Source organism: Elephas maximus, chromosome 10 (assembly GCF_024166365.1).
Source record: "Elephas maximus indicus isolate mEleMax1 chromosome 10, mEleMax1 primary haplotype, whole genome shotgun sequence".
Lineage (NCBI taxonomy): Eukaryota > Metazoa > Chordata > Mammalia > Proboscidea > Elephantidae > Elephas > Elephas maximus.
In genome coordinates, this window is record NC_064828.1 from 87,905,062 (window position 1) to 89,058,494 (window position 1,153,433).

The 1,153,433-nt window shown below is 43.2% G+C and overlaps 9 protein-coding genes, 1 long non-coding RNA gene and 1 other non-coding gene across 35 annotated transcripts; 8 read left to right on the top strand and 3 right to left on the bottom strand.

Moving 5' to 3' along the window:
• The first annotated feature begins 66,922 nt into the window (after positions 1 to 66,922).
• FOS (Fos proto-oncogene, AP-1 transcription factor subunit) lies at positions 66,923 to 70,344 on the top strand. The gene is made up of 4 exons (XM_049898738.1): positions 66,923 to 67,225; positions 67,996 to 68,247; positions 68,663 to 68,770; positions 68,899 to 70,344. The coding sequence occupies exons 1-4, from the start codon at positions 67,085 to 67,087 to the stop codon at positions 69,538 to 69,540; spliced, it is 1,143 nt and encodes a 380-aa protein (XP_049754695.1). The 5' UTR covers positions 66,923 to 67,084; the 3' UTR covers positions 69,541 to 70,344.
• A 146,963-nt stretch (positions 70,345 to 217,307) lies between these two features.
• Positions 217,308 to 259,559, top strand: JDP2 (Jun dimerization protein 2). 4 transcript variants are annotated; one of them, XM_049898048.1, is made up of 4 exons: positions 217,308 to 217,523; positions 227,495 to 227,718; positions 251,503 to 251,607; positions 258,697 to 259,559. In XM_049898048.1, the coding sequence occupies exons 2-4, from the start codon at positions 227,518 to 227,520 to the stop codon at positions 258,880 to 258,882; spliced, it is 492 nt and encodes a 163-aa protein (XP_049754005.1). In that variant the 5' UTR covers positions 217,308 to 217,523; positions 227,495 to 227,517; the 3' UTR covers positions 258,883 to 259,559. The 4 variants fall into 4 exon arrangements, with proteins under 4 accessions (XP_049754005.1, XP_049754004.1, XP_049754003.1 ...); XM_049898047.1 differs by lacking the exon at positions 217,308 to 217,523 and adding an exon at positions 217,535 to 217,864; XM_049898046.1 differs by lacking the exon at positions 217,308 to 217,523 and adding an exon at positions 254,873 to 254,913 and having other exon boundaries at positions 225,398 to 227,718; positions 258,697 to 258,817.
• A 30,712-nt stretch (positions 259,560 to 290,271) lies between these two features.
• On the bottom strand, positions 290,272 to 290,377 carry LOC126084900 (U6 spliceosomal RNA). Its single transcript, XR_007519130.1, has one exon. It is a non-coding gene; the product is annotated as a U6 spliceosomal RNA (small nuclear RNA).
• Positions 290,378 to 319,952: 29,575 nt separating this feature from the next.
• On the top strand, positions 319,953 to 345,264 carry BATF (basic leucine zipper ATF-like transcription factor). Its single transcript, XM_049898999.1, has 3 exons — positions 319,953 to 320,244; positions 322,673 to 322,777; positions 344,735 to 345,264. The coding sequence occupies exons 1-3, from the start codon at positions 320,182 to 320,184 to the stop codon at positions 344,933 to 344,935; spliced, it is 369 nt and encodes a 122-aa protein (XP_049754956.1). The 5' UTR covers positions 319,953 to 320,181; the 3' UTR covers positions 344,936 to 345,264.
• Positions 345,265 to 376,969: 31,705 nt separating this feature from the next.
• On the top strand, positions 376,970 to 440,393 carry FLVCR2 (FLVCR heme transporter 2). Of its 3 annotated transcripts, none has more exons than XM_049898109.1 (10): positions 376,970 to 378,111; positions 410,154 to 410,295; positions 414,562 to 414,702; positions 424,149 to 424,216; positions 425,707 to 425,810; positions 429,449 to 429,559; positions 431,264 to 431,369; positions 431,494 to 431,605; positions 432,187 to 432,242; positions 438,543 to 440,393. In XM_049898109.1, exons 1-10 carry the CDS (start codon positions 377,353 to 377,355, stop codon positions 438,618 to 438,620), a joined length of 1,677 nt encoding a protein of 558 aa, XP_049754066.1. In that variant the 5' UTR covers positions 376,970 to 377,352; the 3' UTR covers positions 438,621 to 440,393. The 3 variants fall into 3 exon arrangements, with proteins under 3 accessions (XP_049754066.1, XP_049754068.1, XP_049754067.1); XM_049898111.1 differs by having other exon boundaries at positions 376,970 to 377,679; XM_049898110.1 differs by lacking the exon at positions 414,562 to 414,702.
• Positions 440,394 to 443,297: 2,904 nt separating this feature from the next.
• Positions 443,298 to 453,919, bottom strand: ERG28 (ergosterol biosynthesis 28 homolog). Of its 2 annotated transcripts, none has more exons than XM_049898678.1 (5): positions 453,647 to 453,919; positions 450,039 to 450,198; positions 447,312 to 447,402; positions 444,191 to 444,309; positions 443,298 to 444,054 (listed from the first exon to the last, which is right to left on the bottom strand). In XM_049898678.1, exons 1-5 carry the CDS (start codon positions 453,791 to 453,793, stop codon positions 443,975 to 443,977), a joined length of 597 nt encoding a protein of 198 aa, XP_049754635.1. In that variant the 5' UTR covers positions 453,794 to 453,919; the 3' UTR covers positions 443,298 to 443,974. The 2 variants fall into 2 exon arrangements, with proteins under 2 accessions (XP_049754635.1, XP_049754636.1); XM_049898679.1 differs by having other exon boundaries at positions 450,039 to 450,202; positions 453,647 to 453,730.
• A 200-nt stretch (positions 453,920 to 454,119) lies between these two features.
• TTLL5 (tubulin tyrosine ligase like 5) lies at positions 454,120 to 787,158 on the top strand. Of its 9 annotated transcripts, none has more exons than XM_049898665.1 (34): positions 454,120 to 454,368; positions 455,691 to 455,859; positions 466,876 to 466,982; positions 489,295 to 489,377; positions 490,977 to 491,083; positions 497,273 to 497,403; positions 501,043 to 501,125; positions 512,821 to 512,890; positions 513,746 to 513,830; positions 524,887 to 524,988; positions 527,167 to 527,258; positions 528,005 to 528,112; positions 551,507 to 551,588; positions 553,321 to 553,382; positions 554,531 to 554,625; positions 556,992 to 557,033; positions 565,929 to 566,042; positions 566,323 to 566,414; positions 582,042 to 582,104; positions 585,252 to 585,290; positions 590,511 to 590,668; positions 591,648 to 591,954; positions 596,897 to 597,017; positions 599,820 to 599,966; positions 601,073 to 601,176; positions 603,939 to 604,066; positions 608,843 to 608,926; positions 609,488 to 609,889; positions 617,990 to 618,177; positions 645,961 to 646,115; positions 691,746 to 691,941; positions 715,071 to 715,288; positions 741,690 to 741,772; positions 786,518 to 787,158. In XM_049898665.1, the coding sequence occupies exons 2-34, from the start codon at positions 455,786 to 455,788 to the stop codon at positions 786,538 to 786,540; spliced, it is 3,945 nt and encodes a 1,314-aa protein (XP_049754622.1). In that variant the 5' UTR covers positions 454,120 to 454,368; positions 455,691 to 455,785; the 3' UTR covers positions 786,541 to 787,158. The 9 variants fall into 9 exon arrangements, with proteins under 9 accessions (XP_049754622.1, XP_049754618.1, XP_049754624.1 ...); XM_049898661.1 differs by lacking the exon at positions 786,518 to 787,158 and adding an exon at positions 745,046 to 745,648; XM_049898663.1 differs by lacking the exons at positions 454,120 to 454,368; positions 786,518 to 787,158 and adding exons at positions 454,384 to 454,562; positions 745,046 to 745,648.
• On the bottom strand, positions 781,507 to 819,289 carry TGFB3 (transforming growth factor beta 3). 2 transcript variants are annotated; one of them, XM_049898670.1, is made up of 8 exons: positions 817,665 to 819,289; positions 805,188 to 805,351; positions 804,756 to 804,885; positions 798,070 to 798,177; positions 795,604 to 795,775; positions 792,527 to 792,680; positions 791,255 to 791,399; positions 781,507 to 781,663 (listed from the first exon to the last, which is right to left on the bottom strand). In XM_049898670.1, the coding sequence occupies exons 1-8, from the start codon at positions 818,149 to 818,151 to the stop codon at positions 781,632 to 781,634; spliced, it is 1,392 nt and encodes a 463-aa protein (XP_049754627.1). In that variant the 5' UTR covers positions 818,152 to 819,289; the 3' UTR covers positions 781,507 to 781,631. The 2 variants fall into 2 exon arrangements, with proteins under 2 accessions (XP_049754627.1, XP_049754628.1); XM_049898671.1 differs by lacking the exon at positions 781,507 to 781,663 and having other exon boundaries at positions 787,750 to 791,399; positions 817,665 to 819,286.
• Positions 819,290 to 823,168: 3,879 nt separating this feature from the next.
• Positions 823,169 to 927,812, top strand: IFT43 (intraflagellar transport 43). Of its 5 annotated transcripts, XM_049898676.1 has the most exons (9): positions 823,169 to 823,238; positions 828,007 to 828,099; positions 856,120 to 856,184; positions 892,944 to 892,976; positions 893,695 to 893,741; positions 926,335 to 926,407; positions 926,667 to 926,742; positions 927,248 to 927,310; positions 927,480 to 927,812. In XM_049898676.1, the coding sequence occupies exons 1-9, from the start codon at positions 823,185 to 823,187 to the stop codon at positions 927,597 to 927,599; spliced, it is 624 nt and encodes a 207-aa protein (XP_049754633.1). In that variant the 5' UTR covers positions 823,169 to 823,184; the 3' UTR covers positions 927,600 to 927,812. The 5 variants fall into 5 exon arrangements, with proteins under 5 accessions (XP_049754633.1, XP_049754634.1, XP_049754630.1 ...); XM_049898677.1 differs by lacking the exon at positions 828,007 to 828,099; XM_049898673.1 differs by lacking the exons at positions 892,944 to 892,976; positions 893,695 to 893,741; positions 926,335 to 926,407; ... (1 more) ...; positions 927,248 to 927,310; positions 927,480 to 927,812 and adding an exon at positions 860,764 to 868,720.
• Positions 909,762 to 926,124, top strand: LOC126084255 (uncharacterized). The gene is made up of 3 exons (XR_007519006.1): positions 909,762 to 909,885; positions 914,255 to 914,443; positions 916,275 to 926,124. It is a non-coding gene; the product is annotated as an uncharacterized LOC126084255 (long non-coding RNA).
• Positions 927,813 to 1,007,799: 79,987 nt separating the features above from the next.
• GPATCH2L (G-patch domain containing 2 like) lies at positions 1,007,800 to 1,068,148 on the top strand. Of its 6 annotated transcripts, XM_049897881.1 has the most exons (11): positions 1,007,800 to 1,007,882; positions 1,010,176 to 1,010,847; positions 1,023,099 to 1,023,163; positions 1,029,149 to 1,029,325; positions 1,031,548 to 1,031,627; positions 1,034,922 to 1,034,989; positions 1,040,437 to 1,040,491; positions 1,042,921 to 1,043,006; positions 1,055,609 to 1,055,703; positions 1,065,118 to 1,065,322; positions 1,065,601 to 1,068,148. In XM_049897881.1, the coding sequence occupies exons 2-10, from the start codon at positions 1,010,186 to 1,010,188 to the stop codon at positions 1,065,276 to 1,065,278; spliced, it is 1,449 nt and encodes a 482-aa protein (XP_049753838.1). In that variant the 5' UTR covers positions 1,007,800 to 1,007,882; positions 1,010,176 to 1,010,185; the 3' UTR covers positions 1,065,279 to 1,065,322; positions 1,065,601 to 1,068,148. The 6 variants fall into 6 exon arrangements, with proteins under 6 accessions (XP_049753838.1, XP_049753839.1, XP_049753837.1 ...); XM_049897882.1 differs by lacking the exon at positions 1,040,437 to 1,040,491 and adding an exon at positions 1,040,341 to 1,040,380 and having other exon boundaries at positions 1,065,118 to 1,068,148; XM_049897880.1 differs by having other exon boundaries at positions 1,065,118 to 1,068,148.
• Positions 1,068,149 to 1,153,433: the final 85,285 nt, after the last annotated feature.

Sequence of the window (1,153,433 nt, forward strand, 5' to 3'; positions counted from 1 at the left end):
GTTGTCGTTGTTAGGTGTGTTGAGTCAGTCCTGACTGATGTTGACCCTATGTACAACAAAACGAAGCACTGCCTGGTCCTGCGCCACTCTCACAATCGTTGTTATACTTGAGCCCATTGTTGCAGCCACTGTGTTAATCCACCTCCTTGAGGTCTTCCTCTCTTTCACTGACCCTCTACTTTACCAAGCATGATGTCTTTCTTCCGGGACGGGTCCCTCCTGATAACATGGCCAAAGTATGTGAGACAAAGTCTCTTGCCATCCTTGCTTCTAAGGAGCATTCTGGCTATGCTTCTTCCAAGACAGACTTGTTTGTTTGTTGTTCTGGCAGTTCACGGTACATTTAATATTCTTCACCACCACCATAATTCGAAGGCATCAATTCCTCTTCAGTCTTCTTTATTCATTGCCCAGCTTTTGCATGCATATGAGGCAATTGAAAATACCATGGCGTGGGGCAGGTGCACCTTATCCTCAAAGTGACATCTTTACTTAACACCGTTGTTAGGTGCCATCGAGTCGGTTCCGACTCATAGCGACCCTATGCACAACAGAACGAAACCCTTCCCAGTCCTGAGCCATCCTTACAATCATTATGCTTGAGCTCATTGTTGCAGCCACTGTGTCAATCCACCTCATTGAAAGTCTTCCTCTTTTCCTCTGACCCTAAACTCTGCCAAGCATGATGTCCTTCTCCAAGGTCTGATCTCTCCTGACAACACGTCCGAAGTATGCAAGACACAGTCTCTCCATCCTTGCCTCTAAAGAGCATTCTGGCTATACTTCTTAGACAGATTTGTTCGTTCTTTTGGCAGTCCATGGTATAGTCAATATTCTCCGCCAACACCACAATTCAAAGGCATCAATTCTTCTTCGATCTTCCTTATTCATTATCCAGCTTTCACATGCATATGATGTGATTGAAAATACCATGGCTTGGGTCAGGTGCACCTTAGTCTTCAAGGTGACATCTTTGTTCTTCAACACTTTAAAGAGGACCTTTACAGCAGATCTACCCAATGCAATGTGTCTTTTGATTTCTTAACTGCTGCTTCCATGACTGTTGATTGTGGATCCAAGTAAAATGAAATTCTTGATAATTTCAATCCTTTCTCTGTTTATCATGATGTTGCTCATTGGTCCAGTTGTGAGGATTTTTGTTTTCTTTATGTTGAGGTGTAATCCATACTGAAGCCTGCGGTCTTTGATCTTCATTAGTAAGTGCTTCAAGTCTTCTCCACTTTCAGCAAGCAAGGTTGTGTCATCCGCATAACACAGGTTGTTAATGAGTCTTCCTCTAATCCTGATGCCCCGTTCTTCTTCTCAGATTATTTGCTCAGTTTACAGACTGAATAGGTATGGTGAAAGAATACAACCCTGATGCACACCTTTCCTGACTTTAAACCAATCAGTATCCCCTCGTTCTGTCTCAACAACTGCCTCTTGATCTATGTAAAGGTTCCTCATGGGCACAATTAAGTGTTCTGGACTTCCCATTCTTTGCAATGTTATCCATAATTTGTTATGATCCACACAGTCGAATGCCTTTGCGTAGTCAATAAAACACAGGTAAACGTCTTTCTGGTATTCTCTGCTTTCAGCCAGGATCCATCTTACATCAGCAATGATATCTCTGGTTCCATGTCCTCTTCTGAAACTGGCCTGAATTTCTGGCAGTTCCCTGTCAATATACTCCTGCAGCTGTTTCTGAATGACCTTCAGCAAAATTTTGCTTGTGTGTGATATTAATGATATTGTTCTATAATTTGCACATTCAGTTGGATCACCTTTCTTGGGAATAGGCATAAATATGGATCTCTTCCAGTCAGCTGGCCGGGAAGCTATCTTCCATATTTCTTGCCATAGACAAGTGAGCACCTCCAGCACTGCATCTGTTTGTTGAAATCTCAGTTGATACTCCATCAATTCCTGGAGCCTTGTTTTTCGCTAATGCCTTCAGAGCAGCTTGGACTTCTTCCTTCAGTGCCATCAGTTCCTGATCATATGCCACCTCTTGAAATGGTTGAACATCGACTAATTCTTTTTGGTATAACGGCTCTGTGTATTCCTCCCATGTTGTTCTGATGCTTGTTGCGTCGTTTAATATTTTCCCCATAGAACCCTTCGCTATTGCAACTTAAGGCTTGAATTTTTTCTTCAGTTCTTTCAACTTGAGAAACACCGAGCGTGTTCTTCCCTTTTGGTTTTCCATCTCCAGCTCTTTGCACATGTCATTATAATACTTTGTCTTCTCAAGAGGCCCTTTGAAATCTTCTGTTCAGTTCTTTTACTTCATCAATTGTTCCTTTTCTTTAGCTGCTCGACACTCAAGAGCAAGTTTCAGAGTCTCCTCTGATACCCATCTTGGTCTTTTCTTTCTTTCCTCTCTTTTTAATGACCTCTTGCTTTCTTCATGTGTGATGTCCTTGATGTCATTCCACAACTCATCTGGTCTTCGGTCACCGGTGTTCAATGCGTCAAATCTATTCTTCAGATGGTCTCTAAATTCAGGTGGGATGTACTCAGGTCATATTTTGGCTCTCGTGGACTTGCTCTGATTTTCTTCAGTTTCAGCTTGAACTTGCATAGGAGCAATTGATGGTCTGTTCCACAGACAGCCCCTGGCCTTGCTGAGACTGATGATATTTGAGCTTTTCCATCGTCTCTTTCCACAGATGTAGTCAATTTGATTTCTGTGTGTTCCATCTGGCGAGGTCCATGTGTATAGTAACCGTTTATGTTGGTGAAAGAGGTATTTGCAATGAAGAAGTCACTGGTATTGCAAAACTCTATCATTCGATCTCCAGCTTTGTTTCTATCACCAAGGCCATATTTTCCAACTACTGATCCTTCTTCTTTGTTTCCAACTTTCGTATTCCAATCGCCAGTGATTATCAACGCATCTTGATGGCATGTTCGAGCAATTTCAGACATCAGCAGCTGATAAAAATCTTCTATTTCTTCATCTTTGGCCCTAGTGGTTGGTGCATAAATTTGAATAATAATGGTATTAACTGGTCTTCCTTGTAGGTGTATGGATAGTATCCTACCACTGACAGCATTGTACTTCAGGATAGATCTCGAAACGTTCTTTTTGATAATGAATGCAACACCATTCCTCTTCAAGTTGTCATTCCCAGCATAGTAGACTATGTGATTGTCCGATTCAAAATGGCCAATACCAGTCTATTTCAGCTCACTAATGCCTAGAATATCAATGTTTATGCTTTCCATTTCATTTTTGATGATTTCCAATTTTGCTAGATTCATACTTCCTACATTCCAGGTTCTGATTATTAATGCATGTTTGCAGCTATTTCTTCTCATTTTGAGTCATGCCACATCAGCAAATGAATGTCCCGAAAGCTTTACTCCATCCACATCATCAAGGTTGACTCTACTTTGAGGAGGCAGCTCTTCCCCAGTCATCTTTTGAGTGCCTTCCAACGTGGGGGCTCATCTTCCAGCACTATATCAGACAATGTTCTGCTGCTATTCATAAGGTTTTCACTGGCTAATGCTTTTCAGAAGTAGACTGCCAGGTCCTTCTTTCTAGTCTGTCTTAGCCTGGAAGCTCTGCTGAAACCTGTCCTCCATGGGTTACTCTGCTGGTATCTGAATACTGGTGGGATAGCTTCCAGCATCACAGCAACACGCAAGCCCCCACAGTATGACAATCTGACAGACACGTGAACACTGTAGGGAGTTGAATTGTGTCCCCCAAAATGTATGTCCAAGTCCTAACACCTGGTAGCTGTGAATGTGACCTTATTTGGAAATAGGGTTTTTGCAGATGTCCTTTTAGTTTGTCTTAGTCTGAAACCTGCCTACCATGGGTGACCCTAATGGTATTTGAAATACTGATGGTGTAACTTCCAGTGTTATAGCAACATGCAAGCTACCACAGTACAACAAACTGGCAAGCAAGTGGTGGGAGCGTGTCACAGGTGCTCGGTAATTATTCGTTGGTTAATGAATTAATGAGATACTTCAGCATTTGAGGTAAGTTCTTGCCTGAAGAACATGAATTTTCCAATGATATTTCATTATGTAAATATATCCCTTTGATGGGTTTTTCTCTTAAGACCTTGCAAGGAACTTATTAACAGACCTTTTCTGACTCTGGTGAACTCATGGTATCACGAAAATCATGTAAACTGTTATAGAAACCATGACTTTAAATAAAATGGTGCATAGTGCATATGATCTGTTCTTGGGAGGCTGCCTCCCCTATCCCCCCATCCCCCCAGGCCCTGCCCTAAGGCCCAGAGTCTCAAATGCTGGGCTGGCCACAGGTGGAAGGGCAGAGGTTGCATAGACAAAGGAGAGGATGCATGAGGATCATGTTGTGGCAGGTATTTGCTGCTTTGTCTGCAGTACCTGTTTCCCTAACAAAGCTGCTCCAGAATGGTGGGAAAGGAACTCACGGGTCATCTGCCTCCCTGGTACACCTGTGTTCCCTGCCAAGCCTGTCAGAGCCTTCTTGATGGTCTTTAATGTTTAGAGTTGAAAAAGAAGGGGCTTTTGCTTTTCTGAGTGTGGAATTAGAAGGCTGTGATTCAAGAGCAGCTGTAGGCCACCTTCCCTGCTAAGTGAAAAATCTGCAGGAGAGGGGGTCTGAGCCAAGATATGGAAATGGAGAGAGAAGGAGAGATCCAACAGCAATGTCTGAGTACCTAGATCCAACTGTCTTTAAGGACAACTCCACCTCCTTATCTCCCTACTTATGAGACCCAACAAATGCCATTTTTTTTCTTAGACTGATTTGGGTTTCTGTCAGTTGCCACGGAGAGTTCTGACTAGTTCTATAATCCTGAAGAAAAAAAAATGTATAATTTCCTTTCCAGACCTAATGAAGACCAGCACAGGCTCAGCAAGGGAACCAGCTATGTGTGGCTCTCTGGGCTGGGTGCTGTGGCAGAGATAGCCAGCTGTCCACCCAAAACTCAGGCTGTTCCTTTCATTACAGGACATTATCATGGGGGGATGCCAACTCATCCAGGAACTACATTTCCTATCTCTTCTTTCATTTAGGTGGGAGCACATGATTACTCTTTTCAATGGAATGTGAGTAGAAGTGACAGGTGTCACTTCCAGGCTGCAGGGCAGTTAAGAAGCAGGGGTTTCTGCTCCACTCCCTCTTTTCTCCTGGATAAAGAGGATTCTGGGACCCTCAGAAAGGATAGAGCCACGAGCTGGAAACAGCCTAGATCCTGCCTCCTGACCAGGAAAACGCATATTTAACTGTTATGTAAATAAGAAATTAACTTTTTTTGTATTAAGCCACTGAAATGTTGGGAGAGTGTTTGTTACAGCAGCTAGCATTACCCTGACTAATACATTTGCAAGGGCTTGTGCTGGATTGGGTTGAAGATTTTATAAGTAGAAAGTGTCAGAAGCAAAGCTTTAGCTACATCTTTTTTAAATAAATTTAATGCTATGGTTTTGTTTATATAAAATGTCCTTTTCAGTTTGGTTTGGTTTTTACATATTCCCTTAATTTCTGTTTATCTGGAAATGTCCTAATTTCACCGTCATATTTGAACAAGAGTATTGCAGAATGTATTATTCTTGGTTGGCAATTTTTTTTCTTTCAAGGTTTTATATGTGTCATCCCATAGCCTTCTTGTCTGTATGGTTTCTGCAAGGAAATCAGAGCTTAGTCTTAGTGTTTCCCTTCCGTATGTGACTTTTCTGAAGCTGCTCTCAGGATTCCTTCCTTGTCTTTGGTTTTATTGAGTGTGATTTTGATATATCTTGGTGATTTTCTTTTGAGGTGTACCCTATATGGGGTTCGTTGAGCTTCTTGATGGTCGGCTTTTCATCTTTCATGATACTAGGGAAGTTTTCTGTCAGCAAGTCTTCAATGATCTTCTCTGTGTTTTCTGTTTTCTCCCCCTGTTCTGGAGCTCCAATCACACACAAATTTTTGCTTTTGATTGTACCCTACATTATTCTCAGGGTTTCCTCATTTTTCTTCATTCTGTTCTCTTTAGTTAGAGAACCAACATCAGACAGCAACCTGAATCTAGGATGCAAGACAGCATCAGCCAGATAACAACCTAGATAATAAACTCTCAAGGATAAAACAAAACTTAAAGATTCACAACAGGAAACCAGAGAGGTCAATCTGTAAATGGCAACAACGTCAGAACAATCGAAGAGGGAATAAATGGTGTAAGTATAGAGCTTTCAAATGGAGAGGAAGTCAAAGTAATACAAAAAATGTCCTTTTTCACCTAAAGCGTGTGCATGCACACACACACACACATACCCATACACCCACACACACGTCCAGAATAGGCAAATCCATATAGACAGAAAGTAGATTAGTGGTTGCCAGGGGCTGGGGTGGGTGGAAAATGGGGAGTGACTGCTAATGAATAAGGGGTTTCTTTTTGGGTTGATGAAAATATTCTGGAACTGGATAGTGGTGACACGTAACCTCGTGAATATACTAAGCAGAACCAGAACTAGTTGCCGTCTAGTCTATTCTGAGTCATGGCAACCCCGTGTGTGTCAGAGAACTGTAGTCCATAGGTTTTGTTTGTTTGTTTTTTTAATTTTACTGTGCTTTAGGTGAAAGTTTACAGAGCAAATTAGTTTCTCATTCAAAAATTTTACACAAATTTTTTCATGACATTGGTTCCAATCCCTGCAATGTGTCAGTATTCTTCCCCTTTCCACCCAGGTTTCCCTGTTTCTATTTGTCCAGTTTTCCTGTCCCTTCCTTCTTTCTCATCTTTACTTTTGGGCAGGTGTTGCCCATTTGATTTCATATACTTGATTGACCTAAGAAGCACATTCCTTACATGTGTTATTGTTTGTTTTATAGGCTTGTCTAATCTTCGGTTGAAAGGTGAACTTTGGGAGTGGCTTCAGTTCTAAGTTAGAAGGGTGTCAGGGGCCATAGTCTTGGGGGTTCCTCCAGTCTCTGCCAGACCAGTAAGACTGGTCTTCTTTGTGAATCTGAATTTTGTTCTACATTTTTCTCCCCCTCCGTCTGGGACCCTCTAGTATGATACCTGTCAGAGTGGTCAATGGTGGTAGCTGGGCACCATCTAGTTCTTCAGGACTCAGGCTGGTGGATGGTGTGGTTCATGTGGTCCATTAGTCCTTTGGACTAATATTTTCCTTGTGCCTTTGGTTTTCTTCATTTTCCTTTGCTCTGGATGAGATGAGACCAGTAGATGTTTCTTAGGCGGTCTCTCTCAAGCTTTTAAGACCCCAGATGCTACTCACCAAAGTAAGATGAAGAACATTTTCTTTATAAACTACGTTATACCAATTGACCTAGTTGTCCCCTGAGACTATGGTCGCCAGCCCTCAGCCTCAGTAACTCAATCCCTCAAGGTGTTTGGATGTGTCTAAGAAGCTTCTATGACTGTACCCCTTTGTGCTCTATTATATATATGAATATACATGCTGTACGTACAAATATGTATGTAAAAATATCCACAGCCTAGCCGATATATGTATATGAATGTACTCCTATATGCCCTCCTTACCTGTTTCAACATATGTATCTGCCTGTATGTAATTATTTGTTTTTACCGCTGTTGTAGGGTTGTATATGCTATAGTATTTACTATAGTTGCTTCTTTTCTTTTTTATCTTGTGTTCCTCTAAGTGTCTTCCTCTGTTAAGCTACATCTTGAAAGAGGCTGAGCTGAGGCAAGAACTGAACTCTATGGTCAAGTCCAAGGTATGATTTCAAGGACAGAAGGAGGAGATAAAGTCAAAGGCTCAGCAACCAGGTTAGCCTGGAAGAGAGCAGGAAACAAGAGCAGGAACAGAGCGAGAGCAAATGAAGCGTGCGGTTGCCTGTGGCTTGGTTTTTGTGGCTGCCAGTGGCATAGAATATGGGTGGGTCTTCCTGGTTTAAAGGGGCAAGGGCAGAGTGGGCAGGAAACACAGGTAACCTGGGGGAATGGTGCCAGGTGTTGAGCCAGAAGGATGAGTCGAATCCACAAACAGGAAATCAGTCACAATGCCAGAACCTCCAAGGCTTGGGAACATGTTGGGATGCAGAGCAGGAAGCAGGTCAAGGCAAGTGGCTCAGAACTAATGACTGAGGTATTTTGGAAGCCACATTTTCTGTGGGTCTTGAGAATAGGCCTGGAAGGTACAGTAAAGGAAGTAGCAGGCCAGGTAGATGGGGGTAAGGGAATGGCACATGCCCCCTCCCAAGGGAGCAGCTGCTGCCCAGTTCCTATGGATTGTTGCCACATGGGCATGCAGCCCCAATGTCTTCAGATCTTCCAATTTTTCAAGAAAAGCAGGATATCCGGAATTTTATATAAAAATCTCCTGATCTGTAAATGCTGGCAACTAATTAAGATTTTTTAAAAAACACCTTGTAAGCCAAACAAAACACATTCACAGGCTGAAATGGCCCACAGGCTGCCAGCTTTTGGCCTCCTGCTTTAAGGAAATAGGCAGAATCAGAAGCATGTTAAAAAACAACTGCAAAAAAACATGAAAACCACTTAGAGTTTCCCCTAATTTCCAAATACCAGAAGATACTAGTGGAAAAAGAGCTTTGTGACACTGACAAAAACACAATACGTGTGGTCTTCAGAAAAGCTATGGGCTTGTAGAAGCTGCCAGAGAGGTACCTTGTAGTTCCCCCAAATCTGTTGCAGTTTCTTCTAAATCAGATCTCCAGCTTTGATGGAGTGAGCTAATTTTCTTCAATCTTTCTGTCAGGTGTGTCAGTTTTTAGGTTCACTTTCTTTTCCAAAGAAGGCCTGATGGTGCAGTGATTAAAGTGATCAACTGCTAACCAAAAGGTCAGTGGGTTCGAAACCACCAGAGACTCTGCAGGAGAAAGATGTGACAATACGCTTCCGTAAAGATTTACAGCCTCAGAAACCCTATGGGGTTGCTATGAGCCGGAATTGACTTGACTAGCAGTGGGTTTGGTTGGTTTAGTTTCTTTTCCAAAAGGCAATCAACTCTATCTTGACAGCTGACTTTCCAGTAAAAGGAATCACTTGGGTGAAAGCAAGGTAGAGAAACAGTACTTGAGCCAAAGAGGAGTTTCACTAGCTGTATTTTATGATAGGAAATGTTTCCAGGCCAGAAACCTCGAAAAGCGATTAAAGGTTTGCAAACACTGGATTCAACAGTTCAGTTTATTAACCTTGGCCTATGTCTGTACCAGGGTCATGCCAAGAGCATGTGGCCAATGCAGAATTTGACTTTTTAAAAAATGTGGTCTCTTAGAGGATAGCAATTGATGCTACCGACTGCTGAACTATTCATTTTTGGTGCCCCAACTTAGTACCTGGTTTCTTGTCGTTGGGTGCCTCTCAAGTCAATTTTCGACTCATAGCGATCCCATGTGACAGAGTAGAACTGCCCCATAGGGTTTTCTAGGCTGTAATCTTTACAGGAAAGAACACTGGTAGTGCAGTACTTAAGCACTTCTAACTGAAAGATCAGCAGTTTGAACCCACCAGCCACTCAATGGGAGAAATACATGGCAGTCTGCTTCTGTAAAGATTACAGCCTTGGAAACCCTATGGGTAAGTTCCACCCTGTCCTATACTGTCACTATGAGTTGGCATTGACTCGATGGCAATGGGTAATGGAATCTTTGCGGAAGCAGATAGCCTGGTCTTTCTCCCACAGAGTAGATAGGTGGGTTAAAACTGCCAAACCTTAGGGTTAGCAGCTGCTCGCTTAACTGTTGCGCCCAGGGCTCCTTGTATCTGGCTTAAGGCTTTGCATGATCCCGTAGGGTGATCAATCATCCTGCTTCCCTCAGGACTGAGATGCTTCCTGCGGTGTGGGATTTTCAGTGCTAAAACCAGGACCCAACACAAAAACCAAACCCATTGCTGTCAAGTCAATTCTAATTCATAGCAACCCTCAGTCCTGGGTAAATGAGTATGGTTGGTCACCCTACATTCCAGTGTCCTTTCCTTGGGCTTCATGCTTTGAAGCTTTGACACTTTTTGACTGACCCTTAGAAAAAGAATAACAAACAAAAAACTCTCCATCCTCAAATGCAATAGCACTGAGCTGTCTTGGTTTCCTTCCTATTTTCTCTAATTGTTCTTACCCATCTCCTTCGTGTTCTTACCCATCTCCTTTGCTGCTTTCTTTTCTGCCTCCTACCCCTCCCTCCTTTCTGAATTGGAACTCAAGGTTCTGCCCTTGGTCTTCTGTTCTATTTTCTGCCCTTTACGTGGAAGGCTTCCATATTTAGATCTTGAACTCATTTTCTCGCCTGAGATCGAGCCCTTCAGCTCCAACAACCTCATGAACATTTCCACTGGGATGTCCTGATCATCACATGCCCTGAGTCATTGTCTTCCAGCTCAAATCAGCTCCTACTCACTCACCTGGGATCCTCTTCCATTGGAGATAACACCATCATTTCAAGGCTTCAGTCTCAAAATCCCAGACTGAGGGAATCCTGACTAAAACAGACTAATCTCAAATTAGTCTATGTATGTATCCACAGCCGTTGCCACACTGCTAGGCACATTGGAAGAATTCAGTCAATGTTTGTGAAATCAAATCAGATCTTGGGACAGGAGTCGAAGGAGGAGGACATGTAACAGCATCCTACCCAAGGCTCAAAAACATTCAAGTAGAAAACATTTTATAACATGATGAATCTGGAGGACATTATGCTGAGTGGAATTAGTCAATCACAAAAGGACAAACACTGTATGATGCCATTTTTATAAAAAGTCAAGAATAAGTTTACACACAGAAAGCAACATTCTTTGAAGGTTATCAGGGGTGGGAGGGGAAGGGAAAATCACTTACCAGATAGTAGAGTCTTGTTAATTCTGGTGAAGGGAAAGGCAATACACAATATGGGGGAAGTCAGCACAACGCGACCAAGGTAAATGAAGACACAGAGAGGTCCGCAAGAGTAAAGGACAACTACGGTAAATGCTATAACATATACGATTCTGCAATAACCAAAAATTTGTGTGTGGTTACATAGGTGGATATGTATGCTATACAGGTGTGGGAGGGCATATGGGAGTACATGTGTGTGCATATATAGGTATAGTTGTGGCCATTTGTATATATATATTTGTATGCACTATATATATACTCATACATATAATAGAGCACATAGGGGGCACAGTTATGGAAACTTCTTAGACATATCCAAACACCTCGTGGGACTGAGTTACTGGGCTTGAAGGCTAAGGACCATAGTCTCGGGGACACCTAGGTCAACCAGCATAATGTAGTTCATAAAGATAATGTTCTACATCCTAGTTTGGTGAGTAGTGTCTGCAGTCCTAAAAACTTGCAAGTGGTCATTTAAGACACAGCTATTCATCTCTTCCTGTCTGGAGCAAAGGAGAGTGAAGGAAACCAAAGACACAAGGAAGCTACTAGTCCACAGGACTAATGGCCCACACAAACCACAGCCTCCTCTAGCCTGAGACCAGAAAAACCAGATGGTGCCCAGCTACTATTATTGGCTGCTCTGACCAGGGACACGATAGGTCTGAGTTAGAATGGGAGAAAAATGTAGAACAAAACTCAAATTGATAAAAAAAGACCAGACTTACTAGACTGATAGAGACTGGATGAACCCCAAGACTATCGCCCTAAGACACCATTTCAACCTGGAAGTGAAGCCACGACCAGAGGTCACCTTTCACACAAATAATAGATTGGCCTACAAAATAAACAATAACACCCTTGAAGAATGTACTTCTTAGAATAATCAACTATACATATATGAGAACAAACGGGCACCATTTATGCAAAAGCAAAGATGAAAAGACAAGGAGGGGCAAGGATACTGGAGGGATGGCCATGGGGAAAGCAGGGTAGAAATGGGGAAAGTGCTGGCACATTGCAGGGATAGCAACCAATGTCACGGAACAATATCTGTATGAATTGTTGAATGGGAAACTAATTTGCTGTGTGAACTTTCATCTAAAATACAATAAAATGTTCAACAAACAAAGAAGAATACCCAAGTAGATAACTAATGCTCGCAGCAAGAAGCAAAGCAAAGATTTGGCAAATGTTAACAGAGTTAAGTCAAATCTTCATTGATGCAACGTCAACCACAGACATTTTGATCACCCGTATTGGTTAAACGAACTAGATCGTTATTAAGTTTCTAGTCACTTTGTGCGATGTTGATATACTCTCAGGCTCGGTCAAAGATGTTTCCCAGGTTCCAGACAATCACAAGGGTTAACATGACAAATATGGATTCCATGCTTTTTCTGTTACTGCTGTCTTTAATCACAAAATATCTGCATATCACATGTTGTTAATGAATCATTCTCCAATCCTGATGCCGTGTCCTTCTTCATATAGTCCAGCTTCTCAGATCATTTGCTCAGCACATAGATTGAATAGATGTGGTGAAATGATACAACTCTTACTCACACCTTTCCTGATTTTAAACCACACAGGATTCCCTTGCCTGTTTGAACCTCTTGGGCCATGTACAGGTTCCGCATCAGCACAATTAAGCGTTCTGGAATCCCCATTTTTCAAAATGTTATCTATAATCTGTTATGATCCGCACAGTAAATGCTTTTGCATAATCAATACAACACAGGTAAACATGTTTCTGGTATTCTCTGCTTTCATCAAGATCCATCTGACATCAGCAACGATATCCCTCATTTCATGTCCTCTTCTGAATCTGGCTTGACTGTATGACAGTTCCCTGTTGATGTACTGCTGCAACCGTTTTTTAATCATCTTCAGCAAAGTTTTACTTGCGTGTGATATTAATGATATTGTTCAATAATTTCCACATTCTGTTGGATCATGTTTCTTTGGAATGGGCACAAATACATATTTCTTCAAGTCGGTTGGCCAGTAGCTGTCTTCCAAATTTCTTGACATAGACTAGTGAGAGCTTCCATCACTGCATTCATTTGTTGAAGTATCTCAATTGGTATTCTGTCAATTCCTGGAGCCCTGTTTTTCCCCAATGCCTTAAGTGCAGATTGGACTTGTTCCTTCAATACCATCAGTTCTTGATCACATCCTTCTCAGGAAAAGGTTGAACATTGACCAGTTCTTTTTGGTACAGTGACTCTGTGTATTCCTTCCATCTTTTTTTGATACTTCCTGTGTCATTCAATATTTTGCCCATAAAATCCTTCAAAATTGCACACGAGGCTTGAATTTTTTCTTCAGTTCTTTCAAATTCAGAAATGCTGTATGTGTTCTTCCCTTTTGGTTTTCTAACTCCAGGTCTTTGCACATTTCATTATAATACTTTGTCTTCTCAAACCACTCTCTGAAATCTTCTGTTCAGCTCTTTTACTTCATTGTTTCTTCCATTTGCTTTAGCTACTTTACATTCAAAAGCGAGTTTCAGAGTCTCTTCTGACATCCATTTTGATCTTTTCTGTCTTTCCTGTCTTTTTAAGGACCTTTCGCTTTCTTTGTATATGATGTCCTTGATGTCATCCCACAAGTTGTCTGGTCTTTGGTCATTAGTGTTCGACGTATCAAATCTATTCTTCAGATGGTCTCCAAATTCAGGTGGGATATACTCAAGTTTATATTTTGACTCACATGGGCTTGTGTTAATTTAGCTTCAACTTGAACTTGCATATGAGCAATTGATGGTCTATTCCACAGTTGGCCCCTGGCCTTGTTCTGACTGATGATATTGAGCTTTTCCATTGTCTCTTTCCACAATGTAGTTGATTTGATTCCTGTGTATTCCATCCAGTGAGGGCTACGCGTGTAGTCACTGTTTATGTTGTTGAAAAAGGCATTTTCAATGAATAAGTTGTTGGTCTTGCAAAATTATCTAGTGTGGAGGATTTAAAGCACTTACTGGTGAATATCAAAGACTACAGCCTTCAGTTTGGATTACACCTCAACATAAAGAGAGCAAAAATTCTCACAACTTGGTCAATAAGCAACATCATGATAAACAGAGAAAACATTGTTGTTGTCAAGGATTTCATTTTACTTGGATCCACAATCAATGCCCACAAAAATAGCAGTCAAGAAATCAAAAGATGTATCGCATTGGGCAAATCTGCTGCAAAAAACCTTTTTAAAGTGTTGAAAACCAAAGATGTCACTTTGAAGATGAAGGTACACCTGATCCAAGCCATAGTATTTTCAGTCATCTCGTATGCATGCGAAAGCTGGACACTGAATAAGGAAGACTGAAGAAGAATTGATGCCTTTGAGTTATGGTCTTGGCAAGGAATATTGAATATACCAAGGACTTTCCAGAAGAACGAACAAGTCTGTCTTGGAAGAGGTACAGCCAGAATGTTCCTTAAAAGCAAGGATGGCAAGGCTTCTTCTCACGTACTGCGGACGTGTTATCAGGAGGGACCAGTCCCTGAGAAAGATATCATGCTTGGTAAGGTACAGGGTCATCAAAGAAGAGGAAGACCTTTGACAAGCTGGATTGACACAGTGGCTGCAAAAATGGGCCGAAACGTAGCAATGATTGAGGATTATGAAGGACCAGGCAGTGTTTTGGTCTGTAGTACATAGGGTTTCTATGAGTTGGAACCAACTCGATGGCACCTAACAACAACAACAACAATCACCAAACGTTCAGAATCAGAGCAAAGCTAGTGGCCAGCACCCAGATCTCTCTCCTTTCTTCCTCAACCCTTTCTCACATTTGTTTTATTTTTCTTAAAAAAAAAAAAAAGTATTTATAAGGCAATCACTTTAAAAATACATTTAAAATAGAGTTATACCATGTTTGAGATGGGCACCACTGACCTAGGGACATTGCTTTCATTCTTTTTATGCTTCCTCCCAGTGTATCTTCCTTTTGAGATATCTAACCCTGAGATCCAACACTTCAGCTCTTGGAATCCCCCAGAATCCTGTTCTTTGAAGTTATAAAGCACACTGCACACCTTAGAACAGCGTTCCCAATCTCAACACAATTGACTTTTGGGGCCAGACCATTGCTTTAGGGTGTATGTGTGTGTGTTAGGTAGTCTATGCCTTGTAGGTTGTGTAGCAGCATCCCAGGCCTCTACCAGTATCACACATCCTCTTCTGGTTGTGACAATCAAAAATATTACCAGCCTTTGTCAAATGTCTCCTGGTGGGGAAATTGGCCTGGTTGAGAATCACTGCAATGAATCTTTTACTCATAAATGAAAATGAGACCTGTTCACCTGCATTTGTTTTTTTTTTTTTTCTGCTGTTCCAAGAGTCCCTCCGGGCTCCACCCCAGCTGGCGGCAGTTCCCTGAGATAAGAGGAGAGGATTATCTCTAGGTGGAACCAAAGCTGAACTGGCAGCGCCTATCAATCAATCAAGGAGACTCTAATTGGACCCATTACCTTATCTGAGCAAATTGTCCTTGGAAGGTTGCCCTGAACCCAGGTGCCTCCAGAATATTTGCCTTTTCTTGGAGGAGCGTAGGGGACTGGAGAGGGTCAGTGGCCAGGATCTGAGGCGCCATCAGAACGGATGACCTGAGTCAGCAGAGCTGCTCCGGGCTCGGGGGTTTCCATGGGGAACTGTATGGACAGAATTCCCCCTGGATGATGGTCTAGACAGGCTCACCCTTCCCTCTGCTCACCAGGGGCTTCTGCTTCCCCTTTGGAAGAGGAAACACCCTGGCTGCTTATTTTGGGGCTGAGGATCTGCCATGAATAAGCCCCAGGGTTGGCAGCGGGGCTAGTCTCCTTGTGTGGGACGTTTCAGGAAACACAAATAATGGCAGTAGCTTTTCCGGATAGTGTTCCAGGGGGCACGTCTGCCATAGATCAATTAGAAAAATAAAGGAAGGAAAATCCCTGAGATTAAACCTGGCAAATAAGAAAGTATAATTTAAAGGAAGATTAGAATTCTCATTAGCTTTTTCCAATTTTAGAAAATGATCTGCTTGTTAAAAAAAAATACATTAATTTAGAAAAACTGCTAAATATAGTGAAGTAAAAACAAAGAAAAAGGGAATAATCCCACAGTCTTTGATAAAACAGAACAAAACCAGTTGTCATGGAGTTGATCCGACTCATGGTGACTGTCTTAGGCTGGGTTCTCCAGAGAAGCAAAACCAGTGAAATACATATGTATATAAATGCAAAGGAAATGGCTCACATGGTTGTAAAGGCTGGCAATTCCCAAGTCCACTGTGTCAGGTGTTAGGCTGGAGGCTTCTCCTGACTCACATAGGTACAGAGACTGATGAATCCAAGATTGGCAGGCAATATGGCAGCCCGCTGGCTCAAATCCCAAGAACTGGAGGTCAGATAATGACAAGTTAAATACAGGATCCAGAGTGAGCAAAACCAGTGAGTTTTTTGCCAGAACATCCATATAGATTGGATAAAGGCCACACCCCTGAGGAAACTCCCCTTAAAACTAACTGGCTGATCACATCAGATCACATCATGGATGTGTTTACATTATATCACAAAACGGAAGATAACTACATCATAACATAACTGCCAAACCACTGAGAATCACAGCCTAGAAGCTGACACACTACCTTAACTATCACAGTGACCCTATGTGTGTAGAATAGAATTGCACTCTACAGATTTTTCTGGATCACCAAGCTTATCTTCTGAGAGGCCTCTTGGTGGGTTCGAACCACCAGCCTTTGGTCAGTAGTTGAGTCATTAACCATTTGTGCCACCCAGAGACTCCTGTAGCTGTTGACAGCCACTATTAAACTACCTTCCATGGACAAATTAACATATTCAGAGCTGGGCTCATACTGTACATACTACTATGTAATCTGTTTCCTAAATATGTTTCACATTTACTTTTCATATTAAAGATATATATGCCCTTTGTTATTTTTAAGGGCTTTCTCTAAAATTTTTATTCATTTTCTTTCTTCTTTTTTCCACCTGCCTTCTCTCTTCCCCACACCCTGCTGCACCCAAACAAAGATTAACAGCATGCTATATATTTTACTCTACTTTCTGTACATGTATTTTCTTCATGCTCAAGCAATGATATACAACCTATATGCACATAGAGGGCTTATCTGTTTGGTCATTTGTGTTTGGGTAATGGAATGCTGCTACATATTCTTAACAACTCAGTTTTCTCTATTGATGAGAGACCCTCCATTTATATCTACAGTTTCTTTCCCAGGTGTGAGCATCCATGGGGTCAGGAGATCTGGAAACTTTCTCTTCCTGTATCTTCCACTGCTACTGGGATATTGTTGTTGTTGTTGGGTGTGGGCAAGTTGATTCTGACTCATAGCGACCTCATGTGACAGAGTAGAACTGCCCCAGAGGGTTTTCTTGATTGTGATCCTTATGAAAGCAGACTGCCACATCTTTCTCCCACGGAACTGCTGAATGGGTTCCAACTGCCAACCTTTCAGTTAGCAGCCAAGTACTTAACCACTGCACCACCAGGGCTCCCTGCTACTTGGATACAAGCCATTATCTCCTCTGACTTTTAGTTTACAGGACTACTTTCAGTGAGTACATACGTATATATACATATATCAACCCCACCCATATATATGTATGTATATATATACTAGTTTACACACGTGCACACACACACACACACACACACACACACTACATAAAATTTTACTTGTTAGCTTATTAGCCACGGCAGTCAAAAGTCACAAAGTCCTGTCCTGTATTTGCTATATTCCCAACACTCCTGCTGCTTCCCTGCCTCTGTGCCTCTGCTTATGCCATTCACGTGGAGTGTCCTTACACCTGCTCTACTTACCCAATTCTTACCCAGATATTTCTGGGGGGTTTTAACTGTAATATTTTGTCCTCACTGGAAAAAAAATACGTTGTGGAAAACACAGAAAATCACAAGATAAAAATAAAATTACACATAGTTGTGTTACCCAGAAAAAATCCACCTTTAACCAAAATATATATCTTTCTGTGCATATATGTACTTATAAAATATAAGACATATATATGTGTATACATGTGGTTAGAACCTGGCAGCAGCTCCATGGAAGAAAAGACCTGGTGATCTGCTCCCGTAAAGATTACAGCCTAGGAAGCCCAATGGGGCAGTTAGTCTACTCTGTCCTATAGGGTCGCTATTAGTCAGAATTGACCCGACGGTACGCAACAACAGCATATACATACATACACACATACATCTATAACTTAAAAAAAAAAAAAAAAAAGATTGGCTCTTGTGCTGTGTGTGTGGAGGGTCGTGGGGGAGCAGCTCTTGGGTGTCCTGCCCCTGCTCACGGGTTCTGGTTATAGATCAAGAAGCATTTCCAGTAAAGGCAAGGCCAGGCAAGTTCCTTGGGCCCTTTGTGCTCATTGAGTCATGGGGTGGTGGGAGGCTCTGAGCAGAGAGCAGCAGGTCCCTAGGGGTCCTGCCTCCCTGGTCCTACATGGACTGGAGGAACAGTGCCCACGGTCTCCCTCTCTTGCAGCCCCCATCTTATTCTTATCCCTCTTTGAGGAAGTCCACATCTCCCGGGAGTTCTGAGTCTTGCTCACCCAAGAAGACTTAGCCCTGAGGGAATAATTTCCTTGTTGCTGCCGCCTTAACTACTGGGAACACCAAGAATACAAGAATTACCCAACAGGTGGGCAGGCAAGTCAGTTCTCCCTGAGGATTGTGACACTCCTAAAGGAATGAGGGAAGTACACCCACTCCCCAGCATGGGCCTTCAGCCAGACGACTGACGGCCTGAGGGGTGTGTTCTGATGTAGGGCCAACCAATCGCCGTGGAGTCAATTCCAATTCATGGTGACCCCATGTGTGTGTAAGAGTAGAAGTGTGCTCCATAGGGTTTTCGATGACTGATTTTTCAGAAAGATCACCAGGCCTTTCTTCTGAGGTGTCTGCAGGTGGGCTCGAACTGCCAGCTGCACGCATTAACCATTTGTACCACCCAGGGACTCCTTGGTGTGGGGCAGTGGATAGGAACTCACACTCGTCAAGCATTGACTGGCCAGATACCGCTGACCCTATACATACTTTCTCATTTAACCCTCAAGATGGTATTATCTCATGCCCATTTTACAGATGAGGAAACTAAGGCTGGGGTGGAAGCCTCTGAAATAAAACCATGTGAGTATGACTGATACTACCTGGTTTTCACTAGCTAGCACTTCCTGACCGCCTTCACTTATTTTCCCCCAACTGGTGCCTCCCTCACTCTCTAAGAGTGAACTTTCTCCTCCCAGAAATCATCCTTGGTTCTTTTCCTTCCCTGACCACCTTGTTCAGTCAATCTGTAAGACCTGTTGTCTCTGCCTCCAAAACATCTCTTGAGCCATCCACGTTTCTCAACCTTCACTGCTACCACCCTTGTCCAAAAACCAGAAAACTGTTGCTGTTGAGTCAATTCCGACTCATGGCAACCCTATGCGTGTCAGAGTAGAAATGTGCTCCATAGGGTTTTCAGTGGCTGACTTTTCAGAGATAGATCTCCAAGCCTTTCTTATGAGGCACCTCTGGGTGTACTCAAACTTCCAACCTTTTGGTTAGCAAGCTGAGCGTTTTAACTGTTTGCCCTACCCAGGGACCCCGCCCTAGTCCAAGACACTATCATTCCTCTCCTGAACCATTGCAATTGCCTCTTAATTGGTCTCCCAGCTGCCTTACAGTTTATTTTCCATGCCACAGCCAAAACGATCTTTTAAACAGATCGTATCACTCCCTGGCTTAAAAGCCTCTGATGGAGTTCCAACAAACCTTCGACAAAACCCAAACTCCTTACTTTGACTTACGAAGCCCGGTAGGATGTGGCCCCTGCCCGCCTTGCCCCTCAGATCTCAGCTCTGCCACTTGCCCAGCCTCCCCACTCCAGCCAAACCGCATTCTCTGTTTCCGAAACAGTTAAAGCTTACTCCGCTTCAGGGACACTGCAGTTGCTGTTCTTTCCTTCCAGGCTGCTTTTCCCATGGTTCAGCTTCCCACCGCTGGTTCCTTCTTGCCATTCAGGACTCAGCTGAAAATCACCTCAGAGAGGCTCTCCCCGCTTACCTGTTCTAAAACCAAACCCGTTGTGGCCAAGTCGATTCCGACTCGTAGCGACCCCATAGGACAGAGTAGAACTGCCCCTTAGAGTTTCCAAGGAGCTCCTGGTGGGTTCGAACTGCCGACCTTTTTGGTTAGCAGCCGTAGCTCTTAACCACCATGCCACCAGGATTTCCCTGTCCTAAAGTAGTCACTTAATTACCTGCTATCACATCGTCCAGTTTTTAATGATCTGCGTAGCACTTACCACCACAAGATGCTTTTCCTATTTCTTTATTCATTCCTTTATTCATTCATTCCCTGTGTCCTCCCACCAGAATCTAGCCCCAGTGCCTAGAACAGTGTCTGGCACACAGCGAATGCTCGATAAGCGTTTGTTGAGTGGTTTGCAAATTAATGAATGACATTTTTTTCCTCTAATTAATTCAATTAGTATTATCACTCTGTTGTGGCCAGATGCTGAACTTAATGCTCAGTAAAGATGAGCAAGACATATCAATCCCCAAAAAGTGTTTGGTTTATGATGTCTGGGATGTGATTTAAAATAATCTAGGAAAAAAAAAAAAAAAAAGCCTGGCCAAAGCTGGTGACCGTTGAAGCAGCATGATGAAAAAAGGGGGGTTATTATATTATTCTCTTGACTTTTGTGTATTGTTGAAAATGCCCATAATAAAAAGCTTCTTTTTTTTTGTTTTTTAAGTAGCTCCATGGTTAAGAGTTCAGCTGCTAACCATAAGATTGGCAGTTCAAATCCACCAGTCACTCCTTGGAAACCCTATGGGGCTCTTCTCTGCCCTACAGGGTTGCTGTGAGTCAGAATTAACTCGATGGCAATGGGTTTGGTACAGGTTTATGATCAAGATGGGGAGCAGTGCACGCAAATAACCATGTTGCTGCAGAGTGCTGAGCACACTATAAATGGGTGTCTTCATAGTGAATACACATCTATTGAACATCTGTCTAAGGTCTCTGAGCGGCACGAATGGTTTGTGCTCAACTACTAGCCTGAAAGGAGCCCTGGTGGTACAGTGGTTGACCACTTGGCAGCTAACCAAACGGTAGGCAGTTCAAACCCACCAGCAGCTCCTCAGGAGGAAGATGTAACCATCTGCTTTGGTAAAGATTATAGCCTTGGAAACCCTATGGGGCAGTTCTACTCTCTCCTATAGGGTTGCTGTGAGTCAGAATTGATTGCAATGGGTTTTTTTGTACTAACCTAAAAGTTGGCAGTTTGAACCCACCCTGCAGCACTGAAAAAGAAAGGCCTGGCATTCTGCTTCTGTAAAGATTATAGCAAAGACGATCCTATGAAGCCATTCTACTCTGTGACACATGAGGTCGCCTTGAGTTGGAATCAACTCTACAGCATGGGTTTAATTTTTTTTTTTTTAATAGCATCTATCTAGTGTCACTGGGAATATAATTACAAATGAGACATACACACAGGCCCTGCTTTCATGGACATATATTCCAGTAGAGCCTATAAACACAGGGATGACTAGCTGAAGAAAAGGGCAAGAATGGGGTGCTTATTAAATGGGGTATAACAGAGAGCACACTTGGTTTAGGGGTGCAGGAAAGTGAGAGGGTGAAAGGCAAGTGTGGCCAGCCTTCCAGGCAGAGGGAACAGCATGTACGAAGGCTTTGTGGTATGAAAGAGCACGGCACATCCCAAGAACCCAGAGAAGGCTGGTGTCCTGGGGCAAACAGAGCGAGGAAAATGGAGAGAGACTGGATCAGTGGGTAGGGGCTAAACCCCACAGAGATATGAATGTCCTATTAAACATTTCAGGGGGACATTGGTGGTTCAGTGGTAGAATTCTCACCTTCCAGCGTTCACTTCCTGGCCAATGCACCTCATGTACAGTTACCACCTATCTGTTAGTGGAGGCTTGCGTGTTGCTATGAAGCTGAACTGGCTTCAGCAGAACTTGCAGACCAAGACAAACTAGAAAGAAAGGCCTGGCAATCTAATTCCAAAAATCAACCAATGGAAACCCTCTGGATCACAGTGGTCCAATCCTGTTGTGCAGTCACCAAGAGTGGGGGTCGACAGATTGGCAGGTAAACAACAATAATTAAATATTTCAGACTTTATCCTCCACTACTAAAGGAAGATATGGAAAGGTTTCTTGAAGTAGGTGGCCTATGAACCAGGCCTTGAAGGTTGGAAAGAATTGCAACAGATGGGGTGGCTACAAAAGGCATTCATGGTGAAGGTAATAGAGTGAACTCTAATCCAGAGGGAGATAGTTCAAGGTGTTGAGAAACAGTCACCAGGCATGGGAGGAGCCATGGTGCATGCAGGGGTGTAGAGAGCAATAAGCCCAGATAGGAAGGTAGGAGACAAGTTCCAGACATGGAATGCTAAGGAGCTTGGACTTTATTTCATAGACAATGGGGAGCCACTGAAGATTTTTTGATCACTGGAGAGATATGGGAAACACTGGTGGTCTAGTGGTTAAGAGTTATGCCTGCTAACCAAAAGGTTGACAGTTTGAATCCACCAGGTGCTCCTTGGAAACCCTATGGGGCAGTTCTACTCTGTCCTATAGGGTTGCTATCAGCCAGAATCAACTCAACAGCAATGGGTTTTTTGTTTGTTTATTTTGGAGAGATATGATCAAAGCTGACTCTTAGGAAGGATGGATTTGGTTGTGGTGAAACTGAGTGGGAGATTATTATTTATGTAATAGGCAAAGTGGGTCCAATTTATTGAGCACATATTATGTGCCAGGCAGTGTGCTAAAAGCAGAAGATGCCCCAGTACTGCCCCAAGGAGCTCATAGATGATGGAATGACAATGATAATATAGTGTGATGTGAAAGGGACATGATAGGGTGTCATGAAAAGGGGCCACTTAACTGGGCCTGAAGTGGGGGCCAGTGTTCAGCAAAGGCTTTGTTGAATGGCACAATGCTTCCCTGAGCCTTTCTTGAGGGATAAGTTACCAGGCAAAGAGTGGAAAAGCAGCATCTCAGGCAGCTGCAGCAACCTGTAGAAAAGCCAGGTGTGAGAGTGGAAGACCTAGTAAACAACTCTTTATTTCAAAATGTCTCTGTTAAAATGGTAGGTGTGATCTCAGTTTCCTGCCCGGACCCTGGCTGATAGAGAGGGGTTGAGGGATTTTAAGTAATGGGAGGGGCATGATCACATTTACATATTAGAGAGATCTCTGTTGAGACTTCATGAAGAATGAAGACTAGAGGCAGCAGTTGCAGATTTAGTTGAAACACCACAGGAGAGATACCATGGCAGCCTATAAAGGCAGGCAGTGGGATGGAGATGGAGAAGGGGAAGGGATACAAACAAGAATTAGCAGAAGATGGAGACCAGTTAGGAAGTTTGCATAGATTTCTGGGTTTTCGTGATGTGCCATTTCCTGGGGCACAAAATATAGAAGAGTTAGGTGGGTGGTGGAGAGATAAACAGTTCCATTTTGTACACGTTGAACGTGAGGGGCTGTGGCACCACCAGGGAGAACTGTTCTGGAGGCAGCTGTATATACAGATCTGTGGTCAGAAGAGGAATCTGAGCTGGACAGATGGATTAGGAAATCAACAGGGTAGAGTTGTGGTTAAGGTTCTGGATGAGATCATCCAGGAAGCATGTGGAGGCTGACAAGTAAAGACGACTGAGGGCAAAACCCCCAGAACACAAGACTTAGGAGATGGGCTGAGGAAGAGGACCCCACAGAGAATCCTGAGGAGAAGTCAAACCAGAAAAACCAAACCATTGCCATCAAGTTGATTCGGACTCATAGCGACCCTATAAGAGAGAGTGGAGCTGCCCCATAGGGTTATCAAGGCTGTAATCTTTACAGAAGCAGACTGCCACATCTTTCTTCTGCAGAGTGGCTGGTGGGTTCGAACCACCAGCCTTCCAGTTAGCAGCCGAGCGCTTAACCACTGTGTCACCAGGAAAAGCTAGGGAACCACGAAAATGATTGGAGGGAGGACTAGGCAGGGCGCTAAAAGAAAAGGGTGGAGCCTGGGCACTAAGGAGGTAGACTTGCCGTTGAGGTAGACATAGCCATTTTAAAAGTAATTCCTTCTCTTAAGTCTGGAATATTAAGCAGAAAAGCTTTTATATCAACACTGGTGCCGCCAGGCAACCTGACCCAACCCTTTAACACTGTCCTAGTGCGTTAGGAGAAGCCACCTGGCAGGAAGGAGCCAGGCGGAGCACAGGGCAGCCAAGCCGGCAGTCAATAAGTGGTGATAAGACAAGATGTGTGGCAATACCAAATAATCAAGAACCAGCGTCATCCCTAGGCAACATGGTCAATCAGGGAGACAAGGAAGTGGTGGAGGAGTGTCCCAGACAGCTCGGAGAGGAAGTGGGAGGGAGCTCGCATTTATGGAGTGGGCTGGAGCTGTGCTAGGTTCTTTGCAAGCTATCTCAATTAATCCTCCCAACAGCCCTGCTCCTTTCAAAGATAAGAAAACTGAGGCTCAGATAGGTCCCAGGGTCACATAGTAACTGAGTAACCTAGGATTTGGACCCAGAATGCCAAAGCCTATGCTATCTCACGTGAAACCTTGGACCGTAGCAAAATCTCTCCCTGGTGACCTAAAGGTCCAGGTTGTCTAATTTTTGGGCACTGATACAAATCTTCCCGTTGAAGCTTGATCTGAGTGATGGCTCAGCACCCAATCAGCAGCCCGAGTTAGATGTTAGCCATGAGTGGTTCCAAACCAGACTTCCTGTTTCATCATTTACACCTATTGTCTCATTCCTCTGTCTCTTGCCAAATGCCTTCCTTGCCACTCCCAGTATGGGGGTGGCTGGGAACAGCCTGTAATGAGGAGTCTATCTGCCCTACTTACCTTCCAGGGACCCTAAGACCTGATGAGCAACCAGTAACTCCAGGGTCGGGCCAATTTCCACCTAATTTTTGAGTCCCTAATAGATCCTCTTTAAGCCTGATTACAGATCATCTAATGGTAATAGCTAAAAGGCACGGGGTGATTTTCTGTGTGCCAAGCCCTGAGCTAGGTGCCTTACATGCATCGTCTTATATAATCCATATGACAACCCCATGAGGTAGGGATAATTATTATGTACACTTTGCATGCAAGGAAACAGGCTTGAGAGGAGAAAGGTGTCTACACCCAGTGAGCCCAAGGAATGTCTGAAACAAAGGCACAGAGAGATGCCTACAAGTCAACCTCACTTCCTCGTCTGTCCCTGCCCCCAAGGCCCTGGGCTTAGATGCCCTGATACATAAAAAGTCCTTCCTCCTTTTTCTAAAGCCAAAGGAAAGTGTGGCTAGGGTTGACAAATGGTGGTAAAGGAAACATGTGCCTGGGTGTGCCCAGAGTCCCACACAAAGAGAAAAGTTTCCTTCCCCTGTTATAGATATATGATATTATCGTTGGAGCCTGTAAAGGTGTGTGCGTGTGTGTACGCACATGCGTATGTGTGTGGAGGAGGGGTAGGAAAGAGGCAAATCGACCTCATAGACCTGTCTTTTGTTTCTAGGGTCACATGTGGCTACAGTGACAGTATTTTCTGAACCAAAAGTCAGGACACAGGACTGACCAATGCAGCTGTCTTTGAGAGACCAACATAACAACAACGAAACTGATACTATTTCCCTTGAGGCGCAGAGGTTGTTCACAAACAGTTCAGCAGAGATGCTCTAGTGTGCTTTTGGGGATGTCCCAGAGGCCTCTGGGAGAGACAATATTTGCAAAGAGTTGAGGCCTGGATATGTAAGCATAACCTTGACAGCTGCTCATACCCACTAAGGATTAGCTTTACTATATGTAATTTTAAAGATGCTGTCATAGAGGATCTGCTATTCCCAGAACATTTGAGGGAAATTTTATAGCTTAAAGCTAGAGGGGATATCTGAAACAATATCTTGTTTTAAGAGCTACATATTATGGAATGCACTCATTAATAATTGAATCTATTTATACACATATAAAATGTTGTGGAAGATCGAGCCAGACTGTACACACATGAGGTTAAAAAGATTACCTCTACTCAAAATATCCAGTTGGTGGAGATAGAAGTGATTTTTGGTTCTGCATAACATTAATTCAACAAACACGTATTACTTATTACCTACTAGCTTCATGTCAGATGGATCCTGGCTGAAAGCAGAGAATACCGGAAAGACGTTTACCTGTGTTTTATTGACTATGCAAAGGCATTCGACTGTGTGGATCATAACAAATTATAGATAACATTGCAAAGAATGGGAAGTCCAGAACACTTAATCGTGCTCATGAGGAACCTTTACATAGATCAAAAGGCAGTCATTCCAACAGAACAAGAGGATACTGTGTGGTTTAAAGTCAGGAAAGGCATGTGTCAGGGTTGTATCCTTTTCCCATACCTATTCAATCTGTATGCTGAGCACATAATCCAAGAAGCTGGACTACATTAAGAACAGGGCATCAGGATTGGAGGAAGACTCACTAACAACCTGTGTTATGCAGATGACACAATCTTGCTTGCTGAAAGTGAAGAGGACTTGAAGCACTTACTGATGAAGATCAAAGACCACAACCTTCAGTATGGATTACACCTCAACATAAAGAAAACAAAAATCCTCACAACTAGACCAATGAGCAACATCATGATAAATGAGGAAGAGATTGAAGTTGTCAAGGATTTCATTTTACTTGGATCCACAACCAACAGCCATGGAAGCAGCAGTCAAGAAATCAAACGATGTTTTGCATTGGGCAAATCTGCTGCAGAAGACCTCTTTAAAGTGTTGAAAAGCAAAGATGTCACCTTGAAGACTAAGGTGAGCCTGACCCAAGCCGTGGTATTTTCTAGTAGCCTCCTATGCATGTGAAAGCTGGATGATGAATGAAGAATACAGAAGAAGAATTAACGCCTTTGAATTGTGGTGTTGGAGAAGAATATTGAATGTACCATAACTGCTAAAAGAACAAACAAATCTGTCTTAGAAGAAATATAACCAGAATCCTCCTTAGGAGCAAGGATGGCAAGACTAAGTCTCATATACTTTGGACATGTCAGGAGGGATCAGTCCTTGGAGAAGGACATCATGCTTGGTAAAGTAGAGGGTCAGTGAAAAAAGAGGAAGACCCTCAACGAGATGGATTGACACAGTGGCTGCAACAATCGGCTTAAGGCATAACAACGATTGTGAGGATAGCACTGGACCAGGCAGTGTTTCGTTCTGTTGTACATAGGGTCGCTATGAGTCGGAGCCGACTTGATGGCACCTAACAACAGCTAGCTTCCGTATACTCACTGCCAGGCCCAAAAAAGATGGAGACTTGGTATTTTAATGCAAAGATTGCAGTGATAAACAGGCAACAGATGTTCAGGGCATAATTATGATATGATATGAGGAGGGTTATACATATAACTGGCAATACCATATATTGTGGTGCCCAGAGGATGATTAATTTTGTTTTCTATTGCTGCATAACCAATTACCACAAAATCAGTGCCTTAAAAAACAGCATTTATTATCTCATGGTCCCTCTGTGTCACGAATCCAGGCATGGTTTAGCTGGGTCCTCTGCTCAGGGTCCCACAAGGCTGTAATCAAGGTGCTGACCAGGTGCTCCTTCTGAAGCTCCTTTCTGTGTCCTCTTCTAAGCTCACATGGTTGTTGGCAGAATTTTGTTGCTTGTATCTGTATGATTGAGGTTCCTGTTGTCTTGCTAGCTGTCAGCCAGGTATCAATCTCAACAACTAGAGGCTCCCCTCAAGTTCTTCCCATGTGGCCTGTCCACGGGCTCTCTCACACTGTGGCAACTTCCTTCTTCAAGGCCAGAGGAGAACCTCTCTGACTTCACTGTCCCAGTCCCTCTTTTGAAGGGCTCTCCTGATTTGGTCAGACCTAATTTAACTCCAACTTAACTGATTAAAAAAAATAAAAAAACCAAGCCTGTTGCTGCTGAGTCAATTCTGACTCATAGCGACCCTACAGGACAGAGTAGAGCTGCCCCATAGAGTTTCCAAGGAGCTGTGGATTCGAACTGATGACATTTTGATTAGCAGCTGTAGCTTTCAACCACTGTGCCACAACTGATTGGGGATCTTAATTACACTTGCAAAGTCCCTTTGCCATTATCAAGGAAGTTATATCCCATCGTATTCACAGGTTTCACCCACACTCAAGGGGGCGGGATTATGCAAGGTATATACAACAGAGGGCAGGAACCTTGGAGACCATTTTAGAGTTTTGCCTACCAAATGGGTGGGGCAGGGAGGGAAGGGGGAAGTGCCAGAGTAGGTAACATTTGAGCTGAGTACTGAAAAATGAGTTTAAATTCTCCCGGCTGCCAAGGGAGGGAAGCAGGTGGGTAGCAGAGAGGGAAGGGTGGAAAAGACTTTATGGAAAGAGGAGACCATGAAAAAAGGTAAAGGGACACGTAGAAGCCTACTGAGTGGCAATGGAGTTGTCCAGTGAAGTCACTGGTGGATAGAATTGCAGAAAAAGTAGACAGAATATTGTCTTCAACATCATGTTCTTTCAACTAGGTGACATAAAGGTAGGCTAGAGACAAAAATTGTCCAACAACAGAAATTTCACCTTAAAGCTCAACCTGCCCATTTCATACCCCCCCAAACCCCCTCATTTCCTTTAGAAAAGTGATCTATTTCCAGGACTTCCCTACCCCATCCAGCAGTACATCGCAGCCCCGTTGGTCTAACAAGATGAATATCCAGACTCTCCCTGAACTCTTACACCTGGACTTTTAAGAAGGACAGATGCTTGCTTACTGAGTCAGCTTCTGCATACTCCTTTTTTGTGTGTAAAGAAGCCAAACGATGGAAAAATTGAAGAGGACCAAATGTGGCTATCTACTTCCAAAAGAATCAGCCATTGAAAACCCTTTTGAGCCCAGTGCTACTCTGATACACATGGGGTTGCCATGAGTTGGATCAACTTGATGGCAGCTGGTGGTAAGAGAAGCCAAAGATGCTAGTCAATCTACACAATGAAAAGAGAAGTTGGGAGAGGGAGAGAAATATTCATAAGGGCTGGACGTCTGGAAGTTTTCGAGGGCTCAGAGCAGCTATAAGGTATAGAGAAGAGGGCAGGGGGGAGGTTCAGAAGTGTGACCATGCTTACTGATCAGATCCTCTTCATTGCTCTTCTCTATATTTAAATAAAAATAAGAATTAACTTTTAAATTACTTTTTAATTAGTTTGGATTATGTCTTGTGGGTGTCTATTTTGATTGGTTGTCTACTTGTTGCTTTTTGTTCATTTTTTACAGATGGTTCTATGCATGTCCTGGGCCACTGGGAGCTCCAGGATTTATTCCGGTTATCTGAGAAGGAAAAGGATCTGATAAATCAGTAATACTTTCAAGTGAAATAGCTTAATATGTTACTGCCCTTTGTGGTGTTTACTTAAATGAGAACTCCAAGGACAGATACCCCCCACCCCCAAAATAAATGTGTTAATAGAATTTCAGATGTCATGGTATAGGATAGTGGTTCTTGCCTCAAAAAAAAAAAAAAAAAAGACACAGCCCAATCTGAGTGTGCTGAATCTGTACTATTCAGATCATATCTCTGGTCTGTGCTTCCAGGGGTCAACCATGCTTCGTCCCTTGGAATTTATACCTGGTGCCCCATGATCAAGATGGCAAACCTTTAACTGCATTTTTTTGAAAAAAAAAAAAAAAATTCTTTGCCCTGCCTTTTTTTTTTTTCCCCCTCAAGCAAAGAAAGAACAAATCACCTGACTGCCTCAGCTGGACAGAATTTCTGTCCATCACATTTGTGAGCAGTGTTCATGGTTTCCAGGCAATGTAAAAGCCCGAGGCCTGCAGAACAGTCAGCCAGACTCACCCAGCCTTGTCTCTCCTCTTGACTTCTGGGCACAACCTTTTTTATTTCCAGATTGTGTGTGTTCAGTTTGACTCCAATAAACTTGGGAGAAACACAGTAAGTTTTTTGTTGGTGTTGTTTTCCTTTCTTGCTGTTGCTTTTTGTTTGTTTTTCAGTACAAGAGTTTAAAAGGGGCATCACAGCTAACCCTGACCCCATGCAGGCTCAGAGAGAGGCATTGTGGAGGGCGATGAAAAGGAACTGTGAGGTCAAATGGGGGCTGGTGTGGGGACTAACTTCACCCTGAAAAGCCTGAGAACATCCTCCTCAAAGCCTCACATAGCCAGGCTCCTCGTCCTTCGCTCCCTGGCCATTCCCTTGCCGTGCTCGCCCGGAGCAGGGCTCCATTCGGCACACACATGTATACTCATCTACACATATACACAGCTCTGTCTGGTGACAGGTTGGGTCTGAAAAACCTGGCAGCCTGTGTGGCCGATGCAGAGTGTCGAGCCTGTTCTCACTGTCTCCCTGGAGTCCCTCTATAGACGCAGGTGCGCGTCAGCGCCTGCTCTAATTTTATCCCCAGTTGATGGAGGAGACTAGCTGAGCAGCAGGGAAGCTGCTATTTTGAGTCTCTCTGTGGCTCTGGGTTATATAAAGCCTATTGCAGTGACCTGCATTGCTTTGTGGCTGTGCGCGTTCTGTCAAAATATGTCATCAGTTCAGACATCCACACACTCCCCCAGGTCTCTTGGGGAAGGAGGTGTGTGCTGGAGGAGTGTGTGTTCGTGTGCGCTTGCCAGCTTACAGAGGGAGGAGGCCTGCGTACACTATTGGGGGTGTGTGGATTGTACGTGAAGGAGGTTTGTTTTGGAAGGAAATGGAAAGATCTTTCTGATAGAGGAACGTGAGCATATGTGCTTTGGGCTCTAGGACAGAGTGTGTTTGTGCAATAATGTTGTGGGTCTGCTGTTGGCATGGCAATGAGAATAACTTCTATTTCAGTAACTCTTTTCACTCTGATGGAACCCTAGGGTTTCATAAATTACACACAAATGGCTCTGCCTCTGAATGGCAGGAATATTTTGTCTGGAATTAGGGGCAGCAGCTGGAGGAACAACTATGACAGCCCAAAGGTAGGAATAGATGGATGGCAGAAAATAGCATTTCCTATGTCACTGGGGACAAATCTCGCCTGGAAATCTTCCCCTACAGATCAAAAAACTCTTACGCTGTTGGTACGGTGACTATTACATGGTAGAGGTGTGTGCTTGCTTGAGTTCACCATAAATGATATCAAATTTATCTTTGTATCTCCTGGTGCTGGAGTCTTATAAATATTTTTAGTTATAGGAATTTTGACAGATGAACATACAACAGAACCCTGATCAGGGTTCAGCTCGTTAGTCTATGAATTTGAAAGTTCCAAGTTTCTCAAAATATATATTATTCACACAGAACAAGCCCAACATAACTCAGTGAGCTTATCACATGGGCATTCGTCCTGTCCTGCAATACCAGCAGGAGAAAGGATCTGCCCCGTACTTGGTGAGCTACGTGTTTCCCGTATATAAAGTCCCAGGGTATATTCTGGCTGATGTGATGGAGTCTGTAAGGTATTACCCAGGGAAATGAAGACTTGGCATGTACATGTCTTGGCTCTCAGAGCCTGACAGGATGTGCGGCCCGAAACTGGTGCTCATGTTGCTGAATTGGGTTTCCCGTCACTGGCAGCTACCACAGCAGTTGGGGTTCTCATAACTAGTAACTCGGCCGTAGCACTATTTCTTAGCTGCTCTTTAAAAGGCGTTGAAGACTCTTCTCTTCCACTGGCCAAAGCACTTGTAAGAGATTTCTGAGAGAAAAATGTGGGAGCTTTCCATTTAGAAAACCAGGAGAACTGGCAGCCTGCGACACAGGGTTGAAGGGAATGGTACCTTAGAGAATTCCAGGGAAGGGAGCTGCTAAAGGAAGAAGGAAGGGGAAACAGGCCAGAATCAAAGACTGGGCTCTTGAGGCCGGATGGGGAAATGAAGCTAGGAATGGGAAAGATATAGATGAATCACTGCATGTACTTTATTAATAATTGACTTAAGGAGGATCTCACCATGCACGCCCCTCCGCTCCACTGTTGGCTGGGGGCAGGTGCTCACCACTCTAGCTTCTCTGTGGTCTCCTGGCTACTCTCCAAATCCCTCTTCACCTGACTTTCTAAAACACGAATCTGGCCATCCCACTGTCTGAACCTCTTCAATGGCTCTTCGTTTTCTCTCTGAAGAAAACCCAAGTGCTTTGGCAGGGGGCTGCTCTGCTCTCTGGCTTAGAACACCTAGCTATCCCCTCTACCCTCTCTGCAGCACACTTCTCTCCCTGACATCTTAAAGCTGTAGTGAACCATTTGCCATTCCCTGAATGTGCTATAAACTCTCTTGTCCTCCATGTGTTAGCACAGACCATACCATCTGCCTGGAATGCCCTTCCCATTATTTTTTTTCCTAGAAAACTCCCACTGTACCCTCAGGCCTCAAGTCAAGCATCACCTCCTCCATGAAGCTGTGTTCACCCCTCCACACCTGGATCAGGCACCTCTCCCTTGGCCTTTTTGCTCACTTCTGCCATAGTGATTGATTAAACACTCTGAGTCTGCCCTGCCTGGACACTGGGCTGCCTGAGGACAACGACTTACAGTTCCTCATCCAGCCCACTGCTCAGCCTGCCCAACAAATGTCTGTTGAATGAAGGATGGCATTTGGGCAGAAGTCACATGTCAGAACTAAAGATTCCTCAAGTATCATGAGGAATGGGATTTGTGGGACATGACAGTGAAGTTGAAGAGGCAAGGGCAGGTCCTGGGAAACAAGACCAAGGAGGGATAAAATCGGTGAGTCTGCAATTGTCTGTCTTCAAAGCCTAAAACTGAGGGACACAAAGTAGACCTGGCTTGGCCCCGCTGCTAGGTCATGAAGGTAAGACTGCCAAGCAGTGTGGAACAGAGAGTGTGACGCCTGTGCCACCTAGGATCAACGCCTTTCCCACAGTCTACGGCACTCCACTCCAGGATGCACCATGGGGGTGGGGTACAGGACTTGCACAGGGATTTGCACAGTGTCCTCCTCAGGGAGTCCTTGCATAGTGCAAATGGCTACTAACCGAAAGATTGGAGGTTCAAGTCCACCTGGAGGTGCCTCGGAAGAAAGGCCCGATGATCTACTTTCAAAAAATCAGCCATTGAAAATACTGTGGAGCCCAGTTCTACTCTGACACACATGGGGTTGCCATGAGTGGGAGTCAGCTCGATGGCAGCTGGTAGCTAGTATCTTTCCCAAAGGATGACAGACCTCCTCTCTCAGGGCTGGGGGGAGGCATGCCCTCCCCCTATTCTGCCAGGAAGCTGCCAAATCAGCTGTGATTTTACCACAATGATGACAACCTCAGAGCTCCATCAAGAAAACCCACTGGGCGGGATGCTCCCTCTGCCTATGCCACACCATGGTGATACCTGCAGAGAGGCTGGCCTCAGGGACCCAGACACAGGAGAGAACCCAGCATGCTGAGCACCTAACGCTTGACCGAATCAGATTCTGTCCTTTTGGGTCAGGGAACTTAGCTCGCAATTCTAGTGATAGTTGACACTTGGTATTTTTGAGGAAACAGAGACAGGATTAGAGGAGGTCCCACACTACAAATCAGGTTTCAAATGCACTGAGAAGTGCAGTTTAGTTAAATCTTTGATACGACCTTTCTACAGGAAATAATTTGTTGTTGGCTGCCCCGACTCATGAGGACCCCATGTGCTGCCAAGTAGAGCTGTGCTCCACAGGGTTTTCTTGGCTGTAATCCTTACAGAGCAGATCGCCAGGCCTTCCTTCTGTGGTGCCCCCGGATGGGTTCAAACTGCCAATCTTTAAGTTAGTAGTCCAGCACAAACTGTTTGCATCACCTAGGAACCTTCAGCTGCTGTTATTACTAGGGCCTATTTGTGGGGGTACCTTGCAGTTGTTCCACCTGAGTAGCGGAGGGAGATGTGTGCCCCCAGGCTCCTTATAAAATGGCTAATCATTGCTTAATTCATCTGTTTTAATAGTCACATTTTCATTTATTGGCCTTTATTAAAGTTTGTTGTTGTTGTTACTTGCCATCAAGCTGGCTCAGGTTCACGTCATTCTTATGGTTACAGAACAAAACGTTGCCTGGTCCTGCGCCATCCTCATGATGGGCGGTATGTTTGAGTCCGTTGTTGCAGCTGTTGCGTAGTGCCTTCCAACTTAAGGAGTTCATCTTCCAATACTATATTAAATAGTATTCTGTCCTGATCCATAAAGTTTTCATTGGCTAATTTTTGGAAGTAGGTTGCCTGGCCTTTCTTCCTAGTCTATCTTAATCTGTATGTTCTGTGGAAACCTGTCTACCATGGATGACCCTGCTGGTATTTGAAACACAGGTGCCTTAGCTTTCAGCATCATAGCAACAAGCAAGCCACCACACTATGACCGACTAACAATGAGTAGTGGTTGTTAATGCAGGGCCTACCTTTTCTATACTCTCAAGGCATTGTTTTTATTTTATACTTTGTTGGAAGCTGCCTACTGATCTTCCAAAGACAAATCTGTGTGTGTGTGTCATGCCAAGTCCCTTGTCCCCTGTTCTTAGAGTTGCCCCATGATAATATAATAACCATGATATTAACCCAGAATAAACTGGCTGTGGGGGAGGTGGGAACATAGCTGGCATTTTCTGGGAAGCTTTCAGGATTTTAAACCCTGCCTTTTTCAGGCTCACGAATCCTGACAGACACTCACCCCACCGTGACAGTGAGGGAATGAGAGAGAGCCTGCGTGAATGGGAACCTGGGGGAGTGGAGAGGAAAGGCGGGTGGCTGTTGGCATGCTTACAGTTCTGGAACAGCTGCAGTGGTTAGAGTAGCTCCCCCTGAATGAGATGACGCTGGGCCACTTAGGGGAGAGGGAGAAAAGATTTCACCGGTGACGACGGGGAGGAGAGAGGGCTCGGTATACTAGTGGGTGGGTATTAAGGGGATTACGTGTATTAGGCAGTATAACCATCACCCAGAAAGGCATGTATTTTAACTGCCAAGAAACCAATAATGAACTGGAACACGTTTCAGGGATGAGGACAAGTTAAAACAATAAATTCTGTGCTCAACATGTACCGTATTTCAAAATCAGTAGCACATTTGGCTTTATGGGGCACGATGATGGAGAAATTGTAGAGGATCTCATATTGCCATTTATTTTGGTCTCTTTTTAAAAGTCACATAACAGGGCTCTCCACATTGAGGATTCGAGCTAATATTTATTGAATGCTAACTAAATGCTTCTTGCTCTTCTAAGTGTTCTATATCCATCATCTCAGACAATCCTCACAGCTCTATAAGGTGGGTAATCTTAGCATTCCCTCTCCACAGAGAGGCTAAGTAGCATGCCCAAGATCACACATCTAGTAAGTGGCAGAGCTAGGATTTGAACCTATGTGGTCTGGCTCCCGATCCCAAATTCGTAGCCACTATTCTGTACCACCTCTGGTGTAGGCTGCGTGCCCTTTAAAATTCTCTGTTGATGGTATACAAGGCGTGTTTTTCACCTCAGTGAATAAGAATGTGAGAAGCTATGGGGAAACCCTATATGAACGTCAGCATGGCATCATTGTTAATAAAGGCTTATGAATCCAGGTCAGTCTTATTACCTTCAGGGCTTAGCAACAACTCAACAGAAGACTTAGAGTCTCATTTCTAGATGCTCTGCCCCAAAGGATCCAACACGTGACCTCTTTATGAACTAATTCAATGAATGTCTATTGAGCACTTGCTGTGTTCCAGGCATGCCACGCACCCTAAACTAGGGCTAAGCCACAGTCCCTGACCTCAAGGAGTATACAATACATGGACACCTAACAACCAATGAGCAATGGTTAAAAGCTCAACAATATCCTAAAAGCTGATGCCCACCTGTTGCCCACTTGTTACCTGCTTCAGATGCATGGGTTATTACTGTTTGCTGGAGGCCTTATGGGCAGCTCCACCACCAGCTGAATGGGCACCATCTCTGAAAGGCACTCATGTCCAGAAAGGTTTTCAGGCAGTCTGCCAAGAGCACAAAGGTCTTACCAGACAAGTGGCGTGGAGCAATGCCAAAGATGACAGTCAGCTACGTAAAAACAGACAATTGTAGAAAAGAATGCATAACATGGTCCCACTGTGGTTTAAATGGATATACGTGGTTAAACACCTAACTGTAGGTAGCATAACCCAGTGTATAGGAACCTGGGCTCTGGAGTCAGATTAGTCGGATTTTATTAGCTTTGTGGCTTTAACTTTTCTATGCTTCACATTCTTGCCCTGTAAAATACAGATAACAATCACAGATGTGGTGAAGACTAATGAGAAAGCAATGTAAAGTGCTTAGTGTAGTGCTTGGCACATAGTAAGCCCTCTATAAATGTTAGCAATGATTTTTATCAACATTAATAGTAGCCATAGTTACCTCTGGGGGGTGGTTTGAGGGAAGCAGGAGGGAAGGACCTTACCTTTTTATCTGCTTTATTTACTTCTTGGTTATTGGATTTTTAAAAAATAATAATGATGTATTACTTTTGTAATTAAAAAGAAAATCTAGCCAGGGTTTCTTTTGGCTCTCCAGAGGCACCTGTTGAAATGTAGTAGGTTACCTGGGAGGTACATAAAAGGTGTACACATTCCATCTTCTCCCACTCCTTGTGTCTATTTCCTAGGGAAAAGTTGATTTCAGGTAGGAGATGTAGAAAGGCTCAGGGCTAGGGACTAGGGGGAGCAAATTGTGGAACTGGAAAGTCCAGTAGCCTGCTTCAGGCAAGGTTTCATCCAGGGCCTCTAGTACCGGTCTCTCTCCATCTCTCAGCTGTGCTGTCCTCCATGCTGGCTTTATTTTCGGGCTCCTTGTTTTAACATGGTGACTGACAGTAGCTCTAGGTCTACATGTTCGAAAGCTCAAGTCCAGTGGGAAAACAGCACATGACCCTCTCTCGGCAATCCCAGTAAAGATCTCCTGATGTTTCCTGGGCTCTGACTGGGGTGATATGCCCATCTCTGGACCAATCACCGTAGCAGAGGCATTGAACAGTGCTCTGATCAGAATCGACTCGACGGCGCTGGGTTTGTTTTTTTGGTTTTTTCTGATTAGGGGCCTTTGTCACCTGCCCACCCATAGAGTGAGAGGTAAAGTCAACTGCACTCAAAGCACAGGGATTGTGAGTGGGGGAGATGATTTTCAGGAGGGAAATGGGAGTCCAGTTGCCAAAAGAAGGATGAATGAGTGCTGGGCAGCAAAACAAGAGGTTCACCATGTCGACTAAGGAAAATGTGCAGTTCAGAGGATGATCAGATGGCGCCATACCTTTTCAACTGATTTATTCTGCCAAAGCTTCATTGTAGACACCCCTGACGTCTAGACTTACCCTGGGGTGAGCAAAGAATGGACAAACTTTCCTCAGCTTAGGTAAGGGTGGATTATAAATAACTGTCTAAATCTGCAGTAGGCAGGACTAGCAACACTTTTTAGAATCAGGAGACTCATGCAGGGAGAAGTAGGTAAAAGCGAAGGTTAGAGTATACAGGAAAGAGCCAGACTCAAAGTGTGAGAAACCTATGCCTGATTCCTTGGAAATGGCAGCCTTGTGGCTGCCTTTCAAATATATAGAACAGAAACCTAGAATCTCAAATGTTTACCAGGCAGATAGGTAAAGCAAACGGGGGCAGCAGGCTGGTGCACTTGAACCAAAGATATATTCCCCCCGGAGAGCGGTATCCACCTAAATAGTGACCCGCCATCATCATTTTTTTTTTCCGCAAGAGAAGCTGTAAATTCAGATTGGATGTGTGTGTGGGTGTGGGTGTGTGTGTGTGTGTGTGCACACGCCGGTGCACATGTGTGACATCTCCCCATTTTTAAACATTCGCAGCCAAAGCCAATTTTAAATTACATCATGTGAGCCGAAACAACAACAAAAAAAGACGTGTCAGTGGGTCAGAATCTCCCTGTGGATGTTCCGTTTGTGACATCTAATGGAGCCATATTGTCACAGAGCAAAGAAACTCACTTTTTCATGTGTGCAATATTAAATCTGTGAGTTTAATCTATGCCCAAATCAACAAGCACCCAGTGACAACCCACTGCCCAAAGTTCAACCCTTTCATTTACACTATCTAACTAAAATCTGAAAAACACCGCGTGGGCCACGAAAAGAGAGGGAACATCACTGTGAGAACAGTACTTTCATTTCCTGGCGAGGGTGTGGTTAAATTCACAACTTTGATGTGACAGTAACCGTCGGAGGGTTTTACATTCGATTTCCTGTTTCCTTTTCTTAATAAAGAAAGGAAAAGTGGGCCCCCGCAGCAGCGGTACTCTGAGTTCCATAGGAAGACACCATGGGGGTTCCGACTTGGCCACAAGCAAAAGCAAAACATAACTCCCAAACCTGGTAGATTAGCAATATGCAGAAGACTGCGCGCCCTGTGGTTGCTTTGGGCTGTTTTGAGTATCTCATGTAGCAATTTTCCACCTCACATCATTAGACTAGTGGCTAAAGTCCTCTGTTTTTGAATATCTAAAACTATTTACCACAACAGACTTAGAATATAATAATGGTGATGATGACGATGATAGTAGCTATCACGTGCCCGGGGCTGTGAGAGTTGTCTCTAATTCCCATATAAACCCGACAACAATTATATCATTTTACAAATGAGGAAACTGAGGCTCAGAGGGGTTAAGATAATTTACTCAAGTCACTTGTAAGTGATGGAGCTGGGGTTCTAGTCTTCCTTTCGTTCATCAAATATTTATCGGTCACCTATTTATTGGGCCAGGCACATGAAAGGATTGATAGTTGAAGACAGTTGAGCTCAAAATCAATCGCACTTGCTAAAAATGACCTTCTGTGTACAGGCCACATTTGGGATATTTATCTTGAGTTGTCTTGCATTCGTTCAAATGCTTATTGAGCATCTATTGTGTGCACAGTTCTAGGCTGACTGCAGGGGTGAATAGAGAGGTATGAGATGCCCAATCATGTCTTCTGGGAGCTTGTAATGCAATTGTGGAGACAGAGCCTAGTCAATAAAATATTTGAATAATAATACAAGATAATGCATAATTAAATGCTGAAGTCAATGGTCCAGATGAAAAAGTTTAGGCTTCAATGGTTGGGACAGAACAGAGGAGGGAGGTCTTGGATGGCTGGAATGGAGATGGCATCCTCAGTAGGTGTGCAGTAGAGAAGGGACAATGCACAGCATAGTCACAGGAGTGGAAGCAGGAAAGAATACAGTGATGCAGCATAACTTGGTGCCTAAGCCCTCAGTTATGGAAGTCACATAGTCCCCGGTGTGAATCCAGGCACTGCACCTTCCTACCTGTGTGATCCTGGACAGATTATTTTAAGTGTAGTCAGCCTCAGTTTCCTAACCTGTAAAATGGACATAATCAGGAAAATGGTGCAGATAAAGCATTGTCTGGTACATGGCAAGCCCTCGATGGGAAATCAAACCAAACCCACTGCTGTTGAGTCAATTCCAACTCACCACCACCACTCCGTGCTACAGGGTAGAACAGCTCCGTTGGGTTTTCTCCGCTGCAATCTTTATGGAAATAGATCTTCAAGCCTTTCTTCTGCAGATCCACTGGATGGGTTCAAACTACCAACTTTTAGGTTAGTAGTCAAGTGCAAACTGTTTGTACTACCCAAGACCTTTAACTACTGTTATTATTATGGTCTGTTTGTGGGGATGCCTTGTGGCTGTTCCACCTGAATAGTGGAGAGAGATGTGTGGCCACTCAGAAACCATAACGTAAGAGCCCAAAGGAGGACTGGAAACTCTACAGCCGTGAACTAAAAGCAGCATGTATCAGCCCCAGAATCGGATAACACAACCAAACCACAAATGTGCCTCTCAAGTCTTTAAAGTTCTATGGCAGGGCAGGACCCACTGTAACTTACTCTGTGTGATAGAGTCAAACCACAATTTTTTTTTTCTTCTTTTTCTCATCAGACTTCACAGGAAACATACTCCCTTGTTCAGATTTAAGATAAAGTTCCCCTTCACCTTGACTCTCCTTTGTGGCACTAACTCACCCATTAAGTCACTCACTTTCTATCCTAGGCCCGTATCATCATCAGCTTATATTTAGTAGGCACATGGATTTATATCGCCCTTACGTTCCAATAAGAAGTCTATGAAGACATAGCTTGTAGTCAGACTGAGGTGACAATCTAAGAAAAGGAGGTGAGAGTTTCTAGGAGGACACAGCCAAAGGGGGTGAATTTCTTTAAAAGTTGTTTATTTTGCCATCAGTAATCCCCTCTGATGCTGTCGCTCCATAATTATTTTAGGCATCATGACTTTCAGCCTAACCTCTGTGCCCAACAGAGAGAATCTATCCCGAGGTGTTGATAATGATTTCTCAGCAGCTGTTACAAATTAATAGCTTTGGCTGCCTTCCCAAGTTGACCCATTAAAATTCTCAAGAAAATTGGCTTTAAGGCATTTCCCAAAGACCCTTGGCCTAAACCTTTGCCTCATTCTGAGAGTACCTATTCCTGGATCTCTTTAGAAGGGACTACATGAGGATTGGCAGTAGGAGGGCAGGGGACGAGGAATGTAAACAAAAACCCAGTGGATTACAGTTTACAGCTAGTTTTTAACAAACTTATCTCAGTATCCAGAGAAAGAGGGAGGCAAAGAAATAACAAAGCGCTACAATAATACCTAACATTTATCAAGCAATCACCATACACGTACGTTGTCTCCCTGTCACCTCAATAACACTATAAGGAAGGCACTCTTGTTATCCCCATTTTACAGGTAAGGAAACTGAGGCACAGAAAGAGGAAAATTTGGGAGATAAATAATTAGTAGATAAGTGGCAGGTTTAGGATTTGAGCCCAGGGTCTAGCTCCAATGCTGGTATTGTTAAATACTACCAAGGTGTGTGTATTTATTGGGGGCAGGCGGGGGAGGTGCAGAGTAAAAGGGCCAGGAATAGAAGAGAGTCTTGGGGGCTTTGGCTTTGGTCCAACATGATGCTACCCTGGTTACAGAAAAGAATCCAATCCTAGATGGACAAGGTATGTCCAGACAGATACCTAAAGATAGAACAGTTTTAGTTTTTGTACTGATTTTCTGCCCCCTTCCTTTTCTGTTCTCGTGGGGCCAGTCAGGTTCCAGCCTAGTTTTGGACTAGTGTGGATCTAGTTAGTCTAAAGATCCCTGGGTGATGCAAACAGTTTGTGCTCAACTACTAGCCTGAAAATTGGAAGTTTAAACCCACCTAGCAGCATTGTGGAATAAAGGTCTGGTGGTCTCCTTCCATAAAGATTAAAAAAAAAAAACAGCCAAGAAAATCCTATGGAATAATTCTACTCTGTAACACATGGGGGCACCCTGAGTCAGAACCGACTTGACAGCAACAGGTGTTAGCCTAAGGGACTACTGGAGCCATCTCTGGCTCATGGAGCTCCAGAGTGGCCAGTGGGAGTCCAGGGGCCACAACAGAATGACTCACCTGGAGGTGTCATCCTAGTGGTCCCAAGGACTCCCAATAAACTGGTCTTTGGGTCCTTGAAATCCTAGTCCAATCTGGAGTTGCCTCAAGACTCCTCTCTGGTCCTGTGCCTCCACTGACTCTGAGGGAAAGGCCTCCCCTTTGCTCTAGACAATTGAAAGCCTGTCTCAGAATTCAGCAAGCCCTGGGTTTGAAGCTCACTTATTGGCTATGCAGACTTGAGGAAGTTAACCTTTCTGTGCCTCTATTTCCTCATCTGTCAAATGGGGATAACAGTAGAAGCTACCTCATAGGGTTGTTTTAAGGATCAAATAAATGAAACCACATCTAGCAAATAAAGCACGCTCCGAATTTGTTGCCATAGAGTTTATTCCGACTCATAGCAACCTAGTGGGGTGGAGTTGAACTGCTCCATAGGGTTCCCAAGGAGCGGCTTGTGGATTCGAACTGCCAACCTTTCGGATAGCAGCCGAGCTCTTATCCACTGCACCACTAAAAAAAAAAAAAGGCTCCATAAATGTGGGTAGCAGCCTGGTGAACAAAGCCCGTGGCCTTGCCAGGCCCTGCAGCCATGGGCTTAGCCCTCTTGTGGGAGGAAATGGTTTCATCACCCCACTGTCTAGGTCAGGGCCACTTTCTCTGGGGAAGGGCTCTGCAACCTTGCCTGCTCGCAGGGACAGATAACCCAGTAAGTAAGGTAAGCACGGACTTACTTGTGTTTACTTACTAATCACAGTGAACAATTTCATGTGGGTTTCACCCAGGGTCATCCACTCCTGTCAGGGATTGTAAATTTGAAAAGAGGCTTTGATTCTGTAGGAAGGTGCTGTGCGGTTGGGAGAGAGACAGATGCTGGTCATACCTAGAAGCAGAATCTATGATGTGGTGAAAAAAATGTGAAATTGTTCACTACAGATGATCTGGTAAGCAAGCAAAGCACTGTGCTTACCCTGCCTACTGGATAATTCACCCCTTCCTACTTGACATGCTTGGTTACACCCAGCACTCAGCAGGACTCTGCCAGCCACCAGTGTGCAAAGGAGCACAGAGGCCCACACCCACCTGCCAGGTAGAATACTGTCATGGCAGCCCAGCGCGACCTCGTGCACGGCCGTGTCCTTTCCCCTGCGGCATGTGAGAAGCTCAGGGATGTTCTGGTGCTTCTGAAGGTCCTTCTACTGACCTGGCTGGGCAACCATGGCTGTCACCTTCACCGAAAGACATTCAAGGAGAGACTACCCCAGGGTCCAGGCAATGGTAATTTCTAGGCATGGTAGAAAGGGCCTTTTCAAAGTTGGCTCAAAACAAAACAAAAAAACCTATTTCTGTCAAGTCGATTCCGACTCACAGCTACCCTACAGGACAGAGCAGCACCGCCCCATAGGGTTTCCAAGGAGCAGCTGGTGGATTCGAACTGCCGACCTTTTGGTTAGCAGCCAAATGCTTAACTACCGTGCCACCAGGGCCCCAAAAGTTGACTTGGGAGTCTCAAATATGAAGAACGGCAGGAGATGATGACTGGGCGGGAACGGGGATACTGTGTCAGCTTCTGCTTTCCACAGCATCTCTCGCCCTTGGCACAGAGTTGGCTCTCCAGGCTCGGCACTAACACATAGTGGTTAAGTGCTTGGGTTTGGGAGCCAGACCACCTACAGTCGAATTCTGGCACTGTTGCTTATTATTAGCTGGGTGACCTTTGGCAATTTCCTTAACCTGTCTGTGTCTCAGCTTCTCATCTGTAAAAGGAGATGATAATAATAGTATTCGCCTACTCACCTCTTTAGGTTGTTTTGAGGACTAAATGAGTTTTTATAAAATACTTTGAGCAATGCCTGGAATGTTGTAAATGTTAGCTGTACTTATTTCCCACATAATAGAGATTTTAGTTCTAAACAGAGGCTCAGATGAATAAGGGGGAGAATCCAGAGTTGTAGACTAAGTCTGGAGTCCCTGGGCTATGAAAACAGTTAAGCACTCACCTACTGACTGAAATGATGGTGGTTCAAACCCACCCAGAGGCATCTTAAAAGAAAGGCCTGGTAATCTGCTTCTGAAAGGTCATAGCCTTGAAAGCTGTATGGAGTGTAGTTCTACTCTGAAACACATGGGGTCATCATAAGTTGGATTCGACTCAACAACAACAGGTTAGATTATTTAATATTTGATCTTGAAGTCTGCTCTCTTCTGAACACTACTACCTTGGATGAAAAGAACCCCTACTTTGTACGCTTTAGGGTAGCCCAGATTTCATCTTTGGGGGCATCAGTCCCCCAAAGTACAGCATGATTGCCAGACCTTGGATATTTGGGTTAGAAGCTGGCATCACGGTGCCCGTGGGGTGCCCAAGTGGACTTGTTCAATCGTCCCCTGGTCTCAGTTCCCAGGATGACGGGAGTCTGGTAGGCCTGCCCTATGTCCTGAATCTGGGTGACGTTAGTACTACAAGACTAGGTGAAATGTTAGCCACACCTGGCTGGCCCATAAAAAGGAAATACTTCCCACACCTTGCCTTTGCACACCAAGGGCCCCCAGGTAAAGGCATCCCCAGTTCAAGCCGCCTGCTTTAATGCCTGGGTGTGGCTGCAGGAACCACCCAGTACAAACCGGAGTGAACCTGCTGCCCTTTCCTTTCTCTGCTGCCAAGTTAAACAGAACACAGGGAACACAAATAGATTCATCACAATAAAGCAGTTGTTGGAGCCAGACACAGGAGAACCCACTCCCTGGCAGTGCCACCCCCTTGGCGGGTCTAGACATGATGAGGTGCTCCAAGGGCTGAGGAGGGTGTGGCCCACGGGCATTCCTGCCCAGCAAGAAACCCTCCAGCATGTCTGTACTCATTGCCACCCACGTGGATCTCTCCAGGAGCTGCTTGCTAAGGTGGGGAGGGAGGAGGGTCTCCCTCTAAGTCCTGGATCACCGGGAAATGCCCTTCACACCCACTCAACTTGACTAATGGTACTTGTCAGAGAGGTAACTTTTTAGACACATTAAAATCCTAAAGTCGTCTGAGGTCTGGAGGAATTCGTGCTGGACGTGCTTCTCTGCAGGGTCAGGCATGGGGGAGGAGGGAAATGAAGAAGGAGAGGTCAGTCCCAAGTGACTTCAGATAAATCTAAGGAGCTCTTCAGGTAACTGGTGAACTCAGGTAGTTGCCTCCCAAGCCTGAGGCAGGTCAGAGTCTCCCAGAACTCGCCCAAACTTTTCTGCTGTGTGTGCTCTGGGGCATGTCTCTCTTTGCCTCCTTGGATCTTGGGCCAGTGAGGAAATATAGGTTAGTCTAGGAGGCAGGAACGGATCTATGTTCTTATTTTGTGGTGTCAGCACCTTTTCGTGAAGCTCTAACAGATCTCACAAAAGATCTTCAATCTCCCCTCCACCTTTTCTTTTTAATAAGTTCAGGAAAAGGGGGCTACAGCCTCCCCATGGAAAGGAAACCTGGTAAAGTGGTCCAAGTGAAGGTTTTCTGTCCTTTCCACAGCATCATGGGGATCAAAAACCAAACCCACTGCCATCGAGTTGATTCCATAGTGACCCCATAGGTTTTCTGAGACTGTAAATCTCTATGGAAGCAGGTTGCCGCATCTTTGTCATGGGGATATAGGAAGAGCAAAAGCTATGAAAATCGGCACTTGGGTTGGAAGACTGGTTCTGTACTTCCTCCTTGGGCAAGTTACTTAACAACTTGAGCCTCGGGTTGTCAAAATGGGCAAAAGAAGATATAGTTCACAGAGATATTAGGAGGATAAAATAAGTGCTGGCTGCTACCTGAAAGGTTGGTGGTTTGAACCCACCCAGCGGCATGTGAGAAAGACCTGTACATCTGCTTGCATAAAGATAACAGCCAAGAAAACCCTATGGGGCAGTTCTGTTCTGTCATATAGGGTCCCTATGAGTTGGAAATCTACTCAATGGCACCCAACAACAACAACAAAATGAGATAACATGTGTGGACACCCTGGCACGTTAAAAGTAGAAGATAAATCTTGGCTTCATTTTTTCCTTCCCCCATAATCTATGCCAGTGGTTTGCTGGGTCCTTGATTGGCTTGAAGAATTGGAGGAGAGATCTAGAGAGAGACAGAATCTTGTAGTAAACAAAACTGTCTTATTCTAACTTGGAGCTTAAAGTAGGGAAGATAAGAAGAGCTGCTACTCGACTTCTTTTCTAGATGGTTGTTGTTGTTAGATGCCCTCCAGTCGGTTCCCACTCATAGTGACCCTACGCACAACAGAACGAAACACTGCCCGGTCCTGAACCATCCTCACAGCCATTGTTATGCTTGAGCTCATTGTTGCAGCCACTGTGTCAATCCACCTCCTTGAGGGTCTTCCTCTTTTCCGCTGACCCTGTACTCTGCCAAGCATGATGTCCTTCTCCAGTGACTGATCCCTCCTGACAACATGTCCAAAGTATGTAAGAGGCAGTCTCGCCATCCTTGCTTCTAAGAAGCATTCTGGTTGTACTTCTTCTAAGACAGATTTGTTCGTTCTTTTGGCAGTCCATGGTATATTCAATATTCTTCACCAACACCACAATTCAAAGGCGTCAATTTTGCTTCTGCCTTCCTTATTCATTGTCCAGCTTTCACATGCATATGATGCGATGGAAAATACCGTGGCTTGGGTCAGGCACACCTTAGTCTTCAAGGTGACATCTTTGCTCTTCGACACTTTAAAGAGGTTCTTTGCAAAAGATGAAAACCCTGGTGGCGTAGTGGTTAAGTGCTATAGCCGCTAACCAAAGGGTCGGCAGTTTGAATCCACCAGGCGCTCCTTGGAAACTCTATGGGGCAGTTCTACTCTGTCCTATAGGGTTGCTATGAGTCGGGATCGACTCGATGGAACTGGGTTTGGTTTTTTTGTTTTGGTTTTGCAGGAGATTTACCCAGTGCAATGTGTCCTTTGATTTCTTGACTGCTGCTTCCATGGCTGTTGATTGTGGATCCAAGTAAAATGAAATCCTCGACAACTTCAATCTTTTCTCTGTTTACCATCATGTTGTTCATTGGTCCAGTTGTGAGGATTTTTGTTTTCTTTATGTTGGGATGCAATCCATACTGAAGGCTGTGGTCTTTGATCTAGATGGTAAGACAGGTTATTTCCGTGCCTAGGAGTAAATCATATCAATGCTTTCCTTTGCCATCTGAAACAAAACACACCTCATTCCCATGCCAAAAACTGATGAAATCTAATCTATCCACAAGTCAGGCTGTCTCATTAACCTGAACTTGAAGTTCCTCTCTTTTCCACTTGCCTTTTTTTTTTTATGCTCTAGGAGGAATATTGGAGGGAAAGTGGGAAGGAGGCAACTGATATTCCCAAAGAGGACTAACTTGACCATCAGCTGATAGAAAGAAGTAGAAACTATCATGGTTTCCTTGAAAATACTAGAATTAGTAAACTACCTCTTTACCCACAGTTCTGTAATAAGCAGAATCTGCATTATGCTTGGACATGTGGCATGAACATCAACTATTCCTCTCCTCTTTGGCCTACAGTTCCAAAATCCTGTCTTCTAATAAGTGAGGACCAGACACCAGAAACATTGTGGTGGGGATGGGTAGATGGGGCAAGGGTTTTGGAAGTGCTGGTCAACTAGGTAGAAACCTGGGGAGGGACAATAAAGTGGGAAGAGAGTTAAGGGAGAACTATTTACAGAAGGGTGTCAGGGAAATGAGTAATAGGCAGGTCAGAGGATGGAGCAAGGGACTGTTGAAAGGGAACAGATATGCTCTGTGGGCAGGTGGTAAAATATCTGAATGGAACCTCAGGGAGGGCTAGTGTGGGGTAACAGGGAAGGAACCCTGAGATGCTGATTTGTCAGAGATGAAAAAAACGGGATTGGATTTGTGTTGGTGGAAGAATGGAGGGATCCAGGGCCAGTGCCAGATGCCATTCATTTTAATGAAACCCTTCCTTTTGCTTCCACCGTCTAAAACAGACTCTATGTGCTCACCCCAATGGTTTATTTTAACTTTCAGCAAATGATACTCCTTCTCTTTTTCCTCAAAAACGAAGGAAGCAATTTAATTCAGCCAGGCTGGGGGGTTATAGTATTTGGTGAAAGTCCAAAGTCCTAGGCCCTCAGTCTCAGTCTGCCGTATCATTCAAACCTTATGTTCCATTCAGGTGGTTTGCTTTCACATGGTCATCCCAACCCTTCACTGGCTCTGCTTCTTGATTTGGCTTTGCTACAATTTGTTGCTGCAACTTTCCAGTAACTGTTTAGGGTTGTGTAAAGAAAATGAGGCTGGCACACTGAGAAACTTCTCACACTCCACTGGCTTGTATAGTCAAGATTGAATTAGGTAATGCAGAAATCAAAGCTTCAGTTCCTATTGTCTTATGTTTTTCAAGCTTTCCCAGTCTTTAGGTATTACAGTCCTCAAGGGGCTTTTCAAGTTTTCTCTCTCTCTTTGAGAGAAACTGTTCCTGAATGTAGTTATTAGCCACCCCTCCCTGCAACCCCCCACACATACATGTCTTCAACAAAGCTCTAAAGAACAAATGGCTAAACTTCTGCTCTTTTTAAAGTATAAAAGGCAAATCGAAACTTCTTCCCGATTCTCCTTAATTCTGGGGTTTACTCCAACATTGGAATGTTTTGTAACCTGGGTTTTGTTCCTGTCTCCTGGGCAAGACAGTTGTGGTCAGTGGTTGTTCTGCGGGCTGCTGTCTGGAGGAGACAGTGGTTAGGGAGGTCACCCTGACAATTAAGGGTAGGGAGTGGTCTAGGTTTGGCCCTCAGTCTGGAGTCACTGGCATCAAAGAGAGATCTTGGCTCATGGCGAGCCTGAGGCGTGCTGGGGCAGCCTAGGGGGTGTCCTGGCTTTCCAGGGGCTAGGGAACCCTCTCCGGCCCGGGGGCGGGAGAGAGGTTGTTCCAGAATCGGTTCTGGCTCCACTGCCGCCTCAGCACTTTCTAATTCCAGCGCCAAACAACAACAGCCACGGCTACAGCCATAGCAACAGGCCCCGCCCCCTCCCCGCGGCATGCAGCACGTACGGAGACGCCTGCGTCGCTCCCTCCGCCCCTGGCGCTGAGGGAGGGCGGGGAGGTGGAGGATGACGTTTACTTCATCGTCTCCATGGATATAATGCATAGACGTCAACGGTGCTCAGTGTTTAGTGTGTAACGTTTCTCTGTCTCCATGGGAACGTCAGGCGGCCGAACACTGGGCCCCAGCAACAGGCTTCTGATTGGTCAGATGCTTCCAAAGGCGGAGCTTCGTCTCCCGCGCCCGCTCCACTGAGTTGCTGTTTTGGGTGTTTGTCTCTTGCTTGTTTATTTCTTTAACAGATCCTGGAGGCTGAGGTCTGGATCCGTCGCCAAGGGTGGGATCCAGGAGAAAACGTGTTCAACGTGCTGCTTGCTTCTGCCGGTTCAACCCCACAGATGATATAGCCCCATTGTGACCAGGTCCGTTGTGGGCTTCACAACAGTCCTCCTGTCTGGCCTCAGTCACAACCCAATATTTGGTGTTTCCCCCTTCCCCCTACGCATCACATCTCAGAGATGCTATTACCCTTTCATCCACATCCCAAAATTAGTGTTGTCCTCACAGGTAAACTTGTTTATGCTCCCAAGCACAGCCGGGGCCTTTCATACCTAATGCCAGGATTTGGTACTACCCCCTGTAGGATCAGGCTACATTTTTTCCGTCTAGTCCTAATTCTGTTGAATTACATCACTTATCCTGGGTTTTTTTTATTATTATTATTATTATTTGTTATCCTTATTCCCACCCAGAGATGTTCAGAATTCTCATAGCCTGAGCAGAAACCAAAAATCCCAAAGGGCCTGGGTGGGTATTTCCTATTCATGGGCTCATTGAATCTTATCCTTGTTTCTCTACCCATCATAATTCCAGAAGAGAGGGCCATTTGATTTCTCCAAAAGAAGTAGAAATAACTAATCTTGAAATTCCAGATTTCCTGATATTGATGGAGTTAAACAGTCTGAGGTACAAATAATGTCTCTAGAGAGAAACAGTTTTGGTCTTCCCTGGGCTCCCATCAGTGAAACCAAGTTAACATCTGGCAAGAGATAGTGATCTAGCCTCAGGGGTTTCAATCAAGTTGTGCTTAAAAGAATGCCTTAAAATCTTTAGTTATGGTGTCAAATATAATAAATCTTCACCAGCTCCTGCACGTACAAGTCTGAAATGTTTCATAAAAGGTTTAGATGACCCGATAACATGTTTTCAAAACCCAGAGAGCCACTGATGCAAACCTCAAGTTAAAAACAAGAAAGTAAGATCACTTTCATAGATTGGGGTTGATAAGGACAGTAGCTGTTTGCTCCGCTCTGTTTTAGCTCGCTACCTCCTTTCCCCTTTATCTGCTCTGGTGAATACCCTTGCTAACTGCAGCTGACAATTTTCTTAGGAAATGTGAGTGAAATTAAATGAAATTGTGGGCCTGCTTGATCCAAATAGGACCAAAGGGAGGAGCCGTTTATCACAGTGAACTTTATTCTAAGTCACGGGGTCTGCAAGTGCTTACTATTTACCCGGTGAATATATTAAATTGCTAGGCAAGTCTCCCTCCTGTTCTGACTCTTCCAGGGAATATCTGAAAGTCTGATATAAAATCATTTTTAGACCATCAAACATCCCTTTCTAATTCTATCATCTCTTTACATTTCCAGGAATACAGAGTGTCTTGGTCTCTGAGAGCCAAGGTATCTGGGTTACACCGAAAGAGGAATAATGAGGCAATATTTACATTGTGCATTGAAGATGACCTGAAAAGCTGGAAGAGGTGATTGAGGGCATTTTCTCAGTGTGGATGAAGACGAGGGGAGGAAGATGGAAGATGACAGGGTCTTTGAGTGTCTAGATAAGACTCCAACATACAAACCAGGTTTTTCACCCTGTCCAAGGGCTTCAATTATAACCTCAAATCTTCCATGTCTTCCACCTCTCAGTCTTAGTTCTTTCCTTTTCCTTTTTGTTGCATGCAAATGTGGCTGTAGGCCATGGTGTGTGGCCCAGGGAGTTTTTAATCCAGGAGATACCAAATAGATTATAGTCCTGATGGTACTGAGAGAAGCAGTTTGTTTCAATGTGCTTGCATGCACATACACATGTATATACCCTTCCTGCTGTGTTCTTTGGCCAGTCTGCTCTGTTTAGCTAACCAAATTCAAACTAAGGACCATGATGTCCTGCTATGCTGCTGACTTCTTTAAACCGTGAGACGAGTAATCTCCTCAATCTATTTCCTCATCTGTAAAATGGGGTCCAGAGAACTCATAATTTAGTGTAAATTATGGTTGCTTTGACCTAAGAGGATTGCAGTGATAGTGATTATTAGTTGGTACTGTGGAAATACAAAATGCTGTATAAATGTTTGGTTATTATTAACGGCTATAGTTTTCCCCAACACCTTCCTGTCTTGGTGCTGAGTGGAGCCTCCACCCACCAGGTTTCCTCAGCAAAGAGGCCAGGAAATATGCAGCAGTGGTGACCTACCTGGCCTTCCGAGGCCCAAGGACACACTGTACTTGTTCTACGTCCCACCCATGATGAAATTTAGCTCTTCAACTCACTCTTCTCAAGTGTGGCTTTTCTCAGTTGTAAAAATGGAGACAGCTACCTGCCCTTGTTACCTCTCAGGACTTTTTGAGGGTCACACTGGGTTATGTTTGAGAAAGAACTTTGAAAACCATAAAACATAAGGCATTTTAAAGTTTAAAAATGTTTTACGAGATGAGGTGACCTGTAAATGGAGCAGTATCAAGGTGGACTCGAGGGGTGTAACCCATTGGCAGATGGGCTGAATACCCACCTGTGTGATTTGATACGCCCTATATCAAGGAGTGGAATCCCTGGGTGGTACAAATGGTTAACACACTTGGCTGCTAATGTAAAGGTTGGGGGTTTCAATCCACCCAGAGGTACCTCAGAAAAAGGCCTGGCCATCTACTTCTGGAAAATCAGCCATTGAGAGCTCTAGGGAGTGCAGTTCTACTCTGACACACATGGGGTCACCATAAGTTGGGGTTGACTCAACGACAACTGATTTTTGCTTTTACATCAAGGAGTGCTCCTTCACTGTCTAGAAAATCCCATTGCCAGCAATGTATTCCTGTGGATTAAGCATTTTCTACTCCCTTCAAGTCTTAATTTTAAAATACAATTGTTTTCTGTAAGGAGTTCAGTTCCTAAAGTTTAATGTAAATTAGGCTACCAGATGTGCTCCTCCCTGTCAGGTGAGATGGCACCACACAGGAGCACTGGACTCCTGGGAGGAGGACCCCAGTGGGAGGGCTGAGACGCAGAATGCTGGAAGCCTAGAGGAGATTATGAATTTTAATCAAAGCCTTCACAATTGTGCTGGTGGCTGACAGAGGCTACTGACAGACCACCTTGTGGACCTGTAATTCTACTTATACACGAATAGGGAAAACTCTTCTCTTCCTGCCCACACTGAAAGCCTCTAAAAATATCTCTGCATAGTAACCCAGGGGTTCCCATGCTGTTGGATTGTACGAGCCTGAACATTTTTTTTTTTTTTTTGAGGAACGGACATAAGTTGCCAACTTTTAGTTTTACCAAACGACATCAATAACAATGACTACTTATTGTCACTGTTATTTCATAAATGAGAGGACATTTTAACGCTAAAAAGCAGAAAAGATAATCTAAGACTAAAGGACAGCTCTTTAAATTGAATATATGTAGCTTTATGAAAACTCCTTGCTTTGTCTTTATTTTTCTTATCTTCCTTTACAGCTCTACCCCTTTTTTGGTCTCTGTGGTGGTGCTGACAGTATCCAAGAGCAGAGATATCAAGGAGAGGTAGAAATGTAATGCAAGAGCTATGTAATTTCCCTAATCAAACTGACCACTTCTTGCACTATGCACCTTCAGGTCTCAGGTTTCTTTGATAAAGGCAAGTAATAAAATCTCACCAGGATGGGCTTCCGGTGACAGAAACATATAATACCTTGAGTAATTCCCTTGGAATTACTTCCATGGTTGGGGGCAGATCAGTTTGTTTTCAGTTGGCCCAATCCTTGCTTGGATTATGCCTCACCTACCTGAACACTCCCAGTTTTACCTGGGGAGGTGGGATTATTGATTGCCCCATGCCTGGTTCACCCAGATCAGTTGGGCTGAATGGTGGCAATTGGCTTGGGTCCCAAGCCTTCCTTCCAACTGGTGTCCCAGGCCAGTGCAAGAGACACTGGCAAGGCCAGTTTAACCAGTGTCTTGGGCAACATTTGGCTCTTACATTTTTCTTGCTTCCAGTTTCCTCTGGCAGAAGTGGAAGCACGCTACGTGTCCTGTGATTGCATGTGAACCCAATGCAACCATTAGCACTATATCTACATCTGTTTCCATGGGTGGATTTTTCCATAGGCAAGGTAAGCAAGGTGCTAGCATCTGTCTCTCTCCCAACCCCACAGCACTTTCCTTCAGAATCAAAGCCTCTTTTCAAGTTTACAACCCCTGACAGGGGCAAATGACCCAGTAAACAAGATAAGCACATTTGCTGATGTATAGCGAACAACTTCACATGTAGTGAACAACGTCAGTGGTGAATCCCATATGAAATTGTTTACTACAGATGACCTGATAAGCAAGGTAAGCACTGTGCTTACCTTGCCTGTTGGGTAATCCACCCTGTCTATCTCTATCTCTGTCTTTTCCCCAAGGCCCAATATAGCTGGAAGCTGAGTCTAGAATTTAATTCTCGGCAACATTGGTATAATTGAGGCCCATGAGACTGAGTTTCTCTCTCATCAGTCAATCCCTGGTGTTGAACAAGTTACCTAGAAAAATAGATTCACATATTCAGGTCACCAGAACAGTACCTACTACACTGGGGAGAATATTTAGCCCATTTATCTACTGTGGATTTGAGAATGATAAGATTGTCATTTTTAAAAATTTATTGAACTTACTCAACCAAAATGGCATAATAATATATTTACATCATAGAGTTGTGGTGAATATTAAATAGCATAATATCTCTAAAGCACTTAGCATAATGCCTGAGCAAATACTCAATAAATATTAGTTACTGTTATTTCTATTCACTCAAGAAGTATTTTTTGAGTGGCTATTATGTGCCAAGGAGCCCTGGCGCCATAGTGGTTAAGCACTCGGCTGCTAACCAAAAGGTTGATGGTTTGAACCCACCCGCTGCTCCGCAGAAGAAAGAAGTGGCAACCTGGTTGCGTAAAGATTACAGCCTTGGAAGCCCCATGGGACAGTTCTACTCTGTCCTATAGGGTCTCTATGAGTCAAAATTGACTAGACAGGAGCACGTTTGATTTTGGTATTATGTGTGGGATACTATGTCGGGGCTAGAGAGTTAATCATGAGTAGAATGGGCAAGGGGTCTGTCTTCCTGGATCCTAGTAGAGAGATAAACACCAAATTCACCTGACAAATATTGAATGCCTAAAAAAAAAATAGTTTTTTTTACTATATATCAGGCCTTCTCTAGGTGTTTGGAGTGTGCATCAGTGAACAAAACAAAGATGTCTGCCCTCATGGAGATTTCTTTTTGGTATTAGCCAAATTATTTTCTAAATATGTATAATTACAAATGGTGTTAAGTGCTATAAATGAAAAACCCAAGGTAGAATAAGGGCATCTAAAAGAGCCCCTGGGTGGCACAAATTGTTAAGTGCTTGACTTCTAGCCAGAAGGTTGGCAGTTCAAACCCACCCAGAGGTGCCTTGGAAGACAGGCCTGGCATTCTGCTTACAAAGGATCGCAGCCTTGAAAACCCTAGAAAGCAGTTCTGCTCTGTAAACATGGGGTTGCTGTGAGTTGTAACTGACTTGAAGGCAACTAATAACAACAAAAACAAAAGGTTCCTAATTCAGCCTGGTGAATTCAGCCTCTATAAGGAAGTGACATTTTATGTTTAAGATTTGGATAAAGAGTAGATTTAATGGAAAAGGGTGGGAGGTGGGGGCTGAGAACGTATGTATAATACTGTTACGGTTGTTAGGTGCCTTCGAGTCAGTTCTGACTCATAGTGACATTGTGTACAACAGAAGGAAACGCTGCCTGGTCCTGTGCCATCCTCACAATTGTTGTTATTCTTGAGCCCATTGTGGCAGTCACTGTGTCAAGCCATGTCGTTGAGGGTCTTCCTCTTTTTCACTGACCCTCTACATTACCAAGCATGATGTCCTTCTCTAGGGACAGATCCCTCCTAATAGCATGTCCAAAGTATGTGAGACATAGTCTCGCCATCCTTGCTACTAAGGAGCATTCTGGTTGTACTTCTTTGAAGACAGATTTGTTTGATATTTTGGCAGTCCACGGTATATTCAACACTCTTCGCCAACACAATCTGAAGGCATCAATTCATCTTCAGCCTTCCTTATCCCTCATCCAGCTTTCGCATGCATATGAGGCAATTAAAAACACCATGGCTTGATAGAGGGACCCCGGTGGTCATGGTTGCCAGACCTTTTGTTAGCTCAAGACAGGAACCATTTCCAAAGCCAACTCTTCAGACAGGGATTGGACTGGACAATGGGATAGAAAAATGATACTGATGAAGAGTGAGCTTCTTGGATCAAGAAGACACATGAGACTATGTTGGCATCTCCCGTCTGGAGGGGAGATAGGAGGGCGGAGGGGTTCAGAAGCTGACTGAATGGACACGAAAAGAGAGAGTGGAGGGAAGAAATGTGCTGTCTCATTAGGGGGAGAGCAATTAGGAGTATATGGCAAGGTGTGTATAAATTTTTGTATGAGAGACTGACTTGATTTGTAAACTTTCACTTAAAGCACAATTAAAAAAAAAAAAAGACACCATGGCTTGGGTCAGGAGCACCTTAGTTTTCAAGGTGACATCTTTGCTTTTCAACGCTTTAAAGAGATCTTTTGCAGCAGATTTGCGCAATGCAATGCATCGTTTGATTTTTTTTTATTGTACTTTAGATGAAGGTTTACAGAACAAACTAGTTTCTCATTAAATAGTACACATATTGTTTTATGACATTGGTTAACGACCCCATGACATGTCAACACTCTCCCTTCTTGACCTTGGGTTCCCTATTACCAGCTTTCCTTGACTGCGGCTTCCATGGGTATTGATTGTGGATACAAGTAAAATGAAATCTTTGACAAATTTAATCTTTTCTCAGTTTATCATGATGTTGCTTATTGGTCCGGTTGTGAAGATTTTGTTTTCTTTATGTTGAGGTGTAATCCATACAGAAGGCTGTGGTCTTTGATCTTCATCAGTAAGTATTTCAAGTCCTCTCCACTTTTAGTAAGCATGGTTGTGTCATTTGCATGTTGCAGGTTGTTAATGAGTCTTTCTCCAATCCTTACACCTAGTTCTTCTTCATATAGCCCAGCTTCTCTGATTATTTGCTCGGCATATAGATTGAATAAGTATATTCAATAAGTGAAAGGATACAACCCTGACGCACACCTTTCCTGACTTTAAGCCACACAGTATCCCCTTGTTCTGTTTGAATGACTACCTCCTGATCTATGTACACACAGCTAAGTGTTCTGGAATTCCTATTCTTCACAATATTATCCATAATGTACAATACTAGTAACTCATTTATATCATGCTTTCTGTGTTATACCTTTTCACACATGTCCTATAGGTTGGGACTACCCAAGATGGGAAACAGTCTCCGTGTCAGAAGTTTGCAATTTGATTGAATTTAGTCCTCAGCTCCAGAATGCATGTCAGCAGCAGCCTATACTCTGCTCCTTCCCAGGAATCACTGACAGTCAACAGTAGTTGCCTCAGCTTCTCTTAGTCTTTATTGCCTGGAACAAGTAGTACAAACAACGATAGGAATGACCTCTCCAGGACCTGAACCCAGCTTCCTTTACTTGCTGTAATGAAAGTCACCCTAATGCCCCAGAAATGTCTCAGCCTACATTTGCAGCTGGATTTAAATAATCAGGTGTGGGTTGATTATCAGTTTCCAGGGGTTGAACTCCTCCCTACCCACAACACACACAGAATCCTTTAAACCCACTTTTCCCTTTGCTACTAAATTTTCCCTCATTTAAGTTTTAATGCTTTTCTTATGCCCTTACCATTAGTGAGTTTTCACAGCCTGGGTCATATTCCCGCTATGAAACAGTTCACACAGTTCTGTGTAGATATAATACTCACGGGAACTGAAGATGGGAGGATTCTGATGATGGCTTGTGGAAGAGTCTAGAGCGCAGTCAAAATAACAAAGAATTCAAGAAATTAATGCTGTGAGAGTCTTGCTCTTGTTAGGTGCTGTGGAGTCGGCTCTGACAAATGTACTTGCTTGAACGGCGTGTAAGTATCAGGGAAGTACTGCCCTGGGTGAAAAGGCTTGGTTTGTTCAGTATTCTGCTGTTTTATAGCACAAATTCTAAACTGAACTCTGTTCAATTGTCAGTGGCTCTCTAACAAAGGCAAAATGGAATGTGCTTGTTTGCAAACTCCTGTTAAAAAGCGCCCTGGGAGACCTCAAGGAGCCCTGGTGGCACAGTGGTTAAGTGCTCAGCTGCTAACTGAAAGGTCAGCGGTTCGAATCCACCAGTTGTTCCTCGGGAGAAAGATGTGGCAGTCTCCTTCTGTAAAGATTACAGCCTTGGAAACCCTATGGAGCAGTTCTACTCTGTCCTATAGGATTGCTATGAGTTGAAATTGACTCAACGGCAGTGAGTTTGGTTTGAGAGTTTTGGGTGACCTCAAGGCCTGGTTTAGGATGACTAATACCACTATTTTAGACTCTATCTGCTTCTGTCAAGGTTACACAGCCAAGAAAATCCTATGGAGGAGTTCTACTCTGCACACATGGGGTCACCATGAGTTAGAATCGACTTGACAGCAACTAACAACAAGGTATAGAGACCTTACCAGCTGTTGATTTCAGTGTGGAGCTGTCGATAAGCTTCCATACCCGTTGCCTTAGAGTTGATTCCGACTCACAGCGACCCTATATAGGCTGTTATCGCATAAGAATGAAATAGAACCGTCCATATCCTGTTTGAAGTGCAGTGACAGCTAGAGAGAACACTGAGCTGGGAGTAGCGGGGGACATTTCCAGATATGGTAGCACTAATTCAATAGTTGGTGTTTATAGTCTCCGGTGGGGAAAAAGATTTTGTTGGTAACTCAGACACTAGGGCTTGAGGTATGCCTTGTAGAAACAGCAGGGTTGCTGGGTTCAGAGGTGTGGGGAACCAACACTTACGCTTCTCAATACTTAACTTTACATTGGGAAAATTTCTTTGTCCCAGAATGCCCTGTCGCCTGTGCTTCCATGGCTGCTTCGTTCTTGTCATTCACTTCTCATGGAAGATGCCACCTTTTTCCACCTGGTCCAACGTAGCTCACAACATATCCCTCCGTTCTAATTACCTGCTCAGCACTTACTATTATCTGGCATTTTTGTTTATTTGTTTTCTTGTTTATTACATTTCTAAACTGTAAGCTTCATATTTGTAGGAAGCTTGCCTCTCTTGTTTACCATGAATTCCAGTGCCTGGCACATAAACCAAAAAAAAACCAAACCCACTGCTGTCGAGTTGATTCCAACTCATAGCAACCCTACAGGACAGAGTAGAACTGCCCCATAGAGTTTCCAAGGAGCGCCTGGTGGATATGAACTGCCGACCTTTTGGTTAGCAGCTGTAGCTCTTAACCACTATGCCACCAGGGTTTCCATCTGGCACATCCCAGAAACCCAGTGCCGTTGAGTCGGTTCTGACTCTGCTTAATAAAGGTATTGAATAATGAATAGAATAGGTGACTCTGTACAGTTTAAGAAAGGATTAACTCTAGCAGCCATACACAAGTGTCTGTAGATATTAATGCCTATTTTTTCTGGCTCATATGTAAGACAATAATATTTTGAGGTATGTGAAATCCATTTCTTCCCTAGAGCGAATTTTGGAACCAATGGAAAAATAGAAAGCAGAATAGGGATATGTGATTATAATACAAATAAAATAAGTCTCAAAACTAGATATGTGATATAAACACCTCAGGGCTGCTCTTATCTAAGCATGTAATCTAAAATCACTTAATTTGAAACCTTTCAGTTTTCTCTGTTTTTATTATGATTTTTTTTTTTTACACACTTCTGTGGTCATATTTCCATAAGGGCTAGAAGTATGTAAGACATGTGGAAACTGGAGCTATCTATTGCTCAGTGAGCCCATTAATTTGGTGGGTGTCTTAGGTATCTAGTGCTGCTATAACAGAAATACCACAAATGGGTGGCTTTAACAAACAGAAATTAATTTTCTCACAGTTTAGGGGGCTAGAAGTCCGAATTCAGGATGCTGGCTCTAGGCTTTCTGTCTCTGTTGCCTTTGGAGGAAGGTTCTTGTCTCTTTGAGCTTTTGCTCCTTGGGGACCTTCATGTAACTTGGCATCTATCTTCCCCCATCTCTGTTTGCTTCTCTATGCCTAATCTGCTCTTTTTATATCTCAAAGGTGATTGGCTTAAAACACACCCTACGCTGACACGGCCTCTTAACATAACAAAGAAAATCCATTCCCAAATGGGACTCTAACCACAGGTATAGGAGTTAGGATTTACAACACATATTTTTGGGGGGACACAATTCAATCCATAACAGTGGGCAGGTGAATAGAGTACTAGTTGAAGGACATCAGGTTTTCTTCCTTTCCCCAGCCTATTTCACAACCCCTTGCTTCACTCTTTTCCAAATTCCAAGCTCAGACAGATGCCAGCTGGCTGAAGCCCTGGGTTCAAGTAAACTTGACTTGGATGGTGAAGCACTAGTAGTAAATGAACTCCAAAATTCTCACCTGCTGTGAAGGTTGCCATTCACAGCAAACAGAGTCCAGGTGAAAGTGAAGAGTCTTCCCCCACAAACACCCTCTGGGCAGGTAATCCATGATTTATTCCAAGCTAACTGATTAATCTGGAGAAAGGAATAGAATGGTTCTGCCAAGTGATTGAAATAAATTCTATGGGCTGAACCCAGTTCTGGGTTGGTAAGACCTGGATGCTAATCAACCTGAAACAGGCAAGAGCACATGGACGCTTTGTTTTTACCTTTGGAGATCATCTCCAGCCCAGATAGGTCTGATGTAGACACTGCATCTGGGCCTCAGGTGACCCTTTACGGTATGTGACAATCCTCCAGTCCTTCTGTCTGTGCAATTCAGACAATCAACAAATACTCACCTGACCCCAGCCACGTGCGCAATCATGGCTGAATTGCCCAAGAAGCCCAAGTAAGTACGTGCTGGTGTGTGGGTGGGGGAGCAAGTTGGAGAAAAAAAAATAGGAACCCTGTATCCATCACTCTATGTATTCAATGCTTATTGTTGTGCCAGGAACAGTGCCTGGCACTGGGGAAATTGCAATACTTCCTTCCTTCGTGTGGCTTATATCCTGATATGACTTCAGCATACATGTAAGCTTTGTGTTTTTTTTCTTAATAAAAATTTATTTTACAATTTAATACTGTTTTATTTTGAGTTACTGGGGAAGAGGCACCATAATCATTTTGGTATTTGAGCAGTGAAAGTTTTAATATGGCCCTATGCTAAGTGCTTTTAATCAACAACAGCAACAACAACAAAAAAGTTAGGTTTTGCCTTTATGCCCAAATAGCTCCTAAAAAGTCACTTGTAGTGCTGAACTGAGTGTGTGGAAAAGAATGGATCTGGGATGTAACCCACACCAAGTGAAATTTCTCATGGTGCTGATTGCTGTTCCAGATGGTTGTGGATCTAAAACTAAAGCAGACCCTCTTGTGTGACAGGTAGTGAGGGCATTAAGAAATCAGGTACGATGAGTCTGCACAGTTCTAAGGGGGGATGTACCACTTAGGTTTATAAGCCTCTAAATTATTATGCCAGATAACCAGGAAGGTGCTGATCAGGAGGATGTACTCATCACTGAGAAGGGTACAGAGAAGAAGTCACCTTTCAGGACCCTTGCCCAAGTTGCCCACATTCACAAGGGGAATCCATGTTGCCTTCTCAACCACGACGGCAATGGCTGATGAGCCTTCTGTTTAATGTTCATTCATTACACACACATTTATTGAGTGCCTACTGAATAAGACAACGTCCCTTCCCTTGTGGAGCATACAGCCTAGTAGAGGAAGACAATGAAAAAGTACGTAAAAATAAACAGGTTGACATAGTGTTAAGTGCTAGACAGAAAATAAAACCAGGCTAATATGACAGAAAACGGGGGCATTGGTGGTTCAGTGGTAGAGTTCTCATCTCCCATGTGGAAGGCCCAGGTTCAGCTCCTGGCCAATGTACCCCATGAGCAGCCACCACGCATCTGTCGGTGGAGCTTGTGTGTTGCTATGATGCCGAAGAGGTTTCGGTGAAGCTTCCAGATTAAGATGGCCTAAAAAGGAAGGCCTGTAGATTTACTTCCGAAAATCAGCCAATGAAAATCCTATGGATCACAATGGTCCCATCAGCAAATGATCAGGGAGACGGCAGAGGATCGTTATGCTTGGGGGCGCCATGAGTCGAAACTGATCCATGGCAGCTAACAATAGTATGATAGAAAGTGACTGAAGGACAAGGAGGAGGTCAGGGTCAGGGCAGGCTTCTTAAAGAGGTGATATTTGAGTAGATGTGAATCATGAAAAGGAGTAAACGTGTCTAGATCTAGAGGAAGAGGGAACAGTGAGGACAAAGGCCCGGTGGCAGGACCAGTTAGCATAGTTCAGAAACAGAAACGGGGGCAATGTGGCCAGAGTGGATTGAATGAGGGAAAGTGATCTGAGATGAGGTGGGAGGGCTAGGAAGGCACTGGGTCACACAGACTCAGTAGGTCACATTAAGGAGTGTGGATTTTCTTCTAAGTGTAATTCTGTAAATTGACCACTAAACAGGTTTGTAGGGGTAATAGGTTTGCTTAGTGTTATGATTTGATTCAGAGCCCCTTTAGAGGCTGACAAAGTAGGTCTGTCCCTGTCTTAGAAGTCCCTGGGTGGCACAAGCAGTTAAGCGCTTGACTACTAACCTAAAGGTTGGTGGCTCAAACCCACCCAGTGACTTCACAGAAGAAAGCCCTGGAAACCTGCTTCCATAAAGATTACAGCCAAGAAAACCCTATGGAGCAGTCCTACTCTGTAACTCTGAGTCAGAATAGACTCAAGGGCAACAGGCTTGGTCCCTGTCTTACCTGATCACTTCACAGTGGTCTCTGGTGGGCCAAGGTCCAAAGATAGAATTCTTTAGTAGAGCCTTTGGTTAGATGTCACCAGTGATCTCTAACTCATTAACACTCTAGGTAAAACATCAGTGGAGAAAATTGTACCTCAGCTGGGAGTTGCAACTGGAAGTTTTCTTGTAGAACACAATCAAATACTAAACTAAGACAAAAAGTTGTCACATTTGAGGATGGAACTATGATCTCTTTTCCAAACAGATCAGAAGGCAGCTTAACTGAATTCCACCTACTGCTCTGGATTTTCCTGGTTTAGGAAAGGAAATTTTGGTAGTGGTGGGGCATTACAATATTAATGTCTCTTTAAAAGGTGTCATTCTTGTTGAGTAAGGTGGTGGATCAAATGGTGTAAACTGCACTTGAAATGTCTTAACACCTTGGAGCAAGTCAAGAGCCAGACCTTTCTAGCTAACCCTGGTTCTGCTCCTGCCGAGTGTGAGATTTTCACATTGGATGGGAGCCCTGCAGCTGAGGTTTCATAGTCAGGGTGTGTTGTTAGCCTATAGGTTTAGTGATGTAGATGGAGTTCCTTTGGAATCCCAGCAGCTAAGTCCACCAGAGCCGCAGAGAGTCAGCTCAGAACTTCTGAGGGACTGACAGCCTGGAAAAGCCTCTCTGTCTGCTGGTGTAGAGCTCTTGTTACTGTGGCAAGGCTCAGCCAGTTTCAATGAAAGATGCCTTGAGCTTGGGCTGAAGTGTATTCCTCTTAGGCATCATAGCTGTTCCCCAGTTTCCTTGGCTCCGGATGGAATGAGTCCCAAGGACTATACAGAGCTTTGCTTAAATGCTCATGTCTTAGTTATCTAGTGCTGCTATAACAAATACCACAAATGGGTGGCTTTAACAAACAAATTTATTGTCTCACAGTTTAGGAGGCTAGAAGTCTGAATTCAGGTTGCTGACTCTAGGGGAAGGCTTTCTTTCTCTGTTGGCTCTGGAGGAAGGTCTTTGTTTCTTTGAGCTTCTGCTCCGGGGCTATCTTCCTGTGACTTGCCATCTCTCTTCCCCTATCTGTGCTTGCTTGTTTAATCTCTTTTATATCTCAATAGATATTGACTCAGAATATCCTGCACTAATCCTGCCTCATTAACATAACAAAGACAACCCATTCCCAAGTGGGATGGTAACCACAGGCATAGAAGTTAGGTTTCAGGGACACAATTCCATCTATAACAGCTCACATTAGCAGAAGGATGGGGATTCCATTGAGTCATCATCTCCTGTCAAAAAGCCAAGAGTTGTTCGGAATGAAAACAGATTTCCCCAAAGATGCTAAATCCCTAGTACTAATTAGTGGCGATGGTGTGTGTATGTGCATGTGAGGATGGGGTAGGGAATAATTCTGTGCCTCTACTGTTTTAAAATAGTGGCAATCTTTTTGCCAACAGTCTGAGCCATGGAGTGAGTAACCTTGACCCCCTAAGACCCTTCATTGTGCTCACGTGTGTGTGAGTCCTGCAGGAATTGTAGAACCCTTTTCCCCCATGCTGGGTTCAGATATTTAGAATGAATAAATTAGAGGGTGGTGGTAACGTGGTCATTGTCATTGCAGACAATGTGGTATTTATGGTGTCATGGCACAGGCTGTCTTCCTCATGAGGCTCAATGACAAGAGTAAGTTTGCTCTTTCATCATGAACCACTGGGGAGCTCTTTATACACAGAGGCTGCACCAGCTGAAAATAGCCCAAACATCTTGCTATTTCTCTTTCCCAATTTTTGCCTATTCATACCCAGAATAAAAGGCTCAGCCTGTTCAGCCTTCCCAAAGATTTAAAGAACATTATCTACTGAATTTCAAGTTACTGATAAAGGACAACCATCTGTGTTCACCTTGCCTGGTTGGGGCATTCATTCATTTTCTCATTCAGTAAAACTTTATTGAATGCCTACTATGTGCGAGGCACTGTACTAGGTGGTAAGTGAATTGTGGCATGTGAAAAAGACAAAGGTCCAAAGTATGTAGATGCTAACCGAGCCTAAGAGGGACTTCCTCAAGTCCCTGAAGGAGTTGATTTTGATATACGCATCTTCCTGACTTCTGGTCCCGTGCTCTGGCCACAACCCTTCACCACTAGACCACACTTCTCCAAATAAATAACTACTTCTGCAAGCTGGGGACAGGCTGTTTGCGGCAGCATTTACGTAGGCGGCACAGACAAGCAGCCTTTCACTTACTGTTGCAACAACATCAGGCTAAACAATGTGCACCAACTTCCAAAGTTGCTGAACAAATGCTTCATGTGGCTCTGGTCTCTTAATTCAAGTGCCACAGGAAGAGCACAAAGTAGGAAGTCTGTATCTAATAAGGAAAAACTGCTGAGAAAAAAATGAATTAATTTTCAAATTGGGTTAAAATCAGATGTAGGATTTTACCCTCCTTTTCACTCTTGGACTCCCACCTAGAAGGAAGAGAGCATATAAATGATCACAAGCTACATAAGGTTTGATTTTATATGCTCAGGTTTGTCCAGAACACAGAATCCTTGCCTTGGAAGGTCTGCCTACTAAAAGGTAGCACCTTTTAGTAGTTACCCCGAACTTTTCAAATGGCAAAGATGATGTCACAGGTTGGTTCTGATTTGCCTTTAATTTTAGGCTACCTTGTATGAGTTCCATTTTTTAAAATGTGATTTTGCAGCCCTGACATGGCTATCGTGAGTAGATTGTCAGGGTGCAGTCACAGGTTCGATGTTAGCGGGCCAGGAGTGGAAGTCTAAGAATGTATCATCTGATACTACTGCTTCTGGCTGAGCGCTTGCTTCCCTAGATGATGCTCAGACCAAGGGAACCCTTCTCAATCTTCATCGCGTCATTTCCCAGAGGACTGAGAATCCAGGCCCCATCTCCCTACTGGAGTCACTTCCTCTGAGACCTCTTCCCAAGCTGTCTTCCATGCTCCATATCACCTCTGTCAAACCACTTGCTGCTGCCCTGCAATTCTCCACTGACTTTGGGGTCTTCTCTATGAGGTTGGATATACCCATGAGAGTAGGGACAGGTCCACCCTGTTCATTACAGTAAGCACTAGTTCCCAGGACAGTATGAACCACAGAGGGCTCTAGAATGTATGAACGAATGTGTGCTTCAGTCCTCGGAGGATGTATCTAAGTCTCCAACTTTCTGGTGATAATGGTGCCAGAAAGGAAACAGTTAAGCTATCTGGAGAAGACGGGCTCACCCAAAGACCCTTTTTCTTTTTTATTGGCAAAGGAAGGATAAATAATACAAGAGATAAATCCTGGATATAAAATCTTGACAATTTTAGGTGTTGGCCTGAGCTGCTTCAAACTCTCAAGGGGAAGTAAATCAAACAGTTCTAGGTTTTCTCCTAAGTGGCCCTGAGGTCCTGTTATGAGTGGAAGGCCAGGCCAGGCCCAGGAATTGAAAGCTTGACCTACTTTACTGGAAACTAATAATAACAAGAGAGATGGATTTGCCTTCCTAACAGTTTTTTTTTAAATAGCCAAGAACAGTGAAGTAGCTTGATAGAATTAGGAGAACGAAGGCCACAGACTTGCTTTAGGATCCAAGGCAGCTCCGAGAAGTCTGTGTTTATATATTATGTGTTTTCCCTTTTCTCTCTTTTTTTTAAGTGAGAGAAAAAAAAAAACCCTAAATTCTCACCAACATAAACCAGTGACATACAATGATGAAGTTCTGTTTTCACCTCTGCCTGTGACTGGGAATGCAAAAATAGCAAGTGGCCCAGTTCCACGAATCCCCGCCTCCCTGCCCTCGCAGCTCGCGCCGCGTTCGGATCTCTAAGAATGGAGGTTAGTGCACAGCCCCGCGCGCGTCGCGCTCAGCCCCCGGACCCGGAGGATGATGTCAGGCGGCTGGAGCGGCCGCAGCCGGACCGGGGAGGCTGCGGCCTCTGGGGAGCAGGGAGGGCGGGCGGCCTAGCCGGGCCGACGGCGCGCCCTGCCGCGCGGCGTCGCCTGGAGACGGCCCTGGCGGCGCTGTGTTGTTGTAAACAGCCGCTTCCCTGTTACTATCTATAGCAGGATCGCCTGGCTCCTGGGTGCGGCGGTGGGAGGCAGGTCGGCCTCCAGGCTCCCCGCGCACCTTGGACGATCCACCCGCTCCCTAACCCCGCCTCGCCCTCCTGGCCCCTCTTGAGGTGCCCCCCGCGGGCCATGAACGCCCCCGAGCCCAGGGTGAGGTGGCTAGCACGCTGGGGCCGAGCCGTGGCAGTGTGACCCCGGCTGTCCTTTGCAGCGGGGCAGGAGGCTAGGGACGTCTGAGGGTGCGGCGCGCTCCAGAGCACCTGGCTTCCCCGAAGCCCCGTTTTCCAGGCCTCGGAGTCGCGTCTGGAGTCCCAGTGGCCACGGCCTTCGGCCTGGGTGCTGCTGGCTATGGTCCTCCGAGCGCCTCCATCCTCCCCCTTCCAAGTGCGCTCTGGAAAATCACCCGCTGCGGGCTCCCTGTAAGGCTAACTTCCTGGCGAACCGAACCAGCCCTTCGCCCTCCCCCCTCTCGCCCCACCAGGTCCTTAACTGTTACTTGCGCTTCCCAAGAGGCGCTCCCCACCCCGTTACCCAGAACGGGCGCCCGTGCCCTTGCCACGCATCCCCCCACCCCACCCCCAGCTCAGAACGAGGCCAACGACCCCTTCAGACATCCTTGCATGGAAGTTTTACACATGTTCAACGGCTGATGTTTTAGGATTTGACATTAATATCCCCACATGTGATCAAAAAAAAAAAAAAAAAAAAAGGCAACGTCTTCCTCAAAAACAAAAATGAAGTGAAAATACTCAGCACCGTAGATAAAGTAGGTTTTCGTATTCCTTTACTTTGGATCCCCGACTTTCTGCTCCTAAACGCAGTAACAGTCCTAGGATTATAGCTCGAGCCCGGGGGTCCAGAGGCAAGGGGGTGAGGGTCTGCTTCCACATTCGCACAGAATTGGGGGTGGGGTAGGAGCGCCTTTCATTTCGTGTACCTGTTTCTTCTATACCTGAGCCCCAGAACTGGCTCGGGGTTCTGTACAGCTAGCAGAGAGTCATCCCCACCCCCACCCCGGGAACAGGGTCCGCATTGACCAAGGTGCGAATGTTCGCTCGCCTTCTCCGCCTCCCCCCTCCCGCGGCGCGGCCCCCGCCTCCCCCTGCGCTGCACCCTCGGTGTTGGCTGCAGCCAGGAGCAGTTCCCGTCAGTCCCTCCCCCTCCTTTACACAGGATGTCCATATTAGGACATCTGCGTCAGCAGGTTTCCACGGCCGCTCCCTGTGGCCGTGGGGGGAGCCGTCCCTGCAGCCCCTCACTTGGGGGGCCACGGAACCTCTAAGACCCATATTACTAAACGCTCACAGGAATGTAAAGTCCAGCAAGACGGGAGCCAGGGCACTCCGAGCTCAGTGGAGGCCGCGAGGCAGCGGCAGTGGAGCCCAGGCTCCGGCGCCACCCCTTCAGTGCTGCGATGGTTTCGTCCATGACGCGGGGGCTCATTCATAAAATGCTGTTATAAAAGCGGCGGCTGCGGCGCCTCGTACTCCAACCGCATCTGCAGCAAGCAGCGGAGAACCCGACACGGAGCCGGCAGCGGCGGCGCAGCCAGCGAGCAGTCCCCGCGCTCCTACCGAGCTCTGCTCACAGCTCTCACCTGTCTCCGCCCTCGGCCCCTCGCCCGGCTTTACCTACCCGAGACTATGATGTTCTCGGGCTTCAACGCCGACTACGAGGCGTCCTCCTCCCGCTGCAGCAGCGCCTCCCCTGCCGGGGACAACCTCTCTTACTACCACTCGCCCGCAGACTCCTTCTCCAGCATGGGTTCTCCAGTCAATGCGCAGGTAAGGCTGGCTTCGCGCCGCTGCGGGGGCGGGGGCTCGGGGTCGCCGGGGAGGAGACACCCGGACGGGTTGCTTAGGAAGACCAGTCGAGATCCCCCTATTGCTGGAAAGGCAGGTTGCCCCTACTGGGGCAGTCCTGGCCTGGGGGTCAGAGGCTTGTTGAGGCGCATGCAGGCTTGTCATAGTAAGACTTGGTTCCCCCTTCCGGCGGCAGGCTCATTCCGAACAGTCCCCCGCCCTCGCTCTATAGCTGGGTCTCTGACATGTGCTGGGGCAAACATGTTCCAAGCAAAGACTAGCTAACTAGAGCCTGGCTCCTCAGGGGAGGCGGCAAAATCAGCAATCCCACCCCCCCACCCCCACATCCCGCAGTCTGGAGCAGGGAGGAGGGGCGGGGGAAGAGGGTGCAGCAGCAGGCGGGTGTGTACGGCAGTTTCATTGATAAAAAGCGAGTTCATTCAGGAGACTCCGGAGCGGCGCCTGCGTCAGCGCAGACGTCAGGGATATTTATAACAAACCCCCTTTCAAGCAAGTGATGCTGAAGGGATAACGCAAACGCAGCAGCTGGATGGAGGCAAAAGGCACTGCGCTGCGGAATTCTCGGGAGGAAAGGGGAAGACCTTTCATCCAGGGTGAAGGGCATATAAGAGGGCAGTGTTATGCTTCTCCACCGTCTCTCTTCCTGCTGTATGCGGCACTGGGAACCCGGCTCCATCCACCTGTGTCGGGAACTTGCTCGTTCACGTCCGCTTTCCCTTGTTTCGTTCTAGGATTTCTGCACGGACCTGGCTGCCTCCAGTGCCAACTTCATCCCCACGGTGACTGCCATCTCAACCAGCCCCGACCTGCAGTGGCTGGTGCAGCCCGCCCTCGTCTCCTCCGTGGCCCCATCGCAGACCAGAGCTCCCCACCCCTACGGACTCCACACCCCTTCAGCAGGGGCATACTCCAGAGCGGGCATTGTGAAGACCACAACAGGAGGCAGAGCGCAGAGCATTGGCAGGAGGGGCAAAGTAGAACAGGTGAGGAGCTCTTCAGCACCTTCTCACTGTGGAGGTGGTGGGGGGGGGGAGGGGTGGATGGAGATGCAGAGAGTGAAGCCAATGGTGCAATTGATTGCCCCATTCCGAACTGAGAACCGTGGCTCCAAGCTCTTTCCACCCCAAGTGAGACCCTGAATAATCCCACCTCAAGAACTATCCCAGTAATTTCTTCCCTAATAATTTCCTATCTCATGCTTTTAGACTGGGCTTTTCTTTGTTCTCTTGCTGAGGACCTTATTTCAAATGCAAGTCATACCCAGTCTGCAACTGCAGGTTACAAATGGCTTCACAGAAAAAAGGTGCTGGGAAGCTGCAGGAGCCAGTCTCATTAGGTGGGTCACTGGAGGCATGGCAGACAGTATTACTCACTGTTGGTCTTTTCCTGTTATTCTAGTTGTCCCCAGAAGAAGAAGAGAAAAGGAGAATCCGAAGGGAAAGGAATAAGATGGCTGCAGCCAAATGCCGGAATCGGAGGAGGGAGTTGACTGATACACTCCAAGCGGTAAGTACACCTCATGAGTCCCTGCTTTTTCAAACTTGAGGGGAAAGCTGGAGATTGGGCCTAAGGGAGCAGAGTCCTTGAGTAAGACTGTGTCTTATGCTTTATTTTATTCCTTTTATTTTATACAGGAGACAGACCAACTAGAAGATGAGAAGTCTGCTCTGCAGACTGAGATTGCCAACTTGCTGAAAGAGAAGGAAAAACTAGAGTTCATCTTGGCAGCTCACCGACCTGCCTGCAAGATCCCTGATGACCTGGGCTTCCCTGAAGACATGTCTGTGGCTTCCCTTGATCTTAGTGGGGGCCTGCCAGAGGCTGCCACCCCGGAGTCTGAGGAGGCCTTCACGCTGCCTCTCCTCAATGATCCTGAACCTAAGCCCTCAGTGGAGCCCGTCAAGAGCATCCGCACCATGGAGCTGAAGGCCGAGCCCTTTGATGACTTCCTGTTCCCAGCATCATCCAAGCCTAGCAGCTCTGAGACAGCCCGCTCCGTGCCAGACATGGACATGTCTGGCTCCTTCTATGCAGCAGACTGGGAGCCCCTGCACAGTGGCTCCCTGGGGATGGGGCCCTTGGCCACAGAGCTGGAGCCCCTGTGCACTCCAGTGGTCACCTGTACTCCCAGCTGCACTACTTATACGTCTTCCTTCGTCTTCACCTACCCCGAGGCTGACTCCTTCCCCAGCTGTGCAGCAGCCCATCGCAAGGGCAGCAGCAGCAACGAGCCCTCCTCTGACTCGCTCAGCTCACCCACGCTGCTGGCCCTGTGAGCAGGCAGGATGGGGGAGGCAGGAGGCACCCACACATGCCACTGCCTGAGTCGGTGCATTACAGAGAGGAGAAACACGTCTTCCCTCAAGGGTTCCAGTAGACCTAGGGAGGACCTTATCTGTGCGTGAATCACACCAGGCTGTGGGCCTCAAGGACTTGAAAGCATCCCACGTGTGGACTCAAGTCCTTACCTCTTCCAGAGATGTAGCAAAACGCATGGAGTGTGTATTGTTCCCAGTGACACCTCTGAGAGCTGGTAGTTAGTAGCATGTTGAGCCAGGCCTGGGTCTGTGTCTCTTTTCTCTTTTTCCTTAGTCTTCTCATAGCATTAACTAATCTATTGGGTTCATTATTGGAATTAACCTGGTGCTGGATATTTTCAAATTGTATCTAGTGCAGCTGATTTTAACAATAACTACTGTGTTCCTGGCAATAGTGTGTTCTGATTAGAAATGACCAATATTAAACTGAGAAAAAGATATGACTTTATTTTCTAGTAGATAGAAATAAATAGCTATATCCATGTACTGTAGTTTTTCTTCAGCATCAATGTTCATTGTAATGTTACTGATCATGCATTGTCGAGGTGGTCTGAATGTTCTGACATTAACAGTTTTCCATGAAAACGTTTTATTGTGTTTTTAATTTATTTATTAAGATGGATTCTCAGATATTTATATTTTTATTTTATTTTTTTTCTACCTTGAGGTCTTTTGACATGTGGAAAGTGAATTTGAATGAAAAATTTAAGCATTGTTTGCTTATTGTTCAAAGACATTGTCAATAAAAGCATTTAAGTTGAATGCGACCAACCTCGTGCTTGTTTCATTCTGGAAGTTTGTAAGATTCTGAAAGGTACACTATTCAAGACCAGTCTTTCAAGAAGGGTAGCTCTTGGAGAGGGACACACCCCTCTTTCTGATCCCTTATCAAAGAGGAGAAGGAAACTGTAGAGCCGGGTTTGAAGTGTTTTACAAATACATGTCTTCATGTCATGATGTTGAGATTTTCTATTTACTGATTCTGGGGGCAAGAACCTACTTCTTTTTCTGTTTTGATAGTCAAAGGGGACCATATTTAAATCCAGTTGTACTAGTAATAAATTTAGATGTCTTGGTTTTACAAAAACCCTTTCATCAAACAGAATTAACCTTCACACAAACCACTTAAACTTTTTACCCCCACAAAATCTTGTAAAGTGTTACTCCTACCTTACACCAAAACCCATTACTGTCAGGTCAATTCTGACTCATAGGACCCTATAGGACAGAGTAGAGCTGCCCCATGAGGTTTCCAAGGCTGCCACATCTTTCACCTGTGTAGTAGCTGGTGGGTTTGAACTGCCTACCTTTCGATTAGCAGCCAAACACTTAACCACTGTCTCACCAGGGCTCCCACTCCCACCTTAAAGGTGAGCAAATTAATGAATGTTTTTGTTGTTAGGTGCTGTCGAAGTCAGTTCCGACTCATAGTGACCCTATGTACCACAGAACAAAACACTGCCAGGTCCTGTTCCATTTTTACAATCATTGTTATACTTGAGCCCATTGTTGCAACCACTGTGTCAATCCATCTTGTTGTGGGTCTTCCTTTTTTTCTCTGATCCTGTACTTTACCAAGCATGACGTCTTTCTCCAGGAACGGATCCCTCCTGACAAAATGTCCAAAGTATGTAAGACACAGTCTTGCCATCCTTGCTTCTAAGAAGCATTCTGGCTGTACTTCTTCCAAGACAGGTTTGTTCGTTCTTTTGGCAGCCCATTGTATATTCAATATTCTTCGCCAACACCACAATTCAAAGGCATCAATTCTTCTTTGGTCTTCCCTATTCACTGTCCAGCTTTCATATGCATATGGTGAGAATGAAAATACCATGGCTTGGGTCAGGCACACCTTAGTCTTCAGGGTGACATCTTTGCTTTTCAACAGTTTAAAGGGATCCTTTGCAGCAGCAAAATTAATGACTAGTTAGAACAAATGATTTTCTCTATCTCACTATTGGGTTTAAAATCTTAACTTTCTCACTTGTGATTCTATCCACCAGACTTGTGTTATCTCGTAGTATTTGGTTAAAAAAAGTTTTCAGTCCTTAACTGTAACATATATACATTTAGTTGGACTCTCTTTATTCTCAGAAGGGAAGGAGGCCTGGAGTAATAAACGCATGATAATTTCTGAAGTTTCTTTGACACCATGTGCCTGACATTCAGCTTGCACTGGGAGAAGAAAAAGCCGGCCCTGAGAATTTGAAAGAGATCACACAGTACAAATAATGGTTGATCATTTGGTAAATAAAAAGTTACGTAACAGCTCAATAAGGAGAAGTCAACACGACTCTGAATAAGTTTTAACTAAGAAACTTTATCATCTTAAAAGAAGAACACGACCTTTGTCTGGGACACCTCTGGTAATAGCGCACTTAACACGCACATGTAGGAATCGCAAAGACAGGAGCCAGCGCCCTTCCTGCCCTGCTCCCTAGTACCAGGCAGGCACCATGCTTGAGAGCCAGGGACTGTGTTTCCTCACACACTATGCTCAAAAGGAGCTTCAACGCCAGTCTGGTGATAGTTTTTGGCGATAATAAAAATCAGTGGGTGGTTATGGGGTGCCATGCTCAGTCAAGCCACAAGTTTGAATTTAAAATGACAGTTCCATGGAAGCTGATATTCTCACCTACGGTCTTCCTGCTCCTCACGTAATAAGTGATGTTTGAAGGCAACTTACTTCATGCTCTGAAGAGCGCTTGTATGTCTATCACACACCACTTGCATGGTGTTTTTGCCAGTCTTGCAATGATGAAAATAGCCTTAGCTGTTTGCTGTTCAGTTTCGTAGCCTTTAAGGATGATCTGAACTCAATACAGAATTAATATAACTAACACCCAGATCTGAAATAACAAGGTGATATACCCTGTAGGGAAACCAGCTGGCTGTCTGAAGTGTTTGATAATAACAACTTGTGAAAGGAGATCTCCCAGGCAAAGAAGGGCAGCTGGACCTCCAGCCCTGGACACTGACCTGCTCTTGGCGACTAGTGGCTCTGGCAGCCCCGATCTTGACCGTGTAAAGAGACAGCATTGCTTTCCCTTTGACAGATCCTTCTAGTTCACCACGGCCCAGCTGAAAACAGGCTGCTCCATCAGCAAGACTGTATTAAAGGTTGAAAGAGTAGGACTTGCACACAGAGACTCCCTTTAACAGGCTTCTCAGAGGCCACAGGGTTCACCATAGAGCTGACGACCTAGCATGCTTCCTGCTGACTACTCCCATGGGATCAGGAGAAGAAAGCAATTCCCTCTCTCTCCAATTAAAGTGCTCCTTCCAAATCCCCGTTTCCTGACTCAGGATTGATACCCAGAACGTCAACTTCCCTTTGGGAAGGACTCAAATCCTTTCCCACAAGATATGGCTTCACTGGTCTCAATAAAGCAGCTATCTCATGGTACCACTGTTCAACACTGATACAACAGGTACACATGTAATACCAGGGCATGGGACTAGGGATTGGAGGGTCATTTCCTTATGCGGGCTGTGTGTGATTTAGCTCACCAATGGACCCCAAAACCTAGCTCAATGCCTGACACATAGTACAAGGTTAATGAATATTTGCTCACTGAATGAATGAATTCTGCATGATTATTAGTACTTAAAAACCCCCAAACCAACCCTGTTGCTATGGAGTCAATTCCAGCTAATAGTAACCCCATGTGTGACAGAGTAGAACTGCACTCCGTAGGGTTTTCAATGGCTGTCAACTGTTGGAAATAGATTGCCAGGTCTTTCTTTTCTGGTGCCTCTGTGTGGATTCAAACCACCAACCTTTCACTTAGTAGCTGAGCATTAGCAGTAATATAGTCCACACGTTCTCTAATTTCTCCTGTTCTGGGCCCTAGTGGGATATTAAGCAGTGGTGGAGTTCACATCTTTTATATCTGGCTGCAAACACACACCTCGCTTCCATCCTTCACTCATGGAATTCCTCCACTACCTCCCCTGGATTACCTCAAGTGCAGCCTCAAAGTGAATGCATTAATTTTAGATGGAAAAAGGACAAGAGAAAAAACAATATGTATCCCTGTAGTGTAGTGGATTGTAGATTCTGGGTCATCCCCGCACATTGCTGTATCTTGTGTAATTACCAAAATGAAAGGGTAGCATTTAACAATTTGTTCTAATAACAGTAATTTTGTATCAACAGCAACTTACCCTGTGTGAATGAAAGTAGATCAATTATGCTATCTTTAATTAATGGACAAAGAGACTGAAGCAAAGTAAAACTTCTCAGGTGATTACTCTGAGGAATCATGATGAGGTTTTGACATTAAAAAAAAAAAAAAAACCTAAAATAAGAATCAAATCTTTAGACTACATATGAGATTTCCTTCAAACACAGAATAATCAAACCAAACCGAACCCGTTGACATCGAGTCAATTCCGACTCATAGTGACCCTACAAGACAGAGTAGAACTGCCCCAAGAAGTTTCCAAGGAGCATCTGGTGGATTTGAACTGCTGACCTTTTGGTTAGCAGCCATAGCTCTTAACCACTATGCCACCAGGGTTTCCATGGAATAATCAAGTCCCTTAAAAATAAATGAGATACGAGCATCACTTACCAACTGAGTATCAGAGTGCTTTAAATTGTGCTATTTTGCTATTAACACTTAAGAGGTAATCCTTGACCCCTCTCCACCTCCATCTCATGTCTTCGTCCCCTACAAGCACTCTGCTGTGGGCCTCCCTTCCATTCCTGACATATAGCATGCTTGTTCCTGCGTCAGGGTCTTTGCACTGGCTGTCTCCCTGCCTGGGCCTCTTTCTCGAGGCTGGTGCTTCCTGTCACTCAAGGCTTAACTCAAATAACATCTCCTTTAGGAGGACTTCCTTGGCCTCTCTATCTAGAGTACCTTCGGCACAGACTCTATCCCCACCACTCTCTATCCCATTCCCCTGTTTTGCCCTTTTCAGAGCATGTGTCACTCTCTGTGATCCCTGGGTGGCACAAATGATTTTGCACTCAACTACTCACTGAAGCGTTGGTGGTTTGAAGCCATGCAGTGGCACCACAGAAGAATGTCCTGGTGATCTGCTTCCATGAAGATCCCCCCCCAAGAAAATCCTCTGGAGCTCAGTTCTACTCCGTAACACATGGGGCACCATGAGTCGGAATCGACTCAATGGCAACGAGTTTGTTTTTTGGCATCACTATCCGCAACATTTATGTATTCTTTAAAAAATTTATCTGCTCCTCACCACTGGACTGTGAGTCCCATGTGAGTAGGGACCTTTTCTGTCTCCATCGCCTCTGTATCCCCAGTGTCTATTAAGCACTCAAATGCTTGCTGAATGAACGAATGAATGTAGACACGAAAATTACAAAGATTTCTAAAGTTAGGTAACTAAAACTGAAAAGTGAAGATTAAACTGTGTACTTCGTACACTTCTTCCAGGGTAGGAGAGCACGCTCCTTTGTTTAGAAAATCCCTGTCAAGGGTTCCGCAAGATTAAGATGAGGAACTAACTAGCTTAGTGGGGAAGCTTAAGGGGTACTGTCTTAGTCATCTAGTGCTGCTAGAACAGAAATACCACAAGTGGATGGCTTTAACAAAGCGATTTATTTTCTCACTGTCTAGAAGTCCAAATTCAGGGTATCACCTCCAGGGGAAGGCTTTCTCTCTCCGTCGGTTCTGGAGGAAGGTCCTTCTTGTCAATCTTCGCTGGACTAGGAGCTTCTCCTCACAGGAACGCCAGGTCCAAAGGACATGCTCTGGTCCAGGTGCTTCTTTCTTGGTGGTATGAGATCCCCACTCTCTGGTTGCTTCCCTTTCCTTTTATTTCTTGTAAGATAAAAGGTGGTGCAGGTCACACCTCAGGGAAACTCCCTTTACTGGATCAGGAATGTCACCTGAGCAAGGGTGTTACGTGCCACCCTAATGCTCTTTAACCACATGCAGAGATTATGATTTATAACACATAGGAAAATCACAAAATGGAGGACAACAACACAATGCTGGGAATCATAGCCTAATCAAGTTGACACGTATTTTTTGAAGACACAATCCAATCCATGACAGGTACGAAAAGTACAAGTAAACTGCAGATCAGTGACACTTCTAGACTGTAATTACAAATTGAGAAATTTGTTGCAGCATCAAACGCAGAACGGATGCATATATAAGTCTAGGTTATAATCATCTTCAAATACAAGCAAAATTATATTTTATACTCTTACTGATATAAAATTTTCAGACTATCACACAAGTTTTTTGAGTTCATTGGTTCCTAGCAATTGGTGTGCTACATTATAAGTTCTACAACTTAGTCTGCATTAGAATAGAAGAATAAGGGGTTTTCTACTATTGTTATCATTATCAATACCAATGTCATTATCATTATCATCGTTTACTAAGACTATGCTCAGACCTAAGGAAAAGCAGGTGGAACTAAGGTTCATTGAATCCCTCTGAATGAGTTCAAAATCCTTGAAGGGGGCTGGATAGATTTCACTTTCTTTGCACACAGCAGAAGCATAAGGTAAACTGGTTTAGTTGGAACACAATTCATTTCAGTGGTTCCACACGCCCACCCATAGACTAAGCATTGTTTAGCTGTCCAAAAGGACGCAGAGCAGAAAGGGCTCTGGCCATTGTCCCAAGGAGGCTGCCTGGCCTGATGGCCTTCCAGTCTTTATAATTAATACACTTTCAGCTCATGCTGACATTGTACTTGGACTTGGTTCAATCAGGTGATTAGGAGGCATGAGAGCCCACGGGGGCTTGATTGTTGGTTACTTTAGAAGTAGGTCCATGTGTTAAAGGGCCTGGAGGCAAAAAGGCCACATCTTCATCGTAAGGATGATGAAGAATAAACAGCAGGACATAGGCTCCAGCTGCTGCCATATTTATTTGGGGGAGCAATTTATGGTCACCTGTCTGGAAACAAAGATACATTTTCAGCCTTTTTAGTCAATCATGTGACTATCATCACAGCCTCACTTATCAAAACAATCTAATAAATCTGGATTTGAGAAATCGAATCCAATATAGCAGAGTGGTTCAGAGCATAGACTCAGCTTTGAATTGTAGCTCCTCGGCCTGGGGCAAGTTACTTAATCTATCTGTACCTAAATTTCCTTATCTGTAAAATGAGGCTGATACTAGCACCCACCTCATGGAGTTGAATATACCATGGACTGCCAAAAGAAAGAACAAGTTTGTCTTGGAAGAAGTACAACCAGAATGCTCCTTAGAAGCAAGGATGGCGAGACTATGTCTCACATACTTTGGAAATGTTATCAGGAGGGATCAGTTCCTGGAGAAAGATATTATGTTTGGTAAAGTAGAGGGTCAGTGAAAAAGAGGAAGACCCTCAAAGAGATGGATTGACACAATGGTTCCAACAAAGGGCTCAAGTATAACAAAGATTGTGAGGATGGTGCAGGATCGGGCAGTGTTTCTTCTTTTGTACATAGGGCCACTATGAGTTGGAACCAACTTGATGGCACCTAGGAACAACAACATGGTGTTGCTGTGAGCATTAAATTAGTATGTTAAAAAAAAAACCCTATAGAGTGCTTATTTCAGTGCCTGGGCACACAGAGGAGCCCTGGTGATGCAGTAGTTAAGAGCCTGGCTACTAACTGAAAGGTCAGCAGTTCAAATCTACCAGCTGCTCCTTGGAAACCCTTAGAATTGACTCAATGGCAACAGGTTTGGTTTGGGCACACAGAAGCATCATACAAGTGCTAGCTATTATTTATTACTTTTATAATTTAAGGAGAAAGGGATCAAGGGAGAAAACACATATCCTGTGGAACAAGCATGGGCTTCTCTTCACTCAACAAATAGTTGCCAGTATCTACTATGTATCGAGTGCTGGATTCAGATGTGAACAAAACATAGTCCTGTCCTCAAATGGTTCGTAGTCCAGTAAGGGATAGACATGTAAATGTATATAATATAATACACTGCAGCAATGGAAATTAACACAAGGTACAGGGATTGCACAGAACAGGAGGTGGTGCACTCTATCCGGGGGAGTCTCTGAGCTGGACTTTGGAGATGGGCGAGCTTGATGGATGAGCAAGCGGTAGGGCGGAGGGATTCCAGGTAGGGGAACACCACTGCAAAGGCAAAGACTTATGAAACAACACACTCATTTTTGTTGGACTCTTTTTTTAAAGTAAGGAGCCCTGGCGGCACAATGGTTAAGCACCTGGCTGCTAAATGAAAGGTTGGTGGTTCTAACCCACCCAGTGGCTCCTCTGGAGAAAGACCTGGCAATCTGCTCTCATAAAGATCACAGCCTAGGAAACCCTATGGGGCAGCTCTCTCCTGTCCCACGGGGTCACCATGAGTCTAAATCAACTTAACGGCACTAACAACAACAAAGTGCATGTGGGGGGTGCACGAGGGAGAATGGTGGGAGATGAAAATTACAGTATATAACTTAAGTACATTTGATTTTATTTACAGCAATATTGCAGCATCAAAGTGGAGGGGGCTGGGCATAGGTCAAAAAGAGGTAACTGTGGCCAGATCATGAAGAGCCTGGTATTAGTTCAGTTTTGTGTAGGCTGAACCAAGGCAGCTGTGGTGGGAATGGAGAGGGAACAAGAGGTAATTAGCGGGTAGGACTGTCAGGATTTGGTGATTGAGTGGATGTGGGAGGTGAGGGGGAGGGAGGAACCCAGGCTCACTCCCAGGTCTACCAGGCTTGACACACCAAGAGGCTCAGGACTGTAGGGAGAAGAACAGATTGCAGGGCTGGAGGCCACCCTCAAGTCTTACAGGCTGCCCATAATTCTTTGCCACTTGAGCTTCCCCAACATGGCTGCTCACATTATGAAGCCAGTAAGGAAAATCTCTGTAGTATATGCTAGCAAGATGGAGCTTTATATATGTCTCATGACATATCATGGTAGTGACACCATATCACCTGTGTCGTATTCTATGGATTTGAATCAAATCATAGTTTCCACCTGCAAGCAAGGGGCTGGGGATTACATAAAAGTGTGGTGCAGTGCAATGAATTGCTTTTATATGGCCTTTCTAGCCATGGTCTCTTAACTCCTATAAAAGGATTGGCTGGGACTATGCAAATAAGATGTGTAAAACTCTTGCAGGGAGTGGACACTGCTATGCAAATAAGGTGACTATGGCCTACCCAGGGGATTGGTCAGTTTTGCCTCCTGCTAGGCTTAAAAGAGCCAATCCCACAGAGGCTGAGGGACCTCACTGCCATCAAGGAGAACAGCTGGAAGTGGAGTATGTCCTTTGGACCCATGGTCCCTGTGCTGAGACCCTCCTAGACCCAGGAGACAGAGAGAGCTATAACACACTGGATACGATGTGAGATGGTACAAGCGTCGAAAACCAGATCAGTGTGAGATGGCTGTGGTAGACTTCCTGGCTCAGGGAGTGAGGTGGCTGCAGTGGCCTTACCAACCCATGGAGAGAGAGAGCTGAGTGCCCTTGGACAGGAGGCTTCCTGGCAGAGCGGGCTACCTTTGGGCACTTGCTAGTGGAGCTAAAGATCTGTATCGCTTGCCCAAGCAGGGCAAAGGCTAAGAGCAAGACCTGCCTGCCTGTGGTCACAGCAGAGAAGGAGTTTAAGAGATTGGAAGTTGTCCTAGTTGGGAAAATGTATCCTGTCTCCTGAGTTGTTCCTGTTACTTCCAAGTCAACCCTGATCTTGAATTTGTAACTTGTTACTTCCCTAATAGGAGTCCTAGTGGCGGCGCAGTGGTTAAGAGCTTGACTATTAACCCAAAGGTCAGCAGTTCGAATCCACCAGCTGCTCCTTGGAAACTTTATGGGGCAGTTCTAGTCTGTACTGTAGGGTCACTATGAGTCAGAATCAATTCAACAGCAACAGCTTATTCTACACAGAAGTAAACTCCCAGTTATACCAACAGTTGCCTGGACTCAGCTATATGTCTTCATTTTAAGAAAAAGTTTGTAATGGTTCAGAATCATTTGAGGCCGTTTTGGGTGCCACGAGTGTCTTCAACTCCTGTGGTAGTACATACTATTGTGTTTAAACAGTAAATTTGAAAAAAACGAAGATAGCACAGTGATTCTAAAGACAAAGACCAACAAAACAAAACAAACCCATTGCTGTCAAGTCGATTCCGACTCAGTGACCCTATAAAAAAAACCCTATAGGACAGAGTAAAACTACCCCATAGGGTTTTCAAGGCTGTAATCTTTACAGAAGCAGACTGCCATATCCTCCTCCTGCGGAGCAGCTGGTAGATCTGAACCACCAGCTTTTCAGTACATAGCCAAGTGTGTACCACCACTGTGCCACCAGGGGTCCTTTCAAAGACAAAGGCAGTGAACTTGAATTACTACTGTCATTCTATATGACATTTGAAATTTTTTGTGTTTAAAAACTGTGAAACTGTGCAAACTGAGAAATGCTTTTATTTGGTAAATGTACATTTAATAAATGAAATTAAAATATATTACTTAATTTTATTAAAATTGAAAATTCTTTCTAATTGGTTTTGAAACTAAGGAGTGAATCAAGACAATAAAACATTACTTCAGTAGCATGATTTAGTAGTTGCCTAACACTAGGTATGCTACTGTTCTGCTGCCTAGGAATAAAAATAAATCATAGCTAGAACGAATTTGGGCTCACAGTGTGCTAGACACTGTTCCACTTTATACATACATATTAACTCACAACCACCCCATAAGGTAGGTCCTGTTATTATCCTTATTTAATTGATAATACAGTGTGGAGGGAAACCCTGGTGGTGTAGTGGTTAACTGCTACAGCTGCTAACCAAAAAGGTCTGCAGTTCAAATCCACCAGGCGCTCCTTGGAAACTCTACGGGGCAGTTCTACTCTGTCCTATAGGGTCGCTCTGAGTCGGAATCGACTCGATGGCAACAGCTTTGGTTTTGGTTTGGTTTACAGTGCGGAGCGCAGAAAGACTGTGATCTGCTCAAGATCATCCAACTGGAGTAGCAGAGCTGGAATCTGAGCCCGGGAAGTGTGGCCCCAAAGCCTGCTCTCTTAGCCACTCGGAAGGAAAACAAAGCAAAAACAACACCCCCAACAACCCCGCAGGCCGCCAGAAGCCCTTCAGAAAAGACAGAGGGCTTCTTTCCATTCCGACTGCCCCTGCCGGTTCGTGGGCGAAGGAGAGCCGGCAGCCCAGGGAACGTCTGCGGGGTGCTCTCTCGGGGTTCCCCTCCTCTGCCCTCACAGCACCCTCGCCACGCCCTTGGCCTCTCCTGCCGGGCCAAGGTTTCTCCTGGCCCTTCCCAGCTTCCGGCCCTTTGCTCCAGGCCAGTTCGCTGGGGCAGGCTGTGCCAGGAGCTCGCCAGTCCCCTATTTACTGTTTAGTTTCCATGGTGACACGTAGGCGCCGTCAGCGTCTCCCGTCATCAGCCCCGCAGCGCGGCCCCCACCCGGCGCCGTGACGTCTGCCCCGGTTTCCGCTCTGCCCATATTTGGCAGAGCCCCTGGGCCGCGGGCTCGGGAAGAGGCTGGGCGCGGGACTCCCGCCTCGCCCCGCCCCCGGGCCCCGGCCACACCCCCGTGGAATGCTGGCGGGCGCTTTGTTCCACTCCCCCGCCTTCCCCGGAGACCCGAGGCGGGGGCCGGGGCTGGGGCGCTGGGGACCCCGAGGGAGGGCACGGGAGGTTGATGGCTGCGCTCTGAGGTCTCTAACCCTCCTGGACTCCGTCTCTGCTCTTGAGGCTGCAGAGTCAACGCTTAGGGCTGTTCCGACTGTTCCGGGTGGGTGATCTGGGATCACAATTTTCTGTGACCGGAAATCGTGCAAACAGCCTCACCTCGCCCTCTTTTCTGTATTGTAGGCTTTGACCTAAAATTCTCACTAGTGACGCAGTGGAAAGCTTTGGAGACCGAGGTTCTGGGGTCAGTGTTGTCCCTTGGAGTATAAGTGACCTTGGGAAGGTCACTTGTCTTTCCTTGTCCTGGTAAAATGAACTGTGGGGCTGGGGCTGTAGTGGTTGCCCCGGTATCCTTAGGCTTGAGAGGGGAGATCTTCCATCACCTTCTAACTACCCATGAAGTAACTGGGATCCCAGCGAAGCTCTTTGAGGACACCTACAGTTCTGACCTCCACGGTAATGGGATTTGTGTGCCTCTGCATTTTGCTTATATTAGGCGCTTAATTAACTTTAGTTAACTGATTATTGAATGAACTCCAGACAAGTTACCTTCGATTCCACCTTCATAACCCCGGTAAAACCCTTTTACAGGCGGAGGAAATATTGCCATGATTAATAATCGCGCAGCAGAGTTGCTGATGTAAAACAATTTGCAGGTGTAAAGGGCAATAAGCATTACTGGGAGGAATCCAGCGAGATTCCAGAAGTCTCCGAGGGAGCCGTGGGTGTGTACTGCCAGGGCTATGAGGGCGGGGGTGGGGCAGGCAGTGTCGCAGTGGACACTGCGGGGAGCCCAGCGCTTGGGTGGGTGGGCGTGGGGCTACTTCTGCAAACTGCTCAATCTGCACCCGCCTCCTCGCTCTCCGCCCCCCCCCCCCCCCCGCCAATTTCCCAATCCCTCTGGCCAAAGGAGTGTGTGTTTTTCAGAGCTGGAAGCCACATGAGAGATTATGACCCTGGTGGTGCAGTGATTAAAAGCACTTGGCTGCTAATGGAAAGATTGGCAATTCAGACCCACCCAGTGGCTCTTCAGGGGCTCTTCAGGAGAAAGACCTGGCAACCTGCTTCCCTAAAGACTGCAGCCTAGCAAATCCTGTGGGGCAGTTCTACTCTGTCACGTAGTTATTTTGAGTCCGAATCGACTCCACCGCAACAACATTTCACAAATGGGGACATTGAGGCTCAGAGGATATGGTTCATCCATCCAAACTCACACAGCTAGTTAGAGACAGTAGAAGCCACGATTTCTACGTTCCTCCCATCATACAAGGTGCTTCTAATCTGTCCTCCTGTGGCTTCAGTACCCTGTTGCTTGGCTCAGCTGGTGGCATGCACAGTAAAACCAGATGCTGACTTCGGGCCCCCTAAAGGATGGACTGTATGAAGAAGAACGGGGCATCAGTACTGGAGGAAGACTCATCAACAATCTGCAATATGCAGATGACACACTCACTCACTGAAAATGAAGAGGACTTGAAACACTGAAGATCAGAGACTACAGCATAAAGAAAACAAAAATCCTCACAAATAGACCAATAAACAACATCATGATAAATGGAGAAAATACTGAAGTTGCTAAGAATTTCATTTTATTTGAATTCACAACCAATGCCCATGGAAGCAGCAGTCAAGAAATCAGACAACATATTGCATTGGGCAGATCTGCTACAAAAGGCCTCTTGAAAGTGTTAAAAAGCAAAGATATCACTTGGAGGACTAAGGTACGCCTGACCCAACTCATGGTATTTTCAATCCCCTCATATGCGTGTGAAAGCTGGACAATGAATAAGGAAGCTGAAGAATTGATGCCTTTGAATTATGGTGTTGGCAAAAATATTGAATATACCATGGACTGCCAAAAGAACAAACAAATCTGTCTTGGAAGAAGTACAACCAGAATACTCTTTAGAAGCGAGGATGGTGAGACCTCGTCTCATGTACTTTGAACATGTTTTCAGAAGGGACCAGTCCCTGAAAAAGGACAATATGTTTGGTAAAGTAGGGGGTCAGTGAAAAAGAAGGAGACCCTCAATGAGATAGATTGACACAGTGGGTGCAACAATGGATTCAAGTATAGCAATAATTGTGAAGATGGCACAGGACTAGGCAGTGTGTTGTTCTGTTGTTCATGGGGTAACTATGAGTCAGAACCAACTCGATGACACCTAACAGCAACAATGAAAGGATGTCGCTGGCATACCTGCTGCCATATACAGCCCACAACATGGCACCAGTGCTTGGGGTGATGGCCAGGAGGTATATACTCCCCAAAGCCACAAACATTTCTACTTACAGTGGCTGGAATGGCCATACTTGTTCAGAGAATTGTCTGGAAACCAGTCTTAGACTATTAGCTGGTCACTTTTCATAGTTACCTAAGCCTTGCATTAAGCTTTTCTCAGACAAGACGACAGCAGAAGACAGGAGTAGCCTGAACCTATGAAAGTCCCTTTTCTGCCACTTGGAAAGTTTTTCATGGTACATGGAGGTTCGTTCCTGAAGAGTAGTGCCTCTTTGATGGTTCTTTCTTTGTTTCCTTCTTTCAGTCTCACCCAGCTTCCTCTTACAATCTATTTCTTCCCTAACGTCTAGGGTGAATATGAAGGCAGCTCAGGTTGAGAAGACTGGTGCCCACCACATGTCTTCCCACCTGGCTCATCCCACCTGGCTGATTTGAGGAGGGATGTGGGGACGGGGGTGGGGTCCTTCACTCTATGGGATTGGCTTGTAGCTATAACAGCAGCAGTACCAGCAGCTCCTCCTCCTGGTGGAAATGAGAAGCAGCGAGCCCTTCTCCAATTTCAGAAGCATCATTGTGTTACAGGCTAGGGGAAGATGGAAGTAGCAAAACTTGGGAGGAAAAAAATCTTTCCCGTTATTTCTTTCTCTGGTTTATTTTGAAGATCTGGTTGATTTGGATGCAGAAAACCCTTCTTTTGTTTCTCTTGCCTGAATGGCTTTTTTCCTTCCTCCTATCCAAAACCTACCCCCTTTTTTAACCTCCATTTCAAATTCCACTCCCTTCATACCAATTCTTCTGACTCTCCTCTATATCTTTTGAAATACAGCTGTACACAGACCCAGTGCTACCTAAGAAGAGCGCACACTTACATGCTGTCTCATTTACTGTTGTTTCCATGAGGGTGGGGGCCATATCTTATGTGTCTTTTGCATTCATGTCCCCATAGTGTCCAGCACAGGGCTGGAGATGAAAACTGCTCTCAGTAAGTCCTTGCTTATTAATTGATTAACGTCTATAGAAACAAACCTAAGCTCTTGCTTCAATAATCCTTCCAGAACTCTTGGTTCTTTGGGGGTAATCTAGAGAGTGACCTAATCAAACATAGCCTTGCACAATAAGTGGTTTCACAAAGCAATTTCACAAGACAATACCACCCAGGGTAGGATGAGGAAGTTTGAAATGGACTCTCAGAAAGATGAGGAGGAGGGTGGCAACATGGAAAGGTCAAAGGATGGAGAAGTAAGAGATGGGGGTCTCTGCTTCTGTGACTGCAGAGGCTGCACAGTCTTTGGAGCTAGGTTCAAGTCCAAGCTCTACCACTTACTAGCTGTGCGACCTTAGGCAAGTTAACTCCCTCTCTGTGCCTCAGTTTCCTCATCAGTAAGAATTGTACCCACCTCATAGTGACATGATGAGAATAAATTAATATTATAAAATGCATAGAATAGTGCCTGTTGTTGTTATTAGGTGCTGTTGAGTCGATTTCAACTTATAGTGACCCCAGATGATGGATTAAAACTCCCTATTGGGTTTTCTAAGCTGTAATGTTTATAGGAGCGGATCATCCGGTCTTCCTCCCATGGAGCAGCTGGGTGGATTTGAACCACCAACCTTTTGGTTAACAGCTGAGGGCTTAACCACTGTGTCATCGAGGCTTCTTAGAGCAGTGCCTAGCACCTAGTAAGTCCTGGCACATTGTGTTATGCAGTTGCTTGTAAATGAATTTTTCTGCTCAGCCAACTTGTAAAACGAATGGGTCAGATTATTTGGCCTCCTGGTTCCCTTCTGTACCAACCTTCTGGGGCAGTGCATGAACTTTGGGGTCAGGCAGGTCTGGGGTGCCTTCCGTCTCCATCAGTAATTATGTGACCTTGGATATGTCACTACTTCTCAGTCTCAGACTTCTTATCTGTGAAGTGAGAAATAATTGTATGTACTCCAAAGACCTTTGTACTACTTGTTTGTAAAATGCCTGGCACATAAGGAGCTTGATAAACAGAAGCTATAGTTACTATTTGGGAATCGTGGTGGCGTAGTGGTTAAGAGCTACTGCTGCTAACCAGACAGTGGCAGTTTGAATCCACCAGGCGCTACGTGGAAACTCCATGGGCCAGCTCTACTCTGTCCTGTAGGGTCGCTACGCGTTGGAATCGACTCGACGGCAACGGGTTTGGTTTGGGTTTTTACAGTTATTATTATTATGGGTCAGAGTAGCCACATATGCGGGAGGATAGATTCTCCAAAATCTCTGAAGTTTGGAGAAAGGTTGAAAATATGGAATAGCAGTGAGATCAACCCAAGCGAACTGGGGCTGGGTCGTGACTTGGTATCACAATATCTAAAGAAAATAGAAATGGTCTGAGTTGCATGTGGGCTCTGGAAACATCTTCTGCCTGAGGGCTGTGCTGAGGGTAAGGACCCAGTGGGCCCAGCTGATGCTTTCACTGTCTTTTCCATTCTCCTTTCCAGGAGAGGGGACAAATGAGTTTAGTAGGAGAGAGTGTGAGCAGGGTGAGCCTCGGAAACCTGTTGTTGTTGAGTGTGTATGCACACTGGTGTGTATGTGTATGGGGGGTTGGAATGGCTCACACACTGCTAGACTCCCAGGCCTGGCATGGCCTGCCCCATGGCACAACCTGCCTGCATAGCTCCTCAAAGCCTCCATTCCCAACCCTGACTGAGGGCGCCCCGCATTGATTGCCAGCAGTCATCCAAGGGGCAGAGGGAAAGAGGGTTTTAATAACTTTACAGCCAAATTAATCTTAATACCCTTCAACTACATGTGTGGAAAAGTACTAAGTGAAATATGCAAATGCTGTAGTAATCCCTGGAGTTCTTTTTGCAGGGGGAAGAAGGGTTGCAAAATCCAACAATGGTTGGCTGTTGCAATTCCAAACATGTCGGCCCTCATACTTGACAGCTCTTGTTCCCTGGGACACGTGAGGAGTTCTGACCCTGGACCAGGCCAGGGGACAGGGGAGGCTACCACTAAGTAGCCTGTTGCTGTTGCTGTTAGTTGCTGCCAAGTTGAATTCGACTCATGGCAACCTAACCCACGTGTTCAAAGTAAAGCCCTGCTCCATAGGATTTTCAAGGCTGGGACCTTTCAGAAGTAGACTGCCAGGCCTATCTCCCGTGCCTCTGGTAGTATTTGAATTGCGAACCTTTTGGCTAGTAGTTGAGTGCTTAACGGCTCTTATCACCCAGGAGCTCCTTCCAAGTAGCCTAAGGATCCCAAACACAGTCTGGGTAGGCCACCGACTTTACAAATCCAGCTTAAGGACTGTTTGGGGGATGACAGAAAAGTATGTAAACCTCATTCCAAACTCATACTTCCAGCCATGGCAACAGGTTAGGCTCAAATGAGGAGCCTCCAGAGCAGAGCTCAAAGGCAAAAACTATTTAAAACGCGTAGCTTATGAACAGTCACGAAGGTGCTAATATTAGTTGTCTCTGGGGAGGAGGGGATGTGTATTCATTTTCTTCTTTTTGCTTGTTTGTACGTTCTTTTTTGGCAGGCACATATTGCTCTTGTAATAAGAAAAATATTTTTTATTGTGATAAATATATATGCAACAGAGTGCTTTAACACTTTTTTAAACGTACAATTGAGTGACATTAATTATGTTAGTCATGTTCAAGCATCACCATTAAGAAAAAAAAAAAAAAAAAAAATGTTCCCAGCAAAGAGGTAGGCTTGTTTTTTAAATAGATAACAAAACATGATAAATGGGAAGGTTCAAACATGTATCCCTCCCCATTTTGTTTTGCTTTCCCACCTCTTTCCAATAGAAATAGATGTTCATGGTAGAAGCCTTAGAAAATTCAGATAAGCAAAATAAAGAAAATAAAAACCACCTGTAATCCCAACACAGAGATAACCACTGTCAACATTTTTGACTCTACTTTTCCAATATACACTTCAGTTTTTATACTCATCAGCTTATACACTGGAGTTTTTACAAAAATGAGACCATGCTGTAAACACTGTTTTGTAATCTGCTTTTTCCACACAGTGGCTCATGTCATTAAATATTTTTCCCCCTGATCACTGCCATAGCTATTCATATAGAACTATAGTTAGTAAACATATCGTTGTTTAACTGATCCCATATGGTTGGACCTTTGGGTCGTTTCTAATTTTTTTGGCATTATAGACAATGCGGCAGACAATCTTTGTGGCTATATTTTTGTGCAGATCCAAAATTGTTTCTTTAGAAGTGGGCCAAAGGGTGTGCTCATTTTTAAGGCTTTTGAATGGAGCTGTGCAGTCAGTCCAGTGTCAAATAGTACAGTGTGATCCCTGTTGTCAAGTAGGGATCTAGAGATCTTGGCTCAGTCAGTTTCTAGCTGTGTAGTCTAGAGCAAATGATTTACTCTCGCTAAGCCTCAATTTCCTCCACCGTGAAACTGGAATGATAGTAGCTATCCAACAAGACTGCTGTGACCCCTGGATGAAAAAATGTGTAAGGTGGTGCCTGGCTCAGTACATGGTGGGTCTATAACAAACTGTGACGATTTCTGATTTATAAATCATCTTTTCTCCAGGGAGTAGAAGCTGTCTTGAAGATTGAGGTCCAGTTGCCTGGGAAAGTTGGGGGGTGAATTTACTCAGCCTGAAGTGGTGAATGGGGGTGATGCTAGAGTGTGGGAGGTAAACTTGGACCAGTAAAGAGAAGAGGCTGATGGAGGGCAGGGTGAAGTGAGGGTTAGTAGAGGAGGGAGTGGGCTGTGGAGGGAGAATGGGAACTCAATGGACAGCGGTGAGGTGTGCCAGTGGGCCATCTGGAGCAGGGACCCTCTGAAACAAAGCCCTAGGCCGGTCACTTTGTAAGGTCTGAGGTGCAGCCTGCGTCTTCTGGTCCCTGACACCCTCGAGACAGCTTTCTGCCTTCCTCTCAGCCTCATCTTGCATCATTCCGTGGTGTCCTTCTTTCAGTTCCTTGAGTGCATGCCATGTTCCTCCCTGTTGCGTGACTGTTGTATATTCTATCCCCCTACCAGGAACTCCTACCCTCTTCCTGGCTAACTCTTACACTGCCTTCAGAGCTCAAGTGTGAAACTCACTTCCTCAGAGAGGCCTTCCCTGGACGTTTGGTATAAACCAGCCCTCCGCTCCCTCGCCCACCTCCCCTTTACTCTCTCATGGCCTTCTGTACCTACATAGCAATGTAGTTGTGTGTATTCGTAAGATTATGTGCGCCCCTGGGGCTCTAGTGGTGCACTGGTTAAGCATTTGGCTGCTAACCAAAAGGTTGGCAGTTCAAATCCACCAGCTGCTCCTTGGAAACCCTATGGGGCAGCTCTACTCTGTCCTATAGGATTGCTATTGACTTGATGGCAATGGGTTTAGTTTGGGTTTTTTGGTGTCCCACTAGACTGAAAGCTCTATGAGGGCAGGAACAGTGTCTGTGTTTTGCTCACTATTTCATCTCTGATGCCCATCACATAGTAGGCACTCAATAAGTGTTTATCGAAATGGAAGAATAATAAACCAATTCCCTTGTGGTCTGAAAAATGCTTTTGCGCCCCTTCCTGTAAAATGCTTTAAATTCCATCTTGATTGACCCTGGCTGCTTGGCTAAAGGAAAGAAGATTTGGGGGCTGTGAGGGATGCCTCAGCCAGCTCCTCCCCTATCCTTCTTCCCCTTGAGAAAACAGACTTCCCTTTCTAAGACTAGAAACTTTAATCCAGTACCTGTCAAGCTTTAATGTGTATATAAATCACCTGGGGGTCTTCTTAATATGCAAATTATGATTCAGGAGGTCTGGGGTAAATTCTGAAATTTGCATCTCTGTTAAGATCCTGGGTGATACCCGTGCTGTTGGTCCAGGGGCCACAAGTAGCAAGGCTTTTAGACGACAGCCTCTCTGTGTTCTGCCGGCCATTGTGATTTCCAGGATTAAGGTTGAGTCGCTGCACCCTCTGTCGGCCATTGAGGGGTATGACAGCCTTTGATCAAGTAGCTAAAGAGGGCAAGCGTGTATTTTAAAACCCACGCAATATTCTTGGGAAATAAGATCTTCTCCTGAAGCAAAGGGGCGGACGGATTCCCGATAGTGTTAGGAAGTGAACCCTCAAGCGTGCACTCTGTAAAGAATCTCTACTGTCCTGAGGTGAGAGGAATTCCAAGAACGGAAGGATGTTAGGGTTGGGAGCAACTCAGCTAGCCACTGGCTTTCTTCTTTTGCCACTGTTGTTTGCTTCTCCCGCCTTTTTTTTTTTTTTAATAGCAGAGGCCTTTTTTTTTCATCAGGGCTACTGCATGCACTGTGCCTTTCAGGGGCCCTTGTCACTTTTGCCTTTGGGGGCTCCGTAAAAATCCACCATAAAAATCAATTAAGAACTACATTTTATGACTGCACTGGTAGAAAGATGAATATATTAACACTATATATAGAAACATTTTCTTTGACCTAAAAGTTCATCTTTTTCCCTTCTGATTTTTTTTTTTTTATTGTACTTTAGATGAAGGTTTACAGAGCAAACTAGTTTCTCATTAAATAATTGATACACATATTGTTTGGTTACATTGGTTGCCAATCCCACAACATGTCAACACTCTCCCCTTCATGACTTTGGGTTCCCTGTTACCAGCTTTCCTGTCTCCTCCTGCCTTCTTGTCCTTGCCCCTGGGCTGGTGTGCTCATTTAGTCTCGTTTTGTTTTATGGGCCTGTCTAGTCTTTGGCTGAAGGGTGAACGTCAGGAGTGACTTCATTACTGAGCTAAAAGGGTGTCCGGGGGCCATACTCTCGAGGTTTCTCCAGTCTCTGTCAGGCCAGTAGTCTGGTCTTTTTTTTTGTCAGTTAGAATTTTGTTTTATATTTTTCTCCAGCTCATTCTGGAACCCTCTATTGTGATCCGCATCAGAGCAGTTGGTGGCGGTAGCTGGGCGCCATCCAGTTGTTTTGGACTCAGTCTGGTGGAGGCTGTGGTAGTTGTGGTCCCTTAGTCCTTTCGACTAATCTTTCCCTTGTGTCTTTGGTTTTCTTCATTGTCCGTTGCTCCAGATGGGGTGAGACCAGTGAAGTATCTTAGATGGCTGCTCACATTCTCTTCTGATTTTTAAAAGTAATGAAAACATTTTTGTGGGCTCCTAAAAGTATTGTAAGGAGCCTTGGGGACTCAACAGTTAAGTGCTTGGCTGCTAATGGAAGGGTTGGCGGTTCGAATCCACCCAGTGGCTCGGTGGGAGAAAGAACAGGTTATCTGCTCCTGTAAAGGTTACAGCCTAGAAAACCCTATGGGGCAGTTCTACTCTGTCACATGGAGTCGCTATGAGTCAGAATTGACTTGATGCACCTAACAGCAACAACAACAAAAGTATTGTGGATCTTAGCATTGTGCCTGCTGTACCTAACGAAGAAGTCACCCAGTTCTCCACACAGTGGGGGGGGGGGTCCTATTTCTCCACAACATGCCTAAGACTGTACTAGGTGCTAAACCCTCAAGGGGCATATTGACTTTTTTTTTTAATTGTGGTAAAAATATATGTATAACAGAATGATTTTTACATGTATAAATCCGTGGCATTGATTACGTTCATCATGTTATACAACACTTACCATTCTGCTTTAACAGAAACTCAGTGCCCCCTAAGCAATGACTCTCCGTTATCCCCTCCCTCCCACCTCTGGTAGTCATTAATAAACTTTGGTCTCTATACATTTGCCTCTTTCACATAAGTGGGATCATATAACGTTTGTACTTTCGTGACCAACGTACTTTACCTAGCATAATGTTTTCAAGGTTCATCTGTGTTGTGTAGCATGTATCAGGGCTTCAGTTCTGTTTATGGCTGAGTAATATTCCACCGTATGCATCTACCACATTTTGTTTATCCATTCGTCTGTTGGTGGACATTTAGGTTGTTGAGTGAATAGTGCTGCAATGAAACCGGTATACATGCTTCTGTTTACGTTCCTGCTTTCAATTCTTTGGGGTATGTACCTAGGATTGGGATGGTTGGGTTCATATTGCTTTTTAGTAGGTGATCAGATTGAATGCGTTAAACCATTTCGACATATGATGTGCCAAGTGCTTTATACACATTTCATTTAAGTCTCTGAACAACCCTATTAGCAACTATTATCCACATTGTACTGATGAGAAAACCAAAGCTGAGAGGGTGACATCACTTTCCTCAGGTCACACAAGTAAGTAGGTGGCTGATCTGAGATTTGATCTGAGATTGTTGGAACCTCTCCAAAGGCCGTGCCCTTGATATGACAGGATATACAGTGAAGTGACTGCCTGGATATATGTTCTTCTCCTTTTTATAAGTAATATTTTATTGCATTTTTGGTGAAAGTTTACACAGCAAATTAGGTCCCCATTTAACGATTTCTATACAAGTTGGTCAGTGACATTAGCCACATTTTTCACTGTCTGGCAACATTCTCCTTAATTGTATTCTGGCTGTTCCGTTTCCAGTACTCTGGTTTCCTTGCCCCTCTTGTCTTCTCATCTTTGCTTTAGAGTAATTACTGACCTTTTGGTCTCGTATAGAGGGTTTTTTAATGGAGCCCTGTACTCACAGGTAATATCCTTTATTTTGTGTGCTGATCTGTACTTTCTCTAAAAGGTGACCTCAGGGGATAGTTTTCATTCAAAGTTTAAAGAGTATCTCAGGGCAGTAGTCTCAAGGAGTCCTCCAATTTCAACCGGTCCACTAAGTCTGGACTTTTTAAAAATTTGAGTTCTGTTCTGCATTTTTATTCCATTCTCTCAGGGTCCATTTATTGTGGCCCTGATCAGAATTTTCAGTAGTGGTAGCTGGGCACCATCTAGTTCTTCTGGTCTCAGATAAATGAACTTGTGGCTTGTATAGGCTATTAGTCCTGTAGACTAGTTTCTTCTCTGAGACTTTGGTTGGATATATGTTCCTAAATGTGTGATACAACCCACAGTCACAGTATCAGGACTATCAGGGTCAAGAGGTCAGGGAGGACTGGAGGGCCTTAGGGAAGAGGGAGACTGGGGGTTGGCTTTGCAGAAGGAGCAATCGCAGAGATGAAGTGGCAGGGAAAGGCATTTGGGGCCACAGAGGTGCGAAGGTGGGAATAAGAATCACATGGAGACTACAGGAGACTTCCCGAGCTGGAGGGGATACAAAATTTAGACCCAATCTATGTTCAGTAGGAGGTTTTTTGCTTCCGTGAGCCCTAAAATCTAGTCCTGGACTGTCGATAATTTAGCAAAGTTTTATCCACCCTCCCTATGTTCCTTATCAAACAGGAGTTACAACTCTTGCCGTACAGTCTCATAGATGTCAGGAAGGTCCAATGACTGTGACCTCAGAAAGGTGGGGAGCATGTGTTTGATTCAGCCTGTATTCTCAGAGCCTAGCTGCTCAGTACACATTTCAAGGAACGAAAGCTTGGTCTACCAAACCCTTTAAAAGCTGCGGTAGTAGGAGGCAAAGGGGCTGGAGTAAGAGCCCAGGCCAGAAGAGGGCGCTCTTCAGTGAAACAAGATTTGACATAAGATAACCAGGACGCTCTTTCTGCAGGATTGTGGACTGAGAATTTGCATCCCTTGGTCTGAGTTTAAGCATTAGGATTTAGAGGGTCAAATACTTCATACTTATAGCTAAACCTACCCTAGCCCTAGTTAGGAAAACTGGCTAAAATAAAATCTATTTCGTGTTCTCTTACAAATGTAGTTATTATTATTTTTTTGCCGAGGGGAGTTTAAAACCAATTTTATGATTTTGTGGGTCAGGAATTCAGGAAGGTCTTGGCTGGGAAATTCTTCCGCTCCATGTCATAACGACTGAGGTTGCTCTGTGGTTTCAGCTGGTGGATGGGCTGGTTTGGAAGGTCTAAGACGTCTTCATTCCCGTGACATAGATGTAATTTTATATTCATTTTGTGTGGTTATTTGATTAATATCCATCTCCTCTACTGGTCCAGAAGCTACCAAAGGAACGGACTATTTTCATCTGTCATTTTACCCTTAACACCTATCCACTGCCTGGTCGATTGTGAGAGTGCTTAGTAAATACTTGTTACATGAATCAATAATATAATTCTTATATTGTTAGGACCTTCAGAGAAAAGGAATGGGTGGGAGTTAATGATGAAATTTATATAGAAGATAGTAGCATTTATAGAGGAGACATTGAAGGTTCAGTGGTAGAATTCTCACCTCCCATGCAAGAGACCCAGTTCGATTCCTGGCCAATGTACCTCAGCACAGCCACCACTTGTCTGTCATTGGAGGCTTGCATGTTGCTGTGATGCTGACCGGGTTTCAGCAGAGCTTCCACACTAAGATAGACTAAGAAAAAAGGCCGGGTGATCTACTTCTGAAAAGCAGCCAATGAAAACCATATGGATCACAACAGTCTGATCTGCAGCCAATCACGGGGATGGCTAGGAATAGGCAGCGCTTTGTCTGTTGTGCGTGGTGGTGCCATGTGTTGGGGCTGACTCCACCATAGCTAAAAATAAATACACAAAAACGTTTATTAAGAGCTTGCTAAATATCATGACTGAGCTAAGTAAGTACTTTACAACCTGGCTGGTAGATATTATTTGTCCCCATTTTACCGACCAGGAGCTGAGGCTGCCCTTACACAGCTCCAAAGGGTGGATCTGAACAGAAGATACCAGATATAAGAAGTAGAGGAGATTTGCTGTGTGTTGCCAGTCTGGGGATCTGGGGGTAAACTCAGAAGCCCTGGAGGCCAAGCAAGTTGCTGAAATGAATTGTTTGGGAGATAAAAACCTGATAAAATGACCAAAAACCAGAAGCAATATTTTCAGTTAGTCACAATGTCCCAGATTCCTACTTGTATAGTTAACCAAATAATAGAAACCAAACCACCCCAAATAGGGAGGTGATAATTGCCCCGGATGTCTATTACCACCCTTAAACTCTTCCTCAAAATCCACATAGCTGCTCCTTCTTCCTGGATTTATTTATTTTTAATGTTTCTATGCAGCTGGACTATTCTATCAACATGTTGTATTATTGTCTCTTTAGTTTTATTAAGTAACAAGCTGGCCTTTAGTTATGACTGTGGCATCCATAAAGCTGACATAGTTTTAGGAATAGTACTTGGATAGGGTGTGGGAATCGGAGCTTTTAGCATATTATCTGATGCTCTGCCTTGCCTGGAAGGGTAAAGATGTGTTCGTCAAGCTGGGTTCTTCTAGATCTTGTCGCTGTGATGGGGAAATACCCCAGGATGCCAGGAATTTCATGCCCAGGCAGCTGAGCTGACTTCCCGGCATCCCAGGGATTCCGATTCCAACCCCCCTGCAGCCAATCAGCACAAGAACTGCCTCAAACTGACAAGCAAAACAAAGCCCAACAAAAGCAGCTGGAACCCAAACAAACAGACTTGGGTGAGGCTGGGAGGGGAGTCAGGCCTGGCGTCATTCAGGCTCTGGGCCAGGCTGTTGTCACGGTGATGGCCTGGTTCGTTTACCAGCGGCAGCAAAGCCAGCTCTCTGAAGGGGAAGCCTGAGGAGGGGGGCAGGGGTGTTTGGGGGAGCTTACTCTTCTCCAAGTAATGGAAACCCATGGAGAGGGCACAGCCACTTCCAGGAGCAGTGCCTTCTCGTAGGAGCTGGGCAGGCGGCCGGTGGGGTGGGGGGGGCAGTGGGCTTGGAGAGGCCAGCCTGGCCTGAGAGGGAGGGAAGTGGCCACTGAACAAGGAAAGAGGCCTCTAGAATGGCTGAAAGTCTTTCTGGGCAGAAAGGATTTACAGCTGTGCTGGCTTCTGGGCAAAGCATGAACTGAAATGGATTTAAAACAAGAAATAACACACACACACACACACACACACACGCACACCAGCCAACGAGAAGAGAAGGGGCTTTGGGAGCCTCAGAGGTGGATCGTAAAAATGTCCTTAAGTCCTTCTCCAGGAGCATGGACTTATTTTCCCTGATGACTGCAATTCAAGTAATTACCTGGAGGACAAAGGAATGAACACGGATCAGTGTAAAACACAACATTGGAAAACATCTGTTTTGCAGAGCTTGTCACATCAAAGTCTAACTATGTGCCTGGACAGTGTTCATGCCTACAAGGGTGAGTTGCTTTAGGGTAAAGAATAAACAAATGCAGTGGAGGAAAGAATCTTGGTTCCTTCCTCTAGAAATCTTACTGCAAAAGTGTCTGCCAGTTAAAGATTGTCTTCCTGTTGCACCAGGAGATGGTGGCATTTGCCTGAAGGGCATGTCAACTCACCTCTCTTAGCCTCTGCTGCATTGTCCAGCAAGTGGACTTGCCATCTCCTGATTAAGGCCAATTGTGAAGAATGGACATGAAAGCACTTTGTGAACAAAAATGCACCAGAAGAATATGACCTGTGATTTACATATTATTTCAAAATTCTTTGTTAAGGTACCCAAATGCCAAGGGGCAATTTGAAAGGAGAAAGGAGGGGAGTTTGGAGGAAACTAAGGCAAAGATTGTATCTGGCAATTAGAGGAACTGGAAAAAGTTCAGATACCTTGGGTGAGTAGGAGAGAATTTTGGGCTCATTATCAGGGGCCAGAGAATAAAACTAACTTGGATGATCACAGTCATGGAAAACACTTCTTCCTTTTGCTCTGCTTAAATTGAGAAACAAGTTAAACTCATCCATCAGGAGGAAATGAAACAAAATGAAAATGTCAAAACATCACCTCTCAAATTTCATAAAGGGAAATGGCGCAGTTACAACACAATTCTGGGTTGAAGTTTATGGGATCTGGAACCCAAATGCATAGTGGAACCCAAGTCCCTGTTAGAGTTCCATTAACTGTCAACGATTTATTCAAAGCAACTTTTTTTTGTTGTTTAAAGAAATGAACCATTAACCACCACTTACTGAACATCTTGGCCGGGGTTCTCTACAGAAACAGAACGAATAAGTTATAGGTAGGTAGATAAGTAGGTGGTGGTGTGCAGTCCTGAGCCATCCTCACAATCGTTGCTATGTTTGAGCCCACTGCTGCAGCTACGGTGTCAATCCATTTCACTGAGGACCTTCCTCTTTTTGGCTGACCCTCTATTGTACCAAGCATGATGTCTTCTCCAGTGATCGGTCCCTCCTGATGACATGTCCAATGTAAGCAAGATCAAGTCTTGCCATCCTTTCTTCTAATAAACATTCTGGCTATACGTCCTCCAAGACAGATTGGTTCATTTTTCTGGCAGTCTGTGGTAAGACAGATAGATTTATTTTAAGGAATTGGCTCACGCAGTTGTGGGGGGACTGGAAAGTCCAAAATCTGTGGGTCAGGCTGATGATTCCTGCAGTCTTGTGTCCCCATATCTGTAGGTCAGGTGACAAGAAGAGTGAAGACTGAAGGAGTTCTGGCAAAATGTCATCAGAGTCCTGATTGAACTGCTTCTGAAACCCACATCGCTTCTGGATTTTTTCATTTGTGAACCAATTCATTCATTCAACAAATTTTTATCGAGTGCTAGTTGTGTGCTAGACACTGTTCTATGTGCTTGGGCAAGATCCCTGCCCTTGTCTTTACTGGGTTTTCTTTTACTAGCATGGAAAGTGTGGTGCACAGATGATCAGCAGAGTCAGATAACCTGGGTTTGGATCCTGGCTCCATGGCTGTTTGACTTTACGCAAATTATTTAACCTCTCTGTTCATCAGTTTCCACAGGCAAAGCAAAGTTAATTCTAGTGCTTGTCTCATAGGATTGTTGTGAGGATTGTATGACATGATGCGAGTGATGTAAGACAATGCCCAGCACATAGGGTGCTTGTTGTGGACACTGTGATGTGCCACCCAGATGCTTCTTCAGGAAAGGAGAACCTATTCCTCAGTGCTGTTTAAAGAAATGAGCCAGTAGACACCACTTGCTGAATGTCTTGGTCAGGGTTCTCTAGAGAAACAGAACCGATGAGGTATAGGTAGGTAGGAAAATAGATGTTGTTGTTGTGTGGTCCTGTGCCATCCTCAAGTGCTGCCAGCAGACTGTTCTGAATTGTCAGCCTGTCACAGGATTACCCCAGCTGAAGAGAACCACATTGCCCAAGGTCATGGCCCCTTTTGGGAGCAGTCTGCATCCTATGACTGATCTACTTGGAGCTATAAAGTCTTGGTCCCCTTGCCCCAACTCAGGACAACTCTGAAGGGCCGTGCCTGTTCTAGAGCTCTCCATGGGGTTGACTGAGGCCTTTATTGGGCTTGTAGCTCAGCTCAACTTCTCCCTCTTCCCAGTGTTGCTTTCTTTTCCTCCTTTTTCACAGGTGTTGATCCCAAAAGCACCCTCTAATAAAATATCTGCATACAGGCCTCAGGCCCTGCTTCCTGGGAACACAAACTATGACTTAATAAAAGATAGCGGCTATCCTCATCCCCTTCTTGCTCCTCCAAATGCATTCTAAGTGATAGAGAAATAAGATAAAGCATCCAAATGGGAGCGGTTTCCCTACTAGCTGGGAGACGGATGACCACGCGAGGCAGCGCAGAAAGTCTAGAACACAGATCCTGTGCCTTTTGAGAAGCGGGAGGAGTTGTTAAATGGAGCAGAAAAGTCTTTCTCAAATCCCCATCCCCAGTGACTTCTCTGCAGGCTGGAATTGATGACTTGAACCTAGAGTAAATGTTGGTGTATGAACTTGACTGGCCAACAGTAAGGTTTTGTTTCTAATGGATGGTATCACCCCCTCCCCTCCACTGTTAAGGGTGTAGTACAGGGTTACATTTTCACCTCGCTCTTCAATTTCCTGCCACAGCTATTCTGGGAATTTGGCAGGGACTTTTCACATACAAAAACTCAGCTTTAGTGTTGCAATGGGTGGACCAGTTGGAAAGAGACAGAGGCTTCTGGTGTTACAGTCGCACGGGGGCAGGATTTAGCTTTCTTGGTTCTGGACAGTGGTGGACTGAATCTGGTCCCTAGCAGATGCGAACCAGGATTTAGCATAAGCCCTGCTCAGAGCTTTGCTGGAGGGGAAAGCCCGTTTCTGTCTCTGGGCTTTTTAAGGGATGCTGATGCAGGAAAGCAGGCTGGCAGTGCTCTCTCTTAAATGCTAATGGATCCTATCAAATCCCATCAGCATTATCTGAGGGGCCTCCATGGGCAAGGAATTGCGTGCATGTGTGCATGCTTGTGTGTGTGCACGTGAGACAGAGACAGAGACAGAGAAGTGATGTGAAATAAAGAAGACGGGGTCTTCTCATCTGCAGGGAACAATGGAACATGCATCAGACTTGGAGCCAGATGAACCAGTGCTCAAATTCTGAGTTGAATTCCAGTTCTGCTACTGAATGTCCTTCTATAATTGGGGTGAAATAAAAAGCTATGGGAACCTACAGGTTGGAGATGGCAATTCTAGAAAAGGAGATTTTCCTGTGTGTTTGCTGTGTTAATTAAGAATATTAAAGTCTGCAAAATGAGAGAAATTAAGTATAGAAGCAAGGAGCTTATGAGACATGTTAGACATAAAATAAATGGAATATATACCTTCTCCTCACTTATCAACTCTCTTGTTATCTGACATTTTGCATTATCCAACATGTCAATAAGTGAGGGCACCCTCTCCTCATTTATCACACAGTTGGGTTCCAAAGACCAGGTTGTTATGTGAAATTGGTGTTATGTGAAAATGGGGAGTGACCATATCAGATCACAAAATGGAGGATGACTACATCATCGCACAACTGCCAACTTACATCATTATATAACTGCCAAGTTTCATCATAACATAACTGTCAAACTATATCATTACATAACTGCCAAGTTACATCATTACATAACTGCCAAACCACTGAGAATCATGGCCCAGCCAAATTGCCACATAACCACAACCATCAAAGTCAGCATTACTCTAGCCTTGCACCTCTGTGTTCGTAGCTGCTAGACGTGCACCATTAATGTGCAAAATAGGCAGATAGTAGATTTTTTATTATTGTCTTAAATGTGAAATGTTGGACAACGATATAGTTGATAAGTGAGGAGAAGGTGTATATTGAACATTGCGGAACCCAGGATTCAGGTAGGGTGATCCATCCACCCGTTTGCACCCTGTCCTAAATGTGTTCACCTGCTCTATCTCTTTCCCTTTACTTCTTGCTGTGTCTTTTAAACTCAAAGTCCATGAGGAAGTGAGACAAACAGGGTAGGTCAGGGGAAGAAGCCAAGTCAAACAACCTTAGCCCAACCACATGGGAAGCTCTGGAGTATGAATGTACCCAGATTTGGCCTCCCTTGAATTAAGAAGGTTGGCCTTTTGTATCAGGGGATAGGTGTACCAGTCTAGTAAAGGGCATCTGGGTGGGGCACCGGCAGCATCTTTTATAGGGAATCTGCCTGAACTTCCTTCTCAGGTAAGGAAAGAGAGAGAAGGGAAACTTAGGAGACTGGGAAAGTAGTGAGGAGAAGGACTGGAAAGGCAAGGTGGAATATGACTTGGAGGGCTTTGAAAACTAGAGCAAGAACTAAAGACCTGATCCCATGGGCAGGAAGCCATATGGAGCCACTGTGTGTTCTTGAGCACATCTGTGATTTGGAGCAGTGCTTAGGAAGGGTCATATGGCAGTGGCATGTGTTGGGAGGAGGCTGCTAGCCAGGAGAGCAGCTAGGACTGGTCCATGCAATTATCCAGGTAGCTTAAAGCATCCTTCTCCTTTGAGGCCTTTGAGCAGTGCTAGGTCCCTGGGTGGCACAAATGGTTTGTGCTCAGCTACTAGTTGAAAGGTTGGTGGTTTGAACCCACCCAGAGGTGTCCTGGGAATCTGCTTCTGAAAAGTCACAGCCTTAAAAATCCTATGGAGCAGTTGTACTCTGCACACATGGGGTCACCATGAGTTGGAATCAACTTGATGGCAACTAACAACAACAATAATACACTCAGGAGGCTACTTACCAGGGTCTAGTTTTGCATCCATCTCCCTGGCCTCAATCTTACAGAGTCTGTGTCTTCTTAGAAATCAGGCATGTTCTGATGGAAAAGGACTGGTACCACATCCCCAAGGAGCTCTGGTGGCACAATGGTTAAGCACTTGGCTCCTAACCAAACAGTTGGTGTTCAAACCCACCCAGTGGCTCCAAGAGAGAAAGACTTGGTGATCTGCTCCTGTAAAGGCTACAGCCTAGGAAACTCTATGGGGCTATTCTACTCTGTCACATGGGGTCACTTGGAGTTTAAATTGATAGGACAGCACCTAACAACAACCATATCCCCAGGAGGCATGCACTCACCAAGCCGGGGCTCGGGGTGGGAGAAGGTGGGAAGGGGTATGTTGCTAAAGGCAGCTGATCAAGCCTGTCTACAGAGTGCTGGTTCAAGCTGGACTACACTAACTGAACTAGCTCTATGTGTGGTTGCCTGATCTCTAAGTAATGGAGCATCTGAGCCCCAGGCCCCTATGGGAGGAGCTATGGCCATTTGGGCAGCGGCTGGCTGAAGATTTCTGGCTTCAGACCAAGCCAGCCTCCACTCAATGCTCCTTTCTCAGCACTGAGACTTCGACTCACAACTAAAAGCTTCAGGGCAGTGCTTCTCAACCTTCAGCATGCAAAAGCACTACTTGCAGTGCTTTCTGAAAGTGCAGATTTCTGGGCCTGGTGTGCAGATATTCTGATTCACTAGATGGGGGTGAGAAATTTGCATTTTAAATAAGGTACAGGGGGTCCAAGGATCACTGGGGATAAGGGATATTTGGCATTTATGTATTCAGGAAACACAACAGCCCTGTGAAGTAGGTAACATTATTATCATTATTCTCAGTTCACAGTTGGATAAACTGAGACTCAAAGAGTTTAACTAAATTGTCCAAGGTCTCAGAGCTAGTAAGTGGCAGAGCTGGGATTCCAGTCTACGTAACTACAGCCTGTGGTGCTGAGATCTGGAGAGTATAGCAGGGGAATTAGCTGATTGCATACATATCCAGTCTTATCTCCCGACATTCCCCAACACAGTCCTCTGTATTAGCTGTGCCAGGAACAGGCTAAGCTACGCTGCAGTAACGAAAGAGGTACAAGGTTCCTTTCTTGTTCACACTACATGTCCATTTCCGACCAGCAGGGGGCTCTGTTCATTATAGTCACTCAGATCTCCAGGCTGAAGGAGGCTCCCTCTTGACATGTGGTCTTGATATTGCAGAAGTGGAAAAAGAAGACGCTGGCACTTGAACCATGTGTTCCTGGCTGGAAATGACATGGGTGTCACTTCTGCTCAAATTTCGTTTTGAGTAAGTCTCATGGCGATGCCTGAGTTCATCAAAGTGTAGAAATGTAAAAAATAATATAGTCTACCACTCTAACCCATGAGTCCCTAAACGTGCCTTTTTCTCTCATGTCTTTGCACATGTTGTTCCATCTGCCTGAAATGTCCTGCCCCTGCTTCTCAGTCAGGCTAACTCAGATTCAGCGTCTAATTCTAGACTCACCTGCCACCAGCTCTGGACAGCCTTTCCTACCTGGCCCTGGCTGGATTGGGTGCCTCTCTCATGGCATGTGTCCTGTTACAACTGTTTGTTTACTTGTTTCTTCCCCTGTCCCCACACAGGACTGTGGGCTCCCAGAGGGCAGGGAACATGTAGCGACAGGATGTGCAGGAGCCAGGGGCAGAATGGCAGAGGGGTTAAGAGCGGCATTCTGGGCCTGTCCTCCTTTCCCCACAGGAACGGGATGTCTAGGGACTTTAGAAAATGGGGAACAGGAAGGCAGGAATTCTGTGACTTCAGGATGAGGCACTGCAGATGTGGAGGAAAACCACTTGCCTGCAGGAGTGGGCTTTTTCCAAGGGCTCATTGCCCCGTCATGGGAAGACTCGCCTCAAACCTCAGTGAGTCACTGCCTGGAGCTGGCTGTGTCACCATGGGGTGAGCTTCAGGGGTCCAAGGAGATGGCATTCTGCAGCTGGGGGAAAATCCTTGCTGTCACTCTGGGTCCCCTGATGCCCATTAAAGGTCACTGTTAGCAAAGGGGCAGGTGTTAATAGCCTCCTCAGAGACAACTTTGCCAAAGTCCTATCACACGCTGCAGCCTCTGGGTCCTCATTCGAGGTCAAGAATGGAAGATCAAACCCTGTTCAGCTCTATGCCCAGGATCTCGAACAATAGGAGTGGGTATACAGTCATGACTGAAGAAATGCCTGCTAAAATGTTTTGTTATATATATTTTAACCATAATAAAATTTAACAAAGAAAGAAAACCCTGCTGACTGTCTTACTGCCTAGAAGAGTAAAGGGTATTTTGTCAGGAAGGAGGGGAAAACGAACACTTGTTATGGAGTTGACTGACTCATGGTGACCCCACGTGTGTCAGAGCAGAACTGTGTTCCATAAGGTTTCCAATAGCGGATTTTTTGGAAGTAGATTGCCTCCAGGTCTGTCTTCTGTGGCACCTGTGGGTAGACTGGACCCTCCAACCTTTTGGCTGTCAGCCAAGTGTGTTAACCATTTGCACCAATCAGGGACTCCTGTCAGAGAGAACTAGGTACCAAATGCAGCTCTCCAGTTTGGAATTCACTTTGGAATAGAAAGAACACTCCTGTGCCTAATTTGGTCCTAGGCCATGTTCCTCTCTGGTTGGTAAACTGAAAACCTGTATATTTTTTCTTATTGTTCTGGGGTTAGCCCCCTAGCCCAATGGGAAGTGTCACCTCTGCTCTGGGGAGCCCGAAACTCCATGACCATTGCCAGGCAGCACATTCAAGTGCAGTCAAGACCAGGCTGGTCAGCCACTGCAATCCAGGGCAGTCCCTGAGGCAGAGGCCACAGGCTGGTGGCCCCTCTCAGCCTGTAGATGTGCTCTGACTGACCTGCAGATGCTTTTATTTTATTTTGAAAATTAAGCCAACATTCAGAAACTGAGATATTTCACGAGGAAGTTCAGAAGACCTGGCAACTGGGGGCTGGCATTCCAGCCTAGAGCAATCCCTGAGCTGAAGAGCAGGCCCGTTTCAGCCTGGGCTCTCCAACTTGCCACAGTCCTCACCACTCTCACACCTGTTTTGGGGCTGCCTGCAATAAAAAAAATAAATAAATAAAGTACACACATGGTTGCTTTTCTCCTCACACTAGCTGTGGAGCTTAGAGCAAAGCTCCTGACTTCTCTGAGACTCCTTCATCTGTAAATCAATGTCTTGGTTATCCACTTCTGCTGTAACAGAAATATCACAAGTGGATGGCTTTAACACAGAGAGATTTATTCTCTCACAGTCTAGTAGGCTACAACTCCAAATTCAGGGTGTCACCTCCGGGGGAAGGCTCTTTCTCTTTCAGCTCTGGAGGAAGGTCCTTGTCATCAATCTCCCCCTGGTCAAGGAGCTTCTCAGCACAGGGACTCCGGGTACAAAGGACATGCTATTCCCCTGGCTGTTGTTTCTTGGTGGTATGAGGTCCTCATATCTCTCTTCTCGCTTCTCTCTTTTATATCTCAGAAGATACTGACTCAAGACGTAATCCAATCTTGTAGATTGATTTCTGCCTCATTAATATGACTGCCACTAATCCCATCTCGTCAACATTAGAGAGGTAAGGTTTATAACACATAGGAAAATCACGTCAGATGACAAAGTGGTGGATAATCACACAATACTGGGAATCATGGACTAGCCAAATTGATACACATATTTTTTGGGGTCACAACTCAATCGAACAAATGGTGTTATCAAGGACCCTGGAATCTGTGATGGGAGGATTGTGGAGAAAGTCCTTGGGAAGAGGCAGGTCCTCTGCTCCCTGCCCAAAGCACGTGCTGTGTGGGATTCCACTTCCTCTTCCCTTAGTTCCCCTTCCCAGACCTCGCTGCTTCTGTCTGTGGAACCTGTTCTCTAATCCACCCCGTCCTCTCCGGTCACTGGTTTAGGTGGGTCCTGGCTCAGCAGCTGGATCTACCTTCCCAGGTGTGGGGAGCTGTGGGCAGCCACTTGCTGCTATTGTGGCTGCTTCGGTGTGAGGTCTCCACCTAGCAAGGATGTACATGGCCAGAGGGTGGCTGAGATAGAAGAGGGCTCTGAATCCCAGATGGGTCTGGTTCCAGAACAACTAAAAATGAGATTTGACCGGTGACCGACTAACTGCCTCCCTCCGGTGACCACCACACAGTGGTTGGCATGAAAGATTTTTTCCCTTTCCAACCCTAAGGTCTTTATTCTAGAACCAAGTGTCACAGCAACTGCAGTGAAGCCAGCTGGGTTTGCTCAGCTTTCCTAGGAAATAGCTACTTCCCTCCTGGGGGTATTAAGCTAGCGTACCTTTTAAAAGGCTTTAAACTTTTATTGCTTCCATGAAATAAAGTGTTTCTCCTATTCCAAAATGAATTGCACTTCCAAAGGATTCCCTATGATTTTCTTCATTTTGGTTACAAAAATAATCGATCCATATTCATTATAGAAAAAAACTGGGAAATATATAAAGACGTAGAAGAAAATTAAAGCCTCCCAGTATCACTATCACTATCACTATTTTGGTTTATGTCATTTCAGGCTTTTTCCCATATGCCCCCAAACAAATACAACCATCCATCCATACCTATTTCCATCCATATGTTTTCCGCATATACACGTTAGGGTCTTTGTCATAGTTATCTAGTGCTGCTATAACAGAAATAGCACAACTGGATGGCTTTAACAAAGAGAAATTTGTTTTCTCACAGTCTAGGAGGCTAGGAATCCAAATTCAGGGTGCCATCTCCAGCGGAAGGCTTTCTCTCTCTGTTGGCTCTGAGGGAAGGTCCTTGTCATCAATATTCCCCTGGTCAGTGCAGGGACCCTGGGTCCGAAGGACATGCCTACTCTTGGCTCTTTCTTGGTGGCAGGAGGTTCCTTGGCTTTGGGAGACCACATTCTTCTAGTCCATCTGAGTGGCAACCCTACCCCTCAGCCCCAGCATGCTCCGTTCTTCTGCCTCTTGGGCATGGCAGCCCTGCCCCCTCAGCTTTGGGCAGCAGATCTGGCCCCATCCTGCTGGCGCTCGTGAGTTGCAGCCTCACACTCCAGAATTGAGTTGGTAAAGATCTGACTCTTTGAAAGCTATGAGGCTGTGGCCCTACTCTTTGAATCCCCGGAGGCCATGGCTCCATCCTTTGAGACCCCCAAGATTGTGGTCCTACCCTTTGAGACTGAGGCAGTTCTGCTTCCTGTGTTTCTTGTCTCTTTAGCTTCTGCTTCCTAGTTCCTTGGCCTCTCAGCCCCTTGAACCTTACCACCCAAGTCTCCCCTGCTGGGGCAAGTGTTCCAAAGCTCTTTAGCTCCACTGATAAGTGCCTGGAGCCATCCCACTCTGCCAGTAAACTTCAGCTGGAAGTCACTCAGCTCTTTTGCTCCATGGGTCAGCTCCGGTGCTGTCTTGCACTGGTCTCCTGGTTCTGCTGCTGCTTCTCACCATCTGCATTGTCTCTAGTGTTAATAGTTCTCCTCACTTCCTCCCAAGCCCTCACCAAAATTGTCTTTTATGTCCATAATTTCAACAACAGTCTCTTCAAGGCAATTTAGGCTTTTACTATTAGCCACTTTAAAACTCTTCCATCCTCTATCCATTCACAGTTTCAAAACTGCTTCCACATTTTAGGTATCTGTTAGAGCAGCACCCCACTCCTCATACCATATTCTCTCTTAGTTATCTAGTGCTGCTATAACAGAATACCACAAGTGGATGGTTTTAACAAATAGAAGTTTATTCTCTCACAGTTTAGTAAGCTAGAAGTCCAAATTCAGGGTGCCAGCTCCAGGAGAAGGCTTTCTCTCTCTGTTGGCTCTGGAGGATCTCCTACCACCAAGAAAGCAGAGCTGGGAGCAGAGCATGTCCTTTGGACCTGAGGTCCCTGCACTGAGAAGCTCCTAGACCAGGGGATGATGACAAGGACCTTCCCCCAGAGTCAACAGAGAGAGAAAGCTCTCTCCTGGAGCTGGCACCCTGAATCTGGACTTGTAGCCTACTAGACTGTGAGAGAATAAAATTCTCTTTGTTAAAGCCATCCACTTGTGGTATTTCTGTTATAGCAGTACTAGATAACTAAGACAGTCTTATTGTATGTGCTATTTTGTAATACAGAGAATAAGACATGGCAAATAGTAGGCAATAAATAAACATTCCTACTGCTAATAAGTATCACTTATTGAGTGCCAGGCATGGTGTTAAATGTTTTACATTCACTATTTTATTCATTCTTAATAACAACCCTATGACTCAGGAACTGTCTTATGCGTGTTTTATGGATGAGAAACTTGAAGCCTAGAGAGGTTATATTACTTGTTGAAAGTTACAAAAATAGTCAATAAAATGAACAGATACCTGTTCCTGTATTTTTGTATGAATAAACCCTACATTTATTAGCTTAAAACTTAAAAAAAAAAAATTGATTTAAAAAGGGATATACTGCTCCCCCCAAAAAAAAAAAACAAACCTGTTGTCGTCGAGTCGATGCCGACTCATAGCGACCCAATAGGACAGAGTAGAACTGCCCCATAGAGTTTCCAAGGAGTGGCTGGTGGATTTGAACTGCTGACTTTTTGGTTAGCAGTTGTAGCACTTAACCACTATGCCACCAGGGTTTCCATGTACTGCTTACTCAGGTGAAAATTTTTACTGAGGACAATGTAAAAACATGTTCTGGTCTTGGGAGATAGGAAATGTAGCTCTGCAACTGGCTAGTTGTATAATCAGGAGGAAGTAACGTAACCTCCCTGCCCCTCACTTTCCTCATCTATATATAAAATGGGGCTTGTGTGGGGAACAGAGGGGTTAGTGCTGTGCCTGGCATACAGGAGTGCTTGATACATATTGGCAAAAGTTGATGCCAACTGGAAAATATGAAGAAACTGCCAAAGCACACACATGAAGCTTGCTTCCAGAATGTCTCATCTATGATATTTCATGGAGCCAGCAGCTAACATCGGGCTGAAGTGGGTTATGATCTTGGTCAGTAGTGAGTCTTCAAGAGGCCATTCTCACTTTCCAGGGAAGACTATGAATGCCAGTAAGACTATTTATCAAATTGTCTTCAGGGAACTAGTAATCTCTAAATGTCCTCAACTCCAAAAATACTGCATTTGCACCTCTAAAATCTTTGCATTTCAAATAAAAATCAGTGACAACAAAAATGCACAGGAATTTGAATTAAATTGAGTTATATTGCAATTAACCCGTAACGAGTTGCTGTTGAATCAATTCCATGTGTGCCAGAGTAGGGCTATGCTCCATAGGTTTTCGGGGGCCAATTTTTCAGAGCAGATCACCAAGTCTTTCTTTCGAGGTTCCTCTGGGTGAACTTGAATCTCCAGCTTTTCAGTTAGTAGCCAAACCTCATTAACCATTTGTACCATCCAGAGTTTCCTCCCCTCTGTGTGTCATCATGTTAACTTCTCTGAGCCTCAGTTTTTTCAAGTGTCAAATTGAGGTAGTAATATCTCCCTTCTGCGGAAAGTATGGGGGCTAAAAAACTATATATGTGAAAGTTTTAGCTCAGGGTCTTGGTCATCATAAATGCAGTAGCCCCCACCCCCTCCAACCCATGGTTTCACTTCCCTTAGTTTTGGTTACCTGGTCTCAACCACCATTCAAAAATGTTAAATGAGTACGTAGTATGACAAAACCTCATGCTGACCCACTCCATTGTTCACATAACTTTTATTACAGTATATTGGTATAATTGTTCTATTTTATTATCAGTTATTGTTGTTAATCTCTTATTATGCCTAATTTATGAATTAAACTTTATCACAGGTATGCATGTATAGGACAGATCATAGCATATATAGGGTTTGGTACTCTATGTGCGGTTTCAGGCATCCATGGAAGGTCTTAGTACTTACCCCCGCGGATAAGAGGGGACTACTCTACCACCCATTATGAGGCAGAATATATGAGGTGGTCTAGAACACAAGCTTTGAGGTTAGATCTGAGTTAAATTCCAGCTGTCATTCATCAGCTGGGTCACCTCGGGCAAGTTATTTAGCCTCTATGAGCTTACCCCGTGGGGTTCGCAAAGATTAAACAGTAGTGTACATAAGCACCTGGAACAGAGTAGGCATCAACGTCAGCTATTAGAATGAGGTCCTCCTTGTGGTCTCCTGGTCACGGGATTACCTTGCCTTTTGACTCTTGCAAAGTCTGAACTGCATAATGTAACACTTGATTATGCACTGCCTTGTATTATCCTCACGTGCTTACCGCTGGCTTTTTTCACGAGGTTCAGACTCTTGAAGGCACCATCTGGGACATGTACGTCTTTGGTATTCCTTTCAGGGATTCATGTATGTGTGTGTGCTCAGTAAATCTTTGCTGCCTTGAATTGCATCTGATTGATGGCTCTTTCCCTACTGATTTCTCATGGTTTCACCCAGATTGAGGTGAAACCCTGAGACAAATTGCAGCAGCCTGTTCAGATCCCCAGAGACCTGAGCTCTTGGCTGTGCTGAAAATGACAAATGGTGACGATGAAGGGTCTGAGTGCCACTTCAGGCTTCTGACAGCTAAGGAGAGGAGCCAAGCAACCCCCTCCTTGCCCTGCCAGCCACCTGACCCGACAGTAGCGTCTGTGGCTTTGCAAGGCAGCTGTGGCCTTAAATGGCACTAGAGCCTAAGATGCTTCTCGTATTTACTTAGTTGTTGTTTTAATACCCAGAGCAGGTTCTTCTGTTGTCTCAATAAGTTATGGAGAGAAAAAGTTAAACAAACATGAGAAAAGTGAGGGAGGGGGCAGAGGAAGGACCTGGTTATAGATTTTCAACGTTTGTATTTAGTTTCCCTACAACTTCCTGGTGGCGTAATCGTTAAGCATTTGGCTGCTAACTGAAAGGTCGATGGTTCGAACCCACCAGCAGCTTCGCAGAAGAACGACGTGGCAGTCTGCTTTGGTAAAGATCACAGCCTAGGAAACCCATTCGGGTGGTTCTACTCATCCTGTAGGGTTGCTAAGAGTTGGAATCAACTGGACAGTGCATAACAACAGTTTCCTTAATGAGCATAAGTCATTAAAAAGGAGAACTTTCCATCCTCCCAATTCCTCAGTAATTTCCAACAGTTTACCACTAAAAGAGGGACTGAAGACTCATTAAAGTAAAATAGTTGACCTTCAGTGTAGGGCAGAGCTGAGCGATGGGTATAATAATTTGTATATCTAATGTTGCCCATGAACATAGTTTTGTAATTTAGAACTCTGAGAACTGGGATACTTTTTAGAACCCAAATCTTAAAACTGCTTGGTTTTAGGAGTTGAAAAGTCATTCATTCATTTATTCAGCAAGTATTTATTGATGCAGGGATGGTGACTCAAAAGTTAAGTGCTTGTCTACTAATGGAAAGGTTAGTGGTTCTAACCCACCCAGAGGTGCCTCAGAAGGAAGGTCTTGTGATCTGCTTACAAAAGGTTACAGCCTTGAAAACCCTATGCAGTGCAGTTCTTCTTGGCACATGTGGGGTCACCATGAGTTGGAATCGGCTCGGCGACACCTTTTTTTTTTAGGGACTTAAAAACAAAAACAAAAACCCTTTGCTGTCAAGTCGATTCTGACTCATAGCAACCATGTAAGACAGAGTAGAACTGCCCCATAGAGTTTCCAGGGAATGTCTGGTGGATTCCAATTGCCAACCTTTTGGTTAGCGGCTGTAGCATTTAACCACTAGGCCACCAGTGCTTCCTTTTAGGAATTAGGTCCTGGGTATATGAAGGTTATCCATTCATTGGCTATTAAGTTAGATTTTAATTTAATAATTGTTAAATACCCTACATGCCAGGCCCTGTGTGAATGAGACAGGCATGAGCCCCGCTTTCACAGATCCAGTAGGGAATAGAAGTAAATGAATGGCCAATTATAATATATGGTGCAAAGTGCTAAGAGGATTTCATAGGGTGCTATGGAAATTCTCAGCAAGAACGCCAGACCTAGACTTGGAGGTTCAAGAGGAAGTAACAACTAAGCTAGGCCTGACAGATAAACAGGAGTTGGCCAGGTAGGAGGGGGATGGTAGAGAGGCAGGAGGGAAAATTTTACAGGCAGAGGAGAGAACACGTACAAAAGGACTGCAAGAGATAGGCTAGGTTACGCTGCAGCAACAGCTACAACAACAAAAATCCTCAAACTCTCAGTGGCTAACACTGGGAAATCTATTTCTCACTCATGCAAAGTCTGATGCTATCCTCCATGGAGTGACTCAGTGATCCAGGATGCTCCTATCTTGACACTCCGTCATCTCAACATGTGGCCAGGGAAGGAGAGAAAAGAGAGAGAGCTGCATTGGTGATTAAATGCTTTAGCTTGGAAGTGATCACAAAACTTCTGCTCATAATCTATTGGCCAAAACTAATCACATGGCCCCATCTGATTACAACAGGGCTAAGAATGTAGGGGAACACAAGTAATATTTGGTGAGCATGTTGGTTAATTTTATGTGTCAACTTGGCTAGGCTAGGATTCTCAGTGATTTGGCCAAACACTAGAGGACCAGTTGCTGTTCCTTAATGTAATGTAATACAGTGTAATGCAACGTGATGCAATGCAATGCAATGTAATGTAAAATAATGTAATGTATTGTAATCACTTTCCATAAGGTAGTCTAACGTGATCAATCAGTTGAAAGGGGAATTTCCTTAGGGTGTGGTCTGCCTCTGGACTATAAATAGATATTTTGGCAGAACTCGCTCTTGATCTCTGCTTGGCACTCTTCCTGTCACCTGACCTACAGATCTTGGGATGGAAGCTTGCAGAAGTCTCCAGCCTGCCACCTGACCTATGACCTTTGGATTTGCCGGCCTCCATAATCATGTGAGCCAATCCCTTGAAGTAACTATCTCTGTCACTCTATGTATGTCTCACTGGTTCTGTTCCTCTAGAGAATCCTAGGACAGTGAGCAATACTGTCTGTGTCACCCAGAGAGAGCATGGCATGTGGGGAACAGCAAGTAGTTCCCAGTGACTAGAGCTTATTGTGCATATCGGGCGGCCGTAGGCAGGGCTGGAGAGAGAAATTGTAGGGAGTGAGGTGAGCAGAGGCCAATCTTAAAGGGTCTTGTAAACCAAGTCAAATGTTGAGGAATTTGGACTTTAGGGAGATATTGAAGAAATTTAGTAGGGCTTGAAAGGATCATACTGGCATTTCAGAAAGATTGTCTTAGAAAATTCAGGCTGTCATGACTGGGATGGAGGGGGCCAGACTGGAGAACAGTTAAGAAGTTTTGCAGTTGAGCAGGTGAGAGATAATGGCGCCCTGAACAAGGAAGGGGCTGTGGGGCTAAGAGAGCTGAATACATTCGAGAACTATGTAGGATGTGGAATCAATAGCACCCAAAGGCTGATTTGATGCAGAGAGAAGGAGAAGAGCAGATAAAGGGTGAAGCTTAGACTTGTGGCTGAGCAACTGGGTGGGTATAGCAGGCACAGCAGGAGGAAGAAGTTTAGGAGAAAGACGATGTGTTCAGCTTTGCACTCACTGAATTTTAGGGAATTGTAGAATACCCAAGGGGAGACACTTGGGTGGCAGCTGGATCTGTGGGTCTGGCACTTCAGAAAGATGGCATTTGATGTCGTGGTGATGGAAAGTTGAATAAAAATTAAAAATAGTTTTTGAGCAATTTTTGAGAAAGTTGAATATAAAAAAAAAATTGTTCCTGTCCTTAAGTAACTAAAAGTCTGGTGTGGGGCGAGGGTGGGGGTGAGAGGGAGGACAGGCTCACAAACAAAAATTGCAATTCAAGGTGAATGGTGCGACACAGAGGTACCTATGTACAGCCTGCCACCTGGCCTATGAATTTTGGACTTCCCAGCCTCCACAATTGTGTGTACCAATCTCTCGAAGTAAATGTCTCCCTCTGTCACTCTATATATGTCTCATCAGTTCTGTTTTTCTATAGAACCCAAAGACAGTGAGCAATACTGTTTGTGCCACATGCAAAGCCTGGAAGGGTCAGAGAAAGCATCACAGAAGAGGGGCCATGTGAGCTAGACCTTGAAAGCTGAGTGAAAGTTTGGCAAGTAGATGGGGGAAGGGCATTCCACATGAGGGAACAGCATGTGTGAAGGCACAGAGGTGTAAAAACACCATTGTCCAGACAAAGAAGTCCTTGGTTTCCTGGAGCATTTCAGTGTGGTCATAGGGGAGAAAACACAGCAATTGCACTTGGGAAATTTGAGGAAACACCCTTCTATCAACATTGCAGCAGTGCATGCTGGGTACAGGGTAGGTGGCTTTCACTGTTGAAGGATTCATGATAAGGTGGCTTCTTTTTTAAATTTTAAACTTTTTTATCATGGAAGTTTTCAAACATACAAAAAAATAGAGAAAACACCCAATGAACCCACATGTACCCATCACTCAGCTTCAATAATTATTAAGATTATGCTGATCTTAGTTCATTTATTCACCTTTCTCTTTTGATTACTGGAATATTATTTTTAACTTTATATTATGGAGAAAGTAGACAGAAGAATATAAAATGAACCCTCATGTACCCATCATTTAGTCCCAAGAAACATCAACCCAGCCGTTCTTTCCCCATCCATGCCCCCATCTGATTACTCCCCTCCATATTATTTTCAAGCAAATTCCCAACATCATATCATTTCACTTGTAAATACTTAAAAAAATGTATTTCTAATAGATAAGGACTTTAAAAATATAGCTACAATATCATTATCTCACCCAATAAAATGAACACTAATTCATAAGCTGGCATTTTGAAAACCCAGAAGTCCTGTGACTGTGCATATACGGACTTCAGGTTGTTCAGGTTGGCATAGATTTGATGCCTTCAACCAGACTACATTGCAACGGGACAAGCCAGAACCACCAGGAGTGAAAAAAGAGCCAGAGTAAATTTAGGGAAGCACAGGGTTGTGGCGTGTTTCAGTGGTAGAATTTTCGCCGGAGATCTGGGTTCCATTGGCCATCCCACCTCCTGTGCAACCACCACCTGTCAGTCAGTGGAGGCTGGGTCTTGCTATGCTGCTGAACAGCTGTACTCTAGGCTTCTCAGTCTCCTCACCCTAGGGCCCTGTGAGAATGATTTCCCCTCTTGCTGAAAGGCTGGCCTTCTGGGCTAGGGTGGTGGTACTGAGAGGCAGAACTTGCAAGAAGGCCCAGAGAATGATGCCTCATTAAGTTTTGTGCCCTAGGCTCCTCACTCTCCTCACCCTAGGGCCTGAGAGGACATTTGCCTTACAGTTGCCCTCAGTTTGCTCAGGGTTAACCTGGTTCCCACCATTAATCAAGGATGGGGATGGTGGCAGTGGGAATTGTAGGGGGCTTGCATCTCAGAAACTTAACCTCTACTATGAGGCTGTGACTCAGTGACCCTGTGTTTCTCATTCTTAGAACTGAGAAGTGGGGTGAAGTCGGAGGGGGTTGTATGTATGTATAAGAAAGGGGGTCTATGTGTCTTTGGCAGAAGAGGGGAAAGGGCTCCACTGGGGCCGGTGAGAGCAGCCTCCATCAGGCCTTGGAAGGCGGCTGCAGGTCCGGAAGGCATCGATCAAAGCAAGGGAGAAGTTAGACTACAGAAATGAACCGGGGCGGGCCTAGCGCGAAGGGTGCTGCGAGGCACCTGTCTCCCCAGTCTTGGGTCTGTTAGGGGCTGGAGTCCATCCAGGAGTTCGGTGCAAGGAGCCCCCAGTCCCAGCTCCCCCGAGCCAGTGCGGAGCGGCCTCCCTAGTTTGGGCCACATGTCCCTTGCGGGGGAACCTGCGCAGCGCAAGGTGTGGGGAGGGTGACCTCAGCAGGAGGGCAGGTGGGGCCGGGGGTTCTCAGCTCTGGAGCGTCTGCGTTTTGGTAAATCCCCAGGGAGAGTTTCCGGAGCCACCCAGGGCGCGCACAGACAGGCGGCCCAGGGCGCGGCTCGGCGGGTGCGCTCCAGTCTGACTCCTTCCCAGATGGAAATACGCGGGTGATATCACCAGACGAAAGGCAACTTGGGAGGCCAGACAGTGCGCTCCTCAGGGGCTTTACGAGCTAGGGGGCTGGAGGCCGCGGCAGTCGGCCGCTATCTCCTGCCGCGCCCAGGCCCCGGTGAGCCCGGGCTCAAGCCCTCTCGGTGGGGCTTTCTAGTTGCCTCTCAGCCAAGTGTGCATCCTCCGAAGGAGGGTGACAGCGCAGCCGAGGCGCCCCAAGGAGAGCGGGAAGTGAGCAGGCTGTGGCGGGCAGAGGCGCCGTTCCCCTCCCAAGCGCTGGCAGTTACTAACCGGCCAGTCCGCCCATTGGACGCTTCCCTGAGCGCGCGTTTGCAGAACACCTCCTTCCGGGACGTCGTGGACTGGACCGCAGGAGGCCCCTGGTCCAGTGAGGGCCCTGACCCGGGAAATCTCTTCTCGCCCTTTCTTACTGGAAAAGGCACAGGCTGGAGGTGAGCCACGTGATTAGAATCAGTACAGTGGCTGGTGACCACTTGAGGCACAGGCGGTGATATCACAGCAGTGTGACTTCCCAGACATAGAGCTAGTGTTGAAAATCAAAACACAGCAAAAGGAGGTGGACTGAGTTAACCAGATCTAGGGCTTGTCTAGATACTTGTGTCTCTATTTCTTCATCTGCAAACAATAAGTTAACATACTGAGCACTTACGTGCCAGGCGACGTTCTAAGCACTCTGCATGCATTATCTAAGTTAATAACGTGATTCTCAATTTTACAGATGAAGAATGTGAGCGACTAAGAGATGACATCACTTGGCCAAGGTCACACGGCTACTGAGGCCAGCGTTCTGCTTTGCTTTTGTAGAGAAGAGGGAACATGCCTTGCACTTTTCTGAAGGAAAAACAAGCTGATGTCAGGGATTTTTTTTTTCCAGAAAGCAATTTCAGGGCTGGTTGCTGAGATCACCACCCATTTAGCACAATGGCCCACACGCTGTGTCTCTGGCTTCACTTTCACCACGTGTCATAACTGATGTTCGTGATAATGACCTTGAACCACTAAGGAAAGGTTAATTTTTATTTCGCAAGCTCTGTTTAATAAGATGGGGATGAGTAACAAACTTTAAAGAGATCTTGATCAAAAACAAATTACTAAAATTAAACACTCAAAGGAGTTAACGCCCCTGTCTCTGAAAAGCTTGGCTGGCCTGGTAACTCGTTCCTGAGTAGGGGTAGCTTTAAAAGTCGTCCTGTCTGGAGGGGCTCTGCTCTTGTTCCACCAGGGTTGCCATTGCACCTGTGACACAGGGATGATCTATGTCTCTCCAGTATTCCCCTGACAAGCAGTGTGAGAAGGTGGTGGGGACCACGTGGTGAAGTTCTCTGCCTTCCTTCGGCCTCAGTCTGAAATTCCCCAAACGCTTGGGGCCCTGCGATGCTGGGCAGCCAGCATTTTCCCCAGCAGTTGCGCTGGCATCTTGCCCCCTTTACACAAAGCAATCACTGTTGCAGAAAATGAGGGTCTTGTGACCATTTGGCACCACCTCCTGCCTGGCATTCATGTAGGAGAAGGAACTTTCTTTCTCCTTGACAATAGAGTCTGATCACAAACCAAGCCCCTTTCAGAGAAACAGCTTCCTGTAGAATGACTTTGCCCAGAGGTAAGAATTGAGTGGTGAAACAGAAGTGAGTTCCATAGAGAAGCCTGTTAATGGGACTGAGAAATCATTGGGAGAAATGCCCAGGAAGGCCTCAAACAACTTCCCAACCTCCACCCTCAATGCCGTCAACTTTTCTCCCTTTGCCCTGACTGTCTCCTTGAATTTCTTTCAAATAGTGGCGTATCTGGTTCCTCTGTGACAAGCCCCCCGTAGTTAATGCTCTGGAATGCCAGCCTCACCTCTAAATGAGGCTTTCTTACAGATAACATTTCCCTGGCTTACTTTACTAAGAAAGTAACATTGGTACAATGCTATTAACTCAACTGCAGACTTTATTTAGACTTCTCCAGTTTTTACCATCAGTAAAAAACAAAACAAAGCAAGCAAACAAAAAAACCAGTCGCCTTTGAGTAGATTCTGACTCATGGATCACCAGGCCGTCCTTCCAAGGCATCTCTAGGTAGACTTGAACCCTTCAACCTTTTCGTTAGCAGCCAAATGCACCAACCACTGGCACCCTCCGGGGACTAGGACCTGTGATTAAAATGGGAGAATTTGAGCCGTGGTTTGGCGTTCTTTCTCTTTGACCACGCTACCTTTCCTGGAGCTGCTGTTCTGTGGGTCGGTCTGGGCTGTAGAGACATCTGTTACATGGAATGTCTAGTCAAAGGAGAAGGCGAAAGATGGTTGAGCAGTCCTTCTCTTTCTTGGTCAGGCAGAATTGTAAGATGTCAGTGGGAAGGAAGCTTAGAGATCTTATGGCTCAACCCGTTTCCCTGATAGATGGGGAAACTGAGGCCTGGAGAGGTGATGTGACTTGTCTGAGATGGACGAGCAGGTTAGAGCCAGAAGTGCGGACAGGATCCGGGACTCTGCACTCCCAGATTGGTGCTCCCCCCACTACCTTGTGCAGGCTATAGGGTCAGGGGCCACAGGTCTGCAGAAGAAAGCCCTTTGAAGTTGTCTGAACAGAGTTGGGAGAATTCAGCACCAGCCCTTAACAGGAGAGGTGGAGCCAGGAAGTTTCCTTCCCATCTTTGCATCTTGAAGGGAGGAGAAAGCTGATTAAAAATGACTGGTGGGTCTGGAAATTTTGTCCCTACATGTCACCTCAGGGGTGATCTCATCCAAAAGGGGTGACTTGATGGATCTTGTGAATTCCAGAGCTACCAGTTTTTAGCAGTTATATCCTCTTTGAATTGCCACAGTGGGTTTTGGGTTTTTCGTGCCTGTAGGCATGGAGCCCTGGTGACACAGTGGTTAAAAGCTCGGCTGCTAACCAAAAGATTGGCAGTTTGAATCCCCCAGCCGCTCTTGGAAACCCTGTGGGGCAGTTCTATTTTGTCCTATAGGGTAGCTATGAGTCAGAATCGACTCAACCGCGTACAACGACAGTGCCTGCAGGGTCGCTATGGGTTCAGTTTGGGTTTTTTAGTGCCTGAGTGGAGCCCTGGTGGTTCAGAGATTAAGAACTCGGCTGCTAACCAAAAGGTTGGCAGTTTGAACCTACCAGCTGCTCCTTGGAAACCCTATGGGGCAGTTCTACTCTGTCTTACAGGGTTGCTATGAGTCAAAATCAACTTGATAGTAGTAGGTTTGGTTTTTTGGTTTAGTGCCTGGGTGAGGAGCCCTGGTGGCTCAGTGGTTAAAGTGCTCAGCTGCTAACCAAAAGGTCAGCAGTTTGAACCTACCAGCCACTCCATGGGAGAAAGATGTGGCAGTCTGCTTCCGTGAAGATTATAGCCTTGGAAACTGTATGGGGCACTTCTGTTCTGTCCTACAGGGTCGCTATGAATCAGAATCTACTTGATAGCAATGTTTTTTTTTTTTTAGTGCCTGGGCAAGGAGCCCTGGTGGCACAATAGTTAAGCACTCAGCTGCTAACTGAAAGGTTGGTAGTTCGAACCTGTTCAGCGACTCCTCGGTGAAAGACCTGGCAATCTGTTTCCGTAAAGATTACAGCCTAGAAAACCCTATGGGCCAGTTCTACTCTATCACATGGGGTCACTATGAGTCGAAAGTTGACTTGCAGACACCACCACCACCACCAATGCCTGGGCAGTGCAAACGGTTAAGTGCTCAATTACTAACCAAAAGGTTGATGGTTAGAACCCACCCAGAGGTACCTCGGAAGACAGGACTGGTGATCTACTCCCAAAAGGTCACAGCCTTGAAAACTCCGTGGAGCAGTTCTACTCTGACACACAAGTTGGAAGCAACTTGACAGCAACTGGTTTGGTTTGTGTTTTTTTTTTTTTTTTTTAGTGCTTAAGCAGCTGAAGATGGTAGTGTCTGCCCTGAGTAGGTCATGGGGTTATTTTAAGGCTCCCTTTTTAACTGTAAGAAAGGAATCAAAGATTTTTTTTCCCCACTAATTGCTGGTTTGCTAATCTCCAATATAGTGCCTGGAGCGCAGTGGGAGCATAATAAATATTTGTTGAATGAGTGAATGAAGAATCAAATGAGCAACTTCACGTAAAAGTGCTTTGCTACTTCTAAAGCACTAACCAGATTTAAGAGATTCTTAGGGCATTCACTCTGACCTAGGGCAAGTTTTTTAACCTCTCTGGACTTCAGTGCCCCTACTTGTAATACAAGCCTCATCTTGTATTTTGAATTACACTAGGTGATCTCTGAGGCCCCTTTTAAGTCTCTAATGCTACAATTTCACTTTTTACTGATTCTTATAAACAATACTGTGAGAAGCTCTAGATTGATTTAGGACACAAAAGCATGACAAACCATCATGGGCTAGAGCAGGGACGACCAGTAGATTGCTTTTCATATGTGATTTCTAGTTGATTGATAGTGGCTGCCTGGAATGCAATGCTGAGGAGGACTCTGAGGGTCAGTGGTATAGAGTTATAAGGATTGATTAGTGATGTCTGTTGTGGGCACAGAATGTAAGGTAGTAGCAAGAATGCCAAATATTTGTGTGGCTTAAAACAACAGAAATTTATTCTTTCCCAGTTCTGGAGGTAGAAATCTGAAATCGAGGTGTCAGCAGGGCGATGAAGACCACAGAAGAATTCTTCCTTGCCTCTTTCTGCTTCTGGTGGCACCTGGTGTTCCTTGGTGTAATGGTTAAGGTTGTGTATCAACTTGGCTGGGCCATGATCCTCAGTGATTTGATGATGTGATCACTTCTGTGATGAGATTTGATATTATGTGATCACCTCTATGATGGGATCTGCTGTGAGTAGCCGGTCAGTTGAAAGGGCGTTTCCTTGGGCACACGGTCTGCATTGAATATAAGTGGATATTCTCACAAGGCTTCTGGCTTTTGTTTATTCCAGATCCTGCAGCTTGCTCCTGTTCATCTGATGTCTGGTTCTTGGGACTTGAGCTAACATCTTACTGCGGTCTTGCCTGTTGATCTTTGGGATTTGTCTATCTTCACAGCCTGTGAACAAGAGCTCTGCTCTCCAACCTGCCCAGCTGCTGTGACTACATGCATCGGGAGAAGCCTTACCTATGGACTTCGGACAGTCCAGCCTCCACAACCACGTGAGCCATTTCTTTGATATAAGTCTCTCTGTAAAAATATTTATATGCTTTACTGGTTTTGGTTCTCTAGAGAACCCAGCCTAAGACATTTGGCTTGTGGCAGCATAACTCCAATCTCTGCCTCCATCTTCCTATGGCCTTCTCTATGTGTTTCTCTATGGCCTCGCTTCTGTGTATGAGGTCACCAGTCATTGGATTTAAGGCCCACCCTAAATTCAGGATGATTTCATCTCAAAGATCCTTAACCAAATACAATTGCAAACCCTATTTCCAAATAAGGTCATATTCTGAGGTTCTGGGTAGACATGAGTTTTGGGGGGATAGTATTCGACCCACAGGAGTGTCTGGGTGGTGCAACCGGATGAATGCATGGCTACTAACTGAAAGGTTAGCAGTTTGAATTCACCCAGAGGTCTTTCAGAAGAAAGTCTTGGCAATCTATTTCCAAAAGATTACAGCCATTGAAAACCCAGTGCAGCATAGTTCTACTCTGAAATACACGGGATTGCCGTGAGTCAGAATCAACTTGGCAGCAACTGATTTATTCAACCCACTGTAGTCTGCCATCTTCAACCTAGATGTTCAAAACAACACTGTCCTGGAATTTCTGGAAGCAGAGATATTTTTCTTCGGTGTTGCATAATAATGGAGAGACCACCTGGATGAGGTCAGGATTTCCTGGATGGAGACACAGAGCTCTATAGATGTGTAGAAAGTCACCCTTCTACTTTTCATTGCTTCTTGTTTTTATCTGGCAAACAAATTGACCTGATTGACTAATCGATTGTTGAGAACCGAATTCCAGGCTCAAGATCTTTCTACTACCCTGAAACTCAAACTGATATGTGGCCTAAGTTCTTGAGGAAAATGAGAATGTAGAATGACAGAAAGACTCTACAAATGAATGTGAATCCATTTGCTCAACAACTGTGTGTTCATCACCTACAATGTACTAGGCAAGCCCAGGTAAATGGAATGACAGTGAAAACACAGGAGGTCTCTCCAGGGTAAAGACCTTTCTCCTTCCTTTTTTTCCCCTTAAGAATGGCAGCCAAACCACTGAATGGTCTGTGTATGTGGGTCCATGAGCTTTCTGAATATAACCCTTGTTTCCCCCAGTGTTCCCTAGTGATGAAGAAATATGATATGATGGGGTTGACTTCCAGAATTCCTGAAGGAAGTATACAAATAAGGCCCCTTAAATCTCTCATTGCACACAGGGAAAGCTAACCAGCTAAACAGAAAACTTCAGAGCCATCAGGTACCATCCTGTTGCTCAATGTGGTTTGAAACCTAAGGATGCTGTGGGTATGAGGATGTTCCCATTCTTCCCTGCCTATCTAGGAGTGTAGACCTCTGCATCTTGGTTTGGGACCAATACTAAAAACATGTCACAATGGAGGATAGACATGGCAACCCCAGCCCCTCTTCTCTCTCCAGGATAGTTCTCCTTTGCCTTAGCCACACAGGCTCCCAGGTACTCTCCTTCATGACTGGCCTTTCTTCACTGTCCAGGCAGCTCCTGGAAAGGTCATGCTAAGCGAGTGATTACTTCGGGACTTGAAACAGCTTTTTCCTGTCCCTGACACAGCCACTTCCTCAATAAAGCCATTGCTCCAGGAGGAACAGGACGTCCTTGTAACACAGCCAAGAGGGTCACATGGTCAGAGAGCTAGAGGCCTCCTGGGACCTTGTTTCCCCTTGAGCTGTTGTCTACAAAAGCCTATCCATGGTAGACCCTGGCAAGCCATCCTGAACCTACCTTCTTAGTAGGGTTCAACCCAGAGCAATTTCTCCAAGGAATAAATATTTGATGAATGAATGGCTGGAAGGCTGATTGGGGAGTTCCTGTGGAACATCCGCTGTGACCACATGGAAGTAAACCCAGCGTGCATGTGATTCCATACGAGAAGGATTGAGGAATCCCCCCTGACCCCACTGGCACCTCTAAAGGAGATCATAAAGCTTGGACAACCAGCCCAACTTGGTGAATGGTGAATTTCTTGGCCTGGTCTGAAAAGTCAGCTGGAATAGAGTGGGAAACAGAGGGAAGAAAAGTCTTCCTTAGAATCCAGGATCAAGCAGAAGAGAAAAGGTATTTAGGAAGGATGAACCCCAGCCCTAACACCAGCTCCAGCCCCCCAGATGTTGCCGACACATGGTCAAGTTTTATTGGGAAGTTACCAGACACTACAGGGGAAAATATGATTTAGGCAACCATGTGGGAGCAGGCATGGGAGAGCTGAGAAAGGTCTTCAAGATGCCCAAAGAAGGGGAAATTAGCTGAGTCAGAGGCCAGCAAGAGGAACCTGAAGTAGAGGAACTTGGTCTGTAGAGTCAGAAGCAGCCTCACCCTAGGAGAGATTTGGGTATTTTTTTAGTTTTTAACTTGCGCTGTAAAAATCTTTCGGAGAGAGACAAAGTAGTTTTTGCATTTCTTTGGTGAAACCTTCCAGTCAATTAAAAGTCGCCTTTGAAGTGAATGGGAGAACCCCCAGTTAGACTAGCAAAAACCTCCAGGATGCCAGGAACCTAGGTGGATAGATTTTCTAGGGCCATCTGGTCTTGCTGCTCAACTCCTCTTCTGTCCAAGAGTGAAAAAGCAGATAAACCCACAGGCTCCAGGGGTTTTGCCTTCTGGGAGAATTGAAACTGGCCATCAACCAGGTGAGGTCACCTGACTTTAATTCATACCTGAGGAGAGCCACTCAACCAAGCAGAGTACATCAAGGTTGCATTGGCTAGAGTGCACAGTTGCAGACAACAGACTTCACTGTAGTTAGACATTCTTTTGGGGACACTGGAAAGCTCGTAGCATTGTCAGAAGGGCTGAAGAAAAGATTCTATACTGAACTTCTAGGTACAGCTCCTAGAGCCACACTGCAGGGCTGGGTTGGCAGGGAGCTGCTGCCACTGCCAACCACAGACCCATGCTTGTCTCAGCTGTAGTCAGGTAGCTGCCGTTGCCATATCCAGACCCAGAAACCCACTGTACCTACCACCACCTGGACCCACAAAGTGGGTGCCCTGTACCCCTCCTGTTTCCTCATGTAGCTCACTTCCAAATCAAAGCCTCATGTGGGTATATCTAAGTGGCAGAAGCTAAGCGCCACGTCTATACCCAGCGGCAAGGGAAGCTGAGAAATGTACACACATGCACACAACACACACACATGTGTGATGTGAACATCCTTAAAATGTGGAGAGATTATGCAAAAGCTTTTAGGAAATCAGGAATGACAGAAGACTGCTGGCAGCGGCCTGTGAGCAGTGCCCTGAGACACTTGGGAAAAGGCAGCCTCCAGCCTGCTGAAAATGCTTCTCTGTGGGAGTGAAGTGATAGATTCCCTGGTGGGCATCTCTCAGTGGCATCAAGCTCAATTGTTCTTGGGCAAGATGGAGAAGTAGAAAATGCTTGTATTCTAGGTTCTTCAGTTAACCAACCCAAACTGTCATCACTATTTATTTATTTTTAAAGAAATGTCCAAAAAGAGATTTGAAGCAACCAGGGTTTTGTTTTACATTACTATAGTGCTAGCCCATTTCTGGGCATTGTGAAAGACACAAACAGTTACACCCGCAGCTTCTAGTCTTGATGGGGGAACAAGGAAAGCCTATACTCACACCAACATTATAAACATAACCAAATTTTATATGATAAGCACCAAACGAATGGTGCAGACAGCAAGCGATCCAGGAGCTCAGAAAAGAGAGCATCACTGTGATCTGGGTGGTCAAGGATGGGTTTTTGGAGAAGGCAGGATGAGATCTGGGCCTTGGACAATGGGTCAGATTTAGACAAGGAGTGAAAGGGAAGACGCAGTATTAGAGAGTAGGAATGAGGTGAGCCATGCTTGGAGTGGGTAGGAACACATACATAAATGAGATCCATTGGGGGGACAATGAGTTAGAGGTCTCTGGAAGCAGTGCAGAGTTTGAGTATGAAAATTGAAGGAGATAACAATAGGAACTTGAATTGGGACCATATTCTGGAGAATCTTGATTGCCCCATGTATTAGTCAGGTTTTAGTTTCAAGTGCTAGAAATCCAACTCAAACTGACTTAAGGGAATTTATTGTCTCATCTAAACAATAAGCCCAAGGGAATGTGTTTGAGCCATGGCTAGATCCTGGTGCTCACATGATATCATCAGGACTCAGTCTCTCTCTGTCTCTCATCAGTGTTGGCTTTATTTTCCAGCAGAATTTCTTCATGTGATAATCCCTGGCAGTTCTAGGCTTACGACATCTCAGTTCATCAATCTCTCTCTTGCTTGGTCTTTATTTTTTAAATTGTGGTGAAATATGTATAACAAAACATTTTCCATTTAAACCATTTTTTATGTGTACAGTTCAGTGACATTAATTATGTTCATCATGCTGTGTAACCATCAACACTACTCCTTTCCAAAATTTTTCATCACCCTTAACAGAAACTCAGTGCCCCTTAAGCAATAACTCCCCTTCTGGCCCTCCCCTCCCACCCCTGGTAACCACCAATAAACTTTGGCATCTATGCCTTTACCTTCTCTGGATATTTCATATAAGTGGAATCATACAATGTGTGTTCTTTTGAGCCTGATTTATTTCACTCAGGAAAATATTTTCAAGGCTTATTCATACTGTAGTGTGTATCAGAACTTCATTTCTCTTTATGGCTGAATTAGCTCAGCAATCTCTTGCCCAGTAGTTCCAGCACAATTCTGAGGACTGAAGCTTGCTAAGTGACTTAACCTGGGTGTGAGCCACCCCACAACCCCAGAATTACAACCATGGCCAGGGTAGTGTGAGGACTTCCGCTGACCAGGTCTGACACATGGCCTAAGAGGGCAAGTTCAGCTCCACCCTAACCACATGGAGGTGCTGTAGTAGGTGCTGCTGGTGCCCTATCCTTATCCTCTTGGTCCTTATCATTTCAGTGGAGGTTGACCTGATTTGAAGTCCCTGGGTAGTGAAAACAGTTAACATGTTCAGCCAGTTGGAGGTTTGAGTCTACTCTGAGGCACCTCAGAAGAAAGGCTCAGCAATCTACTTCTGAAAAAATCATCTGTTGAAAACCCTATGGAGCATAGCTGTACTCCAGCATACATGGAGTTGGCCTGATTTACGACTGTCAACACTTGCATCTCTTTGCCTGAGGGCTTGAGGGATTTCTCTGACCACCCGGTCTTGCTCTGCACACATTCAAGTCAGGCCCGAAGTTCTGCAGGAAAAAGATGTGGCAGTCTGCTTCCATAAAGATTACAGCCTTGGAAACCCCATGAAGCAGTTCCACTTTATCCCATAGGTTCGCAATGAGTTGGAATTGACTTGATGGCAACAGGTGAGGAGCAACTCTCAACCAATGGCTGATGGAAGTTGGTGAATAAATACCCCCAAGTAGAAAAACCAAGGCTCATGTTCTACAGTACTTCTAGAGTTCCCCAGTGGGGTTAAGTTCCAGTTGTCCAGAGTGGTCACTTGAATGATATAATACACTCTTTATTGACCTCTTTCTCTTCCCAATTTCACTTTCCTAGCCTGATGCTCCTTATGAGGCAAATATGATGAGACTTGGTCTCACATACTTTGGACATGCTATCAGAAGGGACCAGTCCCTGGAGAAGGACATCATCCTTGGTAAAGTAGAAGGTCAGCATAAGACAGGAAGACCCTCAATGAAGTGGATTGACAAAGTGGCTGCAACAATGGGCTCAAGCATAACAACGATTGTGAGGATGGCACAGGACCGGGCAGTGTTTCGCTCTGTTGTACATAGGGTTACTGTGAGTAGGAACTGACTCGATGGCACCTAACAACAACAACGTGCCCCTACTGGTGTTTTCTGGGATTGTTGTTGTTGCTAGGTGCCGTGGAGTCGCTTCCTACTCATAGCGACCCTACGTACAACAGAACAAAACACTGCCCGGTCCTGAGCCATCCCTACAATCGTTGTTATGCTTGAGCTCATTGTTGCAGCCACTGTGTCAATCCACCTCGTTGATGGTCTTCCTCTTTTTTGCTGACCCTGTACTCTGCCAAGCATGATGTCCTTCTCCAGGGACTGATCCCTCCTGACAACACGTCCAAAGTATGTAAGACGCAGTCTCGCCATCCTTGCCTCTACGGAGCATTCTGGCTGCACTTCTTCCAAGACAGATTTGTTCGTTCTTTTGGCAGTCCATGGTATAGTCAATATTCTTTGCCAACACCACAATTCAAAAGTGTCAACTCTTCTTCGATCTTCCATATTCATTGTCCAGCTTTCACATGCATATACTGCTATTGAAAATACCGTGGCTTGGGTCAGGGGAACCTTAGTCTTCAAGGTGACATCTTTGTTCTTCAACACTTTAAAGAGGTCCTTTGCAGTAGATTTACCCAATGCAATGTGTCTTTTGATTTCTTGACTGCTGCTTCCATGGGTGTTGATTGTGGATTCAAGTAAAATGAAATCCTTGACAATTTCAATCTTTTCTCCATTTATCATGATGTTGCTCATTGGTCCAGTTGTGAGGATTTTTGTTTTCTTTATGCTGAGGTGCAATCCATACTGAAGGCTTTCGTCTTTGATCTTCATTAGTAAGTGCTCCAAGTCCTCTTCACTTTCAGCAAGCAAGGTTGTGTCATCTGCATAATGCAGGTATTTAATGAGTTTTCCTCCAATCCTGATGCCCCCTTCTTCTTCATATAGTCCAGCTTCTCGGATTATTTGCTCAGCATACAGATTGAATAGGTATGGTGAAAGAATGCAACTGTGACGCACACATTTCCTGACTTTAAACCAATCAGTATCCCCTCGTTCTGTCCCAACAACTGCCTCTTGATCTATGTAAAGGTTCCTTATGAGCACAATTGAGTGTTCTGGAATTCCCAATGTTATCCATAATTTGTTATGATTCACACAGTCAAATGTCTTTGCATAATCAATAAAACACAGGTAAACATCCTTCTGGTATTCTCTGCTTTCAGCCAGGATCCATCTGACATCAGCAATGATATCCCTGGTTCCACATCCTCTTCTGAAACCAGCCTGAATTTCTGGCAGGTCCCTGTCAGTATACTGCTGCAGCTATTTTTGAGTGATCTTCAGCAAATTTTTGCTTGTGTGTGATATTAATGATATTGTTCTGTAATTTCCACATTCGGTTGGATCACCCCTCTTGGGAATAGGCATAAATATGGATCTCTTCCAGTCAGTTGGCCGGGAAGCCGTCTGCCATATTTCTTGGCATAGACAAGTGAGCACCTCCAGCACTGCATCTGTTTGTTGAAACATCTCAATTGATATTCCATCAACTCCTGGAGACTTGTTTTTTGCCAATGCCTTCAGAGCAGCTTGGACTTCTTCCTTCAGTACCATCGGTTTCTGATCATATGCCACCTCTTGAAATGGTTGAACATCGACTAATTCTTTTTGGTATAATGACTCTGTGTATTCCTTCCATCTTCTTCTGATGCTTCCTGCATCGTTTAATATTTTCCCCGTAGAATCCTTCACTATTGCAACTCGAGCCTTGAATTTTTTCTTCAGTTCTTTCAGCTTAAGAAATGCTGAGTGTGTTCTTCCCTTTTGGTTTTCAATCTCCACTCTTTGCACATGTCATTTTTATGTTTGACAATTTCCAATTTTCCTAGATTCATACTTCGTACATTCCAGGTTCCAATTATTAACGGATGTTTGCAGCTGTTTCTTCTCATTTTGAGTCGTGTCACATCAGCGAATGAAGGTCCCGAAAGCTTTACTCCATCCACGTCATTAAGGTCGACTCTACTTTGAGGAGGCAGCTCTTCCCCAGTCATCTTTTGAGTGCCTTCCAACCTGGGGGGCTCATCTTCCAGCACTATATCAGACAATGTTCCACTGCTATTCATGAGGTCTTCACTGGCTAATGCTTTTCAAGAAGTAGACTGCCGGGTCCTTCTTCCTAGTCTGTCTTAGTCTGGAAGCTCAGCTGAAACCTGTCCTCCGTGGGTGACCCTACTGGTATCTGAATACCAGTGGCATAGCCTCCAACATCACAGCAACACGCAAGCCTCCACAGTATGACAAACTGACAGACATGTGGGGGTTTCCTGGGATTACTCCCCATAAACTACTTGCTCTTGATTCTACGTATAAGGGTTTGCTTTTGGGGAAGCCCAAACTAAGATATTTTCCAATGGAAGACCAGTGTGCTGTTGCCAAAATAAGGGGGAATGGACACCAGGCAGGCAGAAAACAATGGATGTCAACTTCCCTTCATCAAAAGTTTTTTTTTTTCCACCTCTTTCTTGCCTATTCCTGGCATTCCTCCTTACAGGGATAGGCAGTGAGTTCCTTGAGGGGAAGGGCCACAGCTTGTTCACTGTGGTATTCCCAGAACCTGATGAATAGTAGGTGCTAAGGCAATATTTGTTGTACTGAATCGAGTTTTATAGGCAACGAACCATCAAAGAATTTTGTGAACCCAGGACTGACAGAATGTAAGTCTTTTTTTTTTTTCCTCACTTAGATGAAATAATCAGGTGGAAGTGTGCAGGATACACTAGAGGGTAGTTAGGGAGATTTGTTTGGAGACAATCATTTAATTTGTGCTAGAGGTGGTGAGAGTCAGAACCAGGTAGTGGGTATGCAAGTGTGAAGGAAAGGTTAGAGGGAGAGACTGGATATCACGGCAATGTGGGCAAAAGAGGAGACCAAGCTGTTGACGGCTTCCATGTCTTCAGCCTTGATGAAGAGAATGATGATTTCTTTGGGAGTTGTTCATTGCAGCTCACTTGACCAGAACGTAGCACAGTTGCCCAGTTCCCTGTTGTCAGGGGGTTTAATAGGATTTCTACTATAGTTCATCTGAGAAATAGGGGGAGGGGAGTTCTGCTGGAAAAGGAGTTATCCAAACGCAAAGATTTATTACGGTCCGTGCCTTAGAAAGTGATATTAGGTGGTGCTTGATCTTAGCCATCAACTGTGAAGACCCTTGAGGGGAAGTCACATGGAGGATGCAATGATTGTTTTAGGGGAGAACCCCCAGATGTGGTGAGATTCCAACTCCGGTACATGTTCAGGGGAGAATGGGGGAGAAGAATAGATTTAGAAATTCAAGGGTATTAATACCCATTGCCAGGCGAGGTTTCGTGTATGTTAAAGCCTGGATCCCATAAATATATCAGTCAGATGGCATCGAATGATCTAAGATGTTTTTCTCTATGTTCTTTGGGAGAAGTAAAAAGGAGTTCCAAAACCCTCCTCAACTATCCTCCAGTACTCAAGAAACCTTAGGAAGCTAGGACGGAGCTTAGCCAGAAGTGTTACAGCTTTTCTATTCCTGAAGAGCCTATCAAAGTACTCTGAAAATCTGTCATTATATACAGAAGAGAGTCAGACGGGACTTTGCTTCTCTAAAGTCAAGGAGTCCTGGTGGCTCAGTGGTTAAGTGCTCAGCTGTTAATGGAAAGGTTGGCAGTTTGAACCCACCAGCTGCTCCGTGGGAGAAAGATGTGGCAATTTGCTTCTCTAAAGATTACAGGCTAGGAAACCCTATGGGGGCTGTTCTAACCTGTCCTATAGGGTTGCTCTGAGTTGGAATAGACTCAAGAGCAATGGGTACTGGGTTTCTCCAAAGTCCAAGGTACTTGAGAGAAAGGTCATGCCTGGTATGAGAGTGGAAGCAAGGAAGAGCTAAGAAGAGAAACCAAAAATCTTGAAAACATGATAAAGCTGCCTATGCCCGTGATTGGCTGACAAGTGGGTCATTGTAGCTGGGTGATCTTACTTCAGCCTGACTAGAAGCTAAGCTTATTGGGTGGAGACCCCCCCAAGACATCCCGTTGAGTGATTTGTACCAGGGGGTGGGGAATTTGGGGAGTTGTTGCTTTTGTATACAAGTGTCTGGGGCCTGAGAAAAGGGAGAAAGAAGGACAAAGGAGGAGTAGGATGAGGTTCCTGTGAGAAGAAAGGCCAGGACTCAGCTAAATTTGGGAATAACTGCATGACTCAGCTAAACTGGAGCATAAATGCTAATATGACCTCATCTGTACACTGATGAGGTCCAAGAGATTACATACTTTATACTCTGCAGTACCTCTGGTCGTATGAGTGTATGACATAGGCAAGCTGTTCCGCCACATACCAGCCACACGGTTTTGGGCATACTTAGCCTTACAAAGCCTCAATTTCTTCATCTGTAAAATGAAGCTCACATCTCAAAGGGTCATTGGTAGTATAAATTAAAAAATGTTCAGTAATGCGTATAAAACACACATCGCAGAGTAGGAGACTCAGTAAATGGTAGCTTGCTTAGTCTTACTTCATAGCTTCATTTTAGGGGATCTGTTTTTTTGAAAATAATAAGTACTATTAACTGACATTTCACCTAGAACTTTACCTTGTATAAAACTTTCACATATATCAAATAATCCTTTGGCTCTGAGCATTTATTTCTTATTTAAAATTTGCACAGTGGTAGAGTTTAAAGAGAAAGAGGCCTGTACAGGTTCTAATTCACAGCTTCAAACCCAACTCATCAGGAAGGAGTACACCTCTTCCCCTAGCACCCATCCTTGGACTAATCACTGTGAGAAAGAGAATGGAATGTGCTGACTGGTTGAGACACAGGTCACATGCTCCACACTGGAGCCAGGACAGAGGTCTCCATTTGAAGCATTGGAATTGGGAGTTGGGGAGCAGGGGAATGGGTTCTCCAGGGGAAATCAGGGAACTGTTTCTGAAAATAGCATGAATAGAAGCTAGGTGGCAAAAACAACAGGTGTTCCCAAGAGTTTATGCTTTTCCAAAAGAATAGGGATCTCTATCAGTTTCTTCAAAAATATGCTTTTCTGTTTGTCTAGTATTGGAATGTACTATCAGGGGACTCAGCTCCTTGAGTAGGGGCTGGAAAATCTCATAACTACAGCCATCTTGGCACCAGAGAGGTTAAAAGGTCAAGGGGCTAATATACAGAGAAACGAAGGATGTAGCCTGGGTCCATAGTAGGTATTTGGGGGCAATTATTTGTGTCGTGGTGTTTTCAATCGCCTCATATGCATGCAAAAGCTGGTTGACAAATAGGGAAGACTGAAGAAGAATTTGTGCCTTTGAACTGTGGTGCTGGCAAAGAATATTAAATATGCCATGGACTGCCAAAAGAACAAACAGATATGTCTTGGAAGAAGTACAACCAGAATGCTCCTTAGAAGCAAGGTTGTTGGGACCATGTCTCACATACTTTGGACGTGTTATTAGGAGGGACTAGTCCCTGGAGAAGGATATTAGGCTTGGTAAAGTTGAGGGTCAGTGAAAGAGAAAGAGTCTCAGTGAGATGGATTGACACAGTGGCTGCAACAATGGGCTCCAGCATAAGAATGATTGTGAGGATGGCACAGGAGCAGCCAGTGTTTTGTGGTACATAGGGTCTCTATGAGTCAGAACCAACTCAATGGCACCTAACAACAGCAACAACATGTGACAGGCTGTGTGCAGAGTACTTTTCTGGGTTACCCCATTTTTGCTTCAGGGTTGCTTTATAGGATCCATTATTAATATCCACATTGCAGAGAAGGAAACTGAGGCTCAGAGGGGCTAAGTAATTTTCCCACTCAAGAACACATGCTCGTAAGTTGCTGGGCTTCATTTGAATAGTTTGGTTGAAAGACTGGTTATTTTGGGGGAAACTGAGACAGCACCTGGAAGACACTGTCTGTTGGGGGAGGATCCCATTAGGAGACTGCTATGTTCGTTTGAGGTGGCTAGAAACAATCCTTTAATAGGCAATGCTTCAAGGACAACCAATGGCCCCTTTGCCACATGGGAGGGAAAGACATCTGGAAAATGTATTCAAACCATACTAAGCTTTTCTTAAGGCAGAGAGTTGGATAATGATAAGCCACGTCCTCTTCACCCTACCCCATCACCACCCACCCTGTATTAAGGCAGAGCTAAGCTTCCTAGTCAACTTCCTACTCTGGAGTGAGCCCATTGCCTCTGAAGATGCTGGCTATTGCTCTGTGGACTGATTCAGGGAGGCATTACCTAGACACTCCAGCCTAGATGGCAGCCTCCCACTCTCTCACCCTATTTTATATTTCTTCATAGCACTTATCACCACCGAATGTATTTGTGATGATTAATGTTATATGTCAACTTGGCTAGATTCTAATTCTCAGTGGTTTGGCAGACACTGTGTATCACCTCCCATTTTGTGATCTGATATGAGCAGCCAATCAGCTGGAAGAGGAGTTTCCTTGAGGGTATGGCCTGCATTCATGATATAAAAAAACTAATGTCCTGGCAAAACTCACTCTCTCAATCCTGCATTCATCTAGTCATTCTCTGACCTCTGGTTCTTGGGATGTGAGAAGCCTTCAGCCTGCTGCCTGACCTGAAGATTTTGAATTTGCCAGTTCCCGAAATCCTGTGAGCCAGCAGCCTGCATCCTGACCTGCAGACTTTGGGTTTGTCAGTCTCTGCAGCCACGTGAGTCAGGGAAAGCTTTCAGCCTGCCTCCTGACCCATGGATTTGGGGCTTGTCAACCTCCACAGCTGTGTGAGACATTTCCTTGAAATAAATCCCTGTCTATACATTTACACATCCACTTCACTGGTTTTTCTGCCCTAGAGAACCCAACCTAAGACAATATTATATATTGTCTATGCATTTTATGTCTCTCTCAGTGGAATAGAAGTGCCATAAGAACAGGATTTTATTTTGTTCAATGTTATATCCGTAGTACCTAGAATGGTACTTGGCACATAGTAAATGCTAATAAATATTTGTTGAATGCATGCCTGTTTCCCAGGCACTGTGCTAAGTTCTTTCTATGCATTATCTCATTGAATCCTCAGAAGTCTATGGTTTGCCCACACTAGGCCCTAGAACTAATTTGCAGTAAGTAGTAAAGAGTGGAGCCCTGAGGATCCCTCCCCCATTCTCCCAACAGGACCTAGGTGTAAGAAACCCTAAGGATAGACCAACCAGAGTTAACAGGCTGTGAAATTTCCAGGGCCAGGTGTTCAGTGATGTTCCATCCTGGTTGCCGTTAATGGCACCATCTGATCTTAGCAGCTTCACACCTCTCTTGGTGTAAAGGTCCTTGGGGACACAGGACAATCACAGCTCCCAGCATTTTCTTTTAAAAAATGAGCAGCAAGTCGGAGGAGAGAGCCAGGCTTAGAAGAGCTGGAGGGACTTGGGCCCCGTGCTTCTTCTGGTGGAAGCCTGAGGTGAAAGATTTCAGGGCAGTGGAGGTAGAGAGAAGGCTTGGAGTGGACAAAGGGAAACCTTTTGGGTCTTTCTGTCCTCTTCTCCACTCTTGCTGTCTCCTCCACTACCTCAGGTTCAAAAGGAATGAGTTGTTGGCTTGGCCAGAACTTGCCCCAAGGAGAACTGGGATGCAGTACCCAGCTCTCTGCCAATGAGGGGCTCCTCTCCTGGGCTGGGCCTTTTCAGACACACACAGGAAATTTCACCATGTCACACTCCAAGAGCTAATAGCCTGTCCCTCAGTATGTAATGATTTCAAACCTTTTGGGGACAAACAACAGCCAAGGGTGACCAATAAGGTTTCTGGGGTGAATGTTCATGGCTCTGGAAAGCCTATATCATTGACCGACTGTTCTGGACTGAATTGTGTCTCCCAAAATATGTGTTGGAATCCTCAGCTGCCAGCTGAAAGTTTGAAGGTTTGAGTCCATCCAGAGGTGCCATCCAGAAAGGCTTGGTGACCTACTTCTGAAAAATCAGCCATTGAAACCCTATGGAGCACATTTCTGCTCAGATACATAGAGGATTACCATGAGTAGGAGTCCACTAGAATGCAACTGGTTTCTACCTGTGGATGTAATCCTGTTTAGAAGTAGGGTTTTCTTTGTGATGTTAATAAGGCCATATCAGTCTAGGATGTGTCCTAAACCTATTCACTTCTGAGTTATAAAAGAGCAGATTAGCCACAGGGGTGTGCACATACTGGGGAAGACAGACGCCACGGGAGGATTGCCAGGGAACCAAAGAGTACCGGGTCTACCATCACATGGCTGAGACCCTGATCTGGACTCTTAGCCTCCAGAACTGTGTGGAAGTAAATTCTGTCCTTTGAAGCCATCCACTTTTGGTATTTCTGTTACAGCAGCAGTAGGAAACTAAGGCACCCGCCATGTCATGATGTAGCCCCTCTTTCCACTTCCTTCCCAATTTTTGACTATAGTTTCCTCTCCTCTGGCCTAATTCTCCATTCACTCTTCATTTAAAGTAAAATTCCTTCACTCAAAGCCTACTTGCTTTGTGGTTAATGAACAAGTTTACAATAAATATTTATGGAAGACCTCCTGGATGCTAAGCCATGCTCACAACAGTGGATAAAACAGGCAAAGCCCCTGCTCTTTTCAGGCTTATAATCCAGTGGCAGAATAATGTATACTTGGTTCTCTGCGCATCCTAATTCGGCCTCTACGTGTATATGGCAAAAAAGCACCTGTAACTTGTTAACATCATAAAAACCAAACATAACTATCCAGAGGACCCCTCCTCATGTATGTCACCCTGCACAACCCGCCTCCCTTTTGATTTCATCCTGGAGCCTGCATTTCTGTGCTATGAACAGCAGTTCTTAAGCAGTTCTTAGGAGGGGCTTTTTCTGACTGTTGTGTGGCCAAGACTAAGCTGGCAAACATTCCTTAGGGGCCGCCCAGAGCTTGCTGCTCCAAGAGGGTGGAAGCTGGAGGAAAAATCTATCCTCACCCTCACTCCAGTATGGGCCTCCAGGGGTACAGAGCTGGCAGGTGGGAAAAGGGAGAGTCATCAGCTTTGGTAAACACCCCTAGCTCCTCCCACAGTGGGGCGAACATGACTCCGTGAATTTGCTGCATGGTTTGGACAAGCTTCCCAAGGTTTCTGCCTTTTGTTATGATACCGTCAGCTGTTTCCTCATAGTTTCATGGTATGAACATCACTGTTTATACTTAGCAGCACGAAGCCCTATGACTTTGTGTATACAGGAGGCCACCAAATGTTTGGGGAAAGAGGAGGGAGGTGAGAGTTTGAAGCCATTTGCCTAAGTGGGAACTGGATTCATTTCTTACCTAGGAAACAGTGGTCAGAGACTTCCAGCCTTGGGAGTGGTGCTGTAGGGTCCCAGTGGACACAATGACATCTAAAGTGACTCAGTGCCAGCCAAAGGGCAAAATCCTGGACAGGACATTTGGACGTGGAAAGGCTCCTAGACATAAATCTGGTCTGACCCTGCCTTTTCACAGAGGAGCAGACTGAAGCTTAGAGAGATGAGGTAACTTATTCTTGGTCACACAAGTCAGTGAAGGTCTCGGTCTGGGATTTAGGATGCCTGCTCTTTAATTCACTGCTCTTGGGTCCTTGGATGGCATAAACTGTGCTCAACTACTAACTACTGAGGTTGGCAGTTTGAACCCACCCAGAGGTGCCAAAGAAGAAAGAACTGGTGACCTACTTCCGTAAAGATTATAGCCAGGACAACCCTATGGAGTAGTTCTGCTCTGTAACACATGGAGTCACCATGAGTTGAAATTGTGAGTTTGGTTTTCTTTTTGTTTTTTTTACTTTATATTTAACCTATCAAGAGTAATTCAAATTTCATACAGACACGTGTCTACAATTTCATGACCAAAAGTATAAGCAAAATGGAAGAACCAGAATGGAAATAATGAGAATATTCACACATTGTGAAGAATGTAACCAATGTCACTGAACAATTTGTATAGAAATTGTTGAATGGGAACCTAAAACTACCGTGTAAATCTTCACCAAAAACACAATAAAATATTATTTTAAAAAATATAAGCAATATTTTTGGATAAGGAATATCGATATTCACAGTAGCCAGAAAAGAAAAGAATACAACTTTCCCCAATGCCTGTATTACATCAGAAATTCTGGTGGCATAGGGGTTAAGAGCTATGGCTACTAACTGAAAGATTAGCAGTTCGAATCCACCAGGCTCTCCTTGGAAACGCTACTATGTCCTATAGGGTCGCTATGAGTTGGAATCGACTTGACGGCAACAGATTTGGCCAACATTCCTAGTAGTCTGAAAAGAAACGAATATGACTTTCCCCAATGCCTGTATTACAGGAGGAACATTACAATTCCATGCTCCTACGTACAAACCCCAAAACATCGAAACCTGAATCTATAATACCAAATACTGTTTTAATATATCATCCAACACTCACGTCTTGGAAATCTTCATGAAGTACGCATGTATTTCTGTACGGGTGTTTGCATATACATGCATGCACAGTATAAAAGGATTTTGATTGTAGTAGTGTTTGTTGTACCAGTATTTCAAATGAATACAGTAGGGACCGTTTCCAAGAAAATTTGTTCTTCTTTAGATGCTTCGACATTATTCATTGGCAGGCACCAGTGGACAGTAGGTGATAAAGGACAGGAAGTCACCTACTTTCTGTACCAGAAGTTAAATTATAAAGTGTTTATTGGAACTCGGAATGCATTTTCCCACAGAAATAATGTTATCTATGGTGGTTATACACATAACATTACCTACAAGAAGAAAGAGCTGCAAACACCCACTAATAATTGGAATGCAGAATGTATGAAGTATGAATCTAGGAAAAATGGAAATCATCAAAAATGAAATAGAATACATAAACATTGATATTCTGGGCATTAGTGAGCTGAAATGGACTGGTATTGGTCATTTTGAATCAGACAATCATATGGTCTACTATGCCTGGAACGGCAAATTGAAGAGGAATGGTGTCGCATTCATTGTCAAAAAGAACATTTCAAGATCTATCCTGAAGTACAGTGCTGTCAGTGATAGGATAATAGCCATATGCCTACAAGAAAGACTGGTTAATGCGACTATTATTCAAATTTATGCACCAACCACTAAGGTGAAAAGATTAAGAAACTGAAGATTTTTACCAACTTCTGCAGTCTGAAATTGATCAAACATATGCAATGAAGATGCCTAGATAATTATTGGCAATTGGAATATGAAAGTTGGAAACAAAGAAAGATTGGTAGTTTGAAAATATGGCCTTGGTGATAGAAATGACACTGGAGATCACATTATAGAATTTTGCAAGACCAACTACTTTTTCATTGCAGATACCTTTTTTCACCAACATAAACAGCTATGTACGCGGACCTCACCAGATGGAATACACAGGAATCAGATCGACTACATCTGTGGAAAGAGATGATGGAAAAGCTCAATATCATCAAGGCCAGGAGCCAACTGTGGAACAGACCATCAGTTACTCATATGCAAGTTGAAGTTGAAGTTGAAGAAAATTAGGACAAGTCCATGATAGCCAAAGTATGAGCTTGAGTATATCCCACTTGAATTGAGAGACCATCTTAAGAATAGATTTGTCACATTGGACACTAATGACTGAAGACCAGACCAGTTGTGGAAAGACATCAAGGACACACATGAAGAAAGCAAGCAGTCATTAAAAAGACAGGAAAGAAAGAAAAGACCAAAATGGATATCAGAAGGGACTCTGAAACTTGCCCTTGAACATAGAGTAGCTAAAGCGAAAGGAAGAATTGATGAAGTAAAAGAGCCAAACAGAAGGTCTCAAAGGTTGTCTTGAGAAGACAAAGTAAAGTATTTGTTAAGATTTGGAGACAGAAAACCAAAAGGGAAGAACACACTCAGCATTTCTCAAGCTGGAAGAACTGAAGAAAAATTCAAGCCTCGAGTTGCAACATTGAAGGATTCTACAGGGAAAATACTAAATGATGGAAGAAGCATCAAAAGAAGATGGAAGGAATACACAGAATCACTGCATCAAAAAGAATTGGTTGACATTCAGCCATATCAGGAGGTAGCACATGATCAAGAACTGAAGGTACTGAAGGAAGAGGTTGAAGACGCCCTGAAAACATTGGCAAAAAACAAGGCTCCAGGAATTCACAAAATACCAACTGAGATGTTTCAACAAATGGATGCAGTACTTGAAGTGCTCACTTGTCTATGACAAGAAATTTGGAAGACAGCTACCTGGTCAACTGACTGGAAGAGATTCGTATTTGTACCCATTCCAAAGAAAGGTGATCCAACAGAATGCAGAAATTATTGAATAATATCATTAATATCACACTCCAGTAAAATTTTGCTGAAGTTCATTCAAAAGTGGCTGTAGCAGTACATCGACAGGAAACTATTGAAATATCCAGGAAATGGCTCACGTGGTTATAGAGGCTGGAATGTCCCAAGCCTGTGGGTCACAATAGAGGCTTTTCCTGATTTACTTAGCTGCAGAGGCTGGGAACCTGATATTGGCAGGTCAGAGAGCAGGGCTGTTGCTCACAGGCTTTGAAGATCAATGAACCCCACGATCAGCAGGAAAGACTGCAGGTAAGCTGCTAGCTTAAGTCCCAAGAACCGGAGGTCAGACGAACAAGAGCCAGCTGCAGGATCGAGTGTGAGCAAAAAGTCCTCGAGCCTTGCCAGAATGTCTGCTTATATTTGATGCAGCCCACATGTCCAAGGAAACTCCCTTTCAACTGATTGGCTACTCACAGCAGATCTTATCAAGGAGGTGATCACGTATCTTATCTCAACAGGAAAGTGATCACAACATTATACGACTGCCAAAACACTTAGAATCATGGCCCAGGGAAGTTGATACACAGTCTTAACTGTTATGAGCAAAGATGCCACTTTAAGGGCTAAGGTGTGCCTGACCAAGCCATGGTATTTTTAATTGCCTCATTACCATGTGAAAGCTGGACAATGAATAAGAAAGACTGAAGAAGAATTGATGCTTTTGAATTACGGTGTTGGTGAAGAATATTGAATATACCGTGGACTGCCAAAAGAACAAACAAATCTGTCTTGAAAGTAGCACAGCCAGAATGCTCATTAGAACGAAGGATGGTGAGACTTCGTTTCACATACTTTGGACATGTTATCAGGAAGGGCCAGTCCCTGGAGAAGGACATCCTGCTTGGTAGAGTAGAGGGCCAGTGAAAAAGAGGAAGAAGAGGAAGGCCCTCAACAAGATGGATTGACACAGTAGCTGCTACAACGGGCTCAAGCATAACGAAGATCGTGAGGATGATGCAGGACCCAGCAGTGTTTCGTTCTGTTGTACATCTTTTCACGATGAGTCAGAACCGACTTGGTGGCACCTAACAACAACAACAACAACAACACGGTGGTTATATGTTTGGCTAATCCTTGAAACTTGTTTAACTCAACATGTAGTTGAAATACTGCCCATTTGAAATTAATGCAAGTAGGAAACACTACTTTTTCACCTTCAGTGCTTAAACAGAAAACTGTAAAGCCAAATAAGAACTTGTCTTTAACTTTCATGGATATTGGTGGTAGGGGATGAGCGGCTTTTATTAGAAGTGAAAATAGGTGAAGGCTTTGTGAGGATTCTAGATGGGACCTTTGGCCAATCTAAGGGTTTCGGGTGTTGATGGAACTTGTTCTTGAGCATGGTTAGTTTAACTTTTAGGCTTTCTTTTCCTTCTGTACAGGCATCGTTAGCCCCACTGTTCAAGTTGATCAGATGTGACTGGGGCTTGGGCTTTTGCTCACAATTGGAATACAGTGAAGGAAGAGAGACAGAGGGAAACATGTCTCCTCCTGAGATCACTAGGTAAGAGTTGGAAGAAAGTGGAGAAAGAAACTACCTGTGTAGGTGAGCAAGGCCACCCCTAGGGTGTGCAGGTCCCTGGGAAATTATTATTTCGGGGGCAAGAGAGAGCAGAAGAGAGCTGATGCACAGACCCACCCATGTGTCTCAAACCCAGTGGTCAGTGGTGGATCATCGACAGCCCAGAGTCCTGAACTCACCCTATGTCTGATGTGAGATTCATCCAAAATTGGCATGTCAGCACATTCTGGCAGCCCGATCTCATGCAATCCCATGAAAGAAATACCCTGCTGGTCAACAAGAGTGATCTACTGGCTCAGATGCCCTCATGGAATCTAGACTCAATCAGGGAACCCCAGAACAACCTCATAGATATGAGTCCAAGAACCCCTAAGGTCATCTGGTCTACCCCATATGTGTGTGTGGGTGGGGGAGGGAAGGTAAAAGAGAAGGTGGACAGAAGGTTGGAAACACCTCAACAGGAAGAGATGGGGGCTGGAGCAACAGAGGGAGATTTAGAAAGTTTATGCTCCAGTTGTCTAAAGGTGGTACTGCAGGTAAGAAACTAGACCCCCAAAGTTAAGAAAGAGAAGGAGAGGACTTGCCATTGCAAGTCTTCTCTGTGAGAGAAGGTGGAAGATGGTGGAGATTAGGTGTGGTCACCTTCCTGCAATGTCCACCAGGTACGTTGACCCTACCCCTGGTCTGGCTGAAGTTAAAGCAAATAGAGTTGAGTTGTCACAGGGGCTGGTTAGGAAGAAAGCAATCTCAAATTCATTGTGCTCATGATGCTTACACAAATGCTTGATTTAGTGAGATTGTCTGAGGGTTAGATAGCCTATCCATTCCTCTACTTCTTAAAATTTATCCTGAAATCACACCAGCTGTGGATCTGAACCATGTGGTTTTAGTCTCCTGTAGAAATGCTTTTTCTAATAAACTCTGTTGAGAAGCTATCAGTTTACACTGAGGGATGTTTTAAGAGAAAAACTTATGGGACTCCTTGTTGGATTTGTGGTGAGAACATTGTTTTCTTTATGAAGATCAGTGGGAGAACTTTCTCTTAGGTCTTAGTCACAGTAATAGTTGTGCTTTCCTAAACATTGGGCTTTTATTTTATGGACACTATAAACCATGTGCAGTGGGTAAGAGCTGTGGCTGCTAATCAAAATGTTGGTAGTTCGAATTCACCAGCTGCTCCTTGAAAACTCTTTGGGGTAGTTCTACTCTGTCCTATAGGGTTGCTAAGAGTGGGAATCAACTCAACGGCAATGGATTTGGTTTTTGGTTTGATAAACCATGTAGTTGATCATGTTTCCTTCTCTGCTTTACCCATTAGGAAGCTCGTATTCCAATCTGAAACCACATCTCTAGCAAGTAGGTGTACAGACTCTCACAACCTGCAGTTTATGTCCTAAAATTTCACCTGTGGCATCTTCATCTTTTTTTTTCCCCGTTTCTTGATTTCCTCATTTATGAACTGTTTTGCTTTCATTATATTGGATGTAGATTTTTAAACCCTCTTAAATCATTTGAGGAACAAGGTGGTTAAATAAATAAATACATAGGTGGCGATGGGGAGCTGGCTCACATGAGTCAAGCTGCTTAGTGTGGTTGGGTGGACTTGAACAACAGGCTATTCATAAGCACAGGAAATTTGGAAGACTGATATTAGAATCTCTGGAAGTACCTGCACTATTTATAGTTGCATTTTGAAACAAATTCTTGAATCTGAGCTGTGAATATGTGCCATTCTAACTGGAAAGGTAATTATCAAATTCCTTAGTAGTCCATTTGGCCGTGGTATAGAAGTACCTCTATGCTCAAAGGAGCAAGTTGCTGGTGATTTCTCTCATCTAAGCAGAGTGGTTTTCTTTTTAAGGTTAAGTCCATTTATGTCCCCATTCAAAGATCAAAGTCCAAGTCCTTAATCAAAACCACTGATTTTGCAAATCCTCAGCCACTTTTGGACTAGATTTGCAACCACCAAATATTGAAGAAAGCAAAGCAAAATGGGACCAGAACCTTACAAAACACGTAGTATATCGAACATATTTTTTTTCCTAGTTAGGACTCAATGATGAACCCTGTTGCTCTTCAAATTATCCCTTTCTTCTTGACTGGGAAAAGAAACAACGTGAAGTCAGAAATGGCTTGAATGGGGCAAAGAAGGCTGTTTATTTTCTAAGTACCTCTCTCAGTCTAAACATTTGTTCCGTTTCTCCTTATGTCATCTAGCTTCAAGAGGGAACAGCCGCACGGTGAAGAGCCTACCTGTTCCCAGGTGGTACAGATGTGGAGTACAGCTCAGTGTCTTGGGGGTGGGCAAAGCATAGGTATGATTTATGGAGGCAATTCAGAGTCTTCCTGGGCCTGCTTCCCTACAGGACTAATTTGAGCCAAATTGTAAGCAAGGAAAAGTTGATCCCTGTTCTTTTTGTCTTATTTTCCATTGGGCATGATCCTGACTCTCACCTGCTTAGAACTGAGGATGCCAAGTAGATTTTCTGGTTTAAATATTAACAGTGCAGAAAATTGGCCCAGAGTATGGCCCAGAGTAAGGGAGTTTGAAAAGGGGAGAATTGAGTCCATTGTTTTCTTAAAGAAAGACTTTGAAAAAAATTTCAATTGCTGATGAGTTGATCCCAACTCCTGGTGACCTCTTGTGTTTCAGTGTAGAACCTCAGCTCCTCCATAGAGTATCCAATGGCTGTGATCTTTCAGAAATGGATGCTAGGCCTTTTTTCCAAGGTGTCCCTGGGTAGATTCGAACTGCCAATCTTTTGGTTAGTAACTGAGTGCTTAACCATTTGCGCTACTTAGTGTTTCCTTGGAAAAAAATTACAACTTTTAAATTTTAAAAGAATATCTTAACAGTTTTCCCTTTATGAGGGATGGATGTGTAAATATGCATTTGTACACACTTGCCTTAAAAAAAAAAAAGCCCCTTGGAAAGATATCATGGGTATCTCTGAGTGGTGAAAAGCCAGATGATTGGTTTTCTTTTACTTGGTTCTAGGATCTGATTTTTCCACGATGGATGTGAATGACAATATAGTTGGATGCTGAGTGGGGGTCAGGTCCTAAAGTCAGTATATTAGAGGAAAGATCTTGTCCAGTAAAAGCATCCTTGAAAATAAGCTCCCTATAAAATACGTTATGCATGCCTTTGTATACCACAGAGTAGTTGCCTTGCATTTAGGGGCCAAGATGAATGAAAAAATACACACTTATGTATCAGGATCCACTTTAAGGTGCCAAGCTATATGGGAACCGAGCTACCATCTTGTTCCTCATTCTTACTGTGGGGCCTGTATTCACTGAGTGGGGTGGCCTGAGGAAACATCTTCACTCTTCCAATTGTTCTCTCTTCCCACGCCTCCCACCCCCCCACACACACTCCAGGGTGTGGTGTAGGGACTTGTCTTAACGCTGGGTTTGCTATGTGCAATGGTTACTTTCATGAGTCAACCTGGCTAGGCTGTAAACCCAAAAACCAAACCCGCTGTGTAGATTCCGACGCATGTCGACTCTAAAGGACAGAGTAGAACTGCCCCGTAGGGTTTCCAAGGCTGTAATCTTTATGAAAGCAGACTACCACATCTTTCTTCTGTGGAGTGATGGCAGGTTTGAACCACCCACTTTTCTATTAGCCAGCAAGCACTTTAACCACTGAGCTACCAGTCAGCAAGCACTTTAACCACTGAGCTACCAGTCTTTTAGATAGACTATAAAAAAACCTGTTGCTGTCGAGTCGATTCCGACTCATAGCGACATTATGGGACAGGGTAGAACTGTCCCATAGCGTTTCCAAGGAGCTGCTGGTAGATTCACACTGCTGCCCTTTTGGTTAGCAGCCTGAACTCTTAACAACTGGGCCACCATGGCTCTCAGCTAGGCTATAGTACTCAGTTATTTAATCAAACTCTAATCTAGGTATTTCATAGACGTGATTAACATCTACAATCAGTTGCCTTTAAGTAAAAGGGATTATTCCATAATGTGGGTGCATCTCATCCAATCAGTTGAAGGCCTTAAGAGCAAAAACTAGATTTCCCAAGAAGAAATTCTGCCTCCAGACTGCAGCATCAATTCCTGCCAAGTTTCCAGCCTGCCCGCCTGCTTTACAGATCTTAAGCTTGCCAGCCCTCACAACCATGGGAATGATTTTATTTCTCCAGAGAATCTCGATTGATAAACAAGGCAAGCCATTGTTTTCACTTAGATTGCATGTTGCATATCAATAAAATTAGCAATGTTTTTCTAAAGATGAATTTATTCCCACTTCACATAAGATAAAGACTTAAGGGATTCGGTAGTAGGAATGGGGTAGGCCCAGGTGGGCTCTTTTATAGAAACCATGAGAGTGTTTGGCCACTTTTGCTTGGAAACGCAGGCTGGAAGCTCTGAACTACTGCAGACAAAGGTTATCTGTGAGGGTGAACCTGTTGCTTGACCTTGGATCATTTTCCTATTTGAGCCCTTGCTCTGGTTAGGTTCGGGTTGGTGACAGGAAAAGAACATAAGCTGGGGAGGTGGAGTGGAACCATTTTGATTGACCCCTCTCCTGCACTCTCTCATCCTCCAAAAGAAACAGGTATCTTAGGGCCTTCCTGGGGACAGCCTATAACTCCCGCCTCCTCTCTGCCATGGGAGCAAGAAGAAAGAAACAGAAAGACATAATTATGCCTCCTCAGTGCCCTCTTGTTTAGTGACTTGTCTGGCCCTGGTGATCATGTGGAGGACAGAGGAGTTAAGACTTGGGTGGTGGAGTCAGATAAACCTCGGTTCAAGTCTCACTTCTGGCACTTGTGAGCTGTATGGCCTTGGACAATTTATTCAGTCTTTCTGAGCCTCAAGCAAGTTAATTAGAAATTCTGTGAAATGGGAATGATAAAAGTTCCCATCTGCAGTGGAGTGAATATGGCCCTTCTAGCCGTTGTCTTTGTGACTCCTATACAATGATTGGGTTGGATTATTCAAATAAGGTGCTTGTGGCCCACCAAGGGGATTGGTCAGCTTGCTGCTAATGCAAATAAGGTCTATGGAACTTGTGATGGTTAACATTATGTGTCAACTTGGCTGGACCGTGATTTTCAGTGGTTTGGCAGTTAATGTGATGATGTAATTTGGCAGCTATGTAATGATGTGGTCACCCTCCATTTTGAGGTCTGATATAATTGTCCTCCATTTTGTGATCTGATGTAATTGTTCTCCATTTTGTGATGTGTTGTAAATCCTGCCTCTATGCCCGTGGTTATGGTCCCATTTGGGAGTGAGTTATCCATTATATTAATGTGGCAGGATTAGAGTGGGATGTTTCTTGAGTCACTGCCTTACTAGAGGGTGTAACTAAAGTCACCATCCTCACCCCAGTCACCACTTTACCATCTTTATTCAAGTTATACCCTTGCACTGCCTTGCGTAAGTAACAGGAGTTTCCTTGAGGGTATGGTCTGTATCCAATATGTATATGAATGCTCTGGCAAAGCTCTCTCTCTTGCCCTGGATCCTGCATCTGGCTTGTCATCATCTGACCTTGGGTTATTGGAAGTTGAGCCAGCAGCCTATTGGTGACCTAATTTGCCAGCTTGTGCAGCCTTGTGAGCCAGCACCCTGTGATCTGACCTGCAATTTGGGTTTGTCAGCCCCTGCAACCACATGAGTCAAGAGAAGCCTCCAGCTTGATGCCCGATCCATGGATTTGGTACTTGCCAGCCTCCACAATCACAGCAGCCATTCCCTTGATGGTTCGTGAGTTCTGTGAGATGTTGCAGTGAATTATGGAACCTAAAGATGGGAGGGAGAGTACTGACGGTAGGAGGAGTAGCTGATGTTAGAAATGAAGTGGTGTGGCAGTTTGGAGAAGCTGGACACTTGGGACATCTTTAACCTCCTCCTCATGGGAACCAGCTTTGTGCTGATCCTTCTAAACTAAATTATTCATTCACCATCTCACAGAAACATTTTAGGATTCAGTGGGTTGATACTTGTAAAGTGTTTAGCAGAATGCTTGGCGCATATTAGGTGTTCAGTAACTGGCAGACATTACTATTACGATTAAACAGAGTCTGGTGCTTAAATCTCACCCAACCTTATGTTAGTAAAGGGTGGAACTGTGTGTGCTGAGCACGAGGCCCCTGGGCCTGGATAGGACTTGGTGACCTACCTCCAGCGTGCAGTGGGAGTTGGAGTTGGTTAAACACCTGGCAGCCCATATTGAGTGCATGGGTTCTCCCGTGCTATTCCCTCCTCATAAAACTAGTATAGCACTAGAAGTCTGGGGTCCCTGAGGGAGGGAATATTCACTCAACACATACTTATGGAGCACCTAATATGTGTGAGGCACTGGGGATAAGTACTGAGCAATACTTTTTACCCAAGGACTTTACAGACTAAGACAAAGACCAACGTTAATATTTGTAAGTACAAATAGAGGGAAGTTCTCCAAAGGGAAAAGGCAGAATTCTACAAGACTGTATAACTGAAACCCTAATTTGGGTCATTTTGGGGTAAGGGCTTTAAGAGGGGGTCTCTCTGAAGCGCTGCCATTTAAGTAAGTTGGGAACTGTGGGATGAGAAGGCCAGAATAAGAGGGTGGGAGAGAGCATTCCAGTGGTAAAGCATTTGCTCCACCTCCAGCTGATGAACTCTTCCACCCCCAGAAAAAGCAGAGGAAAACCTCTTAATCAAAAATAGGCCTGTTGAGTCTCTGGGGAAAACCCTGTCACTGCCCAGAGCATCCCCCAGGGCAGACGATTCTGAGGCTCTAGCCCTCTGTGCCTCACCTTTCCGGATGTGTGGGGCTGGTGGACCTCACGCTGCAGCCCCCAACCTTCCCAGCTAATTTCACCTCCTCAAGAGCGTGTCTCCAGCGAGGCTGGGCTCCCAAGCTGGGCGCCCGCCAGGCAGTCTGGCCAGGGAAGGAACTATTTTGGGAATTTTTATGATGGAACAATATTTTTTTGGTAAACAAATGAAAAGCTGTTAAGTAGAGACGTTCACCCCTAGCTCCTGGTTCACCTCCCTCCACCTTGAGGTGTCACAGAGGTAGCACTGTCCAGAGTGGGGAATGTCCCCTGAGGTATTCATGCCCATACACTGCCCCCACCCTATTTCTCCCAGGATAAATAGCAATGGAAATTGGGGGACTACTCCTTTCCCACTTCCTCCCTTGGACTCCTTGAAAACAAAAGCCCTTGGTGCAGTCTAGGGTAGTGGAGGTCCAACCCCAGCACAATTAGGGCCTGAGAATGGACTGGTTTCAGGATGTTAGAGCTGGAAAGGACCTTAGAGACCGTCTATCCTCCCCCTGCCTAGATCCCTTTACAGGTAATAGAACTGAGGCCCAGAGCTGGAGACCCTCTTTCCAAGGTCACGTAGCTCATCCATTTCAACTGAGGCTGGAGCCTCAGAGGCCAGAGTTCTGCTGCTGTTGTCTTTCTTCAGAAACAATAAGCCAAGCCTGATTCTACTTCTCTGAGTAGATAAACACTATTGCATTTTAATGAAGTTCAAGTTAAGTCAATCAAATCTCATTTATTGAGTACTAACTATATGTCAGGAAACCCTGGTGGCATAGTGGTTAAGAGCTATGGCTGCTAACCAAAAGGTTGACAGTTCAAATCCACCAGGCGCTCCTTGGAAACTCTATGGGGCAGTTCTACTCTGTCCTATAGGGTCGCTATGAGCCAGAATTGACTCAACGGCAACAGGGTTTTTTTTTAAACTATAAGTCATAAGGTCCTTAGGTGGTACAAATGGCTTACGTGCAACTGCTAACCTAAAGGTTGATGGTTTTAACCGACCTAGCAGTACCTCGGAAGACAAGGCTCAGTGATCTGCTTCCATAAAGATTATAGCCAAGAAAATGCTAAGGAGCAGTTCTACTCTGTGACGCATGGGGTCACCATGAGTTGACATAAACTTGACAGTAACTAAGAACAATTACACGTCAGGAGTCCCTGAGTGGCAAAAATGGTTAAGTGCTGGGCTGCTAACTGAAAGGTTGGTGGTTAGAATCCACCCAGAGGTCTCTCAGAAGAAAGGCCTGGTGATTTAGTTCTGAAAGATCACAGCCATTGAAAACCCGATGGAGCAGTTCTACTCCGCAACATATGGGGTTTCCATGAGTTGAAATTTTTGTTTGTTAAAGCCACCCACTTGTGGTATTTCTGTTATAGCAGCACTAGATAACTAAGACAGGGACTATAGATATAGAGATAGAAGTGACTAATTTTTGGTGTTTCAGGGAACACTTGGTAAGAAGAGCTTACTGAGCGAGGCTAGCAGAACAAAGGAAAAAGGTAGGTACATGGCATGGCTGAGGGAATGAATGGTGAGGGGAGAGTTAGTGCTTAGAAGGAGGTGGTGGGAATTGAAGTGGTGGGAAACACATCAAGCCTCGGATCAAGCCAAGGAATTTTACTTTTTCCTTAGATGACTGGTCCCTTGGAAGGGAAAGCTTTGCCTGGTCTATGTTCTGCCATCCAGTCCTGCAGGTTTCATAATTCGTTCTCTGTTCTGTATGTCCTGTTTACGTTTGACCTTGTTGCCTCTTACGATGTAAGCTCCCATTGGGAAGGTCAGTTTCCATGCAAGTTTTTGTCCAACCTCAGTATAGTATGGATCGTAACCAGGTCCAAATAAGCCCGCTGACACTGTATCAGACGTACCAAAGGGTGATACAAGCAAGGAAGTAAGGTGTATCAAAGGGAGACCTGGCCATGAGCTCTACATAATGACAAGGTTGTAAACTCTGTAGGACAACCAGAGACTGCTTCCCTCATCTACCACCTGTGGGCTCGCCCTGATTTATATTCCAGGGCGCTGGTTGTCCACCAACATTCGTTCTCCCCTTGTTGGACAATAGAACTGAGTTTTAGCCGGATTGTAAGTCAGCTGCTTGTATGTCCATATGACTATGGTCCAGCCACTGATGAATATAAACAACTCATGTTTGAGTGTGGCCCTAATAAGGAATGTATGACTGCTCCCCTGCTCTTTCCTCCTTCTTCCTGGCAGGAATGAAGACCACTAGAGAAGCCACCTTGGGCACAGCAATGGAAGCCATGTGTTGTGCATGGCAGAATCAGTCTGCCTACCTGGACCACCTCCTCTGGGCTAGTGTATTTTTAAGCCTCTTTATTACAGCAGCTTAGTTTGTACCTAAACTTGTTTAGTAGAAGGAACCTTGCATGGCTAATTCTTTGTTCCTTGGTCTTATACAAACCTGTTGCATAGTGACCCTATAGGACAGAGTAGAACTGCCCCTATAAGGTTTCCAAGGAGCGGCTGGTGGATTTGAACTGCCAATCTTTTTGTTAGCAGCCGAGTACTTAACCACTCCATCACCAGGGCTCCAGTCTTATACAAGCCACCTTATGTTTCAAGGCCTCAGTTACTTCATCAATCACATGGAAATATTTATAATTCTTCTCCTTGCTCCATGGGAAGCATTGGAGAGCTTCGGATGTGACTGTGATTTGCAAAGTGTAGAGAGCAAGGCAAAGCTACATGGGAGCGTTTTCAGGGTGAGTTAGTTCCAGGAGCGTTTGAGTGACCCAGTTAAACTGCTGGTCCAGCTAGTCAGAGCCTGAGAGGGCTCTGTGGATGTTCAGCATCTGCCCAGACACAATTCTCCCCAGTCTTTAACGTGCTTAGAAAATGCAAAGTTTGTCTTGGCTGTAATGGGCCAGACCTAAGGAAGTGATCTGGGTCGAAAAGCTTTTACACAATTGTAAGTAATGGAACGTGCTGAACCCAGTTGAACCTCATTAAAATGCCACGGAGGGTTGAGTGCTTATGTTTCATGTTCATTATGTTTCAATGTTTAAATTCACATGAAAAACGTAAGCACTGAAATGGAATACCCGGCAGAGTCTGGGCTATGATTTCAGGATAAAGGGTGAATTTTTTTTTTTTTTTTATGGGGACAGCATTGTTATAGAAAATGTAGACTCTGAAGTATATGGAGGTCCCTGGCTCAGATGTGACACTCACATGACCTGTGGATACTTCCAACTCTGCTAACTCACTCACTGTAGGGGGTCAAATAACACCCACCTCCGAAGTCATGTCCCCCTGGAACCTCAGAATGTGACCCTAGTGAGGAATAGGGTTTTTGCAGATATAATTAGTTAAAGATTGAGGTGAGATCATACTGGATTAGGGTGGGTCTTAGTCAAATGGCTGGTGTCCTTATAAGAAGTAGAGAAGATGCACAGAGACACAGAGAAGAGGGTGATGTGACAATGGAGGCAGAGATTGGAATGACCCACAAGCAAAGAAATACCAAGATTACTGAGAGCCACCAGAAGCTGGAAGAGGAAAAGAAGGATTCTCCATTACAGCCTTTGGAGGAAGGCTGGTCTTGCCAACACCCTAATTTCTCATTTCTGGCCTTCAGAACTGTGAGAGAATAAATTTCTATTGTTTTAAGCTACCCAGTTTGTGGTAATTTGTTATGGCAACTCTAGGGAACTAGTACACCCATCAATTAGCATGATCTGGCTTTTGTCGTGTAACCCAATGCTAGGTGATTGCTCAACATACACCTGGTTGATTTATGATACCTGAGGGAGTCAGTGTGGTTTGGGGGAGGCAGGCAAAGAGCAGAGTTTGGGGGTCCTTTGGGGGAATTATGAAAAAGGAAAAAGGAAAGAATGTGCAGGAAAGAAATAAGACAATGTGTTCAAAGAATTGGAAACAAATTCCTTAAATACCCCACAGTAGAATAGTGAAACAAATTATGATGCAACTACTCATTTCACTTATTAAAAAATACATATATATATTTTTCTATTGTACACCAGGGTCCTGTGTACAATAGAATAGCTACGAGGTTCTGGTACAAAATCCCTAACCTTATATTATCCAGCTATTTAAAGTGATAGTTATGAAGATTATGCAACCAAACCAAAAACCAAACCCAGTGCTGTTGAGTCGATTCCAACTCATAGCGACCCTATAGGACAGAGTAGAACTGCCCCATAGAGTTTCCAAGGAGCACCTGGCAGGTTCGAACTGCCGACGCTTTGGTTAGCAGCCGTAGTACTTAACCACTACTCCATCAGGGTTTCCGAAGATTATGCAAATCTAGAAAAATGCTTATAGTATAAATTTTGCAGAAGATGCAAGAGTCAAAAAATTTTTAAATAATATTTTATTGTGTTTTTGTTGAAGGTTTACACAGCAGTTTAGGTTCCTACTCAACAATTTCTACACAAGTTGTTCAGTGACACTGGTTACATTCTTCACGATGCATGAACATTCTCATTATTTCCGTTCTGGTTGTTCTGTTTCCATTAATCTAGTTTCCCTGCCCCCTTACATTCTTATTTTTATTTTTTAAAGTAATTGTTCACCGTTTGGTCTCATATTGGTGATTTTTTAAATGAGCACAGTACTTACAGGTGATAGTCATTATTTTTTGAGCCAATTTGTTCTTTAGCTACAAGGTAAACTCCAGGAGTTAGTTTCAGTTCAAGGTTTGCAGAGTATCTCAAGGCAATAGTCTTGGGAGTCGTCCACTCTTAACCAGTCCAGTAGGTCTGTTGTGTGTGTGCGTGTGTGTGTGTGTGTGTGTTTAGGAATTTGAAGTTCTGTTCCACATGTTTCACCCATTCTATCAGGGTACATCTATTGTGGCCCTATGAGTCAAAATTTATGTACAATGTGATTACAACTAGACTTTCCAAAAATGCAGAAGAGAATGAAATGAGAGAAAACATGGCAAGGAAGTAATGGTTGTGTCAGGGCGGTGGGGTTATGAGCAACTTTATTTTCAAAACTTTCTGCACTGTAATTAAATTCATTTGTAAATCTATTAAAGAAAAAAAAATAAGAAGGGCTGTCATCTGACAACCGACCCTACCATGTCAATTGCCCTGGTCTAGCTAGCCTTCCAGGAAGGCTTCAGACTACAGAAGCCCTGTCCTCCCCTGCCAGCCCAACTGCCGACACTCTCCAGGTGTCGGGCTTGCTGTCAGAGTCTGAATCATTCATGTTAAAGTTTGGGAGGGGCCCAGATATTCAAAAGGGCACCTCTATTGCCTGCTATGACAAATTCAGCCGCTCTCCAGTGAAAATGAAGAGGGAGGCCCCCCAGTCCAACAATGCAGGGGCTGGTATTTCTCCTGACTCTCAGAGCCTGGGCATACATCCATTTGGGGCACAAGATGAAGGAACCGGCCAGCTTCCCACCTTGGGAGTGAATGGACCAAGGCCAGGGCACTCACAGCTGTGCCTACCTCCCGTGGAGAAAACAAGAGTTCTGTCTGCCCACTCCAGATGGGCCTGTCCGAGGCTGCCAGGTTAGCTGGCCTGGCGCATGACTCTGGGAATCCGACAGACTTGAATTTTTTTTAAACTTTACAAATATCTAATTGACATGCACGTGGTTAAAAAATTAAGACGGTAACAGAAGGGATTATCCCTCCTTGGATTCAATCTTGTCTCCTAGAGGCAACAACTTTTTTTATTTTTTGAATTTACTATTTGTTGTTATTCTTGAGAATATACTCAGCAGAACATACGCCAATTTAGAGGGAACACCTTTGACCTGTTTCAGTAAACAGCTTTTAACTGGCTCTGCCTGGGTATTAGCTTCCTAGGGCTGCTGTGACAAAATACTACTAGCTGGGTGGCTCATAAGAACAGAAATGTATTGTCTCACAGTTCTGGAGTCTGAGATCAGGGTGTCAGCTGTGCCGATTCCTACTGAGGCTTTGAGGGAAAATCTGCTCCATGCCTCTCTCCTGGCTCCTGGTAGCTCCGGGCATTCCTTGGCTTGTGGCTGCAGCATGGCACAGCATCCATCTTTCCTCTGTTTCCCCGTGGGGTTTGCGATGAACTTTTCCCAAAGAATTTGGTCTTTGTCCTTGGTTCCTGAGAGATAACTTCTGAAAATTTGAAGTTTCCCCAGTGATCGAAGTGTCTTTGATGAGCGCTCCAGAGCACACCTACCTAACAGGTAATGCTCATGAGGTGATTCAGGTGGGGGCTGGTCATGCCTTAAAGACCATGCGATATCAGCTGACCTCAGGGGAGTAGGCATGATTCAATCAATCGTGTTATGTAATGAGGCCCCACTAAAGGCCCTGGACATGGAAGCGCCATGGGGCCTGGAATGACCCGTTTGGGACATGGAGCTTGGTATTGACAACACTCCCAGACCTTGCCCTATGCATCTATTCATTTTTCTTTTTTTTTTTTTTTACTGTAATATAGCACTCTCTGTGGGTTCTGTGAGTCAGTCCAGCAAATTATTAAGCCTGAGGGAGTCATGGGAGCCAGCAGGTCAGGACTGAGGACCCCCAAACTTGTTGCTGGCATCTGAAGTTTTGGACAGACTTGTCAGTCTGTATGACTGTGCCCTTTTAATTTGTGAGGTCTGACCTAGCTCTGGTGGTTAGAAGCAGAGAAGTAAGTACTGAATGTTCAGTTAAGGAACAGGATTGAATAGAATTGAAGTGGCATTGCATCGAAATTGATCACAGATTGCATTGGAATTGAATATTTGAACCATACACTCCCTGTCTCTATGTATCTTCCCTTTTTGTTTAAAGACACTAGTCATCTTGGATTAGAACCCACCCTACTCCAGTGTGACCTTATGTCAACCTGACTGATAACATCTCCAAAGACCCTATTTCCAAATAAGGTCACATTCACAGGTGCAGGCATTAAGACGTCAGTAAATCTTTTTGGGGAGACATGATTCAGTCTATAACAGCTGGTTTACCTTCATATCTCTAATATGCTATAACTGCTGTGTTATGGCTGACCAGCTGGGAACATTATTTACTCCCTGCCTGCTCTGATAAAGCAGGATTTAGCTCTGGTAGAAACAGAAATGTACCACCTGGGTGCCCCTTCAAAAATGGGCTTGCTGCCCAGCTGTGGGGCGTGTGGGCAGCAGCTGGCCTCCAGCTGTCAACTCCTTCGAGGTCTGCCTCAGCTGTAGACAGTTGCCTTGTCCAAAGTCTCACCCTTCCTGGGGAAACCTGTATGCCGTGACTGAGCAAGGTGAAGGTATAAAGGTCACGTTATCTCGGCCCAATGCAGGACACTCCAGTGGTCAATACTCTGTTTCAGTGCTCTGTTCCATGTTGGCCAAGGCTTGATCGGGCCTGCATCCCAGTTTAACCTCTCCTTCTTTTCATAGGTGTTGACTGTAACAAACAGGACATACCCCAAACTATCTCAGTGCCTGCTTCCAGGGAACTCAGCCTGCACAACCACCCTTGTCCTTCTCCCAATTTTCAGAGTATGTTAATTTCTACTGCATCAACTTAACTAAACTGGAACTACATTTCCCAAAACCCCCTTTCCTCTGTGGTCTGAGTTAGGTTTACCCATGAGGGAAATTTGTGCAAATTTTGGAAGGTAGAAGGAAAGCAACTGCTATTTTTACCCTCTGAAGGTTGTCATTCGGTCAGTAGCTGTGGCAGCTTGCATGGGTACCACTGTCATGCAGGTTCACCTTGTTGACATGAGCATCACCTGGGCCCATGCTCCTCCAGGTCCTGTCAGTTCTCCTTCAGCTTTTCTGAGTCCTGGACCAGCGACCTGTGTAGCTCCATGATGGGGCACCAGCCTATCCTACAGGCCACCCACATCATTGAGATTAGAGGTGATGAGAGACAGATGCAGATTTCAGTTTGTCCTTTCGGGTTTCAGGTTGTACTTGCTCTTACCCACTTCCATGTTTTCTTTCCAACTGTCCGTCCTGCTGACCTCAGGCCCAACACCAGACACAGAAGCAATCGTTTTACATAGACTGTTAACCAGGTCCCACAACTGTGTAAGGTCTAATCCCTGTAATGGAGCTCTTATTCTGTATCATGTTGTTGTTGTTGTTAGGTGCTGTCGAGTCAGTTCTTACTCATAGCAATACTATGTACAACAGATCAAAACGCATCCAGTCCTGCACCATCTTCACAATGGTTGCTGTGTTTGAGCCCATTGTCACAGCCACCGTGTCAGTCCATCTCGTTGAGGGTCTTCTTTTTTTATTGATCCTCTCCTTCTCCAGGCACCAGTCCCTCCTGATAACATGTCCAAAATACGTGAGATGAAGTCTCGCCATCCATGCTTCTAAGGAGTATTCTGACTGTACTTCTTCCAAAGCAGATTTGTTCATTCTTTTGGCAGTCCATGGTATATCAAATATTCTTCACTAACAACATAATTCAAATGCATTGATTCTTCTTTGGTCTTCCTTATTCATTGTCCAGCCTTCACATGGAAATGAGGTGACTGAAAATACCATGGCTTGGGTCAGGCGCACCTTAGTCCTCAAAGTGACATCTTTGCTTTTCAGCACTTTCAAGAGGTCTTTTGCAGCAAATTTGCCCGGTGCAATATGTCGTTTGATCTCTTGACTGCTGCTTCCATGGGTGTTGATTGTGGATGAGTTGAAATCGGTTCAATGGCATTGGGTTATTCTACATCATGCATAGTAATTTTGTGTCTTGAACCCTAACTCATACAGTTACTATCTTTAGTTCCTGTATTGGGATAACTTTCAGTTTGCGCTGAACTGACAACCTAAACGTTGGCAGTTCGAACCCAGCCAGAACCTCTGGGGAAGAAAGCCCTGGAAATCTGTTTTTATAAAAACTATGCCAAGAAAATCCTATGGAGCTCAGTTCTACTCTGTAACACATGGGTCACCATGAGTCAGAATTGACTTGACAACAATGGGTATCGATAACTTTGTTTCATCAGCTCTCATTGTATTTGAATCTGTAAAGTAGGATGTTAGCATTAACACCCTTGTCCCCTCCTTCCCCTCTCACCTCTTTTATCAACCATTTCTTTATTTTTACATTGCCAAGTGTGTTCATATTTACGTTCTATTTTAAAACCATACTGAGTTTTCCCTTCTCTGTCTATGGTCAATTCTAAAAGTTGAAGACCAATAAATGGCGTTAAAAAAAACCAAACCTGTTGTGGTTAACTCTATCCTGACTCAAAGAAATCCTATAGGACAGAGTAGAACTGCCCCATAGGGATTCTAAGGAGTGGCTGGTGGATTCGAACTGCTGACCTTTTGGTTAGCAGCTGAGCTCTTACCCACTGCCCCAAATGGCATTTAGCCAAATGGCTCCTTCAAATGGCATTTAGAGTAGTGTATTTTGTGTGGGTAAATGGGCTCAGGGCCTGGTGATAGACTATGATTATATTCCTTCTCTACATGACCAAGGGCAAACACTTGTCTCACTCAAAGGCCAATGTTCCCAGTTCCAGGATCAAATAGATTTTCCTGTTTTATGTGCCGCCACTTGCTCGAATGCATCTTACCTCTTACATTGCTTCATTTTTGACCCATGCCTTTCGTTTCAATGGTTTGTGTTTCCCAGAGTTTTTTTGTTTTCTTTCTTCTACTGGGGCAAAGAGCTATTTCTTTGCTATCATGTCCTTAATATCATCCAGTTTCCTACTCATTCTATGTATTGCTTGGAATCCATTCTGTTCTTCTAGATGTTCTCCTTGGAGCTCACTAATGTTTTATTGGGCACCGATTTCTTTTGAGGCTTGCTAAACAGTTGGGATTTCTTTTCACTGGACTCCTGGGTTAATTGTAACTTTTTTTTTTTTTGTATTCTCACATTATCCCTTTTTGTCCCGTAATGGTCTGGAGTATATCCTCATTTAGCTTATTCAAGAGGCAAAAGGTAAATATCAAGTTTACTATCTGTGCCACTTGGGAAACTTCCTAACCTCTTTGAACTTCAACTTCCTCAGCTACAACTTGGGGATATAGCATCTGCTTCGTAGGGTCACTGTGAGGATTATATGTGATAACATTTGTAAAGTGCCTGGCCTTTGGTGCTGAGCAAATTTTGGTCTCTTTCCTTAAAGTCAGCAAATTTTTTGCTAAGAGGACTTAAAAATTTCTTTTTGCCTATTGAATAAAGCCCAAATTCCTTAGTGTGGCCCAAGGCCCTTCATAATTGGATCCCAATTGATCTTTGCAAATGTATTTCCTATTACCCCCTCATGTACTTCCTACCCTGCCAAACTTCTCCTAGCACACCCCGCCTCTTCCAGATGGCAGGCCTTGACTCTGTCAGTTCCATCCGCTTAGAAAGTCTCCCATGATGTACGTGTATCCAAGCCCTATTTCCCATCCCTACCAGACAACCTTCCCTGCTCTCCAGCTAGAGGTGATCTCTCTCTCTCCTCTAGCTTTTATCCCCTTTTACTTGGTATTAGAGGAGGCAGTGGTGGTTCAGTGGAAGAATCCTTGCCTTTCATGCGGGAGACCTGGGTTTGATTCCCTGCCAATGCACGTCCTACGCAGCCACCACCTATCTGTCAGTGGAAGCATGTGTGTTGCTACAGTGCTGAACAGGCTTCATGGAAGCTTCCAGACCAAGACAGACTAGGAAGAAAGACCTAGCCGTGTACCTCCAAAAATCAGTCAATGAAAACACTACAGATCACAATGGTCTGATCCCTTGTGTATGAGGTCACCATGAGTCAGGGACCAACTCAATGACAGCTAACAACAACAGCAATAACTTGATATAGAGTTGTTATGGCCATACACTTGGCTGGTGGTCTGTGGATGGAGCCAACTCTTCCAATGCTTCTTTGCATCTGGGGCAGCCACAGCATAGAATGACTCTCTATTTACAGGCTGGGTGGAAGCCAAGATGCCGCTAGGCAACAATTTTCAGAAGGCCAAGAACTACTGCTTCCTTCCTCTCTCCTACCAGTGCAGCCTCCCTCTCCTCCTGAAGGATGCTGGAGGATCTGGAGGTAGCAGAGTGAGAGGTTGGGTGTGTGAGTTTGGATGGTATAGAAGGAGACAGCGAAGGCCCTGGAGGCCTGGGTGGAAGAGGATCTGCAGAACACTGAGGTGCTTGAGACAGATTTTTCTCTGCCTCACAGCTTAGTCCTCAGGCATGGTGGAGCCTGAGTGGCTACTAGGCTAGGCAGGAAGTCTGGGGAGGGTGGAAGAGGAGCTGGGTAGCCTCTGAGTACAGGATTTTCCCCCATCCCATTTATGTGCCACACTCTCTCCTAACCCAGGTGAGACCCTGGACAGATCCTTGGAACTGTACCTGTGAGGGAACCTTGAGAAAGGAAAATCCCTTTGCTAGCCCATCCCTATCTATAAAAAAAAAAAATGGGGAGGACTTACTCAGCCTCATTACCAGCCATTTCTGTTCATTTCAGGATGGGCATGGGAAGAAAGGTGGCCCAAGGTGTTGCTCACCCCCAGGCCTGCTCTTCAGGGCCAGGCCAGCCCCAGCCAACTTGACTTTGATCCACGCAGGGGGTGTCTTGGTGCTGGGGGGACAGCAGCCTTGGAGCCCGTGTTTCTGAGCAGATGGTGCAGCCTACGGAATTCTGTCTGGTGGGCACATGCTGGACTCACTGCCCCACAGCAGACAAAGCTCCTTTTGTAGCCATTGGGACCAAGGGAAGGGGAAACTGAGTTCTTAATGTGGCCAACCAACTTCCGGCTTAAAGTAATAAATTTCTCTCTGGACTTTTTCAAAACAAAGCTTTGCTAATGTGGGGCTGTGGGGCTATAAGAGCTGGTTGTGGGCCTGGCAGTGCCCACAGGCCCACATTCTCTTTGCCCTTGGCCAGAGCCAGCTCTGGAGTGAACTACAGCTTAGGCCACAGGGCCTTGAGCACCACCTGCTTTTGTGCTGTCTGCTCTGTCCTGAAGGAAGACCATCCAGAGAGCTTACCACTCACAAGTCAAAGACCACAGGTTCTGGAAGTGCCCTCAGAGGTAGTCAGTGCAGCCCTTTTATTTCACAAGTTGGAGGGTCATTGGGGTTCTGTTATCTAGAGGTATCTAGTGACTGGATTGGGGTTGGACTCCATGCCTCCCTACTCCACATCGAGGGATCCTTTGCTTATACTATGCACGACTTTTCTTCTGTAAATGTGTAAACTTCAACAAAGGGACCAAAGGAAGAGGACAATTCTTAGCTTAAGAGAACCAACTGATGATGGTGGAAGTTAAAACAGTGATCAGTATGCAGACCAGGGACCACACTGATTCCTCCTACATCACACCCCAGGGTTTGTTTGCTTTTTGGGCAGTTCTGCCACTGGACAGCCTCTTTCTCCTTAACAGACACCTGGTCAAAAGGATCAGAACCCAGAAATCTTGCTTACGTGTAGTATATAAACCCCTTCTAAGAACTATCTCATGAGATCCTCAGAAGAACCCTGGGAGATATTATTATCCCACTTTGCAGGTCTGGTATCATTGTGTCACTTTACAGATGAAGGAAATACTATACAGATGTAATGCAATTTGCCAAAGATCACACAACCAGTAGGTGGTGGAGTTGCATCTCAAAACCATGTCTTCTGACAAAATCCTGTGAAAAGATGCTTTGAAAACTATAAAGCTGTACATGATATAAGACACTAATTACTGCCACCACTGCTACCACCACCATCACCACCAATACCACCATCACCACCACTACCACAGCCATTCAAACAGCTAAAATTTGAAGCTGTTTCTATACCTGAAACTTCAATGCTCTTAAAGAGCTAAGCAGCTGGAACAGATGAAATAATCCAGGCCCTTATTGCTCTAAGTGTGGTCCATGGATCAGCAGCAGTAGTATCACCTGGGACCTTGTTATAAAGGCAGAATCTTAGTATTCACCCCTGACCTACTGAACCATAATTTCCGTTTTAACAAGATACCTAAGTAATTTGGATACATATTGAAATGTGAGAAGCACTTCTCTAGTGGGACTCTGGGAACCTCCAGAATCTCCAGAGGAGATGGTTTTAAGCTAGAGGCTCCTCCTAGTGCAGCTTGCTGACCCTGCTGCCAATCCCCTCTCTCAACCCTGGAACAGAAGGACAAAGAGCATGCCCCAGACACTCTGCTTCTGGTGTGCTCCAGAGGGTGGCGTGTAGGGCCATCAGGGTGGGCCAGGACTTAGAAGCCCACACGAGGAGAAAAAGCCCATCTCTTGGCAGCTGGAAAGTGAGATGAGAAGTGGTCTGAGTCAGAGGTTGGATATGATGTCTCTCTGCATTCTTGCTTTTCAATCATCCATAAGTTTGCATTTTTCTTTCTGAACTGCAAATTTGAAAAGGAATCTGCTGCACCTCCTAACTCCGACTATATGCTCTCCACACACACCCATGGCATCCCAGCTGTGCAAGGGCTACTTGGGAGGGAGCAAAACCCATGGAGCTCATTTATGATGCAGTTATAATTATAGACAAAAAGCTGTTGCAAAGTGAAAACTCTTAAACCCCAGCCAGTTGTTCTGTCACCATTACAGCAAAGGATAGCTTTGGGGGAACTAAATGGACAAATTATTCCAGGCACTTATGTGCACTGGTAGCAATACAACCAAGTAATTTAGAAAATGGTCAGTGGTGCCAGATATAGACCTGGACTCAAATCTCAGCTCTGCCATGACTTACTGGACAAAGTTACCTAACCTACCTGTGCACCAATTTCCCAATCTATAAATGGGAATAATATTAGGACTGTTAGAAGGATTAAATGAATGAATACATGTGAAGTGCTTAGAACAGTGCCTGGCACATAGTAAGTGATCAATACGTGTTACCTATTACTATTGGAGGAATAAGTGAAGACAATAAGTGTTTGCTGAGTGTGTTTGGGTAAGACACTGTGGATGCCAAAAACTTTGGGAGGTACAAGAGTTAACAAGAAGAATAAGACATGGGCCCTGCTCTTAAGCGACACTTGATCTAGAAGAGAGAAGATACTGACTATTATAAGTGAGGAATGCCATGCAAGCCAGACCAATCAAAAAACAGACCCCAGAAGGAGAAGGGCAGAAATCTGGTCAGAACTTGAACATTTTAACATCCTGGAGATGGGGAGTTACTTTGAGTAACTCTGGGCAGTTGGAAAGTGAAAGTTTTTTTTAGATGAGGGTCCTGATGTGTGTGTGTGTGTGTGTTTATGAGAGTATGGAAAGTAAGGCCAACTTTCTTAAGAAAAGAGAAAGTAACTTTGTCAATACCTTCCTGTAACCTCATTTCACTAGGCAGTTTGGTGAACTCATTAGCACTTCAGCTCTAGCACCTTTGTTTCAGCAACCCCAACTTCCAGGACAGCCGGGGGAATTCTGAGAGACCAACTTCGCTTTGTCAGGGAGAGAAGGAGCCAAGTGGAGGTTTCCAGGTCAGAGCAGAGTGAGTGACTATTCTTAGGAAGTGGACCAGGCACCCAGCCCCCTGACACCAGGAGGAATAGGCCCGGGGGCAATTTACATGGAGGATGGTTTCTGTGTAAGTTTCTAAATCCAAAACACCAAGCTCGTTGCCATCCATTCCTACTCATAGTGATCCTAGGATAGAGTAAAGCTGCCCATAGGGTTTCCAAGGAATAGCTGCTGGATTCAAACTGCTGACATTTTGGTTAGCAGCCGAGCTCTTAACCACTGTACCACCAGGGCTAAAGTGTGGTTGTTTTCTTAAATAACAACTAAGGAAACAAGAAAAAGGGACTTCAACCTGATTTAGAATCTCTTTATTCAGCTATCTTGAGCTAATACCAGTGTGGTAAAACTTCAGCTCTTTGGAACCCCAGAGGGATAAGTTCTTCTAAAGGATTAAAAGGTTTAATCCTTGGGTGCCCAAACTTAAAGTTAAATCATTTTGGTGGCCTTTTAAAAAATATTTAGTATACCTCTTTGCTTTGTTTAGCAAAGTATTTGAAACGTGATTTAGTCTTTTCATGATGACCTAGTGTACCTACCACAGTACCTACTCTGCTGCCCTTATGATCTTGTGCGTAGGATACCTTGACCCCACACTAAATAGGCCCAGATAGCTATATTTTGAAATTTATATCTTTTTATTGGAAAACCATACACTTCTGGTTTAACTCTGATAGGTAACAGGCTTGGAAGTTGTCACTCAGGTCCTTATAACAAGAAAAAAGTTGTAAAATCACCTCTTAGAATGCTTTCAAATTGAGTTAAATAGAAGTAACATCCTTTCTTTAAAAAAAAAAGAAAAATGCGTAAAATTATCATACAAGTGTAGGCATTATCACACTAATATAAAACAAATGCAAGTCAGGGAAGAAGAAGGAAAAACATGGAGAACATAACTCAACAGAACTTTCATCAAAGTTAAGGCAAATATTGCTTTGCACAAATAAATGTAAATACAGTGGAGGACTTAAACCAAAGATCTTTGGCTTTGTACTGAAGACAAGAACAGGCTATGATTATCCCCGTTCTCTGTGCCTTAAGGGTTCATCATTATAAATAAGTCCTCTGCAAGGCCAAATATAGATCAGAAGGGCTTATAAAACATTGTCAAAGAACCTGCCACATCATTTGAAAATGACTTCTATAAAAAACAATGATACCATCCCACATGGTTTGTCAGTGTCTTTAACACAGAAAAAGGCCTCGGGGAAAAATAAAAAACTTAAGAACAAGAAAACCCTGGGATCAAGATAAACATAGTAAATGCTTTTATTAAAAAAGAAAGAAAAAAGCTATACAAACTGAAAATCAATGACATTTCTTGGACCCATTAGAGAATTGAGGTTGTTGGGTAAGTCACCATTCCAAAATCTGGAGAGACAGGCAAATGCAGAGAAACACAGCTGAGATCTGCTTACCTGGAGCAGAAGTGACTGGAACCATAAACTGGTAGGCATACTTAAATGATAATTTTTGAAGAATTGCTAGAGGTTGAGGGCCTAGTGTGAAAGTGAGAAACTCCTTAGAGGTCATAGAGGTCCCCCCACATTTTGTGGGCTCTACCTCCAGGTACCCCACCAAGTTCCCACCTTAAGTTGCTAAGAAAGATTCTCTTGCGGCTCTGGCAGGGGGAAGGGAAAAGTAACCATTTGAAATATGCCCAAAACATTCTCCATAACAAAGTTCTACTTTCCAGGGGAAAAGACTTGACCAGAGTCTTATCCCAACTAGGTAAAGAACATTTACTCAACTTATTCTTAATTCATCTAAAAGATAACTATTTAAAGTAATAATTGTTGCTGTTAAGTGCCGCTGAGTTAGTTCTGACTCATAGTGACCCTATGTACAACAATTGTGCAACCACAATTTAAAAAAATAGTATAATTGATATGCTAACACTGCTCGGTCCTGCGCCATCCTCACAATCATTGCTAAAAGTAATAATAGTAACAACGTATTAGATGAGTATAACATACAGATAAGTGAAATAAGAATAAGAAAATAAAAGATTTTATTTTACTTTTAAATTATTTTTCAGATGCTCTTCCTTTCTTTACATAAATCCAAGTTTCTGACCTACATAATTTTTCTTCCTCCTGAAGAACTTCTTCTAACATTTCTTGTAAGGCAGGTCTTCTGGCAATAAGTTCCCTCAGTTTTTGTTTATTTGAGAAAGTCTTATGCCTTCTTCACTTTTGAAGGATAATTTCACTGGGTATGGAATTCTAGGTCGGTGGTTTTGTTCTTTCAACAATTTAAATACTTAATTCCACTCTCTTATTGCTTGCACAGTGTCTAACAAGGAATCTGCTGTAATTCTTGTCCTTGCAATGAATCACGGCAATGTCTGAGGAACAGGAGGGAGGAAATGGAAATACTCTATTATAAGGTAACTGCACTATACGTGAAGTGGTATAGTGTTATTTGAAATTGGACTTAGATTCGTTGTAAATGTATATTGCAAACTCTAGGGCAACCACAATTAAAAAAAATAGTATGATTGACATGCTAAGAGAGGAGATAAAACAGAATTATATAAAACCTTAATTAAATGCTAAGTGAAGGTGGAAAAAGCAGGGAAGAAAGAAAAAGAAACAAAGAACAAATGCAATGGGTAGAAGACAGTTACAAACATGGTAGGGATAAATCCAACTATATTAGTAATTAAATGTAAATGGTCTTAATACTTTAAGTGAAAACTGGAGATTGTCAGAGTGGATTAAAAAAGGAAAAGCAATACAAACAAACAAAAACAAGACCAGACTATATGTTGTCTACAAGAAATCCACTTTAAATATAAAGACTGAAAAAGTTAAAAGCAAAGGGATGAAGTAAAGTACACCATGATAACACTAATCAAAAGAAAGATTGAGTAACTACATTAATTTAAGAAAAAGCAGACTTCACAACAATGAAAATTATCAGGAATAAAAGGGAAACTACATAATAATAAGAGTCATTTGTCCAAGAAGGCATGTTGTTGTTGTTAGGTGCCATTGAGTTGGTTCCAACTCATAGCAACCCTGTGTACAACAGAACAAAACATTACCCCGTCCTGAGCCATCCTCACAATCCTTGTTATGCTTTAGTCCGTTGTTGCAGCCACTGTGTCAATCCACCTAGTTAAGGGTCTTCCTCTTTGTCGCTGACCTTCTACTTTACCAAGCATGATGTCCTTCTCCAGGGACTGATCCCTCCTGATAACATGTCCAAAGGACGTGAGACACAGTCTCACCATCCCTGCTTCTAAGGAGCATTCTGGCTGTATTTCTTCCAAGACAGAATCGTTTGTTCTTTTGGCAGCCCATGGTATACTCAATATTCTTTGCCAACACCATAATTCAAAGGCAACAACTTCTCTTTCAGTCTCCCTTATTCATTGTCCAGCTTTCGCATGCATACGAGGCGATTGAAAACGTCAAGGCTTGGGTCAGGCGCACCTTAATCTTCAAGACGACATCTTTGCTTTTTAACACTTTAAAGAAATCTTCTGCAGCAGATTTGCCCAATTCGATGCATCATTTGATTTCTTGACTGCTGCTTCCATGGGTGTTGACTGTGGATCTAAGCAAAATTAAATCCTTGACAACTTCAATCTTTTCTCTGTTCATCGTGATGTTGCTTATTGGTCCAGTTGTGAGGATTTTTGTTTTCTTTATGTTGAGGTGTAATCCATACTGAAGGCTGTGGTCTTTGATCTTCATCAGTAAGTGCTTCAAGTTCTCTTTGCTTTCAGCAAGCAAGGTTGCATCATCTGCATAACACAAGTTGTTAATGAGTCTTCCTTCAGTCCTGATGCCATGTTCTTCCTCATCTAGTCCAGCTTCTCAGATTATTTGCTCAGCATACAAATTGAATAAGTATGGTGAAAGGATACAACCCTGACACACACCCTTCCTGACTTTAAACCACACAGTATCGCCTTGTTCTATTCGAACAACTGCCTCTTGTTCTATGTACAGGTTCCTCATGGGCATTCCCATTCTTCGAAAAATTATTCATAACTTGTTATGATCCACACAGTCAAATGCCTTTACACAGTCAATAAAACACAGACATCTTCCTGGTATTCTCTGCTTTCAGCCAGGATCCATCTGACATCAGCAATGATGTCTCTGGCACCAAGTCCTCTTCTGAACCTGGGTTGACTTTCTGGCAGTTCCCTGACAATGTACTGCTATGGCCGACTTTGAAGGCTCTTCAGCAAAATTTTACTTGTGTGTGATAGTAATGATATTGTTTGATAATTTCCGCGTTCGGTTGGATCACCTTTCTTTGGACTAGGCATAAATATGGATCTCTTCCAGTCAGTTGGCCAGGTAGCTGTCTTCCAAATTTCTTGGCATAGATCAGTGAGCATTTCCAGCACTGCATTCATTTGTTGGAACATCTTAAATGGTATTCTGTCAATTCCCGGAGCCTCGTTTTTTGCCAATGCCTTCAGTGCAGCTTGGACCTGTTCCTTCAGTACCACCAGTTTCTGATCATATGCAACCTCTTGAGGTGGTTGAGTGCTGACCAATTATTTTTAGTATAGTGACTCTGTGTGTTCCTTCCATCTTCTTTTGATGCTTCCTGCATCATTTAGTATTTTTCCTGTAGAATTGTTCAGTACTGAAACTCGAGGCTTGAATATTTTCTTCAGTTCTTTCAGTTTGAGAAATGCTGAGCATGTTCTTCCCTTTTGGTTTTCTAACTCCAGGTCTTTGCGCATGTCATTATAATACTTTACTTTGTCTTCTCGAGCCTCCCTTTGAAATCTTCTTTTCAGCTCTTTTACTTCATCATTTCTTCCATTGCTTTAGCTACTTGACATTCAAGAGCAAATTTCAGAGTCTCTTCTGACATCCATTTTGGTCTTTTCTTTCTTTCCTGTCTTTTTAATGACCGCTTTCTTTCTTCATGTGTGATGTCTTTGATGTCGTTCCACGGTTCACCTGGTCTCCAGTCATTGTGTTCAATGCATCAAATCTATTCTTGAAATGGTCCCTAAATTCAGGTGGGATAGGCTCAAGGTCATCCTTTGGCTGTCATGGACTTGTTCTAATTTTCTTCAGCTTCAGCTTGAAGTTGCATATGAGCAAGTTGTTCCGCAATCAGCCCCTGGCCTTGTTCTGACTTATAATATGGAATTTTTCTTTGTCTCTTCCCACAGATGTTGTTAGGTGCCATCCTGTCAGTTCTGATTCATAGTGACCCTATGTATAACAGAATGAAATACTGCCCAGTTCCGTGCCTTTCACAATCGTTGTTATGCTTGAGCCCTGTTGCAGCCACTGTGTCACCCCATCTTGTTGAGGGTTCACTGGCCCTCTACTTTACCAAGCATGATGTCCTTTTTATTTGGTTCAAAATATTTTATAATTTCCTTTGAGACTTCTATGACCCATGTGTTATTTAGAAGTGTCCTATTTAAGGTACAAATATTTTGACATTTTCCAGCTTTCTTTCTGTTAATGATTTCTAGTTTAATTCCACTCTGGCCTGAGAACATACTTTGTATGATTTCTATTCTGTTAAATTTGAAAGTATGGTGCAGGAGTGGGCAGTGTTTCATTCTGTTGTACATAGAGAGTTGCTATGAGTTGGAATGGACTCAACAGCACCTAGTGACAACAAATAAAAATGAAAATATAACTTATTAAAATATGTGGGATGCAGTCAAAGTGGTGTTTACAGAGAAATTTATAGCCCTAAATTATATATTAGAAAAGAAGAAAGATTTAAAATCAATAATCTCAGATTTCACCTTAGGAAACTAGAGTTAAAAAGATCAATTTAACCCTAAAGTAAGTAGAAGAAAGGAAAAAATAATAAATTAGAGAAGAGATCATTGAAAATTGTAAACAGGGAGACAATAGAGAAAACTGGTTCTTTGAAAAGATAAATAAAATCAATACATTTCTAGCTAGCCTGATCAGGACAAAAAGAGAGAAGGTATAAATTATCAGTATCAGAAATGAAATAGAGGTCATTACTACAGATCCCATGGGATAATAAAAGAATACTATAAAACAACTCTATGCCTACACATACTAACCTTCCAAAAAAGAAAGCACCAGGCTCAGATGGTTTTACTGGTGAATTCTACCAAACATCTAAGGAAGAAAAAATACCAATTCTCTACAATCTCTTCCAGAAAATAGAAGTAGAGGGAACACCTCCTAACTCATTCTGTGAGTCCAGCATTACCTTAATACCAAAACCAGATTAAGATATTGGAAGAAGTACATGAAAACTACAGACTGTTGTCTCTCATGAACATAGATGCAAAAATTCTCAACAAAATACTAAGACATCAAATCCAACAATATGTAAAAAAAATTGTGTACCACAACCAAGTGAGATTTATTCCAGGTATGCAAGCCTGGTTCGACACAAAACTCAGTCAACTTACTGGTACACGACATGCATATAAACCAAGGGAACAAAATTGAGAATCCAGAAGTAAATCCATCCAGCTATGGACAGTTGATCTTCAACAAAGGATCAAAGCTGATTCAATGGGGAAGACATAGCCTTTTTAACAAATGATGCTGGCAAAACTATATCCACTTGCAGAAAAATGAAACAGGATCCATACCTAATACTATATACAAAAACTAACTCAAAATGAATCAAAGACCTAAATGTTAAACCTAAAACCCTAAAATTCCTGGAAGACAACATAAGGACAAAGCTAGGGGTCCTAATTTATGGCATAAATACACTATCAAACAAAACTAAATATGCACAAACAGCAGAAGATAAACTAGATAAATGGGACCTCCTAAAAATTAAATACTTATGCTCATCAAAAGCCTTTACCAAAAGAGTGAAAAGAGAACCTACGGACTGGGTTCTCTTTTCACTCTTTTGGTAAAGGCTTTTGATGAGCATAAGTATTTGGCAACAACACATCTGACAAGGGTCTAATCTCTAAAATTCATAGAAAACATCAACACCTTAACAACAAAAAGACGAACAATCCAATCAAAAAATGGGCAAAGGACATGAACATACACTTCATCAAAGAAGACATTCAGGCGGCTAATAGACATATGAGGAAATTCCCACCATTATTAACCATTAGAGAAATGCAAATCAAAACTACAATGAGATACCATCTCACCCCAACAAGGCTGGCACTAATCCAAAAACCACAAAATAACAAATGTTGGAGAGGTTGTGGGGAGATTGGAACCCTTATGCACTGCTGGTGGGAATGTAAAGTGGTATAACCACTATGGAAAATGATATGGTTCCTCCTTAAAAATCTAGAAATAGAAATATTGTATGACCCAGTAATCCCACTCTGGAATATATCCTAGAGAAATAAGAGCTGTCACATGAACAGACATCCACACCCATGTTCATTGGAGCATCATTCACAATAGCAAAAAGATGGAAACAACCTAAGTGCCCATCAGCAGATGAATGGATAAACAAATTATGGTACATACATACAATGGAATACTATGAAACAATAAAGAACAATGATGAATTCCCAAAACATCTCACAACATGGATGAATCTGGAGTGCATTATGCTGAATGAAATAAGTCAAACACAGAAGGACTACTATTGTGTGAGACCACTATTATGAAAACTCAAGAAAAGATTTACACACAGAAAAAAAAACAATCTTTGATGGTTATGAGGGAGGGAAGGGGTGGGGAGCAGAAATTACTAACTAGATAGTAGACAAGTGTTAACATTGGTGAAAAGAGAGACAACACACAATATAGGAGAAGTCAGAACAACTTGACCCAGGCAAAGCCATGGAAGCTTCCTAGACACATTCGAACACTTTGATGGACCAAGTTACCGGGACTGAGGGCTAGGGACCATGGTCTTGGGAGACATCTAGGTCAACTGACATAGCAAAGTTCGTAAAGAAAATGTTCTACATCCTATTTTAGTGAGTAGTGTCTGGGGTCTTAAAAGCTTATGAGTGGCCATCTAAGATGTATCTATTGGCCCCATCACATTCAGAACAAAGGAGAATGAAGAAAAACCAAAAATGCAAGGAAAATATTAGCCCAAAGGACTAATGGACCATATGAACCACAACCTCTACCAGCCTAAGCCCAGAAGAACTAGATGATACCCAGCTACCACCACTGACCATTCTGACAGGGATCACAGTAGAGGGTCCCAGACAGAGCAGAAGAAAAATGTAGAACAAAATTCAAAGTCACAAAAGAAAGACCAGACTTACTGGTCTGACAGAGACTGGAGGAACCCCAAGACTATGGCCCCTAGAAACCATGAGAACTCAGAACTGAAGCCACCCCCGAAGTCAAGCAAAAATTAGACATACCTATAAAACAAACAATAACACACGTGGGGAAGGTGCCCCTTAGTTCAATGAGGCCTGTAAGACCAGATGGGCAACACCTGCCCAAAAGCAAAGACAAGAAGGCAGGAAGGGACAGAAAGCCTGGATGAATGGACACAGGGAACCAGAAGTGTAAAAGGAGAAGGGGAGAGTGCTGACACATTGCGGGGATTGCGACTACTGTCACATATACAAAATATTGTGTATAAATTTTTGAATGAGAAACTAATATGCACTGTAAACTTTCACCTAAAATTCAATTTAAAAAATGAGCAAAGGACATGAACAGACACTTCACCAGAGAAAACATTCAGGTGGCTAACACACATAAGAAGAGATGGTTGCTTGCAATCATTAGCCATTAAACCAAAAAAACCAAACCCACTGTCGTCGAGTTGATTCTGACTCATAGTGACCCTACAGGACAGAGTAGAACTGCCCCATAGAGTTTCCAAGGAGTGCCTGGCAGATTCAAACTGCTGACCTCTTGGTTAGCAGCTATAGCACTTAATTACTATGCCACCAGGGTTTCCATTAGCCATTAAAAAAATAAATAAATAAAATAAAAACTATAATAAGATACAATCTCACTCTTGCAAAAATGGTACTGATCAAAACAAAACAGAAAATAAAAAATGCTGGCTAGGTTGTGGGGAGATTGGAACTGTTATACATTGCTGGTGGGAATGTAAAATGGTACAACCACTGTGGAAACAGTATGGAGCTTCCTGAAAAAGCTAGAAATAGAAATATGATATGATCCAGAAATCCCACTCCTAACAGCAACACGAATAGACATATGCACATTCATGTTCACTGCAGCATTATTAACAATAGCAAAAATATGGAAACAATCTAAGTGTCCATCAATAGATGAATGGATAAACAAAATGTGGTACATACATACAATGGAATATGACACGATGAAGAATAATGATGAATCCAAGAAACATCACATGGATGAGTCTGGAGGACATTACATTGAGTGAAATAAGTCAATCACAAAAGGACAAATACTGTGTGATAACATTTTTATAAAAAGTCAAGAATACATTTATATACAGAAAGCAATGAATGCCTTTTGATTACCAGGGATGGGAGGGGAAGGGAGGGAGGGAGAATCGATCACTAGATAGTAGACACGTATTAATTCTGGTGAAGGGAAACACAATACACAATGTGGGGGAAGTCAGCACAACGTGACCAAGGTAATTGAAGACACAGAGAGGTACACAAGAATAATGGACAACTACAATAAATGCTATAACTTATACGATTCTGCAATGACAGTAATAACAATAAAAAAATTGTGAGTGGTTACATAGATAGATTTGTATGCTATATAGGTGTAGGAAGACATATGGGAGGACATGTGCGTGCATATATAGGTGCAGATTTGTATGCATTGCATATAAAACCAACCAACCTGGTGCTGTTGCAGAACTGCTCCATAGGGTTTCCAAAAAGCACGTGGTGGATCTGAACTGCCAATCTTTTGGTTAACAGCCAAACTCTTAACTGCCACCAGGGTTTATATTCATATATTTGATAAAGCACATAGAGGGCATAACTATGGAGACTTTTTAGACATATCCAAATACCTTGTGGGACTGAGTTACTGGACTTGAAGGCTAAGGAATATAGTCTGGGGGGATACCTAGGTCAATTGGCATCAGGTAGTTCATAAAGATAATGTTCTACATCTTACTATGGTTAGTAGCATCTAGGGTCTTAAAAGGTTGCAAAAGGCCATGTAAGATACAGCTATTGGTCTCTTCCTGTATGGAGCAAAGGAGGGTGAAGGAAACCAAAGACTAATAGAAGTAATTAGTCCATAGGACTAATGGCCTGCACAAACGATAGCCTCCTCTAGCCTGAGACCAGAAGAGCTAGATGGTGCCTGGCTACCACTAAAGACTGCTCTGACAATACAAGGTCCCAGTTAGAATGAGAGAAAAAAATAGAACAAAACTCAAATTTATAAAAAAGACCAGACTTACTGGACTGATAGAGGATGCAGGTATCCTGAGACTGTCACCCTAAGACACCCTTTTAACCTGAAACTGAAGCCACTCCCAGAGGTCACCTTTCAGCCAAATAATAGATTGGCCTATAAAATAAACAATACACACGTGAGAAATGTGTACCTTAGAACAATCAACTATATGAATGAATGTGCAACATTTGCCCAAAAGCAAAGATCAGAAGGCAAGGAGGGGCAGGGAACTGGAGGGATGGAAATAGGGAAGGCAGTGTGGAAATGGGAAGAGTGCTGACATGTTGCAGGGATAGTAACGAATGTCATGGAAAAAGTTGTGTATGAATTCTTGAATGGGAAACTAATTTGCTGTGTGAACTAAAACCAATAAAATGTCAGAAAAAAGTCAATCAATTTAATCCACTATATCCACATGCTAAAGAAAAAAATTATATGATTATATCAATTGATGCAGAAAAGCATTTGACAAAATCCACTGCCCATTCATGATAAAAACTCTCAGCAAACTAGGAATGGGGAGGGGGAGGACTTCCTCAACTTGATAAAGAACATCTACAAAAAGGTTACAGCTAATTTTATACTTTATGGTAAAGAACTGGATGCTTTCCCCCATCAGGAACAAGGCAAGGATGTCCTCTCGTACCACTGTTATTCAACATCATACTGTGAGTCGTGGATAGTGCAATAAGACAAGAAAAAGAAAAGTATACACATTGGGAAAGAAGAAATAAAAAACTGTCTTTTTTGTAGACAATGCAATTGACCATGTAGAAAATCCCAGCTACCTGACAAAAACATAAAAACTGTTGGAGGTAATTATGCAGGCTACAGGGTTAAAATACAAAAGTCAGATGCTCTCCTATATACCAGCACTGCACAACTGGAATTCCAAATTAAAAAAAAAAGCACCATTTACAAAAAGAAATACTTAGGTATAAATCTAACAAAATATGTACAGAATCTAAATGTAGAAAACTATGAAATTCTGATAAAAGAAATCAAAATTCAGCTTTTGTGTTCTTGGATTGGAAGATGCAATATCGTTAAGATGTCAGTTCTTCCCTACTTGTTCTATAGATTCAACATAACCCCAATCAAAATCTCAGCAGGCTTTTTTATAGATATCAGCAAACTGACCCTAAACTTTACATAAAAAAACAAATGACCTGAAATAGCCAACATAATACTGAAAAAGAACAAAGTTGGAGGACTCATAGTATCTAGTCTCAACACTGCCATGTCACTATATTCATGAGTTCTTAGTGAAGAACCGTTCGGAGCATAGCACATACCAGACACTTCTAATGGCATTATCAACAGGTGTTTATTACTTACAGAATAAACAGGACAAGGATGAGTAAAACAGCACACATCATTATCAGCCTAGGTTCCCTGAAGTTAAGCTCCTATCCACAGTGTTAGATCGTATCCAAGCACACCCCAGTTCACATCTTGGTAGGATAACACCTAAATTCCTCTCTCTGGGATTAAATACTAATCGGACAGCCATGTCTACATGCCAAACAGCATGTACACAGAGCAGGTAGGGGAAGTGGCAATAAACAGGGGTAACAAAAGGTAAAAGGTGGTGTCTTAGGCTGAGTTCTCTAGAGAAGCAAAACCAGTAAGGCATATATATGTATGTGTGTATATATATATGCACAGAGAGAAAGAGAGAGAGAAATTTATCTCAAGGAAATGGCTCATGTGGTTGTAGAGGCTGGCAAGTCTCAAGTCCATGGGTCAGGCACCAGTGGAGGCTTCTCCTGACTCACATAGCTGAAGGTGCTGACAAATGCAAGATTGGCAGGTCAGATGGTAGACTGCTGGCTCAAGTTTCAAGAACCAGAGGTCAAATGATGACAAGCTGAATGCAGGATCCAGAGCAAGCAAAAGCCACATCCATATATATTGGGTACAAGCCACACCCCCAAGGAAACCCCCTTACAACTGATTGGCTGATGATACCAGATCACATCATAGAGGTGATTACATCATATCACAAAATGGAAGATATGCATCATTACATAACTGCCAAACCACTGAGATTCATGGCCCAGCCGAATTGACACACAACCTTAACCATCACAGGTCGTAATAAAAGCAGGAAGCCTCCTGCAGGCAGTGGGCAATGTTTATTGCCCCTGTTCAGAGTGGGCTAGATTTACTGTCACCAGAGAATAGCCGTTCTCCCTACAAGCCACTAAGATAGATTGACAGAGTTCTAGGTCTCTTCAGATGACAGTCATCTCCCCCTAAAGTATATACTTTACTTTATGTCTATTAGTAGCTATTATGTCCAATGGTAAAGGGGCAATTGTAATATAGCATACCTGTGTATCCAGGTATGCACAGGATGCTATATTGGAATTTTAGTGTATTATATTATTATAATTTTATTATATTATATATACTATAATTTGACTCTAAAGCTGCAATAATTAAGACGGTGTGGTGTTATTGGTGAAAGAATAGACACATAGGTCAATGGAATAGAATAGAGAACCCAGGAATAGACTCATACAAATATAGTCAACTGATCTTTGACAAAGGAGAAAAAGCAATTCAGTGGAGAAAGGATTGTCTTTTCAAAAACAAAGTTGCTGGAACAATTGAGTATCCATATGCAAACAAATAAATGAATCTAGTCACAAGACCTTACACTTTTCACAAATGTTAACTAAAAAAGGGATCATAGACCTAAATACAAAATGCAAAATTATACTATAAAACTTTTAGAACAAAACTTAGGAGAAAATCCAGGTGACCTTGGGTTTTGCAATGAGTTTTTAGATACACCACCAAAAGCACAATTCATGAAAGAGAAATTGATGTTAGACTTTATTAAGATTAAAAACTTCTGCTCTGCAAAAGATACTTTTAAGACCATGAAAAGACAAGTCCCAGACAGGGAGAAAATATTTGCAAGACACTTACCTGATAAAGGACTTGTATGAAATTTATACAAAGAACTTAAAACTCAATACTATGAAAACAAGCCAATTAAAAAATGGGTACCAGATCCGAACAGACACCTCACCAGAGAAGCTATTGTTGTTCGTAGTTGCCATCAAATTGATTCCAACTCATGGCAACCCTATATGTGCAGAGTAGAACTATCCCATATGGCTTTCAAGGCTGTCACCTTTTGGAAGCAGATTGCCAAGCCGGTCTTCTGTGACACCTCTGAGTGGGTTTGAACCACCAATCTTTCAGCTAGTCCAGTCCTTAACCGTTTGTACCACCCAAGGATCCCTAAAGAAGATATGCAGATGGCAAATAAGCATATGAAAAGATGGCCAACATCATTTGTCATTAGGGAATTGCAAATTAAAACAACAATGAGATACCACTACACACATATTAAATTGAAAAACTAACCCACTGCCATCGAGTCGACTCTGACTCATAGGAACCCTATAGGACAGAGTAGAACTGCAGTGTAGGGTTTCCAAGGGCTGGTAGATTCAAACTGCCGACCTTTTGGTTGGCAGCCGAGCTCTTAACCACTATACCGCCAGGGCTCCATACACCTATTAGAATGGCTAAAGTCCCCAAACCTGCCAATACCAAAATGCTGACAAGGATATGGAGCAACAAGAGCTCTGATGTATTACAGGCAGAAATGTAAAATGGTACAGCCACATTGGAAGACATTTTGGCAATTTCTTACAAAGCTAAACATAGTCTTACCATACGATCCAGGAATCATGCTCCTAGGTATTTACCCAACTAATTTGAAAATTTATATTCACACACACACGAAAGCCTGCACGTGGATGTTTATAGCAGTTTTACTCATAATCACTAAAAACTGAAAGCAACCAAGCTAACCTTCAATAGGTGAATGAATAAACTGTGGTACATCCATACAATGGAATATTATCCAGGAATAAAAAGAAATGAATTATCAAGCCCTGAAAAAACATGGAGGAGTCTTAAATGTGTATTGCTAAGGGAAAGAAGCCAGCCTGAAAAGGCTACACACTATATGATTCCAATTACAGGACATTCTGGAAAAGGCAAAACTATACAGACATAAAAAAGTCAGTGGTTTCCAGGGGCTTAGGGGTGGAAGGAAGGTTGAATACGTGAAGCATAGGAGACTTTTTTATGGGGGTGAAACTATTTTTTGTGATACTGTAATGGTGGATACAGGACATTATGCATTTGTCAAAATCCATAGAACTTCACAGTACAGAGCGAACTTTAATGTATGCAAATTTTAAACAATCATTTAGGAAGCCAGGGAATCCCAGGAAGGAATTCAAGCTTTGACAAGAGAATTTAATTGTATTCCAAATGTATGAAACAACCTCAGTGAAGGGGATAGGGGTGAAAGCTGCTGACCTAAGTAACTTTGAAAATGAGCGGAGTCCTATAAGACTAAAGGCAAGAGAAACTGCACATAAGCACTGCACTCAGGTTGATAAGGTTGTTTTTCACAGAGGTATGGACTAACAGTTCTGATACTGCTATACATGTATAATGGATTGAACAATTAATAAATGAATGGTGGATGGTGGGAGCTAGGTTTCTCACTGTTGGAGTAGGAGTTTACATATAAGCAAAGAATAGAGGCTAGAATAAACCATATGGTTATGGATTAGAGTTGGAGACATCAGTATGAATTAATGTTTAGCTTAATATAGATACAGTTGGTTACATATAGAAATATCTACCAATATATGTATATACCCTGGTTACAGGGAATTGTAAATTCCCTTTGTCAACTGAGTGGGCCTAGAAGCAATGACAACCCAATAGCGATGAGCACACCTAGTGCCCAGTTCTTGGTTTCTAATACTGTCCTCTGAGAGATGGAACCAGGACCCCTCGGAGAAATGGGATGTGGACAGGAAATAAAGAAGATATGCCTGGAGCATCTTGTAGGGTCAGAAAGTCAGGAAGTACTCCAAACAAAACAAAACAAAAACAGAAAACAAAATCTCATGTTGATGGGAGTATGCCAAAAGTGTGAAAGAGCCCCAATGGCCAAAGTGGGAACAATTTGAACAATAAAGTAAAGCTGTATTGGATTATGACCCATAAAAAAAACCCCAGTGCCATCGAGTTATAACCCATAGTATAACATAAATATCCGTGAGTCCATACTGACATAAATAAATGGTTGAATAAATAAATAAGTAGGGGAGAAGAGAGAAATCTCCTGTGAGGAAGAATTCCAAATAATTTTTGTAGCTACTCCCTCCTCAAGGAGGTAGAGCATTAACTCCCAGCTCCTTAAGTGTGGAAGTACAGAATGGAGAAGGAGGGGAAAAAAGAAGAGTAACTTTACAGTAGACAAACCTGATACTACTTCAACTGGGTGATCAAGTTCAATATCAACAATGATACAACATGTTGATAGTATATGACCTTGATATCATGGGATGAAAATGGCACTTTAGCTCTGATCTTCCTCTCAAAAACCCATAACTTCAGTCTGATCACAAGGGAAGCATCAATCAAATTCCAGTACAGGGGCATTCTATCGAATGCCTGACCAGTACTCCTCAAAACTGTCAAGGTCATCAAAGGCAAGGAGCATCCAAGAAAGTGTCTCAGCCAAAAGGGCCAAAGGAAACAGGACAACTAACTGTAATGTAGCATCCTTGATGGGATTCTGGAACAGAAAAAAGTAAAAACTAAGAAAATCTGAATGAAGTATGGAGTTTAGTTACATACACACACACACACACATATATACATATACTTATTTATTTGTAATATATGTATGTATAATATATAATTACATGTTTTTATCAGGTAATTTCAAACTGCTACCTCTGTGTCCTGGACAGCCTCTTTCCCTTTCCTAGTTTATCTTCTTACTTAGAAACCAAGTTTGTTCAAATTGTGTTTAAAACAAGAATTAACAGGCTCTAATTTTTTTTTTTTAAATGAGGGCCCGAAATGCTCTCCTATAAATGATATACGTTAACACATGGTGTTTAGGACAACCATTTGGCAGTCATTTGGCAAGGCCTTTTGGGGGTTTAAGTCTTCATTCTCAGCTATGTAGAAGTTAAAGATAATCACAATGTACATTTAAGGAGCACTTCTTAGTTACAAAAGTGCTTCTGATACGTTATTTTATTTGAACCTCACAGTAACTCTGTCTAGGAGAAAGGGCAGGAATTTTTACCCTCATTTTATAGATGACGAAAATGATGTTCAGAGAGGTTAATTAATTGACCAGCTTAGGTCATACCCGTTGCCATTGAGTAGATTTCGTCTCATAGCCATCCTATAGGACAGAGTAGAACTGCTCCATAGGGTTTCCAAGGCTGTAATGTTTACGGAAGCAGGTTACCGCATCTTTCTCCCACTCAGTGGCTGATGAAAGGTTTGAACCACTGACCTTTCGGTAGGTGAGGCATGTCCATTTGCTTTTAAAAAGAATCAAAGAGTTTGAAACAAAGTCAGATCCTTTTGAATATCTGCTTGCAAGGTTTTTTTTTTTTTTTTTGGTCTAGAAACACAGAGATTGGGGTGCTACCCAGGGTAGTAAGGGTAGTCAGGAAGGGGCTTGATTTCCCTTTCACTCTGTGAGGGGTTCTTCCTGGAAGAGAGGAAACCCTTGCTCAACCTAGCCTTAGGCCTGTCCACAGCTAGAGACAGAGCTGCTTTCTCCTGATGCCTGGTCTGCCACAGCCATTTACCCTTTCCTGGGGGCCTTGAAACTCCAGTGGGGCAGAGGGTAGGGGCCAGTGAGTTGGCCTGGAGACCACTAGTGGAGAAGGGCTCTTTGCTTGGCTCACTGAGCTGGATCCTGATGCTCTGACCAGGGACCCTCTCGTAGAATTAGTCCCCCTCACACTCCCAACAGGACCAAGATCCTGGTGGACCTGCCTTCCAGAGGTCACCACCAGGGGTCACCTGCTCTGTCCCTGTGAAGCAGTCTGTTAGAGTCCTGCCATTTGTTGTCACTGAGGAGACACAGCTGGCCCTGAGATGGCTTAGGCACAACAAATGGATTAAAGATTATTTGGAATATTCAGTGACTTGTTATGGGTTGAATTGTGTTCCCCACAAAAGATAAAGCCCTAACCCTTGGTACCTGTAAGTGTGACTTTGTTTGGAAATAGGGTCTTTGAAGATCTCATCAGTTAACATGAGGTCATACTGGAGTAGAGTGGGCCCTAATCCAGTATGATGGTGTCCTTACAGAAACAGAAGAAGAGACACAGAGACACAGATACAGAGGGAAGATGGCCGTGTGAAGATGGAAGCAAAGTTGCCATAAGCCAAGAACACTAAGGATTGCCAGGAACCACCAGAAGCTAGAAGAAGCAAAGAAGAGTCTTCCCATAGGGCCTTCAGAGGAAGCACAGCCCAGCCTACATCTTGATTTTGGACTTCTGGCTTCAAGAGCTGTGAGGTAATATATTTCTGGTGTTTTAAGCCACTCATTTTGTGGTAATTTATTACGGCAGCCTAAGGAAACGATTGGAGTCCTGGTGGCGTAGTGGTTAAGAGCTTGGCTGCTAACCAAAAGGTTGGCAGTTGGAATCCACCAGCCACTCCTTGGAAACCCTACAAGGCAGTTCTACTCTGTCCTATAGGGTGTCTATGAATTGGAATTGACTTGATGGCAATGGGTTTGGTTTTGGGTTTAAGGAAACTGCGACAGCTATTTCGCATCCCCTGAAGGAACGGTGATGCAGTATGGGAGGAGCAAGCTGTTGTGGCATTCCAGTAATTAGTTCACGGATGAAAAGCTTCCCACCTGGGACATGGAAAATTCGAAAGCAGGCATGTTCAACCGACCTTCAGGCTGTATCTGGCCTGTTGTTGTCAGGTGCTGTCGGGCTGGAACCGACCTACGTACAACAGGACGAAACGCGGCCTGATCCTGTGCCATCCTCACAATCGTTATGTTTGAGCCCATTGTTGCAGCCATGTGTCAGTCCATCTCATCCAGGGTCTTTCCTTTTTTTTGCTGACGCTCTACCGGGACCGGGGTCTGGTGCGGAGCGCCCTCCGTCCCGGGAGAAGACAGGGCGCGGCCGGAAAGGGGGCCGCCCCCTCGCCCGTCACGCACCGCACGTTCGTGGGGAGCCTGGCGCTAAACCATTCGTAGACGACCTGCTTCTGGGTCGGGGTTTCGTACTTCTCCAGGGACTGATCCCTCCTGATAACATGCCCAAATTATGTAAGATGAAGTCTTCTCATCCGCATTTCTAAGGAGCATTCTGGCTGAACTTTTTCCAAGACCCAGCCCAGTGTTGTCGAGTCGGTTCCGACTCCAAGACAGATTTGTTTTTTCTTCTGGCAGTCCATGGTATAGTCAACATTCTTCACCAACACCATAATTCGCATGTGTTTGTCTTGCCAGAGATTTAATATTTAAGAAAATATTAGTTCCCAATATTTAAGAATCAACACATTTATTTATTTATCTTAAAGTGGAATGTCTGACAACAGGGTCTGTTCCTTGCAAGGCAACAATCCAATAGTGGAAGATATTGTTCATTTTAGACGGGGTGTCTGGTCTACCATGTGCTACAGTCTCCACCTCCTGTGTCACCCTGTTCTGTTACCTGCTGGTTCCATGTGGCATCTGAGTTTGTGATCCCTACTTTGAAGGGCCCCCACTGGTCTGTCAGTTTGTTGTACTGTGGTGGCCTGCATGTTGCTATGATGCCAGCAAGGTCACCCAAGGTGAACAGATTTCACTGGCGCTTCGAGACTGAGAAGAAAGGCCTGGCAATCTATTTCTGAAAATTAGCTGGTGCGAATCCTACGGGTTACAACAAAATGTTGTCCAAATATAGTGCTGGGTAATGAGCCCTCTAGATTGGAAGGCACTACACAATAGCAACAGCAATGGGCTCAAACATACCAACAATCAGGAAGATGGCGCAGTACTGAGCAACGTTTCGTTTTGTTGTATGTGGGATCACAAGGAGTTGGAGCCGACTTGACAGCACCTAACAACCTTGAAGGAACTGTATAGGTTTTCAACCCGGTAGGCGCTGCAGGTGGGAGTTTGGGAGAATGGAGGCTTTTCCTGTAGGCTGGGACTCTTCTGCCTGGCTAGGGGCTCCAGGTGGTCAACTGTCAGGCACCTGCTGATGTCACCCACATGCTGGGGTTCTCTTCACTCTGATCTCCGGCTACCCCCAGAAGGGTGTTTAGCTAGAATGTGGGTGAACCTCAGGTTCCAATGTTCCATGGTTCAGTGGTAAGCAAATCCTTCCCGCCCCACATTCCTCCCCATGGTCCTGGGAAAAAGAATTAGATGCTATTGGCCAAATCAAAGCCTCTTCAGATCACTGAGTTTTATGTAGCTGCAAAACCCCGTTGTTGCTTATTAGATTTTCTGACACTTCCTGCCTGTGTTATACTGAGTACTATTAAAGGAAGACTTAGCAGCTCATTTTACACAATCCCTCTGCAAGACAGGTCAGAATTATTACTTTTGATTCACAAATACTGACTCAGATACTTGCGTGTCTGAACTAATCTCCAGCTGTTTGGGTCATTGGATTAGGGTTCTGACAGTAAGGAGTCCCTGGGTGGCTCAAACTACTAGTCAAAAGGATGATAGTTTGAACCCACCCAGAGGCGCCTTGGAAGACAGGCCTGGTGATCTGCTTCTGAAGGGTTACAGACTTGAAAACCCTATGGAACAGGCCTGGTGAAACCCTATAAAGTGCCCTATACATGGTAGATACCATTTTCTTTTTCTTTCTCTTTGGTCAAGGGCTTTTTCGAGTCTGCATCTCTTCAGGTCCAATTAATTGTAACAGCCTCTGGGAACAAGTGCTCGTTGAATTCTGTCTGCTGTTCTGACACGTGGGCGCAGCATAACTGGAATTGTATCTTGAAGTCTCGACGGCTAACGTGTATTGGAACTCTCTCTGCAGGAGGCTCCTAGCTCAGTGCTCTCCTGATATTATCTCTTTAATCCTCACAATAGCTCTACAAAGAATAATATTATTTTTAATCCCATTTTACTGATGGGAACTCTGAGACTCAGCAAGGTGACACTATTTTCCCAGGGTCACAAAGCTCCTAAGAAGTGGGAATAGAAATTTGAACCCAGGACCTGTTTCATTGCTGAGTCCCCTTTTTTAACCATACACTGTGTTATCTCTCTCTGGTCTGTTTCTCCAGTAGGAGAAGCCTGACTGATCTTTATTTATTTACTCTCTCAGCTGGGCACAGTGAAGGGGGATGCTCCATGCATAGTAAGGGGTTTATCTTAATCCCTCCCCAATATACAGACGGATGATGTAACTTTAGTGCCTGAGAACTCCAGCACAGAACGAACCAAGCAGGAAGTTCTCCTCAGCCTCCATTGTCTGACCCAGCTTGCCTTGATTTTTTAAATAATATTTCATCGTGTTTTTGGTGACGGTTCGCATAGCAAATTGGGTTCCCATTTGACAATTTCCACACAGATTGTTCAGTCATATTGGTTGCATTTTTCACAATGTGTCAACATTCTCTTTAACTGCATTTTGGTTGTTCCATTTCCGGTACTCTAGGTTCCCTGCCCCTTTTATCTTCTCCTCTTTGCTTTGGAGTAATTGTTGAACTTTTGATCTCATAGAGATGGTTTTTTAGTGGTGCACCATACTCACAGATAGATATTCTTCATTTTGTGTGGCAATCTGTTATTTTGCTAAAAGGTGACCTCAGGGGATAGTTTCAGTTCAAGATTTAAAGAGTATCTCAGGGTGATAGTCTCAGGGAGTCCTCGAGTCTCCACTGGTTCAGTAAGTCCAGCCTTTTTCAAGAATTTGAGTTGTGTTCCACTTTTTTCTTCCATTCTATCAGAGTCCGTCTATTGTGGCCCCGATTGCAATGATTTGTAGTGGTAGCTGGGCGCCTTGCCTTGATTTTCTGAAGAAAAATCTCTCGTTTTTAAGCTAACATGTCATGAGCACTTACTACACGCCATGTGCTATGCTTAGAGGGTTCCATGCATTCAATCATTTAACTGTCAAAACTCTTATTCTTGTTTTACTAACAAGACTGCTAAGACTTTTCCAAGTTGAGTAATGAGCCCAAGAACACACTGCTGGTGGAGGGGCTACCAGGATGTATCCTGTATCTTCTGTGCAATAAATATGTATTTACTGCTGGAAAAAAAAAAGAAAACTCTACGGAGCAGTTCTACTCTGCACACATGGGGCCACCATGAGATGGACTTGAGGGCAACTAACAACAAAAACTATGTACTATGCTGGGCGTGAATAAGAACTTGGTTCCTGTCTTTAAGGCAATCACAATATGGAAAGAATAGGGAAGACGATGTTTGGCAAGGGCCTGACAAATGAACAGGCATTCACTGAGCAGGAGGAATTGAAAGGGCAACCCAGTTGAAAGGGACAGCACGTGCAAAGGTTTAGATTCGTCAAAGAACGCGGCATGTTTGACGGCAGCAAGAAGCTGGGTGGGACTTGAGGAGAGGAGCTGCTGGAAGAGTGCTGTTGCGGACACTGTGGTGGCCTCCTCAACCTCCATTCCCCTCCTCTTGGTAACTACCCTGTTTTCCCTTGGATATTCACCCTTCTCATACTCCTCATATACTTTGGAGGCGCTTGGCTCCGCTCCAGCTCTAGGGGTAGGGCAAATAGCCCTAGTATAAGCTAATCAGCAAAATTTCTTCTTTCCTGAGGATGGGCTAGTGACCCAATTCTGATCTGAGCTACAGGAGAGTTTGCTGGCAGGTGCAGGGAAATAGCTCTCTCTCCTTCTACAAGGCATGCAGTGTGGGTGTGAGACCAGGCATGCTGCAGGCATTTTGTCACCATGAGAGAAACCTATCTGGGGATGAAGATAACACCAAGGAGGGCAGAGTGAACACTAAGAAAGAAGCTGGGGTTTTGATGATGTTGTTGAGCCATAAAGTCAAACCTACACGGAAGCCTTTATTCTGGGGGCAGTAGGAAACCACAGCAAGTTTTCAAGCATGGGAGTGAGATGATTGGACTTGAGTCGTGGGAAGTTGCTTCAGGATGCTGAATGCAAAGAACCTAGACCAAGGCCAGTGATAAGAACCTGAGTCAACACAGGAGGCCAGGAGACTTTGAGGGCCACTTAGGGGACAGAAGCCAGACTGGCTGAATATGGGGGCATGAGACTATGTGCTTAAAACTCTAAGCCTGATCACATGGATAAAGAAACTCTCTCTCCTCCTTCTTCTGCCTTCATCACTGGACCCCTCATGAAAATCATTTCCTCTGTTAAATCCTTTTTTCTCCTCTTTTGTGGAGTAAAGCATCTGATTACAATTCTTCATAGGCTCATCTGGTCCTCTGGATGAAGCTTCATTGTCTTCACGTGTCCAGGGACGAGCCTGGCACACAGTTGGCATTTGGTCAACACTGAATTGGATTGACTTGATAGCCTACCAGTTCCTGCTGAGCTAGGTGTTAGCTGCACCCTGCCTCTGCCACCAGGGATTAGTCATCTGCTTCATAAGCAGCCTCCCAAAACTGCAGCCCTAACATCCAGCTTCCCTGTGGCTGGCAGGTGTTGGCAGGCTGAGTGCCAGGATGCCAGGGGCCAGCCACCAGGAACACGCTAAGATGGTGAGAGTACGCCAATCAGGGCTCACATACATTTACCAGATGCATGTGTCTGCTCCCTGGGAGATCTGAAACAACACCCCCTTTCCAGGAAACAGAAACCAGGCCACCTTCCTTTCTTTTTTTCTCACCTGTCCTGTCTTGTGGCCAAAAGAACATTCATTTGCTTTCCAAGGTTCTAAAATAAATCCGTTTCGGGACCACACCCGCCCAGACTACCCCAGGTTTATTCCCTGGGAGCCATAACTCCATCCCACCAGGAAGCTTGAGTTCCAAGTCACAGTGATATTAACCCTTAAGCTTCTTTCAGAGGAGAGAACTGAGTTTTCCTGCGGTGTCCTTCCTCCCCTCCCCTCCCCCAGCCATTTCTCCCTCTGCCAATAATTCAGGCCGTCAGATGGTAGCCGTGTTTTGGGATGGTCATGGGCTATGTGACCTTGGGGAGGGCGGAACTATATTACCCTTTTCCCAACTTTACCGGATAGCCCTCCTTTCTTTTCTCTCAGTCTCCTCCGGGCTTTGGAGATGCCCTTTCTTCCTCTAACCCCCAAAGTTTTCCTCATCTCCTCTCCAAGATTTCAAGCTTTTCTCCCAGTTGGTCTCGTCATGGAAATTCCTGGTCCCCTGCTAGCCGGCGCTTCTCAGGAGGGCTCTGAAATGCAGCTCTCCTCTGCCCCAGTGTTGTGTTGTTTTCCCTGTCGCTATGGCAGGGATTAAGACAGGAGCCAAGGCAGGGGCAGCGGAAGAAAGTGAGCGGGAGCGGCCGAGCGACGGGAGAGGGCCTGGTTGGAGGAGAGCAGAGGAGGAGCAGCCCGAGCGAGCAATGGGCTGCGCGCGGCAAGCAAGGAAGGGCGATTTCTGGTTTGTTTTGCTCTGTTTGGGTTTTGGTTTTTGAGCTTTGGTTGGTTTCCGGAGGAATGCATTCAGTGCTGAATCTTTCCCCCAGTGCAGAGTCAACAGCTAAAGAAACCTCTCTCCCATAGTCGGTAACCCAGAGGGAATCTCCAGATCCCAGACCTAATAGGGACAACTCCCAGCAGCGTCGTCATTCTCAAGTCAGGAGGCCCTGGGTGGCGTAATCGGCTAGGTGGCACAAACGTTTAAGCGCTACTAGCCAAAAGGTTGAGGGTTGGAAGCCACCCAGAGGCGCCTCTGAAGACAGGCCTCACTATCTGCTTCCAAAAGGTCACAGTCTTGAAAACACTATGAGCAGTTCTATTCTGCACACATTGGGGCGGGGGGGAGGGGGCAACCAACAGCAATTCACTTTATGGGTAGGTCTGCCCAGTCGGGCACACGGACATCACTGAGTGACCATGTGGCCCAGTACTACCTTAAGACCCAGCAAGAAGCCTCTGTCCTTTGGAGATCGCTGCTCTGGCCTCTCTGAGTCCTCGGACCCCTGGATGAGAACAACTCAGAACCCAGGGAGAAGTCCACCTGCATCTAGACCATGCCCAGTACTCAGCACCCCAGAATCTTTCCCAACTGGCTGGAGCCCACTTCTAGGGCCCGTGTGGGTCTGTTCCCACTGTCCAGCCAAAGGGTTGCTCCCTGAGGACCGGGGTGGGCAGAGCTTGGCAGTTGTGGCTGTGCCCTGCACAGGTATTCAGGGCAGTGGGCAAGGCCTCTTGCTGAAGGTAGGAACAAAGGGGCAGGCCCTGAGCTGGAGGCTTGCTACCCTGTGCTGTGACATTCTGCTCTTAGGAGTCTGAGAATCCTAACTTTACACTTGGCCTTCCAGAGCTTTATGAAGGTTCATTTTTGAAGGCAGAAGGCCAAAACTTATTTTATTTACCAGTTTGTTAGCTTGGCTTGTAGTTTTTAAACATTTAGGTATATGGTATATGAGTCTTCATTTGAACTTTTGCCCTGGCCTCGTTAGGGAAATGATATCTTGAAAAAAACTAAGATTTGCATGGTGTGGGTGCTGCCCTTATTTCCAGCTGTGCCTCCAAATCTCTCTTTGCTCCACGTCCCAACCTTCCTCTGCCAAATGCCTTTGTGCACATGCTCCAACGCTGGGTGAGTCATTTAGTAAGTCTGCTGTAATTATAGTAATGGAGCCCTTGGGTGGCGTAAGTGGTTAAGTGCTAGGCTACTAACTGAAAGGTTGGTGGTTTGAATCTACCCGGAGGCACCTCAAAAGAAAGGCCTGGGGATCTACTTCAGAAGGATTACAGCCAGCCCTAGAAGCTGACTGAATAAATCCCAGTCCGAGTTAAAAAAAAAAAAAAAAAGTTTGCCAAAAGAAGACAAGCAAAATATCAAGTTTTGCAACTTACCCTCCTTTTTCCTGGCTTCCTATGTTTTCTCTTTTACTTCAGAGTGGGGCTTTTGTTAACTGAAATAACAGATGTAGCTTCAAAGCTGGTTTACCTAATGAGTCAGCCAATCTGCATCCCTTCTAAAAAAACTAGATCGTGAACTCTCAAAAAAAAAAAAAAAAAAGGAAGGTTACAGCCATTGAAAACTCTGTGGAGTGCAGTTCTACTCTGACACTCATGGGGTCGCCATGAGTCAGAATTGACTCTGTAGCAAGTGGAAAAAAATTACAGTAAGGGCAGCAGTAATGGTCTAGTGGCCATTTTTTAATTCTTTTTTCATGTTGGTTGCCTAGCTTCTGAACCCCCTTTCTGTGTTTAGGGGAATACCCTGCCCTGTACGCGCACGCACACACACACACACACACACACACACACTTCTATGAGCCTGGGTAGTGAACAGAGCTCAAGTTCCAATACAGAAGACAAAAATGCCAGTTGTGTGCTATGGCAAACACCACTGGTAGCTTCCCCTAACATCCATTCTCCCCTTCTTTAGTAACAGACCCCCAATTTTTACATGGTCACATGGCTACCTGGATCAAAGACTACATTCCCAGAGACTTTTCTGCTAGATGCAGCCACATAACCAAGTTTTAACCACTGAGAGGTAAGTGATGTGTGCTATTTCTAGGAAGTGATTGTAAAGGGAGGGGGGTCATCCTTCTTCCCTTTTTCTCTTTGATGGCTGCACTGTGGACTTGATGGCAGACACTCAAGCAGCCATCTCGGGCCGTAAGGCAGCAATCAAATGCTGGAGCAGCAGAATTTAAGGAGTTGTACAGCAGCCTTGCACTGTTTGCCTCCAAACTTATTTATGTTATTACGTAGTGAGAAATAAACTTCTATTTTGCTTAAACCGCTATTATTTTGAGTTTCTATCATCTAGAGCAGAACTCAAGCCTGAATAATGCATTTGCCTTCCCAGCCTCCCTTGCAGCTAAGGAGCAGCATGGGACCAGCCTCCACCACAAGGCAGGCTCTCTGGCCAAGGCAGCCTCAGCAGAAGTCCCAGTACCTGGGGCGGTCGTGGCAGCTTCCCGTGTCCAGCACTACGGGTGTGGGCGAGGCCCGATGAAGTGCCCAGTGCTTGTTGGCAGCAGTGGAGCCTCACTGGGCCAGTTCTGCTGCGTGATTTTGCGTACCGTTCTTGGCTGCATAGCCTCAAGCCTGGTCTTTCAGGCCACCTGATGATTCTGCGAGTTATCCAATATCTTTTAATAAATTTTCTCTTTGCTTACATCTGCCAGAGTGGGTCAGTCAACCACAGTCTTAACAACAAAAAAAAACTAGACCAGTGCCTTAAACTCAATTCTGATTCATGGCAACCCCACCTATGTCAGAGTAGAACTGTGCTCCACAGGGTTTTCGATGGCTGCAATCTTTTGGAAATAGATCACCAGGCCTTTCTTCTGAGGTGCCTCTGTGTGGATTTGAGCTGCTAACCTTTTGATTACTAGCTAACCATTTAACCATTTGCCCCACCCAGGGACTCCCCCACAATCTTGTTGTTGTTAGTTGCCATGGAATTGGCTCCCACTCATGGCAACTCCATGTGTGCAGAGTAGTGCTGCACTCCACAGGGTTTTCAGGGGTGTGACCTTTGAAAGCAGATTGCCAATCCTTTCTTCTGAGGCATTTTTGAATGGGTTCAAACTGCCAATCTTTCGGCTAGTAGTTGAGCACTCTTAGGGATTGAATTGTGTTCCCCCAAAATGTATATCAACTTGGGTAAACCCTGATTCCCAGTATTGTGTGGCTGTCCACCATTGTGTGACCTGATACGATTATCCTGAGCTGTAAATCCTAACCTCTACGATGTTGATGAGGCAGGATTAGAGGCAGTTGTATTAATAAGGCAGGACACAATCTACAGGATTAGGTTGTATCTAGAATCAATCTCTTTTGAGATATAAAACAGAGAAGTGAACAGAGAGGAGAAGGACTCCATTATCACCAAGCAAGAAGAACCAGGAGGGAGCATGTCCTTTGGACCTGGGGTCCCTGCACTGAGAAGCTCCTAGACCAGGGGACAGTTGATAATAAGGATCTTCCCCCAGAACTGACAGAGAGAGAAAAAACTTTCCCCTTGAGCTGGTGCTCTCAATTTGGACTTCTAACCTCCTAGACTGTGAGAGAATAAATTTGTTTGTTAAGGCCTTCCACTTGTGGTATTTCTGCCATAGCAGCACTAGGTAACTAAAATAAGTGCTTAACTATTTACAACTCCCAGGACTCCCCCACAGTCTTAGCCCCTGTCAAACACTTCTTAACAATAAGCTTTCAAGAAGGTGGTTGGCTTTTCCCATCAAATGAATCCATTCAATACTCTGTTAGCTCAAACTCAACTCAAGGCATGAATTCCATTTAAAAGTCAGAATTTTCTAACACCCTTGTTTCTAAAGATGCTTCTGTTGGGGGCAGGCTTGGGTCCTTTGGGATAATTGGCATCTCTTGTCATGGGGATATATGCCATCTGTTAGTTGAAGTCATGATATTTTGGGGGGTTACCAAAACCAAAAAACCAAAGCCATTGTTGTCAATTCTGACTCATAGTGACCCTATAGGACAGGGTAGAACTGTCCCATGGGGTTTCCAAGGCCGTAATCTTTACAGAAGCAGACTGCCACATCTTTCTTCCACGGAGTGGCTGGTGGGTTTAAACCACCAACACCAAAATTAAATTCATTAGAAGTCTATTCAAAGGGCTGTGGTACTTTACTTATCCAGAGGTGATTCATGCAGCAACCTCAGTTATTTGGAACATTGTCTGGAATCAGAAGAAAAGCAAAAATTAACCACAAAAAAAAACCCAAGCAAACAAATAACAACCCTTAAAAAAAAAAATACTGTTCGCAATGAGAATAAGTGTTCCTGAATTCATCCCCTCCAGTTTATGTATTTGTTGTTAGTGTTAGTTGCTGTCGATTCCGATTCACGGCAACCCCATGTGTTTTCTCACAGGCAAACTATCATGCCTTCCTCCACAGCCCGGTTACCCTTTGTGTTGACACAGTTCCCTGAAAAACCTGGATGAGTAACTTCCCATTCCACAGCAGATTTGAAGGAGCACCTTAGAAGGGAGAGGAAAGGCTGCCGGAGGCTGACAGTCTAACAGAAATGAGGAGATGGTTGTTAGTGTGTGCTAAAGGCAGAGACAAAAAAAAAAAAAAAGCAGACAGGAAGAACAGCCTCTGAGTGCATTTAGTGTGATGGTAACAACCCTGTAGCCCATTACAAGAATCAGGGGGGCTTCATAAAAACCCTGGGCATCCAGAAAAGTTAGGAAAAAATTAAAAAGTAGGCCAGTATCTAGTGTTGGTCAACATGTGAAGTAATGGGATTCCTACCTACTGCTGGTGGGGGAAAAACCACTATGGAAAATAGTTCCACACCACCGAGTAAAGCTGAATATGTGCACAGTCCCTGACCCGGGAGTTCCACTCCTAAGTATGTGCTGAGAGAAATTCTTTTTTTTTTAGTTTTATTGTGCTTTAGGTGAAAGTTTACAACTAGTTAATTTCTCATTCAAAAATTTATACACATATTGTTTTGTGACAGTGGCCGCAATCTCCATGATGTGACAGCACGCTCCCCTTTGCCACTCAGGGTTCCCCATGTCCATTCTTCCAGTTCCTGTCCTTTCCTGTCTTCTCATCTTGCTTTTGGGGAGGAGCTGCCCACTGGTCTCGTATACTGAGAGATGTTCTTGCACATGTGCTTAGGAGACATGCAACAGTAAATTTGTGGTAGCACAGCTTGTAATAGCATTTGAAACCCTCAAATCCTCATCAAACAGTAGAATGAGTAAACGAATTGTGGTATTGCCTACAATGGAATATTATACAGCAGAGAAAAAGAATAAACTACAGTCACACACTGCAACATGGGTGATCTAAAAAACCACAATGTTCTCAACAAATACATGAAAACATGCTCAAGATCATTAGCCATCAGAGAGATGCAAATCAAAACTACAAAGAGATACCATCTCACCCCTGCAAAAATGGCAATGATCGAAAAGACAGAAAACAACAAATGCTGGCAAGGTTGTGGGGGACTAGAACCCTTTTACATTGTTGGTGGGGTTGTAAAATGGTACAACCACTATGGAAAACAATATAACACTTCCTCAAAAAGCCTGAAATATCTTACGATCCAGCAATCCCACTCCTATGTGTATATATCCTAGAGAAATAATAGCAGTGCTATGAATAGACATATGCACTCCTGTGTTTATTGCAGCATTATTCACAATAGCAAAATGATGGAAAAAGCCTAAGTGCCCACCAATGGATGAATGGATAAACAAATTGTGGTACACACATACAATGGAATACTATGCAATGATAAAGAATAATGATGAGTCCACGAAACATAACATGGATGAATCTGGAGGACATTATGCTGAGTGAAACAAGTCAGTCACAAAAGGACAAATATTGTATGGCACAACTTTTATAAAAAATCCAAGAATAGGTTTACACACAGAAAGCAATGTTCTTTGATGGCTACCAGGGATGTGGCAGGGCGTTGGCGGGGAGGGGGAATCACTTTCTAGATAGTGGAAAAAAATGTTATTTTTGGTGATGGGAAAGGTAATACCCAACATGGGTGAAGTCTGCACAACTTGTCCAAGGTAAATGAAGACACTAAGAAATACGTAAGAATAAGGGGTACTTTCGGTAAATACTATAACAGACAATATTGCAACAACAATAATAACAACCAATAAAAGATATGTGTGGTTACATAGGTAGATATGTATGCATATATGGGTATATAGGATGCATATAGGAGTATGCATGTCCAGGTGTACTCACACATATACATGGTTATATGTACTGCATATATATCCATATATATTATAGAGCACATAGGGGACACAGTTAAGGAAACTTCCTAGACATATCCAGTCATCTCATGGGACTGAGTAATTGGGTTTGAAAGCTCAGAATCATAGTCTTGGGGGACAACTAGGTCGATTGGCATAGCATAGTTCATAAGGACAATGTTCTACATCCTAGATTGGTGAGTAGCATCTGGGGGTCTTAAAAGCTTTCTAGCAGTCATCTAAGATACAACTATGGGTCTGGAGTGTTCTGACCGGGGACACAATAGAACGTCCCAGTTAGAATGGGAGAAAAATGTAGAACAAAACCTAAATTCCTAAAAAAGGGCTGACTTTTTGGACCTATAGAGAGTAGAGGAACCCCGGAGACTATTGTCCTAAGATACCCCTTGAACTTGGAACTAAAGCTATTCCCAGTGGCCACCTTTCATCAAAATAATAGATTGGCTTATAAAATAAACAATATCATCCATGAATACTCTGCTCCCTTAAATTAATCAACCATCTGAGACCAAATGGTCAACATTTACCCTAAAACAAAGATGAAAAGCTAAGGAGGGGCAGGGAAGCTAGATTAATGGAAACAGAACAAAAAGAATGGAAATAATGAGAATGTTGACACATGTGAAAAATGTAACTAATGTCATGGAATGAGTTATATAAAAATTGTTAAATGTGAATCTAATTTGCTATATAAACTTTCACCTAAAACACAATGAAAAAACCGTAATGTCCAGCAAAAGGAACTAGTCACAAGAAAACACTTAAGTAGAATTCAATTTATATAAAGCTCAAGAAAAGGCAAAATTAATTATATTGTTTAGCACTACATTCATGATTAATGTGTGGTTTGATGTTGTAATCTAGCAGCATCAAACCTCATCTAACTTCAAGAGGAGGAATGAGAATCAGGACCAGCCCAAAGGTGATTCCTATCGAGTGGCGGTCAGACATACATACCTCCACTCTCCAGCTGTTTCACCGTTTCTGACACCAGCTGTCCTCCCCACAGCACTCTACTTCTCTGCTGCGTTTATTAACTCATTGCAGTGGACACAGACTCATTCACCATTACGTGGTTTATTAAGGAAATAACAGGTTACAACTTGGGATCAGGATCAGCTAGGAAGTAACAGGACACAACTCAGGAAACAGGATAGAGTTCATCAGTCAGGACAGCTTCCAATCAGGATGGCTCTCAGCTTCTTCTCAGCTGTGCCCACAGGCAGGCCTCCTCTTGGCCATGCCTGCTCAGGCAAGTGTTATAACTCTTTAGCTCCATCAAGTCCTTGGAGGCATCCCTCTCCACCAGCAAGCCTCCTGCCCGAAGGCGCTCAGCTCTCTCTTGCTCTGTGGGTTGTCAAGCCTGCTGTAGCAGACTGGCACTGGTGTCGTGGTTCCCACTGCTCATACTGCTGTTGCTGTTTCTCTGCTTCTGGGCTGTGCTATGGTTGCCACCGTTTCTCACTGTCTCTGCCTGTCTCCAATGTTACAGATCTCTCTCTCCTGTGTCTAAAGAGATTCACAGTGCAAAGATCCTGGGTCCAAAAGATGTGCTCTGCTCCAGGCTTTTCTTGATGGTTGTGAGGTCCCCCTCAACCTCTATGCAATTGGCTGGTATGTAAGCCTACCTCTTGTCAATTTCAAGGCATGGTCCTCCACCAGGACAATGATGACCAATCCTCTTTGTAGGCCACTGTCATGGATTGAATTGTGTCTCCCAAAAATATGTGTATCAATTTGACTAGGCCATGATTCCCAGTATTATATAATTGTCCACCATTTTGTCATCTGTTGTGATTTCCCTAGGTGTTACAAATCCTATCAGTATGATGTTAGAGATGGATTAACAGCAGTTATGTTGATGAGATCTACAAGATTAGACTGTGTCTTAAGACAATCTGTTTTGAGATATAAAAGAGAGATGTGAGTAGAGAGACGGGGGGAGCTCATACCACCAAGAAAGCAGCACTGGGAGCAGAGCACATCCTTTGGACCTGGGGTTCCTGCTCGAAGAAGCTTCTAGTCCAGGAAAAGATTGATGAGAAGGAACTTCCTCCAGAGCTGACAGATAAAGTCTTCCACTGGAGCTGGTGCCCTAAATTTGGACTTGTAGCCTACAAGACCGTGAGAAAATAAATTTCTCTTTGTTAAAACCATCCGCTTGTGATATTTCTGTTATAGCAGCACTAGATAACTAAGACAGCCTCATTCACTTAATTTGCATAGTGATTGACCAATTCCTGAAAGGTCTCTTAATCCTATTGGGTGGTTTTATGCACCCTATTTGCATAGTCCTAGCCACTCATTTTGGCAGAATTATAAACCCAAGGCCAGAAAGGCTACATATAAGAAAAACCCATTGCACTGCAGATACAGTGGTTACCTCTGATGGCAAAGGAGGACACTCCTAAGGCACTATTCTTTTTCTTAACTGGGTGATAAGTCCATTGATATTCACTTTATTTATGGTTTTTAAACTGTACACGTATGTTTTATTCATACATATATTTCGCCAACAATTTTTTAAAAGAAGGAAACAAAATAAAAACAAAAAACAAGAGGTTCTGTCCAATTTACCCTGTTCAAGAAGGCAAGGAATTATTTGATAACATTAGAAACATTTCCACAAAAAACAAAATAAAAGCAGCTCTGGGGACTTAGAGGGTCAAGTTTCAGTGATCTGGAAAGTTAATTTAAATGAGACAGCTTCTCAGCTTCTTCTCCGTACAATGAAGATATTTCTGTAAAGACCTGGAGTCCCATCTCTTTTCAAATGAGTTTCAGAATTTAATATTAGCTGAAAAGGAAACGAGGGGACTACGTGGGAGCTTCTTGCATGGCACACGAGGACCTACATGAACTAGCTCCAGGCCCGAGTTTTGGTCTTTGAGTGGGATGGGACCCATAGATGTATCTTAGATGGCCACACCCAAGCTTTTAACACCCCAGATGCTACTCACCAAAGTGGGATGTTTCTTTATAAAAGTGGGATGTTTCTTTATATGCTATGTTATGCCAATTGACCTAGACATCCCCCAGACCTATGGTCCCCAGGTCCCAGCCCCAGCTACTCTACCGTTCAAAGTGTTCAGATGTGTCTACGAAACTTCTTTGTTTTTGCTTTGGACCAGTTGTGTTGACTTCCCCTGTATTGTGTGTTGTCTTTCCCTTCACCGAAGTTGACCCTTGTCTACTGTCTGGTTAGTGATTTTCCCTCCTCTTCCGTCCCCGCCCTTGTAACCACTGAAGAATGCTTTTTTTCTGTGTTTAAACCTTTTCTTGAGTTCTTCTAACGGTGGCCTCATATGATATTCGTCCTTTCATGACTGACTTATTTCATGCAGCATAATGCCTTCCAGATTCATCCATGTTGTGAGATGTTTTGTGGATTCATTGTTGTTCTTTATTGTTGGGTAGTATTTCATTGTGTGTATGTACCATAATTTGTTTATCCATTCATCTGTTGATGGGCATTTAGGTTGTTTCCATATTTTTGTATTTGTGAGTAGTGCTGCAATGAATATGGGTGTGCATATATCTATTCCTGTGATGGTTCTTATTTCTCTCGGGTATATTCCTAGGAGTGGGATTGCTGGCTCGTATGCTATTTCTATTTCTAGCTTTTTAAGTAAGCACCATATCATTTTCCATAGTAGTTGTACCATTTTACATTCCTACAAGCGGTGCATAAGAGTTCCAATCTCCCCACAACCTCTCCAATATTTGCTATTTTGTATTTTTTGGACTAGTGCTAGCCTTTATTGGAGTGATATGGTATCTCATTGTCGTTTTGATTTGCATTTCTTTAATGGCTAATGATTGTGAGCATTTCCTCATGTGTCTGTTAGCTACCTGAATGTTTTCTTTGGTGAAATGGTTTCAAAGAGTCAGGTCTTCACCAACTCAGCTCTGGAGTGTGGGGCTGCCATTCATGAATGCCAGCGGGAGAGGGCCAGATCCGCTGCCCAGAACCGATGGGGGGGGGGTTGCCACACCCAAGTGGCAGAAGAACAGGTCTGCGGGGGCTGAAGAAGTGGCTCTCCACTAAGATGGAGTAGGAGAATAGGGCTGCCCAAAGCCAAGGGAGCAGAGTTACCATCCTAGTGGGCCTAGAAGGTGAAGCCGAAACCCAGGGCAGAGGGGCCTCCATCCAGAATCCAGAGAGCATGGCCCATACCCTGAGTCTGGAGGGCAGGGCCATTGCTGAGATGGTCTCAGAGAGCAAAGTATTTTGCCCCAGGATGGAATTGGGAGTTGATTTAAGGCTTTTGGGATGCATGATGGAGTGGAAGTGTTTTACATGTGTCAGGGACATGAATTTCGAAGGGCCAAAGGGATGAATGTTGTGGATTGAGTGTGTCCCCCCAAACTATGCGTTAACTTGGCTAGGCCTTGTTTCCCAGTATTGTGTGGTTGTCCTAGATTTGTGATCTGATGTTGTAAATGTTGTGATCCTATATGTTGTAAATCCTAATCTCTGCCTGTGGTTAATGAGGCAAGATTAGGTTATGTTAAAGAGGGTTATAGTGGCGTGCAACACCCTTACTCAGGTCACAGCCCTGATCTTATTATGTTAGTGGAATTTCCCTAGGGTGTGGCCTGCATCTCCTTTTATCTTACAAGAGAGGGGGGACCTCACTATCACCAAGAAAGAAGAGATGAGAGCGGAAGGCATCCATTGGAACCAGGGTCCCTGTGCTGAGAAACTCCTAGACCCCGGGGACAATTGATACCAAGGCACATGGAGATCTCCAAGGAACTCCAGGCCCACAGTTGTTGAAAGGCGTTCAGGACCTTCCCCGAGAGCTGACAGAGGTAGAAAACCTTCCCCAGAGCTGGTGCCCTGATTTTGGACTTCCAGTCTCCTATTATTCTTCTGTTCCATGAGAGAATAAATTTCTGTTTGTTAAAACCATCCATCTGTAGTATATCTGTTACAGCAGCACTAGATAACTAAGACACCTGCTTTTGATGCTTCCTTGTTTGGAAAAACTTTGGGGGCCTCTGGAACTTCTTCCTCTTGCTGCAGGGTCTTTATACATACTGTTCTGTCTGCTTGGAGCACCTGGCTACCCTTAGTTATTATCTGGACCAATCCAGAGAGTCTTCTCTACCCATTCCCCACAAATCTGCTGCTGCTCCCACAATCCCCTGCACATAGGCCTGTCAAGTACAGGTAGTCCCTGACTTATGACGTATTCAAGTTACAATGAACTGCACTTATGACTGTCTGGTTTTTTTTTGTACATCTTATTTGTTGATACTATCATTCTCAGATGTTCACTCGAAGATGTTCAAAGATTGGACTTATAAAAAAAAAGATACTGATAATAAAAGGTGATAATAATAAAAACTGAAAAAAAAAAAAGAGATGACATATCAGAACTGTCTTACAACAGAGTCTTTGGAACGGAACCCTGTCATAAGTCAGGGACTACCTGTACTCATCACCCCATAGTCCTAAGTCTGGCTTTACCCATCAAAGTTCCCCAGCAACCAGCTCAGCACACATAATCACTTCTTGAATGAATAAACGAAGCTCTGCATTCAACTTGACACACAGCTGTGTGTCACTTTGGGCTGGCTTATTGTTGTTGTTAGCTGCCATCAACTCAGCCTCCAACTCATGGCGACCCCATGTACAATGAAACAAAATGCTGCCCAGTCCTGTGCCATGATCAGTTGGGAGTCAGCCCATCGTAATCCATACAGTTTTCACTGGCTGATTTTCAGATAAAGATCGCCAGACCTTTCTTCCTAGTCTGTCTTAGTCCAGAAGCTCTGCTGAAACTTGTTCATCATCTTAACAAGATGGGTGGTGGCTGTGCATGAGCTGCATCAACCAGGAATCGAACCCAGATCTCCTGCATGGAAGAGGAAAATTCTACCACTGAACCACTAATATCCCCAGCACATGACAGGTGTTCACTAATCACTTCTTGGAGGGATGAAGTACTGCACTTAACTTGATGCACAGCTGTGGCTGACACTGTGGGTTGGGTTACTCAACAACCATTTCCAATTTCTTTCTTCTTTGCCTGCCTCTACTATAGAAGCTGGTTTGCTTTTCCAGTCCCGCTAGCAGCTGCAAGTGACCATGTGACACACACACTCCAATGAGACGTCTGCTGGGTGCTTCTGGAAAACATTTTACTGCTGCCCCTTCTTTTCTTCTTTTTGACTGGAACTGAGCTGTGATGGTTGGAACTGTAGTAGTCATCTTTTAAGTATGAGGGGAAGGCTAGCAGAACCCAAGAGACAATAGTCTGGACATTGCAGAGCCACAGAACCAGGACCAACTGCTACTTATTTGGACTTCTTATTTGAGGAAAATTCACACCTATTTAGGCCATTGGTAGGTGGATTTTCTGTTAGCTGTAGTGGATAGCATGATGTATTTCTCTACAGCTGCAAGCGGGGATGTTGGGAGAAGTGGGGAGTCTACCTTTGACCTGTCAAAGAAGGAAGTTACATTCTGTATGTATTTGGCATTGTGCTAGGTGCTTCATACACATGACGTATGTAACCTTACAACTCATCTAAGTAGAATTTATCTGCCATTTTACAGACCAGGTCACTAAGGCACAAGACCTGAGTGAATCACCCCAGTCACCTGGTTGGCAGTGACAGAGCTGGGATGCGGCCGTGCATCCCCCTGCTGCCCTGAAGAGAAGGACGGTGGCCTTCCTAGCAAAGTCTGACAAGTGTTGGGGGCAGGAGGAACAGAGGCATTGCCTCAGACCTAGGTGTCCCCCCAAATTGACTAGGATTTTTCTCCCAGCTTAACATCTTTGTGCCTAGCAGTTAAATTTGCTTTATCAAAGTCAATCCATTTTGGTTAGAGCAGCAGTCGATAGCTTCGCAGTACAGACGGTCATGGTCATACATCATTAATATTAAAACTGGCCACTGCCACGCCCGGAAACCTCATGCAGAGAAAGCAGGTCCTTTGTCCACAGCTCAAGCAACAAAAAATCCCAGCCATCTGCTGTTCTCTAGACATCTTCCTGCCCTCTCTTCCCTTAACAAATTTTACCAAGTAGTGCTGGTATTTTGGGGGTCCCCAGGCTAAGTAAAGGAGTTCGGCTGCTAAAGCTGAAGGTTGGAACCTACCCAGCAGCTCTGCGGAAGAAAGATCTGGCAATCTGTGCTCATAAAGATTATAGCCTAGGAAACCCTAAGAGCAGTTCTACTCTGCCACATGGGGTCGCTATGAGCAGCACCTAACAACAACAACAGGCTAAGTAAGCAGTGACTGGGCAGGTGTCTTCAGGCTTCTCTCTCTCTGTCCCCTTTAGTCCCTTCTCTCTCTTGCCCAGTACTTGCACGTTTTCTCATTCTTTTCCAATGAGAGAAAAATTTCATCAATCATGCGTTAATTAGTTGCATTAATGCCTTCCTTCGTTCAGGCACCTCTCCTCACCGTTGTCTAACTCTGGTAGCTGGGCAAGCTCACCTGACCAATACCCCAACCCAGACCATCAAAACCAATCCTTCCTGATCTTTCGCTGGGGTGTGCAGTGACAGTCTTTTTGGCTGTGGTGCCAGGCTCTGTGCTAAGTCATATGTTAGGCATTATGACCCCATTTTACCGTCAAGGGAACCGAGGAGCTTACCCAAGATCACATTCAAACCCAGCCTTGGTGGACTTTAAACCTGAACTATAATCTTCTTTGGAGTCCCTGGTGGCACAATCAGTTAAGCACTCAATTACTAATGGAAAGATTGGTGGTTCAAACCCACCCAGAGGCACCTCAGGAGTAAGGCCTGGCGATCTGCTTCTGAAAGGTTACAGCCTTGAAAACAGTTATAGGAGCACAGTTCTACTCTGGCAGACATGGCGTCACCGTGAGTTGGCATTGATTCAATGTCAACCAGTTTTGTTTTGTTTCATAGGCTTCTTGATAAGGGGGTTTCTCACCTTGTCCCTGAACAGTCTCTCCTGCTTCCAATCTCTCCCTCCTCCCCACCAGGGTGCCTGAAATTCTCCCATTAAGAGATTTATTCCTTGAGGCTGAAGGCATTTCAATGTTCACGGGTCTCCATTAAAATGCAAATACTCCTGAGAAGCATAATCCCCTAAGCCTTTATCCTATAACAGCAGTGGCAAGAGTTTAAGAGACCGGTCTTGTGGGAGGACACCTAAGGGAGGGTCTGGTGAGTGGAGGGGCAGAATGGAAGTGGTTCATTTGCCCAGGGCCTGCTCTTCCCTGGTGCTTTGACGAGCCCAAAGTTAGCTTCCTACCTGACTCCCAGCAGCCTAATTTCCAGTCAGCAGATGGGAGCAGAGTATTCGGTAAGCTATTTCGGGAGGGCAATTATCTTGAGAGTGCCTTCATCTCCCTGAAGTACAGTCTAATGAGGCTTCCGGGGAGCCTGGAGCTTTGAGTGCTGTGTGGGGAGGTGGAGTGGGCAGGCCACATGCTCCTCCTAACCATGGGACCCCAACTTCTGTGGGTCAGAGACGGGGTCCTCCTAAGATAGGTCTGAGTGTGTGGTGTGTGGGGGAGCGGGGGGGGGGGGCGGTCAAATTCTATCAGCTGAACTTTCCCCTTTGTTGTCATGGCAACCTCACCTCAAATGAATCTTGTGTTGATCTGAGTGTTTCTGAAGATGAGCTGGTAATTAACTTCCTGGCTGACAGTGTTGATTTAGGCTGGACTGAGAGGCCCTCTGGATTCAGGGATTACTGCATGTCTGGCTTTGACATCTTGGGCTTCTAGGATTCAACCTCAAGAATCAATATTTTTATTTCTGGTTCAGCACGGATGTCCCTCTGCTGAGCTGCAGGAGTCAATCTGCCCCTCGAGATTGCCAAGCACCGGTGACTCCAGAGTCAGGCCTGAAGGCAGGCAGCATACATCCCCTGTCTGTGGGAATATTCTGGGTTTCCCCTTCACTGCCTCCCTCCCACCCGGTTTGGTGCAGGGTTCACATCCACTGCTCTTTTTTCCTGCATATCTTTCCAGGAAATAGATTCCGGTGATCATAATAACAATGAAGAAATAGTTCGTTAACACACCAGGCATCGATAAGCCTCATTTATCCTCACAACAGCCACTGGAGACGCCCATGAGGACTCATTTTACAGAGGTGGGTACTGATGTTCAGAGAGGTTAAGTGGCTTCTCCATGGTCACTGAACCAGGATGAGGCAGAACCTGGAAGTAAGCCCAGGTTGTGTGATGGTAGGGAGTCCCTGGGTAGGGCAAACCGTTAGGTGTGAGGCTATTAACTGAAAGATGGGCGGTTCGAATCCACCCAGAGACATCTTGGACATAAGGCCAGGCAATCTACTTCTGGAAGATCATAATGATTAAGAACCTTGCAGAGCACAATTCTACACTGAAACACATGGGGTTGCCATGAGTTGGAATTGACAGCAACAGTGTGTATGTGTATGTGTGTTTGATGGTACAGCCTGTGCAGGAACCTTTAGCCCATTGCCTCTCAGTCTGACTTCCTGAGCAGAGCCACCGGAAGCACAGTATATACTTAGTAAAAAAAAAGTTTTTTTTTTTTTTTTTTTTTAAGGAATATAAATGCAGCCCAAGAGAGAAGCCCCTTCCCCATCACTGCCATTTCTCCTGCACTGAAGGTTCTGGGGAGAAAACCAACATGTCTCAGTGTGAAGAGACACCTCTTCCAGAATTTAATCATCTGGAATAAATATCGCCCTGTCTCCTTTTTTTTGTCTCCTAGAAAGTTCACATTCTATTTAAAAGAGTAACACAGTGATTTCTGGTCTTTTTAGGCTTACAATGCTCTGATGTTTACCTGTGTTTTATTGACTATACAAAGGCATTCGACTGTGTGGATCATAACAAATTATGGATAACATTGCAAAGAATGGGAATTCCAGAACACTTAATTGTGCTCATGAGGAACCTTTACATAGATCAAGAGGCAGTTGTTCGGACAGAACAAGGGGATACTGATTGGTTTAAAGTCAGGAAAGATGTGTATCAGGGCTGTATTCTTTCACCATACCTATTCGATCTGTATGCTGAGCAAATAATACCAGAAGCTGGGCTATATGAAGAACGGGACATCAGGATTGGAGGAAGACTCATTAACAATCTGCTTTATGCAGATGACACAACCTTGCCTGCTGAAAGTGAAGAGGACTTGAAGAACTTACTAATGAAGATCAAAGACGACAGCCTTCAGTATGGATTGCACCTCAACATAAAGAAAACAAAAATCCTCACAACTGGACCAATGAGCAACATCATGACAAACGGAGAAAAGACCGAAGTTGTCAATGATTTAATTTTACTTGGATCCACAATCAACAGCTATGGAAGCAGCAGTCGAGAAATCAGATGACACATTGCATTGGATAAACCTGCTGCAAAGGACCTTTTTACAATGTTGAAGAGCAAAGATGTCACCTTGAAGACTAAGGTGCACCTGGTTCAAGCCATGGTATTTTCAATCGCCTCATATGCATGTGAAAGCTGGACAATGAGTAAGGAGGACCGAAGAAGAATTGACACCTTTGAATTGTGGTGCTGGCGAAGAATATTGAATATACCACGGACTGCCAAAAGAACAAACAGGTCTGTCTTGGAAGAAGTACAACCAGAATGCTCCTTAGAAGCAAGGATAGCGAGACTGCGTCTTACGTACTTTGGACATGTTGTCAGGAGGAATCAGTCCCTGGAGAAGGACATCATACTTGGCAGAGTACTGGGTCAGCGGGAAAGAGGAAGACCCTCAACGAGGTGGATTGACACAGTGGCTGCAACAATGAGCTCAAGCAGAACAACGACTGTAAGGATGGCTCAGGACCGGGCAGTGTTTCGTTCTGTTGTGCACAGCGTCGCTATGAGTCGGAACCGACTTGACGGCACCTAACAACAACAATGCTCTGGTGCTTTTCGTTGTTGTGTTTGTCTGTTTTTCTTTTGTTTTGTAATACCGCTTTGGTAAAAGGATATTTATCTATGATATGAAATTCAATGAAGAAGAGTTTGCAATTGGACTAAACCAAAAGCAAAGAAGTTTCCTGAATAAACTGAATGCTTCGAAGGCCAGTGTAGCAGGGGCAGGGGTCTGGGGACCATGGTTTCAGGGGACATCTAAGTCAATTGGCATAATAAAATCTATTAACAAAACATTCTGCATCCCACTTTGAAGAGTGGCATCTGCGGTCTTAAATGCTAGCAAGCAGCCATCTAAGATGCATCAATTGGTCTCAACCCACCTGGATCAAAGGAGAATGAAGAACACCAAGGACACAAGGTGATTACGAGCCCAAGAAACAGAAAGGGCCACATAAACCAGAGACTATATCATCCTGAGACCAGAAGAACTAGATGGTGCCTGGCTACAACTGATAACTGCCCTGACAGGGAACACAGCAGAGAACCCCTGAGGGAGCAGGAGAGCAGTGGGATGCAGACCCCAAATTCTCATAAAAAGACCAGACTTAATGGTCTGGCTGAGACTGGAAGGACCCTGGTGGTCAGGGCCCCCAGACCTTCTTTGGCCCAGGACAGGAACCATTCCTGAAGCCAACTCTTCAGACATGGATTGGACTGGACAATGGGTTGAAGAGGGATGCTGGTGAGGAGTGAGCTTCTTGGATCAAGTGGACACTTGAGACTATGTTGGCATCTCCCGCCTGGAGGGGAGATGAGAGGGTGGAGGGGGTTAGAAACTGGTGAAATAGACAGGAAAAGAGAGAGTGGAGGGAGAGAGCAGGCTGTCTCATTAGTGGGAGAGTAGTTCGGAGTGTGTAAGCAAGGTATATATGGGTTTTTATGTGAGAGACTGACTTGATTTGTAGACTTTCACTTAAAGCACAATAAAAATTATATATAAAAAAGAAGAGTTTGCTTCGAATGTACAAAAAAACAAAAACCTAAAGATGCTTCAAAATTACAGTGCTGACCAAACCAAAAAAAAACCAAAACTGTTGCATTGAGTTGATCCCAACTCAAGCAACCCTACAGGACAGGGTAGGACTGCCCCATACAGTTCCCAAGGAGCCCCCAGTGGATTTGAGCTGCTAACCTTTTGGCTAACAGCCATAGCTCTTAGCCACTACACCACCAGGGTTTCCACAGTGCTGACAATGTTCCCAAAACAAGTGATGCTGATTACCAGGTGTGTTTGCTTCGTGAACATTCATCAAGCTGTACAATGGAGATTTGTGTGCTTTTTTGTTTATATGTTATATTTCAATAAAAAGTGTACTTTAATACTAAAAAGATAATAAAAGAATGAGGGCTGTCTGATTGGCGTGCAATCTGGAATGAGAGCGCTGGTGTCCTCGATGTCTATGTGTTTTGGTGGAGCTGGCAGGCCCTGATCCTGGCACTCGGGTCATTTCTGCGGGGTAGCCATGTTGGATTTGCAGACAAAAGCTTGTGCACAGCCCTCAGGGCTCCTGGAGGGGCTGGCCCTGGTGGTCACAACCCTCTGAAGAGCTTTCCCATGGCAGCCCCTGGGGGTCCCTGCCCTCCCTGCCTTTTAGCTTCCAGGAGCTTGCACCCCAAGCTATACACGGTGGAGTGTAAAGACCTTGGTGTGTGCGTGTGTGTGTGTGTGTGTGCAGGACAGAGGCCGGCTTTGAAATTCAACTCCAGCACATACTAGCTGTGTGACCCTGGGTAAGTTACTTGACCTTTCTGAACCTCAGTTTCCTCATCTGCAGAGTGAAGACAATAACAGGGTCACATTATAGAATTGCTGTGAGGAAGGATTAAATAGGGTAATGCCTTTACAAAAGACTTGGTACACAGTAAACACTGAAATAAAGTACGAAATCCGACCTTCTATAGATGGAGCTCAGGCATCGAGTTAGTTCCTAGCAAGCTGTGAAGGTGATACACAGCTCAGGTTGAGAATTGTACCCTGACTTGGTGTCTTAGTTATCTAGTGCTGCTATAACAGGAATACCACAAGTGGGTGGCTTTAACAAACAGAGATGTATTCTCTCTTGGTTCGGGAGCCTAGAAGTCTGAGTTCAGAGCACTGGCTCTAGGGGAAGTCTTTCTCTGTTAGCTTTAAGGGAAGGTCCTTGTCTCTTCAGTTTCTGTTTCCTGGTTCCTTGAAGATCTCCATGTGCCTTGGCATCTATCTTACCCCATCTCTCTTCTGCTCACTTGTTTAATCTCTTTTATATCTCAAAAGAGATTGACTCAAGATATACCCTACACCAATCCTGCCCCATTAACATAGCAAAGGCAACCCATTCCCAAATGGAATTATAACCACAGGCATACAACCAAACCAAACCCGTCGCCGTCGATTTGGTTCCAACTCATAGTAAACCTATAGGACAAAGAAGAATTGTCCCTGTAGGGTTTCCAAGGAGCACCTGGTAGATTCGAACTGCTGACCTTTTGGTTAGTGGCTGAACTCTTAGCCACTATGCCAGGGTTTCCACCACAGGCATAGAGGTTAGGATTTACACTGCATATTTTTGGAAGACACAGTTCAATCCATAACAGCTGACCGCTACTCCCACCGTTGCACTTTGAAGAACTAGAATGTTTGTTCTCTTCTCGGGCTTCTCTCAAAGATGACAGCAGAGGTCAGAGCTGGGGCCTGCCCTTTGGAAGGGATAAGAAGATGCCAGACATTCACTGACTGCCCACTGTGTGCCAGGTATCATGGAGGAGGGACAGACAGATGGGTCAGGTGTGACTCCTGTTCTTGGGGAGCTAATTGCTTTCAAAGGAAATGGTCCAGTGACAAGCACTGTGGGGAAGGAGCACAGAACTTCTGGTTCTGGTCTCAGCTTTGCATCTGCCCAAGGGTCTCTGGTTCTTATTTTTCACATCTGTGAAAGGAGCGGGGTGGACTGGTTGATTTCTTAGGTCCTTCCATCCCTGGCAGTCTATGAATCCTTCACTGCACCCCTAAGGACACTCCATCCTGTGTGTTTAAGAGCATGAGCTTTGGAGTCAGACTGTCTGGGTTTGAGTCCTGGCACTCCCCTCCACTAGCCATGACTGTCATAAAGTCAGCTAAACTTTATGTGCCTCGGTTTCCTCATCTGTAAAATGAGAATAATGAAAGTACCTGCTTCATGGGATTTTGTGAAGATCAAATGAACGAATAAATCCAAAGCATTTAGCACAGTGTTTGGCTTATAGGAAGTGCTCAATCAGTATTAAAAAAAAAAAGACAATTCCCCTCTCCCCTCTTGTGTATGTGTCTCTGTGTCTAATCTGCTCTTTTTATCACTCAGAAGTGATTAGATTTAGAACTCACCCTACTTAGTTATAATCTAATTAACATAACAAAGCAAGCTCCATTTTTAAACAGGATCACATCCACAGGGTTAGGATTCCAACATATTTTGGGGGACAAAATTTAATCTATAACACTTCACTAACTTCCTTTGGACAATGGGCCTGTGAGCCTTGGCTTATCTCTGGATGGCACTGAGACTGGGTCTGTGGCCGGGTGGCACTTGGCTGCAGTTGCATACCAGCCGAGGCAGGGAACCTCCCCCAGGGAGAAGGTGCAGTTGTCCCGGCTGGATGAGCCTGGGTGGTTGGCCCAGTGGTAACATTTGTGGACTCAGGCCCCCTGAGTTGCTCTCAGGGAAGGCTGGCATCCAAGCACCAGGCCACACATGGCTTTACACAGTGGCTGAAAGGGTGCTGGGTTGATGCCCTCCTTAATCGAGCTTTCTCCGTGAGACTATGCCTACTGGGCACCATGGCTTGGAAAAACTGAGAGGCCAGTCACAAATAAGAAACCTCCAAGGGCCAGAAACACATGGACATTAACCCCTTAGTTCCTAGTACCCTGGCCAGATTTCCAAATGGGCTTAGAAAAACTGAATTGGATGGGTAATATTTACAGTGTACCTTGGCTTCCTACTGCTGCTGTAACACAAATATTACAAATGGGTGGATTTGTTGTTGTTAGTTGCTGTCGAGTCGATTTTGACTCATGGCAACCACATGTGTGCAGAGCAGAATTGCTCCATAGGGTTTTCGAGGCCGTGACCTTTTGGAAGCAGATTGCCAGGCCTGTCTTCTGAAGTTTCTCTGGGTGGGTTCCAACTGCCAACTTTTCAGGTAGTAGTCCAGCACTGAACCCTCTGTGCCATTAGGGACTCCCTGGGTGGGTTTAAAGAACAGGAATTTATTTTCTCACCTTTCAGGAGACTAGAAGTCCAACTTCAGGGCACTGGCTCAATGGAAAGGCTCTTTCTCTGTTGACTCTGGGGGAAAATCCTTGTCTCCTTCAGCTTCTGGGGCCCTGGCATTCCTCCTTGGTTTCTTGGGAATCCTCACATGGCACCTATCGTCCCTTCCCCTGCCCCCCATTTGTGCTTCCTTGTCTCTGTGTGGATGTGGCTCCTTAGAACTCAGAAGTGATTAGGTTTTGGATACACCCTATACTGATATGGCCTCAATAGCATAGCAATGAAAATCCAATTACCAAAGAGGGTTACATCCATAGGTATTGGGGTTAGGATTCCAACATATATTTTGGGGGGACACAATTAAATCCATAACATAGCGCAAATCAATTACATGACATTTCTATTCCCAAAGTGTCTTTCTTCTATCGCTTCATTTTATTCTTTTGTCAACCCAGTGAAGAAGGTAAGGAAGAGATTACCAACCAGCCACGTGACACTAGGAAATACCCTTACCGAGTGCTTGCCCAACTCAATGGCTAAGTGCATCCACATGTGGTCTCCTTTAGTTCTCACGGCGGCCCTGTTGTTGCTGTCGTTAGTTGCTGTGGAGTTAAATCCAGCTCCTGGCAACCCCCTCTGTGCAGAGTAGAACTGCTCCGTAGGGTTTTCGAGGCTGTGACCTTTTGGAAGCAGTTTTCTAGGCTTGTCTCCAGAGGTGTCTGGGTAGATTCAAATCACCAACCTTTGGTCTGGTAGTTGAGCGCTTAAGCATTTGTGTCACCCAGGGACTCCATAGGGTGGCCCTATGCAGTAGGAATTAGGATCTTCACTTTACCAAAGAGAATCATGAGTCTCAATGAAAAGAATAAGTTGTGGGCTGGAATCTGAGTCTAGAACTCTTTCCACCACCCCAGACTTCCCATTTCACTTGACTTTTCTGGATCTCAGTTCCCTTAGACGGAAAATAATGGGATTATAATACGGAATCTCTAAGGTCAATTTTAGTTCAAACTCCAAATTCTATGAATATTACCCTTTGCCATTAAAAAATGACACTGAGGCACAGAGGTGATCTTTGTCTAAGCCCACATAGGCCAAGTGTAGGTGAGCCCTGTTCAAAGCCAGGTATCTGGGCTTCCTTCGTATTGCTCAAGCAATGGAAAGTCGGGGTGGCGCCTGGTACTAGAGACACAGGTCAACACATTCCAGTCCGGTTGGCTCCAGTGCCCTTGTCTTTTCACCTTCTGGGCAGTCTCAATTTCTGCCAGCAGCTTGTCCCTCTAAAAAATTTCCAGCCTCCCCTCTCAGGTAAGCAGGAGCCTGAGACTCTGACCCAGGCTGGGGTTCTAGGAGTCAAGACTAGACGCCTTGCCAGGAGAGACCCACCATAGCATCTCAGAGCTCCTGTCCCAAGTGCTTTACAAGCAGCAACTCAGTAAATCTTCATACTACCTATGTCACTCGGGCATTATCACCATCTCCGCATTTTAATGGTGATGAAACTGAGCACAGGGCAGTTGAGTAATTTGCCCAAGGCCACACAGCTAGCTAAGTGTCAGTGCCAGGATGCAAACAGGGGCAGTCGGTTTCTAGAATCTATACTCTTAACCACTATGCTCTACTGCCTTGCACGATGTGTCACCCTCAAAAGAGGAGGTAGCAAGGTGAAAACTAAGGATGCGGCCGTTGATGGCAACCTAGACACCAAGGTTTAGGATACTCCTTGATGAATGGGCCTGGGAGAGTTACGGTGGAGCAGTGGTGTCTAAGGAGATGCCCTGTGGTGCTGAAACTATGACCTGTCAGGGGGAAGAAAAGTGGGGGGGAACACCCTCCACCTCCAAGCTAGGCTCCAGGGGGGCTTTTTAAAGGAGCCTTCCCCTGTGCAGTGCACGGGATGGGCCTGCAGGCACCAAGCTGATTAAAGGTTTCTGACAAACAAGAAGTTTGGTTCTGATGATTTTCCTACCTGTCTTGTAAAAAAAAAAACTCACAAAAAAACAAACAGCTGCTGTTGAGTTGACTACAACTCATGGTGATCCCGTGTGTGTCAGAGTAGAACTGTGCTCCATGGAATTTTTTCTTATCTTTTTGAGGATTCAGAGAATAAGATTTTATTTGGGGTGATTGTCAAAAATATCTGCGGGGGGCAATTCCTGTCTAACCATCCTTGGCTTTGGAAACCCTGGTGGCTTAGTGGTTAGGAGCTATGGCTGCTAACCAAAAGGTTGGCAGTTTGAATCCACCAGGCGCTCCTTGGAAACTCTATGGGGCAGTTCTACTCTGTCTTATAGCGTCGCTATGAGTCGGAATCGACTCGACAGCAACCGGTTTGGTTTTTTTTTAATCCTTGGCTTGCAATGGTGTCATGTGGCTACATGTCTCTTTTAGCTCTACCGAGTTTTCTTTTTGATCTCCCCCAAGGTGATTCCATACTGCTGACTTTGTCCAATCATTCCTGAGGCTTAAAAATTTTTTTTTTCAAGGTAGGGTTTTCAATGACCACTTTTTTGGAAATAGATCACCAGGCCTTTCTTCAGAGGCACCTCGGGGTGTACTAGAACTTCCAACCTTTCATTAGCTCTTGAGCATGGTAACCATTTGCACCACCCGGGGACTCTGTCTTGTAACATCCCGTAATTCTCCTTTGCCACTTGTAAATATTTAGTTAATTAGTCATTCACGTAAGAACTGGACCAGCCTTGTTCATCATTGTGTTTTCAGAGTCTTCCACATATAGGCAGTCAAGCATTTATTGAATGGACAAGGAAAAGTCTGACCCCGTGGCTTGAAGCATGCTCCCAAGTCCTTCGGGAAGGATCTTGATGGGAGAGCACACAAATAACAAACTGGCATTTGAGGAAGTATTTGAAAGGAAAGGCAGGCTTTAAAAATGAGGAAGGAGGGGATTAGAGAGGTGTATTTTAGAGATAGAGAACTGGCAGGAAGGCGTGAGGTAGGGGAAATGCGGCATAAAACCTGAAAGGGAGCCTGTGCGCTGGTCGTGGCTACCAAAGGAGCCCTTGTCCTTGGCCTCCCTCTGGAGGGCTGGTGGCCTTCCTCAGCTCCCTGTCCCTCAGGCAAGCGCAGGGCTGTCTCCTTTTACAGGGTGAGTTCTAACTGTAAACATTTTCTCCTCATTTCCTGAGGACAGCATATTTCCCTCAGGTTTCTGAGGATGAGCTACTTCTCCTGTCACTGTGAAGAGTTTCTTTGAGCCCAGACTAGGGAATCCCCCAGCCCAGGGGCTGGGCTTGGAGAGCAGGTTCTCTGAAAGGCACAGTAAGGCTGACTGAGGGTGGTGTGCTTACAAAAGCAGGTGTCAAAACATGGCCTGGACTACCTGGAAAAGCCCTCCTAGAAGTGAGAATCCGCCGCCCTCCCCACCATTCTCCACACCCTCCGCTGGCCCAGGCCCACACAACAGCCCAGTCATAGCGGGTCCCTTGGCTCCTTCCCACACCTCCGTCTACCACACCGAGATTGCTGAGTGTAAGAGGAAACACCACCTCCCGCAGAAAACCTAGGGGACTTTTTTCCCCCTTCAATAAACATTTGCTGAAATAACTTTTTATTGGTGGTTGTTTTAAAGCACACAGCAGAAAAAGAGTCCTGAGAATTATTACTGTCATAACTTTCGTTCAGCTAGATCCGTGTCATCAACATGGGCCTCGATTTCCTCATCTATAAAACATGGCCCCTTCCTCACTTCCTGATTCCATAGGCCTATGGGGCACCAGGAGTGAGTGACTAACAATTACGCCCCTGCTCAGCATTAGTTCAACGTGTATTCTTTAGGTGCCAGGAGTCCAGGCTGCTTTCTACATTATTGGGCTACAAAAGAAATGGTTTCTTGGTCCCTGCCCATCATTTAAGTATTCACTGAGCATTAACCATAAGCTCACATATGGTAGGTGCTCGGGTTGCTATGAGTTGGAATCGACTCAATGGCACTGGGTTATAGGAATTTTAGAGGAGCTCCGGTGGTACAGTGGTTAAGCGCTTGGCTGCTAACCCGAAGGTCGGTGGTTTAAACGACCAGCTACTCCGCAGGAGAGAAGATGTAGCAGTCTGCTTCCATAAAGATTTACTGCCTTGGAAACCCTGTGGGGCAGCTCTACTCTGTCTTACAGGATCGCTATGAGTCGGAATCGACTTGACAGCAATGGTCGGGTTTTTTTTTTTTTTTTTTAAATAGGAGTTTTAAAAGATAAGTTTAAGATGTTGTCTCTACCTCTGAGGTAACTTCAAGCATACTGGAATGACAATACCTATGTGAAATCAGGAGGACAATTTAAAACAGCGTATGATTAAGTACCGGATCAATGGGAAGTCCTACTTAAGGTCAGAAGAGGGAGAAATCACTGTGGGTTTGAAGGATCTAAGAAGTATCCACAGAAGCAGGGCTCAGGTGGGCCAAAATGTAATGTTGATGGTTGATGACGATGATGTGGTAGATACCATCAAATTTATTGAGGTCTTAACATGTGCCAGGTATTGACATGGCACTTTATTAGTATTGTATCAACTTTCTGATGTAGGCCCCATCATTACCCCCATTTTACAAAAGAGGAAACTGAGGCCCAAACTTTTTATCAAGGAATCTGACCAATCCATAGCAACACCTCTGGGGCTGGGAAGCAGGGATTGAAAAGAAAAGAATGAGTGGGGAAGGGTCTTCAATCCCTCTAAAAGCAGCATGCATGGGTGCTAGGTAGAAACATTTTTGCAGTGTAATGCCTACATTTTTAGATTAAGTTCCTTCTTTTAAAAATGACTTGAGGCTTCTTGAATATACGTTCCTGAGGTTTAATGTACCTTCCAGATTTGAGCAAAAACAATGGACTCACGTCAGATTTAATTCTCTGTGTTGTATTTGACCATACTAACCAGCCATTTGGCTTCCATGGCACTGCGGAAGCCTGTGTTGATAGAAAAGGATTTGAACAGCCTTGGATTCTCTGATTCCGACTGTACCTTTCTTCCTTTTGTCTTCTGGGGCACCCTTTGACCTCTAATTGTACTTCTTATTTCTCTAGCTCATTAATTATCAGCATCCCCTAAGCCTGCTGAGTCCTAGACCAGTTTCTGTTCACTCATCCATTCATTAACTCAACATATTTTTTAATAACATATTATCTGAAATTTAATGACTAAAACATTATCTGTGGTTTAAAGGAGTTTGGTGATTCTATCTACAATCCTGGTGTCAACTTCTGGGACCACATGTATATGGGTGGCTTACACAACGACATCCCTGACATGGATCATGTATCTTCTCTCCAGGTGTTTTCAGGGCTTATTTTGAAACATAACACTGGAAGCAGAACTCATCTGGTTTTCCTTGAATCACTCAAGTCCTCATTTCCTCATTTTTTTAATGAGTATCATCCATCTTCCTGGGCTTCTAGTCTGTCATTCTCTATGGTCAGGGATGGTATCTTCTTTTTGCTTTGCCTCCTCAAATAGCGTGACACATGATCTGTGGCTCATAGGAAACATTCAAACAAGATCGTTCAACTCAATGATTTAAGCACTAACTGAACCGTGAGTTGCCAGAAAACAGCTCAGTGAGCTTCTGAGTTTAGTCTCTCAGATGGCTGAGTGGTGTTTGATGGATGAGGCAAGAATAGTAAACAGATAAAATTCCATGGTGTCAGTTCAGCAGTCCTTTATAGGCTTGACTCTGGATGATTTTTATTCAAATATTCTTCAGCATTCTTTTGATGGCAAGTGTCAGAAAACCCAACTCAACCTATTTTATCGAGGAAGGGACTGTACTGACTCCATCACTGTGAAGTCCAGAGACCAATCCAGCATGTTCTCATGGCACGTAAGGCTCAGGGCCTCAAAGGACAATCTCACGACAGTTGCTCTCTTTACATGTCTTGGTTCTCTTTTCCTCTATGTGTTGGTTTCTTATTCAGTCAATCTCTTGTCACATGACTGGAAAAATGACCACTGACAGCCACAAGCCTACACTCTTACACTTGTGTTTTAAAGGAAAAGTAGCTCCCCTCTTTCTCAGCATCCATATATCAAATCTCAGGGAAGACTCTGAGCGACTCTGTTTGTGTCCATCCATGATCCAATCATGGTGGCTTGGGAAATAGACTACCCTGATTAGCCGGCTCAGGTCACATACCCACATGTGGGTTGGGGGTGATGGGACACCAGAATTGGTACCCCTCCAAGGCCACAGGATGTGGGAGAGGGGTACTTCTTCAAAGAAAGGAATGCTGAAGAGAACAACATATGTTCACTATACCTTACCTGCCCCATAATTTTAACCAGAGAATCTACTATCTCTTTACCCTCCAAGGAAACCCTGGTGGTGTAGTGGTTAAGTGCCATGGCTGCTAAGCAAAAGGTTGGGAGTTCAAATCCACCAGGTGCTCCTTGGAAACTCTACAGGGCAGTTCTACTCTGTCCTATACCATCCCTATGAGTCAGAATCCACTTGACGGCAGTGGGTTTTTTGGGTTCGGTTTTATCCTCCAAAGCTTTACTGTGTTAGGAGATTAAAGAGAAGATGCTGTGCTTTCCCCAAATGTGGCTGTGTTTCTAGGGGTGCTGATTTATCCTTAAGTATTTAGACATGTTGTTGTAGCAAATTCTTATTGGCGGTTATTAGAAGAGGAACCTTCCTATTCCCAACCCACAAATTTTCTTCTCAGATACTTCAGCCTTCAATACTCACACACACACACAAATTTTAAACTAGCCCATTCAAACAATCACTACCATGTAAGTTCTCCCTGGCCCCTTCCCAAGGAAGAAAGTGGGAGGCTTTTTCTCCTGGTGTTTCCTGGTTGCTGTCTGATTGATCACAGAAGAGCAGGAGGAAGAAACTGTATAAGCAGGTCTCTATAATTTGCTGACTACAGTAGTTCGAATAGTTTGAACTTCTTGTTTAATTTCATGATACCATCCTCCTGCCCTTCATCCTAATAGTTTTCTATAGCTTGTATTTGCTTTTTTTTTTTTTTAATTAGCAGATCAAAATGTTTTTTAAAATTTTGTGATAACTCACTGGTTCACTGGGGTCCCTTGAAGGAGAGATGTTGAGATTGTGTCTGTCTGTTCTAGGAGCTGCAAAACCAAATACCCCCAGGTGCCAGAAAGGCCATACAAATGAATGAAGAGGTTGGGTGGAGACTGTGTTAAACTGGAGTGTTTCAATCTCCTCTCCAGGGGGCAGCTTCTAGTGGGCTCGGCCCATTGTTGTCATAAAAAAGCGAATGCTTTGACACATACGAATTGTTCACTGATACCCGGCCGGGCGTCCTTTTCCTCCATGGTACATGGGTGGACTTTGGAATTAGGAATGGTTGTGTGACTTGCTTTGGGCAATGAAATGTGAGCTAATGTGGTGTGTGTCACTCCAGGAGGAAACATCTAGTTGTGGGTACTTGGAACTTCTCTACCTCTCTCTCTTTCCGTGCCATGGTGACCACGGACGTACTTGTTGACATGGAGGTGTAATACTGAGCCACCAACTGTAGGACTGCTGCCCTGGAGAGTCACCTAGATTCATAGTTGTCCTATGTGAGTGAGAAATAAATCTTTCTTTTGCTAAGCACTGAGCTTTGGGGACTGTTTGTTACTGCAGCACAACCTAACCGATCTTGAATATTACCTTGTTCTAATATTGCCTGACTTTGATTTTTTTTTTTTCCAGAGAGGTTAGAAATTCAGATTTTTGTGTGAAATCTTTGATGTGTAAAAGAAAAAAATTAAGGTTGAGCCAGCAAAACAAATTAAGCCTGCCAGTTACTAACCAGTTGAACCAGGTGCCATGGAGTCAGCTTCAACTCATGGTGACCCCATGTGTATCAGAGTGGAACTGTGCTCCATAGAGTTTTTATTTTTTTTTAATATTTTTGTTTTGTTGTTGTTGAGAATATACACAGCAGAATATGCAGCAATTCAACGATTTGTACAATTCAGTGACATTGATTACATCATTAAAGTTGTGCAACCATTCTCACCCCCTTTTTCGAGTTGTTCCTCTTCCATTAACATAAACTCACTGCCCACTATGTTTCTTATCTAATCTTTCCAGTTGCTGTTGTCATTTTAATTCCATAAAGATAGATCTTAAAAGAGCACAATGCTCAAAGCAGACATTCATTACTGGTTAAGCTAAACTGTTGTTTGATTTTAAGAAGACTTCAGGGGATGTTTTTGGTTTAAGGTTCAAAGATTATCTCAGGGCAATAGTTTTGGGGATTCATCCAGCCTCCATGGCTCCAGAAAGTCTGCATTCCATGAGAATTAAAAGTTTTGTTTTACATTTTCCCCCTTTTGGTCAGGATTCTTCTACAGGCTCTTTGACCAAAACATTCAGCAATGGTATCTGGACACCATCCAGTTCTGGTCTCATGGCAAAGGAGGAAGTTGTTCATGGAGGCATCCATAGGGTTTTTGATGGCTGATTTTTTGGAAGTAGATCACCAGGCCTTTCTTCTGAGGTGCCTCTGGGTGGATTTGAATGCCTAAACTTCCAGTTAGCAGCACAGCATGTTAACCATGTCTACCACTCAGCCAGTTACTAGTTTGTAATTTTTGCTCTACACAGTTTGAGTAGAGAATAGAGCAATTAACAAATGATTTTTATATTGTATAATCCTATTTGAATTCTTACAGTGCTTATAATCTGTGTTGTATAATGAGCTCTTAGCTACACTTGGTCTTGTTCATTAGTGTTCAAGTCTATTCTCCCTAACTAGATGGGAGATAGAGATAGGTGAGGAATCATGCCTTAAACTTGTGTACCTCATAATAGATTTTCAATAAATACTAATATAAATACTAGTTGTTTGATAATTACTCAGAATTATCACTTTCTCCTCTGATATTGGAGGAGCAGGTCTGAGAATGAATTATTTTACTTTTTTACTTTACTTTTTCCTCTTTGCAAACAGCTTGGGATTCAACAATGTCCATTAAACTTTAAAGCATAATAGTGCAAATAAGATAGAGATGCAAAACCCAGTGTATCAGTCAGGACTTCTAGTTGCAAGTGAGAGGAAACCTAAATTCAAACTGCCTTAGGTAAGACATAAATTTACTGATTCCTATAATAACTAAAAACTCCAGAGGTAGGAATGACGTTGGCCGGGGTTGGATTCAGGAACTCAGACAATGTCATCAGGAATTGATCTGTCTTTTCTCCATTGCTTGGCTTTACTGGGAAACCCTGGAGGCGTAGTGGTTAAGTGCTACGGCTGCTAACCAAAGGGTTGGCAGTTCGAATCTGCCAGGTGCTCCTTGGAAACTCTACGGGGTGGTTCTACTCTGTCCTACAGGGTTGCTAGGAGTTGGAATTGACTCGACGGCACTGGGTTTGGTACGGCACTGGGTTTGGTTTTTTTTTTTTGGTTTGGCTCTACTGTTCTCTGCTCTTCTTTGCATTGGCTTCACTCTGAAGTAGAGGCCCTCAACATGGTAACTTCTGGCAGCTTCAGGTCCAGTGGAAAGAGATTCTCTCTTCCCAGCAGATCCACAAAATCCTAGTTTAATTGGATACACTTGGGATATGTGGCAATCTTTGAGTCAGTCCCATGAGGCCTGAGGGTGGAATATAGCTATTGGTCAGGGCTGGGTCACTTGTCCATTCCTAGGGCCAGAAGATCAGCTTCATCCAGTAATACAGGGAGAAGCAGACCAATCTCTGCATAAATGAGCTGGTTTGTGGCCTCTTCTCCCAGCCACTCCCAGAGAGGCCTGGTAAGGGGCAATGTAGCTGGAAGGGAGAAGGTCTTGAAGCTGGATTTGCACAGCATTTTACATAAAATTGAAAAGCATCCACATCAAATAATGGGGAGGCCTAGCGGACATAGAGGAAGGAGGGGGCCAAAGACCCCCAAGTTAGTCCTTGGTGCCACCACTGGCCACCCCTATAGCATATTTAGTTCGTGGAGGAAGCAAAGCCCCAGTAGGACTGCTGGTGGCCCAGCCACGATTCAAAGTAGGCCCTGGAGAGGACCTGCTCTAACCATAAAAAAAACCATACACACTAATTAGTAGTCCCTGCACATAGATCAGTTTAGTTTTTTCAAAGTCCCAGGTGAAGACGCATAAAGTAATATTGCCCCTGTTCAGTGTTTTCTTCCATATAAACGTCCAGACCTCAGCCTCATGGGGGAAACATCATAAAGCAGTTTCACAGGACCCAGCTTTGATCTTTACACTGTAGTAAAGGTGAAGTTGGCCTTTCTGGGGCTGAGGGACGTGCGTTCTTCAACAAGACTATCAAATTACTACTGGTTTTCCAATGCATATTCTTTCAGGGTCTTACTTTCTTTTTACTTGCTAATGTTTTGAGGGAGAGAGCTGATGGTGAAGGTGAAGATGGTCAGGAAAGAACAGTCCTCTCACCTGGAAAGATCTCGCCGCGCTGGGGAAATAAGGAGACTAAAACTTCACTGTACTCCCATGAAAAGGTCCCTGGGTGGCGCAAATGGGTTGTGCTCAGCTACTATCCTAAAGGCTGGCGATTCAAATCCACCCAGCAGCACCAGCACCAAAGAAAGTCCTGGAGATCTGCTTCCGTAAAGATCACAGCCAAGAAAACCCTCTGGAGCAGCTCTGCTCTGTAACACATGGGGTCGCCATGAGTGGGAATCAACTCCACAGCAATGGGCAATGGGTTTGTTTGTTTGGTGCTCACACGAAACGGACATGCTCGTTCTGCTTTGCTCACTTGCACCCATCTGTCTCAAGCCTCTGTTGTTCTTTCACTCTAAGCATCTGCACTCCAAGAAGGCTCAGCTTTTTCTTTCACTTCCTTTCTTTTCTGGCTGATGACCTGACATCACTCTGAGAAGGAGGTTGAAAGTCACGGAGTATAAACACTGTCACCCCTAACTGGCATAGGCAGAAAGGTAGGGGGTTGGTCAGGCACTGAAGGGGTGGGAAGGTAGAAGCCTCCAGCCTCAGTCAAGGTACCAGGTGCCACATTTGTGCCTGAGGATGGTTGTGTCTCTGTCTTTACATACCAGAGGGTATCTTGAATGTCACCTTCCCTTTCCTCTGGATCCTGCTTCACCACCTGCTTCTCTAAAAAGATGAAAAGGTGGGAATGGAGATGGCATGGAACTGGAATGTGGAAGAAGGCTGTTTGGTCTGCTGAGGGCTGGGTCTGCTCACTGCTGTGTCCCTGAGAGGAAAGGAGTGGCCTCTGCAGAGCTGAAAAGCCCAGGGGTCAAAGTGTGGGAGCCACAAAGAAGGTCCAGGTCTTAGGCTGCAGGCAGCTCCAGAAGGGCCTTGGGCATTGGTTTTTAAAGCCCCAGAGAGAAGGGGCTTTAAAAGAGAGTAGAGCAGGACTCCTGCAGGGAACCAACCCCAGGGCTTAAGGAGGCCTGTGGTGGTGAGGTGGGCGAGTGGGTAAGCTGAGAGGCACCTAATTAATGCCCTACTCCTTTGGGAGTAGGAGAAGTCCACAGAGAAATAAAACTGCCTTGCAGATCATTCTCTCACTCACTCAATCCTGAAGTGTCCAAGGATGAAATTGTGCTGAAATCCTCTCTCGGTTTGGGAGAAAGCGCTAAGGACTGAGGAAGGTGGCTCACCACAAGCTAGGCTTCAAGGAGCTGTAGGCTTGTCCCACAGCCACCTTCTCCTTTCGCTCTCCCGGAGCTGCGGCTCTGTCTCGGGTGGCAGCGGGCGGCCGTGCGCGGGGGATGTTCTTACATAACCGCTCGCCGCGTCCTGCTTTCTCGCGCGCTCCTAGCCCGCGGGGTGGGCGAGCCGGGGAGCGCGACGGAGCGCGGCCGCCCCCTCCCTGAGCAGAGGGCGCGAACGGCGGCGGGGGAGGCGAAGGTCAGTGGGTGTGAGGCGCCGGATCCACACCCCTCCCTCCCCTGTCCCCTCCTTCCCTTCCTCTCCGTCCCCCTCTGACGTCTGGAGCTGGCAGCTCGGCCGGTTCCGCATTCCCGACCCCTCCCCGCCGCCCAGGGGCCGCTATATAGCCGGGGCTGATGCAACCCGTCCCGCCGCCCGCCACAGCCTGCGGGAGGGACGCTCGGTGGCCGCGACGGGGGGTGCTGGCGGCAGCGGACGCTGCGGCGGCGGCGGGGCTGGCGCCGCGGCGGCTCCCGGGCCGGTACTGGCCTGGGCAGCGGGCGGCAGCGGCGCGGAGCGGGCACGGCGCCGGCAGCCGGGCCCCGGCCCCGAGGGCGCCGCCTCCGCCCGCGGCTTCTGCACGGTGGGTGCGAGGACGCGGGGGCTCCCGGCGAGCGGGCGGCGGGCGGGGCGCGGGCACCTGGGACGGTCGCCCCCACGCGGGCGGAGCGCGCAGAGCCGAGACCCGCTGCCCCGTGGGAGGCTCCTCCAGCCCCAGGATCCTGAGTTCTCCCGGCGGGGGCGCGACAGCCCAGCCCCTCCCGCCAGGCGCCCAGGAGCTGGTGGCTCCCCCTTGGTTCCCGCCCCAGGACGGCAAGCTCTGTGCGCTCCTCGGGCTGCCGGGGCGCTCCCTCCTCCCTTCCGCACTCTCCTCCCTCGTCCGTTTGCCGGGAGGTGCTCTCCTCGGGCCGCAGGGCAGGCGGGGTGAGTGCAGAGAAAACTGCCCGGGGAGACGGCCGTGGGAGTGCACATGGAGGGTGAAAGGCCAGGGAGGTGCAGAGGGTGGTGGTGGAGGGATGACAGGGACCTGCTGGAAAGTCGTGCCTACCCCGGTACCCCTTCGCAGGGAGGAAGCGCAACTCCCGGAGAACCCGGAGTAGGGTGCTGAGAAAGGCTCGGGGTTCCGATCCAGGGAAAAGGGCTTCTCGCAGGGCCGTGACCCCGGGCTTCTGGACTAGGAGACTAGGAGGGGGCCTAGGGACGGCCTGGGTCTCCTTTGGGCTCCCCGCCCCCCATGCCGGGTTACATAAGGAGACAAACCCGCTCCTCTAGGTAACCAGCCCCTCCTATCTGGCCCAGCCCATTTTAGAAAGCTCTCTTCTGCTCTTCTCTCCAAGGAGACTGGGGAAACTGGGCCTGTGCCTGGACCGCTGGACCCTGGGGTGGTAGAACCAGGCTTTGCCTGGGTCAGTAGGAGGGGCTGGAAGGCGGGGAGACCTCAGCCCTTAATTCTGCGGGGATGGATGGGCCATCGTGGGGCTGGCGCTGGAGAAGCTGGTGGATGGGGAAAGTCAGCTGACCCCTTGGGGCAGCCCCCCTTGCAGGTTGCCTGACCCTTGCCCAGTGTGCTGCCCTCCCTGCTGGCATCCAGAACCTCCGCTATGGCCTGACCACAAGTGCTTAGGGCACACGTGTTCAGGTCTGCCTCTCAAAATGGTCTTGCAGACTGTGTGTGTGTGAAACCTGGCTTAAATTTGATGGGCTCTTGCCAGGGTCTTAGTTTGGGGACGCTGTGGTACCTGCCAAAGTGTCAGCAGTTCGAATCCGCCAGGCGCTTCTTGGAAACTCTATGGGGCAGTTCTGCCCTGTCCTGTAGGGTCGCTATGAGTCGGAATCAACTCGACGGCACTGCATTTTGGTTTTTTTTTTTTTGTCCTATAAGACCTTGATATGAACTGTGTTCACCTATCATTTCCCTTCCCCCCAGCCTCCCTCCCTGAGGGTTTTTAAAAACCCCTCCCATTGCTTTCATCTTTCCAACAAATCTGGCTGCAGCTTGGATGGACAGCTTATCTTCCTTTGCAGGTTTCCAGGGGAGAGTTTAACGAGGTATCAAGTGTAAGCATGGCTCTGATTTTATACCAACCTGAGGACGGGGGAAGAGTAGCAAGATCTATTCTCGTGCCTCTGAGTGGTTGAGGTTTTGCCTCTTCTGTTCCCCATCTACGCTGGCTCTGGTTCAGAGTGGCAGGCAGCTCCAGAATCTTTCTGAAGAACTGGGTGCTGTGTGGTTTGAAGGACTGCTGCAAGGCATGGGAGTGGAGGCCTCTGACTTTTCTCCTGGGCTGGTTGCAATCACCTCCAGGGTGATGTGTACATAAGTGGTGACATCGTCCACTAGGGAAGGGTTTGGACAAGGAAGTTGGTCTCCCCACTCATTCACTGGCTAGCTTTTTCAGCCACCAGGGAATGCTTCCCCTGTCTCCCTGCGCCTGTTGCTGTCTCCCCCAACCTGTTTGCAGGATGTGTGGGCATCTTTTCCAACCTGCAGAACCCTTGGCAGAATGAGAAGGGCTGGGCTCCCCAGGCCTTGTTTGTCGTGGAGCTGCCGGTGTTGCAATGGGCTACTCTCTTGAGAGTATCTCTGCTTCCAGCTCCACTCTGGAAAGGAAGGGGCCGACGCAGTCTAGGCTGGCCTGCTCTGTATTCATTCAGCCCCAGCTCACTTGAGCAATCTGAGCCAGGGCTGAGGGCAAGTTACATTCTTTTCTGCTTTTCTGCTGCAGGATGCAGTTTGCTTTTTTTCCATGTGAATGGATTATGCTTGCAACCAAAATGGGAGGAAGAGAAAAATAGAGTGAGTGTGTATGGCTATGTGTGTGTGCATACCTATATAGGCAGGGGGAGAGCAACAGGCACATTATTTTTCCATTTTCCTTTAATTAAGGCTCTGTGGAGGTGTGTTTGAAAACAGAGGGTCTCCTATGCCTTTGAGGAGGGTGAGAACACTGTTTTGGCTGCAACCCGGGCCATATGCAGCGTATGGTGGCCAATGAAACTGGGCCTGGCTCTTCTGTTGCTTGTCTTGGCAGTCGGTTCCGTGGCTTGTGTTACCAGCTCTGGAACTTAAGGGCTGCCAAGCTTCATGTGCCTGCGTGTATGTGTGTGTGTGCATGTGTGTGTGCACACGTGTGTATGTACACTCTTGTGCATGTGTGTGGTTTGGCCTCACGAAGGCTCAGCAGAGACAAATGCCTTAGCGACCCAGGCTAGGAATTTTCAGCCTGTTTCTTTATACTCAATGCTGGCTGTGGGAGGCCCGGCTAGAGCCCACCGTTCTTGGAGTTTTTTAGTCTATTTTTTTGCTGCAGCCCATGGGATTCCAGCTCTGGATCTCCATTTCCAAACCCTTAGCTTGCAAGTGACTTTTTTTTTTTTTTTAAAGGGCTGAACCATTTATAATACACTGTGTGTATGTCTGTGCTGGGTGTTGTATTATAACTCTTGACACCAAGGAACAGAGATGGGGTGAGGTGGGAGGAGAGGCTAGAACGCCTGCCCCGTAGCAGTAACTTCTTGCTTTTTCTGGCTGCCAGGGACAAGGATCCCTGGCAGAAATCACTTGAATTGTATTTATTGAGCACCTACATTAGGCAGAGGAGAAAGTGGTGTTCACAGGCAGGCCTTATTGGAAGCATCTCTCTGGTCTTCAGGGAAGAATAGGAGCCCCCTGCGGGAGGGTTCCAGTGTCTGTGTAGCTGGGACAGTTACGTAGGGACCATGCCTTCCAGTGTGCTGGTGGCTTCTCTTGGCCCTTCTGACCACTCATTTTCTTCCTGTGATGACCTGAAGAGTGACCCTTTCCACCAGTGCAGGGAAACAGTGGATTGAAGGGCAGAGAAGATGCTGGGCCTCCGCTAGAGGAGGCAGGGGTGGAAACCCAGTCAGTTGGAGGTGCCTTGTTTTCAGTGACCTGTGCAGCTGGGTTCTGGCCAGCAGGGTGGAGGAGACAGGAGACACGGAGGGAGAGAGCAGATGCTGGGCCTCCTTTCTGCACCTCTGTACGCAGCTTGAATGGAGCACCATTTGTTTCTGTTCTTCCATATCTACCTGAAATCAGGATGGCCCTCCCGCTTTGGGATTTAGAGCTGGAAAGGGGGAGAGCAGAGAATCCTCTTCACGTCCATAGGAAGGGGAGATCGTTGTTAGATGGAACAATCCAGAAGGGACCTCGAAGGGTCATCTAGCATTTGTGCCCCTCCCGGAAAGCAAGCCCTCATGGCCACAGGGACTTTGCATTCACTCTGTGCAGGCACTGTTCCAGGTACTTTCCAAGCGTTAACTAATTTAATTCTCTCAGCAGCCACATAGGGTAAACCAAAAAACCAAACCCGTTGCCATCAAGTTGATTCCAACTCATAGCGACCCTATAGGACAGAGTAGAACTGCCCCATAGGATTTCCAAGGAGCGGTTGGTGGATTCAAACTGCTGACCTTTTGGTTAGCAGCTGAGCTCTTAATCACTGCGCCGTGTAGGGTAAATGCCATTATTGTTCTCACTTCACTGCTGAGGAAGGTGAGGCACAGAGGGGTTAGGGAACTTGCTCAGGGTCACAGAGCTAGGAAGGGGCAGAGCTAGGATTCAAACTCAGACCATCTCTCTTCAAAGCTCCCACCCTTAACCCACCATAGCCTCCTGGCTGCAGAGTGTGGGATGGCCATCTGGAGAGAGGGTCTTTTGCTGCTTGCCCTTATTCTCGGTCCTGGAACTTTCTCCATCCCTTTGCTCCTCACCTTTTGGCTTTCCTTGTCCTTTGGAAGCTGGTTGACCTACAATATTGCAGATTCTAGAAGTGAGTTCATCCCAGATGACCCGGTAGCTGCAAAAACAGGTTTGGTGTCTAAGGTCTCCATCCCTTTGGAACATAAAAACCAACCAACCAAACAAAAAAACCCAGTTGCCTTCAAGTCAATTCTGACTCATGGTAACCCCATGTGTATCAGAGTAGAACTGTTGTCTGTAGGGTTTTCAATGGCTGATCTTTCAGAAGTAGATTGCCAGGTCTTTCTCCTGAGGCATCTGGGTAGACTCAAACCACCAACCTTTTGGTTAGCTGCGGAGCGTGTTAACCATTTGCACCACCCAGGGACTCCACCAACAGAGTCAGTACTGTTCTCTGTGGTCACTGACCTGGCACCTTTCTGCCCCACCCCCACCCTGTATGTGCATCCTGTTTCCTCCTGGAAATCTTCCCAGGCTCTGTCTCCCAAGATCTCTGACTCCCTCTTGCTGATTCTCAGTTGCCAGCTGCCTGCCCTTGACTTCCAACCCTACTGTTGCTCTGCAGGCTTGACCCTGTGAACACCCCTTGCTCCTTGGTCTGCCTCACTCACTGTCACTTTCTCCAGCGTGGGGCTGTGCCACCTGTGGCCACTGCACCCACTTACACAGCTCTCCCTGGCTCCGAGGCCAGCCCAGGCCAGCTGCTTGTCTAAAGGGGAGCTAACCTTCTCAAAAGGGCCCAGATATTTTATAACCACCTTTAAATCTTTGTTTCTATGGACAGAAATTTCAGGCTGCAGATCATGTTTCTTTTAACCTGTCTTTGCCATTCTGGGTGACAGTGCTGATTATTTGACACTGTTTTAATAATAGCCCTTTACATATTTGACTCATCAAATCAAGACTGGTATTTATGAATAGACATTCCTATTTTTTTTTAAATGTTTTAAAGTATCTTACAGATCTACGTACAGTAAATAAGTGAAGAAAATAAGGGAGAAAAAAGTTCCTGCTGCCTTTTCTTCGAGCTGAAATGACTCTTCATGTTCGTGTTGCCCAGTAGGGCTCATTTTTTGGACTTGAAATATTTTGAAAATTCTCCTACTACGGTATATTTTTCTACATGTACAATGCAGTGCCCTAAATTGCGTGCCTTCAAGTTCCTGAGGAAGTCTGAGTAAGAGGTACAGATACCAGATCTTTCATTCAGGCTCTTCCTTGGATCAGTCTGGTCCCTGTTTCCTTTAAACTGGCATGTAGGAAGCTGCATCAAATCACCCATAATCTTAGGTACACCACAGCTTAGGGTCCACTGTGACCCTCTGATCCCTTTTCGCCTTATTCATACCCTGCTTGTCAGTCTCCGTCTTGGATCTGGGCATTACCCAGCTTCTCTTCACTGGCTAGCTTCCAGATTATTCCTGGTCAGTGTCCCAAAATTTGCCAGTCTTTTTGGATTCTAGGCTTGTCTTTTGAGGCACAAGCCCCATTTCCAATGTTGGTCTTCTGCCAACGTATAGAACGTGCTCTTTATTTATGCATCCCAGTTACTAATGGAGACATGAAGGGTGTTTATCTGCCCTTTGGACCACTTGGGCCCTGAAGGGAATAAAAAACTCTGGGTTCTTGTCCTAAAGCTTTTAGTGCACACTTCTCCTTTCCTACTAAATTGTTTCCATATGGAACAACCAGATTGAGGGATGATTTCACCTCTTGTCATCTTTCCTATGTCTTCCTTAAAGGACACAAATTCCTCCTGGCTGTTCTTGCATCCCTGCCCCCCGCCCCCCATAGATCCCTAAGTCATGTCAAATTATTTTATTTTTTCAAATCACCAAACTTGCCTTTCAGCCTTAGATCGTCAGCCAGTTCTCTGCAGCTAACGAGGATCCACTTATGAAAGGCAGCCACTCCGACACCTCCCTCCGTCTTCTGCCCCCATCCCTGAGACGTTTAGGAAGACTTCTTGCTGGTGAATGTCAGCTGTTGTGGTTGTCTCCTAGGGATGGCATGTGTTAAGAACTTTGTGGTTTGTATCTGAGCAGTTAGGGGCTTGCTTGCGGGGAGAAGGAAAGAGAAGGGGACTTCTGCTTCTGTAAAGGAAAGTCTGATGCCTGGTCCCCTGAGGCTCATCACAGGCTGTGCTTAGATGGGGAATGGCAAGAATTTATGGGACCGCTGTTCCCAGGGGGTGACTATCCCTCCAGAGGGTTCCACTGTAGTGGAGAATTCATTATGTTTCAGGATCACTTATTAGCGTCACATTTATTCCATCTGCGTGAAAGCAAACAGAAGCGGCAAGCTGAGCCTATCATTCCTGGAACAGAGAGGGGTCTGGCTTCCATCTCCCAGACATGGCTCAGGCGGGGACGCGTACAGAAGGCTCTGGAGTATTTTTTCTTAGGGTCTCCTGTGGGAATGAGTAACCTAGAGGTGAAATTATGGCCTGATAATGAGCATCTAAATTTCCAGAGACAGACCCTTACCCTTCTCACTGAATTTTGCTCTGCCGTGAATTCGTTATCGTTTGTTTAACTCAACATGTACTTATTGATTACCTTCTCTGCCAGAAGCTATGCTAGGCACTGGGGTCATGTGGGGAGAACCACCAGGCCTGGCTGCTGCTTGTCCCTTTGGGGCTTACAGTTCCAGGGCTTCTGGCCAAGGAGGGGCTTTTGCCCTGTGTTTTTGCCTTGCCTTATGCCTTGGGGGTGGTCCATCCGTCCCATTAGGGGTCCGCATCCAGCTGAAGCTCTCTGCTCAGAGCCTTTTCCAGCCTCATAGCACTGTCTGTTTTGACTTGTTAAAAATCCTTTTTTGGGTCACTGACTTCTTGTAGCATTCGTCCCGCTCTGTGAGAGGGGATTTTGTAGGTTTTTTCCTCTGCTGAGAAGGAGATGTGAGTTTCCTGTGTCCATTTGGCTCAGGTAGCCTGAAATCACCCTTCTGCTTGCTGAGTGGCACCGTTGTGCCATGGTGGTCCCTGCATTGGCCCCTTCCTTGTTCTCCCTGGAGGAGAGCTGGGAAGACTTGCAGCTCATCCAGGGTGCCCTGGAGTGGCCTCCAGGTACGGCAGCCTGCAGCCCTCTCTGTGTTGCAGCTGCGGCTCCAGAGGGTGGAGGGAGTAACACCCTCACAGACCCTGGACTCTCATCCAGCTCAAGTTTAGGGAGAGTCACAGCACACTGGACACCCACACGTGAGAGTTTGCAGAGATCATTTCTTTATCTGGCTGCCATGGGTTTGTTTAGGGAACCTCATGCGTGGCGGTTTATGCCTAAACCTGGATCTCTGGGTGACAGGGTGGAAAATGATCTACTGCCTGTAAAAGAACGGTCATCCCTTTGGGCCTGCATCTGCAAGTCCACCGTTAGAGGGTCATTCCTTCTGCTGAAGGTGTTGACACCTCTGGGACCCCCGGAGAGGAAACAAAAAGGATGAGATGAGAAAGCACTGATCCTAAATTCCAGGGACCGGGAGTCTAGCCCTGGCTCTGTCTCTCTCTGGCTGTGTGACATTGGGCAAGTTATTTAACCTCTCTGAGCTTCAGTTTCCTTATGCAAAATGAGGATGTGGTTTAGTTGGGCCCAGGGCCGCCTCCAGCTCTAAAACTATAACTTGATGTGAATGAGTCTCAGATCCTTTTCTGAGACAGCCCAGGGGACACTGGGCACTAAGGAGGGGGAGAAAGGACGTAGGGTGGGAAAGAGGGGCTGAATGGGCCAGATGTGGGGGGTAGGATAGGTGGAGCACAGATGAAAGAGCCTGGAAGCACCAAATACAAAAATCGGTGCAAAGCAGGGAGCTCTGTGAAGATGGCTTTCTGGACAGATGCAGTAGGTGTACTGAGGATGAAGTAACAGGCCTGTTGCTCACATGCACCTTTAGTTAAGCAAATGATGTACAGTGGAAGTCATTGTGGTTTGAGGGGACAAATTCTCATATCCTTCTCTGTTCAGAGTTCAGAACTATTGACAAATAGAGGAGCTAGAGAGGGAACCAAATTTCCTCTTTATTTACTGGCAAAGCTGGACCTGAGGGAGGATGCAGCTTGGACTTGTGGCCAAAATGGCCTTCCTAGCATGTCCCTCTCTTGACATCTAGACCTTGAAACCTGAAGGCAAGGGACTGTAGGTTATCCTCTGGGGCCACTCCTTGGGAGACAGAGCCCGAGACAGCACGGCCACATGAGTACAGCAACTCTGCCTAACAGAGAAGTGTGGTCTGATGGAGGTCAGGCTTTCACCATCTCCACACATATTTCCCTGCATGGGAGGAGGCAGGGAAAGGTGGAAGAATAGGTCAAAGCTTTCCCCTAGGGTTTCTAACACAGTGGAGGTTTTCATGTCATAGCCTTGTGCAGAAAGGTGGGGAAGGGGGGAAGATGATTTCCTTAATGGGACTGGAGCTCAAGAGGAGATTTGTACTAAAACTCTACTTACAAGGCTGCTTGAAAACCAAGGGTGCACATCTGATTTCCATATCCCCAAAACCTGACTCATTATTTGTGGTCAGTAACTGGATGGATGGATGGGTAGATGGATGCGTGGATGGATGGATGGCAAGAGGGCAGAAGGCCTTCAAGGGACCAGATAAATCTGATTTTACTGGCAGACAAGCTTTCTTGACTGTCATTTGTACTTTGAGATGACTCTTCTTACCTACGAGCTTCCTCCAGGACAAAGAAGGAAGAAATGAGAATTCCCTTGGTGTTGACCTGATTTACGTCCTTCCTTTATGCCTGGGTCTGTCTTCCCTTACAGTCATTCTGTGTCTGGCAGAGCTAGAATATGTGTTTGCTTTGAGAATGAAGAGACCATGGAGGAATTTTCTGGTCATGGGTTTCACTGGGAAATCACATGCCGATAAATTCCATCTCCTTTGCCTCAGTCTCATCCTCGTGGATTCTAGATGCACACACACACATACACACACTCACACACATGCCTGAACACACACCACACACTCACCTTTAACTTAGATTTGCTTCGTCTTATACTCAGGGTGCCTTAACAAGTACGCAGACTAGGATGTGTGATGAGGGAAGGCACCATGCCAAACCAAAAATAGCTCCCTCTTAAACAGGTGCAAAGGTGCTTGAGATTCCACAGGTATAATTCACTCTCTTGGAGGTGGTGTGTTGCAGTTTAAATCTCAGCTCCACCAGTTTTAACAGCATACAACCTGCAGCAAGTTATCTTTCTAAGCCCCAGCTTTCTCTTCTGTGTAATGGGCTCTGACCCAATCTTTTGGGGCTCATAGAAAGATTACTGCAATGACTAGGACAATGGGTTTTATGTTTGAGTTTGGAGTCCCTGGGAGGTGCAAATGGTTAACTGCTCAGCTGCCAACCAAAAGGTTAGAGGTTTGAGTCCACTCAGGCATCTTGGAAGAAAGGCCTGGCAATCTACATCCAAAAAATCAGCCATGGAGAGCCCTATGGAGCACGATTTTACTCTGACACACATGGGGTCTTCATGAGTTGGAGCTGACTTGATGACAAGGGTTTTCTTTTTTAATTAGGACTGAGTTAAGCATTTGAGCATTGCTACCTTCCTGCTTTCCTTAAAAAAAAAAAAGCCAGCACTCCACCCATAACCTTGGTGTGAATTATATGATCAAGTTGTCCTCTATAACAGGACAGACTTAGGGGCAGGAAGGCAAGTAGGTAGATGAATAGGGGACTTCAGGAGCACACTGGTGAAAATAGGGACTGGGACCTGGCAGCCATGGGTTCTTTAGGACCTGGCAACCATGAGGTCTTAAGCCCTTCATGAAGCCCCTTAACCTGGCTGACCCCTTTGTTCCTGCTCTTCTCTCCCCGACTCCAGGCTGGACTGCCGCTCCTCCTGCTATGATGCCTGGGCAGATCCCAGACCCTTCCGTGACTGCAGGCTCTCTGCCAGGGCTCGGCCCCCTGACTGGCCTTCCCGGCTCAGCTCTGACCACGGAGGAGCTGAAATACGCAGATATCCGCAACATCGGGGCCATGATCGCCCCCTTACACTTCCTGGAGGTGAAACTGGGCAAGAGGCCCCAACCCATGAAAAGTGAGGTGAGCCAGCCACGTTAGCCCAGGCAGAAGCTGGGGGCAGGAGGCACCCCAGCTCTGGCCCTAACTCGCTACCCAGAGTGTTGTCTGAGGACCAGCCACATCTGAGTCACCCTGCGGCCTGTTAAAAACGCAGTGTCTTGGGCCCACCTCAGACCTTCTGAATGAGAACTTGCATTTTAAGATTCCCTGGGGGTTCATGGATATATTCGATTTTGAGAAGCACTGGGCTAGGGCAGGCTGCTTAACCTGTCTCTTCAAGGAGCAAGGGAAGGATGATAATAATGAATAATAATATCTGGCCATGTCTCTGGGGTGTTGTGAGGATCAGGGGAGATAGTGGAAATGTCCACATGCCTTGAAAAGTATGGAAATGCCAATTTTGGGTTATCTTTAAAAATTATATTGCTAGTGACATCATCGCTTCCACTCACCTGGCCCCAGCCTGGAGCTGACCAAGGGAATTTGGAAGAGACCAGCTTCTTGAGCAGAGCTGGTCCTGACCTCAGTCACCCAGCATGGTACTCCTTAGATGGGGTTTGCAAAGGACCCACACATGGAGCACCTCCCCCACTCCGGCCCCTTGCAGCTGCAGCTCTCATGAGAGCTCAGAAGAGCAGCTTTTCTCTGGGGACCGGTGAGAAGTCTCTAGCTTGGCTCAGCATCAGTGCTATCCATACCCCCAGCCACTTTCCCAGGGCTGGCAATTTGTCCAGAGGCTCCCTTCCCCATGAGACCCCCAACAGAGCCATTTCTTCAGGGGCCTGATAGAGTAGCTGACTGCTTGGAAGGCAGAAGGAGCTGGTGGTGGGAGGTGGAAAGGTGGCTGGGGTGGGGAGGATAGGGGAAGCAGCTGAGCTTCAGGCGTTCGGCAGCTCTGCCAGGGTGGGAGTAGTCACAGGCCAAAAAAGGGTGTCTGGATGGGGGCCTGTCCTTTAGGATGGAGCGGGGAAGGCTGGAAGTTTCTGAGGGAGGGACGCTATTTGTCAATTGTGGTAGATATATATGTAACAAAACATTTGACATTTCAACAACCTTCACACATACAGCTTAGTGACATTAATTATGTTTATCATATTGTTCAGCCATGACCTTTATCCATTCCCAAATTGTACCATCCCCCTTAACAGAAGCTCAGTGTCCCTAAGCATTGAGTCTTCCTTTCCCCCTTTGAGGGAGGGACTCTTGAGTGGAGAAAGGTGACTGGGTCCCAGAACGGGAAAGTTGGGTGTATTATGCAACTACTGTTCTGCACACACCCCCCGCCCCTTGGGTACCCTAAAGACTGGAAAGAAGGACATGGGTTGCTGGGGGCTTGGCCAGGGGTTACAAACTGGCCATTTGTGGGTTTAATCTGGCTCTCAGATATGTTTTGTTTGGCCTCCGTAGTGTTTTAAAAGAAACGTGAACCAATGTTTCACTTGAAAATGTAAATTTTAATCTTTGGTTAAAATAGTGGAGGCTCTGGTGACAGGGTGCCCAGTTCTGGCATGACGACAGCTAAATGGAATGGAGAGGGCCACTTCACTCACGTTTTTCCTCTTTGCAGTTAGGCCTCCCACCTCCCTGTTATCTCCATTCTGCTTACACTGTTGTTTCTTCTTTTGTTACCCCCAGCTGCCTTCATCTACCTCAACTGCCTGGCCCCTGTGGTAGATATTTGAGCTCAAGACACCTAGATTAGGTGCATTGTAGGTGCTCACTAAAGACCGTTGATTACAAGATGAGAGGGACCGTAATTATATTCTTCCAAATTGATTTTGTAAATCGGCATGCAGTTGAGAGCACTTCCCAGCTTATGTAGTGTTCTGTCTTCTTTAGGAAGGACCCTTGTCTTTCAGTCCTCTGTCCTCCACCTCCTAGCCCCATAACTTGAAAGCATCCATTTCTAGGTCGTTCCACAGTATAAATGCCCTTGAAAGTCACTAGCTGAACAGCTTCTTTGGGGTACTGAAGCCCTGGGGTTTGTGACGAGCCAGATGCCTTGTGGGAGGGGGCTGGCCCAGCTGGGATTTTCCTGGAGGAGGGGTGGGCAGAATTACCCTCTCTCCTTTCTGTAAAAGGTGCTGGAGGTGCTTTCCTTCTTTGGGAAAAAGCCTGTATTTAGGTTGGGTATTTTTACATTTCACAGACACCCCAGATTGGTGGCATATGCCCTGTACCTGACAGTGACATCCTGTCCTCGCAGGCACCCACAAACGCTGCACCATCCAGGCGGTGAAAATAACAAGCCGTTTTTAGGGCCTATTTGCATGTCTTCTCACTCACTGTCAGCCTGCAGCTTTGTGGGGGCGGAGAGCCAGGTCTAAGCCCTGAAGATTGTGCTGGTGTTGAGTAAGGGCAGCCCTGCAAGGGGAGCTGACCTCGAAAAGGCTCCTTGGTTGGATTTAAGGGGAGGGGGGCGGTGGTGCATGCTAATTTTTGGAGCAATTGAAAAATAAAGGGAATGGGAGAGAAACCTGCAGCCGAAGAACCTCAGGTTACAAAGGTTTATTTGCATGTGGCACACTGCCTTTAGTGGATTTAAATTGACATTTTAGACTAGTAAAAGCCTACTGAATAAGCTACCAAACTAAAAAAACCGAATCCATTGCTGCGGAGTTGGTTCCGACTAATGACGATCTTATAAGACAAAGTAGAACTGCCTGATAGGGTTTCCAAGGAGCTGCTGGTGGATTTGAACTGCCAGCCTTTGGTTAGCAGCTGAACTCTTAACCACTGTACCACCAAGGCTCCAATAAGCTACTAGCCCACATTTATTAAATGCTTACTATTTTTGGGATGTGTCAGGCCCTGTGCTAAGTGCTTACCGTGGCTGATCTCATTAACTCCTTACATCCTCCTGGTGACCAGGTAATCCTCCTTTTAGAGAAGAGAAATTTGAGGTGTAGGGAGGCAGGTTAGGTTTCTCAGGGTTACACTGCTGCAGAATGGCAGGGCTGAGGCCTGACTGATGATGGCAGTGATGATGCTGTTGTTGGGTGCCGTCGAGTCGATTTCAACCCATAGCGACCCTGTGTGACAGAGTAGAACTGCCCTATAGGGTTCTCTAGGCTGTAATCTTTATGAGAGCAGATCGCCAGGTTTTTCTCCCGTGGAATGGCTCGGTGGGTTTGAACTGCCATCCTTTCCGTTAGCAGCTGAAAGCTTCACTGCTGGGCCACCAGGGCTCCTTATGATGATGCCACATCTCCCTTGCGCTGAGCTATATATACCAAGCATGGTGCTAAGCAACCTTCATGAATTATCTCGTTTTACTTTCACAAGAACCCTATGAAGTAATTATTATCGTCTTTGTTGTTATTTCCACATTATGGATGAGGTCAACAAGGGTTAGAGAGGTCCAAAGTTACATAGCTGGGACACGAGCCCAGGCAGTCTGACCTAAGAGCCAAAGCTTTAACCCTACGCCATGCTGCCCCCTGTGCCTTCTACGTCCCTTCCAGGCTTTTAATCAGAGCTCTACTGGGCTGGCCCCAGAACGCTCAATCATTTCGATGACATAGTCTGGATTAGTGCTGAGCCCTGCAGTTCTGCAGCCTCAGACTGCCCAGGCCCCGGAGAGAACGAAGCCCAGCCACTGCTACAGGCAGCTCTATCTGAGCTGAGGCCAGCAGTCTCCTAGGCCACGTCCAAGCGCATGAAACAGTTTGGTAAAAGAGAATTGGAGGAATTAAGTTAAACAACAGATTTTATAAATAATAAAGTGTTTTGTGCTGACATTGCTATTAGTACATGGTTAAACTATCTTGGTGCCAACTGTTTGCCTGAAGTTCATTTGTTCAACAGATACTTGTTGAGCACCTACCCTGTGCCAAGCGCTGTGCTGGGCACTGAGAATTGAACCATAAACAAAGCAGAGAAAGTCTTCCCTCTCCTGGAGCTTAGATTGTATTGGGAGCCAGGGAGGGGATCCAAAAATAAGCAAATTAGCATCCATAAGTGGTGCAAACAATTAAGCACTTGGCTGCTAACCGAAAGCTTGGAGGTTTGAGTTCATCCAGGTGTGCCTCACAAGAAAGGCCTGGTGATCTAATTCCAAAAAATCCACCGTTAACAACCCTATGGAGCACAGTTCTGCTCAGACACACACGGGGCGCCATGAGTTGGGGTTGACTGGATGGCATTTTTTTTTTTTAAGTATATAATATAAAATGTCAAGTAGTGATCAGTACCATGAAGAAAAATGAAACAGACCAAGGGGCGGAGTGCCAAGATCACTCACTTTGATGGTTGTTCAGGGAATCTGGGGACGTTATATCCTGGGTTATGGGATTTTTAGAGCAGTTGCTTCTTTCTCGCCCCCCTTGGAATTCCTTCTTTTCTAGTATTACTTTTCGAGGGAACTTTCCGCTCTGACTTTCTCTAGAGCTTTCCTATCTTCACTGTTCATTCTGCAGCCCCTTACAGCTGGGTTCCTCGGCCAGCCAGTTCCTGTTGGCTAGAATACTTGGCCCTTCCTGGGGCCACACCCCTCCTCTAGGCTAGGAACACGTTTTCAGTGGGAGGAGGTGGAAGCCAGAAGCTCCAAGACTTTCACCCGTGTTTAGCCTGAGCACAAAAAGTTGCTCACGTACACACATCAGACACTTCTTTACAGGGGCGGATTAACCAGGAAGCAAGTCACCCATGGGTTTACAGTAAACAAGGTATGTGCAGGCTTAATTGCGTTTACTTACTAATCTACAGTGCACAATTTCCCTTGAGTTTCATCCTGCCACAACCCATGTGAAATCGTGCACTACGGATTAGTATGTAAGCACAAGTAAACCCGTGCGTACATTGCTTACGGAATAATCCGTCCAGCTCACTTAACAACTTGGTGGACGGGGCCCCTCCTCTCCTGTTGCCCTCCACAGCGCTTTAGAGAGGACTCAAGAGTTCAGGGGAGGTTGGAGTGGGGGACCTTGCAAACTGTCATCCCATGGGCAGGAGTCAGCCTACAGATGAATCTTGTTTGGCCCTCACAGTGTGGGGTTTTTATGTTTTTTTTTAATTGAATGAGTTACTATATTTAAAAGTCAGGAAATGTGGAGTTTCTGGCTTTGCTTAAAAAACCAGAATGTCTAGCCACTCTAGGTCCACACCCTTACGTGTAAGGAGAGGCTGGAGCTGAGCAGCAGATGCTCACCATACGCAGGCAGCCTTTAGTTCACCACAGTCCCCACTACTCCCTGTTGCCTCACACCGGCCTGCTTCCCAATGTCTGTGTCACCAGTCTGTTTTTGAGTTTGTGTCCTGTGTTAGGTCCAAGGGTAAAAGGACCTAAATATCCATCTTCCATTTGTTTTTACTTCCACCCAGCCGTGTTGAGTGGCTCTCATGGATTACATGTTTAATACATGCCTGTTTGTTCGAACATTAATTAGCTGCATCAGCTTGGCAAGTCACTTAAACTTTCTACCCCTTGATTTTCTCATCTCTCAATTCTTACCTCAAAAGGCACTGTCCATTTGTTTTTGTTTTTTTTCTGTTACTGAATTTAAACGACTTAAGGTAGAAAAAAAAGAACACAGTGAAAGTCAAACCAAGCATTCCCCAAACTGGCTTATCATCAAAACCGTCTGGGAAACTTCTTAAAAAATACAGATTTGCAGATCCTGCTCCAACCCTATGGAATCAGAACCTCTGAGGATAAAGTAGAGTCCAAGGAATCTGCCTGTTTTGTTGACTCAGAGATGACTCAACTGCTTTTGGGAACTGACCTCTAAACTGCATATACCTGTCCGCAGGCTCCTCTGAGCCTGGTCAGGGAGCATTCCTGGGGTTTCACCCTGAGGGATCAGTGCCTGCATACCACCTTGGGCGTTTCCTGCACTCTTTTCCATGTGGTGACTGAATCTGTATCCTTGTCATTTTCAAAGCACTAGAGGAGACCTCAGCCCTTAGCAGATTTCACACGAAGGATTCCGCAAAACCTCCAGAGACCCTGGAAAACGCTGAGATGAAGGGTGAATTTGAATCCACGGATTACGGGGTGGCCTAGGAAGCCTTGCCCATTCTTATAAACAGATGGGCTTCCCAGAGTTTGTTCCCAGAAGAGACCAAGACGTTCATCTGTGTTTAGCCTGAGCACGAAAAATTGGTCCAAACCAGCTGATGCTCTGCGTAAAGGTTGACCTTGAGCATGCTTGTGTTTTTAGTGATTTAAAACATAAAAGGCATCCCACTGGTTTTTTGTTTTTTTTTTTTTAGGAAGCATTGCATAATTGGTTTTTAATTTGTGGCTCTTTGGAATAGCATTGGCCTTCTTCCCCCTGACTCAGATGCTTTTTCTGTCTCATCTTTGTTTGGCAGAGAGAAAGATCCAGTCTGTCCTTTCTTGGAGCAGAATCTCCCAACTCTTCTTTAGAATCTTGAATTTCCACTTTAGTTCCATCACTTTGTTAGCACAGTTTTAAAGCTGTTAACTTTTTTTTTTTTAACAAATAAATTTGAGGGAGGACGAGTGATAGCTAAAGGCAGCTATGAATGAGTTTAACCGTGGTTGTTGTGTTGTTGTTGTTAGGTGCCATCGAGTCAATTCCAACTCATAGCGACCCCATGTGACAGAGTAGATCTGCCCCATAGGGTTTTCTAGACTGTAATCTTTACGGGAGCAGATCACCAGATCCCAAGGGGTCGCTGGTAGGTTCAAACTGCCGACATTTTGCTTAGCATTTGAGCACTTAACCATTGTGCCGCCAGGGTTCCTTTTAACTGTAGTGTTGAGTCTTATTTGATACCATACCCTGAGCATTCACAACGGGCCTGACACTTTCATTTACCATCATAGGTGGGCTGTACTCAGGTTGTCCCAGTGCGGGGTCCCTTGGAGAGTTGGTGGTAGTGGCATAGCTGGATCTGTATGTTCGGAGCAGAAATGAGACACCTCTGTAAAGTTCAGGGGGGTCCTGTGACTTCTTAGTTTTTCCATCTATAAAATGGCCCCCATAAGCATAGCATCTAGCTCCTAGTGCTGTTGTGATCACTGAAAATCTTTGAAGGCTTTCACACAACGCCTGGTACTCAGTAAGACACACAACAAATGTAAGATATAGCCATGATTCAGTTTTCAAATGTGTTGATAATGCGATTCGTTTTTATAATTGATTTGAAAACTTGCTGGGCTTTTATTTCCTTGAGGGTCCTTTGCCCTTGGAACAGGAGGATGACCTGAGTGTTCAGGGGTGCCCAGGGATTGTGGGAGCAGGGCATCAACCTGGGCCTCCTAACCAGAGGGGCTGCTCCTTGGGCCTGGGCAGAGCTCTGGGCGTGGGTGCAAGCCATAGGGTTCAAAGCTGGCCTTATCACCTATTCACAGTTTGACCTTGAACAAGTCAGCTGGTCTTTCTGAGCATCTGTTTCCCTGTCTATAAAACAAGGGAACGAAAACTCAGAGTTTTCTCGTAAAGATTAAGTGAGGCACTGTATGTAAAGCTGACCTTGACTGGAGTGCGAGGCGCCTGTACGTGACCTTTATTAGCAAGTGGGTCCATTGCTAGCGCATCACCCCTTATGACAGGACTGGCCTTTCCAGTGTGTTGAGCCTATGACCTGAGTTTCAGGGAAGCAAACAGATCTTCCTGTGTCTGGTTGTTTATGCAGTTTCAACGCGCAGCCGGAGTTTCACTTATCACAAACTGTAAATCAGAAGGCCCTTCAACCCTCTGTTTTCCCCTAAGCTGCTGTGTGTGGCCCCTTATCGTGTTTCCTGCAGTGTTAAGGTCATTGCTGGCTTCCTATCAACCATCAGCTCTTAAGCAGCCCTACCAAGAAGCCTCTCTGGTCAATGCTAATCCTCTCTTCCTTTGGCATCCCCAGACCCAATGGCAGCATCGACTCTGGGTTGAAAAACCTAGTCCTCCCACAGTTGATGCCCTTCTGGCTGAACGACTCTGGGGTCAACCAAGTCTCTCTCCCCTCCACTGTGCCCTAAAGGCACAAGGCGACACGACCTAAGGTCAGAGCATGGAGGCTTAGCAGGGCTTATGGACAATTCAGGCAGGTGAGGGAGGTGCTTGGAGTGAGATCATGGGCCTCCTCAGGGTTTAGTGACCCTCTCAAGGCTACAGATATCCGGCCCTACACTGGGGCTCATTGGCTGTGCTCTGCCCTGTGGCTACAGGGTCCCCGTTCACTAAGCATATTGACCTGCAGTGTCTGGGTGACATGCTCATCCATGGCTTGCTTCCATAGCCCTCTTCCCTGTGTAACTCGTTGGTGTTGAATCAGTTCCAGCTTATGGTGACCCCATGTGTTACAGAGTAGAACTGTTCCACTGGGTTTTCTTGGCTGTAATCTTTATGGAAGCAGATCGCCAGGCTTTATTCCACAGCTCCGCTGGGTGGGTTTGAACCACTAAGCTTTAGGTTAGTAGCTGATTGTAAACCATCTGTGCCACCCAGGGACCTTTCCCTTTCGACACCCCCATTTAAACCGTTTGTAACTACTGACCTGTGTGAATCAGGATTTTTTGTAGTTCTGTGCAAAGAAAACAAAAGTCAGGAATAATGTGGACTCCGAGGCTGTCCACAACCTGCAAGTGTCCCACATAACCTCCGATTTAAAGGTTTCGTATCAAACAAAACACATCTTATTGTTTGCATTAAATAATTATAGTAAGTATATTTCTTTTATATGGTACATTTATGAGCTTTATCTACATATAGAGTCACTTTGAGTCGGAATTGACTCAACAGCAGTGGGTTTGATTTGGAGCCCTGGTGGCACAGTGGTTAAGCATTTGGCTGCTAACCAAAAGGTCGGCAGTTCGAATCCACCAGCAGCTCCTTGGAAACCCTATGGGGGCAGTTCTGCTCTGTATTATAGGGTCATTATGAGTCGAAATCAACTCGACAGCAAGGGGTTTGGTTTTTGGCTATCTATTTAGTATTTTGTGATATTATTTTAAAAAGAGGCCACTACTGCTGAAACCAGTTTGAAATCCTCTGTTTTATATCAGTGCCGCTCAGAGTAGGGTCCACAGACCGGCACCAGCATCCAGGATCTTGTTAGTTCAAGTGCTTAGGTCTGTCCCCAAGCCTCCTGAATCAGAGGGGGCTTGGGACAGGGTGGAGCCTAGCTATCTGTGCTGTAAGAGGCCTTCCTGGAAATTCTGATGTTCTCTGCCTGTTGTATGACCTCCAACCTCCCTTTCAGCTCTGGCTGGCAATAACTTTATCTGAGAATGGCTGTGAGAGTCTCAAACACATTTTCCTCCATACCTGATTTCAAACTTCTAGGAGAGATCCACCTGCCACCAGTTATTCATTGATGTGTGCGCAGTACCTGGATCTGTGTAAGGCGGGAGCTGCTCTCTGAGTCAGCAGACACCTTAGCATTTCCAAACCCGTTATTTCTGTGTTTTGAGATCCTCAGCACTGCCAGCATCATTCCCTAAGGGACTTCCCAATGAATTCAGCTGCTGAGCTTGTTAATAGGTCTGTTCCTTTGTTGTTCTAGAAGGAAGAATCAGATAAGCTGTTCTGATGCCAAACCAAACAAAGCCAAAGTGGTTGCTGTGGAGTCAATTCCAACTCATGGCGACCCCACTTATGTCTAAGAACTGTCCGGTTTTCCATGGCTCATTTTTCAGAAGTAGATTGCCAGACCTTTCCTTCGAGGCACCTCTGTGTGGACTTGAACCTTTGACCTTTTGGTTAGCAGCTGAGTGCTTAACGTTTGTGCCAAAGGAGGCCTCGCTTTCTGTATCTGGCCTGGAGTTTTCAGCAGCCCTGGCCTGTGAACTGGGGAGTTACTCCACAGCCTGGGGAAGGGGGGACTCTGCCCCAACTCACCTGCCTCAGTGCTACAAAGCCCTTTTTCACCCCATCTCTGAACTTCAATTGTATCCGTTTCCTTATATCTATTACTCATGGAAGGAACCCTGGCGGCACAAAGGCTAAGCACTCAGCTGCTAACCAAAAGGTCGGCAGTTCAAAGCCACCCAGCAACTCCACAGGAGACAGACCTGGTGATCTGCTCCCATAAAGATCATAGCCTAGGAAACCCTATGGGGCAGTTCTACTCTGTCATTTGGGTCACCATGAGTCGGAATCAACTCGAGGGCACCTCCAGGCCAGGTATCCCTGGGTGTGATTTTTATGAGTTGGCATTCTGCACCCGGGAAGCAGAGGTTGCCGTCCTGTGCAGTGATTTGTCTGTTATCCGTGCCTTGTGCCTGAAATAAATTGGCTGAAATCTGCATTTTAGCTCCACACCCTGAATACAGATGAAACAGAACTGTGCTGGTAGAGAATAATTAAGCCAAGGACCTTGTTTTCACCTTCATATTGAAAGACAAATTACTTCCAGAGGCTTTAATAGGATGATACTTGAAATGTTCTTCCACTTTGGCCAACTCGGGACTTTCAGAACAGTCTTTTCATAAATATTCTTTGCAATGACTGCATTCCCATTTAATTGTAGAGAGAGTAATTTTGCCAAGGCTCATGTCTCGCAGTTTTTTTGCCCTAGTGTAATCGAGGTGTATTACGTTGCTTTTTCTTGTTTTTATTAAGGGATGAGTTTCAACTGTATTATTGGGCTGACAGGCTTACAAGATTTTTTGAGAAGAAAACAGATTTTTCCCGGCCATATGTATTCTACTTCTTACCGGTCTTTTGGGAGTGGGGCGAGTCTTGGGGGAGCCACTATTTCTCTCCTTTTCTCGTCTTTTAAAGCGATTGTCAGTTGGGCAGGAAAATAGATTGATTGCCTAGTGGGAAACTGAATCCCACTAAGCCGTAAATATGAAATGGGCCTGAAACAGACATATTTTAACAAAAGCCATCGTTCTCCAAATAGCTCTTCTCCAGCAAAAGGATTTCCCGGCAATCATCGTCTCTTTTTCCCTGCAACCTTAGGCTTTCTGCCTCTGCCAAGGTGATTGTGCCTGTCTTCTGGACCTCTTTCTCATTTTTGTAATGACAGTGTTTGCTTTCCTAAGCAGGGCCGTCTGCAATGGGTGTCACCCTGCCCGGCTGGCTTTTTCAGACTTTGTTCCAAACACAAAGCTGTCTTTTCTTAACAGTGGATCTAGACTGTTCTTCACCGTGTTTTGACAGAGTGGCCCTTCCCTGTTCTGTCCGTATAAGCCAAGCCAGCACCTCAGTGGCTTGTTGTTGTATGGGCTGTCTTTACCCAGGAAAAGGCTTCTGCTGCAGACAAGGGTGGTCTGGTGGGCCAAGGTCAGAGAAATGCCTCATTGCTGAGATGTGAGGAAGTGGAGAGGTAGGTTATGGTGGACCCCCTGTGACTCCGGGTGTCTGAGAGGTCAGCAGTTGCGAGTGGTGTCCTGGTTTGCTCTTGCCACTGTGAGACCCAGGGACCTGAGCGGGCTCACTTCCTTTCTCTGAACTCGAGGTCCCTTGCCTGAGGATGCATCTAGGATCTCTAGTGTTCTCAGTTCTGGAGCCTCAGGATGGAGCAGTGTACAGCCCCACCCCTCCTTGCCGCTTCCTGCAGAAGCTGGTGCAGGGAGGGACTCGCTCGGCCACTTGCACCTGCAGCCAGGAGAGCTGAGTGAATCATCTTGGCAGGTGGAGCCCCTGGCTCTGCCAGCTCTTGTTCAGAGCCTTCATCTTGTGGTTGGCTGGGCTGGTTTGATGTTTTGAGTGAGCCTGGGGTCCTGTGCGTGGGTTTGCTCATATGTGAATGAGTTTGGTTATATACTGGGGTTTGGGACGGCTGGAGTGAGGTGGAAAGAACACTGGGCTGGAAATCAGGATTCCTGGGTTCTTGTGCAGGTCATCAGCTCTGAGATCAGGCCTCCCTTCCTCCCTTTTAAAAACAAACAGTTGTTGTTGAGTTAATTCTGATTCATGGTGACCCCATGAGTTTCAGAATAGAACTGTGCTCCATGGGGTTTTCCATGGCTGTGACCTTTCACAAGTAGATTGTCAGGCCTTTCTTCCAAAGCTTCTTTGGGTGGACTCAAACAGCCAACCTTTTAGTTAGTAGCAAAGTGCCTAACCATTTGTACCACCCAGCGACTCCTCCCCACCTTGAGCAAAAATTTACTAAGCTCTACCACTTGCCAAAAACTCTGCAAGGTGCTGGGTACCCCAAAAACCAGCAAGACACAGACTTTGCCCTCATGGAACTCCCAGTCTAGTGGAGGAGACCAGAACTGATGATATAACACGGCACAGTAGGAGTTGGGAGAAGCTCAGGGTTCAGTGGGAGCCCAGAGCTGAGGGACACCTCCCTAGCCTGGACAGGATGAAATTCAGGGAGGACTTCCTGTAGGAGGTGATATGTGAGCTAAATGTATAGAATGAGAAGTAAGCCAAGGGGCCAGCAGGAACAAAAGCATGAAGGTCAAAGAAAGTATGTAGTATAGAGAGGCTCAGTGTTGTAGGAACGTGGATGGGAGTGTAGAGTTTGGATAGACTAGAGGTAAGATGGGGGTGGAAGCAAGTCACGAGGAACCTTGTTTGACACATTAAGGAGCTAGGACTTTATCCTAGGGGCAATGGGGAGCCCCCAAAGGCCAGTAACTGGGTCAGGTTTGCATTTTAGAAAGATCCCTTTGAGGCTGGGATGGAGAATGATCATATAGGGTCAGCAGGCTTCTTAGGAGGCTGTTGCGGTGGCCCAGGGTAGGGGTTAGATTGTGGAAAATGGCAGTGGGATGGAGACTGGGGAACAAACCTAAGAAAGATTTAGGATATGGAATTAGGTGGCCTGCGTGATCAGATTTGGAGGTAATGAGGGCAAGGTGAGGAGTGGGGCCTGCCAGGAGTGAGGAGTGGACGGTGGTACATGCTGGGGTGGAGAATATAGCTGAAGTCACCAATTGGGGATTTTGACATGTTCACTTTGAGGGGCTGAAGAACGCCAGGCTGAGCTGTGCAGCCGGCAGATGGAGGTTTGGGTCTGGAAATAAAGATGTGGGTGGCATTCGTGTATAAGTGGCAGTCGAAGCCACATGAGCTGACAAGAGCGATGATGTTGTATATAGATGCGCGTGGATGATGGCGCGTACAGGTGCGTGTAGATGATGGTGTGTACAGATGCGTGTAGATGATGGTTTGTACAGATGCGTGTAGGTGATGTTGTGTACAGATGTGTGTAGATGATGGTGTGTACAGATGTGCGTAGATGAAGGTGCGTACAGGTGTGTGTAGATGATGGTGTGTACAGATGTGTGTAGATGATGGTGTGTACAGATGTGTGTAGATGATGGTGTGTACAGATGTGCGTAGATGAAGGCATGTACAGGTGCGTGTAGATGATGGTGTGTACAGATGTGTGTAGATGATGGTGTGTACAGATGCGCGCAGATGATAATGTGTATAGAGTGAGAGAAGCAGCAGACCACACATAGGACTCTGGGAAGCATCAGCCTGGAAGGGATGGGAAGAGAATTCTGGGCAAGAGACGGAAAAGGCAAGTTCAGGGAAGTAGCAGGACAGACAGTGAAAGTCGTGGGTTGAGGGTGTGTGTAGACGTGCGTAGATGATGGTGCCCAGGAAAAGAGGATGAGGCACAGTCAGACAGAGCTGGAGGCCCAGCGGAATGGTCATGCAGTATCCTTGTCCACAAGGACCCAGGCCCGGCCCTCAAGTGTGAGCCTGGAGCAATCTCCTTCTCCCTGGGCCTCAGTTTTCTCATCTATAAAATCTCGGAATTGGCCTAGATGCTTGACAAGGCCTTTTCTGGCTCTAAAGAGTCTGAGAAGCTACCAGTGACTATTTCTGAAAAGCAGAAACTTCTTAAAAGGAGGGGGGGGGAGTGTCCTTCCTACATCCCTTTCCATCTAGCAAACACTGACCTTGAAGGTTTGATGAATGAAAACCCAGAGCTGGAAAGGAATTTCAGGAGGATTTAGTCCAGCCTGCCATTTGGAAAGCAGCATGATATAATGGAGTTGAACCCCAGCTCTGTCCTTTTCCCAGTTTGACGACCTCGGGCAGACTCTTCACCTTGCTGAGCCTCTGTTTTCTTACCTGTAAAATGAGGCCCCTAATACACTCTTTTGTCATTGTTAGGCGCCATTGAGTCAATTCCGACTCACAGTAATCCTCTATGACAGAGCAGAACCGCCCCTGTAGGGTTTCCTAGGCAGTAAACTTCACTGGAGCAGATCACCAGGTCTTTTCTCTCATGGAGTGGTTGGTGGGTTTGAACCACTGACCTTTCAGTCAGCAGCCGAGCACTTAACCACTGCACCACCAGTTAATGCACTTGGTCATTAACTGAAAGGTTGGAGTTTTGAGTCCACCCAGAGGTACCTCAGAAGAAAGGCCTGGAGATCTTCTGAAAAACCTGCCATTGAGAACCCTCTGGAGCAGCTCTACTCTGACACACATGGGGTCGCCGTGAGTCAGAGTCGTCTTAACAGCAACTGGCTTGGGTTTTAATACTCACCTTGTGAAGTTGTTTGTAGGTTAGTGAGAAGTGGGAGCTATTATGTCTATTAAAGATGAGCCACAGGAGCCAAGAGGTGAACTGATTGACCCAAGGTCACAAAGTAGGGCCCAAGTTCACAAAGGAGACCGTCGTGGTGACTGAAACTCAGGCCTCTGACAACCAGCCCTGCTTACCCTGTCGCTTACCAGAGGTCATAAATGAGCGACCCACGGGCGGTGCAGCTGACAGAAGCGGTTTTTTTTGGCTCGTGCAGGGTTCTTTTCAAAATAGGATTAGTTGCCAACGTTAAGAATTAGGAGATTTTGCATACAAATTCATCTTTTTAGCTCCTCTTGACAACTTTTTTTTTTTTGACAACTTGGAAAATCTGACAGCACTAGACCTCCATTGCGCTGGGGCAAGTTGGGGTGTCCCCTCTGAGGGCACAGCCCCATCCAGCCCACTTTCCTCACTAACAGTTACTTGCTTGGCCCCTTGGGGTGAGTTTGCAACCTCAGCCTGGAACTGGCCATTTGTCTGGAATTTTCTCTCACAGCCTGGCCCACTGCTCCCTGACACAGCCCAATATCCCACAGCTGAGATCCAGACCTTGGCCATGTACAGTGGGAGGGCCTGGCTAGGGCAGATTGGAGAGAAGACAGAGCTTCCAACAGCTCAGCCCCAGGGGAGATGGCGGTTGGGAGGGCCTGGGCCCTGCAGGCTGCAGGGGGTCAGCGGGGCTGTTGGACACCAGCCTCTGGGGTTTCCTCACTCCTCCCTAGGGGAATGGGAGGAGGCAGAGAGGGCTGTGGGTCCAGCCAGCTGGGGTCTTGCCCCTGAACTGCCCTATTTTGTTGATGTGTAGGGGATAGGGGAGTGGAAAGGGACCGCAGCCCCTGGCTCCTTGCAGCCATGTTTATGTGGGGGAATGTCTGGTATGTTTGGTATTTGGGTGTTTACTTCCCAGGGTGCTTGTGGGTCCCTGGTGTTGAAATGTGGCTCCTCCATGCAGAGGGGGGCCCTGGGGAGTGCTGGGCCTGGCTTGCTACTCAAGACCCGAAAAGGCTAGATTTAGAGGCTACAGGGCTGTTACTCCAGGCCTGCTCATTGACAACTCACAGGCCCTTAAGCACCCTCAGCCTGTTCCCTCCCTCCCCAGGTCTCCTTTCTCTGCCTGTGGGGGAGGCTGGGTGTGCAGCAGCCAGCAATAGCCTTGCCTTCTCGGCCTTACCTGGCCTGTGGAAGGAAGGCAGGAAGCTGCGCTTTACAGAAGCCTTCCTGTGTTCCAGGCTCTGGGCAGGAACTTAGTCCTGATCGCCACTCTGTGCAGCAGGGTTCAATGCCTTCCTTTTACAAGTGAGGAATGAAAGCTCAGAGAGGCCAAGTGACTTGCCTGGGGACACACAACCAGTTCACAGCAAAGCTTCTGGGGAACTCAGGCGTCTAAACCTCCCAAAGCCTACGCTGTTGACCCTGATGCCGTGCATCTCAGATAAGCCAGCTTCTCTCTGCCCTTCCTTCCAAACTCTAGCTAAGTTTTTTTTTTTTTCTCTCTGTTTTTGCTTTATTCTTCTTTTCTCTTACTGCATTGTCCACTTGGGAGTTCCTGTATTTGCAGCTCCTTCTCATTCTCGTTTTCTCTCTCGGTGCGTCCTGCAAGATCTATTTTTGAAGATGCTTATGAAAAGTCAGTATTCAAAATCACATCTGGGTTACCGTTACTACTGTGTGAAAACTGTGTGACCTGTAGGTGGGGCCTGAGAAACAGGACCACCAGGGATAGTCAGGCAGGAGGAGAGTAGGTGAGGACCGTCCCTCAGGTGTGGCTTTAACATTAATTGCCAATAGATATTTTTTGTTTTAATAAGTTCAAATAGGAAAAAACAAAATGATCGTTGCCCTTAATGCTGGAAGCTTCTTTTTCTGTTACTGCATCCTCGTTACACTCTTATCGCCAGGATGTAGCTGAAAGGGCTGGGGAGCCCGTTACTGTGTGCGGGGACGCGTGCAAACAACCCCCTCCAAAGTGCAGGCAGGAGGCGCTTGGGCCCTGGGGACAAAAAACCTGGATTTGAATCCCTGAGCTGTCACCAACCATGTGGGTGCCTTGATATCCTTAGTTTCCTCATCTATAAAAGTGTAAAAGAGAATAATAGAACTGCCCTTCATGGTTAAGTGTTTGGCTACTAACTGAAAGGCTGGTGGTTTGAGTCCACCCAGAGGTACCTCAGAAGAAAGGCCTGGCAATCTACTTCTGAAAGATCACAGCCACTGAAAACACTATGGAGTACAGTTCTACTCTGACACATGTGGGATCGCCATGCGTCGGAACTGAATCCATAGCAACTGGTTTGGTTTTTTTGGTTTGGTGGTTTACTGAGATGAAGGATTAAATGAGATTGTTGATTTAATTAATTGATTTAATTAATCACTATTTATTGAGGGCCCATTCTTTGCCACACTCAGCTCCAGTGGCTGGGTGATAACGATGAAGGAGATAAATTAAAGTTTTGCTGTCATGGAACTACCGTTCTTGTGGGGGGACTGACAGCTGACAGACAAATGCATACATGAATAAGATAAGTGCAGTTAGTGAAAAGCACTTGAGGGGAATAAGCAGGGAGATGATAAGCGAGTGGACACGGGGCTTTGTTTTAAATCTGGGTGGTCAGCAATGACTTCTCTGAGACCCAAAGGACAGGAAGTCCAAGCAGAGAGAACCAAACCAAAAACCAAACCCATTGCTGTCGAGTCAATTCCAACTTATAGCAACCCTATAAGAGACAGCAGGTGCAAACCCCGGCTACACGGAAGAACTAGTGAAAGGAAGGAGGCCCTGTTGTTGGAACTGAGGGTTAGGGAAGTGAAGTGCAATGGAAGGTTAGAGAGGCAGGTGGGGCCACGTTTCCTCAGCCCCGTGGGCCATGTGAAGGAGCCTGGAGTTTGTTCCATGTGTGATGGCAGCTGTTGGAGGGTTTAAGCAAAGGAGAGGCATGAACTGACTTAGGTTTTAACAAACTCACTCTCAAGCCAATATTTGGAGCCTAGAGGTGGTACAATAGTTAGGTGCTGGGCTGCTAACCAAAAGGTTGGAGATTTGATCCCATCTTGCTGCTCTGAAGGAAGAAGACCTGGTGATCTGCTTCCATAAAGATTACAGCCAAGGAAGCCCTATAGGGCAGTTCTACTTTGTTACATGGGGTTGCTATGAGTCGGAACCGAATGGATGGCATCCAACAGCACAGTGTACTGGGGATGTGTGAGAGGGATGGGTTGGGGGTGGCCAGAATGGACAGGGAGAGCACTTAGGAGGCTGTTGCAGTTGTCCAGGGCAGAGGTGATGAGGACTTGGACCAGGGTGGAGGCTGCAGAGATGGAGAAATGTATGTGGAGAGCTTAAGATATATTTTGCAGGGAGAATCAACACAGCCTGCTAAGTAGACTGCATGAGAGGAAAGGCAGGGTTAAGGCTGACTCCCAGATTTGTTTTGCTTGGATAACCAAATAGATGGTGGTACTGTTTACTGAAATGAGGACACCCGGAGGGGGAATAGTTCATTCTGGGAGAGAAACTCAAGCAGCCCATTAGTGACCTCCAGAGCAAGCTTTACTGGGCATGCGAATCACCTGGGAATCTTATTAAAATGCAGATTATGATTCAATAGCCCTGGGGTGGGGCCTGAGATTCTGCATTTCTAACAAGCACCCAGGTGAGGATGGTGTTGCTGGTCAGTGGCCCACCAGTTGAGTCCTGAGGTACTAGAGCTCTTAGCACAGTGCCTGAGTCCTGGCAGGTGTCCATTAAGGGCTATCTGTGGTGTCATCATGATCCTTGTAAGAATTTCTCCACTGTTGCTATCATTGCCTCTTGCCTGCCCACTCAACAGGGCTACTACTGTGGATGAGCTTGAGTGGGACACATAGATCGACCCATACATGGAATATTCTCGTTTGCCCATCAGATCCATTTCCACCCCACCCAGCTTTGTGTCCCAGGAGGCCAAGCTCTATGGACTGCATTACCCAGGATCACTTGCACTCTGGTTCCTGGTTGGACTTGGCCAGTGGGAGGCACCAGCAGGTGGAGAGAGAGTTTGGGGTATTCATTCTCCCCGGATCCCTCCTTGCTGGTCATCTGTTAGGTAGTGGCTGTGTTCCTCTGCTGAAGGCCACAAATCCTGTCTGGTGACCCTGTCCCATGGCTATGGCTATAGCTCCTTCCGGGTTCCAACAACTGCTCATGTGCCTGGACCGTCACTGTTGGTATCCTGGGTTCTCTAAACTCCACCCACCCCTCTCTAAACAGTTCCCTCATTAAACTCTTCAAGGACTTCCTGGAGTGAATCATCTATTGCCTCCTGGGACCCCTAACCCAGGGACTTTGATACCCACCTGTATTTACATTGGCAACCTTGATTCACAGCTGCCACTCAGGGGCCCTTCCACATCTGACTCTGCCATTTTCTTAGCAGTTCTTGAAGCATTCATCTTTGGTAGGATTTCTCCGCTGGACCACTGGGGGACCACCTTCTGGTCCTCTAGTATCAGCTGGTATCACTTAACTTCGAAATGGTGGAACCTTGGTACCTGGCACCCTTCCACGGCAAGAGGCAGAAACCCTCTCAAAATCCCTCCAAGCCATAAGAGGAATTTTCAGGACAGATCCAGGCGTACACATAATGGACCCTAAGAACAGAAAGCACAATCAGGAGGACCAAGGCAGTTTCTTCATCTGTGTGCTTTCTGTCTGTCCACCTTGTCTGTACCATCCTCCTTGGTCCGTGGTCCCATGTGCTTCTCATTGTGGCTCCACCTCTTTTTCTTTCTGTCTGCATCTTTGTCTCTCTGTGTTCTCTGTCCTGTTCTCTGTCTGCCTTACTCTCTCTTGTCCTCCCTGTCTTTGTCTTTCTTTGTCTGTAGCTCTCCCTCTCAGAGTGTGTCTGGCACTAGGATAAGGCAGGCGAGGGTCCAGAGCACAACCTTTAAGGAGATGCTCACTCTTAGCGGTCTTCCTTATACTTGAACTAGCCTGAGAATGGGTGCCTCCTTAAATGTGTGCCCGGGCACCTCCCCTGCCTCACCCTGGTCCTGGCTCTGCTGTTCTCTCAGTCACTCCTTCATCTCTTCATTGCTCTGATTCCCTTGCTATGGCTGAGTGTCTCTGGTCTCTGTACATCTCCATACAACAGCAGCCCCATCTTTCTGCTCTTTGGGCACATGGCTGAAGTTGGCTGCCCATCCCTGCCTGCCCCAGCCCAGCACTCTGAATCCAATTTCAAATTTCCAGAAGGGTGAACACGGCCCAGAGAGGGTCAGCCATTCACACCTTGCCCAGTCAGACACAGCCAGGACCTGGGGTCCCCCTGCCCTGTCAGCAGAGGTTTGGGAACAGGCTTATCAAGGAAGGGTTGGGGCGAGGAGGGAATGAACAACATGAGGGCCTTCTTAGTCATGGGTCCCCAAGTCTGTCCCTCAATGTGATGGGCAGCACTGGGGCTCCCCTCATTGCCAGAACAGACAGCTGTGCCCTCAGGCCTTCTTGGGAATTTGGGAAAAACAGAGCCAGCACTCAGTTTAAGAGCAAGGAAAGATGCTCCTGTCCTGTCCCCTCAGCCCCCACCTCACAGTTCTTTGAGTGTATTGAGCGTCAGGCTGCCTCCTCCTCAAACATCCTGATCCTTCCAGCTGTGTCTGCAGGAAGAATCGTCATCTCCCATTTGGGTTCCAGTTTTAGATGTCTGAGCGTGTGTGTGTGTGTGTGTGTGTGTGTGTGTTGAAAATACCCTGCTGTCTCTCACCCACTCATGGCCAAATGCTTTAGAGAATTCAGGAAGCATCAGGAAGGAGGAGGCAGTGGCCTGGACTTTGGGGACAAAAGAATAGCCTAAAGGGGTTCCGGGGAGAGGCTCTGAAGCATCCAAGTCAATGGTTTAGATCACACCAGGCACAGACGAAAGGCACTGGAGTAGCTCACAGGGGATGGAGAAGGCTGAGAGGTACTGCCAAGCTCCTGTTTTACTCCTGGTGGGACCCCAACAATTATTTTCTACAGAGTCCCTGGGCAGGTCCAGAAGACAGGTCTTAAATAGCAGCAAGAGGAGTTAGGGGCGATTTGGTCCTCAGGACTGTGAAGCTCTGCAGTTCCAATGGGGAGGGTGTGGCCAGGGGGTCTTTGGGACATTTGTTTTGGCTTATTGGGAGGTATCAGCCACGGTGAGATGTGGGTGCAGGAAAGGCCTGGGGATGGGCTTGGGAGCTGGAGGTGGCTGTGGACCTGGGGCCTTTGGGATGAAGTACACCCCCAGATTGTTTCAGGGGCTGCTCAGGATTCATGCAGACCTGCCACAGCATCTGGGACCTGCGCCTCAGAATCTAGTATCTAAGCAAGTTCTCCTCTGCCAAGTTAGACCCTTGGTGCTGATTGATCCAGATGGCCTAAGATGGGTACCACCCATTTTGGCACCCTGGTGGTTTGGCTGCTTAGGTTGGATGCTAGTGAAGCTAGGTAATAATGGCTAATGTGCTTCTGGGGAAGGCAGAACCCAATCCCCAAGCTTTGCTACAGACAGACAGAAGTGGCCATCCCTGGCAGAAAAGGCTCCTTAGGAGTGCTGGGGAAAGGGTCACACATATGCAAACACAGGCCATAAATAGCTTTTATATTTAAAGGATCTACGCCTCAGAAACAGGGAACCTGGGTTGGGGAAGGGGAGAGTGTTGACACATTGCAGGTTGGCAGTCAATGTCACAAAACAATTGGTGTATTACCTGTTGAATGAGAAACAAATTTGCTCTTTAAACTTCCATCTAAATCACAATTTAAAAAAAAAAAAAAAGTATCCAGGCCTGTGGCATCTTTCTCTGGATGTCCTTTGTTCATTGTTCATCCCACTAACACTTGCTGAGTTCCTACTAAGTGCCCTGTTCTATGCCAGGTACTGGGCATGTTCAGGTTCCCCATTCTCCACACGAGGGGAAAGACAGGTACCTTTGTAAACAGGATTGTGGTAGGATGTGATAGAGATTCTAACAGGGGGATCTCCAAAGTGCTGGTGTAGCACAGACAAAGCTATCTGGGGATTCAAAGGAGGCTTCTCAGAGGAGGTGACATTTGCTCTTGAAGGTTGAGTAAGAGTTTACTGAGGAGGAAAGGAAGGTCATTTCAGCTTGGAGAAGGAGGAGAAGTTTGGAGTAGTAGGTGATGGAAGGAGGAGAGTGGTGAGGCTGAGGAGGCTCAGGGAGCCAGCTCCTGCTGTGGGCTTCAACCTGGCCCAGTTCATCTCTTGAACTTCCTTGACGCTTTGAGCCTCTTTGCGTTCAGTACTACAGCAGCTTGCGTTTGCTCTGGACTTTGTAGGATGAGGCCCTGTGCAGGGGTGGGATGGGGAACTAGGTCCTGGAGCAAAGAGTCTGTGTCTCCTAGGAGAGGACAGCTCTCCCAGAAGCCCTAGACTTGCTCAAGGGGAGGTGGTTGGGGCCCTGAGAGCCCAGCAGTGCCCAGGTTGCACACATCACCTTGGCAGTTTGTGGGCAAACCCCCTTGGCTGATGGGCGATTGCACTGCCAGCCACTTCCTCCAGTTCCTTCCCTCTGCCTGTCGTCACGGTTACTTCGGCCTTGATGGGGGTGAGGTTGAGGTTGGGCGGAATCAATGTTGTCCAGGTTTCTATTTTCCCAGATGCGGGTCAGCCAGAGGAGCTGTCATATCTGGTTCAGTTTCAAAGGAGGCCAAGGGGCTGGGTGGTGCTTGGATGCGGGGGTGTTGACAAGGCACCTCTCCAGCCGGCCTCACAGTTGGGTGGCAGTGCGTCAGGGAGAAGCTCAGGGGTGGTGGAGAAGAGGGCGACCCTGCCAGGGCCTGTGTCCGCAGCCATGGGTGCTGGTCTTGCGCCCAGGCTCTCTGTCCAGAGCTCCTAGAGCATGCTGGGAGCGCATGGAGAGAAGCCATTTGTTTTCCTGGCCTAAAGCCCATTCGGCTGAGATCTTGTTCCAGGCCTCAGGCTGCAGAGTCGCCCCCCCTGGTTCAAGAAGTGAGAGAGTTGGCAGGGCCGGGGCAATCCAACAACTTCTCTAGTGGCCTCTGACTCTAGGCTGTCCCCAACTCAGCTGGCCCTGTGTGTCCTCCAGATTTTCTTGGGAGATAATGGACAGCCCTGCACCACATCAAAGTAATCCTGATGGCCTGGGGCCATGTGATCCAGCGGTCAGGAGCAGGAATGTTGAAGCTGGAGCAAGCTGAGTTTGAATCCTGGCTCTGCCATTTCCCAGTTGTATGGATAGTTGTATAGCCTTGGGCAAATTGAACCATTGAGCCTCAGTCATACCATCTGTAAAATGGGACAGTAATAGTATGCTCGTCATAACACTTTGATTATGTTTATAGAATTCTCTATATGGGATCAAATTGACAACAGCAACTCAGAAGATCAGATAGTAAACTTATGGGGCTGTGTATTTATATTTATGTTCATGGGGGAGGAACAGTTTGGAAGAGGAGAGTGAGAATGATTGCACAACTTGAAGGATGTAATCGATGTCACAGAATTGTACATGTAGAAATTGCTGAATTGGTGTCTGTCCTGCTGTGTATATTCTCAACAACAACAACACATAAATTATAAAAAGAAAGTTAGTTTTGGTGCACAGTGGGTTTCCTCCTCCCGTTTAATGTGCCTTATTTCATGCGTGGTGAATTTCCTAATGCGTCCTGGGAGAAAGCTGCCTGGAGACTTAGGAGGCCCTGTGGCTTGTGTCCCATGCAGGGCACTTTAGGGAACCCCCAGGACCATCCTTCTCTCTCGAAGGTGGTGTCCTGGGGGAAGAACATGCAGAGGCAGGAACAAGGATTCATACCTGGGGAGGAGGCTGGGGACACCGTTCAGCAGCCAGAGGATATAGATCTGAGCGTTTGGCAGGACCAAGAAGGAGGGACACTGGGGGTGGAGGAGCAGTAGAGATTGAAAAACCCCAACAGAGGGCAAGAAGGGAGGGCAAAGGTAGGTCAGGAAGAGGAAAGGGAGTGGGGTCTGAATGTGAAATCTATGCACATGCCCAAGGCATTTTTAAAGGAAGTGCCTGGGGACCACTGGCCTTGATAATTGTGCCCAGAGGGCTTGGGCTGGGCAGGACAGGAGAACAGGCCCCCACTGCCCATGGGGTGTCGCCTGCTGTGTGGGTAGACTCCTGAACTCTGGCAGAACCTAGGCAGCCCTGCCCTGCTGGGACACTGACCCTACCAGGATGCCCTCCTGCTCTGAGTGTTTTGGGAGACATTTCCATCTTAATAAGTTGGGAGGCAGTGGGCTGGCAGACAGTGAGCATGCTCAGTGGCCAAATGTGGGATAGGAAGGGAAGATTGTCCATCTGTCTGTTGGCCTGTCTGTGTATCAGGAGGGAAGCTCTACTCTAGACCTGGCACAGTGTCTAATCAGTGGCTTTTTGCCTTCACAGCTAGATGAGGAAGAGGAACGGAGGAAAAGGCGCCGGGAGAAGAACAAGGTCGCAGCGGCCCGATGCCGGAACAAGAAGAAGGAGCGGACGGAGTTTCTGCAGCGGGTGAGCATGGCAGCTGGCTAGAGTGGGGATGCCTGCCCTATCCTTGGCATGGGCTTGTGCGCTTCTAGACCAGGAGACATCCTCAAAAGGCTCCAGAAGCAATGCGTATGTGCTGGGATCTGCCCAAGCAGCCTCCGCCCCTCTGCTCTTCCTTGCCTCCTAGCTAATGTCCCTCCTGAACCAAGACAGCCAAGGGTGGGCTGCAGCAGCTCCCGCCCACCTAGCTCCCCAGGAAACCCAGAGAAAGTAGAGGAGCCAAGTTCACCTCTGCTGAGGTTAGGTGGCCTGAGACTGGTGCTACCCATTTTGGTACCCTGTTGGATTGGTCGTCCGGTCGGATGCTGATGAAGCTAGGTGACGGTGTTATGCATGTGGGCAGTGGACAAGCACTTCCCGGGCCGGTTACTTTTGTGCAGAGAAAAGTGCCGTCCCTCAGGGGAAAGGGGCTCTTCCAGCCTGTATCCCATCTGCCAGCCCCTCAGCCCCACAGAAGATGACCCCCAAGCTCTTTGCAGCTGCCCCTGAGGCTGAGAGGTCAGCTCTGCATACAAAAGTCAGCAAAGTGTTGTTTTTCTCCCTGGTCCTCAGAACAGCTCCCTGCCCTTTCACTTGGAATGCTCCAAGCAGGGTGTTTGTTCTTTCTTTCCGGAGTCCCATGTCTTAGGCCTTCCCCTACATCGCAGAAGTGGTACTTGGCAGTGAAGGAATGTGACCAGAAAGCTAATTAGTCCTTAGTCCAGGTCTGTCTTCTCCAGCTCCCCCCAATAATTTCTTTATTACTAAATAATAACAGTAACAATATATAATAATAACATAATGCATCAGGCACTGTTCTATAGTATACATTAACAATAGTTGCTATCATTTGTAAAGTTGAACACTGTGCTAAGCACTATCTGTATATTATCTTGTTTTATTCTCATAATAACCATATGAGGTACGTACCTTTGTTATTCTCTTTCTGCAGATGGGGAAACTGAGGCACAGTGAGGTTAAGTAACTTGTCCAGCAACTAAGTGGTAGAACTGAGATCCAAGTCTGGGGCTAACTTCAAAGCCTTGGCCCTTAACACTCTGCTATACTGACTGTCATTCATTCTTCATTTTTTCATTCATTGATTCAACAAGTGTTTTTAATCATGAACTAAGGCCAGTGCTATGCTAGGCACATTGGGGACACACAGCTCCTGTGGGAGCCGGAGAGACAAGGCCATGGTTGGCCGTGGTATCCTCTGACATTGTGAGTCTGTGGGTCCCTTCTCAACGCTTACAACAAGAGAGCAACTCTGAGGTCACAGGTGTAGACAGTGCAGGGTCGTGTATATTCCTCCATGCTGTGAGCATCTAGGGCAAGGGAATGGTGTTGTAGGCAAGAGTTAAACTCTTAGAGCTGGGAACTCTGTTGGAAGACATGGCTGTACAACACTGGGCTGGAAGTTTTCCAGAAGTTTCTAAGAGACAGGTCTCGAAGGAGCCTTCAAGATGGGGTATCACATACCTCATTTCCTGTCATTTCGCCCAGTCAGAGCTGGGCGAGTCACAGCAGGGAATAAGAAATTTCACATAAGATCTCTCCCTTCAGAGATATTGTCAGCCAGTAAGCAGGCAAGTTATGCCCAAGGAAGTAATACCCCAGTAACACATGAAGGCAGTAAACAGTCAGTGCCAAACAAACAGTGCTAGCTACTCTTTGCATGTTGGCAACACTTACTGAGCACCTACTGTAGCTGAGCATTTCACACGTCTTGTTTCATCCTTACAAAATTCCAGTGAGGTGAATATTGATTATCTTTGTTTTAGAAATGGACCCAAAGCTCAGGGAGGTCAAGTTACTTGCCCAAGGTCACACTGCTAACCAGTGGTGAAGCTGGGGCTCATTCATTCGTTTGCTGATCTATCCGTCCATCCAGTGTTTGTTGAGTGCCACAGTAGACAAGTAGATTTAGGTCTGCAGCAGGATGGCAGACTGAAGAAAATGGTAATAACAAGCTGAGTGTTATGCTGGACAGCCCAGAGGGCTGTAAGCACATATAGCTGGGGGCTTATCTGAGTCTAGGCTAAGGAAGGGTTGCTTAAATTGAGACAAAAAGGAGGAGGAGAAGCTAGTAAGATGAAGTACAGGGATGAATGGGGCCACCAGGAACAGTTCAAGCAAAGGCCAGAAGCAAGAGAAGGGCTGGGTTTGAGGAATTGAAAAGGAAGTCAGTGTGGCCTGAGTTTAGAGTCCCAAGTGGCAGAATGAAGAGGTTGGCAGGGCCCATATAGGTAGACCGTCTATGCTGTGTTGCCTGGGACAGTCCCAGTTTATGCCTGTTGTCCTACTTATTCATAGCACCTTCCTTCACTCTCAGAGTGTCCATATGAGGCTGATGAATTATCGGTCATGGAGAGCCACAGGAGGGCAGGCGTACCTTGAAAGGATCCCTCTGGCTGCAGTGTGGGGCATGGATGGATTGGGGTGGTTAGAGTGGAGCAGGGAGAGCAGTTACACCGCTGTGGTGTTGTTCCTGTGAGAGAAGAAGGCGGCCGTGAGGACGAAGAGCAGTGTGTGGCTTTGGGGTCTGGGAAGGAGATTTGGACAGGTCTTTCTGGGCCCTAGCCCAGTCCTCTCCCTCACCCCCCACACCACTTCTTCTCCCCTGGTCTTGAAAGCAAAGGCTGGTGTGAGGTTTAGGGCACTCGTATAGATGGCCCTGTCACAGTCAGCTCCTGCAGGCCTGGGGTGGGGGGAATTCTTTAACAGGGAAAACATTTACAAGGGTCAGAGGTATAAAGGAGATATACATACATACATGTATATACACATACCAGTTGCCGTTAAGTCAGTTCTGATTCATGGCGACCCCATGTGTGCCAGAGTAGAACTGTGCTTCATAGGGCTTTCAATGGCTGTAATCTTACGGAATTAGATCGCCAGGTCTCTCTTCTAAGGTGCCTCTGGGTAGACTCGAACCTCCAACCTTTCTGTTACCAGCCAAGCACGTTAACCATTTGTACCACCCAGGGACTCCTTTAAGTACACTAGGGTAACTTTCTTTATAAAGTCAGAAAATCTTAATGCTTAAATTCCCCTGGAGCAATCTTATTTTCTAGAAGGAAACTGAGGCCCAGAGACGGGAAGTGACTTGGCCAAGGTCACCCAGCCAGGATGCCCAGCTCCTCAGCCTGCATTTTTTCCTACTGCCTTTGCTGCCCACAGGATAGAGGGCAGAACCCCCACTTGTACTAATCTCTTCCACGATGACAAATGGTTTTATTTTCTCTAGGGCAATAAATACCGACCAGAAGGCAAAGAAGAAACAGAAATGTAAGCAGAATTATTCACTTTATAATTAACGTGTGAACGTGAGCCTAGCCCATGTTCCTTAGTGACTTAGGAAAGAGATCAGGTAATTGCTGTTGTAAAGCCACAAACCACTGCTACAATCATAGTTAAAAAAAGGTTCTTCTGAACTCGATTTATACTTACACAATAAATAAATATGTAGCACCAATGAGTAACTATCTGAGCACAGGAAGAAATAAAACTGAAAAGCAGATAGATTCTGGCAGCCAGACAGTCCGAGTTCAGACTATTATTCCATGATGTACCCTAACAGTTTAAAATCAACAGAATGTAATGTCATTCAGATCATAAATGTATGTGTAAAGCAAGGCACCCCACACAGATCATAAAAGCAAGCCGGTTCCTGTTGAGCTGATTCCGACTTATGTCGACCCCATGTATTTCAGAATACAACTGTGCTCCGTAGCGTCTTCAGTGGCTGTGATCTATTGGAAGTAGGTCACAAGGCCTTTCTTCCAAGGTGCCTCTGGGTGGATTCGAACTACCAGGTGCCCACATATATGGCTTGGCATGTGGTGGTTTCAAGGAGGTGGATATGTATACAGTACTGTTGAATACCGCGTGCCACACACTTCTTGTCTGTTCAGTTTTAACTTCAAACTCACCATACCTAAACCCAAATCCCTTCCTTGCCCTTCCCACCACTCTCCAGAAGAGCTCCCCCCGCCCCCTCACCCAAGCTCTGTTCCTTGGACCCTTCATCTGGGCTCACAGTCAGCTCCCTTCCCTGTCTCCTTCATTCTCCAAACCCAGGCAGCCCCCAAGACCTGCCAGTTTTTCTTTCAAAACATCAGCTCCGTGTGTTACCGCCTTCATCCCGACTGCCCCCAGTTTCGGTGCCTGCAATGGCCTCTCTCAACTCCCTCCTCAGCTGGTTCACCTCCACTTTATTTCACCCGAGCATCACTGCCAGACCCATCTCCCAAGCCCATCCTTTTTATCCAGAGCAGCTTCATCTGGGGAGAGTCATTGCATCGACTTCATAAGGTTATTGTAAGGATCAAATAAGTCAATACATGTGACATACATTAAGCGTGGCTGGTACATAGTCTTGCTCAGTAAGCGTGGCCTGTTGTCTTCTTCTCTTACTCCTCCCCCTTCCTTATTATTAACCGTCCTTCTCCACCTTCTTCACACTATTCTCTTGCTTATGGTTAAAGTGCAAATTCCTTAAGCCTCCCTAACCCTTCAGCTTTTCCCATATCACTTCACTTAATCCCCACAGTAATCCTTTTTACAGAAGAGACAACTGAGGCTCAGAGAGGCTAAGAAACTTGCCCTAGACTATAAGCTTTCCCAGAGCTACAGTCTGAAGCTACAGCTTTAGAACCTACTATATCCTTAAGTGAACTATGGCTACAAGCTGGAATATATATATTTTTAAGTCTCATAAACACATCTTAAGCTTTCCCATGTCTGTGTCCTTGATCACTTGGAGCTCCTTATCTAAAATTCCCTCCTTGACCTTCTCTACTCTACCAGAGTCAACCTGTCTTTCAAGCCCAAGATTAGGCCTCTCCACTTAGCCCTCTCAGAAGGTCTTCTAAGCCCTGGGCAGCTGCTAGTTGTTTTCTAAATGCTGTCTTGCCATGTGAATTCTATCTTCCCTTTGGACTTGAAGTCCATGAGAGCCACATTAGGGGTCCATGGGCCTCTGGATCTCTCCCCTACTCTGAGCACTGATTGTACAAACCAGGGCCTCAGCAAATTCTCATGGATGGAAAGATGGATGGAACTAAGACTCCTAAAAGCAGAGGATCAGGAGAATTCCAAGATGGAGCTAAACCTTTGGCTGTGGGGAACTGGATGGCCAGAGGGTTTGTGAGAAGTTGCCAAGGTCACCCAACTAGTCAGACCCGGAGAGCAGGCATCTCAGATTAGCACCTAACTGCTCCAGGCTGAGGGGTCATGGGCCTTGATTGTGTCACGTGGGGCCTCTCCTGCCCTCAGAGATGGACTCATCTCAGAATTCTCATAACAGTGGGCCAGGCCAGTTTCCCCGTCATGCCTCAGCCCATTGAACTAAAAACTACCGTAGACGATTTTTAACATTTTCCCCCGAGCACTTTTTTCCTTTTTGAAGACTCAAAGCAGTTCTCTCTCTGCGTCAGGTCACGAGGACTGTACATCTCAGCAGTTCCGAGTTCCTCAGGCCCCTCATACTCCCACCTCAGAGATGAGCACAAAGAACAATTCAGTCAGACTGGCTGGTGTGAGGAAGGTAGCGCCACTGGGACATGTGTGGGCTCCACCAAGGGCCCTGGAGGTTCAAGAGGGAGGCTGCTCAGCCTGTGCTCTACCAGGCAGAGAGCGTTCATAGGGCCAAGCCAGTCCCAAGCTGTCCAGTTGTCAGACACACGGTTCCAATCACAGCTTGTTCTGTCTGAAACAGGGTTTTCAATAGTGGCACTGTTGACATTTTGGACTGGATAATTCTTTGTCGTGGGGGCTGTCCTGTGTGTTACAGGATGTTTAGCAGCACCCCTGACATCTACCACTAGATGCTAGTAATACCCTCCCCTGAGCTGTGACAATGAAAAATGTCTCAGACATTGTCAAATGTCCCCTGGGGGGCAAAATCACCCCCAATTGAGAACCGCTGGTCTCAAACTTGGCTGGCCCTTGGATTAAAATCCAGCTCTCAAACGGGTTATAAGTTCTTACATGCAGCCCAGGAAAAATCATTCAAACGCTTTGCTAGTTTACCCTTTGATCCTGAGGCTTGAATTGATATACCCACCACCCCTCCACACTGTGAACACGTAACCACCCCCCATTCACGTTTCAGCATTCTTTCTTTTCCCTGCAGCTTCTTCAAGCGAGCGAAGCGCTCGCTGGAAATCACATTTGAGGTCTGTTTGAAAGCTTGTTTTGGACCCAGAAGAATGGTTGTCGATTGCCTCCCAGCGGGCAAAACTTCGAGATTACAGGGGATAAGGAAGTGGCTGTTTAAATAGTTATAGACTAACAGCCAGGAAAGGAGCCTGCATGGTACAGTGATTAAGCACTCGGCTGCTAACTGAAAGGTCAGCAGTTCAAACCCTGTGGGAGGAAAGGCCTGGCTATCTGCTCCTGTAAGACTTCAGCTTAGGAAACCCTATGGGGCAGTTCTACTCTGTCCTATAAGGTCGCTATGAGTTGGAATCAACTCAAAGGCACACCACAATAGCAATAGCCAAGGAAGAAGAATTTTAGGAAGAATTATGTGACCACACTGGTTTTGTTGATCCCATAGGCCAAAATATCCCCATGTGCATTTATCACACATCAGAGCACTTTACTGTCGTGCTGTCCTCCGTGGGCCTCCTGTTACTTCTCCCAGGACCTCCATGCACCTGTTCTCCATCCACTTGGCCTCCATTCTTCTCTCACCCTTTATTCCTTGTGCAAAGGCCCTCGGGCAGGAGAGTCTTGGCATATTTGAAAGAGCAAGGAAGCCACTGTGGCTGGAGTGGATTGAGAGAGCAGAGAGAGGTGGGAGATGAGCAGGCTGGCCCCTGATGTAACCCAGGCTCATGCCACCGGTGATGGGAAGTGTCACAGGTAACAGGCAGTGCCACAGGCTGGTTGGGCCCCACCCACAGAAAGTCAGCTAGCACAGGCTCAATAACAGGTTCTGTGCTTCTTCCACTCGGAACTTGGCAGACAGAAAACAGGCAACGCCAGCCCGGAGTGCCCTGCCCCAGCTGCCCCAGAGCTGGTCCCTGGTGAAGCTTAAAGCCGTGTCTCTGCGTTTGCACACAGGAATCGGAGCGGCTGGAGCTCATGAACGCGGAGCTAAAGACCCAGATTGAGGAGCTGAAGCAGGAGCGGCAGCAGCTCATCCTGATGCTGAATCGGCACCGGCCCACCTGCATCGTGCGGACCGACAGCGTCAAGACCCCTGAGTCGGAAGGCAACCCGCTGCTGGAGCAGCTAGAGAAGAAGTGACATTGGCTGGGAGGAGGACGGAGAGGGGGAGGAGCGATAAAGAGGGAGGATGAGGAGGGGGCCCGGCGGTCCTCCCTTGATGCAGGACAAACTTTACAATGAGGCTTGGCATGGCCAGCATCGGCGGGCTTTTTCGTGAAACTTAGATCAGCCAACAAGGGGAAGGGCAGGCTGAGGACATCTAGGGGAACCAAGCGCTGAGACCAAAGTTACCCCACCGGTGGGGCTGTTCTGGCTGGGACCCAGCTTGGAGGAGGCAGGATGGCGGTGCCCTCTGGGCCGAGAAACACCCCAAGAGGCACTTCTCCAGCCTCTCCACCGCTGGGGCACCCGCCCAAGGGACCTCCGAGCAGCCAGGAAAAGCCATACGTTGGAACCAAAATGTGGCTGGGGACGGAACTCAGAGTGAAACTGTAATATGCCTGCCCCCAGCCCTGACCCCTGACCCTGACGCAAAGCTGGGGTGAGGCGGGGCCCTGCTGCACCGCCCAGCTCTGCTCGGCCAGGAGGCCGCAGCCCTGGGCTCACCCTCACCGACCCTGCTGGAGTTTGCTGCGGGCACGAGGCGCGGGCGCCCTTCCAAAGCACATACTCATCGAATGTTTACAGACTGGCTGTCCTGGCAGTGCTTTCAACTGCACATGTTTTTTTATACTTTCTTTTTTTTTTTTTTTTTTAATATTTTTTACAAAAAAAGATTTTATACAAGCAATATATATATGGATTTCTATAATCACTCGATGTGATACAGTATAAATATGCTGTGGTTTGTTTGTTACGAACAGATATCCACCAGTTACGGCTGTTGTGTGTAATCCTAAGTACTGTAGTCTCTGGGTGTCGGGGTGGCCGGGGCGGGGGTAGGGTGCATTTCCATCCTTGTAAACCCTTCATAGTACTCAGTCCTGTATCGCTCAGTAAACGTTACTCTTACTTACCCGCTTCGCAGCCTCTTGTGATGTCTGCCTAGGGCATGGGGTGAGTGGCATGCTCAGTGGGCCTCTCAGCCTGCAGTAGTGGAGAATTTTTGGATCATCTGCTGTAGGCCCTTTGTTTTCATAATGGCCCTCCCAGGTAGGTATTAATATGCCAATTTTACAGATGAGGAAGCTGAGGTTCAGAGAAGTTAAAGAAATCTGCAGTTACCATTTTGAGACTACTTCATTCATTCATTCCACAAATGTTTACTGAGTACTTACCATGCGTGTAAGGTCCCTGGGTGGCACAGTTTGCATTTGGCTACTAAACTAAAGGTTGGCAGCTAGAACCCACCCAGCAGTGCACAGAAGAACGTCTGGCAATCTGCTTTTATAAAGATTACAGCCAAGAAAATACTATGAAGCAGTTCTACCCTCTAACACATGGGGTTGCCATGAGTCAAAATCAACTCAATGGCAACGGGTTTGGCTTGGGTTTATCATGTGTGTGCAAGGCCCTGTACAAGGCACTAAGTATTCACTGGGGAATTAAACACACCTGGGCCCTGCACTCATGGACCTTACACTTATGAGCCAAGCCCTGTGCTTCTCCACACACCGCCTCATTTCATTTTCACAAGAACCTTGCCAGGGAGGAGCATTGTCCCCATTTCACAGGTGGAGAATTAGAGGCCCAGGGAGATTAAACTTGCAGCCATCCTTTCTTGCAGATTTATGACGTGACAAGCATGTATGGTTTCGTCTACTGCAGCACGGAACAGGCATTATTACCCCATTTTACAAACCACTTAACTGAGGCCTGGAGAGGTTAAGTGACTTGTCCAAGGCCCCCAGCTAACAAGGGACAGAGCTACCTCCAAGACCCATGGCTCCCAGCCCATCACCAGCTGATAGTGATTGTCCCTGTGGTTGAATGCCTCACCCAATCAGAACCGGAAGCCCGAGGCCTTGGTTACAGATTTACTTCCTGGGAGGGCTGGAAAGTGCTCCACTGTGTTCCATGGTCATGGAGTAAATCAGGCATCTGGCAAATGTGTGCCCGGCCCAGGAAAGGGGGGCAATGACTCATCCCCCACACCCCAAAACCGGGAACTGCCCACCCCCCCGCCCCACGGGTCAAGAACTGCTGAGTGCCAGACACACAATCACTGCCATTTATTCGCACTTTACAGTCCCCAAGGCACTTTTGCACGTTATCTCCTTTGACATGACAGCTCTGTGGGGTAGGTGGGATAGGTGTTTTTAGCTCCATTTCATAGTTTTGTAAACTATGCTTACAAAGGTTAAAGTTCACCAGCTAAAAAGAGGCAGAACTGGGAGTTGAACCTAGCACCCAGCTCTTCTGTCTTCCAATTCCTTGTTCTTTCTCCTCCACCCCTGGGGCTAGATAACTGGTTGTTGATAATGAGGCTTTGTGTCGGGACAGCTTACCTTGGATTGCTTCTCAGGTCCAGTGGGAGGCTTTCTGGACAGACGGACATTGAGAAGGGGTCAGTAATACAGCCCTGGCCCTGCACTTACTCATCTCAAGTTCTCTCCACCGAACACAGTTGGCGTGGCCCCCCGCTGAGCCCTGCCTGCCTGCAGGGCCTGGCGCTCACTCTCAGCTGTGGCCAGCACCCAAGAAACCTTGGGCTGTAATCCTTTAACATTTTTCCAGCTGTGAGAAAAAAGAAGATGTGGACTCTCAAGGGCCCTTCAAATGACCTGGTAGATGTTCCTGCAGGGTTGCCACCTACTGGTGGCTGTGGTTCCTCTGGTCCTGTGCTTGGGCACTGCCTGCCAGCCAGCACCTCCAGAATAGAGCCCTCCTTACCGTCCGCGATGGCTGAATCCCAGAATCAGTGACTTCTGCTTTGGTGAGGCTGGCCCTTGGTGTTTTTCTCGTCACCATGACCACCACTCCTGTGGGTAACAAGAAGTCACAATTGTAGTCTTAATCATAAGTGCTACATTTGAGTGTTTTCTGTGTGCCAAGCATTTTACTTACATGTGTTAACCTCAGTCAGTCTTCACTGGGAGGTAGGTGCTATTATCCCCATGTTACAGTTGGGAAAACCAAGGCGCAGAGAAGAAGTAACTTGCCCAAGATCACAGGCCTCTTAGGTGGTTGGTTGTTGGTTGCCATCGTGTTGATTTCGACTCTTGGCAACCCCATGTGTGCAAAATAGAACTGCTCTGTAGGGCTTTCGAGGCTGTGACCTTTTGGAAGCAGATTTGCCAGGCCTGTCTTCTGAGGCACCTCTGGGTAAGTTTGAGTCACCAATCTGTAGGTTAGTAGTTCAGCACATAACTATTTATGCCACCCAGGGATGCCTTTCTTAGGTGGTAGATCCGAGATATTATTACAGTCAGTCTGATCTAGGTGGATAAAAGCTGGAACCTGGCGTTACCACGAGAGGGGAACCAATCCTTGTTTGCGGTATGACCTCATTTCCAGGAGAACTTGTGCAGCGGGCCAGGGGAGACGGCACAGACTCACACATGTTCACAGCACACACTGAGAATTCCCAACTGTCAGACTCTAATCTCCAAGTGTATGTACAGAGGACATCAGAGGCAAATAGGTTCAAGGTCCAAGCTGCCACTTACTAGCCATGAGCCTTACCATCCTTATCTGTAAATGGGAATAGTAGCATTCCAAGTCTCTCTTATGTGTTTATTGTCAGGATCAAATGAGAAATGGATGCAAAATTGTTTTGTGAAATACGAAGCTCCATAAAATGCAGAGAGAGTTGACATTTACCACGTAGAAGGAATTATTTGAAAACTTTTATTCTTTAAATGGGAATGCAGAGCTTGCATTCTGGTCATGTGCACAGTCTCCATGGGGTGATGAATGCCTGGGATCCCAGACTCCTGGGCTGGGCTCCAGCTGCACTGGGCCCGTCATTCCTTCCCTGGCCTCAGGGTGCTTTCCTGCCATGTGGTCATGAATTAGAACTGCACCACCTCCACCCAGGGTGACTTTGAGAATCACCTGAGCTGGTGTGTGCCACTCTGGCCTAAAGACAAGACCCGTTACCAATCAGATGGGCAGAAATTAATATGTGTTGCTCAGGATACCTACTAAAGGAAACTTGGACACGCTACCAGAAAACCGAAACAAAACCCATTGCCATGGAGTTGATTTTGACTCATGGCACTGCCATGTGTTACAGAGTAGAATTGCTCCATAGGGGTTTTCTTAGCTGTCATCTTTACAGTAAGGAGCCCTGGTGGCGCAACAGTGAAGTGCTTGGCTGCTAACTGAAGGGTTGGCAGTTCAAGCCCACAGAGAGGCTACACAGGAAAAAGACCTGGTGATCTGCTCCCCACAAGATTATAGTTTAGAAAACCCCATGGGGGCAGTTATACTGTCACATGGGGCTGTTATGAGTTGAAATCGACTTGACAGCACCCAACAACAACAATCTTTACAAAAGCAGATTGCCAGACCTTTCTTCTGTGGTGCTGCTGGGTGGTTTTGAACCACCAGCCTTAGATTAGTAGTCGAGCACAAACCACTTGTGCCACCCAGGGACCTACCATACACTGCCAGTGGGATTGAAATTGGTATAAAACGATTTGGCACGATCCGGTAACTCTAAAGCTATACATATCCTTTGACCTAGCAATTTCCCACCTAGGTATATGGTATATCTTGGAAGAAAGCTAGCATAGGGGTCTGAGGAAATGTACAAGAATGCTCACCAAAGCTTTGTCACTTAAAAAAAAACAAACTGGGAACAACCTGAAAGTCTATGAACAGGTAAGCAAATGTGCTGTTTTCATAAAATTGAATATTCTACAGCCGTGAAAATGATGAAATCAGAGCTGTTTGTATTAATGTGGATGCATCTCAGAAACAATGTTGAGTGAAGAAAAAGCAAGTCGCAGAAGGATACACATAGTATACCATTTATGTAAAGTTTCTAAACATGCAAAATAATACTTTATTTTTTATGAAGACGCACAGATGTGGGTAATAGAGATACAAAAACATGCATAGGGTTGCTATAAATATCAAGTTCATGAATAGGGACTGCTCCTTTGGAGGAGGAGGGCTGGGCATAGCTTAAGGCTGGATAAGACAGTAGTCTTCAACTATACCTGTGACATTTCGTTTATTTTGAAAAATCTGAATCAAATGTAGAAAAATGTTACAGTTTGTCAGAGGTGGAAGATAGGCAGAGAGATATGGGTTAGATTCTTCTCCACACTTACCTGTATACTTGGAATATTTCATAATAAAAGAGAACAGGCCACGACACAAATTTAAGTTTTTCTTTTTCCATTATTTCCTTAGCAAACTCGGGAAATAAAAACATCTGAAATTACAATGGAGTTGTAGCATACACTCTTTGAATGGATGCAAATTTAATTACATGCGTAGAGAAAGACAGAAACAATTCAAAGGGTGTGAGGAATTAAGCTGGCCTTCCCAGTCAGCAGGAGCTCTGCTGACGCAGTAGTTCAGAGCTGGTTGCTAACCCAAAGGGCAGCAATTCGAACACACCAGCAGCTCCACAGGAGAAAGGTGTGGCAGTCTGCATCCATCCAGACTGCAGCCTTGGAAACCCTATGGGGCAGTTCTACTCGGTCCTACAGGGTCACTGTGAGTTGGAATCGACTCGATGGCAATGGGCTTGGTTGGTTCGGGTGGGCTAGAAGCAAAGCAAAGAGGGAGTATTTAAACATAGGAATCCAGTTTCCACAGGTATATTGATTTTCTACTGCTGCTGCAACAAATTACCACAAATTCAGTGGCTTAAAACAACACAAAGTCATTATCTTACAGTTCTGGAGGTCAGAGGGCCAAGAAGGGTCTCGATGGGCTAAAATCAGTGTCAGCAGGGCCATGTTCATTTTGGTGACTCTACGGGAAAATCTGCTTTCTTGCCATTTCCAGCTTCTGGAGGCTGCCTGCATTCCTTGAATTGGGCCCCTTCCATCTTCAAAGCCAGCAGCGGTGGGCTGAGTCTTTCTCACACAGGCTGACTCTGACACTGACCTTCTGTCTTTTTCTTCCATCTTTAAGGACCCTTGTGATTACATTGAGGTTAACTCAGGATCATCTCCTTGTTTTAAGGCCAAGTAACAACCTTAATGCCAACTGTAACCTCAATTCCTCCTTGCCATGTAACATAACATCTTCACAAGTTCCAAGAATTAGAACATGCACATCTTTAGGGGACCGTTATCCTACCTACCACACAGGAAGATAAGAGCTGGAGACTCTTACCTACAGCCCTCCTCTCTACTTGGTAAAATGGACTATTCCTCATGGAAGAGCCATGAAGATGGACTTCCTACCTGGTGCATTCCCAGTACCTGGCACAGTGCTGGGCACGTAGCAGATACTCAATACACAGACACACACAGATAAGCACACAGGCACACACAACACACACAGACGCACACAGGCACATAAACACACAGGGGCGTGACATAATATAGACACAGACAACACAAGTACAAGCACAGATACACAAACACCCACACACTCGTATAAGGTGTGACTAGATATAAAGTAACGAGATCGATGCTAGTCTTACTCCTTCATCTTAACCGTTGCCCTTGATTCTGACTCGTAGCAGCCTAGAACTACCCCATCGGGTTTCCTAGGTTGAAATCTGTATGAAGCAGATTGCAGCATCTTTCTTCAGCTGGTGGGTTTGAACCCCTGACCTTTTGGTTAGCAGATAAGTGCTTAACCACTGCACCATCAGGGTTTCTTTTCCTTTACACAGTAAAACCTGTGAAAGCTGGAAACTATGTAAGGCGGAAACCTGTCAGAGAAAGAAAACTCAAATGTTTTCCACTAAAAAGAGTGATAGAAAAGTGGTAAAACTGCACCCTGTCAAAGGCAGAAAGCTTGCAAGACATGGAAAAACAAGGCAGACCCATTGCGTTCTGGCTGTCACGGGTTTCACTGTTACATTTCTGCAGTTTTGAAATGGGCTTTCCATATTGACAGATCTTTGTTTTTTGGGAACAGCTAAATTATGGTTAATGTCGTTATTGGATGCCAACGAGTCGTGACCCCATGGGACAGAGCAGACCTGCCGCATAGGGTTTTGTAGGCTGTAATCTTTATGGGAGCCAGGTCTTTCCCCACAGAGCCTCTGGGTGAGTTTGAACCGCCAACTTTTCAGTTAGCCGTCCAGTGCTTAACCATCACACCACCAAGGTTCCTAAATTATAGTTAATAAGGTGATTAATTAAGCTGGGTATACTGTTTTGGCTTACAATGGTGAGAGACTGCTTTTCTTCTGTGATTCCTAAATTGGCTTTGTGGAAATTCCTAAAGAGGCGACTCTTAACACTTTGGACCATTTGCTGCAACGTTACATTTAAGTATGAGCCTAATGCCGTTCTGAGGGACAGTGCTCATTTGAATAGACTGTATGTTGTGCTCCATTCAAAATCTCTGTCTTCAGCTCTGTCACAATGACAAGTTGTGCACAGATTTTAAACAACTTCACACAGGTGCAACCTCACACTGACTTACTCCTGCGGAACATCCATGGCCACCTGCTTGGCACTTACACATATGCAACCTGGGAATTAAGGGGAATTAATGCTGGTAGGACCACCCTTGACTAATTGAGGGGAGGGGCAATGGATAAATACTTCTCCTTCATCCTGCAGATGGAAAGCTCTGAGATGCGTTTCCTAAGATCCTTGCAGGATTAAGCAAGACTGGTAGAGGTGGCCTGTAGAAGTGGCCATCTCAACGCATCTTGTATTATTTTTCCCTACTTCCCTGTTCCACTCCCCTGCCCCTCCTGCTCCTTGGGATCACTTCCCTAATAAACGACATGAGCACAATCAGGTGTCTCAGGCTCTGCTCTTGAGGGAACCCAAGCGAAAACAGTTGCTATCAGAAGTAACTCTAGAAAGCAGACCTTCAGGATGGGAATATTTGGAGCTAGATCACAGTCAGTGAGATGACAGTGATAGAAAAGTGGCATATAATGGTAGCACAGTTACTCAGATTATCTCCTGTGGTGGACTGATACGATACAGGTGGGAGAGTGAAGTGATACCTCTGGCACCTGAATGGTATGGGGTATGGTAAGTTTTAAGGCTTGATATTGATACCAGGGTACCTGAAACACTGTCATGGTCCTCTGGCTGAGCTGGGTTTATGGAGGACAGGGGATAAAATGTGTTCTGGCCCAAGTCTGCCTTACTGTGGGTCCAGTGGGTCCATGGACCTACCCTGTAACTTTTTCCCAAGTTCCTGTATAAGTAAATGGGACAGATGTACTTAGGAGCTCTGGAAACTTCACATCATTTTCCTGACCAGCGAAGGAAGAGTGTTTTGATAAAAAGAACTAAGTGGAAGTGCTTGAAGCTGTCCTATTCCCAGCCAGGATAATAGATCAGAAATGGTACTGTATCCTTGGAGCAATCGCAGAGAACAGCACCATAATCAAAGACTTTGCCAGTCTGGTAGCCCTTATCGTATCTCTGTTGAATTCACTGATTTGGTCCCTGCAAAAATCAGGTGGATTGTGGCGGATGATGGTGGACTACTGTAAACTGGGCCAAGCGGTAACCCCAATCCCTGCTACCATGCTGGATGCGTTCTCATTATTAAAGCCTCTGGCATTTGGTAAGCAGCTATTAGTTAGAAAATACATTCTTCTCAATTCCCATTAGGAGGAGGATCAGAAACAGCTCACTTTTACATGGGAAAGACAGAGGTACCCATTCACTGTCTACCTGAGGGCTATGTGAACTCTCCTACTCCCCATTCCTAATATAATCCACAGAGGCTTGGATCTTGACATTCTACAGGCTCCTACTGCTTGTATAATATTGATGGCATTATGCAAATCAGACCTGCAGAGCAGAAAGTTGCAAATACTCTAGATGCCCTAGTAAGAGACATGAGCATGAGACAATGGGAAAGAAACCCCAGGAGGATTCAGGGACCTGCCACACTGATGAAGGTTTTAGTGGTCCAGTGGTCTAGGGCACTCTGAAGCACCCCTTCAAGGTAAAGGATGGGTTTTTGCACCTATACCTGATCACTAAGAAAGAGGCACAGGATCTAGTGGACCTCTTTGGATTTTGGAGGCAACGTATATAACACACGTAGAAGTACTATTCTAATCCATAGGTTGTGACTTGGAAAACTGCCACTTTTGAGTGGGTACTAAAGCAAAAGGGTGCTCTGCAGCCGGTCCAGGCTGCAGTAAGGGCTGCCCGGCCGCTAGCACCATTCGACCTGGAAGACCCAGTTGAGCTAGAGGTTTCCGTGGTTCATCAGGAGCTGGCTATTTTGAATGCATAATGCATGATGTAATTAAAACACACGTTTATGTTTTATCTCCCACTATCTCTTTAAAGGAAACCCTGGTGGCATAGTGGTTAAGTGCTACAGCTGCTAACCAAGAAGTTGGCGGTTCGAGTCCTCCAGGCACTCCTTGGAAACTCGACGGGGCAGTTCAACTCTGTCCTATAGGGTTGCTATGAGTCGGAATCGACTCTACGGCAGTGGGTGGGATCTCTTTAAAGTTTATTCAATGAGGATCATCTTGCCTCAGATGAAACTCCCAGCAGGCCTGGAACTTCTCTGCTTGCACTCAGGTAAGAGAGAGTCCTGTGTCATTCTAAGTCTCAGTTTGTCCAATAGAAGGTCCAGTCTGAGATAGTCATCGAAGCCCCAAACTTTATTTAATGTTCAAATCTTCTCTCCTTTCCCAGCACAGGCCTGCCTCAGGCTGGCAGCCTGCAGTAGGTAGGGAGGGAGGACTGATGGCCTCTTCTCTCCCCCCTCCCCACCCCATCCCCAGCTGACTGGCCAGTTTCTGACACAACCCAGGGCTGGAGCAGAAGGTGGGAGGAGGGAAGAGGGAGTGAGAATGGCCGTGCGTGAACGGTGGCAGTTCTAAGCTGGCTTTGGGTGCACTGGTCCTGGTACACGCCTAAAGCTGATTCTTTCTCTCCTAAGTGCTTTTGTGGACTCCTCCATTTCTGTCTCCAGGGAACTTTCTCCCACCCGTCCTTCCACCTGCACAGCTATAGCTGCAAGGTGCACCTTCCTCAGACCCAGAAGGCTGTCTCTGACCACCAGCTTCTTGCTGCTACATCCCAGCATCTTCTAGATGGACAGGACTCAGATTAGCCCACAATGACCCACACTTAGCCTTGGGAAGCACTCAGGCATTCCTTCCCAGGCAGACTCAGGTATCCAGGCCCAGCCCAGCTCATCTGCTTCTTAAATGGGAAGGAAGCAGCAGCCCCTTCCCTTTTGCCTGATGGAGGGCGCAGGCCCAGTACCACAACTGTTTTCTCCAGAGAAATAGCTCTACAAATACCTTTCCCATCTCTCCACGAGCTGAGCCCTTATTATATATCCTGGATCTGAATAAAGGTCTCATCATCTTAGAACCAGTTCTTTGAAATTTGTGATGATCTGGCTTTATTCACATCTACTGTGCCTTGGCGTCCTTGTCAGCACTTTAATTTTAATATCCTGAGACTTTGCTTTCTGAGCTAAAGGGTAGATGATTATCATTAAGATTCACAGATCTCTATTGCCTAGCTGTAAAAAAGAAATCGCTGCACAATTGCATCAGACCATACAGCCCACCAATGAACTAAAGCACAGGTAACTAATTTTTATTGAGTACCTACCATATGCTGCATTAGAAAAAGCCATCGGGTTTGGTAAAGCAGAGGGCTGACGAAGATGAGGGAAACCCCTAGCTAGATAGATTGACACCAGAGCTGCAACAATGGGGTCAAACCATGCAACAATTGTGAAGATGGAGCAGGGCTGGGCAACATGTCGTTCTGTTGCACGTAAGGGCCCTGTGAGTAGAAGCCACTCGGTGGCAACTAACAACACTACCGCTGCCACATGTGGAGTGCTTGTGAGGTGAGTATTGTAAAACCGAAGTCCCATTTTGTTGATGAGGAACCTGACGGTCCCTTAAAGGACTTGTACAACATCACACGGGTAGTAAGAGGCACCCTTGGGATACAATTCAGCCAAAAGTTATTAAGCTCCTTTCAAGCTGGAAGACAAATATGGACGTGGCAAAGGCCTAGGCTTCAGGGAGCCCATAGTGTCTTGGGGAGGCAGACAAATCCCCATGGTGAGGGCTAGACTAGGGGCAGGTCTGAGGCAATAAAGAGGGGGCTATCACCTCAGATCTAGGACTCTTGAGCCCTTGCTCTTTCCTTCTGAGGGAAAATAAAGCTCCATTTCTTCTGAACACATAGCATGGTTTGGTGACCATTTTTCCACATTGCTCCCCCAAAGGTAGCTCTTATGTCAACATTTTAATCTTTTGACAGCAGTCCCAACTCTTCCGATCCCCGATGGTCAGCCCCACAGCTCAGGAACCTCTTTCTTCTCAGCCGTGTTCTCTTCCTGTAGTTACCTCTTTTAAGTGAGGAAGAGTTGGCACCCATACAATCACCTCAGTCTTAGCTCCAGCCTTCTGTGAGAAGAAACCTTGAGAAATCAGTCCCAGGCCTCGGCAGAGACTTTTCAAACTCCCCTCGGTTCCGGAATCCTTCCTTTCCAGCCCAAAATGTAAAGGATATTATTCTGCTTCTTCTCTGCCTTTCATTGTTTGAAATAAAGGCTCCGAGTCCACCCTTCCATTCATTCAGATTTGCTTAACACCACCTCAGAAGAAATCTCCTCAGGCCCTGGGACCAGAGCATTTGAACTCTCAGACTTAAGAGAATTTCTGAAAAAGCTCTGTTCCTCTTTAAAGACACAGGGAGAACCAGAAGAGACTTCCCTCAAAGGCAGCCCCTTCAAGTAGCTTAAACCTTTGCATTTCTAAAGCAGCTTCCAGCCCTTGCTCCAGAGACTTCCATTCCCTCCCTAAAAAGAATTGCTGAGAGGGGAGTCCAGGGTCACCCCACTGAGGAACATTCAGCTTTGTAAGGTGAGGGCTTGCAGGGGCCCCCACCTCCAGGCAACCCCTGCAGTTGACCTCCATCCCTGACTGGACTCTTGACAGATGACCCCCCTGAGTCCCCTGCCCCTTCCACAATACTGGATTGCTGTCCTTTAATTGGGACTTGTGAAAAAGGGTTTTCTTTAATCATTAATTATAAACAATTGGTTACATAAATATGACAACTGTTTACAAGTAAAATGCAGAAGTGTGGACTTAGTTTTGCCACAATTTTCTCCTCACTAGGGAATTAATGGAGTCCCTGGGTGATCCAAATGGGTAACTAACACTCTTTGGCTGTTAACTGAAAGGTTGGAGGCTCGAGTCCACCCAGAGGTGCCTTAGAAGTAAGGCCTGGTGATCTACTTCCAAAAAATCAGCCATCGAAAACCCCGTGGAGCCAAGTTCTACTCTGACACGCGTGGGATCTCGATGACTCAGAATCGACACAATGGCAACTGGTTCGGTTAGGGAATTCATACTGGTTCTCTGCCAGGCAGAGGTGGCGGAACGAAGTCATTCCTGTTTGCCTTCATCTTCTTTATTTAAGCATTTACTTGACAAACATGAAAGTGTCCAAAATTATCTATCACCCCATCTCTCTCTTTTTTAAACCACATAAAGTAAGACGTAGACAGCCAAGCCCATTCCACTCCCCACCCAACCCCTGAATAACTATTATTTACAATTTGTTGTGCCTGTTTCCTGACTTGTTCCCTACGTTTCCACAGGTATATCTAGGTATATATATATACAGCCTCACACATTCTTTGAAAAATTAAGATGCAATCATGCTCTGCAATCTCACTTACAGCGTGGTCCTCCTTCCAGGCTGCACAGGTAGAACTAATGCTTTCTTTAGAACTGCTTACCATCTCGAATGCACCAGCGGTGACAGGCAGGGTTCCATTGCTAAAGACGACTCACGAGACCCAAAATGACAACACTTACAAATGCATAGTTTATGGCAGGCTAAGGATAAAACATAGCAAGACCATTAAAGTAGGAATATGCACCACAGACAAAGGCTACCTCAGAGCAAGGCGTCCAGAGAGGCCAGGCTAAGCTCCAGTTGTCCTCCCTCTGTAAGGGTCACAGGGCACACGCTTTCTCTCTTGGATCACAGACATGCCGCAGAACACCTTGGAACCAAGAAGCCTCAAATGGGGTCTCGACCAGGGATTCTTATGCCCTGCTGGTCATGTAGCATAGTTCTTGCTTATGCTATCAGCCCCAACAGCAGAAACCGCCAGGGGGCTCACCAAAAAAAAAAAAAAAAAAAAATTCAGGTGCAAATAATCAATCTCACCATTATCAATAAGCAATGCTAAAAAAATAAAAATAAACACTGCTGACAAGCTGGTACCAATCAACCTGACCCATGGTTGTAATGCAGTGCTATTTGTTTTTTCTTTTTACCATTGTGAAAATATATGTAACACATTTGCCAATTTAATACTTTTCAGGTGTGCAACTTGGTGATCCCATTTACATTAACCAAGTCAAAGCAATAATATTAGTACATTTAATGCTTTGTTCAAGAATGTCTCTTATGTCAGTAAGTCAGCTCCTGCCAGCTCCAGGCCTGTAGGAATTAACTCTCACACCACGCTATTGTATGTATGAACCACGTTTTATTCAACCATCTCCATTGGTGGACATTTAGGTTATCCTATAAATATGCCCTCACCGAACATCCTCATACATACATACCTTCATGTACTTCATACCTTTATTTCTGTTGCATGTTGTTGTTGTTCTTAGGCGCTGTCAAATCAGTTCCAACTCATAGCAATCCTATGCACAACACAACGAAACGTTGCCCAGTCCTGCGCTATCCTCACAGTTGTCGTTATGCTTTAACCCGTTGTCGCAGCCACTGCGTCAGTCCATCTCGTTGAGGTTCTTCCTTTTTTTCCCTGACCCTCTACCAAACAAGATGTCCTTCTCCAAGGACTGGTCCCTCCTGATCACATGTCCAAGTATGTGAGATGAAGTCTCGCCGTCCTTAATTCTAAGGAGCATTCTGGCTGTATTTTCTTCCAAGGCAGAATTGTTCTTTCTTTTGGCAGTCCATTGTATATTCAGTATTCTTCAATAACACCATAATTCAAAGGCATCAATTCTTCTTCAGTCTTCCTTATTCATTGTCCAGCTTTAGCATGCATGTGAGGCGATTGAAAATACCATGGCTTGAGTCAGGCGCACCTTAGTCCTCAAAGTAACATCTGCTTTTTAACATGTTAAAGAGGTCTTTTGCTACAGATTTGCCCAATGCAATACGTATGTCCTTTGAGTTCTTGACTGCTGCTTCCATGGGCATTGATTGTGGATCCAAGTAAAATGAAATCCTTGACAACTTCAATATTTTCTCTGTTTATCATGTTGTTTATTGGTCCAGTTCTAAGGACTTTTGTTTTATGCTGAGGTGCAATCCATAGTGAAAAGGACTTGAAGCACTTACTGATGAAAATCAAAGGCTGTAGTCTTTGATTTTCATCAGTAAGTGCTTCAAGTCCTTTTCACTTTCAGCAAGCAAGGTCCTGTCATCTGCGTATCGCAGGTTGTTAATGAGTCTCCTCCAAACTTGATACTGCATTCTTCTTCATATAGTCCAGCTTCTTGGATTATTTGCTGAGCATCAGGTAGAGTAAGTATAGTAAAAGAATACAACCCTGACCTACACCTTTCCTGACTTTAAACCACACAGTTCCCCCTTGTTCTATTCCAATGACTGTCTCTTGGTCTATGTGCAGGTTCTGCAGGAGCACAATTAAGTGTTCTGGAATTCCCATTCTTTCCAATGTTATTCATAATTTGTTATGGATCCACTGTCGTGGATTGAATTATGTCCCCCCAGAAATATGTGTATCAACTTGGTTAGGCCATGATTCCCAGTATTGTGTGGTTATCCTCCATTTTGTGATTGTAATTTTATGTTGAGAGGATTATGGTGGGATTGTAACACCACCCTTACTCAGGTCACCACTCTGATCAAATGTAAAGAGAGTTTCTGTGGGGTGTGGCCTGTATTGCCTTTTATTTCTTAAGAGATAAAAGGAAAGAGAAGCAAACAGAGAGTTGGGGACCTCATACCACCAAGAAAGCAGCACCAGAAGCAGAGTGAGTCCTTTGGACCCCAGGTCCCTGAGCCTGAGAAGCTCCTTGACCATGGGAAGGTTGAGGACGAGGATCTTCCTCCAGAGCCAACAAAGAGAAGAAGCCTTCCCCTGGAGCTGACACCCCGAATTTGGACTTGTAATCTACTAGACTGTGAGAGAATAAATTTCTCTTTGTTAAAGCCACCCACTTGTGGTATTTTTGTTATAGTAGCACTAGATAACTAAGATATCCACACACAGTCAAATGCCTTTGCATGGTCAATAAAACACAGGTAAACACCTTTCTGGTGTTCTCTGCTTTCAGCCAAGATCGATCGGACATCAGCAGTGATAACCCTTATTCCATGCCCTCTTCTGAACCTGGCTTGAACTTCTGGCAGTTCCCTACTGATGTACTGCTGCAGCTGCTTTTGAATTATCTTCGGCAAAGTTTTACTTGTGTGGGATGTTAATGATATTATTCAATAATTCCCAATTCTGTTGGATCACCTTTCTCTGGAATGGGCACAAACATGGATCTCTTCCAGTTGGTTGGCCAGGAGGCTGCCTTCAAAAATTCTTGACGTAGATGAGTGAGCATCTCTAGCACTGCTTCTGTTTGCTGAAATATCTCACTTGGTACTCCATCAATTCCGGGAGCCTCGTTTTTTGCCATTCACTTCAGTGCAGCTTGGACTTCTTTCTTCAGTACCTTCGATTCTTTATCATATGCTCCTTCCTAAAATGGTTGAATATTGACCAATTCTTTTTGGTACAGTGACTCTGTATTCCTTCCATCTTCTTGTGATACTTACTGCATCGTTCAATGTTTTCCCCACAGAATCCTTCAATATTGCAACTCAAGTCTTGAGTTTTTTCTTCAGTTCTTTCAGCTTAAGAACTGTCAAGCATGTTCTTCCCTTTTGGTTTTCCATCTCCAGATCTTTGCACATTTCATTATAATACTTTAATTTATCTTCTTGAACCACCCTCTGAAATCTTCTGTTCAGCTCTTTTACTTCATCATTTCTGTTTTCTTTTTTTTTAAAATTGTGCTTTAGGTGAAAGTTTACAGCTCAAGTTAATTTCTTATACAAAAATTTATACACATATTATGTGACACTAGTTGCAATCCCTATGATGTGACAGCACACTCCCCCTTTCTACCCTGGGTTTCCCGTATCCATCCAATCAGCCCCTGTCCCTTCCTGTCTTCTCATCCTGCCTCTGGACAGGAGCCACCTGTTTGGTCTTGTGTATCTGCTTAAACTAAGAAGCACGCTCTTCACAAGTATTACTTTATGTTTTACAGTCAAGTCTAATCTTTGCCTGAAGAGTGGGCTTCAGGAATCATTTTAATTTTGAGTTAACATAGCATCTGGGGGACATGGCTTCGGGGGTTCCTCCAGTCTGAGACCATTAAGTTTGGTCTTTTTCCATGAATTTGAGTTCTGCTCCACACTTTTTATCTGCTCTGTCAGGGACTGTCTGTTGTGTTCCCTGTTAGGGTGGTCATTGGTGGTAGCTGGGCACCATCTAGTTCTTCTGGTCTCAGGCTGATGGAGTCTTTGTTTTATGTGGCCCTCATTATTTCTTCCATTTGCTTTAGCTACCTGACATTCAAGGGCAAGTTTCAGAGTCTCTTCTGACATCCATTTCGGTCTTTCTTTCTTTCCCGTCTTTTTAACGACCTTTTACTTTCTCTATGTATGATGTCCTTGATGTCATCCCGCAACTCATCTGATCTTTGGTCATTAGTGTTCAATGCATCAAATATATTCTTGCGATGGTCTCTAAATTCAGGTGGGATATACTTAAGGTCGCATTTTGGCTTTCGTGGACTTGTTCCAATTTTCTTCAGCTTCAACTTGAACTTGCATACGAGCAATTAATGGTATGTTTCAAAGTCGCCCCCTGGTCTTGTTCTGACTGATGATATTGAGCTTCTCCATCATCTCTTTCCACAGATGTAGTCAGTTTGATTCCTGTGTTTTCCATCAGGTGAGATCCACGTGTATAGTAGCCATTTATGTTGTTGAAAAAAGGTATTTACAAAGAAGAAGTCGTTGGTCTTGCAAAATTCTATCATGTTATCTTAGCATCATTTCTGTCACCAAGGCCATATTTCTTCTTTATTTCCAATTTTCTCTTTCCAATCACCAGTAATTATCAATGCACCTTGATTACATGTTTGATCAATTTCAGACTGCAGAAGTTGGTGAAAATCTTTAATTTTCTCATCTTTGGCATTAGGTTGGTGTGTAAATTTGAGTAATAGTTGCAGAAAGTGGTTTTTCTTGTTGGTGTATGGATATTATCCTATTACTGACAGTGTTGTACTTCAGGATAAATCTTGAAATTTCTTTTTGAGGATGAATGTGGCATCATTCTTCAATTTGTCATTCCCAGCATAGTAGACCATATAATGGTCTGATTCAAAATGGCCAAGACCAGTCCATTTCAGCTCACTAATGCCTAGGATGTTGATCTTTCTGTGGTCTATTTCATTTTTGGTGACTTTCAGTTTTCCTAGATTCATACTTCATACATTCCGTATTCTGATTATTAAAGGATATTTGCAGCCGTTTCTTCTCATTTTGAGTTGTGCCACCTCAGCAAATGAAGGTCCCAAAAGCTTGACTCCATCCATGTCATGAAGGTTGACTCCACTTTGAGGAGACAGCTAGCTCTTCCCGAGTTATATTTTGAGTGCCTTCCAACCCAGAGGGCCCATCTTCCAGCACTATATCAAACAATGTTCTGCTGCTATTCATAAGGTTTTCATTGGCCAGTTTTTTCAGAAGTAGACTGTCAGATCCTTCTTCCTAGTCTGTCTTAGTCTGGAAGCTCAGCTGAAACCTGTCCTCCATGGGGGACCCTGTTGGTATTTGAGATACTGGTGGCATAGCTTCCAGCATCACAGCAACATGCAGCCGCCACAGTATGATAAACTGATGTGTGGGGTTCTGTACCATACATCCCTAGAATGAGGGTGTTGCCAAACCACTTTCCGTGCCCTTCTTAATCTGTCTTTTGTCTTCTTCCTTGTTTTAGAAGGATAGGGACACAGTGTGCAGCAACACTGTGCTCAGGTGCTCACATTCCTTCTAGGCTGTTGCTGTGTTCACTTCACATTCCCTGTTATGAACTGAATTGTGTCCCCCAAAACTGTGGGTTGTAAATCCTAACCCCTATACCTGTGGTTATAGTCCCATTCGGGAATGGCTTTTCCTTGTTCTTTTAAGAGGACATATCAGTGCAGGGTGTATTTTAAGCCAATCACCTTTGAAATATAAAAATAAGCAGATTAGACATAGAGAAGGAAGCAGAGATGGGGGAAGATAGATGCCACACCACATGAAGATCACTAAGGAACTGAGGAACAAGGACCTTCCCCCAGAGCCAACAGAGAGAGAAAAAGCCTTCCACTAGAGCCAGCACCCTAATTTAGACTGCCAGCCCCCTAAGCTATGAAAAAATAAATTTCTGTTTATTAAATCAACCCACTGTGATATTTCTGCTACAGCAGCACTGGATAACTAAGACTTTCCCTAAGGTGCCTTTCTCTTCAGATTTCTGTACCTGCTCTGGCTACCCCACTGTTCTCTGGTTCTCCGGCTTTCTGTGTCTCCATGCTCTTACCCTCTTCCTCTGAGCCTTAGGGAATGTGGTTCCTTCTCTCTGGGGTCAGGGCTCTCAACCACTCTGCATAACGGAAGGGATAATTTCTCTAAGGCAATTCTATTACTTTGTAAGGAGACTGTTTCTTGACAGAACCCACACCCAAAGGCCCAAACCCGAAAGTAACAAAACAAATCTTCTACTGATATGTGTTAGTTAGAATAATGCTAGCTACTATAACTGATTAAACTCCAAATCTCAATGGTTTAACATAAGAAAAGTTCGTTTCCTCTCTTATAAAATCCAAATGACAGCAGGGTGAGGAGCTGCCATCATTCAGGGATCCAGGCTCCTTCTATTTTGTGCCTCTACCCTTCTCCGGATTGGGGGAAGACTCATTAACAACCTATGATATGCAGATGACACAGCCTTGCTTGCTGAAAGTGAAGAGGACTTGAAGCCCTTACTGATGAAGATCAAAGACCACAACCTTCAGTATGGATTCCACCTCAGCATAAAGAAAATAAAAATCCTCACAACTAGACCGATAAGCAACATCATGATAAACAGAGAAAAGATTGAAGTTGTCAAGGACTTCATTTTACTTGGGCCCAGAATCAATGACCATGGAAACAGCAGTCAAGAAATCAAAAGACATATTGCATTGGGCAAATCTGCCACAAATGACCTCTTCAAAGTGTTGAAAAGCAAAGATGTCACCTTGAAGACTAAGGTGTGCCTGACCCAAGCAATGGTGTTTTCAATCGCCTCATATGCATGTGAAAGCTGGACAATGAATAAGGAAGACCGAAGAATTGATGCCTTAAAATTGTGGTGTTGGCAAAGAATATTGAATATTCCATGGAGTGCCAAAAGAACAAACAAATCTGACTTGGAAGAAGTACGACCAGAGTGCCCCTTAGAAGCAAGGATGACAAGACTACGTCTCACATACTTTGGACTTGTTATCAGGAGGGATCAGTCCCTGGAGAAAGGCATCATGCTTGGTAAAGTACAGCATCGGTGAAAAAGAAGAAGACCCTCAATGAAGTGGATTGACACACTGGCTGCAACAGTGGGCTCAAGCATAACAGTGATTGTGAGGATGGTGCAGGACCAGGCAGTGTTTCGTTCTGTTGTACACAGGGTGGCTATGTGTTGGAACTGATTCGATGGCACCTAACAGCAATAACAACCGTTTTCTGACACGTGTATCAGAGTAGAAGTGTGCTCCACAGGGTTTTCAATGGCTGATTTTTCCAAAGTAGATTGCCAGGACTTTCTTCCAAGGCATGTCTGGGTGGATCTGAACCTCCAGCCTTTCAGTTAGCAGCCAAGCACATTTACAATTTGTACCACTCAGGGACTCTAGGACTTTGGAATCCTCTCTGTTCAGCCAGCAGATGGGTAGAGAGAGAGTAGCGGACCACACAGGAGTTTTTAAGGTCTGGATGTGGAATATAGTACTTCGAGGTAGTTTTAAAATATATCCACAAATTATTTGATACTCCTTGCTTCAAAGGGTGAAGCTTAATTCCCCTCTCCTTGAACTTGGGCTGGACTTAGTGAGTCACTTATAGCAAATAGAATTCAGCAGAAGTGATGATATGTTGCTTTCAAGATCAGGTTATAAAAAAGACTTCAGCTTCCATCTGGGGTGCTCTCTCTCTCTCTATCTCAGATCACTTACTCTGGGGGCAGCCATGTTTTGAGCAGGCCAGTGGAGAAGCCCATGTGGCAATGACCTGAAGCCTCCTGCCAACTGTCATGTGAGAGATTTTAAAGGCAGAGCCTCCAGCCTCAGTCAAGTCTTCAGAGACTAGAGTCCAGCCAACAGATTCACTGCAGCTTTGTGAGAGACCCTGAGCCAGAACCATCAGATAAGCCACTCTTGGATCCCTGAATCACAGAAACTATGTGGGATAATTGTTGTTTTAAGCCGCGAAGTTCTGGGATAATTTATTATGCAGTAATAAGTAGCCAAAACACATTTCTGCCTACATTTCATTGGCTAGAACTCAGTCACATGGTCACACCTAACTGCAAGAGAGGCTGGGAAATGAAGTCTTGTTGTGTGACCAGGAGGAAAGGGAAGTGAGTTTGGTGAACAGCTAGCTAGCCTCTGTTACACCATGAAACTTCTGGGATTCCTCTTTCACATGGCAGAATCAAAGGGGCCATCAATTCCTGAGACATAAGAGACAAAGATCTCTCTTTTGACTACTTATTGTCTATTTTATGTGGTCTACAACAGCATTGACTGTTTAGGAGGAAGCAACGTTATCAGGAGGGACCAGTCCTTAGAGAAGGACATCATGCTTGGTAGAGAGTCAGCGTAAAAGAGGAAGACGCTCAATGAGATGGATTAACACAGTGGCTGCTACAATGGGCTCAAACAGCAATGATTGTGAGAATGGCTTGGGACTGGGCAGTGTCTCATTCTGTTGTGCATGGGTTGCTATGAATCAGAATCTCCTTGAAGACATCTTACAACAAGAACAAAAGGAATTCCGAGCCCAAATTTACATTTAGTTTTATATATGTTAATTATTTCGTTATAATGACAGACAGTAATTGTAATTGTTTAGTTGATGGTGTTTCTTAAAGCTTCTACCAAATAGTTTACAAAAAACTGTATTATATACAACCTCAGTGTTGCAGAGAGATTATGTATTCATATGCAAAGAAGAAAGACTGGAAAGAAATATACTAGAATATAAAACAAGATTATCCTTGCATGTTGTGATTATGGATGACTTTTACTTGTCTGGTTTGTGTGACTGTGTAGTTGCATTTTCCGGGTTTCCTAAAATGAACACATGTGTATTCTTTGGTAACCATTATAAAAGTGAACTGCATGAATTTAAAATTCTCTTGGAATACAGACTTTCTGGAGCCATGGAGGCTGGATGAAGCCCTAAAATTTTGCCCTGTGATAATCTTTAAACCTTAAACCAAAAATATCTTCCGATGTCTTCTTTAAACCAAATAACAGTTCAGCTTGATTAGTAAAGAATGTCTGCCTCGAGCATTGTGCTCTTTTAAAGAACCACTTATATGGAATCAAACTGACAACAGCAACTTTGAAGGTCAGATAGGAAACTTGGGGGGCAATGAGTTTATGTTAATGAGGGAGGAATAATACAGAAAAGGAGGGTGAGAATGGTTGCACACCTTGAAGAATGTCATCAATGTCACTGAACTGTTCATGTAGAAATTGCTGAATTGGTGTATGTTCTATTGTGTACATTTTCAACAACAAAAAAATTAAATGATTAAATAAATATATTGCAATTGGAAAATTAAAAAAGCCATCCCTCTGTACAAGTGACAGCAGCACAGAGAGCAGGCAGGAGGACCTGGCTGAGAAGCACAGGGCTGTGCAGGTTGAGGCTTCCTCCAAAGCTGTTCCAACATTTTTGCCTTGGCCCTGGCCTAGAATGCCCAGGGTTACATGACTTCCCCAAGGACACACTCATAGGAAGAGATGGAGTTGAGATTCAAAACCAGATTTTTTTTTCCCCCAAAGCACATCCCAAAGAGAATTCACTTAGGGGATTAGTGGTGTCCCATCTACCCGTGTGAACCAAAAAATGTGGCTTAAAAATCCAGGTGGTGTGATATGCCTGCCCTTCGCCCGGTGAACACCTGTGTCTCGTTTAAGACTCAAGTCAAGCATCACTGCACTTTCAGTGGGTTTTCCAGGCTTGAAGTTCATTTAATAATGACTAGGGGGCCAGGGGGTCGCCGTGTAAGGATGCTGGTTTTTTTCTTTGGGAATAGATGGTCACACTGAAGGAAAAGTGGTTCGGAGGGTTTGTGTCTGGAGAGGTCAGGCATGCCTGCTGCCGTGGCTGGGATTCCCACCCTCAGTGGTGCCTTTGGTAGAGAACCAGGAAGTGGTAAATCCTTAGGCCTTGTCACTCATTCACACCTCCAGTGTGACTCATTTTGATGACATTCAACGAACTGTGGGCACGTGCTCACAGACGGGAGTATTTTTTAGCTAGAAAGCTCCACAACTCCCCTCCCCCAAATTTTCAGGAAGCGGAGATCTGGGCTGTGAAGAGACCTGGCAGAGTAACTGGTGGGCCTCAGAGGACGCTTTTCCAGCCTGACCACCCCTCACCGTGCTAATGAAGCCCCCCATTTGTGCTGGGCTTGGTAGGTGCTGGGTGGTTCCTGCCCTCGAAGGGCTCATTGGTGGGCAAGTGAGAGACGCTTGAGCAAAAGGATGCCGTAAATGTGGCTATATATCGTGTTGTTGTTGTTGAGCTTTTAAAAGTGGATGACAAACCTGTGTACACTGACTGTTGTCAGTTTCATAGAACCAAACAGTATGTAAATGTATATATCTAAATCTACATCCACTCTTATACCTATTCAGAAAGATATTAAAATGTTAGCTTGGCAAAGTACAGGGTCAACAGAAAAGAGGAAGACCCTCAACAAGTAGGATTGACACAGTGGCTGCAACAATGAGCTCAAGCATAACAACGATTATAAGGATGGTGCAGGACCGGGCAGTGTTTCGTTCTGTTGTGCATAGGGTCGCTATGAGTCAGAACCGACTCGATGGCACCTAACAACAGCAACAACAATTTATATTTTTCTCTGGGTATTTTTACTGGGTATCTGTAGTGTTCTCTGGATGGTGGAATTACAATTGTTTGATTTACATGTTTCTGCATTTTCCAGTTTTTCTACAATTGTTGTTAAGTGCCATCGAGTCCTTTCTGACTCATGGCGACACTATGTACAACAGAACGAAACACTGCCTGGTCCTGTGCCAGCCTCACAATCGTTGTTATGCTTGAGCTTGTTGTTGCAGCCACTGTCTTCCTATTTTTCACTGACCCTCTACTTTACCAAGCATGACGTATGTTCTTCTCCAGGGACAGGTCCCTCCTGATAACATCTCCAAAGTACCTGAGACGAAGTCTCTCCATCCTTCTAAAGAGCATTCTGGCTGAACTTCCAAGACAGATTTGTTCATTCTTTTGGCAGTCCATGGTATGTTCAATATTCCTCACCAACAGCACAATTCAAATGCACCAATTCTTCTTCAGTCTTTCTTATTCATTGTCCAGCTTTCTACAATTACTATGCATTCATTACACAATCGGAACAAGTCTACAGTACGTTGTTATAAATATCTGGGATAATAGCTGGAATTTCAAGTGTAGGGGATACTCTTTGGGTGATGGAGGAGGCCCTTTCTCTCTTTTCCTGGGACTTCTGGCTCTCCACTACCCCTCCATCTTTTATTATTTTGGGGGGGATCTGGATTTTTCAGTAGTTTTTGCTGTTGTAAAATATATACGTAATACGATATTTGCCAATTCAACATTCTTCAACTGTAAAACTTAGTGATATTAATTACATTAATCACGTTGTGGAACCATCACCCATAATTGTTGCCAGTTTTCCCATCACCATAATCCACCACCCATCCTTCGAGGGTGATTCTGGGAAGAGCATCAAGCAAACCTTTGCCTTCTCTGACCAATGTCTTTGCTGCCCTCTGGTGGTCATTTGGGACCTGAGCTAGAAAAGTGTCTAACCCCTTTTTCTTAGCGGCCTATTTCCTCCACTTTGGGTATAACCCTCTCAAGTTCCATTTCTAGAACTGTTCCTTTTTTTTTTTTTTTTCTGAGATTGAGCATCTTTTTAAAATCAATGAAACGTGTTCCAGCGCAAGACTCTTTAAAGCTTTTGTGGAAATGCCATTCTCGTAAAAACCAAAGCTACTCGGCCCTGAGCTCATAGCTGGAGGGCTGAAGTTTCAACAGCAGAAGGAACTGGGGCGTGCTCAAGGTGCCCTGGTGGCGCAATGGTTCAAGCGCTTGGCTGCTAACCAAAAGGTACTATGTCCTATAAAAGGTTGCTAAAAGTCGGAATCCAGCCCTCGGCAGTGGGTTTGGTTTCGGGTTTGGGAGCTCCTCACCTGCTGTTTTCTCACAGTTAAGGGAGGGGCAGTACTTGGTTTTGGTCAGCATCATTACAGCAAACACCACCAGGACACCTGCTGCAACGTAAAAGCACCGGCTTCTCACAGAGCGGAGGTGAAGGCAGCCTCTGGTGGCCGGTGGTCACAGGGAATCACTAAAGTAGGGGCTGGTACTACAGCCAACAATCTCAGACATTTTGAGACTGTGGCTTTAAGCAAATTGTGCTGCCTCTCTGTTCCTTCATTTGCAACAAGGGAATAATAGATTCAAATTCTGGCTCTACCACTGATGAGCTGTTAACCTTGGGCCTGTTACTGAACACCTCCGTGGCTCAGTTTCCTCATCTGTAAAACCGGGGGAAAATAGTACCTAATTCATAGGATTGTGAAGATGGAATTAATTAATACACGTGAATAGAATCCGAACAGTTTCTGGAACATAACTGCCACTGTTGTTAGCTGCCGTCTGTCTGGCTCCCAATGCATGGCAAGCCCATGCACAAATGAACTAAACACTGCCCAGTCCTGTACCTTCCCCATGATCGGCTACAGATTGGACTGTTGTGATTCATCAGGTTTTCACTGGCTGATTTTCAGAAGTAGATCACCAGGCTTTCTTCCTAGTCCACCTTAGCCTGGACGCTCCACTGAGACCTGTCCAGCATCACAGCAACACGCAAGCCTCCAGTGACAACGTGGTGGCAATCCATGAAGTACATCGGTTGGGGATCCTACATGGAAGGTAGAATTCTGTCACTGAACTACCACTGCCCTCACAGAAAATAATTCGTTTTCCATAAATGTTTATTATTATTGCTACAGTTACCAGTTACTCTCTTTATGACATATCAAAAGGGCAAATCATATTATTGGTTAAATGTCATTCTATGAATGCATATAGCCAGGTATAAGAGGCCTGCTATTTGCTAAGTCTTTGGTGAATTAGGAACCGTTCTGGGTACTATTTACTTAGTACCCACTGCTCCGGTTCAGGAGCCCTGGTGGCACAGTGGTTAAGCACTCGGATGCTAACTGAAAGGTCCGTGGTTCGAACCCATCAGCCGCTCTGTGGGAGAGAAATATGGCAGTCTGCTTACATAAAGATTATAGCCTTGAAAACCCTATGGAGCAGTTCTACTCCGTCCTGTAGGATTGCTGTGAGTCGGAATTGACTTGATGGCAATTTTTTTTTTTTTTGCAAGTGTTCAAGGAAGGTATTATTATCTTTATTTGACCAGTGAGGAAACTTAGATCCAGAGAGGTTAAGTAACATGCCCAAGATCACACAGGTAGGAAATGTGGAGCCAGAGTTTGACCCAGCTGGTTTGGCTTCAGAGCCTCTGTTCTTTCCCCTCTGGTTGATCAGCTACTACTGCCTAGTGTTACGGTATTTTTACTAATATGTTTTTCCTGGAATATTTTATCCTCCACTCCTACTTGGCTATAAGAGTAATGCTAGCTGCTGTAACAGATAAACCCCAAATCCCCATGACTTTATACAATAGAAATTTATTTCTCACATTTGCAATAACTTAATGAGGGCACTTCTGTTTGGTGGGCAAGCCTTCCATATGGTGATTCAGGGACCCAGGCTCCTTCCATTCTGTGGTTCTATCTTCCTCTGAGGCTTTGGAGTCTTCTGCATTGAGCTTGTGAGGAAAAACATGGAAGTTTTTATGGGCCAGGCCTGGAAGTGGTGCTTATAACCCCGTCGTTATTCCATTGGCTTAAAACTCACTCACATGGTTACAACTGACTGCAAGGGATGGTGGGAAAAGTAGTCCAGCTCTGTACCTAGTAGGCAGAGGAAACTTGACCTGTGAGCCAGTCTCTACTGCACCTGGGTGTGTCTTATACATCCTTGAGGACTGATTTAAATTTCAGTTCCTCCAGGAAGAAATCCTGATTTCTTGGGTCTGGATTGGGTGCTTCTCCTCTGTACTTCCTCTACTGTGACATTATTGTGTGGAACTATAATTGTTTGCTTATCTGTCTCCCCCACTAGACTGTGGGGTCCATCAGGGCAGGGGCTCAGTCAGTCTTGGTCACTGCTCAATTCCCAGCCCTTACATGGAGCTGCTAACCAAAACGTTGGAGGTTCAAGTCCACTCAGAGGCACCTCCAAAGAAAGACCTGGCCATCTGTTTCTGAAAAATCATCCATTGAAAGCCCGAAGGAGCACAACTCCACTCTGACACACATGGGGTCGCCATGGATCACAGTTGACTTGACAGCAACTGGTTACACGGAGCCTAAAAAAAAAAAAAAAACATTGCCGTTGAGTCGATTCCAAGTCATAGCGACACACAGGAAAAACAAAAACCAAACCTGTTGCCATCCAGTCCATCCTGACTCATGGCGATCCCCTGTGTTACAGGATAGAACTGCTCCATAGGGTTTTCTCGGCTGTAATCTTTATGGAAGTAGATTGTCAGACCTTTCTTCCACCATGCCACTGGGTGTTCAACCTGCCAACCTTTAGGTTGGTAAACCCAACCTGTTGCCGTCAAGTCGATTCTGACTCACAGCGACACCATAGGACAGAGTAGAACTGCTCCATAGGGTTTCCAAAGAGCAGCTGGTGGATTCAAACTGCCAATCTTTTGGTTAGCAGCCGAGCTCTTAACCACTGCACCACCTGGGTTCCTTTAGGTGAGTAGGCCAGTGCAAACTATTTAGACGATGCAGGAACCTAAATTCAGTTCCTCAGTCATATTATCTGTATTGATTGCTGTTGAGTTGATTCTGACTCATGGCAACCCTCTGTGTGTGTGAAGCTGAGTTCCGTGAGGTTTTCTTGGCTGTAATCTTTACAGTAGCCGATCACCAGGGCTGTCTTCCTTAGCATCACTGAGCGGATTTCAATTACTAACATTTTAATTAGTTATTGTTGTTAGGTACTGTTGAGTCGGTTCCGACTCAGCGACCCTAGGTACAACAGACAAAACACTGCCCTGTCCTGCGCCATCCTCACAATTGTTGCTATGCTTGAGCTCATTGTTGTAGCCACTGTGTCAATCCATCTTGTGGAGGGTCCTGTCTTTTGATGACCCTCTGCTTTATCAAGCATGATGTCCTTCTCCAGGGACTGGTCTCTCCTGATAACTTGTCCAAAGTACACAGGATGAAGTCTTGCCATTCTTGCTTCTAAGGAGCATTCTAGCTGTACTTCTTCCAAGACAGATTTGTTCAATCTTCTGGCAGTTCATGGTATATTCAGTATTCTTTGCCAACACCACGATTCAAAGGCATCAATTCTTCTTTGGTCTTTCTTATTCACAGTAGGTGCTCAATAATTGTTAACTGAATATACCTGGGACAAATGGCTGAGGGAGTCAGCCGAAGTGGTCAAGAGTGGTCTCTTTGACTCCCTCAGGATGCTGTGCCCTCTCACAACTGTTGATAAGTTTCAGAACCATGGGACAGCCAGTCCAGGAACAGGCCTGGAAAGCCCTCTGAGGTTGAGGTTGAGGTCTCCGTTATTTAAGAGTGGAAATGAGACACCGTGAGTGGTCACAGGTTGTCTGTGGCTCCGCACCTGGCCCCCAAAGAGGACTCAACAGAGATATCTCCCTCGAGTTTGTTCTGGCACATGTACCCATCTGGTCCAGCTTTGTGCTTAGGAAACAAACCACCACCACAATGATAAATGGATAAATCACATGTGTTTGTTTAGGATTTCTATATTACCATTTCCCAAAAAACTTTGTAGTAATTTAAAAGTGAACACAGTAAGAGAAAGAAGCGTGAATAAGACAAAATCCAGTCAATGTGACATTCGATTATCGAAAATCTTACAAACCAAAAACCAAACCCATTGCCATTAAGTCAATTCTGACTCATAGCCCATTCCGACTCATAGCAACCCTATAGGACAGAGTAGAACTGCCCCATAGGGTTTCCAAGGAGTGCCTAGTGGATTCGAACTGCTGACCTTTTGGTTAGCAGCCATAGCTCTTAACCACTACACCACCAGGGTTTCCCCGAAAGCGTTACAGCTCCTGGTATAACAAGATAACTCTTTTTTGGCTTACAAGTGAAAATAAAGATTTGGGGACAATTTTTAGTGTTTTTAAAATTGATCTCTTTTTGTCCTCCTTTTCTCCTTTACTGTCCCTGGGCGGCTGGTGTTAGTGGGTCTTGGCCTGTAACTGAGTTTTGGATTGGGGAGGGGGCTGTGACCAGCTTTTGGGGCTCCAAGTCTTTCTTCAGCCCCAACCATCCCGAGTTTATTCAACTGCTCCTCTTCCCTTGCTACAAATCCTCTTCCTCTGCCTGGCATTAAGATTAAGAAGGCACCTACGAGCAAAATGACGCTCCCGAGATGCTATAACTGTCCTTATATGAAAAATCTAATTTAAAAAGATAGAGGGGAACGGGCTCAGCATGGTGACAGGGCAAGAAATCCTGGCCTGGCCTCTCCTGGCACGTGGCCTTGGTGAGTCACTCAATGGTTCTGAGCCTCCACTGTCTCACCTCTGTGAGATGGATGACGCTTTGGGTGCATATGAAAGTCCGATGACACAGAAGCCCTCAGAGGGCAACGTGATTAGTCAGGGGCACCTTCACAAGGGCAAGTGTCTCCGGCTACAGCTCCCATTACTGGCAAGTGTGTATGGGGGCTACAGGGTGGGAAAAGGGGAAGATACCTGCAGGGTCAGGGCTCCTTGTGGAGAGTTGGCCAGGGTCGGTCCCATGATGCCCTGGGGAAGCTGGGCTTCTGAGGAGGAGTACTACAGTTTTCCTGCTGATGTCTCCCTTCACCATAGCATGTGGACTACAGGGATCTTCGAGATGGCCTTTGGGGTGGGGGACTGGGAGTCTCATATCTCTGGGCCCCAGACTTCTGGAGGCAGGGAGGGCTGGAGCCCGGGCCCTGCAGCCCATAGGCCATGACTCCACCTGAGGAGGGAGGTGTCCGTAGGCCCAGGAGCACTAGGACCTCAGCAAGGTTTGCATTCTGGAGTCTTCCCTGGCCCATACAGGCCAATTCTGTGCTGATTCATAAAAGGGAAGAAAAAAAGAAAAAATCTGGGTTCCAAAGGAGTGAATTTGCAGTAAGCTTAAACAGGAACCAAAGCCAATCTGAGCTGGAGAAGGGGTTTCCCCCAAACTCTCCCTCCACACACAGCAATTGACAAAGATGCTGAGAAAGTGCTGGGAGGCTGCCCAGGAGAGGGGGTTGCAGGTGGGGGAAGGGGGCAGTTGGGTAGGATGCTTTTCCCCTCAGGCTGACAAGTCCACGGTCTCCTCCTCCTCAGCCACCCTCTCCTCCCCCAGTAGGTGCTATTATTACCCACATTTTCAGATAATGAAACTGAGGCTCTGAGAAGTTAAGTGACTTGTCCAAAGTTATATAGCCAGAAAGACAGCTGATATTAAAAGGAAAAAAAAAAACGACTGAATTCTAGTCCTAGCAATTCTAGCCCTAAGTAGCTGTGTGACCGTGGGCCAGTCACTCAATCTCTCTGCGACTGTCAGAAAAGGGCATTGGACAGGGCACTGTCTGAAAGGCCTGTTTGAGATCACCTTCTCTCTCTTACACTAGAGTCCATCCACCACCACAGGAAAACAACAGAAATTGTTTACCGAGGGGGAAAAATCCCCTGCAATCCTATCGCCCCATCAAATCAACTGTTTCCATTTTTCTAGGCTTCCTTCCCCCAATCTTTAGAGTTTAATCAAAACTTGACTACACTTATGGTATTAACTTTTTTTTTCTTTCTTAACATTGTGTGATGTTGGGCAAGTTTCAGTTTCCTCATCTGTAAAACGGGATCCTCAAAGCACCCAAGTCATGGAGGGGTAGAGATAATGCCTGTAAAGCACTTGGCATGGGGCCTGTCACATGGTAAGACAGTTGCTGTCAAGCCGACTCCAACTTGTGGTGACCCCAAGTGTATCAGAGTAGAATGGAACCCAGTTCCATTGGGTTTTCAATGGCTGATTTTTAGGAAGCAGATGGCCAGGCTTTTCTTCCAAGGCATCTCTGAGTGAACTCGCACCTCCAGCCTTTCAGTTATCAGTCAAGTTTGTTAACTGTTTGCATCACCCAGGGACTCCTGGTACATAGTTGTTGTTGGGTGCCATAGAGTGGATTCTGACTCATAGAGACCCAATGTGACAGACTAGAACTGCCCCATAGGGTTTGGTGAGTCTGTGTCTTCCAGGGCTGATATCTGTAATCTTTATGGGAGATAGTAGGTGCTCACTAAATGTTTGCTATGATTACTATTTCTGGAAGCTTCTCTCTGGTTTTCGTTATAAGTTCTTCTGTACTCTTAGAATTTTCCACCTTTATATATGTCTGACTGTGATTAAAAAATATATAGAGCTACTTATTAAAAAAAAAAGTTTCCTTTATGTTCACAGTGAGATATTTTATATGATTATCCTTATAAAATTTGTGTTTGCAACTGTACACATGTGCTCCACCCTTCCGCAACGAGGGACCCAGTTTCTGTTCACACACCCATTTTGACCTGAGAGGACTTTGCTGGAATGGTGGTGGCCATGGTGGTCTTGTCACAGCCTTGGTTCTCTTCTCCTGCCATAGTTGGCGAGAGCAGACCATGCTGATGTCACCTTTCTTTAGGTAGGGATTCCATCACCCAATCTGCCCATTCCTGTGACGCTCTAGGAATGAAAATCAGAGGCTCCCTGGGAATCTCAGCTCAGCTGCCCACTTGCCACGTGACCTTGGAGAAGTGGCCTTTAGACCTTGGCACAGAGAAATCAAAGTGCTGGGCCCTTTCTGTTGTTCTTTTGTTTGAAGATAGCATTTTATTACTAAAGCATGTTTAACCTACAATCTGACCTCCCATGCCTTTTTTTATAAAAGAATTGTGGTAAATATACATGTAAAAAATATGGAACGCTTCGCAAATTTAAGTGTCATCTTTGCACAGGGGCCACACTAATCTTCTCTGTATGGTTCCAGTTTAGTATATGTGCTACCGAAGTGAGCACCAGGCCCTTTCTCTGTCACACTGAAAAGTAGGGTGGTGTTGGGAAGTTGTTAGTTCGTGCATCTCTGCATAGCTGAGTGAGGCTGAGAGAGATGTGGGCTGCTGCAGCGCTTTCTAAGGTGTGGCTTGAGTGAGTCTGTGTCTTCCAGGACTGATACCTGTTGCAAGTGTGTGTGCTTGCAAGGGTAAGCAGGATGACAGGCATGTCAGGGAGGCTAATGGTTTTTTGTTTTAATGGAAAAAGGAAAACCATACATGGACTTTGGAATTTAAGACTCAAGACTCAATCCAGACAAGAGCTCTCCCCTTTCGGGCCTCAGTTCTCTCTTCAGTGAAATGAAGTTTGTGAAAATGACCAGTCATAGAGTTAAATTATTCTTGGCTCTGGAGAGGAAACTGGCGAGGTCACTGGACACGTGTTCACAAGACTTGTCACGAGATGGAACATCCCTCCACCTCCTCGACCTAAGCCAGAGGCCCTCGGGAGGTCGGGGTAGCTTTGGTCCTGGGCTTCATCAATCCAATTCATTGACTTCTGTGTGCCCAGCACTGTGCTGAACACTACTGTAAACACTGACAATGACTGGAACGTGGCCCTCAGAGGGCCAGAGACAGAACATTGCCCAAAGTCGTGTTAACAATGTCAGTGGCCCCTATGTACCAAGTGCACCGAATGGATAGACCCACAGAATCATCAAAACAGCTCCATAATGTATATACTGGTAATGCCCCCCCACCCCAATTCTTCAGGTGAGAAAACTAAGGTGGGTTGGAGAGTGTCCACCCTAAATTCACGTCTTTCCCAGAACCTCAGCTTGTGACCTTATTTGGAAATAAGGTCTTTGCAGATGTAATTAGTTGAGATGAGGGATACTGGCGCAGGGTGGGCTCTTAATCCAGTCTGACTGGGGTCCTTATAAGAAGAGAGGAAATCCATAGAGAGACACAGTGGGAAGACGGCCATGTGAAGACAGAGGCATAGATTGGAGTTATGCTGCCACAAACCAAGGGTCGCCTGGGGCTGCCAAAAGCTATGAGTCAAGGAAGGATCCTCCTCTAGAAGCTTCAGAAGGAGTGTGGCCCTGCCAACACCCTGAATTTGGACTTCTGTACTTGTCATGGATTTAATTATGCCCCCCCCAAAATGTGTGTGTCAACTTGGCTGTGCCATGATTCCCGGTATTGTGTGATTTTCCTCTATGTTGTAAATCCTGCTTCTATGATGTTAATGAGGGAGGATGGGCAACAGTTGTGTTAGTGAGGCAAGACTCAATCTACAAAATTGGATGTGTCTTGAGGCGATCTCTTGAGATATAAAAGAAAGAAGAGAGCAGAGAGACGGGGCCTCATAGCACCAAGAAAGCAGTGATGGGAGCAGAGTGCGTCCTGTGGACCCAGGGTCCCTGTGCAGAGAAGCTCCTAGTCCACGGAAAGATTGATGAAGAGGCCAACAGAGAGAGAAAGGCTTCCCCTGGAGCCGACACCCCGAATTTGGACTTTTAGCCTACTTTATTGTGCAGAAATAAATTTCTCTTTATTAAAGCCATCCACTTGTGAAATTTGTTATAGCAGCACTAGATGACTAAGATAGTACTCCATAACTTTGAGAGAATAAATTTCTGTTGCTTTATGCCATCCTAGTTTGTGAAAATTTGTTAAAGCAGCCCTAAAAAATGAATACAAGGTCTAATGGACCACAAGCACCACAGCCTCCACCAGACTGAGTCCAGTACAACTAGATGGTGCCAGGCTACCACCACTGACTGCTCTGACAGGGATCACAATAGAGGGTCCCAGGAAGAGCTGGAGAAAAATGTAGAACAAAATGCTAACTCACAAAAAAATGTCCAGACTTGCTGGTCTGACAGAGACTGGAGAAACTCTGAGAGTACGGCCCTCCACCCTTTTATCTCACTACTGAAGTCACTCCTGAAGTTCACCCTTCAACCAAAGTTTAGACAGGTCTATAAAAAAAAACAAAACAATAATACACGTAGCTCAACCATGTATAAGAAACTAAATGGGCACACCAACCCAGGGGCAAGGACGAGAAGACAGGAGGGGGCAGGAAAGCTGGACAAATGGAAATGGGGAACCCAAGACTGAGAAGGGGAGAGTGTTGACATGTTGAAGGGTTGGCAACCAATGTCACAAAACAATATGTGTGTTAATTTTTTGACAAGACACTAATTTGCTCTATAAACCTTCACAGAAAGCACAATAAAAAACAAATAGACAAGAAAAGGTAAAAAAAAAATCTAATACAGGTGCCAAGAGATTAAATAATTTACCCCAAGTCACATAACTAGCAAGTGGTGGAGCTGTGATTCAGTTCAGTCTGTCTGACTCTAGATGTACGCCACTTAACGCCTTTTTTTTTAATTAAAGTAAAATTTTCTTGATTTCATATAACACAATTTCAAATTAAGTCTGTGGATAGATGGACATAAGAGAGAGTTCCAATCTCAATGTACAGAACAACCAAAAAAGAAATAATGAGAATGGTCACGCATTGTGAAGAATGTAACCAGTGTCACTGAACAACTTGTGTAGACATTGCTAAATGGGAACCTAAACTGCTGTGTAAACCCTCACGGAAAACACAATAAAATATTAAAAAAAGAAGAAAAAAAAACCTCAATGTAGAAAGGTTTCCTTTCATATTATTCCTTAGTAGAGTTTCAAGGCCCCTCTAAATGCTGACACCCAACATTTGATGCTTTGAGATTTTATCTACAGGCACAGAAAGTAGAGACATGGTCAGTAAACAAAGGCTGTATGCAGGGCCTTGTTACAGTCACTGCCTTCTCCTGATGGATTTAATGATTCGTTTATTTTCTTTATCTCAAATTTCAGTGCCATTTTCTTCTTCATTGTCACTCCTCCCCTCCCCTTTCCCTTCTTCTCCTTCTCCTTCTCCTTCTTCTCTTTCCTTTCCCCCTTCCACTTTCTCTTCTCTTCTTCTTCCCCTTCCTCCTCCTGCTCCCTCTCCCCTTCCCTTCTTCTCTTGCTCATTCTTCTTGTTCTTGAGATATTTGAAAATACTCAGGACTTCTGCTTATTTCTCTTTGTACATCAAAGTAATGGAAGTTGGCAGATCTCCAGCTCCACAATAGTCCAAACGGTCACATGGTATCATTCATGTAATTTATTTAACATTATAATCCCAAGTTTGGCAACCATCCTGGTACTAGCAATAGAGGCTGCAGACATTAATTTTCAAGAGTTGTAGAACTTTGTTCCTATAATGCCAGTCAAGGTCACAGATGTAGCTAGGAAAACACAGACGCTACTTGGATCATCAAGAGCTGATAAGCTCCCAGGTGTTGGAAACCACCGGAGGTGGGAGGCTGTCTGCTTTTGCAAAGCCCATGATACCACCAGAAACAACCAGGCAACCCATTCTAGATCTTTCTGCCAATAAGGGTGTGAGCAAAAGATACTACAGAGCACCCTCATCCTGTAGATGAAGCAGGCGAGGCTGATGAATGGAATCTTTAAGGGCACATACCCAGTTAGTGAAAGACTGAGGACCAGGTCCCAAGTGACTGATTCTCGGTTTCTTTCTGTACCAAAGCAGGTGTGGTCAGGGAAGGCCTCACCGAGCAGCAGGAATGAGCTGGGCCTTGAGGGGTGGATGAATGTGGGTGGGCTCAGAGGAGGATTTCCTAACACCGTTTTAAGCTCCTTTATGGCTTTCCCAACTGAACTGCTAGGTCTTGAAGGTAGCGTGATGGTTAAGGTTATGTGTCAACTTGGCTATGCCATGATTCTCAGTGGTTTGGCAGATATTATGTAACCATCTTTCATTTTGTGATCTGATGTGAGCCGCCAATCAGTTGAAAGCAATGTTTCCTTGGGGGTGTGGACTGCATTCAATATACATGGATGTTCTGGCAAAGCTCACCCTCTCTCTATCCTGCATCCAACTCATTGTCCTCTGACCTCTGGTCCTTGGGTTGTGAGCCAGCAGCCTGCTGTCTGACCTGCAGATTTTGGAATTCACCAGCTCCTGCAAACCCATGAAGCAGCAGCCTGACCTGCCGATTTTGGGTTCGTTAGCCCCTATGTGATGGTTAAGATTGTGTGCCAACTTGGCTGGGCCATGATTCTTAGTGTTTATACATGATCACTCCCACAATGGGATCTGCTGTGAGTAGCCAATCAGTTGAAAGGGATTTTCCTCAGGGGTGTGGCCTGCATCCAAATATAAGCTGTTGTTCTGGCTTTTTGCTCACTTTGGATCCTGCAGCTGCCTCCTGTTCATCTGACCTCCAGTTCTTGGGACTTGAGCTATCAGCTTATCTGCCAGTCTTAGATTCTTCAATCTTCACAGCCTGTGAGTGGAGCCCTACTCTCCGACCCGCCAATCTTGTGTTCACCAGCCCCAGCAGCTACGTGAAATCAAGAGAAGCTTTGCAGTCTTCCCTGCCAATCTTGGGATTTATTGATATTCACAGCCTGTGAGCAAGAGCCCTGCTTTCTGGCCTGCCAGGTTTGGGTTGGCCAGCCCCTGCAGCTGCATGAATTGGGAGAAGCCTCTATCCTAATCCATGGGCTTGGGATGTTCTAGCCTTTACGATCGTGTGAGCCATTTCTTTGATATAAATCTCTCTCCATATATATATTTATACGCTTTACTGGTTTTGCTTCTCTAGAGAATCCAGTCTAAGATGATAGGTACCGAGAGTGGTTCTAGAGAAATAAAATTGTAAGAATGAGTTTTCTAAATTGGTTCTCAAGTCTGGCTAGTCTTAAAGATGTTGATAACTCTGTTTCCAGCAGTAAAGAGGGCACCGCTAATCCATGGTGTGAGGTGGCGATACAAATACACAGACTATCACCACCAGCAGATCAGGTGTTGGTGAAAGGTGAGGTTCTGAGTGAACGTATGTGTGATATCTTTCTACAGTTTTGTCAGAATGAGAAGTATAAGGAAGTTGGTTTGTTGGTCCTACTTTCGCTAGACAAACTGGTGAAAGAAAGAGATGTGCTCAGGGCTTCAGAGTCAAACTCAAGTGCCACACAAACGATCTCAAAGATCCCACTTGTGCTTTGAAAGAAAGCCTTATTTCTTGTAGTAACAGAGCTGATATTGCCAAAAACCAAACCCAGAGTCTTATCACAAGAGTGGCTGAATTACAACTCCAGCTCAGTTGCCAACCTTGAGAGGTGTCTGAAGTTAAAGTAAAGGCATTAATTGGGAAGAAATGGCATCATGAAACTTGGGAGGGGGACGTATGGGTAGATAATCGGTAAGCTGGGGACACCAGGCCCCTAAATTCCATCAATCACTCCTGCCAGCAGAACCACTCCCATCTGAAGGGATTACTTCATGCTTGTCTGCTGAACCACCTTGCCCAGAAAAACCGTTAGCCCCTCCACTCCTATCTAATGAGATTAGCTCTAGCCCAGCTGCCTCTAAAGAGCCCTTGCCTGAGTCATTGCTTGGGGCATTGCCTGAGGCAGATGCTTTACAAGACAACGCTGAATGTTCTCAAAACAATTCCACACTACTGTTTCTGGCTTCCAGACCTATAACTAGACTTAAGTCCCAGCAGTTCCCAAAAGGTGAAGTACAAAGTGTGACCCAGGAGGAGGTACCTTTACACTGCAAAAGAACTGCTTGACTTTTCTAATATGTACAAACAGAAACCTGGGAAATATGTGTGGGATAATGGTGCAAGAAACATAAAGATGGACCAGCCTGAGTTTATTGATACGGGTCCACTAAGCACAGATTCATTCAATGTTTCAGCTTGAGAAGTTAGGAAAGGATCTAATAGTTTATTTGGTTGGGTTGCTGAAGCATGGATTACTAGGTGGCCTACACTATATCAAATTGAAGTACCAGACCTGCCTTGGTATGCTATAGAAGATGGTACCCAAAGGCTTAGGGAAATTGGCATGCTAGAGTGGATTTATCAGGTTAGACCCACAGATCCACACATGGAGTGCCCAGAGGATGTACTTTTTTTTACCACAACTATGAGGAATAAATTTGTGAAGGGAGCTCCAGCATCCTTGAAGACTGCTGTGATTACTATTTTATATAAATCAGATTTGACAGTGGGAAATGCCCTAACAGAATTAAGGCACCTAACTACAATGGGGCTGATTGAACTCCACCATAGTAGGGGCCAAGTAGCTGCACTCAATCAACAAAGACAAGGTGGGCATGGTTACAGTACTGGACAGCAAAGCCAAAGCAGTAATCAGAATAGTCTGACTTGTATGGATTTATGGCGTTGGCTACTTAGTCATAGTGTCCCTAGGAGTGAAATAGATAGGAAATCTACTAAATACTTAACTTGATCTGTACAAATGGATGAATTCTAGGTCAGGTGAACAGTGGTCTAACTTGAATTGTCAGAATAGAGAGTCACAGTTCCTCAATCAATTCCCAGATTTGAGAAAATTTAAAGACCCACAACCCCTTGAATGAAGAGGAGGCTGGGTGCCCTTGAGGAAGGACTCCAAAACACTGTCAAAAATTTTTACTGCTAATCTCTCTCCTAGCCTTCCCCAAAGGGATCTTTACAAGAGTGACTGTTCACTGGGGAAAAGGAAATAATCAGGCTTTTTGGGGATTACTGGACACTGGCTCTGAACTGACATTAATTCCAGTAGACCCTAAAAGTCACTGTGGCCCACCAGTCAGAGCGGGGGCATATGGAAGTCAGATTATTAATGGAGTCTTGACTCATGCCTGTCTCATGGTAGGTCCAGTGGGTCCGCGAGCCCATCCTGTAATGATTTCCCCAGTTCCAGAATGCATAACTGGAATAGGTATACTCAGTAACTGGCAGAGCCCCCACACTGGATCCCTGACAAATAGAGTAAGGGCTATTATGGTAGGAAAAGCCAAATGGAAGCCATTAGAACTGCCCCTACCTAGAAAAATAGTAAACCAAAAGAAATACCACATTCTTGGAGGGATTGCAGCGATTACTGCCATCATCAAGGACTTGAAGGATGCAGGGGTCATGATTCCTATCACATCCCCATTCAACTTGCCTACTTAGTCTGTGCAAAACACAGATGGATCTTGGAGAATGACAGTAGATTATTGAAAACTTAACGAGGTGGTGACTTCAATTGTAGCTGCTGTTACAGGTGCAGTTTCATTGCTTGAGCAAATTAATACATCTCCTGGCACCTGGTATGTAGCTATCAATCTGGCTAATGCCTTTTCTCCATACCTGTTTCAAAGGACCATCAGAAGCAGTTTGCCTTCTGCTGGCAAGGCAAGCAGCACACCTTCACTTGCCTGCCTCAGGGTTACATCAACTCTCCAGCCCTACATCATAATTTAGGCTGCAAGGAGCTTGATCACCTTTCCCTTCCACAAGACATCACATTGGTCCATTACATTGACTACATTATGCTGGTTAAACCTAGTAAGGAAGAAGTGTCATTGGCTCTGGACTTATTGGTAAAACATTTGCATGATAGAGGGTGGGACATTAATTCCATAAAAATTCAGGCACCTTTCACCTCAGTGAAATTTCTAGGGGTCCAGTGGTATGAGGCATGTTGAGCTATTCCTTCTAAAGTGAAGGACAAGTTATTGCATCTGGCTGCTCCCACAACTAAAAAGGAAGTACTACACCTAGTTGGCCTCTTTGGGTTTTGGAGGCAACATATTCCTCATTTGGGTGTGCTACTCCATCCTATTTATCAAGCGACTCAAAAAGCTGCTATATTTCAATGGGGCCCAGAACAAGAGAAGGCTCTGCAACAGGCTCAGGCTGCTGTGCAAGCTGCTCTGCCACTTGGGCCATATGATTCAGCTGATCCCATGGTGCTTGAAGTGTCAGTGGCAGACATAGATGCTGTTTGGAGTCTTTGGCAGGTCCCTATTGGTGAATCACAGCACAGACCCTTAGGATTTTGGGGCAAAGCCCTGGCATCCCCTGCAGATAACTACTCTCCTTTTGAGAAACAGCGTTTGGCTTGTTACTGGACCTTAATAGAAACCGAATGCTTAACAACGGGACAACAAGTCACCATGCAGCCTCAGCCGCCCATCATGAACTGGGTGTTGTCTGACCCAGAGTCATAAAGTTGGACGTGCACAGCAGCACTCCATCATTAAATGAAATTGGTATACATGGGATCAGGCTCAAACAGGACCTGAAGATACAAATTAGTTGTATGAGGAAGCTGCCCAAATGCCCATGGCCTCCACCCCATCACATTACCTTCTATCTCCCAGCTTGCACCTATGGCCTCGTGGGCAGTTCCTTATGATGAGTTGACTGAAGAAGAGAAAACTTGTGCCTGGTTTATAGATGGTTCTGCTCCATATGCAGGCAGCACTGGTAAGTGGACAGCGGCAGCACTACAACCCCTTTCTGGGGTCTCCCTGAAGGACAGTAGTTGAGGGAAATCCTCTCAATGGACAGGACTTCGAGCAATGCGTCTGGTTGTTCACTTTGCTTGGAAGGAGAAAATGGCCAGATGTGTGATTGTATACTGATTCATGGGCTGTCGCCAATGATTTGGCTAGGTGGTCAGGGCCTTAGAAGGAACACGATTAGAAAATTGAAGACAAGGATTTATGGGGAAGAGGTATGTGGATAGACCTCTCTGAATGAGCCAAAGAATTGAAGATATTTATGTCTCATGTGAATGCCCACCAAAGGATGACCTTAGCAGAGGGTGATTTTAACAATCAAATGGATAGGATGATGCATTCTGTGGAAACCAGTCATCCTCTTTCCCCAGCTACTCCCATCATTGCTCAGTGAGCTTGTGAACAAAATGACCATGTGGCAGGGATGGAGGTTATGCATGGGCCCAGCAACATGGACTTCTACTCCCCAAGGCTGACTTGGCTACAGCCACTGCTGAGCACCCAATCTGCCAGCAGCAGAGAAAAACACTGAGTCCCCAATATGGCACTATCCCTCAAGGTGGTCATCCAGCAACCTGGTGGAAGTTGATTACATTGGACCACTTCCATCATGGAAAGGACAGTGTTCTGTCCTTACTGGAATAGACACCTATCCTGGATATGGATTTGCCTTCCCTGCATGCAATGCTTCTGCCAAAACTACCATCCATGGACTTACAGACTGCCTTATCCACTGTTATGGTATCCCACACAGCACTGCCTCAGATCAAAGGAGTCACTTCACAGCAAATGAAGTGTGGCAGTGAGCCCGTGCTCATGAAATTCACTGATGTTACCATGTTCTCCATCATCCTGAAGCAGCTGGCTTGATAGAACAATGGAATGGCCTTCTAAAGACACAATTACAGTGCCAGCTAGGTGGCAATACCTTACAGGGTTGGGGCAGTGTCCTCCAGGAGGCTGTATATGGTCTAAACCAGCATCCAGTATATGGTACTGTTTCTCCCATAGCCAGGATTCATAGGTCCAGTAATCAAAGAGTGGAAATGGGAGTGGCACCATTCACTATTACCCCCAGTGACCCACTCGCAGGAATTTTGCTTCCTGTCCCCATGACCTTATGCTCTGCAGGTCTAGAGGTCTTAGTTCCAAAGGGAGGAATTCTCCCACCTGGAAACACATCACTGATTCCACTGAACTGAAAGCTAAGAATGCCACCAGGCCAATTTGGGTTCCTTATGCCTCTGGATCAACAAGCAAAAAAGGGAGTTACCATACTGGCTGGTGTGATTGATCCTGATTACCAAGAGGAAATTGGATTTATATTACATAATGGAGGTAAAGAAGAGTATGTCTGGAAAGCAGGAGATCCCTTAAGGCATCTCTTAGTAGTACCGTGTGCTGTGATTAAAGTCAATGGAAAATTACAGCAACCCGATTCTGACATGGCTACTAATGACCCAGATCCTTCAGGATGGAAGGTTTGGGTCATCCCACCAGGTAAAGAACCACAACCAGCTGAGGTGCTTCCTGAGGGCAAAGATAATACAGAATGGGTGATGGAAGAAGGTAGTTCTAAATACCAGTTATGAACATGTGACCAGTTGCAGAAATGAGGACTATAATTGTTACAAGTATTTCTGCTTTATATGTGCACACCAAATATTTTTGTATTCTGCATTTATAAAATATAAGATGTAAACAGGGCTAGTGCATTTTCGGTTGTACCCATGTTAGTTGTATCATGCTAGGTGCAAGTATGACTTTATAATTGTCTTTATTCAGAGATTATGTATGGTTTAAGGAGATGTGTACGTGTGCCAAGCTAACAAGGGGTGGACTGTGATGGCTAAGATTGTGTGTCAACTTGGCTGGGCCATGATTCTCAGTGTTTATAGGTGATCACTGTCATGATGGGATCTGCTGTGAGCAGCCAATCAGTTGAAAGGGAGTTTCCTTGGGGCATGGCCTGCATTCAAATACAAGCAGATGTTCTGGCTTTTTGCTCACTTTGGATCCTGTGGCTACCTCCTGTTCATCTGACCTCCAGTTCTTGGGATGAGCTATCAGCTTATCTGCCAATCTTGAAATCCTTCAATCTTCACAGCCTGTGAGCAGAGCCCTACCCTCTGACCTGCCAATCTTGTGTTCACCAGCCCCTGCAGCTACGTGAATTAGGAGAAGCATTGCGGTCTTCCCAGCCAATCTTGGGATTTGTTGATATTCACAGCCTGTGAGCAAGAGCCCTGCTTTCTGGCCTGCAAGGTTTGGGTTGGCCAGCCCCTACGGCTAGGTGAATTGGGACAAATCTCTATCCTAATCCATGGATTTGGGATGTTCCAGTCTCTACAATCGCATGAGCCATTTCTTTGATATTAATCTCTCTCTATATATATATTTATACACTTTACTGGTTTTGCTTCTCTAGAGAACCCAGTCTAAGATACTCTACAACTACATGATTCAAGAGAAGCGTATAGCCTGATGCCTAATGCATGCATTTGGGACTTGCCAGCCTCCACAACTGCATGAGCCATTTCCTTGAAATGAATCTCTTTCTATATTATTTATATATACGCTTCCCTGGTTTGCTCCTCTAGAGAACTCAGCCTAAGACAGGTAGGCACTAGTCACTTCTGCCTTTTACCCCCTTACAGAGCTCCTAGTGGGGTGTTGGCACTAAGGGACTCTTGAGGAGATGGGTGAGGCTCATTCCTCCACATTATCTCCAGAGAGCTGACTCCTTGTTTTTAAGCCTTTTGTGAGAGCATCTGGCACTGAGTAGAACTCAGATTTCTACCTTTGTTCTCTACGTCCTACAATGACACTTTTGCAAATGTGTTCCCAGCCCGTGATATCCCCATCTCTGAGATGTAAGACCAGACCCTGACCTCTCTGTGGCTGAGTGACATAGGAGTGGGCCCCTGACTCAGACTAGACCCATTAGTGTCTCTGTTCCAGGAATTTGGAATTGTGACCTAGCAGGGTTCGGTTGCCTCCTCTGATGAGTTGAACTGAGGCGATGTTAGCAACTGAGAGGCATCCATCTTCTGAGACACAGAGAAGGCCAGTGTGCAGAGAAAGAGGATGATGAAGCAGATGCTGAGGGGCAGTAATGATGAGAAGCCTCCAGGCCCCAGAGAGAACCACTGAGAAGTCAGCTTCCTCTGTTCCTGGTTCCTGTCCCTGGGGAGGCCCCTGCCCAGAAAAGGCCATTATCTTGTTTGAAGGTCCCTCCTCCAGTCCCATGAGAAGAACGGTTTGTTGCCTGGAACCCTACTGTAATTTGATGTTATCAAGCTTCTGCAGAAGGAGCTCACTCAGCCAGGTCTCTGACCAAGCTACCAGGGGAAGTCCTTGGTTATGCTCTGTGCTGGAGGAACCACAGTCCGGAAAGAGGGGATGTTGTTGAAGAAGAACTTTCTTCTCTTTCTCGAAGGGAGACCCTTGGCCTGGTGGTCACAGTTTGACGCAACCTTGGAAGAAATGAGACTCTGGACTCTGGGGAAGGCATTAATTCTTTTATGCAAAGGTTTTTAGTCAGAGGTCCTCAAAGGTGCTATGAAGGGAAGAGGCCCAGTGGTTGCCTGAGTCCTAGGCATTGTGCTATGTATGGGTGAACAGAGACAGAATAAGACATTCCTGCCTCATGTTAATGAGTGAGATGAACACATGACTATAATTTTACTGCAACCGGATGTAAATGTTATGATAAAGAAATGCACAAGCAATGGTAGTCCCCCAAGAAGGAGAACCTAATCCAACTGGGGGTGGCAGAGAAAGTTTCCTGGAGCGGATGCCAACCAAGCAGAGGCCTAGAGGATAAATGGAAGTTATCTGGGCCGGAGGAGGTAGCGGTAAGCCAGAGGGAACAGCAAGAATAGAAAGGTAGAGTTGAGATGGAGTGTGACGAGTGTTGGGAAGCTCAGGTGGTGAAACAGCTGGAGCGTGAAGTTTGAGGGAGAGAGCGGCGAGAAAAAAAGTGACCACAATTTAGAGCTGGGGCTTTGTCCTGCAGGCTGTGATCTCCAAACCTCTTTAATTGTGCATTTCATCTGTTAAAAAAATTTTTTTGACCTTGCAAAAAGTTTTTGTATTTGTTTATGCATATTTAAGAAGATGTTTACTAGCCGAAACATGGGCAGTTCAAACCCACCCCAAGGCCCTTTGGAAGACAGGCCTGGTGATCTACTTCTGGAAGGTCACAGCCTTGAAAACCCTATGGAGCAGCTCTACTCTGCACACATGGGGTAACCATGAGTCAGAATCGACTGGCTGGCAACTAACAACAACAACAATACGCATATTTAAAATATAAATATGCAGTATATATATAATTGCTTACAGAGCAGTACAGGTATATTTATTTACAAAATAGTTATTTGCTGTTCTACTAATATGCTAAATATTATCAAAGCTTAATTTCCTTTTTATCTTCCCTGGATAAAAATAAATATATAGAAGAGTTCTAAAATACTCTGCTCTCCCCACAGTACATGCAGGAGAAGTGCTCTGTAGACCGATTAGGAGCCCCTGGAGAGTTACGGGCATCATCTCCCTTCTCAGACTCAGCCAGCTGTGTGACTGTGGCTTAAACCAGCTGTGGCTGTGGCTTGGTCTGAGCTGGCTGACTCAGACCAAGAAATCTCTGTGGCAAACCCAGCCTCTGTGTTGCTTCAACCTAGACTTCGAGAAGTCCCGGTACCTGGTGATTCCCACTCTAAATTCCTGGATGTGCATACCACTGTGACAGTGCCTTTTTTTTTTTTTAATTAACCAGAATGTGGACCTTATAGTTTGAGGGTTTCAACAGAAAAATGTAGAGTTCACCCAGGCTGCTGTCTTCCTATATGCTTTTTGGATGGCATGAGCTGGACTTTCTATCTGGGTCATCTCCTGTCCAAGATACTGGACACAGAAGGAAATAGTGAACCTTTTTGTCTGGGACCAGGACAACAGAGCCAGTGAATGGCTGGAGTGTCATGCTGTCCAGGGGGGTACTAGGCTGTCAATGCCATTAAGATTGCTAGAGACTTGGGTCTGTTGTTTTCTTTGCATTTGAGTCTTATCTTGCCCATGGGGCTGAATTCCTTACACACAGAAGAAATGCTTAATGAAGGTTTGCAGATGGTGTCTCCTTGTGCTTTGCCAGAGGAATTTAGGAACAACAGCAGCAATGACACCAACACAGCTGACATTTATGGAGTGGTTATCACATCAACTCATTTAACTCTCCCAACAAACCCATGAGTGGGTTCTCTTATTATTCCTACTCTAGAGGTAAGGAAACAAGCCATGAACTAGTTTATGAGCTTGTGAAGAGTCACATAGGAAGTAGACAGCAGGGACAGTTGGCTTTCCCAACTCCCAAGCTGCAGTAGCTCTTTCCACAGTAGGAAGCTTGAAGGACTGGGCTTTGGGACCTCATCTTCTATCACCATGTCTTTGACAGGTACCTTTCTTTTAGGTTCCACTCCGACTCGATGGCACTGGGTGATTTTAATCAAGTCAAAGGAGTCCTGGTGACTCAGTGGTTAAGCACTTGCTGCTAGCCCTAAGGTCAGAGGTTGGAACTCACCAGCCGCTCCTTGGGAGGAAGATGTGGCAGTCTGCTTCCATAAAGATAGCAGCCTTGGAAACTCTATGGGGCAGTTCTACTCTGTCCTATAGGGTAGCTATGAGTCAGAATCGACTTGATGGCAATAAGTAACCAAGTCAAGATTAAATGACGTCAGAATGAAAGAGAACTCACAAAAGGGTGGCTGTTATGGATTGAATTGTGTTTTAGATATATGCTGGAATCCTAAGCCCTGTACTTGTGGATGTGATCCTGTTTAGAAATAGGGTTTTCTTTTTATGTTAATGAGGTCATATCGGTGTAGAGTGTGTCATAAATTGTATCACTCCTAAGTTATAAAAACAGCAGCTTAGACACAGATGCAGGCACGTACTGAGGAAGATATGTGAGGACACCCTACAAGCCAAGGGACCCAGGAACACCACCCCCTCCCCCCTGGACTACCAACAAGGAAGGAATCCACTGAAACTCTGATTTGGACTTGTTGCCTCCTCAACTGTGAGAAAATGAATTTCTGTTCTTTAAAGCCACCCACTTGTGTTTCTGCTATTAGCAGCACGAGGAAACTAAGACAGTGGCCTTAGGTTATTCACTCAAAACTGTAAATACCTTCATTTTATGCTTTCCTGATGGTGCTTTCAGACCAGGAATAAGGTGAAAGAGGCCAGACAGGACCTCTTTATCCGTTGAAAGGTGGTAAAAAAAATTTTTTCCACGTACTTCCTAAAGTGAAGTTTTTTTGTAGTTGCTACTATTTAAAATTTCAAGTAATTACAAAAATGGTAAAGAAAAAAGTAAAAGCCTCCTTCATCTCTAGCCTACCACTAAACCCACTCTCTCTCCTAAGAGATAAAATTGTTAATCACTTCCAGATTTTGTTCTTCTGGTGATTATAGCCATAATTCTAAAATATATTTATACCTCTCTTTCAATTTATCTACTGTGAACATTAAAGACTTGCTCTCTACTTTGAATATTGAGAAATTTAGCTCGATATACTTCTCTCCATTTTCTTCCTCCCAATTTTTATTAACATTTTTATTTTTAGTCTACTGGTAATCTTTATAACTTCGAACAATACATTTAAATCTCTATTTCTTTCTTTCTTTTTTTTTTTATTGTGCTTTAGGTGAAAGATTACAAATGAAGTCAGTCTCTCATACAAAAACTTATACACACCTTGCTATGTAACCCTAGCTGCTCTCCCCTGAATGGGAAAGCACAATCCTCCTCTCTGCCCTGTATTCCCCATGTCCATTCATTCAGCTCCTGTCCCCCTGTGCCTTCTCATCTCACCTCCAGACAGGAGCTGCCCACGTAGTGTCTACTTGAGCCAAGAAGCTCACTCCTCATCAGTATCATTTTCTGTCTTATAGTCCAGTCCAATTCCTGTCTGAAGAGTTGGCTTCAGCAATGGATCCAGTCTTGAGCTAATGGAGGATCCAGGGGCCGTGACCTCTGGGGTCTCTCCAGTCTCATTCAGACCATTAAGTCTGGTCTTTTTATGAGAAGTTGAGGTCTGCATCCCACTGGTCTCCCACTCCATCAGGGATTCTGTTGTGTTCCCTTTCAGGGTAGTCATCGGGGGGATAACAGGGTGCCATTTAGTCCTTCAGGTCTCAGGCTGATGTAGTCTCTGGGTTATGTGGCCCTTTCTGTCTCTTGGGCTTATATCTACCTTGTGTCTTTGATGTCCTTCATTCTCCTTTGCTCCAGATAGGTTGAGACCAATTGTAAATCTCTATTTCTTGAATTGTCACTTTTACAGTATCTCTTGCTCGTACTGTGTAAGTTAAAGAAACTAAACAGAGGTATACTTCCTTTCATCTCTAGTGGATGCTGTGGTGTACTGCCTAAATCCCTTTCAGGACAGAGGTCCTCATCCTGCCTCTCAGCTGAGCCCTTCTCCAATAATTGCTCTTGGCTGAAGGAAACTATCTCACCCAAGATTATGCCATTCCCAGGGGGTAGCCGGCATTCAATGACTGCTCCTTTTAAAGGCCCAGCTAGCCCTTCTGCCTCAATGGAGCAATTCTGAAGGGCCCTCCAGCTCCTCCTAACCTCCCTGTGACACTGGTTGGGCTTTGTTGTGACTGTACCATAGCCCAACTTCTCCACTCCTTCCCCTACATGCCTCACTGGTGGTGTTTCTGAGAACACTCCCCAATAAGCCTGCTGCACCCAAGTCTTAGAGTCTCAGAGTCTGTTTTCTGGCGTACTTGACTTATCACACACATCTCCATTTTTCCTATCTCTATTCCTGGCTTCCACCTTCTTTTCATGCTTCCTGCATCATTTAATATTTTGCCCATGGACTCCTTCCATATTGCAACTCAAAGCTTGAATTTTTTCTTCAATTCTTTCAGCTTGATCAAAAACAGATGGTACGGAGAGACTGAAAGGGCTGACTCAAGACGGGGAGAGTAAGTGGGAGTAGGGAGTGAGATGTATGTAAACTTATATGTGACAGACTGATTGGATTTGTAAACATTCACTTGAAGCTTAATAAAAGTTATTATAAAAAAAAAAAAAAAAAAAACAGATGGTACGGAAGGAAGAAATCCAAGCTGCACTGAAGCCATTGGCAAAAAACAAGGCTCCAGGAATTGACAGAATACCAGTGGAGATGTTTCAACAAACAAATGCAACGCTGGAAGCACTCACTCATCTATGCCAAAAATTTGGAAGACAGCTTCCTGGCCAACTGACTGGAAGACATCCATGTTTGTGCTCATTCCAAAGAAAGGTAATCCAACAGAATGTGGAAGTTATTGAATAATATTATTAATATCACATGCAAATAAAATTTTGTTGAAAATAATTAAACATTCAGAAATGTTTACAGCAGTGTATCAACAGGGTACTGCCAGAAATTTAAGCCAGATTCAGAAGAGGATGTGGAACAAAGGATATCATTGTTGATGTCAGATAGATCTTGGCTGAAAGCAGAGAACACCACAAAGATGTTTACCTATGTTTTATTGACTATGCAAAGGCATTTGACTGTGTGGATCATAACAAATCATGGATAACATTGCAAAGAATGAGAATTTCAGAACACTTAGTTGTGCTCGTGAGGAACCTGTACATAGACCAAGAGGCAGTTTTTCAAACACGGCAAGGAGATACCTCATGGTTTAAAATGAAAAACTGTATCTTTTTACCATACTTACTCAATCTGTATGCTGAGCAAATAATATGAGAAGCTGAGCAAATAATATGAGAAGCTGAGCTATATGAAGAAGTATGCAGCATCAGGATTGGGAGACTCAGTAATAACCTGTGATATGCAGATGACACAACCTTGCTTTCTGAAAGTAAAAAGGACTTGAACCACTTACCGATGAAGATCAAAGACTACAGCCTTCAGTATGGATTATACCTTGACATAAAGAAAACAAAAGTTCTCACAACTGGACCAATAAGCAATATCATGGTAAAGAGGGAAAATGTCAAAGTTGTCAAGGATTTCATTTTATTGAATCCACAATCAATGCCCATGGGAACAGCAGTCAAGAGATCAAATGATGCATTGCATTGGGCAAATTGGAGGGAAAATATCTCTTTAAAATATTAAAAAGTGAAGATGTCACTTTGAGAAGTAAGGTGTGCCTGACCGAAGCCATGGTGTTTTCAATTGCCTCAAACACATGCAACAACTAATAAGGAAGACCAAAGAAGAACTTGATGCCTTTGGATTATGGTGTTGATGAAGAATACCGAGCACACCATGGACTGCCAGAGGAACAAACAAGTCTGTCTTGGAAGAAGTACAGCCAGAATGTTCCTTGGAAGTGAGGATGGCGAGACTTCATCTTATGTATTTTGGACATGTTATCAGAAGGGAGCAGTCCCTGGAGAAGGACATCATGCTTGGTAAAGCAGAGGGTCAGGGAAAAAGAGGAAGACCCTCAACAAGATGGACTGACACAGTGGCTGCAACAATGGGTTCAAACATAGCACTGATTGTGAGGCTGGCACAGGACCAGGCAGTGTTTCATTCTCTATGGCACCTAACACACAATTCCTGACTTTGGTCAGCTAAAAAATTTTAATTTTATGACTGTGAAATATTTCAAACATACAGACAAGAAAAGAGAATAATAAAATAAAAACCTGAGGAACCACCAAGCAGTTCATTTAACCTCGACATTATGTCATATTTGGTTGCGCCATTACTTTGATACTGATTTTAATTCTGTGATTATTGTAATAATTAAATTCCTTCCCGTCAGTATTTGATTTAGTCTTCCAATCTTTATTCATGGGTTGTTTCTAAAAATTGAAAACAGCAGATATTCCATACTACTGCCATTTTCTCTCTAACACCCACAATCTTAGAAATGCATGGATATATTCTAAGGTTTCAATCTCTTGTGAGTGTGTAGTTTAAAGTCATTTCTATTATTATTGTAGCATACAGGCTCACTATAGAAAATTGTGAGATAATCATTATTTCCATTTTGGAGTATACCAAAAACCAAACCCGTTGAGTCAATTCCGACTCATAGCAACCCTATAGGATGGAGCAGAGATGCCCCCATAGGGTTTCCAAGGCTGTAATCATTGCAGAAACAGACCGCCACATCTTCCTTCTATGGAGTGGCTGGTGGTTTCAAACCACCAGCCTTTTAGATAGCAGCTGAGCACTTAAACACTGTGCCACCAGGGTTCCTTTTTGGTATATAGTCTTCCAATTAAATATATATATATTTTCTTAAGTAACATAGGAACATGTTGCATATATTGTTTTGTAACCTGCTTTTAAATCTAATACATTGTGAACTTCTTTGCGTATCTCTAAATATTTTTATTAAACATTTTTTTGCAACATCATTTTTAATGGCTACATAGTTCTCCATTGTACGTAGCCTCTCTAGCCAGTCTCTTTTTGTGCACTAAATTGGACTTTTGCACGTTGGCTAAAGGATATATACTTCCAACATTTTTTTTCCCAGTCTTCCAGAAACACATCAGAACCTTTGGCCTGCCAGTGTTCCTTCCTTCCATTATCAGTTTTGCTATGAATCAGTTCCCTACTGCACTTCTATGCTAAATCAGTTCAGAGGGGTGAGATATTTGGTGGTCCTCTCAGTCAGGCAGCAGTTCACTCTCAGCAGCCTTGCTTCTTTGTATAGTAGTCTTTTTGTGTAATTATTTAATGTTTTATTACATGTCGTCTTTTCCCTTAAAAAAACCCCAAATTCGTTGCTGTCGCGTCAATTCCAACTCATAGCAACCTTATAGGACAGGGTAGAATTGCCCCATAGAGTTCCCGAGCAGTGCCTGGTGGATTCAAACTGCCAGCCTTTTGGTTAGCAGCTGTAGCACTTAACCACTATGCCACCAGAGTTTCCTTTCTTAAAAGTAAAGATTAAAAAGTGAAAGTACTAATATTAATGACAAGAAATGTAGATCTTTTGGCCTCACAGCAGGTGGGACAAATCGCTGAGCATACTGGGAGCAGCCAGTCTTTCTTCACTGGATATAAATCAACTCACTGGGTATTCAACTGTGAAGGGAAAAAAAAAAAATCAAAATAAAGGCTAGAAATGAAATGCTGAAATATGTCATGTGCCTAACAACCCAGAAGGCTATCAACAATTGAATGGGTCAATAGTTTATAGTCTACACATTCACTGCAGTATCATCAGCGATAAGGACTGAACTTCACCTACACTCAATCCAAACCAGAAACCAAGCCCTTTGCCATTGAGTCAATTCTGACCCATAGCAACCCCATGTGTTACAGAGTAGAACTGCTCCATAGGGCTTTCTTGGTTGTAATCTCTACAGAAGCCAGTTGCCAGGCTTTTACTTACGAAGTGCCAACGGGTGGGTTCAAACCACCAAACTTTGGGTTAGTAGCTGAGCACAAACCATTTGCACTACCAGGCAACCTAAGTAAAAGAAACAAATACTATATACAATATGATTCTATTTATATTAAGTTCAAAACCAAATAAAAATAAGTCAGATGGTTTAAGGATGCTTATATAAGTGTTAGGAAACCCTGGTGGTGTAGTGGTTAAATGCTACGGCTGCTAACCAAAGGGTTGGCAGTTCGAATCCGCCAGGCGCTCCTTGGAAACTCTGTGGGGCAGCTCTACTCTGTTCTACAGGGTCGCTATGAGTCGGAATCGACTCGACGGCACTGGGTTTGGTTTGATATAAGTGTTAAAATACAAAGAACAGTGAGAACACAATTAACATTAAATCCATAGTAGTGGTTGTTTCTGTTGGAGAGGAAAGGGTTATAACATTTATGAGACCCAAGCTGGGGAGGGGGTTCCTGCTGACTACATGACCTTTGACCCACTCACTGTATTGCTCTGTTGCTTAGTGGTACCAGGTGGGCTTGCCTAGTCTTTCCCAGAGATGATGCAGACAAAGACGTTATAAATGTGTAAGTACAGTCAAGAATTTAAAGGAAGCATCAAAAGAAGAGAAATAGAAGATATAAAAATGAACCAAATGCCAGAAGAGGCAAATCTGTAGAAACAGAAAGATTAGTGGTTGCCAGGGGATAAGAGGGGGTGGATAATAGAGTGTGACTGCTAATGGGTACAAGGTTTCTTTTTGAGGTCGTAAAAATATTCTGGAATTAGATAGTGGTGTTGGTTGCACTTTTTGAATACACTAAAACCCACTCAATTGTACAGTATGAATTTTATGGTATATAAATTATGTCAATTAAAAAAAAGGAAAAAATGAACCAAATGAAATAAAAAATTTACTAGATGAGATTAAGAGTAGATCAGACACGGCATAAGAAAGGATCAATAAATTTGAAGAATTACCCTTCTGGGCCTCCTGAGGCTGGCCCTGTTGTTTCTGGCCTTCTGGGCTAGGGGGCTGGAAGAGAAGGCTGCTTATGGTACTGTACTGGGATAGGGCCAATTTTATTTGGGTTACATAAGACAAATATAGCAGCAGTAATAGTAGGCACCATATGCTTACTGGAGTCCTGAAGTGGTGCAAATGGTTAATGAGCTTGGCTGCTAACTGAAAAGTTGGAGGTTTGAGTCTGCCCAAAGGTGCCTTGGAAGAAAGGCTTGGTGATCTACTTCCGAAAGATCAGCCATTAAAAACCCAATAGAGCACAGTCCTTCTGTGATACCCATGGGGTCCCCCTGACTTAGAATCAACTTGGCTGAAACTGGTTGGTCATATGCTTAAAAAAAAAAAAAAAACTAGGCATCAATCACTGTGCTAAGTAATTTAAATAAAAATACTGTATGTTTAATCCTGGGAAACCATGTGGCATAGTGGTTAAGTGCTACGGCTGCTAACCAAAAGGTCGGCAGATCAAATCCACCAGGCGCTCCTTGGAAACTCTATGGGGCAGTTCTGCTCTGTCCTATAGGGTTGCTATAAGTTGGTTTTTGGTTTTGGATGTTCAATCCTATGAGGTGAGAACCATTATTTAGTTACTTATTTTGAGCAACCGGTTTTATTATCGTTTTCTGTACACTTTGAAATGTAATTCAGGCACATGGTTTATCAAAATAAGTATTTGAATATTGATAGTTCAGATTCAGCACCAATGAGGTCAGAATCCTCCACTTACAGTTTTGCACTTCTGATTAACTGGAAGATTCTCCCACAGACCAGCTTCTGACACCATACATTTTAAACTTTGTTTGCCAGGCACTGTAGGACCTTTTTGTATTATGACACGATCTCTGGCCCTGTACCTTTGTACCTAACGCTGAGTGGACAACGCAAGTATTTCCGGCTGGATAGTAATAATCTAAATATATAACGAAGCAACCGTACACCCCTTAAAGGTAACCAACTAAACCCAAGCTGAATGTATCTCTAACTTAACTTCCTCTTAGCTGGATCCCAAAAATGCTCATGCCCAATGTGTGAGACGATGTTGTAGAGGCGTGGGAATAGACAGCATTCTTAACTAATTGGCAATAGTTACCTCACTTTTGAAAATTAAAAAAAAAAAAAGAACTTAAGAGCTTGTCAACACATATCTGGGGCCTATGCAAGTGACAGGCCTCTGAAACTAAGTGCAGAGTGTGACCCAGGTTGACTTGTTTGTCATCATGGGATGACTTTCCTCAGTTTTAAAGGACCAAAACCTATAATGCAGAGGAACATATACTTCTGAGGCTCCTGTTTGCACATAATTGAGGCGAGTACCATTACCCTTATTACACAGATGAGGAAACTGAGGCACAGAGTTACAAGTGATTTGATGACGATCACATGGTTATTAAGTGGCAAAGCCAGAACTTTCATATTCAAACCCAAAGTTAATGGGCTGTATCTCTTTACTCACTTTCTCCCTGGACCAGGTCAGAAGAGAAGGGTGCAGAAAACTCATTCGGTTCAGCCCTTACATTCCCAAAGCATCTCAGACACCAGTGTTCGACGTTATTTCCAAATGAGGTCATCTGTGCAGCCAGAGATACTTTGCCAGGCCTGAGAGAAGAGGGGATTCACCCAGTTTTGCAGGTACTTCCCGCTGCCTGACAGAACTACCTTGAATGAGCCACGAATTAATCCTTTGTGTAAATCCCATCATTATCTGGTTTTAGCACAAGGGTATTATATTTAAAACATACCATGTATTTTATTGCCTGGTTTCTCTGTGTGTGTCTGTGTGTGTGTGTGTGTGCTTTAGGTGAGAGTTTACAGCACAAGTTAATTTCTCATTCAAAACTTTATACACATATTCTTTTGTGACATTGGTTGCAATCCCCACAATGTGACAGACAGCACACTCCCCCTTTCACCCTGGGTTCCCTGTGTCCATTCGTCCAGTTCCTGTTTTTAGATAGAAGCTGCCCATTTGGTCTTGTATATTTAACTAAAAAGCATGTTCCTCATGTCTAATCTTTTTCTGAAAAGTGGGCTTTGGGAATGGTTTCAGTTCTGGGTTAGCAGAGTGTCCAGGGACCATAGTTTCGGGGGATCCTCCAGACTCTGTCAGACCATTAAACTGGTCCTCTTATGTGAATTTGAATTCTACTCTGCATTTTTCTCCTCCCGTGCCTGGGACTCCCTGTTGTGTTCCCTGTTAGGGCAGTTATTGGTGGTAGCTGGGCACCATCTAGTTCTTCTGGTTTCAGGCTGGTAGAGTCTCTGGTTGATGTTGTCTTTTAGTCTTTTGAGCTAATATTTTCCTTGTGCCTTTGGTTCCTTCATTCTCCTTTGTTCTGGGTACGATGGGACCAATAGATGTATCTTAGATGGCTGTTCAAAAGCTTTTAAGACCCCAGATGCTACTCACCAAAGTGGGACGTAGAACATTTTCTTTATAAACTATGTTATGCCAATTGACCCAGATGGTCCCCAACTCTATGATCCCCAGACCCCAGACCGCAGCCCCAGCTACCTGGCCCCTCGAACTGTTTGGATGTGTCTAGGAAACTTCTATGCTTTTGCTGTCTGGTTTTGCTATATCTTTATTTCTTAATCTTTTGCAAAACTAAAAAAAAAAAAATTTTTTTTTCAATTGTCACAACTGAGGGTTCCAAAGGCATCTAGTGAGCCCATTGCCGTCAAGTTGGCCCATTGCTATTGAGTTGATAACAACCCTATAGGACAGAGTACAACTCCCCAGAGGGTTTCCAAGGCTATAATCTTTATGGGGGAGCACTGATAGTGCAGTGGTTAAGAGCTCAGCTGCTAATCAAAAGGTCGGCAGTTCAAATCCACCAGCCACTCCTTGGAAACCCTATTGGGCAGTTCTACTCTGTCCTATAGGGTCACTGTGAGTCGGATTCGACTCGATGGCAACAGATTAATCTTTATGGAAGCAGACTGCCACATCTTTCTCCCATGGGGCAGCTGGTGGGTTTGAACCATGTAGCAGCCAAGCACTTTAATCACTGTGCAACCAGGGCTCTTATCTAGTGGGTAGAGGCCAGGAATACTGCTAAACATTCTACAATGTACAGAACAGCCCCTACAACAAAGAATTATCCACCCAAAATGTCCACAGTATCTCAGCAGAGAAACCCTGCCCTCACGGTGGGGCTGACCTCAGGTGGGGCAGCCACGTGGCTGGAGAGGGGTGGACCACCAGCCATGCCCACAGGGGAAATTTCCTTGTCATCACCTGGCCACCTCCTCTGGCCCCAGTGCTGGAGAACTCTGCCCTCAGGTAAATGTTTTCCCTACTTGTTTGGGAAACTTCAAGAAAAACCCCCTTTAGCCATCCTGTAAGCAGTGAAGGTATACCATAATATGCTTTTTCCACCAAAAAAAAAATAAGGCCGCTAGGGGATTTTTATTATTTTAGCTTGAATAACTAAAAAGTGGCAGTCAACCCTAAGACTTCAAAGGTGGCACATCCCGCCATTGGCCCTCAAAGGGGCGCTCTGGTGGAGCTCGGAAAAAAAGAGTGGGTTAAATATCAACGAATCATTAATGGCCTAGATAGGGGAGGGGCGATAACCCAGGAATTCTGGCCTGCTGTGGTGGGGGGCAGCCTGGAAGGGGTGGGAAACAGCTGACCAAGCAAAATTCTCCCTCAGCCACAAGCCACCTCAGTGTGAGGCCCTTGGGGAGCCTGGGGACATTTGCCAGGACTCTCAGGAGAGTCTTCTTTCTTCTCCCTAGGTTTCATCTTTAATCACTAGAAAGTGGGCTATTAAGGAATATAAGGCAAAACGTTCTAGGAAAGTGAAACTACTTCACTGAGGTAAAGGTACAGGGGCCTGAAATGGCAGCCAGCTGTCCCAGGGTGGGAGAGGCAAGAGAGGAGAGGGCTTCTAACACAGCCTCACCCTGAGTCCCCTCTGAGAGTCCCGCTTTGCTCTTGCTTGAGGTGCTTTGGTGAATTAGACTCTGGGGTCAGCTCAAAAGGACAAGTTGTAGCTCACAGGAGGTGAGGTGAATGGGTTTGGGGCCAGTTAACCTCGGGAGGTTGGAGTCTGGCTAGTTCTAAGGAGGCCGTGCAACCTCAAGTCCTTTGTGTCCCTAGGCAGGTGAGAAAGAATGAACAAAGAGATAAAAGAGAGCCCTGAGGTGGGCCAGGAGGCCTACCTCGGCTCTGAGACCACAAACCGCCCCCTACTGGAGGAAGATGCTTGATGCTTTACCACACGTCATCAAATGGCTGTGAGCTAGAATTACCTGGGGAACTTTTAGAAAAATATTGATACTCAGGCCCCACTCCAGACCAATTAAATTGAAATATCTGATGTTGGAGCTCAGATATCAGTCATTTTAAAACGCTCCCCAGGTGAGCCTAATGGGCAGTCGTGCCTGGCAGACAGGCATCAATAAATGTGAGCACTTCCTTTCCTCTTTTTGGCCTTGGAGATTCTGCACCTCCTTCCAGAGAGGGAAGCCGGACTTATGAGATGCCCTTCACGAAGTACAAACACTTGTTTCTGTCATTGTCAGCCTGACAAGGGCCACACCACAGACTCTGCGGAAGTTTCTGCTCTGCTTGGTTCTTCTGCTTCAACGCATGCCCTGAGTGATTTCATCAGAGCATCCCTTGTCTTGTAAAACGTTAATTAGACCTCAACATCTCGGAAGTGGGATGATTCAGCAGGGCTTGGACTTAAGCCTGTGTTGATCCTGGCACTGGAAATAGAGGTACTAAGCAAAGGAATAGAAAAACTCAACTGATATGAAGCTACCAGTTTGTTGCTGTTAAAAAGACCCATCCATTTTCAGTTACCTTAAGTCCGTTTATATACACAGTATTCCTCTACTTTTAAACAAGACTGATCCAATAGACACTGGTTGTAGGATTTAAAAACAAAAAAACAGTCACCATAGAGTCAATTCTGACTCATGGTGATCTCATGTGTTAGAGTAGAACTGTGCCCCACAAAATTTTCAGTGGCTGTGATCTTTCAGAAGTAGAGTGCTAGACCTTTTTTTTTAAGGTGCCTCTGGGTAGATTTTGAGCTGCTAGCCTTTTGGTTAGTAGCCAAGTGCTTAACTGTTTGTGCCACTCAGGAATGATGTTATGATACCAGTTATTAAAACACTGAATTATGGGTTGCCGAATAGCTGCTGCCCTAAATCCTTGGTGTTTCCCCCACCCCTTCCTGCTGCCCCTCCCTCAGTGTCACCCACTCTCCCACTCATCCATGACTGAGCAACTAAGAGGTGACTGATTGCCCGGCACAGCAGGGACCAGGGTTTGTTCTGCCTGGCGGATGCCCATGCTATGCAAGAGGTCAAATACCTCACATGTGATTATAAATCATAGGAATCTAGTCATGAAAGTAGCTTGCCCCAAGGATCTTTGATTGTCCCATTTAGTCACAGCAGTATAATTATTTTGTAGAGTCCCTGGGTAGCACAAATGGTTAAGTGCTCAGCTACTAACAAAAAAGTCGACAGTTGGCATCTACCCCGAGTTGCCTCAGAAGAAAGCCGTGGTGAGTTACTTCCAAAAGATCACGGCCGATGAAAACCCTATGCAGCGCAGTTCTACTCTGACACACATGGGGTAGCCGTGAGTCAGAACTGACTGGAGGACAGCTAGTATCTTTAAAAACATTTTTTTAATTTAACAAAAACCCATGTTTTATTTAACATGTACCGGGCACTATTTTGAGAGATTTTACAAACATTAACTCATTTGAATCCTATAACAACCCTATGAGATTGGTAATACTATATAAAAAAAAATATTCCCTGCTTTATGATGTGGAAATCGAAGCATAGAGAGGTTAAGTAACTGACCAAGGTCACCCAGCTTCTAGACCAATCCGTTGCAGAGTCTGTAGCTCTTAACCACAGAAAATTGAACTGTTCACTAAAGGGGTAGGGTTTTTTTTTTGTTTGCTTGTTTTTTTAATGTTTCGTTTTTGTTGTTGTTTTTCCTTTTTCCAAACATAGATTCACAAGGTAGATTCTAGCACTTTTCCTTGCTACCATTCTGTACTACCATATTTACAGCTGGGGAAACAGGCCCAAGGTTGTATAATCAGTTGGGGGCAGAACCAGGACCAGAATGTCACCTCTCAAGGCCCTCTTGATCTCATACTGGATTGCTTACAAAGTCAGTTTAGCGAGAGTGCAGAAATCGGTTTAGGAAGTGCAGTGGTGGTTTTAAGAAAGTCCATAAATTTTTTAATATTCCTCCCTTCAGGAGATGGAGTTTAGTTCCCCTCCCCTCTGGTGTGGGCTGAACTTGGTGCCTCTCTTCTAGTGAATAAAATAAGGCAGAAGTGATGCGAAAATAGGTCATAAAAGGCACTGCGACTTCCTCCTCCCTCTCTTTTTTGGATCATTCACTTGGGCATGGACCCAGCCGCCATGTTACAAGGACACTCAAGCAGCCCTGTGGAGAGGCCCATCTGGCGAGGAACTGAGGTGTTTTGCCAACAGCCATGTAAAAGAGTCATCTTGGAAGTGCATCCTCCAGCCCTTTCAGATGACTAGAGCCCCAGCCAATAGATTGATTGTAACCTCATGAGAGACCCTAAGCCAGAACCAACCTGCTAAACTGCTCCTAGATTCCTGACTTTCAAAAATGGTGTGAGATGGTAAATGTTGTTTAAAGATGCTAGGTTTTCAGGAAATTTGTTATGCAGCAATAGGTAACTAATACAGGAGGCTCTGTGTTACTCTTACAATGCTATAACTGTACAAAGCATTTTGGGGAGTTTTATACCACAAAGTAATCCAACCGTATTTCTCAAGAAAATTTTTTTGGCAGTTCAGGCATTTTAATTCACATGGTCCTCCCCACCCTACCTTGCTCTGACCTTCCTTAGTCCAAGCTGGAGAGGTCTTTTGAGCTTTTTTTTTTTTTTTTCTACATAGGTTTCTATCAAGCCTACACCAAGTAAAACAGCTACATCTAAGTGCCACTAAAGTTATTACTGCAATCATGAGAGTTCAAGCCTAATAAAATAATCTAGTAGCCAGAAATTTGGAGGCCTGGGGCTCTTTTGGCATTCTTCAAATGACAGCCTGGAGCTGGGTGGACAGAAGCTTGGCATCTCAAGGATCAGACTGCCTGAGTTCAAATCCTGTTCTGCCACTTGCCACCTGTAAATTATTGAACATTCTGTGCCTCCATAGCCTTAGTTTTAAATTACAGACTCTATTTGTAATATCTACTATGCAGAGTTATTGGGAAGATACAAACAATAACAGTAGGGCATATTGCACAATTGTGATCCATTGGCTGACTTTCAGAAGCAGATTTCTAGGCCTTTCTTCCTAGTCTGTCTTAGTCTGGAAGCGCAACTCTACCCTGTTCAGCATCATGGCAATATGCAAGTCTCCACTGATAGATGGTAGCTGTGCGTGAGATACATTGGCTGGAATCAAACTAGGGTCTCCTGCATGGATGGTGAGGCTTCCACCACTGAGCTATCGTTGCCCCTACAGTTTTCTAGAGGTATTCTAATCCATATTATTATTTGTTTCTCACAACAGCACTGAGAGGTAGCCACCAAACACACACACACACACACACACACACACACACAGCCATTGCTGACAAGTTGATTCTAACTCACAGCGACCCTATAAAGATTACAGCATTGGAAACCCTATGGGGCAGTTCTACCCTGTCCTATCGGGTGGCTATGAGTTGCTATGAGTATGAGAGGTAGGCAGGGAAGGTTTTATCAGCCCCCATTTACAGATGAGGATAATAAGAGTCATAGAGCACGACTGAGCTCCCCAAAACCACAGATATACTAAGTGGTAGAGTCAGAATTCAAAGCCTAGTTGGCCTGACTCCAAGTGAAGCGCTTTTTCACTCTTCACCAGCTTTTATTGTTTCTCCATTCTGGGCTCTGCCTGGTGACATTCTTGAATCTTAAAGATTCAAGGCCAATCCTGAGCTCCTGAAAGACATTCACCATACCAGTGCCTGTTGCCATCAAGCCGACACTGACTCACAGTGACTCCATGTGTGTCAGAGTAGAACTGTGCTCCACAGGGTTTTCAATAGCTGTGAACTTACAGAAATAGATCTCCAGGCCTTTCTTCCAAGGACCTCTGGATGGGTTCAAACCTCTTACCTTCCACTTAGCAGCTGAGTGTGTTAACTGTCTGTACCACCCAGGGACCCCACTCTCCGCCTAGAGGGCATCTTTTCTGGAGAGAGCGTGAGCGCCCTGCCAGGAGGCATGGTGAGGAGAAGATGGTAGAGTATTCCCTGTCTGGTCAGCTTCACCACAGGCCTCTTCTGATTGGCCGTCAGGAGAGGACAGTGCCCTTGGCCACTTGATTCCAGACCACCCCAAGGTGGGCTGGACTGTAAGGGGAGTGAGGGAGTCCTAACCTAAGACAAGATAGGCAGGCTGCTTTCAGTTGAAAACCAGAAAGAAATCCCAGGCTCATTTCTTTATTTTGGTATAAAAACCAAGTCCTGTGACAATGGAAACTCTTTCCCTGATGTCCTCTGCTCTCTGCCCCTGTTGACAGAAGACTGACTTGCTAATTCTGGCTGGGGTTTTTCCCTCCCTGGGCTGTTTTTCTCTTTTATCTTCATCAATTGAAGAGAGCTGCTCTGCCTTTCAAACTGTCGGAAGGTAGCTTGGGTTTTGTGTATTTTTTTTTCTTTCACATAATTCTGTAGGTCTTTTCCCAGATATGTATTTTCTCTCAAGTTAACTTCTAACTTGTTTAAATTTCCGCCCATGTGACTTCCAGTGTGAGTTACCAGAAACCACAAGAGAGAGAGCGAGAACAAACCCCAAAGCAAGCGACATGTCACTGTGGGGGGCAGTGCCTCTGCACCCCAGAGTGAGGAGGACACAGGGGTCGCAGGTGGCTGTCGGACGGGCAGAGGAGGGACCTGTGGAGTTGGTGGGCTGGTGGCCCGGAGGGCAGTCAGAAAGGGAAGCCACCTGGTGACAAGAGAGCCCAGAGGCATCTGGGGCTGTGCGCTAGAGCCCGGAAGATTTCAGCCATGCCTCACAGCTCCGACAGCAGTGACTCCAGCTTCAGCCGCTCACCTCCCCTGGGCAAACAGGTAGGGTCCTCCTTACTCTCTTTCTTACCTTCTAATTCTCCTGGGGGACAGGAAGAGGAGAAGGTTTTCTTGTCCTGCCCAGGAACCCGAGGAGTGAGGAAGTGGCTCATGGCACCAGCTCTGTTAGACTTAAGACAGGATATTTGCGATTAAGCTGTGCATATTGTCAGAGACTTTTGTCCTTCCACCTATTTTACCCAAGCCTTTTGGTGCCCCATCACCTCCGCCCCACCGTGGTTCCCACCACATGAAGCTTTCTAGGAAGCCAAGAGGAGAAGGAGCATCAAAGAGCTCTGGTCTCTCAGACAAAAGGGTCTAGCTTTTCCAAGGCAAAGGGAAAGGAGGAGCATTAAACTGGGTTGCTGGCATATGCAACTCAAATTCTAGATAGATAGTTCCCCAGGAGAGAGCCCATAGGGCAAGAGGGAAAAGGGGTCCACTAAAAGTTTTTTTTTTTTAATTAAAAACAAGCTGGAAAGAGGAGAAAGCCAGGCTAGAAGGACCGATGAGGTGCTGCCCTGTTGCTAGCACAACCAGGGAAGAGGGATGCTGGGACTATGGCCAATACCTCCTTCCCCTGTGGCTTCTGGACAGGAGAAAGGAAATAAATCAGGAGGTGGTTCTGGAGACTTGTTGGAGACACTCGCTAGTAGCTCACCTCCACCCTTGGGGAACCGGAGAGAGTGAGGTAGGGATTCTAGGAGCATTTGTAGAGTAGATTGTGACTTACAAATCCTAAGTTTGCAGCTTGCAAGTTGACCTTCCTGCCTCCCAGCTTCTGGGGGTTTCTCTTCATCACTCCTTGACATCCCTCTCTATAAGAAGGCCTCCTCTTTCTCATCCAATACTTCAGTGGCTTAAGATCTTCTTCACTACCTTTGCAGTTTAAAAACTGTATTCTTTCCTTAGCACAAAAGGGCTTTCAAAATGCTGTAGCCAAAATAGGAGCATATAAACATATAATGTAGCTGCTGTCATAAATAACTATCAGAAGAGCCACAGGTTGGGAGAAATCTTAGGTGGAACCCCTAGAGGGCATACAACCCAGTCCTCTGCTTAAGATGGTATCAGAATGGTGCAGGCTGCCTGGAAGTCTGTATTCTTCTTAGGAAGGAAATTACTCATGGCTTCCATGGTAACCTGGCTCGCTAAGCCCCTCAGAGGAAGAACGCCTCCTTCACATGTAACCTTATGCCCTCTTACTGCAATGGCCTGGAGTGTTGGGCATATTGGTGAGATGCATGCTCTATGAGCACAGGGTCTTGCCCTGGGAACTGTACCCCTCTAGCTCATGGGCTTGTGAGAGGGAATAAGGTGGGGGTGCAGAAGTGTTTCACTAAGACTCCTGCCCCTCTCAGCAGCATCTGGGGGTAAGTTGGAGCTAACTAATATCTCTGCCCAAGCAGAGGACGTGCCCATCTATAGGGTGCACTTAGAGGAACACCCAAACGCCTCCTTCTCCTCCCAAACACCCATCCATTACCTGCCACAGCCAGGAAATCACCACCATTAAAGCCACTCTGCTTGGCATGTGGCACCTAATTTGTGCTAGGTGTTGTGTTCAAGTCCTTGGGAAATGTAAAGGTGACTGATGTAATGAAGGGCATGCAGAGAAAAAAGAGGCAGCCCTAGGATGGGGACCTCAGCCCAGAGATGCAGCAGAAGACTGCAAGGGTACGAACCAGCGAGGCAGCTCATGCAGAAGACTGCCTGAGGTACTAACCAGTGAGGCAGCTCGTGCAGAAAACCACATGGGGCACTAACCAGTAAGGCAACTGGTGGAGAGGGCTGTGTCTTGGAGGGTGCCTGACCTAGCATCAGAAGAAGTAATTCCCAGATTACTGTGAGCTCTTGGGCAAGCTCTTTGAGCCTCAGTTTCCTCATACATAAAATTGGAATAATAATACCAACTTCACAGAATTGGAGAATTAAACAAGAGCGCCTACAATAAGGCAGTTGCACAGAGGCTGGCACATAGTAGGTGTTCAAAAAACGTTCCAACAAAATTGAGAAGGCTCTGGGCCAGGCAGTGAGAGGATAAGTGTGGAGTAGCCCTGAGGAGGAGGAGGAGGAGGGAAGAGGTGATAAAATACATTTCATCACCTTAATCATTTTTGCCTAAATACAGCCCCATTGAGGGCTGGAGGTCTCTGGCCCTCTTCCTGTAGCTTTTCGCCAAAAAACTGACAGAGACCTGAGGGAGTGTGGCAGGGTGTGTATAAGAGTTCTCATTTGGGTACAGGCTTTCGGTAAATAGTGAGTGGATGAATGAGTGAATGGGTAGATGAAGAGATGAAGAAATAGATGGATGGAAGGGTAGGTGGGTGGATGAGTGGATGGATGTATGGACACCCAACACCATGAGATCCTGCTTTAATTCTGAAGAAAACAGCAAGTTCATCCAATTCTCATCATTTCTGCTTCCTAGGACTCGTCAGATGACGTGAGAAAAGTTCAGAGAAGGGAGAAAAATCGCATTGCTGCCCAGAAGAGCCGACAGAGGCAGACACAGAAAGCAGACACCCTGCACTTGGTGAGTGTTCAGACCCTCTTTCACCCTCTTGAGCCCTAGACCATGCTCCCCACCATCTGTGTGCGCTTGGACCATAGACTTGATTCTGCCTTCATATGCATGTGTAGGTGGGGAGGGTATGTGGAAGGTGAGGGCTATGGGAGAGTGGGGTGGTGAGGGAGGCTCTCCCATGAGTGTATTGAGAAGATTCTGAATCAGGGAATGGGCCAGAAGGCTGAACAGAGAGGAATGAGCCATTCTACCTGGGCCCCAAGAGGGCACGTGGGCTAGATGAGTTGAATGTGGGAAGTCCAGAGGCTGGGTATAAGGTAGAGTAAGCAGGGGCGGCCAGAGAGGACTCCATCCTCACGAGTTGCAGAGAGCAGAAGGCAGAACTGTCTTGGGGGGAATTTAGAAGTCATTAAGTGCTCTGGAGGAGCCCATTATCCTGCACTGCCAAGATCGCACATAGTCCCACCTTTGGGAGGATGTTAGTGCAACCACCTTGGGCCCTGCATTTGGAGCAAGGAAGTCCACAGAGTGCTACACCTTGTTTCCTAGACATCATTAAAATTTTATTTTGAAGTTTCTATCTTTAATGATATCCCAAGGAGTCTATGTAAGATGCAAATTTGAGTGCACTTATCTGGGGTGGCCACCATCTTGGTTGAGTTGCCTCCAGTCCCAAGCTTTCTAGAGAAGGTCCTGTCCCTTGGCTTGCAAAGTGCTGAATGGCAATTCCACCACTGGCCCAAAGCCCTAGTCAGTGTTTCTGAGTCGTGGCTGTGGGCTTCATTAAGCAATGGCTCCTCCTTGCCTCCATATCTTGCCAGCTTACCTCCTTCTGCTCAAACTGGCCCCTCATTTGGTTCTTATTCAAATGGCTTGTTCACTGCTCCCTTCCTCTTCCATCCCCTCAGCCCTTCCATTAGCAACTCCACCTCTCTGTCCTTCCTCCGGAAACACTCCCATTAATAACTCTTCATTTCAATGGTAAAAAGGCAACTTTGCTGTAAAAGCCCAGTTGGTACCAGAAGTGAATAGCTTGTACTTATTTGAAAGATTAAGAAGGCCATCAGTGAGTGTTTTAACTTTATCAAGTTAAATAAAAAAGATGAAGTTTTAGGAAAAAAAAAAAAGATGCTGTTCTCTGAAAATCCTAAACATGAATTTAGCTTTGTAAGGAAACAGCAGGCTGAGTCAACATCTCTGAGGGATGGCTGTGTTTTATTTGAAATGTATTCAGCATGTGCCCCGTTGCACACTAACATAGCTTTGAAGTTCATAAATATTTGTTGAGTTGAAAAAAAAGCGTGAGTGGACATGAAGTCTGTATCTCTCTTTGATAGCTGCAGTTGGTAGTCTAAATGTTAAGGTGCTGGTGGTCCTGCTAGTCTATGTTCTCTGCCATTTCATGATGGTTTAGGGTCTCACAACACTCCAGTTTACTATTTTAAGCTTTAAAATCTATGATCACTCACTTTGTCTCTGAGTCCGATTCCATATTCTGTAGCGCAAACAAAATTTAAAAAGGAAAAAAAAACTTTTTCATCCACGTAGACGATGGTCTGAGACTGACAAACTGTTATAAACTTTATACATTTGTAATACTAAAAAAAAAAAGTAGAAGCTAAGTATAGCTCAGCAGCTCTGCAGTCAGATGAACGGGTTTTGAATTCCAGCTCTGTTTTTTTTTTTTTTTTTTTACTGGAGTTTACTATCTGTGTGACCAATCTAAGAGACATTCTCAACCTCCCTTACATTTAGTTTGCCGATCTGTAAAATGGGAAATGACAGTAACTATCTCACAGAGATAATGCATATAAAGAGCTCAGTGCAGTGCCTGGCATATAATAAATACTCAAAAACTTTAAGTATAATAATAGTAATAATAATTATTTTGAGAAGCAAGATTACTGGGATGGGTATACATATATATATATATATATAAAATCACAGAAATCTCAGTGTTGAAAAATTTCTTAAAGGTTGGAAAGTTCCGAGTTTTGGTGCTTGAAACTTTTCTGCAACATGTCCAGCAAACCATCCCCAGCTTATGCCTGGTCACTGGTAGTCATGGGGAGCGCTCTTCCTCCTAACATATAAGCAGAATAGTCTTCCCTATCTTGAGCTGCATGCCTGTATCCCTGTAAATTCAATCCATGGGTCTTCATTCAACCCCTCAGGGACATACGAATGAGGGTAACATATATGTCCCTTTGGTGTGGCAAGGTTTTCAACTCTGACTCAGCTGTCTCTGTCTGTAAGAGGAGAGTCAGAACCAAAAGACTGAGCCCATTGAATGTCCTAGTCATGACTACATTGGGATATTCTCTGGGGTCTGGGGCCCATGGAGCCCTGAGTCATGTAGTTACAACATCTGCACCCACACACCCAGCCTCAGTCTCTAGACTGGTCCCATCTTCACCACACCTGGACACAGATTCCTCCCCATCACCTTCCTTGTGAGCACCAGAGTATTGGTCTTCATTTTTTTGCCCAGTGAGTGGGTCACATCAGAGTTTACAAATCAAGCTTCGGGACTGTACTCAATGCAACTTATGTTCTTGGCTTTGGCAGAAGCTTTTAGCAGCAACATGTAAATCTGGCGCCATCATAACAGAACACTTGGCTGTGGTCTGAAATATTCATTTCCTCTCAGATAATAATCACCTATCTTCTTCATCCATTATGCCCTTAATTATGTTTGTGATTCAGGTAGACTATCTTCTGGTTTACTACCAGCATTCTTAAGGTTGAGTGCTTGGTTTGCCCTTGTCTCCTTTCCATGCTTGGCTCCCCATGCTGAGGTTCTGTAACCATTCTCTGGCCCTCAGACACAGCCATAGGACTCATCTGTCAATACTTGAAAGACCAGGTCATGCTATTCTAGCTTCACGTATTCTGGGGCAAGGTAGTTTTCTCGGTTTCAACTATTGTCACTATTATCTCTCTTAAAATACCCAAACAATTTTCTCAAAACTACAGTTATCTTGTTTCTTCAGTGAAAGTGTGGGATGCTTACTATTTAAAATTTTTCAGTGTCTATCCTATAAATGGCTTGCATCAAAGTGCTGTGCCTTGCTTTCAAAATAGAAGAGCAGGGAAGGAAACTTTTTGGCAATTGTATTTAACCTCATTCCAGTGTTATAACAGCCCCACATTGACTGGTCCTCACATAAGCTGGGTCAAGTGATTCTTTTCATAATTGTGATATTGACAAACTGAGTCCACATTCTATTTTAATTCTTCTTTGGTTGCACATTTCACACAAGCACCTATTACACTTAGTTCTTTTTCTATTTTTACTATTAGGCATAGTAAAGCCGTTGATTAAAAAGGAGAAAGGCATATCTTAACCAGCTGATTTCTAAAAGATATCAGCAGCTAGTAAGTGGTTCCAAGGTAATCAGCTAAAACATATTATAAGAGATAAAAATTAATTTTGAAATTACTATAAAAGGTAATAACTTTCCTATACTAAGCCATAACCAGTTAGAAATTAATGGAAGGAAAAATCCGTTTATAGTAACAATAGCCATAAAACGACAGCAATAACAATAATAGCAAATGAAAGGAATAAATTTAATTAAAAATATGCAGATCTTTGCTACCAATGTCACAAAACAATTTGTGTGTATAAATTTTTGAATGAGAAACTAATTTGTGCAGTAAACTTTCACCTAACGCACAATAAAAAAAAAAGCAAATCTAAAAAATATTTTTAAATTATCCTGTGACTTAAAAAAGACTTAAATAAAAGATAGTCATTTTCTTTAAACTAACCTATAATTTTAAAGTGACCCCAATAAATACCCTATAAGATTTTCTGGAACTTGAGGGAGAGCTAGGTTAACTATTCTAAGTTCCCATAGAAAAAGAACCGTGTGAGAATTGTAAGGAAAAATTTTAAAAAGGGTAATGAGTGAAGATTTGCTGATATTAAGATGAATTAGAAATGTAAAAATCAAAACAATTTGGAAAAGACAGAACCTTGGACAGAATAGAATACATAAATAGACTCAAATACAAAAGCAAATTTTGTAAGACACAAGTGGAAACCCTAGTGGCATCCTGGCTAACAGCTATGGCTGCTAACCAAAAGGTCGGCAGTTCAAATCCCCCAGCTGCTCCTTGGAAACTCTATAGGGGCGGTTCTACTCTGTTCTATAGTATTGCTATGAGTTGGAATTGACTCAACTGCAACAGGTATGTTTTTTTTTTTTTTGGTTTAAGACACAAGTACAAACGCATTTCAGATCAATGAGTGAAAGTTGAATTATTCAACAGAATTGGGACAATTGGCTAGGCCATTTGGGGGAAAAAAATTGGATCCTTTATTTCTTATACAACACACATATGCAGATTAAATGCAAAAAAAGATATTTGAAAAAATATGAGCATTAAATTTTATCTCAGAAGGAAGAAGTCCTTTCCAAATAAAATTTAAAATCCTGAAACCATAAAATAACAGGTTGATACACATAACTAAATACAAAGTTAAAATGTCTATACGGCCTACAATGCTATATTCAAAAACAGACTGGGAAAAATATCTGCAAAAAAAAAAAAAAAAAGCATGTTTACTTAATATATGAGAACACTTATGAATAAGAAAACAACCCAAAAGAAAACTGAGCAATGATTTTGAATAGATAGTTTACAGAAAGAGAAAAATAAATGGCAAATAAAGGTGTGAAAAGATACTAGACCTCATTTAGTTAAGGAAATGCCAGTTAGAGCAACAGTGGGATTCCCTGCCAGATATGGCAAAGATGAAAACTTTGCTGATACACGATGTTGCCCTGGCAGCGGAGAAGCAATCAGCGGCACTTACTACTACCAAGAGGTTAAGTCAGTACAGCCCTGTTAGAGGGCCGTTTGAGCACATCCATCCTACAACAATCTAAATTGTAAGTGCACATATCCTGTGACTCAGCAATTCAACAATTTTACTTCTAGGAATCTATTCACAAACATGCCTATGAATTACACAATTATGTACATGTAAAGATAATCATTGCTGCATTGTTGGTTATAGTGAAGACTAGAAACAAGCTAAATATCCATCAGTAAGGGACTGCTTAAATAAATTATAGTTCATCCATTCAGTGGAACACTGTGGAGCTGTTAAAAAGAATAAACTCCATCTGAATGTGCTAGTCTAGGAAGATTATCAAATGTCTATGCTCTTAAGTGAAAAGGGTATGAATATAGTACACAATTTGTACCCGTCTGTGTTTTTAATAAAAAGAAAAGGGCACACATGTATAAGCTGATAAATTTTCAGGTAGGGTACCCCAAAATTGTTCATGGTACTTATTTCTGGGAAGTAGAACTGAAGGCCTAAACAGGAGGGAGGTACTTTGCATTTTTTACCTTTTTACATGTGGGGATTTTTTTTTAAATCATGGCTTTGATTTTGATAATACAGATATTTAAATCCTCAACATTGATCACTACTACACATGTGTAAGGACGATTTCTTTTCTCCTTATACCAAACATTGAACAGTCTTCTACTGTGATATTTCACCCCTTAAACATCCTACATAAATATCTCAGTTCTTTGGGAAAACTGATTTAGTCAAGATTTGAATGATCCTAAGGTCCACGGTACAAGATGAGTCACTGTAAGGAATGGCAAATCAGTTTCATTTTGTGTGGCTATCCTGTCTGATTGCAGTGGTTCTTCTGCAGCAGGAGGAATTATTATTATTGTGCTTTAAGTGAAAGTTTATAGCTCAAGTTAGTTTTTCACACAAAAATTTGTACATACATTGTTATGTGACCCTGATTGCTATCCCTCTAATGTGACAGCACACTCCTCCTTTCCACCCTGGATTTCCTGTGTCCATTCAACCAGCTCCTGTCCTTTTCTGCCTTCTCATCTCGCCTCCACACAGGAGCTACCCACATAGTCTCATGTGTCTACTTGAGCTAAGAAGCACACCCTTCACAAGTATCATTTTATGTCTTATAGTCCAGTCTTACCTTTGTCTGAAGAGTTGGCTTTGGAAATGGTTTTAGTTTGGGGCTAACAAGAGATTCCGGGGGCCATGTCTTCCAGGGTCCCTCCAGTCTCAGTCAGACCATTAAGTCTGGTCTTTTTACTAGAATTTGAGTTCTGCACCCCACTTTTCTTCTGCTGCATCAGGGACCCTCTGCTGTGTTCCCTATCAGGGCGGTCATTGGTGGTAGCTGGGCACCATCTATTTCTTCTGGTCTCAGGCTGATGGAGTCTGGTTTATGTAGCCCTTTCTGTCTCTTGGTTTAATATTTTCCTTCTGTCTTTGGTGCTCTTCATTCCACAGTGGGAAGATTTTGATGCAGTGTCCAGAATCAGTGCTTAAGAAAATTGAGATAATTATGAGGCTTTGTAAGCAAAAAGGCTAAAAGTACAGGAGATGGGGGCAAGGGTGCAATATTAGCTCAGGGCTGTGCTGTTGGCAGGTCAGAACGGCTCTCCTGGATGGAACTGGAGGCAAGTTAAGAGTACCAGAGACAAATCTGGAAGCTGGAAATTCCGATACTCCCTTAGATGGGGTCGGAGGGTGCCTGCATCAGGCTGACGCCTGAAGGAATCGCACACCAGTGTTAAAAAAAGAAAAGAAGGCTAACAGGTTCCAGGGTATGTTTAATGTCACATATGTCAGAAAACTAGTGATGTAAATTAAGCATAAAATGAAACTTGGAGCTAATGTTGTGGAAAAAAAAGTATTTTAAATTGGAGGAAAATTGAGTAATGAAGGAAAAGAAGCTCAGCAAAGGTCCGCAGTTTGAACCCACCCACTCCTTGAAAACGCTATGGGGCAGTTCTGCTCTATCCTATAGGGTCACTATGAGTCAGAATCGACGCGATGGCAACCGGTTTTTTAGTCTTTGTTTTTAGTAGGGGGGACGTCCTTAGGATGGCACTGCTATTCTTGACCTTCTGGGGGGCCTGGAAGAGAAGGTTGCTTATGGCCCTATTTCCCTCCTGGAGTTCTTTTTTATCTTTCTGGGAGACCTAATTAATCCAGGCCTTTATTGGCATAGAGAAATCATAGGCCAAAAACACAAAAGGAATGTTCTGGTCAGTTCCACCCTAAAGAAGTCCATTGTAAGTAAGATAAGTAAACCATCAGTGGAAAAGAGACCTTTCCCTCATTGCCCTATTGCTACAAACTTCAAAATATTATTTATTTATTTATTATTTATTATTTTTGGTGAAGACATGAACAGCAAAACAAACATCAATTCAACAATTTCTACATATACAATTCAGTGACATTAGTTACATTTTTCAACTGGTGTCACATTTCTCCATACCCTTTTCTGAATTATTTCACCATCATCTACACAAACTCACTGCCCCGTAAGCTTCTTATTTAACCTTTCGAGTTGCTGTTGTCAATTTGATCTCATATGGACAATTCTGTAGAAGAACACAGTGCTTAAGGCAGGCGTTCTTTCCTAGTTAGGCTAAACTATTTTTTTTTTATTGTTTGGTTTAAAGACGACTTCGGGGGATAGATTCAGTTAACTGTTAGGTTTAAAGATTTCCTCAGGGCTATAGTTTTGTGGAGTTCTAAATATTCTTGATGGAGCACTTGACTATGTACCAGGTCCTATATTACGAGCTCTGCATGCAGTATCTCATTTATCTGCACAATAACCTTAATTTATTGGGTTAAGTAATTTTCTGAGGTCACATAGCTTGTGACCATGTCTATCTGATTTCAGAATGCATATTCCTAACCATTGTATTATACTGCCTTTTTTTGGACCCCTGAAGATGTATTCATCCTACCCAACCTATATTCCCCTTAAATTTCTTTCTAGATTTATTATTTATTCTTCTGTTCTTTAAGCAACACTTTCTAAAATTCACATTTTCCCTCCATTATTAGGCGTGATTAAAAAAGTAAACACATCTCTATGCCAAAAAAATTATATATATATGTAAAAAAAAAATTTTTTTTATATGTATACACAAACACACACACAAGTTTCAGTTGGAATCATTTTTCTAGAAGGCTGTGTAGCAACAAATACCAATATTTTACATGAGAATACCTTTTGACCCATAAATCCTACTTACAAGAGTTTGAAAAAAAAAAACTAAGGCACAAGAATGCTCATTACATCATTATTTGTGAGCAGTAAATATTTTATTAATGCTATAAAGTTGGACAGGTCCCCAACAACACAAGATTAAGCCTATTATGATACTTCCATATGATAGAATTTTAGACTGGCGTTAAAAATCACTATGTAGACCTGTGGAGCACTGGTGGTGCAGTGGTTAGGAGCTCAATTGCTAACCAAAAGGTCAGCAGTTGACTCCACCAGCCGCTCCTTGGAAACCCCATGGGGCAGTTCTACTATGTCCTATAGGGTCGTATGAGTTGGAATCGACTCAATAGCAACTGATTTGTGTAGATCCATATTCATCAACATGGAAGGATGTCAGTGACATAGCACTGAGTGAAAAAAGCAAATTACAGAGACTTCTGTGGGTTTGGGCATGTTTGTATGCATAGAGATTTCTGGAATGATGTTCATTAAAATGCATACAGTGGTTTTATCTGAGTGGTTGAGTTTTGGGGTAATTTTCCTTATTCCTAGTACTTTTCTGTATTTTTTATGATGATGAATATGTATCATTTTTTAAAAATCAGAATAAAAAATTAGATTATTTGCAAGTGGCGAGGAAAAAAATCAGGGTGGTCCACCAGCCCTAACTGCTTGTCGCACTGACGATGGGTCAGCGTGGTTAATGTCGGGAGGCATATTTGAAAGAATACCGGCTGTGCATAGTCTTGATATCCGTTCAATGGGATTTGACCTCCCAGGGCGAGAGTTGATGACTTCTCATTCAGCAGACATCTTCAGGAAGCTGTCCCCAGCAGCACCCATACTTCCCTCTCTTGAGAAGAATGGGAGAGTCTTGTCAAAGAGCCCCTGCCCCAGCAGCTTGGGGATTTTCTGAGTTTCCTCTGTAGGACTAAGTCTGGCCCCATTACCTAATGGGCATGGGTTGGGTCTGCAGAACAAAGGCCCCTTCAGACTGTGAGAGATCTGTAGAGGGCCCCGTCACGGGTTCACATTGTGGCTTGTGGAGGGAATATCAGTAATTATGGTCATACTACTTTGTTAATAGAATCACAGAACTACAAGCAGACTCAGAGATGTTCTAGGCCAATCTATTGTTTTACCCATGAGGACCCTGATGCCTTTCTCAGAGCCACCCAAGAACCCAAACCTCTTGCCTTCTCACTCAGTCTGTTTTTGTTTTGTACCACTTTGCTAAACAGAGCTTTGCTATGTGCGTGCTTTTGCTCTTGTGTGTCCTTTTGCAAAGGGTAAGCCAAGAAGGAGGCCATTAACCAAGACACCTGAACAACCTAGATACTCTTCCGCTCTAGACCCCAAGCATACAGCAAGAGATAACAGAGAGAGAGAGAGAGAGTGTGTCCAAGCTTGATAGGGGCTAAAGTTTAAATGTTCCCGTATTTTCAAAAGATTTTTAAGTTGTGATCCAAACTTAAGAGAATACTGATAAATTGGGGGAAATGTTTTTATTAAATTAAATAAATGCAGGTTTGATATTTATATTATAAAAAGAGTTCCTTTTTAAGAAAAACATCAAGACTCCAATAGAGTCATCTTAAAAATGACCCATGGTTTAGCTTAACTAGCAAACAAGATCAGTCATTATGCTCTTTTAAGAACAATCTGTATGGGATCAAATTGACAACAGCAACTGAGAAGATTAGATAGGAACATCGGGGGCAGTGAGTTGATGTTAATAAGGGAGGAACAACTCAGAAAAGGAGGGTGAGAATGGTTGCACCACTCAACGAATGTAATCAATGTCACTGAATTGTACATGTAGAAATTGTTGAATTGGTGTATGTTTTGCGGGGTATATTCTCAACGACAACAACAAAAAAGCTGGGGGAAAAAAAAGACTCCGATAGATAAGTGGGCGAGTAGACAGAGGCGATGAACAGAAAGCTTACATAACATTTTTCCTACCAAAATGACAATAATCTGATTTTCTATTCTCATTGTGAAAATTATACACACTAAGGCGGGGTTTCTTAACCTCAGCACTGTTGACATTTGGGACAGGATAATTCTGTGTTCCTTGTAATCCTTTGTCTTGTGTGTTGTCAAATGTTTAGTAGCATCCTTGGCCTCTACCACTAGATACTCATAGCACCACCCACTCCACCCCCAAGTTGTAACAGCCAAATGTATTTCTAGATCTTACCAAATCTCCCCAGAGGGGCAAAATTGCCTCTGCTTGAGGATCGTTGCGCTAAGGGAACAGACACATAGAAAGTTGTTCTTCCTCCTTAGCAATCAATAACTTAATGGCATTAAAAGGAATTAAGAAACCCTCATAAAACTGGTTGGCAAAACTAAATTATTTAAAGTTATGACGCCTAAATGCCGGTGAAACTGTGGTAAAATTGGCATATGAGTTCACTGCTGGTGATGTTGTATACCGACACAGTCCTTTTACAGAGATACTTACCAAGAACTGGAAGACTGGCTGTGCCCTTTGCCCCAGTAATCTCACTCCTAGAAACCTATCCTGGGAAATAATTATGCAAAAACAGTATGAATCAAGATGTTCATTGCATCATTATTTATAATGGAAATTGTTTCAATAGCAACCAAAAAGTCCAATGTTGGAGCACCATTTTAAGAAAATTGTGGGTTATCCATTTGATGATGTAGGCATTAAAAATAATAATTATGGTGACTATGTAAATGTGATAAAGTTATGACAGAAAAAGCAAAGTGCAAATTGTTTCTGTACTATGATTGGGGTTATGTAAAAAATTCATGTTTGTTAACAGGGATGAGATGGCAATAGGTACAAATGAAAACAATTGGGTTAGGAGACAAGGATTATGGGGGGGGTTAACTTTTTAAAATATCGTTAATGTAGCGACACTGTATGTTTTTTATTTTATTTTTTTAAGGAAATGGTCAAGTAGAGTGAACTGTGGAGAAAATCAAGGACAAAGACAGAGAGGATATCATTGAGCTATAATTTGGGGGTCAGATTTCAGTAGGGTGACCTTTATAATTTATCCTCCAAATAGAACACTTTGAGAGTGAAAGGAAACACAATTTAAAATCACACCAGATAACAGGTGTGAACTGAGACATCTGATCAGGGGCACCAAGGATGGTGACCTGGAGCTCTTATGAAAACTAAAAAGTTGTGTTAAAGTTCAAAGCCAGGCAGAGGGGACCAGGTTCCTAGGGCAAGTAGGCAATTTCCTGGACCTGTTGCTGTTAGGAGCCGTCAAGTTGATTTTCAACTCATAGTGACCCCATATGACAGAGTAGAGCTGCCCCATAGGATTTTTTAAGGCTGTAATCTTTACAGACGGAGCCCTGGTGCTGCAGTGGTTAAGTGCTTGACTGCTAACCAGAAGGTTGGCAGATGGAACCCACTGGCTGCTATGGCGGGGAAAGGTATAGCAGTCTGCTTCTGCAGAGATTACTGCCTTGGAAACCCTATGGAGCAGGTCTACTCTGCACTACAGAGTCACTATGAGTCAGAATTGACTTGATGGCAGTGGGTTTGGCTTAATTTTTACGGAAGCAGATCGTCAGGTCTTTTCTCCTGTAGAGCTGCTGGGTGGACTCGAACAGCCAACCTTTCAGTTATCAGCCCAGTGCTTAACCGCTGCACCACCAGGGCTCATTTTCCTGAACCTAGGGATCCTGTGACTAAAATATTTTCTGGGTACTCAGCTGGTGCAAGAATATGCCTTACCAATAAGGGTGGGAAGAATATGGGAAATGCCAAGAGCAAAGGCCAGGTTCCATGTTGGCAGGAATGATTCACTCTCTCAAAAAGTATTGAATGGCCTCCTCCATGTTAGATACTGTTTGTTCTAGACCTTGGAATATAGCAGTGAACGAGACAGACTGAGTGTCTGATTTCATGGACCTGACCTTCAGCTGGAAGTCAGACTGGAAAATAACCAGAAAAATAAGTGAACAAACTAATTTCAGAGAGTGAAAAGTGCTATGCAGAACATCAAACGGCGTTAAATTTAAATCAAATGACGTTAAAAGTGACTAAGGGATGGGAATGGGGAAAGTGATCAGGGAAAGTCCTTTCTGAGGCCCTGACACTTGAGTTTCAATGACAAAAAGATGGAGACTGGGAAAGTGAAAAGGGTGTTCTCAGCAATCCCTTGAGGTGAGACTGAGTTTGGCCAATCAAGGGTCAGATGCCTGGTGGGGCTGGAGTCACTGACGGGGTGAGGAGGGTCTTCTCACTGATAAAGGCAACAGTGCTGTAGGGAGCAGGAACCAGATCTGGGGCAGCAAAACTTGTTCAAATCCTAGCTGGGTGATTTCTCAGAATCTGAAATTTCTGATCTGTAAAATGTGAAACAATAGCACTTCACTGGGTTGTTTGAGAGTTTAAATAAGAACAAAGCAAAATTGTTTTTTTTTTTTTTTAATTGGGAGGAGGGATGTATTTGTTTGTGTGTTTTTTGTCGACAGCCTGACATTTTCCTATGAATCAATCAGGTGAGGACATCAGATTTATCACCAAATATAAAAACATATGCTCTTCTTTCTGGTTGTTTATAAAAAAAACTTTTAACAGCACAACTGTTTCACTGGCTTAGCATTCCACCAAAGTTGGTCAAGTCTCCTTTATTTTGCATGGATCCAAAAACCAAACCAAACCTGTTGCCAGTCGAGTCGATTCTGACTCGTAGTGACCCTACAGAACACATTAGAACTGCCCCAGGGGATTTCCAAGGCTATAAGGGTTTCCAAGGCTGTAAATCTTTACAGGAGCAGATCCTCAGGTCTTTTCTCCCTCGGAACTGCTGGTGGGTTTGAACCATCCACCTTTTGGTTAGCAGCCAAGCTCTTAACCACTGTGCCACCAGGGCTCCTTTTTGTATGGATCCAAAAACCCAAAACCAAACCAATTGCCATCGATTCAATTCCAACTCATATCTACCCTATAGGACAGGGTAGAACTGCCCCGTAGGGTTCCCAAGGCTGAAATCTTTACGGAAGGAGATTGCCACATCTTTCTTTCTCAGAGAAGTTGGTGGGTTCAAACTGCCGACCTTTCGGTTAGCATCCAAGAACTTAACCACAGCGCCACCAGGGCTCCTTTTTGTGTGGATAAGGAAGGTCAAGTCCGAGCTAGTGAAAAGACACATGGAGTTCTTGTTAAAGTGATGTAATTCTGCCCTCCCAACCCGCAGCTTCAGTTTGGGGAACAAATGTGTTCCCAAGTAGGGGTTTGACCTGGGCCTTTTTAAAAATGAATCTCTTAGACTCATTTGTACCTATTCTGGAGTTACAAAGAAGTAGAAGCTATATTAAAGTATTTACATAAATGGTTGGTTAAACACTTCTTCGGAAGTTTCATGGACATCACAAATTTACTTAGCAGAAATCTCGTACAACTCTTCGTACACATATCTCAGATTTTGGCAAGTTGTTACAGATTCCAAGGTGGCAGTCAAACAACATGACTTTATTGGACATCTACTATGTGCCAGGCACTGTCCTGGGCACTGAGGAAACATCAGCCCACACAGAGCTCAAGAACCTACAGAGTAATTCATTTGATGGGTATAACTACTGAGATGCGAATAGATCCCCTACCTCTTGCCTTTCTAGCATAATAATGAACTGTGCTGGACTACATGAAATATAATAGTAAGGAAACTTACTTTAAGTGGGTATTTGCTTTTAGAAAAAATTTTTTTAACTTAGAAATGGTTTCCCACCTCTTTAAAATTGTTTATATTTATATTATCTATATCATATATTATAACATAAAATATATTTAACAAAATGAAATGTTACATATTTATACTATTTTAATAACTGAGGAACCAGCTATGATCTTGATTCTCAACTTGGTTGCACATTAGGCTCACCTGGGAAGGATTTTTGAAATCTCAATGCCTGAGTCCCACCCCAGAACAATTAACTTGGAATCTCTGGGGCTGAAGTCCAGGAGTTAAGACTTTCTAACATTCTCCAGGTGATTCCAGTGTGCAGCCAAGGTGGAGAATCAGGGAACGGTGACATTCGAAACCTGTCAGGTGAATGCAACAGAATGTTTGGAGTGGTTTGGGGCAATTATGTGGATGTATCCCCCAGACACTCTGTCCAAGAGGCCTGAAGGCTTAAAAAAATGAAAACAGTTTAAACCTTTATGGTGATGGTAAGTATTAGCTGTTTTGTTGTTGCGTTTCAAAATTGGGCTTGCTAGGGATAACTGGAGCCCTGGTGGTACAGTGGTTAAGAGCTATAGCTGCTAACCAAAAGGTTGGCAGTTTGAATCCACCAGCCCCTCCTTCGAAAACATATGGGGCAGTTCTACTCTGCCCTATAGGGTTGCCGAGTTGGGGTTGACTCAATGGCAACAGGTTAGTGATAACCTTTCTGACTCGAAGTATCAGTTAGGATCATGTTCAGCCACAAGTAATAGAAAAACTATCAAACAGAGGCTTCAACCAGTAACAGTTTATTTTTCTCACGTTAACAAGAAGTTCAAAAGTGAATGGACTAGGCTAGTGCAGGGATGTCCTTAAAGAACCAAGCTCCTTCTGTCTTAGTGTGCAGCCATATCAGTAGGTGGCTTTCATCCTCAAAGCTGCAAGATGGCTGCTGAACCACCAGGCATCAATCTGTGTTGAGGGAGGACAGCCTTTTTCCTTGCAAGGCTTTGCCTTTGTATTTGGGAAGGGAAGCCTCGCAGATATTTCTGCTCACATCTCATTGGTCAGAATTCTATCACATGGCCATTGCTAGCTGCAAGGAAAGCTGAGCATTTGAGCAATTGTTTTCTCAGCCCCTCTAGAGGAAAGCAAGGGTGAAGGAATTTGGAATGGATGCTGAGCGAGTCAACTTTTACTGTCTTTCATTTGAGTTCCATAAAATCATAGTCCTGAAAGCCAAGGTATCAGTGACAGCCTGTGACTCCAGACAGGGCCCCAAGGGCATGACTAATGATGCTAAACAACTATCGATGATGAAGGCACTTATGGCCCCAGAACGTCAGCTTTTAAGGCATGAGAGTGAAGATTTCTGAGACGTGCACGTTATTCAGCGCAAACACCTGTAGTCTGGTGATTCCTCTTCTCTCCTTCTAGGGTGAGGAATGGAAGTTGGGGCTAATTGCCTCAGGAATGGTGGGAATGATAGACATAAATCCCGCCTAGATTTGGGAAGTGTCCTACCTCTCTGCTGGCAGACTTCTCCTGGAATGGTAGGCCCCGTCCCATGTCTGTATTTGGTAGGTAAAGGGTGGTAATTGCTGGAGATTGAACATAAAGCCAAATATGAGGGATAAGCTTTGTACCACCCCCCCACACTCTTTTATTAAAGTGTGACTGGAGCCAAAAGGTCACCCTACCAATAAATGACTTCATGTTCTGCTAAGGAAACACACAGGGACAATTTTCACTCTTCTGGAAATTTTGATTAGAAAATCCAAGGAGAAAGTCAAGGCACTACACCAGAGCCAGCAGAGGAGAGGACCACACCCTGCTCAGGATGACTGGTGAATCCTTGGCAGAGCCGTGGACCAGAGCCCAGCTAGAAAACGCCAGCTCTTCCTTCGCCTTGGTCCCAAATGGCTCCCTGGCAGTAAGGGAATTGCCTGGGGGTTCCCCATCATTCAAGAGATGTTTGAGCGACCCCCTCCTGGGCCCTTCCAGTAGGGGATTTCCCAGAATGTTCCCATACCCCCATTCGGCCTCCTCCTTAACCACCTCCAAGCTGCTTGTGATTCATTGTAGGGGTGGCATCAGGTGACACCACAGGTGAGGATAAAACCAAAACCAAACCCACTGCCGTCGAGTCGATTCCAACTCATAGCAACCCTATAGGACAGAGTAGAACTGCCCCACAGAGTTTCCGAGGAGCACCTGGCGGATTCGAACTGCCAACCTCTTGGTTAGCAGCCGTAGCACTTAACCACTACGCCACCAGGGTTTCCCAGGTGAGGATGAATTGTGAAAATTAGTGTCTGGATTTGCATAAGGTGGGAAAAGAGGGAAAATTAAATTGGAAAGTCTGTAACAGGGCTGAGGACTCACAGGAGCTAACTATCAAGTAGCATAAGGTTTAAACAGACTTCAGAGGCAAGAGAGAGTGGTGGCCACAGATTCTGAACCCAGGCTGCATTGATTCAAGCACTGGTGTAACAACTTACAAGTTGTATGACCTTGAGTAAGTTTCTTAAGTTCTCTATACCTCAGTTTTCCTCTTCTGTAAAATGGGAATATTATTTACTACATAGGGCAAGATTAAATAAAATATTTGTAAAGTACTTAGAAGAGTGATTGGCACATGATAGTGTTTAATAAACCTTAGCTACTATTAGGTCAAACAGAAAGCCTGGTGGCATACTGGTTAAGTGCTATGTCTGCTAACCAAAGGGCCGGCAGTTCGAATCTGCCTGGTGCTCCTTGGAAACTCTATGGGACAGTTCTACTCTGTCCTATAGGGTCGTTATGAGTCGGAATCGGCTCTACGGCACTGGGTTTGGTTTTGGTTTTTTATTAGGTCAAACTAGGCTTTTCTTTTAAAAAGTTGGTTTCTACTAATCTTTCTCTTATAAATTGAGTCTACACCCCCACTCCCCTACCCCCACCCCCACATACATATCCCGTTCAAACAGAGGATCTAGCTTGCTAATACACTCAGGTAATAAATATTTGAGAGCTAGGAGGGGCCTAGAGATCTTCTAATCGCATGATATACCAACATTAGCTAAACATGAGAATCCCCTGGGAAGCCTTTAACAATCCAGTGCCCAAGTGGAGTGGGACCCAGGTATCAGTGCTATTAAAGCTCCCCAGGGGATCCAATATATAGATAAGGTTGGCAACCACTGTTTTCAGTTTAGTCTTCCTGTTTCAAAGTGAGGTAACTGGGGCTCAGAGAGGGAAAGCAATTCACTGAGGGGCACCAGCCAGGACAAGGACCCAGGATCCACCTGACCTCAATTACCAGTGATGGTGCCCATCTCAGGACCTCGCTCCACTTCTGGAGGAAGGCCTGGTCTCAAGTTAGCTCTCTTCCAGAATAGCTGGACAAGTGATTCCCTCCCAACTCAGCTCTGGAGGCAGATGTTCAGCTCTGTGCTTGGAATGAGTGTGATTGACTCAGGATTCTTGCGTCGTGTTGTGTTTTAAGGATCACCAAAACCAAGACCTAGTTTTCTCTTGAAGATTACTAAGGTCTTCTTAGTGATCTCTGGAGACCATTGGCCACTGGAGTTGCCAGCCTTTCAGGGGAAGCAGTTGGATGTGTTAGAAGGAACACAGGGCTGAGAATGGGAAGACTCCAATCCAAGCCCTGCTCTACCCCTACATGCCTTTGAGGCTTTGAATCAATCACTCAAAGTAACTGGATTTCTGAGAAAGTGAGGTGAATCCCACATCCCTTTCTCCCAGCACCTACTGCCACCAGCTGTGGTCATTGCGTGGACAATTAGTTTGCCCTAGGGTCTCAGCTGAGAGTCCAGTGGGGATGGAAACAACAGCTGGCCTTCCATGTCCACCTCTGAGGGTTATCGCAAGGAGCCTGATAAGACATGGACTGGATGCAGCAGAAGACAAAATGTACTTCCCAAAGCTTCCTCTCCTCTTTCCCCTCACAGGGTTCACCAGGTTTCCAGCCCCCACTGGGACATTAGGGGATTCGATTTTGTACCACTGGATAAACAGCTACCCCATGGCTGCCTTGGCTATTTGTCCCTTGCGCTGTGTGAGCCCTTTCCAGAACATAAACAATGGCGGGTGGGGATGTGGAGGGATGAGGCCTCAGTTCAACCACTTCCTCCTGCGATTGGGGTCAAACCCTTTCCCTTGAGTCTGACTGGCTGCATGGCTTCTGGGCTGGCAGGGCTGATTTCTCTGGGGCCCTCGCAGGAAACAGTCTTGCTTCCCAAGGTAAAGGCAGGTTTTCTGTCATAGGCGGTTTTCTGGTTAAAGGCACAGCGGTTATGAACCCCTTCCCAGAGCTCTGGGATCTGCAAGCCGAGGAGGGGAGGGGAAGGTGAGAAAGCTAGAAAGAGGCCAGCAGAGCTTGCTTAGAGCCCAGGGAGGAAGGATCTGCTGTCACTTCCCGAAAGTTGGGCCTGCCCCTATGCAGGGAGGTCAGAGCAGTCCCTGTGGCCCGCCTACCCAGGCCCCGCCCTCCAGCCTTGGGGTTTGCCCAGGCGCTTCAGAGCACAGAATTTACTGTAAATTTTGCCACTGGTGGAAACTCTCAGAGGGGGCGAGGAAAAGGGCTAGAGGAAGGGAACAGAACTCCCGGCCCCCAGTTCCCGTCTTACCAACACCCTCAGTCTCATTGTGTTGCCTTATCTTAAAAAAAAAAAAAATTTATCTTACCTTTCGGTAAAGGGGGGATGCCCTCCATCTGGATGTACCAGGAAATAGCCAAATGATAAAATGAATGAGCCAGCCACACTTTGCAGAAGAAGGCAATGCCTGACTCCACCACCATGGGCCACGGCTCTTGGTGTTAGTCCCATTAAAAAACAAACAAACAAACAAACCTGTGTCCCTAGAATTGATTCCAACTCATAGTGACCCCCTGTGGTATAGAGTACGACTGAGCTCCAGAGGATTTTCTTGGCTGTTTCCTTTATGGAAGCAGGTTGCCGGGTCTTTCTTCCGTGGTGCTGCTGGGTGGGTTCGACCTGCCAACCTTTCAGATAGTAGCCAAAAGCAAACTGTTTGTGCCACCCTGGGACCTTACCCCATTTTAGAGGTGGGGGTTTCACTTGTACTGACCTGGGCACATTTTCTAGCTCAAAGCCACGTTCAGGAAATGCCTAGCCGAGGCTGAGCATGCTCCTATCTGCCCTTCACAAATGCATGGAAGCTGGCTGGATCAGCAAGGCCACAATCATATGGGGCTCTACCACTTAAAAAGAACCCCAGAATCTTTAAACCTTAAGCCAGAAATATCCCCTGAAGTCTTCTTAAAACCAAAGTTTAGCTTAACTATTAAAAAGTGTTTGCCCTTGACCATTATGCTCTTTTGAGAACTATCTATACAGGATCAAATTGACAACAGCAACTCGAAGGACTAGAGGGGAACTTTTGGGGGTGGTGATTTTATGTGAATGAGGGGGGAGCAACTCAGAAAAGGAGGGTGAGAATGGTTGCCCAACTCCAGGGATGTAATCAGTGTCACTGGATTATACACGTAGAAACTGTTGAATTGGTGCATGTTTTGCTGTGTGTATGTTCAACAATAACAACAAAATTAAAAAAAGAAGAAAAGAACCCTGGGTGCAGAGGTTAGGGACATTGGCCCTGTCACAGACAAATCCCAGTGAGCTGGCTTCTCAGCCTGCAGCTATTTTCTTCTCCAGATGGAGTATTTGGGGCACATTGTAAATGTCAAGTTGTCTCACATTTGCTCACGGCCACTGTATTTTTGAGTTGACCTCTATCGCCAGCAGCTGATGTCACCAGTCATCAGTCAACAAACATTTGAGTTCGTAGTATGGGCCAGGCATTTAAGTAAAAAAGCACTTAAACAATGAAGTACTTTAATTAAAAAAAAAAAAAAATTAATATCACAAACAGTGTTTCCAGCTTACCTGGTCATTAGGATGACCTGGAGCACTTATTAAAAATTTAGATACTCACACTTTACCCCAAGTCTGCTGAATTCAAATTTTTGAGGGAAAGGCCTGAACCTATACTTTGAACAAGTCCCAGATGAATTCTAATGATGTGGCACATTTGTGAAATATTTGTCTAAACCAGTGGGATGGGGTGTGGTGGGGGGCAGACCTTTGTCTTTAAATATTAGGTTACTTTTCAAACTGAGGCAACAGGTTTTTTTTTCAAACTGAAAAGTAATTTATTTGCATCTTCAGTGCCATTTGCCCTTCCTCTGTGGGCACCAATGATTAGCAAAAAAAGGTCTGTTTGACTGAATTGAGGAATGTGACCCTTATAGGCATTTGGAAATGCCCTTCCCCTGGGATTTCTGGCCTGGAGCCCTGGTGGCACAGTGGTTAAGAGCTCAGACTGATAACCAAAAGATTGGCAGTTTGAATCCATCAACCACTCTTTGGAAACCCTATGGGGCAGTTCTACTCTGTCCTACAGGGCCGCTATGAGTCGGAATCTCTTCAGCGGCAACGGGATTGTTTTTTTTTTAGGTTGGGCGGGGGCTTTCTGAAGGTAGGGCTGGTTTTCAGTAAATGCTCTTAAGCGTTTGGCTGCTAACCAAAAGGTCGGCAGTTTGAATCTACCAGCTGCTCCTTGGAAGCCATACGGTGGCAGCGCTACTCAGTCCTATAGGGTCGCTATGAGTCAGAATTGACTCAATGGCAACAGGTTTTTTTGGATAGTTGATTAATTATTGTTGTGATATATATAGGTAATCAATACTCCTTACTTATCCTGCATTTTCCCAATTAGTGTGTTTCTGATGGGTCCCCCAAGCAACAGGGGAATGTGTTTCCAAAAACGGGAAGCACATACACTTGGGTTGCACCAAGAAAACTATAAAACAGGTCCTTGGTGAGCAAAATGGAGCGGGATAGCACACCGTGGTGGATTCTGACCATTCCTATTTATAAAGACCCTAAATGTTCCAGAATCTGAGTGAAGCAGAAAATTAACCACGGACTTTGTTTGTAAGACCAAACACAAATATTAGAGCATGTGAAAAGCACGTGGTATAAGACAGTGGAAAGGAGTGAAATTAGTGTAAGATGTTCTAACAAGCTGTTTTCCATTGTTTCAGGCTCTGGCCTGCCAACCACTTTCCTCTGATGTACACTTGCCGCTCTCACTCCACATACACACTCACAGAGACCCACGCACACAAAGGAGCACACTTGCACACAAATTCACACATACCCATCTGTTAGGTTGAACCATATGGAATCACCATTTTTATAAGTCAAAACAGACAAACATCAGCCGTTTCACATGGTTCAGCCTAATTCTTGTTATTGTTAGTTGCCATGAGTCAATTCCAACTCATAGTGACCCGATGTGTGCACAGTAGAACTGCACTCATTAGGGTTTTTAGATCACCAGGCCTGTCTTCCAAAGAGCCTCTGCGTGGGTTCAAACTGCCAACCTTTTGGCTAGTATTTGAGCACTTAATGGTTTGTGCCACCCAGGGACTCCTTCAACCTAATTAATATCTGTAAATACACATGCACACATACGCCCATGCTTATACAGATGCACCCATGCTCATATACAAATATATATGCACAAGTGCACAAACTCATGTGCAGAAAATTCACGAATGCTCTTCTTTTTTCTTTTATTGAACTTGAGATGAAGGTTTACAGAACAAACTAGATTCTCATCAAACGGTACACACATTGTTGTATGACACTGGTTAACAACTCCACGACATGTCAACACTTTCCTTTCTCAACCCTGGGTTCCCTCTTGCCAGCTGTCCTATTCCCTCCTGCCTTCCAGTCCCTGCCCCAGGGCTAGTGCACCCCTTTAGTCTTGTTTTGTTCCATGGGCCTGTTCAATCTTTGGCTGAAGGGTGATCCTCCAGAGTGACCTCATTACTGAGCTGGAAGGGTGTCCAGGGGCCATACTCTCAGAGTTTCTCCAGTCTCTGTCAGACCAGCAAGTCCAGTCCTTCTTTCTGAGTTAGAATTTTGTTCTACATTTTTCTCCAGCTCTGTCTGGGACCCTCTATTGTGATCTCTGTCAGAGCAGTCAGTGGTGGTAGCCGGGCACCATCTTGTTGTACTGGTCTCAGTCTGGTAGAGGCCGTGGTAGATGTGGTCCATTAGTCCTTTGGACTAATCTTTCCCTTATGTCTTTAGTTTCCTTCACCAAATGCCCTTCTTGATGTCTGTGCTAGTGAAAATCTAATCTGGACTCCCTGTTCCCCTCCCCAACCTTGCTGCCTCCCCTGACACTAATGCCCACCGCTCTTCTCCACACAGGAGAGTGAAGACCTGGAGAAACAGAACGCTGCTCTGCGCAAGGAGATCAAGAAGCTCACAGAGGAGATGAAGTACTTCACGTCGGTGCTGAATAGCCACGAGCCCCTGTGCTCAGTGCTGGCTACCAGTGTGCCCTCGCCCCCCGAGGTGGTGTATACCTTCCACCAGCCTCACGTCAGCTCCCCACGCTTTCAGCCCTGAGCCTCCTAACAAAGCAGGAAGAGCAGAGCCCCCACCCTGCTGCCTAGGCAAGCCTCAGGAAGGGCACACAGACTATGGCCAGGCTGCCCTTGCCCTCTCTCCATTGGGGCACCTGGAGGCGGAGGCCTGGACAAGGATTGCACATAAAGACTGTAGCAATCAGAGCTGTGTGAGGCCTCCCAGCAGGTGGCAGCCCATCTGGGGTGTTGCACCCCCATGTGGGTGGGAGGCCCAAGCCAGAGGATCAAAAAACATAACACCCAAGTCCCCCAGCACAGAAGGAGTAGAGGAGGGAAGGGTTATTTTTCTAAATAAACATCGCTAAAAAAAACGCCAGCTTGGCAGGGCCGTTCCTTTTGAAATCCTAAATTCTGTGGGGTTGGGGCCTTCATTTGTTCTTGGCCTCAAGTACCCCTCAGGAGCTCTTGAGACTCTGCTAACACCTCTTTTTCAAGGTTTGTTAATCTACTCGGGAAGCTGGCTTTTTTCAGTGCATCTTCAGTCCTCTAGGCATCTGCTTTATTTTCCTCCCCAAATCACCTCCCCACGACTTCCCATCTTTCATTCCTTATTGTCCCATGCTTCCTAGATTGGAAACTTCTAGACACGGAGACGATCCAGTGTAAGATATCGTTTAGTGAAATGGTAAGTGAGTGAAATGGTAAATCCTCCCACTCAAACAACTACATTTATCCAGCCCTCTGTCTCCACCCCAGCAGCCAACCCTTGAAGATGTCGAGTGCCAGACACTGTGCAAGGTAGCCTAGGAACACAGTGGCAACCCCTCACACTTAAGGTAGGGCTTTCCTAATGCTCGCAAAGGGCAACACTTAGCTCAGATCCACAGGGACTTTCCTGCCATAGGGTCTACATGTCCCGCTGAAGACTCGGCCTCCCTCGGGAAGCAGCGATGGAGCACTTTGCCTGTCTCTACAAGGCTCTGCAGAAACACCGGTGGCATAGTAGTTAAGTGCTGTGGCTGCTAACCAAAAGGTCGGTAGTTCAAATCCATCAGGTGCTCCTTGGAAATTCTATGGGGCACTTCTACTCTGTCCTATAGGGTTGCTATGAGTTGGAATCAACATGACTGCTTTCGTTTGGTTTTTTGATACAGGGCTCTGCAGGCTGCCATTTTGAGTCTACTTGAGTGTTGTATTGGCTCAAGGTAACACAAGGTTGTCTTCAGTTAGGGGCCTAACTACAGAAAATAGTGCCTAGGGCAATTAATGTTAAATTGCTGAATAACGTCTCACAGCTGGCATGGAAACCATGCTGGCCAACAGAATTTGCTAATTGGTGCTCTGCCTAAAGCACACCCACAGCATGCGCCCTACCTGCCCTCCCCCAGTTAGGCCTCTGTCTTAGGGCTTCAAATACTCCAATTTTAGAACCTGAAACCAGCGTGCTCCAGTTCCCTGTTCTGATATCTATGGGTGCCTCAGAGATCCCTGAGCGGAATCCTGCTGGCTCACTGACACAGTCTTACGCACACAACTATCTAAGGGTGATACCCACTTGAGGCCTGCCCACACACACAGGATGCTGCTGAGCCAGATGGGGACAAAAGCAACAGAGATTGCCATGGGAGGCGTTTGATTCGACCCCTCAGCACCCATCCTCAGTCTCATCCCTTTTTCCTTCAGAAGGATTGCTATTGCTGCTGCCTCTCTGCTGGCAGCCATCGTGGGATACGGTGACCACAGGGGAGAGGGAGGAAGGAGCAGACTGGCTTCTCTGTATTGTGGCACCTTCTCAAGCTGCCAGCCAACAGCACTGGTTGGTTTGAGGCTCTGGATCTCTCAGCACCCATGTCTTTTTCACCTCTCTGAAATTATGCCAGTGTTGGGATGATCATGATTATTAATCTTCGAATAGGCCTGGAAAAGCTGTGTCCCAGCATGTGACCACCAACACGAGGGCATCTGAAGGCATGTTGCAGCAGTCTGGGCCCTCACCCCTAAAGCCATGGTTGCCATGGTGTGGGAACTAGGCTGAGCCCGGTAACTCAGAGCCTGTTGGAGACAGCCCAGCAGACCTTCCCCAAGTACCAGCACTTCTTACAATGCAGAAACACATTTTAGCCTTTGGTCTTCCAACAAAACTTAGGAAATGGGACATTTCTTCCAGTACTCAGATACAGTGTAGATTGAGGTGTGTGGTAGGGGGTTGCAGCAGGGAGAATTGGTCTCATCAATGTCCTTCAGAGTCTGTTTTTTTTTTTAACTAATGTTCTCTCTGGAGTCTCCGGGTGGTGCAAATAGTCAACGTGACCTACTGCTAATGCAAAGATTGAAAGTTCAAGTCCATCTAGAGGTGCCTCAAAAGAAAGACCTGGCAATCTACTTCCAAAAAAATCAGCCATCGAAAACCATAGGGAGCATAGTTCTACTTTGACACGCATGGGGTCACTGTGAATTGCAATCAACTCAACGGCAACTGGTAATGCTCCGTCTAGCTCTTTCCCACCCCTTTGTTAACAGGGCAGAGCAAAGAAGCTAATCATCCCTTCAGATGTTGCATGCACTGAATAGAATTAGTTTTTCTTTCCCAGTTTTAAGTCTCAGAGCTTTGGGTCTTGCTTTCTTTGCAGCTAACTCTGTGGGGTCTGACCCCTTATGGGAGACCGGGGCAGGTTTTCTTCCAAGCAGGAGTTTTTCTCCCCTCCCCTGCTCTAGCACTGTGATTTTCCCCCTGAAAGCCCCACAGAAGGCACATGACTGCTGTGGGGCATCTTCTGAACGACATTCAGGGCCAGAACTAGAAACACTGAGCTCACATGCGCAGTTCCCATCCCTCGGCAAGGACTTCTCTTCCCCTTTCATTCTCCACTTCTAATGACCCCTTGCAGTTCCACTTCTCCTTTCTGATCAGCCTGGTAGAAGCAGTGAAGGGCTAAACCCAGGACTAGTGGCAATGCTGACTTCATCTCAGCATAGGAAAACCATAGGGCAGCCATGAGTAGAGATTTGGACTTCCAAAGCTTTGACCCCATTATGCCACGTATCTCCCGCCAGCCAGGCTCCTAGCCAAGGCAGGCATGGCTACCTGGGCTGGTAGGCCAGGAAACCTACCCTTAAGTGCTTTCAGGGCCGAGGCAGGCACTAGGAATATATAAAGCTCACTGGATGTAGGACAACAGGGAGTGGTGGAGAGGTGGCAAACAGGAGTTAAACGCTTACCTGCCAAAAGTGGGCAGCTACTCCTCAGTTCTAACCCACACTTCCATGTGGGAATTCAGGCCCAGAGTTGCCGTATCCTCCAATTTGTCAAGAAAAGCGAAAATCAGAATTTTTAAATGAAATCTCCCAATTTATAAAACAATCAGCTGACTCTATATATATATATATATATATGTGTGTGTGTGTGTGTGTGTGTTTGGGATCAAGTCTGTCCCGAACATTTGGAAGGCCTGGGGCAGGCATACAAATAGAAGCCACATAAAGCCAAAAGCCAAACATGTTGCCGTCGAGTTGATTCTGATTCACAGTGACCCTATAGGACAGAGCAGAACTGCCCCACAGGGTTTCCAAGGAGCGACTGGTGGATTTGAACTGCCGACCTTTTGATTAGCAGCCTGAGCACTTAACCACTGCACCGCCAGGGCTCCAGAAGCTGCACACCACCCCCGCCCCCCGCAAAAAAAAAAAAACCCAACTGCCTTTGAGGCAATTCCTACTCATAACAACCCTGTAGGACAAAGAAGAACTGCCCCATGTCGTTCCCAAGGCTGTACATCTTCACGGAAGCAGACTGCCACATCTTTCTCCCACAGAGCAGCTGATGGGTTTGACCGACAACTTTTCAGTTAGCAGCAAAGCGCTTAACCACTGTGTCACCAGGGTTCCTTTTAGAAGCTACATATGTCTAAATACTTAAAGGTTATAAATCAAGAATATGTTCTTTTCTGACTTGACAAATGTATTCTCACAACAATCTGGAAGGTCAAGTTTGAATTTAAAATTCTTGGACTCTTCGAATTTTACATCAGAACAAGGTAGTGCAGGGAGAAACAGCCCCCAGCCTGCAGCCTGCCCCTTGTTTTCCCTTCGCTGGCCCCTCCTGTACCGCAGCAGCCTCCCATTCATGCCAGTGGACATACCAGCCTGCGAGACCAGGTGATATCTGCCCCCCTTCCTCCAGAGCCCACGAACCCTTGGCCACCGTGCAGGTTTAGGCTGTACACACCAGTGGCCAAGCCCACCCTGAGGAGGAAGAGCCTGGGGAAGAGGGCTGTGATTCCTGGGAGTCAGCTCAGGGACATTTAGGCAGGGAATTCTGGGGCCCTGGGAGTATGGAAAAAGAAGCCTGGGTGGAGCAAGCAGTTTGTGCTTCATTTCTAACCTGAAGGTTAGCGATTGGAACCCACCCAGTGGCTCCATGGAAGACAGGCCTGGTGAACTACTTCCATAAAGATTATAGCCCAAAAACCCAAGGGAAAGATCCCTGGGTGGCATTAATGGTTTGCACTCAGCCGATAACCAAAAGGTTGGTGGTTTGAACCCACCAGCAGCACCTCGGAAGAAACAGGTCTGGTGATCTGCTTCCCTAAAATTACAGTCAAGGAAACCTTATGGAGCAGTTCTACTCTGTAACACATGGGGTCTCCAAAGTCACAAACCAAAACCAAATCAACAACAAAAAAACCCTATGGAGCAGTGCAACTCTACCACTTGGAGTCGAGTCGCCAACTGCAGCAGGTTTGGGTTTTTCTTTTGACGGGGGCACGCACATGGGCTCTGGGTAGGTACATCTCATAAAAACCCGAAAACCAAACCCACTGCCTCGAGCCGATTCCGACTCATAGCAGCCCTATAGGACGGAGTAGAACTGCCCATAGAGTTTCCAAGGAGCGCCTGGTGGATTTGAACTGCTGGCCTCTTGGTTAGCAGCTATAGCACTTAACCACTACACCACCAGGGTTTCCGATATATCTTATAGGTCCTTAGAACTCCTTGCCCCATGTGAAGGGGGATAGTGGGAGGAGGGCCAGCGCCAGTCTCTCTAAAGGCGGGAGCCCAGGGCAGAGGCCTCTTTTGCCAGGGCAGCCTGCACAGATCTGCTAGTTTGTAACCTAATCTGGGTCAACAACGTCTCCCTCCAAAGCCCGGGCTACAGGAGCGTCCCATGTGGCGGGAAATCGGCATAAGACCGCACTGCCGGGAACATCATCGTTATCACCTTGACGTGAGGGTTCCTGGGGAATTTTGTTTCCCCACCTGCCGTCCTCAGTGTTTATCTCTTATTAACCCACTGCCGTCAAGTCGATTCTGACTCATAGCGACCCTATAGGACAGAGTAGAGCTGCCCCATCAAGTTTTCAATGTGTGCCTGGAGGATTCGAACTGCCGACCTTCTGGTTAGCAGCCATTGCACTTAACCACTACGCCACCAAGGTTTCGTTATTTCTTATTAGCAGTGTTATTCCCTGAGTTAGTGTCAAAACAAACTACAGGCAGTCCCTGGGCTATGAACAAGATCCGTTCCTAACTGTGTCTTTAAGTCAAATTTGTAGATAAGTTGGAACAGGTGCTTACGGTTCTTATTTAGCCTTACCTCAGAGCTCTGGTGGCGCAGTGGTTAAGAGATCGCCAGCTAACGAAAAGGTCGGCAGTTCAAATCCACCAGCTGCTCTTTGGAAACCCTAGAGGGCAGTTCTACTCTGTCTTACAGGGTCGCTATGAGTCAGAAGCGACTTGATTGCGACGGGTTTGGTTTCTTTATTTTTTTAGTGTAAGAAAAGACTTAAAGCCTTTTCCTTGATTTAAAAGCAGCACGTGCAAGGAGAGAAGGTGACTGTGATGCAGAATTTGTTTCGAGTAGGGCTTCTTGCTTCAAAGGTTTCAACTTGAGGGCAAATTTACATAATATTAAAGGGCAAGTACGAGTTGTCCGTAAATCGAACGTTCTTAGCCTGGGGACTCCCTCTACAGGAAATCCAGAATTTTGGTCCTCAGGCTGAGAAGTGTGGGTGGGGAGAGAAAGGCAGGCAAAGTCAATGCAAAGGTCACGGGGTAATAAATTTACCAGCAAGGTTTATTAATACCTCCAGCCAATGTTGCAGTTGTGGCTGAAGCTCTTGGGGAAGGAGGTGAGACCGTTGGGCACCCTGCTTCTTTTCAGGACAGACAGTCTGTCTCTACCCCTCTGCCCTTGAATTCAGACCAACACCAAGGTGTGAAACACTTAATCTTTTATCTACCGGAAGGGATTGGAATTTGAAGCGGTACCTAGAGAGATCAAGGAGTCCCTGGGTGGTGCAAAAGGTTAGTGCACTCGGCTGCTGACAGAAAGGTCAGAGGCTTGAACCTACCAACTGCCACCTCGGAAGAAAGGCCTCGTGATCTACTTCTCAGCAATTAGCCATTGGAAACCCTATGGAGTACAACTCTGCTCTGTAACACCAGAGGTCACCGTAAGTCAGAAATGACTAATGGCAATGGGTTTTCTAAGGGAGAGAAACCTCGACTCCTCTGTCGGTTTGTCTTACTGTGGTGGCTTGAATGTTGCAATGCTGCCTGAAGATGTGCCACTAGTATTTTAAAGACCAGCAGAGTCACCCAAAGTGGATAGGTTTCAGAGAAGCTTCATGACTTGGACAGATGAGGTAGAAAGGCCTGGCTATCTCCTTTCAAAAATTAATCAGTAAAGGCCTATAGGTCACAACAGAATATTGTCTGATATAGTGCTGGAAGATGAGCCCCTTAGGTTGGAAGTCACTGAAAATACACAGTAGCTGCAACAAGGGACTTGAGCATACCAATGATGATGCAGAACCAGGCAATGTATCGTTCTGTTACACATGGGGGTCGCCATGAGTTAGAGCCCACTCAGTGGCAAGGAACAACAACAATAGGGAGAGAAATGCTTGGCCCAAAGGAATGAGTTACTAATGGTGGTATTTTAGGCTTTGTGGCAAGTGTGTAGAGGAGTTATTTAATGGAATTTTTGCTACGCGCATGACCAGCTATTTCACTGGCCTTTTTTGGGTACCAGGGGGTGGGAGGATGGGATATAAAGGGAAGACAGGGGTATCCCTCTTAAAAACCTTGTTTTTCATCCCACTGGTATGTTGTTCGAGTTAATCTGCTTCCAGGAAGATAAAGTAGAAACCTGACCCTGGTTTGAGCAATCTACCAGTGTACAGAGATAAGGAGCCTCCTTTTTATTAGAATTCACTAGCAAAATCTACACAAATAAATTCCAGTGCTATCTATGAGGCTTGTCTGGCTTATTTTGCAAGATTTTTGTAAAGAGACTGCTGAGCTTGTAGCTGTGCCTAGAAACCAAGGTTGGGAGCAGTGGCAGAGACTAATAATGCCCCCCACCTCGTTAAACCGTTTTCCCCCTTCCCTTATTCACAGAGCCCCTGTTTTGTGCAGCATGACAGCATGCCCTGCTACAAAACATTACGTTTCCCAGCCTCCTGTGCAGCTAGGGATGACATAGTTCTGGAAAGTGAGACATAAGCAGAAATTGCTGGGTAGGCTTATGGGAAAGCTCTTTACGGGGCGGGGTGGGGGGGGCTGTTTCAGTTGGCAGATGCCTTTCTCCTTTCAACCCGGAAGTTGGACATGATGCTGGAGGTGGGGCAACCTTCCTACGACCCATGAGGCAACCATGAGTACACGAGAGGAAAAGGGATTCTGGGTCCCTGGTAACACTGCAGAGATGTGATAAAAAGCTCTGGAAAGCCTGCCTCTAGACTTCTTTGCGTGAAAGTGGAAAAGAGTTTATTTGGTTAAGCCACTATGAGTTGGGTTTTTTGTTCAGTGCAGCTTAACATAATTTTTTCTAACACAGGAGTCGAAGGAACAAACAACAACCAAATAAGAAATTTAAATCATTCCCTGATCAGAGGTTCTTAATTGTGTGTGTGGGGCGGGGGGCGGCGACGGGGGCAGGTGTAATTTTGTTCCTCTGGGGACATTCAGGGATGCCTGAAGACATCTGTGGTTGTTACAGCTTGAGGGGCGGGGAGGGTGCAATTGGCATCTAGAGAGTAGAAGCCAGTGATGCTGCTGTCTTACCACGCATAGCGCAACCCCCCACCTCAAAGAATTATCCAACTCTGAGTATTAGTAGCACCAAGGCTGAGAAACTATAGCCTCCAGAGCACCAGACCTTTAGCCACCAACCTGCCCTGACACTCTGTCCATCCCTCCTCTTTGGGTAACAACCCCTGTGTAGTGGCCAGGCTGGTTAGTTCACATCCTTGACTATGTTTTGCACTTTCCTTTCCCTCAGCCTTTGCCCTGCCTAGAATCCCTCTCTCATCTTTTCAGTCTGTTTGGGTGGAGCCCAGGAATCCTCATTTTTAATAAGCTCCCCTGGCGATTCTGACCTAAGTGACAAGAGAAGCGTGACTCTGTGTCACATTTGTTTTTTTGAAATCCTACCCGTTTTTCTAAATCCAATTCAATTGCCACATCTGCCTGGAATGCAGGATAATGTCAGGTGATACCTGGATAAAACTTAACTTTAGTTGGTATACATTTATTTCAATAGGTTTAGTGGCTTTCCATTTATTATAGTGGCATACTGTTCTTTTACAAATAATTTACTTTCACAAAAAAGTGAATTGACTTAAAATATGCTAAAAACTAAAATTGTTTAGGAAATGTATTTGTAAATCTGTTGCCATCGAGTTGATTCCGACTCGTGGGGACCCAACATGTTACAGAGTAGAACTGCTCCACAGGATTTTCTCGGCTGTAATTTATTAATTGGAATCAACTAAATGGCAATGGGTTTTAGAATCTTTAAAGAATCCTAGTGGCACAAAGGTTAAGCTTAGCTGCTAACCCAAAGATCAGTGGTTTGAACCCACCTGTGGTCCCACAGGAGAAAAGACCTGGCAATCTGCTCCCGTAAAGATTACATCCTCGGAAAACCTATGGGGCAGTTCCACTCTGTCCTATAGGGTCACTGTGAGTCAGAATCTACTTGACAGCACACAACAACAACAACCTTTAAGATAGAAGATCACCAGGCCTTTCTTTCATGGTGCCACTGAGTGAGTTCAAACCACCACCTTTTTGGTTAGTGCTGTTGTTAGGTGCCGTTGAGTCGATTTCAACTCATAGTGACCCTATGTACAACGAAGCAAAACACTGCCGGGTCCTGCACCGTCCTCACAATCTTTCTTATGCTTGAGCCCATCGTTGCGGCCACTGTGTCAATCCATCTCATTGAGGGCCTTCCCCTTTTCCACTGACCCTCTACTTTACCAAGTATGAGGTCCTTCTCCAGGGCCTGATCCCTCCTGACAACATGTCCAAAGTATGTAAGATGTAGTCTCACCATCCTTGCTTCTAAGGAGCATTCTGGTTGTACTTCTTCCAAGACAGATTTGTTCGTTCTTCTGGCAGTCCATGGTATATTCAATATTCTTCACCAACACCACAATTCAAAGGCATCAATTCTTCTTTGGTCTTCTTTATTCATTGTTCAGCTTTCACATGCATATGATGCGATTGAAAACACCGTGGCTTGAGTCAGACGCACCTTAGTGCATCTTTGCTTTTCAACCCTTTAAGGTCCTTTGGAGCAGATAGCCCAATGCAACGTGTCTTTTGAATTCTTGACTGCTGTTTCCATGGGTGTTGATTGTGGATCCAAGTAAAATGAAACCTTTGACAACTTCAATCTTTTCTCCGTTTATCATGATGTTGCTTATTGGTCCAGGTGTGAGGATTTTTTTTTTTTTTTTTATATTGAGGTGTAATCCATACTGAAGGCTGTAGTCTTTGATCTTCGTCAGTAAGTGCTTCAAGTCCTCTTTGCTTTCAGCAAACAAGGTCGTGTTATCTGCATATCAAAGGTTGTTGATGAGTCTTCCCCCAATCCTAATGCCTTGTTCTTCTTCATATAGTCCAACTTCTCAGATTATGTGATCAGCATACAGACTGAATAAGTATGGTGAAAGGATATAGCCCTAACCCACACATTTCCTGACTTCAAACCATGCAGTATCCCCTTGTTCTGTTTGAAAGACTGCCTCTTGGTCTATGTACGGGTTTCTTATAAGCACAATTAAGTGTTCTGGAATTCCCATTCTTTGTAATGTTATTCATAATTTATTATGATCTACAAGGTCGAATGACTTTGTGTAGTCAATAAAATATAAGTAAACATCTTCTGGCATGCTCTGCTTTCAGCCAATATCCATCTGACATCAGCAATGATATCCTTTGTTCCACCTCCTTTTCTGAGTACAACTTGAATTTCTGGCAGTTCCCTGTCAATGTATTGTTGCAACTGCTTTTGAATGATTTTCAGCATAATTTTACTTGTGTGTGATATTAATGATACTGTTCGATAATTTCTGCATTCTGTTGTATCACTTTTCTTTGGAATGGGCGCAAATACGGATCTCTTCCAGTTGGTAGGCCAGGTAGCTCTCCTCCAAATTTCTTGACATAGATGAATGAGTACCTCTAGCACTGAATCCATTTGTTGAAACATCTCAATTAATATTCTGTAAATTCCTGGAGCCTTGTTTTTCTCCAATGCCTTCAGTGCAGCTTCGATTTCTTCTTTTGGTACCATTGATTCTTGATCATATGCTATCTCCTGAAATGATTGAATGTGGCTCAATTCTTTTTGGGACAGTGACACTGTGTAATCCTTCCATCTTTTGATATTTCCTACTTCATTCAATGATCTCCTCATAGAATCCTTCAATATGCAACTCAAGGCTTGAACTTTTTCTTCAGTTCTTTCAGCTTGAGAAATGCTGAGCGTATTCTCCCCTTTTGGTTTCCTAACTCCTGGTCTTTGCACATTTAATTATAATACTTTACTTTGTCTTCTTGAGCCACCCTTTGAAATCTTCTGTTCAACTCTTTTATTTCATCATTTCTTCCTTTCACTTTAGCTACTCTACGTTCAAGAGCAAGTTTCTCATAGCTTAGGAGGTTAGAAGTCCAAATTCAGGGTGCCAGCTCAAGAGGAAGGTCCTTGTCTCTTTGAGCTTCTGGTCCTGGACGATCTTCATGTGGTTTGGCATGTTTCTTCTCCCAACTCTACTTCTCTCCCTTGCTTGTTTAATCTCTTTTACATCTCAAAACAGATTGACTGAAGACATAAGACCCCACGCTAATCCTGTCTCATTAACGTGAAAACAACAGCTCATTCCCAAATGAGATTATAACCACAGGCATAGAGGTTAGGATGTTTATAGCACTATCAGGCTGGAGACCTAGTTCTGTCTGGGGCTAATCCCCGGGGGCCGAAGACGGAGCGTCTCTGCATTGTGGTCTAGAATTGGGATGCAGGTGGTTACAGTGGTCATTTTTTTGCCAGTCAGAATCTATTCTTTCTTCTTTTGGTAAAAACACCTCAATTTCCTTTTCAAAAATTGCCTCTTTCACATTGTGCAAACCTGCGAATCAAGGTGCCTGGCCAAGGTATAATCATGTGATCCAGGCTGGTCCAATCAGACTCTCTCCTGGGAATTTCACTCTTCAGCTGAGTGAAGGAAAGACTCAAAATGTAGTTGGAGCCCCTCTACTCCAACTATGAAGCCCCGAACAGGGAATTCCTGTGGTTGAGAACTGCCTTGTTCTCCAGCCTTCTTTTCCATTCCATGAGCCACACAATATCCTTCCAACAAATTCATTTCTTGCCAAGTCAGCCAGAATAAGCTTCTATTATGAAAACAAAAACTCAGGAACGGTGAATTGTACCTGGGTTTCCCAGCTGGGGACACAGGATTCTGCTTCTCCAGGTCCCACAGGAGTAAACTGCTTCCTGAGCGTGTTCTGGGATGCCTTGTATGCCCTCAGAAACTGGGCATCCAGCCAGGAATGCACCAGCCTCTGGAGCACCAACTTGGAAAAGACCCATTACCAATCCTGGAAGAAACCCCAGGTTCTAATATGAAAACCGTCATTGGGAATTGCAACTCAGCCTCCAAGCCACACTCCCCATCCCCTCCAGTCCATTCTGTGGGGAGCCCAACAAGCCTGCTCAGGGGCAATATTCAAAATACTGACCAGGCACTCACCAGTCAGAATGGACATTGGAGCAGGGTCCAGATGGCCACTTGCATTGCTCCCGCACCTGTCCCCGCCTGTTGTTATGTGCCATCAAGTAGATTCTGACTCATAGCGACCCTACGGGACAGCGCAGAACCCCACAGGGTTTTCTAGGCTATAATCTTTATGGAAGCAGATCACCATATAACCGGACTGTTCCAAGTCTGCTCTGTGCCACCATAGAGACACAAAATGGGTGCAAGTGAAAGAAAAAGCTTTATTTGCTTGGCCAAGCAAAGGAGCACATCTGGACTTGCATCCCCAAGATGGCTCCTTGAACAATGGCCAAAACAGTATTTATTAGGGGAAGGGTCCTGGGGGGAAAAGAGCAAGGTCATTGATTGGTCTGGCCTGAAAAAGACGTTCCAGGGGCAGTTCAGTCATTTGCACTTGCTCAGTCCAAAGAGGGGCGGAGGTGGTGTCTCAAACCAGATCTTAGGCTCAGACCCCTCGCTTCTGAAAGTCTTCCCTCAATCTTGGGTTGCTAAAGCTTGGTTACATCAGGCAGGAAAAAATTCTGGGGTCACCCAGAGGATGAGGTTGATGGTTCTGAGCATGTCAGGTGGGCCAGATTCAGTCTTAACTGGTTCTGTGGTCTGCAGACCCCCAACCTCTTGTTTCTCTTATCTTGGGCAGGAAGTTGGCTGATTGCCTAAAAAATACCTGGAGAAACCAGTTAGAAGGGGAGGTGGCTCATGCTACTCTACTTACAAGTTAGGGGTTAGTAATGGTGCCCAGAGGCCGGGGTCTCAACCAGGTCCTTTTTCCACGGAGCCCCTGGGTGCGTTTAAACTGCCACCCTTTCAGTTAGCAGCCAAGCATTTAACCCTGGCAGGTGGTTAATATATATTTGTAAATAAAAAATTAAAATCCTGTGCTAGAAGAAAGAAAATGAAGAGAAGAAGGAGGCTTAGAAGGACAGGAAGGATGGGGGAAAGTTGGATCTGTTCCTAGAAAATCACCCTGGGACCTTCCCTCTGCCTTCCCATTCCCCCGCCTATGCCCCGGACGTGTCTCTAGACGCTCGTATTAAATAAGCGTTAGGGGCACTCCTGAGAGAGAATAGAAGGTGCAAGGTAATGGTGATGTAGCGTAAGAGCATGATGCTGTTTAACTTCTTGCTGGGGCAGGGATGGTAGTGGCTGCCATTTGTCAAACATTTGCCTCATTTTCTGTTCACAACAACTCTGTTATTTTAGGTACTATTTTTATCCCCATTCTACAGATAAGGAAACAGACTCAAAAGAGGTTAAATGGTTTGCCCAAAGTCACACAGCTAAGTGCAGAGATGGGGCTCAAACTCGCCTTTGCTGCCTCCAAAGCTGGAATTTATGCCAATCTTGAATGCACTTGTTGTTGTTAGGCGCCGCTGAGTTGGTTCTGACCCAGAGTGGGCTCCAACTCATAGCGGCCCTATGTACAACAGAACGATACGTTGCTCCATCCTGCGCCATCCACATGATCATTGTTATGCTTGAGCCCATTGTTGCAGCCACTGTGTCAATCCATCTCGTTGAAGATCTTCTTCTTCTTCGCTGAATGCATTTAGGTGAACTTCAGAAAAAAAAAAATTTTTTTTTCCCCCAGGGCTGTGCCAACAGCAGTTCTGAGTTGGTGCTGCCCCCTCGTGACGAGGTACAGAACTGTGGAGACCTACCTTCCTGTCACACACTCCAACACCTACTCTTCCCCCTGTCCTCCCCCTTCTCTGCTTCCCACTTCTTAAGAGAAACCTAGATGGTTTGAGTTCTACCCCTGGGAGCCAACTATTACTTGTTTTGGCAGGAGAAGATGGGATACAGAGAACTAAGCTGGCATCTTATCAGACTTCCTCACTATTACGGATGGTCGTTGTGAGCTGTGTAGGCCCCTGTTCACGGTGATCCCAGGCGCAACAGAACAAAAAGTCACCTGGTCTTGCGCCATCCCCATGATCAGTTGCAGATTGGACGGGTGTGATCCACAGGGTTTTCACTGGGTGATTTTCAGAAGTACATTGTCAGGCCTTTCTTCCTAGTTCATTTTAGTCTGAAGTTCCACTGAAACCTGTTCAACATCCTAGCAGCACTCAAGCCCCCACTGACAGGTGGGAGATAGCTGTGCGTAAGGTACCTTGACTGTGAATCAAACCCAGGTCTCCTGCATGAAAGACGAAAATTCTAACACTGACCCCCCCCCAGTGCCTTACATCCCAGATGTTAAAACAAAACCCAAACCAGTTGCCATTGAGTCAGTTCCAACTCATGGTGATACCCTGTGTGACAAAGTAGAACTGTGCTCCATAGGGTTTTCAATTGATTTTTTGGAAGTAGATTACCAGGCCAGTGGTGTCGCTAGGGCTGGTGTCGCCCAGTGCAGTAACTCATGGTGTCACCTCCCCGCATGGACCTCCTCCCATACCAGACCACACTGAATTATTAGCAATGTTTTTTGTACTAATCTTACTTATAAGTCATAATTCCCGTATCTCACTCCTTTTTTTCCTTTAATTACTATTTCATTCTCAAAAAAGTTACCGATACAGGTTCACAAACAATAATTACCACAATATTATAGCTAAAACGCCAGAAATTTTGACAAAATCACTGAAACACCTGCAGCAACGAAAACAACAGCACGTGCTTGTAGCACGTCAGATGAAACTATGATTCGAAGTGTCGTTGTAATTGGGTAATAACGACAGCTCTGACCACAGCGCATTAGAAAGTTCAGAAAGTGAATTAGCATAGAGTTTAGCCTTGTAAGTATTTGGACGTACATAAGCTGGGCTTCCAAAAAATGTTTTTGTTGTGATAACTGACTACGGGGATATTTTTATAAAAAGTAATAAATTTCTGTGCTGAAACACTGCACAAAAATCTTATAGACAGTCATTCTGGTGTCACCCCCTCTGACAGTGTCACCTGCTGTGGTCTGCACCACGTCTCCTAGTGACACCACTGTACCAGGCCTTTCTTCTCAGGCACCTCTGGGTGGACTCTGCCAGCCTTTATGTTAGCAGCCAAGTGCTTAACTGTTTGCCATCCAGAGGCCCTCCCAGATAGTAGCTCCAAATAAATATTTGAATGATCCAAGTATGCAAATCTCTACAGGTTTAGGGATCAGCCTCCATATACAACCTCTGGAGACATTTGACTATGAAAATCAGGGTTGAATCACACCTGTATTGGGACCTAGACCTCTGCCTTCAGTGTGGATCCTGCACAGAAGCACCCAACTGACATTCATGGAGCACCTACTAGCTCCTGGCACCATCTTATCTAATTCCATCTGAGGCCCAAAGATGATCAACATGGCATGCCCAAGTTCCCAGAGCAGTGACTCAAACCCTGATCCTTGGGTTCCAAGCCCAGTGGCCTTCCTGCTCCACCACTCTCTGCCCTGCCAGCCTGCCTCCCCCAAGTCAACTCACCCCAAGAAACCTTGTTTTTGTCAGCCTAGTCATCCAGAAGTGATGACTCAAGGGCTAATGTGGGGCAGGTTGTCAGGGGGAGAACCTGTGTCAGCACAGTGGCTGTCCTGACCTTTAAGGCAGCGAGGAGTGACCTCAATCTGAAACGTGTGGCTGCCGAGTGATTTCAATCTCAACCGTAATACGGACATAATAGATGGGCAGATAAGCAGAAGCATTCCTATACCCTGTGCTTTTGACAGTGCTTTCTAGGTCTTATCTCTTCCCCTCCCCACCCCCCACCAAGCTCAAGGTCACCTGGGACATGGAAGCCAGAGGCTAAACTTTCATGTTAGGCTCCATTATCAGAATCTTGCTTCAATGAGAGAAAATAAAAGGTCAGATTCTAGATGGCAAGATGATTGGTCCCACCATACCCGTGCTTCACTGCCCAAAATTCATCTGGTAACTTCTCTGTTGAGCCCTCAAAGGTTTCCTCCAAAGTGCATAATTTGTGTCAGGAAATCCACTTCAGAATATGAGCTACATAAACGGGTTGTCCGTAGTGATGAAATAAACATAGTCTGTAGTCAGCTCTGCCCTTAACACCTTGTACATAGCGAGGGCAGATATGAGGTGGGCTGCTCCAAAGTAAATTTTTTGATCTGAAATATCTACGTTGTCCATCTAACCAGTGATTTCTTACATTTGGGGATCATGGACTGCTTTGAGGATCTGTTGGGGACAATAGACCCCCTCTTCTCTCTGCAAAATACTTATCAAATTTGGACTCTATGATTTCAGGGGTTCAGACTCCTGAAACCCATTCGTAGACCTCAAGGCAGGGACCCTTTCTCAGTTAACACAGCAACCACTCAAGACCAAGAAATACAGCTGCTGGTAGAGCATGGGCTCCAGGGCAGGTGGTATTGAACTGGGAGTCAGTTCTCATTGGTTGTTATAGCTTAGTAAACCAGGAGGTTCTCATACTTGCCTTGCGCAAGCCTGCTTGACACAAAGCAGGATGTTTGACACAGGGGCAGCTTTGGTCTGGCAGCTTGGATACAATGTATCATCAATGGTGAAAGGGAAGGGTGGGGTGAAGGCTGGAATGGAGGTGTGTGTTATATACATCAAACCAAAACCAAACAAGTTGCTGTCCACCCCATGTGTGCAGAATAGAATTGTACTCCACAGGGATTTCAAGGAGGTGGCTTTTTGGAAGCAGATTGCCAGGCCTTTCTTCTGAGGCACCTCTAGGTGGGTCTGAACCACCAGCTTTTGATTAGTAGTCTAACAGAAACCATTTGCACCATCCAGAGCCTGCTACATACATTATTTGATAATAATTTTGAGAAGGTTGAAGTACAATATTTTTTAAAAATAATAAATAAAATTGTTTCTGACAGAACACTGTTGTGTTAAAAGAGCCATATCAGGTGCCCACCAAGTTCAGTGAACGACAGATTTGGATAACCTTTGTGAGATGGCAAATCACAAGAAACGGATGACCTCTTTGATGTCTTGACTGATGCCTGGAATCCTGTTACTGGAATTTTGTTCCCATGGCATAAGGTGTTTATTACAACCAAAGAGCAAATGCTCCTGCTAAGAGTAATACTTTGTCTTATCAGCCATTTACACTGTAGACAGAATTTTTACCTACTCTTTCCTTAAATGTTTTTATTATTACTATACTTATTCACACGCGGTTTTAGAGGAAATAAGAATGCTAGGGCTTGGAGGAGAAGACAGGAAGAGGTATGGGCAAGGACTTGAAGGATGAAAGCTAGAGGCATTGAAAGCAAGTTGAACATGTCATAATTTCTATCAAGATTGACCCTTGTTTCAACTGAGGCTTAATTGATTGAATGGATTGTCTCAAGAACAAATTCTGGCCATCGAAATATTTGTCCCTGGTCTTGGTCCAATTTCAGTTAAGTGTGCTGAATAGAAATTTTATGTTGTCAGCCTGTCTTTATGCTTCTTATTGGGAGATGCTGCTGTTACTGCTATTTGTGTGTGTGTGTGTGTGTGTGTGTGTGTGTGTGTGCAAGATGGAATGTGTTTGCAGGTGGGGGCAGACTTCTGATGCTTTACACACTAGGTACCTAGGTACTTGTGAGTCCCTTGGTTTCTAGTTGATACAAGTCCTATTCCTCTTTGCATCTCTTCTTTAAGAGTTACCTTTCTTCTCCTGCTGATTCTCTGCTACCTGTTCCACTGCCCATTTGCCTATTTATTCATTCATTCAGCAAAGATGAATGAACGCCTACTTGGGACAGACACTGCTAGGGACTGAAAAAGGAGGGATGAAAAATAGACCCAGTCCTCACCCTCATGGAGCGTACAGCCACTGGGGGAGATAAACACAAAAGAACTGAGTACATTAATTAATTAACGACACTTGTGATAACACCATGAGAGAGAAGCACAAAGAACCAGGAGAGCATATGCCTGGAGGATCTGCCCTATTGGGACAGGCGAGGTCTGGGACAATTTCCCTGAGGAAGTGGTATTTAAACTGAGCCTAATGTTTTTAATGGATGAGTAGAGTTAAGCAGATGAAGAAGGTGGGGAAGAACGCTCTAGGTAGAGGGGATGCGTATGCCACTGTGGCCTGTGTGAGGTATGGAGATGCTATCTTGGCCTGAGGAGTGCAGCAAAGAGCCCAAATAACTGGGGAGGTGGCCCTGTCTCTTTCGAACTTCACCACCTACCAAAGTACTAGTGCTGGGTTACATTTCCACAAAGAGTGCCCCCCCATTTTGCAAGGTTGGTGATCCACTGCCATTGGCCGACTTGACCAGACCAGACCACCTGTCAACATATCCATGCCTGTCACCACAAAGCAGGCCCCCGACCCCTTCATCCCCCATGGGGGCAAAGCAGCCGTCTCCTAACTGTTCCCCCGCTTCTGCCCTTGCTCCACTATCTATTCCCCACATAGCAACCCGCAGCCAGAGTGGTGCCTTTACAGTGCAGGCCAGACCAAGTCACTCCACTGCTCAAAACCCTCTTGTGGCTTCTTGCCTCACTGGAGGTCCAAGTTCTCTCCAGACTCCACAAGACCTCACACAGTCTGGCCCCACCCATCTGGCTGACCCCCTCTCCCTCCCCTCTACCTCTCGGTTTCTCAATTTTAGCCACAGCGACCTCCCTGCTGTGCCATTCGCACACCAAGCAGGTTCCCACCTCAGGGCCTTTGCATTTGTGGTTCCCTGTGCCTGGACCACTCTTGCCCTAGATGTCCACATGGCTCATTTCCTCCCTTTTGCTCAGATGTCAGCTCCTCAGAGAGGCCCTTCCTAGCCACCGCTACCTTTCATGATAGTATGTAATTTGTCTACTCATTAGCTGTCTTCTCCATTGGATTGTAAACTCCAAGAGTTTCAGGACTTTGTCAGTTTGTTCACTGTTATAGCCCCTGTACAGAGTCCCTGGGTGGCACAAACAGTTAAGCTCTGAACTACTAGCTAACAGGTTGGTGTTTCAAACCCACCCAGAGGTGTCTCAGAAGAAGGGCCTGACCCTCTGTTTCCAAAAGGCCACAGCTTTGGAAACCCTATGGAGCAGTTCTACATAGCACACATGGGATCTCCATGGGTTGGAATCGACTTGGTGGCAATCAGCCACAACAACGTACCTGCTGTGTGTAGAGCAGTGCTGAGCACATAGGCGGGGCTCGATAATACCGGATGAACGAATAAAATGAATGATGGGGTATCATCACCCCCAGCTCCACCTTCCATCCTCTGCCTCCTCCCCACCCCTCACTAACTTTGCCAAAGAGGAAGAAGGGAATGCTCAGTGTCAAGACCCCCAAGTCCTTTCTGAAGCCTCAAACTTTCCCAATACCCTGGCAGGCTTTGTGTGTGTGTGTGTGTGTGTGTGTGTGTGTGTGGTAAATACATATTTAACAAAACATTTGCCAGTTCAACATATTTTACATGTACAATTCAGTAACATTGCTTAAGTTCAACATGTTCACCACTATCCATTTCCAAATCGTTCCACCACCATTAACAGAAACTCTGTCCCCATTCTCCCTCCTCCCACCCCTGGTAACCACTAATAACATTTGCCAATTTCATATAAGTGGGATCATCCAATATTTGCCCTTTTGTGCCTGGCGTATTTCACTCAGTATAATCTTTTCAAGGTTCATCCACGGAGTAGCATGTATCGGGACTTCATTTCTCTTCATGGCTGAGGAATATTCCATTGTGTGTACTGTAAACCACATTTTGTTTAAACATTCACCTGTTAATGGCCATTTGGGCTGTTTGCACCTTTTGGCTGTTGTGAACAGTGCTGCAGTCTGAACACTGTTGTACACGTTTCTGTTTGCAGGAGCAGGCTTTTCATAGCCATGGATATGTTGGCCAGATGACAGCTTCCAAAGGAGTGAGTGTCTGGGGTATAGAGGCAAACAAGCTCCCTGTACCGTGCTTCGGTCCAGGCGCAGAGGGGAGACTGAATCCTGGCCCTGTGTGCTGCAGAGCCTGTGAAGAGATGGAAACAGATAGTGTCAGTAGTTTCATATTGTGGTTACCTGATTCACAGACCGACAGAGTGGGGCCCGTGCCAACCGGTGAAATTATGTGAGATACAGCCGTTTTCATCACGTGAGTGGGGTGGCTGTTTTCTGTCTGAGTTTATACCTATTTCTCTAACTCGCTGTTTCCAAACTTTAGTCATCCACATACCACTGCCACAATTTCTGCCGCATCCATGAACTGTCTGTGCTATCGCTTACTTAATTCTTTAAATTGACTCACCTTTATTACGTGAATGCACGCGGTTTAAAAGGAACTCGTAGATAAACCAAACCCGTTGCCATCCAGTCGATTCAGACTCATAGTGACCCTATAGGACAAAGTAGAACTGTCCCATAGCATTTCCAAGGAGTGGAGAAAAAGGCTGATTTTTCCTTTCTTCCAAAGTACAGCTGGGCGGACTTGAACCTCCAACCTTATGGTTAGCAGAGGAGCACTTAACCATTTGCACCACCCAGGAGGAGGCATAGGTTGAGGCAAAAGCAGAGTGTGGTTTTGGGGTGGGAGTGCTGAGGGTCGTGGCTCAGGAGACGGCCCTAGGGAGTCAAGGGGAGTGAGGCTAGTGGGGTGGGGGTACAGAGGAGGAAGCTGAGATGTGTGGGTTGAGGAGGGACCACAGGAAATGGGCATGGAGGGAGAGGCAGTGATGGGGAGGAGAGGGCACTGGGTGTGCATTTTCCCACACCAGACAGGCAGGGTATCCTCATGGGAGCAGGTGGTGGGTGTCCTGCCCCAGCTGGGCAGCATCCCTGTGTCACGCGTGTACTACCTGAAACACCTCGTGTACCACCAGTACCGCTGGGACACATACCCCTGCTCTAAAGAAAGGACTTAAAGGGCCAGAAAGCCAGAAACGCCCTCTCTTGGAGGGCTGACAAAGGAGGGTTTGGAAGTGTTGGGAACTAGAAGGATGTTAAGGAGTGAGAAATAAAGGGGAGGAAGACCAGAAAGGGAAGCTGCATTTGGGACAGAGGTCAGGACAGCCTCTCACAGGCAGCTGACCCCCAGTATTCTTTAAATACATTCTCTTTGCGATTAAGCAACCAAGACAACAAGGAAAAGAAGTGGGTATTTTAAAAACTGGGGTACAGGTGGCAGCCTTAGCTTCCCCATTTGTGAGGCCAGGAAGAACTTCCCGAGACTACTCAGAGCTTAGGGTGGCTGATGGGGCCAATGGCAGGGACTTGGCACAAACAACTGACTTTGGAAAACTTAAAGGGAACTCTGAATACTTGGGTTTTATTTGTGGATTGTTTATTTCTAATTGTTCTATTTATTCACAAAAAAAGTTGAAGCCAACCAAGTGTGGTGCCCTGCAGCCCCGAGAAGGCGTGATGCCAAGGAATGGAAGATGGGATGATGAGCGCAGGACTCCTGACTGTCCATAAATTTTGGTTATTGGGCTTTCAAGGCATTCACGGCAGGTTCTCTGCCCCCTTGATCTTGCAGTGGCTGAGATAGCTGTGGGGATGGGGGGTGGAAGGCAGAATAAAGGAATGAGGAGAAGGAGCAGAACTGGAAGCAGGGTGATACTATTCGGCACTTTTACAAGCTCACTTCCCTCTTTGTAAGATTTAAAGGTTGAAGCTGTAATTTTCCCTCCAGACTGCTTCATCCACCCTGTTGCTCACATCAGAAGCTCCAAACAAGCTGCCATTAAGTTGACCCCAACTCGTGGTGACCCTAACTCATGACAACTCCAGCTTATAGTGACCCCATGTGTGTCAGAGTAGAACTGTGCACCGTAGGATTTTCAGTGGCTGATTTTTCAGAAGCAGATCTCTAGGCCTTTCTTCCAAGGTTCCTCTGAGTAGACGCAAACCATCAACCTTTTGGTTAGCAGCCAAGCATGTGAATAGTTTGTACTACCTGGGACTCCATCAGAAACCCAGGATGGGCATTTTCCTGAGTCCTCCCTCTCCACCCTTCCCTTCCCCACTATCCAAGTTCAGTCCACGACTATCTGTCATCTGCCCACTTCTCTCCATCCTCCTGCCACCGCCCGTGTACTGTTCACAAACTCTATTCTCACCTGGGTGACAACAAGGACCCAATACTTGCTTTGACCCCAACTGGGTTCTCCACAAAACAGCCAGAGTAATCTCTCCAAAGAGATGGCTCTGATGTGTTTCACCTGCTTAACTGAAATCAAAAAGCCGGTTGCCATTGAGTAGAGTCCAAGTCATGGTGACCTCATGTGCAGTAGAACTGCACTCCATAGGGTTTTCATGGCTGTGACCTTTTGGAAGAACATTGCCAGGCCTTTCTTCTGAGGTACCTCTGGGAGCCTGTTGGTTAACTACGAAGTGCATCACTGTGCACCCAAGGACTCATCTGCTTAATACCTTTGCCCTTAGGATAAAGTAAAAACCCTTAATAGGGCTTGCACAATCTGTTGACCCTGGAATAAAATGCTGTGCAGGCAACATGCAAACCTCCACTGACAGACTGGTGGTGGCCATATATGAACCTCCCACGTGAAGGGTGAGAATCCTACCACTGAACTGCCGTAGCCACTACCTGTCTCTCCAGCCTCATGTCTCACCCCTCACTCTGCTCCAGCCACACTGGCTTGGCTCAAAACAGTCTGCTCCCTACTGGCTCAGGGCCTTTGTGCATATGGTTCTCTCTGCCTGGAACATTCTCCCCTCTCCTTTGCCTAGTTCCACTTTTTCTTAAAGCTGGTGTAAAATCTAGCTTATTGGTTCCTTTTTACAAATTTTCATAAACCTTCATGACATATATCACAATTTTACTTATGGGTGTAAGTATCTGATTGATGTCTGTCCTCCCAACTAGACCGTAAGCTCCATGAGGGCAGGGAGGGGCCGCTGTTTTGCTCACCATCGAATCTGCCACAGGGCAGTCTTAGCTATCCCTCAAAACCCTGTCCAAGCGTCTCTCTGAGAAGCCCTCTCTGGCTTTCTCTCTCAGCCCAGGACTAGCATCTAGCTCTAACACAGCATTTGTCACACCACCTGCAATGATTTGCTCACGTCTCAGTGGCACCACTAGCGTGTGGATTCCCTTTGCTGTGTTTGTTTCCTCAGCACCCACGGAGATGCAGGAGATGAATGAATGTTAAATGAATGACTCAGGGCCTGGGTTTTCTCTTGCATAAACTGAGGCGCTGGACCAGATGGTTTTGCTTGTCCTTTTTCTAACATTATGGTTCCAACATCTCACAACTCCACCCAGTCAGTGTCCCACTGTTTTGTCACCCCCTGTGCCTTTAACTGTTGCCCTGGCAACCAACAAATCTAACTGCTGCCCACAGTTCCTTCATTTCATTATGCAAAAGAACCTCACACCTCTGAGCTTTCTATAGATTATGTAAAAAAGCCATCTTAATATCTCCTTCCTCTTTGACTCATGTTTTTTAGCTAAGTCTTTCTCATATTTATGGGATGACTTTTTGGTTTTCTAATTATTAAGAAATATTTAAAATCTGTTACATAAAAAGGTATGAAGAGTAATATAGTGGACATTCATGTACGCACAGCTTAGGAAATAAAATATGACCCATGTACCTGGGGCCTTGTCTTCAGAGAAGGACTAATACTAATTGGAGGGCAGTGGTGGTTCAGTGGTAGAATCTTTGCCTTCCATGCGGGAGACCCAGATTTGATTCCAGGCCAAGACACTTCACGAGCAGCCACCACCTGCCCTGCAGTGGAGGCTTGCATGTTGCTAAGATGATGAACAGATTTCAGCAGAACTTCTAGATTAAGACAGTCTGGGAAGAAAGGCCTGGTGACCTACTTCTGAAAATCAGCTAGTGAAAACCCTGTGAACACAGAGGTCCTGTGCATGGGACCACCAAGAGTCAGGGGTGACTTGATGGCAGCTAACAACAATAACACTAACCACCTGAGGCCTCTCTAGACAACCATGTATCTCTAGAGAATGGAAAACTCGATTTCAAACGATGCATCCCTCAGGGGGCCTGGTACCTACATCTCCAGGCAGGATGCTTTCATCCTGTACTCTGTCCTGAGGAGAACAGGGCCCCCTTTTCCTTCAGGCCTGGTAGCCCCTGGCCACATTCCCTCCCCGGGCAGACTCAGAGAAGCTATAAACTGAAAGGACCACAGAGGGGAAGGGGTCCACACTCCCACTCGGCACAGGACACCCCTCTCAACTCTTCTGCCATATGGAATTCATAATGCGTGGTAGCAGGGCCTGAACATCATGGGGGAGACAGACAAGAAAAGAAAAAGGCAAAGTAATGTCACAGATTGAATTGTGTTCTCAAAAAATATGTGTCAACTTGGTTAGGCCATGATTCCCAGTATTGTGTGGTTGTCCTCAATTTTGTGATTGTAATTTTATGTTAAAGAGGCTTAGGGTGGGATTGTAATACCCTTACTAAGGTCACATCCCTGATCCAAAGTAAAAGGAGTTTCCCTGGGGTGTGGCCTGCACCAACTTTTATCTCTCAAGAGATAAGAAGGAAAGGGAAGCAAGCAGACAGTGGGGGACTTCATGCCACCAAGAAAACAGTACCAGGAGCAGAGTGCATCCTTTGGACCCAGGGTCCCTGTGAGGAGAAGCTTCTAGTCCGGGGGAAGATTGATGACAGAGACAGAAAGCCTTCAGAGCTGATGCCCTGAATTTGGACTTTTAGCCTACTGTACTGTGAGGAAATAAACTTTTCTTTGTTAAAGCCATCCACTGTGGTATTTCTGTGATAGCAGCACTGGACGACTAAGACAATAAGCAAGGGAAACATCATCATCTAGAACAAACTAGACATGTTTTCACTCATGTCAAGGTCATCAGGAGGTGGGACTCATCTAGGAAATGCATCTAAGAGTCAGTTTAATCAGTTCTTTTACATCTGTGGAAAGAAAGAGACAACGGAAAAGCTCAATAACATCAGTCAGAAGAAGGCAAAGGGCCAACTGCAGAACAGATCATCAGTTGCGCATATGCAAGTTGAAGTTGAAGAAAACTAAAACGAGGCCATGAAAACCAAAATATGACCTTGAGTATATCTACCTGAATTTGGAGACCATCTGAAGAATAGATTCGACACATTGAACGCTAATGACCAAAGACCAGACGAGTTGTAGGATGACATCAAGGACATCACACATGAAAAAAGCAAAAGGTCATTAAAAAGACAGGAAAGAAAGAAAAAGGCCAAAATGGATGTCAGAAGAGACTCTGAAGCTTGCTTTTGAGCATAGAGTAACTAAAACAAATGAAAGAAATGAGGAAGTAAAAGAGATGAACAGAAGATTTCAAAGGGTGACTCAAGAAGACAAAGTAAAGTATTACAGTGAAATGTGCAAAAGCCTGGAGTTAGAAAACCAAAAGGGAAGAACATGCTCGGCATTTCTCAAGCTGAAAGACCTAAAGAGGAAATTGAAGGCCGAGTTGCAATGATGAAGGGTTCTATGGGGAAAATATTGAACAATACAGGAAGCATAAAAAGAAGTTGGAAGGAATATACAGAGACACTGTACCAAAAATAATTGGTTGATGTTCAACCATTTCAGGAGGTAGAATATGATCAAGAACTGATGATATTGAATGAAGAAGTCCAATCCACACTGAAGGCATTGGCGCAAAGACAAGGCTCCAGGAATTAACAGAATACCAATCCAGATGTTTCAACAAACAGATGCAGCACTTGAAATGCTCACTCATCTCTGCCAAGAAATTTAGAAGACAGCTACCTGGGCAACCAACTGGAAGAGATCCATACTTGTGCCCATGCCAAAGAAAGGTGATTCAATGGAATTTGGAAATTATGGAACATTATCACTAATATCACATGCAACTAAAATTATGGTGAAGATAATTAAAAAATGGTTGCAGCATTACATCAATAGGGAACTGCCTGATAATTCAAGTCAGATTCAGAAGAGGACATGGAACCAGGAATATTGTTGCTGTTGTCAGATAGATCTTGGCTGAAAAGAGAATAACAGAAAGATATTTACCTGTGTTTTATTGACTATTCAAAGGCATTCAACTGTGTAGATCACAACAGATTGTGGATACCGATGTAAAGAATGAGAACTCCAGAACACTTAATTGTGCTCATGAGGAACTTCTACACAGACCAAGAGCCAGTCCTTCGAACAGAACAAGGGGATACTGCATGGTTTAAAATCAGGAAAGATGTGCATCAGGGTTGTATCCTTTCACCATACTTATCAATCTGTATGCTGAGCAAATAATCCGAGAAGCTGGACTACATGAAGAAGAATGGAGCATCAGGATTTATGGAAGACTCATTAACAACCTGTGTTATGCAGATGACACAACCTTGCTTGCTGAAAGTGAAGAGGACTTGAAGCACTTACTGATGAAGATCAAAGACCACGGTCTTCAGTATGGATTGCACCTCAACATACAGAAAACAAAAATCCTCACGAATGGACCAATAAGCAACATCAAGATAAACAGAGAAAATATTGAAGTTGCCAAAGATTTCATTTTACTTGGATCCACAATGAACACTCATGGAAGCAGCAGTCAAGAAATCAAGTGACGACGTATTATCGCACTGTGCAAATCTGCTACAAAAGACCTCTTTAAAGTGTTAAAAAGCAAAGATGTCATCTTGAAGATTAAGGTGCTGTCTGACCCAAGCCTTGACGTTTTCAATCGCCTCACATGCATGCGAAAGCTGGACAATGAATAAGGATGACTGAAGAAGAATTGGTGCCCTCGAAGAATGAACAAATCTCTCTCTAGGGAGAAGTACAGCCTGAGTGCGCCTTACAAGTGAAAATGGCAAGGCTTTGTCTCACGTACCTTGGACATATTATCAGTAATGGCCAGTCCCTGGAGAAGGATGTCATGCTTGGTAAGGTAAAGGGTCAGCAAAAAAGAGGAAGAGCCCTAACAAGATGGATTGACACAGTGCTGCAACAATGGGCTCAAACATAGCAATGATTATGAGGATGGCGCACTACCAGGAAGTGTTTGTTCTGTTTTACATAGGGTCAGTATGAGTTGGAACTGACTTGACTGCACTTAACAACAATAACAACGTTTCCTGCTTTGGGTTATTGTAAATAACCTCTCTGAACATTCTTGGGGGGGTGCGGGGGAACAAACCATACGTGCGAAGATTGTGGAAATGGTGAATTTTTTTTTAAGTGAAAGTTTACACATCAAGTCAGTCTCTCATACAAAACCTTATATACACTTTGCTAGATACTCCTAGCTGCTCTCCCCCCTAACGAGACAGCACATTCCTTCCCTTCCCTCCACCCTGTGTTTCCGTGTCCATTCAGCCAGCTTCTGTCCCCCTCGGCCTTCACATCTCCTCTCCAGACAGGAGCTGCCCAAGAAGCCCACTCCTCACCAGTATCATTTTCTGTCTTGTAGTCCAGTCCAATCCTCGTCTGGAGAGTTGGCTTTGAGAATGGTTCTTATCTTGGGCTAACAGAACGTCTGGGGACCATGACCTCTGGGATTCCTCTGGTCTCAGTCAGACCATTAAGTCTGGTCTTTTTACTAGAATTTGCGCTCTGCATACCACTGCTCTCCTGCTCCTTCAGGGCTTCTCTGTTGTGCTCCCTGTCATGGCAGCCATCGGTCGTAGTTGGGCACCATCTAGTTCTTCTGGTCTCAGGTCGATGTAGTCTTTGATTCATGTGGCCCATTCCGACTCTTGGGCTCATACTTACCTTGTGTCTTTGGTGTTCTTCAGTCTCCTTTGCTCCAGGTGGGTTGAGACCAACTGTTGCATCTTAGATGGCCACTTGCTGGTGTTTAAGACCCTAGACAAAATGGTGACTGTTTTGGTATATATATATATATATTTACCACAATAAAAAAACAAATACAAAAAAATGTAAATAAACATTTATGAAAGAGTATGACAGGATCTACCATAAAGGTGAACACACAGTGTGTGAGATAATCCTCTAAGTCACTCTTAGGATGTTGGTAAGGCTTCCTGGAGGAGATGATGCTCCTCCTGTATTGTGAAGGGCAAGGCATGATGTACAAGGCATGATGTGTTCATAATGCTGGCAGGGAGCTGCAGGTGATCCCACCTGCCTGGAGCAGAAGGTGTGAGTAGGCAGTGATGGGATGTGAGGCCAGAGCAACATCACAAAGGCCTTGTGTACTGAGCTGAAGAGTGTGAGCCTTCTGCAAGTTAGGGGCAGTCACTGGAGGATTCAAGGCAGGGGAGAGACCTGAGGAGAATCAGAAATCCATATGAAAAGATGCCATGGTAAGCTGGAAGGAGTACAGTCCATGAGGAGGCCATCTTCAGATTCAAGGTGGGAGTCCAGGAGAGTCTGAACTAAGGTGAGGGCAGTGAGGAAGGAGAAGTAAAGATGGTACGGAGATAGAACCCAGTAGACCTCAAGAGGCAATTTCCTGGGTAATTCTCAGGCTTTGGGCTTGGCTACCTTAGAGCTGGCAGTGCATTTACGTCTAGAGAAGCAGACCTCAGCATGGTTCTTGGGACGATGGGGCAGACGTGGAGATACAAGTGCAAGGAATAAGACCCCCTACAGGATCTTCAAGGGTAAAAGACATTAGAAGCAGAAAGAAGGCCAGAGAGGGTCACAGGAGTCTAGTGTGTGGGCACCAGGGCCTTAGACCACATGCCCAGTTTTTCTGAGGTGACACCTAATTTTTTAGTACAGCTTTGAAGGACACAGCCCCATTAAAGGGCCAACCCTGAGGTTCAAGGGTTGGAGACTTGTGTGTCCATTTCAGCATCCAGACTACGAAATGTAGGACAGAGTTGGTCATACCCCTAAACATTATCCGTGGGCCCTGGTGAGGCAACTCAATCTCCATTAAATTTGATTTAATTGTTAAATTTTAGATTCTCTAAATTAAAGTTCTACATAGTTTAAAGAGTCAATAGTTCTATAAGGCATGTTTTAGACATAGTGGTTCCCTACCTCCTTCTCCTGTTCCCCAGTCAACTACTTTCAATTCTTTCATTAGCTGATTCTTTTGGTATTTACCTCCATAGCTCTAAATAAAATGGACATATTGATACTTCTGATTTTTTTTTTATGGTTCCCAAATATTTTCTCCTATTCTGTAGGTTGTCTCTTCACTTTATTTATTTTTATTTATTTATTGTGCTTTAGATGAAAATTTACAGATCAAATTACTTTCTCATTAAAAAATTAATACACATATTGTTTTGTAACATTGGTTACCAACCCCATGACATGCCAACACTCTCGCCTTCTTGACCTTGGGGTCCCCATCTCCATTTGTCCATCTTTCTTGCCCACTCCTGCCTTTTCATCCTTGCCACTGGGCTGGTGTGCCCATTTAGTCTGGTATGCATGGTTGAACTATGCATGTTATTGTTTGTTTTATAGGCCTGTCTAATCTTTGGCTGAAGGGTGAGCCTCAGGAGTGACTTCATTACTGAGTTAAAAGGGTGTCCGAGGGCCATATTCTCGGGTACTTGCTGACTTTTTTTCATGTTAAATGATTACTGTTGAGTCAATTCCAACTAATGGCAACCCCATGTGTGTCAGAGTAGAACTGTGCTCCAGAGGGTTTTCAGTGGTTAGCTTTTTGGACGTAGATCACCGGGCCTTTCTTCTGAGCTGCATCTGGGCAGACTCGAGCCTCCAGCCTTTTGGTTAGCAGATGAGCACATTAACTGTTGGCACCACCCAGTGACTCCTTTTCCGTGTTAAGCATTATCTATTGACTTTCCAATATAGCAGACAAGGATTTAGTTCTGTTGCTCCTCACCCTCATCTCAACCACACGTGTGCCCACTTCCCACTCCCACTCATTGTTTTGGTTATGCCAACTTTCAGTGTTCACATTATTATGATTTTTGTACATGCTATTCACAACTGAGTCACTTAAGGTATATTTTGATTATTTTTTCCTTTCCTCCTAGGCTTTTTTAAATTTCACAGGAGTTAATTGCCTTGTTTTGTCATTTACTTAGTTATATTTGTGGTACTTATTCACTAGTTCAACTCCTATTTTTGCCCGGTTGGGTAAACCTTCCTCTCAATATTTTCAAATACAGTAAGTATTCTATCAGAGGTCATCTTCTTGAATAAACATTTTCTGGAGTCTTCTAACCAGCTCCAAGCTGAACAGGCTGCATTCTATGCCTGGTGCATAGCTGTTCACCTGGGATCTTCCTTCGCCATTACGTTACGGATTCCCATTGCCTGCCTCTTGGGTTGAGCTTTCTGTTTCCTTGATCCCACATCTTCCCCTCTCTAGGTTTGCTCCCTTATTTTGGTGGAGCATATCCTTTAACAACTTCCTGAGAGAGAGAATAGGGCAGTACATTTTTTGAAACATTACATGTTTCAAAATGTTTTAGTCTCCTCTCATACTCTTTCTTGATAGTTTGACTGGGTATAGAATTCTAGGCACAAAATTGTTTTCCTTCAGAAGTCACTGTTCCACTGACTTCCAGTTTGCGGAACTGATAACAAGTTCAATAACATTCTTATACCCAATCCTTTTCATGAAGCCTGTTGTTTTCCTCTCTGAAAACCTGTTGGATCAGTGGATTCTGACTCATAACAACCCTGTAGGACAGAGTAGAACTGCCCTGTAGGGTTTCCAACCAGCACCTGGTAGATTTGAACTGCCAACCTTTTGGTTAGCAGCCATAGCTATTAACGACTACTCTACCAGAGTTTCCAAATTACACCTAGAAGGGCAACATTTTTACAAATGTTGGTTAAGCACTTGGCTGCTAACCAAAAAGTTGGTGGTTCAAGCCCACCAACAACTCTGCGGGAGAAAGATGTGAGAGACGAGACGTGCTTCCTTAAAGATTACAGCCTAGGAAACCCTATGGGGCAGTTCTACTCTGTCCTATAGGGTTGCCATGAGTTAGAATCAACTCCCTGGGCAATGTTTATTTTTATGCAGGGAAACAATAGTAATCACATCACAGAACTCTTGCCAGGCTTAAATGAAATAATGCATGAACTGCGCTTAGCACAGTATGATAAATATTAGCTGTTCGTTTCAATAGCCAATACTCATGGAATGCTTACTGTCCGGTGGGATTTTCCAAGCATTTTCATGTATTAACTAATTCAAGCCTCAAAACAACACTGTGAGGTAAATAGCATTGTTTCTTCATTCCCATTTTACAGATGAATAATCTGAGGCTTAGAGATGTTGAGTACCTCTATCAATTTAACACAGCTAGGAACAGCCAAGCCCGGGTTTGAACCCAGGGAGAATCTGGGCTCTTAACCATGATCCTTCTCCATAGCTGAACTGGATCAGTGTCTAAGAGGCACTTCTGCCCTGTGCACCCGGCTTTCTCGCTGCGGAGAGTTGAGGGTTTACGCTCTGGGATGAGCTGGGACCGGCAGGTGGCAGTCGAGGGCTCCGTGGATGCAAAGACCATTCACCCGGCCAAGCCAAGCCAGCGCTTGTGCTGGGCATTTCACCGCGCTCCTGCCTCCAGCTTCTTCAGCTTCTCCTAACTCCCCTCTCCCCTCCGCATTCAGGCCATCGCCTCTGAGGCCGCCCAGGGGTCCGTCAGGACATAGTAGCCTTTTCTAACCGCTGCGTTCAAATCTGAGCTCCCCAACAGAAGACCACATCCGCGGGGAAAGGAATGAGCAAGGCGAGTTTCTGCAACTCCCCTCTGCTCAGAGAGCGCAGCCAGACCAGGAATCTACAAATCTCTGTTTCTACCGAAAGTTCAGCGAGCGGTTGGGAGCCCAGCCAAGAAAGAGAAAGTCGGGATTTGGGGGCATTTTGGGGGGCGCCTGCCATCAGGGCACGAGCTCTGGGGATGAGGACGGGCGCAGAGGAGACTCGGAAGGGTGATCTCGGAAGGGCCGAAGGGATCTTCTTGCAGGGTCCTCGGGGAGAGGGGCAAATGAGCTTGGGGGGCAGTGCGGGGGTGGGGGTAACCGGGCGGTTTCCATGGTGCCCGGGGCGTGAGGGAGGAATGTATCCCGCAGGCTGTGGCGAAACAACTGCGCTGCTAGCCGCTAAACTCGAGAAGGCGGGAGGGGGTGAGGGGTGGAGTAGGGGGGTGGGGGGAACCGGGCAGGGCGGGGGCGGGGCGCTCAAGCTGTCCCGAAGGGGCGAGGCCCCAGCTGCCGGGGGAGCGAACTTCTTCCCGGACGCAGGGGACTGAACTTGGGCAGAACGCCTTGGAGCGGCCCAAGGCAGGGGCAGCGAGGGCCGGGCTGAGGCGTCTGAGGCCTGCCTGGGGAACAGACAGCGGCCGCCGCGGGTCGGGGAGGGAGCCCCGAGGAAAGGTGGGAGCAAAACTCGGGGGCGAACGCCGGGAGCCGCATTCGCGAATTCACGCAGCCGCAGGTCTCCGTTTCTTTTGGGGCAGGCGGGAGCAAGTGCCCTGTCAGCTCTAGGGGACCAGCCGAGCCCACTATTCCCTAAGACTGCCGGCGTCCTCAGCACCTGTCCAGGGCTCCTGGACCCAGGGCGCCAGGGAAGGCTGTGGTCATGGGCAATGAAGATTTCAAGGCGGAGGAGGGCGATGGCGCTTGTGCACAAGAGTCTGCACCCCACGCAGACCCCAGCGACTCGGCCCACCCCAGCATGTCGGCCCATCCTAGCACGTCTGTACACCTCAGCGTCTCGGCCCACCCCAGCATCTCGACCCACCCCAGCGTGTCGGCCCATCCCAGCGTCTCCATCCACCCCAGCGTCTCCATCCACCCGAGCGTCTCCATCCACCCCAGCGTCTCGGCCTACCCCAGTGCCTTGGCCCGCCCCAGTGCCCTGTCCCATCCCAGTGGCTCTGGCCCAGAAGACCTCAGCGTGATCAAGGTGAGCAAGCGCCGCTGGGCCGTGGTCCTGGTGTTCAGCTGCTACTCCATGTGCAACGCCTTCCAGTGGATCCAGTACGGCTCCATCAATAACATCTTCATGCACTTCTATGGGGTCAGTGCCTTTGCCATCGACTGGCTGTCCATGTGTTACATGTTGACCTACATCCCCCTGCTCCTGCCAGTGGCCTGGCTGCTGGAGAAATTCGGCCTGCGCACCATCGCTCTCACCGGCTCAGCTCTCAACTGCTTGGGTGCCTGGGTGAAGTTGGGCAGCCTGCAGCCGCATCTCTTCCCAGTCACCATACTGGGCCAGGTCATCTGCTCGGTGGCCCAGGTCTTCATCCTGGGCATGCCCTCCCGCATTGCTTCTGTCTGGTTCGGGGCTAGTGAAGTTTCAACAGCCTGCTCGGTGGCTGTCTTTGGCAATCAGGTTGGTAAAGTTGCTTGTGAACAGTCAGAGTTGTGGGCGTCATACCCTTGTGTGACTGTGTTAGATTGTTCCTACCTGTTTAAATGTGTGGGAGATGAATTTTCTGACCCTTCAGTAGTGTCTGTGACTCTGATTAACTTTGTGACTGGGGTGACATTGTGATTGGGTGATTGTGACTGGGTATTTGGGTAAGAGAAGTATGGGGAAATTAAAGGAGGGAAACTTTGTCCCACTTTTCTCTTCCCTCAACTGAAAGTAGTCTTCTAGAAAATACCCTGCTTTGATGGTCTTACTCCTGACCTGTCTCAGTTCACCATCTTAGTCTTGTGATTTCACTAAACCTATTCTTTCTTGGACAATAGCCCCTGAGCATCAGACATGGTAGCCATCAGCCACTATTCTGGGGTTATCAGCACTTAGCAGGTGTTTTGAGCCCAGCTGGCTTTCCTAGAGTCCTGTATCTCCTGTACAAAGAGGATTGCAGAGCTGTGCCCTGGTTGCCATAGTTTGGGCAGTGTTCTTTCCTTCTTTTACACACAGATGAAGGCAGGACAGTGGGGACAATGCTTGGTGCCAAACTCATTCTGTGGCATCTAGAACCAAGTCCAGGAGGATGGAGCAGAAATCTCAACCTGAATTTCCAAGGCCTAGAAAAGCATCTGGTTTGAGTAGCTCATATCTTCATCCCTTCTCTTCCCTTGCTTTTAGAAGGAGAATCCCAAATTCTTTGCATCTCAGTAGGGTTATGACCCAGAAGGTTAGGCATGTTATTTAGACAAATGAAAATGAATTTGATTGCCCTTTCCAAATATTTTAAGCAAATATTTATGGGGTCCTTCTTTATCTGGACCACTGCCTCTGTGTCTCACTTCTTTCCAAGTACATGTAGTCATGGCTACATGTTTAACAAATTACCAGCAACCCTTAATTCTCATAGGCCTATTTTCTCTTACTTGTTAATTTTATTTAGAAATTTCAACCTTTGGTTTAGAAATTTGTCGTTTGGGACAAAAGCTTTCCAAAACTTCTCTATAGGCAAATTTCCATTGTTTATCTTTACCTGCCAGGAAGGTAACTTGAGCTAAATTTTCCTACTCCCAGTTTCAGTGCTACCTACCACTTGGGTAATAGTGTCGGCAGTCAGTGAAAGCAAACAGGCCACATCTAGCACACAAATAACCTGTTGAAACCTGTTGCCATCGAGTCCATTCCGACTCATAGTGACCCTATAGGACAGAGTAGAACTGCCCCATAGAGTTTCCAAGAAGCACCTGGTAGATTCGAACTGCTGACCTTTTGGTTAGCAGACGTATGTAGCTCTTAACCACTACACCACCAGTGTTTCCAGCACACAAATAAGCAAAATAAAATCCCTTGACAGTTTTTACTTATTGATTTAAATGTTCCTGAAGATTGAATTGACTAGAGGCCCTGGTATGAATAACTAGATGGATCTTTTATTCACGGCAATTTATAAATAGGTATTGAGGGTGACATTTATCAGCACCACCCCCTCCCCAGTTCTCCAAGGTGGTATGGCTGAATTTTAGCATCCTCATTGTAGTCCTGCTGGTGGGTTTTGCACTGTATTAGATTTTTCCTTTACAGGAGGGTGAATCTGGGAGATGGGGACATTGATGGTTCAGTGGTAGACTTCTCACCTTCCATGCAGTCGACCGATTTTGATTCCCAGGCAATGCCCCTCATGCACAGCTACCACCTGTCTCTCAGTGGAGGCTGTGATGCTGAACAGGTTTCCACAGAGCTTCCAGACTAAAACTAAGTAGGGAGAAAAGCCTGGTGATCTACTTTGGAAAATGAGCCAGTGAAACCCTATGGATCACAAGGGTCTGGTCCGCAGCCATGGGACCTGGCAGCGCTTCATTCCATTGTGCGTGGGGTCGCCATGAGTCAGGGTCCAAGTCTCAATGGCAGCTAACAACAACAAAGCTTGAGAGAAGGAGGAAGCTTTCAAGCTTCCAGAGGGTTATTGTTGTGTGCTGTTGTTAACGGAATAAGGTTCTTGCCTCTTACTGGTCAAGAGTGAGCAGGTAAGGCACGTAGTTTTCCACACCAGCAAAGCTTTATCGAAGAGGCTTACAAGCGGAGACGAGGAGGGCCTAGAGCAACGCATACCCTCATCTCATAGAACAAAAGACGGGCCGAGTTTTTAAAAGTTCTTGGGCAGGAAATGATTCACGTTTATTCATAGGCACAGGCGGGGACATGTTGACTAAGGTGCGCACACAGCAGCCTTCCAAGATGGCTCCTGTCCTGGAGGCCTCTGGGATTAGTAGCAGGACTTATTATGGGGTGTCACGCCTGCACATTCTCTCGCTCCCCTGGTTTGAATCTCCGGCTGCCCCTGGTGGAAGGTCACACAGCGGTCACAGGTGGATGTTCTGTGCATGTCCCTGGGCCTGATTTTTTCCAGCTGCTTCTGAAACAACTTTAAAGGAGTTTGTGGGCTATTTTTAGATACCCTGCCCCATCGTTCTGGGGAATGGCTTTGTTTCTGCACGGTGGCCCATTTCTTGTTATTTTGTTTGCAGATTTGAGGCCCCGCTGTTCCTTGTCTTACTAAGTCTCTAGGTTCCACACTCAACCCCCTATTACCACCCTGATAGTATAGTCTATTTCTCTTTTACTTATTTCTTCTCTAACCACAGCAGTCTCTTTTCTATTTCTCAAACAGGCACCCTCTGATCTCAGAGCTTTAGCTCCCTGTCTTACTGTCAAGTCGATTCTGACATTCATGGACCCTGTAGTGCAGAGTAGAACTGTCCCATAGGGTTTCCTAGACTGTAATCTTTATGGGAGCAGATTGCCAGGTCTTTTCTCCAGTGGAGTGGCTGACGGGTTTGAACCACAGACCTTTCAGTTAGTTATTATTGTTGTCAGCTGCCGTTGAGTTTGTTCCGACTCATAGCGACCCAGTGTACAACAGAACACTGCTTGGTCCTGCACCATCCTCACAATCACTGTTATGCTTGAGCCCAGTGTTGCAGCCACTGTGTCAATCCATCTCATTGAAGGTCTTCCTTTTTTCCTGCTGTCCCTCTACTTTACCAAGCATGATGTCTGTCCTTCTCCAGGGATTGATCCCTCCTGATAACATGTCCAATGTATGTGAGACGTAGTCTCACCATCCTTGCTTCTAAGGAGCGTTGTGGTTGTACTTCTTCCAAGACAGATTTGTTCATTCTTTCTTCGCCAACACCACAGTTCAAAGGTGTCAATTCTTTTTGGTCTTTCTTTTTCATCGTCTGGCTTTTGCATGCGTAGGAGGTGATTGAAAACACCATGGCTTGGGTCAGGTACATCTTTGTCTTCAAGGTGACATCTTTGCTTTTTTAACGTTTTAAAGAGGTCTTTTGCAGCAGATTTGCCCAATGCAATGTGTCATTTGATTTCTTGGCTACTGCTTCCATGGGTGTTAATTGTGGATCCAAGTAAGATGAAATCCTTGACAACTTCAGTCTTTTCTCCATTTATCACAATGTTGCTTATTGGTCCAGCTGTGAGGATTTTTGTTTTATGTTGAGGTGTAATCCGTACTGAAGGCTGTAGTCTGATTTTCATCAGTAAGTGCTTCAAGTCCTGTTCATATTAGCTGAGCACTTAACCACTGTGCCCCCAGGGCTCCTTTCCGGAGGGTTAAATCTCCTTATTAGCAGCAGAACAGGGTTTAGACAAGGTCATTGCAATCTCAAATCCACTGTTTGGGGAGGGAAGGAGAGCTAACTGAGAGAAGCCCTCTCAGAAGGAGAATCCAACACTTTTTTTTGTTGACCATAAAGTCGAAACTAATAGATTTCCACACTACCCTTCACACAACTGTGAGAGAATTTACCACCAGATATATCTTTAAAATTTAATAGGAATACTCATTCGCTACTCCTCTCCTCCCCAAGGAAACCCCGGTGACTTAGTGGTTGAGAGCTACGTCTGCTAACCAAAAGGTTGGCAGTTCGAATCCTCCAGGTGCTCCTTGGAAACTCTATGGGGCAGTTCTGCTCTGTCCTGTAGGGTCGCTATGAGTCAGAATCTACCGGACAGCAATGGGTTTGGTTTTTTTGTTTCTTTTCCCTTCCCCAAGGTCAGGAAGTGCTAAGAATTTTACATTTCAAAACACTCTGACAGGGTGTATTTACATCATGGAGCCATCCATTTAGTGTGTTCTTTTAAGCTTAACCTCTGTGTCAAACTAGATGTTATGAGCAGCTGAGTTGCTTATGCTTCCTCATGTGGAGATGACTGCTTCTCTCTGTGTTTTAGCCTCTTTTTGGTCTGAATACAGCTTAGCTAAATGGAGGAGGAATATCAACAGAGCAACTTGAGCTTTGCTGCTCTTCTAGGGTAAAAACATCACAAAGTTTTGTTAAGCAAAAAGAAAGTTTTATTTGGCACATATTCAAAAAGGCAAAAGTGGGAATATGGACAAGCATGCTGCCACAGCCATGTCTGCCCAAGTCCAAGGAAATATTACAGAATAAGCAAAAATGACAAAGAATATATATATATTTTTAAAAAGTGGAATTCTGAGATTCTAATTTTGCCCCTCTTTTTTTTTTTTTGCTCTAGGTGAAAGTTTACAGCTCAAGTTAATTTCTTGTACAAAATTTCATACACATTGTTTTGCGACATTAGTTGCAATCCCCACAATGTGGCAGCATACCCACCCTCCCCACCCACGCCCTCCCTGGTTCCCTGTGTCCAGCCAGTTCCTGCCCCTTCTTGCCTTCTCATCCTGCTTTTGGACAGGAGACATTTGGTCTCGTATATCTAACTGAACTAAGAAGCGCGTTCCTCATGCGTATTATTTTTTGTTTTACAGTCCTGTCTAATCTTTGTCTGAAGAGTGGGCTTTGGGAATGGTTTCAGTTCTGGGTTAACAGTACATATGGGGGCCATAATTTCGGGGGTTCTTCCAGTCTCTGTCAGACCATTAAGTTTGGGTTTTTTAATGTGAATTTGAGTTCTGTTTTACATTTTTCTCCTGCTGTGTCCAAGACTCTGTTGTATCAGGGCGGTCATTGGTAGTAGCTGGGCACCATCTAGTTCTTCTGGTTTCAGGCTGGTGGAGCCTCTGGTTTATGTGGTCGTTTAGTCCTTTGGGCTAATATTTTCATTATGTCTTTGGTTTTCTTCATTCTCCTTCGCTCCAAGTGGGATGGGACCAATTGATGTATCTTAGATGGCTGCTCAGAAGCTTTTAAGACCCCAGACGCCCCTCTTTTCTTGAGGGTCATTGGTGGTAATGAGGTTTCATGCAATTTTCTCTAGAGCTTGAGGTCTCAGCACTTGTCATCTGTTTTGAGATGCCTGGTATTAGCATTGTCTCCCCATCTCCTGGAGTGGGAGCAGAAAGAAGTCTTGCTTTCCATGTAGGAGACCCAAGTTCAATTCCCAGCGAAGGCACCTCATGCATAGCCACCACCCATGTGTCAGTGGAGGCTTGATGCCAAAAGGTTTTAGCAGAGCTTCTAGACTAGATGGACTAGGAAGGAAGGCCTGGCAATCTACTTCTGAAAGCCAGCCAATGAAATGCTATGGATCCCAATGGCTTGTAGCCAATTCATGGGGATGGCACAGGACTGGGCAGCATTTCATTCCATTGTGTGCAGGATTGTTCTGAGCCTGGCAAACTCGACAGCAGCTAACAACCCCACTCACTGAGTTGTAAGTTGCTAGAAGACCAATTCTACCTCTTTCGCATAGCACTTTGCCTTCTCAGCAGGTGGAGCTGGGAGCTGTGGGAAGAAGAAAACAGGAATCCTGAGCTAGGGTGAGAAAGGGAAGCCAAACCTCCCACCTCGATGCAGTTGAGGCTCTCCCCTTTCCTTGGCATGTTCTCACCAGTTGCTCTTAGGTGGTGACAGCCTGGCATTTTTTAGCAACACTTGCCGCATTGTTTCAAAGGAAAATGATCTGTATGGGGTTTTGAGTGATGTGCACACATTGTTAAAATGCAAGGGTTGGAAGAAAGCCTTGTGTTCCAGAATCTGTGATAACTTAGTGGCACAGGACAAGATAGATGTAGGAGCTGGAAAGGATCTTCAAGGTCAGCTCCAGCTCAGATGAGGGGCCTGCATCACCAGGCGAAGGGGGCTTAGTGCCATCCAGAAATAGAGTAGGAGAGAATCCATTTGCTCTTAGAGGTAAAGAAATGCAGTAACCTTACCAAAGCAGTGGCGTAGAAGCCGTCCTGGCTGTCTAGAATAGTGCTGTCTAATAGAAGTATAATGTAAGCTACAAATGCAGACCACATATATATCTAAATTTTCTAGTAGGCACATTAAAAAAGATAAAAAAGAAAACAGATGAAGTTAGTTTTAGTAATATATTTTATTTAATCAAATATTTCAGTGTGTAATCAGTACAATAAAATTGCTAATCAGCTATTTTACATTCTGTTTTTCATGCTAAGCCTTTGGAAGCCAGTGTGTGTTCTACACTTATGTTGTTGTTAGTTGCTCTCAAGTTGATTCTGACTCATGGCGACAGCATGTGTGCAAAGTAAAACTGCACTCCATAGGATTTTTAAGGCTGTGACCTTTTGGAAACAGGTTGCCAGGCCTTTCTTCTGAGGTGTCTCTGGGTGGGTTAGAGCCTCTAGTAGTCCGGTGCCTATCCATTTGCACCACCCAGGAACTCCTTTTACACTTATAGCACTTCTCAATTTGGGCTAGCCATGTTTCCCAGCAAGTGGTGAGTTGTGTTCAGTAGTCAGGCTGGACATTGCAGGTCTAAAACGGTGATGAGATTTCAGCGGTGGAAATCAGATTCTAGTGGGTAAAAATGGGCTCTAGGAAGTTGACTCCAGCTGAGGAGGTTGTGTTTGCTGGACAGGCTGATCATATGGCGTCACCCAGCAAGTGAACATGAAAAGAGCCCCTGAGGTTGACTTGGGAGTTAGAGTCATAAGGTGGGTGGTCAGCTGATTCTTGTTCCAAGATCATGGCCACATGACTGTGCTGAAAAGTCAGGCTACTCATTCGGCTCTTCTGATGTCAGAGGCCTTTCAAGGTCTGAGTGAAGTTTGGGGAGGTGAAGGCAAACACTTATGTTCTTGTCCGTTGTTTGTTGCTGTTACTTAAGGCACACAAAATGCTTGCCCACGTGAGCAGCCAGTCTCTGGCCTCCCATTATGCGTTAGAAGGAAGAGGAATAGAATAGGCAGGGGCTGGGAGTGCAGAACAAGCCTAGCAGTGCCTGAAGTGAGATGGGGTGGCTCCGGGACCACTCCCACAATGCTTCTGGGGCTAGCCCAGTCATATAAATGAGTGAAGTGGTCCTAGTGTAAGTGGTGTGAGAGTAATGGGAGAGCACATGTCCCTTCTACAGGGAGCAGCTGTTTTCCCTCTAGCCAGTTGTTGACATAGGAAGTGTGACCCAGAATTGCCTGGTCTTCTCACTGTTTTCTTTAAAGAGAAACCAGAAATCCAGATTTTTGTGTGAAATCTGTTTTTTAAATGCTGGTAACAAATTTTTAAAAAATGCTTTGTTTTTTTTTAAATTACCTTCTGTGTTTTAAAATTGTGGGTCAGATAAAACTGCCAGTTTGAGAATTCTGGGAGGGGAACGTGGAACTGAATTCCAGTTCGGCTTTCTCCTTCCTCAAAGATGTGGGCAGGTGAAGACAAACTGAGGCCAGCAGCTCTGGGGAGAAAGCTAGGCCTGTGCGCCCCTAACGTGGTTGACTTAGTTTCCGTGCTATAAAAGGAATACCACAAGTGGGTGGCTTTAACAAACACAAATTTATTTTCTTACAGTTTAGGAGAATAGACGTCTGAATTCAGGGCACCAGCTCTAGGGACAGGCTCTCTCTGTCGGCTCTGAGGGAAAATCACTGTCTCAGCTTCTTGGCGTTCCTTAGAGATTGCCACGTTTCATCTGTCTTTCCCCCCTTTTTGCTTGCGTGTCTCTGTGCCTAAGGAGCCCTGGTGGGTGGCTCAGTGGTTAAAGAGATCAACTCCTAACCAAAAGGTCGAAACCACCAGTGGCTCTGCAGGAGAAAGATGTGGCAGTCTTCTTCCATAGCGATTTACAGCCTTGGAAACTATATGGGGCGGCTATGAGTCGGAATTGACTAGATGGCAGTGGGTTTGGTTTTTTGATCTCTGTGCCTAATCTGCTCTTTTTATATCTCAGAAGGGATTAGATCGAAGGCACACCCTACACTGGTTAAGTGGTTAAGTGCTATGACTGCTAACCAAAAGGTTGGCAGTTTGAATCCACCAGGCGCTCCTTGAAAACTCTATGGGGCAGTTCTACTCTGTCCTGTAGGGTTGCTATGAGTCAGAACCAACTCGACGGCAGTGGGTTTGGTTTTCAGTTTTTTTCTACACTGATAATGCCTCATCAATATAACAAAGAAAACCCTATTCCCAAATGGGATTACGTCCACAAGTATAGGGGTTCAGATTTACAACACATATTTTGGGGGACACAATTCAATTGTGTTTGGGGGACACAATAGTAATTGTTGTTTACCCACCTCCCCCATGGGGCTAGTGAAAAACAGAGATGCCTGGGCCCCACCTGCACTTCCTTAAGCAGACTCTCAGGGCAGGGGCCCAGGCTCCTGTCGTTTCAGCTGGCCTACAGGTGAGGATGGCATCTGGTGATTTTTGAAACCACGAGGACAGAAGACCAGCATGCAATGGGGAGACGTTGTTCTGCTTGGAGCCAAGTGCTTGCCAGGGCTGTGTTAGTATGTGTTTGGAGCGTGCAAGGAACCCCGGTGGCAAAGTGATTAAAGCACTCGGTTGCTAACCGAAAGGCAGGCAGTTTGAACCCACCAGCTGCTCCATGGGAGAAAGATGTGGCAGTCTGCTTCCGTAAAGATTACAGCCTTGGAAACCCTGTGGGGCAGTTCTACTCTGTCCCATAGGGTCTCTATGAGTTGGAATTGACCTGATGGCAATGGGTTTGGAGTGTGCTGGTCCTGTGTTCAGGTGGAAGCAGTTGGGAGCTCAGCCCCTCATCCTTCAGATTATTGGTTGGGAGGCTTATAATTCTGATTCACTGAAGGTGCTGAGAATAGGTTCAAAGCCCTCTGGGAAAGAAAGGCCCTGATGGAGTGTGAGATGGAATCACTGCAGGTGCTCCTAATCCCAGTGCACTGGGAGGAGGCTGAGGTTGGCCTGGCCTGGATTCTACCTTGACCTTGTTGCCTTGGCCAGGCATGGTTGTAGGTACCTACTAAGTCCATGGAATCACTTTGAAACTCTGCGTGTAAAACTCCAGGACCTCACGCCCTCCCATTTCTATCCAGCCTGTCTTTTTTACCTCCCAGCCTTGTCTTTGTGCACAGACCAGTCTGGCGCCATGAGTGTCTCCTGGAATGTGTGAGGTGTTCCCCTCTGGCTGGGAAACCTGCTCACCTCCTCCTTTCAATCCTCATCAGCCTCTCTGCTCTGAGGAATGCGTTCCCTGGACCTCTGTGTGCTCCTTGGGTTTACTCGGAAGCTGGCCTTTGCTTGCTGGCGCTTTGTGTGCTTACCCCTCCCTTCCACTTTCTTCCCCTTTTCCCTCCCCCTTCCAGACTAAATGGGAAACCTCTCAAAGGCTTCCTTGACTCATACACCTCTCCTAAAAGTCCCCGAGTGCACATATGGTTAAGTGCTCGACTATTAGCCAAAAGGTTGGTGGTTCAAACTCACCCAGAGTTACTTTGAAAGATAGGTTTGGTAATCTGCTTCCAAAAGGAAAATCCTATGGAGCAGTTCTACTCTGCACACATGGCAACTAACAACAGCATATCTCACAGCAGGGCTGTGGGCATGACAGGTGTTTGCAAATGGGTGAACCAAATGATAAACAGTTTTCATTTCCTGAAAGGAATTAAGGTGGTCAATCAGTTAACGGAAAGTTCGGTTGGCTAGAGGAAGGGATTACCATGCTTGGGTTGTCTTCATGGCGTTGCTCACTTCTTATTTCTCAGTCAATAAAGAGCTATTGAGCTTTTACTGTGTGCTGTCAACTGTGGCAGACCTGGGGTGGGGGGAGGGGTATAGAGAACACAAGAGAACACAAGTCTTTCGGTCTGCTGTGTGACTTTTGACAAGTCCCTTACCCTTTGGCTTCTTGTTTTGTAACATGGGGATAATACGGTAGTCCCCCACTTAAAACGTGTTTGAGTTACGACAAACCACGCTCACGAAGGTCTGTTTTTGTTTTTGTACCTCTTGTCGTTAGTAATATGGATTACATACAATGTTGCAAAGTGTAATTTGTTATCATTCTCAGATGTTCACTCAAACATATTCAAAGATCAGATTTATAACCAAAAAAAAAAACCCAAACCCATTGCTGTCGAGTTGATTCCAACTCATAGCGACCTATGAGACAGAGTAGAACTGCCCCATAGGGTTTCCAAGGGGCACCTCTTGGATTCGAACTACTGACCTTTTGGTTTGCAGCTTTAGCCCTGAACCACTACGCCACCAGGGTTTCCCGGATTTATAAAGATACTGATAATAAAAGGCAATAATAATGAAAACTAGAAAAAAAAAAACAGGTATTTGACTTACATCTGAACCAATTTATGACAGAGCCATCCAAAGGGAGCCCTTGTTGTAAATCAGGGACTACCCATATTGTCTACTTCTAAAGATGATGAGAAGATTAGATGAAACAATGGGTGGAAGACTTTTAGCTTCCAGATCTGTCAGGTAAGAAGTGCTAAATGAACGTATCAGGACTGTCACCAATAGAGGTAAGTGGCTCCTCTCTGTGGGGGCCCCTGATCTAGAAGGAGAAGTCAGTTAAACCTATAGTACTATCCTGTGCCAGGCTTAAGAGTATAGGAGATGTCCAACACTATCTCAGAGGAGTGCACTGGGAGTAAGCGGGCAGCTTCCATGAGAAGCTGATGGTTGAGTTGATTCTAAGTGAGTGAGGTGAGCAGGAGCTGGGTGGAGAGGAGGGGATGGACCCTTCCAGGAAGTTTCCTGCAGTGCCCTGATAGGTACTTGTCCCCGTTGAGAGCTACTCAAACTACAATCAGTGCTGGTGCTGGGAGACAGTGTTATTTTCCCAGTGTGGTGACAAGAGCTGTGGTCTGTGAAGACCTTGAGGTCTCTGGAGTGGCACAGATACTGGGCCTGCACCCAGCACATCACACGTGTCTCACAACCCTAAGACTCTTCTGAAGGAAGTAGGTGCCCAGGCTTATCAGGTGGCCACAGCTGTTTTCTGCTTCCTGGCTTTTGATCTTTTTCCAGCAATGCTGTTAACAGGATGTCCTTCCCTTGACATCAGCCCACCCACCCCAACATCAAACAGCCCCGTGTGGATTGCAGGATGAGTATTGGATCCCCATTACCCAAACCAAAAAACCAAACCCCTTGCTGTTGAGTCAATTCCGACTCATAGCAACCCTATAGGACGGAGTAGAACTGCTCCATAGGGTTTCCACAGAACGGCTGGTGGATTCAAACTACTGACTTTTTGGTTTGCAGCCTGAGCTCTTAACCACTGCGCTGCCAGAGCTTAGCCATAGGGTTAAGGTGGAAGCTGGTGTTTCCTCCTTCTTTATTCTCTATCTCCTAACTTGTACATAGGACCATTCCTAAACTTAACCCCATAGGGCAGTGTCTCCCTTCCCTTGATTCTGCAGGATGATGGGTCTTTGTCTTTGGTGAGGTGTTCAGAGATGGAGAGTCACTCTGCAGGTTCTGGTGACTTGACAGATTCTTCTGCTTTCTGACCTAATGCAAGCATCTTTCTTTGTTTATGTCATGCAGAAAATTTAACTGGGCCCCTCACCCCCACACAGCTCAAGGACGTGGCCTTGCCCCAGCATGAGGACAGGTAACAGCAGCAGTGGCATCTGGGTTTGCAGAAGTGGGAGATGAGAGGAGGAGGTGGATTTCCTTTGCTTACCAAAATCTTAGGATTAGACCTGGGGACAGGGTGTCATGGAACCTCCTGATGGAGCGGTGTTTGCTTTGGCCCTCATCTGGATTCCTTCTCCAGAGAGGAGGTGAACACAAGCCCCTTTCAGTTCCAAGAGACTGCTTTTGATTACAGCCCTGCCGGTTCCAGGAGCGGGCAGGGGGCAGATGTAGCAAGGTTGGGGGTTGTTTGTTCTCCTCTTTTACCTCCTCATTTCTCCTGGTTTCTGCCTGTAGTGACCAGGTTGACATGGCTGGGTCCCCTTTGGTGCCAGAGGCAGCTCTCTGTACACAAGGCTATTTGCTATGACACCTACTCTCAAAAATGTGACAGCCTTGGAGAGCCATTCCCATGGGCTGTTTGTTTGGGGTGGTGGCTGCCGTTAGAGAGAACACCTCCTCAGACCTTTTTCCTGGGCTTCCTATATGGCGCTGGACATGTTTGTGGGTCATCCTCGTGAGCTCACCCAGGAGACAATTCCTTCCCTACCAAGGAGCTGGACACTGGAGTAGTGTCTCTCTCCTACCATCCCTGCCTTGGGACACCTGGGGGAAACCTACAGCTGAGACTTTTCTCATGATTTTCTTCCTTGGGGCAGTTGACAGTAGTGCTTTTTAAAGTGTGGTCTGTGTACCTGCAGCACTAGAACCAACTGGGGTGTTCGTTTAAAATGCAGACTGCTGGACACCCCAGCTTATTCATGTTGTTGAGTCGGCTCCCAATTCATGGTGACCCCATGTACAACAGAACAAAACACTGCTTGGCCACGGTCAGTTGTGGATCAGACCTTTGTGATCCACAGGGTTGTTGTTGGCTGCTTTTTGGAAGTAGGTCACCAGGCCTTTCTTCCTAGTCTGTCTTAGTCTGGATGCTCCACTGAAACCTGGTCAGCATATAACAACGCACAAGCCTTCACTGACAGATGGGTGGTGGGCTGCTCGTGAGATGAAATTGGTCGGAAATTGAACACAAGTCTCCCACATGGGAGGCAAGAATTCTATCACTGAACCACCAATGCCTCCGCATCTGTCCCAAGGAATTAGCTTCCCTGGGGTTGGGCCCAGAAATCTGTGTTTTCGATGCTCCCCCAGTGATTTCCATATCTACTGGAGTTTGAGAACTCCTGGTGTGGAAGCCAAACCAAACTCCTCCTCTGCAACTCTCTGCTATCTCTGGATTCCAGCTTCTAGATCTTTCCGCCTTCAGGGCATCTCAATAGCTCTCTCTGAAATCTTTTTGGACAGATTCTCGTTCCTGGTTTGAAACTTAAGCAGACCTATCTGTCTAGTCTCTCTGCTGATAAGTGAGGCTAGTGCCAGAGTCAGCAGGCTTCTAGGTAAAGATCAGCCCCCTTTGGCAGCCGGGGCCTTGAGACACGGAAAATTTAAAGACCTTGCTCATAGCACACAGTTGAGAATATTTGGATGGAAGGATGAATAGCTGCAGGAGGTCTGCAGTCAGCATTCTTTCCAATACCAATTTCCATTGCTTCCCCATCGAAGGCTTTATCTTTGGGATAGATTATCTTTGGAAGGTAGATTGCAGGCATTCTCAATGAATACCATTTAATAACTTGCCAGCCATGGTCCCAGAGGGGCCGAATGGGGAGGATTCAACTTGGCCCAGCCCCCTTACTAATCCTTCTCTTCTTTATGTGTACTTAGGCCCCCTTTGAGGTCTCTGGGTAGTAGGAAAGCAGTTTGCATCAGCTACTAACCTAAAAGTTGGCTTCTTGAACTCACCCAGTGGCCCCGCAGGAGAAAGGCCTGTCAATCTGGTTCCATAAAGATTAACATGTGACAGAGTAGTACTGTCCCATAGGGTTTTCTTGGCTGTAATCTTTATGGAAGTAGATTGCCAGGTCTTTCTCCCTCAGAACTGCTATGTGGGTTTGAACCGTCAACGTTTTGGTTAACAGCCAAGCACTTAACCATTGCACCGTCAGGATAATCAACTTGATGGCAGGTAACAGTGGTGGTGGTGATGGCAGTAGGTCACCTGAGAAAATCCTCCCGGTTTGCATCTTTTAACTCCTGAAGCCTCTGAAGTGGGTCTCCAGGGAGAGCTGTTATTGTTAGTTGCCGCCATGGCAACCCCATGTACAACAGAATGAAACATTGCACTATCTTCTTGACCTTTGGTATGCTTGAGTCCACTGTTGTGGCCACTGTGTATTTTGAGTACCTTGTAACTTAGGGGGCTCATCTTCCAGCAGCATATCAGACAGTATTCTGTTGTGATCAATAGGGTTTTCAGTGGCTGATTTTCAGAAGTAGATCACAGGCCTTTCTTCCTACTCTGTCTTAGCTTGGAAGCTCTGCCAAAACCTGTCCACCATGAGTGACTCTGCTGGTATTTGAAATATCGGTGACATACCTTCCAGCATTACAGCAACACGCACGTCACCACAGTACCACAAGCAAGTCACCACAGCATGGCAGATGACAGACTGGCAGACAGGTGGTGGCCAGGGGGAGCAGTGAGTGGTAAAGCCCCTCCCGCTTTGGGGCTGGCTGAGCTGGGAGGTGGAGCCTGGCAAGACTCTCTGGCTCTCTGGAGCCCTTCCAGCCCATCACCAGCCTCATGTTTACTCTATGTCACTGCCCTGGTCACCAAGAGACATCTTCAGCCTCTGGCCTGCTGTGTGGCCTTGGGACAGGCATCTGAACAATCCCTCACCTAGGCTTTATTTGTGGGGTGAGGAGGGTCATCTCTGTTAGTGTTCGGTTCTTTCAAGGCTGTCGTGAGGAGGAAGGAAGCTGTTTCTCAGGGCCCAGATCACTCACTGCCAGTTTGTTTAGGGACTTCTGGATGCATCTTCATTCTCTCCTCTCTCTGACCCACCCTCTGATTCACAGTCCGGATAAGATTATTAAAAAATAATAATAAAATAAGAGTAAATACTTATGCATTTTGTGGTGACCCACACATTTCCCAGGAGCTCACCGGTCAGCACACTCCATATTTATGTAGCAAGACTCCTTGCAGTGAGCCCACCAGACCGCATATTCCTGGGACATGCAGCTGCGTGATGCCTTACTGATGCCCAGTGTGAAGAGAACAGGGTTGGGAGGGGGAAAACCAGAAGTCCTGATGTTGCCCTCACGCCTTATTAACTCTGGGACTTCAGCCAGTCGCTTAAACTCTTTTACGCAGTGGAGGAAACAACCTGCCCTTCACAGGCCTCAGGTGCCTCATCTGCGCAATGGCAGTCCTACTGTTGATCTCACTGGTTGTTTTGAGGCTCACGTAATATACTAGATGTACAGGTGCTTTGAAAACTGTGAGATGCTATGTGAATGTTGATTTTTAAACAAGTGTCCTTTCTTGAACTTAAAGGGGACGGGGGGAAGACTCTGAATTTAGCCCTTGACAGGAGAGTAAAAGAGCTTCCCTGTACACACATCATGTCCCTTCTGTCTCATGAAGAGCAGCCTTGGGCTTGTAGCCACACCTTCCGTTTATAAGGCTCACATTCTTACCTTCACAGTCAGCTCTTTGTTCAGAGTAAGCGCTGGCCCTTCAGGCTGTGGGAGCCTCTCTCAGAGCTTCGGGGTTCCAGAATGTTCCTGTCATCTGCAAAGAGAGGAAGAGGCACTTCCTGATTTGACCCTTTTGAGCGGAACCATTCTGTAGCTACAGGAGTTCTGGTTCCTTTTGATTCCGAGAAGCTCACAACTTGACATACAAGGGCCTTTTGCCAAGGAATGGCAAAATGCAGGTTTTAAGTCTGTACGTGGCTACGGGGCCTCCTCTTCAACATAGGAAATGGTGACGGGGACACGCGCATAGAACTGATTCAGACCCCACTGCAGGAGGCTCCGATGTGATTCCCGGACAATGTGCCTCATGCACAGCCCCACCACCCGCCTGTCAATGGAGGCTTGCGTGTTGCCATGATGCTGGACAAGTTTCAGCGGAGCTTCCAGACTAAGATGGACTAGGAAAAAAGGCCTGGCCATCTACTTCCGAAAATCAGCCAGTGAAAACCCTGTGGATCACAATAATCCGATCATGGGGATGGTGTAGGACCTGGCAATGTTTTGTCCCACTGTGCATGGGATTGCTATGTGAGTTGAGAGCTGATTCCATGGCAGCTAACAATGACAACATCAGGAGATAGGGACCAGGAGTGAGAGTTTTTCTTCTAAGGGCCTGGTAGTCCTGGTCTTGCCACATTCTCTCTAAGGCCCCTCACATTTACCAAGGAGCAATGATCATCAGTAATGAATGGTGGATGAAGGGGCCTGTGAAGTCCTAGTGAAGATGTTACATTTTGTCGCTGACAAGTCTCTGTTTCCCAAGTTCTTCTGTCTCCCTTTAGGGAAGAGGGTTCCCCATTATCTTAGGGAAGAGGGCACCCCAGGTATGGCTGGCCCTGTGTTTTCATGCTACCCCACAAAGATCCATGGCCTTGAAATAGATAGTGGTACTGGTTGCACAACATTTTGAATGAACTTAGTGCCACTGAAAATTGTATACTTAAAAATGGCTAAAATGGTAAATTTATTTTATTTTATTTTTTATTTTATCATAATGGAAAGAAAAAAAAATCCTATGGCTTTTACTAGAATGCCCCCACCTTGGGTCATATTTTGCAAATATCCCTTGTAGATAATCCACATAGGCCCCTGGTCATCCAGTCTTTGTCTGTGCTGTATTCTATCATTGAATTCTGTTTGTCCTGGATTACATCCCCTCTAGCTGGCCTACCTGTGTCTCTCCGATTGACATGTCTCCCCATTGCAACAAATGTGAGCCAGTGGAAGAAGGCTGTCATCCTCTTGGTCTATGCACCACAGCCTTCTTTCATTGATTGAACAAATATTTATTGAACACCTACTCTGCCAAGCAACATTCTGAGCACTGGTGATATAGCAGTGAATGGGAAAGATAAGGCCCCTGATTTTGAAGAGCTCACATTTAAGGGAAGAGAGATTAGACTGTAAGCCAGCCACTTAAGGAGTAAGCAATGGTGAAAATATCAGGCAGGTAGGAGGGGAAGTGACATCAGAGCAGGATATTGGGAGACATTTTTGCCTAAGTACGTCCCTGAGTCATTCCTTGTATAACAGGGCTAGATCTGATGGTGCTGCTTTGTTGGGATGATGTTAGACCTGGATGACTAAGGGTTTTCTTGGTACAAGATTGAGCTTTTTCCCTCTCTCTCCAGATTTCCCTCTGGGGTCATGAGGCAGAGTATTAGTTAATTTATGAGGTTGGCATCTTAGGAAAAAACTACGTGGAGCCTACTCTCTTTCTGGAAGTATACACCCAAGTGAGAGGAACTGAGTCTTATTCAGGGCAGCCCATTGAGCAACAGCCCTCCCAGGGCCTGCCATGAGTAACTTGCCTGGGTCAGAGTTTCACCACCAAAACCCAGAATGGGAGGGCTAACTTGAACTGTGAACTTTCACCTAACAGACAACTTAAAAAAAAAAAAGAATGGGACGGCTGTCACCAAGGAAATTCTGCCCAGTAATGCCCCTCCCCGCATCTGAGATTTTGCTTCCTGAAGCTTGTTACCCAAAATCAGCTGTGGTCTGAAAATGCTAAATGAGTAGCATGATGAAATCTCACGCCTTCTTGCTCCATCCTGCCTGGTAACCATATTCACATAACTTTTATTACAGCATATTGTTATAATTGTTCTATTTTAGCATTAGTTATTGTTGTTAATCTCTTACTGTGCCTAACTTATAAATTAAACTTCATCATAGATATGTACATATAGATCAAAACATAGTATATATAGGGTTTAGTACTATCCTGGGTTTCAGGCGTCCATGAGGGAAAGAGGGTCTTGGAACATATCCCCTGTGGATAAGGGGAGATACTGTATTTATTGTCACATGAATGAGCTTGAGGAATGACAGCATGTTACATGGCAGCATGTTACCAAGCAGACATTTCTTCTTCTTTGGGACGTTTTCCCACCATCTGTCAAACGGCAGGGAGTGGTAAAGCTGAACATAACAAAAACACACAGGACTGGAGGAGGTGTCTGTTGGCTGCTGTGTGCTGGAGTCTGGGACAGAGCTGGTGGGAAGTGCCAAAGCATTTGAATGGAGCTTTGCACCTTGCCGGAAACTCTATGGGGCAGTTCTACTCTGTCCTGTAGGGTGGAAATGAGTCGGAATCGACTCGACTGCACTGGGTTACTGGATTTGCACCTTGCCTACTTCAAGTGTAAAGAATGCTCTTGGTACCACGTTGAGAGACAGTAAGGTCTGCACTCTGTTCTCTGCTGACCTGGTGGTTCGAAAGACTCCCACTTATTTTTCCTCTTTCTCAACTGAGTCATTGAGGCAGTTCTGTGAGCCAGTGGCTGTCAGCCTTCAGCACAGAGGACCTTTTCATGTTGACGCCAACAGTGATTTGGGCTTTCATCTCTGTTCTTGGCATTGTGCTGGGCTAGGGACAGGAGGGATGGTAAGGTAAGGAAGTGTTGTTAGTCAAGGTCCCTGCCCTCAAAGTGCTGACAAATGAGTTGAGGAGACAATACCTACATGAAAAAAGAAAAAAAGACTTAGCATCACGTAAGAACAAATCCTAAAGGTCATGACTAAGTGGTAAATAGACCATTGCTTCCCCCAAGCTGGACATACATTTAAATTACAGAATAGAGCATTGAAGACTGGAAGAGTTTTCAGCTCTTGTGGGCATTCACCCTTCTGTGACATTCACTTTGTTCATCAAGGGCTTGGAAGTCAGATAACCATGGGTTTGAATCTCAGTTCTGCCATTGGAAGCTGGCTGGCCTTGGGCAAATTACAGATGTTTTCTTATCTCTAAAAACCCAAATCGGAGATAATGATCCTGACTTCAGGGGGCTGTTGTGAGGAATTAAATGAAAGAGCATGTGAAAAATCATCTAGCACACTGTCTAGCACACAGTAGGTGCTCAGTACATATTAGTTTCTTTAGTTTGAACTGCAGCCAAGACCTGAGCCTTGAGAATAATGCTTAAGAGTACAGACTCTAGTACACATGGCCTAGGACTTGAAGTCCAGCCCTGTCGCTTACTAGTTCATGACCTTGAGCAAGCTGCTACTTAAACCCAAGTTTTCTCGATTTTAAAATAGGAATTGAAAGGGTTAATGTATATATAGTGCTTAGGACAGTGCCTGTTGCATGGTGAACACAATGTAAGTAGCAGCTATTACTATTGTTTTCTTCTTTAGGAATCAATGATTGTAGGTAATCCTCATTTCAATAGCTGTTCTTTCTTGCATTTCCTTAACCTCTTTTCCTCCCAGAGTGTCATGGTAGTGCCAGCCACTAGCATAGTCACAGATTTGTGAACAAACCCTGTGGTTGAGGAGGGGGTTCTAAGAAAGTGTGGCATTGACAAGCTGCGGCTCTGCTTCCTAAGTTCTTAGAGACATAAGCTTAGCCTTTTATCGTGTAAGCCCCTTTCGTAAGTGATTTTTCCCAAACCAGTAGGATTGTTTTTATTCCTGAAGGTCTGGTACCTCCTTAAGAGTGAGTTGGCCTTTTCAAAAGAAGCCAAGGGCTTTCAGAGAGAGTCATATGAGCAGGCTTTGCCTGCACTGTTATCGCTGACCGTGGCATTTTCCTAGGAACAATCTGGTGTTTCTGGGCAGTAGGGGGCCCATACTCATGATTAAATTCAAGCCCTGTGTTTTCAGTTCTTCAGTATTCCAGTGTCTGAGAAGCCACCCTGGCCTCTCCTTGCTTCTTTCTTGGGCATCCACAGACAGTCCCAGGACCTCTTGCTGAGCCCCCTTCATAGGTCCAAAGGTAGCTTTTTTGCAGAGTGCTTTCACTCTAACCTTCCCGGTTTACCACGTGCTGTTGAGTTGACTCTGACTCATGGCAACCCCGCATGTGTCAGAGTAGAGCTGTGCTCCATAGGGTTTTCAATGGCTGGTTTTTCTGAAGTAGATTGCCAGGCTTTTCTCCTGAGGTGCCTCTAGGTGGACTTGAACCTCTAACCTTTCAATTGACAGCTGAGCACATCAACTGTTTTCACCACCCAGGGACTCCCGCTCTAACCTAGTCCCTTGCATTTGGGACATGGGAGCCTCTGTCTGTGCTCTATTTTGCCCGGGTTAGTTATTCATTAAGAAGCCCTGCTAAGGCAGTGGTAAGAGCCCCCCAGCCGCTGCATGGGAGAAAGATGTGGCAATCTGCATCTGTAAAGATTATAGCCTTGGAAGTCCTATGGGACTGTTTTACTTTGTCCTATAGGGTCGCCATGAGTTGGAATCAAAGGCATCCAACAACAGTTATTAGCAGGTGCAAATAAACATTTAAATGACACTTGCTGAGGGGGGAGCAGGGTATTTATAGTACTAGAATTACATACTGGAGTGTGCAAAGTTGTCTAAATAGCACCATCTTTGTGGTGTTTAAATACACACACCAGTGTGTGGGAATGGGCAATGAGCTTTGAAGTCACTTCCAAGTGCTGCTCATGTTTTGCCATGTGGACATGGTCTGGGGAGATGGTGCTTTAGTGGTGGCCTTCCTGCTAGTGCTATCCACACCTCCGGGATGCCAACGCCAAGCCGCTCAGCTGTCTTCTAAATGTGTCTCTTATAACCCCAGAAGCGTCTGGGCATGTTTTTATATGGAACGGCAATTGTTGTTGTTAATTGCCTTCAAATAGGCTCTGACTCATAGTAACCTTGTGTGTGGCAGAACAAAACGTTGCCTGGTCCTGCGCCATCTTCATAATCGTTGATATGTGTGAGTCCATTGTTGCCACTATTGTGTCATCCCGCTCATTGAGGGAATGGAAATTTTGGTATACTACATTTTTTAGCAAATACTAGTTTTTTTTAGTGCTGACAAATTCTGTATAGAGCTCGGTGACCCTTTAAATAGCCACATTTTCGTATATTTGTTGTTATGGATTCAATTTATGTCCCCTCCAAATGTATATTGTAAATCTTAACCGCCATGCCTGTGGTTATTATAATCCCATTTGGGAATAGGTTGTCTTTGTTATGCTAATGAGATAGGATTAGTGTAGGGTGTATCCTTAATCGATCTCTTTTGAGGTATAAAAGATTAAACAAACAAGCAAGGCGGGGGTGGGAGGGGTAGGGAAGGACATGCCAAGCTACATGAAAATTGACCAGAAGCAGAAGCTCAGAAAAGACAAGGGCCTTCGCCTAGAACCAACAGAGAGAGAAAGCCTTCCCCTACAGCCAGCGCCCTGAATTCAGATTTATAGCCTTTCAAACTGTAAGGAAATACATTTCTATTTGTTAAAGCCATCCTCTTGTGGTATTTGTTATAGTAGCAGTGGATAAGTAAGACATTTGTCTTCATAGCTTAAATTTTCTGATATATGCTGTGCCCGCAACTGTCATATTCTATGAACCTTCTCTTCAGATTAATCTTTATGTAAGACCTTTTCTAATGTGCATATAGGTATGTATATACATACATGTGTATGTACATATATGTATATTTATATATGTGTATTTTTTTTTTATGTATACATATCTATATACACATTAGCAACCTAGTTATCTCATCATGTAAAAACACCCTTTGTGGGGGATGGCGTCACACTTCACGCTTTAAGATTGCTCATATGGGTTGACGAGCTTTAAACAAACCTGGTGTGTGGAAGCGTAGACTGAATCCCAATTTACCTTTTATAAGGTGATTTAAAAAGGACCTTCAATGATGTTTTGTTAAATAGCAAACTTTGTATGAGATACTTGTCTAGATCTTTCCCTGGATCTGGGCTTACCTGATAGATCTGGAATGAAAGTGATATTTTCCTGACATGCCAGTTGACTATATCTCATTCATTCAACACCTGCTTATTGAGCAAGCATCTGTTCGGTTTACCAGGCACCAGGATCAGATTGTCAAAGACAACATGAAAATTTAGATAGGAAACTTCGGGGGCAGTGAGTTTATGTTAATGGAGGAGGAACAACTCAGAAAAGGAGGGTGAGAATAGTTGCACAACTCAAAGAATATAATCAGTGTCACCGAGTTGTACATGTAGAAATTGTCGAATTGGTGTATGCTCTGCTGTGTGTATTCTCAACAACAAAAATTAAAATAAATTAGAAAAAAATGTTTAAATGAAACAAAGAATTAATAGCTTTAGAAGCAAATGCGTATATATACATACATACACATGTATATATATTAAACCATGTATTGTCAAAGAAAAAGAAAAAAATGTCTGGAAACCAAAGGATTAGAGGAGTTTACAGCAAGGAGATCATGCCTAGCTCGGACAACTCTGTGAAGGAACTGAAAAATTAAAAAATAAAGGAGAACTTTCTGACCAAGGAAACTGCATGGATAAAGATATAGACTAAACGATGGAAAGGTTGGAATAGTGAATAGTCCAATTTGGCTGGAGTACAGGGGACATATAGGAAAGTAGAAGATGGGACTGGAAAGGTAGTTTGAAACTAGGTTGAAGGAAGCCAAGTGTCTTAGTCATCTAATGCTGCTATAACAGAAATACCACAAGTGGATGGTTTTAACGAAGAGAAATTTTTTCTTTCACACTCTAGTAGGCTACAAGTCCAAATTCAGGGTATCAGCCCCAGGGGAAGTCTTTCTTTCTCTGTTGACTCTGGAGGAAGGTCCTTGTCATCAATCTCCCCCTGGTTGAGGAGCTTCTCAGGTGCAGGGACCCTGGGTCCAAAGGGCATCTCTGCTCCCAGTGTGTTGCTTTCTTGGTGGTATGAGGTCCCCCTCCCCTTGTTCCCCTTTTCTTTTATCTCTTGTAAGTTAAAAGGTGGTACATATCACACCACAGGGAACTCCCTTTATATTGGATCAGGAACGTGACCTTAGTAAGGGTGTTAAAATTCCACCCTAATTCTATAATCTTTCCTCCTTAACCACAGGCAGAGGTTAGGATTTATAACACCTACAAAAATTGCAATCACAAAATGGAGGTCAACCACACAATACTGGGAATCACGGCCTAACCAAGTTGACACATATTTTGGGGGGACACAATTCAATCCATGACACAAGTTTGGACTTCCTACTTTCATCAGAGACGGCTACTCCTTGGTGGTCCTTGTGCAGGTACTGCATGGGCTGTGCAGTGTTGAGGAATGTGAACCTCAATACAGCATGCAGGTGGGTTGGGAAAGAGATCTCCAGTTGTCTGGGAGTAAGGCTAAAGGGTTGAAGGGAAAGGGGCAGATTCAGAGTGGACTTCTGAGTACCTGGGACAGAATAGATGTAGGGGAGGAGTGAGAGGACAGAGTCAAGGATGACAGAGAATTTAGAAAAAGTAGATGGAAGAAGCTGGAGAAAAGAGGAGGAGAACCAGGATAGGGGGATTGCATAACTGTTGTAAATAAATCAGGTATGTCTTGTGAGTCCACTGGAACCTCTCTCTGCCTGCGGCCATTGCTAGGTAAGAAGGTGAAGGGTAGAAGAGCCCGTGTTGGCAGATGGGGAGTGAGTCCCTCCTAGGTGCAAAGCATGCTGCTAAATAGTCCATGATCGTTAGCTCATTTAGTCTTCACAAGAATCCCATGATTGAGAGAGGTCATATGATCCTCCTTCTGTAGGGTAGGAAACAGGCTCAAACAGATGAATTAAACTTGCCTGAAGTCACATACCTAGTAAGGGGTAGAGCTAGGATTTGAACTCTAATCTTTCTGACCCCAGAGCCTGAGCTCTTAACCACTGCACTAGAGATGATGCTTCCAAGTAATGTTGACGTGGAAAGGAGGAAAGGCAAAGGGTTCCTCTTAAAACAGAGAGCTGAGCACAGGCGTGAGCCCCTGAAAGAGCAAGGCGAGCCCCAGGTTAGGTTATGAGGAGACCAATTTGATGTAGGCCTTAAAGCCCAGGATTCTGCCACAGGGAAAGCAACTGACCCATTAGGGGACATTTCTGACCCTCAACATGTGCCCTTCCCTGACCTGATGGTTGATCCCAGGGGAAAGACATGAGCCATTTGACTGGAGCCGGCTGGGGCCCAGTCCTGGAACTGAGGGTGTGCTCAGCTTTCTCTGGAGAGCATGGCCTGCCTGGAGTAGGAGTGGGCAGAGGAGGAATGAAGTTGGGTGGGTAAGGAACCTGTTTGCTGAGATCACCACCTCTTAACAAGAAGAGTCAGGAAGATGAGGTGACTGGGGCCTTAGCAAAGGACTCAGATGAGCACCAGCTATTCTGTCCCTGTGCCATTAGAACTAAAGCCCTCACATGGTGTTGACACAGAGCTCCCTGCCTTTTGTGGATGGTCCCTCGATGGTCAGGGCATATTCTGACCCATGACCAGGCAGGATTTGAGAGGGCAGCTTGGTGGGCCAGGATTCTGACTCAGCCTTCTTGCTCAGCTTCTCACTCAGGGCTTTGTCGAGTGCCCCGTGTGATTGGTGATGGGGACAGTGGTTCTTTGGGTCTCAGGGCCAGTGTTGCATGTGTGTTTTGTTGTGTGATGGGTGGTTTTTGAGTTTAGGTCCTAAAAGGGGGATGGAAGGGTCAGGTGTGGGAATCATATCCCAGTGGCAGCTTGATGGTTTTCTGGTTTTAATATTCTTGTTCTGCCAGATGCTTCAGCCAGAAAGACAGGTGACACATTGCACAAGATGTGATTTCTTCCTGTCACTCAGAGCCCTCAGGCATGGCTCTCAGTCAGGCTGCACAGACCTGTTTTTAACTGTGACACTTGCTTATGACCACTGACATTGCAGCAGTGTTGAGACATCACCCTTGAGTTAAAAGGTAAAATGAAAATTTAGTGTCGCAGGCTGCCTATCCATCCCTCCATTAATCACATTTTTTGTTAAACACTCCCTTTTGGGGGGAAGTAGACTGCAGTGATTAAGCTTGCAGGCACTGGATTCAGAACTGCTGTGTGTGCAAACTCCACCTGTGCTTCCTGTAGCCCTGAACCTGGCACAAATGACTTAACCTTAATGCACCCCAGCTGCATCATCTGTAAAATTGTGTCAAAAGAAACTGAGTCATAATAAAATTAATCTATTAGATGAGGTTTATTTGGGCAGAAGATTCAAGAATCAGGTAGCATCAAACCACATGTGGAAAGGGTACTCTGCAGAGTATCAGCAGTGACTGGCTTTTTATTGAAAACACACACACACAGAAGCTTATTTTTGATTGGCTTATGCAATTTACTGTTGAAGCACTGTCAGGATCTCATTGGTCAATGAGGGTGAAAAATGCTGTCAGAATCTCATTAGCCAATGAAGGTGGCCTCATGTACAGAAAAACTAGGCTTAAGTTTTCGGTAAAGACAAGTCTTAGGGGCGTTGTCCACTTGACTACTAATGCCATTTTGTCAATCACAGAATTCCATTTTTATTTCGTTTAACAATTGGGACGATGTTAGGTCCCTCTTTTCTGGGGTTGTTGTGAGGATTATTTGAGATACTCCGTGTAATAGTTGTTGTTGTTGTTAGTTGCCATACATTCCAACTCATGTGGACCCCAAGTGTGCAGAGTAGAACTGCTCCATAGAGTTTTCAAGGCTGTGACCTTTCAGAAACAAATGGCCAGGCTTCTCTTCCGAGGTGCCTCTGGGTGGGTTTGAACTGCCAATCTTTCAGCTAGTAGTTGAACACTTAACTGTTTGTGCCACCGAAGGATTCCACTCCAAGTAGAGCTCAATACTTTTTACTTGTGATTACTGTTGTTGTGGCTAGGCTGTAGAGATAAATGAGTCCTTCCTTCATAGAGCTTATAGCCTGGTGTTAACTGAATAATCATACAAATATGAAATTACCTATTCAAGGACCTGTGAGAGATCAAAGGAAGGCTTCCCTGAGGAAGCATGACTTGAGCTCAGACTGAAGGATGTCTGCATTTACAAGATGAAAAAGAGCCACGAAGGGCATTCTAGTTCTGGCCAAGGAGCTTGTGCAAAGGCCCTGTGATCCTTGGGCATGTGGAGGCTTTGGACACTTGAAAGACAGAAAGGAAGCCAGTGTGGCTGGGTCCCAAGGAGCAAGTAGAAGACCAGGGCAGGACAGACAGACCCTGTGTGCAGAACCTTGTGGTCTGTGTTTAGGATTTTTTGCCCCTAATTTAAAAGCAAGGGGAAGTCAGTGAAAAGTTTTAAGCAGGAAAGGGATGAGGTCACATTTTCCAAAGGTCAGTTTGCTGAGGCCAACCTCAAAGCCTTTGATGGGTGATAAGGATTGGTGCATATTCAAATACAGATGCTTTGACCCAGCTCAGAGGGTCACAGTTGGGTTGAGGCTGGTGATATTTATTATCAGACAAGTTTGGGAAACACTGCCATGGGCTATGCAAAAATGAAGACAATAAAGCAAAAACAAAGTAGCCTAACTCTACTTTAGGGTCCTATGAGTAGGATCCTATGAATTGGAATCAGCTGGAGGACAATAGGTTTGTTCTTTTTTTTTTTTTAAACTCTACCTTAAAAGCAATTTTTAAAAAGTTCCTGAAGAGCTAAGACTGTGACTTGGTTTGATAGCTTATGGTGATCTGTTTTATATTTTGTCGACAATGATATAATTAAAAGAAATGCAGGGACATAAGCCAAGTCAAAACCACTTAGCTGTGCTTTTCAGTCATTCAGCCTGGGTCTCTGGCTTTTTGCCAGCACCACCCTGCTGAAGGAACATTCTCCCATCTCTTTGCATTAATCTGGCACTGATTTGGGCTCAGGTCTCTGTCTTTTGCCCTAGAGGTGTCCTTCAACTGTGTGGTGGAACTCAATTGGATGAAAATGTAGACATCTGTGTTGACTCCATCATGGCGACATTTCACGCGAGACAGCAAGGTGAGCGTGGGTTCTGGAGACACAGACCTGGCTTAGGATCCTGGCTCTTCGGCTGGCTAGCTCTGTGACCTTTAGCAAGGTGCTGAACATCGTTTTTCTCATTTTTTTCTTTATAGTAAAGTTATTGGGATTAAATTAAAAATATGAAGTATATTAGTCACCCAGTACCCAGTAGATCCCGAGAAATGTCAGGCTAGCCTACCTTCTCCCTACTCACCCATATACACTTTTCTTCTTACCACTGTGCAGACAATGTGGTTTGTTGAAAGAACCTTAAACCCTGACAGGCAGACCTGTTGATATTCTCAGTTTTGTACAGACGGAATTTTTTCACCCCAATCTGTCCATCCGTCCAGGCAGCCAGCCAGCCAACATTACTGAATACCTATTATGGGTCAGAGGGCCATGGCGGTTCAGGGGTGGCAATCTCACCTTCCATGCAGGAGACCTAGGGTTGATTCTCAGCTGGTGGACCTCATGCACAGCTACCACCTGTCTGTTAGCAGAGGCTTATGTGTTGCTATGATGCAGAGCAGTTTTCCAGTGGAGATTCCAGACTAAGGTGGACTAGGAAGAAAAGCCTGGTGACCTACTTTCTAAAAACCATCCAGTGAAATGCAGAGCAGTTTTCCAGTGGAGATTCCAGACTAAGGTGGACTAGGAAGAAAAGCCTGGTGACCTACTTTCCAAAAACCATCCAGTGAAAACCTATGGCTCGCAATGGTCAGATCCTCTTGTGCACGGGGTCACCATGACTTGGGGACTGACTCGACCACAGCTAATAACAACAACAACCCTATGGTGCAGACCAGAAAACTAAGAGCTGGCAATAGAACCATGCACTCTCATTGACCACTGCTCTCAAGAAGCAGGAAAAAAATATGTCTTGAAAAAACAAAAGAACCAGAACTTGACAGTCCAATCCCTAATGCGTTAGTAGTTTCTATGCTAGGTGTGAAAGTACATCCAGAGCCAATTTCCTCCTTGAGAAAGGTTACTGTGAGACAGTGTTGGTTTCTGGCTGGGGTTACTGTGGGTCCCTCCATCCCATTGCTCCATACTGGTGGCTGGAGAAGGCTTCCATGCTGGAGTTGAGGTGGAACAGCACTCACTCAGGCTTAGTATGTAGACACAGAGAATGGAGGCATCAGGCATGTAGTGTAGGACCAGCTGGGAGGATTTATTTCTCTCGGGTGACTTCCCTTACATTCCCTCACTCTCACAAATGGGACCCTGGCGGAGCCCTTCCAGAAACTCTGGCCTAACTTCCCTGCATGGTGAGCTAGGGACACTGTTGGGTGTGTGGATGGAGAAGGTGCTTCTCTTTGTTCTGTGAGTGGGCTCTGTAAGTACCACTGTTGGGAAGAGCCTTGATGGCTGGACTCTAGAACTTTTCTCTCCAGGATTCTATTGAACCGAATTCGGATCATCAGCTCCAGAGCGTGTAGGGGGCCAAACATGACCTGAAGTGGGCCCAGGTTCCCAGGTATGAAGAAGGCTGTATTATCACTTTGTGGCTGGTTTTTAACCTCAAAGTCTTGGAGGTAAGCAATGGAGAAACCTGACTCTATTTTAACAAGTCAGTGTGACTGAGGAACAGAAGAATAAATCTCTGCGAACACGAAATATACTTCCCTTTAGGAGACACCTGCTCACTTGCGTCTTCCTCAAGGTTCTTAGCCCTGGAGGACCCTGCTGCCATGCCATGTGGAGGAGGCACTGGCCTGACGAGCCAGATCTGTTTTCTCAGCCCAGCTCTACTACAACTCTGTGTGACCCTGAACAAGTCACTTAACCTCTAGAACTTAAGCGCACTAATTGGTTTGTAATCCAGGGCTCCTAACTGGTTTATAATTAAAAAAAAAAAATTGCCGTCGAGTCAATTCCGACTCATAGAGGCCTTGTAGGACAGAGTAGAACAGCCCCATAGAGTTTCCAAGGACTGCCTGGTGAATTTGAACTGCTGACCTTTTGGTTAGCAGCCATAGATAGCACTTAACTGCTAGGCCACCAGAGTTTCCAATTGGTTTGTAATAGAGGATTGCAAAGAAACTTTTGAACTATATCATTCTATAATTTCAATCCACAATTTGTGATATTGTTTGTATTTTTTTTAAAAAGTTAATTCTTCATTCCTACAAATATGTATGTATATTTGCAGGAATGAGTTATTTTATATATATAACACAACATTTACCAATTTAACATTTTTCGTGTGTACAATTAATGACATCAGTTACATTAATCGTGTTGTACAAACATCGCCAATATCCGTTGCCAAATTTTCTATCACCATGAGGAGAAACTCAGTGCTTCCTAAACGATTTCTCTTTTCGCCTTCCTTCCTGCCCCTAGTAAACTTTGGTCTCTATACATTTGCCCATTATAGATATTTCATATAAGTTAGATAATACAATATTTTTCCTTTCATGACTGACTTAGGTCATCAATAGTTAATTCCTTTTTGTTGCTGAGTTGTATTCCATCGCAGGGAATTGCCACATTTTGTTTCTCCATTAATATTTTCCAGTTTTGGAATATCACAAAAACAGCTGCTTTGAACATTCATGTACAATTCTTTATTTGGAGATGTGCTTTTATTAATTTTGGGTAAATACCTAGTCTGAGTCATATGGTAGTTGTGTGTTTAACTTTTTTTTTAACCAAGTTTCACAATTATTAGTATTTGCATAATCAAAAAGAGTGAAACCCTATGCCCAAATCTATCTTGTAATATTTATGCCTTGACTTTTTTGGAGGAAATACTCAGTAATAGCACTAGACTGGAACCTAAATTCTCCATATCTTTCCTCATCTTAAGCTTTTATATTTTTTATTGTTGTTGTTGTTGAAAATACACACAGCAAAACTTACACCAATTCAATAATTTCTGCATGTACAGTTCAGTGACATTGATTACATTCTTCAAATTTTGCAGTAGTTCTCACCCTCCTCTTCTGAATTATTTCTCCCCCATTAACGTAAACTTACTGCGCCCTAAGCTTACTATCTGATCTTTCAAGTTGGTGTTGTCAATTTGATCCTACATAGATTGTTCTTTAAAAGAGCATAATGCTCAAAGGCAACCATTCTTTACTGATACGATAACCTATTGTTTAGTTTAAGGAAGAGTTTGGGGATATTTTGATTTAAGGTTTAAAGATGATCTCAGGGCAATAGTTTCAGGGGGTGTTAGTATTCTCGAGGGCAGGAACCCTGCCTTATACATCTCAGTTCCTCCTAAAATATCTAGCAGAGTACTTTTCACATAGTTGATACTTTAAAGATGTGTTTGCTTCACTGATTTCTTACTGTCATAAATTGGAAGAACGCTTCACCCAGCCTATTGATGGCTTTTAGTGAGTATTTCAGAGCTGAGAACCACTAGTATCCATCCTGAGTTGATGTAATTGGCAGCCCGGAAAACCAGTAGGAAGGCAAGCAGACTGGCAGCTGATAAATGGTGCTGTAGTGTGGACTGGAAGCAGGGTGCTGCTCTACCTGCAGTTCCTATAAAGTACAATAAAGGAAAAATGAGACCTCAAGGCAAAGGACTTACTCATCATCCTTCACTTTTGGAATTTGAAGCTTATCTGAGTTTTCAGAGCATTTTCTAATTTCCGCATTGGTATCCTGTGTGTGGAAACCTGGTGGCGTTAGTGGTTAAGTGCTATGGCTGCTAACCAAAAGGTCGGCAGTTCGAATCTACCAGGCGCTCCTTGGAAACTCTACAGGGCAGTTCTACTCTGTCCTATAGGGTCGCTATGAGTCGGGATCGACTTGACAGCAGTGGGTTTGGCTTTTTTGGTTTTTTATCTTGTGTGGTGGAGTCCCTGAGTGGTGTAAATGATTAATACACTCAGCTGCTGATCGAAAGGTTAGAGATTAGAGTTCACTCAGAGACACCTTGAAGAAAGGCCTAATGATCTACTTCTAAAAATCATTGAAAACCCTGTGGAGCACAGTTCTACTCTGACACACATGGAGTCACCATGAGTTGGAATTGAGTTGACAGCAGTTGGTTTGAAATTTTTTTTTTTTTAAGCTGGTTTAACTTGTGGGGGAAAAGGGCTTTGGGAGGTGTCTCACACCCAGTCAGTACTGAATGAAAGCATTTCTGACCTCTGAAACACTTAAGTCATGTTATCTATCAGGTTACTGGAATTTGAACTCCAATCTAGATATGAGATGTTTTCAATTATTGGGGTGTGTATCTGTGTGTGTTTACTGCCAGTTTGCATGTGCTCATGTCTTGTGTATATAAATTTGTGCAGTTGTGTGTGACTTCAAACTAAAGATACTATGTAAGTTGCTAGGTTAGTCACACAACAAACTTCAGCTTTCATATTTGCAAGATGTGGTAATGACTTTAGGCTTCCAACTCTTCCCGATTGCAAGTTCTTTGGGTTGTAGGGTGTAAGACTTTTCCCCAGCTAGCCTCTCCATTCTAGATTGAGACTCAGTGAAATCAAGAATTTAAGTGGCACAAGAAAAAACTAATCAACATTGTTTCACTCCATCTTGTTGTGAGGTACCGTTGAGTCAGTTCCAACTCATAGTGACCCATGTACAACAGAACGAAACACTGCCCGGTCCTGCGCCATCCTCACAGTCCTTGCTATGCTTGAGCCCATGGTTGCAGCCACTGTGTCAATCCATCTCGTTGAGGGTATTCCTCTTTTTTACTGACCCTCTACCAAGTATGATGTCCTTCTCCAGGGACTTGTCCCTCCTGATAACATGTCCAAAGTATATGAGACAGTCTCACCATCCTCGCTTCCAAGGAGCATTCCTGCTGTACTTCTTCCATGACAGGTTTGTTTGTTGTTCTGGCAGTCCGTAGTATATTCAATATTCTTCACCGGCGCTGTAATTCGAAGGCATAGATTCTTCTTTGGTCTTCCTTATTCATCGTCCAGCTTTCTCATACATATAAGGCAATTGAAAATACCATGGCTTAGGTCAGGCACACCTTAGTCTTCAAAGTGACATCTTTGCTTTTCAACACTTTAAAGAGGTCTTTTGCAGCAGATTTGCCCAGTGCAATACGTAATTGATTTCTTGACTGCTGCCTCCGTGGGTGTTGATCGTGGATCCAAATAAAATGAAGTCCTTGACAATTTCAGTATTTTCTCCGTTTATCATGATGTTGCTTATAGAAACTGTGGTTCATTAGTTTACAGCTAGAGAAGAGCCAGCTTGCATTGAGATCCTCGACTATATTTTTTTCCCCAGGCATTGGTAGTTTCTCTGTTGTCTTGAGGGGGGAGACAATCCCTGTTTGGATTTTAAGGACTCGAATTTGGGGAGTATGCTTTTTTATTAGGATTCTTCTTAAAATCATGTCATCCTTTCTTGGCCACTGGTAACTCAGATTATCTGTCTTCTACAGCTTGGAATTGCAATTGGGTTCTTGGTTCCTCCTGTTTTGGTACCCAACATCGAAGACCGGGACAAGCTTGCCTACCACATCAGCATTATGTTCTACATAATAGGAGGTGTGGCCACTCTGCTTTTCATCCTTGTCATAATTGGTAAGGTCATTAATGGACTGGACTGGGGAGGGGGGAGTAAGGTTCTCCTGTCTTGGGTGAGGCACATGTGAACATGGCCCTAGAATGCCATGGACATTTACAGAAACTGGAGGCTGTGTTCATCATGGTCTTTAAATGTTTTAGCTTAAGCAGTTGACATGAGTACAATGGTAGTTGGTCCTGTGTATTTTGTTAGGGGCTCAGTAAAGCTTTTATTTGTATTTAACCTGTTTCCTAAACCCACCTCACCACAATTAGTGGTAGACTGCTGATTCTCTTGGTGAAAACTCAGTGAGTACTTAAGATATCACAAGCACTGTGCTAAGCAAGCTAGATCTTGTTTAAACCTCAACATCCCTATGAGGTGAAGGTACTGTTATCAGTTGCATTTAACAAAGAGGAAAAGGAGGCTGACAGTAGTTAATTAAGTTACTCAAGATTAGATAGCCAGTAAGTGGCAGAGATTGAATTCAAAGCTCAGCTTGTCTAACTCTATACTCTAAATTTCTGAAAACAAAAACAGAAATTGATCCGCAGGCACTAAAAATATCATAGATTCTCCTGAGAACACTTAGGGACCACATTTTTTAATGTATATTTTTTTAATTATAAGAGTGATATACATCAATGTTCATTGCAGCATTATTCACAGTAGCCAAACGGTGGAAACAACCTAAGTGTCCATCAACAGACGAATGAGTAACTAAAATGTCGTATGTCCATACAATGGAATATTATTCAACCATAAAAAGAAATGAAGTTCTGATACATGGTATAGATGATCCTTGAAACCATTAGGCTGAGTGAAGTAAGTCAGACTCAAAAGCACAAACACTGATTCCACTTACATGAAATACCTAGAAGAGGAAATGCACAGAGACAGAAGTTTATCAGTGGTTACCAGGGGGTGATTAGACTTCATCTGCAAGTCTATTCTGGTTTCATCCTTAGACTAAGAGTTTTTTTTTTTTTCCATTCCCAGTTTCTTTCTAATAGCCAACTGTTTAGGCTTTGTTAGTTCTGTGCCTTATAAGAGAGGGAACAGAAAAACAGCAGATGGGCTTTAGCATTAATGCCAAGATAATGTAAGGCACTTTGAGAAAAATAAACTTTACATGTAAAATGATAGTCAGAATTACCATTTACACTCAAGGAAAGGGATGTGGTTGTCGCTACAGGTAGTACCAGGAAGAAGTGAGGGGACAGGGGAACAGGTAGTTATTGCTTAAGGGGTACTGGGTTTCTGTTTGGGGTGATAAAATAATTTTTTTTTTCCTTTGGAAATGGATCATAGTGGTGGATGCACAGCCTGGTGAATTGTACACTTAAAACTGGTTGAAAGAGCAAATTTTTGTGATGTATGTTTTACCACAATTAAAAAAAAAAGTAATATATGCTCATTATGGAATATCTAGAAAATATAGAGAAGAATGACCATTAATTTAACCTGTGCAAATTAATCCCAACCACCAACCTCAGATTATTATTAGTTTATATGTGTGTGCATTTAATAAATGAGATATTATAATTAATAAATTATAATTACTATAATTTTATATCCCCTTTTTTCCTCTGAGTGATGTTATATGGACTGTGATAAATTAAGAAACAGCAAGGTGGAGGTTTTCATTGTCAGTTACTCACCTGTCTAAAGGTTAACCAGCTTTTACTTCGTGTCTAAAAGCTCTGCCTCACATGATAAAGGTTTCATTCCTGGCTGCTAACCTCACCCTCAGAGCCAAATGGTTCTATAATCCTGTAACTCATTCAACCACTCTTCATGTATCATTCTCTCCCTTGGAGTCCAGGGTGAGGAAGGGCTCTCTGAGGCCTTTAAAAGCTGGCAGAATGCCTCGTATAGACATCTTAGTGTTCTGGAGAGGCTAGAAGCTTATCAAGCCGGAACTTGTGGCTGTGGAGCTGTGGGTGAGAGCAGGGAAGAACAATAAGGCCAGGGACCCTCTTATTTGTTGTTGTTATGTGCCTTTGAGTTCTTTCCAACTCATAGCGACTCCATGTACAACAGAATGAAACATTGCCCAGTCTTGCTCCATCCTCACAATCATTGCTATGTTTGAGCCCATTGTTGTAGCCACTGTGTCAATCCATCTTGTTGAGGGTCTTTCTCTTTTTTGCTGATCCTTTACTTTACTAAGCATGATGTCCTTCTCCAGGAACTGATCGGTCCTGATAACATGTCCAATGTGAGATGAAATCTTGCCGTCCTTGCTTCTAAGGAGCCTTCTGGCTATATTTCTTCCAAGACAGATTTGTTCATTCTTCTGGTAGTCCATGGTATTTTCAATATTCGTCGCCAACACCATAATTCAAAGGCATCAGTTCTTCTTCCTTATTCATTGTCCAGCTTCTGCATGAGGAGATTGAAAATACCATGGCTTGGGTTGGGCACATCTTGGTCCTCAGAGTGACATCTTTGCTTTTTACTCTTACTTAGCCAGATTTAAAGTTTCAAATTGTAATGTTTGTAGCAGGTAAGGGCCTAGTTTTCTTTGCAGTTGAAAACCTGAGAGATAGGATATATCTACATTTTCAAATTTATCATCAAGGACAGATTGTAAGTAATTGAGTAAAGAATTGAAAAATCTTATCTGAATTCTGGTTTGTAGTTGCCAAAACCTTGAACCACCCTGCTGTGGCAGGGATAATAACCTTCCTGACTTGTTTTCTTTCCTCTGGTGGAAGGGGAGGTGAACAGGCAAGAGGAAGGGTGAGAACATGGCGGGTAGGGTGGGGAAGTAGTTATCCAGGACTATTTCCGGAGAAGGAAGAACCAAGGTTCTGAAGTCAAGGCTCAGGAGTTTTCTGAGGTGAAGGGTCCCCTTTCATCTTCCAGGAGAGAGTAAACCTCATTTCCAGAGCTTCCTCTAACTGGAAACATTCTACTGACCTTTTAGGAATGCTTTCATGGGGGGCGGAGGAGGCCACATGCTGCTTGCTTGGAGTCTATTGGGGAAGCAGTGATCATGAAGATGGCACAGAATCAGGAGACATTTCATTTTGTTATACATAAGATCTCCATGAGTCAGAGCAGACTTGATGACCACAAACAACAGCAATTTAGCCAAACAGCTGATTAAACAGATTTGGCAGTCAGTTCAGTCAAAATGATCATACCAGTTATACTGAAAATAGAAAATAAAATGAGTGATTTTCCCACTGTCCCTCCCAGTCCTTCATATTAGAGTGTCCACCCTTGGAGAAACACATGTCCGTCTTCCCTGTCTGCTTCATGAGGCAGGTGTGTCTGACTCAGACTTTGAGAAACTAGGACTGGCCTCCAGGTTTTTGCTATAGAAGATCCCTCTCACTTACTCAGGGACTCTATATGGGTCCCTGTGTACCAGGCTCTGTGCTAAGCATGGGTACCACAGTCCCATCCCATTTGGAGTAGATCTGTTGTTAAGCCGTAAACTGGGCTCACTAATCCCAAAGCTCCAGCTTTCACTTCTTGTCCATCCATGTATTGTATTTTTTCAGTGCTTTGTGGTACGATATTTGCTGATTTCTATGGGATCCTTGATCCTTGGACGCTGTCTCGGATACCCAATGATTTTAGCTTTCCATAAGCTCTTAAGAAAAAGTAATCATGCCCTGACAGGGTACACAACAGAGAATCCCTGATGGAGCAGGATGCAGACCTCAAATTCTCCTTAAAAGACCAGACTTAATGGTCTGACTGAGACTAGAAGGGCTCCAGAGGTCATGGTCCCCAGACCTTCTGTTAGCCCAAGACCAGAACCATTCCCAAAGCCACTCTTCAGACAGGGATTGGACTGGACTATAAGATAGAAAATGATACTGGTGAGGAGTGAGCTTCTTGGCTCAAGTAGACACATGAGATTATGTGGGCAGCTCCTGTCTGGAGGGGAGATGAGAAGACAGAGGGGGGCAGAAGCTGGTTGAATGGACATGGAAATAGAGGGTGGAGAGAAGTATGCTGTCTCGTTAGGGGGAGAGCAACTAGGAGTACATAGCAAGGTGTATATAAATTTTTATATGAGAGACTGACTTGATTTGTAAACTTTCACTTAAAACATAATAAAGAAAAATAAAAAAATCAAAGCCACGCACTCAGTCTCAGACAATGAGAAGCAGCTTCAAGAGAGGAGGCTGTAAGGCACTTAACTTTCCTTTTGGAGCCTTAGATCCGTCTCAGATGATGGAATCAGCTCTTGCCTGTGTGTCAGCTCAACTGGGGTGGGTCCCTGGGGATTTTCAGTGATCTCTTTGTTTCTATTCTTTCAGTGTTTAAGGAGAAGCCTAAATATCCCCCCAGCAGGGCCCAGTCCTTGAGCTATGCCTTGGCATCCCCTGATGCTTCATATTTAAGTTCCATCGCCCGGCTCTTCAAAAACCTCAACTTCGTGCTGCTTCTCGTCACCTACGGTAAGGTAGAGATGTGTCAGGAGCGCAATTGAGCCAGTAACAACTGGTAACGTAAGATGAGATGCCCTGAGAGGTAAAAGAGACCTGATTTGTCTCTGTATCTTACCCTTTCCAAATCCCAAATGTGCATGTAAAGTTGTTTGGGGTTGACCGGAAGAACCAGCTCTTTGCTTCAGGGCCTTTGCATGGGCTATAAATTCCACCTAGAAAGCCATTACTTCCCATGCCAGGTTGTCTGGCCAATGCCTACTAGTCCTTCAAGTCTCACCTCAGTGTCATCTCTGTAAAGCAGAATTAGGTGCCCTTTTCTCTCTTATTTTACTGTTCCTTGGACATCTTAACACTTATCATAAAAAAAAAAACAAAATTATTTCCGGGTCTGTCTCCCCACTAGATTGTGAACTCCGTGAAAGCAGGGGTATGTATCCTTTCATCTTTATAATTCCTCAGCAGTGGCTGGCCTGGAGTGGATACTTCAGTAGTTGTTACTGAGTGAATGAATGAATGAATGGATACATGTATGCATGGATACATGTATGCATGGATGCCTGAGTCTTTCCACGTGAACCATTCCTAAACCAATCCTCTCTCATTTTGTAACATTGACTCCTTTTTTACCTGAATGTAAGATAGCATCGCTCTTTTGTTTAATTTTCTTGGTTTTGAGCAAGATAAATTCAATTTTTTTATGACTTGCCTTTCCAGCACGGTGTTTTCTTCACCTTCTTCCAAATCTTTGATAGGAATGTGGGACCAAACAAGGGCAGGGACAAAGCCTCGTAGCATGATGTTAAAGAGTGCCTGTCCTCCAGAGGAACACCAATCTATTAATTGCTACTCTTAGTTCAAGCAGTTACAGATCCACCCAACTGTAGTGATTTCCAGCCTACGTTTCACCATTTAATCTATTGGTTAAAGTTTGATTAAAATCAAGAGTCAACAAGTGTATAACGCACCTAGTAACCATATAAAAAAAGAAAAGAGATTGGTTTGCCGTGACATATTCTTAGTGAAATCCCAGTAGGCTATAATCTTATATTTTCTATAGGCTCATATACTATCGACGGCACTGGGTTGTTTTTTTTTTTTTTTTTTCATATACCATATATGTTTTATAACAACAATAGCATTTACTATGTGCTGTGCTTTTTGGAGCCCTGGTGGTACAGTGGTGAAGAACTCGGCTGCTAACCAAAAGCTTGAATCCATCAGCTTCTCCTTGGAAACCCTGTGAGGCAGTTCTACTCTGTTCTGTAGGGTCACTATCGGTTGGAATTGACTTGATGACAACAGGTTTGGGTTAAGTGCTTTTCACATATGATTTTATTTGATTTCTACCACACCCAGGTGAGGTAGGTATTACAATTATCCCCATTTAATAGATGAGGAAACTGAAACTCAGAGAGATTAGGTAAATTACCCAAGGTCACACAGCTTTTAAGTGGCAAAGCCAGAATTCAAATACAGGTTTCTCTAATTCCAAAGCCTGCCCTCTTAATGACTATTCTATATTTACCTATAATCCTTTCTTAATTGTGCTAGGGATTCATTTTAGGCTTTTCATGCCCTTTACCTCGGTTAAAGTATTATCCGCTGAAGCATTAGATAAGAGATGGTATATCCACAGTCAAGTGGCTTCATACCTGGAATAGCTCTAGATGACTAGATTAGTTTTCAAGATCTCCATTCTCCATTGCTTTCAGTTTCTTAGTTATCGCAGAACATGTTTCTGCATTCATCCACAGTATAAAGACAAAATTTTCAATGCTTAGAGATGTCCAGAGAAGGAGGTTGTGAGTTGTCCCTCAGTGGGAGGTATTCAGTCATAGATGAGACCAACCACTTTGTAGAGATGTGGTGGGAAATCTCAGGCTATAGATGGGTGGTGACACCAGATGACCTTTGGGTTCTCTTCCACTCAGGATTCCGTGCTAAGAACTTTCTCTTTTCTTCATAGTTAAACATCTTAAGTGCACTGATCTTTGACAGCCATAATTTTTTTTTTTTTTTTTTAATCTCTGACACAGGATAGTTTGAGGCCTATCTTGGGATCATAGTGTAGATGAACATTTAGTAAATATTTTCTAAGGATGATGATAGTGTAAATAACTGGGCAGTGGTGTCATTCAAGAGGCTGTGATCTTTAGTGCTGGAGGTGGTTCATGGTGGGGCCAGTTTGCTGACCAGTGAAAGCAAGAAACAAAAACAGAACGTATAAGGAACAGGGTTGCTCCTGGTCATTGAGGGGTTCAGCTCTGGGGTCATGCTGTAGGGAGCAAAGCAACTCCTTCCTCTCCCCTCTTGCCTGGCTAGCAGCTTATATAGTCCTTAACCTGACAGAGTGACTTTAATCCTATGCTTCTGAATACTATTTTTTGTCTGGTTAAATGGTAACACAGGAAGTAAATAAGGAAGAACTTCTGGGATGATAGAGTTAAGGAACTTAGAAAACCTACTCCTCCGCTGGCCGAAATTGTCAAAATCAGGTTTTTTTTTAGAGCTCTTAACCAAAGACTTGCAACAACCTGAGGAGCATTTATTCATGAAAAATGGCTGTTGTGAGTAGAACAGTGAGCTTTGTGTTTTATTCTTGCTCAGTTCTGATCCCCCTCTCCCAGGCTCTGCAGTAGCCTTGAAAACCAGCAGCCTCCCAACTATGATAGTTGTGAAAAAGCACCCATTAAAAAAAAAAAAAAAAAAACAGATTTGGAGTTCCCTTAAAAGCCCTATAGCCAGAGAATTGTCTTTATTTGACGTGACTCAGAGCTTGTTCAGTACAGGGAGGGGGCTATTTCCAGGGTGTCTGTCAAAAACAATCAAGCATGAAAATGAGATGTCCATAGGGAGCTTTGAAAAGCTCCAACATATTCCTGGGAATCCACAAGGCTACAGGCATGTGCAGGACTGTGCATATGCCCAGGAAAGGCCTGAGAAGGTCCTGAACTTTCACTCTGGATAACCTTGAGTTTCTGTACAAGTAGGAAGTGAAGGCTAAGGCAGAATTGTCAACTGCCTGCTGGAACATTGAAGGCATGCCTCAATACACAGAGCTCGTTGGCGAAGGGTAGGAGACTTACTGGTTTGAGGCATTTAAGGAAATCTTTGCCAATCGTTACCTTACCGCTAAGCAAACTGATTAGAAACTTCAGTGGCCACACATGAAAAAGAATACACATTATATTATTTAAAATGTCCACTTTTCAACAAAAACTATGAGACTTGAAAAGAAATAGGAAAGTATGGCCCATATACGGGAAAAAAATAAGTTAATAGAAACCGTCCTTGAAGACATCCAAATCTACCTTATTTTTATGCAAATAACCCACATCTTCTACGTTTGTTTGCCAACCACATTCTCTCCCCATGAGGTATTTTCATAAGTGCCACTATACCAATTTTTTTCCATGTTGCTGTAAAGAGGTGGTAGAGAAGCTCAGTATCATTAGTAGGGCCAGGCTGGTACACTGGAAACTCAGGAAAGAATTGGTGCTATAGTCTTGGGTTTGAAATCTGTAGAGCAGGCCTAGGGCAGGGGGGCAGGCTGGAAACTCAGACAGGAGATGATGTTACAGTGTTGAGGCAGAATTATTTCTTCTCCCCAAAACCTCAGTTTTACTCTCAAGGCTTTCAACTGATTTGATGAATCCTACCCACATTATCAAAGGTAATCTCCTTTACTTAAAACCAACTGATTGCAAATGTTAATCACATCTACAAAATACTTTCATGGCAACATCTGGACTAGTGTTTGACCAAATAAGTGGGCACCATAACCTAGCTAAACTGACACTAAGCTAGCCATCCTAGTCCCCATCTCCCCACTCCCACCGCAGTTTCCAGTTGGGCTTTGAAGAGGAAAATGGTTCATGCTTTTTATATGGTACATGTGGTGTTCAGATTTGGCTCTGAATTGTATGCTTTTGAGAGCACATAGTTGGGAATCAAGCAGATGATGGCATTACATGGGCACATTTACTGGATGTGGGTGGGTATGTCTTGGGGTAAGAGCCTTGAATGCTGGGCAGAGGAATTGAGAGTTGGCATATAAAGAATGAGAGGGCTGAGTTTTGGTGTCAGCTCTTCCGATTACAGAGCATACCACCTCCACCCAGGCCCGTGCCCATCCTTCTCCTCTCTAGTACCTCCCCCACCAGAAAATAGTAATAACATTTACTTTCACTTGGAGTACTCTGAATTGGAAGTGAGAACTTTGAAAGCAACTGAGAATAAAGATACTGCATGCATCCAAATTGTTACTGTGTTGGTAAACTTTTGCTGATTTCCAGCATTCTTTCTTTGATCCGAACTAGATTTCATCAAGGAGGGAGTAGCTGTCCTGCCGTTGGTGGTATGTTCAGTATTGTACTTGTGGCTTTCTAAATGAGTCTCCAAGCTGCTGAACCAGCTCCCCAGAGGTAACATGCAGTGATGCGATTGAAGGCTTTGGAGGAAATCCAGGGTCCAAGTGTTGCTGGCCCTTCCCTAGAGATTTCTGGCCACACCCTTAGAGGTATGGTTGAAAGATAAAATGAAGATTGTCCAGTTAAATTTCAATTTCAGATAAGCAACATTTTATTACTATTATTATTTAGCATAAGCATATCTCATGCCATATTTGGGGCATAAAAATAATTATTCTGTGTTTATCTGAAATTCAAATTTAACTGGGTGTGCTTTTTCTTTTTTAAATAATTTCATTTATTTTGTTGTTGTTGAGAATATACACAGCAAAACATACACCAGTTTAACAGTTTCTATGTGTACAATTCTGTGACATTGATTATATTCTTCAAGTTGTGCAACCATTCTCTCCCTCCTTTTCTGAGTTGTTCCCTCCCTCATTAACACAAAATCACTGCCCCCAAAAGTTCCCATCTAATCCTTCGAGTTGCTGTTGTTAATTTGATCCCATAGAGATAGATAGTTCTTATAAAAGCATAATGCTAAAGGCCAACCTTTTTTACTAGTTAAGCTAAACTACTGTCTGGTTTTAAGAAGACTTCAAGGGATACTTTTGGTTTAAGGTTTAAGGATTATCTCAGGGCAGTAGTTACCGGGGGTTCATCTATCTGCCATGGCTCCAGGAAGTTTGGAGTCCATGAAAATTTGCAATTCTGTTCTGCATTTTCCCATTTTGGTCAGGATTCTTCTACAGAATCTTTGATCAAAGTGTTTATTAATGGTACCCGGGCACCATCCAGTTCTGGTCTCATGGCAGAGGAGGCAGTTGTTCATGGAGACAATGTTTTTTGTTTTGACTACCTTCTCTCTTCTGTGCCTCTAGGTCTTTTCATCTTCTAATGTCTTTTCATCAATGTCGTAACATTTGTCATGTTAAAAAGAATTGTGAGGAGGTTCTTCTTTTGGAGAATGTCCTTAAAGGGAATACTTTCTGCAAGGTTTCCTCCAGCCTTGCCTCCAGCTATGCTTCTCGATAATCTTAAAGTGGGGACAGATGTATCAACTCAGAGTCTCAATTCTTGCATCCTGAGGTTCACCTTCCCTTAGGGCTCTCAAGGGATTCGTGCCCCCTTTAAGGGCCTGGTTTAAGAATTAATTGACATCCATTCTGACATACAGTGATCCTGTATATCAAAGAAGAACTGTGCTCCATAGGATTTTCAATGGTTAATTTTTTGGAAGTAGATCACTAGGCCTTTCTTCCAAGGTGCCTCTGGGTGGACTTGAACCTCCAGCCTCTTGGTTAGCAGCCAAGCATCTTAACAGTATGCGATGCCCAGAGACTCCCCTGGTTTAAGAGTGTGTGTAAAATTCTTCTCGTGATTCCTGGGAGCTTTGCTAAGGTCAGGCAGGCCCTTTAAGACAAGATTTGACTATAAGCTCAGGAAGCACAAAGGAAAATGAACTCGAGGGAGTCACAAGAACCTAGACCTAGATCTAGGATCAGTGTTTCCCAAGCTTGCCTGATGATAGAATCCCCTGGGGTGCTTGGGGTACTTGGTTGGATGAGCACACAGATTTCTTCCATGCCTCCTCTATGAATTCACATTCAGAATGTCTGAGCTGGGGACTGGGAATCTGCTTTTAACAAGGGTTCCAGGCAATTTCTATCTGTAGTAGGATTGAGAACACACAAGTAAGTGTGTTATGGTCATTCTCATGGTCTTGAAGCCCCTTCCCTTTCCAGCTGCCAGCATTTTAATACTACCACCTGGGAGCCAGGCCTGATCTTGGTTCTTTTTATTCTCAAGACCATTTATTCCCAACTTCAGTGAATTTTAAGAAATGCCTAGATTTTTGTTAACATGCAGATTCCTGAGCCCCATTTCATTAGATCCTGATTCATTAGCTGCGGGGTGGGCCCCAGGAATCTGCATTTTTAAGACTAAGGACTTCTAATGCCAGGCTCTGAACCAACATGGAAAAAACTCGTCTTGACAAAAGAGAGAAAGAGAACTGAAAGTAATGAAGAGTCTTTTCTGCTTTCCTAAAGTGAAGAGCACTTCTCCGGGCTGACTGATTTCAGGAATGACCAGACTTCTCAGGATACCACACTTTTTCACCTGGCCCTGACCCAGCAGGCTTGCAGTACCCAGGACACCCACATCTGATTACAGCACAGTGACTGTATTCTTGTGAGTGGTACTCACACACATAGCAGTTCACCCTTTCCTTCCTGCCCTTCAGGGGGACAGTGAACCCCTAGGTTTGGGCAGTGGAGTGGCCTTGGGCTGTTTTACAATGTCTGGCAACCTTTGACAATATGGGGACGGACATCTAGATTAAAGATTGATTCAGAAACAATCTATAAGCTTCTAATCCTCTAAGGTTGGCTTGCAGAAACCATTAGAAAGATGTGCAGCCTTCCAAGTTGAACCTCCTTCCCCAGTCCCTCACACACCCCCTTCTCCATGCCTTAGCCCTGATCGGATCATGAAGTCTCCTATCTGACCGGGTATGGGAATGGCTATTAGTCAACCACGCTAAGCCAGTGGTTCTCAAACTTGAGTAAGTATCAGAATCCAGAGGGCTGTTCAAACACAGATTGCTGGGGCCCACTCCCAGAGTTTCTGCTTAGGCAGGTCTGGGGCAGGGCCATGTATTTGCACTTCTAATGAGTTCCCAGGTGGTGCTGATAGTGCACAGACCACATTTTGAAAAGGATTTCACTGAAGCACTGAGTCCCAGAAACACTTTAGCTGTAATAGTGCAGCCAGCTCTTTAAGGCACGGCTTCTCTCTGCCTTTTTCAGGGTCGTGGACATGCTGGTGTTTGAGGTGATCCTTCGCTCCTTACTCCTCTTGGACAATTTCCCTCTTTCCTGTGGATTCTGCCCTCCTGTGGAGGTTCCTCCTTGTCTACTCATTAAAAAACAAAAACAAAAACCATTGCCGTGGAATCGATTCCAACTCACAGTGACCCTATAGGACAGAGTAGAACTGCCCACAGAGTTCCAAGGCTGTAAATCTTAACAGAAGTAGACTGCCACATCTTTCTCCTGCTGAGCAGCTGGTGGGTTCAAACCGCCAACCTTTTGGTTAGCAGCCAGGTTCTTAACCACTGCGCCACCAGAGTTCCTTTGTCTACCTTTATTGGGGCTCTAAGCTGAGAGCAGCCCTTCCATCTGAAGTTGAGAGCTTAACTTGGAGCATTTGTTGGCCTTTGCAGTGTTAGGCTAGGACAAGAGGCAGAGAGAATAACTTTTTTATGGACTGTGTCCCCTTATGGGCCCTCTTGACTCAAGAATGGAATTTCCAAGTGGCTGGGTGGCTGGTATGAAGGTGTGCTTATTGAATAAGATGTTTCTGAGCATCTCAGAGTCACCATGACCGTCATGGCAGTTGTTGTCTGGTGAGACTTCTGAGTTTGTTGCTCACTATAGCCCTGAGCCACTCGAGAGACTGCATTGAGCTCAACCTTGTTGCGTCACTGAGGTCACCTGCTGGGAGGGGCTGGGACCGAAAGAAATCATTTTGTGACCTGAACTGAGAAATCTTTGTTTTGAGAATCAATTCTGGGGGACTGTATAATAGATTGGGAGTCCCTGAGTGTTGCAAATTGTTAATGGGCTTGGCTGCTAACCTAAAGTTTACCCAGAGGTACCTTAGAAGAAAGGCCTGGAGATCTACTTCCAAAAAACCAGCCATTTGGTAATCCTGTGGAGCACAGTTCTACTCTGATACTCATGGGGTCACCATGAGTTGGGATCAACTTGAGGGCAACTGGTTATGGAGTGGTTAAAAGGGAGGACTCTGGGGCCACATGGCCTGGATTCAAATCCCAGCCCAGGGAATCATTAAAAAAAAAAAAAAAAAAACTAAACTAAAAACTTCTTTCCTCTTTTGTATACGAATTTGACTTTAAATTTGTAGCTCATTCTTCCTGGGGAACTCATAAAGGGAGCTTGTCAGCTACATTTAGGTAACATGGCTTATGATAAAGGTGACCTCTGATGGGTAAAGGGCAACGGGACAGGGATACCTATTAATAGCTACTGGGAAGCCATTCATAAATGTGTGCACTACCATTATACATAAATGAGTGCACTACCATTATTGTTGTTATTATTATTGAATGGAGGCCTGGAGGCCCTTTGTCCTCTGGTTCCAGTACGATCTGAACTTCTAACTCACTGTGTGGCTTCAAACAAATGACCTCATTCTCTAAAGACACGCGTTCTTACGGTATATTCTACGTACTCCATTTCTTTGTTGAATGAATTGATGAGCTAGGACAGTCCACTAGATGCCCTTTAGGGTCTCTTCTAATTTCAGATATTTAAGATCTTGGTGTGACATTGAATCAGAGAAGAACTCTGAGGTAGGAGTGGGGGAAAAAGGTGAGAAACCACCTTCAGAGGAAGTGGCATCGGGGGTTAGAGGTCTAGAGCAGTCTGGGAGGGGAATGAGGGTCATCAGGAGGAGTTAGAGGGTATCCAGTGATCCCGCTGACCTATAAAACCAAAAACCACACAGTTGTCAACGAGTCAACTCTGACTCATGGCGGCCCCGTATATGCAGAATAGAACTACACTCCACTGGGCTTTGGTTGTGATCTTTTGGAAGTACATTGCCAGACCTTTCTTCCAAGGTATTTCTGGGTGGGCTTGGATCACCCACTTTTTAATTAGTAGCCCAACATTTAGCCATTTGCATCACCCAGGGACTCAGAGAGGGATGTAGAAGAGCCTAGGCCTAGAGAAATACTTCATAGAGCCGTTGTTTCCTGGGCAAGACTAAAAGGATCAGAGGGCAGAGGTGTTTGGCTAAGAAAAAATGACTACGTTTGGTTGTTTTGAAGTATTTCTTTGGGACAAACTACAGAGTAGCAGCATACCTCTCTGGATTTTTCTTCGTTGAGGATACCACTCACAGTGGCAGTGGTGCTGAGGATTTATGGCCTCCCAAACCACTGGGGGGAGGAGTTAGCAATGGTTCCAGGCAAGGCTGACCCTAATACTGTATGTTTCTCCCTCCCTCCTTCAGGTCTGAACGCTGGTGCTTTTTATGCCTTGTCCACTCTACTGAATCGCATGGTGATCTTGCACTACCCGGTAAGGGAGTTCCCCAGACATGCTGGTCTCTGGCATGACGTGATTTCCAAGGCTTTCTCCATAGGAGCTGGGCAGCAGTTAACTTTTGGTACCCCCCAGTTCTAGGCAGCGTGGTATGGTGATATGCTTACGTGGTTTGGAGGGAGATGGCCTGAGTCTCAACCCCACCTCTGGTGGCCCTAAATGGTGCTGATGTGATGGTGACAAGCTAGCTAGTATCTCTGAGCTCTTATTTTCTCTTCTGCAAAGGAAGCATAATTATTGCAAGATGATTTTTAGGATTAGAAAGTAAATATCGTGCGTGTGTTTGTGTGTGTATGTCTCTCTCTCTATATATGTATATGTATTTATGTAAAGTGCATAGCATGGCGCCTGGCAACACAGTAGGTAACTGTGTATGTAGAATCACATATGAAACATTTAATTCATAAAATATGGGCACAATTTGATTTTGAACTTTTGGTTGCTCAGCTTGAAAGCATTTTTAAAAAATATTTCCAGCACCAGTAAGGACTGGATTCTGGGGATGGGATACTGAATGTCCTTGAGTAAGGAATACCTAAGTCCAACCCTCTTTTGAAAGGGCTAGGATCTTCACGGGGTTCCAGGATAGCAAAAATGGTTAAGTGTGCAACTATTAACCAAAAGGTTGACGATTCAAACCCACCCCGAGGCGCCTCGTAAGAAAGGCCTTGCGATTTTCTTCCAAAAGGTCACAGCACTGAAAACCCTATGGAGTGCAGTCCTGCTGTGCACACGAGTCGGAATCGACACGACGGCAATGGTTTTGGTTTAGGATCTCACACTTGCAGATATGATGGGCCATTATGACTAAGTGTTCCAGTTTTGAAGCTCAACAGGTCCGTGTTTAAATCCCAGCTCTGCACTTAATACTCTGTGACCTTGGGTGAGGAGGTTAATCTCAATGTGCCTCAGTTTATTCATCTGTGGTGTTTCCTAACCTCCTGGTGAGGAATTGTGAGGATTAAATGAGATAATGATAAAAATTATCAGCCCAGTGCCTGGCTCATTCTAAGTGCTCAAAAATACATTTAACTATTATCTTCCTGTTCTTTCAGCCACTTACAGTTCAGAAGAACCACCTAAGAATGGAATATTTGGACATAAGTATTTCAGTTTCCCCATCTGTGAAATGGGAATAGTGATAAATAAGAGAGAAGGGTTGCTGTCAGGATCAAAATTTTAAAAATCTATCTAAAAGAGCTTCTAAGGACACAATGTGATTTATCCTGTCACGCCAGCATTGGGTATCATGCATGCACACCTGGGATTATATTATGTTGGGGAAGCAACCATTCTACAGTTCTCTCCCCAATGGCAACTTCTTACAGCTTCTTCCTGATAATTTCCGAGAATTAGCTCAACCAAAGCCCAAGTGACTCGCCTTTGCCTCTTCGCCTCGTGGTGGCTACACTCTGTTCAGTGTCTTGTCTGTCAGCTGGGTGATCTTTGGGCTGTGATTTTCCCAGGGAGAAGAAGTCAATGCTGGAAGAATTGGACTGACCATCATTCTTGCAGGCATGCTTGGGGCTATGATCTCAGGCATCTGGCTGGATAGATCCAAAACCTACAAGTAAGTGACTTCTCTGCTGGGAGTGGGACTTGGGGGACCCATGTTTTTAAATGATATATTCATTAGCAATGCGACTCCAAATGCTTAGGTACGGCAGCTGGGGGTCTGAGTGGTCAAGCTGGCAGCTCAAATTTATCTTCTCTGAGCCTCAGTTTCCTCATTTATAAAATAGGGAAAGCAGTACCTGCCCTGTGAGGATCATAGGGGGATTAGAAATAAGGGACGTGAAAGCCTAGCTCTGTGCTATCCCCATCCCTTCCACTGATGGCTTTGTGGAAGGGGCAGATGAAGGAGAAATGAAAGTGTCGAAAAGACGTCCCCTTGGGAAGTCTGTGGAGATGAGGAGGTGATCTCACTGCCCTGTTCCCATGGCTCCCTCTTGAATGCTGTGGGGTTAACGAAAGCACTCTATGGTTAGTCTCGTTTGCAGTGTATTATCTCGCAATTAGAGTCCCTGGGTGGTGAAAACGGTTAAGCATACTGAAATGTTTGAGGTTCGAGTCCACCCAGAGGCACCTCAGAAGAAAGCCCTGGTAATCTACTTCCAAAAAACCAGCCACTGAAAACCCTAAGGAGCACAGTTCTACTCTTGACACACATGGGGTCGCCATGAGTTGGAGTTGACGTAACGGCAACTGTTTTTTTTTTCTTTTTTTAAATCTAGCAATTCCCTATACCTTGTTGGTAAATGTGATGTGCTTTGGACTTGACTGCTCAGTGCACTTCTAAGAGCCCAGAGCAGTCCTCCTAAGATCTTCGTGTATGCCAGGCTAATCCAGAGGTGCTTATTAGAAATAGAGATTCCCGGTTTCTACCCCCAAGGAGGAAACCCTGGTGGCATAGTGGTTAAGTGCTACAGCTGTTAACCAAGAGGTTGGCAGTTCAAATCTACCAGGCACTCCTTGGAAACTGTATGGGGCAGTTCTACTCTGTCCTATAGGGTCGCTGTGAGTTGGAATCGACTTGACGGCAGTGGGTTTTTTTGAGTTTTACCCCCATGGATGCCAGTTCATGGATGCATTTGTACAAAGCAACGTTGGTGTCCCAGTTCAGTAGCCACCCTTGCAGAACGTGCTCTGGAGAACAGAGACCCAAAATCCTTTCATGTACTGTCTTTCCAACTCTCCACATGCATTGCGTGTTCAGTTAATGCTGGCTTACGGGGCAGCTGCTAGGGTTGTCCTGCACTGGGGCAGGGTGGCATTTCGGGCTGCCTTGTCAAGGCTTCCAAAGTTCCCAGTGTCTGGAGGCGACAGACAGTGGCAGACCTGTTCTCTGCCACACAAACCCCCTTCTGTGAGGCCCTGGTCAGACTAGGTCTCTCTCTGGCCACTGCAATCAAAGGCCAATTGAGGCCATCCCCAGGGATGTGGCCGCCTTGCTTAACACAAGGAGGAGCCTGGCTCAGCTTAATTACCCCTGGTGGAGCCTGGCTGCCATCTCGTCTCTGCCATCTGTAGTTGGTTGCTTCAGCCAGAGACGAGGGCAGCGAGGACTGGCCCTCCCTAACCCGGGAACAGCGGTATCCCTTTTTCCAGAGCTTGCTCTGTGGCAGGGGAAGGGGGGATTGGAATGTCAGCTGGGCTGGGATGTGGGCAGACAGAGGATTCAGATAACTTAGGAAATACAGCGAAAGGGCCAGGGAGGACAGGATACTTCCTTAGCCTTCTTCAGGACCTAGATGTCACCACTTCTCCGTGTCATTTGATGTCTAAATCCAGCAGCCAGCATGAGCCACCAACCCAGGCATAGAAAGGAGGACTGTTGGTGGGATGAGAGAGCTCTGGGGTCTGGTTATTTTGGCACCAATTCTCATTCCCTAAACAAAGAAAGAAACAACAGACCACTTGCTGTTGAGTCGATTCTAACTCACGGCAACGCCATGTGTATCAGAGTACCACTGCGCTACACAGGGTTTTCAGTGGCTGATATTTTAGAAGCAGATAGCCAGGCCTTTCTTCTGATGTGTCTCTGAGTGGACACAAACCACTAACCTTAGCAGCTGAGCACATTAGCCATTGCACCACCCAAGGACTTCTTACGCCCTAAAGCTCCCAGATTTGCCCAGTTTGATCTGGAGGCCAGAATTTTGGTGGTGCAGCCTCTTATCTCAGACTGGAGCTACAGATAGGTTTCCTAAACTGGTCAGTGGTTTAAGATGAAACTATGGTTAAACAGACATGGCCAAAAAAAGACTAGCTTCTGGGGAGCTTGTGGGGTCAGTGAGAAAGAGTGGTGATCTTGAAGTTGTTTTCTGCAGGGTAGATGAGAACAGAAGGAGGGGAGTAGGATGAAGGAAAGAGGGGAACCTTCTCCCCTCAGCAGCTGCTTTGAACCACTGGGTAGAAAGGGCATCCTTCAGAAGCTCTGACCTTGAGCTTTTCCAGAGGTACAGCCACATAGTATGTTATTCCTGTGTACAATACTAGGAAGAGCATAGGTGTCAAATCCCAGCTCTGGGTTCAAATCCCAGCTTTGCCGTTTGCTCAACTGGTGACTTTGGACAAGGAACTTAACCGATCTGAGCCTCAGCTTCCTCATTTGTAAAATTGGGGATAGTCATACTTTTCTTGCAGGGCTTTTGTTAAGAATGCATGAAATAATAAGTGCATGCCAAGTGCTTAACACAATTTTTAGCACCCAATAAATGTGGGTATTTGTTTGATACAACCATAGTGTCACTCTGCTGGTACCCCCACCGTGTTTTTGGCTTCAGGAAGACGTGTGAAGGCTTTGAGGCTTCGTCATCTGAGTCCTGATGATCATAGCAGGAGGGCAGAGTCTGTGCAGAGCCTGTGCCCTGTAGTGAGTACCCTTAGTGGGTCTGCTTGCAAAGGGAGTCAGGGCAGCAGCAGAGTCCAGAGTGGGCCGTCTGGGAAGAGAAGTGCATGGAGGGGCACAGGCGAGGGAGAGCCTGAAGGAAAAACCAGGGCTTTGCTGGTGGTACTTCTGAGCGAACCAACAAAGGGAAATGTCACAGGGAGGGTTTCTCAGTTTGGCTTTGGAGTCAAGCACTTAGGTCAGAGCTGGAGAATGTTCTCTTTCTCAGTCCCTGCGGGGCATAGTAGTTGAGATTCAACAGGAAAAGCTGTGCTGGGCCGGTGCAAGCGGCAACAGGAAGAACTCACAGATGACAGAGAAAATCTAAAAGATCACTGCCCAGCTTTGTTATGGGGTACTGGGACAAAGCAAACAAGCAGGGTCTGATGGCTTCTGGGGTAGTCCTTCACATCACTGCCGCCTGAGCACAGCTGGTATTTGTCCTGTTTTTTTTGAATGGGGGCTGGGAGAAGAAAGGGCTGTACCCTTCTTGCCTGTGGGTAGGACATGGCAAGTCAAGGGGCGGCTTGGTCTGCTTGAGCAGGTCCTGTTGGAAGAGAACAAACATACAGCAAGATGGCTTTATGCTCTCCTGGTCTCTTCGTAGCATTGACCACAAAATAATTCTTTAACTGTGTGATCACTGGTTCAGCATCCATCACCCCCATGGACAGAAAGTTCCCTGAGGCAGATGTCCCAGCACATAGCAGAGGGTTTGATACAGAGCAGATACCCAATAGATACTTGTGGAATGAGCAAATGAATGATGCTGTTGAAGTCAGAATAGTATAACTCAACTTCTTTGCCTCTACTTATAGGGAGACAACCCTGGTGGTGTATATCATGACTCTGGTGGGCATGGTGGTATACACCTTGACCTTGAACCTGGGACACCTGTGGGTAGTGTTCATCACAGCCGGCACACTGGGGTAAGTTTCATCACCCACCAGTTTAAGTGGAAACTACCACTCCATCTCTCCTAGAGCTGCCAACATCCTAGCAAGCAGTATTGATCCCCTCATTGACTTCTACCCATAAACCAGTTGCCATCGAGTCAATCCCAGACAGAGTAGAACTGCCCCATAGAGTTTCCAGGAAGCGTGTGGTGGATTCACACTGCTGATCTTTTGGTTAGCAACCATAGCACTTAACCACTATGCCACCGGGGTTTCCCCATTGAATTCTAGAGATGTGGAAATGGTGCCCAGGGATCTTGTTTACTTGTAGCACTTCAAAAGGCAGCCTGGTGCTTCCAGGCCCATCCCTGCCATTGGAATGGAGTGAAGCATGGAGAAAGCCTTCACAGACCTCTGGGAGGCTAAATGTTTAGAAGCCTTTGCCTGGGCCAACATGGGATCATAGAAAGTACACAGGGCTTAGAATCAGAAACTCTGGGTCCTGGTCTTAGTTCTGCTGCTGGCTCTCTGTTATACCACAGGTATGTCACTTAATCTCTCTGAGCCTCAGTTTCTTCATCTGTACATGAAGATAAGAATGCCTGCCTCATAGAGTTGTTGGAAAAATTGAGTGAGAATAGATGCGAAGGAAGCAAGAAGGATGGTGGTGTGGATATAAGATGTTAGAATTTTCTAGACCTGTTGTATGAGGAAGCATAAGAAACATTGCTCCTTCCATAGGTCTCTTCTCAGCTTCGCCTCCCAGTTATTTAACTGTGGACAGTGCAAGAGTGTGTGTGTGTGTGTGTGCAAGAGAGAGAGAGAGAATGAGTACGCATATTAGTGAGAGACAGACAGACACACCTCTTGCGCTCAGTCCTTCTCAGCCTGCTACTCTCTGGAAAGAAAAAGGAGAACTGTGAGCTCCTCCTTCCAGATACCGGAAAGCCATGGAGATGCTGCTCAATATCCATTGTCTTAGTTACCTAGTGCTGCTATAACAGAAATACCATAAGTGGATGGCTTTAACAAACAGAAATTTATCCTCTCACAGTTTAGGAGGCTGGAAGTCTGAATTCAGGGTGCTGGCTCTAGGGAAAGGCTTTCTCTGCTGGCTGTGGGGGAAGGTCCTTGTTGTCTCTTTTCACTTCTGCTCTTGCGCCATCTTGGCGTCTCTCCTCCCCCATCTTTGCTTCTTTGGCTTGCTTGTTTAATCACTTTAGTATCTCAAAAGAGATGGACTTAAGACACACCCTACACTAATCCTGTGTCATTAACATAAAAAGACAGCCCATTCCCAAATGGGATTATACTCATAAGCATAAAGGTTAGGATTTATAACACAGTTTTGGGGGACATAATTCAATTCATAACATCCAGGGACTTCCCACTCCCAGCATGGGGCCCGTGTGCCCAAGACACAGAAGTCTCTCAGCTAAAGGTCGAACACACCAGGCATTCCACCCCTTCTGTAGATGCTGACCCTGTCTGTCATTGATGGTTAGATGTAGAAGCAGGCAACACCAGAGGCCCCCTGAGCACAAGGCCTATATGTGGCCTTCTGGGGTCTCCTTTTCTTTGGAATGGCCATGTTGGGGATGGCCAGGTAGTTCAAAGCACTGGCATGTTAAGGGAAGAAAGACAACAAGAAAGGGGGTTGTAAGGGAGGAGGTGGACTCCCCACCCTTCTTGTTCTGGGAGTTCACCATCACCTTATTTCTGTGATCTGACCTTCAGCTTCTTTATGACTGGCTATCTCCCGCTGGGATTTGAGTTTGCTGTGGAGCTGACGTACCCAGAATCAGAAGGCATGTCATCTGGCCTCCTCAATGTATCCGCCCAGGTAGGGCTCTTATTTGCCTGCCTGGGTTGGCTGTCGCAGGGGTTCTATTATGGTGGCTCATTTACCCCTATGGGCTAGTAGGCTGGACCCTCTTTTTCAGTCTGTCTTCCTTGTGCCTTTCCAGGTATTTGGGATCATCTTCACCATCATCCAGGGCCAGATTATCGACAACTATGGAACCATGCCTGGGAACATCTTCCTGTGTGTGTTCCTCTTGCTTGGAGCAGTGCTCACTGGTGAGCTGGGGCTTGAGGGCAAGAATGAGGCTTAGGCTGCTCATGGGCAAGGCTTTGACAATTTGGGACCCCAGTGTCTTCGTTCGTTGTACAGATGGGGGAACGTAAGGAGAGGGACAGATGGGATGATTTGTTAGGAAATCTATTTGGGAGGTAGTAACATGGCCTAGTGGAATAAGCATGGGCTTTGGAACCAAAAGACCCAAGTTTGAGTCCCAGATTGTGGCAATGACCTATAGAGTCATTTGACCCTGGGCAACTGATAAACCCCTGGGAGCCTCAGTTTCTTTATCTATGAAATGGAGATTGTTGTGAAGATGAGAGCACTATGTGCAAAGTTCCTGGCAAGCATAAATCATCAATAAACAAGAGCCCATGTTATTATGGGCTTCTGCTTGTCAAGGATAGCAATGATCAAGTTGCCTGATGGTGCCCCAGCTCCCTTGAATATCTGAAGTAGGTTTGGGGTACCTATGGCCCTTAGGAACATGGGAGTTCCCTCTCTTGAATGAACTTTACTATTGATCTGCCTGATGACTCTGTATCTTTGTTTCTCTTCCTCCTTCATTCCTGGACCTCAGCATTCATCAGGGCAGATCTCCGGAGGCAAAAAGCAAACAAAGAAACTCCTGAGATTGTGAGTATGTAGGAGTATGATGGGGCTGAGATCTGGGTCTCAGGCTTTTGATAAAGATGTGGTGACATGGGAGAATGTAGGGGGAATTCCCAAGGTAGACTGGTTTTGTGATGACTGTGAGAACAGCTCAACTCTCACAAGCCTGCCACCCAAAGAGTTTCCTCAATGGGTGTCTTGGCACTGCTTTTCTGCTGCCCTTCCCTGGGCTGTTCTCCTGCTTCCTTCCCTGGTGAGAAAGAGTAGCAGGGCCTGCCTCCTCCTGGCTGCCCTTGCTTGTGTCACTGTTGTCACAGTCTGCTGACCTGTGCCCACCCCTTGGATCCTGAGTGACACCCTGAGATCAGTGGCTGGGGAAGAAAGGTAGGCACTTGATCACTTTGTCCCAGTGGCAGAAGAGGACTAGGAGTTTGATCTAGAACAGAAAAGTGTTTCCCATCTCCTCTCATCGCAGTGAACCATTTTAACCAAAATGTAAAATATCAAATCTGAAAGAATAAAAGGAAATACAAATCTGAGGAGTAAAAGTGGGATATTTCTTTAAAAACAAACAAAAGAACTCATTTTTTAAAATAACAGAGTTAATACATGTTCTTTGAAGAACAATTACAAAGTACAGAAGAGTATATAGAATTAAAAAAAAAATCACTCTTTAATCCTATCATCTAGAGATGAGATGCTGTTATTTTTGCATTTATTTATTCATGTCCGTAAGGGTGGCCATGAGTCAGAGCCAACTTTACAGTAACTAACAACATATTCACATATATATGCATATGTATATGCATATACGTATGTGTGTGCTTAAGTGTATTTAGATATATATTTTTTTAAACAAAAATAGAATCCTACTCTATCTGTTTTTTTACTTAAAATACTGTAAACATTTTACCGGGTCCCTAGTCTTTTATAACATACTTTTAATGATTGCATGGTATTCCATTATATGGATAAACATGACTTGTTTAACCATTTTCCTGTTCATGGGCATTAAGGTTGTTTCCAATTGTTATAAACAATATTGTGAGTCATGGAATAGTGGAAGTTAAATCTTTCTGCATGTTTAAGTACAGAGTTTTCTTGGTAAATGGATCAGTGGTCATGCACATTTTTAAGATTGTTGATGTGTATTGCTAAAATTGTTGTCTACGAAGGCTCCCCTACTACCTGCAGAAAGGCAATACTACCACTTTATACTGCTTCAAGCAGTGTATAAGTGTGCCAGTGCTGAGATCTATCATTTTGAAAAACCTTTGCCAGTTTTCTAAGGCAAAATGGTACCTGGAAGATATTTTCAGTGGTTTAAGGATATGCGTTGGCAGATAGACGATAATCTTTAGCCCTTTACTATTTGTCTTCTTATAACACAGGCAGCATCAGGTAGTGTGTGTGCGGAGGAGCCTAGGATAGAAATTCACTGGGAAGGTAGGGAATGCCTTACCGCAGAAGTGAAATTCTCTAAAATGGCGTGAGGCCCATGGCATGGCCACTGTGGACATAGGCTTTCACCTGTGCCATGTATAAGGAACATACTGACGTGGTACACTGTGAGAAAAAGTAACTGTATGTAATAAAACAGAATGGATCTCTGGTGAAAAGGTGTCAATTTGGAATGTGACACATATTGTGTCAGGTGACATGAGGAGATTTGATTTGTAATCTGTGTTACTTTGGCAAATATAGGCAAACAAGAATAAGAATGACCTATAATACACCTAAGGATAACCTAGTAACATTTTGCCTGACTTTTCCTGTGTTGTTTTCTATGGGCATGCATGTGCATATTTGGTTTTCTACCCTGCTTGCTAACTGAATATAGCTTGATACCTCTTCCACACCGTTATACTCTACTACAACCTTATGTTGTACAAATACCAACCAACCAACCTATCACCCTTGAGTCGATTTTGACTCATAGTGACCCTACAGGACAGAGTAGAACTTCCCCATAGGGTTTCCAAGGAGCAGCCAGTGAATTTGAACTGCTGACTTTTTGGTTAACAGCCATAGCTCTTAACCACTGTGTCATTAGAGCGCCATGTCTACATATAGATATTTCCATCTCCTCTTGTTCAATGTTTAGGTTGTTCTAATATTTTACTACCACATATAGTACAAGGATGAAATCCTATTCTTGCAGTCAGATCTTTGCACACATGGACCAGGTTTGTTCATCATGGTTGGAGTTGTAGGCTCAGTCTCTTTCAGTATGGGGTTTTGGAAATCACACTGAGTAGGAATGGAAGACTTCTGGTAATGGTGCTGCATTGTCTGTGTCCCTGGATAACTCACTATGCTTCTCTGGAAGTATCTGTGGAAGCTTGGTATTGTGGGGAGGGTCTACTCTTCTTTCTCAGAGTCACACTGGGGCAGATACCAGCATGGAAGCCAGGGCTGTCACAGAGCATCCCTGCTCTGGAGCCTTGTCATTTACACACTCCATGGCTACCATTGTAACTCAGAGACCTGCACACAAATTCACTGCCAGAGCCAGGTGAAGACAGGGCCCACAGCATCACGATCTTGGCTAGATCTGCTCTTTCTAATCAGTGAAATGTATAGTTTTATAAAAAGAAGAGAGATTCTGGGAAGTGGGTAATGATTGGCTTTGACTGACAAAATTTTCCTGGTTTGGGTTTCCATTATTTTTCTAATTGATAGTTCTTGGCCACATAGACAAAACTGTGATTTCACAGTGATGGCTTTGGAGGAGGTATATGAGTAAGGGTGGGGCGGGGCGGGGGGGGACTGATTTGCTTAGATAAACTATGAATGAAGGCTCCCCATACCTGAGGCTGACCTGGTGCCAAAAGTTAGTAAGACTGAGAATGGGAAGATTGCTGCTGCCTTGGACTGGCCTCCAGACCGTGGGGAAGAAAGTGCCATTGTCTAGTTGTCCCTGCACACTCTTCAGCCTTTCAGTGATGTTGGCTGTGCAGTGCTATGCCTGAGCCCAAGACCTTCTTGCTAACTAGAACCCTTGAAGTAAAAAGCAAAGTGCTCCTTAAAGCAGAAGAGAAATGCCCAAGTTGGTAGTGTGTATTTAGGGATCCCACAGGATAATTTCCAGTCCATGTTTAGTTCCAAACGCACCTGACAAGTGTGACTCAGAAGACTATTCCCTGTAAACTAATCCTGTGCTACCCCTTCCTGAGAAGCCCAAAACCAAACTGATTCAAAGTCTTTTTCTATGAATAAATATTATATTGCAGTGTCTTAGTTATCTAGTGCTGCTATAACAGAAATACCACAAGTGAATGGCTTTAATAGAAATTTATTTTCTCACGGTTTAGGAAGCTAGAAGTCCAACTTCAGGATCCTGGCTCTAGGGGTAGGCTTTCTCTCTCTTTCGGCTCTGGAGGAAGATCTTTGTCTCTTCAGCTTCTGCTTCCTGTTTTTTTGGAGATCTCCATGTGTCTTGGCATCTATCTTACCCATCTCTCTCTGTCTGCTCCCTTGTTTAATCTTTTTTATATATCCAAAGAGATTGACTCAAGACATGACCTATACTCATCCTTCCTCATTAACATAACAAAAACAGCCCATTCCCAAATGGGATTATAACCACAGGCATAAAGGTTAGGATTTACAACACATATTTTTTGGGGACATAATTCAATCTGTAACATTGTACACTTTGCCCCCCACCCCAATTCGTGTCCTTGCCACATGCAAAACACATTTACCCCATCAAATATCCAAATCAAATAGGGGAAAGACTTTAGGTATATTCATCCTGGGGCACAATTCCTCTTCATCTGTGAATCTGTGAAATCTAGACTATAAGTTATCTGTTTCCAAAATACAATGGTGGAACAGGTACAAGGTAGACATTTCCATTACAGAAGGGAGAAGTTGGAGGGAAAGAAGAGGTAACAGGTACCCAGCAAGTCCAAAACCCAGCAGAACAAATTTTATTAGCTCTCAAGGCTTGAAAATATAATCCTCCCTTCTCTGAGACCATCTGGGTAATGGCCCCACCCTCCAGACTCTGGGTGTTGGCCAGGCTTTCTAGATTCTGGGTGGATGCCCCTTGAACCTGGGCTTCAGCTACACCTTCCAGGCCCTCTGGGATGGCAACTTTGCTTCATTGACTTTAAGCAGCCCCATTCTCCTAGTCCATCTGAGTGGCGACCCCGCTCCCTCAACTCTTGCAAGCCCCATTATTCTTTCCCTTGGGCATGGCAACCCTGCCCTCTCAGCTTTGGCACACCTTAGCAGCCCCACACTCCAGAACTAAGATGGCAAAAATCTGACTCTTTGAAACCCAGGGGACCACGGCCCCACCCTTTAAAACCAAGAAGGCCCTGCTTCCCATGCTCCAACAGTTCTGCTGATCTCCAAGCTGCTCCAGGGATGGTCCTTTTCTTTTCTGGGAGGACAACAGATGTAGCTTCTTTGGCCTCTCTCCTTTTAGAATTCCAAGAGGCGGACAGCATTCTTTCCTTTCATTCTATCTCTGTCCCCTTCAGTCTAAGCTGTGGTAGTAAGGTAGATCCATCAGTCACAGGCTTAATCTCTTTAACAAAAGATTGTGTAGCCACATCCTTGGTGAACATTCTAGGACACATGTTCTTAGTTTGTACAACAGAATTTTCCAAATATTTTTAAGTTTTGTTTTCATTATGACAGTTCATTTTTAAGTCCATCTATTTTTTTTTTTATTTCCTCTGGCATTTAACTCTCAGCAGCCCCTTTAAGATCTTGCTTAGAAATCTCATCAGCCAGATATCTGAGTTCATCACTTACAAGTTATACCTTCCCCCAAACATGTGAACATAATTCAGGTAAGTTCTTTGCCCCTGCCTAAAAAGCCTTGCCCTTCCGCCACTGTCCAATCACATGTTCACCATTTTCTTTTAAAGCCTCACTAGAAGCACATTGAATGTCTGCTGGCACCATTCTGTTGCTGTCACCGTATATATTCTCTGTGATGATAGAGACTTTCTCTATAGCTCTTCTTACTTCTTTCTGAGCCTTCATTAGGATTGCCTTTGACATCCATAATTTTACCAACAGTCTGTTCAAGTCAATCTAGGCTTTTACTGTTAAAAGAAAACAAAAAACAACCCACTGCCATCGAGTCAATTCTGACTCATAGCGACACCTTAAAACTCTTCCAGCCTCTACCCATTGCCCAGTTCCAAAAGTGCCTCCACAGTGTAGGTGTCTGTTAGAGCAGCACCCTACTCTCAGTACCAAGCAATACATTCCTTATCTAGTGCTGTTATCCCAAAAATACCACAAGTGGGTGGTTTTAACAAACAGAAATTTATTTTCTCACAGTGTAGGAGGCTAGAAGTCTGAATTCATGTGTTGGCTCTAGGGGAGGAAACCCTGGTGGTGTAGTGATTAAGAGCTACAGCTGCTAACCAAAACATTGGCAGTTTGAATCCACCAGGTGCTCCTTGGAAACTCTATGGGGCAGTTCTACTCTGTCCTATAGGGTCGCTATGAGTCGGGATAGACTTGACAGCTGTGGGTTTGGTTTTTTTTCGGTTTACAGAAGGCTTTCTCTATGTCGGCTCTGGAGGAAGGTCTTTATTTGTTTGAGCTTCTGTTCCTGGGCAATCTTCATGTGGCTTCACATCTCTCTGCCTCTTTTGCTCTCTTGTTCAATCTCTTTTATATCTCAGAAGAGATTGTCTTAAGATACACCCTACACTAATGCTGTCTTATTAACATAACAAAGACAATCCATTCCCAAATGGGATTATAACTGCAGGGTTAGAGGTTAGGATCTACAACACATGTTTTTGGGGGACACAATTCAATCCTTAACATGCAATTATGCACCCTCCTTAAAAAAAGTTCTCTTTGTTGCATCTATGCACATTATATTTCCCATCCTGGGGGCTACCTCCAAATGGAGGAATTCCGAGGGAGGCGCCAATTTAGCACTTTGGGCAGCTATTGGATTAGCCCAGGCCAGTTCTAGGCTGTCAGAATGGGGAGCGAGAATGGGCTTTGTTGTTTCAGTCCTGAGAGTGAGCCTGCAGCAGTGGTTCTGACTGGGATGTTTTGTGGTGACAGTGGCATCACAGAAAGCTGGACTTTTATTGTTTTTTTATTAATGACATTGTAATGTTGTATATGTTGTGTATGTAGAGTATTTGGGGAATGCATTTATAGCAAGGGGCCAGCTGCTTCCTTTCGTGTTCTTCATTCCTTCTTGAGAATACTGAGTGGCCTCTGGCTCTTATATTTCCTACTGTTGAGAGACACTGAGGGCCAGTTACTCCAGCCAGGATGGAGTCCCGTGCCTCTTGACTCTAAGGGGTGCCTGCTTGTCTTTCCTTGTAGAAACCCCAGGAGGAGGAGGAGGAGGAGGAGAGCAACACCAGCAAAACGCCAGTCACTGTATCTGAGGAGCATCTCTGAGAGAACATGGTGGTGGCAATTCAGGGAACACCGAGAACACCACAACCTCGCTATTCAGCACAGCTTTTACTTCAGTACAAAGGTCTTCACTTGGAGCTTTTGGAGGGAACCAGCTGGGATATTTGTGGCTTGGACAGTGGTGCCTGTGCCTCCTGGAACCCCTCAAGAGCTTGGATGGTTTAGTTTGGGAAAACTGTACCCTTTCATCAAATGCAGATTCAGTCCCCGCACCCTCCCCCTTTTAAGTTATGGGAACTGATGTTGAGAAAGGCTGGTGGTGAATATTGGAGTCAAAATCCTGACTTGGTCCCTTGCCTTCCCTCTTCAGCTCCATCCGTCATGGAAAAAGCCTGAAAAATTATCACAGGAAGAAAGCTTATTCAGGATATAACTTTTTCTAGTGTCTTAAGACCCTCACAGGAAGCCCAGTTCTAAGGACTGACAGCTGCTGTGGCTGACAGTCATTCCTGGGTCATTAGACTGCTAAAGTTCTGTGGGAGGGAAAGCACCCTGAGACCAACTCCTTTGGAACTCTTCGGCCTAGATTCTCTTGGCCTAATATTGGGGTCTGTCTCTAAACCCTCTTTCCTAAGAGCTGATCAAACCAAACATCAATAAACTTGACAAAACTTTGATATGGCCTTAAAGAAGAAATGAATTTGTTTTTTTTAAGTGCCTAGGGGAGCTCCTAAGTGGCGGAAATGGTTAAGCACTCAACTACTAGCCAAAAGGTTGGCAAACAATTCAAACCCACCCGGAGGCACCTCAGAAGACAGGCTTGGCAATCTGCTTCTGAAAGGTCACACACAGCCTTGAAAACCCTAAGGAGCAGTTTTACTCTGCACACATAGGGTTGCCATGACTTGGAATTGACTCCATTGACAACTGACAAGTGCCTAGGTGTGTGATGGTTCTGAGGCTACCGTCTGAGTGTGTTTGTGGAATCCCATTATCTGGGAACTTTGGTGGCTTGATTTGGGAATGGGGAGATTCTTCTTCACAAAGTAGTCTTGGCCAGGGACGTCTGTGCGTGTCATAGAGTTACCCCCGATGCTTTCATTTGGACCAACGAGTTGGGAGACTTGGTCCTCAGCCTAAGTGAGAAAAACCCCAGCCAATTTACTCTAACCTTTACTGATTGATTCATCTTGGTTTATTCCACCCTGAGAAATCCAAAGCTGCTTCTGAGAGATGAGAGGAAAAAAGAGTAGAAAAGGTGACCCTTAACATGGGAATTGTGAGCCTGCTTGAATTAAGTATATCCCACCTCTGGATGGGGGCAGTATTTGCACACCCAACCCTCTCCTACCAATATTCTTCATCAAATGTTTTAAATTTAAAGGGATTCCCTTTAAACCAACTCAAGCTAACCTCTTTTCCTGCCTTGCAGGCTGTCTGGCTCTACTCATAGGCTTTGGTAATTTCTCCTGAGAGTAACAGGGTGGGTGAGTGCCTTGAGCAGCTGCCAGCATGACCACTATGCCTTCTTGCTGCAGCCACTGCCCCAGCCTCAGCCCCTCAGGACATCGTGCATTGGCTGCAGGGCTCGGGTGCTTGGACCAATGACGCTGAGGAGAGCCAGATTTGTGTGTACGTATGTAGACATGAGCAATGAATCGGGAGCACACTCTGTGTATGTAATAAAAGTTCACACTCTTGGTGAGGGGAATGAGTTAAGGGTAGAAGAAAGGTGGAGAGGTGTGACTTACTTTTTGATAAAGAGAATGGTGTTTACTTTTCAAACCCTTATTAATAAAATATTTACCAAATCCACTTTGTTTTAAAGTTGTAATTTGTATTTTCTATTTGTAATGTCAGAGATTTTAAGGCAATAAAAGATTCTTGAAGTGGTCTGTCTTGTCACTGTTGGGTCAGAGATGGCTTTTGGTAGTCCCCATGAGATTATCACACATTTCCCAGGACTAAGGTGTGGGAAAGGGTTGGAGGGAGGGCTGGGAGGGCCAGGGCTAGAAGAGGAGCTCCCATGGCTCTTCATAGAAGAGGCTTCTCTGTTTACATAGATGTTACTGTCCTGGTGGGTGATTTTGTTTTTTATTGTACTTTAGATGAACATTTACAGAACTAGTTCTCATTAAACAATTAATGCATGTAGTTTTTTGCCACTGGTTGCCAACCCTACAACGTCAACACTCCCCCCTTCTTGACCTTGGGTCCTCCAATAGCAGCTTTCCTGTCCTTCTGCCTTTTCGTCCTTGCCCCTGGGCTGATGTGCTCATTTAGAGTCATTTTGTTTTATGGGCCTGTCTAATCTTGGGCTGAAGAATGACTCAGGAGTGACTTCGTTACTGAGCTGTAAGGGTATCTGGGGGACGTACTCTTGGGGTTTCTCCAATGTGTTACATCAGTAAGTTGTCTTTTTTTTGTGAGTTAGAATTTTGTTCTACATTTTTCTCCAGCTCTGTCTGTGATTCTGTCTTGTGATCCCTGTCAGAGCAGTCAGTGGTGGTAGGCAGGCACCACCTAGTTGTGTTGGACTCTGTCTGGAGGAAGGTGTGGTAGTTTGGTCCATTAGTCCTTTGGAGTAATCTTTCCCTTGTGTCTTTGGTTTTCTTCTGTCTTCCTTGCCCCAGATGGGGTGAGACCAGTGGAGTATCTTAGATGGCTGCTCACAAGCTTTTAAGACCCAGACACTATTCATCAAGGTAAAATGTAAAGCATTTTCTTCATCAACTACGTTATGCTAATTGAGCTAGATGTTCCCTGAGACCATGGTCCCCTGGTGGGTGATTTTTTTTTAAAGATGAGGTTGTGAAAGTTATTCTGCCTACACGGGGAACTGCAACTCCACGCCCAATGTGTGGCCCTGACCTCTTTCTATACTGTGTACACACATCGATGGTTCACCAGCACGTGGCTGCCAACGAGAGCCCACTGTTGTTTCCGGCTCTGCCTCACAGGTGGGCTGAAGTGTTTGTTCTGTAATCACACCAGCCACACACTGGCTTGGTCTGGTCAAAGTCCCACAGCTTGAGCCTGGCATCTGCAGTTTTCTTTTACTGTTTTTCTTCTAGACTGTCCTAGTTACTGCCCTCCTCCCTTCCCAATCATGTTAGCCTTATAGCTGTTACTTGGTTGTGTTGCTACTATCAGCTTTCTATACATTTCCTCCTGAAAGAGATGCACCATGCCTGTAGCATACTGGCACCACATTTGTTAGCAATTCTTAGCTGGAGAGAAGACAGAGACAACATTATGCTTCTACTTCAAACCATCTGGGAAGGGAGCCAAGCCTGAGCTATGAACACAACTAATACTTCAAGTGTCTGCTACATACTTTACCTACCAAAGAATAGCCTTTGGGATTTTGCCTTATCTGCAATCACATTTCTTCTTATGTGGGCTAAGGTGGACCTGCGCTGAAATGTTGGCTCTCCATAGGTCACTGCTATTCTTGTCTCCTTAACAATAGTTGGAAAGACAGTTCCTACCACTGAACTTATTTTCCAGATCTAGCGTTATGGGGCTGTGAGGCCTGGAATTGCTGCAACCACTTTTAGCACCATGAGGGAAGCCAGTCTGAGGATGAAGCCAACATAGAGGACAGAGGCAAAAGAACTGGCAGAGAATTAGAGCTGGAGTGCTGATCAAACCATTCCTAAATCCTACCATCCTTTTAACTTTACAGTTATGTGAGCCAATGTTATCATTATTGCTCAAGCTAGCTTAAGGTATATTTTGTTCCTTTCACTTGAAGAGCTTTAACTGATGCAGAATTCCCAATGCATTTAAGTATAAACTCCAAGCTTCCTACCATGGCCTTACATGGCCCCAGCCTCCCTTTCTGACCTTATCTCCTACCTTTCATTTTCTAACTCTGCACCACATTGTGTAGTTACACTGCTCTTATATTTGTTCTTTGAACAAGATTCTTTCTACCTTCAGTTGCTGCTCCCTCTGCCTGAAGTGCATGCCTCTTATCTTACAATAGCTGACCCTTTCTGGGCATTCAGGTCTCAGCTCACACTCACCTCCTCAGTGAGGCCTTTCCGATGACCCACTCTAAATTACCTACCCCTATCTTGGTCATAATACCTTTTCTTTAGGGTTCTTATCACTATCGGAAGTTTTTCTGTCATGTGGTGACTTGTTGGTTGTCTGTTTCCTTGACTCTAAGGTCCACAGGAGCAGTGACGTTGCTTGTGTCATTCACTTCTCTATCCCAAGTGCCCGGCACACAGTGAACGTGCAGTAAATATTTGCAGCAATGACAAATAAGCCCTTGAGCCTGAAGGCTGTGTGTGAGGACTCAGCCAATGTGGAGGCCCTCGGGGTAGAGCTTGCAGGGCAACCCGCTGGCTCTGCATTATCCTCGGGGCTTAGTTATCGCCTTTTCCTGGATGTACAGCTGTTCTTCTATCCTGCCTGGTTCTGCGCTCTGCCTCTGCTTTCATAAGAATCTGTTTCTTCCCAAGAAGAAAATGAAAAGGCCCTGGCTGTTCAGTTGTGAACTCAGCATCTTGAAGGCGGGCAGAGAGGAGGAAGATAGGACTTTTGAGAATACAAGAGAAATGAGCAAGTGACAATAAGGAGCTGGAGGCAGCCAGATCTGCCTGGGTCTCGAGCTGTTGTACTCACGATGGTGCACTTGATCAGCTGAAAGCTGAGATTCTCCTAGGGCTCAGAAGCAGCAGGGGTGCTCTTTTCTTAGGGGAGGTCAAAATACAAGCACTCATCAGAGGGTTTTTCTATTTATTACAAAATCTGTTACACAAATACAGCTGGCTAGAAGGTCTAAAAACAGTCTTCTGACCCTGATCCACCTGTAGATAAGGAGAGCCGTGGGTCTGCTCACTCCCAGGGGAGCCCTTCTTGGAAGGGCTGCCTGTTCCTCAGATGGTGCAGAGCCTTGGGTCCAGCAGCAGAGAGGAGGCTACTCTGGGTGGGCGACCCCTTGAACAGCCCTCAGAGGCAGCTGCTCTGGGAGGGGCAGCAGCTTTAGGTTTCCCAGTTCACATGTTCCCACCACACAAGCAAATCAAGGGGCAAAAATAAAAGGGAAGAAGCAGAAGGCTGGAAACGGGGCCTAGAAGAGGTTGCAAGTGTAAGGGTGGGGGAAGGTCACACAATGGGCTTCTGAGGTGCTGGCAATTTCCTGACCTGGAGTTACAGGGTCCACTTAAAAAAAAATTTTTTTAATTGTACATAAATATCGTACCTTTTTTGTGTGTATGTTATATTTAATAATTTTTTTAAATGTAAAAAAAAAAAGTAAAAGGCTAGAAGTGGATAAAAGGGCTAATGATGGATCAGAAAAGAAGCAATTCAAGAGCAGAGAAAATAAAGGAAGAAAGTAAAACGTGGAAGACGAAGTCTCGGTGGCAGTACTGTTGGCCTCAATTTCTCTTCTTCTGTCTTGATACTGGTTCTACTTCCAGGTACCGGAGCCCAACCAGCATCACCAAGATAGAGAAACCTTAAATACAGTGAAAAGGTTAGTGGACGACGTCAACACAGCACCTTCTGCTTCTGGCATGGCCACTCTCCCATACCAGCCCTTGTGCTGGAAGCTCCTGTGGGGGGGTGGGGGGGGGGAGGGTGCATGTGCTTACTTGCCACCATCAGGGGAGCCAGGACACCGATCGTGGGAGCAGCTGTTCCGTATACAAACAACTCAGAGAGGAAATGCCCCAGGGCAAGAAGGAAGGTCCAGAGTGTGATGTGGTAGAGCCTGCAAGGGAGCAGACAAAAATGGGAACTGAAGTTCCGCCTTGTGCGGCCCAGAACAGGAAAAGTATCCATCAGATTTGATACATACAAATAAGGCCCAGGAAGTGACTATGGCTAAAGAAAAAGGAGACTTGTTCCTGAGAAAGACCTGATTATTTGATCATATCAATTTATTCCCATCTAGGGCAAGCCTGGAAACCCTGGTGGCGTAGTGGTTAAGTGCTATGGCTGCTAACCAAAGGGTCTGCAGTTCAAATCTGCCAGGCGCTCCTCGGAAACTCTATGGGGCAGTTCTACTCTGTCCCATAGGATTGCTATGAGTCGGAATAGACTCGACGGCACTGGGTTTGGTTTGGTTTGGGTTTAGGGCAAGACTGAGGAGTTCCTGGGTGGGGAACAGTTAAACACTTGACTAGCAGTTGGCAGTTCCAGCCCACCCAGAGGCACCTCAGAAGACAGGTCTGGCAATCTGCTTCCGAAAGGTCACAGCTTGAAAACTCTGTGGTGCAGTTCTATTCTGCAAACGTGGGGTCACCATGAATTGGAATCGATTCATTTGGCAACTAACAACAACAGGGCAAAACTGAGGGTGTCAGTCTGCTAAACCGAGAGGGTGACCCAGGTGTCCAGGGTAGATCTCCAAGTCTTAGCAAGGTGGAGAGCCCAGTTACAGCATAGCAGAGTTTGAATTATGGCAATCTCAGATACAGTGGACAATTTTGGATTAATCACGCTTACATTTGCTTCTTTTCCAAACTGGCTGACTCTGCAGCCAAAGCCCACCTGGCAGGTGCTTGGCTGTGGGCTTGTCAGTGGTCGTATGATGGATGTCACAGAAGAAAGGGACTGAACAGGGAAGGCGCAGCAAGGACCTTCTGGGGCTTTAAGATGCTCTTGCAACAATACCGGCTGGTTATATTGTGACTTAGTCTGGGAAGGTGGTCAGATGGAGGACATGGAGACAACCTCATGGGAAGAAAACTTGTTCCTCAGCTTTGACAGATTGCTGATATCTTTTTTGTTAACTATGAATTTTTTTAAAATTTAAATTATGAAACATTTCAAATATACAAAAATTCAGACAATAGAATAATACAATGAACCTCCATGAAGTCAATACCCAGCTCTATCACATCTCAACATTTTGGCCATATTTGTTTCAGATACTTTTTTCTAATAAAATACAGAGAACAGTTACAGCATCCTTTGTATCCTACCCTGATCCAATTCCTTACCCCTCCTCCTTAGATGTAACCAATATCTTAAATTTGATTTTTGTCATTCCTGTGCATGTTTTCAAGGAGCCCTGGTGGCACGGTTGTTTAGGCATTTGGCTGCTAACTGAAAGGTCGACAGTTCAAACCCACCAGTTGCTTATGGGAGAAAGGTGTGGCAGTCTGCTTCTGTAAAGATCACAGCCTAGTAAACCCTATGGGGCAGTTCTAGTGTCCCATAGGGCAGCTATGAGTCGGAACTGACTTGATGACCAGGGGCTGGGCGCACGTTTTCATACGCTTGGTAAATCTGTACGCATGGGTGTTGATTTTGAGCTTCCAGTTAGGGAGGGAGTAGGATCAGAGTGCACATCAGAAGTACACAGATCAAAGTCCTAGGGTAGAAGAGAGCTAGAAACACGGAAGTCAGCTGTCTTGGGAGAGGGGAAAAGTGAATGGGTAATAGGGGTACAGATACATCTCAGTTGTCTTTGCTTACTCTAAAAAAGCAAAACAACAAAAGATACACCCCTCACATGTATCAGCAATTCTTCATCACAGCAAAGCTCTTTAAAATGACCATTCAGTCCCCCCTCCCTCCCAGTAACCCTGAGAGCTAGAACAGAAATACTAGTCTCATTTTAGAGATGAAGAAATGATAGGTGTAGAGAAGGCAAATAACAAAGTTGGTGCCACACAACTAGTTACCGATAGAACTGAGACTAGAACCCATTTTCTTGTTTTCATTCTTGTTCCCAGGCTATTTCCATGACACCACACTGCTTCCAAAAATACATGTCAATCTAGGACAAGTAAACTGTTTCAAGTTCAAAGAAAAAAACACTTTAAAATAAAGTTGGAGAGATTGCAGGACCAATGGTCCTGCCTCAAATCCCACTTGAGTCAGTCTTCCTCAGTTTAAATTAGCTGGGGCTCCAGTTTTCAGATCTGCAAAATGAGCAAAGATAATGCTACCTCCCAGGGCTGCTATGCGGAGGCTTAATCAAGGTCATGTAGGTGAAACTCCTGGTATTAAGAGGAGCTCCATAAATATTACGCCATCCCCTCCCCAGATGCCGAGAGCTTGGATAAAATATACGCATTTTAGTGTGAAGCTGGCATTTCGATAGCTTCACCCACTGACCTGAGCAAATGTTTCAACTTTAATTATGGTGATCACTGTTGTGAAGAAAGCACGAGCCCCCTCCAGTGGCCAGAGCCAGTATCTAGACAATTATCTAGGCCAGAGCCTATGACTGCCTGTGATTGTTCCACACTAGTCTGAGTACCCTGGAGAGGGTAGAATACAGGAGCCCTGGGTTCTCTTTCATCCTCAAATACTGACTCTGCATGAGGATACAAGACTTTACTCGTGCGTCCCCCTTTTTCACGGATCATCATTTCTCTTCATTCCTGCTTCCTGAGGAGGAATGTAAGAAAAAAAGATGCATGGGTGGCTGCTCTAAAAAGATCATACTGCTTTACTTCTTTAGTAGAATAAAGGCTGATTCTTTAGTAAACGGGTAGTGGGGTATGGTCAGGCCACTGGATAATGACATTGCCGGTTCGCTATGTAAGTTTCAAAGATGCTTCAGACTTTAAAGTAGATCTGTTAGGCCTATTCTGTCTTCTAGGCCTGGAAGAAATGGAACCTATGTACCTTCTATTATCCACACTCTAGGCTAATATTCAAAATGATTAATGGATCACCAAGGGGAGGGGGCAGTGGGTATGCCCGGGGCCTACTTTCCAACAAGAGGATGCTAAAGCTCTTCCTTCCCTTACATACGTCTTGTTGTGGATGTCGATGGCACAGAGGCAGCGGATCACTGATGACAGCAGTGTCCAGATCCCAAAGGTCCGGGCTTGGAGGCCATTCACTGTGTAGCAGAAAAAAGCAAGTGATGAGAAGGGGAGCGTCGGGGTTCCCTCCAGGCTCTTCCTACTTCATTCGTGGTCATGGCAGGTGGGGAGCTGAGCCTGAACACCTGTGGCTGGGAGGCTCTGATCCTACACATGGGAACTAGAAGAAATGGAAAGAATGCCAGAATAAGATTTGCTCAGCTCCTCTTGAAATGTCTGCAGTTAGGGAAAGAGTTCTAAAAGTAGAAACCCAACAAACAGCCCACTTAGACAAAGAGTCCTGGATTTAGTAGTTTTTCCCCTCTGCTGTTGGAAGCCAGTCTGGTTTTGGTGTAGCCCAGACAGTCTGCTTCATGACAGAGGTCAGTCTCCCAATAGAAAATGCCTAGGAGGCCAGCAGACTTTCAAGGTTGATCCAGGAGAGAACTCAGAGACACTGGGGCCAATCTAGATGTCCACATCTGGCCTTTAAGAGATCTAAGTCTTCTGAATCCAGATCTACATTATTTGAACAAAGCCCATACCAGAATGGTTTCCTGTACACACAGCAGTGGAACAAAGCACTGGTTTTCTGGTGTCTGCCTGGGACAGCTGCTCTTGGTGGGCTGGTTCTGACACTGCTGTATTAAATATCTCATCCTGAAAGTATGGGTCATATTCTGCCACAACAGTGGTTCTTAACCCTGGTCATTTATTAGAATCAAACCAAAGGAATTTCATAAATTTACCAAGACCTGCATATCAGACCAATTAAATCATACCCTTTTGAGGTAGACTCTAAAAAAAAAAAAAAATTAGGCACAAATATTTTCTGGAACTCCCCTGCCTGGATGATTTAATCGTATAGCCATGATCTCAGGTGTCCAGCAGCTCAGGAATGCCAAAATAGTAAAAGCAAAGATACCTCCCTTTGCTGGTCTCCCATGCAAGAGAAACTTCCAGGGACAAGACTGACAACTGAAAAGTCTATTATTGTTTACTTGGACTTTCGGGACCTGCCAGCCTTTGGAAAACCAAACAGCTATGCCAAATACACAACCCTGGAGACCTTTAGGTGATAGTAAGGTAAGAAAAATTCTATATGCCAAGCAAGCTTCTAGCTGTTATCCCTTGAGGGCCATACGCTTTATAAACCAATTTATCTTTTCTAATGAAAAGACAGGACATTTCCCTAGTTAGTGAGATACTGAAGAGGTATATTTTACCAACCCTGACCAGGTTCCCACCCAGAGGTGCCCTGGAAGACAGGCCTGGCCATCTGCTTCCAAAAGGTCACAGCCTTGAAAACACTATGGAGCACTTCTACTCTGCAGATACGGGGTCGTCGGGAATTGGAATCCACTCGATGGCAACTAACTACAATCAGACTGAAATTCTAGATGCTCCAGAGTACGGCTATGATTAGCAGAGTACGACAGCCTCTGGAGCACGAGGGGGAAGGGCGTACCCACGCCTGGGATGGGCACGCACGCCTGCTCAGCTCTGCGCCCCTCGGCAAGTCACGGCACCTCTGGGCTTTCTGTCTCAACTTTTAAAATCCAAGGCTAGACCAAAGTGCCTCTAACATTCTGTGAATCTGTACAGGGCTCCTGAAGGATCTTAGGGCAGCATTTGAGGATGAGAAAAGGGAATTGTCCTGCTCACTTTTCCAGGTGCTGTACCCTAGTGTATTTGAGCTTTGTTCAAAATGAGCCATAGCCTGTTTAGTTTCATTTTACACCCAGATGTTGCAGAAAAATGGGCCAGGTCAGAGCCTGAATCTAGGTTAGCTATATACGTGACACAGAATTGTTAGCTGCTGGAAAGCTATGCTGCAGGTCCAATAACCCCACACATCAGCTCAAGCTGAAATCTGAAAACACTCTCAGCAGAGAGACTAAGGAGCCGGCAAAGCCCACTATGGATCTTCTCCTGAAGCTTCATTTTGGTGGATCAACTTAGAGGCAGGGATTTGGGATATCTTCTCAGGGACTATGTCACAGTTTGGGGTACCTCGGTAGCTATTCATCTGTAACATGGAATATAAACCATGTATGCCACAACCTGATTTCTGAAGAGGGCTATCTGAAAAGATTATATGAAAAGCTTCTTTATGGCTTTCTAGTGAGGTATCAGGGCCCTAAGGGTGCAGTGGTTAAGAGCCTGGCTGCTAACCAAAAGGTCAGCAGTTCAAACCCACCAGCCGCTCCTTGGAAACTCTATGGGGCAGTTCTGCTCTGTTCTATGAGTTTGCTAGGAGTCAGAATCAACTTGACGCCAGTGGGTTTGGTTTGGTATTTTGGTTTAGTGAGGTACAATTTCACCAAGTGACTGTATTTCCTTACTTGCTCTTATAATACTTTTGGTACAGACAAATTGCCCAGGGTGGTGTAAACTGAATGAAAAGGTATCAGAGCAGCTTGGGGGAAAAAGGGTCAAGTGCTATCCACAAAGTCTATTACTCCAGTGGTTCCCAAAGGCTAGATTAGGCAGCATCAAAATTGCCTGGGAAGTTTTAAAAAAATAGATTCTTTGGCCCCACTCGGGGTGAAGGTTCAGTCTGGAGGGGGAAATGACACCTGTGCTTCTTGTTTGTTTACGTTTCCTAGGTTATTGCGATGTATAGCCTGGTTTGGCTACTCTCACAAAAGGACACAGTTCTTTGACGTCTTACCGAGGTCTGGCTTGCCAGTGTAGAGCTTTTCATAGAGAAAGGTGTGGTCTCGGAAGCTCTGCAGTGTGTTCCCCATGGCTATGATGGCCACCATAACCAGCCAGCTTCGTAACACATTCAGGAAACGGCTCATGACTCTCTTCAACTCTGAGAGGGCTTTCTGCCTTGGAAACAAAGGCACAGGACTTGAGACAAGAGGGTCAGTCTACTTCAAGCATAAGCTCTCTCAGCTCCGTGATTAACCTGTGCCCCACTTGCGAGGGCTGTACTAAGCAACTGATCAATCACTTAACCCTCTCCAAGTCCCTTAGGCTCATCCACCCCATTTCTAAACCCAGCAACTCTTTCTTCAGAGGGCCAGAAGGCTGCCTTGGAATATTCACCTAAACCAAAGTGTGTTGACCTTTACCCACAGTGATAAAAACCAAATCAAACCCGACTCATGGCAACCCTATAGGACAGAGTAGAACTGCCCTATAGAGTTTCCAAGGAGCACTTGGCGGATTTGAACTGCTGACCTTTTGGTTAGCAGCCGTAGCACTTAACCACTATGCCACCAGGGTTTCCCCCAGACTGATAAGGGCTAAATTATATAGTGGGTGGAAATGACAAGCTCAAGAGAAAAAAAGGGAGAGAAGAAAGGGAGAGAAGAAAAGCAGGTGAATAAGTGTCCTTATAAGGTAATAAGGTGGATTTCTGTGTAAGGCTTACTACAGAAATTGGTCTCAGTATTTAGTCATACAAATAGTGATGAATGAACAGTCTAACTGGCAATAAACGGTACAGTACTTATCTCTGTCTAAGCGCTTTTTCCAAAATAGTGCCCCATTCTCTTGGCTGGAATCAGTCCCCCACAGATTTGCTTCTGGCTTGTTTTTTCACGTCATTCCTTTGTAATGTATGTAGCTCAAAGGTGATCATAAACCTACTAACAGATATCTGCCTGGCTATCGATGACACATCCTCCCAAGCCTACACAATATTTGAATGGAACCTATGGTGTGAGGTCAATATTTGCATCCTGAGGTTTTTCTCCACTCTGATTCCCAGGTACACCGTGTTCCATAAACTAGAACAGTCTAAAAGGCAAAAGTAAATAAAGTGCTGCAACTTGAGAACTAGGGAGAAATTTTTATGGAGACGGCAACAGCAACCTTGATGTCAGGTTGCAAGAGAAATTATAATGGCTCACCGTTACTGGCCACTTGCTAGGTGCCATGCACTGTGCCAAGCACCTAACATCTATTTCATTTAATCCTTACAACAAGGTTGGTAGGCATTATTAATATTTCCATTTTACAGATGAGGACTGACACAGAGAAGTGATTTGCCTGAGGTCGCACAGCAAATATATGACAGAGTTGGGATACAAACTATGGTTTGTCAGGCTCTACTTTGCAATTCCAGAATACTTGATTGTGCTCATGACAAACCTGTACATAGACCAAGGGGCAGTCATTCGAACAGAACAAGGGGTTACTGAGTGGTTTAAAATCAGGAAAGGTGTCTGTCAGTGTTGTATTTTTTTCCCCATACTTAATTCAATCTGTATGCTGAGCAAATAATCTGAGAAGCTGGACTATATGAAGAAGAATGTGGCATTAAGATCGGAGGAAGATTCATTAACAACCTGCGATATGCAGATAAAACAACCTAGCTTGCTGAAAGTGAAGAGGAGTTGAAGCATTTACTGATGAAGATCAAAGACTACGGCCTTCAGTATGGATTACACCTCAACATAAGGAAAACAAAAATCCTCACAACTGGACCAATAAGCAACATCATGATAAACAGAGAAAAAATTTAAGTTGTCAAAGATTTCATTTTATTTGGATCCACAATCAACACCCATGGAAGCGGCAGTCAAGAAATCAAACCACGTACGCATTGCATTAGGCAAATGTGCTGCAAAAGACCTCTTTAAAGTGTTGCAAAGCAAAGATATCACCTTGAAGACTAAGGTGTATCTACTCAAGCCATGGTATTTTCAATCGTCTCATATGCATGTGAAAGCTGGACAATGAATAAGGAAGGCCGAAGAACTGTTGCCTCTGAATTATGGTGTTGGCGAAGAACACTGAATATACTACAGACTGCCAAAAGAACGAACAAATAAGTCTTGGAAGAAGTACAGCCAGCATACTCCTTATAAGTGAGGACAGTGAGAGTTTGTCTCATGTTTTTTGGACATGTCACCAGGAGGGATGAGTCCCTGGAGAAGGACATCATGCTTGGTAAAGTAGGGGGCCAGCGAAAAAGAAAGAGGCCCTCAAAACAATGGACTGACACAGTGGCTGCAATGATGGGCTCAAGCACAGTAAGGATTGTGAGGATGGCACCGGAATAGGCAGCGTTTCATTCTGTTGTACACAAGGTCACCATGAGTCGGAATCAACTTGACGGCACCTAACAATAACAACTTCACAATACTGTCTCACTGTTGGAGGATATTTTGATCAAGTTCCCATTTTTGAGGAAGACAAGCATACCATATCCATATCTTTCTACATCTTGTAGAGAAAGTACAATGAGGTTATATACTTCTTTTTTTTTTTTAAAGCTTCTATCAATTCTTGCTGAGTAGTGATTACAATTACGTTAATTTAAATCAAACCCATAAGAATGAAGAATCTAATAATGAAACTGTCTCTTCCCATTTGCATGTTTTTTGACCCAAAGCTTATCTGTCAACAGGTTAACTTCTTGGGCCTGAAGTGGTAATAAACTATTAGCCTTCCTTTGTCACTCAGCATGGTCTTATACAACCCAATTGAGACAGATATTAAAGTTAGCAGCGGGCCAAGGCAGTGTGAGGGACCAAAAAAAAAAAAAAAAAAAGAGCTTTAGAGGACTCAACTTAGAGGGCTCAACGGCACATTACAGGCAGTTACAGCCCGGGCCAAGATCCCCCCATCCTCCTTATTTTCCCACTCTCCCTCAGGAGACTCAGGTTCTCTCCTCCCAGGATCAGTAAAGCTGCACGGAAGGCCTCCCTTTTCAGGAGAGCAAATGCCTTCCACTTCACAGAAGCTCTCAGAAATCTGGACAGACAGCTGATGAGGGCAGAACCTGGGCACGCTTCTGAACTGATCTATCAACCCCTCAAGCCCATAGCCCTAAAGCTTTAGGGCCTCCCAGACTATCTAACATCTATTCCCAAATTCTGCTCCACCCTAGTAAAGGTATTGTGTTAAAACTTAGACTCTGGAGGGAGGAGTTCCTATCCTGGTCCTACCCTTTAGTAGTTGTATGACCCTGGGCAAGTCATTTGCACTTTTCAGCCTCAGTTTCCTCACCTGCTAAATGGAGAGACAAATATCTACCTCAAAGGTTATTATGAGAATTACATGAAAAAGTGAAGGTTCCTCGCTCGTGGTGGCCGCTTATTCGTATACCCATTCATTCGTTCTCCGAACCTACGAAGTCTTTTCCATCCTAATAGCTTCCCCTTCTCTTCGTCTCTCGAGCTCTCTTCCCCCCAAAAGGCTGCCTCCCAGGTATCTTCCTTTCACCCCACCCCCATTTTTCCAGACTCTCGGGATCCTTTCAAACAGATGCCACACAGATGCCTACATCCTTATCCTCCCTCTCATCCATAATCTCATTACCTGACGACCGGACTCCCAGCGCAGCAACAACAGCAGCAGTAGCAGCAGCAAAAAAGCTCCTCCAAGACAGCTCCAGCCCGGAGTCCACCTGGGCCATTTGTCCCCGCCCCCACCCTCAGCCCGGCTCCAGGATTGGGTCTTTTCCATCAGTCCTCGCCTTGATTGGCTGTGCCAGCTTTGCTCCGAGCAGGAGAGGGGGTGTTAACCCCCTTTACTGCCAATCGGCGGTTGCCACTGTCCAAGCCTCACTGGGGGAACGCCGCTCACTCAGTGAATTCTTTTGTTGAGAGTGGCGTTTTTTTTACTGCCAATCGGCGGTTGCCACTGTCCAAGCCTCACTGGGGGAACGCCGCTCACTCAGTGAATTCTTTTGTTGAGAGTGGCGTAAGGGCTTAGAGTTTGGAGCCAAACCTGTAGGGGCGGAGTAAAAGAGAACGAAAAAAAGAAGGCAAGCCCCTCTTCTGCGCCGCTGACGCCAGGGCTCTGCGCCCGCGCTGAGCGGCGGTGACGACATTTGTCTGCGACGAAGCGGAGGGTCTTCAGCGCCGGGTGGCGGGCGCCTGCGCAGTGGCTCCAAGCGGGCGGTTGCTTGTTGGTTGTTGTAGTAACGGGGGAAGCAGCCGTCGGCGGCGGCGGTGAAGCTGGGCAGGGGAAGGAGGAGGGAGGTAGGCGCAGAGCGCTGTCCCCGCCTGCCCGCCCCGAGCCATGGGAAGATGAGCCAGGTAAACGCCTGCGCCGGCGCGCTCTCCTCCCCGAGGGAGGTGCGCTCCCGGGTCTTGGCGGGCGCCGTCGGCTGCACTTCCCTCTAAAAGCCCGGGAGCAGCGGCTGGCTTCCGGGCTCGCCGGGCTGAATTGCTGCGGGAGAGTCGCCTCTTCTCTTCTGGGGGGAGCACCTACGGACTTGCCAGGGATTGGGGTGAGCCGGTTTGAGACTGAGAGGCTGATCTCTACAGGGCGCGGACATTCCTTGGGCGAATGTCCTTAATCCTCTTTAGATCGTCCTGCAGTCGAGGAAAGGTTGGCATCCGTTTCCCGTTTGGACGTTTTGTTTAACTTAAAGAAGTAACCAACTTTTTGGGAAAGATCGAGAAATCCCCTCGGGAATTTTCCCAAGAATGCCTTTGGGTTTGTTCGATAATGGCCATTCTGCTAAAGATCTGTAGGGTCCCTCGTACAGGTCGGTTTTTTCCACCACCCCCCCGCCCATTTACAATCTTAGGGTATATATGACCGCAGAGAAAAAAAGCGTTTGGCACGGTTGACATCAGGTGGTTATCTCTGGGTAATGGAATTATGGTCATTTAAACATTTTCGTTTTCTGTATCTGGAGTTTTTATTCCCTCCTGCAGTTCCCCCCGCCCCCGTAACGAACATGTAATACTTTTTCCCTAAAGAAAAATATTGTAATTTAAAAAAGAGGTGTTGGGAATATCTTCATGTTAATATCTATTTGAGACTCAGCTTAAAGTTTGTGATTTTTAGTAAGGGAGAACAATTTTTAAGAATAGAAGGGCAGTGACTTTATCGCCCCCCCCCCCCCAGCTATCTATATGACTCTTGATTGAGGAGGATATATTAATCTTTTGGTTCAGTTGCTGAATTTGTTTTACTGGAAACATGAGGGCACTTTGCTTGTGTGCTTGTCATAGAGTCTAAAGAAATATTTGTAAGGATCTTAAACCTTGAACTTTTGCTTTTATTTTTAACCCAGGTCAGATTTTAGGCAATTAACCACCTACCTCAAACTTCCCTAAAAGTTAAGCAAGTTTGTCCTTCTGGTGCATATTAGATTTAGTATGTAACAAAAAAAAAAAAAATGAGAAGCTGGAACTTCATAACAGCTTTTCATATACATACAGCACAGACAGTATGTTGCAAAAGTCATGTTTTTTGTGACATATGGGAGGCACTGTGATAGGAGGTAAGCTTCTGAAGGTTGAGCACCATTTAGGTATGGATTCTTTTTTGTTACTTGGAAGATAGTCAGCAGTATTCAATAAATAGACAACTGCACAGTGTTTTAGGTTAATTGACTTTCTTGCAGGAATCTGTGCCACCCAAATTGTTTGATCCAGTGAATCTGCAAGGCAAGGTCTCTGAGGCCCCCGTCTGCTGACTGCATGACCAGCCCCAAAGGAAATGCCAGTTGTGATGGCCCGGGACCTGGAGGAAACAGCATCATCCTCGGAGGATGAGGAGGTGGTAAGCCAAGAGTAAGTAATAGCAAGCTTGCTTTTGACCCTCTGTTTGCCTTTAGTATGGAAAATAGCATTGTCTTTTACTCGAATACTCTTCTCTCCAATATTCTTCCTTTGGTATTGTTTGACTCTAGTTTTAGCTTCTATCTGAGATCAAATTCAAGATCTTACTTGTTCTGTGTCAGCTATCAGACCTGAGATAAGGTTCTGTTTCTAGGTTCATGAATAAACATCAGCTATGTTGTTGTTAGTTGCTGTGAAGTCAATTCCGAGTAATGGTGACCCCATGTGTTACAGAGTAGAACTGCTCCTTAGGGTTTTATTGGCTGTAATTTTAATGGAAGCAGATCACCAGGCCTTTTCTTCCGTTGTACAGCTGGACTGATTCGAACTGCCAACCTCTAGGTTAGCAGTTGAGTGCAAACCGTTTGTGCCACCTGGGGACCTTAAAAATAGATGCTGTAAAATACAGGTCGTAGCTCTTGTTGAGCTCTTGATCAAAGCTCCCAACATAGGAGATTTTGAAATTTTTATATTTTAAAGAAAAGTAGGTCTCCAAACTCTGTGACATTGGTTATGCCAATTTTTTCAAAAGCCTTTGCAGTGATAGAATGATGATAGTATAGAAAGGTCAGGTAACTGAACCAGGACAACTGTGGGGCAGCTTGTTATGATCCTGTTGCCTGTACTGTGTTTATTGAATCTCATTGCTTTCCTGAATTCTTTTAGGTAAAAGTCAAATTCCTTGATTTTTGGATCCTCATAATGAAAATGAATTGTAGTGATAAGTACAGCTGTTATAGAGGGTAAGGACTTTAAATACTGTATAATTTAATTGAAGAAGTTATTATTCCCACTTTATTAAGCTCAGCCTCACAAATATCAAGAAACTTCGCAGGGACACGTAAAAACTAAGCAATAGATTGAGATTCAGGCCTAGTTTTCTTGATTTTGAAGCACTTTGTTATTTTGCCTCTCAACATTATTGTCACTGAGAATAAAGAGAGATTTTGGCTGAAAATTAAGATTAGTTTTAAGATTCTCTTGAGTGTCCTTGGATATGTGCTGTGAGGTAAGGCTATTTTGCAGGGATGTGGTTAGGATCAAATGGAGTAATTTGTGTGGAATTACTTTGTAAATTATAAAGTGCCATACAAATGTCAGGCATTATTATGCTTACTGGTTTCAGTATTGAATTTCAGCTGGACTTCTTATTAAAAGGTGGAAGATCAATTATTTACTGTAATTTGGAAAAAAATTACTGAAGCATTAATAAAACTTTTGGGAAAGGCTTCTCAATATTGTTCAGTTGTAGAAAGTCAGAGATTAGGCACTATATTTGGATCATTCTCATTCAAGATAATTAAATGGGTAATTCCCTCTGCACCCTTTGCCTTTTTGTGACTTTTTTCTTTCTGTGAGCTGCCTTTTAACCCATTTCCTGAATTTTTTAACTTCTTCCATGAGCATCAGCTTTTCCATTTCCGGGGTGGTTTTTTTTTACTCCCTGGCTGTCTGTCTGATTAGGGGGCTTAGAGGTCGGGCCTGACAAGCGTTAGATTAGACTACATGAAGTTGCCGTTTTGGTAGGGAAAAACACTCAGATACTGGCAATTTCAAATGATTTAACCTAATATTATAGTAAGTACTTGACTGACTGAATGAATAACGGAAGGCTTTATTTATGCCTTAGATCACTTAAATCAGGGAATCTTAACCTTTTTATGGCACGGATCCCTCGGAAACAGAGTAATGTTTAAGTGCTTAAAGTATGTATCGTTACAAAGAATACTAATTATATTTAAATGCAGTTATCAAAATATTTTCAAAAGTCAATTAGTAATACAGTAATATGTACTTTTTTATTTACATATTAAGTAACAAGATCATTCATTTAAAATATGGGAAGTTAAATTTTATTTTCTGAAGACAATAGCTTGAAGGCTGTTTTTGCTTAGTTTGTATAAAATCATTAATCTGTGGGGTGGGCTTTGATTGACAGTTATAGGTGGGGAATAGTGGGAAGCAACATAGATGTCTGGGCCACTAAAGTGAGATGTTACCATTTAGTGGCTGAATTCTTATTAGGGGGAAAATTGCCCAGTCACTGTCCAGCCTCATCACACGGGTGTCTAGACAGGAAGACTGTGGTTACTTGTGGTCTAGTAGGGAGTCTAATAACTAACATAAATTAGAAGTAATGCTAAATGTGAATAATATGTTGAGATGTCTGCAATAACTGTAACATGATATAAAAATATCTAATTTCAGAAGCGCAGAAATTCAAAAGCACAGAAAAGGCTAATACTACTGTAGTTTGTTGTCTGCATTCATAATTAAGAAATCCTAAATTTCTGTTGGAAGTTAGTGACAATAAAGATGTCGTTTCTCTACTACCCAAACTCTGGGACCTTTGCTCTTCTTCTTTTCAAACTCCTACTGTTGATTTTTTTTAAAAAAAAAATCTATTTTTTGTTGTTGGAAATACACACAGCAGAACATACACCAATTTAACAGTTTCCACATGTACAATTCAGTGACATTGATTACATTCTTCAAGTTGTGCAGCCATTCTCACCTTCCTTTTCTGAGTTGTTCCTCCCCCATTAACACAAACTCACTGCCCCTTAAGTTTCTCATCTAACTTTCCTAGTTGCCTACAGTTGGTTTTTGACTCAATTTTTGTGCCATTAGCTCATGTCTTGTCTATGTTGTTGTTAGGTGCCCTTGAGCTGGTTCTGACTCATAGCAATCCTATGTACAACAGAATGAAACACCGCCCACTCCTGCACCATCCTCATAATCGTTGTTAGCCTTGAGCTGGTCGTTGTAGCCACTGTGTCAATCCATCTCATTGAGGGTTTTCCACTTTTTTATTGACCCTCTGCTTTACCAAAGTGATGTTCTTCTCCAGGGATTGATGCCTCCTGATAACATGTCCAAAGTATGTGAGACGAAGTCTCGTCATCCTTGCTTCTAAGAAGCATTCTGGCTGTGCTTCGTCCAAGACAGATTGGTTTATTCTTTTGGCAGTCCACAGTATATTCAATATTCTTCATCAGCACCATAATTCAAAGGCATGGATTCTTCTTTGGTTCCCTTATTCATTGTCCAGCTTTCACATGCGTATGAGGCAATTAAAAACGCCATGGTTTGGGTCAGGTGTACCTTACTCTTCAAGGTGACATCTTTGCTATATGACCCTTGTTTTAAATACTAGGAATCCTAAGTCAGTTCTATTTACATCTGGAGCAGTAGGCTTACATTGATAAGTTTTAGAAGTTGTTGTTGTTAGGTGCCATTGAGTCAGTTCCAACTCATAGTGACCCCGTGTACAACAGAACAAAATACTGCCCAGTACTGTGCCATCCTCACAATTGTTTTAGCCCATTGTTGCAGCCACTGTGTCAGTCCATCTTGTTCAGGGCCTTCCTCTTTTTCACTGACCTTCTACTTTACCAAGTATGATATCCTTCTCCAGGTCCTGGTCCCTCCTGATAACATGTCCAAAGTATGTGAGACAAAGCCTTGCCATCCTCGCTTCTAAGGAGCATTCTGGCTGTACTTCTTCCACAACAGATTTGTTCATTCTGGCAGTCCATGGTATATTCAGCATTCTTCACCAACATCATAATTCAAATGTATCAGTTCTTCAGTTAGAGGTTCTAAAACTAAAACCAAACGTGTTGCTACTGAGCTAGTTCCAACTCATAGCGATCCTATAGGACAGAGTAGAACTGCCCCATAAGGTTTAAAAAAAAAAAAAAAAAAGCAGACCTGTTGCCATTGAGTCAATTCCGACTCATGGTGACCCTACAGAACAGAGTAGAACTACCCTACAGGGTTTCCAAGGAGCGGCTGATGGATTCGAACTGTCGACTTTCTGGTTAGCAGCGGAACACTTAACCACTATACCACAAGGACTGCCCATAAGGTTGAGAAGGCCCTGAATCATCTAAGGATGGTGGTTTGTTTCAAAGGTGTATATCCATAGACATCTGTTAGCTCTTAAAGTATTGATGCTTCGCAGTCCTGAACTTTAGGGCTAGAAACTGGGCAGCCCCTCTTTTACATGGCATTATTTAAAATAGTAAAGGGAAAGGAATCTTTTTTTATATATTTTGCTTGGGGATCTTAAATACAAGTCTATATGTAGATGTGGAAACTTTCATATAAAAATTTAATATAGGCTTTCTTTAGTTGGAAACCCTGGTGCCGTAGTGGTTAAGTGCTACAGCTGTTAACCAAAGGGCTGGCAGTTTGAATCCGCCAGGGGCTCCTTGGAAACTCTATGGGGCAGTTCTACTCTCCTATAGGGTCGCCCTACTCGATGGTGCTGGGTTTGGTTTTTTTTTTTTGGTTTCTTTAGTTGCTAAAAAAAAAGGGGTCACTTTAATTTCTATCATAAAAGCTGGCTTTATGTCAGTTAAAAAGATCATGAACAAGTGATTGTACAGTGACTGATACAGTAGTTCAGAGAGGGAAGGAAGCACTGTGAGCCGAGGCGCTGGGGAAGGCTTCATGTAGGTGGTGAGACTGGAGCTGGGCCTGGAAAGGTGGAGTTTCAGGAAAACAGAGAAGTGAGGAAAGCAGTCATAACAAGGGAGATGGTATGAATAAACGCGTAGAAGCGGGAATGCAAAAGCTGCATTACATCTTTGCCTTTGAGCTATGTAGGCTGGAGCCCAGCAGTGAGTGAAGTATACTCCTCGTGAAATTGCTTCTTAAAAACTAAAGTATTCTTAGGCTTTCCATAAAGTACACCATACAACTGGTTCACTTCTGTCATTAATCGGTCAAACCCTTGGTTCATTAATGCCTAAAAATGTTGATTTTTCTTAATATATACCAGCTTCTGGTCCGAATGAAAATTTAAAATCCCAATTTTTGCTTTCGGTTGAATCTTTTCCTTTTAGCACCACCTGGTGGGACTATGTTTATAATGACAATTTATTATCTGCCTTAGGTTTTTTTAGTTGTCCTTAGTGAATTAATAGTTTGCTCCTTCTCTTACCTTTTCACAAGGAGCCCTGATGGCGCAGTGGTTAAGTGCTTGGCTGCGAACAGAAAGGCTGGCGGTTTGAACCCACCCAGCTGCTCTGTGGGTGAAAGACCTGGCGATCTGCTACCAAAAAGATTACAGCCTAGAAAACCTTATGGGGTAGCTCTGCTCTGTTATGTGGGGTTGCTGTGAATTGGAATTGATTTGACAGCACCCAGCAACAACAACTTCCCTTTTCATAGGTTGTGAGTGAAAAGATTTCTCTGCCAGGGATTTGGTTTTCTTCATGTAGAAAGAACCTTTGCTCTTTTCAGTTGTGTATCTGTTAATCGTGTTCCTAACTCTTGTCAGGTATTTTTAACTCGTAGCAGTAATCCATTGTTTGCAAGTGCTGTCATGGCCCAGTGGTGCCAGCCTGTAGCTAGTGCCAGATTGGCAAGGATCTGGATAGGCTTAGCATTTCCATCCAGGACTTTGTAGTTTTGGCCACTGATTTTTTCTCCCTCTGACTTAGAAATATAGTAGAAAAGTTAAACCTGGAAGAAATCATAAGAATCATCTGGCGCAATGCCCACATTTTATAGGTGTTTAAGATTAAAAAACAATTGAACCACCAAAACTTCTTCCAAAAAAATTCACTCTGTAAACACCATTTCTCACAAATGGGCACAAAAGTCAATGAGCAAGAACAATAAGCAGCCACATTCTATTTTTAGAAAATAGGAAATGAACTAGGAATGGTGCCCACACTGCTTTCCTCATTAAAAGGCTCTTGGCAACTCACCCCGAGTCTAAATGCTGCCTTACTTCTACGATTGGTAGCCTGGCAGCTTGTGCATTCAAAGTTCACATCTTTTTTTATCTTGGGTTGGAAGAGTGTGACATGACCTCGAGATTTGTGGTATGGCCTTTGTTAATGGGTATGATCAGTGAGTTTGTAAGAGCAATGTGAATCTTGGCTAAATGGGTTTTATTCCATTTAAGGGGTTGATTCGTTTAAGTTCCGGAAGAGTTGAGCTCAAAGTGTTCATTATACAGAATATCGCTGAAGTGTGGTTAGGGAGGCAAAGTGTGAAAAGAGCACAGACACGGAGGTTCAAATCCTAGTTTTCTTCCTTAACCAGCTGTATGACCTTGACTGAGTTACTTCTCTGTGATGCCTTTTCTTCAGTTAATAGTATCAAGAGGATTAAGGGAGGCAATATGTGAAAGCTCTTAGTTAATTCATGGCATATGTTAGGGGCTTAATTTCTGTCATTTTCTGTCCCTTTCTATCTCCCTATCCTAAGGAGCTTGAAGATATTCCTAATCTATGAGTAAATTTTCATTTGTCTAAGATTAAAGTGAGAGTTCCTGAGGACAGGGGCAGAGAATAAAGTCAAAAATTCATTTCTGCCCTATGGATTTATACTGGAAGAAAATGTACCTTGCTCCATTTAGTATAAGCTTTCTTTAAAATAATGTAGTTTTAATTGAGGTACTTGTATTAATTTAGGGTTCCTGGCTCAGAATCTTAGGACGAGTCATCAAATTGACTTAAAAAAGGGCTCGATAAGGTCTGTTGTTATTAGGTGCCATCAAGTTGGCTCCAACTCAGAGCGACCTCGTGTATAATAGAATGAAACGTGGTATAGTCCTGTGCTATCCTCACAGTCATTGCTATGTGTGAGCCCATTGTTGGCAACCACTGCATCAATCCATCTCATTGAGGGTCTTCCTCTTTTTCGCTGACTTCCTGCTTTACCAAGCATGATGCCCTTCTCCATAGCAATCCCTGTTGTCCCTCCTGATAACGTGTCTGAAGTAAGTGAGAGAGGAAGTCTCACCATCTTTGCTTCTAAGGAGCATTCTGATTGTACTTCCTCCAAGACAGATTTGTTCGTTCTTCTGGACATCCGTGGTATATTTAGTATTCCTCAACACCATTAATTCAAATGCATCAATTCCTTTAGGTCCTAAAGGGGGCATTAAATTATTGTAAATATTTAATTTGGGCTTTCTTATGATGAGAGTTTGTCATAATGTGGGGGCTTGTGTTGCTGTGATGCTGGAAGCTATGCCACTGGTATTCAGATACCAGCAGGGTCACCCATGGAGGACAGTTTTCAGCTGAACTTCCAGACTAAGACAGACTAGGAAAAAGAACCTGGCAGTCTACTTCTGAACAGAACTAGCCATTGAAAATATTATGAATAGCAATGGAACATTATCTGATATAGTGCTGGAAGATGAGCCCCCCCCAGGTTGGAAGGCACTCAGAAGACGACTGGAGAAGAGCTGCCTCCTCAAAGTAGAGTCGACCTTAATGACGTGGATGGAGTAAAGGTTTCAGGACTTTCATTTGCTGATGTGGCACGACTCAAAATGAGAAGAAACAGCTAAAAACATCCATTAATAATCAGAACCTGGAATGTTTGAAGTATGAATCTAGGAAAATTGAGAATCGTAAAAAATGAAATAGAACACGTAAACATTGATAATCCTAGGCATTAGTGAGCTCAAATGGACTGGTAGTAGCCATTTTGAATCAGATAATCATATAGTCTGCTATGCCGGGAATGACAACTTGAAGAGGTATTGTGTTGCATTCATCTTCAGAAAGAACATTTCAAGATCTGTCCTGAAGTACAACGCTGTCAGTTATAGGGTAATATCCATACCCCTACAAGGAAGACCATTTAATACAACTCTTAACCACTTTGGCCAAAGATGAAAAAATTGAAGATTTTTATCAGCTTCTGCAGTCTGAAATTGATTGAACATGCAGTCAGGATGCTTGATAATTACTGCTGACTGGAATGAGAGAGTTGGAAAAAAGAAGGGATCTGTATTTGGAAAATATGGTCTTGGTGATAGAAACAATGCCGGAGATCGAATGATAGAATTTTGCAAGACCAGTAACTTCTTCATTGCAAATACCTTTCTCACCAACATAAACCATGACTATATGCATGGACCTTGCCAGATAGAATACACAGGAATCAGATCTACTACATCTGTGGAAAGAGACGATGGGAAAGCTCAATATTGTCAGAACAAGGCCAGGGGCCGACTGTGGAACAGACCATCAGTTGCTCCTATGCAAGTTCAAGCTGAAACTGCAGAAAATTAGAGCAAGTCCATGAGAGCCAAAATATGACCTTGAGTATATCCTATCTGAATTTAGAGACCATCTCAAGAATAGATTGACGCATTGAACACTAATGACTGAAGACCAGACGAGTTGTGAATGATACCAAGGACATCATCCAGGAAGAAAGCAAGAGGTCATTGAAAAGACAGGAAAGAAAGAAAAGAGCAATATGGAAGTCAGAGGAGAGTAAAACTTGCCCTCAAATGTCGAGCAGCTAAAACAGAAGGAAGAAATAATGAAGTAAAAGAACTGAACAGAAGATTTTAAAGGGCAGCTCGAGAAGACAAAGTAATGACATGTAAAGAGCTGGAGAGAGAAAACCAAAAGGGAAGACCACGCTCAGCATTTCTCAAGCTGAAAGTACTGAAGAAAAAATTCAAGCCTCAAGTTGCAGTAGTGAAGCTTTCTGTGGGAAAAAAATTAAACGACACAGGAAACATCTAAAGAAGATGGAAGGAATACACAGAGTCACTATACCAAAAAGAATTAGTCGACGTTCAAGCATTTCAAGAGGTGGCATATGATCAGGAACCGATGGTACTGAAGGAAGAAGTCCGAGCTGCTCTGAAGGTGTTGGTGAAAAACAAGGCTCCAGGAGCTGATGGAATATCAGTTGAGATGTTTCAGCAAATGGATGCAGTGCTGACAGTCCTTACTCATCTATGCCTAGAAATATGAAAGATAGCCTCCTGGCCAACTGACTGGAAGAGATCCATATTTATACCTATTCCCAAGACAGGTGATCCAACCGAACGTGGTAATTATGGAAGAATATCATTAATATCACAAGCAAGCAAAATTTTGCTGAAGATCATTCAAAAGTGAATGCAGCAGAATATCGACAAGGAACTGCCAGAAATTCAGGCCGGATTCAGAAGGGGTCGTGGAGCCAGGGATGTCATTGGTGATGTCAGATGGATCCTGGCTGAAAGCAGAGAATACCGGAAGGATGTTTACCTGTGTTTTATTGACTATGCAAAGGCATTCAATTGTGTGGCTCATAACAAATTATGGATAACATCATGAAGAACGGGAATTCCAGAACACTTTTAATTGTGCTCATGAGGAACCTGCACATAGATGAAGCAGTTGTTCCGACAGAACAAGAGGATACTGAGTGGTTTGAAGTCAGGAAAGGTGTGCGTCAGGGTTGTATCCTTTCACCATACCTATTCAATCTGTGTGCGAGCAAATAATCTCAAAAGCTGGACTATATAAGGAAAAATGGGGCATCAGGATTGGAGGAGGACTTGCTAACAACCTGTATTATGCAGATGACACAACCTTGCTTGCTGAAACTGAGGAGGACTTGAAGACTAATTGAGGAGGACTAATGAAGATTGAAGACCACAGCCTTCAGTATAGATTACACCTCAACATAAAACAAAAATCCTCACAACTGGACTAATAAGCAACATCATGATAAAGGGAGAAAAGGTTGAAGTTGGTAAGGATTTTATTTTACTTGGATCCACAATCAGTGCCCATGGAAGCAGCAGTCAAATCAAAAGATGCGTTGCTTGGGCAAATCTGCTGCAAAGGACCTCTTTAAAGTATTGAAAAGCAAAGATGTCACCCTGAGGATGAAGGTACACCTGACCCAAGCCATGGTATTTTCAATTGCATCGTATGTATGTGAAAGCTGGACAATGACTAAGGAAGACAGAAGAAGAATTGACGCCTTTGAATTGTGGTGGTGTTGAAGAATATTGAATATACCGTGGACTGCCAGAAGAACGAGCAAATCGGTCTTGGAAGAAGTACAACCAGAATGCTCCTTAGAGGCAAGGATGGCGAGACTGCGTCTTACATACTTTGGATTTGTTGTCAGGAGGAATCAGTCCCTGGAGAAGAAAATCATGCTTGGCAAAGTACAGGGTCAGCGGAAAAGAGGAAGACCCTCAAGGAGATGGATTGACACAGTGGCTGCAACAGTGGGCTTAAGCATAACGATGATTGTAAGGATGACGCAGGACCAGGCGGTGTTTCATTCTGTTGTGCATAGAGTCGCTATGAGTTGAAACCGACTCGATGGCACCTAACAGCAACAGCAACATGATGTGAGAGACCAAAACATAACTCAGATTGTCCTAAATAATAAAGGAAATTTATTAACTCTTATCTTTAAGCAGGAAACCTTGGTGGCGTAGTGGTTAAATGTGATGGCTGCTAACCAAAGGGTCGGCAGTTCGAATCTGACAGGCGCTCCTTGGAAACTCTATGGGGCAGTTCTACTCTGTCCTATAGGGCCACTATGAGTCGGAATCGACTTGATGGCACTGGGTTTGGGGTTTTTTTTGGGTGTATTTAAGCAAGGCTTGACTCTGCAACTCCGAGTTTGTCATCCACCATCTCGTTTCTGATCATTGGTCAGTCAGGTTCCCACTGACTTCCTCTTTTACCAACAGCCCCAGGCTCTCCACTCAAGGTCACAAGAGGGCTGTGGCAGTTCCAAACCTGTTATTCTCATGCTGCATCATCCAGGGGGAAAAGAGGCCATCTGCTGTAGTTACCACAGAGGAGAAAGAAAGCATCACTGTCTCAGAGGTCTCATGATGTCACTTCACATTTATTGGCTCCAGGCAGGTTATGTGCCCACCCTTGAACCAATCACTATGACTGGGCAATGGAAAGCCCTGGTTGGCTGAAGCCAATCCGGGCCCATCCCTGAAGCAGGGATGGAGTTCATCTTAGACAAACCACATGGCTAAGAAAAAAAAAAAAAAAAAAAATTTTTTTTTTTAAGAATGGAGGATGAGTGGTTTCCTACAGGACATTTGCGGTTCTTGTTCTTGTTGCAGAAGGAGAGGGAAAGCAGAAAACCATAGTGATCTGCTTCAGCAGTTAGTTCAGATTTTCAGCTGTAAATTAATGAAGCTTTTTGTTATGGTTGTAGGGATCATCCATGTATCATGTGGACTGGAGGCTGCAGGAGAATTCCAGTTTTGGTATTCCATGCTGAGGCTATTCTGACAAAGGACAATAATATTCGAGTAATTGGAGGTAGGTATGACCTTCACCCAGGAGAGCAGGACTGGACGTGGCCCTTACAGCCTTGTCTTGCAGAATCTGATATCACATATAGATAGGAAAAGGGCCATGATGGTGAGAAAAATACATTGCTTTATTACACTTGAAAGAATTTATTATAATTTCTCAAATTGTCTTCTCCATGTGTTCTCTTTTTTTAAAAAAATTATGTGTACATGAGTTTTTTTTTTTTATATAATTTTTATTGTACTTTAGGTGAAAGTTTACAAATCAAGTCAGTCTCTCACACAAAAACTTACATACACCTTGTTACATACTCCCAATTACTCTCCCCCTAACGAGACAGCCCGCTCTATCCCTCCACTCTCTCTTTTCGTGTCCATTTCGCCAGCTTCTAACCCCCTCTACCCTCTCATCTCCCCTCCAGGCAGAAGATACCAACATAGTCTCAAGTGTCCACCTGACCCAAGAAGCTCACTCCTCACCAGCACCCCTCTCCAACCCATTGTCTAGTCCAATCCATGTCTGAAGAGTTGGCTTTGGGAATGGTTCCTGTCCTGGGCCAGCAGAAGGTCTGGGGGCCATGACCACCAGGTTCCTTCTAGTCTTAGTCAGACCATTAAGTCTGGTCTTTTTACGAGAATTTGGGTTCTGTACCCCCTGCTCTCCTGCTCCCTCAGGGGTTCTGTATTGTGTTCCCTGTCGGGACAGTCATCGGTTGTAGCCGGGCACCATCTAGTTCTTCTGGTCTCAGGATGATGTAGTCTCTGGTTCATGTGGCCCTTTCTGTCTCTTAAGCTTGTAATTATCTTGTGTCCTTGCTGTTCTTCATTCTCCTTTGATCCAGGTGGATTGAGACCAATTGATGCATCTTAGATGGCTGCTTGTTAGCGTTTAAGACCCCAGATGCCACTCTTCAAAGTGTGATGCAGAATGTTTTCTTAATAGATTTTATTATGCCAATTGACTTAGATGTCCCCTGAAACCATAGTCCCCAAACCCCCACCCCTGCTACACTGGCCTTTGAAGCATTCAGTTTATTCAGGAAACTTCTTTGCTTTTGGTTTAGTCCAATTGTGCTGAGCTCCCCTGTGTTGTGTGTTGTGTTTCCCTTCACCTAAAGTAGTTTTTATCTACTATCTAATTAGTGGAAACCTTGGTGGCGTAGTGGTTAAGTGCTACGGCTGCTAACCAAAGGGTCGGCAGTTTGAATCCGCCAGGTGCTCCTTGAAAACTCTATGGGGCAGTTCTACACCGTCCTATAGGGTTACTATGAGTCGAAATCGACTCGAGAGCACTGGGTGTGTGTGGTGTATCTAATTAGTGAATACCCGTCTCCCACTCTTCCTCCCTCCCCGCTCTCGTAACCACAAACGAATGTTTTCTTCTCAGTTTAAACTATTTCTCAAGTTCTTATAATAGTGGTCTTATACAATATTTGTCCTTTTGCAACTGACTAATTTCACTCAGCATAATACCTTCCAGGTTCCTCCACGTTATGAAATGTTTCACAGATTCCTCACTGTTCTTTACCGATGCATAGTATTCCATTGTGCGAATATACCATGATTTATTTATCCATTCATCCGTTGATGGACACCTTGGTTGCTTCCATGTTTTTGCTATTGTAAACAGTGCTGCAGTAAACATGGGTGTGCATACATCTGTTCATGTAAAGGCTCTTATTTCTCTAGGATATATTCCGAGGAGTGGGATTGCTGGATCGTATGGTAGTTCTATTTCTAGCTTTTTAAGGAAGTGCCAAATCGATTTCCAAAGTGGTTGTACCGTTTGACATTCCCACCAGCAGTGTATAAGTGTTCCAGTCTCTCCACAGCCTCTCCAACATTTCTTATTTTGTGTTTTTTGGATTAATGCCAGCCTTGTTGGAGTGAGATGAAATCTCATTGTAGTTTTAATCAGCATTTCTCTAATAGCTAATGATCTTGAACATTTCTTCATGTATCTGTTAGCTACTTGAATGTCTTCTTTAGTGAAGTGTCTACTCATATCTTTTGCCCATTTTTTAATTGGGTTATTTGTCTTTTTGTAGATGAGTTTTTGCAGTATCATGTAGATTTTAGAGATCAGGCGCTGATCGGAAATGTCATAGCTAAAAACTTTTCCCCAGCCTGTAGGTAGTCTTTTTACTCTTTTGGTAAAGTCTTTGGATGAGCATAGGTGTTTGATTTTTATGAGCTCCCAGTTATCTAGTTTTTCTTCTGCATTCTTAATAATATTTTGTATACTGTTTATGCCGTGTATTAGGGCTCCTAACGTTGTCCTTATTTTTTCTTCCATGATCTTTATCGTTTTAAATTTTATATTTAGGTCTTTGATCCATTTTGAGTTAGTTTTTGTGCATGGAGTGAGGTATGGGTCTTGTTTCATTTTTTTGCAGATGGATATCCAGGTATGCCAGCACTATTTGTTAAAAAGGCTGTCTTTTCCCCATTTAACTGTTTTGGGGCCTTTGCAAATATCAGCTGCTCATATGTGGATGGATTTATGTCTGGATTCCCAATTCTGTTCCATTGGTCTATGTATCTGTTGTTGTACCAGTACCAGGCTGTTTTGACTACTGTGGCGGTATAATAGGTTCTAAAATCAGGTAGAGTGAGGCCTCCCACTTTGTTTCTTTTTTTCACTAATGCCTTATTTATCGGGGGCCTCTTTCCCTTCCATATGAAGTTGGTGATTTGTTTCTCCATCTCATTAAAGAATGTCTTTGGGATTTGGATCAGAATTGCATTAAATGTATAGATCACTTTTGGTAGAATAGACATTTTTATAATGTTAAGTCTTCCTATCCATATATTTTTCCACTCATCAGTCTCTTTTGACTTCTTGCAGAAGTTTACTATAGTTTTCTTTGTGTAAGTCTTTTACATCTCTGGTAAGATTTATTCCTAAGTATTTTATTTTCTTGGTGGCTACTGTAAATGGCATTGATTTGATGATTTCCTTTTCGATGTTCTTTTTGTTGGTATAGAGGAATCTAACTGATTTTTGTATGTTTATCTTGTATTCGGATACTCTGCTGACCTCTTCTGTTAGTTTCAGTAGTTTTCTTGAGGATTCCTTAGGGTTTTCTGTGTATAAGATCATGTCATCTGCCAATCTGGATGTGCTTTATTTCTTTAGCCTAATTGCTCTGTCTAGGACCTCCAACACAATGTTGAATAAGAGCGGTGATAAAGGGCATCCTTGTCTGGTTCCCAGTCTCAATGGGAATGCTTTCAGGCTCTCTCCATTTAGGGTGATGTTGGCTGTTGGCTTTGTATAAATGCCCTCCATTATGTTGAGGACTTTTCCTTCTATTCCTATTTTGCTGAAGGTTTTTATCATGAATGGGTGTTGAACTTTGTCAAATGCCTTTTCTGCATCAATTGATAAAAATCATGTGATCCTTGTCTTCTGTTTTATTTATGTGGTGGATTACATTAATTGTTTTTCTAATGTTGAACCATCCCTGCATACCTGGTATGAATCCCACTTGGTCATGGTGAATTATTTTTTTGATATGCTGTTGAATTCTATTGGCTAGAATTTTGTTGAGGATTTTTGCATCTACGTTCCTGAGGGATATAGGTCTATAATTTTCTTTTCTTGTGGTGTTTTTACCTGGTTTTGGTATCAGGGATATGCTGGCTTCACAGAATGAGTTTGGTAGTATTCTGTCCTTTTCTATGCTCTGAAATACCTTTAGCAGTAGTGGTGTTAACTCTTCTCTGAAAGTTTGGTAGAACTCTGCAGTGAAGCCCTTCGGATCAGGGCTTTTTTTTTTGTTGGGAGTTTTTTGATTACCTTTTCAATCTCTTCTTTTGTTATGGGTCTATTTAGTTGTTCTACGTCTCTTTGTGTTAGTTTAGGTAGGTAGTGTGTTTCTAGGAATTCATCCATTTCCTCTAGGTTTTCAAATTTGTTAGAGTATAATATCTCATAGTAATCTGATATGCTTCTTTTAATTTCAGTTGGGTCTGTTGTAATATCGCCCCTCTCATTTCTTATTTGGGTTATTTGCTTCCTCTCCTATATTTCTTTTGTCAGTTTGGCCAGTGGTTTATCGGTTTCGTTGTTTTTTTCAAAAAACTAGCCTTTGGTCTTGTTAATTCTTTGAATTGTTTTTCTGTTTTCTATTTCATTTAGTTCAGCTCTAATTTTTATTATTTGTTTTCTTCTGGTGCCTGTGGGTTTCTTTTGTTGCTCTCTATTTGTTCAAGTTGTAGGGATAATTCTTTGATTTTGGCCCTTTCATCTTTTTGTATGTGTGCATGTATTGATATAAATTGGCCTCTGAATAGCGCTTTTGCTGTGTCCTAAAGGTTCTGATAGGAAGTGTTTTCATTCCCATTGGATTCTCTGAATTTCTTTATCCCATCCTTAATCTGTTCTATAATCCAGTCTTTTTGAGCAGGGTGTTGTTCAGTTTCCAGGTTTTTGATTTCTTTTCCCGTTATTGATTTCCACTTTTATGGCCTTATGGTCAGAGAAGATGCTTTGTAATATTTCAGTGTTTTGGATTCTGCTAAGGCTTGCTTTATGACCTAATATGTGGTCTATTCTAGAGAATGTTCCATGTGCACTAGAAAAGAAAGTGTACTTGGTTGCTCTTGGGTGGAGTGTTCTGTATATGTCTGTGAGGTCAAGTTGGTTGATTGTGGCATTTAGATCTTCCGTGTCTTTATCGAGCTTCTTTCTGGATGTCCTGTCCTTCACCGAAAAGTGGTGTGTTGAAGCCTTCTACTGTTATTGTGGAGCTGCCTATTTCACTTTTCAGTGCTGATCGAGTTTGTTTTATGTATCTTGCAGCCCTGTCGTTGGGTACATATTTAATATGGTTGTATCTTCTTGATGTATTATCCCTTTAATCATTATATAGTATCCTTCCTTATCCTTTCTGATGGATTTAACTTTAAAGTCTATTTTGTCAGAAATTAATATTGCCACTTCTGCTCTTTTTTCGATTTTTGTTTGCTTGATATATTTTTTTCCATCCTTTGAGTTTTAGTTTGTTTGTGTCTCTAAGTCTAAGGTGTGTCTCTTGTAGGCAGCATATAGACGGATCTTGTTTTTTAATCCATTCTGCCACTCTCTGTCTCTTTATTGGTGCATTTAGTCCATTTACATTCAGGGTAATCATGGATAGGTATGAATTTGGTGCTATCATTTTGATGTCTTTTTTTGTGTGTTGTTGACAGTTTCCTTTTCCCACTTAATTTTTTGTGCTGCGTAGATTTTTTTTATGTATTGTCCTTTCCTCATATTTGCTGTTGTTGATTTTGTTTCTGCTGAGTCTCTATTTTTTTCTTGTATTTTATTTTGATGAGTAGGATAGTTTGTCTTCTTTGTGGTTACCTTATTATTTTTCCTATTTTTCTAAATTTAATCCTAACTTTTATTTCTTTGTATCGCCGTATCTTCCTCTCCATATGGAAGGTGCATGATTACATTTCTTACTCCCTCTTTATTATTTTAATGTTGTCTTTTTTTGTATAATAATATCGTTGTTACCTTGTTTTGAGCTTTTTTTTTTTTTTTAATAATCTTGCTTTCTTTTTTTTGGATTTCCCTGTCTGAGTTGACTTCTAATTGCTCTGCCCAGTGTTCTAGTCTCGGTTTGTTACCTGATATTATTGATTTTCTAACCAAAGAACTCTCTTTAGTATTTCTTGTAGTTTTGATTTGTTTTTTACGAATTCCCTAAATTTTTGTTTATCTGGAAATGTCTTAATTTCACCTTCATATTTAAGAGACAGTTTTGCTGGATATATGATTCTTGACAAGCAATTTTTTTCCTTCAATTTTTTAAATATGTCATCCCATTGCCTTCTTGGCTGCATGGTTTCTGCCGAGTAGTCCCAGCTTATTCTTATCGGCTCTCGTTTGTGGGTGACTTTTTTTCTTTTATCCCTCACTGCTCTTATAATTCTCTCTTTATCTTTGGTTTTGGCAAGTTTGATTTTAATATGTCTTGGTAACTTCTTTTAAGATCTACCTTATGTGGAGTTCGATGAGCATCTTGGATAGATATCTTCTCATCTTTGACGATATCAGATGTTTTCTGCCAACAAATCCTGAACAATTTTCTCTGTATTTTCTGTTACCCCTCCCTGTTCTGGTACTCTAATCACTCGTAGGTTATTTCTCTTGATAGAGTCCCACATGATTCTTAAGTTTTCTTCGTTTTTTTAAAAATTCTTTTATCTGATTTTTCTTCAAATATATTAGTTCCAAGTGATTTATCTTCGAGTTTAGAAATTCTAGCTTCTGTTTGCTCAATTCTGCTCCCCTGACTTTGTATTGAGTTGTCTACATCTGTAATTTTATTGTTAATCTTCTGAACTTCTGCTTGCTGTCTGTCTATGGATTTTTCCAGCTTATTAAACTTTTCATTATGTTCCTCAATAATCTTTCTAATGTCTTCAGGTGCCTTACCTGTGTGTTCCTTGGCCTATTCTGCATATTGCCTCATTTCCTTCCTGATGTCTTGAAGGGTTCTGTATTTTAAACTTTTGTATTCTGGCTCTGGTAATTCCAGGAATGTACTTTCATCTAGAAGATCCCTGGATTCTTTGTTTTGAGAGCCTGTTGAGGTGATCATGGTCTGTTTCTTTATGTGACTTGATATTGACTGTTGTCTCCGAGCCATCTATAAGTTATTGTATTAGTTTATGTATGCTTATGGTGTTGTAGCTTCTTGCTTTGTTTTGCTTTGGTGTACCCCTATGGGTTGCTTGAGTGAGCTAGCTTGATTATTTTTGCCTTTGGAGCTCTGACGTCCTGTCCCCAGCTGGCTAGAGCTGTTATCAGGTATATCAGTCTAGGAGTCCATTCAGTTTTCTTGTGTGAATTTAGTTCAGGTTTCCAGGTAGCTGATCATCAAGTGTGTGGTACAGGCTCTGTCCTGCAGTCTTAGAGGGGGAAGGGTGATTGGCATATATACCGGTATCTGATTGCAGCAGGGGGTCACACTCTGAACAAGGCAGGGGGCTGAGAACCGACCCCCGAATGTCTCTGAGGAAAGCACATCCCTATTCCCTAGAGCGTGCAAGTGGGTGGGTTCTGCAGATGGACCATGGACACCCAGAGTTTTTGGTTGTAAGAACTGGGAGGTACCAGTTATCTTGGGACCCCTGTCGTGGGTGGCTGGGTGACCTGAGTGGAGCTACCAGTCCTTAGGTCCCTGATGTAGGTAGGTGAGGACCTTGTTTAATAGGCAAGGCAATGTCAAATGTCAAACACCCACCTCTCCACCACACAGCTGAAACGATTGGAGTCTGCCAGCAAGGGCCTGTTCTCCCGAAATAGGCCCACACATGTCTGCGCAGAAGCGAAAGGTGCTCAAAGTCCACAGATGGTTTATGCCTGGACAGGAGCCGCTTCTGTTCTGAGCTCCCCTGGTTAGTGGAGCTAGCAAATTATCTTTTCCCCAAATTGCAAATTTTTTCCTTCTCCAAGGCTGGGAGGATGGCTCTAGGTGCTCAATAGTGCCTATCTCAGGCCCAGGGAATTCAGCTGCTGAAGCCGGCTTGGGGGTCGGGGCGGGGGGGCATGGTAAAATATATGCAAGGTTTTACCGAGAGCGCCGTTCTCCTCAGGTTCCAGAGGTGTGAGTAGGCTGTGTGGCCGGCTGCTTTTCCCTGAGGAAACTGTAGCCAAATGCTGGTACCAGCGCGCCACCGCCACCGCTCTGGGAATGGTGCCTGAGGGCTCCCCACGATTCAGGTCCAGTAACTCCTCTCCACTTCTGAATGGCCTCTTCTCCCGCTGCCCCTCAGTTCGTTGTCTAAGGTTGCTTTTGAAGCTCAGGGCTCCCAGCTTGTCATAGATATACTTGTTTCACTTGTTTTTTTGGGTCTTTATTGTATAGAGGGCTTGCCAGAAGCGTCTGTCTATTCCGCTGTCTTGGCTCCGCCTCTATTTTTTTTATTGTGGAAAAATATATGTAACAAAATTTACCATTTTAACCACTGTAAAATGTACAATTCATTGGCATTCAGTATATTCACAAGGTTGTGCACCCATCACAGCTATTTCCAAAAAGCTTTTCATCACCCCAAACAGAAACTGAGTATCCCTTAAGCAGTAACTCCCCATTCTCGTTCCTGGCAACCACTAATCTAATTTCTTTCTCTATGGATTTAACTATTCTGGATATTTCATATAAACGGAATCTTATAATATGTGACCTTTCACGTCTGGCTTATTTGACTTAGCGTAATGTTTTCAACATTCATCTATGTTGTGGAAATATTAGTGCTTCATTTCTTTTTATGGCTGTATAATATTCCATTGTATGTACCATAATTTCTGCATTCTGTTGGATCACCTTTCTTTGGAATGGGCACAAATATGGATCTCTTCCAGTTGATTGTCCAGGTAACTGTCTTCCAGATTTCTTGCAATGGATGAGAGAGCACCTTTAGCACTGCATCTGTTTATTGAAATGTCTCAACTGGTATTCTGTCAACTCCTGGAGCCCAGTTTTTCACCAGTGTCTTCAGTGCAGCTTGGACTTCTTCCTTTTGTGCCATTGGTTCTTGCTCAAGAAAACAAAAGTCCTCACAACCGGATCAACAAGCAGCATCATGGTAAACAGAAAAAATATTGAAGTTGTCCAGGATTTTATTTTATTCGGATCCACGATAAATGCCCATGGAAGCAGCACTCAAGAAACCAAATGATGTATTGCATCGGACAAATTTGCTGCAAAAGACCTCTTTAAAGTGTTGAAAAGCAAAGATGTCAGTTTGAGGACTGAGATGTTCCTGACTCAGGCCATGGTATTTCTGTTCACCTTATTTAAAAGTGAAAGCCAGACAACCAATAAGGAAGACTGAAGAAGAATTGATGTCTTTGAATTATGGTGTTGGTGAAGAATATTGAATATACCATGGACTGCCAGAGGAACAAAAAAGCCTGTCTTAGAAGGAATATAGCCAGAGTGCTCCTTGGAATCAAGGATGGCAAGACTTTTTCTCATGTAATTTTGACATTTTATCAGGAGGGACCAGTCCCTGGAGGAGGGCATCAAGCTTGATAAGGTAGAGGGTCAGTGAAAAAGAAGAAGACCCGAAGACCCTCACACACAGTGGCTGCAACAGTGGTCTCAAAGATAGCAACAATTGTGACGATGGAGCAGGCCTGGGCAGTGTTTCATCCTATTGTGCATAAGCACCTAACACCAACAATGGCATATTCCACAGACAAAATATACCACATTTTGTTTATCCGTTCATCAGTTGATGGACGTTTGGGTTGCTCCCACCTTTTGCTATTGTGACTACTGCTGCGGTGAACGTTCGTATGCAAGTTTTTGTTTGAACACCTGCTTTCAATTCTTTTGGATATAAACTAGGAATGGAATTGCTGGGTCTTGTGGGAATTTTATGTTTAGCTTTTTGAGAAACTGCTAAATGATTTTCCACAGTAGCTGTACCATTTTACATTTCCCACCAGAAACATGTAAGGGTTCTAATTACATCCTTGCCATCACTTCTTATTTTCTCTTTTTGTCTTTTTAGTTATAGCCATCCCAGTGGGTGTGAAGTACAACCCCATTGTGGTTTTGATTTGCATTTCCCTAATGACTAATGATCTTGGACATTTTTTTATGTGCTCGTTGGTCATTCATATATGTATCTGGAAATGTCTATTCATATCCTTTGCCCTTTTTTTAACTGGGTTATGTCTTTGTTGTTGAATTGTAAGGAGTTCTTTAGATATTCTAGTTGCTGATACTAGGCCCTTAACAGATACATGATTTGCAAATATTTTTTGCTATTTTGTGGATTTTTTTTTCACTCCTTGATGGTGTTCTTTGATGCACAAAAGTTTTTAGTCCAGTTTATTTGCTTTTACTTATGTTGCCTGTGCTTTTGTGTCATATCTAAGAAGCCATTGCAGAATCGAAGGTCATGAAGATTTATACCTGTTTTCTTCTAATAATTTTTTAATGTTAACTTTTTTCTTTTCTAAATTTTATTTATTTTATTGTTGTTGAGAAAATACACAGCAAAACATACACCAACTCAGCAATTTCTACATGTACAATTTAGTGACATTGATTACATTCTTTGAGTTGTGCAGCCATTCTCACTCTCCTTTTCTGAGTTGTTCCCCCCTTATTAACATAAACTCACTGCTCCGTAAGGTTCCTATTGAATGTTTAGAGTTGGCTGTTGTCAATTTGATCCCATATAGATAGTTCTTAAAACGATGTATTACTCAAGGCAGACCTCTTTTACTAGTTAAGCTAAACTATTGTTCAGTTTTAAGATGACTTCAGGGGATATTTTTGGTTTAAGGTTTAAAGATTATCTCAGGGTGATAGTTTCAGGAGTTTATCTAACCTCCATGGCTCCAGAAAATCTGGAGTCCATGAGAATTTGAACTTCTGTTATGCATTTTCAAAATTTGATTAAAATTTTCCTGTGGAATCTTTAAATGTTCAGTAATGGTAGCCAAGCACCATCTAGTTTTTCTGGTCCCATGGCAAAGGGAGCAGTTTGTTCATGGAAACAATTAGCCACACATTCTGTATCCTCCTATTTCTGACTCCCCTTCTTCCTCTGTTGCTCCAGATGAATAGAGACCACTTGTTGTACCTTGGATGGTCACTTGCGCTCTTTTAAGACCCCAGGCACTACCTACGTAACAAACTAGGAGGTTGTGATATATAACCCTTTTCCTATGTTGCTGGATTTGGGTTGCTAGTATTTTGTTGAGGATTTTTAAGTCTATATTCATTAGGATATTGATGTGTAGCTTTCTCGTGATGCTATTTTCAAGCTTTGGTTGTCAGGGTAGTAATGCTGGCTTCATAGAATGAGTTAGGAAGTGTTGTTCCCCTTCTGTTTTTTAGAAGACTTTGAGAAGGATTGATGTTAATTCTTGTTTATGTATTTGGTAGAATTCACCAGTGAAGCCATCTGGTCCTGGGCTTTTCTTTGTTGGGAAGTTTTTGATTACTGATTCAATCTTTTTGTTACAGGTTTATTCAGATTTTCTATTTCTTCTTGAATTAGTTTTGGTAGCTTGTGTATTTCCAGGGATTTGTCCATTTCATTAGGTTATCTAATTTGTTGGCGTACAGTTGTTCATAGTATTCCTATTATAATCCTTTTTATTTCTATAAAGTCAGTATTAATGTCCTTACTTTCTGATTTTAGAAATTTGAGTCTTTTTTCTCAGTCAGTCTAGTTAAAGGTTTGCAAGTTTTGTTGATCTTTTCAAAGGACCAACTTTTGTTTTTGCTGATGGTCTCTCTTGTTTTTCTGTTTTCATCTCATTTCTCTCCACTCCTTTTTAATTTTAAGCAACACCTTGCGTCCGGGATTAACCTGTAGTTGTCTTCAGGGGTAAACGTGCTGTAGATCAGAGTTGTAATGTAGTGTAGCCTAGATGTGGGTTCCCAGTCATTGGTTAAATCCCAGCTTTGGCCATTAACTAGCTGTGAGTCCTTGGGCAAGTTACTTAAACGCTCTTAACCAATTTCCCATTAGTAAATTGGAGATAATATCTGCCTAGCAGGCATGTGAAGATTAAATATCATTTTAATACCTGGCATATATTGCCGTCATGTCAATTCCAACTCATAGTGACTTTATAGGACGAAGTAGAACTGCCCCATAGGATTTCCAAAGCTGTAATCTTTACAGAAGCTGACTGCCACATCGCTCTCCTGCAAAGCAGCTGGTAGGTTTGAACCACTGACCTTTCAGTTAGCAGCCAAGTAGTTAACCACTACACCACCACAGTTCTTGTGGCCCATAGTAGGCACTCAAAATGTGTGTACCTTACTGTTCTTTTTCAATATGATCTGCTGGGCTTTAGAATGACTTCAAGGTCTGCCATTGCCCATAATAAGCCAGGAGTTCACAGGACAGTGAGCACCTGCTTCTGGGATTTGAATCCTCCTGCCATCCCAAGGGTTGGTGTACCTAATCCCCTCAGCAAGTTGCTGGGTTACCACTTAAAGGGACATGGTTCATTCATGTTCTCTGAAGCCTGGCTAACTGAAGGTTTGCTACCTTTTGCTGAGAAACTCCCTCTAAATATGATTTGAACCAAAATGTCAAAGGTGGATAAAAGCCACAGAAGTAAATCATCCGCCTAAAACGTACTTCTTCGGGTCTATCTGTTACATAAATGAACCTATGAATTCTGTGGCAATAGGTGGCCCTGTCTTTTTTAGGATATCTAACATTTGTTAGAAAATAGTATCTGTCAATACAGTCATTCCACTATTCAAGCAATCACTATTTTCTAGAACCTATAAATCTTTGTGTTTTCTCTTTCTACATGTTTCTATAATTAAAGAAAAAACCACTAATTTTTTTCTTAAACTCTTATTTTTGAATTTTCTGTATCTTCCCCATTGAGATTTAATATTTTTCTTGACCTTCATTTATGAAAAAGACGATATGAATGACTTGCTGTCGTTGCAGACTCAGCTTTCTGAATTGTTAAACACTCTGTGTGTCATTTTGGGGCTATTTTAAATAGCTGCCATAGATCTACTCAGGTCATAATCCTACGGTTAAATCCCCTTGAGAACTGTATCTGGGACTTTAGTTAATTACCTCTGTCGATCTCATCATGTTAGGTGACAGACTTGTTTTTTCTGTTTGTCTATTAAATGCTTCATTAAATTTACTGTTAATACTTTTGATACAGTGTAATTTCTTATGCTTTATTTGTGAACTATTTCAGGAATATATTTTTTCCCTTCTTTACATATTTTCAAAGTTGTATGTACTTTAAACTTATGTAAATGGGATTGTGTTTTAGAAGCTGAGGTATTTTCAGTTCTATCTTTTTTTAGAATGAAGCATCTTTTTGTTAATTTGCCTTTAAATTTATCAGTTTCCTAAGTTTGTATTTGTATGGCAAGTGCTGTCCAGTAGAAATATAATGTAAGCTACATATGTAATTTTTAAGTTTTCCAATAGCCCATTAAAAAAAAAAATGAAACTTAATAATGTATTTTATTTAACCTAAAATATCCAAAACATTATTTCTACAGTTACTCAATATAGGAAATCATTAATGAGGTATTTTACATCTGCTGTGTATTTTACATTCACATGTGCAGCATATCTCAGTTTGGCACTAAATTTTTGTTGGAAATATTTGATCTGTCTTTAGATTTTATAAAATTTGTAGTTGAAAAACTGTATTCACATACTCAAGTTACTCCAAGTAAGTTTTCTGATAACTGAATCGAGTTACCAGTTTTTAAATTTAAATCTAAATTAGTTAAAGTTAAATAAAAATTCAGTTCCTCAATTACTTTAGTCACATTCCAAGTGCTCAGTAGTCTTGTGTGGCAGGTAGAAACCTAATTTTCTGGTAGTGTGACACAGCTATACTCTGTTGCCGTTGGAGGAGTCGTTCTTGTGTTCCAAAAGTCTCACCCTGTTTATAAACCAGTTGTCGTTTGACTCATGGCAACCCTATGTGTGTCGGAGTAGAAGTCTGCTCCATAGGGATTTCAATGGCTGATTTTTCAGAAGTAGATCACCAGGCCTTTCTTCTGAGGCTTGTCTGGGTGGACTTGAACCTCCAATCTTTTGGTTAGAAGCTGAATGCATTGACCGTTTGCACCACTCACTATTTATACTATTTATAGTGGCAAGAAAGGCTTGTTGAACTACTTCTACAAATATTATTGCCAAGAAAACCCTGTGGAGTAGTTCTACTCTATAACAAAGGTCACCATGAGTTACGGGAAGACTTAACGGCAGCAAAAAAACAACAATATGAAATTGTAATTTTGGTGGGGAAAAAAATACTCAAATATTGGGAGTTTCAAATGGTCCCACCTAATATTATAGTAGGTACTTGATAAACACTTGACTGACTTTCTGGTTTCCCATGCTATTTGTGTCTGAATCCCTTAGGCAACTTCCCCACTTCCTAGGTAATTCTGTGTTAACCCCTTAGGCCACTTCCTACATAAATTTGTGCTGACAGGTTATCAGTTCCTTGTTTGCTCTGCTGCAGTCCATCCTGGAACTTGCCTGGGGCCCTAGCCCTGCGGGTTGCTCCTGGGGTGCATGTGAATGGTTGGTGAAGAGAGGAAATGCTATGGTTTCACGGTGGAATTGATGCAATGCTCATTTAGAGACGCAGAAATGGGATCTTTGGCAGTCTGATAGCAGCCAAAGGGGACCACGCCCTGCTCTTGTGAGTATATGGAAGAAAACATAGGATAAGGTGGGTTGTTCTAGGGCGGCCGTATAGGCTTAGTTGGCATTTGCAATTCTCCATGCCAATTAACTCCTGCCATGGGAGAGAGATCCTAGGGTTGCCAGGTTTTTTCAACAGAAGCCAGAAATTAGATTTTTATATAGATTCTTCTAATTTTAAGTAGTTAATCAATTTTATTTGTAAAACACCTTGAGAGAGAAATAAGATGTGGGCAGGCTGTGTTTGATCCTTGAGTCACCACTTTATGTCCTCTGGTCTAAAGTACACTGGTAACCGGCGTTATTGGACACAGGGCTGTTGATTGCATCATCCCACCCTCCCTTTCTTGCACTCCCCTTTGGGGACATGTTCAGTACGTCCTGACGTGGGTTATAGTTAGGTGGCATGGATTCAAAGTAGTTGGTCACCGCTTGATCACGTATATGCTGTAAGCATTGGTTCTGCCACTGATCTGTGCAGTGAAGATTGCATTTTTCTTCTGTATTAGGAGTAGGAAAAAGAGTATATGTAGCTTGTTTATGTATTTAGTGTAAACAATATGTAAGTGTAGAGTTGACTGTTGTAATATTATGTATTAGCTGTGCACTTACTTTTTTACTGTAAGAAAAGATGTTTGCTGTATACATATCATATAAAATTTTAGATTTTACCATGTACCATAGTAAAATACTATGTATTTTAGAACAGTTGTTCTGAAGGCTTTTCAGATATTAACTGATTTAGTGCTTACAGCTACCCTGTGAAGTAAGCACTAAATTCTGTGGTTTCAGGGAGGAATTGATGTGATAGGAATATCCTATTTCTCAGCAATCTCTCACCCGTTGGTATCCATTGATTCTTGTCTGAATCACCTCATTTTACAGGCGGGGAAAATGAGCATAAATAAATTAAATAAACTTATTCAAGACTACAGTCAGAAGTGGTAGGGCCAGGATTTGAACCCTGGGAGTCCGGCTCCAGAGACATGCTCTTTTTTTGATTATTCACCCCTGTTTCCCAACCCCTGTGTAATCATTTTCGGTTTTTTTTTTTTTTACACACCCTGCTGATCTCCTTCCCTGTGGCCTGGCACTGAGAGATGAACGCTGCATGACGGGCACAGAGTTGGGCGCGGTGCTTTTCTCGAGCAGTTACAGCATAGTTGATAGTGCTTTGACTTTTGCAGGTGTGAAAATGGAGATGTTAGTGATCACAGTTATCATAATGAAAAGACCCGATTTTCTTCATTTTTCTAAACATTTCAATTAGGAATTTTTAAGCCACAGACAGGTTGCAACAATAGCACAATGAACACATGTATACTCTTCCCATAGCTTTACCAGTTATTAAATTTTGCTGTATTTTGCCTCTTTTTCTTGCTCTGAACCATTTGAGAGTTAGTTCAAATTCTTCACCCCTAAATACTTAATTCAGCAGGTATCTCATTAGAAAAAGGATATTCTCTGATCACACCCAGGAAATCCGTCATTGATAAAATGCTCTTATTTAGTATGTAGTCCCTACGCAGATTTCCCAGGAAGCCTGGTGGCACAGTGGTTAAGCCCTTGGCCACTAACCAGAAGGTTGGCAATTTGAACCCACCAGCTGCTGTGCAGGAGAAGGTTGTGGCAATGAGCTTCCGTAAGGATTACAGCCTTGGAAACCCTATGGGGCAGTTCTGCTCTGTCCTATAGGGTCACTGTGAGTCGGAATTGATTCATTGACTTGAACCACCGACTTGTCAGTTAGCAGCCAGGTGCTTAGCCGTTCTGCCACCAGGGCTTCTTGAGCTGCTAAAAAAAAAAACCAAAACCTGCTGCCAGTATGTGGTAGTTTGTTACAACAGCAGTAGGAAACCAACACACCTCACCTCTTCTGTGGTGTGGATACAGGGATTATTTTCTTTTTATAAATGTGTTATAATCCATCTCTGGCATTACTCATTTTTATGTTTAAGTTGTCTCAGATTTGGCCATTGGGAGCCCGTCAAACTCTTTGTGACTTGTCCCCAGTCAGTTTTTGAGGAGTTCCTTCTTTTTTGGTACAACAACATAGTCCAGGCTTATCTGGTACTTTCCATCCCTAACGTGCAACCAGCCATTTCTCCAGGAGCGAAACACATACTCTTAAGCAGTGCTCTGGACTCCTTCTTACATCTCACTCCGGACTGAGGTAAACACATACGACTCTGCGTTGCTTTTCTTTTAACAGTATTCCAAAGGCAGCACAACAGTGATTTATCATTGGGAAAACCTGTAACTGGGCTTTAAAAGTTTGCCATGAGAATGAGAAGTATGGAGCCCCTGGCCTTTTCATTTCAGCTCCTCCTGCATCACTGCTTTGTGTGGCTTTCCTGCCAGGACTGGGCAAGTAGCAGCAGGGATGTATGAGTGTTTTCACATAAATTCATAGAGAAATGCTTTCCTTGGACTGTTGTTGTTAGGTGCTGTCAAGTTGGTTCCGACTCATAGCGACCCTATGCACAGCAGAACGAAACACTGCCCGGTCCTGAGCCATCCTTAAAATCGTAGTGCTTGAGCTCAGTGTTGCAGCCACTGTGTCAGTCCACCTCGTTGAGGGTCTTCCTCTTTTCCACTGACCCTGTACTCTGCCAGGCATGATGTCCTTCTCCAGGGACTGATCCTTCCAGACAACACGTCCAAAGTATGTAAGACGCAGTCTCGCCATCCTTGCCTCTAAGGATCATTCTGGTTGTACTTCTTCCAAGACAGATTTGTTCGTTCTTTTGGCAGTCCGTGGTATATTCAATATTCTTCGCCAACACCACAATTCAAAGGCGTCAACTCTTCTTCGGTCTTCCTTATTCATTGTCCATCTTTTACATGTGTATGATGCTATTGAAAATACCATGGCTTGGGTCAGGCGCCCCTTAGTCTTCAGGGTGACGTCTTTGCCCTTCTACACTTCGAAGAGGTCCTTTGCAGCAGATTTACGCAGTGCAACATGTCTTTTGATTTCTTGACTGCTGCTTCCATGGCTGTTGATTGTGGATCCAAGTAAAATGAAATCCTTGACAACTTCAGTCTTTTCTCTGTTCATTATAATGTTGCTCATTAGTCCAGTTGTGAAGATTTTTGTTTTTTTTATGTTGAAGTGCAGTCCATACTGAAGGCTGTGGTCTTTGATCTTCATTAGTAAGGGCTTCATGTCTTCTTCACTTTCAGCAAGCAAGGTTGTGTCATCTGCATAACGCAGGTTGTTAATGAGTCTTCTTCCAATCCTGATGCCCCGTTCTTCATATAGTCCAGCTTCTCATAGTATTTGTTCAGCATACAGATTAAATAGGTATGGTGAAAGAATACAACCCTGGCGCACACCTTTCCTGACATTAAACCAATCAGTATCCCCTTGTCCTGTCCGAACAGTTGCCTCTTGATCTATGTAAAGGTTCCTCATGAGCACAATTAAGTGTTCTGGAATTCCCATTCTTCGCAATGTTATCCATAGTTTGTTATGATCCACACAGTCGAATGCCTTTGCATAATCAATAAAACACAGGTAAACATGCTTCTGGTATTCTCTGCTTTCAGCCAGGATCCATCTGCCATCATCAGTGATATCGCTGGTTCCACGTCCTCTTCTGAAACTGGCCTGAATTTCTGGCAGTTCCCTGTTGATATACTGCTACAGCCACTTTGGAATGATCTTCAGCAAAATTTTGCTTGCGCATGATATTAATGATATCGTTCTATAATTTCCACATTCGGTTCGATCATTCCCAGCATAGTAGACTATATGATTGCCTAATTCAAAATGGCCAATACCAGTCCATTTCAGCTCACTAATGCCTAGGATATCGATGTTTATGCGTTCCATTTCATTTTTGACGATTTCCAATGTTCCTAGATTCATACTTCGTACATTCCAGGTTCCGATTATTAATGGATGTTTGCAGCTGTTTCTTCTCATTTTGAGTTGTGCCACATCAGCAAATGAAGGTCCCGAAAGCTCTACTCCATCCACGTCATTCAGGTCGACTCTACTTTGAGGAGGCAGCTCTTCCTCAGTCATCTTTTGAGTGCCTTCCAACCTGGAGGGCTCATCTTCCAGCACTGTATCAGACAATGTTCCGCTGCTATTCATAAGGTTTTCACTGGCTAATGCTTTTCAGAAGTAGACTTCCGGGTCCTTCTTCCTAGTCTGTCTTAGTCTGGAAGTTCAGCTGAAACCTGTCCTCCGTGGATGACCCTGCTGGTATCTGAATACCATTGGCATAGCTTCCAGCATCACAGCAACATGCAAGCCCCCACAGTACGACAAACTGACAGACACGTGGGGTCCTTTGACTGTACCCAGTACCCAGTGCTGTCAAGTTGATTGTAGATCCTGGATATTATTCTAGGACCATAAGTTTCTCTATTACACTCATTTCAGAGATTTTTCATTAAGCAGTTTTTTTTAAAACATTGTTCTGTAGAGTTCTTAGCTAACTTTTTTAAATGGATTGTACTAACACATAGGAAGAGATCGAATGTTCGTGGTCCAGAGTAAATGTTGCCTGTTACTGTTGGGTTGATTCTGACTCACAGTTATCCTGTAGGACAGAGCAGAACTGCCCCTTAGGGTTTCCCAGTCTGTAAATCCTTATGGAAGCAATCTGCCACATCCTTTTCCTGTGGGGCAGCTTGAGTTTGAACTGCCAGCCTTTCAGTTAGCAGCCAAGCGCTTTAACCAGTGGGCCACCAGGGCTCTTTCAAGTAAATCTTAGTCTTTGGGTATACAGTGAAACCTATGAGAGCTGGAACTCAGCAAGACTGCCTTGGTTTTCTGGCTCTCACAGGTTTTCCATCTTTGACAGGGTGTGTTGTTCTTAGATGCTGTTGAATTGGTTCTGACTCATAGCGACCTTATGTACAACAGAACGAAATACTACCTGGTCCTGCACCATGCCCACAATTGTTAGGCTTGAGCCCGTTGTCGCAGCCCTGTGTCAATCCATCTGTTTGAGGGTCTTCCTCTTTTTCGTTAACCATATTTTTTACCAAGCATGATGTCCTTCTCCAGGGACTGATCTCTCCTGAAAACATGTCCAAAGTACGTTAAGACATAGTCTCGCCATCCTTGCTTCCGAGGAGCATTCTAGTTGTACTTCCAAGACAGATTTGTTCATTCTTTTGGCAGTCCATAGTATATTCAATATTCTTTGCCAACACCACAATTCAAAGGTGTCAGTTCTTCTTCCGTCTTCCTTATTCATTGTCCAGCTTTCACATGCATATGATGTGACTGAAAATACCATGGCTTCAGTCAGGTGCACCTTAGTCTTCAAGGAGATGTCTTTGCTTTTCAACACTTTAAAGAAGTCTTTTGGAGCAGATTTGCCCAATGCATCATATCTTTTGATTTCTTGACTGCTGCTTCCACTGGTGTTGATTATGGATCCAAGTGAAGTGAAATCCTTGACAACCTCAATCTTTTCTCCGTTTATTATGATTTTGCTTATTGGTCCAGTTGTGAGGATTTTTGTTTTCTTTATGTTGAGATGCAATCCGTATTGAAGGTTGTGGTCTTTGTTCTTTATCAGTAAGTGCTTCTAGTGCTTTTCACTTTCAGCAAACAAGGTTGTGTCATCTGCATAATACAGGTTGTTAACGAGTCTTCTCCAATCCTGATGCCTCGTTTTTCTTCGTATAGTCCAGCTTCTCGGGGCATTTGCTCAGCATACAGATTGAATCCGTACGGTGAAAGAATACAACTCTGCCGCACACGTTTCCTGTCTTTAAACCACACAGTATCCCCTCGTTCTGTCTGAATAACTGCCTCTTTGTCTATGTACAGGTTCTTCATGAGCACAATTAAGTGTTCTGGAATTCCCATTCTTCACAATGTTATTTATAATTTGTTATGATCCACACGGTTGAATGCCTTTGCATAGTCAATAAAACACAGGTAGACATCTTTCTAATATTCTCTGCTTTCAACCAAGATCCATCTGACATCAGCAATGATATCCCTGTTTCCACGTCCTCTTCGGAATCCGGCCTGAATTTCTGGTAGTTCGCTGCACTTGAATGATCTTCAGCAAAATTTTACTTGGGTGTGATGTTAATGATATTGTTTGATAATTTCCACATTCTGTTGGATCACCTTTGTTGGGAAGAGGCATAAATATGGATCTTTTCTAGTCAATTGGCCAGGTAGCTGTCTTCCAGATTTCTTGGCATAGGCAGGTGACCAGCACTGCATCAATTTGTTGAAACATCTCAATTGATATTCCATCAATTTCTGGAGCTTTCAGTGCAGCTTGGATTCTTCCTTCAGTTCTATTGTTTCCTGATCATATGTCACCTCTTGAAATGGTTGACCGTCGACCAGTTCTTTTTGGTGTGATGACTCTGTATATTCTTTCCATCTTCTTTTGATGCTTCCTGTGTCGTTTAATATTTTCCCTGTAGAATCCTTCACTACTGCAACTCGAGGCTTGAATTTTTTTTTCAGTTCTTTCAGCTTGAGAAACGCCAAGCATGTTCTTCCCTTTTGATTTTCTGTCTCCAGCTCTTTGCACATGTCATTGTCTTTACTTTGTCTTCTCGACCTGCCCTTTGAAATCTTCTGTTCAATTCTTTTACTTCATCATTTGTTCCTTTTGCTTTAGCTACTTGATGTTCAAGAGCAAGTTTCAGAGTCTCTTCTGACATCCATTTTGGACTTTTCTTTCTTTCCTGTCTTTTCAGTGACCTCTTGCTTTCTTCACGGTTGATGTCCTTGATGTCATTCCACAGCTTGTCTGGTCTTTGGTCGTTAGCGTTTACTATGTCAAATCTGTTCTTGAGATGGTCTCTAAATTCAGGTGGGATACACTCGTGGACTGTAGCCTACCACTTTATTGTCGCTGTGTATTAGTGGAAAATATTTGAATTTTCCTTCTCTGACTGTAGGGTCACTGTGAGTCGGAAGTGACTCGATGGCAGTGGGTTTGGTTTTTTTTGTTCTCTGACAGGTTTCTGCCTTACACAGGTTCCAGTTTTTGTAGGTTTTGCTGTAAATAGAAATCTGTTGTGATTGCAGAACTTTCATCTCAGACAGGCAGGGTTCACAAATGCAGCTACTTATAGGAGGCTGGCAGGGTATGTGAGAGTGAGGCAGGCCAGGCGGGTAGTGGGCTGAACTGGATGGTGTGAACCGTCCTGAGGGAGCAGTTGCAGTTCTCCGGTTGACTCTTGCCATTGGAGAGAGAGCCCAGGGTTGCCAGGTTTTTCAAGAGAAGCCAGACACCTAGATATTTGTATGAATTTGTTCCATTTCAAAAGGCTAGCAATAAATGCAGTTTTATTTTTAAAACCTGTGAATGTTGAACAAACCTTGTATGCAGGCTTGATTTGGCTCTTGGGTCACCAGTTTTCTGGTCTAGAATCTATTGGTAACCAACATTACTGGGCACAGAGGACTATCTAGAGCAGGGGTTCTTAACCCTTTTGGTGCAATGGATCTGCTTGGGAGTCTGCAGAAAGCTATGGGCTACTTATCAGAATAATGTTTTAAGTTTATAAAATATATGATTACAAAAGAAACTAATCATACTGAAATACAGATATAAATTTTCTTTTAATTCTGATGAATGTGCTTTTTTTGTTAATAAATTAAGTAGGAAGATCTAGCGATGGGTCTGTTAATCACCATGATTTTTAAATACTATGAGAACTAGTGATATTTTGAAATAACTGAAACATTTGTAGAGTAATAATAGCTATTGTCTATTGGTGGCGGCAGTCCTACTCTATTCTATAGGGTCGCTATGAGTCGGAATCGACTCGACGGCACTGGGTTTGGTTTTTTTTTTTTTTTTTTTTCTATTGGTGGCAGTCACAGATACTGCTAATACTGCTGTGCTTTGTTACTTACATTCATAATTGAAGGTTATGTTAAATTTCAACTAGAAACCACTAAGAGCAAAAATGTAATTTTTTTCCTCATCCGTGTTTACTGATGCAAAAGTAGTCTCAGGTTAAGAACCCTTGGTCCAAAATGATCCTTACCCTATACAGCAGCATAAGTGTAACAGTATAATGTTATTGAGTATAATTTAGCAAGCTACCATCTTGCAATTTATTTCTGTCTCTACAGTTAACTTTCTGGTTACTGAACTTGATTCTGTGTTTTTCTTTAGAACGTTATCATTTGTCCTATAAGATTGTACGAACAGACAGTCGCCTGGTACGCAGCATTCTGACAGCCCATGGATTTCATGAAGTAAGCTCATTTTTACTTCTTGTTCTTGTTAGTTGCAATCAAGTTGACTCCAGCTCATGGAGACCTTAGTATAATGGAGTGAAACATTGTCGGGTCCTGCACCATCTTCATGTTTGAGTCCATTATTGGGGCTGTTGTATCAGTTATGCACATGAATTTCATGAAGCAAGCTCATTTTTACTGTCTCACCTAATTTGCTCAAAAGCTGAAATCCTAGCCACCTACCTGACTTTACCAGTTAACCAGGCCAGCTCTAGAAAGTACATGGGACCAATGCTTAGTGACAATGAGAACTTGGATTGAATTTCTGAGTGGCTTTACCTGTTTCTCCTAGCAATACACAAAAAAGATTTCCATGACTTTTTCTGCAAAAAAAAAGAAGGGATCTTTAATTTCAAGCAACAGAAATGGACTCTGGCTAACTTAAGCCAAAAGGGATTTGTAGGAACGGTGTGAACAGGGTGGCTAACAGAATCAGAGGAATAGCTGAGAAGGCAGGCTGCTGGAAGAATGATCAGGACAGCCCCAGAGATCTAGGAACATGAATCTTCAGGACCGTCTCCTCAAGGAACTGTTATGGAAGTGACCAACTCCATTCATTGTCCTTGTGCCTCTCCCTGCTCAAGAATCGTTCTAGAGGTAGAATAATTGGCCTAGCTTGGGTCATAGACCCACCCCTTTGGGGAGGGGACCCAAAACCAAACTAATTGCTGTCGAGTCAATTCTAACTCATAGCGACCCTATAGGTCAAAGCAGAACTGCTGCATAGAGTTTCCAAGGAGCGCCTGCTAGATTTGAACTGCTGACCTTTTGGTTAGCAGCTATAGCTCTTAACCACTACACCACCAGGGATTCCTTGGGCAGGGGACGAGTGCATTATTGGCAAGTCCTTCAAAACCAAGGAGTAAGGTTTTCCCTAAAGAAAATTGGGATGTTGTCATTGAAAGGGACAGGCAGAGATGCCAGGTAGATTTCCACTAGCGATATTTTGAGACAATTGATAATCAGTTAATAATCGATTGCTAGAGTTTTCTTTATCCCAGGTTGTAGTCTGAAATAGACATTTTGAGGAAGTTCTGATCTCAGTGCATTTCCTGTCTTGTACTGTTTTATCTCCAAGGCTTAACATGGTGCCTGTCACAACACAGACACAGAGTAAGTAATTGTTAAATAAATAGACAAATGAATTCTAAGGAATGAACAAATGAATTCCAGGTTGGTTTGCCACTATAAGGTTTTAGTTCTGATTAGTACTGTATAGTCAGCATATACAAGGATGTAAGGACTTTTTTTTAAGGACAGCTTGAGGAAAGTGTTGGATTGGGCCCTCATCTTATACTTTGATATGTGGGAGTATTAGACGCTATGGACTTCTGTAGAAGGTTTAATTTATTTTGTTTTTACATCTTAATTACTTTTACAACTTGATTATCCCAGCTTCTGTGAGTTTCTGCTTTTATCTCACATCCTAGCTAGGCCTTACGTAAGAGTGCTCTGTGGTTGAAAAAAAATCACAATGACCTTTCCTGCTATTGCTTTCCCTGGAGAGGGGCTATCGCTGATGTTTTTTTACCTTCTTGTCTTTTTATCTGTCCTCAGGTTCACCCAAGCAGCACTGACTATAACCTCATGTGGACAGGATCCCACCTGAAGCCCTTCTTACTTCGCACCCTCTCTGAAACACAAAAGGTTAATCACTTTCCCAGGTAATACTGTTGTAGCTGCTTTGCTCCATTTAAAGGTACGGGACGTCAGAGCAGGCAGCCAGCAGAGATACTTAATATCATTTAAAAAAAAAAAAAAAAAAGAAGAAGAAGTCTGTGATATAGGGCAAGAGTCTGCAGATCAGACTGAGGTGTTCATATCCCTGGGGATAAATGAAGGCTTTGTAGACGCGAATGGTTTTAAAGGAGACAGTTCCTGGATCCCAAGTCCCATAAGTTCTCTTTCTTCAAATCGAGCTGCTTGAGAGCACATTAAGTGGGTAGGTTTTCCTTTCTCACCTCCCTTTTCACAGTTAACTTTTTTTCCTTTTTGTGAAAGAATGGCCCATCTGGAATTTCAGTATCTCCATGGGTGTAAGAATTTCAAGGGATCCAGATAACTTAGTACAATAAAAATTGGGGTCTAATCGAATTCTAGTAATAGCATGACAAGTTGTTTTTGCATGATGGTGATTTCCATTTCTTTACTTTTAACGGAATTGAAGGAGGACGTAAGTTGTCAGCTGATACGTCATTAGGCATAATTTTGATAACAGATCATTTTGTGATTTTTGACGTATAATTAGGAGAGAATTGAGTGTCATTGCTAAATAAAACTCCTTCCAGTCACATCTATGGATGGAGCCTAGATAGGCAGTAGGAGGGAGCCCTGGTGACGCAACAGTTAAGTGCTTGGCTGCTAATCGAAAGGTTAGCAGTTCGAGCCCACCCAGCAGCTTCACAGGAGAAAGACCTGGTGATCTGCTTCTAAAAAGATTACAGCCAAGAAAACCCTGTGAGGCAGTTTTACTGTGTCACATGGGCTTGCTATGAGTAGAATCGACTCGAAGGCACCTAGCAACAGCAGGAGATAAGCAGTGTTGCCTACTGACTATAAGCCTGACTCGGTAGCCAACTAGTCGGACTCAGATCCCAGCTCTGCTTAGTGACCTTGGGCAAGTTAGTTACACCTTCTGGGCATTGGTTTTCTTATTGGTAAAAGGAGAATGCTAATGGCACATATTTCATAGGGCTGTTGTGAGGATTTAATATAAAGTGCTTAGAATGGGTGCCTGCCACGTAGCAAGTACTATGTGAGTATTAGGTATTGTTTATGTGAACAAAATTTCCCAGTGTTTACTGGGAAATAGGAATGAAATTGATACTGAACTCTGTCTCATTCTATCAGCAAATAATACTCAGCTACGGAGAGATACATGACCTAATAGAGCGGGAAGCTAGTCTCATCTATTGAATGAAGAGATACAAATCCAATATAATATTTTTCATTAGGTCAGTGGTTACATGTTATTTTATTTCCAGGACTTATGCTCCATTTAGGGCTTTTCTCCCTTAGTTTTTCCTTCTCTTCCAATAAAACTTATATTCTTATGTTTAATACGTTTTAATCAAAATTTGTAATATTTATGGTAATAGTACAGTATCTGCAATGATAATCCAATATATATATGTGTGTGTATTTATGTGGGTCTGTGTGTATATGTATGTGTATATACACACAGACCCACGTATGTATGAATGATTATAATCTTATGATCACAGAAAATTAAAAAAAATATACAGTAAAACCTGTGAGAGCTGGAACTTGATGGGACTGCCTTATTTTCCAGGTCTCACAAGTTTTCTGCCTTTGACAGGGTACAGTCTTGCCACTTTTCTTCTTTTTTTATTGTACTTTAGGTGAAAGCTTACAGAACAAACTATCTTCTCATTAAACAGTACGGATATTGTTTTATGACATTGGTTAACACCCCCACAACATGTCAATACTCTCTTCTTGACCTTGGGTTCCCTATTACCAGCTTTCCTGTCCCCTTCTGCCTTCTAGTCCTTGCCCCTGGGCTGGTGTGTCCATTTAGACTCGTTTTGTTTTATGGGCCTGTCTAATCTTTGGCTAAAGGGTAAACCTCAGGAGTTACTTCATTACTAAAGGGGTATCTGGGGGCTATAGTCTCAGGGTTTCTTCAATCTCTGTGAGGTCTCCAGTCTTTTTATGAGTTAGAATTTTGTTCTGCATTTTTCTTCAGCTCTATTTGGGACCCTCTGTTGTGATCCCTGTCAGAGCAGTCAGTACCTGGGCACTAACTAGTTGTACTGGACTCAGGCTGGTGGAATCATGTCACTTTCCATTGCTCATTTTAGTGGAAAATATTTGAGTTTTCCTTCTCTGACAGGTTTCTGCCTTACACAGGTTCTGGCTTTTGCAGGTTTTGCTGTATATCAACTTATATGCATACCTTTGTTGTAGAGAAGGCATGTTATGATGTAAAAGATTTACAAGCGTTAAATATGTTCTGTTAGGCTAAACTATTCTTTGGGGAGTTCCCTAAGTAGTGCAGATGGTTTGTGCTTGATTGCTAACCTAGCAGGGTGGTGATTTGAACACATCCAGCAGCATGTGGAAGATGGTCTTGGCAATCTGATTCAATAAAGATTAAAACCCTGTGGAACAGTTCTACCCTGTAACACATGGGGTTGCCATGAGTCAGAATCAATTCAACGACGAGTTTGGTTTTGGTTTTTATTCTTTGGGGGAAATGGAATGGAAGAATTAAAAACAAGGGTGATTGGGATGATGGTATCTGGGTGGGGGGGTACAAGGGAGATTTCTGGAGGTGCTGAGAATGGTCTACACCTTGATCTGAGTGGTAGTTACACAGGAGCATTCACGTCATAGAAAATGTATCATGCTTTGCACTTGTCATTTGTGTACTTTTCTGTATACATGTTAATGTCAGAAAAAAGTATATTAAAAAGGTGAAAAATGTTACTGGCAAAAGGACCTTTTTCTTTAATAACATTTTAAAAAATGAATGGTTGTGGATATTGAATCCTGATGTTATTTAGATTCTCTTGAATACACTTAAAAGTGTCATGTTAGAGTTTTATTTTAAAACAATATTTACCATTCATCAGATCCTTTGGAACAATTTAAATTTATGATGAAAAATCTTAGATACGAAGTTAAACATGAAAAGGGGTACATAGTTCCCAAAAATTCGTGTAGGGAGTATCAAGCAAAAAAGTCTGAAGACCTCTAATGGTGGGCATCTGTAGGACAGTAAGTTCTTTTCTTATCCTCTGGTTCTGGGATTCTGATTCCCTGATGGTAAGATTTACCTGGAGCAGTTTTTAAAAATATGCATTCACAGGTTCCATCACAGATTTATGGAATCGCCATTGCCAGAGTTTATATTTAAAAAGCACCTTCTAGATGCTTTATGTTTCTAGGTAAATATATACTTAGAAAGCTATATATCTAAAAAGCAGTGAGGTGATTTGTATCATGGAAGTTTGGAAATTACTGTTCTAAACTAAATCACTGTTATAATGCGGTCCTTAGATTGTCTGTATCAGAATCACCCCGGGTACTTGTGTAAAATGCAGGATCATGTTGTCATTCCAGAATTTTGTGGGGTGGTTCCCAGGAACTTACATTTTTAAGAAGCTCTCCAGGTGGTTTTATGTATACTAAAATTTGAGTACCTCTTTTCTAGATTTGTGAAGAGGGGCAGTAGGTAAGAAAGAGGTATTTGTGATATCTAGGTTTAGCAAAACAACCTTTGAATTTAAGAAATGATAGTAAAAAGTTGAACTGAGGAACAGATGGAGTAAGTATTTAAGAATTACAGCACAGATTCTGAGATGGTTTTTAAGTAAGTAGTGGAACAAACTTTAGACTCATGAGTCTAGCTGAGGCTAACCGAAGTGCCTTTTTTGAAATACACCAGGTTACACTCCTGATGTAGGTGGTAATTATTACCCTGACTTTTAAGGTGATCATTTCTTTGCTTTTCTTTATAACTTTACCTCTTAGGTATCTATCTCTCAATAATGTAATTTAGTTCTCTGTGGAATCCTTATCTTAGTGATTCGGACTTTACTACAACAGGATCATTATAGTGTAAAATTAAGGTCTATTTTAGACCTTATGCAGGGGGAACATAACAGGTCCTTGGTACTTCTATCACTATTGTAAGCTCCATATAGTTACATGAGAGGGTAGGCAATTATTGCTCTGTTATTAGGTCTACAAATATGGATCAGGTTACCATAGTTTTCATTTCCCCAATCAGTCCTGTTTTCAGATATTCTGATCTTTTTTTTCCTGGGAAAAAAAAAAAAACTTACAAATTTTGATTTTTTAGTATCTAAAGTTTCCCAGTTCATCTGCATCTGTGCTTGTAATTAACCCAAAAATATTTTGTTAGGCCTTGTTTCTTAGAAAGTCACAACCTGTAGATGCCTGTTGGCATAAAAATTCCCAGAATGCTTTAGGTTTCTACTGTGTTATTTAGCGTCCTGATACTTTGTCACTAATTGGATAATCCAGATTTTTTTGTATGAAGAGAATTATGGTTCAATTAGACTAAAATAAGTATGGTTCCTAAAATATTTCATAATGATTTATGGTAGTGAATAGGCATAGACTCTATAGATAAGGCTTTATGATGCAAGAATTTTTTTTCATGTGTTTTGTTTTTTAGACTGTGGAAGTTTGAGTATATTTATCAAAAGCCAAACTTAGAACATAGTATTTTTTGTTTATATTTGAAGTCTATTTTAGAACACTTCAATATAAATTGTAAATTATTTATAAAACACATATTCAGTAAAGAATTTATATACAGAAAATGTAACATTGCATAATATGGTATAATGAACTCTCAAAACTCAATAATAAGAAAACAAACAACCCAATTAAAAAAAAAAGTAGCAAAGGATTTGAACAGACACTTCATCAAAAAAGATGTACAGATGGCAAAGAAGTACGTGAAAAGATGTTCGTTATCAGTAGTCATTAGTGGAACGCAGATTAAAACCACAGTAAGGTATCACTACATACTTACTAGAATGACTAAAAACAAAAACCCAGACAACACAAAGTGTCGGCCGAGATGAAGCAACTGGAACATTAATATGTTGTGGGTGTGAATGCAAAATAGCACAGCTTATTTGGATGGTAACAGATTGACAGTTTCTTATATTTGGATGGTAACAGATTGACAGTTTCTTATAAAGTTCAAGATATATGTATGTGATAGTTTTAAAATATGTCCAGAAATTCTTTGAACTCTCTTCAAAAGGTTGAGCTTAATTTCTCTTTTCTTGAGGCTGGACTTAGTGACTTGATTCTCACAAATAGAATATGGCAGAAATAACAATGTGTAACTTCTGAGACAAGGTTATAAAAGACCGCTGCAGCTTCTTTCTTGCTTTCTTGGATTATTTGATCTGGGAGAAGTGAACTATTATGAGGGCACTCAATGACATGGAAAAGTTCACATGAAGCCTGCCACCAGCCAGCACTAGCTCACCATCCATGAGTAAAAAAAAAAAGCCATCTGGAAATCGGATCCTCCACTCCCAGGCACATCTGATGACTGCAGCCCTGGCCAGCATCCTGACTGTAACATCTCGAGAGACCCTGAGAGACTGCAGCACTCAGCTGGGCCCCTCCCATGTCCCTGACCCACAGAAGCCATATAAGATAGTAAATATTTGTTGTTACTGTAAGCTGCTGTGTTTTGGAATAACTCATGTGGCAACAGATAACGAATACATCTCACCATACAACCCAGCAGTCCCACACTTCGATATTTATCCAAGAGATGAAAACTCAGGTTCATTCAAAAACCTGTAAGCAAATGCCTGTAGCAACTTCATTCATAATCTCCCCAAATTGGAAACAGCTCAGATATCCCTCAGCTTGTGAATGGATAAACAGACTGGGGGACACCAATACAGTGGATTATTACTGAGCAATAAAACAGAACAAAACACGGATACATGCAACAACAAGGATAAAGCTCAAATGCCTTATACTTAGTGAAAGAAGCCAGTCAAAAAGTTACATACCGTATAATTCCATTTATCTGGGTTTTTGGAAAAAACAAAACTAGGGACAGAGAACAGACCAGTGTTTGCCAGGAGCTGGTGGTGATTGGAAGGGTTGACTACAAAGGGTTAACTTTGTTGTAGTGGTTACATAATGGTATGTGTTCAAACTCAGAATTTTATACTAAAAAGGGTGAACTTTACGTAAATTATAACTTAATAAATCTGAACAAAAAATCCATTTGACAAACATGACTAATAAACATGATAACACAGGAAAACCTCTAAGTCATAGTTTACTGAAATGGAAATACTTGTATTATTTTTTTGTAGGTCTTACGAACTAACTCGGAAGGACCGACTATATAAAAACATCGTTCGAATGCAGCACACGCATGGATTCAAGGCTTTTCACATCCTCCCTCAGACCTTCCTCCTGCCAGCTGAGTACGCGGAATTCTGTAGTAAGTGCTTGACTGGGAATGCCACAGTCCCCAGCAGCTGAAATTGTGGTAGATTCACTCCAGGGGCTGCCTCAAGTCAGTAACCACATAGGGCTTTTCTAATTTTTAAAAAATTGTGCCTCTCTAGTGAAACAGTTGCAGTGATAATGTTAAAACTGTTTTTATTCTGACTTATTACTCTTAGTAAGCTCGTCAGTAGCATTTATGGAAGGACACGTTGGTGTCTTATAAACGTGCCTCTGTCTTGCCTCTGTCTTGTATATTTTTGCTCGATGTCTGCTGTCTTCACTGCCCAGAGTTAGTGCCTGCATGAGGGTTGTATGCTTCTACGTATGAACAACGTGTGCTTGCTTCTTGGTGTCTCCTTTCCTCTTGCCATTTGAGGAACATTTCTGTCACCTTGATTTCTGGACTTGTGTGATTTGTGTTCTTTGGAGGGCCAGGTACCTTTGGAGGGCCAGGTACCTTTGGAGGGCCAGGTACCTTTGGAGGGCCAGGTACCTTTGGAGGGCCATATACCTTTGGAGGGCCATATACCTTTGGAGGCTCACATACCTTTGGAAGAGTATCATGTATCTTTCACTGTTAGAGTTTGGAGGTGCCAATTAGTCACACTCTCCTTTGAGTTCAGACTGAATGAAAAGTACACATGGTAGCCAAATAGGAATCTGAACAAGCACAGATTACCCAGTAAGCAGGGTATGCATGGGCTTACCTCTGCTTACTTACTAAACTGTAGTGCACAATTTAATTTTACCTGTTTCTCACCACATCAAAGAGACTTTCAAGCAGAAGTACAGAACACAGGGGCATGTTTATGTAACACTAATGTGTCCTTCCATAAATGATCAAAGATGTGGTGAAACCCGTGTGAAATTGCTCACTGCAGATTAGTAAGTAAACACAAGTCGGCCCCTGCGTGCCTTGCTTACTGGCTCTCTGCCCTGGATCTAAATGTATTGCTGTAAAACTAAATAGGAACATGTGGCCTGGATCCGAGTTCAGGTGGGCGGCCCATTTCTTCTTCCCTGGAGTGAACTTATTACCCAGGCCCGGGCAGAGGAGTGGGGGCAGAGGTGGACTCCGTGGACCGAATGCGGAGAAGAGGCGGAGGACGCAGGAAGTGTGTGGCCTGAGGAGAGGTATCTTTCTGAGAGTCTAAATAGTGATAATGATAGCTGACACTTTGTGAACATTTACTTCCCGTTAGGCACTCCTCTGAGTGCTACCCTAGGAGGTGAAAACCACTGTCATCGAGTCGACCTTGACTCACGATGACCCCGTGGGTGTCAGAGTAGCGCTGTGCTCCGCAGGGTTTTCAGTGGCTGATTTTTCAGAAGCAGATCGTCAGGACTTTCTTCTGAGGCGCCTCTGGGTTGACTTGAACCTCCAGCTGAGCGTGTTAACCATTTGCGCCACCCAGGCTCTCCCACCCTATGAGATAGGTACTGTTATTACTCTCAGTTTTACAGATGAGGAGACCAGGGTACAGAGAGGTTAAGAAACATTCCATAAGTTACAGAGTTTGTGAATGGTAGAGTTGGGATTCAGACCCAGGTAGTTTGGCTTCAAAGGCCATGTTCTTCCCTGCTGCGCTTTATTGCTGAAGACGCTTGGTATCATGTACGCAATTAGTGTTTTTCCAATATTGCCAATGAGACAAGTCACTTCTCCCATAAGGAGAATCAGGTGAGACACACAGAGAGGGCAGACACAGATAGTTTTTTTTCTCAACAAGTCCAAGAGACAGACTATTCCTATTGTATAGGTAGAGGAGGTGCATGAAAAGAGGGAGAGAGCTCTCCTTAGACTTACCAATTTTTGGTTCTTTGAACCTTTGGGTTTACCAGTCTGATTTCATCACCCAGTGGGTTGTTCATTCCTTGGGGAAGGGATTTCTTCTTCCACCTTGGTGAGGCTATTTCCTTTACAGACTTTGTTGCTCTGGCCAAGACCATTGGTTGACAGTTCAGTGTTTGCCCACGGAAGGCTCCAGGATGGGTCCGAATAGAGCATTAATAGTTAACTTCCAAGCTATAGTGCACTAATAGTTGAAAATATGTAGTTAAGAATTTTTGCTATGTGACTTTAGCGTAGCGTGTGCCTCAGCTTCCTCATCTGTAAAGTAGGACTTTTACTAGTACAGACCTTACAGTGTTGTCAAGATGTTTGTCTTCATCTTTTAGGGCTGTCATAACAAAGTACCACCAAGTGGGTGGCTTGGAAGAACAGAAATTTACTTTCTCACAGTTCTGGAGACCAGAAGTTCACATTAGGGTCTTGGCAGTGTCAGTTCCTTCTGGGGGCCTTGAAAGAGTCACTGTTCCATGTCTCCTGGTTTCTGGTGGCTGCCAGCAATCCTTGCTGTTCCTTTGCTGCTGTGGTCACGTGGCATCTCTGACTCTGTTTCGGTGTCTTTCTTTCCCTTTTATAAGACAGCACTCAGAAGGAATTAGGATTCGACTTCATTAATTTAACTGAGAACATCTACAAAGAAAAACCCCGTTTTCCCAAACAAGGTCACATTCATCTATGCAGAGATTAGGACTTCACGGTATCTTTTTGGGGGGGATACAGTTTAACGTATAACAATGTTTAAATAGATTAATATGTGGAAAGCACTTGGAATGGTGCCTGGCAGATGCTTAATAAATGCCTTTGTTTGATTCATTTTCCTACACTCACCTGTTCCTTCCCTGTCTCTTCTTGAAGGGAAGAAAAACCAAGAAAAAATAAACTCCCGATTTTCACCTTTTGTTTATTTATTTTTTCCTGCTTTGAAACAGCAACGTTTGCTGCCACATGAGGCATTTTCATCAAAACTGCAAAGGGCGGAGCTGAGTAAGGGTTAGTTAGCCACTGTCTCCAGCCTGGGATGGGAAGACTCAGCAGCCCCAAGTCCCTCTGTCCCTATTTCTCTCCTGTGTCCTCCAGACCTTCCCTAAGTGGGGAGCAGAGCCCTTTTCTACTTCTTCCCAGAGCCCCTGCAAGCCTATGGGAGTCTTGGCATCAGTTGTCTGGTTTCTCTTCCCATGATCCAAAGGTATTTAAAGCATAAACCTGAACCTAGGAAAGGAACAAAAGTAAATGCCACCTTTTAATCACTTACAAATTACTGTCTTCCCTCTCCACTTACACATTGTTTGATTTAAAGTAATCTTTTCTTGTAAACACTGACAAATTGCTCAAGGGGAGGAGCCCTATTCAGAGGTCTGGCTTTTGACTCACATTCCGACTGTCTGCTATGTGAACCTCTGGAGGTCCTTTAGTTAATGTAGGTGAGCCTCCGAATGTGGCTAACTGAACATCTAGATATTTGCCTTATTTTGTTTTCATCCTCTCATTCAGGTAATTATTAAGAGGGAAAATGGTGGAAGAAATAATGTGAGTCATTGTGCTGTCCTCTTTTTCTTCTTCTATTCCTCTCTTTGTGTTTTTGTTTTAATCCCAACCCAGTGCCCTCAAGTCCAAAAATACAGGTTTTTTTTTAGCTGCTGTTCTTGAGTTAGAAATTTGGAAAATTCTTTGGAAACCTGAGTACATAACCATTGTTGAAATTTAAAATAATAAGCAAACTCATGTCCCTTCTTTCTCTTTGTTTCCTCTCTCCGCCTTTTTTCCTCCTAATATATTGAGCAGATTCATATTCAAAGGACCGGGGACCATGGATAGTAAAACCAGTGGCCTCCTCTAGGGGGCGAGGTGTCTACCTGATCAACAATGTAAGTATGCAGCCGATGGCAAACCTCTCCTCTTGTTTGTTCTTTCTTGCTTCACTCTTTTCTCTGTATACTAATATGGCTCCTTTGCATTAAGAGCAGGTATTCCTTTCTAAAATGTGCAATCAGAAGTGTGAGTTGAGGGTGGGTACGAGGGGGTTACTGTTCACTTTATTGACAATAACCTCCTCCCATGCCAGTAGTTAACTCCGTGGCTAAAAAGTCGCTTGACCAAATTTTAGGGGAGGGCAGTCTTTGGTGTCAGCAGCACATAAAAAGGTACATATTCTGTTTTCAGCACACTGATATAATTCTTGAGCACTAAGCATTAATTTTGCCCACAGAATCCTTCAGGCTTGAATTTTTTTTTTTTTCAGTTCTTTCAGCTTGAGAAATGCCAAGTGTGTTTTGGTTTTCTATCTCCAGGTCTTTGTATGTGCCATTATAATACTTTGTTTTCTCAAGCCACCCTTTGAAATCTTCTGCTCAGCTATTTTACTTCATCATTTTTTCCACTTGCTTTAGCAACTCGATGTTCAAGAGCAAGTTTCAGAGTCTCCTGGCATTTGGGGCTTTTTGGTCTTTTCTTTCTTTACCTCTTGCTTTCTTCATGTATGATGTCCTGGATATCATTCCACAGTTCATCTGGTCTTCAGTCATTAGTGTTCAGTACATCAAATCTGTTCTTGAGATGGTCTCTAATTTCAGGTGGGATATACTCAAGGTCTTACTTTGGCTCTCTTGGACTTTTTCTAATTTTCTTCAGCTTCAACTTGAACTTGCATGTGAGCAATTGATGTTCTGTTCAGCAGTCAGCCCCTGGCCTTGCTCTGACTGATGATATTGAGCTTTTCTATCATCTCTTTCCACAGATGTAGTTGATTTTATTCCTGTGTGTTTTGTCTGACAAGGTCCACGTGTATAGTCACTGTTTATGTTGTTGAAAAAAGGTATTTGCAATGAAGAAGTCATTGGTTTTGCAAAATTCTGTCATGCAATCTCTGGCATTGGTTCTATCACCAAGGTTATGTTTCCCAACTACTGATCTCTCTGTTTCTGACTTTTGCATTCTAATCACCAGTAATTATCAGTGCATCTTGATTGCATGTTTGATCAATTTCATACTGTAGAAGTTGGTAAAAAGCTTCAATTTCTTAATCTTTGACCTTAGTGGTTGGTAGGTAAATTTGAATAATTGTACTGGTCTTCCTTGTAGACGTGTGCATATTATCCTATCACTGACAACATTGTACTTAAGAATAGACCTTGTAATGTTCTTTTTTGTTGATGAATGCAATGCTGTTTCTCTTCAGTCTGTAATTCCTGGCGTGGATTGAATTGTGTCCCTCAGAAATATCTGTCAGCATGGCTAGGTCATGTTCCCAGGATTGTATGATTGTCTACCATTTTGTCATCTGATGTGAGTTCACTGTGTGTTGTAATTCCTATCACTACAATGTAATGAGATGGATTAGTGGCAGTTATATTGATGAGATTTCCAAGATTAGATAGTGTCTTAAGCCATTCTCTTTGGAGGTACAAAAGAGAGAAGTGAGCAGAGAGACGTGGGGACCTCATACCACCAAGAAAGCAGCACCAAGAGGAGAGCTTGTCCTTTGGACCTGAGGTTCCTATATGGAGAGGCTCCTAGGCCAAGGGAAAACTGATGACAAGGGCCTTCCTCCAGAGCCGACAAAGAGAGAAAGCCTTCCCCTGGAGCTGATGCCCTGAATTTGGACTTTTAGTTTGCTAGACTGTAAGAGAATAAATTTCTCTTTGTTAAGGCCATCCACTTATGGTATTTCTGTTATGGCAGCACTAGATGACCAAGACAGTAGACCATAAGATTGTCTGATTCAAAATGGCCAATAACAGTCCATTTCAGCTCATTAATGCCTAGGATATCAATGTTTATGTGTTCCATTTCATTTTTGATGACTTCCCATTTTCCTAGATTCATATCATACGTTCCACATTCTGGTTATTAATGGATGTTTGCAGCTGTTTCTTCTCATTTTGAGTTGTGGTGCATCAGCAAATGAAGGTCCCAAAAGCTTAACTCCACCCACGTCATTAAGGTCAACTCTACTTTGAGGAGGCAGCTCTTCCCCAGTTGTCTTTTGAGTATCAGACCGTGTTCCACTGCTCTTCATAAGGTTTTTACCGGCTGATTTTTTCAGAAGTAGACCACCAGGTCCTTCTTCCTAGTCGTCTTAGTCTGGAAGCTCAGCTGAAACCTGTCCACCATGGGTGACCCTGCTGGTATTTGAATACTGGTGGCATAGCTTTCAGCATCACAGCAACATGCAAGCCCCCACAGTGTGACAAACTGACAGATGCATGGGGACCATGAATAAGGAAGACCGAAGAAGAATTGATGCCTTTGAATTATGGTGTTGGCGAAGAATATTGAATATACCTTGGATTGCCAAAAGAACAAACAAATCTGTCTTGGAAGAAGTACAGTCAGAATGCTTCTTAGAAATGAGGATGGTGAGACTTTGTCTCACACTGGACATATTATCAGGAGGAATCAGTCCCTGGAGAAGGACATCATGCTTGGTAAAGTAGAGGGTCAGCGAAAAAGAGGAAGACCCTGAACAGTGGCTGCAAGAACAGGCTCAAGCGTAACAATGGCCATGAGGATGGCACAGGACTAGGCAGTGTTTTATTCTGTTGTAAGTAGGGTCGCTATGAGTCGGAAGCAACTTGATGGCACCTAACAACAACAACAAAACGTTAATTAAGTAGCCCTGGTAAGGCAGTGATTAAATGCTTGACTGTAACCAAAAGGTTGGTGGTTCATAATCCACCCAGTGGCCCTGCACGAGAAAGACCTGACAGTCCGCTCCTTTAAGATTACAGCCTAGGAAACCCTATGGGGCAGTTCTACTCTGTCACATGGGGTCACTATGAGTCAGAATCAACAAGCATTAATGGGTAGCCTATATGTTTATTTCCTACTGTGGGCAGAATTGTGTGTTTCTGCCCTGAGGATAATCAAGTGAATAACCTTAATTTAGTGCAGCATCTTTACTGGTGCTGTATTGGCTTCTGCTATTTCTCCTTCTTTCTCCTTCCTTCCTTCCTGCCTCTGACCTCCTCTTCCACTTTTTCAAAAGCCGTCAATATCTTCTTTGCAAAATCCTCATTAACAGTTGTTTTAAAAATGAATACATTTTCAGAGTAAATAAAATAAAATCCCAACCTCAGTCTCATCCTCTAGATTTATAACCCTGGTTAGTAACTTAATATAGTTAATTTACATTTCTTCTTTTTTCACCTTTACATTGTGGCTGTTGATTTTCAGCTTGAAAATTTATTGCACTCATGTCACCTCCTTCCTTCCCTTTCACATTTCATCTCTACGTTTGACTAGTGTTCATTATTTTTCTGTTGTGAAGGTTTATAACATTTCCGTTCTCTTCAATAACTGATTCAGTTTCTCTGCTTAATCTATGGGTTGAGTTAAAAAAAAATGTGAACTCAGTAGAAGCAGGCTTTAAAGCATTGGTGTTCTGCAGTTAACCGATATTTAAGTCTAGGTCTTCTGTCATTCTTTCTCCTGGACATTTAGTGGACTCAGTTAAAAACTGGTGTTTTTTTTTTTTTAGTTTAGAGAAAATCATCTTCTCATTGTTTCTCATTTAGAACTCCTATTTGAGGCATTCTGGGCCTTTCCTTCATGTCGGCTTTTCTCTCATTTTTATTCTTTGTCTTTTCCCCGTTTTTATCTTTTGGTTTTCCAGTTTGAACTTTGTCCATTCTATTATTCATTCCATCTGTAATTGTATTTTTATCTTGGCTGTCATATTTTAGTTTTCAGAAACTCTTGCCCTCAGATTTTTTTTTTTTTAACAACAGCCTGTTCATTGGACGCACTTTGCCTGCTGATCTTTCCGAGGACACCAGTTGAAATTTTTTTAAGTTCTCTTCTGCTTGTTGAATTTTCTTGGATTCCTCCAGGATGAGTTCTGTTTATTCATAGATCTTTTTTACCCCCTGCTATTGGATCTTCTCAATTCTGATGATCCTCGGGTGACGGATCACATTTTTAAACAAAAGACTAGACAGATGGAAGTTGGCAGCTGGCCAAGGTTTCCCCTGCAGTTGTGCAGCACTGTTTCCCTGACCGAGTTTGTATAAGGGCAAAGCACGTTGACTGCCAGGCTTCACGTCAGGTGGGTGTGGGTGAGCAGCATCTCCCTTCCACCTTGCCAAGCAGCGAGGGCCCTATGTTAGAGCTAGGGGAAGTCTTCTGTTCTCGCCCTTTGGGGAAGACCTACCTCTCCTCTCCCTTTCCCCCTTTGTGTCTGGTGTAGGCATGGAGTGGCCTCAAGTTCCACTCTTCTCTCTCAGATCCCTGCACCCAACACAGTGTCTTCCTCAGAGCACTGTCCTTAGGTTTTATCCTGAGGGCAAAAACTCTGCTTTGGGTGTTGGAGAAGGCCTACTGGCCCTGCAGCTCCAAATGCTGTTGTTCTAATTATCTGATTGTTCCTAGGCCCACCTCTGCTCTTCATGTTTGTGGACTGTTAGCTTGGAGCTTTTCGTGGGCCTCCTTGGGAAGATCACTCTCACGTCTGATATTTTGGGCTGAGGCTTCCTCTGCTGAGTTTTCTCAACCTGATCCCAACTACTCTCTATCTTTTAGGATTTTCTTGAACTACTAGTCTGTTGCTGGCTCTTAACTCTTCTCTAGCCTTGCTGTCACTTCATTCTTTGAAAAATATCTTCTGTGTCTTTTTAGTGGAACTCAGGAACGGAAAGGGGAAGGTAGATATGTTGTATATGTGTGTGTGTGTGTGTGTGGTCAGTACTCTGTCTTAAATTCCCCATGTGTTTTTTTACATTATCTTGAGCTATTTCCTGCATATGTAGAAACTATCTAAGGGGCCTTTAGATTGAAAATTCTTCAGTTGAGTCTGGAGTGAAAAATGTACAGTCAGTACTGATGGCCAGACCTTTCATACTGAATAAATATGGGATCCGATTCTGACATGGCAACTCCTGCAGACCCACGCCCAGGATACATGACCTGTTACATGGCCCTGGGTCACTCTGGAGGCATTTACCTGGGTCTCCTGTGATGTAAGGCCATGGTTGTATGCCTTGAGTTTCTCTTTTCTTGTCTCTGTTCTGACCTTGGCATGAAGGCCCCTGTGCAAAAGCTTTTCTTTCAGCTCTGTGCCAGAAGTTCCAATGTTGTTTGACTGTGATAGACAGCACTAGTTTGGGTTTGGGTTTGGGTTTTAGCTGCCAAATGGAATTGCTGTTGAAAGTCAACTATGGTAGAAGTTTGCTTTTTATTTTCTTAGACATGAGTCAAAAAGAATAGGATCGATTCCTAACTCATCTGGGACTTTTTTCCTTATGGAATACTTTTTTCCCCTAGTGATTTATTGTTTGAAAAGTAACATCATAAGAATGGAAATTAAACTTTCCTTGGTGGGGCTGAGAATCCTGTGCCCGAACTCTTCACTGGATGCTCAGTCTCATAAAGGGTGACACGTCTTTGGAGAATGCATTTGGCAGGCTATGTAAGAGTCTCTTTTTCCCTCCCACCTCTCCCTGGGCTAAATCCCTAGAGACCCCCTGTGTAGATCAAAGTACTTGGTAAGACCCTTTGCCCTCCCCTCCCCCCTCGGAGAAGCCTTGGAATGAGTCTCACTCTTTTAGGTATTTGGTGGAGGTGCCAGACAGAAGCCTGGGAAGATGCCAGCAGGCACCAAGGGAATGAGCAACATGTGGACATAACAGCAAAATATTCACATTTCACCCCAAAACTGGAACTTTGTCACCTTTTACCCAGACCTGCAAATCTTGTAGTTAATACTCTTTGCTCTCTCCTTACACAGAAAACCTAACCATCCCCGTTTTTCCATACCTGGATCCTTTCCCATGGAATATGTGACCCATTAGCCAACTAGATGAAGTAACTCTTTCCAAGGCTGCTGCCTGCTTTCCTTTTAGATTTGACGGGGGGAGGGAGAGGGAATGCTCAGGCAGAGGGTCTGTAAGCAGAACTAATGTGAGTGTGTGAGGGACTGAGGGTATGGGGGAAGGAGGAGGTGGAGTTAGGTAAAGGGGCCAAATGAAAACATCTGTCCCAGTCTTCCCACTGGAGTGAGAGGGCCTTGTATTAAACGTTCCCTGTAACAGTTGTAACCTTTTGGAAATTATCCGCAAATAGCAACTTTTACCGTCACAAGAACAGGATGAAGGGTAGAAAAGGCATCACTTGTACATACTACTGAAGAGAGAAGCGTAGGCGCTTACCAACGGAAGCATCCCAGTTAGTTGGCCAACATGGTCTCTTAATGATGTGCTCCTTAATCTCAGAAATATGGCCTAAAGGAACCGAGCTGTGTTCGCTCCAGCCCCTTCAGTGACCGTGACTAAATGCCATATTTTCCCAATTTAGTGGATTCAAATCGAGGAGGGGGAAGATCTGGTGTTTTCTGATTAAGGCATGAATTTGATTGTGGAAGTCAAGTTTAGTCATCCTTGTCTCACACATTATTCATAATAAATACAGTATTGATATTTTCCCTGAGATTTTGAAGTAGCAGGAGAGTATTAGATCACTCTCTTTACTCCTATAAAAAAATTTTTTTACTCCTATACTTGTGAATAATTCTGTATAACTCTCTTATTTCTACGTGTTTATATATTTTTATATCATGTGCTGTGTTTTTCTCATTGTTCAACTAATATTTAGTGAGGGCCTACTGTGTACCAGGTCCTGTCACCCCTTTAAAATCTTTTTATGTATTTTTATGTATCTCCATTATAACTCAATGTGATATTCTGAGTAGAAGGCCATGCGGCATGCAGCTAATTCTGTTGAGTTGTGGAACTTGGCAGTTAGAACCGTATAGATACAGGCAGTCCCTGGATTATGAACGAGCTCCTCAACTAGTTCCATTCTTAAGTCTGTCTTAAGTTGAATTTGTACATAAGTCAGAACAGCTAGGTGCAGTTCATATCTAATGTCAGTTAGTCAGGTGTTTGTCTTAGTACATAATATGTAGTATACCTTTCTACGCATAAAAAACAAACACTTGTAGATACACTAAAACATCTTTAACGTAATAAAATGGTAATAATAATAATGGTGTTTTGATGCACAGCACAGAGCAGTGCCTATTTGTTATTACGAACCACTGTATGTACCCTCGAATATTTAATATAATAGGGTTTATGTGGGTTGGTTCCTAACTGGATTGTACATAAGTTGGATGTTTGTAACGTGGTGACTACCTGTACTACTGAGTTTGCAATACTTAAAATAATAGCTAATATTTCTTGAGCATTTAATATGTGCTTCCCACTGTGCCTTCCAAATATAGCCTCATTTAATCTTTATAACAACGCTTTGAGGTCGATATTGTTATTATTTCCTTCGTAAGTGGTAGAGTAAAAAAAAAGTGGTAGACTCAAGACTAATTCAGGTCTAGTTGATTCCAGAGTGTATGTACACTCTTTTTTTTTTTTTAAATAATTTTATTTTGTGTTGTTGAGTATATACACAGCAAAACATACAAATTCGGCAGTTTCTACATGTGCAATTTAGTGACGTTGATTACATTCAAGTTCTGTAACCATTCTCATCCTCCTTTTCTGAGTTGTTCCTCCCCCATTAACATAAACTCACTGTTCCCCCCTCCCCCACCATGTTTCCATCTCATCTTTCGAGTTGCTGTTGTCAATTTCATTTCATATAGGTGTTAAGAGAGCTTACTGCTCAAGGCAGACATTCTTTAGTACTTAAGCTAAAATAATTCTTTGGTTTTAGGAGGACTACAGGGATATTTTTGGTTTAAGGTAAAAGATGATCTTGGCAATAATTTAAGGGGTTCATCCAGCCACCATGGCTCCAGAAATTCTGGATTCTATGAGAATTTGACATTCTGTTCTGCATTTTCCCTCTTTTGATCAGGATTCTGCTATAGAATCTTTGATCAAAATGTGGGCTCCATCCAGGTTTTCTAGTTTAATGGCAAAGGAGGTCGTTGTTCATGGAAGCACTTAGCTACACTTTCCATTTCCTCCTCCCATGCCTGACTCCTTCTTCCTGTGTTGCTCCAGGCAAATAGAGACCAACTGTTGTGCCTTGGATGGGCGCATCCAAGCTTTTAAGACCCTGGGCACTATACAACAAACGAGGTAGAACAGAGGCACTAAACACATTATTAGGCTACTTAACTGGGATATCCCATGAAACCATGACCCTAAACCTCCAAACCAAGAAACCAAATCACATTAGGAGTTTGTTTGCACATAAGTAGCCTCAAAAAACCCGAAAACCAAACCCACTGCTGTCGAGTCGATTCCAACTCATAGTGACCCTATAGGATTGAGTAGAACTGCCCCGTGGAGTTTCCAAGGAGTGCCTGGTGGATTCGAACTGTCGACGTCTTGGTTAGCAGCTGTAGCACTTAGCCACTACACCACCAGGGTTTCCTAAGCAGCCTCAGCCACTGTTATTTGTTGTTGTTGTAAATACATCTATCATACAACTTCTCAGAGCGTACACTCTTAAGCACTATACTGTTCTACCCCACAATAAGTTAACAGATACCACGAGCTTTAATGCTAAGATCCTATTAGTTGGAAACGTGTTTTCAACTTTCCCAACTATTCAGGTTTCTATTTTAGGATACTTTGCAAGGCAATTTGAGTTTAATTAACTCCATTAACTTGAGTAAATTTGGGATTGATGAAAAGGAAACATGTTTGTAGATATCAAAAAGCTTTCATTTTTTGCCTATTGGTGTATTGTTGTTAGGGACCAGGAGTTGGTTCTGACTCACAGCGACCCTGTGCACAACAGAACGAAACACTGCCTGGCCCTGCGCCATCCTCACAATCCTTGTTCTGCTTGAGCCCATCATTGCAGCCACTGTGTCAGTGCCTCTCATTGAGGGTCATCTCTTTCACAGACTCTCTACCCTCGTTGGTATATAGCACTATACAAAGAAACCATACCCAAACCATCATTTTCTTCTATGAGCTTACAATTTAATCCCTAATGCAAATAGAAATGAGAGATAGAGACAATTGGACAAATATTAAAGTTACCTAAATAATTTAAAGGATTATCTTATGCCTGACTTGGAGGATAAATGTGAATGGTGAGGAGAAAGGGAGGAAATAGGCATGGGAATTAGATGCACCATGGGGTGAAGACCACCACCAGCATATTCACTATTAAGGGGGAAAGGTGGTGGCCCTTTATTCATTGTAGTCTGCAAATGTTACCAGTAAGAAAAAAGCCACAACTGTTTAATTTTAGGTTTCAAATTAACCCTGCTGCTTACTGCTTTGTACTGTGATTTCATCAATTCTTACACACTAAACTGGCTCAAAATGGAGACAGTATTTGTGAGAAACTGGTCAAGAAATGTAAGGGAGTCAGGAAACGATGTGGGTGATTGAGTCAGTTAGGGCCCAGTTCTGATGCCATAGTGGCCATGTGAGGCATGGAGATGTGTTGTGAAGGTTGTGCTCTGACTTTGAGATAGCACCAGTGGGAAATGAGAGGGAAATTTCATTATCCTACCTCCAAAGGTCCTCATCATGGTTGTGTATAATGTTATGGGTCACAAAATTATTCTTATTTTTAATGAACAACTGTAGTATTTGAGGTAGCAAATGCATTATTACAATGACAGACTTTTGAAATCATTAGAGCTATTTTAGGTCAGAATAATGGGGAGAGGTATGAATAGTGTTTTAGAGTTAAGCCTCTGAAGCAGACTGCCAAGTCTGAGTGCCATTGTATCACTTATTAGCTGTGTGACTTTGAACAGATTTCTAACCCTATCTGATTCTTTCCTCATCTGTAAAATGCAGATGGTGACACACCTATCTTGTGGGATTGGGTGAGGATTAAATAAAATACTATTTGTGAAGCACTTAGAGTAGTGCCTGGCACAATAGTAAATGCTCAGGACGTTTATTAAATTTTAAGTATTGGTTCTACAAATGTTAGTAGTTATTTCTATTGCTGCTACTGTAGCTATTATCATAGTTATTATCATTGCCACTTCCTTTTTGGAATCCCTTTGGCCTACATGGATTGTGGTGACTTCCAGCTGATTTCCCTTTGAAAGTCTAGTCTCACATAAAGTTATTCTGTTTCAGATATTTTAATATTACTGTTAAGGAGTCCTGGTGGCACAGTGGAAACCCTAGTGGCGTAGTGATTAAGAGCTACAGCTGCTAACCAAAAGGTGGGCAGTTTGAATCCACCAGGTGCTCCTTAGAAACTATGGGGCAGTTCTACTCTGTCCTATAGGGTCGCTGTGAGTCAGTAATCGACTCAATGGCAGTGAGTTCGTTTTGAGTTCGGTGGCACAGTGCTTAAAGCGTCTGGCCGCCAATCAAAAGGTTGGTAGTTCAAACCGAGCAGCTTGCTCCACAGGAGAAAGATGTGGCAGTCTGCTACTGTAAAGGCTACAGCCTTGGAAACCCTGTGGGGCAGTTCTGCTCTGTTCTATAGGGTTTTTATGAGTCGGAATCGACTCAACGGCAGTGGATGAATCTTATTATTTACTTACTCATGATTCCACAATAGCTTCCTGCTTCCCACCGTGTTAAACTTACACTCTCCTCGCCAGGGCTTCAAATCCCTTTGCCAGTGAGGTCCCTCCCTCCCTCCTAGTTGTCTAAACATGTCTTTCGTTATTTCCCAATTCCATCTTCTAGCCCCAGGTCAGTGAATCTGCCTGCCCTTTTTCTACTGGATGCCATCTTTCCCACCATGATGGGCTCCTTTCCTGCCCACCACGTACTTGAGAGCTCGCAACATTCACCTCTGTGCCTGCTCTTCCAGGCCGAACCTTTCCTGACTGGTCCCACTTGACTGGCCTGTGCTTTTAGTTTGCAGCCTGACATCTTCCTGCTTTGTGCTCTTTTGAATTGAGTATTTTCCTGTCCCTTTTTTTACCTAAATAAATTCTCGGTGGGAGGGGGATGTAGGGACTGTAAATTTGAAGCTTTGTGAGGGTAGGGATTATATTTATTTTTTCTTTATTATAGTACCTCATTGCCTCATATGTTGTCCAACAGTACTCATAATTATTTATTGTATAAGCGATGTTTTTTCATTAAAAAGTTCTTTAAAAGATCTAGTTCAGTCTTTGCACACAGTTGTTTGGCAAGTACCCTTGAATGAGTCAGTAAATCACCCGCCCCACTTCACAGGGGACATGTTAGCATCTGTTGTGGAAGGATCTGTAATGTCCTCCAGGCAGCTTGATGAGAGCCTTTATTTAAAAAGAATAGTAGTATTTTTAAATTTCTATCATACTTTACATTTGGGAGAAAGCAAATTTTTCAACTTATTTTTTATGTAGCTCTTATTTTCTTGGCACTTTACTATTTAACGTTATGTATTTAAGTCTTTAAAGCTGTTTACACCCTGTTATTTAAGAGGTGTTCTGTAAGTTTATCTTTCCCCCATTTTAATTGGATGCCCACAGGGTTTCTGGAGATGGTATGTAATGTGGCCAATTGAATATATAGGTAACTTGGAAGAAAACTATTCTAGCATTTATATATTTATATATAGGTAATTTGGAAGAAAACTGTTCTAGCATTATCTTTTCTTAAAGGGGTAAAGAATTTTGCTCTGTTATTTTAAGTTAGGATTCCTTTGCATTTCTACCCTTTCTTTTTCTTTTTTTAATAGCCAAACCAGATTTCCCTGGAAGAGAACATCCTGGTTTCCCGTTACATTAACAACCCCCTGCTCATAGATGGTGAGTTGTGTGATTAGGCCCTTGACTAGTCTGGCCTGAATCCTGCTACACATTTTCTAAGTCTTCTTTGGTAAGTCTTTATTAAGCTGGTGTGAAATTCTTGGTAACTATACCTCCAGAGGTAGGCTGGCTCCTTTATTGCCTCATAGGATTGTTTCGAAGAAGAAATGAGATAATATAAGAGAAAGTGCTTTATAGTTAAATAGTAATACATACATAAATAAATACTGCAGTATTGTTATATTACATATATGTATAATACATAATATAACCACTGGTGGTACAGCCGTTAAAGTGATTGACTGAACAGTCAACGGTTCAAAACCACCAGCAGCTCTGGGGCAGAAAGATGTGGCAGTTGGCTTCTGTAGAGATTTACAGTCTTGGAAACCCTATGAGGTTGCTATGTCATCGGAATTGACTCGACGACAATGGGTTTTATATATTTATATATAATGTACAATTATTCTCTCTTTATATAGACATGTGGAAACCCTGGGGGCGTAGTGGTTAAGTGCTATGGCTGCTAACCAAAGGGCCGGCAGTTCGTATCCACCAGGCGCTCCTTGGAAACTCTATGGGGCAGTTCTACTCTGTCCTGTAGGGTCGCTATGAGTCGGAATCTACTCAACGGCACTGGATTTGGTTGGTTTTTGGTATATAGATGTGTGTATATATATGTATAATGTACAATTATTATTTATTCTCAGAAGGCAAGGTGTGTGGGCAGTGTGTGTTTCATGGGAAGAGGAGAGATGTTCTTTCTTTCATAATTCTTTGTTGTAATGTCCTGTTCGGTCTGTGACAGAAAACAAATGTACTTATTTTTTCCTGTAAATCAAAATTTTTTTCTAGATTTCAAGTTTGACGTGCGCCTCTATGTGCTTGTGACTTCCTATGATCCCCTTGTCATCTATCTCTATGAAGAAGGATTGGCTAGGTAAGAGGCTTTTGGGGTAGGGGAGGTGGGTATGTTAGAGTGAATCCATTTAAGAGCTTTTTAAGATTAGGTCATCTCTTTCTGTTATGTTCAATTCAGGAAAATCAGATGTACCTAGATGGGGTTCAGATTACAGAAATCAGTCTTACTACTTTACAGTCTCACTTGCATGTCCACAGTGAAAAAGCACGTGCACAAACACACGTTTCCCAGCTGGGATCCAGGCTCACGTGGTATTTCCACGCAATGACTGAAGACCTAGAATAACAGGAGTGGCAGGATTGTTCATCATTGTTCTTCACAATAGATCTAGAGAGAAAAATAAAATCACATGTTTATTTATCTATTATGAATCAGACTTTGATCTTAATGCTCAAAACATCCTTATAGTTGATGTGTTTTTGCAGTTGAGGGAATTGAGGCCTAGAGAGGTGAAGGAACTTTAAGTCACTTTGCTGGGATCCCCTAGCGGGTTGGTGGTGAAGCTGACCCCCATGAGTGGTGAACTCATGGATCTGGTTCCAGAGCTCAAGGCCCGGACTGTTTCATGCCGTCTCCTACTTGGGGGCATTGGCTGCTTTTTAAAAAAAACCTGTAAGTAATATACTTTACAGTGGTTAGGTATACATTATTCTGTTTTTCTTGAGTTACTTTTTATGTATTAAGGTAACATGACTAATTTACAAAATTAAGTTCAAGTTATAATAACTTAAAGTTTTGTTTCCCATATCCACAGAATTACCCAGGTGACAGTATTTTCATAAAGCCGTTAAGTTGTTTGAAATAACCCTGCTATGCTTGTGTTGTTTTCCCCACAAGCTAATATATTTTTTACCGATCCCTTTGCACTGAGGTTTCTTTCATGCACAGTGGCCTCAATGTTTTAGAGGAGAGCCGTTTAGGGGGTGGTTTGCATCTATGAGTAGTCATGACAAGCTAAATTGTGGTCTGCAGGTGTTTCTGTATTTAGAAAACACACTTTGAAGATGGGAAAGTCCGTGGATAAAAGAAGGCTACCTATTTAAGTATAGGTGTTTTTACACATATTATTGTATTCTGACAACTACTATTGTTATTTTGGGATCATCTTTCAATTATTTCATATACTCAACTTTTTTGAAATGTCCTGTGACTAGAATGGAAACCGTGGTGGCATAGTGGTTAAGAGCTATGGCTGCTAACCAAAAAGTAAGCAGTTGGAATCCACCAGAGCTCCTCGGAAATTCTATGGGGCAGTTCTACTCTGTCTTACAGGGTCGCTATGAGTTGGAAATCGACTTAACGGCAGCGGGTTTGGTAACTAGAATGAAAGAGCGCGAAGACTCACTAAGGTTCCAGTTGGCTGAGCCATGTCCTCCCTTTACCTCTAGGTGGCAGTGACAGCATTCGTAAGCCTGTCAGAGATTGATGAGCTAGAGCCTTGGGAACACTGGAGGGTATTGAAGCTCCCTAGTTCTGGCCTCTTGTTCCTTGAAAGTTAAGAAGGGGAGAGAACCCAAATATTTCCCAATTGTTTCATAAAGGACTAGACTAGACATCTGAGCACAAACTCACAACTAGATCCAGTCAGGGTTTCGTAGGTAAGAAGTTTTCTATAGTGTCTGTAGAAACATGTGCTCTTATACTTTGAAAGGACTGGGTATAAAAGCCTAGTCCCCACGTTACCTACAACAAAAACAAAGGAGAAATATACGCCTTTGTTTCTGCTCAGGTGTGTAAGGTCCAGGGCTTTTTCAGTTCTGTAGTTTGAGACTTCTGACTGCTGGTAAGTACAAGCTTTCCCTCTTGTGTATTATGACCTTCCCCATCCTCCTGCTCCCACTCATCCTCACCCCATCTTGTCTCCTGCACACTGCTTGGAAGTGGGTTATGTCCTGCCACAAATTGTAATTCTTGAATGGGGAGAAGATAGCAAAGTTATACTCGGTGTTCCTCAAGGATATCATACCAGTATGTTGCGCATATAATTCTGAAGATTTTCACCCACAGTCTTAGTAGCTCTCTCTACTGGCAAAATTGGGCATAGTTTTAAGACCTCAGTGGTTCAGAGCACATAACGAGAACAATGCGAGTGTTTATTATAGAACGTACTACAGATATGCAAGTGCTTTGGCTAATGAGTATGTGTTGGAAGTCAGACTCCACTGAACTGAGTAAAGCTTGTCTCCAGGAACTGAGTATTAAAAACAATAGTGATAATGGATGCTTTTTCTAAGAATAATTTGGAAAACAGATTTTTAAAAACTCAGCCTAAATTGAACCAAAAAACGCGAATTTTCAGGGCTTTGGAGCCCTGGTGGTTCAGCAGTTAAGCACATGGCTGCAAACTGAAATGCCAGTGGTTTGAACCCACCAGCTGCTCTGCTGGAGAAAGATGTGGCAGTCTGCTTCTATAAAGATTTATAGCCTTGGAAATCCTATGGGGGCAGTTCTACCCTGTCTTATAGGGTTGCTATGAGTCAGAATTGAGTCGATGGCAATGGGTTTGGTTTGGTTTTGGTTAGGCGTACCTGAAAGCGTGCCTTACAAAAGTGTGGTAGAGGGAAATATGACAAGCTATTTGCCAGAATCCTGCGAAGGTACACTGGTGTCTACAATGACTTCAATGTGCCTGAAGCCCTGTGTCTTAACTCACTGTGTATCTTGGCTTTCACTTGCTTCTTTTTAATCCTTAGAATCCACTGGCCTGTGTCATTACATTCAGCAGTGGTCTATAGCATCCCCAGACCTGCAGCTTCTAGTAACCTTGGGTCGAGTGTGTTTTATGGGGATACAACTGAAGAATAATCAGTTTGGGATGCAATCACTAGGTGAGCTGAGGCTTAAATAGGAAAACCATAGTCTTTCCTCAAGAGATACAACTGGGAGCAGATATAACTGTTTTCCTTTTATAGAAACGGGTCTTCTTGTCCCATAACGCTTCTGCTTGGGGCCTCAGATAAATGCTAGGAAACAGAGAGATTAAGTTCATTTGACAAGACAGTGTTGTGAAATAAGTACTTTATGTAAATTCTCTACGTTCTCATACTTATTAAAGAAAAAAGACCCTAAATAGTTTCTTTATAGGTTTGTATTTTCAGTTGTCCTTGCTTTATTAACACAGAAAGTAGGAAAACTCTTGTTGTTGTCCTTTTTCTTACGGGTAGGTAAAATATTGAGGTGTTTAAATAAAATTGCCTTTCTGGTCTGGCCCGAGCATTTTGTGACTCTCAGAGCAGAACCCCAGAGGAGCTCCCTGCTTTTGAGATTCACAGGTGTGTTGCTGTTTTGCACCAGCAGGGGACACTCAGTTTCCAGAGCGCGGGTGCTGCTCTCTAACAAAATGGGGTAGATTCTTTTTCCTGTCAGAGGTGGAATCCAAAAAGACTTTGTCCTGGATTTTACAGTTAGGTGGATCCAATATTTGGTCTAAATGATTTGACAAGGCTCTTTTTGAGACGAAGCTAATAGCCAAATTTTCACTGAAACAGGAAAAATAAAAAGTTTAAAAAAATCGAAGCAAAATTGAGTTGAAAACCAAATGTGTTGTCAGAGACCCAAAGAAATGTAGCACTAGCAACTTGGGGGAAAAGAAAGTGCCCATCCAGAGAACTGGGAGAATTCCACCCCCGCTCTGGAGGTGGGAGGGGAGGACGTTGAGAAGGGCCGAGTCAGTCAGGGACTGCCTTTTCTCTGCTTCAGCCATATTCTTCAGTGGAAACTCAGAAAAGACCCCAAAGCATTTGCAATGCCTTTCCCTTCCTCCCCACCCCCAATTCCTTCTTCAGTAGCCTTCCTTGCTAATTAACACTGGCTCCGCAGGGATATTTACCTTTTCTCTGCTGAATTCCTGTGGTTTTGAAAGAATTCAGGTACTTGCTGGTTGCCAAGGAATTCAGATTACCTCACAGGCTGCACACTATCCAGAATCCACCACAGCAGCAAGAGGGGGGAAGAGACACCAACAAGGGGGAGAAAACCCTCTCCAATGCTCATTGTCACCCTTCCTGGCAGGCCCTTGCTGTTTGTGAAGTTTGAGTCATTTCTGGCTCTGAAGTCAGAGGATCAGGCTGGTAATCCCCTCCCAGACGGCTCCGTAGGGCGCTGCCTAGTCACTGCAGCACTTTGGCAGTCTCCAGGCTGCAGCTGGTTGACAGCAGATCAGAGAGCTCTTGGGCCTCTTGTTCTCTTCCATAAGATTTTTCTGGGTCAGGCCGGGATGAAACCCAGTGGCTCCTGGCAGGGCTGCCTGAGGTGCCGTCTCTTCATCCTCCGGGCATCTCTGGCTCCGAATGGCTGCACCTGCTAAAAGATAACCCATGCGCTACAGCCGGGGTCTCCTTGGAGCTGCAGGCTTTCCCTTTTCTTTCTGTATTTGTAGCAAATGTTTGTTAGAAGGTATTACCACCAAACAGGTGGCATAACTGTCCTGCATCTAGACTGTCTATGACTGTAACTACAGTGTTATTTTCTTAGAAGAAAAAAATAGTGGTTGAATTGGTAGTGAGAGTTTTAGAAATTCTCCTTACTCTGTGCTTTCCTTCCCATTTTGACTCCATATTGGTAAAGTTCCTGAAACAAGCAACTCAGTTGCAGTTTCAGTTAACATTCAGTACCTACTATGTGCCTAAGGATTAGGCATTTTTTTGGTGTCTCTTGGAGTTATAGGAGTCCTGGTGGCGCAGCGGTTAAGAGCTATGGTGAGCTATAGCTGCTAACCAAAAGATTGGCAGTTCAAATCCACCAGCCACTCCTTGGAAACCCTATGGGCAGTTCTACTCAGTCCTATAGGGTCGCTGCTATAAGTTAGAATCAACTTGACAGCAATAAGTTTGGTTTTTGATATATGCCTAAGGAGTCCTGGTGGGACAGTGGTTAAGCGCTCAACTGCTAACCGAAAGGTCAGTGGTTTGAAACTCACCAGCCACTCTTTTGGAGAAAGATGTGGCAGTCTGCTTCCCTAAAGATTTACAGCCATGTAAACCCTGTGGGGCAATTCTACTCCGTCCTATAGGGTTACTATGAATTGGAATCGACTTGATGGCAATGGGTTTTTACACACCTAACAGGGAGCTCTGGTAGTGCAGTGGTTAAGTGCTCAGCTGCTAACCAAAAGGTTGTCAGCTTGAACCTACCAGCTGCTCCATGGGAGAAAAGAGCTGGCAATTGGCTTCCATAAAGATTACAGCCTTGGAAACTCTATGAGACAGTTCTGCTGTGTCCTGTTAGGGTCACTATGAGTCACAATCGACTCGATGGCAACGGAGTATATGCCTAACACCGAAATCCTTTCTTCACCCAGGTACTCAGGAGTTTTAGACAAAGTATTCCCATTGTCTTGATTCTCGATGAGAGACATTGGAAAACAAAAAGGAAGTGTAGATTTTGATCTAAGAATTTCTGTCAGAATAAAGATATTCCATATTTTTTTCAGTGTGGTTAAAAAAAAAAATTGACATGTATTTCTGTATTCATCAATAGGCTGTGAAGGAGTACCCAGGGTTTCAGATTTGACAAAGAAAGTAGAGCCCTTGCCCCTTTTGAGTTAAAGGTTAAGGCTGTGAAATTCTGTCTTGAGAGTTTTTCCTAAGTCTTGATCTCATTGAGAGGGTGGTTCAAGACTCAATTCATCATGCAAATTTCAGTCTGTTTTAGGACAAGGGTTTCCAACTTGGCTCTGGGGTACCTAGCAGAGAATTATCACTTTTAGTTTGTTGCTAATAAAAAAATTGTGTTGAAGCTTTCAGACCTAAACAGAATGGCATTTGATCATATGTGATGGCCTAAATCAGGGATCACAAACCAAAAGGCCCACAAAGACATTCACCAAAAGGAAGTTAGCCAGGTGGAAACTGGAGACTTGGAGAGTACGTGTCCCATTTGAAGGGACATTTACTCGTCAGAGCCAGCAAGTTGTTAGTAGGTGGTGGTGGTGGTGCCAGCTCTCTTGTTTTGTAAGAGAAGTTGAAAAATCTAGGTTTTTTTTTTTTTTTTTAATTGTGAAACTTACCAATTTTTTAATTTAGACTTCTAATTTTGAAATAGTATCAAACTTATAGAAAAGCTGTAAGAATATTATGAAGAACTGCTTTTACTCTTGGTATAGAGATCCCATCCAAGTTTTGCCAGTTGTCCTAATAATGTTCTTTTTAACAAAAAGATTCAATTCAGGATCACATGTTATATTTAGATGTCATATCTTTTTAGTCCTTCAGTTTGGAACAGTTCCTCAGTCCTTGACTTTCATGGCCTTAACATTTTTGAAGATTACAGGCTAGTCATTTTGTAAAATATCTTTCAATTTAGGTTTGTCCAGTATTTTCTCACGATTAGACCCAGGTTATGCATTTTTTGGCCAGAATATCACAGAAATGATACTGTGTTCTCATTGCATTTTATCTGTTGGCACATGATAACTGTTTACTGGTGTTTGACCCCTTGAGTAAGGTGGTGTCTGTCAGATTCCTCCACTATAAAATTACTTTGTCTTTCCCTTATTAATTTATAAGTATTTTATGAGGAGATACTTTGAAACCATGTAAAATTTTGTTCATCTCATTTTCACCCAATAATTTTAACGCCCATTGATGGTTCTTGCCTGAGTGAATTATTACTATAAGCCCAAACCCAAACCTGCTGCGGTCAATTCTGACTCATAATGACCCTATAGAACAGAGTAGAAATGCCTCGTAGGGTTTTCAAGGCTGTAATCTTTTTTTTTTTTTTAATTGTACTTTAGATGAAGGTTTATGGAACAAACTAGCTTCTCATTAACCAATTAGTACACATATTGTTTTGTGACATTGGTTACCAACCCCACAGCTGGCAACACTCACCCTTCTCAACCTTGGGTTCCCTATTACCAGCTTTCCTGTCCCTTCCTGCCTTCTAGTCCTTGCCCCTGGGCTGGCATGCCCCTTTAGTCTCATTTTGTTTTATGGGCCTGTCAAATCTTTGGCTGAAAGGTGAATCTCAGAAGTGGCTTCATTACTGAGCTAAAAGGGTGTCCAGGAACCATACTCACAGAATTTCTCCAGTCTCTGTCAGACCAGTAAGTCTAGTCTTTTTTTGTGAATTAGAATTTTATCCTACATTTTTCTCCAGCTCTGTCCAGGACCGTTTATTGTGATCCCTATCAGAGCAGTCAGTGATGGTAGCTGGGCACCATCTAGTTGTGCTGGACTCAGCCTGGTGGAGATTGTGGTAGTTTGGTCCATTAATCCTTTGGACTAATTTTTCCCTTAAGTCTTTGGTTTTCTTCATTCTCCCTTGCTCCAGACAGGGTAAGACCAGTGGGGTATCTTAGATGGCCACTTACAAGCTTTTAAGACCCCAGATGCTACTCACCAAAGTAGAATGTAGAACATTTTCTTTATAAACTATGTTATGCCAGTCGAACTAGATGTTCCCCAAGACCATGGTTAACACAGCCTTCAGCCCAGCAGTTAGGTCCCTCAGGGAGTTTGGATCAGTCTGTGGAGCTTCCGTGACCTTGATAAGGCTGTCATCTTTACGGAAGCAGGCTGCCACATCTTTCTCTGTGGAGCGGCTGATGGGTTCAAACCACCAGCCTTTCAGTTAGCAGCCAAGGACTTAGGCACTGTTGTCACCAGGGCTCCTTAGTAATTACTATAATGGTTGCCAAAGGATGATTTTCTAGTTCCATCATTCTTTTTACTTTTATTATTTGGCATTTTACTCCAAGGAAGAGCTTTTACTTCTTCCTGTTTATTTATTCATTTATTTATTTCTATCAGTGTGGACTCAAGGTTTCCTATTTTGCTTAATGGATTATAATACCTTGTTATCATGGTTTATTTTGATGTTCAGATTGTTCCAGATTTAGCCAATGACAGCCCCTTCAAGATGGCTTTTGTGTTCTTTTGACATGTGCCCATCATTCTTGGAGTACTTATTTTCTGGCACAGGATGTTTTAGGCTCATCTTGTTCTTTCTCTGTCCCAGCCCTGGAAGCAACCATTTCTCCAGGGTGTTCTGGTTTGCTCTTAGTGGAGAAGGGTGTTTAGGAATCAAGATCTCGATGCTAGATATACTCATTGCTTCTGGAATTTTTCTGTTCTCAGGTCCTCCCAGTGGGCAGATCTAGAAAATACATATAGATCCTGTTGCTGTTGAGTCGATTCTGAGAGAGAGTAGAACTGCCCCATAGGGTTTCCAAGGAGCACCTGGTAGATCCAAACTGCCGACCCCTTGGTTGGCAGCCATAGCACTTAACCACTACACCACCAGGGTTTCCTATATATATATATATATATATATATATAGCCCTACATATACCCATACATGTGTATATACATACATACACGTTTATAGCTATACTTATTTCTGTATTTATCTCTATATATTGAAAAACAGGAGTTCATACTTGTACCTCCAATTCTAGCTCAAAACTACAGGATTCGTTCTAGCTTTTTCCCTTTACATATTTGTATCTTCTCTAATAGGGAGGAATCTGGCTTCTATTGTCTTAACATGTTTATTTGCTTACCTGGTTCCCATGTATGTAGCCAGTCTCCTGATCCCTTCAGGCTACTGCCCCACTCAGGTGCCCTCCTTGTATGGACTTTGACCCCTGTGGGGGCCACTGTCCTGTTTGGATGCCCTCCTTGTGCAGGCCCCAGCTGCCTCTGGGCTGCCTTCCCACCCTGTCCACTGCCTTCCTCGCTTGGGCCCTGGCCGCCACTGGGCTGCAGGAAAGAAGGTCTGCTTTTTAAACAATGGCCAAATAATTCAGGTTAAAAACAAAATAAAATTAAACAAAAAAGCCTTTGTTGGTTAATCACTAGTAGGCCATTTCTGAAACTAGTGGGACCACTGGTCTACCCAATAAGAAGAAAACCATGGATAATGGTGATGAGATGATGAATATGGTCTGTTTAATATGGATTTTAGTGAGAACCGTTGGATATTTCTGGGTTCGGAGGCAAGATGAGCACACATGCTGACCTTTTGTCTAAATGGTCTTGTCTCCTCCTTATTGAACTAAGTGAAATAATGAGTGTAGCATTCTTGCCCTTTTGGAGAACTTTTCCCCCTCAGCTTAGTTTTTTTTTCTTTTCTTTAATTTTTACTTATTACATCTTTATAGAAGCCCATTGTGGCATTAATGATATTGTCATTGTGGGGTTCAGGGTATAAGTGCCCCAGTGAAAAGGAAGATTAGGAAGAAGAAAACTGATTTTTTAGATATGCAGCCCTCTTGAAAAAAAGGAGAGTGAGAATGACAGATGTGTTGGGTACCAGATTGCAGTTAACCACCAGGCTTTTGCCAGTCTTTTCATGTTGTTGACCAAATTAGATCAGGTATTTATATTTAGGAGACATGAAAAGCTGTCTTCTCTGAAGCAGAACCTTTTCCCTCCCTCTAACTCATTATTCTTTTTGGGGAGGGGACGGCAGAAGGTATGTCACTGAGGTAATGTCTGGGCGAGGCAGGCAGCGTGGGGCCAGCATGGCCCCCTTTGTATTTCACAAGAATTCAGAGAATGACTGTCTTTGGCTTGTTTGGAAAGTCTCTCTCTTAGGAAGATTGGGATATATAGGTAAGGTTTACTCACCATGTAATGACATGGCTAGAAGTTAGATGATAACTGCTGGAACTAGACGTAACGTTCATCAAATTCTTGTTTTTAGCCATCCATGCCTGATCAACATTTTCTCTTTGTCCACATCCCTTTTCTTGGCCTATTGTTTGTTTATTTTAGCACCCCCCCCATTCTTCCACTTTTCTTTCCTTGGCTCTTGTATGTTTCTGGTACAGGGAACTAGGGAGCAGAGATAGTGGGTGGGTGAGAAGAAATAGAGAAGAGGAAAATTTCTGAATGCTGACCTTTAATGTGGTAAAAAATCATGTTGACTTCATAGTCTGGGTAAGCATATGTAAATAATTTGTAAATCATATGAAAATAAACTCCTGGCCTTCCAGTTTTTTTTTCACACAGTTGGATGTGCCTCTTGGGAAAACCACTTTAGTGAAGGGTGATATAGTTATAGTGGTATGTAAACAGGGGTTGATATTTACCATAACCATTCCATTTGAATGGCCTTTTGTTGATGATGAGCATCACTGGAAAGTTTTCTTTTTCACTAGTTACTTCCTTCAGAAGAATCTCAGAGGCACATGTATTTCATACTTTGGTCTTCTTTTGACAATAGTCCAGAATATCAAATTGCTACCCTGTTTTCACTGGGCTCCATGTTTAATCCCTCTGTCTTTGCCTTCATTCCAAATTTGGGAATTAGTCTACTGCACTATGCCCAAATTTATGCTCTTCTGCAGACCTAGACTTTGTCTGCTGTCATTATAGTCTTTTCTGAAATGAATGTTATAGATCAGTTCTGTTTTTTGTGGATGTGAGGTCTGAGCTATATCTTGCTATATTGTCCTGTTTTTCTTTTTACTTAGTATTTTTTATTACACTCGGTGCTTGCTGACCAGCTAATGCCCATCATGTACACCATCCTACATGCAGTTTCCTAGGTTGTGAATAACACTATTTTCTTTTTTGCTTTTCCTATTGGTCTAAGGTTTTATATAAGAGAAATAGCATCTCACAGAGCGGTTAATAACATGGGTTTTGGAGTACATGTGATTTTGAGCAAGGTGCTTAATCTCTCTAGATCACAATTTAATTTTCACATGTATTTTAAACATTAGATATATTACCTACCTCACAGAGTTGTTTTAAGGTTTGAATTAAATGTGATATTATATATATGGAAACACTGGTGGTGTAGTGGTTAAGAGCTTTGGCAGCTAACCAAAGGGTCGGCAGTTCGAATCCACCAGGCGCTCCTTGGAAACCCTACGAGGCAGTTTTACTCTGTCTTACAGGGTCACTATGAGTTGGAATTGATTCAATGGCAACAAGTCTGGTTTTTTGGTTTTATTATATATACAAAACGCCTAGCATGGTAGTTGGCACTCTGTAGGCACCCAGCATTTGTTAGATAACGATGCCAGCCTCCCTTTATTGTTATCTCATCAGTCCTTAGTTCTAGTCTGCATTTCCGTGAAACCCTACTCCTGGCACTTAACCTTTAACCTTTCTGTCAGGTTTGCAACTGTGCGATATGATCAAGGACCCAAGAACATTCGGAACCAGTTCATGCACCTCACCAACTACAGTGTGAATAAGAAGAGTGGAGACTATGTCAGGTATGGGCTGTGTCTGAGCCAGGAGCCCAAGAAGTCAGTCTCTGATGTAGGTGTTACAGAGGTAGAAAGCCAACACGTTGCATAGGTGGATAACTTTACCTTTATCTCCATGTAACTGTTAGAAAGTTGCTGGAGTCACTTAACATAGTTTTGAGGGATATCTGCTGCTACATCTCCACTGTTTGCCCAGTTATAGCTTCACCTCTCTCTACCAAAACAGCCCTTCGCAAGTTTTGTTGTCCTCATTGTCTCTCCTTACTTGACTTAGGGATGGGAATTTAATAGGCATATGGAACTTTTTAGAAGTCAAGAAAGTGATCCTTTCAGCACTTGGCAAAATTTTTGCACCCTTTCACCCAGCAGTTCCATTTCTAAGAATTTAACCTTCAGAAATAGTGAAGGATGTATGCACAGGATCAGAGATAAGTGTTTAATATGGCATATACTTAGGTAGAAATAGCTGGTTGCCAAACAGTACACGCAACTTAATTTTTTGTTTGAATGTGTAAGGTATCTGTTGTTGTTAGGTGCCATCATGTCGATTTTCAACTCATAGCAACCCCATAGGGAAACCCTGGTGGCGTAGTGGTTAAGTGCTATGGCTGCTTACTAAGAGGTCAGCAGTTCGAATCCGCCAGGTGCTCCTTGGAAACTCTATCGGGCAGTTCTACTCTGTCGTATAGGGTCGCTATGAGTCAGAATCGACTCGACAGCAGTGGGTTTTGGAGCAATCCCATGTGACAGAGTAGAACTGCCCCAAAGAGTTTTTTAGGCTATACTTCTCACAGGAGCTGATTGCCAGGCCTTTCTCATGTGGAGCTGCTGGGTGGGCTTGAACTGTTGCTCTTCTGGTTAGCAGCTGAGTGCTTAACCATCACACCATCAGGGCTCCTTGTAAGATATCTAAAGCTATTTATTTCTGCTGAGAGAAAAAAAAAAAAAAACCAAAATCAGAAGGAAATATACCAACATGTTAACAGTGCCGAACAATAGCGGGTGGGCTTATGAGTGACTGATTTTTATTTTCTTCTATGTGTGTGTTTTCTAAATTCTCTAAAAAATTAAAGAAATGAGGCCATCTCAGAAAAGGTTTCAGTGGAAGGAAGCACTAGCCCAGCTGCGTGGAAATGTTCTTTCTGCTCTGTTTTCTTTCATCCTGACAATTTTGCCAGAAAAAGTGGAAAAATAAAAAAGAAACCCAAACAGTTACTTTCTACTCAGACTAAAAATAGGTACCTAGCAGGTCCAAGGAAAGAAAGAAAGGAATCTGGAAGTGATGGAATAGTTGCTGAAGCTATATAGGTTTCACTGAGTGTCTTGTGACCACTGATTGAAGGTATGTATCCTTCACTTGGAGCCCTGGTGGCACCAGTGGTTAATCGTTTGGCTTGAGGGCAACGGGATACAGGATCTTTCACCTTGGAAAATGAGTGGAGGTAGAATTGGTGGGGGATAGGAGCTATGTGGGGAATGAAGGGGGAGCTGCTAAACACAAGTTGCAGATTGTGAGACCCTTACAGCGTTTGTGGATGTCTGCCTTATTTACCATTCTGCTGCTATAGCAGTGGTGTACTTCATCCCATTTATTGTTGCTCGTGTGTTCTCCCTTCAGTGATACCTCAGAAGGTACCAGAAAAGGCTTTGTCTACCACCCGAGAGGAGGGAGCTTGCTGCACATAGTAAAGCAGCTCCAGGCTGGGTTAGCTCACTAAAATGCTACACTGGGTTAGCTCATTAGCCCATCCACACTCAACTCTGGGCTGAAAGTGTCATTGGAGGTGGTTTTGTGGGCTCATGTGACATTTACCTTTAAGACTAGGTTTGTACCCCCAAACATTTCAACCTGTTGATTTATCGTAATCCTTTTAAATCTGCTTACATTCTTTCACTTGTTTCTTCCACTTTTTTTTCATTATGCATAATTGTTTGGTTAAGGGAGAATTTGGCTTCCTTTCCCCTGCTCCCCTCAGTAAGGCAGGCAATATGCATTTTCATTTCCATTAAAGAAATTGGCACAAGGGATACATGACAGAAAGGACGAAGAAAGAGTGAGTGGAAGTGAGTCGAGTGAATATTTTTCTAAGCACTTAAAAGGACAGGAAGGCTATCTGTAAAGAATGTTGTTTCTAAAGCCAGGCCTGGCCCCATACGTGACCTTGATCGATTAATTTGTTTTAGTTGTGATGATCCTGAAGTGGAGGATTATGGGAACAAATGGAGCATGAGTGCTATGCTTAGGTACCTGAAACAAGAAGGCAAAGATACAACTGGTGAGTACCAGGCCCTTTTTCTTTTTTCACTTCTCTTTTGTGTCTTTTGCTAGGGGTCGTCTCTTTAACTCTGGTGGGGATGCTGAGATGTTCTGGCTATTACTTTTTCCTACTGTTTCCAAGAAAGGAAACCAACTTTCCATGACCTTGGAGATTCCTTATCTTGTTTCTAGTTTTAAAGGTGTGACTTTTTCCTTTAACCCTTAAAGAGTTTATCCTTCTTGAATGTTGACCTGCTAACTAAAATACTATCAACTTTTTACGTAACAAATTATCTGTCTCCTTATTGGCTCTGACTTTAAATTCTTCTAAGCTAATCTCTCTCATTCATGTTGCTGAGTTGGAGAGTAGCACAGGGGAGTTGGTGAGTACAGGACCTGGAACCAAGATGGACACTATTGCTGAGCTTTGAGCAGAATGGGAAGCAGTGTACCATAGGAGTCTGTCTCTGTCCACAAAGGATGGGGGTGATAAGGAAAGAGTGAGAAAGGAAGTCAGGCTCCTTTTCCATTCAGTGTCTGTCTTTTGTCATAGGAGGTCACCTGAGTGCAATCCTGGCCACCTACATTCTTGACTGTGTCTAACTGTTCATAGATATGCCTGCTCCCGAAGCATCCATTCAGAAGACTACTGCTTAGAGATATTTTTGAATAAGCACACATGCTTTTATAATTTTATTGCTCTGAAATCCAGTCCTTCTGATCCATGCATTATAGTATTTCTTCTTTCTTTCTTTTTTTTTTCAGTGTTGATGGCCCACGTAGAAGACCTGATCATTAAGACTATAATCTCTGCTGAACTAGCTATTGCTACAGCCTGTAAAACCTTTGTTCCACATCGCAGCAGTTGTTTTGGTAAGGAGACTCAAAAACCTGAAGGTGTTTTGTAAAGAGAGTTTTGGAAAATTGGGATGGGACTCTGGGGTAGAGAAGCTGAGTGATTCTGTAGGAGGTACATGGTGGACTTTTTATTTCTTTCTAAGCTCATGTAGCAGATAAAGAGCCTACTAAGAGGCCATTGATGAGCTTAGTTGGAATTCCCCTGCTTTCTGTGTGGGAAGCAGGGGTTAGAACTCAAGTGTGGATCTCTCTGTCAGAGTGCAATCAGAAAAAGTCTGCAATGGACAGTACAAGAATCCAGCTCTAACAAATATATTCCAGAGCTCTTTGGCAGCCAGACCGGGAACTGTTCCAAGAAGCTCTGCTGGTACCAGTATGTGCTTTCTCCTATTTTCCGATGACTCCTCCTTTTTGCTTTCGTCTTCTTTCTGGTGGGTTCCACACACCGTGCCCTCCCCCCCGCCCCCGGCCTTCTTTCTCCTCTTCTTCCTACCCCACCCTCAGTTCCCTGATTGCAGAGAGAGGAGTAATAAACAGTTCACAGCTACTGGATCAGAAAACCTATTACCTACTGACCCACTAGGTGTGACTGTAGCAGCAAAGATGACTGGAGACATGTACTTTCTGTGTGGACATGAACTCCAGTGATTGCCAGTACACATATCCGTAAGTCACAGGCTTTCAGCAGGTGTTAGGCTTTGCTAGTAAAACACACTAGGGTCATCAGTGAGGAGGATAATTAAAGCCTGGGATGGAGTAATACAAGTAGTAGGGATATAAGAGATATTGTTTGCCTGGGAGACAGCATAGCAGGAAAGTAAGGAACATGGGCTTTAGAGCTTGACAGACTTAAGTTTGAAACCCACTTGCCTCCCTTACTGGCTTTGTGATTTTCAGCAAGTCACTTTCATTCTCTTGCCTCAACTATAAAATGGCAGTAATGATGATATCTACCTCCTAAGATTACTGAGAAGATTAAATAAGATGGTGCGCGTAAGGCATAGTTTTTTTTTTTTTTAAATTACTTTTTATTGTGCTTTAAGTGAAAGTTTACAAATCAGGTCAGTCTCTCATTCAAAAAATTACATACTCCTTGCTATACACTCCTAATAGCACTCCCTCTGATGACATAGCATAGTACTTCCCTTCACTTTCTCTCCTCGTGTCCATTCAGGTAGCTTCTAGCCACCTCTGCCCTCTCATCTCCCCTCCAGACAGGAGATGCCAACATAGTCTCATGTGTCGACTTGATCCAAGAAACTTGTTCTTCACCAGTCTCATTTTCCATCCCCTATTCCAGTCCAGTCCCTGTCTGAAGAGTTGGCTTTGGGAATGATTCCTGCCCTGGGGTAACAGAAGGTCTGGGGTCCTTGGCCTCCAGGGTTCCTCCAGTCCCAGTCTGACCATTAAGTCTGGTCTTTTTACGAGAATTTGGGGTCTGCATCCCACTGCTCTCCTGCTCCCTCAGGGTTTCTCTGCTGAGTTCCCTGTCAGGGCAGCCATTGGTTGTGGCTGGTTACCATCTAGCTCTTCTGGTCTCAGGCTGATGTAGTCTCTGGTTTATGTGGTCCATTTTGTCTCTTAGGCTCGTAATTATTTTGTGCCTTTGGTGTTCTTCATTCTCCTTGTTCCAGGTGGGTTGAGACCAATTGATGCATCTTAGATGGCCGCTTGCTAGCGTTTAAGACCACAGATGCCACTTTCCAAAGTGGGATGCAGAATGTTTTCTTAATAGATTTTATTAGCGTAGTTATTATTTTTTATAATTAGACGTAATAATGCTCTTATCTCTTTAATATGCGTCTGTCAGTTTGTCTTACTGTGGGGGCTTGCATGTTGCTGTGATGCTGGAAGCTATGCCACTGGCATTCAAATACCAGCAGGGCCACCCATGGAGGACAGGTTTCAGTTGAGCTTCCAGACTAAGACAGACAAGGAAGAAGGACCCGGCAGGCTACTTCTGAAAAGATTTAGCCAGTGAAAGCCTTATGGATAGCAGTGGAACATTGTTGGATATAGTGCCGGGAGATGAGCCCTTCAGGTTGGAAGGCACTGAAAAGATGACTTGGGGAAGAGCAGTCTCCTCAAAGTAGAGTTGGCCTTAATGATGTGGATGGAGTCAAGCTTTCGGGATATTTATTTGCTGATGTGGCATGACTCAAAGTGAGAAGAAACACCTCAAACATCCATTAATAATTGGAGTGTGGAATGTACAAAGTATGGATCTAGGAAAATTAGAAGCTGTCAAAAATGAAATGGAATGCATAAGCATTGGTATCCTAGGCATTAGTGAGCTGATGATATTAGCCATTTTGAATGGGACAATCATATGGCCTACTACGCCGGGAACGACAGCTTGAAGAGGAATGATGTTGCATTCATTGTCAAAAAGAACACTTCAAGATCTATCCTGAAATACAGCGCTGTCAGTGATAGGATAATATCCATACACCTACAAGGAAGACCAGTTAATGCAACCGTTATTCAAGTTCACGCACCAACCACTAAGGCCAAAGATGAAGAAATTGAAGATTTTTACCAACTCCTGCAGTCTGAAATTGATCAATGCATTGGTAATTACTGGCGATTGGAATGCGAAAGTTGGAAACAAAGAAGAAGAATTGGTAGTTGGAAAATACAGCCTTGGTGATAGAAATGCTGCCGGAGATCACGTGATAGAATTTTGCAAGACCAACAACTTCTTCATTGCAAATACCTTTTTTCACCAACAGCAGCTATACACATGGACCTCGCCAGATGGAGTACACAGGAATCAAATGGACTACATCTGTGGGAAGAGATCATGAAAAAGCTCAAAGTCATCAGTCAGAACAAGGCCAGAGGCCAACTGTGGAACAGACCATCAATTGCTCGTATGCAAGTTCAAGTTGAAACTGAAGAAAATTAGAACAAGTTGGCGAGAGCCAAAGTACAACCTTGAGTATATTGCACCTGAATTTAGAGACCATCTCAAGAATAGATTTAATGCGTTGTATACTAAGGACCAAAGACCAGAGAGGTTGTGGAATGACATCCAGGACGTCATACATGAAGAATGCAAGAGGTCATTAAAGAGACAGGAAAGAAAGAAAAGACCAAAATTGATGTCAGAAGAGACTCTGCAAGTTGGTCTAGAATGTCGAGTAGCTAAAGTGGAAGGAAGAAATGATGAAGGAAAAAAGTTGAACAGGAGATTTCAAAGGGCGGCTCGAAAAGACAAAGTGTTCTAATGACATGTGCAAAGAGCTGGAGATGGAAAACCAAAAGGGGAGAACATACTCTGCATTTCTCAAGCTGAAAGAACTGAAGAAGAAATTCAAGCCTCAAGTTGCTGTAGTGAAAGGTTCTATGGGGAAAATATTAAATGACTCAGGAAGCATCAAAGGAGGATGGAAGGAATACACAGAGCCATTATACCAAAAAGAATTAGTCAACATTTAACCATTTCAGGAGATACCATATGAGGAGGAACCAATAGTACTTCAGGAAGAAGCCCAAGCTGCACTGAAGGCATTTGTGAAAAACAAGGCTCCAGGAATTCATGGAATACCAATTCAGATGTTTCAACAAACGAATGCATTGCTGGAAGTACACACTTGTCTATGCTGAGTAATTTGGAAGACAACTACCTAGCCAACTGACTAGGAGACATCCATATTTATGCCTAGTCCCAAGAAAAGTGATCACACCAGATGTGGAAATTATTAAACAATATCATTAATATCACACGCAAGCAAAATTTTGCTGAAGATCATTCAAAAGCTGCTGCAGCAGTATATTGACAGGAACTGCCAGAAATTCAAGCCAGATTCAGAAGAGGACGAAGAACCAGGGGTATCATTGTTGATGTCAAATGGATCCTGGCTGAAAGCAGGGAACACCAGAAGGATGTTGACCTGTGTTTTATCGACTATGCAAAGGCGTTCGACTGTGTGGATCAAAACAAATTATGGATAACAGTGCAAAGATCGGGTATTCCAGAACACTTAACTGTACTCATGAGGAACCTGTACATAGATCAAGAGGCAGTCATTCAGACAGAACAAGAGGCCACTGAGTGGTTTAAAGTCAGGAAAGGTGTGCGTCAGGGTTGTATCCTTTCACCATACCTATTCAGTCTATATGCTGAGCAAATAATCCGAAAAGCTGAACTATATGAAGAACTGAACATCAGGATTGGAGGTGACGCAGCCTTCCTTGCTGAATGTGAAGAGGACATGAAGGACTTATTGATGAAGATCAAAGACCACAGTCTTGAGTATGAATTACATCTCAACATAAAGAAAACAAAAATCCTCACAACTGGACCAATAAGCAGCATCATGATAAACAGAGAAAAGATTGAAGTTGTCAAGGATTTCATTTTACTTGGATCCACAAGCAACAGCCATGGAAGCAGCAGTCAAGAAATCAAAAGACACATTGCATTGGGTAAAGCTCCTGCAAAAGACCTCTTTAAACCGTTGAAAAGCAAAAATGTCACCTTAAAGACTAAGGTGCGCCTGACCCAAGCCATGGTGTTTTCAGTCGCCTCCTATGCATGTGAAAGCTGGACGGTGAGTAAAGAAGACCAGAAAAGAATCAATGCCTTTGAGCTGTGGTGTTGGAGAAGAATATTGAATATACCATGGACAGCCTAAAAAACGAACAAGTCTGTCTTGGAAGAAGTACAACCAAAATGCTCCTTAGAAGCAAAGATGGCGAGATTAGGTCTTGCATACTTTGGACATGTTTTCAGGAGGGATCAGTCCCAGGAGAAGGATATCATGCTTGTTAAAGTAGAGGGTCAGTGAAGAAGAGGGATACCCTCGATGAGATGGGTTGACACAGTGGCTGCAACAACGGGCTTAAGCATAACGACAATTGTGAGGATGGCGCAGGACCAGACAGTGTTTTGTTCTGTTGTACATAGGGTCGCTATGAGTCAGCTCTGACTCGACGGCACGTAACAACAACCACATCTTTTTAATAGATGATCATGACAGTCTGTACTTGAGGGGCACTAAACAAAGGGAATTTTTGAGATTTTAGATAGAAAATGATAGATAAATCAGGACCTAAAATTATATAGGAAAAGGTTGTGATAACTTTTTTTAAATACAAATCTGTTCATGCCTTCTAAAACCTTTAAATACCTCCCTAGGCTTAAAAATTATAGGCTCTTGATACGACCTTCAAGGCCTCTAAGTATCTGGCCCCAGGTGACATTCTAGAATCCCATTTCCCCCCTTACACCTTGTAATTCAGCTATATCGCATCATACCATTGCACACTCCATGCTTTTGTGCCTGTGTATAAGTTCTGGTGTTCAGCTAGAAAACTCTCGTCCGCTTGTACCTCCGATTTATCTTCCAAGACTCTGCTTAGACATTGCCTCCTCCAAGAAGCCTTGCCTAACAAAGTGCCCTGCAGTGTCTCCTCCTTCACCCTGTTCCATACTTATTTCATTATATATTTTTTCTATCGTGTTGGTGACACATTGTTTACATGTGTACTTCTCTACTACTCTCTGAGCATACCTTCTTGAATTTTTAATAGCCACTGTATCCCCCTCCCTGCCTCACTCCTTTTCTGCCAAACCACTTCTCTAGACCTCCCAGATCCTTTCCTAACCATTTGCCTTTGCACCTGCTCTGTTCTGTGTCTGAAATACCTTTCTCATGTTATTTTATCTGCCACATTACTGACATCTTTTATGACAAAAGTCAAGTATTATTTCTTTGATGAAGTTTTTCCTAACTCTTCCAGGCTGAGTGAGCCTCACACTCCCTCCAGCTCTCTGTTCATCACTCTGCAGTAGCACCTGTGTGTTGTCTGGTACCTGTTTATGTGTCTGTCTCCCCCACTGGACTGGAAGCTCCCTGAGGATGGCAACACTGTCTCTGTCATTTCTGCCCCTCCAGTGCATAGTAGCATCTTTAGCTTTTAAAGGATGTTCAGGAAATGTTTGTTGAATGAACTAATGGTACTTGTTTTAATTGCCTTTTGGTGGCCTGAGAATAGGCTTCTCAATGAATTTTGCTTGGTAAGGGCTGAATAGCCCTTAGAATTATTGCAAACTATTTGCAGGTGGAAATGGGGACTAGGACCATCACTCCAGCTTCAAAAACCATGTCAGCTTAAAAATCAATAAAAGTTTCCTTTCCACCTCTACTTGGCTCTTATGTGAGGGTAAATTTTTAGTAGCCCTCGTGGTGCAGTGGTTAAGAGCTTGGCTGCTAACCAAAAGGTCAGCAGTTTGAATCTACCAGTGGCTCCCTGGAAACTCTACGGGGCAGTTCTACTCTGTCCTATAGGGTTGCTATGAGGCAGAATAGACTTGACAGCAGTGGGTTTTTTGGGTTTTTTTTTGGTGTAAAAATCTTTGTTTTAGAAATAGTTAATCACAGAAGCTTTTCTGAATGTTTCCTTTTCTATTTCTTTTTATTACCTGGTTCCCTTCTGGAAACTGAGGAATTTTGTGGATTTAATGGCAATAGAATTTTCTGGTGTGAAATAAGCAGTGACTTTCTTTGACATAGTGAAATACGGCCCAAGTTCAGAGGTCTCCTTCCCCGCTTCCTACTTGCATTCAATTTTAATAAACCGAGTGCATCTGGAGTTTCTTAAGTTGTTGACTGTCTTCTTGGCTTTTGTGGTTCTAATTCCACTTCCTGTCAACCCTGGGATTTTGTGTGCTTCATTAACCTCTCCCCATCAGACATGATTTTGTATACGTGTGTATATGTGTGTGAGCCTTTTTGACTCCCACCCACTCCTGTCCTCCCCTGGGGTTTAAGTTACAAGAATAAGCAGTGTTTTTTTGTTTGTTTTCCTCTTCTCATTTGTTTTAGAGTAAACAGGAATTGAGAGCTTCCCAGATGATTTTGGCTTAAACAGAGTCTTGGTGCTTTCAGGGGAAGCCAGTAGTCCAGAGATGGGATTCAATATATTGTCAGTTGTTCCTCCCCTTCCATTTTATGGACCCCCTCTACCAGGAGCATTCCATTACTATTTATGTCTTTCTGTCCTGTGGTTCTTTCCCACCCTACTACCTATAGGGTCCAGCTATGTTTCTAGGTACCATAAATGTTTCCATTCATTTGTTTATTTATGCCTTTAACTTTTTTTAAGTTCTTGCTGTGTACAAGACATAGTTTACCCTTTCACCAATGCATTACCACCAAGAGTTTGTTCCTCTCAAAATTTTACATGGGTTGATAAATATATCTGCGTTGTATTGTTAGTGTTTAAATGTACCCTCACACACACTACCTGAAACTTAGCCATTTCATCGTTTTTTATAAATGTCTACATTTGGAAAGGACCTCAGAGAATAATTAGACTAGGTGAAGAAATGGAGACCCTGAGAAGTTAAGACTCCTGCCCCAGGTTCTAGAGCTAGCGAGTGAGAGAACTCGATGAGAACTACCCTTCAGATTTCTTATAGCTGCTTAGCTTGGAGAAAAGAGGCATGATGAGTTTTGGCAGTCAAGTCATCTTGATCTTGGGACTCTTGAATCAGAATATTTAATGCCTCTTCCAACAAAACAGATTTTTGACAATCTAATTTTTTGCCTTCCAAGTTGTAAAAATATATGCTTAAACAGCATCCTTTTAAATATGCTTGGGAAATTGGCACTGTGAGGTAACAGGCTATGAGAATAGCTTTTTTGACCAGTTGAAGAAAAACTGAGCCAAAAACAACAGGATGTTAGTTGTCCTTGAAAGATGTTATTGCTGACAGTGGTTTTATCTATGTGTGAGAAGATGGGTAAAGTGACAGGATATGACCTCTGTTCTTTCTAGCCTGGTCTCATGGAGCAGCTGTGGTACCACTTGTAGAATTGATCAGACTGACCCTGTTTAGATCAGAGACCAGTGACATGTTTGCTCAGGACAAACTTTGCCCAATTCATCTCTCTGTTGAGTGAATGCCAGTTTGGCCGCCTGTTGCTACTGTTCTTGACCATTTCACAGGTAAACTATTGGAGGGAAAATGTCCATAAATATTTGTTGAAGGAATGAAAGTGTGCGATATACGTTCTCCAGTAATATAAACCACTTGGCCAGTGAAACAGTAGTGAAGGTCATCAATCTATTCCCTTTTTGAGATAGTCTCCTTTTTTGGTTTACCCTGTGCTCCTCTTAGATGAGAAGGGAAGTTTACTGTAGAAGGGACTTAATGTAGGAAGTACCTACTGTGTGTCAAGCACTTTTCATTGGTTACTTAGTCCTCTCAACAATTTTGTTGTTAATTATTACCCATGTTTTGTTGACAAAAAAAAAAAAAAGACTCAGGAAGGTTGAATGATCTGCCCTAGGTCATGCAGCTGATAAATGGCAAGGCCAAGTGTGGGAGCCAGATGGCTCTGGCTTTCTCCACCCACATAAAGAAAAGCTCTGATGAGGCCGGCCATTTTTGGTATGCCCCATATCCTGGATTCTCCCTCTGCTCTCCTGTAACTGGATCTCAGGAAAAATGATATCATCCTTTCTAGCAGATCAGGCCTAAAAAGGACACTCTTTCTGCTCTAGTCAACAGTATCTAATCCTAGATATTCCTTTCAAATCCACCTTTACATTTGGTGGCCAGACCATATGATTTATTAGACTAGTTAACAAATTGGCTCTGGGCTTTTTTTTTTTTTTTTAAAGCTCATTTTCCCCTGGGATCTTGCTTTGCTTGTTTTCTGAATTCTCTTTCTGGACCCTAGATAAAGACTTCTTCTTAGCTTTTCAACTCAAATTCAAAGCTAAGGTGAAAAGAATTTCCTTCTAAGATAGCATTTGAGTAACAGTGAGTACTGGCTGATGTCAGCACTTTGCATTGTCTCCGAGAGTACAGCTTTAGCTGGGACTTTATTTCTGGGGAGGGTTAGTGAATTGATTCCAAAATTAGTGGTGTGACATGTTTAGTAATCTCTTAGGCCTTGGATGAATTATTATTTTCTCTTTATCAAAAAAATTTTTTTCTCCCGTCATAAAAAAAAAAAAAAATAGGCTATCTTTTATCAGATTTTTCCCTTAATATGTCTTTAATATATAAAATTCTTAATGAGAGTTTCTCTTATGTTCTTTATGCTTGGTGGCTTGATGAATTTTTCAGGTCTTACTGTCAGGGTTATTTTGGGAGGAATAGCTGAAAATTATTTTGTCTTAAAAATTGTACAGTGTTTTCATTAAAAAAAAATTTTTTTTTTCTTTATTTCTTGATTACGTCCCTATGTGCTAGCTGTGGTGCAGGCTGCTTGGTACATAGCAGGGAATGAGGCGTGCTGCCTGCCCTCAGGTGTTGGGGAGGGCAGATGTGAAATGATAAACGACAGCACTGGTAGTAACTCAGGTGTTCAGGGGATACGTGGGAATTGCCAGCAATATGTAAGGGAGACAGGAAAACCATTTCTAGCACAGAGAACATGATATGCAGAAAACAGTGCTGTGACAGGATGTGACATTTTTTGAAATGGTCCAGAAGTTCAGTGTGACTGGATATGGCTTACATAGGATGGGGGGAGGGGCAGGATATGAGGTTATGAAGGTAGATTGGGGCCAGATTATAAAGGGCTGACAAGTGGAAATCCATCCTGGAGATAACACAACTACTGGAGGTTTTTGAGCAGAGGAGCAATAAGATTATCACTGTTTTTTTTCTTTAATTTATAGCATGATGTGACTGAAAGCTTAGGCATGACAGAATTACAACACAGGAAATAATGTATAATATTACCAGAACTGACTAATTTTAAATCCTCTAGGAGTCAACCTGACATCAGTGTCCATTGCTGGGCCAATTCATTGCCTAGCTCTATCTGACTATTAGATTTATATTTTAGAAAGGTAGAGATTGGACTACAGCCTGGAGAGACTAGTGCTAGGGAAAGACCCAAGCTAAAGAAATGACTTAGAAGGTAAGAGACATGCATCAATACTGTATACTTAACATGTGATCCAGTAATCCCACGCATAGGTATTTACCCAAGAGAAATGAAACAATGTGTTCACACAAATACCTGTGTATGAATGTTTATAGCAGCTTTATTCTTAATCACCAAAAACTGGAAACAATTCAAATGCCCATCAGCTGTTGAGTGGATAAACAAATTGTAGGGTGTCTGTATAATGGAATACTATTCTGCAGTACAAAGGAATGAGCTCCTGACACATGCACCCACACAGATAGATCTCAAAAGTGTAACACTAAATGGAAGGAGCCAATCTCAAAAGGCTTTTATTTGACTTTCTGGAGAAGGCAGAAATCAGACAGAAGTCAGATCAGTGGATGCCTATGGAGTGAGGATTGACTGCAGACAGGTACAAGGGAACGTAAGTGATGGAATTGTTTTATATCCTGATACAATTCTATACATTTATCAAAACTCACTAAACTGTATGCTTTAACAGGGTGAATTTTATTGTATGTAAATTATACCTCAATAAACCTGTCTTAAAACCGAAAACTGATAGATACAACAGCATAAATGGACCTCACAAACAGGCTAAATGAAAGAAGCCAGAATCAAAAGAGTATATACTGTATGCTTCCATTTATATGAAATTCTAGAATAGGCAAAACTAATCTATGGTAAAAGAAATAAGAATAGTGGTTGTCTGGAGGTGAGAGGGGCAGTTTTTACTAGGAAGGAGCACAGGGGTCTTTCTGGGATAATGGAAGTGTTCTGTGTCTTGATAAAGTGTGGATTACATGAATTATGCAATTATACTAATAAAATTGTACACGTAAGGTCATTCCATTTCACTATATGTAAGTTATACCTCAAAAGGGAGTAGAGAAGAGAGAATGGATTAAAGAGAAAGGGCAGGAAGAAATCTGATGATGTGTGCTGGATTTGGGAGGTGGTAAAGAGACTATTTCTAGCTTTGGAGACTGGTAGATGGAGTACCATTTTCCAAGAAGAATAAGAGGAAGCCAAACAGGTTTTGGGGAGAGATAACAAGTATTGGTTTAAGTGTCAGTACCTGTGGGATGTCCTAGTGAAGATATCTAGACGACGATTGGAATTATGATTTTGGTGTCCGGAAGACACTTGACTGAAGATATAGATTTAAATGTCATCATCATAATATTAATTGCAGCCACAAGAATGCATGAGATCACCCAAAATAGAAGTAGAATTGAGAAGGAAAGAGACCTTAGGATACTACCCTGAGCAAACCTGCCATTGAATAGCTGGGCAGAAGAGAAGGAATCAAAGAAGAAGAGGAAAGAGGAGGAGAATCAGCAGAGAGCAGTGCTCTGGAACTCAAGGGAGAAGAAAGTTTTAATAAGTAAGGGATGGTCAACAGTTTCAGATGCTTGGGCTTCGTAGTAAGGCGGTCTTCAGTGAGCTTAGTGCAAACAGTTGAGGATTAAAGAGTGAGAACAGAAGCAAATACTTAGGGGTTGTTAAAGATTGCTTTTTCAGGAAGCTGCATTAAAAAAAAATAGGGAGATAATGGTGCTAGTGTAAACTAGGAGGTGGAGTCAAACTTCTTACCGCTCACTAGAATAATTTTTGAATTTGTTGTGGTTTGGCTGCGGGCCGAAGGAAATAATATTTCTTACCAAGGAAAACGGTCTTGCAGAAATGTTGTTGGATAAGGTGGTAGCAACAGTCCTTCAAAAATACTTGCTCTTCTGTCATGATAAAGACAACACAGAGGAACAAAGAGAGAAGAGCAGGGGTCCAGTAATGGTCAGAACTGGAAAAGTCTGGGTTGTTTGCATCCACTAATGACAGGAACATTGGGTATCTCATCCTGGACACTGAATTTTTGAAATTCTAGATACTGCCATTGTGCTAAAACATATAACATTAGAAGGTGAGGAAGTTTAATATTCTCAGAACAACCTACGGCTCTTTTTTGCCTTACCTTATAGAACCTTTACTGTCCACAGAAAAGACCCATCTTTAGTTTTGTTTTTGTTGTTAGGTGCTGTTTGAGTCGGTTCCAACTCATAGCAACCCTGTGGACACCAGAGCAAATGCTGCCTGGTCCTGTGCCACCCTTACAGTCATCGCTATGTTTGAGCCCATTGTTGGCAGCCACTGTGTCAGTCCATCTCATTGAGGGTCTTCCTCTTTTTCATTGACCCTCCACTTTACCAAGCATGATGTCCTTCTCCAGGGACTGGTCCCTCCTGGTAACGTGTCCAAAGTACGTGAGACGAAGTCTTGCTATCCTTGATTCTAAGGAGTGTTCTGGCCATACTTCTTCCGAGACAGATATACTTGCTTTTCTGGCGGCTCGTGGTATATTCAGTACTCTGCCAGCACCGTAATTGAAAGGCATCACTTCTTCTTAGGTCTTCCTTATTCCTTGTCCAGCTTTGACATGCATATGAGGTGATTGAAAATACCTTGGCTTGGGTCAGGCTCACCTTAGTCCTCAAGGTGACATCTTCTCTTTTTAACACTTGAAAGAGGTCTTTTGAAGCTGATTTGCCCCAGCGTAGTGTGTCCTTTGATTGCTTGACGGCTGCTTTCATGGGTGTTGATTGTGGATCCAAGTAAAATGAAACCCTTGACGACTTCAGTCTTTTCTCCGTTTATCATCATGTTGTTTATTGGTCCACTTGTGAGGATTTTTGTTTTCTTTCTGTTAGTATAATCCATCCTGAAGGCTGTTGTCTTTGATCTTCATCAGTAAGCATTTCAAGACCTCTTTGCTTTTGTCAAGCAAGGTTGTGTCATCTGTATAACGCAGGTTGTTAATGAGTCTTCCTTCAATCCTGATGCCCCGTTCTTCTTCATATAGCCTAGCTTCTTGAATTATTTGCTCAGCATACAGATTGAGTAAGTATGGTGAAGGGATACAACCCTGACGCACATCTTTCCTGTTTTTAAACCACGCAGTATCCCCTTTTTCTGTTCCAGCACTGGCCCTTGATCTAGGTACAGGTTCTGCATGAGCACATAAGTTTAAAGATCATTATAAGGACTCTAGTAACCCGCCAAGGACACAAATTATTTTTCTTTAGCTGAGGTTTTCACCCCATTCCTCTCGCCCTACTCCAGCCTCTTAAATGAACTGGGTTTGCAGTGTGCTGTAATGTTGTACACATGAGTATGTTTCTTCTCCCCCTCCTAAGCGTCGGAAGATCCAAGCCCTGGCCCAGGTGCAGGTGTAGTTAGATTTGAGGCTCAATCTCGTAGTTTGGGTACACTCCACAGAGATGGGATAGCACTGACAGATTTTATTCACTTGAAGGAAAATTCAGTTGGGGCTATGAAGGGCGTGTTCTCTCTTTGGGTCTTTTATTTATTTATTTATTTTTCTTACCTCCCCAAGATACTGGTTCTCAGCCTGCCAACTGAGATTCTTCAAATTTGCCTCTGACTTGCGGAAATAGTTACGTAAATGTGACAGCTGCTTAATGTGAGGTGTTTAAACAGCGGGTCTCTTTGATTGTTATTCTAAATTTGTCTTCACTTGTGGCCAGTTCTACAGACCGGCTCAACATGTGCATTGATTGTTATTTCCAGCCTGTTCCTCATACTGTTAGTAATAACAGTACCAGCTTCTGAAACATTCGAATCCTGTGCTTTAGCTTGGAAAAACTGAAGACAGTGTTTTTCTTCTCCAATCAAACTTACTTTGTATCCTCTTTCTTGTGTAATGATGTAGATTTTGCAGTTAGTTTTCATTTTCAGTGTCTTATTTAGTGCTATATGCCAAAAGATTTTTCTCAGGTTAAGGGGAGTATATTCTCTGGAATTATTGAAGATTAGGTAAAATATTCAGAAGAATGTAGTAGGCATAAAAGCTATGAGTTTGTTTCCAAAAGAGGATAGGTGAAAGAGCTTCCTTTACATTTTAAAGTACTGTATAGATAATATGTGATTTTTATATGTGATTTTTATATAGTTACATGAAGGTGAAGCCCATCTCAAACTCTTTTATAGTTTATAATTGTTTTTGAAAATTAAACAGAAGCCTAAATAATTACCATGAAAGCCAATTCATTCATGGAAACTTTTCCCTGGAAGAAATTAGAATACACATGTCTGCTTGAATCCATATTGCATAAATAGGAATTCTGGACTTAGGGTTCCTGAACATCCATACGTTAGCAAGCAGTGATGAATAGAGAGGGTAAAGGAAACCAAAGGATGCTAAGGAAACCTCAGAGATAAATGATTCTCACAGTGAATGAATGGTAGAGTTAAGAGAAGGACGCAGATCTAGACTTCTAGGATTCTTAATACTGCATCGTGTAACTTCAGACTTCCTGTGTTCTAGAAGAGAGCCTTTCTGGCCTTTTTTTAAGAAGTCTACATTTATTTTTCTATGTTTTTAAGAGGATGGGAAAATGAAAGAAGGAATCCTTTTTGAAGTAAGGAAATTTGTTTCAGAAGAAATTTCTAGGAAATACTTGGATGTGTGCTGTGGGTCTGAGCTCATCATATGACCTATAGTCAATCTGTAGGGAAGCTAGCCTTCTCTCTTGGAGAAAAGGTCTAAAAATTTTATTTGAAAGACACAAGGGTGGAATGTTTGGGAGTGTGTGGGACTTCTGAGTCTGATTTTTTTTTTTCAATTGTGCTTTAGGTGACAGTTTACAGCTCAAGTTAGTTTCTCATACAAAAATTTAAACACATATTGTTATGAGACTATAGTTAGTCTCCCTATAATGTGACAGCACGTTTCTCCTTTCCACCTCAGATTTCCCATGTCCATTCAGTCAGCTCCTATCCCTTTCTGCCTTCTCATCTCGCCTGTGGACAGTAGCTGTCCATTTAGTCTTGTGTATCTACTTGAACTAAGAAGCACACTCTTCACGGGTATCATTTTGTGTTTTATAGTCCAGTCTAATCTTTGTCTGAAGAGTTGGCTTCAGGAATGGCTTCAGTTCTGGGTTACAGAGCGTCTGGGGGCCGTATCTTCTGGGAATCCTGTAGTCTTATGCAGACCATTAAGTCTGGTCTCTTTATGTGAATTTTCTCCTGCTCCATGAGGGACTCTCTGTTCCCTGTCAGGGTGGTCATTGGTGGTAGCTGGGCACCATCTAGTTCTTCTGGTCTCAGGCTGATGGAGTCTCTGGTTTATGTGGTCTTTTCTGTGTCTTGGGCTAGTATTTTCCATGTGTCTTTGGTGTTCATCATTCTTCTTTGCTCCAGGTGGGTTGGGACCAATTGATGCATCTTAGATGGCCACTTGCTGCCTTTTGAGAACCCAGATGCCACTCACCAAAGTGGGATGGAGAACATTCTCTTAATAAACTTTGTTATGCCAACTGACCTAGATGTCCCCCGAAATCATATTCCCCAGAAACCATGGTCCCCAGACCCCTGCCCCTTCTACTCTGTCCCTCAAAGTGTTTGGTTGTGTTCAGGAAACTTCTTAGCTTTTGGTTTAGTCCCGTTGTGCTGACTTCCTCTGTATTATGTGTTGTTCTTCCCTTCACCTAAGATAATTCTTGCCTACTATCTAGTTGGTGAATTCCCCTCTCTTTCCCTCCTCACCTTCATAACCATCACAGAATGATTTCTTCTGTGTTTAAACCTTCTTTGAGCTCTTTTAGTAGTGATCTCACACAATATTTGTCTTTTTGCAACGGACTAATTTCACTTAGCATAATGTCTTCTAGATTCATCCATGTTACGAGATATTTTGCAGATTCATCATTATTCTTTATCGTTGTGTAGTATTCCATTGTGTGAATATACCATAATTTATCCGTTTGTCCGTTGTTGGGCACTTAGGTTGTTTCCATCTTTTTGTGAACATATTATGAACAGTGCTACAATGAATATGTGTATGTGTATATCTATTTGTGTGAGGGGTCTTATTTCTCTAGGATGTATTCCAAGGAGTGGAATTGCTGTATTGCATGGTATTTCTGTTTCTAGCTTTTTAAGGAAGCACCAAATCAATTTCCAAATTGGTTATTCCATTTTACATTCCCACCAGCAGTGAATTAGTGTTCCAATCTCTCCACAGCCTCTCCAGCATTTATTATTTTGTGTTTTTTGGATTAATGCTGGCCTTGTTGGGGTGAGGTGGTATCTCATTGTGGTTCTGATTTACATTTCTCTAATGGCTAGTGATCGTGAGCATTTCCTTATGTATCTGGTAGCTGCCTGAATGTCTTCTTTGGTGAAGTGCCTGTTCATATCCTTTGCCCATTATTTAACTGGGTTATTTGTATTTTCGTTGTTGAAATTTTGCAGTATCTTGTAGATTTTAGAGATTAGACCCTGATTGGATCTGTCGTAGCCAAAAATTTTTCTCAGTCTGCAGGTTGTGTTTTTATTCTTTTGGTGAAGTCTTTTGATGAGCATAAGTGTTAGATTTTTAGGAGCTGCCAATTATCTAGTTTATCTTCTAATGTCTGTGCATTTTTAGTTATGTATTAGGGCTCCTAGGATTGTCCCTATTTTTTCTTCCTGACCTGTATCGTTTTATATTTTATATTTAGGTCTTTGATCCATTTTGAGCATATTTTTGTGCATGGTGTGAGGTATGGGTCTTGTTTCATTTTTTTGCAGATGGATTTTCAGTTATACCAGTACTGTTTGTTAAAAAGACTGTCTTTTCCCCATTTAACAGACTTTGGGCCTTTGTCAAATACCAGCTGCTCATAGGTATATGAATTTACATCTGGCTTCTCAGTTCTGTTTCATTGGTCTCTGTATCTGTTGTACCAGTACTGGGCTGTTTTGACTACTGTGTCCATATAATAGGTTCTAAAATCAGGTAGTGTGAAGTCTCCCACTTTGTTCTTCTACAGTAATACTTTACTTACCCCGGGCCTCTAATCTTTCCATATAAAGTTGGTGATTTGTTTCTCCATCCCATTAAAAAATGTCTTTGGAATTTGGATCGGGATTGCACTGTCTATAGATCACTTTGGGTAGAATAGACATTTTCACAGTATTCAATCTTCCTATCCACAAACAAGGTATGTTTTTCCACTTATGTAGTTCTCTTTTGGTTTCTTGCAGTAGTGTCTTGTAGTTTTCTTTGTATAGGTCTTTTATGTCTCTGGTTAGATTTATTCCTAACTATTTTATCTTCTTGGGAGCTATTATAAATGGTATTGATTTGGTGGTTTCCTCTTCGAAGTTCTCTTTGTTGGTGTAGAGGAATCCAACTGATTTTTGTATGTTTATCTTGTATCCTAATATTTTGTTGATATCTGCCTAAATCAGTTTCAGTAGTTTTCTTGTGGATTCTTTGGGATTTTCTGTGTATAAGATCATATCATCTGCAAACAGGGATACTTTTACTTTTTCCTTACCAATTTGGACACCTTTTATTTCTTCTTCTTGCCTATTTGCACTAGATAGGACCTCCAACACAATGTTGAAAAAGAGTGGTGAAAAAGGGCATCCTTGTCTGGTTCCCGTTCTCGAGGGGAATGCTTTCAGACTCTCTCCATTTAGAATGACGTTGGCTGTTGGCTCTGTATAAATGCCCTACATTGATGGTTTTTCTAATGTTGAGCCATCCCTGCATACCTGGTATGAATTCCACTTGGTCACGGTGAATTATTTTTTTTTATATGTTGTTAAATTCTATTGGCCAGAATTTTGTCGAGGATTTTTGCATCTATGTTCATGAGGGATATTGGTCTGTAATTTTCTTTTTTTGTGGTGTCTTTACCTGGTTTTGGTATTAGGGTTATGCTGGCTTCATACAACGGGTTCAGGAATATTCCATCTTTTTCTATGCTCTGAAATACCTTTAGTAGTAGTAGTGTTAACTGTTCTCTGAAAGTTTCATAGAATTCTCCTATGAAGCTGTTCCGTGTTGGAAAATTTTTAATTACGCTTTCAATCTCTTCTTTTGTTATAGGTTTATTTAGTTGCTCCGCCTCTGTTTGTGTTAATTTAGGTAGGTACTGTGTTTCTAGAAATTCGTCCGTTTCCTCTAGGTTTTCAAATTTGTTGGAGTACAATTTTTTGTAGTATTCTGATATGATTCTTTTAATTTCAGTTGGGTCTGTTGTGATACCACCTGTCTCATTTCTTATTTGGGTTATTTGCATCCTCTTCTGTTTTTCTTTTATCAGTTTAGCCAATGGTTTATCGATTTTGCTGATCTTTTCCAAGAATCAGCTTTTGGTCTTGTTGATTGTTTCAATTGTTTTTCTATTCTCTATTTCATTTAATTCTGCTCTCATTTTTATTATTTTCTTTTTTGTGGTGCCCATGGGCTTCTTTTGCTGCTCTCTTTCTATTTGTTTGAGTTGTTGGGTTAATGTTTTGATCGTGGCCCTTTTTCCTTTTTGGATATGTGCATTTCTTGCTATATATTGACCTCTGAGCACTGCTTTTGCTGTGTCCCAAAAGTTCTGGTCTATAGAATGTGTTTTCATTCTCATTTGATTCTGTGAATTTCTTCTGTCTTTAATATTTTCTATAACCCAGTAGTTTTTGAGCATGGTGTTGTTTGGTTTCTATGTATTTTTTTTTTTTCCTTTGCTTTCTCTGTTATTGATGTCTATTTTATGGTTTTATGGTCAGAAAACATGCTTTGTAATATTCTGATGTTTTGGATTCTGTTAAGGCTTTTCTTGTGGCCTAACATATGGTCTATTCTTGAGAACGTTCCATGTGTGTTGGAAAAGAAAGTATACATGGCTGCTGTTGGGTGGAGTGTTCTGTATATGTCTATGAGATCAAGTTGGTTAATTGTGGCATTTAGATCTTGTGTGTCTTTATCTTGCTTCTTTCTGGATGTTCTGTTCTTTACTGAAAGTGGTGTATTTAAGTCCCCTACTCTTATTGTAGAGCTGTCTGTTTCTCTTACAGCACTGTTACAGTTTGTTCTATTTGTTTTGGAGCCGTTTTGTTTTGTGCGTAACTATTTATTATGGTTGTGACCTCCTGGTATTGACCCGTTAATCGTTATATAGTGTCCTTCTTTATCCTTTATGGTGGATTTTGCTTTAAAGACTATTTTGTCAGAGATTAATATTGCCACTCCTGCTCTTTTTGATGGTTGTTTGCTTGGTATATTTTTTCCATCCTTTGAGTTTTAATTTGTTTGGGTCTTTGAGTCTAAGATGTGTCTCTGTAGACAGTATATAGACAGATCGTGTTTTTTTTAACCCATTGTACCACTCTCCATCTCTTTATTGGTGCATTTAGTCCATTTACATTCAGCGTAATTATTGATAGGTATGAGTTTAGTGCTGTCATTTTGATGTCTTTTTTTGTGTGTGTTGTTGACAGTTTCTTTGTATCACTTAATTTTCTGTGCTGAATCATTTTTATGTATTTTCATCTTTTTTATTGTTGATTTTGTATTTGCTGAGTCTTGTTTTTTCTTCCGTTTTATTCTGATGTGTTGATTTGTTAGTTTTCTTTGTGGTTGCCTTAATATTTACTTCTATTTTTCTAAGTTTAAACCAATCTTTTATTTCTTGATATCTCCTTGACTTCCTCTCCATATGAAAGTTCTATGACTACATTTTTAGTCCCTCTTTTTTGTTTTAATGTTGTCATCTTTTACATATTGATGTCTCTGTTTCCCTATTTTCAGTGTTTTAGCTTTGATTTATTTTTGTGACTTCCCTATCTGGGTTGATACCTGGTTGTTCTGTCCTGTGTTCTAGTCTTGGGTTGTAATCTGGTGTTATTGATTTTCCAAATGGAGGACTCCCTTTAATATTTCCTGTAATCTTGGTTTTTGTTTTTGTTTTTGTTGATGAAAACCCTAGAGTTTATCTTTAAATGCCCTAATTTCACCATCATATTTGCGAGGCAATTCTGCTGGATATATAATTCTTGGCTGGCAATTTTTTTCCATTCAAGGATTTATATATGTCATGTCATTGACTTCTTGCCTGCATGGTTTCTGCTGAGTAGTCAGAGCTTAGTCTTATTGACTGTCCTTTGTAGGTGACTTTTCATTTATGCCTAAAGCCAGTCTTAAAATTCTCTCTTTATCTTTCGTTTCGGCAAGTTTGATTATAAAATGTCTTGGCGACTTTCTTTTGGGATCTGCCTTATGTGGGTTTTGATGAGCTTCTTGAGTAGATATCTTCTCATCTTTCAGGGGAGTTTTCTGCCAAGAAGTCTCAAGCCTTCAACAATTCTCTCTGTATTTTTGGTTATCCCCCTGTTCTGGTACTCCAATCACTCAAGAGTCCCACATAATTCTTAGGATTTCTTCATTTGTTTTTAATTATTTTATCAGATTTTTCCTCAAATAAGGTGGTGTCAAGTGCTTTGTCTTCAATCTCACTAATTCTGACTTCTGTTGCCTCAGTTCTGCTCCTATGACTTTCTATTGAGTTGTCCAACTCTGAAATTTTATTATTAATCTTTTGGATTTCTGTTTGCTGTGTCTTTATGGATTCCTGCAGCCTGTTAAATTTGTCATTATGCTCTTATATAACCTTCTTAAGTTCCTCTGTTGGTTTGTCAGTGTGTTCCTTGGTTTGTTCTGCATTTTGCCTTATCTCCTTCCCGATCTCTTGAAGGGCTCTGTATATAAATCTTTTGAATTCTACATCCAGCAATTCCAAAAAGTTGTCTTCCTCTGGGAGATTTCCTGGTTCTTTGTTTTGGTCACTTGCTGAAGCCATCATAGTCTGTCTCTTTATGTGATTCTATATTGACTGTTATCTCTGAGCCATCAGTGATTATATTTTATGTTTGCTTACTGTGTCCTAGCTTCTTGTTTTGTTTTGTTTTGGTATACCCAAATAGGTTGGTCATGTGTGGCTGCTTTGATTATTGACGTCTTTGAAGCTCTCGCATCCTGTCACCAAGTGGTTAGATCTGTTACTAGGTACGTGAGCCCAGGGATCCGTTTACTTTTCTTGTGTGGATTTAGATGAGGTGTCCAGGTCGTCGGTCATCGAGTGTGTGGTGCAGGCTCTCACCTACAGTCATAGACAGGCAGGGGTGATTGGAGTAGGCACAGGTATCTGACTGCAGTAGGTGGTCATGTGCTGAACAAGGCAGGGGGCTGACGGCTGTCCCTGAGTGCCTGTGTGGTAGGCATGTTCCTATTCCCTTGGGCACATAGGTGGGTGGCTTTTGCAGCCGGACTTTGGGCACCCAATGCTGTTGGTTGTAGGGGCTGGGAGGTACCACTTATTCTCGGACACCTATCATGGGTGGCTAGGTGGAGCCACCAGTCCTCAGGCCCCTGATGTGGGTAGATGAGGACCCTGCTTAATGGGAGGGTGGTATCTAATGTCATGAATCTGCCACCGCCCCTTATAGCAGATACAGATGAAAATAGGTGTCAGGTATATACTGTGTTATACTGTTCTAATGAGGACCTGTGCTGTTGAAATGGTCCCACACAGGCCTGAGCAGCGATGAAAGGCATTCAAAGTCTGTGGACCCCTTATGCCTGTGCCTAGGCAAAGGGGCTGTGCTTTCCTTGAGTTCTCGGGTTAGGGGAGCTGGCAGATTATTTTTTCCTGTTTATTAATCTGTTCCCTCTCTAAAGTCAGGAGAATGGCTCAGGGAGCACCAGGGTCACAGTTCTGGCCCAGGGGATGCGGCGATCACTGAAGCCGGATCAAGATCCAGAGCAGAGTGGGGAGGGGGCAGGTAAATGGGAGAGAGGCACTTCCCAAAGAGGGGAAGGTTTTTTTTGATCCATGCAGTAGGTTAGATGTTTATACTTATCTTTCACCAATTCAGTGCCACTTTTCCCTGGTTCTAGAGGCTCGGGCAGTCTCTCTGTTGCTGGGTTTCTCCCAATGTGGAAAACCCATCCCGAGTGCTACTGCTTGGCTCAGCCTATGCACGCCAGCCTATCCAGCCTGCAGGGTGCTAGCCAGGTCAGGTCTGGCAAGTCCTCACTGCTTTTGATCTGTCACTCCCTCCCCCTGCTATTCAGTCCAACTCCTCAGCTTTGTCTTTGATGTCCAGGGCTCCCTAGATTGTCATATATAATCAGTTCACTGGTTTTTTGGGGTCTTTGTTGTAAGAGGGATGACAGGAAGCATCTGACTACTCCGTCATCTTGGCCCCGCCTCCTGAGCTGATATGTTTGATATATGTATACTAAGGTGGACTACTGAGCTACTGTGATTTCTGTAGAGAGGTTCTCATTGTAATATTAAGAGTGATGTTTGCCAGCAGAGACTCTGAAGTTAACCTCTCATCCCTGAATTTGTTACATAAAACAAGGTATTCTGGGAGAAAGGCTGCTTGTGGTTCTTGTTTTGCTCCATGCAACAGACAGGAAGCTAGAGAGTGAGAATCAGTGAAGAATCCAGAAGCCATGGAAACTTGATCCTCAGGCTCCCTCCACTCTTTAATAACATTAGATAACTAATGTTATGATGACTTGTCACAGTCCTTCTGCTCTGCTGCCATCGGCTCCCTCCTTTCCCTTCTTTCTTTCTGTCTTTTTTGATCCATGGTATTTTCTTTTCTTTTTTGTACTTTAGATAAAGGTTTACAGAACAAACTAGCTTCTCATTAAACAATTAACACACATGTTTTTTGTGCCATTGGTTACCAACCACATGACATGTCAGCACTCTCCCTTCTTGACTTTCGGTTCCCTGTTATCAACTTTCCTGTCCCCTCCTACCTTCTAGTCCTTGCCTCTGGGCTGGTGTGCCCCTTTAGTCTCATTTTGTTTTATGGGCCTGCCTAATCTTTGGCTAAAGGCTGAGCCTCAGGAGTGACTTCATTACTGAGCTAAAAGGGTGTCCGGGGGCCGTACTCTCGGGTTTTCTCCAATCTCTGTCAGACCAGTGAGTCTGGTCTTTTTTTGTGAGTTATAATTTTGTTCTACATTTTTTCCCAGTTCTGTCTGAGACCCTCTATTGTGATCCCTGTCAGAGCAGTCAGTGGTGGTAGATGGATACCACCTATTTATGCTGGACTCAGTTTGGTAGAGGTTATTTTATATCTCTAAAAGGAAATTGAAACCATAGAAGAAGAGAAAGAATAACTATATTTCATACTTAGATGTCTTCTTGACCTAGGTTACAGAAGGAGGATCTTAGTTTGGGAAAAATTGTGATGGAGGGATTCTAGAGAGATGCATTCTGCTGTTCTATCTTTCTGTTTTCCGAGTGTGGCGGGGAGAGGAGGGAGAAGAGTAATGGGGAGGACCATCCAAAGTAAGCTGAAAGCAACATTGATATTGAATGTGCTTGTTTCATGCCTTTCCCCCACATTTTTTCCTCATAAGCATAGGAGAATCATGCCTGTTAACTCTTCTAGAGTCAACTTGTCTGCTGTGTTGAATTCAGAAACGTCGATAGAGTGAATAATGCAAAGAGTGTAATTTTATAGGATTGTTGCCTTATTATCCCCAGAGCTTGATTAATTTCTTCAGAACTTGAAAGATTCTCTGCTTATACTTCCATTTACTACTTAAACTCAGCAAGTTTCTAGGCCTCTGATAGGATTTGATTAGATTGACTCTCCCAGATCTTTCTTAGGTTGGGACATGGAAAATGATCTTGTGTATTGTGTTGTATTGTATTTCCAGAACTGTATGGATTTGATGTGCTCATAGATTCTACTCTGAAGCCATGGTTGTTGGAAGTGAATCTCTCTCCTTCTTTGGCCTGGTAAGTCAGTTTCATTAACTAGAAGAGGCCAGACCTTCGAAGAGTAATACTAGAACATTTTTCTGGAGGATCATGTCTCTTGTACTAGGAGATTTTTTTTTTTCCTAGTTTGTAGATAGAGATGACTAGAATTTCTAAATTTGAAGGGTTTTTTATGGTATGTTGTCAAAGTCAAAATGGCAAGAACCATGGATCCCGGTCTTCATCGTCAGTTTATAACATATGTTTTCTGTCCACTGGGCTTCTAAGGAATGGTTTTTACATTCATTGTTATTCTCAGTTTTATGTTTTTAAACTTTGTAGGTTTTCTGCTAAGTCTAAAGAAGTACATCAGGTACTACATTTCCTTTATTACCAAAGGTTTATATGAAATCAAACGCACATATGCTGTACAGGTGTACAGCTGGACCTAGGGTATTATAGATAATATTGGATCCACTTACCCTGTCCCATGACCTGGTATCCAAGATTAAAGTATAAAAACTTCAAGGACTATTTAGAAAAAAAAATTTTTTTAACCAACCTATTTTAGAAGAAGGAATGGGACGTATTTTTTAATACCAGAGAAGATTCTGCTTATATGCTCAGCTGCAGCCAGAATTTCTATTAGCTATATATTTTCTAAACAGAGAAGCCTAGAGATTTATGCCAAAGACCACCCAGCTGCTAAATTTTTAAAGGAAGAGAGATATTGGCAAAATGTCAAGTAATCAAATAAAGCCAGATAGACTACTTTGTGGGGTGGGAATTTGGCTTAACCACCTCAGTAGTAAGGTGGAGCAAAGTATTACAGATGCTTCAAATGTTAGGCTACAGTTTTATCAAGACATCCTTTTGCACATTGCCCAGTGAGGTACATTATACAGTGAAACCTACGAGAGCTGGAACTCATGGAACTGCCTTGTTTTTCTGGGTCTCTCAAGTTTTCTGCCTTTGACAAGGTGCAGTCTTACCACTCTTCTGTTGCTCATTTCAGTGGAAGACATTTGGGTTTTCCTTCTCTGACATGTTTCCACCTTACACAGGTTCTAGCTTTCACAGGTTTCACTGTACGGTGTTAGAGAGCCCCAGACTGATGCACTGGCCACAGCAGCCAGAGTAGTCTGTTTCCTGGAGGCACATCTCAACATAGAAGCCATGGGGATCGGCAGCCACTGCCAGAGGGAGGCCTTTGGCTTCCTGTCCATGTTGTTTCCTTGCAGATTCCTGCTGCATCATCTGATGATGTTTTGGTATTACTAGTATCTTTTTGCCCTCATTTGTAAGCCTAAGAAGATTGACAGAACAGAAAATGAAACCTTAAAAAAAGTAGAGCTGGCCAAGGTTTCTTCTCCTGTATGTGAATTTGATTTGACTGTTGCAGCTAAAAACAATTTGGATAACAGACACACTCATCAAAGAGTATATTAAAAGTCTGAACCTCTGAAATCCACGGTGATAATGGTGTTTTGACTTATACAAACTTTGAATTACACAAGACTTTCCAGAAGAAGTTAGGAAATCAGTGCCTTAGTGCACTGCTTGCCTTACAGGAGACATGTTAAACACTGGCGTTTTATTTCTAGTATATTTGCCTGGCTGTTTTGTGTTTTGTTTTGTTCTCTTTTCATGAATTTGATGTATATTGCTCATCATGGACATTTGAAAACTTTACTATATTGAGGCCCGTTAGGGGGCAGCTATTCTGTTAACCTACAACATTATCAATTGCTCTCTTATTCTGTTCTGTTAGTGATGCACCTCTGGACCTAAAGGTTAAAGCCAGTATGATTTCAGATATGTTCACTATTGTAGGTGAGTAGTATGTTTTCTGAACTCCACTCATGTAAAAGCTTACCAGAGCATCAATCTTGTCCGGCTCTATAGGTGTTGCCAACTGGCAGCTCCTGAGCTATGCTGAATGTTTTGTCCTAAAAAATTATATTTTCAGGGAAGTGTTTATATGTTTCTACTCCGCCTGGCTCCATCCTGTCCTGAGGCTGAACCACAACTAAGGCTGAGACCTGGGGCACAGGAATTATGAGCTGAGGAAGAGAATTAAGCAAAGATCTGGAGAAAGCATATTTTTCTCTAAGCAGGGAAAGTGAAACTCACTGAAGAAGCCTTGTTAAAAATAAAGGAGACTGGCTACATTTCTGCTAGACAGTCTCTGCTGAGCTCAACACGATCCCTTCTGTAGTGGGCAGCCCAAGGAAGAAATCTCTCTTTGAGTAGATAAGCCAAAATTTTGAAATGGAGATGGGCGGTCAGGTAGGTATATTGTGGTTTTTTTTTTTTTAAGTACACTAAAAAGAAATAATAAAATATATTTGAGATGAACTATTACATGGTGTACCAGCAAATGCTGAAAAACTTAGCTACTCTCTTCTCCCTTGGATGTGAATCTGTATCTTTTTAGGAAGGAAATGAAATGAGCACAAGTCCAATGTCTAAGCCATAGGTAATCTACAAAGCCTACTTTGAAAGCTGCCTGTAGACCACCATCAGCAGTTGCAGAAGCGGAGCGTGTAATAGGACAAGACCCCTCACTTACTTCTGGAATCCCCCAGTAAAAACATTTTCCAGACACCGTCCAGGAAGCCACTTTAAAATAACGAATTTTTACTAACAACCGTATGTTCTAAAATCGTGGTTTGCACCTTTACTCTGAAGTTCATTGAAAATCTAGATCTCTTTTTCAGTCAGAATCACGTTCAGCCGCCAACCAGTGAGGTTGATTGATCTGCACGTTCTCCGTGCATATTCTTGTTCTTGCCAGTTATCATGGCTCGAAGTTCAAGCAGAGTGTGTGTATGGGAGAGGCCGGCATAATCCCCCTGAAGCTGGATCTCTGTAATGTGTTTGACAGTGACACTGTGTTTGTACACTGAAGGAGAGGTGCAGTGAAACCTGCTAATTTCTTAGCAAATGGGAGGTTTTAATGTTGCCCATTTCACATTCAGGATTTGTGTGCCAAGATCCTGCCCAGAGGTCATCAACCCGGCCAATTTATCCCACCTTTGAGACTTCCAGGAGAAACCCTTTTCAGAAACCTCAGGTAAGCAAATTTAGCAGCAGGGAGCCCAAAGGAGGCTTTCTGGAAAATGGCAGCTGATAGAAATGAGCCAGCTGAGGATGTGAGGTCACTGGGAGCAGGAGACTTTTGGGATCATCTAGACAGTAGGCAGTTCTATCCAGCTATGGCCAATAGCTTATGCTCTCAATGCTTTCAAACATATTTTCTCTCTGCTCTTTGTTTTTTTCTTTTCTCTGGGCTTCTTTTTTTTCATCATCTTTATTTTTTCCTTTCCTTCTTCTTAAAAATCACCTTTTTTCCCCTCAGATTGATATGGTCATAAACAAGGCACAGAGAAGGAGCCTACTAATTCCTGGCCATCACTCTACCACATTCTTTTTGATCTTCAAACTAGCATCAGAAGATGCCCAGCTGAAGTAGTATCTTCTCTACAAGGGATTGTCTTCAAAGGGACCCTCAGTGGCCATGAGGTTGATTGAGGTTAAATGAGATAGATAAATGCCTAAAGACACTTGAACGTGTTAGAAACCTCGATCGACCAAGTGCTGCTCCAGTCTTTGTGTACCCTGCATTTTTGTTCTCATTAAGCCAATCCGCTAATCATTCTAGCTACTCATTCCTTCAGCTAATCATTCCCTTCCTGTCTAGATCCTGCTAATTTCCACATCTACCTTTTTTTTTTGCCCTAAAGATTTCTTCTCTGAAAGATCCACTTTCCTCCTTTCTCCCAATCTGGATTGATTACCTTACCTGCTCAGAAGGTTTGGAGATCTTTCTTATTAAATTTGTTCTACTCTGTCATGACCTTTGCTTTTCATTTCAACATATTTTAATTCTTCTACATTGCATTGTTTTGCATTCATTGGTTTGTTGCTTCGAAACTGTCCAGCACTCCTCTGCTATATTATGAGCACATTGAAGGGAGAAATAACTTCTTCTCCACTGCCCTCTCCTCTTGCCCTTCCTTCCTACACCTTTTACCCCTCTTTCTCCTCTTCTTCCTTTTGCTTGCTCATCTTATTTAGAGTAATGCTATTTCTGTCTGACAAGCTCATATACTGTTATTTATTTAGCTAACTTTTTGTTAGAACAGGGTCTGCAGAGTCAAATATCTGTAGGGATTGCAGGCAGGTAATACATATGAGTAAATAGGGCTGGGTATAATACAGCTTAGAGTGACGTGACTGAGGCAAGCTGGATAGTGCCTGCTTCATGTAAAAGGGGCTTTTGTACCAGCTCCTCATTGTCTTTCACAAGCATGGGCTAAGTGTTGTCAGATCTTGCTATTGTCAAGAGAAATCAGAAATTCTAATTCTTAAATAATGGTAGTAAGTTCAATTTTTTTGAATATTTTGCAGGCCAGACATAACGGGTCCTTGGGCTGGGTTCAGTCTTTGAACTGCCTATCTGTGACCCTTGCTCTAGAATTTTTCCCTAATTAGTGTTGTGATTTGAAACAGGGTGTCCTCTATTTTAAGGGCACGATCTTGGCTTAGAGGTAAAACCAGGCAACATGTTTGTACTAGATCAGTATACTATCACAAATAAAAGAGTTTTTAAATTTTTTTAATAAGAGAAAGTAGAGGATTAACCTAGGTTAAGAGCTACGGCTGTTAACCGAAAGGTCAGCAGTTCGAATCCACCAGGCATTCCTTGGAAACTCTATGGGGCAGTTCTACTCTGTCCTGTAGGGTCGCTGAGTCGGAATCGACTCAATGGTAGTGGGTTTTGGTTATATACTAGGAATACTTAATTTAGGCAATCACCATTCCTTTGCAAATTGTTTCCTGTAGCGTCTGTGGCAAGCACAGTCTCCTCAAGCTCTTGTATAAAGGACTGTGAGTACTTCTGTATAGCTTTAACACAGTTTTTGCCAAGTTTTACTCTAGGGGTAGCTGATGTCAGTCTTGGATGAGCTGACCCCTTTTCTTAGCTTGCCTGTCAGTTTTATTGGTGACTTTTTGCAAGTCCTGGGCAATCTATTCACCATTTGTTGTGCTAACTAGCAGGAAATGGTGTGACTTTGTCCATAAGCAGCCTAGAGGACACTTGCTTAAAGGCAGAAGAAAGTCGGAATTAGTTTTTTTTTTATTGTGTGAAACAAATTTGTCAGGTGGAGTAGTTAACTTCAGGATCTTCAGTATCCGGTAATAAGATTGTGCTCTCAGTGATGAGAAGATGAAGCTGAAATACATACACCATAGGAGAAAGCCGTGTGAAAAATAATGATAAATGCTTCTCACCTTCCAGCCACAAAGTGTAGAGCTCTTACTTTGGATCTCTGCTTAGAGATCGTTTTTTCCTTTTTTATATGATAGATACAAAAGGTGGAATATAGGCACATTAGGAGAAGATAAGGCTTTATTCCATTTTTCTATCTTTTATAGCGTCCAGTATCTGCACAGTTTTACTCATCAAACGCCAAGCAGGTAAGTTCTGCATTGTTTGCAGACTTCATTAAAAGTTTATTTCCATTCCCCAAATGGAAAGCCTTTTCGCTTTATTTAGTCTTTCACAGTACATATTTTGTGCACCTGCATTTTGCACAGTTTGATAACATTAAGTAGTATAAAAAAAAAATAGTATAGATGGTGATAAATGGAGGTCTTCTTAGGTATGGAATAGGAGAGTAGAGAAGGCAGGAGCTCAGGAACTGATGAGTCCTCTTTTCCTGTTAGTGGTTACCCTGTGGAGGCAATTGAATCTAAACGAACAGAACTTAAAGATGTGTTATCTATTGCTTTGACTAAAATATTTCAGAAGGGAAATATTGTAGTTCACAAATAACCTTTCTTTTGTTCATACGCCTTATGAAACATACCATTGTTACCGGCTCGATATGAAAAATTGGGTATTATGCTATAATTGTGTTTCCTAATAGATGACATTATTATACATAGTGATTTATAGTTTTATGAATCTTAGAAACTCTGCCATAATTAGTATTTCCAATGCCATGTTTAAAATAAAGACAGAGTATTTTATCTTTCTGTCTGAATTATTAACATTTGTTTTCTTACTGTTCTTGATAGCAATATCCAAAATTAACTGTTGCTTTCTTCTACAGGGTTCTCCTTTTTAGTATCTTTTGGAGGCGCTAGGGTAACAGTGGGGGTACTGCTCCTATTCTTTGCTGCTTTAGTGTGAGGGATATAGATGTTCTCATATATAAGTGTGTCACTTGTAACTATTCTTTCGAAAAAGCTCAAGTATATTTATTTTGGCATTTCTACTCTCTGATACAGTTTCTGGTAAGCTTGGCAGCTTGAATCATAATTTTCTTAGCTACTGTTTCTGATGAAGTGACTTACATGGTTATATGAATATAAGAAATGAAAAAAAGACTCATTGGTGGCCTTGTCTTGGATTTGGTAACTGGCTAATGTGGCTGTGTAATATGAGCTTTGGTGTTTAGTTGATTGAATTCAAGATTCCGTAATACTTAATGTTTTTTACAAGTACCTGATGTGTGCTAGCTGGTATCCATGGCAAAAAAAAAAAAAAAGCAAGGCCGTTGACTTCAAAGAGCTTACATTCTAAATATGTCTTGAAATAATCTGCTCAAGGAGAACACTAAAAGTAGTTTCATAACCTTCTGAATTTGACTCCAAAAAAAGCATCTTTGATATGCAGTTCTAATCTTAATTTTTCTTTATCCATCTGAATTCTATTACATCTAGCTGCGTTGCTTGAATTCCATAGGTTGCAATATCCTTGTTGGAGAGCAAGACCTCTTGCTAGTAGTATTCAAAAACTGCTTACGTGACACCAGGCCTTTCTGGCTCTCTTCAGCCAGCTTTATTCATGTTGAATTCTTTGATTCTTAACGCTCTTTGCAGTATTCTGCCTTGCCAGTGTCTTTTTGTTAATGAAGCACTCTCAACTCCACAATAGTTAAGATACATTTTATAGACTGCTGTGTCACGTTTTCTGCCTTGTTGCTGTCAGATTATGAAGTCACTTAGTTTTTTGCCTATTGTCAGCCCTTTCTTTTTAAAGTCCATTATCTCTTTCTGCATATCTCCCTGTCCTTGAATGTCTGTGGTTCAAATCCCTACTCCCCCACTAGAAATTGTCATGTTCCAAGGCTGGCAGCATGATATTCAGGAAAGAACATGGGCTTTAGAATCAAATGAATCTGTTCAGATTCAAGCTTCACCAAATAACTTGTTAGATCCTGGGCAAGTTCCCTTACCTCTTTTAGGCTCAGTTCCCACATCTGTCAACTGAGTATGATGATGCATACATGGAGTTATGGTGAGAAAGAAATACGATAACATCAGAAAAATTTTTGGGATAGTGCCAGACATACAGTTTACCCTTTTGAATCCTGTTCGGACTTTCCTTTTTCCATCATTGGTATCAGATATTGTTCTGTTATTTATCTATCTGTAGTCATGTTTCTCACGTTTGCTGTCACCCACAGATTTCATTGCTTTGTTGTTTATTTCTCTTCCCAGCCATTAGTGAAGGTTCTAAGTAAAGCTTAATCGGTACCTATTCCTGAAATCTCTTCCTAACTTGATTTACCATGGCAGCTAACCAAAAGGTTGGCAGTTCAGATCCATCAGGCGCTCCCTGAAAACTCTATGGGGCAGTTCTGCTCTGTCCTATAGGGTCGCTATGAGTTGGAATCAGCTCAACAGCAGTGTGTTTTTGGTATCTTATCCTACAGTTCTGTTTTTTTTAACAGCTTCCAGTTTTTTTCATAGTATTATGTTCATTATATCATGGCACTAAACCTGATTGGAAATATAATTTAGCATAAAAATTTCACAGATTTTTTTCAAACACTTCCCTGAAATCCAAAGGCATTAAATATGTTTGCTGTATCCCCCCCTTTTTTGTAATTTCATCTTAAAAATCAAAACTTTAAAGCATGTTTTAAAATAAACAGTCTCTACTACTTCTCTTCATAAGCCCATTAAACTCTAAATATTTATGAATTTTTTCTTTTAGTATCTGTTCCATTGTTTTACAAGGGATTCAAGTTAGACTTAGCAGGCCATAACCATAGGAGCATACTTCTTACATTTTTGGAGATTGGTATCTCTTTTGTTTTTTTCTAATCCTCTGGTACCCTCCTCACTTCTTCATCATTTTTCAAACATAATTGTAAGTGGTTTTGGTAAGTTTTTTTGTTTTTAAAGCCAATTCCCTTAATAACAAGATGCATGTCTCAGACCTGCTGACTTACATTTGTTCCAAATTTCCAGATGTTGCATGTCTCTTTCTTACTGTAACACAAGTCTACTTATTTACTTACTTAATTCCTTTCCTTCTTCTTGTTTTTAAATTTTCTAACTTCAGAGTATACCTCAGGTATCATTATGTTTAAACTTTCTCTATTAGCCATTTTTTGGTCAATTTCCAGCCAGATTTATTGATGTGTGATCCTTTTTGTTTCTTTTCTTTCATTTTGCTTTTTAAACTTGATTTTGCACTGTACATTCTAGATGGCAGTATGCCTCACGTAAAAGTTGAGCTGTTTATAGTTCGTTTGTTTTTAATGCAGAATTTCAAACTTTGAGAAACTGCATTGCGAGAGTTTTATTCTTTGCATTTGTTCTCTGTCAAACAGATTTCCTTTTTTGCCCCTGAATTATGATATCTTTTAGGATATCTCATATATAGTCTAGGATAGAACTTTTTCTTATTCTATATGTTGTCCAGTTCTTCTCATAACTGCCAGCTTTCTTTAGGCTGAGAATCATTTTTCTGATTCAGCATGTTTCTTACTCTGTTGAGTGGGGGTAGGTGGAGTCCTGGTGATACAGTGGTTAAGCATTCGGCTGCTAACCAAAACGTTAGCAGTTCAAATCCTCCACTAGCCGTTCCTTGGAAACCCTATGGGGCAGTTCTACTCTGTCCTCTAGGGTCGCTATGAGTTGGAATTGACTTGACGGCAACAGGTTTGTTTTGTTTTTTCCCTTGTCTCAGCATTTTTACATTCTCAGCCAGTTCTTCCCTAGCAGTAAGGATTAGATAAAGATTTCTTTTCTGGGTAGATTTCAGAATCATAAGGTTGTACTAATGATAAATCAGATCTTTGATTCATGTTGCATGGTAGAATTCTTACCTAGATAGTAATTTGGCTGTTTAAAGTTTGAGTGTCTGACACTTTGAATCTGTGTCATCTAGCCAGAAGCAGTGGTTCTGTTCAAATTCAGAGGAGCCTTACTTGCTTAGTGCATTTAGGCGACCCGTTGAAATATGTGGATTTATTATAAGTACCATCTAAAGAATGTGGCTAATATACCCCAAATCAAAACCACAGAAACATCTAGCTCAATTAGCAAAGCATAGTTTATAAAGGAAATGTTCTGCATCCTACTTTGGTGAGTAGTATCTGGGGTCTTAAAAACTTGGGAACGGCCATCTAAGATACTCTGCTGGTCTCACCCCATCTGGAGCAAGAGAGAATGAAGAAAACCAAAGATACAAGGGAAAGATTAGTCCAAAGGGCTGGTGGACCACAACTACCACAGCCTCCACCAGACTGCGTTCAGCACAAATAGATGGTGACCGGCTACCACCACTGACTGCCCTGACAGGGATCACAAGAGAGGGTCCCAGACAGAGTTGAGAAAATGTAGAACAAAATTCTAATTCAAGAAAAAAAAAAAAAAAAGACCAGACCTACTGGTCTGACAGACTGGAAAAACCCAGAGTGTATGCCCCCAGGACACCCTTTTAACTCAGTAATGAAGTCACTCCTGAGGTTCACCCTTCAGCCAAAGATTAGACAGGCCTGTAAAACAAAATGTGACTAAATGGGCACAGCAGCCCAGGGGCAAGGACGAGAATGCAGGAGGGAACAGGAAAGCTGGTAATGGGGAACCCAAGGGGGAGAAGGGGAGAGTGTTGACATGTCGTGGGATTGGCAACCAGTGTCAAGAAAACAATACGTGTATTGTTTAATGAGAAGCTAGTTTGTTCTGTAAGCTTTCATCTAAAAGTACAATAAAAAAAAAATAAAAACCACAGAATGGCTTACACTTGGACTGTTTTATCCTTGTTTTTGCTGCCCCAATGACCTTTCAGATCAGTCTTGTTTTTTCCTTTGCTTGGACTTTAATCTCTTTGGCATGCATAAGTATTTATATATATATATTTTTTCCTTCTTCTGTCTTTCTCTCCATTTTCTCTCACCTGTGTTTGTAATTCAGTTCACATCCCTTTATAGTTCACTACATTAACAAATATTGGGAGGATTCAATCAGTGGTCTAGGATAGTAGTGCTTTGCTGTTCAAAGTACGTTTTTCTGTCTTGAATGAATCAGTACAGCAGGTATTATGTTGATTAAAAATTTCTTAATTTTTAATTTTCAAAATCTCAAATTTATTGAAAAGCCTCTATTGGCAAAATATTTCTTTCTAGTCTTATATTTTCTAACAGCTTTCCCAAAAACATAGGAACCTGGGTGGATTTTAGGGAAGCATTTGAGATACCTAGACCACAGGAGCTACAACTTTTCACATGTCTCTCCCTCTTAGCCCTCCTAGTAGTATAGATTAAAATGAACAAGTGAAGAAATTAGAAGCATTCCTATCCAGTTTTTTCTCTTGGGGCGATATTGACCCTTTGTTTTCTCTGTAGCCTGGTGTATTTGTGGCAATAAAAGAATAATGCTATCAGCATATGAGAGTTAACAGCTGGGACAGGAGAGAGACCAGGTGCTCTTTGTTTTGCTTGCATTCATCTAATAGGCACCATTACCTTTCAGTCCCTCCATTTCTTACACCTCTCAAATACCCCAGGCAGAAGCCCCCACCAGAATTCCCACATACCCCACCCAGACAATCAACATCTATGCACAGAGTAGCTAGAGTTAAAATTGTGGGCTGTGTGAAGCAAAAGAGTGGTTGTATGTGTATGTGGGAGACAACTCTTTCAAAGTGATTAACAGAGAAGTTTGAGAGTTTTTGGTGTTAGTTCATTGCTTCCCTCCGAACAGCTTTAGATTGGTGGAGGGATAAGTCACATCATTATGATCTCAGTCTTTGGAAACCAGGGATACTATTTCATCTGTCATGGATTGAATTGTGTCTGCCCAAAATGTGTGTATCAATTTGGCTAGGCCGTGATTCCCAGTATTGTGTGATTATCCACCATTTTGTCATCTGATACGATTTTCCTGTGTGTTGTGAATCCTACTTCTATGACGTTAATGAGGTAGGATAGGCAACAGTTCCATTAATGGGGCAGGACTTAATCTGCAAGATTGGATTGTGCCTTAAGCCAGTCTCTTTTGAGATACAAAAGAGAGAAGCAAGCAGAGAGACAGGAGGACCTCATACCACCAAAAAACAGTGCCAGGAGTAGACCGTGTCCTTTGGACCCTGGATCCCTGTGAGAAGCTCCTAATCCAGGGGAAGATTGATGACAAGGACATTCCTCCAGAGCAGACAGAAAGAGAAGGCCTTCCCCTGGAGCTGATGCCCTGAATTGGGACTTGTAGCCTACTAGATAGACTGTGAGAGAATAAACTTCTGTTTGTTAGAGTCGTCCACTTGAGGTATTTCTGTTACAGCAGCCCTAGATGACTAAGACACCATCATAAAGCAGTTCCACAATGACAAAAATTAGAGGTGCTCATTAGATGTCGTTGAATAGAGATTTGACCCATGTTCTTATTAATAGCACTGTGCATTCTTCAGAACTGTTCTACTAGGTAATAACTTTTTAAAAAAAGTTATACTTTAGATGAAGGTTTACAGAGCCAACTAGTTTCTCAGTAAACAATTAATACACATATTGTTTTGTGACATTGGTTGCCAACCCTACAACGTGTCAGGACTCTCCCCTTCTTCTCCTTGGGTTCCCCATTACCAGCTTTTCTGTCCCCTCCTGCCTTCTGGTCCTTGCCCTTGGGCTGCTATGCCAAGTTAGTCTCATTTTGTCTAATCTTTGGCTGAAGGTTGAACCTTAGGAGTGACTTCATTACTGAGCTATAAGGGTATTTGGGGGCCATACTCTCAGGGTTTCTCCAATGTCTGTCAGACCAGTAAGTCTGTTCTTTTGTGTGTGTGTGTGAATTAGAATTTTGTTCTATATTTTTCTCCAGCTCGGTCCGGGACCCTCTCTTGTGATCCCTGTCAAAGGAGTCAGTGGTGGGGCCGGGCACCATCTAGTTGGTGATGGAATCAGTCTGGCGAGGCTGTGGTAGATAGATGTGGTCCATTACTCCTTTGGACAAATCTTTCCCTTGTGTCTTTGGTTTTCTTCATTCCCCCTTGCTCTAGACAGGGTGAGACCAGTGGAGTATCTTAGATGGCTGCTCATAAGCTTTTAAGACCCCAGACACTAGTCACCAAAGGAGAATGTAGAACATTTTCTTTATAAACTATGTTGTTCCAGTTAAGCTAGAGATGTTCCCTGAGACCATGGCCCCCACAGCCCTCAGCCCAGTAATTTAGCCCCTCGTGGAAGTAATAACTATTTCTTAAAAGCATTTTTTGTTGTTAAACTTTCAATATGGTTTTTAGTTCATGAATAGTTTTAAATAGCATTCTTTCTATTTTAAAATACTTAAATGTTTTTATTTTTTTACTTTATTTAAATGAATGCTTACTTCTTACTCTTCTTACATAATTTGAGATGACTTTTTGGAACTGTTAAATAATCTTAGATAAGAAGGCTTCTTGACTTTGGAGGATTCACTGCCAGTGGCTTTATTGTCCAGGCCATGCTATCACATAGGAAGTAGAGAAGTGTGTGTCTCAAAAAAGAAACAGTGTGTGATAATGAGAAAACTCCTCAAAGCATCCATTTAATATTTTGACTTTTCCAAATTATATGCTAAATAAACATTCACACTTTAAGGATTATTTTTAGTGAATATATTAACTATATAAATTTTCTTCCTAAATCCTTAAACTTACCTTGATTCCCCTTTTTCTGACACCCACTATTTAAGGTATTCTCAGAGAGTGAGTTAAATTTTTTCCCAAAATTCTTCTGTAGCGTTTTAATTCTAACCATGATTAATCTGTATGTCAGCATGTTTGTTCATTTATTTATTTGTTCAATAGTTTTTTTTAAATATCCTTCTCCATACAAAGTACTGTTCTAGACACTACAATAAAGCTAAACAGATAAAAATTCCTACCTTCACAGGAAACTTATATCTGGGGAAATCAAGAATTTTATTTAAGTAGATATCTCATCATGGATATCAGAAAATCTATTTTTTACAGCTCCCATGCTAACTTTGAAGATTAGCATGTATTGGTCTCCCAGGGTAAAACATCTTCCACCTCCAAAGGTAAAATCGTTAATGGTTATTTGTATACATGGGTGTTGCTGAAAGGATCAAAAGTTAGTTACCAAAATCTGCCTTTCCATAGACAGTTTACACACAGAGAAAGATAAATTATAGCTGGCAGTGGGGCTTCTACTACTTGGTCAAAGTTACTTCTAGGAATCTAGAAAGACAGTTCGTATCCATGTTTCTTGTATTATTTCTTATTCTTACTACTTGGCAAATTTATTTATCTTATTTTGTCAGACACTTCCTCTATTGTAGTAATCCTGTACTATCATGCTTCATGCCATCTGACTTCCTTTATATTTCACTGCTTGCATTACTGTCAAACTCATTTGAAACCTTTTGTACTCAGGTAACCTCCCTGATCATCATTTAGAGCCTGAAATAACCCAGATCATCTTTTGGGATCAGTGATAAATGTGGCCCATTTGGCTCCTTCCTTGGAGTGTCCAAGGCAGTTGTCTTTGTCCCAAGTCTCTTGAAGTCCAGCAGCCAGTGTTTCCCAAGTTCTAGCCTTTTGGTCACAGCATTTTCTGTGTTGCTGATGATTCATCTTAGTGTTTCCCTCATCAAAGTTCTAAAACATCCCAAAGCCCAACTTCATCTGTGACACAATAGATTGTTCCTTGGTTTTGTGTCTCATATCTCAGTTCTCCTAACTCTCCTAAGACTATAATTACTTGCTAAAATAAATACACATTTAATTTCATATTGTGGCTATTTTTCAGAATTTTTCCATATCCTTGAAAATATTGAATGTACTCTAAAACCAAGATTAGAAGTAAGCATTAGCTGAGAAAGCCATGTGGACATCTCTTTTTCTACTTGTTTCTCTTTCAACTCATGTAGTGTTTCCCTACAATTCTCTCTTTCTTACCTTTGATTTTACTAGCTTTCCTCTGTTTCCCAGGGGTTCAGGCTGAGATTAATTATGGAAAATGGGCTATGAATTTGAGCTTATAAATGTTAGGAAAGGTAATGATGTTGAGGGAATTGACAGAGGCAAATGAAGAAAGATGATAAAAACTTCTGCGTTTTTTTCCTTCTCCTTAGCGTTCCCGTCCACTCTCTGCCAGTGATGCGGAAATGAAAAACCTTGTGGGCTCAGCCCGAGAGAAGGTGCCGGGGAAGTTAGGTGGTTCTGTGCTTGGTCTTTCAATGGAGGAGGTAAAGAAAACTCCATTTTAGGCCTTTGTGGGTTAACCCAGGGTTCAGTGAAAATAAGTAAGTGAGTCTGAATATTTGTGACAGGCTCATATCTTACATTGAAAATGAAAGATTCAAGATGGAAAAATTCCTTCTCAGAAACTAACATTTAAATAGAATTTATTTCTCCCTTCATGCTTCGTTCATATTCTTGGGTCATAACTCTCTTCCTGTGTCCTGTAACCACATGGATTCCAGTTTTCATAATAGTTACTCATTCATTTTCTCTTCTCCCATCTAGATCAAAGTTTTACGACGGGTGAAGGAGGAGAATGATCGAAGAGGTGGATTTATTCGCATATTCCCTACATCAGAGACGTGGGAAATATACGGGTGAGGTGACTACCCTTTTTTTTTTTAAATCTGTAACTCAGGGCCAGAGAATTGGATCGTGATTCTGTCATCATTGGTCTCTGCGTGGCGCCGTTCTTATTTTATTTTTTTATAATGTGATGAGCATTACCCAACCCAAGAACTAGAGCGTTAACAGTAATTTAATCTACCTACCTATTCCTCCCTTTTTTAAAATGCTCTCTCTCCCTCCTAACTAGCCTTCCAACTTAGGGTTAGACACTGTCCCGAACTTTGTGATTATTATTACTTTGATGAAAAAAAATTATTTTAACATCTATATTTTACCTAAACAATGCATTGTTTATTTTTTAATTCAACTTTGAGATTTAGTTTTACATACAATACAATGTATCCATTTTGAGTGAACAGTTTGGTGACCACTTTTGACAAATGTAAACTCTAATTTAACCACCACAATCGAGATCGAGAAATTTCTATCACCCCCCAAAGTCCCCTTATGCCCCTTTACAGTCAGCACCCCCCTTCCCCCAGAACCCTGAGCCTAAGACATCTACTGATCTTCTTTCCATCAGTATGAATCAGTTTTTCTAGAATTTCATATAAATGGAATCATACAGTATGAACTCTGCTTCTGGATTCTTTTGTTGAAAATGATGTTTTTGAGATTTATCCATGTTGTGTGATACAGTAGTTCATTCCTTATTATTGTTATGTAATATTTCATTCTATGAATATACGTCAATTTGCTTATCTACCCACATGTTGTGGAATGTTTGGATTATTTCAATTTGGGGGCTCTTGGGAAGAAAGCTTATATGAACTTTCATGTATAAGTTCCTGTGTGGACATAGGATTTCATTTCTCTTGACTAAATACCTTAGAAGTACAATAGCTGGATCATATGATAAACGATAGTACATTTTTATCAACCAAGTGTGGTGGTGTGTTCTTCAAGTGTCTTCTGCTTGGGATTCATTCAGTTTCTTGGGTCTATGGGTTTACAGTTCTTATTACATTTTAGAAAGCTTGGCCATTATTTCTTAAGGTATTTTTGCTGTTCCTCTCCTTTTTCCTCTCAGGACTCTGGTTACATGTTGGATTGGTTGATATTGTCCCACAAGTCCATTTTTTTCAGATAGTTTTTCTCTTTGCTTCATTTCAGATGGTTTTTATATTGTTGTGTCTCTCAATAAGTTCATGCATCTTTTTGTCTATACTGTCTAATCTGTTAATTCCATTGCTGAATTTTTCATTTCAGATTTTATTTTTCATTAGTAGAATTCCCACCTTTTTCTTTTGGTGTTTTCCTTTTCTCTTTTCATTATTTGCTTTAAATCCTGTGCATATGCTATAATAAAGGCTCCTTTAAAATTTTTTGTGTGTTTATTCTGTTTTCTTTGCATCTCTGGCCAGTTCCTCTTAACTGATTTTCCTCTTATGTATGAGTCATATTTTCATGTTTCTCGCAAGTACAATTTTTTTTTCTTTGTTTTTAATTGGATGCTGGGCATTGTAAATAAGTCGTTGAGTTTGGATTTTATTGCCTTCTTTAAAGTCTGTTTGTTTGTTTTGTCAGACACTTAAGTTACTTGTAGATCAGCTTAATCTTTTTGAGGCTTATTTTTTAAGAATTTTAAGGATTTTGGAAGAAGGAGAATCAGGACTAGGAGGAGGATATGGCATGTGCAGCTAATTGCCTCCATGAACGATTGTCTCCTTTGCCATGAGACCCGAAGAACAGGATGGTGCTTGGCTACCATTACTGAACGTTATGATTAAAGATTCTATAGAAAAGCCCTGATCAGATTTTGAAAATGCAGGACAGAATTTCAAATTCTCATTGACTTCAGACTTTCAGGAGCCATGGAGGTTGGACAAACCCCAGAAACTATTGTCCTGAAATAGTGTTTAATTCTTAAACCAAAAATATCCCCTGAAGTCATCTTAAAACCGAACATTTTGTTACATCTCAAACAGAATCTTACGTTTCATCCAGAAATACTCATTTTCTCCTGAATATAACTTGCGCACTCCTGACTCTTTTGAGCTGGTTATCTCTTTTTTTAACTTTTTTTTTTTTTTGTGGTACTTTAGATGAAGGTTTACAGAACAAATTAGTCTCCTATCAAACAGTACAGACATTGTTCTGTGACATTGGTTAACAACCCTACAATGTGTCAATACACTCCCTTCTCAATCCTGGGTTCCCTATTACCAGCTTTTCTGTTCCTTTCTGCCTTCTAGTCCATGCCTCAGGCCTGGTGCATCCCTTTAGTCTTGTTTTGTTCCATGGCCTGTTCAGTCTCTGGCTGAAGGGTGAACCTCAGAAGATTCATATTGTTGGATATAGCTATAATTCATTCTTTTTCACTGCTTTATTATATTCTTTTAATTTTTCCATTCTCATGTTGATGGACACTTCTTACTGATCTTTGCTGGTAATGTTAGAATTGTGCTGTACATGTCCTTGTATGTGTTTCCAGAGTATATATCTAGATGTGGAATTACTATGATATGTGAATATTCAACTTTAAAAGATAATGCTAGATAAATTGGACTTCATCAAAATATAACTTTTTTGTATCCAAGGACATTATGAAGAAAGTGAAAAGACAGCCTACAGAATGGTATAAAATATTCACAAATCAAACATCTGATAAGGGTCTAGTACCCAGAATATAAAAGAACTCTTACAGCTCAACAACAAAATGACAAAAACCCCATTGTAAATGGGCAAAGGACTTCGATAGACATTTCTCCAAGAAAATGTACAAATGGATGAAGAGATGCTGGATATCATTAGTCGTTAGGGAAATGCAAATCAAAACCACAATGAGATTCTACTTCATACCTTCTGCAACAGCTGTGAAGAAAAAAAAGGAATAAACAGAAAATAACAAATGTTGGCACCCATGTGGAGAAATTGGAACCCTCCTACATTGCTGGTGGGTGTGTAAAATGGTTCAGCCACTGTGAAAACAGTTTGGCGTTCCTTCAAATAGTTAAACATCGAATTACCATATGACCCAGCAATACCACTCCTAGGTATATACTGAAAAAATCGAAAATAGGTACTCAAACAAACACATGTACATGCATGTCCATAGTAGCACTATCTGCAGTAGCCAAAAAGTAGAAACAGCCTTTCATTGTTAACAGATGAATGTTGACACGATGAGTGGATAATGGAATTGTGGTATATACATACAATGGAATGTTATCCAGCTATAAAAAGAAACGAAGTACTGATACGTGTTACAGTGTGGATGAACCTCAAAAACATTATGCTGAGGCGGGGCCAAAATGACAGAGGAGTCAGACGCTTCCAGGGATCCCTCTTATAACAAAGACCTGAAAAAACAAGTGAAATGATTATAGCCTTGAATGTCAAAGGCAAGGTTAGAAAACGGACCGGGCAGCAGGGGAAGGGACAGATACTTGAGAGGCAGAGAGGAGTTGCCAGACCTGAGTTGCTGGGGACCCTCAGGCACCATTCCCGGGAGCGACAGTGGTGGGCGGGTGGTAGTGTTTGGCCACAGTTCCCTCAGGGAGAAACAGCCAGCAGTACAGCCTACTCACATGTCCAGAACCAGAGAAGAACGGCACTCTCAGCAAAAGCTAAGTACTTGCGTATATTTTACCATGCCCACAGCCCCCAAGCTGGCTTCAGTGGCTGTTGATTTCCCTGGGCTGGAGATAGATCCTGCTGAGAGCTCTGAGCCATTCTCCCAGCCTTGGAGAAGGAATAAATTCACAACAGGGGGAAAATAAAATCTCCCAGCTCCACTAAGCTGAGGAGCTCAGGACAGAAGTGGCTCCTGTACAGGAATAAACGGCCTGTGGACCTCAAATAGCTTTCCCCCCTGCATGGACATGTGTTGGCCTATTTCAGAAGAATAGGCCCTTGTTGGCAGACTACAACTGTGTCAGCTGTGCAGTGGAGAGGTGGGATATTCATGTTTCACACTGCTTTGCCTGTTAAACAGGGCCCTCACCTACTCACATTAGGGGCCTAAGGATTGGTGGCTCCAATCAGGTCACCAAGCCACCCGTGACAGGAGTCCAAGGATAACTAGTACCTCCCAGTCGTTACAACCAAAAGCTCTGGGTGCCTGTGGTCCATCTGCAGAACCTGCCCACCTGTGTGCTCTAGGGAACAGGAACCCGCTTTGCTCCCAGACACTTGGGGGATGGTTGTCATCCCCCTACCTTGTTCAGAGTGTGACCCCCTGCTACAATCAGATACCTGTACCTACACCAGTCACCCCTGCACCTCGAGGACTGTAGGACAGAGCATGTACCACACACTTGATGACCAGTTACCTGGACACCTGAGCTGAATCCATACAAGAAAAGTGAGCTCTAGCCATCTGGTGACAGGACATTAGAGCTTCAAAGGCAAAAATAATCAAGCTAGCTCACTCAAGCAACCTATTTGGACATATCAAAACAAAACAAAGCAAGAAGCTAGGACATAGTAAGCAAACATAAAATAAACTAATACAGTAACTTATAGATGGCTCAGAGACAACAGTCAGTATCAAATCACATAAAGAAGCAGACCGTGATCACGTCAGCAAGCTCTCAAAACAAAGAATCAAGGGATCTTCTGGGTGAAGGTGCCTTCTTGGAATTACCAGATGCAGAATACAAGAGGTTAATATACAGAACTTTTCAAGACATCAGGGACGAGATCAGGAAGGAGATCGGGCAATATGCAGAACAAGCCAAGGAACACACAGATAAAGCAGTAGAAAAAATTGAAAAGGTTATTCAAGAACATAATGAAAAAAAAAAACTTTTTTTTTTATTAACTTTTATTGAGCTTCAAGTGAACGTTTACAAATCAAGTCAGGCTGTCACATATGAGTTTATATACACCTTACTCCGTACTCCCACTTGCTCTCCCCCTAATGAGTCAGCCCTTCAGTCTCTCCTTTCGTGACAATTTTGCCAGCTTCCAACTCTCTATCCTCCCATCCCCCCTCCAGACAGGAGATGCCAACACAGTCTCAAGTGTCCACCTGATGTAATTAGCTCACTCTTCATCAGCATCTCTCTCCTACCCACTGTCCGGTCCCTTTCATGTCTGATGAGTTGTCTTCGGGGATGGTTCCTGTCCTGTGCCAACAGAAGGTTTGGGGACCATGACCACCGGGATTCCTCTAGTCTCAGTCAGACCATTAAGTCTGGTCTTTTTATGAGAATTTGGGGTCTGCATCCCACTGATCTCCTGCTCCCTCAGGGGTTCTCTGTTTTGCTCCCTGTCAGGGCAGTCATCAATTGTGGCCGGGCACCAACTAGTTCTTCTGGTCTCAGGATGATGTAGGTCTCTGGTTCATGTGGCCCTTTCTGTCTCTTGGGCTCTTAGTTATCATGTGACCTTGGTGTTCTTCATTCTTCTTTGCTCAACATAATGAAAAATTTAATAAGCTGCAAGAATCCATAGAGAGACAGCAATCAGACTAGAACACTGGACAGAGCAACCAGATGTCAACCCAGATAGGGAAATCAAAAAATAAATCAAGATAAAAAAATGTTCAAAACAGGGAAACAGCAATGTCATTAAACATTAAAACAGTAAAGAGGGACTAAGAAATGCCATAGATCTTTCACATGGAGAGGAAGACAAGGCAATATAAAGAAATAAAAGTTAGGTTTAAACTTTGAAAAGTAGGGGTAAATAGGTAACCAAAAGGATACTAACAATCCTACTCATCAAAATAAAATACAATAAAAAATAAAGAATCAGCAGAAACAAAATCAACAAAAACGAATAACAGGAAAAGATGATATATAAAGATAAACTACTCAACACAAAAATTAAGTGGAAAAAAGAATCAACCACACGCAAAAAAAGACATCAAAATGACAGCACTAAACTCATACATATCCATAATTACGCTGAATGTAAATGGACTAAATGCACCAATGAAGAGACAGAGAGTAGCAGAATGGATAAATAAACACGATCCGTCTATGTGCTGCGTACAAGAGACACACTTTAAATTTAGAGATGCTAACAAACTAAAACTCATAGGATGGAGAAAAATGTCTCAAGCAAACAACAATCAAAAAAGCAGGAACGGCAATATTAATTTCTGAGAAAATAGACTTTAAAGTTAAATCCACCACAAAAGAAAAGGACACTATACAATATACCAGGAGGATTTAACCGTATTAAATATTCCTGCACCCCGTGACAGGGCTGCAAGATACATAAAACAAACTCTAACAGCATTGAAAAATGAGATAGACAGCTCCACAATTATAGTAGGAGACTTCAACACACCACTTTTGGTGAAGGACGGAACATCCAGAAAGAAGCTGAATAAAGACAGAAAATCTAAATGCCGCAGTCAACCAATGTGACCTCATAGACATATTCAGAACACTCCAACCAACAGCAGCCAAATCTACTTTCTTTTCTAGTGCACATGGAACATTCTCTAGAATAGACAACATATTAGGTCATAAAGCAAGCCTTAGCAGAATCCAAAACATCGAAATATTACAAAGCATCTTCTCAGCGTAAGGCCATAAAAGTAGAAATGAATAACAGAAAAAGTGGGGAAAAGAAACCAAACACTTGGAAACTGAACAATACCATGCTCAAAAATGACTGGGTTATAGAAGACATTAGGATGGAATAAAGTTCACAGAATCCAATGAGAATGAAAATGCATCCTATCAGAACCTTTGGGACACAGTGAAAGTAGTGCTCAGAGGTCACTTTATATCAATAAGTGCTCACATACAAAAAGAAGAAAGAGCCAAAATCAAAGAATTATCCTTACAAATTGAACAAATAGAAAGAGAGCAATAAAAGAAACCCTCAGGCACCAGAAGAAAGCAAATAAGAAAAATTAGAGCAGAATCAAATGAAATAGAAAACAGAAAAACAATTGAAAGAGTTAACAAGACCAAAAGCTAGTTCTTAAAAAAATTAACAAAATTGATAAACCACTGGCCAAGCTGACAAAAGAAAAAGAGGAGAGGAAGCAAATAACCTGAATAAGAAATGAGATGGGCAATATCACCACAGACCCAACTGAAATTAAAAGAATCATATCGATTACTATGGAAAATTTTACTTTAACAAATTTGAAAACCTTAGAAGAAATAGATGAATTTCTAGAACACACTACTTACTTACCTAAGTACAAACTTACCTAAGCACAAACAGAGGTAGAACAACTAAATAAACCCATAACAAAAGAAGAGATTGAAAAGGTAATTTAAAAACTCCCAAACAAAAAAAGCCCTAGCCTGGATGGCTTCACTCCAAAGTTCTACCAAACTTTCAGAGAAGAGTTAACACCACTACTAGTAAAGATATTTCAGAGCATAGAAAAGGATGGAATACTACCAAACTCATTCTGTTAAGCCAGCATATCCCTGATACCAAAACCAGGTAGACAGCACAAAAAAAAAAGAAAGAAAATTATAAACCTGTATCCCTCATGAACATAGGTGCAAAAATCCTCAACAAAATTCTAGCCAATAGAATTCAACAACATATCAAAAAATATAATTCAGTGAGCTACTTGTATCAGGTGGACACTTGAGACTGTGTTGGCATCTCCTGTCTGGAAGGGAGATAGGAGGGTAGAGAGGGTTAGAAACTGGCAAAATCGTCATTAAAGGAGAGACTGGAAGGAGGGAGCAGGCTGACTCATTAGGAGTAGAGTAAGTGGGAGTATGGAGTAAGGTGTATATAAGCTTATATGTGACAGACTGACTTGATTTGTAAACTTTCACTTAAAGCATAATAAAAATTATTAAAAAAAAAATAATAATTCACCATGACCAAGTGGGATTCATACCAGGTATGCAGGGGTGGTTCAACATTAGAAAAACAATTAATGTAATCCACCACATAAATAAAACAAAAGACAAGAACCACATGATCTTATCAGCTGACACAGAAAAGGCGTTTGAGAAGGTTCAATACCCATTCATGATAAAAGCTCTCAGCAAAATAGGAATAGAAGGAAAATTTGTCAACATAATAAAGGGCATTTATACAAAGCCAACAGCCAACATCAACCTAAATGGAGAGAGCCTGAAAACATTCCCGTTGAGTTAGGGAACCAGACAAGGATGCCCTTTATCACCACTCTTATTCAACATTGTGCTGGAGGTCCTAGCCAGATCAATTAGGCTAGATAAAGAAATAAAGGGCATCCAGATTGGCAAGGAAGAAGTAAAAGTATCTCTATTTGCAAATGACATGATCTTACACACAGAAAACCCTAAAGAATCCTCAAGAAAACTACTGAAACTAATAGATGAGTTCAGCAGAGTATCAGGATACAAGATAAACATACAAAAATCAGTTGGATTCCTCTACACCAACAAAAAGAATATCGAAGAGGAAATCACCAAATCAATGCCATTTACAGTAGCCCCAAGAAGATAAAATACTTAGGAATAAATCTTACCAGAGGCAAAACACCTATACGAAGAAAACTACAAGACACTACTGCAAGAAACCAAAAGAGACCTATATAAGTGGAAAAACATACCTTGCTCATGGATAGGAAGACATAACATTGTAAAAAGGTCTATTCTACCAAAAGCCATCTATTGATACAATGCAATACCTATCCAAATTCCAACATTTTTTCATGAGATGGGGAAACAAATCACCAGCTTCATATGGAAGAGAAAGAGGTTCTGGATAAGTAAAGCATTACTGAAAAAGAAAAACAGTGGGAGGCCTCACTCTACCTAATTTTAGAACCTATTATACCGCCACAGTAGTCAAAACAGCCGGGTAGTGGTACAGCAACAGATACATAGGCCAATGGAATAGAATTGAGAATCCAGACATAAATCCATCCACCTTTGAGCAGTTAGTATTTGACAAAGGCCTAAAGTCAGTTAAATGGGGAAAAGACAGTCTCTTATAACAAATGGTGCTGGCATAAAAGGATATCCATCTGCAAAAAAATGAAACAAGACCCATATCTCATACCATGTACAAAAACGAACTCAAAATGGATCAAAGACCTAAATATAAAATCTAAAACAATAAAGATCATGGAAGAAAAAGCAGGTACAATATTAGGAGCTCTAATAGATGGCATAAACAGTATACAAAACATTACTAACAATGCAGAAGAGAAACTAGGTAACTGGGAGCTCCTCAAAATCAAACACCTATGTTCATCCAAAGACTTCACCAAAAGAGTAAAAAGACTACCTACGGATTGGGAAGAAGTTTTTAGCTATGACATATCCAATCAGCGTCTGATCTCTAAAATCTACATGATATTGCAAAAACTCAGCTACAAAAAGATAACCCAATTAAAAAACGGGCAAAGGATATGAACAGGCACTTCACTAAAGAAGACATTCCGGTAGCTAACAGATACATGAGGAAATGCTCACGATCATTACTCATTAGAGAAATGCAAATCAAAACTATAATGAGATTTCATCTCACTCCAACAAGGCTGGCATTAATCCAAAAAACACAGAATAAGAAATGTTGGAGAGGCTGAGGAGAGAATGGAACACTTATACACTGCTGGTGGGAACATGAAATGGTACAACCACTTTGGAAATTGATTTGGTGCTTCCTTAAAAAGCTAGAAATAAAATTACGATACAATCCAGCAGTTCCACTCGGAATATATCCTAGAGAAATAAGAGCTGTCACATGAACAGATACATGCACACCCAATTTCATTGCAGCTCTGTTTAAAATTGCAAAAAGATGGAAGCAACCAAGGTGCCCATCGACGGATGAATAGATAAGTAAATTATGGTATATTCACACAATGGAATACTACCCATCGCTAAAGAACAGTGGTGAATCTGAAAGACATCATAACAAGGAGGAATCTGGAAGGCATTATGCTGAGTGAAAGTAGTCAGTTGCAAAAGGACAAATATTGTATAAGACCACTATTATAAGAACTCGAGAAATAGTTAAAACAGAGAAGAAAATATTCTTCGATGGTTATGAGACTGGGGAGGGAAGGAGGGAAAGGGGTATTCACTAATTAGATAGTAGACAAGAACTATTTTAGGTGAAGGCAAAGACAACACATAATACAGGAGAGGTCAGCACAACTGGACTAAACCAAACACAAAGAAGTTTCCTGAGTAAACTGAACGCTTCAAAGGCCAGCGTAGCAGGGGCAGGGGCTTGGGGACCATGGTTTCAGGGGACATCTAGGTCAATTGGCATAATAAAATCTATTAAGAAACCATTCTGCATCCCACTTTGGAGAGTGGCGTCTGGGGTCTTAAATGCTAGCAAGTGGCCATCTAAGATACATCAGTTGGTCTCAACCCACGTGGAGCAAAGGAGAATAAGGAACACCAAAGACACAAGGTAATTATAAGCCCAAGAGATAGAAAGGGCCACATAAACCAGACACTACATTAGCCTTAGACCAGAAGAACTAGATGGTGCCTGGCTACAACTGATGACTGCTGTGACAGGGAACACAACAGAGAACCCCTGAGGGAGCAGGAGAGCAGTGGGATGCAGACCCCAAATTCTCATAAGACCAGACTTAATGGTCTGACAGACTAGAAGGACCCCGGAGGTCATGGTCCTTAGACCTTCTGTTAGCCCAAAATGGGCACCATTCCCAAAGGCAACTCTTCAGACAGGTATTGGACTGTAGTATGGGATAGAAAATGATACTGATGAGAAGTGAGCTTCTTGGGCCAAGTAGACACATGAAACTATATAGGCAGCTTCTGTCTGGAGGGGAGATGAGAGGGCAGAGGGGGCAGAAGCTGGCCGAATGGACAGTGGAGGGAAGGAGTGTGCTGTCTCATTAGGGATAGAACCACTAGGAGTATATAAAAAAAAAACAACCCAGTGCCGTTGAGGAGTATATAGCACGGTGTATATAAATTTTTGTATGAGAGACTGACTTGATTTGCAAACTTTCAGTTAAAGCACAATAGAAATTAAAAAAAAAAAAAAGTTACGGTGAGTAAAAGAAGCTGGACACAAATTAATTTGTGTTTATCTGATAATTAATAAGGTTGAGAATCTCTACTTGTTTATAGGCCCTGTGCTTTTCTTCTTCTGGTGGCCTGGCTTTTGACCTAGCTGGAATATGAGTGTGCAGTGGCTCTAGGGACAGAGCTGAAACTTAGAGTAATTTGTTTTTTGTTTGCTTTTTTGTTTTGTTTTGAAAACCCAGCTGTTCCTAGAAAAATCTTCCTTTTGTCTTGAGAACGATTCTGTCCACTTGTTGTTGGGTGCCATGGAATCAGTTCCGACTCATAGCGACCCCATGCACAACAGAACGAAACACTGCCCGGTCCTGAGCCATCCTTACAATCGCTGTTATGCTTGAGCTCATTGTTGCAGCCACTGTGTCAATCCACCTCGTTGAGGGTCTTCCTCTTTTCCGCTGACCCTGTACTCTGCCAAGCACCCTGACAACATGTCCAAAGCGTGTAAGACCCAGTCTCGCCGTCCTTGCTTCTAAGGAGCATTCTGGTTGTACTTCCTCCAAGCCAGATTTGTTTGTGCTTTTGGCAGTCCATAGTACATTCAATATTCTTCACCAACATCGCAATTCAAAGGCATCATTTCTTCTTTGGTCTTCCCTATTCATTGTCCAGCTTTCACATGCATATGATGTGATTGAAAATACCATGGCTTGAGTCAGGCACACCTTAGTCTTCAAGGTGACATCTTTACTTTTCAACACTTAAAAGAGGTCCTTTTGCAGCAGATTTACCCAATGCAATACATCGTTTGATTTCTTGACTGCAGCTTCCATGGCTGTTGATTGTGGATCCAAGTGAAATGAAATCCTTGACAACTTCAGTCTTTTCTCCGTTTATCATGATGTTGCTCATTGGTACAGTTGTGAGGATTTTTGTTTTCTTTATGTTGAGGTGCAATCCATACTGAAGGCTGTGGTCTTTGATCTTTATTAGTAAGTACTTCAAGTCCTTTTCACTTTCAACAAGGAAGGTTGTGTCCTCTGTATAACGCAGGTTGTTAATGAGTCTTCCTCCAATCCTGATGTTCCGTTCTTCTTCATATAGTCCAGTCCCCCACGTGTCTGTCAGTTTGTCGTACTCTGGGGGCTTGCGTGTTGCTGTGATGCTGGACGCTATGCCACCAGTTTTCAGATACCAGCAGGGTCACCCATGGAGGACAGGTTTCAGCTGAGCTTCCAGACTAAGACAGACCAGGAAGAAGGACCCAGCAGTTTACTTCTGAAAAGCATTTAGCTGGTGCAAACCTTATGAATAGCAGCAGAACATTGTCTTATAAAGACCTGCACGTTCAATAGAAAGATAGAGCTTGGATTTTCTTCCTAACTAAATGGGAGGTTTTTTTTTATTTAAGAATTTGATTTTTTTGCACTTCCTAGAAAAAAATCTTTTAATGAATGAAAGTAGAATGCTGCACTTTTGAGTGTTTTCAAGAGACAGGGCCTTAATTTGAGTTCTGAGGCCTTTAAAAAAAAAAAAAAAACCAAACCCACTGCCATCTAGTCGATTCCGACTCAAAGGGACCTTATAGGACTGCTGCATAGGTTTTCCAAGTAGCAGCTGGTGGATTTGAACTGCCAACCTTTTGGTTCGCAACGAAGCTTTTAACCATTGTACCACCAGGGCTTTTTAAACCCACTGCCATTGAGTCCATTCTGACTCATAGGGACCCTCTAGGACAGAGTAGAACTGCCGCACAGGGTTTCCAAGGAGCACCTGGTGAATTCGAACTGCTGACCTTTTGGTTAGTAGCTGTAGCTCTTAACCGCTAGGCCACCAGGGTTTCCAGGGCTTTTACCGACGGCTTTTAGGGGAGCCCAATAAAGATACCTTTTTTTATGGGTTTAGTTCTGAACCACTTGAGAAATAAGACAAGGAATAAGACAGATGGAGACCATAATAATTGTCTTTATTACTGACAAAGTCAGGTTGGGAGACCTGGTGATAATCTAGCTGCAGGCAAATGCACTTCTGATAGAGACTCACATGGTCATTTATAGGCAAGGTTGGCTGAGCCATGTTGGGGGAGCGCCTGGCCCTGGAGAAGCAGCAGAAGATGTGTTCTTTCTGAGGGAAAATTGTTTCCCAAGAGAAAGAAGAGAGATGTTCATTGGAGCATGTTCTGTTTGTTTTTCCTAAATTATTAATCAGATAAGTCTTTCCTGGGGCATTCTGAGAAAAGAGCCAGAAAGAGGCCAAGAATATTGAACTAATGGAACTGCCTTCACTTAGTGTGGGGAAGATGTTTTTACCTAGTAACAAGTATGTCATTTTGTTAATACATATTTACTATGTACCAATGAAGTATCTATCACTATGTGTGGTACCTTGGAGTATAAAATAAATATTAGATGGAATCCCTGCCCTTTGAGAGTTAGCAGTATAAAAGGGATATATGAATGCTGAAAGTGAAGAGGACTTGAAGCACTTACTGATGAAGATCAAAGACCACAGCCTTCAGTGTGGATTATACCTCAGCATGAAGAAAACAAAAATTCTCACAACTGGACCATAAACATCATCATGGTAAATGGAGAAAAGATTGAAATTGTCAAGGATTTCATCTTACTTCGATCCACCATCAACACCCATGAAGCAGCAGTCAAGAAATCTGAGAACATATTGCATTGGGAAAATGTGCTGCAAAAGACCTCTTTAAAGTATTAAAAAATAAAGATGTCACTTTGAGGACTAAGGTACACCTGACCCAAGCCATGGTATTTGCAGTCACCTGATATGAATGTGAGTAAGGAGGACCAAAGAAGAATTGATGCCTTTGAATTATGGTGTTGGTGAAGAATATTGAATATACATACCATGGACTGCAGAAGAATGAACAAATCTGTCTTGGAAGAAGTACAGCCGGTATGCTCCTTGGAAGCAAGGATGGCAAGACTGTCTCACGTACTTTGGACTTGTTATCTGGAGGGACCAGTCCCTAGAGGAGGACATGGTGCTTGGTAAACTAGAGGGTCAGTGAAAAAGAGGAGACCTTCAATGAGATGGATTGACACACTGGTGGCAACAATGGGCTCAAGCATAACAACGATTGTGAGGATGGTGCAGGACCGGGCAGCGTTCCGTTTTGTTGTACACAGGGTCGTTCTGAGGCGGAACCGACTACATAGCATCTAACAACAACAAGAAGTATGATTACAGAGAAACTATATATACGATAAAAATAGTATATATTTGTGTTGCTGTTTGTAATTAAAATGTACTTTGTGAACATCAGCGCTTATCGTTAATGATAAGAAAATGAAGACTCAGTAAAGTCATATGACTTGCCCAAGATCGCACACTAGTACTTCATTCAGATATTCTATGTCCTGTTTTTTTTTTTCCCCACTGCCTCACGCTGCTTTCCTAAAAGAGAAAAATGTACCGTCAGGCAGCATATGACAGGCGCCTCAGGCATGCAGTAAAGACTAGGGCAGTTCAGACAAGGATGCCTTCTCTTCAGTCTTGGAGCGTTCATATGAGGGAAGGCTTCACACTGCAGGGTGGACTTGAACTGCTTCTTGAAGGATAAAACAAAACCAAATCCATTACTGTCAAGTCGATTCTGACTCATAGCTGCCCTATAGGACAGGGTAGGTCTTCCCTATAGGGTTTCCAAGGCTATAATCTTCACGGAATCAGACTGCCACATGTTTCTCCCACAGAGCAGCTGGTGGGGTCCAACTGCTGACTGTTCTGTTAGCAGCTGAGCAATTAACCACTGGGCCACCATGGCTAGATATGATAGATTATGGGTGAGTAGAGAGGGTGAGGAAAAGGTACCCAATAGAGGGAAACGATTAGTGGGAGGTATGGTATGGGAGGACTATAAGGACACTTCTCTGGCTGTACTGCAGGATCCATGTTGGGGAACTCTGAGGAGAAAGTGCGAATGAATTGTTGGTACAGATTATCCGACACTGAAAGTTTAGAAGAGACGCATGTGCCTCCTGCAGTAGACATTAGGGAGCCATTGAATGCCCTTGAACTGAGAAGTGTTGTTGATAGTTACTGTCGACTCAGCTCTGACTCAAGGCGATCTTATGTGTAACAGAAGGAAATGTTGCCTGGTTCTGCACCATCTCTGTGATCTTTGATATGTTTGAGCCCACTGATGCGGCTATGGGTCAGTTCATCTCCTTGAGGGTTTGCCTCATTTTCACTGACTTTACCAAACATGATGTCCTTTTGTAGTGATTGGTTTTTCCTGGTGATGTGTCCAAAGTAAGCAAGACAAAGGCTAGGAAGAAAGCTGAAGAATAACGGGATTTAAACAGTTTCCTCTCTGCATCTTCATGGCCTTTGTGGATTCCTGTTTCCAGCTTCATTTAACCTCTTTCCCCCAGCTATACATGGCTTTCTGGTTGAGGTTTTGTTTTTATTTTTCTACTTTATATGCTGAATTTAGTATATATTTTTTATTAATCCAAGAAGCCCTGCTTTGTCTTTTTATTTTCTAAGTTGAGTCTTCTATTTCTTTTATCCTACCTGCTGCTACTCCAGTGTTTTATGAACTTAATTTGAGTAACTCTCTCCTCCTTTGCCACACATGTTTAGAAACAGAGTTTTCTGGGTAACCTGTCACATCAGTGCTGGATTCATGGTTTTCCTCCTGAACTGAGCTGAAGGAAACCAGTTTCTCTCTTTGTCTTTCAGGTCCTACCTTGAACACAAAACCTCCATGAACTATATGCTGGCAACACGTCTCTTCCAGGACAGGTGGGGACTTGCTAATCTCATAAACTAGCTAGGACTGTATGACAAGGTCAGGAGAAAGTACGTGAAAAAGGAGGGGAGAGGCTTTGTAAAAGTAAAATCTCTGATAGAAAGAGCCTTGCAGAAAACCCGATATAATACCTCATTTTGCCAGGGTTTGTCATTAACTCTCAGCACTTTGTAAAATTTCCAAAAGCCAAAAATTAAGCCATAAATATCTTTAAGCCATCTCAGCAGTCACCCTAAACGTTATTCTTCATAAAGGAAAGCCCTTACTCAGTCTTCTTACTGTAGATATAGTTTTCACAGACATGATGACCTGTTGTGTGTGCATGTGTGTGTGTTTTTCTTGATGAGAAGAGATTACAATCACCAGATTAGGAAAGGTGGAGGGGAGGAAATTCACCAAAATAAATACACTGAGTCTTGTAAGAAATGACAACTGATATTTTCTGAATATAAGGGGAAATAGAGGAAAGTGGAAAATAGACATTGAAATTCAAATAGCACAATAATCAGGGATTACTTAGTCCCACTTACTTATAGTCCCTGAGACCTTACTGCAGTACAATTCAGTAATTGTTTATCAAAGTGAGACATCCTAATTATTCAGAGAAATTATATTATTTTTAGGATGTGTGCTTTTTTGAAGCATTCTTAAAACAGATACCTGGGTTTCAGCCATTTCTTGGAATTTCATGATCTGTTGTCAGGAAATAATATGGATTTCCAATTTCTCTATGCAAATTTATGGTAATTACTCTGTGGATTTAGTAATTACATTGTGTTGTTCTTAATGAAAGAAATCTTTGAATGTACTTACACATAAAAATAGAATGATGCAGGAAGCATTAAAAGATGAAAGGAATACACAGAGTCACTGTACCAAAAAGAATTGGCCGATGTTCCACCATTTCAAGAGATAGCATATGATCAAGAACCAGTGGTACTGAAGGAAGAAGATCGACCTGCATTGGCCAAAAACAAGGTTCCAGGAATAGATGGGATAGCAATTGAGATGCTTCAGCAAACAGATGCAATGCTGGAAGCACCCACTCATCTCTGCCAACATATTTGGAAGACAGCTACCTGGTCAACCGACTGGATAAAATCCATATCTGTGCTCATTCCAAAGAAAGGTGAGCCAACCAAATCCAGAAATCATCAAACAATATTGTTAATATCACATGCAAGAAAGATTTTGTGGAAGATAATTTAAAAATGGCTGCACCTGTACATGGACAGGGACCTGCCAGAAATTCAAGCTGGATTCAGAAGAGAACATGGAATGAGGGAGATCAATGCTGATATTAGATGGATCTTGGCTGAAAGCAGAGAATACCAGAAAGATGTTTACCTGTGTTTTATTGATTATGCAAAGCCATTCGACTGTGTGGATCAGAGATTGTGCACAACACTGCAAAGGATGGTCAATCTAGAACATTTAATTGTGCTTATATGCAACCTTTACATACACCAAGAGGCAGTTGTTGGAATAGAACACAGGATACTGCTTGGTTTAAAATCAGAAAAGGTGGGTGTCAGGGTTGTATCCTTTCTCCATATTTATTCAATCTGTATGCTGACCAAATAATCCAAGAAGCTGGACTGTATGAAGAACATGACATCACGACTGGGTGAAGACTCATTAACAATCTGCAATATGCAGGTGACACAACCTTGCTTGCTGAAAGTGAAGAAGACTTGAAGCACTGATGAGGATCAGAGACTACAGTCTTCAGTATGGATTACATCTCAACATAAAGAAAACAAAAATCCTCACAACTGGGCCAATAAGCAACATCATGATAAATGGAGAAAAGATTGAAGTTGTCAAGGATTTCATTTCACTTGGGTCCACAGCCAACACCCATGGATGCTGCAATCAGGTAATCGAATGACATGTTGCATTGAGCAAATCTGCAACAAAAGACCTCTTTAAAATGTTAAAAAGTAAAGTTGTCACTTTCAGGACTAAGGTGCACCTGACCCAAACATGGTATTTTCATTCACATCATATGCATGCAAAAAGTGTGTCCAATGAATAGGGAAGACTGAAGAAGAATTGATGGATTTGAATTATGGTGTTGGCAAAGAATATTGAATGTACCATGAATTACCAGAAGAATGAACAAGTTTGTCTTGGAAGAAGTATAGCCAAAATGTTCCTTAGAAGCAAGGATGGCAAGACTTAGTCTTACTTGCTTTGGACATGTTATCAGGAAGAAGCAGTGCTGGAGAAGGACATCATGCTTAGTAAAGTAGAAGGTCAGCGAGAAAGAAAGACCCTCAACAATATGTATTGACACAGTGGCTGCAACAATGGGCTCAAATATACCTATGATTGTGAGGATGGCACAGGACTGGGCAGTGTTTCATTCTGTTATACACAGGGTTGCTATGAGTTGGAACCGATTCGATGGTACCTAAGACCAATCAATATGCACATACACAAATGAATATGAGTAAAAGTGGGGAAAACCGGAAAAAAAAAAAATAATAATTGAGTGTTAAATTAAATGAAATTGAATGAGGATGGAAGTTTTAAAGGAGAAACAAAAGCCAATTTAAACACCAATGGTGCTTAGTTCCTGAGGTTAAATCCCAATCGTAGTTTAGAGACAATGGAGATCATCTCTTGAGTTTTTTTTTTTTTAAAACTGTGGAAAATCTATTTCTGACCAACATCCTTTTTGAACCCCATGAGAACTGAGATTGATCTTTTTCTCTAGTACATTTCCATAAAAGTGGAAAGAGCACTGAATCTGAGACCCGAGTCCTGGGTTCCAGTTTAACTTTTTAAGCTGTGACCCTGAGCATCTTGTCCTGCTTCTTCCTTTGTGTAATGGGGCTAATAATGACCTTCACATGGTGGTTGTGAGAAATAAGTGTGATTTGCTTTGTAAATAGATACGCAAGTAATTGTTAAGTGATAATTTTCTAGGTTTCATTTGTCCTTTTGTTTTGTCTTGAGCCTTTTTCAAGCTCCTAAAGTACTCTCCTTTTCTCTGAGAATGTTTTCAGCGCATCTCTCTGCCTCTTCTCGAAAATGCGGAACCTTAGCAGTAAAATTTTCAAGAGTGTATGTGTGAACTCAAAAGAATACTTGGATAGCATTCTCTAACTCAGTTGTCCTTTCTACTTCTGTAGGGGAAATCCAAGAAGAAGCTTATTGACAGGAAGAACACGGTAACTGATTTTTAAAGGTTGAGAAATTATTTCCATGAGCATAATGTATGACCATGCACAGATTAAACATGATACTTTATATAACCATTTTTAGTTTGGCTGAGCTTGAATAATAACATAAAAATGTTTTCTATTGAACCACTATTTTGTAGCCAGTTTTTACAAACTAAGGTTGGGATTTACTTTATTAAAGCTATAGACATACTTTTCAGCTAATGATAACGGTATTCTTGTTTGGCTGGGGGAGAGTTACCAGTGTTTTAACAAGATGTCAAACTACTGTCATGTTAGATTCAAATAAGAGTTTGTTTTTTGGCCTTGACTTCCTGGTGTGTACAGCTTTATACCTTAGGCGACTGAGCAGAGCCTGCTTCCAGTTTGCCACAGAACTAGAAGTGTGCAAAATATCTGTCACTCTTCATTTTGTCCGAGGAGAGAAAGAGTCTTAGAGGGAGGGCTAGGATGGCTTTGCCTAAATGAAGACTGGAACACAACAAAAACTCTTGAACCTAAACATAAGTATATATTCTGGTAATAGAGAGTTTGAGGCATAGATGCACATGCCTCTTTAAAAAACAAAAATGACAATGCTAATAAAGAAATCTTTTGTATGTAGCTTTTTGTTTTGCCTTTAAGAATTATTTAAAACAAACTTGGCTTCTCATCCACGCCCTTTGGAGTATACATCTAAGTTTTTCTTTAAAGGAGGAAAACATTACGCTTGTCATTTAATTAAGGGAGAAGTTGAGAGAAGTCAAGTTTGTAGCTTAACTCCAAATGCAAATCACACTTAAGGTTTTTTCCAGTTTGTGGTCAAGAAATATACCTCCTAGAGTATAATGCAATCAGTCTGAAAATTAAAAGACAAAAGAACCTTTAAAAGAATATTTAAAAGAATATTAAAGGTTTAAAAGAATATTTAAAAGAATATTAAAGGTTTAAAAGAATATTTAAAGGTCAATGGGTTTGTCCTTTTTCCATTTGTTTGCATTGGTTTTATTTTGCCATCAGTACAGGTTTTTCTGTAGAGATGTAAGTAAATGAAAACTAGAATCTGCTCTTTTCTAGTAGATATATATTACTATTTATTGAATGCAGAAGCATTCAGAGACAGTCATCATGTATTATCTTTATTTAGCTTACATTCATAATACTTCCAAACTAGAAATAGCCTAGGTGTCCAACAACATGAGAACAGATAAACTGTGGATTATTCACACAATGGACTACTGCTCAGCGATAAAAGGAATGTGAATACGGATACAAACATGGAGGCATCTCAAAAACATGTTGAATGAAAGAAGCCTTACACAAAAGAGTTCATACTGTATGATTCCACTTTTATGAAGTTCTGAAACATATAGTGAGAAAATTCAGAGCAGTGGCTGCCTCTAGGGGCATAAGGGTGGAATTGACTGGGAATGGGCACGAGAACCTTCTGAGGTGATTCTAATGTTTTATACATAAAGTTTTTATTACATAGTTCTGCACATTTGTCAAAACTCATCAAATGAATAATGAAGACTTGGATATTTCACTGTATGTAAATTTTACCTCCTCCCCCAAAAAGTGGAGGGGAGCTATAAGACAAATATTGATCTCTAACTGCAGATCATATGGATGCTAAATTGTTTAGGATTGAAGTACACTGATGTTTGTAACTTACTTTGAAATGCTTTAAAAATCAGATGGATTGATGGGTAAATAGAAGAAAGGATTGCTGGATATATGTGTGATGGAACAAGTATAGTAAAAGGTTAATTATGGAAACAAGGTGGCAGGTATATGGGTATTCACTGTGTAGTTCTTTAAACATTTCACTCTAAGTATTTTCATAATAAAATGTTGGAAAAATAAAATAGGTGTAGCTAAAAGGCATTGGAAACCCTGGTGGCATAGTGGTTAAGTGCTACAGCTGTTAACCAAAGGGTTGGCAGTTTGAATCCACCAGGTGCTCCTTGGAAACTCTATGGGGCAGTTCTACTCTGTCCTGTAGGGTCTCTGTGAGTCGGAATCAACTCAATGGCACTGGGTTTGGTTTTTTTGTTTTTAAAGGCATTGCAATTTATTTATAGAGAATTCAGTTGTTTATTAATTAGCAAATATTTATGGCATGTCAGCTGTGTGCTGGGCGGTCTCCTAAGCATCTCTGACACAGTGATCAACAAGAGAAGCACGGTCCTTGCCCTTATAGAGCCGTGATTCTTGCTCATCAGATTTTACCCCTTCCCCAGTATCCCCTATCCTCTGTCCCTTCTACTAGTTAGGATTTATTTGTCTATCCAGGGCTTCTTAGTTTATAGTTATTATTTTAAAATATCTCTGTTTATTAGGAAATTGTTAGTAGCTTTTCTGTATCTCTGATCTTTTAGTCTTCATATTATCAGAAGCTTTTTACTGTGGTGTGATGTTGAGAATGGTGCTGAAATAAATCTCTTTATCCTGAAAAAAAGTTTTTTTTTTATTATTGGCTGCAACAGTGGGCCCAGACATACCTACTACTGTAAGGATGACACAGGACCGGGCAACATTTCGTTCTGTTATACGTGGGGCTGCTACGAGTTGGAAGTAACTCGACAGCGCCTAACAAGAACAACGACGTCCTGAAAGATAGAGTTCTTGGGCGATGCAGGCAGGAAGAATTATAAACACTCTTGTTTTTATAATGGACATTGTTTCATGAGAACAGACACTGAGCTTTAGTTTTTTGAAGTGTCAGGTTAACTCCCACCCACTTAATCAGAATGAGCCAAAACATTAAGCTATCTCAACTCACATTCAGTTTTTGAAAGATGTCTTTGGAGGGAGGAATGTTTATGTGCCTGCAGGACAGAGATGTTAGTTATAGCCATAGAGTTTGCCTGTAGCATTACCAAGTTTGACTGAGTTGGTCATTCATTCAAATAAATGGCATTTGATTTGTTTTATTTTCTTTATGATTTAATTGGCTGAAAACCTATTTTTCACAGTTTTTTTTTTTGTTTTCTTTTTGTTTTTTGAGGTTCATTCTTAGGGACTGTGATAAGCTGGGTTTGAACTATTTTCAAAGTTTGTTAATTTTTTCCCATTTTTACCCCTAGTGTCAGGACCTTCCCTGTTCTTGGCTCAGTTTTCTGTTCTGGAGAGAAGGCCTTCATAAGATTTATCATCTACTCTGTCCACTCATAAATTCCTATCAAAAAGCCCTAAATAGATCAAAAGGCACAGCCTTTCCTTCTTATTCAGAGACTGAAAACTCCCAAAGGAATTAGGATGATTCCTTGACCTCAAAGGGAATATGCTCAGAAACAAGACCCTTTAACAAGTAGAATTCTTGAGAGAGTTCAGAGCCAACCAGTTTTGAATATACAGAGTTGGCTGCCTGTTTTCAGTCACTGACATGGATACTTCTTTTCCGACTCAATGACCTGGAGCTCTCTCTCTCTTTGGTGACCTATCACCTCTGTCTGCCTTGTACTTTGCCCTTAAGTGCTTGTCTGGACTAAGCCAGATGTCAGTCACTTTCCTAATTTGGGATTTGTTTTACTTTAACTAATGCCTAACATAACTGCTGCCATCTGCTTCTCCCCACCCTTTTTCTCATTCATAACCTGATTGAATTTGGCCTTGTCCTTCATCTGCCAGCCCTTGTGCACTAAACCAAGGGCACAATGGACAAATCTCACCTTCATTGCTGCTGTGTGGTAAGGATCAGCAGAATCCAATTTCTGAAGTGTGGAAATGGATCCTGTCCTCACGTTCCCACTTCACCACCCTCATCACTAGCTGCTAATGTAGTGTACTCTCAGCCCCAGCTACCCAGAGCTAGGTCAGAGCTCACACTTTAGAAGGACACCTTCTCTCAGACTGCCACATAGGCAGACACAAGTGCCTTTCTAGCTCTCACTGCCCCTCTGGGTTCATTAATTCTCTGGAACGACTCATAATCTCACAGAGAATATACCATCCTTACAGCTGAAACTTTATTACAGCCAAAAAAGATACAAATGAAGAGACACATAGGGTGAGGTTGGGGAGGGCTCACAGTATGAATCTTCCGTGTCCCCACGAGGGGATCCACTACCCTCTTCTGTGCATCATCACCAACCAGGAAGCTCCATCTGAGCCTCAGGGTTCAGGGTTCTTATCAGCCTCAGTACATGGCCATGATAGATTGAAACATGCCTCATAAGATTTAGTCAGCATTGGCCTCCAAGTCCCTCTTGGTGGGGTCAGCCCCCACTCATTAGCCTCAGGTGTTGATACGGTTCAAAAGAACTGAAAAGAAGGGCCAAACTGCTTTTTTGCAAGGTGATACCATACCTCTCACCTTGTGTGTGCCTCTGACTCTTAACTCCTGGCTGCTGTTCAATACCTGGAGAGTCCCTGCCACCTCTCTCCATCTCCTATAAAAAAAAAAAAAATTAATATCTAAAGGAGGAACAGGAGCTTTGGCAAGTGCACATGTTGGAGTGCTGCGTGAGGCTTGATGAGTCCCTAGGTGACAGTAGCTTTTCATTTAGACACTTCTCCTGTGACTCTTGGTCAGTATCCCACCTCCATATACACAGATTATTAGCCATGCCTCCCTTCATCTTAATCTTTACTTTATATTTATTAAATATTGTTCACATTCAACAGGATATTTATAACATAGGAGCTCTGGTGGCACAATGGTTAAGTGCTCAGCTGCTAACTGAAAGGTTGGCAGTTTGAACCACTAATTGCTCCATTGGAGAAAGATGTGGCAGTCTGCTTCTGTAAAGATTACAGCCTTGGAAACCCTATGGGACAGTTCTGCCACATCCCATAGGGTTGCTATGAGTCAGAATTGACGTGGCAACAGGTTGGTAAGGTATAATGAATAACAATAAAACAAATACCTCTTGCCACCACCCATCTAGAGTTCATATGTTACTAGTATTTCTTAGTCATTTTAAGGTGGCACTTTATGATCCCCACAACAAAGTAATAGCTATATTATTGAGTACTTTAAAAGTACTTAAATGTTGTCTTCAAATGTATCTTTGCTGTCAGAATATTTTACAAATTCAGACAGGCCATTAGCAAAGTTTTAATGTAGATTCCAAACATGCTACTCATTTATCTGTCAAACCTTTTAGAATTCACTACAGTTACCATGTCTAGTCTGTCATCATTACAGAATTCTGTCATGCTTGGCAGGGTAATAGAGGAGAGAAATTTCTGAAGGCTGGAGCTACTATATTGTTTTTTCTTTAGAATGGCTTCTGAAGGACCACCAGAATTGAAGGTAGAGAGTATGAATTCAAAGGCTAAGCTGCATGCTGCTCTTTATGAGAGGAAGCTCCTGTCTCTGGAGGTGCGAAAACGTAGACGCCGGAGTGGCAGATTGAGAACAATGAGGCCAAAATACCCAGGTACCTGCTGGTGAGCTTTCACCAAACTCCATTATCTGGGGCCTGCTAGACTCTGTTAACTAGTTTTTTAATCAATACTTAATAAGTCAGAATCTCCCTGATCATATATACTTAATTCTTTCACGGTAGTCTTTTACTATGAAACTATTTCCAAAGAATTAAAAGTTTTTAAACCTTCCATTCTATAATATGTGTATTGAAGAATATCTGAAGCACCCACATATTGGCTTTTGCTCTTATTCCAGCATCATGTAAATACCTGATACTCTAGATATATTATTAGCTTAAGTTTAATGGAATCCTCAGCATTATTGTTCAGATTTTTATGATTAGGCATTAAGCTCACTTTATCCTTTGGCATTGTGGAATAGTGTAAACATTTCAGATGTGAGCAGACAAGGGGAACTTTCTTTCTATCCCAGATTCTGCCCTGTTCCTGCAGGTCTGTTTCTCACTGCCTGCCTGTCTGCCTGCCTGACTTTTTTTTTTTTTTTTTTTTTTTACCTCCTCCGCTCCTTTGCTGAGCCCTTGTATTAGGCAGCATTTTCGTCACTGGGTTTACGTTGGTGAATAAGAAAATTGTAGTCCCTGTCCTCATAAGGCTTACAGTGAGTGGAGGAGAAGGGTAATGAGTAAGCACAGGACAGAAATATATTCCTCTGCTCTTTGTACCTCTGTGAAGTGTGCCCTTCTAAAAATCTAACACACTGTGGCGATTACTCAGCTAAGATTTTTTTTTTTTGCCTTATGTTGTGAGAGAGCCATTTGTATTATGCTGAGAAACACCAACTCTAATGGAGATTATTAATAGGTTCTTAACTATGTAAGTTTGAGAGTGACCTGTGCATGATGATACTTTTGTGCCTTGTGTGTGGTCTGGTTTAGAAACGGGTTTTTACTAAAAAAATAAAAGGAAGGTATTGGGAGAGAGGAAAATTTAATCCTTTTTTCAGCAACATTAGTGATTCTTCGCATTTAGTGATTACCCAACCAGCTGAAATGAATGTTAAAACTGAGACAGAGAGTGAAGAGGAGGATGAAGTTGCACTAGACAATGATGATGAAGAGCAGGAAGCTTCCTTGGAGGAGTCTGCAGGGTCCCTTGGAGAAAATCAAGCCAAATGTACACCCTCATTGACCGTTGTGGTAGAAAATTCACCCAAAGAAACTTCTTTGAAAGTTCCTGAATGGAGTAATAAAGGTGAACAGAGCTGCAAAATTGAGACTCAGGAACCAGAACCTAAATTTAACCTGATGCAGATTCTACAGGATAATGGAAATCTTAGGTATGTACCTTTTATAATTATAATACTGATGATAGCCACTGTGTACCAGGTACTGCACTAATGACTTTACACCCATTTTTTAAATTTAACATTCACAGCAGTTCTATGAAATAATGACCATGATTAGATATTGCTATTCTCAAGGAAACTCAGCCCTAGAGAAATTAAGTAACCTGTCCAAGGTAGAGCTATGATAACAAATTCAGATCTCATAGACCCCACCAAATATTTGTTGGGTATTAGTGTCACTTGTCCCTGGGGGGTGCAACCAGTTAAGTGCTCAGCTGCGGGCTGAAAGAGGGGCAGTTCGAACCCACCCAGAGGCACCTTGAAAGAAAGGCCTGGTGATCTACTTCCAAAAAAATTAGCAATTGAAAACCCTATGGAGCACCGTTCTGCTCTTTCACAGCATAGGGTCACCATGAGTCTGAATCAACTTGACAGCAATTAGTTTGTTTTGGTTTTTGTTAGTGTCAGTCACTGAGAGCACAATGTGACTGAGACAAGGAGCTTAAGCAGCTCATGATTTTCATATGGGAGACCCTTAAAGAGGTAGAACTATGACTCCAGCGTGAACAAGTGCTCTTCCAAACCAAACTCATTGCTGTTGAGTTGATTCCAACTCATCGCAACCCTATAGGGCAGAGTAGAACTGCCCCGTAGGGTTTCCAAGGCTGTAATCTTTACAGAAGCAACATCTTTCTTCCATGGAGCGGCTTGTGGGTTCAAACCACCAGCCTTTCATATAGCAGCCAAGCACTTACCTACTGCTCCAACAAGGCTCCTTCAAGTGCTCTTAGGGATACAGAAAAAGTAGGAATTGGTCTTAGGAGGATTAGAAAGACATATAGAGGAGGCAACATTTGAACCAGGCCTTGACTAATGAGTAGGATTTCAGGGGGTTTGGAAAGTGACAGACAGGCATAGGTGTGCTAAGTAGAGGAAGTAAAGGCACAGAGTGTGAGACTGCAGTCATTCAGCCAGTCCCTCAACAGATATTTATTAAGTTCCTGCTGTGTGCCAGGAATTGTGCTAGGCTATGTAATGTTACAGTAGAGGACAGGATAGGCTTGTGGAGCTTACGGTCCAGTGTGGGAGACAGTAAACAAAGAAACAAGGTAATTTCAGGCAGCGAGAAGTGCTAAGATGATGAAAAAAGGATGTAGTGGTAGAGAGTAATCAAGCAGAGATTACTTTAGATTGTGGTGATTGGAGACTGTGAAAGGTGGTGACCTTTGAGGTGAGCCCCGAATGAATGGTGCAAAGGAGTAAGTGATGCAAATATCAGGGGCAGAATATTCTAAGCAAACCAGCAAGTACAAAGCCCTTGAAACTGGAATGAGCTTAGTGTATTTGAGAAGTACATATCAGAGTGGTGGAGTTCGATGGAGGAAAAGGTGTGGTAAGATATGAGGCTGAAAAGATTGGATGCTGTTACATTATAAAGGACCTTAGGAGGAGCCTGGGCTTTATTTTTTAGATTGGATCATTTTTAAGCAGATGAGTTATATGGATAGAACTTGTTTTAGAAAGCGAATTCTGGTTGCAATATGGAATAGTGATTGGTGAAAGGAGAAACTAAAGGCAGGAAGGTGAGTCAGAGGACTGTTCACAATAGCCCAGAGCCAGCAAGATGAAGGCCTTGACCAGAGCAGTGGTTATCAGAATGGAGAGAATGGATGGATGGACTCAGCGACATTTGCAAGGTAAATTAACAGGGCTTGGTCTCTGATTAGGTGTAAGAACTCCAAAGAGATTGAGTTTTCCAAATTTGGCGACTTCATAATGCCATTAGTCAATATAAGGAACATAGTTGTTGGTTTCAAAATAGAAATAATGCATTTCACTTGGGACACTGTGAGGTGGAAGTGGTCTGGGATAAAGATGGCCAGTAGACAGATGGGAATACAGCTTTGTAGGTCAGGGTCGAACAGATTGTGCAGTTGATAGTTAAAGCCTTCAGAATGGATGAGTTGGTCCAATTCAGTTTAGTTCCACAAGTGTAGACAAGGAGAAAAGGAAGAGAATTAAGCCCTGGAAAACATCAGCTTTGAGTGGGTGGGTCCTCAAACAGACCAGGAAATAGCAGTTGGATAAGTAGGCATAAAAGTGGGAGGGAATACTATGGCAAAAGCTATTAAGATGAGAGTTTCAGGTCTGTAGAGTGTCTCGGAGAGCTCAAGATAGGATGAGGAGTGAAAGCAGATGCCTGGATGTGTGACCTAGAGTGGACAGAGTGCATGGAAGAGCAATTGTGAGCTGAGGAATTAAGAAAGCAAGTGTAAACTAACTTTTTTTTAGAGGATTTAGCAATGAAAGGGAGGTGAGAATGCATCGGGGAAAGAGCAAACTAAGAGAAGGGAATTTTCTTTACGATAGGGATTCTTGACCTTTTTTATAGACTAAGGGTAAGGGTTTGATGGCAAGAGGAATAAAAATGCAGAAATGGATATATTAATGAAGAAGAGTCCTAAAGGAAGGTGGAAAGAGGCCACTGAAGAAGTCAGGAAAAAAAAAAAAAAAGAATGTATGGAATGAACACAGTAGTTAGAAGTTGAGGAGGAAAGATGTTTAGGGCCTTATGCATCATGGCCTTTATTTTCTCAGTTAAGCTAAAAGTCAGTTCTTGTACTGAGAGGGTAGAGGTGACACTGGGTTTTAAGGGGCTGGGGTGGGAGCGGGGGTAAAGTTAAAGTTTGGAACAGTGTTGTGGAGACAAGAACAGTTCCGTTAGTAGAGAGCACACTGAGCCCAATCAGAAGACCTTGGCTCTGGCTGTTGCACTGTTACCAATTGGCTACATGGTCATAGAGAATTTGCAGGGCTTCTCTAGGCCTCAGTTCCCTTTTCTGTCAAGCTGCAGTATGAGATTTTTAAAATTGTGCTTCCTAGAGGGGAAAAATTGAAAATAAAATGTTTAAAAACCACTGGACTATATTCTGAAGTCCTTTCCAGGAATAACATTCCATTTAGCTATTATAGAAATAAATTATTTCTTCATACATTTTATGGATCTCACTCTTAATGAGTAAACTCTTGTCATTGCAGTTTGTTTCCATGAAAATCAGTGGTTTTCAGACTGTTCCCTGGGCCTGCCTATGGTTCTGTGGAGCGTCCCAGCCGCTGCTGAGGGGCCAGGAGAAGGTTAATGGCAAGGGCTTTGGGCTTCAGGCCCCAGCCCCCTAGCTGTATATTTTATATACCCAGGATCCACATAAGCTTTTGTTTTTTAAAAAATAGTTTCCTTCAGTGTAAATCATTCTGGTTTTCATTCTTTCATCTTGTTTGTTTCTTTGTTGCAAATGAGTAGCTGACCAGTGTGCCCAGAACCTTAGGGGGAATCTTCAGTTAACATCCCAGGGATCTTTTTAATAAGGTCCATAGAAATGGAAAACTGCACATGTTCGTTTGATTTGCAGCAAAAGAGTGATGAAAATCTCAATTTATAATCAAGAATTCCCTTATCCAAAAAACCTTCCTGTTTTAGTATTAGGAACTAATCAATGAAATTGAGTATTCTGTTATATTTGGAGGTGTCTGAAACAAGCCATTTCTAGATCATTATATTGCAAGTGAACTTGACTAAAATTGAGGATCTTTTTCATTTATTTCAACTTGAAAATAATTTGTTGTAGAGGTAAAGTTTATTGGAATGGTTGAGGGGAAAGTGGTATATAGCCTCAAGGTGGACAAGAACATGATTGGTGTCCTTGTTGAGGAACATTTGAAAATATAAATGGATTGTTTCAAAGTCATATTGTGCTCCAATAAAGTATACCTCTTAGTAACAAAGATCTATCCTTCTATTGTTTATATTTCATATTCTGAAGATCCTATGTATTAAACTCTCAAAAGCAAATCTACTACCCAATCTGACTCCTGTCCCCTCTAATCCCTCCAAAGCACACATAGAAGCTAAGCCTACTAAGGATTTCCAGTTTACTCTGGACAAATCCTTCATCCTAACCTTGGGAACAGTGAGTAGAAAGCTTTCAGTGATTGCATGTGTGAGGATTGTAAACAGAGTTTGTGTTGGGCCCTAATCTTCGCTGATGTAATTTTGGCTACAGCGTCAGAAGGCCGATCAGCTGAAGTAACCAAAATCTAGCCTGAAAGAAAACAGATCTGCTGCAATTAACAGCTAAAGTGAAAATCATTGGTGTCTCTCTGGTACTTCTGTATTCCAGACTACAGCTTCATCACATTTCCTTGGTTCCAACCTAGACCACCAAGCAGAAAGCCACTGGGTTCTTCAGTGATGTCGCTGAGGTGCTTTTCACTGTATTTAAGGATTTCTTTTCTCTGAGAGAACATCTGGGCCTGTCCTGGCCTGGCAGTTCATCTATGCCAAACTCTGTTGGACCTCACTCACTTGTTCTGGGCTCCAGCCACTCCTGTCTTTTAGTTGAGAAAATCATGACCTTAACATTTGGTCTCAAAAGTGCCTTTGTAGGATTTATGTATTTCCTGCCTTGGAGGCTTTTGCACACCAAAAATACTAGTTGCCATAGCAAAATCCATACTTTTGCTCTGACTGATAAGTGTGTTCTTAAGGGCCTCCAAGGCAGAAAACCTTTCCACATTAATACAGAGTTCTCATCAAGATTCAATACTTCTGTCCATTCCCCCAGGAAAGTTGTTAAAAAGTTCAAAGAATAAGGTATAAGAGTAGGAGACTGATTTTCTATTCTTGTTTATTTATTTTTTTTCCATGCTTACAATGAGAAAATAAACAGGAATCTCCACTTCTGATTCTTTTAATAGAAAAAAAAAAATCTCATGCTGTTTAGAAGGAATCTATTCAGTGACTGTATGATGGGCTTCATATTTCTTAGCCGTCTTAATAGAAGGATCCTTAAAGGCCAGTTTGAAACAGGCGAGTACACATGTGGTAGGCTTACAATTCTGTCTTATAACGGTATGTTGTTTTGGATTTCTATAGCAAAGTGCAGGCCCGAATAGCATTCTCTGCCTATCTCCAGCATGTTCAAATTCGCCTGATGAAAGACAGTGGAGGTCAAACGTTCAGTGCCAGTTGGGCCGCCAAAGAGGATGAACAGATGGTGAGGCTCTTCTTGTTGGAAACTTTTGACTTTCCTTCCTCCTACCCCCTCCCCCCCTTATTAGGGTTAAGAGTAATACAGCAATATAGTCTGGTGAAAGAATTATTACATACTATAGTTTATTTTTTTTTTATAGTTTATAGGTTTTTCTTACTTTAACTTGAAGTACATCTTTGATCTGGAGCCTTGCTTTTCATCGGTAGTGAGGGCATCGATTTATTGCATTCTGAATATGGAAATCGGTAGCTCGTTCTATGTCAATCCCTGTGCAAAGCCCTCAAAAAGAATAACAGTTTACAAAGTCCTTTGTCAAACATCCTCACATTTTAAGTCTTTTGAAGTCGGCATTATCATCCCTATTTTACAGAAGAGGAAACAAAGGCCCAGAGAAGGGAAGTAACTTGCCTGTTGTTTGACAGCTTGTTTGTGGTGAAACTAGAACTTGGATCCAGATGTTAGTATTGTAAATCACTTGCTCTTCCATTGTTTTCATGCATTGTAGACATTGATTTTCAGCCCCGAGGGGTCGAGTGAACACCTTGAAAGTCAACATCTTATGACAGGCTCTCTCAGAATATACCATCCTTTCACTTAAGGTTTTTTTTTTTTTAAACTAGTTGCAACTTTATAAAATTCTTAGATCCCTGGAATCAAACTTGCCTATTTTTATTACACTGCTGGGGTAATAATTTTTATTGTATCTCAGTCATTCCAACGTGCCTGGGATATACTATCCTAGCGAGATTTTTCTTTTTGGATGAGATTGACAGGGAGCTTCAAGCTCTTTGGTAAGGTCAGAGTTTATAGAAGAAGCCACGGCCCTTTCTTAGCCTTTATGACAACAGAGATTTGTCACCAAAAAGAAAGGGTCCTTTAATTCTGAGAATGCTCCATTCTTTAGCCAGTTCAGTTGTGCCTCTACTGTAGTTTTTAGCTCTCCGCATACAAAAGGCAGGTCTTTATGCCAGGCTTATTATAAAAAGCAACTCGTGAATTTAAAGTAGCCAATGCAACCCAGAGATAAAACCTTGAATGTTGTGAATAATCCTTCAACCATCAGTGGAAAATGTTAGCTCTGCTCTTTCCAAGTGGAAAATTGAAACTGCCTTTTCGAGAGTCAGCTTGTCTGCTCCACTCTGAAAAAAATGTTTTAATATAACAGCTTAAACCACCCTATAGTAAAGACAGCAGAGTAGAACTATGAAATCCAACCCTCTGGTTATGAGGCTGTTTCTTTATGCTGTAGTAAATTGGCATCAAAGGACAGTGAGCTAAAATCAAATTCAAGAAAAAAAAAAAAGCTCAGAAAAGAAGAGCTATTGCAGATGCTGACTTGGAGTTCCCATAGGATTTCTGTGGGGCCTTCTACCAGCATATTTAGGATGACCGCTGTAGAACTTAATAACAGTTCTGTAAATTCCTTTTAGAAAATGTGTCTAGAGAGCAAATGCTAGCCTCTTCCATGAAGATTGTGGCAATGGTCTTGCTTATGAGGAAGGTAGGTATAAAATTGCCCTCTTCAGTCTAGGTTACGGTTAGGGTTAGAGATTCTTTATCACATAACACACAGAGGGCACATCAGCGGAAGGTTCCAAAAGCCATCATCTTTAGATGATTTTAATGTTTTAAGACACGTATCTCTAGGACCCATGGCCTTACAAAACCTTTCTATGAAGCATTTGTGATGTTATGAACGATCCAATTAGTATCGGTTCAGATTTCAGAATTCTTTGGCCCCATATCAAATGAGATGCATCCTTTCTGCCTCTTCATGACCTTCCACTGTGTCCTCCTTGGCAACCTCCAGCTCTAAAAGTGTCCTATTCATGAGGAAGAAAAGAAAAAAAAAAATGTTTTCTCCTTTCAGGCTACTATGCCAGTTTATTCATTCCCTTTTTCGCTAAACTTTTCAAGTTAGTAGTTTCTACATATCATCTGTATTCTTCATTACCCATGCATTTCTTAACCTCTTGCTTCTACCTCCTTTATTCTCCTGAAATTGTTCTCTTGTAATTCTCTTAGTGGCCAGATCCAGGGTCCTCCCCAGCCTCTCGGAAGCATTTGACATAGGAACCCTTTTCTCTCTTGATTTTCATGACACTGTTTTTTCCTTGGTTTCTTTCTTACTTTTCTAATGTGCCTCCCCTGTTTTTTTCTGATTATTTCTCATCTTTCATATCCACAAGTATGAATATTTCCATATTCTTTCTCTACCTTCCCACCTTTGATTTTACCTGCTTCCATAGTTTTAGTTTTCACTAACTGACCTTGGAGCGCTGGTGGCGCAGTGGTTAAGAGATTGGCTGCTAACCAAAAGGTTGGCAGTTCAACTCCACCAGCTGCTCCTTGAAAACCCTATGCAGTTTTACTGTGTCCCGTAGAGTCACTATGAGTTGGAATCTACTCGATGGCAACAGGTTTAACTAACCTTGAATGCAGCCTTCCTTAGATAGCTTTCTTTGCTCACCCTGTAAGAAATGATACCTGCTCTTTGAATTATTATAATATATCTATATACGTATCGTGGTACTTTTACAACTACTACTTAATTGTATAGTTATTTGCATACATATTGGCTTTTTATTTTTTGATGCTAATTTATTGAGGGAAGAGAATAAGTTGAATTTTGTTCTGTCTTTCCGTATTTTTCTTATATGTAACATGTTTGCTTCTGGGTACTTATTTGTCGACACTTACAGTATACCTCTTCTCACATCTCTATTGCCTAATGCCTTCATAATTTGTCTTCTGTTGCCTAACACAGCCTCCGCTTTTTTTCCTCTATGACTCTTTAATTTATAGGAACTGGTGGTTCGTTTTCTTAAGCGAGCGTCAAGCAACCTCCAGCATTCATTGAGGATGGTATTACCCAGTCGACGATTGGCACTGCTGGAACGCAGGAGAATCCTGGCCCACCAGCTGGGTGACTTTATTATTGTGTACAGTAAGGTAAGTGGTTTATTTGTTAATCTTGTGCTTTAGATTGCTACACACTGTTAGAAACAGGTGAGAAGCCTCTCTCCGTCTCAGTGGAGAGGTCCTTCTCTTCTCTAACATTATCACCCCGTGTGTTATTGTCATGGGGAACAGGAACCCCACACCTTAACCCAGGTGGGCTGAAGAGCTACTTGGTACTTCTCAAGGCCATAGTTCACCTATAAAAAGGCACATTCCTTTTGAGATGTATTGTACTTGAGGTGACTCCTGGGCTATATGAATAATTTGCCTTGTTATTGTACGTGTAGACAATGGGGAGTTGACGGAGAGCAAATTTGAATTTTGGTTTTAATATAATGACATATTCTTCTTTCTGGAGAAAGTTACACTTTCTTCTCTGAAACTTTGTATATACTGATATCGTTTTACAACCAAGGCCAGGAAATACAATGTTTAATTAGAGTATTTTGCAAAGAGTCTTGTATCCAAGGGTCTCTAAATGCTTTAAAAATACCATTTTAAGGGGGGCGGGGGGAGTACAGTCAGTTTGTGGAAAGAAAAGCTGAGACCTGGAAACTTTAAATGGCTTTTCTAAAGTTGTGTAGAATGGTTAGGAGAATATCAGTGCGCCAAATCCACATCTACAATTTACTGCGGTTCTGTTGAGAACGTTGTTACATCTTATGTACGCGAATAGTTTACTCAGTTTGGATGTTGGCATAGAGTGTCTTTCAAGACCTATCTTTCCTCTTTTATTTGCAACAAAATACAGTGTCTCTGTTGTTACACTGTTAAAGCTGCAGATGGAATGATAGACATTAGTAAGCTATTATAAAAAGTTCTCCTTTCAATGGGCTTTTGAAAGTAGTAGAAAATAAAAATATGATAAAAATTTACATTCATTCTTCAACTTTTACTTGGAAATCCCAAAGCGTTTTATGCAATAATGGTAGACAGTAATGTATCACATTTACAGATGGCAAAATATATGGAGAAATTAACTGTGTTTACTATAAGGATAAGTTAACTCAAGGTTAGTGAAACCAGATGCTGAAGTATACATTTATCAGGAGCCAGTTTTATCTTCTTATTTTTCTGTGGGGTTGGGAAATGGGTAGGAAACAGAGCAAATGGCTGAAAAGAAATCGAAGAAGAAACTTGAGGAAGAAGAAGAAGACGGGGTGAATACAGAAAACTTTCAGGAGTTCATCAGACAAGCAAGGTAGAAGACATTCTTGGTTAATAAATACCATCTTATTCCATCTTTCATACTGCTGTCATTGAATTCCCAATATTCCCTTGTTCCTGACACATGGATACAAATGAAATGACTCTCAGGAGAAAGAGTTTCATAGGCATAGGCCTCTCCAACTTTCAGCCAGTTATGTTGCTGTTGTCATGGCTTCAGTTATCAAAACACTGCTGCTGGGTATCTGGGCTGTATTTTGAAACAGGCTTCAAAGTAACACCATTTGAAGTGCTGAGAAAGCTTTTTGGGAAGTTGAGGTTAGAGGCTTCTAGTGTTTACTGCTTCTGAGCTTATCCCTGAACTATTGATGTAGTGGCAATGACCAAATTTTGCCTACATTCAGTGGGTTGAGGAACTGGCAACTTCTCAGCACTGTGAGGGTTACGCCTGATTTATATAAAATAGAAAAGTCTTTTATGCTTAGGGATAGGCTTTATGGATTGAAAATCTCAGCATTCAGCTGTCTGTCTTGATACACATCAGCCAGGCCATTTTGTCCATTTACAACGTGTTTGCAGAAGGAAAGGTAATAAAGGCATTTAATTTTAAATTTTGTAAGATTCACACTGGGAGGTCTTTTTCTGAAACAGAGTTTATATAACCACTAAAATGAAGGATAAAACATCTGTATAACCCTGTTAATTAGGCTTCAACTATCAAAGTCACAATGAAGGAAAAGCAGTGGAACATAAACTGTGGATTTGTGGAGTTAATTCAGGTGGTGTGGTTTATCAGTCACCTGTATAGTATGATCTTTGTTCAATACCTTGTATGGACCTAATTGTAGCCTCAGTATCACGTGCTTAAACACATAGCAAATACATCATTTTGTAGGGGTCCACAATTATGTAATGTTATTTTGTTGACATTCTTTGGCCTTGAGTAATATGATTGATAAAACAGGTATAGAAACAAAGCAAGATACTATTTTCCACATCAACATTATAAAATTAGAACAGGAAAAAGACTAGACTTATGTTCAGAAACTGGCTCTCCGTTTAAAGCTAAAAAAAATTAATTTCTGGTTCCTCCTAGGGGGTCTTCAAAATCTCTAAAATATAAAAAAATGAAAATGAAAACCTTTTAAAAAGTGATGTGCATTCCCCTGTTCAGGTCTAACTAGATATTAAAAATGAATTACATGTGTTATTGACTGAGGATATTGATATGGAGATAAAATATGTTGGAACGTATTTATTCCTGATTTTGGATTAAGTGTTGATGGTCGGGAGATATGAGATAGCATCAGTTCTTCCTTTATTAACTTTGGAGTGGACACATCGATACCTTTGTCAGGGTTGGTGAATCCAACCACCTGCAAGAGTTAGGAAGGTAACAGCTTGTGGCGTGGGGAGAGGATAAAAAACGGGTAAAGCAGCTTGTATTTTGACCAACCTTAATATCTTTTAATATCCTGTGAGGGGCCAAGTAAAACATGTGGACAGGCAGAGGCAGCTGACAGCTTGCACCCTCAGCCTTAGATCTTTGGAGGTTCCCTTAGGCATGCCTATTGTGGCACTTGGCTACTTTGGAGAACTTTGGGTTTCTTCTGAGACTCATAGAGGCAGTTTCCTAGGGCTCCATTCGAGTTCCTTCTGAAGACATGATCCAGGTTTTAGCATTCTTTTTATGATGCAGGAATACTTCACTTATTTGAAGGCCACTTATCTAGAACATAGCCAAGTCTGGGAAAAAAATACGAAAGACCGTTGAGAAGCCTCAGTAGATGTTACAAAAGCCATACGTAAAATGTTTACTGGAAGTATCTCATGGGCCCTCATCTGTTTTTTTATACTTTACATTTTGTGGCTGTTCATAAAGAGTAGATAATTTTAATAATTTGAAGTAACCTTAGAGATCATCTAATTCAGTGTCCTTCATTGTACAGATAGTTAGGGAACTACACTGATGGGTCTCCTTATTTCTAACATACCCAAAGGCAGTTAAAATGAAATGTGGTCTCTTCAGTAGATATAACTTCAGTGATCTAGAATAGGAGTGGGCAAACTGCAGAGGGGCAGATAATAAATATTTCAGGCTTTGCAGGCTACATATGACCTTTGTCACACATTCTTTCAAAATATAAAGACCATTCTTAGCTGGGGGCTGTACAAAGACAGGCTACAGGTCAGGTTTGGCCCACAGGTTATAGTTGGCTGACTCCTAATCTAAAACATGCCTATCCAATAGAACTTCCTGTGATGTGGCTGCTGACTTCTTGAAATGTGGCTAGTGTAACCGAGGAACGGAATCTTTCATTTTAATTAATTTAAATTTAAATAGTCACATATGACTACCCATTAAAAAAAACCAACAAGAAACCCGTTTTGGTCAAGTCGATTCTGACTCATAGCAACTGTATAGGACAGAGTAGAACTGCCCCATAGGGTTTCTAAGGAGTGGGTGGTGGATTCGAAGTGCCAGCCTTCTGGTTAGCATCCAAACACTTAACCACTATACCACCAGGGCCCCCACATATGACTAATGGCTGTCATGTTGGACAATGTAGATCTAGAAAATTGATTGTGGGATGCATAGAGCATTATCATGTCTTAAACCTTTTCAGATTCTTTCATTTATATTCTATTTTAACCACACGTTAATCGGGAGTTTTCAGCTTGTATCTTTCATTTTCTTCTTCTCCAGCTAACTCTGTTTCCATAATAAAATCTTGGTGGAAAGATATTTTCCAGAACAACTTCCTATTCTGATCATGCTTTTTCTCCTCATTTCAGTGAGGCTGAACTGGAAGAAGTGTTGACTTTTTATACTCAAAAAAACAAATCTGCAAGTGTCTTCCTGGGGACTCACTCCAAAAGTTCTAAGAACAGCAGCAGTTATTCTGATAGTGGGGCAAAAGGTGGTAAGTATGCTAGGTAATGAAAAATAAGAAGAACAAGTGAAAAGATGAGATCTGCAAAGAGAAGCCAAGAATATTGTGTTGCCCAAGCACTGCTAGCTTCGGGGTAGTGAGACTTGGCACCATCTGGAGGAGAACGGATTATATTTTTGTCCTAAAAGCAGAAGAGGCATGGTCTGATTTTATTTTCATGATAATTGACAGCAGAGAGCTTTTCAAGAAAGCTAATAATGGTAGCTAGCATCGAATGAGCACTTAAAAATTACTGTCTATCTGCTGGAAGGGTCTTATTTTTTACTTCTAAAAACCATGTAGAGTGGACACTATTATGAGACTTCTTTACAGATGAGAACCCAGAAACTGAGAGAGACTGAGTAATGTACCAGAGGTTACCCTTTACCATGCGTTTGGACAGGAGTTTGTACCCTAGTCTTACTGACTCAGAGCCCATACTCTTAATCTCTGCCCTTCTGCCTCTCCTAATGATTATTTCTCACTCTTGTCAAGTTTGTTGCCTTCTCTAACTAAGCACCACTGGCATTTTGGGTAGTACAACTCTTTGTTGTATGGGCCTGTTCCATACATTGGATACCTAATATACTTGGTCCCAAGCCCTAAATGGCATTAGCTTTCTTTAGTCATTGTGAACTTAGAATGTCCCCACACATTTCCAAAAGCTCTCAGTGCTGGGGAACTCCATGATGGGGGATTTTGGAATTGAATATAGACTAGACTGTGTAATTCATGCCATCATGATCAAAAAATAGCAGTGACATTCTGTTACAAACAAAGCTCTGTGCTTTATACGAGTCATTTAAAACCTAGATGGAAGCATAAGACATATGTAATCAGCCTACTAATTTTGTCAGTGTGATAATACCAGAATTCAAAGATGGAAACTTCTTCCCTGCTCTTAAGGCAGCATAGTCTAATGTGGAAATAGCCAGGAAAATTGGTCTTTTAAAATTTGGAGTAGGTTCTGTAAATGTTTTGAAAACTGATGAGGGTCACAGGCCAGTCCACAAAAGCTTATTTAACACACTGTATAATTGAATTATTGTATTACTAGAAGTCCTTCTGAGTTCAGTTCTCTTCTTTGTGCCTTGCTACCTTTTCTCAGTTTTGAAGCTAGTTCGTGCACCTGTGTATTTATTCATTCATTCCTTCTACACACTTTTTCTGATCACCTGCTATGTATCAGGTACTGTGGCACTTGCTAGGAATACAATGACCAGAATTGTCATAGCCCTTGGCTTCATAAAATTTATTGTTTGGTGGGTGAAGCTGATGAGACAATATATGAAGAAGGTTGGTGGAAGCTCTGAAAAGCTCCTATGACTGTGCTGGGGAAACAAGACTGAGGAATACTTGTACTGAGGTTAGGGCAGAGAAAAGGGTTCTAACCTGGAGAAGTGGGGTCTTAAATGGGCATGTAAATAGGAACTTCTCACCCTGGAAGTAATGAGGAAGCCCTAATAGCATGGAGTGGCAACACTTATTTGTAAAGATGAGTCATTTGAAATTCTGGGGCTCATGACTGAAGACTCCCTTTACATAAGAAGATCTATACCTCTTTATTTATACCTATCAAAAATAGGTAGAGGGGCAGTAGAAAGGCCTCAATCAAGAAAGCAACACTATGACGTGATAGTCTGGACTCAGTTCAAACATGAGCAAGTAAGTTGTTAAAACTGCTAGTGGTGATGGAGAGAACAGAATTCATATGTCCTTCTTTCACAATGATCACTCTAAAATGGCTTTTCGCAAGGTTTTATATGAATCTAAAGAGAATATTTCCCTAAGTAAATGATTAACTCTGGCTATTCTGTTTCAAAGTTCTGCAGTAAAGAAAAAACCTATAATTTACTGGAGTAGCGCTACAGGCGTACCTTGGAGATATTGCAGGTTCAGTCCCAGACTGCCGAATAAATTGAATATCGGGATAAAGCAAGTCACATAAGTTTTTTGGTTTCCCAGTGCATATAAAAGTTATGTTTACATTATACTATAGGCTCGTAAGTGTACAATAGCAGTATGTCTAGAAAAACAATGTACATACCTTAATTAAAAAATACTTTATTGCTAAAAAATGCTAACCATCATCTGAGCCTTTAGCAAGTGATAATCTTTTTGCTGGTGGAGGGTCTTGCCTCTATGTTGAAGCTGCTGGCTATGGCAGTTTCTTAAAATAAGACAACAATGAAGTTTGCCACATCGATTGACTCTTCCTTTCACAAAAAATTTCTCTATACCATGCAATTCTGTTTGATAGCATTTTACCCACGGTAGAACTTCTTTCAAAATTGAAGTCAGTCCTCTCAAACTCTGCTGCTGCTTTATTGACTAAGTTTATATAATATCTTAACCCCTTTGTTGTCATTTCACAGCATCTTCACTAGGAGTAGATTCCACCTCAGGAAACCACTTTCTTTGTTCATCCATTAATGTTTTATCATGAGATTGCAGCAGTTCAGTCACATCTCCAGGCTCCACTTCCAAATCTAGTTCTGTTGCTGTTTCCACCACATCTGCAGTTACTTCTTTTATTGCAGCCTTGAAGTCCTCAAAGTCGTCCATGAGCATCAGAATCAACTGTGTCCAAACTCCTCTTAATTTTGGTATTTTGACCTCCTCCCATGAGTCACAAATGTTCTTAATGGCATCCAGAATGGTGAATCTTTTCCAGAAGATTTTCAGTTTACTTTGCCCAGACCCATCAGAGGAATCACTATCTATGGCAGCTGGAGCCTTAACAAAATATATTTCTTAAATGATAGAACATGAGAGTCAAAGTTGCTCCTTGATCCATGGGCTGCAGGATGTGTTAGCAGGCATGAAAACAACATTCATCTCCTTGTACATCTCCATCAGCGCTCTTGAGTGACCAGGTGCATTGCCAATGAGCAGTAATATTTTTAAAGGAATTTTTCTTTTCTGAGAAGTAGGTCTCAACAGCGGGCTTAAAACATTCAGTAAACCACATTGTAAACAGATGTGCTATCATCCAGGCTTTGTTGTTCCGTTTATAGAGCACAGGCAGAGTAGAGTTAGCATAATTTTTAAGGGCCCTAGAATTTTTAGAATTGTAAATGAGCATTGGCTTCGACTTAAAGTCACCAGCTGCATTAGCCCCTGACAAGAGAGGCAGCCTGTCCTTTGAGCTTTGAAGCCAGGCCTTGACTTCTCTCTAGCTGTGCAAGTCCGAGGTGGCGTCTTCTTCCAGTGTAAGGCCGGTTCGTCCACACTGAAAACCTGTTGTTCGGTGCAGCCACCTCCATCAGTTGTCTTAGCTAGATCTTCTGGATAACTTGCTGCAGCTGCTACATCAACACTTGCTGCCTCACCTTGTACTTTTATGTTATGGAGACAGCTTCTTTCTTTAAACCTCATGAACCAACCCCTGCTAGCTTCAGACTTCTCTTCTGCAGCTTCCTCACCTCTCTCTACCTTCATAGAAGTGAGGAGAATTAGGGCCTTGGGCTGGATTAGGTTTTGGCTTAAGGGAGTATTATGGGTGTTTTTTTTTTTTTGATCTTCTATCCAGACCACTAAGACTTTCTCCATATCAATAAGGCTGCTTCACTTTCTTATGACTCATGTGTTCGCTGGAGTAGCACCTTTAATTTCCTTCAAGAACTTTTCCTTTGCATTCACAACTTGACTGTTTGGCACAAGAGGCCTAGCTTTCGGCCTGTCTTGGCTTTCAATGTGCCTTACTAACTAAGCGGAATCATTTATAGCTTTTGATTTAAAGTGAGAAGTGTAACTCCTCCTTTCGCTTGAATACGTAGAGACCATTATAGGGTTATTAATTGGCCTAATTTCAATATTGTCATGTCTCGGGGAATAGGGAGGGCCCAGGAGAAGGGAGAAAGACTGGAGAACAGCCTGTCGGTGGAGCAGTCAGAACACACACAACATTTATCGATTACGTTCACCATCTTATATGGGCGTGGTTTGTGGTGCCCCAAAACAATTACAATCGTAACATCAAAGATCACTGATCACAGATCACTTTAACAGATGAAATGAAAAAGATTGAAATATTGCAAGAATTACCAACACGTGACTCAGAGACACGAAGTAAGCTCATGGATGGAAAAATGGCACCCATAGAGTTGCGTGATACAGGGTTGCCACAAACCTTCGCAATAAAGTGAAATGCAATGAAACGAGGTATGCCTGTAGTAGGAGTTCTACTTGTGATTTTGTTGTTGAATATGCTGTTCAACTGATCTTGAGTAAACCCACTCAGCCTACCTTAAGTATAACACAGGAGTTTACTGTAAAGATATAGAGCTATTGTAGCATCCAGATAGCACGCCAGCAAGTATTGGGGCTACTCTTTCTCTCTCTTGAGAACTGCCCCGCTCCGTACATATTCTGACTTTTTGGCTCCAGTGTGTACCATTATCCAGCATAGTCTCTTAGTTCTCCTAGTCTGAATTCTGGCATAGACATCGGACCACCCTCACTTATATTCCTTTCCAGGCATGTCATACTTTGTTGGCAGTCCGTGGATGGCTGCCCTGGGTTTCGGTACCTTTCCCTGGTTTAATTAGCTAGAACTGGGGCTGGGGATCATTGAGAATCATTTGGTTAGTTGTCCACTCAGCGAGGCTGTGGATGTGGCCATCCTTGGAAAAGTATGCTGAGATGTGCAGTAGTTCCCAGCGTCAGTTAGTAGCTGTATTATATTTTGGAAACATAATTATGTGTAGAGCAACACCCTTGCCATTGCTTAGTAGAAGAGCCTAAGCTTAGTTTTTCTTATTTCAGATCACCCTGAGACGATGGAAGAAGTGAAAACAAAGCAGCCCAAACAGCAACATGCGACAGAAATTCACTCTGATAAATTATCTCGTGAGTGATTTCAAACCTACATAAAAAAAAATAAATACCTAAAAGTTTTTTTTTTTTTCAAAAAAAGGCAAGTCATCTGATGTTAGATGATTCTGAAGCGTGGGACATTACCCCAAAGAAGTTCGCTTTCTTTGTTTTCTCTCAGAATTTCTCGTCTGTTGATAACCTATTTTCCTTCCAGAGAAGGTTTTATTTTCTTATTGTTTAGAAATCCTGAGCACTTTCTTTTTTCCTAGAAAAGTGAAAAGAAGAGGGAGGAGTTGGCTGTCACTGCTGGGAATGATGTCCTTACATTTGTGAAACATGCCCGTTCTGTTTGATGGAGGTAGTCCCAACTCCAGCTTTTAGAAAGGACCAAAAATAAACTATTTCCATTGCCAGGGCATCTGTGTTGGGCAGAATTCACTAAGTTCAGGGTGTATACTCATTAAAGTCTGTTGTGTTCTTCATGATTTCTGCTTCATGCTAAGATTATTTTGATGTTTAAAAATGTTTACTTCATGTTTTATAGAGATTATGTATCGGTTTTTCCTAAAATGATCTGTTGTTTTGTTTTAATAGGATTTACCACTTCAGCAGAAAGAGAAGCTAAATTAGTCTATGCCACTTCTTCCTCTACATCTTTCTCTGGTCCTGCTGCTACTCTTCCGCAGAAAATTACCAGCACCCATTTGTCGTCTATTATTACAACCTCTGACCTCCCGCTAGGGCCTGGCCACCATTCTTCTTTATGTCAGATCCCTCCAGCTATCCCCAGCATACCTCACCAGTCTGCAATTTTACCGAACGCAGTCCCTGACAATGCTTCTCCCTCCATACATCCTGGGACACAGAACATACCAAGCCCCGCTGGCCTGCAGCGCTGTCGATCAGGCAGTTACACCATTGGCCCCTTTTCCTCTTTCCAAAGTGCTGCACATATCTATAGCCAGAAACTGTCTCGTCCCTCTTCGGCAAAGGCAGGTGAGTGAGAAAATGAAAGGCGGATTAAAATGTCACCTTTTCCCCAAACCCAAGGAAAAAAGGATGTTGTTACCTCTTCGCTTTTCTTTTGAAAGGTAAAGGGACCTCTTCCCTTTTCTTTTGAAAGGTAAAGGGAAACACACCAAATTGTTCTCATGTGTCTAAGGAAGAGTATCGTGTTTGGTCCAGTAGCATTTATTCACTGATATGGAATGAAACAGGACTTCTGTTAGGTGCTGAGGATAAAGAAATGAATAAGAGCTGCTGTCCCTTAGGAGCCTGCAGTCTGCTTAAGAGATTTCCCATCACAGATAATCATAGAAGTGTGCTGTATACATTCTTTCTGATTAAATATTTTTATCTGATTTAGACAAATCAGTATTTATTTCTCTGTGTGTTCAGTCAAGTATGACCTGTATAAATAATGAAAGAATTCTAGAAATACGGTATTTCATTTAAAATGAAATAGATCCATATTATTAGCCAAGCTTTCTCTCCCCATTTTATAACAACTTTATTGAGATACAATTCACATACCATAAAATTCACTCTTTTAAAATGTGCAATTCAGTGGTTTTTTGTATATTCACAGAGTTATACAACCAACACTGTTACCTAATTTTAGAACATTCTCATCACCAAAAAGAAATCTCAAACCCATTAGCAGTCACTCTCCATTTTCTCCTCTCACCAGCCCCTGGCAGCTACTAATCTACGTCTCTATCCTGGGCATTTCATTAAGTGGAGTCACTTACACAGCTGATCTTTGGTTAACGGCCTCTTTGACTCAGCGTAACGTTCGAGGTCCGTCCTCACTGTACGCATATACCACGTTCTGTTTATCCATTCATCAATTGGTGAACATTTGGTTTGTTGCCAGTTTTTGATAATTACGAAAAATGCTGCTATGAACATTGATTTACAAGTTTTTCTGTTGACATATGTTTTTACTTCTCTTGGGTATGTATCTGGGAGTGAAATTGCTGGGTCATAGGGTAACTTATGGTTCTTCCTTTTGAACAACTTCCAAATTGTTTTCCTAAGTGGCTACACCATTTTGCATTCCCACCAGCAATGCTTGGGGCTTCTAATTTCTGCACCTCCTTACCAATACTTGTTATTATCTGTCTTTTTGTTATTTTAGCCATCTTAGTGGGTGTGGAGTAGTATCTCATTGTGGTTTTGATTTGCATTTATCTAATGACTGATGATGTTGAACATCTTTTCAAGTGTTTATCAGCTATCTGTATATCTTCTTTGGAGAAATAGCTATTTAAATCCTTTGCACGTTTTTAAATTGGGTTATCTTTTTATTGTTGAGTTGCTCGAGTTGTTTGTATATTCTGAATACAAGTCCCTTGTTAGCTCTATGGTTCGTAAATATTTTCTCCCATTCTTGGGTTGTCTTTTCACTTTTTTGAAGCACAAAATTTAATTCTCATGAGACCCAATTTATCTTTTTTGGTTTGTTTTTTGATTGCTTGTGCTTTTGATACCATATCTGAGAAACCATTGCATAACCCAAGGTCACAGAAATTTACTACTTGTTTTCTTCTAAGAGTTTTATAGATTAGGCTCTTACATTTAGGTCCTTTATACATTTTGAGTTAATTTTTGTGTATGGTGTGAAGTAGGAGTCCAGCTTCATTCTTTTGCATGGGGTAGCCAATTGTCCCAACTCCATTTGTTGGAAGGATTATTCTTTCCCTGTTTAATTAATTGTCTCGGCACTCAGTTGATCATAAATGTAATGTTTCAGGCATTCCAGTCCTGTTCCATTGATCTGTATGTCTGTCCTTATGCCATTGTAACACTGTCTTGATTTCTATAGCATTGTATTAAGTTTTGAAATCACCAAGTGTGATTCTTCCAACTTTGTTCTTTTCCAAGATTGTTTAGGCTATACTGGATTTGTTGCATTTCCATATGAATTTTAGGATCAGTTTGTCAGTTTCTGCAAAAAGGAAGCTAAAATTTTGATAGGGATTATATTGAATTTGTAGATCATTTTGGGGAGTGTTTTAATATCAGTCAAGTTCTTGAACACCTTAGGAATATCCATGTCAAGGTGAGCTATAGGTAAGCCATGTTTTGTAAATAGCCAATCTATATTTGTTAATCAGTACCTGATTTCAAATGAAATGGGTATTGTAATATGCACGTTGAATCCGATATGTTCAATAGTCCACATTAATAAGTCATAAATATGAAAGTATACATATGTGTGTGTCTGTGCTAATACTGGTTGATCATTTTTCCTGTGATTTGATTTTCCAAATCCAATACTAATAAGTAATGTTCTGGTTTGAGGTTTTCTTCCATATGAGAAATTCAGAAAGATTAATGTCTCCAGTAATCTATGTTATCATCAAAACTTTTTTTTCTGGAAACCTTCCTTTTTTTATCCCTTTCTCCAGAGAGGGATTTGGAAGGGAAAAAGCTGATCAGTTCAAAAATATTTCATAATTTCTATTGCGTTTTCTTCTTTGACCCATGGATTATTTGGAAGTATATTGTTTAATCTCCAGATAGTTGGGGATTTTCTGCTTTGTGTAATTGGTTTCTAGGTTATTTCCACAGTGGCAGAGAACATATTCTGTATGATGTAAACCTTTTGAAATTTTTCGAGGCTTCCTTATGGTCTGCTAGTGCAATGAAATAGTAGACAACAATAGCCTGAGAATAAACGGAGTTTAATTTTTCCACGGTGATTGAATTAGTTTAGGAAAGGGGTTAAGGTACTATTTAACCTTAGACTTTTTAAATTTCAAAGGTTTCAAATTTCAAAGGTCACCACTAAAAGAATATAAAAATTCTAAACCTATGGGGAGAAGAAAAATAGAATGAGGAAAAAGAAACAGGAACAAGCAGGGGCATGGAAGCAAGAAGCATAGAAAAAAGCAAGAGAAATAGAAATTCAAAAGATGTAAAACCAAATCTAAATAAATCAAGATTCAAATAAACATAATGGATTTAACTTAAACTTGTTATAAGATTGGGATTGAATTTTAAAAATTCAACTGTATTCTGTTCATAAGAGGTACACCTAAAATAAGGACACAGAATGGGTTGAAATAAAAGGATGAAGAGAGAAATACTAGGTAAATACCAACCAGAAGAAAGGTTGTAAAGCCACGTTAATATGTGCTAAAATGGACTTTAAGATAAAAATCTTTCTTACAGATACACAGAGTAACTGCAAAATGATAAAAGTTTCAGTTCAGCCAAAAGATAAAATAGTTTTAAAAGTGTATGCACCTAATAAATAGTCCCCAAATATATTAAGCATAAAATTGATACAACTACAGGAAGAATCTACAAATCCATCGTCCTGTGGGAGGTGTCCGGGAAGGTCTGGCCTCTGCAGTCTGTCTTCTTTGCACTTGGGTTTTCTGCTATGGTTCTGGTTCTTTAAAAATAATATGTTCTTTGCCATCTCAGAGACAAGTGATAGCCTTTAAATGGAGTGAATTATTAACACAACTTACTGCTGATATCTAACTGTGCCCCAGTTTCTTCACCTGTAAAATGGGGATAGTTATAATACCTAATTCAGATATAAGAGGAGCCCTGGTGGCAAAGTGGTTAAGAGCTCAGCTGCTAAGCAAAAGGTCAGGAGTTTGAATCCTCCAGCTGCTTCTTGAAAACCCATGGGGCAGTTCTGCTCTGTCCTGCAGGGTCACTATGAGTCAGAATCGACTTGATGGCATTGGGTTTGGGGTTTTATTTGCTTGTTTGTTTTTATATCAACTATTAAGACTAAACAGATTTTTAAAAATCAGTGAAGGTGAAGAGGATTTGAGCAAGACAGTAAGCTTTATCTGTTGATCATATATAGGACTGTGTACTCAACAATTAGAGAAAAACACTTTCTCAAGCACACATGATGCATTTTTAAAAGCCAGTCTTGCCCTACATTATAAAACAAAACAAATTTCAGAGAATTGGCATCACATAGGCCACCTTCCATCCATACTGCAGTTAAGTTGAAAGTCAAAAACAAGAAGATATATAACAAATCCCCATGTATTTGGAAATTAAAAAGAGTCAAAGAAGAAGTCATAATGGAAATAAATTAGAAAGTATTGGAACTGAATGATAATAGAAAAGTACCTGACCAAATATGTGGAAAGCAATGGGAGGAAGGTTTAGAGGCAAATTTATGGCCTTAACTATTGTATTTGAAAAGAAGAAAGGCTGAATATTAATGTGTTAACTGTCACAGCACAGTATCTTAAATCAGAAATTATGAAAAGAATCATACCCAAAAAAGGGAAGAAATAATAAAAGCAGAAATCACAGAATTCAAAAACAAAATCCAGTAGAGTATATCAAAGCCAAAAGATAATTCTTTGAAAAGTCTAGGCAAGTGGACAAACCTCTGGTGAAATTTATCAAGAAAAGAGAAAGCATGAATAAATAATATAAAGAATGGAAAAGCAGACATTGATAAATACAAATATGGCATGGACGATTAAATAATAGAATACTATTAACAGCGTTGTTCTAAGAAAATTGAAGTTACACAAAATAGACAAATTCCTGCAAAAATATAACTTAAGCAAAATTGATCCAAGATACAGAAAATCCAAATAATCCTATAACTATTAAAAGAATTGATATAGTAGTTTATATTTTCACAAAGAAATCATAAGGCCCAGATAATATTATAGGCTTTTAACAATCTTTTAAGGATCAGATAATTCTGTTATTAAAGAAACTCTACTAGAGGATGGAAAAGAGAGAATACTCCACGACTCATTCTGTGTGGCTGATTTAATCTATGCAATAAAATCAGTTAAGGACAGTATTAGGAAAATTACAGACCAGCTTCATTGATTAACACAAATGTAAAAATTCTAATCAAAATATAAACCAGCCAAATCTAGCAACATATGAAAGAGTTAGTATACCATGAGCAAGTCTATCCTAGGAAGTAAATGGGTTTTAACACTAGAAACCCTATAAGTGTCTTTGACCACATTAACAAATTAAAGAAAAAAGCCATATGATCATCTCAATAGATGCAGGAAAGGCTATGATAAAACTCAACACCCGTCATATTAACTTTCAGCAAACTGTGAAGAGAAGGAAATCTCAATCTGAAAAGGGCATCTATTAAAAACCTACAAGAGGTATCATTCTAAGTGGGGGAAAGGTCAAAAGTACTCCTTTTGTCATCAAGAACAAAACTAGGTTGCCCGTTAACATTAGTGTTTTACTGGAGGTCAGAGCCAGCTTATTTGGACCAGAAAAAAATTAAAAGCATAATGCTTAAAAAGGAGGAAATAAAATTTATTTGCAGATAATATCTTGTTTACATAAAAAATTAAAAATAATTGGTACATTTTAGAAGTAGTTTAGCATTACATATGGCCATAAGATCAATTTTAAAAACCAGTAGTTTTTCTATATACTAGAAACAAGGAGTAAATAAAACAATGTTTTAAAAAAGTCACATACAGTAGCACAAAACTATAAGATACCTAAGGACAAATTTAGAAAAGACTTTCATAAGGAAATTTTAAAGAATTTGATGAAAGGGAAAACTTAAATGATAAATATACCATGTACAGGGATAAAACCAAACCCATCGCCATTGAGTCTGTCTGTTCCAACTCATGACAACCAAGACTCAACATCATAAATGTTTCAGTTCTTATCAACTTAACTTCTAGTCAGTGCACGTCCAACCAGAATCTCAACACGTTTGTTGCTGAACTTTACAAGCTGATTTTAAAATAAGGCAAAGGCCAAAAATAGTGAGAACCTCCTGAAGAAGAATAAAGGGTAGGACCACATTATTAAAACTTAATATAAACGTATGATAATTAAGACAGTTTGGTATTGCTAAAAAAAAAAAAAGGGACAGACAAATTGACCAATGAAATAGAATAGAAAGCCCATAAAAGATCATATGGACAGATGGAGCTTTGATATGCGGCAGAGATGGCCTTGTGGCTCAGTGGAGAAAGGGAGGAATTCCTCAGTAAATGGTGCTAGGATACTGGTTATACTCGCAGGAAGAAGAGTGAAATTAGATGCCTGCCTCGCTCCATGCATAAAATAAATTCCAGGTTTAAAGCTTAAAACTTATAGAATAAAATACAGGAGGCCATCTTTAAGATCTTGTGGGTAGGTAACAAAAGTGAAAACAAAACCAAAATGTGTAAACCAGTAATAAAAAGACAACCCAATAAAAATTTTTCAAAAGACATGAACTGGCATATCAGAAAAGTGGTAGCACTTGCCAGATGTCCTTATTAATCAGGTGAATGTAAATTAAGACTGCAGTGAGTTTTTACACACTTTTAGGGAAAAATTGAGGCATTCTGGTGGCATAATGGTTAAGCACTCTGCTGCTAACCAAAAGGTTGGCAGTTTCAACTCACCAGCCGCCCCATGGGAAAAAGATGTGGCAGTCTGCTTCCGTAAAGATTTGCAGCCTTGGAAACCCTGTGGGGCAGTTTTACGCTGTCCTATAGGTTCACTGTGAGTTGGAATTAACTTGACGGCAATGGGTTTGACTTAGGGAAAAATTAGAATGCTTAAAAATACTAAATGTCAGAGAAGAAAATGATCAGTGGGAACCCTTGTAGTTTGTGGAGGTATAAATTGGTATAGCCACTTAGGTATTATAACATAAATTTGAAAATTCGCGTATATACTGTGACTGTTACCCAGCAATCCTGCCGCGAGACACATAGCCAAAAGAAACCCTGCACATGGGCACCAGGAGATATATGCTAGAGTGTTCATGGTTGCCCTGTTTATAAGAGCAAAAAGCTGGAAATAACCAAAATATCCATTGATGGGAGAGTAGAAAAATAAGTTGTGGTGTATTCACAAAATGAAATATCAGACAGCAGATAAAATGAATGCATTTCAGTGATACTGAAATAACAAGGATGAACAAATCTTGGATGTATGGTATTGAATAACAAAAGTTAAGTCCCAGGAAACCACTGCAATAGGATTCCGTTTTTATAGAGTTCAAAAAAAGCAAAATTAACTGGTATTTTAAGTATGCATATTTACACATACATACATACATACATAAAGTAAAACTGTATTTCTCAATAAGAGAAGAAGTGGGGAGGAGCACATGGCTTGGTGAACGTTGTTGGTAATGTAGTTCTTGGGTTGGGTAGTGAGTTCACAGGTGTTATAGTATGCTTTATAACTTAAACATCTGTCATAAATAATAATTTGTATGTATCCAGTAATAAACATGAAAAGGCTACAGATTGTTTTTTTAAGGAGCATCACCAAATTGTATACAGAATGATCATGGCTATGTAAGCATTAATAAAAAGACAGAAAGGGAACACGGTAATGTTGATATGTTAATTAATAGTAGTGTTAATGTTAGTGTTAGTAATGGTAGACTTTGGGTGGTAGTGTTATGGATGATTTGTCTCCCTCTGTACTTTCCTGGGTTAAAAAATTTTTTTTCATTGAGATATGTGACTTTAATAATTGGGAAATGTCAACTTTGATTTTATGTCAGATAATTTCTGTTTGCCACAGTTTTAGTGCTCACAAGTTGGACCGTGATACCTCATTGAAAGAAGAAAATTTAAATCTTAAAGGAAATTCATTCCTTTGAGATTGTATTGTCACTGCGGCTGTCTTCGTACAGTCAGTCTTGCCTTTATTCCTATTCCCCTTTTGAGCTTCATAAGAAGTATTATGAACAATCTGACAGTGGTTGCCCCAGACTGCTGGCAAGTACAATCACATAAAAACAAACAAATTATACTGAAATTTAAGAATATGTTTTTTTATTCATCATGATCAGTAAATTCTAGGGTTGGTTATTCCGCATTACATACGATGAGAATTCTTTGTAAAGCTTTCGTAGGAAGCAAAAACACCTTAATAAATGCAAGTAATAATTTAGTGGTAGGAAGAGTTTCTAGGGTATGGTAAGGATTTGTTTTTATTTCTGTCAGCATTTGAAAATAGTTTACTGCTCCTTAAGGTGTCAGAGGTCCCTAGGATTAGTAAAGTATCTGTTGGCCTGAGATCTCTTTGTCATTATTCTAGTGTTTTTTAGGACTCTTTTCCTAAGTGGGTGGAATTTTTTCTCTTTTTTAGCCGGTTCATGCCATCCAAGCAAGCACCATTCTGCAGCAGCCAAAGCACAAAGGGAGGGAGAGGATGGTTCATCCTACAGCAAACGGTACAGCCAGAGTGTGGTTGCGGCTGAGCTTCAGCGGCTAGCAGAGAAGCAGGCGGCAAGGCAGTACTCACCATCCAGCCACATAAGCCTCCTCACCCAGCAGGTATGGACGGCGTGAAGAGCTCTTTGGACCCAAGGATAGGATTCATGACCCGGTGCTTTGTCTTTCCCTGTCTTGACTGATGGGCATCTCCCGATGCCTCTTTAATGATTAGTAGTTGGTTTTGAAGGAACAAAAGTGTTCCTTTTCAACTATAAAAAAGTTGACTTTCTGTCCCAGGTTTTGGAAAGTTAAGTCAGCTACTGGGTAAACAGACTCGGAAGTCTGGCTATAAATATACTCTTAAAGAACCTTTAAAAATAATTTCTTCTGTAAAATTTTCAGCGAGTTCTATAGTCTTATACATCTTTTTACCAGAATGTCATAACATTATTTTTAGGTTATAAAAAATTTTTTAATGTCATGATCTGGGATGTTTTAATAAACCATTTCAATATACCCTTATCCAGTGCATAGCATTCTCCTCATTTTACAGATGGGGAAAACTGAGGCTGAAAGAGGCAACATGATCAAGGTCATCCAGTATATTTATGACTGACCTGGAAATAGATACCAGGATTTTAACTTTGTTATATATATATGTTAACCATGTTGGCTCCGTGGTTAAGAGCTTGGTTGCTAACCAGAAGGTTGGCAGTTCGAATTCACCAGTGTTCCTTGGAAGCCCTATGGGGGAGTTCTGCTGTGTCCTGTAGGGTTGCTATGAGTTGGAATTGACTGAACGGCCGTGGCTTTATGTATACTAACAAGCTTACAACACAATGAAGTTAGGTGAAACTTTCAAGAACTTTGTAGATTCTCTTTCCTTCCTTGCTGATTATCCCCAGGGTATTTAACTGGAAGTAGAAACCCTATCTTCCCCTCCTTCTTTAATGCTAAATGACATCAAAGTCTTCCAAAATAATTATTATAATTTAACTCCATAGTTGTATTTTGCTATATCTCTGTTATGTCACATTCCTTAATTGGTGGCAACTCTATAGTGACAATCAAGTCTAGAAAAAAATGAAGCTAAAAACTACTTCAAGCACATGCTGAAAGTAGGCAACACACTGCTCCCTGGTGGTGCCCTGTTTCTCTGTATAAAAATTTAGGACCAAAAGTAAAGGTAAGCCTCTCAAGGACTTGACTTCACGTCAGCCTCATCCCACTAGTAAGGCAGTAATTATTTTTCTTTTTCAAATTCCTATTAATAGTTTGAAGGGAGTGAATGAGGAGGCCTAATGTAAAAGAGGAAGCAGAGGACCTTACCACAGGGCAGGGTTGAGACTTAAAAGAGTTGGGTAGTTGTATTTTCATGATAGAACGTTGTTGAGAGGGAATAGAATATCATGACCGTGGTAGAATGGGAAGGAAGTTTGAAATGTGAAGTGGCTATGAGGAAGAGGGCCAGTGATTTGCTATATCTTTGGCATTGAGTCACTGACTAGAATAGATGCTTCCAACTTATAGATGGGTAGCTGGAAGTACCAAGACATTAAGAGATTTGCTTTGAGGTTGTAGTAAAAAAACAGCCAATATCAGTGCTTACATATTTTCAATTCCAATCATGTGGTAGGCTTCGGAGCTTGTGAAGTGGCAAGGTCAGGAGCCTGTGGGAATCCGAGGTGAATTTATCCTTATTGGAAAAGTCACTCTCCTTCAGTCCATCTTTCTCATCTAAGAAAAACTAACCCCCCTAAAAAAACTGACTTAGGTTGAGTCAGTTCAACTCACAGCTACCCCGTAGGTGTCAGAGTAGAGCTGCACTCAAAGGGTTTTCAATGACTGTGATCTTTTGGAAGTAGATTGTCAGGCCTTTTTTGCTGAGGCACCTCTGGGTGAATTTGAACTGCCAACCCTTCAGTTAGTAGCTGAAGAAGAACTTTGATGTTGTTAGGTACCCTCGATTTGATTCCAATTCACAGTGACCCCATGTGACAGAGTAGAATTGCCCCATAGGGTTTTCTTGGCTGTAATCTTTACAGAAGCAAATCACCAACTCTTTATCCTGCAGAGCCACTGGGTGGGTTCAAACTGCCAAGCTTTCTTTGAGCAGCCGAGCACTTAACCGTTGTGCCACCAGGGCTCCTTGAGAACTTTACTGCTAGTGAGTTCATCAGACTCTTATTCTTAGGGATCCAAACTTGCCACTAGATGTGATCCTTCACTTTTAGACTTTTGACAGTAGCCTGGATAGTGCTTGACAGACTACTGAGGGAGGTGCTGAAGTATGTAATAAGCAGGTGGGATAGAAAGAGATTTGGATTAGCCATCAGAAAACCTGTGTTCGTCTGCCACTGACTAGTTGTGTGATGTTGGGCAGTTTATTGAACTTCTTGCAACCTCAGGGTCTTCATCTGATTAGGAGCCTGTAACAGGGTCCTGAGCATAACAAGCAGAGACCTCTTTGTGAAATCTAAATGCCATTTACTTGGAACATAGTGTTATTTTACCCATAAAAGTTTAATCCATTCAGTAATGAATGGTTTTTAATTTGATTTGGAAAAAAGTAAGTTTTTGGATAAAATATTGTGTTATTAAAATGTGCGATCTTATTGGAAGGAGGGAGACTTTATGATTGAAAAGTTCAATCATGTTATTTGGTCTTCCCTTCAGAGAAAGTAATTCCTTATTTTGCAATTTGGAAAATTCTGTCTTTTTTGGTAAATATATAATAGCATGTAATGGTTTAATATACATAGGCTCTGGCACATTTGTTTACTAGCCGTGTCCTTTATTTTCCTAACTGTTTAAAAGAAAGTTGCTTTAGTTTTTCACTCACTGAGGCAAGTGATACAATGCCTGTAGCTTTCTGGTAGAAGGTGAACATCCATACAAAAAGTGGTGGGAGCCTTGGTCTTCTCTCTGGACTTTGGTTATGGAAGGTTAAACTTAGCTATCATCAGAAACAATGCTATGTCCAGTAATTTCTTTAAATGCTTCTCATTTCCTCTTACCTGTGGTTATTTACAAGGAGCCCTGATGGCACAATGGTTAAGCACTCAGCTTCTAACCAAAAGGTCAGCAGTTGGAACCCACTGGCGGCTCCAAAGGAGAAAAGACCTGGTGACTGTTCCCATAAAGATTACAGCCTAGGAAACCCTATGAAAAAAAAAAAAAAATTTTTTTTTTTTTTTTTAGAGGATCACTGTAGGGTCGCTATGAGTTGGAATCAGCTCGACAGCACACAACACCAGGGGTTATTTCCTTATTTTCAACTCCCATTTTGTAGCTATCCTTTCTTTCCTCTTTTTATTTTTCTGATAAGCTTTATGGCTATTCCTCCTCCCTGCCATGCCCACCCCATGTTTGACAAGGTTAATTCTGGATATATTTATTCATTTTCTTGTTTTCTAAGTCATTATTTTCTTGTTTCAACTTTACTAATTCCTTCCTTTTGCTTTCCTTTTAGGTTTATTTTGTTAATTCCCCTCATTTTCTTCAGTTGGGTGCTAAATTTGTTTTCATTCATTCTCGTTTTTTACTATATTTAAAGCTATGGATTTTCCTCCAAGCCTTGCGTTAATTATACCCTATTACTCCTTTCGAGTTTATGTTGCTTTTCTGGACAAAGAGTTAAGGGACTGCCTACTAAAGAAAGAAAGATTACTTTAAATTATTTGTGCTATTTTGGACGATGAAGAATATAGGAAATTGAAATCCTTAGATATTTTTGAAAATTCATTTTATTTTGCTTATAACTTCATCTATTTAGCTCATTAAACCTTTTAGTGGCATTTTCCACAAAACTTTTTATTCAATTGCGCTTGTTTATTTAATCATTCAGAAACATATTATTTAGCTCCTAAGAGTTTTTTTTTTTTAAGAGTGGTCCAGGCTTTGATACTGAGCCATGGGGATGATATAAGACATAGTTCTCAACATGAAATAACTCACAGTCTTGTAAGGGTGACAGCCGCATAAACAGATGATAATAATAGCATGGAATATGCATGGCGGAGATAGTCCTAGGGAATAACAAAACCACCAGAAGAGGTACCTAACCCAACTTGTGGGTGGGCTTGGGAGGAAGGCCAAGACAGCCTTCCTGAAAGAGATTACACTTAAACTGAATCTTAAAGGTAGGCAGGTGGGTGGCAGAAGAAGGGTATCAGCACGCTCCGGAATAAAAGCTAGCATGTGTGTATGGGGAAACAAGCTGTTTCATGATATTGGAGGACAGGGAGCAGCTACGATTGAAACTGGAAGAGAAGGCCAGGGTGGGCTCAGGGAGAGCCATGAATGCCTTCGTCTTGTAGATGATGGGACCCTCCAAGACACAATTAGCTTTGCATTCTAGCTGGACTACTCAGTGGCCAAGAGGAGCATGGATTGGAGGAGAAGGAATGCCTCCCCTTTGTCCTCCCTGCTCCCTGCTGAAGTTGCTCAGGAGCAGTGCAGACTAGCCAAAGGTGAAGAAGCGAAGCACTCTGACAGTTCACACATTTGGTAATAAAACCTTGAGTGACCCAGAATTTATGTTAGAAGCAAGACTCTTAAAGAATTTGTATGCCTAAAGACAGTTAGAACCTCATTTGCCTTGTAATTACTTTTACAACTCCTGCTATGATTTAACTTTGTAGCCTGAAACACATAGGAGCAGATTGCCAGACGAGTGTCGGCCACTTCACAGATGTTTGTGCCATCATGTCTACATTTGAAATATGGAGAGATCTATGTTTTTAATATGTGATGATTCAAAAAATACTTGGCAAATCTGAGCAGAGAGCAGGTCAAATTTAGTTCTTTCCTTTGTCACGTGACAGACTGGTTATCTTTGGGGGTAAGATCCTTCAGAAATCGATGTGTGTGTCCCTGAAAGCAGGGTTGTCTAGAAGCCGGTTATGTTGGCCTCTTGCACCTGTGGGGTGGGTGGGGGGAGTGTGGTAGTGGCTAGCAGGGTGCTAGAGTAGAGTGTCCGTGTGAGGTCTCACTATCTCTGCCTCACTCAGCGCCTGAGAGGGGTGTGCTTTACAACTGTGGCACTCTGAACAGACATAGCCCTTTGTGGTTAGTGCTGTTAGTGAACACAAGAATGTGGTGAATTAGCCCAGCTTTATGGTATGGTGAGGAGTGGGAGCCGGGGAGTCAGAGGGAGCCTGGCCCTGTCTGTACAGGCGAGTGTGAGATTTCAGGACCCAGCTATCATTAGGAGCAGCTCCAGCCCTTCCAGCCTGGGAGTTTAATCAAAGGGAAAACAGACCACCCAGGTGAGGAACAGAAGGAAAGCGCTGCCTCAGTCTCTGCTCCTCAGCCAGCCAGTGCCCGGGATGTGGCCAGGCCTCCTGGAAATGTGCTGACAGATACACGCCGGGGGGGGGGGGGGGGGGGGGACACTTTCTACTCCTCGCATTTTCCTTTAGATGGAGAGAGGAAAAGAAAACCATTGATTTCTTTCATTTTTTCTCTCCTTAACCCCGATACCTTCCTGCCTCTTCTAGAGAAGTATCCTTGTGATACTGAGGCACCGCTGAGGTACGGAACGTTTGGTTCCCACCAGTTATGCGTTCACTCATACTTGACTCATCTACAAAGAAATGCTTTATCATTTCTTCTGTTCATCTGCTATTGTAATCACTCTAATTTCTTCAAGGTCTACAGTGGACCTTGAGGGAGTCTCAATTTTAAGAATTCTAATTTGGAGGTGAAATTGAAAGAGGAGCTAAATTTTTTATATGGTTCTCTAGGGTTGGGGAAAATGGCACCCAGTTTATCACAAGCTTAGGTGTTTGGCACTGGAAACTTTCTTTTCGCTTCCTTAATTTATCCGGGCAGATTTGTTAGTTTCTGTTGAACGATTCAGACCCATGGAAACCTCATGTGTACAAGGTAGGGATTTCAGGCTGTGACCATTTGGAAGCAGATCGCCAGGCCTGTCTTCCGAGGCACCTCTGGGTGGGTTCAGACCGCCAGCCCATCAGCTAGTAGTTGAGTGCTTAACCATTTGTGCTACTCAGTAACCTTTGCCAGACTTCTTTTGAAGGAATATACCATGGTATCCCCAACATCCCCCCACCACACAGAGACACACATACATACACACTCTAAAGTCTCGTGGTCTGACTTCATCTCTTGCCATTTTGCCCAACTCTCTCTCAAAGGCCACTGATTACCTTGGAACCTTCAACTCTAGTCACCTGTTTTTAATCCACATCCTCCTTTAGCATGTGGCGCTGTTATTGACCACCTCCTACCTGGAAATTTCCCTTAACTTCTCTAGCCCTTCAATAATTCCTCAGACCACTAGTTTTCTTATTCCTCTTCCCCTGGAAAACTGGACTGAGTTTTCAAAAAATTTCTTTTGAAGTATGTAGACCTCAAGTGTACAAAACATAACAGCAGAGTCACTGATTGAGGAAGGTGGGGTGATTCCTGGGTATCTGCCTCCCCTGCTCTTCTGGGTATCCGCCAACACACTTCTGAATTCTAGGGCATAATCCTCAAAAATTTTCCCTCTTCTCTGTAGTCTCCCCTTTGGACTGGCACAATAGCCGCAATAGTGGACTTAAACATACCAATGACCATGAAGGTGACACAGGAGCGGGCAACATTTTGTTCTGTTGGTTGGCAATGTAAGGTTGCCATGAGTCAGAGCTGACTTGACAGCAACTAACAACAACATTCTCCCCTTTGGTAAATTTTTCCTTCCCATACCATAGCTCTGTCTACTGCTTCTCTGTGAATTTCTCCCAAGTATGCATCTTTACTTTGAATCTCTTCTCTGAGTTCCAGGTCCAAATTTCCAACTGCCTGCTAGACATTTCCACCTAACTGTATTACCAGCTTCCAAAATATTCAGCATGTTTTGAAAATATTCACCATATCTGAAGCCTATATGTTCTCCTGTGTTCTTTCCTCCCTTTGTTAGTGACACTGCAATTCTCCTAGGGATTTACTTGTGGAGCCTTTAATTTATCATTGTCTCTTGCTTCCTTATTCTCTCTGCATCCAGGCAGTTGCCAAGTCTTGTTGATCCTGACTCTGTAATGTTCTCTGATAAATATCTTCTCTGTTTCATTTTTACATCTGTTAGCCTGCTTAAGGCCTTAATTATCTCTTAACTGGACAGCTGTAATTACCTCCCAAATGGTCTCCTGGCCACTTTACCCTGTTCTTCGCTACTGGAGAATTTTTTTAATAAATCACAAGTCTGACTGTGGTCCTACCCTGCTCAAGAATCTCAGAGGGTCTTCCTGTTAATAGTCCAAGCTATTAAATGTTATTCAAAGCCTTTATTTAGAATCTGGCTCCAGGATACTTCTCCAGCCTGTCTCCTCCCATCACACATGTTTTCGTACAGCTCAACCAGAATTTTTTTATTTTTAATTTTTATTGTGCTTTCAAGTGAAAGTTTACAAACCAAGTCAGTCTATCATGCAAAAACTTACATACACCTTGCTGTGTACTCCTAGTTGCTCTCCCTCTAATGAGACAGCACAATCCTTACCCCCACTGTCTATTTTTGTGCCCATTCGGCCAGCTTCTCACCACCTCTGTCCCCTCATCCCTTCTCCAGACAGGAGCTGCCTACATAGTCTCATGTGTCCACTTGACTGAAGAAGCTCACTCTTCAGCAGTATTATTTTCTATCCCATACTGCAGTCTAATCCCTATCTGAAGAGTTGGCTTTGGGAATGGTTCCTGTCTTGAGCTAACAGAAGGTCAGGGGACCATGACCTCTACAGTCCTTCTAGTCTCAGACCATTACATCTCCTGTTTTTACAAGGATTTGAGGTCTGCATCCCACAGCCCTCCTGCTCCCTCAGGGGTTCTCTGTTGTGTTCCCTGTCAAGGAAGTCATCGGTTATAGCCGGGCACCATCTATTTCTTCTGATCTAAGGCTGCTGTAGTCTCTGGTTTATGTGGCCCTTTCTGTCTCTTGGGCTCATAATTACCTTGTGTCTTTGGTGTTCTTTATTCTCTTTTGCTCCAGGTGGGTTGAGACCAGTTGATGCATCTTAGATGGCCACTTGCTAGCATTTAAAACCCCGGATGCCACTCTCCAAAGTGGAATGCAGAATGTTTTCTTAATAGATTTCATTATGCCCATTGACTTATATGTCCCCTGAAACCATGGTCTCCCAACCCCTGCCCCTGCTATGCTGGCCTTTGAAGCATTCAGTTTATTCAGGAGACTTCTTTGCTTTTGGTTTAGTCCAGTTGTGCTGACCTCTCCTGTATTGTGTGTTATCTTTCCCTGCACCTAAAATAGTTCTTATCTACTACCTAATTAGTGGAAACGCCTCCACCCTCTCATAACCATCAAAGAATATTTTCTTCTCTGTTTAAACTATTTTTCGAGTTCTTACAATAGTGGTCTCATACAATATTTGTCCTTTTGCAAATGACTAACTTCACTCAGCATAATGCCTTCCAGATTCCTCTGTGTTATGAAATGTTTCACAGATTCATCATTGTTCTTTATCGATGCATAGTATTCCATTGCGTGAATATACCGTAATTTATTTTTCTATTCATCTGTAGATGGGCACTTTGGTTACTTCCATCTTTCTGCTATTGTAAACAATGCTGCAATGAACATGGGTGTGCATGTATCTGTTTGTGTAAAGGCTCTTATTTCTCTAGGATATATTCCAAGGAGTGGGATTGCTGGATCGTATGGTAGTTCTATTTCTGGCTTTTTAAGGAAGCGCCAAGTCGATTTCCAAAGTGGTTGTACCGTTTTACATTCCTATCAGCAGTGTGTAAGTGTTCCAGTCTCTCCACAGCCTCTCCAACATTTCTTATTTTGTGTTTTTTGGATTAATGCCAGCCTTGTTGGAGTGAGATGGAATCTCATTGTAGTTTTTATTTGTATTTCTCTAATGGCTAATGATCGTGAGCATTTCCTCATGTATCTCTTAGCTACCTGAATGTCTTCTTTAGTGAACTGCCTGTTCATATCCTTTGCCCATTTTTTAATTGGGTTGTCTTTTTGTAGTTGCGTTTTTGCAGTATCGTGTAGATTTTAGAGATCAGATGCTGATCGGAAATGTCATAGCTAAAAACGTTTTCCCAGTCTGTAGGTAATCTTTTTACTCTTTTGGTGAAGTCTTTGGATGAGCATAGGTGTTTGATTTTTAGGAGCTCCCGGTTTAGGAGCTCCCACTTTCTGCATTGTTAGTAATGTTTTGTATACTGTTTATGCCATGTATTAGGGCTCCTAGTGTTGTCCCTACTTTTTCTTCCATGATCTTTATCGTTTTAGATTTTATATTTAGGTCTTTGATCGATTTTGAGTTCATTTTTGTGTATGGAGTGAGGTATGGGTCTTGTTTCATTTTTTTGCAGATGGATATCCAGTTATGCCAGCACCATTTGTAAAAGAGACTGTCTTTTCCCCATTTAACTGACTTTGGGCCTTTGTCAAGTATCAGCTGCTCATATGTGGATGGATTTATGTCTGGATTCTCAATTCTGTTCCATTGGTCTGTGTATCTGTTGTTGTACCAGTACCAGGTAGAATGAGGCCTCCCACCTTGTTCTTCTTTTTCAGTAATGCTTTGTTTTTCTGGGTCCTCTTTCCCTTCCATATGAAGCTGGTGATTTGTTTCCCCATCTCATGAAAAAATGTCGTTGGAATTTGGATCAGAATTGAATGGTGTCTATAGATGGCTCTTGGTAGAATAGACATTTTTACAATGTTAATTAAGTCTTCCTATGCATGAGCAAGGTATGTTTTTCCACTTATGTAGGTCTTTTTGGTTTCTTGCAGTAGTGTCTTGTAGGTTTTTTTTGTACAGGTCTTTTAAGTCTCTGGTAAGATTTATTCCTAAGTATTTCATCTCCTTTGGGACTACTGTAAATGGTATTGATTTGATGATTTCCTCTTCGATGTTCTTTTCGTTGGTGTAGAGGAATCCAACTGATTTTTGTACGTTTATCTTGTATCCTCATACTCTGATGAACTCATCTATTAGTTTCAGTAGTTTTCTTGAGGATTCTTTAGGGTTTTCTGTGTGTAAGATCATGTCATCTACACATAGAGATACTTTTACTTCTTCCTTACCAATCTGGATGCCCTTTGTTTCTTTATGTAGCCTAATTGCTCTGTTTTGGACCTCCAGCACAATGTTGAATAAGAGTAGTGATAAAGGGCATCCTTGTCTGGTTCCCAATAACAAGGGGAATGCTTTTAGACTATCTCCATTTAGGATGATGTTGGTTGTTGGCTTTGTATAAATGCCCTTTGTTATGTTGAGGAATTTTCCTTCTGTTCCTATTTTGCTGAATTTTTATCATGAATGGGTGTTGAACTTTGTCAAATGCCTTTTCTGCATCAATTGATAAGATCATGTGGTTCTTGTCTTTTGTTTTATTTATATGATGGATTATCAAACCATCCCTGCATACCTGGTATGAATCCCACTTGGTCATGGTGAATTATTTTTTTGATATGCTATTGCATTCTGTTGGCTAGAATTTTGTTAAGGATTTTTGCACCTAAGTTCATGAGGGATACAGGTCTGTAATTTTCTTTTTTTTGTGGTGTCTTTACCTGGTTTTGGTATCAGGGATATGCTGGCTTCACAGAATGAGTTTAGTAGTATTCCGTCCTTCTCTAAGCTTTGAAATACCTTTAGTAGTAGTGGCGTTAAGTCTTCTTTAAATGTTTGGTAGAATTCTGCAGTGAAGTCATCCATCCGGGCCAGGGCTTCTTTTTGTTGGGAGTGTTTTAATTACTTTTTCAATCTGTTCTTTTGTTATGTGTTTATTTAGTTGTTCTTCCTCTGTTTGTGTTAGTTTAGGTAGGTAGTGTGTTTCTAGAAATTCACCCATTTCTTCTAGGTTGTTGGAGTAGTTAGAGTACAATTTTTTGTAGTAATCTGATACGATTCTTTTAATTTCAGTTGGGTCTGTTGTGATATCGCCCATCTCATTTCTTATTTGGGTTATTTGCTTCCTCTCCTGTTTTTCTTTTGTCAGTTTGGCCAGTGGTTTATCAATTTTGTTAATTTTTTCAAAGAACTAGCTTTTTGTCTTGTTCACACTTTCAGTTGTTCTGTTTTCTATTTCATTTAATTCTGCTCTAATTTTTATTATTTGCTTTCTTCTGGTACCTAAAGGTTTATTTTGTTGCTCTCTTTTTATTTGTTTAAGTTGTAGGGATAATTCCTTGATTTTAGCCCTTTCTTCTCTTTGTATGTGTGCATTTATTGATATAAATTGACCTCTGAGCACTCCTTTCGCTGTGTCCCAAAGGTTCTGATAGGAAGTGTTTTCGTTCTCATTGGATTCTATTCTTTTCTGTATTCCATCCTTGACGTCTTTGATAACCCATTCGTTTTTGAGCATGGTATTGTTCAGTTTCCAAGTGTTTGGTTTCTTTTCCCCACTTTTTCTGTTATTCATTTCTACTTTTATGTCCTTATGGTCGGAGAAGATGCTTTGTAATGTTTCAATGTTTTGGATTCTGCTAAGGCTTGCTTTATGCCCTAATATGTGGTCCATTCTAGAGAATGTTCCATGTGTGCTAGAAAAGAAAGTATACTTGGTTGCTGTTGGGTGGAGTGTTCTGTATATGTCTGTGAGGTCAAGTTGGTTGATTGTGGCATTTAGATCTTCTGTGTCTTTATTGAGCTTCTTTCTGGATGTTCTGTCCTTCACCGAAAGTGGTGTGTTGAAGTTTCCTACTATAATTGTGGAGCTGTCTGTCTCACTTTTCAGTGTTGTTAGAGTTTGTTTTATGTATCTTGCAGCCCTGTCATTGGTTGCATAAATGTTTAATATGGTTATATCCTCCTGGTATATTGTACCTTCAGTCATTATATAGTGTCCCTTGTGGTGGATTTAACTTTAAAGTCTATTTTGTCAGAAATTATTATTGCCACTTCTCTTTTTTGATTGTTGTTTGCTTGGTGTATTTTTTTTCCATCATTTGAGTTTTAGTTTGTTTGTGTCTCTGAGTCTCAGGTGGTCTCTTGTAGACAGCATACGGACGGATCGTGTTTTTTTTATCCATTCTGGCACTCTTTGTCCCTTTATTGGTACATTTAGTCCATTTACATTAGGCATAATTATGGATAGGTATGAGTTTAATGCTGTCATTTTGATGTCTTTTTTTGTGTGTTGTTGACAGTTTCTTTTCCCCACTTAATTTTTTGTGCTGAATAGTTTATATATTGTCTTTTCCTCTTTGTTGTAGTTGGTTTTGTTTCTGCCGCGTCTCTATGTTTTCTTGTGTTTTATTTTGATGAGTAGGATCATTAGTCTCCTTTGTGGTTATCTTAATATTTACCCCTATTTTTCTAAGTTTAAATGTAACTTTTCTTTGTAACACTTGGTCTTCCTCTGCATATGAAAGATCTGTGACTACATTTCTTAGTCCCTGTTTATTGTTTCAATGTTGTCTTCTTTTACTTAATGACATCGCAGTTTCCCTGTTTTGAGCTTTATTTTGTCTTGATCTGTTTTGGTGACTTCCGTATCTGGGTTGACAACTGATTGTTCTGTCCAATGTTCTAGTGTTGGATTGATATCTGATATTATTGATTTTCTAACCAGAGAACTCCCTTTAGTATTCCTTGTAGTTTTGGTTTGGTTTTTACAAATTCCCTATACTTCTGTTTATCTGGAAAAGTCTCAATTTTGCCTTCGTATTTGAGAGACAGTTTTGCTGGATATATGATTCTTGGCTGGCAGTTTTTTTCCTTCAGTGCTTTATATAAGTCATCCCACTGCCTTGTTTCCTTCATGGTTTCTGCTGAGTAGTCCGAGCTTATTCTTATTAACTCTCCTTTGTAGGCGACTTTTTGTTTATCCCTAACTGCTCCTAAAATTCTCCAGTTACTCGTAGGTTATTTCTCTTGGTAGAGTCCCACATGATTCTTAGGGTTCCTTCATTTTTTTTTTTTTTTTCTGATTTTTCTTCACATATAAAATATTGGTGCCAAATCCTGGATCTTCAGTCTCACCAGTTGTGCCTTCTACCTGCTCAGTTCTACTCCTCTGACTTTATTGAGTTGTCTAATTCTGTAATTTTATTGTTAACCTTCTGAATCTCTGACTGCTGTCTCTCTATGGATTCTTGCAGCTTATTAAATTTTTCATGATGTTCTTGAATAACCTTTTTAATTTCTTCAACTGCTTTATCTGTGTGTTCCTTGGCTTGTTCTGCGTATTGCTTGATCTCCTTCCTGATGTCTTGAAGAGTTCTGCATGTTCTGCATCTGGTAATTCCAGTAAAGCACCTTCATCTAGATGATCCCGTGATTCTTTGTTTTGAGAGCTTGTTGAAGCAATCATGGTCTGCTTCTCTATGTGATTTGATATTGACTCTTGTCTCCGTGCCATCTGTAAGTTATCGTATTGGTTTATGTTTGCTTACTATATCCTAGCTTCTTGCTTTGTTTTGTTTTGATATGTCCAAATAGGTTGCTTGACTGAGCTAGCTTGATTATTTTCGCCTTTGAAGCTCTAACGTCCTGTCACCAGATGACTAGATCTGTTATCAGGTATATGAGCCCAGGAGTCCATTCACTTTTCTTGTATGGATTCAGCTCAGGTGTCCAGGTAGTTGGTCATCAGTTGTGTGGTACAGGCTCTCTCCTACAGCCTTAGAGGGGCATGGGTGATTGGTGTAGGTACCAGTATCTGGTTGCACCAGGAGGTCACGCTCTGAACAAGGCAGGGGACTGACAACCGTCCCCCCAGTGTCTGCGAGGAAACCACATCCCTGTTCCCTAGAGCACACTGGTGGATGGGTTCTGCAGATGGACCTTGGGCACCCGATGCTTTTGGTTGTAAGGACTGGGAGGTACCAGTTATCCTTGGACCTCTGTTGTGGGTGGCTGGGTGATCTGATTGGAGCTACCACTCCTTAGGCCCCTGATGTGGGTAGATGAGGACCCTGTTTAATAGACAAAGTGGTGTCAAACGTCAGACACTCACCTTTCCACTGCACAGCTGAAACAGTTGCAGTCTGCCAACAAGGGCCTGTTCTTCTGTAATAGGCCCACACAGGTCCATGTGGGGGGAAAGGTATTCAGTGTCCATGGACTATTTATGCCCGGACAGGAGCTGCTTCTGTCCTGAGCTCCCCAGGTTAGTGGAGCTGTCAGATTATCTTTTCCCTACTTGTGAATTTATTCCTTCTCCAAGACCAGGAGAATGGCTCAGGGCACACAAGAGGACCTGTCTCAGGCCCAGGGGAATCAACAGCCAGTGAAGCCGGCTTGGGGACTGGGGGCGCAGTAAAATATACGCAGGTACTTAGCTTTTGCCGAGAACGCTGTTCTTCTCTGGTTCCAGAGGTGTGAGTAGGATGTGTGGGTGGCTGTTTCTCCCTGAGGAAACTGCGGCCAAACACTACCACCAGCTCATCACAGCCTGAGGATTCCTGGCGATTCAGGTCCAGCAACTCTTTTCTGCTTCTGAACCATCTCTCCCTCCCCCTGCTGCTCGGTCCATTTTCTAACTTTGCTTTTGATGTTCAGGGCTTCTAACTTGTCGTAAATATAATTGTTAAACTTGTTTTTTCGGGCCTTTGTTGTAAGAGGGTTCACCGGAAGCAACTGACTACCCTGCCATCTTGGCCTCGCCTTCCTCAACTAGAATTTCTGCTGGTCTTGGTTTATGCTATCTTCTCATGGAAATATTCCCTAGTCATCGTATTCATTCTTATGCATCCTTCCCGAGTCAGTATACATGCCACCTCTCACATATGCGTGCCATTTCACTCATCACGTTTTATTTATATGTCAAGATAGCTGCCTCCTTTAATAGACAGTGAGCTTCTTGAGGTCAGTTTTCTTCGCTGACTCAGAACCTGACTAATAAATGTTGTTGTTAGGTGCTGTTGAGTCAACTCCACCACGTGATGACTCCATGTGTGCCAGGGCAGAACTGTGCTCCATGGGGATTTCAAGACTGTGACTTTTCAGAAACAGATGGCCAGGGCTGTCTTCTGAGGTGCCTCTGGGTGGGTTTGAACCACCAACCTTTCAGCCAGTAGTCTGGCACTTAACCATCTGTGCCATCTAAGGAGCCCAACTCAAGGGGAGTATTCGATAAATGTGCTGATTCCACTAGACTCTAAGATACTTGTTTGAGGATAGGAACCATTTTAATTTTTTCACTTTTTTTAGCCTGGTATATAGTGTGTCCATAGTATATAGCTGTCCCTGAGTGACCCAAGCAATTAAACGCTTGACTACTAGCTTAAACATTGGTGGTTCAAACCCACCCAGAGGCACCTCAGGAAACAGCCCTGATGGACCTGCTTCTGAAAGGTTGCGGCCTTGAAAACCCTGTGGAGCAGTTCTGCTCTGCACACATGAGGTTGCTGTGAGTTCGAATCGACTCAGCAGCAACTAACAACATAACATATACTCTAGTATGCGCTCAGGGAATAATTTTTGGGTAAGTAAATAATGAAGAACCCCCTCTTCCCCAGCCAGAAATCATCTTTCCACCCTCTGTGTTCCTTTAGCTCTTCATTAGTCCCTGTCTGTAACAAGTCTGTTACAGTTATTTTGCATAGCTTTCTTGTTGAGTTATAGTGTGTTATGGCAGGTCACTCTAGTGCCATGACAGCACCTTGCACTTGGTAGGCACTATCACATGCTTGCTGAATTGAAAAGGATTCCTTTTCTGCATTTTGTCAATTTTTATAGTTTTTAAAAAATTTTTTCACCTTCCCATTTTTTATGTTGACATACTTGCTCTTTACAGTAAAGCAGCTGACATGCCTAGTTTGTCCTAGGCATTGTGCTAAGCACTTTAGATGCATTGTCTCTTTAACCCTGTGGGATAGCTACTTCTTTTTTACTTGAAGAAGTTGAGAGGACAGGTGACTCTCAAGGTTACACAAATGGTAAGTAGCTGAGCCAGGACCCAAACCCACATCTGTCTGACTTCGTGTTCTTTATTTACCTCAGTGTGGCTCTACCTTTTCGTATTTGAATCAGGACTCTAACACCTCATCAGACTGAAATGACTGTGAGCCTATTGTTCCCTGAGATCTTGCTGTAGCCAAGCCTGTACTTGAGCCTGCAGTAAGAAAGGAGAGATTGAATTTACTCTCTTTCCTGATTAGAAGTACTTTTCCACTCCCCGAAGCAGGTTGAGAAACATGTGGCCCTGTCTATATTATCAATTACTTATTAAGTGAACTCCTCATCAGGTTATTTTATGATGAAGTCACCTGATCCTTTGAAGAGGCAAAATTCAGCCTTGTTAATCACAAGAGAGACAGTCACAGCAGGAGCAGCCCCCATCAACTCACAAAAACTGAATGTATAAATGGTAAATACTGCAAAGGAATGTCTTTGGCAAATCTTGATCTGGAACTCTTTCTGGAGCTTGGAACACTAAATGTCTATATGTGTATGTATATTATGTAAATGAAGCTCAGCAGCCAGGGAAGGCATGCCAAGAGAATTTAGTGCTAACATAGTAGAATTGCAGAGATTCCCTGCTTTTCCCAACCCCTTTTAAAATTGGATTAACTCTGTAACCCTTATCACCTGGCAATTTACGTGCATGTTTCTTGAGGTTCATTTTCTCAGAATCCAGGAATTATACAAGAGTTGAAACTGCCTTAGAACATGTTTATTGGTTTTTGTATCTAAAGATTTAATACATGTTCATGAGGAGACTGTGTAAGGATGATTCTGTGTCATGGATTGAATATGTTCTCTAATATCTCTCCAGTGGTGAAAATCCTGAAATAAGTGCAGACCTGGAACATTGGGCTTTTCTCTTATCTGAGTGAACAGATCTTGGTCCACTAGTATTTCTAGTTCAAGGATTACCTTTTGCTCTAGCAACATATACTCAAGCCAGGAAGGGGGCTCGCTCTACAGCATTTCCCTGCTCCAGATCATTCAGAGCCCCAGGGTTGGGGGAATGAAAGCCTCAATGGCATGCTCGGTGATCTAGTCATATTCTGATGAGCCTTTATACATGAACGCCACAGAGGACATTAGTCTCAAGATGATGTAGTTCTGAGGACATTGTGAATGCAGATAAAGACACATTTATCTTCATGTAAGTCCAAGTGATTCTTAACCTATTTTGAGTCAGAGATCCCTTTGAGCTCAAAGGAAGGCTGTATTCTTTCTCCAGAAGAAATACACACTCAAACTTAGTAATTTGCATTCATACACTCCCCCACAAAGTTCCCTCTTGATATTCCGTGGACCTACTGTCTCCCAGTTAAGAGCCTTTGAAAACTTTCAGGTTGTATATGGCCATTAATACCAATACTTTAACCAAAAACGATCACTTAAATTTGTGATCATCTTTGCTTCACACGTTTTTTATGTATTTCAGTGATATCCCCCAATAGGAAGTAATCTCCATGAGAGAAAGGATTTCCGTCATTTTTTTTCATTGTCCTATCCTCAGTGCTCACAGTAGTGCCAAGCATAGCATAGGTGCCTAATCAATATTTGTTGAATTAATGAAATAATCTTGCAAAACCCCATTCCTAGGCCTCCTCAGACACTTAATTACACAGTGAAACCGGTGAAAACCGAACTCGATGGGACTGCCTTGTTATGCCAGGTCTTGCAAGTTTTCTGCCTTTGATAAGATGCAGTCTTACCACTTTTCTGTCACTCGTTATAGTGGAAAATATTTGAGTTTTCCTTCTCTGACCGGTTTCTGCCTTACACAGGTTCCAACTTTAGCAGGTTTTACGGTATCTAAGATTTAATGGAACATACTGTGATGAGGACATTGACCTATGCCCAGATTGTAAGCTGCATTGGGAATGCTGTGCCACCAATTTCTCACATTATAAGCTATTATTAAGGAGCCCTGTTGGCACAACGGTTAACCACTGGGCTGCTGACAGAAAGGTTGATGGTTCGGTCCCACCCAGCAGCACCGTGGGAGAAAAGACCTGGCAATCTTCTGTAAAAATTATAGCCAAGAAAACCCTGTAGGGCAGTTCTTTTCTGTCACATGGGGTTGCTGTGAGTCACAGTTGACTCAGTGGCACCCAACAACAACAACAAAAGCTGTTATTGTTACTGTTGAATTCCATCTCCATTTTGAAAAATAAGATACACGAGATTTGCAAGCAGCCTTACTGAACGTAAGGTTTGTTTGAGTGAATCTCAAATGGCGTGTTAGACCTTTGCAGTTTCAGTGCCAAGAAGAAACAAATGTAGTGTATACATTTTACAGACAAGAAGCAAAATCTTTTTGTCAAAGCACCTATGGCAAAGGGTTGGTTTTATTATTTCACCCAGTTGAGAAGCTTGCCGAAGGCTTCAGACCAGGTGAAGGTATCTCTAAAATTATGGAGGGCACTAACAGTACCAACACTTATCTCGCACTCTAGTCACTGATTATTTCATTTTCCCTAACTCCAAGATAGCACCTCCCTTGTAGGTGATGCAGAAAAAGGTGATTTGGAACCTCTGATTTCCTTGTTAGCCTTCCAGTGATATTTATCAGTTTTCTGCTCACCGGTGAAACTAGTTGCTAGCTGGAGGCTGTGTGTGTGCATGCATGCGTGTGTGTGTGTGTGACACAAAGGTTTTCTGGAATCTCTTCAGATGAGACCCATTTACTTATATCAGTCATTTTCTATGGAAAGGCTTTTGTGCCTGTTGGACTAAGCTCTGGGGATAGAACAGTGAATTAAGATATAGTCCATGCCCTCTAACCAAAAGCAAACCTGTTGCTGTCAATTCCAACTCATAACAACCCTATAGGACAGAGTAGAACTGCCCCATAAAGTTTCCAAGGAGCAGCTGGTAGATTTGAACTGTCAAACTGCCAGCCTTTTGGTTAGCAGCCAAGCTCTTAATCACTGCACCAACAGGGCTCCCCGTGTCCTCTAGGAGCTTGTAATTTGTGACGAAAGATAGGCAAATAAACTTACAATCATAATACAGAACAGATATAAATATAAGTTGATAGATAGATGAATGGCTGGATGGATGTGTATGTGTGTGTACCCATGTATTTTCTAGTTGTATTTTTCTCAAATGGCAATGATTGGTACTGTGTTAAGAACAGTAAAAGTCATGTGAAAACTTACAGGCCCCAGTCAGTGGATGGTTTTTGCCACTACATTTGCAGACCAGCCATACCTTTAAAAATGTAGACTTCTATAGTTTGTGATGAGTGGAGAGTGCCTTGTCCTTCAGGGACTGCAACAACACATAGGCTAGAACATATACATACAGATGCTGATGCTGTCAGTGATCTGGTAGAGGACTGGAGGACTCACAGTGAATACATGCATTCTTATTTTATTAGCTTGTGTTGTCTTTTCAGACATCCACTAAAACCCAGCCATCTTTAAATGTTAGTTTGTCTGGTTTTGTTGTTCCATGGTTGGTGGAAGTTACTGCAGACATGGATGTTAAACATTGATCCAGAGAGAAATCTGGCTGGAATCCAGGATTCTATAGTCACGACCTTGTGGTTCAGGAGGAGATGCCCAGGGAAGATCCTCTAGACAAAAAGCATCATGTTTATTCCAGTAAGATTTTTGGCTCCAAACTCCCCTGAGTGGAACCCCTAGCTTTGGTGACATGGGCTAGACTAGACCATGTGTGATCCCATGTCCTATTTGCACGCCAGGCCTAAAGCCTAGACTGACACCATCTAACTGGCCTCCGAGGCACCTTCCCCACAGGGCTGCCCCCCATTCTGGATTCTCAAACCATTTGACTGTTAAAGAGACACACGGAAGGATAAATCTAAGGAAAAGCACATTTTCCCATAAGGCCCTAGAGCGAAGCTGGCCTAAGCTGCCCATTCTTCAACCTTCCCTTAAATGGCAGGCAGCTCCGTCTTGCCCGGCTACCTGCATGGGAAGATGCAGTCAGAAAGACGACAGATCCAAGAAGAAAACATGACACCTGAACTCAAGTTCTTATCATCCGATTACAAACCATATTCTCAGTTCCAGTGCCCAGCACTCTTCCTTAGCTTGGGAAGGGAATGAGAGGAGACCAACAATAACATGTCCTACATCCCAGCTTTCTTACCTCTCCCCTGACTGTTGTTCAGATCTTAAGTGATCAGAGCTTTCCTTATTAGCCCCATCCCACAAAAAATCTAACAATATTAGATTTACCTACCTAAGCCACAGTCCTGATACAGCACTTCTCTGCTGAGAACGCCTCATCAGACTTGGATTGTCTACTAGATCAAGGTCAGAGTCATTAGTCTGCTGTTCAGGGACCTCCCCAAGCTGTTTTTCTGTCTGTTTCTTTTATTGCTCTGAGCTTTAGTCAAATTAGACTACTTTCTATCTCGGTTTACCAGACATCGTTCCTGCTTACCTGCCTCTGCATTTTTATGGATCCTTTTTCTTTCCACCTAGGAAACCCACCCCCACCCTTTTACCTATCTTTTTAGGCCCAGCTCAGATGCCTTCTTTGAATCTCTGTGTTGTTGTTGTTAGTTGCCATCAAGTCGGTTCTGACTCATGGTGACCCCATGCGTGCAGAGGGGAACTGCTCCACAGGATTTCAAGGCTGCAACCTTTTGGAAGCAAATCATCAGGCCTGTCGTCCAAGACACCTCTGGTTGGGTTCAAAACGCCAACCTTTCAGCTAGTAGTTGAATGCTTAACCATTTGAGCACTTTCATTACGGCAGTTACCACATTCTGGAGGCCTTAAATATTGCTATTGTGTAGGTGGCCAGTCTCACCTACTAGGTCGTAAATTCCTCGGTGGCTTAGAGGGCAGGGGCCACATTTTAATCTGTATAAACCCTGAGGACTTTATCCAAGACCTGGCCTGTGATAAGCAATGTGGCAAATATTTATTGAATTGTCTTTGAGGTTTGGACATCTTTGGAACATCCAGGACTGAAGCATTTTAGGGCAAGCCAACAAAAGTACCAGTGAACTAGTTAGGCCTGTCCCCAGACCCTCTGGATACCAAAGGTTATGTTCTGGGTGGGTGGTGGGTACATTCTGGGACTCCATCAGGGCATTACCGTCATATTTTAATTATAGCACTGGCAGCAGCGCTACTTTAGCAAACAGCAGTAACAAGCAGTAACACTTGGGCGGGCCAGAGCCGGAAATTGGCCTCCCTCTCTGTTTCTCTACCCCCTTTTCAATCCATCTCCTGTATTTATTCCTGCTGTAATTTAAACACCTGTCTAGATGGAATGCATGCAATGTGTCCCTACCCCACACATTCAGATATTTGCTCACCTGCCTTATTCGGAAGGCTGGCCCTAAAATAAACAGTGTTTTGGTCCTAAAAGACAAAATGCACTGAGGTCACCATGGCAATGGACATGGGGTAGGGAAGGGGAGTGGAACATCTGGATAAGCACCTCCAGAAGAGTGAAAGCAGAGGAAGAGAGGAAGGAGGAGGAAAGCGAGAGGTGAAACATCTGCCAAACAGGCACCAAGGCTTAGTGGTGGGAGGGCCCCGTGACCAGATTTCCCACAGGCACTCATTCGCTTAGCTGACCAGCCAGCGGAAGGCAGGGGTGGAGGAGCATGAACAAGCAGGTTGCTTTTAGGCTTAAATGTCTTGGTTTTAAAAAAAAAAATAACCACTCTTTCTCATGATAGGATGACAAGTAGACTTGGAATTTTTTGAAACTTGTTCTAAACTGTTCTACCCACTTTTTGCATCCTGGGCACATTTAATGATTACTCATTTTAATGTTTGAGCCTCTGAACAACACTGAGAAATATTAACCCCTTAAAGTTCCTGATGGAATTATTTTTTTCTATCACCCCCCCTTTGTTGTTATAGATCTTGTTCCTCACCCCATCGAGGGATTTCTGCTGTTTTTTGAAAGATCCCTTAAGCTTTGTGGAGGAGAGGAAGCCTTGAATGGTTCCTCTCATCTCTTCTCTCCTTTCCTTTTCTACCATCCCTATAGCAACTACTTCTCAAACTTGAAGATGCAGATAAATTACTTATGAATCTTGTTAAATACATGTTTTGATTCACTAGGTCTGGGGGTGGGCTGAGATTCTACATTTTAAAAAATTGGGGTAAAGTATATGTAACAAATTTTGCCATTTTAGCCATTTTTCACTGTACAATTCAGTGTGATTAATCACGTTCACCATGTTGTACAACCGTCATCATGATCCATTTCCGAATACTTCATCCTCCCAGACAGAAACTCAATACCCCTTAAGTGTTAGCTTCCCATTCTTTCCTCCCTCCAGTCCCTGGTAACCAATAATAAATTTTTCTTTCCCTTTAGCTATTCTGCACATTTCATATAAATGGGATTATACAGTAGTCGTTTTGTGTCTGATTTATTTCACTTACCATAAGGTTCATCCATGTTGTACCATATGTCAGAACTTCATTTCTCTTTATGGCTGAATAATATTCCATTGTGCGGATATACCACATTTTGTTTAGCGGTTCATCTGTTGATGGACGTTTGGATTGTTTCCACCTTTTGGCTGTTGTGAATAACGCTTCAGTGAACATTGGTGCAGAGATTCTGCACTTTTATCACACTTCCAGATAATGCTGACACTGCTGGTTCACAGACCATATTTTAAATTGCAAGGCTCAGTGACACAAGGCAGTAGGAGCTACACAGTGGTTAAAACTACAAGATAGACTTTGCATCGGAGAGACCAGGAATTGAATCCAGGCACTTCCGGTTACAATTATTTGTTCTTGAGCAAATTATTTGACCTCTAAACCTCAGCTTCCTCATCTATAAAATGAGGACAAGAATTGCATCTATCTAACAGTTGTTTAGAAGATTAAATGAGTGTGTGTGTACTAATATGCATAGAACGTGCTTGGCACAAACTGTCCATTGAATTAACTACCATTAGGGTTAATAAAATTATGTTGTTATTCTTAGTGGAATCCAAAAGGTATCACATTTGCATAAAAGTTGATTATGGTAAAACATTTTATAGGTCCAAATATAAAATAAGGTTCTTGTATGTTTATACTGCGTTTTTGCACATAAAGATGCTCATTCCCATTACAGTACGGCATGTTCTTTGAGTCATGGTTCCAATAATTAAAATAGGTTTTAATTAAACTATCCCTGTCTTCCAGAGCCCTTTGTGATCAGTAGTATGAACCTGTGAGCTGGCCAGCCTAGATTTAGTAGCATAGACTCTAGTATGGCCCAGAGAAGACAACTGACCCCATGGTTCTGATCTCTACTTTAACACTCTAATACTATGAACTAAAATGATGAGCCAGTGGTTTGCGAGTGGCGCTATGTCTTTATGTGCTGTAAGACTGTCCGTATTTAAAATCCTTAGCAGTGAAATGTTAATTATTCTTCCAAATCAGGTACATATAAATGCCATTTGTCTCTTTCTCTTTATTGATCAAACCTGGTTTTATCATTTCAAACAGAAATGTAGAGATAGATAGAGCCTGGTGACAGCCATGTTCCACAACCCTCTGTCCTTTCAGGGAAGAAACCTCCAGGTGTGAGCCCTAATTGACTGATAGAGTTTATTAAGGTCTAGTCCAATGCTAGGGGATTCGCCCTGCCTTTAGGTATTCCCTGGAGCCTTGGTGGCACAGTGGTTAAGAGCTATGGCTGCTAACAAAAGTTCAAATCCATCAGCCACTCCTTGGAAACCCTATGGGGCAGTTCTGCTCTGTCCTTTAGGGTCGTTATGAGTCACACTTGATTCAATGGCAGCAGGTTTGGTTTTAGGTAGGTCATCTCTATGCAGGTGGCTCTAGGGCCAACATTGATTGTTGGATCCATTCTAGTTCAGGGATTCTGTCTGTCCTTCCTGAAAACAATGGGAAACTGAAAGGAAGGATCAGAATCTTCCTTACTTCATTTAATCTAAGATGATTTGCTTGGACCAAACCTTGGCCAAGGATAAACCTGTGCACATGAGACTCAACCAGATCTGGGCAACAGCACTTTTCTAGAGCAGGGTTGGGAAACAGGTTCATATCCCTTGTTACTTCTGATTGATTGGTATGGACTATGTTAAGAAGATTTTTGAGGACTTATCCTAGTCAGTCCCGAATTATTTGGTGATTGATTAGCAGTGCGTGCCTGAGGATGGGGACAGAGTGGAGGGTAGTTGTGGCATACTCACCATCTTCTAGATAAAACCTCAGAGGTAAGAATAGAATATTTAAAGTAGAGGGACAGGTTATTATCATTTAGTAGAGACAGGTTATTTATCAGCAGCCATCTTTTGGAACAAAAGGCGAGAAGCCTTAATAGATTTCTTATGTAGTCTGTCATTAAAGTAGTGGTCATGTAATATCTCTCAAAATAACAGTGACACTTTGCTTTTATATAGAAGAAAATCACAATGATGGTCAATTCTTGGTTTCTTCATGGAATAAGGAACGGATGTTACATGAATAATCAAAACCCACCAGTCGTCCAAAATTTGTTTTATGATCATCCCACCTTTTACCGTACCCACCAAGAAACAAAACTGCCAGTTGAGGATGGTTTTGCTTTGCTTTGCTTCTTTAATATCCTCGGTTGACAGGTTATAAATGGGAAATAAGATTTAAGGGAAAGAAGGAAAAGCTAGTATAATTTTGAATAACTGATCTCCAAATAAACATTGTTTTCCAAATTTGAGGACTGTATCTGATTACATTTTCCAAAACTCTAATACTTAAAGGTAACTAGGATTGTTTCCCTACTAGTTTTAAAACTAGAAAATGAATTTTAAAACAAGAGTACCAGTTTTGCAACTGTTTTGTGACCTTCTTCCAAATTACTTACGATTACCCTTTCTGAGCCTTTGTTTCTCCATTTAGTTAGTAGTAGTATTTACCTTCATGAGTAATTGGTAAGGAGTAAGTGAGCTATAATACCCAGAATGTCTGGCATTAGTACTCTAAGGACTCAAATGTTAAGCCATATTACCTGGAAAAAGTATACCAACACACTTGAGTTGAACAGTCTCCATTCTCACCTCGGCACTACTACTTACGAGGTCAGACAACTTTTGTCTAGTTGTTTATCCTCTCTAGACTTTGGTTTCTTCTTTTGTGACATGGAGATAATAATAGTGCCTACTTGAAGTGATTGCTCAGGATTACATGAAATGATTCATATCAAGATAATGCAAGAACATCTAACCTAGAGCACAGCACATAGTGAGCCTTCAGTAAGTGTTAACTATTATGATGAAAATGATGGTGTCTAAATTAGGGACAGTTTGTCAAAAGATAAATTTACCCAATCTGATCTCTTCTCCTTCCCATTCACCAGTCTCTAGACTACAGATTACACTAAGCACAGGAAGGTGGTATGTACATTTCACTTACTTTATTGGTGTTCCACTACAAAATATGAATAAGCCTCCTTTATTAAGTTTCGGCACAACTGACTAAAGGAGTAATTGGAGAAGCTATTAGTTATCATAAAGACCTTTCTCACTTTGTTATATTTTTGTAAAGCTGCAAGATCATTTCTAGTTTGAAAGGCCTGATGTTTAAGGCCAAAGATCAGGGCAGGAAGGAGGACGTTCTTTGTGGGAGCAGCAGTGTGTTCAGTCCTACAAGGAGCCTTTTTCATTGTCTATGGACCTGACCTATGTTACTTCTAGTGTATAGGAAGAAGAATAACAAAGCACTTCAAAGGAATGAGAGGCCAGAGAAGAGGCAGTCCCATAAACTACCATTACATCTTCCCCGACCTTTAGGCAATCTATGCCTTTCTTCTCCTCCTGGTAGAAGCAGAAGGCGATCAGAAATGATAGATCAAGGTTGAGTCATGGGGCTTCTTCTAAAGACTGGCCCACACTGAAGGCACAGCCAGAGGGTCCCCTAACACAGCCTCCAAAGACATCAGAGATCCCTCTGACCTGTAGAAAACAGCTGTTTCAAAAATATATATATTTTGAGTCCTTTGGTGAGAAGACACCGGATGGACTGTTTTCACTTACTACACTCTATAGCTAAGACTGAAACACTATACTGTTACTAAAAATGATTTTTTTTCCTTTAGAATTTCTAGATATTTATCTTTTTTTTTTTTTAACTCAAGAACTATTCCATTTGTAAATGTGAAAATTGTTAGCTACTGAACCATTTTATAGGCGAACACTTTTTCTTGGAACTGAAATCTCCCGAGGACTTACGTTACCATTCTGTAGTGCCTCAGCCTAAAAACCCTGCATTCGGCTTTGTCTGCCTTCTTTTCCAGCATCCCCTGTGCATCTTATTTTGAAATGCTTCGTACAGCCATCCTTTTCTGATTCCATTGCCACCACTCAGGTTTTAAGCTTATCACCTCACATCTATATTTCTCATAATAATTTTTTTCCGATTGTAAAAGTAATATATACTCAGCTTAGAAATTATAGATACATATAAAAACCAAAAAACTCGTTGCCTTCGAGTCGATTCCGACTTACAGCGACTCTGTAAGACAAAGTAGAACTGCCCCATAGAGTTTCCAAGGAGCGCCTGGTGGATTTGAACTGCTGACCTTTTGGTTAGCAGCTGTAGCACTTAACCACTACGCCACCAGGGTTTCCACAGATACATATAAGGAAGAAAATCAGCTGCCACTCAGAAATAGATGTTATTTATATTTCGGGTTTTTATTTCTAGTCCTTTAAGGTGTGTACCTGTGTGTTTGTGTGTGTGCATGTGTGTATTTAGGAAAACGTGGATCTACTCTGTATACAGTTTCATACTGTGACTTTTATATTGCGATTTTTTTTTTTTTCTTTTTGGTACTCAGGATACCAGCATTTTCCCATATCATTAAGTATTTTTCAAAAAAAACATTTTTGTAATGAATACATAATATTTCCTTGTATGGATAGAAGAAAATTTCTTTAACATTACTGTTAACCGTTTAGATCTTCTCCTTTTTACAATATGAAAAACAGTGCTTGTTTTTCAGTATGTGTTCACAGTATGCTATCATGGTTAGAAATATGGGCTTTGGAAGTAGAAAGACTGGTTCAAATACCAGCTCTGCCATTTATTTGTTGTGCAATTCTAGGCCTTAGTTTCTTTTCTTTGTACTTAATAAAATATATGCAATGTCCTTATTTATACAGAGCTTGTTTTTTTTTTTTTTTTTGACACATAGTAAATTCTAATAAATATCAACTGCTCTTATGGTTGTCATTGTCATTAATCGTGTGTGGTTATTTTTAGCATAGTTCCTAGAAGTTAGATTATAGCATCAAAGTGTATGACTATTTTAATGCCTTTAATAATTATTGCCAAATGGATTTCCAGAAAGATTCTACTGATTTATAGTCACACAAGTAGCTTAAGTGCCTAGCTAATCTCACCTCGTGCCACTATTGGGTCTGTATTTTTTATTATCTTATACCAATGTGACACACAAAAGCAGTATCTTACAACTTGCATTTCTGTGGTTACCAGTGAAAATGACTAATTTTAAATGTTTCATTGGCCAATTGTATTCCTTCTTTATAAATTGTTTATTGAAGTTAGTGCCCATTTGTTGACAGTCCATCTTTTCTTTCCAAATCACTGAGTTCTTTGAATATTATAAAAATTATTATTAATAACTAGAACATATTAAGCATTTAGAACTTTCATATGAGGAAACATGGGCCAGAAAACTAAGTAGTTTGCCCAGTTTCTTAGAATATTGCCTGGCAGAGCATAAGTACTCAGTAAATTCTTGCTGTTTTTGTTATTCACCTTTGTGTTTCGTCGTACCTGGCATAGTTCAATGCCTTGTACATAGCAGGAGCAGAATAAGTGCTTGTTAACTTATAGTGACACTAACCACCCTCATTGCTGCTGCTCATGGACAGAAGCCAACCTTTAGTGGCTCCTTTGTCACAACCACTGTTTCAGCTCAGATGAGTTAGCATCCCCTGGATTCTACTGGATCCTGATTTTGCCCATATGTTTTTAATGATACTTTTCTCAAACTCTGTAAAATCAGGCTGTTTCCCTAACTTCGCTCCTAGGTATCAAACCTGAATTTGGCAAGTGGCGTCATAAGCAGGAGCAGTGCTTCAACTCCCCCCACCCTCCGGTCTGTCATCAGTCCTAATGTCCCAACGTGGTCAACACAGTCAGAACCCCAAGCTCCCGAGAGTCACTCCAGCCCTCCCGGAAGCAGGTATGTGAAGGGCCGTGGAGCTAGTGTCTGGGCTACGCAGGGACGACAGCTTGAGTCCTAAGCATGTCCGTCCCACCTTGAGTTCTGTACAGAGACACCAGTAAGGCAGATGCCTTTCCCCGCCTGTCCAAATCCTCTGGCCCTTAGGTAAGAAGACCTTGTTTTACTTGTGAGGCAGTTTTAAGCTAAATTGAATGAAAAGGAAATTTCTGATACAGTTAAGTAAATTCACTTCTGGGTGAAAGAGCAAAAATTTATACTGCTTAGTCCTTGCCTGTAGTCAACATTGTCATGTACTGACTTTGGCATTTTCTTCCTTGTCTCCTAGTTTGTTTTTATACCTCACACTACACTGTGTTTCAGTAACTTTGGACTTTTTTCTTTTGAAGGACATATTTGTCTTTTGTGTTTTCATCTAGGTTATATCATTAAACCCCAAACAGCTTCCCTGGACAATGTTCATTTGGGAATTGGGAAGGAAATTACCTTTATATAGTTGAGAGAAGTGGCAATGGAAAAAATTCAAATAGATTCTGACCATAAAGTAAGCAACTCCCAAATTAAAAAAGAAACCACTGTATTAAATTCTGGTCTTACTCCATATTTTATGTCCCCCTCTATAAAAAATGTAAGAAATGGATTCCCAATACATCTTGCTTTCGAGGCCATTAAATATGGGTTAAATTGAATCAGTTTCTGAGTCAGATGAGCTGGAGAGAAATGTGAGTGTTACGATGAAATACTCTGACCACCTGAGCTATTGATCCTTCCAAATTAAGACGTTCCACGACAGGTGTTCCGCCAGGTTCCCACCCCTGTGCAGCTGTACCAGCCTCAGCCCAGCAGTCTCTTAGTATGCTGCCTTGCCCTGAGCTTGGGAGGGGTGATCAGAGACTAGTCGGAGGAAATAATTGTTGTTGTTGCCGCTAGAATTATTACTTAAGGAGCTAATTTGGGAAGCAGAAACTCTGCCCAGGAAGCAACATAAACATAAGCACATTAGATCATGCTCTGCTTGGTACAGTGTCTTTCATCCACCAGTCATTGTGGTCAGGGGAGAAAAAAACATCATCTCAGCTGAGAATTACAAAGAGTTGAAGATGTAGAGGAAGCAATTTTTAAGGTCGGGCTTTCTCCCACACCATTCTCTTCACAGGAGAAATCTGTTGTTTGGTGATTTACCTTTCGATCTATATAGGGCAGATGCATTCCTTAAACATAAGTTGGAAAAAAATTGTTTAGATACCATAGATGTTTCTTTTCCATAGACTCATTATGAAACCAGAGCCTTGTTTCCAGGAAAAACATTTTTACCGCAATCTGGATATATTATCTGTATGACAGGCCACAATCATTTTCCATACTGTAAACAAGATAAAACTACACATTTTTGGGAAGTAGAGTTTAGCATTTTTTTTTTAATACTTGTAGATAGAATTCAAAAAGGTTTTTTTTATTAAAAATTATGGCCAGATTTAGAGCCTTCTCTTGGTAGCACCTGTTAATACCAAGACACAGGAAGATAAAGGTCAGACCTAGGACCTAGGGTTCAGCACTGTGAGTGGCCTTCTCCCACACCAGACTGCTCAGGAGCACGGTGTTACACAGTTTACTCCTGAGGCATTGCAGCCAAAAAGCACCACACACACACACACACACGTGAATTTCCCTGGTCTTTTCCTTTTTGGGTTAGTTACATTCACAGTAGCCCCCTTCTTACCTCCTCTTCAAGTGTAAGGACCAGTTTTCAGGTCCCATTCCATCCCGGGCAGCCCTGGGAAGTCTTCCCCTGCCCCCGGGTAATCCCTGGTTGTCAGGACTGCCTGGGAGCTCACCTTCAGAGTACCAATTCCTGGTGAAATTCCTAGAGGAACCCACCCTAAAGCAGCCCTAAATGGACTCTCAGAAGTCCTTCCAGACCGGGCTGTGATGTGGGCCGCAGCCAGACCCCCAGCCGGCATTCTGCACAGTACTATGTCCCATTTCCGTTTTTATCTGGTAAGTCACAGTTTTCTGGGTATTTGTTTAGTCTCTTATTTTTCCTCTCTTAGTAGTAAGGGTGACTGAGTTCAATGAATATGGGCTTAGTAGCTTAGAAATGTGAGTTTTATTACTGGTTTTGACACTAAGTGACCCTAAGCTATTTATTTAATCTTTTTATTGGGTAAACATACTTACATATAAATTGGCCTCTTTCGAGAGCCTGTAGATTGCCCTTAAAGCTCTTTGATCTCCCCGGAAGTGGGTGCTAAGTAAATGAAAGGAACTCTTACTAGTTACTTTTACAATAGCAATAGTGTATTCCAGTGCTGATAAATGCTGATAATTCACTAAACCAGGGGCTGCCCTGTAAACAGTAATGAGATGTAAAGAGAATTCCATTGCTGGCTGTACTTTTCATCTCTGCATGTCAGAGGATTCAGTGACTTGGTAGCCACAGGAATGAAAACTGGTGACTCACGAGAACTCTTTAACAGTGTTATTTTTCATTTCCCTGTAGTGTTGCTATTGTTCCCAATTTTATGGATCACACAAATTTTCACCAGACAACCTTGTTCTTCCCCCGCTGTTTTGAAACCACCCCAAATGCAGCCTCAGGGCTGTCGTCTCCCATTGGGTCAGTGTGAGCTCAGCCCAGATCCTCAAATCCCTTGGTTCCTCTGGTCTGTCTGGAGTCCCTGTTTGAGCTTTGTTGTGGGAGAGGAAGGCAAAGAGCCCACGACTTGCCCAGACAGTCTGAGGCCTGGCCATGTAGCTTGCTGCTCCCTAGACACTCTGGAGTTGGACTTGGCCAGCCATTCCTCTGTTGTTACTTTTCGGAGGTAATAAGTGAGATTAATTGCAGGCCATTCTCCAGAAGAGAAAGTAGCCAGGGCCAAATGCAGTCACATGTTGGGAAGGCTGAGGTGTGCCTCCCAGCAAGGCCGACTTAGAATTATACAACAGAGCCTCCAAGATGCAGGTACCAAGTGTTCATGACTTCTTTTTTTCTTAAAGTGATTATTTCCAGGTTTTAGATGCTGCTACTTTTTTTACGTGGGTATTTAAGCTTTTCTTTAGCCAAAGAGATCAGTTAGATCTTCGAGTTGTCTTTTAATTAGCCTTTTTCCTGGGCACATGGGGAGTCATTAGGCACTCAGAGTTGATGTCCAGAGTCATCTCCTGACAGCTGCTGGCCATCCGTGTGACTGGACCATGTCAGGGAGGATAGTTTTCTAGGTGAGGAGCACTCAGTGGGTCTGTAGTGCAGTTTTCTTTGTGAGACCTGGAAGGGTTACTGTAAAGTCTTGGCTGCTGCTTGGGATGATTTGGGAAGGACAGGGCCTCAGACGGCTTGGCAGGAACCTGAGGCCCTGTTTTGTTCCAGTCCAGCCCTTCCTTGTGGATCGAGCTGTCAGGGAATCCCACGAATGTCTGGCTTCTGCCCCTGTGTATGTTTTTCCAGCATTTGTCATTGAATTATTTTTATCCTCCTCTGGCTTTTTCACACATGCAACCTGGGGATTTGTCTGTTCCTCGATATTAAAGGTGGGGGGGAGGGTTGAAAAAGAACACAGCCGTGTGTTTATTCTTGCTGTTTGCAATAGGGCAAGACCTCATGGCCAGAGCTGGTGGGCTGGGCCAGCCTCCACGCTTGAGGGAACATCTTCACGTCAGAACTTCACATTTTCTGCCAGGGAATGGGACACAATGAAGCACCACATATGGGAAATTTGGGCTGTATTTGGTGTGACCCTGCCTCTCTGCCCTCTTACTCTTCAGTGATAACTATAAAGAGTCTGGTATTCTGCTTAACATGAATTCTAGGAACAGGTTTTTCAGAGTTTCTGATTCTAGTTTAGCTAATATGCCTTTCCCTTCTTTTAATTTTTTTTTGTACTTTGATAACTCGTGTTTTTATTCACTAAATAATATTCCATCGTATGGATGTACCACAGTTTGTTTATCCATTCACCTTCTGAAGAACAACTTGGTTGCTTCCTATTTTTGGCAATTGTGAATAAAGCTTCTGTAAACATTTGTGTGCAAGTTTTGTGTGGATATAAGTTTTCAGCTCATTTGGGTAAATGCCTAAGAACAGGATTGCTGAGTTTTATAGTAAAATACATCATAATGACCTATGACGTTGGGCATCTTTTCATATGTTTATTTGCCATCTGCATATCTTCTTTACGAGGTGCCTGCTCAGATCTTTTGTATGCTTTTCAACTGGGTTGTTTGTTTCTTCAGGGCTTCAGACCCGATTTTCTTCCTTCTTTTGCTGGAGAGTCAGGTCTCTGCCTTCTCACCCTTTCATTCTCAATCTCCTCGGAAATACTGAGCTTATTCATTTCTTTAAAAAATATTCCTGTGCATGTTTTATGTGGCAGGCATTGCGCCAGATGCTAGGGACATAGGAGTAAATACAACATAGTCATCCTGATCTCACTGACTTTACCATCCAGGGTGTGTATCTTCCATGTGCTGAGCATAGTGCTGTGTGCTGGGTGGGCTCTAAAAAGCTTTTAAGACATGGTTTTTGACCAAAGACTCCATCAGCCTGAGACCAGAAGAACTAGATGGTGCCCAGCTACCACCAATGACTGCCCTGACAGGGAACATAACAGAGAATCCCTAATGGTGCAGGAGAAAAGTGGGATGCAGACCTCAAATTCTAGTAAAAAGACCAGACTTAATGGTCTGACTGAGACTGGAGGGAACCCAGAGTTCGTGGCCCCCAGACTCTCCGTTAGCCCAAAATTAAAACCATTCCCGAAGCCAGCTCTTCAGACAAAGATTGGACTGGACTATAAGACATAAAATGATACTGATGAGTAATGTGCTGCTTAGCTGCAGTAGACACATGAGACTATGTGGGCAGCTCCTGTCTGGAGGCGAGATGAGAAGGCAGGATGGAGGTGGGGGCGGGGGGGTGGGACAGGAACTAGTTGAATGGACATGGCAAATACAGGGTGGAGAGAAGGAGCGTGCTGTCACATTGTAGGGAAAGCAACTAGTGTCACATAACAATGTGTGTATAAGTTTTTGTATGAGAAACTGACTTGAATTTTAAACTTTCACTTGAAGCACACACACAAAAAAAAACATGGTTTTTGATCACTAAGAGGTTACATCTACCAAGGAGTAGGAACCATCTACATACGGAACAATTAGAGAAGAGTGTCAGGTGACATAGAGCAAAGATCTAAATTTTAGGGCACAGGCAATTAGAAGAAAAAGTATCAAGAAGAGGATGTGTAAGGATCTAAAAGAGAGCTCCATAGTTCCACAAAAGTTATTCAGTGCCCAAAGAGGCAAAGTGAACCATGACGATGGACGTTTGTGTGAGAATAAAAAAAGTTTACTTCTGTCCTCTGTGTCTGTGTAAGGGAATAATCCTGAGCCTTATCCTTTAAATGCTCTTATTTCTCTAAAAGCATGCTAGCTTTATAGAAAATGAGGCCAGTCACCCCTATAAGAAAGATGCCATGGTGTAGTGGAAAGAGGAGGGGCTTTAAATTTAGACAGACCTGGGTCTCACTTACTATGTTGTGTGATTTTGGGCAAATTACTTAGCTTCTCTGAGCCACAATTTCCCCATTTAAAAACGCAGATAATACCTACCTCATTAAGTGGTTATAAGATTAAGTTGTGTATACAAAAGCAGCGCTCATAGTTTTTGAGAACTCTTAGTTCCCTTTTCAGAAAAGAGAAAAACTTAACATTGGACTTGCTTGGGATATGGTACTGCTACTGCTGTTTAGTTTAGTGCCTAGTTTAGATCAGGACTTCAAACTGGTTCAGCCCCCTGCTGAGAATTTGCATTTCCACTCCAGGTATACTGAATCAGAATCTACATTTTAACAAGATCCCCTTGACCCTTTTGTTGAAGGATGACTTCTTTCTACTTAGCAGGCCCATCCTCTCTGCTCTCTTCTTCTGAATGTTGAAATTTTCATTGCAGCTCATTGTTCCAGCCAGTAAACACTCATATTTTCCATCCATCTGGGGGTCGAGCTTTGGGAGGGCTTTTCTCTGGAGGAGTTTGGAGCTTATAATTTTGTACTTTATCCTGTTACATAAACAATACTCTCTCGCCAAACAGCACAATCACAAAAAGAAACCACTTCTTTGGGGAACTAAAAGAAAAAAGCCTTTCATGTTCAGAGCAGGGCTTCAAACTGGTTCTTCCTGTTTCAATCATGACCAAGGAAGTGACACCGGAACAGACCTGAATTTTTAAAATTTGGGTGAACCAGAACCATAACCTGAATGGGAAAAATTATGGGTCAAAGCCCTGCTAGAAACTTAATCTCCGTCTTAGGAAACAAGGGCAGCATGCACATTGCATAGCAACCAAATCTCTTGCCTGTCGGATTTTGCACAGTTGGAAACAGTGGTGCCCCGCTCCAAGATGACAGCTGACTGTGCTGCTTTGAATGTGTATTTCTCTCCTCAGTCCTGGCAGTAATCCAGTCTCACCCATCAGGCTCCTGAAAAGGGCTCACTACACCGTATCCATTCCAGGGCTTCGATCTGTAATTTTTTTTGTTCTGGTAATGGTTCCAAATCACCCAAATTTTTAAAATTCAGGTCAGTTCCGTCTTCACTTCATCAGCCATGACTGAACCGGTTCAAACTGGCAAACCAGTTCAGAGCCCCGGTTCAGCGCTCTGAAGAAGTGATATTTCATTCCTATTCACCTCCCTTCTCTCCCTTCCTCCTCCTGAATCTTACTCTCACCATTCCTTCCTCTTGAGTAAAATGTTTCTGTGACACACCAGTGATAAAGACTGGTGCTTCTGTCTGAAGGGCCTCTGCTTCTCACTTAGTTGGATGCATAACCTCTCCAGGGTTTTACCCTGCATCAGTTCAATCTCCATGAAAGACCCTGCAGTTTCTCATTCACCAAGAGGGCTGTGTGCCGTGGGTGTTTGTAAGAGGACCAGAATGATTGGGCTTCTGCATATTGCCAGGAATTTTGGTAAATTTAGGTGATGTGTTAAAAAGATAGGTGTCTGGATCTCATGCGAGGGCCCAGGCAAAGTGGGTTTGGGAACTCGGGGACTAGTATGAGGAGTAAAAGAAGTGGTTGTTTTCTTATCTGCAAGCCAAAATAGAATGGATGTTGTTTTGTGGTTTGTCAGTATAGTGTTTTTTTCAGTTTCATTTGCTTCCTTCCCTCTCCCTAGTATTGTAGGTTAAGCACCTTACATTTCTGTAGGATTAAAACTCACACGCACAATGTCATTGCTTGAGGCAAGACCCTATCTTGTTTAAAGGTTCATTTTGTAATCTGTGCAAAATAGATGATTTCTTTGGTTTTTAAGAGTCTTGAATGGCAAAACTCCATGTACTAAACTGAATTGAGAATCCATAATTCTAGAATTAGGAAATTATACCAGAATTGCCAGATTCATAATTTAGTTTAATTCTCCTCACATGGCTTTTCTATGAGCTTCTATCTCTCAAGTTGACCATGTTTTACTAGTCTTGAAAGAGCTTGGAAAGAATCACAGCGGTGAGGAAACCCTTCTCTGTTTGTTTCTGACCCCTGTAGAGAAACATCAATGATCCATTTTTAAAGCTTAGTGTTGACTCAAGAATTTAGAAGGAAGACCAGCTGGCCTCTCTGAACCTTTAATTAAAGATTGCATTCTTTCCTCCTGCCCTTCTGTCTGCTGAAAGACTCTCAGCAAATTATTGACCAAGTACAACCAAGAAATCGATGTTTGTTTGTTTTAAATTGAGGTAAAATTTACATAACATAAATTAACCGTTTTAAAGTGAACAATTCAGAGGTCTTCAGTGCATTCACAGTGTTGTACAACCACCACCTCTACGTGGTTCCAAAACACGTTCATCAAACTCCATGTGCATTAAGCAGTTGCTCCCCGTTTCACCATCCCTCAGCCCTGGCCAGCACCAGCCTCAGCCTGTCTCTAAGGATTTACCTCGTATAAAAAAAAAAAAAAAAAAATTTTTTTTTTAGATATTTCATACGAATTGAATCATATAATATGTCACTTTTTGTGTCTGGCGTCTTCCACTTAGCATAATGTTTGTTTTTATTTTTGTAAAAATTTATTGAAAAACCTTAAAGTCGCCTGGGGGGTGGTGGGGGGACAAAGAAAGGGATCCGCCCCCCAAGCCCTCAGTGTGGCGGAGTCCACCCAGTGTCGTAGGCCCCTGCACCATGCTCTGGACTTGAGCGTTGTGAACCTGTGCTGCTGTGAACATGAGTGTACAGTCAGTGGTTGTTTTTTTTTTTAAGTCCTAGGTTTAAGAGGCTACAAGGAAAAAAAAAAACTCCCTGTATCTATGTTTTTATGAAAGTAAGCAATAGAATTGTAGCTTCTGAAAAGGAGTAAAAACCCTCTCTTCCCTGCAGCCACTTTGAAGAACAAAGTTTTAGCATAGGTTCTGGTTTTGGTGTAGGTTCTTGGTAACTGTTTTCTTTCCAGAAAAGAGGCAGACATGAAATTGAACTTGGCTTGGGGTGTGGTATTGCTACACCACTTAGTTTACTACCTAGTTTAGATGAAGTTGACCAACACCCATGGTCAGTGTCATACAGTATCATAGCAGGGAAAGCAGGAATACCGAATCACGATACTGAGGTTTGCGTTATTTGTTTATTGTGAAGTATGCATATATTAAAATAGTGATTAAAAATCACTAAAATCCTCCTCAAGAAAAATAACTAGAGAAGCTGAACTTAAAAGGTCATTTAAATATGGAGCCCAGTATTTCTTGGGAGAGAGACGTATATGAGTGCTTGGGGATTGATGTGTGCATCATACGGCAGGCATGGGTGTTCGTTATAAGCAACAGTAGAGCTTCTTGTCCTGACTGGATCGTTCTTATGCTTCAGAGACAGTTAAGGAAGGATTCGTGGCTTTTGTGAATCTTCAGGCTAAGACTTATATTAATTTGGCTTCAAAGCCAATAATCAATACCATGTTTGACTTGGTTCTTAAAATAAATTTTACTGTTTTTCTGTGATGAGAGTGAAATGCAGGTAAAACACGGGTGACTACAATTCGGAAGGATTTAGATGAGAATAGCAGGCTTTCTGGCACAGCAGGTAAGGAAACTATAAAGGGGGTTAATAAATGAGATGTACTTCAAAGCTAAAGGAAATCAAATTATGTTCTTCTGAAATTGGGTTGCACCAAGGAAAATTGAGTAGATGAAAGAACCTGCTTGAACCCAGCACAGACATTTGAAATACAAGCTCCCGAAAAAGAGTTTTGTTATCTTCTTCACCAAATATTTAGTAGGTTGAAATATTTGAAAAAGAGGAAAGGTGAAAGTGGTGATAAGTGACGTTCCAGCTGGGAAATGGCTTCATCTGGTAGTTGTTATAACAGTGTTATCCAAAAATTAACAGATATGTGCTGAATACCTCTAAATAAAGGCGCTGGCCTGAACTCTGAAGGAGGTATTAATATTAGAGTCCCCGTCCTCAAGGAGGAAACTTAATAATCATATAAATTACTAATGCAAGCCCTATAAAGCAATATGTGCTTAATTGTTGAATAAAAGGAATATATTGTAAGTGGTAAGGGTTCAGAGAGCCGGAGAAGCTGGCAGAAACTTCATGGAAAAGAAAGAGTGTAAACTAAATCTGGAGGGCTGGATGGAGCTTGGATAGGCAAAGAAGCTGATGTTAGATAATTGCCCGTTTACTTTGTGCCTGACGTGACGCTAGTCTGTGAGAGGATTAAAGCAGTGTGATCCACATTCCTGCTATGGAACTGACAGTTGAGCCAGGTAGTTTAGAGAATGCTGTCCTGTATGCCTACTTATGCTTTGCAGGTAAAATGCAAAGTGAGTAATTAAAAAGGGGCATATAACTTCAGAGGCATTTACATTTCGGAAAAGGTACTCAAGGCTTGGATGGAAAGATAGGCTCTGCAGAGGGAGTGTTTAAGATGGGGTTTACATTCAGTCCTAGATAACATTGGGCTACAGATACATGAAGAAGAGGAGGACAAAAGAAAGCTGATGTGCAAGGGTATTTAAGGCGTTTTCAAGGGACGATGAATGGGAACCTGTCTGGCTGAAGCAGAGGGTTTCTGTTAGAAATAGTGTATTAGTTAAAATGCTTTGAGTTTCAAAGCTGACTTAAGCTGTAAAGGAGATTTTTCTTGGAGGGGAAGGAGCATTTCATATACTGAAAAGTCCCATAGTTGGTGTTAAGGTTTAGGAAATATCACTAATGGTACTTTCTGCTTTCCTCCAAGTTCATGATCAAATGAGAAATTATAGGAAAAAAAAAAATCAGAGCGATGGAAACCAAAATACTGTTTGTATTACTGACAAGGATAAATTAGAGAACACAGCTTGGGAATATGGCACAATTGGGCTTCTTCCTCTCAAGTTTAAGTTTTTCCGATTTGTTTTACTTATTCTAAAGATTTCTGTATTGATATTATGTTAACTTTGATAATGAAAACAAAATGTTTGAGGAAGAAAGAAAAAAATCTTCTAACACACCAGAGTCTTAAAAACAAACAAACAAAACCTTGGCTTGTTTTTCAAGATGAGCAACTGTACCTGGCCTCAACCCACTTTTCTGGTTTTATTCTCCTTCATACATTCAGCTCCAGCCAAACTCAGTGGATCGTAAATAAGACTAGTATGTTCTGCCATCAGCACACACTTGCATGTACCATTTTACAGTACTTACCCTACTTGTACTGAGTCGGAATTGACGACATGAGTTTTTGGTTTACCCTACTTGTTTACTGTTTACTTTCTGTCATTCCCCCACCCATAAGATGTCTTATTCACTGGTGTATCACAGTGCCTTGGTAAGCAGTAAACAGTAAACCAAAAAAACCAAGTAGATTCTGACTCAAAGCAACTGCCCCATAGGGTTTCCAAGGCTGTAAGTCTTTTCAGAAGCAGACTGCCACATCTTTCTCCTGCAGAACAGCTGGTAGGTTGGAACTGCTAACCTGGTTAGCAGTTGAGTGCTTTAACCACTGTGACACCAGCATTCCCGGTAAACAGTAGTCACTTAAAAATAAATAGCAAGTGTTAAACAGTAGTCACTTAAGAATAAATAACCCAGTGCCGTCGAGTCGATTCTGACTCATAGTAACCTATAGGACAGAGTAGAACTGCTCCATAGAGTTTTCCAAGGATTAAATAAAGGAATGAATGAATTGGCATCTTCCTCCTCACCTGCATCTCCACATGTCCAAATCCCATTCTCTTATAGGACTCAGCTCGAATTGGACACCCTGTCTTCAGCCTTCCCTGCTATCCTAAGCAGATGTCATTTTTATCTTTCTACTCCTCATCCACTGGACTCTCGTTCCTAAAAGATATAATTCAAAGGAAGCTCTGGCTAAGTGCACAATTTTATTTCCTAGAGAGTGGATCTTTGTAGCCCTTCATAACCTAAAAACCAAAACCAAACCCACCAGAGAACTGAAAAAAGGAACCTGGTTCCTCTCCATTGCGCTTAGGGCCCCTTCCCTCAATTCATCAGGTCATTGTTGCCTCTCCTTCGGACTCCATCCAGTTCTTTCTAGTTATCCAAAATCAAACTGCCTACAGCAAGAACCCTCCTTAATCTGGGGGCTAGAGGCAAGATGTGGAAGAAGAGGGAAGGCAGAGAACTTTTCTTTTCCCATCCTTCTCCTCACCCCACCTAACCTACAGGAGTCTTATGAGGCACTCCTAGAAGATACTTGAAAGTGGAAGGCCATCCACCATCCTTGACAGCCCAGTGTAGGATGGTGCTGTATTTACTCTCAGCCTTTACATTGTTGTTGTTGTTAGGTGCCGTCGAGTTGGTTCCGACTCACGGCGACCCTATGCACAACAGAACGAAACACTGCCCGGTTCTGAGCCATCCTTACAATCGTTGTTATGCTTGAGCTCATTGTTGCAGCCACTGTGTCAATCCATCTCGCTGAGGGTCTTCCTCTTTTCCGCTGACCCTGTACTCTGCTAAGCATGATGTCCTTCTCCAGGGACTGATCCCTCCTGACAACCTGTCCAAAGTATGTAAGACGCAGTCTCACCATCCTTGCCTCTAAGGAGCATTCTGGCCGCACTTCCTCCAAGACAGATTTGTTCGTTCTTTTGGCAGTCCATGGTGTATTCAATATTCTTCGCCAACACCACAATTCAAAGGCATCAACTCTTCTTCGGTCTTCCTTATTCATTGTCCAGCTTTCACATGCATATGATGTGATTGAAAATACCATGGCTTGGTTCAGGCGCACCTTAGTCTTCAGGGCGACATCTTTGCTCTTCCACACTTTGAAGAGGTCCTTTGTAGCAGATTTGCCCAATGCAATGCGTCTTTTGATTTCTTGAGTGCCCCTTCCATGGGTGTTGATTGTGGATCCAAGTAAAATGAAATCCTTGACAACTTCAGTCTTTTCTCCATTTATCATGATGTTGCTCATTGGTCCAGTTGTGAGGATTTTTGTTTTCTTTATGTTGAGGTGTAATCCATACTGAAGGCTGTGGTCTTTGATCTTCATTAATAAGTGCTTCAAGTCCTCTTCACTTTCAGCAAGCAAGGTTGTGTCATCTGCATAACGCAGGTCATTAATGAGTCTTCCTCCCATCCTGATGCCCTATTCTTCTTCATATAGTCCAGCTTCTCGTATTATTTGTTCAGCATACAGATTAAATAGGTATGGTGAAAGAATACAACCCTGACACACACCTTTCCTGACTTTAAACCACTCGGTATCCCCTTGTTCTATCTGAACAGCTGCCTCTTGATCTATGTAAAGGTTCCTCATGAGCACAATTAAGTGTTCGGGAATTCCCATTCTTCACAGTGTTACCCATAGTTTGTTATGATCCACACGGTTGAATGCCTTTGCATAGTCAATAAAACACAGGTAAACATCCTTCTGGTATTCTCTGCTTTCAGCCAGGATCCATCTGACATCAGCAATGATATCCCTGGTTCCACGTCCTCTTCTGAAACAAGCCTGGATTTCTGGCAGTGCCCTGTTGATACACTGCCGCAGCCGTTTTTGAATGATCTCCAGCAAAATTTTGCTTGCATGTGATATTAATGATATTGTTCTATAATTTCCACATTCAGTTGGATCACCTTTCTTGGGAATAGGCATAAATATGGATCTTTTCCAATCAGTTGGCCAGGAAGCTGTCTTCCATATTTCTTGGCATAGACAAGTGAGCACCTCCAGTGCTGCATCTGTTTGTTGAAACATCTCAGTTGATGCTCCATCAATTTCTGGAGCCTTGTTTTTCACCAGTGCCTTCAGAGCAGCTTGGACTTCTTTCTTCAGTACCATCGGTTCCTGATCATATGCCATCTCTTGAAATGTTTGAATATTGACTAATTCTTTTTGGTATAATGACTCTGTGTATTCCTTCCATCTTCTTTTGATGCTTCCTGCATCGTTTAATATTTTCCGCATGGAATCCATCACGATTGCAACTTGAGGCTTGAATTTTTTCTTCAGTTCTTTCAGCTTGAGAAACGCCGAGCGTGTTCTTCCCTTTTGGTTTTCCATCTCCAGCTCTTTGCACATGTCATTATAATACTTTACTTTGTCTTCTCGAGAGGCCCTTTGGAATCTTCTGTTCAGTTCTTTTACTTCATCAATTCTTCCTTTTGCTTTAGCTGCTCGACACTCAAGAGCAAGTTTCAGAGTCTCCTCTGACATCCATCTTGTCGTTTCTTTCTTTCCTGTCTTTCAATGACCTTTTGCTTTCTTCATGGATGATGTCCTTGATGTCATTCCACAACTCGTCTGGTCTTCGGTCACTAGTGTTCAATGCGTCAAATCTGTTCTTGAGATGGTCTCTAAATTCAGGTGGGATATACTCAAGGTCATATTTTGACTCTCATGGACTTGCTCTGATTTTCTTCAGTTTCAGCTTGAACTTGCATATGAGCAATTAATGGTCTGTTCCACAGTCAGCCCCTGGCCTTGTTCTGACTGATGATATTGAGCTTTTCCATCTTCTCTTTCCACAGATGTAGTCAATTTGATTTCTGTGTGTTCCATCTGGCAAGGTCCATGTGTATAGTCGCAGTTTATGTTGGTGAAAGAAGGTATTTGCAATGAAGAAGTCGTTGGTCATGCAAAATTCTATCACTCGATCTCCGGCAGTGTTTTATCACCAAGGCCATATTTTCCAACTACTGGTCCTTCTTCTTTGTTTCCAACTTTTGCATTCCAATCACCAGTAATTATCAACGCGTCTTGATTGCACGTTCGATCAATTTCAGAGTGCAGCAGCTGATAAAAATGTTCTACTTCTTCATCTTTGGCCCTAGTGGTTGAATAATAGTCATATTAACTGGTCTTCCTTGTAGGTGTATGGATATTATCCTATCACTGACAGCGTTGTACTTCAAGATAGATGAAACGTTCTTTTTGACAATGAATGCAACACCACTCCTCTTAAGGTTGTCATTCCCATCATAGTAGACTCTGTGATTGTCCGATTCAAGATGGCCAGTACCAGTCCATTTCAGCTCACTAATGCCTAGGATATCGATGTTTATGCATTCCATTTCATTTCTGACAATTTCCAATTTTCCTAGAAGCCTTTTCTAGGGAGAAGGACCTGGCAGTCTACTTCTAAAAAGCATTAGCCAGTGAAAACCTTATGAATAGCAGCCTTTTCATGTTAGTTGACTATAGATTGCGGTGTTTGCTGAATATGTGTTTCTGTGATGTTCAGTTTTTACCTTTCATTGTAGTAGTTCCTCTGTCTTCACTGTCCTTCACTGGCTAGACTTACCACTTACTGGTGTCCCCTAGTATGGGGGATGCACAATGTCAGGCTCCCATCTCCCTCCTCCAAATCCTAATATCCTTTTTGCCTGTGCTGTGACACTTAACCACTCTCCTCTGTTTATTATGGTTGTTTGTGTGCTTGTCTTACATTCTTTACTAGATTGTAACTTTTTTGAGAGCAGAGATCAAGTTTTATACAACTTTATATCCTTAGAGTGAATCGCACAAAGCGCTCAACAAACTTTTGGTAATGATTCACTAGGTTAGCAGTGTCCAGTATGGTAGCCACTAGCCACATGTGACTATTAAATTTGAAATTGAATTAAAAATTCAGTTTCTGAGTCACACTAAGCACCTTTCAAATGCTCAAAAGCCACATGTGGCTCATGGCTATTGTACTGGACAGTACAGGGCTAGACGATTGACCCAGAAGGTGTGATAAAGCCCCAAATTTGGTCAGTGGGTTAAAAAATAACGAAGAATGAGTTTCTAAGAAAGGCATATTCTTGATTGTTCTCTTAGGGTCTTCTGTAGATCTTGGGCCTCTTTTGTTTAGATCTAGAGATTTACCACAGATGTTGTTCTTGAACTAATTTGTAGTGCTGGGAGGGCATGTTCTAATGCCTTGGGAATCTTGAAAGCCCAGGGCTTCTGTATTACTAGGGTCTAACCAATCAGAGCCGAGCCAACTCGGAGGAAGGGGCTTTTTCAGCAGATCCCAGCGTTACTGTTTTATTTTCTGAGTTATGCCCATGGAGAGGTATTGAGGGAGAGCTCTTGCTTCCCTACAGTAAACTATCCTCACCCCCTGCCCCCGCCCCCACCTGCCTCACTGGCAGTCCTGACGTGGCCTATAGAGCTGCTATAGCCCTGGGGAACAGAGCCAAACATGCGGAAGTGGTTACACGTACTAGCTCCCAGGGAAGCTGTGGCTAGCAGGGGGAGTGGGTGGGGTCCTGCTCGATGACTTTTCAAAGAATCCAAATCTTTGAAGTTTTGTTTTAGCAGCTGCCAGGCATGCTGTTTCAGCACTTTGCAGGCTCTCTCACTGAGTTCCCGTATCACGTTTTTTTCTTTTCTATAAGTGCATAGTATACAAGTGGAGCTTGGATGTTGGGAGGGTAAATACAAAATTGTGGGGGAAGAAGCAAAACACACCTCTCTTGCCTTTCTTTTTACTATGACTCTGCTGTGAAATAGCTATTTTCAGCTCTATCCCTTTCTCATCACCTGCCAAAGGAGAGGCAAGGTCCTCTTCTATGTTGGGAAAGTAATAAGTTTTGAAAACCTGAAGGTCCTACGTTTCTCTGATAGATTGGGGCATCTCTTCTCTGAGAACAGGACTTTCTCCCCTTTTCCAAGAGAACAGATGACACCCCTTAGCAAGAGGGTAGATCTTGCTCACCATGGCTCCTCAGCATTTTACGTAGTATCAACAATAAATATTTGTGAATGGATTACACTTATAACTGCTGTGCTGGGGGGGAGGGGTTGGAGGGTAGATATTCCTCTGACTTTCTCTGCTTTCTTGCTTAGTAAAAGGATCCCTGGTGGTGCAGTGGTTAAAGCGCTCAGTTGCTAACTAAAAGGTCGGCTGTTCAAACCCATTAGCTACTCTGTGGGAGAAAGATGTGGCATCTGGTTCCGTAAAGATTTACAGCCTTGGAAATCCTATGGGGCAGTTCTACTATGTCTTACAGGGTTGCTATGAGTCGGAGTCGACTCAACGGTAATGGGTTTGGTTTTTGGTGGTTTTTGCTTGGTAATCCCTTTCTTCCATCCAGTCTGTAGTCATCTTAAGCCTTTCCAGCTCACCCTAAAATTGCTCCTTCCGCTGAACCCCACTCTTTTGGAATTTGTGGTTAATTATCTTTTTATGCCTTTGTTTTTTCTCTCCTGCAATGTAAACCTTTTAAAGGCAAAGGCTGTATTTTATTCCTGCACAAAGAACCCTGGACCAGACATGTGAAGACTTAGTTGCCAGTCCCAGGTCCACCGGTTCCCTCCTGACTTGGGGCACATCTTTGACAAAACTGCCGCCTCATTTTCCCATGTGAAAGGTGATGTCTGGCTTGTCATGGGAGTCGTATGAGATCATATATGTGAACGGGCTTTGTAAACGATTAAGTACTACACATGGTTAGGTATTTTTAGTATTAATAACACTTATTTCTCTAAAATAGCAATGTTTGTTTGTGCTGCTGCTGATACACAGACTGATCTCTCCCAGAGTTGAGGTAGATCACAAGCTCGGTCTCACATTACTCAGTCCGCTTGGCACAGGTTTAAAGCCTGAAACATCCATTCCAGGCGCTCCCTGTCATCACTTCTCCTTCAGTCTGCAGCCTCCTCCCTTCAGACCTGTGGGGTCATTGTTTTTCTTACAAATCTCCCCCTTCTTCTCCCCTCAGGCCCAGGCTGAGCTCTCTCTTTTAACCCCCTCAGTTCTTCGAGAATCAAGATTGCCCCATCCCGTTTCTCAATTTCAGGTGGAAATGCTATCTGGGTGGACCCTTCTCTCCTCAGCGTGGCCCCGTGAGGCCCCTGTGCATTATTCTCCCTCAGCCAAGCCCCACAGCTTTATCAGCATATCCCAGGTTTCTTGCGTGTGTTCCTGACTCTGTTCTTGCTTTCTATATCACCTTTCCCCACATTTTCAGCCTTTCTCTGAGCTCAAACCTTTCATCCAGAAAGGCTGTTCTGCCTTTCAAGACCCTACTGTCTGGTGCATCTCCACACTCCTGGCATTCAGTCCCTATCACCTTAAGGCATCTCCTCAGACAAAAGTAGGATAAATAACCATTGCCATATTATAGTACCATCATGGGACTTGAGAAGATCCAAATTCTTTTATTGTAAAATATCTAAGATCTCACATTTAAATATTATGTCCTAGTGTTGGAGAGCGTACATTTTAGAGACAGGCCAATTTGGATTCCTCCTTTTTTAGCCACTCACTAGCATTGTAGCTTGGGGCAGATTCTTTGAACCTAATAGTCTTATCTCTTAAATAGGGATAAAAATGCGTATTTCTTAAGGGTGTTCTAAGAAGCAAATGAAAATTAAATGACTTTAAAACATCACTTTAACACAATGTCTGCCTCAGAAAACCAACCAAAAACCAAACCCGTTGCCATGGAGTGGATTCCAACTCACAGCGACCCTATAGGACCGAGTAGAACTGCCCCATACCGTTTCCAAGGAGCACCTGGTGAATTTGAACTACCGACCTTTTGGTTAGCAGGTATAGCTCTTAACTGCTGCGCCACCAGGGTTTCACAGAAGTACTCCATAAATGGGAATTATTGTAAACATTTTGCTGCCATCTACCCAGATCTTGTTTTACAAGTAAAAAAAAAAAAAAAAAAATGAGACTTAGAGACGTTAAGTGGGTTGTGCAAACTCTCACATTGTTCTAGTGATAGACTGACAGCTAGAACCCAGGGCTTCTAATTCTCTGTCCCATGAATTTTTCATTTGATTGCTCTAACACCTCAAAAGATCTTTTGTTCTAGTTTCTTTCTTTAGGTGGCACATAGGAGATAGAGGAATGTTCATTTATTCAGCTCTTTGTTCATTCAGCAAACACTAAATGCCTGTGACATTGCCAGCTCTGGGTGTACAAAGGCCAGTATGATGCACTCACTGCTTTATGGTCAATCCAGTCTGTGGAGAAATAGTAACAATAAATAAAACATGGCAGTGAAAGTCATGTTAGGGCTCAGAAAAGAGCTGCTGTGTCAGAAGGTCAGGGTAGCCTTTGCAGAGGGTGAATTCTGTGTATGTGGTTTTTTTTGTTTTTTTTTTTGTAGGTGAAACTGCAGGGAGTGTGTGAAGGCAGGGAGGCATGGAAGAAAAACCAAAAAACCCACCACCATCGAGTCAATTGTGACTCATAACAACCCTATAGATCAGAGTAGAACTGCCCCATACGATTTCCAAGGAGCGCCTAGTGGATTCCAACTGCCTGCGTTTTGGTTAGCAGCTGTAGTTCTTAACCACTATGCCATCAGGGTTTCTGAGCATCCTTGAACTGTAGCATTACAGCATCATCTTGTGAAAGTAGGGGAGTGTTTGGAGATGAGGTAGAAAGTGAAAATGCTCTGTGTTGCATGCTTAGGAGATTTTATCCCATCACCCACCCTTTTAACTAACGTCAAGTGAAGAAGTCAAGGGAGATTTTTTTTTTGTTTGTGTTTGTGTTTTGTGTTGTTTTAAACATATCTGAGTCCTTGTATGTCATGTTTCCCTGTCTTTCCCTTTCCTCTCTTACATCTCGCAAACTTGTTGTCCTGGATCCAGATCAATTCTAACCCTTACTCTGTACACCTTCTACTACCATCTCAAGCTGAGGCAGCCTATTTGCCTATAGGTGTAGTATTTATATTGTGTTTTAATTTGGTTTTTGTGTCTTTTCTGTACCATCTCTTTGGGGTCAAGACTTTACCTTATACATCTTTATATCCCTGTCCTTTAATGCAGTATCTGACACATACCAAACCCGTTGCCATTCAGTTGATTCCAACTCATAGCAACTCTATAGGACAGAGTAGAACTGCCTCAAAGGGTTTCCAAGGAGTAACTCAAACTTCTGCCCTTTTGGTTAGCAGCCATAGCTCTTAACCACCATGCCACCAGTGCTCCATCTGACACGTAGCAGCCACTAATTTAACGTGTATTGAATGAATTTAAATACCTACATCCATGATCACAGACCTGACTGCCACATGGGCAGATCTTTAGTTAATGCCCACCTTTGCCACCAAAAGGATTTAAATGGTCAAGTCAAGTCTTTCACCTTTAACCAAAACCACAACTAAATGTGTTTGCTGACTTTAGGACCTGAGCTTTGGCTTCCTCTAGGAAGGTCTTAAACACTAAGCTAGTCAAAAACCTCCTATGGCAAGTGTTGGTACCCTTTTTGTGTTTGCATTACACTTTCACATACTAGAACTTTGATCAAGACACTGGAAGGGATTATGAGACTCAAAACAATACCCAACCCAGTGGATTCTACCGAGTAGAATCAAAATTAAAGTTGAGCAGTTTTCACAGTGTCCATTAAAGTGTTTGTTGTTATACTCACTTGGTTATCCTTCAGGACTGTGTAGCTGTTTGGGTGGTACTTAACTTACTGCCCTGAATAGCATCTAATATACTCATGAGACAAAGTTCCTTGAAATTCTAATAAACATACAGTCTTTTTTTTGGCACCAGCTTCATGTTAAACTTCACCTGTTACACCTTAGGAATAAACCCTACTCCACGCTGCGGCACAGGATCCAGCCAGCTCGGCATTCCGTCTGATGGATGTATCTGTAACACTGTATCCTAATATATCTTACATACCAATCAGACTTCACATGCAGGTGATCGTTTCTCAGTAAAGAAAAATCAAGAGCCTCTCTCCCAAGCCTTAGGGAAGAGGGGCACTGCAGTCCAGCAGCAGCCTGTCATGAAAATGCACCCTAAATTGTGCTGTGGTAGGATAGTAGGCCACTCTGATATGATAATGCTTTAAAGCTACTTTAAAAAAGATTGTTATCTAAGTAATTGCGTTAGTTATTCATTGCTATGTAACAAATAACCCCAAATTTTAGCAGCTTAAAATGAAAGGCATGTTATTTTGTCAAACAGTTTATTTGGGTCAGGAATCAAGGAGCGGTTTAGCTGAGTGGTTCTTGCTCAGGGTCTCTCATGAAATTGTAGTTAAGATTTTGGCCAAGAGGCCTGCAGTCACCTGAAGCCTTGACTGAGGCTGAAGGCTCCACTTCTAAGATTTCTCACCCTCGCATGCACCATGAGTTCATGCTGGTTCTTGGCAGGAAGCCTCAGGTCCTCACTACATAGACTTCTCCGCAGAGTTGCCTGAGTGCCCTCACCGCAAGGCAGTGACCTCCCCCAGACTGAGTGATCCAAGACAGAGTAAGGCAGAAGCCACAAGTCTTTTATGGCCTAGCCTCAGAAGTTGCACACCATCATTATTGCAATATCCCGTTGGTTACACAGGCCAGTCCTATTCAGTACAGGAGGGGACCACATTTGGATATGAATACCGGGAATCAGGGGTGTTGGGGGCTGTCTTGAAGGCTGGCTGCCACAATAATTCAGGTACATAGTTTAAATAGTTAAGTAACTTATAAAGGTTTATAATGAAAACAAGGAACCCCCGTGGCACTTTAACCCCCGTGGTTAAAGCACTTGGCTGCTAACCAAAAGGTTGGTGGTTCATACCCACCAACAGCTTCACAGGAGAAAGATGCGACAGTCTGTGTCCATAAAGATTACAGCCTTGGAAACCCTATGGGGCAGTTCTACTCTGTCCTTAGTGTTGCTATAAGTTAGAATCAGCTCGGTGGTAACAGACTTGGTTTGGTTTTGGTTATAATGAAAATGGGAATCCCTTTCCCTCTCTCTCCCCACCACTAACCAAAAACTAAAGCAGATGCCATTGAGTTGATTCTAACTTATGGCAACCCCATGTGTGTCAGAGTAGCACAGAAGGTTGATTTTGTATATTTTTCCATCTATTTTTCTGTGACATTTTTTCCTTCCTGGTATAAAAATAGCTCCATGATTTTTCAGTCTGTTCATATAAACTTACTGAAATATTTTTAACCACTATATAGTTTTCCAAAGTAGAATATACTATAATTTATTTTGCCATTCCCCATATAAACAAAACAAGAATCCTCACAACTGGACCAATAAGCAACATCATAATAAATGGAGAAACTATTAAAGTTGTCAAGGATTTCATATTATTCGGATCCACAATCAACGCCCATGGAAGCAGCAGTCAGGAAATAAAATGACGTTCTTGCGTTGGGCAGATCTGCTGCAAAGGACCTCTTTAAAGTGTTAAAAACCAAAGATGTCACTTTGAGGACTAAGGTGCACCTGATCCAAGCCATGGAATTTTTAGTCGCCTCACGTGAAGAAGAAGACTGAAGAAGAATTGATACCTTTGAATTATGGTGTTGGTGAAGAGTAAAATACCATGGACTGCCAGAAAAACAAACAAATCTGTCTTGGAAGAAGTACAGCCAGAGTGCTTCTTGGAAGCAAGGTTGGCAAGACTTCATCTCATGTACTTTGGGCATGTTATCAGGAGAGTCCAGAGCCTGGAGAAGAACATCATGCTTGGTAAAATGAGGGTCAGTGAAAAAGAGGAAGACCGTCAACAAGATGACTTGGCACAGTAGCTGCAACAGTGGACTCAAGCATAGCAACAACTGTAAGGATGATGCAGGACCAGAGAGTGTTTCTTTCTTTTGTATATAGGGTCACTATTTTTTTATGAGTTGGAACCTACTCAGCGGCACCTAATAACAACAAACATTTATAGAAGTAGAATTTGTTGGATCACATGCCCTATACACTTTGAGTTTTACAGATATGAACCAAATTGGCCACTGCAAAGCCGGTACCAGCATACCCTCTAATTTATTGTATAGAAGCATGTCTTTTTCTCCACACCCTTGCCAACATTGTATACTGTGGATCTTTCTGTCCATTTCTGTGGCCTGCTACTTATCTCAGTTTAAATGTCACCCTTTCATACAAATTCCTTCCTGCTTTTACTGATGAAGGAATTAGGACTCCACCTTATCTTCAAATATAGTCCTTTAGCGATGCTTTGTTGTTGGGCAGGACAACTGAGATGGGGCCCGGGAACAGGAAGGCAAAGGGTTCCCATTGGGCTCTTTTCTTAATGTCAGACTGGAAGGAATCCCTGTGAGTGACGTTCTTCTGTCCTACACACTGTTTAAGGTGCTTTTCTCCCTCGGTTTTGCTTTTTGACTAGTTTTCCCCAAGGAGCCTGATCCTTCCCCCACCCTCTGTCATGAATAACCAAAAGAGTCACAGAACTCAACAAATTGAGTGAAGGAAGCTTAAGGAAAATATTAAAACAGGAAGAAAAGTGTTTGATGTACTTTTAATATAAAATGTGGAAAAAATAGAAAAAGGGGAACGGGGGTTGGGGAAAAGAGGGAGGAGGAGATTATCCTCAGTAATGGGAACCAAATGTTGGCTGGGAAAGCTGCAGCATTCTCGCACTCTTCCTGTAAACCCAGCGGCCTTTCAAAGTGATAATAACGAGAGCCAGTAGCAGAAGGCAGGCCTTAACCCTTCCGTGCACCTGGGCAGCCCTTTCCAGTTGTTTCAGAGGCAGTGCCCACTTTGACGGAGTCCTGGTGCATGGAGAATTCCTGTGCCCCTCTTGTGGCGATGGCAAAAAGGCCAATGGAGGCAAATAGCAGAACAATAAGGAAACACCTGCTTGCTAAAACTCCTCACAGTATGCCTAACCTCTTCTGAGTTAGTCTTTAAAATTGGAAATTGAGCAGCCTGCTTGGCCAGTAGCATACCAGGATTGAGTGGTGGTATCTTCTCCCTTTGCTGACTAAAGGGGAACTTGACAGAAGATGAGCCTCCCCATGTGACAGGCAGGCAGTCTCTGTCCATCAGTAGTAATCCCACTACGTGACAGCCCTCCAGCGTGAGGTTCTCTTAGATGCGTGTGTGGAAGTTTGAGTGCTCATCTGGAGGCTTGGGTCCTCGTTTCTCTTGGAGGCTCACTCTTGACACTAGTACTGAGATGCAAAGACTGCTGGGAGCTGAGGGGTGCTCCCTGACCTTTTGACTCCAAGTCACCAAAGACAGGCCTCTGCCTCTTGGCGTAGCCATTTGTCCAAGGATGAGGAATGAAAGGGGACATGAAGTTTCTGATTCAGCTAGCCCTTCACTTCCCTCTAGATTTAAACTTTGTTCAGGCTCTTTTAAATGCCTATCTTGCATGAGGAAGAAAAGAAGCCTTACTCTTTGGGTCAAATATTTACCATTTCAGAGAGGCAGCCCCAGAGTGTAGAGCCGTGGTCACGCTGGGCAGGCAGCACTGCCAAGCTGTGAACACTCAGGCGCTGCGGTAAGTTGGACAGGCTACTTATGGTAACCTCTCTGGGCATCCGTTGCCTCATCTGTAACTTGAGGACAACATTAGTATCTGCCTTCTTGGATCATCAAGAGGTGTAAGTGAGGTAAAGCATGGGAAACATTTAGCACAGTGCCTGGCATCTACTCTTCTTTGCCTTCATTTTCCTCCTTGTATTGTCCACAGCTAAAACTGAAGCATCTCTTTTGTTTGAAATGTTTTTAAAAATCATCTTTGGATGATTTTATAACTTTACATTTAAGACTGTAATCCATTTTGAGTTAATTTTTGTATGAGTGTCAGGTTTAGGTTTAGGTCGAGGCACATTTTTTTGCCTGTGAACGTGCTTCAGCACCATTTGTTAAAAAGGCTATCCCTCTTCCATTGTATTAGTTTTGTAGTTCGTCAGAAATCAGTTGACTATGTTTGTGTGGGTTTTTGGATGGTTTTGGTACTCTAAAACAAAGTCCTATAGTGATAATAGGAAATCTGGCAAGGGTGCTTTTAGGTTCTAATTTTCTGTTCTTCATTGTGACTTCGGTGTCACACAGAGCTAGTCAAAAACAGCTCTGGTTTACACTGTGTGTGAACTGCCAGAAGTTATTTAACCTCTCTAAGCCTCAGTGTTCTCATCTGTAAAATAGAGTTGTAATAATAATGCCTGCCCCAACAGGCTATTGTTTTGAAGGCTAACCAAGTTAGGACATTTATAAAGGGCTTAGCTCAGAGTTAGCATTTAGAAAGCCCTCCTGCTAATGGTGTTGGTGTGGTGGTGGTGGTGAGACCTGGCTGTCTCCCTGCCTAGCCACCTAAGAGCTACACTCACTTTCGCCTTCCCCAAACCTTAACTTTTTTTTAGCTGTTTCATTGCAGCTTCATTGTGAGCTCATGAGTGATTCCATTTAAAGCTGCTGTACTGTGCTTTGCTTAGATGGCAGTTTTGGCTAGTAACATGTCTATTTCTGATAATGTGACGGATCTGTGCTTTACCGGCTTTAATTAGAGTCTCCCTCCTCCCTCCCCCTTCACCACATAGTGGTACTGGATTCCTATTATTCCCTGCTCTTTTATATGCAATTCCTTCCGCCTGGAATTTCCTTTCCTGTGAACAGATTTCTGGTCATCTCTTTTGAGATCCAAATTACATGTCATCTTCACTTTCAAGCTTTCCTTGATTTCCTCCATAGTAAGTTGCTCCCTTATCTTGTTTTCTAAAAGTAGGATCCTGTTCCCAGTACAGTGGCATGCAGAGTTTGAAAAGAAGCAGGAGTTTTTGTTTTTGTTTCAGTGTAGCATTAAAAAAAAAAAAAGGATATATATTCTTTAAATACATAAATAAGATGTGTCCATACCTGTTGGTGTTAATATTAAATGATAAAAGCAGGATAGTATAATCATAATGTGTTACATCAAGATTGGAATGAAACATGGCAGAGTACTCCCTGTGGTTGCAGAATGGGATTATGGATGACTTTTTTCTTCTTTCTTATACTTTCCAGTAGTTACACATTTCCAGAGTCAGTCTGTATTGATTTTTATATAATTTAAAGTACCCTAAAATTTCTTATTAATTCAGAAGTATTTTCTCCCTTTTTTTTTTTTTTCTGAAAACGGTAAAATTTGATTCTGCCATTTGTTAAACAGAGCAACACAAGGGCAGGAAGGAAAAAGGAGAGTAACATTCATTCAGTACCTAGTTCATGGCAAGTCCTGTGCTTTCTGGGACCTATCCTATTTACTCCTGAAAACGTGGCTGGGCATGGGCATTGTTATCCTCACATAAATATGATGAGCTAGCCTTGGAGACGTTAGCATTTGTCAGTGGTCACATACCTAGTACTTGATGGCACAAGTGTTTGAGTCCAGGTCTTTCTTATGTGAAAGCTCATGCTCTTTTCACTACTTTAACTGACCTACTTTTAAGGAGAGGAAAATCAATACCAGCCTTTTCACAGTGCAATCCCAGGCCAGTTTAGACCTATTAATGATGAAAGTGTCCAAAGGAGAGGTGGAAATATTTCCAAAAATAAACTGATTATCACTGCTGGAATATAAGAAACATAACTTTCTGTAAACAAAAGTGAAGAAAAATTTAGTAGCTGGGACAGTATAGTTCGGTGTTACAAGTCTCTTGACCGAAGTCTATGGATCTGTACAACCTTTCACTTTTGCCAGACACCAATGTCATAGAGCACTTACTGATGAAGGTCAAAGACTACATACAGCCTTCAGTATGGATTACATCTGAACGTGTAGAAAGCAAAAATTCTCACAACTGGACTGATAGAAACATCATGATAAATGAAGAAGAAATTGAAGTTGTCAGCAATTTCATTCTACTTGGATCAACAATCAGTGTCCATGAAAACAGCAGTTAAAAAATGAAACAACATATCGTATTGGGAAAATCTGCTGCAAAAGACATCACTTTGATGACTAAGGTGAGTCTGACCCAAGCCATGGTGTTTTCAGTTGCTTCATATGCATGTGAAAGTTGGATAATGAAAAAGCAAGAGAATCAGTGCTCTCAGCCATGATGCTGATGAAGAATCCTGAATATACCGTAGACTGCCAAAAGAACAAACAAAGCAATCTCAGAAGAAATACACCCAGAATGTTTCTTAGACTAGAGGATGGTGAGATTTCGGCTCATCACTAGAAAAGGAATCATGTTTGGTAAAGTAGATGACCAACAAAAACAAGGGAGACCCTCACTAAAATGGATCGACGCAATAGCCTCAACAGTGAACCCAAATATACCAACGATCATGAAGAAGGCACAGGACTGGGCAGCATTTCATTCTGTTATACATAAAAAAAAAAAAAAAAAAAAAGGTCGCCATAATTCAGAGCAGACTCGACAGCAACGAACACCACCAGTGTCATAGCAAGTTTTTGTCTATGGGCAGGAAACATCAATAACCTAAAGAAGTTAACTATAAGAACATGGTTTGTGTAATTTGGATTAAATTTCTACTTGCTTTGTGCCTTAGTCATCTCGTGCTGCTATAACAGAAATACCACAAGCAGTTGGCTTCAACAAAGAGAGGTTTATTTTCTCACAGTCTAGTAGGTTACAAATTCAGGGCATTAGCTCAAGGGCAAGGCTTTCTCTCTCTGTCGGCTCTGGAGGAAGGTCCTTGTCCTCAATCTTCCCTTTGTCAAGGAGCTTCTCAGGCACAGGGACCCAGTATTCAAAGGATGCGCCCTGCTCCTCGTGCTGTTTTCTTGGTGGTATGAGGTCCCCAACAGTCTGTTTGCTTCTCTTTCCTTTTATCTCTTACAAGATAAAAGGTGGTGCAGGCCACACCCCAGGGAAACTCCGTTTACTTTGGATCAGGGAAGTGACCTGAGTGGGGGTGGTGTTACAACCCCACCCTAATTCTCATGACATAAAATGACAATCACAAAATGGAGAACAGCCACACAATACTGGGAATCATGGTGTAACCAAGATGACATATGTTTTTGGGGGGACACAATCCAATCCATGACACTTTGTATGCTGATTCTTCTGAATATAACTTGATTTCTTTCACGAGTTCAAACCAGAGGATCGGGCAGATTAGAATGGCTGCTTTAGATGGTGAGGGAAAGCTTGTTACTCTAGGGGATGGAAATTGTGGATCATTTGGTCCTGTTGTTCCTTAGAATGCCCTGATGGCACAAATGCTGGTCACGGTGTTATATAAATATGATCTGTCATTTTAGGTGTGGCTTAACAAATACATCCTTTAACAGCTGTGGTACTTAAGCAAGGGAACCACGACCTGAAAAGGCTGTAAAGAGGAAGAAGAGATAGTGAAAGATGCCCCTTTTAGTCTCTGGGACATTTATGCGATCAGTGTGTGGGAAATCCGGCCATAAGACAGACATAGGGATGAATCATGCATTTCTTCATCAGCAGTATAATGTCTGAACTCAGAGCTCTAGAGGTAAAGAATTAGGTTAAATTCCACCCCTAAAATACAAATTCTGATCCCTTTTTTAATCACGTCGATACCAAAACTGATTACCTTCTTTCTACCAAGAGGGCACAGTTTAACATATAGGAATATGGACTGCCTGTTGATTTGTGAGCAATTGGGGTTACCGCTCATCCAACCTCAAAAATAAGATCGTAAGTGTGATATAGTATTAACACTTAGGCTTATGATATGCTGGACACTAAATGCTTTATGTTCCTGAACTCGTTATGAAGTGAGCATTAAGCTAACTTTTACTATGTACCAGCCAGCAACTGTTTTACATGTATTATATGTATTAACTGATTTAGTGCTCACAGCGACCCTATGAGGTGATGTTGCTGTTTGGTGCTGTCGAGTTGGTTCCACTCATAGTGACTCCATGCACAACGGAATGAAACGTTGCCCGATCCTGTGCCATTGTCACAATTGTTGATTTATTTAAGCCCGTTGTTGCAGCCACTGTGTCAGTTCATCTTGTTGAGGGCCTTCTTCTTTTTCGCTGGCCCTCTACCATGCATGATGTCCTTCTCCAGGCACTGATCTCTCCTGATAACATGTCCAAAGTAAGTGAGACAAAGTTTCACCATCCTTTTTAAGGAGCATCCTGGCTGTACTTCTTCCAAGACAAACCTATTCATTCTTCTGGCTGTCCGTGGTATATTCAGTGTTCTTCCCCAACACAGTAATTCAAATGCATCAATTCTGCTTCAGTCTTCCTTGTTCATTGTCCAGCTTTTGCGTGCATATGAGGTGACTGAAAATAACATGGCTTGGGTCAGTTGCCCCTTAGTCCTCAAAGTGACATCTTTGGTTTTTAACACTTTCAGAAGGTCTTTTGCAGCACATTTACCCAGTGCAACACGTCGTTTCATTTCTTGACTTCTGCTTCCATAGGTGTTGATTGTAGATCCAAGTAAAATGAAATCCTTGACAACTTCAATATTTTCTCCGTTTATTGTGATATTGCTTATTGGTCCAGTTTTGAGAGTTTTTGTTTTCTTTATGTTGAGATATAATCCAACATAAAGTATTTACCGTATGAGGTAAGTACTATTATTATCCCCATTTTACAGGTGAAGAAACTAAAACAAGAAATTAAGCAACTTGCCCAAGATGACAGAATTGGTGAATCAGCTAGGCTTTGAACCTGAGCAACGCAGTTGCAGAATCCATGCTCTTAACCACTCTGCCAGTGATTCTCAGCAGTGAGCATCGGAATCACCTGAAGGCTTGTTAAAATACAAAGTACTGGGTCCCACACCAGGGTTTCTTATTCCAGGAGGTCTGGGGTGGGGATCCATTGTTTGCATTTTTAACAAGTTCCCAGGTGATGCTGATGCTGCTGGTCCAGGGGGCACACTTTGAGAACCACTGCCCTGTGCTGTGCTGTCTCTCCTAGGATAGAAATGAATTGGTAGTCAGCCCAGGCAGCTGAGGACCAGGATAAGGAGTTTCAATGGTCTGACCTATCAGATGCAGGTACCTGTGTTTCCTGCCAGCTGTGATCTTGGAATAGCCTCTCCAGTTAGTCTCCAGACAGCAAATTTCAGTAGACTTGTCTTCACGTAACAAAAACATGTGCCATTGTAGCTATACCATAGACCTGATGAATAAGAGGCCAGATCCTAGTATGATGAAGAATTTTTCCATAGATTGTATATTGATGCAGCTTGGGAATGGCCTTCCAGAACCAGTCCATATATTACTACAGTAAGAACAAGTTTGATCAGTAATATGCATTTTATAATTTCCCCTCTAACCTTATTGCCTTTTTTTTAAAAAAAGCTTTTTTTTGTTATGATTTCCCAGTATTTTCCTTATTTTATAAAAACTTCTTTACAAAGAAAAAGGACAGGTGGAGAAGGTTAAAAGTGGGGGGGCGGGGAGAGTGGGGTTTTTGGAGTTGTCTCCTATTTTCCTTGGCCATTTGAAGAAAGGGAGCAGAGACAGGGCACTGAAGCCAGAGAAGCTGTAGACTAACTGCTCCAAGTTGCCTGCTGTTTTGCTTCCTAGGGAAAAGAGGAGAGATGAAGGGAGCCCAATCAATGTGATTGGGTAGAAATCCCAAATTTGTGGCATTTTAAGCTTTTTGTGTGCACCGGGTTTGAACCCGGCAACAATTCATTGTAGAAGTTCTGGGAAACTGGCATGTCAGCTGCCCTAGACAATCTGCACAGTAACTTTCACTTTAAAAACTTTCCTTGGCTTGTTTTTGTAGGCTGTGAAAGCTAGGTGATGGCGGTCCAGTTTTACAAGGACTATCTGTGGCTGCAGTGTACCTGCATTGTTGTCACAAAGTCATCAGGCTTTCGCCTTTATTTGATAAAAAATCCTGCTGAGCTGGACTCAGTCTTCAGTGCTGAATGAACTGGTGTCAGGGAGTTCTCCTTTGGCTTTCTTAAAGGTCACTCTTTGCTCACTTCTTTTTTTAGTGAGTTCACAGCTACATTTTTCGGGCTTCATGTGGTATGCTTGTTATGCCAAAGTAAAGAGCTGGATCAAAGACATTTCTTGCTAAAAAGGCTAAGGATCAATCTGTCTTTTCAAATCCAGACTGCTAATAGATAAAGGACCAAGGAGTCTCCATCTACATAACTGGCGGACTCCCAGGACACTAAGTTGCCTTCTAGAATAGTGCTGTGAACTTAACCTTTTGAAAGGTTTGGTTTTATATCCAGCTTTGCGTTCCATAAAGCTTACCCCCAGAGTCTCTGCCAGATGTACTAAGAAATCCAACTTTGTCCTTATTTCCTCTTCCCAGGGATCGTTCCATCAATCATGGAGTGGTAGGGGTGTGGAGACGGCAGAGGTCTGGTTCACATTCTGTATCCATCGTCACGTCCAGCTGGCTGGGTCTCACTGTACTTTTAAAGGATAGGCATATCAGCTCTTAGCTTTTTGACATGATTCCTCAGTATGTTCTTCCTAAATTTATGTCATTATCGCATAGTATTTAATAAAATCAAAGTGAAGTGAGCCAAAGTATCCCCCCAGACATCTTCCAGCCATCATTACTACTGTTTTTTTTTTTCCTTTATCTCTGCTTACTGAATGAATAATCAGAAACCTCCCCTCTGACTTTTTGCAATTCTGTGTTTCAAATTAGTTGTCTTATTTCGATCCTGCTCACGTTCTTAGTTTCTTTTTTGTCTTGCATCGTATTTGTGTGTGTCTACTGATTTTGAGCCATCTTCTTTCAGTTTGTTGTCCTGCTTCCTCCTTTAGCTTTTCTATTAAGATGTGCGGTAAAATGTAGGTGGTATATATATTTTTGGTGAGGTGCCAATTAATATACAGTCTCCATATTAGGTTCTTAGTTTTCAGGGCACATCTGTGTCCTATCCAAACCTTGAATTCATCACAGAAAATGAAACGTACAAGAAGTCAAGCTATTAAATCAATCTTATTTTCCCTATTTAATAATTGAATTACTGTGTCCAAAGAGAAGCAGTTCTGATTACTAATTCATGATTTATGGTTCCTGTGCTCGTGGTTGTGATTCAGTGTATGCATGAGCGTGCAAAGGAGGAGCTCGTACACTGGGAAAGGAAAGGAAGAGACGGGTAGATGTCAAATATATAAACTGGTAATTTAGATGTCCATTTCAAGCCAAAATCAAACCGATTAGCAAACTAATGATTTGGCAGCCCATAGAGAAGGGAAGGTAATGACTAAAGCCCAGCACTGATTCATGAAAAAATAAGCCATGCTAGACTAACCTTATTTCCCATCATGGTAGAATTACTTTAGGAAGAGACGATCAGGGACTGTAAAAGAATTACTGTAACTGGGTTTTGGCTAGGCATAATGAAATCTTGTGAGCACCAAGGACAAATGTGAACAGGATAGTACTATCATTAACAATATGTGGTAATGAAACGAGCAACTGAACCCAAACAGTGAATCAGTGTAGGTTTGATATTAAGTCTCTGGGGCTCTGTCCTTGGCTCACTAGTTTGCCATTTTTCTCAATGAGTCCATTTTATCCACTCATTTTTATTAGGTACCTACTATGTGCATACTAATCCCGTGAAGTATCGTGGAATAGTGAATACCTTGGATGACAATCAGAAGCCACAATGATTGAAATAGACTGAAATGATAAACCTAATTCAGTAGAATCTAATAAGGAAAAACACAAAGCTCTCACATAGTTTCAAAAACTCAACTCTCCAAGTGTGATGTGGAAAGAGGCAAATGTGAAGAAGGCTTCTAAAAGTCGTAGTTGTGTTTTAGTGTAATAAATGTTGACAGTGAAATAAGAACTGCCAAAAACCAGTACTGTCATATGGAAGATGTTCACATCATCTTGCTAGATAAAAAAAGCAGACCATGCAGCAGGTGGTACAGAATCACTCTGTATGAAGGAAATACACACAGAGGAAGAATATACATCAAAATGTTGACAAAATGCTTGTAGTAGCAGTCTTCAGTTATTGGATTGTAGATGATTTTTGCTATTTGCCTTTCTCTCTTTTTGTCTTTCTTGGTCTGTGGCATTGAGAATAGATTGCTTTTGAACCTTAACAAAAATTGCTTTTGTTTTGTTTCACTTATAAAGACGAGAGGGGATATAGTCCCTGACGGTAACTTAGGGAAGCCCTGGTGGCATAATGGTTAAGAGTTTGGCTGCTAACCAAAAGGTCGGCAGTTCAAATCCACCAGCCACTCCTTGGAAACCCCTGGGGCAGTTCTGCTCTGTCCTATAGGGTAGCTATAAGTCGGAACTGACTCGACAGCAATGGGTTTTAGGTTTGGTAGCATAGGTTTAGAGTGGAGGTGGGGTGTGGACTGTGGTAATTCCTCTCATTCCTCAGGGCTCACATCCACTGCACGAATAATTGCCCCCGTCCCTGGTAATGAGCACTGTTGGTAATTCCCACACATTTTCCCACAGGAGCCCATGCTTGGTCCCTGACTGGAGCAGCAAGCCCCCCTTGGGGCCCATCTCTGGTGGGTGAGACTGGCAAGTGAACTTGGGTTCCCTACTCACATACCCTGAGTGACTCTGGGCTCCTTTTTTGGATCCACTAGCTTGGCTCCCCTCATGTATCATTCACAGGGACACAGCATTTAGTAAGGGGATTATAAGTACTACTTTGCCCCTCTTTTTGCTGAGAAGTGATAGAATCCCTCACACCTATGCCTTAGTGTCCTTACTGTCCTATGAAGCATGAGATGCAGGCATTTTCCCCAAAAGTTTGGATTCACCTTCCATGGGAAGAAGCTTAATAGCAGTTAACAGTTCTTGGACATTTGTTATGTTTGCCAGACATTGTGCTAAAACCTTTACGCAGATTATAACATTTAGTTCTTAGATCCACCCAATGAGAGGTGGGACTGATTTTTATTCCCATTTCACAGCTGAAGCACCCAAGCCATAGAGAGGGGTTAAGTGTGTTGTTTTAGTGGCAGAGCCAGGATTTGAACCTAGCAGTCTTGCTGTAGAGCCCAGCTCCTGGCCACTAAGCAGATTACCTCTTTTCCTAGGGTACTCGAGTTTGGAACCTGTGATAGGGCTCAGGCCACAGAGCTTCTACTCTGCCTCCAGAGTTTTTTCACTAACTCAGTTCTTACACTGGTTTTGATTTCTTTCCGGCTCCCAAATTTTGTATTTCTTTTTTGCCTTCTTTCTTAGATTATTTCTTTAATCCTTTCTAAGAGCCTTTCATCCTGTCAAATAAACAAAATTTTTTAAAGTTTTTAAACACTTCTACCCTGTTCGCAAGCGGGAAGATCAGCTGGAATTTATGATTTCATATACTTCTGTGCTTTTGACCCAGCGTATAGGTCATCAAAAGTTCACAGTTTCTCTAGATTATTTCTGAGCGTTGTGGCATCTCTAATACCAGCTCTATTGTACTTCAGTTCTTGGTGCAGAAGAACCATCTCAGTTGATAGCTCCGTGGATTCCAAACAGAAAAAGGTAAAAGACTGTAGTCTTATTTCAAGGAGAAAACTCAAAGGTAAAAATAAAAATTAGTTTCTTTAGTTTCTATATTTTCTAGAGATTGTTTTAAAATTGTACACCAACACAGAAATTCTCAAAGGCACCTGTCACCCTTAGCGTAAAATCTCTTAGGTCCATCTAACTCATTTCTCTTAAATAATTTTAGGTACAGATTGCATTTGGCTAGCTGTCACTGTTCCTAAGACTTCCTAGTAGACAGTTTCATTATTATGTGTTAAATTTATATCTAAATGCAATTTGACTTTTATTTTCTTACCAATGAAAGAAGTTCTTATTTATTCATTGAATGCCTTCTGGAAACAGGCAAATGTTTTGCTTCATGGAGCCTATACTATGCAATTTAAATGCCAGTCTCAACTGTCACTGACCCACTGACTCTCTTCTAATTGCATATGGCTTTTAATTTCATAATATCTCTTCAGGCCCAGCTTTTCAGAGGCAACATTTACCATCGTTCATGTCCCTCAGGCTGCATTCCTTTCACTTCTTCAAACCGTCATGCCTGGTATTTGATCCTTCAGGGACTAATACGATTTTCATCACTCTCATTATCAAATAGGCCAGTTCCCCTTGCCTCTCTGCCTAGCACTGTTCCTCCTAGGTTTTCAGTCTATATTCAAATGCCACCTCTTCCAAAGTCCTGCCAATTCCCAATTTCCCACCTCCTCATTTTCCCTAGGGTCTCACCTACTAAACAAATGTACACCCTCCAGATTGTGAATTCTCTGAAGGCAGGAGCTGTGTGTTACTCTTCTTGGTGGTCCCCAACCACCTAGAAACAAACGGTGCCTTATATGGAACAGTGCCCAATAAATGTGGTTTGAATTGCACTGAAATGAAATAACTACTTATGCATAGCTCTTCACATATGGTCCCAGTGTTGTAAAGTACATGAAGATAAAAAGAAGTTAAATCGAAAAACCAAACCCACTGCTATTGAGTCGATCCCAACTCATAGCGACCCTATAGGACAGAGTAGAACTGCCCCATAGAGTTTCCAAGGAGCACCTGGTGGATTTGAACTGCAGACCTTTTGGTTAGCAGACATACTTTTCAGCCACGGCACCACCAGGGTTTCCAACATATACACAGAACAGACGATAATAATAATTAGGTTTTTAGTAGAAGACTTTTGGGTAGTAGAAGATAAAATGCTGTAACTTTCTATTTGCTTGTCATGTTATTTAGGTATAATTTACATACAATAAATTGTATATATCTTAAGTATTCAATTTGATGAGTTTTGATAATTTTTTTACCCATGGAATCACCACTCAGTGCAAGGTATAGAACATTTCCATCACACTCCAAAATTCTTTTTTATCCCTTCCCAGTAAATGCTGTCCCTCCCCCCAGTAATCACTATTTTGACTTCTTTCCTCATAGATTAATTTTTCTTCTTTTATTATTACTGTAAAATATGAATCATAGATTAGTTTTTACTATTCTTGGATGTCATATAAATGGACTTATACAGTAATCATTCTTTTGTGTCTGGCTCTTTTCATTCAACACAGTATTTTTGAGATTGATCTATGTCATCGCTCCTGTCAGTAGTTCCTTTCTATTTATTACTGAGTAGTATCCCATTGCATGAATATACTGCAATTTGCCCGTTTTCCTACTGATGGACATTAGGATTGGTTCCAAATTTTTACTACTATGAATGCGACTTCAGTGAAAATTCTTCTACAACATTTTTTGTGGTCCTGTGTTTTCATTTCCTTTAAGTAAATACCTAGGAGTGGAATTGTCGGGGCATGTAAGTGTACGTTTAACTTTATAAGAAATTGTCGAGTAATTTTCTGAAATTATTTTATCACTTTACACTCTTACTAGCAATATCTGGGAGTTCTAGTTTTCAATATGCTGTCCAACATTTGGTGTTTTCCTGTGTTTAACTTTAGTTATTTGAGTAGATGTAAAATGAAATTTGAATTTCCCTGATGGCTACTGATACTGAGAATTTTTCATATGTTTATTGAATGTTCATTCTGTTCTGTCATAAAGTGTCCAAATCTTTTGCACATTTTTAAATCAGGCTGTCATTTTGTTGTTGAAATCAACAATGAACAATAGAACTCCTTTATATATCATTGATAGGAATCTTTTGTCACATATATGTGTTAAAAATATTTTCCCCCAGGGCATGACTTGGTTATTCATTTTTTTAATGATGTCTTTTGATGAGCAAAAGTGTTTAATTTTAATAAACTCAGTTTATCCATTTTTTTTGTCTTATGACTAGGGCTTTTTGTGTTCTGCCTAAGAAATCTTTGCCTAACACAAGGTTATGAAAATGTTCTCATATTTTCATTAAACAGCTTTATTGTACTAGCTTTAGGTTTAGGGGGCTGTGTTCAGTGGTGTAGGGAGTGAAGTAATGAAAATTTTTGTTTTTATCTTTAATTTTCAGCAGCTAGACTCTAATGTACCTGAGTATGGATTTCTTTGTTTTTGTCCTTACTAGGATTTGCTGAGCTACTTGGATCTGTAGGTTAACGTCTATCATCAGCTTTGGAAATTCTAGACCACTGTCTTTAAATACATCTTCTGCTCCATTCCCTCGCCTCACCTTCTGGTTCTACAATTTTTGTTCTTGTGGTTAGTTGCTGTTGAGTAGACTCCAACTCATAGCAACCCTACGTACAACAGAAGGAAACACTGTCCGCTCCTGTGCCATTCTCACAGTTGTTGCTATGTTTGAACCTTCTGGTCACTCCTGATAACATGCCCAAAATACATGACATCAAGTCTCATCATCCTCACTTTTAAGGAGCATTCTGACCGTACCTCTTTCAAGACAGATGTGTTTGTTCTTCCAGCAGTCCACGGTATATTCAGTATTCTTCGTCAGCACCATAATTCAAAGGCATCAGTTCTTGTTCAGTCTTTTTTATTCATTTTCTGGCTTTCACATGCATATGAGGCAATTGAAAACACTCTGGCTTGAAACAGGTACACCTTAGTCCTCAAAGTGATTGCTTTGCTTTTTAACACATCAACAAGAGGCCTTTTGCAGCAAATTTGCCCAGTGCAATACATCCTTTGATTTCTTGACTGCTGCTTCCATAGATGTTGATTATGGATCCAAATAAAATGAAATCCTTGACAGCTTCAATATTTTCTCCATTTATCATTATGTTGCTTATTGGTCCAGTTGTGAGGATTTTTGTTTTCTTTTTGTTGAGGGGTAATCCATACTGAAGGCTGTGATCTTTGATCTTCTTCAATAAGTGCTTCAAGTCCTCTTCATTTTCAGCAAGCAAGGTTGTCTCATCTGCATATTGCAGGTTGTTAATGAGTCTTCCTCCAATCCTGATGCCACTTTCTTCATACAGTCCAGCTTCTTGTATTATTTGCTCAACATACAGATTGAATAAATATAGTGAAAGGCTACAACACTAACACACACCTTTCCTGATTTTAAACCATGCAGTATTCTGTTTGAATGATTGCCTTTTGGTGTATGTACAGGTTCCTCATGAGCACAATTGTTCTGAAATTGCCATTCTTTGTAACATTATCCATAATTTGTTATGGTCCACACAATCAAATGCCTTTGCATAGTCAGTAAAACAGGTAAACATCTTTCTGGTATTCTCTGCTTTCAGCCAAGATCCATCTGACATCACCGATGATATCTCTGGTTCCACATTCTCCTCTGAATCCAGCATGAATTTCTGGCGGTTTCTTGTCGATGTACTGCTGCAACCATTTTTGAATGATCTTCAGCAAAATTTTACTTGTGTGTGATAATAATATTGTTGGATAATTTTTGCATTCTGTTGCATCACCTTTCTTTGGAATGGGCACAAACATGGATCTTTTCCAGTTGGTTGGCCAGATAGCTGTCTTCCAAATTTCTTGACATAGACAAGTGAGCACCTCCAGCACTGCATCCATTTATTGAAGCATCTCAGTTGATATTCCATCAATTCCTGGAGCTTTGTTTTTCACCAGTGCCTTCAGTGCAGCTTGGATTTCTTCCTTCAGTAACATCAGTTCGTGATTGTATGCTGCCTCCAGAAATGGTTGAATGTCAGCCAGTTCTTTTTGGTACAGTGACTCTGTGTGTTCCTTCCATCTTCTTTTGGTGCTTCCTGCATTGTTCAATATTTATAGAGTCCTTCATAATTGTAACTTTTTGGATTTTTTCTTCAGTTTTTTTCAGCTTGAGAAATGCCAAGTGTGTTCTTCCTTTTTGGTTTTCTAACACCAGATCTTTGCACATTTCGTTATAATACTTTACTTTTTTTTGAGCTGCCCTTTGAAATCTTCTGTTCAGCTCTCTTACTTCATCATTTTTTCTGTTTACTTTAGCTCCTCTGCATTCAAGAGTAAGTTTCAGAATCTTTGGACATCCATTTTGATCTTTTCTTTCTTTCTTGTCATTTTAATGAACTTCTACTTCTTCAAGTATGATGTCCTTGATATCATCCCACAGTTTGGCTGGTCTTCAGTCATTAGTGTTCAGTGCATCCAATCTATGCTTAAGGTGGTCTCTGAAGTCAGGTGGGAGGCACTCAAGGTCATACTTTGGCTCTTGTGGACTTCTTTTAATTTTCTTCAGCTTCAGGTTGAACTTGCATATGAGCAATTGATGGTGTGCTCTGTAGTCAGCTCCTGGCCCTGTTCTGACTGATGATATTCAGCTTCACTGTCATCTCTTTCCACAGATGTCACTGATTTGGTTCCTTAGTGTTCCATCCAGTGAAGTCCACCTGGATGGTCATTGTTTATGTTTTTGAAAAAATGTGTTTGCAGTGAATAAGTCATTGGTCTTGCAAAATTTTATCTTGCATCTCTGGTGTTGTTTCTATCACCAAGGCCATGTTTTCTAGCTATCGATCCTCCTTCGTTTCCAACTTTTGCATTCCAATCGCTAGTAATAATCAATGCATCTTGATTGCGTGTTTGATCAATTTCAGACTGCAGAAGTTTGTAAAAATCTTAATTTCTTCATCTTTGGCCTTCGTGGTTGGTATGTAAATTTGAATAATAGTCATAGTCACTGGTCTTCTTTGTATGCGTATGGATATTATCCTATCACTGAGAACATTGTACTTCAGAATAGATCTTGAAATGTTCTTCTTGACGCTATTGCTCTTCTATTTGTCATTCCTGGCATAGCAGACCATGTGATTGTCCAGTTCATGATGGCCAATACCAGTCCATTTCAGCCCACTAATGGCTAGGATATTGATCTTCAAATGTTCCATTCCATTTTTTGACTTCCCAGTTTTCCTAGATTCATTCTTCGTACATTCCACATTCCGATTACTAATGAATGTGTGCAGGTGTTTCGTCTCATTTTGAGTCTTGTCACATCAGTAAATGAACATCCCAAAAGCTTGTCCCCATCCATGTCATTAAGGTTGACTCTACTTTGAGGAGGCAGCTCTTCTCCAGTTGTATTTGAATGCATTTCAACCTGACAGCTCATCTTTTGGCACTATATCAGAGAGTGTTCCACTGCTATTCATTAGGTTTTCACTGGTCAGTTTTTTTTAGAAGTAGATCACTAGGTCCTCCTTCCTAGTCTGTCTTAATCTGTAAGCTCTGCTGAAATCTGTCCACCATGGGTGACCCTTCTGGTATTTGATTTATTGGTGGGATAGCTTCCAGCATCACAGCAACACCCAAGCCATCACAGTATGACAGACTGACAGACGAGTGGTGGACTACAATTTTTTAAAAAATAGGTTAAATTCTCTCCTCTGCTGTGCTCTGTCTTCTGTTAAACACTTTGAATGAGTTCTTCATTTCTGGCCTTATATTATTTTCATTTCTAGGATTCCTGTTTCTTTATTTGTTTTTTAATAGATTTCATCTCTTTGTTGAAATTTGTCATCAGTTTATATGTGTTGCCCACCTTTTACAGTAGACTCTTTTATGTATTTATCATAGTTATTTTGAAGTTCATGCTTGGTAAGTCCAACATCTGTGCCATCTTTCAATGTCCTTCTATTGACTATTTTCTCTCATGGGTTACAATTTCTTTATTCTGCTTTTGTTTTGTAATTATTGATTGTATGCTGGACATTTTATGTAAAATCAAAGACTTAAGTAAATGATATTTACCCGCCAAAAGGATTTGCCTGTTCTTCTGTCAGGCAACTGGGTAGTGCAAACAGTTAACACATTCAGCTACTCACAGAAAGGTTGGAGGTTCGAGTCCAACAAGAGGTGCCTCAGAAGAAAGCTCTGTATATCTACTTCTGAGAAACCAGCTATTAAAAACCCTATGAAGCAGAGAACCCCTGAGGGAGCAGGAGATCAGTGGGATGCAGACCCCAAATTCTCATAAAAAGACCAGACTTAATGGTCTGACTGAGACTAGAGGAATCCCAGCGGTCATGGTCCCCAAACCTTCTGTTGGCCCAGGACAGGAACCATTCCCGAAGACAACTCATCAGACATGGAAGGGACTGGACAATGGGTTGGAGAGAGAAGGTGATGAAGAGTGAGCTACTTGTATCAGATGGACACTTGAGACTGTGTTGTCATCTCCTGTCTGGAGGGGAGATGGGAGGGTAGAGAGGGTTAGAAACTGGCAAAATTGTCACGAAAGGAGAGACTGGAAGGGCAGACTCATTAGGGGGAGAGTAAGTGGGAGTGTGGAGTAAGGTGTATATAAGCTTATATGTGACAGACTGACTTGTAAACGTTCACTTAAAGCTCAATAAAAATTATTAAAAAAAAAAAAAAAACCCTGTGAAGCACAGTTCTACTCTGACACACATGGAGCCACCATGAGCTGAGGTGAACTCAGTGTCAATGGTTTTGGTTCTCTCAGGCCGCTACTATGTATGTTTTTGAGGTGATAGGTTTGAGCCAATCTGAGTTGGGTCTGGACTTTGCTGCAGCTTTAATTGGATCCAGTTCATCACTGGCTTTTAATATTTTGAGGGCAGTATTGGGACTACCAGTAAGATTCTAGAGATCCTTTTATGCTTTACAGCCATGTGTCCAGCTTTCTGAACTGTGGGAGATCCCTACTTTTCATCCTGGATATTAGCTCTATGGGCAGCTGGGGAGTTCTCTTTTCTTTTCAATCTTGCTCCCAGCTTTTTGTGCTTTGGGAAATCTGACATGCTGCTCTGCCCCAGCCTTTGGAGGGCAGCTGCAATGCACTCAGTGAAGGCATGAAGTACATCACAGGGGAAGTTCAATCATCAGTTGTCCTCTCTCACCAGCCTGTGTGCCAGTGCTTTCACTTATTAACTCCTTAATCCTTACAACAACCCTTTGAAATAGGTATTCACATCCCCATTTTAAAAAGCAGAGGAAATCTAAGAAACTACAGCCTCTGCTGTCCTGGAGTAGCTCTACTTTCCCTGAAGTACCGTGGAAGTGGATGGCTAGTCTTCCTTGTAAAGGAGTAGTAAGGCTCTTCCCTAGAAAGCACTTCCTTCATGATCTTAATAGTGTTTCTTATCAGGCACACCATTGGCATTTCAAGCAGCACACATTTTCCTAGTGCAGGAATGTTCCTTGTATTTCTAGACATTTAGCATCCTTCAGTGCCACATACTAAATGTCAGTAATACCCTCTACTCCCAGTATTGTGACAATTGGAAGCACACCCACACATTTCCAAATACTCCCAAGAGGGGCAGGGCATCCATGTTTAGAACCCCGGTAGGTGGTAGCTTATGTTTTCCTTGGATTGGGTGGAGGAGGCTGGAGAAATGGGCTATAGAATCCTACTCCATGCATAGCCCATCACATCACTCTGCCTCGTCCCTACCCTACGCTGTGACATCACATCATTCTCTTGATGCCGACAGCATATCTTTACAGAGAGTGCAACAGCCTGCTGAGAAGATTTTGCTTTTTTAAAGACCAATGTATTTTGCAGATTCCAAGTTCCTTAAAACCAATATCCACTTGAAAGAACAGATGCTAAGCCAGAGGGAAACATATTGCCCTTCAGTGTGTATTGTCTGGAGGTTGAGAGGTGTGTACAAGAAGGGCAGTTACGGAGAGAAATATTTAGTTGTGTGGTGCCATCATGTACCATAGAAAAGAAGGTATGTTCTAAATGGATAGGCTGTAAGAGAATGTGGTATTCAGATAAATTTGCCATATTGTTGCATATTAGCTACACACGCAGTGTCTTAGGCTGGGTTCTCTAGTGAAGCAAAACCAGTAAAGCATATTAACATTCATAGAGATTTATATCAAAGAAATGGCTCATTTGATTGTAGAGGCTGGAAAGTCTCAAATCTGTGGATCAGCATAGAGGCTTCTTTCAAGTCACGTAGCTGCAGGGGCTGGTGAACCCAAGATTGGCAGGTCGGAGAGCAGGGCTCCTGCTCTCAGGCTGTGAAGATCAACGGATCCCAAGATCTGCAGATAAGCTGATAGCTTAAGTCCCAAGATCTGGAGGTCAGACGAACAGGAGACAGCTGCAGGATCCAGAGTGAGCAAAACAGCCAGAACTTCTGCTTATATTCAGATGCAGGCCACACCCCCAAGGAAACTCCCTTTCAACTGATTGGCTGTTCACAGCAGATTGAATCATGGGAGTGATCACATATAAACACTGAAAATCATGGCCCAGCCAAGCTGACGCACAATCTCAACCATCACGTGCAGTAAAGGCAAAATACAGCAAAGGTCACTTTGAATCAAATGTTGAACATTCTGAGCATTCCACTAGCTAACTCTCTTGGCTCTGTATGGTCTACTCTAGAAATAAACCTGTTAGAAGTTATTTACGGGGAATATGTACAAATATTATATTTTGGTATTTAACAAAGAATAATATAAAAACAGTAAGTAAATTTTAGAGAGAATGATTGGATATTAGAATTTTGGAGGGGATAGAAAATGTATTACTAGTAAAACAGAATGAATTGAGGTTCAAAAAAAATGGGATGAAATTTTGGTTAGAAATGGAAACTATTTGCTGCCATTGGATAGAATATTTAAACTTGGGCACTAGAAATCAGGGAAAACCCAAGCTGTAGTCTATAGGGCTTCCTCTGTATCAGCCAGTGTAGCATTTGCATACTACAAACCCCAAAAGCTTGTGCTTTCCTGGTAAGACACTGTGGCCTGAGTAGCACCCACTGTGTTACTCGGCAAGCAGGCTTCTCCTGGCATTCATCACATTGTCTTACACAGCTGAGCACTCTCTGCTCCCACCAGTGATGCACTGTAAAAGTTCCCGCTTCTTTGCTAAAAGCCTATACTTGCTTGAGAAACTTCCTTCTGTGATTTAGAGACTGGGCTTATATTACTGATGAGATTAAAAACAGCCTTGATAAAAGGTTATGATGTTCCAGTCTGTTTAATATGTGTGCAGTTGGAAGAACAAATCTTCTCTCATCCAGAGTCTGTATTTGTTCTTCTCTTGCCCACTGTCCTACCTCTTATACATTCACAGACCCGTTTCATGTACACGCACCTAAGAAACTGTCTATGATCATCCCGATATAAGGGGGCATAATTACAGACCCCAGTTTCTGACATGCAATAGAAGGTGTTAAAGTAAATGCCTCCTAGGAATATTTGTTTTTAAAGCAGCTTTTAGAAAATAAAACCAATCCAGCTAGCCAGGAAGGGAATTCTGATATGAACTTTATGGTTATATAAGTCCTCTAATAGCTGATCACTGAGTCTAGATTGCCACTGGTGGCTAGAAACTTCTCCCATAACCAGCAAGCCAAGAGTGGGTGCAGAATTAGAGTTGATACATTTTGTTGTTGTTGTTGTTTGACCTTTGGCACAGTTATCTTAAAAATATTTAATAGTTTCATTCCAGATTCAAAGCAGTACCTGCCCTAGTGGGTATGGAAATCTCAAGGTTGTTCACCCAGGCAGTTCCTGCTTTTTCATTTGTTCATCGAAATCAGCCACTCCTGCCTTGAACTTTCTCTTTATTTATACCTGGATACCTTTCTCTGTCGTCCTCCTCCCGCTCACAGCTCACTCAATTCTTTTAGCTATTCAGTGGGTTTCTTGCATGTTATCTTCAGGAGGCTGCCTTCTTCCCTCCCTCACTAATGAGAAAAGAGGTAACAGGTTCCTCTGGCTCCTTCTTCCCTAACCATGTAACTTCTGTTTTATTCCCACTAGTCACTTCACTTTGTGAATAATGTTAACGTTTTATTAATATACTTAGGTACTTAATCATATTCCATCAGTGGTTGCCACATTCTCCATACCTCAGGAAGCCCCTTGAGAAAGATCATATCTTTTTAACAGAATGCACATTGAAGCATTTCAAGAGGAATCACTGAAGATCAAATGTCACACTCAAAAGAATTCATAAATAAGCTCTGAGCTTTTTGGTACTATTCTCCAAGAAGATTAAGCCAAAAAAGCCCAGTGCCGTCGAGTCGATTCCAACTCATAGCGACCCTATAGGACAGAGTAGAACTGCCCCATAGAGTTTCCAAGGAGCGCCTGGCAGATTGGAACTGCCGACACTTTGGTTAGCAGCCGTAGCACTTAACCACTATGCCAAAGTATATAATTGTGCAGCTGAGCTGTGGAAGTCAAACCATGGGGCTAGATGAGCAAGGGTTGTGACATATCAAAGGTAAGATTATATGAGTAGAAAATCTTTTATCCATGGACTTCTGACTGCATTTCACAGACTTCCGTTCAACTAGATGTTTGGAAATCTCTTCGTCTGAGAGAGGTAGGGAAAGCAAAGCAGTGACCTGAAATGACCAAGCTGTGAGGGTGGTCACAGGCAAGAAGGGCGCATGGACTTCTTGACTGGGCACACATTCCACTTCACTCCCTCCCACGGTGCTCTGTTGGAGTCATCAGGACTCAGGCTATAAATAACCACATGGCCTGTGGGTGAGGACTCAGGAAGGTCTACAGAATCTCAGCCCAGGGCTGCTGCCTCTCTGCCATTGGAATGACCAGTCACTCCAAAAGGAATTTACAAAGGAGAGAATAGCCCAATGACTTAAATCACTATGACTGTTTCTCTTAAATTAGGCACTATTTCATTGGTTTAAGTCCCGTGGATGAGGGCTTGGGGTGAGGGTATTCACTAGGAGATTCTTCATAAAGTTTCTTCTGTATATAATTTTCTGGTGACTGCACCTCAAAAAAAATAATAAAATAAAATAATACACCGCAGTTAAAGTCCGGAGAAGAATAACCAAAAGTGTTAAGGAGATGGAAGGACTTTCCAAGTAAGACTGTTCTTAAAAAATAAATTAAAAAAAAAAAAGTTACTTTTCTACTGGAAAAAATGAAGTGAGGGGGGCACATAGATCCCTGAAGTTATGAAGAATTCAACTCAGATGTACACAGACATGGTTACCAGAATCTAGAATTTAAGAACTTGGGCTGGGAAGATAGTCAAGGAATTTAACAAATGCATAGAATAGGTACTGACCAGTCAAAAAGGCCACTGGCCCTTCACCTTCCTCTTGTGTATGACTGCATGTCAGCCTGATTCAGGACCCTGTTGAGGTAAATTAAGCATAATGAAAGGAGATATCTTCTCACACCAGTTACATTATCCCATGATGGGGACATAAGCTCAAATAAAATAGCTTCTAAAAAAGATTTAGATACTTCACTAATGGGTGATCAAGAAAAAACAAGAATTCTGTATAATTTACCCTTATCCTTTTGAAGTTGATATTAGAGAAGATGATTGTGCCTCTGTTTCAACCTTAAATTAGCCTACTATCCTTCATTTGAAGCGCTTTGGGTTCCTCTTGGATATCCTTGTGTAAATCACAAGGTAGGGTATCTGCTATTTCAATATTTAACATTCAGCAAATATTTATTGTGTACTGACCATGTGCCAGGCCTTATGGTAAGTGCTAGGAATAGAGTAGAGAGCAAAGCAGACCCTGTCCTTGTCTTTGAGGAGCTTACAATTTAGTAGAGGAGTCATAATTTTTCATGCAAATAGATTCATAATTCCAAACTGTGTTTAGTTCTATAAAGGAAAAAGACCTGAGATACTTGTTTCCTTTAGATTGTCCATACGACCACTCTAAGCAATCTGGTTTCTTTTCTCTTCAGGAGCCTCCAGACAGATGGCTTTGCCTGGGAGGGAGAGGTAGAGAACAATGCGTATAGCAAGGCAACAGGGGTGATCCCCCAGCACAAATATCACCCCACCGCTGGCAGCTACCAACTCCATTTTGCCCTGCAGCAACTTGAACAACAAAAACTTCAATCCCGGCAGCTTCTGGACCAGAGTCGAGCCCGGCACCAGGTAATTCAAGATATCATCCTTCTTTTGGTGGGGGGGAAAAAAAATTAAGGTCAATGGGAAACATAGAAATAGCTTTGTTTTTCTAATGTTACCATCGCAATGCCGGCTGGGATGATTCATGGAGAGTCTATTCTCAGGAGACAACTATACTGGTGACATAGCAATGGCTCTGCTAGAAGGCGATGCTGAACCAGTGCTTGACGTTCTGTCTTTCATTTGAATGTTCCTGTACGAAATTCTCTTCTATTATAGTGTTTATCCTTTCTACTGTATGATCTTAATTCAGTAACCTCCCAGCACGTCTAATGCGTAGGTACCTAAAAGTTAGCATTTTAAACATCTTTATTTCTAAATGCATTACTTCCTTGCCTTTATAGACTTGGTACACATAAAAAAAAAACATATGCACATATTAATTCTTTGTGGCATATAAAGATTTGCAGGAAACTTCTTGGAAGAAATTGTCGTAAGTTAGGGAGTCTTCTGGTTTGATACTTACTCAACAAATGTTTATTGAGTGCCTTTTGTGTGCTAAAGGAGCCCTGGTGGTGCAGTGGTTAAAGCCAGGGCTTCAAACTGGTTCTTCCTGGTTCAGTCATGGCTGAGGAAGTGACACCAGGACAGACTCACATTTTTAGTAGAAGTTGGGTGAACCAGGACGAGAATCAGAATGGGTAAAATTACAGGCTGAAGCCATACTAAAACTTAATCTCCTTTTTAGAAAACAAGGGCAGCATATGTGTTGCATAGTAACCAAATCTTTTGCCCCTGGAATTTTGCACAGAGTCAGGGAGAACACTGCCCTGCTCAAAAATGGTGCAGACATGTAAGACACTCCACTGGTCTCACCCCTTCAGGAGCAAGGGAGAATGAAGAAAACTAAAGACACCAGGAAATATTAGTTTAAAGGACTAATGGACCACAACTACCAAGGCCTCCACCACACTGAGTCCATTACAACTAGATGGTGCCCAGCTACCACCACTGACGTCTCTGACAAAGATCACAATAGAGGGTCCTGGACAGAGCTGGAGAAAAATGTAGAACAAAATTCTAACTCACAAAAAAAGACCAGACTTACTGGCCTGACAGAGAATGGAGAAACCCTAAGAGTATGGCCCCCGGACGCCCTTTTAGCTCAGAAAGGAATTCACTCCTGAGGTTCGCCCTTCAGCCAGAGATTAGACAGGCCCATAAAACAAAGCGAGACTAAAGGGGTACAGCATCACAGTGGCAAGGACTAGAAGGCAGGAGAGGCCAGGAAAGCTGGTAATAGGGAATCCAAGATTGAAAAAGGAGAGTATTGACATATTGTGTGGTTGTTAACCAGTGTCATAAAACAATATGTGTACTAACTGTTTAATGAGAAGCCAGTTCTGTAAACTTTGATCTAAAGTACAATAAATACCAAAAAAAAGAAAAAAAAAATTGTGCAGACCACACCACTTTGAATGTGTGTTACTCTCCGAAGTCCTGCCAGTAATCCAGTTTCACATATTAGGCTCCTGAACAGGCACACTGTGCCTCTTCCGAGTCGCTCGTTCCAGGGCTTCAACTCATACTTTTTCCCATTCTGGTTTTGGTTCCAGATCACTCAAATTTTAGAAATTCGGGTCTGTTCCAATTTCACTTTGTCAGACATGACCAAACTGGTTCGAAGCCCTGGTTAAAGCTCTTGGCTGCTCACTGAAAGGTCAGCAGTTTGAACCCACCATCCACTCCATGGGAGAAAGATGTGGCAGTCTGCTTCCGTAAAGATTCCAGCCTTGGAAACCCTATGGGGCAATTCTACTCCATCCTATAGGGTCGCTACAAGGTCACTGTGAGTCAGAATCAACTTGACAGCAATGGATTTTTCTCGTGTCTAGTCACTGTTCTATGACAGTGACCATAAACACAAAAATCCTTGCTGTCGTGGAACTTACATGCTATTTAAATATTGATTCCCTACTCATTGTCTGTGGAGCCCCTGATGGCTTAGTGGTTAAGAGCTCGACTGCTAACCAAAAGGTTGGCGGTTCAGATCCACCAGCTGCTCCTTGGAAACCCTATGGGGCTGCTCTACCCTGTCCTATAGGGTCACTATGAGTCAGAATCAACTCTACCACAGCAGGTTTGGGTTTTTGTACTTGTTGTCTATTATGTGACAGTAACTATATATGAGGGAGCTACATAAGTATATTGGACTAGGGTATCAGCATGGCCCTAATTACCAAGAAAGAATGATTTCATAAAAAGGCCAGCCTGTAAAGAGTTAAATTTTTCTTCATGATTCAGGATTATCATTAGAATCAGTTACCATGTACCACAGTAGGGTTATTGGGCTGACTCTGTACTGATTCTGTGAGCTTCCCTGATATTTTCTTACTTGCAGAAATACCTTCTGTCAACTTAGTCTCATGTCATTTGCTTCTTTCTTTTAAAAATGTAGTACACAATATGCATTAGTTTGTGCAAAATTAATATTTATTCAGAGGCTAAGCCAGACTTTTCCAAAGTTCTTTTTCCTCTAAATAAAACAATTGCCTTTACTTACTTACCTTTTCAGTTACTTTCCAGACACATCCTGTTGTTTCTATATAGTTCCTCACCTGATCAGCTTTATCTATGACAGTGTGCTCAGTGTATTCTATTAACTTAGTGTCACTGAGAAGTTAAAAGTGCAGGCATTTGTGAAACAGTTCTCTAGATCACATTTACTGGGGAAAAAAAAAAAAACTAGACTTCCTAATCTGGAAAGTATGGAATAGAGCATTTCATTTTGATCACCACACTGCCATGTAGAAATGTCCTCATTTAAGAAAATCTTTGTGGTAATTGAAGCTAGTTTGCATTATCACAATTGCAGATATTTATAAATGTGTATCTTTTATTTATTTATTTTTTTAATCTGTATAAACTTCTTGAAGCCTTTTAAACACCTGAACTCCCTGTCGTTCAGAGGACTTGAGAATGTCAAATTATCAGATGATAGATAATGGAGACATCACCACCTAGCCTTATTTCCCTGGTGTGCCATCTTCGGCTCTAACAAATCTAGAAAGTTAAACCAAAACAAACCAAACCCAGTGCCATCGAGCCGATTCCGACTCATAGTGACCCTATAGGACAGGGTAGAACCGCCCCATCGAGTTTCCAAGGAGCACCTGGCAGATTCGAACTGATGACCCTTTGGTTAGCAGCTGTAGTACTTAACCACTATGCCACCAGGGTTTCCATCTAGAAAGTTATTAGTTCCTTTTAAATCATGTATCCAGTCCTTGAAATGTTGAACGCAAAAAAAAAAAAGGATGATTGTAGGACGTTGAGGCTTTGGGGAAAGAGAGACAGTTTTGCTGACTTTCACTTTTAGATACTGCCTCATTTTTAAGTTCTTCCAATTCTTTTGATTAGCTTCCAGCAGCTCACATTCCTTTGAGAATTCAGAGTACTGCTATTCTTGTGTGGATTTCTTTTTTTGCTGAGGATTATACTGGTTTAGTTTCACTGAGCTATGAAGTATATGGAAAATATGTTTTTTTAGAATCTGTCAAAATATCTGTCTTAAGGAGTAGTCAGAACTCCCAAGAAGGGAGTTCTCTCGTGTCTCCTGGAGAGGGAACAGAAAATCATTCATCATAGTTTTATGTATGTATATAACATCGTTCTCTTTCTTTCCCTTGTTCTTCCAAACCACAGCTGATTTAGGTAAAAATGAATAAGGGTAAAGTTCTGGAACTGTGGTGGAAGAGTTAAAGAAATTAAATCCTACTAGCTTGAAGAGTTTATAACGAGTAAAAGAGCAACTAAGTTATTGAATGTTTGAACAAGAAGGATATTTAGTCTCTTAGAGCAATTGTAGGTAGCATTTGATAGATCTACCAGTTTGGTTAGTTGTCTGAGCAGTGGGTAGAGTAGAAATCTAATTTTCCTAGCATTCATCTGTAAGACAGACCTTTGTATGGAACAGGGCGTTAAAGGGAGCATTATGTTACGTTACATTATTTTACATAGCGTTATGTTGATCACACGAACAGTGTCTTTCAAGAGAGATCTCCTGATAAATGTCTTGGGAAAGATTACACAGCCTTTCTTGCATTACGTGGAAAAGAGCTCCCCGTCCTTTTCCGCCTCCAATCACTTGGATATCCAGCTTATTGAAGGTGTTAGTTTCAAGAAGGCAAACTCTGATTCAGGATGTGAGATTAGAACTGGCACCTCTAATCATTCATGCAAAGTAAGCTTTGATCTTCATCTCTGTCCAGCATTGTACTCATCCAACTAGTAATTATCATGCACTGAATCAACTCTGGTGGTGCAGTGGTTAAGTGCGATGGCTGCTAGCCAGAAGGTCAGCAGTTCGAATCCACCAGGCGCTCCTTGGAAACTCTATGCGGCAGTTCTACTCTGACATATAGGGTCGCTGCAAGTCAGAATCAACTCAACAGTAGAGGGTTTGATTTGGTTTGGAATCAACTCTGGCAAAAGACTGATCTTGTAACATGGGTGTGAGAGTGGAATGTCACCAAGAGTCACTGTCAGAGGTTCCCAGGGTAGAGGCCCAAGAAATAGGTGTGATCCAGTTCATTTACTAGAGAGCATGATAAAGAAAATGAAAGAAAATTCATTGAAACTCAGTTTTTACACACCAATGGGTAAAACCAGTAGTCTGAAAAACCTTGTCTAGGTCAGAGTAGGGGTTGGCAAACTTTTTCTGTAAATGGCCAGATGGTAAAGATTTTAGGCATTGCAGGCCATAGGGTCTCTGTCGAAACTACTGAGCTCTGCCACGGTAGCGCGACAGGAGCTGTGAAACCAGTTGCCATCAAGTCAACTCTGACTCATGGCGACTTCATGTATCAGAGTAGAATTGTGCTCTATAGCGTTTTCGGGGGCTGATTTTACGGAAGTAGATCACCAAGTCATGATCAAACGAGCATGGCTGTGTCCCAGCAAAACTCCATTTACAGGCAGAGGGCAGGTTTGGGCCTGCAGGCCATAGTTTGCAGCCTCCTGGTCTAGGGCAACAGAATCAGTTGGAGGGCCTGTTAAAACACAGACGACACTCCCAGCCCCATCCCCACTCATTTCTGATTCAGTAGGTATGAGCGAGGTCCCCCTATTTGTTTCTAACAAGTTGCCAGGTGTCGCTAATGCTGTCCATCTGAGAACCACACTTTGAGAACTACCGATCTAGAGGGAAAGGTATTAGAAATGTCTCCTCTTAGTTATTTGTTTACTGTCCTTTGGAAGGTTTCCAGGGAAGGCTTAGATGTGTTAAAATTTAGTGTTGCCATTATAAAACTTCAGGCAATAGTTTTTTATAGGAGCTTTGTTTCCACCTTTTTTACCCCATCTACTTTTTTTTTTTTACTACAGTCTTCTTGTAAATAAGTTATCAAAATACCTCCTTGCTCAATGAAACAACCAGAACACAATTAAAGAGAATGTTGACATGTTGTGCAAAATGTAACTACTGTAATGTCACTGAACAATTTGTATAGAAATTGTCAAATGGGAACCTGATTTGCTGTGTAAACTCACCAAAAACAATAAAATATTATTTAAAAAAAAAGAAAATCCCTCCTTGCACATTTTTCTTATCAGGGTACATTCTGCTCAGCAAGAGCTGCTCCCAGAAGTTAAGTCTTGTGGTGACAAGAGATAAGTAAGAGGACAGATTCCTCCCTCTTTGCTTTATTAATAGCCTACACTTCCTTAACACTTAACTGTGTTCCAAGCAGTATTCCACGTGCTTTACATATATTAACTCATTTAAAATGAGTTTCAAAATGGTTGAGGAAATTACAGAATTATCTTGATAATCTAGGGGTGGTGAAATGAATCTGTTATGTCTTGATATATCCTGATGTGTGTCTTCTTTCTAATTTCCCTCATTGCTTCCCACTTCCCTCTCATACTGGCTTCATGCCCTTCAAGGAGAAAGCAAAAAGCCTTTCTTTCAGCTGAGTTGGGGGACTTTCTTAGGCAACAGTGACTACTGGTGATGTCAGCATGAGGCGCTCTCCTTGCTGGGGTCTGTGAGGAGGGCTGCACCGGCTGGGAGGCCCGACTGACCTGATTCTAATTGCCGACATGGAGCTGATGTTATTCTTGGCCCTAGACAGAGCGATTACTCAGTAGTTTCTGTTAAAATGATCCTTTGTTAAACTGCTCCCAACCCCCTTCTCCCTTCCTTCCCACTCTCTTCTCTGCCTCATCCAGACTGAAAAAGAGCCTAAAACGCAGAGAAATTAGGACATTTTGATGGCCAAAGCAGAACTGCTGAAGTTTCCTTAAACAACAACAAAGGGGGGCGGGGTGCCGTGGGAGGTTTATTTTTTAAACGTCTTGATTCTCCACTGGTTCCCTTCATTCTCTTTCCAAAGCCCTTCAACTTTAGTAAACTTAATCTTCCACATTAGTAAGGTAGCCCTGAAGTAGGAAAAAATGGTACATCCTGAATTCTTCTCAACCTTCTACCCCATTTGTCCTTCACTTCCCCCTTCCCATCATGCCCAGTTTTACCAGACTAACGTAGGCTCCATAAGGCCAGCAGAGACCAATGTACCTATAACAGGCGGGGCTTGGGCAGCTCAGTGTTAGCATCAGGGGGTCTTTCTGTGTGCCAGTAACATCTTGTGTGTAATTTGTGGCAAGCTTTTTGCTTATAGTATGTGTATACACGCACAACCTCACAGGTGTGGAAGGATTTCCCGTATAAGCCCCGCCAACTGTTGTTGTTCAGCTCCTAAAAGTTCATTGCATGTGTCTAGAAAAATTTTGCCCCCCTGCAGGAATTAATAGGGTTTCTCCAAGCCCTTCAGCTGCTGTGTTTGTGTTGTGGGGGAGGGAAGAGAAGGAGAAATTCAGCAGGTACCCGGTCTTTTTTCGGGCAGCCAGCAATAACATGCTAGCTCCTCGGCATGGCACAAAGAAAGCAGGCGAGCAGCCCAGTGATGCAGGAGGCTTCTTCAGACGTCTTTCTAACGGCCTACCAGGGAAGAAGGTTGGACTAGGGCGTGCAAGGAGAGGAACTTACATGTGTGCGCTTGAGTTCCTGCAGCACGTTGACTTAACTCTCATAACCTACTGCTTCTTTTGTTTTGTTCTATCTTGTTTTTCCTTGTGGCCTTTATCGGAAATTCATATACCACTTAACTTCTAGCTTTTAAATTATTATTTATTTTCCTAGGACCATTTGATTTAGCAGATTTTTGCCAAACCAAACTCTTCTTACCTAAAGATAGACATTGAAAATGCATGAAATAATATGTGTAAAGCTACATTCATGTTATGGAAATAGGCAGTCTAGGCAGGCTTTAGAATCAGAGAATCCTTGGGTAAACTCTTGGCCCTGTGAGGTCTGTGACCTGAAATGTGTTATTCAAACTTTTCTGAACCTCATTTTCCTTATGTCTAATTTAGGTGATCATATGTACCTTGTAGGTTATCATGAATATTATAACCCTCAATATGTTACCATGTGTCAGTCTGAACCAGGTGTTTATCTTACCTGTATTATCTTATTGTATCATCACAACTGCCCTCTTAGTAGCCCCATTTTCCAAGTGAAGAAAGAGACCTTCAGAGCATTATGTAACTTTCTCGGGGCCATGTAAGTTTTAAATGGTAGAGCTGGTATTTGAACCCAGGTCCTTCAACCTCCAGCATCCAAGTTCTTGACTGTCATAGTATATATTGCCTCCCAATAATACAGTAAAACACCTGACGCTTAGTAGGCATTCAATAAATAGTAGCTATATTTTTTTTTATGCCTGTATTATTACATAAATCTGGAATTGCAGTTCATATATGTAACAACAAGTACCTATTGATACCTGTAAAACTGTATTTGAAAAGTTGTTCTCAGATATCTTAACCAGGCTCCTACTTTTTATAGGCACTGCCTCACAAGAAGAGATTTACCTGTAAAACTGTATTTGAAAAGTTGTTCTCAGATATCTTAACCAGGCTCCTACTTTTTATAGGCACTGCCTCACAAGAAGAGATTTACTAAACATATTTACACTTAGGCCCAGGCATTATCCTAATTGCTTCATATTCTTAGAGAAGTGTCTTAAGGAGGCATGCCCATACTTTACAACGCCTACCCCCCTTTTGCTTTTATTATTAGACAGTAGAGCCAGGGACTACCGATGTCTTGCAGTATCCTGAAATACCTTCTGGAAGTTTGGAGGTTTAGAGCACTTGTGTGGATTGGTATTAATAACATAGGCATTCTCTCTCCATTTACCACTTTGTCCTTTTAACCCTGTTATCGTTACTGGTGATACTATTTTAATTTTATTTCTATAATAGGTGTTTTTGAAAAGACTACCTAGAAACATGGCGGTGCCTACAAATATGAATACCACAGATGACATCATTGCGTGATTGCTATTATGCTTAACCTTTTCAATACCATATAAATATATTCTTAAGGTATTCTTACAATATAGACAGTTCATTCTATTCAGTCATTAATGATAGTAGTAGAAGCTTTCTATCCTAAGGTGGTTTTCTAAGCTGCTGCTAGGGTACTGTCCCTACCCTACCAGTGAGGGGCAGAGAAAGGGATGTATCATGAGTGCCTCTTGCATGCCAGATGGGGTATTATCTCCATTCCACTAGTGAGGAAATAGAGGCTCAAAGAATACAAGTAACTTACCCAAAGTCACACAGCTGATTCATTGCAAAGATAATGTTCAAACCAAGTCAGGGCTTTCAAAGGCCTCATCTTTTCCACTGTACCACCCTTCCTTTACTTCTCATTGTACACATTTACCATCGTGCAGATGGCTTCTGGCTTATTGCTTCTGCTGCTGCTGCTGCTGCTGCTACACACTCCCAAGCACAAAAAGATAAAAGAAAGTGTTGATGTTCAGTAATCAAAATGCAGAGCTCTAACTTGTTCGTGAGCGTGTTCAGAGGCAACTGTTTACCTACCAGCTGCTTGGTATCGATCTCGTTTGCTGTATGTCCTTAAAATATGGTTTTGCTACAGCTGCCTGGTAACTAGTTTTGTTCCCTTCCCTCCCCTCAGTCTGGGACCTGTGGTTTATATCTGTGTGTCTTTGAGAATGTGAGGGGCTCACAGCATGACTTTGTGTGAGATGAATGAAAGACCTCATCTTTTACAGCCTGCAGCCACAGGAAAAATGCCCAGTAAGCAGATGGCAGGAAAGGCTGTGCAAGATATGCATAGTAGGTCTGGCATGTGAGATTTTGAGCATAATAAGATGACTTACATTTGAAGTTAGACAAGTGTAAACTCAGAACTTAAAGTTGGAAAGGAATTTAGAAATTACTTTATCTAATTATTTCATTTCACTGACAGGACACTAAGTGTCTTAGTTACCCAGTACTGCTATAACAGAAATACCACAAGTGGGTGACTTCAACAAAGAGAAGTTTATTCTCTCACAGTTCACAAGGCTAGAAGCCCGAATTCAGGGCACCAGTTCCAGGGTGAGGCTTTCTCTCTCCGTCGGCTCGGGGGAAAGGCTCTTGTCATCCATTTTCCCTGGTCTAGGAGCTTTTCAGCACAGGGAACCTGGGTCCAAAAGGCACACTCCCCTCCTGGTTCTTCATTCTTGATGGCATGAGGTCCCCCGTCTCTCTGCTTGCTTCTCCCTTATATATCTCTAAAGAGATTGATTTAAGACACAACCTAATCTTGTAGATTGGGTCCTGCCTCATTAACATAACTGCCTCTAATTCTGTCTCATTAACATTATACAGGTAGGATTTACAACATATAGGAAAATCACATCAGATGACAAAATGGTGGACAGTCACTGGGATTCATGGCCTAGCCAAGTTGACACACATTTTGGGGGACACAATTCAATCCATGACAGGAAGACACAGACATGTTATTAGAAGAACCCAACCCAAACCCACTGTCATTAAGTCGATTCTGACTCATAGCGACCCTATAGGGTTTCCAAGGCTGTTAATCTCTACGGAAGCAGACTGCCACATCTTTCTCCTGAAGTTTCCAACCACCATCCTTTCAATTAGCAATCAATTGCTTTAACCACCGTGCCACCGGAGTTCCTATTAGAACAACAAGGGCCCTGATACACAAATAAAACTACTACCGAATTAAAGATAAAAGCGACAATTGAAAATGAAGCTATGGATTTTTTTTTTAACCAGTCGAGCTCTCATTCTGGGGTCATTATTGATCTCTTGACATTACCTTTTTCCAAATCAGCTGTAGTAATCTTAACCTAAGGGACCCTGGTGGTGCAGTGGGTAAAGTGCTTGGCTGCTAACCAGAAGGTCAGTGGTTTGAACCCATCAGCCACTCTGTGGGAGAAAGATGTAGCAGTCTGCTTCTGTAAAGATTTACAGCCTTGGAAACCCTATAGAGCAGTTCTACTTTGCCCTGTAGGGTCCCTATGAGTCCAAACCTACTCAGTGGCAGTGGTTTTAATCCTAACCAGAAAACTTGACCGTGTGTGTGTGTGTGTGTGTGTAAATATGTGTTGTTGTTATTGTTAGGTGTCGTCAACTCAGTTTCAACTCATAATGACCTCATGTGACAGAGTAGAACTGCCCTATAGGGTTTCCGAGGCTGTAATCTTCACAGCAGCAGATTGCCAGGTCTTTCTCCCGTGGAGCTGCTGGGTCAGTTCAAACCGCCAGCCTTTCACTTGGCAGCCAGGCGCTTAACCGTTGAGCCACCAAGCCTCATTATATGTGTACAAAGTTTTTCAGCCTTTTTTTCTCCATAAAAAGAACGATCTTGGAGTAAAACGAATGAAGTCTCTTTTAGGTTCATCTGATGAAAATTGGGCACGTTGCTAGGTTTGCTTTAGATCTGCTTTGGAAAGGAGATTTGCTTTAGATATGTTTGCTTTGAAAGGTAGTCAACACAACATAACTAAGGAAGGCAGCGTACTGCCGTGGGGCTGTTATATCAGACTCCAAGGGCCTGAGTTCCAGCTTACTACTTCCGAGCTGTGTGATCCTCAACAAATTAACCTTTTTGTCTCTTAATTTCTTTTCTAAAATGGAGATGATGATGGGAACTACCTCAAATGGCCGGGAGGATTAATTAAGATGATAATATGTAAAGCACTTAAAACGATGCTGACTCATGGTAAAAGCTTAATAAAAATTAATTGCTTTTATTATTGTGTATTAAATGTTCTCTTAAATATATGTAGCATCATAATTTTAGTTTGGAGATTTTAGTTAAACCCCTGTGCGGGAAGCAGAAATTGGTAAAAATGATTTTAAAGGAAGTATTTTAGAGAAGTCCAAGACTCAGGAAGCATTAATCACCTTTTTAACTTATACTTGGTTATTTAAAACAGTGAGCTATATCTACCATTATAGGTATGAAAATATGCTCAATACAGATATTTGAGTGGAAAAATAGACTACAGAATATTGAGTATCATATGATCCCATTTTTTGTAAGCACACGAAATTAAGTATATGTACATAGACAAAAGTATAAATGTTAACAGAGGTTATCTCTGAATGTAGAATTAGAAAATGACTTTTAAAACTGTTTTCCTTTTTCTAATGAACATGTATTAAAGTGTTTCAAAAAAACAAAAAACCTCAGTCTGCCAATCTGTGTGTGTGGTGTCAGTGGTCAAACATTGTCTACTGAGTGTTAAGGGATAGATACAAAAGAAATGGAAATGAAAGTACAATCTGTACAGCTCATATGAATCTAAACTTGCCATCGGAAAGTCAGTCTTTTCTAATATGGTGAATTGGTTCTGTTAGAATGGGATGAGGGTGAGGCAGTTGCTAGTGAGGGAAGGTCATCAGTTTGATGTCTTAGAGCTGGTTAATTTCACTGGGTTTTATGGTCATGGTCGTCCTCTCGGCCTTAGTTAGCTGCTTCACAATTGGGCTTTTTTGGTCGTAACCCATACCCAGCCCAAGATCAGTACAAGTGTCTCCATACTATTGAAAAACCAACTCAGAGACTACTGATGTTACCTTCAGTTTGGTTACATGAAGCAGTCTGAGGCCTGCTGACTATATTTGGATTTGTTTCTAATTGCCTGCGTTGCTTCTCAAATCTTAGCAAGTACAGTTGATTTAGAGACTGAAGTACACTGGTTTCACTGGGTAGGTGGATAATAGTTTCTCCTAAATTCTGTGAGGGTAAGGACTTGTATTCACATCTTCTAGAGTAGATCATTTGAACTAGGAAGAGCCTTTTCTAGTTGCTAAAGGAGAAGGAGCTTCTTAATTGGTTTTGGAGATGCAAGGCTGCATACCAGAGGGAAGCTCAGTGTCCTGTCTGAGATACTTGTATGGTTGGTCTCTCTCTATGAACGGTAGCGTGTTCTGGTTTTCTGCCCCATCCCTGTCGGGGTCATAACACTGCCTGGTGCTTTGTAGTTGTACTCTGTTTCTCTTGCTCAGCCTCCAATCTTGTCCCAGCTGACAAACATTGTGAATGGAAAACAGCCAAGAGCTCCATACAATGTGAGACAAAGGCCTTTTGGAAGCTTGTTCCCAAGATAGAAACAGCTACCCTCACCCTCACCTTGGCCCTGAGCTTTTTGCAGCATCATATGGTTGCACAAGAGTCGTAATGTGTTTCTCTTCATTGAACAGCTCTCAGCCTGGCTGGGGTGAGGTGAATGATGAGCAGTTTACACGCTCAGGAAAATGTACTGTCGCAGCAGTTGAGCAGCCAGGGAGAAACATACCAGAAGTGGCTTTGTATAATATGTCGTAGGAACTTTATCCAAGTTAGGACAAAATCTTACATGGGGAGAATAATGCCTAGAAATATTTGCTCCTCGGAAATCAGACTTTTGTGCAAAGGGGCTGTAAAAAGAGGCTGGCTAAGAGACACTAGCCCACTCAAATAGAGATTAGCTTTTGCCTACTTTATCTCCCTTAATTCTCAAAAAATGAATTTAGAGAGTTATTTCACTACAAATAGTCATCCAGCTTTGGTCCATCACCAAGAAGCCTGGGTGAAGGCTAAAAGGAGGAGTGTTTTTCTGAAAGGAATAAATAAAAAATGAAAAAAAAAAAAAGCCACCCAGAATTTAATCTCTGAACAGCATTATCTTTCTAGCAAGAGAGCCCAGATCTTGTTTCCCTGTAGGCTTCCAAGTTACAGTCTGTGTTCTGTCTATCAGAAATTCCTCCTTCCCACCCATGAGTACCCTTCTGTTGTGGGAGAAGGAGGTTCTTTCCAGCCTTTTGCCTGGGGCCAGGCCAGCCCTCAAACTGTGGTTTCTCTGAGTCTCCTTGCTGTAGCATAGCTGTTTCCCATACCCAATAAAGAAGCAAAAGTCGTGTATGTGTTGACCGGGTCTTGAGTAGGGGCCAGTGCTTACACAGCTCTCACATTCCCAGGCCATTGCCTGATGATGGTATAGTCCCCATCCTGGATTATTAACCCACAAGTGTAGAGGCCAATATGGTATATCCAAACCTCACATTTCTTAGAAATTATATAGAGAGAACTTCATAGAATTCTTCTGTCCTTCTACGACAAATAATGAACACCACAAGACAAAGCAGTCATTGTGTCTTTAGTTGGTGCAGTTGGGTTAGGTTAGAGCCAATATAGGTGATGGGGGGTCTGGGAAGGCTGATTTCTGTCACTAGTCTAAACACCCATTTATATGTCTGCTGATAACATTACCTGGGTGTTTTCCTGGGTTTCTTCTTGTCAGACTTGACTGCTTAATCCCATCCCACTTAGCTGTGGTTTCAGTGAAACACCTTAGAATTTGCAGTAATGTAGATTACTGACTCTTTGGCGTTTCAGATGGTATGGAATTGTAATCATTTCATTATCCATTGAGTATATTAGAGTGTGAACATCAAACTACAGTCACAACCTAGAAGGTTTTTGCAGTATCTGGAAAGAATATCTGCTTTTTGAGATGCAGTACATTTATGTTGCTTTGGATTTTTCTGTGTACGTGTGTTCACATTATTTTTATTGTGAGGTTGTTAAAAAACAAAAGAGGGAGGGGCTTAGTCACATGTGGGTTATTTCTTTGCAGGAATTTATTCAATCTTTGGTGCCTTATTTATTTTTTTAATAATATTGTGTTTTTGGCAAAAATTTACACAGCAAATTAGGTTTCCATTTAACAATTTCTATGCATATTGTTCAGTGATATCGGTTACATTTTTTACAACGTGTCAACATTCTCATTATTTCCATTCTGGTTGTTCCATTTCCATTAATGTAGCTTCCCTCCCTCCCTCCCCCCCTTACCTTCTCGTCTTTATTTTAACGTAAATGTTGGCTGTTTGGTCTCATATAGTTTGTTTGTTTGTTTGTTTGTTTTAAGAGCACCATAATTACTTATAGGTGATGTCATTTATTTCATGAGCTAACCTATCATTTAACTTAATGGTGATCTCCAGAAGTGGTTTCAGTTCCAGGTTTAAAGGGTGTCTCGGGGCATGCATTGGATTTTAAGCAAGCTTGAATCTGTGGTAGATTGAGATTTGTTTCTCATGTCATTTAGGAATCCATTTGGCTGCATGTAACAGAACTCACACCCCCCCAACACACACACACACACACACACATCCAACACATACACACACATCCAATTTTTTTTGTTGTTTTTAAGTAAAGACTAATTTTAGAATAGGACATCAGTGTCTAAGCTCCTACTATAAAATTTGCATCTAGGAAGGTGCATTTATTTTTGTTTAGTACCTGCAGAAGGATTTACTTACATTTTGTGACTGAGCATAATTTGACACAGAAAACACTAGGCAGTGTACAAAGTTCAGGGAGTAGTCCTATTATAAGGTTACATCTGTATGTAGACCCTCACTCACCTGTTTTCTTGTATAGGTATTTAGTTGTTGCTAAAGTGAATCAGAATTGACTCGCTAGCATTGGGTTTAGTAAAAGATGACTATTTGGTATAATTATTTTTTGTCATTCATGGAGTAAATGTTTGTTAAGCACCATTTATGAACAAGGTGTTCTACTAGGCATTGTGGGTGAAAAAAAATTAACCAGATACAAATCCAGCCATGTCCAGAATGTACTGCCCAGAAAGGAGGAAAAACACATACATAAATGGCTGTAATACAAAGTAGAATGTGACAAAAGGCATATAAATAACTTTTTGTAAGTGTTTAGAAGAATAGAAGATTATTTCTGCCAAAGGGAATTGAGTAAATACGATCTGGGGAACCTAAACATACGTTTTTATTTTGAGAGTTTACTTTCACAGCTGGCAGACATCATCATAAGACTAGAGATATGTTGAAAAAATACTTAACCAACTACCTTTCACAAACACTTGTGAATCAGTGACATTGATTACATTTTCAAGTTGTGCAAATTATTTTCACCTTCCTTTTCAAAATTATTCTTCTCCCGTTCACATAAACTCACTGCCTCCTAAGTTTATCTAATCTTTCTAGTTGCTGTTGTCACCTTCATCCCATATAGATAGATCTTAAAAGAAAACAATGCTGAAGGCAGATATTCTTTACTTGTTAAGCTAAACTATTGTTTGGTTTTAAGAAGAATTCAGGGGATATTTTTGGTTTAAGGTTTAAAGATTATCGAAACGCAGTTGTTTCAGGGGTTCATCCACCCCGCATGGTTCCAGAAAGTTTGGATTCCATGAGAATTTGAAATTCTGTTCTTCATTTCTCCCTTTTGATCAGGATTCTCCAGTAGAATCTTTGAGTAAAACATTCAGTGATAGTAGCCAGGTACACACGTAGGAATTTAGTTGTTGCTAATAAAAGATGAATGGTTGTATCATGCTTTTTTCATTCATGGAGTAAATTTAATAAGCACCTTTCAGGTGCAGGGCATTCTTTTAGGCATAGTGGGTGAAACAAAAATTAATCAGATACATTTCCGTTGTGTATTGTCACTTGTATTTATTGTCACTTGTATTATTTGTGTATATATGTATGTATATGTGTGTACTTTTTTTTACACAAGTAAGAGCTAACTATCTCACTGTTCTGATCTTACTCTCTTCACTCATTTTTTTTTTAATTTAGAGACCCCAGAAAGATTAAGGAAAGAACTCAATGAATTTGGAAAGATGGTTAAGTTGTCACCATGTCAACATTTTACTGAATAGAAGTTCTTACAGATGGCTTTTCCCTCACAACATGAAAAATCTAACCCAATAAAGAATATTTGTATTTCTAAGAGCTCTTTACTGACAATGGTTTTTCCTCCTCTACTACTCATCCAATGAACTTGCTTATTGGTGGTCCAGTGTGGAACTCCTCAGCCTCATTCTGATTTCTGGTCTCCTCCATCCTGAATAAGGCATTTCTCAAGTACTCTTCACATTTATGCTCATTTATTGGGATGTAATAGTAAAAATAGAAACCCAGTATAACTCATTCCTGCCTCCTTTCTTCCTTCCAGCTGCATCTCCACCCACAGATTTTGAAGCCCTCACATATGGAAACAGTGGTTGGAAGGAATGGGTTTGTTTTAGAGTTAGTCCCAGAAGCCTGATTTCTTGCAGGACCCTTTGGTGGCTTGTCCTCAGAAGGCTTGCTGGAGCAGTCAGGGCTGCTCAGCCCTTCTGGGACATCTGACGACCTCCCTACCTATACAGTCACCACTGCTGCCCTTCTGGCTTTGCCCAAAATGTTAGGACATTTTTTATTCCTCTTCTTTGTATCAGATATTGGGAAGAACTAATAACTCTTCAGTTTCCCCATCAGGTGGTTTGCAGAGATGGGGAACATTTCAGATTGGTCAGTTTGAGAATAATCAGATCCTTTATCTCTGAAATCTCTTTGTTCTTCTTTGTCACATGCCTCTGCCAAACATATTTGATTCTTCTCATATCTGCCTAGCCCAGGACCTTTGGACACCTTTCCCTGAAATGGAACACTCCAAGATATGGTATAGAAGAGTTGGTTTACATTTTACTACAGCTACCCAGTGCATCTTTTAAATCTTAAAAACTAAAATTCATAAAGGCCAACAATAATACTAGTGAAGTCTACCTAAGAGGTGAATATTTTCTAAGAGCATCTCATCTCTTTCCTTTGGGCCTTCCCATAAGGAAATGATGTTTCTCTCATGTCTGTTTAAATGGAGGAATTATAAATGGGAATCAATTGCCAGAAGACCTATTAATAAGAAGTACTATTTTGTCAATTTTGTTAATTTTCTCTTAATATGATTTCAAATGTAAAGCTCTTAGAGTGCTTGCATATTGACAGTGGTGTTAATAGTATTAGAGCATCAGGAACAAAATTTGTGACACTTTCTGATAAGTTAATTCATTGTCAGACTTTTTTGAGGAAACACATTATTTACACCTGAACTACAGATATATATTGGTCTTTTTAATGTTTAGATGGTGATTTTTAGATCTTTATTTGAAGGCTTACCCTCTAAACAAAAGTACCCTTGTGTTGATCTTGTATTCATATAATAATTTTACTTTGGAAGTGTTTTCAAACTTAAAATTTTATATTAATCTTTAGGTCAACAAGGTATTTTGACAACAGAATTCTAAAAATACTCACAGGGCCCCCAAGGCCATGCATGATCTGGTTTTTCTTCCAGCCTCATCTCTTTCCACTCCCTCCCTTAGCTCACCATGCCCTAGCTACACTGGCTTTTTTTTCCCTTTCCTCAAGTGTGCAAAACCTCTAGAGGAGTTCAGAGTTTTGTGAGTAGGGGGGAACTGAGTCGAGTGTCAAGTCAGTTTTTATTTTGTGTTATGGTTCTAATACTTGGCACCCAGTAGGAGACACACAATACATAGTTGTTCAGTTTAACAGTGAGGGAAACTGAGACCAAATGCTTTTCTAATTCATGCATGTGGAGCAGCCAGATGCCCTGATTCCTAGCTCAGTGTACGTCAAACTATACTTCCAACAAAATCATCTCAACTTTCTGCTTCAAGAGATTTTCGTTCAGACTTAACATCGTAAAAATGTCTATTCTGCCAAAAGTGATCTATAAAATGCAATTCCAACCCAAATTCCAATGACATTTTTTAATCAGATGGAGAAACAAATCACCAACTTCATATGGAAGGGAAAGAGGCCCTGGATAAGTAAAGCATTACTGAAAAAGAAGAACAAAGTGGGAGGCCTCACTCTACCAGATTTTAGATCCTATTATACCGCCACAGTAGTCAAAACAGCCTGGTACTGGTACAACAACAGATACATAGACCAGTGGAAAAGAACTGAGAATCCAGACATAAATCCATCCACATATGAGCAGTTGATATTTGACAAAGGCCCAAAATCAGTTAAATGGGGAAAAGACAGTCTGTTTAACAAATGCTGTTGGCATAACTGGATATCCATCTGCAAAAAAATGAAACAAGACCCATACCTCACTCCATGCACAAAAACTAACTCAAAATGGATCAAAGACCTGAATCTAAAATTGAAAATGATAAAGATCATGGAAGAAAAAGTAGAGACAATGCTAGGAGCCCTAATACATGGCATAAACAGTATATAAAACATTACTAACAATGCAGAAGAGAAACTAGATAACTGGGAGCTCCTAAAAATCAAACACCTATGCTCATCCAAAGACTTCACCAAAAGAATAAGAAGATTACCTACAGACTGCGAAAAAGTTTTTAGCTATGACATTTCCAATCGGCATCTGATCTCCAAAATCTACATGATACTGCAAAAACTCAACTACAAAAAGATAAATAACCCAATTAAAAAAGGGGCAAAGGATATGAACAGGCACTTCACTAAAGAAGACATTCAGGTAGCTAACAGATACATGAGGAAATGCTCACTGTCATTAGCCATTAGAGAAATGCAAATCAAAACTACAATGAGATTCCATCTCACTCCAACAGGGCTGGCATTAATCCAAAAAACAGAATAATAAATGTTGGAGAGGTTGCGGAGAGACTGGAACACTTATACACTGCTGATGGGAATGTAAGATGGTACAACCACTTTGGAAATCAATTTGGCGCTTCCTTAAAAAGCCAGAAACAGAAGCTAGTAGAAGAGTTCAGCAGAGTATCGGGATACAAGATAAACACACAAAAATCAGTTGGATTCCTCTACATCAACAAAAAGAACATCAAGAGGAAATCACCAAATCAACGCCATTTACAGTAGCCCCCAGGAAGATAAAATACTTAGGAATAAAGCTTACCAGAGATGTAAAAGACTTATACAAAGAAAACTACAGTACACTTCTGCAAGAAGCCAAAAGAGACTTACATAAGTGTAAAAACATACCTTGCTCGTGGATAGGAAGACTTAACGTTATAAAAATGTCTATTCTACCAAAAGCGATCTATACATTTAATGCAGTTCTGATCCAAATCCCAACGACATTCTTTATGAGATGGAGAAACAAATCACCAACTTCATATGCAAGGGAAAGAGGCCCCGGATAAATAAGGCATTACTGAAAAAGAAGAACAAAGTGGGAGGCCTTACTTTACCTGATTTTAGAACCTGTTATACCGCCACAGTAGTCAAAACAGCCTGGTACTGGTACAACAACAGATACATGGACCAGTGGAACAGAATTGAGAATCCAGACATAAATCCATCCACATATGAGCAGTTGATATTTGACAAAGACCCCAAAACAGTTAAATGGGGGAAAAAACAGTCATTTTAACAAATGGTGCTGGCATAACTGGATATCCATCTGCAAAAAAAATGAAACAAGACCCACACCTCACTCCACGCACAAAAACTAACTCAAAATGGATCAAAGACCTAAATCTAAAACGATAAAGATCATGGAAGAAAAAATAGGGACAAGATTAGGAGCCAAATACATGGCATAAACAGTATACAAAACATTATTTAGAATGCAGAAGAAAAACTAGATAACTGGGAGCTCCTAAAAATCAAACACCTATGCTCATCCAAAGACTTCACCAAAAGAGTAAAAAGACTACATATAGACTAGAAAAAAGTTTTTAGCTATGACATTTCCGATCAGCATCTGATCTCTAAAATCTACATGATACTGCAAAAACTCAACTACAAAAAGATAAATAACCCAATTAAAAAATGGGCAAAAGATATGAATAGACACTTCACTGAAGAAGACATTCAGGTAGCTAACAGAAACATGAGAAAATGTTCACAATCATTAGCCATTAGAGAAATGCAAATCCAAAGTATAATGAGATTTTATCTCACTCCAACAAGGCTGGCATTAATCCAAAAAACACAAAATACTAAATGTTGGAGAGGCTGTGGAGAGATTGGAACACTTATACACTGCTGGTGGGAATGTAAAATGGTACAGCCACTTTGGAAATCAATTTGGCACTTCCTTAAAAAGCTAGAAATAGAACTACCATAAGATCCAGCAATCCCACTCCTTGGAATATATCCTAGAGAAATAAGAGCCTTTACATGAACAGATATATGCACACCCAAGTTTATTGCAGCACTGTTACAATAGCAAAAAGATGGAAGCAACCAAGGTGCCCATCGACAGATGAATGGATAAATAAATTATGGTATATTCACACAATGGAATGCTACACATCGATAAAGAACAGTGAGGAATCTGTGAAACATTTCATAACATGGAGGAACCCGGAAGGCATTATGCTGAGTGAAATCAGTCAATTGCAAAAGGACAAATATTGTATAAGAACCACTATTATAAGAACTTGAGAAATTGTTTAAACTGAGAAGAAAACATTCTTTTGTTGTTACTAGGGGTGGGGGTGGAAGGGGGCCATTCACTAATTAGATAGTAGATAGGAACTACTTTAGGTGAAGGGAAAGACAGCACACAATACAGGGGAGGTCAGCACAACTGGACTAAACCAAAAACAGAAGTTTCCTGAATAAACTGAATGCTTTGAAGGCCAGCATAGCAGGGGCAGGGGTCTGGGGACCATGGTTTCAGGGGAGAGCTAAGTCAATTGGCATAATAAAATCTATTAAGAAAACATTCTGCATCCCACTTTGGAAAGTGGTGTCTGGGGTCTTAAATGCTATCAAGCAGCCATCTAAGATGCATCAATTGGTCTTAATCCACCTGGATCAAAGGAAAATGAAGAACACCATGGACACAAGGTGATTACGAGCCCAAGAGACAGAAAGGGCCACATGAACCAGAAACTACATCATCCCGAGACCAGAAGAACTAGATGGTGCCTGGCTACAACCGATGACTGCCCTGACAGGGAACACAACAGAGAACCCCTGAGGGAGCAGGAGAGCAGTGGGATGCAGACCCCAAATTCTCGTAAAAAGACCAGACTTAATGGTCTGACTGAGACTAGAAGGACCCTGGTGGTCATGGCCCCCAGACCTTCTGTTGGCCCAGGACAGGAACCATTCCTGAAGCCAACTCTTCAGACATAGATTGGACTGGACGATGGGTTGGAGAGGGATGCTGGTGAGGAGTGAGCTTCTTGGATCAGGTAGACACTTGACACTATGTTGGCATCTCACGCCTGGTAGGCAGATGAGAGGGTGGAGGGGGTTAGAAGCTGGCGAAGTAGACACGAAAAGAGAGAGTGGAGGGAGAGAGCAGGCTGTCTCATTAGGGGGAGAGTAATTAGGAGTGTGTAGCAAGGTGTATATGGGTTTTTGTGTGAGAGACTGACTTGATTTGTAAACTTTCACTTAAAGCACAATAAAAATTATTAAGAAAAAAAAGCTAGAAATAGAACTTCCATACAATCCAGCAATCCCACTCCTTGGAATATACCCTAGAGAAATAAGAGCCTTTACATGAACAGATATATGCACACCCATGTTCACTGCAGCACTGTTTACAATAGCAAAAAGATGGAAGCAACCAAGGTGCCCATCAGCGGATGAATGGATAAATAAATTATGATGTATTCACACAATGCAATACTATGCATCGATAAAGAACAGTGATGAATCTGTGAAACTCATAACATGGAGGAATCTGGAAGGCATTATGCTGAATGAAATTAGTCAGTTGCAAAAAGACATATTGTATGAGAACTCAAGAAATAATTTAAACAGAGAAGAATATATTCTTTGATGGTTACAAGAAGGGGAAAGAAGGGAGGGAGGGAGAGAGAGAGGGGTATTCACTAATTAGATAGTAGATAAGAACTACTTTAGGCGAAGGCAAAGACAACACACAATAGAAGAGAGGTCAGCACAACTGTACTAAACCAAAAGCAAAGAAGTTTCCTAAATAAACTGAATGCTTCGAAGGCCAGTGTAGCAGGGACAGGGGTTTGGGGACCATGGTCTCAGGAGACACCTAAGTCAATTGGCATAATAAAATCTATTAAGAAAACATTCTGCATCCCACTTTGGAGAGTGGTGTCTGGGGTCTTAAACGCTAGCAAGCGGCCATCTAAGATGCATGAAATGGTCTCAACCCACCTGGAGCAGAGCAGAATGAAGAACACCAAGACACAAGGTAATTATGAGCCCAAGAGACAGAAAGGGCCACATAAACCAGAAACTGTATCAGCCTGAGACTGGAAGAACTAGCTGGTGCCCGGCTACAACTGATAACTGTCCTGACAGGGAACACAACAGAGAACCCCTGAGGGAGCAGGAGAGCAGTGAGATGCAGACCCCAAATTCTCATAAAAAGACCAGACTGAGTGTTCTGACGGAGACTAGAAGGAGCCCGGTGGTCATGGTCCCCAGACCTTCTGTTAGCCCATAACAAGAATCATTTCCAAAGCAACTCTTCAGACAGGGATTGGACTGGACAATGGGATAGAAAATGATGCTGGTGAAGAATGAGCTTCTTGAATCAAGTAGACACATGAGACTGTTGGCATCTCCTATCTGGAGGGGAGATGACAGCTCAGGCGGAGGGGGTCAGAAGCTGGCAGAATGGAAACGAAAAGAGAGAGTGGAGGGAAGGAGTGTGCTGTCTCATTAAAGGGAGAGCAATTAGGAGTATATGGCAAGGTGTGTATCAACTTTTGTATGAGAGACTGACTTAAGTTGTAAACTTTCACTCAGAGCCCAATAAAAATTAAAAAAAATAAATTTTTTCTTCTCTGAACATAGATGTGTACTAGCAGCTTGGTAGAAGTTGTTCCTAAAAAAATTATTTTAACAGTTTCCCTTTTGCTTTTGCCTCATTTCAGGATTACAAACCCGTTATTCCCATATAACAAATGGGTTGTGAAGGGAATCTCCATCAATCTTGTTTTTTTTGTTGTTTTTTTTGTTTTTTCTTGTAGGCAATCTTTGGCAGCCAGACACTACCTAACTCCAATTTATGGTCAGTGAAAAATGGTGCAGGCTGCAGAATTTCAAGTGCCACAGCTAGTGGCCAGAAGCCAATTACACTGCCACAAAAAGTGGTGCCACTTCCAAGTTCATCCTCCTCCCTGCTCCCCAAACCCCCATCCAATAACAGACAAGTGCTCAGAAAGTCAGCATCCCAGAAGTCTTCCAAGTAAGTTTTCTATATTCATTGTTTCTTCAGAGTTATACAAATTTTATGCTAGTAGTGCTCTCTACTGAGCCTTCAACACAGTTTGTAATGAAGTATTGAAAACAAGAATACTTGATGGAGAATAAAGGATAATTCTGGTCCTCAACCATAACTACAAATTAGAATCACCTGGGTAGTTATTGAAACATTGGACTCTACCCAGTACAAAGAACAAGCACTGTTTTCTTATTTTTTTGTTTTTCAATTTTATTGTGGTAAAATATGTATAACCATTTTTAAGTGGAGAATTCAGTAACAGTAGGAACCTTCACCATGTTGTACAACCATCACCACTATATACTTCTAAAAGTTTGTTATTTCCCAAATAGAAATTCAGTATACCTAAATGGGTAACTGTCCATTCTTCCCTGCCACCAGCTACTGGTAACCACTGTTATACTTTTGTCTCTATGCATTTGCCAGTTCTAAATATTTTGTATAAATGGGATAATACAATAGTTGTCCCTTTGTGTCTGGGGAATTTGAACTGCCAACATTTCGGCTAGCAGACAAACATTTAACCACTGTGCTACCACAGCTCCTTTCCTGTTTCACTTAGCATGTTTTCAAGGTTCATTCATGCCATAGCATGTACCGGAACTTCATGTCTATTTCTGGCTGTATGATGTTGTCATTGTTAGGTGCCATTAAGGTAGCTCTGACTCGTAATGATTGACCCCATGTACAGCAGAAAAAACACTGCCTGGCCCTGCGCCATCCTCAAAATCTTTATGTTTGAGCTCATTGTTGGCAGCCACATGTCAGTTCATCTCATTGAAGGTCTTCCTCTTTTTCAATGACCCCCAGTTTTCCCAAGCATCATGTCCTTCTCCAGGGACTCATCCCTCCTGATAACATGTCCAAAGTGAGCAAGTTGAAGTCTCGCCATCTTCGTTGCTAAGGAGCATTCTGGTTGTACTTCCTCCAAGACAGATGTGTTAGTTCTTCTGGCAGTCCATGGTGTATTCACTATTCTTTGCCAACACCACAATTTAAAGGCATCAATTCTTCTGTCTTCCTTATTCATTGTGCAGCTTTCACATGCATATGAGGCAAGTGAAAATACCATGGCTTAGGTCAGGCACACCTCAGTCCTTAAAGTGACATCTTTGCTTTTTAACACTTTAAAGAGGGGTTTTTTTTGCAGCAGATATGCCCAGTGCAATGCATCATTTGATTTTTTTTTTAATGTGCTTTAAGTGAAAGTTTACGGTTCAAGTCAGTTTCTCATACAAAAACTTAAACACACATTGTTACGTGACCCTAGTTGCTCTCCCTACAATGTGACAGATCGCCTCTTCTCCACCCTGTATTTCCCATGTCCATTCAATGAGCTTGTTTGATTTCTTGACTGCTGTTTCCATGGAAGTTGGTTGTGGATCCACGTAAAATGAAATCCTTGACAACTTCAGTCTTTTCTCTGTTTATCATGATGTCGTTTATTGGTCCAGTTGTGATGATTTTTGTTTTCTTTATGTTGAGATGTAATCGATATAAAAGGCTATAGTCTTTGATCTTCATTGGCAAGTGCTTCAAGTCCTCTTTGCTTTCAGCAAGCGAGGTTGTATCCTCTGCATATCACAGGTTGTTAATGAGTCTGCCTCCAATCCTGATGCTGTGTTGTTCTTCATATAATCCAGCTTCTTGGATTATTTGCTCAACATACAGATTGAATAAGTATGGTGAAAGGATACAACCTTGACTCACACCTTTCCTGATTTTAAAAACATGCAGTATAGTATCCCCTTGTTCTGTTTGAACAGCTGCCTCTTGGCCTAGGTACAGGTTCCTCATGAACACAATAAGTGTTCTGGAATTCCCATTCTTCTCCACGTTATCCATAATTAGTCATGATCCACACATTCAAATGCCTTTGTGTAGTCGATAAAACACAGGTAAACATCTTTCTGGTATTCTCTGCTTTCAGCCAAGATCCGTCTGACATCGGCAGTGATATCTGTTGTTCCATATCCTCTTCTGAATCTGGCTTCAATTTCTGGCAGTTCCCGGTCTATGTACTGCTGCAACCATTTTTTAATTATCTTCAGCACAATTTTACTTGCATGTGATGTTAATGATGATGTTTAATAATTTCCACATTCTGTTGGATGACCCTTCTTTGGAATGGGCACAAATATGGATTTCTTCTGGTCAATTGGTCAAGTAGCTGTCTTCCCAATTTCTTGGCATAGATGAGTGAGAGTTTCTGGCATTGCATCCAATTGTGGAAACATGTCAGTTGGTATTCTATCAATTCCTAGAGCGTTGTTTTTTGCTAATGCCTTCACTGCACCTTGGACTTCTTCCTTCAGCACCATCCGTTCTTGATCACATGCTACCTCCTGAAATGGTTGAAAGTCAACCAGTTCTTTTTGATACAGTGAATCTGTGTATTCCTTCCACCTTCTTTTGATTCTTTCTACGTCATTCAACTCTTTGCCCATAGAATCCTTCAATGTTGTAACTCCAAGCTGGAAATTTTTATATTAGCTTAAGAAATGCCAAGCCTGTTCCTTCCTTTTGGTTTTCTAACTCCAGGTCTTTGCACATTACATTATAATACTTCGCCTTGTCTTCTCAAGCTGCCCTTTGAAATCTTCTGTTCAGCTCTTTTACTTTGTCATTTCTTCCATTTGCTTTAGCTGCTAGACTTTCAAGAGCAAGTTTCAGAGTCTCTTCTAACATCCATTATGGTCTTTTTTTTTTTTTTTTCTGTCTTTCTGATGACCTTTTGCTTTCTTTGTGTATGCTGTCCTTGATATCATCCCTCAACTCATCCGATCAGTCATTAGTGTTCACTGCATCGAATCTATTCTTGAGATGGTCTCTAAATTTATGTGGTATATACTTAACGTTGTACTTTGGCTCTCATGGATTTGTTTTAATTTTCTTCAGCTTCAGCTTGAACTTGCATATGAACTATTGATGGTCTTTTCCACAGTTGGCCCTTGGCCTTGTTCTGACTGGTGATATTGAGCTTCCCTATTGTCTCTTTCCACACAGGTAGTCGATTTGATTCCTGTGTATTCTATCCAGCAAGGTCCACCCGTATAGTCACCATTTATGTTTTAAAAAAGGTATTTGCAATGAAGAAGTTGTTGGTCTTGCAAAATTCTATCATGTGATCTATAGCTTCATTTTTATCACCAAGGCCATATTTTCCAATTACTGATCTTCTTTGTTTCCAACTTTCACATTTCAATCACCAGTAATGATCGATTTATCTTGATTGCATGCTTGATCAATTTCAGACTGCAGAAGTTGGTAAAAATCTTTAATTTCTTCATCTTTGGCATTAGTAGTTGGTGCATAAACAGCTCTAAACATCCATTAGTAATCAGAATGTGGAATGTACGAAGTATGAATCAAGGAAAATCGAATATCGTCAGAAATGAAATGGAACACGTAAAGATCGATATACCCTAGGTATTAGTGAGGTGAAATGGACTGGTATTGGCCATTTTGAATAGGACAATCATATGGTCTGTTAGTGCCAGGAATAACAAATTGAAGAGGAATGGTGTTGTTTTATCATCAAAAAGAACATTTCAAGATCTATCCTGAAGTACAACACTATCAGTGATAGGATAATATCCATACACTTACAAGGAAGGCCAGTTAATACAATTATTATTCATATTTACGCACCATTGTACATGTGTACCACATTTTATCCATTCATCTGTTGATGGACGCTTGGATTGTTTCCACCTTTTAGCCATTGTGAATAATGCTGCACTGAACATGGGTATACAAGTATCTGTTTGAGTCCCTTCTTTCAAGTCCCTTTTTTTTATACGTAGGAGTGACTTGCTGAGTCATATGGTAATTATATGTTCAACTTTTTGAGGAACAGCCTAACTGTTTTCCACATTGGTTGCACCATTTTATATTCCTACCAGCAATGTATAAGGGTTCTACCTTCTCCATATCCTTGCCAACACTTATTTTTCATTTTTCTGATAAAAAGCTATCCTTGGATGTGAAGTGGTATTCCGTTGTGGCTTTGATTTGCATTTCCCTAGTAACTGGATTTTTTAGTAACTAGTGACATTAAACATCTTTATTAAACATCTTTTCCTGTCCATGATAGTCATTTGTATATCTCCCTTAGAGAAATGTCTATTCAAATTCTTTGCCCCTTTTTTGAATGAGTTGTTTGTCCTTTTGTTGTTAAGTTATAAACCAAAAACCAAACCAAACCTGTTGCCATCAAGTCGATTCTGACTCATAGCGACCCTGTAGGACAGAGTAGAACTGCCCCACGTGGTTTCCAGGGAGCACCTGGTGGATTCTCTTAAGCACTACGCCATCATGGTTTCTTGCTGAGTTATAAGAATACTTAATATACTCTAGATATTAAGCAACATTACTAATATTTTCTCCCATCCTGCAGGTTGTCTCTTCACTTTCTTGATAAAGACCATTAATGCACAAAAGCTTTTAATTTTGATGAAATCCGGTTTGTCTACTTTGTCTTTTGTTGCTCATACTTTTTTTGGTGTCATATCTAAGAACTCATTGTTAAAAACAAGGACTTGAAGCTTTACCCCTATGTATTCTTAGTATTATATTTAGGTCTTTGATTCACTTTGAATTAATTTTTGGTATATGGTGTGAGGTTCTTTTGCATGTGGCAATCCAATTGTCCCAGCACCATTTGTTGAAGAGACTGTTCTTTGCCATTGAATGGACTTAGCACCCTCATTGAAAATTGATTGACAATAGATGTTGTTGTTGTTAGGTGCCGTGGAGTCAGTTCCAACTCATAGGGACCCTCTGTACAACAGAACAAAATAATACCAAGCCCTGCACCAACCTCACAACTGTTGTTATGCTTGAGCCCATCGTTGGCAGCCACTGTGTCAATCCATCTCGTTGAGGATCTTCTTTTTAGCTGACCCTCTACTTTACCAAGCATGATGTCCTTCTCCAGGGACTGGTCCCTCCTGATAACATGTCCAAAGTATGCAAAATGAAGTCTCAGCATCCTTGCTTCTAAGGAGCATTCTGGCTAGAGTTCTTCCGAAATGACAGTAGATGGATAGGTTTATTTCTGAACTCTCAATTCTATTCCAATGGTCTGTATGTCTAACCTTATGCCAGCACTACATTGTTTCAATTTCTGTAGCTTTGTAGTACATTTTACATTGGGAAGTGTGAGTCCTTCTACTCTGTTCTTCTTTTTCAAGATTGTTTTGCTATTCAGGGTTCCTTGCAATTCCATATGAATGTAAGAATTGGCTTTTCCATTTCAGGTGCTGGTCTTTTATGTGTCATTCCCTCCTTCCCCCCTGCCCCCATTGACTGTAATGATAGCTACTGGTAAGGTTCAGGGTCATTACCAACCAACTCTTTGGACTTCTGGCAGGTCCTACAATCAGATGTTATACACCCAGTAACAGTCCTGACTATGGGCTTGGGAAAAAGAAAATGAAAACTGCCTCTTGCATGTATCTTTTTTGGTCCTTCTACAGAGCCAGAATCTTTAGATCTTTTCAGTTGCATATAAAATTCAGTACCCCTCTCTTGTTTGTTTCACTTTCAGGCATTTGAATGGAAAGATATGGGATCGAGGTTCCATTTCAGAGGGTTAACTTCATTGACATTAGTCAACAGGTTCTGTGTAGCAACAATATTTCTGATACGTTTTGTAGTCTACATTTGTTTACATCAAAAAAGACTTTTCCATGCCTGCATCAAATTTGTGTAGGTCACATCCTTCACTCTACCATAGGGACCCAGTAAGACAGAGTAGAACTGCCCTATAGGGTTTCTAAGGAGCAGCTGGTGGATGCGAACTGCCAACCTTTTGGTTAGCATGTTATCTCTTAACCACCGTACCACCAGGGCTCCGTCTTCTAGCTAAACTCGTTGCTGCCAAGTTGATTTCAACCAATAGTGACCCTAACCCAGACCAGTGCCGTCGAGTCGATTCTGACTCATAGCGACCCTATAGGACAGAGTAGAACTGCCCCAGAATTTCCAAGGAGCCTAGTGAACTAGAAATAGATTGGTAAAGTGTATTTGTTCTAGGAGCCTTCTTCGTTTTAAAATTGGGGAACTTTTCAGAGATGTCTGGAAGAGACAGACATTCCCTGCAATATAGACATCTAGAGGGGATTTGGGTATTTCTCCTGCTCTCATTAAGGCTCCCCATTCATTTGCCCTTCATAAGATCAATTTTAGTTGTAAGAAAAAATCCTAGGACATAGAAAAAACAGTTGCTGTTTTTCCCATCTTAGAGGGTGAATCAAATTCTGGATTCAGGTTGAAAACAATCCCTTGTAGCTGTTTTGATTATATTGCTGCTGTTATTCATTGCCGACTAAGTGCCAAGCACTGTTTTAGGAATAGTTGGCATTATAATGACTTTATTATTTATAATGAGAGCTGTTGACCCAGCTCTCTGGCGGATAGGGAAGGGTGAAGGAAGGCTGCAGTTCATGGTTGAAGGCACACAGCAAAATAGAAAAGAAACTGTATGCCCCATCACCCCAGAAGGAGTAAGTCTAGTCCTTAAAGATAGAGCCCCTGGAGCCAGACTGCCTGCTTTCACTTCCCAGCTCCACACTTACTTTGCCTCAGTTTCCTAATTCGTAAAATAGGGACAATAATAGCATCTGTTTCATAGGACAGTTGCCTCAGTTTCCTTCTTCGTAAAATAGGGACAATAATAGCATCCATTTCATAGGACAGTTGATCAACATTAAAAGAGTTAGTACATGTAAAGTACATAGAACAAGGTCTGACACACGTCAGAACTCAATAAGCCTTAGTCACCATCGTGTGCTTTCTAAAACCACACTCTCCTTCATAGGTTGGAAAAGCCCACAGTTAGCTAGGAAAAGTAATCCTTATTTGTGGATTCTACCATTATTGCTAATCCTCTGATGTCTTAGTTGTCTAGTGCTGCTGTAACCGAAATACCACAAGTGGGCGGCTTTAATGAACATAAATTTATTTTCTCACAGTTTAGGAGGCTAGAGGTCTGAATTCAGGGCACTGGCTTGAGGGAAAGGCTTTCTCTCTCTGTCAGCTCTGAGGGAAGATGCTCATTTCTTTTCAGCTATTGTTCCTTGGTTCCGTGGCAATCTTTATGTGGCCTGGCATCTGTCTTCCCCCATTTGTGCTTGCTTATTTCTGTGCCTAAATCTGCTCCTTTTGTATCTCAAAAGTAATTAGCTTAAAACACATCCTCCGCTGATATAGCCTTATTAATGTAACAAAGAAAACCTTATTCCCAAATGGGATTACATCTACAGGTGTAGGCGTTAGGATTTATGGCACACATTTTTGGGGGGTGGGGGGGACACAATTCAATCCATAACACCTGAGGTGTGCCTTGGTGGCCCAGGTGGCCAGCTGCCCTGCTGGGGGTGGTGGGCTCCTTCAGAGGCAGCAGTGCTGGACATTTGCTTCCCTGAACTCACTGCTGGCAGGAGAACCCCGCAGCCTCCTGAGATGGAATTGCAGCTCTTTGGACAAACTTTGCTTTGCTGCATTTTTGTGGTTTCTTCTCTCTGACAGGCAGAAGTGTGGGAAAACCGGAAACAGCTCAGCACCAAAAATGCACAGAAGAGGGGAAAAAGCAAAGATTTCTTCAGAATTTAAGAAATATAATCCAAGTATCAAAAGGCATGCTGTGAGGCGTTGTTCCAGGAAATAGTTTCCAATTTGCCTTTAAAACTCTAGCACAAGTCTCTGAAGCTAAGTTAGCACTAATGGAGACCATAACATTCTCTCACTTACATGTAAGATGTACAGTGTCACGAGGCCCCACTATTTTCAAATATTCTTCTGATTTTTAGTAAAAAGAATTCTATGGTTTTTCATCTGAACTGACGGTTGAAATAGCATTTTTTTTAATCTGAACTGACTTAATGAAAAGTTTCCTCTATGAAGTATCCAGATAATGTTATTTTTTAATAAAATTTTCATTTTAGATAAATTTAGATTTACAAAGAATTTAAGATAGTTCAGAGAATTCCTGAATACGCCTTACCCAGTTTCCCCATTGTTAACATCTTGTCATGGTACTTTTGAAGACTGTACCATACTAAAGAGCTGTCACTGATACATTACTATTAACTAAACTCAATACTTCATTTGGATTCTTATTCTAGAGGAACCTTCCATAGCTCCATAAACCAGGATCCTGAGTATCGGTTGATATATTCCTACTCTTCTAATGTAATTCATGTTTCTAGCCAGCATAGCAAGTTAGTTAACATCTCTGTGAGTCAGTTTCCTAATTTTAAAATAAAGGTAATAATAGTACCTGTTTCATAGGGTCATTAAAAGAACTAAATGAGTCAGTGAATGTCAAACAGAAATACTGTGCCTGGTATACAGTAAATGCCAAATAAGTGTTAGGTATTATTGTGGTTACTGTTAAGATGGCATTTCAAGGCTATGTAATTTTTTTACTTTCTTCTTGTAAGATATGTTGCTTCATTTGCTTGGAGCTTATTGTGGCCTTCCCTCTGGCTCAGTTCAGAATAATCAGGAACCCTCAGCGATGACTGGTGATACTGAGTCACGCTCAGGAATGCCATAGTCGCCCCAAGAGACACAACTAATGAGAAGTTGTAATGAGTTTTTGACCATGCCAAGCCCTGTGTTTTGGGGTTGAACTTCAAACTTCTCCGAGCACAGAAGTTGGCATTGAACAAATATAGAAGCAATTTCCAAGAGCATCAAAGTTTCCACATCCTAGAGGGTCAAGTTTAGAGAACAATAGAACATAAAAGATGGAATGTCACTTCGATTTTGGTGCAAAGGGAGTTGAGAATCAACAGTGGAGCCCTATTTCTTTATGATAATATTCAAGTCACTTTCCCTCTAAAGGTTTCAATTTCCCATCTGTAAAACAAAAGCCACTGTCCTCACTGAATAATTAAGCAAAGTAACTTTTCTGCCTATTCCACTGAAAGCTTTTTTATGAGCACATTTGTTTTTCAGCCCTGATGCTTTACAGCCCTTTTTCTCATCCCCTCTTGGCCCAGGAGTTCGTTGTTATAATTCTCTAATTTATATACTTGTATTTCCTTTAAAGGAACTGTGGTGGCACAGTGGTTAAAATGCTCAGCTGTGATTCAAAAGGTCAGCGGTTCAAACCTACCAGCCACCCTGTGGGAGAAAGATGTGACAGTCTACTTGTGTAAGGATTATAGCCCTGGAAACCCTATGGGGAAGTTCTTCTCTGTCCTATAAGATTCCTATGAGTTGGAAGCAATTCGACGGCAATGGGTATATTTCCTTTAGCTAAATTTCATTTGTCAATTCTGCAAAGAGCACAATTCAGATTTTTTTTTTAACCTTATCCATAGTGCCAGTAGCCTTGCTTGATTCTCCTCTCTAGTGTTTGCAACATTTCATAACTTAGTACCCTCTTCAGATTCTCCTTTCAAAACTATTTGTGGTATTTCTTCCAAACAGTCAGCTGAACCAAGAAGGACGGCAGCCTGTGAACAGCTACACGCATCTGAACTGTCTCTTCCTTGTAACTGACCTTCTTTTCAGAGCCAGAATCACTCTCCAGGAAATATGGAGAAAGAAACCCGAGGAGACTGCAGTTTGCCAGGCACACGGGCAAAACCAGACACTAGGGATGAATTGGAAAGGGCAGGGTCGAAGCTGTTGGAACTTAGGAGACTTCTCTGCAGAAAGAAAGCTGTTTAAGAAATACCAGACTGAACTAAAGTGCTTTTCTTTAAATAACTAGGAGTATTTTCCTTATCCAGGTCTTAGGATATTTTGTATCAGGGTGACCTCAGTGGAAACTGAAGGTAACTGCTGTTCTGTGTCAGCACCCAGGACAGTGGAGTGGGAGGAGGAGGGAGGGAAGCAATCAAAAGGGAAGCAGCATGGTAAAACCGAATGCCAATTAATGTGACCCAAACATTTAGTGCTGTCAGCAGTAAAGTGAAAGATGCTCAGAGATCAGTGTCAGAAGGATGTAAAATAAGCATCCAGTAAAGAAAAGAAATGTTTATCTCTTTAATATATGAGCCATTATAGTGAGAAGATTCTAGAACTAAATGATCAGTAGTTCTACTGGCCCATAAACCATAATAGGTTCTTGGTGTGAGCATAGAATATTGCATGTTGTAGGTTAACTATCTTATATTAGCCTTTCAGTCTTTTATTAGGTGTAGTTTCAAGAAACATGGTTGAATCTATGGCATATCCATACTTAATAATAGAATTCTCTAAATTTCACATTTCCGAAATATGTAATCATAGACTTTTAATGCTGGAAGATAAAGAAACAGAAGCGTAGTGTGGGACTTTGAGTGTGGCAAGGTACACAGGCGGTCAGCAGCAGAGCCAGAACTGGAACTCACATCACCTACTGTACTAACCTCAAACTATTCCCAATAGACCACTGATTTCAAATCCATCCCGTACAGCAAGTGGGAGATTAATTATCCCAGAATATTGCCCTTGAACAAATGCAGTTTAAGCACTTAGGAACTCACTCCTTTTACATGCCAATTCTGCCATTAAAATGACTAATGAAATATTCAGAAGGAGGAAGAATTAGGGCCACTTTCATACTAGAGTTTTGGGGGATTTCTGTTAGACATAGCGCAGGGTTGAAGAAAACATTTAGGGCTTTTATGTAATACTTTCCTGAGAAAGTGCAAGCCTGGGAAATGATTGGGAGACCTGGAATATCCCAGAAAATACACTCTGACTCTAAGGGGCAGGGCCTGGAGGTAGAAAGAGGTAAGGACCAGTCAGGGGACCTACCCGTTAGACTCTCTTCCCTCTACCAGCCCTCAGCATCTGGACCTCAGTGATGGCTTTAGGAAGTCTGAGGGTTTGCTTTTGGAGTGGACAATGAATGACGTCAAAGAGCTGAGTACTAGCAGCCCACACCTGATCAAAACTTGCCATTGAGGTTTATATGTCCAGTGGGGAGGAGAAGTACGTGAGAGCCATTGAGATGATCGGTCTTTCTTAGGTGATTCATATTTGTGTAATTTAAATTAAAATCTTACTCTTTATCCCTACCTGCTGGATTATTAAAATAGCTGCTAGGTATTTCCCATCCTCATTCCCCTTCTTTGTTATCTGAGCATGAAAATTCCTTTTTAAAGGATCTGGATACTTGGAAACAACATGAATGTCCACCAACAGATAAATGGATAAACCATGGTGTATGCATAAAACAAACAACCAGTTGCTGTCATTGATTTTTGACTCATGGCAACCTCATGTGTATCAGAGTAGAACTACACTCCACCAGATTTTCAATGGCTGTAATCTTACAGAAGTAGATCTCCAAGCATTTCTTCCATGGTGTAGCTGGGTGCATTTGAACCACCTTCCTTTTGGATAGTAGCCAAGAACAAACACTTTGCACCACCCAGGGACCTTGACATATACATACAGTGGAATATTATTCAGCCAAAAAGAAACGAAGTTCTGATACATGCTATGACATGGATGAGCCATGAAAACATTGTGCTAAGTGAAATAAGCCAGACATAGGGACAAATATTATATGATCCCACTTATAAGAAATATCTAGAATAGGCAAATGCGTAGAGACAGAAGTAAATTAGTGGTTACCATTGGCTGGGGGGAGGGCAAGATGGGAGTTCGGCTAATGGGTACAGTGTTTCTGTCTGGGGTGATGAAAAAGTTTTGGAAACACATCGTGGTGATAACTGTAAAGCATTGTGAATATGGGATAATTAATGCCACTGAAGTATACACTTAAAAAGGTGGTTAAAATAACAAATTTTATGTTATATATATTTTACCACAAAAAATATATGTATTTGGACAGGAACTTATACCAGCCTCTTATAGAATCCATATTAGTTCCTCCATGAGCTTAAGCCCTTAATGGAAGGAGGGAAGCTTAACGAGAAGTTTAGTTAACAAGCGCTTTACTTCTTTCTGATTGCTCACTGGGAACAAGCAGTCCAGATACTTATTTATGAGGCAAGGAATGGGAATTCCGAGGGTCTGTGTCTGGCATCATCACAGATAAGTTTCTTTGTTCCCCTTAATTTGCTGTGCTGAGTCCTTTTTCTTTATGTATTTTCTTTTCATCTTTTTCATTGTTGTTGATTTTGTATTTGCTGAGTCTTCATGTTTTTCTTGTTTTATATTTTGATGTGTAGAATTGTTAGTTTCCTTTGTGGTTACCGGTTTTGCAGACTATGAGCACCCAGTGCTGTTGGCTGTAAGGACTGGGAGTCACCACTTATTCTTGGACCCCTGTCATGGGTGGCTCAGTGGAATGGGTGGAGCCACCAGTCCTCAGGCTCCTTGATGTGGGTAGGTGAGGGCCCTGCTTAATGGGCAGAGCTGTCATGAATCTGCCACTCCCCCTTATAGCAGATACAGGTGAAAATAGGCTTCAGGTATATACCCTGTTATACTGTCCTAATGAAGGCCTACACTGTTTAAATGGCCCCACACGGGTCTATGCAGGGGTGAAAGGCAAAGTCCATGGACCCCTTATGGCCATGCCTAGGCAAAGTGGCTGTGCCTGCCCCTAGTTCCCAGATTCGGGGAGTTGGCAGATTATTTTTTCCTGTTAATTTGTCCCCTCTCCAAAGCTGGGAGAATGGCTCAGGGCGTGTGTCAGATCCTACTTCCGGCTCAGGGAGCACAGCAATTGCTGAAGCCAGACCAGACAGGGACCTGGAGCAAAGTGGGGAGGGGACAGGTAAATGGGAGAGAGGTACTTCCCAAAAGGGTTTTTTTTTTTGTTTGTTTTTTGATCTGTGTGGTAGGTTAGACACTTGTAATTATCTTTCGCTGATTGAGCGCTGTTTCTTGGTGGTTCTGGAGGCTTTAGCAGACTCTCCACCACTTGGTCTCTCCCAATGTGGAAAACGCATCCCAAGCGACACTGCTTGCCACACGGCGCACACCAGCCTATCCAGCCTGTAGGGTGCCAGTGCCAGCCAGGTCAGGTCTGGCAACTCCTCGCTTCCGAACCATCTCTCCCCGCTCCCCGCTGCTCAGTCCAATTCCTCAACTTTGTCTTTGATGTTCAAGGCTCCTAGATTGTCATATATAACCCATACACCTGTTTTTTCAGGTCTTTGTTGTAAGAGGGACCACAGGAAGCATCTGACTACTACACCATCTTGGCCCTGTCTCTTAAAATTCTCTAAATTGAGTCCTCTTAAGGAAATAAGATACTTGAGTAGACCTTGAAAGCATTTTAAAAATATCGCCTCTAAAATCTTTCTCTGAATCTTTTTCTGAAGCCTTCAGAGGCTTCCAAGTACCTACAAGATAAAGTTAAGAGCCCTTTCCCTGAGTACCCTATCCCCTTACACAGGCTGCTCCACCAAGATGCTTCCATTGTTTGTTCCTACCCCGTGTTTTTGAATGCCCATAGGCCTCTTCTTCAGTCTAAATTCTGCCTTTTTTTCAAGGTTGGGTTTTTAGTTTATCACCTTTATGTACCTTTCCCAACTGTTACATCCTCAACCCCTCAGCTGACTATTAACTATCTATCTCCTTGTCTAAGTTTTCCCTTTTATATATTTTCTGCTTTCTGAAGCCCTTTTAAAGGTAGATACCTTGTCTTCTCCGTTTTCATCACAAAATTATTGAACGTCCACTCTACTATACATTGCTGTAAACATTGGTGATGACACCAAAGGACAAAACAGTTACGATCCCTGCTTTCGTGAAGTTATCTTTGAGAGAGAGGAGCTGAATGAAGTCTCCAGCCCCTGATACAGCTTATATTAGTGATAAATGGAGTGGTGGAGATGGAGGTGGTGGTGGAGGATGTGATGGTTGAAGTAGTAGTAATGGTGGTGGTGACATTTTAGTATATGTATCAAGGATCACTAAATAACAATGATCTCCTCATTAATTATTGGTGGTATATACAGTTGTGTATGAAAGGTAGTAGAGCACAGTCATGAACAGCCCAGGATTTGAAGGAGATTTGAATCCTGGCTCTTTCTTGGTTGATTGTAATGTAGGGACATCTCTAAGCTTCTGTTTCATTATCTGTAAAATACTACAGATACCTCATAGGGCTATTCATCGAATTATATGAGGTAATGTGTTTTCCTGACATTCATTAAGTGTCTAATGTGTGCTGATGGTATAGTTGTTCATTGTTGCTACTGCCGTTGGTTCCCTATTAAAAGAAATTGCATTTGTAAGGTTTGCAACTGATATTTATAATGTTATTTGGCTCTAACTAGCCAGGCTATAGAAATTCAAACACGCCCTGATTTCCTGAACACCAATACTTCTCGTGACTATTGAAGGCAAAGGCTTAGTTTCAAACAAAACGAAAGATTAGATTTGGACCTACTGACTTCCAGTCAAGTTGGCTCCATAAGTTCACACTTGCACATCCACCCTCTGCTTGAAACACAAAGCAATGATAGATAAAAAGTTTAAAGAAGAAATCCAAAAAGACATAGCTGGGTTTCAAAACAAGAGAAACATCTCTTTGGCTCCAAAAATGAAAATCACTGAATGAAACTGAAGCCATAAGCTTTCAGAATTCAACTTTGGAAGCAGGCAGTGGCAGCCTGGAGTTCAGCTCCTGTGGCATATGGGGGCTGAAAATGTCCTGCCCAAGAAGAAAGACTAAAGCCAGGCTCATTACTTGAAAATAAAGGTGATTTTCAACTGGAGGTGATTTTGCCCCCAGGAGACATTTGGCAATGCCTGGAGACATTTTTGGTTGTTGTGGCTGGGGGGCAGGGAGGCTGGGGTTAGGGTGAGGGGTGCTACTGGCATCTAAAAAAAAAAAAACGTTGCCATCAAGTCAATGTCAACTCGTGGCTACCCTGTAGGACAGAGTAGAATTGCCCCACAGGGTTTCCAGAGAGCAGCTGGTGGATTCAAACTGTTGACCTTTTGGTTAGCAGCCATAACACTTAAACCACTGTGCCACCAGAGCTCCTACTGAATCTAGTGGATAGAATCTAGGGATGCTGCTAGACATTCTGCAAAGCACAGGATGGGCCCCCACAACAAAAGAATTATCTGGCCCCAAATGTCAATAGTACCAAGGTTGTGAAACTCTGAGCAAATAAAGGATGCAGTGGGTACAGTGGCCTCTCCTACTGGGAGATGGGGGAAGAGAGATGCCAAGCCACGTGAAGATCCCCCAGGAGCAGAAGCTGGGAGACTGATAAAATGGGCACAGACCCACTGCCTGAGGCTATATCTTTCTATGAAACTATGTCAGGAAAACACTGACATTCTCTTGTGACTGTTCATGTCTCAAAACTAACTGGGATTTCTTAGTACCACAGAGGCAAGGGCCCTGAGATGCCACTAGAAGGCCTGGTTCTGGACTGGATTCGGGGGCTGGGTGGAGGCAGCTGTAAAATCTTCAGACAGGGAGCAGTGAGTAAGTAGAGAGATAAGGGGACAAATGATTCCTATTCAAAATGAGCCTTCACACCAAAATTCCAAAACACGAATAAATCTAATACTAAGAAAGAGTGCCAACAAAATCAACAATTGGAACATGAATTCCTTACAGATGAAATCAATATTTTTAAACAGTCAGAAATGCTGGATCACATGTCTAATAGGAGTATCATGCAGAATATGACATGTGACTCTGATAGGGATGTCAGAAGAGAGACCTGAGGGATAGGTGGATGAGCAATACTTGAAGATATAATAGCTGAAAATTTTCCAGAATTGAAGGAAGATGTGAGTCCTGAGCTAAAAAGTTCATTCCGTGTACCAAGATAGACATACCACTAGACACATCATAGTGAAACTGCACAAATATTGAGTACAAAGAGAGAGTCTTAAATACTACCTGAAAGAACAGTCACTAACTACAAAGGAACACAGAGTACCAGAATTCTTTTCAGCAAAATAAGTGCCAGAAAACAGTAGCTAATAGCTTCAAAGTGTTGTGGTAAAGTAACATTCAGCGTAGAATTTTATATATAGCTAAACTGTCATTCAAGAGTGAAAGCAAAATAAAAATAGAGATATTCAAAGACTAAGAGTATATTACCTATAAACCGAAAAAACTAAACCCATTGCCGTCTAAACGATTCCAACTCATAGTGACCCCATAGGACAGAGTAGAACTGTTCCATAGAGTTTCCAAGGAGCACCTGGTAGATTTGAACTACCAACTTTTTGGTTAGCAGCCATAGCACTTAACCGCTATCCCACCAGGGTTTCTATACTACCTATGGACCTTCACTAAAAGAACTACTACGGGACAAAAGTGAACCCAGAGGTGTTGGATAACAAGAAAAAATGGTGTGCAAAAAAGAAAATGTCAATGACTATAAAAAAATAAGGAGTCCCTGGGTGGTGCAAATGGTTAACATGTTCGACTGCTAACCCAAAGGTTGGTAGTTTGAGTCCATCTAGAAGCACCTCAGAAGAAAGGCCTGGCCATCTTCTCCTGAAAAATCAGCCATTGGGGGGAATATGGTTTGGTCTTTTTTTTTTTTTTTTTAAAGTAAGACACATTTAAGACAACAGAGACAAGATGCAGGAGGCCAGGAGTATTCAGTGGATGGTTAATGTATAATGGGGTTTGTGTCAAGTTCAGGGGCAGAGCAGAAACACTGAATGACATTATACTTTCTTGAAAAAATAAATAGTTGATAAATGTTCTATAGTTTTCAAACCAGTGAAGGGGGAGGAAAATACAGAAAACCTTATGAATCCAATGGAAAGCAGGAAAAGGAAAAAAAAAGAAGAAAGGAAAAAGTGATAAATGGAAAATAACATAAGATGATAGAAATAAGTGCAAATATAATAAATATTAATAGACTAAAGTATTAAAAGACAGATTACAAAATGACATTTTTTACAAGTTCAGCTGTAGGCTGCTTAAGAGAGAAATAACTAAAATAAAATTTAACAGAAAGGTTGTAGAAAAAGTTAAACCATCCGGTACTAATCAGCAGGAAAACTGGTGTAGCAGTATTACTATGAGGTAAAATAGAATTAAGCAAAAAGCACTAATAGGTATAAAGAAAAACATTTCTCAACACTTATAGTTTTAAAATAATTAAAAGCTGATGAAATAATAAGGAGGAATTGGCAAGCCAACAATCATGGTGAGTGATTTATTTAAATATACTACCACTAACCACTAACTGATAGGAAACTCAAGTAAAAATTACCAAAAACATTAAATATTTGAAATGCAGAAGTACCGATTTGTACTAATCCGTGGCTTTTAATCTTTTTTTGACCACCGCTCACAATAAAAAATATATTTTACATACCACCCAGTAAAAATATCTCTACGTGTGTAAATGAAATACAAATTTCACAAAATACTATTTTCTAACCTTTTTTAATGCTGATTTTGATCCTCTAAACTGATTTGACAACTCACGTATGAGTCACAGCTCACAGTTTGAAAAACGTTAATTCCTGTGCATACAATCCTGCACCCAACAGAGAAATAGACATCCTTTTCCAAGTATACATGGAACATCTATAAAAATTCAGCATACATTATGTCACAAATGAAGGCTGCACAAACTAAAAAAAAATTAGTATCAAACAGATCATATCTTGTAACCACAATGCACTTAAATTAGAAATAGGCAATAAAAAGATAATTTTTTTTAAAGCTCATATGTTTGGAAATTTTAAAAAACAGAGTACCTAATACTCATGCATTATAGAGGGAATCACAATGGAAATTATAAAATATTTAGAACCGAATGACTACGGACATACCACATTCCAAAATTTATGCAGTAGCCAAAACTGCACTCACAAGTAGACTTAAAACCTTAGATACATTTATTACAAAGACAAGAAGGAAAAATAAGTGAATTAACCATTTAACTGGAAAAGTTAGAAAAGGAACAAAAGAGTAAGCAAATGAAAAGAAGAAAAAAAAAATAATGCAGAAATTGCCTAGAAGAGCCTGGCACATGGGAAAATGGTGCCTTAAAGTGTTTGGCAGATGGTATGTACCCATTGCCATCAAGTTGATTCCAACTCATAGTGACCCTCTAGGACAGATGGTAGGTTGTTGAAGGAATGAATAAACTAGAAAACAAACACTAGAGAGAAACACCTCTGGAAAGGCTAATAAATAAAAAGAGAGAACAGGCCCACATGAATAATGTTAGGAGTAAAACCACAAATACAGTGGATAATGTGTGTTATATTTACAAAATCGAGCCCTGTGCACCACTACTGCGCTAAAGCTGACTTCAATAAGTGATTCTCGATTTGGTTCTGGAACCAGACCCTAGTTCATAATGTTCTATTTGCTGTTTGCCGAGGATTAGTGTATCAGCTTCTGTTTGTGAAATACGTATACAACCCCTTAACTGATACAGAAAAGGAAGAGATGCACGTATGCTTGCATGCGTGTAAGTATGTTGTAAGGGAAGTTGTAAGATACTTAATCTGTGAGTAAATGATAAGTCAGAGTATATGTTCTTGTTCTGGAATCCGTTTCTTTAACCTAACTTTCACTCTTGGGATTTTTTTCTTCTCCTTTTTGAAAGAAGTTGACTGTCACCAGTGTTTTATAAAAATGAAGAAATGGGGGTGTTTTCAAGTCCTTCGAAAGTGCAGCCATGTCTGTTTTGCTGCAGCCTTGGCGAAGTCAGCATTTCTACCACTGCTCTTCCTGTTTGACAATCTTGAGCATTTTCCTTTTGTGGGTCCTTCCTCTACAGAAAGGTCACCCCTGATGTGTTGGCATGGATCCAAGATAAACTGTTACTAAACCATTGAAATGGAAAACTAGTGCCTCTGTGTTGGAGATGTGGAAAGCCTTGAAAAGCAACCCAAAGAGAGACAATATAGCACCAAACCACAGTCAACCTTGTGAAGTAATGAACAAAACAGACCTTAAAGGAAGGATATCACTTTCAGAAAAGTTTCCACTGATCAAAATAACGGGCAAAAGAAAGAACAGAGGAAACCACAAATAAAGGAAATAAATATCTACGAAAAAGCACATCAGAAGTCTCACCGGCGAAGTGGATAACAGGGATTTTGTGCATTTTGACCCTCCTAGATTGGCGATGATGTATAGGCTGGCTGTATGGTGTGCTCTTGATGCCAGTGGAATTCCTAGCTAGCTTTTTGATTGAGTTATATTTCCTAAGTAGAGAATTGCACTAGAAGAAGCCTTCCAAAATGATCCCCAAACCCAGTGCCGTCGAGTCGAAATGATAAGCAGGTAATATTTCACTTAAAGTGGGTTGGCATCTTACAGGGATATTATTTGTTTCTTAGAATAGGAATAACGCCCATGTCGGGCTCATTCTTAGTCTTCAGAAAAATGGCAAAAGTCAACAGGGGTAGGTAGGTATGGAGCAAATGAATTGAATTCTAGGTTGGGAAGTGTTCACTCAATATCTAAGGAAACTCATTAGGTGCTAGCTGTGAGCAGACCCCAAGGAAAGATGAGAGAAGCATTTCACTATTAATGGAATATTTGTAATTTTTTTGTTGCTACTATACACAGCCACATTCCTGATTTTGGTTTGTAAGTGGCTAAATTAATGAGACAGCCTGCCCTTAATTGTTTTTTGGTAATCACAGGCAGTTCATCCTCACACAAGTGCCTGAACTAAGCCAGTTACCACAGATAAGATTGTGGTAAGCCTACAGCTCTCAGCCTTTGACTACATCTGACGCTTTCCATCCCCTAGACCCTTGCACCATTACCAAAGAGCAATTAAGGAATGCAACAGAACTAGATATTCACCTTTAGTACTCTTCTTGAGTTTGAATTCTAACTTTTGTGTAAAGTTAATGGCACCTTTCTCTTTGTTGTTTCTCACCGTAAAACTTTTGATACTTTTCTGACTTCAGTGTTTTCTAAGTTTACCTTTAGTCACCTCTTCATATTCCATAGGTACTATAACCAGGGAGCGGGGTAATGGAGCTGCATCAAACACATTTTTTTTTTTTAACTTTTATTGTGCTTTAAGTGAAAGTTTACAAATTAAGTCAGTCTCTCATACAAAAATTTATATACACCTTGCTATATGCTCCATGGAAACCCTGGTGGCATAGTGGTTAAGCGCTACAGCTGCTAACCAAGAGGTTTGGCAGTTCAAGTCCTCCAGGTGCTCCTTGGAAACTCTATGGGGCAGTTCTACTCTGTCGTATAGGGTTGCTATGAGCTGGAATTGACTCCACAGCAGTGGGTTTGGTTTGTTTTGGTTTTATATACTCCTAGTTACTCTCCCATAACAAGGTAGCACACACATTCCCTCCACTCTCTGTTTTAATGTCCATTTGTCCAGCTTCTGACCCCATCTGTCCTCTTATCTCCCCTCCAGACAGGAGCTGCCCACGTAGTCTCATGTGTCTACTTGATCCAAGAAGCTCACTCCTCACCAGTATCATTTTCTATCCCATAGTCCAGTCTAGTCCCTGTCTGAAGAGTTGGCTTTGGGCTAGCAGAAGGCCTGGGACCATGATCTCTGGGGTCCTTCTGGTCTCAGTCAGACCATTCAGTCTGGTATTTTTACGAGAATTTGAGGTCAGCATCCCACTGCTCTCCTGCTCCCTCAGGGGTTGTCTGTTATTCCCTGTCAGGGCAGTCATAGGTTGTAGCCGGGCACCATCTAGTTCTTCTGGTCTCAGGCATATGTAGTCCCTGGTTTATGTGGCCCTTTCTATCTCTTGGGCTCATAATTACCTTGTGTCTTTGGTGTTCTTCATTCTCCTTTGCTCCAGATGGGTTGAGACCAATTGATGCATCTTAGATGGCCGCTTGCTAGCGTTTAAGACCCCAGGCGCCACTCTCCAAAGTGGGATGCAAAATGTTTTCTTAATAGCTTTTATTATGCCAATTGACCTAGATGTCCCCTGAAACCATGGTCCCCAAACCCGGGCCCCTGCTACGCTGGCCTTTGAAGCGTTCAGTTTATTAGGGAAACTTCTTTGCTTTTGGTTTAGTCCAGTTGTGCTGGCCTCTCCTGTATTGTATGTTGTCTTTCCCTTCACCTAAAATAGTTCTTGTCTACTATCTAATTAGTAAATACCGCTCTTCCTCCCTCCCTCTCTCCACCATCTCGTAACCATCAAAGAATATTTTCTTCTCTGTTTAAACAATTTCTCAAGTCCTTATAATAGTGGTCTTATACAATATTTATCCTTTTGCAGCTGACTAATTTCACTCAGCATAATGCCTTCCAGATTCCTCCATGTTATGAAATGTTTCACGGATTCATCATTGTTCTCTATCGATGCATAGTATTTCATTGTGTGAATATACCATAATTTATGTATCCATTCATCCATTGTTGGGTACCTTGGTTGCTTCCATCTTTTTGCTATTGTAAACAGTGCTGCAGTGAACATGGGTGTGCATGTATCTGTTCATGTAAGGGGTCTTGTTTCTCTAGGATATATTCCAAGGAGTGGGATTGCTGGATCATATGGTAGTTCTATTTCTAGCTTTTTAACGAAGTACCAAATCGATTTCCAAAGTGATCGTACCATTTTACATTCCCACCACCAGTGAATGTATTCCAGTCTCTCCATAACCTCTCCAACATTTATTATTTTGTGTTTTTTGGATTAATGCCAGCCTTGTTGGAGCAAGATGGAATCTCATTGTAGTTTTTATTTGCATTTCTCTAATGGCTAAGGCTCGTGAGCATTTCCTCATGTATCTGGTAGGTACCTGAATGCCTTCAGTGAAGTGCCTGTTCATATCCTTTGCCCATTTTTTAATTGGGTTATTTGGGTTGAGTTTTTGCAGTATCATGTAGATTTTAGAGGTCAGACACCGGTTGGAAATGTCATAGTTAAAAACCTTTTCCCAGTCTGTAGGTAATCTTTTTACTCTTTTGGTGAAGTCTTTGGATGAGCATAGGTGTTTGATTTTAAAGAGCTCCCAGTTATCTAGTTTTTCTTCTGCATTGTTAGTAATGTTTTGTATACTGTTTATGCCATGTATTGTCCTTATTTTTCCTTTCATGATCTTCATCGTTTTCGATTTTATATTTAGGTCTTTGATCCATTTTGAGTTCGTTTTTGTGCATGGTGTGAGGTATGGGTCTTGTTTCATTTTTTTTGTAGATGGATATCCAGTTATGCCAGCACCATTTGTTAAAAAGGCTGTCTTTTCCTCATTTAACTGTTTTGGGGTCTTTGTTCAAACACATTTTTAACTTCACAAATTCAACATTGAGAGAGAGAAATTATAACTTAAATATTAAGTGGATGACCCTACCCGATGGTCAACTCAGGATGAGATTGCAGACATGTTATTCCTACAGTCAGTCTTAGTTCCCACAAGCCTGTCTTCTAGGAAGAGCATCTCAGTGTATGTGTGTTGTTCTCAGGCTTAAAGATCTACATGTTTTATATAACACAGCCCTTAAGACAATATTTTTTTTTAAGACAAGCCAACTACTTTCATTTGATGCATAGTTGAAGAAACAGTGATTCATTGTGATGCTAGCAGAAAAAAAAGTATATGTTTGTTTTATTAATAGTTGGTCAACCTCAAATGAGACCTCTTCCTGAGGGATTTTAAGAGTAATTTTGACTATGGGACTTCTGCCTTGTGAGCTGCAAATTAATGACCCTTTTTTGACTTTAGTAGCAAATTGCTTTTAATTTCCTGTCCTGGGTGTCTTGTTCTTCTACAGTTTAGCACTAATATTCATATTGATATTAGAGTCAGTGACTCATTCAGTTTGATATTTCTATCCCTGGTGGTGCAGTGCTTAAGAGCTTGGCTGCTGACCAGAAGGTTGGCAGTTCAAATCCACTAGTCTCTCCTTGGAAACCCTAGGGGCAGCTCTTCTGTGTCCTGTAGGGTCGCTATGAGTCAGAAATCAACTTGACAACAACGGGACTGAGTTTTTGTTTTATATCTATATAGGCTGTGGAGTCCTAGTGGCACAGCACTGAAGAGCTCAGGCTGCTAACCAAAAGGTCGGCAGTTTGAATCCACCAGCCACTCCTTGGAAACCCTAGGGGGACAGTTCTACTCTGTTCCATAGGGTCACTATGAGTCTGAATCAACTCGAGGTAATGGGTTTGGGTACGTAGGTTACAGTGTATCAAAAAGTGTCAGTCAACATCCCTAAGTAAAAGTGCACTGTGCTAAGATGTGCTTTTAGTACACCTTGTCATTTAACCCTCACAACAAATCCTATGAAGTTGTTGTTAAAGGCACAGTAACTGACTTAAAGAGAACCAAGGGTTCCCTTTACATAGCTTCTTATATAAATGTTTCCTGAAACACAAATATTCCCCGGGGAAGCAGCAAAGAATCATTGCAGGGACAGATCAGCAAGTGCAAGTTAACATCCAGGCTGTAGACAGGCTGTGCTTGAAAGTTCTCATTTAGGAGTGGGTTGTCCAGAAGTTGTGGAATGTATTCTCCCAAGGAAATGATGTTAACAACAAAAACATAGTTATCCATAATGTGTCTACAATAGTATACTATTGATGCAAACCATTTTTGTGCAACCATGTTTCCATGGAAAAATTTACTCAGCCTTTCCCCTTGGAGAGCTAAGGACACATTCCTCTATTAGAGTAGAGTAATTAGAAACGTTCAAATTCTGAACCAGTGGTGGCTTCCACGGCCTGCCATGTGAGTGGATGAGAGGGAGGAGGATAGAAGTAGAATGAGTGGAACTGGGTACAGAGGGACCTAGAGATCAGGAGGTCTCTGTGGAGGAACCGGAATAAAGCCAAGGTGAAGGGTGGGGGGAAGGTGAGGGAGCTTTGGGGACCCAGAACTTCTACGGGTCTAAACACTTCTCATTCCTAGGGCAACCAGCTCCCTGATCAGGGCTTTCATTTCTTCCACTGACCCAAAGATTTTGTCTGTCTTCTTCATTTTGAATACTACCACTCGGGGCTTACTCTGGGAAACTTGGCTTTCCTTGACCCAGCTACTCCTAAAGGAGGAACAAGGACACTAAGGGTTTTAATGTCTGTAAAGGAAAGGGCCCTTCCTAAGCCCTCCAGAAATTTTCCTTTTTCACTTGAGCCCCAAAGGAGCAAACATCAGCCAACAGATGCTTTTGGTGGGTTTCTGAGTACATAAGGGTCTGAAATAAAATGCATAAACATTTCAGATGTAGCTATCTAAGATTGAAGTTTATGGGACAAGGGAAACATACTCTGCTTCTTTCTCTCCTTCCTCAAAATGGAAGTGAAAAGGATTGGGTAGGTTCCAGATCAAAGCTTGCCAGCAGGCTGTAAGAGAATACTATCCTAAGAAGCGTTATCAGCAAGTGAAAGTGTGTTTCTCTGGCCACTGTGTCGCTGGGGTGTGTGTGCTCAAGGGGCATGTCTCTATCAGTGGTGTAAGAACCACCTGGGTACTTAAGTGGCTACCTGGTTCTCCAGGTGCACCTCATACTACCTTCCTCTTTACCTGACAGCCAGTGTTTCTCTGACTTCTCTGGTGATATGAATCACTTGGCACCTGTGATGCTATAAAAACCCCAAGTCTCCAGGCCCTATCCTAGACCTACTAAATTAGAATCCACAAGGGAAGGACCTAGAAGAATGTATGCTTACCTAGTGGCCCCAAGTGATTCCTGTCAAGGGAGTGTGGCAACGCTGCTTGACTAGGCTCCCCAACCCCACCCCACCCTGCTGGTCTTTAAAAGTTCCTAGGACATCCGCTTCTGCCTCAGAATTGTTACATACATTGTTTCTTCTCCATTGAAAGGTCTTTCTCACTCTGTACTCTTAGTTAATGCCTACTTCTCATAACTTCAAGACTCTGTTTAGATATGATTTTTTCAGAAAGACGGTCCTTGAGCACCACCATCATCATCTAAATCAAGTTCTTATGTTTCATTCTCGTAACTACTTAGCATTTGTGACACAGTTTGTATCTTGTGTATTTACTTAATGTCTCTCTCCCTACTAGTACCTAGCACAGAGGAAGCTTAATATTGTTTTGAGTGAATGAATGAATGGAAAAATAGAATTGTTGAGAGAGAGATACTGAAGGTTGCATGGGATGCTGCTCAACAATAACAAAAAAGTACTGAGCCTGTGAAAACTTTAATCTCTCAAATAAAATTTTTACATGTCAACTAAAGTCAAGGTGATGGAAGTGGTGGTTCAGTGGTAGAATTCTTGCCTTTCATACCAGAGACCCAGGTTCGATTCCTGGCCAGTGCACCTCATGTGTCTGTCAGAGGAGTCTGGCATGTTGCTATGATGCTGAATAGGTTTCAGTGGAGTTTCCAGGCTAAGGTGGACTAGGAAGAAAGCCCTGGTGATCTGTGTCCGAAAATCAGCCGTTGAAAACCCTGTGGATACAACAGCCCAGTCGGTGACCAGTCACAGGTAGGGCGCGGACTGAGCAGCAGTTCATCCTGTTGTGTGTGGAGTTGCCAAGAGTCAGGGCCTGGCTCAACAGCAGCTAAGAACAACAAAATCAAGGTGCATGGACCCAAAAAATAAGTGTATGGAGGGCAATGAGCTAGATTACTTCAAAAAAGTATTTATTAAATACCTGATATGTACAAAATAAAACTGATATAATCTCTGTCCTTATGGAGCTTACATTCTAGCAAGAATGATAGCTTTTAAGCAGCCGGTTACACAATTTAATAGTTATAATTTTGATAAATGTAATGAATGAGAATTAGAACTGTAAGAGTCTACAACAGGGGGACCTGACATGGTCAGCAGGGCATTGGGCTGGTCGTAGAATTTCGGAGACATGTGGCTGGAAAACCTCTGGCCAAAGGATCAAATACGCTCTGTCCTGTCTCCCATCAAAGTTGGCATGAGGGAGGTGCCTCCACATTGGAGTTTCTCAACCTTGGCACCGTTTACATTTGGAAATGCATAAGTGTTTGTTGTGGGTGCTGTCCTGCGTACTGTAGAATGTTGTAGCATCATCTGTGGCCTCTATCCACTAGCTGTCAGTCGCAACGCACAGTTGGTAGACAATGCCAGATGTTCCTTGAAGGGACGAAACTCATCCTTCCTCCCTCCGCCACGTTGAGAACCACTGCTGTACCTAAAACTCAGTTTAAAAAAAAAAGTAGATACATTTCCTAAGTCAGTAGTAAGTACTTGATTTCTTCAACAAACAAGTATTTATTGAGTGCCTGTTATGTGCCAGACATGGTTCTAGGCACTGGAGACATCACCATGATCAGAGCCCATGCTTTCTTGAAGCTACATTCCAGTGGGCAGAGATGGACAATAAATTCAAAATGTAAAACACTTCAGAACAAGGGGATGGGTTGGTAAGAGAAACCCTCTCTCATAAGGTGACGTTTGTACCAATGCTTGAAAGAAGCAAGGGAACGAGCCACATGGGAGGGAACACCAAGAGCATGATGCGAAGCCATTGGAGGGCATGTACTTGACATCACCTTGCCATCTTCAGGCCTAACCATGCTCCTTTGTGTTTCAGAGCCTCCTCCGCAGAAGGGCAGTTGAATGGACTCCAGAGAAGCCTTAACTCTGCACCCTTTGTGCCCATCACCAGCTCCACAGGTTAGTGGGCACCAGGGACAGCAGGGAGGGTGCTGGGCCTGGGCTTGACACATTCTCTCTTCTGCCTCAGAAGAGAGTTCCAGTTCAAAGAATGAAGTGTCCAAGCTTTTGAAATATTGGCAAATGGGTATTTTTCTTACATTCTTTAAAATGGAGACAGGTTAGGATAGAACGGTTTTCTGAAGCAAACTTGGAGTAGATGAGATTTCCCAGTCTGGTAGAACGCTACCAGATTTGCAACATTTAATAAAAATACCCTCTGTTTGACTGGTGTTTCACTGTTTATGTAGTATTTCCACGTGTAGTATCTCTCACTTAATCCTCACAGCAACCCCGTGAGGCGGGCCTTCATGTCTTTCAGACGAGAAAACTGATACTCAGAAAGTTGAGGGGCTTGCGGGAGGTGATCATGGATACAGACCCTAAGTCCTTTTGTGCTGTTTTCATGGTAGTCACCAAGGGCCTAATGCCTCCCAGTTCAGGTATCTGAGAATGTCCAGGGATAGTTTGCTGTGAGTAATAATTCATAAAATACACTACTTAGTCTTCAGAAAGTTGAAAGAAAGTCACTCAGATTCAATTTAACAAATATTTATTATTGAGCTCCTACTGTGGAGAAAGGAGCCTGCTGGGCACTGAGGTATCTACAGGGTGAACAAGATGGTTCCCACTGCCAGGGAACTTATAGACACCAGGAGGTAGAGAAGTCAAGAGAGGGAGTGTGCTACAGGGTAGGTGTAAAAACAGCTTGGGGGCAGTGTCTGACCTCCTCCAACCCCACAGCGGGGAAGGAGAACCAAGACCAACAGCGCAAGGCTGGCTCCCATGAGGGGGAGGCCAGACAAGCCTCCTATCTCCACCATCTCTATTAATTCTGACACCATCTGTCCCTTGCACACCACTCTCTACTTCTCTGCTGGGTTCAATAATTCATTGCAAATGGCCACACAGAACTCACAGACAATACTCACAATTATGAGGTTTATTAGGAAAGTAACAGTACAATTCAGGCTCCGGATACAGCTCTTCTATCAGGACAGTCTCTTCCCAGCTGTGCTCCCAGACACATCTCTCCCTGGCCCTAGGCCTCTCCCCAAAGGCACTCAGCTTTCTCCATGAGCCGGGAAGCCCACGTCGACCTCTCCTGCTGTCAGGTCTCTGCTGCCAGGCCTCTCCTGCCACTGTTTCTCATTGTCTTCAGGGTTACAGCTTGCTCGCATCTTGACCATGAGTTAATATTTACTGGCTGTTGGTGAGGAGTCAGTCATCCTGCATTTGGTATCAGCATAAAACCACAGAGCAAGGAGAAGTCGTACTTCTTCCTGGCTTCTATTATCTACATTTTTCCCCCTGTTTCTCCCTTAAGGTAACAAGGAGATTATTCTTCTCATCTCGTTCAGGTAGCATGTTATTTACTGCTGTTGTCACCAAATGAATCTGGGCCTCTAGACTCCCTTGAATTTGTTTCTACTCTGTGACTTTTCTGGTATTCCTGATCCTTAAAGAAAAACTGATGAACATGACATGAGAAGGTTCAGGCATTTTCCATACTTAAAAATAAACATTTTACCTTAACAGCGTAATAGCAGCTAACTCTGTTACAGTTACTTACATGACTGGGAAGTAACTAACTACTTGGCACTCCAGTGTTTCAACTGCAAATCGTGTGTTTTTCTGTATTCCAAGTAGAGTTAGAGGAGTTATCCTAGGGATTCAGAAGGGTGTCTTATAAAAAGGAGGTTAGGTTGTGAATAGCAACATTTTCTTTAAACCTACTAGAAGGAAGAGCCCCCATAGTAAGTTGAAAGGTTTACTCATCTACCTGAGACAAAGGAAGTTTGTGCTTAGACGGGAATCCCTAAACTGACTTTGAAAGGTAATTTGCCCACCTGGTCTGGTTAATTCAGTTGGTTAAATGTGGCATTAATGAGTCCATGAGAACAGCAAATGTCTACTCCCTGGCCTCTTAACCAGTCAGTCCCCTAAGTCTGTCCAGCCAGGCTTTAAAGCTGTGTGCCTTTGTTCCTCCCACAGTCTGAATAAGATAGTGAGTGGTTTAGCCCAAGGCACTGCTGAAAAACAACTGAATCCATTCCCGCTGATGGTGGGTTGGGGCCATCCATTCTATTATGAGTGTTAAAAGAGACAGTAAATGTGAAAGTTCCTAGTGGAACGTCTAGAAATGAATGTTCCTTTTCCTCGACTTCCTTACCTCAGGCTCTATATTCTGAGTTTGCTATGGAAGGGAAGACATAGAGTCAGCAAATTTGGAAATTTGAGGAGGATGCTAGGGTGGAGGCCTTTGGCTCAAAGCCAGTGCCATCGGCCTTCCTACTTTAATACCATGGTGTTCTTCTTGAGTTCTGAAGTGGTGATGGTGAACTAAAATAGCAGGAGAGCAACACATTAGATAACTGACATTTCTCTCGTGCTTATTTGATTGTGTAAACTACCATTATTGTAGGAGTCAGAAGCCCACAACTGTCCATCCTTAGCCTCTGCCTAAGCCTTTCAACTGTCTTAGAACTCAAACCCCCTGCCCTTTTTTTTTTTTTAAAAAAAGCTTTTATTGTTCTATAGGGTGGAAGGGACCCTATCACCTTTTGAAAATCAACGATGGACTTGATTAAAAGAAATGAGAAGCAAGGACTTACCAAATGTGTATTGTTTCAGGCCCTGGGTAAAATGCATTTCAGCATTGGTGCTCTTTGTATGGGGATGGGCACAGCCTTGTGAATCTGCCTGCCCACTTCATTGTCTCTCAGAGAGACAACAAGAAACTTCCATCAGTATAAAGTAAAACCAGTGGAGCTTAAACCCTGAGGATGTGGAAGTCACTTTAATATTACAGTGCAATCATTTGCCTGGCAGCTCTCAGCAGAATGACCTAGTTTCCACTACCAGACCCTTGTTCTTTTCACCATGCATTATATATAATTGTTGGCGCTCCTGAGCGGACCTGGAGTTTAATTGATTGAAAATAAACAAATGCAGCTGTTGAGATACTTGTGCTAGTGGAATTGCCATGCCCTTTGCTCTTCCCAAAACCTTCTTCTCTCCCGGGGGCTGGAGGCATAAGAATTTGAGTGGCCTACCCACTCTTAACCTGTTGGAAAGCAAAAGAGAGCATGATCTGGTGTTTGGCAGGAAGCGAGGGTGGCAGCACCTGGGAGAAAGAAGACCCTCGTAACCTAGTTTTAGGGTTCTACCTCTTGTCCTTTTGGCCAAGATTAAATATAGTGTTAAGTAGGGATTTTTTTTTCCATTTTTCAGGATCTGTGGAAGCTCCCCAAGTTATTTTCGCCAGATCCAAACCCTTGCCCACACAATCTGGAGCCCTTGCTACAGTTATAGGACAGAGAAAATCAAAGTCGGTGAAGTCAGGGCCAATATAAGGTAACAGAATAAGGGCGTATATTTTCTTTATTACTTGCCGACTTTAGCCTACAGCAATAGCCTTAATCACTATCAAGAAAAGTGATCAAAATAACAATGAAGTTGGGACTTCATAAAACCAAAGGTCAGAAAGACTCTCCAAAACATTCTGGGTCAAAGTTGAGCTGCAACTAGCCGGTTTCTGAAGGTCCTACCAGTAGGTGGCACTGCAGCAGTAAGAAATTTCCCTACAATTATTAGAGACTTTTGTTGAAAAATATGGGAACTTTGAGGGAAATCAAAGAAAAACTCGAACCATGATGGACTGATCACAAGTACATTGTAACAGAATATATTGGAAAGCGTGATATTTAAAGGTCAAGTTGCAGTAGAGTCCAAAAAGACTGAATATTTATTGAAGAAGGCTTTTACAGTACATAGGTAGTTTGTGAACTGGACTTTAAGATAATGGGAGGCAGATAGGGAATAAAATTTTTTTTTTTTAATTTTTTGGTGAAGTTGATGGATTAATTATGCTTTTTGTTGTTTTTTTAAATAAACATGCTATAATTGGTGTCTAACCACCCGTCCAATACATTGAAGAAATGGACTACCTTGATCTTATGAGGCTGTATACATACTTCACCAGCATTTTGTTCTAAGCTGTGGCCTTCAAAACTTTCCAGAAAATTCTGTGAAACCTCAAGGCTTTGAGAATTTCTTTCCTCTTTGCTCTGCCCCCCACACTAAAGCACACCTGCAATGAGCTTAATACTCTTCTTACCTCTCGGGGAGTATTTATAAACTTATTTGAGAGGCATTATTCATCAAAATACCCCAGGAGAGCAAAGGAGAGAGGAAAATTATTTACCCACCACAGGATTCATTTACATTGGATTAGAATACTTCAAATATCCTTCCCCAGCCCATCTAAGCTCTTTCCAGAAAGGAATAAGAAGAGAGAAGGGAACACCAAATCCATGGCTTGGTCATCTACCAAAATGTACCAGAGAAACTGAATACAGCCAGGGCTCTACTGTCAATACTTAGTCAACGGGCCTTTAATTCTGATACTAAGCAGCCTGTCGAGTGATGAACAACGAATAGAAAATAAAAAACTAAAGCAAGAAGGTCAGTATTTCCTTCAGGAGACTGGCAGCCAGACAAATGAATGTGACATCAACTCCAAACCAAACTGATGGCCTGCCAAGGAGTACTAATGTCCATCCACTTCCAGGACTGTGAGACTTGGACCTGCCACAGTTGTAATATCACTTTCCATGAACCTATTTCATTAGTGTCCCTTACATTCCACACTGAACATTACATGGCAAAATAGGGTCCTCAGTAAAGAAACCTTGGGAAAGAGCCCATCTCTCAATATTTAAATCTCCTCTATTACAAACACAGCCCTACTGAGTTGTACATAGGCTAGGGATGGGTGATGCTGTGGTTTGTAATTAGCTGAGGTGATGGACTCAGAAAATGGAATGGGTCAGAGAGCCTCAGAAGTCCAGCCTCCCATGCCACAGCATAGCTGCTGGGAAGCTTCAGAGGAGGCCCAGCAACCAGGCATGTGGTAGATGGCATGGGCTGCCTCTCCTTCAGCTGGGGAATTAGGTAGTTTACAAAGTGAGGAGGCAGAATCTCAGAGTCCACAGCCCATCAGCTGGATGTGTGGTTTCTTCTTGTGAAGGCAGTGTGGACAGAATCGTTGCTTGGGCCATGGCCCCTTCATCCAGGGCTTTGAACTGGTTCTGCTCCATTCAACCGTGGCCAACAAAGTGAAACTCGAACAGACCTGAATTTTTAAAACGTGGATGAAGCAGAATGATAACCGGAATGGGAAATACTACAGGTCGAGGCCCTCCTAGAAAATCTCCCTCTTAGAAAACAAGGGCAGCGTGTGCATTGCATAGCAACCAAATCTCTTGACCAGCAGTGTCGGAAACAACACTGCCCTGCTCAAAGATGGCAGCCAACCTTGCCACTTTGAATGCATGTCACTCTCCACAGTCCTGGCGATTATCCAGTCTCCCGCATCAGGCTCCTAAAACATCTCACTATACCTCTTCCGAGTCTCCCTTTCCAGGGCTTCAACCTGTAATTTTTCCTGTTCGAGTTATCATTCTGCTTCACCCAAATTTTAAAAATTTGTGTCTGTTCTGATTTCACTTCATCAGCCATGACTGAGCCTGTTCTAACCGGTTTGAAGCCCTGCCTTCAACCAAAACCACAAACAAGTGTCATCAGCAGCTGTGACAGCCCTAGAATCTCTTCATATATGGAATTAGGGAAGCAGCCAGGTTAGATTAGAGGACCTGAAGTATGTTTACATAGCCTTTTATGTAAGATGGAAAAAATACCAATTGTCCTTATTAAAAAATGGAGGGAGTTTAGGGAGTGACTAAAGCCTGCCTGAGCCCCCCTAGGTGGGTCACCAGTGTCCCATTTAAATACAAACATCAATAGGAAAAATAAGAATATTTTAAATTTGTAATATAAGGAACCGGGAAAATTTTTCATCAGTTACGTTTCTGTCATCTAATTGTTCTAAGCAACTCTAAGTTCTGGGAGCAGTTCTGAGCAGCTGCTCATAGCACTTACTTCATTATAGACTGTGTTACATAGATGATGTTTTTGCAGTCTGTGTTTCGCTCACCTAAATCTGGCTGCAGCCACACAAGAAGGATGTGGATCCTTCAGCATGGCAAAGTAGCCTGGCTGTCAGCCATTGCAATTTCATGCTTTCCTGTCCCGAGGCCTCTCTCTCATCTCATTTAGTAACTATTTCTACATTTGGAAACAAAACTCAAGTGTAGTTGAACCACCTGGTTGGAGCTGGGGGAGGAGACAACCTGGCGTTTAGTTTGGGGGAAGGAGAGGAGAAGTTACTTCTAAGAATGCACCCAAAGGGGGTTCATTTGCTTTAAGAAAACTAGGGAGCTCTACTTCTGAAATGAGCTGCTTAGAAAGATAACATCTGAAAATTGATACTGTCTCTCCTTGAGCTGGCAAAGTCCCAAGGGAGGAGTGATGATGCTTCAGTTGTTAACAATTACTACGTTGTTATAAAGAGACACGGGCAGCACAGTGGCCCCGTTCTCAAATTACACTTACGTTACAGAAGTACACACACCTTCTGGAAAAACCACCTGGCAACCTGGGCTGTCAGAGCTGTGCCTGCCGCTGCACCTTATAGCGCAGTTGTGCTGCCATAGCAACATCCAGTTACCTCGCATGGAAGAATATCCTGTCTGTTCTTGTAGTTTTCAACTGGGCAAATAACCACTATGATTTTGCCTTACTCTGTCCATCTTTGTGTTTATCATTACAGGTTATCAGTCTTTGTTCTGTGGTTTTCCATCCTGTGAACGCACACATCTTGCTGCTCCTTTCAATGGGATGCTTGTTGTACACTCACTTACCTTTGCTTTACCATCTTTATATCCTCAGGACATAATTGCTCCTAAAAGTTCTAAAGAAAGAAAATGAACAGCATGCTAAGCCATGCCTACTTTTGGAAAAAGTAAGATTTGCACGTGGAAAAATTTACAACTCTTCTTGCCCGATCTGTAGAGTTTGAACTGGGCCCCAAAGAGTGTAGGTGTGTGACTGCAGGGCTTAGAGAATGATGATTTGAAGTATGTTGCCCTGTTGGCGTGATTAGCATTGATATTCATCCTTTATTCTTCTAAATTATGATTATAAAGCAGAAGAATCCCATCCTCCTAACTGCTCAGAATGATTCAAGAACATCATTAGTAAAAGTAAAACAATAGTCTTTTTTTTACTTTTTTCTTCTCACTTTTCAAACATGCAACTATTTCCAGTTAGCACCATAAATATAAAGGGGCTCTCTTCTCTTGAAACTTGAATCCAGGTTATCACATTATCTGATACCAGAGAGTAACAACTAGAATGTGTGGAATGGCCCTTTAGCTATATCGATAAAACACAGCATGTATGGAAGGCCAATAAGGGGGGGTATAAGTTAGGAAGCTAACATGCTTTATAAAATGATCAGCTGAAGGAGAATGTCAGCTGACTAGAAGTCGCTGTGTTAGTATCATTTGTTAGTAGGTGGAGGAATCACTCTCTTTTCATACCTGTTGAACTTAAAAGTGATTTTGTGTCTTTTCACCCCTTCCATTCACCTCTGATTTGCTTTCCAGGGAAATTAAAACATTTGACAAACCCAAATGAAGATATTTTGGAACTTGACAAAGGTTTTTTTATTTTATTATGACTGAGCTACAGATTTTGTTAAGTGATGAATTGTTGGTGGCTGTTAAATTAGATACTAGAATATGGTATTTCTGAAACTACAACACTTTTTAAAGAAATAGACTCTTCTTGGGCCTTCTATTTGATATTTATTCATCCTTGTCTAACACTTTTTGCTGTTCTCCAATATAAATTGTTGTGATGTGTCTTTGTGCAGATGATTTGAGTTGTCCAGAGTAGTCCTTTAATGATCAAGAAGACACTTTCAGTTGACCTCTGTTAAGGAAATTTATTCTACTATAAACACAGAGAAGAGAGAGTCTCAAGAGCAAGACTTCATGAAAAATTACATTTTAGGTGATAATTAGCAAATTCAATGGCTAAACAGCAATTCTTTTAGTCCATCACGGTAAAAATAGTGTGGTAGTGGATCTGACCTCCTCCTACTTCACTAGGGGGAAAGGACAGTCAAGATCAACAGCCCAAAGCTGATTCCTGTGAGGAGGAGGCCAGATATGCCCCCACCCTCCATCTTTTTTTTTTTTTTTTTTTACCAATTCTGACACCAACCACGGCACTCTCTACTTCTCTGCTGTGTTCTATAATTTGCTGCAACGGGCACAGAAACTCACAGACAATACTCACAGTTACGGGGTTTATTAAGCAAGTAACAGATTAGGTTAGGTTCAGAAACGCTCGGGATACAGTTCTTCAGTCAGTCCAGCCTCTTCTCAGCCATGTCTACAGGCGCTCCTCTCTCTAGCCCCTTGACCTCTGTCTTGCCCAGGCAAGTGTTACAAAGCTCTTTCAGCTCTGCCCAGAGACACCCCACTCTGCCAGTAAGCTTCAGCCCAAAGGCACTCAGCGGTCTTTTTCCTTGGGTCGATGAGCATAGCTCCCCCCTCAAGTGCCCAGAGGCACCCTACTTTGCCAGGAAGCCTTCTGCCCGAAGGCACTCACCTCTCTTGCTTTGTGACTGGCACACCCACTGTAACGGCCTTTCTCTGTGGGCCAGGAAGCCCACCGCGCCATCTACTGCCAGTCTTCTAGTTCAGCTGCCTCTGCTCCTGCCATTTCTCTGCTGCTGCTTCTTGCCATCTCTCACTATCTCGAGTGTTACAGTTCTCTCTCTCTCTGTCTCTTGGGTCTAGGAGGTCTCAGCACAGGGATCACATATCCAGTGGATGCACTCCACTCCTAGGTCTTCTTTTTTGGTGGTAGTAGATTCTCCCCCACCCCCAGCTCTGGGATTGACTGCTTTTTTAAGCCTAGCAGAATGGCAGAACAGACCAGTCCCCTTATTTGCATGATCCCACCCCCACAAAGGTGCCCTGCACCTTATTTACGTTATTAGCAAGCTCTCCAATCCCCTTAGTGGGCCACAAGCACCTCGTTTGCATAGTCTTCACTCAGTCATAATTACAAAGACTATGACTCGACGGTACTAGAAGGGCCATATTAACTAATTCAATGCACCACAGTCACTGTGACAAAGACATCTATTGTCTCCTCAGCAGCTGGCTTCCACTGTTCTCCAGTCTAACAGCTCTGCCATACTCATGACTTGATCTTTCTCTGTGTGATTGTTTCGCTCTCTGCTTGTTGTACTCATCTTTCAAAAGGCAGAATCAGACTATTTTCCATTCATGCATCCGGTGAAGTGTCATTGATGGTCAGAGCTCTGTCGCACAGGCCTTGGCTGGCCTAAATGTAGGAGGCTGCTGCCTTCAAGACAGACAGCAGCCTGGAAGTAGTGTAGTATGATTCTGTGACACAAAGCTGCCAACTTAGGCATTTCTGGCCATTTGCTTCAGATGGGATTGTGGCTAGGCAGGTGCAGCATGGACTTTTCATCTCCCAGAGGGGGTCTTAAAATATAAAACCACATACAGTAAAATAAAAGGGGATATCAAGACTGGAGAACAAGATGTTCAAATTTTTCAAGTGTAAGGCCAAATAAAATTACTTGTAATTGAAATTAAATTTGATTCTGAGTCTTTAACATCCGAGACAAAAAGGGAAACACAATAAGTTGTATATAGCTCTCACTATCAAAAAGGAAGAAACACTCTGTAGGAAAATAAAGTTTATTCTTAGCTCTTACTTTACACACTTTATATAAAACACACCGAATGAAGGAGTAGACAGTGCCCTCAACAAACTAACACAGCATGCACTTCACATGGAGTGTTTTCGGCATGACCTACATGAAGGCAAAACATTACAGTGAAACTCCATGTAGACAGTTCTATGAGGGGCAAAACAGATACTAAGTTTCTTCATGGTCCAACATAATCCAAGTACCCTTTACTGTTATGTAGAGACTAGATGGATTGCATGTGTCTGAGACAATCCTCAATATAACTTCTCTCAATTGAGTGCTTGATAAGAGCTAGTTGTGTCTTTAGGAAAGTGTCCTGATACCTGGTTTTCTATATCACTTGTTGAAAAGGTATCTATATGCTTTGGAAAGCAGGTGGAAGCTAAGCAGTGTTCTCACCTCATCATACAGTGTGTTTGTTCTCTCTTTACGTACGTACACAGTTTGCAAATGTGGAAATTATTGAACAATGTCATTAATATCACATGCAAGCAAAATTTTGCCAAAGATCATTCAAAAGCAGCTGCAGCAGTATATCGACAGGGAACTGCCAGAAATTGAAACTGTATTTAGAAGAGGACATGGAACCAGGGATATCATTGCTGATGTTAGATGGATCCTGGCTGAAAGCACAGAATACCAGAAAGATGTTTACCTATGTTTTATTGACTATGCAAAGGCATTCAACTGTCTGGATCATAACAAATTATGGATAACATTGCAAAGAATGGAAATTCCAGAACATTTCATTGTACTCATGAGGAATCTGTACATGGATCAAGAGGCAGTTGTTCAAACAGAATGAGGGGATAGCACATAGTTTAAAGTCCAGAAAGGTGTATGTCAGGATTTTATCCTTTCACCATACCTATTCAGTCTGATGCTGAGCAAATAATCCAAGAAGCTGGACTATATGAAGAAGAATGGGGCATTAGGATCGGTGGAAGACTCATTAACAACCTACAATATGTAAATGACACAACCTGGCTTGCTGAAAGTGAAGAGGACTTGAAGTACTTACTAATGAAGATCGAAGACCACAGCCTTCAGTATGGATTGCACCTCAACATAAAGAAAACAAAATCCTCACAACTGGACCAATGAGCAACATCATAATAAACGGAGAAAAGATTGAGGTTGTCGAGGATTTCATTTTATTTGGATACACAGTCAACACCCACGGAAGCAGCAGCGAAGAAATCAAAAGACGCATTGCATTGGGCAAATCTGCTTCAAAGGACCTCTTTAAAGTGTTGAAAAACAAAGATGTCACCTTAAGGACTAAGGTGCACCTGACCCAAGCTGTGGTGTTTTCAGTCGCTTCATATGCATGTAAAAGCTGGACGATGAATAAGGAAGACCAAAGAAGAATTGATGCCTTTGAGTTGTGGTGTTGACGAAGAATATTGAATGTATAGCATGGACTGCCGAAGGAATGAACAAATCTGCCTTGGAAGAAGTACAACCAGAATGTTCCTTAAAAGCAAGGATGACAAGACTACATCTCACATACTTTGGACATGTTATCAGAAGGGAGAAGGACATCATGCTGGATAAAGTAGAGGGCCAGTGAAAAAGAGGAAGACCCTCAACGAGATGGATTGACTCAGTGGCTGCAACGATGGGCTAGAGCATAGCAAAGATTGTGAGGATGGCACAGGACCAGGCTCAAACATAACAAGGTTTGTGAGGATGGTGCAAGACGGGGAATTGTTTCATTCCATTGTGCAGAGGGTCGCTATTTCGTTCTGTTGTGCATAGGGTCGCTTTGTGGATCATTTTACTGTTCCCTGTTGAATTGTAATTCCTCAGGGCAAGGATCAGGTCCAGATTAACTCAAGCCCCAGGACCTAACACAGTGCCCAACACCTAGGAGGAACTTAAGTAACACTGATTGACTAAATGAATGAGTGGACTTTCATATTTCTGCCTTTGTTTATTATGTTGCTGACATTTGGAATACCTGTCCATATACGCAAATCCATCCTCTGTTCAAAGGTCCAGTTAAATTTTATCACCTCCAGTAATCCTTACTTGTGTAATCCCATTTATTTTACTATTTTTTAAATCCCTAAAGCACTTACTTTATATCACAAAGGTAGTATTTTATTATGTTTTGTCTTCTTTTATCACTGTTTACTACTTTGGTGAATTGTTTCTTCAATAAGACTGTAAACTCCTGAGGGCAAGATTACATTCTGTATGTTTCTTGCATCCCTAACAATACCCAGAATACTTCATTACCTTGTAAATATTTAGTGACTGTTAATGGTTTGAACGATTGATTGGTTAGTAGTTAATTGCCCAAGCAGTCCCTAAATAAGAGAATACATAGACGCATAAAGTTTTCCTGGAAAATGATCAATCTGTTCCATCTATTCTTCTGCATTCAAGTAAAGTGCCTGACCTCAGAAGATGAAGTCTCCTAATGAAGATTTTATAAATAGTACATTTTATTACTGCACAATCTTCAAAATCAGAATAATTTTCCTTGTAAATTACCTAGTACTTCTAACCTCTTTCTTGCACTGTTATATAAAGTTACTTCCTATAAGATGAAGAATGACTGGTCATCTCCCTTCAGATAACAACCTTGATATGCATTTGTAACCTTTTTGTGCAGAATTCAGCATAAAACTGTTCAATTTTAGACCACATCCAAGGGAATTTGATTGCTGAAGTAAGAGGGGAACAAAGTTAAAATGAAGTTTAGTTTATTTGAATAACTATCCATCAGCTTTTTCTTCTCTATACCAACTAATTAGAGCTCTTTAACATTACCACACGGATCAGATTTTGCTTCTGACAACTGAACTGTCTTTTTTATTTTCTTCTGAACTTTCCTTGAGCTCTTTAGGCTTCTCTTAAATTGTATAATGGCTGGAACTCTGGACACCATACTCTAATACTAGAGGTCTAGTTAGTGTTGAGTGTAATGTAAAATTTATCATCGTGGTTCTAATGAGCCGTATGCTATAGTTTCTATTTATTTGTACATAAATAAATGGCAAACCATAAGTTTTCTCAACCCTTACCTCTTACCTTCCCTACTTATTCTTGCTTCAAGTTTGGTGTCATATAGCATTGCCTTTGTCATCATCAGTAACAGTACCTAACTTTTGTAAGACTTGCAGGATGCAAAGTGGAAAGAGTGTAGGCTCTGAAATCATACTGGCCTGTCTGAGCACCATCGCTTCCCTGTTGGCAACTTCTTTGAGCTTCAGTTTCCTCATATGTACAATAAGCATAAAAATACCAATCTTGTAGGTTTGATGTGAAGATTACAGATTGTGTATTAATGTACCTAGTACCATGTTTGGCACATGGTGGGTACTCAGTAAATGGTATTTCTTACTATGGTATCATCATTCAAAGCACATGATTTTGTTAGTTCTCATTATGACCCTTGAGGTCATATTATTGTTAAATAATATCAAAAGCTAGGTTCCCTAGGAAGCAGACTCTGAGACGGATGTCAGTGTGTAGGAATTTTATTAAGGAGTACTCTTGAGATCAACACCTTTGGAAGGGAAGGAAAGAAAACAAGATTGGACAGGAGGAGAAATTGGGCTCTGATACAGTCTTAACGATGGTCTCAGTTGACCCCACAGGAACCTATAAAACTGGGATAGCCTTTCAGAGTTGTGGGTTTTGGGAGAGGGCTAGAATATAGCTTTTATTATACCCTGTGTTGATCCATCATTGAATATGGGCTGCCTGGGAAGAGGACATGCCCTTGGGCAATGTGGCAACTCCCAAATAGGGGTGAGAGCTGAGGGCTGACCCTAGCAGCAATTGGGATGGGGGGAGGAAGATGTCCTTCATTCCTGAAGGGGGATTCTGTACTATGTATCATTACAGCAAAAATTCAGAACCAAAACTCAGGTTTCAACAGCCCCTAGTCCTTTCAGGGTCATTTTCAGTCCTGTGTAGAGGCATTCGTGAATAAAGTTTCCATTTTGTCACTCACATCAGTAAGGAAAGAATCAGGAAACTTTCAGCTGGCTGCAGCAATGTCATGAAGGATTGGTTATTTTACTTTCCAATCCTCATGGCCTAATACTTTTGTAAATTATGATAAAAATAAGTTACTAGAAAAACCAACCCCCCCCAAAAAAGGTATCTATCATACAAGTGCAAATTTATTTATTATTATTAGATTCAACAGACATAAAATTGCTGGCAATTTGCTAAAAAAGTTTTTAATGACTACTTTCAATTTCTGAACTTGTTTCATTGTAGACCAGTAAAAAAGAGTTCTAAGACTAATACCAGTCTTAAATAATCCTGGGTTATGGGAGTCCCTGGGCAGTGCAAACGGTAAGCGCTCAACTACTAGCCAAAAGGTTGATGTTCCATACCCCATCAGAGGTGCCTCAGAAGACAGGCCAGACGATCTCCTTCCAAAAGGTCATAGCCTTAAAAACCCTATGGAACAGTTCTGTTCTGCACACATGGGGTCACCATGAGTAGGAATCAACTTCATGGCAACCAACAACAACAGTAACACAAGACTCTTAGGAAACATTGTTGATGCCCCCCTAAATTGTTAGTGACGATGTATTGGGCTAAATGAATAGTATATTTCAGCCTAGAAATCTCATCTTTGCTTTATTGTTGTGGAAATCCATTCTTCTGGGGAATGCTGGGGAAACAACATTTTTTGTTGTTGGAGAAATCCATCGTAGGTTCCAGGTATAAATAGTCCTGAGACCATTCCTTACTCATGTTTCCATCTACTTTCTCCTTGAAACAATTACAAGAATGGGAAAAGAGGTGAATTTTTTTATAAAGATCTGATGGGTGAATGGAACAAAGACTATTTGTTAATCAGCAGGCAGCCCTGTTCCTGGGGCTAGAAAAACTAGGATATTGGATGTGGAGATAAGAGGATAAGAAAACAGAGAAGGAAGGTCTGACAAGCAGAGTATAACCTTCAGGCCAGAGGTCCCTATAAAACAAAGGGGTCAAGATACATTCCAAGACTTTCTAAGAGTTTTTCAAGCTTTCCTGTCTTATGCAGGTAGTTTGACCTAATAGCTATGGCCTATGGTCATGGCATCTCTTGATCTGTGAGTCCCCCGACTGTATACAGAATATCAGATGATCAGATGTGCTACATTTGTGCATTTTGGGGGAAGATGCTCAGGATGACCCAAAAACTCATAATCATTGACTTAAACTCCCTAGTTCGAAACCTGGGGTATATTTCCCTATTTGCAAGAATTCAAGCTCAAGTCACCAAACATTCTGACTTGAACCTACTGCACTAGTTTCTTAATGCATCGGCACTTACCATCTCTGGTCTTCTTCCTTTCCATTATCCATATGGCTATAATCTTTTAAAAATGCAAACAGTCAGTGTCTCACCTACACACATACATACCATTTGAAACCCTTCAATAGCTTCCTGTTGCTCTTTGGGCAAAGACAAAACTAGATAAAAAGCATTAAAAACAAAACAGTTTCTATAAAATAAGAATTTTATTCAGATTTAAAGATTTGCAAATTGGGAAGCACCAAAATGAGAGTTCAAAATGGCATTCCAAAAAGGGAGCATAAGCATACATCTTTTATACTCAATTTTGCAGAACTTTGTACAGAGTTGGGAAGAGTACAGGGGTACATTTGTTTGGCTGACATTCAACATGCTCCCCTAAGACTCATTTATCAAGAATTTCTGTTGCCTGGGGTATTCAACCATGGCTACACTTTCCTGCATTCCAGAGCTGATTCCTTCTGTTTCCTCCAATGTCCTGGGGTGGGTCTAAGTGACATAAAAATTCTATTTTGTGCTTCTTCTGGTCCAACCAGCATATGGATTAACTGACCCAGATCAGCCAGACCAGGTTGGTAAAACTGAATTAAAATGCAAAATTCCTCTTTAAATTTTTGAGGGTCCTCAAAGGGCTTGGGAAACCCATCAGCTATTGCTTTTAACTCAGCTTTATATCAGGGAGAGAAAGTAATTACAGGGGGTTTGTTCTCTTGCCCTTCAACTTATTTGACCTTAAAGGGCATCTGAGACTCTAGAGGAGGTTTAGGGTCAAGAGGCAGGCCATCATTTGCAAACAGCATTTCAGACAGACCAGGATCCTTTCCAGGATACACAGGGAGAGTTGGGTACATAGATAGAGGAAGAGCAGAAGCATCAGGAGTGGACTCATGGACTGTTTTGTGTGTTTCCTCCTTAAGAGACTTACTAATCTTGGTTAATTTGGATACCATGTCTTGTAAAGAAACCAATTTAGAATCATTGACACATTTAGAAGCTTCTAAATGCCAATCCAAATAAACATCCCAAACCTTTTGTTTAATTCTGCATTTCTGTAATTTAGATCTCGGCTATACCAATTTTTCTAATTCAAACGAACCCAAAAGTGGCTCCTGGTTAGACAAACTGTCTTTGGTCAAGGCCTGCCAGAGTTCTAAATGTAAGCATGACCGAGACCTGTAAGTCTTGGACATGTAACAAGCAGGAAATCCGCTAGGAAAATCTGCAGGCTTAGATTCTGCAGAACCCATGACAACGCAAAAAGCGACAAATGTCTGCAGGCAGAAACGAAAATCTGAACGAAACAGAGCTGAGCTGCAGTGTAACAAGATGGAGCTCAAGATCCAAGAGGACTGACCGAACAGCCTCCAAAAATTCTCACGGAGATGGAGAGACTAAAAGGGCCCAATGGGATCCTTCATCGGTATCTGACTGGGGCTTCAAGGCCATAGGCTGGTTGCTTTGATCCCACTTTTGACACCAAGTAATTGTTAAAAATGAAACAGTTTCTGTAAAATAAGAGTTTTATTCAGATTCAAAGATTTGCAAATCAGGAAGAACCAAAATGGCGTTTTGAAGAGGAAGCATAAAGGTACATCTTTTGTGCTCAATCTTGCAGAACGTTGTACAGAATTGGGATGAATATGGGGTTCATTTGATTAGTTTACATTCAGCATGTTCTCCTAAGGCTCATTTATCAAGAATTTCTTTTGCCTGGAATATTCAAGTTTAGCCATAGTCTCCCGCATTTCGGAGCTGGTTTCTTCCGTTTCCTGCCATGTTCTACTTGGGTCACCTCAGAATGTTGCAGGATACGTTATCTTGGTCAAGTGTGTGAGCATGGATCACATACTCTAAAAAGCAGAAGCCTATGACAGAACGGAGTCTGATTCAGACCTGTGTCAGCCATGTTAGTTATGTCAAGCACCTCAGTTTTAGAGTGCTCTTTCACAAAGGTCTTATGTGGTCTGACCCTGCCTACTGCTCCATCCTGACCTTGCACTACCCCCCCTCCATTCTTAGCCACACTAACCATCCTAGCCTTTTCTTATTATTCCCTGTGTTCTTTGGTCCACAGAGCCTTTGCAGATGCTGTTCCACCTGGAACGCTCTTCCCTCACACTCAAGTGCATTTTCTCGGTGACTCTTCTTCTGACCTCTCTGATTACGGCATACTCCCTATTTACAGAGACCTGCATAGATATCTTTTGTAACACTTGTTACACCTCCTTGTGATTTTACATTTGTGTCTGTCTCCCTCCCTAGACTCTAAGTTCCATGAGGGCGGAGACTGTGTCTTTTATTCACCTTTAGCTGCCCAGGGTCAAGCACGGAACCTTGCACAGAGTAGGCATGTCATACATATTTGTGATTGAGTTAGAGCAGGGAAATTAAGTTGCACAGAGATCTGGACGTAGCCCAAGTTCATATAATGGACAGGTAGTGAAGCTGGATTTTGAACCCAGATTTGACCTCAAAGCCCTTGCTCTTAACCACTGTAATAACAATAATAATGACAACAGCAGCTGTCATTTTATTCAGCACTTGTTATGTGCCAGGGACTATGCTGCCCACTAACGACTGCTGTTGAGTCGATTCTGACTCAATGACCCTACAGGACAGAGTAGAACTGCCCGATAGAGTTTCCAAGGAGCGCCTGGTGGATTCGAACTGCCGACCTCTTGGTTAGCAGCTGTAGCACTTAACCACTACGCCACCAGGGTTTCAAGGGACTATGCTAAGCATCAAATGTTATCACATTTTATCCTCTTCAGTCTTACAAAAGTAGGTATTTCTATTATCCCTTTTTTTCCTAAGAGGAAACTAAGGCACAGAAAAGTAACTTATTCAAGTCACAGTCAATGGTGGATTTGAAATTCAAACCCAGGCAGCTTTATTCCAGAACATGCAGAACTGCCTCTTCATATCAAAACTCTGGTCCACTCTGGGTGATTTCATTCAATCAGCATTCTATTCCTAATGGAGCTAAGTGGCTGGCGATCAGGCCCTTGAGCCTTAACCCTGCTCCAGTGTCTGGATATTATCTCTAATCCCTCACTAGTCGGAATTCCTGGCAGTATAGGGGCATATGTGGTTTAGGCTGGCTTTCCTTTCATCCAACTATTTAACTTTACCTCTTTGGATAGAGCCAGACCTGGGAAGGTGGAAGATAAGGAATAAGGTGGGCCTTCTGCCTCCACTTCATGGATTGGGGCAGGGAAGAAGAGTGGTAATCTTTCCCACACTTCCTGAAACTCTTCTGAAGGGGCAGCTGTTTCACTGGCAGAAGGAACTTGAGTAGGAATGAAGCAGGGAGCTGGCGACCTCCACAGCAGTAGAGCTGAAGGTAGACTAGTTAGGAGAGCCTTCTCTGCAGGGAGCAGATACTCAAAAGATCAGCAGCTTTCATTAATAAGAGATGCATTTTTCTCACATGTCAGAAAGCCTAGAGAACCCTAGGACTAGTGCAGCTCTTCAGGGACATAAGTGAGAAGCCAGGCTCCTCTCTTTCTGCTGCACTGTCCGTAAAGCATTGGCTCTCATCTTTTTGGATAAAACAGTAGTGTTTCCTGCTCCTACTGGCATTGTGTCCATGTTCCAGGCAGGAAGAGTAGACAAGGGTAAAAGGCAGATGCTAGCTAAATCTGTCCCCCTTTTTAAAAAAGCTTTCTTGGAAGTCTAGCAGTTCCAATTAATATATCATTGACCAGCTCTGGATCCCAGGCCCACTTCTCCCTAGCAACAAAGGAGTTCTGAGGAGGTGGTATTTTAGCTAGGCACATTGCCTCCCCAAACAAATTGGGGTTGTTTTTGTTTTTTTAGTTTTTACTGGAGAAGGAGAGAGTGGATGTTGAGAGGCATCTATCAGTTTCTGTCCCAGCACCTTTCTACAGCCTCTCTGCCATCAGCTTCTTGACTGTTGCAAATAGAAATGCCGTCTCTTGACCCTAGTTTACCCCAGTCCTGGATTCCAGTATGTGGGGCTAAGGGTACATGTTACCAGGAGGTTTCAGGAATATATGAGAGTCCCCATCTTCTTGGAAGAGTTAGAAAGATCACTATAACTGAAGAAGATGGAAAGAATGAGCCATAGAGAGAAAAAATATTGTAAATGTGTTTATTAATTAAAATGTTTGCTCTACATATAAAATTATAATATGACACATTACTTTACATAAATTATTTACTACTGGTTCCTTATTATCTGGCAGCAGAATAATGCCTATGCATATTCTCAAATTATGCAGATTGACTTTGTTGTAATTTTAATTTTATTACCATACTAAATTTTTTCAGTCTTCCTAAGGTGTTGCTCACAGTACAGCTGCTTTAAAAACTGAGAGAGGTTATTAATGACCCTGTTTTATTTTTTAAAAAAACAAAAACACTTTGTGCTCAGGCCTTTGCCAAGGCTGTCCAGAAAGAATAGGGTTGGGGACTGGTAGCATGGATAATCCAAAACGGGTTCATTCAGCAGTAGTGAATCACAAAATCTTAATAGTTAATACAAAGCTACAGTAATCCAGTAATCAATACAGTGTGTCATGTGAATAGACCTGTCGATCAATGGACTAGAATTGAGAGCCCAGAAATAGACCCCTCTATCTGTGGCCAATTTTTGACAGGGATGCCAAAACCATTCAATAGGGAAAGAATAGTCTCTTCAGTAAATGGTGCTGGGACAACTGGATCTCTACATGCAAAAGAATGAAGTTGGATCCCACCTCACACTATACTCAAAAATTGTTCAAAATTGATGAAAGACCTAAATGTAAGAGCTAAAACTATAAAACTCCTAGAAGAAAACAGAGGATTAAATCTTTGTGTCCTTGAATTAGGCAGCAGTTTCTTAGATATGACACCAAAAAATGAAAGCAACAACAACAAAAAATTGTATAAGTTGGACTTCGTCAAAATTTTAAAAATTTGTGTTCCAAAGAAACATCATCAAAAAAGTGAAAAGACAACCAACAGAATGGAAGAAAATATTTACAAATCATTTATCTGACAAGGGACTTATATCCAAAATGTACACAGAACTCTTGATGTTTGTTGTTGTTAGTTGCCATGTGTGCAGAATACAACTGCTCCATAGGGTTTTGAAGGCTGTGACCTTTTGGAAGCAGATCACCAGGCCTGTCTTCCAAGACACGTATGAGTGGATTCAAAATATCAACCTCTCAGCTGGTAGTCAAGCACTTAACCATTTGCGCTACTCAGGGACTCCTACAGAACTCTTAAAATTCAACAGTAAAAAGACAAATAATCCAATTAAAAAGTGGGCAAAGGATTTGAATAGACATTTTTTCAAAGAAGATATACCAATAGCCAATAAGCACCTGAAAAGAGGCATCATTAGTCATTAGGAAAATGCGAATCAAAACTACAATGAAATACCACTTACCCACAAAGATAACTGGAATCAAAAAGACAGACAATAGCAAGTGTTGGCTAGGATATAGAGAAATCGGAACCCTCATACGTTGCTGATGGGAAACCAAATGGTTAGACATAGAGTTACCATATGATCCAGCAATTCCGCTCCCAAGAGAATTGAAAACAGATGTCCACAGAAAAACTTGTACGTGGATGTTCACAGCAGCATTATTCATAATAGCCAAAAGGTGGAAGCAACCCAAGTGTCCATCACCTGATGAATGGATTAATAAAATGCAATATAGCCATGTTATAGAATAGTATTTGGCCGAAAAAGGAATGAAGCACTAATTCATGCTACAACATGGATGAACCTTATGTGGAATGCCAGAATAGGCAAATCCATAGAGACAGAAATTAGTTTAGTGGTTACCAGGGACTGAGTGGAGGGGGAATGGGGAGTAGCTGCTAGTGGGTACAGATTTCCTTCTGGGATAATGAAAATGTTCTAAACTCAGACTGGGGTGGTGGTTCCACAGTTCTGTGACTGTACTAAAAACCACTAAACTGTACACTTTATCTCAGTAAAGTTTAAAAATAAGTAAATATCTTAAAAGCAAAAGAAAAAATTGTTTAAAGCCTTCATAATAAATTTTTTACATTTACTTTCTAGCCAAAATTTTTAATAAATACTTATGTAGTATTTGGTCATTAATTCAACAAATATTTACCACCCCACCCCACCCCACCCCACCCCCCCGCCCTTTGTACCAGGCATGCTGTAAGGCCTTAGGCCCGGGTTTGCCCCCGGTTTTTTACTCTCCCAAGTAAGGTGGTGTGCCTGGGGGACAGCAGCTGTCCCTAAGCCTAGCTTCCCTTGCTTTTTCCCCAGTTTGGAAAGGTGTCAGGCACCAGGGTATTTCTGTGGCTTTAGTCAGCATAGAGCAAGGAGGACCTTGACTATAGTTTCAGAACCTTAAGCTTCACCTCGTGCTCTAAATCCACAAAAGAGCAGCTGAGAATGGGGTTAGCCATGCCACCAATTGCTTCTCTTCCATTGTTAATCCCCTTAATTCTGCCATTCATAGGCATCCTGCCCTTCACACTGTCCTCTTGCCCACTTGTGATATGATTGAACAAATGGTTTGGGCTTTGATAGGTGATTTGTGGGGATACCTTAAGTGACCCAGCCCCTGGCTGTCTGTGATGTTCCCAGTATTCATTACCATGAGGCACCAGAGGTCGTCCCTGGGCTAGTACTTCCCAGTCAAGCCTGGCCTGAAAAGGAGAACTGCTCCTGACTCCACTGGAGATCCTGGCTTAGCTGCCAGGTCGTTAGAGAGAATAGCATTTCATTGGTAAGAAAAGACAGTGAGAAAACTTCAGTACTCTGGCTCTTACAGAAAAGTTTATCCTCTGACACTTGAAGAGTAATTAAATCACATCAAAACATGGCTTTGTGAGAATTATGTAGGTTATACATTATATTTCTGCTTTGCTCTGTCATCACCTGGTCAGGTTGTTACACTTTTATTTAAAAATTCATCAGTCTTTCTCACAAACTCAGGCTTTTATGGTAAAACAAACAACAACAAAATTATGAGCCACTTTTCAGTCTATGTGTACTCATTTTAGAGAACCGTATAATTTAAACTAAGGAGGCTTGGTGGCCCAGTAGTTAAGCACTCAGCTGGTAACCAAAAGGTTGGAGGATCGAACCCAGCCACTAGCTCCATGTGAGAAAGACCTGGCTTCTATAAAGATTACAGCGAAGAAAACCCTACAGGGCAGCTCTACTCTGTCACATAGAGTCGCTATGAGTCAAAATCAACTTGAGGACACCTAACAACAACAACATAATTAAACTTATAAATAATTTCTCCCTCTTCTCAGATTGATGAATTTGTCAGTGTTCTAAGGTGGGCATTATATTTACAAAAACATACTTTTTAAGGGCACGTGGATGGGGAAATCCAGCTGTGTGCTGGGGGTAAAGGTGAACACTAGACCATTAACCTGCCATGACTGTCATGCGTGCGTCTCTGTAACAGCTGCTGCCGGTGCTCTGGTGATCACAGAGCGTAAGGAAAGCCTCTTCTGTCCTGGGCTCTCCCCTTGTTGCTCTAGGAAGGAGAGTAGCAGGAAATGGAATCTGCCCGGGTCATGGGATTTTTGAAAGAAACAAAGCATGAGCTGATGAAGAGCAGGTTAATCCTGCTATTTCATTTCCCTTTCGAAAAGGACGGGGGCAGGATTGTGATATGAAGTATTTGGTTTCACATCTGTTCCAGGAATTAACCTCGGCATAAATCCATTTTTCTTTTAAGCATCCTAAAGCATCCCACAGAGCTCCTCCTCCTGCCCACCCTCCCCGCCCCGACAGTTTGTTTCATGGCCGGATAGCAGCTGACAGACTCTCAGAGAGATCATCTTGTCATTGCTACAGCAAGAGGGAATCTCCAAGTCTTGAAAGCCAGAACTTCTGTGGATCAGTGGCATCAGTCTTGTGCCCTGCTCCCCCTGAAGAGTTTAGGATAAAAAGTAAGTGGCATGCCAACAATGTGGATGATGAAAAGAGGACCCAATTTAAAGTCAGGAGAACTGAGTCTCATATCATCTTTGCTACTAACTACAGTTAGTAGCAAGTCACCAGACCTCCTTGAGCATCCGGACCCTCACCTGTAAAGTTTGGGCTATGTTTCCCTAAGTGTGTTCCATAAAATAAAAGTCTTTGCAGGCAAGTAAGTTTGAGAAGTGCCGTTTGCTATGTGCCCCTTCTCACAGTCCTAACATATGTTAGCATATTAAAGGCTCTGAGGAGTCTTTCTGTAAAGAAAGTCGTTTTTAACCCAGCATTTCTCGAATTTATCTGACCTGGAACCATTTTTCCTACAACACTGATTAACATCTTGACACTTTGAAAAATGAGGTCCAACTCCAAAATGTAATAAATCTGTAATCTGTCACATGCAGTGTTTACTAGCCTCAATTTAAAGTAACTTTTCAACTTCTAAATCTCATTGTTGGAAAGAAGAAAAATCATTTCATATGTGGCAAGGTGACTTCTAGTTTAAAAAAAACTGAACTTAAGAGCCAAAGCAATTATTCAGGCCTGCACAGACGTTAGTAACTAGAGTTTTGAAAAGGTTCTGAAACATCTCTTTTCTGCTTCTGCTTTTAAGATGGTTCACATTCTCATGTGGTCTTTGGGTGTGTGCTGAGAATTTCCTGTGAATATTAGTTATGGTCAACACAATACGTAAGGAATAACTAAATAAATCATAAGGTCCCTAACCTATAATTCAGAGAATAAACATATTACAAATTCACATTAAGACAAATGTTAGTATGTATTTTTAGTTAAATATCTACGGAGAAGATGAAGAGAACAAGAAATTAAAGGCCGCAATATAAGTAAAGCATGAAACAGACAATTCAAGGAGCTACTAGGGTCAAGGAACATCAAGGGGTCAAATGGGTGATTCATATGGGAAAAAAATGTGAAAATAAGATCAGGCAAAGAAAGTACTTCTATAGTACCTTGATGAAGTAGCCATTTCACCTTGTTTAAATATCAAGGCTAAAACTGAAATCTGATTCCCCTTAGCCAGATACTCCTAAGATTATTAAAAGGTGTGACTACTGATAATTCTTTTGAGGAATAATAAAAATAGTTTCCTTAATCACTCAGTTTAGAGAAATATGATCCGTATGTCAAAAACCTAAATGCACAGAGAAAGACCAAAAATTAGTGTAAAAATATATTTATTGTGAGTAGATACAATTCAAATAGGCAGCATTGACTTGAAAGTATTCGGTCCAAAAAAAACACCAAACCCATTGCCGTCGAGTCGATTCCGACTCATAGCAACCCTATAGGACAGAGTAGAACTGCCCCACACAGTTTCCAAGGAGCGCCTGGTGGATTCGAACTGCCAACCTTTTTGGTTAGCAGCCATAGCTCTTAACCACTATGCTACCGGGTTTCTGAAGGTATCGGAAGGTGTCCGATAGGCACTCCAAAAAGGGGACAGTGAAAACAGGTTGTATAGGTCATTGTCATGATAATTTCTCTCTAGGAGACTGCATCAGAACAAGTGCAGGGTTGCTAGTGGTTGGAGAAGCAGTCACTAAGGACATGCCATGCATTTTCAGTCAGACCCTAGGGTTCCTGCTCTTCCAAAATGGCTGTTGTGGTCAGGTGCCCTGGAGTCAGTTCTGACTCATGGTGACCCTGTGTACGACAGAACGAAAACACTGCCTGGTCCTGCACCATCCTCACAATCATTGTTACGTTTGAGCCCGTTGTCGCAGCTACTGTGTCAATCCATCTCATTGAGGGTCTTCCTCTTTTTTGTTGACCTTCTACTTTACCAAGCATGATGACTGTCATAGATTAAATTGTGTCCCCCAAAAATATGTGTCAACTTGGTTAGGCCATGATTTCCAGTATTGGGAAATCTCTGCTTGTGGTTAAAGAGGAGTAGGGTGGAATGTAACACCCTTGCTGAGGTCACATCCCTGATCCAAAGGTAGTGGCCTGCACCACCTTTTATCTTACAAAAGAGAAAAAGGAAGCAAGCAGAGAGTTGGGGACCCCATACCACCAAGAAAGGAGTGCCGGGAGCAGAGCATGTCCTTTGGACCTGAGGTTCCTGTGCTGAGATGCTCCCAGACCAAGGGAAGACTGATGACGAGGACTTTCCTCCAGAGCTAACAGAGAAAGAAAGCCTTCCCCTGGAGCTGGTGCCCTGGATTCAGACTTCTAGCCTACTGGACGGTGAGAAAATAAACTTCTCTTTGTTAAAGCCATCCACTTGTATTTCTGTTATAGCAGCACTAGATGACCAAGAGAATGTCGTTCTAAGGAGCATTCTGGCTATACTTCTTCCAGGACAGATTTGTTTGTTTGGTTCTGGCAGTCCATGGCGTAGTCAATATTCTTCACAAGTACCGTAATTCAAAGGTATCAGTTATTCTTCGTTCTTTCTTATTCATTGTCCAGCTTCACGTGCATATGAAACAACTGAAAACATCATGGCTTAGGTCAGGTGCGCCTTAGTCCTTAAAGTGACATCTTTGCTTTTTCACACTTTAAAAAAGGTCTTTTCAACTAAGAGCCCAAGAGACAGAAAGGGCCACATGAACCAGAGACCTACATCATCCTGAGACCAGAAGAACTAGTTGGTGCCCGGCCACAGTCGATGACTGCCCTGACGGGGAGCGCAACAGAGAACTCCTGAGGGAGCAGGAGATCAGTGGGATGCAGACCCCAAATTCCCATAAAAAGACCATACTTAATAGTCTGACTGAGACTAGAGGAATCCCGGCGGCCATGGTCCCCAGACCTTCTGTTGGCACAGGACAGGAACCATCCCCAAAGACAACTCATCAGACATGAAAGGGACTGGTCAGTGGGTGGGAGAGAGATGCTGATGAAGAGTGAGCTAATTATATCAGGTGGACACTTGAGATTGTGTTGGCATCTCTTGTCTGGAAGGGGGATGGGAGGATAGAGAGAGAGGGAAGCTGGCAAAATTGTCACGAAAGGAGAGACTGAAAGGGCTGACTCAACAGGGGGAGAGCAAGTGGGAGTACGGAGTAAGATGTATGTAAACTTATATGTGACAGACTGATTGGATTTGTAAACGTTCACTTGAAGCTTAATAAAAGTTAATAAAAAAAAAAAAAAAAAAGGTCTTTTGCAGCACATTTGCCCAGTGCGATACATCCTTTGATTTCATGACTACTGCTCGCATGGGTGTTAATTGTGGGTCCAAGTAAAATGAAATCCCTGAGAACTTCGGCCTTTTCTCCGTTTATATGATGTTGCATATTAGTCCAGTTGTAAAGATTTTTGTTTTCTTTATGTTGAGGTGTAATCATACTGAAGGCTGTAGTCTTTGATCTTCATCAGTAAGTGCTTCAAGGCCTCTTTGCTTTCAGGAAGTGAGGAAGGTTATGTCCTTTACATAGGGTGAGTTGTTTGAGTCTTCCTCTAATCCCAGTACTGTGTTCTTCTTCATGTAGTTCAGCTTCTTGGATTATTTGCCCAGCATACAGATTAAATAAGTATGGTGAAAGGATGCAACCCTGACGCACACCTTTCTTGACTTTAAGCTATGCAGTATCCCCTTGTTCTGTTCCAATGACTGCCTCTTAGTCTATGCACAAGCTTTGCATGAACACAGTTAAGTGTTCTGGAATTCCCATTCTTCATAATGTTATCCATAATTTGTCGTGATCTACACAGTCGATTTGCATAGTTAATAAAACACAGGTAAACATCTTTCTGGTATTCTCTGCTTTCAGCCAAGATCCATCTGATATCAGCAATGATTACCCCTTGTTCCGCATCCTCTTCTGAATCTGGCTTGAATTTCAGGCAGTTCCCTGTCAATGTACCGTTACAACTGCTTTTGAATGATCTTCAGCAAAATTTAACATGTGTGTGATATTGTGTGATAATTTCCACGTTCTGTCAGATCATTTCCTTTGGAATGGGCATAAATATGGATCTCTTCTAGTCAGTTGGCCAGGTATCTGTCTTCCAAATTTCTTGGCATAGATGAGTGAGCACCTCCCACACTGCATCCATTTATTGAAACACCTGAATTGGTATTCCATCGGATCCTGGAGCTTTGTTTTTCACCAATGCCTTCAGTGCAGCTTGGACTTCTTCCTTCGGTACCATCTGATCTTGACCATATGCTACCTCCTGAAACGGTTGAACATCGATGAATTCTTTTTGGTATGGTGACTCTGTATATTCCTTCCATCTTCTTTTGATGCTTCCTGTGTTGTTTAATATTTTCCCTATACCCACTCTAAACCCACTGCCATCGAGTCAATTCTGACTCATAGAGACCCTATCGGACAGAGTAGAACTGCCCCATAGAGTTTCCAAGGAGCGCCTGGTGGATTTGAACTGCCGACCTCTTGGTTAGCAGCTGTAGCACTTAACCACTACGCCACCAGGGTTTCCAATATAGAATCCTTCAATATTGCAACTACAGGCTTGAATTTTTTCTTCAGTTCTTTCAGCTTGAGTAATGCTGGGCTTGTTCTTTACTTTTGGTTTTCTAACTCCAGGTCTTTGCCATTTCATTATAATACTTTACTTTGTCTTCTCAAGCCACCCTTTGAAATCTTCTGATCAACTCTCTTGCTTCATCATTTCTTCCTTTTGCTTTAGCGACTCTACGTGGAAGAGCAACTTTCAGAGTCGCTTTTGACATCCATTTTGGTCTTTTCTTTCTTTCCTGTCTTATTAATGACCTCTTGCTTTCTTCATGTATGATGTCCTCCCACAATTCGTCTGGTCTTCGATCATTAGTGTTCAATGTGTCAAATCTACTTTTGAGATGGTCTCTAAACTCAGGTGGGATATATTCAAGGTTAGTGATATTAATGATATTGTTCTATAATTTCCACGTTCGGTTGGATCACCTTTCTTGGGAATAGGCATAAATATGGATCTTTTCCAGTCAGTTGGCCAGGAAGCTGTCTTCCATATTTCTTGGCATAGACAACTGAGCACCTCCAGTGCTGCATCTGTTTGTTGAAACATCTCTAATAGATATTCCATCAATTCCTGGAGCCTTGTTTTTCACCAGTGTTTTCAGAGCAGCTTGGACCTCTTCCTTCAGTACCATCGGTTCCTGATCATATGCCACCTCTTGAAACGGTTGAACATCAACTAATTCTTTTAGGTATAATGACTCTGTGTATTCCTTCCATCTTCTTTTGATGCTTCCTGCATCGTTTAATATTTTCCCCATAGAACCCTTCACGATTGCAACTCAAGGCTTGAATTTTTTCTTCAGTTCTTTCAGCTTGAGAAACGCTGAGCGTGTTCTTCCCTTTTGATTTCCCATCTCCAGCTCTTTGCACATGTCATTATAATACTTTACTTTGTCTTCTCGAGAGGCCCTTTGAAATCTTCTGTTCAGTTCTTTTACTCCATGAATTCTTCCTTTTGCTTTAGCTGCTCAGCGTTTGAGAGCAAGTTTCAGAGTCTCCTCTGACATCCATCTTGGTCTTTTCTTTCTTTCCTGTCTTTTCAATGACCTCTTGCTTTCTTCATGTATGATGTCCTTGATGTCATTCCACAACTCATCTGGTCTTCGGTCGCTAGTGTTCAATGTGTCAAATCTATTCTTCTTTAAAGTGTTGAAGAGCAAAGATGTCACCTTGAAGACTAAGGTGCGCCTGACCCAAGCCACTATTTTCAATCACATCATATGCATGTGAAAGCTGGACAATGAATAAGGAAGACTGAAGAAAAATTGACGCCTTTGAATTGTGGTATTGTTGAAAAATATTGAATATACCATGGACTGCCAAAAGAGCAAAAACAAATCTATCTTAGAAGAAGTACAACCAGAATGCTCCTTAGAAGCAAGGATGGCGAGACTGCGTCTTACATACTTTGGACATGTTGTCAGGAGGGATCAGTCCCTGGAGAAGGACATGATGCTTGGCGGAGTACAGGGTCAGCGGAAAAGAGGAAGATCCTCATCGAAGTGGATTGACACAGTGGCTGCAACACTGGGTTCAAGCATAACAACGATTGTGAGGATGGCTCAGGACTGGGCGGTGTCTCATTCTGTTGTGCATAGGGTCGTTATGAGTCGGAACCAACTTGATGGCACCTAACAACAACAACATATTCAAGGTTGTATTTTAGCTCTCTTGGACTTTTTATAATTTTCTTCAGCTTCAACTTGAGCTTACATATGAGCAATGGATAGTCTGTTCCACACTCAGCCCCTGGCCTTGCTCTGGCTGATGATATTGAGCTTTTCCATCATCTCTTTCCACAGATGTAGTTGATTTGATTCCCATGTATTCCACCTGGCGAGATCCATGTGTATTGTCACCGTTTATGTTGTTGAAAAAATGTATTTGCGATGAAGAAGTCATTGGTCTTGCAAAATTCTATTATGTGATCTCCAGTGTCATTCTATTACCAAGGCTGTATTTTCGAAATACTGTTCCTTCTTCTTTGTTTCCAGCTTTTGCATTCCAATCACCAGTAATTATCAATGCATCCTGATTGCATGTTTGATCATTTTCAGACTGCAGAAGTTGGTAAAAAGCTTCCATTTCTTCATCTTTGGCCTTAGTGGTTGGTGGGTAAATTTGAATAATAGTTGTCATGGATTGAATTATGTCCCTCCAAAAATGTGTGTATCAATTTGGCTAGGCCCTGATTCCTGGTATTGTGTGATTTTCCTATATGTTGTAAATCTTGCCTCTGTGATGTTAATGAGGGAGGAGGGGTGGTAATTGTGTTAGTGAGGCAATCTCTTGAGATATAAAAGAAGAATCAAGAGCAGAGGGACACGGGAATCTCATACCACCAAGAAAGCACTGCTATGAGCAGAGCGCATCCTTTGGACCCAGGGTCCCTGTGTGGAGGAGCTCCTAGTCTGGGGGAAGATTGAGGAGAAGGCCGACAAAGAGAAAAACCCTTCCCCTAGAGCTGACGCCCTGAATTTGGACTTGTAGCCTATTCTACTGTGAAGAAACAAATTTTTCTTTGTTAAAGCCATCTACTTGTGGTATTTCTGTTATAGCAGCACTAGATGACCAAGAGAGTAGTATTAACTGGTCTTCCTTGTAGGCTTACAGATATTATCCTATCACTGACAGCATTGTTCTTCAGGATAGATCTTGAAATGTTCTTTCTGATGATAAATGAAACACCATTCCCCTTCAATTTGTCATTCCTGGCATAGTAGACCAGCTAACCGAGGCCCTACATATTGTGATCTCTTCTCTACTCATGTTTTCTACCACTTCCCCAATGCATACCTTTAAATTCCAGTCATTCTAAACCACTTGCCATGTTGTCTTAAATTTCTATGCATTAGACAAGGTGTTTCCTCTTCCTAGAAATCCCTTCTGTCCTTGGCTAACTCCTGCCCATGCTTCAATTCTCACTCTTGTCATCTTTTTCAAAATCATTCACTGACCACCAGTACCCACTCCTACCCCTTAGCTTTGCACCCTTTGTGAAAATATGTCTTTTTTATTTTATTGTTGGCCTCTACCACTAGATTATAAACTCCCATAGGGATTAAGAATTGTCTGTTATCTCTGCATCTCCAGTGCTTTTCACAGTGCTGGGCATATAGTAGGTATTCAACAAGTGAATGTTGGGTACAAGATGAATTTCTATTGTCGTCATAAGATTTAACATTTATCAGTTAAGTCTCTAGCCAGTGTTAAGATCAGCTATGCAGTATATAATGTTCATAGCCTGTAAGTTATGGGTATTTTAGTACCTAGTTCTATACTGCTTTCTGTCCCTTGGACTTTTGAGAGGGAGTAGAGAAACTCTGTGCCATTTTTTGTAATCAGCTTCTTCCTGGTGTTCAGAGGCTGTGTTCATTCAGACAGAAACCTATGTGGGGGAAAAAGCAGGCATATAGTGCAATGCCTGTGTTCAATATGCCAAAGGTATTTAATCCATTTCTTATGGACAACTAAAAAGTTAAGGAGAGATTTAAATACAAATCTTTAACAACTGACTCAGTAGCAAACTAGGGTGTATGTACCCATACTTTATGAATTGACCATTTTCAGAATGTAACGCTGGCTTGTATCTACTTTTCATTCATGCCACCACAGCCCCCATAGGAAAATAAAAAGTAAAATAAAACTTAAATTAACTGAACATTTCATTATTTAAAAAAAAGTTATTACCCTTAACACCAAGGAAAATGATGCAAGTAGCAAATCCCTAAGGTGACATGGTATAGTTGAAAAAAATCCTGACCATGGATTCTGTTCCCATGCTTATGTAGCTGTGTAATCTTGAATAAGTTAGTTACTTCTCTAGGCTCAGTTCCTTCATCTGCAAGATGGAAATATATTCATTTAAAAATATTTTTTAATGCCAACCATGTGTCAGATACTTTGCTAAGCACCAGAATTAAAATAGCTGCTATGTCTTCTTTATGGGGTTATCATAAAGACTTGATGAGATATTGCATATGAAAATGTTGATTTTTTTTTGTTTGTTTTTGTTATTTGTTTTGTTTTAACTATCAAGTGACACCTAGAGCAGTCTCAATCTTCAGTCATCAAAGACTCAGCTGTTTTTGGCAGAAAAATACACTAATTGATTTACGAAGATTTTCAGCAAGGTTTGAAGCAAAGAGAAATTTGGCCTTAACCCCAATTGACAAAAAAAAGTCTCAAGTAACCACAATATTCTACTGTCCAAGCATTACACTTAATACAGGTGTTTTCTTAGTTGGTAGGTGAGGTTATGGTTGTATTGGTTATCTATTGCCATATAACAAGTTATCCCAGAGCTTAGCAGCTTAAAATAACAAACATTTATTATCTCTCAGTTTCTACGAGTCAGACGTCCAGGCTGCGGTTTCAGTCAAGCTATTGACTGGGGACTGCAGACTCATCTGAAGGCTGGACTGGGGGCATCTGCTTCCAAACTCACTAACATGGTTGTTGGCAGGCCTGCCTTAACTTGGGCCTCTCCAAAGGACTGCCTTATAACAGGGCAGCTGGCCTCTTCTGGCCAAACAATCATGAGGGAGTGAGAGGTCACCCAAGGCAGAAGGCACAATCTTCATAACTTAATTTGGAAGTGACGTACCATAACTTTTGCTAAGTCATTAAGTCCGTTCCATACCCAAGGGGAAGAAGGAATTACACAAGAATCACCTCTTAAAGACTGCCTACCACATTAGTTTTGTTTTTAATAAAGATAAAAAGTTAAGAGACAGATGAATTGACAGTTTCACGTGATACAGTAGATTTAACCTCACCAAATACACGGACACCCTAACTGACATAACCTATACACCATACTACCATTCTGTGAAGCTAAGATTGCTATGATCTGAAAAATAGAAAATTTTAACATTTAGGGCAAGATTTTCTAGGGGTAGAAAAGAGCATTTTATGGACTAGATTAAAAAGAAATAGCACAATGAATCTTTAAGTCTAATACAGCGTTTCTCAACCAAGGGTGCATACCAACAGTGGGGGTGAAGGGAAGAGAGGAGGGAAGATAAAAGTTAAAAGAGCATATTCAAACGCTAATTTTATGTATGAAAAATTAAAATAAATTTATAATTTTCATGAAACAAGCTACAGAAAGTAAAACTAAAAATCTTAGTTGATGGTGCATAAGTCATAGAAAGTTGAAAAATTACTCAAATCATTCTTTCACTGTTAATAGACAAAAAAGAGGCTACCTTGTAGTAGGTTAGAGATGGGCGTGCAGTGGAATGTAATAGCCAGAGATATGATACATTCTACAGAATCAAGTGAAGAGTAATAAAAATGCGTAGTGGGCTGTCTGGATTAGTTTGAAAGGTAAATATAAAATAATGACATGTTCAGGAGCCTTTAAAAGAGAACTAATAGGAAGAACTTTACAAGCAAAGGATTGGTGATAGTTGAACTCAAGCTTTAATTCAAAGGATTCAGAGAACATCTGCTTTGTGGTGATAGGGACCTGACATTTGATCTCCCAGTTTGTACACCGAGTTCCCAGTGGCTTTAACCTCTAAAATTAGTAGCATTGTCAGCTGGATTGTCTCATCTTTGTCTAACCATCAGAATCTATGCAGTAAAGGTGTCATTATTCCCAGGTAGGGTCAAACTTCTTTTCACCAACAGCCTTCTTTCTAGTCTTTTAAATGATGCTAATATGAGGGCAAACTTCCCCTTTCCCTTTCCGAGCACTTAAGGAACTATCACTTGTAATAGTGTCTCCAAACGTTAAGCTGGGGCTTTAGCTCCTGCTTCATTGGGATTCTCTCCTGGATGGGCCTTTGTTTAAAGAGAGGAAGAAGCTGTTTCCTGTTATCTCCTGGTTGCACAATAACAAGATGACAGACCGATTCTAGGGTCCATTTCTGTTTTCCTTACAACAAGCTGTGGAACTAGAGCGTGCGATGGTGAGGATCACAGGAAGACCCACAGTAAAGAGGTATCTTGGAATATGAATAGTAATTCCATGAATTACCTAAAGTGTTCCTTTGAAGTAGATGTTTATGTTGATATGGAACAATTTCTGAGGTACCTTGTGAAGTAAAACATGCAAAAAAAAAAAAATATATATATATATATATTCTCCTGTTTGTATAAAAAGAGGGGGAATATATACCCTATATATTTACAGAGGGAAGCCCTGGTGGCTTAGTGGTTAAGTGCTGTGGCTGCTAACCAAAAGTTCAGCGGTTCAGATCCACCAGGGGCTCCTTGGAAACTCTTCGGGGTTAGTTCTACTCTGGCCTATAGGGTCTCTATAAGTCAGAATTGACTTGACGGCAGTGGTTTTTTTTTTTTTTTTTAATGTATATAGAAAGGAGCCCTGGTGGTGCAATGGTTAAGTGCTCAGCTGCTAATTGAAAGGTTGGCGATTTGAACCCACCTGGTGGCTCTGTGGGAGAAAAGACCTGAAAATCTGCCACCATAAAGATTTACAGCCTAGGAAACCCTTTGGAGCAGTTTGCCTCTGTTCTGTAGGGTCAGTATGAGTCAGAATCAACTTGATGGCACACAGCAACATGTGCAAACCTGGAGACCCAAGAACAAAGATTCAGGGTAGAAGAGATAGTTTCACTCTACACCCTTCTGTATTGTTGGATTTTTTTTTTTTTTTAATTTGTGTATGGATTACTTTTTAAGAATACAAACAAAAACTTTTTTTTTCTTAAGAGAAAGCCCTTGAAGAAGTGAAGTTTTAATCTACTATATAAAGCCTTCAAACTGATACTTTATCCTCTTACATGGTAATTTGAGTTTTTCAGTTCTCCCTTCATACTGTCATTATATTTTGGGAAAAATCATAATAGTAATTCTCCTCCTCCTCCAGTTGCTATAGAGACGGTTTCAACTCATGGCAACCCCGTGTGTATCAGAATAAAACTGCACTCCATAGGGTTTTCAATGGCTGATTTTTCAGAAGTAGATTGCCAGGCCTTTCTTCCAGGGCACCTCTTCATGGACTCAAACCTCCAACCTTCTGGTTAGCTGCCAAGTGCTTTAATCATTTGCACCCCCCCCCATTTACTGAGTACCTGCTATACCCTAGGTACTGTAGTTTTTACATAGATTTTTTAACTGAATCATTACAACAGTCATATTAGGAATGCTTCTTACTGCCCCAAGGTTTGTGTATTTTTTCATCTGGTTCTCTTTAAAAAATAGAGGGCACAGTTCCAAGATGAATTTTCTACCAAATCCCTGGCTAGGTCCAGCAAAGAACAATGGAGTGGCCCTTTATCTGAGTACATTGAGTCAGTTCTGCCCTTGGGTTTTCTCCTCTCTTCTGGGCCTATTTTCAGAACTTCAGCTTTCACCTTTATTCTAATAATTTTGATATCTGGGTCGCCAATGGTAGTATTTAGAATGCATTTGGTTGCAAGTAACAGTACCCAACTCAGACTCCTAAGGGGGAAAAAAAAAATTTAAAAAAAGGAAAAAGAGGGATTTATTTACTCACATTACTGGAAAGGATAAAGGCGGATCCAAGAATTTCATGTGGTCAGATCATTCTCTCAGTCCCTCTCTGCCCCATGTTCTTTCTTTCCGTCTTTCTTCATAGCTTTTTATTTTTTGTCATAGCTTCATTGACCCCCCCTTCATCTCTCCTGCTTCATATGACTTCTATATAGCAAGGTCAGATGAAGGGTGTGGTTTGGGCGACTCCAGCCTATTCTTTCCAGCTTAATGACAATGGAGTAAAGAGAACTTTTCTCTTTCTACTTTAGTATACATAAATCCCAAAGAAAGACTGATTGGCTGGGCTTAGATCACATGACCATCTCTTGAGGCAGTTGCTGTGGTCAAGAGGATAAGGACTTTGGCCAGACCTGGATCACCTGCCAACTTTTGTGATCAAGGGGGTATGAGACTTATCATTTGCAGTCTGGCCATAGTCACTTAATTGGAATGGAGGAGCTGGAGAACAATTTCCCAGAGGACATGAGAGGGTCTAAAACCAGAAACAGAGAAGAAGGGATGCTAGGCAGACAGAAACAATGGATTTCCCCCACTTTACCCTTAGATTCCTAGCGTCTATGTAAATATAGGGTTAAATGAAACAATACATGCAGTAAGCACTTTATATATTGCCAGAATAAGTGATAGATCAATACTTGCTATTATTGACTATCTTGATGCTGAATTTAAAAGGTTAACCTGTCAGGATTAGAGCTGGGTGGGGGGGTGGGTTAGCTTTGAAACAGGTATAATAATTCAGGATCAAACTAATAAGGGCCTAGTTGAGAGGATATAGATAGTGATTATGAAAAGGGAGATTTGTTTGAGAGACAGCCTAAGGCATGAACCAACAGGACCTGGTACCTGATTAGATAGGGGGAAATGATGGTGGTATAAATGATAAATATTATTGTTAGTTACTGTTGAGTCAGTTCCAACTCATGGTGACCCTATATGTAATAACAGAATGAAATGCTGCTAGGTTCTGTGCCGTCTTCATGATCATTGATGTGTTTGAGTCCATGATTGTGACTGCTGTCTTAATCCATCTCATTAAGGGCTTTCCTCATTTTCATTAGCCCTTTTCTTGCTATTGGTCTTTCCTGATGACGTGTCCAGAGTAACCAAGCCAAAGTCTCACCATCCTCACGTCTCAGGAGTATTCTGGTTGTATTTCTTCTAAGGCCAATTTATTCGTTCCTCTGGCAGTCCATGGTGTATTGAATATTCTTTGCTGTCACCACAATTTGAGTGCATCAGTTATTCTTCTGTGTTCCTTTTTCATTTTCCAGCTTTCACATGCATATGAGGCAATTGGAAAAGACCATGGCTTGGTCAGGCACACCTTAGTCATCAAAGTGACATCTTTGCTTTCTAAAACTTTTTAGAAGGTCTATAAATTAAACCTTGATAACTGAGCTAATACTAGTGCCATTGACAGAATTAGAGCATCCAGTATTATGGTTGGGTAGGAAGATAATACTGCCAATATTTTAAGTCAAGTTTGAGGTGATTTCTTAACATTAAACTCAAAAAGGTCCACAAGAAAGCTAAGAAGAAGTCAGAGCCAGATGATGTAGAATTTAAGAATCATCTTTATAGAGCTACCTGTTAAAGCAAAAGAAAGAGTGTAAGGAAGAAGTGCAGAGGGCTGAGAACGGAGCCAGTGGAGAAGTCCAGGGAGGCAGCCAGAGATTTCAGAATCTGGGAGAACCACAGAGAGTCAAGAGGGCGGAAATAATTGATGAGCTCAGATGCTAAGAGAGATGATTTTTTTTAATTGCCTGTAAATAAAATTTGTTAAATTCACTAATTTTCATGTGAATAATGCCCTACAGAGCCCTTTTAAATTTTTAGAATGCTTTTATATGGGTTATTTTATTTAGTCTTACAACAATCTGTGACGCACACAAGTTATTCCTATATTCCCGTAAACCAAAACCAAACCTGTTGCCATTGAGTTGATTCCAACTCACAGCACCCCTGTCTGACTCAAGTGACCCTATAGGACAGAGTAGAACTGCCCCATAGGGTTTCCAAGGAGTGGCTGGTGAATTTGAACCGCCGACCTTTTGGCTAGCAGCCGAGCTCTTAACTCCTCTCCCACCAGGGCTCCATATATAACTATATATATTCCCAGATTACAGATGAGGAAATTGAAGCTCATAGAGATGGTGATCTTCCTAAGGTTACTAAGTACACCTCAGTTTTCCAAGACAATCAGTTTTGGGGAAGCTGAAGGAAGAGTAGTTCAGAGACGCTTCTCGTCAGAATAGGCATGAGGTGTCCCTTCTGATGGCCAGGAAGCTGGTCATCCCTATACCTAGCACGTGTGCGTTCATTCAGTATCTCCTGGAAACAATACGTACTGGTCCGTCTCAGCTTTCTGTGAGTTTACTGGAGCTTTGAATGTCTAGACTTGAGAGCAGTGGTTTTTAAACTGTGGGCCGTGACTCATTAATGGATCATTAAGTCAGTTTAACCCAGAACCCAGTGCCGTCGAGTCGATTCCGACTCATAGCGACCCTGTAGGATAGTTTAGTGGGTCACAATCAGGCTTGTGAGAGCTGGTGGTGCCTGTCTCTTCCAGCTCTGCCTTCAGTAACTTCATGTTGTTTCCTTGAAATCGGGATTGGGGATTTGCTTGTTTGTTTCATGGTGGAGAGCCAGCTGTTAAACATTCACTAGCACCTCCCTGGGTACGGCCATCATTATCCCTCCCTCCACCCCATCCCCCATGGAGTAGTTGGAATAGAAAGGAAAATTCGTTGTTGTTGTTGCCTCTGTTGAATTGATTCCGACGCATGACAACCCTGTGTGTGCAGAGTAGAACTGCTGCATAGAGTTTTCAAGGCTGTGACCTTTCAGAAGCCAGTCGACAGGCCTGTCTTCCAGTGTGCGTCTGGGTGGGTTTGAACCACCAATCTCTCAGCTGTTAGTCAAGTGTTTAACTTTTGTGCCACCCAGGGGCTCCATAAAGAAAAATACCAGAGTCCTACAGTAAAGGTAAATATTTGTTTTATGAGACTTTTATTAAGTCATAATTATATATATGTGTATGTTCATTGACGATATAAGATGTATTTTTTACTGTGTGTTGCAGTCAAAAAAAAATTCAAAATCACTGGTCACTTACTTTTTACCTTCCTTGAACAATTGAAAATCTGCTGCTCTCCTGATCTTCATGCAAATAACTGGTATCCAGCACCCTTTTTGACTCACTAATGCTCCTTCCACTATAGAAGAAACGAGACTGAATTTTTTTTTTAATTTTTTTTGTGTACTAAGTGAAAGTCTACAAATCAAGTCAGTCTCTCACACAAAAACTTATATACACCTTGCTACATACTCCCAATTGCTCTCCCCCTAATGAGACAACCCGCTCCCTCCTTCCACTCTCTCTTTTCATGTCCATTTTCGCCAGCTTCTAACCCCCTCCACCTTCTCATCTCCCCTCCAGGGAGGAGATGCCAACATAGACTCAAGTGTCCACCTGATCCAAGAAACTCCTCACCAGCATCCCTCTCCAACCCATTGTCCAGTCCAATCCCTGTCTGAAGAGTTGGCTTTGGGAATGGACCCTGTCCTGGGCCAACAGAAGGTCTGGGGGCCATGACCAGCGGGGTCCTTCCAGTCTCAGACCATTAAGTCTGGTCTTTTTACGAGAATTTGGGGTCTGCATCCCCCTGCTCTCCTGCTCCTTCAGGGGTTCTCTGTTGTGTTCCCTGTCAGGGCAGGCATCGGTTGTAGCCAGGCACCATCTAGCTCTTCTGGTCTCAGGCTGCTGTGTCTCTGGTTTATGTGGCCTTTTCTGTCAAAATGAGACTGAATTTTTATCAAACTAGAAATTTTTCTTCTGGACCAGACAAAATCCCTCCCTACATCAGGGAGTCTCTATTCCATGGTATACATTTATCATGCCCATCTTATTGGTTTGTTGTAATAAGAAAACGAACCATAATAAAGGAAACATAGTTTTTACAGGTTTGCAAAAAGATATTTTCAGAAAAGAGTTATGTATATTTTTCTTCGGAGGAAAATTAGACTTATTGTATAAATGACTTTAGTTCTTTACAGTACAGTTCCTTAAAATAGCATCTTATTAAAGTGTTCAGCATTTACTCATTTGCAAATAAGGAAGTAAACCTTCTTCCCTGGATGGACACTTGAGCTCATGTTGGTTTTACCAAAATCGATTGCCGTCAAGTCGATTCAGAGTAAAACTGCCCCATAGAGTTTCCAAGGAGTGCCTGGTGGATTTGAACTCCCAGCTTTGGGTTAACAGCCGTAGCACTTAGCCATTATGCCACCAGGGTTTCCCATGTTGATTTTAGCGTGTATTAATGGAACCAAATGTGGACATTGTGCATTAGAAATTAAGAAGGATTTCTGGGAGGGCATCAGAGCTCAGGGGTGCTGCTGTGGTCAGCCAGCTCGCTTCTCCCACTTGGCTGCATTTCAGTTACTCAGGGGTTGGCTGCCTTTGCTCTGAACAAACCCCTTGCAGCTGTGCCCAGCGCCTTTGTGTCACCCAGGCAGGGTTTCATGAAATGGATCTGATGCTCTTGTGCCTGTGTTATTCATTCCTGCATACTGGAGCTGTGCCCAGGAAGGTGAGGGGCAGCAGGTTGGCCGTTACATCCCAGCTGTCCCTTGCTGTGAATGTCACTCAAGTTAAAAATAAATTGATTGTTTCAGTTCTTTTCTTATCAAACTAGAATATTGCCAGAAGACACCAGAGCATTCCTGATCAGTTGGACAAGGCTTAGGGACAAATATAAGAGGCACAATTTATAAAATCTCTATATTTAGGAAGTTTTAAAAATTAAGTTTTTTATTTTATTTTTCTTATTCACTTCAGGCCTTGGAGAAAGAGAAAGAGATCCAATTATATGTTCATATTGTTTGAGGTCTGTGCCTTCTTTACTGGCAAGGAAGTCCTGATGAAGGCTGTCTTTTCTGAACAGGAAAACTCTGATTCAGAGGAGTTCACTGAAAATTTGCATCTCTTTTCTTCAGACAGCTGATGGGTGGCAGGAACGCCGGCCTAAAAGAAATGGGAATTGCTGCTTATCACACGGGCCTCTCGCAGAGTTTGTATCGTTACCTGAAGTCTTGTGCTACCCATAGGGGTATCACTGCTATCGATCATTTCCCACATCAGCTGATCACATATTTACTGAGTCGTTCACATGTGCCTGTTTACATTCCAAATGCTGGGTGCTCTGCATCATTTGAAAGTTTGTAAGACATGATCTGTGCACACACAAGAGCTTAGCAGGGGAAAGAAGTGGTACATGCATGCGAGGCAATGAAGTTGTGCCCCTCCCCCCCCCCCGAAAAAAAGTGAAAGAAAGAATAATTTAGATAGTTTGGGTGAGTCTATCCATCATTACTCTCAGGGAACTTATGCCTCAATGAGCATGAAATGCAAATCTGCTGTTCCCGCAGTAGTTCTCCATTCCCAAGAGCCTCTCATAGTGTGTCTTACCCTGGCAAACATTGATCACAGCATTTAAAAATATACATGTGTCATTCACTGAGGCCTTAAACACAAGCCGGGTACTTTAATCTGGTGCTAACTGAAGAACAGCAGTCTCTCTTGAGGCTGGAGGAAAACTGATAGCTGTCAAATCAGTGTACTATAATTTACAGGAGCTTTGAGGTTTTTAAGGGTGATTTTGATGCTATTTTATGTTTGTGTTGCTTATTGACTTTATAACTAACCGAATAAGATGTGGCTTTATTTATTTGATAAATGCCAAGTGAGTGTATAAATACACAGTATGATCCAATGTCATGGATTGAATGGTGACCTCCAAAAATGTACGTCAACTTGGCTAGGCCATGATTCCCAGTAGTGTGTGGTTGTCCTCCGTTTTGTGAACTCATGTAATTGTCCCATGTGTTGTAAATCCTAGCCTCTATGTCTGCGGTTATGATGCATTTGGAGAGTGAACTGTTGGTTGTGTTAATGAGCAGGACACAATCTACAGGATTAGGTTGTATCTTGAGTGAACTCTTTCAAGATACAAAAGAGAGAAGTGAGCAGAGAGGAGAGGGACCTCATTACCATGAAGCAAGAAGAACCAGGAGAAAAGCATGTCCTTTCGACCTAGGGTCCCTGCCCTGAAAAGCTCCTAGACCAGGGTAAGATTGATGACAAGGACCTTCCCCCAGAGCCAACAGAGAGAGGAGAGAGCTTTCCCCTGGAGCTGGCACCCTAAATTCAGACTTCTAGCCTCCTAAAGTGTAAGAAAATAAATTTCTGATTATTAAGCCATCCACTTGCGGCATTTCTGTTGTAGTAAAAAAAAATAGTAGCACTAGGTAAATAAGACATCCATAGACATTTAACAAAAAAAAAATTCCCAGGCCAGGACATCAAAGTGAAAAAGAGGATGGGTTAGCTTCAATAGCTGGTTTTTTAAGAGTTCTACAAATAAAGAGCAGGGCTGTGATCATGGCCACAGAGGCAGTGAGGGAAACAATGCAGTAACATTGTTGTCCTATATACATGTCTCACTCTTATGGTTGATGCCCCATCATTGGATCACCAAGCAGGAATGAGGTTAAAAGTACTCTGGACCAAAATCATAGCAGGGTTTATGGGACAACAAGCAAATCCCAAAGTGGGGATCTAACAGGAGACCCTTCACAGAAAGATGGAATCCCAGAGGGCTATATTCTCCATATAAAGGTGAACTAGAAATATACCGTCCCCTCCCATCCTACCTCCATCCCCTCAGGCACTATAAAGAAAAATGTCTGTCTTAAACCTTGGTGCTGGGTGGGGTAGAGTAAATGAATCTCCGCTAATAATTTATAACCACAAGCTGGCCCTCATGTAAGCTTGGGCATGAATTCACATTCCCTGGGTGGCCCGAAAAACCTAAGACTCGAAATTAGTTTAAGGTAGTCCTAAGTAAATCCTCTCTGGATGACTCCTTCAACATAAGCCTCAAATAATTCCAACAGATAAAGTTCCAAGAAATGTGAAGTTCCAGATTAAAATCACAGAACAAATAAGGAAACATGGCACCATGAGGAAAAAACAACAGATAACAGTATTGGACTGGCAAAGACTAACATCTTGAAATTATCAAACAGTACAAAATAAACTTTCTGATATGTTTAGAGAAATGAAGGGAGGGAGTGAAAATATAATAAGTAAGACTAACAGATGAAAATTACAACCAACCACATTTGAAAAATAACTAAATGAGACTTTTAGAATTGAAAAAATATAGTTCTTAAAATTTTTTTAAAAAAATCAATGGATGAGTTTAACTGAAGGTTAGACCCAGCTAAAGAGAGATTTAATGAACTTGAAGATGGATTTAAATAAAATATATGGTGTGCAGCAGAGAAAGAAAAAACAGAAAAGGGACAATATTTGAAGAGATAGTGGCTAAAAATTTTCTAGAACTAATTCAGTGAATTCCAGTAAATGACAAAAAAATTGATAGCTGGACACATTGTACTAAAACTCTCGAATACTAAAAACAAAGAAAAAGATATTAAAAGCATACCATAGAATGAAAAAGACAAGCTACAAGATGCCTGTAGCATACAGAACCAAAAAAATTATTATTGAGATATTAAGCAAAGAACCTCTAAAAATTAACAGTTACATAGATATGATACAAAGAGCATAAGCAACAAAAGAAAAATTAGATAAAATGGACATCAAAATTTTAAAATTTTGTGTTTCAAAGGGCACCGTCAAAAAAGTAAAACAACAACTCACAGAATGGGGGATATTTTTTTGCAAAGCATATATCTGAGAAGGGACTTCTTTCTGGAATATATAAAGAACTTTTACAACTCAGCAATAAAAAAGACAACCCTGTTTAAAAATGGGCAAAGGATCTGAATAGACACTTCTCCAAAAAGTGGTACAAATGGCCAATAAGTGCGTGAAAAGATGCTGAGCATCATTAATCATTAGGGAAATGCAAATCAGAACAAAAGATACCACTTCATACCCATTAGGATGACTGAAAATAATAATAATGAGTGCTGGCAAGGATGTGATGAAATTGGAACCCCCATACATTGTTGGTGGGAATGTAAAATGATGGAGCCACCGTAGAGAAGTTTTGTCAGTTCCTCATATTAAACATAGAGTTACTATAAAAACCAAAACCAAACTCAGTGCCGTCGAGTTGATTCCGACTCATAGTGACCCTATAGGACAGAGTAGAACTGCCCCGTAGAGTTTCCAAGGAGCGCCTGGCGGATTCAAACTGCCGACCCTTTGGTTAGCAGCCATAGCACTTAACCACTACGCCACCAGGGTTTCCAGAGTTACTGTATGACCCAACAATTCCACTCCTAGCTGTGTACCCAAGAGAAATGAAAACATGTCCACAGAAAAACTTGCACATGAGTGTTTACAGCCACATTATTCATAATAGCCAAGACATGGAAACAACTCAGATGCCTATCAACTGATGAGTGTATAAATAAAATGTGGTATATTCTCACAACAGAAAATAATTCAGCTATAAAAAGGACTGGAATACTGACAGCTGCTACAATATGGATGAACCTTGAAAGCATTATGTTAAGTGATACAAGCCAGTCACAAAGGACCACATATTGTATGATTCCATGTATATGAAATGGCCAGAATAGGCAAATCTATAGAGACAGAAAGTAGATTAGTGGTTGTTACCAAGTGTCGGGGGAATGGGGAGATTGGTAGTGATGGCTAAGAGGTTTGGGATTTCTTTTCGGATAATGAAAATGTTCTAAAATTGATTTTGGTGATGGCTGCACAACTCTGAATGTACTAAAGCCACTGAATTGTACACTTTCAACGGGTAGATTGTATGGTATATGAATTATACCTCAATAAAGCTGTTAGAATAATAGTAAACAACTCAGTAGGAAAATAGGCAAAAGGCACGTCCAGGCATTTCACAGAAGAGGAAGCATGTATGCCCAACAGAGTCTTGAAAAGTGCTCAGCCTCATTCAACTGCTCATTAAAACCACAGCAGGATACCATTGTACGCTCACTTGATTGGCAAAATGTTAAAACTCGGGCAGTACTTGAGAATGTGGAGATGTAGGGGAAGCTTATCCACTGCCAGAAGGAGTGTGAAAGGTACACCTACTTTGGAGAATAATTTGTCATTACATAGAGAGATTGAAGACCCAGCAATTCCACTCCTACCTGTGTACCTAGAGAAACTCTTCCAATGGTATACTGAGATCACATATGAGAATAGTCACACAGTACTATGAAATTCAAAACCACATGAAACTAAACAATATATTATTTAGGGATGTAGGCAAATTTATTTTTAAAAAGCAAACAAGGATAAACACAAAATTCAGGATAGTGGAAATGGGAAGCAAAGGGAGGGTCTCACGGAGATTCAAGGTTAATGGTAATGTTCTTTTTCTTGAACTGCATTGTGGGTGTGTAGGTGTGTATTGTGGGGGCCGAAGGTAGAAGGCAAAGTATTATCTGACAGCCCGACATTGAGGGAAGATTTAGAAAAATCCAAAAGCATATATAGAACCATTTTTCCATTGCAGTTCGATAACGAATGTCAATAATGGTGACCCTGAGTTTCTAGAAAAGATGAACATGTTTAGCATCTTCTATTGACGAATCAAATGGGATAAAGTGTTTTTATCCAGGAAAGAGAAAAAAGAAACTAAGAGAACTGCATTAAAAAAAAGCAGCAGCAGGGGAATGAGCTGCTTTAGAATGGTTTCTAACAAAAGTGGTTAAAATAGAAAGTTTCGTAGTCGAGGTGAACTTCATTTTTTTGGGCTACCACTCCTTCCTTCTTCAGTGATGTTAAATAAACCAGACATTGCTGTACACAAGTCAGGCCCACGCTCTCATTTCAGTCGCTTAGTGGTTGACTTTGTCTTTTCAGATCCGGCTCACACTAAAAGATGAACCGCACACACGGAGGAAGGACCTACGTTCACTACTCCTGAGCGTGTGACTGAGGGTGAAGCATCCACCAGTGCTTCGAGGGCGCCGTAGTATATTTTTGCTGCCTCAGAGTCCCCAGAGCCTTCAAGCAGAAGTGGTAGTGGATAGTTGCCAATCCAGACCTTTACTGGGATGACAGGAAAACAGATCAGCTGGGTTCTGATGGAACTTGGCAGTGGGGACATTCAACTGATGCAGCACCCTGCCAGAGTATACATGTATCTTTTACCTTCCCTTTTATTCCTCCCCCCTCCCCCCACGCTGCTTAGGTCTTCTCTCTGTCCCTCTCCTGCTACCGCACAGAGATGATATAAAAGAGGCTCTTTGGCTATTTGCATTTTGCTTCCTCATCTTTTCCAGATTGCAGTGTTAAGCTCTATTTTGTACCCCAACATCATTTTCAACCAAAGTTCTTCATCCTTTTCCAAAGGGTCTGCGGAGAGGGGGAGCCTCTATCAAAAAAGGGGCATACTCCACAGAGAGTGGAGGAAAGCCCCTGTGCTGCAGCCCACGTGAGCAGGGTCAAGGCGACCTTTGGAATTACTGGTTTCTAAGATTAATAAAGTAATTCTATTTTTATTTTCTTTTTTCCATTTACTAATTTCCCAACAATCAGTAAGAGGGAAGCAAGAGGGAAATGGGATGGATCGACTTTTCATTTTATTTCCATGCTGGGCATTTTTTTAAACTTCATTTTAAAAATGTGAGCTATGAAGAGATGTTTTATGTTTACATTTTAACAGATTGTGGGTCCAGGCTATTCCCCAAGGGCAGCCCCCATACCTGGGAAGCTGGGACATTTAAATGTCTCCATTACAAGGCCACAGCAGGCAGGCGTGCCCACAGGTCTTCCTCTGGGGGGGCATGTGCAACTCTGTCCAGTTGCACATCGTTTCCCTAAATGGTTGATCAGAATAATGTAGTTCTGCCCCCTGATTGGTCTCTGCCTGAACCTCTGCTCTCTTGGTTCCTCATCTTTCCCAGGTCTTCTCTGGCTTCTGCTAGAGAAAAGGTTGAAAAGTTGAGCCTCAGGGCCCACTGAAGGACTGACTTCGCTGCTTTGAGGAGTTATCGGATGAGAACCCAGAGTCCGGGGTTTCTATTTCACAACAAGATGTTATAGACTCAGAGTTGAAATCCTAAAAGAAAAATGACACCCAAAAAGGCAGAGAGAAAAGGGACTTTATTACCTTCATAGTGAATGAAAACAAAGATTTGGGTACATTGAAGCATTTATTTGCTTATGAGGGATGAGGTCTGTTGTTTGCAGGAAAGGAAAGAATGTATTCCAGAAGCTCTTAGGACTTCTGGATAGTAGTTTGAGAACCATCTTAGCTATTTGCTCATTTGGTTGTGAATTAGTTAGGAAACAAAGTAGAATTCCTTCATAAGTCCCCTGCTGATGAGTAGAATTGGGAAAGAAGGGATTTGGGGAGACTCACCATATGGACCTTATGAAAAGGGATAAAGGGTATGAGCCCAGTAAAAGAACGTTTAGCCCAATTAAAGTGCTTGGAATTACCCATTAACCAATTAGAACTGAATCCTCAAGAAAATTTCCCACTGCATTCACCATGTGCTACTCAGATGCTAAGACCAGATTCCAGATCTCTCCCTTCATTTACCCAAGTGCTTTCAAGTCATCTTTACTGTCACTGGCCTTTTCTTGGTAATAAACCAGACTGATCACACAATCCTTCTTCCAGTAGCAAGTGTCATTTCCAATATCTCTTTTTACCCTCCCTCATACCTGCTGCCATCATGTTGATTTTGACTCATAGCAACCCTAGAGGACAGAGTAGAACGGCCCCATAGGGTTTCCTAGGCTGTAATCTTTACAGGAACAGATTGCCAGATCTTTCTCCCGTGGAGCCATTGGTGGGTTTGAAGCACTCACCTTTCAGTTAGCAGCCAAGCACCTAACCTCTGCACCACCAGGACTCCTTCCCACCCCCCATAACAAGCTAACAAGCGTGTATTTTTGACGGACAGACAATGGTTTAAGGTTCTGTAGTGCCTCTACGTGATGTATAGAATGGGGAGACTGGGCTCCAGATCCCTTCCCATATTTGTATCTGCTGATTAAGAGTAGAGCTCTTCCATAAAAAGAACATTTGGAATCAGAGTGTGTTCTGTTTTCTTTGGGATCCCGCAGGAAGCACATCTAGTTGCCTTGGTTCATTAGGATGAACCATAGGCCAGTGTTTGAGGGATGCACTTTGAAGTTGATTATGGGAGATGTATTATCCTAGGGCCAGGAAGAATATTTCCCTCTTCCTAAATGAAGCCTCAAGTAAGGACCAACTATGTGAGGTGTAATGCAGTGCTCCTCAAAATGTAGCTTTTAGGCAACCTGGACCCTACACCAGCCCTGAAGACATCTCTAGAGCTGCACCCTGAAATTCTACATTTATAATAAACGCTTGGGTGATTCTCATGCCCACTGAAATTTGAGAATGGCTGCCACAGTGGATAGACGCTGAAACTTGGGATAGCAATGGCCCATGACTATGGTACCAGGCACACTGCATCCCCTCTCTCACCGGCTGGCTCCCTTGGGTGATAAAGCACAAGCTCACGAGCCATGATTTTAAAGCAGGGACGTGATCCCCTGAAGTACAAGTGGAAGTAAATGGGTGCCATATGGTATAGAGGCTGAGGGGGAAATCCTTAGAATTGGCTGGGCATTGGCAAAGCAGGAAACAAGTCTCGGTGACCAAACTCCAGAGTTCAATCTGGGAAAACTCCGAAAGGAACAAGCTGTCCACATACCTGCACGCACGCGCACGCACACACACACACACACACACACACACACACAAGCATGTACATAGCCTTCAACCTACAAATTTTAGCTTCGGATGGACTTTTTTTCCAGTGGTAGAGTGATCTCAATAGAGGCACGTTTTTAGGAGCCGCTAGATGATACATCTCTCTCTACTCACTGGAGATGCTTGCTTCAGGTGGATGTGAATTCCACCATAGAAATCCGCATTGCTGCTCTGGGATGGATGATCTCAAAAGGGAACTATGGAATTGTGCTTTTCTTGCCCTTATTCTTTTGCTCCCTAGAGTCCTCCTGATGAGAGGCCCAGACTCTGAATAAGGAGTTCCTGGTTAGCTCTTGAGGTTTAACCTAATAACAGAATTTACCTCATATTCTTAGTCCATTTGTCACAGACATTTTCTCTGTTCTCAGCTGACTTGGGGAGTTGGATGAGATTTTTAAAAATGGTGTTGTTGCTAACATCCTAGTGAATGTACAAACTAACACATGTCCATATGCCAGAGTTCCCACCAAAGGATGATGCTCACAGTTACCAGATTCGTATATTTTCTGCAAATCTGAGGAACTGCCTATGTGTGTCTGAGAATAATACACCCTGCAGGAAGGAAGGGAGCATGAGCCATAGTGTAATCTTCCCAGATGGCAGAAGGCATCTGAGTCTGCCCAGGGTATTCACACTAAGCAATGTATTGAATGTTTGAGAAATTCTCTGCCCAGATTCCAGTTATCTCTGATTAGTAGAACTGGACCCACAGTAAGGAAAGGGTAATCAAGGATATTTACTGAGTTAGACTTTACCTTAGAATAAGGCTTTTACTGCTCTAGAAACAATCTTCCAGAAGATGAAATGATTCAAGATTCCCCAAAAATATTTATTTATACAAAGATTTTGAGAGTAATATTTATATTTGTCTTTATACCTCAGTCTATGCATCTGGGGCCAAGTCAGTGTGTGCCACACATGCAGCTTCCCCGAATGCCTCACATGTAGCACCTGCTTCCAGGGACACCAAAGAAACACAGGGTCTTGAGGGGTAGGAGGGGGAGACCATAATGCCCCGAGGTTGCACAGACCCACAATCCCAATATGTGCAACTTGACCTGGAAGGTGTCTAGCCAAATGTCCAAGGGGAAATACAATTGAGGAAGAAGGCGAGAGGAGGGATCCAGAGGCCAGTCAGGAGAGGGTTAACTCCCACCCTCTGCTTCTGAGTTCAGCATATCCACAGGACCCAACAGAGTAGAAGGCCCGAGAACTACATTACCTGGACTTGCTCTCTGTAATGACCCATGATGCTGATTGATGTAGAGAGGGCAATTTGCAAAAAGAACAGGTTTGTCCTTAATTCCAGGTAGTACGAGATACAATTCTGGGACTTAGTCTTGGTAACCTGTCTGAAGAAGAATGCTTGCTTTGTATAACATAATCCAGATTCCCTAGAGCAGATTTGGTGCAGTGATGAGCAAATCTGACCTCAGATCAGAAGTGTCTTCAAGTCTGTCCCTGTCCCAGCCATTTTCTGCCCTTTCTATTCCCTAGGATATCCCAAATCCCATTGCTGTACGACGTGTCCACTTCCATCCCTCTTCCTCTGTCCCCATCAATTCTGTCTACATCACAGAAAATCTGTGTGTTCTGAAGAGTTCGGCCTTCCCCTAACCAAACCCACACTTTCTTTACCACAGTGATTCTCAGAGCCAACAAGAAAGAGAAATGTCCCAAAAGGGAACCTCCAACTCAGCCATTTGCCTGGAGCCGAAGGTTGGGGGCTCCAGGCCTCCAGGTGAGGTCTGTTGCTTTTGTGTTTCCCGAGGAGCGGGCAGTCGGGCAGTGGCAGTTCTCTCTCCCTCTCTCTATGTCGCAGGTGGCATCTCAGCTACACTTACAGGACTTGACCACCATGTTGGAGAGCTGCTCCACCTTGGGGGTCCTCCCGACATAGTACAGGATGGTCAGGGGCTCCAGGTCCTGGGGCACACAACAAGGTGAGGCAGATGCTTCAGGATTGAGGGTGTTGTACAGTCCCAGCACCTGGGAAGGGAGACATCATTTAGAGGTTGGAAAACCAAGCCCCTTGGAGCCCAGGAATTCTACAAGTTCTAGGGGCTGGCTGCTCCAGAGACTGAGCAAGTGGTAGAATGGTCACTGGTGCTACTTAAGAGTAATTGTTGGAACACTGTTGGACTAGTTGCTGTCCATCCACAAAGGCAGAATGCAGAACATGTGCACTTATTTGAGGGCTATAAGTTTAAGCACGTAACAGTTATTGGGGACCTTAAAGTGATAACGATTTCTTTTATTCTCAAAAAAAAAAAAAAAAAAAAAAGGCTCATGGTGACCCCACGTGTGTCAGAGTAGATGTGGTTTCCAAAGGGTTTTCCATGGTTGTGATCTTTCAGAAGTAGATCAGAGGCGCCAGCCTTTCGGTTAGTAGCTGAGCATGTAACCATTTGCACCATCCAGGGATTCTCTTAGCTATTAAGAAAACACTCCTGTATTGGTCTTCCTGACTGCAACTGATCATTTTGGTGAGAAATGTTCCTGCCAAACATTGCCTTGGGTTATTTAGTAAGTGCCAGAGTGTGGGGCCCTAGACAGGGTGTACTACTAATGAGCTATAAGGAATATGCTTCACAAACTCTTGCCCTATTTTTTATTTCCCTTGAGGGAAAGACAAGCTAGTTGCAGACTGCCTGGCCCTCCTTGTCTGTCTCTCTGACTTTCTCGTACTAGTGTTTCAGATTATTTTTACATGCTTTGTATTGTCTTTCAGAATAACTTTCTAAATTCAAGAAGCTAGAATTATCCAGCTTCCCAAATTAATGGAGGAAGCCTTTCTACCTCAACATCCCTTGCCAACCACGTACACATACCTCTGACATATAGGTACATCTGGGCTGGCCTGTGATAGCCAATTAATTTCTGTGGTACAAAAGCTTTACACGAAGCAAGTAAAGTCTGGCTGAAACTATGGAAGGAATTTGAAAGGGAAGAAAGTGACCAAGTGGAGTTGAGCCAGGGTGCCAAGACCAGAGGGATTTTACTCACTCCAGAATATCATTGACTCATTTAGCATTCAGTCCTCCATTCATTCTTCTAATCAGTGCCCTGGTTGGCCCAGGCCTAGTGCCCCACATGGCACGAGCCCTGCTCCATACCGTGCTGTGGGTTGTGTCTGTACTGCGGAGGTATGGGCAAGGGCCTGAGCAGAAGTTTGCGTAGTAGCCCTTAGGTTCATGGACCCATTTCCAGCCCAGGTCCTGTCGGAAGTCAATGTAGAGAGGGCGCACACAGCAGTTCTCCTCCAAGTTGCTACAACAAAAAACATTTATAGAAAATAAACCTAAAAGAAAACCACCAATACACAGAACTTCACAAATGGCCCCCGTATTTGTACTTGGAGTCCTTCCCAGCCATCAGCAGAGGTGGCTGTATCAATGGAATCCCAGGTTCAAGTGGACAGGGCTGAAGAAACCATAAAGGCCTCTTCCTATGTTGAAGACTAGGATACCAAGGACATAGTAGGTAACTATAGATGCTGCATAAGGAAAAGAGGCAAAAGTGGCCACTTGCTTCTGTAAAAGCTCCTGTAAAAGGTTGAATAAAAGAAAAAGGAAGACGTAAAGAGAAACCAAGCACTAAATGTTACTAGCCAACTTAGCTTTGGTGAAGTTAGTTTATTGTTACCTTCCCAATGGCACCTAACCAGAAATGAACTCTAAACTCATGCACCTTGTAAATCATAGTAGATGGCTACTTAAGACCAAATCTAGAAGCCATCTAACCAAAACAAAGAATATGTTTCTATTAGAATCATGATTCCCAGATCAGCTCAAATGTGACTATCAGACCCCTTCAATTCTGTTACCTACAGAAATCCATTTGACAATACCCCTTGCCACATGGGCATCTAGCCTCTGTTGCAGTATCTGCTGAGACCTAGAACTTGTTACTTCCAAAGGCAGCTATTGGCCAAAATCTGGCTTCTTATGGGTTCCAGCGGAGAATCTATGGCAAACACTACTGGTTATCCAATAGCAATTTCTAACCCCCTTCTCCCTTGCAGCCTCCCACTCCAGAATCTGGAAAGCCAGATACTCATTTTCCTGGCCTCCCATACAGGTAGGGACAGTCATGTGACCCAATAATGACCAATCAGACATAAGGAGATATATGCAGGTGGTGAGGGTAAGTTCTGGCAAAGATAACTTCTTTTTTGTAAAAGTGACAGACGGAGGAAGAAAACTGCTGGCTCTTTGCCTACCCCTTTCTTCCTGTCTTGAACATGGACAAGATACCTGGAGTTCAGGCAGTTACTTGTGACCATAAACAAGAGTCTGAAACAATCAGCATAGTAGATTGAAAAGAGAAAAGGCCTGTGTTCTCAATGCCATAATTAAGTAGCCAGACCAACCCTGACCCTACTGCTACAGGCTCATTGTGACAAGAGATCCCCTATGGGGAACATCTAGTTCAATTGGCATAACATAGTTTATAAAGGAAATGTTCCACATTCTACTTTGGTGAGTAGCATCTGGGGTCTTAAAAGCCTGTGAATGGCCATCTAGGATACTCCACTGGTCTCACCCCTTCAGGAGCAAGGAAGAATGAAGAAAACTAAAGATACTAGGGAAAGATTAGTCCAGAGGACTAACAGACCACATCTGCCACAGCCTCCACCAGACTGAGTGCAGTACAACTATATGGTGCCCAGCTACCACCAATGACTGTTCTGATAGAGATCACAATAGAGGGTCCCGGACAGAGCTGGAGAAAAATGTAGAACAAAATTCTAACTCAAAAAGAAAGACCAGACTTGCTGGCCTGACAGACTGGAGAAACCCTGAGAGTATGGCCCCTGGACACCCTTCCAGCTCAGTAATGAAGTCACTCCTGAGGTTCCCCCTTCAGCCAAAGATTGGACAGGCCCATAAAGCAAAACGAGACTAAATAGGCACACCAGCCCTATGGCAAGGACTCAAAGGCAGGAGGGGACAGGAAAACTGGTACTGGGAACCCAAGGTTGAGAAGGGAGAGTGTTGACATGTTGGTTACCAAGGTTAACCAATATCATAAAACTATGTGTACTAACCGTTTAATGAGAAACTAGTTTATTGTGTAAACCTTCATCTAAAGTACAGTTAAGAAAAAAAGAAATCCCGTATGGTTGAAGCCACTGTTACTTGCAGCCTAGAGCAGTCCTACCTGATTAAGACCCACGTGGAACAAATCTATACGACAGCCTTCAGACAACTGGAGGGAACTAACTACATCGCTTCTCCTAAACTTTCTGTTTCCCAAGCTCAGCAGCCCTCGTTCATTCAGTTGTTCCGCATAAGACATGATTTCAAAATGTAAGAATTTTCCAATTCGTTCTCCCCATCTCCATCCTAGCCTACTTATGCTTCTTCCTTCACTCTAAGTGCTTCCTCCTCCCATATTCCTACATGCCCAAGCCCTACTCATCCCTGAAGGCTCAGCTCAAATTCCACAACCTTCAGAGGTCTTTCCTGTGTCCATTGATGAACTCCCTGCTTTCTGAAAACACTTGATCCTTAACCTTCTCGTGGATGTGGTCATTTTCTACTTTTTAGTAATTTGTATGCATGCTTTATTCCCCCTCCTTTATAAATGACAGTTAAACTGTTCCCTGAATAAGGGAAGAAGCTGTATCTTCTTTATCTTTGTCCACCCACTACCCAATTTTTTCTGAATTAGTTTGATAATTGCTCTAGCTCAAATTCTCCCTGCAAATGGAGACTGCCCTGTTTTCCCTCGTCCAGCAGCGTCCTTGGACCCTTCATAGGGAACTGAGCACTTCTTTAATGGAAATTCCTGCATTAATCTCCCCACACGCACACAAACACACCCTACAAGTACTTTTTAAAACATGAAAACCACAGAGAGCCCTCAGCCAAGCCACTCCAATCCAAACTATTTTAGCAACGCTCTCCTCCTTGTAGAGATTCTCTCATTTATTTTGTCCAGGCCCTTACGGAGTTGGGCTGCAGGAAAACAGCTGGCTGCTCAACACAGCTGGGCACTCAGAAAACAAAAAAGAGATATGTAATAGATTTTAAATTTTCTTCCCTGGAGATGTTTGCGAATAACATCCAGGACGCTCAGCACTGACCCACAGTAGGCATGCAGTAGATATTGTTTCTCGAGTTCACGGTCCCGTGTGGGCCCAGGCTCACTGTAAGCAGTAATTGGACCCGTGTGGGCCCAGGCTCACCGGAAGCAGTAATTGGTGTCCAGGGCCCGCTTCTTCCTCTGCCCTCCCTGGCCTGGGTTGTCAAGCCGGTGTGGGGGAATCATCATGAGGATTAGATGAGGGTTGTGGTGATCCTTCTGCTTTTTGAGGCGCCCCAAGTCTCCACGGCCATGATCATCCTCATTGTCCACACCTGCAGAAGGGAAGAAAGGAGAAAATCTCTCTCAGGAAAGCAGGGTGGATGAGGAGCTCTTAAAGGCTGCTTTCTCCTCCATCCCCATCACTGCCCAGGAAAGGGGGGGAGGCAAGTGCAGCAGGAAGGGAAAAATCAGGCCGGGGAACCCGAACTCAATTATTACAAGGATGCCACTTCAAGACGCTTATGTTATGATCCCCTCAAGATCCCTATGCCTGAATCTTCCAAAGGGCAGAAAGCCCTTCCAGAAATGCTTCTTAGGAGTTTTCAGGGATTCATGAAGACTAGGTGGGTACCTAACACACACCTTTGGGCTGGCAGTTTGGGTTCAAGACTTAGGATCCTGGGGTATGAGTTTCCTCTTGTAATCAAAATTGGTCAAGATAGCACAGAAGGCCAATCTACAGTTTAAGGTATTAATGATTTAATTTAGCTTGAATGGAAGCCAGGTGGCCAAACTTCAAGTAAACTGTTAACATTGGCATTGCACTTAACAGTTTTAAAGATGTTATCACTATAAAACTCAGATGAGATAATGAAACATACGATAAACAGCCAAGAAGATCTGTGAAGAAAACCTACTATTTCATCAGAAGAGGAAAAGAATGAAAACCAAAGACTGACTTCGAGTCTCACCTAAATGGGGATCTATTTTGTGAAGGACCAAAACCAAAAACCAAACCCACTGCCATCGAGTCCAATTCCGACTCATAGTGACCCTATAGGACAGAGTAGAGCTGCCCCATGGGGCTTTCAAGGCTGTAATCTTTTCTGAAGCAGACCACCGCATCTCTCTCCCTCAGAGCAGCTGATAGGTTCCAACCACCAACCTTTCAGTTAGTAGTCAAGCTGCTTAAGCACTGCACTACCAGGGCTCCTTCTGTGAAAAACAACCATAAGCTATTGTTCATCTCCACCAAGGAGAAGAGCATGAGGACTCTAACTTACATAGTTAGAGGAGGGACTTGGACCTCAGGAAGGGACACTAGCTCTGAAAGATAAATAGGACAACTTGATCTCAAATTCTGTTTTCTGAAAATCTTTATGAACACGGTAAATATTCACTGAAGTGGGAGAGTTTTGTCCTAACCTGGCTTGTAGGTAAGGCTTTCGAAGGTCTTCTGAGCTCTGAGGATCTGTGATTAGGATGTCAAATCATTGGCTTTTAGAAAAATAGACTCTGAAATAGAGCCCATGAAGGTTAAGAGAACTGCCAAGGGCAGAGAGCCAAGTGAGGTCTACACCTTTGCCCAGACAAGCCTGTGCAGCCTTGGACAATCCTCCTAACTTCAGATGAGCCTCAGTTACTCACAATGGGAATATGAATGGAAAAAAACTTCCCTGAAATCCAGAGACTGTCTAGGCTGAGTTCCTTAGAAACATATTGACGAAACAGAAAGGACTCTTAGCCATCTCAACACCAGAACCATGGAAAAATACCTCTAGACACAAAGCATTCTTCAAACCCAGATGAGTCTGGGGCAAGGATCAAGTGGACCCTGCAACATCTAAAACTCAGCAGTCACGGCATTGTGTCATACTGAGGTGGCTTCTGTGTTGCCATGATTCTGGAAACTATGCCACCAGTATTTCAAATACCAGTAGGGTCACCACCGTGAACAGGTTTCAGTGGAGCTTCCAGACTGAGACAGACTAGGAAGAAGGGCCCGGCAGTCTACTTCTGAAAAATTGGCTGGTGAAAACTTTGAATAGCAGCAGAACATTGCCTGATACAGTGCTGGAAGATGAGCCCCTCAGGTTGGAAGGCACTCAGAATACAACTGGGGAACAGAGTGGCTGCAACAATGGACTTAAATACAGCAACGATTGTGAGAATGGCACACGACCAGGCAGTGTTTTGTTCTGTTGTACATGGGGTCCCTATGACTCGGAACTGACTCAAAGGCACCTAACAACAAGAGAAGGGAAGAGCTTTTCTGGCACTGTGTTTTACATTTTAATCTCATTTAATTTGCGTAACAACCCTATGAAAAATTTACTCTCATCCCCATTTTAAGAGCACAGAGCAGGACTAGATTCAAGCCTAGGCCTTCCTGATTTCAGTCTTCCCAACATTACATTGTCTTCCAGGTGTTAATGTATTGTCTATGTCTATAAGCTGAACTTCACATTCATTGCTTTTGGGGCAAAGCAAAATTACCCAAGCACAAAATAGTGGGTCATCTCTATGAAGGAGCTTGGTTCCTTTTCTTGGTGTCTGTCTAGTAGGGGTCTCCTGTTCTGCCTCATTAACTCCCCACCCACCCTACCCCAGACATCCATTTTGTTACCTTTGAATTTGATTTCCATCACCTCGTGAATGTTTTCCAGGATATCCCCATTGGGCTGAAAGGTGTGACATGGACAATGAATGCTAATTTCCAGACCTAAGTTGGACTCTGCAAAATAAGACACAGAGTCAGTGAGAAAACTACTTAGTGTGATGGCACAGTATACCCACTATGCAAGGGTGGTCCAGGGCTACTCCTTCCACAGGAACTGTGTTATATCGAGGGTCACAGGAGACAGAAAGTGCTTCCACAGCTCAGAGTAGACCCTCACACACATGTTGTCATATTCCATGTATTTCTTTTACATTATGAACAACCAAATGGAGATGTAAACAATATCATGAAGGATTATAATAGTCATATATTTTCAAAGGACAGAATTAGGAGAAAACTGTCACCTGTCTACTCGTAGTGGGGAGGGGTGAGAAAAGAACACAGGAAAGAAAGAAAAACCGTCATACCACCTAGGTGTTTCTTGAGAGAGGAGATATTCAATACAACCTAAGGAGGAAGGATGAAGAGAAGAGGCAGAAGAACTGGAGGAGAGCAGGGAAAAGGGGTAACTGAAGAACTCTGGAGCAGAGAGGTGGTGGTCTTGCCTTGAGGCAAGGGGCCACAAAATAGAAGGTGGCATAGCCTGAGTAATAAGATGAAAAGTCAGGAATCATTGCTCGAGGCAAGGTCACCTGCAAACAAGAAGCTGAATCTGTCTAGCTGGAAGATGCCAGCATTTCTACCACGGTTATGATTGTGGACATAGAGAAAATGGAAGAGATAAATTGAAAATCCTGGTGACACTTGGCCTTATTTTCCTTAAGGAGCAAAGACATAATGAAGTAAAAATTACTTGGAGACATCTTCTTTGGGAACTCTTGTTCCCCATTGTGGGAAGCTGGAAATGTGGATGGCTCACTGAGTGAAGACAACAGCTCTGGAAGACATTTGTAAAATTAGAGAGCAGGCCAGAGGAGGTGACATGGGGCCATGGCCAAGGCTCCAGGTGACATGAGCTCAGAGAGAACAGGTAGGAGGAAGCCTGGAGGTGGCAGGATATGGTGACTGACATTCCAGTGCAAGAAGACCAGCTCTGCCCCTTTCTCCTATTAGTTGTGGGATGAGGTCTCTTGGCAACCAACATCAGGGAAGCAGGGAAACTGGTAAAAGGGATTGAGTGAAATGCGGGGGGGGGGGCGGGCAGGAAGAATCAGAAGTAACTGAAAAGTTTGAACTGAATCAAGTAGTTTGGTGCAGGGAAAATCAGGTCAATTCTGGTAAGTAAGACTCAAGTTGGGGAACTCTCTTGATTTAGGGGCAGCAGCCAGCTGTGGTCAGATATAGGCGAGGTCATGGGGGATGGACCCCTCTGGGTTCAGGACCAGCATCTCAGTGAGCTGATTGATTTACTGCTCCCTGAGGCCACCCTAGTTCTGAATGAACATCTGGCCTTGGGGCCAACCAGGAGCCTTCCTGAAATCTGGTGTCATCAGGGAAAACTCCAGAGTCCAGGCTGAGTCAGCATCCTTCTCATGGGCAGAATGGCCCAAGTCCAGAGATTCCAGTTACTGTTAGGAAGGCCTGATGTCCCAGTCCTACTGGCTAAAAATCAGCTCAGTCCTTCTTCTGTAAACTCCAGAGCCCAACCAGATTTTTTTTTTTTAATTTTTATTGTGCTTTAAGTGAAAGTTTACAAACCAAGTCAGTCTATCATACAGAAACTTATATACACCCTGCTATATACTCCTAGCTGCTCTCCCTCTAATGAGACAGCACACTCCTTCCCTCCACTCTCTATTTTTGTGTCCATTCCGCTAGCTTCTGACCCTCTCTGCCCTCTCATCTCTTCTCCAGACAGGAGCTGCCCACATAGTCTCATGTGTCTACTTGATCCAAGAAGCTCACTTTTCACCAGTATCATTTTCTATCCCATAGTCCAGTCCAATCCCTTTCTGAAGAGTTGGCTTTGGGAATGGTTCCCGTCTTGGGCTAACAGAAGGTTCAGGGAACATGACCTCTGGGGTCCTTCTAGTCTCAGTCAGACCATTCAGTCTGGTCTTCTTACAAGAATTTGGGGGTCTGCATCCCACTGCTGTCCTGCTCCCTCAGGGGTTCTCTGTTGTGTTCCCTGTAAGGGCAATCATCGGTTGTAGCCAGGCACCATCTAGTTCTTCTGGTCTCAGGCTGCTGTCGTCTCTGGTTTATGTGGCCCTTTCTGTCTCTTGGGCTCATAATTGCCTTGTGTCTTTGGTGTTCTTCATTCTCCTTTGCTCCAGGTGGGTTGAGACCAGTTGATGCATCTTAGATGGCCACTTGCTAACGTTTAAGACCCCAGACGCCACTCTCCAAAGTGGGATGCGGAATGTTTTCTTATTAGATTTTATTATACCAATTGACTTAGTTAGATATTCCCTGAAACCATGGTCCCCAAACTCCCACCCCTGCTACATTGGCCTTCAAAGCATTCAGTTTATTCAGGAAACTGCTTTTGGTTTAGTCCAGTTGTGCTGACCTCTCCTGTATTGTGTGCCCAACCAGATTTTTCCATGCCGAGTCAGGGCAGCCTCAAGGACACATTGATACCTGATGAGCTTGAAGATTTCTGCTCCCAGAAGGTTGGCTCTGGTGGAGAAGACCAATAGAACAAGGCAGCTGAGTCTCAGCTAGAAAGAAAGATGTGAATAGAAAGGCAAGTATGAGGATGAGTCCTCTTCCTGGTTGAAGGCAGCTGGAAGAAGGAGCTGGAGTAGTTAAATGGACTATGTAACAACATAATGTACTTCCTGTTACCCAAAAGCGTTCAAGGTAGGTTGGGAGAGACCTAGAGTGGGCAAACTGTATGATTCTGTGAGTTAGAAAGCCAAGGTGCAGACACATGACTTAGGAGAGTTAGGGTTAGGGTACACGTGGTAAGCATGAGATGGTGGTCTGGCTTGGCCAACAGGCTCCATCTAGGTAGAGAGCTCAGAGAATAATGATAACAATCACCAACATTTGTTCAGCAGGGCTATATCAAACACTGCTCTCAGCACTTACATGCATTAATTCATTTAATCTCTATAATAATCCTACCCAGGTGGTGCAGTGGCTAAGAGCTTGGCTGCTAACCAAAATGTCGGCAGTTCGAACTCACCAGCTACTCCTTGGAAACCCTATGGGGCAGTTCTATTCTGTCCTATAGGGTTGCTATGAGTCAGAATCGACTCAACAGCAATGGGTTTTTTTTTTCTTGGTATTATTATCCCCCATTTAACAGATGAGACCACTGAGGCTTAGAGAAATTAAAATGGTTTCCCCAAGGTACCAAACCAGTAAGTAGTAGAGCCAGGCTTCAAATACAGGCAGCTTGTTGCCAGAACCCACATTCTTGTTAGAGACAAGGAAAGACAAAGAGAGGGCAATAGACACTGTCAAGGAAGGTGTACACACATTCACTGAGATGCAAAATGGTTGTGTTTTCTTGGTATCCAACCTATGCTAAGCCATGAAGCTGGGTGTGCTCCCTACCCAGCCTGCTAGGGGAGGTCTGACTCTGCGTACTAAGAAGTAGCAGATTGTCTGAGCAATAGCCCAAGGGTTTAAGGACCTAGACCCCTAACCTTGAAGAAGGCTCCAAGTAGCTCTGGGACCCGGAAAGCAGCCTGGGTGCCTGGTGCACAGTAGGCCCTCAGATGTTTGCTGAATGAATCCAAGACCCCATGTGTGATTCAGTTCTTCATCAGCTCACACCACCAACTGCTCCATTTGGAGTCCATTTCCTGCCTTGTTTGGGGCATGAACTCTGAAGAATTCATGAGCTCTGTAGATATAAAACTTTATGCTAGGATTCCTCTGTGCGAAGGGTGGGCAGCATCTGCCTGAGTGGGAACTGAAGGCTCCAGTGAAGATCTAACCTCAGAATTGGCAGTGGTGGGGATGGTGGGTGGGGGACCCATAGGTTTTATTACAAAATTATCTTTTTGATGTCTCAAGGAGGATGGAAATTATTCTCAATGCAAACTTCTCATTGAGTTCTGCAGCTGTGAAAATAAGAGTTCCTTCAAGTGCCCAGAGCTTCAAAGAAATCCAGGTGGAGCTGATCAAAATCAGACAGGGAAGCTGAGCGATTAATTTCCCCAGCCTCTCTTTTCTGTAGCCATGTTGGGCTCTAGGCTGAGTGCCGTCTGAGTCAGAATTCCCAACTATGTTGCTGTCAGCAGATCCTTGTGGATTCTCCTAGGCTTTTGTCTTTGTGCTCAGTCATTTTCGGAGCCAGGCAGGAGCGGGGCCATTATCTTATTTCCCAGGTGAGGAAACAGAGTGAGTGGTTGAGATATTTTGGATGTGTAAAGACTGATATGCCTATGGACAACTCAGATGATTAATCCCATTGCTGTCGTGTCGATTCCAACTCACAGCAACCCTATAGGACAGAGTAGAGCTGTCCCGTGGGGTTTCCAAGGCCGCAATCTTTACGGAAGCAGACTGCCACATCTTTCTCCCGCAGAGCAGCTGGTGGGTTCAAACAACCCATCTTCTAGTTAGCAGCCAAGTGTTTTAGCCACTGCGCCACCAGGACTTGGAAGACTAATAGGCCTTTCAAACTTTATGGGCTAAAACATGGCCTGCCCCCAAACCTGTTCTTCTCCCAGTCTCCCCTATTCCAATAAGTGATACCATCCAGATACTCACTCTAAAAACTTAGAAGTTATCCTAGACTCTCCTTGTTTCCTCACACCACATTATGTAATTAGCCTATATTTTTATTGGCTCTACCTCCAAAATATATAACTCATCCATCTATAATCTCCACCTCCACTGCTTCTGCCCTAGTCTAGCCCCCATTGTTCTCTCCCAGGCAGCTGCAATGGCCTCTAATTGGTTTCCCTGCTTCTTCCTTGACCTCACAGAAGCCAAAGGGGTCTTTTAAAGATGGACACCAAATCCCCACACTCCCCACTCTCAGCCCTGCTTATTACCTACCCAAGACGTCTCCTTACACTTGCGATAAGTCCTAAATCCTTATCATGGCTGCGTTCTTGTTGCTGCCATTGAGTCAGCCCCCGACTCATGGCAATCACATGCATAACAGAACAAAATGCTGCTGGGTGTTGTGCCGTTCCCATGATCAGTCACTAACTGGATTATTGTGATCCATGGAATTTTCTTTTTTCTTTATTGTACTTTAGATGAAGGTTTACAGAACAAACTAGTTTCTCATCAGACAGGACACACATTATTCTATGACATTGGTTAACAACTCCACAACATGTCAACACTCTCCCTTCTCAACCCTGGGCTCTCTATTACCAGCTCTCCTGTTCCCTCCTGGCTTCTAGTCCCTGCCTCAGGGCTGGTGCACCCCTTTAGTCTTGTTTTGTTCCATGGGCCTGTTCAATCTTTGGCTGAAGGGTGAACCTCAGGAGTGACCTCATTACTGAGCTGGAAGGGTGTCCAGGGGCCATACCCTCAGGGTTTCTCCAGTCTCTGTCAGGCCAGCAAGTCTGGTCTTTCTTTTTGAGTTAGAATTTTGTTCTACATTTTTCTCCAGCTCTGTCCGGGACGCTCTATTGTGATCCCTGTCAGAGCAGTCAGTGGTGGTGGCCAGGCACCACCTAGTTGTACTGGACTCAGTCTAGTGGAGGCCATGGTAGATGCAGTCCATTAGTCCTTTGGACTAATCTTTCCCTTATGTCTTTAGTTTTCTTCATGCTTCCTTGCTCCCGAAGGGGTGAGACCAGTGGAGTGTCCTAGATGGCTGCTCACAGGCTTTTAAGACTTCAGACGCTACTCACCAAAGTAGAATATAGAACATATTCTTTGTAAATTATGTTATGTTAGCTATTCCCCGAGATCAAGATCCATGGAATTTTCACTGATTTTTGGAAGTAGATCATCAGACCTTTCTTTTTCAGTCTGTCTTCATCTGGAAGCACCTCTGCTTCACACATCACAGCAACACACAAACCTCCACTGACAGGTGGCTGGCGGCTGTGTGTGAGGTGCATCGACCAGGAATTGAACCCAGTTCCTCCACAGGAAAGATGGGAATTCTACCACTGAACCACCTCTAACCCCTTGCCATGGCCTTACAAGTCCTAAATCATATGGCCCGAGCTGACCCCAGTTCATACCCTTCTCCCTCCACCTCACTATGCTCTAGGCACATCTGTTTGCTGCTGCTGGAACAAACCAAGCTTGTTCCCACCTAAGGGCCTGGGCGTTGCTGCTTCCTTTGCTTAGAACATCCTTTCTCCTGACCTTCACAAGCTGGCTCCTTCTCATCAGTCAGATCTCAACAAATTCCTTCTCCAGAGAGGCCTTCCTTGGGCAAACCATCTAATATTGTACCCCACCCAGTCGTTATCACATTGCCCTCTATTTTCATAGTACTTATCACTATCTGAAATTCTTATTTATCAGTTTGTGTAGTTGCTTATTATGTATCTCTCCCACCAGAACAAAAGCCTCATGAGATATGGGACCTCCCCTGTCTTGTTCACTGCCAAATCCCCTAAACTCTGGTTTAGAGTGAGCATTTAATACATATGAGTTGAGTGAGTTAAGTGAATGAATGAAGATTACACAGAAAGCCAAGAGCAAAACTAGGCTTTGAACTCAGATCTTGTGACACCCCTAATCCTGTCCTCTTCCCTCTGTTTCATGAAGGACCAAAGGACCTTCCAAAGTGCACACCCTAAGGGTCAACCTACCTCTTCGCAGGAGCCACTCACGCACAGTGTCAGTGACGTCAAAAGACAACCACTCAGAGGTGCCCCTTGTGGGCAGATTCTTGCCACCGATATAACGCTGTTTGGCGATGTGCTCATCTGGCCGAAGTATCTACAGGGCAAAGAAAGGAGTTAGGTGCCCGAGGCCAGGACAAAGTAGCACAGGCTATGCCAAATGCAAGAGAACAGGTGAGGGGACCAAAAGGACACCCAGAGTTTTGAATGTCATGTCCTTTGAACACCTTAGCTATCTCTTTTAATTCTCTTAATAACAGATACAGATACAGAAATGAAGACTCAGAGAAGCGAAGATTCAAACCCAGGTCTGCCAAACTCTGCACGGAATGGAGGCCTGATATGGCAAAGGAGCTGACTTTCCTTTCTGTGAAGTTTCTATTCTGGGAGGGGGCTTACCTGGAAGAGCTCGATCCTCTGCTCATTGCGTTTGGAGCTGGGGTTGGGCACCCTCAGGACCCGGAATTCTGCTCGGAACAAGTTGGTTCTATTTTTCTCCACTGAGGACACATTGAAGCGGAAAACCTTGGAGGTGATTCCTTTGGGACAGACAGCCAGCTCATCTAGGAGATAAGCAGCAGGAGAGACTTAGCCTGTATGAGACCCATGTGGCAGTGTCCTACCAAGAGACACTCTTGCCGTGTGGCCAAGGCACCACCTGTGACCTTCCTAGAGGCTTGCAGTCTCTGACCTAAAGGTGGAGATAGGAAGATTCAGGGTAGCCCTAGACTCAAACACAGGCCTGAACCGGGAGCAGTGAGCCCCAGAATATGGCCTTAAAGCCTGGGTAGGCAAATGTAGTTGCCTCCTCCTCCCCCACTGCCTTGACATCCAGCTCTGGCCCAACTCTGCAGCCTGGCTGTTCATTAAAAAAAAAACAGTTGCCACTGAGTATATTCCTACTCATGGCGGCCCCATGTGTGTCACAGTAGAACTGTGCTCTATAGGGTTTTCAACGGCTGGTTTTTTGGAAGTAGATCGCCAGGCCATTCTTCCAAGGCAGCTCTGGGTAAACTTGACCCTCCAACCTTTAAGTTAGCAGACTCCTGGTTGTTCATACTCTTTTAGAAAATACAGATTCTCAGAAGATATCAGCAATTCCCCCATGTAGTTTAATCACAATGTAGCTAGTTGACTCATCCATGCATTTGTTCATTTATACATCCATTCATTTATCCAACATATACTGAGCAAATACTGTGGGCCAAGCATAGTGATAAACGCCAGAAAGCAAAGATGAATACACACAGCTTCTGCTGGCAAGATAATTAATACCCAAGGGAGGTTATCACTATATGAACCCAAATAACAGGCTCAGAGGGAAAGTGCTGGGAGCCTTTAGAGAAGCCCGGAACTTGCTGCAAGAGATCAGAGCAGGGGAAAGAGCAGGGAAGTCTTTGTGGAAGAAGCGATATTCGATCTGGGCCCTGCAGGAGGATAGGTTTGAGGATGGGCAGGAAAGAAATTTCACACGGAGGGACTGTCTGAAGCGAAGGTTGGGAGGGGAAGAAATGCAAGTGGGTTTTTTTTAAGAGGAACTGGAAGCTGGAGGCTGGCACCAGGTGAAAGGAAGTCAAGATGTTAGACTGAGGTCCGCCTGTGGGGAGGCTAAAATGTCAGACTGAGGGGTTAGATTTTATCCCATTCACAGTAGGAAGCCATGGGAAGACTTTGAGCAGCACAGTGACATAACCGACATCGTTTTAGACCTAAGGAGGTAGCATTCATGTGGCAAAGAGCCTACATCCCAAGCCTGGCCAGCCCACAGATATTTCTTTACCAGGCTGGCCCATCACCATTGAGCTCCTTTCTCTTTCCCTAACAGCAGTTCCCTGGCCCCCCCACCCCTGTCTGTGAGACAGAAGGAGCAAGTGCTCCTTCCCAGTGCTTGGAGCCAGGTAACAGGAAAGAGCAAGATCCCATCTTTCCTCTGCTTCTACGCACTTCACATCCTGAAGGTCCGAGCAGCATTAGCACCCAGAGAAAAACGTTCTGCACAAATGGTAACAACAGCCAGAACGTGAAATCCAAGCTCAGAGACCCAGATTCCACACATAATGGACATGACTGGAATGAGTTCATAATCACCCCGAGGGCTGGGTGAGGAAGTCATGGACAAGGCGGGAAGGATCAGAGGCCTGGAAACAAGCAAATGCGCTACTGATCTTTAGGAAAGGATGAGTGAGTGCTTCTGGAAATTGCCATCTGGTGGGCCTGACACTGGTTCTTAGAAAATTAATGGAACAGATGTTAGGAAAACAAATGTGTGAATACCAGCTAATGAAGCCCTGATTAATAATTGGCTTTGAAAGAACAAATACTGCCAACCACCCTCGAAACCATTTCAGAGAGCAGTAGAATGAGGAGCCAGTGATAGCAATTTGTAAGTTTACAAGTGTGGAACCCTCTGGACAGGGGTGAGCACTAGGACTGAAAAGTCACTCAGGTACTGACATACTTGGGTCTTGGAGGGGCTGTCATCAACATGGCTTCAGTTATAACAGTACCTCCAGTAACTGAAAATGTGAGTGCAATGTGAATATTGCTCTAAAAAAAAAGGGGGAACAGAAGATGGCATGTGCCAGTGAGGAGAGTCAGAGAGGTCAAGACAGTGGCAAGCCAGGAGATGGGTGGGTGGGGGCAGCGATGAGCTAAGAGTCTTCAGGACACCATATGGGATCATCCCTCCTTGGTTTCTTCCAGCCCACAGATCAAATACCTGTCCCTAAAATGTACTCCTCTTGATGGGATTTTCTAGGGGACTTCAGGAATGTGATGGAAAGCGTCATTTTTTTTTTAATAATTTTTATTGTGTTTTAAGTGAAAGTTTACAAATCAAGTCAGTCTCTCACACAAAAACCCATATATGCCTTGCTACACACTCCCAGTTATTCTCCCCCTAACGAGACAGCCTGCTCTCTCCCTCCACTCTCTCTTTTCGTGTCCTTTTCGCCAGCTTCTAACCCCCTCCACCCTCTCATCTCCCCTCCAGGCAGGAGATGCCAACATAGTCTCAAGTGTCCACCTGATCCATGAAGCTCATTCCTCACGAGCATCCCTCTCCAACCCACTGTCCAGTCCAATCCATGTCTGAAGAGTTGGCTTCAGGAATGGTTCCTGTCCTGGGCCAACAGAAGTTCTGGGGCCCATGACCACTGGTGTCCTTCCAGTCTCAGTCAGACCATTAAGTCTGGTCTTATGAGAATTTGGGGTCTGCATCCCACTGCTCTCCTGCTCCCTCAGGGGTTCTCTGTTGTGTTCCCTGTCAGGGCAGTCATCGGTTGTAGCCGGGCACCATCTAGTTCTTCTGGTCTCAGGATGATGTAGTCGCTGGTTCATGTGGCCCTTTCTGTCTCTTGGGCTCATAACCACCTTGTGTCCTTGGTGTTCTTCATTCTCCTTTGATCCAGGTGGGTTGAGACCAATTGATGCATCTTAGATGGCTGCTTGCTAGTGTTTAAGACCCCAGACGCCACTCTTCAAAGTGGGATGCAGAATGTTTTCTTAATAGATTTTATTATGCCAATTAACTTAGATGTCCCCTGAAACCATGGTCCCCAGACCCCTGCCCCTGCTACACTGGCCTTCGAAGCATTCAGTTTATTCAGGAAACTGCTTTTGGTTTAGTCCAATTGTGCTGACCTCCCCTGTATTGTGTGCTGTCTTTCCCTTCACCTAAAGTAGTTCTTATCTACTATCTAATTAGTGAATGCTCCTCTCCCACCCTCCCTCCCTCCCCCCTCTCGTAACCACAAAAGAATGTTTTCTTCTCAGTTTAAACTATTTCTCAAGTTCTTATAATAGTGGTCTTATACAATATTTGTCCTTTTGCAACTGACTAATTTCACTCAGCATAATGCGGAAAGGGTCATTTTTTATATCAGGATCTATAAATTGCTGATAGTCAGAATTAGGGGAGACACTGGAGTCATCTAGTACAACCCTCTTCCGATGAAGAAACAGAGCCCCAGAGAAACCTTGGCCAGGGTCATCCAGTGAGTGAGTTGACGCTAGCAGGCAAAGCTAGACACGATCATTAGTGATTAAAAAAGAATTGCCCAGGAGAAAAAAGGAAATGTAAATGTAATCTTCCTCACAATTAAATCTGTTAAATAATTATGGTGTCTTAAATCACTTGTGGAACGAGTCAGAGTGTTAAATAAATAAACAAAATGTAATAACGCCACCTTACATTTTAGAGCTTTCATTAACTCATCTGCCCCTGTAACAACCACTGAGGAGAATGGTAAAGTCTACCATTTTACCAATGAGAAAATCAAGAGGCAGAGAAGTTAAATGACTTTCCCAAGGTCATTAGGTGAGATTTGAAGTCAGTTCTTCAGAATCACCTCACTTATTGAAGCTGAGACTCTGGAAGCTGGAATGGGATCATCTATCTATTAGAGGGTTTCACCCAAAAAACTATGGTAGTATTCCATGGAACAGGCCTAGTATACCAAGCTGGTGCCTCAGATAAGGGCCAGCTCCCAGTCATTCTGTAGTTCTTAACCCATGATTCTGCAGAGCTGGGCTGGGAGTTCTACCTATCTAAATTAAATAATGATCAACTTTTTCCACTGCACAGAAAAATATATACTGATGGATGCCATTTTTTTTTTTTTCTTTTTTGCTTTTTTTCGGGAGGTAAATTCTAGGGAGGAAAAACAAGCAAAGAGCATTCCTGCAGAACATTTATGGAAAAACCAGAAAACAGCAGACCATGTTTCATTCAGCTGCCTTTTAATAATGTTCTCAGACACCTGGGCTCCTAGGTGTCCCTTTGTTTATATACATCATTTTAGCTAGTAAAATTACTGCCGGTTACAGCCGTAAGGACTGCATATATCATTGTGGCAGTGCTTCTCCACCCTGCCTGTACCCTATGATGTACATATGACGCCTGGGCCCACTCCCCAGAGAGTCTGCCAACAATGCAGTGGGTGGGTCCCCCAGATTTTTTTTTAAGATCTCCAGATGATTCTAATATGCAGCCAAGGCTGCGAACCACAGTTTATCATGTTCTGCAAATGATACCATGGCTTCCAGATGTTTTGGAAGTTTGAGAAACCACTGTTTTAATGGTTTAACCTTTAAATGGGTTAACCTTTAAATGTATTAGACATGTTGTTTGGTCAATGCATTATTTTTTTTTTTTTAATTAGAAACCCATAAATATTTTAAGCCCATGTTAAATGTTGAGAGATTTTATAGAAAGACCCAGATTTTTTGCTCTCTTGGGAAATGATAAGATCTAGTCAAGCTGGGGAATCCCTGGGTGGTGCAAATGGTTATTGGGGTAGGTTGCTGTCAAAAGGTTAGAGGTTCAAGTCCACCCAGAGGCACCTCAGAAGAAACGCCTGGCTCTTTAAGAAAAAATCAGCCACTGAAAACCCAGTGGAACACAGCTCTACTCTGACACACATGAAGTCTCCATGAGCTGGGGTCAAATTTGTGGCAACAGGTTAGTCAAGCTGGGCCCACCTCGCTGAATGCCACAATTGGCAGGAGCTGAGCAGTGGTTGCCCTCTTTTAATGGGGCAGTGTATACCAGGTCCCACCCCCACCCCCATCCTCTTCATGACCCCAAGGCCTAGTCCCCTGCTGTTCATCAAGATGTTCCTGCTGGGGCTTTTATTCTAGATGATTTATGTCACCTGCCTGGCTTCTGTAAGCCTTCTGTTTGAACCCCTTAAGAGCTCTGCTGCTAACCAAAAGCTTGGCAGTTCGAATCCACCAGCCGCTCCTTGGAAACCGTATGGGGTAATTCTACTCTGTCCTATAGAGTCACTATGAGTTGGAATCAACTTGACTCCAAAGGATTTTGGTTTTGGAAGGAAAGGTTTGCCCAAGTTCACTGAGTCTTAAGCTTCAGCGTGCTTAAGAATCAATGGGGAGCTGGTCGAAAATACAGATTCCCTAGGACCCCAGACCCAGAGAGGTAAGCATGGGTGGGGCCTAGAAATCTGCATTTTTTTACATTCACACAGCTTCTAGATGGCACTTAGAGAAACACTGACCTAGTGTGTGGCAGGCACTGGGGCTCAGAGCAAATGAACCCTTTCAATAGCAGAGTTCTTTTAATTTCCAGAATGAGTAAATCTGAATTCAGCAGCCTGGGGAGAAAGGCTAACAGTTTTCTCTTTGCTCGGGAGCTCTGGGTTTATGGTTGTTTTAGTTATGCCCTTTGTTGAAAACAACAGGACTCTCCTGCCAGACACAGATAATCACAAGCCAGAAGATAAAACAAACACCTACATACACTGGTGATGTCTTGATAAGAAGGATGATAAAAGGACTGAAAAAGCTGTGCCTTTCCCCACCACATGCATTAGAAAAGTGTCTCCTCACGTCGCCTTAGAGAAATCCTGGAGAATTATAAAAGGGATTGCAAGGCTGTGCCCTTCATCCTCAGCAAAACTCTGTTGAATCATCCCAGATGTAATCATAAAACCCTTTCAGCTGTAAGGGAATTTAGAGATTATCTCTGACTTTACGGATGAGGAAACTGAGGCTCAGAGAAGTGACTTGTCCAATTTCACACAGCTATAGTTGCTTATGTGGAGCCCTGGTGGTACAGTGGTTAAAAGGTCAGCAGTTCGAATCCATCGGCTGCTCGTTGGAAACTCTATGGGGCAGTTCTACTGTATCCTATAGGGTTGCTATGAGTTGGAAAGGACTTGACGGCAATAGGTTTAGTTTGGTTTTTTGGTATAGTTGCTTATGAGTCCTTGGGTGATGCAAACGGTTAAATTGCTTGGCTGCTAACCAAAAGGTTGGAGGTTCAAATCCACCCAGAGCTGCCTTGGAAGCAAGGCTTGGCGATCTACTTCCAAAAACTCAACCATTGAAATAGAAATACCATATGATCCAGCAATCCCACTCCTAGGAATATATCCTAGAGAGATAAGAGCTAACACACAAATAACCATAGGCATACCCATGTTCATTGCAGCATTGTTCACAATGCCAGAAAGATGGAAACAACCTAGGTGCCCATCAACAGATGAATGGATAAACAAACTATGGTACATACATATAATGGAATACTATGCAATGATAAAGAAGAGTGATGAATCTGCAAAGCATCTCACAACATGGATGAATCTAGAGGGAATTATGCTGAGTGAAATAAGTCAATCACAAAAGGACAAATACTGTATGAGACCACTACTATAAAAACTCATCAAAAGGTATACACACAGAAAGAAACAGTCTTTGCTAGTTACGAGGGAGGGGAGGGGTGGGGATGGAAAAACACTAAATAGACAATAGTTAAGTGGTAATTTTGGTGAAGGGTAAGACAGTACACAATACTGGGGAAGCTAGCACAGCTTGTCCATATATACATCCACACTCCCTGAGGGACCAAATTACTGGGCTGAGGGCTCTAGGGACCATGGTCTTAGGGAGCATCTAGCTCAATAGGCATAACATAGTTTATAAAGAAAATGTTCTACATTCTACTTTGGGAGTAGTGTCTGCGGTCTTAAAAGCTTGTGAGCGGCCACCTAAGATACTCCGCTGGTCTCACCCCATCTGGAGAAAGAAGAAAACCAAAGACACAAAGGAAAGATTAGTCCAAAGGACTAATGGGCTACAACTACCACAGCCTCCACCAGACAGAGTCCAGCACAACTAGATGGTATCTAGCTACCAGCGCTGACTGCCCTGACAGGGATCACAATAGAGGGTCCGGGAAAGAGCTGGAGAAAAATATAGAACAAAATTCTAACTCACAAAAAAAAAAAAACACCAGACTTACTGGTCTGATAGAGACTGGACAAACCCTGAGAGTATGGCCCCCAGACACCCTTATAGCTCAGTGATGAAGTTATTCCTGAGGTTCACACTTCAGGCCCATAAAATAAGACTAAATGGGCATACTAGCCCAGGGGCAAGGATGAGAAGGCAGAAGGAAACAGGAAATCTGGTAATGGGAGAAACCAAGGTCGAGAAGGGGAGAGTGTTGACATGTCATGGGGTTGGCAACCAATGTCATAAAACAATATGTGTATTATTTAATGAGAAACATATTTGCTCTGTAAAACTTCATCTGAAGTACAATAAAAAAAAAAAGGAAAAAGAAAGACATTATATGAAGAAAATAAAGTTTCACTTGCTGAGTGTGATCTTGTAGATGACTTCAGCATAACTGAGGTCCCTTCTTAGGGTCTATAATACTTTTTAATCAAGCAATAAACAAGACCCAGAGACAAGAGATGAAAAAGTGTGAAGACCTGTATTTCATACAAGTAAGTAGGGATCAGAATCAGCTGTAGTTGATCATCTTTTCAGAAATGGCAAATTTGAGACCAGAATCAAGAGTTGTTCAGTATGTGACATCCTTAGGTCCTACAGGCACTACTGAGATCCCTCATTACCCTAACCCAAGCTATGCAATCTAACCCTTATTTTTTCCCTCTCCCTAAAAATCAGACAGTTCCTTGATTAAGATGACTATCGTAGAAACTCAAGAATGTGGATACATGTCTTTTGTCCTTTATACTCTCTTTTTTTTTTTTTTGCTTTTAAAATTTTATTTCGTTATTGTTGAGAATGTACTCAGCAAAACATGCACCAATTCAACAGTTTCTACATGTACCATTTAGTGACTCTGATTACATTATTCGAGTTTTGCAACCATTCTCAACCTCCTTTTCTAAGTTGTTCCTCCCCCATTAACATAAGTTCACGGCCCCCTAAGGTTCCTATCTAATATTTCTGTTGATCCCATATAGATAGTTCTTCAAAGAGCATAATGCTCAAGGCAGACCTTTTTTTTTACTAGTTAAGCTATTGTTCAGTTTTAAGATGACTTTAGGGGTATTTTTGGTTTAAGGTTTAAAGATTATCTCAGGGCAATAGTTTCATGGGTTCAGCCACCCTCCATGGCTCTAGAAAGTCTAGAGTCCATGAGAATTTGAAATTCTTTTCTCCCCTTTTGATCAGGATTCTTCTATGGATCTTTGATCAAAATGTTCAGTAATGGTAGCCGGGCACCATCCAGTTCTTTCGGTCTCATGGCAAAGGATGCAGTTATTCATGGAGGCACTTAGTCACATATTCCATATCCTCCTCCTATTGGTGAGCAGAGACCAACTGTTATGCCTTGGATGGCCGCTTGCAAGCTTTTAAGACCCCAGGCACTACACAAGGAACTAAGAGGTAGAACAGAAGCACTAAGCATATTAGGCCCATTAACTGGGACGTCCCATGAAACCATGACCCTAAACCTCCAAACCAAGGAACCAAATCCCATGAGGTGTGCTTGTACATAAGCAGCCTCAGCAACTACTCTTTTATTTTTCTGTCATTGTTGTAAATATATCCATCACACAGCTTTTGCCGATTCAGCTTTTTACAGGTGTACAACTTATTTACCGCAATTACAATAATCGGCTGTGCAATCCTACCCTTAATCACTGTGATTTTCCGATCACTGTTAACCTCCCTTTCCCCTTCCCTCTTGCCCCTGGTGACAACTAATAAACTTTGCTCTCTATTAAAAACAAAAAACCTCAGTCACTGAAAAGCCTATGGAGCACAGTTCTACTGTGACACACATGGGGTTGCCATGAGCTGGAGTAGATGACAGGGCAGCTGGTTTGGTTTTTTTGATAGTTGCTTAATCTGCTGGAGACTTCGTTATATCGATAAAGAAACCCCTTTAATTGAATTAGGGAGAAATTGTGGTGGTATGAATCTCCCGGACAAAGATAAGCAGAGCTAAGAAAGAACAAATCCAGTTATCTCTGTGCCATCTGCCACCTGGGTTACTAAGAGCTCCTGTCCCCTCCTGCTTGGTCCAACATGTGATTCATTTATGTTTGTGAATCAAAGTCCTATTGTTGCCTAATGGTTAAAGGTAGGACTTAAAATTTATGTTTTACATATATGTTAGTTCTTAACAGCATGAGTCTTGCATGCCGTATGTTTAGGTTAACGTCCTTGCTCTGTCTGGGCAACTGACCTAACTGGAATATATCTCAGTCTCCTCATCTCATTCATATAGGAAAACAAAGGTCCCTATATGACAGAGGGAGCATTGGTGGGTTGGTGGTAGAATTGTTGCCTTCCATCTAGGAGACCCAGGTTTGATTCTCAGCCAATGTACCTCATTTTCAGGCACCATCCATCAGTGGACCTTCAGTGGACCTTCCAGACTAAGACAGACTAGGAAGAAAGGCCTGGCTATCTACTTCTGAAAGTCAGCCAGTGAAAACCCTGTGGATCACAATGGCCCAATCTGCAACCAATCATGGGGTTGGCACAAGACCCAGCAGCATTTTGTTCTGTTGCATGTGGGGTAGCCATGAGTCAGGTACCAGCTCCATGGCGGCAGCAACAACACATGACACAGCAGAGCTAGAGGCTAGGCCCTGTTCTTTTTGCTCTCACCGTGGTGCCCTTTCTCTTGCCCCTCTGAAAATTACTTTCCTGCACTTAATCTCTCCAGAGAGTCCCCTGTCTCCTGGTCCCAGTTCCTACTGTCGCTTGGCTCTGAGTGTCTGTTGCGAGTGATGAAATGTGGATGAGAACAAGGCCTCACCATCTTTCCTGCAGAAGCTCTGCCACCAAGACCCTGTCTGTGCCCCAGACAGGCCCAGTGCCACTCCCGCCCGTCCTCACACCAATCCTACAATGATGACAATCAGCTCCCAAGCAGCATCTGCTGCGTCTGCATCTGCCCAATGCCTTCTTTATAATTAGTCTGCCTTGTGCGCCTGCCTCTCCAGGGCTGGCTCAGCACCTGACCAGCTGCAGGCGAGCCAGGCCCGTGTCTGCTCAGCCTCCTGTGTCACCTCCAACAGCTGCAGAGAGTCTGGGTTTGCTTCCTGTCTGCACCTGTGAACCTCTATGGCATCACCCATGTCCCACTTGGTGCTGACTCCTCGGTGCTGGCCCCTCTGTGACATCCCACACGGCATCCTGCTCACTGTGCCATGTTTGTCCTGGGCCTGGCCACTGCCCCATGGCCGCAGGGCCATTCACACCTGCTGCAGCTACTAAGTCTTGGTACTGTAGCCTGGGAGCTGGCCAGCATCTGCGGGGCCCTGCCCTGGCTTTTCCCACAGCTGTCCACCGAGTGTCTACCCCAGATCCATGTCCACCTGCACCTGTATGCCCTCACAGCCATCTGGCTCATTCATCCTCGGCTCAGGGTCCAGGCAGTGGGCCCTCTGACTCAGACTCCCTCCTCACTAGGACTCCTCCTCCTGCCTTGGACTCTTCTCAGGCCTTTCCTGCTGGCCTCAGCTTTCCACCCTCCTCCAATGTTCATGCTCATTCTCCTGTCACATGGGTGCCCAGCCATCCAGCAACTAGGTACCTTTGGGAACCATGGGCCAACCCTGAGCCAACCCCACCCAGAGGACCCTGGGCAGGGAGCCCTCGCTCTGCCTCGTCCTCAGGCCTCCGCCCCACACAGCAGCCACATCCAAAGGAAGGGCCTCCAGGCAGCCACAGGAAACAGGAGTGGAAACCCCTCGCCAGTAACCACAGGCTCCTCCGCCTGGTGTGGGCCAGCTCCAAACAGGGCCTTCACACCTTCAGCCAGACCTGGTCTAACTCATCAGCCATCCACTCTTCTCCCTTCTCTCCAGCCGGGTTCCTTTCAATGCCTGCCGCCTTCACCCAGCCTGCTAAATCCCATTCCCCACCCCCACTCCAGCACTGCCCACCTCCCAGGTGGGTCAGGGCTGAGGTAGTCAGGGTGGCGAGGACACCTGCTGGTAGGAAAAGCAAACAGAGCTGCTCCCAGAGTCCCTGGCCCCCAAGTGGCTCACATTCCTCCCTCCTGGGCTGTCAGTTTCTCAACATCTGCCAAATTTCTCTCTTGTATTGGGGTTTTCAAATCCCCATTCAGTAAACACACATGACTTCCACACGTGTACAAACACACACAGACGTCTCACTCAGAAGCCTCCCTGCTTCTCTGCACATACAGGGCAGCCTCCTGGGAGGATACACTCCCAGACACACATGCCCTCTGCACCCACAGCCACACCTCCCACCCACACCCGCCGCTCACGCAGACACAAAAGGGCCGACAGCTCTCATCCTCACCTCTAGAGCCACAGTCCTGCTTTCCCCGTCCACAGGCCTGGAAGGGCCCATTTTGAGCACATTAATCTGTCTACTGCACAAAGCAAGACTCCCCACTGCCCTAAAGTACCTATCCCCGTGAACATATGCGTATGCCTTCACGCACACACCAGACAGCAAGAAGCTGTGTCTTGCCAGGGCTTCACCAGCCACTCCGTGGAAGCAAGATGTGGCAGTCTGCTTCCGTAAAGACTACAGCCTTGGAAACCCTATAAGGCAGTTCAACTCTGTCCTATAGGGTCACTATGAGTAGGAATCGACTCGACGGTAATGGGTACTGCACTCCTCTTCCTGAAAACTGGAAAAACTGAATTGGAGACATGCCACAATGACTTGAGAAAAGCAGAGGAGACCCTGGTCTCCAGACTCATAGGACTCCAAGAGCTGGAAAGAGAGCCAGCCCTGCCCCTTTATGGCACCCATATGCTTGCAGTTACCTATGTGATTGAATGTGCAAGAGCACATTTGTTTCCCTGGGCAGCACAATGCAATTCCAAATTAAAATCAGTCAAGGATGTGTTGTGAGTGCAGCAAGCTTCTGGGCTCCAGGGCTCCTGGCCTCCCAAAAGCATCCATCTCTAACCAGAATGGCTCTGTCTTCCTCCCCACCCACCTACCCAGCCCCAACTGCGCATCACACCTCCTGAGCCTCTGGGGTGGTAAACCCCAGGGTACCCTGCTGTGTGGCCACCATGAGTCCCCCCTCCGTTGAGCTCTCCACTCCAGATCAGACCCTCCAGAGAAGACACCCCAACAAGAATTGGGACTTACTGTGCTCCGCCAGCCCCTGGATCATGTCGAATTTATGGATTTCTTTGGCATAGTATTCCGACTCAGTGTTTTCCTGAGTGCAGCCTTCCTCCCTTTCCCCCTGCATCTCCTCCAGCAGCTCGCGGGTGCTGTTGTAAAGGGCCAGGACCTGGTAGGGGACATGGGTCATCAACGATGGCTCAGGGGGACTGGTGAGCCTGAGCTTGCTCAAGATCTGTCCCCTAATGGCTTCCACTCTCTTCTTCTTGATGTGGCCGAAGTCCAAGGTGGTGCAAGTGGACAGAGAAAGGCTGACCGTGGCAAAGTTCAGCAGGGCGAGGACCACCAGAGCCCTTTGCAAGTGCATCTTCATGTGCGAGCCGGGAAGAGAGGCTGGGGGGCGGCGAGGCCTGGCGAGGAGCAGACCCCAGCAGACGTGCAGAAGGAGGGAGGAAAACCAGGCGGCCTCCCCAGATCCCGAAGACTGAGGCTTGGCAAGAAGGTGCATGAACTCACTGCACTGCGAGAGCTTCAGGACTTCCAGGAAGCGCTGGCAACCCTGAGGACGAAGAAGCGGACTGTGTGCCTTGTAACGCTGGGATTCTTCTCCATGTGTCTAAACAGGTTCTGCTGGGCTCTGACTCCCGGCAGGCCAGGTGGAGGGCAAGCAGAGGGCTGGGAGGGGTGGCAAGGCAGCTGGGAGTGGGAAGGGAGCTGGAGTTTTTCCTTAGGTAAAAATAAATAGAGCGGATATCTGATATTGCCAAACGCAGCTTGGCGATGGGGAGAAAGCTGGTATTTCAAAGAAGGAGCAGAAGGACCATGTCTGGGTCCCCAAAATTGAAATCTTTGCCTTACCCTGAAGGAGAATAAGAAAGAAAGATGCAAAAGAAAAAAAAAAGTGAAATTAAAAAAAAAGTCAGATTACCAATGAGTAGGTGGGGAGAGGGGCTGGGCAGCTGCTGGCCCAGCTAAAGGTGGGGGCAGCACAGGACACACTTGTCTCTCGGGCACCCCATTCATGTTTTCTCTTTTGTTTACACTTCCTGGGGGCTTTCTAAATGACTTTGTTCACGCTGCCTCTGGTCTTCATTGGCTGGGATGTGGGGGTATGTGCAATTAGAAGGCAGGGAGGACAGGCCCCTGGAGAGCAGCCCCAGTAATCCACTTGGACGCAGGGTCACCAGCACCCCAGCTTGTCTTCTCCCTCGGCCATTGCTTCTCTTCCCTGCTTCTCTTTAAAAAATAAAAAGGAAAAGAAAAAGAAAAAAAAAAGAAGGCAGTTCACTGCACGCCTGTTCCGGGAAGCTGTTATTCCTTCTTTCTCAGGCTTCTTCCCCTATCTCTCGCCAGTCTCGCTCATTCCCTTGGACTTGGCTGTCTGCTTCCCTCCCTTTCTCTCCCTCCTGCTTCTCTCCCTCTCTCCTTTTCCCTCGCTCCCTCTCTCAAACACACACACATGCACACACACTGCTTTCTCTATTTCTCTCTGCTGAAATTTTATACCTCCCTCCCATGACGTCTCGGGCCTGGGGTGGGGGAGGGAGGGACCAGCGCACGCAGCCTCTTTTGCTGCCCGATTTTAATGTTTTAAACAGGCACAGAAAAAGCCGAGCCCATTTGAAAAATACTTTGCGAGTCCTCGCGTTCGAGGTTGGTAACTAAACTTTTTTTCCCCTCTTGGAGTCACTCCCGCTACACGTTGACTGTTTTTCTGGAAAGTTACTCCGATGAATCCCCTCCCTCCTGCTCCCCAGACTCCTGCGCCCTCTCGCCAGCTGTCAGTCCGTCCTCCCCTCCCTGCCCCCCGGTCCGGGCCGCCCCGGTGCCAGGCCGGACACTGGGCAGGGTCAGGAGGGACAGCCGGGCCTGGCAGGGGCGGCCGTGCCCACCCGCGGGTGGGGTGACGCCGGGCCTGGGAGTGGGGTAGGATTCAGCTCCCTGGCCATCCTGGCTCCGATTCTTCATTGACAAGATTGGAGCCGGGCGGCTGGCTGAAGCTTGGAGACGCTCCAGGGACAGTGAAAAATGGTGGCGTTTGCCGGAAGACCGAGGGTGCCCTCTGGCGAGGCGAGGCCGCCAGTGAAGGCAGCTCTGCTGTCGGGAGCCGGGAATGGGGGGAGGGTGGGGGCAGGGAAGGGGCTGGGGGCGAGGGAGAGAAAAACAAGGCCCCCGGCCCTTGGGGAATAAGCCTCCCTCTCGGCCAGACGCGCGTACAAGTGCACCTCTCCCTTCCCGGAGCCGCGGCTCTGGAGCAGCTCTCTGCAGAAATGTCATCCAGATGTTCGCAGCCGCCCTCCCCGCCGATGGTTCCGCAGGGAGCTGCGCCAGCAACGCAAAGTCAGCAATTGGCCCGCGCCCATTTCCCAGATGGGTGAGGGGAAGTTTTTCTCCTCCTTCGTTCCTCTTCTCCGCCTAAGTTTCTAGGTCTTTTTCCCATGAGAAGATTAGGGAGGCTCAGGCATATTGCTTTCCCCCCCAAAACAGGGCTTGTCTCTGAACCGGTCACTTTCCTGGGATACAGTGTTGTCCCCCCCACCTCACCCGGCCACCCCGCCCCACCTCACCCCAGTTCCTGGACCCTTGCTGAGAGGTCTGGCTTCTGCTCCTGAGTCCCAGGTCATTAACTGAAAGAATGCTCATTGCACCCCCAGATCAATGGTGAATCATTTTACAGTTGAGGAAACTGAGGCACAGAGAGGTTAAAAGGCTACACTGCTTGTGAGTGGTGGAGGTGATAGTGACACAGTAGGTCCAGTGCGCTTAGGGTAGCCATTATTTTCATTTACAAAACCGGTGAGGAAACCTAAGCAGAGAAAACTTGAAAGTAAGTTGCCTAAGGTCACATAGCTAGTAGGTGTTGGTGCTGAGATTTGGACCCAAAGTGTCTATTGCCAGAGTCTGTGCACTTAACCACTATGCTATACTACCTCTGGAATTCCACCATCATTCAAGAAACATTTTCATGATTTCCAAGTGCCAGGTACTGTTCTAGCCTCTGGATACGGCAATGAATAACACAAACCAAAAAACTCTGCCTTCATGGATCTTACATTCTAGAGGCAGAGTTGGGGTGGTGGGGCAGGCAATAGAAAAAACCAAACTCATTTCCATTGAGTGGATTCCAACTCATAGTGACCCTATAGGACAGAGGAGAACTGCCTCATAGGGTTTCTAAGGCTATAAGTCCTTACAGAAGCAGACTGTCTGTCACATCTTTCTCCCACGGAGAGGCTGGTGGGTTCAAACTGCCTACCTTTTCATTAGCAGGCTTTTGGTTAGCAGCCAAGTGCTTCAACCACTGTTCCACCAGGACTCCTGGAGGAGGCAGTAAACTAGATAAATATGTAAGTTATGTGGTATGATAAAAGATGAGACGTGCCATGGAAAAAAATTAAGCAGGGAAGGGGGATAGGGAGTGCCTAGTTTGGAGGATGTTGAGATTTAAAATAATCAGGGAAGGCCTTACTGAGGAGACATCTGAACAAACACACTTGCAAGATGGGAGGGGCAATTATTAAAGTCATATCCTTCTGGGCTCCACCTCTACCAAATCAGAGTCTCCAGGGATGGGGCCCCCAGCACACGTATTTTTAACTCCATCGGTGAATCTGATGCCCAGTAAGGTTTGGAAGCCACTACTCTGTGCCTTCTCTCTGCCCAGGAGGAGCACCATTCTCCTTTTGCTTTCAGGAAGTTGGGGAAGAAGTGGGAGTGAAGATCTCATAACTGGTTATATGTTGGTGGCAGTGGTAGTATGGCTGTGAGCCTTAAAAAAAAAGGAAAATCCAAAAATTAATGCCTTCTTCTTCATCTGGTGTCCGTGAAGAAGGGAACAAGGTATTCATTGATATCTACAGTTCATCCATCTTAGATTTTTTGTCAATGCATGTTTCTTCAGATTAAAATCTAACAGTATTTTCATCAGAATCAGAGTTAGGGTAGTAAGGGATCTTAAACTAACCTCTAAGGGCAATTTCAAGGGCAGAAACTTAGGTCCAGAGAAGGCGCTACCCTAATTACGCAGATAGGATCGGAGTTAGGGTAAGAACTCAACTCTGCTGACATCCAGGCCAATGCTCTTGCTATCACAAGACAGCCTACCCAATAAACATGTGTGGAAAGAATGGTGGAACTGAGTCATTTACTGGATATTTAAAAAATGCTTGCAATCTGGTCTTAGGGCTGCCACCCCCACTTCCAAGCCCTCGCTTTTAATCCATGACTGGGCTTACCCCCAGCATGATACTGGAACATTGCTCACTTTCAGGGCCCTGAGTCTATCTTCTGAGGGTCCTATCTGACTAGTGCCAGGAACCTGGCCAATGATGTTGACTTGGGGATCTTACATGGACAGTCAACAAAGACTCAAGAAGACTAGCACCCTCTGCCTGCCCCATTGAGCTGGGAGTCTGAGGACATCTCCCTCTGGCTGTCAAGAAGAATGGCTGGCACCCAGGAGTATGTGCTAGAGAAAAATACTCCAGTAAGATCTGGCCACAGAAAGGCACCCAGCTCTGCCACTTAGCACCCAGGTGATTTCTCACAAGCCCTTTACCCTTTTTGCTACTTACTTTATGGGGTTGCTGGAGGAATTAAATAAGATAGCAAACCTTTGTATTTTTGAAGGTTATTACTACTCAGTTTCTTTGATGTATTGGTTCAGCCTTTTTGTAAAGTTCTTGAAGGCAGGGATTGTGTATATTGTATTTTCATAATTCATTGTAAACCATTTATTAGCTGTGGCACCATGGGTAAATCTCTGACACGCTGGGAGCTTGTTTTCTTATCTGTCAAATGCAGAAAATACAACCTATCTTGCTTCCCACAGAAAGTTGTTATGCTCTTTATGGAGAGCTAATAACTGTGAATTTATTCTGTATATTGCAAAGAGCTATACAAATGGGAGAGATCAGTATAATTACTATTAAGACCATAAGACCCACTGCCGTCAGTCGTTTCTGACTCATCGCGACCCTATAGGACAGAGCAGAACTGCCCCGTAGGGTGGATTCAAACTGCTGACCTTTTGGTTAGAAGCGATAGCTCTTAACCACGACGCCGCCAGGGTTTCCAGTATATAATTGCTGTTAGTAGTTGTGATTTGCACTTAAGAACTGATGTATTTAAACTGAGCTACAAATGCAGTTTCTGAAGCCTAACATTTTTCACTGTCTAGCAGCCTTCTTGTTGTTAGGTGCCCCTGGAGTCAAGAGTTCCGAGTTCAGAGAACTGCCCGATAGGTTTCCAAAGAGTGGCTGGTGGATTCGAACGTCCAACCCTTTGGTTAGCAGCCGAGCTCTTAACCACTACACCACCGGGACTCCAGGAACAGCCTTAACGAGACTTAACATCTAGAGGTTTCTTACAGAAGCCAATAAGACAGGATGAGGGAAGATTTGGTTTAAATTGGAGTGTGCTCACACAACCCAGTAATAATGCGGCTGCCCCTTTAAATCTTGGGATGCAGGGGCGGAGCCCTCCTCGGAGAAACCGTTGGGCCGCTCCGTTTCCCGGAAGTGACGTTGGCCAGCCGCAGGGATGGAGGACGTGCTGGACCTGGGCGAGGAGTGCCGTCGCGGCCCGGCCACCTCCGTGAGGACCGACGCGCAGGGCTTGGGGTCGGGATTTGGCGGGTGGGGAGAAGCCACCCCGCCGGCCTCGGCTTCCCCGAGGCGCCTCGGCCCGGCCCGCCCCAGGCGGCCTTGGCGGGCGAGCGGGACCCAGCCTGGCCGAGGCCGTGGGGGAGGCGGTCTCCCGCGCCCCGCCCCCGCGCTGCGGGCGCGCCGCCGTGGCCGTGGGCTCTGCTTTTTCTAGAACCCTCTTCAAAAAGCAGAAGAGCGGTCGTCCTTCCGCCGGCCTGGGCACCGGGGGGGCGTTTCCCAGCCTCCTCCCCTTCTGTGGCTCCAGGACGGACTGATGAGACGGAGGGGCCCCGGGCACTGTCGCACTTGGCAGTCGTCCTGGAGCCTTCTCATTCTAGAAGTTCACGCCAAAACCTCACTGTTTAATGCGGGGAAGAAAGGCAGGCAGGGACCCATAGCCCCCACGGGGAGGTGGACGTTAGCCCCGTTTTACAGTTCAGGAAATTATAACGGGAGGAGTGGTTACTACCTACGTGCTTCAGGCACTTGCATTGAATATGTTTGGAAAGCATTTAGCAGTGCGTAAACCAAACCAAACCAAAGCCAGTGCCGTCAAGCCGATTCCGACTCATAGCAGTGCGTGGTAGCTGCTAAATTCTAGAAACGCTTCGCTGCTCTTGCTCCCGAGGCTGTGGTTTAGCCAAGGTGACAGTCAGTAAATGGAAAGCCTGGTGGCGTAGCGATCAAGCGTTGTGGCTGCTAACTAAAAGGTAGCAGTTCACATCCACTAGGCGCTCCTTGGAAACTCTATGGGGCGGTTCTAGTCTGTCCTATAGGGTGACTATGAGTCGGAATCGACTCGACAGCAACGGGGGAGGGGGGATAGTAAATAACGGAGCTAGGCTCAAGAAAGGAGCCCTGGTGGCGCAGTGGTTTAGCGCTCTGCAGCTAACCGTTTCGGCGGGTTCAACCACCCAGCGAGACAAAGTCGGCTTCCTAAAGATTTATAGCCTTGGATACTCTGTGGGGCAGTTCTGCTCTGTCCTTACAGGGTCACTACCAGTGGGAATCCACCGGAGGGTTTGGTTTTGGGCTTAGATTGAAGACCCAAGTTCGGTGTTTTTCCTACTCCATCACAGCCTCCATCAAGCCTTTTAACCTTTAAAATTAGTTAAGATTTCATTCACTAGAAGGTTGGGCCACACCGCACATCTTTACTTTCTGCTTTGAAATCTGTGATTTGAAGTGCTTTGATAGCATTGAATGCCTTCCAAGGTGCTAGAAAGGCACACCTCTCTGAGGGAGCTGTAAGGGACTGGAGCGAATTGCCCAGAAGCAAGTTGCTTGAGGGACCAAGAATTATTTTAGGCTACCAGGCCTTTTTGATATGTAAACCTTTTTAGTACACGTTTGTGTACTAAATGTGGTTGTAGTTCACTCATTCTTTGACCAAATATTTATTGGGCCCTACCAGGTGTTGGAAATCCAGCAGAGAATAAAACAAAGTCCTTGCCCTCAGGGGGCTTAAACAGACTATATATTTAAAAGACATAAAATCAGATAGTAGTTTTTATACCATTGTACCTGTGGATTTATACAGGGTCTTCTAAAAGTTAAAAATCTTAAAACACTTAATAGTAGGGGAAACCATCTGGAAACAGCACTTCTAAGTGCAAGATCATTGAATTTTTGTTTGTACAACCACTGTATGTAGTATGCCGTCTTCAGATACCGGATGCTTTGACTTGAAGAAGGGCAGCCGTGGATGAAGGGGTGGAAATTGTCTGCCTTGAGAAGAAAAGAGCCACTTCTCAGAATGATTAGATTGTTTCCATCATCCCAGAAACCTGAATGATTGACGTGAGGAATTGAAGTGTAAACACTACATAAGGGTTTTTACACAGCTCCTGTGTCACCCTTTACAATTTATTGATATATTCAGTTCTTAAAACTGTGAAGTTGAAATTACAGCCTGGTATAGTAGAAAGATGAAGCCTTGGTGGTATAGTGGTTAAGATCTGCGGCTGCTAATCAAGAGGTTGGCAGTTCGAATCCACCAGGTGCTCCTTGGAAACCCTGTGGGGTAGTCCTACTCTATCCAGTAGAGTAGCTATGAGTTGGAATCTACTCGACGGCAATGTTTTTTTTGTTTGTTTGTTTGTAGTAGAGGGAACCCAGGATTTAAAGTCAGAAGAAGACTTTCCTCTTAGATTTCTGTCTGCTACTTAAGCACCCTCCTTTGTTTCCTCATCTGTAAAATAGTTTCAGTCCTAGTCCCTGCTACTGTGAGGATCAAGTGAGGCCACACCAAATGAGATCTAAAAACAATTATTGCTGGTTTTAAAAAGCAAACAAAAATAAATATTTCAACATCTCTTGGTCTGCTCAAGTAAAATTTTGTTGGTGGTGTTGTTAGGTGTCATCAAGTCGGTTCCGACTCATAACAACCCCCTATACGACAGAATGAAACACTGCTCGGTCCTGTGCCATGCCCACAATCGTTGTTAATGCTTGAGCCCGTTGTTGCAGCCACTGTGTCAGTCCATCTCATCTTCCTCTTTTTCATTGACCCTGTACTTTACCAAGTATTCTCAAGGGACTGGTCTTTCCTGACATGTCCAAAGTACGTAAGGCATAGTCTCGCCATCCTTGCTTCCAAGGAGCATTCTGGTTGTACTTCTAAGACAGATTTGTTTGTTCTTTTGGCAGTCCATGGTATATTCAATATTCTTCATCAACACCACAATTCAATGGCATAAATTCTTCTGTCTTCCTTATTCATTGTCTAGCTTTCACATGCATAGGATGCAGTTGAAAATACCATGGCTTGGGTTAAGCACACCCTAGTCTCCAAGGTGATATCATTGCTTTTCAACACTTTAAAGAGGTCTTTTGCAGCAGATCTGCCCAATGCAATGTATCTTTTGATTTCATGACTGCTGCTTCCATGGGTGTTGATTGTGGATCCAAGTAAAATGAAATCCTTGACAACTTCAGTCTTTTCTCCATTTATCATGATGATGCTTATTGGTCCAGTTGTGAGGATTTTTGTTTTCTTTATGTTGAGGTGCAATCCATACTGAAGGCTGTGATCTTTGACCTTCATCAGTAAGTGTTTCAAGTCCTCTTCACTTTCAGCAAGCAAGGTTGTGTCATCTGCATATCGCAGGTTGTTAATGAGTCTTCTTCCCATCCTGATGCCCTGTTCTTCGTATAGTCCAGCTTTTGGTATTATTTGCTCAGCGTACAGATTGAATGGGTAAATAGGTATGGTGAAAGGATACAACGCTGACGCAGACCTTTCCTGACTTTAAATCACATAGTATCCCCTTGTTCTGGCCAAACAACTGCCTCTTGATCTATGTAAGGTTCCTCATGAGCACAATTAAGTGTTCTGAAATTTCCTATTCTTCCCAGTGTTACCCATAATTTTTTATGACCCACACAGTTGAATGCCAGAGCTTCCATTCCGGGAAGGCTTTGGGAAACACCAGCAAATGGTTTATTTGGTGACTCAGAATATGAAGTGCTGTGATTCCAAAGCTGGTAATCCCAAAATTCTTTCAATAGATTTCCCTGATTGTAAATGCAAATTTAATGAGTGTACAAGTCAAAGCAACTACTATCTGTATTTCTCTGGTTTGTTGGCATAGAATTTAGGAATCCTTTCCAAACACCTTTTTGATAATTTTATGCAAAGCTGCAGCTTTGAAATTAGGTCTTCCTAAAATTATGTATACCAGTTGCCATATATAGTTGATTCCAGTGAGTGCCCATTGATAATGCATCCTACTGCCAGCCAATAGGTTGGAGGTTCGAGTCCACCCAGAGGTGCTTCAGAAGAAAGACCTGGGGATCTGCTTCCAAAAACTCAGCCATCGAAGACCCTATGGAGCACAGTCCTGCTCTGACACACATGGGTCATCAAGAGTCAGCTCAGTGACAGCTAGTACTGGTAAAATCCTTTATATGCGTGTGGGTGCTTTGACTAGACCTTTCCCTGAGTGTGGGATGACGTCTCTGCCCATCCTGAGGAAGCCGTATTTCTGCGGGTAGAAAAGGGATTTTGCTTTTTTTTAGTCCATGTGGTACTTAAGGTTTTCATTGGCTAATTTTCAGAAGTAGATCACCAGGCCTTTCTTCCTAGACTGTAAGCTTCGCAGAAACTTGTCCGTCATGGGTGACCCTGATGGTATTTGAAATACTGGTGGCTTCCAGCATCATAGCAACACGTAAGCCACCACAGCACAGTAAACAGGTGGTGTCTGGAATGCTCCCTAGAAGCAAGGATGGTGGAATTTCATCTTGCTTACTTGGGACATGTCATCAGGAAAGCCCAATCCTTAGAAAACAACATCGTGTTTAATAGAGGATCAGCAAGAATGAGGGAAGCTGTCAATGAGATGGATTAACACCATAGCCACAACAGTGGGTTCATGTGTATCAAAGATCATGAAGATGGCGCAGGACTGGGCAACACGTTATTCTGTTAATACATAAGGCTGCCGTGAGTCGGGGCTGACTCGATGGCAGCTGACAGCGGCATGGTAGTTAAAGGAGAATCGTGTGACCGTTAACCCATGAGTCTCTTGTTCTCCTACCACGTGGAACTGACTTCAGGGGCTTTGTTTGAGGATTTGGAGCATTTTCTAAGACTACATATCAAAGTTCTTCAAATCCCTTCCTCCACCATGTTTTCATAAATCCAGTCCTTGCTTACCTTCCCAGAGTTCTCACCCTCTTAGTGTCTCAAGCCATGTTTGGGTCTTTCTGTACAGGGTCCCAAGATGGGTCGCAGAGCTCAGCCGGAGTCAGCGCAGACTGAGAATCAATTCAGTGGCAAGAACTCCTCTTTGACTTTGACTGGAGAGGTGGGTGCTAAAAAAACATCTTAATGAGCAAGAGTTTGGTATTCTGTATTTCTTTTTAATGCCACCCTCCCGTCTTGATTTGGAAATTCCCTCCTTTGGCATTTGTCCTATTAGCAGAAAACGAAAGAGGCGTGCTGGTAACACTAAGGTTGGATTACACAACTGGACATTGGCTCTTAGTGGTGACCTGCATGTGTACATTTTTCATGCAGGAAGGGAGTCAGTACTAGCCTTACTTTCTTGGAAACTCTTCCTGGTGACCTGGAATTACGGGAATTTGTCCATCATCTTTATGGAGGGTGGGTAATCCTCTTGAGCAGTACCATCAATGCCAGGGCACTGTTCCATTTCTGCCCATAAGAAGACGGTTAAAGTTGTGGCAGTTTACTCAGCCCCTTTCTTTAGTCTTTTTGAAAATAAATTTGCCCTTTTCAAGATGCAGCCTCAGGGCCATCTTCTCTGTCAGCTGTTCCCTAACTTCTCCAGGCAGACTTAAGGCTTCTTCCTCTCAGTTTCCATAATACTTAGCATAGAACATTTTACATTATATGTTAACTGTCTGTTTATATGTCTGTCTGCCCGTCTAGACGGTTCCCAACAGCAGGAAGCCTGGCATGTCTAGTTTGTTGGCCCATAGTAGGTTTACAGCAGGTGAAGGGACCCACACTAAAAAATTTAAAGGGCTAGGCAGGTAAAATAAATGAAGGGTGCATAGGCAAAATGTGCTAGGTGCAAGACACAGACACACTTTACTTATATATCAAATATGTAGGAATTTCTACTTTCAGAGGAAATCAGTGCTCCATTTTCTTAAGCTGTCCACATTCCCCTCAATTTATCTTTTATATTCTCATTTACAATGGGGTATGGAGAATAATTTCTCTAAAGATAACAACTATACCAGCTCAGAGAAACTGACAGCTTACCTTTGGCCTCATTGCCTAGAGACAGTAGGTAGTGGGGTAGAGATGGGGGGAACAAGAAACTAGGGCACATGCCCCTTCTAAAGGGGCCAAATGTTACGTAGTTGCAGCTGGTTGATGCTGTGGAGAACACAGGCCCAGTTTTGTTAGAACTCCTGATTTTTCAAGAGATACTGACAGTCTAAAATTTTACTTGAAAGCAACAGAATTTTAGAGGTTAAAAAACCAAAACTCATTGCTGTTAAGTCAATTCTGACTCATAGTGACCCTACAGAACAGTGTAGAACTGCTCTGTGGGGTTTCCAAGGCTGTAAATCTCTATGGAAGCAGATTGCCACATCTCTTTCCTGTGCAGCGGCTGGTGGGTTCAAACTACCAACCTTTGGGTTAGAAGCCAACGGTTAACCACTGTGTGATCAGGGCTCCTTTTTTAGAGGTAAGCAACTCATTATAAAAATTAAAACCCTGTGTGGGTTAGATTTGACCTGAGAGTTATCAGGTTGTGACTTTGGCCACAGAACCTCCATTTTAGTACTTATTGTATTCTCATTATTTACATATCTGACTCTCTGATAACAAGGTGAGTTGGAAGGCAGGGGTTGTGTCTAATCATTGTACTCTATTGCCTATCGCAGTGCCTGGCACAGAACAGACTGCAGTTGACACTACATAGTGAGGTAGGTGAAGTACATAGTGTGTGATGAGGCCTGTTAGAAGCTGAGTAAGAGCTACAGGGTGGGGGGTGGGCAGATAGTAAGGCATTGAGGGCACAGTTTTGGGGGATGGTGGCATAATGTAGGAAGATGGTGAAAGAAGATATACCAGACCCAACTCTGGATCTCAAGGAGCTTGAACTGCAGTTATGTATATCTTTAATGAGAAAATGGAAAAGCAAATGACTGGGTTAACGGAAGCCTACTCTTGGCCTTTGGCCACTTTAGCCTATCCCATGACAGATCTAGGAGGATCCATCCCAGTACAAATCATTACCTCAACAAATATTTATTGAAGTTTATTGTGTGTCAGTCACCATTTTAGGTGCATGGCATATTTCAGTGAAAAAAGGAAACAAGATCCCCTGCCATAATGAAACTTCCATTCTAGTGAGCATTGGCAGACTTAAGAGTCTACTTAATTGTGAAGAGGATCATAACCAGTGGTTAGGTGAGTGGGCCTCTGATGGGCCAAGATATTCTAGAATGAGCTGATCAGGCCTTGAAACCCTAGTGTGAGCCCCGTACCAACTCACTTCCCGGGCTGAGGTCATAGGCACTGCTCCCCTGCCTGTCCTCTCCTATGTGGTTCCCTGGCAGGAGCTGGTGCTATAGGCATGTAACTTCAGAGTCACGGTGTAGTGAACCCTGCAGAGTTTCATCTTTTTAGGAATGTCTACTCATTTCCCCCAAAGACACTTATCTTTTTTTATTCTGGGTCTTAGCATTTTTACGGGAGAACGTAATGAAAAGTCATTCTGGTCGTCATCCAACGGGTGCCTCTGAAAGCAAAACGCCAGGCGGGATTCCAGGGTCCCGTCTCTTCCTGGGTCAAGTGGAGTTGAAAGCGGTGTGGGGAGCCTCCCACGGGGCCGGATGCTCACTGTGCTGTGTGGGACTTTTTGGCTGCTTTTTTCTAAAATTAGATCCCAAAACTGTGTGTGTGCCCGTTTATATTCCAGTCCTGAGTGTATTACTTGGTATGTTTATTTTTGTCCTCTTCCTGACTATATATTCTAGGATGAAGATAACCATGAAGAGGTAAATATGTACCTGGGGCTATTAGGCATACCATTTACTTTAGAGTTGAGTGGAAATTGGTTCACACAAATGATTATTTTAAAGCCAGGTGGTAGAGTTGGGAGCTCTGGTGAAAGAAGCAGAGAAGTGTCTGCTGGAAGAGAGAGAACACACAGGACTTGGCATTGGAGGACTGGGCCTTGAGGCTGGGCTCTCCTAATTGCCTGGATCTTGAGCAAGTCCACTGATGTCTCTAATCTGCCATCTCTATTGGGAAAATGGTAATAACAATAACACCAGGTTGATGTGGGATTAAAGAAAATATGCATTTAAAGGACATTAATAAATTGTAAAACACTATAACATTTATTCAATAAATTAGTGAATAGATAAATATTTGGCCAGTGCTTTACTGTTTTTTTACTGTTTTTATGAAAGGGTAGCAAAGAAAGAGTTTCTCTTAGAACTGATGTGGAAGTCCTGAAAGGCTCATTTATCTGTAGGTTGACTACTGATCGGGAGAGGAGTGTGTAGCTTCCTGGTTTCAGTAGGTATTCTTTATGAATAAAGAATATTCCTTGTGGCCTTGGAGTCATTCAGGCCTAGGTTGAAATCCTGGCTCTGCTGCACATTACCCCTGTGACTCTGAGCAAGTTGCTTAACTTCTCTAAGCCTCAGTGTTTTCATTTGTAAAACAGAGATTGTAATACAACCTCATTTATAGAGTGACTAGAAAGAAAAAATGAAATAATATAGGTAAAGCTCTTAACACGATATCTGACTCACACATACTCAGTAGGTTGCCAGCCATTATTATTTCTCTAGCACTTGGGTGTTTTTTATTTTTATATACCTGTATAAAACCTAAAAACCAAACTCACTGCCGTGAACTCAACCGACTTATAGCCGCCCTATAGGACAGAATAGAACTGCCCCATAGGGTTTCCAAGGCCATAATCTTTACAGAAGCAGACTGGCACATCTTTCTCCCATGGAATGGCTGGTGGCTTTGAACCACCAACCTCTTGGTTAGCAGCTGAGTGCTTAACCACTATGTCACCAGGGCTTTTTATATGTCTGTACTATAACTCAATACTAAGGCACAGTGGGAAATGCTGTACTGGCATTCCCACATGGCAGCAGTTGGCCAGAACTGGTGATGGCGCTTGCTTATCTGAGGCCTACCCTCTCCAGTTCACCACTTCTTTCTGTAATACACCCGATCAGATTTACTCAACTGTGTGATCTACCTGGTTCCTGTTTCTACTCAGTGCCGTTTTAGGATGGATTGATTTTTCGGTACCTTTCTATATCAGGGTGAATTTGGCTACAGGCAGCAGAAACTCAGCTCTGGTAATTTAATCAAACAGATTTTTCTCACATAGCAAGAAGTCCAGTGGTGGGCAGAGCAGGGCAGGCGCAGTCACTGGAGGATGGCCTGCATTGCCGTAGCTGCTTCCCGCTTCGTGCTTTGTCATCAGAGCTTGGACTTTGGTTCTTGTGGTTGTAAGATGGCTGGTCCTCTCCAGATCTGCATTCCAGGTGGGAAGATGGGGGGTAGCTGAAGAGTTCAAGGTTTATGCCAACTAAGTGTGCCCCCTTATTATGAAGAGAATGGTAACCAGAGACTTCGGCAAGCAGGCTTCTAGTGACATTTCATTGATCAGAACTGGGTTTTACAGCCACCTTAAGTTTCAAGGGAGTTTTTAACTGGGCACAATGCTGCACCCAAAGAATTGGGGCTTCCTACTAAGGAAGAAGAGGAGAATGGCTACTGAGTAGGAGATTCACAACTGACATGTTAAAAAAAATTTAATAGAATTTATACAAAGGTATTTTTCTTAGGCTTGGGGTATGAAAGGAAAGAAGCATTTTTAGTAGCTAAAAAAAATTCACATTGTTTTCCAGTTTTCTAATTTAAAATTGTGTAGTTTAGTAAAAAAAAATTATGCCCTGAAGCTCCAGGATACTTAGTTGAGTTGCTTGTGTGACTCTTCTTGATCTTTCCTTCTGGTCACCTTCGTAACCCCTTAGGGCATTCTACGTAGAGAATGTCTCTGGTTCAGGACAGCTAGTTAAACTCTTCCTCTCTGAGAGAATAGGAAATGTCTCTCTGTTTGCTTGGTTATTCTATGATAAATTTTCAGGAACTTTAACTACCTAATTTTCCTGGTTAACCGTAAAGATGAACTCTTCATGTAGTTTACTGGCTCAGCTTTGGTTAGAGTGGTACTTTCTTCATAAGGATACCACGAAGCTCAGATAAGGTAATACGTGTAAAGTGCTTAGCGCTGTGCCCTGCACGCAGGAACCGCTCAAGAGGTGGTGAGCACTAAGAAAGTTTATGATGACACTTTTAACAATTAAGGTTGGTATTACAGTTATTGAGGATGTTGCTGGAAGACGAGTGTTTACATGTCTGCAATGTGTAGCTTGCTCTGGGCGAGCAGCTCTGAGGGTTAAACTGAATCTCTGGCAGAGCCTTCAACAGCAGTTCATTGAAATGGTTCTGGTCTCACGCAGCAGCTCCTTCACCAAAACCCCGGACACTTTCTACAATAAAGTTACAGTGTACTGAGTGCAGGAAAAGCAGTCTTTGGCAGAGCCTCTCCAGGGATGGCCTCTCTTCTGGATGAGCGTTTCTCATTTGGGTCTGGACTGCTTTTTAACTTAGCTTTTATTTTGCCAATTAAAAAAAACAGCAATTTAATTATAGCTTATATTGTAATAATTGTGGTCTGTTAATTACATGCAGTATTCTGTTTAAACTTGTGATAGCTCTTGAAGTAGGTACTGTTAGTATCTCATTTTTAGCCCTGAGGACACTGAGATCTTCAGAGGTTGGATAACTTGTCCAGAGTCATTCAGCTAACCTCTGACTCTACTCAAGTCTCTCACTCTAGCCGGGTCTGACCTCTCCTACCTGCCAAACAGGTAGATGCACAGACTTCTCAGGAGAGAAGAGGCTTTTGGAGCGAGCAGAGAGACTTTTGGGTTATTCTATTAGAATTCTTTTGAAATGGGAGTAAGTTCTCGCTTGAACACCCTCGTTCATCCAGTTGTCCGTTGAATTGCTTGAGTCACAGCTGCTACTTTTCTCTTGCCCCATCATCTCTGTTCCTCCAAGGACACAGAACTGAAAGTTAGCCAGATTCTCTAGCAGGAATCTGAGAAATGTTGCTGGGCTCTTGTTCCCAAATTAGGCCAATTTCCTCATCCCCCAACAGCTCCCCTCAGCTGGAGCTCCCTTGGCGCTTTGCATTACGTCTCTTGCCCTCCGCCTGTTCCCTGACTGGCCTGCCAATCAAGCAGTTATTTTCAGCCCAATAGGGTTATCTGCTGACCCTTTTTGGTGACATTTTTCTTCTTTCTCACAAAAATAACTTTCCTGATTGGTCACATTTTTCAGCCTTTTTCGTAGTCCCTCTCTAATTGGCTGGATTGAATGATGCCTCATAACGTTGTCGAAGAGAGATGCAGGGAATTTGATGTGGAACTGTTCATAAGGAATGTGTTTTCCACACTTCATATTTATGTCATGCTTTGCGTGCTTCAGTTTGGAACTCTCCCTTGGGGTGGGCAGATGTGCATCACTGACCCATCCCTGGGGCTGGCTGCTGTGTGGGAGGAAATGTCTCAAGCTAGAGCCTGTGACTGGAAATGAGCATCTAGAGATTCTCCCCTAGTGCTAGCTCAGGCTCTTTCAGTGTCCCCGTGCAATGCACATTAATAGCCTATCGGTTAAGCAGAGAATCATTCTTGCTGGCTTCTTACAAGTCCTGGAGTGAAAGCTGGTGTTATAGAGCACTTGAAGAGTCTCTTCCTCACCTATAAAAAAATAAATGAGAAATACACGTGAAGCACTCAACCCAGTGCCTGACACATGATAAGTACCCTGTAAAGTTAGCTATTGTTATTCATCTACACAATCTGAGAAGTAGAAAGGATTATCATTTTACCTGTAATCACAGCTGCGCCAATGACTACATGTGTATCCCTGGACAAGTTACTTCACCACACTAAGCCTGTTTCCTCATCTGTTACATGGAGCTGGTAGTACCTGTGTGATAGGGTCTTTGGAGGATTTAAATAAGGTAATATATAAACAGTACCTAAAAAAAAAAAAAAAAATTTTTTTTTAGTAGAACAGTGCCTGGCACATACTATTACTGTCATTATCTGTGTCACGTGAGAATCAGAAAGTGTCAGTTTACAGTAAATGGAATTCTGTTAAAGATAAGGAGATACTAATATTTCATAGAACCAGATTTAACTGGCCTTTAAGGCAAAAAAAAAAAAATTTGTGTGAGGAGTGCTTTTGGTGGAATTTTTTTTGCCACTTGAGACCTATTTTATTTGTCCCCTCTAGTAGCATTTCTGCCTATGTCATTGACCAGTTGTATGCCAGCACCTTTCTGTCTTCTTTCTAAAACCCAGCCCTGTATGTAGCATTTGGCAGCCTTTCCAAAGAATTCTAAGCTGCTGACCTATGTCATTTTGTCATTCTGGGGGCATGTGGGTAGAAAATGAGAACAGGAATGACTTTGGTGACCTCTGGGACCATGGAGCACAGGGTTACCACCCATCAGTTCATTCACTTACAAAACTCAGTAGAGCATTCTATGCCAAGCATTGTGCCTGGATCTGGAAATACAGTGATGAACCAGGCATGCTCTCTGGACTCTAGAACTTTGATTTTTCAGAGAAGTGCCATGGTTGGGGGCGAACACAGAGTGATGTAGGGGTAGCACATGGAGCCTGTTTTACTTTTGGGGGTGCCTGGAAAGGTAGTCCAGGAAGGAATCATGGTTTGCTTGAGACCTGAAAGATGAGTAGAAATTAGACCAGGGAAGATGGGTGGGGGGAGAACATTCCAAGTAGAGGAGTAAGCATGTGCCAAGCCCCAGAGGTGAGGGCGAGAGTGTGGCGTGGTGGATTTCTTACTGGAGCAGTTGGCCATACATGGGATGCAGTGGTGGTCATCAGTGATTTTGCAAGTAACAAAAAGGTTTACAAATACTCAAAAACAAACTCCCTTGCCTTTTTTGATAAAGGAGCCATATGTGACCGACATTTGTTATATGATGCTGAAATAATTGGTAATGTTATGAGAACTGGGCAGTGATTTTTTAATATTTTTCCAGTCTTTGATTGCTGGACCTTGAATCCAACCATTAAACTTCTCTTGATGCGTTTGTGTTTACTGGTCAAGAAAGCTTCAGAGGTGTGCTCAGGCACGCTGTTGATGATTTGGAACTAACTCTCCTGATTCATCCTTTATAAGGGGCTGAGTTGATCAGTAATTTGTAGTGTTCATAATTCACTTATGTCCTACAAATTCTTAGCTTCCTTTAGTATAGATTGCTACAGTAACCCTAAGAGAGAAACCTACCCCTTTCTGTCTTTTATGAAGTGACATTGAATTTAATCATGATCTGATAAGATTTAGAAAATGTTTTCTTTTCACAAAATAAGAGACTAAGTCACTCAGATACTACTAATTACAAGTATATGCCACCTGCTTAATGGAAACAAGTATAAATGAATCAATGCCTATTACTGCATTGCTTCAAGAAAGATGAGAACTCCGAGCTTGGACTTCTCAGCATCCCTGTTATGCACTGGAAGAACAGATATGATTTAACAACCACAAGCCATATCCGCTTATGACCCATTCTAAACGACTTCTCAGATTCCATTGGAATACGGGAATTTGGTTTGACTCCTGTTTGGAGTAAGTAGACTACTGGCTTGTGTTCAGAAACCTGTTTTGGTATGTGAAAATTTTCATGGTAATGATACTTGTGCTGTAATGAGAATTGACTTCTATTCAGGTGAACTTCCCAGAGCAAGGACTTCTGAGAATCTAACATTCTGTTAGGAAAAAAAAAATAGGGAATTCGAGAAATGGTTTAAGCCACCATCATCTCACCTGGATTGTTGCAGTCGCCTCAACACTTGTCTCTCTGCTTACATTCCTGTCCTCCTACAGTTCACCTAGAGTGGTCTTGTAGAAGCGTACATGAGCCATTTCATACTCATGCCCAGAACCCTTTAATGGGTGCTATTGCACTTAGGATACAAAATCCCAAATCCTTAACTTGACCCTGTGTGATTTGGGTCTTGCCTACGTGTCAAGCCCCATTTCACACCTGCCACCTTGTCCAGTCACACTGAGCTCTTAACTTTGTTCTTGCAGTTCCTTTTGCCTAGAATACTCACCCCTACTCTTTACTGGACTGACTCCTGTGTGTCCTTCAGGTTCAGCTTAAATACCACTTCTTTAAAAAAAAAATAACACCCTCTAATCTAAGGTCCGTTTATTATACTCTTCTAGCATTTTTTACTTTTCCTCTGTTGTCCCAGTTATAGGTTGTAACTATATATTTGTGCAGTTATTTAGCTCCATCTCCCCCACTAATTGCAAGCTACAAAAGTACCTGTTCTTTGTTCCCAGAACCAGGCACTTTGTGGATCCTCAGTCAGTACTCGTTAAATGAATGAGGAACAGGTGTGGGGGACGTGTCAGTTTGAGGTGCCTGTGACATCAACACAGGGAGATGTCTGGGAGAGTTGGGCATGTGGGACTGGTGCTCTGGATCAGGCTCTGGGCTGGAGAGAGATTTGGAAATCGTTAGCTTTGAGGTGGGAAATGGGCACCCAGCTATGTGAGAGTTTCTAGAGCAAGAAGAGAAGAGTGCCTAGGACAGAACCTGAGGGACAGCTAAAGAAGAGCTCTCAAAAGGAGATTGAGGAGGAGTGGCCAGAGGGTGAGAGGAAATCCAGACATCTGTGGTGTCAAGAAGCCAAGATAATAGAGTCAAGAAGGAAGAATGGCCAACAATGCTTGATGCCACCAAGAGGGACCAAGTGAGGCCCAAGCTGGGTCTGTTGGATTTAGCAGTAAGAGGGACCTCTAGTTTCAGTGGTGCAGTCAGAGAGCCATGTATATGTGACATCATGCCACACACAGTAGATTCTCAGTAAATATTTGAATTTGGTGAACAGATTATGGCATGTGTGCACTTACCGTCAGATACAAAAGGCTTCCTAGTGTCTCTGTCTCTTTCTCTTATTGGGCCTGTTTTTTCTTTTTCCTCCTTAGTTCTCTTTTTTCCTGCAGTTCTTCCTGTTTTTTCTCTTAACTGGTGATAACAGAGAGCTTGTTCTTCCATACTCCTTTTGTCCATCTATTTATATGTATTTTTATTGACATATTTATGAATAGAATTTTATTTATTCACTTATTTATCCCATGTTTAATATATGCTTTCCCCTACAAAAATGAGTAAGATAACTTCATATTCTAGTTGGGGAACTACATACTTAGACAAAAATATTATACTAGTTAAGTAGGATCAGAATGGGAACACAGGGAGCAACTAACTCTACATGGGCATTAGGAAAGGCTCCCTAAAGGAAGTGACTTTTGAGGTGGGTTGAAATGAATGAGTAGGGATTTTCTAATGAGAGGGGAGGGTCCATCTTAGAAAAAGACATTTCTGGCAGTGGAAAAAGCCTATCCTAAGGAGCCCTGGTGGTGCAGTGCTTAAGTGCTCGGCCGCTAACCAAAAGGTTGAAAGAACCCACCAATTGCTCCATGGGAAAAAAGGTGTAACGGCCTGCTTCCGTAAGGATTACAGCCTTGGAAACCCTATGGGGCAGTTCTACCTTGTCCTATAGGGTCGCTATGAGTGGGAATCAACTTGAGGGCAACGGGTTAAGGCATGGCATGGCAAAGGTGCCTGGTGTTTTCAGAATGGTGAGCAGTGTAGTGTATTGTGGAGCATAGGCCTTGTGTTCAAGTGGAGGAATTTGGATTTATTTCGTACATTGTAGGAAGCCCACAAAGATTTAAAAGCAGAGAATAACGTTACTGACTTTGTTTTCTAGGAAGATAAATCTGTCGGCTCCATGGAAGATAGTCTAGAATGGGGAGAGATTGTTGGCAGGAAGACCAGTAGGAGGCAGTTGGCAGAATCCTGTGAGATGATTAGGCATGAGCTGAGGCTCCGTTCCCAAACTTCACACATTCCCAGATTTATTCATTTACAGTGTTTGCTATCCATCTACCACTTACTATTAAATTTTTTGTTTAAATCAGCTCATCTTTTGTGTGTAAATACATCCATTCTAAAATGAAACTTCATCCATGAAAGTACAGTTTGTGATGTTTTTAGGTGCCGTTGAGTCAGTTCCAACTCAAAGTGACCCTATGTACAACAGAACAAAACCCTGCCTGGGCTTGTGCCATCCTCACAATGGCATTGTTGCAGCCACTGTGTCAGTCCATCTCGTTGAGGGTCTTCCTCTTTTTAACTAACCCTCTACATAATGTCCTTCTCCAGGGACTGGTCCCTCCTGGTAACATGTCCAAAGTACATGAGATGAAGTCTCACCATCTTCACTTCCAAGGAACACTATGGCGGTACTTTTTCCAAGTCAGACAGTTTGTGATAGTTACATTTTTTCTAATACACACTAAAATACATGAATGACTTTTTTATAAAAAGCACATCCATGTTCCACCTCTAGTCATCTTCTTTACACCGGTGGTATATGTACCTTACTTTGGGGAACAAACTAAAATGTAACAGAGGGGTTGAAAAGGAGAGGTCAGTCCCAAGAGACATTTTTGAGGGAATGTAGATAGGAAGTAGGAACAAATTGGATGTGGAGGTTAGAGAGAAGAATCTGAGGTTGAGCCCATTTGTAGCTTAAAAGATGGATTAGATAATGACGTTTTTGAGACTGAGATTTTGAGTCTGGGCAGTGGGAAGCAGAGTGGGGAAACAAGATAATTATTTCAATTTTGGGCGTGTTGAATTTGAGTTACCTCAGGATTTTGAAAATGGTCTGTCAAACAGTTGAAAGTTTGGTCTGGATCTTAAGGGAGGAAGTTGAAAACTAGTGATAACAGATGTGGGGGGTCCTTAGTATATATTCTGGAACGTATAGGATGGATTTCTGATTCCTTTGTGTAACACATAGGCCCTTCATGATCTCTACCCACTCACCACTGCCGTCGAGTCGATTCCGACTCATATTGACCCTATAGGACAGAGTAGAACTGCACCATCATGATCTCTAGGTGTTGTAAATGTGTTAGGGTTTTGAGCAGAAAAGAGAGATGGTCAGATTTGCATTTTAGAAGGCAACAATTGAACAGTGATGGATCCAGTTTTTTTTTTTTTTTAAATATAATTTGGGGATCTTCTTTAAGAAAAGTAATTATAAAATTATGAATTCAGAATCAGATATGAAAGTGAATACTTAAAATGAGAAAAGATTCCACAGCTGAATTACTGGAGCCTGGGATAATCAGATGCCTTCTGGTTGGGTAGTTTATCAGAAATGCTTACATAGAAATACATATATGCTTGTTGAAACCTCGCTTCCCCTTCCATCTGGAACACTCTGTAATTCCCAGGGACCCAGGTAGGTATATAGTATAGATTAGAGGAGGTTGAGACTGGAGGTAGGGAGGCCACATAAGGGAAGACTGCTGAAGGAAGTCAGAACATAAACTTGTTAAGCCTTAGTTTGCGTGGTTGCACAATTACCGGCAACATTCCTCAGCAGACTGGGCATTGATGTGGTGAAAGCAAATGATTGGCTTGATCCAGGTTTTGGGGGTCTGGAATAAATGTAGTAAAAAGGCAAGGGGATGAGATGTTTGGGTGCATGATGTGATGAAAATGGGGAGTGATTTAGGTTGATAGGGAAGGAAGTGAAGACAGGAGGAAGTTGTTAGATAAGAAGGGGAGGAGAGGAGATTCAGAGGTATTTCAGACATAGAGCAGTTCCAGGTTATAATGAGTTTGAAAAAGTAGCAAGGTCATTGGGATTTAAGGGGCTATGAGGCTAAGCATTAGGTGAGTTATTCATGTGAACATTGACTTTGCTTAGAATGATGAGATTTGTGGAGAGGGAGCCAGGTGTCAAATTTATGGTGAATGTTTTCTCAGGCAGTTTTTTGTGAAAGGGGTGAAGTAGGAAAGAAAGGTGGTGTAGCTGCACAGTATGAGTTTCAAAAGAAGTGTTCCATAACTGGAAGAGTAATGGTCTAAAAGAGCTTTAGGAAATAAGAATATTATCTTGGGACCCTGGTTTGTGGGGTTTGAAAGAATGAACAGGCTCTACTTGAAATAATTACAAGAGAAATAAAGTCTGTGAGGGGAAAGCCAGGATTTAGGAGAGTTGTGGAGATAGAGTGTGCTGTGAATAGAGAAATCTTATCTGTCTAGGAACTATAAGATTGTGATCAGAAAGCCTCATTGAAATCATTAGTTAGGCTAGATTTCTTCTCATTATGTGTCATGTCAATAATTACTGAGGAGCAGAATGATAGTAAAATATTCCTTTGATAATGATACTTTACAGGAAAAGAGTACTGACTGATGTTGAATGTCATCAGTGATAGACCAAAACATTTCTGGTCACATGCCTTTACCTAGTATAATAGAGAGTTATGCCGCTGTGTTTAGGCAGTTGCTTTAGATTTCATTTTAATCCCTCTATTGGCTTTTTACTCACAGCAACCCTCTAGGACAGAGTAGAACTGCCCTATAGAGTTTCCAAGGAGCGCCTGGCAGATTGGAACTGCCGATCCTTTGGTTAGCAGCAGTAGCACTTACCCACTATGCCACTATAGGGTCACTGTGAGTCGGAATCGACTCAGCGGCACTGGGTTTGGTTTTTTTTTATTGGCTTTTTAAGGAGCCCTGGTGGCACAGTGGTTAAAGTACTCAGCTGTTGAGTAAGAGGTTGGTGTTTTGAACCCACCAGCCACTCTGTGGGAGAAAGATGTGGCAGTCTACTTCTGTAAAGATTTTTAGCCTTGGAAACCCTGTGAGGCAGTTCTGCTCTGTCCTTATAAGATCACTGTGAGTTGGAATTGACTTGATGGCAGTGGGTTTGGGTTTTCATTGGCTTTTTAGGTATACCTTTTTATTTTTTTAGTAGATGGCCTAGGGATTGGAATACGAATCCTTAACCTATCACTGACATCTGTGTAGCGTTAATATCAAGGCTTCCAACCAGTTCTTCCTGGTTCAGTCATGGTCGTATTAAAAATTGAGTGAACAGAAACGGTAATTGGAGTGGGAGAAGTGACGGGTCAAAGCCCTGCGAGAAATGTAATCTCCCTTAGAAAACAAGGGCAGCATGTGGGTTGCATAGCAGCCAGATCTCTGGCCCATTGGCTTTTAAGCAGAGACGGAAACAGTGGAGCCCTGCTCAAAGATGGTGGCTGACCGTGCTGCTTTGAATGTGTGTCAGTCTCTACAGGCCTGCCAGTAATCCAATGTCATGCATCAGGTTCCTGAAAGAGTTCACTATGCCTCTCCCGAGTCTCCCATTCCAGGGCTTCAACTCGTAATTTTTCCTGTTCTGGTTACCGTTCCAGAGTACCCAAATTATAAAAATGCAGGTCTGTTCTGGCTTCGCTTCCTCAGCCATGAATGAACTGGTTCGAAGCCCTGGTTACTATTATATCAAGTCACATAGAATGTGAGAACATTGCAACAGTGTAAGTCCATTTATCCCCTATCATCCTTCCATCCTTTGTGCTATTGATGTTATATATATATGTGTGTATATAGATACATATTTATTTTTTATTTTGTTGATATACACAGCAAAACATACACCAATTTCAGTTTCTACATGTGCAGTTCAGTGACATTGATTATATTCTTTGAGCTGTGCAACCATTCTCAGCCTCCTTTTCTGAGTTATTCCTCCCCCATTCACATAAACTCACTACCCCCTCAGGTTGGTGTCACATATTTTAAACATGCATGTGTTATAAACCCCATAATGCAAATTGTCATCTTTGCTTTAAGTAGTTGTCTTTTAGAGAAATTAGGAGAATTAAAAAAGATAATCTTTTATATTCACCCACATGTTATCTTTCAGGGGTCAGAGCCCTTCCAGTTTCTGCCTGCTCTTGTTTGCCCTCCAAATAGTTGTTTTATATATTTTGTCCAGGCTTTATAATACAAGGTTTAAGTTCAGTACAAGCTTCTCTGCATTACTGTATCTAGAACCTACCAGTTGCTTTTAGATTGTTTAAAAAATGCCGTGTGGCTTTTCCAAGTGGTACTATTGGTGAGAAAAGAATGAGAGTGGTTGTGGCAGAGATGGATTGTGTTGTTTTTCTCTTTGGTTAACTGATAGGGACATTCAGGTACATTGACTATCGAGACAGACGGTATAAAGACGTCAGCGGCGCATCAGTGGTGCACTGAGAGGTAATAATCAGAGATGGGTACAAACGGGGCCCAGAGACCTGGGATACAATTAACCAGGAAGTCGGTGTCCATCCATCAGATGCTGTGCTGAGCACTCTGAGAAGATAATCTGAACCTCTAAAGTTGGAGAGGTTGGCGGTTTGCCATTTCAAGGGCAGAAGGTCTTCCTATATAGCCTCAAGCTGGATAGCAAAGTTTATGGATTAAGTGACTGTACCCAGGTTATACCTTTCCTGTCAGACTACAGTCGTCTAGGAGTAGTGGAGCAGCTGGCCTTCAGCCTTTCTTGTTTGAGAAGGGCTGGGAAGAGAACCTGAGAAGTTAACCCTGGGCTTGGACTGATCATCTGAAAAAGGAGAGAGCACTTAGCATGTTTCAACACTAGTCTATGAGGAAGTTTTTACTTAAATGAGAAAACTAAGAGCAATATAAGTTTTTCATAAACTGAATTTCTGTGATTTAAAGGACCATTCTTTATCTTGGTTTGTATCCCTTGTAATTTGGGAAGATTTAAAAGGCATCTTCTTTAATGAAATGACAGTGAGAGGACCATCATTTAGGTGCTTAACAATTAAGTTCTTAAAAGTGGGTAACCCTGTACTGCTGACCTCCATCCCCCAAACAAAATTTGTTTATTGAAACATTAACAGTCTGTGAAATCTAGAAGTTGAAGAAGCACTGGTTTAGAACCTTTTTTTTTTAAGGATTACTGTGGCCACTGGAATGGTGTTTAGCGGCCCAGTAAAGTGTGTGCTAATTTGCCAGCCATGACCTTGTTCTTTGCCAATAGTGTCTTCCTTTTGGGCTTCCACATTGTAGACAGGATAAAGAAGAACTGCAGTGTGAGACATGGGGCGGCTGTGGTTTTACCACAGTGAATAGGGGTGAACGGAGCCTGGTATATTTCTAGGTCTCACACGATGGGAGCTGCCTGCCCCTGGTTTAATGCTTCTTTCCTGCTACATCCATTTCTTTTCCATCATCATCCTTGAGGAGGCTTGTGAGAGATCAGGTTTCTTAAAGCATCAAGGTTATAGCATGTATCTTTTTCTCTTACCTTGCTCCAAGTTGTTACCCTCTGGACTTGCTTGAGGTAGCAAGTCTAGACTCTGCTTATACACAGTCACTAAGTCACAGGTGTCAGGAGAGATTGCTTCTTAAAGTGCTGGGAATTTACATCCTCAACATTGTGCACGTTTCTGGTTACATACGTGCTGGATAGATTTTAACAAACCGAAACGAGTTGAGAGAATGACAAAAATCTAGAGTTTGATTTATGATGAAGCTAAGAATGTTTTATGTTGGTTTAAATGGCAGCTAGTGTGGGGTAATGTGGCATCTCTTTGTAAGTGTTTGAAAGGGGTAGACCCAAGAAGAGGGGAGAGCTGATTTAAGACCACCCAAAAGGATGTAATTGAGATAAAGAGGATGCTGTCCAAGGTAGGAAAATCCAAGAAGAATTTCAAGAATGATTTTCAGGACTGAGATCTGTTCTCTTTGGATAAGTTTCTTCAACGAACTGCTGGCAGCTCTATCCATGAGTCATTTAAAGTGAGCAGTTTGATGAGTCTGTACTGAGGTGGAATTTTATCGTAGGGCATGTGTGACTATCTGGGGAAGAGTGACACTATAGAGTGATTGCCAGAGATTGCATACGCCGAGGTTGTCCTGAGCGTTACATTTTTTTCTCAGTGAGCAACTGAGCTTTGGTGTCCTCTTCTAGATTCAGGCAACTTTTAAGAATTGCTGTCTCTTCAGGGAAGCTGGAATAGATAAGAATCAAATCCCTGGAGGGAAACATGTGTGAGGCAGGCCCAAATAAAAGGCCCTACAATATTTGATTACCAAAAATTTCCCACTGTTTGAACCGTACACATTAGGGACTTCTCCAGATCTACATTTCGTTAGTAGTATTATATCTGAGAACTAATACAATAGCAACTATCACCACCATTTATTAAGTGTCTGCTCTGTGCCAGAGATTGTCTCTTACGTGTGCAGTACATCTACAAGGGGCTCATGAAGAAAAGGAGGGTTACCCAGGCTACCTAGCTAGAACGTAACAGAGCTGGGACTTGAACTCAGGACCATCCTTGCCTCCACTCTCCCTCATCATTGCCCTTCTCTTTTTAAGGCTATAGCTTTTCCCCTTTACTTCATTCTGACAAACTCACTTTTCCCCTCCATTTAGTCTCTCGTTCTTCAGATCTACACCATGGTATGAAGAGAATATCTCGTGGCATGCAGCTGCTTTCCAAGTACAAAGATTTATATCGATGTCAGCTTAACAGTTTGGCACGGCACTCAAGCTGTTACAGTTTATTTTTGGCATCACTTTTTAATCCTGACGTTGCCCTTATCCCTTCCCAATTCCTTCAGTCTAAGCCATAGCTTGCCTCAGTAGAGAGGCAAGGATTAGACCACGGTACCTTCTTATCCTCCTGTGATGTTATTGGGCATATTTATCATTAATAGATACATCTTACTTTGTGCCCAGGAAATAAATGAAGGAGACAGAGTTCTTTCAGTTTGGTCTTCCCAGATCTCATCTTTAATATCGAGTTAGATGTCATTGATCTAGTGTCTCTTGTTCTTGTTCACTTTTTTTTTTCTGCCCAGACATATGCATTTCTTTAGCTCCTCTGTCCTTTGAAGCCTGTTCTAGCTGACATGCACTCAGTATCTAGGAAGTTGTGTATCGTCTGGTTTGGTGCAAGACTTTGGTGTCAGACAGACCCGGATTTGAATTCTTGTTCTCCATTACCTACAGATAGAATGGTTGTAGGTGGGTTAATCTAAGTCTCAGTTTCCTCATCTGTAAATTTGATTTATAGTTGTGCCCAGTTCATAGGTCACTAGGATTAAGAAAAATAATACTCCTAAAGCTTTGGTGTGTAGGAAACCCTCAACAGATGTTGGCGGCTATTATTACTGTTATCAATTATGAGTTAGCTAATGTTTTCTTTCTCATTACCTTGGTGAGTTTACTCACCACAATCAAGACTTCATGGCATATTCTCATTTCTCTGTGTAGCCTTGTCTTGTCTTTGTTTTTGTCTCCACTCCCTTTGTACCAGCTCAAATTGATGATAAATGCTCCATGTTATCATTTATATCTTTTTCCCGGGGTACCCTCTCCCTGATTTCAAAACACTACACAGAGTCTAGCATCACAAAATTATAGAAATGGAAAAACCCAGGATCATGGAGCTAGTGTGGTAGACACGAGGTTACTTGGTGTCTAGTCTATTGTTCTTTCCACCATGTTTTTTCCTTACTCAAATTCCATATTTACATATACACCCAGTAAAATCCAAATCCATAGTAATGAGGGGGGATGAAGAGGAGATAACTTTTATTTAGAAGCACATTTCCCATCACTTCTAGTCCTGGAAAGGATCTTAAGACCCAGCGTTTTGGGTGCAGAGTTGTTTTCAGGTCCTCAGGTTGTTAGGAATTCCCAGTCATTAAGTGGAGGGTGTCTCTGTTCCTGTTCAGCATAGTTTGTTATTAAGCACGTATATTGATACACAACCCTCATAGGGTGCTCTCCTCCTCATCAGTCCTAGCTCTTTTCTCTTTTGTTGGCCTAAACTTAATACTTTTGTCTTAGTTATCTAGTGCTGCTGTGACAGAAATACCACAAGTGGATGGCTTTAACAAAGAGAAATTTATTTTTCTCACAGTTGAGGAGGCTAGAAGTCTGAATTCAGGGTGCCAGCTCCAGGGGAAAGCTTTCTCTCTCTCTCTCAGCTCTGGGGGAAGGTCCTTGTCATCAATCTCCTGATCTAGGAGCTTCTCAGTGCAGGGACCCTGGGTCCTAAGGATGCACTCTGCTCCTGGCACTGACTTCTTGGTGGTATGAGGTCCTCATGTTCCTCTGCTCACTTCTCTCTTTTATATCTCAAAAGAGATTGACCCAAAATACAACCCAATCCTGTAGATTGAGTCCTGCCTCATTAACATCATAGAAGTAAGATTTACAACAATAGGAAAATCACATCAGATGATAAAATGGTGGCTAATCACACAATACTGGGACTCATGGCCTAGCCAAGTTGACACGCACTTTTGGGGGACACAATTCAACCCATAACACTTGTAATTTCTTTTTTTAAAAATTATTTTCTTTTTGTTGAAAAATACACACAGCAGAACATACACCAATTCAACAATTCTGCATTTGCAATTCAGTGACATTGATTACATTCTTCAGATTGTGCAACCATTCTTATCCTCGTTTTCTGAATTTTTTCCACACCTGTTAACTTAAACTCACTACCCCCTAAGCTTTCTGTCTAACTTTTCCAGTTGCTGTTGTCAGTTTGATCTCATATAGATAGTTCTTTAAAAGGGTGCAATGCTCAAGGCAGACATTCTTTACTAATTAAGCTAAACTATTGTTTGGTTTAAAGAAGAATTCAGGGGATGTTTTTGGTCTAAGGTTTAAAGATTATCTCAGAGCTCTATGGTTCCAGAAATTCTGGATTCCTCGAAAATTTGAAATCCTGTTCTGCATTTCCCCTCTTTTGATCAGGATATCTCTATAGAATCTTTGTTCAGAACAATCAGCAGTGGTAGCCATGCACCACCAGTTCTTCTGGTCTCATGGCAAAGGAGGCAGTTGTTCATGGAGGCAATCAGCCACACATTACATTTCCTCTCCTACTCTTGACTCTCCTTCTTCCTCTGTTGCTCCAGGTGAATAGAGACCAATTGTTGAACCGTGAGTGGCCACTTACAAGCTTTTAAGACCCCAGATGCTACACAAGGAGCTAGGAGGTAGAACAGAAGCACTAAGCATGATACTAGCCCAGTTAACTGGGATCCTCCATGAAACAATGACCCTAAACCTCCACACCAAGTAACCAAATCCTACGAGGTGTTTGTACATAAGCAGCCTTCACAGCTGCTCTTTTTTTTGTTGTTGTAAATGTATCTATCACACAGCATTTGCCAATTCAACTTTTTACAGGTGTGGAACTTACTGACATCAATTACATTAATTGACTGTGCAAGTATTACCCTTAATCAGTAGGAATTTTCTATCACTGTAAACGGAAACTCAGTGATCTGTAAGCAATAATCCAGTTTTTTTGTTTTAACTCTTTAGTGCAATTTAAAACATCCAGAAAATTAGAAAGAATAGTATAATGAAAAATGTACGTGTACTACCTAGATTCAACTGTTACTAACATTTTGCCTTATTTGCTTAAATTATAACTTATAAAATATTTTTAAAATATTGTTATAGGTATATTTTTTGCTGAATTGTTTCAAAGCGAATTATAGATATTCTGACAGGTCACTTAAATACTGTAGCATATAGCTCTAAAAAATAACGTTTTCCTGGAAAACCACAATTCCACACCTAACAAAATTGATAATAATGTCCTAACATCATTTAGTACCCAATCCATATCCAGTCTCCCCAGTTATCTCCAAAATGTCTTTTATAGCTAATTTTTTCAAATAAGGATCCAGTCAAAGACCACAGCATTGCATTTATTTATCTCTCTTAAGTCTTTGAATTTAGAGTAGTCGCCTACCCCTCTCCTTTGCCCCTTTAAATGTCACTGACTTTTTTAAGAGATTCAGCCAGTTTTATAGAGTGTCCCACCTTCTAGGTTTGTCTGATTCTTCCTTCTTGTCTTTTAACTTACTTCACTTTCCCCTGATTTCCTTTAAAGTGGAAATCACACCAGAAGACTTGATTAGATTCAGGTTGAACGTTTTAAAGGACTTTTTCCTGGGTGGCACCGTGTGCTTCATGAGGCATTGCATCAGGAGCACATTTTCCCCCTTCCAGCCAGTATGTAACGGGGAGGTTCTTTGGGACTGTTTAGAATCTCCAGTTCCTCCCATCAGTCAGTCTTTCACCTCATGGCTTTAGCATTCATTGATGATTCAGGGTTTTGTTTCTGTACTTAAAATAGTATTTGCATTTCAATATGTCCATTTTCACTGAAGGAACAATGTTTACTCATAGGGGTTCAGTTATGAGCTTGGATGCTCTGTTACCTTCCACTGACCGTAAATCCACTGGGTCTGTTATGAATTAGTTTTCAGACTCAAGGTTAAGGCAGACTTCTGGAGGAAAAAATTGGCAGAGACAGAACTACACATGGAGGACAGGCGAGGAATAGCGACCACCTGCTGCTGTGTACCATATTTTCTCTCCTCTACTTTCTTGAACCTTCTTTCAGGTTGCCAGGGAAAGGAAGGGAAGAACTTGTTTCCAGCCAGTGATCAAGGTTTGAAAGTGGAAACTGTATTGCCCCAGGAAGCTGGGAGATGAATAAACGTGAGGCTTGCTATGTATCTTGCTTAACTAAGTGTCCCCCCTGTTGGGAATTTATGTGTTTAGACTGGCTTTTTAAACAGGGTACAGTTTGGATTTAGGACTCTTAAAGGTAGAGGTGGGCATCAACAAACGGTCTGATTCATGTTGTGGGGTTTCTCCAGGACTTTAGAGAGTGTGTGAGAAGTTTCTAAACTCAAAAGGCTCCTTTTTTGGCACTGCAGCATCTTTTCTATTTTGGCATCTTAAGAATCTGGGGGAACCATATAAAGATCAGAAACAAGTCTGGCCCTTATGGCTCCCTCTGACATGGTAATTCCAGTGAGTTGAATCCTGGCCCATTCGGATGAGACCATATAAAGCGGCTGTTTCCTGAATTTCCCGCTCTCTGCAGGCTCCTTTTTGTAGAAAGCTGGTATTTTAGGACTGCAACCGCCTGTCACGTGCTTCCAACTCTTTACTCCCAGTCATCCCTGCCCCCTGTTTATTTTTGGAGCGAGCACATTTTTGCTTCTCTTTAGGAGCTATGCGGGGTCCTGCCCCCTCTGTCCATCAGGCGGCAGCCCCTGGCAGGCTGTGCTCATTTCCCACACTCAGAGACGTGACCAGCTTTCAAGAGAGAACGTGAGGGATGCACTGCCTAAGGACTACTGTCACCCGTTTCTATTTCTGTCCCTCTTGGTGTTGCACATTTTAAGACTCTTTTTTTAAAACAAGTTTGGGTAATACTACCTGGCAGTGAGTCTGCCAAAATTGGAAATTATTTTCCCAGCTGATGTCTTGGGGCCGTGCCTCTGAATTTCAGAGGCAGAGTAGTTTGAAGAAAAACCAGAACTTCTAAATGCTAGGATCAAGCCTTCTCTTTTTTTCTGGCTCTTGAGGTCTTTTGGGCTCTAATCTCTCTCTCTTACCTGGTTTTGTTTTGTTTTGTTTTCTCTTCCCTAGTGCAGGGATAGCAAATCGATTTCTTCCGAAGTGCTAACTCAGATTGGGAGTGTCTTCCTAAGTGCTTGGTCAGAGGGGATTCCGATGTTAGTCTGGGCTCCGTGATAAAGAATGCCATGACATCTGAGCCTGCCTAAAGATTAGGTTTCTAGTTTCAAGGATGGAGCAAGAATAAATTGTTCGTTTGTTTGTTTTTAGTGAGTAGACCATGACATAGAGCACTCAAACATACAAGGTTTGAAAAAAAATAAATCAAGCGTTAACGTCTCCTCTTGTCCTACCCAGACTGATGGGCAGCAAAGGGAAAATCCCTGACTAAACAGTTACAACTTCTCACTGCTCTAGACAGGGACTAGGGCACTGACTGCTGAGCTAGGGAGGTATTCAGGTCCCTGTAGGCCCCCCGCATCTGATCTGTCACCTCAGGGAAGGGAAAGCACAGCAGTTTTGGCAGCTGGCCCTAAAAGAAACCACCACAGAGGTTTGGCCTGGGTGTGTGTCCTGTGTTTCAAATTGCCCTGGGGAGAGAGCTGTGGAGCTCTTTTTGAAATGGGGCTAACTAGGTGTCCTTCTAGCTCTTAGGAAGAGCAGCCAGGCATTCAGGGGCTGGGCTGTCCATGCAAAAGCAGCCCACCAGACCTTTGGATTACATTGCTAAAAGCCAGTTACCAGCTTGTATTTCAAACAGATTATTTTAACCTAATTACCAGCTGCTGCATTATAATCAGGTTGCATCAGCTTACACTTAAGGCCTACATTGTAAAGTCATAGATGCTGAGTGGCTAAGACCCCCAAAGATTTTCCCCAGGGTCCCCTACTGATACATATTCAGTTTGCAACATTTGCTACAGGCCAAGTGGCATCTGCTATCCCTGTCCTCATTACACCCTTGGATCCAGTTACTTCTGGAATGCTTTTCCTTTTCCTTTCAATCCAGGACAAGCTCCGCTTTTTACACAAAACTTCCTTGACCTCTCTTTTTCCTCAGCACTTCCCAAGTCTGTACAGTTCTGTTTAACCTTTAGTTATGTATTGCAAGCTTTGCATGCTTGTCAGAGCAGTGTTTTAATGATGGGCCAGGAGAAAGCCCAATGAAAGCCACCAAGGTGACAAGAAAACTGCAGAATTCAGTGGAACTACCCCATGGCTGAAGGGATTCCTCCTCAGCTCCCCCTTTGGCCTCTACAAGCAGCCTCTCCCTGGGATGACTCTCAGTACCTCCTTCTGACTCTCCATTGCTGATGGCTAGTCCCTACCTTAATGTGGCTTCTTAGACTTCAAACTAAGCCTGATGCCCAATCACGTGGATTTCACACAGACTCAGCATACCCCCAATTCTGCCTCTTCTCGGCCTCATTGAACTGAGGTAACATTTGAGGGCAGGGATGGCATCTTCTACTTTCTCACTGTCACCTAATGCACTGAGGACTGTGCCCAGCTTCCCATGTAGGGAACAAAGCTGAGTTCTTGGTAATAGTGGTTAATTTAATCTGTCTCATCCAGACAGGATATTTGTATGCGACCATAAGACTTGTAGTAGATGGTATTTACAAAAAAAGTTCTTATCCTTGGACTCACATTACTAAATAATGAATGTAAGGATTCCCAGTCAAGAGGTAGACCTGTCCCTCTCTTTGTCCAGTCCCTGCCTTGCAGAGAGCTGAGCTCTGCCTGGCCTTCTCCATCTCCCACCTGCCTCAGCATTCTCCTGAGGTTTGTGAAGACTCCCAGTAGGAAGCAAGGAGGGCTTTTATAGCCCCTGCTTCTTGTTGCTCAGAGGATTTCTTTAGAACTCTCCCTCTTCCAGGGATCTCATTGTTTGGGGGAAATGAAAGGTGCTCACACAGAAGGCCAGAGGACCGTGAGGTAATGAATTGTTAGTTTTTACGATATTACGTCAACTCCCAAAGTCTTCAGATGTGACTTCCAGGTTCTGAGCACACGTTATCACAGATGGCTCCATCCTTGAGTAAAGAAGTATTACCTATTACACCACAAGGAAGATGGGTGCCGATCAGATAGGTTTAAAATATCCATTGACATCAGGTGAGTACTCCTCAAGGGGACCCAGTAAGATTCAGCTCACTTCCCTTTGTTTAAAATTTCAAGCCTCCCAACATAGTGCCTTATTCAGGGTAAGAGCCGTACAAGTATTAACGGACGAGTGGATCATGAGTCTACCTGTCTAATGCTTTTTGAGTACCAAGACAGATGGGGCTCTTACCCTTCTTGCTTTATCATTGTCTCTCTGCAGCCTGCCTCCCTGTGCAAGGTTCTTGCTTTTTGCTTACACACAACTTTGGTTTGTGGTAGCTTTGGGTCATTGTGATTCCAACTCACTCTTATAGCCCTGGTGCCCAGACCTGTCTGAACAACTTAGCCTCTGTGCCTCAACTCCAGATTCCTGGGACAGAGAATCTGACTAGTTAAGATTGGGTCAGACTGGAATACCCCCATTTCAATCAGCTTTGTCTTAGGAAAGAGGGTTCTTCGGATATGGAGCTTCCCCTTCCAGTCTAGGGACAAGGATGCTGGGGTGCCAGGTACCCCAAAAGAGGGTGTGTGGACTGGGAAGCGATGGTGGGATCTCTGACTTAGTACATCTCCCTTCTCTGGCTTTCCCCCTTGTTATTGTTAGAGACACACAATAGCTTGTTTCCACTTCTGTATTTTTGTTGTTTCTGAGATATGCAGAGCCCCAAAATAACTTTAGTACTTGCCTCTAGCATAGGAAATGTTTTAACTTTAAAGTGTTAAAAAGCAAAGATGTCACTTTGAGGACTAAGGTGCGCCTGACCCAAGCCATGGTATTCTCAGTTGCCTCATATGCATGTGAAAGCTAGACAATGAATAAGGAAGACCGAAGAAGAATTGACACCTTTGAATTGTGGTAGTGTTGGTGAAGGATATTGAGTATACTATAGGCTGCCAGAAGAACGAACAAACCTGTTGGAAGAAGTACAGTCAGAATGTTCCTTGGAAACAAGGATGGTGAGACTTCATCTCATATACTTTGGATATGTTATCAGGAGAGACCAATCCCTGGAGAAGGACATTGTGCTTGGTAAAGTGATGTAAAGGGTCAACAAAAAAGAGGAGGCCCTCAATGAGGTGGATTGACACAGTGGCTGCCAACAATGGGCTCAGGCATAAAAATGATTATGAGGATGCCCCAGGACTGGGCAGTGTTCTGTTCCATTGTACATAAGGTTGCTGTGCTTTGGAACTGACTCAGTGGCACCTGACAACAGCAACAGCACAGAAAGCTAAAGGTCGTGCTCTCCCCTGAAGTGCCGTTCACGTTCCCAGGAGTTAATTGGAGATAGACATTCCAAGCCTTGGCTGCTTCTCAGTCAGTCATTTCCAGCAGGGCTCTGGCTCACGCTGCAGAAAGGCCCAGCATGGAAACAAGTGTCCTTGATAGGCTGAGGTGCTACTAGAGAAGCAGGAAAGAAAGTGTATCTTTGTGTAAAATAAAAATATCAAAAGTATTTCTTAAACAGTTACAAAATAATCTGAGTAGTAGATTAAAAGACAGTTGCAGTGAAACAGCCTTTTAGTCCAGGGGCCAGCAGATACATTGCACAGACTAACCCGCTGCTTGTAAATAAAGTTTTATTGGAACACAACCACACCCATTTATTGTCTATGGCTGTTTGTTCTATAATATTCTAATTGAGTAGTTGCAACAAAGACTGTATGGCCCACAAAACTGAAAATATTTACTACATGGCCCTTTATAGAAACCCTGGTGGCGTAGCTGTTAAGTGCTATAGCTGCTAACCAACAGGTCGGCAGTTCGAATCCACCAGGTGCTCCTTTGAAACTTTATATGGCAGTTCTACACTGTCCTATAGCGTCGCTGAGTCGAAAACGGCTCGGTGGAAACAGGTTTTTGGTTTTTTTTGGACCTTTACAGTAAAAACTTTGCTAATACCTGTTTTAGTCCCTTTATCAAGGTACCTTCTAGACTGAGATCAATGATTGTAATTATAGCAAGTCTTGGAAAAATCAAAAACTTGATACTTTAAAAACCAGTTTTAGGAGAATACTGCGTAATTGAAAATGCTATTCTACCCACTAGAATGGCTCACTGGATTAGTTGGTATTCCCCTGGTATTTTTAATTGCTGTACTGGACAAGAATTTCTGCACTTGAATTTCTGAAAGTATGCGCTGCAGATGAATGCTTCCTGCCTGAATAATTTCAATTTTTTTTAATTTTTATTGTGCTTTAAGTGAAAATTTGCGAATCAAGTCAGTCTCTCATACAAAAATTTATATACACCTTGCTATATACTCCTAGAAACCCTGGTGGCATGGTGGCTAAGTGCTACAGCTGCTAACCAAAGGGTTGACAATTTGAATCCGCCAGGCGCTCCGTGGAAACTCTGTGGGGCAGTTCTACTCTGTCCTGTAGGGTTGCTATGAGTCGGAATCAACTCGATGGCACTGGGTTTGGTTTTTTTTTTGGTTTTTATATACTCCTAGTTGCCCTCCCCCTAATAAGAACACACTCCTTTCCACTATTTTCGTGTCTATTCAGACAGCTTCTGACCCTCTCTGCCCTCTCATCTCGAGCTGCCCACATAGTCTCATGTGTCTTCTTGATCCAAGAAGCTTACTCCTCACCGGTACTGTTTTCTATCCCATAGTCCTGTCCAATCCCTGTCTGAAGAGTTGGCTTTGGGAATGGTTCCTGTCTTGGGCTAATTTGAGTAGATTTTTAACACACCAATTTAGTTTGCCATCTAAATGAGCCTCCTTCTTATGTCTTTATTACTTTTCTGTTTATAAAGGTGTAATATAAGTTGAATGTAAAAAATATATATATTTGGAAAGTGCACAATGGCACAATAAAGGAAAATAAAAATTGCCCACAGCTTCATCACTGGAGTCCCATTCCCCCCATGCGCACATAGCAGTTAACGCTAGATACTATGAACTAATAGGGAGAAAGGCCTGGCGAGCTACTTCTGAAAATCAGCCAATGAAAACCCTGTGGATCACAATGGGACGTTGCCTGATCTGGAATCAATTGTAGGGATGGCACAGGACCGGGCAGCATTAGGTCACCCTGAGTCAGGGCCAGCTTGGTGGCAGCTAATAGCAACATTATGTATTAGTGATCTTTTCACAAAATCAGAAACATGTTCCTACTGTTTTGCAACATGTTTTTTAAAAAGTAATATATGTTAAACTTCCTGTGTTTGTTGTAACAAATTTTTATTATTGCATAGTATTTTTATGTGTTTATTCTGTAATTTGCTTATGTCCTTACTGTTGGTCATTTAGGTTGTTTCCAGTTATTCACTATTCACTATAATATAACATATTCCTCTGATTACCCTATTTTTTTTTTCCCGACCCTATTTTTACGCAAATAATGATGTGTCATCTGCATTTTTTTACTGGTTGCACCCTCCCCCATGCAGTATTTTTGTAAACCTACTATGCTAATTTTTTTTACAGTAACGTGTGGAAGAGGATTGGCATGGCGTTGCTTGTGAGGGTGCCTCGCAGGGGGAGGGTGAGGCTGGCAAACAAACGCAGAAGGCACACATCATTTGCGTAAAAATACGGTGTTTCATTGGGATGAGTTCCTGAGATTGCAATTGCTGACTCAAAAAGTATGAATGTTTTTAAGACTTTCAATACACATTGCCAAGTTGACCTCCAGAAACCTTGTGCCAACTTATACATCCACCAGATGTAAAAGCACCTAGATTTTCATGGGATATTGGACAGGTTACTGTGTCTTTATTCAAAAGGTTTTAACAGGCAGAATATCGGTTTAGATGTGACCTTAACCTCAGTTTGAAGGTAAAAGTTGATTGAGGGTGTTATTTCGACTTCTCTCTGCAGGCTCCTCCTCCAAAGCCACCCCGTCGGCAGGGAGGCTGGGCAGACGATTCCATGAAGGCTTCAAAGTGAGTACCAGCAGCTCGCGGGAGTGGAGGTTGGGGACTTGGCTTCTGTGCTGGTGGTGGTGTTTTATAATGGCCTTATTGAGATAGAAATCATATATAATTTGCTCTTGTAAGGTGTATATTCAGCGGTTTTTAGTATATTCATAGAGTTTCTTAACCATTACCACGATCAATTTAAGAACATTTTACCACCTACAAAAGAAACCTCATACCCTTTAGCTGAACAAAAAAAGCTGTCAGCAGCGAAGGTTTGGGGACAGTAAAATGGTTCAGTGTAAGAAAGGGATGTGGTTTCATCAGCAGGTGAGATGGCATCTCTGAAGCCTCTATCCTGTCTCTCACATGTTTTCTGTTCAATCTATAGGCTTTGCATGGCTTAGGATCGTTTTAAGCATGTTTTTTAAGTACATGGTGATATTCCAAAGGGCGGTTGATACCGCTGGTATATTGTTAGTGTGATTTTTGTTTTCCTTGTTGACTGAAGGAATTAGTGGATCTAGAAAGTAAAAGGTCATTAAAAAGACAGGAAAGAAGGAAGAGACCAAAATGGATGTCACAATAGCAAAAGAGAACAGGAGAAACAAAGTAGAAGCTGAACAGAAGATTTCAAAAACCGTCTCAAGAAGACATGGTAAAGTATTATAATAAAATGTACATACACTTGGAGTTAGAAAACCAAAAGAGAAGAACAGGATCAGCATTTCTCAAGCTGAAGGAGCTGAAGAGAACATTCAAGGCTACAGTTGCAATACTGAAGAATTCTACGGGCAAGAAATTGAATGATGGAGGACGCATCAAAAGAAGATGGAAGGAATACATAGAGTCACTGTACCAAAATGAAGTGACCGATGTTCATTTCAAGAGGCGGCATATGAAGAAGAACTGCTGGTACTGAAGGAAGAAGCTCAAGTTGCACTGAAGGCATTGGCAAAAACAAGCTCCGGGAAATCGATGGAATACTAATTGAAATACTTCAACAAATGGATGCAACGCTAGCGGTGCTTACTTGTCTATGTCAGAAAATTTGGAGGACAGCTACCTGCCAACTAGCTACGAGAGAGCCATGTTTGTACCCATTCCAAAGAAAGATAATCAAATGGAATGCAGAAATTATTGAACAATATCATTAATACCATATGCTAGCAAATTTTTGCTGAAGATGATTCAAAAAAAGGCTGCTGCTGGATATCTATAGGGAACTGCCAGAAGTTCAAGCCAGACTCAGAAGAGTACGTGGAATGAGAGATACCACTGCTAATATGAGATGAGTCTTGGCTGAATACAGAGATTACCAGAAAGTTGTTTACCTGTGGGAAAGCATTCAACTGTGTGAATCATAACAAATTATGGATGGGAATTCCAGAACACTTAATTGTGCTCATGGGGAACCTTTACATAGACCAAGAGGCAGTCGTTTGAACTGAGCAAGGGAATACTCTGTGGCCTGAAGTAATGAAAGATGTGCAGCAGCGGAAGCTGGACAGTGAAAAAGGAAGACTGAAGTAGAATTGACATATTCAAATTGTGGTGTTGTCAGAGAATATGGAATATACCGTGGACTGCAAGAAGAACTAACAAACCTGTCTTGGAGGAAGTACAGCCAGGATGTTCATTAGGAGTGAGGATGGTGTCTTGCTTAGCTTGGGCACGTGATCAGGAAACACCAGCCGCTAGAAAGAGACATCATGTTTGGTAGAGGGTCAGCGAAAAAGAGGGAAATCCTCAGTGAGGTGAATTGACGTGATAGTTGCAACAATAGGCTCAAACATACCAAAGACTGAGGATGATGCAGGACTGGGCAGTGTTTTGTTACAACAAGGGCTCTGTGAGTCGAAACCAACTCGAGGGCAACAAACAACAGTAACAGCAGGTGCATGGTGATGCTCTGAAGGGCGGTTGGTACCACTGGTGTATTGTTAGCACGATTTTCGTTTTATTTGAAGACTTAAGGGATTAGTGAATCTAGAGATTTTCTCTGTTTGTAACTACATATTAATCTAGGCTAACTTCAAAGGCTTCATTATCGCACAAAGCAGTTTAAACGGAAATCAGGATAAATTTGCTCTACCTTAACAGTTATGGCAGACTGTTCGAATTAACATAATTTGACATGTTGAGTGTATGAGATTTTTTGTTCCTTATTGTAAGGTTTTACTACCTTTGTTTAACATTTCAGTATTGGCTGGCTTTTGAATACCTTGGATAAAATTTATATTAGGACTGCTTTGACAATAAGAAGGGTTGCTTTTACTTGTTCATGGAGTAAGTAACATGTATCTGGAAAAAAATTGTCATTCTTCTTCCTCAGTTTTTGTTTCTCCTAATTCCTTGTCCCCAAAATCATACGAATTACACCAATTTTTATTAAAGGCTTGGCTGTGGCTTATTTTAAAGTGGCCTTAAAACATTGTTCTTATATTTGAAGGTTAAGCTACAAACAACATTTTTTGGATTTCTCCTTAAATTGTTTGCAGGATTACTGATGGGAATGTACAGTTTACTTACAGTGCTCTCTGTGGATCTCCCTTGTGAGCCCAGCATTATTTTCAAGATGGCTGCCAAGGCTTATGGTGCAATTACATGGATGTACAGCACGGTATATGGTAATAGGAATCTAAGCCTTATATGTATGATACTTAAACCAGTTCAGCATTTTCTTTCTTATAGTTCTAATTTAGAAGGCATTAAACTTAAATGCAAACGGTTGAGCACTTGACTACTAGCCAAAATTGGCAGTTCAAACCCACCCAGAGGCATCTCCAAAGACAGGCCTGGAGATCTACTTCCAAAAGCCTTGCATACCCTATGGAGCAGTTCTGCTGTGCACACACGGGGTCGCCATGAGTCAGAATCAGACTGACTTGACAGCAGCTGACAACAGCAATAAACAGCTAGATGATTAAAAGAATACCTAAGAGTAAGAAGTAATAACAGAATTTTGTGAAGTGGTCAATGTACTCTAGGAAACCAAGTGGGCAAAATCAAGCTGAAAGACTGATGAATTGACTGACGAAAAACCATTCCTGTAATCAACCATAAAGTGTTGAAGAAGTACTCAAAGCAAAAGAAATTATAAGCATTTGATGGTTCATTTTCAGTATGTGCAGTTTTAGGGAAACATTTTGATTCTTCCACAACCTTTAGGAATTTTCCATTTGTTCTTATGCTGTCTGCCTTCCTGCCAGGCCAAAGCTACACTTCCTCATCAAGCTTTTGATACTAAGTTACTAGTGAGGAAGAAAGGGGATGCTTTGATGCTTTTCTATGGCCAGTTTACTGACCACTTTGTAGATGATTGATCTCTCTGAATATATTAGTCTTTAAGTATTTCCATTTTACTCTTGATTGTCCTTATTGGCCTAACCCTTCAACCAATGTCTTTCAAATTTAAGTGTGCTAACCCTGGAAGAAGGTGCCTTGGTGGCGCAGTGGTTAAGTGCACAGCTGCTACCAGAAAGTTCATTTTTTTCAAACCCATAGGGGAAGTCTGCTTCTGTAAAGATTTACAACCTTGGAGTCTACTCTGTCCTATAAAGTTGCAGGAATCAACTGGACCGCAGTGGGAAACCTTGGAAGGTGTTAAAAAATGCAGATTTCTGAGTTCCTCCTTCAGAGCTTTGTATTTAGTGGGCCTGAGGTACATTTTAAGGAGGCTTGGTGGTGCAGTGGTTAAAGTGATGAACTGCTAACTGAAAGGTGGCTCCATAGGAGAAAGATGTGGCAATCTGCTTCCATAGAGATTTACAGCCTTGGAAAACCCTACGGGGTCACTGGACTTAATGGCAGTGGGTGGTAAGTGGGTGAGGTGCATTTTAACAAGAATCACAGGTGCTAATGGTCTGTGGGCCATACCTGGAAAAACACTGCATTTAACCCTTGACCCAGTGTAATGTTAGAATATTGCTGGTGTGCACAGTAGAGCTGAATGTGATGTGATGCCTTTTCTGTGGTTAGATTGCAGTTTTTGTGTGCTTTAAAATTACAGCGTGTGCCTTCTGTTTTGCTGCAGCTTGTTAAATGGGTACAGTTATATTTTAAGTAAACAATTTATCTCTAAGATGAAAGGGTAGTTTTTTCCATATTATAAATATTTACTTCACAAGATACTATTTTTTGAAAATCTCTGTTGGGCTAGAACCCAACTTGATTGGTCATCCTCCAGGAAAAGTTAAGTGTAAATTGGCTTTTGATAATCCTTTGTTTGGACTGTCTTAACTTTAACTATTTTGTCAAATCAACTGGTTAAAATATACATTGTTTCTAAAGTGGTCATTTTAATGATTCTGAGACTTTTGACTAAGATACTGTAGAATTTGATTCCAGTTAAATACTGGAGAGATTTGTCTCAAGGAAAATGTGTGTCTTAAATATCATTTTGAAAACTACCAGTTGGTTTAATATGTAGTTTATGTAGTAGGATGAATATTAGACTGGTCTGGCTCTCCTGGTGTTACCTCTGTGTGTTACCTCTTTGATGTCACCATTCCTTCCATTTGCTTTAGCTACTCTATGCAAGAGCAAGTTTCAGAGTCTCTTCTGACATCCGTTTTGGTCTTTTCCTTCTTTCCTGTGTTGCTAGTGCTGTGCTGGAAGATGAGCCCCCTAGGTTGGAAGGTACTCAAAATACAACTGGGGAAGAACTTCCTACTCAAAGTAGACCCAACCTTAATGACACGGATGAAGTAAAGCCTCCAGGATATCCGTTAATAATCGGAACATGGAATGTACGAAGTATGAGTGATGGAAAACTGGAAGTTGTCAAAAATGAAATGGAACGTGTGGGAATTGATATCCTAGGCATCAGTGAGCTGGAATGGACTGGTACTGGCCGGTTGGTATCCAAAAATCATATGGTCTACTATGCTGGGAATGACAAATTGAAGGAGAATGGTGTTGCATTTATTATGAAAAGGAGTATTTCAAAATGTCTCCTGAAGTACAACACTGTCAGTGATAGGTTAATATCCATTCGTCTACGAGGAAAACCAGTTAATACAACTATTATTCAAGTTTACGCACCAACCACAAATGCCAAAGATGAAGAAATTGAAGAATTTTACACAATGCTACAGTCTGAAATTGATCACACGTGCAAGAAAGATGCATTGATAATTACTGGTGATTGGAACGCGCAAGTTGGAAGCATAGAAGAAGGACCAGTAGTTGGAAAATTTGGCCTTGGTGATAGAAATGACGCTGGAGATCGCTTGATAGAATTCTGTAAGACCAATGACTTATTCATTGCAAATACTTTTTTTCAACAACACAAGCGACGACTCTACACATGGACCTCACCGGATGGACTCCACAGGGAACAAATTGACTACTTTTGTGGAAAAACACGGTGGAAATGCTTACTAACATCAGTCAAGACAAAGCCAGGGGCCAACTGCGGAACAGACCATCGATTGCTGGTGTGCAAGTTCAAGGTGAATCTGAAGAAAATCAGAGCAAGTCCATGAAGGCCAAAGTGTAACCCTGAATACATCCCACCTGAATTTAGAGACCATCTCAAGAACAGATTTGGTGCACTGAATACTGATGACTGAGGGAAGACATCGTATGCAAAGGAAATGAAAGGTCATTAAAAAGACAAAAGAAAGCTATACGAAGTACTTTTTTTAGGGGGGAGTGGATGGCAATAGAACTTCTAAAATGGCAAAATCCTTGTCTTTTAGTGCTTACCAAGGGCAGGTGGGCAGGACATGGGGAAGAATACACAGGGCTTAGGGGACCCCGAGCTTCTGTTAAAGGTATCAGAAGTGTCTGGGAACAAATAAGAGTGATGGTTAAACAACATGATGGACATAACTAACGTCATTTAACTCTATGCGTGAAGATTGTTGAAATGGCAGATGTTTTCTTACATGTATGTTTATAATAATAAAAAATGAAAATAAATCTTTGGCTTGATTTATTAGACTCTAAATCTAGGAATTCTGAGAAATTCATTGAGTTATTCCTTTGTGTGCTGTGCCTGCCAAAGAGAATTGGGTTATGTGGCTAGAGGGTATTATTATTGACTATTTCATTTTATTATGAAAAAGCTTCATCTAAAACTATTGAAGTAGGATAACATTAAAAAGATACCACAGGGGTCAGTGGTTCAGAGTTTGATTTTCTGCTTTTTAAATCTATAAACCTGATTTTTGTCTTTTCCCTCCAGCTGTTAAGGACTTATTCATGCTCACCAGACTCATGAAAGATTGTCATGAATCAGCAACTATTTTTCAATGGGACATGCATCTTTTATAGTGATTGGAAAAGAGAATACTTTTCTGTTCTTTAGAGTACTTAAAAACCCAAAATTTATTATTTTGAAGTTTTGGGGTAGACAAAGAATTTAGAGCAAAGAGAATCAAATAGAGCAGAGGTCACAAACTGGTGACCTGCCAGCTAAATCTATGCCCGGGTTATTTGGTTTGTCTTTTATAGTGTCTTAAAAAATATCGAAATTAATTCTCACATTTAAAATTTGTTATTGTTGTTAGGTACTGTCAAGTCGGTCCTAACTCATAGTGACCCTGTGCACAACAGAACAAAACACTGCCCGGTCCTTCACCATCCTCACAGTCGTCGTTGTGCTTGAGCTCATTGTCGTAGCCATGTGTCAATCGATTTCATTGAGGGTCTCTTTTTTTTGACCCTCTGCTTTACCAAGTATGATGTCCTTCTCCAGCCACTGATCCCTCCTGGTAACATCTCCAAAGTATGTGAGACAGAGTCTCACCATCCTCGCTTATAAGGAGCACTCTTGCTGTACTTCTTCCAAGACAGATTTGTTCGTTCTTCTGACAGTCCATGGTATATTCAGTATTCTTCGCCACAACTGTAATTTGAATGTGTCAGTTCTTCAGTCTCCCTTATTCATTGTCCAGCTTTCCCATGCATACAAGGTGATTGATAACACCATGGCTTGGGTCAGGCGCACCTTAGTCCTTAAAGTGACGTCATTGCTTTTTAATACTTTAAAGAGGTCTTTTGCAGCAGATTTGTCAGTGCAATGTGTCATTGGATTTCTTGACTGCTGCTTTCATGGGTTTTGATTGTGGATCCAACAAGTAAAATGAAATTTAAAATGCAGAAAGTACATAAAAAATAGCCAGATTATCCTCTTTCAAAATCTGAACCTTAGCTAGCATTGAGCCTGTGTATTTATATAAATACAGATCACCTGGTCTTAACTTGTTGTCGAGTCAATTCCAACTCATAGCAACCCTATAGGGACACAGTAGAACTGCCCCATAGAGTTTTCAAGGAGCGCCTGGTGGATTTGAACTGCCAACCTTTTGGTTAGCAGCTGTAGCTAAGCATTATTATTACCTCTAAATGAAGTATACATTCTTTTACTTACCACAGTCTGGCAGGCTTAGTTTTCTCCTGTAGCTAATTTCCTTCCCTGCCTGGTCTCTGTGTATGCATTTGCGTTTATTACCTATAGCCTAGGAAGATGTGTAATAAACTAGCCAGGGAAAGGCTCACCCTTCTGTCATTACAGTAATACTTAGTCATGGTTGTCAGGTTTAGGCTCCCTTTTTGGAGGGTGGAGGGCTCCATTTGGGATTCTCTGTATATAGCTTGGTGACTTCCTTCACACAATGGTGATAATAGGAGTGGCTAACATTTATCAAGTACTTCTAAATACCAGGGAGTCCCTGGGTGGTACAGACTGCTAACTGAAATGTTGGAAGCTTGAGCCTACCCAGAGATGCCTCAGAAGAAAGGCCTAGTGATCAGCTTCTGAAAATCAGCTAATGAAGAAGCTATGGAGTGCCCATCTGGTGTTCATGAGTTGGAGGCTGACTGTGACAGCTAACTTCAACAAACCATTAGCAGTTAGTCCCTACCCCACTCCTCACAACTTCTCTACCCCTAGGCAGCCACCAGTCTACTCTCTGTCTTTATGGACTTGCCTGCTCTAGACATTTCATAAAAATGGAATCATATGATGACATGGTCCTTTGGGACTGGCTTCTTTCACTTAGCATAAAATTTGCAAGGTCCCTCCATGTTGTGGCATTCCTGTTTTTTTTTAAGTAATTTTCTGAACAGAATGGAGTTGACTCTGAATAACTGCTGCTGAACTCTGCAGTAAGCCCTCTTCTGGACATAGATTATTCATCCACGAAGAAGAACGGAACAGATGTGCCATCACTTGAGTAGCTGATAATCTTGTGTTTACCTTAAACCAGTGCTGTAACCGCACATGAATATTGGTAACCTTGATCATCCAGCATTATCATTTTACCTCATAGAGTTCCTGAGAAGACCTAATGTTACAGTGTACGGGATGGCACTTTTTAAACTGCGTAGGTACAGTTAAGTGAAAAGGGAGGTGGTGTAGGGCAGTGGAAAATGACTGGCTGCAGATTCACTTCTCTCCTAGTTGGATGATGTTGGACAAGGTGTTTACCATCGCTGAGCTCCTGAGATGGACACAATGATGTTCTCTATGGGGTGGGTGCAGGATAAAAGAAACGATGAATATGACAGGAATGCAGCTTCTGTTTTCAGTCTCCCCAGCCTGTCTTAGTTACCTAGTGTTGCTATAACAAAAAACCACAATTGGATGGTTTTAGCAAACAAATTTATTCTCTCACAGTTTAGGAGGCTAAAAGTCAGAAATCAGGGCCCCAGTTCTAAGGGAAGTCTTTCTCTTTCCGTTGGCTCTGGGAGAGGGCCCATATCTCCTTTCAACAGCTGTGGCCCTGGTGTTCCTTGGAGAGCTCCATGTATCTTGGCATCAATCTTCCTCTGGGTCCAGGAGGTTCTCAGTGTGGGGACCCCAGGTCCAAAGGATGCGCACTGCTCCCAGCTCTTCTTTTTCGGTGGCAGTCTTCTTAGTTACCTAGTGCTGCTATAACAGAAATACCACAAGTGGATGGCTTTAACAAGCAAATTTATTCTCTCACTCTTAGGAGGCTAGAAGTCTAAATTCAGGGTGCCAGCTCTAGGGGAAGGCTTTCTCTGTCAGCTCACAGTTTAGGAGGAAGGTTCTTGTATTCCTCTCAGCATCTGTGGGCCTCGCATTCCTTGGAGATCTCCTTGTATCCTAGCATCAGTCTTCCCCTGGGTCTAGGAGCTTCTCAGCACAGGGACCCCAGGAGCAAAGGATGCACTCTGCCCCTGGCTCTTCTTTCTTGGTGACAGGAGGTCCTTCTCTCTCTCTCTTTCTGTTGGCTCTGGGGAAAGTTCCTTGTAAATGAATATAACCACACTGTCCTCTCCTAGGTCCTTGTTGAGAAGAAGCTTGCACTTCTTACAAGGCTATCAAAGCTAGATACAGACAGAAAACCGTGCGGATGCAGGAAACGGAAAGCAAGTGGGAGAGGCAGGCAGCTGGAGACTGGAGAAGCTGGAACGTTTCAACTCTTTCACGACCAGTTGTTCCAAGTTTACTTAAAGACTGATCTCTTGCAGTTCCATGCTAAGAGGTAGCAAAGTGTGGTGGTTGAAAGCCATAGGCTCTGGAGCCAGACTCTCTGGCTTTGAATTCTGACTATAGTACTTAATATCCAAGACACCTTGGGCAAGCGATTTAACCTCTGTAGCCTTAGTATTCACATCTGTACAATGGGGTTGAAAATAGCACTTCAAAGGATTGTTGAGAGAATTAGATAAATTCATACCTGTAAAAGTGCCTAAAAAAGAGACGAGCATTATTGAACACAGTGACCTTCTGGCAACATCTCCTTAGACTACTTAAGATGAGAGAAGAAAATACCACTGCAAACAATATGGTTACTGGAGGGTGCAATCATGGCTGAAACAAAATTAGTCCCTTCAACAAAAAACCAGCTGCCTTTGACTCAACTCTAACCCATGGCAACCCCGTGTGTGTCAGGGTACAACTCTGCTCCATAGGGTTTTCAATGGCTAATTTTTCTAAGGTAAATCTCCAGGCCTTTCTACGGAGGTGCCTCTGTGTGGACTCAAACCTCTAATATTTCAGTTAGCAACTAAGTGTGGTAACTGTTTGCACCACCCAGGGACTCCTTAACAAAAGCAAGCCAGGCCACTTCCCATGGTTCCAGGCCACAAGGTAGGTTCTAGGTCTTTGCTACTGAAAGTATGGCCCAAAGACTAGCAGTGTCACAGAGCTGCTACCTCAGCATCACCTGGGCAGGAGCTTGTTAGAAACAGACAGGCACCAGCTCCAGACCTTCTCAGTTGAATCTGTACTTGGCAAGATCCCTAGGTGATTCGTATGTACATTAACATTTGAGAAGCACTGGTCTAGGGGAATTTTTGCTACACTGGAAAAGCACAAAAATTGTCATCCAGTTCCACAGTTCATTAGGAAAAAAAACCCACTTTGAGAATTGTCTGTCCCTCAACTCAGAAAAATCAAAGTCCTTTCCAAGTGTACAAGTCCTCGAGCACACAAGCAGTCACTGCCTTTTTGTGAGGCCATCACCCTTACAGCTTTGTCCCGGCCGCTGCAGGCTACCCAGGCAGCCTCCTTATCCCGAGATCCGCCAGGTCTGGCTGCTTCATGCCAAAGAGGACAGCTGAGAGCTCTCATATTCTGCTCTCTTCCAGCCCTGACTGGAAATCCGGGTAATGTTCTTGGCCCATCTTGTTACTGTTGTTAGCCACCGTGGAGTTGGCCCCCAACTAATGGCGACCCTCCCCCCAAAAAAGAGAGAAGCATTTGGGATGCACTTGATAGATGTTGGCTGTTGTTGTTATAATGACGATGGTTCAGCTTCTCTCCTCCATTCTGAACTCAGAGGGGCTTTGATCAAATGCTGCTCACAGCATTCTGGCAGAGGGTGACTGTAAAAGTTGCAGGAGCTTTGGGATGTTACAGTGGTATAGATGCTTCCAGATAAAGGGTCTGTTAGGGAGGAATAATTCCAGGTAAAAAAAAGCAAGGATTATTTTATATATTAGGACTCTTTCTTAGTCACAAGTTACATTAAAGCCTTAAGCCTAGGCCTGTCAGATTTCCAAAGCCTTAGTATCACAAGTGTTCAAAACCTTATGTTGAGAGCTTGGCAGAATGAATGAATGAGATCCTCTTGGGTTTTTGTAGCATCTGGGAATGCATATGGCTTAGAGCACTTATGTGGCTTAGTGGTTAAGTGCTATGGCTACTAACCAAAAGGTTGGCAGTTCGAATCCACCAGGAGCTCCTTGGAAACCCTGTCGTGCAGTTTTGCTCTGTCCTGTAGTGCTGCTTTGAGTCAGAATTGACGGCAATGGGTTTTGGTTTTAGAGTGCTTATATGACTCTTGGGCCATACTTTTTTATGACTCTTGGGCCATCCAGGATAAGCAACCATGTTTCTGCTTTGTCTTGAATAAGGGAAGAGTTTTTCTCAAACTTCTTCCTGCCACATACTCTCTCTACATTCCTCCCACCCCCAAAAGGTGCAGTGACAATGTGCGCATATTGTAGAGATGCCTCTTTAGGGTAAACTAGAAGTAGATTTGTTGGGGCAAAGGGTAATGGCCTATGTAGCCTGATGGTGGCGTTAGGTGCCGTCAAGTTGGTTCCGATTCGTAGTGACCCTATGTACAGCGGAAGGAAACACTGCCGAGTCCTGCGCCATCCTCACAGTCGTTACGCTTGAGCCCATTGTTGTAGCCACTGTGTCGGTCCATCTTGTTGAGGGTCTTCCTCTTCTTCGCTGACCCTCTACCAAGCATGGTGTCCTTCTCCAGTAGTCTGGTTAGATAGCGCTTAATTCTCCTCTAGAGTTTTACCATTTTGTGTTCCATCAGCAGTGTATGACAGCGTCTGTTCCCTTGCAGCCTTGCTGGTAGTACTTCATGCTTTGGAATATTTGCCATTCTGATAACTGAGATATGAGATTTCAGGGTTCTAATTAGCCTTTCCTTTATTATGAGTAAAGTGCAACATATTATTTAAGGGCCCTTTATGTATTTTTCTATTAACTGACTATTATGTCTTCTGCCCATTCTTAAGTTCTCAGACTTTTTTTTCCCTTAAGTTTTAAGAGCTGTTTAAATGTTAAGAGGGTGTCTTAGTTTCCTAGGACTACAGTAACAAAATACCACAAAGTGGGTGGCTTTAAAGAAATTTATTGTCTTACAGTGTCGGAGACTTGTTGCTGGGTGACGTCGGTCAATTCTAACTCATAGCGACCCCTATAGTGCAGAGTAGAACTGACCCATAGGGTTTCCAAGGAGTGGAAGGTCCCTCCTTGTTGGTAACCCCAGGCGTTCCTAGGCATTCTTAATGCATAGACTGTTCCTCACATAGTTTCTTCCCCCTGTGCGTGTCTTTCCATGTCTGTTTTCTCCTTTTATAGGACACCTCTCAGAAGGGGCTAGGTTTAAGACCCAGCCAACTTCGGTTATGACCTCATTAACGTAACAAAAGAAAAACCCTTATTTCCAAACAGGGTCACATTCACAGGTACAGGGCTTTGGATTTCAAAATATATTTTGGGGAAACAATTCAGACTATACAGGGAAATTAGCCATATATATATATATATATATTTTTTTTTATGTGAACTAAGTTCAAATATGTTTTCTCAGTTTGTCATTTATTGTTTGACTGCTTCATGGTGGTTTTTTTTTTTTTTTGCCTGGCAACATAAAAGCGTAATTATGTGGTCATATTTTTCAGTTTCTTATTTGCTTCTGAATTTTGAGTCAGAATTAGGCTTTTCCACGCACAGGATTATGATTGAATTCACCCGTGTTTTGTTTTAGTGTTTGTACGTTTTCTTTTTTGTATTTAGATTTCTGATCCATGTAGAACTTATTCTGGTGTGTGGTATGAGGTATGGATCCAGCTTTTTTTTGTTTTGTTTCTAATAAAGGGCTGTTGTCCCAGCACTGTTTATTAAAAATATCCATCTTTCCCCATGATTTCACATGCTACATTTATCATATTGTAAAGTTTTGTATGTGTTTGTTATCCTGTTCCAATAGTCTGTTTGTTCAGATGCCAGTGCCACACTGTTTTCTTTATAGATCATGACACTAATTTTTAGTGTTAACTAAGAACAAGAAGGTGACTTTGAAATGTAGGTCCCATATACTAATGAGAATCTTATAGAGAAACCTGTTTTTTCTAAGTTATTTAGAGATTTTAGTGCTTCTAACACCTAGAATTTATTTTGAAATGTGGAGCTCTCACATATTCTATGTCTACTTCTTAGAGAGCAAAAGATTATCTCTTATTCCTTGATGAATATAGTAAAGATTTTCCCAAATCAAATCAGTTTCCTTTTGGAGAGAGATGCTTTTCCTTTTCATGTGTTACTTCCCAGGATGTTCACTTGCTTGGCTTCTCAGTCTGTGGCCTAGCTCTGACACGCTTAGATGTTGGAGTGCCCAGGGCTTATCTTTGAACATTTTTTCTTCGCTGTATCCACTCACTCTTTGGGTAATCTCAACCCAGGCTCAGGGCTTTAAATGCCATCTCTACACTGATGACTCCAAAATTTATATCTCCAGCCAAGTCCTTCCCCTGAACATCCAGTCCTCTTAGTTTCCTCCCCTTCTACCCTAGCCCCTAACCTGCTTCATCAAAAGTCTTCCCTAGACTTTGGTAAATGATGACTCCATCTTTCCAGTTACTTATACCATAAACTTTAGGATCATCTGGGACTCGTGTCTTTATCTCAACTCATGTTCAACCTGTCAGCAAATTATGTTAGGTCTACATTAGGAATACATGTGTGATCTGCATGGCTACCACCCACCTCCAGCCACCGTCATCTCCAGCATTGACTTGGGTGAAATCTCCTTTCACCTTTGCCTCCCTTAGTCTTACCCCACTTAGCCAGAGTGACCCTTATAAATCATAAGTGAGATCATTTATCTGCTCAGAACCCTTTGGTGGCATCCCACCCAGTCCACTTAAAACTCAAAGGCCCTGTATGACCTCACTTGATATAAAGTGGCACCCTTCATCACATTTGTGTTCCCCAGCTTCTGCTTTATCACCACTTGACATATGTATATATATATATATATACGCACACACATATATGTATATATGTGTGCGTATATATATACACATTTTATATGTATATATGTGTGTATATATATATAAATTTGTGTCTACTGGAATGTAAGCTCCATACCAAGAGACACTCTTCTCATATCCCCAGTACCTAGAAGAGTGTCTAGTCCATAATAGGATAACAGGTACTATTGATTGAACAAACAAATGATCAGATCAGTATTATGGATTTATAATTTTACTGTCATTGCAGGAAGCGGAGATCTTGGAGGCTAGAAGACCTGATAAGAGCCTGAACTAGGACAATTGTGTGAGGAGAAAGGACCAGAGACTTTTGAGATATTTTGGAGCTAGAGTTAGAAGGAAATGCCGTTGATCAGATGCAGGGCAGAAGGATGAGTTGAAAATCATTACGTGGTCCCTAGCTTGGATGACTGGTTGGGTAGTGGTGCCGAAAGATAAGGAATGTAGGAGGAGAGACCAGATTTGGGGTCTCGTGGTGGCAGGTGTAGATTATCTCCACAGTCTGGGAGTCTAGCAGAGAGGTAAAGAAAAGATGAAATTCGAGTTGTCTACAAAAAAAAAAAACAGTAAGGACAGCCTTGGATTTGTCTGTTTGGAGGTTATTTGAGAAATTGGTTACAGTGATCTTGGTGCAGAAGCCAGATTACAGTAGGCTGTAGAGGAAGTGGGAAGTGAGGAAATGGGGACAGTAATATAGGCTACTAAATATATATATATATATATATATATATATAATAGAGGCTACTACATACTCAAAAAAGTAAGGAAAGATTTACATACTCAAAAAAGTAAGGAAAGAGATAGGACAGTATTTTGAAGGGGAAGTCCAGGGCAGGCTGGGACTCACGTGTGTAATATATAGGGAAAGTGTGATTACAGATGAGATGGGATTACTGATAGAGAAGAATCCAGCAGTGAATGGATGAGACCTTCCAAGAGAGACTGATTACCGTAGTAACCTTGGACAGGACGAAGGAGGGACATTTTACCTCCAGGAGGAAGCTTTGAAAGTTACTGAATTAGTTATTGGGTGAGTTACTGAGAAGGGTTGAGAGGAATAGGGAATTTGAAGAATATTGTGTTGGATTGATCTTCTCTGCCCCCCACCCCCTTTTTTTTTCAAATAGGAAGCCAAACTGACTATTGAGTTTATTGAGGCAAAGGCGAGCTGCCATCTGAAGGCAAGTAGAACAGGTCTGAAACAGAGGAAGGAAGGCCAGCTAGGGGAGAGAGAAGGCATGGTTGAGAACTTGCCCATTAAGGTTGGAGAACATGAGCTCCTGCTATTTGCAGGGTGCTCCAGGAAGTGCCAGAAGTGAGATGTGCTTCCTGTCCCACAGGAGCTTAAGTTCTAATTAGGGAGATCAAGCATTTCCATTCATGAGAACCAAGATAGTAGCACAGTGTAAGTGAGAAGCAAACAGAATGGCTAACCCTGGTCATGTGAGGTCAGAGGAGAGAGGAATCACTGTAAGTACTTTGTAAAGGAGCTGGGTTGTCGTCAAGCTGGGTGAATTCTGTGGGTAAAGAGAACCGTGAGGAGAGCATTTCAGTTCAAGAATTGGTTTAGGCCCAAGTGCTCTGGAGATAGTGAGCTTATCTTCGTCAGGTTAGGGCAGGGAATTCACACAGGGAAATAGTGTAACTTCTTTTCGGTTGGTAATGATGGCGCGCTATGCTAGGCACCTCATAATGTGCATTACACCGACTGTTGGGTAGTTTACATTCCATAAGGTATGTATTCCTCTCAAAGGAAGTAAGAGGAAAGTACAGCTCACAGAGATCTGTTGTCATCAGTGGGAAGGGTGACCAGGGGGTGATTATGGACCTGGTTGCTTGAGGCGCTCATAGCCAAAGGATTTAATTTTCTGGGATACTTCTGCTTTATTTGTATAACACAGCTCCAAATAGAAGAGTGCGTCGACTGCCTCTCTGGCTGGAGGTGTTGGTACCAGAACTCAGATGCTCACCCCTGAACCACAGGAAAGTAGTGACTGAATTGTGGGGTGGCCTGATACCTAGGATTGCTACCTGTGCCTTCTCCTGGCACCAAAGCCAAAGCTATGCCAAAGATTCTTGGAGCCATGCTGTCCTTGGCTGTGAAGTTGCCTGAAATGGGGCATTATAGTTGGTGGCCATGGGGATTAAGGCTGAGCAAGGGGGAACCAGACTTGGTAAAGAGAGGAAAGAAAGGTAGTCTGATTAAGTTTTGTCTCAAAGTGTCTGTTTTTGGGTTTGTCCCTGCATTGATCTGCAAGGGAATGAGGCAAGTAATGGTCCCTCAGGGACTTTCAGGACTTTGCTCTCAATGTCAGCCGTCATTTTCAATCACCCTCTCCCTCCCAGCCATTAATTTTGGCCCAGGATCATGGGGACTTGTCCATCTATCACTCCTAATTGACACTAAATGATCTGTCAGTTTATTGATGAACGGCAGAAGTGGAATTGTCACAATATATTTTACTTTCTAACAACTCCTCCTGACAATTTTACCTTGTCCATCTCACTCTCTTCACATAAATCTCCATTGGCCGCTCATTCCTTCTCATGGGCTGTTCTGGTGCCAGCCACTTCCACACCATCTGCACGCCTCAAGGACATCAAGATGGTGGTAGAACTGCCGTGTGCAAGTCCTGAGGTTCCCCCCCGCCCTTTCCCATTTTCTCTCTCTCTTTTTTAATGGCATACATGTTCCAAGAATATTAAAGGGCTTCTGTCCTCTCCCTTTGTGTCATTGCCATACCAGAGTCTCTTTACCTTCTTGTTAGCAGCAAGTAGTTAATTCTTATTAGGCTACAAAAGTGTGAAAGGCAAAAACTCACAGACGTGGAGGATTCCTAGATCTGTAAGCACCGTTGCCAGCACATGTTTTGTCGTCTTGAGCCAGCTCTGTTTCAGGCTGTCCATCCCCACAGAAGTCAATTTCTTACTAGTATGCAGTATACTGCACTGCAGTTACAGATGTGTCAAGATGTGGGTGCCTTCTGTCCTTGGGCCCGCTGGGTTGGGCCTGGAGCCGCCAACGCCCCTGTGCTGGTCATTTGTAGCCACAAGCAATCCCATTTGTTCACCCTACTTTGCTATTCCAGTGTTATATTTTTCAGTGCTCCACGTCTTGAAAAAAAAAAAAAATGAAGTGCTAGGTTAGACATAATACGGGCTTATAGTTATTCAGTCTTGAAGAAGATGTGATATGAAAAATCCTTTATCCCTTACGAGGCCAAGGATGAGTAGAGGAGCTTCACAACGTATAAATCCTCTCTTTCGCCCTTCCTGCTGAGGATAATTTTTGTTAACTGATGAGTACTGTTTTTGTTTGTATAACCATCATGCCATTATCATGCCTATCAAAATTAAGAATAATTCCTTAATGTCATCTAATATCCAGACAATATTCAGTTGTCTCAAAGGTGTCTTTTTAGCAGTTGGATTGTTCAAATCAAGGTCCACACACTGTTCATAGTTGTTATATGCGTTTAGTCTCCCTTTTATTTAGCAGTAGGCCTCCCTCTTTTATTCTTATGCCATTGATTATTTATTTTTTAAACTGAGTCATATGTCTTGTAGAGTGCCCCACATTCTAGATTTGGCCCATTGCTTCCTAGTCATGGCGTTTAACTTGTTCCTCTGTCCCTCACATTCCCTGACAAACTAGTAGTTAGATCTAGAAGCAGGATTTGATTTTGGCTCACCATTTAGGCAGGAATACTTCATAGGTAAGGGTTGGAGTCTACCTGATGGCAGTGGGTTTGGTTGTTTTTTTTAATGGGTGTACATCCTGCTGCATCGCATTGGAAGGCACAGGTGTTCAGTTGTTTCACTTGAAGTGATGTTGTGATTGACCAGTGGGTCCAGGGGTGTGAGCCTCTGTTATACAGTCGCATCAACCTCTGACTGGTTTTAGTACCCACTGGTGATTGTTGGCCTAGAGCCATGACTTTTTAAAAGGATGCCAAATGGTGATTTTGTAGTTCTTCATTATTACTGGAAATTCTGTAAGAGAACTTTCTCTCTTCAGCTATTTGGTTGCCTGAAATACCACATATACGTGTAATCTTGCCCTTTTTTCCCTTCCAGTTTTTTTTTTTTTTTTTTGAAACATTTTAAACCTGTGGGAAATTAGGAAGAATATTATAATGAATACCCATATACTCTTCACTCGTAACTACCATTTAATTTTTTTGCCACATTTAATGCTTTTCTCATTTGCTACTATTTTGGTTTTGTTTTTAAATTTTAACTGAACTGTTTGAGAGTTAGCTGCAGTTGCCTTTGCATTTGCATTACTAGTAGCTAGTTATTATATAAGAGATTTTTGTTTGTGCTGCTGGATCAATAAATATTTGATCAGCGAATGAATTTTGGACATTTCTTATAGAGTTCCAATGATTAAAAAGGAACTAGACATAACTGAGTCCCAGTGAAGTAAAAGAATTTAATCCTTGTCTTAGAGCTTCATCAGTTAACACAAAACTGTAGTAGAATTATGGAGAATTTATTTTCCATGTGCTGCATACACTCAGCCACAAAGGAATCAGTGTGGCCTGGCCCGCAGTCCTGGGTGCCTCGGGTGAAGAGTTATCCTCAGGGAGGTGAGTCATGCATCAGAGATGAGTGTCCCAGGTTGGGTGAAATCAGGTAGGACAGTTAGATATGAGAAGGTTGAGAAGGGAAGGTCCTAGGTAGTTATAATATTTGTACCCACTTCCAACGTCTGTGCCCAGGGCCTGGGCATGCCATGTGCCTGGGTCTGGGGCTTCTGGAGGTGCTCACATGAACTCCTTGCTTGGACCTCTGTCTCCGCTTTACAGTCAACACTTTTGAGTGCATATGTGCTTTTTCTCCACATGGCTTCCAACACTCGGTGAGCTCAGATAAGATGGCTTTAGGGCCAAGCAACAGCATATCTTTTTAATGTTGTTAATAGCTGCTGTCAAGTCAGACCCTGACTTATGGTGACCCCATGTACCGTAGGGTTTTCGTTGGCTATTTTCAGAAGTAGATGGCCAGGCCTGTCAGCACTCGTTTGTTCTGTATAGGCTCCCCAGGGTAATTCTTTGCCTTGCTCTCAACTTATGTTCAGAGCACGGATAGAAAGATGGTAGAGGAGGATCTAGAGAAATGTTCTTTGGAGAATTTACAGTTTTTTTAAACTTGGAATTTAATTGCATTATTCATTGCTAGACATCATATTCTTTCAGTAGGATCTGGAGATGAAATAAATAACATCACTGTGTACATTGAAGTAACTAACTAATGAAAAATAAATGTCCTCACCGAAGTAGGGAAAAGTGTAGAATATGTCAAACTTCTTGTAGCCCTAGGCCTTTCCTGTCTTCAAACTCTTGCATTATTCTGGTAGATTTCGCCTGTTTTGGTGTCTGTTATGTGGGGAGGAATGACATTGAGGAATATCAGGACAGAGCAGTATGGAGGAAAAGCTCTTGTCCAGCTATCCTTTCCTACTCAGCCCCTCAAGTGTCCACAAAACTGTCAGATGCTTCTTGAAAGTCACTGTTCAGGGACATAGGTCAAGGTAAGCTTTTGTTCATTCTATGTATATGTAAAACAAAACCCTGTTCCTTGGCCAGCCACACGCACCCAGGTCCAGCTTTGTTAAATAGAACCCTTTATTGTAATGTTACTGTAATCTGCCTTTTTGTGAAGTAGAGTCTGTTGGACCTTAAAGCTCAAATGTAAGTAGAGAGTGGTGGATCATTTCCTCCAGAGAACTGTGAGGGAGAAAAAAGGACCAGACACCGAGACAGTACAAACTCTTCTTGTTACTCATTGTATAAATTCATAGTTGTCTTTTGAAAGTTAGAACTCTTAGTGATTTTTTATTTTATCATTTATTTTTAAATGATGGTTAAAAGGGTGGAATCTGAAATGTAAGTTTCTCTCTTCCTGACAACTCTCCCCTAGACACCCAGTTTCTCTTCCTGGAGCCAACTATGTTAATCAGTTTTTTGTATTTTTTTCTAAAGATAAAAAAAAAAAAATACTTTATACATTTACAAAAAAATGGAGGTTAATATATTCCCCCCTCCCCCCGACACACACAAATGGTAACATATCTATTCTGCACTTTTGTTTTATCACATAAAAATACTTCTTTGTGTTCTTTCTGAATCAGTATAGTAGAACTTCTCAGTTTTTTAAGGGCTGCATTGTTGTTGTTAGGTGCTATCAAATTGGTTCCGACTCATAGAGACCCTATGTACAACACAACAAAACACTGCCTGGTTCTGTACCACCCACACAGTTGTTGCTATGTTTGAGCTCATTGTTGCAGCCACTCTGTCAATCCATTTCATTGAGGGTCTTCCTCTTTTTTGCTAGCCCTCTACTAAGCATAATGTCCGTCTCCAGGGACTGGCCCCTCCTGATAACATGTCCAAAGTAAGTGAGACGAAGTCTTGCCATCCTCGCTTCTAGGAAGAATTCTGGCTGTACTTCTTCCAAGACAGATTTGTTCATTCTTCTGGAAATCCATGGTATATTCAGTATTTTGGGGGAAGTATCATAAAGGCTTTAGACATGGTATCTATAGATTCTGTAGGCTAGGGGAGAGGTTTGAAGTGTGCGTCAACCTTTTTTCCCATTGAGGATTTGTGAGGACATAACTGACGGCAGTGGGTTTTTTTTTAACTGTTCCCATGCACCCCCACTTGGGTTGGTACAGTGATCTTTGCTTCAGAGCAAGCAGAAATGGTCTGGGTTACATTCATTGCAGTTTAGGACCCTGAATGTCTTGACTAGTGTCACAAATCCAATTTACATATGTAAATGACTAGATTTGAAATCTTGCGATTCTGTCAAGTGCTTCCCAGTTGAAGGTGATGGCAGTCTGTTCCCCTAAGTCCTGTGCGCAGGAGCATTTGGATACTTCACTTCCCACTCTGAAAAGTGGAGCCATTTCCTGACAGGTGGTCCCAGTCAGCTCTCTCCCTGGAGCAGCAGTGAATACCTGACGCTGTGGGAGGAGCACAGGCCGTGTTTTCAGATGAACTTGTCTGCGCATGAGCACCAGGGAATGGACAGCAGAGGCCCGGAGGCCACACAGCATTGGGGGGGCCAAAGTCCAATAACTGCCTCCGAATCGCCAGTGGGAAGGTCTGCATAGAGACTGTAAAATGCAGGCTCGAGACTGTAAAATGCAGGCTCGATCCACACCTGCCCCGCAGCCTGGTCCAGCTTCCTTTCAGGCCTTCAGCTTTTCTTAACTTAAACTACCTTGATTCCTGTTTTTGTAATTGAAATCCAGGAGTGGTTCTAGAATGGGCTCTTAGTGTGTTCTGTGAAAGTTTTGGCTTTTGGCCCTTGAGAGTTTCTGATTTTGCAGAAAGGAAAATTCTCCTGTGACCCACCCAGGCCCACTGCTATCAGGTCAGTTCCAACTCATAGCGACCCCATGGGGTTTCCAAGGCTGTAAATCTCTGTGGAAGCAGACTGCCACATCTTTCTTCCATGGAGTGGCTGGTGGTTTCGAACTGCTGATCTTTCAGTTAGCAGTCGATTGGTTTAACCACTGCACTGCCAGGGCTGCTTCTCCTGTGATCACAGCTGGTTATTTCTTGGAGCTAGGGGTTTTCTAGTAGGGGTAGGACTGTAAAGTAGCAGGGTCTCCGAGGGTCAGGAAAGAAATGAGAGGCCTTCAGAACTAGCCCTTCAACAGCGACAACCAAAAAGCACAGCCTCCTTATTGAGTATTCCTTTGTCCCTCTGTCCCTGCAATGCACTAGGTCTTGAGACTAGAAAGAACCTTAGAGCTAGACTTGTCCACTCTCCTATCGGATTAACAAGTGGTGGTTGGAGGTCTGCTGGAACCCCGCCATCATTGGGGAGATCAGTGGAAGCAGCCCTGTCGGTTTTATTTTTTCAATAGTTTTAGCTGTGCAAGCAAAATAAAAATCCTTGAGACTACCACCTCCTCCAATGTTGCTTATGTCCCTAGAAGCAAGTACTGTGAACAGTTTGTTGGTATCTTCTACATATCTCCATAGATGCACTTGTGAAAATCTGTGAGTTTTTATATAAATGGTATAGCAAATGTGTCCATATATACTTTTTTTCATTTAACAATGCATCCTGGAGATCTTTCACTGCATATAGATTTACCTCATTCTTTCCAAAGGCTGTATAGTAATCCATGGTACAGATACACTAGTCCCCTCTTGGTGGACATTTAGGGGATTTCTAATTTTTTGCCATTATTAACTCTCCTGATTTTTTTTTTTAAGCTGTCATAGTCTTTAGGAAATTTGTAGCTTCATCTTCTGATCCAGATCCTGCCTTTTGGGGCCACGCTACAGAACCCACATGTCTTGCCAAGTCCCTTTGTTGTGTGGATAAGAAAATGTAGGGCCAGAGAGATGAAGTGACTTGCGCTAGTTTGGGATTAAAAAAAAAAAAAAATTTTTTTTTTTTCCTTTGGGATTGGAGAGGTAATAATTAGATCTCATATCTCCTGGTGGGAGCCCTGGTGGCACAGTGGTTAAGAGCTCAACTGCTAACCAAAAGGTCAGCAGGCCGAATCCACCAGCCGCTCCTTGGAAACCCTATGGGGCAGCTCTGCTGTGTCCTGTGAGGTTGCGATGAGTCAGAATCGGCCTGACGGCAGTGGGTTTTTTGGTTATCTCCTGGCAAGCTGTCCTCTGTCACCACACCTCTGCACCTCTCTGCCACACCATGCTGCAGGGATGCTGGACGGGGGCGATGGGGCGGGGTGCACCTGGAAAACTGCCTGGGGTGGGGGGGCCTAGCTGAAGAGAGCCCACTCAGGGGATTCCTGGGGCACCTTCTGCTTCTCCCAAGGGCTCTCATGTTCTGCTTGCTTCTCCAAAGTTTTCCTTTTTTCTCAGCTGTTCCTCCTCCTGTGCGCTGGAGAGCAAGCAACTGAGAAAATATCTCTCATTGCTGCCTCCGCTTGTTGTGTTGTTGGCTGCCGTCGAGTCAGCTCTGACTCATGGCAACCTTACATACAACAGAACGGAGTGTTGCCCGGTCCTGCGCTAACCTCACAATCGCCAGCATGTTCAGGTCTCACCGTTACAGCTACTATGCCAGTCCATTTCACTGAGGGTCTCCCATGCCCTCGTTGCCTCTCTACTTCACCAAACTTGATGTTTTCCTGTAGCAGATGATCCCTTCTGATGACATGTCTAAAGCAAGCAAGCTGGACAGTGTTCTGCTGTGATCCATAGGGTTTTTACTGGCTAATTTTCAGAACTAGATTGCCAGGCTTTTCTTCCTAGCCTGTCTTAGTCTGGAAGTTCTGCTGTAATCTCTCTACCATGGGCAACCCTGCTGGTATTTGAAATACCCGTAGTATAGCTTCCAGCATTATAGTAACTTGCAAGCCACCACAGTACAACAAACTGACAGATGAGTGGTGATCTCTTTACTTACTTGGCCTTAATTTCCTGCCTTCTAAGGTTACTGGGAAGGTTGAGTTAATTTTCAGTTCCTGCATATTACCTTCCCAGTAGATTGGCAGCTCTTTGAGGACAAGACCTGTGGTCTTATCCTGTGTACATATACACACACACACACATATATATATATATTTTAATGTGTACGTTTTTTAGATACATGTGTATGTACACACACACACACACACAAATATACAAATACACATGCACGTCATTTATTGTGGCTTTTATACTGGGCACTGTGCTCCACATGGCTGTCTTGTCTTTATCCTCAAGACAACCCCATGAGGTAAAAAAATATATAGATATGGTGTTATTATCCCCACTTTACAGATGAGGAAGCTGAGTTCAGAAAGATTAAATAGCTTGCTAAGTCACACAGCTAGTAAGTAGCCAGCCCAGACCTTGAGCCCAGGTAAGCCTGATTGTAGGGGTCATGCTGGTATTCTCTGTGCTTTGCTTCTTCCATTTTATGCCCCTTGGCACCTGGTATAGTACCTTTGTGATGCTAGAGCTTTGGCAGATATTCCCTGTTTTGACATGGCTCCAACATCTCAGCCTGTGGGAATAATAAGTGAATGGGGGACCTCCTGTGGCCTACCTGTCTGCACAGCTGTGCTCCAGCCAGCTGCCTGACCCACGAGAAGAAGGTGGGCGCAAGGGATGCAGCAGCCTGCTCTCAGGGCACGAGCCAAGGCCACGCCAGCTCTGCCATTGAAAGGCTTAATTAGGCTAGTCATTGAGTTCAATTAGGCATTGGAAGCGATCATTTCTTCTAACCCTGCAGTGCCCTCCAAGAACTGGATCCATTCCCAGGCAGCCAGCTCAGGAGGTGTGGGTACTAGTTACTGGGTCATGAGCAGCCCCGGCTCTAATTTGGGAGCCTGTGACTCCATTGCTATGCTGAGGGCAGAGTCACCCAAGAAGCCCTTAGCCCAGAGGGAGAGCCTCAAAGTGCACATTAAATATGGCCAAGTGTCTGGTTTTTCCTGGGCTCACTTCTGAGCCACCCTCCTTTATCAGGACAGCCCTTATCCTCATGTAGGAGTCAGGACATCAACCTGGCACTGGGCCCCTTTTGCTACTCACTGGCCATGCCAGGAGGGCAAGTCACATGGCCTCTTTGGCTGAGGTTCCCTCATCTGTAAAATGAAGGGTTTGGACTAAATGATCTCCAAGTTGCCTTATCATCTTTAGGATATTATGATTCTAGGCAGTCCCAAATATACTAGTCTTAGGTTTGGAAAGTTGGAAATGAAGAAAGAGATTTCTGTTCACCACAGGAGGCCATTTTAAGGAAAGGGGAGGAGAGGCACGTTGCTGAGCTGGCAGTGAGGAGGAGGAGGAGGAGCAGCTGCGGCTGACTTCGTGCCACTCTCAACACCCTTGGGCTCTGTCTCATCAATGTTAAGATGAAGTGGTCTCAGAGGCCCTTTGCAACTCAAAAAACATGTATTTTTGAGCTTCTGAAACATACTTTCTAAGCAACTGCTTGAAACAAGCCCTTTTTGCCTGAATTATTCCTTGAAATGAAACAGTTGACAAACACTGTGGCGGGACAGGCCTTCCAGGCACAGGATGTCAGGGTTTGGAGGCATGAAGACACTACAGTGTATTGAGAACGAGCAGACCAGAGATTCGCAGAGGGAGATAGGAGATAGGCTGGTAAGAGAGGGAAGGGCCCACTTGTAAGGCCTTGAACTCCAGGCACACACTTTATTATTTAGGGAACAGGGAGTGACTGAAGTGTTGACAGGAGTATGACCGATGGTGCAAGGGACCATTAGCACACCTCTTTTGGATGTCTTTTTGATGTGGTGTTACCTTGGGGCAATGGCAGGTGTAAAAAGAAAGCCATTCTTCCCACTCCAGAGTCCACTTCTTAAGGGCTATCTCGGCTCCATTCTTTATAACAGGTGCTCTGTTTCTAGGCTGGGCGTAGTTGTGGAGAAGGTTTGCTTATCCTTTTTTTCCCAAAGTTTGACACCTTTTCCTTTAGCAGATATTGGTAACGTAGCTCATTTGTATCATAAGGATTGGACTCTCATCATTTCAAATCATTGCTTTCTCTTCTCAGACCATATATTATGGTTTATTAGTTATGATTATGAAGGAGTCCCTGGGTGGCGCACATGGTTAAGCACTCAGCTACCAACCAAAAGGTGGTTTGACTCTCCCTAGCGGTGCCTCGGAAGAAAGGCCTGGTGATCTACTTCCAAAAGGCCATTAAAAAAAAAAACCAAACCCAGTGCCGTTGAGTCGATTCCGACTCATAGCGACCCTGTGAGATGAGAGATAAGCCAAAAGGCCGTAGCCGTTGAAAATCCAAAGGAGTAAAGTTCTACTCTAAAACACATGGGGTCGCCATGAGTCAGAATCAACTAGACAGCAACTGGTAGTTATGATTACGAGGTAGGTTTTCCCGTAGAATGTGTTTTCTTCTTAACTAGAATCGTTATGTAATAGTAGATGGGCATGGGGGCCGGGATTGGGAGTGGCGGTACGGCCAGTAACAGAGCTGGGGAGACACCTGAGAAGTCATCAAGTCTTACCCCTTCAGTTTATTGATGGAGAAAATGAGGCCTGGAGACCTGGAGAGGTTAAATGACTGAGAGTTACAGAATCTTTGAGTTAGAAAGGCCCTTAAATGTCACCTTGTCCCACTGCCCAAGGTCATACAGCTAATTAGTGTAATAGAATGTGCCTTTCATTGTACAGCCAAGCCCATTCTGAAAGCTCGAGAGCTGCACGCATTTATCTCAAGTTCATGAAAAGGTCATGCACTATAGTATTTGCGCGATAGCAAGTCTGTTAGAATAAAATCGTCTTTACTGCCATCCTCCGGGACCCTCACAGAAATGAGATGTTGATCATATGAGGCAATCTTATTGAACAAAAAAATTTTCAAGGAAAAAAGTTGTGTCCCCTGAGCCAGCCAGTCTCTGCTAAGGGGGGCTTGCTGCTTTGCAGTAGAGTAGCTAAGAGCCAGGAGGGAATGATTAGAGATGCCAGCCATTGGTTAAAATTCCCCCAACATAAACGATCTCCTTGTTCTCTCTTTGATGGATTCAGGCTCTCAAAAATAAAATGCATCTGTGAACATCACACCTACTTCTTTCTTTTTCTTTTTAGTCCTTTACTGAGAAGTAACCGAAAGCAGTTTAGTATAGAAGAGGAAGCTTGGCATAACCCCAAAACCAAATCCACTGCCACTGAGTCGATTCCGACTCATAGCAACTCTATAGGACAGAGTACAGCTGCCCCATAGGGGTTCCAAGGAACACTTGGGGGATTCAAACTGCCGACCATTTGGTTAGCAGCCATAGCTCTTAACCATTACGGCACCAAGGTTTCCAAGCTTGGCGTAAAGATGCACATGAAGTAGAGCCTCTCACATAGCCGAAATTGTCTCTGGTCTAATGAGTTTGTCAGTGATTTTGCTTTTTGGGCCCATGCGACACCCCACCAGGGCTGCTTACTGGCGGCTGTGCTAGTTTCTCCTTGTTTCTCAGCAGTCATTATACAAGAGGCCATGTTTTGAAGTGCCAGGCTCTCCTTGGGTCAGATTTACCCCGGAGTTACCAAGACAGATCCTGAGCCTTCGAAGAGGCTGCCACACTGCCCCAGCGGCCCCACACGCCAGGGGCTGGAAGTGGGCTCGCTTAGGGCAGGGACACCTCTCACCACATCCCATCCCTTGGGCAAGTCTCAGTGTATTTACAGGTTTTGGGGGGAACCATAGGACGTAACAGGAGCACAAAAAACAGTGGGTCAGTGGAAGGAATTCTTTATAGGTTACTTCATTTTCCAGCAGAACATTCTCTCCAGGAGAAGTAAAGACCAAATCCACTCAGTGATTAAAAATGGATTGAATTAATAGTTTCCAGAAACGCTGAATAGAAGTCTGCCCCTGACTTGTAGACACACGGTTTTTACTTGTTTCAGTCCCTGCATCCTGTCACACTCCTTCTCTTACAGCCATATTCCCCCCAAACTGGCTTTGAGTCACAAACAAGATTATTCTTTTTTCACTTAATTTTAAGTCTCTCTTATCATATCAATGGGAAGGTCGTGATTTTTGCAGCTTGTATTTCTTTAACACCTTTCTAACCTTGCTAGTCTCCCTTTTTAACAAAGAATAAGCCATAGGTTCACACTTTTGGCAGATAGCAATATCTAGCTATGATAAAATTTTGAGGTTTTTCACTGTATTGTTTTTTATAGTCACCTTCTGTATGGCTGGTGGTACTAGCTTTCCATTGAGGATATGAAGTTTTCTTTTAAATAAGTTTATTGAAGTAAAAATGAGTCAGTTTAAAGAAAAAACTAGGTACAGCGAAAACACAGTTAAATAGCAAAATTTGTGAAGGTGGCACCTGAGAATGACAGAGGTTTGGGAGGTACTGCCCTGTAGCAGTTCCTCCTGGCTGTTCCCCCCCCATCCTTTCCCTAAAAGGAGGAATAAAAGAACTTCCACTTAACCTCTTTGTGCCATGTTTATGTTGCAGAAATGGTAAGTTTCATATTAAAAACCAAAAAACCAAACCCCTTGCCATTGAGTCGGTTCCAACTCATAGCGACCCTATAGGATAGAGCAGAACTGCCCCATAGAGTTTCCAAGGAGTGCCTGGTGGATTTGAACTGTTGACCTTTTGGTTAGCAGCCATAGCACTTAACCACTATGCTGCCACGGTTTCCAGTTACATACTAGTCGCATACTATTTATTGAAACCGCTCCTTAAATTGTGGGCTTACATAATTTGAAAAAAAAAATTGAAAATTATTTGCTAGCTCCATTGTTCCCTCCCGAACCCAGTCGACATAAGCGCGTGTCAGTAGTGCTGATCATCTTCAGTGTGTCACACCACGCATGTGCATGCTTACCCAGCCAGCTCTGACACCGTTCTCATTTTCTGCTACCACCTTGTCAGCCACTTCAGGTCCCCTGCTGTCCTCTGAGCACTCCTGGCCCTTTGGAGCCTCCAGCCTTTATTCAGGTTGTTTCCTCTAGCTGCAGAGGCCTTCCTACGTCTTTTCTGCCTGTCGCAAGCCTGCTCATCTTTCAGTTGGCAAGTTTTCTGGGAAGGCTTCCCGGATTCCCTTCCTCCCCTGCCTCGACTAGACTGGCTGGTTCCCTCTTTGATGCTCCCATGCCTTTGTGTTTGCACACCTCACTTGTCCCGCTAAGTTGGGGCAGGGATTGGGAACCTTGGTTTCTAGACCCAGTTACAGCTAGCGCCAGGGGTTTAGCTAGGTCCCTTTAACTGCTCCTGGTCTCCATTTCCCCATCTAGAAAATGTAAGGTTTGGACTGGGCAAGGAGCCCTTCAGGCACTGATACGTGAGTGTATGGAGGTGTTAGTGTTATGTCTGTAACATTTTTCTCTCCCACCAGACTGTAAAATTCTGAGCAAAAAAATCCCTGAACCCCATCACCCTCACCTCATGCCTGGTAGATAGTGACTGAATAAATGTTTGAAAAATAATCTTCATTTGAGATAACTAAGATTTCCACTTGTAAGCTCTCTTTCACTTTTTATCTTTCTTGATAGCATGAATATACATAAACCTTTTAGGTTCCCTTAACTGTTTTTAGCTACTAAAACTTTGTATATTTTCAGTATTTTCCCCCTTGATAAAAGCCTCTTTAGAGTTTAAATCAGAACAAAGATGTTACTTTGAATTTGACCAGCAGGGGGCAGGCTTCACCCAGGAATTGCCATGTAATTCACTCTCCAAGTTCACAGGGCTTAGTAGCCTACAGACAGAACATCTTTCTACTAGACACCTTATTGATAAACTATGTTGCTGCGAGCTAAATCTGACCTAATTGACCTAAAACTCCAGAGTATCAAAATGTGGGTGCTGGAGATTTCTTGCTTGTCTTTAAAGAAAGCGAGAAAACACAACAGCTATGACTATACAGTGGACACTGAACGTATGAATGGCGAGAACTAGAAACTGAGGGGAAAAAGAACGGGAACTAAGCTTTCAGGAGAGAATTAAATGAGGGGAAATTTATTGGCTAAGAAAAAATTCCGTTTATGAGAAATATGTGGCTTCCAATCCGTATTACGTGTGTATGGACATCTGAGTGCTGAGGGACCCTAATTACTGAGCCTACAGCCTGAGACTAAATGGACAATGCAGCCAAGATTACAATGGCAGGTTTCTCCTTTCCTCAGACTTAGGTTTTCATTGTGAAGGCTTGTTTGGTGGATCACACAGTTTATAAAGTAGAGCCTCATTTTTGGATTTGCTGGTGACGTATTAAAAAAAAAAAAACAAAAAAAAACCCTGGTGGCATAGTGGTTAAGTGCTACGGCTGCTAACTAAAAGGTTGGCAGTTCGAATCTACCAGGCACTCCTTGGAAACTACAGGGCAGTTCTGCTGTGTCCTTTAGGGTTACTGTGAGTTGGAATGGAGTCAACAATGGGTTTTTGTTTTGCTTTGTTTTGTTCTTGTTTTTTTAGTAATGTGTTGGGGCCCTGGTGGTGCAGTGGTTAAGAGCTATAGCTGCTAACCAATAGGTCGGCAGTTCGCATCCTCTAGCCACTCCTTGGAAACCCTATGGAGCAGTTCTTCTCTGTCCCCTAGGGTCACTATGAGTCGGAATTGACTGGACGGCATGAGGCTCAGTGACGACGTGTTATATGACATGGAACAGCTACCTCCCCTCTCTCATGCTTTGGTGAAGCTTACCTCAGTGGGGGTTTGTAGGCAATTGTGAAGTTGATATTGAATATTTGTAAATGATGAGGGAAAAAAACTTCACAAGACAATGGTATTTTGACTTCTTTTCCTCCAGTGGGATGATGTTTAGAATGTCAGACAGCTTGGCCACCAGTTTAGTTGGCATCTCATTCCTGTTCCTGTCTTTGCCTCTTTATGAATTTGGCCCCCAGCTGCAGAGATTCCCCCTTGGGTACTGTGAGCCATATTTTAGCTTTTTTCTTTCCTGCAACAAGTTGGAATAGTAACCATTTGTCGGTATCGACTCGACAGCAGTGGGTTTTGGTCCAGACCTTTCCCGTTCTTCCTGGGAGCTGAAGCCCTGGTCAGCTGGGGAAGGGCTAGCAGAGGGCCTTCCCCTGGGGCTGTCCAGGCTCTAGGTGCCTGGCGCTCTGGTCTATTTTAAGCCTGTCCTGTCTTACAGCAAAGAGGTGAGTCTAGGGCCCAATATGCGCTGTAGATATTAAGAGACTTCAAGGACACTTCCCCCCATTTATCCCAGTTATGTCCCCTGCTAAAATAGGTTAACGGTGTCTAATTAACCACCGAACATTGTCATGCTGCATAAAGATAGCGTCCTGGCTGTTCTCTGAGCCGTGGTACTTTATCTCCATTTAGATCTCTGCAGTATTCCATTAAACTAGAGAGAAACATCTTAACTGAGATGATGTCTACATTAGGGCTGCCTTTCACCCTTCAGCACGTAGCCCGGGTAAGCCACAGTTGAGGCCTTATGCCTGAAGATAAGGAAAATCCAGGGTGCTTTCTGGTCTCTCCCCACAAAGCCTGCAGCGTCCCTGCAGTTGGGGTAATAACCAGCTTGCTAGCCCCCTACCCAGTCATTTTTGCATGAACGCTTGATCGTGAGGCCAAGCCAGGTCCCCTGATACAGCAAAAGAGAGAGAGGACAGGCAGGGAGGGCTTTACAGGGAAGCCTTAAAGTGCATTGCAGCAGCTTACCATTAAGCCCCAGAATGATCGAAAGATCCAACAGTGGTCCCGACAGGGAAGCCTTAGAGTGCATTGCAGCAGCTTACTGTTCAGCCCCAGAATGAAGCTGTGAGGATCGAAAGATCCAACAGTGGTCCCACGTGGCTGCAGACATGGGGTGCGCCAGTGGGATCAAGCATGTCCTTAACTGACCAGTCACATCCCTTGAATATCAGTGTGGTCGCTAAATGCCGAAAGAGAGGGATTGCATTGGAGGGGGAGGTGAGTGACTAGACGGGGTCTCCTTTTTGCCAAAATGTAAGCCATCATGTTGTAAATAAACCCTACATAATAAATCACAGGACAATTAAACCAGCATTAACTATCAAATTGTCAGGCCTGACAAAACTGCAGCACTTCTGAGAGTTGACAGTGTGTCCCCATCGTGGAGAATATAAGTTGTATTTGAAACAGAGTCTATGGAATGAGCATTTCCCACATTGTAGAACTGCTTTTATGTCTGTATGGTGGAGTGTTAAGAGATGCACTTTGGAGTCACATAGCTTGGAGCTTGGATTCTGGCCCTACCAGTTTCTAGCTCAGTGACCTCAGGCAAGTTACTTTGCCTCTCTGAGCCCCAGTATCCTCATCTGTAAAAAGGGGCAAATTCAATAAGATAATATAGCTAAATAAGAAAATCTGTAATTATATATAATTACATATTAATCACATATAAGTGAGATAATAACACAGTGCCTGGTGCCCAACAAGCTGCATATACGTTAACCATTATTATCATCAGTCACCATCCTCATTATGACAGGTTTGTGGGAGTGGAGGCAGCATAAAGGAAGGGCAGTCCAGGGCCTGGGAAAGGGCTTTCCCCTGAGAATTGACGGTGGATGCATCGAGCCAAGGAGGAGAAATGAAGCATAGGTCATAGAGAAGCTGCAGTGACAATCAGGAGGGATTGGTAAGTGTTGAGCTGAAGGACTGAGCTCTAAATGTGGGTAGCCCAGTAAGACAAGCCCTTTAACCTTAAAATCCTCTATCTGAGAACTTGATATTTAAAGAAAGCGGCTTCATGGCTGAATGTTCTGAGCAATTTGGAAAGGGCCACACAGAGATGACCGTGATGTTCCCTCTTGCCAAGTCGCTGACCAGGTTGGGCGCATTGCTTGTTGGAAGGGAGGAAGGCAGTGTGTCCTGATCCTGTCACCCTGTCTCTAGGAGGTGGGAGGTGAGGGAGGATATTTACTCTCTTAGTCCAGAGTTAAAGCTTCATCCTGCAAAATGGCCAAAGCAATCAGCAAGTGATGGAGTAGCTCTTAAAAAGAAACCTGGCATTTAATTAACTTTTCAAAGTGCTAGTTCAGCAACCTCTGTGTTTTACATTTTGAATATTGAACAGGCATCTCTAATCGGATCTGAATTACTTCTGGGCCTGCCAGGGTGAGCACCAAGAGATCTTAAAGCCATCTCTCACTTGTTTGTTTTTTACTACTACCATGGTATCTTGTCTGAATTTCAGGATTTCCAATTCATGATCACTCGGGAATGGAGGCTTGTGGACCATCTGGACCGCTTGCTTTTTCTCCCTCTCTTCCCCTCAGCTTTTGGGTCAAGTCTGTCTTCATTAACACTTTTATTAGAAGAAAGTAGGCATCTCAGAAAGATAAGACAAATAGGTTTCAGTTTTGCTGCTTAGCAACTGGAGTGTTCAGCGTAATGTGTGAGGTAAAGCTTAGGACGGTGATTCCCATATATATGACTGGGTCCCATTTCTAGAAATTACTACCTCATGGGCTGTGGGGTGAGGCCTAGGCAATGCACACTGAAAAACTTCCCAGGTGTGATTCTGTTTTGCACCATTGATTTGAAGGATTCTCTCCAGCTTTGAATTTTCGGTCTATACCATCCCTGTCTATGTTTGCCTCACATGTAGGAAGCTGGGAATGGACTGTCTGTACAGTAAACTTAAGCAGATGTCTGGGCGCCCTAGGGACACTGGGAAATCAGCCAGTATCTGCTTTTGGAAAGGCTCGGAGCGGTGTTTTTGGAAAGTCGAGAGGTTGGAATTCTAGTTCCAGCCTCATCACGAATGAGCACACACCCAGCCACAGTGCCCAGTGTCCCTGTCTAGAAAAAGGTGTTACTGAAACCTGCTTTCCCTCTTTCTCAGAGTTGTGCGGCTTGTGATGTGATGTGAAAAATCTCTGAAGAGTCTCAAGTGCTCTTCCTCTGTGAGGTGGTCATACCAGTATTATTACGGTAACCGTTAGGCTATCCGATGCTCTCTAAGCCACTCTGAGCACAGAGGCACATGGCCATGGGGCAGTGTGATAGACTGCATGGGCTGTGTTGACCACAGCTCTGTGGACAACCTGCCGTGGGGCTAGGGCCAGGTCACATGGGCCAAAACAACATCAGAGCCCTCATGACTTAGGAAAGAAGTATGTCTCTAAGGCAGAGATGACCCCGAACCCAAAATTCAGCCTTTACCCCACATGATCTGTGGCAGGCAGGGCCTCAGCTTCAAATTCTCTGGGTACCCACCTTGATGGGCTATTGTAGACCCCTGTGTTTTAGTTTTTTGTTTACTAAAACCAGAACATGTACATAGTACTTCTCCTTACTACTTACAGGGCGTTCTTTTCCAGTTTGTATTATTTTATGAAATAAAAAGTTGGGGGAGGGGGGCTGATGGTGATTCATTAAACTGACTTCATGACTCACTAATGGGTCATGAGCTGTAGTTTGAAAAACATTGTTCTGGGCAATGTGTCTCTATGCTGGGCTGTGTGCTACTGCCCTGGGCTGTGTGTCACTGCTGGGCTGTGGTGCCTTTGGGGACCAGGCAGGTAAAGCAATCTGTGAAGCAGGGTATTTTAGAATGGCACTTGATATTTCTGAGACATGACATATCCATATTCACACTTCTATAAGGAAATATACTCCCTAAAAAAAGAAAGACATATACTGTCACCCAGTTCTCTGAAAACATGCTTCCCATTAAGTGTTCCGTTTACCCTCTCACTTTGGATTCCAGCACAGCTACGAGAAATTCCTCCCTTGCCTTTTAGCTCCTGCTATATGAGAAAGAGCAGTGCAGATTCAGCAGAGCAACTAGCGCTGGACCTGTGCTGGGGAGCTGTAGGGAAGGCAGAGCTCAGCCTTGTGCAAGGAGGGCAACCATAGCTCCAAGTTGCCTGACTTTTACAAGTGGGGATGCAGGGCCAGTGTCACCAGGCTTCTAGTTTAAGAATTCATAAGTCTAGATTGTTGGATAAAAGCTCCCAATTTTGGCAACTAGTTAATGCTAAAACCAAACAGAACAAAACAAAAAATAAACAGCAGCGTGGTCCAGACCAAACTCATCTGCAGGCTAGATAAGTCCAGAACTGGACAGTTTTCCATCTGTGACCTGGGTCGGAGGCAGGGTGTGCCCTGTCATTTCTCCAGGGCTCCACCCAGGCTCCCACAGCCCCTCCAACTCCCCTCCATCTCCCCAGAATCTGTTATTTCTCATGTATATGGCAGAGATCCAGACAGACAGACCACCACCTGAGGACAACCTTGTTGCCTATCCTTGGGGGCTCCACTTTAATCTTACTCCTCATGGAGACCCTTCCTCCCTAGGTGGAATAAGTCCTTTGGCAACCCCTAGTGTGAGAGAACAGGATGTGGGGTCAGCAGTAATTAAGATGACTACTAAACTCACCCCCTTTTAGGATGTTGAGTGGAAAATTGCAATTAATCAGCCTTGTTCCCTTCGGACAAGATCACTACTGTTTTTGCCAGGACACATTGCTTAGGAAAGGGACGATTCAGTCATACCTCCTAAGGGTAATCAGAGACGAATATGTCCCTTAATGTACAAAACGAAGGCCCTGGCCTTGTCTACCTGGCCTCTTTAATCCTATTACTCTGGTCTAATCCTGTTATCATCCAGGCCCTTCTGCTTTTGATGACATATTGGCTGAGTCATTTGGTTAGTGGCGTATAGAGTCAACTTCATGAGGACAGGTAGAGGCAGTGGTCCTGGGGAGTGGCCGTGAACTAGGAGAAGAGCTTTATGTCTTGCCACACAGACAGAAGATGGCATTGGCTGCCCCCAGGAGCTCTACAGTTAAGATCCCTTTGACTTAGAACAGGCACTGGAAACCTCCCTCTTGGATCACCTATGTCACCATGTTGGTGGTGCTCTGGGCACCCCAGGTGCAGTTTGCCCTTGGTGCCCTCCTACAGCCTTTTCTGTCACACTGGCCTTCCCACCCCTGACTGGCCTTCCTGCCCCTATTTGCTTAGTCTCCTTACTCTGCCCTTTAAGAATCAAAAACTGCAGCTTGGGAGTCTTGCCAGAGAATTGTTAGTGGTGCAAATGGTAACCAAAAGGCTGGAGGTTCATGTCCACCCAGAGGCGCCTTCAAAAAAAGGCCTGGTGATCTGCTTTTGAAGGTCACAGCCTTGGAAATCCTATGGAGCAGTTCTGCTCTGCACGTGTGGTGTTGCCAGGAGTCAGAATCGACTCAGCAGCAACTGATTTTGGTTTTATTCTTCAAACTTTATTCACTTCTCCCTCCCTGACTGTTGAAAACAAAACAAACAACAACAAAAAACAGTGCAGTTGATATGGTCTAAATTACATGCAAAGCAGTTTCTCTAAACTTGGGCTTAATTCATTATTATACTCTTGTGAAGAGTTGTTTGCACATTGCAGGAATTGCTGGTTGGCACTGATGCCTCTCTAACTGGTGGGGTTCGTGGGCCCAGCCCTGTTAGGCCACTTCCTGTGCATTTGTGACTTTGCCATCTCCCTTACCCCATTTATCATGGTGGTGGATATCTGACTTAAATAGTTTTTTTAAAAAATTTTGTTATGGTGGAAATTTTCAGCATATAAAAAGTAACCACCGTGTGGTACTCAGCACCCAGCCTTAGCAGTTATCAACATTTTGCCAATCTTATTTGGAAGTCTTTAGATCAATTGTCATTAGTGATCTGCTTAAGTTAGAATTACCTGGAATGGGTTTAAAATGCGTATGTCTGCCCAGCTCCCTCAAACCAGCTGACTCAGAAATCTCTCACTGCCAGGTCCAGCAATCTGTGTGTCTAACACGCTTCCCAGTTCTTGTGCACTCTAGAGTTTGGGACCCACTGCCATAGATGAACATACTTGTGTAAAACCAGACTTCCTATTCTCCTGGAGTGTCTTAAGAGGAACTTCTGACACAACATCATTCCTAGGGCCTTCTGGTCGTTCATGCTGAGGCTACAGAAAGACAGGCCCTGAGCCTGCAGCCTGGACTTTCTGCTTCTAGGAAGCAACACATGCTAACAGCTAGCAGCACCAAATAGGACCCAGGGCCTTAGTCATAGGAAGGTGCTCTGTAAATTGGTCAGTTAATTGGTGAAAGAAAGAAGGACATCATATCATCCATATCCATTTGAGTTTTGAGCTTCTCACGTATCCTGCACTTAAGCTTAACAATTTAATTTGGAGTTACATTGAAATAAGACTATAAGAAGGCAGTACAGTGTCTGTAACTCTCTCATACTGGGTATGGAGCTTGGCCTCTAAAGAGGGATCCAGACAAGTAAAGCACTTGGAGTATACTAATTTGTCCCCCAACATATCACCCAAATGCATAAGACTAGTGAGTTCTCATAATCCTTTTCTTTTTTCCAGGTTTGGAAGGAAGGCTTCTGAAGAAATAGAAGAGTATGTTTCCCATATTCTTACGGTATTCTTTGGTGACCTTTGTCAACAGTGCGGTCTTGGTGGTCGTTATCTATTCAGCCTTTGTTGAACACAGCATTCAAAAACAGACAGTGTGAATCTGGCTGTGGTCTGGGGCTGGGTTTAGGCCTATTGACTGAAGGGTTTAGCTAATGCTGCTCCCTCAACTAGAAGTCTAGGCTCTGGCATTGATGCCCAGGCTTTGGGGTGTTGGGTACAAGAGGAATTTCAATAGAGGGAATAGGAGCAAATTAGTATATCTCGTGTTTTATTTGCTTTTTAGAATTGTGTCCAGGTATGAAGATAGTCACCTGTGAGTGTTGCTTTATTGAAATAGACAGGCAAAAACAGCCCTACCTTTCTAAGCCTAGCCTTCTCCTAAGGCTTATATCAAAAAGAAAGGAAGAAGGGTTCTAGATAAAGGTGAAGTGTCAAGGCAGGGCCACCTGATTTCCCTACTCTGGGGGAGCAGGGAACACTCATATCCTAGTCTGTGTGGTGCTGCGTTCTGGAGGGGTGCATTGCATAGCCTGTACAGCTGCACATGGCAGGCCCAGTTGCCTAATTGAGTTTGACCAAACAGATGGAAGTAAGAGAGTCCAAGAACATTTTCATCTAGGAGAAAGAATGGATATAGTAAAAATTTTGACAGTTTGTGTTTTAAACTCATTTTCTGATTTTCCTTTCTTTTTGGGAGCAGTCATCGCCTCAGACAGCACAGTCTAGGTGGATCAGATGATGGAGGAGGTAAGATGCTCCTGAAGGAAGTCACAGGGGCTTCCAGGGGTCCCAGAACACCCAGAGTATTTCCTAGGCTACGGCTAAGCCACTGTTGTTGTGGCCTTAGTAAAAACGTTTGCAGTGGCCACAGCACATCGTCCCAATCTCCATGCCTTGCTAAGTGCTGCTGCCTCTGCCTGGAATACCTCACCCTGTCTTCACCCAGATAAACCTCCTCTTTCTTCAAAACTCAAGTGAAGCATCCCCTTCTCTGAAATGTCTTCCCTTCCCATCCCACTTCCTGTCTGACTTTGTTGTCCTTCCTCTGTGCTCGTGTAGCCTCCTGAGCAAACCTCCATTGTTTATTACGTGCCAGGCTCAGTTTTAGCAGCTTGTATGTGCTAGAGCATTTAATCCTCCCAACAATCCTATGAGCTAGGTACTGTTATTGTCCCCATTTTACAATAAGGCACAGAGAGGTTAAGTAGGCTGCCCAAGTGACCAGAACCAGGGTTTAAGCACAGTTAGGACACAAACCACTTTAACTCTGCTGGCTTGATTGTTTTTCACACCAAGCTCTGAGCTCCTTGGTGGCAGACAACATGGCTGTTTACCTCTGCTTTTCCAGTGCATGACACATAGTGGTCAGTCAGTGGCTGACTATGTAATTTAAGGTGGCAAAGCACTAAAAAGGCCAGCACCTGGAGCAAAGCCACAGTTCCAAACTCAAGAGAAAAGGTGAAGTTTGTGTCTACCTTTCAAAATAAACCTTCTTGAGGGGGGATTATACTGAGGGCCCAAATTAGCAAAGCCTTATTTTTTTGACCCACGTATTTACCGTTTCCACACTCTTTTATTCTTTGTGCAGATCCCAGTTTCCATCTGGTATCACTTTGCTTCAGCTTGAAGAACTTCATTTAGCATTTTCCTAGAGCAGATCCTCGGGCAGCCAGTTCTGTCAGCCTTGTCTGAAAATGTCTATTTCACCATCATTTTTGAAGGATATTTTCACCAAATGTAGAATTCCATGTTGATGCATACTTTTTTCTTTTAGCATTTGTATTGGTTCTGATGAGAAGACTTTGGTCATTCTTATCTTTGTCCTCTTTATGTAATTTTTTTTTTTTACTTGCTGGCTGCTTTTATGATTTTTTTTTTTCCTTTACCAGTTATTTTCAGCAATTTGGTTATGATGTGCCTTGGTGTAGTTTGCTTTGTGTTTATCCTACATGAGTTTCATTGAGCTTCTTGAGTCTGTGGGTTTATAGTTTTAATCAGATTTGAAAAATTTCAGCCATTATTCCTTCAGATTTTTTTTCCCCCTCCTTCTTCTGGGATGCCTGTTAGAGGTGTGTATGTTATATAACTTGATATTGTTCCACAGGTCACTGAGGCTCTGTTTATTTATTTTCCTCTGTGCTTCAGTTTGGATAGTTTCTATTGCTATGTCTTCAAGGTTACTACAATTCTTCTATAATACTTAATCTGCTGTTAAATCCATACAGTGAAATTTTTATTTCAGATATAAGCTCCATTTGATTCTTTTATATTTTCTTTGTATTTCCTTACTTTGTTCATGTTTTCCTTTACCTTTGAACGTACTTAGAGTAGCTGGTTTAAAGTCCTTGTTGACTAATTCTAACATCTCTATGTTTTCTGCATTCATTTCCATTGACAGATATTTCTTTTGGTTACAAGTCATATTTTCCTGCTTTTTCACTTTACTAGTACTTTTTTTATTAGTTGCCGGACATTGTGAATGTCATTTTGTTGAGTGTCTAGGTCTTACTTTCCTTTAAAGAGAACATATTTGTTTTGGTAGACAGTTAACTTACCTAATCAACTGGAAAATACTGAGAATTATTTTTAAACTTTATTAGGGTAGGTCTAGGGTACCACGAGTCAGATCAGAGGCCAACTTGATGGCAGCTAACCACAACAAAGAGTCAGTTTAGCCCTATGACTATGGTGTCTCTATCGAGTTCCTAGTTGTTAAATAAGGTACCTTAACTCTGGCTGGTTGGAGCTGAACCTTTTCCAGTTCTGTATAAGCTCTGGAAATTGTTTGGCTTACACCTTCCTGTTTGTGATTCTTTGCCCTGCCTTGTGGAGTTTCACCCTGCACCTACACAGCTTAGTATTCAGTCAGACTAGATTTCTGGAACTCTTCTTCATAGCTCCCCTCTCTATCATACTCTGCTTCTCAAATTCCAGTCACCATCGCCCTCCTACTCTTCGGTCTCTGTCTTCTGAACTCAGAGAGCCCTTTATGCTATGCTTGAGGTACCCCTTCCTGTGCCAGAGTCCCGGAAGTACCTTTAGGCAGAAAGCCAGGGTGGTCATAGGGCTCACATCATTTGGTTCCCTTCTGTCATGGATCACAGTCCTGTGCTCCTATTGTCCAGTGTCCTATATTAACTGTTTCACATATTTTTTCAAGTTTTCTAGTTGTTTAGAGTGAGAGCTCAAGTAAAGCACCAGCTACTCTGTCATGGCTGGAAGTGGATCCTAGTTCCTTCTTTTAACACCTTTGTATCTGACCACAAAGTGAAGGAGCAAATCAAGTCTGTCAAACTTGGATGATTACTTGTGCCTTAGTTGCCTCCCAGGATTGGGGTTAGGGTCAAAGAGGAGATTTGTGAAATATTCTGGGATGGTGATTAAAATACAGATTCCAGAAGCCACTTGCAAACCAGGAGCGGGAGCTGGACCTAGGAATCTGTGTTGATTTAAATTAACTCCCTAGATGGCTATTTTGTGCACAAGATTTTGGCAGTGTTACTTAAAGCCAGGACTAGGGACGGCGGAGGGATAGAGTCCTGTAAAAAATTATTTCTGCCTTTTCTTATTCCAAAGGGATTTTAAGATAGAAGGGTAGTCACTGAGGTCAGGAATCCAGCCTACACTCTAAGATTTAGTAAGACTTTTTGACCTTTTGCGCATACTGTCATAATTCGTCAGCATTTTCTTTGCTTTTCCAACATCCCTAATTGACAGGTTCATTTGTTTTTGCCAGATCTTTCTTTTTAGTTCCATGCATTAAACTCTTTTTAGTTCCCAAACTTCTTTGTCCACTAATAATTTCCAGTGATCCTATTAAAGAAGGTATCCTGCATTTCTAGGTGCATTCCTGGACAGGTACCTAGGCTGTCTCTGGCAGCTCTGGTGGCTCAAGAATTGGAGACTCCTGATCTGCCTGTCCTCACAGATTGTCAGAGGGTGACCATCCAGGAGGACGTGCCAAAGGACTCAGGAAGCAGGGTCCCTGCCAGACATTAACAAAGCTGGTAGGTGGTTGAGGAAGCATTGTGCATGGAAATTGTAATGGCTAATAACTGAGGAACTTGTTGACAGAGGAGCAGCGATTCAGGAGCCTCAGAATTGAACTGGGGCAGGGGACGGCGTAATGAAGGCAGGTGATCTGCAGCTTGAGGATCTAGCGAGCCTTGAATGGTGCTTACAAGTGAGTATAGGGCGAGTTGTTTCCTGTAGTCTTTTTTGGACAGCTTCAGTCCCCAGTTGCTTGTGTATTTGTTCAGAACACCAAGAGACTTGAATTTTAAGTAAGAAAACATTAAATTCAGGGAAAAGACTTTAATGCTCTTTGGCAGAAACTTCCAAATGGAAACACAGAAAACAATTAAATTCATGATCCCTAGAGAAAATTTACTCAAATCGTATTCTTCTCCAGGCTTCTCCCCACCCTCCTTGAGCCTCTTCCCAGCTCCCTTCAAAGGATTTCTGAAATCCCACTCAAATGTCAAAATGCTGCATTTCAAGAAGTAACTGTTACATGCTAGAGCAAAACATTTTGAATACTAAAGTTTGCACACGTTATAAATGCATATTGTTAGAAGGGAAACCCTGGTGGCGTAGTGGTTAAGTGCTGTATGGCTGCTAGCCAAAGAGTTGGCAGTTCAAATCACCAGGCGCTCCTTGGAAACTCTATGGGGCAGTTCTACTCTGTCCTGTAGAGTCGCTATGAGTTGGAATCGACTCGACAGCACTGGGTTATCGTTAGAAGCTGATGCTGGCTGCCATGTGGTATCATCACTTTAGAATCAGACTGTTGCAACTTTAAGGAACTTTTATGGAAACTTGTCAATTTACGTGTTAAGAAATCAAGGCTTAGAGATTAATACTCAAAGAGCAGAACTCAAAGAGAAACTCTGGCCTCCTGACTCCTAAGTGAACACTCACCTCTCATGCCATGGCACCCACCAACATCACTGCCAGCACTGTTCATTACCAAACACTGACCAGGAGTCAGCAACTAAGCCTGCTGTTTTACATGTTTTGTCTCTTAAATTCTCCAAACCAATCTGTGGAGATACCTTTTAATGGACTTCATTGAAGTAGGATTTACAAAAAATAAACTGCATCCACTTAAAAGCATACAATTTTTGAGTTATGACAGATATAGATACACCACGAAACCACTGCTGCAACAAAGAATGAAGATACAGAACATTTTCCTCACCCACAAAAGTTCTCTCATGTTCCCTTACAGCGCACCCCTCCTCTGCCCCGGCCCCGGGTAACTACTGCTCTGCTTTTTGTCACTATAGATTAAAAAAAAAAAAAGAATTTTATATAAACAGAATCATATGTGTATATTCTTTTGTGTCTGGCTTTTTTTACTTCGTGTAATGATTTTGAGATTCATCTAGGTTGTCATGTGTATCATTAACTTGCTCATTTTTTTTTTTATTAACTTTTATTGAGCTTCAAGTGAACGTTTACAAATCAAGTCAGACTGTCACATATAAGTTTATATACATCTTACTCCGTACTCCCACTTGCTCTCCCCCTAATGAGTCAGCCCTTCCAGTCTCTCCTTTCGTGGCAATTTTGCCAGCTTCCAACTCTCTCTATCCTCCCATCCCCCCTCCAGACAGGAGATGCCAACACAGTCTCAAGTGTCCACCTGATATAATTAGCTCACTCTTTATCAGCATCTTTCTCCTACCCACTGTCCAGTCCCTTTCATGTCTGATGAGTTGTCTTCGGGGATGGCTCCTTTCCTGTGCCAACAGAAGGTTTGGGGACCATGACCACCGGGATTCCTCTAGTCTCAGTCAGACCATTAAGTATGGTCTTTTTATGAGAATTTGGGGTCTGCATCCCACTGATCTCCTGCTCCCTCAGGGGTTCTCTGTTGTGCTCCCTGTCAGGGCAGTCATCGATTGTGGCTGGGCACCAACTAGTTCTTCTGGTCTCAGGATGATGTAGGTCTCTGGTTCATGTGGCCCTTTCTGTCTCTTGGGCTCTTAGTTGTCGTGTGACCTTGGTGTTCTTCATTTTCCTTTGCTCCAGGTGGATTGAGACCAATTGATGCATCTTAGATGGCCGCTTGTTAGCATTTAAGACCCCAGACGCCACATTTCAAAGTGGGATGCAGAATGTTTTCATAATAGAATATTTTGCCAGTTGACTTAGAAGTCCCCTTAAACCCTGGTCCCCAAACCCCCGTCCCTGCTCCGCTGACCTTTGAAGCATTCATTTTATCCCAGAAACACCTTTGCTTTTGGTCCAGTCCAATTGAGCTGACCTTCCATGTATTGAGTGTTGTCCTTCCCTTCACCTAAAGCAGTTCTTATCTACTAATTAATCAGTGGAAAACCTTCTCCCACCCTCCCTCCCTCCCCTCCTCGTAACCACAAAAGTATGTGTTCTTCTCAGTTTATACTATTTCTCAAGAACTTATAATAGTGGTCTTATACAATATTTGTCCTTTTGCCTCTGAGCGAAAGCTCAGCATAATGCCTTCTAGGTTCCTTAACTTGCTCCTTTTTATTGCTAAGTGGCATTCCATTGTATGGTTGTATGGAAGTGCCACATTTTGGTTATCCATTCACTTGTTGATTTGGAGTATTCATTATCCCATCTAAAAGATTAGAAGATTAAGGCAAAGAAAGGTAACTTTGCCCAAAGGCACACAGCTAGTAAATGGCAGTGTCGGGATTTGAATACAGATCTTAAGTCCAGGGTTCATGCTGTTATTCTCCGGGCTATAGTGAATGGTATGATCCTCAGATATGTTGGTGTCTCCTTCCACAAGTAGGGTGAATTAATGTCAGGTCCCAGGTTTGGAATGTAGAGTGCCTAGCATGATTACTTGGGATGCTTAATAGAATTTCATCAAGAAAGGAAGAAGGTTATCTATTTTCAAAGAATACATCTAGTATTTTTCCCCTTCATAAACTTGGAATGTGAAATTTGTGATTTGGCCTTTTTTTTGTTTGGCTCTAGAGGTTTAAGGCATAAAATCCTTTCTTGTCAGAGAGCGTACTGGATTTTACCTTCTAGGCGGGACATCTCTTCCGTAGCATAAATCTGTTTTCCATGCAGTTATGCTTGAGTCCTTTCATGGGAAATCAGTTCATATGTCACACTTCACACTTGACTTAGTCCATTTCACTGTATGTGAATGTTTAGAATCCATTATGCAGGAGGAATCATATGTTACATATAACTTGTTTCTAAAATTATCTTTGCTCAGGGAATTACTTGGTTGACTAGTGAAGGCTGCTCCTTTGAACTTAGAATAACCGGTGGGTAGGGAAAGCGAATGATTCCCCTGAATCATCCATGTACACTCATTCAGCAATGACATGAAACAGATCTTGGACACCAAAATCACATCCAGGTTCTTTGAGGTCGTCAGGGCCAGGAGCATTATCACACGGGAAGGGACTGATAGTTTCCATATACTTGGTAGTGGTGGGTCTTTGGGGAGCAATCTCAAAGGAGAAGATGAATCTTGGAGAATAGAAATGACGACCTAAGGTCCAGGGCTCTTCCAGGTGGTCATTCTCTTTCATACGCTAGCATTAAAGATTAGATTTTTTGTTTTAATTGTACTTTAGACGAAGGTCTCACCAAAGTAGAATGTAGAACATTTTCTTTATAAACTATGTTATATCATTTGAGCTAGATGTTCCCCAAGACCATGGTCCCCACAGCCCTCAGCCCAGTAATTTGGTCCCTCAGGGAGTTTGGATGTGTCTATGGAACTTCCATGACCTTGCCTTGGACAAGTTATGCTGGCTTTCCCAGTATTGTGTACTGTCTTACCCTTCACCAAAATTACTACTTTCCTATTGTCTATTTAGTGTTTTTCCATCTCTACCCCTCCTCTCCCTCATAACCATAAAATATTGTTTCTTTTTTGCATGTAAACTTTTTTATGAGTTTTTATAGTAGTGGTCTCATACAATATTTGTACTTTTGTGACTGGCTTATTTCACTCAGCATAATGCCCTCCGTATTCATCCATGTTGTGAGATGCTTCTCAGATCCATCATTGTTTGTTATCGTTACGTAGTAGTCTATGGTGTATATGTACTATAGCTTGTTTATCCATTCACCTGTTGATGGGCATCTAGGTTGTTTCTATCTTTTTGCTGTTGTGAACAGTGCTGCACTGAACATGAATGTGCATATGTCTATTCATATGATAGCTCTTATTTCTCTTGGATATATTCCTAGGAGTGGAATTGCTGGATCATATGGTATTTCTGTTTCTAGCTTTCTAAGGAAGCGCCATATCGTTTTCCAAAATGGTTGTACAATTTTGTATTCACACCAGCAGGGCATAAGAGTTCCAGTCTCCCTGCAGCCTCTCCAACATTTGTTATTTTCTGTTTTTTTGATTCGTGCCAGTAATGCCGGAGTAATTTTGATTTACATTTCTCTAATGGCTACTGGAAAACCCTGGTGGCGTAGTGGTTAAGTGCAACGGCTGGGAACCAAAATGTCAGCTGTGGGTATGGGGCAGTTCTACTCTGTCCTGTAGGGTCCCTGTGAGTCGGAATCAACTCGACGGCAATGGGTTTGGGTTTTTTGGTTTTAATGGCTAGTGATTGCAAGCATCTCCTCATGTGTCTGTTAGCCACTTGAATGTCTTCTTTGGTGAAGTGTCTGTTCATTTCCTTAGCCCATTTTTTAATTAAATTATTTATCTTTTTGTTGTAGAGGTGTTGGATTTCCCTGTAGATTTTAGAGATTAGACCTTTGTCGAATTTGTAGTAGCCAAAAATTTTCCCAGTCTGTAGGTTCTCTTTTTATTCTTTTGGTGAAGCCTTTTGATGAGCATGTTTAATTTTTAGAAGATCCTAGTTATCTAGCCTATCTTCCAGAATTTGTGTGTTGTTAGTTCTGGTTTGTATCCTGTTAATGCCGTGTATTAGGGCCTCTAGCATGGATCCTGTTTTTTCTTCTATGATCTTTATAGTTTTTGGTTTTATATTTAGGTCTTTGATCATTTTGAATTAGTTTTTGTGTATAGCGTGAGGTATGGATCCTGTTTCATTTTTTGGCAGATGAATGTCATGGATTGTATTATGTGCCCCCAAAAATGTGTGTATCGGTTGGGCTGGGCCATGGTTCCCGGTATTGTGTGATTTTCCTATATGTTGTAAATCGTGTCTCTATGATGTTAATGAGGGAGGATGGGCGGCAGTTGTGTTAGTGAGGCAGGACTCAACCTACAAGATTGGATTGTGTCTTGAGGCAATCTCTTGAGATATAAAAAGAGAGTAGCAACCAGAGAGACAGGGGGACCTAATACCACCAAGAAAGGAGTGCCGGGAGCAGAGCGCATCCTTTGGACCTGGGGTCCCTTTGCAGAGAAGCACCTAGCCCCGGGGAAGATTGATGAGAATGCTGGCAGAGAGAAATCCTTCCCCTGGAGCTCACACCCTGTATTTGGACTTTTAGCCTACTTTACTGTGAGAAAATAATCTTCTCTTTGTTAAAGCCATCCACTTGTGGTATTTCTATTACAGCAGCACTAGATGACCAAAACAATGGATATCCAGTTTTGCTAGCACCATTTGTTAAGAAGACTGTCGTTTCCCCATCTGATGGACTTTGGGCGCTTGTTGAAGATCAAGTGACTGTAGGTGGATGGATTTACATCTGGATTCTCAATTCTGTTCCATTGGTCAAGGTATCTGTCGTTGTACCCGTACCAGGCTGTTTTGACTACCGTAGTTGTATAGTAGGTTCTGAGGTCAGGTAGTGCGAGTCCTCCTGCTTTATTATTCTTCTTCAGTATGCTTTATTTATCTGGGACCTCTTCCCTTTCCATATAAAGTTATTGATTAATTTTTCCATCTCTTTAAAGAATGTTGTTGGGATTTGAATCAGGATTGCATTTTCTTTCTAAATTGCTTTGGGTAGAATTGTCAATTTCCCAATGTTCAGTCTTCCTATCCATGAGCATGGTATGCTTTTCCATTTATGTAGATCTTTTTTGGTTTCTTGTAGTAGTGTTTTGTAGTTTTCTTTGTATAAGTCTTTTAAATCCCTGGTTAGATTTATTCCTAAGTATTTTGTTTTTTTAGGGGCTATTATAAATGGTATTGTTTTCCTGATTTCCCTTTCATCATTCTCTTTATTGGTGTATAGGAATCCAACGGATTTTTGTATGTTTATCTTGTATCCCGCTACTCTGCTGAATCTATTAGTTCAAGTAGTTTTCTTGTGGAGTCTTTTGGGTTTTCTATGTATGATATCGTATCATTCACAAATAGGGACAGTTTTACTTCTTCATTACTGATTTGGATGCCCTTTATTTCATTTCTTGTCTTATTGCTCTAGCTAGGACTTCCAGCACAATGTTAAATAGGAGTAGTGAAAAAGGGCATCCTTGTCTTGTTCTTATTCTCAAGGGGAATGTTTTCAGCCTCTTTTTCTCCATTAAGAATGATGTTGGCTGTTGGTTTTGTATAAATGCCCTTTATTATGTTGAGGAATTTCCTTTCTATACCTATTTTTTTGAAAGTTTTTATCAGGAATGGGCGTTGGACTTCGTCAGATGCCTTTTCTGTGTCAATTGAGATAATCATGTGATTCTTTTATTTATCTAGTGGATTACATTGATTGATTTTCTAATGTTGAACCACCCTTGCATACCTGGTATGAATCCTACTTGGTGGTAGTGTATTATTGTTTTTATATGATGCTGAATTCTGTTGGCTAGAATTTTGTTGAGAATTTTTACATCTATATTCATGAGAGATATTGGTCTGTAATTTTCTTTTTTTGTGGTGTCTTTTTGGTATCAGGGTTACCCTGGCTTCATAGAATGAATTGGCAAGTATCCTTTCCTTTTCTATGTTCTGAAGTAGTTTGAGTAGTACTGGTGTAACTTCTTCTCTGAATGTTTGGTAGAATTCTCCAGTGAATCCATTCTGGACCAGGGCTTTTTTTGTGTTGTTGGAAGTTTTTTAAATTACCTTTTCAATCTCTTGTTATGGGTCTGTTCAAATCTTCAACATCGTTTTGTGTTTAGTTTGAGTAAGTAGTGTGTTTCTAAAAATTTGTCCATTTCTTGTAGGTTTTCAGATTTGTTGGAGTAGTTTTTCATGGTACTCTGTTATAATCCTTTTTATATCAGTTGGGTCTGTTGTAATGTCCCCATTTCATTTCTTATTTGGGTTGTTTGTGTCCTCTCCTGTTTTTCTTTTGTTGGTTTGGCCAGTGGTTTGTAGATTTTGTCAATCCTTTCAAAGAACCAACTTTTGGTTTTGTTGATTCTGTTTTTCTGTTCTGTATTTCATTTATTTCTGCTCTGATCTTTATTATTTCCTTTCTTCTGGTGGCTGTGGGCTTCTTTTGCTGTTTTCTTTGTATTTGTTCAAGTTGTGTAGATAATGTTTTGATTTTGTCCCTTTTTTGATGTGTGCATCTACTACTGTAAATTGACTTCTGAGGACTGCCTTTGCTGTGTCTCAAAGGTTTTGGTATGATGTGTTTTCATTCTCATTTGATTCTAGGAATTTTTTTATTCTCTCTCTGATTTCTTCTGTTACCCAGTGGTTTTTTTTTTTTTTTAAAAGCAGGGTGTTATTCAGTTTCCATGTAATTGATTTTTTTTTCCTTATTCTTCCTGTTATTAATTTCTACTTTGATGGCATTGTGATCAGAGAAGGTACTTTGTATTATCTCAGTGTTTTGGATTGCTCCGTGACCTAAGATGTGGTCTATCCTGGAGAACGTTCCATGTGCATTGGAAAAGAATGTATACCTTCCAGGTGTTGGGTGGAGTGTTCTATATATGTTTATGGGTTCAAGCTGGCTAATTGTGGCCTTTAAATCTTCTGTATATTTGTTGACTTTCTGTCTAGATGTTCTGTCTTTTATCAAGAGTGGTGTGTTGAAGTCTCCTACTATTATCGTGGAATTGTCAATTTCTATTTTTAGTGGTGTTACAGTTTATATATTTTGGAGCCCTGTCACTGGATGTGTAGGTATTTATTATGGTTATGTCTTCATGCTGGATTGTTCCTTTTATCTTTATATAATGCTCTTCTTTGTCTTTTATGGCATATTTTGTTTTAAAGTCTATTTTATCTGAGATTAGTATTGCAACTTCTGCTCTTTTTTGGTAGCTGTTTGCTTAATATATTTTTTTCCATCCTATGGTGGGTTATGATTTTAATAAACTTATATCTTTGTTTCTAAGGTGTATTTCTTGTAGACTGCATATTGATGGATCCTGTTTTTTTAATCCATTCTGTCACTCTTTGTCTCTTTATGGGTGCATTTAGGCCATTTATGTTCAGTGTAATTATTGATAGGTGTGAGTTTAGTGCTATCATTTTGCAGTGCTTTTTTTCGTGGTGCTGTTTTCTTTGTTCCTCTTAACTTTCCTGTGCTGAATTCCTTTTGTTTGTGGATTTTTTTTTTTCATTTATGCTGTTTTTATACATTTTGTTTTTACCGAGACTTTATGTTTTTCTTCTTTATTTTGGTAAGTAGATTTGTTAACTTTCTTTGTGGTTACCTTGAAATTTACCCTTACATTCCTAGGTTTGAACCAGTCTATTATTACTTGGTATTACCTTGCCTTAGAAAGTTCTATACCTATGCCATTTATTCCCTCTTTTATTGTTCTGACATTGCCATTTACAGATTAATCTCTCTGGTTCCCTCCCTGTTGTAAATCTTTTGGTTTTGAATAGTCCTTGAGAGTTCATTTCCTGGGTTGGTATCTGGCTGGTGCAACCTTGTGTCCTGTCATCTGATGGTGTTTGTTTGTTCTCAAACAGAAAGGACTTCCTTTAATAATTCTTGTAAGTTTGGTTTGGTTTTTTACATATTCCCTTAATTTCTGTTTATCTGGAAGTGTCCTAATTTCACCATCATATGTGAATGAGAGTTTGCAGGAATTTTATTCTTGGTTGTTAATTTTTTTCTTTCAAAGTTTTATATGTGTTATTCCATTGCCTTCATGCCAGCATGGTTTCTGCTGAGTAATCAGAGTTTAGTCTTATTTTTCTCCCTCTGTATGTGACTTTTTGCTTTTCTTGAGCTGCTCTCAGGATTCTTTCTTTGTCTTTGATTTTAGCGAGTATGATTATGATATGCCTTGTGATTTTCTTTTGGGGTCTCTCCTATATAGGGTTTGTTGAGCTTCTTGGATGGTGAGCTTTTTATCTTTCACGATACTAGGGAAGTTTTCTGTCAGCAATTCTTCAATGATTCTCTTTGTTTTCCATGTTCTCCCCCTGTTCTGGAACTCCGTTCACTTGCAAATTTTTGCTTTTGATTGTATCCCACATCATTCTCAGGGTTTCTTCATTTTTCTTCATTCTTTTTTCTGATTTTTCCTCAAAGTGGTATCCAAGTATTTGTCTTCAATTTTGCTCATCCTATCTTCCATTGTTTCAAGCCTATTCCGTAGACCTATGACACTGTGCATTTCTGAAATCTTTTTATCTTTCGGATTTCTAATTGTTGTTTTTATGTGATTTCTAGTTGTAAATTTATTTTGACAGTTTCTTCCTGTATAATTTTCCTGAATTCTTCCATTGTTTTGTCTGTATTTTCCATGAATTTGTCTATCTTTTCCTCCTTTTTGTCTGCTCTTTGCTTCAACTCTTGGATAGCTCTGAATATTAGAGATTTGAATTCCCTATCAGGTAGTTCTAGTGCCTTTTTGTCTACTGGAAACTTTTATTTTGGATGCCTACTGAAACCACCCTGTCCTGTTTTTTAATATGTTTTGATATTTTTTGCTGTCTTTGGGACATTCAGTAGTTATTTTCTTCATTTATTGATTGTAGATTTGTTTCTTTTATCCTGCTTTTTTGTTTTATTTGGTTCATGTTTGAGCAGGTGGGCTGTGTGTTCTTTGTTGATTGTTTGTAGGCATGATAGACTTTTCACCTCCTTCTTCAATGGGCAGGGCCAGTCGCTCAGTTATGGTGTGGTAGGGCAGGTCCAGCTGATGGGGAGGGGCTTAGATGGGTTGTTTGTGGCATAAACTGGGGCCTACAGGGTGGGCCAGAGGCCAGTGCAGTGGCAGATTTCAGTAGGCCATGCTCGTGCTGCTCAGGGGTGCAGTGTTCAATGCCCAGTGCAGATAGGCAGGAGGGAGGGGAGAGGTCGTGATGTGTGGAGCTAAACTGGGTATGGGAAAGGAGAGAGAAAGGAGAAACAGGAGCCAAAAAAAAATGCTGAGGGAGCCTGCCTTTGGAGTGGAGAGACAAGGAACTGAGAAATGAAGAAAAACAAAAGGAAAAGAATAAATAAACAAAAATTTAAAAAGAGAAAGAAATACCCTCAGAGATCCTACCAGTGACTGGGGAAGTGGCTCCCAGGACTTGAGGCACAGCCCATCTAGAAGGGGCGGAGATGGCACACAGCACCAGGTATTCAGGAGAAAGGAAAAGTAGAGAGAGATGAGAACTGAGAAATGAAGAAAACCAAAAAAAGAAAAAAACACAATTAAAAAAAGAAAGCCTCCCAGGGATCCCACCGGCATGCTCTGCAGACTGTGGAAGTGGCTACCAAGCTGAGCAGTACAGCCTGGCTAGAAGGGGCAGAGATGGCACACAGCACCAGGTATTCAGGAGACAGGAAAAAAGATAAGTAGAGAGAGATGAGAAGCTGAGAAATAAAGAAAGACAAAAAGGAAAAAAGAAAAATAAAAAGAAATGCCCCCAGGGATCCCACTGACATGGCTGTGCAGACTGGGGAAGTAACTCCCAAGCTGAGCAGTATAGCCCTTGTAGAAGGAACAGAGATGGCACAGAGTGCCAGCTGTTTAGGAGACAGGAGAAGAAGGTAGGTAGAGAGATGAGAAACTGAGAAATGAAGAAAGACAAAAAGGAAAAAAGAAAAAGAAAACAAAAGAACCAAAAAAGGGCCCAGGGATCCTACCACCATGGTGGCGTGGACCAAGGAAGTGGTTCCCCAGCCGAGCAAACTCTGAATAGAATCTGAAGCCTTAAGGGTGAGCATTGAGAGGCCACAAAAGGGAGAAAAATGCTTTCTCTTTAAAAAAAGAATGAAAAATATTCAGGTTGGAATAATCTCTGAATGCACAATTAGATATGAACTAAAATTTCAAATAGTTTATCGTAGAGAGAGAAAAAAAAGAAAAAACCCCACTGCCGTCAAGTCAATCCTGAGTCAGCAACCCTGTAGGAAAGAGTAGAACTAACTGCCGCATAGGATTTCTAAGGAGCGCCTGCTGGATTCGAACTGCTCATCTTTTGGTTAGCAGCCAAAATCTTAACCACTACACCACCAGGGTTTCCATTTTAGAGAAAGGTATAGAGAAATATTATATGATAGTGGGCTACTGCCCAAAGTTATGTCTTTCAAGTTATGCAGTATCTGTTGGGCCCAAAAACATGTCTTTAAGAAGTTGAAAGTCTCTAAAAACAGGAGCTTCAAAAAGGATTAGTGCCTTCTTGTGTTTAACCATCAGCATTTTGGCAGAGCCCAGGCCGGTGCTGTCCTGGAAGCAGATTGGGTGGACTTGTAATGCCTTCTTCCTATGAGCACCCGGGGCTGAAGGCCTGCCTCATCCCCACTGGAGAGGGCCATGCTCCTGTGCATCCTGAGGTCTAGTTTTGACAGGCTTGAATACCTTAAAACCTTAGGAATAATAAATCCTTGTGCCCAACCAAAAAGTATTTAATTCCTAAAGGACAAGCTGAGCTGAACCACTTCTAGCCGGGGGCAGTTGGGAACTTAATTCTGCAAGTGTAGCAATCTAGATGATCTGGGAGCTCCGAGTTTAAGGGTAATTGCTCAATTTTCTATCCATGTCAACAGGAAAATAGGTAAAAGTGGCTGGACACAGCCAAGCTGTGAGTCTGGATGAGATGTGAGATGCTAAACTGTCGATGGAATTAGAAAAATGCTATCTGTAGAAGGTGATTGCTCTTTCGCACCCCCATCTTCCTTCTCTCCATTCATCTCTGTCTCCAGGCTTCCCAATTCTCTTTCAGGCTCTTTGTTATTCCTTGCTTAATCCTCCCACCGTATCCTTCATCCCTTCTCCTCTGAATAGCAGATCCACTCTGCGCCTAAACAGCTTTAATGTAGAAATAGAGAAAGTGGGAAAAATTCCTTAAGTACAGATGAACTGGAACCCCAGTGTTTCAATTCCTTTCCCTTGCTGAGCAAGAACTTTCCATTATATTGCTATTCCTTCCTTAAGCTCAGTACAGCATAGGGAACCTCCTAGGTGGCCCCCAAACCTAGTAGCGCTCCTTTGCCCCCCACTAAGTTTTTCAAACTACTATTGCTACCACTGCTTTTTGATTGGTGTCTATGGGTGGTACAGTTAATGCCCTCAGCTGCTAACTGAAAGGTTGGAGGTTTGAGTTCTTCCAGAGATGCCTCAGAAGAAAAGCCTCGTTATCTACTTCCAAAAAAGTCAGCCATTGAAACCCCTGTAGAGCACAGTCTTCTCTGACACCCATGGGGTCACCAAGAGTTGGAATCAATTCAGCGCAAATTGTTCGTTTGTTTTTTAAATTTGCTTTTTGATTAAATATGTTTCTTAAAATCAACCTTTTTTTTTTTCCTAAGTTCAAAGTTACTAGGAGTAGGCCTAATAACTTTCCAAACCCATACCTCCACACCCTTCCCTAACACATTCACATGCCAACTCTTTTAGCTAACCATATCCACAGCAGGAATTGGGGTGGGATGGAATGGGGCAATGCTCACTGGTCCAAGGATTAAGTTGTCCTCTCTTTTGTTTCTGTGCTTTTTTACGTTTTGTTCTGTTTGCAGGATAACCCACTGCCATCGAGTGGATTCCGACTCATAGCGACCCTATAGGACAGAGTAGAACTGCCCCATAGGGTTTCTAAGGCTGTAAATCTTTACAGAAGCAGACTGGTTTGCAAGATAATGGGTAAGAATTTGAAAAAGACTTCATTCTTACAGGAAGTGCTGATAATTAATGTTTGTAAATGTTTACTAGGAGTCCCTGGGTGGCACAATTGGTTAAGTGTTCGACTACTATCTGAAAACTTGGCAGTTTGAACCCGCTCAATGGCACCTTGGAAGACAGGCCTGGTGATTTGCTTCTGAAAGGTCACAGCCTTGAAAACCCTGTGGGTGAAATAAGTCAGTCACAAAAGGACAAATATTGTATCAGACCACTATTATAAAACATTAAGAATAGGTTTACACACAGAAAGAAACATTCTTTGATGGTTACCAGGGATGAGAGGCGGAGGGTGGGAAAATCCCTAGCTAGATAGTAGATGTGTTAACTTTCGTGAAGGGAAAGGTAATACACAATATTGGGGAAGTCAGCACAGCGTGACCAAGGCAAAGGAAGACACTGAGAGGTACGCAAAGGTAAAAGACAACAATGGTAAATACTACTACATACACAGTCCAGCATCAACAGTAAAAACAATAATTTATGAGTGGATACGTAGGTGAGCCAAGCAGTTGGGGGATGGCGTATGGGAGTACCCCCATGTGCATGTATAGATTTCTACGTACATATTTGTATGTGTTGCAAATATATATATGTATATAATAGTGCAGAAACCCTGGTGGCATAGTGGTTAAATGCTTCAGCTGCTAACCAAAAGGTCGGCAGTTCGAATCTCCCAGGTGCTCCTTGGAAACCCTGTGGGGCAGTTCTACTCTGTTCTGTAGGGTTGCTGTGAGTCAGAATTGACCCGATGGCAATGGGTTTGTTTTTTTTGGTTTATGTAATAGAGCACACAGAGGGCATAGTCATGAAAACTTCTTAGGTATAAGCAAACACCTCATGGGACTGAGTTACTGGGCTTGACAAGGCTAGGGACCATACATAGTCTCAGGGGAAATCTAGGTCAACAACATACGCATATATCCATGAAGGAGTCCTGGTGGTGCAGTGGCCAAGTATTCTGCTGCTAACCAAAAGGTCAGCAGCAATCTGCTTCTGTAAAGATTATAGCCTTGGCTAAGGACCATATAGTATTGGGGGACATCTTGGTTACCTGCAGTTCATAAAGATAATGTTCTACATCCTATTTTGGTGAGCAGTGCAAGCGGCTATCTAGGATACAACTATTAGTCTTTCTACGTCCAGAAAAAAGAATAGTGAAGGAGACCAAAGATTCAAAGAGACAATTAGTCCAAAGGACTAATAGACCACACGAAGCACAGCCTTCTCTAGCCTGAGACCGTAAGAACTACATGGTGTCCAGCTACTGCTACAGACCGCTCTGATTGGGATCACCATAGAGGGTCCCAGACAGAGTGGGAGAAAAGGTAGAGCAAAATTCAAACTCATAAAAAAAAAAAAAAAAAAAGACCACACTTACCAGCCTGATAGAGACTGGTGGAAGCCCGAAGGCTATGGCCCTTAGACACTCTTCAAACTTGGATTGAAACCAGTGTTATGAAAAAAATCTGTATATAAATTGTTGAATGGAAAACTAATTTGCTCTGAAGACTTTCACCTGAACCACAATAAAATGTTCAAAACAACAACAAAAAACCCCTATGGAGCAGTTCTACTCTGCACACATGGGGTTGCCATGAGCCAGGATCGACTTGACAGCAGCTAACAACAACAAGAAGTGTTTACTATGGGCCAGACACTGTGCTAACAGCTTTACCTGCGTTACTTCCCTCGATCCTCACAACAATCCTGTAAGGAAACACTGTGATTATCACCATTTTACAGAGGAAGAAATCGAACCTGTGCAAAGTTAAGTAACTCACCAAGGTTATGTGGCTAATAAGCGTTGATGTGCTGGTAAATATTTAACAACCAGCTTTCCAGGGGGAAATAAAAGTCCTGATTTGTAGTGTTTGCAAATTTCTGTGGTATAAATGCACCCACCAAGGCTGGTTTCAAACTACCAACATGACATCACTGACTTCAGAGTTGAAAAGAGATGGGCAGTAGTAGCCCACCATTGTATAGTATTTCCACCATACAGACACATGGGATGTAAATAAGTCGAGTGTAGATTAAGTAAAATATAGTAAATTTAGGAAGTGGCAAGTTTCACCACTTGTATTTACCACTTATTTATTACTTTTGCTTTTGATATAACTTAATTACAAAAAAAAAAATTAATTACAAGGGTATATAATTTAATTTCTTAATGGTGTCTATGTTTAACACTCATAGCGACCCTATAGGAAAGAGTAGAACTGCCCCGTAGAGTTTCCAAGGAGCACCTGGCGGATTTGAACTGCCGACCCTTTGGTTAGTAGCCGTAACACTTAACCGTTACACCACCAGGATTTCCAACTTGCATGATTCCTGAGAATTTAACAGTTGACAGAATTTAACAAGAGACAGAAAGGGCCACATGAGCCAGAGACTTACATCATCCTGAGACCAGAAGAACTAGATGGTGCCCGGCCACAACCAATGACTGCCCTGACAGGGAGCACAACAGAGAACCCCTGAGGGAGCAAGAGAATAGTGGGATGCAGACCCCAAATTCTCATAAAAAGACCAGACTTAAATGGTCTGATTGAGACTAGAGGAATCCTGGCGGTCATGGTCCCCAAACCTTCTGTTGGCCCAGGACAGGAACCATTCCTGAAGACAACTCATCAGACATGGACTGGACAATGGGTTGGAGAGAGATGCTGATGAAGAGTGAGCTACTTGTATCAGGTGGACGCTTGAGACTGTGTTGGCATCTCTTGTCTGGAGGGGAGATAGGAGGGTAGAGAGGGTTAGAAACTGGCAAAACTGTCATGAAAGGAGAGACTGGAAGGGCTGACTCATTAGGGGGAGAGTAAGTGGGAGTATGCAGTAAGGTGTATATAAGCTTATATGTGAGAGACTGACTCGATTTGTAAATGTTCACTTAAAGCTCAATGAAAATTATATATATATATATAAAAAAAAACAAACAGTCGGCTCTTATAAGCCACTACGAGCTTTCTCTATCACACCACTGCTAGTAAGTGGTGGAGCTGGAATTCAGGCTTAGACTTTCTGGCTCCTAGTCAACACTGCTCTCACTGCCTTCCTTTGGTTTGCTGTTAAAGTGCTAGATTCCTTTTTTAACCCTGCTTATTGAGGAAGCCTGTCTCCACTCATTTTTCCAACACCCTTTTTCAAATTTGCTTTCTTATCCTGGTTCTCAGATTTACCTGCTGACGCATGTCCTGTTCTGCTTATTCTCTCACTGTGAAGTCTTGTTTATAAGGATACCTGAGCTGGGTAGAGAAAAGCCAGAGACCAGGCCTTGAAAGCTCTTGTGACATGAAGCAGACTCTTCGGCCAGTTAGTCTGTTCCTATCTTTCTTGTTATGCTTTCTTCTCCATCACATCCAACAAAATTGCTTTTAGATAATGAATCGGCCTGTACTGAATCCTCCAGAGAGGAGAACACATTTCAGGGTGAGAGGAAGAAGCTTCACTGGGCTTGTGTGGGTTCTGGTGTGAGTATTGGAGAGTTTAGGAGATTTGGCTGAGACCCAAGGCCCCACAGGGCACTACCTGGGCCGTAAAGTGCAATGTTTGTAGCTCTCCTGACAGCCCACCTCTTGAAGACACAGCAGAGGAAACAGATCGACACCACAAAGCCATGGGCAGAGCTTGGAAAGCTGCGTGGAACAAAAGAGGGCTTCAAGAGCTAGTGCTGCCAGATCATGGTGTGAATACCAAGCTGAGGTCAGAATGGGCCAGCACTAGAATCCATGCAGGTTATTGCATTACAGAAAATGGATTTTTATTACAGTGGACCGAAGCAAAAGACTTGACTTGCTTTATTTGCAGGCCATGATCGTGACTATGGAACATTCAGAAAGACTCTGTCATATGCAAATCTGACAAAAGAAAGGGTTTTTTTTTTGTTGTTGTTCTCGTGAGATGTATTCCAATAGACACCCCAGAATAAGGATGTCCTAGAGGTAGAATGGACCTCATTTTGGTGGAAGGGAAATACAGGACCAGAGATATTTAATTACATAAGGTCAGCAAATTAAGAGCAGATTCCGAGACCCAGGTTTCCTGATTGTTAATCAAGTGCACCCTCTACTACAACTCTGTGGACCAGGAATTTGAACTTAGTTCTTCCCTGATAGGCAGTTGAAGTCACATTCCTAGCAGTAAAAGAAACATGGACTCTAGTAGATGTAGACCCTTGAGGCCACGGGAGCTGCCGTCTCTGCTTCCCAGTGTGGGTTTGGCCAGAGCTGGTCCAGAGTGACTGAGACAGCACAGAAATTACATGGAACTTCCCAGAGGTTTCTTGAATGCAGCAGGAAAGGTTGTTTTTATTTGGTTTTGTTTTTCACAGGTGGTGGTTCAAGATCCCATGACACTACCCTAGGAAAAGCATATACCATCATGGAGTAGTTTTCTAGAAGCTGATGGAACAGAGAAATGTTTGGAATTACTTGACACAGCAGACATAATAGAGACTCATTTGGCTGTGTTCTTCTAGACCCAAAGAAAGGCAGAATGTCGGGTGGTTTTGAGAACCGAGGTAAGCTTGAAGCAGATTTTAATTGTTCTGTGTTGTCAGCTCAGTCATATTCTACGTTAACTGGCCTAGCTGCAAAAAAAAACATAGCCCAGGGGGTCCTGACCAGACCTCATGCTCTATTGGCAGAGCTGAGGAGAGAGTGCTTTCTGCCCCTAGTGGTGCTCTGAAATCTCTGGGTCACATCAGACTTCCCAAACACACCGTCACAGACCTCTGTGCCCCAAACAAGGTTGACAGTGACCTCCCTGGGGTTCTATTTCCTTTGTTCATGTGAGCGGTTTTCTTGCATGTCCCCATCTGAAGAGAGAGAGTGGGGAGAAAAAATGGAAGTCTTGTGCCATGCATGATGCATGTTTTAGATTAAGCAGGTTATATTTACCTTTCTCCAGATCACAGAGAAAGGAAGTGCCGTCAGCATTCTGTCGGGCTGTTTGGACTATTTGGAGGACTGTGATTAATAACAAATTATCCAATATTAAAAGCACTGAAAAAGTTAAAGAGAGATCAGGGCATTCATTCTGCCTCTCCTTGCATTCTGTCCCAGTTGGATACAGAAGATAGGATCAGGCAAATTTAATCCCATTTAGTTTTGTGAGACTCCCCAGATGTGGCTGCAAGCAGTGCACCTGCCTTCCAGGAGCAGCACAGGCACTTCTCCCCACAACAGGGAAGGGAGTGGATGAGTGAGGAATGAGAGGAGGTTAGAGGCCTAAATGCAGGTAGGCTCATACTGATGAGAACCACTTCCCAGGGAGATTTTAGCTGACTTCAGTTTTTATCTGACTAGAAAGAAAGAAAGGCTCACTGTTACGGATGTCTTTTTCCAATGATGGGGACTGTATAAAGAAGAGACATAATGTTCCCTGCAATGAAAAAAGATAGAGTGGCTCCAAGTAATTTTCACAACCCAAAACTCAGCCATGTGGCCCGGTATTGCTGGTGTCTGTTCTCGTTCTTCTATCGGTGACTGTTGGTTCACGTCTCACTTTAAGGCTGACAACCAGAGATATAGCTTAGGTGAAGTGGGAAGGGGTACGCATGTTTATGCATCTGAGGTTGGGCTTAGGATATCACTTAGCCTTCCAATGGAGAAGTGTTTTCCTTCTGACATGTCATACATGGAGATTAGTTTCTAAGGGACAGCAAAACCTGGGTTGAGCAGAAATCTGGGGAAGAGGCAATAGAGGACCCCCCTACCCTAGTAAGAGATGAACTTGATATGGCCAAATGGGTGGTCCTTTCTAGATGTAGGCTCTACCAGCTTTCTAAAAATTCATAGATGTTCACTCTGTGTGTGTGTGTGTATACTCCTCTATATGTACACGCATGAGGACACACATTGGGAACGTGATTGCTGAGTCCATAAGTGTGGTTGATGGACTAGGTTTACCTAAAAGACCCTTTAAGAGAAAGCTCTTGAAAGATGATTACAGAATTGAGACACCATCATTTAAAAGTGCCTGAGGCAAACTCCTTTGAAAATTGCAGCAGCGGAGGGACAGAGAAAGAACCACGCAGCCCTTGATTGTTGCGCTGTTCCCTCAGGACCCGTCCTCCCCCTCCCCTGTTTCTCATCTGATAAGAGAGAGAGCAGCAGTAAGACTCCTCATCTATCTTATGAAAATCCGATTCAGAATGGCTGTGATCAAAACCAGCTGGCTGTCACCAGCAGTGGCCTTGCGCGGAGGGAAGCTCTCAGAAGCGTTTTGTATGTGGGGGTGTCAAGGGTGGCACCAATCAAAGTAGCATTTTTTTAATAAATATATATAAGGAAAATACAGAACCTACTGATTTAGAATAAAAGCCATGTAGTTTGTCTTGTTTTTTTCAGCATAACACGAAGAGGATGAAATGGAATCAGATATGCCTGGTTTCTAACATACTTCTACTGGCACCTCTGAGAAGTCTCTGTCACATTAGTGCCATATCACTCATCTGGGCCCTTACTGAAGAGAGTGGAGAGTTCCTCAGTTTCCATTCCTTCCAGCCACTTCATCCTTGTCACTTTTACAAGTCCTTTACTCCTCCTATCCTTAACGCATCTCTACAGATAGAAGCTGGAACAGCCTCAAAACTCAGAGAGAGCTATTGGAATGGCAGGGTGCATTCTGCTCATTGTTGTTTCCTTCAGCTATTAGTACCCAGTGGTATAACGCTCTCTCAAGGTCACCCTGGCAGGTGACACTGGTGTCCTCCCAGAATTGGATCCCCCAAGGCTTCTGGGCTGAGTAGGACCTTTCTCTATAAAGGACCCTTATTGGGCCATGCTTGTCTCTCACAAACGCTTTGAATTGCTTGAAAGGCTCAATCCTGGTTGATTACCCTTGGCATTGCCAGTACTGATTCTTGTACAACTTTCAGTAGCCTTGGATGGGGCAATGGAAAATTTTCATTCTGGGGTGCATTCATGGCTCCTTTAGAAATTGCTAACATCCCTCTGTGGGTAATGTGATGAGGTAAGACTTTGATGGACCATTCTATAAAAAAAAAAAAAATTTTTTTTTTTTTTTTATACGAGGAGCTAAATTGCCACTCTTAGTAAACCCCCCTCTCTGCTGATGGCAAGTGAGAATTGAACCGTGCTGAGGTCTAGAGGCCTAGCTTAACTCCTAAACCAAAGTCAGCTCAAAAGCTTCCTCTCCAACCTCTGTCAACCAGCGAGGTGCTGCCACTCGAAGGGCTATAAGGGACAACTCTTCTGTTCTTCTTCCTCTCAAGTCCTATGATCTTTTTCACCAGCGATGTTAGGAGAGATTGGGTTTGGCAGTAGGACAGACGCATTTCAACACATGGGACACAGATAAAGAGGAAAAATAACCCACCCAAAAGCCCAAATTGGCACCTCAGAATGGGGCGTTCTCTCTCTCTGTCTCTCTCTCACAGGCTTCCTCAGAGGCGTACTTGACGTGCACACCTCCTGACAGACACTCTTGCCACATCTCCAGGGCTGCACGTTTGACTCTCGGTCAATCCTGTTCTCAGATTTTGCCAAGTGGCTCTCTAGCCACCACTACAGTTTTCAGACTCTTTTCTCCTATATCTGTGGCCTCTCTTCTTGCCTGCCAGTAACAAGTACAGCCTGGACGCAGCTTTAATCAGTTGAAATCACAAGGGGATAAGTCTTAATAAAACGGACCTGTTGGGGACCTGGAGACGTGTTTTTGCTCCTTAGACCCTGACTTGGGAGTGCAGGGGACACAGTACTGGGCCCGGGCTTGCTTGTGAGCTCCTGCGAGACCACCTCTTTCCCTTGTTCCTTTGGGTGTTTGAAGCCTGTTGCCTACTGCTTTCACATTTTCCCTTTTAAAAAATTCTCCATTTTTTTTCACTTAGAGAAAAAAATTATTTATACGATTGAGATCCACTAATTAAAGCCATTTTCTGGTATTTGGTTACTGAAGCGTTTGATGTCTCTCTGACAAGACCATGAAATGCACGGAGTGTCCACAGGGACAGAATTTGCTGAACACGGCTCTTTGTAAATGAGGGGACATAGCGTCGCAGCAGCTCATGAATATGAAACGCCCATGATACCACCTCAGTGGACTTGAGAACACAGATGAATCCTGTCATGTGCTAAATGAGACCAATTTCTTTCACTTAACTTCATCTTCAATCGGACCTTCTTCCATTTGCCTGTTTAAAATTCCCCATACGTGATGCAGAAGGTAACATACAGTAAAACAAAGTTTTGCAGCTGCGGAGAAAAATTATAATGATCTCTGGTTTAAAGTTGCCATCTCCTAAAAACATGGATGTGATTTCGTTTTGCTTGCCAGCTCTGCTAATGTCTGTTGACTTGGGGCACAGAACCAGGCAGGGTTTGTCTGGTTGGGCTTCCTGGGGCGTCTTTAAGCAGCGTGCCCAGATCCCCTTCCTGTAGACTGGTTATTGAGCATGGCTGGTGAATGGTGAATGCCAGCCCTTCACTGAGCAGAGCCTGGGCATGCTCCATCCGTAGTGGCCAGGGCACTGAGTGGGAGGAGGTTGTATGTAACCCAGCAGGGTGGTTGCTGTTGAGAGCTCAGGTAATGGATGAAGTGAGTGAGAGGTAGTCGTCAGTAGCGCCCTGAGGAACCTGGCAAGGTAGACCAACTACTTGTGCCATTTACTAAGGGGTCAGGGTGAGAGTGCTGGGACGTAGAACAGACTTTCTGTAGCTCTAGAGAAACCCTTCTTTTTTTCTGGGCACAGCAGGAAATTCCATTCAGAAATCCACAACCAAGAAAATCAGCAAAGAGAAGAACCTTCAGGGACACAGAGAAGAAGAAACTCCCTGCCTGAATCATCTTTGCTTGGGTGGGACCCAGAGGCCAGATTGGGGTGCCTTCTTTGTTCTTCCTACAGAACTTAGATTTACTCTCCAGGTGAAGAGCCTGAGAAATGCTCAGAGTGTACTCATTGCAAGCTTGGGTCTAATCTAAGAATTCACTGTTTAGTTAAAGGAAAACAAACAGCAGCTGGATCTGAATGCAGGCTCTCATAAAGTGCCTCACAGAGGTTTAGGGGGAAGCTTCATTGGAAGAGGCAGGTAGGCTTTTTACTGTCAGGAGACGGGCTGAAAAGGACCCCTTCTGGGGCTTAAGTGGATAGTTAGCATTTTAGTGTGCTTTTGTGATGATATTTACTATAATGAATACATTTCAGGGAAAATGGCAGCTTCTGACATCCTTGAAATCAGTTGTAATTGAGCCCACTGGTATTCTCACGTGTTTCTGTTATTTATTTACATTATTTATTTGAGCACCACTCGTTTATTGCTGTGGTTTCAGCGGGTGGTTGGTTGGATAAATCTCTTGGGTGGCTCTGGTTTCATCTGGTGATTAGTTGGTTGGCTAGATCTGTTGGGTGGCTCTGGTTTCATCTGGTGGCTGGTTGGTTGGATAGATCTGTTAGGTGGCTCTGGTTTCATCTGGTGGCTGGTTGGTTGGTTGGATAGATCTTTTGGGTGGCTCAGACTAGTGTTGCAGTATCATGAGCTTTTCACTTGGCAATCTCTCTCTTTGAAATAATTCTTAGTGCTGTCACTGCATTCGTGATTCCTTGTTGGGGGCTCCTAGAATGTGGAATGATACAGTGGGCACACTGGAGATCCAAGTAACAAACACAGGGAGCTTAGTGAAGAGCATTGTGACCCAGCTTCAGGACAGAAGCCAGACAGTCCAAATTGGACCACACCTGAACGACCCTTTCTCTGTAATGTAGTGCCCACTCATCCATTGTTTCTTGTATGTGCATCAGGAGGACTAAAATGAGTCTTTTCCAGCAGGCTTTGCAGCTGCCATGCAAGGCAGAGCTTTTGCTGTGGTATCATTCAACCCAGGAATTATCCAAGGTTTACTCCTGGCTGTCCTTGTACAATGAATCGTACTTAGATAACTTTGCGACTGAGTAGCACTTATCGTAAAATTGGAAAACTATAGAGAAAATTGACATGGCTCCTCCATGAGTGCTTCTTTCAGATAGGAAGGGTATCTATTGATTCCATTCTGCTCAGTTAACCTTCCTTGGAAAGACAGCCCTTGGAAAGACAGAAGTGACTGGGATGTGGTCTTTGCCCTCAACTTGTTCAGTATGTAGGGGGCAGACCTAGGACAAATTTTACTTATTATTCCTCCTGCAAGGCAGTGAGGTCAGCCCTGTGGCTATGAATAAAGTATTAAGGAAGGATAAAGTAGAAAGCTCTTAATTCTGTCAGTTGGATTCATAGATAATTCATAAAGTATAATTGGCATGCCTTTTTCTTATTCTGCTGATTTATTATTATTTTTTATGTATAGAATCTCCTTTTGCAACTTTGCAATCACAGGTTTCTTGAAGACAGGGGCTGTGCTCAGTCCATCTTGGTTCTCCCCTAATGTCCTCAGGAAGGAGTCCAGTGTATAGCAGGTACCCAGTACAGGTTTTCTGGTTGGTGATGCCTCTCATCACCTGGCACCCTCTCTCCTGCCTCACCCAATGCCACTGCCCCCTGGGCCCACCCACGTTGGCCCTTCTTTTGTCTCCCCAGTACTGCAAGTTATTTCTCACCTCGTAGTGTTCTCTGCCTGGCTTACTCCTGCTTAATAATTCAGCTTCCAGATGTGCTATCCCTAATTCAGAGAGACCTTCCCTAACTCCTTGCCCGTTCCCCAAAATTCCAAAGTAGGTCCTCTCTGGACTGGTTTAAATGCATTATGGAGCATCCATTCAATAGAATGCTGGTGGTCACTTAAAAGAATAGGATATATCTGTATATTGATAAAGAAAGATAAAAGCAAATTGCAGAACAACATATATGTAATATGACCCCACTTGCAACCATTTTTAAAAGGGCATATCTGCTGTGATATGCATGAATTCTCTTCAGTAAATATGGACAAGCAATTTGTAACAGTGATTACCTTTAGGGAGACAACTGGGCTCATATAAGGCAGGGAAGGAAATTTAATTTTTCTGTTAAACTTTTCTATAGCGTTTATATATTAATTTTATTTTTTTTAAATAAAACAATTAGGCCTCCTTGATTTTTTGTTTTGTTTGTCATAGAATCCAGTTAGCTTCTGTCATTGCTTTCGTTAGCTGCTGTTGAGTCAGCTCCGATTCAGGGCAACCCCACGTACCACAGAACAAAACATTGCCTGGTCCTGTGCCATCTTCACAGACGTTAATAAGTTCAGGCCCGTTGTTGCAGCCACTGTACATTCTGAGTGTTTTCCAGTCTAGGGCCTTGCCTTCCACCACTATGTTGGACAGTGTTCTGTTGTGATCCGTAGTGTTTTCATTGGCTAGTTTTTGGAAGTAGATCACCAGGCCTTTTTTCCTAGTCTTAGTCTAGAAGCTCCGCTAAAACCTGTTCACCATGGGTGACCCTACTGATATTTGAAATACTGGTGGCATAGCTTCCAGCATCATAGCAACATGCAAGCTACCCCAGTATATCTATAAACAGGATATTTATTTGTGCTTATTATCCCCCACTAGGCTGGTACTTCATGAAGACAGGGACCGTGTCTGGTTTTTGTTTGTTTTTTCAATAGTGCCAGGGTTGAGAAACATTGCCCTAGACAAATTGGCTTCTTCCAGATTTCAGAGCCACTTATGTGGGTTAAATTAACAGTTGCTTGGTATCTGTACCTCCCTTTAACTGCACCCTCATCCTCACCACTAGGCTGAAAACTCCCTGTTTTGTTCAATGTTGTATCCACCTGGGCCTTACAAAATAAGTGGCAGATAGTAGCTACTTACTAAGTATGAACTGAATGGGTTAATAGTAGACAACTTTTTTAAGGTTTTAGAGTAAGTGCATGGGACTGCCAAGAGTCTCCAGGCATTTAGTAAACTTTTTTTTTTTTTTTGTACTTTAGATGAATGTTTACAGAACAAACAAGCTTCTCATTAAACAGTACACATATTGTTATGTGACATCGGTTACAAATCCCGTGACATGTCAACACTCTCTTCTCGATCTTGGGTTCCCTGTTAACAGCTTCCCTGTCCCCTCTGCCTTCTAGTCCTTGCCTCTGGGCTGGTGTGCCCCTTTAGTCTCGTTTTGTTTTATGGGTCTGTCTAACCTTTGGATAAAGGGTGAACCTCAGGAGTGACTTCATTACTGAGCTAAAAGGGTGTCCAGGGGCCATACTCTCGGGGTTTCTTCAGTCCCTGTCAGGCCAGTAAGTCTGGTCTTTTTTTCTGAGTTAGAATTTTGTTCTGTACTTTCTCCAGCTCTGTCCGGGACCCTTTATTGTGATCCTTGTCAGACCAGTCAGGGTTAGTAGTCAGGCACCATCTAGTTGTGCTGGACTCAGTCTGTGGAGGCTGTGAGGACCATGTGTGTTTTGTTTGCCCTTGTTACCCAGCACTGCCTAGCATGGTACCATCCACCTGGTGGGTGCCCGGTGTTCCTTGAATGAATGAATGAATGAACCAATGAATGAATGTTATCACTGGTTTCACCTCATAAAAGCTGCTTCATTCTCATCTGAAAAATGGTGGTAACTGGGCAGGGTGAAATTAGAAGATGAAGGTAGAACCATTTAGTGTCTGTATATGCTCCATATTATAATAGCTGTTGAATGAACAAGATAGTTATTGAATACTTATTACCTATGGAGCACCATACTAAGTATTTTCTAAGATTATTTCACTTAATACTTACAACCATATGAGATAGGTGTAATTACGATCCCCGTTTTACAGATGAAGAAACTGAGTCACAGGTTAAAGTCACAATAAGCACATGGTGGAGCCAGGATTTGAAACTGGCTATCCTGCCTCCGGAGCCCTGGTGGTGCAGTGGTTAAGTGCTCAGCTGCTAACGAAAAGGTCAGCAGTTTAAATCTACCAGCCACTCCTTGGAAACCCTGTGGGGCAGTTCTACTCTGTCCTATAGGGTTGCTATGAGTTGGAATCACCTTGAAGCCAACAGGTTTGCGTTTTTTTTTTATTATCCTGCTTCCAGGGCCTCTGCACCTGACCTCTGAGCAGGAGTCCTACCCACCACACTTTACTCTTCATTGTTATTGTTCTTAGCAGCATAGAAGGAAGTGAGGATAAAGTTAATTTAATTATTGGGTTTTTTAAAAGAGTGATATCTTTTCAACAGTTCTGGAGCTGAGTCCTATATTCCTCTTATTCCCTCTGTTAAAATCTTGTGCTTTGAAATGTTATACGTTACAACCTGAATCAGGATGGGCCCCCTGTCCAGAGTTGCAGGTCAAGTAGCCATCTCTGATTGGAGGCCGGGCTGGCTCATTCCATGTAGGGGCCCTAGTGGTGCAGTGGTTAAGTGCTGGGCTGCGAACAGAAAGTTCAGTGGTTCAAACCCACCAGCCGCTCTGCAGGAGAAAGATATAAAGATTACAGCCTTGGAAATTCTATGGGGCAGTTCTCTGTCGTATAGGGTCACTATCAGTTGGAATCGACTTGATGGTTAACTAACGGGTTAATTTTGGGAAGATGTGAATTTCTCAAGTACATTTACTTTTTTCTAGGTTTGCTTATGGTGTATACATGTTTGTGTTTGTGTGTGCATGAGAGGGGTGGGGACTGGGTAAGGGAGAGTGGGACACAGAGAGAGAGAGAAAATTCCCAGGAACCTATTATGTACACATAAGCAAGCACTTGTCTGTGATTGTAAATCAGAAACTGTAAAATTGCAAAGTACTTTGAAGTTTGCCCAAAACCAGCTCCACGGCCACCTGTTCCACTGGGGGCTGGGAGTTGGATGGCCTGGCTCTGCTGAGATGGCTCAAGCTGTCACTGCACCGGAATGTTCCAGCTTGCCTCGGCCTGGCTGTCATCGTTGGCTCTGTCCCACTCAGGCAGTTCACTGGGTTCTGCCGGGCACCAGGCTTCCAATTAGAGAGAAGTCCCACTGTGTGGCCAGCCCCACCAGTGCCATTCTGAGCAGCCCTTTTGCCAAGGCCCAAGCTGACCTCTGATCTGTCACAGATGGGCCAGCCCCAAACTCTTTTGTGCACATTTGGAGGCGGGGGGTGGGAGTGAAGAGGGATACCCATGGGGAGTCAGAGTGGACAGTGGGCAGAAGTGCGATTCCTCAGAGCTCTGGGAAGCTGGGCAGAGCTGACAGGACCCAAATGCTAAAGTTGTGGAGGGAAAGGGGACTTTGGGAGACCCCGTTCTGAGCCCCAAGCTCAGTATGGGGCATTTTCTTACCAACTCCTGAATATTCATCTCAGGCTGGACTCCAGGCCCGAAGAGAGCCAGGGGCAGCAAGCTGGCTCACTCCAAAACTGTCACACTCTGATGGTGTGTGGCATAGCCAGCTTCCTCCTGCCACTCTGCAGCCTGTGTGGTCTCAGCAGCCAGGGAGCCCACTCACCCTGCGCAGGGAGCGGAGCCATACTGCCAACAACCCTGACAGTGGACTGTAGTAATACCCCGGAGCAAGAGTGGAAAAGGAAGCCAAATTCCTGTTGACATAAGAAGTGGACTCTTAGAGAGCTCTAGCAGCCCAAGATATTTAAGTTTTGAAAAGCTTCTTTCTAGATACAGGACTTCATTATTTTGAGAGTGGGATACGTGGCTCTTTATTTCCCCTGTTAGCAGTTTCTTTTTTTTTTTATCCTTTTATTTTACTCTTTTTATCACTCTCTTGCTCTGCCTGTCTGTTTCTCTCTGCCTTATTTTCTGTGTCCCTGTGTCTGTCTTGCATATTCTCTCTTTCCTTTTCCAGGTGCAACATCTGTGACTCCACAGTTGGAAGTCGTAATAAAGACACCAGGCTTGGAGCTGACATTTATATACTCTGGCTTAACTCGACTAGAGCAATCTTAAAGTCTAAATATGAATAGCCTGAAAGTGGCAAGGGTCTTCCCAGATGGTCTTGAAATGATTCTGCTCCTCTTTAAAAATAAAATTGAATTCAGTCCCTGGAAGGAGGAACCGAGGGTTTCATCACGACTTTTCCCTCACTGGGATTTTCCCTTCTTTTGATGTTTGCAGTGGGTTTGGGAATTCCAGGACTGCCGCTTGGCCTTTTTTTCCTGCCACATCTCTTTTTTGCTCCGATTGGTTAACCCTAACACAACCCCTCAAACAGGTGGTGACGCTCATTTGGAGAAGGTGTTTCTTTTGGGTGTGAGCCTGTTCAGTGAGAAGATGGACAGTTTTTGTTTTTTTTTTCAGCAAGTTACTGTAATGAAGTGATGTGCTGTCTCAGGTTCCCTATTTGTATGACTTTGGTAAACTCACAGAAGAAATGGCCTTGTGTCTCCTCATCTGTCTGTGATCACAGCTGGAGAGTTCAGAGAAGGTGATTCCCGTGAGACAGCAAGAGACGTGTGATCATCAGTGTGGAATTGGCAGTGTTTATTATATACCAAAACCCACTGCCGTCGAGTCCATTCTGACTCATAGCGACCCTCTAGGACAGAATAGAACTGCTCCATGGGGTTTCCCAGGAGCAGCTGGTGGGAACTGCCAGCCTTTTGGTTAGCAGCTGTAGCTCTTAACCACTGTGCCACCAGGGCCCAGTTTACTATATTACAACCTGGCAAATGGAGCCCCTGCTCTTTGATAAAATGTTGGGGAGCCAGGTTATTCACTAAGTGTAAAATGTCTTTCAGATACAGACGAAGGGAATATCCAGGCCTGCAAGGCTGCTCTCTTGAGCTAATGCACACGTGGGCCTTGCTCATAGGAGATGGCACTCATGGTGACATCAGCTTCGTGCTGCTACATGTCCTCTGCTCCTCTGCCTCTGACCACGCCAGGCTCATTCGTTGCTTCCTTTTCTTCCTTCCTCTCACATGTGCTGTCTGGGGCTCTCTTCTCCTTTCTTTACATTTCTACCTGAATATCCACTCCAGTGGTTTCGAACCTGGTGCCTGCATTAGGGTCACTGAAGAAATCTTAGGAAAATACAGATGACTGAGCCCCTCCTAAAAAAACGAAAACTGCTGTTGAGTTGACTCTGATTCATGGCGTCCCCACGTTTGTCAGAATAGAACTGTGCCCCAGAGGATTTTCAGTGGTTGATCTTTCAGAAGCAGACTGCCAAACCTGTCTCCTGAGGTGCCTCTGGGTGGACTTGAACCTCCACCTGTGAGTTAGCAGCTGAGCATGTTAAGCTTTGCACCATCCAGGGACTCCAAAGTGCCACCTAGGAAGTTCTAATTCAGCAAGTTCTGGGGTAAGGCCTGGGCTTCAGAAAACATTGAGGGGCCACCTTTGATTCGGATGCTCACCACTCTTGGGTACCACAACCGTAGACTGGGAGATCCTGGAGGCCAGAGACTGTGTGACTGTCTACCCCCAGCCTATAGGCTGTCTACCCCCAGCCGACGGCCCCCCAGCCGACACGGCGAAGGTGAGTGAGTAGTAAATGGAGAAGCGGGCAAGATTCTTGTTAGTGCTGCTGACAGATTTGCCTCCGCCTCTCGTTGCAGATATTCCTGTTATCCCGGATCTGGAAGAAGTACAGGAAGAAGACTTTGTTTTGCAGGTGGCAGCCCCTCCCAGGTAGGCTAAACTAGATGTGAAGTTGGCAAGAAGGCAGGGAACATGACACTCTGAATACCGTCCATAGGGGCTGGATCCCTGTGTAGATCTGGATGTCTTTGGTGGTGGGCTTCATCCCCAGCGTTCCCATTTTGGTAGGCATTTTGTTCCCATTTTCGTCATCCCAGGCAGCATACAAGGCTCTGGGGACAGTGGCCCAGCAGCACTCCTGGAACTGGCCCTGCCTGTGGTTCTTCCTCTCATTCTCTCTTTCCTGCAGCATCCAAGTCAACCGGGTGATGACCTACCGTGACTTGGACAATGACCTCATGAAGTACTCGGCCTTTCAGACCTTGGTGAGTAGAACGGCTTCTGCACAGGCTCCAACAACATCTGTAGAAAGACTTCTCTGTTCCCCAAAAGCTATAAAACATCTCTTCCATGGGTCCCTGATGCAGTCTGGCAATAACACTTTGCTGGCTGGAGACATTATCCTTGGGTATCTCACAGTTCCCTAGTGTTTTCCAGTGTCAGCTTCCCCACTACCCCCCACTTCCATCAGCAGCACACCTGGTACCTGATGCCCCATCTTTCCACTCTGGCCCTAACGTGCTGCTCTCATACTCTACCCTCTTGGTGTTGACCTTCCCCCCAAAGAAGCCCACAGGCAGGATGTTACGGCGTCCCCTCGTTTCTCAGTGGCCATGTGGTCCACTGACATTGTTACTCCTTTGTTAAGGCACTTCTGCAGGTCTGGGTTAGGGAAGCTCTAATCCTCACAACTGGATCCTCTTTGCTTTGCAAGAGATTGCTGTGCAGAGGCCGTCGAGGTGCACAGCCTGGCTCTGTTTGCATTCATAGGATGGAGAGATCGACTTGAAGCTCCTCACCAAAGTCCTCGCACCAGAGCACGAAGTTCGGGAGGTAACAGTGGCAGTGGCAGCTCCTTACTCTCTCAGCCTAGTCATTCCCATGCCCAGCTGGCCCAGGGGCTGACCTGGGTCTCCATGAGGCCCGGATGGGTGTGGGAAGGTGGCTGTGATGGAGGGCAGAGGCCTTTTTTTGTCTTACCCAGCGATACCCCTCTTGGCAGGATGATGTCGGCTGGGACTGGGACCATTTGTACACTGAGGTGTCCTCAGAGCTCCTCACGGAGTGGGACCAGCTTCAGATGGAGAATGAGGACCCTGTGGGGCAGCCCAGGCAACCCTGAACCCTGGAGAGGACAGCAGACCATTCTCCCGGTACATAGTAACCTCTGCCTTGGACTTGAAAAAAATACAAGCCTAAAACTGAAGAGGCTGACAAGCAGCTTAGAATTTTTATCTAGAATATTTTGTAATAAAATAGTTATTCTCAGCAGGCCACTTTGGGTCCCTCAATTACAATAAATTGCTTTACTCTCCAATGGCCATCTCTTCATTTCTTCCCAGCACCCTCTCGAAAGAAAGATCCATCGAGAGTGAAGCTGAGTGGCTTTTAAACATCCTGAAGGGAACTCTCCACATTGTTGAAGAGCATGAGGGGTCGTCAGATTCAGGAGGAGAAGGGGCATCATTCAGTTCCAAGAGGCCACAGCAGCCCTGGGAATGTGGGGATGTGGGAGGTTCAGACACCTGCCTGCTGGGTCCTGGGGAGGGCCTGGCATGAGCCGTTCTGACTGTGGACATTCAGTACTAGTCAGTTAAATTCATGAAGGTGCCCTGCCTCCTTTGTTACCTGCTTTCAGGCTGAGGAGGGAGCAAGACGTGGGTGTCATCAGGTGATCCCTTCTTCACCTCAGGGTTTGGTAGCTGTTTTGACAGCCCTTCCCTTCCTCTCCTCTTCCTGCAGCCCGTGCCCTAGGTTCTGAAAGCTGCAGTCCCCTTCTGCCACAGCTTCCCAGAACCTCCGCTCTGGTTCTCATGAGAAGGGGCCAGCTTAGCAGCCCCTCGCAGGGCTCTCTCTGGGGGCTCTCCTCTGCTCCGTTTTCCAGAGCCCCTGAGCTTTCAGATACAGAGCTGCTTGTCTTCACTGCTCCAAAATGCAGGAGACCCAAAGGCCCTGAGCCCAGCCCTGTTTCTACACAGATACAGCTTTTGTTTTTGGTTCTCCCTCTCTTCCCAAGACATCTGAGGACAGGGACCTTTTCCTGTCCCCCTCTCCTGGACACGCTTTGGACCAGGCCCATGCAGCCTGGCAGCTAACTAAGTAAGCCCTGCTCCTCACCCAGCCCAGCTGGAGCGTACAGGAAGTGCTGAGCACCTCTTATCCTGCCTGGAAAGCCCTCATTAAAATACAGAAAAACAAAGAGGCTCAACACATCAAAAACCCACTGGGGGGTTATTTTTGCATGACTGCCGTGCCCTTCCCCGGTGAACCACGAGGCTCAGAACAGGCAGAGAGGATGCAGGTCTGGTAATTATAAACCCGGGGATTTAGTGGCTTGGGGTCCCTTTTCCAGCATCACACTCTCAGCCCAGGGAGCCCCTCTTTGGAATAATTCCCATGGCCCCAGAGAAGTTTCCATCCAGGCTGGGTTTTCTTGAATCTGCATCGTCCTGCAACCCAAAGGGGAAAGTCTGTATTTCTTGTCCCTTAATTACTGGCCAGTTCAATGGCCTCAGGAATCTGATGGTCCTAGGGGCCTTCAGCCAGCCAGAGCCAGTAGCTGGGGACTGCCTTCCGTCCTCCCGTGATAATAACAGCAGCAACAAGGCCTAACATTTATTGTGTGCTCACTGCCTGCTGGGCACAGGGCTCAGCGCTCAGTATGACTTACCTGGCTTGACCTCACCGTTGCCCAGTGAAGCAGGTGCTGTTTTGTGGTCCCATTTACAGGTGAGGAAACTGAGGCTCTGAAGGGTTAAGAAATTGCTCCGGGTCATCCAGCTCCTGAGTGACAGAGTTGTCTGCCTCTTAAAACCCACTTGTCTGACTTGACTAGGGAGCCTGTGCTTGTGACATCTGTGTTCCTGTTCCTTCTCTGTTGCCTTCAGCTTAGGAAAGTAACCTGGCCTAGAGTGGGCAGGAAGTCCCTGGGTGATAAATGGTTAATGCACTTGGCTCTTACCCAAAAGACTGGAGGTCTGAGTTCACCCAGAGGTACCTCAGCATAAAGGCCTGGTGATCTACTTTAAAAAATCAGCCATTGAAAACCCTAACAAGCATAGTTCTACTCTGACACACATGGGGCTGCTGTGAGTCAAAGTAGACAAAACAGCCACTGTGTATGTGTTTGTTTGTAATAGTGGGGAGATGTAGAGGTGCACTGGGAGAAACTGCCTGCTTCCCCTTGGGCACTGACCAGGCAACCATTCTTGTCTCTGAAAGTATGCAGTGACCACAAAGTAGAGAGCTTTGCCAGGCCTGGGGTGTGAAGCCTCTCAGTGTGGCTGAGCTCGAGAGTCCTGGCCCCCGGAGGCAGGGTTACAGCCAGTGGGCCTGGTGAGGAACAGCTATTGGTGAAGTGAGCTAAGCCTGGACAAGAGTCGGACTCAGGCCATGTGGGACCAAGTTTCCTGTTGCCCGTGCCATGTCCTGGCCACACCCAGCCTGGACTTCATCCTTTAGCCAAGATTTGAACATCATGTGGTCAGAGAGCCTGGAGAATGACAGGCTGTTCTAGACTCTATGTCCACCCAGTGCTTACTGACTTCTGAGATACTTTGCTTTTCTCACTCATATATGTTCCAAACAGCAGCAGCGCCCACCCTAGACTTCAGGGGCAACCCAAGAAGACAGCCCAAGATGTCATGAGAGAATAGACAGGCAGCCAGGGCCCCAGCAATGTCGCTTTCTGCAGGGGTATGGGGAAGGCACAGGTCTTTTTGTTTGTTTTATTGTACTTTAGATGAAGGTTTACAGAACAAACTAGTTTCTCATCAAACAGGTAGAACACACATTGTTCTATGACGTTGGTTAACAACCCCACAGCATGTCAACACTCTCCCTTCTCAACCCTGCATTCCCTGTTACCAGCTGTCCTGTTCCCTCCTGCCTTCTAGTCCCTGCTGCAGGGCTGGTGCGCCCCTTTAGTCTTGTTTTGTTCCATGGGCCTGTTCAATCTTTGGCTGAAGGGTGAACCTCAGGAGTGACCTCATTACTGATCTAAAAGGGTGTCCAGAGGCCATACTCTCAGCGTTTCACCAATGTCTGTCAGGTCAGCAAGTCTGGTCTTTCTTTTTGAGTTAGAATTTTGTTCTACATTTTTTCTCCAGCTCTGTCCAGGAGCCTCTATTGTGATCCCTGTCAGAGCAGTCAGTGGTGGTAGCTGGGCACCATCTTGTTGTACTGGACTCAGTCTGGTGGAGGCTGTGGTAGATGTGGTCCATTAGTCCTTTTGACTAATCTTTCTCTTGTATCTTTAGTTTTCTTCTTTCTTCCTTGCTCCTGAAGGGGTGAGACCAGTGGAGTGTCCTCGATGGCCACTCATAGGCTTTTAAGACCCCAGACACTACTCACCAATGTACAACGTAGAACATATTCTTTATAAACTGTGTTATGCCAACTGAGCTAGATATTCCCTGAGATCATGGTCCCCACAGCCGTTGGCCCAGCAATTCAGTCCCTCAGGGAGTTTGGGTGCGTCTATGGAGCTACCATGACCTTGGGAAGGCATAGGTCTTGATGCTGCCTCCACTTGCATGTGGCATGCTGACTGGTTCCTGACCAGTTTCTCCTGGACTCCCTCATGTCACCTCTGAGCAGACTTGAGAAGCCCCAGCTGGTCTCCAGCACAATCTCCCATGGTGTCTTTGATATTGGGCAGTAGCTTCAGAGATGCTGTTCTTAGGCCAGGCTCTAGTGGGGAAGTTTGTACCTTCATGAAGTATTGATTGCCACCTACCCTGTGCCAGGCTGTGTCCTAGGCACTGCCGACATGGCCACAAACTAGACAGGCAAAACTCCCTCCCAAGTGGCACTTACATCCTGGTGGTGGAGGGAATGGACAGATCAGTAAACAGCATGTCACAGGGTAACAGAGGCCATGGAGAAAAATAAAGCAGAAACAGGGAAGAGAATGTGGGGCAGTGGTTGCAATTTTACATGGAATGGTTAAGGGGGCCTCATGAGAAGGCGACATTTGAGCCAAGACCCAAAGAAGGTGAAAGGTAGGAGCAAGACTGGTATGTGGGGGGAAAGGGTTCCAAGTAGAGGGAACAGGAAGTGCAAAAGCCAAGAGGGGAGGGAATGGGCCTGCTTGTCTGAGGAGCAGCAGGAGGTCAGTGTGCAAGGGACAAGGGGAGAGCTTGGGCTTCTCACAGAAAAGGCCTCTGTGTGTGTGGGGTCCACTCGCTCCCCTGACACAGGTACTCTCAGGCCTCCTCTGGCTCGCCGGGGAGCCTTTAGAGAACTTTCCTGAAACTGCTGCATGGCCTTTGCATGCCTTAGGCTGGAAGAAGCTGAACGGTTTATGCCAGAGGAAGGGCGGGGAGAACAATGTGCTCCGTCTGCACAGACCGGAGGTCAGGGGGCTGCTGGCAGCTCCTGCCATGCCGGGTGGTGCCAGGTGCGCAGGGCAGACAAAGCAGCATTGTCAGGCCTCTGCATGGAACGCTCCCTGGAAACATGCAGCTCCTGATGAAAAGTTCAAGCAAGAAATTCATCCAGACAGGCCTGTGTCTGAACCAGAGGTCATCTCTATCCCTCGTGGTTGGCTCTTCTTTGCTAAACCCTAGGCCACTCCAGATAGGCTTTTTGTTTTGGAAACTGATGCTACCATGCATTCAGGTAGCTCGACCACCATGTGCCGCTGAGCTAAATCTAGGCCTTCTCTGCTAGTGGTGAGGGGGGCTCCTGGGAGAATTAGTGCTGGAGACCTGTGTGCGAGGATACTGTTTCCTACAGCAAAATGAGGAACCCGGCTTAGCATCCTTGCTTGGCTTGCTCAAGCATCGCTATGCTTCTTTCCTTGGGGCCAAGAGGCAGTGGGGAAGGCAGCAGGTATAGCAGCAAAGGGCAGTGGTGAAGAGTGCAGGTTTCGGAATCAGGAGGCCTGGTTCCAGGTCCAGCTCTACCACTTAGCAGCTGTGGAACAGTGAACAAGCGATGTTCCCTTTGTGACCCTGTTTTCTCATCTATAAAATGGGCTGTAGTATTAGTACCGTCTTCTGAGATTGTGATGCCCAGTAAAGGCTGCTGTTGTTATTAGATTTTGGAACTGGTTGGGATCGACAAGTGAGCGTAGGGAAAGTCACATTGGATATTTTATAGCAGGAGCCCCTATGTTTTGCTGGAGGGTATCACCTTCCACCACCTCTTGGGCACCATTTCTCAGCCATGGCTAGAGGAATGGTTTGACACCAGGGTTTCTTTCTTTCCTTTTTTAACTGTTTTATTAAGGTATAATTTCAATAGCATAAAACTCACCCATTGTGAGCCTATGATTCAGTGATTTTAGTAAATCTGTACGTTGTGCAACCAGCATCGTAATCCTGTTTTAGAACATTTTCTTCACTCTAAAATGTTCCCCTGGGCCTGTTTACAGTTAATGCTGTTCCCACTCCCAAGTTCTAGGTAACCACTCATCTCCTTTCTGCCTCCATAAAGTTGTCATTTCTGGACATTTCACATGAATGGAATCATACAATACGTAGTCTTTTGATTCTGGCTTATTTCACTTAGTATGTTTTTGAGGTTTATCCATGTTATACCACAGGAAAGCAGTTCATTACGCTTTATCGTTGAAGAGTATTCCATTGCATGGATGTGTTAGTCTCCTAGAGTTACTGTAACAAAATACCACAAACTGGGAGGCTGAAAACAGCAGAAGCTTATTCTCTCACAGTTCTGGGGGCCAGAATTCTGAAATAAGTGTCGGCAAGGCCATGCTCTCTCTGAAGGCTCTCTCTAGGAGGATCCTTTCTTGCCTTGTCTAGCTTCTGGTGGCCCCAGGCGACCCTTGGTTTGTGGCACCACAGCTCCAACTTCTGCCTCTGTCTTCACATGGCCATCCTCTCTCTGTGCCTGTCTTTGTGTCTGTCTGTCTCTTCCTCTTTTTATAAGGACACAAGGCGTACTGGAGAAGGCCCCCCCCCCACTCCAGTGTGACCTCATGTTATCTTAACTAATTACATCTGCAGAGACTGTTTTCAAATAAAGTCGTCGTCGTAGGTACTAGGGTTTAAGGCTAGAACATATCTTTTTGGGGTCACAAGTCAGCCCGTAACAATGTGTATACACCACATTTTGTTGAACCACTTGCCAGCTGATGGACATTTGGGTTGTTGCCAGGTTCTGGCTATTATGAATAACACTGCTATGGGCGTTTGTGTACGTGTCTTTGTGTGGATATGCGTTTTCATTTCTCTTAGGCAGATTCCTAGGAGTGAAACTGCTGGCTTACATGATAGGTTTAACTTTTAAGAAACCGCCAAGCTGTTTTTCAGAACACTAGTTTATTTAGTTTTTTTCAGGTGCTTTAGGGCACCGGGATTAATTAAGCGCTTGCTTTTTCTTGTTTCCTTTGCTCAGGTCACTGTGGGCTTTGCAGGTGGAACGTTCTCCCAATTTCTCTCTCCCTTCTTTCCTCCTGTCATTGATCAGATGTCTGTTTTGAGAACATAAAACTCATCTGTCTGTCTTCCCCACTATCCTGTAAGCTTCCTCAGGATATTGCTGGGGGTTATTTAGGTTTCTGTCAAGCCCCATGCATATCCTAGAATTCAAAGTCAAATAAGATGCAGTCCCGACCTGAAGAAGCTCACAAGCTAGTAAAGAAATAGACAAGTTTCATCTATACTTTCAAAGCATTGATTTTGAAAAGCAAAGGGCCTTTCTGGATGAGCGGAGGAACCCATATAATCAGCTGCAAAGTACCGATGGGGGAAGAGAGAAAGGGAGCTTCGTAACCAGCAGGCTGGTTCACACAGAGTAGGCGTCGGCAAACTACAGCCCGTGGGCCAAATCCCGTCAACGAGTGTTTTTATAAAGTTTTACTGGAACATAGTCATGCTCTTTCATTTACATATTGTCTATGCCTACTTTTGTGTTACAAAGGCAGGACTGAGTAGTTGTGACAAAGTCTGTATGGCCTGAAAAGCCTTAAATATTTACCAGCTGGCCCTTTACCAAAAAGCTTGCCAACTTGGCTTAAAGGAAAGAATGCAGAGGAGAAACACCACCACATGCTCCCAACACTCAGCTGTTTATCCCTATCCAGAAAATCAATTGCAGCAGGAGTGACCTGAGTTAGATGTAAGGAAAGACTGGACGAGTGGGAGATTCTGGTTCTTGAAAGAGACAGACAAGCTTCTCTTAAGAAGCGGAAACAAACACCAGTTCCAGGGAAGTTGGGACATAATCTATCTAGAGACAAAAAGCTGGAAAGGGTGGCTTCTGGGCTCCTCCTCAGCCCTTTGGCCCTATTTGTGCAGTGGGGAGGGGTATATGTAGGAGTCAGATGCCTTAGCAGAAGGTTCAGATTAACAAAGAGAAAGCCTAATGGATGGGGCGTTAGGAGCAAGGAGGGGAAAAAACATTCCGAATTTTATTTTAGTGAGAGAGCGAAAATCAGGAAGCAGGGGTGGTGGGAGCAGGCAGGGAAGAGACTGTCCCTCTTGTGGCTGCGACGGAGTGAATTAATTCACCGCATATGTTCCCAGCATCTGTCGTGGTGACCTGGACTGGAGGGGTCAGCGAGAGAGGGGGCCATGCCAGGGCTAAGCATTAGCCCAGAATTCCCGGGCTGCGGGGCTCTTGGCTCCCTCCGAACGGTGGCTGGCCAGCCCACCCAGGAACATCTGCTGTGGCTGCTGCCAATAGCGTTGCCTTGGGGGGAGGGAGAGCATCTCTTCTGCATACTGTCCACCAGGAAATACCTGGCCCGGGAGAAGACTGGAAAAAGCCCTGCAAAAGATCTTCTGTGGAAGTAGACTCAACCCACCAGACATATGTCCTGCAAGCAGAGTGGAGGTGTGACCCAAGGCGCAGCCCTGGGAGGGCTCAGGGGAACTACAGCCCTAGGTAGAGAGAATGCACAGGAATCTGGGGACTGCTGATTCCCTGGGACTGCTATGGCGCTACAGTTAAGTGCCTAGCTGCTATAACCTAAAGGTTGGTGGTTCGAACCCACCCTGCAGCTCTGTGTGAGGAAGACCTGGCGAGCTGTTCCTGTAAAGATTATAGCCTCTGTGACATGGCGTTATGAGTTGAAATCAACTCAACGGCACCCAACAACAATGACTCTTAAGTGCCAGACCCAGAATCCTCCCTGGATAGCATCTTGGGCTGTTGTTGCTAGCTGTCCTCAAGTTGATTCCAACTCATGGCAATCCCATGTGTGCTGAATAAAACTACTGCATAAGGGTTTTAAGGCAGGGACCTTTTGCAAGCAGATCACCAGGCCTGTCTTCCAAGGAACCTCTGTGTGGGTTCAAATTGCCATCCTTTTAGCTAGTAGTGAGCACTTAACCGTGGGCTTCTTGGTGCTAAATGCTCCTGAGGAGCCTGTCATCCCCGAGGAAGGGGGCAGTAGGGTACAGTGGCTAAGAATGCGGTTGAGGTCAGGTTGGCCTCTCTGCTCTTCCACTTCATAGCTGAAAAACTTTGGGCAAGTTCCCAAAGCTCTTTGTGCCTCCATTTTCTCATCTGTGGAGTCAGGTTGAAAATAATTCCTGCCCTATAGGGCTACTGAGATGATTAAATGAGCTAAGGCATGTCGAACGTCCGGCACGTAGTAAGTTCTCAGTGAAGATTAGTCCTTATCGCTTTAAATGGATAGGTGTTGGCCACTTGTTGCACCCGGTGTTAAGTCATGGGCTGTTAGGGCTGACAGGACCTCATGGGTGGCTTAGTTTCCCAGTGCTGCTGTAACAGAAATACCGCACGGGGGTGGCTTTAAAGAACAGAAATGTATTTGCTCAGAGTTCTGGAGACTAAAAGTCCAAATTGGGGTCTCCGCCATGCCATGCCTTCCCTGTCAGTAGTTCCTGGCAGTCCTTGGTTCCTTAGCTTGTAGACAATCCTCACATGGTGTCTACCCTACCTGGGTGTCTGCTCATTAACATAACAAAGAAAATCCTATTTCTAAACAGGATTCCATCCACAGATACAGGGGTTACAGTTCCAACACATATTTGGCGGGGCACCATTTAATCCCTAACAGTGGGCATCTACCCCACGGTTACAGACTAGTGGCCCACAGGCTAAATTTGATCCACAGGATGTTTTATTTGGTCTGTATAAAACCAAACCAGCCAAACTCGTTGCTATCCAGTCAATTCCAACTCATAGCGACCCTATAGGACAGAGTAGAACTATCTCATAGGGTTTCCAAGGAGCAACTGGTGGATTCGAACTGCCGACCTTTTCATTCGCAGCCGTGGCTCTTACGCACTATGCCACCAGGGTTTTCTTTGCCTACGTAGTATTTTTTGCTTAATTATGAGCATTTAAAATAGGGAGATTTTACAGAAAAACCTAGAGTTGCCACTTCTCTGTCCACCTTGGGCCTGCAGTCCTTTATGGCAGCAATTGACTTGAGCTGAGTAGCAATGGCCCCCCTAAATAGGCCCCCCTCCATCATTTACATTTCCTGCCTGCCCACTGCAGGCATTTGACTTTGAGACCCCTCCTTGGCCTTGGCCTTCTCATTTTGACATTGAGGATAGTGCTCCCCAAGGACACTTACCTAAGGTCATATTCCTGGAGACTGGAGCTATGGTTCTGACTTGCAGGCCAGTGTCCTTTGTCCCAGGAATCTGGACGCCTGCCTTTTACCTCTCCTGCTGTGTAACTTAAAATCATGGAAGCTCTGAAGAAGATCCAGTTAGGTGAAGCCTAACCCTGTGTCCAGCAAGGATCTGACAAGCACTTAAGCGGAGTTCTGTGATATTTCCAAGGCCAGAACTGGACCCTTAGCCATTTGCCTTGGCTTAACTGTTGGAAACCCTGGTGGTGTCGTGGTTAAGTGCTACAGCTGCTAACCAAGAGGTTGGCAGTTCAAATCCACCAGGTGCTCTTTGGAAACTCTATCAGGCAGTTCTACTCTGTCCTATAGGGTCACTGTGAGTTGTGAGTTGTCAGTGGGTTTTTGGTTTTTAACTGTTTAAGCTCTGCCCCAGAGCTGATGGCATCTGCTCAGGAAGAGTCTCCACCTCAGCAGGCACAGAAAAGGGAGGAGGTTTGCCCTCTCTGCTCCATTCTAGAGCAGCCACCAGTGCCTCAGTCGTTGTAGAGAGGCACTGGGAAGATGAGGGTAGTGAGGCTGCAGGGGCAGAGAGCCCACCCACCTGGCCTGCAGGGTCTACATACTGGGCTTAGGATGAGGGGCGGCCACGGAGTGCACCACTCCTATCACCCTTCAGGGGAGAAGCTGGAGTGTGGGGTGCAGTTAGCTGACAGCCTCCAGTGACTAAACATGGTGGGGCACAACAACGCCCCATGTCTGGCCAACACAGGCTCCTCTGTGGCAGTTTTGGCGTGAGAGCTCCCGCTGGGCTGGTCAGAACTTTCTCAGAGCCACACCACAGTCTGAAACTCTTGCCTCCAGGCCCTCCTTCTTCCCCGCTTATTTCCAGGCATTGAAGCTTCATCCTTCAGCCTTTTTCTACTTTACCTTACCCTCAGTCAACCTCTTGCACTTCTAGTTCTGTCTTGGTGTCTCTTCCTGGAGGACCCAAGCAGTGGGCCTGAGGTGGTCCAGCTAGAGTGGTGGTTGGACAAGGACCCTTGGGTGGGCTGAGAGAAGATAGCTTGTAAGGGGTGGGCGTAACAGCTCCCTCTCCAAAGCCAGATGCCTCCTGAACACCAATGGTTTGGCTGAAGTGTGGGTTTAATTTGGATTGGGACCCCTGGAGATGGAGAGAAGGAGGTTGGCTGAAGTAGATCTCTCTCTCACTCACACAAGTGCCAGCTTGGAACCTGATCCAGCTGACTTGGCCGGAAAGGGAGGAATCAAAATTCCCACAACAGGCTTTTGGCAAAGGAATTCAGTCTCATCTCCATAGAAGGAAACACTTTCTTCTTTTCTTGCTGAAGCCCCTGAGTGGTGTAATCGGTTAACACACTTGCTGCTAACAGGAAGGTTAACAGTTCAAATCCACCCAGAGGCACCTTGGAAGACAGGCCTTAGTGATCTACTTCCAAAAAAATCAGCCGTCAAAAACCCCACGGAGCACAGTTCTTCTCTGATACACATGGGTCATCATGAGTCGGAATCAACTCAATGGCAACGGCTAGCTTCTCGCTGAGGTCGAGTATGAGGAGCCACTGTTGGTGGCTTTGTGGGCAGAGCACAGGGGATGTCATGGCACCCCAGGCCTGCAGGAGACAAGGGTGTGCCCTCAGAGGGAGACAAGTTGCCCATCAGGATCCTGGGGCGTCACCGCTGAAGTTGGAAGAAGGGATAACGTTTAGGTAATCATACCCCGGTACTGGAAGGTGCATTACCTCGGCAGAGGGGAGCTCCTGAGGGGTTTGAAAACGGTCGTACTTATTCTGAAGCAAACCTGAAAGGTGGCACCCTCCAAGGGTCTCCTGAGTTTTTATGGACAACGAAACAGAAGAAAGGCCAACAAGAAAGATGCCTCACTGGGTGTGGATTGAGCCTACATGAAAAGGAAGAGGGATGCCAGGCAAAGAGAAAAAAAATAATAGTTTAACTAGAGAACAGAAAAAACAAAAAACCCTAGTGGCGGTGTTGGTGGAGAGGAGGGAATTAACTACAAACAGGTGGGAGGAAACTTTCTGGGGTGATGGGAAGATACCACGTATTGATGTGGCGGAGGTCACCCACCAGTTGCCACGGAGTCAATTCCAACTCATGGTGACCGCACGTGTGTCAGAGTAGAACTGTGCTCCACAGGGTTTTCAATGGCTGATTTTTCAGAAGTAGATAGCCAGGCCTTTCTTCTGAGGAGCCTCTAGGTGGAATCAAGTCTCCAACCTTTTGATTAGCAGCAAAGCGCATTAACCATTTGCGCCCGTCAGGGACCCAGGGACTCCTGTGATGGTGGTTACATGTCTGTATATATTTGTAAAACTCCTCAAGCAGCTTACTTAAAAAAGGGTGATTTTTACTGTAGGTAAATTGCACCTCCATAAACCTGACTTTTACAAAAATTTTTCCCCATCACTCTGACCATCATGGGAACACAAGTACCCCTTTGCCCCACACCGTCTTGAGTTCATGCAGCGTCCTCTGTGGGGCCTGAGAGCCAGGTCAGGAAACAGAGGGGCCCTCATATGCCACCTCAGACCCTGACCCTCAGACCAGGTGGCTGCGCAGACTCAAGTGCAAGCTTTTAAATTTTATCTTCAGTTTAATTCTTCATGATTATGTTTGGAAAAGAAAATCCAGCAAATTTGACCACTGGGGAGAGCAGATGATTCAGTCTGGAGGAAAATAGTCATTTGGGAGTCATTTTTGACATTCTAAATTCAGCGGAGCTTCCAGACTAAGACTAGGAAGAAAGACCGGGTCATCTACTTCTGAAAACCAGCCTTATAGGTCACAACAGTCCAATCTACAGCAGAATGTTTCATTCTGTTGTGCACGGGATTGCCATGAGTGGGGCAGACTTGATGGCAGATAACAACAACATATTCACTAAATTGAAAAATATGTAGTTGAATATAATGAAAATCTCTTTTCACTCTGCCCTGCCCCTACCTATCCGACAGTCCTCTCCCAGGTGGCCATGTGTCCTTCTGGATAGTTTCGGTACATTTACATACACATATACCCACAATATGGAGCCCTGGTAGCACAGTGGTTAAGCACTCTGCTGCTAACCAAAAAAAGGCCGGCAGTTCAAACCCACCAGCCACTTCAAGGGAGAGGTACGTGGCAGTCTGCTTCTGTGAAGAAAACAGCCTTGGAAACCCTATGGGGCAGTTCTACCCTGTCCTACAGGGTCTCTGTGAGTCAGAATCGACTCGACAGCAGCGTGTTTGGTTTTTGTGGTTTGTATCCACAACAACAGAGACACAGAGCTTTGTTTTATTTATACAATTGGGGTCATTCTCTAAGCCTGACCTACAACTTGTTTTTTCCACCCAACAGCACATCCTGCACAACTTTCCCTACGCGGACCTGTCTTCCTCATTCTTTTTCTGCCAAACGAAAGAACATGTATTTATTATCAAATTGACCTATCAATGCAGAAGCATAAAACAAAGGAAAATTTAGTCTTTTTCAAAGAAAACATACCCAGTTGTTCAAACAGGGGTGAATTTTTCAGCTTGATATGGTAAGATGCTAGTGAACTTGACAGACCATAAATAGATACATCTGCTGTTACATGCGAGATTCCTTGTAGGCTCAGCTTGGTTCTTCTGCCTGATTTTATTACCAGCTTCCATTCGAATCCATTGGGAAGAATGGGACAATTCTGTCTTTGTTTCTTGGCCAGTAACCTCTTGATCCTGAAAGTCCTGTGAGAAGACATGACAAGGCTGGGAGTCGACTGTGCACAACATGATGGCAGAGGGAAAAAAAGCTCTTCCTCATTGCTTTTAATCTGTCCTTTACCCCCACAGATTCGCTATCCCACAATTCCATTTCCTTCATTAACTATTCCCCACAGAGAGTCATTCAGACTGAGCCCACTTCCTTCTCCTGGGGCTCCTCCTTCTCATGGTTGCTTTGAGGGGCCCAACTCTACCCCAGCCTGCAGCTAGCCTCAAAATTTCCTGTCAGACTGCCATCAAGTCCCCCTGAAAGACAGGCAGCTTTTCTACTCATTCCAAACCACCTACTGGGTAAGAAAATGGCAAAGGAGACACCAATTCCCTGAGCTCGCTTGTCCAGGGCATTGAGGGGGCTGGGGAGAATGAGATAGTGAGGCCATAAGGGAGAAGACGTTGGTGGCCTGTGGTGGAGACAGGAGGAGGCTCGGCTTGAAAAGCTAGGCCAGCCTGTGTGTGTGTTTGTGAGGGAGTGTCATGTTTGGTCTTAGAGGGGAAATCAGGGTTGGTATCCTCTCTTGAGCATTTGTTTTTAATATGCACTGGTAAGTGCTCTGTGGGCCAGGCATGGCATTTGGTGCTGTTCCCTGAAATGGCTGGGTACGTGGTTAGGACTGAGAGCTAAGTCCCCCAGTGCCCTCGTTACCTGTGTGTCCTTGTTCATATTCCTCTACCTCAATAATAGTAATATCTAACGTTTATGAAGTTCTTACCAGGTATCAGGCAACATACTAAGTGCTTTATGTACATTGTTTCAGTCTTCTCAGTACCAGAAGATAGGTACTGCAATCATGCCCATTTTACAGATAAGAGAAATTGAGGCTTGACTCCAGGCCTTCCTCATAAAGCACCTGATGCAGTGTCTGTCTGTTTTATATCTCCATCAGTCTCTGTTGGTCCCTCCTCCTGACTGGGGGAATGCAGCAGGGCTCTGTCCCTTTACCAGGTTCCCCTCAGTAAACGATGGCCAGCAACATGCCAGGGCCATTGCACCTTGGAGCTCTGCCCATTAATTTGGCAAAGCTGGGACTCGGGCCTCAGGATCCCTGCCTTTGAGAAAAGGACATCAGGTTTTCTTCTAACCTCCTCTAAGTGGGCTGTTTAAGGCTGTTTTGCTAGAGGAAAAAAGGACACCACCTGCAGGTGGAGTTTCTCAGAGGCGGCCCAGGGACCACCTGTAAAGCTTATCAAAAATACAGGTTTCTGGGTCCATTGACCCACTGAACTAGAGTCTGGCTGGGAAAGACTGGAGAATATGCATTTTAAATAAGCACCTTTCCAGCCCCACCTCTCCCCATTGAGAACCTTTGCCTAAGGCAGGTCCCTGAGGGGTGCAAACTGTTAACACGCTTGGCTGTTAAGCAAAGTCTGGAGGTCTGAGTCCACCCAGAGGCTATGGAAGGAGAGGTCTGGGGATCTACTTCCAAAATGTCAGCCAACAAAAACCCTATGGGGCACAGGCCTACTCTGACGCTCAGGGACTTCCCATGAGCTGGAGCTGACTCGGTGGCAACTGCTTAGAGTTTAGTTAGTCTAAGACAGAGGCTGCAAACTGCTGGCTCATGGGCTGAAGCCTGTGCACACAGTATTGACTGAAACGGAATTCTTGGAATTCTTGCATTGGTGATCAATATTTAAAAATCAGGGGTAGCACAGTAAAAACAAACAGGTTTTGGCTTCTTTTGAAAGACCTGGCAATGCTGAGCCACCTGTCCCTCGCAGCATTCACTGGGAGAATCCAGGACAGGGCTTGCTTCCCCACTTCTCCCCAGCCCCCACCTGGCCTCTTCCACCTGGCCTCTTCCCTCTGGCCTCTGTGGACATTGTGACCACTGGTTGCAGGAAATGGCTGTGCTTGTGTCTGTCAGCGTCAATGCCAGGGGACCAGCAGCAAGCCCTCAGGCACCAGGCTCCGGACAAGGCCGATTGTAGTACAGCTCTGTATGTAGGCAGCAGTTGGTGGCCCTCCTTTGTGGAGTGCCAGCTGCAGAAGGCGCAAGGTCACCTCTCCCTTCCCCCTCCTGCCCATCTTTGGCAGCTGCTGCCAGATGTCATTTTTGAATGATCTAACATGAAATGTGCCCCCTACCCCAGGTTGAATATCCCCCCTGATGTAAGGCCAGTGTTTCTCAAAGCATAGTTCATGGACCGTCTGCATGAGAACTTCCTGGGGGACGTTTACTGAAAATGCAGATTCCTGACCTCCACCCTCAACCTAGTGAATCAGAATCTCTGCGTGGGGCCTGGGAATCTGTGTTTTAAACATGGCTCTGCTGCAGGCGATTTTGATGCACATTGACATCCACAGTCTTCTGGAGGAAGGTCAAACCGGCCTCCAGGGTCTTGGGTCTTCATGAAGGAAGGGGTCCTCCTTTCACTGGCCCTGAGCATCCACCACAAACCAAGCCTGCTCCTCTCGCCTCCCTGCACTCCCAGGGCAGCAGGCTGCCAGGGCCCGGCCCCCTATCAAGTCCCATCTCCCATCACTTTCAGAACCAGTTCATTATTCCTTTATTATTCCTGTTCTCCGCTTATCATTATTAATAATCACTCTAGACAGGCCAGGGTGCTGACAGCTCCCCCCTTGTCTGTTCTTTCTGTTTTAATCCTGCCTGCTTATCTGGCGTTAACCTGATCTTTCCCCATTTAATTAAGCAGTGCTGGTCACCCCACTACTGCCCGTGTGGCGGTGGGAATGATCAGTTCTCCTGATAGGCAGAGGAGTGGAGGGCTCTGCAGCCTGGATGTCCACCTCCCCAGAGGGTAGGGTGGGGGGTGAGCCTAGCAGGGGCCACGTTGGGTCTGGAGGGCTGGGGAGCCAGGAGTGGTAGGTGACCAGTCCCCACTAGAGCGACCTTCTCAAACTTTAACCCGTTGCCATTGAGTTGACTCTGACTCATGGCAACCCCTTGTGTGTCTGAGTAGAAATGTGTTCTGAAGGGGTTTCAGTGGCTGATGTTTCAGAAGTAGACCGCCAGGCCTTTCTTCCGAGGTACCTCTGGGTGGAGTCAGATCCCCAACTTTTCTCTTAGCAGCTGGGTGCTTTAATTGTTTGCACCACCCAGGGACTCCTCTCAAACTTTAGCCAGCCTCAGAATCACCAGGAAGACCTGTTAAAACCTAAATGGCTGGGTCCTGCCCCTGGTGATTCTGATTCAGTAGGTCTGGGGAGAGGCCATGAACTTGAATTTCTAGTAAGCTTTCAGGTGGTGCTGCTGCTGCTACTGGTGTAAGGACCACCCTTTGAGTAGGTAGCCCTGCTTTAGCAGGCTGACCTCAGCTTAGCAATGGCCACTGGCCTGGCCCACATGCGCCTTGCTCAAAATGGATTAAAGAGGAAGAGGCTTGAGCAGGGGGAAATCGCTGCAATCCTCAGATGCGAGGTAGGGAGGGACTGAGCCAGGGGGCGCTCAGGAACAGAAAGGGAAGGGATGTGGATTCAGCACCTGGTCTAGAGAGACAACAGCGCTTGGTGATGGCAGTGGTGGTATCATTAGCTGCCCTCGAGTATGTCCTGGTTCACGGTGACCCCGTGTGCACAGAGTAGAGCTGCTCCGTAGGATTTTCAAGGCTGTGACCTTTTGGAAGCAGATCGCCAGACCTGTCTTCCAACGCCTTCCAGGTGGGTTCGAACCACCAGTCTTTCAGCTAGTAGTCAAGCACTTAGCCATTTATGTCATTCAGGCGGCAATGAGAGAGATGGTAAAGACAGCGCCATGGTTTTGAACAACTGGGGGTATGGTGATGCTTCACAGAAATAAGTCCAGAGGGAACACACAGGGGTGGGGCTGGGATAGACTGAGATCACAACCAGCTACATAATTTGCAGAGCCCAGTGAAAAATGAAATTTAGGGCCCCTCGTCTAAAAATGATTAAGAATTTCAAGACAGTGATATCAGAGCATTGAACCAAGCATGGGCCATTCTAAGTGCAGAGTCCTATTACGGAGCCTGTGAAGCCGGCTCTGACTGAGATTCAGAAACAGTGAGGTAGCCAGACAGAACAGACCAGCCCCCTCGCTGCCTGTCCTTCGCTCTGCAGTCCCTTCGGTGATTGGCACTTCCACTTCTGATGCCACAAGGAACAAAATGGGAGGTCGCTGGGCCCCAGATTCTGCTGGCGTCCAGCTAGAGTCCTAGGGGAAAATCCCCGAGTAGGAAAACCCTGTGGGCAAAATCCTCAAAGAAGTTGCTGGTAAGACTCAGGAAAGGTATCATTTGGCCAGTATTTGTGTGGAGTCACCCACCTTCAGGAGATTCAGCGTTGTCTGTGGACAGACCTTTAGTTTTTCTGAGCTATCATTTATGGCACGCTTCTCCTGTTTCAGGCATTGTACAAAGCCCTTACTTTGTACTTTATATTGCTTCATCCTTACAACAACCCCATGAAGTTGGTGTTCTTGCCCTCCTTGTACAGATGAGTAAACTGAGGTAGAGAGAGGTACAGAAACTTGCTGATGGCTGATGGTGAGTGAGGACCAGCCCATCGGGCCCCTGTGTGTCTAGGGCTGGGAGGTGCTGCCTTGGCCAGGCTCTGGGTGTCTAGGGCTGATGTGGGTGGGCGCGGGGTGGCACGGGAGCTACACGTGCACCTGGGTGGTACAGGAAAATGCATATATACCCAAGTGCCAGCAAAGATGGAAGGACTTATAGCAATTAAAATGTTTTGCCTAGGAGCTGTTTGCAGCCTTTTTTTTTTTTTGAAGCTAAGAGTTTTCTGACTTCAAAGTATTAACAGACCCTCTAAATGGTTTTGTTTTTTAATTGCAGCAAATGACTGTGGCGCCATTAGATTTTTGCCTCTCTGCAGTTGTTTCTGAGTCCTTTCGGTCCTCCTCCTTCTATTTATTCTGTTTAATTCAGTCAGGTAGCTCCGGGGCAATGGAGATCAATACTCCTCTTTGATAGAAAAGAGTCAGGTTTGAAACCTAGAGATAAAACTGACACATTTTGTATAAATTTAATTAAAAATGCACCTTTAGTGGCTCGTTGCAGGCACAAAGCCGAGTGTCTATCTCTCTATCTGCCTTTCCCCCTACCCCCTCTTTCCTTTCTTGTTCCCTAACAGGGAAATCTCTAAATCTGCCTCGCCAGAGAGTCTTGTTTCAGGATTTTGGACTTGAAACTTCTCTTCTGAGGGACAATGAGGGAAGGTTGTGAAATTCTAAGCATCTCTGCTGTTCTGGCCCCGGCCCCCTTTCTCCAGAGTAGGCCAGGGCAAGAGGCAGAGGGGAGAAGATCAGGGGATCCAGGCTCTGGTGTGGGTCTGCCTTTCCTTTCACACTCCTTTTCTTTGACCCCTCCGCCTGAGCCTGATGGCACCTTGGTCTGGATCCACAGTCTCCTGGCCTCCTTGCTGTTTTTGACCTGAGTGGCCTGGTGGCCGCATGCCTCCTGGACCTTTAATGGGGTCCAGCAATGGAGAGGGGCAGAGCAGGAGCCGGGTGCCCCTCTCTCTGCTAACCCCGGGGCCACTGCACACATTTGTCTTGTGTTTTATAATCCACCCCTTCACCTCCTTCCCTCCGTCTCTCCCCCTTTCACTCTCCTCAATCCCATTTGGCTTTCCTCATTTTTCACTTGAGTGGGTTTCCTATCCCCAACTCCGCTCTGGCCTCACTCTGCTCAACACCAATAAAACACACTCAGCATGGGTAGAACAAGGTGCCCGGGCTCAGCATGACAAATGGCTCACCCAGCCCACGCTAAAAAAAAAAAAGCGCAGCTGTAAATCGCCCCTCCCGCTGGCCGGCCTGGGCCTGCTCTCAGCAGCCCCTCAGTGGGGTGAAGTGGCCAGCAGCAGGCCTCAGACTAGCGTTTGGTCAGCCCCGAGGCCTTCCCAGGGACCCTGGGTGTCAGGGAGGAAGCTGGGTGCCAAGGTGGGAGTAGGGGGAGGGCTGAAACATGTGTGCCTGTGGCTCTGGTTGGAGAAGCTTGGACATCTTAATTGATTGAGCCATAGACCCAGCAGCTGGCATTTCTTGTCACTTACTATGTACCAGGCACCATGCTAAGGTTTTACATTTAATCGTATTTAATCTGCTGAGCAACCCTATGGGGTATAAGCACTGTAACCATCCCATGTTCACAGATGACAACCCTGATGAGGGCAGCAAGGTCACATAACTTGTCCGAGGTCATGCAGCTAGTAAGTGGCCAAGCCAGGCCTGGGGCAGCCTTCCTGGGCTCTAACATCTGGGCTTTTAATCTAATCCCCACATCCGTGTACGTGGCACCAGGTGGGGACTTTAGTGAGCAGGACGTCATCTCCGTTCTCCACTTACGACAGTGCTGGGTGGTGTGCGGGGAGACTGGAGAAAGCTGGCAGACACTTTCCCTACCTGGTTTCCTTCTCTCCACGGAGCTGCTTCTGGTGGGCCCCGTGAGCCGTGTGTACAGGGCAGTGTTTGCTCCTTCCCCCGAGACAAATGATGAGAATGGGGAGACTGTGCTGTCTGTCTGTCTGTCTGTCTGTCTGTCTGTCTGGAAGGGTGAGGGCACCACTGCCATGCAGGCAGCCAGGGGCAGCAGATACCACTAGGGGCAGGACAATGAGGCTTCTTTAGCTGCTAGGGGAGCCTCTGAGCTTCCTGTGCAGAACCCAGGGCCCATGAGCCTGCAACCTTGTCCCCATAGGCATCAGGTAATGGGTGATGTGGCATGTTCCAGCAGGTCTCGTCTTTGCTTTGGGTGCCTTTCATCACCGCAGACGCAAGTTCAGACTGGGGAGGCAGACATCCCGAGCTGTGCCACTGGACCTTCCTCTCTCTTCCTCCTTCCTCGCTAGCTCGTAATTACAAACACCAGCCGCTTTGTGTCTAAAATGGCCCAGATAATTGAAACGGAATTTGGAATCAGGGCCCTGCAGGCAGCACTTGTTGAAAGAAGAAATAAAGATGGTTTGGGTCACGTCTTTTGTAATTTGCGTTTAATACTCATACCGGGAGGTAGGCACAAAGGGAGAGGAAGCATATGAGCCGGCTCCCAGCCTGCCAGCTGCCCTGTCTGGGTCCGGTGGGGAGGGAGGAAGGAACATTGAGGGGCGCTGGTGGGAGGCTCACAAGTTGGAGAAAGTTCTCTCCCCATGACAATGGCAGTGGCAGTGGCAGCGGCAGGACAGAGGACATGGCTGGAGGCAAGCCTGAGTTAGTAGCTGAGATGAAGGTGCAGCTGAAAGCCTTCATGCTGGGTGTCCTCACCTCCTACACGCGACACACCCTCCCCATCACCTCCACATACATATTGAAGTCAGGTGGGAGTGACTGTGGAGTGAGGTCAGAGTCCACGGGTGGTGCAAACGGTTAACTTGCTCAGCTGCTAACAGAAATGCTGGAGGTTTGAGTCCCCTCAGAGGTGCCTCGGAAGAAAGCCTTGGTGATCTCTGTCTGAAAAATCAGCCATTGGAAACCCTATGGAGCACAGTTCTACTCTGACACACATGGGGGCCCCGTGAGTTAATCGGCTTGATAGCAACCGGTGAAGAAAAAAAAATGGGGTAAAGTAGGAGCAGCTGGGTGCAGGTATTTTGAGCAGGCTACAGTAGGACTGTCTCTGGATCAAAAGTTTGGGACACTGCCACTACACAGTATTAATGGTCACAGAGCGGGGCTGAGGTTGCCGCCGTCAGAGCACAGACACCTTCCAGGCTGGGGGGTTTGTGGGCTTTCAGATGTGTCCTCTGGAATCTCTTCAACTTGATTCCTATTTTTATGCAAATAATGTGCTTGTTTGAAGTTTGGGTTTTTTCCCCAACGACACCGCACCCCCCCCACCACGACGTATTTTCGTAAGCATGCCATGCTAATTTTTTTTTTTTTTTTTTACATGCTAAGATTACATCCCTCTAGAATTACAGATACTCGTGTTTGGGCCCCCAAGGAGTGTGCAGCCCTCCCAGCTCCCACCAGCCCCACGCACAGCTCATACATAGAGTCATACTCCTTCAACTTCTCCCCCTTAACGCTGCCCTTCCTGTCTGAAAGGACCTGTGGAGGCTGGGCCTCAAGGCGTCCCTAGGTGTTGGTGCCAGTGCACTGCACTGGCAGGGAGGCGGCGGGAGCTCAGGCTCAGCGATGGAGAATCAGTGAGCAGCAAGGGGCACTGGCCTGTGATGCTCTTTGCCCTGGAGGCCCCCACTCCCTTGCTCCCAACATGCATAACCTGTACTTGAAATGTACCAAAAAGGGGAACTCCAGCTGTTTCCCTTTCTTGGTGGGGCCAGAATCTAGATGACAAATGGCTTAAGGAAGGGAACTTGACGTTGGTCTTGCTCCAAGGCTCGGGGCTGCACACCACCAGGCTCCGGGAATGGGACCCTCACAGCGCTGTGATGCCCATCTTCCATCTTTTGCTCCCACACGTGAGCCCCTTTCCATTCGCCATTGGTCAGACAAAGCATCCTGTGTTGGTAACACAAGGGGACCAGCCTTCACAGAAGCCAGAGTCCTGCACATAGTGGGAATCTGGCACCTGTGAACGACCCAGTCAATAACTTTTCTGATCAAAGAGCTGTAGATAGGGGTCAGAAAGAATTTTTCAAGGTCTGACTGTCTGAAGAGAGCAGTGAAGTTCTCACTGGCCTGGGGGCCTGACTGGGGTGGATACAGTCCACTCAGGGCAAGGAGTGTGGTCTTAGGGCCCAGGGGGCTGGAGGAGCACGTGCTGACCTTGGCTGTCCTTGGTGGATAGCTTGGACTTTCAGAGAATCAGGAGCTGGGTGTAGAGGTGACCATGGGCTGGGGGACAGGGGAGGGAGTGCCATGGCAAAGGGGAGGAGCAGGAGCCTGGGCTTTTCAGCATAGAAGCGCTTTGTGGGGAAGAATCGTGGATGGTTAACATTCCCAAGAACAGCCTCTGCTGCCAAGACCAAACCAAACCAAACCCAGTGCTGTCAAGTCGATTCTGACTCATAGTGACCCTATAGGACAGAGTAGAACTGCCCCACAGAGTTTGCAAGGAGCTCCTGACAGATACGAACTACCGACCCTTTGGTTAGCAATAGTAGCATCAACCACTATGCCACCAGGGTTTCCCTGCTGCCAAGAGCTGATGTTATTTCTTGAATCTTCTCATTTAAGTCCCTCAATGCTGGGGGTAGATGGTGGTTCAGAGGAAGAAATGTTCAGAAGAGGAAATGGGGTCCAGAGAAGTTAAGTACTTACTCACGATCACACTTCTAGAAAATGGCAGAGCTGTACTTTGAATTAAGGACTTCCAGACACCCAAGCCAGGCTTTCCTTCTAAAGCAGGGGCCAGCAAACTACAGCTCACGGGCCAAACCCGACCCACTGCCTCTTTTCATGCAGTCTGTGAGCTAAGAATGGTTTTTATACTTTTAAATGATTGGAAAAAAAAAAAAGAAAAAACTCACTGCACTGAGGGCTGGGGACCATGGTCTTGGGAAACATCAAGTTCAATTGGCATAACATGTTCTACAACTGACTGTGGTGAGTAGCATCTGGAGTCTTAAAATCCTGCACACAGTTGTCTAAAATATATCTACTGGTTCCCATTCCGAATGGAGCAAAGGAGGATGAAGAAAACCAAAGACACAAGGGAAAGATTTGTCCAAAGGACTAAAGGATCACAACTACCACAATGTCCACCAGACTGAGCCCAGAAGAACTAGATGGTGCCCGGCTACCACCACTGACTGCTTTGACAGGGATCACAATAGAGGGTCCCAGACAGAGCAGGAGAAAAATGTAGAACTAAATTCAAATTCACCAAAAAAAAAGAAGACCAGACTTGATGGTCTGACAGAGACTGAAGAAACCCCAAGAGTATGGACCTGACACCCTTTTAACTGAGTACTGAAGTTACTCCCAAGGTTCATCCTTTAGCCAAAGATGAGACAGGTCTATAGGGCAAACAATAACACACGTGAGAACCATGCTTCGTCTTCAATCATGTATACAACACTAAATGGGCACTCCAGCCCAAAGGCAAAGACTAGGAGGCAGAAAGGGACAGGAAAACTGTCAGGTGCCATCGAGTTGGTTCCAGCTTATAGCAACCCTATGTACAAGAATGAAACACTGCCTGGTTCTGCACCATCATATAGTCCAGCTTCTCGGATTATTTGCTCATGATACAGATCGAATAAGCACGGTGAAAGGATACCAGCCTAATGCACACCTTTCCTGACTTCAAACCATGCAGTATCCCCTTGTTCTGTTTCAATGTACAGGCTCCTCATGAGCACCGTAAGTGTTCAGGAGTTCCTGTTCTTCAAAACATTATCCATAATTTGTAACGATCCACAGAGTCGAATGTATTTGCACAGTTAATAAAACACAGGTAAACATCTTTCTGGTATTCTCTGCTTTCAGGCAAGACCCATCTGACATCAACTATCACATCCCTTGTTCCACGTCCTCTTCGGAATTCAGCTTGAATTCCTGGCAGTTAGTTCCCTGTCGATTTACTGCTGCAGCTGCTTTTGAATGATCTTCAGCAAAATTTTACTTGCATGTTTTATCAATGATATTGGATCACCTTTCTTTGGGATAGACATAAATATGGATCTCTTCCAGTCAGTTGGCCAGGTAGCTGTCTTCCAAATTTCTTGGCATAGGCGAGTGAGCGCTTCTAGCACTGCATTCATTTGTTGAAACATCTCAGTTAACATCCCATCAATTCCTGGAGCCTTGTTTTTCACCAGTGCTTTCAGTGTGGCTTGGACCTCGTCCTTTAGTACCATCGGTCCCTGGTCATATGCTACCTACTGAAATGGGTGAAAGTCGACCAGTTCTTTTTAGTACAGTGACTGTGTGTATTCCTTCCATCTTCTTTGGATGTTTTCTGCATCATTTAATATTTTCCCAGTAGGATCCTTCAATATTGCAATTCAAGGCTTAAATTTTTTTTCAGTTCTTTTATCTTGAGGAATGCCAAGCATGTTCTTCCGTTTTGGTTTTCTAACTCCAGGTCTTTGTGCATGTCATTATAATACTTTACTTTGTCTTCTCGAGCCACCCTTTGAAATCTTCTGTTCAACTCTTTTACTTCATCATTTCTTCTGTTCAGTTTAGCTACCCTACATTCAAGAGCAAGTTTCAGAGCATCTTCTGACACCCATTTGGGTCTTTTCCTTCTTTCCTGTCTTTTTAATGACCTCTTGCTGTCTTCATGTAAAATGTCCATGATATTTCACAGCCCGTCTAGTCTTCGTTCATTTGTGTTCAACACATCAAATCTATTCTTGCGATGGTCTCTAAATTCAGGTGGGATATACTCAAGGTTGTACTTCGGCTCTTGTGGACTTGTTCTAATTTTCTTCAACTTGAAGTTACATATAAGCAATTGATGGTCTTCTCCACAGTTGGCCCCTGGCCTTGTCCTGAGTAATCATATTGAGTTTTCCATTATCTCTTTCCACAGATATAGTCGATTTGACTTCTGTGTATTCCATCTGGCAAGGTCCACATATATAGTTGCTCTTTATGTTGTTGAAAAAAAGTATTTGTAATGAAGAAGCTGTGCACCTGTTTCTTCTCATTTTGTGTTGTGCCACATCAGCCAATGAAGGTCCCAAAAGCTTGACTCCATTCATGTCATTAAGGTCAACTCCACTTCGAGGAAGCATCTTTTATATATATATATATATATATATATAAATTTTTATAGTGCTTTAAGTGAAAGTTTACAAATCAAGTCAGTCTCTCACACAAAAACTGATATACACCTTGCTACACACTCCCAATTACTCTCCCCCTAATGAGACAGCCCGCTCTCTCCCTCCACTCTCTCTTTTCATGTCCATTTCGACAGCTTCTAACTCCCTCCACCCTCTCACCTTCCCTCCAGGCAGGAGATGCCAACATAGTCTCAAGTGTCCACCTGATCCACAAAGCTCACTCCTCACCAGCATCCCTCTCTAACCCATTGTCCAGTCCAATCCATGTCTGAAGAGTTGGCTTCAGGAATGGTTCTTGTCCTGGGCCAACAGAAGTTCTGGGGCCCATGACCACTGGTGTCCTTCCAGTCTCAGTCAGACCATTAAGTCTGGTCTTATGAGAATTTGAGGTCTGCATCCCACTGCTCTCCTGCTCCCTCAGGGGTTCTCTGTTGTGTTCCCTGTCAGGGCAGTCATAGGTTATAGTCAGGTACCATCTAGTTCTTCTGGTCTCCGGCTGAAGTAGCCTCTGGTTCATGTGGCCCTTTCTGTCTCTTGAGCTCGTAATTGCCTTGTGTCCTTGGTGTTCTTCATTCTCCTTTGATCCAGGTGGGTTGAGACCAATTGATGCATCTTAGATGGCTGCTTGCTAGCGTTTAAGACCCCAGACACCACTCTTCAAAGTGGGATGCAGAATGTTTTCTTAATAGATTTTATTATGCCAATTGACTTAGATGTCCCCTGAAACCATGGTCCCCAGACCCCTGCTCCTGCTACACTGGCCTTTGAAACATTCAGTTTATTCAGGAAACTTCTTTGCTTTTGGTTTAGTCCAGTTGTGCTTACCTCCCCTGTATTGTGTACTGTCTTTCCCTTCACCTAAAGTAGTTCTTATCTACTATCTAATTAGTGAATACTCCCACCCTTCCTCCCTCCCCCCTCTCGTGACCACAAAAGAATGTTTTCTTCTCAGTTTAAACTATTTCTCAAGTTCTTATAATAGTGGTCTTATACAATATTTGTCATTTGCAACTAATTTCACTCAGCATAATGCCTTCCAGGTTCCTCCATGTTGTGAAATGTTTCACAGATTCTTCACTGTTCTTTATCAATGCGTAGTATTCCACTGTGTGAATATACCATAATTTATTTATCTATTTATCCATTCATCCATTGATGGGCACCTTGGTTGCTTCCATGTTTTTGCTATTGTAAACAGTGCTGCAATAAACATGGGTGTGCATATATCTGTTCGTGTAAAGGCTCTTATTTCTCTAGGATATATTCCAAGGAGTGGGATTGCTGGATAGTATGGTAGTTATATTTCTAGCTTTTTAAGGAAACGCCAAGTCGATTTACAAAGTGGTTGTACCATTTTACATCCCCACCAGCAGTGTATAAGCTTTCCAGTCTCTCCACAGCCTCTCCAACATTTATTATTTTGTGTTTTTTGGATTAATGCCAGCCTTGTTGGAGTGAGATGAAATCTCATTGTAGTTTTGATCTGCATTTCTCTAATGGCTAATGATCGAGGGCATTTCCTCACGTATCTGTTAGCTGAGGAAGCATCTTTTGAGCGACTTCCAACCTGAGGGACTCATCTACTGGCAGTATAGCAACATTCTGCTGCTATTCATAAGGTTTTCACTGGCTAATGCTTTTCAGAAGTAGACTGCCGGGTCCTTCTTCCTAGTCTGTCTTAGTCTGGAAGCTCAACTGAAACCTGTCTGCCATGGGTGACCCTGCTGGTATTTGAATACCGGTGGCGTAGATTCCAGCATCACAACAACATGCAAACCCCCACAGTATGACAAACTGACAGACGTGTGGGGGACAAGAAAACTAGACGAATAGAAACAGGGAACCCAGGGTGAAGAAGGAAAGAGTGTTGACACATTAGGGGGTTGGCAACCAATGTCACAAAATAATTTGTGTATTAATAAGAAATTGATTTGCTCTGTAAATGTTCACCTAATGCACAATAAAATAAATAAATAAAAGATACAATTGTGGGCTAATCACCCCCCTCCTCAGGAAGTCAGGAGGGCGTGATGCAGCAGGGTGTTTGTTAGCAGGGTTAAAGAGACACAATTAGTCATGGCAGGCCGAGGTATGAAATAGCTGGGAGAGGAAGTTTTCTTTGTCTCCTTAGCTATGGTGTTAGCGAGGCGTGTGTAACATTAAGGTTACTGCCCACCTAAGTGGGTCTACCTGGCCAGGGGAAGACCAGCAGAAGGTAGGCTCCCGCTGGGCCCTCAACCATGGTGCCAGGTAGAGGGCTTGCATGGAAGAATTCCGCTGGGACGGTTTCCAGAAGCCAGGGAATGGTGTGTCGAACAACTGTCGTATTTAAGTCTCTTGCCCGCCATGAAAAGTGGAATGTGCATGGAAGTTGTCATCTCTTTTGACAGCTTTTGTGGTCAAAAGTTGTCATCAGACAGCTTTTCAGCTGTGTACAGTTTGCTTCTTACTGTAAGTTTTGAAAGCGACTTTCCACGTGCTTACGTGCGTTCAGGCTCTGATTGAAAGGACATTATGTTTATGGAACAATCCGTACGGGTCATTGGTGCCCTTCTAATGGCCTCCTGGCTATCTAGAAATTGGGTATAACCTGGAAATTCATAGCAAATTTGTCATGTTGTGCAGCAAAGCTGGATCTGGCAAAGCTGTTGCTCACTGAGGCTTTTATGGGGCTCCTTTGACATCAAGTTAGCCATGTCCTTAGGCGTGCGACTTTGCAGCCTGCAAGATGCACCAAACACTAGAGCCCAGAGGCAACCATCACCTGGCCACTGAGGAGGAGGACATGTAACAAAACTTCTGGGATGGCAGCGTGTGATTAAAGTAGGCCTCCTGGAGCCAGTCCAGCCTCTGCGTGACTGTGTGGCCTGGGGAGGGTTTCTTCACCATTCTGGACCTCGGTTTTCTCACTTGGAAAATGGCGAGTTAATAGCATCCATCCTGTGGGATTAAATGAGTCAAGTGCTTGAAATGGTGCCTGGCACGTAGTGTGCGCTGTATGAGTGCTCAGTATGACTATTTGTTGTTGTCGTTAGCTGCTGTTGAATCAGCCCCTGACTCATGGGAACCACATGCACAACTGAACAAAAAGCTATAGATTGCTGGGCCTTTCTTCCTCGTCCGTCTTAGTCTAGAAGGTTCGCTGAAACCTGTTCAGTATCATAACAACACCCAAGCCTCCACTGACAGATAGGCTGCATCTGCTTGAGATGCAACGGCCGGGAATCCAGGTGTCCCACATGGAAGGCAAGAATTCTACCGCCGAACCATCACCGCCCTCTACATCGGCACTCACACTGGCGTTAGCACAAAAATCCCTGTTGTGGCCGGCTCATTACTGCAGCCCTACAGAGCAGAAGCAGAGGTTTCTGCTGGGCTTCCCACAGGGCCCCCTCCCCAGGGCCTTCGCAGGACCTGCCAACTACCAAAAGAAACAGACCTCAGGTCTCCAAAGCCTGTCTCCCTTCCTCGTCTGCGGAATTGCCCCTGGAATCTGTGTTTGTGATGAGAGGGCAAGGACCAAGGGTCAAGGTCACGGTCTAAGTGCTCTCTGTCTGGGGGCAAAGGTGTTATGAAAAATGTGGGAAAATGGCGATGCAAACGAGTGAGCTGACAACATGCCCCTCGTTGTTGTTGTTGGGTGCCATCGAAATAAGTTCTGACCCTTAGCAATCCCACGTGACACAGCAGAACCGCCCCATAGGATTTGCTTGGCTGTAATATTTATGGCAGCAGGTCATTAGGTTTTTCTCCTGAGGAGCCGTTGGGTGGATTTGAACTGCCAGCCTCTCGGTTAGTAGTGAGCACTTAACCGTTGCACACCAGGGCTCAGTCCAACATACTTAAATCCCATAAATATAATATAAAGCCAACAAAGGAAGTTGCCAAAAATATGAACTATATGATAACCATTTATATAGAAATTCATAATTCGCAATATGACACTGTAGATTGTTTAGGGATGCATTCATATACGGTAAAAGTACAAAGAAATGTACAGGGATGATAAGCACTGAATTCAGAATAGCAGTTACCCCGGGGGGAGGCGGGTGCTGTCAGAGAGAGGTACAAAGGACCTTTACCTGTATTTGTCATAAAATGTGTGATTTCTTACGCTGGAGGGTGGATATATGGGGCTCCATCACATTATTCTGGATACCTTTGTGTAGGTCTTAAGTATTTTATAATATATATATTTTTTAATCCAAATAAGGCTAATTTTGCAAATCCAATAGAATTTTGGTGGCCTCAAGATTTCTACCAGGAAGTCCAAAGGTGGATCAATAGGGATTGCTGTATCCTGGTAGGCGATGTGCCCTCGTGGCCTGCAGGCATATACCTGACACTCTGGTGTCTGTGTCATGCCCACCCTGTCCCCTCACCCACACAATTCCCCAATCCTCTCCTGCCCTCTTTGCCTGAGTCTGGCAGCCCTTCCCCATCTGCTGGCTGTGTCGTTCCTTGCTCGGTAACGTTTCTTCTCTGGATCGTGAAGCCGGAAGAGCCTCTGGTCCCCCTCTCCCCTGTGAGGCAAAGGGACTCTGGAACATGTGTTTCTGGGAGGCAGACACCAGCTGGTTGGGGAGACATTTGCATACTCGACTGAGCCCCCCAGAGCCAAGCTAGGGCTGTGAAGAAGAGGCTCGTGGCAGGACAGAGGGAGAGGGAAGGCTCTGGTCAGCTAGGGGTCAGGCAGAACAGATTTCAGATTGGAGAGACAGATGGTTAAAGTAGAAAAAGAGGGAGGGAGCAAATCCGGGCTCCTACATGAAAGAAGCCGTTCGAGAGCCTTAAAATGCCTCCTATCTTCCCAGGGCTTCGCAGTTTTCAAAGCGTTTTCATATCTCTCATTTGATTCCTCATTGTAGTCCTGTGAGATAGGTATTCTCTTCATCCCCATTTTACAGATAGGAACTGAGGTTCAGAAATGTTGGACCCCTTTTTCAAGGTCATAGGGCTAGTACATGGGGGGCTAGGGGGAGTCTTTTGACTCCTAGTCTAGTGCTCTTTTCACTAACCTTCCAACCGAAACAACCAAGCCAGTTGCCATTGAGTTGACTCCAACTCATGGCAACCCTATGTGTATCAGAGTAGAACTGTACTCCATAGAATTTTCAGTGGCTGAATTTTTGGAAGTAGATTGCCAGGTTTTTCTTCCGAGGTGCCTCTTGGTGGGCTCAAACTGCCAGCCTTTCAGTTAACAGCCAAGCATATTAACTGTTAGCACCACCCAAGGACACCTCAGAGCCAACTAAATTTGCTGTCCCCACTTTCTCATCTTGCGCTCTCTCAACCCGCTCCACCATTCCACTGAACCAGTTCTTCTCCAGGTCACCAGGCAACCAGATCCAATGGTTACTTCTCTATTCTCACCTTACTTGGCTTCTCAGCAGCGTTCAATGCAGGTGATCACTGACCTCTCCCTTCTTTCTGGAACAGCCACCTCCTTGGCTTCCAGGACACTACACACTCCAGCTTCCCTCCTACCTCCCGGTAGCCCCTTCTCTGTCCTTTTTGCAGGCTCAGCTCTACTTCTGAACGTGGAATGGCCCAGGGCTTAGACCCCAGCCCTCTTTCTTTCTCCTCTCTCTACGCATCTGAGCAGCCTTGTCCAGTTCTGGCATCTCAAGTACTATCCGTACTGACGGCTCCCCAATCCATTCCTGTGGTGTTGACCTTGCCCCAGCAGTCTGGCACAGTGGCTAAGAGCACAGGTTCTAGAGTCAGACTGCCTGGATTTGAACCTCAACTTGTATTTATTAGTTATGTGACCTTGAACAACCTTTCTCTGTCTCGTTCTTGCCATCTGTGAAATGGGGATGATAAAGCCCTAACCTCATAGAGTTGTTGAGGATTAAATGAAACATAGGGTGAGGCAGAGATCAAGGACAACCTCACAGAGGATATTCAGGGCTGTGAAGTCAGGACAGTGGGCAGGACTTCCTCCAGGCCCCACTGCACCTCACCTCAAGTGGCCTACTTTTGCCAGCTTCCCTCCCCTCCAGGGCTACGACAAGAAATGGACTGGGAGGTCTGTGCTTGGGCCAGAGCTGGCTGGCCCTTCAGGGACAGATGAGTCTCCTCACTTAGGAGCCAAGGCTGGGCTTAGCTTTGTATGTCCATCAGCGCCCAGACCCCTTTTGTAGACTAAGCATTTCCCAGGCCTTCCCAGAATGCATCTGTAGCAAATACCTGATCCCATGACGACCCCAGGCCAGTCCGATGCAAGCCCTGGCTTTTATCTGGAAGCTCTGGTCACAGGCACAGCCACCAAGGGGAAATGGTGTCCCTGCTCATGTGGGAGGGAAATGGCTTCAGAGAATGGTCATGAAGAAGGGTGTGGAATAGGGGAGGGAAGCCAAGGCTCTGGGTTTTCAGTTAGGTTGGTGACAGGTGGCAACTGGCCGGTGGCCGAGCTCTCTGCAGGGCGTCAATCACTAGAGGTCACCCTTCATCTGTGTGTGTCCTACAGAGGACAGAGGTGAGGCTGCTTGAGTGGGTGCTGGGACCCCAGGTGTGTCCTCTGGTGATGGCTCAGACCTACTTTGCCAGGAGTGAAGGTACCACCCCTTCCCAGCTGTCTGGTGGGGGTGAGCTGGACCCCTCCTAAGGAAGGCCAGGCTGAGTGTCTGAGCTTCCTGGGCGCGAGGGCTGCTGTGATTGCAGGGCAGCCTGGCAGCCCCAGGTTCCGCTAGACACTCTTTGCCTAGACTGAAAGCCCTGTGGGCACAAATGCTCTGTCTTGCTCCTTGTTGTGCCCCCAGCTCCTAGAATGGTGCCTGGCACATAGTAGGTGCTCAAAATATATTTGCGGAAGGAATGAGGTGAAAAGTCGTAGAATTTACAATAAAAAAAAAAAAAACAGTTGCCATTAGGTCAGTTCTGACTTACGATGACGCCATGTGTGTCGGAGTAGAACTGTGCTCCACAGAGTTTTCAGTGGCTGATGTTTTGCAGGTAGATCTCCAGACCTTCTTTCGAGGTGCCTCTGAGTGGGCTTGAACCTCCACTCTTTCAGTTACCAACTGAGTGTGTTAACTGTTTGCACCAGTCAGGGACTCCCTGAGAAAACAGAGATTGTTATTACTGCCCTACTGTATAGATAAGGAAGCTAGTAAGAATAGGAGATTTACAAAGACCATCTGGGCAGGAAGCAGCTAAGCCAGACACTCTATGCCAGGTTTGAACTCAAAATCTGGTGCTCCTCCTCCTGCCCATCCCCACTGTCTCTGTGTAGTCTCACAGCCTGAGGCTACCGATACCCCCGTGAGCACCCTGGTGTGGGGCTAGCAGCCCCCACCTCATCCTTGCTGCTCCACCCTTGATGGGAGTGGGGTGCACAGTAGAGACAGAAAAGGGAAACTCAGGTCTTGTGTGGAAGGGCACAGAGTGGCTGAGTGACAACACAGGCCCCTCTCAGGAGATTAGGGGTCCCCTAAGGTCCCATGTTGCATTTTTTTCCAGGAGGAAATAAAAAGTATATGTGAAGGGCGCAAACCTCTTCTAAGATCAAATGTATCTATCAATACATGTTCTTGTTCACAACAGAAGCTTTTACTACACTGGCTGAGAGGTGATGGCCCCAGTTCATGCCTAAGGCCAGCTCCACCCAGACCTGGAGCAGCCAGCTCGGCCCAGCCCTGCCTGCATGAGGGTGAGCCTCAGCCAGAGACTGGCGAGGGGGTGGGGGGAAAGGGAGGCTGGGGCCCTAGGAACACCCCAGAATACGGATTGTGTACCCAGGTTGTCCTGTTTCCACCTGCCCCTTTGAGCCTGGGTCACACAGCTGGGTGATAAAAGAATCAAGCTTAGACTGTTTTCATCCCCTTAATTTCCGAAGGAGTCCTTGGGTGGTGCAAGTAGTTGGAGTTTCTAATCTACTCAGAGGCACCTCGGAAGAAAAGCCTGGTGATCTACTCCAAAAAATCAGCCATGATTTGGAATTGACTCAATGGCAACTGGTTTTAATTTCCAAACGTTGGACAAGTACACCCTCACCCACCCAGCTCCAGTCTCCCTGTCACCTGACCTAACATTTCTCAGCAACACTACTGAGTCCTGGACGTACGACTCATTTGTTTCACCTATGCTCTCCGCTGGCCTTGGAATTGAATCTGGGCACCTCTTCTGTCTGCTGGCCTGGGGAGGTAGGCTGAAGTGCTGATGGAGACTGCTGGTGGCTGGGGGCTGATGGAGCCTCCCATCTCCTGGAAGATGGATGGGAAAGAGATGCCAGTAGCCTCATAGGGTTTGGAGAGTGGGGTTGACCCGCGCAGACTTCCAAGGGGCACAGGGGCCCAGCTCACTGGCAGAGGCCTAGCCCAGGCTGACCAGCACAAAGTTCATGGATCCAGCCTGTTCTTGGCTGGGATGGAGCCTGTTTGAAAAAGCCCTGGACTGGGAGCCTGAAGGCCTGGGGGCTATACTCAGTCCTTCCCTTTAGCTGACTGTGTGGCGTCGGACTATTCTCTCAGCTTTTCTGAGCTTCAGTGTCACTTTTATGTTGTTGTTAGCTGCCGTGGAGTCAGGCTCTTGACTCCTGGCGACCCCACGTGCAAGGAGGTCAAACTGTTGTGATCCACAGGGTTTTCATTGGCTGATTTTTGGAAGTAGATCACCAGGCCTTTCTTCCTGTCTCAGCATGGAAGCTCTGCTGAAGCCTGTTCAGCATCACAGCAACATGCAAGCTTCCCCTGGCAGATGGGTGGTGGTTGTGCTTGAGGTAGTTTGGCTGGGAATTGAACCCTGCTCTCCTGCACGGAAGGGGAGAATTCTACCCCTGAGCCACCACTGCCCTCATTGTTATTTATAAATAATTATTAACAAATAATTCTGCTGCAGTGAGAATCTACACTGAGATAATGCGTGTGAATAAACCTAGAAGACTATGAAGTGGGGCGTGGGCCCAGGCCTCTGCCCCGTGCTTCCCCCCCTCTGCCATGCCTGCTGCAGCCAGGGAATAAATTTGCACCAGGTAAGGGGGTGGGCTTTGGCCTTAGGGCGTGTGGCAGTCATTACAGCTGCTCACTCAAATGCCATCCCTCTCTCTTCCCTGGCATGGAAGGATATTTTCCCACCTCTTGAAGTTGGGTAAGGAAGGTCCTGTGATTTGTTCTGGTCAATGGGTTACGGGCATAAGTGCTATGTGTTACTTTCTGGGCTGGAGCCTTTATTTGCTGATGTGAGACCCTCCAGCTCTGCTCCTCACTGGCCTGGCGATCATAAAAGTATGGTTGAGACCGAGTTCTGTTGGCCTGGGCCTCTGAACAACCTCAATGGGCAAAGCTGGACCAAGAAATGAGTGGTTGTTGTTTTAAAGCACTGAGAGTTGGGGGATGGTGGTTACGATGATATAACGTAGCCTACCCTAAGTTGTACAGTACTCTATTAGCAAAGTGCTTGAAGTTGGGTTCAGGGACCAACCACCGCAAAATCACAAGGAGCAGACTTGCTAAAAATGCAGATTCTCAGGCCCCACCCCAGAGGCTTTGAATCAGAATGTCCAGGGGTGGGGGCCAAGATCTGCAATTCTAACTACAGGAGCTGCGTCCTCAGAGGCAGCAAACACAGATTCTGGGCTCCAGCGAGGTGGGCAGGCCTCTGTCACACCCCTCCCCGCTTCCTCTGAGGTGTTGGAGCAGGCCTGCTCCAAGGCGAGGCGTAGCCTGGGCTCCTCAGGTGCCGCTGGCCTCAGCTCACCGCCACAGCGTCCGCCCTTCTCCCCCCGCTCAGTGCCACAGCTCCCCTGGGTCGGGGTGGAGGGGGGCTTCCAGAGAGCGGTGGAAACATTGCGTGATGGATTGAGGGAGACGAGACCATTCCCGGGTGACGGCTGACGTGTGGCAGCAGTGACAGGCGGTGATGTCTGTGCTCTGAACCTGCAATCTCCGCTAATGGGAGAGATTGAGGCCCGGAATGAGATGCGGCGCGTGCCGCGGCCCCGTGGGCACAGATGCTGCGGCAGAGAAGTGCGTCACCGCGTGGCTCCTAAGGGACGCTCCTGTCCCAGCCCCTCGCCAGGTGGGAAGACGCCCAGACTCGTTGGGAGCTGAGCTTACCTGGCAGGTTCTCTTGTTGTTAGCTGCCATCAAGTGGCCTCTGACTCATGGCGACCCTACGTACAATAGAACTAAGTGTTGCCCAGTTCTGCGTCATCCTCATGGTTGGTGTATCCGTGTCCATTGTTGCGGCTGTTGTGTCAGTCCTTCTCATTGAGGGTTTCTTCATTCTTGCTGAGCCTCTATCTCACCAAGCGTGGTGTCCTTATCTAGCAACTGGTCTTTCCCGACGACATGTCCAAAGTAAGTGAGCCTAAGTCTCATCATCCTCACTCGTAAAGAACATTCTGGTTGTATTTCTTTTATGACTGATTTGTTCGTTCTTCCGGCAGTCCATAGTATAGTCAATATTTGTTGCCAGCATCATGGTTGGAAAGCGTCAATTCTTCTTCTGCCTTCCCTTTCTTTTCTAGAATACCCCTTTGTTCCCAGTGACTATGTCAGGAGGGCCAGGCTGAGGGGCTGGGAGGGAAGGGAGGCAAGAGGGTCTTCTCGTTGGCCTCTTGAGTAGCCGCCTTCCCAGTGCCTCCTACAAGGGGCTGCCAGCACAGACAGACCCCTAGGTGCAGCCCCCTAGCTGGGGCCCAGAGGGGAGCAGCAGTGTTGAGCACCCAGAGCAGCCCTTGAAAATCTGCTTCTACCCTCATTCTCACTCCACCCCCAAGGGAGCTTCAGGGGTCCTTCCAGGGAGGCAGCCTGGGGAGGAGACAGTGGAAAAGAATCAAAGCTCAGATTCCAAGAATCAGCTCATAAACCTCCCATCATTTCTTTCATGATTTTTTTAAATTGTGGTAAAATATATATAAAGTACAATTTGCCACTGTACCCATTTTTAATTGTACTGTTCAGTGGCCTTGATTACATTCACAGTGCTGTGCTGCCATCGCTACTATTTCCAAAGTTTTTTCATCACCCCAAACAGAAATTCTGGCCCATTAAGGAATAACTCAACTTTTTTTCTTGGTTTTGAAGGCTTACTGCCCTGGGCTTGAATTCCATTGCTACTAGTTCCTGCCTATGTGAGCTTCCATAAGGGACTCCACCTCTCTGGGCTTCAGTTTCCTCATTTGTAAAATCCAAAGGAAAGTGAAAAACTTCCTGGGGATGTCATAGTAGGGACTGAATGAGAGAGGCTATAAGGCAGCGCTTCTCACTCCTTACCTGTGCTTGTGAATCACCTGGGGTGATTAAAATCCAGGTTCCCACTCTGCAGTTCTGGGGCTAGGCCTGAGAGTCTGCATTTCTAACAAGCTCCCACTTGATGCCAATGCTGCTGGTCCATGGGCCTCAGTTTTAGTAAAGGATGTAGAAGCTCCTACCGATGCCTGGTTCAGAGTGGGTATACAAAAATGGTGCCTATGGTTATCACTACTGTCATCATTGCCAATGAAAAATAGGTGAGAACATCCCTTTCCCTACCATAACCCATGTCCTCCTCCCCAACTTCTTGTTCCATTCATGGTTTCCCTGCAGCCACCTGGACACACATACTGGAGGGGTCCAAAGTAGCGTTCATGCCAAGCCTGGACGTGACCAGGGCTCTATCCCTAGGCATCTCTAGAAGCCACCATTGTTCCCTACTCCCCAGGCTCCCAAGGGTACAGTCATTTGGACCTTCACCCGGGGAGCCAGACGGAAGTGGGTGTTGTCCAGTCGCTTGCCCACCGCAGCTCTCTCATCTACCTAAAGATATGACAAAGGTTGCTACGGCCCTCATCCTTCATCCCAGAAGATGTTTGCACCCCTCTTTCCACATGGGAAAGAATCCCAGAGAGCCTCGGAGAGCTCCTCCAGCAGCAGAAAGCAGCATGACTCAGTGGTTAAAAGCTTGGGACCTTGGGAAACTTCTGCAGTCTTGCAGAGCCTCAATTTCCTCATCGGTAACATGGAGCTAACGCTAACGCTCTAGCACTAGGGCATTGTCATGCATAGGAAATGAGAAAGCGGATGTAAAACCTTTCGCAGGGGACCCTGCACACAGCAGGCACCCAGTGAGGGGTGTTTCAGAATTATTAGGAGCCTCCATAATACGGGGTTCTGGACCCTGGCTCCTTATCACCTACTCCTCAAAGCTGACCCTAGAGCCCCCTGAGCTGTGATGAGAGCCTCGTGGTTTGCACTGGTGCTGCTCTGACTTGGAGCTGAGGTGGTTCACATACCTTGGAGCTCAATTAAGTGTAGTGGAAACACAAAGCCAGAGGAACCAGAGGGGGATTTGAACTGCTGGCCTTTTTGTTAGCAGCTGAGCTCTTAACCACTGTGCCACCAGGGCCCCATGCACACACACGTTGTTGTTGTTAGGTGCCATCGAGTTGGTTCCAACTCATAGCGACCCCGTGCACAACAGAACGAAAACACCGCCATCCTCACAATCGTTGTTATGCTTGAGTTCATTGTTGCAGCCACTGTGTCAATCCACCTCCTTGAGGGTCTTCCTCTTTTCCGCTGACCCTGTACTCTGCCAAGCGTGATGTCCTTCTCCAGGGACTGATCCCTCCTGACAGCGTGTCCAAAATATGTAAGACGCAGCCTCACCATCCTTGCTTCTAAGGAGCACTCTGGTTGTACTTCTTCTAAGGCAGATTTGTTCGTTCTTATGGCATTCCATGGTGTATTCAATATCCTTCGCCAACACCACAATTCAAAGACCTCAACTCTTCTTCGGTCTTCCTTATTCATTGTCCAGCTTTCACATGCATATGACGCGATTGAAAATACCACAGCTTGGGTCAGGCGCACCTTAGTCTTCAGGGTGACATCTTTGCTCTTCGACACTTTGAAGAGGCCCTTTGCAGCAGATTTGCCCAATGCAACGTGTCTTTTGATTTCTTGACTGCTGCTTCCATGGGTGTTGATTGTGGATCCGAGTAAAATGAAATCCTTGACAACTTCAATCTTTTCTCTGTTTATCATGATGTTGCTCATTGGTCCAGTTGTAAGGGTTTTTGTTTTCTTTATGTTGAGGTGTAATCCATACTGAAGGCTGTGGTCTTTGATCTTCATTAGTAAGCGCTTCAAGTCCTCTTCACTTTCAGCAAGCAAGGTTGTGTCATTTGCATAATGCAGGTTGTTAATGAGTCTTCCTCCAATCCTGATGCCCCGTTCTTCTTCATATGGTCCAGCTTCTCGTATTATTTGCTCAGCATACAGATAGGTATGGTGAAAGAATACAACCCCGACGCACACCTTTCCTGACTTTAAACCAATCAGCATCCCCTTGTTCTGTCCGAACAGCTGCCTCTTGATCTATGTAAAGATTCCTCATGAGCACAATTAAGTGTTCGGGAATTCCCATTCTTCGCAGCGTTATCCCTAGTTTGTTATGATTCACACAGTCGAATGCCTTTGTATAGTCAATAAAACACAGGTAAACATCCTTCTGGTATTCTCTGCTTTCAGCCAGGATCCAGCTGACATCAGCAATGATATCCCTGGTTCCACATCCTCTTCTGAAACCGGCCTGAATTTCTGGCAGTTCCCAGTCGATACACTGCTACAGTCGTTTTTGAATGATCTTCAGCAGGATTTTGCTTGCGTGTGATATTAACAATATTGTTCTATAATTTCCACATTCAGTTGGATCATCTTTCTTGGGAATAGGCATAAATATGGATCTCTTCCAGCCAGTTGGCCAGGAAGCTGTCTTCCATATTTCTTGGCATAGACAAGTGAGCACCTCCAGCGCTGCATCTGTTTGTTGAAACATCTCAATTGATATTCCGTCAATTCTTGGAGCCTTGTTTTTCGCCAATGCCTTCAGAGCAGCTTGGACTTCTTCCTTCAGTACCATCGGTTCCTGATCATATGCCACCTCTTGAAATGGTTGAACATCGACTAATTCTTTTTGGTATAATGACTCTGTGTATTCCTTCCATCTTCTTTTGATGCTTCCTGCATCATTTAATATTTTCCCCATGGAATCCTTCACTATTGCAACTCGAGGCTTGAATTTTTTCTTCAGTTCTTTCAGCTTGAGAAACCCCGAGCGTGTTCTTCCCTTTTGGTTTTCCATCTCCAGCTCTTTGCACATGTCATTATAATACTTTACTTTGTCTTCTCGAGAGGCCCTTTGAAATCTTCTGTTCAGTTCTTTTACTTCCTAGCCAGCCTTAGTTCACCCATGTTCCAGTGGCACTGGGTCACCCCTCAGGGCATGGTGTCATGATCCTCTTGCTGCTTTTTTTGCCACATCAGGCACACATGGGTCCTCTCAGAGGGTTCCTGTGTCAACTCCAAATATGTGTGTGTGTGTGTGTGTGTGTTCTCCTGGATAGGTGTGAATATATCCCACTGGATATGGAAGTGTCTATTCTTGGGTATAGGAGCTCTGGTGACACAACGGTTAAGTTCTAGGCTGCTAACCAAAAGGTTGGCAGTTTGAATCCACCCAGCGAGTCGACAGTACCTAATAACAACATTCTTGGGTGTGAAGTCTGAGGGAGGATACTGAGGCCCTTCTGAGGGGTGGTGGTATGCGGCTGTATCTCTGAGCTTGGGCTGGTCTGGACTCAGCCTCAGTCTGCCCCCAGAAGCCCCCACCACATTGTCCTGCCAGTAATTAACAGCAGATAAACTGCTTCAGTTGAGGGCTGCTGTCCCTGGCTGGCTGCCAGCCGTGCAGCCCCAGGCTGCGCCATGGGAGTCCATTCATTTTAATAAGAGGTACACCCTGTGTTATTAAGAAGAGTGTTTATTACTGTCGCCACGCACTGACAGCAGCTTCCATCATCGTTAAACGGCAGATGGGGGGAGGGCAGGGGGGCTGTGCACTGCAGCTTTCCAGAGGTACCGGCCCAGCTGGTGAGGCTTGGGTGGGAGGGTCTCTCTCTCTTACTCTCTCTTTCCCCAGGACTGTGTGGCAGCCCCTTTCCAAGCAAGAAGGGGGCTATCGATTGGGGCTAGCAAGGAATGATGCAGGGACTCAGCACAGCATAGAGCACTGCTTCAGAGGGAAAGAGACCCCTGGGCTTGGCCTGGGGTTGGGCAGGGGCAACCCTGTGGCACATTTATTTACCTGACTTCTGGCTTCACTGAGGGCAGGCCAGACCTTGCTCTGTCTTCAATGTTCTGCCCCAGGGTTTTGCTCAACTGTTCCTTGGAATCCTGCAGTTTCAGCTCAATCTAAAGCAGCCCACGCCCCACCAACCCTGCTGCAGCCAGTCGCTCTCATTACAAGTTTAAGTGTTCACAGCCCTCTTCTCTAGAAGCTGTCTCCCTCTACATTCCACTGATGGAAGCACCGTGAAGAAGGAGCTCTTCAGCCTGGTTCTGTGCTGTGTTGCCTGCACAGAGCACAGTGTCTGCTACACCAAAGTCATCCAACAGATACCCTCTCTGTTGTCTTTCAGGAAGTTTGGGAGTGGACAAGAGTTGGGTAGTAATGGTGAGAAGTGTGATGGGGTAGAAGAAAGGATACTGGTGGAAGGACAGAGGTGCCTGAACGTTCTCAGTTCCTGGCATTCTTAGTGTCACAGCCATTTCTCCACAATGCCCCTAGGTCAAAAGAAACACCTGAAAGTTCTGTTTATTAAGTAATTAGGTCTGGTAGAGTTCTTGCTTTCCATGCAGAAGACCCAGGTTCCATTACCAGCCAATGCACCTCGTGTACAGCCACCACCTGTCTGCCAGTGGAGGCTTGTCTGTTACTTTGCCTTCTAGGAAGAAAGGCCTGGCATCTACTTCTGAGAAATCAGCCAATGAAAACCCTGTTTCAATGGTCCAACCCCATTGTTCATGGGGTCACCATGAGTCAAGGGCCAACTGAACGGCAACTAGCAATAACAACATCTTAACAACTGATGAGCCATCTGAAAAAATAATACACAAATTTAAATAAAAATTATATTTTAATTTATGCTTAACTCCAATCACATACCAATGCGATGTGTGTACCTGTTGGGTGCTGCACAGCTTGGCAAGCCTTGGAATCAGATAGGACACTACCACCCTTATTGCCTATTCCATATATGGTTTTGTCACAGCAACCATTGAAAATGTGGTTTCTCAAAGACATGATATCACTGAAAAGAATGCAGAGCGTTCTAGTGTTGAAACTGTGAACTACCTCGAGTTGGTAGGTCACATGGTATCCGACAGAGGTTAAGTATTGCTGGGTTTGCCTGGAAAGCTTAAAACATCCTACCGTTTCCCATCAGCGTACTGCGGTGCCCAGGGCACCTTGGCAGAGTTTGGAGACAGTGGTGGTTGATCGGAGTTCAAGCCCCAGTTTGCTTGTTTATATATTTGTTTATTTAACAAACATTTTCATAGTACAGGCTCTGTGCCTGGCCCTGTTCTAAGTGTTTTACAAATAAAAATTCATTTTAATCATCATAACAACCTTATGAGACTGGTACTATTGTTATCCTTATTTTATGGATTAAAAAACAAAAACAAAACCAGTTGTGTGGCCTAGGGCAAGTCTTTTTCTCTTCGGGCCTCTGTTTTCTCATGGCCAAATGAGGGAGTTAGACAAGATGAATTCATGGTTACTTCCAGAGCTAACATCTGGGCTGTGAGGGGAAGGGGGTGTGGAGAAATATGACTCTTATCTTGCCCAGGATGCTGTGGTAAGCCCTATTTGTTGATTACCCAGCAGCTGTTCTTAACTCCCTTCTCCCTCGCCGTTGCCCACCATATAGTATAGATACTCTTGTTCTTAGCCTACCTTACAGCTTGGGTTAGCCATGTAGCAAGTTGACTAGGGGCTTCAAGAAAATATATTTTACTTCCCAATGGGAAAAGGGTAGAGAAGAAAATTCACTGGTACAGATATTCTTCTTTTATTTGTGCCTTGAAAAACTATGATGCCTGGAGCTACAGCAGCCATCTTGAAACTATGAGGTATAGCTAAGAATGACAGAACAGAAAAAAAAAAAAGAGTCTGGGTCCTTAATACACATTTGTGCTGCCAAACTAATCCTAAGGCCTGCCACGTCTGGACTTCTTGGTGTGTAGGCTGTACAAATCCTTATGGTTAAGCCACTGTGACTGAGTGCTCTGTTACTTGCAGGTTATAGAATTTTTAACTGATAAAGGTATATTCCTCCATTGGTAGAGGCCATGACTTAGCTTGCTGAGTGATCTAGGGAAGGGTCCTGACTTTTGGGCCTCAAGGAAACTGAATTAACTCTTCTGGATTTAGTCATAACTTTGACTCCAAGGAGAGAGATACTAATATAATGTCGTCCCAAATTTCCAATAGGTGGTGCCACACATTCTCGATTGGTAAGATGGATATTCCCCAGAGTAGAGTTTTAGAACAGAGTGTGCTTATCAAATAGATGGTTCTGGAACTCATACCAAAGTGTGCGGTGGTCACAAGGGGCCCGTATTGGTCATGGCCACCAAATCTCATTTTCCCTGTTTTTTAAGACTGATGGGGGAGAAGCCAGAAATATCGATTTCTTGTATTTCAAGGTGTTTGATAAAACCCATCACAATAGAAATTGGGGCCTGATATGCAAGCATGGATTGAACAATAACACAGTTTTAGTTTACATCTCGATCTGCCAAGTACCTGTTTGTTCAGTAAACATTTTTATATCACTAAGTGCCAGGCCCTGCTCTAAGAGCTTTACAAATATTAACTCATTTAATCATCATAACAATGTTATGAGCTAAGTGCTATTACTGTTCTCCCTAAGAAGGGCTGGTCATTGGGTGGATGTCACCCTAGATGGAGTATCTAGTAGCAGGTTATAAGGCTCTGCTCTTAACCCTGTCCTGTTGAGGCTTTTAAAAAATATTGGCTAGCAAGATTAAACAGGCCTATAAAACAAACAATAACACACGTGAGAAATATGCTTCTTAGTTCAATCAAGTATACAAGACCAAATGGGCAACCAACCCCTGCCTGAATGCAAAGGCGAGAAGGCAGGAAGGGACAGGAAAACCGGATGAATGGACACGGGGAACCCAGAGTGTAAACGGAAAGGGTGAGACTGCTGACACTTTGTAGAGATTGCAACCAATGTCACAAATTGTTTGTTTTTACACAAATCTGTGGTTAATTTTGAATGAGAAACTAACTTGCACTGTAAACTTTCACCTAAAGCACAATAATTAAAAAAAGAGGATTAATAAAGCAGTCTGTGTATTTATATTTTTTAATTATTATGCCAGAAAAAGCCTATATTTGTATACAAGCACTCATACATGGCTATAAAACCAAACATTTTTCAGTTATATCCCTATTTCCAAACAATTTAAATCTGTGTTTTTACAATTACCTTGATTGATTAGGTAGCGCATTTTATCTTAGTTAATCATGGTAATGTTTTATAATTCCCAGACCCAGACGTTATTTTTTATCATGCTACAAGCTGGTTTTAAATTTCGGCATCCGACTTTATAATACCAAATGTTAGCACATATTTAATCTCGTAATGACAATTATAAAATAATCATGAAACTCCACAATCACCAATATTTGTACGAGGTATTGTGATGAGGAAACCCTGGTGGCGTAGTGGTTAAGCACTACAGCTGCTTACCAAAGGGTCTGCAGTTTGAATCCACCAGGTGGTCTTTGAAAACTCTATGGGGCAGTTCTACTCTGTCCTACAGGCTCGCTACGAGTCGGAATCGACTCCATGGCAACAGGTTTGGTTTTTTTGGTTTATTGTAATGAGGCTTCTGGAAACACGATGAAAGTATACCAGCACTGTAGAAGCCAATGGAAGTTGAAGTTCTATGGATTAAAAAAGAACTTGACTATTTTTAAAAACATGTATTGGCAAGGAAATACATGGCATTTTGTCCATGTTTTAAGACTGCCAAGACGATCAAATGTTAAATGATTCCAATGCATTGGAATGATGTGGCTGAAACTGTCAAGCTGAAATTGAATAGGATTACATGTAAAACCATGCACTTGATTTTTGTTTTTAAAACAACACTCTGCTGTACAAGGAAGACCAAAGAAGGATTAACGCATTTGAATTATGGCGTCGGCAAAGAATTTTGAATATACCGTGGACTGCTAGGAGAATGAACAAATCTGTCTTGGAAGAATTACAGCTAGAACGCTCCTTAGAAGTGAGGATGATGAGGCTTTGTCTCACTTACTTTGCATATGTTACCAGGAGGGACCAGTCCCTGGAGAAGGACATCATGCTTGGTAGAGTAGAGGATCATCGAAAAAGAGGAAGACCCCAAGATGATGGATTGACACAGTGGCTGCAACAATGGACTCAAACAGCAACAATTGTGAGGATGGTGGAGGAGGGGGCAGTGTTTCATTCTGTTGTACATAGGGTCGCTATGAGTCGGAACTGACTCGCTGGCACCTAACAACAACAACAACTGTGTAAACACAGAAGGGAGATGGTGGCTGAACGGCTGTATACGTGTGATGAGCGACACAGGCGTGCAAGTTTCCTGCAAGCTGGGGGAGAGTTGGAACTGCAATGTGGTCCCATAGTGTTAAATGAGACCCTATGCTATGTGATGAAAGTGGGGTGCTAGAGTCGGGGTGACTGGGGACTCACTCTTCATAGTTGACAACACACTTGAGAGACTGATTTGTACTCTCTGAACCACACCCCACAGAGAATAACATGAGAGTGGCCAGGGAGAGAGTGGCTAGATGGGGTGGATCTCAAAACCATGGCAAATGCAATGGACAGCTGTTGTTTTGGCCCAGCATCCTTTTCCCCTTGTTCTGAAAATAGCACCATAATTTTCTTTAGAGCATCCATTCTATCACACTCTCCATGCCATATAGGTGATGTCAACCCTAGGGGGTGGGCACAAAGGACCTAGGCCTGGCCTGTCTGATTGTTGCATATCCTTGACCACAGTATTGGTTTGGGGATGGACATGTGACCCAAGCCAAGTCAAGGAGAACCCTACTCATGGCTCTTACTGAGATTATCAGGAAAGAAGCACTCTCTTTCTTCTGTGTTTGCTGAGCTGGTGGGATTTCATCTGGACCTTTCAAGGGCACCACATGGGGAACACTTGCCTAAGAATAGAGCCAATGCAGAAGAAAGCAAGAGCCAAGGAATGGGGACAGAGTTCTGAAAATATGTTTGAATCCTTGGATCCCACAGTGCCTAACCCTGGAATTTTGCCTCCTTGAATTTGCACTCTTGTGTAGTCCCCTTTCACATTGAATCTGGTCTGGCTTCATGACCTGTTGCAAAAGTGAGGTCGTCTGGTTTCATGAGCCAACACATTCTCTTTTGGGTTGGATTTTTGTCCCTTGTGAGAAAGTTCTTACTGGCACAGCAATCAAGCCTATTGAGCTCAACAAAGGGTCTCCAAATTTTTAAAATGAAATGCATTTCACAGAAAGACTTTTCTGCATGAATCCCAAGAGCAGCAGAAAAGCCAATGCGGGTGGGGTAGGAACCTCAGAGATTTGGCCCCAGGTAAATGAGAAAGAGTTTTCTATGGGCAAGTGCTGCCTGAGGGTGGCATAAATGCATCCTTTGAGGTGATGAGCTCCTTGGCACCAGATGGGCCAGCAGAAGCTGTGGGATCATTTATGTTGGGGCTATTACGAAGGTCGCTTGTGCATAGGGTAAAGAATTGGACCAAATAGCACTTGAACTCAATTATATAGTTGGATGCTGTGGGGGCAATGATTCAGTAGAATTATGGTTTGGTGGAAAGAGGTAGATATGCAGTCAAAGTCTCTGGATCCTTGTCTCTCTCTTCCACTAGCCAGCTGTGTGGTCCAAAGCAAGCCAGTTAAACCCCTGACTCACGTTCTTCATCTGCTCAAATGGGGGTGGCACTATCTGTTACCTCAGGAGGTTATTGCAAGGCTCAAACGCAGTAAGAGCTGTAAAGGGTTTGAGGAAGCTAATGCACGGTCCAGACAGGTCTAAGACTCATGTGGCGAGGTGGAGAAGGTGCCACAGGCAGGTTGGAGAGTATCTTAGTTATATGGCGCTACTGTAACAGAAATGCTACAGGTGGATGGTTTTAACAAACAGAAATTTATTTTCTCACAGTTAAGGAGGCTGAAAGTCTGAATTCAGGGCACTGACTCTAGGGCAAGGCTTTCTCTCTCTATCAGCTCTAGAGGAAGGTCCTTGTCTCTTCAGCTTCTGCTTTCTGGATTTTTGGAGATTCCCATATGTCTTGACACCTATCTTGCCCCATCTCTCTGCTGCTCCATTGTTTAATCTCTTTTATATCTCCAAAAAAAAAAAAAAAAAAAACTGACTCAAGATCACCCTATACTAATCATGCTTTATTAACACAACAAAGACAACCCACTCCCAAATGGGATTATAACCATAGCATAGAGGTTAGGATTTACAATGTATATTTTGGGGGGACATAATTCAATCTATAACAGAGGGTCTGAGAGGAACCACCCAGGAGACAGGCCTGGGCTACAGGGGCTTCCTCAGGGGTCACATCACCTATGGGGAAGAGGTGGTGATGTAAATGCCTGGAGCTGGGCGGGGGGGTAGGGGGGCGGGCAAGCCGGCAGGTGCCTGTGGATTAGAGAGGGCCTTCCTTGTATGAACACTGGAAAATTCTAATTCAATAAAACAAATGGCCTAATAAAAAGATGTGCCTGTAGGGCCATATTTGGCTATGGGCCCCAGTGTGCAGTCCCTGGACTGGACTCAAGGAGTATGTAAAGAAGTGTCAACTCATCCAGACTCAGAGGGTCCACCCATGGAAGAAGGAGATGCCTGCCCAAATCAGGGTTTCCACACCATTGGATTTCCATTTCTTCTCAGAGGCCTTAGTGGGGGCAGGTCCCTTTATGCCAATCAGTGAAGCTTAGGAACTCATCTCTATCAAAGCCCTCTGATTCCAGGTGGCCTCTCACATGTAGGAGGCACCAGACTAGGCTCTCTTTAGAAATGGGTGAGAGCTCCAGGCCTGGTGACCCTCCTTCCCTCTCCTCTGCCTGGAAGAAACCCTGACTGAGCTCTTCAGAGAGCTTGTCTGAGGAGAGGCTAGGCTAGGGGGTGATGGCAAGAGGTTGGGTTTCCTTCTTCCTCCACTCCCTAGGACATCAGGGTGGGCATGACATTGGGACTTGTGTGGAGGCTGCTGGCTTTGGCAAGGTTGATTGGGACCCACATGTCAGGCTGGGCCACTTCCTCATCACCTTAACTCTGCTCCAAATCACAAGACCCCGGGAGTCCGCTAGCACAGAACTGGGGAACGCAATCCATTACTCTCTTTTATTCACTTGGGAGATTTATGTGGCCTATCTCCCTTCCCTTTGTCCACCTGCAAGGCCCTATAAGTCATGTCCCCGGGCTGACAGGTCACAGGCCTGTGCTGCTGCTCTGTCAGCGTGAGTGATGCTGGGAGGTGATTGAAGGAGAGAAAGGGTGAGAGGTCAGCGGCAGACGGCATGATGGGAGTTTGGGATGTAATTATCACTCCCATGACATACTGCTGGTTGCACTCCCCCTTTTCATAATAGATATACACACTTGGGTGCAGCTCAGAGAGAAGAGGAGGTGGTGCTAAGAAGGGCAGGAAGGACCTGCTGGCACGGCCTTTGTTTAACGGGCCACACAGGTGAGCTTAGTGAGGAGCAACGGAGTGAGGAGAGTCTGTGGGCCCCTCTGGATATCAGGACACAGTGCTCCCCAAAGCCTCAGCACAAAGTCTGGAAAAGAGGAAGCATTAGTTGCTGCTGTTCTTGCCATTAGATTTGGAAATTAGTGAGGAGGGCACAGATCAAACAAGTTCAGGAGGTAGCTGAAAACGTGCCAGGCTGCGGGTTCACTAATTTGCTAGAGAGTTTGGTGCTCCCCATGGTATATAATCAGTCAAGGAGCACCCAGCTACCTGAGGTGGCCTGGGAGATGTCAAGTTCCTACCTTCTCAATGATCCCTTCCTCTGTTTGCAACTGGCTGCTAGCCTAAAGGTTGGCTGTTCAAACCCACCCAACTGCACTGTGAAAGAAAGGCACGGGGGAAGTGCTTCCGTAAAGATTACGGCCAAGAAAACCCTATGGAACAGTTCTACTGTGTAACACATAGGGTCACCATGAGTCAGAATCAACTCGACAGCAACAGGTTTGATTTTCACCCCCTTGCCACAATGCCTGAAAGTTTCACCAAGCGAGCTGCTCCTCAGGACTAAGGCACTGCCTGCAGGTGATCACTGTGTCTGCCTTGGGGTGGCAGGCCCAGAACTGGTTGTGGCTTATTAGTACCTGCATGTCAGGTGAGAACAGGTCAGTACAGCCAGTTGGGTCCTTGGGATAAATTGTGATGGGAGTTGGAAAAGGTGGGAAAGGGTTGTTCAGGAGAGTCCTAGGGAGACCAGGCCTTGCCCAGAAATTGGGGCTGTGGAAGGCCCCAGAGAGAATCCTCTACAGGGTCAGCCACTCTCTAAATGCAGGAGAGCCACAATTTGAAGATGGCATCATGCTGGGTGGGGCAGATTATTTATAAAATCACCCCCAATGAATTGTGTCTCCCTAAATTCACATTCTTGTGTAGTTCCCTTCCATACTGAATTTGACCTGGCCTTTCTAAGATTTACAGCAAAAATGAGGTTGAGCAAGTTCCAGGCCTACGTCTTAAGAGGCTTACAGCTTCTGTGTTTGTTGTCTTGGAATTCTGAGCCACCATGTCCACCATGCAGAGAAGTCTGCGTCACCCTGCTAGAGATGTCATGTGGAGAGAAAGACCCTGGAGAATGAAAGACCAAGAGAAACAAGAAGTTCCAGTGTCCCAACCATGCCAGCTGGGGGGGCCAGGCATGAGAATGAGGCCATTTTGGATCTTCTAACCCAAATGACAGCCACAGACTTTTCCAGTTGCCATTGAGTAAACCCTGACTCTTGGTGACCCCATGTGTGTCAGAGTAGAACTGTGCTCTGTACAGTTGTCAATGGCTGATTTTTTGGGGGTAGATCACCTGGCCTTTCTTCTGAGGTACCTCTGGGCAGACTTGAACTGCCAACCTTTCTGTTAGCCGCTGAGAGCTTTGACCGTTTGCACCACGCAGGTACTCCAGCCATGGAATAAGCCCAGTCAAACCACATGGTGCTTAGGTGGACCATTCCGGCTGAGCCCTGCCAACCAGTCCACAGAATCATAAGCAATAAATGGTTGTTTCTTTTTTTTTAAACTACTTTGTTTTGGGATAGCTTATAACACAGTAATAGATAACTGAACTGTCCTGTCTGTGGTCCCTAAAACCTCTCTTCCCTCTGCTCCTTACTTCTTGCTATCGCCTTCCCCTGAGGCGTAAGCAAGGACCCCTTACTGGAGCAGATACACCTTTCACCAGAAAGAATTCCCACCCACTGTTGTACCAAACAGGAGGTAGTAGGAAATGTCTACCCTAAGTGCAGGCATTTAGAACTTAGACCAACCAATGGTTTTTTTGGAGAGGAGTATTTTATCACTAGCCTGGTTTAGAATTGCCAGTCCATGGTAATAATAAAAAGTAGACTGGCTGTTGGTTCCATTATTGTTTTTAAATTCTTTAAGACAATGTACCCCCTTACTGCCTGCACCTGGGGCAGACTCTGCCCACTGCCCTACCCTTGGAATGCCACTGGTCCGAGTTCTTCCTCATAACAATGTGAACTTTGAGAAGGGAGACGGGAAGAGGTTGACTCCTATATTCAGGGCTTTTGCGGGCATTACTACTTTTAACCTTCTCAGGGACCCTGCATGCATTTTGACTAAGGAGGCCAGGGAGGCTCTCTGGGGTAGGAGGTTTACCTGAACTCACAGAGCAAGGAAGTGGTTGGGCTGGGGTTTGGACACAATCCTTTTGAACTCTGGGCTCCAGAACTAGTGAGGGTAAAGGGAAGGGTGGCCCTCCAAAAGGCTGGGACACACTGACAAAGCTGGGGTGCTCTCTGACAGAGGCCTGGGTGGCCCCTTTCTAAACACCTGTCTGAGGCAGTGGAGAATTTTATCCCACTTTTTACAGCTATCCCAAATGTGAAATCTGGTTGCTTCCTGTCCCTTTTTACAGCATTGAAGTATAGTGTAGTGGTTCCGTGGTGCTGAACAACATGAGTTCAAACCCTCGCTCTACAGGGACCAGCTGTGTGACCTTGGATAAATTGCTCAACCTTTCTTTGCCCCAGTTTCTTTTTCTATAAAATGGGATTAACAAGAGTGTTTACCTCATTAAAATTGCTGTGAGACTCAAATGACTATGGGTAGTTCCTGACTTATGACATATTTGAGTTAAGCTTACCTGTGCTTATGACTTTTTTTTTCGTATCTTATCTTTAGTAATATGTATTACCTACAGTGTTGCAGCATGTAGTTTGCTGATATTATCATTCTCAGCTGTTCACTCATAGATGTGATTTATAAATTTACTGATAAATACTCATGATTTATAAATTTACTGATAATAAAAGGCAATCATAATGAAAGCTAAAAAAAAAAAAAAAGGAGGTATTTGACTCATATCAGAACTGACTTACGGTGGAGTCGTCGGAACCAAGCCTCATAATAAGCTGGGGACTACTATCCAGTTGTCTCCACCTCACGCCAACCCCGTGCACAATAGAACAAAATTCTGCTCGGTCCTGCACCACACCCCCACAATTGTTTGTGGCTCAGACTACCATAATCCACAGGGTTTTCATTGGCTGATTCCCAGAAGTAGATTGCCAAGCCTTTATTCCTAGTCCCTCTTAGTCTGGAAGCTCTGCTGAAACCCATTTAGCATCACAGGCTCCACTGACAAACAGGTAGTAAGGTGCACTTGAGAGGCATTGTCCAGGAATCAAACCCAGGACTCCTGCATGGAAGGGGAGAATTCTACCGTTGAACAATCACTGTCCCTCCCCCCATATATATATTTGTTATTGTTGTTAGGTGCCATCGAGTTGGTTCTGACTCATAGAGACCCTGTATACAACAGAACAAAACACTGCATGGTCCTGTACCATCCTCACAATCATTGCTATGTTTGAGCCCATTGTTGCAGCCGCTGTGTCTGTTCACCTCATTGAGGGTCTTCCTCTTTTTCTCTGACTCTCTGCTTTACCAAGCATAATGTCCTTCTCCAGGGACTGGTTCCTCCTCATAGCATGTTCAAAGTATATGAGACGAAGTCTCACCACCCTCGCTTCTAAGGAGCATTCTGGCTGTACTTCTTCCAGGACAGATGTATTCGTTCACCTGGCAGTTCATGATATATTCAAGATCCTTCGCCAACACTGTAATTCAAATGCATCGATTCTTTAGTCTTCCTTATTCGTTGTCCAGCTTTCGCATGTCTATAAGACAATTGGAAATACATGCATACATATATAGAGAGATAGAGCCCTGGTGGCGCAGTGGTTAAGCACTATGGTGAGCTATGGCTGCTAACCAAAAACGTCGGCAGTTCAAATCCACCAGTCGCTCCTTGGAAATCCTATGGGGCAGTTCTAATCTGTGCTATAGGGTCACTATGAATCGGAACTGACTAGACGGCACCTAACAACAACAGATAGATAAGTAAATAGATAGACAAAACAGACCATGGCATATATTATTTTTTAATTATTTAAAAGCCAATAACATAGTACTATGGACAGGCACTTTAAGACCTTTACAAATATTAACTCTTTTAATTCTTACAACAACCCGATAAGGTGGGTATTATTATTATCCCCATTTATTTAATAGATGGGAGAACAAAGACTCAGAAAGGTTAAGTGACTTACTCTGGGTCACACAGTTAGAAAGTAGCAGAGCCAGGATTCAAATCCAGATATGCCTGGGCCCTAGACATGTATTTAATATCTACATGGGGCTATGCTCGGTAAACGTCAGCTATTATAATTTTACCCAGTTTCCCTGAATAAACTCTAGGAATTCCTCTATCTACATCTCCACCTCTCTTCTGCAGAAATTATACCTAGGACCCTTTGGTATTAGTAATCATAAGGAAAGAAAAAGCAGAAAAGTTAAAGCAGGTACCATTTTTCACCCATCCAATAGGTAAAAATTACAAAGTGTGATAACACCAAATATTGTCGAGAATATGGGGAAATGGGTGCTTTCACATGCTGCTGGTGGAAGGGTAAACTGTAAAGCCTCTTTGAAAGGGCCATTTGGAAAATGCAATTAACATTAAAGCCATCCATTCTCTGTGACCCAACAATGCCACTTCTTGGTGTTTCTCCTAGAGAAAATGAATGAGGATGCATGGGCAAGCATGTCTGCTGCTGCATTGTGATGGTGATAGTCTAGAAACAAGCCAAGTGTCCATCAGTAGGGGAACGGCTATGCAAAGTGCAGGGCTTCATCCCACCCCGTCCACTAGGGGGCACTGTGCAGTAGTGAAAAGAATGAGGTAGCTCTGCAGGTACTCACGTGAAAGGCTCCAGAGTTAGAGTTTGTTCATTCATTCAGGCCACCAACAAATATTTACTGAGCATCTACTATGTGCCAGGAGCTCTCGTGGCTCGGTGGTTAAGAGCTCAGGCTGCTAACCAAAAGGTCGGCAGTTTGAATCTACCGAATCTACCGGCCATTCCTTGCAAATCCTATGGGGGCAGTTCTACTTGGTCCTATAGGGTGCTATGAGTTGAAATCGACTCAACAGCAGTGGGTTCGGTTTTTTTGGGTACTACATGCCAAGCACTGTTCTGGGTGTTGGGGATACAACTGTGAACAGAACAGACAAAAATCTCTGATCTTGTGGGGCTTTTAATCACTAAGCAAAAAAAAGCAAATTGCAGAACAACAAATATAGAAAACCACTTATGTAAAAATAAACCACCCCACAGAGTAATAATACATATTTTCTAAGGGTACACGTGTGTGTGTAAATGCTTGGAAGAAGAACTGATAACCAAATTGATAACAGTGATAACCTCTGGGAGAGGAGGAGGAGAAGACCAAAGTTAAAGAAGAATTTAGTTTTATTGATAATTGTTTATTTTTTTACAATGAGAATTTATTTTTGTAATTAAATTTTAGCTTTAAATTGGGAAAAAATAAATCAGGAAATGTGGCTTTCTACAGTATAAAAACCTGAAACCAAACTTGTTGCTGTCGATTCTGATTCATAGTGACCTTGCAATTAGACAAACCTGAGTTAGAATCCCAGCCACTTACTGTGTGACTTTGGCAAGTTATTATTCTCTCTCTAACTGTTTCCTGTTAAGCCCATTGCTGTTGAGCCGATTGCGACTCATAGTGACCCTATAGGACAGAGTAGAAACGCCCCGTAGGGTTTCCAAGGCTGTAATTTTTATAGAGGCAGATTGCCAAACCTTTCTCCTTCGGAGGGGCTGGTGGGTTCCAGCTGCCAACCTTTTAGTTAGCAGCCAAGCGCTTAACCACTGTACCACCAGGACATCTATACTAAAGGGCTCACCTCCTTCATTTCACTGGATGTTGGTAAGCTTTAGTAAAAGACCTGTATGAGAAATATGTGGCATTTGTGGTTCAGTGGTAGAAACCTTGCCTTCCATGCAAGGGACCCCGATTTAACTGGTTCAGGTTGGAGGAAGAGGATGTGACATCTTTAGAAAGATTAGCCAAATTTTCCTCCCTTCCCTGATCTTCTACCTTTGCCCAGGAAAACTCCAAGGACCCCTCCAGTCAGGCGGTCCCTCAGGGTGACACAGTACCCAACGGTCAGGAATTTGCACTTTCAGAAGCTGCCAAGCCAGACAGGCCTGAAGCCATAAGGTGTCCAGACTTAAAACAGGAGTGAGGGGAAGAGACAAGGAACATTCTCTGTTGAGAAGGTGGAAACTCTACTCCCAGCACAGCGTGGGGATAAATGAGAGTGAGAGGGAGTGAAGAAGGCCCTGTGGGGACAGACTGTGGTCATGAAGCTTATTAGTGCAGCAGAGATCACCTAGAGCAATGAGGGGAAAACAGACTATTCTTAGCTGCAAGATTTTTCCTTCAAATAAATCCTGCACAGAAGCCCAGTATGTAATAGGTTGCAGGAAGAGAATGGTACATCTTTAGAGACGTTAGCCAAGTTTTCCTCCGTTCCCCATTCATGACTGGAGCCACCAAGGTTGAATCAGAGGAGTAGGGTGTCTGGAGACCCCCCAACCCCTCCCCGGACCCGCTCATCAGTGGCCCTTGAGACATCTCTGGGAAGACCTCGTACTCTGGGAGTTGCAGGTTTAAAAATCCTGGTCTCATCCAACATTTTCACTTTCCAGAAGCCCAGAAAGGGACAGTTACTTGTCTAACAGACCCTACTCCCAACCTTCTAGACTCTTCTGAATTCTCCAAGACCTAAAGGACTTTGCTTACATCTTATCTAGGTCTTTTTGCAACAAGGTTTCTTTTCTCAAAAACTTCCCCTTGACTGTGAGGGAACACTTCTGGGGTGCTGGAACTGTTCTGTAGCTTGATCTGAGTGGTGGCTACAGGAGTATGTTATACAGTGTACAGAGAGTTGCTGGAGCCGCCTTGTACTGGCTCACGCCCCCTCACACCAGCCAATTTTGTGCACACCTCTTCCCAACTCTACATTAAGCGACATCAGTTGGTGGCTTGAAATCAGTCATGATGGGAGTATTTACACCGTATCCCATTGCCATTGAGTCAATTCCAACTCATAGCGACCCTATAGAACAGAGTAGAACTGCCCCATAGGGTTTCCAAAGAGCAACTGGTGGAATCGAACTGCCAATCTTTTGGTTAGCATTGATAGCTCTCAACCGCTGTGCCACCAGGGCTTCGTTTACACCATGGTACTTGGCAAATGTTATAATCAGGGTTTTTTGTTTTGTTTTCTTTTGCCCCCTAAAGAGCCAGTTGTTAAACATTCACCAGCAAACCACTGGCTTGTACATATTCATTGAGCTGTACACCTAAGACCTGTGCACTTCGCTAACTGCATTTTATATATCAATTAAAAAACCCTGGGGTCTCCAGACTCCCAGTTCCATGACTGCAACCTAAAATTATTTCATTTATTGTCTGCCTTCTCCCTCTAAGTTCCGCGAGGGCAAGGATCTCATCTGCCTTGTTCAGCACTCAATAATTAGTAGTTACATGAAAAAAAGACCTTGCATGATCCTAATGCAGAAAACAGACTATATATTACCTGTGAGGTTTATGCTGCTGAGGGCTGGGGCTCCCATGAGGGTGCCCACCATTGGCACCTCAGTCTAGAACAGTAAGGTTGGTGTAACTTCTCATCTCCAGTACCCTGCCGTACTTGGCAAACATTTTACTTCCTTTTTCATTCCCCCCAGCCCCCAATAGCATTAACTACTGTTTCTTGTCTGACTTGTTGCCGTCAAGTTGATTTGACTCATGGTGATCCCATGTGTGTCAGAATAGAACTGTATTCCATAGGGTTTTCCATGGTTGATTTTACACCAGGCCTTTCTTCCGAGGGGCCTCTGGGTGGACTCAAACCTCCGACATGTTGGTTAGAAGCTGACTCACCAGTTGTACCACAAAGGGATTCCCCTCCAAGAGTAGAGGTCATTTAGGAAGGACCACATCTTACTCATCTCTGCATGGATAAAACTGTGGGGCTTACATCCACCAGACCCTCAACAGAGGTCTGTTGAGTGAGTCAGATGGGCTTCAAGTGAAGCCAGAGGGATGAGGTTTGGTGGAAGAATAAACTGTCCCACTGGCAAGGTCACACATTGCTAAAACAAGAGTTACTCTTCAGAAACAGGAAAGGCTGGGGCAATGGGGTGGGGATATGCCCCTGCTCCGTGGCAGGGGCTGACCTTGTAACTTTTTGAGATCTTCTGCACTTCTGAGCCCCACAATGCTAAAGCCGAGGAGATGGGGTCAAAAGCCACTCTGCATGCTGGCTGTCCTTCACCAGGCACATGTGCTTCCCAGGACCCTGTACAAATACTCCCCCTGCCCCCCAACACACCAACCTTCTAGACTCTGCTGGATTTTCCGGCCTGAGGGGCTTCAGTTTACATCTCATGCAGCTCTCCTTCCAGCAAGGGTTTTTATTTCCAGAAACCTCTCCATGGCAGGGAGGGGGCAATTCCGAGGCATTTGGGGGTGATGATGGTGCTGGAAATGTTCTCTGTGGTGATCTGGACAGCCCTTACAGGAATGGTTACATATGTCAAAAGTCACTGGCTCTACACCAAAGAATTGTGCGTTTTGTGTGAGTTACATCTCAATAAAAAATTAAAACAAAAACAAAAGCCCTCCCCCTGTTGAGGAAAGCCCTAGCCCTCCAGCTGCAGCAGGGCCCACAGGGAATGAGGTGCTCAGAGGCTAACCAGAAGCAAGAGAAGACAGAGGAGGTGGGAAAGGAAAGCCCTCTAAGTTTTCCCACGGAAGGCACGGAGCTCGTGTGCCGTTCGAGGGGTCAGGCCAGAGGGAGGCATTGGGCACGGAGGAAACCCTTGGGAAGCCGAGGGGTGGAAAGGAGCCGGCGGCCCGCCAGTGGCAGGGCTGTGGGTGGGCGCGGCGGGAGGGAGCGCGGGACCGCGAGGCGGCGAGGAGGGAGGGGCGGGCTGGGGAGGGGGAAGACAGCGTGACTGCGTCTGATCTACAGTGACGAGTACCAATGTTAACTGTCACCTCTCATCTCCAAACTAAATCACACCTGGAATTGGAGGCGCGGAGGAGCTGATAGAGTCAGCCTCGCAGAGGCGACGAGTCAATCAGCGCGGAGATGCGCGCGGAGACACCGGCTCCACGAGCCCCGGCGCCTTCATTCATTCTGGGATTTAGACTTGTCAGACTGCCGCCTGGGGGTGGGCAGATGGAGGGGCGGCAGGAGGCTGGTCTCACTTCAGCTCCACTTAAACCGGGATGACTGGCGGCTCCTCCCCCGGGGCCACCTCAGGCTGGGACCTTGGCACTTGCTGCTTCTCCACTTCTTGATCCTATGGGTCATTCTGTGCAGCTAGGGGACTTCGGGTCCATCAGTGGGCACATGAAGACAAGTGGGCACAGGCTCAGGGCAAGGTGTATTGACTGCCCAAGCAACCTCTGTCAGGCTGGCAGCAAGTGAGGGCAAAATAATTCTGTCCTGGGCACCCGACCCTGCCTTTGGGAGGGAGCAGTGGGGCTCTGGGGAAATGAGGGGTTGGATTTGAGTGGACCGTTTTTGTTGTGTGCCATCAAGTCGATTCTGGCTCATAGTCACCCTGTAGGACAGAGTGGAATTGCCACACAGGGTTTCCTAGGCTGAAATCTTTACCTGCGCAGGTCACCAGGTCTTTTCTCTCCCAGAGCCGCTGATCTTTCTGTTAGTGGTTGAGCGCTTAATCATTGTGCCACTAGTCCTCCTCTAAGTGGACTACTTTGGAGCAATTCTATCCGTGGTCAAGTGAAACGGAAAAGATCTTTGTTTCATTCATTCCTTTACTTGTTCAACAAATGGTTATTCATTTGGTTTCTGTGCAAAGTACTGAGGATTCAGCAACACAGAATCCCATATCTTGTAAGAAAAAAACAAAAACCAAACCCGCTGCCACAATCAGGTTGATCCCGACTCATAGGGACCCTATAGGACAGGGTAGAACTGTCCCACAGAGTTGCCAAGGAGCGCCTGGTGGATTTGAACTGCCAGCCCTTTAGTTAGCAGCTGTAGCACTTAACCACTAAGCCACCAGGGTTTCCATCTTGTATGAAAGGGAGAAGTAAAGTGTTGAGAGCTTCTCAAGTTGCCACTGGCTGTCTGAAAACTAATGAATGAAGCCACAGCCCCCATCCCTTCGTCACTGACCACACCTTTATAACCTTCAGGACTGTCACTGATAAACTACTTCATGAATAAACTAACCACACTAAGTGCAGTGCCAAGGAAAAGGCCTAGAGATATACCTTCCAGATGGAGAGCAAAACAGCGAGTTTCCATTGCTGTTTAAACATCTATTTTATCTTTGTCACGATGAAAGTAATATCACTTCATTACAAAAAACTCGGAGCACTAGAGAGGGAAAAAAATCACCTGGTGACAAAGCCGGCATTCTCTGTGCTTGCTTCTGGGCTGTTTTCCTAATAGCTCTTTGACTTTTTTTTTTCCCTCAAAAGCCCTTAGCCCTGGGCATGTGCTATGACAATGGATACGGAGTTAGGGCAGAAGCTTCATTTTCTCCTCTGACCCCGTTCAGAGTGGCCTCTGAGGACAAGGCTCCATTCTGCCTGGTGCCGGGCACAGAAATGGTGATACAAGCATTCAGCCGGCTGATCTCTTAATCCAGATTGGTGTAGTCATTTGAAACTGAAAGCAGCTCCTTTTTATGTCGCCTGCTTCTCAGCATTAACTTCTCTTTGATGTAATTTTTGCGTCCGATGCTCTCTCCCTTCATGGGTTAGATTAGTGTGAAATTGTCCTGGCTCCTCCAGAGACTGCAGTGTTAAGCTTCAAATACTTGGTCCTTATTGGAAATCCTTAACCCACATCAGGGGAGAAAGTGGCAGCATTTCTTGAGAGAGGGAGAAAGAGGATGAGAATGCACACACGCCTGGTGTAGGGCAACAGGGAGAGGAGAGAAGTCATGTTGAGAAGGGGTGGGTTGCGGAAACTGAGACACTTCTCCATTTATTGGCTGCTGACGATCCGCTTGTCTTAATCTTGGAGGGTGAGGGTGGAAAGAGGATGGGTCTTACACCCAAAATCAAACCAGCTGCCACTCTCACTGACCCTGTGTGTGCATTCCACAGGGCTTCAAGGCCGTGAACTTTGGGAAGCAGATAACCAGGTCTTTCTTCCAAGGAGCCTCTGGGGGGATTCTGGCCACCAACCCTTTTGGTTAGTAGTTGAGTGTTTAACTGTTTGTGACATCCGGGGACTCTTGGTGGGTTTTAACCCATTGTTGTTGAGTCGATTCCAACTCATAGTGACTCTGTGGGACAGGGCAGAACTGCTCCACAGGGTTTCCAAGGCTGTAATTCTTTATGGAAGCAGACTGCCACATCTTTCCCCCTTGGAGCAGCTGCTGGGTTCAAACTGTCAACCTTTCAGTTAGCAGTTGAGTGAAGTGGTGACCCTAGTGGGGTGCACAGGGCGTGGACCATATCACCAAAATGACTGTCTATAAAATTTTTGTGCAATGTTTCAGCCTAAATTTATTCCTTTTTTGTAAAAACATCCATGTAATTAGTTATAACAAATTTTTTTCCATAAACCCAGTTTACGTGTATCAGCATACCTACAAGGGTGAAGATCTATGCTAATTTACTTTTCGAGCCTTCTGATGGACTCCCCCAATGCGTCTGTCCAATGGATATGATGTCAGATGGATTTTGGCTGAATGCAGAAGATACCAGAAAGATGTTTGCCTGCCTGTGTTTTACTGACTATGCAAAAGCATTCAACTGTGTGGATTGCAACATTTAATGGATAACATTGTGAAGAATGGGAATTCCGGAACACTTAATTATGCTCATTAGGAACCTGTACATAGACCAAGAGTCAGTCGTTGGAACAGAACAAGGGGATATTGAGTGGTTTAAAATCAAGAAACGTGAGTTTCAGGGTTGTACCCTTTTACCATACTTACTGAATCTGTATGCTGAGAAAATAATCCAAGAAGCTGGACTATGTGAAGAAGATTGGGGTATCAGGATTGGAGGAAGAGTCATTAACAACCTGCAATATGCAGATGACACAACCCTACTTGCTGAAAGTGAAGAGGACTTGAAGCACTTACTAATGAAGATCGAAGACTACCACCTTCAGTATGGATTACACCTCAACATAAAGAAAACAAAAATCCTCACATCTGGACCAATAAGCAACATCATGATAAACGGAGAAAATATTGAAGTTGTAAAGGACTTTATTTTGGATTCACAACCAATGTCCATAGAAGCAGCAGTCAGGAAATGAAACTGTGCATTGCATTGGGCAAATCTGCTGCAAAAAAAAAAAAAAACTCTTTAAAGTGTTAAAAAGCAAAAATGTCACTTTAAGGACTAATGTGCGCCTGCCCCAAGCCATGGTGTTTTTCAGTCGCCTTATAAGCATGCAAAAGCTGGGCAGTGAATAAGGAAGACTAAAGAAGAATTGATGCCTTTGAATTATGGTGTTGGCAAAGAATATTGACTATACCATGGACTGCCAGGAGAATGACCATATCTGCCCTGGAAGAAGAACAGCCAGAATGCTCCTTAGAAGCAAGAATGGTGAGACTTTGTCTCACATACTTTGGACACATTATTAGGAGGGACCAGTCCCTGGAAAAGGACATCATGCCTGGTAAATCAGATGGTCAGTGAAAAAGGGAAGACCCTCAACGAGACGGATAGACACAGTGGCTACAACAACAGGCTTAAGCGTAACGACTGTGAGGATGGCGCAGAACTGAACAGTGTTTCATTCTGTTGTACATGGGGTGTCTGTGAGTCTGAACAGACACAACAGAACCTAACAACAATGTGCTCTGCTCAGAGCTGTCATTCTTACCCAATGACAGTGATGCTTCGAATCACGTAGTTTCATCTGCATGCACCACAAGCAAACGCTGTTGTTTTCCTTGCTGCTCGTGTTTTTATAGTCGCTGATTTTGTCTTCTCATGTTTTAGCTACAATACTGTGGTAATCAGCACGGGACGGTGATGCCATTAGTTCCTGAACTGGGTGACATCAACCCTAGTGATGCCACTGGTTGTGCTTTTAACCACTGGGCCACCAGGGCTCCTGGATAGGTCTTAAAAGTTGCCATCAAATCTCTCTATAGGGTTTCTGCCTCATATGGTTTCCAAAGAGGGGCTGGTGGATTCGAACTGCCAGCCTTTTGGTTAGCAGCCGAACTCTTAACCCCTGCACCACCAGGACTTCCCGGAAGAGGTCTTAGGGAACTCGAAACGTTACAATAACGGGAAAAGCCAGTTTGGTTTCTGCCACCTCTGGTTGGAGCTGTCCAATGTCTTGGTGCTGAAGGTAAGAAAGAAAGGTGAAAGTGTTTGGGAAAATACAACCCTGTCCAGATCCCTGGGGTTATGTCTCCTCTTATGGGGGTTTTACTTGGTTCAGAACTGACCTTGAAGCCAGACACAGTTACCAACATCCTGAAAGAATTGGCAGGAGTGGGTTCCTACACCAGACGGTGCCCTCCACTCTTTCCTACCTCCCATAAGAAAATGAAGGGCAACTTGTAATTGGACCAGGTGCTAACGGGAGGTACTCAACTGCAAGGGAGACTCACCTGAGCACCTGGCCCAGGAAAGGGTTGCCCCCCACCCTGCGCCTTCTTTTTAAGGCAGAACTGGGGGCCTCCTTCCGTGAGTCAGCAGAGGGAAAAGATGGCCCAGGTTTTAGATTACACCTCCAGTTTACTCCCCCAATAACACAACCTCAGATCCTCTGCCCCCAAGTTCAGTTCGCCACGAATTACTGGAGGACAGAGGCTTCCAAAGGTGGTTATGACAGCCAAACTGGTCCACACTGCCCGTAAGAGGAAGTAATCACCCGACTGTATGGTCAACAGGGTGTTCTGGGGGAATGTCAGGCTCTCCCTTTAAAAACAGTTTAGTTCTAGACATTTCAAGTTTGTTTTCAGCCAACATATCCTTTTTCCCTGCAACCACCATCCAAGTTTCTCTGCCAGACTAGCCTTGGCCTTTACTGGTAACTCCCATACCCCTAGCTTCTGCCTCAGTTTCTTCTTTTGCCCATAATGCCTCATGCCCAGGCCTTGGCTCTCTGTTACTCCAAGCCCCTATATCGGTCTGTGACCTTTCTTTCCTTTTGACCTGGTCTCTGCTCTTTCCCCTCACTCCTAGTAGATCCTTCTGCTCACCTTCCCACTCACCTGGGTCTTCTGCTTTGCCCCCTTCTTCGTCTAGCTTTGGCCTACTTGTCCCCACTCAGTCTCTGGGTCTGGTGCTGTCTCAGGAAGGGCCTTGGCCTACTTGGGTTTAGCCTTGTGCTTCCTTGTGTTTGGGCCCTCCTCTACCCTTCTTGAGTCCGCAAATCACTCCCTCCAGTGTCAGCCGGCAAATTGGTTTATCCTCCCCCAACCCCGCTTTCATTACCTTGCCGAAATGAAGCGATATCTCCTCGGCGGAGGCTTCCCATCGGTGCCGTCGCTGGCATAATAAATGAAGACAAAGTGCCGGCGGCATAGACCGTCTCTCCCACCGCACCACCAGCCGCTGCCAGCTTCATTATTCGCTTAAGTTGCCGGAGAGAATTACTTAACCCTGACCCGTGTATTAGGGGCCTGTATTAATGCCGCGACAGGCGCCTCTTACGGCAGAGAACAATTTATTAGTGCCGAAACAGGCTGCTTTTCTCTGTCATTTTTCCAATCTGAGCTTTGAACACACATCATTAAACTTGTCTGACTCTCTCCCCTTCTCCATCATTCCTTTTTCATTTTTTTAAACAGAAAGCACCATAGAGAATGGAGATTGTTCGGAAAATCTCCAAGTGCCTCTCCCTGGCTTTTCTCTCTACTCTCACTTTTCTTTTCTTTCTTTTCCTCTTTCCTATTCCTTCCTTGGCCTGTTTTTGGTCTTGGTCTTTTTGCTGCTTGCTGTCCTATTTTTAGAGTCAAAATATGTCCTAAGGGAACCCATGGTTCCTGGAAGAAAACCAGTCGTCCTTTTGGGGTGGGATTGGGGGATAGAACCACCATAGATGCCTGTCCCTTGAGCCCTGCCTCAGCAGCATCCCTCAAACCACGGCCCTTCATCACTGTCTCTCTCGCACTTCCTTTTCCAGAGGCAGCAAGCATCTTACTTTTCAAACAGGCATTGGGATGAACTCTGGGAGCTCAAGGAGCCGATGTGAGGGAGAACTGGGCAAGGCTCTTATTTGTCACCGGGAATTTACTACAGCCACGGTTGGGAGGGGTTAGAAGGTATGGGGAAATGCCCTGCAGTGTCAGTACCCGGAGCCCTGGTGCAGTGACTGGCACCACTGCTGACCTGGGCAGACAGTGTGGTGTCTAGGTATTCTCATCCCTGACCCCCAGTGCGGCTTTGTCTCATCACCTGAGCTCAATCTGTAGCTTCCATCTCAGCCCTGGCTCCTGGTCTTGGCTCTTCAGGCCTTGGCCCATGCCCCGTCTCTACCCCCACCGGTGCTCAGAGCACGAGTAGCCATTCTCTGATGCACCGTTTGCCCCTTCTCCCTGGTGACAATCTCCTGCTCTTTTTACTGGGGACACATATGGCCACTCTTTTAGTGAGTGTTCATTCCCCTGAAAGCCGAGCTTAAGCAGGCTTGTGTGTACGTTGTTTATTTGAGAGATGATTCCAGGAAGCAGGAGTGAGGGGTAGGGAAAACAAGGTAGATAAGGAGAAGAAGCCAAGAGGCCCCTGCAAGCATTGGGGCTGAGTCCCCAGTTCTTTGAGAAGGGTACAGAACGCTTCCCAGAACTGGGGAACCTGGGATATCTACCCACAGGCTTCTGTCCCCCTTGGTTAAGGGTCGCCCCTGGGGCATAAACACTCCCATTCTTCTCCACTGTGCTGGGGGTGGGGGGGTGGTGTGTGTGCTGCTAAACAGTTTCTCCCTGGGGAAGACCTTAGGGCAGAAATGTGGAGAGAAATGTGAGGCTCCTACTTGAGGAGGGTTTGATTAGGATGAGTTCACATCTAACTGGCCACACAGCTATGGGAGGAATCAGAGGTGGACCAGGAGGATGTGGGCACCATTAGCATCTACCCCTGCCTGCATCCCACACTGACGGCCTCCTCTCACTGCCCCTTCCTCTCAATCCCCAACACCTTTTGCCTGCAGTAGCCCTCAGCTCTGCAGCCCTACACTGACCAGGGTTTGCATACACAAATGACTTCACAGCTTCACAGATCATGCTGGGACAAAACACAAGTAAGATAGCATGGGGTAATGGGGAGCGAATCAGAGAGTAAAGAGAATCACATAATTTAAAAAAATCATACACTTAGACAAGCAAAAAGTAGCCCTGGTAAAGCAATGGTTAAGCGCTCGGCTGCTAATCGAAAGGTAGGGGGTTCGAACCCACCCAGAGGCTTCTCAGGAGAAAGACCTGGCAATCTGTTTACATAAAGATTAACAACTGGAAAATCCTATGGGGCAGTTCTACTATGTCACATGGGGTCGCTATGACTTGGAATTGACTCAACTACAAACAACAGCAACAAAAGACAAGCAAAACATGTTTGGAAGCCAGAAAATTTGAGCTGCCGACTTTCAGCTTAGCATCAGGATGGAGTCTTCAAAGAGATGTGAATTTTGCTAAGTTTTCCCTCACTTTTTTGTATTTTCCCCAAATGTAGCCAATGGCTTTGGAGACTTTGAAAGCGAGTGCTAGTGAGAGGGGCTAAGAGGGAGACGAGAGCAGAAAAGCCCATCTCCCTGGCCTGTGGCTTTCCCCCCAGCCCAGTCCTTCCCAAATTCCCTCAGCCTCCAGATCCTGGCAACCCTCCCGCCTGCTTAGCTCAACAGCTCTCAAAAGTTCTCTAATCACCTCTTTGCTTCCTGCATTAATGAGCCTCTCATCTCACTGATAGCAATCAGAATATTTGCTTATGAAAGAGACACGGTTAATAACACGATTGCTCACCTCCGCCTCCTTCCTTTCTCTCCTCCCCCCTCCCCTTCCCTCGCCCTCCACACAATTCTCTCAATTAACGATAGGCAGAAATTAATTTTTCCCTTCGATCGAAACAATTGCAGGGAAGCGGATTGCCACCGTCGCTTCAGATAGGGACGGCTCCCAGCAGAGCAGAGAGAAAGGAGGAGAGATGGAAGAGATAGACGAGGCCCTATCTGCAGGCACAGGACAGAGTAATACAAATGTTATCCTTAGAAATGTACTTAAAGAGGATATGTTTATAATTCGGAGGGGATTTTCAGGGGCTCTCCTGCCCTCCCTCCCTCTCCAGGGCACTCTATTCGGCTCACTTCTGTAGAGCCGAAGTTCCCCGGAGTTTGTTGGGAATTGTGCCCCTGCTGCTTCAATGAGTGGAGTGCGCCTGGGCTGAGAAGGGAGATGGGCTAGTGGAGGGTCAGGGCCATGGTCCCAGGGGCCAGGGCTTAAGCCACCACCAACAGTGCTCACTCTATGGTCAAACGCCAAACACCAGGTGCCAAGTCTGAAGCTCTGACTGCTGTGTGGGCTTTCCAGGTGAGTGCCTGGCTTACCTGCCACCCCTACCCGCCTCCCTGTAAACCCCCCTGCAACTGTGCCTGCCTGGGCTTTTGCCTTGGGCCTCCTTCCCAGTCCATTCCTCAATCCATGTAGAGAGGTAGAGGCCTGTGTGGAAGCTAGGATTATATCCTAGAGAAGTGGAGCCAGACAGCCTGGATTTGAATCCCAGTTCTGCTGTTTAACAGCTTTGTGATTGTAGTCAAGTTACTTAACCTCTTTGTACCTTGGTTTCCCCATCTGTAAAATGAGGATCACACACAGTTACCTCATAGGATTTGTATGTGGATTAAATGAGTTGGTATTTGTAAATGCACTGGGTTAGAACAGTACTGGCATGGAGTAAGTGCTATTTAAACGTTTGGTAAAGAAGTTAAAAAAAAAAAAAAGAGCATTCCTGACAGTACTATTAGTGGCAGTCAGGAATTTGTTGATTGATTGATCTATTTATTTAATGTTTACTGTACACTGGCCCCATTGAGGATAGAGATATTTAAAGATTTGATGGTCTCAACTCTTTTTTTTTACACTTGCGTTCCGACTCTTGAGTTGGGAACCCTGATGGTGTAAATGGTTAAGAACTACTGCTGCTTACCAAAAGGTCGGCAGTTTGAAGCCACTAGGTGTTCCTAGGAAACTCTATGGGGCAGTTCTACTCTGTCCCCATAGGGTCACTATGAGTCAAATCAACTCCATGGCAATGGTTTTTTTTTTTTTTGGTACACTTGAGCTGTAAACAGGACAATGTGGCCAGAACCCACTGTAATAGTGGTGGGTGAAAAGTGCTATGGGATTTCAGAGGGAAGAGGAGGAGAAATTCGGCCAAGGCAATCAGGGTTGGCTTCACAGAGAAAGTGATAACTGAGCTGAATTTAGAAGAATAAGTTGAATTTGTATAGACTGAGAAAGGCTGCTGCTGGGTAGAGGGGGCAGGATGAATTAGATTAACTAGATGTAATCGTGGTGCAGTGGTCTGCTGCTAACCAAATAGTTGGAGGTTTGAGTCCACCCAGGCCTAGAGATCTAAAAAATCTACTTCCAAAAAATCAGCCACTGAAAACCCTATGGCACACACTTCTACTCGGACACACACGGGGCAACTGATTATGGCTACTAGTAGTAGGAATCCAACAGGTCAGGCTGACAAGTTGGGTAACTGAGTGGGGGGAGCAGGATGAGAGGCCCTTCTGCCACCTCAACCCTTCTGTGTGCTCACCACCCCCTCCCCACGCTCCTTTTCTCTCAATATCCAAGAAAGATTAACTTCTCTCAGTATGAGAGAGAAAGTTATCATTTGCCGAGAATTAAAAGAGTGATTAATGATGAACCCCCCCCCACTAGCCTCCCCCCTGCACCCCCCTCATAGGTCTTATCTGGTGGCGAGGCGAGCTGGACAATGCGGCAGGTGGGGAGGAGGAAGAGAAAGAGAGGGAGAAAATGGAAAACAATAAATATTAAGTGCAAGAAAAAAGGAAGCGCAGCGCTGTTCCCACTTGTTAGATTGAAGGCGCCTCTCCAGAGGGGGCAAGGCTCCAAATTGCTAATTAGCGCCTCTGAAAAGGCCTCTCTCTGATACGCGCGCCGCTGAAAGGCCGCCGTTAATGAAGGCGCGGCGAGCCCGCTTCCCTTTGACTGGCCTTCATCCCTCCTCCGAGCCCCGGGCCGGCCGAACAATGAGGCGGGGAGTGCCGGCTCCCCCAGGCCTCTCCGGGACTGCCCGGGCAGCGCGCGCGGGGAGCCGCGCGGCGCCAGCGAAATGTGGAGGGGGAGATAAGGCCGAGCGCAGGGAAGAGGCTCACTCCCAGGGGCCCGGAGAAAATTTGCAGTTATTATGAAGGAGATGAGACAGATTAAAAGCCCTTGTGTTCGCCGCTTTGCCCCTTTATTTAGTGGCTTCATCTACGAGATGAAAGAAGTTGGAAATGACTTTCTCTGCTTTGCGCGGCAAGAAGCTTCACGGCACATTTCTTGACTTTATTCCTTCTTTTGTTTCTCTCTTTCTTGCCGTTAACCCCTGAAAGGCCTCACTGGGCGGCCATAGACACGGGAAGTAGGAAGTAGGGACTGGCAGGGGCTTCCTCCCTTGACCGCTGGCAACCAGATCCTGGGGGTCTGCGGCTTCCGTCCGACCTCTGGCAGTCAGTGACTAAGCTAGGGAGGTGATGAGCTTACCATCCCTGGTTAGCGTCAAGAGAAGACGGGCGACCCATTATCCAGAAGGATTAGGAGCTACCACATAGCCCTGGGCCTATCCCAGGGGCAGCAGTAAAACATTGTGCTTAATAAGCACAGGGAATTTGCAGCCCAGTCACCTGGGTTCAAACCCGAACTCCACAAGCCATTTACTGAGACCTTGAGCAAGTTACTTAATTTCCTTGTGCCTCTGCTTCCTGTAAAATAGGGATGATGATAATAATACTAATACTTCATGGGGTGGCATAGACTGACTGCATTATTGTTCCCCATGTTTCATGCTTCCCTGTATCTACATCTTCTGTTAGTTCCTTTCCACACTGACCCTGAGCTTAGCCACTTGATTTGCTTTGGCCAATGGGGCAGTTAAAAACTTGATTCAAGCAGAGGCTTGAAAAAGTGCCTATGTGTTTCTTCTGCTTCTCTTAGAACCTTCCCATGGTCATGAAAACATGCCAGGGTTAGCCTCTGGCCGTGAGAACTGCCTGTGCTAGCCCATTGGAGGCATGTGAGCGACATGAGCAGATAATGAGCAAGCCAAGTCAAGATCCACCAAGCCTAGACCACGTGGGCAGAATTTCCCACCTAGCCTATGGACTTGTGAAAAATAACAAGTGGATGTTGTTTTAAGTGACTGAGTTTTGGGGCGGCTTGTTGTTTGGCATTATTGTGATAACAGAAAACCGATACATGAATCAGTGCCTGGAATTTGGGTTCTGCCAAAAAGAAAACAAAACAAAGAACAACTCTAACATGTATGGCATTGATTTTGGGAGGGGAAAGCAAGTAGAGGCCAGAAAAGATGCCAAGGAAACTGCTATAGCAGGCTAGGGAAAAAAAAAAAAAAGATGACCCCTTATTACCTATGGCGAAACAACTGGTAAAACTGTTTTTGAGGTAACTTGGAAGATAGAAAAATTATTTACCAAATGGGTTTGAGAATTGAGATTTCCAGGTAAAATGTTGAAAAGATCAGCTGACTCTTATTAACTGAATATGATAAAGCACTGTAAGAAAGAGATGAGTCAAAGAAGGAAATGATCCATTTGTCAACAGAATTTAGAGAGAACAGAACTTGCTGGATTGGAAAATAACATTGTTCCTCATCTCCAGCCTCTCCAACCACAAAAGTAGTCTCAATGTAACACAAGGCCTGAGACTTCTATTTCTAGCATTAATGTACTAATAGGGACTGGATTTACCCTCCCACCTTAAGTAATTAAAGGATACAGAATTTTCCAGCATCCAACGAAGTAAAATTTGCAAGGTCTGGAAAAACAATAAAAACTTTCCGGGCACAAAGAAGCAGGCAAATACAACCATAATATAAGGAAAAATCAATCGAGACAAACAGACCTAGAAATGATACAGATGATAGAATTAGTAGACAAGTACATTAAACAGCTTTTATAATTATATTTTATGTGTTTAACAAAGTAGAGAAAATCATGAGCATATTAAAGAGAAACATGAAAGATATTTAAAAAGCCAAAAATCTAACTTCTGTAAAAATACAATGCCTTAATAAAATCTATTAAGAAAACATTCTGCATCCCACTTTGAAGAGTGGTGTCTGGGGTCTTAAACGCTAGCAAGTGGCCATCTAAGATGCATCAATTGGTCTCAACCCACCTGGACCAAAGGAGAATGAAGAACACCAAGGACACAAGGTAATTACGAGCTCAAGAGACAGGAAGGGCCACATAAACCAGAGACTACATCGGCCTGAGACCAGAAGAACTAGATGGTACCCGGCTACAACTGATGACTGCCCTGACAGGGAACACAACAGAGAACCCCTGAGGGAGCAGGAGAGCAGTGGGATGCAGATCCCAAATTCTCATAAAAAGACCAGACTTAACGTTTTGACTGAGGTTAGAAGTACCCTAGATGTCATGGTCCCCAGATCTTCTGTTAGCCCAGGACAGGAACCATTCCCAAAGCCAACTCTTCAGACAGGGATTGGACTGGACAATGGGTTAGAAACAGATGCTGGTAAAGAATGAGGTCTTGGATCAAGTAGACACTTGAGACTATGTTGGCATCTCCTATCTGGAGGGGAGGTGAGAGGGCAGAGGGGTTCGAAGCTGGTGGAATGGACACGAAAGGGAGAGTGGAGGGAAGGAGCAGGCTGTCTCATTAGGGGGAGAGTAATTAGGAGTATATAACAGGGTGTATATAAATTTTTATATGAGAGACTGACTTGATTTGTAAACTTTCACTTAAAGTACAATAAAAAAAAAATGCCTGAGATGGAAAACCTCATGGGAATTTTCTCTTAGAAAAAATCTCACAGAATAGGATCAACAGGAGATTAGACATGGCAGAAGAAAATATTTGGGACCTTGAAAAGCAATACACACTATTCAAAAGAAAATACACAGAGAAAAAAAGATTGAAAAGACCAACAAAACAAAACAAAACACAACAGTTTAAATACAACATAATACATGTGCTATTTGAGTCCCAGAAGCAGAAGGGAAGTAGGAGGAGAAAACAAATATTTGAAGAAATAATAGCCAAAAGTTTTCCAAACTAAATCAAAATTATAAACACACAGATCCAAGAAGCTCAATGAATGCAAAGGACAAGAAACATAATGAAAATGAGACCAAGGCACATAATGAAAGTGCTTAAAACTAGTGATGTAAATAAATTTTTAACAACAGTTGGAATATAAAAACACATTACAGAGAGAAAAAAAGATAAGAATGACAGCAGACTTAGTCTTAGAAATAATGTGAGACAGAGGACAGTGGAGCAACATCTTTTAAGCACTGAAAGAAAAACACTGTCAACCTAGGATTCTATACTCAGCAAAAGTATCTTTCAGTCTGATCTTTTAGACTGCCTCCTTAGTTCTGCTACCAACTGGATTTTCCCCCTCTCTTTCTTGACTTCTCTCCCACCTCTCACTGGGATATGGTGATGGATTCTGCAGCTGTGGAAGTGGGACTGATGGATGCCAAGAAGTTGTGTCCCTTGTTCCATGGTTTCTATCATGCTGACATGCACGGAACAATATAGTAGGGAAGACAAAACAAAGAGGGACCATGGCCCTGCCCTTGAGAAGATTGCCATCTAAGGGAGGAAAATACTATGTGCAGAAAGTCTAAGAGGGCTGGCAAGGAAAATGTATATGGAGTGGAAAGCAGCCCTCCCCAAACCTGTGGCGCTAATGGGAGCCCTGTGAACTGCTATTTTAAAATTCTCTTTTTCCCACAGAACATCCTGGCATCTATTTCTTTGTAATAAGTATGGAATCTAACCACTTCTTACCCAATGATTGCTAACACCTGATCTAAACATCAATCATGTCACATTCTGATTATTGTCATAGACTCCTAACTGATCACCCGCTTCCACTATCACTGGCTTTAGTCCTCTCTCTACCAGCTTCCAGAGTGATCATTTAAAAATATACATTAGATCCTGATACTCTCCTGGTCAAAACCCTCCGTTGGCTTCTGATCTTGATCTTACTTAAATTAAACATCAAAGCCCTTTTTCTTGCCTTCCAGGCCCACATAATCTGCTCCCATGCTTCCTATCTGAACTTTTCCACCACCTGATATTTCATAATTATTTTGTTTATTGCTTGGCTCCTTCGCCTGGAAGGGAAGCCTCCTGAAGGTAGGGATTTTTGTCTATTTTGTTCACTGGTGCATTTTCAACAAGTAGGACATGGTACTCAATAAATATTTCCTGATGGACTGACTGACTGAATGAATGAATGCTAGTGCAAGAAACCCAGCCAATACCTTCCGAACAGAGATGAGCGAGTAGAGAATAGTGAAAAGAACACTCTCTGGAGTCAGATGCCTAGTTCAAATCACCATTATTTCATATACTAGCTGTGTTGCCCTGTTTGACCTTTCTGGGCATCAGTTTCCTCAACTGTAAAATAGGTACAATAGCACTTATATCAAAGGGTTTTTTTGAGGATTAATTGAATGATTTCATCAATAAAAAAATGGAGGTACACATCTCTTTATGTAATCAACATATTTCTAACAATTAATATATATCCTGTTATGTGTGTGTTGCTATGTACCACATGATGTGTTAGCACGAACATTCATTTTACAGGCATTATAGCTTAGTGGTTGAGTATGTGGCCTCTGGAGTTACTCTGCCTGGGGTTGTAGCCTGTCCTTGCCAGTCACGTAACCTTGGGCAAGCTACTGAAACTCTTTGTGCTTTAGTTTTCTCATCTGTAAACAGTACACATTTCATAGGATTTCTTCTGAAGATTTTTTTTTTATTCTAAATAATTTATTCAGAAAAATCATACATTCATTTTTCCACAGAGGTTTATTTTCTTTATTTTTATTTCTAGCTTTTTAAGAAGGTGCCGTATCATTTTTCACAGTGGTTGTACCATTTTGCATTCCCACCAGCAGTGTGTAAGAGTTCCAATCTCCCCACAACCTCTCCAACATTTGTTATTTTCTGTTCTTTTCATTCGTGCTTGTAATGTTGGAGTGAGATGGCACCTCGTTGTGGTTTTGATTTGCATTTCTCTAGTGGCTAATGATTGTGACCGCTTCTTCATGTGTCTGGTAGCTGCCTGAATATCTTCTTTGGTGAAGTGTCTGTTCATATCCTTTGTCCATTTTTTAAAAAAATTGTACTTTAGATGAAAGTTTACAGAACAAACTAACTTCTCATTAAATAGATGGTACACATATTATTTTATGATATTGGTTAACAACCCCATGGCATGGCAACACTCTCCCTTCTCGAACTCACATTCCCTATTAACTGCTTTCCTGTCCCCTCCTGCCTTCTAGTCCTTGCCCCTGGGCTGGTGTGCCCCTTTAGTCTCGTTTTGTTTTATGGGCCTGTCTAATCTTTGCCTGAAGGGTGAACCTTGGGAGTGACTTCATTACTGAGGTAAAAGGGTGTCCTGGGGCCATACTCTTTTTTTGGGGGGGGGCCATACTCTCAGGGTTTCTCCAGTCTCTGTTAGGCCAGTAAGTCTGGTCTTTTTTTGCGAGTTAGAATTTTGTTCTACATTTTTCTCCAGCTCTGCCGGGTCCCTCTACTGTGATCCCTGTCAGAGCAGTCAGTGGTGGTAGCCAGGTACCCTCTAGTTGTACTGAACTCAGGCTGGTGGGGGCAGTGGTAGATGTGGTCCATTTCTTGTAAAGGTTTTTGAGTTAATCTATGTTAACATTTAGAATCGTGTCTAGTGTATAGTGAGTGTTAGCTCACTATAGATGTTAGCTACTATTGTTATCACCGAACTTAATTTTCTATGTATTTCTAAGGCATTTTCTGGCACATTGGTGCTTCATAAATGCTAGTTTCCCTTCGCTTATCCCCTTCTGGCCCCTTCACAAAGTTAGTTTGAGCTGTCCTTTTATTACATTTTCCTGTGCTCTCCAAAGAGTTGCAGCTTAACACAGTCCCTTTCCAGCCCTCTGAACATTTCAGTCTCTTGCCCTTCTTCACTTCTAATGCCTTCCACCTAAGAACACACTCATCCAAGCAGAGAGGGTGAGTGATCTGTGCTCAGTTACTCCAGCTCCTCATTACCTGTCCAGATGGGCCCTGCATCTTGTGTGAACTCCTTTCAAACACAGAACTCCAGGCATTTGTAATGGCAAGCTTTCAATGCCAGAACTATTTTTATGTATGTAAGGGCACAAGTTTGGGTACATGTCATTTCTGCAAAGGGATGACAAAGCGGCTACAAGTAGAGGAGCTGCAAGCCTTTCCAAGAAAAGCAGCAGCAGTGTCGGTTGGTCCTGAGTGTGTGCAACAAGATGGTAGTGGATATGGGAGTGTTGCCTGAATGATGGGCAAGTATTAAAGCTAGAATGTTTTTGGCTGCACAGAGCAGAAAACCTCAACCCAAATTTGCTTAAATAACATTTGTTATGCCATGTAATAGGAGTTCTGTAATAGACCCTTTATGGTTCGTCGATTCAGGGCTCAATGATGTCATTAGGATCTAGGTTCTTTCCATCTCTGTTCTCTGTATTCCTCACTGTTGGCTCCTGCTTCAGGGTGCCAGCAATATGGCTATGGCAGTTCTAGATGTCTCATTCAGACACAACAATTTCCATAAAAAGAGGTTTTAATGGTCTCTTCCTATGAGTCTATGACTGGAAACTTGTCTCAGAAGGTGCCCCGAACAGCTCTCCCCTTATGTCATCATTGTTCACTGTTGGGTCATGTGCCCACTCCTGAAACAATCCGCATGGGGAATGGGATTGATCATCCCTTGAGACACGGATGGGGTAGGCATTCCCTGAGCACATAGACTGATAAAAGAAGGTTCTGTTAGGAAGAAGGAAGAGGACTGTCTTAGTTTCCTAGTGCTGCCATAACCAAACATACCGTAAGTACGTGGCTTTAAAGAACAGGAACTTATTTTTTCATAGTTCTGAAGGATAAAAGTCCAAATCAGGGTCTCAACTGTATTGATTCCTTCCGTGGGTCTCTTTACTAGTTTCTGGTGTCTGCTGGCAATCCTTGGCATTCCTTTACTTGTAGATGAGTCCTCATATGGTGCCTGTCTTCTCCCTGTGTGTGTCTATTCTGCTTTTTAAAAATAAGACATCACTCAGAAGAGATTAGGTTTAGGACCCATCTTTCTCTGGTATGGCCTTTTTAACATAATAAAAGAAACCCCATTTTATAAATAGGTTTGTAGTTTCAGGTACACAGGTTAGAATTTACACATTTCTTTTAGGGGGACATAATTCAATCCATGATGATGGGGGGGGGGGGTGCCAGGTAGGCAGCTAGTAGTATCCACAACAGTAGCAGTGATAGGGAAAAGGAAGAGCTATATATGCATACAATTTAGAGACAGAATGTATGAGGTTTGGAGTTAGACTGAGCTGGGTTTTATTCCTGGCTCCATCACTTACTAACCATATAGATTTAGGCAAGCTTATTGCCCACTTGGAGCTTCAGTTCCTCATCTATAAAATGGGGATCTGCAGATGTGATTCAGGTTAAGGACCTTGAAATGGAGAGATTATCCTGGATTATCTAAATGGGTACAGTCTAATCACATGAATCCTTAAAAGTGAAGAATCTTTCTTGGCTGGGTCAGAGAGAGATGTGGCTACAGAAGAAGAGTCAGAGAGATTCAACATCGCTGGTTTTGAAGATGCCGAAAGAGGCCATAAGCGCAGGAATGTGGGTGGTCTTGAAGATGGGAAAGGTAAGGAAACTGATTCTTCTGTAGAACCTCCAGAAGGAATGTAGCCTTGCTGACACCTTGATTTTTAGCCCAGCAAGGCTCATGTCAAACTTCTCACCTGTAGGATTGTAAGACAGTAAATCTGTGTTGTTTTAAGCCATTAAATTTGTGGTAGATTTTGGCAGCAATGGGAAACTAATACAAACACCTATGTGAAAATGATTATTGAGAGGATTAAATGAAATAGTGATTTTAAAGTCTTCAGCATGATGCTTGGCTATGAGGTTTACATTAACTTTATCCAAAGAATTTAGTGTTTGTCCTTGGTCCCCGAAGAAAAAAAAACCAAACCCATTGCTGTTGAGTTGATTTCGACTCATAGTTGTTGAGTCAGTTCTGACTCATAGTGACCCTATAGGACAGAGTAGAACTGCCCCATAGAGTTTCCAAGGAGTACCTGGTGGATCTGAACTGCCAACATTTTGGTTAGCAGCCGTAACTCTTAGCCACTACACCCCCAGGGTTTCCTTGCTCCTGAGAGATAACCTCTAAAATCCTTAGGATTTCCCCAGTGATTGAAGTGTCTTTGATGAGGCCCCTGGACCACACTTGAGGGTTTACACTAATGAGGTGACTCAGGTTGGGGTAGGCCAGGCCAGAAAGACCAGTTTGTAATATCATTTGACCTCAAGGGCGATGGGTTGATACAATCAATCATGACTGTTCTGTGAGGCCCCAGTAAAGGCTCTGGACAAGGAAGTTCCATGGGCTTCCTGGCTGGTGACAGACATCAATGCAAGTGGGAGGGTAGCATGTCCCTTTTTGAGCATGGAACCCTCCCAGACCATGCATCTCTTTGTTTGCATCCTTTTTGCTGTAATAAAACTGTAATCATAAGTGTAGCTCTTTCTGTGAGTTCTGAGTCCTTCTGGTGAATTATCAAATCTGGGGGAGCCGGTCAGAAGTGAAGGGGGCTGGGAACCCCTGAACTTATGGCTGGTATCCTAAGGGAGTAGAGAGAACCTCCAATTTGTAGGCAGCAGGTCTGAAGTGAGGAGGGGCCTGGGGACTTCCAAGCTTGCCACTGGTATCTGGGGTCTTGGGCAGACTCGGCAGTGTGGAGGACTCTGTCCTATGGCTTGGGAGCTCTGACCTAACTCCAGGTGGTTAAGGTCAGAGAAAGAAGGGCTGTATGTGCATCTGGTGTCAGAACAGAAGTAAAACACAGGGGGACATAATTGATAAGGAATTGATTTGAGAGTGATTGCAATTGATCCTTACACTAAAACTTCAATAAATGTTACCTCAACCAAAGCAAAAGTTCAACAGAGTTGAGAACAGTGAGAGAGCATATGAGACATGGCACAGGAGAAGTCTGGCGAACCTCTGCCAGTTGCCACCTGCTGCCCCTCGGCTGCCCCCTCCGGACCACAGCACAGCCCCTTTCACTGTCTCCTCCTTTACGGTGCTCTATAGGAGTTGTTTCTGTTTCTGTTACCACTGCCGCCAAGGAGTGCCTGACATTGTTCCTACCCCCAATCCCAGCCGCCAAGGGGGCTTCCTATAAAGCTGAAGAGAAGGTACCAGGTGTGCTAGAGCCAGGGAACAGAGAGTTGCTACCAGTGAACCCATTTTCCAAGAATATGCTGATGCTCCCTGCCCTCCTCAGCAGACACTGTTTCTATCAATAACATTTCTCCAGTGGTGGCTGGGTGCTGGGTGCTGGAAAAAATTTCTGGGAAGACTCCAGTAGGTTTTGGTTTAGTTCAGAGAAAATCCAAGCAAGGAAAATGGAAAAGAATCTTGGAGATGAGGGGATGAGAAATTCATTCCTTCAAGAAATGTTTATTGAGCAGCTACTATGTGCCAGGCACTGTTCTAGGTACCAGGGGATACAAAAGTAAAACAACAATGTCCCTATTCTTATGGAACCTTCCTTCTAGTGGGAGGTACCAGAATATAAATAAGTAAACACCAAAAAAATAACGTTGGATTATGATAAGGAAAATAAATGAAGGGATGAGGTAGAAAATGCTTTAGATTATAGTAGGAAATTCCTCTCTGTAGAGTTGACATTTTAGCCAAAACCTCAAGGATGAGGAGGAACTCCCCCCCACCCCTCCCCGCACCCCCCTTCCCCATACTGCAAAGCCCTGTAGGAAGGTATCCCAGGTACAGGATAGCATGTGCCAAGGTTCTGTGGCCTGCAGGAGAGAGAGTTTGGTGGGTGGTACTGTGAGCACAGGCAAACGGGTCAAGATGAAGCGGAGAGGTAGGCAGGGGCTAGATTACGTCTGGCTTGTAGGCTCTGGTGAGAAATTTAGGTTTATTATAACCATAGGGAATCTAATGAATCAACAGCAGAGTGTTTATTTTTGTGGAGAGGAAAGAGGAGGGATAAACCTATTATTTCCTCTTGTGAGAAGATCCTTTTTCAGCAGGGATTTCCTCATTCAACTAACAGTTTCACCCTAATGCTCAGTGAGGGAAACTTTTCTTGACTAGAATTTCTTTTCTCAAAATTACTAATACTTTTGAAACATTAAATGCTTTACATTCATTATTTCATTCCATCTCCACCCAAGACTTAGTAAGTGCTATTACTGCCTCCATTTTAGAAACATGGAAACGATGGATCCAAGATAGTTACCCAGTTCTCTCTGCATACAGTCTGTAGTCCGCTCAAAACTCCTTATCATCAGTGACCTCCTCAATCACTAAATTTGACGGACTTTCCTTAGAACTGCTTACCTCCAATTTCCCTTTTGGCCGTCTTTTTCTTAAAACTCTTTCTCCTTTGGCTTCTATATGCTGATTCTCTTCAAATGTTCTCTGTCCCTTTTAGTGTTCCCTTTGTCCCCCTTCTTTTGCCGCCCACTTTCCTCAGAGGCCCTGCCCATGGCTTCCACCATCACCGGGAAGGTACACCTTCAGTTTAAATTTTTCTTGAGATTGAGACAAGCACTTCTAATGTCTGTTCCAGCATTTAGTAAACAAATATTTATTTTTTAATTAACAATAGTTATTGGACACTTACTGTGAGAGAGTCTTGTGAGAACATGATGAATAAGACAGGGTTTCTTGGACAGTGGAGTTGTCTTCATTTCTGTTCTCACAAGCTGTATCTCCAGAGCTTTGTACAGGGCCAGGTATGTTGCAGGCACTCAGTAAACATTGCTGATGAGTGATTTAGTTGGGGAGGCAAACTCACATCTAATTGTTTCTAATTTAAGGATGAATGAAGAAAGTACTCTAATAAAAGTGCTGGAAAATGACAGAATCCAAAGGGAGAGCCAGAGAATGTATAAGAGAGGGGCAGTCTTCATGGAGGTGACATTGGCATTGGGTCTTTAAATGACCAAAAATCTCAGGGGATTTCTAGACACAGCAAGTGGTCTCTTGTGGATCAAGCATGCAGCAAGATGTAATGAAAAATGGATGAGGTGCACCCTTTTAACTCAGTACTGAAGTCACTCCTGAGGTTCACCCTTCAGCCAAAGATCAGACAGACCCACAAAACAAAACGAGACTAAATGCACACACCAGCCAGGGGCAAGGACAAGAAGGCAGGAGGTGACAGGAAAGCTGGTAATGGGGAACCAAAGATTAAGAAGGGGAGAGTGTTGTCACGGTTGTCACAGGGTTGGCAACCAATGTCATAAAACAGTATGTATATTGTTCAATGAGAAACTACTTTGCTCTGCAGACCTTCATCTAAAGGACAAAAAAAAAAAAAAAAGGATGAGGTGGCGTGATCCAAATTGTGTTTAAGGAAGTTCACCCTGTTGCCAATGCAGAGAATGGCTTGTTTGGGGAAAAGACTGGAAGTGGGAAGACCAGTAAGGAGGTTGCTGCATCATCCAGAAAAGTGGCTGCCAGCCCAGATGAGGCCACTGGCAGAACGAAAACAAAGGTGAGAGTATGGATGCAAAACTACTGTGTCAGTAGAATCCATGAGGGTTGGCATTTAACTAGAAGAAGGGTATAAGGAGGAAGCAGGAACTAAAAATGGCTTTGAAGCTTCTTTCTTGGGTGACTGCATGGTGGTGGTGACATCTTCTAAACAGCGATCACTGGAGAAGGGGCAGATTTGGTAGGGACTGGGGACAAAACTAACCTTTGTTTTGATATCTTAAATTGGAGATGCTTGTGGAGTAAGCAAGTGAAGAGATATCTAGGAGAAAATTGAAAAAAAAATCTGGATTTCAAGAAATTTGGGAGCTTTCAGTGCTCATGGAGGCAACTGACAACCCAGGAGCTCATGTGCTTTGCTAGAAAGAACTTAAGTAGAAAAGAGGGCCAAGGGCTGTGGACATCTGTTGGACATTTCCATCTATCTGTGGGAGTCACAAATTTAGCATGTCCAACATGGAATGGATCGTCTCTCCATCAAACCTGTTTTTCTTTTTGACTTCTTTAGCTGGGCAAATGGCACCAGCCTTTCTCTTAGCCATCCTGGCTTGAAACCACAGTCATCTTTGTCTCCTCCCTTAACTCCTTACACAATAAGTTTCACCTATAGAAAATTCTAAAAATCCATAAAAACAACAGGTAGGAGATAAAATCATCTACAATGGAACTATTTTGAAAAGTGTGTAGTGTATCATCCTGGTCATGTTCCTATGTTAAGTGTAGATTTAATTTCCTTTAAACATGAATAGGATCAATCTCTGTGTTTTTAGAGTAACTTTTTTACTGAAGTATAACAGTCATACAGAAATGTACACCATCCTAAATCAATGACTTTTCATGGCATCAAATATTCTTCCACAGCATCAATTTTAAAAGACTGCAAGGTATTCCAGCTCATAATTTAGTTAACTAGCTCTTGTTGTAGCTTTATCTTTCACCCTCCTCCCCTACAACACTGCAGAGATGAATCTACTCACATTTAACACTTTTGTGCCCATTTCTAATTCTTCCTCAGAATAAAATTCCTAGAAGCAGAATTGCTGGATCAAGAAACATGTGTATTTTCTACTTTTTAAATTTTAGGATAGTTTTAGATTTATAGAAAAATTGCAAAGATACTGCACAGTTCTCTTTACTATTAACATCTTACATTAGTATATTACACTTGTCACAATTAACCAACCAATATTGATATGTAATTATTAACTGAAGTCCATTCTTTACACATATTTCCTTAGTTTTTACCCAATATTCTTTTTCTGTTCCAGGATCCCATTCAAGAAGCCACATTTATCTGTCGTGTCTCCTTAGACTCCTCTGGGCGGTGCCATTCTCATCACATCATATCAAGGCTGTATACTATGAACATGACTTATCACTGTTGATGTTGACCTTGATCACCTACCTGGTTGAGGTTGTGTTTGCGACTTTACTGTAAAATTACGTACTTTTTTTGGCCTCTTTTCATACAGTACCCTTTGGAAAGAAGTCACAGTGCACAGCCCAACTTAAGGAGCTGGGAGTTATGTTAATTATCGGTATAAATTATTTATAATGCTGCACAGGAAATGTGTCTCTTCTCCCCCATATATTTATCCAATCAATCATTTTTTTATATCACTATGTACTAACGGTTATTTCTACTCTATTTTTGCTCTTCAAGGCATGTGTAACTTTAATGCAAAGGTATCCTTGCCATAGGTTGTACCAACTCTCACGGTTAAGAATGAGAAGCTCCATTTCCCCCAACTTTACACAGCCTTTATAAAAGTAGGCCAGCAAGCAAGGGCGAGGCCGATGCTCCTCCCTAACACCCAATTTCCTGACGCCTCCAAGAAAGACGCGACTAGCTCGCTGAAGTCTTTCCTCGGAGTAACACCTTAACCCAGGAGAAGCACCTCGCACTGCTCTCCCCTATCGCCGCGCGTCCAAGCCCCTTCGCGTAGCTCCCGGACTTCCTACGGCTCCGCCCCTAGAGGGGCGGAAGTGGGCGTGACCGCAGGGCGGAAGCGCTGCCCCGGGGGCGGTTCTTCTCGTGCACCTCAACCCCTCCCACTGGGATACCGCTCCACCCCTCCGGCCCACACCGGAAATGAGATCAGAGAGGGAAACCCCGGCGGGCAGACTCGGCGCAAAAAGCGGCGGCCTGAAGAGGCGGTTGCGGCAGCCGGTGAGGGGGAGGAGTGGGATGAGCGGGTCGGGATTCAGAGGACTGGTACCAGCGGGGATCAGGCCTCCGGGCCGCCGGGGCGGCTAGGGGCTGAGCGGCTAGGGGCGCCAGGGGACTGCGACGGCCGGCGGGAGGGGCGGTGGTGGCGGGGCCTTGCATTGCAGGGCCCATTGCCCCCATCCCGGAATGATAGGGCCGTCTCTGGGGTGACAGTCCCCTCTTCTCTCTGTATTCTACCTCTTTCGGGCCGGCGACAGCGTGAGGGCTTGGTGTCCCGAGCCGTGGTCGCCCTGTCCCACGAGGACGGGTCAGGGCGTGGGTGAGAGCCCCCCAAACCCGCTTTTCCTCACATATGTGGCCATGTTGCCATCCCCGAACAGGGAGGGAGTTCAGCCCCCAGAACTTGCCTGTTGGCGGTTTCTGACCTAGAAGGGCTGACCTCTGCCCCTTGTGATTGAGCCCAGATGAGAAGTTGCTGCCTGCTTCCCCACCTCCCCTTCACCCTGCGTCTGCCTCTCTTGTCACTTGGTGTCCACCAGCTTCCTCTTCCTTCCTGCGCGTGACTCAGACAGGCTTACCTCTCCCCCCGGGGGCTGCCAGGACCCGGGAGGTCCGCTTGGAGTCTGCACCGAGACTGGAAGCGTGGGAGCCTCAGGCTTCTCCTCGGTCATCGGCTGTTTGCATTGCAGCTTTTGAGTCAGGAGAGGATTCTGAACAGGCATTCAATTAGAAGTTGTTCGGATAACTTTGGTCCACGTTAAAGTTTGTACGGTTCTGCCCGAGTTTTTAAGGTAGTAGTTCTTTATTGGGGAAGTAGATTTAGATTTGTTTAGCTCATTTGGGTTTTAAGGTCAGTTGTCTCTCAAATACCAGTCATGGCATTCTAAACCGCTTCCTATTACTTAAGGGGATGAAGTCTTTTAGTGTGTGTGACTTTTGACATTTTGAGAAGTTATGTTTCGGGTGGTTTTGGAACTCGATGTTCTCATTGCTTCCACAGATGTGGCAGATAAGCCAGCCTTTGAATTCGTTGGCAGAGGGACAGCATGAAAATAGGTCTTAGAAAGCCCTCTGCAAAATGTAAACTGCGTGAACGGAAATATGGTCAGAGAGTGGCGCCACACAAGGTTTTAAGCTCTAATTATGCTCCTGAAATGGTTTGGGCTTAAGGAGAGCTAGGGAAAAAACGATAATTTAATATGTATTATAATTAGATGTTGGACAAATTATGTTAGACATTTCCCATTAAAAGGGAATTTTGAAAATTGCTCATGCTACTCTTATCCTTTGAAGGTTTGAATCTGAAGTGACCCCTGAAGCATGATGGTTTGATGAGAATGAGTAGGAAATCTTAGAAGCTGCACCCTATCCCTGTCATTCTATCCTCGGTAATTTCCCGTGTTTCCGTAGTTGTGTGGCACTAAAGCATTTAATTGGGGTGGCTATTTAATTTATTTTTTGAAAGATGGGAAGAGGAGCTTAAAAGTTGTTAATTATGACAAAATACATGACATATTCTATAAGGTACTATACCTGGTAGCTAGCTGCCAGGTGGTAGCCTGGACAACAAAATTCATGACATAGTCTATAAGGTGCTATACCTGGTAGCTAGCTGCCAGGTGATAGTCCAGACTAAATGGATGTAAACTTAGTCTCTTTTTTCCATTCTGAGTACAAAGTCTTGGATCACTGCAAAGTCACGACAGTCTTGGATCACTAAAACTGCAAGCAGTCTTCCTTAGAGTATGTCACTAAATTGTCTTTTTGTTCCTCACCACCTAGATTCTCACCAGTGACCCCAGACCACAGAACAATCAGTTCTCCAGCCATTCTCACTGTCATGTTGAGACTGGGCCTACCCTGTGGTACCTGACCCCTACCCTGGTTTTGAAGTTGTGTGTTTTTGTACTCCTCTGATGAGTTAGTCTCGGATCTTTTTGAATCTCATTATCATGTAATTCAGATGAAAGTTTTATTGGAGAAAAAGGGAAAGACCTATTCCCCTGAGTTTGCTTGTTTTTGCTAATATTCTGGTTGTCACCTGGTGGGTGTTTGCATTTTTGTGGTTGAGAACATGTTGACTTCAGGCATTTCACAAGGGTCAGATGCCTATTTTTAGTGGCTTAGGGGAGCATGGGTGGCAGGAACAGAGTGTAAGTGTGGCTGGATGAAAGGCAACTTTATTTTCTATAGACCGGGTGGACTCTGCAGTGTTATAACCTGTTTTATAAAATTATTCTAAACCATCAGATCCTATTCAGGCTTTTCTTTTCTTTGAATTTCCTTTTGGCAGATGTGGCCTCATGGATGAGCTGGTACATGACTTGGCCTCAGCCTTGGAGCAGACATCTGAGCAGAATAAGCTTGGTGAGCTGTGGGAGGAGATGGCTCTGAGCCCTCGGCAGCAGAGGCGGCAGCTTCGGAAACGGAGAGGCCGGAAGCGCCGTTCAGACTTCACTCACCAGGCCGAGCACACCTGCTGCTACAGTGAAGCCTCGGAGTCAAGTCTGGATGAGGCCATTAAGGACTGTCGAGAAATGGCTCCAGTCACCAATTTTAGTGACTCTGATGACACCATGGTAGCCAAACGGCACCCCGCTCTCAATACCATTGTTAAGAGTAAGCAACATTCCTGGCATGAATCTGACTCCTTTACAGAAAACGCACCTTGTCGACCACTCAGGCGTCGGCGGAAGGTGAAGCGAGTGACGTCTGAGGTGGCTGCCAGCCTTCAGCAGAAGCTCAAGGTGTCAGATTGGAGCTATGAGAGGGGCTGCAGGTTCAAGTCTGCTAAGAAGCAGCGTCTGTCTCGCTGGAAGGAGAATACTCCCTGGACCTCATCAGGCCATGGGTTATGTGAATCAGCAGAAAACAGGACTTTCCTAAGCAAAACAGGAAGGAAAGAAAGGATGGAGTGTGAAGCGGATGAACAAAAACAGGGCTCTGATGAGAACATGTCAGAATGGTGAGATCTCCCTTACTAAGTCAAAGATTTTCCCAGTTAAATTTACCTAAAGACTAACCCACAGTCTTGATGAGCCCAACTTCCTTTCAGAGCCACCACCATAATACTGCCTTTGTAGTCCTCCTTTCAGCAATCAGCTTGTTTATCTCTCGTTTTTAAAGTGCTACCAGTGCGTTTCTTCCCCTGTGTCAAGAAGGCTGTATGTAATAGAAACATGTTTGTTTCTAGAAATAGCTTGAAATGTGTACCTCAAATGCATAACCAGGAATTTTATTTTAAAAATAACTTGCTGCTATTTGAGTTTTACCATGCAGTCCATGCATAAATATTGTTCTTTAAAACCAGGGTGTCAGCAGAAGCTGGTGTGTATGTATGTGTGTGAGAGAGAAAATGCTGGTGCTAGGCATACGGAGTTTGTAAAAACTCCCGCTGAGCTGCCTTTCCCCATGAAGGATACTTAGATACTTTTGTGCTGTAATTCTGTTTTCTGCTACATATAATTTGACTGTATTGAGTTTCTATTTTATGGCTGACAGTCAAGTTGTCAGAGCCCATGGTGGGCTTCGAAAAGAACAGTGCCGAGTCCCATTAGTGTTATACCAGAGTGATTGAGCTTGAAAAACTGTCTAATGGGTGCATGTTTAAAATGTCAGTGTAATTTTTGGTAACTATTGTAGTACTGGGAACATTGGTACTCTCAGTTGAGACTTCCATATTATTGTTAGTATGAACCTATGATATGTTTCTCACCGAGGGTGCTATTGGTGTTTTGGGTGAGGTAGTTCTTTGTGCTGAGGGATTCTCCCACGCATTGCGTCTCTACACTGCCCCCCGCCCTTGTATCAATCCAGACACCCTCATGACTGCTCCCTAGATAAGTTGAGTTCTCCTAGTTGAGAACCATTGTATTCTGTTATCGTTAATACGGTGAAAGCTGTGAGAGCCAGAGCTCAGCAGGACTGCCTTGTTTTTCCGGGCCTGACAAGTTTTCCACCTTTAACAGGGTGCAGGCTTACTGCTTTTTGATCACTCTCTGTTAGTGGAAAATATTTTGATTTTTTTCTTCTCTGACAAGTTTCGCCTTATACAAGTTACGGCTTTCATAGGTTTTACTGTACAGCTAGTCCCTGAGCTAGAACCAAGTTCCATTCCGATGACTCTGTCGTAAATTGGTTCTGATGTAAGTCTAATACCTCATTTTTTTTTTAAGTTTTCATTATTGTTGCCTTTTATTATCAGTATCTTTATAAATCATAACATGGAACATCTGCGAGTGAACTTCTGCGAACCTCTGAGAGTGATACCATCAGCAAACTGCACTGCGACGTTGTATGTAGCACATACTAAGGCTGAGATGTTTAAAAACAAAATAAAATACATGGTGGTAAATGCGGTTCGTAGTAACTCAAATACGTCCTAAGTCAGGGACTACCTGTATCACCAAAACCAAAACCACTTGACATCCAGTCGATTCCGACTCATAGCGGCCTTATAGGACAGAGTAGAACTGTCCCATAGGGTTTCCAAGTGGAGTCGAACTGCTGACCTTTTGGTTAGCAGCCTCTCTCTTAACCACTGTGCCACCAGGCTCTTTACCTGTATTAGTTAATATTTATTATCACTGTGTATTACGCACTGTACTAACTGCTTAATGTACATTCTTATTTTATGTTCATGACTCCACTATTTGTATTTTACAGAAGAGGAAACTGAGGGCGAGTGTTTAGATAAACTGCCCAAGGTCACCCAGTGGCGAAACTGGGACTCATATCTGGTTCCAAAGCTCATACTTAACACCATGCTTTGCCCTTCAATTTTGCCTTTTAAATTCACCTTTTTTTTTTTGCCTTTTCCATAACCCTTTTTCTGTCTCATCTTAACTTTTACAACTGCAGAAAGTATGACCTCTCTTAGAACTTTGGTTCTACTGAAGTTTGTCTTAAAAACAAAGACATAAATCTTAGGCACTCTGAGTTGAGGTTGTGTCAATAACAGGAAAAGCTGTTTAGGTCTGTATGCTTGTCCCTGTCATGGGCGGTTTTCAACCCAGCGTTTTTATTTTTCTTGCTAAACTATATAGCCCAGTCTGCAAAAATATAGGTAAGCTCATATTTGGTTTTCCTAATTTTCCACTTAATATATATTCTAGTGCCTATTGAGTTAATTTTTACATACAGTAAAACCTGTGAAAGCTGGAACCTGTGTAAAGTAGAAACCTGTCAGAGAAGGAAAACTCAAATAGTTTCCACTAAAACGGGTGATAGATAAGTGGTAAGACTGCACCCTATCCAAGGTGGAAAACTTGTGAGACCTGAAAAAACAAGGCAGTCCTGTTGAGTTCTGGCTCTTGCAGGTTTCATGGTATCATCTGGGATTCCAAATGTATTTTTTCTTCATCATGCTATTTTTAGTGAAACAAAACATGCTTACTCAACTTTTTGTAGCTTTTCACAATATTGAAACCCTCTCTTGAGGCACTCGAGTTTGTTTTTATATCCAGCATACGTATATCCAGAAATACTAATCTTCTTACTATGGAGAATGGCATATTTAAAAATAGCTTTTTGGCACGATAGCTTGTATGTGTTTCTTGCCCAGTATTTCTTGTTAAACTGTGGCATAATCGTGTGTGAGAGAGAGACTCTTTATCTACTCCAAGATAACAGCCCAAGTATGACTCCAAATGCAATCCTGTGTTCTAGGAGGGAGGCACTTTTTCCTGAATGCGTCTATTGTACATTAGTCAGGATGTGATAATATAAACTCTAGGTACCCAGGACCTGGATAAATCGAAGTAGGCGGGAATGCTGATGATATTCTTACTCTTTTCAAATTGAGGAGACCTTCTGCAGTTTGGGCTGTCTTGGTCCTGTTTCATAACTTCAGAGTTCTTTTGGGAATGTGAATTCCAGAGTCCTTGCAGTTATGAGGGAATAATGGGTGGAGAAGTATCAGATGTAGAATGAGAAAATTCTTTGTTAGAATCCATCTGATTATTTAGGAGTCCTAAATTCACCTTGATTTATGTAGATTCACAAAAAAATTTTTCCCCCCTCTAAATCCACCCTATGGGGAAAGGGGAGGTCATTCTTATTCTTTGACTGCATGTTATATTCAGCTTCTCCTCAACAATAAAGTAGAAAGAAAATCTTTTAATTTTCAAGCTACTATCTATTATTAAGCTCTCCTTATAAATGAGGCTAGCATTAAATTAGATAATAGTTATTGATTCTGTCAAAATTTTCTGATTTTTTTCCCTACCTTTTTTTCTGCATTAAAAGAAATATTTTCAAGAATTCTCTTGTTATTCTTTCTTAAATCTACTTGGATGTGCCACAGAATAGACCTTTTTTATCAGCAATAGTAAAAGTTGTCAGAGTATATGATCCAGCTTGTGAAAATATTAAGGTGTAGTCGATTGTTAAGCTTAGCTAAGTCTAGTCAAGGAATAGAGTTCTTTTTAAAAGCATGTATTAGATGTTTCAGGTTAGAATATGTATATCTCAATTTGGAAACCCTGGTGGCGTAGTGGTTAAGTGCCACGGCTGCCAACCAAAGGGTCAGCAGTTCGAATCCGCCAGGTGCTCCTCAGAAACTCTATGGGGCAGTTCTACTCTGTACTATAGGGTCGCCATGAGTCAGAATCGACTCGACAGCAGTGGGTTTGTGTTTTTGGTTTATATCTCAGTCAGAGCTTTATTTCCAGTTTCCTCAAATTTATTTTGTTAATTAAACATGTAGTTTTAAGCTTAAGCAATAATTCTTTTTGTTTTTCTATTTCTGTTCTTCCTTCAATTCTTCATCAACCAGTCCCTCAAGAGTCCTGGGGAACTGAAGGCGATTGTGATGTAAATAGTTTTTTTTTCTTATGCCTGCATAAAGAGCAAACTATAGTTTTAATATTTTTCTGTGATACGTGTTTGAATATTCTAAAATGAAACAACTCTTTTGTAAAATTATTTTCTACTTATTTTTATTCAGATTGTCTGTATAAAAAAAAATAGCAGCTATTAATTCAGCGATTCATAGGCTAATTTTGCTCTGTTCTGCACTAATACATCATTCGTTTCTTCCCCTTGAATATAGTTTAGCTTCTTTTTCTGTCGTAAGTGAATTGGTTTGGTGATGGCCTGAAGTCGCAACCAGAGGCCTCCCTCAAGTGATGTATTAGAGGCCAATCTCACAGGAAAGAAAATATTCCCTTCTCCTGGAAGGCAAGTGACAGAGATAGAGTGCTAAGCCTCCCCCCTCCTTCTCCAGCCCAAGCTGACCTTCTGCAGCCCCTTGGTGCCTCTTGTTTTCTTATTTTTATAGAAAATCAATATCTCTTCTGACACAAACAATAGCTCAGAAGCAAGAATAAATGGGAGAAAGCTGGGATCTCTGTCCATCACTTCTCACTTTAACTCCCCCAAACTCTTTAATTATGAGTGTGCTTTGCTCCAGGTATTTGCGACAGTGAAATTGCTAAATGAGGACCATTTTAACCAAAGATTGGGTGATCAATAACACTCTATAGCAGTAGCTTGTTGGATCAATAGCATTCATTATTTCATGGTTAAGGTAAGTAGCCTCCTTTGCAAGTGGAGGTCATTAATCAGGGTTTACTGGAGCTGTGGAAAAGAATATATGTGGTAGGTTTGGGATGTCCTGTTTTCTATTCTGTGAAGGGGGATGCTGACCAAGAGTGTATTTACAGTTGTTGCAAATGGTCGTGTTGCATCTGAGAGTACTCAGTAGCTAGCACAGTGTGCTTATATAGATTTATGTAAAGTTCTGCTAGTATATCTTTAGGATTGACTGAAAAAGACAACTTGGGAGGTGGATTTGATACTATTGTATTTGAAGGTCTGGCTCTTGAAAAAGGTCCCAGGGTGGTGCAAAAGGTTTGTGCTTGACTACTAACCAAAACATTGGGGGTTCAATTGCACCGGAAAAAAGGCCCGGTGATCTGCTTCCATAAAGATTACAGCCAAGAAGACCCTGTGGAACTCAGTTCTACTCTGTCACACATGGGGTCTCTATGAGTTGGAATCCACTTGAAGGCAGTGGGTTTGGTTTTGGTTTGGCCTCTCGAAAGATTCTGTCTCTTGAAAGAAATGTTAGAATTATCCTGTGTGGCTCGAGAGAAGGGATCTAGGACTCATGAATAGAAATTACAGAACATTAAATGTTGAAACAATATTCTAAAAGTTAGAACTTTATAAGAATTGAGTGAATTGTTTCACCAAGTACTAAGTTCAAGATCACTGGAGGCATTCAAGCATGGGTTTGGTGACCACTTACTGGGTTATTGTAGACTTGAGAAGATTGAATTGAGTGACTGCTAAGGTGCCTTGCAACAAACACTGAGATTCTGCGATTCCTTTCCTGTCACAACCCACCTCCCTTCATTGTAGCTTCTTATTTAAAAAGGCATCTACTAAATAGCCTTGACTGCCTGTGAAAGTATTTACAAAGACATAAAATAATGCAGACTCACATCATCAGAAACTAGCCAAGGTTTCCTCAAACTACAAGGCTGGTAGAACTGGACCAGAGAATGCAATGGAGGTCCACGCATCTGTGCTGTGCCTGCCCTAAGGTAGATAGCAAGACCCTTCATCACTTTTCTAGTCTTCCCTTGGTTCAGAAATGCAATATCTGTTTGAATCAGAAAATTAAGGCAGTTTGAGATGGTGGAGTTCCATCCTTCATTTCCCAATCAATATCTTTAAGTTTCTATTTCTAATTTCTATTAGAAAACACTTGGATGGGGGAGCCTTAGGGTTTTCTGTGTGTTTTTGTGTTTGGAGGCAGAAAGCAGTCACAGTATTGAGTTCTGGGAAGTATAGTTTCCAAGTATAAAGTACTTCTGGCATGGGCGGAGAAGGAAAAAGTTCTCTTAATAGTGCATCCTGGAGATCTCAGGATTTTATAAGTCATCATTTACTGCAAACTCCTGGAATGGTGTCAGAATCAGGCAGTGAAGGTAAGGAGAAGATCTTGTCTCAGTCGAGCGTAGGTGTCCTAGATAAAAGCCTACCAGTGACACTGGGGATTAGGCTAGCGACTGTGCATATGCTTCTGGCCAGTTGTAGAAATGAGAAGGGTATGCTACCATGACCAGGGGGCTAGAGAATGGGACCAAGGGTAATGTGTACACTCTTTCTGATGCGAACATTCTAAACTACTTTGGAGTAAACCAGTTCTCAACAAGAGGACTTGGAACAAGTTTTGCGGAATAAGAGAAAGGGAACATCATTCTGAAAGTTCAGAGGAAGAACAAATCTTTGAAAATGATTGCCACTAGGAACCAGAGAACATTTTAGAAAATCTTCATCAGGATCTAAGAAGACATAATCACTTTGAAACAAGAGCAAGAAGTCATAAGGAGAGAAAGACGGCTATTTGAAAAAAAAAAAAAAATAGTATGGGAGGAAGAATTGTAGGGAAATGAGAAATGTAATCACAATATTGACATGAAGGACAGTTTATAGTGCAGAAAACTGAGTTGATAATGCAGAAGGCTTTGGAAGCCTTCCCAAAATGCAGAGGGAGGAGCCAAAAATGAGAGATGATTGATTTGGAGGGCAGAGAACAGGCCTAGTCTATAAGCATGTAAAGAAATACTCCTGAGGAAGAAACCAAAGCAGTTGGAACAGAAGAATAATTAAAAAAAAAAAAAAAAACTGAAGAGAAAAAGTGTTCCCAAGTTGAAAAAATTGAGTGCAACGATTAAGGGGAATACTGATGGAAAGAGACCTCCATGTAGACAGATTCTGGTAATATTTTTGCATTCCATATTGTGGGTGGGGGTAGAGCAGGTATAACTGATTAATGGTTAGCAGCCAAACACTTAACCGTTGCACCACCAGGGCTCCTTGTTTAAATGGATAGGTGGTATCGATAGTGTTTTATTAGGCATGATGCCCGATGATAATCTACGTCTCTGAAAGTGGATGCCGTACCAAATCAGCTGGTCTACTGTGAGTGCCTCTTTGCAAAAGAGCTGTGGCAGAAGGGTTAAATGGATCGATAAGTGATCAAGCGAATAAAGTAAAATGTTAATTTCAGATTCCAGGTGATGGAGTTCCTGGTGTTAACTAACTTTTTAACTTTTGTGAATGTTTGAAAAACTTCATGATAAATCGTTGGGTGTGGTGGAAGAATCTAGACTGCTGGTTAGGCTAACTTTTTTTACACTTCTGTGATCTCAGTTGGATGTGGTTCAGTTGCTTTTCTAACAGTATTATAATAATTAGGTAGGACAGTTTGGGGTCCAGAATCCAGGCTTTAATTTTGTTTGTATTGTATGGTGGTAATGGCTGCTGAATAAAGTACAGGAACAATTTTGAGTGGAAGGCATGGTAGAGAAGTATGATGTATGACTATCATTTCAACTTTAATTTGACTTTTTTTTTTTTTAAAGACATTTTCTGGCTTCTAAAATGGATGATTTCCTCAGTTTTTTATAATACGGGTTAAATTCTAGTTGTCTTAGTTATCTAATGCTGCTGTAACAGAAATACCACAAGTGGATGGCTCTAACAAACAGATATTTATTGCTCACAGTTTAGGAGGCTAGAAGTCCAAATTCAGGGTACTGGCAGGAGGAGAAGGCTCACTCCGTGTGGTCTTGGGGGGAAGATCCCTCTTATTTTCTGTAGACCCAGCATTCCTTGATTCTTTGGCAGTCTCCACGTGGCATGTATCTTCCTCTCCATTTATATTTGCCTCTCTGTGCCTAATCTGCTCATTTTATATCTCAGAAGTGAGTAGGTTTAAGACACACCCTATATTGATATGGCCTCTTAACAGAGAAAACCTTATTCCCAAATAGGATTACATCCACAGGTATAGCAGTTAGATTCCAGCACATATTTTTGGGGGGACACAATTCAATCCATAACGCTGGGCTTGCTCAAACCTTTATTAATTGCAATATATTCTTCCTTGGAAAATATTCTCTTTATCTCTTCATACCCTTCTCCTCCCACAGTCCAGACTAGTAATTATTTATAAAATGAATGTACATATTTATTTTTCAAATCTTTCTCTGTTTTTTTATTTGGTGAAAATATACACAACAAAACTTACACCACTTCAGCAGTTTTACATACGCAATTCAGTGACATTGGTCACATTCTTCGACTTGTGCCGCCTTTCTCAACGACATTTTGCAGATGATTTCACCGTCATTCACACAAACTCACTGCCCCCTAAGCTGCTCATCTATCCTTTCAAGTTGCTTTGTCAATTTGACCACGTACATTATTTAAAAGAGTAAAATGCTTAATGCAGACTTTTTTTTTCTTATTAGGCTAAATTATTATTTGGTTCAAAGATGACTTTAGGGATTGTGTCAGTTCAAGGTATTTTTTAATAATTTTGGGAAGGTCATCTAGCCTCAATGGCTCCAGAAGGTCTGGATTCTATGAGAACTTGAAATTTTGTTCTACATTTTCTCCCTTTGAGTCATGATCCTTCTATAGAATCTTTGGTCAAAATGTTCGGTAATGGTAGCTGGGCAGCATCCAGTTCCTCTGGTCTCATGGCAAAGGAGGTTTTTCATGAAGGCCATTGGACACATATCAAATGAATGCATTTAAATTGACATGTTTCTTTGTTAGTTTTAGTGTTGGTTATAGCAGTGTCTGGTATATGGTAAGTGCATAACAAATGCTTGCCAATGGATTAATGAGTGAAGGTTTGGGGGAAATTCTCTCCTCCTTTTCCTGTTAAAAAAAATAGAGATGCTTTATTCCCCCAACTTGGGATTGAAATTTTTGAGTGATGACTATTACTTGTAAGGTTAATATAGCTCCTCTCTGAACTATTTTAGAAATATTCTAGAAATAATTTTATGTGTAAACTTTTTATAGGTTATACTATAGGAGAAGAGGGGGTGCAGAACAGCTCCCAAGGCAGAACAAGGGGCATCGATGCCTCGAGAAATTGCTGCCATTTTAGGGAAAGACAAGCCTTTATTGCCCTTCTTTGTGGGCTTTGTCTTACTACTTTTATCTAAAGATTAGTAAAGACTGGGTTTCTGTCTCCTGACTAAGCTTCAGAGGACTACGAGTGGAGTGGACACTAGAGATGGGATCACATTTTTTTCTTATAAAAATAATTTTTATCCTTGACTAGTGAAAAAGCTCATAGCAGAAAAGTTATGAACATATTTGAAGGTCTTTGTCATAGGAAAAATGTAGGAGCCTGGCATCTTTTAACTTAGCAAAGGTGCTAAAAGCAAATTGTCTTTATTGAAAGTTAGCAACTTTTTTTTTAGCAGAATATTAAAGTGCATTAGTTAAATTAACATTTTATTAAAATAATAAAATCTTTGTTAAAATCCTGCTGATCTGATTTTTTTTTTTTTTTAACAGTCTCTGAGCAGTGAGTGAGTGCTGAGAATGTTGGCTTGAAACTTGGAAGGGGAAATATGTGCATCTACCTGATAGCTGTGACTGCGTTTCTGCGTGCTGTATCGTAGTGTTTGTGTGCAATAATGCCATGAAACTACATCAGCAGCTTTCTTCCTCTTCAGCAAATCGCTAACAATTTCTTACATATGATTAGATTTCTAATGCAAGTCATTCTGCGGGAATTAATAGAAATAGCAAAGCCATTAGATGAAATATCATTTCCAGACACTGGTAGAATGATAGCACTTCATTTTTTTTTTTTTTAATGAGGAAAATACATGTCTCCCTTGACCATAGTCTTAAAATCCGAATGCTATTTCTATGGCATTTTTGCCATTACTACAATTAACTGTATATAGGAAAGTCTTAGAAAAGTTGTATCTGAGCTCTGTCAGGAATAGTGATTCTCCTGAAATGCTGCAGACAGAAAATATATAGCAACAAGAGGTTTAGAGGTTACCAGCATCTTTATTGATCCAGCAGACATTCTTTGAGTTTACCCCTTTTACGTAGAATATGAGAAGAGAATTGAATCCATGCAAAACCGGATCAAGCAAGCACTGTATCTTGTAGTGCTTATTGGTGGCTGGAAATGAGTGGAGAAAGGATAGGCTTTGTGATAAAGCAACAATTCAATTTTTTAAATTGGAAAATATTCAAACAGGAGAGACCATAGACATTGCAGAGGGGAGCTTGTAACTCATGTAGAGCAGAGGTTGGCACGATTTTTCTATAAAGGATTAGATAGTAAATATTTTAGGCTTTGTGGGCCATATATTTTGTTCCAGCTACTCAACCCTGTATTTGTAGTGTGAAAGGAGCCATAAACAATATGTAAATGACTGAGTATGGCTGTGTTCCAATAGAACTTTATTTATAGACACTGAAATTTGCATTTTATATCATTTCCATGTGTCACAAAATACTCTTTTTCTCTTAGTTTTTTTTCAGCAATTTCAAAATGTACAGACCATTCTTAGCTTGTGGGCCCTTCAAAAACAGGTGATAGGCTGAGGTTTGCTGAACCCTAAATCTCACTGTGATTCTGCTAACCAACAGAATACGTAACATGATTGTTGTTGTTAGGTGCCGTCTATTCAATTCATGTGATCCCAACATGACGGAGTTAACTGCCCCATAGGGTTTTCTAGGCTTTAATTTTTACAGGAGCAGATTGCCAAGTCTTTCTCCCATGGAGCCACTGGGTGGGTTCGAACTGCTGACCTTTGGATTAGCAGCAGGGTGCTTAACTGTCGCATCATCAGGACTCCTTTGTAACATGATGGTGGAGTGGAATATCTGCCCCGTGACGTAGTACGCTTTTTAACTCTCCTTAATATCAAAAAAAAAAAAAAAAAAAAAAATTTTTTTTTTTTTTTAATATCAAGAGAAGTTTTAAAAATATAAAATCTGCTTTGTCTTTGAGGAGAGATGAGGAGAACATAATGAAGTCATAAGAGACTGTGTAGTTAAGACTTGAGTTAGACCATTCATGTTCTTTCGAATTCACTAAAAATACAAAAATGACACCATTAAGCTCAGTAGGCAGAGTTCTTGGACTCAGAAGTAGGAAGAATGCAGTACTTGGTGAGAAGATCTCCTGGATTTCACTGCATAGCTAGTTGAAAATTCTAGATTCATCTGAACCCAGCAGGGTGGCTTCGTGAGAAATTTGTTACAGTGATCCCTGAGAAGGTTCCCATTTATAAGTACAGAAGAAAATACAATGAAAGAACCTATAAAGAAATAGGGTAGATTTGATTGGCTCTGGGGCAAACAAATCTCTTGAGTCTGTTACTCAGAGGCAAGCTTAAATGAAGAAAGCATTGCTACTTAATTTAACCAGCATTTTTAAGATTTAGCGTTGGCAAGATTTTTTGAAATGTTGCAAAATACAAAATATTTTCAAGTTTTTGATCCAGGAATGTAGACCGGGATTTTTGCCAAGCCTGTTCTTTCTGCAGTCTGGCGAAAATGCTTCTTCTTTGCTTTGACTTTCTCCATCTTCTAGAGGAGGTTAAAAAAAAAAAAAAAGACTAGCTCGGAAGGGCATACCTCCAATCAAGGAAATAGCTCATATTGTAAAGGACAGAGGAAATTTTTTGAACTAGAAGCATCAAATTCAGTGAAGATGGAAGAAAAACAGCGTCAGAAGAGGCAGAATCATCTGTGAGCAAGAGCGCAGAAAATGAAGCTGATTAGACCGAATTCAGTGGGGCACAAGTTTTATTTCAAAGAGTTCAAATAAAGTTTGTTTTCATATATTTGTTTTTAACCTTAGTGTCTCCTTTTGAAAATGAGTTATGTTGCTTGATATCAAGGAAGGGATTAAATTTAGAAGATGTAAGTTTTGTCACGGATTTTTTTTTCTGTTCTTGGATTTTATTTGCTGTTTATTAAATAGGGGAAAAGAAAGAGAGATGCTAGATGTCTTAAAATTTGATAGCTTTATTTGAAACGGATAGTTGGCAATATATAAGAATAAAGTTCGTTGGTAAATTTGTGGTGGTATTTAATGTACCAAACCAGATTCAGATTACATTTATGAGCTACAATAAATAGCCTTCTATTCCTAAACTAACAAAATGACTTTAAATATTTTAAAAATACCTTGAAATATATTTAACAGTTTTAGAATTCTCCTCTTACATTTTTGTTTTGGGGAAAAAATAAACTCCTTCCAGTGGCTTTACATGGAAATTTATATATCTGATTGGCTGATAGGCCAGTGGGCAATTAAGGGAAGCTTGGGGGGACCTTTTGATTGAAAAACCACAAGAAGAGCATATAGTGCTTTGTTTTCACGGGAGCTGATGTGTTCTTTCGTGTTTTACTCTTTTTCAGTGAAACTAGCAGTGTGTGTAGCAGCAGTGACACCGGACTCTTCACCAACGATGAAGGCCGTCAAGGTAATCTTGATCTCAGTCTGAGGACACTGGCTCGGTGTTCATGGGAAGATTCTAGTGATCGTAGGATTGACTCACTGAGAAGATGATAGTTGTGTGTGACAGAGGTTCTTAAACTTCAGGGCACGTAGGAGCCCTGGTGGCGCAGTGGTTAAAAAAGGTTGGCAGTTCAAATCTACCAGTTGCTCCTTGGAAACCTATAGGGCAGTTCTACTCTGTTCTGTAGGGTCGCTATGAGTTGGAACTGACTCGACGGAACCTGACAACAACAACAAGAGCCCCCTGGGGAACTGTTACAACTACAGATTCCTGAGCTCCTAGACATCAAATAGGTCTTGAGTTGGCCCCTGGAATCTGCATTTGTCATAAGTACCTTAGATGATCCTTATTCAGGTCATTCATACTTTGAGACTGGTCCAGGGAGTTACCATGTCAGGGATGGGACTTTGGGACTTCTGGGAAGTTGATTTTTATTAGAACCATCAAAAATCCTCGTGTACGCCTCTCTGTTTTGGGATGCTGATAAGACATTCTTATTTTCACATAGGGAGAAGGTAGTTATTTCTATAACTTTATGAAATAATTATAACATTCTGGGTGAATATACAAAAAATGTTCTTGCTGATGTTAAAACTACTAAAGTTTAGCATGGACTGTGAATAAGGATGATATATGTTGAAGTGCTCAGCTACTAACCAAAAGGTTGGTGGTTTGAACCCACCAGCTGCTCCATGGGAGAAAGATGTGGCAGTCTGCTTCTGTAAAGATTTTCAGCTTTGGAAACTCTGTGGGGTAGTTCTGTTCTGTCCTGTAGGGTCACCGTGTGTAGGAATCGACATAATGGCAGTGGGTTTAGTTTATTTGTTTTTGATGTTAATAACTAGTACTTTATTTTTACTACCTAAACAGTAATTTTGAAACTTTACCTTGGTGAAAGGGCATTCTACAAAACTCTTGTCCTCGACTTGCTTCCAAATCCATTACTGTCAAGTTGATCCCGACTCATAGTGACCCTGCAGGACAGAGTAGAACTGACGCACAGGGTTTCCGAGGCTGTAAATCTTATGGCAGCAGACTCCCAAATCTTTCTCCCACGGAGCGGCTGGTGGGTTTGAACCACTGACCTTTTGGTTGGCAGCTGAGTGCTTTAACCATTGCACCACCAGAGTTCCTATAGAACTTGCTTAGGGCCACATTAATTATGCGCCAGTAAAAATTTCATATGGCCTTTTTGGGTGTAGTTTTCTTGTCTTCTCAATGAGGGATTTGTAGGAGATCTCCAGAATGCCTTCTAACTCTGAAATCCAGTGATCTTCTCTGAGAGTTAAGTGATTGAAGGATAGAGGCACAGTGGCTCATATCTAGATTGATCCAGGCAGGCTTTCAAATAACTGAGGGGATACTGAGACTGTGAAACTCAGGATCCAAGCCTGATTTGGAGAGGGACTGTGGGGAGCGTATCTCATCCATGCCTAGGAGTTCTAAGTCTGGAGAAAGTTTCGATCCCATGAAGTTGTTGAGCTTCCTACTCTAATGAAGGGTTGTGAATACATTTGTACCTCTTTCTGTTTCTGAGGGAGTGAGGTGTCATTAGAGGCTGCGTGTGTATGGCCAGGTAGGCGCTAGCTAGGGTCTTGATTTTGTTATCTTATATCTGGAAAATCTGACTGTCTTTCCATGAATGAGCTGGTATATACCATTCAGAGCGACAGATATTTGCTTTTTCTTTGCTTTTATCACAGTGCTTTGAAGTTATCATAATACATCTCTTAAAGTTTATGATACAGAATTATACAGAGGGGGAAGAAAGTATGGACCTATTACAGCAGATTGATTTTGGGCCTCTGAAAAGTCTTTACTAATAAGAATACCTTGGCTTATCAAGAAAGATTGCAGAGTATTTTTCTCTAGCTTTAGCTCTCCTCCCTTTCACTGTTTCAGCTTCACATATTCTGGTGATAATGAAATGCTTGGAGTTGTCAGCACAAAACTATGCTCTTTCCTGCTTCTGTGCCTTCGTTTCTGCTGATCTCCCTGCCTCAGATCTCATCCTCACCTTTCCTAGAGTGACTGGTCATCCACCAAGGCGCAGTTCTCCTTTTGCCCCTCTAGATCTGCTTTTCTCTCTTCTCTGTACCTTGGGTAGCTGATTAATTTTGTAGACTGCATCAGGAGGCTTTCTTGCTCTTGACTTCTTTTTGGGTGTGGCTCATAGGAGGCATCAGCAGAGGATTGGAGGGAGGGAAGTGAGTGAGACTGGGTGTATTAGTCAAGTTTTTATTGTGATAGTGCTGGTTCACAGCCCTAAAATTTCAGTAGCTAACCACAACCACCATTCATTTCTTACTATAGGGCTTCAGGTTGGCTGTGGTTTAGCCAGTCTTACCTGGGCATCAGGTTAGGTTTATATCTACTCAGTGTATCCTATTATGGGACCTAGACTAAAGGAGCAATGGCAATATGAGGGAGGCACGGGCCTCTCGTGGTGGAGGCCATAAACGCCAAGAGACCAAACCAGGCCATGCGTGCTTAAAGCCTTTGCTTGAATTGCGTCTCGATATGTTCTGCTATCTAAAGCAAGTCATATGACTGAGCCAGTGTCAATAGGGGGCAAGGGGAGGGCACACAGAACACCACAGCAAAGGACAAAGGGTGTGGATATATCATTCTATTATAGGGAGGGAGTGAAGAACTGGAAACAATAATGCAGTCTGCCACATTGGATTATATCTTTTCCTGACCCCCTTTCTCTTGGACTGCTGGTTGTGATCCTCTGCTCCTGTTTGGTAGCTTTCTCCTACAACCACAGTTCTCTCTCTGGCCTCTGATAACCACTTTCCCCTTGCCTCTTCAGGTCTAGGAATGGTAAACACTTCTCGCAGTTGCTAGCTTCAGGGTGCCTTATCACCCTTTATTGTTTCTCTTAATGCTGTCTATCCCCTTGTAAATAATCACTTCATTAAAGTGTCCCCAATTGCCCCCATTTAAATGTGCCATCTGTTTCCTGAAGGGATTCTAGCTGATAGACTCAGTTTAGGCATCATCTCCTAGAAGCCTTATTCTCTTTCTTTGTGCTCTCGTGGCTCCCTGGACTTACTATTTTCTTATCACTTACCATGTTATATTCTTATTGTTTGTGGGTGTGTGTCTTTTCGAGGGAGGAATTACTTTATTATTGGCAGCCACAGTATTTAATGCATTGCCTGGCATATAGTAAGCTCTTAAAAAATAGTTGCTGAGAAACCAAGATGAGAGGAAACCTCTCCCCACCCCCCCCAACTAAACATAATTTTACATAGACTATTTAATTATAAAACAATGAAACCTATTTTGGTTAAAGCAAGATTCTAGAGGGGCTGGAGGTCAGGAGCCAGATCCACTCAGCCTCTTCCTTACTCCCTGGCAGCACTCTTTTGAGGAACTCCTGCATCAGGCATCCTAGTGAACCCAGGTTGAAGACTCCTGGTCTGGATGATCTCACAAGGTTCCTTCCAGTCCAGTGAGTCCCTTTTTGTATTATTAAAAGTCTTGAGTAAGTGCTTGAGAACCAAAAAAATTCCACTGTAGTCTATGTTAGTGCTCGTTAAAAGCATTTGTAAACATGATCTAGCTAAATATGCTGTTTAATAAATGGCCTAAGAATGCTTATGGCTGAGAAGATCTTCATATAGGGTAGTACATAGAAACTAATCATTGTTAATTCTAATGCCTGTCTTTAGTTCATCTACATACCTGGTTTGGTGAGGTGCTTTGAGAGTAGTGGTTCTCAAAATGTGGTCCCTGGAGCAGTTTGGCATCATCACTAGGGAACTTGTTGGAAATGCAGATTTTTGATCCTGCCCCAGACCTATTGAACTGAAAATTTTAGGGATGGGGCCGAGGCAGTCTGTGTTTTAACAAGCCCTTTAAGGAGCACCCCGGAGCCCTGGTGGCATAGTGGTTAAGAGCTCAGCTGCTAACCAAAAGGTCGGTTGTTCGACTCCACCAGCCGCTTCTTGAAAACCCTATGGGGCAGTTCTACTCTGTCCTGTAGGGTTGCTATGAGTCGGAATGGACTTCATGGCAACAGGTTTGGTTTTGGTTTTTCTAAGGAGCCCTGGTAGTGCAATGGTTGAGCCCTCAGCTGCTAACTAGAAAGGTCAGGGTTTGAACCCACCAGCCACTCCATGGGAGAAAAGACCTGAAAATCTGTTCCTATAATGATTTCAACCTAGGAAATCCTATGGGACACTTCTCCTCTGACCTGTAGGGTCACTATGAGTCGAAATTGACTCAGTGGCACACAACAACAACTGGTGCTTCTGACGCAGGCTAAAGTTTGAGAAACATAGTTTTAGAGAGACAGCTATTTGTGGTGTGTTTTTATAAGGGAACACTCTGAGTAGTTTCTTTAGTGGTAATGCTGCTGTTCTCCAGTACACAGCTTTCATTGCTTCTGTTGGAGATCTCTACAATGATTTAAGAGTAAGCATGATCCTGGGTGTCAGCAGCCCATGAATCTGATACTTGAAGTGATTGGCGTATTGTAAGCAGCTCCCCTGGGATCCAGTACACTTTAGAGAATAAATGTGTTATAGATTCTTAAGGTGTTCTTGTAATAATTTTCTTAATCCTTGCTATTTTGAAAGATGGACAAGATGGCAGACATGAAGTTATCTGTCTTATTCTGTGTGGCAGGAATAAAACTATAGTGGAAGCTGAGATGGCTGTCATTATAAAAGTTTGAATCAAGAATCTGGATGTGTGGGTCTAGTCTTGACTTTGTCATTAATGAGCAGTATGGCCTTAGGTAAATGGTTTAACTTCTTGACAAGCCTTGGGGAATTATATTGTTTGTCTCTGGTTAGTTTTTTCCTAATAGCTTGAATTGCTAGTGTCCTGGTGCTTTTCTGTTCCATTAATGAGATACCAAGGAAAAAAAGAGCTATGGGCATGCATTTTTTATGAAAAATGTGAAAAAGCAAGAAATCCCCCAGGAGCAGCTAGTTTTGGATTGAGAAACATTTATGGACTTTGAATCCCCAAGATCATTTGTGCTACTGAGGATGGTAGATGGGAGGCAGTTTAGATTGTGATAACGACCTCAGACGTTGGAGTTTGTTAGGCTTTGGGTTCAAATCCTAACTTCATTGTTTGCTCATTTTACCTTGACGCCTCTGGGCTTTAGTTGCCTCATTTGTAATTTGGAGTTAGTGTAAGGTTTGGAAAAGGTGATAGATATGTTTATAGATTTTTAATTCGGGTCCTGGTATGTTCTAAGGGCTTAGTAAATGGTAGCTTTATTAGGATTTACTGTTAAAAGCAGTCCAGTCTGACACACTATGGCATTTATCTGAAACTAGTTTGATGTCCCAGTTTTCATTATAATATGATCAAGAAGAAGGACTGCCTTATCTACCCTGAGTCCAGAAGAACTAGATGGTGCCCGGCTACTACTGCCGAACGTTCTACTCAGGGCCGCAGCAGATGGACCCTGATAGAAAGGGAGAAAAATGTGGAACAGAACCTCAAATTCCTTTAAAAAAAAAAACTAGAAAAACTAGACCTACTGGATTAGTTGTAATTGGAGGACTCCACGAGACTGTTGCCCTGAGATATTCTTCAAACCATGAACCTAAACTAACCCCTGAGGTCATCTTGTAGGTAAATAACAAATTGACTAAAAAATTGCATATCACCTGTAAGTACTGTGCACCTTTAAAAAAGTCACCTATCTGAGACCAAACAGGCAGCAATTACTTTGAAACAAATATGAGAATGTAAGGGGGCCGGGAAACTAGAGTAATGAAAATAAAAAAAAATAGAACAACCAAAATTCAAATAATGACAGTGTTCATCTATTGTGAAAAATATAACCAATGTCACTGAACAGCTTGTGCAGAAATTGTTGAATGAGAACCGAAACTGCTGCGTAAACCTTCACTGAAAACACAATAAAATATTATGGGAAAAAAAAATTCAGGTCGTGATGTGATCTCTTTATTTTAGGGGACGATGAACAGAGCGATTGGTTCTATGAAGGCGAATGTGTCCCAGGATTCACTGTGCCTAATCTTCTGCCCAAATGGACACCTGATCGTTGCTCTGAAGTTGAAAGAATGGACTCTGGGCTGGATAAGCTTTCAGATTCCACATTCCTTTTACCTTCTCGACCAGCTCAAAGAGGTGAGTTCTGCAGGGGCCAAAATATACTTTATACTTTTTTATTTCTCTTTGAGGGAAAGAATTATCCCATGGCCAACACAGTCATACCTGGAAGGACACAATAACTCTCTGAAGTTTGGGCTAGGCAAGGGATTCTTCTGGAAGATTTAAGGGTGAGCCTCAAAGCTTGAGGTTCGCTCCATTCCCACCTAAACCCATCCATGGAGACTCTTGGGATATATATTAGCAGGACAGTTCTTCAGCTTGCCAGTGCCATTTGTGCCGGATTGTAGGAAGCCTAGCAGCATATCACTGCTGCTTATCCTGGTGTGAAACTGATGGGTTATTAGTACCCAGTGGAAGTTCCGAAGGATTAGACCTTGAAAGAGAACGAATTTCAGTGAGGACATTCACATACAAGGAATAATGACATTTTTTAATGGGTGATTTAAAAAAATTTCTTCATCTCTAAGGGAGCAGGAGAACAGTGGGATGCAGACCTCCTCGTAAAAAGACCAGACTTAATGGTCTGACTGAGACTAGAAGGACCCCGGAGGTCATGGTCCCCGGACCCTCTGTTAGCCCAAGACTGGATCCATTCCCGAAGCCAACTCTTCAAACAGGGATTGGACTGGACTATAAGACAGAAAATCATACTGGTGTGGAGTGAGCTTCTTGGCTCAAGTAGACACATGAGACCGTGCGGGCAGCTCCTGTCTGGAGGAGAGATGAGAAGGCACACGGGGACAGGAACTGGCTGAATATATATTATATGGAGAGGAGGAGTGTGCTGTCTCGTGAGGGGGAGAGCAATTAGGAGCACATAGCAAGGCGTGTATAAGTTTTTGTATGAGAGATTGACTTGATTTGTAAACTTTCACTTAAAGCACAATTAATAATAAAAATATTTCTTTAAATAATTTTATTTTAATAACCCTATTGTTCAATGCTTTAACATAAACACATGTTCCTTTTGTTTTTCCTCCAATTATGATGCAGCAAGAGGGGTAGAAAGAGCCTAGGACCAGGGAGAAGGAAATGTAATATTCCTCCTGGTACTGTCTAGCCAACTCTTATGACTGTGACAAAGTCACTTCATTTCTTTGGGATGTCAGGGTCATCATTTACGATATGTGAGTTGAACAAAACTGTTTCAGAGGTTTGTTTATTTACAGGTCTATTTATTCATGATTCTGAGATTCCCAGTACTCAATAATTAACCAGTTACTCATCAAGTATTTGTTAAGTGCCTGTTGGTGATCAGAATTTCACTAAGAGCAATAAACTCTTATTATATAGGATTTTGTTATGATGAATTTAGCTGTTTGAAAGAGGTGCTTTTGCCTTCTCAAAGCAGCTGATTCTTGGTGAAGACTGTTTCCTGGCTTGAGGCATGTGGGTTGCTAACTTAATAGCTTTCATTGGACATTTCTGAAAGTTCTCTATGGGCCACTTAAAAGACATATAAATATGCAAGAACAGCAAGAAGAAACTTCAAATGGCCGATATCTGATACCCAGAGACAATGCCACTGATAACATTTAGGTGTGGATACTTCCAGCTATTTTTCCTATGTTCAGGACACATATAATCCAAAGAAAAACCTGTTGCTGTCTAGGCAGTTCTGGCTTATAGGGACCCTGTGGGACACAGTAGAACTTCCCCCTAGAGTTTCCAAGGCTGTAATCTTTATGGGAGCAGACTGCCACATCTTTCTCCCACAGAGCAGCTGGCGGTGTTCAAGCCACGGTTTAGCAGCCAAGTGCTTAATCACTGCACCACCAGGGCTCCTTAGGACACATACAGTAGTTACAAAAATGAGATTATATTATACATACTGGTTTTACCATTTTATGAATTAGAATGGTTTTGGGGTGGTAACGAACATACAATTTTAAAACTGTTAATAATGCCTTATATTTGTAGAGTGCTTTCAGTTGAAAAAGTACCTTTATTGTGCTGTTTCACTGGGTCTTTAAAACATGCCCTGCGACATAAGACTGAACAAGTAATTATCTCTGTTTTATAGATGAGGATGCCTGGGTCAAAAGTCAATCACCTAAGGTCATACCGCTAGTGACAAAGGCACGGGAATAATAAATCCTTGGCAGATAGCCTTCTGATGCTAGTTTAAAGGTTACTCGAGTACAGTCCTGTGGTAAGGCCTTCCCTGTGCTAGAAGCAGATGTTTGCTTGTGAATTTTCTGCATCCAGTAACCGGAGCTTTTCTTCTTTACTTTCAGGGTACCATGCACGCTTGAATCGTCTGCCTGGAGCTGCAGCCCGATGTCTCAGAAAGGGGCGAAGAAGGCTTGGTGGGAAGGTGATAGCCCTTACTGTTTACTGGACTCAGTGGGAAGATAATATCCCCTGTGGGATTTGTGTACCTTATGGCTAAACAAAGGGGCTGCAGAACACCCTGGAGCTAGTTAAGCAAACTGGAACGTTTGCAACTTCACGAGGGTGAACGTTATGTAGGAAAGGAATGGATGCCTGCTGCTGTCGAGTTGATTCCGAGTCATAGCGACCCTACAAGACAGAGTAGAACTGTCCCATAGAGTTTCCCAGGAGCACCTGGTGGATTCGAACTGCCAGCCTTTTGGTTAGCAGCCGTAGCACTTAAACACTATACCACCAGGGTTTCCAGTGAATGAATACGCACATTAAAAAAAAAAAAAAAAAAAGGTGAAGCTTAATTCATACAAAAGTTCTGACAGAGCGGACACTGTTGTTACAGTATCAATTGTCTCTCAGTCTACAGGCCTGATTCTGTTGTTCTGCACTTTTGATTAATCTCGCATTATTATTGTATAAGTTAAATACTGTTGGCATCTTTATGACTCCATCTGAATTCATGAATGTATCTTTGTTCTGTCTTTTGGTCTCTCATCCTAGAATTCATAAAAGAAAAAATAAATAGAAAAAAAATTTCTATTATCAAATTTCTTCAAGAGCCCCTGCTTGGCTGTAGGGGCAGGAACATGTAACATTCATTCAGTTCTGCCTTTGTTAGGGACTGTGCTAGGCAGTAGTTTATCGGCTCATTTAATCCTCCCGACAACTTTATAAAAAAGGTTATAATCTCCTTTAGGGGATGAGGAGAACGTAGGTTCAAGGTAGTTAAGTATTATCTCATATCACCCAGCTAGAAGTGGCAGAGTAGAGAATTGAACCCAGGCTTACTTGTGTTTTATTTTTTGCCCTAGCATTGAGATTGAGAAATAGGGTAAGACTGGGGCTCCTACCCACTTAGAGAAGGTGGTGGGAGAGGCATTTGAGAGCCTTCTCTGCTTGTTCATTCAGTCAAGCATTTAGGGGGCCTACTATATGCTGTATGCAGGAGGAAACCCTGGTGGTGTAGTGGTTAAGTGCTATGGCTGCTAACCGAAGGGTCGGCAGTTTGAATCCACCAGGCGCTCCTTGGAAACTCTATAGTGCAGTTCTACTCTGTCCTACAGGGTCGCTATGAGTCGGAATCGACTTGACAGCACTGGGTTTTTTGGGTTACTATATGCAGGTTCCGTGCCAAGCCAGGGATATAGTGGTCGGTACCACAGGCTGCGTGCCCTTAAGGAGCTAGTATTTTATAGTCTAGTCAGGGAGCTATTTCTGAAGTTTTATGTATGTTAAAGAAATGAGGCTGTTGATTTCCAGACGAACTAGGATTTTTGTTTCTTTTTATCTTTAGATTAAAATCCAGATCCCCAATTAGAAAGACATTTGACTATTGGAGCAACAGTATCTCGTTCCTTTTGGAAATTCATTTTATAGACAATAAACTGCTGCTTTGGCTAACTGGAAGGTTATCCCTAAGAGGGCAGCTGGCAGGAGAGGAGTACATGGGGTAGGGGACGCAGGAGTTTGGGAGTGGGGAAAGGAGAAATGTTTTTACTTTTACTTTTTATTGGAAAGGCTTGACAGATCACGTTCTCCCCACCACCTCGCTTACTTTGTCTCAGCCTCTATGAAATCAGAGCCTTCCACTTCTATGGAAGTAAATAATTTCCTCTGGAAGGCCCCCTTTAGCTTGCCTGGAAGGGACCTAAGGCCTGTTGGCCGTGCCTCTAATGATTTCAAATGAATAGGATAATATTTACTTGTTTAATTCATCTTCATCACCTTAAAGGGATATTTGTCATTTCTAGCGGAGGTCATGGCTCTGCCCCCCTTTTCCCCCAATCTCTCTTCTCTTTTTCTAAATTATAAATAATGAGTTTCATTCACAGCTCCCTGCCAGCGAGCTGCTAATTACGCAAAGTACTGCTTGTAATTTACACAGTAATAAACTGTAAATTTAAACATTACGGCACTTTAAGTTAATAATTTTCCTGCTGTAACAAATAGCTCATTTTTCACCCATCTTTCCCCTTGGCCCTCCTACCATGTCTGTGTCTCTGACCAGGAGGCTTGGCCGTAAGGGATGAAGAAAGAATATGAAGAATACAATATATGGAACCTTTTCATTTAGCTCCACTCCCACCCAGAATTTGACCTCAAATTAATTTTCTGTAGCCAGTTGATGTGCTAAAACGTGTATCCTAATGTTTAGACTAACTCATTGAGGAAATCAGTTGCTGTTGACAAATAACATTTTTGTAGAAACAAATGTGGTTGAGTAACAGGCTTGACATTCCTGCCTGTGACTTAGGCTCACGAAACTTTCTCACGTGTGTGTAACTTTTATTCATGTTTGTGTTGGTCTGCTTTGCTGGGCACTGATAGTCACTGTAAGTGTACTCAGGTTCAATGAAGGATGAGTGCCTTCTGCCATTTTCCAGCTTTCTGTAGATGATTAGTTTCTGAATAGCTAGTGGTGTTATGAGTAAGCATTCATATTACAGTCTTGAGAACCCCAAATTTAAGAACCAACTTATATAGACTTCTATTTTTATTTTTTTAAAAAAGATGATATTTAAGGGACAAGATACAAGGTGACAGTTTTTGTAAGTCACAAAAGTGCTTTGAAGTATGTGTATTTAATCAGCAGATATTTAGATACTTAGTGGTGAGGGCTTCATAAATGTTCACTGTGAAGGCTGTTGGGGCTATAATGGCATAACTGTCGGAAGCTTGGTGTGCTGGCCTGTTAAACATTAGCTGCTGTTGGATTTTTTAAAATATATTTCTACTCCTGTACACTTTAACGGAAACTCTAGTGGTGTAGTGCTTGAGTGCTATGGCTGCTAACCAAAAAGGTTGGCAGTTCGAATCCACCAGGCACTCCTTGGAAACTCTGTGGGGCAGTTCTACTCTGTCCTATAGGGCTGCTATGAGTTGGAATCGGCTCAACGGCATTGCGTTTTTGTGTTTGGTATACTTTAAAAACTACAGGAGGTATCACTCACTGTATTAAAACACCATACATAGTAGACAGTGTTTATAATGACTGTTTTTGATGGTTAGCAAAAAATAACACTAGGCTAACATGTAATGCTTTTAAGATATAGCCCCATGAAAAGACATACAGTTGTTGGATTTTAAGATTGACTTTAGACAGGTTCCTTTGAGGTTGCCATGGCTGGCACGGTTATGGGAAAGTGTGAGCTTGATAACAGATTGGGCCTGATTTATCTGTTTTTGTGGTTGGATGATACTCTTGTCTACCTTGTCTTTTCAGGAGACGAGCATAAGTACTTTGGGTACAGAGAGGATAGGCCACATCATTAGTGATCCTCGGCACAAAGAGTAAGTGCTTACATATTTACTGTCTGTCTTAGCCTGTTCCTAGGAGAAGGAAGCAAAGGGATGTTTTATGAAGCAGGCTAGAAATCAGATTTTAGAGTTGAAAGAGGTCTTAAAAGATTTATAAGAGTTCATAAAGAATTACCAAAAGTTTATAATAGCTACCATGACTTACACACTAAGCCCATGACAGTAATTTTCTCTTCCTCTCTAGACAAGTTTTTCTTTGCTTTTTATGGGAGCCCTGGTGGTGCGGTGGTTAAAGCACTTGGCTGCTAACCAGAAGTTGGTGGTTCGAACCCACCAGCTGCCCAGCTGCTCTGTGGGAGAAAGATGTGGCAGTCTGCTTCCGTAAAGATTACAGCCTTGAAAACCCTATGGGGCACTTCTGGTCTTATTTATAGGGTCACTATGAGTCGGAATTGACTTGATGGCAATGGGTTTGGGTTTTTTTTTTTTTTGCTTTTTATATCTATAGGTGCTACATTATAAAAGTAGTCTCAAATAAGGATGTTATATTTTAAATTTGGAAACCCTGGTGGCATAGCGGCTAAGTGCTATGGCTGCTAACCAAATGGTCGGCAGTTCAAGTCCGCCAGGCAGTTCAAGTCGGAATCGACTCGATAGCACTGTTTTTTTTAAAAAATTTTTTTATTTTAAATTCATTTTTCTATCTCTTAAAATATTTTTTTTGTTTGTTTAAAATAGGCAATTGCCTCTATATTCTTCTATATGCTCTCTCCACTTAAAAAAAAAAAAAAACTTACCATTGAGTTGATTCTCACTCATGGTGATGCCACGTGTGTCAGAGTACACCTGGGCTCCATAGGGTTTTCAGTGGCTGATTTTTTAGAAGTAAATCATCAGGCCCTTCTTCTGAAGTACCTCTGGGTGCACTCGAAACTCCAACCTTTTGGTTAGCAGTTGAGAGCAGTAACTGTTTCCACCACCCAGGGCCTCCTTTTAATTTTTGTGTCAGTTTGTAGTACTGTGGTGGCTCGCATGTTGCTGTGATGTTGGAAACAATGCCACCGGTATTTCAAATAACAGCAAGGATACCTATGGTGGACAGGTTTCAGTGGAGATTCCAGACTAAGACAGACTAGGAAGAAGGGCCTGGCGACCTACTTCTGAAAAAAACTGACAGGTAAAAATGTTATGAATAGCAGCAGAACATTGTCTGATACAGTACTAGAAGAGGAGCCCCTCAGGTTGGAAGGCACTCATAGTATGACTGGGGAAGAGATGCCTCCTCACAGCAGAGTTGACCTTAATGATGTGGATGGAGTAAAGCTTTCAGGACCTTCATTTGCTGATGTGGCATGACTCAAAAAGAGAGAAACAGCTACAACCATCCATTAGTAATCGGAATGTGGAATGTACCAAGTATGAATCTAGGAAAATTGTAAGTTGTGAAAAATGAAATAGAGCATTTGAAGATGAATATCTTAGGCATTGTTTGTTGTTGTCGTTAGGTGCCGTGGAGTTGGTTTTGACTCATAGTGACCCTGTGTACAACAGAATGAAACACTGCCCGGTCCTTCACTATCCTCACAATTGTTGTTACGCTTGAGCTCCTTGTTGGAACCACTGTGTCAGTCCATCTGGTTGCGGCTCTTCCTCTTTTTTGCTGACCCTCTACTAAGCATGATGCACTCTTGTTAACTGTCCAAAGTAGGTGAGACGAAGCCTCACCATCCTTGCTTCTAGGGAACGCTCTGGCTGTACTTCCAAGACAGATTTGTTCATTCTCCTGGCAGTCCTAGGTATTGGTGAGCTGAAATGGACTGGTGTTGGCCATTTTGAATCTGACAGTCATGTGGTCTGCTATGGCGAGAATGAGAAATTGAAGAGGAACAGTTTCATATTCATTGTCAAAAAGCACATTTCAAGGTCTGTCTGGAAGTACAGTGCTGTCAGTGATGGGATAACATCCATACACCTACAAGGAAGACCAGTTAATATGACTGTCATTCAAATTTATGTACCAACCACTAATGCCACAGATGAAGAAATGGAAGGTTTTTGCCAACTTCTGCAGTCTGAAATTGACCAAACGTGCAATCAAGATATATTGATAATTACTGGTGATTGGAAGGATCAGTAATTGGAAACTACGAGCTTGGTGATAGAAACAATGCTGGAGATCGCATGATAGAATTTTACAAAACCAAGGGCCTATTCTTTGGAAATACCTTTTATCAACAACACAAATGATGACTATACGTGGACTTCGCAAGATGGAATATACAGGAATTGAATTGACTAAATCAGTAGAAAAAGATGATGAAGAAATATCATCAGTCAGCATATGGCCAGGGGCTGACTATGGAACAGACCATCAATTGCTCATATGCAAGTTTAGGTTGAAGCTGAAGAAAATTTGAACAAGTCCACGAGAGCCAAAGTACAGCCACCTAAATTTAGAGACCATCTCAAGAATAGACTTGACACATTGAACATTAATGGCTGAAGACCAGATGTGTTGTGAAATGACATAATACATGAAAAAAGCAAAAGGTCATTAAAAAAACAGGAAAGAAAGAAAAAACCAAAATGGATGTCAGAAGAGACTCTGAAGCTTGCTCTTGAATGTTGAGGAGCTAAAGCAAACGGAAGAAATGATGAAGTAAAAGAGCTGAACAGAAGATTTCAAATGGCAATGTGCAGAGAGCTGGAATTAGGAAACCAAAAGGGAAGAACATGCTCGGCATTTCTCAAGCTGAAACAACTGAAGAAAAATCAAGCCTTGAGTTGCAATATTGAAGGATTGTATGGGCAAGATACCGAATGATGTAGGAAATATCAGAAGAAGATGGAAGGAATACACAGTTACTGTACCAAGAAGAATTGGTTGCTGTTCAACCATTTCGTGAGGTAGCATATGATCGAGAATCAATGGTACTGAAGGAAGAAGTCCAAGCACACTGAAGCCGTTGGTGAAAAACAAGGCTTTAGAAATTGACAGAATACCCGTTGAGATGTTTGAACAAACAGATGCAACACTGGAGATGACGGCTTCTTGGCCAACCAGCTGGAAGAGATCCACATTTGTGCCCATTCCAAAGAAAGGTGATTCAATGAAATGTGGAAATTATTGAACAATATCATTAGTATCACATGCAAGTAAAATTTTGCTGAAGATAATTAAAAAATAGTTGCATGAGTACATCGCCAGGGAACTGCCAGAAATTCAAGATGGATTCAGAAGAGGACATCGAACAAGGGATATCATTGCTGGTGTTAGATGGATTTTGGCAGGAAGAAGAGAATACCAGAAATATGTTTACCCATATTTTATTGACTGTGCAAAGGCATTTGACTGTGTGGGTCATAACAAATTATGAATAACATTGTAAAGAATGGGAATTCCAGAACAATTAATTGTGCTCCTGTGGAACCTGTGCATAGGCCAAGAGACAGTTGTTTGAACAGAACAAAGGAATACCGTGGGTTCGAAATCAGAAAAGATATGCAGCAGGGTTGTATTCTTGGCAGCTTACTTATTCAGTTTTTATTAAAAAAAAAAAAAAAAAAACCCCACTGTCATCAAGTCGATTCTGACTTATAGCAATCCCATAGGGTTTCCAAGGCTGTAAATCTCTCTGGATGCAGACTGCCACATCTTTCTTCTGCAGAGATGCTCGTGGTTTTGAACCACTGACCTTTTGGTTAACAGTGGATCGCTTTAACCACTGCACCACCAGGGGTCTGAGAAGCTGGACTATATGAAGAAGGATGCTGCATCAGGATTGGAGGAAAACTCATTAACCTGTGATATGCGGATGATAGAACCTGGCATGCTGAAAGCAAAGAAGACTTGAAGCACTTATTGATGAAGATTAAAGACTACAGCCTTCAGTATGGGTTACACCTCAAGATTAAGAAAACAAAAATCCTCCCAACCGGACCAATAAGGAACATTCATGATAAACGGAGAAAAGATTGAAGTTGTCAAGGATTTCATTTTACTTGGATCCACAACCAACACCCATGGAAGCAGTAGCCAAAAAGTCAAATGAGGTGTTGTACTGGGCAAATCTGCTGAAAAGTTCTCTTTAAAATGCTAAAAAGCAAGGATGTCACTTTGAGGACTAAGGTGTGCCTGATCCAAGCCATGGTATTTTAATCGCCTTGTATGCATATGAAAGCTGGACAGTGAATAAGGAAGACCAAAGAAGAATTGGTGAATTTGAATTCTGGCATTGGCCAAGAAGAGTGAATATACCACGGACTAGCGGAAGAAATGCTCCTTAGAAGCGAGGATGGTGGAACTTCATCTCACATACTTTGGACATGTTATCAGGAAGGCTCAGTTCCTGGAGAAGGACATCATGCTAGGTAACGTAGAGGGTCAGTGAAAAAGAAGAAAACCCTCAACAAGATAGATTGACACAGTGGCTGCAATGAAGGGCTGAAGCCTAACAAGATTGTGAGGATGGCACAGGACTGGGCAGTGTTTCGTTCTGCTGTACACAGGGTCGCCAAGAGTCGGCACCAACTCAACGGCACCTAAGAACAACACCAGAAGAACAAACAAATCTGTCTTGGAAGAAGTACAGCCAGAATGCTCCTTAGAAGGGAGGATGGTGATGCTTCGTCTTTCGTACTTCGGACATGTTATCAGGAGGGACCAGTCCCTGGAGAAGGACATCATGCTTGGTAGAGGGTTATCGAAAAAGAGGAAGACCCTCAAGGAAATGGACTGACACAGTAGCTGCAACGCCAGGCTCAAAATAGCAATGATTGTGAGGATGGTGAAGGACAGGGCAGTGTTTCATTCTGTTGTATGTAGGGTCGCTATGAGTTGGAATCGACTTGACGGTACCTGAGAACAACATTTAGAGGAGCATGTTTTTGTCCTAATTACTATGAAAAGTGCTATTTGGTAGCTATAGGGGAGTCATTCTGCTCTTCTTTGTGCCAGCCTTCTCCCCTAACATGGCTGGCTCTTGGATGTCTCATGTGCATAAGCCAGTACCCATCCAGCCTGATCTAATTTTTAACTTAAAGAAGTAGGCAAGATGTGGGTATGGTTTATGGCCCTTTTTGATTTAGGGATCCTGTTCCTGCACAGCGGAGAGTGCATTGATGTCACACCGTGATCTTGGGCTTATTTCTAGCCTGCCCAGTTCTTAACATCTCATTATTAGGCTTTTCCTTTCAACAGTTATTTTCAGCTAAAAAGCTTACACGCACTTAATACCTCTCTTCTTCTCTCCCCCACTTCTACCTTTCCCTGTCTTTGCCTTCACTTCATTATTCCAACATCTTTTTATCTTCTCCTTCTCTCTGTACTTTTCCTACTATTTCTTTTATTGTTTTCTTTCTTGTTATTCTCTCCGTCTCTGTAGTTTCTGGCTACCATCAGGTGGGAAAAGAGAACGAAGTCAGGTAAGATCACTTTTCTTTGTCATCTTTATTTTATCGTTTGATTTTCTTTTCTTTAGAAAGAACAAAGCGTTGGCTTCTGCTTTTCCTCACATTTCCACTTGTGCACATGAGGTAAGGTTTCCTCTTCCCTATGCTATTCTGGCTTTCTTGGAGAACAGTTATCCAAGAATATTTGATAGTCACTGATAAGAACTATAGCTCATTTTCTCTTTATAGGTTCAACTGCGATCATCAGTTTTATTACTTGTAACAAATAACTTTTCATAGGAATCCTGTTTTTATTTTAGTTTCTGACTTTGCAGTAAGAAACCAGAGTGAGCCTCATCCGCTTTTCGTTTAGTTCAACATCAGAATCCTCTGCTGAGAAGTACTAGGTTGAAGCCTAAACATGTCAAACAGAAGAAGGTAGAGCTGCCCTGGGGTCGCGGCATTGGAACCTCACCCTTTTAATCTTTCACCCTAGCTACTCCCAAGGAGCCTCTTGTCCTATCTAGGACTTTGTGGGGGTAAAAATTTTAAAATTACTGACAGTTTATCCTCTGAAGTGTTCTTAAAACCAAACAATAGTTTAGCTCAACTAGTAAAGAATGTCTGCCTTGAACATTATTTTCTTTCAAGATTTATCTATATGGGGTCAGATTGACAACAGCAACTTGAGAGATTAGATGGAAACCTTAAAGGGCAGTGAGTTTTGTTAATGGGGGAGGAACAACTCAGAAAAGTAGGATGAGAATGGTTGCACAACTCAAAGGGTGTAATCATTGTCACTGAATTTTACATGTAGAAACTGTCGAATTAGTATATGTTTTGCTGTATATATTCTCAATAACAAAATTAAAAAATCACAGTGGCTATCAGTATGTTCCTTTAATGTTTAAAGCTTGATTTTGGAGAGTGTTGCTTTATCTTGGTGATTTGTAAGACAAAGTCTGGTAGGTAAAAATTCTCAGATTTCCTATTGCTCAGTTTTTTTTTTTTTTTTAAACTACTTAGTAGCTTATTGAGTTAATGTACATTTTAGACTTGGAACCTTCATAGTGGAGTTGCCATTTCAAAATGAACTAGAACAGTAGTAGATAGAGCTAGTGTATATAAGATAATTTTAGGTGCTATGGAGACACTTTTTATTTTAAATTATGTATTAGAGTATACTTTAGAACAATGTAATCATTACATTAAGCTTGTTATTTCATGAAAGCATAGTAAGGACAAGGCTAAGTAAAAACATGATGTGAAGAAAAATATGAAGTAAATTATAGTGCAAGTGGCCTGCAGATATGGAAAAGTCATTGAGGCAGTATGTGAGAGACTGCAGTTTGGGGATCCTTGTTTGCATCAGGGGACCTAAAGGCAGAAGGGGCCCATTCTGTGGCAGTCACCCAGTCCACATCTGTTCTTTACAAATGAGGAACTAGAGGTCCATAAGATTTACGTTATTTGCCCAAAGTCACACAGCTGGTGAGGCTGCGATTGGAACCTCAACAAGGGATAGAACAGTTGTTTAGTTTATATTCTTTGTAGATATTTTTGAAGTTACCATCCGAAGTTCTTCCAGTCTTAAGGTGTACGTAGTTCGAAACTTTTTAGGGAGGACTGTTTATTGTGGAAAAAATCCCAAGAAAGTTAGCAAACATAAAATGAAGTACTTGTATGTGTAGTATCCCATTTGATCCTCACAGCCACCTTTTGAGGTCAGTAGATGTTGAACAAATGCAGTATTTCATTTGATCCTCACCATAACTCTATGAAATACGTAGGACAAATATCGAGACTTCCATTTTACAGGTAAAGATAGGAAAACACAACGAGCTTATGTAATTTTCAACATATGGCAAACAGTGGTAGACTAAACCTAGAAGTTAGGTATTCTAATTCTTAGTCTAGTTCTGTTTCCGTTATACTATGCTGATGTTAGGTGCTAACCGATTATTTGCTGGAAACAAATACTTGCCAAGATAGTGAAATGAAAAGGTAATTTTCTGCTAGGTTTCTTGGCAACAAGTGCTGATATTCAGTTGATAACCAATAGGTTTAAATTCCTAATTCCTTAATTCGTATAAGTTAGAAAGTACTATCTTCTGCCATTTAAGTGATTATCGTGTGTCACAGATTTTCGAAAATTGTTGTTTACCAGGGAATAGTTTATTTTTGAGGTGTGCTAGTGGTGCGGTGGTTAAGTGCTCGGCTGCTAACCTAAATGTCTGCAGTTTGAACCCACCAGCTGCTCTGCGGGAGAACATGTGGCAGTCTGCTTCTGTAAAGATTACAGCCTTGGAATCCCCACGAAGCAGTTCTGCTCTGTCCTATAGGGTCACTATGAGTTGAAATTGACTCTGTGGCAGTGGGTGGGTGTAGACCTGGTATGCTACATTCATGGACACAATATTGAAAGTGTGCAACTTTATTTAATGGTGTCTGTATTTGGGTTGGCAAAATAGTTGGGCATTCAAAGGGGAAAAGTAATCAAATAGCAGGTTACTCTGTAGGATCAAATCACTTTGATATTATCCTTACTAAAATAATCTTCTTTATTCCTGCAGTTTAATCCCCTCTCTCCCCTTTATTCCCTGGATGTTCTTGCTGACGCTTCTCACCGAAGATGTTCACCAGCACACTGCTCTGCCAGGTAACCATCCTCTGGTGACTACTGTTTTCTTCTGAACAGTTTTTTTTTTTTAACAACACTTTTTAAATTATAAAGTATTTTTATGTATAATATACCTTTTGATCCTCACAACAACCTTCGTGGTTGATAGATGCTTTAGAGATGAAGAAACCAGGGCAGGGTGGTGAAGTACCTTTCCTGTGGTCACATAGCTAGCGTGTGATCAGGTTACAACTTTGACCCCAGTCTTCAAGCTCATATTTCATATTATTTCTGCAACTAAGACCCACCTTCAAAGAACATTATTAATGGTCCTTGCCATGACCTGCAAAGCCCTGTATAATCTGACTTCGTTCTACATGTCCAGCTTCCTTTCATATAGTCCCTTGACCCCCAAGTAGGGGAGAGATCCAGCTACACCAGGGAGTTCCATTTTATTCTTCAAAAATAATGACCCTTTCTTGCCTCTGGACCTTCACACCTGCTCCCTTTGCCTGGAATACTGTCTTTGGGCGCTTTTCATCTTGGCTCAAGTACCACCTCCTCGGGGAGGCCCTCTCAGACTGTCCTCTCTAAAGGAGCCACTTTCAGTACCCTGCTTTTTATCTCTTTGCCTTCTTTATAGCTCATATCACAGATGTAATGAAATCTGCTTATTAGTTTTTAACTTTTTCGCCCATCTCTCTCACTAGAATACAAGCTTTATAATTATAGGGATCTTGCCTTGTTCCCTAGTATATCCCCAGCACCTAACATAGTATCTGGCCTTTGTAGGCCTTTAGTATATACTTGTTGAATGAATGAATTTTGTGTTTCTCATTATAAGTTCTCTCAGGCTAGATGACGTGGGAAGTGAATATGCTTTTAATGGTAGTATCTTCTAGCAGGGGTCTTGTGTACAAAAGTGCAGCTAATAGTCTGGACCGTAGAATGTTTATTATTTCTTGTGGTGTAAAGAATTTCTCTTCTAGGTTCCGATAATTTTTTTTCTTTCTAATAAGTTTTTAAATGGATGCATTCATAAATTTTGGGTGCAGGTTGCATGGAGAAGTTCTTCTTTCATGGATACAATTAGGACTTCCACTGTGGGCTCTGATGATAAACTCAGCACTGTAACTCCCTGCCATCTCTTTCTACTGGAGAAGTGATACTTCAGTAGGGAAATCATCATAAATAGTGTTACTAAGATTGTGGAAGATGGTGGGATGGTATTAAACTCCCAGTGTAAGATCTTTTATTTAGTAGCATGCTGTTTATTTATCATTCTCTGATTCATTCGACATTTGCCGATTCCTTACTCTGTGCCAGGCTCTCCGATTGGGCACTAGCTTCAGGAGCTTCCATTCTCATAGGAAAGTCAGGTGTGGAAATTGACGGTTACAACACATAGTCATCAGTGCTGTGTAGTAAAGGTATGCACTAGAATGATGCAAAGCACAGAGGAAGGGCTCCTAACTCAGAGGCCCAGGGAGGTTTTCTTAGGAGGTACTCAAGCTGTCTTGGAAGACACAAGATTTCAGTCTGTAGGAAAGCAGTCCTTCAGCTTTTTGTCTTAATACCGAATAAAATAATGGCTGTATAGGCTCTTTGTGAAGACTGCGAGCCACACCACATCATGTTAGACACTGAAAGTGAATTACTTTGCCCTCCTTTTAGCTCTGCTACTCAGAGCTGTGCTGTGCTGAGGTTTGTATCTGTGCTTTTATCAAGTTTCCTATTTCCTTTAAAAGCCTCATCCCATGGCTGGACTGGGCGGCAGCTTATTGTGTCTTTGTATGTCTCATCCACATCATTATCTTCACTCTCTTGCCTGGCAGTGCTTGTGGCTGGACTTGAAAACAAGGAAGTCTAGCCTGTGCTTCTAGTGCCCTCAGCCCTAGGGAAATACTGCCTATTGCCTTAGACCGTTGCTGAAAGCAAGGAGAGAGAATGTGGAGGATCATAGCTCATTGTTCTCCTTACTTCCAGACATCATTCCCAGGGCACTGGGTACAAAGTAGGTTGCACGCGTGAAGGTTCTTTGAGGTGGAGGAAGAAAACTTTAGAACTTACGTTTATTTATTATCCTTTTTAAATTACTTTTTTTGTTTTAAATTATACATATATTAGTATAGTAACATGTATATTTATTTTATGAATATATTGCATATTTGTGAGCATTGGCTCAAATTCTTTACTCATAAGGGTGTACAATCAGTAGAGTTTGGTGACCACTGCTCTGTGGGGAATGATCAGTACAAGTGAGCTCTGTACAGTTCCTAGGAAATGTGAATGATAAAACAGTGAACCCTGTGGGACATCGCTCACTTCTTTGAAATAGTGGGGTCTCTTCCTAGCAAGGGGTCAGTTGAAAAGGAGCCATCTAGCCAGCACAGGATTTTTCCAGCTGCCATTGTGGCGGACTGATGAGATCAGATTCAGAACTGGATGGTGAGCCTTCCCAACAGTGGGGCCATTTAACAAAAGCCCGGCACTAAGGAGGGAATGTTCAGGAGTGGTGGTGGCAGGGAAGAGGCAGGTGAATAACTGTGTTAAAAAACTGTCGCTAATGGAAATTTTATCTTTTTCTTGTTACATTTTATTTGTAGTAGAAAAAGATTTCTTTCAAAGCATCTGGGCAGCATTGGGAATTTCACACCCATCATTAGAACGATTTTTGTGTGTGTGGTGACTATGTTATCATTAGTGGTATAATTTTATTTTGTGAAGAGAGAAGTGTTTCCTGTTTTATCACAGCTTTCCCCGAGGAGGGCTGGTGTATTAATTTGCTGTATTGCCTCCTGGCTGTTCCCAGGCCGTTTTTCCTCTTCATCATGGAATTTTTAATGGCCCTGGTGCCTCTTGGGAAGCATGTGAGGAAGAGTTCCTCAGGGAGTGCTTCCCTGTTTTCACATGCCTATAATTACTCTCCTTTAAGAGCACAAAGAGTTGGATAATCATGCCTGAACTGGGAAGGCTTCCTCTCGTCAGGTTACTGAGCTGGGGCTGCTTCCTGTCTGGACATTACCAATTCCACTCTCCCAAGCACTCAGCTACCGCATGAGAACGAGGGTTCCTGAACTGCCTCCTCACTGTGGGAGCCATAGACGTACAGCTCTGGGTCTCAGAAGGTTTTCTGGGAGCAGCTGGGGTGGGGCGTGGGGAGTGACCTCAGGGTACTATCAGTTTTTAGTATTTTATTGCTGTAAACAAGTAGTGTTGGCAGTAATTTCAAGAGAACACCTTAATGATGTATCATTTCAATACAGCACAGATGGCAGTTATGATGGATGGGAGAGAGAGTCTTTGTGGTCTTTGTACCATCTAATCGATTTGTGGATTGAGAGGTTTTCAGAATTACCACTCTAGAAAATCTTAAAATTGGTGGTTTCCAGCCCTGGCTACGCTTTGGAATCATCTGCGAAGCTTTAAAATCTCTCAGTGCTGGGCTCCACCTCCCAAGATTCTGATTTAATTGATCTGAGACGGGGCCTAGGCATTGGCATTATTTTAATGCTCCCCAGGTGATTCTAATAAGCAGCCAGTGTTAAGAACTATTGCCCTAAATGCGTGTGGCCTTAGGACTGGGTCTTTGTAATGTGCGGAACAGAGTCACATTTCACAATTGATAGGATCTCTCTGCCTTGGCATTGTGTGCGTGGGAGGTAGAACTCTGGACTTGTGTTAGCCTTGGAGAGCCTCCCTCAGGTAAAGAAAGAGTGTTAGTATCGTGTACAGTGCTCAGCACGTGGTAGGTTATTAATAAATGGGCAGAGGAGGGTTGTTGGGTGGATGTATAAATAGTTGGATAGTTGGCTGAGTGCGTGGATGAAATTCTCAAACCAGCTGTTTTGGTTTGGTTGTTTTGGTTGCTATTGTTGGTGTGTTGCTATCAAAGTAGAAATACTTCGTATTGGTTTTAATAATTGCTGTTGCTCAAACAGCAGATGGTGTGATTGTTGTTCTGGTAGAGGCTGTGGTATTGTTGGCAAGGGCGTAGTCACAAAACTATAATAAGGAGATTAGTCGTGTAGGGAGTATTTCCCATGAGAGATTTATTGATTATGAAAGATAGCTTTTCTCACCATTCCAGGCAGTCCCTGGGTTACAAATGTCCAACTTCCATACAACCCGTAGTGCAAACCAATCCCCTTAAAGCCTATTATATTAAAAATTTGAGGTACATACAATGGTTGGTAATAACAAATGGGTACTACTTTGTGATGCTTATCAAAACTTTATTATTATGTTAAAGATGTTTTACTGTATCATAAAGTGTTTCCTTAATGTTTTTTATGTATAGAAAAGTACACTATATACTAAGACAAACATTTGACTAACCGACGTTAGATATGAACTATACTTACCTGTTCCAACTTAAGTACAAATTGGATTTAAAGACAGATTTAGGAACAGAACTCGTTCGTAATCCGAGGACTTTGAGTATCACATTAGAAAACAGTAAACTAGAACCTATCAATGGCTACATCTCTGTATGTTGCGTAAGTCATCAGTTGTAGTTTTTGAGTGTCTTGTGGGAGCTTTGAGTTTTATCCAACCTTTTCCTCAGTTTTGGGAGGTAGTTTGGCTATGTATTACCATTTCCACTTATTCTTATCTTTCAGTTCTGAAATAGCAAAGTGCTTTTGTTTAATACCTTCTTTTTTTATAGGTCAGCTTCCTTTGTAAATAAACGGTTTTTCCTTTAAGAGATATTATTTCCAGTTCCACTGAGGATAGCAGACACCAGCCTGATATACAACTATTATACATGTTCCTCAGTGAATGCAAGGTTCCATAAACTGAAAAATCAAACCCATAGCTGTCGAATGGATTATGACTCATAGTGACCCTATACGACAGAGTAGAACTGCCCCATAGGATTTCCAAGGCTGCGAATCTTTAAGAAAGCAGACTGCCACATCCTTTTCCCCCGGAGCTGCTGGTGGGTTCAAACTACTGACCTTTCGGTAGCAGTGGAGTGCTATAATTACTGTGCCACCAGGACTCCTCAAAGTTCCATAGCTTCTACTCTTTTCTTCATAGTCTATGAGATGTTGGCATAGGCAGCATGAGGTCAAGAGCGTGGATATTAGAGTGAGGCATACCCAGATAAGAATCTTGGCTTTACCTGGGCAAATGACTTTCCTTATCTTTAAAATGGAAATATCAGTCCTTTCTTATTGGACTAGTAGAGATCTAAATGAACTAATATATGTAAATGCTTAGCATACTGGTAGTTTCTATCCTACTCTGTCAATAGGATAGTTGCAGTCTTAAAACTTGGAGTTAGCTTCCAGAGTCATTTGCTAATGAGATGTATTATAGATTCTTTAGGTGCTTAAATGGCCCCAAATGGACTATGGGAGGTATTTGGACAGGGTTTGGGTAAGAAAGAGAGCTCTTCCTGCTCATTAGAGAGTTGAAATATGATAGGCTGAGCTCATTGTAATTCATTTTATCTGTTCACAAACGTTATGATCTGCATATCAGAGTTGTGTGCCCAGCTGGCTGTGCCACTTGACGAGGAGTTTCAAAGAGCAAGAAGGAGACTCTATTCATGCTATTAATTTTGACCTTTGGAGCCACAGTAAACAGCCTCAGGTTTTACCTCAGGGCTTGGGGGGAAGAACGGTTTGTTAGTCCTGTGTCTGTTGGGGAAGCTGTGATGCACAGCAGCTCTTGCTCAGCACTTTAGTGCCTTAGTTTAGGCCACGCATGAGGAAGCATTTCTGTCCATATGGCACTGAGCCCTATTAGAACTTCCCGTTCTCTAGTACATAGTTCTTGAATCTTGTGTCCTGTGTTGGATGGTCTTGTTTATAGCAGCTCTCAGGTGGCTGCTGTCTTCCTGCTCAAGTGGAGCGAGGAAGCTGCTCTTTCTTGGTTGTTTTGTTTTTCCATTGTTATATGCCATCTTTCCAACTGATGTGAAACTGTTCTGTTCCTGTGGGTAACATGAAACAGCTTCACGATATGCCTACCTTGGCCAAGCCAAGGAAAGTAGATTAAGGAGAATTTCAGATGCTAGTGAGCAGTTTGTTGCAGACTGCTGAGGGTTAGCTTTGAGTGAAAACCAGTAGCGGAATTACTAGGGCCTCTTCCACAGGTGGAAGAGAAAAAAGAAAAGACTTTTTTCTTTTTTCTCTTCCACCTGTATAAACCTTCTCTGTTTCCGGTGATAATTGTGAAGCGTTTTTTTCTCCCTAACTGCTTGTAGTGTCATAGGCCTGGATCCTTACCCATGTGTAAGTCTGTGAAGATATTTCCCCTACTGGGTGTTTAATGAATGTCACATAACCCTGAAGATAGACTCACATTGGCAGGAGGTAGGGAGGAGGTCTTTCTGCTTCCCTAGGTTTTATCCTCTCATCCCTCATTTTACCGTAGCACTTTGCTTGTTCCTTGATTATCACTCAGTGTTTTGTATCTCTCACTTCTTTATTTATGAATTGGCCTTCCTCACTATATTGTGAGCTCCTGGTGGACTGAGCCTTGGCTCCATCATCTTTTATCTACCCATAATACATCTAGTATAGTACTGCACACGTGATACGCTTCCATAAATTTTTGTTAAAAATAAGTGAGGTGAGTAGTTTAGTAATTAAGGAGAAAAATTAGAATATATGATATAAATGACCTTTTGGTCCTCAGAAACATCAATAATTTTTTTCTCGATGTTACTTATTTGTAGATGTTTAAGAAAAAGTAAGTTAAAGAAGTACCTTTTCACATTAAATTTTATTTTTATTTCATATAAAAGTGAATCTTTCAATGACTATTTCAAAATGAGTGATTTTTTGAAGGTGAACTGTTCCTTAAATTAGTTTGCCATTGACACATAAAGACGGTTTTCTCTCCTTAGGAGTGACTCCAGACATCTTTGTTCTGAATCTAAAGCAGTCACATCAGTTATTTTTTGCCAACATTGGTTCTATTAAACATGCATGTATTTCTCAAAGTAATTTTTTTCCCCTAAAAGTACATTCCTGCCCCAGGGACATAGCGATCTGCCCAGTTTCCTAAGTAACACTGCAGTTTTAACAGCTCACCTGATCCGTCAGTTACCTGCAGTAAAAAATAAAATAGAAATGCTGTGTTTATGCGTGGGTATACAGAATACTCTTTGAATTAATTGTTAATCTTCAGCGTTCACCTTCACGCTCATGATAGGAGTTTAGTGGCTTTTCCTCAAGTAAAAATGTTTAAAGAGTGTATTTCTTGCTTTTAATGCTCTTCCCTCCCCCCTCCCCCCAAGTTCCTTTTGGCAAATGCCACCACAGTTAGAGAATGTGACCCTCTTAGGGGAAGTACTGACCCCAGCGCTCATGCTGTGAAAGAAGCACGCTCCCTAAGTGGTCACTGGCCTGAGAGAAGATTGTCCCTGAGGCCGCTGATTAGATGACACAAACAAGAGCAACCTGCCTTTTCTCTAGTTTAATTGCTTACGTACTGGGAAACACCATTTTATTCTAAATTTGCATTCATTTAATCATTCTATTATTCTTCAAGCTAAATATTTAGATCCCTCTTATTGACTGGATTGGCTCTTATGGATTTGGTAGATTTTGTCATTCTGTAAATTTCTTAGTAGGTAGGTGCTTATCAGAATTACCTGAGGAAAAATTTCCAAATCAACGTATTGCTGATCGTGACCCTACTCCATCCAGCCCAGCCTACTGAATTAAGAGCTTGGTGGGGGCATGTGTACTTTGTAAAAGTTCCTTTTCTGATGCTGATAATCATTTGCCTCTGCAAATGAGAAATGAAGTTTTAACTTGGTAGTGATTTTAGCTTAACTTACACTTAGGCTTTTTGCCCCTACATAATCAAAAAATCCACCTTTCTTCATAGAGTACGTGGTATGCAACACAAAAACAACCATACACTGCTCTTGAAAAAGTTAAAAAAAATCTCGTTAACTACCCTTTTTACCCACGGGGAGGGGGTTCTGTGTGCTGGTGAGAAGGAGACGTTCAGACGTTTTTCCCCCGTCCTTTTGGATACCTCACTCGTGGGTTGTCCCTTTACAGTTTCCCTCATGTGAGAGTAAGACACTGATGCCGTCAAAGTAAAATAATCTGCTCAAATCCAATCCGATCCCCGTCCCTCCCTTCACTCGTAACATACATACACACACGAAGAGGAAATGGTGGTTGAATACCCCTAAATGAAAATGCATTGTTGGGGGGGGGCGGTGGGAGGAAGTCAACCTCTTTATTTTTCCTTCTCTTCCTTAATTCTTCATGTCTACAGTAGACTGATAATGGGGTTATTTGGGGATATTTGAGGATAAACAAAAGACCAGAACTGCCTTTCAGAATAGGAAGCTGAGACTGCAGCAGTTGCCTACCCCCATGCTCAGGCTCCAAAAAAACACAAGGGATTCCTCCAGCCACACTTTTATTCTTTACTCCCAAACGGAGCTGTCCTCTACAGTATGACTGTCTCCATTTCCTGTCTCCCTTAGTTAAGCCTCTTGCTCCAAAGCACCCAGCATCCTGCTTGTTTCCCCAGGCTTGCTTTGGGTCCTTTTCCTTCTTTGTCCTCTACGGTTCTTCCCAAATAGATGAAGCCCTCACAGGCTGTCCTTAAGTAGATTTTCCCAAGATGTAAACCCTACCATTACTAATGTCCAAAAATTTTCTTTTCTTTTTTGGTTTTAAGCAAATACTGGTATTAGTAGGGTTTACAGCTTGGGAAAATCCTTTTATAAAGGAGCTTTCGTGGTGCACTGGTTAAGCACCTGGCTGCTAACCAAAAGGTCAGTGTTTCGAACCCACCAGCTGCTCTGAGGGAGAAAGATGTGGCAGTTTGCTTCCATAAAGATTTACAGCCTAGGAAATCCTATGGGGCAGTTCTACTCTGACCTGTAGGGTTGCTGTTAGTTGGAATTGACTCAATGGCAGTGAGTTTGGGCTTTTTTTTGCGTCCTTTTATAACAGCTCGACTGTTCCTCTTCCCCTTCCCCCAAATCTTTTAGGAAGGGACATGGAGAAAAATAGCTTTTTTGAACTAAGCCCTAAGGTATGATACTATTCTACCTCCTTTGAAACAGCTCTCCAAATGAGAAATGGGTTTTAGAGAAATGTTTTAAGATGGAAGGAGCATTAAATTGAGTTTTAGGAATGAACATGACTTCTCTTTACCCTTGCCTCAGTTTCTCTGTTGTTCAGATTCTGCAACCGGAAGAGTTGTGCAGCTGGAAATAAGACTAGGCTACAAGATCCGTGATGGCGGAGATTGTTTTGTTTATCGCTATATTCCTGGTGTGGAATTTGCACAATCTGAAGAGCTTAGAATATTCAAGGCAATTAGTAGTGGGAATGGGGCAGTAGAAGTAAACCATTTACTATAGTGAGATGTAAAATAAGGCTACAGGCTTAGCAATCAGGGGTCAGTTACTAATATAAAAAAAAAAAATTTTTTTTTTTAATAGGGACAATTAATCCTGAAGCCCCTAACATTATAGGAGAATCCTGAGAGCCAAAGTATATAACAGATTTAAAAAAAAAAAATAGTGAAATTATACAGAGGAACACCTAATTGGTGGTCTTGGCTGGTGATCAAGGCCGGGGATCTGGGCCTACTTTGGGGATCAGGAAAGGAGTGCTTGAAGAACACTGCTCCGAGGGGCAGGGCAAAGACCACCTGAGACACCATTTAGTTCATGGTAGCCTCTGAGGATATTGCAGAATATAGGGAGTGTAATAACCAATGTGCATAATGATAAACCAAGCCCGTTGCTGTTAAGTTGATTCCGACTCTTAGCGACCCTATAGGACAGAGCAGAACTGCCCCATAGGGTTTCCAGGGAGCAGCAGGTGGATTTTTCGTTAGTAGCCATAGCTGTTAACCATTGCACCACTTGGGCTCCGTGCATAATGATGGGTGAGTAGTATCTATTATTTTCATTTTACTAAAATAAATAAGCATAAAAAAAACCCCACCGTATTTCCATTAAAACTGGTTAAGAACGTAAACATTTTGGTGCGTAAATGGTTTCATTTATTTTTACTCCAAAATGTGTCATTCCCTGAAAATTTGAGAAGAGTGTTATTGCCTGGATCCATAAAGGAGTGATAATATCTGCCCTTAACCATCGTACTGACATACATCAAACATGCAAAGCTGTGAAAAGGATGGATGAGATGTCAATAGAAGACAGTATTTATTTAGCTCAACCCAAATTGATACTCTGAGAATTGGTATCTTAATACCCATCTGAGTACTTTTCTGCCTTACACTTTTCATTTTGCATGTCTTATAAATCTCAACATATTGTAAGCATTGATCTTGAAGAAGCAATATTTTCTTAATTAAATTTTTTATTGAAGGATAACATACATACAGTGAAGTGTGTATCCAGGTAACCAGCATCTAGATCAAGAAACAAAACATCACTAGAAAGAACCCAGAAGTGCTCTGTACTTCTTTTAGCCACTCTCCTCTTCCTCTCCTCACACAACCCAAGGGTAACAGCCATTCTGGCATCTAATACCAGAGATTAGTTTGAAGCAACTAATTTAATCCAACAAATTTTAAAGATTCCTTTCACGAGCTTAAGATAAAGGAGAAACGTGAATATCAACTGTTAGCTTTTGTTTGACTTCTTTTTCTTTCTGACATACTTTAGAATAAGCATGATGGGATTAGAACGCAGTGCTTGGAGAGTTGAGTTTGGGTCTGTATATACTCAAGTACCTTGTTTGTGGAAAAGGTGGAAACTATTCTGTACATTTCTCTGCTTTGATGAGAAAAAACTGTGTAGTGTCGCTTCTTTTTCTGCCTGTGCCTTTGACTTCTAAGGGAACTGTCACCTCTCCATTCAGACTGAAGGCGTGCCAAACTTTCACGTTCTGTCATCTGTGTTACTTATTAAATCAGCATGCTGATTTAGACTTATTTTTAGAGTTTATGTAAGGTATGAAAAAGAACCGTTTCCCCTACTTTGCACATTTATACTCAAACTTCACCTTGGGGTTTCAGAACTAACTATTCATGGGATAAAAAAAAGTTAACTCTGTTCGGCACAGGAGAAGAATGATCAGTAAAGGTGATTTGGATGGAATTTTGCAAACCACAGGCTTCATATTGTAAATCTCTGCCTATTGGAGTGATCTTGGCATTCTAAAAATTTTCTTAGCATTCCCATTAAATTCTCACCTTTTTCTCTTTATAAATTGAATTGACTTTTAAGTTTATGCCATTTGGAGAAAGGAAATACGTGTCTTTTTTTTTTTTTCCCCTAACTGTGGAAGTTGCCAGATAGGGGCCCTCTGAAAAGGAAAATGTGTACATTCAGAAGTTGTCTCTTGCCTTGCTAACTAGATTCTCCTAGGTTTGTCTGAGGTTCTAGTTTTGAGACTATTAAGATATGAGACTTGATTCCCAACTGGGACCACCAATTAAGAGTTCATCTGTATAATTTCACTGGATTTGATTTTTAATCCGTTATGTACTTTGGCTATATTTATAATTTTCATTCATTCATATTAGGTCCAGTCAACAGATATTTAATGGGGATCGGCTGTGTGCCTTGTGCTGAGGTCATTGGAAAATTATGAAAGAAGTATAAACATGGTCCCTGTTCTCAAAGATATTAAGCTTCATTAAGGAAACAAAATATGTGTATACCAGTTTGTGTATGCCATTTAAATAGTGATTCATCGTAGGTAAGGTCCCAAAAGTTTAAGGAAAGCTTTGTGCAAAGGAGGCGAGACATGTTTTGGCCTTAATCAAGGGTTGGCCCAGTATAGTTTAAGAGGAAGGAGAAAATGGAGGATAGCGGTAAACTAAAACCAGCGATTTCAGTGTGAAGTTAATTGTCTTTCAGAGAACCCTTTGCTTTTCTAGCTTTGAAGTTCTTAGTGTTTTGCTTTTAAAATAAACTGAATATTCAGATGAGGGAACATATGATTGGCACATAATTTAATATTTTAAAAAGTCACAGGAATCAAACTTAACTTGTTGTAAAGCAAACGAAACCAGACCTGTTCCCGTCTAGTTGATTCTAACACATAGTGACCCTACAGGACAGAGTAGAACTGCCCTGTAGGGTTTCCAAGGCTGAAATCTTTACGGAAGCAGACTGCCACATTTTCCTCTTTTGGACTGGCTGATGGATCGGAACTGCTGAGCTTTTGGTTAGCAGCCAAATTTCTTAACCACTGCACTGAATAGGCACTATTAAAAATCCACATTGTGGTGGTAGAAGGGTTAAACTTGCTATTAAAATTCTATGCAAATATCTGTGTTCATGCAGCATTAAACTTTCCATTATATTACCACTTGGGAGTAGGTATTTCATTAGCGAGTTTAGAACAATTGCACTTACAGTTTTTATGAAAAATATTTTTTTAGAAATCAGCATGTAACGATACACATGCTTATTGAAATTAATCTTGAATGTCTGCTACTCTGGAGCCATGTAAGAAGTTTAGAATGGGTATGCACTGTGGGTGAGGAGTGATTTACGATTAATCCTGAACAATCTGGTACTGACACTTGATGGCAAAAGATGGTGCCCATTCCATGTTAGCGTACATCTGTGATGGGTCGAGCACTGCCTCTGGGCTGAGCATAATGTCTTAAAATAAGAATTACAAAGTTAAAACAGTATTTTCTCTTTCTCGTACCTGCAGACAGGCAAGCATACACCTGGGACCACCGTGTTCACGTGACGTTAAGAGGAAACGGAAACCTGTGGCCACAGCATCTCTGTCTAGCCCAAATGCAGGTAATTATAGGTAGTTGACATTTATTGGGCACCTACTGTGTGTCAGGCACTACACTGAGTTGTATATACTTTTGCATCTAATCCTTACAATAAGGTAGGACGTTTTATTCCCATTTTACACGGGAAAACAGCCTGTGGGAAGTAATTTGCCCAAGGTCACACATATTTTAAGAATTCAAACCCAGTTCTCTCTGAGCCTGAAGCTGGTGCCTTTTCACTGTGTCTCGGCTTTCTTGAGTTTGAATCCCTGCATTCCATCAGTCTTCAGAATAGTCTTTAGTCATCTGAGCTTTTCTAGCACAGATAGGAAAACTAGGTCCGTGTTAGTGAAAATCCAGTAGGAGTGGCGGTTTTATCAGTAGTCAGGGAGCTGCATGGCTTTTTATTTACTTTATCCCCATGCAGTACGGTGCAGTCTCACTGCTTTCATGTAGAGTGGTAACATTTCACCAGTCATGAAGTTTTGAATTAAAAATGATTTTTTCAAGTTAAAACTATCTAGTTTTTTTGGCAAAGCTAATAGCAGTTGGTAGAAGCCAAATAGTCGTTGTCTTTGATGACAGGTATTTACCAGGAGGGGGCACAAAGAAGCCTTCTAGGGTGCTAGAAACATTTCCTGTCATGAACTGGGTGGGGGTTACACGGTGCTTAATGTAAAAATTCATTGAGCTCTACTCTTAAGATTTGTATTGCATGTAAGTGACCTCTAAAGGAAAAAAAAAAAAAAAGGATGGTTATGTATTTATATCAGGTGGAATATTGGATTTTAGTAGATTTTTTTCTTTGGAGTTAAGAGGAAGATAGTTAAACATAAGTAATAATCATAGGAAATCCTTGGTGTTATTTCAATACAGTTTAGGGTGAATAGCTCAGAATAGAAGGATCATATATGTTTGCAGGACCTATCAGAAGTACCTAGAGTTATTTCCTTGCTGATGGTGAGTTCACTGTGATGGAGCTGACTATATCATAGACTATTTTATTTTCTCCATGAAATACTATGTATTATATAGAACAGAGTAGTTACTAGCTTAGTAAAGAGCGGACCTCAGATAGATATAGAATTTTGTCCCCCTACCATGACTTGGAAACCCTGGCGGTGTAGTGGTTAGGAGCCCTGGTGGCGCAGTGGTTAAGAGTTTGGCTGCTAACCAAAAGGTTGGCAGGTACTGCTTAGAAACCCTATGGGGCAGTTTTATGCTGTCCTATAGGATCACTATGAATTGCAATCAACTTAATGGCAATGGGTTTGTTTTTTTTTTTCTTAACCATTACTTAAAACAGAGCCCTGGTGGCGCAGTGGTTAAGCACTTGACTCGTAACTGAAAGGCTGGAGGTTTGAACCCGTCAGCCACTCTGCAGGAGAAAGATATGGCAGCCTGCTTCCGTGAAAATTTCAGCCTTAGGACCCTATGGGGCAGTTCTGCTCTGTCATACAGGGTGGCTGTGAGTCAGAATTGACTCCACAGCAACAGGCATTTGGACTGTTACTTAAAGGTTCCTGAGTGGCACAGGTGTGCTTGGTTGCTAACTGAAAGGTTGGAAGTTAGAGTTTAACCAGATATGCCTTGGAGGAAAAGCCTGACAGTCTACTTCCCAAAAATTAGCCAGTGAAAACCCTCTGAAGCACACTTCTTCTCTGATACACATGGGGCCACCATGAGTCAGAATCAACTGGTCTTTTGTTTTTTTTTTTTTACCATTACGTACAAAGTTTTGGTATACTCTAAATTGTACCTCTTTGAGTTTTTGTTTGAGATGGCTACTAGATGATGGCCCATACTTCATCTTTTTCTGGATAATCAAAATCACGGTCTGATGATAATAGTAAACATATTTTTGAGTGCCTTCCACATGGCCAGGAGTTGAACTGAACACGCTGCATGCATTATTTCACATGATCTTTACAGCAGCCCTCTGAGGTGGATGCCATTTTTATTCCCAGTTTACTCATGAGGAAACTGAGGCTTAGAGAGGTTAAATCACTTCCCCAGATCCCATGGTTGAGAAATTGCAGAGCTAAGATCACACCAAGTCCCCTAGATGCTAGAGCTGCCCTCTGAAGCCCTGCAGGGGTTCTGTCTTTTTAGCAGTAGGACCGGTGCCAAACTACAACCCCCACATGAAAACCTAGGTCCTCAGCAGGTTGGGGGTATTTGAAGCATAAAAACAGCTCTCCCCTCTTTTATCTTTTTCTTTATTTTGCTCCTTAATATCTAGCTTCTGTTTTTAGCTTTCAGTTCTTCATAAGAGCTGTTGTGAAGAGTTTAAAATCCTTATTCCACATGCACATTAGGAAATATACAGCTTGGTGTTAAATAAGACTTGAGCGTGGAACATTTACCTCACAGAGCCCAACTCCTCTCCTCTCACTTGTGCGCTGAGCCCTGCTTCACTGAGCATTGTCTATTTTTTTTTTTCCACCTACAACCTGAGTGCCCCATGGAGGTGAAGGACATAGCCTGAGCCCGCGCCATCAGTCAGTAGAACAAATGGGCTTGCTCTGCCTAACATCGGGCCATCTCGGATTCCACCTCTTTTATAGAAATGAGTGATGAAGAGAGGTGCGTTCCGCTTTGCCGCTGTATTAATACACATCAGGGGCCAGCCCCTGGCACTAAATCACGCTACCGCATACATCTGTTATCAGACTCTTCACCAGTGTGATGAACAAGACTGCAGATAGAGGCTTCCTTGTGTCATTCTTTATAGGATTTTCCTAAAAGAATAAATAGCTCAGATCTCTGCCAACACTCTCTCCTGTCACCGTGATGAATTCAGCTTCTTTCTTAAACATGCAGCCACAAATCTTTTCCCTTTTCCCCCTATCCTGCTGGTAGAAAGTTTTGAGTTGAAATTGACTGAATTTAAAGATACTAATAAGGCTGGGGAAGTAAAGAGCAGGAAGGAACAGCATGACTCCTTGTCTTTTGTGTTTAATAGTAACAAAAGACCAGGGAAAAGGACCCTTTCACAGGACTATTAAGTAGATCCTTCTTGGAAGTATGACACCTTTATTTCCTTTTTATCTCCCCTCCTGTTCCCTTTATGGCCTTGTAGCATGAGGGGTATCTGGTGTACAGAGCCACACCCTGGCATCATAGTGAGTAACTGTGTAAACCTCCTCCTAGGTCTGATCGCCAGAACAGGGAATGCCCAACAAGTCTACCTCATGCTGAAATGAACTAGCTGTAACCGCCCCCCCCCCCCCCGCCAAACTAAACCCATTGTTGTCAAGTCATGCTCTTAAAGAATGTAACCGGAAAAGAAAAAAAATTGGGTTATTTTCCTCCAAAATTTGAGACTAAGTAGCTGTAAGAAACGTAAGGGACTCAAATGAAAACCAGATGTCATTTCTTGAGATGATTTTCATCAAAATGGCAGATCAGAGTGTTTGGAATACAAATTCTAATCCTTCAAAAAGTAAATATATGGCATTAGATAAAGGGGAATTAGAATAAGAGCTTCTATTCAGAGCCCCTACTGTCTTGACCGAAAAGCCTTTTCTGACCTTTCTCTCCCGGGGGTGGGATATGGATCCTGAGCGTCACTTGGAAGGGTTCTCAGCAGTTAATCTGTTAATTAGTTACATCAGATCTGAATACCTAGCCAGTGGTGCTAGAGATGCATTTGCAAGGACAGGGGTTTCTTGAATCTGTTTTGTTCACTGCTGTACCCCTGGCATCTAAAGTAATAGCCAGCTCTTAGAACGAGCCTAGTAGATATTTGTTGTATGAATGAATGAATAGAATATTAATGTTGGCAAAGAATTAGTCTTAATATTATCCCTCCCACCCATGGTTGGATTTATAGTTCCATTTTAGATTGGCCCTTTGTCCTGGGAGTCATAGGGGAGATTTTTATTGCCTGCTATGCTGTAAAAATTTTTTAAAGTAATTATTGGATGACTATAAAGGATATTTATAAAAGATATGTAAGGTATAAAGAATAATGATGTAACAAATATCCATATACCTAACATTCACTGTGATACAGTGGTTAAGCATTTGGCTGCTAACCAAAAGGTCAGCAGTTCAGATCCACCAGCTGCTCCTTGGAAACTCTATGGGGCAGTTCTACTCTGTCCTGTAGGGTCGCCATGAGTTGGACCCCCACGTATGTGTCAGTTTGTCCTACTGTGGGGGCTTGTGTGTTGCTGTGATGACAACAAAGGGATACTGAGTGGTTTTAAGTCAGGAAAGGTGTGTGTCAGGGTTGTATCTTTTCACCATACCTATTCAGCCTGTATGCTGAGCAAATAATCCGAGAAGCTGGGCTATATGAAGCAGAACAGGGCATCGGGATTGGAGGAAGACCCATTAACAACCTGCATTATGCAAATGACACAGCCTTGCTTGCTGAAAGTGAGGAGGACTTGAAGCACTTGGGGATGAAGATCAAAGACCACAGCCTTCAGTACAGATTACACCTCAACATAAAGAAAACAAAAATCCTCACAACTGGACCACTAAGCCACATCATGATAAACGGAGAAAAGATTGAAGTTGTCAAGGATTTCATTTTACTTGTATCCACAATCAACAGCCATGGAAGCAGCAGTCAAGAAATCAAAAGACACATTGCTTTGGGCAAATCTGCTGCAAAGGACCTCTTTAAAATGTTGAAAAGCAAAGATGTCACCTTGAAGACTAAGGTGTGCCTGATCCAAGCCATGGTATTTTCAATTACATCATATGCATGTGAAAGCTGGACAGTGAATAAGGAAGACTGAAGAATTGACACCTTTGAATTGTGGTGTTGGTGAAGAATATCGAATATACCATGGACTACCAAAAGGACAAACAAATCCGTCTTGGAAGAAGTACAACCAGAATGCTCCTTAGATGCAAGGTTGGTGAGACTGTGTCTTACATACTTTGGACATGTTGTCAGGAGGGATCAGTCCCTGGAGAAGGGCGTCATGCTTGGTAAAGTACAGGGTCAGTGGAAAAGAGAAAGACCCTCAAAGAGATGGACTGACACAGTGGCTGCAACAATGGGCTCAAGTATAACAATGATTGTTAGGATGGGGCAGGACCAGGCAGTGTTTTGTTCTATGGTACATAGGGTTGCAATGAGTTGGAATCAACTCGATGGCAACAGGTTTGGTTTTTGAACTTCCACTTAAAAAAAAAAAATCACCTTTAACATCTTCTTCCCTCTTTCCTCAGAGGTAACCATTATCCCAGTTTTTGTATTTATCATTTATCATTCTTTAGTTTTTTCAGATATTTTTACCAGACATATATCTCTAAGCAATATAGTCTACTTTTACATGTTTTTGAACCTTGTGTAAATGTGTCAAACTGTATGTCATCTTTTACAAATTCTGGCTTTCACCCAGTTATGTTCTTGGGATTCATGTTTTATCCTGCTGAAATTCATTTTTACCACTATATGGTATTCCATTGTATGACTGTGAGGAATGTACTACAATTAAGCATTCTTGATGGACATGGATTGTATCCATGTTATGCTATTGTGAACAATACTGCACTGAATGTTCTTATCCCTGTCTCTGGGAGAACATGCGTAAAAGTTTCTCTCACGTAGTGTTTCCCTGCTGTGCCTTGTGACCATGTAGTAAGCAGAGATAAAATTCTGTGACATTTATTTTCAGTTAAATATCAGTGTGTGCGTATGGGGGGGTGGGGTATTTGGATTGTGATGTAAAAGGTATTTATTGCCACTGTGGTTGAGGTTCCAAAACATTTGAAAGCCATTGCCCTCAAGAAACTCTTGTATATGTGCCATAGAGTAGTTGCTTTCAAGATTTCCTTAGTATAACTCACGGGAAGAAATTGATGTTTGAACACGTGTATGGATGTACAGGAAACCCTGGTGGCATAGTGGTTAAGTGCTACGGCTGCTAACCAAAGGGTTGGCAGTTTGAATCGCCAGGCGCTCCTTGGAAACTCTATGGGGCAGTTCTACTCTGTCCTATAGGGTCGCTATGAGTCGGAATCGACTCGACGGCACTGGGTTTGGTTTTGGTTTATGGATGTACATGTAAATCTGAAATAAACCTTTGAATGCACTTTGATATTTTCTATTCCTTTTCACTGGGGGAAAGAAAAAACTGATCATGACTCACTGAAAAGATGTTGTGACCTACAGTTTGAAAACTGCTGTTCTAGGTTGTATTCCTGGGAATGGAGTTATTGAATGACAGGGTGAAACCTCAACTTTCCTAGAATTTGCTCTGTTTTAGTGTACCTTGGTTCCGAACAAAGTGGGTAGTGGTGGTGTGCACTGTTCCCTTAGGTTGTGGTGGTAAGTGCTGTTGAGTGGGTTCTAACTCATAGCGATCCTATGTGAAACACAACAAAACACTGCCCGATAGCTACGCCATCCCAGTCGTTGCTGTGTTTGAGTCCATTGTTGCAGCCATCGTGTCAATCCATCTCATAGAGGGTCTTCTTCTTTTTTACTGACCCTCTACCAAGCATGATGTCCTTTTCCAGGGACTGGTCCCTCCTGATAACATGTCCAAAGTACGTAAGACAAAGTCTTGCCATCCTCTCTTCTAAGGAGCATTCTGGATGTACTTCCTCCAAGATAGATTTGTTCCTTTTTCTGGCAGTCCATGGTATGTTCGGTGTTCTTTACCAACACCATAATTCAAATTTGTTGGTTCTTCTTTGATCTTCCTTATTAATCGTCCAGCTTTTGCATACATATGAAGCTATTGAAAACACCATGACTTGGGACAGGTGCACCTTAGTCCGCAAAATGAGATCTTTGCTTTTTAATACTTACAAAGGCCTTCTGTAGCAGATTTGCTCAATGCAAGACTCCGTTTGATTTCTTGACTACCGCTTTCATAGGCATTGTGGATTCAAGTAAAATGAAATCCTTGACAACTTTAATATTTTCTTCGTTTATCGTGATGTTGCTTGTTGATCCCGGTTGTGAGGATTTTTGTTTTCTTTATTTTAAGGTGCATTCCATACTGAAGGCTGTAGTCTTTGATCTTCATCAGTAAGTGCTTCAAGTCGTCTTCACTTTCAGCAAGCAAGGTTGTCTCATCTGCATATTGTAGGTTGTTATGAGTCTTCCACCAATCGTGATGCCATGTTCTTCGTTATAGTCCAGATTCTCAGATTATTTGCTCAGCATACAGATCGAATAAGTATGGTGAAAGGATACTACCTTGATGCGCACCTTTTCTGACTTTAAACCACACAGTATCCCCTTGTTCTGTTCAAACGACTGCCTCTTGGTCTATGTACAGGTTCCATATGAGCACAATTAAGTGTTCTGGAATTCCCATTCTTCCCAATGTTATCTATAATATCTTATGATCCTCACAGTTGAATGCCTTTGCATAGTCAATACAACACAAGTAAATATCTTTCTGGTATTCTCTGCTTTCAGCCAAGATCTATGTGACACCAGCAATGATATCCCTGGTTCCATGCCCTGTTCTGAATCTGGCTTGAATTTCTGACAGTTCCCTGTCATTATACTGCTGCAACTGTTTTTGAATTATCTTCAGCAGAATTTTACTTGTGTGTGATATTAATGATATTGTTCAATAATTTCTGCATTCCTTTGGATTACCTTTCTTTGGAACAGGCACAGATATGGACCTCTTCCAGTTGGTTGGCCAGGTAGCTTTCTTCCAAATCTCTTGGCATAGGTAAGTGAGCGCTTCCATTGTTGCATCCGTTTGCTGAGACGTTTCAGTTGATGTTCCATCATTTCCTGGAGCCTTGTATTTCACCAGCGGCTTCAGTGCAGCTTGGACTTCTTCCTTCAGTACCATCAGTTCACAATCATATGCCACCTCCTGAGATGACTGAACATCGATTGTTTTGGGTACAGTGACTCTGTTTATTTCTTCCATCTTTTGATGTTTCCTGCATCAGTCAATATTCTCCCCATAGAATCCTTCAGTATTGCAACTTGAGGCTTGAATTCTTTCTTCAGTTCTTTCAGCTTGAGAAATGCCGAGCATGTTCTTCCTTTTTGGTTTTCTAACTCTAGGTCTTCGCACGTTTCATTATAATACTTTGTCTTTTCAAGCTGCCCTTTGAAATCTTCATTTCAACTATTTTATTTCATCATTTCTTCTGTTTGCTTTAGCTACTCTACATTACACAGCAAGTTTCAGAGTCTTCTGACATCCATTTAGGTCTTTTCTTTCTTTCCTGTCTTTTTAATGACCTCTTGCTTTCTTCATGTGTAATGTCCTTGATACCATTCCATAGTTCCTCAGGTTTTTGATCGTTAGTGTTCATTGTGTCAAATCTATCCTTGAGATGGTCTCTGAATTCAGATGGGATATACTTTGTCTCTTATGGACTTGTATAATTTTCTTCAGCTTCAACTAGAACTTGCATATAAGCAGTTGATGATCTGTTCCTCACTTGGCTCCTGGCCTTGTTCTGACTGATTATATTGAACTCCTCCATTGTCTCTTTCCACCGATGTAGTCAATTTGACCCTTATGTATTCTGTCTGGTGAGGTCCACGTGTATAGTCGGCTGTTTTTGTTTTTGAAAAAGAAGTTTTTCCAATGTATAAGTTCTTGGTCTTGGCAAAATTCTGTCATGCAGTCTCCGGCATCGTTTCTGTCACCAAGGCAGTATTTTCTAACTTCTTATCCTTCTTCTTTGTTTCCAGCTTTCACATTCCAGTCACCAGTAATTATCAGTGCATCTTGACTACATGTTTGATCAATTTCAGACTGCAAAAGTTGATAAAAATCTTCTATTTCTTCATCTTTGGCTTTAGTGGTTGGTGTGTCCTTTCCTCTTAGGGGGCATGTGGAAATATGAGGACAATGTTTGGCTATCAGAATGACCAGGCAGTGCTATTGGTGTTCAGTGAATTGGGTCCAGATGGTAAGTGTCCTAAAACATACAGGATGGCATCGCACAAGTAATGGTTATGCTGCCCAGAATATCTCTTGCGTCCTTGTTCGAAAACATGGGGCCTGTTGTATTATTATTTTCTATCGTTTTCTTTATTGGTGATGCTGTCATATTGCTCTCTGTGCCTTCTTTTTCTGGCCTGTAAGATTGAGATGACAATACCTACTTCAAAGAATTTGTATTAAGAGATAAGATCATGAACGTGTAGTGTTTAAGCAGTACAGTGCCTGGCATGCAAGTGGTTAATAAGTGATTATTATTACTACATTATTCATTTGTACTACAGAATTTATTCATTTGTTGGGTTAAGCCCATTTCTCAGATGAAGAAATATTATCCTAAATTTTACCCACCCCCTCTTTTTTTTTTTCCCTGTAAAGTGAAACCTTATGTGGCCACTTGGGGTAATAGGATATAAAATTTAAGCAGTAAGAAAATTTTTCTTTGAAGCATCTCGTATTCTGATTTGTCTTATTCTAATTTGTCTCCCTTTGATTTTTTTCCTCTTTACTTTTTATTGTAACAACCTTTCCAGTTCTCACAGACACAATGGAGCCAGCCACACCAGCCTCACAAGTCCAGAAATCTCCAAACTCCGAGTGGTTGATCAGGACCTCTGCAGCAGAGAAAGCCACTGAGTCAACTACAGCTACGTTTTTTAAAATGCCACAAGAAAAGAGCCCTGGATACGGCTAGAGAGCAGTACTTCCCCTGCTGGGAGCCGACTGGATGTTGCTAAAGCAAGTTTTAGACTTTTTATTATAGAGTCTTGCGTATCTTAATTGGCATTCCCCGTCCTTTCTTCCTTCACTCCTAGGACAGGCTCCTTTTCAGACAGAGGAGTGGACTCTTTCTCTGGGAAAATCATGTTGTGGGAATCTTTTTTTTTAATTAGCAGAGTATCCAGGTAGCAGTTTTTAAAAAAATAATGTCGTGCTATGCTGTATCTGTTCTATTTTTATTGCTGTCCCAACATCTTTCTACAGCCCCATTTACAGAGTCGTTGCTTTATTTGCAGGTGTGTATTTCTTGTTGAAAAACTAGTGACTGCTTTTGCACACCCTTTGTACAGAGCTTCTAATGTCAGTTGAGGAAGATGCAAATTGGCAGCCGGTTCTGGACAAATTTAAACACTGAGTTAGGCTCTGTGTGGAATTGTGCTTCAGGAGGTAAGGCTTGCCTTTGGGCCTGGTCTGGATTCACTCAGAGCACCAATAAGATAAACCAACCAGTTTCCCAACGTGGGGCCTCGAAAGAGAGACCAGCAGCATGGGCCTTGGGGGCGTCTTTCATTTTCCTGCAGATGGTCTGATGGGATCACCAGCAGTGGACTGTACTTTGTCCCATCTCCGAAGTTCGTTTTCTGCTGAAAGAGGACCTGTAAACCTATACAGATTGGTGTAATGAAGAAGATGGGTTAGGTGCTCAGCAAACTCAGAGTAGTCAGTGGGTTGTTTCTTAATACTTCATGTTGCAGTGTAAGCCTTTATGTACTAAGCAGAACTTTTATTAGTAATATAGGTCAGTAACCTGAAGCAAAAATTCATACTCTATTATAATAATGGCTTTTTGGGGCCATATTTGGGGAGGAAAAACGTCTTTTTGATATGCCTTTCTACTTGGCGTGTTTCTGGCGGCTCAGCTGCATGTAGAGTTATATGTACAGTCATGCCTGAAGTTGGATGCTGCTTTGTCAAAGTGAGGAATAAGTGATTGCCTGGAGCTGCTGGAGAAAAGCCACCCTTTCTAAGACGTATTATCAAGAGTGTCTGTCGTTCAGCGGCTTGGTTAACAGAGGGCTCTTATTGGTATGAATCAAGTGCTTTCACTCTGAAATGTATGGACATGTGTGTACCGCTCTCTTAATGCTCTAGAGGAACCCCGAACCCTGCACTGGCTAGTTTATGTGCGTAAATGGGTACAGAGTGGAATGGGGCATCCTTTCCTCATAGCGCAGTTGTCCCCTTTTCTCACACAGAACGTAATGGTAGGTGACTTATTCCCTTATAGTCCTTATTGATGGTAGCTTCAGAATGTCCTTATTGGTGGGGACGGCTGGGAATCTGGCTGGAAAGAGAGGGACTTGGAGCTAAGTTTACATAGCACTTTATGTGAGACTGAGAAAATGCCAGTTGTCCATTACAAGGAATATGTGGAAGAAAGGGGCAGATGGGAGCCACCCTGGTCCGGAGGGCTTCAAGGCTGCACTTCTCTTCTCCGTGAGCTACACCCATAGAAATATAGAAAATATAATGTCTGTTGAATATAAAATGGCACAACTGAGCTTTGCCAATGATGAGGGTGGGTTTTGTTGTCATATTTGCATTCTCACCTTGTTCCCACAGTGACCTGGGAGACATTTTTAATATACTTGGTGAGATTCAAAGGAGAGATCTATGGGCATGATTGTTTTTTCCTTTGTGTACCAAGCTGCATAGTTCATGCAGCGATTGGTCCAGATCGTGGCCCATTGAGACTCCACAGTTCAGGTGGCAGAGATGTTCCAGCATCCTTTCCCCGTGACGTGTTGCCTAGCACTCTTCCTTCAAGCTGTAATTAAAAATAATTTATGTATACACTTTTATGTACACAGTAAACATCTCTGTGATGTAAGGGTAGGTGACTGCTGCCATTTTACAGAGACGACGACAGTCACAGATTTTAGTGACTTACCCCCAATCAAATAATCAAGCCAATACTAACATCTCAGACTTTCTCTGCCCCGGGCTATATAATCTTTTGCTTTTCATTTTTAGACCAGAGTCAGTCTGAGATCCTTGTTTATGAAACAATATGCCATGAATGTTTATCTTTCTCGACATGCTTTTCTGCACATTTTCAATTCTTCCAACAGGGATCACCCAAGAATGCAACATCTACCTGTTGTAACTGGAGAAGGAAATTAGTTGCCTATGAGGATAACTGCAAAGCAGACAAATGTTTTCACCACAGGGTTGTAAATTATGCCCCTCGTTTTAAGGTGCTGTGTGTGCATGCTTAAGGAATTATCAACCACCTGCTCTTTTACTCTACGTTTTCTGTACGAACCAATTCCAGAGAAATAACCTTAGAATCAGATGTATTTTGAATCTTAAAGTTGAAATTTCTTGTTTATATGTCATAGTGTGTGGTGTCATAAATTAAGAAAATTTTACCTTTCAAGAAAGGATAGAATTTCTTAATCAGGTTTTGTAATCCGTGTTGAAAAAACTCTGATCTCACTTTGAGGATGATCCTTGAGCTCACCTGTGTTTGATCCGCTCCAGAGTAACAACTGAAGCTGTGTTCCACAGTTCTTGTTTATTCCAGGTGTCGGATTTGTGCCAGCCGGCTGCACAAACTGCCAGTCTGAATCCTAATTCTTGTGTATTTTTCACAATGGGCAAAAATGAGGATCATTCATAAAAAGTTAGTTTGCCTATGATTTTAAGAGTTTGAGATTATTTTTCAGACACAGTGTTTTAAAGGGACAACTTCGTTTGTTTCAAAACTCTTGTGTTGCCTTTTGGTAAGAACTATTCAGAAGAGGAAATAAGTAACCATTTAATGGTGCCAAATTGGTGGGTTCGGGGGGTGGGATGGGGACTGTTGGGGATAGGGTTGAGGGGAGGGGCATAGAATCTTTACTGAATGAGGTGTGGTTGGCAAATAGGCCACATTTAGTCTTGGATTCTGTAGAAATCAAATGCAGTTGAAAATTTCAGACAATATTATAGGCTGCAAACAAGGTCATTTTGGCAGCAACATGACCAAAAACTGAAATAAAGCCTCTTAATCTGTGAAGCTTGTGGCATCGTTTGTCAAGTCCAGTTCAACACTGAGGACAAGTTATTGAACTCTTTATAAATCCCAAAGAGATGGAGTTGAGATGACTTTGCAGTTTGGAGACTGCGTGGCACCAGAAGACCTGATGTTGAGAAGTAAAGGAGGTGAGTTCTCACGGAAGTCACTTAGGGCAGAGGAAGCTGCGGAGTGCTGAGAGAGGAGCTGGGCTGGCACAGTCATCGATGATGTGATGGCTTCTCCTCTTGGGCTCCAGGTGATGACTGTTGGGTGTACGTGGTTCATTGCAGGGCTTTGCTTTATTTTGGCTTCGTTACTATGGTTCTGAGCCACAGGCTTCTTCTCAGGAGAAGGCGATGTACAAGTCTCAGCAGTGAAACAGTATCCTGTGTTCTGTGTGCCCTGTGACCCTTATCTGGGCTGAGATGAGAACAAGTCGCTTCCCCAGCTGTGGATGCAGTGTAGTTGGGACCATGGTTTATGGAATGGTGGGAGGAATGGTAGAGACAGTTGGCTCTTGCTGTCAGCTGCTCCCTTTGTCAGTGCCTGAGCTGCCAGTTTACTTGTCGGTATTTTCTTATCTCCCACTCGGGCCATGATAGTGGAGTTACTGATGGTGGGAACAATCAGGATGGATTCCTGCTCTCAGAAAATATACAGAGGGGAAACTGAGGAACATGGTGGGCTCTCCATCATGCAGTAAATGCACATGGCCCAAAGATGCTTTCACTTCCATTAAGATCACAAAACAGATGCAAGTTGAATGTATGGAAACAGGACCATTGAAAACAAATGAAGAAAATGGGCAGTATTTCTGAAGAGTGTGGATTATCAGGTTTTTAACAAGCCCAGCAAAACAAACGTGGCCAAACATCCCCTGATTCATGTAGCTGTGGGGACCTGCAAACTCAAGATCAGCAGGCCGGAGACCAGGGCCGTTGTTGCTCACAGGCTGTGAAGATCCACGAATCCCAAGATGGGCAGGCAAGATGGCAGGTAAGCTGCTACCTCAAGTCCCGAGAACCAGAGGTCAGGTGAACAGGAGCCAGCTGCAGGATCCAGACCAAGCGAAAACCCTGGCATGGAGAGCAGGAAGAGGCAGGAGTGGAGGGCAGAGAGATGAAGGCTGAGGAGGGCGGTGAGCCACCACAGGCCCCACCCGCACCAGTACCAACTCACAGCACATTCCATCGTGGGGGTGATCACTTACCAAATCTCAACAGGGAAGTGATCACAATGTTATACGATTGCCAAAACACTGAGAATCATGGCCTAGCCAAGTTGACACGCAATCTTAACCGTTACACAGCCTTTGAGCAAGTTTCACTTAAAAAAAAAAAAAAGTTTTAATATACTGTAGTACCCTTAGCTCTGAGTTGCTCTTATATTTTCCTCCATTAGCAAAGAGGGGCTCTGTGTATGGTTCTTTATAAGCACTGATAATGTCTTTATCTTCCATATGTTTTTCCTCAAGATTCTGAAAGATCTCCTGGAGTTATTTATGAGAAAGCATGATACGGTAGAAAATGCCCAGAAGGCCATGTTTAGATGGGTGGAAATACCTTTTTTAAGTGAATTAAAATCGAACAAAAATGAAGTTTTAGTCAATGAATGATAGTTGTTTTTCATAATCGACAGTAAAAACAATTCGTGTAAGATATTGCCATCTGTGATTTTATGATATTCATTAGATCTTAGTTTCAAGGGAAAATATATATTTTCCAGCATGATAATGATGGATCCTTTGAAGTGTAGCTCAGAACAATTAAAAATAATTGGGGAAAAACACTCTGGTACATAGCAGATACGTAATAAGTACCTGTTAAATTATATCTTTTGTTGGGTCTTCATCTCAGCACTTCAGAGCATGTAGAAATCAATTTTAAGTGATCCCACTTAATCATACAGATTGTTTTACATCTCAGCTGATGATTCTGCAGGAGCTGGGGACGAATAGCAATATCATCATGTATCTTTTTATTGCCTGACTCACAGATGCAGCATTTCAGAATATGGACTCTTAAAGCTTTGGATTGAACTCATGGCCATTTTTTCTATATTATTTGTATTAATTAGGCTGGGCCCTAACTTGTTGCTGAAGCCTGTGAACCCAAGTTTTCTCTTTCAGGGAACATGTGTGGCTAAAGAGTTCATCGTGCTTGGAAAGGACTACTAGGATTTCTCTAGGGCCATTTCTTCAGATGCTCATTTGTAGGCTGTTTAGCTCTCATTTACATTTTTGCAGTCTTAAAACATTATACAATTTTTCTATTCCATCTTGATGATATAATGCAAAACAATGTATTTAAAAGAAGCAACCAGTTCTGGTCTTTAAATTGACTTCAAGTAGATGGTCATTTTTTTAAGTATTCCTCGCCAAAAAGCTCTCTTCAAAGAGATACAGAGGAAAAAGGCAAACCCAACTACCTACTTGAAGACCAGTTAAAACTACCTCCAGCCAAAAATATGTTACTAGATATTATGAAGATGTGGGGATATAAAATGTTGGAAGCCTTTTAAGATGTCAATTATGAAAATTAATGTTTCCTTTTTTTTTTTAAGTTCTGTTCCCTGGCAGATCCCTCATTCAAATGTTTTTAGTGGAAAAAAAGGCAGGAAGTATCAGAGAACTTAAAAATGACCTTGGTGGCTTTGTCTTAGAATCAGCCTATTTAACTATGTATAAATTCTACATCTTGCTTCTCCCAGTGAGCCATGTGTTTCTCTGTGATGATGTTCTGTGCCTTTGAGTTGACTCCAACTCACAACGACCCTGTAGGACAGAGTAGAACTGCCCATAGAGTTTCCAAGACTGTAATCTTTATGGGAACAGATTGGCAGGTCTAGTCTCCCACAGAACCGCTGGTGGGCTTGAACTGCTGATCTTCGTTGAGTGCTTTAACCATGTACCACCAGAGCTCCTTTTCTCTGTGATACAACCCTGTTAGGTAATGCCATCCCACAATTATGGTGAAATTGAAATTACTTGCAATGTTATTTGTCACCCCATCTGTTTTTCAGCAGCTTTTGCAAACTGGCCACCGTTTCTACTCCCACCTTCCCTCCTCAACCTCAGCAGCTAATCTCACCCCTCCCTAACAGATAATACCGAGAGGCATTGGCAGGAACTTCCCCACCTCCACACATTCACATACATCCTTTCTCACCCCTCTCCCATCGTGTCTGTCCTGCCCAAGATGTCCCTTCTCCTATATCCTAGGTCCCACGATGTTCTTGCTCAGATGCCTTGCTCTGTTTAGCCTCAGCCTTTCACCACTGGCATGAGTGGCTTTGTACTTAAACATGTTCAAAGACTCCCTCTCCGAGTAAAAATACCCCTCTTCAGCCCTTTCAACCCCTTGACTACCACTAAAGTGTACTACCCTCACTGGCACTTTCTGCCATTAGTCCTTCATTAATTCCTCAGTCCATTGAAGCAGTGGTTTCTAACCTTGGCTACACACTAGGATCACCTGGGAAACTTTAAAAAATCCTACTTCCCGGGCTGAACCACAGACCAATTACATTAGAGTGGGAAGGTGTAAAGCAATGTACAGCCAAGGCAGAGAACCACTACACTTAAACCTGGCTGCTATTCTTACCACCATCAAAATTCTGCTTGCTGGGTTCACCAATGACTTCTGGTTGGTAAAATTTAGTTTTTAGGTTGATCTTTATAACATTGATATGGTATAACTACTTCCTTTTTGGAATCTTCCCTTTTCTGACCCCACCCTCTCCTGATTTTTCTCCTACTGCTTAGCTCTTTTAGTCTCCACAGGTAGATCGGCTGACTGGCAGGTCAGTCAGACAGACTGTGAATGTCTGCCTCCAACACGAATTGTGTTAACACTGCTAATGAGTTCCTTCTGCATACCACCTTAGTGCACTGGCTTCCACAGTTAGAGTGAGAGTTGACATCCATTAATAATCATTGTAGCCACCTCAGAGAGAGCAGGAACCCTGGTGGCACAGTGGTTAAGAGCTCAGCTGCTAACCAAAGGTCAGCAGTTCAATTCCACCAGTTGTTCCTTGGAAACGTATGGGGCTTCTACTCTGTCTTATAGGGTCACTATAAGTCAGAATCAACGACGGCAACAGGTAAAAGAGCATACTCAGCTCTCTGCTCCTTCCCTTACTCTCTTCTCTTTGCTCCTCCTCCTCCAAGTCTACTGAAGGGGCTGGAATTGCTAATCAGATTCTTAGATGGATCTCCCCTGTTTACTAGTAGGTGAAGTTGCTATTCATGATAAGTCAGAATCTTGGAAGGATAAGGAGGCCTGGGCCCACTTCAACCCAGAAGGAGCCCCCCCCCCACCAATCTAGTGCTGTCTTCAGTTTTTGACTTTCTGCTGCTGATCAGATTTTAGTTTGGATTTAGGGACTGAAGCAGACCTCTTCCTCGTTCCCTTTTGGCCTTGGACACCATGCTGCATGTTATTAGAGCTTTTTCAGGGGTTTCAGGCACCAGCTCTACTACTCAAAGTGGAACTTGATTTTCTATTGCACTAACATTGTGCGTGCTGCTGTGTAAACTGTACGGGTTCCACCCTTACTAGAACGAACGCTGTGTGTTCTTGACTTCTTTGAATCATGAGTTTCTGATTCAAAATCTGAGACAGGCGAATCTGATTAGTAGCGCCTGGGTCATGTGCCTGTGTCCTAGCTGCAGGAAGTAAGAATGAGATCCTTCAGGATTTTTAGCTTCTCTTAGGGGTAGGGTGAATTCTTCAAACATGAGAAAGCAATTCAGATGCTGGACAGCCAATAAAAATAGCAAAGGTCCTACTAGAGCCATTGCCCTGTTCACTGATTAAACAAACATTTATTGAGTACTAACTAAGCCAGAGAAGCCCTGGTGGTACAGTGGTTAAAGCGCTTGGCTGCTAACCGAAAGGTTGGTGGTTTGAACCCATCAGCCACTCTGCATAAGAAAGGCGTGGCAGTCTGCTTCCACAAAGATTTATAGCCTTGGACACACTATGGTTTCTGCTTTCTCCTGTAGGGTCGCTATGAATTGGAATCAACTTGATGGCAATTTTTTTTTTTTTAAACTAAGCCAGTCTTCCACTGGGACCTTTGGCCACCCCAAAGCACGACATTCCTGGGTCACTTGGATATACTCTTCCTTAAAATTACCAGAACCATATCAAGAGCCACCTAATAATAACAATGGTGAATTACTGAGTGATTATCTTATGCCATTTGTAAACAGCATCTCAATCCTCAAAAACTCTAAGGTAAAACCATACACCTATGGCCAGTTGATTTTTGACAAGGGTGTGGAGTCCAATTCAATGGAAAAAGAGTAGTCTTTTCAAATGGTGCTAGGACAACTGGATCGCCACAAGCGAAAGAATGAAGTTGCTATGTACCCGTCTCCCAGCTTTCCCTAATGTTAACAACTTACATACTTACACACCCACGGTAAAATGATCAAAGCCAGGAAATTAACACTGACACAATACTGTTAACTAAACTGCAGACTTTATTCAAATTTCACCCGTTTTTCCACTAATGTCCTTTATCTGGTTTAGAATTCAATCCAGGATCCTCATATACCGGGTGTATTTCCGAGCTTTCTGTTACACTGGTCTATTTATCTACTCATGAATCAGTACCACATGGTTTTAATTACAAAGGCTTTATAGTATGTTTTAATGTCTAGTAGGACTAGTCCCCCGTCATAGTTTTTCAGTGTTTTCCTGACTGTCGTTAAATGTTTTTTTATGTGAACTTGTGTCAACTTGTCTAACTCTTTAAAAAATGTGTTGGTATTTTTATTGAAATTGTGTTAACTTAGGGAGTACTGACATCTTTACAATATTAAGTCATCCTTTCCAAGAACGGGAGATGTCTTTCCATTTGTTCAAGTCAATTTTTGTGCCTTTTCAGGACTGTTTTAAAATTTTCCTGTGTAGGTTTTGCACATTTCTTGTTAAGCTTATCCCTAAGTATCTAATCCTATTTGTTGCTGGTAAATGAGGTTTTCTTTATCATATGTCTTCTTGCTGGATGTTATTTATATCTATAAATGCTGTTGATTTTCGTGTGTTAATTTTACATCCTGCTACCTTACTGAATTCTTTTACTTTTGGGGGTTAGTTTTATCATTGATTCTCTAGGGTCAAAAAATATCTTTCTAAATGCACAGAGGACTGGCAGGAAATCAAAGAATCTTGTTGTTGTTGTTAGGTACCATTGAGTCAGTTCTGACTCATAGCAACTCTTTGTACAATAGAACAAAACACTGCCTGGCCCTGCACCATCCTCGGAATTGTTGCTATGTTTGAGCCCATTGTTGCAGCCACTGTGTCAGTCCATCTTGTTGAGGGTCTTCCTCTTTTTTGCTGACCTCCTACTTTAACCAAGCATGATGTCCTTCTCCAGGGAATGTTCTCTCCTGATAACACATCCAAAGTACGTGAGATGAAGTGACAGCTACTTACCTTGGGAGGTAAGTGAACTAAAAACCATCTTTTACTCTGAAGTTATCTGCTAAATTCTGGTTACCTTGATCCTCTGTTGCAATGACTACAATGGGTGCAGGAGATAAAGCAGAGCCTGCTTAAGGCAGGGAGTTTAATCTGAGATCTCCCACAAAGCAGGGACCCCTAAAGTGCTACCCTCAAGAGTGTAAGGGTAAGTAACAAACTCACCAAGCAGAAATAACAAGGAAACTTCCTCTTCTTTACCTTGACCCTACATGGAGGAACTGTTTTTTTTCCCCCACCCCAAAATGTGTAACAAGTTGTCCCTCATAGAGGTTTATGGCCTAAATGTATACTATTTCTGTGGTCCAAAATACTCCCAGGAGAAAGTTTAATTTACGGAGGACCCAGATCAGTAGTAACTTCAGATGACTGCAGAAACAAACACAAATCCTGTCTAGAGGAATGAAACTGCAACCCAGGTATCAAAAAACTCTTACAGATAAAGTTCTAAGGACATGGATTAAAAAAAAAAAAAAAAAACTTATTGCCATTGAGTTGATTCCAACTCATAGTGACCCTATAGATACTCCACAGGAAAGAGTAGAACTGCCCCATGGGTTTCCAAGGAGCGGCTGGTGGATTTGAACTGCTGACATTTTGGTTACCAGCCAGAACTCTTAACTAACTGCTGCACCACATGGATAGCTCACATTTAAAAATCAACACAAGGAAATAAGATACCATGAGTGAGAGCCATCAAAAATAACATAGGGGAATCAGATTCACAAACATTTTAGATATTGTACTTATTAGCACAGAAAATAAAATAAATATTTTACATACATTTTAAGCAATAAGAGAGAGATAAAAAACACCAGGCAACAAAAGAATATAATTTTGAAGGGGGGTGGTTGTAGTTAAAGTGTCCCACTTTTATCATTCAAGAAGAGGGTAAAGAGTCTTAACTAGTTTTGGACCTTAGGTAATTCATGTTAAAATATTTGGAGTAACCACTAAAAGAATAAGCATCCAAAAAAACCCAAACCCATTCCCATCAGGTCAATTCCCACTCATAGTGACCATATAGGACAGAGTAGAAAAGTCCTGTAGGGTTTCCAAGGAGTGCCTGGTGGATTTGAGCTGCTGACCTTTTGGTTAGCAGCTGAACTCTTAACCACCGTGCCACCAGGGTTTCCAAGCTTTCTGCTTAAACCTCTTAAAAAAGAACAACAGATCCCCTTGAGAATGGGAACCAGACAAAAAAAAAAAGGAGGCCGTTTATCACCAGTCTCATTCAGCATTGTACTGGAAGTCCTAGCTAGAGCAATAAGATAAGAAAAGGAAATAAAGGGCATACAAATTGGTAAGGAAGAAGTAAAACTATCCCAATTTGTGAATGATATGATCTTATACATAGAAAATCCCAAGGATTCCACAAGAAAGCTACTGAAACTAATAGAAGGACTCAGCAAAGTAGCAGGATACAAGATCAACATAAAAAATCAGTTGGATTTCCATACAAGAACAAAGAGAACTTTGAAAAGGAAATCAGAAAAAATACCATTTACAGTAGTCCCCTCATAAGGTAAAATACTTAGGAATAAATTTAACCAAAGACATAAAAGACCTATACAAAGAAAACTACAAAACACTACTTTAAAAACCTACATCAATGGAAAAACATCATGCTCATGGACAGGAAGACTCAACATTGTGAAAACATCAATACTACCCAAAGCAATCTACAGATAACAATGCAATCCCAATCCAAATTTCAGCAACATTCTTTACTGAGATGGAAAAACTAATCACCAACTTTATATGGAAAGGAAAGAGGCCGCAGATAAGTAAAGCAATATTAAAGAAGAACAAAGGAGGAGGGCTTGCGTTACCTGATCTCAGAACAGCCACGGTTGTGAAAACAGCTTGGTACTGGTACAATGACAGACACATAGACAAATGGAACATTAATTGAGAACCCAGTTGTAAATCCATCCACCTATGGTCAGCTGCCCCCCGCTCCCCGTGTATGTCAGTTTGTTGTACAATGGGGGCTTAAGGTTACTGTGATGCTGGAAGGTGTGCCATCAGTATTCAAATACCAGCAGGTCACCCATAGTGCGTGGTTTCAGCTGAGCTTCCAGACTAAGACAGATGAGGAAGAAGGGCCCAGCAGTCTACTTTTGAAAAGAATTAGTGAAAACCTTATGAATAGCAGTGGAACATCGTCTGATACAGTGCTGGAAGATGAGCCCCTCAAAAGACAACTGGGGAAGAGTTGCCTCCTCAAAGTAGAGTCAACTTTAATGACGTGGATGGAGTCAAGCTTTCGGGACCTTCATTTGCTGATGTGGCATGACTCAAAATAAGAAGAAATAGCTGCAAACTTCCACTAATGATCAAAATGTGAAATGTATGAAGTATGAATCTAGGAAAATTGGAAGTCAAAAATGAAATAGAACACATAAACATCGATATCCTAGGCATTAGTGAGCTGAAGTGGACTGGTATTGGCCATTTTGAATAGGACAGTCATGGTCTACTACCATGCTGAGAATGAAAAGCTGAAGAGGAATGTCGAACAAATCTGTCTTAGAAGAAATACAACCAGAATGCTCTTTAGAAACAAGGGTTGCGAAACTATGTCTCACATACTTTGGACGTGTTATCAGGAGGGATCAGTCACTGGAGAAGGGCATCATGCTTGGTAAAGTAGAGGGCCAGTGAAAAAGAGGAAGACCTTCAACAAGATGGATTGACACAGGGGGCTGAAGCATAACAATGATTGTAGGATGGCGCAGGACTGGGTGGTGTTTTGTTCTGTTGTACATAGGATCGCTGTGAGTTGGGACCAACTTGACGGCACCTACAACAACAACATGGTTAGCTGATTTTGACAAAGACCCAAAGACCATTAAGTGGGTGAAAAGACAGTCTTTTCAATAAATGGTACTGGCAAAAGAGAATGTCCATTTGTAAAAAAATGACACAGGATCCATTCCTCACATGATACACAAAAATTAACTCAAATTGGATCAAAGACCTAAATATAAAACCTAAAACTATGGAGATCATGGAGGAAAAAATAGAGACAACACTAGGAACCCTAATATATGGCATAAATAGAGTACCAGACGTAACTAAAAATGCACATACAGCACAAGATGAACTAGATAAATGGGACCTCCTAAAAATTAAATACTTATATGCTCAAAAAAGGACTTCTCCAAAAGAGTAAAAAGAGAACCTACAGACTGGGAAAAAAATTTTGGCTATGAAGTATCTGACAAGGGACTAATTTCTAAAATTTAAAGAAAACTTCAACATCTCAAAAATAAAAAAAGACAATCCAGTTAAAAAATGGGCAAAGTATATGACATTCAGGCAGCTAACAAACATATAAAGAAATGCTCACAATTATTGGCTGTTAGAGAGATGCAAATCAAAACTACAATGAGATACCATCTCACCTCCACATTACTGGCACTAATCAAAAAGAACAAAAACAAAAAAAACAAAGTAACAAATGTTAGGTTACGGGGAGATTGGAACTCTTAAACACTGCTGGTGGGAATGTAAAATGGTACAACCACTTTGGGAGACACAGCATTTCCTCAAAAAGCTGGAAATAGAAATGCCATATGATCCATCAATCCCAGTCCTAGGTATATACTCTAAAGAAATAAGACCTATGACACAAATAGACATATGCACACCCATGTTCACTGAGCATTATTCACAGTAGCAAAAAGATGGAAACAACCTAAATGCCCTTCAACAGATGAATGGATTAACAAACTATGGTACACACACACAAGGGATCACTACGAAATGATAAAAAATAATGACTAATCCAAGAAACATCTCACAACATGGATAAATGTGGAGGACATAATGCTGACTGAAGTAAGTCATTCACAAAAGGATAAATATAGTATGAGACCACTACTGTGAGGTAACAACAAAAGGTTTACACACAGGAAAAAAGAAAAATTCTTTGATGGTTACCAAGGACAGGAAAGGGAAGGAGGGAAAATTACCAATTAGATAGAAGTCATGAGTTAATATTGACGAAGGAAAAGGCGATACATTGTATGGGGGAAGTCAGTACAACATGATCAAGGCAAGAGAGGACTCAGAGAAACGTAAGAGTAAAGGGCAACTACGGCAACTAGCTTAGACAATCCTGCAGCAACAGTATTAACAAACAATAATTTACAAACGGACAAATAGGTAGATATGCCAAGAGGTGTGGGAGGATGTAAGCGAACACACCCACTGGCAGATACAGGTTTGGTGGTAGATATTTCTACATACATGATTGTGGGTGTGGCTCATAGAGCACACAATGGGTAAAGTCAGGGAAACCTCTTAGACATAACCAAACACCTTGGGGATGAAGTTCCTAGGCTAGAAGACAAAGGACCATAGACTCCGGACATCTACCTCAATTGGCGCAACATAATACATAAAGTCAATGTTCTACATCCTACCGTGGTGAGTAGTATCTGGGGTCTTAAAAGCTTGCCAATAGCCATCTAAGATACAGGTACTGGTCTCTTCCATTCGGATGAAGGGAGAGAGAGTGAAGGAGACCAGAGACTCAAGGGAGCAATTAGTCCAAAGGACTAATGGACCATGTGAACCACAGACTACACAACCCTGAGACCAGAAGAACTAGATAGTGCCCACTTAACCACTGTGAACTGCTCTGACTAGGATCACAACAGAGGCGTGTATTGGCTGGATAACTGTGAAAACATATTTGCAATTTATATCACAGATTAAGAGGTAATATCCTTAATTTATGAAGAGCCTTTAAGAATAGAGAAGAGCCTATAGAAAAATGGTGAAGAGATACGAACAGTTCACAGAAAAAAAGATGCAAATGGCCCTTAGAAAGATGCTCACCTTTCTGTATAGTTACCACAACAACCCAGAGAGATAGAACTTATCATCCTCCGTTTTATAGGCAAGGAAACTGAAGCAAAAAGAGGTGAAGTATTCTGTCTGAAATCAAATAATAAGTGATAGAGCTAGGATTTGAACCCAGTCAGACTGGCTCCAAATAAAAGAGTAATGCCCCATGACTAAGAGAGGTTTATTTGAGGAATACAAGGATCATTTAATATTAGGAATAGCTAGGTATTTCCTTAATATGATGAAGTATATTTATCTCAATCCAAAGCCAGAACCATGCTTAATTGAGAATACCAGAAGCAATCTCATTTAAGTCAGGAACAAGACAAAGATGTCCACTAATCACTATTATTTAAAATTGTTCTGTAGGACTCAGAGAAAGAAATTAAAGATATTGAAATTAGGAAGTAAGAGAGGGTAAAATTATAATTTGCAGATAGGATTGTTTACCTAGAAACCAAAATATTACAAACAAAACAAGAATTTAATAAATGAGTACAAAATTAATTTTTTGAAGTCAATAGCCTTTGTATATACAATGTCCAACTACATGCTATAAGGGAAGAAAAGACCCATTTTACAGTAACAGCAGATAAGATAAAATACTTAGGAATAAACTTAAATATTGTTTGTAGAAATATTAAAAATGCTAAGGAGGGACACAAAACAAGACCTGAGCAAATGGAAAAACCACATTCTTAGGGAGGAGTAATCAGCATCATAATGACTTCACTTCTCCTTAATCTATACATTTAATGTGATCTCCAATAAAAATACCAATAGAATTTTTAAAAAATTTACACGGGCTGACTCTGAAGTTCATATGGGAAAATAAACAAGCAAGAATAGCCAGGAAAGAAAGGAATGGTGATACAGGGCAACTATTGGATTTTAAAATTTGTAAATCTACGGCAATTAAAGCCATGTGGTAATGTTGAGACGGATGAGCAGAACAGAATAGTTCAGAAATCTAAATACAAATGGTGATTGGCTTCTCAATCAGTGGGAAAAAGATTATTCAGTAAATGGGGTAGGGACCACTGGGTAGTGTTCTGGAAAAAAATTAAGTTGGATCCATACTTCACTCCTTGGACCAGGACAAATTGTAGGCAGTTCAAAGATTTAAACATAAAAAGTAAAACTTTAAAAGTAACCAGGAAAAAAATAAAAATTCTTTTATGATCTAAGAGGGGGGAAGGCCTATCTAAGTATGACAGAAAACCAAGAAGCGATAAAAGATTGATAAGTTAGACTTCATAGAAACAAATTTCTTCAAGACAATAGCACCATAAGTAGATGCAAATGAGAACCTGGGGAGGATATTTGTAACTCCACCAGGATAAGGGCTAATTTATCTAATATAGAAAGAGCCCCTACAAATCAAAAAGAAACAGATCAGCAATCCAATAGAAAAATGGGCAAAGGAAATTAGCAGACATTTCATAAAAGGGAAAATGCAAATGGCTTAATATTATGAAACATGCTCAACCTCACTTGTCATAAGAGTAATTTTTCACCTATCAAAAACAATAAAGTTTGATAACACTATATTGACAAGTGCATGGTTAAATAGGTACTTTTTCATACATTGTATACAGTAGTACGAACTATGGAGATTGGCAGTATCTATCAAAATTACAAAGGTGCATCACATCTCCCGTGTGTGAAATGACTTAATCTCATGGCAAATTATTAGGCTTCATTAGAGATGAATCAGGTTCAATCCACGCTCAAGAGGAGGGGATTAGATTACATGAGAGCTTGGATGCCATGAGGTGGGGATTTTGGGGGATCATCCTAAAGAGGCTGCCGACCACATTAATAAATATCGTAAAACCCTAACTATGCATTGCTTTCCAGAGGCACACTTGAAGTGTAAAGACAAAAATTGAAAGTAAAAGAATGAAAAAAAAAAAAAAATCAAGCAAAGACCAACCAAAAGAAGGTTGATGTAGCTATAAAAATATTAGTCAAGGCAGATGAAAGTCAAGAACCATTACTAAAGATAAAGAGGAACGTGCCACAAAGATAAAAGGATAAATCTACCAGGAAGGTATAATAATTTTGTATTTTGATGCACCTAATGATATAGCCTCAAAATATATAAAGCAAAATTACAAAACTATAGGCAATTGATAGAACAGTCAAAAAAAATCACTAAGAATATGGACGATTTCTACATGATTAATAAACTTAACCTAATTGGTATATATAAAACCCTACAACCAACAATGTCAGAATATGTATTATTTTTAAGCACCCATAGAACATTTACCAAAACTGACCATATGCTTGTCTTTAAAGCAAGCTTCAACAAGTTCTAAAGGGTGAAATAATCTAAAAATATGTTCTCTGACCAAAGTGTACTAAGCTAGAAAACAACAAAAGGTAACTAGAGAATCCTCAAATATATGTAAATTAAGCAATATACTTTTACATAACAAATAGTTCAAAAAGAAATTACAGTGGACTTCAGATAATTTTTAAGTAAGTTGTAATAAAAATATGACATACCAAAACTTGAAGAATAAAGTGAAAAAAAGTGAAGCTGTACTTAAAGGGAGATTTGTTTTTTAAATGCACGTAATCAAAAGTAAGGCTAAAAATCAATGTAAGTATCCATCTTAAAAGATGAAAAAGAATAGCATTATCCAAGATAAAAGAATGAAGAGAAGAACAAAAGTAAAAACAGAAATCAATAAAATAGAAAGTAAAAGTATAAAAAGAGAAAGTCAACAAAACTGAAGGTTGAATCTTTGAAAAGACTAAAAAAATTGATAACGCCCTAGCAAAACCAATAAGGAAAAAAAGAAAAGAAGGCACATATTACCAATATCATAAGAAGATACGAAGAATTTTATGTGAATAAATTTGAAAATCCACCTGAAATGGGACAAATGCCTAGGAAATTTTCTGTATCAATTCAAGAAGACATAGGAAATCTGAATGGTCTTGTATCTTTAAGAATTTGTATCTGTAATCAAAACTTTCCCAGAAAGAAGTCTCTAGGCTCAGATTTCTTCTTTAGCAAATTCCTTTAAATATTTAAAGAAACGACACTAATCCTAAAAAACTCTTCTGGTTAGGATAATGACGTGCTCTTGCACAATATATATCCCAGGTGTTGGACTAACCGGCTGCCAGAGGATGTCTTTAACACCACCCACCTCAGGTAGCCTGAGCACAGGTCTGTCCGGTGTGGAGTAGAGACAAGAGCTCAGGCGGTCAGGAGGTGAGCCCACTGGAGCCCGGGAGCCCAGGGCAGAAGTGACTGTGATCAGCTGATGGAATAGGGTTCAAGGCATGGAGCTGATCTGTGGGGAGACAGGGTGGGAACAGGTGGAGACACTGCCTCAGACCATTCTAGGATATTCACCTTTTGTACCCTCAGTGCCAGCGTCCCTTGTACTGGTGAATTGAGTAACATAAAATGAACCGTGTTCCTGCTAAGGCCCATGTTTGTAACACAAATATAATCCTCTACATTTAGAAATGAGTTGGAAAAATTATTGCTTCTAAGAACTGTGGTGGGAATAATAATGACATTGTGTAGAAGTGTGGAACATGAGTTGCTCAATTATATCTACAAGCAGAAAACAGGTCCTTGGGCCCAGCCACTCCAGTCTGCACCACAAGAACCCTACAAGAGGCTGAGGGTTGGAAAGCCCACTGCTGGTCACCTGGTCCGGCCTCTCCCAGGCAGGGGCCTCTGTCCAGCATTCCTGGCCCCAGAGAGAAAGAAAAGTGGAAGAAAGCATCTACTTACATCTCCCAGGGCAACTCCTACGTGGACGAGAGATGATGCTGTTGGTAACTGCCATCTGCTCGGACCCCGATTCATGGTGACCCCATCTACAAGGGAAGGAAACACTGCCCAGTTCTGTGCCATCCACATGATGGATTGCAGATCAGACCATTGTGATCCATAGGGTTTTCATTGGCTGATTTTCAGAAGTAGATCACCAGGCCTTTCCTTCTAGTATCTTAGTCTGGAAGCGCCACTGAAACCTGTTCAACATCACAGCAACACGCAGGGCTCCACACACAGATGGGTGCCAGCTTTGCGTAAGGTGCATTGGTCAGAAATTGAACCCTAATCTCCCACATGGAAGGCAAGAATTCTATCACTGAACCATTGCTTCCTTCTGTTGTTAGGTGCCATTGAGTTGATGTTGACTCACAGTGATCCAATTTGACAGAGTAGAACTGCCCCGTAGGTTTTCTAGGCTGTAATCTTTTTAATCTTTATGGGGACAGATTGCCAGGCTTTTCTCCCTCCAGAGATGCTGGGTGGGTTTGAACTGTCAACTTTTCAGTTAACATCAAGCGCTTAACTGTTGCACCACCAGGGCTCCTTCCACTGCCCTCTAGGGAGAAATAAACCAGTCACCAATGAGTTGATTCCAACTCATGGTGACCCCATGTGTGTCAGAGTAGAACTGTGCTCCATGGAGTTTTCAGTGGCTGATTTTTCAGAAGTAGATCGTCAGGCCTTTCTTCTGAGGCACTTCTGGGTGGACTAGAACCTCCAGCCTTTTGTTTAACAGCTGAGTGTGCTCACCGTTTGCACCACCCAGGGACTTTTCAAAGGAGAAATAGCAGTAGACAGTCCTGGAGGTTTCCAGAAGTGACGGTACTTTATGCGTCTACGTGGCTGCAGCACTGGAAAGGTTAACAGCAATACTAACACTAATAAGTCTAGAACCAAAGGGTGAGTATTGCTCTAGATATAAGGATATTACTATTTTGCATCTCATTAAAAGACGATAAAGTAGTGTTGCTTCCTTTTCGTCCTGAAATCCTGGAGGAAACAAAACTCCCCCTCTCTGTTAGATCCAAGATTCTCAAGTGCTTTGTTTTGAATGTCTGGTTCCTTTTGGGGAGCGAGGAACAGACACGCTTTTGGTGTTTGATGTGTGTGTGTGTGTGTGTACGTGAAGAGGTTGCTTCTCTCCTTTCACCTCCCTGCATTACAAATCTCTGCCTCTTTCTCTGCACTTGTAACTCTCAGCATTGTGCCAGGGGGCATACAGTTTCTAGGTTGTCAGTTTTCCAAGGTCATCTTTTGAGATGAGCTGACTGCTGGATGCATCTGTGTTAAGTCAGAGAAGGGTTTCTTCGGCCGACTTAGTAGCCTCTTTCCCTCTGATCTGAAACTGCTGAGGGGAGTCTTGGTGTAGCCTAGCTTGTTTAGCCGAGATCAGTTCCTAAAAGAAGATGCAAGCAGAGTTTAATATTCCTGGTCCCCATTCCTTACTCCTCTATCCCCTCCCTCCCTGTCCTTCCGGGGATGTAAAAGGACATGAACCGTATCTGTTGGAGTTGGTGGAGAGAGAAACAGCGGCCTGTGGGTTGGAGCTGGGAGAAAGAGGTTATCCTAGGATGAAATATCAAACCAAATCACATTGATTTTCCTTTGGGGGGCCCGGATAGCACACCCTGCCTTTTCCCTCTAGTCCTCGACTGCCATCGACAGGAAAGCATTAACGGAATAATCAATGACGCACTGCCCTGAAAATAAAAGGCTTGTCATGTCTCTACATTTGGTGGAATGGATGGGGGACCAGGGGTCATGTGGCCAGCTTCCATCTGTCTTCTGACACAGGCACTGACTCAGACATGCTTTCCATTCAGCGGGCTGCAGCCCCCACCAGGTGATTACAAACTCTCCGTGGGCATCAAGAAAAACAAGGCTTCAATTTCTTCGAACTCTTGTGTCGGGAGCTTGGCTAACTATCAAACATGGTGGCTTAGGAGTGGCTTTACTGAGCTTTAATTTCTGAGTTACCTGATGTACTGGAGTCCCCTACTACGTGGAATTCCTGAGTGGTACAAATGGTTACCATGCTTGGCTGCAAACTGAAAGGTTGGTGGTTAGAGTCCACCCAGAAGGGCCTTGGAAGAAAGCCCTGATGATCTGCTTCTGAAAGGTTTTTGTTGTTGTTAGGTGCCATTGAGTTGGTGGTTCCAACTCCGCGACCCTATGTACAACAGAACAAAACACCATCCAGTCCTGCACTGTCCTCACAGTTTTTGCTATGTTTGAGTCCAATGTTGCAGCCACTGTGTCCACCCATCTTGTTGAGGGTCTTCCTCTTTTTTGCTGACCGTCTAACCAAGCACGATGTCCTTCTCCAGGGACTGGTCTCTCCTGATATCATGTTCAAAGTATGTGAGATGAAGTCTCACCATCCTCCCTTCTAAGGAGCATTCTGGCTGTATTTCTTCCAAGACAGAGTTGTTCCTTCTTCTTGTCCATAGTATATTCAATATTCTTTGCCAACATCATCATTCAAAGGCATCAATTTTTCTTCGGTCTTCCTTACTCATTGTCCAGCTGTCACTGCATATGAGGCGATTGAAAATGCCACGGCTTGGGTCAGGCTCACCTTAGTCCTCAAACTGACATCTTTGCTTTAGAACACTTTAAAGAGGTCTTTTGCAGCAGATTTGCCCAGTGCAATATGTCCTTTGACTGCTGTTGCCAACATCATTTCACATTCCAATTATTACAGATGTTTGTAGCTGTTTCTTCTCATTTTGAGTCGTGCCACATCAGTAAATGAAGGTCCCAAAAGCTTTACTCCATCCATGTCATTAAGGCAGACTCTACTTTGAGGAGGCAGCTCCTTCCCAGTTGTGTTTTGAGTGCCTTCCAGCCTGAAGGGCTAATCTGGTGTTATATCAGACAGCGTTCCGCTGCTATTCACAAGGTGTTCACTGGCTAATTGCTTCAGAAGTAGACCACCAGCTCCTTCTGCCTAGTCTGTCTTAGTCTGGAAGCTCCACTGAAAGCTGTTCACCACGGGTGATGCTGCTGGGATTTGAATTACTGGTGGCATTGCTTCCAGCATCCTAGCAACACACAAGCTACCATAGTATGACAAACTGACAGATGTGTGATAGGACATACATGGGGTCACCATGAATCGAGATGTACTCAACAACTGGTTTGGTGTTTTTTTTTTTTTCATTTATAAATATGCTGCATGTTGTGCTTGCAGTCGAAACAAAACCACACATTTACTGTTTCGTGATAGAATCACAGATATTCAGAACTGATAGGGACTTAAATTTGTGATCTAGCCCCATTTCCTATCTGACATGTGAACTTGCTACAGTTTTGCTGGTTAATGGTCACTCAGTGGTTGGCTGAATACCATCACTGCCCCGATGTTACTTACTTGTTGTCAGAAAATTTAACACTTAGAAAGTATTTTCTTACACTCTAACCAAAATCTGTTTTCCAATGCTAATGGTTGTCACTTGTATCCTTTCCGTATGCTCCTACCTCTCCCATTTAGACCCATTTCCTACTTGGTTCCCAACTCTTGGCTCTCTTCCATTCACAATCCTGTTAAGTCCCTTTAGATTCGGCCAGTGTGTCTGGTCATTTGTCAAAGGCTGTAGCTCGGAAGCATGCCAGTGGCTCTTCCCCATTCATACTTCTTGGGTAGCCTCTCTGACTCTGCCTCAATCCTCCACCCTTCATCCCAGAGGTAACAACCTTCTTTCGCTTTCTGTAATTGGCATTCACATAGTTGAAGACCCATCTGGCTTGGGAAGACAGTCTTCGGACTTGTTTTAGGATGTCTTTAATGTTGAATCTCTTTGCATTTTTGTTACATGCTATAGCTAAAGTCATATTTTTCCATCCCATACCTGTGTGATTAGGTTTTATTTGGACCTACATGACAAACCATACAACTCTCCCTATTAAATTTTATTGTGTTAGATTTGTTCATTGCTCCGTCTTTTTGAGATCTTTTTGAATCAGCTTCTGCTATTGAAAGCATTACTGGATTGGCAATTTTGGATAATCTGCAAATTTGTTAAGCATGCCTTGTCTATCTCGGTCTTCATCATTGGCAAAAATGAGAGAATGTGGTCCAGGACACAGTCCTTTAACGACCTTTACAAACCTTTATTTAAATTAAAGTTTATGAAGTAATCTCATTGGATACGGTAGTTACTGATCCTCCTAATTATACTGGCATCTATTCCGCATTCTGAATGATGATTGTTTATTGAGATTTACCCTGTGCCAGGCAGTGTTTAAAGTATGGGTGTCGTCTCACTTCATTTGCATAATAACCCAACTATGTTAGTACTGTTATTCCCGTTTAACAGATAGGAAATTGAGACAGAGAGGTTAAGTAACTTGCCTGAGACCACAGAAGTGGTAAATGTTAGAGGCAGGATTTGAACCCAAGTATTCTGATTCCAGAGCCCATACTGTTAACCCCTCTGCCATACTTGGATCTAGTCTACAGCAGTGTGAAATACCTGCTATGTGCCCGTGCATCCTGTACCCTTCAGCTGCTGCATGCCACAGCAAGCAGTGTGAGAACTGGATGAAGCCCCCATGGGCCTGGGTACCCCACCACGGGCACTCCTCAGGCTTGCCTTCCACCTGCCCCCTTCACTATTTCTGGCTCAAAGGCTCCTCTGGTGTCACCGTGTTTGGGTTGGGAGGGGTTACAGAAGTAGATAAGATCCCTTTTTCTTCCCAAGTTGGGAATCAATTGAGAGAAGTAGTAATCAGAAAGATGGAGACCCTGATACCAGCTTTATAACTTGGTAACTGCATGCCCTTTCCAGGGTGCAGACTTTGTTGCAGGGGCCTAGTCCTCCCTGCTAAGTTACTGCCTAACAAACGTAACAGAGAGCAGTGCCTACACACTCCCTGTGGGCAGAACGGCTTCAAAAGAGAGCCCAGAAGGAGCCAGGTAGAGCACACTGTTCCTTCTCACAAATGCACCAATCAGAGAAGTTACTCCTCCTCTTGTCCTATCATTAATAATAGTAAGCATCTTGTGGTGCCTTGTTGTTTTTAGTTGCCGTCAAGTCAGTTCTGACTCGTGGTGTCCCCATGTGTGCAGAGTAGAACTTCTCCATAGGATTTTCAAGGCTGTGACCTTTTTGGAAGCAGATCACCAGGTCAGTCTTCTGAGGCACCTCTGGGTAGATCAGAACTGCCAACCTTTCAGTTAATAGTTGGTCACTTAACCATTCATGATACCCATTTATAAAGTCCCTTCCAATTCTTTTCCTCATCCAACCCACCACAGTTGTCTAGTGGAAGGAGTGCTTTTTAGCTGAAGTCCTTCCATATGTTACCATGGGCCCGTGAAACATGTTTCCCCAATAAGCTGCCCTTTTGGGGCCCCATATCTTGGATCTTGCTTCTTGGGTTGCATAGAGATGTTTGTGATTTATTCCCCTTATTTATAGGAATAGCCTTGGTTTTCTTTTGGGGATCTGCCCTCTCTACTCTCACTTTGTAAGGTTTAGATTAAATCTCCCCATCTCCCTTTCTCCAAGTTCAAGGGGTGGGCGTATTACTAAAGCTATGCCAGTGGGACTCACTGCCCCAAACTTTCAGTCCTGAGTACAGTGCTATATGGACATCCTCTCTACCCCACACAAGGAATCAACACTGAGTCTTATCTACACACTGACAATTCTAGCTGCCCTGGGTCCTGCTTATCCTTGCCCTGCCTCTCTACCCTCCTATCTGTTCTTTAAGTTCTCTGATATCTTCCCAGGAAAGTCCACTGTTTACCTTAAATATATGAGAATTAGCTTCTATTGCTTCTAGCAATATAACCCTGAGAGAACTGAAACACTGATTCGATAGTAGCCAGTTTCTGAGCCTAGCCTACCGTGGCTCAGCTTCTGGCCCCGCTAACACAACCCCCAGATTTCCTGGTTGCACCTTATGCTTCTACCATTTGTTAAGGATTGGCCCAGCCTTGTGCCTAACAGAGGGGATTAGGAAATCCTTTGTCGAAATATGGATATATTCCATATCCAAAAATCTAATAGTCCTGCAAAGATAGAGATGATGTCAGTCTGGTAATACATGTGTGTGTTTTGTAAATGAACTTCTGCAGTGTCCCAGTGACCACCGTTTTGTTTTCTAAGTGCTCAAAGGTTATTTGGAAGTTTAGATTCTTGCTTAGGATCAGTAACAAGTCCCTGTATTTGCGGAAGGAGTCCTTGAGTGGTGCAAATAGTTAGCAGGCTTGGCTGCTAACTGAAAGGTTGGAGGTTCCAATCCATCCAGAGGGGCCTGGCAACCTACTTCTGAAAAATCAGCTATTGCAAACAGAATGGAACACAGTTCTACTTTGATACACATGGGATGGCCATGAATTGGAATCAACTTGACAGCAACTGGTTTGGTTTTGGTACTTGCAAAATGAACCAGCAGTGGGACCTTGGGCAAGTCTGTTTGAACCTCGGCTTCCTCAGCATAAGATGGAGCAAATAATTATATCCACTCCACTGATTATAATTGTAGGTCTCTGTATGGGGCCTTAACACTTACACCCACGCTTGTTCTCTCATTTGACCCAAACTTACTTGTTTGTTGTGAAGAAAAAGATTTGTGTGAAAATACTTAGTGAAATATAAAGCATTATACATAGGCTGTAGTTGGTATGAAAGCACCAACCCTGATCTTCCAGCACCTTCTATTTTCTTGGTTTCCTCCAAGACCCCTGACAATAATTTAGCAATCCCATTTGCAAGAGTTATCAGCAACCTGGAAAGTAATTCATCGGGGTAAGTGACTTTAATTCATTAGAGTAGCTGAGCTAAAGAACAGGTGCACGTTTTATCATCTTTTCACGCCAGGCTTTAGTACTCTCTTATCAACATTTGTGCCACCCATTTCATGGTAAAAGATTTTATTTGACAGAAAAGATGGAAGTAACTCAGGGGTGGAGACGCTCTGCCTTCTTGATAAAAATCAACATTCCTAAATGGTGGCCTGTGTCATCTTTTTTCTACTTGCCCTAAATTTAATTTTAAAAAGCAGAAACCAGTTTTGAGGCCCTTGGTTCTTTTTGCCAGTTCCAACTCATTGCTAGCTTCAGCCTTCTGACACTCTTTAAGCAAAAATCATCTTGTTTATTAAAGTTTTTATTCACATGCCACTCTGCCAAGATTTTAGATAATAGGAACCCATGAGGATAGAGGTGATACTTGGGAAACCCTGCAGTTTTGAACACTGTGTCAATCCAAGCCCCTTTTGCCCCATGCAAGGACTGAAGTCCCTGCTGTTGGTTTTAACCATGAAGTGATGACCTGAAGGGTTTACAGGGCTAAAGTCCCCTCCCCTCATAGACTCTCAGGTCATCACTTTTCTCTCTTATATAGAACTGCCTGGCACTGTTCTCAGAGCTTCATGCTACCTACTGTGTGTTATTGGCTCCGACTTAGGGAGACCCCATGTACAACAGAAGGAAATGCCACCTGGTCCTGGGCCATCTTCACGATTGTTGGTATGCTCGAATTGATTTTTGTGGCCACTGTCTATTTTGAGTGCCTTCCAGTCTAGGGTGCTCATCTTCTAGCACTATTTTGGACAATATTCTGTTATATTGGACAATATGATTCATTGGGTTTTCATTGGTGATTTTTAGAAGTAGATTGCCAGGCTTTTTTTCCTAGTCTGTCTTAGTCTGGAAGCTCCACTGAAACCTGTCCACCATGGGTGCCCCTGCTGGTGCTTGAAATACTAGTGGCATAGTTTACAGCATCATAGTGACACCCAAGCCTTTGCAGAATGACACACAGACAGATAGATGGTGGACCTGCTTACGTAGGTCCTTGGTTTTGTGTTTCGTCTTTCTAACCCTTTATATTTGTACTTGTCAGGGCTTCTTCTGTAGCTGCTTAGATTTCCTCACACCCCATCTCCCTTTCTTTCCTTTTGGTGGCATTTTTAATTGCATAGGTAAATTTGCACCTTTGAAAAGTTTCCCAATCATGAACCATCTTCCTTATGCTATGGAAGCATCCCTAATGTGGCTGAAATTTAGAAACTGCATGTATGTTCATACACACACACACACACACACACATACACTCTTCTGATTTTCAAAGTAATCTATGCATGTTGGCATACCGTAGACCATTTGAAAAGTTTCGAGAAGTAAAAAAATACTCAAAAAAGAGAACAAAGAGAAGATCACATAACCCACCACACCACAACAGTCACTCATTGGGATTTTGGCTTAATTCTTCTAGACATCACTCTATATGTCTGTACTTTGAAATCTACATGTATATAGTAAATCCTACCATGTATCAAACATTTTGTGTTTGACATGTTGTATAGCCTTCCTCCCATATTAATACTGGTTCTTTGTAAGTGCCTTATTTAATAGCTGTGTGATATTGAGTGCATGAAATACACAGTGCTCCCCTGTTACCGAGTATTGACACAGTTACCAGGCTTTTTTTTTCTTTTATAAATATCCTTGTAATGATTATCTTTGTGCATAAACTTTGTCCATTTTGAGGGATATTTCTTTAAGGTGAATTCCCAGAAGTGAAATTATTAGGTCAAAGGATAGGAAAAAGTTCTGATTCTTGAAATGTATTACCGGAATATTTTCCAAAGAGTCCACCAACAATGTCTGAGAGAACCAGTTTTATCATACCCTCATTTGCAATGAGTACTGTCATTAAAAAAAATTCTGGCAATTTGATAGACACAGAGTAGTATCATATGGTTTTCATTTGCATTTCTACAATTACTAATGAGGCTAACTTCTTGCCCATATTTTTTTGAAGGTTTTCTTACGGAGAATTTTGAACACCCCAAAAAGTTGACAGGACAGCTAAATGAACTCCCATCTGCCATCATCCCAGCCCCAAAACCATCAACCCCTGGGAACCCTCCCTCATCCACAGTCCCATCTTCTCCTCCCACACCCGTGATCTTTTGAAGAAAATCTCCCAGATAAATAATCTTTTAAAGATAATATTTTATCTTTAGTATTTTGGTATCAATTTCTAAAAAGAGTACTATTTAAAAAAGCCACAAATACCATTAGCATACTTTACAAATAACAACAATTCCTTAATATCATCAAATATTCAGTTGTATTCAAATTTCCAATTGTTTCATAAATATCAGGATTTTCTTACATTACAAAAACTTAGGATCCAAATGAGGTCCAGGTCTTGAGATTCATAGATATGTCTTTTCATCCAAAGTGTGTCCTTTAATGTACAGATTCCGTCTCCCTCCATCATCTTTACAGTTTAGCAGTTGAAGAAACAGTTTGTTTCCTCTGTAGAGTTGTCTTCAATTTGGAATTTGCTGATTGTGTTTCCATGTGTTTTTAGCTACTTGGGTTTATGTGCGTGTGGCTGTGTGTAATTTATTTATTTTTGACTACCTATTCACCTATTAAAAAACAAAACAAAAAATTAGAAAACCCCCAAACTCGTTGCCATTGCATTGATTCCGACTCATAGTGACCCTACAGGACTAAGTAGAACTGCTCCACAGGGTTTCCAAGGAGCAGCTGGTGGATTTGAAATGCCGACCTTTTGGTTAACAGCTGAACGCTTAACGATTGCGCAGCCAGGGCTCCATTTGCCTATTAGAGGTTCCAATTTTTTTTTTCAAATTTTTGTATTTAACCTTTTATTGTTTATATTTGCAGAGAATATGTTTTCCTATTTTGTGATTTTTCTAAACTCTCATATTTCCTCATAAAGGCTTTTAAAAATTTTTTGTGTTGTCAAATAAATCAGTTGGTCTTTTCTTTTGTAATTTCTCCCGTTCATGATTTTCATGATTCCTCTCTTTACCTTTAATCTATAATCCATCCATATTTTATTGGGGGAGATGGACATAAAAATCGTTTCTTAAACAGCTAATTCCAGCACTCTGTATTGAATGATTCATTGTTTTTCCATTGATTTGTGATACTTCTTCTGGCACATACTGTATATACCAGGACAGTAGTTCACCTGAGTAACATTTACGTCAAGGCCCCTTCTCGTCACTGACAGTCACTCACCTTGGGCTGCCGCCTGGTCATATATGGACACTTTCTGAGGCTTCTACCCTTTTCCCTCCACGACTCCAGGACACACAACGACTCAAAATCTTGAGTGAAGACCACTCTCCAGGATTGTTCATGGCCTAACTCTATGTTCTTGCCCACTGGCATCTCTGGGTTTTTCAATTCCTTTCCTCTTGTTTTTTTAGCGTATAAGTCTGGCCATTTGCCACGGTAAACTCCAGGATGACCTGGTCACTTATCTTGGAGCTCAGGTCACTCAACTTTACAGCTAATTCTTCCCCATTCTGCCTCCTTCTAAGTCGTGATTTATTCATTGCTGTACCCCTGGTTCCTAGAACTGTGTCTGGCTCCTAGTAGGTGTGGCAGACGGGTTCTAAGACATTTCCATGATCCTTGCCTTCTGGTCTTTATGCCTTTGTGTAGTCTCCTCCCCTGATTGTGAATTGTTTCTAACCAATAGAATATGGCAGAAATGATGGGATATCATGGCCATGATTAGCTTATACAAGACACCACTTTGGTAGCAGCTCTCTCTCCATTGCTGGCTTGAAGAAGCAAGCTGCCGTGAAGTCAGTGGTCACACTGGAGAAGCCCATGTGGCAGGGAACTGTGGGTGGCCACTAGGAGCTGAGGGCAGACTCCTGCAAGAAACTGAAACCCTCAGTCTGGGAATGGTGTGGAAAGGAATTCTGCCAACAGTCTGAGGGAGCTTGGAAACAGATCTTTCCTCTATTGAGCCTCTGATGAGATTTCAACCCTGGTCGACACCTGGATTGCTTTCTGGTGAGACCCTTAAGCAGAGGACCCAGCTAAGCCATATCTAGACTTCTGACCTACTGCAACTATAGATTAAAAATGTGTGCTATTTAAATGGCTAAGTTTGTGGTAATTAGTTACGTGGCATAGAAAACTAGTATAGTAGGCGTTTTCCTAACCTGTGTTGAATTGACTGAAGGAATAAATAAGAAGGCTAACAGTTAAGAACTGGTCAGACACTGCTTTCAGCTGACTGCCTATCCTAGTTGGTTGAACTCCACCACCACCACCACCTCTGAGCTGATTTTGGGAGCTGCACCAGCACTGACTCAGTCAGGCCCTCCTTCTAGTCAGGCAGACAGCATATACTCTGACAACATTTGCTCACACACCTGCCCCACCCTCCCCATTATTCCTCTCAGCCTACTTACATTGGCTTCAGGATGAGTCCCTGGAGAGATGAGCCTTGCCTAAAGGGTCGGCACCTTTTTAAAAGACTTGGTGGTCAGTTCTCTAACATGGACAACAGTTAGCATGTGGGCTTTGGGGGTCCGTGTGCATTTTCTTTGCCCTATGAATATTTTTGCCTTTGACACAATGTACCTTCTCCTCTCCATACGGCTTCCCCGACCTAATTTCTGAATGGTTGCAAATTGCTCCCAACACAAAGTTTTTGAATGGGACATAGACATCCAGCCATGAGCTGACTCTCTGTGGTCACCATGCAGGTCTAGCCACCCCTGCCCTCCCACCCGGCAGGGTTAGGTCTCCTCTTTGTCTCTGTATTAGGTTCCTGTGGCCGCCATGACAAAGTACCATAAACTGAGTGATTTATAACAACAGAAATCTATTCCCTCAGAGGGCTGGAAGCTAGAAGTTCAAAATTAACGTGTCAGCAGGGCCACCCTCTCTCTGAAGTCTCCAGGGGAAGATCCGTCCTCGCCTCTTCCAGCTTCTGGTAGTTCCAGGCGTTCCTTGGTTTGTGGCAGTATGACTCCAATCTCTGCCTCTGTCTTCTAATGGCCGTCCTCCCTCTGCCTGTCTGTGTCCTCACATGGCATTCTCTCTGCGTGTCTCTTCTTATAAGGACAGCAGTCATATTGGATTAAAGCTCACCCTCTCATCTTGACTTGATTACATTTGCAAAGATCCTGTTGCCACATAAGGTCACATTCACAGGGACAGGGGTTAGGACTTCAAGGTATCTTGTTGGGGGACACAATTCAATCCATAACAGTCCCCATGGCTTTGAAGACAAGCCCTCTGTTCTCTTTCTCTATTTTCTGTCTGCCTTCTCCCATATCCCAGACTGGGTGTTTAAAAACAATCATTGTCAGAATATGCCATTGAATCTGTTTTCATTTTTTACTGTAAAAAGAGGCAGAGAGGACTGGTGGTGAGATTGCAGATGAATAATGAAAGAATTCCTCACAGCTGTTGAGGGATATATATTTTTTCTGCAGTGGAGCGAGACGGACTTCCCTCACAGCTTGGGGCTTATACCAAGAAACCCCTCATCTGTCATGTTCCAGGGGGAAGGGGAAAGTGGAGAAGTGTCATTATGGATGTAACTGGGCTCAGAAGTGACTGGTCAAGGTTGATGCTGCAGTCTTGCTTATGGAAATTTTCCTGGGAGGTTTTGTTGGCTGTTGGCATGGGCAGCTCCAAACAGTCCATGCTCTCTGGCTGGTTTCAAATTCCTTTCCAATCAGCCCACCTTGAAACTTAAATAAGTCCCTCCTAGGTAGCCACCTGAGGAACCCTTTATCTGTTCCAAACTAGATAGGTAGAAAATCAAAACAATAAGTATTTTCTTGGTTTTTGCAATAAGCCTGAACCAACTGCCCATCATGGTCTATGCTTGCTGTGCCGACGCAGCTGGCCCATCTGCCCCGGTACTCTGAGCAGCGTGGAGTCAGGACGGTCTATATCTGTAGGTAGTGCCTTATGCCAAAAGTGTGAAGTGCTTGGGATCCAGGGCGCCTGCATCAGGGGTGCTAATCCTGTATGGATACTGATTAGTCTTGAGAAGACTAAGGAGGACAGAAATTGGCCCATTTCATAAGATAGGGAAGTGAAACATCAATTTTGTCTTCCTACCCACTTTCCTGGATGGTGCAAATGGTTAAGCTCTTGGCTATTAACTGGAAGTTTGGCAGTTAAAACCCACCCAGAGGCACCTCAGAAGAAAGGCCTGGCAATCTGCTTCCGAAAAGTCACAGCCTTGAAAACCCCATAGAGCACATTTCTACTCCAAAACACATAGGGTTGCCATGAGTCGGAATCGACTCGACGGTGTCTGGTTTGGTCTTTTGACCTACTTTTCCTACCCCCAGGAAACATCTAATGGAAAGAAATTTTCTGTCAGTAATAGCTGTTTGTACCCCCTCTTTGCTCCTGCTTTTTTAGGCTCCCCCACCTACCCTCCTCCAGAGTCAGAAAAGAAGCTGACCCGATTGCACTGCCCACAGCCTCCCTGCCTGAGTCCATCAGGGAAGGCCTGGGAGGGCCTTCTCCCCCTCATTGGATCCACACTGGTCACCCTTGCCCTGCCTTTCCTCCCAGGCTTTCAGTTAGCTTGGGGAAAGGCACTTCTCTCTCCCACGAGTCCCATTTAAAATTTATTTAATTGTTCCCAGTCTCATTCCTGAAAGGATTTGAAATGTCTGACGAAAACCCAATAGTACAGGAAGGTAACCGGTAAGGGAGGCAATCAGGCAGGGGGAGATAAAAGCAGGAAAAGTAAGACAAAGCCGCGTGATGCTCTTACACCAAAGGCCGACTGATGTTCACCTGCTAACTTGGTCCTGAGCTTTCTGGAAGAGGAAATGCCATCAATGATTCTCTCCACAGTGACTGTCAGATATAAGCAAACTAGCTGTTTCAGAGAAAATTCTGAAGTACAAGACAAACGTTTCTGGTGGGATGTTCCTTTAAAAATGTGACCAATGTCCTCAGTACTGATAAGTTTTATGGGGGCATAGAGTTATCTTAAAATTTTTCTGACTTCCTTTTTAAAGCTGCTGTGAAGATCATGGGTGTTTGAATTCTGTGATTGTCTTTAGGAAGAACTGATGTCTTATGAATCAAGTTTGAAATTTTTCTTCCTTCTTTCCCCTCTCCTTCCTTCCTTCCCCCTTCCCTCTTTCCCTCCTTCCTTCCTTTCTCTTTCTTCCCTCCTCCTCCTTTTTCTTCCTTCCCTTCTTGCTCCACCTCTTCCCCTTCCCTTCCCTTTTCCCCTTCTCCCTTTCCTCTTCTCCTCCTCCCCCCCTCCTTTTCCCTCTTTCTCCCTCCTCGTCTTCCTTTTCTTCTCCCCCCTCCCCTTTTCCTTCTCCTTCTTCTTTTTGATCTTCTTTGAACACTAGACATTTTCCGCTTTCTGGAACCAAGGAGCCTGGGCTCTGATGCTGGCTCCATAAAAAATTGTCTGTGTGATTGTGCTGTGTTTGTCTGTGTCTTGATCTCTGTGTGTATTTCTGCAATTGTGTGTTTGGGTATGAACCAGAATAAATGAAAGTATCCAGCCCATCTGCTTTACCAAGTTACTGTTAAATTATGTGCAGTGAGTTGGGAATAAAACTAAAAAAACCAAACTCACTTCCATCAAGTCGATTCCAGCTCATAGCAACACTATAGAACAGAGTAGAACTGCCTCATAGGGCTTCCAAGTTGGGAATAGGGTTTTTCTAAAACAGTGGTCTCAAATTTGAGCAGGTGCCATGATCCCCTGCAGGGCTTGTTGAAACTCAGGTTGCTGGGCCCCCACCCCAGAGTTTCTGATTCCCAGGTCTGGGGTGGAGCCTGGGAATTTGCATTTCTAGCAGGTTTCCAGGTGGTGCAAATGCTGCAGGTCTAGGGACCATGCTTGGAGAACCACTGTTCTAAGGAGACTTCCGTTCCTTACTTAAGCCATCCCAGAATGGATAGCCAGTTACCATCTACCTGGGGGTTCCCATCTCATGTCTTTTATCCCAAGTCAGACAAAAAATGGCCTTTGACTTTTGGCCTTATTCTTAATCCAAACCAGAAGTCTGGCTGGGCAAGAATGGAGCAGCTCACACTGGAGTCACAGGAAGCAAAATTTTAGAATTTGTGAGCATACACATTCTATACGGATTAGTATTAGATTGTTCATAAACCTCATTTGGGCAAAATGCCACATACTGTGATCAACCAGGTGGTACCTCTCAGATGCTTGATAATATTCTAAAAATTATAGAAACATTATCCGTGTGTGTGATGAATAGAGGTTATATCAATACCAAAAAATCCAAACCCATTGCTGTCAATACCAACTCATAGTGACCCTATAGGACAAAGTGGAACTGCCCCATAGGGTTTCCAAGGCTGTAATCTTTATGGAAGCAGACTGCCACATCTTTTTCTCACAGAGTGGCTGGCAAGTTCAAACTGCTGACCTCTTGGTTAGCAGCTGAGTGCTTAACCACTGTGCCATCAAACCAAACCCATTGCTATTAAGTCGATTTCGACTCATGGCGACCCTGTAGGACAGGGTAGAACTGCCCCATAGGATTTCCAAGGAGTGGCTGGCAGATTCGAACTATTGCCCTTTCGGTTAGAAGCTGAGCTCTTAATCACTGTGCCACTAGGGCTCTACACTGTGCCACGAGGGCGCCTTATATCAATACAGGCAAGCCAAAAGATCTGATTTGCTGGGTAAAGATTCAGGAAAAGATTCAGGGTCCTTTCTTTAAAGATTCAGGCTCGTTGCCCAACACTGTCATCTGAAACTAAGAGCTCTTACTAGTCAAAAACCATTTTGGCCAGTGTGGCCACTGTTGTCGACCAAGGAGGGTTTAGGAAGGACAAGGAGCAAGTAAGGATAAGATTTTATAGCCACCCAACACCCCGCATTCCCAGGACTGCTTTGCCTCCTTTGCTGATACGTCGTCTGTGGTCTGCTACAGGTGGTGCCAATATCCACCCGTTCTTTGATACTCCTTCCCTTAAGAGGTAGAGCTTAATTTTCTGGAAGCAGATTGCCAGATCTTTCTCCCATGGAGCCACTGGGTGCTTTGAAGCACCTACCTTTCAGTTAGCAGCCAAATGCTTAACTGTTGCACCACCAGGGCTCCTTTGGTTTGGTGCCTTCCCAGCAGTTACACCCCCTAGGGAGCAGCACAAGGGGAGCTAGCCTAAGGAAGGATGAGCAGAAGATGTGGGTCCATTGTGACTATTAGGTCGTGAATTAATCAATCTTGTTATTGCTCTACCTCTGGACTTCATGGTATGTGAAGTTCTTTCTTTTAGATTATCTGTTTAAGTCAGGTTTTGTTGTCACTCGCAGCCGAAAACATCCTAATTAGCACAAAAACCCTGGTGATGCTTCCATTTAAACTTATATTAAAATGATCCTTACACACATTTTTTTTTTTGTATTCTGTTATAATTGAGGGCCAGTCAACCAACCAGCCAGTTGCCGTGGAGTCAGTTCTGACTCATGGCAACCTCACATGACAGGGATTGTATTTTTATTGAAGTAAAACATACATACAGACAAATACATAAAGTCCAAGTTTCAGCCTAATGGATGTTCACAAAGTGAACATACCTGTATAACCAGCACAGTCAAGAAACAGAACATTACCAGCACTCTGAAGCCATCCTGGTCAGTAGCCTCTTTTTAGTTATTAGCCTCTCCTGACTTTTAACACCATGAATTAGTTTGGCCCGTTTTTGAACTTCGTATAAATGGAATCATACAATGTGTACTCTTGTGTCTGGTCTTTTGTTCATTATTATATTTGTGAGATTCATCCCATTTTTTGCATGTATCACTAGTTTGTTCATTGCAATATAGTATCCCATTGTATAAATATTCCACAACTTACGTATTCATTCTACTGTCAGTGGGTATCTAAGTTATTTCTAGTTTGGGCTATTACAAATAGTATTGCTATGAACGTTCTTGTACATGTGTTTTGATGAATATATGTATGCATACCTATGGGCTGGATCAATGAGTCATTAAAAAAAAAAGTCACCATTGAGTCAATTCTGACTCATAGGTACCCCGTAGTACAGTGTAGAACTGCCCCATAGGGTTTTCAAGGAGCAATTGGTGGATTCGAACTGCTGACCTTTTGGTTAGCAGCCAAACGTTTAGCCACTGTGCCACTAGGGCTCCCAATGGATCATAGGATAGGCATATATTCAGCTTTATTGTTAGGTGCCGTCGAGTCAATTTCATCTCATAGCAACCCCATGTGATAGAGAAAGTGTTAGGTGCTAACTGAAAGGTCAGTGGTTCAAACCCACCAGTGGCTCTGTGGGAGAAAAGACCTGGTGATCTGCCTTTGTAAAGATTACAGCCTAGCAAACCCTATGGTGCAGTTCTGCTCTGTCCTGTAGGGTTGCTGTGAGTCAGAATCAACCTGACACTGCCCAACAACAAGAACTATCTTTACAGGAGCACCTGCTGAGCCACTGAGTGGGTTTGAACCACCAACCTATTGGTTAACAGCCGAGCGCTTAACCATTGCACCACCAGGTCTCCTTTGGTCAATTTTAGTCTATATATATTGCCAAACAGTTTTTCCAGTGTTATGTTTTTATTCATCTTTGGATTCCCACTCACATTCCATACCCTCCTGTCTCTCTTCCCTCAAAGAGCCTGCTTTGCACATAGTGGGTACTTAACAATCATTTTGCGTGTGTGCATTTATAAATAAAGTCTCCATGGTTGTATATAATAGAATTAAATATAACAACAACTGTAGCAAGCTAGCAGTCAAACAGGCTATGCTGGTGTCACAAAGAGTGTGAGGCCAGCCAGGGGGTGGCTCAGTACCCCCATTCTCACCTGTAATTTTGGTCAGCAATGGATTTATCCAGAGGTGTATCTCAGATGTCCTTGGTCTGAACTCTGCAAGTTAGTACAACTCAGTACTTCCTTGGGCAGGCCTTTGAAAGGAAGAAATATGAATGGAGAGAGGGATTGTCTTCCCTCCACAGCGCTGGAATGGGGGAAGGATGAGCCATTTTAGGGCGTTTGGAGCAGAGGAACAAGATTTTTGGTGTGAGAACAGTCCAGCAAAAGCTGCCAGGCCAAAACATGTAGTTGTGGTATTGATTTCCTTAGAATCATTTTTGTTTTCAACAACTACCTTTTCCTGGATGCTTTTTCTCGTTCAGCCTTTAGAAAGCACTGGAGGTGCCAAGTGATACTAGCACAGACAGATCTTCTGTGAACTGTCTCCTGAAACTAGAAACAAATTTCGGAATTTCTATAAAAGAAAATATTATAGTGTTGGAGAAGGATTCTTTTTTTTTTTTAATATCACAGGTGGTCCCTAAAAGGTGAGTTTAAAATGGGAATATTTGATGCCATTGAGAAATTTCTAATTTACCACAGACACTAAATCTCTGATATTAAAGTATTATTATCCGGGAACCCTGTATGCTCATGGAAAGACTCAGAATCTGTGAGTTAGGCTAACCATCTATCTAATCTCAGTAGAAAAAAAATAATAATTGCAATTCAGGGTTTCTGTACGTGGAAATTGTGAGAGGCAGTCATGAGTCTGTTGTTTATCAGGAGGACTAGGGGTGATTCCTATTTGAATGGCAAAAAATATGTGTCTACAAGTCAAATTGGAAAACTACAGACCCCAAGTAGGTCTGTACGTATGTATCGGAAAACACTGCCGAATTCACAACTACCTTGGTAGTTTTGAGGCCAGACCATCAGTAACTAATAAGTTAGAAGAGAGAACGACAACCCTGCAGTGTGACTGGTTCTGCACAGCAGCCAGATGGCTCAGCTGACCCGGGGGACGTCTCTGTTGGGCCCGGGGGTGTACTAATGTGAGCTTGTGAATATGGAATTTCAGTAATCCTTACTAACCTCCTTAGGAGGCTGCTACGAGTCGGAATCGACTTGATGGCAACAGGTTTGGTTTTTAGGAGGCTACCAGTAACCTTTGTCATATGGGAAAAAAAAAATCAAAGTCTTTGTAGTTGGCTCCTCATTTGCCTTTAAGAGCCAAGAAAGGACTCCTACTTTTGAAGTAGTTCCTGCCCCAACAGGGGACCCCCTCATAGCCCAATAGTGGAACATGGACTCTGCTGAAAATCAGAGACTAATACTATTGGAGTAAAATAGGAATAGAGACCCCAGTGCTCTTCTTTTAGTTGTTTTCACCCTCCTCCAGGCCTTGAGTTGTATAGGATGAGTTACGAGGGCATGAACTGAAGATGCAACCACGGACGGAAGTACTTGCCGCGGCCATGCAGTGCCCGGGCTATTGGCAGCTGAGAGACTAAGGGTGTGAAGTGATCAATTGCCGTGTGTATTGGGGAAGGGGCTTGTAGGTGGCCTGGGCTGGGAGAGGCAATGCCAAGACATTGTCTGATTATTTCCAGTTTTTTCTTTCACCACTAAGGATTTCCAGTCACCTCTTATGGCTTATACCTTCACTTAATTTTGAGTAATTTCCTAAAACAGAAATCAGTAAGCCAGGAATTGATTGATAGCTGAGGTTAGTTTGTATGTATGTTGCTTGGTTCCAAATATATATTTCAAAGCTCTGCGTGATATACAGAACCATATAGAGATAAAAAAAAAAAATAGAAAACAACAAAGATCAGATCTTGTCATTTGTGAATTTGGTGAATTATACCCTTTGAATCATCTCTTGTAGGGTTGTTGTCTTACAAGTCTTCTTTATTTCTTGAGCCAGTGGAGGTCTTCAGATACCCAGGTGTCCAACTGCCTCATTTCTAGCACCTATTGTATTTTGCATTAATCCCCATTTTGCTTTTCTTAGTCCTCAACACCTAAGCATTGCTTTAACCAGATTTCTGGATGATCTTTTTTTTAATCGAGTGTTTCTCTGCGTGGGAAGTTTGCTTATAAAGATTGTTGCACATCCTGAGTTCCTGGAGGCCATCAAAAGACAGAATTAGACATGAGCCTCCCCTTCTGTGCTCACCATGAAAATATTAAATAGGGTCGAGGCAAGAGTAAAGTGCAAGAACACACACCTTTGTAGTTGTGTTTTTCCACCAGAACCTGTGGATCAGTCTTCATTTTGTGGACTATTTTTACAAATGTGTTTATTGACTGAGTTTTTAAAAGGTAGGTGTAAAAAAATACCTGCGGTTTATTCTGTGTTAGCTACCAGTAGGTTTAGGATTTCCTACCTCATGTGTTAACTAGATGTTATGAATCTATCGAAGGTAGTAAGTGATAGAAGGCCACCAGAACCTGAGGACCTGCCTGGTGCATGGACAACTCTATGATTGACTCACTGGCATGTCCAGTTTGGTCTTGGAACAAAAATGGACAAATTCAGGAAGTCTTCATTATTATTATAGGTGGTTGGTATGACTTTATTCTTTACTCTGAACATGGTTAAATGGTGTTCTACCAAACTCCAATTTCTAGCATTCCAACCTGTTGTAATGGCATTGCTGCTGTTGTTAGTTGCTGTCAAGTCAATTCTGACTCATGTCGATCTCATGTGTGCAGAGTAGGACTGCTCCATAGTAGAACTGATTCCTTTTGGACGCAAACTGGCAGACCTTTCTTCCAAGGTGCTTCCAGGTGGGTTCAAACTTTTTGGTTAGTAGTTGAGTGCTTAACAATTTGTGCCACTCGGGAACTCCTGTAATGGCATTAAAAAAAAAAAAAATCGTTGTTGAATTGATTCTCACTGATAGCAACCCTATAGGACACGGTAGAACTGCCCCATAGAGTTTCCAAGGAGTGGCTGGTGGATTTCAACTCCTGACCTTTTGATTAACAGCCAAGCTTTTAACCAAGCCACCAGGGCTCTGTAATGGCATTAGAGGTTGCCAAATATCTCACAATTATCCTTTCTACCCCCATGAAAAACTTTTAAACAGAGCCACTTTCTGTACTGTCGGGAGAAAAACGTGAACTTTGGTGTTACGGTGGTTAAGTGCTATACAGCTGCTAACCGAAAGGTCAGCAGCTCAAATCTACCAGGTGTTCCTTGGGACCTCTATGGGGTAGTTCTACTCTGTCCTATGGGGTTGCTATGAGTCAGAATCGACTCTATGGCAATGGGTTTGTTTTTTTTTTTTAATGTCTTCTATTCTCCCAAATGTCTTGGGGTGTCCCAAAGCTTGGTTGGATGATAAATTTGGGAGTGTGGGAGTCTGCTGGGAAGGACAGGTGGGAAAGAAAATTTTTCGAGTTGGGAGAGAGAAAGCAGAGAACTGAGGGTGCAACGATTACAAAGATGGAGCTAAGTCCTCAGAAAACTGTACCATAGCTCAGAGTCAGCACCGATACACTGACACACCTTGAGGCAGACAGGGTTCTGGGACTATAGAGTCTTGGTGAAGTCTCCTCCTTATCCTTATACATGTGCGCATTTCACATACTCTGTGGCATTTCACATACGCAAAGTCCCTTTGCAACTTAGGGAAAGGAGAACTTAACAACTAAGCATTCAAAGCCACTTTCTCCTCCCCAAAAAGGACTTTCCAGTTGAAGGAAGGTGGCCCACTCGATTCTGTCTTGAAGCTCACTATTCAAGAGTTGGTTACAGTTGGAGAAAGGGAGATAAGGGGGAGAGAGTGTCACCATTTCTATATTTACTCCCATGTTCTAGTACCATCTCTTGTCCTGTCATTTGAGTGACTCCTGTTGTTTCTGTCAAGTGTGCTTGTTTCTTGGAAGGTCTTTATCTTTGTGCTTCTTGCAGATAGCGCCTTCTCCTTGTTTCTAACCACATTTTAATGGCAAAGAGTCCAAGAAAGATGATGAATTAATTCGTGTTATTGACTTCCTAAAAGGGTGAACAGTTCATCTCACGGAGTCCAGTAATTTTCTAAAGTTAAAGGAAAGGCTTTGTGCACATAGAGAAGTGCATATATAATGAATTTTCAAACTTATAGATTGTAAAACACACTGGGACCATTTTCTAAAACTTAAATGAATTTCCTTTTGGTTTTGCCACATATCCAATTAGGCCTAAAAAATGATTGATAGCAAGGCAAGTGTGACACCACTTCCAGAGCCAATGATATCACGGGTTGCGGATGTCTACCAGGCAATGAAAACACACAATCCAACAAAAAACATCATTTTGGCTAACGGATTGAACTCTTTCTCTTTTCCTCCCTCGAACCTCTCAGTCCCAGCCAATGTCTCTCACTCCTTAATCCAAAGCACTAACAATAGCATTAACACATTTTGACCTCATTACCTCTCCCTTTTTCTTTCTGTACTTGAACGGACATTCTGGGGAGTAAAGAAATGCTCAAAAGCAAAAGATCATGAATGATTTCCAGAGAGGAAGAGACTCTTAGAAATCTCTACACAGAGTAAGAGTACCTTGGCTTTGGGATTACTTTTATGTATTTAGGCAATATGGGGCCAATCTCTCACCTTCCTCCCTTTTCTTTCCCTGCTAAACCCAGTTCTACTTCCTTAACCCCATCCCCAAACTTACTCGCCTTTGGTCATCTTAGAGAGGAAGTGATGAGTGGGGTAAGGAGAGCCCACCTGCACACATAACTAGTTTTGACCTTGTTTTCTTCAGTGTGTGTGTATGTGTATTTCTTTATTCTCTTTGCATATACCTCTAATTGATCTTGAAAAGAAGGGACGGTTAAAGAAGACGTTAAGGTGAAATGAAGCCATAACTGCAGCTGGAGAGTTTTATTAAGTGTGGCAAAGTTCCCTGGGCTGCGCTGAAATTGTTTATTGATTTTGGTATGGCTGGGTGCTCGGGAGTAATCGCCCAGAATGCCGCTAGAGAGAGCATCTTGTTAGCTCACGCTCAGTATCTCCTCAGCACGCGCATCTTCGGTCTGGAGCTTGCCTCCTTAACCTGTAAATAAATACCCCTGGTTAACTCCTGCGGTGCCTCTGCCTGGGGCCAGAGCTGTTCTTGCCCTTAACGAGCACACCTGCAGCAGCGTTTAAAGACTTGTTAGCTGCTGTCAAGTCGGCCCCCAACTCGTGGTGAACAACACAATAAAATGCTGCCTGGTCCTCTGCCATCCCCATGATCGGTTGTAACTTGGACCTTTGTGATCTATGGGGTTTTCATTGGTTGGTTTTAGGAAGTAGATCTCCAGGCCTTTCTTTCTATCCGTCTTAGTCTGGAAGCTTCACTGAAACCTGTTCAGCATCATAGCAACACACAAGCCGCCTCTGATGGATGGGTGGTGGCTGCATATGAGGTGCGTTGGCTGGGAACCAAACCTGGGTCTCTTGCATGGAAGGCGAGAATTCTGCTGCTTTTTCACCAATGGCCCTTATTTGAAGACTGTTGTGGCTAGGTGCTGTTGAGTTAGTTCCAACTCATAGCGACACTATGTATAGAATGAAATACTGCCCAGTCCCGCACCACCCTCATAATTGTTGCTATGTTTGAGCCCATTGTTGCAGCCACTGTGTCATTCCATCTCATTGAGGGTCTTCCTCTTTTTTGCTGACCTCCTACCTTACCAAGCATGATACCCTTCTCCAGGGTCTGGTCCCTCCTGATAACATGTCCAAAGTATGTGAGACGAAGTCTTGCCATCCCTGCTTCTAAGGAGTATTCTGGCTGTACTTCTTCCAAGACAGATTTAAAGACTAATGGGGTTTTACTTCTTCCGTTGGAAAGTGTTGTCATGAGGGAGAGGGAAAACAGGGCTAGGTTCAATATTAGACGCACATAATTTTCCATCTTTCATGTATATATATATTTTTTTTTCCCCCATTTCCCTTGTAGTAGTAAAGTTGGAAGTTTGAGGAAACAAAGTACACTGAGATTTTTCAGTTGTGGTTTCACATCCCCACCCCTTTGTCCTCCTTGTGTGTTTGTAAGTTTTAAGGGCTTTGCCCCTGCTTGGGCTTTCTTGGTTTTCCCCTTGCTCTAGTAACTAAACTTTCCCTGGGGTCTCCCTGGAGGCAGAGTTGGGCCTGAACCTGGCCTTGGCCTGCAGTCAGGCTGCTCTCTAGCATGTGATCCTGTGTAGGGCAGCTCTACAGGAAGAATGGGAGTGGTGGTGGTGCACAATGTCAGATGGTCCATGCCCACACACTCACAAGGAGGTAGGAAGAGAAGCCTAATTCCAGGATCATCCCAGGGAGGGATCAGGAATCAGGGAGGGAAGAGAGCCAGGGAGTCTGGGACAGCTCAAAGAGGGCTATAGTCCAAAGATGTGTGAGGCTGGTATCTTTTGAGGTCCCTAGATTGACTCTAAATAGATTCCTGAAGCCATTTTACTTCAAAATTAGGGCTGGCATTGACGAGGATTTGACCATTGTTTGCATTGGTGGATTTTATTCCAAGTCATCCAATACAGTCACCCTCATGGTTGTTCTTTCTTTGCCTTTTGAGATACTTCTGCAATTGCCAGGCACCAGCCTTTCCAGGCTCTATGGCTGTGCCGCTGTCAGGCTGCTCACAGCCTGCAACAGGGCTCCAAAATAACAATGCTACACAGCACCTGGGTCGGGGTCTTACACTGGAGTCCTTTGGAACTTCCAAAACCAAAACCAAACCCTTTGCCATCGAGTAGATTCCAACTCATAGAGACCCTATAGGACAGAGTAGAACTGTCCCATAGTGTTTCCAAGGAGCACCTGGTGGATTCAAACTGCCAACCTTTTGGTTAGCAGCCAAACTTTTAACCGCTATGCCACCGGGGTTGGAACTACAGTAGTAGCTATTTGAAAACAACTTCTATGAATTGTCCCTTCCCTGATTATATTTAAACAATCTTGCTCAAGATGCTGGTATAATGTTACATCCTTTGTGAATGATGATATTGTTGGTGTCATGTTGTCATGTGCCGTAGAGTCGATTCCAATTCATAGCGACCCATCGTATAGTACCTGTTTTCTCCTGGAATCAAGGAGTAGCATGTTTCCTCATTCCATTCTGACCACAGTGAGTTTTTCCCTCTGAGTTACACAGAGTGTCCGAGGTTGTGTGGAAACCGTTGCATTCTGGATAATTTCTGCCACTTCCCACCTCCCCCAGCCTGAATGTTGTATCAGCAGTGGCCCTTGTCTTAGGGAAAGACTCTGCTGGGGAGGGAGTGAAGATGAAAGAGACACGAAAGACTTGAGTTTTAATCTCTAAATCACTATTGATTATGACATTGTTGCTTTTAAAAAAATTATTATAAAAATATAGATAACATTTGCCATTTCAACATTTTTCATGTATACAATTTAGTGTTGTTGCTTTTTCATGCCTCTACTTAGCCTCCTGTAAGAGGGGTTTGTATTTGTCCCCCATCCAACTGGTCAGTGTTGGTCAAGACTGTGGAGAGCAGGAGATACCAGGATGAAATGGACTCTAGGTTAACTCTCTTTATGACAAATGGCATTATCCTGAAATCTCAGTATAACCAAAGATTTTAAACCAAAGGATGATGACTTAACTCCAGAAACCTGGAGTTAAGTCAACTGAACGCCATTCTAGCAAACAGTGGGATTTGAACAGTCCTTGGGCCAAATTTGACTGACATAGACATTTCCAGTGTTATTAAGAGCAATCATAGTATCTTCTTTGCAAAGCAGGACACGTGCAGGGAAAACTTTTTTTTGCATCGAGCAGCCTGTATTCAAAAACCCCAGCACCATCTTGAATCAGATCCTGAGTAAGTTACTTAACCCTTATAAGTTAAATTTTCCTTCAGGAAAATAGAGATGTGATAATTAAATAAGAGCCTATAGATTAGAGGTCAACAAATTTTTTTCTGTAAAGGGCCAGATAGTAAATACTTTTGGCTTTAGCAGACCATATGATCTCTGTTGCCACTACCCAATTCTACCATTGTAGCTAAACAGCCATAGACAGTATGCAAGTGAATGGGCATGGCTGTGTTCTAATAAAACTTTATTTACAAAAACAGGCAGTGGTTGGATTTAGATGTAGTTTGCTGATCTTTGCTATAGATAAATGATCTGGCAAATAGTAGGCCTTTCATAGAATAACTGGCAACACTTAGAACATATTCAGCCAACTGGTTTAGCCAGTATGTAAAATTAGGCTTTTTTTTTTTTTTAATCTTCTAAAGGTTTGTACAGGGTATTGATCCTAACTTAGAATCCATTCTATCTTTTACTGTTAATTTTTTTTTCTCCCTAAGATTGTTTGCTACAGACCTCATTCTGACCCTCCATTCCCATAGTCTCCAGTTACGTGGTGGGATACCTCGGTCTTCCATTACATCCCAGCCTGTGCCTTTTAGAGAATTTAGAATTCCTGTTAGAATTCCTCAGTCTGTTGCCTCCGTTGGAAAGAGTTATTTTTGACCTACCCTGACCTCGTCTTGAACAACAATAAAATGGGGATTGGGAGAAATGTGACACAAATCAATAGGTTATCCCAACAGACGTGATCTTTGAAGCTATTTTTTCTTGGACACCTGCAGCCGTAACAAAGATAAATAGCGACTTCCTCACATTGCCATCTGAGCGGTAGGTGGCTCAGTAGATCACCACCTGACCTGCAGTCTAGGTGAGCAGTAGGTTTGGGCAGGATGAGGACTAGGATGGAACCAAGATTCTGGCCATAAGGAGAGAAAAAGAGAAGGACAAAGGACAACTGGTGCCTCAGTTTCTATTTCTGGTGTTGGAAACATGTAGGTTTGCCTGCTTTTTGGTTTGCTCTGCTCTGCTCACTCACTCATTCATTTTCTCGTTTATTCTCATTCCCTTATTTTACATTCATTCCATAAACATTTATTAAGCACCTACTGTCTACAGGACACTGGCTGGTGAGATAACTCAAGCATCAGTAGTGACTGTAGCTCTTCCTTTTCCTGATTCTGAGGAAAGTATGGTTGAGAAATGATTGCTATGGCTGATTCCAGGGCCCCGGGGGGAGGAGAGGAGCCCTGTGGCTCAGTGGTTGAGAGCTTGGCTGCTAATCAAAAGGTCGGCAGTTCAAATCCACCAGTCTGCTCCTTGGAAATCCTATGGGGCAGCTCTACTCTGTCCTATAGGGTTGCTATGAGTTGGAATCGACTCGACAGCAAGGGGTTGGGTTTGATTTGGGGGAGGAAAGGGGAAAGTAATCCCATGCCTTCCTCTTCCATCTTCCTGGGTACACTAGCTAGCTGGAGAGTGGTGAAGAGCAGGGAGAATAGACGCAGGGAACTCTACTGCCTCTTGTGCTCCTGTGGTAGTACTAGTAATGGTGTTAATAGTACTAGTAGTGGTGGTAGTACAAGTAGTACTAGTGGTGATGGTAGTAGTAGTGGTGGCAGTACTAATAGTACTAATACTAGTGATGGTGGCAATTGTGGTGGTGGTACTAGTTAGTGGTGGTGATGGTAGTGGTGGTACTAGTAGTAGTGATAGTAATAGCTAACAAAATACTGATCAGTTACCATATATGAGGTATATTCTAGCTCATTTTTGCAATAACAACCACATGAGGCAAGTATGGCTATCATTTTATACACTGTATACATATACATTTTAAATGAGATAGAATTTAATTACTTGCCATTACGTGACTAGGCTGTGGTAGAGCTGGGACAGGTAGCCAGGTGATCTGGCTCCTACTAGCATTTATCTCACTGTGTCATAATCACCTATTTACTTTCTTGCTTCCCCAGCTAAACTGTGAGCTTGTTGGTGGCATGAACCATAACATTTCATATTATAAAGTATAGCACATATATAGAGAAAAATGCACAAAACAAAGTTTATAGTGCAATTAATTATTGTAAAACAAACCTTGTGTATCTACCCCTCACACATTGCTGGAACTCCAGAACCCCCGACCCCAGTCCCTCTCTCAATCATTACCCTTTCTTCTCCCCTGCAAGTAAAAGTCCCCTGACCTCTAGCACTACATTTAGTTTTGTCTCTCTCTGAATGAGCTCTATGTGGGATCGCGATGAGATTCTCCTTTGTGTCGGGTCTCTTTGGTTTACCTTTATGTTTGTGAGATTTATCCATGTTGTTGATTGTAGATGTAATTAATTTATTTTCATTTCTGTATCTTACCCTCTTGTAGGCACATATCACAATTTGTTTATCTAGTCTATTGTTGATAGACATTTGGGTAGTCTCTAGTTTTGGGATATTGTGAAGAGTGCTACTATCAACATTATTTTATTGTGCTTTAGGTGAAAATTTACAGTACAAATTAGTTTCTCCTTTAAAAATTTATATGCAAGTTGTTTTGTGACACTGGTTGCAATCTCCCCCTTTCCACCCCAGATTCCCTGTGTCCATTTGTCCAGTTTTCCTATCCCTTCCTGCCTTCTCGTCTTTGCTTTTGGTCAGGCATCCAGGTGTAGACCAGTAATATGAAATATGTCTCCAAAATTGGGGAGTGCTGAGAGACCAAACAAAGAGGCAGGCGACTCCAGTGTGGCAGCAAAGAAGTATATTAGAGAGACTTCATACGAGGTGAGTGCTGAGCAACTGCAGGAGCAGAGCAGATCTCTGCACCCCACGATGGGAGGGCAGAGGTTTTATAGTGGTGGTGGACAACAGTGGCTCCATGTCAGGGGCTTACGCAAGAATTCAAACTGACCATGTGGCCTTGCAAAGCCTGTTTCCCCTTCAGTCCACTCCCCCCCCGCCCCACGTTGGCTCTTAAAATCTGGCACTCACTGTCTTGTAGTACGAGAGAACTCATTCCTTCCCTGCCAGGAATAGATGTAAGAAGTGGGGTTAGCCAGGTGCCCTATGGTGCCTGCACATGTGCAAGAGACAGAGAAAGTTACGATGTGCCCAGAACAGGGGGAAGCCTTCTCTGATAAGGAGAAGGAACTGAGAGACAGAAGGAGACTCAATTCCCAGCCTCTTTATCAGAGAATATTTTGGGCCCAAGGCCTTTACTTAGGCAGCCTGGATGGGAGGCATAGAGACAGACCATTTCCCCAACAGCAGGTGTTGCCCATTTGGTCTGGTATACTTGATTCATGTAAGAAAATGGTCCTCATATGTGATATTGTTTGTTTTATAGGTCTGTCTAATCTTTGGCTGGAAGGTGGTCTTTGGGAGTGACTTCAGTTCTGAGTTAGTAGGGTGTGCAGTGGCCATAGTCTTGGGGGTTCTTCCAGTCTCTGTAAGACCAGTAAGTCTGGTCTTTTTTGTGTGTGTGAATTTGAATTTTGTTCTACATTTTTTCTCCTGCTCTGTCCAGAAACCCCTACTGTGATCCCTGTCAGAACGGTTGTTGGTGGTAGCCAGGCACCATTTAGTTCTTCTGGGTTCAGGCTGGTGGAGGCTGTGGTTCATGTGGCACATTAGTTCTTTGGACTAGTATTTTTCTTGTATCTTTGATTTTTTCATTTTCCTTTGCTTCAGATGGGATGCGATCAATAGGTGTGTCTTAAATGACTGCTCACAAGCTTTTAAGACTCCAGACACTACTCAACAATGCAGGATGTAGAACATTTTCTTTAGGAACTACATTAGGCCAATTGACCTAGATGTTGCCTGAGACTGTGGTCCTCAGCCCTCAGCCCCTGTAACTCAGTCCCTCAAGATGTTTAGATGTGTCTAGGAAGCTTCTATGACTTTGCCTTGTTCAAGTTGTGCTGATCTTCCCTGTATTGTATCTTGCCTTTCCCTTCACCAAAGGTAAAGGTAACGCTTGCTATTAGCGATTTCCCCTCCCCACTCTTTCCCTCCCTTGTAACCATCAAAGATTGTTTCTTTTTGTGTGTAAACCTTTTCTTGAGTTTTTATAATAGTGGTTTCATACAGTATTTGTCATTTTGTGATTGACTTATATCATTCAGCATAATGCGCTCCAGATTCATCCGTGTTGTGAGATGTTTCACGGCTTCATCATTGTTCTTTATTGTTGGGTAGAATTTCATTGTGTGTGTGTACCATAATTCTATCAACATTTTTATCCATGCCTCTTAGGTGGAAACGTAGGAGTAGGATTTCTGGATCAAAGACTATTTCTATGTTTCGCTTTGGTTTTACAACTTGACCCTCCCACCAGCGGTGTATGAGAGCCCCCGTTGTTCGCACCTCACCAACACTAGGGATGTCCGGGTTTAAGGTAGGTGCCAGTTGCTGTGGAGTCAGAGTTGACCTGGGTTTTCAGTGGCTGATTTTTTGGGAAGTAGATAGCCAGGCCTTTCTCCAGAGGTGCCTCTGGGTGGACTCAAATCATCAAATTTTTGGTTAGCAGCTGAGTGCATTAACTGAACCACTTAGGGACTTCTTAAGATAGGTAGTGGTATTTTATTCTGAGGAACTTTGGTGGCGCAGTGGTTAAGCATGCAGCTGCTAACGGAAAGGTCAGCAGTTCGAACCCCCAGCTGCTTTGTGGGAGAATGTCCTACAGGATCGCTTTGAGTTTTCCTATAGGGTCAACTGTGAGTTGGAATTGACTTGTGGTGCACAACAACACCATCTTATCCTGATCTTAATTTGCATCTCCCTGGTTAGTAATGGGGTCAACATTTTCATGTTTCTTGGCTCTTTGGAATCATCTTTTTGAAGTGCCTATTCCAGTCTCTTGCCCAAATTTGTTTTTCGTGTTTGCCTTAAAAACAAAACAAAATAGAAAGCCTTCCCTTGGAGCTGGTACCTGAATTAGGACTTCTAGCCTACTGGACTGTGAGAAAATAAACGTTTCTTTGTCAAAGCCATCCACATGTGGTATTTCTGTTATAGCGCACTAGATGACTAAGACAAGGGTCTTCCGCTTTTTCGCTGGCCCTCGACTTTACCAAGCATGATGTCCTTCTCCAAGGACTGGTCCCTCCTGACAACATGTCCAAAGTACGTAAGGACAACGTCTATGTTCCTCTTCAACTAGCACAGTGGTAAGAAATAAATGTTGTTGTTGTTAGTTGCTGTCAAGTTGCTCTGATTAATGGTGACCTTAGATACGAGTGTCAGAACCCAGTGTTGCTGGCTCTTGCTCCATCTTCATGATCATTGGTATATTTGAGTCCATCGTCTCAGTTATTGTGTCAATCTATCTTATTGAGGGTTTCTCTCATTTTCACTGACACTCACTTTACCAACCATGATGTCCTTTTCTAGCAATTGGTCTCTGCTGATGACATGTCCAAAGTAAGCGAGCCAAAATCATAGGAGCTCAATAAACTATGGAGCTTAAAGATTGATTACAGTTGGTTGTACCCTGAATGTGCTTCCAGGTGTGTCAAGCTTCAGGGGCTGGGTTCAGGTAAGGCTCAGGGTGAGGAACAGAGGGTGTGTCAACAAGGAATTCTGGGGTGAGGTGCCAAGCGGGATGGAGAGAAGGAAACTGGGAAGGATGTAAAAATGGCAGGTGGCAGGGGCGGGGGGAGGTTGTAGCAGGTGCCATGTACCTATCTTAGTGCAGCCGGGGGCAGATGTGGCTCTTCTAGAAGACTGTTCTGCTGTCTCATTTCTCCCCTCCAAGACTCGAGAGCTTGGCTGTTCAGATCCTTCCCTTCCTTTCTCTCCTTTGCAAACACCTTCCAGACTTTAAACACTGGAACATTAAATGCAGACAAGACTCAGCTTATGGCAGTGGAGTGGAATGATTAAGACAGCAGACTGCAGGTGGTTTGCCTGGCTCTGCCACTTAGTTGCTATGTGACCTTGGGCAAGTTATTTAACTTCTTTGTACATCAGTTTTTTTTATGTGCAAAATGAGGGTATAAAGAGATTGAGCTCATAGAGCTGAGATAATTCACCCAAAGTTCTCAGGACAGTTCTGTACTCATTGTAAGTGTTCAGAAATAAAAGTGTCAGAAATTGCTGAGTCAAGGCTAAGAAGCCTCACTGGACAGTTTCTGCCCAGCCCAGAGCAAAGACCCTGGTGAGCGGAGGCAATCTCACTCCCTGTCCAGGGACATTCCTACAAACTAAACTCAGATGTCCGGTGTCCTGGAGGTCAGAACTCATGGGGCAGGCAGCCCAGGTTACATCTGAATTCACTTTCCTTGAAGAGGGCTTAGAAGAGGCTTCTCAGAAGAAGTAAGTCGTAAGAAATGATTTTAAGAAAGGAAAGTTGCTGATTAATAGGGTGGCAAGAAAGTTCAAAAATGGACCTCTATAAAAACATAACCACTAGTAAACATGGAGTCACTGTACATCCTTCCATAGGAATCAGGGGCTCTTTGCCATGAAGTCTATACCCACTGATAATCCCAAATGCAGCTTTGGTTTCAGAACATATGTATTTACTTCCTAATCATGTTTAGCTTACATGAATATAGAAATTAACCCTGAAACCCCAGACAATATCAAGACCTTGAACTACTTTAAAATAAACGTTGAAAATGTGAACTGTGTAAAAAGATAAAATCTTATTGTATTAATTTGATTTAATCTTCAATAAAGATATCTCCAATGACTTATTGAGTTTTTAAAAGAAAAAGACATGTGCTCTGTTATGGATACAGGTGGTTTGAGTGAACGAATAGTCCTTTCTACAGATGCTAATTTATTTATTCCCAACCAGAAATAAAGTAGATAAACACCTCATATCTTTAACAACATATAGCTACATACTAGGTTTCATCATATTCCAGATTCTGGGGTCTGGGGAGGCCCCATTGCTGGGGAGAATCAGCTTCAAATCATTTTTACTATGGGTCTGAATTGGTTCAGGCACAAATCTTTACTGAACATTCACTATGTGCCATGCACTGTGTTATGTGTTTGCCGAAAATAGCGGGTGAACCAAATGGACATAACTTCTGCCTTCGTAGACCTAGGAGCCTGGGGATGGGGAGAGGGAGACATGAGTAAATGAGCCCAAATGAATATATAGTAATAATCTGGGTTAAGTGTGCTTGAGAGAGAATCCTGGGAGGGGGCATTTAATTTAGAATAGGAGGGGTCTGGGAAGGTCTCAAGAAGGAACTGATATTTAGCCTAAGACCCAAAGAAAGGGGAGCAGGAGTGTGCCTCTTCATCTTATACACAAAGATAACATATACACAAATGTCCCCCCAACACCTCTATGTTGGAGTCCTTGGATGGTGTAAACAATTAATGTGCTTGGCTGCTAGTCAAAAGGTTTGTGGTTCAGGTCCACCCAGAGGCAGCTGGTGATCTTCCAAAAAACCAGTCATCGAAAACCCTATGGTTCTACTTGGACATACTTGGGGTCACCATGAGTTGGAGTTGACTGGATGGCAACTGGTGGTGGTGGACACACGTATGTTAATATATATTTTATAAAGAGCACAAAGTTGCAAGAATCCTCAGTGTACCATTGTAGTTAGCTCCTGGGAGGGGTGGGGGACAGGCACGTAGGGTCCGCCATGACTTACTTCATACACTCCCTCTGCGAAAGGACTATAATGGCGCATTACTCCCAGTTCATAGGTGAGGAAGTCATTCAGAGGTTATCACCTGCTCATGTCACACAACTGGTATGTGGTGGAGGAGGATTTGAACCCAGGTCTGTACCTCGAAACCTGTGTTCTTTCCCTAACACTATGTAGCCTTTTAGGAAAAAGGAGCTTTCTTGCCCTCTCCCTGAAATCCCAAATACTACTTATCAAGTGCTTCTCCACAGGCACCTGGAATTTCAGTTGCCTTCTTCACTTTAGACTGAAACAAATGGGCCTTTCTCTTCCCCAGAGGGTTGCCTTGGACCACAACACCTGAGCTACCCGCTTCATCCTCTGGAGCTGCATCTGTCAGCACGTGGCCCTGAAGGATGGGCAGCTTAAACGGGACAGTTGTAACCAAAGCCTGGAGTTCCTTTGGATGTTGAGAGCTTTCTTTAGTCGCTTTCTTTTCAGCTAGGACCCCTCGGAGATAATTCTATCACCAGCCCAGGGAAGGGGTGATAAGGGTGGAAGCTGAGGATAAGTGGACTTACCTGAGGGGGGAGAGCCGGTCTGGGCATACCAGGTGTCACCTGTAAGGCTGCCACACCTGTGGGGGAGTAGGAAACATGGTGCATACTAAACCCCAGAGAAGTGCAGCTTCTGGCCTTCACTCTGTTTTTCTTTTGAATTGGCCTTTAAAAAGGTGTAGGTATAATTTACATACAATAAAATGCCCAGATCTTGAGTATGTGGATTATGACAATGTATACACCCACGACGCGGTCACCCGAAACAAGATCTGGAACATATTAATTACCTCAGAAAGTTCACTTGTTCCCCTTTCTAGCCAATCTCCCACTCCCACCCCACCATAGACAACCAGTGTTCTGCTTCTATCGCCACGGATTAGTTTTGTCTGGTCTTGAATTTTGTATAAATGGACTCATACACTATGTGGCCTTTTGCATCTGTTGCCTAATGTTTTGGGGATTCATCCATTTGTTGTGTGTATCGGTAGTTTCTTCCTGCTATTGCTGAGTAGAGTTCCCTTGTACGGATATACCACAATTTATTTATCCAACGCTAGTTGGTGAACTTTTGGACATTTGGGTTGTTTTTTGGTTGCTATGAATAAAACTGCTGTGAACATTCGCATAAGCCTTTTTTTTTTAATTGTGCTTTCAGTGAAAGTTTACAGAGCAAATTAGTTTCTCATTAAACATTTAATACACATATTGTTTTGTGACATTGGTTGCCAACTCTTCAATGTGTCAACACTCTCCCCTTCTTGACCTTGAGTTCCCCATTTCCATTCGTCCAGCTTTCCTGTCCCCTCCTGCCTTCTTGTCTTTGCCCTTGGGCTGGTGTGCTTGTTTAGTATGATGTACATGGTTGAACTACGTGTGTTATTGTTTGTTTTATAGGCCTGTCTAATCTTTGGCTAAAGGGTGAACCTCAGGAGTGACTTAAGTACTGAGTTAAAAGAGTGTCTGTGGGCCATACTCTCGCGGTTTCTCCAGTGTCTGTTAGATCAGTAAGTCTGGTCTTTTTTTGTGAGTTAGAATTTTGTTCTACATTTTTCTGCAGCTCTGTCCAGGACCTTCTATTGTGATCCCTGTCCAAGCAGTCAGTGGTGGTACCCCAGCATCATCTAGTTGTGCTGGACTCAGCCTGGTGGAGACTGTGGTACTGTGGTTTATTAGTCCTTTGGACTAACCTTTCCCTTGTGTCTTTGGTTTTCTTCATTTTCCCTTGTTGCAGATGGGGAGGGACCAGTAGATGTATCTTAGATGGTGGCTCACAAGCTTTTAAGACCCCATCGTATAAGTCTTTTTGGAGACATGGTTTTTCATTTATTTTGGGTAAATACCTGGGAATGGAATTGCTAGTTCATGACTGAAACAAAACCAAACCCACTGCCATTGTTGAGTTGATTCTGACTCATAGCAACCCTATAGGTCAGAGCAGGAATGCCTCATGGGGTTTCTAAGGCTGTAAATCTTTACAGGGTCAGACTGCCACATCTTTCTCCCCTGAAGAGGCTGATGGGTTCGAACTGCAGACCTTTTGGTTAGCAACCAAGCACTTAACCCCTGTGCCACCAGGGCTTCTCTGCTGGCTCATAGGAAAGTTATATGTTATGTACTTTTCCTCTAATTTATATTGGAAAGAGAAGCAACAGGGAGATGTTCATGGCTTTGCTGTCTGAGGTGATAAACTCCTTCAGGCACAGGGAGTGGTTCTGATCACATAGCCCTGAACAAATGCTTGTGGACTTTGGTCAGCAGTGTGCTGCGAACTGGGAGAGCTGGCTCTCACCCAAATCATCTTTCCTTGGCTCCATTCCCTTATCTAGCCTTAGTTCTTGTGATGGTCAGCTGTATGCGTCAACTTGACTAGCCTATAAAACCTGCTGCCCTTCAGTTAACTCTGACCCATGGTGACCCCATGTGTATCACAGTACAACTGTGCTCCACTGGGTTTCAATGGCTGATTGGAAGTGGATTACCAGGCCTTTCTTCTGAGGTGCCTCTGGGTGAACCTGAACCTCACCTTTTGGTGAGCAGTCAAGCGCATTAAACGTTAGCACCAATCAGAGATTCTGGCTAGGCTACAGAACTCAGTTATTTAACCAAACACTAATCTAGGTGTTGTCGTGGAGGTATTTTGTAGATGTGGCTAACATCTACAAAACAGTTGACTCTAAGTAAAGCAAATTGCCCTCAATAGTGGAGGTGGGGCCTCGTCCAATTAGCCAAAGGCCTTAAGAGGAAAACCTGAGGTTTCTCAGGGAAGAAGAAATTTTGCCTCAAGACCACAACATCATTTCTTGCCAAGTTTCCAGCCTGCCAGCCTACTGTACACATTTCAGATTTGCCAGCCTCCACAATTGTGTGAGCCAATTCTTTAAAATAAATCTCTTAATATGTATCTCCTATAATTTTTTTTTTTTTTTTTTTATTGGCTCCGTTTCTCTGGAGAACCCTGACCGACACAGTTCCCAAACTCCAGCAGTTAAGCCATCTCCACATGTCCTCTCCTCTCCCTGTAGGAAGGGGACATTGTATAATTTGCAAACTTTGAAGTCAGCCAGACTCGTCTGTATCCTGGCTCAGCCACTTACTAAACCAGTTGTCATCCAGTGGACTCTGACTCATGGTGGTGACCTCATGCGTGTCAGAGTGGAACTGTGCTCTATAGGGTTCTCCGTGGGTGATGTCTAGGAAGTACCTCACCAGGCCTTTCTTCTGAGGCACCTCCGGATGGACTCGAACCTCCAACCTTTGGGTTAGCAGTCGAGCATATTAACCACTTGCACCACTGAGGGACTCCCTGCTATTTACTAGCTGAATGAAATGAGTAAGTTACTTAACATCTGTGAGCTTTGGTTTTCTATAAAATGTTGAAAATGACTATTTTGAAGAGTAGTTACAGGAATGACATCAGGGTTGCCAGGTATGACTGTGCAGATGGTGCATGCCCAGAGGTACCCAGCCCGTGCTCTGTGGCTGAGCCTGTGTTTCTGTGGGGCTGTGTCAGGATGGAGGACGGGAATCTTTTGTAATTTGTCGCCAGAGTGGGAAGCTTTTTCAAATGTTTCCACCACCCAGAGGGGGTGTCTTTTGGTATTCATGCAAAGACAGCTGTGTGCACTGGCAGTAGCCCTGGATTTATACCCCTAGATGTCCAATATCCAACATTCAGAAGGTACCCACTGAGTGATGGGATTCTTGGTTGCAAACAACAGAAACTTGCTCTGCCTCTTTTATAGATTAAAAGGGATTTTCTAAAGGGATGGTAAAGACCCACAAGCTTGTTAGGAGGCAGGAGGGCCAGGCTTGGGAATGTCAGGAACCAAGAAGGGGTCGATAGTGAGTCTTGAGGATTGAGTAGCAGGAACTCCAGCAAAGTCCACTTGAGCAGGAATTGGCTGGTCTGTGCCCTGCAATAACCAGGGTAAAAATGGCCTCCAGCTCTCCCACATACTTGTCTCACTTGTTTCACGGAAAGAGTGTCTGATTGGCCAAATCGGAGTCATGTTCCTGCCCATTGTTAGGGATGGGCGGGAAGAGTCAGATTAATGCTCTGGCTCCCTTAACGATAGGCAGGCATGCCCTATCGCCAAGAAGGCATCCCAAGGGGATTCCCTGTAATGGTGGGCAGGCATTCTCTTTCCCCAAGAAAGTACCCAGTGTGGGGATTCCCCATACTGCGACAGTAACAGGAAGGGGAATTATATGCTGCATAGCCAGCAAAGTGACAAATTCCTCCACTTAGGTCAGTTTTGGGGCGTGGAAAACATTTTAATTTATTCCTAGGAGTCCTCATCACTTGTAAAACCAGCCTTAAAAGTATACGAGTTACCAGTTGCCGTCAAGTCTATTCTGACTCATGGTGACCCCATGTGTGTCAGTGTAGAACTGTGCTCCATAGAGGTTTTAATGGCTGATTTTTTTGGAAGTAGATCACCAGGCCTTTCTTTTCAGGCACCTCTAAGTGAACTTGAACCTCCAGCCTTTCAGTTAGCAGCTGAGCATGTTCACTGTTGGCACCATCTAGGAACTTCTTTAAAAACGGAGGAGCCCATTAAGCTAAGTCTTCTTTCAAGCCCATAGAAGGATGAAGACCCTCAGAGTAGGGCAGCCTTCATAGGCTTCACTTCAGCCTTTTCCATGTTGATATCTGGAAAAATAGTCATTCATTCTTATCAGAATAAAAGTGCATAATCACTTGAATAGACACTATTGAGTTCTGGGAGAGCTGCCTGCCAACGCTGAGATTTATTCCTCACATTAACGTCTGTTAGCATGGCAGAGTGAAATGCGCCCGAGAACCTGTGACAATGGTAATGATCATGGTGGTGATCAAGGCTGATTGGAGGATCCCCTTGGGGAGAGTTGAAGTTTTGATTTACAGCTTCAGCATCAAGGAGTTGCAAGCAATACTGGCACCTGATACTAACCATGGGGTAGGGGTAGGGTTCCAGAAAGACAACAAAAGCATTGTGCAAAGGATGCAAGATGGCTAAGTCTTCAGAGGGCACAGGGGCCAAGGAGAATGAGTTGTATGTTCTATGGCAGGATGAGGATGTGGTGGGAGGAAAGATGAGTGTAGGGTGAACATCACAGTCTCAGTTCCTGAAGAAAAATCGGCCTAGTGGGCCAGGGGAGGGGAGGGTGCTAATATGAATTGGGCATTGTGCCTGGTTATGTTAACTCTTTTAACTGTCACAACAACTGGGTGTAGCAGGTGTTACTATTCCTGTTACATGTATGAAGAAACTGAGGATGAGAGAGGCCGTGTTAGTCGCATTATTGTCTGGTTCAGATAGAATGGTGTATGGCTAGAAGTTCAAAGGAAAGTTTTAGAATACTACCACACATTTTAGATTGGAGTCATTGGAAGGAAATGGCGGCCAACAGCAGCCAAAGGATAAGAAACCCTCATCACCTCTGCCTTTTGGTGATTTTTCATATATATATATATTTTTTTTTATTAGCCCATCTCACCTGCCTCAGTGAGCAGGTTCATAAGGCAGATCTTTCCTAATGGCAGGAGGGACCATGAAGCCTCCTCCCACAATGTCGATGGCTGATCCTGCACAGAGGGTCCTGCTGCTGCTGGCCAAGGACAGGGAGAAGAGGAGGGAGGGAGGATGGTGAGAGCTGGGAGGTATTCACGCCACCCCAGTCTCCTGTCTCTGAGCACAAAATGGCAGCAACAGAAAAGACTGGGTTTTGGTGATAACCCAGGCTGTACCCCTATCTCCAACTTAGGGGCAGCAGGCAGGTGTAGCTGACCCTTCCACCCCACTTTTCCCATGCTTTGTATGCTCTGAAGAGATGGCCTCCCCACCCCCAAGGTCAGGATATCCCTAACTATCTGGAGGATGGCTATAATTGTTTGACTAAAAACCATATTGAACTTCCTAGAACCAGGCCTCTGCTAAAGCTATCCAAATAATCATTCATTCATTCATCCCACAAATATCCACAAATATTTACTAAGCACCTGCTGTGTGCCAGGCACTGTGCCAGGTCCCATGGATGTGGCAAGCAGACATAGTCCCTGCCCCCCAGAATCTTGCAGCTTGATGAGGAAGACAATTTCTCTTCCATAGCTTTCTCTTCCTCCCCTCCTCCTCATCCTAACACTCGTGCTATTCTCTCCCACACACCCTGAGTGCTTGTACCCCTGGGTCCTCCCTGCAGGCCAACACTGTGATGACAAATGCTGGGCTACTCATCAAAGACTCCATTGGCAGCTGGACACTGCATGCAGAAAGCAGCAGTGTAAGCCCTGAACTTGATCCTTGGAGGCTCAGCTCATTGTCGGTGGGGTTCTGACAGCCCTTGACAGCAGGGGTCACTCAGCCCTCCATTCCTCTCCTTCCCACCCAGCTTTGTTTTGCCAGCCTCACAGAGTCACTTCCATTTGGAAGGCATGAAGGAAGGGAGGTGGCGAGAGGAATCAGTCATTGCTCTGCCTGTTCACCAGAGAGGAGGAGGTCAGGAGTGGCTGGGGGACAAGTGGCAGCTATGTTGTGAAACAGCCAGGATCATGGAGCACAAAGTTGCTGCAGCCCCCTTCTCTCTGCCTATGCTCTTCGAGTGGTTTTCTTCCACAGGCCCATCCTCAGGGTACATGTTCTGGGATGAATCCCTGCCCTTTTCAGTGTCTCCCCAGTGAAAACCATAGTGTTTCCCTAGGTAGATGGGGCAGAGTGATGAGGGGAAGGGAATGCCCTGGCTGAGGGTTTGAGCTGTTGAAGACTGGGTGTTCCTTGGTTCTTTAGCTTGTGTATGAGCCTCAGAAGGCATCTGTCTTCCCCAGTTTGTCTGTCTGTGTCTATACTGTTCTTTCTATAACTCAGAAGTGATTAGGTTTAGGATCTACCCTACACTGGCATAACTTTAACTGATTGGTTGCATTAGATTAGATTTGCATTACGGAAGGTTATCCATTCTACTAAAGGCCAGTGGGTTTAATCTCACAATTAAATCATAACAGCATATGGCCTAGATTTCAATACATAGTTTAGGGACCACAATTGAATCCATAATAATAAACCATCCATCTTAGGGCCCCTAGCTTCCTTGTGCTTGTCTTGGAGGAATTCTAGAAATGTTGTTTGAGGAATGTCTTGACCCTGCTTGATAGACTTCCTTGGTCTACGGTTTTCCAGAGGCCCGGAAACTATCCTGCTATTCACATGAGTACTGGTTAGGCAAATTCATTTTCATGAGAGAATGTTAATCCCACCCACCACCAGGCTCATTTTCAAAGCATATGGATCTACTCTTAATTGGAAACACAATAGCTGCATTACAAATTCTTAGGCAATATAACCCCAAAGATTTAACTGGCCAACTCTTAGAAAACCTTTGATTTCAAGAAGTAATTCTTACGGAGCATTTACAGTCTATTAGTTCCTCCAGATATTTCAGGGTGCAGCCCTGGATCAAGTCAGAACCACTAGAGACCTATATTTGGACATATGATTCTGCCTTCACCATACAACATCTTTCGGGAATTTGTCCTTGGCTTTTACTGAAAAAAAAAAAAAAATTATTTTTATTTTTATTTTACTGAAGTAAGCTATAAAAAGCAGTTGTGTTAGCCAGGATATTTCAGGCCAAGGTGTAGCAACAAATAAACCCTAAAGTCTAAGGGGCTTACCACAACAAAAGTTTACTTTGTGTTCACCTCACGGTCCAATGTGGGTTAGGTGGTTCTCCTCTAAAAGTGACTCAGATCCAGGCTGCTTCTAACTGGTAACTCAGCTGTCTCAGTCCTTCTATCCTTGAGGATGAGAGAGGGGCTGGGGGAGCCAGTGAGCAGAATTCACTGACACATCCTCACTCATGAGAATTTAGCTACATAGATCCCAATTTAACTACCAGGGAGTCTTGGAAGTATCATTCTCTGAGTGATTAAGAAGAGAAAACAGAGCAGTGAACCCCCACGTTGTCTCTGCCACACTGATGGTAGTGAATGTACAAGCATAGTTATTGTAAAAAGGCTATCGAGACACAGGATTAGGTATAGCAAACTGCAACACATGGACTTATTACCATTTCTTCCTCAACCCAGCTAAAATGATGGTAAATGGATTTTCAAAAGGCATGGACCTGAAAGGATAAAGAGAATGAAAAAGAGAAGATAGCAAATAAATATTGGAAATTGAAATACAAATGAACGAGTGGTTCCTGACCTGGCCAACCCAGGAAAGCTGATGCCTAGCCAAGAGTGAGAGTGGAGGTAGGGGTGAGGGTAGGAGGGTGAGCCCAGGAGCAGGTTGAGTGGTGTGGCAGAAACCCAAAGGATTAAATATCAAAGGCAACATGTACCTTTGAAAATGAGAGGATCGATAGAACTATGAACAGTAGGATTGGTTTAAATTGATAAAAGTAGCAGTTAAACAACCGCTCACACCCCCTCTTCCTACCCACACATGGACAACTGATTGCCCCTTCTGCACCCCAGCGAAAGAAGAGAGATCTACTTCCTAGAGAAATTGAACCAGAGAGGCTCTGGACTCAGGGACTCCAGGCACAGCAGAGGAAAGCCCCATATGGAAAAAATGAGCATTAAATGAAAATCTGTGGGACTGAATATTAATACTCATACCCACTTGGTTCCCAGAATTCCAGAAATCAGATTTATGTAACCCAAGTTGGACAGTGAAGATTCCTTTTTGAGGAAATCAATGAAACCAAGAGAAAAGACCCTTAGGTACTGTCTCCCAATGATCCTACAATGGAATATACTAGTCAACAAGTCCTACCCATCCCCACAGAGGTTCCAATCAGCATTATTGTGCCTCATTCATAAATTTGTTGTTGATTTTTTTTTTTCTGTTGATTTGTGACTTAGGAGACCCCGTGTTTACAGAGTAGAACTGCTCCATAGGGTTTTCTTGGCTATAATCTTTATGGAGGAAACCCTGGTGGCGTAGTGGTTAAGTGCTACAGCTGCTAACCAAAGGATCGGCAGTTCAAATCAGCCAGGCGCTCCTTGGAAACTGTATGGGGTAGTTCTACTCTGTCCTATAGGGTTGCTATGAGTCGGAATCGACTTGACGGCACTGGGTTTTTCAGTTTGGTTTAATCTTTATGGAAGCAGATAGCCAGGCCAGTTTCTTCTGCGGTGCCTCGGGTGGGTTTGAACTACCAACTTCTTGGTTACCAGCTGAACACAAGCCATTTGCACAACTCAGGGACCTTCTCACTCATAAATTTGAAAAGCCCACGAAGGTTTAACAGACATTTAAGGACAGCTTCTCTATTAGTCAATGTAATTAATACTAATTGCCCGAACCATCAAATCCCCATATCTCAGTGCTTTGGCCCAATAGAGTTTTTTTTTTAATTAATTTTATTTCTTACAGTAAGTCTTTGTGGATCAAGTGTTCCTCCTCAACTTTACAGTTACAGCATCTGGAACATATAGCCTCCAAGGTTGCCATAGCAGGGAATGAAAGAGAGAACGGGATAGAAGAAATATTTGTAGAAATAATGGCCGAGAATTTTCCAAGATTAACGACAGACAGTAACCACAGATCCAAGAAACTCAGAGAACTCTATACTCAATAAAGAGAAAAAGCAAGTCATAAGGAAATAAAGATGGCAAGAATCGTAAAGGATTTTCAGCTGTAGCACTGGAAACTGGAAGACAATGAAGCAATGATTTCAAAATTCTGATGAAATGATTTTCAGCCTGAGCTGCACAACTCCAGAAAGCATGAGGCACCCAGGTAATAAGGATCCCAGGAGTAGTGTAGTTCACAACCTGTACAACTGTACACAGAGGCCTTGATGGGGGATGGAGGGATGAGGTGTAAAAGAACTTGGTATTTGCTTTATCAGATGGTACCCTCTTAACGAGAAAAATTTCTCTCAGACCTTAGTTATACTTTTATTGAACAGCTAAGGAACACAATCTTAGGAACTTTATGAGTTTTATAATGAAGAGAATTTCCTTCTTTGCTTTCCTCTAGAAAACTTAAAGCCAAATTTTCTGCCCATCTCAAGCAGTTGTGTGAGACATTCTGGTATATATTTCTGCTCACTAACTTCATTTCTGACTTTACTATGCTACCTTATTTTAGTTTCATCCTGATTTCTATCCAGCTATCCATTCTGGGATCCATTCACTCAACAAACATGGGTGGATGGAGTACATTCTGTGTGTCAGACAACAGACTTGGTGTTGGGGGCCATGGGCTTGCTCTTGCAAACCTCACATGCTGGCATTATGTGCATTTTGTTAAGTCTTCTCAAATCCATTTTGGAAGTGTGTATGGATATATGGATATTATAATACATACACATAGAATAGAGCTGATCACTCCATGAAGACGCTGGAGAATATGCACTATCGCAGTGGTAACATTCCAGTGGCATTTCAGTGTATCTGCCATCATGGGATTAGACATGAAGGAGAGGATTCTGGGAATGTGCCTTCTCTTGGAAAGACTGCATATGTCAGGGAGCTGATATGAGAGCAATGAAAGGAACGATCTCTTATTCTTCTTACCTCCAGGCATCTCTCTAAAGAGTCTTTACTCTTGATTTATGTCCCTAAGTACCTGAGTAACCCACCGAGGCCACTGAGTTGCAGAAAATCACCAGCCTGTTTCAGGATGCCAGCTTGGATCTAGTTGCTGCTTTTCTCAGTGACAGCAGTAACAGTCCAGTGGTTTGTTTGGTTTCTCTCTTTGTTATTGTTGTGGGTTGAATTGTGTCCTACAAAAAGATATGCTCAAGTCCTAATCCCTGGTTCCTGTGAATGTGATCTTGTTTGGAAATAGGGTTTTTGAAAATGTAATTAATGAAATTAGATGTGGTCGTACTGGATTAAGGTGGGCTCTAATCTCTTTATGACTGGTGGTTTTACAAGAAAGGAAAACAGAGACACAGACAGACAGGGAGGATGCCATGTGTCAATGGAGGCAGAGATTGGAGTGATGTGTCTACAAACCAGTCCCTCGGTGGTACAACCCAAGAGGTACAAGATTTAAGTCCATCCAGAGGCACCTTGGAAGAAAGCCCTGGTGATTTACTTCCAAAAAAATCAGCCATTGAAAACCATATGGAAGGAATTGACACCAGTACTGTTTAAACTCTTCCAAAAGATAGAGAAGGGAGGAATACTCCCTAATTCACTCTGTGAAGCAAACATAACGCTGATACCCAAACCAGATGAAGACACCACAAGAAAACTACAGGCCAATATCTCTTGTGAATAAACCAAAACTAAACCAAACCCAGTGCCGTCGAGTCAATTCCGACTCATAGCGACCCTATAGGACAGAGTAGAACTGCCCCATAGAGTTTCCCAGAAGTGCCTGGCAGATTCGAACTGCCGACCCTTTGGTTAGCAGCTGTAGCACTTAACCACTACACCACCAGAGTTTCTGCTCTTACGAATAAAGATGCAAAAATCCTCAACATAATACTGGCAAACAGAATCCAGCAGCATATTAAAAGAGTCATATACATTGACCAAGTGAGGTTTATTTCAGGAATGCAGGGATGGTTCAACATTAGAAAATCAATCAACATAATACACCACATCAACAGAATAAAGGAAAAGAACCACATGATCATTCCTATGGATGCAGAAAAAGCATTTGACAAAATCCAACACCCTTTTTTATGAAAACCCTAAAGAAGATTTGAAAGAAGGGAAATTCCTCAATATGATTCAGGGCATATATGAAAACCCAACAGCCAACATTATGCTTAATGGAGAAAGACTGAGAGTATTCCCCCTGAAATCGGGAACAAGACAAGGGTATCCACTCTCACCACTTCTATTCAATATTGTATTAGAAGTCCTAGACAGACCAATAAGACAAGAAAAAGAAATAAAAGATATCCAAATTCAGAAAAAAAAAATTGTAAAGGAGTAAAATTATCTCTATTCATGGATGGTACCAAAACCCAAACCAAACCTGTTGCTGTCCAGTTCGGTTCCAACTCATAGTGATCCTGGCAGAGTAGGACTGCCCCATAGGGTTTCCAAGGAATAGCTGGTGGATTTGAAATGCCAACCTTTTGGTTAACAGCTGAGCTCTTAACCACTACACCACCAGGGCTCAGTTGCAGATGATACAAAACAAAAAACCCTGTGCATATCACATGTCATTAATGAGTCTTCCTCCAATCCTGGTGCCCTGTTCTCACAGAGCCCAGCTTCTTGGATTATTTGCTCAGCATACAGATTGAATAAGTATGGTGAAAGGATACAGCCCTAACGCACACCTTTCCTGACTTTAAACCATGCAGTACCCCCTTGTTCTGTTCGAACAACTGCCTCTTGATCTATGTACAGGTTCCTAATGAGCACAATTAAGTGTTCTGGAATTCCCATTCTTCACAATATTATCCATAATTTATTATGATCCACATAGTCGAATGCCTTTGCATAGTCAATAAAACATAGGTGAACATCTTCCGGGTATTCTCTGCTTTCAACCAGGATCCATCTGACATCAACAATGATATCCATGGTTCCACATCCTCTTCTGAATCTGGCTTGAATTTCTGGCAGTTCCCTGTCTATACACTGCTGCAGCCACTTTTGAATGATCTTCAGTGAAATTTTACTTGGGTGTGATATTGATGACCTTGTTTAATAATTTCCTCATTCAGTTGGATCACCTTTCTTTGGAATAGGCATAAATATGGATCTCTTGCAGTCAGTTGGCCAGGTAGCTGTCTCCCAAATTTCTTGGCATAGACAAGTGAGCACTTCCAGTGCTGCATCTGTTTGTTGAAACATCTCAATTGATATTCCGTCAATTCCTAGAACCTTGTTTTTTGCCAATGCGATATGAAGATGACACAACCTTGCTTGCTAAAAGTGAAGAGGACTTGAAACACTTACTGATGAAGGTCAAAGACCATAGCCTTCAGTATGGATTACACCTGATCCTAAAGAAAACAAAAATCCTCACAACTGGACCAATAAGCAATATCATGATAAACGGAGAAAAGATTAAAGTTGTCAAGGATTTCATTTTACTTGTATCCCCAATCAACACCTGTGGAAGCAGTAGTAAAGAAATCAAAAGATGCATTGCACTGGGCAAATCTGCTGCAGAAAAACAAAAGACCTAACCTGTTGCCGTCGAGTCGATTCCAACTTATAGTGACCCTACAGGACAGAGTAGAACTGCTCCATAGATTTTCTGAGGAGCGCCTGGTGGATTCAAACTGCTGACCTTTTGATTAGCAGCCGTGGCACTTAACCACTATGCCACCAGGGTCCCAAGACATGGTGTTTTCAATTGCCTCATATGCATGTGAAAGCTGGACAATGAATAAGGAAGACAGAAGGAAGAACTGATGCCTTTGAATTGTGGTGTTGGTGAAGAGTATTGAATATACCATGGACTGCCAAAGGAGTGAACGAATCTGTCTTGGAAGAAATACAGCCAGAATGCTTCTTAGAACCAAGGAAGGTGAGACTATGTCTCACATACTTTGGGCATGTTAGCAGGAGGGGTCAGTCCCTGGAGAAGGACATCTTGCTTGTAAAGTGGAGGGCCAATGAAAAAGAGGAAGACCCTCAAAAAGATGGATTGACACAGTGGCTGCAACAATGGGCTCAAGCATAGCAATGATTGTGAGGATGGCGAAGGACCAGGCAGTGGTTCATTCTGTTGTACATAGGATTGCTATGAGTCAGAACTAACTCAACGGCACCTAACAACAACAGGGTTGCACAGATGATTATGTAATTGCTGTCAATAAGTTGTATACCAGTAAAAAACTGAATTGGCAAAAGTTGTCTGGTTGATATATTTACAAAATATGACAAAAAAAAAAAAAAGAAAGAGTAGCTGCTGAGGCTTCTTATGTATAACCAAACACATCATGGGATTTGATTTCTTGTTTTGGAGGTTTAGGGTCATGGTTTCTTGGAACAACCCAGTTAATTGGCCTAATAACACGTTTAGTGCTTCTGTTCTACCTTCTAGTTCGTTGTGTAGTGCCTGGGGTTTAAAAGCTTACAAGGTGTCACCCAAGGCACAACAATTGTTCTCTATTCAACTGGGGCAACAGAGGAAGAAGGAGAGTCCAGAATAGGAAGAAGATATGAAATGTGTGGCTAATTGCCTCTGTGAGCAACTGCCTTCTTTGCCATGAGACCAGAAAAGCTGGGTGGTACCTGACTACCATTTCTGAACATTTCGCTCAAAGATTTCATAGAAGAGTCCTAAGCAAAAGTGGGAAAATGCAGAACAGAGTGGCAAATTCTCATGTACTCCAGACTTTCTGGAGCCATGGAGGGTGGATGAACCTCTGAAATTATTGCCCTGAGATAATCTTTAAACCTTAAACCAAAATATCCCCAAAATAAAGTCACCTTAAAACTGAACAATAGCTTAACTAGTAAAGGTCTACCTTGAGTGTTGTGCTCTTTTAAGATCTATATGGGATCAAACTGACAACAGCAACTCAGAAGTTTAGATAGGAGCTTTAGGGGGCAGTGAATTTATGTTAATGGGGGAAGAACAACTCAGAAAAGGAGGGTGAGAACGGTCTACACCTCAGAGAATGTAATCAATGTCACTAAATTGTGTATGTAAAAACTCTTGAATTGGTGATGTTTTGCTGTGTTTATTCTCAACAACAACAACAAAATAAGAAAAAAAGAAAGAATTTGGGTACATCAGGCACTTAAGTAAACTGCTTCTATATGTGAATAGCCTAAACAGTGAGCAGCAGGGTTTCAAAATGACTGATACTCTTGGGCTGTAGCAAGGTTCTGAGGACCACTGCCATTATGACCTCATTCTTCTAGCCTATGACCTCATTAGGGTTACGAAAGATGGCAGGCTTAGCCATATCTCAGTCCAAAACCGATTCAGATGGGTCAGCAGATCTGTCTCCTCTCTGGACAATGGCCGCCGGACAGCCCACGCCTTTGACGCACCATTGTATTCTGCACCACTGCGCATGTCCACATGCACGCTCACTTGTGGTACACCCTGCAGAGAGGTTAATAGAGATCTACAGCCCCAGCTACCTTTTGCTTTCATAAATAAATATATTAAATAGGTCCGCCAAATGTATTCCTGGCAACAGCTTGCTGGTTGCACCTCCCCCTCTTATTCATGGTTCCCGCAGCAGCCCTGGCCCTTTCTACCCCACCCCCAGGCATGATTTTCTCTCTTAAAATTTTATTTTTAATTTGCTGTGATGAATGAGTGACAACTCTGACAGCCGATTCGCGGAGATTAATAGAAACGACACAATATTTACGTCGGCGCTACGAACAATTATCCTGCCATCTATCTCTGAGATTATCTTCCTGATTGAAAACTACTCATCCGTGTAATCGGAATTATTTGGAATTAGAAGGGAATTTATAGCCCCCCTGGAGCAGCCTCTCTCCCCTCGAGTCTACATCACGGGCTCCGTCATCCTCTTGTTCCTGCCCTGGGCCTTTGGCCTTCTCTTCTGTCCCAGCGATGGGGCAGAGAAAATTCTTCTGTCCTCCAGGAGGGCTGCTGGTCAGGGCAGTGGGCGTCTCTTTGGCATGCTGTGGGCATACATGACACCGGATCTAGATATAGTAGTTGTTGGGGGAAGAGGGTGCTAGAAGAATTAGGAGTCGGCAAGGCCAGCTGGTGAGCTCAAGACAGATGAATATAATCTGAAGAAAAAGGTTTAATGTGAAGGTGCAGAGGAAAGGTGACTTTGGGAAGCATGTGGGATCAGATGGTGACAACTGCATGAAATCTAGAGGAAGAGACTAGGATTCTAATAATGAGGCTGAGATTGCTGTGAAGAGCAGGATGGTGTGAGGGGCTGAGGCGGGGTGAGACAGGTGGTCTGGAAGCTGGACCAGGTCTAGGACTGCATTTGGCCTGGGGTGGAGGGGACGGTGGTGGCTGGACAAGCTTATGCAGATCTGGAGAGGCCAGAGAGCCTGCTTGTCACCCCAGGGAGGCCTGAGAGTGGAGTTCAAAGTATGAGTGAATCAAGACACAGGAGTGTGATCTTGGCTCGCTCTTCTCTGTCTGGTCCCTGCCTCCAGTGGATACTAGGTTGGGCTCGAGTCAGACCTGGTTGTGCTCCCCATTCTGCCACTTCTGAGCTGTATGACCCCAGGCAAGTTGTTTAACCTCTCTGAACTTCGGTTTTCAGTAGCAGTAGTACCTACTTTATAGGGATGTTGTGAGAATTACATGAGATGAGGCATTTTTTTTTTTTAAGGCATGTTAGGCACTTTACACAGTTCCTAATACATCGGAAGGGCTCAATGTACGTAGGCACCACAGATGAGAGAAACCCAAACCCAAGGCCCCTTTAGGGGAGAGAGACCTGGGCTTTAGGAGTAGCCTGGCTTGTCAGAGCCCTTTCCCCACCCTTGGTATCACTCGTCCTGACGACCTGTCGACCTGCAGCCTTCTCACTCTCTCCCTCTGTGGTACTGGAATGTCTTACATAGCAGCAAAGCAGGCTGGTACCCAAGTTAATGTTAAGATCTCAACCCATTCTGTTATTTCTCCTGTTCTCTAATACTTGTAATTGCTCACAGGTACTGAACACATGCTCTTCCCAGGCACTGTTCTAGATTCTTCACCTGCATTCGTAGATTTAATCCACACAGAGGCTAAGTGCGATTAACTATTAACATTCCCATTTTATTAATGGAAAACCAAGGCACTGAGAGGCAAGATAACTTGCCAAAGTCATGTGATTAATGTGACAGGCAGCCTCTAAGATAACCCAGTGCCATCGAGTCGATTCCGACTCATAGCGACCCAATAGGACAGAGTAGAACCGCCCTAGAGGGTTTCCAAGGAGCGCCTGGTTTCCAAGGAGCGCCTGTCGGATTTGAACTGCTGCCTCTTGGTTAGCAGCTGTAGCACTTAACCACTATGCCACCAGGGTTTCCGCCTCTAACGTAGCCCTCAATAATCCTTCTTCTGGTATTCATGCCCATGTGTAAGCCCCTCCTCTCGAGTATGGCCTGGACCTAGGGACTTGCTTCTAATGAATAGAATGTGACAAAAGTGATAAGATGTCACTTCAAAGATTAGGTTACGAAAGACCGTGGCTTCTGTCTTGCACTCTCTCTCTGTCTTGCCCTCTTTCTTGCTCTGATGAAACAAACTGCCATGCTGTGAGCTACCCCAAGGGCTCAGGGAACTGAGGGTGACCTCCGGCCAGCAACCTGTGAGAAACTGAATCCTGTTAACAGCCATGTGAGTGAATTTGGCAGCAGGTCCTTTCCCAAGAGCCTTGAGATGACTGCAACCCCAGTCAACACCCTGATTGGAGCCTTCGAGAGACCCTGAGCCAGACAACCCAGGTAAGCTGGTTCCACATGCTTGGACTGATAGAAACTGTGAGGTAATTTTTTTTGTTTTAAGTTGCTAAGCTTCGGGATAATTTGTTACGCAGCAGTAGGTAACCAATACAAGAAGGGAATATCAAAGCCAGAACTGGAACCCAGGCAGCTGGGCATTAGAGTCTATGCTCTTAACTACTTTGCTGCATGGCACATGAGGAGCCCTGGAATGGAGAGCCTCAGGCCCTTAAGTCATGTGTGAGATGGACAAGTGAGTTTCAGTGGCTTTCTTAGGTTGTGACCATTGACGTAGGTTCAGGCTGAGATGAAAGTAACATCCTAGTGAAAAGAGATTTGTAAGTACCACCTGGAAAATGTCTCCTACCCCTTTGAATTAATGTAGCTGTGTCCAATGTCCACGAGAAGCATGAGAAACACCTGCTCTTTGGGTCTTGTTGTTGTTGTTGAGTTGTCTCTGACTCATGGTGACCTTACGTGTAACAGAACAAAACATTGCCCGATCCTGCTCCATCTTCATCATCATTGGTGTTTGAGTCCATTGTTGTGGCTGTTGTGTATTTTGAGTGTCTTCTAACCCAGGGGGCTCATCTTCCAGCACTGTAGTGGACAATTTTCTATTGTGATACATGGGGTTTTCCTTGACTAATTTTCGGAAGTAGATCGCCAGGCCTTTCTTCCTTGTTTGTCTTAGTCTGGAAGCTCCACTGAAACCTGTCCACCGTGGGTGACCATGTTGGTGTTTGAAATACCAGTGACATAGCTTCCAGCCTCATAGCAACATGCAAGCTACCACAGTGCAACAAACTGCCAGATGGGTGGTGATCTTTAGGTCTGGCTGTTGGGTGCTGCAGAGCTGATTCTGACTCATTAAGGATCCTATAGGACAGAGTAGAGCTGCCCCATAGAGTTTCCTAAGCTGTAATCTTTAAGGGAGCAGATTGCCAGGTCTTTTCTCCTGTGGCACCACTGGTGGTTTCAAACTGCCAATCTTTTTGTTAGCAGCTGAGTGCTCAACCATTGTGCCACCAGGCCTCCTTCTTTAGGTCTAACCCAAATAAATAAATACATAAAGATGCATTGCCATCGAGTCGATTTAGGTCTAGAGGAGCTTTATTCTTTAGGTAACTGGTAGGTGAGGAAAGTGTTCTCTTTTTGCAAGAAATGTGGTGTCATTTGGGGTGTCTCTGGCCTGGAAAAAAAAAAACTTTTTTTTTTCTACTGGCCTGGAACAGTTGAGAATTACCCCTGATAGTCTCCTCAAAAAGGTCCCTGGCTGGTGGGAACTGTTTGCACTTGACTAACCTAAAGGTTGGTGGTTCGAACCAACCCAGCAGCCACAGAAGAAAGGCTCGGTGATCTGCGTCTGTAGAGATTACAACCAAGGAAGCCCTGTGGGGGCAGCTCTCCTTTGTAACCCATGGGATTGTCATGAGTCGGAATCAACTCGATGACAAGGGGCTAGTTTCCTCAAGAAATGCTTTCAAGTTGAGAAAGCCTCACTTTGTGCATAACATGGCCCTGCCTCAAAGGCTGGTAGAACTTTGTCTACAACAGGAAAATGAAAATAACCCAGGTGATACTTCACTACCACTGGGAAAAAATGGAACCAATCTGAATTTTTTAGTGTGCTCTTTAAACAGTGGAATTCTGTTCTTTCTTTCCTGACAGTGAAAACCAAGCCCATTGCCATCGAGTCAATTCCAACTCATAGCAACCCTTTAGGACAGAGTAGAGCTACCCCATACGGTTTCCAGGGCTGTGATCTTTACAGAAGCAGACTGCCACACCTTTCTCCTGCGGAGCCCCTGGTGGGTTCGAACTGCTAACCAAAGCTGCTAACCTTTTGGTTAGTAGCCGAGTGGTTAACCGCTGCATCATAGGGCTCCTTCTCCTGACAGCAGTGACAACATAACTTAAAGCTGTCATTAGGACATTATTTCTCTTTTTTAATGAATGCCTTCCTTTAGCTCTGGAATAATTGGCAAGCTCTCTCGGAAAAACCCAAACCAAACTAAACCCATTGCCGTCGAATTAATTATGACTCGTAGTGACCTTATAGGACAGAGTAGAACTGCCCCACAGGGTTTCCAAGGAGCGGCTGGTGGATTCGAACTACCCACCTTTGCTTAGCAGCTGACCTCTTAACCACTGCGCCACCAGGTCTCCACTCTCTCAGAGAGAGACTGTGGAAACTTTAGAATTTGATAGAGTCCAGAGCCCTTCCTTAAGTAACAACAACAACAACAAAAGGCCAGTGTAGTATATTTATTATGTAAGTAGGACTCAGATGGAGCAGGAAGGAAAACAAACGCTACATAGAAGTAATAGAAAGCACCATCTTAGGGGAAGGGCAAGATGTCTTTATGATTGAGAAAATATCACTATTTTCCTATTGGGGTTAGACTGTATTATCTCCCCACTTTGGTGACTAAAGTGTGCCTGACTCAAGCCATGGTATTTTCAATCATTTCATATGCATGCGAAAGCTTGGCGATGTAAAAGAAGAGCAAAGAAGAATTGATGCATTTTAATTATGCTGTTGGCAAAGAATATTGAATATACTATGGACTGCCAGAAGGAGGAACAAATCTTTCTTGGAGGAAGTACAGTCAGAATGCTCCTTAGAATACGTGAGGATGGCGAGATTTCATCTTGCTTGCTTTGGACCTGTTATCAAGAGGGAACAATCCCTGGAAAAGGACATCGTGCTTGGTAATGTAGAGGGTCAGTGAAAAAGAAGAGGACCCTCAATGGATGGATTGACACAGTGGCTGCAACAATGGCCTCAAACATACCTACTATTGTGAGAGTGGCACAGGACTGGGCAACGTTTTGTTCTGTTATACATAAGATCACAGTGAGTCAGAGATGACTCGGCAGTGCCTAGCAATGACAACATCCCAATACCCCAAATTCCTATCTTTTAGGGAGCTATGTATGCACCTACCTTAACAGACTGGTAGATGAAGTAGCTGGCCTCCCTGCAACTTACTACTACTGAAAAGAACCTCCATGCAGAGCTTCCACCTCCATTGATCACAGGACCCAGAGTCCCTTCTCCCTCCCAGCTGCCCTTTAACACTTGAGTGGATTCAAGCATCACTGACCATCTTGGCAGGCCCTGGTCTGCTCCTCTGCAATGTTGGCTCAGACTGGGGCATTGGATGATTCAGGAACAATGGCATCTTGAGAAAGAGCCCCTCCTGTACTGGGGCGGGGGGTAGTTCCCAAGGAAGGTGAAGAAAGTTTCCAAGAAAGTGTTTAAGAAGAAAGAGATTAAGAGACATAAAAAGAAAGGAAGAACATGAACCTCCAGCCTTGTCTTAGTTACCTAGTGGTGTCATAGCAGAAATATCACAAGTGGGTGGCTTAAAAGAACAGAAATTTATTTTCTCACAGTTCTGGAGACCAAAAGACCAAATCAGGGTCTAGGCCATGCTGTTTCCTTCTGTGAACCTCTCTTTTAGTTTCTGGTGTCTGCTGGTGATCCTTGGTGTTCTTTGGCATTCCTTGGTATTCCTTACCGTCTGTCTTCCCCCGTGTGTGTCTCTGTGTCTATTTTGGTGTTTTTATAACTCGTAAGTGATTAGATTAGGGCCCTAGTGGCGCAGTAGCTAAGAGCTTGGCTGCTAACCAAAAGGTCAGCAGTTCGAATCCACCAACTGCTCCTTGAAAACTCTGTGGAGCAGTTCTTCTCTGTCCTATAGAGTTGCTATGAGTCAGAATCGACTCAATCGCCATGGGTTTGGTTTTTTGGTAAATGATTAGGTTTAGGATCCACCCTACACCAGTATAACCTCATTAACATAAAAAAGAAAACCAGGAATTTAACACAGTTTTGAGGGACACAATTCAATTCATAACAAGTCTCTTATATTGCAATTTCATTCTAAAATAGTCTAATCCCTGAATTAAAAAAAAAAAAAATTCCTGATCTGAGGGAGATAGAAGGCAGAGGCTGGCAAGAGAAGGGGAGAATTATCCTTGAACATCTCTTCACCAGCTCCGAGGTTGTCTGGTTGCAAGCAACAGAAACTGACTGAGCTAACTTAAGCAAAACTGGAATTTATTGGAAGGAGAGAGAAGCTCCCAGCAAGGGCCAAGCCTCAGAAAGATCAGGAGCCAGGGCAGCCAAAGATTTGGATATTTTTTGGCTGTTTTCAGACTTTGGGGCACCTGGTTCAAAACTTATCTCCCAAGGAGAGAGCATGGGATTGGCTTAACTTGAGTCATGTGATTGACAGACTGTCACAGCTACAACTAATAGGGGTGGCTAGTTCTCCAAAGGAAAATTGGAGTGAGTGAAACTACCAGAAGAGGGGGTAATGGATGCTAAACAACCAAAAACAATAGATCATCTATTACATTACCATGGATCTCTCTGTTTCTCTCCCTCTCACACACACATACTCTTTGTATGTTTGCCTAATAGGTTAATATTAGGCAAAGACAGTTCTGTTTCCATTGATCCTGAGCTCATCCAAAAGAAATGGGATCATCACCATCTTCTCATGGATGACCTTTCCCTTACGGACTCCCATCAACACAAAAGCCCCTGATTTGGCTGCCTGTGTCTGGAGACGTAAGCAGGGTCTGGGGAGACGCTACTAAGGAGGAGACTCATGTGAAATCATGTGTACACTTGCCCTTTTCTTAGGAACCTCTTTGGATGCAAATAGAGGATTCTACAGAGGGCCAGGGCAGGGCCTAGGGACAGAAGCTGAGCCTTATTTAAAATGACAGTGAGATGTCTGTATTTGTTTGGGAGTGTAGACGGCGGGGGCAGGGGGCACTGCAGCGAGGTGTGTGCTATTCTGATGGGGCCTGGGAGCAGGAACACAACAAAGCCACTGGTGTCTCATCCTCCGCAAGTCAAGGAGCATGAACTTGCCTATCCATGGGAAGTACCCGGTGCTAGAGGAAAATCAACCCGAAGCAGGTCCTCCGAGAGCAGCCTCTTCGTGAGAGGGGCCACGGGGGCATGGGGAAGTCACCAGGGTAACCAGCTTTAATAAAGGTAGAAGATGAGATCAGAGAGGGTGGGTCGGAGCAGGGGGAGTCTGAGGGAAGGAAATGATTGCAGGAGAAACAGATGCAATTGAGCAAGACTCATGGAGATGGATTTCCCTGCTTTGGTCCAAGCTCAAATCCCTGCGCTCAGATTAATTAGCAAGGAAATATTTTCCTGTCTGCAGAAAAAGGCTGCTGGATTGCCAGTGGGACACGAGGGTGGGCAGTCTATCAAATAGCTACTAATTAGGTTACTTCCCACTGCTGTTGACATGCTGGGGACATGTTCCTGGGCCAAAATAAAGGGGGGGTGGGGGGGGAGAGGAACAGAGACAGAGAGAGTGGAACAGTCCAGGATCCTTTCTGCTCAATTTAGAAAATTGTTAGCTGGGATTAGGAAGAGAGTTGGGTCCAAAGCCCAAGGGGAGGTGACAGAAGAGAAGCGGCGGACAGCCGTGGCCAGGACCTGCTCTTGTGTGTGGATTTCACCGTGTTCATCAGATGCTCTGAAAGCATGTGCAGGGTGGGCAGTGAGTGTGAGCCTTGTGCGGGATGCCTGGGAGTCGATGAGGCAGGAATTTGTATGATAATAATAATGATGATGATGGGCAGTTTTTGAGTTTACTATTTGTCAGGCACTGTCCTCCTGAACAGAAACCCTGGTGGCATAGTGGTTAAGTGCTACGGCTGCTAACCAAAGGGTCAGCAGTTTGAATCCGACAGGCGCTCCTTGGAAACTCTGTGGGGCAGTTCCACTCTGTCCTATAGGGTCACTATGAGTCGGAATCGACTCGACGGCACTAGGTTTGGTTTTTTGGTTTAGTCCTCCTGAACACTTCGTTTATTCATTTGCTCAACAAGTCTGAGACAGGATAGGGGATTAACATAAACTTGGTTCACTTATTCTCACAACTCTGGGGAAGGTATTTTAGCCTTCTTTTATAGATAAGGAAATCAGGTCTCAGAGAGGTTTAGTAACTTGCCCAAGGTTACACAGTAAGTATGAAGTTGTGAAGCTGGGTTTTGAACCCAAGGACAGCCTGGCTCCCGCTTTCATTTCCATAACCACTACTCTACGGATAGACAGTTGTCGAACCACTATTTACTTAACCATTTAACTACTTCCTTAATCTTAAGCACCACGCTATGGATTGTTGTTGTTGTTAATTGCTGACAAGTCCACCCCTTGACTCATGGCAACCCTATGTACAACGGGATCAGACTCTGTGGTCCATAGGTTTTTCATAGGCTGACTTTTGGTAATAGATCACCAGGCCTTTCTTCCTAGTCCATCCTAGCCCAGAAGCTCCACTGAAACCTGTTCAGTGTCATAGCAACACACAAGCTTCCACTGACAAGGGGGTGGTGGCTGTGCTTGAGGTGCATTGGCTGGGAATCAAGCCCAGGTCCCCCTCATAGGAGGTGAGAATTCTACCACTAGACCACCACTGCCCTCTGCGGATTAACCAGAAAACCCAAACCCATTGCTGTTGAGTCAATTCCGACTCATAGTGTCTCTGTAAGACAGTAGAACTGCTCCTTAGGGCTCCCAAGGCTGTAAATCTTTATGGAAGCAGACTGAAACATCTTTCTCCCACGAAGTGGCTGCTGGATTCGAAATGCCGACCTTTCAGTTAGCAGTCAAGCATTTAACCACTCAGCCACAGGGCTTCTTACTTTATGGATTAAACCCCAAAAAACCAAACCCAGTGCCATCAAGTCTATTCCAACTCAAAGTGATCCTATAGGACAGAGTAGAACTGCCCCATAGAGTTTCCAAGGAGCGCCTGGTGGATTTGAACTGCCGACCCTTTGGTTAGCAGCTGTAGCACTTAACCACCAAGCCACCAGGGTTTCTACTTTATGGATTAGACAATATATATTCCCTTTTTTTGTCCCTATGCCTCAGTTTCCTAATTCTGACCCAAACTTCCTGGGGCATAGCCCTCAGTATGTCACTTGCAGGAACCTGTACTACACCAAAGTAGAGGCACCACCTTTCTTCCCCAAGGGCAGAGACTTTTAGGTCTGGTGGTGGCCCTGAGACATCACCATCTAGTTTCTTGTCTTTGGCCAGGACTGAACATGAGCATATCAAGTGGATGAGCATCCATGCTATACATAGAGACCCCACAAAGGAGGGTTGAATGACCCATTCTGCCGGCATCACCGCCAAGCCATTGTCACTGTGCCCTGCAGGAGTTTGCCTACTTCCTCACGTGCTGTCTTCATTGGAGACGGTGATTCAGCTGTTGTGTGAAATGGTACTCGGCCATCCCTTCTCCTGAGAAGGCCCACCCACTCTTTCCTTGTAAGCAGAGTTGAACCACAGGGTACTCCATTGCACTGTGAGGTGAGTATCCCTCCTGGTGAGTTCTGTTTTTCACTGTATTTTTGTTTTGTTTTTACTTTCTCCAAAGGAAAAACACTTACCCTGCTGTCAAAGCAGCTATTTGTAGCCCAGGTAGCCTGTGTGCTAGCTTGTGAGTTTCTTGAGGCCAAAGACTGTGTCTTATTCACCTTTGGGTCCCCTGCACTTAGAACCGTACCAGGTACCTGGTAATGAATGCCCCAGGACTGTTTGTTCAGTGAAGGCAAAAATGCCTGGGCAACTTTCTTTAGCTGCCAACTCATCCAGCCTGACCCTAAATGTTTCCCTAATTTTTAATGTTAGCACCGGACACCCCGCAGTAGTGCGGTGTGTCTAAGATCCTTGCTAAGTACAGTGGAAAGATAATGGTGCTCCTAAGATGCTGTTTTACCCTGTGTGTATCCAAGTTCCCTCTTAAAATTAAATGAACTGAGAGAGACTTTATACAGAAGGTGTTGCTACAAGCATAGATTGGAATTAAGGTACTGTTGCTATTACCTCTGACTTTTGAGAGCTGGATCTAGGCTGGAGGGCCGGGGGATGGGGACAGCATTGCTGGGGGTGGCATGGGAAGAACAACCAGAGTGGCCGGGCACGAAGGAGTGTCCCGGAAAACCTGCTTCCTCAGAGTGAGGCCTGTGTGAGCAGGAGGTATCTATCCACAGAGGGGTGAAACAGCAGAGCAAGTGGGTTACCTAAAAATAGCAGTGCTGGTTTCCCACATTTAGAGATGGCTCCTTTGTAATTCGTCTTGGCTGATTTGTACAAGTTTGCTTATTTATTGAGAGTCAGCGAAAAGGATCAAATAATTGAACCAAAAATGGAAATCTGCAGCCCCTTCTACAGTGAGCAACCAGACAGTGAGCTGAGTGGGTGGGTCCTGAAGCCTCTGAGGCCAAGGGCTGGCTATGGGAGAGTCCTGGGGACTCTCCCTAAGCTTACACCTGCCTTCGTGGCGGCTGAATGTGACCTCAGTCACTGGGGACTTCCATGTAGGAGGTGTGGGTATACCTGTGTGAGTGCACATAGCTATGCATGAATGCGTATGTCCCTCAGAGAATAAATGAGATACTACACACAAGTCACCTAGCCCAGCATCAGACACATACAGTAGAGACTTAATAATTGTTCATTTCTACCCTGTGTCATACAACTTCAGAGGTACGAAGTTCTAATAGCTGGGGAATCGATTAGGTGGAAACTGAAGCCAGGGTAGGAGGAGGCCTGAAGAGAGGAACATAAAGTAAAATTGTTGATTGCTGTTGAGTTGACTCTGACTCATGGTGACTTATGTACAATAGAAGAAAACATTGCCCAGTCCTGTGCCATCTTCATGATTGTTGGTACGCTCAGGTCCATTGTTGCAGCCACTCTGTATTTTGTGTGTCGTCCAACCTAGGAGGCTCATCTTCTAGCACTGAATCAGACAATATTCCATTTTGATCCATAGGATTTTCTTTGGCTAATTTTCGTAAGTAGATTGTCAGGCCATTCTTCCTAATCTGTCTTAGTCTGGAAGTTCAACAGAAACATGTCCACCATGGGGGACACTGCTGGAATTTGAAATACCAGTGGCATAGCTTCCAGCATCATAGAACATGCAAGCCACCCCAGTATGACAAACTGACAGATGGATGGTGGTAATTTAAATAGCCATAGTGTTTGTTTGTTTATTGTGCTTTAGGTGAAGGTTTACAGAGCAAATTAGTTCCTCATTAAACAAGTCCACAAGAGCCAAAGTACAATCTTGAGTATATCCCACTTAATTTAGAGGCCATCTTAAGAATAGATTTGACTTGTTGAACACTAATGACTGAAGACCAGATGAGTTGAAGAATGACATCAAGGACATCATACATGAAGAAAGCAAGAGGTCATTAAAAAGACAAGAAAGAAAGAAAAGACCAAAATGGATGTCAGAAGAGACTATGAAACTTGCTCTGGAACGTCAAGTAACTAAAGCAAAAGGAAGAAATGATGCATTAACAACCTGCATTACGCAGATGACACAACCTTGCTTGCTGAAAGTGAAGAGGACTTGAAGCACTTACTGATGAAGATCAAAGATCACAGCCTTCAGTATGGATTACACCTCAACAAAGAAAACAAAAATCCTCATAACTGGACTAATAAGCAACATCATGATAAATGGAAAAAAGATTGAAGTTGTCAAGGATTTCATTTTACTTGGATCCACAATCAACACCCATGGAAGCAGCAGCTGAGAAGTCAAAAGACGCATTGCATTGGGCAAATCTTCTGCAAAAGACCTCTTTAAAGTGTTGAAAAGCAAAGATGTCACCTTGAAGACTAAGGTGCACCTGACCCAAGCCATGGTGTTTTCAATCTCCTTATACGCATGTGAAAGCTGGACAATGAATAAGGGAGACTGAAGAAGAATTGATGCCTTTGAATTGTGGTGTTGGTGAAGAATATCGAATATATCATGGACTGCCAAAAGAATGAACAAATCTGTCTTGGAAGAAGTGCAGCCAGGATGTTCCTTAGAAGCAAGATGGCAAGACTATATCTCACATACTTTGGACATGTTAGCAGGAGGGATCAGTCCCTGGAGAAGGACATCATGCTTGGTTGAGCAGAAGGTCAGTGAAAAAGAGGAAGACCTTCAATGAGATGGATTGACACAGTGGCTGCAGCAATGGGCTTAAGCACAACAATGTAAGGATGACACAGGACCGGGTAGTGTTTCGTTCTGTTTACATAGGTCACTATGAGTTGGAACTGACTCGATGGCACCTAACAACAACAACAATTACTACACATATTGCTTTGTCACATTGGTTGCCAACCCCTCAATACGTCAATACTCTCCCCTTCTCGACCTTGGAATTTCCGTTTCCATTTGTCCAGCTTTCCTGTCCCTTCCTGCCTTCTCATCGTTGCTGTGGGCTGCTTTGCCCATTTTGTTTTGTACACATGGTTGAGGTACTTGTATTATTATTTGTTTTATAGGCTTGTCTAATCTTTGGCTGAAGGGTGAACCTCAGGAGTGATTTTGGTACTGAGTTAAAACGGTGTCCGGGGGAATAGCCATAGTGTTTTTGAAGAAAAGAGATGGATTTTGGAGTCAGGAAGCTGTAGGTTCAAACCCTACCTCTGCCACTTGCTCACACTGTAACACTGGACAAGTTACTTAACCTCTCAGAGTCTCAGGGTCTTCATCTATAAAATTTAAAAATGGGGATAATAATATCTGCCTCATAGAGTTGTTGAGATTATCAAGTGACATAATATCAGTAGAATGTCTGGACAAAGCTGGAGATGAATAAATTATAGCTATTTTTCTGTTTATCATCATTTATTATGAATGTCTTGCACAATAAGAGTCCTCAGCTTATTGACAACTAGAATACTACTTTAAAAAATGATAAAAATCACAGATGTCAATTCTCCCAGAATTGGTCTATAGATTAATACAACCCCAATCCAAATCCCAGCAGGCTTTTAAGTAGAAATTCATAAACATGTTCTAAAATTTTTATGCTATTATAAATTATATTATTTTTAGAAACAGATTTTCTAATTGTTTCTAGCATATAGAGATACAACTGGATTTGTATACTGACTTCGTATCAAGGGATATATATGTATATGTATGTATATATACTATTCAGATTTTCTGTTTTTTCTTAAGTCAGTTTTAGGTTTTATTTTTTATCCCTCCCTGTTCTGGTACTCCAATCACTTGTGGGTTATTTCTCTTGATAGAGTCCCACATGATTCTTAGGGTTTCTTCATTTTTTTCTTAATTCTTTTATCTGATTTTTCTTCAAATATATTGATGCCAAGTGCTTTATCTTCATTCTCACTAATTCTGCCTTCCACTTGCTCAATTCTACTCCTCTGACTTTCTGTTGAGTTGTCTAATTCTGTAATTGTATTGTTAATCTTCTGAATTTCTGATTGCTGTCTCTCTTTGGATTCTTGCAGCTTATTAAATTTTTCATTATGTTCTTGAATAACCTTTTTAACTTCTTCAACTGCTTTATCTGTGTGTTCCTTGGCTTGTTCTGCATATTGCCTGATCTCCTTCCTGATCTCGTTCCTGATGTCTTGAAGAGTTCTGTATATTAATCTTTTGTATTCTGCATCTGGTAATTCCAGGAAGGTACCTTCATGCAGAAGATCCCTTGATTCTTTGTTTTGAGAGCTTTTTGAAGCAATCATGGTCTGCTTCTTTATGTGATTTGATATTGACTGGTGTCTCCAAGCCATCTGTAAGTTATTGTATTAGTTTATTTTATGTTTGCTTACTGTATCCTAGCTTCTTGGCTTTGTTTTGTTTTGCTATGCCCAGATAGGCTGCTTGAGTGAGCTAGTTTAATTATTTTCGCCTTTGAAGCTCTGACGTCCTGTCACCAGATGGCTAGAGCTGTTATCAGGTATATGAGCCTAGGAGTCCATTCCTTTTCTTGTATGGATTCAGCTCAGGTGTCCAGGTAACTGGTCATCAAGTGTGTGGTATAGGCTCCGTCCTACAGTCTTAGAGGGGCAGGGGTGACTGGTGTAGGTACCAGTATATGATTGCAGTAGAGGATCACACTCTGAACAAGGCAGGGGGCTGACAACCATCCCGAGTGTGAGGAAACCACGTCCCTGTTCCCTAGAGCGCGCAGGTGGGTGGGTTCTGCAGACGGACCATGGGCACCCAGTGCTTTTGGTTGTAAAGACGGGGAGTTACTAATTATCCTTGGATCCCTGTCATGGGTGGCTGGGTGACCAGAGTGGAGACAGCAGTCCTTAGGCCCCTGATGTGGGTAGGTGAGGACCCAGTTTAATAGGCAAAGCAGTGTCAGACATCAAACACCCACCTCTCCACTGCACAGCCTGAACAGTTACAGTCTGCCAGCAAGAGCCTATTCTCCTGAAATAGGCCCACACAAGTCCATGCGGGGGGGAAAGGTATTCAAAGTCCATGGACTGTTTATGCCTGGACAGAAGCTGCTTCTGTCCTGAGCTCCCCCAGTTAGTGGAGCTGGCGGATTATCTTTTCCCCCAATCATGAATTTATTCCTTCTCCAAGGCTGGGAGAATGGCTCAGGATGCTCAGCAGAGACTGTCTCAGGCCCAGGGAAATCGACAGCCACTGAAGCCAGCTTGGGGGCTGGGGGCATGGTAAAATACACGCAAGTACTTAGCTTTTGCCAAGAGTGCAGTTCTTCTCTGGTTCTGGAGGTGTGAGTAAGCTGTGCGGCTGGCTGTTTCTCCTTGAGAAAACTGGCCAAACGCTACCACCAGCCCACTGCAGCTGCTCCCGGGAATGGTGCCTGAGGGTTCCCGATGACTCAGGTCCAGCAACTCCTCTCTGCTTCTGAACCGTCTCTCCCTCCCCATGCCACTAAGTCCGTTTTCTAACTTTGCCTTTGATGTTCAGGGCTCCTAGATTGTCATAATAAATATAATCATTTCACTTGTTTTTGGGGGGGTCTTTGTTGTAAGAGCATTCACTGGAAGTGTCTGACTACTCCGCCATCTTGGCCCTGCCTCTCGTAAGTTTTATTTTTTAAGGAATTTGCTCATTTCATTTAATTTTCAACTATACCAGCACAAAATTATTTATGATATTCTCTTATCTTTTTGAAGTTATAGGATTATAATATATTCTTCTTTTCTTTCCTGACATTAGTATATATTTTTTCCCTGAGTTTTGCTAAAGGTTTATCAATCTTATTAGTCTTTTCCAAGAACCAATTTTTGGCTTACTTGATTTTCTCTTATGTACATTTGATTTTTATTAAGATAATTTCTGATCTCATCTTTGTCATCTCCTACCTTTTTTTGGACAATTTGCTGTTGCTATGATAGTTTGCTTTGATAATTTGAAATGACTATTAGACTTTCAAGTGGAGTCAAATGATTGGATATAAAAATATGAAATTCAAGGGACAGGGCTGGACTGAAAATGTAAATTGAGGTGTCAGCATATACCCCAAAATCCATTGCTGTGGAGTCAATTCCAACTCATAGTGATCCTATAGGACAGAGTAGAGCTATCCCACAGAGTTTCCAAGGAGTGGCTGATGGATTTGAACTGCCAACCTTTTGGTTAGCAGCTGAGCTCTTAATCACTGCACTACTAGGGCTCCTATCAGCATATAGCTAGTATTTAAAACTGTGAGACTAGAGTAGATCACCAGGAAAGTAGTGTAGTTAGAAAAGAGGTGAGAACCTGGACTGATCCCCAGGCTCCTCCAGCATTTAGAGGTCCAGAAATGTGGAAAAAACACCAAAGGAGACCACGATGAAGATCCAGAGATGTAGCAGGAAAATGAGAAGAGTATGTAGCAGGAACACTATGTCAAGTGCACTGCGGAGAGGCCCGATTAGACAAGGACGAGCAGCTGACCACTTGATTTAGTGATGTGGAAGCCCTCGGTGATTCTGATAAGAGCCGCTTGGTGTAGTGATAGGAAGGAAAGCCTGTTAGGAGTGGGTTCAAGAGACATTGGCAGAAGAGGACTTGGAAACAACAAGTATGAGCAACTCTTTCAAGAAGCTTTGCAATACAGCAGAGGAAAGAAAGAGGCAGAAGCTGAATGGGAAGAGGTCATAGAGAGTTGTTTTAAAATTGGAAAAATAATAGCCTATCTCCTGTGATGGTTGGATGGTCTGGCGGAAGGGGAAAAATCGATGAAACAAGAGAGGAGAAGGAGAATTAATTACTGGAGCAATGTCCTTGAGTAGGCAAGAGGGGCTGGGGATCCAGTGCATACATGGGGGTGGCCTCGGCTAGGAGCACAGACAGTTCAGCAGTAGAGACATGGTGTGAGCCAAAGACCACTTAGCCCACACATTTCCAAGAAAATGCTATAGTTTTTGACTTGTTCTTCCTATTACCTCTATACTTTTCTTGAATGCTGAAGAGTTGACTTCCCTCACCAAAGAAGACATTCAGATGACTAATAGACACATAAGGAAATGCTTGCCATCACTAGCCATTAGAGAAATGCAAATCAAAGCCACAGTGAGATACTATATCACCCCAACATTACTGGCACGAATCAAATAAAAACGAAAACAAAATAACAAATGTTGGAGAGGCTGTGGGGAGATTGAAACTCTTATGCACCGCTGATGAGAATGCAAAATGGTACAACCATTTTGGAAAATGGTATGGTGCTTCCTTTAAAAGCTAGGAATAGAAATACCATACGATCCAGCAATCTATCCTAGAGAAATAAGAGCTGTTACATGAATAGACATATGCACACCCATGTTCACTGGAGCATTATTCACAATAGCAAGAAGATGAAAACAACCTAAGTATCCATCAAAGATGAATGGATAAACAAACTATTGTACGTACACAGAATGGAATACAATAAATAAAGAACAATGATGAATCTGCAAAACATCTCACAACATGAATGAACCTGGGGGGCGTTATGCTGAGCAAAATCACAAAAGGACAAATACTGTATGAGACCACTATTATAAAAACTCATGAAAAGGTTTACATGCAGAAAGAAACAATCTTTGCTGGCTACGAGGGAAGAGAGGGATGGGGATGGAAAAACACTAAATAGACAATAGATAAGTGGTAAGTTTGGTGAAGGGTGAGACAGTACACAATACTGGGGAAGTCAGCACAACTTGACTAAGGAAGGTCATGGAAACTTCACAGACACATTCAAGCTCCCTGTGGAATCAAATTACTGGGCTGAGAGCTGGGGACCATGATTCCTGGGGACATCTAGCTCAATTGGCATAACATAGTTTATAAAGAAAATGTTCTACCTCCTACATTGGTGAGTAGTGTCTGGGGGCTTAAAAACTTGTGAGCAACCATCTAAGATACTCCACTGGTGTCACCCCTTCGGGAGCAGGGGAGAATGAAGAAAACCAAAGATACAAGGGAAAGATTAGTCCAAAGAACTAATGGACCACAACTACCACAGCTTCCACCAGACTAAGTCCAGCATAACTAGATGGTGCCCGGCTACAACCACTGACTGCTCTGACAGGGATCACAACAGAGGGTCCCGGACAAAGCTGGAGAAAAATGTAGAACACAATTTTAACTCACGCAAAAAAAGACCAGACTTACTGGCCTGACAGAAACTGAAGAAACCCTGAGAGTATGGCCCCAGGACACATTTTAACTCAGTACTGAAGTCACTCCTGAGCTTTACCCTTCAATCAAAGATTAGACAGGCCCATGAAAAAAAACGAGACTAAATGGGCATATCAGCCAAGGGGCAAGGATGAGAAAGCAGGAGGGGACAGGAAAGCTGGATAAATGGGAATGGGGAAACCAAGGTTGAGAAGGGGAGCATGTTGACACATCGAGGGGTTGGCAATCAATGTCACAAAACAGTATGTATATTGTTTAATGAGAAACTAACATGCTCTATAAACCTTCAGCTAAAGGACACAGACATACACAAAAGAATTACAACACTAAGAAAAAAAAAAAAAGACAATTCAAAATGTAGAAACATAGTGATTTAGCAGTTTTTAGCCCATCTGTGAAAAAGTGAAGTTTCAATGATTTTAGCCATTTGTAATGTTAATATATACTGATGATTCTGTAATGTTCTAGGTACACAGAGCTCTGGCATCAAGCTTTTCTGTTTCCCACTTTTGCCTCTTGGAATGTATGCCTAATTATACACATACACACACACATATATATTCTTTTTTTTTTTACTTTGCTAAAAAAAAAAAAAAAAAAAAAAGAGTTGACTTCTCCAACAAAGATTGAGTGAAAGAGAAGAAAACTGTTGCCAAGAGCAGGTGGTACCTTCAGAAAGAGAGGAAACAGATTCCTTCTCTCCTACCCCCTGCCCTTTGGTTCAAGCTATTTCCCAGGGATTATGGGGCAGCTGGAAACCCTGCTGGTGTAGTGGTTAAGTGCTATGGCTGCTAACCAAAAAGTTGGCAGTTTGAATCCACCAGGTGCTCCTTGGAAACTCTATGGGGCAGTTCTACTGTTCTATAGGGTCACTATGAGTCGGAATCGACTTGAAGGCAATGGGTTTTGGTTTTGTTTTGTGGGGCAGCCTGGGTGGAGGCCAAAGTCTGTGATTATGACTCAGCCCTGAAGGTCAGGCTATACTTCATCTAACTACAGGGAGGAAACTACCTGCCTCTGCCTAGGTTAATGTTGTCACCATCCACCGGGGTCCCAGGCCAGAAAACTCACAGCTACCTTGCCTTTTCCCTCTTTTATACCTCTGCCATCTAGTCAGTGATCAAATCTTATAAATTCTATCTCAGAAATGTTTCCCCCAAATTGCCATTCCTCTTAAATTCCTGTTGTTGTGCGCCGTCAAGTTGATTCCTACTCATAATGATCTGATAAGACAGAGTAGAACTGTCCCATAGGGTTTCCAGGCTATAATCTTTTCAGGAGCAGATAGCCAAGTCTTTTTGCCCACGGAGCCACTGGATGGATTTAAACTGCCAATCTTTTGGTTAGCAGCCGAGTGCTTAACCATTGCACCACTAGGGCTTCCTTTCATTCCCTAAATGTTGCCTAAATCTATACCTACACCCTCTTGGTCTTGGTCTGTTTCAAAAGCCTTCTATTGTTCTCATTGCCCCCTGCTTTCTTCTCCTCCACCATTATGTGACCACTAGAGTTGTCATCTTAAAACACAGGGCTGAATTTGTCATGTATCTGGCTTTTCTGGCTTGCACATAGCTGGAGGCAGGGATTCTGAACCTGGGGTCTATGCATCCCCTGAAGTCAGAGGTACAATTTTATGTGTATGACTGTGTATGCATTTTTTCTGAGCAGAGCAGTGGCTCATAGCTTTTATCAGACTCTCAGAGGTGTCCATGACCTCCACAGCCTAGCAATCACAGCCTTGAAGGGTAACATGCAAACTCCCTTTCTTAGAATACAAGCTCCTTGAGTAGTGGAACTCAGCTGCAACTCCTGTCGCTCTTTAAATGAACATCGAGCAGAGCACTTGTTGAACACCTGCGGTTTCAGGCACTGTTGTAGGTACCGGGGGGGGGAGAGAGAGGTCAACAAGACATGGAGCTTACCTTCTATCAAGGTTGGTGTTGGAGAAGATATAGAAACAGAAAACAAATGACAGATAAATAAAAAGAAAAAAATAAAAACAAAACAATAGGTCCCATTTGGGGAATTAAAGTAGGATGTGAATGCAAGTGGGTGGCTACTCCAGGTGGTTTTGTAAACCACCAACTAGGTCAGTCTGGTCAATGATGATTCTTAGGCTCTTTATGGTTGATAATGGCAGTGGCTAGAGAAGTTTGAAAAGGATTAGGGTTAGCTCACCAGTGGCCGTTGAGTTGATTCCTACTCATCGTGGCCCCATGTGTGTTAGAGTAAACAGTGCTCCGTAGGGCTTTCAATGGCTGGTTTCCGGAAGTAGATCACCAGACCCTTCTTCTGAGGTGCCTCTGGGTGGATTCAAACCTCCAAAATCTCACAACCATCTCATGAGAAAAGCAAGTTACAGACCAAATTATGCCCTCACAGAGACCTTCATTAACTAGACTTCTACCAGGAAGCAAGCACAAAACAATTCATACCACTTGTTCTATAGGCTCAAGGGAGTCCCAGCTCTCTGATCTTCTAGGTGCTCCAACTATGTTGTTGTTGTTAGTTGCTGTCAAGTTGGCTCCAACTGATGCAGACCCCATGTACAACAGAACAAAACGTTGCCTGGTCCTGTGCCATCTTTATGATTATTGATATGCTTGAGTCCATCGTTGTGTCCATTGTGTTTTTTGAGTGCCTTCCAAACCAGCATGTTCATCTTCCAGCACTATATCCAACAATATTCTGTTGTGGTCCATAAAGTTTTCATTAGCTAATTTTTGGAAGTAGATTGCCAGGCCTTTCTTCCTAGTCTGTCTTAGTCTGGAAGCTCTGTTGAAACCTGTCCACCATGGCTGACCCTTCTGGCATTTGAAATACCAATGGCACTGCTTCCAGCATCGTAGCGACATGCAAGCTACCTTGCCTGAAAGGTTCATTCAAGGCAAACACCAACATTCCAGAGAGAAGATTCTTGTTAGCCTTTTAGCTCACAGGCAGCCAGAATCTTCCAGAATTCATAGCTGGCTGCTTCTAAAACTATTTAGGGATTTGACTTAAGCATCACTCTGATGGGTAAAGCCTAAACTGGGTTCTTAGATTCTGTTCACGCAAGGGAGGGAAAATGTTCCCAAAACATTTTACTATTCCTCTTATTGGCTTAGTTTGGGTTTCCCCATAAGCAGACTCTGAAACAAGAACTTGGGTTCAGCTGTTTTATTTGGGAGATGATTTCAGGAAGCATAAGTAAGGGAAGGTGAAACAGGGAAGAGAGACAGTAAAGGGTGTGATAAGGAGAAGTTAACTGCTGTGGATGGTTGGGCTTTAACTCATCTGGGAACCCGCTGGGACAATGTACAGCAAACCTCAGAATTTTTCCACCAAAGATCTGGGACACTGGGTTTTATTCACTGACTCCCACCCCTCATTGGTCGAGGATTGTCCCTGGGGATGTTAATTCTTCCGGTTGTACCTGTTTGGGCAGAGTAAACTCCAATGGTGGTGGAGAAAATAGGCAGAAAAGAAGAAAGACACAGGTGCTGGAGATGGGTCAGGCTGTTACACAGCATCCACCTCAGATGCAGGTGAGCTCAGGTGGGCAGAGGGACTATGGGGCGGGGCATCAACAACACTATGTTACCTACATCTTACCAAAAAACCCCAAACTCACTGCCATCAAGTCGATTCTGACTCATAGCAACCCTATAGGACAGAGTAGACCTGCCCTATAGGGTTTCCAAGGCTGTAAATCTTTACGGAAGCAGATTGCCACATATTTCTCCCGAGGAGCAGCTGGTGGGTTTGAACTGCCAACCTTTCGGTTAGCAGCTGAGCGCTTAACCACTGTGCCACCAGGGCTCCATACAAACCTCTAATTTCACGTGAGAGCTCATTTCTAACATTAGTGTGATAGTTCGTAGGCCACTAACTTGCCAATAGAAACACTTTTCTGATACTAGGCTACTTAGCAAAATATTCCTCATTGATCTAGACACAAATAACAGAAGCTGTGGACTATTACCAACCCATTGTCCTGCCCTGCTCATTCTTGATTGAAATTCTAGAAGCCTCTGAGTCATAGCTTAATCTAAGTAGCACACGCATAACATCACACTCACGTGCTAGAGTATTTTAAGGTAAATTACAGGCAGT

What these genes read in the sequence shown, in the direction of transcription:
- ERG28 (XM_049898678.1), bottom strand. Translation starts at nt 453,793, where the DNA reads ATGGAAAAGACCCAATCCTGGAGCCGGGCTGAGGGTGGGGGCGGGGAC. An exon ending in GCTGGGAGTCCGGTCGTCAG is followed by an intron (nt 450,199 to 453,646) that starts GTAATGAGATTA and finishes TTTCCAAGGCAG; the next exon opens with AAAGCCCTCTCAGAGTTGAA. An exon ending in GGCTCCCCTGATGGTGGCAA is followed by an intron (nt 444,055 to 444,190) that starts GTAAGCACATGC and finishes ACTGTATTTAAG; the next exon opens with GTTTCTCTATCTTGGTGATG.
- FLVCR2 (XM_049898109.1), top strand. Translation starts at nt 377,353, where the DNA reads ATGGGCAATGAAGATTTCAAGGCGGAGGAGGGCGATGGCGCTTGTGCA. An exon ending in TGGTGATCTTGCACTACCCG is followed by an intron (nt 424,217 to 425,706) that starts GTAAGGGAGTTC and finishes TGATTTTCCCAG; the next exon opens with GGAGAAGAAGTCAATGCTGG. An exon ending in ACAAAGAAACTCCTGAGATT is followed by an intron (nt 432,243 to 438,542) that starts GTGAGTATGTAG and finishes CTTTCCTTGTAG; the next exon opens with AAACCCCAGGAGGAGGAGGA.
- TGFB3 (XM_049898670.1), bottom strand. Translation starts at nt 818,151, where the DNA reads ATGCACCTTCTTGCCAAGCCTCAGTCTTCGGGATCTGGGGAGGCCGCC. An exon ending in AGAGGATCGAGCTCTTCCAG is followed by an intron (nt 804,886 to 805,187) that starts GTAAGCCCCCTC and finishes TTTGCCCTGTAG; the next exon opens with ATACTTCGGCCAGATGAGCA. An exon ending in CAGACACAACCCACAGCACG is followed by an intron (nt 791,400 to 792,526) that starts GTATGGAGCAGG and finishes CTCCCTTCCCAG; the next exon opens with GTGCTGGGACTGTACAACAC.
- IFT43 (XM_049898673.1), top strand. Translation starts at nt 823,185, where the DNA reads ATGGAGGACGTGCTGGACCTGGGCGAGGAGTGCCGTCGCGGCCCGGCC. An exon ending in GTCGCGGCCCGGCCACCTCC is followed by an intron (nt 823,239 to 828,006) that starts GTGAGGACCGAC and finishes CTTTCTGTACAG; the next exon opens with GGTCCCAAGATGGGTCGCAG. An exon ending in CTTTGACTTTGACTGGAGAG is followed by an intron (nt 828,100 to 856,119) that starts GTGGGTGCTAAA and finishes TTCTCTCTGCAG; the next exon opens with GCTCCTCCTCCAAAGCCACC.
- TTLL5 (XM_049898661.1), top strand. Translation starts at nt 455,786, where the DNA reads ATGCCAGTTGTGATGGCCCGGGACCTGGAGGAAACAGCATCATCCTCG. An exon ending in GTGTCTACCTGATCAACAAT is followed by an intron (nt 501,126 to 512,820) that starts GTAAGTATGCAG and finishes TTTTTTTAATAG; the next exon opens with CCAAACCAGATTTCCCTGGA. An exon ending in TGATAGTGGGGCAAAAGGTG is followed by an intron (nt 604,067 to 608,842) that starts GTAAGTATGCTA and finishes TTCTTATTTCAG; the next exon opens with ATCACCCTGAGACGATGGAA.
- JDP2 (XM_049898044.1), top strand. Translation starts at nt 227,437, where the DNA reads ATGAAGCCCCTTAACCTGGCTGACCCCTTTGTTCCTGCTCTTCTCTCC. An exon ending in CCCAACCCATGAAAAGTGAG is followed by an intron (nt 227,719 to 251,502) that starts GTGAGCCAGCCA and finishes TTGCCTTCACAG; the next exon opens with CTAGATGAGGAAGAGGAACG. An exon ending in GGACGGAGTTTCTGCAGCGG is followed by an intron (nt 251,608 to 258,696) that starts GTGAGCATGGCA and finishes GTTTGCACACAG; the next exon opens with GAATCGGAGCGGCTGGAGCT.
- FOS (XM_049898738.1), top strand. Translation starts at nt 67,085, where the DNA reads ATGATGTTCTCGGGCTTCAACGCCGACTACGAGGCGTCCTCCTCCCGC. An exon ending in GTTCTCCAGTCAATGCGCAG is followed by an intron (nt 67,226 to 67,995) that starts GTAAGGCTGGCT and finishes GTTTCGTTCTAG; the next exon opens with GATTTCTGCACGGACCTGGC. An exon ending in GGAGGGGCAAAGTAGAACAG is followed by an intron (nt 68,248 to 68,662) that starts GTGAGGAGCTCT and finishes CTGTTATTCTAG; the next exon opens with TTGTCCCCAGAAGAAGAAGA.
- BATF (XM_049898999.1), top strand. Translation starts at nt 320,182, where the DNA reads ATGCCTCACAGCTCCGACAGCAGTGACTCCAGCTTCAGCCGCTCACCT. An exon ending in CACCTCCCCTGGGCAAACAG is followed by an intron (nt 320,245 to 322,672) that starts GTAGGGTCCTCC and finishes TCTGCTTCCTAG; the next exon opens with GACTCGTCAGATGACGTGAG. An exon ending in AAGCAGACACCCTGCACTTG is followed by an intron (nt 322,778 to 344,734) that starts GTGAGTGTTCAG and finishes TTCTCCACACAG; the next exon opens with GAGAGTGAAGACCTGGAGAA.
- GPATCH2L (XM_049897880.1), top strand. Translation starts at nt 1,010,186, where the DNA reads ATGGATGAGCTGGTACATGACTTGGCCTCAGCCTTGGAGCAGACATCT. An exon ending in TTCTCGACCAGCTCAAAGAG is followed by an intron (nt 1,029,326 to 1,031,547) that starts GTGAGTTCTGCA and finishes CTTTACTTTCAG; the next exon opens with GGTACCATGCACGCTTGAAT. An exon ending in TCTGTCTAGCCCAAATGCAG is followed by an intron (nt 1,055,704 to 1,065,117) that starts GTAATTATAGGT and finishes CAACCTTTCCAG; the next exon opens with TTCTCACAGACACAATGGAG.